This window comes from Lissotriton vulgaris, chromosome 4_1 (assembly GCF_964263255.1).
Source record: "Lissotriton vulgaris chromosome 4_1, aLisVul1.2, whole genome shotgun sequence".
Taxonomy (NCBI): Eukaryota; Metazoa; Chordata; class Amphibia; order Caudata; family Salamandridae; genus Lissotriton; species Lissotriton vulgaris.
The window spans coordinates 884312707-885466139 of record NC_141691.1 but is presented as its reverse complement, the minus strand read 5'-3'; the positions used below and the strand labels follow the sequence as shown (position 1 = coordinate 885466139).

Here is a 1153433-nt window from a genome sequence, read left to right as displayed (position 1 = left end):
ACGAGACCACTACATATCTCCTTTCCCTAAAGAGAAGAGGAAAATAAAGAAAGGAAGAAAAGGAAGGAGGGAGGAGGGAGAAACAGAAACGAATACAGAAAGAGGAAGAAAGCTAACGCTGGTATCTAACCGGAATCCTGATCGCTCTAGTGCTCCTCCTCAACTTGGAGGGTGAAGAAGAGAAATCGTGTACACAGAGATCTCTAGGAGGATTTACATGTGAACCATGTCTTGGATCATTGGGATCCTGCATATCATCATTTACATTTTTCACCTTAACAACCTTGTTAACGTTCCACCAGTGTTGTCCGTTACCCGAACAGCACTCCCAAACACTTTGTCAACAACTACTGTATCACTGAACTTAGATTCACCCTTTTTCACAAACCCTTGTTTCTTTATTCTGACACAGTCACCAACTGCAAACTCTCTGCTTTTAACCTGTTTTCTCTCATCAAAGTATTCTTTCTGCTTACTCTGTACCTTTACGATCTTGCTTCTTACTCTCTCATCAATTTCTTGGAAGGTGGAGTTGAATTTGAACCATTTAGACATCCATGCAGGCCTAAATTCTGTACAAGGTTTTATGTCTTTCAATAGTTCAAAAGGAGAAACCCCTGTAGAAGAATGGGGGTGTGGTCCTGTATAACCATAACATAGTCCTTACACTCTGGGGAACAGCCTTGTTCTGTTCTATGGCCCATTTGACACAGTCACCTATTACTCTATTGATTCTCTCCGCCAAGCCATTCGTTTGTGGATGATAGAGAGAGCTTCTGTAATGGGTGATGGCTGATTCTTTGAGGAATTCTTCCACCTCTGCAGACACAAACTGTACCCCATTGTCAGAAATGATGGCTAGGGGAAACCCTTCTCTCATGAAAATTTCTTTCATGAAGTCAAGAATCTCTTTTGAGGTTACCTTGGACACAAACTTAACTTCAGGCCACTTGGTATAGTAATCCATCATCACAATGGCAAATTTGCATTGATGGGGTAGACAATGGAAGGGCCCTATTACATCAATGCCAAGTTTTTCCCATGGAGCCCCGGGATGAGGTACGGGCGTGAGGGGGGAGCAGGCAGTGCGAAGAAATTTGTCACTAGAAGAACAAACTGTGCACTCCTGCACCATAGCATCAATGTCTTTGTCCATCTGTGGCCTCCAAAAGTATTCCCTTACTCTACGTTTAGTGAGTGTGGCACCAAGGTGTCCTTCATGGGCTTTAGCTAGAAGAGTGGATCTTATGCTCACAGGAGGTACAAGTTTATCAAGCCTGAATGCTAGACCATCCTCAATGGAAAGCTCATCACATACTTTGACATAGGGTTGTAACACCACACTCACATTTCTTTCTCTAGGCCACCCTTGGATAATGTACTTCATCACCTCTTTAAAAACTTTGTCTCCTTCAAGAGCCATCCTCCAACTTTCTTGTCCCACTGAACATACATTCATCAATTCAACACTGGCTATAATACAGTCTTCTTTTTCGTCATAAATACAGTCTTTATTTCTTTGCATGGCCTGACTTGTGGTGGCGGGCAACCGTGACAGTGCATCTGCCCTCACGTTTTTTCCTCCAGCAATGTGAACCACTTCAAAGTTGAATTGTAACAGCTTCGAAACTAGGCGAGCTATACGAGGTGTACGTCCCCAAAGATAATTTTAGAATTTTTTGATGCCCCACCAACATGCAATGAGTTCTATTTCAATCACTGAGTAATGCATTTCAGCCTCTCTCAGTACCCTTGACGCAAACCCCACAGTGTGTTCATGAGGGCCAACCACCTGTGTCAAAACGGCCCCCAACCCGTAGCTGCTGACATCTACAGTTAGTGTGCATGGAACATCCTGCACAAATGGTTTCAAGGCTTTGACCGTACTTAGCTGTTCTTTAACCCAATCAAATGCTAACTTGCATTCATCATCCCACACAAATTCGCTTTTGTCCTGCAACAACCTTGAAATGGGGCGTATTTTAGTAGCATAGTCTTGGATAAAGCGGGCATAAAATTCAGTGAGACCCAATAGAGATTTGACTCCAGCTTTACCTTTTGGTGCAGAGGCATCTACAATGGCTTGAACCAGACTCGGTTTGGGCGTGACTCCTTCGCTTGAGATGGTGTGACCAAGATATTCTACACTTTCTTTGGAAAACACACACTTGTCTCTTCTTAGTACCACTCAATGTTCTTGAAAGATAGACAAGATCTTACTCAGCACCAGGTCATGTTCATGTTGATCTTTAGCAAATAGGAGGACGTCATCTTGGAATATTGCTACGTTTTTAATACCTTTGAGCAAATTGACCATCACTCTTTGAAAGACAGAGACCGCCGAAGCTAGGCCAAAAGGCATACGACAGAATTGGAACAACCCTGAAGGAGAGTTAATTGCGGTGAAGTGGCGTGAATCCTTGTCTAGCTCAATTCGGTGATACCCAGAGGCCAAATTCAGTTTTGTGAAAACTTTTGCCCCTGTGACTACTCCCAACATCTCCGATATATTTGGTAAGGGGTGCGAATCAATCCAAATCACTTTGTTTAAACTGTGCAGGTCAATGCAGATTCTAAGATCATTGTTCTTTTTCCAAGCTACAACCAGAGCCGAAAACGAGTACGAAGACTCTATGGGTTCAATGACTCCTCTTTTCTGCATGGACAAGAGTTCTTTTTCCAAATCCTCTCTTATGCTGAAGGGTATGCTTCTAATTTTATGTTTGACCGGCACTGCATCTTCCTTTATCTTTATTTTATGCTTGAATCCTTTGATCTTTCCTAATTCTCCTGAAAATACTTTGGGGTATTTATTGAGCAACTCCTCAGCATGTGACTGGTCACGAATAGCCAATATTTGTTCTTTTGCTCCTGGGCATAGCATCATGCTAAACAAGCCTTGATGGAACCACCCTAAAATGTCAAGACCATGTACGGCCACATATATTTTCCCATATATATGTCTATTCTTGAACACCAAAATGTCCTCAAAATACCCCAAGATGTCATTTTTCCTTCCTTCATAGGAAACAGGCTCACGATCTGGAGGATTCAGTGGTCTGTTCCCCCATTTTTCCCTGAATAGTGACTCTGTGATTATTGTGATCCAGGCTCCAGAGTCCACTAACATTATTAGTTTTTTTCTCGCCAACGTCAATGACCACATAGGGATCTACACAGTCATTCGGATCGCCACTTTTTATGCTTCCATCATTGACAACCAGAATCATGTCTTTTAATTCATTGAGAGTTTCTTCACTGTCGCTTTCACTTGAGTCCATTACACCACCGACTTGGCTTATATTTGTTAATATGTTTGACATACTTTGTCAAAGTGCCGCATTTGCGACATGTAGCATTCCTTGCAGGACATGGTCTTCCGCTTCTTGCGTGGGAAGGATACCCACATCTGTAGCAAATGTCTGTTCTTTTGAAGAAATTGTTTTGCTGATAATCTTTTTTCTTTATGTTATTTTTTATGCGCACAGGAGTAACCACTTCTGCATTTTTACACTCCAATTCTTTGATAGAGGATTGAGAAGTTTCAATGCTCTTAGCTATACGGATGGATTCATCTAGAGATGGATTTTCCAAGGACAGCAGCTTTTGTCTTATAGTTTTGTCAAAACACTTGCCTATGAGTTGGTCACGCACCAACTGCTCACTGAAATTTTCAAATTCACATTCTGCCACCATCTACCTCAAAGCAGTAATGTAAGTATCAACATCTTCCTCTAACTTTTGTCCCCTGTTGAAGAATGTGTGTTTTAATACAACAACACTGGGTTGCTTATCATATCTTCTTTTCAACTTCCTCACAGTGTCTTGGTACTCATCAGTTTCTTCACCAGCCTCTTAAACCACATCAGGTAAGTGTTTGAGTGTTTCTCTTCCCTCAAACCCCAATGAGTGAAGCAATATAAAACTTTTCCTTTCTGCTCTGAACCTGTGCGCACCAATTGCCCCCAAATAATTTTCGAATGCATCGAACCATTTTCTCCAAGACACTGGTGGTTCCCCAGGCGTATCTTGAAACGGAGGCGGAGGATGTATTGACTGCATATTGTGTTAACTGGAATAATAAATGTAAAAGACGATGTCCAAACTTTATCCTCTCACACAGAACATTATACTATACATTCAATCTGTAGATAGTGTTAAACAAACATCGCCAGTGGTTTCCTCACTAAGACACAGGGATTATTTCCTTCAATCTTCCCTAGTTCATGTATATCCAAAAGATGTGGCTCACAATGTTTTTTTTTCCCAGTCACCTCAGTTGTACTCACTGAAGTGTTTTTATTCGTCTATTTGTGACGTGCTTGATCTCTTCCAGCCTATGTTTAATTAGTTTGTGCCCCAGCGGTATCGTTCCACAACTAGTCTTTAACCTTTAATAATGACTGGGGACTGTCTGTCAAACTTGTTCCTGCTCCTTTAAGAAACCGGAGCTTACTCTGTGCTTGCCTGATCGGAGAAGGTTAATAACGTAGGCAGATTCTAGTCATGCTCACATTACGTTTCCCAGACGCGTCAACAAGTCTCCTCACCTCGCCTTTTTCCTCCGTTCAGTTATGCGCAGATGAAATCCTGTTGTTTCTAATCAGCTGTTCCGCTCTTCAGCACTCGATCTTTCTCACCACCGGAAGATTCGGACACCTCTTCGTTCTGGAGTCAATCGACGCTTCACTTTTTTGCGCTCACATGTGCAAAGCCAGCACCGTCCGCTCGTCGCTTCAGTGGTAATTCTTCCCTTTTTTCCTTTTTCTTTTTCGTGGGTTCTTTGTGGAGACTGAGGTGCCTCGTCGCCAAAATTGAGTGTAATACCTCGAAGGCACAAGAAAGGTAAACAGTAAATGCTTTATTTCAGTCTCCACAAGCACGTCGTGACCATGGCCGGATACACATGAAATGGCCGACACCGGCCACCAACTGTCAACACCTAGAGCGTGCCAACGGACTGCACGAGACCTGTGCCTCGGGCGTCACACGCGGGTTGCGCTAGACGGACGAGACCACTACACACCACTTCAGAAATTCTAGTTTTCCCTTTAAGGGAGGCTGGTTTTCTGATATATTTTCCACTAACTGAGCGTGTGCGAGCCCTGCCTCTCCCATTCCCCACAACAGAGAAAGCTGGCTGCTGGACAGAGGTAAGGGAGGGGGCTCCTTTTGAAACTTTATTCATAGCACTAGTAACTTTAACAGGCACAATTTCAGGGAATCTTTCAGACAAAGTACAAGACTACAGCAGCAGACACACCATCAGAGGAAGCTTTTTTCTTAAGAGAAATGCCAGTCCAAGCTTGACCCAAAACACCAGGGGCTAATAGATCCTCCCTCCCAGCCTGACACAAGACCTTGAGAGCCTCCCTCACTTTATCAGAGGCTTCAGACATACTTTTATGAAAAACAACCTCCCAAAAGCAACAAAAACTTCCAAAAACAGCCCCTCTGCCTCCTACCTTTCCTCAGGACTCCCAACTGGCATTAATTTGAACGCAGCATTTGAAAGCGCCGCTTTCTTAAAGCAGGCACCTCGCCTGCGCGCGCTCGTGCTTGGCAATTCCATTCCCAAAGCACCCCCAAGCCCCCCATTTTGTGCAAAATATTCACTTGCTTAATGGCTTGTGCTTTACGTTCTACCATAGTCTGGTGTTTTAAGGTTGTTTGAGGGCAGATGTATGTGGATTTACATTTTCTTTGCTCCCTCACAATAGGCTTCCTAAGTGCAGTGAAAAGAACGAATTCATTAGCATGGTACCACACGTTATGCTTGTTGAAGAGTTAGCTGCTAAATGTTCTTAATTTTTGCAGTGCGTTATCCTCCCAATACTCCTTTCTGAGCTGCAGAGACCCCTATCATGATTGCACCACATTTTGTGAGTGTAATTTGTGCGCCTGCTACATTACAGTTGTGCAGTGTGACAATTATCAGTGCCTAGTTTGTGCCAGTTGTGAGGATGTCTTCACGATCAGAAATATTTGTTAGTGTGCATTTTGAAAAATGTACCATTCTTGTTTTTTTTAGCTTTATTTCACAAACAAAACAAAATAAACAACAATTGTGCATTTTTAAAAAGCACAAGCCAACAAAAATCTCTCTTCCAATAAAAACAGATGAAAACGTAAGCTCAGCTGCAATCTTTCTCTTTATAATTTAATTAAGAGTGCGGTGCCTCATGTGGCTGATAGAGGTCCCTTAACACCACCACAGGGACACCTAGTAACAGCCTGTGCTACTGCACCCTTTCCTTGCTCCAGTAAATTAAATGTAATACTTATGCTACTGCTGGGATTATTTTTTTGGTCGGACAAAGGCTAGACCTATTGCATTGCAAATGCTTGTTGGTCCAGGAAGCAGGATGGAAACGTCTGCAAAGTCTCTTTTTACTCTCGTACTACAACGCACACTGCTCGGCAAAGAAACAATTGCTTCCGTTTTTTTCCTGGCTTTGAGCACCTGTTTAACTGCTTGATGAAGACAATTACCCTGCAATTACAATATTATCAGGCCAATTTGTGAGAATTGACTTTTTGTCCCTGATGGTACTTAAACAAGTTAAGTGGCCCACTCAGTCTGGCACGAGCCCTCAGCTGCGCCGTTACTGCTGTCTTGTACTGGTCAATCAAAGTGAAATAGTGCGGCTCCATCTCGGCGCTATTACCCCGGGGACCGGTGGTTAATTTATAGAATGGCCAGGATTCAGCAGCATGCCTGCTTCAGGACAAGAGGAAGTAAGAACACGTTCGAAGTGTGAGTTAACAACAGAGCCCTGCAATATTTCTAAATTATCCATGACGTGCAAGGCTGTTGTTAAAGAGTGCGTGGCCCGGATATCTATTAAATAAACCCAAACCGCAAATGAGTTGCTGATTAATAAGAACCTTGCAGCAAGCTCTAAGTTGCTGGAGGTAGGAATGGTTTTCTTTCACCTCAAATTCGGATACCTAGGAGGTTCGCCAGTATTTCTGTTCTGGTTTCATATAGCGCGAACTCGATTCGAAGGCATACGAACGCTTCACAAGAGCACCAGTTACATTGCACAACTACACATTCATTTTTTAGTAGGCGCAGGGACGCAGAATGTTGAGCCAACGTCGAGAATCGAACCTTGTTCCCCTGTTCCAATAGCTCTGGCCGTTATATCACATCCTCCACATTACTGGTTTCGAGCAGTTTCCCATTGGGTGGGCGGAAATGAGGGCGGTAAGGTCCTGCCAGCTACACCAGAGAAACGCAGCTTACTCGCTGTCCTGTCTGTCATTCCTTCTTTTAGATGAAACTCTACTGGCCAGGGAGCGGAGAAACTATTGTATATTGTGTCAGACTTAAACAAAAGGGTATATTTGTAAACATATGTCTGTGCTGGCTTTCATGATTTCACTCAGAGCAGATTATCATTTTAGTACAAGGGTAACGAGTTTAGTTGAAGGGGAAACACAGAAGAAAGGCTGGCCTTGAGCCAGTGGACGATGCAGCAAACACAGCGACACCTAACTGCCAATCCTGTCATCTACCAACTATTAGCAATACTAAATGGGCCTTCGAACTGGGCCCCGCCAGTGAAAATAGAAGGCATATACTGGTAAAGGAAGGAGAAAGAGAGAAAGTACAGAGTCTGTGGCTTCTTGGCAGGCCCGCTACAGTTTGTCTGCTTTTGTGTACTGGAAAGGTGGCTATTTGCTGCAGGTAACCAAAACTACTTGACTTGATTGATCACAGTAGTGATATGTACAATTGCCCTTCGGCAGGGGTACTTCCTAACAAGCCTCGAATGTGTTGTACAGGTGGGAGTACGAAATGTGTAGCCAGAGAAAAAATAAATAACAGAAAGGCAACTAAAAGAAGACATAGGGCAAGATTTATGAACAAGCATTTGCAATGCAATAGGTCTCGCCTTAGGAAAGTTGGAGCTATTGGTATGGTAAATGATAATTTTTGTATTTGTGTTTTTTTTTAAATAACGTAATTAATAGCTTTGTCATTTACAATGCCAATAGTTATAACTTTCACAAATGTGACACCTATAGCATTGGTAATGCAACATGTTTTGTATTTACGTGACTTACATGTGTTGATATTAAAAAAAAATGGCTTTTATTTCTTTTGAATAATTAATACTTAAAAGTGATTCTAATTTATAATGGCAATAGCTTAAACTTTTGTAAATACCTTTTGTGAACATTATGTTTAGTGTATTTTATTGTGACTAAAATCCAAGAACAGAAGTGAAATATTAACATCTTTTTGTGACATTTGTAATAAAGCTTGAAACATTGAGAGAACATATTTGAACCAGTGATGCTGTGGTGGTGCTGAGTGATGCAGTGGTTGCGCTGAGTGATGCAGTTGTTGCGAGTGCACTGACAGCTGGTGGTGTGCCTGGCTAATGATGTGGTGGTGTCCCCGAGTGCTGTGGTGGTGTCCCCGAGTGCAGTGGTGGTGCCCCCAAGTGTAGTGGTGGTGCACCTGAGTGGTGTCCCAGAGTGATGTGGTGGTGTCCCAGAGTAATGTGTTGGTGGTGTCCCAGAGTGATGTGTTGGAGGTGTCCCAGAGTGATGTGTTGGAGGTGTCCCAGAGTGATGTGTTGGAGGTGTCCCAGAGTGATGTGTTGGAGGTGTCCCAGAGTGATGTGTTGGAGGTGTCCCAGAGTGATGTGTTGGAGGTGTCCCAGAGTGATGTGTTGGAGGTGTCCCAGAGTGATGTGTTGGAGGTGTCCCAGAGTGATGTGTTGGTGGTGCCCCAGGGTGATGTGTTGGTGGTGCCCCAGAGTGATGTGTTGGTGGTGCCCCAGAGTGATGTGTTGGTGGTGTCCCAGAGTGATGTGTTGGTGGTGCCCCTGAGTGATGTGGTGGTATCCCGGAGTGATGTGGTGGTATCCCGGAGTGATGTGGTGGTATCCCGGAGTGATGTGGTGGTGCCCCTGAGTGATGTGGTGGTATCCCGGAGTGATGTGGTGGTATCCCTGAGTGATGTGGCGGTGTCCCTGAGTGATGTGGCGGTGTCCCAGAGTGATGTGGTGGTGTCCCTGAGTGATGTGGTGGTGTCCCTGAGTGATGTGGTGGTGTCCCCGAGTGATGTGGTGGCGCCCCCGAGTGATGTGGTGGCGCCCCCGAGTGATGTGGTGGTGCCCCCGAGTGAAGTGAATATATATTAGTGTTTAATAGTCTGTGTATGTGGATGTCAATGCATGCCACGGCCTGCTAGTGCGTGTATACCCGCACGTCAGAAGGGGACTATACATGGATGGCTAATTGTACAGCCCTGGGTGTGTGTGGATGGACAATCATCACAGTGAAGATTTTTGTATGCAATCTAGGTGAGTAAGTCACTGCCCCCTTTCCTGGCAGTGCTTCCTGCTGACGGACCACTGGTCCTACTCTCACCTTGCCCGGGCTCCGGCTTGGTGCCACGGTACCGGCCCTCGTACCTGGAGTCCACCACCTGGAAGCTTTTAGTACGCAGGTTCTCCAGCATCTCCTCGAAGCTCTTCACCAGCCGACCGTCCAGCGTGGCCTTGAACTGGGCGGGCTCGGGCCTGCTGGCCTCCGCAGTCACAGGGCTGGCCTCCGCAGTCACGGGGTGGCCCTCCCGCACCCAGTTCCGGAAGCCGCCGTTGAGCACCGACACCCGAAGGCCTGGAACATCCACCAGGCCCGCGGGGCGTAGAAGGAGCCCAAATGGTCACCGTCGTAGACCACCACGTGCGTGCTGTTGCTCCCGCCCAGGCTGCCCACGTAGTCGCCGAACAGCTGTTTACCGGGCAGCATCACCTCGTAGATGTATTAAAGGCATGACAAAGTGGTTTGCTGACAGAAGCTGAGTCACTATAGTTGACAAAGGCCAAATTTAGAAACCTGCTCACTACTTTACCAAACTTGGAACACCTATACCAGACATGCCAACCCTCCCAATTCAGGCGTGAGACTACCGATTGGAAGGCTAGTCTCTCGCCTCCCGATTCCTGCAAGCAAAAACCCGATTCCTCGGGGCTTCAGCTGACAGGGCTTGGTATTGTGTAAAGTGCCAATTCTTCCAGCAAAGAGTGGCGATGCAGGGGCTCTCGAAGGGGTGGGAAACCAACAAAGCGTCATTAACGAGGGAATGGTCTTTTAAAGACCTGTGAAGTAGGGGGGGGGCGGCTGTGTGTGTGCACAGAAAGCTGTTTCAGCCCGGGCTGTCACACAGGGGGGTGGGGCGGGGGGTGGGTTGGGGGGGAGCATGCACTGCCAGAAACCTGCCAGGCCAGTGCACAACACACCACTTTCATCACCTTCTCTCTGCCTAACATTGCGCTCCATGTGCTTCCGAAAGGTAAAAAATAAAACGTGCATTTGTGTTTTAAATGTCCGATCCTGCAGCAGCACACTTCCAAAGCCCATAAATGCCAGTAACCCGATTCAAGGCCCCATTCTCCCGATTATTTTTTTAAAAAATCTCCCTCTTTGCTCTTCTGAAATGTTGGCATGTATGCTATACACACGTAATATGCAGCACTCCAGGCTGACCCTCGTGTGCCTTTAATTCACCACCGCAGCCCAGGAGTTTCTTCAAGTTCCCGCCGGGCCGCCGCGCTGCCTGCGACGACCCGGAAGCGGTTGGGCAGCCGGCCAATTGCAGCGCGGCCCCAACCGGAAGTCCCGCCCCCATCGCGGCGCGAGGGAGAAGCCACTGTCCGAGGAGCCCCGAGGGCTCCTGATCGAGCCCCGGTCCCGAGATGGGGGACCGGGTGAAGAGCGGCCGGGCGCATGGGGAAGGCGGGGCTCTCATGTGGTGAGAGAGCCCCGCAAAGCGCAACCGCCGCCCGAGAGGCAAAACCGCCGCCGAGCACCGCCAGAACAGGTGAGTGTGTTGAGGAGGAGGAGGGTTGAGTGGGGGTGGGGTGTGCGCGTGTGTCTGTTGTAGTGTGTCTGTCTGTGCGTGCGTGTGTCTGTCTGCGCGTGTGTCTGTTTAAGGGGGGGTGCGCGTGTGTGTGTGTGTGTGCGTATGCAGTGTGTGTATGTGCGCATGCATGCGTGAGCCTTTCTTTAAGGGGGGGTGCGTGTATGTGTGTATGCAGTGTGTGTATGTGCGCATGCGTGCTGGAGCCTTTCTGTGCATGGGAATATCAGGGACGGCGACGTGCGCGCTCACGAGCTACAATCTCCGGCAGGAGAAGCTCGTGACAGTCTGCTGTCTACATTCTCCTGAAAGTGATTGCATAAGTTGTCTCGCCCTAGACGCAAAAGCTTCGCTTTTGCTTCGTCTAGGCGAGACCTAAAAAATAGGCTGAAAATAATGGTTGCAACGTGGTCCCCAGTGGTAATAGGTTTTTTCTTAAAAGTTCTGAATTATGGTGGGTGGCAATCTGACCTACCTCATGAACAATAATGAGGTATGTCTCCTGAGGTAGGTCACACATTGCGACTCACTACGAAAGGAGGTCCTCACAGGGACGGTGACGTGCTGGGGTTAGCAGACCAACATGTTTGTGATTGCTTTAAAATAAAGCCAACTTTTTTTTCGAAATGCAAACCATTTTCCTAAAATAAACAGGGCTGCAGTTAAAAACTGCTTTTTTAGAAAAATGTTTATAAGAGTTGGCAGTGTTCCCTTGAACTGCTGCCTATTCTTCTATACACGTGTTTTCTTATATTCACAAAAGGAAAGGTGTCCTAAGTAAATGCCTCTTTTTGCATGCTCATCCCTTTATTTTTGGACTGACGCTGCTGGTTTTTCAACGCTGAGAGTGCACTGAGGCCTGCTATCCAGACCTCAATGTCAGTGTTCTTAACCCTTAAATAAGGTATGCTGTCAACCCTATACCCAATTGGCAAGCACTGACTTACTTATAAGTCCCTAGTATATGGTACCCAGGGCAGGCATGTAAGGCAGAGTGTCAACACAGGGCTACAGCACTGGTGTGCCACCATGAGTGTGAGAATAGACAAAATGCCTCCCAGCCTGCCACAGCAGACTAGAAGAGCCGTATGTGCCCTGCTGTTCGACTTTGTCACTAAAACCAGTGGCAAAGTCAACACTCGCTTAACATTATATGTAAGACTCCCCTAAGGAAGGCTTATGAAGCCATATGCCAGGGAGCTGTATATTGTAAAGTAAGAGATATATTTATGATAAGTCTTAGCAGCAACATTTCTAACTTGTCATTTTTCTGGAGATAGGTTAGTAGCCCTATTGGATAACACAGGGTTACTGGTGGGCACCCCAGCCTAGCTAACTTCTGAATGGGACAACCTAACTGGGTGCTGTAAGGTATCAAATTAATTGTGGCATTACATCTAACTTGATGAGGAAGTTGAGATGTATGTCAATTTTAAAGTTAAACAACTTTTAGAAAGTTGACACTCTGCGTCCATCTAGCCCAGTGGCCTCACAAAGGCCTTAGCACACTGACAACTTTCTTCCCACCTAGGGAGCCGCGTGAATAACTCCCAGGTCAAGGAAAAATGCAGTTGCCGCAGAGAAAGGTGTAAATCCTTGCCCAGGAAGACCAGTCATGGTGTTAGCCCAAAAAGCGCTCTTCAAGGGTAAGCTGCCTTTGAGGGACCTTCTGCAACAACACTCCTGGATGCCTTTTGTTCCTGCAAACAATTTGGAAACAAGGACAAGAAGGGAAAACCCAGGGCCAGACTTGTTTTTCTGTTGGCGTGCATCTAGAATACTGCACTCTAGGATAGCTAGATGCCACACTCTGCAGGAAACACGTCACTCTGCAGGATGAGACCAAATATCCTATTGGCTAGTGACCGCATGGTGTTCTCGGTGCACTTTCCTGGGATAAATACAGCACCCCTGGCACCGTGCTTGCCAGATCACTATTGACTTTGAGAAAGGACCAAAGAATGACTTCCCTGCAGCCCTTGAAGCTGCACGGAGAGAGGCTGCACCATTGGAAGGACTGCACATGCTGCACTTTATGTTATGTTCCTTTGTTAGGCCTTGCTGCTTAAAGCCAGGGTTGAGTGTAAGGTTTATAAATGAGCCTGGCTGGACCAAGACAGTTTTCTGGGATGTATCACATAATAAGGCAGCACAGCCATATCATGTAATATACCCAAATCCCCACAGGTCCCCTTTGCTTTTTGCTAATACATTAGCACCTCTTTTTAGGTGTCAATAAATGTTTGATGTTTTGAAACTGAATTTTGGTCACAAATCATTGATACATAAAATACCAATTTTGTATTTGGAAAGAACACCAACAATGCCTCTTTTCCAGATATTAAATCAGCATTAATTCGGAATCCCATTTTAGGAATAGGAAACACATAAAGATGCTGGTGCAACTAGGAATGTTGTCAGACACAGTATGGCAACTCCAAAATATTGTTGTGCTGAGACTGCCACATGTGAACAAAAAAATAGAAGCACAACCATAACAATGAGCCTGGCACAAGGGGCAATCTTGGACCGTGGTGGTGTAACTTGTTCTCAAAAAAGATGAGCCCACCCAAAAACAAGCCCAAATATGACCTCAAGTGACACAGCAAAACTCTGAAGGAAACAAATCAAGTCTGTGTCCAACTTGTGAACAACACATGCTGACTGTCGGGATATTGCATGAACAGTCCCGCCTGCTATTAGGTAAGTATTACTAACAGTATGATTAGGTTATTAGGAGGCTTGTTAGTACAAATCAATAGAAATATACTTTTGCTGGAGTGGGAATCAGTTTCTAATTAAATCTCAGTTTACCATCATCCAGGATAGTTCCTGCTGTCACTGAGGCAATGGATCTTTGCTGTTGTTTTAGAGAAGATCAGGAGATGCACATCACATAAATTATAATAACAATTTCTAATCTAATTTTAGACACAAATGAGAGTTTGGTATGAGTTAAACAGTTGTATTATTCAGATTTCTTAAGTCATCTTCAAATTATGTACAGAAATTGATAATCAATAAAAGGCATTACGCTTATTCCATGAAGAAAAGAATCCCTATTCTAGGAATGAGGAGAGAAATGGTGTCAGTCAGAACCTATAAAGAGTTCTAATTAGAGAGAGAGAGTGAGAAATAAAAGCATGAAACTTTGGCAGTTCAATAAATCAAAAATCGATCAACAGAACCTCCCATAACAAGAGGTTCCAGAGACTCAGTAGAGTCTCAGGGCAAAATGGAATATGGCAAATTGCTCTATGCCCAGAAGGGTAGTAGTCTGGAAAGTAGCAAAAAAGTAGTGGTAGAAACATGAACTATTATAAACACATGAAAATTATGTTGCAATCTTCATGTTGCTTCTTCTCTTGTCGTCCAAACAGCTTTCAATGCTCTCACAGGAAGGCATTCACTCCCCATCTTCTCACAGGAATACAATAGTCCGAAGACAGCAGTTTCTAAAACTGCTTCTAAGTGGTATCATTTTCAAGTTTCTTATGAGAATTCTGTCATTCAAAGTCTACATTCCTACGTATAAACTACATGTCTAACCTTCTAATATATCAAGTTTATTCATTTCTAACAATGATCCATGTAGAAACGAAAACATCAACCAGTTTAAATGCGGCATTTTTATATATGAATTTCTTCACTACCTCACTAAATTACAAATCTCTAATCACGTGTTAACAGTGATATTTGTGCAAGTAGTAAAACTTTGCAGAGTTATATGAAAACATTAATGCAAATAATATTTATTAAGGAAAGCATGTTCATGGAAAGATCAAGAAATAACCAGCCAGCCGGAACCGGCACGTAATCTCTTAAAGGCGGCGTTTCCACCTTCGGGATTACTATGTTGGTTTTCCACAGACTTTTCATGTTGAGCTTTCCAATATGAAAAGCCTGTTGAAAAGCGACTTGCAACAGTGGCCTCCGGTTGGGGTCTGAGGGGGCACATAATGTGCCCCCTGTCAATCCCTGCACCGAGCCGCAGGCAAACGCTGTGCAGAGATTAACAAAAACTCACATTTCTCTGTGGGAGCTTGTGTTGCGGGTGGTTTCCAACCGCAGAACAAACTCCAATAGTGAAATGAGAGTGCCACCGCACATGCGTCGTATCCTAATATTGTGGTCGTGACCGCCGACCAGAGGTCGGTGGGTCCTGATACTGTAGCGATGTCGGGCGGACTCACATCGTAATGAGGCCCAATGTGTTTTTGAATTTGTTAGCCATTAAAGCTTGCAGGCTCTATTGAAATGTCTGCGTCCTTAAATAAATTATTGTTGGCTTTTGTTTGCATTCCCATTTATAAAGGTCTGTTTGCCGTTGTCCCTTTAAATGAAGTTGAGCTGTAATGGAAAGTGCAGTTATCTTTCAATGTTCTCTTCCCTTTTTTCTTTTCTAGGACATTCTTCACCGGAAAGGGACCTATGCAGATGTCTGTTTTGTTCTGTGGCTTATCTTGATGCCACTACATAATTTTGGTCTCTGAGAGTGGGCTTGGTATGGAAGCTTATCAGGGGACTATCATCTGTGCCTACCAAGAGGAAATACTTCTTCTGCACCAAGATGGTATATAAAGCCTCTTTACGAGCTTTAGGTCAAGCAACAAAATTGTTCCTACATCCGTGTTTTTGTCTAGCTAATCATATACTACTTTTTAGCAAATCCTGCGATTCATACCATTGAATGATTTGTATGTCTGTTATGCTTTTTTACAGGTCTACCTGTAAATAGCCATCATAATTCCCAATGTGATGCACCTTGATAAAAAATGTTCATGGGAGCTTGTCAATATGGTCCAGTTAGACTTTCCGTAGACCTCAGGCAAGTGTAAGCTTGAATCAACTTACCAGCTTAACAGACATGCTGTGAACCATGCATCAAAACTGAGCCGGAGCTAATACACGTTGGTCCTGCCAGAAACTGCAGGAATAAATTTTTTATAGCGTGTTCCTTGAACACCTTTTCCCAAATGATGTGAAACACAAGAAATTCACATTGTAATTCAAAGTTTTTTTTGTTTTTTTTATTATATAGGGTCCCAATGTAGAGCAAAGCATATCAATTAATGTAGTTCCACATTTGAAAATTCTGGTTAATAGTATAAATGCAATTACACCACTCCACTCTATGCCGCTCCACTCTATGCTATTCAACTCTACGCCACTCTACTGTACACCACTCTACGCTATGACATCCCAGTTCACTCTATGCCTCTCCATTCTATGGCCCTCCACTTCAAGTCACTGCACCACATGCCACTCTATGACATGTCACTCCAGTCTACGCCATTCCACTGTAGTACAAGCAACTCCACTCTATAACAGTCCACTCACTCCCCAGTATCACACTCCACACTACTCCACTCTATGACATGCCACTCTACTCTACCAGACGCTACCCCACTCTAACTCATATTAGATGGTAGTGTTTCGACGACCTCAATCTGTGATAGAGCCCCTTCTTCCATAGCACCCAGCTATTCTCTACAATTGCACCAAAAAGCCTTGAATAGGAGTTTTCTTAGTGATCTGGCACAAACATACCTATTCTGAAATCTCTGTTCTCTTGACGTGCAGCCTGCTTGATAAATAAGGCAGTTTTTTGTTATGTTATGTCACTGTCCTTTTCACAAAAGCATTATCACCTTCACTCTAAATAAACTGGGGAAAAGAAAAGGTTGGCAGATGTGGCTTTCAGCATTTTTTGGCTATTGTCTCTTCTCACCAAACCCTATAGTTCATTAATATGTTTTTTCAAAAGAGTTGATTTTTTTCAAATAGTTGGTTGCTTTAACACCTTGGGTGCTTGAGATATTTTCCTCCTGTGCTGCATTCCCTGATTTACCATTGTTCATGACGAGCTCAGCTCGTCATGAGCACAGTTCAACCGTGCCTGCTCGTCATGAGCATCGAAGGGGTTAATCCCTTACTTTTCTCCTTTTTCTCTTGAAATGTGTGCAACAGCCTTACACTCCTTTTTAAAGTTACCTTAATATATTCACGGGTAAACTCTGCATACACAGTCTCCCACCTGAGCACAGAGCTCTTTTCAATATTTGTTTCCTCTCTGTTGTTGATGACCTGATATTTGATTTCCCTTCCGACCATCTCCTGTTGCTTTTCTTTTTGAGTGTATCAAAGAATATTAATAGGCAGAGATTCCCTTCCCATGCCCCTTTTCTTTATTCACTCTGATCTTGCTCATTCCCTGCTTGCCCTATCTCCACACAACACTCTATCCAGTAACCTCCTCCTCCCACTATTGTCCTGACCTAATACGTAAAGCTCAAGACCTTTCAGGTTGTATTTTCAATCCTATATTTTTTTAGAATGGAGCACAAAACATACACTCCTCTATCAGCCAGACTGCCCAAAGGGTTTTCTTCCTTTTGGAAAGTATGGGATAAACGTATGTTACCATTATGGTACTACTCTACTACCAACAATCTCTTACTTTCATGGTTTTTCTCCTGTAATTAAACAATTTACACCAATAAAAATGTACACAATTGCATTTTTAGAAAGCCATGTTTGCACTAGAGCAATTCAATTCCTGCTTTTTTGAATGCCCTATCACATAATTATTTATTTATCATTATGTTCAGTTTGTAAAATTTTCGTCAATAATTTTTAGTGCAATTTTTATCTGTCTCAGTAAGTCAAATACACTTTATTCGATTTGTTAAAAATCATAAAAGGCATAAAAATTACATACAAGGTTAAAATAGGCAAATCATGAGAGTGTTTGGAAAGTGGTAAGTGTGTTCTCCACATGCAGTTATATCAATTTTCGAGATTAATATCCATTTTTTCAGATCATAATATGGAGGACAGACACATTTTTGTTTGCAGTGCGATTTCTTTTATTTTAGTTCATAGAGCAAAGGACAGCCGACACGTGTTTCGCCCCCTCTTGGCGATTTGCGCCGGGGCTTTCTCAAGGCTAGGATGATTAAGTCACGTGGACAATCCTCGTTTCCAAATATTTACAATGTCCCAGATACAAAAATATATAGTTCTTCAAAGGTAAAACATTTTTTGTTGGACTGATGCCCCCGATCCTAAAGTCCTTCCGACATGGTGGTTTCTTGGGTTGAATCCCAAATCATGAGAGTACAAAGTCAGTGCTAGGCCCAAGTAAACATTTACACTACAAATTACACGAAAATAAAATCAATATAGGCAATACCATGATTAATATAGTGCATTTGGTGGCGCGTGTTTATGCTTAATTCTGAATGCCGCCGCAAAAAACTTGCCACACAATAGATAATGCGAGTATTGCTCAACATCTGGAGGTAAATTAATGCAGGCCTGACTTGAATAAAGCTGGCCTCCCTCAAGATAGGTAACAAATATGTTTTCCTTATACCCGCATAAAACCCACAAAACATCATAAAAGGCATGGTTTCTTGATGGGAAAATTTATCACAGTTACAGGGAGGAGCCTCTTCTGGTTTGGCCCATGATTGATAGCTACCCAGAGAAAAGTGGATCAAATTAAATCTAAATTTTGTCAATAAAAATCTATGTAGGGGTTTGGTGACAATTTTAAGGTAAGGCTCGAGAGAAGGGGAGGTGGTTAACATGAGATGTGATCTTACTGAGGGTTTAACTAGTTCCCTCTCCTCTCTAGCCAAACATGCCCTCTCCAAGAAGTGACTCTTGATCCATTTGACATCATCTCTCCTGATATTAGAAGGTGACAAGAGGAGTTCAGGTCTCCCTAGGTGTGTAAAAGTGTTTCTTAGATAGTTCAACCAGGGTATTTTCATGGCGTGGTCCAGAGACAAAACATCCGTCAGAATTGCATGGTTCAAGGTTAATTCTGAGTTGAGACATGTTTTTGCCCAGAATACTAGGGGGGGCAATTTCAATCTATCCCTTATTTAAACCATGCCCACCTCAGAGTGGATTGAGAAGGTGGGGGAGGACTTAGGGAGAGACAGAAATTGTCTTAAGAGCGAATTTTCTACCCTTTGGATTTTATCTTGGGCAACGTAGCCCCACATGGCTGACCCATAGGTGGCAATAGGGATGCATTTGCTGTTGTAGACTTTCAAAAAGGGCCTCCATCGGCCTGGCCCCTAGCCTTTTTGAGAAACCCATCAGGGCAGACGTGGAACGGGCCAGGGATAAGCTCTGGGCCTTTATCGGGGGAGCCCACGACCCCCTCTCGTCGAACAGGACCCCAAATAAGGGAAGACGGTGACCCTTGAAACCACCTCGCCCTTGCAAACAAGGGTTTTAGTTTTAGGCTTACTTCTCTGTTGGCCAACCATCATCGAGTGGGATTTTTTCGCATTGACTCTTAGGTCAAGTTTCTCCATAAAGGACCCAAATAGGTCCAACAGTATCTGGAGTCCATTACCAGTGCGCGCTATTAGGACTGTGTCGTCCGCGTATAGGAGAGCCGGTACAGTGGCTCCTCCTACACGCGGAACATCCGCCCCCACTGCCTCTAGATGTTTCCCCAGCCCGTTAATATAAATAGTGAAGAGAAGGGGGGCCATGATGCAACCCTGGCACACCCCTTTCTCTGATTTAAATCTAGACGTGCACCTGCCTTCTTTGGTGACCCTAACTGTGGCAAATAACTCCTGATGAAGGGAAGCCATAAATTTAACCAGTGTGGGATCAATTCCAATCTCCAGTAAAATAGACCACAACTTGGACCTATTTACTAGATCGAAAGCCGAGGAGAGGTCCATAAAGAGATTAGAAGGCGCAGGTTAGAACATTGGTCCAGGGTGCCCCTTTTCTCTCTAAACCCATATTGTATGTTCGAGAGCCCCCCGCAGACCTCTAAGTTGGCCCTTAGCTTGAACAAGAGGACTCTGCCTAGGATCTTAATAGCAGAGTCTAGGAGGGAAATGGGTCTGTAGCACGCTGGATCGTCACGCTGCCCCTTTTAAAAAATTGGCACAATGATTGAAGTTGCCCAGGTGGTAGGGAATGTATTATCATTGGCAGCACGAAAGACATTCGTTAGCACCTGTGCCCATAGTTTCGGGGGATGTCTATATAGGTCTGCCGGTACGCCATTTGGCCCCGGCGCCTTGTTTTTCGAGGTCTCTAGGATGGCTTTCTCCACTTCGTCCTTACCAAAAACAAAGGGGGCAGGATCAAGGGCACCCAATGGGCCGCAAATGCGACAGTCAGGGTCACCATATACTTCTTTAAAGTGAAGAAGCCACCTCTCATCAGGAATAACGCAGTCTGTCGCTCCCTCAATTCATTGGAAACTGATTTATTGTGGCCCAGAAATGTCTGCTATCTCGCAATACGTCTATTGAGAGTAAATTATCCCAAGCATCCCTTTTAATGGCATTTTTCCTGCCATTCATGGTTCTTTTATATTCCCTCCTCAATTTGGTGATGAGGACCTTGTCTCTCGGGGTGGATGTCAAAGCTTGCTTAAGTAGCCCGTGGGTTCTTGAGCAATTGGCATCAAACCATTTATGAGGCTTATCCCTTCTCTGACCCTGGTTTGACGTCAGGTCCTTCGAAAGTTGTGCGCATACCAGCTTAAAGGCCCCTATGATTTCTAGGTTGGGAGCTTTTTGGTCCAGACAAGTCGCTATATAACCCTCGACTTCGGGGAGTAAATTAGCGGTGAAACTTAACGGAACCATATTTCCCCACTTGAGCTTTCTGCCCTGGTCTGTAGGTACCATAGTAGACCCTGGCTGGGAGGGACCGGGCTGTTTACACATGGGTTCGCCCCAAAGCAACTCCAGCAACAATGGGTTGTGGTCCCTATGAGTCGAGACAATTACTTTGTACATCCTGACCTTAGCTAAAATCCCAGGGGACAAAAAGATATAGTCTATAATGGAACTGTGGTCCGTGCCCTTGTATGTGCATAATCTCTCATACCCCCTGTATAGGTTGGTTCGAATATGTTAAAATTGGCCAGTAACTCTTCAAGAGATTTTCCTGACCTTGTGTGCTCAAAGTGAGGGGCCGTCGCACCTGGGAGACCCTCATACTCTCCCGTGTAACGGAGATTACTACAGAAGTGAATGTTAAAATCGCCCATTAAGATGAGCTCGAAATTAGTGTGAATATTTAGGCTGAAGTTATCTAAATAAAATCCAGGGAGGCAATGTGGTCATAATCTGCTTCCCTTTCCCAGGAATTGTAAAAATTGATTAGAATAAGTGTACGGGCAGGTGAAACTGCCCATTTCACAATTAAAAGGTTCGACCAACCTCACTCCAGCTGCTTAAATGACCCAGTGAGCTTTAATGAAAAGAGGAAAAGGAGGCCCCCCTTAGCTCTGCCTGCAGTACTAGGGGTTGCAGGGATGGCGAAGCTGGTAAAGCCATCCAGCCAAAAGCTAGCAGAGGTGTCCGATGATTCCTGTATGGCTATCACATCATGACTAGTAACAAAGGCAATCCAAGCTGTATCTGCCCTTTTTGCCCTAATGCCCGCTACATTCCAGCTGATGAGTTTGCACACTGCTATGCCCTTTACAATTGGAGTGCCATTCAAGGGGGACGACATTGGGGCTAGTTGTCAGCCAATTTCCTCTAAATTAACGAGTGGGGAGAAACTGTTGAACAGAACTGGGCCGGGACCCACGCTAGATATGTGGGATGTCTGAGGAGTGGCAGCCCTCGGGACGCTGGGACCCCTATATGTGCGATATGCGGGTGTATACCTACCCCGTCTAGTCCCTTCTGTTACTGCTCTCCAACCGTACCCTACCGTGGCCGGGTGACATGACCTGGGATATAAATCTGGGGGTGAGTGTTGTGTGACAGGCGGCGGATAAAAGAAACCCAAGGGAACCGGTCTCATATTCCCTGTGTCTAGGATCTCTGAACCATCCCAAAACAGACTATCCGCCAGGTTGGGGCTATCAAAGTTGACTATGACACAGTCACCCTTCACGCGTTTGGAGCGATATCCAATCCAACCCACCATTCTAGCCATTATGATCCAGTTTGAAATGTTTGTCCTATCACTACTAGTGTCAGCACACCATTGTCTGGCCTTTTGTATTAGTGCCGCTGAGGGTTCGGACTCTCCATTTGCTAGCGGGGGAACCCCTATGAATGCGGCAACTAAAGGGGCGGCATTCGGGGGCAGGTATAAATTTAATTGGCACCCCTTAGCCCTTGTGCTGGTGGCTTGGCGATGAATCTCATGATGACTGTCAATATGGCCCGGAGTGGGCTGAGTGATAGCTGGACTACTTGATGTTTTACAAGGAACCCGGGACCTGGAGTTCTCTACAGTCCCCCCTTCACATGACAACATTGGGTCCATTGAACTTACTGCGTTGTGTGTACTAATATCTGGGCAATTCCTATCCACCCTTAGGGGTTCCTGGGCAGAGCCCAGATTCTTAGCCAAAGTGTCAATGAGGGCACATTTCTTTAGGAGGCCAGTGAGGCAAGTATTCAAAGTGTCGACAATGTCTTTCGCTATGCCCACTAACATGGTTCAAAACGAGCAACGGATAACGCTTCTAGGTGATCACCAATGTTCTCCTTAGCCAAGTGTTCAATGGTGTTAACGCTCTCAGCCTTTTTCCTCCTTTTTGTGATATTTTTTTCCTCTTGCCGGGGCCCCTCGGACTGATTTGGCAGACTCGAAGCAGGGGAGCGGGCTGGGGCTGGGCAGACAGTAATGGCAGCGCTGGGGTTAGAATTCAGCACAACCACTTCTGGCTCTAGTGGAATACCGGAGCTGGGACTATGTCTGAGGTGGTAAACTGGTTGATTTGTGGAGGTGTTAACAGGCGCAACTCCTGTTGTGCTGTTGCTATTTCCTTTGACAAAGCCCCCACGGCAGATGTAAGGTAGTAAAAAATTGTCTCTGTACTTTGGCCTTCTTGCCCCTCTCCTCAGTATTTGTGGTGTTCTTACGCTTACCCATGATCCGATGTTAGAAGGGGGGCCCGGCCCGGCCTCCTCTGCCCTCTGACTGCCACAGACTGTCCCGCCCTTGTCCCGGGCTTCTCCCGGCACCGCCCACGATGCGGAGGGAGCCTCTCCTTTTTCTGCGCCTCTGGGCGTGCTACCGGCCAGAAGTCGCTAAACACCCTGGGAGCTGTAGTCTCCTCCAGCTGCGGCCAGTGGTGTGCAAACAGCGGCAGGGAGACACACAGCGTTGCAACCCCAGGAGTGGCGAAATTGGCCCAGCAGGTACGTCCAGACCCAAAGGAAAGTCCCACAGCGTTAGTTTGCCCCCGCTCCACCGAGGGAGCCTCTCCTTTTTCTGCGCCTCTGGGAGCGCTACCTGCCGGAAGTTGTCACGGTGCCGCTAAGCACCCTGGGAGCTGTAGTCTCCTCCTGTTGCGGCCAGTGGTCTTCAAACGGCGGCAGGGAGACACACAGCGTTGCGGCCCCAGGAGCAGCGTAAATGGCCCTGCAGGTACGTCCAGACACAAAGGAAAGTCCCACAGCGTTAGTTTATCTGTCTCAACATTTTCACTGTAAACACAAATTGACATAATTCTTGTTACTCTCCCGTATCATTGTTTGAAATCGACCATGTTAGTTCATCATGCTGTCTACGTCGTTTAGTCTTTGCAGGGAGGTGCTAGAGATGTAAAAGCTGGCTGCAGTGTTTCCATACACTTATTTGTTCCATAGTAACTCTCTCATAGGGTAGCATTGGAAGAGGTGCAGTGCAAATCTGCCCACTCTTTAAACGTCACCAAAATCTAAATATGACTGATACATGACATGCAGAATTAATGTAAACTTTGCACATGAATCCCATGTGTCTTTATGATTCTTATACACGTTGAAACTGTCACTGCTGATTCTTTTGATAAACCCCAGCCATGGGATCATAGCTGCCCATGTAAGCTTTAGAATTTCAACTAAAACCATCCAATAGGGCTCGAAGTCTGCAGAGGATCAGATCCTCCTCCAATACAACAGAGGTCATAGTCCAAATCTGTGAACAAAAGATTTATAGCCTAGGTCTAACCAGCGAGGAGTACTGGTGTACTAGTGGGTGGGTTAGGGATTTTCCATTTCACTGTTTAAACTTTTTCACTTGATTCATAAGTGTGTGCAGTTTTGTCTGTGCAACTGCTAGAGGTATAGTTCTTAGCTTTAAATGTTATTTGTGTAAAATATTAGTATAGGTGAAACGAAAACAGTTCATCAAAGTATGCATTATTGTTACATGTATGCACTATCAAATGTAAGTATAGTCATTGTTATGCAATTTCATTGCTTGCTACATGATTTATGCCTATGGACTAAAATTACTAAAGAAATATTATACATGTATATGTTTAAATGTGATCATGCATGTTAAATGTGCAACATAGATTTAGGGCCTCATTACGATGTCAGTCGGAAGCATTCTGACCGACTCCTTGTCAGAATCGTTTCTGACCAACTCTAATTCAGGGAGTCTGGCCGACCGATTACAATGTTTCCAAACGCTGTTTGTTTGGACTCCTATTGACTTCAATGGGAGCCTGTGTTCCGAACGTGAACATAGGCTCCCAATGAAGAAAGGGGTAGTTGCGGAAAACCTTGCACCTTGTGGCGGGCACCCCATTGTGCCCGCCACACAATGCAGGGTTGGAAAGAGGCGACCTATGAGTACCCCATGGTTCCATGGGCCCCCAAAGTTGGTTCCCAACAGCCGAACTGTGTCAGACAAACTGAGTCAGAAAGTATGTCCGAATCCGACAGCATAATACATGGGTCGGAAACAGGGTTGATAAACCTGTAAGATTCAGCTCCGACAGACTCTATTTCTCCAAATGCTGATCGGAACCGAGTCGGAAAGACCGAACCGTTAAATTGCATTGTAATCGAGTCGGTCAGAAGCATGGGTTCCGACATGGATTCAGACATACAGAATGCCGTTTGGAGCCTTTGCAACGGACATCGTAATGAGTCCCTTAATGTCTTAAATTAGCTGTTTTACACTAGAGGTCTGAATCTTTGTCCCAAAACACCTCACTGCTTTTCTGCTGACTTGATTTCTTTGCAGGTGTTTTCACCAAATGTTAGTTTTGAATCAAATATATGCTAGTAACAAGCAATAAATACATGTCTGGGATCAGAATCAGACAGCGAGCACATGAGAACTCTGCATGAGTGTAGGACTGAGTCGATGTGCCCATGTTCAGTGTGGGACTTTTCTTCGATGTTGCCATATGCACCTAAACAGACATTTTGAAACAAATACAATAGATTCTTATTGATGACCGACTCAAAGGGGAGTTGATGAAAAACCTTATGAATTATAAAGATTATAAATTAACATTGCCCTAGCTGAGGGTTGCAATACTATACGTATATAGTATGATTTTACGAGTAATATATCTGAATTTGATCAGTAATTTGCAATAAACCCCCTTGAACTTTAGCTACCAATTCCTGGTCCTCATTGTGTAGCTAAATTGGCTGCACTGTTAATTGAATTTGATCGGGCGATTAATACTAAATCTCTTTCCCCTCAGTGTGACTAAAATGTGCATAAGAGGACCAAGGTAGTAAGTAAGTCGTAGTAAATGATCAAGTTGAGAAAGTAAATCCTGAGAGTCACAGTTGGGGCCCAGTATCACAAGACTTAATCCGCTGAATGAGAAGCCCAGTCCGCAGCCTGATCTATCTATTAATGAGGCCAGTGACGAGTCTCAAATTCAATCCTCAAAAACAACCTAATCTTGTTTTATGATCCAAGATAGACAGGACTGTCCCTTAAATTATGAATATCTACCTTGTAAGGTTATGAGCTGAACCCCATTATTGTACATCCAGATTGATTTGTTGCTGTATGTTTTTAACGAAAAACGTCATCTACATAATAAGCAGAAGTCCTAGCTGGCCCGGTCTTAGCTCTCTCTTCTCAGACATACTGAACTTTTAATTTCAGCAGAGATTCTGCATAGAACTGTAGAGCACCACATGGTGGCTTCCTTGTGCCTTTGAAGACCTTCTTCCATGCAATGTGTAAGAATGTGAAGAATGATGATGCCATCCAGTTACAGCAATAACCAGCTATAACCTGCAAATTGGCAGATGATTCTGCCAGTGTGTGAGTTCATTAGTTAAAATACCTGCCAATTCCTTGTTACACTGTTTTGCATAGATATATTTGAATTAGACGGTTTTGTGTTTCAGCCCAGGAGAGCGAGGTTCGGTTTCTTTCCATCTTCAAGCCCAGTAGGGCTGTTCTTTACGTATACTCAGTATCCGTATAGATTATGTGCAATATAAGTGCTGCCTTCTTTTAGAACACACTGCATGCCACACAACATGCTGGCTCTTGGCATCAGGTTCAAGTTCATTCCAGCTTCCCTCTCTCTGAAGCAGGTCCAGGTACCTCAGGTCAGACTGAATAGGTCTTTCACCTTTGTTTGATGTCTTATTTGAAAGCAACGTCAGCCAAGGGACCATCCTTTAATAATGCACTGGTTGAATCTAGGTTGGCTATCCGCACGGCTGTGGAACTAGATCTTCTCATAAATACCTCAACGCCGGCTAGGATATCATAAGACACATCTTTTTTATCATTTGTTGACCTCTCTCTTCAATGTACAAAGCCTAGAAAAATGCCTGAAAATTTGTGCTCAACTCTTTTTGACTGGAATTATGGATTTGAAAGGTTGACCACATTCTAATTCGCTGCTAGCTTTTTGTCGGTATTCAGACAAAATATTGAAATCAAAATAGCGAGAGGCAAAAATAGTTTGAAATACAGTGATGCAAAAATATTGTGTGCAAGAATACTGTTGACAAGAATATTGTTTTTAAGATGAGTAATATTGAAAAAATATCGATGTTAAAAATATCTATGTTGTTAATATCATTTATAATAATATTTTTGTCATTAATATCATTTTTAAATGTATTTTTATGTATTTTAGTATACATTTTAATTGTGTATGTTATAAGTTGATTGTATAATAATTGTTAATATGTTTTTATTATAGTTTGTACATTTGTTGCCGTTTTGAAATGTAATTTATTAGTTTATTGGGAAGTAAATTAATTATGTTAAATGTGTAATTATTTTTTTAAATTATGTTCAGTTTTAGGTGCTGGTTCTGGGGTTTGTAGAGGTACAGGGTGGTAAGTAAATGAATTATAATTAATTAACATTTAATTCATCTTCATTTAAATTGGTAAACAGTTATGTTAATTGTGTAATTTTTTTATTACGTTAAGTTTTAGGTGCTGGCTTTGTGGTTTGTAGAGGTATAGGGTTGGAAGTAATTTCATTATAATTTCATTATAATTAATTTTAAATTATTCATTATATAATTGATAATTCATTTGGTAAATTGGGTTGTTAATGTCATTTTCTTTTTTTTGGGGGGGGTTGAGATGTTTTTGTAGGGGTGATGGGTGTGAAGGAAATTATTCATAAAAATGAATAATGCATTTTAATTATCAATACTTATGTAATTGATAGTTAAATATGTAAATACGATATTTTTAAAGTTATATATGAGGTACAGGTTGTTGAGTTTGTGGGCGTAAAGTGTGGGAAGTTAATTAAATATAATGTGTTCATTATTAGTTGATTGCTATTAATTGTTTAATTGATCATTAAATAAGTTATCACCCCAGACAATATAGGTTCCACCATTAGACCAGAGCAATGGGAATCCCACTTCACAAAGGTTTATGCTCTTGGTTCGGATGCCCCTTTAGCAATGGATAATGATCTTTATCAAGTGGGGACCAGGTTTGACCTTGAAGAGGTGTACATGGCAATTTAGGCTAGTCCGTCCAACAAAACCCCCGGTCAGGACAGGATACCTGTGGACCTTTATAAAGGCTGAGTCCCATTTCTGAGCCTCTATTTGCACATTCGCTTTTAACAGTGCTGTGCAGATAGAACTTCCTTTGACTTGAAAATCGGCAGCAATAGTGCCTGTTTTTAAAAGAGGGAATAGACACGATCCCACATGCTATGACCCATTTCTGTGCTCAATTTGGGAGTGAAGGTGATGCGCTGTATCATATTAAAAAGAACAATTGATGGACAGAATGCAGAACAATGTCATAGATTCACCCCAGTACAGAGACCTGGGCCTAAATCCATCGTTTTTTCGCTCACCATGCCATTCCAGTTTGGACCCAGCCATATGCAAATCAGTCTTAACCGTCCACCCAATGGGAACAGTACAGCCCGAACTGCAAGGTCAGGTCCTCCCAGGCCTGGAAACAAGCATCCTAGGACCGGTTTCAGGCTTTCAGCCCTCACCAGCCAGGATAGCTTGACTCCAGAATGGAGAGCATGGGACCCACGTCTGGGCATACCTATCCCACTCTGGGTGACAAACGCAAAAAGAACAATTGATGGACAGAATGCAAAACAATGTCATACATACACCCCAGTACAGAGATCTTGGCCTAAATCCATCATTTTTAAGTGCGCCAGGTATGCCCAGAAAGATGGATTTAACCCAGATCTCTTGACTGGGGTGAATGTTTTGATTTGTTCTGCATTCCGTCCTTCAAATGTGTGTCTTATGCTTTCTCGCCCCAAGTGTGCCAGGTATGCCCAGACCTGGGTCCTGGGCTCACTGTGCCACTGGAAGCAAGATATCCTGGCTGAAGAGGGGTGAAACCCCGAAACCAGTCCTAAGATGCTTGTTTCTGCTCCAGGGAGGACCTGGCTTGGCAGTTCAGGCTGGACAATACCCATGAGGCACATGGTCAAGACTGATTTGCATATGCCCAGGTCTAAACTGGGGTGGCATGGTGAGCAAAAGAATGAAGGATTTAACACAAATCTCTTGCCTGAGGGTGAATGTTTTGATTTGTTCTGCATTCTGTCCATCAATTGTGTGTCTTTTGCTTTCTCGCCCTAAGTGCACCAGGTATGCTCAAATGTGGTTCCTGGGCTCACTGTACCACTGGATCCAAGCTCTCCTGGCTGATAAGGGGTGAAACGCTGAAATCGGTCCTAGGATGCTTGTTTCCGGTCGAGGAAGGACCTGGCTTGGCAGTTCTGGCTGGACTGTTCCCCTGAGGCACATGGTCAAGACTGATTTGCATATGGCCAGGTCTAAACGGGGGTGGGTGGCATGGTGGGCAAAAGAATGATGTATTTAACCCATATCTCTTGACTGGGGGTGAATGTTTTGATTTGTTCTCCATTCCGTCTATCAATTGTGGGTCCTTTGTTGTATCATTTTGGAGCACTTAGAATTGTGGGCCCAATCTCATAATGTTCTCTGTCCCATCCATTAAGGGTTCCGGGAAGGTAAAGGCACCATGGAACAGTGCCTTAATCTCAATCTTTTAATTGGAAAATATGTATTCGCAAAGGACTATTCACCTTGCTTTCATGAACTTCAGAAGCACCTTGGATCGGATAAAGAAGTCAAAACTATACACTAATTGTACGTAGTAATATGTAGGAATCACGATTAATATTGCGAATCCTACATACATTACCTTTTGCTAGTCCTTAATAGCAAATTACTAAAATTCACTATTAAGGACTCGCAAAACCCTTTCTTGATATGTATGCCCCATAGCTCTCAGCAGCTGCCACTCAACAGTGCTGACCCCACCCTATCCTGATACTTAGTTCAGGATGGGTTGCTGAAAAAAACAAAACAGTAATAATTACTGTTTTGTTTTTCAACTCTGGGGCTTTTGGGTTGACACTCCTCCGCTCAAATGGAGAAGCCGCCCCTGCACTGCCGAAGACGAAGTGCTCATTAGACACAAAATCTTTCCCAGATTCCCTTCCACATACCTAAAACACTTGTCTCCTGGCTCATCCTCAATAAGGTAGATTACTGTGGAAGATTACTTGTTGACATCACTCAATAGTCATTTCTACAACTATACAACGTCCTAAACTTAGCCACAAGAACGTTTTTTAACTTTTCCAGACACACTCATACATCTGACAATTGTCCTCTGCAGGAATTGCTGGTGCCGACTCAGGGGCTTAGTGCAGCTGCATAGAGACGCTGTGGGCCTGACGAAGCTGTCTCGCACCGCTCGGCTCCCCTGTGGTGGAGCTAGGGAGTAAGTGACATTGCAGCTCCGCGACCGGTCTCGGTGCTCGTGGGCTGCTTGTGATGCTCCTGAGGGCCCCAGTGGCTTCCCACTGACCGGCCTGGGAAGTACAGAGTAACAGGATATCTCCTACAGAGCGGTGAGATGGTGCCAGTGTGCCTCTGTGGGCCCTGGGGATATTGGCAGCCCGATGCTGGCCCTGGATTTTGCCTGACTTTTCTGCAGCCACGTCCTAGCGACTTGCCTCCCTGCTGGGGGGGCCACTGCTTTGCTCCTGTGGGGGGTCCCCCCTGAGCTGCTGTGCATGTGCAAATGATATCTTACTGCTGTGCATGTGGTGGACGGACTGGCTGTCGGCCGGGTCCGATATGGAGTGCTGCAGCCTGTGACCCCGCTGGCGGCCTGTGGTGCTGCGTTGTGGCCTTTGGAGGTGACGGAGGCGCTGCTTGGTCCTCCTGGGGGCCCGAACTGAGCTGCACTGCTGTCTGTGAGCCGCAGAGGAACTTTCCTCCCCCCTGCAACGACTGCGAGGTGAGGAGGCGTTTACGCTGCTGAGGGGGTGCGGGCCTCTGGGAGGAGGATCGGCTGTTGATCGGGCAGCAGAGGGTCAGTGTGCGCAGCCTTGGGCCTGCCCCATGCCCACCTGGGGTTCCTCCCCTCCCCTCACTCTTGGAGCTCCGGAGGGTCGGTGGTTCTTCGACTGCCAACTCGGGCAGTGGCGCTTGGGCTTCTAGGCGGGGGCCTGTGGGTGGCCCAGCGGCTCCGCCTTCTTCCTCTGCCTGGGAGGGGCCGGACCCACTCGCTTGACCCGGTGCACCCGTCTGGTGCAGCGATCCTGGGCTGCGGCTGCTGCCTGAGGTTCTAGTCGGCCGCATGGCTTGGGCGGCGTGGGGTCCTGGTTGCGGACCTTCTCCATTGGCTCCTGTCATCTGAGGCCATGGCGTCCTGCTCCTGCCTTTGTGGTTGACCTTGGCCCCCTGTGCTGCAGGCCCCGGGGCTGACGCCACCCCTGGCATCCATCTTAGGTGATCTGGTGAACCTGATGCTCTTCAGTGGTCCACTGAGGCCTCCACGGAGTACGATCGGCTCAACGCGGGGCGGCGAGAGCTGGCTGTGCCTTGGGCCCATCTCCTCCATCCTCTTTCCTTGCCACCCGGCTGGCTTGATTACCCTTAGGGAGCCGTTTCCCCATCTCCATCCTGCCTGGAGGGCACCATGGTCCGGGACAAGATACCCAAGACCCCGGCTACCCTACCCAAGCCAGGATAGATCGGTTCACCACCACTGACGCTGGGACTGCCGGTGGTCTTGCTGGCACGGGTGCCCCTGCCGTGCCTGATCACTCCGTGAATCTTCAGGCGATCCAGACGTCGCAGTCCTCGGCCCAGGGCAAGATAGCGGAGGTCCGTGTAAACATAACGCTAATCCGACAGGACCTTCGCATCGCTAACACCAGGATTAAGGAAGTCCCAAGTGTTTGCCGTGGAGGACGACGTTCAGCCACTCAAGGCCAAGATGAACCGGCTCCAGTTCCATACACAGGAGCTCCACCGGCGGGCTGAGGATGCGGAAAATTGCGCCCGTTGTGACAATCTTCGCCTGGTTGGATTTTCGGAGGGCGTGGAGCAGGGTTCGGCAGCGGACTTTGTAGAACGTTGGGTACGCTCCTGGATGCCCGAGGGCATGCTCTTCCCCTGGTTCACGATTGAGAGGGTGCACAGATCGCTTGCCCCCCCGGCCGCAGCCGGGTGCCCCTCCGTGACCAATTATCCTGCGAATCCTCAACTACCGGGACAGAGATGCTATCTGGGCCAAATCCCTGAAGAGACAGCCGCTTAAACACGGGAACCTGATGATAATGGTCTTTCCTGATTACACTCAGGAGGTCTAATCTCAACGTCGCTCCTTTGGTGAGGTCAAGCAGAAGCTGCACTCGCTTAACATTCAGTACAGGCTCCTCTTCCGGACACGGCTGTGTGTGGTCTTTCAGGACAAATCCATTTCTTTGAGTCTCCAGAAGAGGCTTGGACATGCGCAACAGAAGAACGCCTGCTGCGAATGCCTGCCCAGGCCCACGTCCAACCTGCTGCCACCGACAGCACCCGGAAGGACGTGCCAGTATTTCGCCCATGCCGCAGAAGCTCAGGGAGGCGCATGGGCCGGCAGCGTGCGCGCTCTGCCTCTCCAACAGGCCCCTCACAGGGCCACTCGCCTGGGCCTTCCGGGGAGACCTTTTCGGACAGGGGGCGCTCAGGCTCCTAAAGCCACCCCGTCCCCAGTTTGGCTTTGCCTTGACTGTCCTTGATAGATCTTCTGGACGACGATCTCTCCCGCAGTCCGACTCTTCTCACCGGGCGGGCCTGATCACATCGCAGCGATGTTAGCCTTTCATAAGAGGTTTGGGTTCCTGGTTAGGGTCGTCAGAGACCAGTGGCCGAGTCCGAGACCAGTAGTCCATTTGGTCACTGATTGTTCACCGATGGTATAGGACATGAACATCCTAATATGAGGAGGTGTCCTCCACGACTTTCCCCATTTCCAAGCATTTTTAGCTTGTTGTTTTAGTTTTCTGTTACTGTTCGGGTGACAGATGTTTCCTTTCCTGAAGTGTGGAGTGGGGGGTTAGGAGGAGTTGGAGCCTCTGCTCCTATTTGTTTTGTTTTTCAGGGCTACTGTCCTTTGCACCTCCTTTGTTCCTCTACACTTGGGACACACTGCTCCGCTACCTTATCCACTCTGGGAGTTACCATGCCTCTCATATCCCAGCTAAGCTGCCGTGCGGCCCGGCTCCCCCCATGGCCTCCTCCTCCTTGGTGATTCTAGCACGCTCTCAATGCTCCGCCTAATGTCTGGAATGTTAACGGCCTGCTGGACAAAATCAAATGCGCAGCTGTCCTGCGATACGCCCAGCGTCAGACATACTCATGCTTCAGGAAACCCATCTAGTAGGCCAACGTTGTCCTTTCCTTGCCCGCTATGGCTATGATGCTGTCTGGCATTCTGGGTTTTGTAGGAGGTCCAAAGGGATGGCAATTCTGGTGTGTCGTACTCTAGTGGCGCGTAAAGTGACACACGACCCTCAGGGCTGCTCTATTCTTTTAGAAGGGACCCTTGGGTATCGCCTGCTTAACTTGCTGTCTGTGTATTCCCCTCCTGCTCTGCTGGCCCCTACGCTCCAAGGATTCAGCCCGCTGACTGCAGCTTTGCCCCTTGGACTGACAGTGGTGGGGGTGACTTCAACGCCATTATGGACCCTGGCATCGATACTGCATCCCCTCCCTCTACTTCCAGGACTGTCCAGTCCGGTCTTCTCTCCTCATGGGTGGCCAGCTTGGGGCTCGGAATCGCCTGGAGACTGTGGCACCCGACTGTCAGGCAATACACCTACACTTCTGCCTCTCACCACACCCATACACACCTTGACTATGCTTTCCTGCCGGTTCAGGATAGCCGATTGCTCCAGGCCCTCTCTATCCTCCAGAGGGGCCTATCAGACCACTCCCCAGTGCTACTTCATATAGGGGCCCTTCTCCCATCCTCTCGACTACTTTGGCGACTCAACGCCTGGTTCCTCCAGGACGAGGAGTTCAGGGATTGCGTTGGTGCTGAACTCGCTGCCTATTTTACACTAATCAAGGCTCGGTGTCCTCCTTTCACACCCTTTGGGAGGCTGGTAAGGCCACTATTAGGGGGTTCGCCAAGGGCCAGTTGAAGCTCACTCGTGCAGCACATGACTCCCAGCTCATTCGTCTGGAGGCACAGGCCTCTCTGATTGAGGCGCTGAACCCCGATGATAGATCTGATGACCAGGAAAGGAGGAAAGGAGACTGGCGATCCTACGAGACGAGATGAGACAGACCTCTCCGGAAGCTGCCATGCTTCTTTGGCGTTCGTCCTTAGCCCGAGTGTATGTCTGGAGAGACAAAAATGGGTAGCTCCTTCACCGTCTCACCACCTACCCTATGGCCAACCGTATCATACCCGAGATGACAGCTGCAGATGGAACGCTCCACTGTGCCCCGGTAGTGGCTGCTCAATGCTTTGCCTCCTACTACGCTACTCTTTACTCGGTGTGTTCGCCTGGTCTTTCTCTCTCTGACCTCCTCCACCGGGAGGAGTTCTCTCTTCCACGCCTGAGCAACTCTGACACGGCTGCGTTGGACCCTCTGCTCACCCTTGCAGAGGTGTTGGATGCCATTTCCCGTCTGGTGGCTGATAGGACACCTGGGCCGGAAGGACTCCCCCAGGAGTTTCATTCGTCCTTTCGCGATACCCTGCTTCCACCTCTCGTGGCGATGTACAAGGAAGCGGCGGAGTGTAGCTCATCCCGGCCAGAGGCGGATCTCACTACTATTGTAGTGATCCCTAAGTCCCTCCCCCCCTCGCAGCGCTGCTCAGACTATCGTCCCATTTCGCTCATCAATACGGAACTCAAGATCTTTGATTCCGTACTGGCCGATCGTATACGGCCGCATTTAGGCCAGCTTGTCCACCCTGACCAATGCGGCTTCATGCCTCTCTGAGGTACTAGACACTGTCTCCGACGCCTTCACCTTGCCCTTGAGAACCAACACCTACTTACTCCATACTTGTCCTTTTCCTTATTGGGTTTGAGAAGGCCTTCGACTCCGTTGACTGAAGTTACTTGGATGCGATGTTGGAACAAATAGACTTTGGCCCTCCTTTCCGTCATTTGATGAGACTACTCTACCACCGTCCTCGGGCACAGGTCCTCGTCAATGGTTCTCTATCCCGCCCCTTCCCCATTGGATGGGGTACGCGGCAGGGATGCCCCCTCTCCCCGATCCTTTTTGCTCTGGCAATGGAGCTGTTCACTTGCCTTGTCTGCAGTGACCATTCCTTAACTGGCTGGAGGTAGCCCGGCCTAGCGGAGGATAAAATCGCGGTATACGCGGATGATGTGCTGGTGATCCTGGCAGACCCAGCCCGATCGGGACCTCGCTGCCTTCGGGCATTGGATATTTTTGAACGAACTTCCGGCTTGCGGCTTAACCCGGCCAAGTCCGTCCTTGTTCCCTTACACGTGTCGCGCGGGTGCTTTGACTGGCAGTCGTCGATTTCGGTTCGGCGGCTGTCTTTCAAGTACTTGGGGATCTGGGTCTCCCTTCTACCTGACCTTGTATGGGAACTCAATGTCACCCCACTGGTTAGGCGGGTCCGCGCCTACCTCCTTAAATGACGAAAGTTGCCTCTAAACCCTCTGGGCAGGATTGCCCTATAAAAAATGATGATCTTGCCCTGTTTTTGGTACATGCTCCAGAACACTCACCTCTCCTTTGCCAGATCTTGGTTCCGGGACATGGACGGCATGGCCACTAAATTCCTTTGGGGGGGGTTCGGAGGTCCAGGCTGGCCCTGGCCCTATGCTGAACCCCACCTTTTGACGAAGGTCTCAGAATTACAAACCTCTACCTCTACTACTTAGCGACTCGTCTCCTCACTGTTAGTCGAATAACCAATTTCCACGGGAGCGAAGAAGAATCCCCACACCTCCAGGACACAGAAGCAAGAATATGAATTATGCACACTCCTGTCTACTGTCCCCTAAAAGTATGAGGGAATTTACCCAAAATAAGTTAGACACGTAATAATCCCCTTTTTACACTGACCTTAAGACAGGAGACATTGACATGCGTGATATTCCTGGTGTGCTTACCCCAACTGTAGGTCGGGCGGACTTTATCGAAGAGTTCAAGTAAAGGTAAACAGGATACTCAGTATCGGGGTAGGAGGAGTAGAACTCTCGAAGGACATACACACCAGACACAACCAAAAATAATAAGGGGAGTGAGGAGCACCGACCGGCTGCCTAGGGCTGAAACAGCGGAGCAGCACACACACACGAGGAGAGACACCCGGCCCTAAAAGAAGGCAAGGGCGGAGCGCTCACTCTCAAAGGAGACTCTAAACAACTAAAAAATGCGGGGTAAGTACAAGCCACACAGAAAGAGCAATGGAAAGAAAAACAAGCAGAAAACGCCCGCAAAATGTGTGAGAAAAGTAAGGGTAGTCGCTATAGAATACTCGCGTAAAAACAAAGAAATGCCGAAGACCGGCAGAAACACTCTCACAGTGTAACAGGCCAGCTAGCTGCTGCAGGACAAGGGGACGGCTGAATGCAGGAAGGGAAGGGTCCAGGAACACACGGAGAGATCCGTAGGATGCCACGGTAGACGCGAGCAAGCAACCAGGAAGTGAAGAGGGGGCGTGGTACCGGAACAATAAGTCAAGCAATGGCTACGTTCTGCGGCGCCTCTTTACTCAGTTAAGGGTGTGTCCACAAAGATGATAGCGATCCTTTAGTTTAGGGATATGGGCTAAAAGATCACATAACCTGCAATCTCGCATGTCAAGGTGTCTAACTCCTGACAGTACCCCTCCTCAAAGGCCTGTTCATAGGACCAGGCTTGGAGGGATGAAGTCTGTGGAATTGTTTAATCAGTCTGGCTGCATGAATGTTTTTCGCAGGTTCCCAGGACCTATCTTCTGGGGGGTATCCTACCCAATCTATGAAGTACTGGAGTTTGCCTCTAGATTTCCTGGAATCCAGAATCTTTCTCACTTCATATTCAGCTTCTCCATCGATCTGCACAGGTGGGGGAGGGATTTCAGGGACAATGGAAGGGATATATTTCTTTATCAAGGAGCTGTGAAAAACAGGATGGATTTTCATGCAAGGGGGTAGGTGCAACTTCAGGGTGACAGGGGATATGACTTTCTCTATGAGGAAAGGACCTATAAATCTGGGTTGGAATTTTTTCGAATTTTCCATCTTGAGATTTCTAGTGGACAACCACACTTTCTCTCCTGTGGTATACATAGGCTCTGGTCTTCGGTGTTTATCAGCTTGTTTTTTCATGGCTTCTTTGGCTTTACCTAGATCTGTCTTTGCTGATTCCCATACTAGCTTGATTTGGGCATGGTGTTCATCTAGGGAAAAAACAACACTGGGTGTGGGCTTCCCACAGTAAGGCCAAGCCTCATCAATACAATTAAACAACCAGAAAGCCAATACTGCAATTACAACTTTTTGAACAAATCACCTACGCGCAAAGAATTAAACTAAGTGCGGGGCAGTGACACAGTCCTTGAATTAAATCTTTTTTATTTTGTACTTGATTTTAGAAATGAATAAGTTGGTTCAAAGTTTACCAAAAATTCAACAATTTCGAACACAAACAATACAAGAACCACTATTTATAAAAATGACATTTTCTTAAAACAAACATTGATGTCACAAAAATTACAAACAATTAAAGTGAAAACACAACCTAACATACCAAGTTGATCAACATTTCCAATCATCACTCATTCTCTCACACACACCACACACTAACGACTATATGTACAATCACAATGTCACAAATTGATTTTAAAAGTACAAATGGATGTGAAACACAAATAATGAAAGCACCATAGACAGAAATTCCGAAAAATACAGCTTAGCCTATTATTATATTTTTCAGCAACAAATGATAAGATTTGATAGTCTTATGGTGGCGTAGAATGCTCTACGCGTTTCGAACCCTTATAAACTTATAGGGTTCTCATCAGGACCTCATGGCTGAAAGAGAAAAAATGAGGGCTGAGTCAGATGGGGAGACCTTGTCTGCAGAGTGAGAAACTAGCAGCCTACGCACGCCAGCGCTTCCTACCTTGTGTGAGGGCTCATATTAGGCTGGAAGCCCGGGCGTTGGCCAACTACAAAAACAATTTGATTGAAACAAAAATTCAGCCTCAACACAACCAATGATATACTACTCTGACACTCCTACTAATGAAACCAAGATTGTACTTACATGCACAACGGCAGGGGGCACACAAATGATCTGTTAAGAAAAGGGGTAGATGTAATGAGCGTCTATGGCACAAGTTCACGTTGGTCTGTAAAATGCCATAACTCTTTATGCTTACTTGTGAAGCGTGCTCGTGAAGTATCGTAGGGAGAAGTGTTCGTGGTACACGGAGTTTGGAATGAGTAGTTGATGGGCCTGTGAATACATGAAATAAAAGTGCGCATCAGCAGCGTCTCTCTGTCAGTATGTGGCAAAGGAATTGCGCTTCTGTTCTTCGTGTAGCGGTTTAAAGGTTTTCAAGTACCTTTGAATCGAGCCGCAGTCAGTCCTCTGTGTTGGAATACACCGGAATCAGTCTATGTGTTCCTGCGCAGTGGCAGTCCGGTGTTTGAAATCCTATTCCCTCGCGGCCCTGCTTCTGGGAAATGTAGTTCGATAACTGGGTGAATGCTATACCGTATAGTTCCGTTTTCTACGGCGCAACAGCGGCGTGTGCTGGCCACCATCTTTGTGTAATGGCTTGTACTGGGGGTCGCATGGCTAAGCCAAAAATGGGGACCTGGCATAGAAGGTATTAGTTCGGGGTCCGTATTTTATAAGTTTTAATACAGTTTGGCCTCAGTAAATGCAAGTGGAGGAAGGAGTTTATTCCTCCTGTTCCATGAGCACTTATGCCCCTCTGTATGTAAATGTACAGGGATGACTGTAACCACTAATGATAAGTGGTGCCTGACTGGTCAGTAGGGTCATAAGACTGGCTGGTATCAATGTGTTTAAAGGATGGATGGAGCTGATCTCTGCAAAATGTCTGGTTGGGTGCCAAGGGTAGAATGTACAAGGTTAGGTCAATGTGGCCCGAAGGGAATTAATTACGTTTGTGCAATTCGGACATTTCGTTAAGCCCTTTAGAGACTGTATTAAACTTCAGGATTAGCATTGCTTCTTTGCGCAACAATTTACTGTCCAAGTCACCTCCTCTTTGATCTTTATCCACCTTTGCAATGACTGTCCATTTCAAATCAATTTCTTTATGGTCCATTTCCAACCAATGACTAACCAATGGAGCGGTCATTGTCTTCATTCTTATACGAGATTTGTGTTGCGATATTCGTGACCTTACTTCCTGATTGGTTTTTCCAATATATAGTAAGTCACACGGACACTTGATTCCATATATCACATTTTGTGACTTACAATTTGTGAATGAGGTGTGTTTCCAAAAGATATTGTTATATTGGAAAACTGATCCTTCTTCTGTCGATGAAAGCAAACACATGTTCCACATTTTTTGTGTCCTGTTACTGTGGGGAGGCCTACATAACCTCTCATAGAAATGACTTCTTTTTGTGGGAGGGCTGCTCTGACAAGATGGTTGGCAATCTATCTATTTTTCTTAAAGGCGGATAATGGTCTGGCATTGAATGTGGAATGTAGGTTTTTTATTAGATGCCAATTTTTTGTGACCGCCTTTTTGAGTAGATTTGAGTTCGGGCAGTAAGTGGAAACAAAGACTAATCTGTCTGTTTCTTTCTTGCATTTCCTCTCTAATAGGCTTTCACGCGGCGTCCACCAGGCACGCTTGACTGATCTCTTAAGGAGTTTTTTGGGGAATCCCCTTTCCCTGAGATTATCTGTCAGTTTGGCTGCATTTTCCATAAACTCCTCTTTCGAGTGGCAGTTGCGGCGGATGCGTAAGTATTGTCCGTAGGGTAAATTATCCTTTAGACTCTTCGGGTGATTGCTTTTGAAATGGAGTGCTTTGTTCCGGTCGGTCTTTTTTTTTGTATAAGGTGGTAACTAGTCCTCCATTCTCCGGGTATACTTCGACATCCAAGAAGGGTATCTTTTCCTTTGAGTAAGTCAAGCTGAATTGGATTTCCTGGGATCGGTTATTCAGCCATGAATGGAACTCTTTCAGTTCTTGCTCCTGTCCTGTCCAAACAAGGAAGACATCGTCTATATATCTATTCCAATAACTGATATATTGGAAGAATGGATTATTTTTATAAACGAAAGTTTCCTCATAGACTGCCATAAACAATACGGCCAGCTCCGGAGCGAAAGGGCATCCCATCGCCACTCCGCTTATTTGGAAATAGAAATCGTCATCAAATTTGAAGTAGTTTTTCCTTAGCGCAAAGCTTGCTAATTTAAAAATAAAGTCAGTGGGGACTTTATGGGGTTGTGTCCTTAAGTCTAAGAAATGTTTTAAGACATGTAGACCTTCCTCTTGGGGTATTTGGGTGTATAAAGACACCACGTCCATCGTCACTAAAAGATTTGTGTTTGCTTCAAATTCCATCTGGCTGATTTTATTGATGAAGTCAGTGGTGTTCTTAAGAAAGGATTTCACCTCAGGCATGAAAGGTTTGAGAAAATGGTCCACGAATTTCGAAGCTGGATCCATCAGTGACTCACATCCCAACACAATCGGTCTGCCAGGTGGTTGCTTCTCATTTTTATGCACTTTTGGCAGTACATAAAAAAGGTGGATTCTTGGATTTTTTATTTTAAGATACTCTGTCTCTTTTTTATCTAGAAAACCTTGGGCGTAACCTTCATCCACAATTGCATGCAAAACATTTTTTAATTCACTGGTAGGGTCATGGTTGATTTTTTTATAACAACGGTTGTTGTCCAGTTGGCGTTTGACTTCAGTAACATACAATGTCCTATCCCACATGACTATTGCCCCACCTTTGTCTGCTTGTTTATAAATGACTGACGTATCCTTCTTTAAGTCCATCAGTGCTAAGGATTCGTTTTTAGATATATTGAATCTGGTCCATTTCTTTTTTTGTTCCATTTCTAAGATTGATGAGAGTAATGTCCTTTCAAACGTAATAATTTCCTTTGGAACTTTGTTATTAGGGGGAACGAATGTCGATTTGTTTTTTAATCCTGTGTTCTCATTGGATGTATCGAAAGTATTTTCAAAAAAGAAGGCTTTTAGCCAGACTTTTCTACAGAATTTCGGGGTTTCCATTTTCAATTTGACGAAGTCCGTAAATTGAGAAGGAACAAAAGAAAGGCCTTTTTCCAGGATCCTCGTTTCGTCTTGTGTTAGGATTTTGTTTGACAGATTAATAATTGAAGATAATTTTAATTCTTGTAGTTCTGTCTCCTGGTGGACATCTCCGATGGCTGTTGGTTGAAGCGCACTCTGCCTCTGGGTTTTCCCTGGCCTCTTCCTAAAAAAGGTGTCTGCTGGTTCTGATGAGATCCTCTTCTGTTATTGAACGTCCTGGGTTCCGGGGTTTCACTCTCACTACTGCTTCCTGAGGAAGATGTTTCTGAAAATGTAGTGAAGTTTTTGGAAGATCTACCTTGGTATTCTTGTAGGTGTCTTCGAGCCTCAGGTCTCGAGTAAAAGTCTGTTTGTAAGTACGGATAAACTTTATCTAGATTGAAATTACGTTTATCCTTCTCAAATTGGGAACTCTTTTGGTTAATGGTGTAGTCTTTGAATTCTCCTATTTCTTTTTCAACTTATTCTAACAAGGTTTTCGCGTCTGGAATGAGTTGGTTTGTAGAAATAGCCTTCTCTAATTTTAATATTTCCTCTAATTGGAGTTTAGAAAGTCTTTGTGCCGTCTCAACTGTCAGGACCATTACATCTCGGCTACACTTTGTTTCGATGTAGCTATATCCTTTTTTATAGATGGGATCCTCCGTGAATATTACTGGGACATTTTTAATTTGCAGTCCTGCTGGAATCGTACCTGCTCGAAGATGTTGTAATAAAAAATGTCCGTGTAGATCGGTTCGTATCTGTTTTTTCTTAAGTCTCAATAGATTGTCCGTTTCGTTCTGATTTTGAGCAGACACACTAAGTGGGGCGGAAGCGAAAAGTGGCGGGGCTGCTAGAAGATTTTTTATGTGTTCTTCGCTATATGCAAAGGTTTCTGTATCAGACATACCAAAAATATTCAACACAAGAATTCTAACAAACTAATCCAACAATCAAACAAACTACAAATTTTACGGGTCCCAACACCAACCCGTCACAGGACCAAATATCCTGAGAACAAAACAACAAGAACATCAATTTGGGAAAAACAAATTCACCACCTAGGGTAACCATACAAGCAACCGCCTGCGAAATCAGTGAAAAAACAACACTGGGTGTGGGCTTCCCACAGTAAGGCCAAGCCTCATCAATACAATTAAACAACCAGAAAGCCAATACTGCAATTACAACTTTTTGAACAAATCACCTACGCGCAAAGAATTAAACTAAGTGCGGGGCAGTGACACAGTCCTTGCATTAAAACTTTTTTATTTTGTACTTGATTTTAGAAATGAATAAGTTGGTTCAAAGTTTACCAAAAATTCTGCAATTTCGAACACAAGCAATACAAGAATCACTATTTATAAAAATGACATTTTCTTAAAACAAACATTGATGTCACAAAAATTACAAACAATTAAAGTGAAAACACAACCTAACATACCAAGTTTATCAACATTTCCAATCATCACTCATTCTCTCACACACACCACACACTAACGACTATAGGTACACCTATAATGTCACAAATTGATTTTTAAAGTACAAATGAATGTGAAACACAAATAATGAAAGCACCATAGACAGAAATTCTGAAAAATACAGCTTAGCCTATTATTATATTTTAAAGCAACAAATGATAAGATTTGATAGTCTTATGGTGACGTAGAATGGTCTACGCGTTTCGTACCCTTACAAACTTATAGGGTTCTCATCAGGACCTCATGGCTGAAAGAGAAAAAATGAGGGCTGAGTCAGATGGGGAGACCTTGTCTGCAGAGTGATAAACTAGCAGCCTACGCACGCCTGCGCTTCCTACCTTGTGTGAGGGCTCATATTAGGCTGGAAACCCAGGCGTTGGCCAACTACAAAAACAAATTGATTGAAACAAAAATTCAGCCTCAACACCACCAATGATATACTACTCTGACACTCCTGCTAATGAAACCAAGAACGTACTTACATGCACAACGGCAGGGGGAACACAAATGATCTGTTAAGAAAAGGGGTAGGTGTAATGAGCGTCTATGGCACAAGTTCACGTTGGTCTGTAAAATGCCATAACTCTTTATGCTTACTTGTGAAGCGAGCTCGTGAAGTATCGTAGGGAGAAGTGTTCGTGGTACACGGAGTTTGGAATGATTAGTTGACAGGCCTGTGAATACATGAAATAAAAGTGCGCATCAGCCGCATCTCTCTGTCAGTATGTGGCAAAGGAATTGCGCTTCTGTTCTAGGTGTAGCGGTTTAAAGGTTTTCACGTACCTTTGAATCGAGCCGCAGTCAGTCCTCTGTGTTGGAATACACCGGAATCCGTCTACGTGTTCCTGCGCAGTGGCAGTCCGGTGTTTGAAATCCTATTCCCTCGCGGCCCTGCTTCTGGGAAATGTAGTTCGATAATTGGGTGAACGCTATACCGTATAGTTCCATTTTCTACGGCGCAACAAAGGCGCATGCTGGCCACCATCTTTGTGTAATGGCTTGTTCTGGGGGTCCCATGGCTAAGCCAAAAAACGGGGACCAGGCATAGAAGGTATTAGTTCGGGGTCCGCATTTTAAAAGTTTTAATACGGTTTGGCCTCAGTAAATGCGAGTGGAGGAAGGAGTTTATTCCTCCTGTTCCATGAGCACGTATGCCCCTCTGTATGTAAATGTACAGGGATGACTGTAACCACTAATGATAAGTGGCCCCTGACTGGTCAGTAGGGTCATAAGACTGGCTGGTATCAATGTGTTTAAAGGATGGTCGGAGCTGATCACTGCAAAATGTCTGGTTGGGCGCCAAGGGTAGAATGTACAAGGTTAGGTCAAAGACGCTCATTACATCTACCCCTTTTCTTAACAGATCATTTGTTTGCCCCCTGCCGTTGTGCATGTAAGTACGATCTTGGTATCATTAGTAGGAGTGTCAGAGTAGTATATCATTGGTTGTGCTGAGGCTGAATTTTTGTTTCAATCAATTTGTTTTTGTAGTTGGCCAACGCCCGGGATTCCAGCCTAATATGAGCCCTCACACAAGGTAGGAAGCGCAGGCGTGCGTAGGCTGCTAGTTTCTCACTCTGCAGACAAGGTCTCCCCATCTGACTCAGCCCTCATTTTTTCTCTTTCAGCCATGAGGTTCTGATGAGAACCCTATAAGTTTGTAAGGGTTCGAAATGCGTAGACCATTGAAAAATATAATTACAGGCTAAGCTGTATTTTTCGGAATTTCTGTCTAATGTGCTTTCATTATTTGTGTTTCACATCCATTTATACTTTAAAAATCAATTTGTGACATTGTAGTTGTACATATAGTCGTTAGTGTGTGGTGTGTGTGAGAGAATGAGTGATGATTGGAAATGTTGCTCAACTTGGTATGTTAGGTTGTGTTTTCACTTTAATTGTTTGTAATTTTTGTGACATCAATGTTTGTTTTAAGAAAATGTCATTTTTATAAATAGTGGTTCTTGTATTGTTTGTGTTCGAAATTGTTGAATTTTTGGTAAACTTTGAACCAACTTATTCATTTCTAAAATCAAGTACAAAATAAAAAAGATTTAATTCAAGGACTGTGTCACTGCCCCGCACTTAGTTTAATTCTTTGCGCGTAGGTGATTTGTTCAAAAAGTTGTAATTGCAGTATTGGCTTTCTGGTTGTTTAATTGTTCATCTAGGGAAGGCACAGAGGAATCCTCGGGGTGTAATGTAATAGGGATCATTCTAGGGTGTTGTGCCTGCACAAAGAAAAATAGAGAGATATGTGTAGCAGAATGACTAGAATTATTGTAGGCGAATTCTGCCAAGGGTAGGACTTGAACCCAGGTGGATGGAAGGGAGGTCAATAAACAACGCAAAAACTGTTCTACAGTTTGATTGGTCCTTTCAGTTTGCCCATCAGTTTGGGGGTGATAAGCAGTGGATAGTCTGTGATCTATACCCAGCTCAGAACACAACCCCCTCCAGAACTTTGAGACAAACTGGGGACCTCTGTCTGAGATTATGACAGTGGGTAAACCATGTAACTTGACAATGTTGTTCAAAAAGACAGATGCTAATTCTTTAGAGGAAGGTACTTTCTTCAGAGGAATGAAGTGTCCCATTTTGGACAGTAAATCAACGTCCACATAGACTGTGGTAAAACCTTGACAAGGGGGTAAATCCGTCATAAAATCCATACTGATCGTGTGCCAGGAATTCGGAGGAATGGCTATGGTTTTTAAGAGTCCTGTAGGAGCACAATGCGACGCCTTTTGGCGAGCACAAGTTGCACAAGCTTGTACATAGGCTGATACATCTTTGGACATAGAGCCCACCAAAACCACCTGTGACATAGTTCATTAGTTTTCCGAATGCCGGGATGACCGGCCAAGGAGCTACTATGACACCATTCTATGATCTTCTGTCTCAACTCGGAAACAGGAACAAACAGTTTGTTTTCATGATAGAACAACCCTTCTCTAATGGTGTGTAGAGAATCCTTCAACCAGTCTTCCGGTGACAAGTCTAGGAGAAGAAGTTTGATTTCCTAAGAAGGTTATGGTCTTTTTCCCCCACTCCCAGTATCTTGTTTTCAGGAATTATAGGACGTGGTTGTTCCTGGTCCAAGCATTTTTCATGAACTAGACGTGACAAGGCAACAGCCTTTTCCTTGCTGTAGCCCTGGGCGATAGGTGATTAAAAAGTCATATTCACTAAAGAATAACAACCACCTCATTTGCCTTGGCGTGAGGGCTCTTGCTGATTTAAAGAACTGAAGATTCTTGTGGTCCGAATAAATGGTAACCACTTGTGGGGATCCTAATAAATGATGACTCCACTCTTGAAAGGACAACTTGATGGCCAACAATTCTCTTTCACCTATAGTGAAGTTTCTCTCCGCTGGTAATAAGGTTTTAGAGAAATACGCAATGGGATGCATTTGTCCTGTCTCAGTGTCTCTTTGAGAAAGGATGCCTCCAACAGCGTATTGAGAAGCATCCGCCTCTACAAAGAATTGTTGTGTGTTATCTGCGTGATGAAGGATAGGAGCGCAAGTGAACTGGGTTTTTAAGTCACAAAAGGCTCTTTCAGCTTCGGCTGACCAATTAAAAGGTACCCCTTTTTTCAGAAGTTGAGTTATCGGGGAAATTGTATCGGAAAAGTGATCAATGAACCGCCGATAAAAATTGGCAAACCCTAGGAAAGATTGTATTTCCTTAACAGAGGTAGGACTTTTCCATTTAACCAAGGCCTCAACTTTCTTGGGATCCATCCGCAGGCCATTAGGTTTGATGGTAAAGCCCAAGAAGTCCACTTCAGTAGTGTGAAACATACTTTTGTCCAATTTAGCGAACAACTCGTTTTCCTTTAGTTTGGTAAGGATCTTTTGTATGTGTTCCACATGGTCCGTCTCATTCTGGGAGAATATAAGGATGTCATCAATATAGACGATGACAAAAATGTCGATATATTCCCGTAGTATGTCATTGATAAAATATTGGAACGCAGCCAGTGCGTTACATAGACCGAATGGCATAACGCAATGCTCATAGAGTCCAAATTTAGTGCGAAATGCGGTTTTCCATTCTTCGCCCTGTTTAACGCGTATTAAATGGTAAGCACCTCTGAGATCCATTTTGGTGAAGATTTTTGCTCCTTTGATCTGGTCCAGAAGGACCGGAATCAGGGGCAGAGGGTATTTGTTTTTTATTGTGATTTTATTCAAGGCTCTATAGTCTAGACATGCCCTGAGCCCACCTTCCCTCTTATCAATAAAAAACAAAGGAGAAGACACGGGGGAAGTAGAATGTCTGATAAAACCTTTCGCAAGCATCTCATCCAAATAGTTTTTTAGATAATCATTTTCTGCTGGAGTTAAAGCATAAATTCGACTACAGGGCAGATCAGCGCCTGGTATCAAGTTAATTCTGCAATCGTAACTCCTGTGAGGAGGTAATTTAGTTGCTTCTTGTTCGCTAAATACATCTTCAAACTCTGAATAATGTTCAGGTAACCTCAGGTCTGCCCCTGTTTGGACTGCACAATATAAGGGGAGTTCAGGTTCTCTGGCTTCTAGGTAGCAGTGGGATTTACAATACGGAGATATCAAGGTGACAATTCTTTTGACCCAGTCTATCGCTGGGTTGTGCACTTGTAACCATGGTACTCCCAAAATGACACCAAAATTAGGTGTGTCTATTAGATCAAAGACAAGACTTTCCGAATGCCCATTATTAAAAACAATAACCACAGGTGGGGTTTGATAGCTTATCAACCCAGAAGATAACTCGGACCCATCCACTGCCCATATAGATTCAGGCTGGGGTTTAGCAACAAAAGGCAGGCCCAGTTGTTTAGCGATTTTGATATCAAAGAAGTTTCCTGTCGCTCCAGAATCTAGGAGGACAGACATGGTGTATTGTTTTTGACAACTGTAAGTGAGTGTAATGGGTAAGGTAAAATGCTTTACTACATGTATCTTGTTGGTAGAGATCTGCTGAGGTATGTAGCTTGAGGAATTGAACTCTCTGTTCCCCAAGCCTTCTAGTTTTCCGAACTAGTAAAACTGCTAGATGATTGTTTTGGAGTCTTGGGACGCACAGGACAGGCTTTGGCAAAATGACCCCCCTTTCCACAGTACAAACATAGGTTCAGTTTCCTTCTATTGTCTTTGACTTCAGTGGATAGAGGTCCTCGTATTCCCCCTATTTGCATGGGTTCAGGGGCATCTTTTGGTAAGGGTTTCTCAGCTCTGGGTAAAAGAAACCTAGGTACAATGCTACGAGTCTTTTCCCCTTTTCTCTCATGCAATCTATATTCCAATTTAACTACAAGATCAATAAAGGAGGCACCATCTTCCAGGGGGTTCACTATTTGGGAGAGTAAGTCTTTTAACTCATCACCTAACCCACGATAAAACAAGGAAGTTCGCTTGTCTTCTGGCCAATGAGTTTCCGCCACTAAACGATTGAAATTAGTAATGTAAGACAAGAGATCTTTGGAGCCTTGTTTTAGATTGAGTAACTCTGTATCACTTGCTTGCATATATGAATGTTTGGCAAAGAGACTTCTCATCTTTTCCTTAAAGAGATCAAGATCATATAACACTGGGTCATTATTCTGAACCAAGGGAACCGCCCATTCCACTGCATTCCCTGCAAGATAGGAAATTATGAAGGCCACTTTGGCAGAGTCATCAGGAAAAGAGGCAGTCTTACATAAAAACTGGAGTTGGCATTGGTTAATAAATACATTATATTTGGTGCTATCCCCAGTGAATTGTTCAGGCATTGCTAGGGGAACAGGGCTAGGGGTATTCACTGTGACTTGAACAGGGGAGATGCTAGCCTCGCCGCTAGCCCCTTTGTCTGTTTCTGGAGAAGCTAAAGTGAATCTAGCGGGTTGTATATCGTTTTTTCGAGATTTAGGTATGGTACCTGTTTCTCTCTCTCCTGTTCTTAACTGGTGTACCTCAGCTAATAGTCTTTGATTTTCTACCCCCAATCTACCTACTTCTGCCTGAAGGGCCACTAATGCCGCAGTGAGGTCTTCCATGGTATGAGCCTGGAGGTCTAGAGTGCCTAAGGAAGGGTCAGGATCCATCTTCGCTCAGGGGGAAGTGAGATTCGTGAGCTTGGCTTTCTGTTAGTCGAATAACCAATTTCCACAGGAGTGAAGAAGAATCCCCACACCTCCAGGACACAGAAGCAAGAATGTGAATTATACACACTCCTGTCTACTGTCCCCTAAAAGTATGAGGGAATTTACCCAAGGAGCGTCCACCACTCTCCTCATACGAGGGGGTCGGCAGGGTACATGAGGAATCTCAGATGGATGTCCAGGCTAGAAAAAAAAATAAGTTATACATGTAATAATCCCCTTGTTACACTGACTTTAATACAGGAGACATTGACATGCGTGATATTCCAGGTGTGCTTACCCCAACTGTAGGTCGGGCGGACTTTATCGAAGAGTTCAAGTAAAGGTAAACAGGATACTCAGTATCGGGGTAGGAGGAGTAGAACTCTCGAAGGACATACACACCAGACACAATCAAAAATAATAAGGGGAGTGAGGAGCACCGACCGGCTGTCTAGGGCTGAAACAGCGGAGCAGCACACAAACACGAGGAGAGACACCCAGCCCTAAAAGAAGGCAAGGGCGGAGCGCTCACTCTCAAAGGAGTCTCTAAACAACAAAAAAATGCGGGGTAAGTACAAGCCACACAGAAGGAGCAATGAAAAGAAAAACAAGCAGAAAATGCGTGAGAAAAGTAAGGGTAGTCGCGATAGAATACTCGCGTAAAAACAAAGAAATGCCGAAGACCGGCAGAAACACTCTCACATTGTAACAGACCAGCTAGCTGCTGCAGGACAAGAGGACAGAACAGAGGACCCTAGTAATTAAGGATCGTGTGCGAAATAGACATACACTAGATAGTTTGTATGACCTCTGTCCAGCCGGACAGGATTTAGTTTATTAGCTTTTTTATATTAATTCATATATACAACATTTATACAAGAGTGGGCACAACCTGTGACCCACAGGAGACAAGACAAAACAAGTGACAAAAACTTTTGAAAGAGGCGCAAAAAACGGTCTGTACTATTATTCAGTGTTGCAGACTAGAATACTTTTGTAGCAATCCATTGTTCTAGACATTTCTTAAATTCAAATAAACATATGGAGCATTAAGGTCGACGACGTTTCGATGCAGCTTAAGGATATATGCATCATCATCAGGACAAAAACAATATATCATGTTTGTCTTGGAAAGTATTTGAACATTGTAAAGCAACTGCATAATATAAAATCAACATTTCATGGGAAAAAAGAGAGGAGAAAAATAGAGAGAAATTTCCATTAGACATTACTAGGCATGAGTGCATTGTCTACTGATTGGTTCCTACATACAGCGAGCAAGGATTTAAAAAGTGCTGTTGTGGAAATATATTGTGAGAAGGTAACCTGTGTATAAACAGATACTCCGTGGAATCTGGCACATGCTTGTTACCAGAGTGAAGTAGTGATGTTTCTTAAGAAAGAGTAAAACCATAATTAAAAAGTCGGCGCAGTGAAGTTTAGACCGTGAAGATGTCGATTTATAGGCTGGAACGGCGCAGTGTTTTGTGAAAACATTTAACAAGCATTCTATATGTACACAGGGGCAAGAGAAAAAAATCGGCGCAGTGAAGTGGCAGTGTAGCGTTCTGAACTGTGTTCAAGGCAAGTGTCGGAAAAATGAAAGAAACGGCGCAGTGTGCACTGGATAAGGTGGTAAAGAAGAAGTGCCTGTTAGCAACCTCTATAAAATCACAACCAACATGGTAATGTAATTACCTTGGAGTCACTGCGCCGATTTTTTTCTCTTGCCCCTGTGTACATATAGAATGCTTGTTAAATGTTTTCACAAAACACTGCGCCGTTCCAGCCTATAAATCGACATCTTCACGGTCTAAACTTCACTGCGCCGACTTTTTAATTATGGTTTTACTCTTTCTTAAGAAACATCACTACTTCACTCTGGTAACAAGCATGTGCCAGATTCCACGGAGTATTTGTTTATACACAGGTTACCTTCTCACAATATATTTCCACAACAGCACTTTTTAAATCCTTGCTCGCTGTATGTAGGAACCAATCAGTAGACAATGCACTCATGCCTAGTAATGTCTAATGGAAATTTCTCTCTATTTTTCTCCTCTCTTTTTTCCCATGAAATGTTGATTTTATATTATGCAGTTGCTTTACAATGTTCAAATACTTTCCAAGACAAACATGATATATTGTTTTTGTCCTGATGATGATGCATATATCCTTAAGCTGCATCGAAACGTCGTCGACCTTAATGCTCCATATGTTTATTTGAATTTAAGAAATGTCTAGAACAATGGATTGCTACAAAAGTATTCTAGTCTGCAACACTGAATAATAGTACAGACCGTTTTTTGCGCCTCTTTCAAAAGTTTTTGTCACTTGTTTTGTCTTGTCTCCTGTGGGTCACAGGTTGTGCCCACTCTTGTATAAATGTTGTATATATGAATTAATATAAAAAAGCTAATAAACTAAATCCTGTCCGGCTGGACAGAGGTCATACAAACTATCTAGTGTATGTCTATTTCGCACACGATCCTTAATTACTAGGGTCCTCTGTTCTGTACAATAACCTACTGCCCAAGGACCCTAGTGCTAATCCTTTTGGGTTTCCCTTGTCCTTCTAAAACAGAATTTAGCGCAATCGCCGGATTGCAAGGGATTGGTATCCCTCCCCCCTTCTCAAGAAGCGGGTCTCAACCTCCACTCCCCTCACTGTTCTCTTTCCTCTAAAAAACACTGATCTGTTCACTTTTTACTAGGCATGTCAGACCCCCACCCACCCCTCTACAATCTAGATTACATCAATAAGATCCTTGGTGGCCCCTCTCTCCTTTCTGAATCAGGTAACACCCCCAATGCTCCAAGCCCTTCCTCTAAAGATGAATTAGAGAAAGCAAAGAAAAAAGAAGTTAGACTCATATTAATGATTAAACTTCTTACTGATTACCTCAAGGCTAATATAATTCCCATTGGCCTCCAAGTAAGGAACATTCCGGGTGTCTTCACTGACAACCCGAAATATCTCAACGGATTCAGTTATATTAACACAACATGTTCCCGACACTGGATGGTGTTAGGGATTGATATAGCAACAGAAGAACTAAAAAAACTCGCCATAGAAATCACGGATCTTGAGAAACAAATAAACGATGATAATACTAATACTGAGGCCAAAAAACTTTTAGATCAAATCCAAAAAACAGTTTACGATTTCCATAAATTTGAAACTGACAAGAAAACTAACAAAGTGAGAAAGGACATAAAAAGCTTCAGTCAAGAAAGGGCATACCCCTACCTCACTAAAGATTACTATATCAACCGCTCATATAGCGGGCCTCAGCAACAAAGACCTTGGGGTAGATTTAATAGACGGAAAAATTTTGTAGGTTTCTCAGATAGTTCGGCTGAATCTTCTGGAAACTCTGATCAAGGTGAAAGCCCAGGCCCCTCAAACAGGAATTTTTTACCGAGAGGCCAAGGACAACCAGAACCACCGGGGAAAGGCAGAGGCAAACAGCCACAGCGATGGCCGAATCCCCCAGGCGAGCGCTTCACCCGGCGCCAACATTATCGATGGTGAACGAAGTTGACCTACAAGATGATAATGCATCCACCATGCAGGAATATAACAACACCCTTCCTATTTTTAATTTGACCAAACATACCCTATCCAGCAGTGAAATTTCTCTGCTGAATAAGGGTCTTTCATTTGTTCCCACTGTTCGCCCTAACTTTCTTGATGCCCAGACTGAACTCTTAAGGTTCTTTCGGAAGGTAAGATTACATAGTTACTTCCTATTGAACCCATGTCCTCAGACATATACGAATACTCCATTCAAACCACCATCAAAGTTTTCACCTACGGGTGCTATGGTTCCATCTGAAATTCTTACTTTTGAGAAACTAGTTCTTAATGATCTGACTACACTAGAAAATAAGAGATCATTCATTCCCTATAATATCACCATCCAAGAGAAGAATGCAATATCTACCCTTAAGAATAATCAAGAATTAGTCATTAAACCGGCTGATAAAGGTGGAGGCATTGTAATTCAGGAAACTGTACAATATAAAAATGAGATCTTACGCCAACTTGGCAATCATGAGCATTACTGCAAACTGCCTCGCAATCCCACTGTCGAAATCCAGAAATTAATATCTGAAGTCACCAATGAAGGCTTAGAAGCTGGTTTTTTGTCCAAAAAAGAATTCGAGTTTCTCAATACAAAATCCCCCAGAATTCCGGTCATATATTGCCTTCCAAAAATCCATAAGAACTCTGAACAACCCCCGGGGCGACCTATAGTGTCAGGATGTGGCTCCATCCTGGAGCCATTAGGACACTATATTGATCACTTCATTAAGCCCTTTGTCCCCATGACCAGATGCTATATCAGGGACACCATGGCAATGATTAATTTCATTGAAGAATATCCCTTTGATCCCACATCCAGCACCATGTGCACGCTGGATGTGGAATCACTCTATACTAACATACCCCAATTCGAGTCCCTTAGAGTCATGGCTACCATCTTAGACACACGCCCAAGACCGCATAATGTTCCCTCCACATTTATCCTACAGCTGTTGGAGATATGTCTAACTAAAAATTTCTTTCTCTTCGAGGGTCAATTTTATGGTCAAGTGCGTGGAACATCCATGGGGGCTATTTTTGCCCCCAACTTGGCCATTCTGTATATGGACCACCTTGAGAACCTTACAATCCTGGATACATCAAACCCCTTCCACAGTGGCATAGCCCTGTGGAAGAGATATATTGATGATATTTTTATGATTTGGAGAGACTCAGAGACTTCTGTAGACCAGTTTTTACACTGGCTCAACAACAACAGTGGTGGGCTGAAATACTCCATGACCACCAGCAAGGAATCTCTTCCTTTTCTGGACATTGAAATAAAACACTCAGAAGGGCGACTCATAACAAGTCTCCACCGTAAACCCACTGAAAGAAACACTTTATTAAATTACAGCAGTCATCACCCCCGTGCCCTAAGAGATTCTCTGCCCTACTCCCAGTTCCTACGTATTCGTAGGAACTGTTACTACAAACAAGATTACTTTGCGGAAGCAAAAACATTGAGCCTTAAACTGAGACAACGTGGCTATCCACGAAAATTGGTACGTCGCTCACTAAAGAGAGCATGGTATTGCCCAAGAGAGACATTATTAGAACCCCGCATTAAGAACAACCAGGATAGAATTACATGTGTGACCACATTTTCCCCTGCATCTAATGCAATTAGAAAAAGTGTTCTAAAACATTGGCCAGTGTTGAATGCTGGTGCCCTAAACCTTGAAAGACCATTGTTTGCTTTTAAAAGAGCGAAAAACATTAAAGACCATTTGGTCTGTGCTTCACTCCCACAACCAGACACCAGAACTACCCTAAATGATATGTGGAATTTGCCTACTCTGAAAGGACATGCTAAATGCGGACAATGTATCTCCTGCGATTCAACTATTGAAGGCAAAACTTTCTCGTATGGCACAATTAAATATGAAAGGCACCATTTCACAAACTGTAATTCGCACAATGTAATCTACGCAATTCTATGTCCATGTATGTTGATATATATAGGACAGACAAGTCAGAAGATCAAGCTGCGGATGGGACAACACAGAAGCCGAATTCGATGCCAAACTGCCAATGCGCCCCTTGTGGAACATTTCAAGGAAAAAGGGCATACTGAAAATGAGTTCACATGGACAGTGATCACACAGGTGAAAGCTCCTCCACGAGGAGCAGACATTTCGCAAATTTTGAATAAGGAAGAATTACATTGGATCCTGAGAACAGACAGTATTCGAAAGGGGCTCAACAGGGTCGAGGATTGGACCTCTTTGCTCTGAAAAATACTTATGTTAATTTTTCTCCAAAGCTTGTCCAGCAAAAATCATTGCTCAAGGTTTTTGAAATTGTATATATGTCACTTCACTCACACTGTGCACTTTATATCACCTGGGTGTTTCGTCGACACCAGTCCAACATGGCCGCCGCCGTTTTCAGTCCTTTTTCTATTATAAGTAGCCTGCTCCACCCTCTCCCAGCAGCGATCCCCGCCAGAACCCCACCGTCCGGCCATCCAGCTAGACGCTAATGTAAGTAATGTAGGCTGTTTTGCCCTTCCTGTGTTCGGCTTCTGTCGTTGGCACGAAGCTATCACCTTAAGCATTAGGCTTATCCTTGTCCAACCCGCTCACTTGTGCGCATTTCTGTTTCCCAGATATCCCGTAGTCGGGATCCTCGGACTGCCGTAGCATCTTGCATGGCGCCATATATCCTTACAAGCCCCACGAATGCCGGAGTTATCCCTTCGTAGATATCCCGCACCCGGGATCTTCGGACTGCCATAGTAGCACACAAGGAGCAAAAGGAATTCAAGTAAGTCCCGTAAGAGCCGCAGTTACCCCTATTGCTTCTGTGACTTTCCCGGCTGACAATTCTCATTTTTCACTTTCTTAGCTCACTGTAATCTCTTCCTGCCGGCCAAGCTGTGTGTGAGTATAAAGCGCTGACTTTCACTAGGACAGGCAACACTTGTGTAATCGAGCGTAATACGCTAACGGGTGTATTTATTATACTTATTCTCAACAGTTACTATCCATGCGGTTCATATTATCTTTTTACCGCCGAACACCAGTCTGGGACTCTAAACTAAACTCCAAGGTAATTACATTACCATGTTGGTTGTGATTTTATAGAGGTTGCTAACAGGCACTTCTTCTTTACCACCTTATCCAGTGCACACTGCGCCGTTTCTTTCATTTTTCCGACACTTGCCTTGAACACAGTTCAGAACGCTACACTGCCACTTCACTGCGCCGATTTTTTTCTCTTGCCCCTGTGTACATATAGAATGCTTGTTAAATGTTTTCACAAAACACTGCGCCGTTCCAGCCTATAAATCGACATCTTCACGGTCTAAACTTCACTGCGCCGACTTTTTAATTATGGTTTTACTCTTTCTTAAGAAACATCACTACTTCACTCTGGTAACAAGCATGTGCCAGATTCCACGGAGTATCTGATTATACACAGGTTACCTTCTCACAATATATTTCCACAACAGCACTTTTTAAATCCTTGCTCGCTGTATGTAGGAACCAATCAGTAGACAATGCACTCATGCCTAGTAATGTCTAATGGAAATTTCTCTCTATTTTTCTCCTCTCTTTTTTCCCATGAAATGTTGATTTTATATTATGCAGTTGCTTTACAATGTTCAAATACTTTCCAAGACAAACATGATATATTGTTTTTGTCCTGATGATGATGCATATATCCTTAAGCTGCATCGAAACGTCGTCGACCTTAATGCTCCATATGTTTATTTGAATTTAAGAAATGTCTAGAACAATGGATTGCTACAAAAGTATTCTAGTCTGCAACACTGAATAATAGTACAGACCGTTTTTTGCGCCTCTTTCAAAAGTTTTTGTCACTTGTTTTGTCTTGTCTCCTGTGGGTCACAGGTTGTACCCACTCTTGTATAAATGTTGTATATATGAATTAATATAAAAAAGCTAATAAACTAAATCCTGTCCGGCTGGACAGAGGTCATACAAACTATCTAGTGTATGTCTATTTCGCACACGATCCTTAATTACTAGGGTCCTCTGTTCTGTACAATAACCTACTGCCCAAGGACCCTAGTGCTAATCCTTTTGGGTTTCCCTTGTCCTTCTAAAACAGCAGGACAAGAGGACGGCTGAATGCAGGAAGGGAAGGGTCCAGGAACACACAGAGAGATCCGTAGGACGCCACGGAGGACGCGAGCAAGGAACCAGGAAGTGGAGAGGCTACATTCTGCAGCGCCTCTTTACTCAGTTAAGGGAGCGTCCACAAAGATGATAGCGATCCTTCAGTTTAGCGATATGGGCTAAAAGATCACATAACCTGCAATCTCGCATGTCAAGGTGTCTAACTCCTAACACTCACGATTCACGACTGGTTTAATGGCGACAGGTCCGACCCGCCGTACCGCTTGGAACTTCACAACTTGGGTTTCTCCTCTATCTAGGGGATGCTTTATGGGACCGCGGTTCCCTGAGCTCTTCCTGATGTCACGTGCAGCGTATTCCTGGCTTGGCATGCATCGCTTAGTCATACTCAATTGGCAGGCAGGCTGACTTGCTACACTCCCTTGTGGTGTGGCACTAGACTTCGTGAAGTCGCTTCCCTGTTGGGGTTCCGTCAATGGGATCTCCTTGGGGTTGGGTGACGTTTGGAGCGGTACTCACATCCGATCCTTTCAGGACGTACCCACGGACCTTTCAGCTGCCACGCCTGCAAGTTCACCTGCATCCGGACCAGCCTCGCACCAGCACCCGCCAAGTCGAACACCAGCAGCACCCACCTCAAGTGCATCCTGCTCAACACCCGCTCCGTCCACAGACACGCCATCGAACTCTGGAACCTTCTAGACGCCACAGCCCCTGACGTTGCCTTCCTCACGGAGACCTGGATGAACGCCTCTTCAGCTCCCGACATCGCCACCGCTATCCCAGAGGGCTACAAGATCGTCCGGAGGGACCGAAACGCCAACCAGATGGGAGGAGGCATCGCCATCATCCACAGGAACACCATCCGTCTCACGACCAGCACCGACAACACCCTGACCAGCGCCGAACACCTGCATTTCCAGATCCACACCAACCCGAACACCACCCTCAGAGGCACCCTGATCTACCGACCCCCTGGACCACGCACACAATTCAGCGAGGACATCGCCGACTTCGTCAGCCCGCATGCCCTCCCCTCCGCTGACTACATCCTCCTGGGAGACCTCCACTTCCATCTGGAGAACAACAACGACCGCAACACCAGCACCCTGCTCGACAACCTCGCCAACCTTGGACTCAAGCAACTGGTGTCCACCCCCACCCACCTCGCCGGACACACACTCGACGCAGTCTTCTCTTCCAGCACAGACATCGACTTCAGCCACGCCACAGAGCTTCAATGGACGGACCACAGCTGCGTCCACTTCACCTTCAAGAGAACGACGACCCACCACCACCAGCAACAGGCCGCCCGCAGAAGCTGGAACAAGATCACAGCAGACCAGCTCGCCACCTCCCTGAGCCAGCACCCTCCTGCCAGCTCAGCGAACCCCAGCCAGGCTGCCGACAACCTCACGAAGTGGATCAGCGTCTGCGCGGACGAGCTCGCCCCGCTGAGGACCCCGCCCAGCAGACCCGGCAGCAAGAAAGCCCCATGGTTCACCGACGAACTCAAGAGCTCCAAGAAGAACTGCCGAGCCCTCGAGAAAGTCTGGAGAAGGGAACCGACACCGGACAACAGGACCTCCTTCAAACTTGCCACCCGGAAGCACCACCAGCTGATCCGCGCCGCCAAGAAAACAGCATTCAAGGACCGGTTGGACAACAACGCACACAACTGCAAGGAACTCTTCAACATCGTGAAAGAGCTTTCCAACCCCAGCGCAGGAAACAACGACATCACCCCATCGCAAGACCTCTGCAACTCCCTCGCTTCATACTTCCACAACAAGATCGCGGACATACACAACAGCTTCAACAACCAACCAACGCACACCATGACCGAACAACCACCCCCCACCACCACCCTCCACGCCTGGACCCCGATCAGCACCGAAGACACCATCCGCACGATGAACTCCATCCACTCCGGATCACCGACCGACCCCTGCCCTCACCACGTCTTCAACAAGGCCGACGCTGTCATCGCACCCCACCTGCGAGACATCATCAACACATCCTTCGACACCACCATCTTCCCTGAGAGCTGGAAACACGCCAAACTCAGCGCTCTACTCAAGAAACCAACAGCGGACCCCACCGACCTCAAGAACTACCGCCCCATCTCGCTCCTACCGTTTCCAGCCAAAGTCATCGAGAAGACCGTCAACAAGCAGATGGCCGCCTTCCTCGAGACGAACGGATCCCTCGACCCCTCACAGTCCGGCTTCCGAGCCAATCACAGCACCGAGACCGCCCTCATCGCCGCCACCGATGACATCCGAGCCCTGATGGACAATGGAGAAACAGCGGCCCTCATCCTCCTAGACCTCTCCGCGGCATTCGACACGGTCTGCCACCGCACCCTAGTACAGCGCCTCAGCAACATCTGAATCCAGGACAAGGCGCTGGAATGGATCATCTCCTTCCTCGACGGAAGAACACAGAGAGTCCGCCTACCACCGTACAAGTCAGAGGCCTCCGAAGTCATCTGCGGCGTCCCTCAAGGATCATCTCTGAGCCCCACCCTCTTCAACGTCTACATGAGCCCCCTCGCGGCCATCGTACGCAAACACAACCTCAGCATATTCTCCTACACCGACGACACCCAGCTGATCCTCTCCCTGACCAACGACCCCGCCTCCGCCAGAGCCAACCTGCACGAAGGGATGAAAGAGGTAGCCGAGTGGATGACGACCAGCCGCCTGAAACTGAACTCTGACAAGACGGAGGTCCTCATCCTGGGCTCTTCACCCTCCGCCTGGGACGACTCCTGGTGGCCTCCCGCCCTGGGCACCGCACCCAAACCGACAGACCATGCACGCAACCTGGGCTTCATCCTGCACTCCTCCCTCTCCATGACCAGGCAAGTCAACAACGTCTCCTCGGCATGCTTCAACATCCTACGCATGCTACGGAAGATCTTCTGGTGGATCCCCACCGAGACCAGGAAGACCGTCACCCAGGCCCTCGTCACCAGCCGACTGGACTACGGCAACGCCCTCTACGCCGGTACCACCGCCAAGATCCAGAAGAGACTCCAACGGATCCAGAACGCCTCAGCCAGACTCATCCTCGACATCCCACGAACCAGCCACATCACCGGACATCTGAGAGACCTTCACTGGCTCCCCGTCAACAAAAGAATCACCTTCTGCCTCCTCACCCACGCACACAAAGCCCTACACGACCAAGGCCCGAGCTACCTCAACAGCCGGATCAACTTCTACGCTCCCAAACGCCACCTCCGATCAGCCAACCACGCCCTCGCCGCCGTCCCCCGCATCCGAAGAGCGACTACAGGAGGAAGGTCCTTCTCCTACCTGGCCGCCAAGACCTGGAACTCCCTCCCGACCGACCTGCGCCTGACCCAAGACCACCTCTCCTTCAGGAAGAAGCTGAAGACCTGGCTGTTCGAGCAGTAGCGGCACCCCCCCACCCCCCAGCGCCTTGAGACCCTACGGGTATGTAGCGCACTTTATAAGTGTCACTGATTGATTGATTGAAGACTTACAGGCCAGACACTCCCTCCATCCCTCTCAATTCTTTCAGTAGTTGCAACTTCGCCATACCCTTCACTTCCACATTACAGACGGCCTGTCCCTCCCCGAATATAGCCCACCCGAGGCGCAAGTTCTGTCCGGGGATTTGGGGAAGGTTGGAGTCTCCGGATTTACCGCTCACTAACTAACAATACCTCTAATTCACTTTCCCTACTCCGTGAGCAGTGGGAGGGTTAGCTTGGGGCTCTGGAGGAGGAGGAGTGGAGGGACGCCCTGATGGCCCCCAGGACGATTGCGGTGTGGGAAAAGCTCCGCCTGGTCCAAGTTGATTTTCTGAATGCCGCCTACCTTACACCCCTGCGTCTCCACTGCACGGGGCTTTGGCCTGATGCCCACTACCCCTGCTGCTCCCACCCCCATGCTGATTTCTACTATATGGTTTGGTTGTGTACTGTGATTCAGAGATATTGGGAATCTTTAACGCAAGAGTTGACAGGGGTCCTGGGCTGGGGGGTGCCTCTTGATCCCATCCATGTTTTGCTGGGCGTCACCGATGGATTGGACGGCTCCAGGGCTGAGAAGCTCTTCGTCAACACAGCATTGGTGGCCGCCAAGAGGGACATTGCTGCGCATTGGCTGGACACTGCTCCGCCCAATCTAGGTCGCTAACGCCGGGCGGTGGATTGCTGCGCTGCGCAGGAGCGACCTTTATATGTAGCCAGGGGGTATCCTGAGAAATTTCGCCGCATGTGGGATAAATGGGTCGGGCTACTTGATGATTGAGATGGAGTGGTCCGCTCTTCAGGTACACGTGGATATGCTATTCTTGATTTCCTTATGCAGCCTTGATGTCACTGCAATGTGCTTTTCTCCCTATTCTGATAATGTACAATGTAGCTCTGTATGGTGATGTTTGTTGTTACATTCAAAACTCAACAATCACATATATATAAAAAAATATACCACATATTATCACAAACAATGAGGAAAATTCCTCTAAAATGGACCAATCTCTTTTCAAGTGTATAGACCTCCACCGTACATGTCTCTCAACAGGCATGAAGTTTAATTAATATCATATAATGACGTCCATTGATTATGCATGAAGTAAAATTGTACAGCTCATTAACCCACAAATTTGGGTTAGTTTTCTAATCATAGTGTTAACCTCTAGTAGTAGCGTTAGTCTATAGTGTAGAGAGCCGGATACTAAGGGGGTGTCTTGGCCTTAGCGCAGCTAGCAATCAGGGACACACACACTTGGAATCACTATTCGGCCGAAGGTCACGTGCGACCTCAAGCGCCTTTATTTATACCCTCGGACTGAGCCCGGTCATGAGGGGTGTAGCTACATTGTCCTGTAGGGGCCGGGTGGACCTCTACATCCCTCCTTTCCTTTACATTTAGAATAACGGAAAACGTGAAAAGAAAGAGGATAGAAACATTAGAATAAAGTATAAACTATTGCATTTCTGACAACTCTGTCTTGTCCACACTCAACACACCTCGTCGATTCAGAACGCATAGTCTCTCAGCTTCTGGCTGGGTGTGGGGTTGGGTCTCAGCAAGTACCATTCGCTGTGAGATAGCATTCCTCCCGGGACCTTTGCGACACTCCCCTGGGACCTCTCTGCGTCTTCACTCCCAGGTGAGTCCTGAGGACCTTCCCTTGGTGTGCTTGTCACATCCTGGCCAGGTGATGGTGCCGGAGTCACCTTTGGAATTGCTGTAGGTCCCATGGACACGTCCATGGGGTCCTCCTCTTCCCCGTTGATACCCTGTTGGGATAGTGAACACCTACGACATCCTTGAACCAGGATACATTACGCACCACTGTGTGTCGGCCTCTCCAAACAGTGACCAACATCCCATCCACTCTGGTGACGGTCCACACCTCAGGTTCATACGGTGGGCAATACTTCCAGCCGGGGTGCCGATCTTTGATGACCAGTCGGGATCCTACCCGCACAAATGGAGTCTTGGCCCCTCTGCTGGTTTTGGCCTTCTCGTTGGTGACTTTACGTTTCTGCAGGGCCCTTTCGACGTCCAGACTTGGCGGTGCCCAGTTAGGGTCTTCTGGGATGAAATCTCTTTGGGAGCTTTTCAACAGGAGTGTAGCTGGCGCACTCCCCGTGGTCGAATGAGGTGTCTGCCGATAGGCGAGCAGGAACTGGTGAAGGCATGTCTCGGAGTCCTGTCGTAGGTCCACTCCTATTCGCAGCACCCAGTTCAGGGTCCGCATGATGCGCTCGACCTCACTGTTGGCTTGAGGCCATTAAGATGTGATCAGGCAGTGCCGAATGGCTCGCCGCTCCAAGAAGTCATTGAAGTCCTGACCCTGGAAGGGTGGTCAGCTGTCAGATTTAATTTCTTCCGGCATTTCGAAGGTGTCAAAGATCTTTTCGAGGGCCAGTTGTGGGTGCGTGAACACCGTGGAGGATACCAACTCAATCTCCCGAAATTTGGAGAAGGAGTCCATGACGACCATGGTGTGCCGCCATCCGGGAAGCTTCCAAAGTCAACGCTGACCTTGACCTACGGCGCATTGCAGGGTTCTTCGTGATTGCTGGCGCCCAGTCCGCCCGTGATGGTGCAAGGATGGCACTTCCTTACGTAACCAAACTGTCCATGCCGGGGAATCACACTTTTGCCGGGGCCAGGCCTTTGCCTTGGGCATCCATTGGTGACCCTGGTGGGCCAGGGTGGCCATCGGCCAGTGCAAATCTTCTGGGACCACAATCCTCTGCCCTCTGAGGACCATCCTGGACCCGCAGATGCTGAGTTTGTGCCTAACCCTCTATATTTGTTGCCGGGAGTTCTGCTCTTCTGCCTTGAGTGTGGCTAGGCCATCCAGAAACCGATGCTATTGCCCCGTCTCCTGGGCTTTCTTAACCCTTGTCAGAGTGTCGTCTGCTTCAGTGGCATGGCACAAGTCATCCTTGGTGATGGCCAGAGGGCAGGCATTGTCTTCGATCATGCAAACAAAAGCTTCTGTGTTTGTGCTGTCATCGGGGACCTGGTCCCTCTCCGTGGGATGCCTCGTCAAAAAGTTTGCAGGATTATCCGCAGTCGATACAGCAGCTGAAATTAGTATGCCTGTAGTTGCAATACCCACTTTTCAATACTCGGGGAAGCCAGTCTGGTGGACCCACCGGACACTGGTATGAGGGATTTATGGTTTGATATTACTCTGAAGCGGTGGCTGCACAGGTACAGAGGAAAGTGCTTGCAGGCCCATATTATAGCGAGAGCCTTGCACTCTATTTGTGCGTACCTTGTCTCAGTCGGAATTAGTGCATGACTGGCATAGGCAATGGGGACATAGTCCCTTTTGTGTCCTCTTGTAGTAGCACTGCCCCTAACCCTACTGGGCTGGCATCGACAACCATCTCTGTCTTCATTTTGGGATGGAAATATGCCATCGCTGTTTGATCCAAGAGTGCCTTGTTGATGCCTTGGAATGCCGCTTCCTCTAGAGGACTCCACTCCCAGTGGGTCTCGGTCTTGGTCACTTGTCGTAGCGGTTCCAATGTTGTGGAAAGATTCGGGAGGAACTGGTCGCAATTTGTTGCCTTTGCCATGAAGCTTCTTATTTCTGTGGAGTTCTGTGGCACTGGGGTGTTGTGGATGGCTTCTGCCTTGCGAGGATCAACCCGAAGTCCATCTCTCGAGAACACATAGCTGAAGACGTCAATTGATCCCTGATAGAAGGCGCATTTCTCTTTATGCAGGATGAGTCTGAGGTCGGCTAACCTTTGTAGTGTGGCCCTCAGCCTGGCGTGGTGATCCACCATGCTCTGTGAGTAGATCAGAATGTCATCACTCAGATGTATCACCCCAACGAGGCCGGAGAGGGCTTCCTTGATGTCGTTCTGGAAGACCTCCTCCGCAGAGGATACCCCAAAGCTGAGTCGGATGTACCATTCGGAGTCTTACATGTGTGGAGAAGGTGGTGATGTAGCGGCTCTCTGGCGCCAACTCCAACTGATGGTAGCCTGAGTTCAGGTCGAGTTTTGGGAACCATTCGGCCCCATTCAAATCTTCCACAAAGTCATCAATCGTCGGATTCACGTGTCGTTCCCTGCGAATGGCGTGGTTAGGGAGCCTCACATCCACACATAACTGGATTGCCACGGGCTGCTTCGGTTTCAACGCTACCACCAGCAGGGATACCCACGGAGGGGGTTCCAACATCATTTCGATTACGCCCAGGTCTTCTAGGTTCTGCAGTTCTTGCTCCACCAGGGGGAAAAGATGTTATGGTATGTTAAACATATTTATATAGTGCATGGCTGCCCCAGCAACGGGGTGTCCCTGGGCTAGCAGACAGGTGGCCAGAGGGAAGGGACAAGATGTTGGAAAAAAGCCAGGTTTTTTTCATTTTCCTAAATGCCCAGTTATCTTGTGTGCTCGGGGAAGCAAGTGGAGTGGAGTTCCATAGGGCAGGGGCATGGCCTTGAAAAAGAGCCCTCCTGCTCTATGCCTGCGCACCCAAGGAGTACATGCCAGATGCAGGTCAGCGGAGCTGAGAGCTCGCAATGGTAAATATGGTGTGCAGAGCCCGTGCAGAATTTGTGGACCCTGGCCATGTAATATCTTGTGTGTGGTAGAGAGTTTTAAACTGGACTCTGTTCAATTGGCCGCCAAGGGAGACGGCAGAGGAGATTAGAGTTGTGATAGTACTTTGGTAGGGCAAAAAGGATGCGTGCCGCCGCATGCTTTGCCGGCTGAAGTCTTTTTAATTACAGTTTTATTCTCGCCAAGTAGGAGCCCATGAAAATAATCTAGGCATGACTGAACTACAGATTGAACATTCATTTGGCAGGTGGATGCATCAAAGAACCCCAGAATGGGTTTTAGGCCACGTAAGAGGCCAAAGCATGTCCCTGCTACTTTTTTAGCATGAAGCTCAAATGAGAGGGCATAGTCCATCAGGATCCCTGAGTGCTTGACTGGAATTTGCGGTTGGGGAGGGGTGCCCAGAGCCATTGGTGATCCCATTTATGGGTATCACGGACGTCCAAGAGCACCTCAGTCTTAGAGGAGTTAAGTTGTAAGTAGTTGTCTGCCATCCAATCCGAAATGGCCCAGACACCTTCGCAGAATTTCAGTTAGTCTTGATCAGGGTTGTTGGAGAAGGTAAATACCAACTGGGTATCATCAGCACAAGATACCATATTAATGTTTGGTGCTTTGGCCAGGAGGGCAGACATACACATTAAACAATGTGGGGCTCAAGGCAGAGCCCTGGGGAACCCCACAGCTGAGGGGGTAGATGCTGGACAGATAGGAAGGGGCATAGACCTAAAAGGAGCGCTTAGATAGAAAGGACGCAAACCAGGCCAGGGCCTTGCCTTTGAGCCCGATCTCCCCTAGCCGTTGAAGCAGAATTTTATGGGAGACCATGTCGAAGGTCGCACTGAGATCAAGTAAAATCAGTGGCAAAGTGTTACCCTTGTCTAGCATGGCCCACAACAGCTCTGTGACTGCCAGAAGAGCAGATTCCTTACTGTGTCTGGGCCAGACACCATTTTGTGATCCGTCTAGAGTCACATTAGTTTCCAAATATTTGGTCAGGGTAATGTTAACATGGGACTCCATAATCTTAGCCAGATATGGGAGCAGAGAGATTGGCCGAAAATTCTCAGGTAGAGATGTGTCTAATGTGGGCTTTTTCAGTAGAGAAATGGCCTTAGCATGCTTCCATGATTTAGGGATCTCCGCCGTCAGAAGTGATCTATTGATCAGTTCCCTGCTGTTTATCATGAGACAGTCATATAATTTCCTAAAGAAATCGGGTTTTATTGGGTCGTCAGGAGAGCCTGATTTGACCTTAGCTGCTAGGACGTTCACGTCTTTAAGAGACATGGGTGGCAGACCCTCTAGAAAATGAGAAAGGACTGTTGAAGTAGAGATCGCTAAAGATTTGGAGGCCCCCAGTCAAGTGCATTGTAGATGCATACCACTTATTGATAAAATACCCCGCCAAAGATTGAATGGTATACGCCGGTGTTGGAGTGCTTGTGGCTGGACACTCTGGTCAATGTGAAGTTTCACTTGGCGCCCTTGGAGCTTGCCCAAGCCTTTAAAGAGTTGTAAGAACTCCTTCATCATGTCTTAAACATGGTGTTCATGAACTTGTTCGGCAAAGAACACCAGCTCCAAGTCCTCCACCATGTGGCAGCTCAGCAATGTGTCTTTCTTTCCTTCTGTGATGTGAAAAGTGGTTTTTACCGCATACTTGTTACTGGAGACTTCAACCTTCATTCCCCTCACCGGTATGGGCTCGGTGCCACCACACATGTAGATTTTGCCCACACTTGGTGTCAGTTTCAGTTTGGGTGACAGTTTGTCATGCTGATCGGAGTCAATTACATTAACAGATGCCCCTGTGGTGATGAGGGTCTGTACTGAAATCCCGTTGACTTTGACATGGCACAGTGGGGGAGGGCATCCTTTGCAATCCCGTCTGCCAGCAAAGGAGATAACAAACTTGTCATTGTCATCTTCGTAGTATGCGGTAGTGCCTTAGTCTGGTGTGGCCTCTGTATTCTCCCGATCTTCTATCATGAGATTCCTGAGGTTCGTCTGTCGCCTTCTGGTCGCACCTTATATACCACAGCGGCAGACGCTGGCGTAGTGGTTAGCTTTAACACACTTTGAACACGTCTGTTCTCTGGCAGAACACCTGTCCTGTTCTCTATGATTCAATCCGCAGTGTCCGCACTTGCTGCTGGGCCGGCTTCCTGTGGGTGTCGGTCACCTCTGTAAGGCGTCTATGGTCTCTTCCTGCATGTGCGCTGCTCTTGGCACCACTGGGGTCAGTGTGTTCCTCACTTGAACCTCCTCCATCTCGTCCGCCCACTTGTCTGACAGTTCATGAGAGCGGGCGAGTATCAGAATCTTGGAGAGCGAAATCCCTGGTTGTCTAAGCAATTGACGCCGCAGGGTGCCAGACTTACATCCCTGTATGATTTGGGCTCTGATCTTCTCGTTCTGATCTCTTCCGGTGCACGTCATGGCGAGTTTCCGGAGCTGGGCGTAGAACATATCTATTGATTCCGTTTCGGTCTGTTGGGCCTGCTGCAATTTGAACCGCTCGTAGTTCAGGTTCATGTGCAGATCAAAGTACCTGTTTTGTGTCATACTCATGAGCGGCATCTGTGTTCTGTTATGTCTCAAAAAGCTCATATAGCTCATCTCCCCTGAAGTGCATGAGCAGGGAGCGTTTCACTGTGCCATCAGTCTTGTGTGTCCCTGTGAAATAGTGGTTTAGGCAGCCTACATAGAACTTCCACCTGGGTGCCGTGGTGGCAGGATCCGCCAGTTGGCTGAATGGCGGTATCAGTGTTACGGATGCATGCGTGAAGGGTGCTAGTGATACTTGAGCTTGCTGTTGGGGTGGTGGTGGATCTCCAATGCTGATTCCTCAGTAGTGTTTTCCTTGCCAAGACTGTTTGGCTGCTCACTTTGCGGGGTGTGGTGCCTCCGTTGACTTACTGCGACTTTCTGTGCTCGCGTCTCAGCTCTTCTTTTTTATTTTCTATTGGACTTTGGATATTTCCAATCTCCGTGTGCCACTGGTAGTGTGCTTTCACTCTCTTTCCCCTTTTTATTCCTTTCTTCCTTTTCCTGTCTTTGTGCCCCATCTTCTCACTGTGAGCCTCTTTTGGAGGGGGGGGGGGGGGGGGGGGACAGGAGGCACTTGGTGCATCACCAAATCCCTGCTGCCTCTAATTTGGCTCTTCCATAGATTATGCCCCTCCTGTTATGCTTGTTTATTTTTTCAGTTCTGCTTTGTTTTTCTTTCTCATTCAAGAGTCCATTTGGGATGCTGGGGCCACGAGGTGCAATTGCCAGCACTCGCTGCTGCTGGCTGGGCCTTCTGTGTTGCAGCGCTGCCCTGAGAATAGCTTCTGGAAGCCTCCTCGCACTCCGGGATTCTGCCTCGTGTACACCTGGGGAGACCCCGTCCTTGTGCCTTCATGCGCATTTGGCGGGCCTCACCATCAATATAGATTTTCGTACAGCGCCCTGCATCCCATTTTGCCATGCAGGGCGCGCTCCAAAATTCGTTTTAATAATTAAATGGTTTACTTACCTCCAATTATCCATATTCCGGTGTTTAGTACCCACCAACCTGCTCCCCCGCCCGCCTCTCTGCCCCACTGAACTCCCTCCACGGGCCACAGCTGTACACAAACCCCAACAGCAGGGCCATTTACAGTAATGTGACCCTGGATACCAGCAGAAGGCCCAAATGGTTAGGATAAAAAAATGCAACTTTCTAAAAGAGGTATTAAAAGCTGCCTTTACCTGTAAATAGGGTTTTAAACTACAATTCATTTGAATCTAAACATCATACCTCGATCTGCTCCCAATAAAAAGTTATCACTTAACATATGTTATGAGACATCCCATATTAATCAATGTGTGAGACAGGCATTACAGTAGTGAGGCTCTACTTTAGGACTAGCTCTACAAGGACATATAAAACGTAAATCTATATGTCCTTCTTTTAAATGCAAGACACCTTGCCCTAGGAACCTTTTAGGGCCTACCTTAGGGGTTACATATGGATTAAAAAGGAAAGTTTAGGCCTGGCAAAAGGTTTATTTTGCTGGTCAAAATGGCAGTTTAAAATTGCACTGCAGGGTGCAGTAGCAGGCCTGAGACATGCTTAAAAAGGCTACTTTTGTGGGTAGCACAATGAGTGCTAGAGTCTCACTAGTAGCATTTAATTTACAGGCCCTGGGTACATGTACTTGCTAGGGATGTACATTTAAAAGAAATGTACCAATCCAATATATACAAATTGTACCATGTTTTAGGGAGAGAGCAAAAGCACTTTAAAACATCTGTTATTCAGCGCTAAGATACCCTTCTGGGTAAACGTGTGCTTTACAAATGCACATTATGTGGTAAGCACTTTAGCACTGATTAGCAGAGAAAACGTGCATGAAGTCCTAATGCCACCAAAAACATGGTCAGCAACAGAAGGTAAAGATCTGGGGGAAATCCTGCAAAAAAGGGCCAGGCTTAACACTCACTCCTGAAAGAGGACTACGGCATTTCCGCTGTTTAAAAGTCCTTGATCGTAACATAGTAGCCAACTGTTCTGTTTTTGCAGGGACAGTCCGGGCAAGTCGAGACTGTCCCGGGTAATATTGTTGCAGAAACTGTTCCTCTTTATTACACACAGGTACGCAAACAAGAACTTTCTATCAGCAGAAGCTCTTTGCTGCAAAGTGTCCCGACGTTTTTTCTAAATGTTGCCAGCTATGACGTAATAGTGCCTGATATCAATTTTGGATCATCATCTTAAGAATCATGACCACATCCGGTTCACTCAATTCAGCTTGTCTGTGTTTATGCAGTCGCTGCTGCTGCCTGGAATCAGCAGTGGGGTGGAGGGAGGGCGGTTAAAAAAAACCACTTACCTTTCGACCGGCTGGCTGGCCGGCCGCTGCCGCCTCTCCTGCGTCCTCTTCCTGGGAGAAACCAGAAGCACCAGAGCTCCCACGCTCCCTACAGCCAATCACAACGCTGCAATGCAGCGTTTGATTGGTCTGAGCGCCGTGACACCAGACTCAGCCAGGGGCTGGAGGCGTGGGCATGTTCTCCATGTAGGCTGGATTGCAGCCTGCATGAAGAACAGGGGAAGTGCGCATGACTGTTTTGGGGTGCCCAAGAGGTCTGACCAAACAGTCATTGCACACTTAGGAGGATTGTACCCTCCTCCCCTGCTCTTCAGCCCCACCACCTCACGCAAGCTGCTGCAGCAGAAGGAACAAATAAAATGATAATAGCATTACGTTACTATCATTTTTTTTTAATTTCTTTTGCTGCTTTAAGGCAGTGGGGCGATGATCCTCCGCCTTAGCGGAGGAGCCATCAATGTGTTTAAAGGTCCGCCCAGTCCATGGAGCTGCCCACTCATGCCTCCTCAGAGTAAGGGACTCAAGGACACACCCATTTAAGTCCCACCCTCTCAGATGGAGAAAATGATTCGAAAGTTGGCAGTTCTGCAGCACCCCTGAGTAGCACCCAGCATTGATCCACCAAGAGAGGGTGTCGGTGAGCACCAGGCCTTGGGAGTGGGTTGGTCCACTGAGCCCCTCTCTGTGTGTGGGGCCTGTCTTCAGTGGTCATAAAGCACATGCCTGCTGAGACCGTGCATTAAACTAGCCACACGCACGCATGCACAGGGACGCAAGCAGGCCAAAGCATAAAAGCACAGCATGCTGTTTAACGCTCCATTCTCCTTGTGCAGCCCTTCTAAATATTTCTGCTGTATTTGCATACTGGCTACTTATTGTGCCTGCTGTATTATGACATGACTGTCGGTGCAGAGAAAATGCAGTATGAAAATACCTGGAAAGCTAATATTAGCTTTTGTCTAAGTGCTAATAAAAGCAGAGCACTATTAGCAAGGTCTTAGCTTAATGTAGCCGCACTCTCACTAAACCGTTCATTAATGTCTCATTAAGTCTTATCAAACGAGATTTCCCTGTTGTTTCTCCCTTCAATTTAAAGTAATGCAAGCAGCTGCGATCCGCCCGTTCCATCGCAATCATTTTTCTTATCCTTCCTTACGACCTTTATTTTCAGGGCTATAATAATTGTCAGCATGAAATGTCTAACACTTTTAACCGGTAGTGCTAAAGTGCAATGATTTTATGCCACGTTAGTTTTCTTAAGAGACCTTTTCTCTATGACGAGTTTTGGTCTGGGCCTCGCTATCAGATCCCAGTTTCTTTGCTGCTGAGCGAGTGTGCCGTTCAAACTGTTCCTCAGAAAATTACAATATTTAGGCCAGATTACAAGTGGGCTGGGGAATTTCTACTCCCGTGCAGTTCCGGATTACCAAAAAGACAAAGTAGGCACGGCCTACGGGCCCCACTCCTTTTAGGGACCCCTCGACAACGGATCAAAATAATATTGATTTGATCTTGAAAGAAAATTACAATCAAGCTTTTTAAAATATTGTTTCCAAAAAATAGAAAAAAAGTAATCAACTCAAAGATACCAAAACTTTACATCAAAGGCTCTATAGAGAAAATACTGTATTAATGTAATGAATTTACCCATTAACAACCAGAGTACATAAACCAGACATCAGATTAACATAACAATTTTTCTCTTTAATGATCATATTCTGGCAGCTGGCAGTTTGAAAAAAATCCGGTGCATTGGGTATTAGGAGATAATTTACGAGGGAGACCCTGAAATTTCGACTGCTTAGGGGCCTCCAAAGGGTTTAAGCCAGCACTGCACCTGTGCAAAACCCTCTTTGTGTAGGGCTTGAACTAAGTTGTACGGATTTTACTGCATCGAGTACCTACTGGGTGCAATAAGCTCCGCACCCTGCACTTTTTCCCAGGTACATTTCCGTGGTTTAAACCTATTCAAATTCGAAGTGGAAAACACCACAATCAGATAGATATGCCCCATTTTGAAGGACGAACCTCACAGTTAGAGCACATTATCGCACCTGATAAATTCCTAAACCAGTCAGAATGGATTTTGCAGGGTGCAATATTTATCACATCCCCTCTGGGGACCTCTTAATTAGGGTCTTAGTGTGTCCTCCTAGGGAGAGAGTTTATTTATCTCCAGGGTGACAGAGAATTAGCCAGCATGCACATCTGTGATGAGAGTGAAGGAAGCTTTTCGTTGGGTTTTGGATTTGCACCAGATGGGGAGTCTGTATAACTGGAGTGAGAATGGTCAACTTCCCTCATATCGTGAGGGAAGTTGAAATGTAAGCGAGATGGACAACTTTGTGGTGAGATATGATCTTACAGTGCCACCAGGTTGTGACACAAGTATGATATTTTCTCAAAGGCAAGCCTCTTCCAATACAAAAAAACAAAAAAAAACCACAAAAGTAGAAACACGAGGGAGAGGAATACAGGGCATCTCCGAGTACAGAAGGAAACCCAAAAAAAATCTGGATAAATAAGATGCCCCACAACATAGAGGAAAGCATTGAAAGCCAAACATTGCTTCATTTCCAGGTCAAGGTGGTTCTAGGCCTGCCTCCTACAAAGCCCTCCACTAACTGCTCAAACCCCGTAAACACTGCTGAAGTTCGCCTCTCTGCTCCAAAAAACAGGGGTACTGCAGAGGGACAAAAATGTGGTCAGGGTGGGGTGAGTACACAAAAAACTGTGGATGTTTAGGAGGCCAAGAGGAGATGCTCCACGTAAATCGAAAAAGAGAAAAGCCATTGCGAAACAATTTAACCTGTGAAACTCACTGGTTTACTGTACGCCTCATTATGGTTTCTACTGTGAAAAATCCCAAGTGCTTTCCAGATTCAAGTTTAGATACACCAAACACTCGTCCCTACTTCTAAGATGTGCTGTCTGCAGCTCATGCGTTAGCTCAAATAACTTCCTAGTTAAGTTAAGTGTATACGTTTTGGAATGTGAAATGTATTAAAAACATTTGCAATTCGCTGCCCTACCCAACCATACATTACAGGTCCCCAGATGCACTAATAACAAGTATTTGCAATGCAATTGTTCTCGCCTTTGGGACCTTATATGTATTTAACTATGCAGCACATTGCCCTGGGTGCTGAAACATTTACTGTTCTTCAACATGGAGGGAAAGTAAACACCAAACTTCGTGACACGCCAGGTATAGGAACACATGGACAGAAATATTGCCTTTTAGCGGGAAATGGTATAGCCTGAAGCTCTGTGTTTAATATGATATAAAATCAGGGCCTTTGGTGGTCATATCACTGAAAATACACGATTGAAAAACATTATATTGTCTACAGGTGCTCCTGGAAGATGATTTCTAATTACTGAAATCTAGAGAAAGCTAAGTGATTCTGGTATTTTACTGACCTCTGCTCGTTGTTTTCTATCAAGAAAGTTAAATAGAGGCAGTTGCAAGAAATATTGAAAAAAGAAATCCCTCAGCAGAAAGCAATTCTGATATTTTACTGACCTCTACTGGTCGTTTTCTATCAAGACAGTTAAATAGAGGCAGTTGAACAGAAAAAAAGTCCCTAAGTGGGACAGACAAGTCCTAGGCCAGATTTCCAGACCCCACAAATTACATACACATGTAAGTATATACTAAACCAAAGTATATACAAGAGGTCTCGAATGCTCGACCTAAAAACAGGCCATGCAACACCAACTTAAGAAAAACATCTCACCGTTATTAATCCAACAGAAACCCTTTTCATCAACAAAAAACTTCCATGATACACAGGAGAATCAATAATAAATCAGCTTTGTATGCCGAATACATGTTATCTTGGAACTCTGAGACAATATTTGAAATATATTTGTACAAGTTTACAAAACGGAATGTAAACCCTCACATGATCTCTTCTTGACTTACTTTAGCACTTAAATGTACTTTTTTCAAGTAATACAGAATATAATATAGGATTCACATTTTTTGCTATATAAGGTGGCACTGGAGCTTCTCTGAGGGACACAAGTGTGAGTAAAAACAAGTTATTGAGGAGTAATTGCTCTAGCATCTTAAATCCTCTGGAGAAAATAGGCAGTGCCGGGATTATGTAATCTGAGGACAACTCAGGAAATAGAAGACAGCTGTCAGATATTGGTTTGAAAAACCCCTTAACCATATATACCCTGGGTCCTTCTCTTCCTCATAACAGTCCATAGAACATGATCATGACTAGCTTCTAGTGAAAAGCATGACATGACAACCATACCATAAAGACCAAATCGTTTTTTCAACACCCCTCTACCTCCAGAAAAGATGTTTTGGTGTTGTTCAAGCCATTCAGTGTTGCTTTCAATTGCTTCAGTATGCTGGCCTTGTGTGTGGATTTGGATATGGTGGTCAACTGTTGGATTGTTCTTTAGTTGGAGGTGTGCAGCCCCTCAACTGAGAATGCAGTTGCTGCTGATATGATCTGAAAGGGGGTGTAGGCCCTGTCTAAATATTCTTATGGTAGAAATATGGACTATTAGAATGTAGGAGTCTAAACTGTAAATGTTAAGCATTATATGAAAGTTAGGCCTTGCCACATTTACAAAGGTAAGTATAAGCGGTGTTGGACCTCTCATACGGGTGGTCATGTCCAGAAGTAGTGTCAAACAGGTATGAAGTTCCTTCACACAGAGGGGGACAGAGAGAATATAAATGACTGGTCAGTCCAATCTACACAAAATCACACGGGGGTCAGTTCTTTTTGGAACCGGGGCCCTCTGATGCAGCACAACTCCAAAAATTATTCAAGACCATCACCTTACTCACAGAGCTATTCACTAATTTCTCACATATGGGCCCATAACTTTTACCATTCATTCATTCACACACTTATTCTGCTCTGAGGATTCAGTGAAGACTTAAAGGAGAGCCGCGGGGCTATAGCGGAATGTTTAAACATAAAATGTATACATTATTTATACCTGCAGTTTAATTTTATTACCATGGTTTTCGCTAAAGGAAAATTAACAAAAAAACACTATTTATTTTCGATGGATCAGCTAGTAAAAGTTAACTAAAGAATAACAAGACCTGCTTAATTCTCCATTTAATAAACTTTTATTTAGAGAATAAATCTCCTAGCATGATCTTTATGTTCTATTTGAAGGAGTATTTCAAGTATACATTAATAATCCTGAAAGAAATGTTAAATTCAAAACATTCATTTATTAGCATGACAGTTTAAATAATAAGTAAAACTATATTACCAAGATGGAGAGATGCAGACATCAGCAATAAGACATAATAGTTCCCAAAAAACGCCTCTCTATCTCTCTCGATGTTCCCCTCTCATAGGACTTTGCACCCATTTAAAAGTTAAAGTTCAGAAATTTTTCAAAGTCCCTGCGCCATTAGGAAAATTGTGCACACCGGCAGCATCTCGGGGTGCAAAGATTAAGTCAAAAAGCAAGCTAATATTCAAAGTCCCAAATGTCCTCTTATATACCCTTTTTCACTAACTTATCTATCTAATTTAGTAACTCTTATGTCCTAGAATGTCCGCGATTGGTCAGTTTGGAATTAGGTGAGCATCTCCTCATCGCCCTACTGTTCAATTTATGCAGAGTCATCCTTATGACAGAAAAATAGTGGTGCTATTGTTCAACTCAAACTTCCTCCGAAGTGTCCTTTAACTTGTTATTCGGTGTCCAATTCCCACGTTCAACTTGCTGACTTCAACAAACTTGGCATGTACTTGATGCTGCAGGCCACATTGTCCTTGACCCATACTGCTCAGACGCAGGCAGCTTCGCGCTTTCAGCTGGCGCATGCGTATTTAAACCGCCACCTCGGAGTTAGTCAGCTTCCATATTTCTCTTAGCCACAACGGCCTCAACTTAGGAACTATTACAGAAACAAACACAAAATAACGTACATTTATTAAATAAAGCCTTTCTGTTTACCTCCCCCTTTCTAATAATATCCCAATTAGTATTTACCTAGCTTTAAGCAACACATATGCATGATTTTAATTACCAATCTTCATGATTTATGCCACAAATAAACAGACAAAAGCACATTCATGAAACTTTCAGTTAGATTATAACTAATGAGTACCCTTTATGACACAATATACAACAAATTAGTAAATTAGGCTTGGCAATTTCATGCAGATTAGTATCCCACGTGTATTCATGTGTGTGTATTCTATTCTATGTTGCTTAATTTCAAAACCACACATTCAGTACATGTTATTGTTATGGAAAGTTACTTTCACAAGGGGTATACAAAAATGTTTGTTTCCACCTTGCTCCATCACCTCACACACCCAATTGGGTGTCATGCTTCATATTAGGGCTTGCTCTTTGTCAGGCTGGTGCTACAATGCTCCTTGGTGGCAGAGAAAGGGTAGGCTGATGAGTGGTAATGTCAAGCCGATGCAGGCGCTAAATCAGTGTTCCCTCTGCCATTTTTGAGGAGACCTGATAGCCACCCACCTTGGGTCGTTATTCCTAAGAAAGGTACACCACATTTAGGTTGCACTTGTGGTTGGTTTAACCTCACTACCATATAGGATTCCAATCACTGTGTAGATGACAATAATCAGTTGTTTGGTCCTGACGAAATGCCATTTGATCACTTTGCGTGACCTATTAGGCAAGAAACATGTTGACCTTTTCTTAGAACAACCAGAGAACATTGTCTCAGAGGTTCGCCATTTTTATTTTTAAAGCTAGAAAAGTAGATTAATTTAATAAAGTTTACAAAAGGCATTGTCAAAGGTTTGAAAAGTCTCCCAAATTACCATCAACATTGACCAGTTGAAAGAATTGATAAAATTCTGTGGGAATCATGTATATTCCCTGGTCAACTGCCCCAGGTTGGCTTTTTGAATCTTCCAATAGGCATCAGTATTTGCGGTGTAGCTTAGTAAGGGAGATTTTTTTTTGGGGGGGGGGGGGGGGGGGCTTGGGGAGAATCCCAAATTTCCTAGCTTAAAAAGCAATGGGCTTCAGAGTGGGGGTGAGGTGACCAAGATTTCAGACGGACTGCTTCTGTCTACGAGAAACAGGGTCAGTACTGAATTGTATTCAGTGGGCACCTGTAAAGAGTGATACAGTGGGCAAAAACAATGGGTTGAAATGCTCCCTCGAGCGACTGCCATTGGTTAGACTATTTGCAAGCATTCATCCTATCATCTTTTGGGTATTTGATTGTCAGTAGCATGCCTTTAAATCTGAGAGTGACATATCTTTCCAAGTCTACTATGCCAATGTAGGCGAATTCTGAAAAGTAGTACATTTCCATCCACTCAAGGAGTACTTCTATTAGTGCAGTTTACTACTTTTTTGGTAAACTGGTCATTACATATATTCCAGATCCAGATTCAAAAAATTAACAAGTTAAAACCTCTTAGTAATTGAGTATTTACAGATGACACTAGTTTGTTATTAACTGCTGGGGGATAGCAACCCCATTAATGTATACGTAATTATGAGCATATGTGTATGTATCCTGGTTGTCTTCTGTCCTTGTGTGGGACTCTAAAAAAGTTTGTTAACAAAACAAAAAGGTAAAACCTCTTAGTATAATGAGAATAACAAGAAAAAGTGTCACAGGCGTAGCAGACCCAACAAATGGGACCCAGACCCAACTACCAAACCAAGAATGAATAAAAGACCCAACTTGTGGTCACACCTTCAAACACCTCCACTAAAGCTACAGTTATGCCCCTCCTGCCCTGGTAGTTCTTCCTGCCAACCCATGACTATGGTCATGAGCAACACAATTGCCTGTAGTCCCTGCCATGGGATCACTTCTTTTAAAAGTATGTCCACTGCAGGCACTGTTCTTTGTCTCAGTTACAAGAAGCTGTATTGGTAGAGTTGTCAAATCGGTGCATGTGTTCAGTGCCCCATGTTTCTAGCCCTTGGCTTTTACAAATCATTTTACCAAGTGACTAGCGGCCCTACATATTAAGCCCAAGTCGTAAATAGAGAAAAGCATGCTAGCAAATAATAGGGCGAGCAAGAGCCAAGATGTGTGTCTGGCTTGTCTCTAAGAGTCCATAGACGAGCCAAGCCAGGAAAACATTTGGCATACATATCATTCAATAAACATAATGCAAAACTATAATACAATCTATTCAGAATTCAAAAAAGTTAAATTATTTAACATGAAGAAGCGCTTCACGTTAGTAAATCAGATTATACACTGAACCGATAGACATCAGTTAAAAGTGATTGTTCCTAGAAACATTTATGGCTCGTCTCCAAACAACAGTGCCATAAATGAAATAAGAGGCTAGTCAGTAGTCAAGTAAACCCTAAACGTGGCTGGATTCTTATTATTCATGTAGTAGCTATGCAGTCTACTAAAACAAATATAGGAGGTGCTTGAACAGCGCACATCCTGAAGTATTTAAAAGTACACTCCTATTTGATAATAAAGAAGAAGAAGGCTCTATGAAATAAGATATTTGCCTATGATCACACAGTTTGGAGGAGCAGAGAAGCTGGTATTGATTCCAGGTTATTTGGTTTCACATTCTGTAACCTAGCCACAATGGAGTAGCCAGAAAAATAAAATATCCCCCACTTTGAACCATAATGCAAGTGTAAATAAGTTAGCAAGTAGGATGAGTGAGCTAAGCATGGGTTCATTTGATTCCTTCCTTTAAGGGAACTTTTAATTTTCTTTCCTTTCCTTCATCTGTCTTTCAGGATTTTTTCTCCTTTCTTCCTTACTTCTCTCACCTTTCGTCCTGTCATGTTTACATCATTCATTCTTCCTCACGTCCCTTTTTTTAATTTCTTCCTTTCTTCCTCCATCTATATGAACATCCTCTGTACTACCTCTTCATCCACCCATTCATCCATCCATCGTCCCTTCTTTCTTTAATTCCATCCAACCCCTCTTTTCAACCATTGACACTTCTCCATCCATTCTCTCCATCCATCCATCTCTTCATTCTTCATTCCTCTCTCATCAACCCCTGCAACCATTACTCCACCTCTAAATCCATCCATTATTTCATCAATTAATCTTTCTCTCATCCCTACTTCCTTTCCTGCATACTCTCTTGTTGCATGTGTTCCCCCACACCACAGCTCTATCATACTATCCACTTAAAGTTGAGAATGAGCTTCTGTTTGGAGATCAGCAGTCTCCAATCAAAGGAAAATGAGGTGGAAATAAATAGTAAAAAGTTTTATGTTAATCAAAACTGCATTGTAAGACCGACCCCTGCTCAAGTTGCTAAAGTGGCTGTTCATGATGCCCTGTTCAGCGACCAGATGATGAGTATCTCTGTCTCTCTCTCTCGTTTACATCAAAAGTTTCTGGTGTTGTTTTTCATTATTGACTCACAATGAGAAAAACTGACACGGATATAAAAGACCCAACTCGGAGTCCCCACACCCGACTGACAAGCCAGAATGATTTTTTTGGGGGGTGTCACACCCCAAACACACCTCTTGAAGCTACACCAGAGTATTTGTTCTGAAAGATGGGCAACAGGGTATTGTGGAAAAGTTCATCTCGCTTTACTTCACTATTGAGGTTGTCAAACACAACTTTCATATGACACACTTAAAGCTTCCATTCTTTGCTTCGGTGCAGATAACCTAAGAATGGGAGGTTGTCATGCCACTCTCCTTAGCAACAAGGCTCTAGTAGACTAAGTCCACAAATGGGGCACTAGGTGTGCTCATCCACAGAGCAGCTGGTTGCAAGCCTTCGGTGCTAGGCCATTACAAAAACCTAGCAGGAAATTATATAATGTTATTATGCCTCTGAGGGGAGGATGACCATCTGTAGTGCGCTTGGGAGCTCTGTTCTACTCAAACGGTTCCCTTCCAGCACAAATTATTATGCTGAGGCACTGCAGCACAAATGCAATGTTCAAAAAGTTGGGAGAAATTGAAAGATTTATCCAACTTAATGCCTGCCTCAAATAATCATTCTTTTTTGGAACTACGCCCTGTCTAATATTGTTAGTAGATAAGCTTTTGTGTCAAAATCCATGGGTAGTGGTGTGGGAATGTCCAGCACCACCCTTGTAATGCGCCCTTGACACAAAATAACACCAAATATTGCAAAAGGTTACTTATGTTACGTTGCCAACTTTCCAGCGCGAAAAAAGATGTGCACTGGAACAAAAATAGTTGATCGTCTTTGGGCCAGTTTGCATCACATTTTGAGACATTGCACTAGCACCAAGTCTTAATAAATGTGCCCCTTTGTATTTTTTATGAAATGAAATGACATTTTTAATTGTTTTAGACCTCATCTGAGATCCACAATATAGTAAAATAACATATAAAATTACCAATGTCATTATATTACAATCTATATATATATAAAAACGAAAGTATGTCTGTCTATTTGTCTTTTATGCATTACTACACCATTCATACGATCGACATGAAACTTTGGGAAGTTGTTGAGTACACTCCCGCGAAGGTTTCTGGGAAAACAAAATGTGTTAAAAGTTGTTGAGTACACTCTCGCGAAGGTTTCTGGCAAAATAAAAAGTTAAATATCGGCCCCCAGGGACCTCGTAATCTTTCCAAAACTCAACGTTTACAGTTTCCGGTGCGACTCGCTTTTGCAATGACCATCAACAAAGCACAAGGACAAACGCTGCAAGTGTGTGGGCTAGGTTTGGAGAATCCGTGCTTCTCACATGGACAACTGTATGTGGCCAGCTCACGCGTCGGAAAACCTACTGATTTCTTCGGGTACGCACCAGACGGAAAAATAAAAATACCGTGTGTCCACATGCACTCAAATATATAAACAGAATTAAAACAACACTTTAAAATGTTTTCTATATTAAAATGAATGTTTCAATAAAAATGACACAATGTAAATTGAATGTTATCATAACAAGTTTTCTTAAATTTCCTTTCTTCTGAGATCGCAGCAACGTGCGACGGGTAAGCTAGTATATCATAAAAATCTTTATAAGCAAACTTGATTTTTGTTCTTAGCTTGTATATCTCTAAAATAGCGGAAATAACACTTTAAAAAAACTAAAAACTTTATAGCATACAAATTTATCAGGAGGGTTTCTTATGATCTCAATCAGATGTGTATTTCTAAGAATATTATGTTTTATACAGATAGGTTTCAAAAATCGTAAACGCGCCTCAATCAGACTACTATTTGGACAGACAAATAAAACATGTGCAAAGTCTTGGATTACTCCATTACATAAATCGCATTTGCCTGTTTTATTAAAGTTGCAGCCGCAATTTCTGTTACATCTTTTAACAGGAGTACCCTCAGCCTTAACATCATAATGCAAAGCATGATCTTGTGGTCCAGTGTGGGCACTCTTCATACTCCACACTAGCTAACGCCAACTTGTAGTGCGATAACTGATGACAGTAAAGTTTATCCATTTCGAAGCTCCACCTCTGGTAGATTTTTTCAAAAAGAACTTCAAGAATCGTGGAGAACAGCTCTGTAAAAGGCTTTCTGAGCATTGAAAGTGTTCCAGAGTGAACTCCAAAATTTTCTTAAAAATATATATTCCTGAATCCGTTTTAAAAGTTTCCTGACGTAAAATTGCTCCTATTGTACCGTTGGGTGCATGCAGTATATTATATGCCCATCTAACAAGATTTGCCATAGCTCTCGCGTATGCACTCACCACCCCTAATTACAGTGAAAGTGCCTGAACAGGAGTGGCTTGGCTTGTAGTCGTAAGCATGCGCAAGAGTTTTCCCTCCCTGAGATTTAAAAAGCGCCAACGGCTTATTGGAATATACTCCAAGCCATATGTTAGAATCGGGGTAATCTTTGTTTGATAAATTTCGAGGAGAGCTGAAAAATGTATTATTTATGCATATATTGTATGCTACTTATTACACTTGGAAGTTCGAATTGGATGTGTGTCAAACTGTCATACAGTCTTATGAAGGCAATGTTCAAAATCGGTTTTAAGACACAAGTTCAATTCCCATACTTTTTTCGTTCTTTTTTTGTAAATTCAAAGGATTCTTTAGTTTTCTCCATGTCAAAGTTCTAGCCCAGAAGACGTTCTACTTGGTAAATCACAATATACTGTTCTGTCTTTGCTCACTAGGGAGTTCAGTGTTCCAAATTGACTATAGCAGTTGGAAAATGACATTTCCTGTTCCTTTTTTTATAGCTTTACTTTGTTAGTTACTCAGAGGAATGCTTGCATGGTCACAAACATTTTGTTATTTCTATTTTCTTTGTTTGTTCTTCAAACTTCCAAGTACAAGTCAATATGAAGGACCTACTGAAGGCGATCAGACGACTCAGTGGCTACCAAGACGTAGTCCATACAGAACACACTGACACAGTAAGTTCTCTCCTCAAAACTAATAAAGATAGGATTTAATTCTGTGATTGGATGTGATGTATATAGTCCACACCCAAGACAACATCTCAAATTAATTTCATTGAGCTCTTGCAGGACATAGATACATTGCAGTGAACTGTCATAGTTGGAAGGTTTGCAGTTGGACGAGCCCGGGAATACTATGCAGGTATGCTACCAAAAACACATGATTTAGCATCACAGTACATCCCCAAATGAGTGGAGCAGACACAACAAATGTATCACAACTTTGTCTGGTCTTAAAAAACCAAGAACACTCTGGCCAAAGCAAGCAACTGAATAGGCAGGTTTGAGGAGAAGCTGTTAACGATTGCCTCCATGATCTAATACTTGGAATCAGTATGAGCATTGCAGTGTGAAGCATGATATATAGGCCACTAAGAGAGGAAGGAGGTATGTGTCAATGGTTTCTTTCTCCACAGATAGATGGCCATATTCACAACTCTGGGGCTAGACAAATCTACCCAGAAGTACTCCCTAAAAAGGAGCTATACAGCATTGTTATGGTCGTCATTTCTTTTTTATAATCTTCAATAGCCAGAATCCATTTGTCAGTCAAATGTTATACCACAAGGAGGTGAAGATCAGGATCTGTAATGGTTGAGCCATAGAACAGAAGTTGTTCCTGAGGCTTGGTCATCACAGCTGTAAAGGAAAGACTTACATCCCAAAACCCTGGTCTTTTACCAGTACTGTTAGCTCTTCTGTGACCTCTCTGTGCATGTAGTTTATCAGAGGTTTTTCCTTCTAGAAAATCCTCTACTCACTCAGTGGCTTCATCCATCTTTCAGTATGGATCTGACCTATCCATTTCGGGGACTAGTTTTGGGGGAGAATGATTTTCCAGCTTGCTATTGACCGTGGTCTCCACCAATAGCTGATCAATGAGCGCATAGGGAGGGGTAAGAGGGACTAAAGGATCCTTTTAGCTGGTAATGGGTACTGACACTGGAACAGGTGCAGATACTGAAAATGTTGAGGCAACCCTGCCACCAAGAAAAGGCGAAAGCCATCTTTGCTTATGGTTTCATAGTGTCTGCTTCTTGGTTATAGTTTCCTTGTGTCTGATTCTCCCTCTAAGGTTGGCAGGTGAAGATGATTGAGTCCATCTCTTGTGGATATTGCTAGTCCTTAAAAGTATGCTTTGGTATGTCCTTATAGCCAGCCATGAAAACCAGAGTGAGCTGGCCTATCACGCAAAAGAAAGCCCTCAGATGATAGAGATTTTTAAGACTAATGTCTCAGACAAACTATCATATTATGAAGATCTCCCTGGCTGAACAGTAAGGTTTTCTCTTAGGTTAAACATAACTTACAGGCTCAGGCATTCTCCAGGGAACACAGACCTCCCAAGCTCACAGACAGGAGCCAATTTTAGTCATTCAAATGAGGGAGCCATTGATGACATTGATCCTCTTAGGCCATATTAATCCTTTCACCACTAGTTTGAAATGTTTGGAATATCTGCGTCCCTGTCTTTGCTGCCTAAAACCAGAGACGTATCAAGTTCTAAGTGTCCTTGCTTCCCTGAAAATCCCTGGATCCATCATGGACTGAAAAGGCAGATCAGATGGAGCATGGTCAGTCTGTCACTGCAGCAATCTGTATGAAATTATTCATCAAAGCGATCATTGTGCTTTTCGTGTGCTGGATCTTATAAGCCACCGGATTGTTTTGCTGTGTTCCAAAGAAAGCTGTAGTGGCCAACAAGGGTTAGAAAAGCAAGGGAAGAGAGAAAGAAGAGGGTGCACGGAACTAGTAGTAGCATCCAGAGAAAGACGCTTCTTAGGGACTCATCCTGTGCAAACATTACCAATGCTGTTAACCGTCAATAATTTCCTAGTTAGCAGTGATATCAACTACATGGGTCTGCAAGATGAGGCCATCTGCAAACGATATCCCTACGCAGCCAAATAGATAGAATCACAAAAGTAAAATTAACAGTAATGTTATCTCTAAGGAAGTGAATTCAGCTTCTGAGAAACAGAAGTCACTGAAGGGTGGTTGGAGGGCATCCAGGCTTATAGGAGAAAGGGGTAAGTATTTTTAAGTGGGGAAATGAACTGTCTATATAGTAAAGTTGCATTGAAACTTACCATTATATCCAAAGAAATTATATTTCTTGACAGCATATCAACATATTCCGAAAGTTGAAACACAACAGAGCACTTTTATCCTTATTATCTGTTTTCCTTTTTTGCTGTTATGTTTTTTCAGTCTCTTTTCTGGGTCTGGAGCACAAAGCGCCGGGACACTCCTTTGGAGTAGCCGTTGCGCTATATAAGACCCATAAATAACATAACATAACATAACATAACAGTGATTAGCGTTTTAAAAAGTGTACAGATGACTTTTAAACAAGGATTAAATCTGATATTTATATAACATTTGCCATTTTACCACCTTGCATCTTTTACACCACCAAGAATTTATGTGAATAGGGATACTGATAATGAGCCGTATATTTTCATGCCTTTACTTTCACCTTGAATATCTCTGAAAATACATTTATATGTTATGCCTCCCCTACATGAGTTATTTAGTTTTCTACTTAATGAATACAACAGATGAGCGTGTCCAGGTGTTTTCAGGTGGTGGGCACACCCATTGATTTTCTGGGAATTGGAAGTTAAGTTTAATACTCAGACTTTGACCCAAAGCAAGCAAAAAAACTGTGTAAAAATGGAGAAAACAGAGGAAGGAAAACAATGGCAAAGCGAGAAAGCAGGGATGAAAAATAACCTGAAAAGAAGAGTCACATAGTTTAAGGTGGTGGAAGAAAGAGGTTTGAGACTGAATCAAGTCTTGGTAACTTTAGTAATTAGCAGCCCCATCTTTTGAAAGCGCTGGCAGTGGGATCTAAGAAAAAGTTTGGACAGCTATACTTATTTTTTGTAGAAATTAAGCCATTGGTGATATTATAATTGAGATTCAATAGGATAATATATGGTTACTGGTAGTATTCGATGTCTCATTCTATTATCATAGCAAGACACCAATGTCACTTGTGCCCGTTAAATGCTTCTTGAGTCAAGGGGAGGCAGAAAAATGTTTTTTGAATATTGCAGAATTTTTTCTTTATAATAAACACTTAATCTCCGCTGTTCAATTGCATTTACAAACATAAGACAGATAAATGGGGTTATTCTGTGCCATATTTTATACTAATCCCATGATGTCCTTCTGAGAAATAAGGGTTACCTTGGACATATCTGTATAATAAGACTCAAATCAACATATATTGAGGTGACTGTGTGACACTAATTACCGTATTCTATTCAGAGGTGATAGCAGATAATTCAACAGCAACCCTCTAAATAGGATTTATTTGAAATCTATTGAAACTGATTATTTGGACATTAAATTAAACAAAATTAACATTTCCTATGTGGAGGTCATCCAAACTGAAAGGCATTATCCCAGTAAAAAACATTTCAGCAGAATTCATAGAAAAGAGACTTTTGGCATGGTCTATGTAAGGAAAAGAACAGAAAAGGTCAAGTGGAGGACTCAAGATGAGAAAACCGCTGAAACAGATTTCATGAAACTCTTGAGCCAAACTTAATAATGTCTGATTTTTACATATTAAACAGCATTTATAACCTTGCCTACTGAAAGCCATACATTGTATTTTACATGGTAATGTTTCTCAATTCTCGCATGAATTTAAGGTAGTGGCTGAAATGGGTCGGATCTATTGAGAGCAACATTCCCACTCCTTGTATACAGTTCCACTACTTCTTATTGAAAAAATTACGGGCATATTTACAAGAAACTGGCAGAGTGCGGTGTTATGCCAAAATTGGTAACGCTGCGTTCCGACAGTTTCAAAACGCAGGGATGCACCGTATTTACAAGAATGCAGAGCACCCCTGGATTACCCCTAGCAATGGCGCTAAAAAGCTGTCTAGCACCAGCGGAGGCGACCTACCACCATTTGCTAGGGTGACTGTGCTGCAGGGGCATTTATTTATGTGGAGGAAGGGACACCTTCCTACACACAAACAATCTTTACAGGCAATTTACTCTATCTGTGTGTGCTGCAGAAGCAATACATGTGGAAAGAGCAAAATACAAGGAGAAATAAAACATTTCTCCTGGCATCGCCTGCTAAGACCAGGTATTACCTTGGCAGTATTTTTGGTGCTGCCCCATACCTTGTGAATACGGGGCACCGTCAAAAAGCAATGTGTGTTGCTGCGGAACGCCCACTGCAACACCCATTGCACTCCCCTCCACACTAAGTGAACAGGGGCATTATTTACAAGGCGGCGTTTAGCCACGTTAATTAGCTTAACACCACCATGTAAATATGGCAAAGGAGTTAAAGCCACCAAAACGTCGGAAAAAGTGACGCTCTGGTGGCGTTAACCCCGTTAAAGGTGATAATAACGATCTGTAACCAGTGTCTTTTCAAAATCAGTACAGATATGGTGTCTGATAATCAACAACTGTGATCAGTTTATCTCAAAGGGACATACATTTTGTGTCTAATTGAACATCATTTAGATAGATTGTAATACCTGTGACTGTTTTTGTTTACTAACTGAAGACATTTGTACCTCATAGGTATACCACATCTTACAGCAACTTGTGGTTCAAATATGTACAGAGAAGGATTTAGGATGTGTACTTTATGGAAATGATCATTGATTATATGTATGTATGTCTTTTTACAATATTTGAAATAATTTATAAGAAGTAAAAAAGAAAATAAATAAAAAAGATATATTTTTGTATCAGATCAATCAATCAATCAATCAATAGAATTTATAAAGCGCGCTACTCACCCGTTGGGGTCTCAAGGCGCTGAGGGGGGGGGGTCGCTACTGCTCGAACAGCCAGGTCTTCAGTTGTTTCCTGAAGGAGAGATGGTCCAGGGTCAGCCGTAGGTGAGTGGGGAGGGAGTTCCATGTCTTGGCTGCCAGGTAGGAGAAGGATCTTCCTCGGACGGTGGATTTGCGGATTCGTGGGATGGAGGCGAGGGCGAGGCTGGCGGAACGGAGCTGGCGGGTGGGTGTGTAGAATGCGAGTCGGCTGTTGAGGTACTTCGGGCCCGTGTTGTGGAGACCCTTGTGTGCGTGGGTGAGGAGTCTGAACGTGATCATCTTGTTGACGGGGAGCCAGTGCAGGTCTTTCAGGTGGGCCGAGATGTGGCTGTGGCGAGGGATGTCCAGGATGAGTCGTGCTGAGGCGTTCTGAATGCGCTGGAGTCTTTTCTAGAGTTTGGCTGTGGTACCAGCGTAGAGGGTGTTCCCGTAGTCCAGACGGCTGGTGACGAGGGCCTGAGTGACCATCTTCCTGGTTTCGGTGGGGATCAGAGCAGTATTGGTTGCGTAATTTGATCAAAGATCTATGGTCTAACTGTTATACAGTTTATTATTGTGCACTAGCCCGGTGCAGATTTGTTTTTACATAAGGCGTTAACCCCTTGTAAATATGCCCCAACCGTTACTAAATGGTTAATGCTGACATGGAGGTGCCTCTCTCGGAAAGGGAAACAAGGGCATCTACTCTACTGGTGAGACAAGCCAGACACAGTCAGCAAAAGAACAAGAAGCCTTCTCAGTAGGGTGCCTGCTAACTGAACGACATGTAATGGTGATGTCATTTGAGATGTCATCAGTGATGTCATCAGTGATGTCACTAACCATGTCATAAATGATGTAATATGTGACATCATCAGCAGTGGATTGCGGGTGCGCGATATATAGTTAGCGCTTATAACTATATATGGAATTTCAATGGTTTTATGCAAGTAAAATAAGGTTTTGTAAATGCAAATCCCTAACTATATATGGCCTAAAACCAATGGTTTTTTCATTGAATTTTCAAGGTTTTGTAAATGCAAATTCCTAACTATATATCCACTATAACCTATGGTTTTTTCTGTGAATTTCATTGGTTTTTTAATAGCAAATATGAAAAGCTTTAAAATGTCAAGTACGTGATAGATAAAAACATTTTCGTATTTATGCACGCTGATGTGCTTTGAACGCTGCCCCCCCCCTCCCCTCTTTTCTCTTAGTAGTACTCTCTCTTTGCAGATAGTGAACGGTAGTTAACGCAGGCCTTTGCCCCCGTTGTAATCCGTCGTGCCTGCTTGTCTCTCCATTTGATTGATTGTTATCCAAGCATTTACTGTTTTAGAATTGGCTCTCTTTGGATCATTCTCTATTTACAAACAAGCACAAAGTCACAATACTCTGTTTAGTCTTTGCAGATAGTGAAAAATCGTGTAAAAAAATAAAAGTAATCGAGCAAAATCAGTAGGCCACTAATTGGATCTCTTTTTGACCTCGCTAAAATAGAAATATTAGGAACAACCCTTCATGAGAAATACGAAAATAGTGAGATGAACTGAGCTCCACACCATGAGGGCTGCAAGACAGCTCGACTCCGTCACCCACCCCGCCCAAAATAACGACAAACCCTATGCAAATATTAAAAATATAGACAACACACCAGCAAAGAAACAGGGTAAAACATTTTATTAAATAACTATTTACATAACTATTTTATACTTTTTATTGCCCGATCCGGCTAGCTCAATCGATCGAGCATGAAACTCATGCACTCTGATAGCAAGCGTTGCTACTGATGCTATGCAGACCAAAACTGGTTTTCAGTTTGTACATTTTTCTAGATTTTTCAATCCAAGTTTGGTTGACTTTGTAGAACGATGGCTTCAGATTTTCAACATACGGTGTGGTGGCGCGGACTGGGAGGGGGCGCTTCGCTCCTGCCCCCTCCCCAAGTAAGTTTTTCATACGTGAAAGTACGTTAATGGTTTTGGTCCCTGAGTTGCTTCAATGTCACTGCCATTCTCAAATGGCATAAGTTCTGGATGTTGGGTGCCATAGTTAAGAGTTCTGAGCAGTGCTTGTAACACTGTCTGAAGCTTATTTCCACCTACTGCAGCTTCACTATTCTCAAAGTAAGTGAGTGTCGTTTGTGGACCTGACTGCATTAGAAAACAATGTGATATGTTACCTTCCTAAACAGCTTGACGGAGGCCCCTGAGGGGCGGTGTGATGGCCATGGACTCGGAGAAGACGCTTGGCTCCGACACCCTCCCCAAGTCTTATAGCACTGGTGTAGCCTGAGATCGCCCCCGACATAAGCGGCCGGCTCCCGGGGTCCGGCGGAACTTTTTGCCTTTTGATGACTCTTCAATTCTGGACCTTGTCCCACAATCCGTTTGACCTGAAGACACGCTGTAGTGGGGCGCCCATTTACCGTTTCAGTTGCCATTCCGCCCGCTTTTGCTACACTGTGCCTCTTCCGCCATTCTGCTGTTTACCGCCCGCTCTTGCGACTACAGCGTCTCGCTCATCATGTAGTTGAGTTGCTCCCGCTCTTGCGGTGCAGCGATAGGCGGCTGCCACAGGACTCTCAAAATGGCGGCCGGCTCTTCGGTTTTGGGCCTGGCCCACTAAAATGGCCCTGGGACACCTTTGAACTCGGACGCTTCCCTGATAGGGCTTGGGTCCCATTCTCGAAAGCGTCCCCTCAGCCGTGAAGATTCTACAAAAGTCTTGGGGGCCTCCGACTCCAGCAGGCTTCTGGTGGGGAGCGGCTGCCATGATTGCTCGTGGAATGGCCACGACGGAGCTACGAGATGGTAGTGCTCTCATGCTGACGCCAGCTTTAGTCTGAAACATCCAGAAACACTTTAGACTACCAATTCGATCAGTTCCGGTAGCGCCCCAACATGACCCGGAAGAGAAGAACTTGCCCTCCCCTCTTTGACTGATGGTTCTTCTTGCCTGTCCCCTCTGTTGTCATTTAACAGAACTTTTTGGACTGCTGAAAGGGGTTGTGTTCCGAACGCTGGTTGGTGGAGACATTTTGACTATATTCTTGACCTACGTTGTCGCGTAATGCGTTATATGACACGCCGCGTTAGCGCACCCGGAAGTGATCCGAGGCGCGGCGCGCAGCGCGTAACGTAAGCATAACAGGTCATGTGACTTGTTAATAAAACTTTTCATTGGTTCATTTTGCTTTTGTTATTTTAATGATGAAAAGCTTGGTCATATGACCTAAAAATTACGCTTTTTATTGTTTTCGAACATTATTTTTTTTAAAACATATATGTTATAATATTCCAGGCTAATGTACTTTCCCGGAAAATTTACAACTGTCCTGCAAGTAAAATATATTCCTTTTTCGAGAAAAAGGGCGTTTCTTCGTTCCATGACGGAGCCGTTGAGTAAAAGAGACTCGGCCTGCTGTCTTAGTCGCCGATGCGCCTGATTATCAGATTCTTATCGATCACTTTATGTTGCAGAAATGAAAAACACAACTGCCCTTGACCATTTATCTTTACTGCGTTCCTACATATTATACCTTTTATCCGTCATGTAATTGGACTGCTTTATTTCACTTGCCTTTTACTGATTCGAAAACAGTGACTAAAAGTAAAAACTTTACCAATGTAAATACTACTACCGTGTTTTGTTTTAAAAACCTTTATTGTGAAAATGTCAGTATACAAATACGGGCCTATAACCACGTGGGCCGGCCACGGAGCAAACTGAAATCGTATATGATGAGGAGACATTTACACTGTAGAGGAACGTAACGAGCGGGCCATTAGGTTGCAAGAACAAAGGTGTCTAACAGTTGCGGAATCGGTGGACGTACATTTTGTAATTAAAATACGACAGGGCCACTCACAATAACATTTTCTAGATATACATTTGCGGGCAAGGAGTTACGAGTCCCATTTATACCGGCGCCATTTTGTGCGAGGCCGGGCAGGTCCAAGATATAGTCAAAATGTCTCCACCAACCATCGGCCAGACCAGAACCCCTTTCGGCCCTTTATGCTACAAGACGGTGTCTTCCATTCAGAAAATATTGTTGGCAGCATTTTGAAAGGAAACAGAAACAGCCGTTCTCCTAGTGAGTTTCACATTGTTACATTTAGGAAGAATGTTGAAGAGTAGTATGTGGAAAATCTGAAGCCATTTTTCTACAAACTCTCAATCAGACTTGGATAGAAAAAAAAATCCTGAAGAATGTACAAACTGAAAACCAATTTTTGTCTGTATAGCATCAACAGCAACGCTTGAGTCAGCTTTGTGTCAAGCCGCCATTTTCATTCAATCAATAGCGTCCCCCTGCACACATTCAGGGACCTGGTCGTGTCTTCAGATGAAACGCATTGTAGGAAAAGAAGCAGAAAGGAAAAGGAAAAAAGTTCCGCCGGACCTCGGGAGCCGGACGCCTATGTCATGTGCGACCTTTGGCCACACCAGGGCAATAGTGAAGCTGCAGCAGGTGCAAATAAGCTTCAGACAGTCTTACAAGCACTGCTCAGAAATCTCAACTGAGGCACTCAACATCCAGGACTTGCCATTCGGATCTTGGCGCCTTGTGCTGGTTCCGACCTATTCACACATCGGTCCACTACTGACATCACCTCATAAGCCAAATGGGCACCCCACGCTGACTTTCGGCGCAGCATTGTAGGATGGCCACACCAGTGCGGCAACTTGCTGGACACCACCTCGGTGCCATCCGGATCTCGGCGCGTTCGAGTCACTGTGCCGGAAGAGTGACCGGAACTCAGCTGAACACGCCGTCTTTCGGCGCAGCATTGTAGGATGGCCACACCAGTGCGCCAATTTGCTGGACACCACCTCGGTGCCATCCGGATCTCGGCGCGTTCGACTCACTGTACCGCAAGAGTGACCGCAACTCAGCTGGACACGCCGTCTTTCGGCGCAGCATTGTAGGATGGCCACACCAGTGCGGCAATTTGCTGGACACCACCTCGGTGCCATCCGGATCTCGGCGCGTTCGAGTCACTGTACCGCAAGAGTGACCGCAACTCAGCTGGACACGCCGTCTTTCGGCGCAGCATTGTAGGATAGCCACACCAGTGCAGCAACTTGCTGGACACTAAGTCGGTGCCATCCGGATCTCGGCGCGTTGTGCTGCCTTCGGCCTATTCGCACATCGGTCCGCTACTGACGCCGCCTCACGTGCCAACGGATTTTCTACGCTTTTTGTAGCCCTATGCCGCATAACAGGTCATGTGACTTGTTTATAAAACTTTTCATTGGATCATTTTACTTTTGGTTTCCTAAAGATGGAAGGCTTGGTCATATGACCTAAAAATAACACTTTTCATTGGTTTAGAACATTTTTTTTCCCCAAACGATGAAAGCCCCACCTTGTTTCTGGATCATTCAGACTGAAGCTGGCGTCAGCATGAGAGCACCACCATCTCGTGGCTCCGTCGTGGTCATTCCGCGAGCAATCATGGCAGCCGCTCCCCACCGGAAGCCTGCGGGAGTCGGGGGCCCCCAAGACTTTTGTAGAATCTTCACGGCTGAGGGGACGCTTTTCGAGAATGGAGCACAAGCCCTAGCAGGCAAGCGTCCGAGTTCCAAGGTGTCCCAGGGCCATTTCAGTGGACCAGGCCCAAAACCGAAGAGCCGTCCGCCATTTTAAGAGTCATGTGGCAGGCGCCTATCGCTGCACTGCAAGAGTGGGAGCAACTCAACAACATGGTGAGCGAGACGCTGTAGCCGCAAGAGCGGGCGCAACTCAGCTGGATGGCCGCCACCTGGGGAGGCCCGTTCACGCCGCCTCCCCCACGCCCCCCACCCCCCCCGGGGCCGCCGCACGCAAATTTTCGGAGCAGCATTGTAGGATACCAAAACCAGTGCAGCAGTTTACTGGACATCACCTGGGTGCCATCAACATCTCAGCGCGTTCTGCTGCCTTGGGACTATTCGCACAACAGACCGCTACTGACGAGGCCTCTCCCCGCCCCACCCGGGACGCCCCACGCCAATTTTCGGAGCAGCATTGTAGGATCCCAAAACCAGTGCGGCACCCAGGCGACATCACCTGGGTGCCGTCCAGAACTCTGCACGTTGTGCTGCCTTGGGACTATTCGCACAAAAGTCAGCTTCTGACCATTGTTGCTTTTTTGGGTGAAAAATGTTTAAATGTTTTTACAGTTTTTGTTCCGTTCATTATAGTTAAATGTTAATAAAGTTTTAAAATCTAACTTTGTTGGAGTGCTATATATGTTTAAAAAATCGAGTGAATGGGGCCTTGAATCGGGTTATTGTCATGTGTGGGCTTTGCAAGTGTACTGCTACAAGATCGGACATTTCAAACTCAAATGCACGTTCTTTTTCTTACCTTTCCGAAGCATGGAGCGCAATAGCAGGCAGAGAAAGGGTGATGCACGTGTTGAGCACTGCCTGGCCTGGCAAGTTGCTGGCAGTGCCCCCCCCCCGCCCGCTCCTGAAAGAGGGCACACACACACCGCCGCCCCGAGTACTTCACAAATCTTTAAAAGACCATGCGCTTGTTCATGAGGCTTAAATGGTTTATCACCCCTTCTAGAACCCCTGCATCGACCCTCTGACGTTTCCTGGAAGAATTACCACGTAACACAATACCAAGCCTTGTCAGCTGAAACCCCCGAGGAATCATGGGGCATATTATCAAGGGGGTTTATCTCCGCTTTTTTGGCTTTAAAAGCCAAGAAAGCGGAGATAAAATTATCTCCCTATTACCAAGCTGTCGCTAACACCAGTTAGTGACAGCTAATAGGAGATAGCGACCATCTTGGGCCCCGCTTGGCATGTCAGTGATATTTATCACTAATGACATGCAAAGTGGGCGTGCCAAGATGTTAGAGACTGGAAACAGTCGCTAACATCGCTATCCCCTATTACCAACTTTTGGAGATATTCGCGCTAAGCGCGAATATCTCCAAAAGCTAACACCTGCCCTGAGCAGTTTTAGCCATGCTATCCAATGGGAAGTGGATAACATGGCTAAGAGCATTTGCTGGATAATCCATGAATATCGCTGACTTTTCAACGATATTCATGCATTGCGGCCGTTTTTTATCGCATATGCGATAAGCCTTGCTAATAGCAAGGTTTATGTGCGATAAAATTCGCCGATGTGCGGCGATAATTTTTGTCTCTAAACAAGTTAGAGACAAAAATTATCGCTAGTTGTTGGTAATATGCCCCCGGGTTTTTGCTTGCAGGAATCGGGAGGCGGGAGACTAGCACTGAAATCAGTAGTCTCACGCCTGAATCGGGAGGGTTGGCATGTCTGGATACTCTACAGCTGGGGCCATAAACTACATCCGCAGGGCTAGATGATAGCCTAGGTCCGGCCTGGACAATCGGACACAGAGGAAGAGGAGTGTCAGAGGGTGCGGTAGTGAATAGGGTGAAAGGGAGGTGTCAGGCAGGCACAGGGTGTGATTCTCAGAGAAGAGCAGCGCAGATGGGGGGAAGTATATGGCCCATGCATGAGAGAAACAGCGGGGGTGACCAGTGCGTGGGGGAGATGCTTGCGAGGGTGGGGAGCCATGCTGAGGATCGGCGGCGTGCAGAGAGTGGCCCTGGTCAAGGCATCTAAAATGGCTGCCGTGCACGACAAAATTGTGGCATTGGACAAAAACGCAAGATGGCGCAGACAATGTTTATCAATAAGGATTCATTTATAACAAAATATTTACTCGCAGTGACAAAATGGTGGTCAACACTTCCTGATTTCCATCGAATCGAACGTTAACAAACGTCACGCAGCAAAAAAAAAAAAAAAAGCTCACGCACAGAGCAGTTTTTAGCCATGTTATCCAATGGAAGGTGGATAACATGGCTAAGAGCATTTGCTGGATAATGCATGAATATCGCTGACTTTTCAGCGATATTCATGCATTGTGGCCGATGTGCAGCGATAATTTTTGTCTCTAAACAATTAAAACGAAGCACAAAATGGCGAATTCCCGTTTCGCTACCAGTTTGCGGCCCAGTTCGCGGCCCGTGAAGCGCTTCTACCGTGAAAAATCATTTTTTTTTTATTTTCCCCACGGGACCCTTTAATAACCCCAACAACATTCCTAGGGGGTCAAGAGGGGTATACCTTGCCCCCTTTCAATAAATTCCCCCTTCGTTTTTCACCTCTTCTTCTCTCTCGATCCTACCGAGAGATAAGATGGCGGCCGCTCCGGACTGTTTAGAATGTTGACAGACACCGGAGAGCCAATCAGCTTTCTGTTATCCAATGGAAGGTGGATAACATGGCTAAGAGCATTTGCTGGATAATGCATGAATATCGCTGACTTTTCAGCGATATTCATGCATTGTGGCCAATGTGCGGCGATAATTTTTGTCTCTAAACAATTAAAACGAAGCACAAAATGGCGAATTCCCGTTTCGCTACCAGTTTGCGGCCCAGTTCACGGCCCGTGAAGCGCTTCTACCGTGAAAAATCATTTTTTTTTATTTTCCCCACGGGACCCTTTAATAACCCCAACAACAATCCTAGGGGGTCAAGAGGGGTATACCTTGCCCCCTTTCATTAAATTCCCCCTTTGTTTTTCACCTCTTCTTCTCTCTCGATCCTACCGAGAGATAAGATGGCGGCCGCTCCGGACTGTTTAGAATGTTGACAGACACCGGAGAGCTAATCAGCTTTCTGCGCGCAAAGTTCAGTTTCGCGAAAAGTAAGCGGACCGGATCGCTGCCCGGAGCGCTGTTACAGATATATATCTTGTTTTGAACATTAATTTCTCAAAAACTACTGGAGCACATATATTGAGACCTAGCAAAGGCACATCGGGCTAACAGTCCCTACAATTTTGCCAAGTTTCGTGCAAATCCATTCAGCCGTTCGAGCTAAAAGTGAGTCCAACCGCCCAATGGAAATTAACATGGGAAAAACGCGTTTTGGGACCCCCCTTTTTTCTCGGCCCCCCCTTGACGACCCCCCCCCAAATTTCCAGGAGCTGCTCAGAAACAAAATGTGCCATTTTCCTGAAAATTTCAGCCGATTCCGTCCACAAACGCCAAAGTTATTAGACATAGAATTTTCAAAAATGCCATAGGGAAAAAATCCTAACTATATATACCTACTGGCGATAGCCAGTAGGTAATATATATATATATATATATATATATATATATATATATATATATATATATATATATATTCAAAACTTCACGTTAGGGAGGGTAAAGAGAAGGAACAAAAATACGACGACAAACCCACACAGATTTATATTTACCTAAAATGGTGTGAAGGCCAACCCTGGCCACTGGTCAGTTGAAGGACAGAAAACCCCAAAGGTTGCAGTTGCCAATAGGCCAGCAGGTGCAGATCAGAATTAGGACAGTAAAAAACAGATTTGGATCAGGACAGGACCACCAAAGGTTAAGACCGGCATCCGCAGTTCAGTTGCAACGCCTGCGCTACTCCCTCTCTGCATCTAACAGTCAGAACCCTGATTGGGTTATTGATTTCACCAACAAAGTGCTTCCCCAGCACCTCAGCTTCCCGGACCCCGATTGGGTCAGCGAATCTTTTGATAGAGTGCTTCGCAGCACCTCTGCTCTCGATCACCTATTGAGTGCGTTGGGTCAGTGACAGGTCAGCAATTTGTCAAGTCGGACAAATTAACTAACTAAGCCTACCCTAGTTATACTGTTTTGCAGGTCAGTGTACCACCCCCAAGGTTGCAAGTGTAAGAATCCCCAATTTCTATTGGACAAAAGAGGAGGAGAGGTCATCACACCACACCAAAATGAAACCTTTACTGTCTCATATTTAAATTTATGTTTCTGCCCATCAATTTAGGTTCTCATGACATCTTTATTCCACCCAACAATAGAGAATTTAATATCGCATACAATGTATTCAATATTAGTGTATTTGGTCTTCCTCCCGTGGGGTCATTGGTTGATCTTCCCAGGCGCATCTTGGCTGTGACTGTCCTTTGGCTGGGTTTCAATGACAAATGGCTTCAGTTCCCTCTGGAGTTTGACATGCGCAGTATATTTTCAAGATGGAGTATTAACATCTCTCAGGCCCAAAAATTACGATGCATGAAAAGTAGAAAAGAAACAATTTTAGAACACAGAAAAAATGATTGTACAGTATACCACTTATTTCTACTCTATTCCCATTACTTTATTTTTAGCTATTGCGTTATGGTTAAGCAGTACGAACAGCTTAGCAAAAGCAGCAGTGCAAGCTTCATGCATGCGGTTACACAAAGAAGCCATTTTAATTCTAATGCGCAATAGCGAAAGTGTCACGTGATTATGACAGACGCATGCGCAATAGAAAATCCCGAGTAGCAGCAGCCATTTTAATGCAAGCAAGTTATTGTTAGTAAAACACATATGCAAGCTTCATCTAGATACCCAATGTTTATGTAAAATGCGATATTAATAGAACAAACATGTTGATTAATGTATTGACATTATGTTGAGAGGACTGAATACAAGCAAGTCGCGTTAAATGCGAATCTTTGCTCCATCAGAGTGAAGGGAGGAAAGAGGTTTCAATAACTAAAAAGGGTTATATACATGTATAAAGACATACCTACACATCAAAATATATGCACATTATATTTATTACATTTTCTGTATAAGTTACAAAAACCTACTATATATACACCATTATGTACATGCATGTAGTAATAATTACTTGGTCAGACATCCACATGTAAGTTGTGCCTAAATATACATAGACTTTTTCCAATTTCCAATTTATTTTTATTTGCATAAGTTAACTAAAACCATTGCATAAAAAAGAAGATAATAAAAAACCATGATACTAAACCACAAAAATGAGTACATTGGCTAAGAACAAAAAACTCCAATTACTTTCATGACCAGTTAAAAGGGTTTTTACATAAAACGTTACAGGAGAATATTCTGTCAAAGTTCAAGAAAGGTAGGGTAGTTTTAGGTAACGTCCAATAAGACACTCGTTTCCTAGAAGCCGACCCATGCGAACAATATTCCCAGAGTTCTATCCCTATAGTTCTCCACCTCTGTAGCCCCCACCTTTCAGTAGCATGTATTTTGCCCGAGGGCCACTTCTCTAGTGAGGTGCATGAGCTCTGTGCGGTAGCCTAATGCTTATAGTTCGTGTTAGTAACGTCCATTTTCTCAGTAGGTCAGATCCCCAATAAATAGATCTTGTCAGAGTACTGTGAGCTCCGTCCATGATATGGCTTAGCTGGTATAAGGACGTGGTCTTATCATTTTGTTTTAATTCGGCAAAAGGACCAGGGACAGATTTTAATTCAAAGTTGTCCAGTATCGGTTTTTGCACTTTGTGTAGGCATTGAAGAGTACCAAACAGACTTTTGAATAATGAAAGGCTTATTCTTCTACTATATATATACAGTTCCTTATTAAAAGGAAGCATAGTCCTATGTACATAGAGATGTGTATAGACAACGTAAATTTACATGCACTTTCAAAATAAAATGTTATTTAAACACTATGACATAAGTTTTCAAATGTAAAAAGATAAATATACATTTATAGAATACATTTGTATCATTCTTTTTTTTAATAACAAAAAATAACTTATTATGTACATGTATACCGACCAACCCACACTTCTAAATGTAGACATATAGCTATAGGTATAAGTTGGATCTGTCCCTTTCTACACGGTCACCCCTAAACCTTTTGCCTTTACCCGCTAGTTTATTCTTAATTCGTTTTTAACCCTTGCTAAAGTGTTTGTGCTGTCTCCTTAACCCCTTCCATGCTGATGACGGCCCCCATCCATCATGCAGCACGGTGCTCGTGTGCTTATGACGGCTGGGGGCCATCATAAACCCATTCACTCTTTAAAAGTCCAGCACAGCAGCAGAATCGGCCCAGCATGGAAGGGGTTAAAACATGGAATTGGTTTAAATCCAATAGGCATAATAATTTACTTGCCCAGGGCCTGCAAATTCAATGCTACTAGTGGGCATGTAGTACTGATTATGCTACCCACTTAAGTAGCCCTTTAAACAGGTCTCAGGCCTGCCATTGCAGCCTGTATGTGCAGTTTTAAAATACAATTCGACCTGTACATATAAATCTTTTGCAAGGCTCAAAACTTCTTTTTTAGTACATATAAGTCAAGTTTTGCAGCAAGCGGTACAAAAGGGGGTGGTTATGGACGGAGCATCTGAACCAATCAAACAGTCACACCCAGTAAAAAGATCTGGGTTTAATCCATCACCGTTCTTTAGCCCACTCTGCCAGCCCAGTTCAGACATGGCTATATGCAAATCAGTCTGACCCTGTGCCTCATGGGAACAGTCCAGCCCGAACTGCCAAGCCATGCCTTCCCTGGACCGGAAACAAGCTTCCTAGGACCGGTTTCTGGCATTCCAGCCGTCTTCAGCCCGGCTTGCTTGAATCCAGTGGCAAAGTGAGCAGGGGACTCACCTCTGAGCATACCCTGCCACGCTTATGGCGGCCAAAAGCGGTACAAAAGGGGGTGGTAATGGACGGAGCATCTGAACCAATCAAACACTCACACCCAATCAAAAGATCCGGGTTTAATCCATCACCGTTCTTTAGCCCACTCTGCCACCTCAGTTCAGACATGGCTATATGCAAATCACTCTGACCCTGTGCCTCATGGGAACAGTCCAGCCCGAACTGCCAAGCCATGCCTTCCCTGGACCGGAAACAAGCTTCCGAGGACCTGTTTCTGGCATTCCAACCGTCTTCAGCCCGGCTTGCTTGAATCCAGTGGCAAAGTGAGCAAGGGACTAAAGAACGGTGATGGATTAAACCCAGATCTTTTGACTGGGTGTGAGTGTTTGATTGATTCAGATGCTCCGTCCTTCACCACCCCATTTTGTACCGCTTTTGGCCGCCATAAGTGTGGCAGGGTATGCTCAGACGTGAGTCCCTTGCTCACTTTGCCACTGGATTCAGGGTCAGACTGATTTGCATATAGCCATGTCTGAACTGGGGTGGCAGAGTGATCTAAAGAACGGTGATGGATTAAACCCAGATCTTTTGACTGGGTGTGAGTGTTTGATTGATTCAGATGCTCCGTCCATCACCACCCCATTTTGTACAAGTTTTGCAGCAAGACACAGCGTCGCACAGAGCAAGTAATGGTCATTATGCATGCATGACATAGGAGCAAGCCCAGACATTAATAATGTGTAACATTGCGTTATCAGATCGATAGACCATATTAGCTGCACCAAATTCACCCATATACGTTCATGCTCCAGAGGACAGCCACAAGCCTAAAAAACTGGCTTCTTCTGGCAAGCGCACTAGTCCACTCCTGCAAGCCAACTCCTAACATTCAGCAGCTTCTGTTGTTTGCATGCACAGGCTACGTCTGTTTGGCAACCAAGCAAGCCTTCCTCAGTAAGACACGCTCAGCTCTAGAGCAACCCAAACAAGGCAATGCGAGGTGTTAACCCAAGCAAATGGCCTAAAACAACAGAAAGTATATGACCCACCTCCTCCCAGAAGGGCCTCAGCACCGTAAATTCTCAATCTACATGACAGAAATCCACTGCAGGAAGTGCACACCATGTGCATTACGCTTACACATCGGGGAGCAAGCGTTGTATAGGCCGCGGAGTGAGATATGTTGCATGCACATAGTTGAACTGTATCATACCCAGCCTAGTCAAAATAGTCAGCTCTCTCAGCGCACTTCCAAGCCTCCCTCCAATTTTCTTCATCCAAGTCCCCTGCCCAGGACGCCCACCTCTGTCAGGCTTTCTCAAGGCCATCTGGGGTGTGGATCACCAGTGATCGATATATCTCTGATGTTGGCCCTTTACCTAGCTTCCCCTGGAAGATCTTCACCTTCAACGGACTGTATTCAGACAAAGAATCCTTCAGTAAATCATGAGCCAGCAAGACGTGGCGCAGTTGGAGATATTAAAAGAATTGCGAGTTAGTCAGAGAGTAGTTGACCTTTAACTCCTGAAATGACATAATGCTCCCCCCTTATAAACATCTCCAAGGTATGTGATCCCAAGACGAAAAAGATGGACATGTACCCTTACATTTCACATGTCCAGGAGGTGAAAAACTCTAAAATTCATTTTTTACTACTGCAAGGCCTCACTCTCCTATGCGATAACATTGGAGTTAGCTGTAAGTTCCAAACTGGAGAAGATAATCAGTTCATGTTTGGTGTGTTTGAAATTGTAATAAAAATTATTTCCCAGTGAAGGGAAATAATTAATTAATTTTAATAATTAATTTTCTTTGTCATTTTTTACCTCTTTGCTTTTTTTTTATCTACATTTACCTCAGACTCCAAACTGTCACCCAACCATTTTCCGATTTAAACCCTTGGCCTTTTGTAAGGTCGAATTTTGACACAGGAGGCCACGTCTCTCTCATGATACCCAACTTTAGGAGCAACGTTAAAACTCAGTGAGGAGAGTTATAAAGGAGTAATAATTGAACAAAATATATACCTCTTTGGCGTTACCACCCTACTAGCCCTCCTGTGCCTTAGTCCACTCTAAAAATGGCATCCAAAACATTTTCCTCCTGGAGACTTCATCTGACACACCCATTTTCATATATAAAAATTGCATTAAGCCACTCTGAATGTAGGAGGTGTATATCACCCACCAATTTTCAACAAATTTCTCTTCTAGCCGGCACCATTAGATGGAAAAGAAGCTTTCTCGAATCACCATTCAGGTCTGCCGGACCCCCTGCTAACCCAAAGATGATCAAAGAAAGGCTTACCTTAACATCTACCCCCAGAATGCTCGAAATGATCTTACCCACTTCTTCCCAAAACTTCTGGATTTCTGGGCATTCCATGAACATCTGGATGTTCTTCGTCTTCTCTAACCCACATTAGGCTACAACCCCTTTCCCCATCTTTGAGATTCTGTTCAGTGACATGTAGGTTCTGTGAGGGTAAAAATGATGGTTTCTTCTTGAAAAAGCAGGCCTAGCAATAGAACATTTAGTGAGCCTCGATACTTGCCACATGTCTTGTAAGCATCCTCCTTAGAATTCTTCTGCCACCTTGAAATCTCTGTCCAGTGTCTCTAGTACCAGATTGATATTTCCTTCTTTCCTAGGAGTTTTCCAGTCAATTGTTTCTCCAGATAATTCATAGATCCCAAGTCCAATTGCTTACTCTGCTCCCAACTTTTCAGCTGTGAGTACTTGAACCTGGAGAGCCTCCCCCACAACTCCTTGCTTAGCTCATTCCAGGGGAGTTAACTGCTGTCTCGAAAGAGATCACTCGAGAAATGTATTCCCGCCATCTGAATTGGTAGAACCCCTTTATAATTTAGTCACTTCGCAGTGCCCGTGGAGTCCCATATGTGAGCCAAGTTACTATAATATTCCGCTTTAGTTGCACGAGTAATACTAGACCACACCCTGGACATTGCTTGCAGCACTTTCAGTTTAATCTTATTGAAGAACTTCAGATTCCCGAATTTAAACAAAAAGTGTGCTGCCGCTCCTTCAAGTCCTATTAACATAGCTTTGAACAGGAACCCTTTTTCTGAGCTGTCTCTGAAATTAAAAAGCTTCCTTTCATTCTTCAGCCGAAAGGCCCAGCCATAGTATTGCATATTTGGCAAGGATAATCCCCCCTTTCGTCTATGCAGCTTTTTCAATGAGATCCTCAGCCCCTGTTATGTCCAAACAAAAGAAATTATAGCATGCTGTCTTTTTTCCAACCAGTCTTTCTTATGATCTAATGGGATTCTATTAAAGAAGAAAGTAAATTTGGGAAGAATCACCATCTTCACTAAGTTGGTTCTACGAAAGATCGTCTAAGGCGGCTATATCCACTTGGGAGAGCACTTGCTTCCGCCAGTGCTTTACCAAGGTTTACTTCGGGAATGTTGTTAATGTCCCCAAATAACTCATCTCACTCTTAATTAAGATGTTATCCCTCTTCTGATTCGAGACCATCATTTCAGTTTTCTCTGCATTAACAGAGTAGTACTGAGATCTTGCTGAAATTCACCAATGTCAGCAATATGACTGGAAAGGCAATAACTAGGTCAGATGTGAACACCAGAAGATCATTGGCATAAAGGGAAAACAAATCTCCCATCCATTGCGACAAAAGGGCGAAATTGTGGAGTCCGTCCTAAATTTAGTCGCAAGGGGTTCAACATAAAGATTAAACAATAAAGGAGATTGGGGACAACCTTCCCTTGTTCCTCCAGATATTTTAAAAGCTGTGGTTAAATTCCCATTTACTAGAATTTTCACCAAGAGGTCCTGATAAATTAATCAAACCGCTCTGCAAAAATGTTCACATAGGTCATGTTGTTTTAAAATGGTACAAAAAGTTGTGTTTCCCACTGACAGAGTGGAAGCATCCCTTGGCGCACAGCCGTAAATCCTACTGGGAATCACCCAGAGTTCCTCCAAAGTTCAAAAATAAGATTTTTAAATGTTTGTATGTTTCTTTATTTTTCAAACAGTATCATATTTGATTGAATTCATCAGTTTTTTCTCCGAATACATTTTTAGTACTTAAGTCCAATGCATTTCGGTCAATTAGACCTTCATCTGGGACCACATAGGCTGAAACAAGGTATAACAGAAAAACGTGTCACAAAAAATAGTTCTATTATTAAAAGTAACATGATACATATCCAATAGTTAATGGTGACTAATTGTGAAATACACCCCAGTGCATGAACCAGTTTCTGTGTTATGGTGACAATTTTTACAAAAAACGCCCGTGTGGGCACTCACATTTACAGTGTTAGTCAACATCTTGTATCTTATGTTTGTGGTCACTTGGATAAAGCTGTTAAGAGAAATATGCGGATAACTTCAATACAATGCCTATGTCCGTATTTCTACATGTTCCACAACCGAATTTGTACTCGGTATGTAGTCTAACGAGTTATTCACTTACTTCCTCGACGCCAAGAAACAGTGTCTCCTCTCTCCTAGTCTCGATTAGTCTGCACGGTCGATCTTTCGGCATCCATTAGGCGCCGGACCAATCGGTATCCCTATAACACTTGCTCCGCTGATGGTCGTTTGCACAGTTGCTGTGATTGGACGGTTCCCGGTCATGTGATCGGGATAACGTCCAATCCTACTCTGCTCATAGTTTAAAGACGTGTTAATGGGATATATCATAGCGTACATACAAACCTAACCAGTGTGTAAATTCATCAAACAGTAAAACGTTTAGATATTGTCCAGTGGTGGAAAAACGGTAGAGATAATAATAAAATGAAACATTTAGAATATTCAAACAAAAATTAGAAATAGATGGCTATTGCATCCTCCAGTATGGGTAAGGCTAAACACGAAGTGTGCTTAATTCTGCATGTTATTAAATTCATAGGTAGCACATAAATTCTACTCGATCATTGAGTCCATATGGCTTTTGGGTATTTAGCAAGTACATCCAGTTATTCTCCCTTTGAAGGAGAAATTTGTTATTGTCACGGCCTTCTCTTTTTTCAATTATTTCCAGGATAGTAAATTGAAGTTGAGAAACATTGTGTTTGGCTTCGTTGAAATGAGCTGCTATTGTGGACTTGGCATTGGCTGTTCTTATATTTGACTTGTGTTCATTTAGCCGTGTTTTTATTTTTCTGGTTGTTTTCCCCACATATGCCTTTCCGCATGGGCATTTAAGCATGTAGATAGCGTTGCTCGTGTCGCAGGTGGCATTAACATGTAACTTGATATTGTATCCCTTCATAGGATGTGTGATTGTATTTCCTCTTATGATGTTATTACAGTGACCACACTGTAAACATGGTCTTGTTCCTCTGTATATCTCGTCTTTGGGAATTTTTTGTTTCAATAGTTCTCCTAGATTTTTACTGCGGGTAAAGGCAAAGATTGGCTGTTGTTCGAAGCTGGGTTTAAAATCAATTTCCGCTCTAAGGATATTCCAATGTGTTCTTATAATTTTTTTGAATCTATGACTCATGGTTGAGTATTTTGATACCACTGTCATTCTTTCTTGTTTGTTCCTTATTTGTGTTTTCAATAGTTCTGTCCTCGGTATCTTCTTCACTTTTTCAATGGATTGTTCAATGAGAGTATTGGGATATCCTCTTTTTCGAAATCTGTCCCCCACCGTTTTCAGGGTAGATTCAACTTTGCTCTCCTCCGACGTGATTCTTTTAGCTCTCATCATCTGGGATATTGGTAAATTCGTTTTTAATGACTCTTGATGAAAGCTTTGAAAGTGCACTGTGTTGTTTCTGTCAGTTGATTTTCTGTGCATCTCTGTTTCGATTTTTCTTCCTTTTAGATTCACTCGCACATCCAGAAATGTTATTGTGGATTTGGAAGTTTCCCATGTCAATTGAATTCTGTCATTTTTTTGGTTTAGTTCTGTTAAGGCTTGTTGTAATGTGTCTTCTGTATTCTTCCAAATTAAAAATATGTCATCTATATAGCGGACAAATATTGTCAAATTGTCAGTCCATGTTGGGTTGTGTAATATATGCTCTTCCTCATAGGCCTTCATGTACAGGTTCGCATATACCGGGGCCGCAGAATTGCCCATCGATGTCCCGACTAGTTGTTGGTACCAATCATCATTAACCTTAAAGTAGCTGTGGTATAGCGTGAAGATTACCAGTTCTAGAAGAAAAATTTGCATAGATTTGCCGTGATCAGTTGCCAAAATGGCTTGTTCCATTGCTTCGATACCACTTCCGTGGGGTATCGAGGTGTATAAGGACTTCACGTCCGCTGTGCATAGAATTAGTTCCTCATCATCTCTCAGTTCCAATTGATTTAGCTTGGTCAAGAAGTCGGTGGAATCTCTGATGTATGATGTCATGTTTTGAACTGAAGGTTGCATATATTTATCAATGAATTTCCCTATGGCTTCGTGTATGCTGTTTATTGTAGATACAATAGGGCGCAGTGGAGGGTCCATTAGGTTTTTATGCACTTTGGGCATCATATAGAACGTCGGACTGTTAGGGTTTTCTTTCAGCAGAAATTTCTTCGTTTTGTCATTTATGGTCCCATTTTCCCTTGCTTTGTTGATTATTTCTGTCAGTTTTTTGGTGTATTCTTTTGTGGGATTTGAGTGCAATTTGGAATAGGTATTAGAATCAGCTAGGTGTTCTTTGACTTTTTGTTGGTACATAGAAGCTGGCATTATCACAAGGGCTCCGCCTTTATCAGCCTTGGTGCATTTGATCTCTTTATTTTCAGCGAGTTTTTTCAAAGTATCCAGATCTTTGTTGGTTAGGTTTCTACGAGGTCTTTTTTCAAAATTTATCTTATTCAAGTCTTGCTTCACCATGGTTTCAAATAGATCAAGGGTTTTATGACTTGATGGTGCCATAAAAGTGCTTCTGGTTCGTAATCCTTTTAATTGATCCTGTTCAGATGCCAAGGGTTTATCCACTACATGGTCAAAAAAATATCGTAACCTTAGTTTCCGCATCAGTTTAAAAAAACTAATTTCTAATTCCAGTGGGTTCGTCAAGGTGGTAGGAACAAAAGAAGTACCCTTTTCTAAGACTGCGAGTTCTTGATCTGTCAATTTATAGTTTGATATATTGATCACTAGGTGGGTTTTGGTGTGGTCTTCTTTTTCTCTTTTTCCTTTATTTTCGTTGTCATGCTTCTTGTATTTGGTGGTTCGTTTTCCCCTCCTGGATCTTCTTGTGGGTTTGGGCCTTCGGCTAAAAAATGATCCTCTGTGGTACCACCTGTTGCTGAGGTTGTAGGTTCTTCAGTGGGCTTATCTGTTCCAGTCGTTCCCTTCTTAGTGGTTCTTTCTTCATTAGATTGTGCATTCTGTGTTGTTTTCTTAGATGGATAGTTTCTGTTAGGAGGTGGTTTATTACTGCTATCGCTTCCTGATGATGAAGTATCAGTGTATGAGGTATATGGGCGATTTCTTCTTCTTTGGGCGTACACATCTGCCCATGTGTACACCTCCCCAAGCTTATAATCAAGCGTGTCTCGTTTAAATTTCCTTAATTTTCTCTCATTCACTTCTTGAGTGTGACGCTCTATTTGTTCTTTAGCATCTTTTAGTGCCTCATCTAACTCTTCCGTGGTCATCATTTTTGATAGGTCTTCTGTGAGTTCTTCCATTTCTTTGGTCAAGTCTATCAAGATAAGCGATAGTTCCTCAATAATTAGTAGAATGAGATCCAATGAACAGCGATTCAGAATGGCATACCATTTCTCTTGAAAAGGCTTGGAGTTTTTGCACAAAGATGGCTTGAGGGCGATTCTTAGGCCTCTGGGTATGCGCTGAGCCTTATGGTAGCGGATAAGTGTACTGGCATGTAATTTTTGGTTAATGTGACGCTTAGAAATATAGATCAGTTGCTTCAAATTTTGTGCCTTTGTCCTACTGGATGATGTTTGAGTCATCTCTTCCTGAATTAAAGAATACATTCTAGAGGCTTCCCCCTCTTGAAATCCAAACGTGTCTGCCCTTGCTTCAGTACTCTTTGTAATCTCTTCGTACTGCATTTTGACAATTTTTATCAGTTTGTGATTTTTGCGTGCTGCTCTCCTACGTGGCAAGAAAAGTTTCAGAACTGAGAAAAGATGCGAGGTTTTTTTGAGCGCACTGCTTCTTTCTTGGTGTATTATGTTTCACCTTTTCGTTTATAGCTTTTATCAATTTTTGCGTGCTGTCAAGGCAGTGCCTCTTGCCGGACACTCACTGAATAGTCCAAAAAGTTGTGCTTCCCACTGACAGAGTGGAAGCATCCCTTGGCGCACAGCCGTAAATCCTACTGGGAATCACCCAGAGTTCCTCCAAAGTTCAAAAATAAGATTTTTAAATGTTTGTATGTTTCTTTATTTTTCAAACAGTATCATATTTGATTGAATTCATCAGTTTTTTCTCCGAATACATTTTTAGTACTTAAGTCCAATGCATTTCGGTCAATTAGACCTTCATCTGGGACCACATAGGCTGAAACAAGGTATAACAGAAAAACGTGTCACAAAAAATTGTTCTATTATTAAAAGTAACATGATACATATCCAATAGTTAATGGTGACTAATTGTGAAATACACCCCAGTGCATGAACCAGTTTCTGTGTTATGGTGACAATTTTTACAAAAAACGCCCGTGTGGGCACTCACATTTACAGTGTTAGTCAACATCTTGTATCTTATGTTTGTGGTCACTTGGATAAAGCTGTTAAGAGAAATATGCGGATAACTTCAATACAATGCCTATGTCCGTATTTCTACATGTTCCACAACCGAATTTGTACTCGGTATGTAGTCTAACGAGTTATTCACTTACTTCCTCGACGCCAAGAAACAGCGTCTCCTCTCTCCTAGTCTCGATTAGTCTGCACGGTCGATCTTTCGGCATCCATTAGGCGCCGGACCAATCGGTATCCCTATAACACTTGCTCCGCTGATGGTCGTTTGCACAGTTGCTGTGATTGGACGGTTCCCGGTCATGTGATCGGGATAACGTCCAATCCTACTCTGCTCATAGTTTAAAGACGTGTTAATGGGATATATCATAGCGTACATACAAACCTAACCAGTGTGTAAATTCATCAAACAGTAAAACGTTTAGATATTGTCCAGTGGTGGAAAAACGGTAGAGATAATAATAAAATGAAACATTTAGAATATTCAAACAAAAATTAGAAATAGATGGCTATTGCATCCTCCAGTATGGGTAAGGCTAAACACGAAGTGTGCTTAATTCTGCATGTTATTAAATTCATAGGTAGCACATAAATTCTACTCGATCATTGAGTCCATATGGCTTTTGGGTATTTAGCAAGTACATCCAGTTATTCTCCCTTTGAAGGAGAAATTTGTTATTGTCACGGCCTTCTCTTTTTTCAATTATTTCCAGGATAGTAAATTGAAGTTGAGAAACATTGTGTTTGGCTTCGTTGAAATGAGCTGCTATTGTGGACTTGCCATTGGCTGTTCTTATATTTGACTTGTGTTCATTTAGCCGTGTTTTTATTTTTCTGGTTGTTTTCCCCACATATGCCTTTCCGCATGGGCATTTAAGCATGTAGATAGCGTTGCTCGTGTCGCAGGTGGCATTAACATGTAACTTGATATTGTATCCCTTCATAGGATGTGTGATTGTATTTCCTCTTATGATGTTATTACAGTGACCACACTGTAAACATGGTCTTGTTCATCTGTATATCTCGTCTTTGGGAATTTTTTGTTTCAATAGTTCTCCTAGATTTTTACTGCGGGTAAAGACAAAGATTGGCTGTTGTTCGAAGCTGGGTTTAAAATCAATTTCCGCTCTAAGGATATTCCAAAGTGTTCTTATAATTTTTTTGAATCTATGACTCATGGTTGAGTATTTTGATACCACTGTCATTCTTTCTTGTTTGTTCCTTATTTGTGTTTTCAATAGTTCTGTCCTCGGTATCTTCTTCACTTTTTCAATGGATTGTTCAATGAGAGTATTGGGATATCCTCTTTTTCGAAATCTGTCCCCCACCGTTTTCAGGGTAGAGTCAACTTTGCTCTCCTCCGACGTGATTCTTTTAGCTCTCATCATCTGGGATATTGGTAAATTCGTTTTTAATGACTCTTGATGAAAGCTTTGAAAGTGCACTGTGATGTTTCTGTCAGTTGATTTTCTGTGCATCTCTGTTTCGATTTTTCTTCCTTTTAGATTCACTCGCACATCCAGAAATGTTATTGTGGATTTGGAAGTTTCCCATGTCAATTGAATTCTGTCATTTTTTTGGTTTAGTTCCGTTAAGGCTTGTTGTAATGTGTCTTCTGTATTCTTCCAAATTAAAAATATGTCATCTATATAGCGGACAAATATTGTCAAATTGTCAGTCCATGTTGGGTTGTGTAATATATGCTCTTCCTCATAGGCCTTCATGTACAGGTTCGCATATACCGGGGCCGCAGAATTGCCCATCGATGTCCCGACTAGTTGTTGGTACCAATCATCATTAACCTTAAAGTAGCTGTGGTATAGCGTGAAGATTACCAGTTCTAGAAGAAAAATTTGCATAGATTTGTCGTGATCAGTTGCCAAAATGGCTTGTTCCATTGCTTCGATACCACTTCCGTGGGGTATCGAGGTGTATAAGGAATTCACGTCCGCTGTGCATAGAATTAGTTCCTCATCATCTCTCAGTTCCAATTGATTTAGCTTGGTCAAGAAGTCGGTGGAATCTCTGATGTATGATGTCATGTTTTGAACTGAAGGTTGCATATATTTATCAATGAATTTCCCTATGGCTTTGTGTATGCTGTTTATTGTAGATACAATAGGGCGCAGTGGAGGGTCCATTAGGTTTTTATGCACTTTGGGCATCATATAGAACGTCGGACTGTTAGGGTTTTCTTTCAGCAGAAATTTCTTCGTTTTGTCATTTATGGTCCCATTTTCCCTTGCTTTGTTGATTATTTCTGTCAGTTTTTTGGTGTATTCTTTTGTGGGATTTGAGTGCAATTTGGAATAGGTATTAGAATCAGCTAGGTGTTCTTTGACTTTTTGTTGGTACATAGAAGCTGGCATTATCACAAGGGCTCCGCCTTTATCAGCCTTGGTGCATTTGATCTCTTTATTTTCAGCGAGTTTTTTCAAAGTATCCAGATCTTTGTTGGTTAGGTTTCTACGAGGCTAAAAAATGATCCTCTGTGGTACCACCTGTTGCTGAGGTTGTAGGTTCTTCAGTGGGCTTATCTGTTCCAGTCGTTCCCTTCTTAGTGGTTCTTTCTTCATTAGATTGTGCATTCTGTGTTGTTTTCTTAGATGGATAGTTTCTGTTAGGAGGTGGTTTATTACTGCTATCTCTTCCTGATGATGAAGTATCAGTGTATGAGGTATATGGGCGATTTCTTCTTCTTTGGGCGTACACATCTGCCCATGTGTACACCTCCCCAAGCTTATAATCAAGCGTGTCTCGTTTAAATTTCCTTAATTTTCTCTCATTCACTTCTACACCAAAAAACTGACAGAAATAATCAACAAAGCAAGGGAAAATGGGACCATAAATGACAAAACGAAGAAATTTCTGCTGAAAGAAAACCCTAACAGTCCGATGTTCTATATGATGCCCAAAGTGCATAAAAACCTAATGGACCCTCCACTGCGCCCTATTGTATCTACAATAAACAGCATACACGAAGCCATAGGGAAATTGATTGATAAATATATGCAACCTTCAGTTCAAAACATGACATCATACATCAGAGATTCCACCGACTTCTTGACCAAGCTAAATCAATTGGAACTGAGAGATGATGAGGAACTAATTCTATGCACAGCGGACGTGAAGTCCTTATACACCTCGATACCCCACGGAAGTGGTATCGAAGCAATGGAACAAGCCATTTTGGCAACTGATCACGACAAATCTATGCAAATTTTTCTTCTAGAACTGGTAATCTTCACGCTATACCACAGCTACTTTAAGGTTAATGATGATTGGTACCAACAACTAGTCGGGACATCGATGGGCAATTCTGCGGCCCCGGTATATGCGAACCTGTACATGAAGGCCTATGAGGAAGAGCATATATTACACAACCCAACATTGACTGACAATTTGACAATATTTGTCCGCTATATAGATGACATATTTTTAATTTGGAAGAATACAGAAGACACATTACAACAAGCCTTAACGGAACTAAACCAAAAAAATGACAGAATTCAATTGACATGGGAAACTTCCAAATCCACAATAACATTTCTGGATGTGCGAGTGAATCTAAAAGGAAGAAAAATCGAAACAGAGATGCACAGAAAATCAACTGACAGAAACAACACAGTGCACTTTCAAAGCTTTCATCAAGAGTCATTAAAAACGAATTTACCAATATCCCAGATGATGAGAGCTAAAAGAATCACGTCGGAGGAGAGCAAAGTTGACTCTACCCTGAAAACGGTGGGGGACAGATTTCGAAAAAGAGGATATCCCAATACTCTCATTGAACAATCCATTGAAAAAGTGAAGAAGATACCGAGGACAGAACTATTGAAAACACAAATAAGGAACAAACAAGAAAGAATGACAGTGGTATCAAAATACTCAACCATGAGTCATAGATTCAAAAAAATTATAAGAACACATTGGAATATCCTTAGAGCGGAAATTGATTTTAAACCCAGCTTCGAACAACAGCCAATCTTTGCCTTTACCCGCAGTAAAAATCTAGGAGAACTATTGAAACAAAAAATTCCCAAAGACGAGATATACAGAGGAACAAGACCATGTGTACAGTGTGGTCACTGTAATAACATCATAAGAGGAAATACAATCACACATCCTATGAAGGGATACAATATCAAGTTACATGTTAATGCCACCTGCGACACGAGCAACGCTATCTACATGCTTAAATGCCCATGCGGAAAGGCATATGTGGGGAAAACAACCAGAAAAATAAAAACACGGCTAAATGAACACAAGTCAAATATAAGAACAGCCAATGCCAAGTCCACAATAGCAGCTCATTTCAACGAAGCCAAACACAATGTTTCTCAACTTCAATTTACTATCCTGGAAATAATTGAAAAAAGAGAAGGCCGTGACAATAACAAATTTCTCCTTCAAAGGGAGAATAACTGGATGTACTTGCTAAATACCCAAAAGCCATATGGACTCAATGATCGAGTAGAATTTATGTGCTACCTATGAATTTAATAACATGCAGAATTAAGCACACTTCGTGTTTAGCCTTACCCATACTGGAGGATGCAATAGCCATCTATTTCTAATTTTTGTTTGAATATTCTAAATGTTTCATTTTATTATTATCTCTACCGTTTTTCCACCACTGGACAATATCTAAACGTTTTACTGTTTGATGAATTTACACACTGGTTAGGTTTGTATGTACGCTATGATATATCCCATTAACACGTCTTTAAACTATGAGCAGAGTAGGATTGGACGTTATCCCGATCACATGACCGGGAACCGTCCAATCACAGCAACTGTGCAAACGACCATCAGCGGAGCAAGTGTTATAGGGATACCGATTGGTCCGGCGCCTAATGGATGCCGAAAGATCGACCGTGCAGACTAATCGAGACTAGGAGAGAGGAGACGCTGTTTCTTGGCGTCGAGGAAGTAAGTGAATAACTCGTTAGACTACATACCGAGTACAAATTCGGTTGTGGAACATGTAGAAATACGGACATAGGCATTGTATTGAAGTTATCCGCATATTTCTCTTAACAGCTTTATCCAAGTGACCACAAACATAAGATACAAGATGTTGACTAACACTGTAAATGTGAGTGCCCACACGGGCGTTTTTTGTAAAAATTGTCACCATAACACAGAAACTGGTTCATGCACTGGGGTGTATTTCACAATTAGTCACCATTAACTATTGGATATGTATCATGTTACTTTTAATAATAGAACAATTTTTTGTGACACGTTTTTCTGTTATACCTTGTTTCAGCCTATGTGGTCCCAGATGAAGGTCTAATTGACCGAAATGCATTGGACTTAAGTACTAAAAATGTATTCGGAGAAAAAACTGATGAATTCAATCAAATATGATACTGTTTGAAAAATAAAGAAACATACAAACATTTAAAAATCTTATTTTTGAACTTTGGAGGAACTCTGGGTGATTCCCAGTAGGATTTACGGCTGTGCGCCAAGGGATGCTTCCACTCTGTCAGTGGGAAGCACAACTTTTTGGACTATTCAGTGAGTGTCCGGCAAGAGGCACTGCCTTGACAGCACACAAAAATTGATAAAAGCTATAAACGAAAAGGTGAAACATAATACACCAAGAAAGAAGCAGTGCGCTCAAAAAAACCTCGCATCTTTTCTCAGTTTTAAAATGGTAGCCAGATAGGGCCAATTTACCTTATCAAAGGCTTGCGCTGCATCTAGAGTTAGAACCTGCTAAGGGAATATCTTAGGCTGTGGCCAGAGCAATAGAACCAATAAGACTGTATGGTAGTTCATGAAGGTATCTACCTCTCTATGAAACCCTTCTGGTTGCAATGTAATAGACCCCCTACTACTCTACTTAGCCTTTCCGCTAACAGCTTAGCAAATACTTTATAATCGCTATTAAGAAGCAAAATTGTCCTACAAGACTCGAAGCATGTAGGTCTTTATCCTGGTTTCAAAATCAACATGACTGTTGCTTCATTCCATGACTTTGGAAGCTGCAGACCCTTCTCCTGAACCTCCCCAAACCAGTTTTTCATAAATGGTACAATAGAATCTCTAAGAGCCTTCTACAGCTCCACTGGTAGGCATTCTAGGCCTGCTGCTTTGCCTCCTTTACTAGAGCTTATTGCTGCCTTGACCTCTTGTTGACTAATATGTTGGTTCAAGCTAGCCTGTTCATTGGGTGCAAGGGTTGGTAAACCATCTTCCCCCAACCAGAGATTTAATTCTTTCTCCGTAATTACCTCCCCCTTCAAGTGCAGCCCTTGAGAAATCCTCTGGAACGCATTCTCTATGTCACAGCTGTTCGTCAACTTCACTCCTGTCTACCCACACTCAGTTACCTTGATAACTTTCCTAGCCAGGTCGGCTTTGATCTTACAAGCTAGTAACTTCCCTGTACTCTCTTCATACTCAAAATGAGCAACCTTATTAGCTTCTCATCTCTTCTTAATCCTTGCCGACAACAATGCTTCAACTATTCCTTCAATGATCTCGATTTCTTTACTAAAGGAGGTTTTTCTTCAGTATCTAAATTTGCAATCAACTGTTTCTCTAGTTTTGCCATTTCCAAATCCAAACATCTCACCTCGTTCCTATGTTTTTTGTTTCTAAAATAATAAGACCAGTTATGTTTTCTCTTATAAAGGCCTAAAGGCATTCCACACCACAGTTACGGGGAGATGACCCCATATTCACCCTAAAGAATACTTTCGTCTCTGTGCGTAGGCGACTGACCACATCGCTGTCCATCAATATAGTGCATTCAAGGGTCCATCTCCTTGTCTCTAATTTGGGATTAGGTTTAATAATCAATACTACTGCATAGTGGTTCATATAGATGGGCAGTCCAATATGTGATCTCGTGATATCATCTTTTAAGACCTGATGGACAAGAAAATAATCAATCCTTGACACGTATTTCTTATTATAATAAGAGACACCATGTTGTGCTCCTACTCTTTCCCTCCAGAGGTCGCAAACTTCTAGTTGCCTCATCATACTTTTTAAATATAACTGTGATTTAGGTGTGCCTATTGAGCTACTTTTGGACGACCTGTCCAGTTTTTTTTCATCTAAAGTCACATTAAAATCACCCGTCATGATAACTGTATGTGGAAAATCCAGGAGATTAGAAAAAACACCTTAAACGGTTCTATATCATCACAGTTCTACCATAGTACCCATCTAATGCCATAATCCTATTGCATGTTTTAAGTTTTGTGATGATCCAACTTCCAGATTTATCAGTAGCCATTCCCACTATGGATGCTTTAACCTCCTGCTTCACCAAAATAGCAACCCCATTTGTATTTGCGTTCTGATCTGTACAGACCAGATGCTGGACCTATCTTTGAGACTTGCTTGAACAATTCAATGCATTCCCCTTTGGTCAAATGGGTCTCTTGCAAGATTATCATATGAAATAGTGAATCCCTTACATATTGTAGGATCTGATCTCTCCTCCCTTTTGTACTTAGCCCATTGACATTTCATGGTAATATCTGTGTTAGTACTCCAGTGCCCCTGTCCTCCTGGACTATGTCTGGACAGTAGGATCTAATACCCCAATCAAAAACTCTATTGAAGCTTTTGAGGACATTTTGTTTTTTTTGTTCCCCTTGTGTTCCCACCTTGTGCTACCCACCCCCCTCCTCCATACCCCTCCACCCCTTGAAGAAGCCTCCCCTGTTAAATATGGACCAGTTTTTAGTCCCTTTTAGAGTGCCACTGGGATGCCCTGCCAAAAGTTGGAAGGCATTAGCCTATTCAATTTAAGCCCATAACAAAAACTAACTACAGTAAGTGTGTGCTGCTACTAATTTACGAGATTCCAATTTTCCTAATCCAAATCACCCATATGCTGACAATCCTATTTGGATCCTGAGCTATCTCTCTTAATGTTCTCTAATAACTTATCAACTTCTCTGTGACCTTTACGGTTGGGCATTTTGTTGTTTTACATGATGTGTAGGGAAGCTGGAATTCTGAGCTGGGCAGTGGCCCCTAGCTCTTAAACTTCTCTAAAGGTTTCCCCAGTTCCCATTGCCTGTGTATGGTCACTTCGGATAGGTCTGACCTTATCTCAAAGGAGAAGTCATTCCCTCCCATGGATTTCATCATCAATGCTTTTAAAATAATATTTTCTCTAAAGGCATATGTTTGAAAGCTCAGAAGGAATTTCTGCGGCTTACTCTTATTAGAATTTCTCCTAAATGGATCTCTGTATCTTCTCTCTGGGTGTCTCTTGCTTTATCCTCTTCCCGATCCTCAATCTGTGTTCCTGCCTTTATTAGGGAAACCACATATGATTCAAAATCATCTCCTTCTACACCCTCTGGCACATGCAGGATTCTCAGATTATTTCTTCTAGAGTTATTATCGAATTGTTCTAATTTTCCGTGGATTTTCTGCTCATTGCTTAATTCCTGTATTTCCACCTTGTTCTTCCTCGCTTCACTTTTCATCTCGCCCACTGCACACTCCAGAATCTGGGTCCTAACAGTCAAGAGAACCAGTTTTTCCTCAAGGGCCTCACAAGAGCCTCACATTTTTTCCGGACTTTCTTCTGAGACTGCAAAACCCTTAATGATATCCACCAAAAGTGATGAGTTCATTGATTTTAGGTAGGCGACTGCTACCATAGTTGACTGCTCAGCAGGGGTTGGTGAATGACGTCTTGCATTAAGTCAGCCACTAAGAGACTAGGGATTACTTCATTCTGATTACCAGCACCCTGCCCCCTTTCGATGTCTGAGTTTTCCTCCAGATTTTTCAAGACCTGAAATCTACTTCCCCTGACCTGAACAAGTCACCACTAGCTGCCATGGCCCCTGAATTTTGGATTGCTACTTTCCTTGCTTGCAAACCCTGCCTCAGATCACCTACTGCCTCCCTTGTCACCTCCTTAGTATCCACTTCAGTAGGTACTACCTTAAAGAAAGACCTTAAGGAGGGGTGGCCTTTCCATTTTTTTGGGTCAATCAAATCAGTTTTTTTTTACCAACTCTTCCCCTTCTTTGTGGATTACGACTCATAACTATTTGCAGGACACATACTAGGGGCCGGGCCAGTTGCAATCAACATACCCAATAATGAACCTTTCGTTATCACAAATATCGAGAGCATACACATAGAGACTCATGATATAAGTATAGATAAAGAAAATAAGTGTGAATCACCTAGTGTTCACCCAGAAAAGATACTACAAAATGGATATACAATTGCAACCTGGAACATTGTTGGTTTAATGAGTAAACAGGTCTCACTAGGATGGCAAGATGTATTAGTGATCTCAACATATTCTGCATGCAAGAAACCTGTGTACTGATCCTGTTTATATAGAAGGGTTTACCTCATACAGGTTACAGGCAGTGCCTTCTCCTGCTAGAAGAGCAAACGAGTGGCTCCTAACCATTATCTCAAACAAGTTACAGGCTGTTGTTAAAAGAGTTATCACAATTGGAGCACACTTCCAGATCATGTGGTTGCATTGTAAAGATGGTAGGGATTTGTTTGTGGTTAACTACTAAAATAATGTGTTTGATTCACCCCACAGTAATATTGTATTTGATTGAGATAAAAGTCTTGATAATTTGTTAAGCACGATCAACCCTAATATTGCAATCATATGGGTCTGGGATGTTAATACACAAACATGTCCGTTGTCCATGACCAAAGTTTGTGGGAATATGAACAACGAGGATGAGGATTGTATGCATTCCCCACACAGTGACTATGGAGGAGCCTTAAACTCTATGATGGCCAAATATGACATTGAAATATTACAGTGTGCTTGTGACACTAGAACAAAGAAACAACAAACTAATTAGAAATCTACATTTTAATTACAAATCTGTCCTTCAGGCAAGGAAAAGGGAGTTACAGGAGTTAGCGTGTGACAAACTATCCATGGCAGCAGACACAGACAATAATAAATTATTTTGGGAAACTGTGAACTCGCCGTTTTTAAATAGTGGTTCATTCCCTGAATTACTATCCCATGTTACCTGTGAAGCAAGGGTGACACATTTCTCAAGTATTTTCAATCTATCAGCCGGGCGGAGGTCCAGGGTTCCTGGTGCTGGTCGCGGACGGTCGCAGACGTGCTTGCCTTTGACGTGCCTTCGGTGCACCAGCGGTGCGCCCGCAGCCTGCGGCCGCGCAGAGGCCGCGGAGTGGCCGCCATTAAGTAGGGGTCGGGGAGGGCTGGACAGCTGGGAGGCGGGAGTGGGGAGAGGAGCTGGATTAGGCCGGTCGCGCTGGGGGGGGAGGGGGGAGGGGCCTCGGGGGCAGCAGCGGCGAGGAAAGGTAAAGGGAGGAAAGAAGGGATAAAGAAAAAAGGGGAAAATAAGCAGAAATAAGGCAAAAAAGAGCAGAGATGCAGAAAAGGGCAGAACGGTGAAAGATGGAAAGGGTAGAAAAACGAGTGAAAACGAGTGAAGGATCAGAGGGAGAGAAAGGGAAAATGGGCAGAAATAAGGCAAAAAAGAGCAGAGGTGCAGAAAGGTGAAAGATAGAAAGGGTAGAAAAACGGGTGAAAACGAGTGAAGGAGCAAAGGGAGAGAAAGGGAAAATGGGCAGAAATAAGGCACAAAAGAGCAGAGATGCAGAAAGGTGCAGAAGGGTGAAAGATAGAAAGGGTAGAAAAACGAGTGAAGGGGCAGAGTGAGAGAAAGCAGACAGAGGTCCACTGGACCACCAGGGATGAGGTGCAGGGAAACCTGCGGGTGGAGGAGGGCCTCGATCACTAACACTCAAGAGTGCAGGGGCAGGGGAACCTCACTTAATGGTGGAGCTGCGAGGGTGGGAGAGCAATTTCACTGGCCCTCCACGGCACCGGACCAGCATACCTGAACAGCCGGCTCAAATTCCATGCACCCTAAAGGACCCTACGATCAGCCCAGCTCTCCTACGCCGAGGTCCCCCGTACCAGAAAGACCAGATCGGGAGGCCGCTCCTTCTCCTTCCTCGCGGCCAAAGCATGGAACGCCCTTCCGCTCCACCTCAGACAGACAACATCGCTCCCCATCTTCGCAAGAAACCTCAAAACCTGGCTCTTCGACAGACCCCCTCCTTGATGGAATGGAACCTGCACCCCCTTCCCCCCACCCCTAGCGCCTTGAGACCCTTAAGGGTGAGTAGTTACGCTTTACCAAACTCCTGATTGATTGATTGATGTTCAACTACCCCATCTCCAGTGAAAGGGAGCTCAATGCTGGGGAGATGAACTCCCTTTTGGCAATCGTTATCTTGTAGAGTACTTAAGGCTTGGTGTCTATTAAATACTGATAATGCATATTGGGGATGGGTTGTCAGATCTGGTGCCATGCAAAAATGGCTTTGATCATCTTCCCTATGTTGTGTTGGCCTTAAGTGCCTATGTAAAAAACCAAGGGGTTGTAATGAAATGTGCTGGTCAAATTGTGGTGGTGGAATTGCTCTATCCAGGCTATTTCTAGCCCAGCTAGGGTTTCTAAAATTAAAGATTATGCAATCTCCTTTATGACTCCTGCCACCGAGTAACCACAATTCTTATCCGGCCAATGTACCACTCTATTCCTTGGGGGGTCATGTGTCTCCATTTGGCCTGGCTGCAGGGGGGGCACATTAACCAGGACTGCTACATAAGGGCAGCATTCAGGAGGGAGATTTATGGATACATCTGCTCCTCCCCCATGAGCCCTGTTGTCTCTTATCTTAGGGTATTTTATAGATGATTGTTCCAGGTCAGATCTATCCCTTCGGACTTGATGGAGTTAGTTAATCGGGGCTGGTTGTCTTAGTGGACTAGAGTTTACTAACTCATTACTTTCATTTTTATGCCCTGCAATTACTGTATCATTCGATCCCCCAGCTGGTTCCCTGCCTAACTCCTTATTTGTTATCTTATCTATTGGTACTGTTGCCTGGAGCTAGCACTCAGTTGACCCCCCCATACTACATCCCTTGTTGTCCCAGAGCTAGTGCTTGTATTCCTTAGCAGGCCACTAATCTTGCTTACTTCACTGGACTGGACTGTTTATCAATTTTATCACGAATCGGCTTAGGCAACTCCTCAACCTTCTTTACTATAGTGGCTACAATTTGTGTCGCTTGTATATTTAAGGGATTGCCTTGATCAATTAAGCTATTACATGTTACATCTGTGGGGTTCTGCGTGGGTCCTTTCTTACCTTTGATACTCTGCACCACTGCTTGGCTCTTCTTGCACCCTCTCTTTCTCTTCGCAGTTGGTGATCTATCAGGTGTATGCATGCATAGGGGGTTTATTTGTATATGAGGTTTTGGTTCGAGTTCTATTATGTTTTCGGAGGTCCTAGGAGTTCCTTGGTACTCAGTGTGGGTTACTTCTCTTAAATGCACACTCCCTTCCTGTGCTAATTCTCTGCCATCACCTGCCTGGCCCCCTGCCACTGTGCTAGGTCCAAGAGATAGACTGCGTACTGTCCTTTCTATTTCATTGGTGATTGCACTAAATACTCGTACTAGGAAACTCAATGGTAGTCCGTGGGTTGGCGGTTACAGATTTTTGTATCTTGTGTTTAACCATTTCTGTCCCTTAACAGATCAATGGTATCTTACCAGAAACTATCTTAGGATAGGAGACAGCCAGGTAAGTTTTATAGTATGGGATTGTTTAAAATATTGTTTAAAAATGGGAGCACAAAGTCCTAGGTGTGAATTGGAAAGTGCTGGGTTCAAAGTGCAAAGTGCTAAAAAAAGAAGATCTAGTCAATTTACACAATTGTTAAAAAACGAGCCAGTTAAGTTGAACTTTAAGAAGTTTTTACAAAAAGAAGGATACTATTGTTAGAACAAATCTAGATAAAATCAGTTAAAAAATGTGTGGATGATGCCTCCCAGGTGCAAGTCCCTGGAGTTGTGATACAACATTATAAAAACCGGCAGGCAAATGTTCAGTCCTACTTGATTTGCTTCCTTCTTCTTACTCTTGATACACCATTAACTTGCACCCAAATTTTGTGGTGAGCAAAACACTGACTAATCTTATGAATTAAAGGCTCTCGCCGCTTTCACTTTAGTCTCTTGTTGTCCTCACCTTGCTGTCAGCAATGTCTTCCGTGCGTGTTACCAGGACCTAAGGCAAAAATATAACAGGAGCGTAAGCTGTAAGGTGGTACGGGAACTGAGGACCAAGGGGGTGGCCCAGCCTGGTTCTATGGCGGACGGGCGCAGATGGGACCGTTCTTGGCCCGAGCACGCCCACGCATCCTGCAGGAGCATCAGGCCCTTTTTAAGTGGCTCCAAGCACAGCAGGAAATCATCAGTGGCCCTCGCGCTGCAAAGGATGCCAGGATCTGTGGTGCCCGTTGACTGTGTTTTCTCTTCCCGTGCTGTGGGAGCATCAGGCCCTTTTTGAGCACCTCCTGGCGTGGCAGGAAATCTGCAGCGGCCATCGAGCATTCCACTCAATTATGTCATATTGACAACAACAAAAAGTGGACTTTATAGTCCCAAACAAAGATCAGCGCCATCTTATCATGTACTAATTCATGAATGTTGCAACAGTGCAAATGAGAATTCCCTTCAGACAGGGGGAGGTTTATCCAAGGGATCACTCATTCAAGGTATAATTGGACTTAGTGGAAAGAAATCCTGAATATCTATCAAGTGTTGGAATAGAATACACAGTCCGAAAATGAACGAACAAGTTATAAATGAAAATAAGTGGGAGAAATGAATATACAACACTAAGGAGTGAGAGTGGTAAAATTATGAAATTTGAATGGATGAAATAAATTTGGAAATGTAATTATTCCCTAACACTGTTGCAACATACATGAATTTGTACATGATGAGCTGGCGCTGATGTTTGTTTGGGACTATAAAGTCCTCTTTTTATCATTGTCAATATGACATAATTGAGTGGAATACATTAAAAAAGGAAAAAAACGTGGGCCAACATCAAAAAAGGCATTTCGCCAAAACGGTCTGTGTTGTGTGAAAAGTGCACAAGTAATCCAATAAAAGGTTTCCCTTTCCTGTGAGTGGCGCCCGTAATGTACATGGGAGCGAATATATATATATTGGACGGTCTACGCGTTTCGGCTCCTGCCTTCCACTGGACCATAGAGTCCCTAGGTCTAGACCTTGTTTAAATAACGTGAACAGTGTAAGTACCCTCTACCATTTCCATGGTCATCTAGACCAACCCACCCAGCATAGTAAACACATGGCCAGTACATGTTTAAAGGTATATACACTAATATGTACAATTAACGTAAAGTACCATAGTGGTAATCCAGAACTATGCATTCAAAATAAAGTATTTACACCAATATTTTGTTCCATTTTACATATCGATGTTGAAAATTAATGTAAAGTACCATTGGTAATACAGAGCCGATAATTCTAAATAAAGTTTAAACAAGGTCAAGGTGCACCACTTTAGGATTTGTAAACACTGATAACTTTTGATGAGGTTAACAGTAATAATCACATTAGTTTGTTACTTGTGTTCTTTTAGAGTTTTTTATTGAGTTCAGTTGAGAGTAAAAAAACACACAGGAGCTACAGCCGACGCGTTTCGTCCTCTTGGGACTTCTTCAGGGCACAATAAAGGGTGAGTTAATTTCCTTGTATCCTCTCCCGCAGTTATTTGGATTCGTAGAGTTGTCTGTGACGAAAATGTGTGCTCAAATAGGCATCCTGTTCAACAAAATAGTTTTCTGTGGAGGAATCTGATCTGACCACGCTGTTCTTGATCTTAGGAGAAATATATCTATTTGTAGTCTCGTTCTGCAACAGCTCTTTTATAGCGGGATTTCAATGTTGTACATATGATTCTCATCAAGAAATGGGTGATGGTCCAAAATAGAGCTGGAACCAGGGTAAAAAAGCATGGAATGTAGATTTTGTCTGACTATCTATAATTGTTAACTTGTTGTAGAGGGATTGGTTATTGGTCCTCCTGCTTGGACACTCTTGATAAAGTGAGCCAAAACATCACCTGGTTCCTAGAGCAGCATGCACTATAACGTCCTCCTCCGTCAGGTAGCAGCAGCCAGCATAGTAAACACATGGCCAGTACATATTTAAAGGTATATACACTAATATGTACAATTAACGTAAAGTACCATAGTGGTAATCCAGAACTATGCATTCAAAATAAAGTATTTACACCAATATTTTGTTCCATTTTACATATCGATGTTGAAAATTAATGTAAAGTACCATTGGTAATACAGAGCCGATAATTCTAAATAAAGTATTTACAAGAATTATTTACAATCAGATCCATCTAGACATTTATGGTATTGTATTATACCTTTCCATGTGAAGTACTCAAACTGAGGACTAAAGTAATTCAAGGTGGATGGTGACCTAAAATTATATAACAATCAATTCAGAAAATTTACGAGAAAACCAAGGTTTTTAGAGTTCCGAGATTGCTGCAGTAATTTAAATAAAGTATCGTATAAACATGGGAGTGAGTCTCAGTAATGCATAATGTTATTATCCAGGTATAGCACAACCTATCGTCTATAATTATATGCACTATTTCAACAATTTCTCCCCATGCAGCAAAACATGATTTATGTAAAGTACTACATTCTTAACTTAATCCCTCATAATGCCCTACTGTTATCGCAAGTTTTATAAGTCATCTTTCCCCACATTTTCTATCCTCTAGTGAAAATTTTAGGATCTGAATAATTGATCGGTTCTGATTCGATAATATTCAAAACATGTACATATTCCAGCTTCAAAAAGACGGCATTCCCAGGATTCCATAGAATTCCACACATTGAAATGACAATATCATTAAATTGTCTCTATGTCAGATCACAAATGTACATACAGTTCGGCATCCAAATTATGACCAAACGGTGCCTCAGTTCCCATGTTCAGTATCATTCTCGATTCTAAACGTCTCAATTGTTGTAATTGATCACCACCCCGTTCCGGGAGTTTGCACAGTTTAATTCCCGAATATTTCAGAAGAGTGGAGTCACTTTGATGATATTGGGCAAAATGTGTGGCCATTGGGTAGCACGGGTCCTTGTTCTTTATCGCCCTGAGGTGTTGTAATATTCTTAACTTTAGTTTGTTTATAGTGCTCCCAATGTAATACTTGCCACAAGGGCATTGAAGCCTATAAACCACACATTTGGAGTCGCATGTAATGTGGTCATGTATGGTTTCTTTTCTGCCATTCTGTAGTAAGTAATGTTTGATGTTCACCCCATGTTCACAGGCCTTACACTTGTGGCATTTCCAGAAGCCAGGTGTTGTCAGCCATCTCTGTTTTTTCTCCTCACGCAGTACTAAATGACTTTGTGTTAATATGTCTCTTAAAGAGGAGGTTTTTCTGTATGTTATACTGGGATTTTTTGTCAAGCTCTCACTCAAAGTGTTATCCAGACGGAGAATTTGCCAATGTTTTTTATAAGCTTTTCTCATTTGTGTGCTTTGGTTGTCATAGTCAACTATTAGTCTGGTTGTTTCACTGCCCTGATCTGATTCTTGTTCTTGATCTCTCTTGAGTTTCTTATTTTTTGGGGATAATAGTTCTTCTCTTCTTTTCAGATGCATCCGACTTTTTGCAGTGGCAATCACTTCCATTGGGTATCCTCTTTCAAGGAATCTGAGGCTCATATTCTCTATTTCCTCATTCAAGTCATCTTGCTCAGAACAGTTTCTTTTTGCTCTTAACATTTGGCCATAAGGGATACTCCATTTTAATCTTGTTGGATGTCCACTATTAGCATGTAGAATGCTATTGCATGCTGTTGGCTTTCTGTGGATTTTTGAACAAAGTCTGTTGTTTTTGACAAAGATTTCCACATCGAGAAATATCAGAGAATGGGAGCTAGTTGTGGATGTGAATTTTAGACTGTATCGATTGTGGTTCAGGGATTCAGTGAAGGCTTTCAGTGAGTTCTCATTTCCGTCCCAAATGACGAACAAGTCGTCAATGAAACGACACCACAGTTTAATTTTTGGCCCATCCGGATTTTCTTGGTCTTTCTTAATCACCTCACTCTCCCATGCACCCATCAGGATGTTCGCATATGTGGGTGCAAATGATGTCCCCATTGCTGTCCCCTGTTTCTGGAAATATGTCTCCCCCAGGAACAGGAACGCATTATGAGTCAGGCAGTATTGGAGCATATCCAGTAACATATTTGAATGTTCTAGGAAATTTACAGATCGTGCCTTGAGGGCTTCTTTCACAGCCTCAATGCCATCCTCATGGTGTATTGAGGTGTATAGTGATGTGACATCGATTGTTGCCATTTGATAGGTTGATTTCCATTCACATGTGGATATTCTCTGCAAAAAATCCATTGTATCCCTTAGAAAGGATGGTAAATTGGTCACATAGTTCATCAAAAAAATGTCTATGAATCTTGAGGTAGATTCTAGGAGAGACCCTATTGAACTTACAATGGGTCTCCCTGGTGGACGATCTAGTGACTTATGGATTTTTGGTAGGAAATATATGGTTGCCATGATCGGGTTGTTCGTTTTCAAGTAATTGTACTCATCAAAATCCAATAGACCCCTATCTTTCCAGGTTAACAACTTCGAATGATATTCATTTGTCCATGCTTCCATTGGAATTATGGTCAGTTTTTCGTAGTGTTCCTGGATAAGAAGTTGTCGATTTGCTTCCTCAATGTAATCTGTGACATTTTGGATAACCAGGTTACCCCCTTTGTCTGAGGATTTTATGATTATGGACGCATCATTTTTTAAGTCCATCATTGCTTTTTGTTCTTCCAAAGAAAGATTTTGTCTTCTAGTTCGTCCATTTTCTGTGGATTTATCCGAGATTTTCATTATTTCCTCAACCATAAGTTCTTGAAATAGGTCGACTTTATTGCAATGTGGAAGTTGTGGGCAAAATTTAGAGTTTCTTTTCAATCCACTGTTTCCACCTATGTTGGTAGGTAGACCAATGCTTCCACAGAAGTTAATTTCCATTTCCGAGGTGATTGTATTATCCTCTTGGCTATTAGAGGGGGTCTCTTTGATTGATGTTAAAGTTATCATAGCAGTTAAGTCCTTCTGTGTAACTGTTGATATCCTATTCATTTTAGAGGCACATGTTTTTTTGTTGTTATACCGATTTCTTTCAGCAAAGTGTTTTTTGAGTTTCACCTTCCTGCAGAATTTATAGAGGTCAATGCGTGCGTTAGGTACATTCATAGTCTTTGTCGGGCAAAAGGAGAGACCTTTGTTTAAAAGTTTTAAATGAGTGTCCGAAAGTTGTTTGTTCGATAGATTTACCACTATATTAGGCACGGACATTTGTTTCTTCACTTTTATTTTGGCTTTCCTTTGCCTCGCTTTGCTTTTACTTCTTTTGCCACCCCTTCTGGTTTTTGGTTTGTCGGGGGTTTCTTTGGTGGACGTTGTTCCCTTCCCCAAGCATTGGATCTGCCTCTTCCTCTTTGTCGCGTTATCATGTGCGCTAACTTGATCTCCCCCTGAAAATCCAATGGAATTATATTCAGATCTCCTTCAGCTGAGCTTACCTCGGAACTGTCTACTTCTTCCGTGGGATCAGTGGTTCTGTCCGTGTTTTTATCCATGGCAACATGGCTCCTTAAGGTGTCATATTTTCTTGCCAAGGTGTAGATTCGGCCATTCATATAATCCAACCTATCTCTCATGACCTTATTGGCCTTCCTTTTCTCTACCTCCATCTCATGCTTAGCTACCTTCTTTTCCATGTTTTCCAATGCTTCTTTGCTCTCTTCAGATGTAGGAATGTCTGCGAGTTCTGCTTTCAGAGCCACTATCGTGCTCAGAATTTTTTCAAGTTTTCTCTCCGCATGGATGATTAGGGTCCTCATTAATTTGTATGAGCATTCATTTGTGTCAGTCTGCCATAGTTTTATCAGATCAGTGTCCAGGTCATTCAAGGTTGGCATTATTAGGATCCTCAATCCTCGAGGGACTCTTTTGAATTCAATATATTTTTCTAATGATGTTTTCTCCCACCACTTGTTCACTTCCTGGATTCCCTGATTCTGTAGTTCTCGTACAATATTGGCAATTGTTCTCTCCTTAGTTTTCTCTCCCCCATCTCTCTTAGCGTCTGAGAGTGCTGTTGGTGAGTTGTCATCGTTCAAAAGCTCACTCGCCCTTAGCTGGCGATTTCTTGTTTTGTCTGCCATGTTTTAACTTATGCTGGGTTGGGTTATTAATTATCTTCTTCTTGACACACTGTTGCAGTTTACTCGGTGTGTTGAGTGTTCGTATTCAGATTGGGATAACCAGCTCCTTTGATCCCAAAGTATGCTGGACCCAATTGCACGCGTCTGTTGCTCCCTGTGAAGCACCTTGTGCTCACAAGGTGATTCCAAAAATGCTGCGCTGTCCCTTTAAGGATAATCTGAACTCGTCGATCTCGCCGATGACGTAGTGCCTCAGTTTCCTTGCAGGGTAAATCGCTAATGTTTTCCCATTCACTCGGGATTTAGTGCCAGGCTGTACGTTTTCAATGCTGGTGAGTGATGTTGCGTGTATTCCCAGATTCGTTCCGTCAATTTTGTATCACACGCCAAACTCCCACACTACACCAGGGCTTCCTTCGCCGGGGCTCGTTGAGCCGAAGGGCGATTGCCTCTCACCCCACCCGAACACGGCCTCCGCTGTGCTACAAAGTTAGGCAAATTTGACAAGCTCCACAACGATTCACTCACCCCAGCTCCGGTCGCCTCCGTACTGTCCCGTTAGCGTTTAGCGTTTCTTCCGCTGCGAATCTCCCCGCAGCGGTTCTTCACGAGCCGCCTGGCTCTGCAGCAGAGGCGTCGGTCGTTTTCTTCCAAATTGCAATCAGCTGGATTCCAATCTCCAGATCAGTCACGGCCGCTTCACCTCGTCTTGGAGTGCCTGTGTTGCGCGTTCCAGCTCACGCGCTCAATATTGCCACAGCTTCTTCTTTCTACGTTAAGTAGACCAAAGGACACGGCACAGCAACAGATGGTTTTCAGCGTTCTTTATTTACACACCAGTGCAAACAGTAACATGCATCAAATGGACGGTCTACGCGTTTCGGCTCCTGCCTTCCACTGGACCATAGAGTCCCTAGGTCTAGACCTTGTTTAAATAACGTAAACAGTGTAAGTACCCTCTACCATTTCCATGGTCATCTAGACCAACCCACCCAGCATAGTAAACACATGGCCAGTACATGTTTAAAGGTATATACACTAATATGTACAATTAACGTAAAGTACCATAGTGGTAATCCAGAACTATGCATTCAAAATAAAGTATTTACACCAATATTTTGTTCCATTTTACATATCGATGTTGAAAATTAATGTAAAGTACCATTGGTAATACAGAGCCGATAATTCTAAATAAAGTATTTACAAGAATTATTTACAATCAGATCCATCTAGACATTTATGGTATTGTAATATATATATATATATTACCTACTGGCAGTCGCCAGTAGGTAGTTATAGTTAGGACCTATTTTCCATAGGAAATCCGCAACATTTTGAATAACTTTGGCGACGGTTGACAAATCTTTGCGAACATTTTACACTTGGTGGGGCGCTCCGGTCTGCTCCTATCCTGAAAGTCTTAGTGTGAATCGTCAAGCCAGGGCTGAGAAAATAGGGGGTTTAAAACGTGTTTTTCCCATGCAATTTTCCATCGGAACCGTTCATTGCGGCTACAGCCCGAACGGCTAAACGGTGTTACGCCAAATTTGGCAAAGTTGTAGTCTTCGGTTCAGACTCGTGCATTTTGCTTATATGGTGTATATGTGTTCAGTAATTCCTGAGAAAATTACAATTAAAAGTACATATATATCTATGGCATTGGTGGATGCGCTCATCTTGCGCGGACTATAAGCGCACTGTCCCGATCACGCGCTGAATGCTAATTGGCTGTCAAACTCCCACACTACACCAGGGCTTCCTTCGCCGGGGCTCGTTGAGCCGAAGGGCGATTGCCTCTCACCCCACCCGAACACGGCCTCCGCTGTGCTACAAAGTTAGGCAAATTTGACAAGCTCCACAACGATTCACTCACCCCAGCTCCGGTCGCCTCCGTACTGTCCCGTTAGCGTTTAGCGTTTCTTCCGCTGCGAATCTCCCCGCAGCGGTTCTTCACGAGCCGCCTGGCTCTGCAGCAGAGGCGTCGGTCGTTTTCTTCCAAATTGCAATCAGCTGGATTCCGATCTCCAGATCAGTCACGGCCGCTTCACCTCGTCTTGGAGTGCCTGTGTTGCGCGTTCCAGCTCACGCGCTCAATATTGCCACAGCTTCTTCTTTCTACGTTAAGTAGACCAAAGGACACGGCACAGCAACAGATGGTTTTCAGCGTTCTTTATTTACACACCAGTGCAAACAGTAACATGCATCAAATGGACGGTCTACGCGTTTCGGCTCCTGCCTTCCACTGGACCATAGAGTCCCTAGGTCTAGACCTTGTTTAAATAACGTGAACAGTGTAAGTACCCTCTACCATTTCCATGGTCATCTAGACCAACCCACCCAGCATAGTAAACACATGGCCAGTACATGTTTAAAGGTATATACACTAATATGTACAATTAACGTAAAGTACCATAGTGGTAATCCAGAACTATGCATTCAAAATAAAGTATTTACACCAATATTTTGTTCCATTTTACATATCGATGTTGAAAATTAATGTAAAGTACCATTGGTAATACAGAGCCGATAATTCTAAATAAAGTATTTACAAGAATTATTTACAATCAGATCCATCTAGACATTTATGGTATTGTAATATATATATATATATTACCTACTGGCAGTCGCCAGTAGGTAGTTATAGTTAGGACCTATTTTCCATAGGAAATCCGCAACATTTTGAATAACTTTGGCGACGGTTGACAAATCTTTGCGAACATTTTACACTTGGTGGGGCGCTCCGGTCTGCTCCTATCCTGAAAGTCTTAGTGTGAATCGTCAAGCCAGGGCTGAGAAAATAGGGGGTTTAAAACGTGTTTTTCCCATGCAATTTTCCATCGGAACCGTTCATTGCGGCTACAGCCCGAACGGCTAAACGGTGTTACGCCAAATTTGGCAAAGTTGTAGTCTTCGGTTCAGACTCGTGCATTTTGCTTATATGGTGTATATGTGTTCAGTAATTCCTGAGAAAATTACAATTAAAAGTACATATATATCTATGGCATTGGTGGATGCGCTCATCTTGCGCGGACTATAAGCGCACTGTCCCGATAACGCGCTGAATGCTAATTGGCTGTCAAGTGGTTGTCAACATTCAAAACCAGGAAGTGTTGGCAGCCTTTATGTGCGTCGGTAGAAGCAAGGTTGAATAAGTCAGTGGAAAATATAATGAAAATAATAGCGGGGGCTCGCTGGGGCCTCCGCAGTCCCGGGGCTTCAGTTATGTTGAGAGGGGGGTACAGTAGGCTGTGGAAATAGGTCACAGGGTATTTGTTAAAAAAATAATAGCGGGGGTTCGCTTGGGCCCCCACAGTCCCGGGGCTTCACTCATGTTGGGAGGGGGTGCAGTAGGCTGTGGAAATTATATCGGGAAAACAACAATGTGGCGTATTGCAGCTTTTCTTTAATATAATGTGGAATAATGTTTATTTATTAGGCATTGTTCAGTTTTGTTACGGATAGAGTCACTTTGTTACAGGAAATTTATTAATATGTGGGAGTGCGTGTTCTGTATGTGTGTGTGGAACAAAATTAACATTTAATTGGATGAGGTGTTCCAACAACAAGCTTAATGTTCATTGGTTGCGAACCATCTAAAGGAGTAGTGTTTTCTGCAATTCACTTCTGCTCCGGAGAGTAGCAAAGACATCTAATTGGCTTACATGTTGTAAGGAGGACCTTCCTGATGTTTATGTTGGTTGGTTGAGAACTATTGAAAGTAGAAGTGTTGCCAGCTATTCACTTCCGCTCTGCGGAGTAGGAGGGACATCTGATTTGCTGATGTGTTCCAAGGAGGACTTTCCCAAGCTTAATGTTGATTGGCAGTAAATCGTTGAAGTAGAAGTGTTGTCAGTGATTCCTTCCCTCTACGCAGGGTATTAGGGACATTTTATGGGTAACGCGTTCCAAGCGGGACTTTATGAAGCTTAATGTTCATTGGTTGTGAAGTATTAAAAGTAGAAGTTTTGGCAGTCATTCCTTCCTCCTCTGTGGAACAACATGGACATTTTATTGGCTAAAGTGTTTCAAGCACAAGATTGCTCCTTATTGGGTGGGAACAGTTCACTGTTGTCAGTGATTTTGTGATGCACTTCCAAAGGAGTATGGGAAAAAAGTAGTAGAGGGGAGGGTAGGAACACTATTAACTCTGTACAGTGGTCACAAGGTGGTGGACAGGGATTTTGAAGGTAAAAATTGTTTTTTATTTGTTTTAAGGGCCATTTATGTAATAGCTGTGGGGTGTACAAATCATGGCGGAAAAATTATAGTGTCTTGCAGTGTTTTTTTTTTTATCAAGTTTGTGGGTGGGATACTTCCCAGGAACACTATTTACTTATAATGTGGTGTTTACTTTTCTGATGGGGAGGTGTGGTTGCGCAGCAAAAATTTCAGTCTAGGTATGAAACAGTTTTTATTTAGCAAATACAAATAAACTTTTTTCAGAAACTGACACTGTATATATAAAAGAGGTGACAAATAAAAATGGAATTTCATAAAATATCAGTTAAGCGTGGCCATACGTTCTTTTTTTCTGCTATAGTTTGTAAAAGTGTTACCCCATATTCTTGATAATGTGCAGCAGTTTACACAACAACTGACAAAGTAATACAGATATTCACACAGTTTAGTCACATCCAATATATTTAGTGAGACACTATAAATTAGCCTAAATCCTCCATCAAGATAGGTATATATCCACTGATTCTTAAATGCAGATTGCTATATATAAAATACATATTTAAATAACAAACCATATTCACTGGATGATGTCATCAGTGATGTCAACAGTGATTACGCCTCTGGACAGAATTCCTAATGCAAACATATGGTATACACAGTGCTTTATTTGAGCTTTGTGGTATTTTGGGGCCCACACTTATTTTTCGGTATCAGATATTTACCAACTGCAAGAGATAGATAAACACACAGATTGGAAAGATGGAGGAAGAAAAAACTGCAGAACCATCACAAAGGGAGAAAGCAGGAACCTGTAAGAGTGAGATAAATGGACAGGGAATATCTGGCAGTGAATTAAAGAGGCACTAGATTGATTTAGGCCTACCTTGGTCCACCGACATTTAATTGCATTAACCGCGGTCGTCAGATCCGAACTTCGAGCGCCGGCACTATTTCTTTTCCAAATTAAGCACTGGGCATACAGGTTGTGTACATAGATTGATACAACAGGTGCATTAACTTGAATGTAATTGTTCTTACGGAGTGCAAGAGTGAAAGCGAGCATCATGTAAAGAAAGAGAGAGTGCAAAAATGACAGCGAGAATCACTGGGAAAGAAGCAGGTAGTGCAAGAGTGACAGTGAGAATCACTGGGAAAGAACCTGAGTGCAAGAGTGACAGCAAGAATCACTGGGAAATGGATATTGGACAAAGCACAACAAAAATGAAAGTGACTGAAAGGGGGAGCAACAGGAAAAAAGAGAGGAAAGAAGAAAGAGACAGAGACAACATGGGCGACAAGTGAGCATCAGAGAAGAGCACAAAGTTGAGTTCAGAGAGCTGTTCGCTATAAAGATGGATTGAATTAACATAGCAAGAGGAAACTGCAATGATAAAATGAGACAGAACGCGGTAGAGCAAAAGAGAGAGGGGATGTTAGAAATGGGGTCTCTATTTGGCGGAGGTATGCACCCTGTCCATGTATTGGAACGCAACTCTAGTCAGGATAAGTAGGATACACACTAAAATATAACCTGTGCTCACCCTCTGATAGCTTGGTACAAAGCAGTCAGGCTTATCTAAGCAGGCAATGTGTAAAGTATTCAATGTGTAAAGTATTTGTGCAACACACACAACCACACACACACAAACACTATGAAAAGACCGCAAAAAGACTCCACACAGGTTTAGAAAAATACATTATGATGTTATAAATAATTCAAGAACAAAACAACAAAAATCTAATAAGTATAAGTTGAGTTATGAATTTTTAAAGAATAAAAAGAGTTCTAGCCCATATAAGTAAATAGCTCTTTAGGGGTTACTTTTGGTCGTGCAGTACCAGAGCAAAGTCGATTCCGCAGGCGAAATACTGGGCTGACATGCTTTGATTCAGTAGAAATGCACTGGGTTTCTCATTGCTGTCGAGTGATCTATACATCTCTTTGAGCTGCTTCCGCTGCAATGCACCGTTCCAATGCGTGTGGCTCTCGATGTGCTGGATTGGTTCCGAGAGGGAAGCGCCGATTTTACTTCCGCAACATGGTTGATGTGCTGTTTCTGCTACACACGGACAGGAGATAGGTCGATGTCCATGTTACAAGTGTCTGGGTCCACTTCCAGTGGACCAGGCACAGGAGCAGGAGTAAAGAGTTTGATATGCCCGAGTCTCAAGCAACAGGAGGCAAGCCAACAAGCCCCTGGAGCACACTTGAAGGAAAAGGCAGATTCCAGCTCTCCTTCAGCAGAGTCGGAGAGCAGCAGGGTAACTCAGGAGAAAAGCAGGCCTTCCAGGTCAGCAGTCTAGCAATGAGTCATTTAAGCAGAACAGTGGTTCTTCTGACAAAGTGCAGTTGTAGATCCAGACGTGTCTGACTTTTAGGGATTTAGAGACCCAGTACTTGTATCCAAATGTCCCTTTGAAGTGGGTATGAATTCAGAGCAGGGCAGGAAGTTCACTAGTCCCCCTTTCAACCCAGCCCTGGCTCCACACTAACTAGGTATAGGACACTACCTATTCAGCTGTAAATGGGGGCTCCCCTCTCCCTTCCTGCCCAGGAAGAGCTATCTGAATACAGATTAATTCTTTGTCACACCCATCCTTCCTGTGTTTGGGGCTGTCTAGAGGGAACGCACAATGTGTAGCTGTCACCTACCCCAGAAGTGCATTGGAGACAGGCTGCAGGGCACACACAGCAGTAAAAGCAAAGAAACCCACTTTTTAAAAGTGGTGTTTCTAAAACAGTAATGTTAAATCCAACTTTATCAGTGAAGAGTATTTATCATTACCATTTCAAAGATATGAAACATGATGCAGCTACTCCTTTCTAATGAAGAATTACAGCTTAAAAGTGTGTCAAGGAATTCCCAATGTTAGCCTATCAGAGGAGTAGGCGTCGTAGTAGTGAAAAAAGAATTTTGGTGTTTATCACTACCAGGACATGAAATACGTAAAAGTACATGTCCTACCTTTTACTTATGCAGCACCCTGCCCTATGGGCTACCTAGGGGTGACGTGTTATAAAAGTGGAATTTAAGGCTTGGCAAATCGTTTTAAATGCTGAGTTGAAGTGGCAGTAAACTTCACACATAGGCCTTGCAATTGTAGGCCTGATATAGGTTTGAAAGGCTACTGGTGTGGATAGTAAATTCAGTGCTGCAGGCCCACTAGTAGCATTTAACTTACTGGCACTGGGAAATATAGTATACAACTTTACAAGAGACTTATAAATAAATGAAACATGCCAGTTGAATTGTGTATACACCAATTTCACCATGTTTTGGTGAGCACATGCTCTTTAACACTGGTCAGCAGTGATAAAGTGCTCAGAGTCCTAAGCCCAAAAACTTACACACCAAAAAGAGCAGGTAAGCAGGCAAAAAGTTTGGGGGAAGACCATTTCTAAGGATGACAGGTCTAACAGGGGATCAGCAAGTATCACTGGGAAAGTAGGGGGAAAGGGTACAGAAAAGCTGGAGATACATAGAAAAACACATAAGAAGGGAAAAGAAGTAAGATGTAAGAGAAACAAGGAGAAAGTGAAGACGAGTAAAAGAAACAGTGTGACTGAGTGGTTAATCAGAGGGAGACATTAAGGATTACTGGGGGAAACAAGGCTTTACAAGTCAAGGGATTGTGAGAAAAACTGAGAGGAGAGACAATAATGTAGGCTGAGAAAGGTACAGAGTGTAAAAGTGCCAGTAGGTCTCGAGTTAGTGAAAAAATGTGTGTGGAAGGAACATTAACATACATTTATTTCAAAGGGAAAGATGGGACTGTTTCAGTCTTATACGGAACACAAAAGGTGAAAGTTTGGAGAACAAACAAAGAGTGCTATGTCAGAGATGGACCTGAAGACATGTAGGACCACGGTCACTAATGCTTTGCGTGGGTGTTTATGTGAGACAACATGATGCATTCACTTACTTACTATTTTAAAGGCCTACATGCACAGTGCAAGATAGCTTTGGGTCCTTTGCGTGCATACTTTAGAAAAGTTGATAGCAGTTGCATGCTATACAATTTCATTTCTTGAAGTCTCCCTTCAGCATTTTACAGATCTCTTTTATTTATTAGCAGGAGCAACCTTTGTGCGCTAGCTGGTGTCTGTGTTGGCCTTGACTAAAAGTACTAAAATTGATATAGACCCCACACTCCAATTTTTCTCTGGCTTAATTTATACACCAAGCCAGCACTGCATATGAAATATAAGATCCAATTCTGATGATTTCGTGCTTCTAGGACATTTTACTGAATTAAGACATCCTGCAAACACAATTAGGTGTCAGATATTTGCCTGGAACTCCAGGGACTCACACAGAGGATGAATTACAAGTCTACGGGTATTGGCTTTTTTGGATCTATTGCATGTGAGCCATTTAGCTTTGAAGGAGAGGTTGAGCAAGCTGATAAGCAATTGCAGCTCTCTTAATTGCAGCATGCGTCTTACGGATGGGTATTATGTTAGTCCTGGTGTTAGCAAGACCTTTTGATTGTACTAAACGTATATGTATAATATATTCAAAGGGGGTTTCAGCCACCTGTGTTCATAAATTGGTCTGATATTGTGTTATTCATAATTTTCTTCATCCCCCTACAGCATACATCATGAGCAATGCCTTAGCCCACTTCCACCATTGGCTAACTTCACGGTGAATGATGCCATTCTGTCAAAATCCACACAAAGAAGTTCCCTTAACTGATTGGGACTACTATAGCAATGCATATTTTTTGTGACCAAAAACATATTTTTGACCTTGGCCAATGTTTTTTTAGATTAATGATGTCCCGACGACATCCCCAACAATAAGGTTTTGCAATCATCAAACAAAGCAAAACAACCAAGCTAAAGTTGGCTTTGTCAATGCTGGTTTAATTATCTTTGACAGTTATGGTACTGGTGTGTGCAGTCACATTGATCTTATCAACTCTTTTGTCTTTCTAAATGGATTATAACTTTGTTATCATCTTAAACACTCTTATTCCATATTTGAACCCATCTAATAGGGGGTGAATGAACCCTTTTATTGATGTATGAGCACATTAAATCCAAGCGGAACTTCTATCATGTATTAATAGTAGCTCTTTATATAGTAACTCATATTGCGGCTTTGCAATTTTCGATTGCTCTGAATAACAGTACTAGTATTACTTAATTACAAATTATGTAATTTATCGATCTCAAAATGATAAAAGACTGTGCTGTACTTGCCATGATTTTGATTAATGGACTGCAGATCACGCAAGAAACTGTCAGCGAGGATTTAAGTTACTGAGCCATCTTGACAGCTTTAAGGCTCTATACACCTAATTAATTCACTGGGGAGTACAGCGTCTGGTGGGAGACCCAATAACAGGCTATAGAAGAGGATACAAAGGGTGCTGGGTCATTACTGAAAGAAGCACCCTCTGGTCTCTTCACATCTCCCCAATGATTCAGAGTGATTTTCAGTCCCTTGTGAGCCAAACTGGTGGCACAGCTCCCGAAGTGAAAATACAGAGCCCATTTGGGTAACAAGACTTAAATTTACTAAACTTTTGAATTGTGCTGGCTCCATTTTTTTTCGTAGCCAGAATGCAAAATGATAGTGGAGATTTACAAAGCCATGCAAAGCCAATTTCCGCCCCTTTCTTTGCTTTGTAAAGAAACCGTAGCTTAACACTAAACCTAGACTTACTCCTGGCAGTAAACCTGGGTTTGCTCCAAAATGGTGTGCCTACCCAGGAGACCCATAACAAGGAGAAATATCTTCATTTCTCCTCGTTAATTCCTCACCCAGAAAGAGGAATACGCCTGTAAAGATTATTTTTGTGCACAAAGGTATCTCTTCCTGCACAAAAACAATCCTTTCCAAGGTGCAGGCTTCCTTGCATTGTGATACAGGGGTGCCTGCATTGGCACTAGTATGCCTGAACTGACTCAGCACAATGAGAGACCTGATGTGTGTCATATCTTAGTAAATATGGTGCATTTCTGCTCTCTCCCTTTCATTTAACACAGCGTAGCAAGTTGCCTTGCTGCTTTGCATTGCATGAAAGGTTAGCAAATCTAGGCCCAAATATTTAAGGGGATGAGAACAAATATCATGGGAATTGTGGCTGGTTGTATTTAAAAAAAAAAAGTTTAATCGGAAGGCAGGCCAACCATAGCTACAGCATGCTATGATTTATAAATCCTAGAGGGGCGAGGTGAGGCCCCTGCTGAAAAGACAGCATTCACTTTTCCGAGAGGCTCTGTAAATTGGACAGTGTTTTTTTAAGGCAGTGAGGGAGAAACAGGTCCTTGCAGGTAAACGGGCATTACATGGCACTAAAGTTTAGACATCCATTTAAAAGGACCCGTCAATGGCTACATCAAGTATGGTGCGCCATTATTTGGTTCCAGCACCACGGGAAATGGGTGGTTACGCACAGCCGCGGTCGGTAGTGGGTGTACCTGAAGGGCGGTGACATGGGGAGGGGGAGGGGCAGGGTGGGGGGTAGTAATGTATGGATTACGGACCTTTACAGGTATGTAAACATTTTAAATAAATAAAACGAATTTCGATGCGCGTACTGCATCGCAGTTGGGGATGCAGTGCATGCAACAAAATTCGTTTTATTTATTTAAATGTTTACATACCAGTAAAGGTCCATAATCCATACATTACTACCCCCCACCCTGCCCCTCCCCACTTCACCGCCCTACAGGTACACTCACTACCGACCGCGGCTGGTTACGCACCGACACAATGTTTGTATGGAACTCTCAACTCACAATTGCTTTACTTCATTTTGTTAAATTTAGCAATTCTAAATCAAATACTAGCCAGAGCCCCGGATTTTCATGATGGAAGCAATTAAATATGAAATAATAAAACAGAAAAATAATACATCCCTCTCTAACTTCAGCACAATGTCACTCACTGAACTATGATGGCCTGAGGTGTATACAATACCCCTAAACTTTAGAATCACCCCCTTCATTTAACAGACTCTCTTTTACTATCTAACCTCTACTTAGACCCTACATGAAACCCAGCCCCCACCAAAGTAATGCTGGGCTTATATAATCATATATTATTGTAGGCCAGTTTAACTGATATGTTTGTGCGGCCTGTATCAGCTGCTCAGTGAAGTTTTTTGTCAAGTTAAATGCCTTGAATTGCAGGGTGAACATTATCAGTGGCTGATATTAATTCAACTATTCCATCCATCACCTTTTTGTATATCTCAGCAAAATATCCTAAGTGTGATGGGAATGGCTAGGTGAGGGTTCCTGAGTTTACAATGGCAAAAGATGCAAGCTGTCCCTCAAACATGAGGCTCAAGAAGGCTGAAGCATGTTAGGCGGTGTTTGTGTTCCTGTGCGAGGGTGTATCATTTGGTCAATTTGCACTAGACTGTACTTTTTGGGACAAGGCCAAAACTGATTTATATATGATTGGTCCAGGTTTGTAGTGGCATAATAAAACAAAACGAGCTACCATGCAGGATAGTGTAATCACACTGTAGTTGAGATTATTGGACTCATTCCATCCATCACCTTTTCAGAGTGAGGCACCCTAAGTTGGATGGTGAGTCCAGATACTGGTACTTTATCTCATTGCACCATAGGATTTTGGCTGCACCTCCTGAGGATGACCTACAAAGCTGAAACATGTGTGGTCCTGTTCGTGCTCCTGTGCAAATTAATTGTGGACTAGCTGTTCGGGTTGGACTATACTTTTGGGAAGCGGAAGCTGGTTAGCATACTGCTGGTTCCTGTTTGCAGTTGGATAGTTTGAAACAACAATGTTCTGAAATGCAGGTCATGGTTATTACCAGTCATTTGGAAGGATACAAGCATTCACTCTATCAGTTGTGTTTTTTCTAGTTTGCAGAGAGTGATTATTGCACATGATCAAGGGCTACAGACTGATCATCATGCTATAACAGTTGTGAGCCACCCTTACTCGTAAACAATGTGTGATCCCTGCTTCTTGAAATTATTTTTTCTACTAAACTGGTGCTCAATCCCAATGAAGCCTTGTCTGACTTCATATTTGTGGAAGAGAAACATTTGTGGATAGTAAAGGACTTGAAACGATAAAGACTCTGGACCTAATTAACAAGAAATGTGATTTGACATGTACCACTGTTTGATTGCTACTGAATTCTGTGGTGGGGTCTGAAGCCAGCAAGGAGTATTCTGGGTCCAGGCTTTAGTCTTGAATTTAGGAGTAAGTAAAGAGTACTACAAAAATAAGTCTTACTCGTAGCAACATCTTTGTTAGTTGGGTCGTATATTTTAGAAACGACCAGTATAGAGACTTTATTGAAGGCTGCCTGCTAGCTAACTGAATCAAGTAACCTTTTGAGCGACTGTTATTACTCCCTTGTTCTTTGGTAACAGTATTTAAATAGTTTTGTCTTCAATAGCATTCAATAGTAGCCAATATAGTAATGAAACATTGTTAGAACTACTGGGGGTCTCTAGTTGGCAATGGTATACACCTTTGACCAAATAGGGTCCCTTGCTTCTAGGTCAGGGTAAGGGGATTACACTATTGGATAACCCCCACTCACCCCCTTTGTAGCTTGGACCGAGCAGACAGGCTTATCTCAGAGGCAATGTGTTAAGCATTTGTGAACACATACAGTAATACAGTGAAAACACTACAGATGGACACAACACAGATTTTATAAAAATAGGTATTCTTTATATAGACTTAACACAAGACCACATGCGACAAAAATCCACAATACTGTAATCGATAATAATTCTTCAAGATGGTAGAAATAGTTATAAAATAAGTTATTCATTTAAAAACAGTCCTTAGCAACAGATTACCCCAACTGGAGCTATCACGACCTCATGGTCAAAGAAATCCCAAAGTACGGCGCCGACTGCGAGGTCCTTGGAAAAGCGAAAACAAAGACAGCTCACAGCGTCGGAGAGGTGCGGCGTCGTTGGCGTGTTTTGGCGTCGGTTCCTTACTTTGAGGGAGATAATGTGTTGGTGTCCTGGATGCTTGCGCAGGCAGGGGAGGTGTCGGTTCCTGACCGGAGATGAGGTGACTTCACGATGGCGCCGAAACCACGGTCCGTACGATGTCACGATGTCGATGGATTCTTGACCACCCACGTCAACGATCGGCTCCGCGATGATGTCGGCTTCGGAGTTGATGTGGCACAGCAGCAGGGGTCAGGCTGGCGTCGGAAGTCGGGCAGGCACTCACGGATATGGCAGGCTTATGATGTCGTTTGCTGACGTCGATGTGGCACGGTGGCTGGCTTTGGGTCTACTTTGCAAGTCGGAGCAGCGCTCACGGCTTCGATACAGATGACGGCGTCGCTCGCCGGCGTCGGTGTTGCAGAATTCCTACTGTAGCAGCTAGAACAGCAAGTTCCAGATGCAGGCAAACAGAAGGGGTGAAGTCTGGTATCCCCGAGACTTCGGTCAGGAAGCAAGCTCAAATCAAGCTCTTGGAGTAATATTCTGCAAGATGATGAAAATCCTTTAGAAGTTCCTTCTCCTCTCCTTGGCACTGAAGACACCACTGTAGGCCAACCCAGCAACATAGCACACTAGCAGGGGGGCAGTACATCTCCTACAGCTTCCTTGGTTCTTATTCTTGGGAGAGGTTTGTCTTGTTGTTCCAGAAGTGATTTAAAGTCCTGGGGTCTGGGCCCCAATATTTATACTAGCAAATCATTTGTCCTCAAAAGGTAGAGGGGCCAAGCCAGTTATTTGCAGTCCTGGAACACTTTGTTTACAGGTCACCTTCTTTCCTTTGACAGTGTGGGCAAGGGTAATCAGAAGCACCACAGAAGGTGGAGCCAGCATTGTGGAAGGCAGGCACAGCCCTATTCAGACCCAGGTGCTACTCCTCCCACCCATTTACATGCAGATAGGTCTATTTGGCCTCGTGTTGATTCACCCTTTCTCCTGGAGCCACCCCATCCCCTGTCACTCACAAACCAGACATACAATATACAAGCTAGCAGAGGTAGGCTGGATGTTTCGGCAAGAAAATACCTACTTTATAAAAGTGGTATTTTCAAACACAGAATGTTAAGACCAACTTCACTAAAAGATGTATTTTATCATTCTGAGTTCAGGCATACTAAATTCGGATTTCTACCATGTTCCCTGGGTCAGTTAGGATTATAAGATGTTATAATCAAACTGCCCATTCTGGCATATGGGGAACAGGTAGCCTTGCAATAGTGAAACACCAAAATGACTGTAATTCACTATTAGGACATGCCACACATACCAGGGCATGTCCTACCTTATACTCACAATGCTCCCTGCCCTTGGGCCTACCTTAGGGGTGTCTGATATGAAGAAAAGGGAAGGTTTAGGGACTGGCAAGTGGGTGCACTTACCAAGTCGACATGGCAGTACTAGATTGCAAACAGGCTCTGCAGTGGCAGGCCGGAGACACACGTTTACACGCTGCTTCTGTGGGTAGCACAACTAGTGCTGCTAACCCACCAGCAGCATTTGATTTACAAGCCTTTGGCACACAAATGGTGCACTGTACTAGGGTCTGGCAAGTACATAAAATAACCCAATCATGGAGTCACTAATCAATACATTAATTTGACATAGCGAGAGCATATGAACTTTAGCACTGATCAGCAGTGGTAAAGTGCCCAGAGTCATAAAACCAACAAAAACAGGTCAGAGAAAATACAGGAGAAAGGCAAACAGTTCAGGGATGACCCTGCAAAAAGGGCCAAGTCCAACAAACGTGTGTTTCCTGCAGCAAGCATTTCACAGGCAAATCTGGACTTCAGCTCTTTCAGCATGATTTGCTAACTGATCAATCAACTTTGAAATTCCCAGACCTTGGCACATTATGCACGTGGATTGCACCACCCAATTGAAATATCAGAGAAAAATATATCAATGGATTGAAAATTTTCCATCCAGTGGTTGTCTGATTTCAAATGTTCTTTATTCTTCTTTAATCATGCAAATTCATAGGGCAGCCAACGCGTTTCATTCTTAAAAAGACCTTCGTCAGATCTGTAAAAATATTTAAAAGTACATATATAATAACATACAAAAAAATTGACAACAAATTTTAAACCCGCTTTTGTTCATTCGTAACATATGCCAGTGTGAGTCACAGGATTTATGGTTACAATTATACCCCAAGTTGCAGGTTATATTAGGATATTTGTCAATACAGCCTATTTGTTGTTGTTTAAATATGGGGTAGATTGAAAGGACTAATAATTGAGTATACCGAGTACATTATATATATGTTGTTTTTTTACAGGCACATTAGCCATTTACTATGAAGAAATCATGAGACCATCTGAATATTTGAAATAACTGAAGTTATAGGTAACATATTAATAAGCCGGGCGGAAGACGGCTGTAATGCCAGAAACCGGTCCCTGGAAGCTTGTTTCCTTCCCAGTATAAGAATTGGCTTGGTAGCTTGGTCTGCCCTGTTCCCATGATGCACTGGGCCAGGGACAGACTCATTTGCATGTAGCCAGGTTCTGAGCTGGGATGGAGAAGTGAGCTAAAAAACGGTGATAGATCAAGCCCCGATCTGTTGACTGGGTATGAGTGTTCTGTTTAATTCAGATACTCTGTACATTACCACCCCCTTTTCTGAATTGTTTTGTCCACCATAAGCGTGGAAGGGTATACTCAGATGTGAGTCCCTTGCTCATTGCACCATCAGGATTCAAGCAAGCCGGGCCGAAGACGGCTGTAATGCCAGAAACCGGTCCCCGGAAGCTTTTTTCCTTCCCAGTATAAGAATTGGCTTGGTAGTTTGGTCTGCCCTGTTCACATGAAGCACTGGGCCAGGGACAGACTAATTTGCATGTAGCCAGGTTCTGAGCTGGGAAGGTGCAGTGAGCTAAAAAACGGTGATGGATCAAGCCCTGATCTGTTGACTGGGTATGAGTGTTCTGTTTAATTCAGATACTCTGTCCATCACCACCCCCTTTTCTGAATCGAAATTCTATCAAAGCACGCAAACAACTGTCAGTTTCTTCCCCTCACTGGGTTAAGTGTTTCCTCATATTCCAGATACAACATTGTACCTTTAGTCTTGCGCAATTCTCCGCATTCATTTTTCCTTACTGTTTCCTTCTCTCGCTGGTTCCTGGCTGGGTTCCCTGTGAGTACCCCTCTCTTTTTTCATCATCACTTACTTGGGTTACACTTGTCTCACTTTGTCAGTTTATTCCAAATTTCTGGTACTACCACCAGTCCATGATCAGCTTATAACCAATTTATTGTTATCCCAAGCCCACACTGGTACGATTTATTGTTTTTTCAGATGTCCCTGCATTGCTAGGTCCTGAAGAGACCCCTCATTTTTGGAAGGGTCGAAACGTTGTTGACAATTTCATAGTGAACTATTCATCAGCCTTTATCACTGTGTTAGAAGGCTGTGTCCATTTGCTAATTATGTTTTGGTCAAATTTGTAAATATAGAAACCGTTCTTCTATGTCACAACTTGTCACAAATTATTATTTAGGTTTCATGTTCACTGGGGACACTATGCACCTGATCTTGAATTTTATATTATATATATAAACTTTTAAACTTATAAATACATTGCAGTATATAGTGTTATATCTCTCTTTGCCATCCTCCTGAACCCCTTCTTAATGCCATTAAGCCTTTTATTGTTGTTATCTATTAACTACATTTGTCCACAGGAACCATTGTTTCTGTGTATATAGTATATACTCTGGTTTCGTATGAGTAGGGTGTCCCTTGTCTCCTATACATGACACCACGTGTATCAAGCTGAAAGAGGAGTCAAAACTGTATCAAATTAAACTTTGTCAATGAGTTCTTGGGGGCCTAAGAAGATCCCATTTTAATTTAGGGCACCTGCAGCTGGTCAGTTCGAGCTGATAAGAGGAATGAAGGAAAAGTTTAAGACAATCCAGAAGTGCCGGCACCATAGATCCACATATCCTCAGGTTGTGCAGGATATTTCAGATCAAGGCAGACCACTACAAGAGAATCATTGCTGTCACTGTCCTGAATCTGTAAAGGAGCCAGACCTGATCCTGGAATCGTTTCTGGGTACCTCCGTCACTACCTTGCTCCACTAGGCCCAATGGTCTCTAGGTATCTGTCCAGGAACCCACGCTTGTTCTCATGCGGCCTACAGTTCTTCCAACTCCCATTCTCCCTTCTCATGATCATCATACCTTACGATAACCCACATTTGCTGTCATTCAAAGTATCCTCTACTGTCATCTATCACATGGGCATACATGCCAGCTAGGATGAGTGTCCATCTCTGTTCCATCGTAGCCGGCCACACCTAACAATGAGTAAGGACAAATCTGGTCGATATGGAATGGGAAGCCATCATTTAATGCACTGTGTCTAGAAATAAAGTGGCACATGATGCAGCACTCAATATGTATGAAAGCCGAACACCATGGAGGCCTGCCTTGAAGAACGGGCCTGGGAGTCAGTGGCAGCAGGTAGCAATCAAGGAGTCAAGCACAATGCCTATGGAGAAGCCTTTTGAGGACATCTCAGTAGTCGTCTTAGAAACAAGCACACACTAACTAAAAGGAGAAAGGACAGCCATTGCTGTAAAAGCAATAAAAGAGTTAAGAGTTATGGAGGATGAACAGGTGATCAATGGAATGGAGAAGCAAATCTAATAAATACAAAATCTATATATTATGATCTGTAATGTATGATCATGGTAAGGTTAACAAATGGAAAAACAGAAACATTTCCCCAATAGAGGGAAAACACAAGCAAAAAAAGATAAACTCAGTAAAAGCAGGACTGGCTGAATATCAACAGAGCAACTAGCCTTACCCCTTATCCCTTCTCCCACATAGCAACCTCTCGATCTCCAACTTCAGTGCCTATGTATATTCCCTACATCACCTCTCCATTGGTTCTCTCCATGGGGTATTTAGCATCTCAGGACATGATGAAGTAACCAGCAAGATCACCCTTGGAAAAGCTTACTTCCCCAATGGTACATTGACCAAGAACAGCTCCTAGTGAACCTTTCCTTATTTGAGGTGATTTTGGCGCAGGAGAAATGCCTGCTCCCCCTAAACATTAGATGAACTGTGAAGACCAGCACACGTCTAAAATCTTTCTGACTCACTTCAGCTCCATAGGGCCACCCTAGATTGGGATGAAGAAATCTCTATATGAACCCCACAATAGACCATCTTGGACTCATTGAAACACTGAAAGTCCATCCTTCCTCCCCAAGTCTCATTGCCGCAAGATTCCTGACCAATGAACAGAAATAAATGCTGATGTCGCTAATTCTAAATAAGACAATTATTTGGTCAAAACATACGGATAAGACAGTATGTTTATTGATTTTAATTATAATTCTTTTTATTATGTTTTAGTTTCAGTTGATCACTTCTAGTTTGATAAGTACTTTTTTAAATTATTGTACACATTTTAAAATCTGGTGTACACAACAAAATTTGATATGTATCAAAAATTCACAACTTGTATTTACAAAAAATTACATTTTATTCACCATTCAATCCACATTCATTCATCACTCGAACCAATACAAACAACCACAACAAAACATAAATGATTCAAAGAATGTTGGAATTGCAATATTCACAACAAAAAGCCAGTATTTGTTTTACAGCACAAATGTATATATGCAGTTTGTATTTGTCTTAATTACTAAATCATTAAGTTTGGCTTTATAACAAAACAGGTCTACGCGTTTCGAACTCTCGTAATTTCGGAGTTCTCATCAGGACCAATATCTCGCATTCATCAGAGAATGGTTGGAGTTGTTCTTGTAACACAAGTTTGTAAGATTCTCTAGTCTGTTATTGACTGCCTGGCTCGCCGTTTCTGAGTGGGCGAGTCAGACGCGTTGTATCGCCTATTGACGTTTTTTTTGGTTTTGAGTTTTTTTAGAAGCGGTGTCCTCATCTCCCGGCATCCGAATGCTCGTCTGTTTGCATTCACTTCCTGGTCTGCAAGAATCCTGACCGGCATCACCCTTATAAACTCTATAATTGTAAGCCATGCTCCCCCACTGCAGCCTACTTCTCCTCATTCATTGAGCTGACTCAGAAACCCAGTGAAACATTCATAGATATTCCTTCTCAGAATGTGACAATCACTCTCTTTTAATATACCACTCAATCATCAACTTGTCACACTAAAATTCACAAGGCTACCTCCATGTAGTATACTTAAGGCCTAAGGTTTTAGGTCAAACTGTCCAGTTCATAATCAACTAGCACTGGTAGAACACACAAAATCTTCTTCACTACAGATAAGGTTTCATTCTTGGACCTCCTCAAAATATTCAGTTACATGCCGTACCCCATAGCCACAAAATCTTTGCCACTAACAACTGAGTGATCATTGCTCACCATCATTTATGAAAATGGGGCTGTACTGATATAAGGCAACAAGGAGAAACTACAAAGGATTCATAACAAATATAAACACCATTCGACTGACAATACCTCAAGTGCTCAAGTCTCACTTCTGAATATGTAGTTGCCTAGCACTACAAAATGAATAACCTGTTCCCTTCTTGTATACGTCATGACTCTATAGTGGACCAAGCGTGGTGATGTATTCTCATTCATGCATCACCACGCATGTGTGCAGATGCGTCATGATGCTTTGGACAATTTTTTTTAATTTGACTATTCCAGTAAAATGTGCAATACGGTTGTTTTTACGGAAAGAAACAGCTCTGCAGCAAATTGCAGCTTCTGGCCCATCCTAAAAAGTTATTTTTTTCAAACAAATAAGAAAGGAGACAATCGGGGCCAGGGTTGAAGGAGAGAGGTTGGTGGCCGAAAGTAAACTACCAATGAGCAGTGAGGAGGGTCAGGTGAGGGAAGTAACAGAAAAGATGGGGGTAGAAGAACAACATTAAGAGTGCAGGGTGAAGGATATAGCTGCAAACAGGGGACAGAGGATAAAGCAATAAAATCCATACACTCACTGGATGCTAAGTGCAAAAGAAATAAGTGTGTATGAGAAGCATAAGGATTCAATTCATTCAATGAAATAGATTATAAAGAAACTGTGCTACAAAGGAGGGACAAACACAAGGAGAGAAAAGAAGGTAATCAAATAAGAAGCAGGCAAATGAGATTAAGAAGAAAGCGACACGAGACGCGCGAGCGCGTCAATCAAGATGGCCGCCGCCACCGGAGCTCCGTAATTTCCAGGAGCTTTAAGCTCAATTAAACGACGATTTCCTGCACAAATCACGGCGAAATTGCCAGCGCTAGCCTGCTGAAGCCTTCCCTCACCTGTGAGTCTTTTTTCCAGCGATTTGGCTCGATTGAACTTTTCTCCTCATGCCCCATGCTCCTGCTCCACTCTGCTCATTAACTTCCTGCGGAGATAGTGAACCTGGGGGCGGAGAGTTCATTAAGACAGAGGCTGGCTTGGGGCCTAGCTCCGCCTACAGCTGTGTTTAGCTGCTGCACCTGGGCTTTTTGATGCTTTTTACTGCATTGGTCCATATTCACAACAATTCTTCATCATTTTTTGAGGAATTTTTGCATGAATCTGTTTTATTCATAATAAAGAGCATTTATTCTCCTCAGAATGGATTTGAAAAATGCTCCTACAAATAAAAGGAAGCAGCAGGTTTCCCCTCCTCCCACAAAATCTAAAGTGGTGGAATCGTCGGAACCTTCTTTGGCTCTGATTTTGGAGGAAATTAAAGCCTTGCGTTTAAATACTGACTCCATTGCCTCAGAAGTTAAAAATGTGCGTAAAGATATGGCTTCTATGTCCATGAAGGTGTCAGATAATACCATCAAAATCCAAGATAATAAGAATAAATTGGATGCTTTTACACCTTTAATGGCCAGAATTATTCCAATGCATTCCCAGCTGCTGGACTTGGAGAATCGCAATCTGCAATACAATCTGCGCATCTTTAATTTGCCTGAAGAAATTGAAGGGACCAATTGTCGGCTTTATCTTGAATCTCTTTTGCCTGGTCTCCTAAATATTAAGTTTGCAGAAAAATTTGAAATTGATAAGGCTCATAGAGTTCCGTCACATCGTAATCCTCGTCATTCAAAACCAAGGCAGATGATATTTAAGGTCCTACGTCACCATCATCTGGTTCTTATTCAGAAAGCTGTTCGTGAAATACCGTCATTACTGGTGAATGGAACCAAAATCTTCATCCATCAGGATTTTGCTAAAGAAACTGTGGCTATCCGTAAAGAGTTCTCTTCTCTTCGTCCACAACTGAGAAGCCTTGGCTTCAAATATGGCCTATTTGATCCCTCTACAATGCGAGTCTGGAAAGACAATGTCTCTAAATCTTTTCAGCGCCCAGAAGACCTTCGTCTCTTCCTCGAACAGCAGGTTCCTCCAGCAATGGATACACAGGACCCTAATTCTTGACTGCTTCTCGCTGACCTTTTGTTGCAGGTTCCTAACTAATTCTCTTTATGGGCTCCAACGGTAACTGGCCATGCTTGAGGAACGGGTGTGCGTTTCCATGTCTTTATTTATGTTGTATGTTTGTGCTTTACTCTCTCCTTTTTATTTCTCCCTTTCCTATTTTTCAGTCAGAGTTACTCTCTTAACCTGTCTTCACTCACCTTCTTCTTGTTCTCATCTCTCTCTTTTCTTTCTATTCTATCCTAATGGCTAATGTTCATAATATTAAAATTGTTTCTCTTAATGTCAAAGGTTTAAGACATCCAGTAAAACGTTTAAAAATTTTAGATTATTTAGGTAATTCTAAGGCAGACATCTGTTTTGTCCAAGAGACACATGTTGATGATAAAGTTTTGAGTTACATGAACAAAAAATGGGTGGACTCTATTGTCTCTTCACCTGCTGCAGGTAAAAAGAATGGGGTCGCTATTTTCTTTGCCAAAAAGTTGCATTGTCAGGTATTGCATAAGATCTCAGACTCTGATGGAAGATATATTATAGCTAAAGTTAAAATTCATGACTCGGTCTTCTTTTTGATTAATGTTTATAGCCCTACGTAAGAGGATCCTGTTTTTTGGTCCACTGTTACGTCGGAAGTTTTAAAGTTGGGAAATGCTCCGTTGATTTTTGGGTGTGTCTTCAATATGTTTGTGGACCCCTTATTGGATAGACTGTCCACATCTAGATTTCGACCATCCAAAACTTTTTATGCCTTTAAGACTTTTCTTCAAACCACCAAGTTAGCTGACATTTGGCGCTTGCACCACCCAACTGGTAAAGAATTTTCCTTTTTCTCCAATCCTCATAATTCCCATTCCAGAATAGACTATTTTTTCCTTTCCCCTTCCCTTATTCAATTTGCTACTGACCCCTCCATTGGTACTATCGACATTTCAGACCACGCTATGATTTCTTTTGTTTTAAATGTATCCTCTTCGTTTACTAAACAGTCCAGATGGCGTATGAATTCTGACATTGTCCTTAATGACACTCATAAGCCCAAAATACTCCAGGCAATTCAGGATTATTTCACTTTCAATCCAGAAGGGTCTACATCTATCATCACTCGATGGAATGCATTTAAAGCCTATATTAGAGGTACCACCATTTCTATCATGGCTCATGAAAATAAGAAATGTAATTCACAGGTTAAATCCTTAGAGAAACAAATAGCTCATTTTGAACGTTTATTTATTACTTCTCATGATCCCCAATATAAAGAAAAATTGCAAAAGCTGAGGTATGAATTCAATGCTATTCTCAGCACTAGAGCAGGGATACAACTCTCTAAATCTAATGCTAAATTTCGTTTTAACTCTAATAAGTCTGGTAGACTTTTAGCCAATTATTTATGTATTAAACGAGATAAAACTCAAATCACTTCCATTAAATGCCCTCAAGGTAACATTGCTTTTTCCCATAATGAGATTGCTAATGAATTTTTGAATTTCTATTCCACTTTATATAATAAACCAGATTATTGTGATGATTCTTTAATTGAGTCCTTCTTACAATATTCTGATTTGCCTCACATTTCATCCTCTGATAAAACTAAGTTAGATTTACCCATTAATACTGAAGAAATTCTTTTGGCCATTAAATCACTTCCCAAGAAAAAATCCCCTGGTCCTGATGGTATCCCTGCCGAATTTTATAAAGAGTTTCAACATCATCTTTTACCTTTTTTGGCTCAGATTTTTTCTCATTTTTCCTCATCAGGTACCATTTCTGGTTCCTTCTCTGAGGCCTTAATTGTTGTACTTCCCAAACCTGACAAAGACCCTACCCTAGTTGCTAATTATCGGCCCATTTCATTGATTAATCAAGATTGTAAATTATATGCTAAAATTATTGCTTCTAGGTTAGCACCTATCCTTCACTCAATTATCCACCCAGACCAGTCTGGTTTTATGAAAAATCGATACTCTGCTAACAACACGAGAACGTTATTACATGTTATTGAGCAAAGCCCCTCTATCCTTAGCCCTGCTGGTGTTATGGCATTAGATGCTGAAAAAGCTTTTGATAAGATCCATTGGCAATTTCTATTTAAAACTTTGTTGTCTTTTAATTTTGGCCCCTCCTTTATTCGTATGATTCCTGCCTTATACTATGCTCCCACAGCTAGATTATTTATTAATGGCCAGATTACTAACCAATTTTCCCTTTTCAGAGGAACTCGTCAGGGTTGTCCCCTCTCCCCTCTTTTATTTTTACTTGGTATAGAGCCATTTCTTAATTACATTCGGAAATGTGATAATATTCAAGGAATTACTATCAATGACATTACTGTTAAGACCTTAGCATATGCTGATGATGTGTTATTATTTATTAGTAATCCGGTTTCTTCTGTTCCTTTTTTACTTGATATTATTTCTAAGTATTCTACTGTATCTGGTTATAAGTTAAATGTTACTAAAACTGAATTTTTTCCACTAAATATGCTGTGTACTCCTGATATGCTACCCTCACCGGATATAGTTTGGCAAAAGAGCAAATTGAAATACCTTGGAATATTATTTTCATCGTCCCTTCCTGCTACTTTAAAATTGAATTCTGATTTCCTTCTAGAATATGTTAAACAAAAAACATCCAAATGGTCCTCCCTTCACCTCTCTTGGTGGGGGCGAATGGAATCTATTAAAATGACTATCGCCCCTAAAATATTTTATTCTCTTGCAATGATTCCGACTCAATTTCCACTCAAATTTTATAAAGATATTGACAAGCTCTTATCGAAATTTTTATGGAATAATAAACCTCCACGTATTGCTTATAAAAAATTAAAAATCCCCAAATGTCATATTGGTTTTGCACTACCTGATTTTCTTCTGTATCATAAAGCGTTTATTCTTAAACAAAGTTCGTTATGGTTTAATATATCTCCTATGCTTACTACCCCTATCTGGTTTCATATTGAGACTTCCCTTGTCAAACCTTTTCCTTTATTATCCCTATTAACCATGTCCCCCGTATCTAAAATTGTACATTCTTCTGCCATAATTAAATCATCAAGATTAATTTTTAATGATATAGATTCCAATTTTGAATCCCCCTTACTTTCTACAGTACACTTGTCCTTGTGGCATAGTGCCTTGCTCAAATTAAATAGAAATATTTCCTTTTGGTCTTCCTGGATTGCTAAAGGTATTTTTTACCTTGGAGATGTTTTCAAGGATGATGAATTTATTCCATTTATACAACTCCAAAAGAAATATAATCTGCCTTTGTCCGAGCTGTCAAAATATCAATACCTCTGTAATTCTATTTTAGATTCCTTTCCCAATGGCATCCCTTCAAAAATAACAACTGATTTACTGCTTTATGTTAATACTGTTTCTTTATCCTCTAAAGCGGTGTCTGTATTTTATAAAAAACTTACCGTATCCTTAGGTTCCAATGTTGATACCATTTCTAATTTCTGGAACAATGAGTTATCCCTATCATTGCCAAATGATTCCTGGTCTTCAATATGGTCCCTTTCTATTTCTGGATGTTTACCAGTCTCTATTTATCAAACTAATGCTTATATTTTATTTAACTCCTTATGGACACCATTGCGTTTATTTAAAGCTCACTTATTACCATCCAATATATGCTGGCATTGTAATTTACATCCTGGTTCCTTACGTCATATGTTATTTGATTGTCCGACTATTTTGAAATTTTGGTCTGAAGTATGGAACGTGATACAGAAAATTTTGCCTGTTTCTGATTTACCCTCTTATAATTTAGTTATATGTAAATCTGTTGCTCTGAGTGTACCCCTTGATGATATTGAAGCAAAATTATTTAATTTTCTTGTATCCGCTGCGTTAAAATCCATCACCTTTTGTTGGAAGGATGCTTCCTCTCTTTCAGTCCATGCTTGGTGGTCCTGGATTGTCTTTACAAGAAGAGGTGCACAATTGTCATTACAAGGTGTTCATCATAATTCTTCGACTTTTCAATCTTTTTGGTCTCCTATAGATTCATATGTACAGGTTTAATTATTGTTGTTGTATTGCTCATGTAGTATTTGTAACTCTACTTATTTAAGTATTTATGCTATGAATTGTATATTTCCATTCCCTTCTCCCTTCCCCTCCCTTCCTCTCCTTTTCCCTTCTTCTGTTTTCCTTTGAATGACAAATTTTGTTATGTTGCGATACATTTTATTGATGACTGTATTTTTATGATTATTCTTTTTCGCTTCTTTGTATTTTAATGAATTTTCTTCGCTTTTTTGTATGTCTTTATGTACTACTTCCTTCTTAAAAATTCAATAAAAACTTACTGAACTAAAAAAAGAAGAAAGCGACACAATGATAATGTTACGTCCCATACTGATTGTTCCACATGCTCTCCATGAGAGCCACATTTAATTGGTTATGAGGGCATTTTAGCCATTTGTTTATCGGCAGTGCTTGTTTGGTATGCTCTGTGTGAATGTGTACCTGGTGGTGTCTTTGGCTCCAGGACTCACCATAAGTATTTCATGTGCTCGATAACCCTCATCTCCTGATCTTTTTGTTTTTTTTCTGCTGAACAGCCATTTTATGTGAATCCAACTGACTAGTCCCATTGTGGATTGAACGCCGCAGCCACACTGGAGTGGCAGTGTGGTCAACACATCATTGGAGATGCGCCATCTGGTTAGGGAGGCAATTGCAAAAACAACAAGTGATGGACCGAATGTGGATCAATGTCACACATTCCCCAGTCAAAAGATCTGGGCCTAAATCCATCGTTTTTTTGCACTCCACACCACCCTGGGTTAGACAATGGCGATATGCAAATCAGCTCTGACCCTGTTGCCCCATGGGAACAGTCCAGTCCGAACTTCAAAAGCCATGTCCTTCCCAGAACGGAATCAAGCATCCGAGGACCGGACCGGTTTCGAGGTAACACCTCTCATCAGCCCGGCTAGCTTGACTCCAAGTGGTGTGGAGTGCCTGGGACCCACGTCTGGGCATCCCCAGCGCACTTAGGGCGGCAATTGCAAAAACAACAAGTGATGGACCGAATGTGGATCAATGTCACACATTCCCCAGTCAAAAGATCTGGGCCTAAATCCATCGTTTTTTTGCACTCCACACCACCCTGGGTTAGACAATGGCGATATGCAAATCAGCTCTGACCCTGTTGCCCCATGGGAACAGTCCAGTCCGAACTACAAAAGCCATGTCCTTCCCAGAACGGAATCAAGCATCCGAGGACCGGACCGGTTTCGAGGTAACACCTCTCATCAGCCCGGCTAGCTTGACTCCAAGTGGTGTGGAGTGCCTGGGACCCACGTCTGGGCATCCCCAGCGCACTTAGGGCGGCAATTGCAAAAACAACAAGTGATGGACCGAATGTGGATCAATGTCACACATTCCCCAGTCAAAAGATCTGGGCCTAAATCCATCGTTTTTTTGCACTCCACACCACCCTGGGTTAGACAATGGCGATATGCAAATCAGCTCTGACCCTGTTGCCCCATGGGAACAGTCCAGTCCGAACTACAAAAGCCATGTCCTTCCGAGAACGGAATCAAGCATCTGAGGACCGGACCGGTTTCGAGGTAACACCTCTCATCAGCCCGGCTTGCTTGACTCCAAGTGGTGTGGAGTGCCTGGGACCCACGTCTGGGCATCGCCAGCGCACTTAGGGCGGCAATTGCAAAAACAACAAGTGATGGACCGAATGTGGATCAATGTCACACATTCCCCAGTCAAAAGATCTGGGCCTAAATCCATCGTTTTTTTGCACTCCACACCACCCTGGGTTAGACAATGGCGATATGCAAATCAGCTCTGACCCTGTTGCCCCATGGGAACAGTCCAGTCCGAACTACAAAAGCCATGTCCTTCCCAGAACGGAATCAAGCACCCGAGGACTGGACCGGTTTCGAGGTAACACCTCTCATCAGCCCGGCTAGCTTGACTCCAAATGGTGTGGAGTGCCTGGGACCCACGTCTGGGCATCCCCAGCGCACTTAGGGCGGAAATTGCAAAAACAACAAGTGATGGACCGAATGTGGATCAATGTCACACATTCCCCAGTCAAAAGATCTGGGCCTAAATACATTGTTTTTTTGCACTCCACACCACCCTGGGTTAGACAATGGCGATATGCAAATCAGCTCTGACCCTGTTGCCCCATGGGAACAGTCCAGTCCGAACTACAAAAGCCATGTCCTTCCCAGAACGGAATCAAGCATCCGAGGACCGGACCGGTTTCGAGGTAACACCTCTCATCAGCCCGGCTAGCTTGACTCCAAGTGGTGTGGAGTGCCTGGGACCCACGTCTGGGCATCCCCAGCGCACTTAGGGCGGCAATTGCAAAAACAACAAGTGATGGACCGAATGTGGATCAATGTCACATATTCCCCAGTCAAAAGATCTGGGCCTAAATCCATCGTTTTTTTGCACTCCACACCACCCTGGGTTAGACAATGGCGATATGCAAATCAGCTCTGACCCTGTTGCCCCATGGGAACAGTCCAGTCCGAACTACAAAAGCCATGTCCTTCCCAGAACGGAATCAAGCATCCGAGGACCGGACCGGTTTCGAGGTAACACCTCTCATCAGCCCGGCTAGCTTGACTCCAAGTGGTGTGGAGTGCCTGGGACCCACGTCTGGGCATCCCCAGCGCACTTAGGGCGGCAATTGCAAAAACAACAAATGATGGACCGAATGTGGATCAATGTCACACATTCCCCAGTCAAAAGATCTGGGCCTAAATCCATCGTTTTTTTGCACTCCACACCACCCTGGGTTAGACAATGGCGATATGCAAATCAGCTCTGACCCTGTTGCCCCATGGGAACAGTCCAGTCCGAACTACAAAAGCCATGTCCTTCCCAGAACGCAATCAAGCATCCGAGGACCGGACCGGTTTCGAGGTAACACCTCTCATCAGCCCGGCTAGCTTGACTCCAAGTGGTGTGGAGTGCCTGGGACCCACGTCTGGGCATCGCCAGCGCACTTAGGGCGGCAATTGCAAAAACAACAAGTGATGGACCGAATGTGGATCAATGTCACACATTCCCCAGTCAAAAGATCTGGGCCTAAATCCATCGTTTTTTTGCACTCCACACCACCCTGGGTTAGACAATGGCGATATGCAAATCAGCTCTGACCATGTTGCCCCATGGGAACAGTCCAGTCCGAACTACAAAAGCCATGTCCTTCCCAGAACGGAATCAAGCATCCGAGGACCGGACCGGTTTCTAGGTAACACCTCTCATCAGCCCGGCTAGCTTGACTCCAAATGGTGTGGAGTGCCTGGGACCCACGTCTGGGCAACCCCAGCGCACTTAGGGCGGCAATTGCAAAAACAACAAGTGATGGACCGAATGTGGATCAATGTCACACATTCCCCAGTCAAAAGATCTGGGCCTAAATCCATCGTTTTTTTGCACTCCACACCACCCTGGGTTAGACAATGGTGATATGCAAATCAGCTCTGACCCTGTTGCCCCATGGGAACAGTCCAGTCCGAACTACAAAAGCCATGTCCTTCCCAGAACGGAATCAAGCATCCGAGGACCGGACCGGTTTCGAGGTAACACCTCTCATCAGCCCGGCTAGCTTGACTCCAAGTGGTGTGGAGTGCCTGGGACCCACGTCTGGGCATCCCCAGCGCACTTAGGGCGGCAATTGCAAAAACAACAAGTGATGGACCGAATGTGGATCAATGTCACACATTCCCCAGTCAAAAGATCTGGGCCTAAATCCATCGTTTTTTTGCACTCCACACCACCCTGGGTTAGACAATGGCGATATGCAAATCAGCTCTGACCCTGTTGCCCCATGGGACATTGATCCACATTCTGTCCATCACCTGTTTTGTTTGCAATTACCGCCATAAGTGCGCTGGGGATGCTCAGACGTGGGTCCCAGGCACTCCACACCACTGGAGTCAAGCTAGCCGGGCTGATGAGAGGTGTTACCTCGAAACCGGTCCGGTCCTCGGATGCTTGATTCCGTTCTGGGAAAGACATGGCTTTTGTAGTTCGGACTGGACTGTTCCCATGGGGCACAGGGTCAGAGCTGATTTGCATATCGCCATTGTCTAACCCAGGGTGGTGTGGAGTGCAAAAAAACGATGGATTTGAGCCCAGATCTTTGGACTGGGGTGAATGTGTGACATTGATCCACATTCTGTCCATCACCTGTTTTGTTTGCAATTACCGCCATAAGTGCGCTGGGGATGCTCAGACGTGGGTCCCAGGCACTCCACACCACTGGAGTCAAGCTAGCCGGGCTGATGAGAGGTGTTACCTCGAAACCGGTCCGGTCCTCGGATGCTTGATTCCGTTCTGGGAAGGACATGGCTTTTGTAGTTCGGACTGGACTGTTCCCATGGGGCACAGGGTCAGAGCTGATTTGCATATCGCCATTGTCTAACCCAGGGTGGTGTGGAGTGCAAAAAAACGATGGATTTGGGCCCAGATCTTTGGACTGGGGTGAATGTGTGACATTGATCCACATTCTGTCCATCTCCTGTTTTGTTTGCAATCTGGTTAGGGAGGCATGGGCTTTTTATGATCCTCTTTTGCCAAGATGCTTGGTTTCTTTTCCCATTTCAGGGTTTGGAAGGATTCAGATGCCAGCTACCTTTCCTCACTTCCCTGCCATTGGTCCCTGTTCTTTCGGAGTGGTTCGATGGAGTGCTCCTCCAGCTTTCACCCCTGGAACCCATTCTTTGTGAACAGCTGATGTGGTGCTTTTCTCAGCTGCCATTTCTCCTCCTCTATACACGAGGAAGCGTAAGACTGTTCTCATTTGCTCTGTACTCATTTTTTGCCTGTTTCCCTCCAAGTTCATTTTTGGTGGTTCGCTGCTGAGGACATATTCGATGGGGAGCCCTTTTTTTGTTTCCACCCTAGTACTCAGCTGCACCCTCAATTTTTGTTGGTCTGATTTTATTTTTGATACAAGATTGGGTTTACCTATTTCCCCATTGACTGCCTTGTTACGATTCACATGAAGGGCATTCATCCTGCTTATGAAAGCTTCCTACGCCGTTATTAGGAACCGTGATTGGACCTGCTCCTATGGATTAATGGGAGCCTTTGGTGCTTTTGGTTTCCTATGGATTTTGAGTGTTTCTGCAGAGCTTAATGGTTAACACAGATGGGTGAGCATTGTCCATGCATATGCATATATATTGAGAATGAATCAGGCTGAATCAAGTCCATTTTCATGTTTTTTGTTCTTTTCATATAGAACATATAGCTAGAGCACTTTCCCTGAGGCAAGTGATACCTCCTGGGGGAAAAACCCACCTACGTTGAATGAGCCATTTTATGTCATAAAGAATCTGTCCCTTGTTTCCCTATTTTCCCCTTCCCCCGTTGGCTTACCACCAACGTCTGTTCTCCAGTCAGAGTGGATGTTTAACCACGGTCAGCGAAAAGACTATCTCTGTTCCCACTGTACCTGGGCTTAAGGTGAGTGGGGCCTCTACAGATAAGCTGTGGGCTAACCCGGAGCCCACTGTATGTACCTATTTTGTCCACAATAGCTTGTTTGGCGACAAGCAGCAAAAACTGTCTGTATTCGAATCCCCAATAAGTTGTGGTTTTAATGAATTGATCATGCATTCTTTTTTTTCATTAGGCGTTGGAGAAGCCTACTCAGGCGGAGAAGCAATTAGTAACTAGCACTATTAGGAAAGTATGGCAGAAGTAATTTTGTTAACAGATTTTCCATGCAAGAGAATTCTCAGACAGAGGCTTTAGCATTTTTCCACAAACTGGAAGATATTCTATTAATCCACAGCTGTAAAATAGGCCCACACTTGTGCCCAAAGGATTGCACCATTTAGAATAGAATCTCACATTCCCAAACCTATATAACAAAATGTGTTCACTTATGTCTAAAAATGAGTTTGCTTTTGTTTTAGACATATTTCATACTTTCTATGTGAGGGGAACAAGGCAGCTAAATTGCTAGCATCATATCTCCAACATAAACAGGGGCAATTTACCATATCCTCGATTAAAGATTCCAGGCATGACATCCAAACCAAACAAAATGAGCTACTAAGTACGTTCGAAGCCTTCTACGAGGATCTATATAAAAACAAACAAACAATGGATCCGGAGGGTTGCACTAAATACCTAGAGTCACTGAACCTACCCAAACTAACAGAAACTGATAGATCTGCGCTAGGTATCCCCATTTCTGAAAAAGAACTCTCGATCTCTATTAAATCCCTCAAAAACAATAAAGCCCGAGGCCCAGACAGCTTATCGACCTCCTTTTAAAAGGAATTTGATAAGGCACTAAAACCTACCCTGCTAAAATTATTCAACTCTATAGCTAAAGAGGGCTGTGTCTCCAAATCGATGGGAGAAGCAAATATTATTGTCATCCCGAAAAAAGGGAAAGACCCCCTCTTAACAAAAAGCTATAGACCAATCTTGCTCATCAACTTGGACTGCAAGATCCATGCAAAAATCCTAGCCAATAGACTGAACGCAATCCTTCCAAAATTGATTAGTAGCTCACAGGTGGGGTTCCTCAAATATTGCATGTCTAATGACAACACTAGACTACTGTGTCATATTCTAGAGAAGGCTAAAATAATGGCAGCCCCCTCTATCGCTATTACCCTGGACGCAGAGAAAGCGTTTGACAGGGTATCAAGGTCATTCTTAAAACAATGCATGTTATCTTTTAATCTTGGTGAGACATACATCAACATGGTGTTGGCACTTTACTCAAACCCTACTGACCGAATTGCTATTAATGGAACCCTGTCGGAGTCATTCCATATAGAACAAGGCACCAGGCAGGGCCCTCTCTCTCCTGCACTGTTTCTCTTGGCCTTAGAACCACTAATTACAGATATCAAACGCAACAATGAAATTATGGGAGTAGAATACGGAGAAACTCGTGTGAAACTAGCTGCATATGCGGATGATATCCTCGTGGTTACAGGCAACCCGGGCGACTCCATTAAGGCACTAACCATAGGAAGATACTCTAGACACTCTGGATTTAAATTAAAACTGGAAAGTCCGAAGTCAAACCACTGAATATTCTCGGCACTCTGGAAATGCTAGGTGACTCTGGCCTAGCATGGCAGCCAGGATACATAAAGTACCTAGGGATTTAATTCGGCAGCACAATACTATAGATGCTCCAGCGTAACGAGGCCAACACCCTAGAGAAAATTAAAACTCTTCTAGACGCACGGTCACCAAGATTTATAACATGGTGGGGTAGGATCGAGGCCATCAAGATGATGTTCTCTCCACTAGTGAACTACCTAATTACTAAGCTACCCCTTATACTGTCTAAGACTTCCACCATACGCTGGACATTTTACTCCAAAATTTATATAGAAGGGAAAAAAGCAAGAATTGGTATAGAAAAAACTTAGACTAGATAAATCCCTGGGAGGGGTCAACTTTGGTTGACTTTAAGCTCTATAAGACGGCATTTTTAGCAAAACAAGGCTCATACTGGCTAGTGCCACCCGACGATTACACCTCTGTATGGCTAGACATTGAGAAGTCACTTCTTATGAATCTTACCCCAGCGGCCCTTCTAACCGCAAATCTTACTGTGGTCACCTGCTCAAAACCCCTATTCAAAAATATAAAATCGGCTCTGCTGACGATTGACAAACATAAAATACTGTATAAAGGGAAAACCTTACACAACAACTCATGGGTTAATAATGGTAACTATTTCCCCCAACAACTTTTCAACTGTGCCTACCCCTTTCCTTTAAAGAAATACAGTCTAAATACAACCTGGACTCACTTGAATTCTATAACTTTTTAAAAATAAAGTCAGCAGTAACTAAAGCGAAGCTATCATCCATACCCCCTTCCCTCCCGAGTTATCTTTCAAAACGACATAAGTTAGGTCACCAGGTTTCCTAGATTTTTAAACTAATACGCCCATAATACTCTGCCCTAAACAAGAAGCTCACATCTTTCTGGGAGTCACACTCCTCTTCTCCGATCTCGGAGTTGGACTGTACCAAAACTTGGAAATCAACCATGAGATATAAGATCAGCCCAGCACTCTCCCAGAATAAGTTCTGGTTGCTACATAAGGCCTTTTGGACACCAGCCCGTCTCCACTCACACAAAATCGGGGAGGATCCCATTTGCTGGAACTGCAATGACAAAGTGGATGACCTAGAACACTTATTAGTCCAGTGTGAATGCGTGATACCCTTCTGGGATAAGATCTTCAAATTCATATCTAAACTCTTCTCATATTCCCCTAGTAGGGATCTATTGACACTTGCATTTGGTGTCCTTAGAGCTGAATCACTCAATAAAAATTATAGGGCGCTCCTAGACCTACTTCTAACAGCTGCTGTCAAGATTATACTCCGAAATTGGAAGGACACACGCAAAGCTTCCTTTAATTGCTGGCTAAACTGGGTAACCAACCTAAGAGGGGCTGATAATATAACTCTCGAGAACTGACTGTGGAAAGCTTCTACAAGACATATGTGGGACACTCTTAACCTTTACTTTAGCTCACAAAAACCACCATGAACAACACCAATTGTAATAATCTAACCCCACACGGTCTACTTACACTTGTGTTCACTCCTCCAGACTTGTGCCGGTGCTTGGTGACACTGGCTGGGACGGATTCCTGGGATCCCTGGGTGGTCTGTGCTATGAGCTGGGACTTTCCCTGCTGATCATTTGGACACTTCTCATGACACTGATATTACATTTAGTATCCTGGATGTAAAATACTGATACTGCATGTGATTTACTGCCATATCAATCTGTTACTAGTGACAACTGCTTGCCATTTAATTATTGTCTTATTCTTATTGTTTATTTTCGTATATCTATTCCGTATGTCCCTCATTTGAAGTATTGTAAACAACCAATAAAAATCTTTTGAAATAAATAAAAAAATAAAAAAAGACTGCCTAAGTGAAGGAGAGGGCCTGGAATGCTATTTTGTCCATTAGGAGGTTTCTTCTGACTTGGAGTCATTTGTTCATCCTTAACACTTTTTAGCTTTTGCCTACACAGTGCATGTGCTGTGTGTGTGAAATCTCTTGTATCTAAAAAGGGGCTCTTATCAGTTCCCCTGGCCAAAGTACTGTGTTATAGCACTTTTGTGCAGAATTTTCTTTTTTGCTTTACTCTCCCCGGCTGCATTAAACTGTATCACACATTTGGTTTGCTTACCCTGGCAGCACTGCTGTCTCCTTTTCTTTGACTCTCCGATCCGTTTCATTTTTTTAGGCTTTTAAATTCTTTCAACTTCTAACTTTTACAGCTTGATTATTTTCAAATTAAACTGTGTCGCACATCAGTGCGTCTCCATTTGTTTTATTTTCCGATAAGTTTCATACATATTTTGGCTTTTACCTTTCACAACTTGCTTATTTGCATTGAAACCATGTTGCAGATTACTTCCCTCTCCATTTCTTTCATTTTACGATACGTTTATTACTTACTTGGACTTTTAACTTTCACGGCATGCATGCATTTGCTGAAGTACTTTGGCTCATCGGCTTGCTCATTTTCGAGTGAACTGTCTCGCACATTATTGCTGTCTCCAGCTGCTAACTTGCAAACTAGGGAAACTGGTTCATTATTTCAGTGCCAGCATTACATCCTGTAAATTGGGGCAATTGACTTAATCTTCCTGTACCTAATCCCCCCCCCCACACACACACAAAAAGGGGTCTTTGTTTAACGGAACTAGGGCTCAAATGAATATTTGTTATTACCAGCACTTTTAAATTGCAGGAGCGCGGCATAAACAGCGATACAGAAATACTTTAATTTTAAAATTCCCACACAGAAATACCAATAAAATAAAATAAGCTCAAAGTTTCAAAGTTTTTATTTATGATTTGGAATTCCAAGGAATTCCACATAAAATACAGAATATAAATCAGCTTATACACATCATATTAGTTAAAAATCTTTCTCAGAATTACACTTATTAATACAAAGAAGTTAATATCAAAGACACCATTACAAAAAGAACGAAAACTTTTTTTTTTTTTTTTTTTTTTCCCCACAGTTTTCCTTACTTATATAGCAATTATTACTAATCTATAGTGTCACAATAAGGGGCATGATATAGCATTAACCTTGATTTTAACGGAACAAGTACACTTATCACCAGAAAAAACAATTTCAAGAGTCCCAAAATGTCAATATATGATTTGCTTTGTAAGAGACCATTAAAAAGAGAAAACCATGAATAAGTGCAAGCGCATCAAAAGGAAAAGAAGAAGAGTTAAAAATACATCATAAAAAAAAAAACATCTAACAAAATATAACATCATTATTACAGATACTGTAACAGTAGTGTGGGCATGATTAAAATATTACTCTTACGGGTCTTTTAAAGTGTCTATAGTGCTTCGAAATAAGTCAACTTAAAAATTGATTAGATAAACATGAGCATTCCTTAAAGATCCCGAACTTCTCACAACCCATACCAATTTCAATAGACATTTAAAAATTCTTTAAAAAAACAGAATATTTTATAGCACATCAATTCAGATGGAGGGGACATGAGGAAATTACGAGCCTGTACTGCCGTAGAGATATTATACTGAAGAAAACCAAGCCTTAAGTATTTGCGACGGACAAAATGGAGTGCCGGACATATAATTAAAACATGATTAAGGTCTTGTACACCACCATTACATAGACTACAAAATCTTTCAGTTTTAGGAATACCTTCCCAGGCACCTGTCACAATCCTTAGTGGGAGAATGTTCAGTCTCAGTAAAAGGAGCACTCGACGTGCTCCATGATACACATTCCAAAAAACGTATGGCTGAGGTTTTTTCACAATACAACTCTCTGAAATGCAATCAAGTCTTCCATTCATAGTACATGACTGCTGATCTCTTTTGCACGAGATCATGTATATAGATTTTTTAATAACAATCTTTAAGGATGACTTATCTAGACGGAGTACATTTTCCAAATCAAGTTCAAAAATATTTAACGATTTTAAAAAGTTCCTAAAAATTACACTTTTCATTAACAAATTTTCAAAAATTTCCTTGTGCAATGCAGCCCTTAGTAAATTCTCCTGCCCATTCACCAAAGCATTACACCACCGCAAGCAAGCTGCCATCGAGAGCACATATGTTGATAGAAGACCGAATTCAAGTCTAAGTGCTGCAATGGGCGCAGAAGAATTTAAGTTACATATTTGGCGCCAAATTTTACCTTCGACCTTCTCAAATATACCCCACTCCCTTTCTTCAATAGTTTCTATTGCATAATTTAATGTGGGCGGAATCTTTATTTTATATACCGCAATGGTATGAGAGAAATGTCTTTTTCCACATTGCAGATAGAGTCGATTAATACCAGCTGCTTGCGAAATGGCTTTACTTTTACAGTGGGCCATATGTCTTTTAGCAGAGCACCTATTTGTGAAGATTTTTCCCAAGTACTGATAAAATTTTACAATTTCCATTCTCTCGTCTCCTAAAAACCATTTCAAATTTGGTCTCACCTTACAACCACTATATCTAAAAATCATCACTTTGCTCTTTGAAATGTTTATTTTTAAAAAGTTTTCTTTAGTGTACATAATCAGTTCCGTCAATCGCCTCTGAAGTCCAATTGGAGTTAGATCCATTATTAAAGCATCGTCTGCATATAGTAGACTGCTTAACTTTAGGTCACCCAGTTGAGGAGGGTCCCCCTTACATTCCCCCAACCGGCTCGGCAAATCATTTATATAAAGTGAAAAGAGCAACGGGGCTAATAGACAACCTTGCTTTAAGCCATTATTAGTGGGAATTTTCTTTGATAGTCCCTGGGACCCTCCTAACAAAACTTGAGTCCAAGTGGCTGAGTGCAATGCTATTATTATACGCAACAGGTTCCCCGGTATACCCAGAGCGAGCAATTTCCTCCACAGCGTCCCGCGGTCCACCCTATCGAACGCTGTGGAGAAATCGATAAAAGCAGTATACAAAGGGGACCTACGACTCACCGGATATTTATCAATGAGAGTTTGTAAAACAGATATATTATCCAGCGTTCCACTATTCTTTCTAAACCCCGATTGCTCAAGAGGGATTAAGTTATTTTCAAAGGCCCACTCTTGCAGATGGATTAAAATACTTTTTGCAAATAATTTACCTGTTGCGTCTAGCAAAGAGATTTGCCTAAAGCTAGATGGAGTATTTTTTGGGCCCTTTTTATAGAGCGGGACTATTACACTTCCCTTCCATGAGTAGGGGATAGTCCCGAGGTTATAACAATGAGCGAACAATGGAAACAGAAATTTTGCCCTATCGGCGCTATCATTCTTTATGATGGCCACGGGAACATCGTCTGGGCCCATTGCCCCTGAATACCTAGCCCCCTTAATAAATCCCTCAATTTCCTTTATTGATGGAGCTACAACATCAGCTACCGTTTGAGGGATATTACACAGTCCTACATCTTCTACAGACCCTGTATTTGCAGCATACAATAAGGAGATGTAGGTAGACCATTCTTCCTCCGGAATTAACATGGGTTGAGATTTTTCTATACTATCACAATATTTGGCAATTAACGCCCAATATTTCCTAGTATCCCCTGAGAGCGCCACTTCCCGGAGTTTTATCCATTTTTCATCTTCTGCTGCCCTCCGGACTGCTATTAATTTCCTTTTCCGTATCTGTTTTAACCTGTATATCTCCCGTTGTCTCACTACCGCTGGAGTTTTAAATTGAGCTCTTATTAACTCATTTATTTTCTTATTTAATTGTTTACTATCACTTGACAGGTTTTTTGGGGGGCCACCTCCATCACTATGCTGCTTTTTACCTAATGCTTTTATGGCACTCATAAATTTCTCATACCCCACGATCAAGTTCTCCTCAACGAGGCCAGGTAGAATATGTTCAAAGACCCACTGAAAATTCGGGAGATTCTTAAATGACCAAAAAGTGCGACCATTCTTTCGAGAGTAAGATATATTATCCTTCCTCTGATTCCAGAGTTCTGGTTTCCCTAAACTTATTGCTAGGTTTACCATCAGAATATCATGATCACTCAGCTTTGTTGGCATCACGTTAAATTGTGAACATGCCCCAAACATTTGGAGTGACACGGCCATATAATCAATCAAAGAATGGCCAAATGCCCCATGGAAAGTTAATGCTGCTGGTTGATCTTCTGCGAATCTACCATTTAACAGAACAAGGTCTAACTCCCTAAGACTTTGTAGCAATAGTAACCCCCTTTTATCCTCTTTTAAATTTGGCGGGAGAACGAGATCTGGAATACACCAGACTTCCTCCAGATCTTCATTGGAGAACGTCTTGATAGAACTATCACTTATTTTGGCGTTGAAATCACCAACCATTAATATCCGCACTCTGTCTTCGCTCCTACATAAATCATACACATAAGCGCCAATAGAATCAATCAAAGGGGTAGAGGCCTTTCCCGGAGGAATATACACGTTTACCAAAAACAGGGACCCGCCATGATCCTTAGAATTACTATCCAACCTCAACTTAGCACACATACAACATTTCGAAGAGTGTATATCTATCACTGCATCCCATACAAAATCACAACTCAACAAAATTGCTAGTCCACCACTTGCGCGACCTCTCTGTGATTTCTTTGCAGCAACACAATGCACATAATAGTTCTCCAGCTGGAATTCTTCTCTTGCCCATGTTTCCTGGAGGCAGATTATCTTTGGATCTTGGGGGATCAATGATTTAAGCTTCAGATTATCTTTACCTAGCCCAGCAATGTTCCATGAGGCAATGGTGCACGGCAGGCTACCCCTGCGTCTTTAATTTTGTTGTAGCTGGATTTGCCCCATTAAGGGCACTTGCAATCCAACTCCATTTGGACACATCATTTGCTCTGTCTGCACCAATAACCTCTTGGACCACCAAATCCGGGAGCTTAATTGATCTTACTCCTACTGCCCTACCCACTGTTATTTTAATATCATCGTATTGAAAGCGCGGGCTTTCTCCCTTATTTTCCCGGTTTTCAATCCCTAGCCGATTGCTAAAAACCATGTTATTTTTAATTGAATCATCATATAAAGGTGAACTAGTAAAGACGTCAATTCCTCTCTTCCTAAATCCGTCCGCATTCGCTAGAATGAATGAGGACACTACCCCTGATGAGAAGGTAACTTTTGTTACATATGTCTGATACCTCCGGTCTATGTAGACTAATTCAATATCTTTACTAGAGATTAACTTTAGATCTTCTATTTCGGAGATAATTTTTAAGAGAACACTTCTGTTTAGAATTAATGACTCGGCATCGAAAAGGGGAATGAAAATAATAACCCTATTCGAGTGCCCAACACAAGTCACTAGAGGCTTTGCCTGATTAGCATCATACACACTTCTATGTGCATCATCATCTAAATGACCCCCTTTATCCTTGTTACTAATTAAGCACATTCTCCGATTACCACCCCCATCTTTACTTATGTTCAAAGTCATTGTCAGTGGTGTTTGAGCAACCGGATCATGTACGGCACCATGTATTTCTATTCTTGGGCTGTTTTCAGAGCTGTTTAATTTAATACTATCGTGCAAATTAGAACCACCTCCAATATTTTCTTTCACCCCCCCAACAATAACCGGAACTGTAGTCAGCCCATCCGATAAGCAATCCAACTGGTGCCCAAGAGGTTGTGAGTTACCAAGGTTCTTATTTAAATTCTGATTATCCACAGTTGTTCTACACCTTTTGTCGTCTTGGCTAGGGATTGATGTGTCATTAATACTTATCGGTTCGAAGCGCAACTTTCTTTGTTTACGCTTTGGGAACCGACGATATTTCATCGATTTTCTCCTCCGCCTATGACCGTTTCTACTGGATCCTTTCCTTGCTAGAGACTCCCCTGCATCAACAGAACTCTCTACAATATCAGATACATCGACAAGTTTTTGAGGTAGAGTATCCTTCTGCTTGCTCAACTTAAAAATTGCATCACCCAGATCTACCTTTTCAACTAGGCTCACTAAGTTAGTCTTTGATTCATCCATTTTTTGTACTATAGGCTTTTTTGACTTACTCTTTACAAAGATCGGGAAAACACGCACAGCATTTTCCTTAGGACAGGCATCTACAGATGTCTCATCCCCCAACAGGAGGACATTTGCAGACTCAATATGATTTACTTTAGTTACACCTGAACTTGTTTTTCCTTCGCATGATATTTTTGTTAAATCTGCCTGCAGAGCATCTGGTTTATCTGGCCCTAAATCTTTGTCAGAATTGAAAGGTACATTTAGCGTTTGGGCTGATTTACAAGCAGTAGAGATGACACGGTTCTCATGTACCGGTCTATGGTTTTTAAGATCCAAAATCCCTCCTAGAATTGGCGTAAGGACTTTCAAGATGTGATCTGAATTTAAAGTACTTTTCTCCAAAAGAGACAAAATTGCAAATAATATTTTTTCTAAATTGGAGAATGTACTTAATAACCCATCTACCCCTACGTTCTCATTTAGTGTCGAAGAATGTACGGGAACCTTTACTTCATTATTAGAAGTCAATAAAGGGTCTACACCTGATAGATCCTGTAAGTCCGAAATCATAGACAAGTCTGTAGGAGTACTACTATACAGGATGGGCATGTTAGTTTGCGTTCCTATATTGGTGGACAATAGATGTTTATTTGGGAGCCCTTCTAAACCCCCACCCTGCATACACAATTTCTCTAAATATCTTACTCGATCAGCGTTCCTTTCTAGTGGGATTGCTAAATCCGGGACGGTGTAGTCCTCGAGTTTGGCCTGGCCATTTTCCGAACTATATTCTTTCAAATCTTCAAATTTTTTCAGAGGCACCAACTAGCCTTAATAGTGAACAAACACTCGGGCTCCTATGTGTAATATTTACATTATCTTTACTATTATCCATGTAGGTAATTAAGTTTGCTAAAGGAGAGTATGATACAACATCCCTGATTTCAATTTCTTTCCCCTCAGCATATTCTATTACCTCTGATTTTTGATGGTCCATTTCCATTTCCGTCACAGATTTATTTTCCTCGTTTACTACATGCTGTATATCTTTCAAACTAGCTACCAAAGGGGGCGACATTTTACTACGACACCCATTCCCCTTTAAAATGGTAACAACAGGGTAGAGAGTCTCGCGCCCTGTTGTACTACCATCCAGGCTTAACTCTTTTATATCATCTAAGTCCATTGACCCCACCATTAAATTCCCGTCCAGCTCTCCATCGCCATTATTTTGCCCCATACCAAACTTATAACTCCTTCCTTTTTTTGAAAAAATTGATTTTACTGATGGATAGGATTTTAATAAAGACAGATGTGCGCCTCGTCTATGACGTTTAATGGTTTTTTGAGGTTTGATAGAACTCAAACTATTCAGACCAGAATTACTGTGGGGTACTAAAGAGTCCAAACTACTCAGACCAGAATTACTGTGGGGTACTACAGAGTCTGCTGCTTTAGCTTTAGTCTGTGAGCGTAATCGCCTCACAGACATTACCATTATGGGAAAAGTGTAGCAATAACTAATATATTTGACCAACCCGCTATGGATAACACAAAATAGCGGGGAGCAGAAAATGAGCACACAAATGATTTACAACACAATCCCCATAAAGTTCCGTGAAAAGGGGTCACGTACCACTATGTCCAAGGGCTGGCCCGATCCGCAGTGACCTAACACGGCCACGCGTCGACCCCTGTCTAGCAACGGGGACTAATGCAAATATAGTCACCACTGGGGGATAAAATGAAATTAGTACACAATTCGAGTCGGAAAGGAAGCATCAATGGGGTGGGCCGACCGGCCTCAGATGATCTCTGAGGGCCTCAGAGGGCCCGATCTTCGCCCCGGGCCACGGCCGGGAAGAGGAACCAGCTGTTGGTATTTGCAGGAATGCTGGTCCTCACAGTCCCGTACGCCGCGCCTCTCGCCTCCTCTGCTGCCACGGGGTTAGAATCTCCTGCAAGCTCCACAAGGGTGACAAAAAGTCAAGTGTGCTACTCCTGTAGCGGAAAGCAAAGTCAGACGGTAACAAACACCTCTAGCGAGCGGCTCCCGCAAGAGGTAAAGTACAGCAAGGGGGGCGTGACACTGGGAGGGGGCGCGGCTCGGCCGGGAAGAGGAACCAGCTGTTGGTGTTTGCAGGAATGCTGGTCCTCGCAGTCCCGTACGCCGCGCCTCTCACCTCCTCTGCTGCCACGGGGTTGGAATCTCCTGCAAGCTCCACAAATTAATTCGGCTAAGTGAACAAACGACAAAGTACTGCTGCAAACGGCACCACAAGAGCGGGGGCCACGAGCTGTGAAGAAAGCGGAGGGAGGAAGTGGGTCACGCCCGGGAAGAGGCACCAGCTGTAGATGATCAAGGGAATGCTGGTCCTCGCAGTCCCGGGCTACCGCTGTGGGTCCTAGTTATCAGGGAACACCACGATTTGTCACCTCCTCAGCGGGCACGGTAAACTGAGACAGCAGAGTGAACTATCAGCTCCAATTAATTCAACAAAGTCAGCAAATGGCTAAGTACTACTGCTAACGGCACCCCTCTGCAGGATCCTTCAATACTGTGTGAGGGACGCAGCTCTCTGGAGATGCTAAGTTAGTTGCCTTGCCTTGCCCTCGCCTTGCCTCCTTTCTGCCTTTCTGCCGAGCAATGGTTGAAATTCTTAGCAGCTATGAGGCAGGTTGAAAGGGGGGCCGACCTCACAGACCCACAGCAGCCCCACTGCTGCTTCAGCAGCTTCAGCACCCAACTCGCTCAGCGTCACTCTCCCGCGGCTCCGGTGCGGGTTTAATCCGGGCTTGATCCGGGACGGGGTGTTGGAGTGAGGGCAGGACCAAATGCAGGTCTAAATACAGGCGAGTGCAGGCGGGTTACAGGCAGGCAGATCCGAGAGTAGGTCCGCTCTCTGGTCTGGACCACAGGGGTGGACACAGATGCCAGATGCAGGTAGCGGCAAGTACAAGCGCGGGTGCAGGCGGGTTACCTCTACGGCACCTTCATGGCTAGTGCGGGTGCGGGCGCGTATCCCTGCCGCCTCCCGGTCGGGTGAAAGTGCGGAAACGGGTGAGCGGGTGAGATACACAATAGACGATCACCTCCGCAACCTCTGCAGCGCCAGGAGAATCGCTGAGACAGTCTCAGCCTGCAGCCCTCAACCCGCTGCCTGGTCCGCACGGCTCGCAGCTCCCTCGTGGCAGCCCACTCCGGCGTCTGCACCGAATGGCGATTTGGCGTTTCTGACCAGCGTCTCAGTTTGCTCTCTATAAGCAGTTTTACGCAACAGAGCCCATTTGTGTCACACATCAATAGTTACATTTCACTAGCCATCCGTGCTATTTATCTTACACTTATATTACTTAGTCCAGAATGTAGTTAACTTTCCCAGATGGCACGCATTTTGAGCATGCTTTTTTACTTCTACAGCAATTATTTACATATTTGCTTGTCCGATGAGCACACATTTATTTAGGCCCTTCGTTCAATTACTCTGCCAACATACATTTATTCGCAAGTTGCCATTGTGGTCTTTAAAGTGGATCATTGCGTGTCTTTGGCATTGTAGTCTTTAAAATTCAACTTTGCGTTCTTTTTGCACGTGTCATTGACACATTTATGCTTAATTTATTTGTTTTCTGTGCACATACATACCGTTTTTAAAGATGAACCTAAGGGCATCAGTTGACATTTTAAACAAGAGGAAATGCAAAAGTTTTTAGAAATGGAGCAGGTTCACACATGTGCTAAAAGCTACCACATAGATTGCATAAGGGCTGCCTGGTTGCAAGTCCAAAGCTGATGACTTTAAAACTCGGAAACCAGGATAAGGTCTCAGCACAGACTCAACATCCTGTCTTTTTGGTCAAATTACTTAATCTCCCTGTGCCAACAATTGAAAATGGGGCTCATGTAAAAGAGCTCCTATACCTTCGGGTGGAGTTCACAATATAAAAAAAATTATAAAACAAAAACAAAAACACGTAGCATGTGGCCTTTACCGGTGCACCTTTTTGGGAACTCTGCTTCTAATGCCTATGCTTTCATATGCTTTTGGGGCTCTGACTACAGACTACTTTCAAATAAAATACAGCTGTTTAAAGCATGCTGGCAAGCTGCATAAATTTGTTAGGTAACCACACAATTGTATTTATTTGCTTTCTGTAGGCATACATTTGAAGCATGCATTATAATGGTATTTTTTACAAGGGGCAAGATCACACATACATTAAAGGATGGTGCTTACATTTGCTAAAGGTCGCACGGCTGCGGATGTGCCTATGGGAAATGTTGCACTCTAGTGTTTTTTAGACGGTGTGATGGACTTGAAGGTTTTGGAGCTCTTTATTTGAGCACTAGTTTCATTCCATGATGACACATTATTTTTTTGGGTAGGCATGGGGAGATTAAGTAAATTGCCCAGAATCACAATATGTTGAGCAGACCCCTAGATTCAAACCAGGTTCCCCAGCTCCAAAGGTGGCAGCTCTGGCTATTATGCCACGTCCTAGCCATTACACTCTGAGCCTTGCCTTCTTCAGCTGTCTAACAGAGGGCGCTTTAAGTACATCATGCAGAGGTGTCGCAGTGATGCATGTGCCTGCTGGGAGAGATGTCATCTCTAAACTTGCGCTGACCTCCAGCACTTGTTACACCTGTTAGCACTGTCTGGGCATAGGTCGCAGCTCATTAATAATGGTTCACCACCCACATATAGCAACAATAAGCAACAGAAAGGTGACCAGTCAACATTTGCAAAGGGCATTCCACTGCGCGTCACTTCCTCTTCAGTAACGTTTGAAACATATGGGCTAGAAACCTTTTTTTAAAAAAAAGAATCTGCATATTATGCCTCTGATGATTAATGCGGCAAATCCATAAAAGTGTGAAAAATGTTGTTACTGCACATGTTACCTTTCTCAATAAACAAGTCATAACACTTTCACCAAGTTTCAGTAACTTATATTGAACAACTGCTCACCAAGCTAAAATTTACAACAAAAAAAGTATTAATCAAATAGGCGAAACCTAATGCATTTACCAATGGCTGTTAAAATGAGGCAGAAGCATTTTGCACCTGCCCAATTCTGTGAGAATGATCCGTACGTTCCACACGTCTGAGCTTCAAAGGCCTAACCCTGCGAGCACAAATTGTCGTTATGATGTTGCTGAACGGGTCATGAATACAAATGTTTTGATTAATGAGATTTTTAAAAGTGGGATGTGCAGATTAATCATCGGATGGGAGGATTAATCACGTATGCTAATTCAGAAGCGATGTGCTGGCATATTATTTTCTACACAAAACGAGCATTTCGTCCCCAGGCTTCCTGTAAAATAAAACACTGTTCGAAGCTTCACGAAAAAAAGGACTGAGAAACAAGGAGATAGAATTTTCGAGTTGTATTAACCATAGAAACAACATAATGGTATTTTCAGTTTGAGATCACCGTAGAATAGTATTATGTAAGGCCTAATTTTGCTTTTTTTTGCATAGGGAATTATGGAAGCACTAACGCTTCATGGTTAAGATACCTACCTCAAACATACATCTCTAGTCTGATATAATGCTCTCTTATACCATTAAATGTGTCCTAGGGCCATATGTATCAAGGCCAATTGGGTTCGCAAATGCCGAAATTCGCAGAATTTCGGCGTTTTGCGAACCCATTTTCGCAAAATGGTATGTATCAAACAATTTGGGTGCAAAATAAGGAATCGCAAAATTTGCCATTCCCTATTTTGTGATTGCATTTAAGGAATCGCAAACTTTGCGATTCCTTAAATGTAATGTATCAAGGAAAAAAAAAATGCCCTTAAGGAATCGCAAATCACCACCAACTTCTTTTTGAAAATCCAATGGTGCCATGTGACGCTCATACATGCCCTTAGAGCATGTATGTGCGCCATATGCACACACACATCATTTTCAGGGGTGCAGCAGGGTGTTTTTGAGACACCCCTGCACCCTTGAAATTCTTCTCAATTTGCGATTAGCAAATTGTGAATCGCAAATTTCCCATTCCTTCCTATGGGCCTCCTGGCCCATAAAAATGAATAGGAAAGTATTCCTTAATTGCGATTTCGCAATTTGCAAATTCGCAATTAAGGAATATTAGGAAATCGTTAAAAAAATGTGATTTTCTTGATACATACCAATTTGCTAATCTGAAATAGCGATTTCTTAAAAACCGCTATTACAGAATCGCAAATTGGTACCTTGATACGTATGGCCCCTAGTGTTACTACTTTGCACCCGCAAAATGGAAAGTGATGGGCAACTCTTGTGCCCAGTCAGCATGCAATGATACCCGCGCACTTCAGTGAACTCTATTGTGGTGCTAATTATGTTGTAACCCCAGAAAATGTATGTCCTAGGACATGAACTATAGCTTAATTTAATGTGGGTAGTACTCGCTACCAGATAATTCACTGATCGGTGCTGTCAACTCCATAATTTGTGCCCTAATTATCATTCTCTACCTTGCCAGAAGTCTCAAGGATCCAAAGTTGCTCATGTTATGTCACATCTCTAATGACAACACCCTATAGTTATTAAAACCCCTGCTTTCACCCAATCCATATTTCACTGTAACTCTGTCCTCAGTCTTCCACATATAATTTTTTGCAAACCCTTGCCTACAGACTTGGAAATGAGAAGGTGTGTTCCCGGCTCCATGCACAGAGAGCGGCACATTCTTGATTCCACTTTTTTTTAACAATTCTGTTTATTGTTATATGCATACAGACAACAAAGCAGATGAAAATAAAAAGTAACAACACACTGCTGTATAATGACACAAGTTAGTGGGAACAGTGATCCATTCCCCCACCCTCATCTAAGGACCCTCTCTCGCTCCCTCCACTGCCCTCCCGGCACCTACTGTTGAAATGGGTTGTTCATCAGGCAGAAAATCAGCGTGCGTCCCCATTACAGGCGTACATATGTTTCCCCTGTATTCGTTCAACTTTTCCCATATTTCCGCCCATTATTTTAGGGCATCCCCTTCCTTCATATGCCACTTTATTGCTATAATGAACCTATCCATATCTGTTTTCCCATCTCTGAAATTTGGTGGCTGCTCCACTTCCCATGAAAGTGGAGTGTTGCATGTGGCTACCATCAGTCCAGGTGTAAGCCAGATTCGTTCCATACGGGTTAAGGTTGACCAGTCTCAAATATTAACAAGGGACCACTTGGCAGTAGGCTTCAAGGCACAACCACAATCACTGTTCATATTGTCAATCCCAGCTATCCAATAGGGTTGCAGCGGCGATCAGTTCCATATGATATGAAAAAATGTGCCTACATGTCAACATTGTCTAAAACAGTGTGGCTCCCAGGCCCTGCCCATTTTGACTATGATAGCGCAAGAATAGTAGGACCTGTGTAAAATTTTAGGTTGTATTAACCTCATCGGTGATAAGGCAATTCCCCTCCTGTGCTGCAGGCCACTGTTTCCCATTGTTCATGACGAGCTCAGCTCGTCATAAGCACAGCTCAACCGTGCCTCATGACGAGCTGAGCTCGTCATGAGCAGCGAAGGGGTTAAACAAAATCTGGATCTGATGGCCACCTCTCTGGGAGAGGCTGAGGCCTCTTGCTGTTCGTCATCTTCAAAAGTCTCTAGATCCTTTTCCCACCGTTCCCATAGATGCAGTAGAGGATCAGGTGAATTATTTATTATTTTCTGGTGAGTGCGATTGCCCTATGGGGTATATAGGTATCAAGTAGCCTGTCTTCTAGCGGGGAGGCCTCAAGGAGTATCGTGCCTGGTGGGCGAGCCCTCTGCAGAGTGTGTTGTATCTGTATATAGCGATAAGTTTCAGTAGGTGGCAGTTTATATTTTTTTTGCAGATCTGTAAAAGATACAACAACCCCATTCCACCAAAAGTCACCCACCATTGATAAACCAATGAGATCTCATTTATCAAAGCCAACCTATGTTCCCAAAATACCCAAAGGGGCAGTATACCACAGTGCGGTGGCCTATGTTATTTTGTCTCTCCATCCAAGAGTTCAGAGAGTATGGTGCCATATATTCAGCGTCACTGCTGTCAGACCCCTAAAAGTCGAACTACACCGTCCCCCATATATGGCTCTAAGATAGCCCCCGGATGCATTACTGATCTGTCCATACGGAATGCTGGTTCGGTGATTGGAAGATGTATCCTGGAATTGATTACTGTCACCAGATATACTACTAAAAATATATCGTGTACGGTGTGTGAGTACTGCAATTTATGGGGCAGGTATCTGGGGTTTCCAAGATTGCAGTATTATTCAACGTATATAAACACCTTTTTGAGATCTTTTTTAAGTCTCCCAAATAGTACCCCTGTTTTTAACTGCCATTCAGAAATGGGGGTCACATACATCTCTGATTTGATTAAGGCACAACCATTATTGTTAAGGCACAGAATTTGGACCACCGAGAACGCAAGACTAAATAGAGAAATTATTAGGGATTCAATGGGATTGGATACGTCATGTAAAATACCATGGTTAAAATATGTGGGAAGTTTCATAAACGATATTGGCCGCCAAGAATACTATACCAAGCCTGACTGCATGAATCTTATAAAACGTAAAGATTTTAAACAAATGGTTATGGTGCATTTAGAAGAAATCTAGCCACCAATTGACACCGATAACTGTTTTTATACAACCTTATTTGCTGTGTGTACAGGGCGAATATGTAAGATACCTTTTGACAAGATTTAGGTTCGGGATTTTCCACCATTTAATCTCATATCCAACCATAAACGACGGTCAAGAGCATTATGTAAATGCCCATGTGACAATGTATCCGGACAAAGCACAATGCATGTAGGTTTATTCTGTAAATTATATAACAAAGAGAGGAGAAGATGGTTAACACCCTTATTAAAGCGGGGCGGATGGAGACAATGTCGCCCTGCCTTTATTTATTTACAGATGCTTGAAAATTGACCTTTTTAGTGAAGCAAAGCTGAGACGCCAAACTGCAAAAGGGGTGAACGAACTCACCGCCTGGGTGGAACACAGCCGGCGGGACATCCTACCCGCCTCCCGCCGCCCACTTGCTGTTTCCAACTCGCGAGTGGTGCCGCCGAGTGGAGCGCGAGGTGGGGGAACTACACTTCCCAGCAGCCCATGCGGGCACTGACACCGGGAAAGGTGCCAGGAGGCGCATATAAGCAGCGACAGTACCGCCTCGCGGGACGCCGGGCGAAGCCCGGGCAAAGGGTGGGCCCTCTGTGGCCCTCAGAGGCCTGAAGAGACTGGACTGGGCCATAGCCCCTGGTCGAAAAGCGACTCTTATTCATCAGAACTGTAAGCCCCCATTGGTTACATCTATGCCCCTATGGTGGCTTCTGCATGGGCTCTTATTGGTGTTTATTACTAACGCTGTAGGGTTTTGGAAGTGGGCCTTCTTTTTTTTTTTTTTTGCCGGTCTTTAGATTTACCGCTTTCAGTATTTGGTATAGCCTATGGAATGCCGGGAAACTAGAAGTATGGCTGCGGCGGGCGCTAGGAAAAAACTGACTGGAACTCTTGACGATTTTATCATCCGCACTAACTCTATAATAGACCAAGGAATCGTATTGATGGAAAGAAGGGTTTCCCAAGAACTAATATCAGCAAAAAGGTCATCCTTGGGCCATATTGGTTCTGTGCGTACCCCCAACACCTCCTTAAGCACTACCAACTCTGCACTGATCCATGCTGAGCTCCATAATGTTACCTGTAGCCAGTCAGCAGCAGCACTGGACCTTACACCTCCTGACGCCCAGTCCCTGTCCCAAACCCAATCTGACTCTAGCCCAACAGCCACTTTGGCTGACCCCAAAAACGATAACTCCACTATTCGAAAGAGGGGGAAGCGGGAGGGGGCTATCCCTAAATGTAGGCAGCCCAAGACCATTATACCCAACACCAAGAATTCCAGTGGAGTAAAACTCGGAAGCACTGGCATTCCCACTAGTGAGAGAGACTGCGTAGAAGAGGTAAGGGAACTTAATAGAGTACCTAATGGGAACAACACTGGGATTGAAGAGACCCGACACGAGGCCTTACGATTACCATTGAGTATACTCGATGACACCATCCTGGATAACACCATGGCTGTTATCCTTGAAGATAGCCCTATAGTTGATAGGTCGGGAACTGATAGATTAGCAGGCTCAGCTGGAGGGGATGAGCCCTTAGCCCACGCCCTGACTAATGTTATTAAAACCCTACTTGCTCCCCTGGAAGCTAGGCTTCATGGAATAGAAAAATTGCTCCAGGAATTACATAAAGACCTAAGACTCCAGGCAACACACCGTGCTAATAGGGCAACTCATGCAATTGCTCCAGCTAGTAACCCCCAACAAGTTAACAAACGACCAGCAGTAGCAAAGAATAACACACCTAAGACTCCACTGCCGACCTGCCCCAAACCTGAGTCCTAAAAAGGGGGTGTCCAGCCCCACGCATTAGCTGAGCCCACTAACCAAACTAAGATGAATAGTCAAGCAGCCCCCACTCCAAAATCGGACTCATCCCATCCTACTAAGAGCCAGAAGCGTCGAAATATCAATTTACCACCAGAAACCTGTTGTTTTGTAATCGTTTTGACAGGGGTACAGGAATTGGTCCCGACATCTTTAGAACCTTTCCGGGCGCTTAAAAATAAGGTATGCCATTGGCTAGCAAATATCCACCCATTACCACCCAACACCCGCAGTAATATCTTGATGGTTGAGAGAGCCCCCTGGGTGGGCCCTAATAGGAAAGTATTGCAGGGGGATTGTGTTGTGGTGACTTTTGAGGATCCTCGCACTGTGGAGCACATTTGCATGGGGAAACCTGAAACCAACGGTACTGCGATTGTGGCCAGACCATTGTCCTATTTCTACATGCCCGGGGAGCAGCTGGATAACGGCCGGAGTTGGTTGAGGGATACCAACCATACCTGGTGAGGGAGGAGGCATGAGGTGCGTAGGGACTTGAACTGCTTCATCCCAGGTGGCGGGGGAGTAGAGGGATGGAATTTGATACAGCGCAGAGGAGGGTGGCTTAACCATGGCAGTAGTCAGTGTAGCGATGAATGGTATGGCCCCCAGTTTACCCAACCCCCCATCCCTTGTTACAATCAGTACAGCGCAATGGAGGCTGTCGATTGACTCATGGAATCTCCAGGATTTTCTCGGCATTCAATAGTTTTAACTAAGACTGCAGAAAACCAAACCAGCAGTCCACAGAGGTTAAATGTAGACTGTGGCAACCCACTCCCAGTGCCCTCTTTTGTGGTAATCGGGGATGATAACTACAAGGCCCAGGGTACCGACCGTACCTCATGTGAGAGAAGAATCGAGGTGGACCATTTTACCCCGCTGGATATTGGTAATGCTGGGCTTGAGGAGCTTATAGTTTCCGCTAACCCCAACATCCCGATTTCCACCGATGGTCATGGGATTGAACCTATTACACTATACACCAATGGCAAGAGCAGAGATTTGAGCGTTGTTTCCCGGAATGTTGCAGGTCTTGGGAATAAAACAGCTCTTCCCGAGTGGAATGAACTAATAGGAAGGTATGACCTGTGTATCTTCCAAGAAACATGGTGGTTGGAACCAGTGTACAAGCCTGGCTATTCCACTTTCCATGTCCCAGCTACTTCCTCTAGACGGGGTCGCCCGTCTGGTGGCTTGCTTGTCTGGGTTAAAATTTTGTTAAACTGTAAGATCTCCTACTCCCCTAACATCTCCCACGACATGATGAGGTTAACTATTCGGGTTCCCCAAGCCCCAGTGATCCTGGAAGTTTTAACCATCTATGCTAGAGGTATACCAGGGGGTGGTAAATCTCCAACTATTGCCTTACTTGCAGACTCACTTTGTAACTGCTCCCCAGATACTTTGCCGTTAATTGCTGGCGACTTCAACTGCACATTTGAGCCGTTGGCTGCCGACGGCGCAATAGGTTTACTGGAGGAAGATGCGAGATGGGTAATCCCGCAATTGACGACTGCGCCGATTAAAAAGTGGACACCTGTTATTATCCAAATGAATGCCTTGGTGTTGGAGCATGCTCTGGTAGCAGTGAATGGGCGCACGCCGTCTGCGGACTCGATAATTCTCTCGCCTTGGTGCCCACTCTGATCAGCGATCACACTCGGCAACTCTGGGCATTAGCTTGCCTCATCTTCACTAACGGCCCCACCAGACCGCCGGGGATGCCTGGTCTCACCCTGGAAATACACATTAAGGGACCATCTCTCAGGGAAGCCAAGAAGGGTTTCGCAGCGGTCGAAGCGCCTTGGGACCCTCCGGGTAAGTAGTGCACTATATAAATGCCTATACATTTACATTTACATTTACATTTACTTCTCCGGTGCGTGTACCTATAATAGGTTTAGTTGCCCCAGCAGAATTGACTACATTCTGGTAGATAAGAGACTGTGGAGATTTGTGTCAGATATTGCAGTTATTCCATCTATCCATAGCGACCACAACCCTCTATCCCTTAGCCTGTGCAACCTGATAACCATGGGGAACCCCCTGCCCAGCAACAGATTAACAATGGCGACTAGAGAAATAGTACCCTCGAATTGCAAAAGGTTCATCAAATGGCATAAATTTGCCATCAATGAGCAAAAGACAAATGCCCTGGGGGAAATTGTAAGAGATCAGACCGAGAAGCTTTCTGCACTCTGTACTGATGATCCCAGTTCTGTCTAGGTCAACATGGTCTATGAGGAGACAATAGACAGGATGGCCGCTCTCTTCCTTGATGGATGTTGGGCAAGCCAGTTGAAGCGTAGGAAGCCCACAGCCAGGTGTTATAACCATGAATGTAGAGGGGCTAAGTCTAAATTGATTTGTGCCATCAAAACCCGAGGTCCAACTGAGATTCGCTTAGCCCGAGCCGTGTACAGGCGTGCACTATTAGTGGCAAAGAGGGCTTGGGATGATTCCCACAGGGAAGAGCTAAAACTGGCCAGTCAGAACAGGAACGGGGAACGATTCTGGGCTCTAGTAAGAAAAAACAATGATGATGGTACAGATCTATTACCTAACCATATCACGGACAGGGAATGGTTCGATCACTTTAGGAAACTGTACGCAGGGGTAGGGGTTCCTGAGAACATCGAAGTGACAGCAGAATGTTTATTACAATACACCCCCATCTATTGATCCTATAGGGCAGAGTGAGGTAGAGTCTGCGATTAGTAAAATTGTCCAAGGTAAGGCACCGGGCCAGGATGGCATCCCTGGCGATCTGTTCCGTGCCAGCCCTAAGCAATGGGCCAAATTCTTCTCCTTCTTGACTAATGCCCTCCTCCTTGGGTCTCCAGTCCCAAACTCATGGAGGGGGACAGAAGTGATCCCTATTTACAAGAAGGGGCCAAGGGGTGACCCTACCAACTATCGTCCGATCAGCTTGATCGATGCTGGTCAGAAGGTGGTTGGCAGAGTCCTTCTGGAAAGAATCCTCTCTTGGGCAGAGGAGAATAATATTATCTCCCCCTTCCAGGCGGGTTTCAGGGCCTGTACAAGAACTGTAGATCAGGCTTTCAGGTTGTTACTACTCCATTGGAAGACAGTCTTGATTAGCAAGGGTGGTTTGTACTTGGCCTTCATCGATCTGAAGACCACGTTCGACCTGGTCCCCCGAGGGCGCCTGTGGGCGGTTCTTCATGAGATGGGGTTCCCTCTGCCCATTTTGCACCTGTTGGACCACATGCATGATGGAACATACGCACGCATTCGGTGGGGCACGAAGGAGCAGAAAACTGAAAAAATCCCGGTGAACAGAGGTGTCCGCCCAGGATGTGTTTTGGCGCCGACCCTCTTTTCCTTATTTGTTAATGGGGTGTTTTTTTTTCTATCTGAAATTGATGCTGACGCCCCTAGTTTGGCGGTGTGAAAGTCCCCGCCATGCTCTTTGCCGATGATACGCTACGAGTCTCCAAAACACCCATGGGGCTCCAAAAATTGCTGGATCGGTTTTGTGTCTTCTGTAATTTAAGGGGCTTGGTTATTAACACTTCTAAAACCAAGCTCCTCTATTTTAATCCCAGTAGAAAAGCCAGTCGTACGCTCACTCTTAATGAAGAGCCACTAGAGCGGGTCAAAATGTTCAACTATCTTGGGATTAGGATATGTGACCAACTCAAGTGGAACCCTCACATCGAAAAAATGGCTTTAAACCATAAACGGGTTGTGGGTGCCATGAGCAGGGAGCATAGATCCTCAGTATCAAGACCCATAGCTCCTGCCTTAGAGATCTATTCTGCTAAAGCAGTAGGCAGTGAACTGTACGGGGCAGAGCTCTGGGGTTTTAATAATGTTGACTCCCTCGTAATGGCCGAAAACAAATTCTACAAGGAGCTTTTGTCCATCCCCAGGAGTACCCTTAGCAAGCCCATTCAATACGATCTTGGACGCAGATCTATCAAAGATCTTATAATTCTGCGTCCGCTTCTTTATTGGGCTCGCCTGTCGCGCACACCAGAGCTAGAGAGCTATGCAGACGGCCTTAAAGAAGTCATGAACTTGCAGGGGTCTCACAAAATTGTCTGGCTCTCTAAAATGAAGGAACTTCTTACGGCCATTGGCCTATGGGTCGCGTGGGAGTCCGGTGCTTCAGTATCCAAACTGGAAGTCAAGCGGGCTTACTGGCTGTGGGTCGACGCCCAAGAATCTAGAGCGGATAACTTGGGTAGACTCACTGACGGGTTTAAACTGCATAAGACCGTACCCTTGCTTCAACCCTACATGGACTTCATTAGAAAACTCAAAAAGATAGGGCCTTATATGTTCAGTTTAGAATGGGAACCCTACCAGTCCGTGAACGCACCTCCAAATGGAAACCCCCCTACCAGACGCTTGCCACCTGCCCGCACTGCAGCACTGAACTGGAAACCATCCCATATGTCTTTTTTGTTTGCAGTGCCTACAATAAGCCCAGCTCCAAATGGCTAAAACCTGTCTGTCGCCTACTTGAGACCAGAGGCTATTCCCCAACGTTAAGAATTTTACAATCTAACCCTAATACAGTACTGGCGTGTGGGGTAGCCAAATTTCTTAGCTGGGCATGGGTGAACAGATTTAAAGCTATGTGATGAATTCTTTCTTAGGCAATCCCTTGTTTTTCTTTTCTCAATTAACTCAAAGCTGTAAATGGTTTAATACTGTTTTATCTCGTCTTTTTAATTATTTATTAAGTGTTTTTATTAATAACATGAATTGTATTTTTATTGTTATGTGCTTTCAAGATATCTCTATATCGAAATAAAGCTTTGTACTACTGCATTGGGTCTATGATGGGATTCCTAAAGAATGTTATGAGGACTAGAAAAGCTGTCAACTACTGAATCATGGGACATCTGCTCAGATTTACAAGACAAATGGAAGAATGAAATTATTTAGATTTTAAGTCTGACTTCTTAACATGACTGCTGCTTATATATGTGTATATTTTTACGTATAGAATGAAAATGTACTATTGGATTATGTGTATACTTTTATGATTTTAAATTTCAAAATCGAATAAAGCTCATTTTGATTGATTGATTTGATTACTGTCAATTGAGCAACCCAATAATATTTTTCGGCACCCGGAAGAGCCATGCGCCCGTCATACCAACTTCTAGTCACTTTTTGGAGGACAATCCTTGGAGGGGCGCTATTCCAAAGCAATGTGCGAACTTCGCCTTCAATTTCTTTAAAGTATGAGCCTGGAACTAGATAGGGAGTGCTATGCAATATACAAAGGGAGTGGGGTAGTGCCATTATTTTGAAAAGAGCTGCCCTGCCAGTAACAGGGGCAGTGCCCTCCAATGTTGGACATCGTGCTTAAGGCATGTAAATGGAGGTCCATGCTGGGCGTCAGGGTGCTGCTGAGGTATTCCAGGTTCGACCTTTTGCTATGTAGTGGCAGTATCTCACTGCCTCTGTCCTGGTCGATGTCTCAATACAGAGCCTCCCACCTTTCTCCAACAGTACAGCCAGTCCTGTGCATCAGCAGGGTTAGTAAAGTAAAGGAATCACTGACATAATATCGTCAGTCAGAATATCGCGGTACCAGAATATCGTGTTCAAACTATCGATGGACAAAATATCGACTTCCTATCTCCATAAAGGTAAGTACCAAAATATTGTTGTTAAAAGTATAGTTGTATAAAATATTGATTTTTTTTAATGTCTTAAAAATAAAATAAATTAAATTATACATATAATTAAATAAAACATGCTTAGAATTATTTAAAAAAATATTTAAATTAATAAATAATAAATGTACAGTAAAAGAAAAATGAAACACGCATACTTAAATGTTTATATATGTATTAACTTAATACTATTAATAAATAATTATTCAATTTAATTATAAAATGTTAGAAACATAATTAAAATTATGATTACATATATATCTAAATAAACCTGTAATATAAATATGAACATTAATGCATATATATATATATTTTTAAATATTAGTTCACACTACATTAAATATAACCGTAGGGAAAATGTTGCATGGCGTAGGGGTTAAAATTACTAATCCTACTCCAACAAATGTAACAGTAGCATAGCGGGAGGGTAAAAATTACTATTCCTACTCCAATGAGTTCAGCAGTAGTGAAAGTGTTGGATAGCGGGTGGGTAAAAATTACTATTCCCACTCCAGCGAGTGCAACAGTAGGGAAAGTGTTGGAAAGCGTGTGGGAATAATTGACTATTACCACTCCGTCAAGTGTAACAATAGGGAAAGTGTTGGATAGCGGGAGGGTTGAAATTACTATTCCCACTCCATCAAGTGTAACAGCCGGGAAAGAGTTGGATAGTGGGTGAGTAAAAATGACTATTCCCACCCCAGCAAGTGCAACCGTAGGGAAAGTGTTCGATAGCGGGTGGGAATTTACTATTCCCACTCAACCAAGTGTAACAGTAGGGGAAGTGTTGGATAGCGGGAGGGTAAAAATGACCATTCTCACGCCACCGAGTGCAACAGTAGGGAAAGTTTTGGATAGTGGGTGGGTAAAAATTACTATTCCCACTCCAACGAGTGCAGCAGTAGTGAAAGTGTTGGATAGCGGACGGAAATAATTTACTATTCCCACTCCACCAAGTATAACAGTAGGGGAAATTGTTGGATAGCGTAGGGGATTAATTTACTATTCCCACTCCTGCAATATAATTAACATTAATTAACAATTAATTAATTAAAAAACATTTTTTACCTCACACCATATTCCTCTATAAACGTCACCACCAATATTGTAAAATATTAATCAATTAACATAATTAATTATCAATTAATTATTTAACTAATAGCAATTAATAATACTATTAGTAACCATTAAATATAAATTAGCTCACACAATTAACACTATGAAGTAACTTTAATTAAATATTATATAAAAAAAGTTAATAAAAATTAAATGACTTCGCACCCTACTCCCCTATCAACCCCCAACCCACTCCTAAAAAAGTACACAATTAACATATTAATTAAAAAATATTAGTACTAATATCAAATTAATAACAAATATTAACTTTTTTAACACAATTAACATAATTCCCAATAAAGTATTAATTGTATTAATAATTTTATATTTAATTATTAATTAATTAGCACAATTAACAATATAAATTATTAAATACAAAAAATATTAATCAATTAAACAAGGAATCAATTAATTAATTTGAATTAAATTACTACCCACCCTATTCCCCTATAAGGCCACAACCTGCTCCGGAAATAAAATACGCAAAAATAATTTAACATACAATTCATTACTTTAAAAAAATTCAAACATAAATTACAAAAATAATATATACTTTTAACACATATACTAACACTTAAAACACTAAAAGAAATCAATATTTTTAACAACTATGACTGACAATATTAGTAACTTCGATATAAAAAGCAATATTTCTTACAATATTCTGTTCTCTCGCTATATAAAACTCGATATTTTGCCATGTTGATATTTTAATTTTGATATTTGACTCTTTATCAAGTACCAGGTGTTCCTATCTTGCGCTATTCTACGTTTAGCCGCGAAGATCATTGAGTATTTCACCTCCCGTTGTCTCAAGCCCTTCTTTTTTTTTTGTTGTAAATTGTGCTTATTAATTTATTGATACCAATTATACAGATCCCTAAGCAATGGGAGTCAATTATACATTTTCGATTTGCGGCCATTTGCTAGGTAATGTTCAATATCAAAGTATATTTACAGTGGTCTAAGAACAATGCCACTTCGGAATTCTATGATTCCACAACACATCTTATACATAACATTTAATGTTTCAGCATCTGTCTTGCACTGTGTTGATATATCTTATGGAGCTTCATGATTAACCCAGTATTCCTATCCACATTCAAGTGAAGGAGGTTCTGCGTCGTCTGTTTTTGTGTGTCGAAGGGTAGGGGGGAGGGTGACCCATCAAGGTGGACTCACGGGTTGGCCAGGAGTAATGCACTACTAGTTTGCAGGAGACGAGTAGTGCATGTCTATGGGCAGGTTCGTGAGACAGCGCATACCGTGAGCGCTAGGTTGAAATGACCAGTTATTCTTGGGTAAGGGTCTATTAGAGGATGTGGGGTTCAGTTTTAGTTCAATAGTTGTTAAGTATTTGTGCCAGTCCATAGGGTTGGCGGCAGTATGAGGATTTGAGGCGAATTCTTATGATGACTTGTGTTTGGCCAGTAGTGCCCTGCGAAGGTCGGCTATCCATAATCGTATTTGAGGTGATGCCCTCTACTTCCAGGACTTCTACGTTTAGCCAGGCTTAGCGTTAAATCTATAAATTTGTTGATGTTCTTGCGGCGTTTGTTGCGCTTAGTTATGCCCAGTAGGAATTGAGGGCCCTGTGCTATAATCGTCAAGTCTGTGGCTTCAGACATTGTGGTGGCCACTTCGTTCCAATATGTTGTTAGTTGGGGGCATGTCCATGCCATATGTATAAACATGGTGCTGGTGCTGTGGCATCTAAGGCATCTATCAGTTGAGGTTTTCTACATGTGCGCTAATCTGTGGGGGGTGAGGTATGTGTGGTGTAGGAAGTTAAATTGTGTGTACTTTAACCATGCATTAGTAGATACTATCTCTGAGAATCCTATGCATTGTACCCATTGTTTGTCTGTTAATGTAATTGCCAAGGTTATATCCCAATATTCTCTGAGCAGCGCTAATAGGGATGTGGCGTCCGGCCTCATCAAATTATATAATGTAGTGATCGCTTTCCTACATGTGCTGTGTGTCAAGAATGTTTGTAACAAGTTTATATCTTTGGCTCAGCATGGGTGTTGCCCCATATCTTAAGTAATTGATGACGCATATATGAGGAAGGAGCCAGGGGATATGAGATAGTCATCTGTCAGCGTAATGAAGTCACAAAGTGTATGGGCCGGGGAGTTCCCCAGGGGGTAAGTCTGGAGCATATGACGGGGGGAGTGCTTTTGTAGCTAATAACGAATCCAACAATTATGGGCAGTGGTCAATAAAATGTTTCCCAGGTACTTCTGGATTTATTCTTTGGAGCTGGATAACCATTCTAGCAGCGCAGGCTGCTGTAAGTCAGTAACCCAGGGCCCCAGTTTGACGGTATTATGGCCTGCTAGCCACCGCATCAGCCAGTTGTGTGGCTCCGTAATATTGTTCAGAATTAGTGCCACCCAGTCCTCCCTCTGTGATTGGGGCAAAACATTTTTTGTCAGGGCGACTCTGATTCTGGCTTTACCCCAGATTAAGGATGTGAGGAGAGAGTTCAGGTCTCGGAACATGTTTTGTGGCAGTTGGAAGGAGTAGGCAGCAAAGCCGTACAAAAGTCTAGGAAGCAATAACATTTTGGAAATAGCTATTCGTCCCATGGGAGAGAGGGGTAAGTCAGTCCAGAATGTTAAGGAGGAGCAGGTTTTGGGGATCGCCCTGCCTTAGTTACCATCTATGAAGTCAGCTTGAGTCTGATATATTTGCACCTCCAAGTACTTAAAGGTGTAGTAAGACCAGGTAAGTGGGGTGACTGGTAGGTCTGCCCTATGCTCTGGAGTTAGGGGTTTCATTGGGAACAAAAGTAACTTACCCCAGTTCACTCTTAGGATATACACCTGTATTTATCCAGCAACTCCGTCAAGTTTAGTAATACTGTTTGATGGCCCTAGTGGTAAATCAATGCGTCATCAGCGTACAACGAGATTATGTGCCATTGATCATATGCCTTAATGCAAAAGAAACCTGGCTGTTCGAGCAGTAGCGGACCCCTTCCCCCAAGCGCCTTGAGACCCTTCCTGGTGAGTAGCGTGCTATACAAATGATGTGATTGATTGATTGGTTGAAAGAAACAATTGATGGATGGAGTGCTGAACAATGCAAACATTCACCCCCACTCACAAGGATCTTGGTTTAATCCATCATTTTTCTGCTAACCACACCCCCCCAGTTTGGACCCAGCTATATACTAATCAGTCTTGACCCTGTTACTTATTGGCCCGGTTTGCATTCAGAAGCGAGAACAGACGCCGTTTATCTTTTTCCACGGATCCCATTAAGAAAATAAAAGGGACCATTTTTAATTAATCAGCCAATATGGAAAATAGTACCCACGACGGGCATATCATCTCTAACTAGTGTGAAAACACCCTATCTAAGCAGAAGGGTTTACTCTTTTAAACTCCATGAGAGGTGCAATATCAGAAACAGGCTGCACCAGAATAAGAACAATACAAACAAAGGATTTCTGTGACCTACACCTACCACGACAATAAGCTCTTGGGAGGTCACCCCAAAGGATATTTTTAACTTTAATATTTATTTATTTATTTATTTATTTCGGCCACCTTGGCCATAAAAGACATATACATAAAAACATAGGATCATAACAATATACACATACAGATCTTTTTTTTTTTTTTTCAACAAAGGTGGTTTTACCCTCCTCTTCTTTTTATTCACACAAAGGTCTCTGCATGAAAAAAATGTTACAAAATACAGAGTGTGTATTCTCAGAGTCTTGAAAAAGATGGATCCATAAAGTTTTCTCTATCGAAACACGTCAACGACATATTTTTACACACAATCCGTTTTGGGGACAGTGGTGTTCAAAAAGCAGATTACGTAGTGCTTAAGCCCACGTCTTTGTGATGATGTTATAACGGATGTGTAATCAGCTAAAATCAAGTTGGTTGGTCTAACTCTTGTTTTCCTACTCTTTGTACTTTTTCGTGCTTAATGTTTTTTAATGAATTATTAGCCATTGTGATTTTATCATTTTGAACTAACGGACAGGATATCTTTGTGCTTTTATCTTGATATTTTTTGTATTAGTCAGAATAAATATATGCCATATGTTTTTTATACAGTAGTTGAGTTTTTTTCCTTTATATATGTGGCTGAATCTTGTAAGGAGTCATTATGTTGAATGAGTGTGTAAGCACATGTGAGTGATTAGCTTCTCTAATTGAGTTTCTTTGATTAATACGTTACCCAAGGGATATTTTCCTTATTTCACCGTGTAAGTGCCCTAATCCCTTTGCTTTCAAAGGGGCCCCTCTCTTTCATTTATTACTTGTTCGAACAGTCCATCCCGAACTGCCAAGCCAAGTCCTCCCTGTACAGGAAACAAGCATCCTATGACCGGTTTATTTTCAGGCTAGCTTGAATCCAGTGATGTAGTGAGCACGGGCCTTATTGCCCCAGTCAATTACATGGCTGCGTAGTACGCAGGCCAGGGGCTCCATCGCTAGAGCGAAGATAAGCAGTGATAGTGGGAACCCCTGTCTGGTGCCCTGTTTGATGACAGAGGGGTCTTAATTCTCTGGCCTGTGGCGCGGTATACAGCAACCTAATTCACTGCAAGACCGAGGGCTGATACCATAGCGTGTCAGTACCACAGCAAGGTATTCACAAACCAAGGTATTGAGCGCCTTTTCAATGTCCAGGGAAGCTATCCATGTTAGTTCCTGAGTTGTGTGTCCCAAATCCAGTAGCATAAAAAGGCGACATAAGTTTAAACTGGTGTTCAGGCTGGGTATGAAACCGTTTTGGTTGGTGTGGACCAGCACTTGCATCACCTCTATTAATCTGTTGGCCAGAACGTTGCCCAGTATTTTATAGTCTGTATTCGGAAGAGAAAGAAGCCCATCTGTAATGAATCCTTGCCTGGTTTAAGTAGCACTTCTAGCATGGCTTCTCGAAGCTAGAGTGGTTATATTTAGGGTGACCAACCGTCCGTAAATTTCACGGACAGTCCGTAATTTCGGCCGTCTGTCCGTTGTCCGTGAAGGATTGTTTAACGGACGCCATTTGTCCGTAATTTTACCTGGTCGCACAACCGGCACAGCTGGCCCCCACCTCCCTTCTTTACTGAGATGCTGCTGAGGTCGGGTGTAACAGACTCCGAGGCAGTACAAAAGCTCAGATACCTATCAGCGAGGCACAGCGGGATGGCAACCCTCACACCTTCAGCCCTTGATGAGCTGTTAAGAGGTGCTTGAAGGTGAAAGAGGGAGGGGCGGCAGCTTCGGAGCGGGGGGGGGGGATCTATTCAGATGCAAACAGCACTGAATGCGTCTTGTATCTGCAATTGGTGTGAGACATTTCCTTACTGCCCAGGGTTCCAAATATCCTAGAACCGGCCCTGATTACACCGCGGCAGCACTTGGTTCACTTCACAGAGCTTAATTACCGTCACTAAATTGTAAACAAACCTCGATTCTTCAAACATGCAGTCTATATTGTAATAAAATAGAGAAATTGCACAATCACACTCACACTGATTAACAAAGTATGGAGGACAATCAGTTAAATCAGTTCTCTTGGAGTATCTCTTTTCAGTACTGTACATCAGTGTGGGGGGAGAGGGGCAAAACTAACATCTTGGAAACAGAGCCTGTCTTCTCGTTGTCTTGTCCAGGAGGGGGTAATTAGCCCTCCCCCACCCTGGAAGAGACCAATATGATACTAGAATACTGAATACCCACCCCTGTGTCCACCCTGGTGGATCCTGTTCCCCCTCCAGTGATGGCTCTTGTCCCCCCATGTGGTGGCTCCTGCCCCCCCCCCCCCGCCTGTGATGGCTCCTGTCCCCTCCTGTAGTGGATCCTGTCTCTGCCCTGGGTGGCTTCTGTCCCAGTCCTGGAATGTCTCCTGCAGCGAGGGTGAAGTTCTTGATGGGCCTCTTCTCAAAAAGGCTCAGCTCAAAATGAATATGAAACGGTGGGCGAGTGAGTAAGTGAAGGGATGGGTCGATGGCTGGATGAATTAGTGAAAGGGTGAATGGATGAATGAAAGATTGAATAGATGGATAATGGGAGGGGATGGATGGATTGATGAGTGAGTGGAAGGATGGAAGAGAGAAAATGGAAATAGCTGGATGTATGGGTGGAAGGGTAGCTGGATGGGTAAAAGGGTGGATGGATGAGTGAAAGGATGAATGAGTGAAAAGGTGGATGATGAGTGAGTGGGTGGATAGATGAGTGAAATGATGGATGGATTGATGAATTGATAAGTGCAAGGGCGAATGGATGCATGGATGAGTGAAAGGGTGGATGTAAGGATGGATGAGTGAGTGAAAGGGAAGGTAGATGGACAAAATGATGAATAGACCAGTGAAGGAGTGAAAGGATAAATGGATGAGAGAAAGGATGAATGAGTGATAGGGTCAATGGATGGATTCATGAGCGGATGAGTAGATGGATGGATGGGTGGGTGGATGGATGGATGGAAGGAAGGGTGGGTGGATGGATGGAAGGATTGCTAAGTGAAAGAATCGATTGAGAGAGAAAGGGAGGATGATGGATGACTGAAAGGGTGGATGGGTGGAAGGATCAGTGACTGGGTGGATGGATGAGTAGGTGAAAGGATGGCTGGAAAGGTGAAAGGGTAAATCGCTGGATGAATGAGTGAATGGATGGATGGGTAGAAAAGTGAATGGCTGAGTGTACAGATGGATATTGTGAAAGGGCGGATGGATGGATAATGGATGGATGAGTGAAAAGATGGATGAAGGGATGGATGAGTGAAATGAAAGATGGAAGGATACATGATGGATAGGTTTGCAAATGGCTGAATATGTCTAGATATGGCTGGGCTTACTTATATACAATTGCGCGACCTCTGATGTGTCTGTAAAACTTATCCAATTGTCCTTAAGTTTTGTCCTGAATTTTGACCTCCTGTCCTGAATTTGTGTCCTGAATTTTGACCCTTTGTCCTGAATTTTTACACTCACCGTCCTGAATTTGCACCAATGCCAGTTGGTCACCCTAGTTATATTATGTTCTCATAGGCCTCCATGTACACCCAATGTAGTCTGGGTGCAAATCGAGTAATATACGTCGTATAGAATATCACACTGTTTGTGGTTACAGTGGCAGGGTAGGCTTATGAGTAGTTCAGCTGCGCCCAATCCCGCGATCGGCAGCCGTCCCGAGTTCTGCGCGATGCCGTGGCTTTTCTTCATGGTGCAGGCCTCATCCCAAACTCTGGGTCAGGAGGCCGCAATCGCCGTCGCCAGCATCTATTGTAGCACCACAATCCATCTTTAAAGTTGCCTTTTCTTATGGTTGGGTGGAATGTCAGATGTCAGGGTTTAAGGCCAGTGGATTGCGGGAGCCATTTTTCTTCATTCCACTTTTGTTAAAAGTTTTGATGTCAACTTAAATTACTGCATTGGTTTACCTTTACCCTCGCTGACTTACAGAAAATTCTCATTGCCCTCGTGAGGAAGAGTCCAACATGCCAAGTTGATAGGACTGATTTAACACACGTGGTCTGGTCGTGTAGGATCATACAGTTTTGTTTGGGATGCAAGCTGCTCTTTTGCAGGGGATAGTAGGTAATATGCTTGACCTAGACCTCAAACAATGCAGCCTAGGACAACACCCTTGCTTGATAAAAGAGTATGTAATACTGAAGGACAACTGTCAGTCTGGTGTCGGTGCAAAGACATATTGCAATCCACTGGACACAGAAAAATGGCCCTGTTACGACCTATGATTGTGAGGTATAACACAATGGATCTTGACTAAAGAAACGTGCATGACTAGTGTTTGGACAGTCCCCAAGCTTGGCAAAGACATCGAGAGTTGGAAAAAAATGCGAAAGAGTGAGTGTCCTGGACTGATCTTCCCATTACAAAACAACATGGGTGCACAGCATGCAAGAGGCACACAGTTAGTATAACTTCTTTCAGGATCAAAACAACAGCAGTTTTACTCTTTGCCCTGAGGCTTAAAGTCAAGTCTTGTGGACCAGAATATTAAATGGATGTCCATTCAGTTATTGGCAGAAAAAGAGTGATCATTATTCTAAATATGCTGTATGCATTCCTAATCATCTTTCATTTACCTATGCGGGTGCCACAAATAATGTTAACCTCTGTGTTGCCCGGGCATATTTCATATTAGGGGCAAATGCCAATCTTTGGACTCTAGTTTGAGACTATCTGAGAAAGGAGGTCTGAACTATCGAATTATGCTGCTGGGGAGGACTACATTATGTGGCAAAGTTCAATAAATTTAGCAGCAGGAAACAGCAAATTATGTACATAATTCGGAACATTGTGTGCTAGAATTACTTTTTTTTGTTGCCATTTTTACGATCTAACACTGTCAAGGCAAAGTTTTCACCTCATTAGTACTAATCTAACACCAGAATGCAACAATAAACAACTGAAAGGTAACCAGTCAACTTTTGTGAAGGGCCTTCCATTGCCCAGCAACACGCCACTGCATATACAGTAACTTTTGATCTGTTTGTGCAAGAAACAATGATTTTTTTGTTAAAATCTGCTTATCATGCAGCAGGTGGTGGACTACATGACAAATACGGCTAGTTCATCCTTATATTGAAAAGGCTAGTGCTGCAGAATCACATGATTCCAGTGACCCTGGTTATAATCCATCTCCCTTAATTAGGGTGAAAGGGATTTCTGAGGGCTTACTATGGGAATCGAAACTCAAAGGAAGACACAATATTGCTCTTTTCTGAATTATTGCTTGTATCATAAGAGGCCACCTGCAAAATCTGGTTATTGTTGATGCAATGTTGGTAAAGCTAGATCTGTAAAATCACTGCGCCAGATAATATCTTTTAGATTACATATCAAGTGTAAAAATGCCAGGTAGGGCCCAGATAAATTATTGATCATTCTTGGTAAGAATGGTCATGGAGATAAAAAATAAAACCACTGATGATCTAACTAATCCTGATATCATCCTAGCTACAAACAGGAATTGGACATTCTTAGCCTTGTCAATCATAGTTGACCTATATGAGCTGATAAGCATGCTAGTGATGTAAACATAAAGACACCCATTACCAAAGCCATCATCATAAAATCTTTATTCAGTTATTAAAAACAATCATAAAAGAGCTAAAGTACAGCACATACAGTCATACAAATATAACACATCTGCAGAAAATACAAAGAAATTAAAAATGATTACCAAGCATCATAAAAACATATTAAAAAGGCAATACATTAGCAGCAATACATTGATCAGTCAGGTCTAGAAGCCAAGACCTCAGTGCAGCTCGTAAAAAACAAGAAATAGCATTTAAAACATGTTCATTGGGGAGCATCTGTAAGTACATGAGTGCGGGCGTACTTGGGCGAAATTCAGTGGTTTTAGCCACGGGACAATGCTTCATAGGCAAACTAAAATATCTACAGAACATTAAAAAATGTAAAGTGTCCTGCGGAGACCTATTCTTGCAACCGTGGTGCAACATAGAACCTGGTTGACCCTAGTCCTTGGGTGAGGCAAAAGGTTAAATCGAAACCTCACCAACACAAATATGTTCTCAAATTGGGTATCTCTGCTAAGTAGTCAGTCAGTCAGTCAAAAATACTTTATTCGATTAGTTAAAATCATAAAAGTATACTACAACACACATAAACACATATCAACACATATAAGGCATATAAGGCATATCAAAACATATAAAGAAATATAAAGATGGGGATGGCATTTCATTCATATTTAAACAATACGGTTCAGGGATGTGGTATACATATAAAAAGTATTTTAAAAGACATTAAAAAGAACAATTATGAAGGGAAAATCGGGGTCAGGTGTTACTTTTTCATTTTCCTTTTTACTTTTTACTTTTTTCATTTTACTTTTTAAAGTAAATTCAAACCCCTTAATTCAACATCACATTTATATTCTATAAGTAATTCATTCATTAAAAAACTATATGGTGCAAGTTATTTATACAAATCTACAGACATGGGTTGTGTAATATACTACACCTATATTTACGTGATTCAATCAATATTTATGGAATTCATTGATCTGAGACGTTTAGCTCTCATGGCTGCCACCAAAAAACTTGCCACCCCATACATCACAATAGGGGTCTCCATAATTTGTAAAAACAGCAATGCGGGTTTCACTTGCATAAATCCCTTATTTCTCATCAGTGGTAGTATGTATTTTTTTCTCCCCTCCGCAAAAAAGGGACAGAAAAATACAAAATGGGTCAGGTCTTGGTCGGAAAAGGAATCACATTTACATGGGGTATTATCCCTTGGTTTATTCCATTTCTGGTATTCTCCCAGAAGAAGGTGCATCTGGTTGAAACGGAATTTGGTGACAAGCCACCGATGATACGGCCTGTTCACTACCCTTAAATACGGCTGGATGGACATGGTGGATACAACAATATAGTGAGCCCTCACAGTAGTTTTCTCTATTTCTTGTGCTTCTCGCCGCATGTTCCTAGACTCTAAAAATTGTGTTTTGATCCATGTAACATCTTCATTGCACAGCCTCTCGGGGTTGCTATACAGGTCAACACGACCCAGGAGGGTAGCAGCAGCCTTAATATAACTCAGCCATTTAATATCATTAGCTCTGTCTCTCCCCATGCAGTCAGTAATAATTTGACGGTTTAACGTCAGGTTTGGGTTCAACCACATTTTCACCCAAAGAAGTAGTGGGGCCAGGTTAAGGGTGTCTTCGATGTAACCTTGCCCTAATTCAATTAAGACAGAAAAGATGAGTGTGGACTGTGGTAAGCCCAATAATGAACGCATGGACCTATTCTCCTCCTTCTGTATCAGGGCCAAATCCCTGAAACCCCAAATCCCTGGCCCGTATCTAGCCAGAGCCAAGGTCTTGGCTCTATACAGCTTGAGAATGGCTTCAGTTGGTTTACCCCCCAGTCTTTTAGCGAAGCTCTGTATCGCTCCAAATGACCGCCGGATCGCCATTGCTTTATTAACCACCTGTGGAGTCCAGGTGCCCCTGTCATCAAAAATGACTCCTAGGTATGTAAATGTTTTAACTTTAGTTAAAATCACTCCATTACATCGCAGGGTTTTGGTGGTGTTCTTTCCTTTCCCTATGGACATAACGTGTGATTTATCCATATTTACAACCAGGTCTAGTTTTTCCATAAATGCTCCAAACGAGTCAAGGAGCAGCTGTAGACCATTAGGGGTTCTGGCAATGAGGACCGTGTCGTCGGCGTACATCAGTACGGGCAACAGTGATCCTCCCATCATAGGTATATCTGGGGTAGCAGTTTTTAAGACAGAATACAGGGAATTAATGTACAAGGAGAATAACATGGGGGCCAAAATGCACCCCTGTCTCACCCCTCTAGCTGATCTAAACCCCTTAGTGCACTTGCCACCTGTAGTCATCCGGACCGATGCCGTCAGGTCGCTGTGCAAAAAAGCTAAGAAATTTATCAGAGCAGGGTCTAGACCCAACTCAGAGAGAATTGTCCACAGCTTCGACCTATTTACTAAGTCGAACGCTGTGGACAGGTCCATAAAAGCAAGGTGGATTGACCCGCTAGAAGCAGCAGTATATTTAGAAACAGTCATGTATAAGTTAAGACACTGCTCCTCAGTACCCCTCCCTGTTCTAAATCCATATTGAGTATCACATAAAATTGCATTTTCCTTTTCCCATAAGTTGATTTTATTTAAAATGACTTTGCCAAGAATCTTAAATGAAGAATCGAGTAACGATATAGGTCTATAACACCTAGGGTCACCCCTTTGCCCCTTCTTAAAAATTGAAATAATAACTGAGTGTGACCAAGTAGTGGGGGTGTCATTCAAATTCATACATGCTAAATTAAAAACATTCGCGAGTACTACTGCCCATATGTGGGGATGAGCTTTATACATATCGGCGGGTACCCCATCCGGGCCTGGAGCTTTCCCGCCGGCAGTATTTTCGATTGCATTTAGTACTTCTTTTACCGAAACCCTTAATGGCATGTCAGTAGGTACAGAATCTATAGGAGTAAAAGGGGTAGTAAGGGCCTTGCTTCCATAGATGTTTTCAAAGTGATCTAGCCATTGTTTCTCCGTGATATTAGCCTCTAATATCTCATTCTCATTACCACTAAACAAAGGGGAGTTCACTATTTTCCAAAATTTTGCACTGTCTCTTAAAGTAAGGTTGTCATAAAGTGCTTCCCAGGCCTTATGTTTTAGTTCTTTTTTACGAGCCTCAATCGTACTCCTATAAACTTTCCTCAATTGGGACACTACAGTTATATTTCGAGGCTTACATTTAAGGGCTTCTAGAAGATTTTTATGCGCCTTTGAGCAATCGGCATTGAACCATCCCTGTGCCAATCGCGGTTTGTCAGATGATTTGATTGTGAGTGCCTCAGCGACACTTTTGCATATGGTACAAAAAGCATTAGTAACATTTCCTCCAGTTGTTAGCGGATCCCTACATATGTTAAGTTCCACACTTAAATCGTCACACAATTTGATAAAGAATTCCTCAACATTAATCTTAGACCATTTAACCCGTCTACCTTGGTCGTGAGCCCGGACTACTGTAGGATATGTTGACTGATGGTCATAATTTACTACAGTAGGTTTTATGTTAGATAGTTCCATAACGACCGGCTTGTGGTCACTAAATGCTGTTATAATGGCGTTATATGAAATAACATTCATGAGGATACTAGGTGACACAAAGATATAGTCAATGATAGTGTTACTACCTCTCGCACTATATGTTGGCACTCTGTCTTTCGGGTTCGCAAAAGCTGGTTCAGACATATCCATATCAATCAACAATTCTTCTAAAGCGCCCCCCTTAGCAGAGTGTTCAAAGTGCGGGTGAGTCAAATAGTCATCATCATAGAAATTTCCGTTATAACAGTTAAGCTGACAGAGATGTATGTTAAAATCACCAAAAACAATGTAATAAACCAAAGTAGTTTGACTCTTCTTGTAATTGTTTAAAAAATCAGTCAACATTAGGATGTTTTCACCTCCTTGAGACCCTTCTGTTGAATTATAAAAATTGACATATAGGAGTTTTTCCCCCGTATTCATCAAAACCTCTAAAATGAGACAGTTAGGGGAGTTGATGTCTATAATTTTCATCACCCCCATATGATGTACTGAGGTTAATAGTGCAAGACCTCCCTTGCTTCTGCCTCTATTAGACTTTTGTGCTGCTTTAAAGTGGGATACGTATCCTTCCACCCAAAAGTTGCATTCGGTGTCCCATGTTTCTTGGAGTGCAATCACTTCATGTTGCTTAATGATTTCAAGCCATTCTTTGTCTTCTCTTTTAGTTTGTAGGCCTGAGATATTCCAAGTCATTAGCTTCATGGTTCTTACAACCTCTTTAGACCCAGAAGGTTCCTGCTGCCCCATCTCGGTGCCCAGTCAGATGTTTGTATCCAGGTTTGTGAGAGCATCAAAGCGGTTACTTAGCTCTAGACCTGGAGTCAGAGCTGCTTGGTGATGACTGTCTAGGGTAAGATATGAGCTAAGGGGTAAAGTGGCCCAACTGGCTAGATGCACTTTTTGTCTTGGGATATTTTTCCTATGAGCTAAGTCCCGGGTGGTTTGTTGTGTTGGGCGAGGATAGAAAAAGCCCAGTGGGACTGCAGGTATTTGCCCTTGGATAATGTCAGTTGCATCCCAAAAGAGTCTTGAGCAAACGCATGGATTCCTAAAGTTAACGATGACACAATCATCAGGGAAACGTTTGGCCGTCGGGCCCAACCAAGTAACTCTTCTCGCCAAGCTAACATGTGCAGAAACATCACTGGGGCCTGTGCAGTTTTTGTCGCACCAACTCTTTACGTTTTCCATAAGAGTTAGTTGGGTTTCTGATTCTCCCAGATTAAGTTTTGGGACATTCACCAGGACTGCCACGAAAGGAGTTGCCTCAGGGGGTAGATTCACCATAGGCTTGGGATACAAACCATGCCCCGTTCTCTTGTGAGATGTGTTGTCTGTAGCCCCTTCATTTACCTCACAAGTATTGGAGTCCGAGTTGTTCTGCCTGCTGGGGTGCAGAGTGTTTCCAGCAGCTTTGGGATTATTTGTAGGAATCACTGATGGAATGAGCGGCAGGTGTGCTGTTTTGGGCATTGTATTTCCAGTGGATTTGCAGTGGATCCTTTACTAAATGCTCTGCCACTTTTTGGAGCAACAGGGAGTTCATCCTCTCACATCGGGTTATAATACCTGCTACACACTCTTTCAGGGTTTCTACTATATCACTTGAGATCTTAATGAGTGTGGATTCAATAGTGTCAGTTAATACCCTTTCTATCAGATCCTTAATAGAGCCTTCAAATTTAGTTGAGGCTTGTCGTGATTTGGTAGTGGCTCTATATTGTGAGGGTAGAGTTTTATATGATCTCGCTCTTTTCCTAGTTTTACATGTCTTGGCATCCCCCACTAGTGCTTGGGCGCGCACAGGGGGGTCAGATACCCCTGTGGAGTGCTCCTGATGCACTTACTGTTGAGCCTTAGGTAGGTTGTCACAGGCACTGTTAATAACAATATTGGGCTCTAAGGGTATCCTTAACTCATTATGTTCAATCGAAGCTCCCTCCAAACCAAGTTCCCGTTCTGTCTCAGCAATTTCCTTATTAAGCTTCCCAACAGCAGATGTTAGATATGTCAAGATACTTTCGGGAGCACTAGTTTTACGTGCCATTTTAACTTTGCTGGTTCCCCCTGTGAGCGATGTCTGGAGTTTTCTCTTACCCATGACTGGAGTTAGATGTTAGAGGACCGGCCTGTCCTGTCCTCTGTCGTCCCCTGACGGCCACAGACGGCCCGCCCTCTGCCCGGGCTCCGCCCGGCGCCGCCCGCGCGCGTCCGCGAGGCGGAGGGGGCTGTTGCCTTTTGTTGCGCCTCCTGGCGCTTGAACAGGAAGTGGGCGGTGGAAACTGCTAGGCACGCTGGGAGTTGTGGTCCGCTCCGCTCCGCGGCCGTGCGATGGCGCTGCACAGCGGCGGGGGCGGCCACAACGTCAGGGACCCAGTGGCGCTGTGCTGGTGCGGTGAAACGACCCCTCCTGGAGCCGGTATGTTTGGAAATGATCCCCACACCTCACCGGGTGCTGCTGCCTTTTGTTGCGCCTCCTGGCGCTTGAACAGGAAGTGGGCGGTGGAAACTGCTAGGCACGCTGGGAGTTGTGGTCCGCTCCGCTCCGCGGCCGTGCGATGGCGCTGCACAGCGGCGGGGGCGGCCACAACTTCAGGGACCCAGTGGCGCTGTGCTGGTGCGGTGAAACGACCCCTCCAGGAGCCGGTATGTTTGGAAATGATCCCCACACCTCACCGGGTGCTGCTGCCTTTTGTTGCGCCTCCTGGCGCTTGAACAGGAAGTGGGCGGTGGAAACTGCTAGGCACGCTGGGAGTTGTGGTTCGCTCCGCTCCGCGGCCGTGCGATGGCGCTGCACAGCGGCGGGGGCGGCCACAACGTCAGGGACCCAGTGGCGCTGTGCTGGTGCGGTGAAACGACCCCTCCTGGAGCCGGTATGTTTGGAAATGATCCCCACACCTCACCGGGTGCTGCTGCCTTTTGTTGCGCCTCCTGGCGCTTGAACAGGAAGTGGGCGGTGGAAACTGCTAGGCACGCTGGGAGTTGTGGTCCGCTCCGCTCCGCGGCCGTGCGATGGCGCTGCACAGCGGCGGGGGCGGCCACAACGTCAGGGACCCAGTGGCGCTGTGCTGGTGCGGTGAAACGACCCCTCCTGGAGCCGGTATGTTTGGAAATGATCCCCACACCTCACCGGGTGCTGCTGCCTTTTGTTGCGCGTCCTCGCGATTGAACAGGAAGTGGGCGGTGGAAACTGCTAGGCCCGCTGGGAGTTGTGGTCCGCTCCGCTCCGCGGCCGTGCGATGGCGCTGCACAGCGGCGGGGGCGGCCACAACGTCAGGGACCCAGTGGCGCTGTGCTGGTGCGGTGAAACGACCCCTCCTGGAGCCGGTATGATTGGAAATGATCCCCAATTGGGTATCTCTGCTAAGTAAGGCTCCATACTCTCGACTGTTTTCAGGAGCATGTGTCCCCTCACTTTGGGTTTCAACAACCCTGTAGTATTTATGTTACACTTATCAATGGTTGTTTAGAAATGTTTATAGAACTTTATGTTTAGGAGCTTCTAATGAGAATCTTCACTGTGTAAGGAGATTCTGAGTTTGACAGTTACTGCTACTTGATATGCATGGAAGATGTGTCTCTGCCCGGGAGTCCAGTTATTCTAATAAATCAAACTAAATTAACTTGATGTCCATGTTCATTACGACATAATTTTTTGTGGCGACGATTACTGGACTCCACACGGACCCACAAGTTCTTTTGATATGTCATTTCGGCCTTTTTCAAATGAAAACAACGAGCAAAGCTGTACCTGAAGACGCTGGTGCTCCTGAAGTTATTTGAGCTTTCAACGACGTGCTCAACAATCGAATTAATTTCAACTTCAGCGGAAGCTGTACAGCACAACCAGAAAAGAGAATAAGTATTCTTCACGTTTGGCGTTACAACAACACACGGAAAGCCGGTAAGCCAAGAATGTGTGTTGGATCGAACGGATACAAATAGAGACTTTTTTTAATTTATTTTGGGGGCAGAGCGATTCTCCATTTCATCGAGTAGCGCTGGAACGCATAGTTGCTGGGGTGCGTTTCAGCAACTGTAATTACGCCAAGCAACGTAGAACTTCACTGAATGGAGCGTGTGAACACGCATGCGTTCCATTGCTGAAACACAATCGCTGAACATCATTCTACGTCACAGCTAAGCTTGTGGAACAGCTGTCATTGTTCTTTAACGTTCTTTTTGGCATTCACAACGTTCTCTTCATGTAAGCAACGTCATAAAGGACTTATGAAGGTACAATAGTGACTGGGGCATTCTCTGATGTTAAAAGAAAACCTCACAATAGACCTAAATTAAAATATTCAGAGAACACTGTAGGATTTACCTCAATAAAACAATTTGTTTTGGATCTCCATTAATATATCTGGGATTCTTCTTTTATTAATAGTCACAGTTTCACACAGAGCCTAAGACGGTGATATTGTGTTTTCTTCATAAACAACAGTCTAACTAGTTCATTTATCTTCTCAAGATGACAATGCAAGCTGTTTCTCCTCCTTCACCATTTTTGGAATCAGCTGGTGATCCACCAACAAAATGGAGGAAATGGTTTGACGGATTTGAAACGTACCTGGGTGCAATTGGAGCAATGAAATTGCGTGCAGAACGGAAAAAGTACATTTTATTACACTCATTAGGGTACGAAGGCAGAGAAATATTAAAGCATCTGCCCAACTCTTTTCAAGTTAAAGGTGATCCTCTTGATGAGTATCAAGAAACAATTAAAAAATTGCAAACTAGGTTCGACATACAACCGAGCTTAGCAGTGCTCCGTCATAAGTTTTTTTTACGTGGTCAAAATTCCGGTGAAGATGTTGACAACTACATTACGGACTTGAGGAGTCTTGCATCTGACTGTCAGTTCGAAAAGGTTACTGAACAACTTGTACGGGATCAGTTCATAGCTAAATTCACAGACAAAGCAATTAAACAAAAACTTTTGACTTTGGGGAATCCAACTTTAGAAGAGACGATACGAATGGTGAAAAGCATTGAGACATCTCAGATTTCTGTAAAAGAGTTGGAGGAAAAAAAGGACGAACAAATTTAAGCAGTGAAAGTGAAGGACAGTAAGACTACTTATAATAAATATTCGGATGGCCAACAATCTGCGGATAAACACAATTCATTCTTTTCAAAGACTAATATCTGTTTTAGGTGTGGGTATAAGCCACACGGTATAAATGGGAAATGGCCAGCAAGATTCGTAACGTGTAAGGTCTGTAACAAAGTAGGACACTTTGCAAAAGTGTGCCAAACAAGTCCTTTCTAAAATCTCTCCAGGTCAAATGTGTAGTGGATGAAGAAACCTTCCAAAATGATGAAGAATCTCCCACCAAGGAACTTAGAAATATGGTTGTTGTGGTTCAAGATGATGGTATTCTAGTGGGAGATCCTGACTTATGTGTTGATCCTTACGTGAACATCAATGTTGAGGCTCGCATTCTTAACCTTTTATTTGATTCAGGAGCAAGGATTTCTATGATCACTTTAGATCTCTACCATTCTACATGGCCAAATAGAATTATTTTACCACCAGATAGGAAAGAAGTTTCTTATGAAGGGAGAGAAATAAGTGTGTCAGGGTACATTGAAGAGGTTATGGAATTTAAGGGAGGGAAATTTTTTGGTAAAATTTATGTGGCACACAAGGGGTTAAACATTCTAGGTTGGTTCCACCAAGGGTTGTTTGGGATGGTTCTCAGGCCGGGTACAAAGAACCAAGTGTTGGCTGTGAGAGATAGTCCTGGGATTGAAAATGTAATTAATGACTATCCACATGTATTTTCAGGAGAATTGGGGAAGATTTCCAATTTTCAACATAAAATTATTGTAAAAGATGGAGCTTGTCCTGTAAAGCATAAACTAAGAAGTGTGCCTTTCAGTGTTAGACAAGACCTCGAAAAAGAACTTGAGGCATTATGCCAGAAAGGAATTATTGAGCCAGTTGAGTCATCTTTGTGGCTTTCTCCTTTGGTGGTAGTGAGAAAACAAAATAGGGAACTTAGGGTTTGTGTAGACCTTTGTTGCCTCAACAACGAAATTTGGGTTGATTCATTTCCCCTCCCAAATATAAATGAGTTCTTGACAAGTTTAAAAGATGCAAAAGCATTCTCCAAGCTAGATTTGGCATCAGCTTACCATCAGGTGGAGTTAACACCAGAGTCTAGACCATTAACTGCTTTTATTTCTCCTTTAGAGACATACCAATATGTACGTATGCCGTTTGGGCTTGCCTCGGCGGCATCCGTTTTCCAACGACTTATGTCTAACATGTTAAAAGGTATCGATGATATTTCTGTTTTTCAAGATAATGTTCTCATTTTTGCACCTGACATAATTAAACATGACACAATATTGAAAGAAGTGTTGTCTAGGTTTCAATCGAATGGAGTGGAATTGAGGAGAGACAAATGTGTTTTTGGAACGAATGAAGTTGAGTACTTAGGACACTTTGTAAATGAAAAAGGTATTCTTCCAAAACATAGTTTAGTGTAATCTATTGTGAGTGCAAAAGCACCTGCTGATAAGAGTGCGTTGAAATCCTTTCTTGGATTATGCTAATTTTATTCACGATTTATATACAATTTTGCAAGCAAGTTAAGACCACTTTCACACATGTTGTTGAGAGGTGTAGAGTTCAAATGGGATACTGAATGTCAGAGTGTGTTTGATTGGATGCAACAAGAACTTAGTTCTCCTGCAATTTTGAAACATTTTGATCCAAATCTCATGTGCACTCTTACTGTTAATGCATCTAATGTTGGTCTTGGTGCAATACTTTCTCAAGATAAGAATGGTGAGTTTAATACTATTGGTTATGCTTCCAGAGTTTTGTCTCAAACTGAAGAAAAGTATTCAGTCATTGAGAAGGAATTATTAGCCTGTTGGTGGGCTGTCTTGAAGTTTAAGAATTTTCTTTGGGGGAGAACATTTTGTCTGAGAACGGATCACAAACCCTTAATATTCATTCTCAGTGGGAAAAATGACAGAAGTTTTACTCCAAGAATTGCACGCTTATGATCCAAACGTTTGCAGTTTGATTTCTCTGTTGATTATATTCCAGGGAGCAAAAATGGGTGTACTGATTTTCTATCTCGTTCTTCTTGTATTCATGAGGAAATTGAAAATAGTGATGAAGCAGATAAGGAACAATTTTTGGTTGCTGCCGTAGATCTTCCTCCGTTATGTGCAGTGTCTGAAGACGAGTGGCGTGAAGCTCTCTTTGATGATGTGTCTTTGAAACAAGTTGTGAAGTTCATTGAGGAAGGATGGCCTAAAGAAAGGAATGTCAATTTTGAATTTAAGACGTATTTACAGGTAGCTGATGAGCTGACCCTTGAAAGTGGGTTAATTTTGAGAGCTGATAGGTTAATTCCTGCTGTGGTTTTAGGAAAAAAAAAAAAAATTGCGCATGAAGGTCATTTGGGTGCCACGTTAACTAAAAAAAGGGTTCGGGTTTCATTTTGGTGGCCGAACATGGACAAGGAGATTGATGACTTTGTTAAATCTTGTGTAGTTTGTTCAAGTTGCGATAAAGCTTTGAAAGTAAGGACTCCACCCTTATCATCGATTGAATTGCCTTTTGGTCCATGGAATAAGTTAGGTTTAGATATCGTGGGACCATTTCATGCGTTGAATGCTTCATCTAGGTATGCATTGGTCCTTATAGATTACTATTCTAAATGGCCGGAGGTGAGGTTTGTGAAAGATGTTTCTGCGAAGGTTGTGGTGGATTTCCTTAGTGATGTGTTTCTGAAGGAGGGTTTTCCAGAATATTTAGTGACTGACAATGGAACACAATTTGTTGCTTCAGAAGTTGAGGATTATTTGATCAAGTGTGGTATCAAACATCTTAAAAGTTCTTTGTATCATCCACAAACAAATGGTTTGGTAGAACGTATGAATAGAGTTTTAGGTGAGTGTATACAATGGGCTTTGTCTAATAAATGTGTTGTGAGCAGCTCTGTGAGGAGTATGCTATGGTTTTATAGAACAACGTCTCACTCAACTACGGGAGTGTCGCCTTTTGAACTTTTACGTGGTCGTAAGGCTTCTACGTTGTCCTGTCCGGGTTGAATGAGTAGGTGGATCAAAGGGGAAAAGTGGAATGATGATGAGGTCAGGAAGCGAGTGGAAAGTGTACAATGTAAACAGAAAATGTATTTTGATAAGAGAAGGAACGTGAAGGATGTGAACATTTCTTCTGGTGATTTTGTACTTATACATGTTAAGAAAGGTTTCTCTAAATTCAGTCCTCCTATTAGAGTCAGTGATGTCAGGAAAAACTCTGTAAAGTTAGTTAATGGGCATTGGTGGAATAAGAATCGCTTAGTGAAGAGCCATGCATCTGTTAATAAGAGTCATTTGTTGAAAGGTCAACAGGCTGAAAATGTTCTTGACAGAAATGTTCTTACCAATGATGAAGATTGTGCAAGCCCTATTGTCTTAAGGCGTAGTACGCGTGAGGTTAAGATTCCTCACAGGTAAAGATGTTAATGGTTTTCAGTATCTGTTAAGATAAGATTTTTGGAATCCTTCTTTACTTGTTTTTTGTATTACTCTTCTCTTTTCTTGCTCTTATTCTGTTTTCCTTTCTTTTCTTGTTCTTCTTCTTTTCTTTTGTTTTGCTAACTCTTGTTTTGTTTAAAGGGAAGACTTATGAAGTATTTATGTTACACTTATCAATAGTTGTTTAGAAATGTTTATAGAACCTTATGTTTAGGAGCTTCTAATGAGAAACTTCACCGTGTAGGGAGATTCTGAGTTTGACAGTTACTTCTACTTGATATGCCTGGAAGATGAGTCTCTGCCCGGGAGTCGAGTTATTCTAATAAATCAAACTAAATTAACTTGATGTCTATGTTCATTACGACACTCTGCCTGTTCTCTAGCTACCAAGCACGCTCTAGAAACAGATCCATTTCTCTTTTCAGTTCTAAAAGTGACACTGAGTGGGGATTATGAAAAATATCCACTATTCCTGGAGTGTCAAAAAAGCTACCGTCACATAAGCAATCCAAGGGTTTCTATGCATTTGATCAAGGGACAGGCAGTCAGAGAGGCTTTGTCTGTTTAGTTTTAGTCCCTCCCTGGTCCGAATCTTAACCTAACACACCTTGTGTCTAAGGGCAACAATATCTGCTAGATGACTTATTCCAAACTCCGCATGGACGGAAAATGCTGGGGTACTTTGTTTGACTTGCACAGCCGTCTAAAAAAACATGGTCTGGATTTTAACAATCTTGATGTACCCCCAGAACTTGCTGCTATACAGGATCTGTGACACACATTTGACCTGGTAGACCTTAAGTAGCACATGTGGTGACCAAGAACCCAACCTATGCGAAAACTGGCCACTGCCCCAGTGGCCTTGACAAGCTCGGGGCTCCTTCCCATAAATCATGGGCTTCCAGTTTTTGCTCACATCAATTAACACCCCTAAATAAGGAAAGGCCAGGACTTTTGTTGGGGTATAATAGGCCACCTTAAAGGTCTTAGAACTAGTGGACTGAGGGTCAACAACCATGACATAGGATTTGGTAAAGTTAAATGCCAAACAACCCATGAAGGCAACAAATGTGTCCAAGAGTAGCTGCAGTCCCACGGCAGTTCGAGCCATGAGATATGCATCATTGGCCTGAACAGACAGAAGCACTTGTCCAAGACCATTAATGTAGAGGGTGAACAGAAAAGGTGCAAGAATACACTACTGGAGAACACCCCTCCTGGAGGGAATCGGCCGAGTGCTGTCAGCTCCTTGGAAGAACTGGACTGATGCCGAGGCGGCAGAGTGTAGGTCATATCAAAAAGACCATTGGGGACCAGGCGGTAGCCAGCATACATATTTGGAAGGTACCCTGGCTTCTGCACAAAAACGCCCCTGGGTATTTGCATCTCCCCCATGGTCAGGGCCACATTTGGGACGTGGGACAGAGTGTGTGTCTCTAAGGATCTCTCCACTCCCATCTACCCCTTACACCAATCATAGGAACTACTGACTTCCCACTGGCAATGTGGGATCAGCATACTCCCGATGGAATGAGGCCAACTGCAAACCCATTGGGGATCTTTTTGATGAAAGGGGACTGTTGGCTTTTCCTAGACTCCAACAGGATTTTCGACTTGCAGACTCCGTGTAGTGGTGATATGAAGCAGTCCGCCACTGGGTGACACAGCCAACGGTGCGACCTCATGCGGGAAGGGCTCTCACATATTTTGAGCGCTGGCTGTGGAGAAGTGTGGCTCAGGGGTTAGAGGCGGCAGACCCGGAATCTGAGATCGGCCCTGGACCAGGGTTCAATTCCCCGCCTCGGCAGGTCTTGGGCTCAAAAAAATTCCACGGACTCGATAATTCTCGCTCCGGTGCCTTCTCGACTCACGGGTTCACACTCTGCGACTCTGGGCAATAGCTTGCTTAATCTCCACAACGGCCCCTCGCGGCGGGATGCCTGGCTTTCACCTTGTGGATACCCTGCCAGGGTTATCTCACAGGGGAATACCAGGACGGGTTCCCTAAGCAAGCGCCGGGAAACCCACTGCGGGTAGCTGTGCGCTATATAAGCTCAACTACATTTACATTTACATTTTGTCTAGGAAAGATGACCAACACCTTGTAGTGTGGACTGGGCCTTGTTGCACATATTGTTAAGTTAGCATAGGCTTATTAGAAGTTTAAACGCCATTTTACCTTGTTGCCGCTTTTGCACACAACACTGCATATAACTGTTGTTGTAAGTTAGGCTGCGTGAAATGCTTCACATGAGAATGGCTTGTTTTCAGCATCTCTAGACTTACATTGTGACTGTAGTCTGCACACTGAGCTCTACAGCACCAAGGCCATCATAACAAGGTAGCTGTTGTTCGAAGCTGATTGGCTCACGTTTCCAGACATAACACAAATGCAGCTGCAGTCAACGTGATTCTGGCGCCTTTAATATCACACATTAGGCATGATTTCAGGCACTTGGAAGAAGCCCGTTTTTCCAGAAAGACAGAGAGCGTTTGCAGATCTTGATGTGATACACTACTGCTGATCTTAGTGGTTTGGGGTCCCCAAACTAGCCTAAGAGACATTCTATATGTTCATAAACATAGTTCCTAGCTGCAGCCAACGTGATTCTGGCGCCTTTAATATCACACATTAGGCATGATTTCAGGCACTTAGAAGAAGCCAGTTTTTCCAGAAAGACAGAGAGCGTTTGCAGATCTTGATGTGATACACTACTGCTGATCTTAGTGGTATGGGGTCCCCAAACTAGCCTAAGAGACATTCTATATGTTATTAAACATAGTTCCTAGCTAGGGAGGGGGATTTACTAGGCGCTATATGACCTATTTTCACCATCATTGTAATATGATTTCTCCCTTTGTGTTTTATGGAATTGTAACAATGCTGAACATATTATTTCTAATCAGATGTCTGCTTATGTTAGCAAAGATACTGCATCTTAGAGCACATTATTAAAATAAATATTTTAACCTTTCTGTGTCTCTTTTTTACTCCTGTTGTGGACTGGTGTAAGAGTATAACTAAAGAGTGTTCTTGTTTCCCACCATTCCTGAGTATAACCGAAGTCGCATGTTCCAGGTTGTCCTATCATTGGTTGCTTTGCTATAGGACGAAGAGCTAATGTGACATTGATGCTAGCTAGTTAGGGTTTCTAGGCACTGAGGTGAGTTTTTTGGTACACCACAATTCGCTGAGGTCGTGGGTCTCTGTGCACAGTTCTGTGTAGGAGCAGAATCCCTGCGACAACCTGTTGTCAGACATTTATTCTTACTTAAACACTTCTGCAAGCCCCCTGCATTCACCAGTCGGGACAGCGTGGGAGGTGGAATGTGAACGCAAATTCACAGATAAGGAGGGGATGGGCATTCTGCATAGGGCTCGCACGTCGGCATGCAGCACGGCCGGAAGGGAGACACTCCTTAAGCTAGTGCATTATTGGTGCTCCACACCTACTCGCTTGGCTAAGTGGAAGAAGGGGTGGACGGTAAGTGCTGGAGCCACTCCAGTACACTATCACACCTGTGGCACTGCCGCCAAACTACACCATTATTGGTCAGAAGTGCTTGCAGACATTGACCAAATGTTTGATACTGCACTACACCACTTTCCCAGCTACATCTTGCTGGGGCTTCCTAACGTACTCACATACCCACTACGCTCTCCTAATGGGGAGGGCTATTACACTTGCCCTATGCGCAGCAAAGCAGGTCCTGTTATCAATATGGGGAAGCAACATCACTCCTACACACCTAGAATGGACACACAATATCTGAGACCTAATGAGTACGGAGAAGCTAACAGCAAATGCAAGCCAATCACTACATAAGTTGAAGAAGACTTGGGGCCGGTGTCTAAAGGTTTTATCCAGCACCTTTCGGGAACTTACCTGCCCCATATATTTGCGCATTCTGTGCCTCACGGCAAGTGCACAACGAGACACCTCGACAGATACAGAGTGGGATCTGGGACAGAATATTCAATTTCCATTGCACGTGCCTATGGCATGCATTGTTTAACAGAATTTTTGTCACCTTTCGTTAAATGTGAAGTTTTCCGTTTGATCTGTATACTCTCTGAATTTTTTTTTTTGATTCAACCATAAAAAGACCACTGTGTTCAGGCTGACCCCAATTGCAAGCAGCAGATACACAATGTTTTAGATTAACCCTATCAAAGGTGGTTGTATGGTCCATGAATGTCAGGAGGAGACATTATGAGGAGGCAACAGTATCTTTTTTGATAGTTAAGTATAAGTTGAAACATTGATTGGATTTTGATCTGCCTGGTCTAAAGGCATAATGGACCTCAGAAAAAATATAATTGGAATCGGTCCACTCCATTAGTCTGTTAAGGATTAGTCTGTTAAGGATTACCCTACTTAGGACCTTAATTACCACGTCAATCAAAGAGATAGGTCGGTAACACTAGGAGTTATTCTTATTCCCCTTCTTAACCCTTCGCTGCGGGGGTTAATCCCCCGCTGTGCTGGGGGGGAGGAGGGTGCGCACAGCGCCCGCATGCTCATGACGAGCTGAGCTCGTCATGAGGCACGGCGCTCCTGTGCTCAAGACGAGCTCAGCTCGTCACGGCCACACCCGTTCCCGTGGAACGCTCAGCACAGCGGGGGAATTATCCCCGCATGCGAGCGTTCCATGGCTCATGACGAGCTGAGCTCGCCATGAGCTTCGAAGAGGTTAAAACCTAGCTCAATCACCACTGCACTATTCAAAACCAAAGTCAAAATAGGACCCCAGATCTCAATATTGTCCAGAAACAAGTCAGGAGGTATCCCATCAGGACTCGGCGCCTTGTTTCAAGATAACACACATATGCCCTGGGTAACTTTGTCTAATGTGAAAACCACAGGTCCTACTCTTCACACCTTCCACCCTGTTCACTCCACCTCCCTCTGCCCCAAAGTTAAAAACCCTTTCAAAGTGGTCAACTCATTGGTGCTCTGAAATATAATGGCATAATGCTGGGCCATATCTTCTGTGAAACAGGGCCTGTTTAACACCCTCAAAAAAAGAGAGTTGTCTCTATTCTCACTAACTAACTTAGCTCTTCCCAAGGCAGTTTACCGCAGTGTGGATTTACAGTTGGCCAGGGCCTTTTTGTATACCAACAGGCAAGAGGCAATAAGGTTCTTGTCCCTGGGTGCCTGATTTAGAGCCGCCTTTAAGCAACGAAAGCTCGTTGATCAAACTGTATCAAACATTTAGAGTCTTGCAAACCCAGATTCATCACCAGGACCAACAATAGGGCTGAGACTTTCTGAGCGATCCCCACAAATGCCTGCAAGACGTCCCTCCTCATTGCACTCGAGTCCAAACAGGTAGAATTCAATCAATCAATCACGGCATTTGTAAAGCACGCTACTCACCCGGGAGGGTCTCAAGGCGCTGGGGGAGAGGGGTAAGTTACTGCTCGAACAGCCAGGTCTTGAGCTGCTTCCTGAAGGAGAGATGGTCTTGGGTTCGCTGTAGATGTGTGGGGAGGGAGTTCCAAGTCTTGGCTGCCAGATAGGAGAAGGATCTTCCTCCGGCGGTGGTTCTGCAGATGCATGGTACGGTGGCGAGGGCGTGGCTGGTCGATCGTAGCTGGCGGTTGGGCGTGTAGAAGGTCAGACGGTCGTTGAGGTACTTGGGGCCCAGGTCGTGGAGAGCCTTGTGTGCGTGGGTGAGGAGTCTGAATGTGAATCTCTTGCTGACGGGGAGCCAGAGCAGGTCTCACAGGTGTATGGTGATGTGGCTGTGTCGGGGGATGTCCAGGATGAGTCGCGCGGAGGCGTTCTGGATGCGTTGGAGTCTTTTTTGAAGTTTGGCTGTGGTTCCGGCATAGAGGGTGTTCCCGTAGTCCAGTCGGCTGGTGACGAGTACCTGGGTGATGGTCTTCCTGGTTTCAGTGGGGATCCATCTGAAGATCTTGCGGAGTATGCGCAGGGTGTTGAAGCATGAGGATGAGACGGCGTTGACTTGTCTGGTCATCGACAGGGAGGAGTCCAGGATGAAGCCTAGGTTGCGTGCGTGGTCCGTTGGTTTGGGAGCGGTGCCCAGGGCCGGGGGCCACCATGAGTCATCCCAGGCGGAGGGTGATGATCCCAGGATCAGGACTTCCTTCTTGTCTGAGTTTAGTTTAAGGCGGCTGTTCTTCATCCAGTCGGCGACGTCTTTCATCCCGTCATGTAGGTTGGCTCTGGCGGTGGTGGGGTCGTTGGTGAGGGAGAGGATAAGCTGGGTGTCGTCAGCGTAGGAGATGATGTTGAGGTTGTGTTGGCGTGCGATGGCTGCGAGGGGGCTCATGTAGACGTTGAAGAGGGTTGGACTGAGTGAAGATCCTTGTGGTACGCCGCAGATGACTTCGGTCGCCTCGGATCTGAACGGAGGGAGGCGGATTCTCTGGGTCCTTCCGGTGAGGAACGATATGATCCACTCCAGTGCTTTCTCTCGGATTCCGATGTTGCTGAGGCGCTTCACTAGGGTACGGTGGCAGACAGTGTCGAATGCCGCAGAGAGGTCCAGGAGAATGAGGGCCGCTGTTTCCCCGTTGTCGATCAGGGTTCTGATGTCGTCGATGGCTGCGATGAGGGCGGTCTCGGTGCTGTGGTTGGCCCGGAACCCGGACTGCGAGGGGTCGAGGGATCCGTTCGTCTCGAGGAAGGTGGCAAGCTGTCTGTTGACGGTCTTCTTGATGACTTTGGCCGGAAAAGGAAGGAGCGAGATGGGACGGTAGTTCTTGAGGTCGGTGGGGTCCGCCGTTGGTTTCTTCAGGAGGGCGGTCAGCTTGGCGTGCTTACAGCTCTCCGGGAAGGTGGCGGTGTGGAAGGAGGAGTTGATGATGTCTCGGAGATGGGGTGCGATGATGGCGTCGGCTTTGTTGAAGACGTGGTGTGGGCATGGGTCGGTTGGTGATCCGGAGTGGATGGAGTTCATCGTGCGGGTGGTGTCTTCGGTGCTGATCCGGGTCCAGTTGCAGAGGGTGGTGGTGGCGGGCGTCGGTTCGGTGGTAGGGTGCGTGGTCTGTGCGTCGAATCGGTTGTGTATGTCGGCAATCTTGCGGTGGAAGAACGAGGCGAGTGAGTTGCAGAGGTCTTGCGAGGGAGTGATGTCGTTATTTCCGGCGCTGGGGTTGGAGAACTCTTTGACGATGCTGAAGAGTTCCTTGCTGTCATGGGCATTGTTATCCAGTTGTTCTTTGAGTGCCGTCTTCTTTGTTGCACGGATCAGCTGGTGGTGTTTGCGGGTGGCGTGCTTGAGGGCGGTCCTGTTGTCTGTGGTCTGGTCGAGCCGCCAGGCTTTCTTGAGGGTGCGGCAGTTCTTCTTGGATTCCTTGAGTGCGTCGGTGAACCAGGGGGTTTTCTTGCTGCCGGGTCTGCTGGGAGGTTTCTTTAGTGGTGCGAGGTCATCGGCGCAGGCGGTCAGCCACTTGGTGAGGTTACGTGCTGCTTCGTTGGGGTCCATTGTGCTGGTGGGAGTGTTCTGGTTGAGGGAGGTGGTGAGCTGTTCGGCGGTATTCTTGCTCCAGCTTCGGCGGGGAACCTGTTGCAGGTGGTGGTGGGTCGTAGTTCTTCTGAATCTGAAGTGGACACAGTTGTGGTCAGTCCTGTGGAGTCCGGTGGCGTGGCTGAAGGAGATGTGCTTGCTGGATGAGAAGACGGGGTCAAGCGTGTGTCCGGCGTAGTGGGTGGGGGTGTTCACCAGTTGCTTGAGTCCGAGGTTGGCGAGGTTGTCCATCAGGGCGGTGGTGTTTCGGTCATTGTTGTTCTCCAGGTGGAAGTTGAGGTCCCCTAGGAGGATGTAGTCGGCGGAGGGAAGGGCGTGCGGGCTGATGAAGTCTGCGACGTCTTCGCTGAATTGCGTGCGTGGTCCCGGTGGTCGGTAGATGAGGGTGCCTCGGAGGGTGGTCTTGGGGTCAGTGTGTATCTGGAAGTGCAGGTGTTCGGCGGCGGTGAAGGTTTCGTCGGAGTTAGTCGAGATGCGGATGGTGTTCTTGTGTACGATGGTGATGCCTCCTCCCGTCTGGTTGACGCGGTCCTTCCGGGTGATCTTGTATCCATCCGGGATGGCTATGGCGATGTCCAGGTGGAGGTTGAGGTCCCCTAGGAGGATGTAGTCGGCGGAGGGAAGGGCGTGCGGGCTGATTAAGTCTGCGACGTCTTCGCTGAATTGCGTGCGTGGTCCCTGTGGTCGGTAGATGAGGGTGTCTCGGAGGGTGGTCTTGGGGTCAGTGTGTATCTGGAAGTGCAGGTGTTCGGCGGCGGTGAAGGTTTCGTTGGAGTTAGTCGAGATGCGGATGGTGTTCTTGTGTATGATGGCGATGCCTCCTCCCGTCTGGTTAACGCGGTCCTTCCGCGAGATCTTGTATCCGTCCGGGATGGCTATGGCGATGTCGGGCGCTGAGGAGGCGTTCATCCAGGTTTCGGTGAGGAAGGCGACGTCCGGTGCTGTCGCGTCGAGCAGGTCCCAGAGTTCCACGGCGTGCCTGTGGACGGAGAGGGTGTTTAGCAGGATGCACTTCAGGTGGTTGTTGCTGGTGCTCGTCTTGGCGGGGGTGGTGCAGGTCTGGTAGCAGGTGAATCGGCAGGCTTGGCAGGCGAAGGGTCCGTGGGTGCGTCCCGGGGTTGCTCGGTAGCAGGCAGGGTTTCGGCCGGCATTGAGTGTGTTGAGAGTGGCGGCATCGTAGGTCCTTCGGGTGGTCATGCATCGGCGGGAGCCAGGGGTCCTGGCGCTGGGCACGGTCCAGGTACGGACGGGCGCAGACAGGCTTGCCTTTGGGGCACCTTCGGCGCACAATCGGCGCTCCCGCTGCGCGTGAATGCTGCACGTGCGCGGGTGTGACATAAGAGGGCAGCCGGGAGGAGGGTCGGCGGTGGGTCGGCCAATGGGCTGTCGGGGGCGGGGCCGCAGCGAGGCAGCGGCGGGAAACTCTGGTGCTCCGGTGCGGGCGGGTGGCTCAGCGGCGGCTGGGTCGCCCAGGCGAAGGCAGGCAGGCAGGCAAAGTTGAGGCAGCAGGAGGAGCGTGGGGGCGACCAGGCCACAGGAGTGGCACAGTGGCACAGAATTCTCCTACTTACAGCTAGAAAAAGGGACACTTTAAATTGCAATGGTTCCACCTGAGTCCATTTAAGTCTCCTATCTTGATCAACAAGAGAGAGCCCCTTTTGAATAAAGACATCCATTAACAAAAAATTTGTCAGACTTTAAGGGAACTTACTTATACTTATTTCTCTGTTAGGACTGGCACACTTAAGTGTACTATGCTCTAAGTGCGATATGCATGTGCATAATATTTTAGGCTTTTATAAGTATATATGCTTGCATGAAATTTGATTTACAGTTATGGGTATACAGTGGTGTATATCAGAAGAGGAGCCATGGATATGAAATGCAGATTTGTTTAACATGAAAAGAATGTTTGTTATTTGGATATTTGCAAGCATGTTGTCATCCATCTCACACTGTTATCTTACTGGTTAACTTCAAATGGATATTTATATAATCAGGCTCAGTCATCCAAGTGAACAATCTAATCAGGCAAACAACATATTTTCAAATCCTCCATTAACATCTGACTGACATTCATCGATATCAACCTCACAAACTCAAAAAGAACAGCTTAACTTACTTGCAACTTCTCATCCATGTAAAATTTGTACCATGGAATTCCCAGTTGTGAATATATTTTGAACTCCGCTACACGGATATAGGAGACGTGGACAGCCTTCCTAGAAAGTTCCTGCTCATAGATATGCAACTTCACTTAGGATAGAAACTTAAGAAAGGAATTTAGAGCATGAGGAGAATGCTGGAGCAGGAATCAGTTTAAATAAACTCAGTTTACCTTATCACACAGGACTGATCCCTGCTTTCTGTTCAATGTCGAGGTCGCATGGACCTGGCACGTTGTTTTTGAAAAGATTAGGAGCAAATCATCACGTAAATTGTAATCACAATCTCTACTTTAAGTTCTGTCAATAATGAGAGTTATGTGGAAGTGATTAAGGGTTTCATTATTCAAAGTTTAGTAAATCATCTTTATTCAAAATCATATTTTTATTCGTAGTAGTTTCAATATTCAATCATTAACAGAAATTGATTTTAAATAATGGTCAATTTGAGATTATAATGAAATGCATTAAGCATGTTCCATAAAGGAAGTTTCCCTATTCTATAAATTTGGTGAAATGTGTCAGTCGGATCCCATAAACAGTTTAAGTTCAAAAGAGAGAGAGAGTGAGATCAAGCATAAAGCTCAAATTCAATTAAAGTTCCATAATTGATCAAAGCAGGACTTCCCATAAAGAGGAAATTGCAAAACTCAGTAGAGTCTTAAAGCAATGGGGAATAAGTCAGGGTAAATGTTTAGTAGCAACTGCCAACAGCAATAAGGCCTGGGCAAAGGCAAAAGGAATACGTGTCTTGCAAGTAGTCGGCCAGTAGGTCAGTTAACAAGCATTTTAAATGCAACATGTCTCATACTTGATTGATTTTGAGCTATTGGCATTGTAATTGGCAATACTTTTTATAACATTAAAAGGCATTGTCATTTACAATACTAATAGTTTAAACTTTTGCAAAAGCGATACCTATTGCAGAGTGCGGTGTCCATTAAGTGGGCTCTGCGCTCACTATTAATGTAAAAAAATAAAAGAGAGACAGACCTAAAGCAGACGCCAAACTCTGTGCTAAACTTTAAATAAAAATAGAAACTGAGTACGGTTCCGTGAAGTGGGTGCCACACACAGTTTAAAAGTAAGAAAAAAATTAAAAAATGAAAGAGTGGTGTCCCTGCGCTCAACATGAAATGTTTATTAAAAATAACATTTGAAACGAAGCACAGTGTCCCTATAGCGAGTACTGCGCTCAGCAATGCTGCAAATACAAACAAGCATTTGCAATGCAATAGGTCTCGCATTAGGAAAGTTTGAGCTATTGGTATTGTAAATGACACATTTTTTATTTATATTTTGTTTTTGAAAACAGCAAACTTAATAGCTTTGTCATTTACAATGCCAAAAGTTATAACTTTCGCAAATGTGACACCTATAGCATTTGTAATGCAATATGTGTTGTATTTACGTGACTTACATATATTGATCTTACAAATAACAATGGCTTTTATTTTTTTTAATAATGAATACCTAAATAAAAGTTATTGTAATTTATAATGGCAATAGCTTAAACTTTTGTAAATAACATGTGAAGATTATGTTCAGTGTATTTTATTGTGACGAAAAATCCAAGAACAGAAGTGAAATATTAACATCTTTTTGTTACATTTGTAATAAAGCTTGAAACAATGAGAGAACATATTTGAACCAGTTGTTGTTGAATGGTTGCACAGTTGTGGTGGCGCCGAGTGATGTTGTGATGGCGAACGAGTGATGCTGTGGCGTTCAGTGAGGCCGACAATACACAGAGTACTGGGGATGGAGTGCCTCGTGGGGGTTGTGTGGCGCTGGAGGGATCGAGCCGGATGTCGCACGGAGGCAGGAGCCTGTCTTCGGGATTCTCTTGTTGCTGAGAGTGCTGCAGGAGTGAGGCGGTGCGGGGCAGTGTGCGGGCCCCCCTCGGCAGGAGATGTGCGGGGGAGGGCGCATCCTGCATCAAGTGGTTTGGGCAGCATTAGTGAACGAGTAGGAAAAGGCGGCAGGGGGGCTAAGTACAAAGTGGAGGGGGTGATCAGCCAACAAGGGGAGGGGGGGCTCTCTAGCACAACCTGGCATACACTGCATAAAATGTGCCCAACTTGTGGTCACTTCCTGGGCTCTGAAGAGACTTCCGTCAGCCCCTGGCTCTCTACAAACAGACCTGCAAAGTCAAACGTAAGACGGTGCAAAAAAAGAAATTAAAAAAAACACTACCAAATAAATCGAAAAGCTGGGATACGATTTAGAAAGGGGGAAATAGACGATAGCACCCCAATTTGTTTATCAGGCCCTCCAGGGCAGTGCCATCGGTTCAGCATCCCCCGCACAGCTTCCATGCGCCGGCAAAGCCACGGCACCGAGCTGAACAATAGGTACCACTTCTCCGGCACAGACTTTCATTAAGACTTATTACAGCAACCGCTACAACACATGGAGACAGTTTTGTCTGCTTACGAGCCGGCTGTACAATTGTCAATTGTCATTAGCTGATGTAATTTAGAAGAAGAAAGATAATTAAATGCAAGCCAGACTCTTCTGCAGTGTGCTAGGTACTACCGGAACTGATTATTATTTTGCTAAAATGCAGAGCTAGCAATGTGAGTGCCAGGCAGGACAGCGAGGAGGGAGAGACTTCTCAACCCGAAGGCACTTTAGAGGAAAGGCTACTGTTCATCTTTCCGGGTACCTAATGCACATCGGTGTGCTGAGCAGAGGGTTAAGAGACAATTCAAACATTGTTTTTCTCTCCCTAGAGCGGCGAATTCTTCCATTACTTCTCTATCACTCTGTTTATGCTTCCACCAGCAAAAGTCTAAAAAATGGGGGTCCTCGTGTGTTCTGTACTGTGTTAATCTGTGATTTTAAAGGTAAACCCCGTGGATCAGACAGTTCCCTATTTCTCTAATCTATGACTTCCCTGCCCACTTTCACATTTCGTAGGATAACGACTTCTTTCTCCACGTAGGATCTAAATCTGCATTCACTCTTGGAGGACAGCGAGAACACTGCCAACAGCAGGATCTACTCTGAGAAATCCTGGGTTAAGGTCCCACCCATACCTTAAATATCCCTGGGGAAGATGGTGTGTGGTTCTTTGGATGATAAAGCCTGTATGTTGCTACTCCTCTGGCTGAGGAAACAGTGAACAAAATGTTATCTTTTTAAGCATGATCAATTTCAGAATAAACTAGCGAGGCTGGCTGCGGAGTGCTTGCCCCACTACCATTGTCCTGCCTGCTTTGTCCTGCCGCGAGAGTGCCGCCGCGCTGCCCGCGGCGACCCGGAAGCTCTTCGCCGGCCGGCCAATCCGCTCGCGGCCGGCCGGAAGTCCCGCCTCCCGAGGTCCGCGAGCTGCCGGCGCATGGAGCGCCCTGCCGTCCGGGGTAGCCCGGGTCCCCAGGAGGGGGCCGGGGAGAAGGAGGAGTGTGGCGCCTGTTGCGGGGCTCCTCTGACCTGAGGGAGCCCCGATTTAGATGAGAAGACGCGCCGTGAGGAGCCCCGCCGGAAGAGAGCAGTCGGTGAGTGGGGCCCAGGGCTGATGTGAAGTGCGTGCGTGCCTGTGTGAATGCCTGGGGGGGTGGGGGGGGGAGGGGGGGAGTGTGTGCGCGCTTGTGTGCGTGTGTGCACGAGGGAATGTGTGTGCGCATGCGTGACTGTGTGTGATTGAGAGAGAATGCGAGGTAGGGGATAGTGTGCCTGTATGTGTGCCTGTATGTGTTCCGTATGCCTGCGTGTGCATGCGCGCGCCTATGTGTGTGTGTGTGTGTGTGTGTGTGTGTGTGTGTGCGTGCGTGCGTGCGTGCATGCAGAGGGGTGGGGGCTGCCTGTGTCTGTGTGTGAGCAAGGGCTTTGCACCGCGCATGCGCAGCTACCAGACGCTCGCTCCCGAGGTGAAATCTGACCTCGTCAAAGCGCGCGTCTGGTAGCTGTCCACATTCCTAAATACGGGCCACAATAGGTCTGAAGCAGACACCTTCAATGCTCACGCATTGAGGGTAGGTCTGCTCGACCTAAAAAGCAGCCGCCATTATCCCCATTACTGTGAATAAACAAAATAGTGCTCACCCACTAGATAAAGTAGACCGTGTAACAAGCAAAGTAAAAGATCCAGTCATAATGGGAGGTAACATATGCAGACAAAACGGTACCAAGGAGGGACGAACAAGCGTAATAATGAATCAGAAGCCAGCGTTCACGAAGGACAATGAAACAAGCAATAAAATATATGGGTGGAGACTGGACGGTGCTTCCAGTGCATACTCTACTACAGCATGCCTCACAAAGCAATCAGCGCATGCACGCATATGTTGCAGTTCATGTTGCATCTTCTCCTCTCGTCCAATCCACTTTTGGTGTTCTCCTGGAAACAGAATTACTCCTCTTCTTTCCTCACCCCTCACAAATACAGTAGCCTACGGACTGTAGTGTTAGGTTTGTAACTTTCTGTATGACAGATAGATTCCTCTGAAAATTTTCTGATAGGAGATTTTCCTTCCCAAACGTGTCTACATGTCTAACCATATAAAATACCTACTTGCGCATTTTGCTAATAATGGTCTATGTAGAAATCGAAACTTGTACAGTAATGAAAGGAAAATTTTAGCAAGACAACATTCTAATAAACCACACATTTAAACAAGCATTTAAAGCCTTTTGTATGTAAGTAAAAATATTTTTGTTATGTGAAAGCTTTTTTTATAAGAAAAAATAAATGGTCATTGAAAGGTCAAGAATTAAACATTTGTATGCGTGCTGATGGTCAAACAACTTGTTAAATAATGCTGTTTTAAACATTTTTGGAATCCTAGCACAAGTAAAGTATGACTACCTCCAATGATTTACACATATTAAACGCATTTTTGGATCATTTAAAACTGCACATTAACACTGTACATGTTTTTTTTTTCTAAACAAATGTTATTTGTGGAGACTGCCACATATGGCCCGTAGGCCTAGTTCACGCATATACAGGTCAATGTAAATATGTACTGCAGTAGTGTTTACGCCAGTGTGTATCAAAAACTAAATAACATTCAATAAGATTCTTATTGGCTATTAATTTTATGAGGACAAAGAAAGGGCTCAAATTTCAAAAATGTACTTTTATAGAGGTTATACAAATTTTTAGAGTCCCTGTTGTATATAGCCTTTGAAAGCTCTAAAGCACTTTTTATTCCTGAATCATGTATTGTTAAAGAAGCCTTGATTAACTTGCACATCGCACTTTATGGAACTTATCATATTATTACTAACTGTCAATATTATGAGGTTTAATGTACTTTACTCTAAATAATAAGAGGATTAATGTACTGAATATGCTTTTTTAATAATGTTTTTTAGTATTTTAATGATGCTTTGCTGATTCTGTAAATCGAATAAAGATGCTTTGATGATGATAAAACAACTAAATGTGCCATGTCCCTGCTGTGCTCCCCGGCTTTCACCCTACCACACACTAATTTCCCTAATGCACTTAAATCATACAATACAAGCCAGCATTCCTATCTATTTCTATCTATTTATTCTCTACGAATAATTCCACAGGGGTCAGCAACTCCAAATGAAGGCCACTGTAATCTGAACATCACTGCCAGATATTGGGGTGTTTCTGTTGGCACCCTCTTGCTTTGAATATGTGCAGTTCCAGACCCATGCAAAAGTCTATACCTTTTTTCCATACGCCCAACATAGGGGGGATGTAGCCTTCCACAGTAGGTGCCATTTATACCTGTTGCCTCCAATTTCGGGGACATGGGGAGATCCCGAGCCAACACCTAGGGAAGGTATGTCATGACCCTTGCCAAAACCTTGTGAGAGCATTACATAACTAAATTGTGTGCATAAAGGTACCTTCGCTGGCGCCACACCCTTAGCATGTAGGGGATGCTACTAGGCCGGGCCCGCCAGAGCATATGTCTTGTAAAGTATACGCAGTGTAAATATTTTAACTGAAAAAGGGGTAGAAGAAAAGCAATAGCCGTGCCGCATTGGGACTTTAGTGCCTCAGTCCAGTCATCATCCTCTAACAGACCCAGATCTCCCTGCCAGATCTCTCAGAGGGCATCAAGTGTAGTGGAGCTATTAGTAACAAGAGACTGGTATATCTTAGTGATTTTATGGTCTCTGAGGTCTCCCATGAGCAATTTACCTTCCAATGGATTAAACTCTGGAAGAGTCGCATGGTTTGTAATGTATGGGGATACTGCGTCTCAAAATTGTAAATATTTATAGAACTGATTGTGTAGCATAGCAAATTCCCCGTGGAGCTCCTGGATGGATTTGAGAGGGCCGTGCATGACTACTCCAAATGTGGATAAGACAATATCATCCCATTCTCGAAACCCGGCTAATGGGGCCATAAGAGGCAGAAGACCGTTAGGCTACAATGTAGTCAGTCTCCTGTGTCGGGCGACCCCACCATCCCATTCGACGCACTGATGGTCTCAAGGCCCTGAACACCACTCCTGTCACGGGTGGCAGCGCTCAAAGCCCCGGCCCACTGTGTAGATAGGTGTGGAGAGACTTGTCCCCCATCGCCCAGCACTCTACTGTGTATGTGGGGTCATTTCTATCACCGTACCACCATTCACTCAGCACCAGAAAGTGAGATGCTGCATGATATGATTGAATGTCCGCGGCCGCAATGCCCCCACAATAAGTGAACTGAAAGCAGGCCACTTAGGCTGTGCACACGCCCCATAAGAATTGACTCAATGTTGCATTTATTTTCTAAAACCAGATGGCCGGGGTCGGGTGTGGGTGATTCTGCAGTTGGTGTAGAAGACCTAGAAGAGATACCATCTTAAAGATGGCGAACCGTCCATATAGCGGCAGGGGAAAGTGTGACCAGATTTCACCTCTACTTTTACCTGTTCGGTTTTCGGAGCGAGGTTATGTTCCCATGAGATGGGCTAAGAGGAGGACAAGAAGACACCCAGATATCAATACCCATTTGTAGTAATGGTCAGATCCATCGACCATGTGTTAAGGTCTTGTACCCCACGCAGCGGCCATAGGATAGACTTGCTGGTGTTGATATATAAACCGAAGGTCTCTCTAAATACCTGAATGATTCAAAGCAACCTAGGGCCTATTCTGTCTGGGTTAGTGAGGAAAATTAGGGCGTTATTGGCATAGAGCAAAATGCGGTCTGAGACCTTCCGAGATCATTCGAAGGCCCGGAAAAGTGCGACCACTCTGACCCAGGCTGCTAATGGCTCCACAGCCAAGGCAAATAAATATGGGGATTGGGGACATTCCTGGTGAGTACCATGTCTGATATGAAATCTGGGGGAGACTGAGTCCGCTACTCGAACCAAAGCTGTGAGATCTGTGTGGAGCAGACTTATGTACAATAGGAATCTGAGGCCTACATTAAGTCATTACAGGAGTACGAATAGATAAGTCAAGCTGACAGAATCAACGGCTTTATCAATGTCAGCCAGTAATACGGCATCAGGACATCCCAGGAGATATACTGCTGCAATTGCGAAGTGGGCTCGGCGAATGTTGTGGCGGGTGGCGCAATGGGACATAGAGCCAGCCTGGTCTCGGTGTACTATATTGACTATGTTGGGTATGAGGTTGTTGGCCAAGGCTTTGGCGAGTAAGTTTTCTTCTATATTCAATAGGAAGATTGGGCGGTATTTGTATTTGTATTTGTAGTTGGATTTATAGGGTGCGCAGCTACCCACAAGGGGTCTCCCGGCGCCAGTAGAGAAATGATTACGCATCGTAGTTGGTATTGAGAGAAGAGCCAGGTTTTAAGGTCTTTGCGGAATTTTAACAGAGATGGTTCAAGTTTCAGTGTGGCCCACAACCTAGAAGCAGCGCAGGAGAAAGAGCGTCCGCCCATTCTTGTCAGTTTAAAGTGTGGTATCAGAAAGTTGCCATGAGCTGATGATCTTAGGATTCGGGATGGAGAGTATTGTTGGACAAGGGCCTGGAGGTAGCCTGGGGCCGACACTTGCTTGATTTTGTGCATAAAGCAAAGGGCCTTGAATTTGACACGGTTAGCGATGCGGAGCCAGTGAAGGTGTCTGAGAAAGGGGGAAATTGGAGATCTCCACGGGACCTTGCAAAGGAGTCCGGCAGCTGAATTCTGAACAAGCTGAAGTCTCCTCTGAAGCTCCAGGGTAACTCCTAAGTAAAGCACATTGCCATAGTCCAGTCGAGGCCTGGACCACTGAGCGTCTTGTCCATATTGGGAGAATTCATAAGATTTTACGAAGCCACCCCTGGATGGAGAAGCAAGTGGCTGCCACCTTAACCACTTGAGGTCGCATGGAGATCGAATCGTCCAGGACAAAGCCAAGGTTGCGAACCTGGGTCACTGGAAGGGGTGTTGGGCCCATTTCTGACGGCCAGTGGGCAGGGCTCCTGAGGTGTTTTTGCTTGCCCAGAATGAGCACCTCCGTCTTATCTCCGTTCAGTTTCAGGAGGTTCGCCTGCATCCACTCTGCCACTCGGCTAAGTCCTAATTTAAGAGCAGATGGAGTGTTTGCTGCAGCAGAGGAGAGGAAAAAAAGGATCTGAGTGCCGTCTGCGTATGAGTAGATGGAGAGACCAGAGTCTTCCACGATGGTTGCTAGGGGTCTCACGTAAATATTAAAGAGCATAGGGCTCAGTGAGGACCCCTGCGGGACACCATACGCAGATGAACGAACAGAAGAGGAGGAACCGGAAGAGACAACCTTGAAGGTGCGGTGATTTAAGAAAGAGGCCAGCCAAGTAAGGGCACGGCCAGTCACTCCCGCCCTTCCCAGAGCTCTCAAAAGAATGGAGTGAGAGACCGTGTTGAATGCGGCGCTTAAGTCTAAAAGAATAAGCGGCGCGGTCTCACCCTGATCAAGACGAGTGCGTAGGTTCTCAGTTACCCCCAGGAGAGTTGTTTCGGTGGAGAAGTGGGATCGGAATCCTGACTGGGACGGATGTAAAAAACCTGTAGTCTCCATATGAGAAGTGAGATGTGTGTTAATATGCCTCTCCAGGATTTTTGAGAACATAAGCAGCAAAGAGATGGGCCGGAAGTTGGAGAGCGTCTTGGGGTCTGCACCAGGTTTTTTTAAAAGTGGCACTACCAAGGCTCTTTTCCATTCATCCGGGACTATAGATTCCTGCAATGAGGAATTCAGGAGCTCTTGAATGACTAGTAGAGCGTCAGGAGAGAGCTGCCAAAGGATGTTCATAGGAATTGGGTCCGGGGGGGAGCCTGAGTTTACCTTTGTAATGCAGGCGAGCAGCGAGTTGGAGTCTAACAGGGGCCATTCAGAGATCTGTATTGTCTGGAATTGCGGGCTCAATGAGTCCAGAGTAAGGGGTCGGGAAGGGGTGTGGGGGGGGCTAGGGACAGGGCGTGGTGGATGGTTTCGACTTTGGATATGAAAAAGTCAGCAATTTGATTGCATTCCGCTTCCCCTAGCACAGATGGGGTGGGTGCGGTGTTTGAGCCAGCTAGCTTCTTGACCATAGCGAAGAGGGCTTTTGGCTGGTTGATGGCCTGTTCAATAGACTCTGAGACAAACAGGGCTTTTGCCTTTTGACAGGCTTGGTGGTATTGCCTGAGTGCTGAACGATAGGTTAATTTGTCATTCAGGGCATAGGTTTTTCGCCAAGATCTCTCCAGATGTTTGCATTCGGATTTAATAACCTTCAGATCGTCCATAAACCATGGGGCTGTGGCGAGATGCGGGATCGGTAGTCTAGGACGTGGTGGCAGATGGTGATTAATGTTAGAAGTTAACCAAAGGGAAACTTCTTTAGCCAAAGAGGTGCACCCAAGTTTGGTATCGGGGCAGGTGGCCAGAAGAGAGGCGTTGAATGCCGAGATGTTCAGCTTAGACCAGGCTCTATGGTTGTTCCTTGTGCCCGGAAGGGGCATGCACTTTGTGGTATCAGCAGGCAGAGTGAAGTAAATGGCATGATGATCGGAACAAACGAGGGGGAGGGCAGGGGAGGTACAGTCAAACAGAATATTGGAGATGATGGGATCAAGTAAGTGGCCTGCCTGGTGGGTAGAGCCTCGGTTGCGCAGTGTTAGGTTGATAGCCTCGCAGTCGGCAAAAAACGTTCTGCTTAGTCTGTTCTGCAAATCCTCAAGATGGAGATTTAGGTCTCCCAGGATGGTGAAACTTTCTGCCTTCATAGCGTGGGGAGCTACGCGCTCAGCGAATGAAGTTAGCCACTGTGTAGGCTTGTCAGGGGGTGATAGATTAGGATGCCAGATAGCATCAGTCGAGGGGAGACTGCTATCTTGAAAAGTGCGGCTTCACAGTTCGGGAAGAGAACTGTGTCCAGCGAGCAGGAGTGGATGTCCTTAAAAATAATCGCTATCCCCCCGCCTTTCCCCGTGGCTCTGTCTTGCCTGAATATGACATAACCAGGTGGCAGGGCACTTGCCACGTCTGGGCCGGAGCTCGCATGGAGCCAAGTTTCCGTAAGGAACAGGGCATCTGGCTGGGTGGAGTTTAGTAGATCGAATATATGGTCTCTGTTTTTTGGCGGAGATCGACAATTAATACTCCAAAACTTGTAGGGAGGGGTTACTGGCACTGAAGGTGCGGTGTAACGGGAATAAGCAAAATAGCAGTGAGGGCATTTTGACGACGTTTTAAGCGAGCAGTTGAGAGGTATGCAAGAGGGGAGGGTATTGTTCAGGCGGCGAAGCTCCTCAGGGGTGTAAGTGATTAAGCTGCAGGATGTTGGCACAGAATGGTCAGAGTGTCCGGCCGCCGGGCACCTCAGGGCGCGGACGGGAGCAGACGGGCTTGCCTTTGGCACGCCGTTGGCGCGCCCGCTGCGCCATCGGGGAATGGTGTTCATTTAAGGAGGAGAGGAGGGCGGGAGGCAGCCGCAACTAGAGCGCTACCCTTGCCTCACCCAAAATGGGGTCCACCCCACGCTCGCACCAGCCCCTAATCGGCTGTGCCAGGAGTGAGAACAAGGTAGGAGCAGTTTAGAAAGTGCAGATTTAGCAAGTTTACACAAGGCACGAAATATCAACACTGAAAAACAATTTAAAATCGAGCGTGTGCAAGTTGCTCAAAAGAATGCTAAAATCGTTATTTTAAAAGAGCGCAAATCAATGAAAGTGCCCTCCAAATTGGCAGCCCCCGGCTTCCGCCTCAGGGGAGATGACCCAAGTAATCATATCGGTATGATGGGTGACACTCTGGGGGCCGGCCTGGTTTGAGGAAAACCATTACTTCTGCGTGTTTCCAGGCCAAGGGAAGTGGTATGAATCACCTCTAGGTAAGTCAGTGCCAAGTTGTGCATGGTATGCTTTAAAAAATTCACAGGGAAAGCCATTGGGGCTCAGCGCTGTGCTTTGGCGTAGGTCGGCCAGGGCAACACCTAACTCTTCCACCGTAAGGGGGATGTCTAGCAGCGACCTGGCCCTGTCAGATAGGGTCTTCGGGATTAAACCATCAATGAATTTCTGTACTAGGGCCTCTGGCAGCGCCTCGTGTGCAGCATCGAGTGCCATGTAATAGTCTGCAAAGGTTGTCGCAATCGCCGAAGGGTTGGTGAGAGTATTGCCGTTGGAGTCGCGAACACCAGGAACATGGACTGGCTGTAGTGCATGGTGACACAACCAATGCATTAGTTTACTAGATTTGTCCCCCCATTGGTATAGTCGACTACGCGAGGCTAGCCAAGCCATCCGAGCTTCTTCTAATAATTCTCCATGGTAGAGCTGTTGTGCAAGGAGCAGTTGCCAATGCCCCAAGCCCCCGTCCTACCCATCGTTCCATATTCAAGATGAGGCCTCCATCTGTATTAATTTTTCGCAACTTTGTTTATGCCTCGTAGCAGAGAATGGGATATCAATGCCACATAGTGTCGGTTTTTATGGCCTCCCACATGGTCTCAGCCGAGGCGGCAGTCCCTGTATTTAGGGCAAAGTACTCGACCACAGCCTGGTGCATGTGTGTCCAATAATGCAGATGCAAGGGGGAAGGACGACAGTGGAAAGGAGGGCAGACAGGGCCCAGCCGAAAACCGAGCGACACTGCAGAGTGGACCAATAGAACCCTAAGTAGTATCTCGGCATCGGAGATCCAGTCAGGATATCAAAAGGGTACAAACATTTAATCTAAGCAAGAGAACGATTCATGAACATGTGAGTAGTAGGTATAGCACTGTTTGGTTTGGCAAAACCTCCTCCAAACATCCACCCACCCCAGCCTATCCATAAGAACCATAGTCACGGTTCGCATGTCTCTACTAGCCCTCGAGCAGCTCTCCATCTGTCCGGGTCCCGATGTATTATGTCATTCCAATCGCCACCTATTATCACCAACCCCTCAGGTATGTCAATCTAGATCACTATAATTCGTTCCAATATGGCCTGAGTGAGGGTTGGAGGGCATGAATGAACTACCCAGGACGACCTGTTCCCCGTGGATCAATCTCGTCACAACAACATATCTACCTTGTTGTTCATCCAAAATCATGAATGCTTGAAGGGGGCTCGGAAGGTGATCAGAATTGCATGCCTCGGGAGCTTCTAGTGAAGCCGGAATTAAAAACTTGTTCATAGCCAAGTTGGAACAGGCAGGGTGTTTTAGAGTCTAGAAGGTGTGTTTCTTGTAACAGCAAGATATCTGCCCTGAGACATTTAGCTTGCTGAAGTACAGCACCCCTCTTAATCTTAGCTAGGATGTCTCATACATTCCAACTAACAATCTGGAACGTACTTTGCAGGATGTTAGCATTGTTATCTGTCATCTGGTCGAGTATCTACAGGACATGATCTGAGAGTGACCACCCATGAGGAGCACTGTATGCACACACAATAGACATAGCACAAACAACAGTTAACCAGTTCCACCCACCCCAATAACTCAGAACAGTTGAAGTATCTATCTGTTAGGCGAGCAACTGCAAGATTCCAGAGTTCCGCCTTGAAGATGACTAATCCCAATACCTTCTAAGACTAACTAGAGTAACAAGGAAGTACACACTTGCCACTACCAGGTAGCCCCCAAAGGGAAGGGGAAGTGGAAGAGAAACAAGAGAAACAAACAAATACAGGAGCTCTTCAATAATGTTGTCTCTGTTTCTTGAGAAGTATTCTGGGCTTTCTTCCTATGCTGTGACTTGGTAATTATGTTGCTAAAACAGAACACAACCTAATTCAGGGATCTTTCTAACATTCACATTAGATTAATACTTATACTCTTTTGTAGTCTAAATACATACCAAGTAATGAAATGCCCATTCACATACTTCAATGTAGCAAGGTTAACTGAATTTTCTCTGTTTGATTTTGTTTTCACCTTAAATGAGAACACAGTCTTGTGAGCTTTCTGCTTAATTGGTTACACAGGAAAACCAACAGTAATCGTATAACTTGTTAGTACAACTCAACTTGTCATGCAAACTTTGTCTTTCCTACCTTGCATGAATGTGTTCTTATCTGGAACTGGATTCTGTAATTAAATGAGTAAACAAGAAAGGGAGATATACAAGAACAACCCTGAGCAGTAACACACCCCGGTATTATTAGGAATGGTTTCTAAATTAACAATTCAAGTCAACAGTTTCTATTCACTGCAACTTTAATTCAAGGGTACAGATTCTTAATCATCAGAAATAAATTATCTTTGTTATTGCCCTCGATTTGCTAAAAGTCTTAACTAAACCGATAAGACTCTTGTTCTAGTCTTAGTTTTGCCAAGGCTTCTTTTTTGCCCAAGTTCGTTTCATCAAAGAAAAGTCTTACTCTTGTATGAAGCACCGGAAAAAAGTTGAAGGGCGGAAGCCTTTTGTCGAAGGACGGGTTCTGTCCTGAAAACGCTCCGACGCTGGAATCCGGAAGTCCTGGTGTCCTACTCCGGCCAAGACGAAGGGGGGCTTGGGGGAGGGCAGCCGACCCCCGGGAGGTCTCCTCCCCCGGGCGGTTTGGGAGATCTGGGTGGGGGTATTTCTTCTAGCAGGTTCTTTTTGGGCGTTTTTGGGCTGGTTTTAGTTGTATTGTGCGCTCCCCTATAAATGGGCGGGGCTCCTCGCTCCGGGCACCATTTTAGGCTTGGTGACCTGGTGGCCGGTTGAGCTTAGAATTTTTTGTCTTGTTTCCTTGTGCTTTTTGATTCGTGGTCATGTCTGGTGAGGATTACCGAGTGTTGGAGGCTATTCGCCTACTTAGCGAGGCGGGGCGTTTGGACCTGGTCATTGGCGACCGGGGTCAGACGGAGACCCCGCGCCCTCAGCGGGAGGCCTCTGCGAGGGTGTCGGCTGTGGTGGCAGCATGTTACTCCCCGAAACGTCGGAGGCAGGATGGGGTAAGTGAGCGGGGTCGTCCCAGGACTCGGCGGGCGGGTTCTAGGGCCCGGCGGGGGAGTGATGCTAGTTCTTCTGATCCGGCCGTTTCTTTGGATTCCTCTTTGTTGGACGTGGCTGGGGAAGGTGGGTTTTCTCCTGTGGAGGGGGTGGTTTCCGAGGTGGGTTTGCGGGAAAGAGCAGCCTCTGCTCCCGTTTTGCGGGGCCGTCGTGCTTCCAGGCAACGTGGTTGCACGCGGCGTTCGGCTTCTGCCTCCGCGGGGGTGGGGACTGACGTCACTCAGGTGGGGCGGGCGGAGGCCATTTTGGATGTGGCTTCTGTGGCGCAGCTACCGTTACGGGGTGCTTCCGGTTCGAGCATGCAGGAGGTGGTCGCTCCTTTGAGCGTTATACGCCGCCATGTGGTTCAGGTGCCGTTAACGGTTGACGATGGTGCAGTAGGTGTGCCCATCGCGCGTCCTTTGGTTTCGAATCCTGGAGTTGGAGGGCCTGAGGGCCGTGGTGTGCTTGTTCGTTCGGTGGGGAGGGCTATGCAGAGTCCGTTATTGTTTTCTCCCTCGGGATCCGTTGGGGGGGAAGCTGTGTCCGGGGGTGGCAGTTCGCTGGGGGAGGGGGAATGGGCCCAGATGGGTTTGGGGGAGGGTGTTGGGCGGGCTGACATACTTATGCCGGGTGGGGATTTGGGTGCCGCGGGCGGCTCGGTGGGGGGTTTTCGTCAGTTGGAGGTGGCGGGAGACCTTCCTGTAGGGGGGGTTGTGAGTGGGGAGGATGTTGCTCGGCAATGTGAGGAGAGAGAAGGGTCTTTTTATAGGCTGGCGGGGGAGTTTCAGTGTCCTGGTAAGAAGGTGGTTTCGGGGCCTGCATCTCGGGGCGCGGTTTCTGTTGGGGGATTTCAGGATTGGGATCCTCAGGGAAATGCTTCACGGATTATTCAGGCTGTGTTGGAGGGTAGCTCGGATGAGGAGGTTTGTCCGCCGTCGCCTCGGCTTTGCGATGCTTTAAAAAGGAAGAGTGCTGTTAGTTCTGGAAGTTTTATGGTGTCTGGCAGGGGTGGCGGTTTTACTGTTGGCGGTTTGTCTTCTGCACATAGAGTTGGTTTTTGTGAGGGACCCGGCACACCAGTCCGGCCTTTTTCTTTACAGGAAGAAGATCGACCTTCGGCAGCAGACTTGGCAGGGCGGCAGGCAGCCCGAGTACGCCGAGGAGAAGTGCGGGTGGAGCCTAGCGCGGCACGTCCCATACCCTCGAGGGATCCCGCCGCGGCCATCACACGCAGGTTTACTACGACCTCGATGGTCCCGACGAGGGATTTCAACATGGGCGGTGCCTCCGGGTCCAGCACGACCTTCCCGTCCTCAGCGGTGGAATCCAACGTTGTACATGGGAGCGGGTTACGTACGACCTCTCTCGTGCCACGTGGTGGTTATAATACTGGTTTATCTTTTTCTGGAAGTCAACAGGTTGTCGGTGGTGCTGGCGGGGGGATGTATAGACGAGTTCAGTCGTCCTCCCCGCCTAGGTCCAGAGTGAGGGCTGGTAAGGCCCATGGTCGTTCGAATACGGTGGAGTCAAGGCAGACTTCAGTGGTTGTCCCTGCCCCCCCTCAGTTGGAAGAATCACTCATTTTAGATTATGATGAGGATAGCCCTGAAGAGGGCGAGGTTCGTGAATTGGTGTCGGGGGGGGGGCATGTTAATGTTTCTCGTGATATGTTACAGGACCAAGTGGTTCGGAGTCGTGTGGAATCGTCAAGGCCACGAGTGCTCGGCCCCGCGGTGAGGGCTCCTCGGAGGGCGGACGAAGGTGCACAAACGGTGTGGAGGACGGAAACCAGTCAACCGCCTCTTTTACGTCCAGGTCAGAATGTGGTTCAGGCCGTGCGGCCCAATATGGTATCTATTGGTGTTGGTGTAGATTTAATGTCTACCGAAAAGGATGGTAAATTACATAAAGGTCGTGTTGTACGAGACCAAGGTGTAGGTACACACGGGGATGATGTCAATACAAGTGAAAAGGTGGATAGTGGCACGTCCACTGTTGGTTTGGGCACTACGAAAAATGTACTCCACAGTAAAGAGCTTAAAATCAAAAAGTTGCCGTACATGGGTGTTACGAAGCCTTTGGGGGCTCATTTGATGCTCAGTACGAAGGAAAAGATATGGAATGGTGAGTATGTGGAACTGTTGAAATTGCTCCACAGGGAGGTTCGTGCTAAAGAGGGTTCCAAGGAGGAGGAGTTTGAATTGGCGAAACGCCCTAAGGTCCCTTTGACTATAGAGAATTGGACGGCGGCCTTTTTAATCTTTGCCAGCGTCTACTGTGAGAAGTTCCCTGAGCGCTGTGTATCCTTATTTAAGTACATGGATGTTATTCGTAAGGCTCAGCTCACTAGGAATGATTATGCTTGGGCTCAATATGATGAGGAGTTTAGGGCACGTATGGCTTGGGATCCGGAGGCGAAATGGGGGGAGTTGGATTCTGACCTTTGGCAGCAAACGATGGGGTCGTCTGCCTCTGGTAAAACCATTTTTACAGCCAGCGGTCTTCCTATATTATATCGTCCCTTTCAGTCCCGTCCCACCCGGGGAGGGGTGGGGGCCATCTCTACTTCCCAGTCGCCTACCGGCACATGTTGGGATTTTAATACCGGGACCTGTACTAGACAGTTCTGTAAATTCCGTCACGAATGCTCACAATGTGGGAGGAAGAGTCATCCGTTATCCCGTTGCTGGGGCCCTAGGACTCCGGGACCCCAGGGTTCTCAACAGAGTTCAGGAAATTTCGTGCCACCACAGCAACCCTCAGCTCCCAGGGGAGGGAAGCCTTCATCCGGTGCTGGGCCCAAAGGCTCGTACGCCGGTTAATGTTCCTCGACTAGCCGCTGCTTTGCGGGACTACGAGCCTGCCGAGCTGCGGTCGGTCTTGTTGCTGGGTTTTCAGGTGGGGTTTCGTTTGGGATATGAAGGACCGCGTTTAAGACGTTGGTCCAAGAATTTGAGGTCGGCGAGTGAACACCCTGACATTGTACAGTCGAAATTGGACAAGGAAGTAAGTGAGGGTCGAATGGCGGGCCCTTTCGATGATTGGCCTCTGGTGAACCTAATTGTGTCCCCTATTGGTGTAGTCCCCAAGAAGGAGCCTGGTCAGTTCCGGCTCATTCAACACCTATCGTGGCCTGAAGGTGGGTCGGTGAATGATTTCATTGACACGGAAGCTGCATCGGTATCTTATTCATCGGTGGATGTAGCCATGCAGCTAGTTGTCTCTGCGGGCCCTGATGCTCTGATGGCAAAATGCGACATCAAATCCGCATTTCGGCTCCTTCCAGTCCATCCTGAAGACTGGTGTCTTCTGGGCATCCATTTCCTTGGAAAATGGTACGTGGACAAGGCGTTGCCAATGGGCTGTTCCATGTCTTGTGCGTTGTTCGAATCTTTCAGCACATTTCTTCAATGGTGGTTTACTACACAGAGTGGCCATGACCTTGTCACTCACTATTTGGACGACTTCTTTTTTGTGGGTGCTGCCAATTCGTTGGTTTGCCAAGCGGCTCTCACATCGTTTCAATCATTGATGAGTTACTTGGGTGTGCCATTGGCCCCGGAGAAGACCATGGGTCCTTGCGCGACCATGTCTTTTTTGGGGATGGAGCTTGACTCTCATTTGATGCAGGCTCGTCTTCCGTTGGACAAGAAACAGAAAATGCTTGAGTTGGTTGGAACTATGTTGGGGAAAGAGAAGGTGTTTGTGAGAGAGATACAGGTTTTGCTGGGACACCTGAATTTTGCCTGCAGAGTGGTTCGGGCGGGTAGGACTTTCTGTAGGCGGTTGGGCAGAGCTTTGTCTGGTCCTTCCCTTCCACATCATAGGGTGAGACTGTCTGCGGGGGTGAAAGAGGACTTACGTATGTGGGTCTTCTTCTTACGTTCCTTCAATGGTGTGCCTTTGTGTTGGGAGGTGGATTGGTGTTGGGAGGTACAGATCTTCTCTGATGCCGCTGGTAGTGAGGGTTTTGGTCTCTACTGGCAAGGAAAGTGGTGTGCTCAACAGTGGCCCATACAATGGAAGAATGGTGGTAGGAGTATTGCTTTTCTGGAATTTTTTCCTGTGGTTGTTGCGGTCACACTGTGGGGGGCGGAGTTGGCCCACAAAAAGGTCCTATTTCGGGTCGATAATATGGCTGTGGTTCAGGTGATTAACAAACAGTCGGCCAGGGATCCCCAGATTTTGAAGCTTCTGCGAGTGTTTGTGTTAGGTTGTCTGAAACATGATATTTGTTTTCGGGCCCTGCACGTTCCTGGCGTGGACAATGACATTGCGGATGCTTTGTCTCGTTCACAGTGGGAGAGATTCCGTGGGCTTGCTTTGGAGGCAGACGAGGAGCCGACTCTCATGCCAGACCACCTGTGGACGGTAGGCAACACAGGGTCCTACACCTGGTTTTAGGTTCCTTAGCTCCTTCCACGAGGACAGCGTATGAGTTAGCCTGGAAGGAATTTTTGGAGTCGGGTGCTTGTTGGCGGGAACTGGATTGGCAACGGTCGGAGGATGTGGTACAGTTCATTTTGGTTTTGATGGATAAGAAGTTGTCTAGAATTACTATTTCCGGTAAACTGGCTGGTGTTTCCTTCATGGGTAAGCTTTTGTGGGGATACTCTCCGTCAGCTGGGGAGTTGGGTAGGAGAATGTTGGAGGGGTGGTCTAGAGAGAGTGGTGCTATTCGCACTTTGCGATCCCCTTTGTCGTGGCAAAGGCTGTTTCAAGTTATTTCTGTTCTCCCGGTTGTGTGTATTGACCGAGTGGAAGCGTGTTTGTTTGCCACGTTGATGGTGTGGATGTTTTTTGGAGCCTTTCGTGTGTCTGAATTGCTTGGCAACAGGTCCTCCCCTGGCCTTCTGTGGGGGGATGTTCAGATATCGGAGCGGGGGGTCCACATCTGGCTCTCACACTCCAAAACGGATCAGAGGAGTATGGGTAAGGGTGTCTGGTTGGAGTCGGTTTCACCTCCGGAAACGTGCCCTTTAAAATGGGCCATTAGTTGGAGGAAACTGTCGGGTGGGCCTTTGGGTCTTCAAGTTTTTCGCCATGCGAATGGTTCTTGTGTGACAAATTATCAACTGCGCATGGTGCTGCGTAAAGCGCTGCGACATATTGGTTTGGATGGGTCTTTATACGGTACTCACTCCTTTCGGATTGGGGCGGCCACGGAGGCTTTCAACAGGGGCTGGTCGAGGGAGGACATCATGGGTCTGGGGCGCTGGACTTCTAATTGTTTTCGGCGCTATGTGCGTAATGAGGCTGCTGGAGCGCTGGCGTCTTCATCTGTTTTGCCTGTCTGATTCTGTTTTCTTTTACAGGTTCTGTGTCTGGTCCTCGGGCTGCTTACATTACAGTTTGGATCGTGGGCCATTCCTTCATTAAGAGAGCTGAAGTTCAAGCTCGTCAGAGTTATTTTGGTTCATCATTGGGTTTCAATGCTCGTTTGTTTAATGTGGTGTGGAAGGGTAGGGGGGGTATGTTATGGAAGGAACTTATCCCTGCCTTGAATTCTTGGTTGGTAGGTGGGGTTTGCCCGGATGTTTTGGTGCTTCATTTGGGTGAAAATGACATGGGTTCCGTTAAAGGGGTTGTCCTGCTTCGGGCAATCAAGAAGGATTTGGCCTTATTGCACAGCCAGTGGTCGGGTTGTCATGTCATTTGGACGGAAATGGTGCCGCGGAGGGTGTGGAGGTATGCGGTGAAACCGAACGCGGTGGATAAGTCTCGGAGGAAGGTGAATCTGGAGGTTTCCCGTTTTTGTAGGGACTTGGGTTTCGGTCGCATCGTTCATAGTGACATTAAATATGATGCGGTGGAGTTTTTTAGGGGAGACGGTGTCCATTTGTCTCGTATGGGTATGGACCTATATCTGCTGGAGTTGCGGGAGGTTCTATCTCGCTGTTTGGCTGTGCAACAGTTTGTTGGTGAATAAGTGGTAGTCGGTGCTGTTGTTTTTAGTTCCCCCCCTTTTTTCTTATGTACTATCCCTCAACCCCCTTCCCCCCTCCCCCCCCAGCCCCCCCCCCTGTTTTAGGTCGGTGTGGGGGGGCAGAAAGGTGGGGCTCTCTCCGGACCAGTCCTTCACCCCACGGCTTTCTGGATGGCGGTTTTGCTATGTGATCGTCAGTTTTGGGCCAAGTTGGACCCGTTAGTTGTATCGGTTCTTGTTTGGGGATTGTTCAGACTGATTGAGGTAGGGGTTCGGAGAATATGGCTCGGGGGATATGTTCAGTTGGTTTATATTCAGAGATGTAAGATTTTATATTTATTAGGTGATGTTATAATGTTATAATGTTATTGGGGTTTGTATGGTTTTGTGTTGGGTATGTACGGGTGGGGGTGGGTGTGATGGAGGGTGTGGGGTGGGGGCGGGGTTTGGGGTTTGAAATAAAACGAACAAAAACTTGGGTTGTGGTTTAGATTGTGAGGCGGTTGCCGAGTTTGTGTATTTTTTAAATGTGCACCTGTTCCAATAAAGCGGCCTTTTTCACACTCTAAGGGTTTTTGAGTCTGCTCACTCTCCCCCCACCCCTCTCTCCCAAGAGTTCTTTCTGACCTCAGGACTCAGAGCCGCAGCCGCAGCTCCGTGAACAAGACGGGACGAAGAGGGAATCAGGTAGGGATTTAAAGAAAGGAGGGAGCGAGGGGATGGATCGGAAATACCTGGGCAGGGCAGGAACCTCGCAGAGACGCTGTCAGCAGACGCTGTTAACCTGAATCGAAGCGTCAAACTAATTACCGAAGAGGCTTTTATAGTCTCTCAAGCGGCAGTCCCACGTGTGGCTTGAAAACAGTTTGCGCACCTGTTCCATGTGCATAACTTGTGAATATTCATTAAAGCAACAGTCCTGACAGAACGCCCACAGTTTCCAAGCATTGCTAGCTGAAACAGTTCTACAAGTAAGAAAGACAACAAGCAATGCTACCTACAAGTTTGTGTTATACATTATTCTTGTACATTAACAACATTACAAGGTTTTGAGAACATCTGCAACATTACAAGGTTTTGAGAACATCTGACTAGGTACTCCTAACACTATCATGGAGGGAGCTCACATGTATTTTAACTATATTATTTAGCCTTTTCCTAAAAACAGCCGTGGCATTCTTTCTGTATCGTATCCTTCTGTGTAGTGTCAACATTTTTGTATGTGTGCTCAAAATGCGAGAAACATCTCAGGCATGTTTGTAGCTCAAGCTTGGCTTACCGAAAGATACTAGAATGTATTTACTAATTTGCTAAAAAAGATTTCAGTCTACAAATTGGAGCCCTGAAGAAGTCTGTGTTGGATGAAACACGCTGGCTACTATAATCACTACACAATGGCGTTTTTTTTAAATGAAGAAAATAAATAAAGAATATTTTTGAACTAAGATACTGTAGTCAGATGCATTGATTTACTTCACGTATCACATTCTTGGATAAGCTCTCAGTACAAATCATTGATGAACATATGCCAGACTCTTAATAACTGGACATATTGCTAATACAATTGTGGATGCTGAGCTGCCAGTGAAAAATTTTGTTTTGAAAATATTTGGTTGTTAGGTGCTGTAGTATTCTGCCTCGATCCTCTGTGTATAGATGTTCTCATTTAACAAATATCTTGCTTGATTAGCTCATTTCAATAAACTATTCTCTATTTCAGCTTTACAGAGATGCGGTATTTTAAGGGTGTCATCCCCAACTAATCCCTCAAAAAACTTCAATGTGGCTAATACCCCCAAATAGCTTCAGGCCGTAAGCTGCCACTCTACCTGTATGGCTTGAACCACAGCTGAAGTTGGTAATGTGAGGAGCCTTTTCACACATTTACCTTCTTCAAAGTTCTAATTGAGTTTGCTAGTTAGGGTCAGCACTTCCATTCCATACTGGAATCGAGGGCGAGCCAGTGCAATAAAGGCAGACAATATAGGGCATTGGGGGTGCCCACCATACTTCCGGCTACCGATGTTGTTTTTAGTGCTTCAAGATGATCTCTCCAATTTACTTGGTATCAAATCACATGCCCAGGTATTTATATTTGTCAGCCACCTCCACGTTGTTCCCACCCAGATACCAATTACACCCTCCCTTTCCTTTCCTTAACACCATTATGTTGGTCCTGTCCACATTAACTGTGAGTCTTTCACTTAAACAATAATCATGGAAGGCATCCAGTTTCTTTTGTAACCCGACTTTCATCATGTTTACTATCACCAAATCCTTAGTATACAGTAGCATGGTGCGTGGTTACCATTCATCTTGGGGCAAAGACTACTTACTTTATTTAATATATTTGGTAAGTCAGCGAGAAACAAAGAGAATAGTAGATGGGCCTGGACATAACCCTGGTGTAAGGTGTTCTTAATCTGTATTTTCTTCGATAGAGTCCCTCCAGTATCTAAAATCATCCAAGCCAAATTCTGGCTATCTAGCTCCTGAATAAGCGAGAGGAGCTCCGTGTTGATACCCAGCCTCCTCCGCATATCCCACGATAACTTATGGTCGACTAGGTCAAAGGAGACAAAGAAGTCAACGAAACAACAAAATAATCGACCCCTTAACTCAATTGACTTCCTTGCCATTGCCTATAAACTAAAGCAATGGTTGATTGTTGAGTGGCCTTCCTTGAAACAACCTTGCTCAACCAGAATTACGCTATTTAGTTCCACCCAGGTTTTATTTAAGCCTTACAATTTAGAGTATACTTTCTTTCCCACACCCAGTAGGCTGAATAGGTGTAATGGCATCACCCTTATAAATTGGCTTAACTAGCGCACCTTTCCAATACTCTGGGAAGGGCCACGAGGCCAAAGCCTTTTGGAAGATAACATAATAAAAACTTGCCCACCAGTCCACATTGTATTTTTATTATTATTGCTGGGAGGTTATCTGGACCCGTCGCCTTGGTTAACATGAGGACCTGGATGGTTTCTTTTATATTCTTAAGAGAAAAATATGACTCAATCTCATCATCAACCACAATATTATTCTTTGGGCCTACCTCCTCATCATTGCTGCAATATATATTGCTCAAGTGGTTAACCGAGTCATCTTCGACTTCTAGACACTTCATTTTCCCTGACCCGCTCCCTTCACCTACCTGTTGCCAGAACTTCCTGTTATTACTTGTACCTATCACCTCAAACATAGTTTGCCAATTGTTATTTATAAAATCTATTTTCGGTTTCCTCAACATGTTTTTGTGTTTGATTTTTTCCGACCGGAGCTTGCCATCTAATACCGGGTCATGCTTTTTCCTAAACACTCTCTTCCATTTTTGTACCCTTGATTTTAACCTACTGCAATCCTTACCCCATTCTAGACTAACACTTTTCCTATACCCACTGACTCCTGACCTATATACTATCCCTCCTCTCAACTACACCCCCATTCCTGAATGACTTCGGACCTTTTCCTACACTATACTTGTGTTTCTTTACTTGAAAAGCGCTTAGAGACCAGTGGTGATTTGCGCTATACAAAACTATAGTAACATAACATAACATAACATAACATAACATAACATAACATAACATACTGTGTATCCAAGTGTACTTTACTCACCACCCTAATACCTTCCCCTTTCTGCCCTGTTTTGATCTACACTCCACCCGGTATATGTCGCTTGATGCTCCACTTATGCAGCCTACTCTTCATTCCACTTCCCTCCTAAATCTGCTTCTCCCTCATCACTGCCTTGAACTCCCCTCCTCCCTTCTCACCTTAATGGTTTATATTTCTGGATCGCTTCCATCATTTGTTACGCACAACATGAGCTGATTCACATCCTTACCACTACTCTCTCACCTTACATCCCTCTTATCTGATGTGTCTGTCCTCTGTATTTTCATTTGTTGGTGCGCTATCTTCATCATGTATTCCATACTCTACTGTTCCATGTGATATGATATGCACTATCCTTGCCATATATGCTATATCTGCCATATATGCCATATTTTACTGTTGATTCTGTGCATTGTAAGGTGCTCCATCTGCATTATGTCTTCTATATTCTACTGTTTGTTTATCTTGTTATGTTCGCGCTAGGTGATCTGATGTGCTCCATCTTCCCCACATATGCAAATGCTTTATCACCATTTGTGCCTTCGCTTACTGTTTATTTTGTACCAGCATACTACCACCGACTTGATATCTATGTTATGTTGTGCACTATCCTAGCCATGTATGCTATATCTGCCATATTTAAAAGTTGATTCTGTGCATTGTGAGGTGCTCCATCTTCCTTATGTCTTCTATATTCTACTGTCTGTTCATTTTGTTATGTTCCCGCTAGGTGTTTGGATGTGCTCCATCTTCCCCATATATCCTTGTAAAGCCATTTATGCCTTCGCTTACTGTTTATTTTGCATTAACATACTACCACCTAAATGATATCCCTCGGCCTCTCCCCAACCTCATCCATCTATCACCATTTGAACCTACATAATTTGTCCACTGGTTATGCCACACCCCCTACCAGCTCCGCTTTTTGCAGTCTGGGTGTCCTCTTCTACTTGATGCCCCTGCTTGGTTGCAACTGCACCCCTCGCAGCTGGTCCCTGCTTTAGCTAAACATATCTAAACCCAGTATTTAGCCTCCCACTCAGAGTGGTCCAAGCGGTCTTTGCTTCTCCCCTCTCTCCACACCCTCTCTCCCTACCATGCCTCCCCTCACATATCCCCCTTCTACCTCATCCTCACCCATCTCGATACTAGGCCCTAACTCCTGGTCTATCCTATACCCTCCCCATCTCTCCAAACATGGGGAAAAAAAACCTTAAACATAAACTCCTATGTCTCCACCCTGAAATCTTGTTTGCTGACCACCACAATACCCTCAACTCCTCTATTGTCACCAACTACATCTTCTTCTCCAAACGCCCATCGAAATGGAAAAGCCTATTCCTTCGACACCTCCCTATCACTGTCTCCCGCAAGATTCCTTACGGTCTCAAACTATCCACCACTCCCTCTTCCTCATTCTTGGGTGAAGTAGACATCCCCATCTTCAAATCTGGAAACATCCTCATCCAAGCATTTGAAAATCACCTCCTCATCTTTGAACTTCACTTTAATGCGCTATCCCAACTCCTCTCACAGCCCTCAAACCCTCCCCTCTCACCCCCTCAACCCCTGGACTCTGCACCTCTCTTCTCTTCCCCCGCCCCCTCGTCTCTTCTCTCTGACACACCCGAACTCCTGGTTCCTTCACGAACCATGGTGTCTCTCATCCCCCCTCCGCTTCTCCCGAACTTACCCTCTACCCCCCATTTTCGATGTCTATTCCCAACATCTACTGACTGCCCCAGCCCTCAACTCCACCGCTATCCCCAACACCGGATCCCCCCCTGTACCCCCATCCACCTGCACAGAATCACCCACTCCCACACCCAACACCACTGCCCCCTCCCAGCCTCAATTGGCCTCCCTGGCCTCCGTCTCTACCTCCATCTTTTGTGCTGACTCTCCGCTCCCCCTCCCCCCTCTAACTCCCCACACGACTCCACCTTCCTCTCCCCCCAATCCTGAGGACCATTGCCCACTCCCACACCCAACACCACTGCCCCTCCCAGCCTCAATTGGCCTCCCTGGCCTCCGTCTCTACCTCTATCTTGTGTGCTGACTCTCCGCTCCCACTCCCCCTCCAACTCCCCACACGACTCCACCCTCCTCTCCCCCAATCCTGAGGACCATTACCTATCTCTACTCACATCCCTCGCCGCCTAACCGTTTTATCTGTTACGAAACCCGTGTTTCCCAAGCTCCAAATGTTCCTGCACCCCCCACATACCCTGCGCCCATCGACTTGCCCACCCCCCTCTCGACTATTCTAAACTACCTAATTTCCCTGTCCCGATCACTCCTTAATCCATTAGCCCACTCTCCTCTATTCCCCTTCCGCCCTCTAACTCCCATTTTACCTCACTCTCTGATGCACTCTCTCCCCTCCCACCTCCCCAAATGTCCAACCTCTCCCCCTCATTATCTCCCACACCTTCCCCTCTGATTACTCCTTCTCACACTCCCTCGGACTCGCATATATCCCATACATCCCATAATACTCCGGGTACACCAACCCCTATTGTCTCCCCGCCCCATCTTCCGATGCTTCTGCCCAATCCGAATTCCCCTCCCACGTCGACCCCCTGTGCCCCCATCTCCCCAAAGATGATCACGATACACACCATACTTTAAATCCCCTCCCCCCTCCAGGCTATCCTCCCGTTCCGCTCATCAATTTCCGTCCCCCTGATTACGCTAACTCCTCTAACCTCCCAAACACTATCGATCCTCTTCACTCCTCACTTCTCACACAATCACTCCTTAATATTGAACTACTGGTGATGTCCCTTGTCGTTAAACTTGCCTCTCTCAGAACTGATGTCTCACTCCTCACTAAAGCCCACCCCTCTGACCAGGCTCACACATTGATCCCTTCGCAAATCTCTATCCCCTTATTGTCACACTTCAACTCCTCTACTCTTAATCCCCCCCAATAATTGCCCTCCTTGCACTGAAGCTGTTACCAACACCAACACGCCTCCTTCCGATACCACCTACACCAGCACTCTACCTTGCGCTACCCTCCCTCCTAACCTCAATACCTCATCCATACCCACTGAACTCACCAAAATCGCCCATGCCTTCAGTGCCAACACTTCCCCTCCTCTACCACATGACACATGCACTCCATCCGTGGAATAACTCCCTTACTAGCTCTTTTGCATCTCCCCCAGAATCCTACCCTTCTACTCCGCCTAGCCTTCAGTCCACTATCCCTGTTCTCCTGGGTACAAGCAGACTACCCCTTCTTCCGACATCACCTAGACCCCCACAACAACTAAGACCCATACCCTCTATTCCCCTGTCCCCCATCTCAATTACCCAACCCCACCCCCCTGTCATGCATGCTGATTAACTGCCGATTCGCCTCCTGCCACGCAACAGAAATTGCGGAAACTATTCTCAGTGAAAACATAGACATAGCATTCCTCACTGAAACCCTGGCTTAACCCCATTCCACTCCTATTCTAGACTTGCTAATCCCCCCTGGTAATCTCATCAATTAAAAAAGATAGAAGTGAAAAAATAGGAGGGGGCCTTGCCATTATCTTCAGGGATAATCTTAATCTCTTGCTTGTCCAACTGCAAGACCCATTCACATTTGAGTACCTCTGCGCAGATATCAATAAGCCATTAGGCTTCACACTATCTACCACCCCCCTGGAAACTCTATCTCCTTTACTGAAGAGATGTCCGATCTTATTACTCTAGCGTCACTCTCCCACTCTAAAAACTTCTTTCCAGGGGACTACAACATCCACTGGAATAAAAATGACGACCCTCCTGTCTCCCGGTTTAACGATATCATGGACATCACCGACCTGACCCAACTCTGCCAATCCCCAACTCACACCAAAGGTGCCACCCTTGATGCTATCCTGACTAGCAAGGATCTCGCCTCCCTCTCGAAGATCCTTCCAGTAGACTGGTCCGACCATCACCTTATCCTCTTCAACTTTAATGGCTCCATTATACACCCGACCCCCATAGGCAGTTTCCCTTTGAAACCTACTCGTAAACTTCACCTTATTCCGCCGGGCGAATTGGAATCCACTATTAAATCTCGCTTATTTCTCCCCCTCTCTCCCGTAGCACAAATGACCTAACCGAACACTACAACAATTCTATTCTTGAAGCTCTTGATCAAATTGCCCCTATCAAATAAAAACAAGAAAAAAACATCCCAGCAAAATCCTGGTTCAATTCGGGCCTTAACAAGGAAAGACGGGCACTCAGGCAATCAGAACGTACCTGGAGGAATCATCCCACCACTGACAATTTGGTGCTTCTGAGAAATGCTAGGGCCCAATACAAAAAACACATCTTCAATGAAAAAGCCTCCTATCTTCGAGCGCAGCTAGACCAGGCCAGAAACCACCCTAGAGAACTCTTTAACATTGTTAAAAAACAAACCTCCTCTGGCCCTTCCAAAATACTAGCCACTATTGAAAGATGTGAAGAAATTGCCAGCTTCTTCTCCAACAAAGTCAACACGATCAAACTTTCCTTCGCCTCCACCCCCCTCTCACCTCAACCTCCCCTCAAACATCACCCCCTCCCTAACATCCGTAGCACTAGCTCGCCCTCGTCTCCCCCGTTTCAAAACAACTCTCAACCACTCTCAGTTCCCCCCCTCCCAGTCTCCACTCTCATACACCACCAAACTAAAAACAATGCCTCCTGGAGTGAATTCTCCCCTGTCTCTGAAACAGTCATCAACATCATCTCAAAACTCAAACCATCCTCTCACACTAAAAAACCTCTTCCCTCTCACCTGGTCCAAGAACTCAAGCACATCATTGCCCCGCTCTGGACCAATATCATCAACTCCTCTCTTTCCACGGGCTGTGTTCCCGCCTCCCTTCAGATAGGTCAAATCTCCCCCATCCTCAAAAACTCCTCCGCCTTCCCCAATGACCTCAACAACCTACGCCCCATCTCTAACCTTCCCTTCCTCTCAAAAGCCCTGGAAAAATGTGTCCGGTCCCAACTAGATAACCAATCTCAATCTCCTTGACATGCTCCAATCGGGCTTCAGAAAAGGATGCAGTACCGAAACGGCCATGCTCAATACTACAGACAACATTTACCACTCTCTAGACAGAGGTGAATCCTCTTTACTTATCCTCCTTGACCTTTCGGTGGCATTCTATACTGTCCACCATCCCACCCTTCTTAACACCCTTAAAGTTTGCTTTGGTCATGAGGGCACAGTACTCAAATGGTTCTCCTCATTCCTTCAAAACAGATCCCAACAAATTAAGCTCAGGCAATGCCTCTTCAAACCCCAACCAGTCTCACTTGGCGTTCCACAAGGCTCTATCCTCTCCCCCACCCTATTCAATCTATTCATGGAACCACTCACCCTCATTCTCAAACAAGCCAAAATATGCTACCACCTCTATGCCGACGACACCCAACTTTACTACAAGATCAAATCACACAATGACATCCTTCACCTCAACGACACATTGAATAAAGTTCAAGCCTGGTTCCACCTCAATCATCTCAAACTGCACCCTAAAAAACCTGAAATCATCCTATTTAATCCCAAGAGCAAGTCTCTCCCCATTCAACTCTGAATCAACGTTATCACAGCTCTCAACTGCCCCCTCTTCACCTCAAACTCTGTCAAATCCTTAGGCGTCAGCATTGATCTAAACCTGAATCTCACCCCACACATTAAAAATGCTGCAAAAAATGCCATTTTCACCCTTCATCACCTCAAAAAACTGAAAACTTTTATTCCAGCCGATGACTTTAGAATTGTTGTCCAATCACTTGTCCTGTCTAAAATTGATTATGGTAACGCAACACTCGCTGGCACCCCTAAAATCCACCTGGCAGTGATTAAATGTGTTCTCAACCTCGCCGCCAGACTTATCTCTGATTGTAAAAAATTCGACCACAACTCTCCTGTCTTTAAAAACCTCAACTGGCTCCCAATCGAAGGAAGATCCACATACAAGATTGCATGTATCACGCACAAAGCCCTCCACCTAAACACCCCCTCTTATCTTGCTGACAAATTACAAAAAGTTGGGTGCTCAAGGTCCCTTAGGAGCACTAACTCCCTTGTCCTAATCCCGCCCAAACTCAAATGCAAAAAAGCCCAATCCTGTGCATTCTCTGGTAATGCCCCTACGATTTGGAACTCTCTCCCCAAGGATCTCCGCTGAGATCCCCTCCTACCCTTTCTTCAAAAAAAGGCTCAAATCACTTCTTCTCAACAAATATTGGGGCACTGATTTGAGCACTGTCCACTCCTGCTCCCCTGCTATCCCCTCACCTCACCCCACCCCCTTTCCCACCTCTCTTACCTCCTCTCCTCCTGTTTTACACCCCCTATTTCTCCGATTCTCTATACTCTCCATCCTCTTTTTGATCTCCTTGCCTCTCCTCCCCACTCACTCATTTAAAAGCTATGTTTTTTATCCTCCATGATTACTTGCATGTGGCTTTTGTCGGCTTATATGGCTACCTCCTATCCATTTGAATGTAATTTTTTATAACTTTCATGATTAATGCACACGGTGAACTATTTCTTGTATGTACACCGACCTTGTAAAGGGCTCTGATACCCTCGGGTCCAGTAGCGCTATATAAAACTCTCTAAATAAATAAATAAACTATGCTCTTGACCTGAACATCATACTATTGTTCTTTATTCTAGGCTCCTGGGCTAAGTCTAACCCTCAAACAAGATTCAACCTGCTCTACCACTTGGTCATACCATGTTAGAACGTCACCCTGGTCCTCTGGTACACAGGCATTGTATAATCTATCTTCAAGTCACTATATTGGGAAGAGAATGTGGCCAAGTGGCTAGGGTGGTCGACCTAGGAGCTGGGGAACTGGGCTCGAGTCTCGGCAGGGCCGCTCAACATTCTATGATTCCGGGCAAATCCCTTAATCTCCCTTTGCCTCTCAAAAATGAATGTGTCCGTCTGTAACGTAACTGGTACTAAAGTAAAGGGCTCTAATACCTTCGGGTCTAGTTCGCGCTATATAAAACTCCACACAAAAAAGTACTTTTAAAATTTTGTCTGTTATGCAATTTGTTCTGTGTCTTGGATCGTTTACATGCAGAGAGGCAACTACATCTCTCTGCTTACACTGCCCATTAACTGTAAGGGCCTGTGATCACTCCCCTCGGTATACAACACTCCAAACCCCTCCACTGAGGAATAGTGCAAGGCATTAATAAAAGCATAGTCAATTTGGCAGGTCTGATCACCTACACGAATGGTCAAAACAAGAGGGTGGTCAGTATCCAGTTCCATTTACACAAACCCACCATATAGACCATAAAATCTTCACTGGGCTTCATCGCGCACTGGGCCACAGGATCTTAGGAAGATGGCCAGGAGCACCTTGGTAACGGATACTAGGTCTTTTTTAAATCTGGTCACAGGTGGTTGTGTTTAGCTTATGATTAAAATCCCCTAGAACGATTATCAACTGATCTGACATTTCTGTACATATTGCCTCTAAGTCTTCTTCTAGCAGACCAAGCTCAATGTATATATTAATCACAATTATACATCTTTTTGCCTGAGGGCCACTATAGGTCTCTAACTTGCCTGCCAATAACCATCAAGTTTTAACCTTCAGCATGGTTAATTCATTGGCTATTTTCATTGATGCTATGGTACGTAGCCCACCTGAAGGACAACCGGGGCCTAGACTCCTAGCGTCTTTAGAAAGCATTGAAAATCCATCTAAAGGTTCAGGTGCATCGCACAGCCAAGACTCCTGTAGGCACACAATCTCATACTTTTCCAATATTTTCTTCCAAATATTTTTTGGGATAAGTGCTTCCTGTTGCCCATATATTCCAAGGCAGGGCTGCTAGGCTGTGCGAAGTCCCTGATCCCTAATCTAGATTGCTCATACCCCCCCTCCACTGTCCTCGAGACTTAAGTCAGATAGGCACTCAAATCTATTTCTTAGTTTGCGACCTTTGACTCAACTTGCTATGGTCACTTATGAGGGGTGTTACCGCTAAACTGGTCCAAGGATGCTTGTTTCCGGTCCAGGGAAGACCTGGCTTGGTAGTTCGGGCTGGACTATTCCCCTGAGGAATAGGGTCAAGACTGATTTGCATATGGCTGGGTCTGAACTGGGGTGCAAAGTGAGCTAAAAGAACGATGATGGATTCAACCCAGATCTGTGACTGGAGGTGAGTGTCTGAAAAGTGTCAGTGCTCCGTCCCTAAATTCTTTGTATTTGCTTTGTTCGCACTCATAGACCACCTTCACTTAAGTTAGTAAATATTCCACTAGGTTGGAACCCTTGCGAGTAGATCCTTACTTGTGTTATTCTTAAGCCAGCGTATTATGCCAGGGCACTATGGCTCCTCCCCGCCTCCATCCATAACTCATCCATATGTAGCAGTCTTATGCCTTCTTTCATTAGCTATTCCTCAGGCCGTACCCAAGATCTGTTTTCAACAATCTGAATAGAAGAGGACCTTTGTAACCTCTTTTCCCTCACGGTTTCTTGCGGACATTATTTGTTTTATATCCCCAGACACAATTTTATGCAAGCTTAGACATTTGGCCTGTGCTTGCAGAAGGTGAGAGCTATTAAAGGGCTTGAGATTCCTCCATTGTTTCCTAACTGCCACTCTTCAGAGGGTTCTAGGTATACCCATAAACTAGCTCCTGTGTTGTACCCTTCATTGCTCCTTTCATCTTCCAATATGTCTTCCTTTAACTTCCCCTTACTTCCAACAACCCAGATCAATGATAAGGACCCACTCTTCCTTGGGGGTTGTATTGTATTGGGTCTTTGCTGGGTAGCCTCTCCCTAGAACATGTGTTCCCCTCTAGATACTATTTATCCTCTTCCTTCCTCCAGTTTCACTCCTTTGTCAGGGCACAGATCTTGGAGCACTGATCAGCTCTTTCCTCCCCATACCATTTTTGGCACCTTTATTTTTAATCATCTCTGTACCTTCTGAATTCTACCTGCACGGTGTATGTAGACATTAACACTTCTGTATGCCCCTCATTTTATTACCAACATAGGCTGATTGGATACATAAACCCATTGGAAAACTTGCTGTATTTGTGGAGACTACCGCTCCAACTTCAGCAGATACACATAACTCCTGGTCCTTTTTCTCTATCATAGGTCTCACTAAGGTGGGCATACAATTGTTGATTTGATTTAACTCCTCGGACATCCTCTGTATCTTGTATTTATTGGTTTCACTCAGACTGTTTTTTTACCATCAGCGCATCTGATATTTCTTGGATGGTTTTCTGCATTAGAAACACCACCTCTAACATCAATGAGTAGAGGGTTCCTATGATATCAAAACCCAAAAAGGTTTGTGATGGAGCAGTGGGGAAGAAGTCCTGCCGCAAGTTGACCTTTCCTATGCCATCCAACAGCTTATTTAGACCTCTCTCCCTGCCACCCTCCCCTGAACTATCCTCCATTTAGAATAGACCCTCACTATCCACTGTAAAACTTTTCACCACAGAGGAAGAGAGGCAGGGTGATGAGGACAACTTTGTTTTAAATAAAAACTCCCCCAGACTCTTTGACCAACTCTTCCCCCAGAACAAGGTTCAATCCCCGCACTGGTTCCAGAAAAAGGTTGAGTCACTTGTTATAGTCCCTTCTCACACACACATTTCTTTGGTTGGTAGTTGTGTCGTCGATACAGACTGACCATATGTTTCACATTTCCTTTTAAAGTACTTCCCTATGAATTCCTTCATGGACTGTCCCAAGGACATCCCACCTGCTTCTTCCACAAATTGCACCAGGTTTCCAGTGGGGTCTTCCTCCCCTGGTATACTAGAAATCATGTACCTTCTAATTAACCAATGACAATACTTCCCACAGAGTCACTATGTTGGGGCTCATGGTGCAAGTGCCTTTTTACTATACCATCTCCCTGACCCATCTTTTGTCCATGGCCACCTCGTCCTTTCACTTTACTCAGCATATTTTCCCTCCACTGTGTCCTTAATAGCTTAAGTATGATCCAGTCAAAAGCTAATCTAACAGCAAACCAGGTCAAGCAAGAGAAAATATGTAAATCTCATGGGCTTACATCCACTTCAGAGCTGCTGCAGCCTCCTCCATTCACCTCAATCCAAGGCCTTCATAAGTATCCCCAGAAAGTTGCGTACTTTGTTTTTGGCACTTCAATTTTAGTGCTCACATTATTGGAGAAGGATAAATTGCTAGATAACTCACATGTGCCTCGGGCTAGACCCTAACACTGGCCAACCCACTCCGCCAAACACCCTGACTCCCCTGGGGAACCGGATAAAATAGCGGTGGTCCAGGCAGGGCAGTATCGAATTCTCACATGTAAGATGCACCAACACTAGAACTCAATCAGCAGTAGGAGAACCAAAGATGCAGTCCAGAATGCTGCTTCAAAATTAATTACCTTGGTTAGGTCGATCTTACAGTATCTGAGGTTTGATAAAAGCCAGAATGTCCAGAGAGTCCAGAAAGTTCATTGGCTGCAGTCACGTCTCATTGTCCTCGGCCGACCGCATATAGTGCATACAACAGGAATGTGCACAGTGGCAGGCATGAGAATGGCAGTGGCAGAGGCAACAGCTGGATGGTCTAAGTAATACCAAGCTGTGTCCATTTCTTTTGCCTCTGGGAGTAAATGTGTGCTTTGCTATAATTGTACTCTAGAACGCACTATGTCATAGTTGGAGTAAAAATATTCAAAATGTTCTCGTCTATAAAATAATCTAAGCAATATGTTACATGTGATTGCGTATGACTAAGGTATGTAGTGATAAGTAACTTCTTCAGTAGCTGATAAAGGTAAGTGGGTGCAGGCATAACAGTCTTTTGTGTTCATAGCTTGTGTGTATTCTTGCACTAATCTAGAATAAATCTTAGTTGGATACTCCTTCCTTTTGTAATCCACAAATTATACTTTCAATTGGTCTTCATCTGTTGTGTGTGTGTAAATGTCATAGGAGCATGTGCTGATCTAATCTCGTTAGAAGGTGTAAAGAAAAAACCCTACTAATATGATTATTATTACTAATACTTCTACTAGAAAGATAATCTCCATAATAATCTTCCACCTAGTTCAAAAGCAACACATGTTTGTCTGTAGTGAGATCGTTAAAGAAAAATTTACAGCAATAAGTTGCTGCAGTAGAGTTCATGTTCTTCTGAAGCAGTTTCTTTTTTTTTGCAGGTTATTTAAGCAGTCTCTTTTCAACAATCTCTTCTATTTTTCAGCAAACTTTGTATAGCCAACCTGAACCCTACTCTGAGTTCTTCTAAATGTTACCCCTACTCTTCTAGAACAACCTTGGGCTTGAGTAAATCTTCTTAAAACAAAAATAAATAAGAATATATTCTTTCAGTCTTTTGCACTTTCTTAATAAATATTGTCTCAAGTGTCTTTCAAACCTTTGTTTCCTTTCAGAAATCTTTTTGTCAAACAACTATATCAACTTTTGTTCTTTAAGTGATAAAATGAGTATTCAAACAGTTAAGATTTCACATCACACAGTTCATCAACTGCCATATTCAGTACTTGATTTACATAGTAAGTACATTTAGGTGCAGAATACCTTCAACAAGGTACTCCCGCTCTTTTTGATTTTCCCAGTCTCTGTTGCACCACTTGTCTCTGTCTCTTCAGTGATAGTAGGTAGTATTTAATAAACTGACACACTTGTTCTCAGTCTCCTTTGACCATAATTTCTTGGCCACAAAGCATTGTGTAAGTACTTCTCCTTTAACTGGATCATCTGTTTGTTCTGATTCTGTCTCAAATACGATCTCAAGTTTTAGTTTGGTCTCTTCTTTATTGTCAGAGGCTTCACTATCACTTTGTGAAATTGTAGGAACTTGGATTGGTGCGACTGACTGCAAATCTTCACTCCTTTCTTCTTGTGGTGATTCTTCTGCTACTGCTCCTTGCAGTCGTTCAGCTTGCGGTGATGCAGCCACTAGTGCTCTCTGTTCAGATTCAAACTACACTATATCCTTGTATGCATTCCTCACTCTTCAGGTGTGCGAAGCATCCACCCAGTTCAGCACTCCAGCACACTTACCAGCAGTGTTCATGATTAAGATCACCTGGAAGGGTGCCTTTCCATCTCAGTTCCAGACAAGTCTTCTAAACATGCTTTCTGATCATGACTTAGTCTCTGGGACTGAGGTTATGACACTGTTCTCAATGTGGATCTAATGTAGCAGCTTCAACCTGGTGAGAAACTGAATGCACCACATCAACCAATCCTTTGCAGTAATTTAGTATCATTTCATCTGTGATGCTTACAAGTGCATTTGAAGGTACAACAGGCAGCCTCATTGCACACCCCATCAAGACCTCATGAGAGGTCTTGATGGGGATACTTCAAATACTCATTAACACCAGAGGCAAAGCATGAGGCGATTTCAGTGATATAGAAGCACAAAACATTGCTAATTAACGCTTTATGGTTTCATTGAGCTGTTCGACACTACCAGAAGCTTAAGGTCAGTAACTAAAGTGCAATCTGTGCTTTATCTGTAATGCTGCACAAAGCATCCTCAATAATTCATTATTGAAATGAGTCCCATGATCTGATTCCAGAAAAATCAGCATTCCATATCTGAGCATTAATTCTCTCAATTACAATTTTGCCACAATAAGACTCTTTGTTTCTCCTTGTTGGGTAGGCTTTTACCTACTGAGAGAAAATGCACACTATAACCATGACATAGCTCCACCCGTTACAAATATCTCGATGACCTCCATTTGCATCCTGTTAAAGGGACCACCTGATCTCCCTATGTCACTCTATGTAAAGGGTGTTCTTTTTCCTACGTTCATTTGTTGACATGTCACACAATGATAGCACAATTCTTCTGCAAGCATCCGGAGTCTGGGATTAAACCAACTGTGAATAGCCTCACCATTGCATCTCTCCCTAGATGTGGGTGTCCATGGAAATGTTGTGTCAGGAAACTACAAACGTGTGGGCAAAACAGGTATTCCATCAGCTGACATCCAAATATCATTTGCTTTTTTCTCTCAACCTGCTCTGACCCAATCCAGCTGTTCTGCTTCTGAAACATTTTCCTGCACTATTTTGAGCTCTTTCCATGATTCAGTTACTGCCAACAAACATCAAAAAGACAGTGTCCTCCTCAGATTCACTTGTGTAAGCTCCATTAAATGTGCAGACCGCTAGTACACAATATCGTGAAACTTCATCAGAATAACTGTTTCCAACTGCAGTGTAACCATTGCCACTTTGATGAGATGCAAATTTAACTACTTCTTCCTCTGCTGGCAACTAAATTGACTCGATCACATTTCTTACATTTTTCCCATTTCAGATGGGGGTTCCAGATGAGGTCATGAAACCTCTTTGTGACCATAACTGTCCAAAATCATGGACCACACCAAAGCCATACTGACTATCTGTGAATATACTTCAAGAAAAGGGGAGAGGTAGAGGAAAAGTTAGAAAACAAGAGGGTTTGTCTCCAAAACAAACACATAATAATCAAAGAGAGCCCCTCTGTCACACAAAGGGTCATTTTCTTTCCACTTATATGTTTTTCTATGGAGAATGATGTGTTTTCCTTAAATAACCCTCCCCCACCAGGGTTGCCACTCTTATTTCTAGTAAATATAATAATAAAAAATGTATACAGCACCCATTGGTGTCAATATCCTGATAGAATGGTATCAACTATAGAGGAAAGAAGGATTATTACGTATCTGTAAATACAGTCCTTCTCAATTAGGCTGTTATACTCCAAGCTCTGGTAAGGGAAAGAAAATAATTCTGTAACTTGTGCTGAGGTAACACCTCAAAGCCATGAAGCTTCCACAACATCATTAATTGCACAGAATGTGTAAGCTGCTGTCGGGTTGCCCTCGCTGATTCTCAGACATGAGCCATCAACAAAAAGTACATATTCAGACACATTCAGGGATTCATATTTAATGTATGGCCTTGGCCTGGTGCATAAATCCTTGACATCAAGACAATCATTTTCTTTTATATCTTTGTTTTTATTGGCATTTTTTAAAATAACATAACAATGTTATCACACAGATTTAGCCTAGCGAATGCCAACAAAAGGTTCAAATATCAATCCCTCCCTCCCCTTTCTCCATACAGATCTATTAAAACACATCTCCATCATAAATACTGTGCAACAAATATGGCACAATGTTAAATACTTTCTGGTGGCATAAATATATAGTTCAAGATAGAACAGCAGCTCCTTCCATTTTTCATTCTACAGTCAGAAATCTCATTCTCTCTCCACTTCACTAGAACCCGTAACTCAAGGGGCCAGGGCATCCGAGGGATCTAATAGCTTGACAGGGCATTTCCGCCCATGTCTGCAGGTTTTCAGCAAGCTTATGGTCACTACGCATTTTAAGCAGACATCTACACAATCATGTTCAACTTCATCAGAAACTTTTTCATTTATGGGCAGAAGTGTTGAGGGATTCAGAATCTGGAACCTCTTTGAAGTCACCTTTTCAAATCCTAAGATTTGCTGCTCATACTTAGTCATCCTGTTTTGGGTCATATCATGGGTTTTCTTTCTGGTAAGCAGTATTTCTTCAGAGTGAGGGCTATTACATTAAAAGGTTGTCCCATCACTATGTTCTCACTCCTCTCGATGCTGACACCAACGTCCACAACTACTTTAAGACATCCGGACAGTCCTGCAACTACAGAGCTAAAGGTAGTCAAGGAAGAAGCCACAGGTCTTCGAGCCTCTCTATATACTTGAGTAAGCACTAAGAGAGCGCCGCCCTCCATCTCACTGAAAAACAATGTAAGCATCTTATTGTAAACAGGCATTCCTAGTGTCGTGGCACGACAGACAACTTTCTCTCAGCTCTAAGATGGCTTTCAAGCAATTGTTGTCCCAGGGAAGCAGATCAGGCACATCTTTGTGTGTCAGCCTCAGTAAAGGCTTAGCCACTAGGGAAACATTTGGTATTGGTTACCTGCCTTTCACTCTTTCTGGTGACACTTTACTCACTCCTTTCTCAATGATATGTCTCAGATAGTTGACTTCTTTCTAACAAATTTGCAGTTTACCTGGAGACACTTAGGGTAGATTTTCAAACAGTTTGATCTGTGTTAGCTTCACAAAAGTGATGCTAACCAGCACAACATTTTTGGGGGAATTTACTTTCGTTTTGCGCTGAAAAGTACCCAAAAAGTAGTATAAGCAGCAAAAAGCACTACTTTGCGTTACTCAGCACCAAGGGGGTGTTGCATGGGTAGTACATGGGTGTTTCTATGCAACCACCCATGCCTTTTGACACAAAAACCTATCTACAAAGAACTGTAGACAGGGTTGATCGCCAAAAGTTAACACCACTTCAAAGGAGGGGCTAACAGGAGAAATGCTTTTATTTCTCCTTTCTTTTCCGACTTTGCATGTGGCCTACAAAGAAGGAAAAGCTTTTATACTTGTTTAGGCATGGTATTTTGTGCAGGAACTACATCCTTCCTTTACAAAACCTATACTAGACTCACACACACACCCTAGCGCTATGGTGCAAAGGTGTGTGTGGTGATGCAATTGCATCTTGTTTACAAGTTTCTTGTGTATTTGATGCCACAAATAGGTCATCAATGTACTGCACAAGAACTGAATAGTAAGGCATCTGTAATGACTCCTGATAATTTTTCAAGGACTGGTTGAAAATGGAAGGACTCTCTGTGTACCCTTGTGGAACTCAGCACAATTCTAAAACTCTTTTCTGAAAATCAAATGAAAACAGGAACTGCCTAACTTTGTGCAATGGCACTGATAATAAAGTGTGGCAGAGATCCACAACAGTGAACCATTCTGCAGTGCACAGAATTTGAAAAGTATGATGGCTGGATTTGGTACCACAGGACAGCATGTAACAACAATCCTGTTAATCTCTTAGATATCCTGCACAATCTGATATTTACCATTGGGTTTTTTGCAAACCCATGAGCGGAGAGTTGCACGGACTCCCAACAAATTATTTTAAAATTCCTTTATTCAAATTATCTTCAATTACAAGAGTTATTTCTGCAATAGTTTCTGGTGTCAAATTACATGGTGGTGTTATTAGATACACTGCATTTTGTTGCACAATGACTCGGACAGGTTCTACACCTTTAATCAGTCCGGTATCTTTTCCTGTGAAATCCCATACTTCTGGGTACACTGTCTCTTTCTGATAGTGGGTAACTCTTCAATTGTTCTCACTGGGAACAGTCCTACATCTACTTCTTGTCGAATCATTTTAAATTCCATGTCGTCATTGTTTGTCTGAAATTCTAAACCATTCGGTGTGCAGTAAATTGTGCAATTTAACTTGCACAACAAATCTCTCCCTAACAGATTTACAGGACTTGAATCACAGACAACAAATTTATGTTTTTCCTCAAACGAGCCTATTTTTACAGGAACTTTATCTAAAACTAAATTTGTAATCTATATTTATTTGAAACTCCTACAACTTGGATCTTCTTTCCTGAGAGGGGTAGATCTGGGACTTCTGCTGTTCTTACCTTGGAACGGGTAGCACCGGAGTCAATTAGAAATGAGACTTGGTGGCCATTAACTTCTCCTTCTACAAATGGTCCACTCTGGTCTACCTTTAAGACTGCACCAGCATGCAACCTTCCTCCTGCCTCAGGCACCGTCAGTGGGAATTGTCGTAGCCAAAACCATCATTATCAAACATCGGAAACTGTTTAAATGTGTTCTGATTCCGGTTTTGAAATGGGTTTAAATATGCATTGGGCATCTACTTTGAATTAAATCTTGGATTTCTTACATTCTGTGAGACGATCTGGGCTTGTGGGGCTTGCATCCTTGGAACCTGTTTGTGCATTGTCATTTGAGCTTGTTGAGCTGGCACATTTTGCATCTGCATTTGATTTCCTTTCTGCATTTGTACATTTCCATTTACTCTGCCTGGATTAAGTGTACACTCCCTCTTTAGATGCCCGATCTTATCTATCTTCAGTGCCACAACATCCATGCCAGACTTCAGTTTAACCGAAACTCCTCTAACCGATCCTTCTTTAGTACCATGTACAACAGCTTGGAAACCAACACCTTGTATGACACCCTGATTTCCTGCAATTTACGACTGAATCTGAGAACCTTTACATCTGGGCTAACATGAATTTCTCTTTAAGCTTTCTCTGTTTCATCTCTTGTTCATCACTACAGTATTTTGCATACCTCAGGATCTCATCCAATGGCATTGTCTGTCAGCAGACCACATTCTGTTTTATATGCTTCCTGAACTCTAACATTAACCCAATAACTAAGTGAGATACGAAAAATCCCATATTCCTTGGTTCGGGATACTCTATCCCACTGTGCTGTAACAACCACTCATAGTAATCGGGCACTGATTCCTTTGGCTCCTGTGAAGTTCTTTTAAATTTTACCCAATCAATGTCCTTTGGAGTAACCTTGCCTTTAGGGAAAGTAATCACTGCTTCATATTTCTCGATCAGTACAGGAGATGGCGACTTAGTGCGGGCATCTCTTGTTGGATCTTCACGCAACCATTGTACTGTAGCAGGGATTCCGCTCTTACACAGAACTGATGTTTTTGTTTTGCACAAAATGTTTACAATGTTGCACAAAATGTTTATAATTTCTGTCAGGTTGTGTTAAAACCTCGCATTTTTGAAAATTAAAGAATGTTTAAAGGAATATTGAAAAAAAGTGAAATTACACAGGAGCTCTCTTATTAATTTGAAGCTCTATGATTGCTGACAATTAAACAACAGCATTTAACTCGAGACCAGGCACCTTCGTTTTATCAAATAAAGTTTACTGTGTCCTGCCTGGTCACGTAGGACACAACCCCTGTATTTATATAACCTACACAGAACTGGGCATAGAGAGTTGGAACCTCAGTGAATTAGGGTGTGCCAAAACTCACCTTAGTATCAAAAATCCCCTTACCAGACTAGCATCAGTATCTCATTGGTTCTTCCAAACCACCAATGATTAGCCAACCCAGAACATGGAACTTAGATTACCTCAGGCAATGTGGAACACATGAACACTCTTTCGTTATACTCTCATACCAGTCCAAAACAGGGAGTAAAAGAAGACAAGAGCAAGTTTTAAATATTTATTTCTAATGCCGTGTTGTCATGCACAGTAACTTTGCTAATACAAGCAGACATATAAGCAACAAGATTATCAGCATAGTTAATATTCCATAAAAAAGAAAGGGAGAAAGCATGTTACAATGCTAAATGGAAACAGGTTTAAATATATCTATATTTCACCCTCCCTTGCTAATTGGTTATTATTTTATATCTACTGGAGGTCTCTTGGGATTACAAGGGCGGCCCCATACCTCTGGTACTTAGCAGAAATGGATCACATTAGATTCTGCACCAGCTCTCAGCATGCGAATGTTCTCCAAGTGTGTGACCATGCCGACGCAGTGCATTATTAAACGCGCCAAAATCAGAGGTGGCCACAGCTGCATATATGTTATGTCTAGAACGTGCGATGATCAGTCGGAACAACAATAACTGAGTTGAAATAACCTTGAAGGCCTCGGCACTCACTGTTCAGACAAAGCTTACCAAGCAAGACTGCTAATATAGAAAAAGATATTATTCTCGTGTGAAGCAAATCACTCTGCTAGACTCTAAACATTTATTATAATGTGCCGTGTGCAAAAGGCAGCAGGAAGGAAAAATGGCGTTTAAACTTCTAATAAGCTCATGTCAACTTAACACAGTGTAAATGCAAGCCACAGCCCCATGACACACTCCCTTGATCTGAGCCCGTATAAGAAAGAGGTAAATTTGGAAAGCAGAGTTTAAGAACAATCAGTCAGAACCAAGTTCAAATTGCCGCAGTGAAAAAAAAACGGGAGCAAACTCCACAAATTGAAAGTACTTCAAATCAAGCAATTTTAGCCATGGGCATAGAGAAGTCAATAGGCCTGGGGGGAAAAAATGAAGACGAGAAAAAAATTAAAAATATCCGATGTCCAACATGTGACCTCGGCCATGGATGAGAGAAAAGCGATGACACATCTCATTCCAATAAAGTATATGCTAAGTATGCTGCAACGGCCTCCAACAGGAAGTCACTGTTCTCATCTGAAAACATTTCAGCCATCCAATTCAGCAATGGGAAGGAGCATACATGTTCCTCAATTACCGGAGCCTCTAGCACCATCAGAGGACAAATCAGTGTTTCTTCAATGAAACTGCGTGCCAAGAAATCTTGCGCCGCTGCAAAAAACATTCCAACGTCCCAGGACACCATGCATCGCTGCAAAGGTCATAATCCCTCCGCCAGAACAAAGCAATTCATGAGCAACTAAGGGGCTCATCGGTTGATCATAATCCGCATTGGGAGACACTGTATTCCAGAGACACAAATCCAGGGCCCAGTCGAAATCGCATCTCAGGCAATGAAAGACAAGCTGCATGCATGTGAAAAAGGAAAATCGAAACGATAATCCATAAACTGCACTCAATGTAGCAAGAAGCAGTGCTCCATAATAATCAAGCATTCTTGTTGCGGAGCAGCAACAGCCGTGACAGATCTTCTCGCAACACAGGACGTCCATCCATTTTGAAATAAACAAAACAACGAAAGTACGCCTGCAACCAGACCTAGCATTAAAGGAAATCCACCAAACAGGCTGGAAAAAATCAAATGAAAAAATGCAGGGAACACACCAAATATAGTTTGAAAAGAAGTCACAAGGCCACTGCTAACAACTTTAAAAAAGTGAGCCAGCCCTGTGGTGGAGGACACATTAAAGATAGTGTGAATTAATTCACCGAAATGCAAGGGCAAATCCGTATTTACTAAAGCGTGCACTTCTGTGCGGGTTTTTGCCAAGTGAAGGACAAATGTTTCACAAGCAGATGTGAGGACGACTTCTTTCTGAGACAATAGAGCTCTTATGCGACTCATCTTGTTGAACTCTGCTTTCAAGGTCGGAATTGACGGCCAGATGAAAACATCAAGCTTCCCATGCGAGGGAGGAAACATTACATTTTTACAGCAAACTACGCGTTCACTGACTGTAACCACGCAAGGAATGCCTGCTACCATCCCACAACAATCCTCGTTGTTTAAAAGTAAATAACTACCGTTTGCCAGTAATGTAAATGTGGGTATGATAGCAGGTGCCGGTGTACCTTTTAAAATACATTCTAAATTTGGCCTGTTTTGATTACAAGAGCCATGCAGTTGGATATTCCTACACAATTCAAATAAACCTCTTTTCCCTCCCTAAGGCACCTCTAGGTAAATGGCAGTGACCAAGCTCCATGAAGATAAGCGGTGCCCAAAGGTTCATATCTGCCAATTGCATAGTACTTCATGCAGGCCTCGAATTTGAAAAGGGGGAAAGGTAACGTTATTAATCCGTGGATAAGCCACACAGCTGAATTTGTCTCGGCCAAAGAAAATGGTAATGGTTCTAATTTTTCAATATGTAACATAGAACAAGTTGAATCTTTCATAGACATAAAACGTTGCTTTTCAGTCAAATTAAAAGGGGCAAACAATGATGAAGTATTCATGTAGTGCCAGGGCACTTTTTCTGATTTCAATGTCTGAAAAGTCCAGGCAAACTGCATAATAGAACACAATTGATTTTGACCCTAGTACAAAACAGACACACCTTCTTGCACAATATCAATAACAGATGAAACAATATTATCTAATGTGTAAATGCGGGAAGAAAGTGGGTTAATGCTGTTATCTACAACGGCTAGCACTTTTTCTAAATTTGCTTGATCTATTGCTCTAATACGTGAAGCAGCCTCAATCTGGGACAGTTTCCAGACTTCGTTGTAAATAGCATATATCCATCTTTTTGGTCTGCCAGAAGCCGGGCCCTTGACAAAATCATTCAGATCAACATTGTCAGTCAATTTAGATAAATTCAGCCTGACTGACGTTAAAGTGAAATGTTTGAGGCAACTCTGACATAATTTGCCTACCGAATAGGTAGGCGCAGAATGGCCACTTTCAAAACGGGGATCCACTCTAACCTGTGTATAGCCCTGATTTCAACCCAGAAAATTATTCTTGCAAGAATGTGCACTTTTGTGCCACAGCAACTAACCCTTAGGATCCAAACTGGATATGTTAAAGGTAGAATTCAGTAACAGCGTTTGTAATTCTCTAATTGAAAAATTGGTATTATTATCCCAACCAGAGTATTCCTCTAATTCAGGAACAGAAGGAGCATTTAATTTTTTAGTATTAGCAAATCGAAAGCAAGTCATATGTGAAATTGTAAAATTCAAAAACAAAATATGATTCGGGATGAGACATGCATGATGCAAAGCCTCAGTGCCTTGAACTTGCCAACTTTTAGAACCCCAAAAAGATTTAAGATCACCTGTATCCTTCCACAGTTCATAGCCCCCAACAGCCAATTGGTCTAGAAAGCACTTTCAATATAAACATTTTGTGTGGGTAAGTCTAACCTTGGAAGTGGACTTTTCGGTCATTTTAAAATAAAATGCATTGGGATTTGACTGATCAAAATCAGTAAAGTAAGAGAACCTCTTTAAAAGAGAAGGGGAACTGCCTTTGACAGGAGCGGGACAATGTTCCCATTGTGTATAATTAACCATATTGCTCCTGGTGTTAGCCTTATGCAGGTAGTGATTGCCAAAGTGTTGATAACAATACAAATCACCATAATTTACGGAATCTAAATACAAATCTTCAGCATCAAAGGCAGCCTATTATTTCAAATCAGAAAACAAAGCTTCTCCGGCCTGAACATCCCAATCATCAGAATGTATATTGTGTTTAATCACATCACCCATAGAAACCCTTAGAACATTTGGGACATTAATAACCTCTGTGTTTCCGTGGATTTGAAATCTAATCGCATCCCACACAATCAAATCTAAGACGGGCCAAGCAGAAATGTTAACAAAAGCCATGTCCCTCTTCAATCTGTGTGATGAGGAATGCGGTGCCAATGTTCCATTAATATGTTGAATACATGTTCACTCTTCAACATAGTGTCCGTTGACAAGGCGGAAAAAATACACCACAAATCCAATTGACATGAAAAAGTAAATTGAAAAAAGCAGCAACCAAATGTAGGTCTACGGGGGAATCAAAAAAATGTTTTTTAAACCAAGTTGCAAAAACAGAAATTTTTGAAGGGGTCTTCGATGTGTGAGAGTCAGTGTCAAATGAAAATCTGGACTCTGTAGCCAAACAAGTTTGCAAATCAGGCATTGACAAGTCTGTGGGTTAAGTATATCAAGTCTCATCAAGGTGAGCATCAGGTGGAGAACTCAATAAGGGACTGGAAACTGCAGGCATCTCAAGGGCAAAGTCAGGCCTGTTAGCAGGAGCCGGGGCCAATATTGAATGTCTTAAAAAAGATGGACAGGAGACCGCTGGTGTCATACTAAGAAGAATCGGCCACTCTGTGTAGTTTGACATTGTTAATGGAGATGTACCTTTTGTCTTTATGACCTGGAAGTGGTGGTAAAATGACTGTTCTTTTGCCCTGCTCGCCAAGTATAGGAACTGGAGCTCGATATGAGGGACCAAATTCTTTCTTGTTTTCGATCTTCTCTCGAACCAGCCAACTACCGGAATCTGCATTGCAGCATCAGATGTGGAGGGCAAGTGTTCCTTTGCAAGACTGTCTCTCATCTCTTGCAGATTCTGTAAAACATGACAATGTTCATCTACATCAAAGGGGGCAGCAACCGCCACCTGGTCTAGACCTTCAAGGTCCAGGACGAACATTTTGTTACCAAAGAGCATTTCGTATGGGGTCCGCCAATCCAGAGACCTTCTAGGGAGATTATTAAGTGCACCTTGCATGCTATTGAGATGAGCCAGCCAGTTCCTGCCAGTGCCTATAATCCTAGCTGTCAAAGACTGCTTTAAATCTCGGTTCGTTTGTTCCACAACACTATTACCCTCAGGTCTGTATGGAGATGAAAACTTGACTTGGACCCCCAGCGAACTCATGGCATCCTTGTACGCCTTAGAGGAGCAGGCAGGACCCTGATCCGAATGGAAGGTGCCACAGGCAAAAATCCCTCCAAAGATGCGCAAGTCTCTTATGACAGTTCGCAAATCAGCCCTGCGGTGTGGCCACACCCAAACAAAGCGTGTGCAAGAATCAACTGCAACTAAGATGTACTTATACGCAGTATCAGAGGTAAAACGACTGCAGTGATCTAAATAAACACAACCAAGTGGTCTATTAGAAATGTACAACTGTGTCTGGGGCGGACGCGTAGCAGTCGAAGGTTTAATCTGCTGGCAAATGTCACATTGAAGCACATAATCACCCATCTGTTTGTACAGTCCCCGCCACCAGAAACGTTGTTGTAACTGAGATACAGAAGCCGAAACACCCGCATGAGCAGACGCAACACCCTCGTGGGCAGCTGTAATTAGTGTGGACCTGCGGTCCGCGTTGGGAATCAATCTTTCACTAACGTCCGGTAGTTTCACATAAGGAACTTTATCAGGACTTAAGTGATAAGAATACTTCGAAGGGAAACGCTTAGGATATTTACTTCCCTTCTCATAGCGGCAACAGCCGCCAAGATGTCATCATCAATCTTACTTTTGGAACGTGTAACTGCTGCAATAAAATATGTCGATACTGCTGTTTTTGCAGCCTCATCTGCCAAACTATTGCCAACAGCGTGAACCCCCACACGTTGATGACCAAGAGTATGATTTACATAAGCGAGTAGCAGCTGCTCATTAAGTTCAGCCATTTGAACCAGATCATTTTATGTTTTATCGTGCTACCCTTGGAATCACAAAAATCTTTCTTAATCCAAAAGCAAATGTTTTCATTGTAAGACTGGACACAGTAGTAAGAGTCACTCACAATAAGCGTAGTCACACTAGGATCAGCGTACTCCAATGCAAGGTTTAGAGCACGGAGCTCTGCCAATTGTGCGGTACAGTCTCCTAATGTCTGTGTATGTACTACATCAGACTTGAACTCATCATTCACCATGTTACCTACCACAATGGCGCAAGCAGAAACCTATGCGTGCTTAGACCCATGCCCAACTTGCACTAAACCATCAGTGTAAATGATACAATGGAAATCCTCCAAAGGCTGCATAGTCAATGGTGCCGGATGAACAAACTCATACTGCAAGAACTCCTGTGACTGCAAGGAGGCATCAAAAATAAACGTGACATCCGAAGACGTCAATGATGCAGCCCATTGTATCCACCGTGGGTGCAAAGCTTTAGAAATTGGTACACTGTCTTTTGTCACTGCCTCTAGAGCAGGATACGTGGTAACAGCCAACATGCGTTTTCCCTGCGACAGTGCACATTCCTTAAGAATCGCCATTTGCACTACAGTCAAAACCTTTTCCACAGTGGAAAACCGCATTTCAGCCGAAGTGTACAAGTGTGGCTTGTAAGCAATAGGCACTGCGTCTCCTTCGTTAAAAGTAAGGTAAGTGAAACCCACCGCCCCAGGGATGATTCTTATCACCAGGTTGGTGTGGTTATCACGAGTCAGTAAGAATTTAGATTCTAGAAGATCAGCCTGCAAAGATTACAAAATGGCTGAATGTTCAGGCAGCCAGCACGATTTGGTAAAAGTAGGTTGTATCAAAGCATACAAAGGCTTGATATGCTGGGTATATTCGAGAATATATGTACGCCCAAAATTCAAAAATCCCAGCAAGGACTGTAATTTTTGGTTGTTGTAGGAGTGGGCAGCTGTGCGTATTTCTCCAAGAAGTGAGGAGCTAAACCTCGACCTTTATTGTTGAGCTCATAGCCCAGGAACAACACTGTGAACTCCGCAATGTGAGGTTTTTGTAAATTTGAATTTGTAACCGAAGTCCGAAGTCCACAAAGTTACAAATAATGCGATCAACGCGACACAGATGCGCCCAAATTTCGTCGTCTGTGAGATAGATGTCATCCACATACGAACACGCATCAGGGTCAATTCTCTCCAAAAGTGAGACAATGCGGGCAGCAAACACACCTGGACTATTCTTATAGCCCATAGCCAGGCGTTTAAATTGGCGTTGTTTGCCGCCACTGGTAAAACTGGTGCACTGGAAACTCAGTCCTGACAAATTGTGGGCAAAAAAACAGTTGGATATGTCAAGTGTGGTTTTAAACCTTTTACGCACAAGACAATCTACTAAAGTAGAGCCGTGGGTATTCTGTACTGCACAGGTACGGCAATGCGAGTTTAAATGCCGGTAATCCAATTCCAAACGGTACGAACCATCAGGCTTGGTCACAGTAAAAAGTGGGTTATTCATCGGTGACACACAAGTTTCAATTACTCCTTGACATTCTAAGTGTTCAAGGATTTCCGCCACAGAAGCCTTTGTTTCACGCCGTATAGGATATTGAGGTTGAGGCTGTGGCATAGACCGTAAGGGAATCTCGTGGTGTTGGGAAAATGTATCCCAACCACAGTGAGTATGGTACAGAGCCAGCGCAAGGGCTTTAGCCCACTCTTCTGCAAAATTCAGCGCATGCTCCTTTGAGATCGTGTGCGCGAAACTAGGGAGGATTACCTCCTTTCCTCTTCGAGCTGCGAGACCAAAAGGTGGGGGCCAGTCAGCCGCCGCTAACAAAATGTCATAGGTAGTTGTAAGATTTTCCCAAAATACCCCTTTTATGGTACGTTGTATGTCACCTTCAATTAAAAGGACAATTTCAAAAAGCTTATCAGGGGGAGCTACTCTAGTATCAGCTGTCTCTACAACAACATATTGGTCAGCTATCACCTTCAGTAGTGGAGGCAGGGCTTCTCGTACTATGGTAATCTCCGCCGCACTGTCCAACAACATCAGTGCCCATGTCTGATTCTGAAGCTGCGTTCTCACTATCTGTGGCATATCTTGCTGTTAAAGCGGCAACTTTCTTTTTCTGAAACTGGGGTCTTTTCTGTGTAGAATCGTCCTGCTTGCCTTTTCCGTCTTTTGGGCGGGGCTGGTCGCGACTCTGCGGGCCACCCCAACCTCTGCCGCCGCTTCCACCACCGGACGAAGAGGCCGATGTATCCTGTAAAGAACGAGGAGAACGTTGATCAGGAACCTGAAATCTATCAGGCGACTTAATCGTAGTGCAGTTGCGTAAATCATATTCAATTCTGGTTGAAACCCGTCTGTAGGGAATTAGGGTTGAGGTGCCATAGCCAGGCACTACGCGTCCTCTCTACAGATTCTTCATCTGCCATTATGATTTGTGGGGTGGCTAAATTTTTGGGAAGTGCGTGGTTGACACGCTCCCGCTTACTGAAACTGCACCCGGGGGGTCCTACAGGCTGATGATGAATTTACTGTTAGTAAACTAATGAATGAGGAGCCCATGCTTTTTATTGTATTTTATAATCTTTTTACTGGTAATTTGGAAATGTATATGTATATGTATTCTTTTATGGTGATCAATTTGCCGAATAAAGATATTCAAACGTAAATCATAAACCCGCTCAGTAGACGCAGGTACCAGTGATGGGGGACTCCTGTTTCTGCTGCTGTTTCCCCTGTTTTTTATTTCTGTTCCAATTTTTCTTTGGAGCTGTGGGCTGAATGTCCGTTTCAGACTTCGCACCCTGAGTTTGTTTTTTATCTTTAGCAGAAAAGGGCTTGACACCTAAACTATTGCGGCCAATGGTTTTATAAGCCACCGTAATATTTTGCGGTAACTGTTGGGGTTTGTCGGCATCAGGGACCTCGCGTAAGCATTAACCACTTGAAAGTTTACCGCATCTCCCTTTATATTAGAAAGGACTAGATCGGAAACTACATGAAAAGAGCCTACGCGTCTCATTCCCAATTCAACCGCAGCCTCCGGTCCGTGATCGTCCTGAACACGCTTAATGACCATCGAAAGGACAGCCATTGACGGAGTGCCGAAGCACCTCGTGTACACTTCCGCAAAAATTCTACCCCATGACTCACTGTCACCGGCTTCTGGTACCAAGTCCTTGGGTAAACTAATTGTAAGAATCCTGTGTTTTTCTACGGGAGTCAAATTAGGAAATATCGCTTCCAGCTGGTCAAATTTCTCGGCAAGCCAAAAAGGCATATCATTCTTATCCTGGGGACGCTAGCCCATTACTGCATTGACCATCACGGGACTAAGTTTCATTCCGCTCAGTCCAGCTGGAAGAGCCGCAACACCTCGGGCCAAATAACACTGATAGAAGAGTTATACAGGGTCCGTAATTCAGCAACGGGAACCTGCCCCGCATGAGAATGCAGGGTGAATCCAGCCAAAACCGGCCAAGAAGCACCTGGAATGGACAAAGGACCCAATCTAATCGCCTTTACACTGTGGGGAAGGGCGCCATCAAACCAAACACGGTGCTGCCATGCAGAAATCGGAATCTCCTGTGTCCTAAACGGAATGCATTCCACGGGCACGGCAGTGTGAGTGTAATTGTGAAACACCTGAGTAGCTGCATCTGCTGCCAGAAACGTCACCCATGAGTAGAAAATCTCAAACTGGTAAGTAACCTCAGCACTCACCACCAAAATAACTGCCATGCCCTCCAAACCAACGTTATAAGCCTGCAAATGATTGCGGATCGCAATGCGACTATGCTGCGGTATGTCAACGTTAGCCATAGTGACACAGAGAAAAAAAGGTACAATGCAAAACAAAGTAGCACAACTGGGTAGTAATTAAAAAAAAAAACGTTTTGAAAGATTCAAGCTTGAAAAGACCTATGTAACTATAGGTAGGTTTGTCCGACACTACTGTTAACCGGAAACAATTATGAAGGGGCTAAAGACTGATAGAAGTACTACTCATGCGTCATGTGATACGACCACCATCGTAAGGGCGCCATGTAGCAGGGATTCTGCTCCTACACAGAACTGTGCATAGAGACTTGAAACCTCATTGAATTAAGGTGTGCCAACACTCACCTTAGTATCCAAAATCCCCTTACCAGACTAGCATCAGTATCTCATTGGTTCTTACATACCACCAATGATTAGACAACCCAGAACATGGAACTTAGATTACCTCAGGCAATGTGGAACACATGAACACTCTTTCGTTATACTCTCATACCAGTTCAAAACAGGGAGTAAAAGAAGACACGAGCAAGTTTGAAATATTTATTTCTAATACTGTGTTCTCATGCGCAGTATCTTAGCTAATACACGCAGACATATTATAAGCAACAAGATTTTCAGCATAGTTACTATTCCATAAAATACAAAGGGAGAAAGCATGTTACAATGCGAAATGGAAACAGGTTTAAATATTCCTATATTTCACCCTCCCTTGCTAGTAGGTTATTTTATATCTACAGAAGGTCTCTTGGGATTACAAGGGCGGCCCCATACCTCCTGGTACTTAGCAGAAATGGATCACATCAGATTCTACACCAGCTCTCAGCATGCAAATGTTCTCCAATTGCGTGATCATGCCTACGCAATGCAATATTAACTGCGCCAAAATCAGACGTGGCCACAGCTGCATATATGTTATGTCTAGAACGTGCGCTGATCAGTCCGATCAACAACCACTGTGTTGAAATAATCTTGAAGGCCTCGGCACTCACTGTTTAGACAAAGCTTACCAAGCAAGGCTGCTAATACAGAAAAAACATATTATTCTCGTGTGAAGCAAAACACTCTGCTAGACTCTAAACATTTATTATAATGTGCCGTCTGCAAAAGGCAGCAGGAAGGAAAAATGGTGTTTAAACTTCTAATAAGCTCATGTCAACTTAACACAGTGTAAATGCAAGGCACAGCCCCACGACAGAACAACAACTTTGCATTCAGCCCACCAATAATTTGGTACTACAATATCAAAGAACTTATTCAAATCAATCTTCAGCACTTTCGAAATGTTTTACAAATGTATCACTCTGTGTATGCCACTGTACGTGCTAGTCTCTCAACTTTGGAAATTGTTTGTAAATGCTGCAAAATCGCCTCCACTCCAGGGTACATAAGCATATGCTTCATCCGCTACCTCTCTCAATGATAAGCCAAATATTCTTTTTCCTCTTGGGAACCTGTTGATAACTTTTTATTTGCCCCATCTACCTCTGATTGTTTCTTTTTCTTTTCATGTTTCTTTGACCACTTACTCACTCATTTTTCAAAATATGTCCATTTACGAATGCATCTCAATAATTCTGTTATGTTTAATCGCATTCCTTACAAATGCATTGTCTCAATAGCTTGATCATCCAATTGAACTCTGTAACGTCTCAGTAAAGGAAGACTTTTTAAAAGATCTTTTTGGGCCAAATCAGATTTGTTATCATCTGTAATTACTGCATGCTTTGTAATTTCTTTACTCAGGTAAATCCAGTATTGTTCCTGCTACTGATTCAAATGTTCAGGTTCTAAACATCCCCATATAATCTCCCCAACTTCAACTTTAAAATTTTGAAACATTAAGTGGTCTCTTCTTTTCAGGTTCCCGGGTAATTTGTTGTTCTACATTCTCTGTCCTTTTATGCCCGTAAGCTTCTTTAAACTATGGTGGAAAAATCCCATTCTTCAAATAAATTGTCTCTCCCTGGTCTATTGGTGTCGTAAACACAATCCTTCCATCTTCTCTCAAAGACTGAATAGTTTGCAGTGGTTTCCAGGCATCAATCTGTGAATTATCCGATGTCAGGATGAACCCTGTCACATGCACTCCTCCTACAGCTCCCTGAACTTCTAAAGTCGGACCGTATTTATTAGGGCAGTCACAACTGGTCTGGGCACAGTCTGTGCTGTCGCAATTTGTGATATTTGTACTAGACAATCAAAGCTGTAACATATGATGTTATAACAGTTCGTGATATACCAACAGGTGCAGGAGCAATCTGGAATGTCTATAATGGTCTCTCAATCTGAATTACACTCTGTTTAACAAGGGCAGTAGTCACTGTAGTGCTAGCTGTTGTATTATTACCAGCATTAGTTAGTAGGGCCCACGTAAGGTGGTGGATGTGTGGCTAACAAGGCTTCTGATGTTTCATCCCCTGAATCACTATCTACATCTGACTTCTTTTCATCTTTTTCATCTTCCTTTCCCTGTGTTTTATTCTTTTTGAGTTCATCATGTGTCTCAGTAGTAATAGATGGGTATAGTCTAGATCCCTTGACTATGGCTTCCCATCTCTGTTGTTCCTAGTCCCATCGAGCATCTGATTGTTATGCAATGCTGTTCTAGTCTAACTCTGGTATTTCTCTCTCTCCCTTTCTTGTGATTGTTTTTCCTAAATGCTTCTTACTATATGGGTCTAGGACAGGGTTCTTCAATTTGTGGGTCGCAAACCCCATTTGGGCCGTGGAGTAATGCAAAGGGGGTTTTGCATTCCCAGTCACACTTCTACCTGGAACTGTAATTCAAAACGTTTGCTGTTCATTTTGGATTCCAAATAGTGCATCTCATGGTGCTCTTTGTTTGGAGGACATTGTAGGATGCACACCAGGAAATACCGGGAACTGGGGCCATAAATATGCACCTGTGGAATGAACAAGAGTGCATTGATATTATGTTGCTGCCTTGCACTCCTATTGCCTTTCCTGGACTTCCTAGTTGCTTCTGCTCCTGTACATCTCCAGCTGGTGCCCTTTCTGTGCTTGTTCCTCCTGCATGCCTCTGCAATCTGATCTCTTTGCTGTTTCCTGGTTTCCAAGGCAACCCAAGCTTAGAAGAAAGTGTGTGTAAGCTGACTCTTTCCACGCCTTCCTCTGCAACCACCATGCCCTGGCTTTTCATCCCCCAGACACACACACATACCCCTCACCTTTTTTCTTTCAAACTATGCTATTTCCGAAGCCTGGCCAAAATAAGGTTATTTAGGTTCACTTCCGCTTTAACACTGACTAGAAGCCCTATCTCTCTTATTCTGGGTGGTCCCTTTATTTCTTTTAAAGCGGTTTTATCATCATCATTCTGCCGCTACTAGATGAAACCAAATTACAGCAAAGGATTGGAATTGTGTATCTGCTATGAATACATAAGAGGCTCTGTTTTCCAATATCATGCATTAGGATTTGGTGCTATGTCAGTGCCAATGGATTATGAGATCGCAGAAATCTGGGTCTGATGGCTCAATGTAATTTTGCAGTGCTCCAGGAGTTTCTCTTTGACCACATGGTCACAGATTTGAATCCCTGTGAGTCCACTCTGCCTTCCATCCTTTCCAGGTCAAACACAAAATTACTGTTGAATTGGGTAAAAATAAACATCCATTATCTGTTAGTGGTACCAAGGGCCCTACTCTGCAAATATGTCTATTATATGGATACAAAGTGAATTAGCATTCAGACCTCAGAGTCAAAACTGAAGAAAACTGCAGTGTCCCATTGTTCCTACTTTGCACTGAAATGTCTTGGCCTGAATAGTATTTATTGGCTTGAATGTATATCGTGTGGAAGGCATTTTAAGTTTTTAAATGAAGTTCTGCTTAATGTTTTGTTTGAAGTACTGTTAACCAAAGGATGGATGGAAGACACAATGATGAGAAAGTTAACATGATGATGGAGCCTCCTGTGCCTCAGAACATACCTCCACTGCACTCATATTTTGATCTTCATTGTTATCACTATAGATTCTGGCTGCATTATGAACACTCTTTTACCAGTTATATTCTTTATTAGAGCATACTGCATCCTGAAACAGTGGTTCCCAGAGACCAAAATGTATCTGATAATGTGATGTGAAAGGCTCTTAAAATGTGTGATCATTCTTCCTATGCTTGGAAGCCACACTTTTCCTGTCAACGCAGGATAGACAAGAGCAGCCATATAATGTGCTTTTATGCAAATAGTAATCAACACTCAAATTGGCTCATTATTGGATATATAAAAATGTTTGTTGCCCTCTAGTAGTCAAATTTTTTAAACATGTGCAACAACAGTCCTCACATCTTACCTGGCCATTGTTAGTCCGTAAATGCCCAGAAAACTGTTTGAAGATTATGCATGCTTTATTCATAGACTTATTCGTTTATCAAGTGAGTAATGCACCAAAGCTGATGAACACCAGTTCTGAATATTAATTAAACAGTACAATAAAACATGTCAACAGTGAACGTTAGAGTTGCAGTGCAAGAAACGCAATAAGGTACAGACGGCGACAAGCATATTTGTGAAACAAGAGACAATAGCTGTACTTTTGGAGTATTTGTTTTTTATAACAGAACCCCAGTTCAGGAGGGAGGGAGTTCTTGATCAGGCTCCAGAGCCTAACCGACTTTACTTTCACAGCTTCAAGTGCGCTTATTCAAACTGTAACCATTTAAGCATCGCAGTTTGATGTGTAGCACTTGGCACAATACCTAGGAATGTTGTCTAAATGTTAAATAGACCAAGGAGATCTCAATAAAAGCATTCATATTCGTGTGCATGACTCGTAGATCATGAAAGATACCACAGCTAGAATATGAAGCATTGTCCAATTGCTCTGTACTTTAAATTGCCCGAAGGTTAAAACCTGTATCTTAGTACTGTAAGAAAGGCAACATAGTAGTGGGAATGAAAATAGTAAAAAAAAAACTATGGACGACCTTCATTCATGCCAGGAATTGGGAACAAACTGCAGCTAATTTGTATTTTCTGTTAGTTTGCAGCTTATGGGCTCACTTACAGTAACTAACAGACGAAGGACATTGGCCCACATGCATCAAGCATTTTTGGAGTCGCAAACGGTGCGATTCCTTAAAATCGGCCGTTTGCGATTCCAAAAGTGCTGTTTGGGATGCATCATGCTATTTTAGAAATCGCAACTTTTTTGCGATTTCTAAAATTGCGATAGCATATAAGAAATCGCAATTTTGCGATTTCTTAAATGCTATGCATCATTTCCAAAAAATGTGCGATTTTTCGAATTGGAAGTGCAAATTACCACGAAGTTCAACCTCGTGGTAATTTGCGAAATTGTTTAAAAATGCACAAAAATGCATTTTTTAAACTGTTAAGTTACAGACACACATGTCCTTAGGACATGTGTGTATGTAACTTCTACTGAAAAGTACATTTCATGGGTGCAGGGGGGGGGTCATTTAGACCCCCCCTCTCCACCCTTGAAATGGATTGATGAATTGCGATTTCAAAATTGCGAATTCGCAATTCCCATTCATTCCTAGGGGCATTTTGGCCCATAGGAATGAATGGGAATTGCGAATTCGCAATTTGAAATTCGCATTTTTTATGCGATTCGGTAAAAATAGCGATTTTTACCGAATTGCATAAAAAATTAAAAAATAATCATGCATAGGCTTTTGCGATTTCTAAATTGCGAATCGCTATTTTTCGCAATTTAGAAATCGCAAAAGCCGATATTGATGCATGTGGGCCATTATGAGTTTGATAATTCTGTCATTTAGGGTACATCGAAGCAGTTCATTTTGGGACACACATCTTTACACGTTCATGCCTGTAATCTTCTGGTCTCTATCTTTACTTGTCTGTTGAACATAAATGGCAGGGGTAGAACATGCCAACCCCTCAGGGTTGTATAAAATCTCATTCGTTTGTGTAGGTTGTTCACAGAACATGTGAATAAGCTGCCTCTTTCCCCACCTTCCTCTGCATTCACCATGACCTGGCGTTTCACCCCTCAGACACACACACAAACGTACACAAATGCACACACATGCACACACACACACACATATACTTGTTTTCAAGAATTTTCCTGTAGATGTTTCCCAGATTACGTTATTCCCCCTTGAAGGTATGCTCATTTAAAGCCTTCTGCTGCTGATGACACTGGTTACATTTGTGGTGCTGGCTACAGGTGCTCTGACCCCTTTAGAAATGGTTCTATGCCTTCATGCAGCTGACAAAAAGGCAGTGTGCTTGGTGGGGGCCGTGGAGGTCTGGAGTGAACATACCACTGAAGGGATGAAGGAGAAGAGCCTGGACAAACAAGGCTGGTCTGTGTGTGATTATTTAATATTGAGATACAGGGCCAGACATACTTTAACTGACAAAGTTGAGGGGGTTGGAGTGGAGAGGGTGGGAAGAAAGAGGCGTGTGTGAGCTGCTTAACTCCGCACAAGACCTCCAGGACTTTAAGGAACCCCTACTGCTCCAGGACAGGTGAGCTTCAAATGTGGTGACACATAATTCTGCAGAGTGGAAGGACCTTCACAAAGGAAGACTAGACATCTTGCTGTTGTTCATTACTGTATTTTGGTTACAAACTGGTACTGATAAGGTAAAATCTTTGCCCAGTGTTACCATGTGTAAAAAATGTCAAAATAATGAAGCAATACTAACCCAAAATATGCCGCATCACATGGCATTATTTATATTTTCTTACCACACAATTTAGTCAACCCTGCCATATAATTTGGCCCTCCCCTGACTCGTAATTCTAGTAGCCCTGCCTATAAGGCGGCCTGGCTGTGCGCAAAGGAGTAGCCAGTCAGGTCACTATGTAGGCTTTTTTTGGGCTGCTTGCTGGCCTGTTTTATGGTCTTGTGGACAGTTTTTACACTTGATTTCTGTGGTATTAACACAAATATTGTCTGCAGGAAGCACAAATGCATGCAGTCTACCATACATTGCAAAACACCTATACAGCTCAGTCCATTAAAAGTTTAAAACTGCCCTGCTTTACAAACCAGGGCCACTTTTTAGATCTCATACACTCACACACAGGAAAATTAATTGCCCACTTTGCGCTATATCCCTTATAGCTCAGTGAGTGCCAGTGATGAGTGAGAGAGGAGGCGACACTTGATGGCACTAGCAGAAGCCAGACAGTTTTAAGCTGGGCACCAGGTTTAAAAATCATAACTATAGGTGACAAACGTGGAGAGAATTTGCTGCAGGCTTTCATCTCAGGCTGTCACAAAGGAGAGGATGTTCAGGCACCAAACTGTCAGGGAAATCTGAATTTTCAGGGAGAGAGTACAAACTCTTTGAGTAGGGTATTTGTGATCGCTATTTAGGTCTCAGCAGAATACAGCAGGGACGTCTTCATGACCACTGAATGCGTACTGTGCCCCATACAAGTCAGAACCCCTGAGGAGAGGTAAGCTATCTTCAGGTAGATCTAGCCAGGTACTCAACAATAACAACAACAACAAAACTTTATTAGGCTTTTGTAAAAAAAAAACATAAAAGTCAGAAGTACATCACAAGGAGTCACACAAAAAAATGCAGTTAGAACAAATAAGAAGTTAAAAAAGGATTTTATTTCCGAAATTGTCCACCCCTGCAATGCTTAATTACAGGTTGATCTAAGCTTTACTGTTGCTTTTAAAAAGCTAAGAACATGCCCTACTGTGCTCCCTGATAACATTAATAAAAATATAAAAGTTGGACGCACTTGCTTAAAATTTGCTTTCCTTAAAAATGGGATTAAAAAGGTCTTCCTTGGCATCTCATAATAACAAAAAAACATTAAAAAATGAAGCATGTCCGGGGAAGACATGGGATCATAGTCACAGGGCAACAGAATCTCACCATCGTTGTTCCCTCATGGGTGAGCAAGGAGGGGATCAAATAAATCCAGATAAAGTCTGGTCAATAAAAAACGGTTGTATGTACTAGTGAGCCCTAAAAGATTTGGTTCCATGGATGGTACAGTTTTCAGGGGGATAAATCTACGTGCACTAGATTTCCTTAGCTCACAATCTTCCCTGTCCGCCAACCGTTGTCTAAAAAAGAGATCCTTTGCCCTTAGCAGGTCTTGCCTACTGATCATATCTGGGTTGCAAAAGAGATCTGGTCTTCCTAGACTGCTGAATCCATCCCAAATGTATTTAAACTACGGTATACGATGGGCACAGTCTAGGGCAAGGCAATTTCTGAAGATCTCTTTGTTTAGAGCTATCACATTACTTAGCCATACTTTAAAGCTATGGGCTTGAGGGCGAAAAGACAGCTGGTCTGACAAATAGGGCAACCCAAGTTCTTCATGGACAATAAAAGTGGTGGTGTACTGAGGAACACATAACAGCTGTTTCAAGAACCTGTTTTCAATGGTTTGAAGTTCATCATGAGAGGTGTAGCCCCAGATCTCACTGCCATACATCACCTGTGATAAACTCATAGATCTGTATATCTGGAGGAGAGCACCTATTGTTTTTTGTCTAAGCGGGGAGCGAAATTAAAAATGGCTGCTTTAGCACATAGAAATCCCCCGTTTTCTTTTTTTCAGTGGGCCCCAATTTAACTTTGCGTCCAGCATAACCCCTAAATAGGAAAAGACGCTCGTTTTAGGAACAGGAGTAGACCTGACCTTAAAATGAAAAGATTTCTTTAAACTAGGACCTATCTGCATCGCGTATGACTTGGAGATATTCACTATAAGGTCCTGATCTTCCATGAATGTCACAAAGGAATTAAGCAACGTTTACAACTCCCTCGCTGTTCAGGCCATAAGGACAGAATCATCAGCATACAATAAAACCAGCAAACCACGGCGTTCCACCTGCGAAAAATCTACTTGTGTAGATGTCAGTTACCTCTCCAGATTTTTTATATATAAATTAAGTAAAAACGAGGCCAATATACAGCCCTGTTGCACCCCTCTCTGGATTGGGAACTGTCAGGTCACCTTACAATCATTAGTATAGCGAACCACCGCTTTGGTGTCACTATGGAGCTCTTGTAAAAAGAGGGCAACATTTTTCTCAACTCCCATGCTCAATAGGGTCTCAGATAACTTACTTCTGTTCACCCGATCTAAAGCTGAGGACAAGTCCATATTTGCGCAATTGTGTATTTATTTATAATCAGGTACAAGTTCAAACATTGGTCTACTGTTGACCTCCACGGCCAAAGCCATATTGGATATTTGCTATAATGTTATTATTACCCATGAGGTTAGCCTATCCAATAAGATACGTCCCACCACCTTTACGGTAGAGTCCAACAGTGAGATGGGCCTATAAAAATGTGTACTGTCCCTAATACCTTTTTTAAAAATTGGAACGATGAAAGATATGGCCCAGGTGCTAGGTGGGGTGCCTCTTATCACTGCGTTAATAGTTGCAGTGAGAACTGGCACCCACAGCTGGGGGTTAAATATATAAGGTTCCAGGGGTATGCCATATTGCTCTGGGGCCTTATTTCTACACAGTCCCTACATGCCTTTGCTGACCTTGTCAGCTGAAAGCACACAAACTAACTTTCCTGACCCCCTGCAATCCGCTAAGCTAGCTTTCTGCAAGGTACTAAACATTTCTACAAAGTGACCAACTTATTCCTCCTTGGTGATGTGTGCATTTGAGAGCCTGGCCAGCATCACCTTCCAAGACTGGGCTGTTAACTATGCTCCAAAACATTACACAGTTTTTTAAGGTGCTGACCTCCATGAGCCTGCTCCATGTCTCGTCCCTCAGCTCGGGCTTGCGCCTCGCTAGTTAAGCTTTACATTGTGCTGCACAAACCTTTACTATGCCCGGATCCCAGGAGTTGGTACCTAGAGCTCCCTTCAATTTCCCAGCTGATCTGGAGGAGTTTCGATCAAACCATCTCGGTGCTCGAACAGTGGGGCACCGAGATGGGGCCATCAATAATTCCCCAATTGAGCATGAGATAGCTGAAAAAGCATCAAAGATGATCCCTGTCCTTTTGCACAAATATCCAATTCCCTACAGCACCTTGCTTGGAGGGAATTCTAAAACGAATCTGGTATGATCTCTACCCACTTTAACTTTCTACCCTGGTGTGTGGCCTTAAGTGTCTCCCTAGCTGCTCTGTGTTGGATTTCCGACACTGGAACCAACTAAAAGTTGCACTTAGTGGATTATGGTCACTATAAATACTCTCCATGATGGAGAAATTTGTTAAAAAAGGGTAGAATGGGTTTGAAACATTAGTGAAGTCAATAATTGATGTTCACCCTTCCCTGAAAAAGTTGGAAAAATGGTTTCCCCACTTTGGGCCTGTCTGCACATAGCCATAGTCAGATCGAACTTGTCTGCTAGAATATTAAGGATGGTTTAACAACAGTTTTACCTCTGACACCATCGATCATACACAATTTTTAAGCACACAGACGTCCCTTTTATTGACTCTGCGATTCTTATTACTTCTTTCTCTTTAACAAGACTTTCATATAGATTAAGTATCCTTACATCTAATACACAGTGATCTCAACAATACTTTGTATCACAATTATGCACAACATATATACAACATAACAATTGCTGAGCAACTAAAGACAAATATTTACAAATGTATACATACATTGTAGTCTAATTGAATTCTGACAGTTATTATGCTCCTATTCTTGGAATCGCCCTATTCTCTATAGGTTCCCCAAATTACCATCCTACGTGTTTGCCTGAGCCAACATTTTTCTTCCTAGGCAATTCCTATTTAATGGGTCCTATTAGGAGTCAGAGTTTATTATAGACATTGTTGGGGTGAGCTAGATCACTCTAGCTCTACTCGCTGATTTAAACAGTGTCCCTTATAGTTTTATACTCTGATCCGCTAAGGGTAATGCCAACGCGTTTTGACCTTGCGAATTCTAGACCGTTACTTTATATAAGGTCTTCTTCAGGGCACAGTGTGTTTGAGGTAGGACAATTTTCAATTTCTGTGAAAAATAACAAAATAGCTATTTTTAGTAGTTGGAAATTGAAAACTCTAGGTTGTGCAAGCTAATTGATTCATATTTCACGTACCGACTTTTATGGGATAAATACCCTTGATGCGGATTTTCTGTCTATAAAAAAATATAAAAAGACCTGTAAGTTGTGTGTTTTCCATTGTAAATGTCTAGAACGTTAATGGACTTATTTTTTCGTGGACATTGATTTCCGTTGTTAGTCGTCTATTTTATTCTAATGTTCGCCTGTCCTCATCTGTGTATTGATTCATGTGGGTGGAGAAAAATTAAATAACTTGAAGTTACCTCTTTTATAGAGCAAAAGATACTCAAATGCGGCATATTTTGTTTGTTGATTTCTAGAAGGGGCACCTAGTGGGTTCAACCTCGCTGGGTGTGCAGTGAGCCGACTTTACTATTCTGTGTCAGAAAGTGATGTTAACGTGCAGCATGGTGACATACTTTTAACCAATTGTGGTGCACTGGTGAACAGATGCATGCAGGTGAAATAGAATTCATTCTTCCGCATTCAGCATATTATAGTAATCCTCCATAATGCTGTAGATGTACCCAATACCTTAAAACAGCTCTTTGCGGTATGTCAAAACGAGTGCCTCTCTTCTGGAAAGCTCGTATCCCTCTCAGCCTTTTCTGCAATGCTCGCTGTCTCTGTCGGCGTCTGACATCTTCATGGTGTGCGGCATCGCCTTTGACAATACTTCCCTTTTCTAATGTTGTACTCCTTCTTCTTGAGCATGCGTGTTGTGCTGGACTACTTTGTAGTTTCGTAGTTTAACATTCGATGCTGCATAGCAACGCTTCCGTCATCGTGATGTTTAGAGAAATGTTCGCGGATGGATGTTTCATGTTTTTTCAACATTTTAGACTTGGGAATACTTTCGTTTTCTGACGTGGAGAATTTTCACGGATGGATGTTTCGTACATTTTCTATATTTTGAAGTTAAGTTTATTTTCATTTGCTAACGTGCAAATTTTTATAGATGGATATTTTGTGCATTTTGAGCATTTTGAACTTAGATATACTTCCATTTTCTGATGTTGTAGTCCTTCATCTTACACATGCATATTGCGCTGCAGTTTGTGGTTTGTTCGTAATCCCGTGTGTCCATAACGCCACTTCCGGCATCTTGATGTTTATAGTGCATGTTCTTCCCGTTTATACCGGTATCCTGCATTGTATCATTACTTTCAACGTTTAAACATCTTACTCCATCATAGTTTCTTTGTTCTTCCAATAAATAAAACTGTGAAATTGCAAATCTTCATTTGATTATTAAAGTATAGAAGTTTAAACTTGAAGAGTTCTCCTTGATATCACCATCACATCTTTGTGGTGTAATTTTACCGTTAACTCGACCATTTGATGAAGAGATTAACCACAGTTGGTAATTTCCTAAATTTCATTCAGGCCACTGTTGGCTGTGTTTAGAAACAATATAAACTTGGCTTCTATATTGGATAGAATATTCTCAGTATCAATTCCTGTTATCCTTCTTAGTATCGTCCACTTCATTTCATTTGGGCTATGACTTTTTTCAATATAGTGTGAGACTAGGGGGGCATTTGGTGTTCTACATTTGATTTGTGAGCGGTGTTGCGTGATCCGTTTCCTTATTGGTTGACTAGTTTTTCCGATATATGCTTTTGCACAGGGGCATATAATGCTGTAGACCGCATTATGGGTATTACAATTAGTGAATTCATCATGTTCTATGTATTTTTTTCCATATGTGAATCTATTTCCTTCAATTGTACTGTTGCATGAAGTACGATTTCTGCATTTCCTGTGTCCTTTAATCGGTGGAAGGGATAGCATTGTTCGCAGCGTGGTTTCCTGTGTTCTCATTTTTGTATTTGCCCGTACTAGTCTGTCTCTGATACTCTTGTTTTTCTTTAAAGCAAAAATTGGAATTTGACTGAACGGCTCAACACTTTTGATTGTATTGCAGTTTTTTTTGCAATCTTCTGGACCTCATTGGTAATTACTGAGAAAATTGTTACACATACGAGGGGAGTATTCTCCTTCTTTGGTCTTGGTGTCAATATAGAGTCTCGCGGAGTATACCAGGCTCTTTTCATCGCCTTTTTCAGCAACTTTTTCGGATAGTTCCTTTCTAGTAGTTTCCTCAAAAGAACCGCTGCGTTCTCGAAGTAATCTTCTTTCTTAAAGCAATTGCATCTAATTTGAAAAACTGGCTTAGCTGGAGACTTTCCCATAGATTGCGCTGGTGGAAGCTTCCAAAGTGCAGGAATGTGTTCCTGTCTGTTTTTTAAGTGTACAGTTTGGTGTATAGACGTCCTTCCTCATGTCTGATCATTAAATCTAGGAAATTCATCTCCATTTTGCACTTATTCACGGTGAACTGAATATCCGGGTTCCTAGTATTGAGCCATTCTGCAAATTTTTCAAGTTGGTCGTTGTTTCCTCTGCATAGCCTGAAAATATCGTATAACGATACCACATCTTGATGTGTCCATCGAAGGGGTTTTTGTTGTAGACCCACTTCTCTTCTTACAGTGCCATAAACATAATGGCCATCTCTAGAGCAAATCGACACCCCATCACCCGTGCCCTTTGTCTGCACGAATTGTTGATCATTGAAATAGAAGAAATTATATTTCAGACATATCTCAGCAAGTTTTAGGAAGAAATCGGTCAGGACGTTGTGAGGACGGACTCTTTTCTCAAAAAAAAATACCCAATGCTTCCAACCCGGCTTCATGAGGGATATTGGAGTATAAACAATATCAAGGGTCACTAAAGTTTCGTGCTCTTCTTCAAACAGTTGATCTTCCAGGAGAACAATAGCCTGCATAGTATCTCTTATGTAGCTAGTTGTATCTTTGACAAGTGGCTTTAGGAACGTGTCGATGTATTTACCCTGAAGTTCTAGCAGTGCATTTACTCCGGAGATTATAGGTCTTCCGGGAGTTTTTTTTTTGTCTTTGTGAATCTTTGGCAAGACGTACATCAATGAATCCCAAGGATTTTTGTTTCATGAGATATTCTGCCTCTTTCTTAGAAAGCCAACCTTCCTCTATTCCGATATCAATCATAGATTCTAGTTTAGATTTTATTTTATTACTCCAATTTTCTTCAGTTCTCCTCTAGTAGCTTTCATCTGCTAGTTGACAGGTTACTTCCGCTTCGTATTTTTCTCTTTGTAATATCAAGATCCCTCCGCCTTTGTCCGCAAGCTTGATGATGAGTTGATTGTTTTTCTTCAATTGATCCAAAGCCAGCTTTTCTCTTTTGGAGAGATTCCATTAAGTGTAAATGTTCTTATTTTCCAATTGCTCAGATCTCTTAGTACATTTCTTTCAAATGTCAGTAATTCTATAGGCATGTTGATTGTATTAGGAAGAAATGTTGAAGGATTTTTCAAGCCTGAATAGCTCCTCAGTGCTTGATCTTGATTTTCTTTAAAGAAGATTTTTAGTCTCATTTTGCAAAATAATTGTATTATTTCCAATTTTGTTTGCTCCAGATCTGGATTGACTGTTGGTATGAATGAGAGCCCTTTCTGGAGCACGTTCACTTAATCTCTCAAAAGATTGCGAATTGAAAGGTTGTATATTGAACATTTGTCTTCCTCTACCACCGATAGACGTTCCTTCTCGTCATTATTTCCCCTTGATATTGATTTGACTGAGGATTGTACCATCTGTTTGCTCGTGCTTGACCTCTCGGCCGTCTGATTCCTCTGTCTAAAAAAGGAGCAGGTGGAAAGAATTGTCTTGGAGGGTTATTTCTTGCACTGGTAGATGGCTCTGTATCACTGGAACTGTCAGATAGAGATGATGCGTCAGAAAACACTAAGAACTGCCTTCTACTCCGCCCGCCGTAGGTCCGTAGTGCTCCGGTATTTTGTGGCAGTTTATCATATTCTTTGTCCAAATACGGATAAGTTCTTATCTCGGAGAAGCTTGTGATATCTTTATGTAGTTTGGATCTTTTGGCATCTTCCGTATTTTTCTTAAATGTTTTGTTTTCTTTTTCTATTTTAGCCAATGGTGCTTGGGCGTTTTCTATAGCTGCGTTGTTCAGCAGGGCCTCTTCCAGTTCTTTAATAAGTTTCAATTCTTTGAGACTGAGTCGTTCAGCAGTTTTAATTGAATGGAACATCCAGTCCCTTGAACATTTCTTTCCAATGTGACTGAAACCGATTACATATTCTGGTTGGTTGCCAAGTATTACTGGGACATTTTTTACTTGCAGGCCCAGCGGTATAGTGCCTGCTCGAAGGTGCTCTAATAGCACTTCACTGTGGAGTGCAGTTCTTATTTGTTTCTTTTTAAGTTGAGTTATTTTTTCCACATCTGATTGTTGGACCTGAGTGATAGTAGTAATTCCCGGATTAAGTGTGGATGGACGTCGGAGAAGTTCCTCAATGTCTTCTTCTCTGATACTGAGAGTCTTAGGTTCAGACATTTACAGCTTCGGCCGCAAGTTATTTGTCAATAAACTTTTAGAATCTAAAAAGTTGTCGGTACGTAATAAAACACAAGTATGTGAGTTATTGGAGTCAAATATGTTTTGATGCAAGGAAGCCTATGTAACGACCGGATTTTCGGACCAGATAGAATCAGCTCACCAAGGCACCACCAACCCGGCCGAAACGTAACCACCTCCCTCCTCAGGACTTACTTACCATGGTACCTGGGTACCTACCTGGGGATGGGGAATTAGCAATATACAAGCTTAGATCATCTAAAACACCACCAAATTCATAGGGATTACTAGAAACAATCACTATTTGCTACGGAATTCCATATTCTACACCACACTCATACCTTATAGTCTTGCGGCAACTTAGGCCCAGACTATGCTACCCTCCTACTTATAGTGAAGTGGGCAGTTCTGATTACTTACCATTACACACTGACCACAATCAGTGCTCACACAAGCCACAATCCTGTGGGTATATACACCGTGTCCTCCCGGTGCTCTCACTCTCTCACACAAGCCACAATCCTGTGGGTATACACACTGTGTCCTTCCGGTGCTCTCACTCTCTCACGCAAGCCACAATCTTGTGGGTATACACACGTGTCCTTCCGGTGCTCTCACCAACGCCGCTACACAATGGCGATCACTGTCCTATTGATACCTTTAACTCTCTGTTGGGAAGTTTCACTATATACTACTGGGAATATCTTACATATTATATAATAGATAGACAGTTTGATCCTCTCACACAAAAATGGCCAAATTACGGTATGAAAAGGTTATTCTCTGATTTAAGTGCTCCCTGCTCCCTTGCTCAGTTACCACTTACCCGGACGGGAGACGCATCCGTCCACATAACAGCATCTGACTAGAAGAAAGGTTAACTCTATCGTACAAATAACAGTTACACAATGGTTCACTAAGAACTAGGGTCCCTTTATTACACAATAACAAATTATAACAACAACATAATACTGCAATATAACATATAGCCTGAAAAGCAAAGGAAAGAATTAAAATGTGTGTGCACGCTAACAGGAAAGGGTCGACGTCACCTTATGAGTACGAAGTCTGGACTCAGTTGTCCTCTGGATTCCCTTCTCGTCTGTGCCTTGGCTCATCTTAGGATCACCCCTGCAGTCACGGATACACGTCTGCACCGCTATGCTCTGTCTCCTCTGCTCCCCTCCAAGTCACTGGAACCTCCCTCTTGTTCTCTGTTTCATCTGTCTCACTCTCGTAGTTCTGCACTACTCCTCTTTCCTCTCGATCACGGACTATCTTCACCTTCCGACTTCGATCTTATAAATCAGTTTCTGCCGCTCTAGTATTCGTTCGCTCTGCTAACTTCTTCACTCTGCATGCTCTGATCTCAGTATCAAAGCTCACCAGCTGCTCCAACTAAAATAACTTCAATCTTTGTGAGAGATTATCAGCCTTCGGTCTTTTCGGACTTCAAAATGGCGACTGTCTGCTTCAAGTTGATTAACTGCAAGAATGCTAACGACTAGCTGCCGTCTACTAACTGACTGAATGAACTGAACTGAACTGAACTGAACTCCTCTCTATACTTTCGCTAATATAGAACCTTGTTCATGCATGGAAATTTCCAGCCAGTAACCTGCCGCCCACCAAATTCTTTTACCACCCCGTGCCAAGGACACGTTCTCAGCCGGCCGGCCTGATGTTATGTCTTCGACACGAAGAAAAATACAGTCTTTCGATAAGGGCCAGCCCGAGCCGGTTCTCTCCAAGCGAACAACACCTTATAACTAAAACATTTCATTTGACCTAAAAGCAGCTCAAGCAGCCGAGGCAGAAAGAAAGATGGAGTCTCTCTCGTTCGAGGCCTACAAGGCCCGAAATAAGCATAAAGATGAATAACTCTATCAGGAATATACTAATAACCTTACAAAAAGAAGGAATAATACTAATACTAAAGAATCTATCCCCTAACATAAGCTTATAGGCCCTAGAATAGAGAAAAGAATAGGGAATTATGTCAAGCACCTTGTAAATAGGCCAGATCTAAGGCTCTAATCCCTCTATTAGAATGATAGTAGGCTAAAGTCACCTTCACTCAAAAAGGGGAACCAAAAACCCGGTCAGAACAGCCTAACATGGATGTAAAGACTCGGATGAAATTGTCCGAATCTTAAGAGATAATTGATCTCTGTTTGGAAAAATCCAATATGTTCCCTCGTGAGCATGGTGCCCACGCTCAAACTGGATATCAAATTTTGGGGAATGATTCAATTAAGGTGGACAGAGGCCGGAATCAAAGAATCAAGAAGGTTTAACAACAGTTTTACCTCTGACACCATCGATCATACACAATTTTTATGCACACAGACGTCCCTTTAATTGACCCTGCAATTCTTATTACTTCTTTCTCTTTAACAAGACTTTCATATAGATTAAGTATCCTTACATCTAATACACTGTGATCTCAACAATACTTCCTATCACAATTATGCACAACATATATACACAACTTAATCAATATTGAATATTGGAATTTTGTTTCATAGGTCAAACACACATTTGACATTGATCGTTTCTTGCTGCCAAAAGATGGTAGGGCACTCAAATGAATTTGCCTAAATAGATGTTGAGAAAAGAGCTGCAAAATGTAGGCAGAATTATACCTCCTACCTAGACTTTGGATTCACCTGCGTTACCATAGCTGGTGAAATGAGGCCACAGTGTGTGGTTTGTGCCATGACCATGGCTAACGAAATTGTTAAACCAAACAAATTAAAGCACCACTTGGAAACTAAACACAGGTCACTGGTAGGAAAGAGTACAGTTTTTTTTGCCAGAAAGCTGGAAGACCTCATCCACCAAAAAGAAGCTGTGACAAATGTGGTCTCCACGCCAACAAATGCCTTGAAAGCATCTTTCCATGTGGTGTACCACATTGCCAAAAATAAAAAGCCTTTTACAGATGGGGGAAAAAGTGATTCTTCCAGCAATGCTAGACATGGCCAGGACAATGCTTGAAGAAAAAGCAGCAAAGAAGTTGAAAATGGTACCCCTCTCGGACACAACAATTTGCTGTCGCATCTCTGACATGTCAGAGAAAATCCACAGACAACTCCTAGCATGCTTAAACTCAAGATTGTTTGCTTTGCAGTTGGATGAAGTGACTGACTTATCTAAGGAAGCTCATTAAATTGCGAATGCCAGATACTGCCACAAAACTGTAATATCGGAAGATTTTTTATTCTTTAAACCAATTGAGGGACAGGCAACAGCATCAACCCTATTTGATATTCTCAATGACTTCCTGTGCTCCAGTGGCAAAAAATGGGACAGCTGTGTTGGGATCTGTGCCGATGGTGCTCCTTCCATGTGTGGAGCTAGGGCAGGCCTAAAAGCCAAGGTGTTGAATGTGGCTCCTCATATTCTATGGACACACTTGATGATACACTGGGAAGTCCTTGCTGTCCAATACATGGATAGAGGACTTGAGGATGTGTTGAATTGAGCTGTGAAAATTGTTAATTTCATAAAGGTTCATCCCACTAGAGCTCGTCTGTTTGCAATTTTGTGTACAGAAATGGGAGCCAAAAATAATGGCTTGCTTTTCCATATAGAAGTACAATGGTTAGCCAGAGGAAAGCTTCTGTACCGCATTTTTTAATTGAGAAATGAAGTATTGCAATTCCTTCTACATTTTGACCCATACACAGCAAAACAGTTGTGTAATCCCTGTTGGCTTGTGCTTTTAGCATACCTTGCAGACATCTTTGATTAATTAAATTACTTGAATTTGTCTTTGCAAGGAATGGAAAGTACATCGTTCACAATGTACACAAAAAATATCTGCTTTTCTTTCAAGAAGAAGCTGGAATTGTGGAAAAGACTAATTCAAGATGGCCCTGCCTGAGGCATTCCCATCTTTAGAAGAAGCTGTTGAGGACACAGGATCTGAACTTGAAAGTGCTGCTAAGGTCATAAACTTGACTTCTCTCAGGGACGGTTTCGAAAAGTACTTTCCTGAGGACATTGATCATGACAATGACTGGGTCTTTCAACCTTTTCTAGTGGATGCAGGTAATCATTTCCCAGTGCACCTTCAGGAAGACCTAATTGACGTCCAGATGGACAGCGTTCTCCAGATGCATTTCATCAAAATCTCATTGGGGGAAATTTGGCTGAAAATGTCTGAAAAACATTCATGTTTGTCACAAAATGTACTCATGGCTCTTCTGCATTTTAGCTCATCATATTTATGTGAGATTAGGTTCTCAGCATTGGCAGTATTAAAGACAAAGTACTGTTCAAGACTTGAGGTGGAGCACAATCTGAGGGTGGCAGTAGCAGCAATAAATCCACAAACTGACAGACTCTCAAGAGAAAAACAGGCACACGAATCACTTTAGTTCAGAAATGTGTTATCATCAAAATAGGTTTTGTCAAGTTATATTTTGTTTGGGGAAAATAAAATACTGTTGTGCATTTTTGGGTAATTTGTTTTGGACACTTTTTGCTTGAATTCTTTATTAAGCTTGTGACTCTGAACCACAGTCACCCACAAACCTTTGATTTTCTAAACACTATTTAATAATATTTCCCTACATAAAAATTATTTGCCATTGGAACTGGGGGCGTTTATGGTTGTCGATGATGAGGAATACCAAGTTCTAGGAATTTTTGTCAGGAGGGGGTCCTTACATCTGAAAATGTTGACAGGGTGGGTCTCAGCATCCATAAGTTTGAACACCTCTGTTCTAGGAGATGGCTTCCTTTCGTACAGCTTGTCCTTCAACCTGTCAATAATTCTCAACCGAAATTAGCAATATATTGGAAAAATTAAAGGATAAATATACACAAATAACCAAGGAGTATCTTATATTCAGAAACAACTTTTCAAAAAGGTCCAATGTAGACACAGTTCTTTCTCAAAGGAAAAACACTCTTCAAAGCAGGCTTCTTCTTCTTTGTTTTTATTTTTCTTAAATCCAAAAAACAGTCACTTCAGAGGTTTGTTCAAGAATGTTATTCTACAGCATACAGCCTACGCGTTTCGTCCATACAGGGACATCATCAGGGCTTGAAATCAAGTAAGAATATATATTTTTATAGTAGTCTTCCTTATCATTAGAGTCGACTCTTTACCAGGCGGGTCGTCATAGATTTCGGATGCGAGTGAAACTAAAAAACGGAGATTGACTTATCAATATTTGGGATGCTGCTTAAGCTTTGAATGGACTTGGAGGATTACGCTTGTAATGATTTTTTGATATGAGACAGTGACAAGCTATAGGCTCTGAAAATTTGCAAGACGCATCCATTTCTCATCTGCGCTAATGATAAGGAAGACTACTATAAAAATATATATTCTTACTTGATTTCAAGCCCTGATGATGTCCCTGTATGGACGAAACGCGTAGGCTGTATGCTGTAGAATAACATTCTTGAACAAACCTCTGAAGTGACTGTTTTTTGGATTTAAGAAAAATAAAAACATAGAAGAAGAAGCCTGCTTTGAAGAGTGTTTTTCCTTTGAGAAATAACTGTGTCTACATTGGACCTTTTTGAAAAGTTGTTTCTGAATATAAGATACTCCTTGGTTATTTGTGTATATTTATGTGTTTAGTGGTCTTTGCGGTGGACCATTCCAAGTTGAGTGTCTAATAGATTTATTTACTCTTGCAAAAGTTTAAAAATAGTCTCGTGAAGTGCAGATAAATAGGTGACTCTCGCCGCAGTATCTAGTGTGGGAAAAATTAAAGGACCCTCATTTTCAGTAATCTTTCAGTTGACGAAACCACAAACATGTCTGCAGTCCCAATTTTGTTGACAAATAATGTGCAGGTCTACCCCAGGGAGTCGCCTTTTCACCTTCCCATATCGGAATTGTAACATCAGATCTCAAAAAAGTCTTAAATTCTCTAAGACATTTCATAAGTTTCGTAAAGTTCAACAACAGATGGCTCAGAAATTCAATTCAGAATTCAATGTTTTGATTATGTTCCGTAAACGCCAAATCACCTTCTCCAATTCTGTCACAGTTTAAATTCTTGAAAGACTCATTAAGCAATCTCAATGCAACACACCCAACAACTGACCTATCACAGCGTGTTAATCTATGTCATAAACAAATTGCAGCACAGCAGTACACCAACAAACCAATCTCATTGCAGCACAATGTTACGTATCATCTCACTCCTCGCAGCAGTACTTCATCTTTTACAATTTGTCTCGTACAAACTATTCTACAACTTTACACAGAAGTAACTTAACAAATATTTGTGTGCTCCACTCAAGAAACCGAAAAGGCAATTCAGCAATTGGAATATTACGATTTTTACTCCTTCTGACTTCACTTAAAATATTTTTCACACAACAAATGAAGGACCAGATGTGCGAAGCTATTTAGCATTTCTTAACAGGCTGAGTCGCTATTTGGGCCCACTAAGAAAGACTAATTAGACTTATGGCATGTATAAAGGCTGTTTGGGACTCGCAAAATGTGATTCCTACCCAGTAGAAATAGCATTTTGTGACACCCAAATAGGATATAGCAAATAGGGATATCCTATTTGCGATTTCCTATGCACATGTACAAAGCATTTCCTAAATGTGAATTGGGCATTTGAAAAATGCAGTTACCATCAACTCAAAGTTGAGGGTAACCATGTGCAATTTTGAAAAATTACTTAACATGTTTTTTAAGTGCAATAAAGCACACACATGCCTCTAGGACATTTGGGTACTTTTCAGCTGCACCACTTTTTTCGGGGTGCATCGGGGGGCTTAGGCTGAATGTCACCCTTGCTTTAGCATTTCCTAATTTGCCATTTCCTAGTAGGAAATGGCAAATTAGGAAATGCAAATCCATGCGTACCTATTGGCCTTTACGAATCGCTATTGGAATCTCTATTTTTGTACATGCCATTTTCCATTTTCCTAAATAGCGATTTCTAAGGAGTAGCTATTTAGGAAATGCAAACTATGAATTTGGCACATGTGAGAAGTTGGCCTGGTGTATGCTGTCCACTTATTAAAGTGGGCACCTTGCACCAGTCCAAACAACCCTTATGGTGATTAGGTCAAAGATAACCTTTAGAAAGCTATCTTAGTGGTAGCTGTGGAGGGCAGCATTCAGGCTTAGTCTTGAACGAATGTAAAGCAGCTTGTTTTACCAGATTTTCACCTTTAGTATAAACTAAATGAAAGGAGAACCACACAGTACTTATAAAAATATGTATTTATTTATATAACACTCTCTAGTAACCTCTACACGAGGATACAACACAAAGCACACAATACTTTAGCAAAGAAACTGTTGTAAGTAGGTCAATACACCGTGTGCTCCAGGGGGAGACCAAACCATATAGTAAAATAGTGGTATTAGAACCACGACTTGAGTCAAGACAGTGTCCAGAAGTTGTAGAATCGCTGGGACCCAAAGGAACACCCAAGGTGAGTAAGTAGGGACCCCACAGAGTATGGGTGCAGTGTGGAAACACAACTGCGTGCTCAGTATAACTCTATGGGAAAGTTGTGGTTTGAATTTTAAAGTCTAAGGACCCTTCTCTGTTGACTTCGAGGAAACCCTTTGGAACTAAGGAGTTGGAGAGCCACCCTACTCGTGGATACCAGAGTACCCAAGTTACCTATCCCGGGGGAGCCAGGGCATAAACCGCTGTCGTTTTCAATAAAGGACTTCAAAGTAGAGCTGCTGCCGGGAAGGAAGAAAGTGTCAGTTGGAATACAAGGGTGGATTCTCAATGGGAGGAACCTGAAAGCAGAGGGTACAGAGTCTGGGTCACTTCAGCGTGACCTTGGTTTCAGTAGACGAATGCCCACTGACGTTGGGTGCTTCAGGTGCGAAGAGAGGATGCTTGACTCTACAGACACGAGGAGCAGGAGATGTCGAGCATGACCAGGTGCCGGATGCAAGCTGTCCCATGAAGGATGTCGAGTGCTGAAGGGTTGGTGTCCGGCTGGAGGACCAACAAGCCTTGGCAACAGCAACCCACGAAGGAAGGTCAAACAGGTTACGGTGTGGACCAACAAGATCCAGGGGACTCACCAAGCAATGGGGTGTCAGGGCATGTTTGGATCAACTTGAGAAGTCCAACAAAATTCAAGATGACCCTCCGGAGAACCCAAAGGCCGGATGACCAGGAGTCACAAGGGGACCTTGAGCAAGATCACAAAGTACCAGCCCACGGAGCACTAGATGCAAGGAGGCCAGAGTTCTTTGGTGGAAATACTGCTCAGGGCCAGGACTACACAGAGTCTAATGCACAAGCTCAGGAATTGCCAACAAGCATATGCACTTGCAAAAGTACTCGGTGCACAGGGGTTCAGGTTATGTGGTCCCCACGAGGCATACTGGCCTCAATCTTGGTGAGCGGGCAGCCCAGCCCCAGGGAGTGTAGGAACCCACCTCCTGTGTTGCTGGAGCCTTCAGAGCCTGCAGGAGCTCAGGGTCAGCAGACTGGTCAGTTGCGTTATGGTGCCTACAAATGCATGGGAGTGACTCCTTCACTCTAAGGGAGATGCTTCAGTTGTTCTTAATGCTCCACAGGCCCTGCACGGAGCCTGGAAGGTGCAGGGGCACAGACAATGCTTTGGACAGAGAGGGAGACGAAGTCAGGCCCAGTCGAAGTCCAGAGAAGTCCAGAGTGTCCAGACGGTCGAAGGTCAGGTTTTTTTTTATCAGAATCTTGTCCACATCGAATCTAGGGTCCTACAGCCAGGTAAGCCCTTAAGTACCCACTGGAAAGTGTTGGACAGATTCAGGGGACCCTCCCATGGGAGGGTCTGGACAGAGGGGAGAATACTCCCATGTCCTTTGTTCAGATTTTCGCCAAACACAACATGTTTTGTTTCAGCCGTTTTCGAGATTTTACCGCGAGGTTATAATGCACCTTTACCTATATGTCTGGCTCAGTCACAGAAAAGGCGGGAGAATGGTCTCCAAATGCTGCAGAGGGGCTCTGCTCATTCAGGGGCACCCTCTCACGTAAAACCGAGCACCCTGCCCTCAGGATTGTTAAGGCCTGCTATAGGGGTGAATAATAGGTTTTAAGTGTAGTGACCTAAGAATATAGTAAACCTATATCTTTCGTAAGTGGTACAAGCACCAGCTTACACAGGCTGCAATGGTAGGCCTGTATTTCCATTTTGCTTGGCCTCTCATGGGTCGCATAAATACATGCTTCAGCTCATGGGAGGCCTCTGGGGTACCTATGCCCTGGGTACATGTGTATCATATACTGTGGACTGACAAGGGTACCCCAGTATCCAATTTGGAGTGTACCTAGTACATGTGATAACAATTTAAAGGAGAAAGCAGATAGGCTGGGCTCCTGATTAGCAGGATCCCAGCCAGACTAGTCAAAAACAGCGCTGCAATCAGCAAAAAGCGGGGGTAACCATAAGCAGCAGACCCTACTTTCCTACAGTATTTCTGGCCTGAAATTTCGACCAACTAGAAATCACTCAATCAATGTAGCTTTGCCCTTTGTGTAGTTTGGTTCTGCCAGCATCAATAGATAATAGTACAATCACAACAGTTCGTAATAATCCTTATCTCAATTTTGTACCTCCTGATCTACACCACAAAATCTTAGCAGACAAGAAGAGCCATGAAGTGTATTGGACACTTTTCTCAGTGTTTATCCCAATATCCCGTAATGTTAGGCCAAGACATGGCAGATAACCTCTTGAGCTTCTTCACAATAAACACATAAGTGTCACCAAGTCATCCAACACATGTACTCCAAAATCTCAACAATAAAACAACAATAATCACAATTCCCAACGCCTAACCCTATTGATACTCACACCTTCAGTACAGCAACCACCTTAATAAATTGCGCACAGTCAGTTTTCAAGTTGGGGGCATTGTGTTTTGGAACTTGGGCATTACTCTAACTTGGGCAAGTATTTATAGCTCCTCTTCTCAGAACGTAAACTTTCCCTCCACTACAGGATTTGCTGGAGCAGGAATCAATTTTTTTAAAATCAGTTTTACCAGCTCACACAGGGTTGATTCCCCACTTTCTGTTCAATGTTCAGATCCAATGGACCTTGGCCATTGTTTTTGAGAAGATCAGGAGCAAATCTTCACACAAATTGTAATCACAATCTCTACTTTAATTTCAGTCAATAATGGGAGTGAATTGAAAGTTTTTAAAGGTTTTATTTATTCAAAGTTTAGTCAATCATCTTCATTCAAAATCATATTAATATTCATATTAGTTTCAATATTCAATCATTAGCAGAAATTGATTTTAAAAAATGGTTAATTGAGATTATAATAACATGCATCAAGTGTGTTCCATAAAGGAAGAATTCCTATTCTATGGATTTGTTGAAACGTGTCAGGTGGAACCCAGAAAGAGGTCATGTTTGAAAGAGAGAGAGTGAGATCAAGAATAAAGCTAAAAATTCAGTAATAAATACCATAATTGATCAAAGCAGAACATCCCACAACGAGAAGTGTGTGTAACTCAGTTTCAAAGCAATGTGGAATATGGCAGGGTAAATGTGCAGTTGCAGTAGCAACTGTAAACAGCAAGAAGGTCTGGGCAAATGCAAAAGGAATAAGTGTCTCGCAAATAGTCGGGCTGCAGGTCAGGCAAAAATGGGGTAGGGCGGTAAACTACTCTAGGAACGGAGAACATGGTGGCCGTGAGCTAAACTGAACGGTCGCTTGCCGATGCCGGTAGCTCTCCTGCTCTGCTGTTACGCAGTATGCTACAATCGTCTATGGAACCGTGGTTTACTTTTCTAAGAGTTTAGTCAGATCTTTACCTATGCAATTCGCTCCGGGATATGTGTAGGAATATCGGTGGACCTCCCACGCTCTCTTCTGGCTGTCCTGAACTAAGGAGGAGCTGGAGGTCTGGTGCTCGAGGGCTGCTCCAAGGGTGTTTCTCCCGAGGCATATCCGGGAGTGTTACAGGCAGAGCCAGCACAGGGAAGGCGGCACCCGCCACTGCATTCATGCTGGAGAGTGAGACTGAAGCAGAGGAGTCGGGGAGAGTTGAGAGTGAGGATTCCACCGTGGAGAGCAGCGGTTTGTGCCCGACTGAGAGCGGCAAAGCACGGGAGGTCGTCAAGGTATTGGGGCCCCAAGAAAACAGAGTCGAGGGCGGCAAGGGCAACGAGGGAAGCCGTGGTGAGGAAATATAAATTTTATGGTCAAGAAATGTTCCCTAACGTGTACCCCACCGTCTCCATGTACCAGCTTAAAGTGCATGTAACTTCCCTCCTGTGCCAGCTATGAAGACGCAAATACATTTGCGTCCAACGTTAACATGTCCTCTTTCAGATCCACTCTGAATGGGTTGAATATTCTGTTCCTAAGTATGCTATGCCAACGTCTTTTTGTGGTGTACTTTACACGTTTTTCAGCTCTGGCGAAGTAGGCCCTGAATTCTGCCATCAAGCCTTTTTCCTGCCTTCTGATTCTGAACGCCTCAGCCTGGGCTGCCTCTGTACCCGTGACCTCTGCCTTACTCCCTGTGCGGCTAACGGCGCTTGGCTCAGCCTGCTGCCTGCCAACACTGTATTCAACCTTCGAATTATCTGTTCCGCTCCTCAAACATACATTCCTGCCTACTAGTTCAAGTAAACATCTTCCAGCTGCAGAGCAAAGGGCCCGGCCTCACTGTCTCTGTGCAAGTAATTCATAGCCTCTGTTACCATGGTAGGCCCATGCCCCCTCGCATCTCATGCAGACACTTAGACGCTTATACACGCACTCACAGTCAGTATAGAATAGCCTCTGCCCAAGAGACCTTTTCCTCTAGATAATATGGTTCCCAAACATTAGATATCAGATATGATATAGGTACGAGTTGATCTGACATGCCAGACTTCTGTCTCTTTCCGCTAGTGTAAATGTCAAGTCCCCTGCACCCGTCTGTTCCACGTCATTCACGCGTCATACAGCTGCGCGCGCATCCAGGCCTCAGATTTCTGCTGACATTGCCGAATTCTGCTAAAGTACCCACCTACTTGTGACACTTACATATGACGTTTCTAGCACACGCCTCTATGTTCACGCCTAGTTCACGCCTTCTAATTACGTATCACTACCACGTGTGTGCTCTTATCTTGTCTCTCTCAGCTGTTACGCCTACTGTATTGGTTTCTATTGTATGATTTAAGTATATAAGCTATGTATTGTCAATAAAATATTGCTCTATCCCTTCCTGCACTCCAGTGGTGGCAGGAACACGATATCCGATCTGGTACCATGACCATTCCTTTTTAAGGAATAAAACCCCTAAGAACTCTAACACCACGGACTCTGCCTCTTTCTTTCCGATTGAGTTATTCTTGTTAAGTACTTACCTGCATAGAAATTAGGACGGTAAATCAAATATTTACCACATTATTTTGGCGCCCGAATAGGGACCCCTCCCCCACCCCACGCGCCGGTTGGTGCGTTGCAAGCTTTGCCCCCTGCCATCAGTCAAGACGGAACTACGCGTACCCGCAGGATTTCCTGTTTCTCCCTCTGGCCCACGGACGTGACGGAGACTGCGATCAGCACCCAGACGAGGCGGTGAGGAGTGCGGAGGATCCCGACCAGAGCCTAGCCGAAAGAAGCAAGGTCCGAGGTGTCAAGAGGCCCACCAGTTTCCGAAGTATCCACGTGTCGAGTCGAGTCGAGTCCAGTCCGGTCCAGTCCAGTCGAGTTTACCGAGGCCTTCCGATTCCGTGCTTCCCGGTGAGTACCATTGCTGGGACGTATCTAGACGGGTGCATTATTATGTATCCGGTAAAGACGGGTTTGGGTACACAAACGCGGTCTGCACTGTTTTAGACAGTGTATCTGTACTGTTTAGCAGTATATCAGTTATTCAAGTTCTTGCACTGTCTTCGACAGTGTATCTGTGCTGTTTAGCAGTACATCCAGTATCTAGGGTAGAGATATATGTTCACAATGTTTTTCATGTGATTAATGTCGTGGTATGAGTGGGAAAGGGATACTAGAGGAAGAAATTCCTATCCCCCCTAGGGACACTCCTGGAAATTTCATGTACCATAAGCATGGCTTAGATGCCATATTGTATCTAGATTTATGGGCCGATTATACTAAGCACCTAGAAGAAAGACACAGATGGCCCGTTACAGGAACGTGGGATGCTGAGTGCATCCTGAAAGTAGAAGAAGCACTATGGAGAAAGAAAGCCAGACAATCACAGAAAGATGCCATAGAATTGTGGCGTAAAGAATTACATAAACGAGCCGAGAAAGAGCTACGAAAAGAAGACAGACTTAGAGAGGCATCGGATAAAGTCCGAGAAAACGAATTAGTTAATGAAGGGATCTGAGTAAAAGCAGAACAAGTAGACCGTGCACGAAACAATCTTGTAAATGGCATGTATCTTGTGGCCGAGGGTTCGCCTGAAACCACTTCAGAAATACCGAAAAATCTGCCGCCACCATTGGTTCCAACTAAAGTAAAGCACAGGACTACTAAAGACATATTTCTGAATTCCTATCTAGATGATGTAGCACCCGCTTACACCAATTCACACGCCCCACCTACTGACGGTGGCGGGGACGGAGGTGGCAACACGTCTCCAGACCATATCCTGACATTACCGCAACAAGGTTCCCCCGTCCGACAGCCTGTCGTCCCTCCACCCCCACCACTTCCCACACCTAAGGTTAAGATACCAAATCCGTTTTTGCCTGATCCTATTAAGAGACAAGTTCAAGTACACATACAGACTCCACAGAGGGATAATGCCCAAGCCTCCGCCTCAGGAGGTGCAACCGGGGGTTACCAGACCCCGCCAGCAACACACAGATTACACCTTAGGGACATGCAGAAGCACCCTACACTCCAGTCACCCCGTCTCGACATACTCAAAGAACAACTTCCAGTTTGCAGATACGATCCAGTACCCGGCAAAGACGATAGAATGTTGATAGCATCATTACGCTTGCGACAAGCTACAGATTACCTAGTGTTATTCTCAGGGATGACTGATCACCTAGATAGAATATATCATTTTGTCCAGACTGGGGAAAATCCTGAAAGTATTAAGGAGGCCCTGGCACATCAGAAAGTTGACACTCAAGCATATATATTACGTTTTTTCATAAATTGCTTAATAAGAGAACGAGACAGGCCTGAGACAGAACAGGATGAAATGGAAGCACTAAACAGGTGGGGTCAAAATATAGCCGAAGGAAAACATGATAAAGTGAATTGTATAGCTAGTATGTACAAGAAAATAAGAAAAGCAGTAATAGAAATACACGAAAAAGAAAAAGAGAATGCCTCCGAGGAGGAGGAGGAAGGACCTGAAGAACCAGAAATAACTACCGATACGATAGCGTATGTAGGTAAGGGAACTTACCTTAGGAAAGGCGTTCGTCCAGAAAGCAAGAGAGTTTTTCTCTCTGGCATATCAAAACCGAATTCTCCCGAATATCTGTTTCAAGACACTGATAAAATGCTTCGAGAACGAATGGGGTACCATGTACTCAATTCTATGGATGAACAAGAACTTGTGGAAAACGAACCCGTGATCCTATCGATGCCCAGGCCGCTGGCGCAAACCGCCTCTTAGTTCCCATGTTGAATAATTACCAAATAAAGAGACGGGCGCTGGGAGCAGGAATCAAGAACAGAGTTTATTTCTCATGAGGAGAGCCAGTCATTTCGGACACGAAACACAGTGTCTTTCGGGAGGTGCTCTAACAAGTGAGCTGAGACTCTTGCTTTTATACCTTACAGAACACTCGATAACACAATCAGGACTGTATGACGCAAAAGAAAGACATCCCTATAATCCTCATGGTGATCCTACTCCACCTACGTTCACAATGGGGACCCTTGACCTGCTGATAAGAGCGGAGGGTAATCACGCAGCTGAGTGTTTCGTAGGATGTGTACGCTTGATTATAGCCCGGGGGTGGGGTGGCTAGGATCAATAGAGGATCCTTTGAAGAGGAGTGACTTCATACAATAAGGGCAGTAAATGGTATCTCCTGGCTCAGGCGATGGCCTCGGACATGTGTGGTCAGCCGGACTCGGGGGAAAGGGTCATCAAAGGAGTAGTATTCATGCCGCGTGGACAATCGAGCGCAGAGGGAAGGCTTGTCAACAGAGGGGCATTCATGGAAGGGAAGGAGGTGTTGGTCAGGCGCGCCCGTGACTCTCAAGGACAGGGCCTTGTAGAAGAAGAAGGTTTATGACTTGCCCATGTGAGGAGAAGGGAGGGGTAGCCAGGGTGGACACAGGGACAGAGTCACACAGAGAGAGAGAGATCTTATGACCCGTACATGAGAGAGCGGGGGCAGTCAGGTGCAGCTGGGGAGGGCTACGTTCGCGCAGAGGGAGAGGGTTTCATGGTCTATGCATGAGAGAGGGGGGGTTAAGATACGCGCAGGAGAGAAACCGGGGATCCCAATGGGTAAAAGGCCATGGTGCCTAAACTGGCTGTACATATGTATAGGGGTAGGGGCTCTTACTGGCAGAGTGATACGGTCAATAGTTTACGGTATTCATGGTGCTCACAGGGAGAGGAGTGGGAGAAGAAGGGGAATGAATGCTGTTTATGTACATCAATTTCTTCAACTTTCACAGTCGCCCCTTTTTACATGACAGCAGTCATTTTTGCAATCGATGGGTTTACAGGTAGACAGGTATCGTCGATGAATTAGCATTTTGTCGATACTAACATTTGGCGTACAATCATAGACAGTTAAGGTGATGGGCAGAATGCAGTACATAGGAAATTACATTTTCATTGAGTTCCTAACAATTAAACGCACTACATAGCAAAAATCTTTCTGACTTAAAAAAAAATGTGACCAATGAACATTTTTGACCAGGTAGTTGAGAGCGGAATTCAGTTCAATACACAATATTTCTTCGTCACAGTGTCTTTTTGTCAGTGAGCCATCACTGGTAGGCTCTAGTCCGAGTACTTTCGTTGGCGCTGTTGAGCACCGGCGGTGGAGCTATAGGTCCAGCTCGGTTCTATCCTTACGCGTTGCAGGGTGCGGTCAGTCCTCTGCTGTTAGACCACAGTCCTGTTCCCTAAACAATCCGGTTGGTGGCGCCTTATGCTCGGCACCCATAGTTCTATGGCAGCACCCTATTCCCAGTGGAATGCGGTTCTTTCCCTTGGCAAAAAGTCACGTGGAAAAGAGGGTGAGTGTGGTTCAAATAGTCGATAGGGGAGAGGGCGGAGTTGGGTCAGAGTTCCTGGGACACACAAAAGGGACCAAGGGAGCAAAGGATAACAAGCAGGCAGGCCCATCCATCGGGCCCAAGGAAGGGGGACGGAGACTCCAGGCACTCGTGGGTTAGCAGACGGAGGGCTTCAAGGCGGCCCGTCGTTTTTCTTTTTCCACGTTGAAATTGCGGTCTCGTCCCGTATCCTGTTGCTCTGCGGCTCCACCTTTGGTCGAGGTCACACGTGTCCCAAGATCTGCGGTCAGGCTGTATGTCGCATCTGACCCATCTCCTTCGGTGATCGTGGATCTTTGAATAGGTACAAGACAAGGTTTCAGAGAAATGGCAAAAGAAGATATCTACGCATGTGAATTCCTCCCTCAATTCTACGCATTTGGGAGATACGCTCATTGGTCACAGTCAGAGGTCCATTACCAAGCAGTGCATGTGTCAGTATTCCTACTGGGTTCATGGCAGGTCTATTCATCGTCTTATTTATAAATCAAGTGAGGTAAATGAGATTCCCATCAACTGTGCATTACATCATATTCAGCATTACAGAGCATTTCCCATCAGGACTGGCTAACCTTTTCAAACAGGGCGGGGGTGCCATCATCGGAAGTCAGGCAAAACAAGTTTTTCTCGGGGGTCAACAGCTACTCATGGTCATCATGTTTATATTCGGGACAGCAATTGGGGTTTATCAAAAAATGGGGCGGGGATGCTTCGGGCGCTTGCGCTTGGGTGCAAAAAGGGGGTGGGGCAATCTGGGCGTTGGGGGTTCAATCTAGACGTTGGCGTTCATCTCTGAAGAACAGACATAAGGTGCCATTGACATACAGTTCCCCTATAAATGGCCAGATTTGGGGGACTTTTGTCGTCTTACCTGTCCTTTCCTTCTCAGCCAATTCAAGTTCATTCATTTTGCAGAAGGGAGAGGCAGTAATATGGCGAGATACAATCATTTTAGTTTCGGTCAATTTCGCTGAACACCTTCGCGTTCAATATGTATCAAATCAGACTGGTGCCGGTGGGGCACAATTTTACCAATAAGATGGAGAGAAAATAGAGAGACTCTCATAGAGAGTGAGAGTCGTCCGCAATCTAAACGAGCCATTCGGTACACGTATGACATGTAGGGAGAGAGAGAGAGAGAGAGAGAGAGAGAGAGAGAGAGAGAGAGAGAGAGAGAGAGGAGAGGGAGAGACGTGTACAAAAATAGGTCATTTAGTGCGCTCACAACACGGAACAGCAAAGGTCAGGTAACACGCAGATACAGACAGAGGGAAGACATAAATTCGTACATTACACACACACAAACTCAGACAGGGAAGACGGCACATGTATTACACATATACAAGACATTCACGACAAGACAGGAAACAGTTGTTAGCCTACAAGATCTGTTTATATATATATATCCTACGTATCTTTACTATCCTATTTTATCTACGTGCTTAGCTCTTTCTACCCTTCCCCCCTTTCCCTTCTCGCTTGTCACACCTGCGAGCGTTCCCAATTACCAATACTCACACCTCGGTTGGTCGATCAGTAATTAACCTGGTCGTGCTAGTTACCCATGGCTGGATCTTAAGCCATTTTTCTGTTCCCTCCTTTGGTGGGAAGTTCTCCAGGCTGAGGCAATGGCAAGTATTGATCGGGAGAACAGTCGGACAGCTTGGCTATATCTATAAGAGTGTGAGAAAGGGGGTAGTGCATTTTGAACATCAGCAACATTTCTAACTTCCTAGACGGGTGGTGCCGTGGCAACCCTTACCCGTATAATTTTTCTTTGTCCTTTCCCAACCTAGTCAAACGTCCAGTTACATTATTTAACACGTCATTTCTAGTCAATTTTTCGTCATTCAGTACCTGTCCAGTTTCTATGTCAGTCCATCCTCTCAGTCGCTATGTCCTAAGGAGGAACAGTCATGTTAAGTCTACGTCATTTAAAAACTTATCGTTATAACGACTACACACATATTCCCTCTTTCCCTTTTTCGTCGGTGGTCCGACCGTCGCTCTTCCACACTTCAGCCGACGTTCTGACGTGACCTGCAGAAGGGAGGAAAAGAAGGGGTGGGGGGGGCAGCATTCAAAGCACATCATCATGCAGTAGTTCGAAAATGTTTTTACCTACCACATACTCGCCCTATCTCCTCGTACTGCATTCCCTTGCCATCTCGGCGTTTAAGCCCAGAGGGACCAGTGATGTCAGATAGATAATCATTGACGATCTGAGTATCTACATGAGCTACTTGGTCGTAACCCTCTTTATCGGGTGCAAGGGTGACAGTCAGGTGGCATTTCTGTGGTGTCATTTTAAGGGTGTCTGAAACACTTTTCCGGCTGCTTGTGGCACATAATGTAGCTGCTAAATATCTGATCCCTTTTGATCTACATCCTTCATCATACTTACTCTTCGCTCACAGTAGTAAGGCATCCAAAACTCATTAATGCAACTGCTACGACCATGCTTTCTTCTTCAAAATACTTTTAATAAACGAAATTGGTGGCAGTTCATTGCATAAAGTGCAGCAGTGCAATAAAATCGTATTAAAATTTTCTTACAGAGCAAGTATGATGTATGTCAAGAATTCATTTTTAATTAATTCATAAATTCATTATCCAATACTCATTCGTTATCTAAGTTACACCAATTCATTTTCCAAATCATAATCAGTACCCACCCTAAGTCAATTCATTATCCAAGCACATACTCAACGTCCTTCATATCTACTTTCATTATCCAAAAACTGCACATAGATCTCGGGGCAACAAGCTGCGCAATCAGGGTGCAACAAAGTTTATTCAAATACGTTTCATTTTGTGGCGGCGCCATTTTGGGTGGGGTCAGGCAAGTTCCAGCACAATCAGAAAGTCTCTAGTCTCGCGTGGTTGGCCCAGAACTTTCCGTTGGTAGTTCAAAAAGTTTTGTGCTATGTGGTTAATAGTTTAGCAAATATGGACCAAGAGTCAAAGAGTGGGAAGGGCGGCAACAATTTTCCTACCGGGTCATCCTGGTGTTCCTCCGGAACTGAACAAGTCTGTGCCGCGGCTGCATTTTAGCCATTTCCAATCCGAGGCTGGTGCCGGCAGGAGTTGCACCGGTGTCGTGGTTCCCAGCGAAGGGGGCGGGGGCACCCATGCGGAGGGATCGGGGTGCTCTTATAGAATCTTCAAGGTTGAGGAGAGAAGGCATGGAGCGTGTGCCCGTCCTGGGCAGAAGACCGCTTTATGATGTTGACCCTCTTTAAGTAAGAGCATTGGGGTGTCGCTGGAAGCCTCCACCTGGGGGGAGGTGGGGGAGGCTCGTTCGCGTCACCTCCCCCTTCCAGCGACCCCGCGCCGTCCCTCGGCTCCATCGCTTCGATATTGGCCGTGCTGGCTATTGAAGATGGGGGGGGTGGTCGGCGGCTGAGGCAAGACAGCCCCCCCTTTTCTCTTGACATGTGGCGGGACTACCTGGAATTGTCCAGGCGTCGACATGTGGCGGCACTACCTGTAACTATCCAGGAATTTGACATGTGGCGGGACTACTTGACTTGCCGCCATTCCCGCTTTCGGCTTCGGCCTTCTTCGTGGGTCGGACCAGGCGAGAGACAGAAGGGGGGGGTGGTCGGTGGCTGAGGCAAGACAGCCCCCCCCCCCGTGGCCTGCAGGGCAGCAGAAGAGGAGAGAAGGAGAGGACTCTGCCATTCTTTGGACCGCCTGACCAACATCATCTCCTCCTGACCGTGGCCAGGCGAGCCCCTCGTGCCTCGAGGCCTCGCCTTCCGGATGGGCGTAACCGCGGACCTGTTGCACTTCGGGAGCTTCCGGAATGGGGGTAGGTACCTATTGGATTGTTTCTATTTCATGTGACCGTTATTTGGGCGTGGCGGGCAATGAGGCAGGCATGTCGGGAGCAGGAACAGGCAGTGAAGCCTAGCTACCTCGTGGCTATTCCTTCAAACTTTTCACCATTTTATATTTCTTGTTACGAACTATTTCTAATGTTTCTTATTTTTAGTGAAGTCAAAAGCTCATCAGGGGGTTACTGACTTAGCCTGATTTCTTTTTATTTTTCTTTCTCTTCCTTAGCGTGTTTCGAGCTAAAGTTTTCTGTTAGTAGGGAACGGTGATCACTTCATATTTTTTATGTGTCCTTTTCACTAGGGGGTACTTCTGGACGGACCAGACGAGTTCCCTCCAATAAATGGTCCGGGGTGGAACGAGATTATCGATCAAAAGGGGAACATATATTCCTTCATTAGGGTATCATCCTGGACAGACCGAGCGATGTACTTCCATTTACTAGGGTAGCCTCCTGGACGGACCAGATGATCTACTTCCACTAAATGGCCCATGAGCGGGGAGCATATGTCCTCCATAAGGGTAGTCTCCTGGGCGGACCATGCGAGCTACCCCCCAAACAGTGGGGAGTGGGTAGGACTGACGAATTCACAAAGGGGCATAACCTACCCTTTACTACTTGCAAAGACTAGATAGAATATTTCTATTCCACGTTGTTTGCAAGTAGAAAATACCTCAAACGAAACAATTCCTGGAACAACAATGTCCAGGCAACCAACCAATCAGTGGGGAGAAAAACAGGCATGACGGATTTCAACGGGGACAAATGTCTGCATTACCTGCCCTTCGCTATCCAAAAAGGAAGACAGAATATTTCTACTCGTCTCAGTTTGTAGACAGGGAAGATCTCAAAGAACAACAATCGATTATTAATCGACTTCAAACAATTCAGTGGGGAGAAAAGTAGGCACGACGGATTAATACCGGGGACAAAAGTCTGCATTACCTACCCTTCTCTATCTGCAAAGAGGGACGACGTTCCTATTCGCCGCTGTTTGCAAACAGAGAATGTCTCGTTCTCAGAAGAGAACCAATATGTCAAGTAGCCTTCAAAGCTAAATGAACCAATACCAACAATTTCGGTATACAAATACCGATTTTCAATACAAACAATCAATCAATCAGGTGGATAGAGCCACCCTACCAATCAGGCGTAAAAACACCCTACTTAATCTTACCCGGACCGGACCATACAGACAGTTCTTCGACTTCCTCCTCCAGCGCCCGATCGTTCTCTTACTCCATGTAGCATTCCTGTGGGATTCCAGTCAGGACAATAGGTCACTCAAGAGAGGTCAGTTCAGAATTGGTGAAGTTCTGTCGATCGGCAGCCGGGCGAGGGCCCTCTCAAGGCAGGCATGCCCTGATCATTTAGATGTTCACTTCTTCGTCTGGATCTCTCTTACCGAACCCTATGTCACTGATGGACCCCGCGTTGGGACGCCAATTGTGGAAAACGAACCCGTGATCCTATCGATGCCCAGGCCGCTGGCGCAAACCGCCTCTTAGTTCCCATGTTGAATAATTACCAAATAAAGAGACGGGCGCTGGGAGCAGGAATCAAGAACAGAGTTTATTTCTCATGAGGAGAGCCAGTCATTTCGGACACGAAACACAGTGTCTTTCGGGAGGTGCTCTAACAAGTGAGCTGAGACTCTTGCTTTTATACCTTACAGAACACTCGATAACACAATCAGGACTGTATGACGCAAAAGAAAGACATCCCTATAATCCTCATGGTGATCCTACTCCACCTACGTTCACAATGGGGACCCTTGACCTGCTGATAAGAGGGGAGGGTAATCACGCAGCTGAGTGTTTCGTAGGATGTGTACGCTTGATTATAGCCCGGGGGGTGGGGTGGCTAGGATCAATAGAGGATCCTTTGAAGAGGAGTGACTTCATACAATAAGGGCAGTAAATGGTATCTCCTGGCTCAGGCGATGGCCTCGGACATGTGTGGTCAGCCGGACTCGGGGGAAAGGGTCATCAAAGGAGTAGTATTCATGCCGCGTGGACAATCGAGCGCAGAGGGAAGGCTTGTCAACAGAGGGGCATTCATGGAAGGGAAGGAGGTGTTGGTCAGGCGCGCCCGTGACTCTCAAGGACAGGGCCTTGTAGAAGAAGAAGGTTTATGACTTGCCCATGTGAGGAGAAGGGAGGGGTAGCCAGGGTGGACACAGGGACAGAGTCACACAGAGAGAGAGAGATCTTATGACCCGTACATGAGAGAGCGGGGGCAGTCAGGTGCAGCTGGGGAGGGCTACGTTCGCGCAGAGGGAGAGGGTTTCATGGTCTATGCATGAGAGAGGGGGGGGGTTAAGATACGCGCAGGAGAGAAACCGGGGATCCCAATGGGTAAAAGGCCATGGTGCCTAAACTGGCTGTACATATGTATAGGGGTAGGGGCTCTTACTGGCAGAGTGATACGGTCAATAGTTTACGGTATTCATGGTGCTCACAGGGAGAGGAGTGGGAGAAGAAGGGGAATGAATGCTGTTTATGTACATCAATTTCTTCAACTTTCACAAACTAGCCCGGTCAGCAGTACTATGGGCTGACAATCCTAATATATACAATGATGACACAGTAGCGCAGACATTTCTGAACCTATCCCCAGACGAGCAGAAATTAGCAGGTATATATATGATTCAGCACCTCCTCACGTTATACAGAAATAAACATTCTGATCCAGGTCCCTTACACGATACATTAGAAGCACTACTCATGGATAGATGGAGAGGCCTAAGTACCAAGTTAATCCAAATAATTCTAGAACAACGGCACAGATAACACTTTCTTAGGCCCACAATATGTTCCCGCTCCGCCCCCAGAAAGAAAAATGTATCATATGGAACGTTTAGAAAGGCAGAACCCTTTACGAGAAGTACATCCAGTTATGGGTACCGATAATACCTTGAAACGTGTGTATGTACACACACCTCTGACCAAGTTAGAACTATTGGAGATGAAGAAACTAGTACCCTGTCACGATAAAGACCCTGCAGGTTTTCACAGAGAACTTAAAGACATGTTACTGATGGGAGATTACACATATGCAGATATCATGAAAATGTTAAAGGTATTGCTGCCCACCGGCATCTACGAGAAACTCAAGGAAAGAGAATGGGAGGTGGGAGACAAAAAGATTATATGGACAGAAATAGAAGACGAGGAGAAACTTCGCACCCCAGGGCTAGGCCTTGGGGAGAAAGCTAAAGCATTACCAGGTTTGATAGTACAGGTTCTGCCAAGATTACTGACCACCAAAAAGGAAGACTGGGACGCAATCTCAGCCTGTAAACAGAAACACGATGAAGATACTAGTGACTTCTATTCAAGATTCGAGAAATGTTTCATTATTAATAGTGGCCTAAAACCAGGTAGCGAGTCGTACCCACATCTTTTTGTATCAAAGTTAGTCGAGAATTCCCTGACAGCAGTCAAAAACCGTGTATATAAAGTTGAAAGTACATGGCAAGCAAATACGCCATCCCAGATGTTACAAATGTTACAATACCATCAGAACAGAATTAGAGAAGAACAGGATCACGAACAGAGACGTATGAAAGACACGAAAATGAAAATGTTAGTGGCCCAGTCGGTTCCAGCCGACGGCCAGAGAAAGGGTACGACCCAGACAGGTAATGCCGCAGCTCCCGTTAAAGGGACATGCAATTATTGCAAGCAGCCAGGTCACTACGTACATGAATGCCCAGTCCTGAAACACAATATAGCAACAGGTAAAACTAAAGAAAGACCGCATCTGCCTAGACAAGATCAGGGTCAGCAACAGACTTCACAGAATTCACAACCTATGCATGCTCCACCACATACAGGACAAAACGCAGCGGTATCACAGTCACAGTCACAGCCACAGTCACAGCCCATAGCCGCAACGCAGCAAGTTTCACGGCAGATGTGCCAGTATGCCCAATCTGATTATCCCGATTATCAACGATACACATGAAACAGCCTAGAGAGGGAGGTTGGCTTGCCTCTTACTGAGATTCCTGTAGATCAAGAGGGTCCTTATGTACACAGTCAAGTATTGGGAAAAGACAGAAAGTTTTTAATTGACACAGGGGCAAGCCGCACAACAATCAGCCATAATGAAGTCCCAGGGGCACCCCTCTCAGGCTCACAGAATGTTTCCCTTGGTTTTTCAGGACAGCCTATTGTAAATGAGGTATCGAAACCAGTCCCCCTGGCTGTGGGTCCATTATCACGTGTTACAGACTTGTTACTTACGAAATCATGTCCAGAAAATCTGCTAGGTATCAAAACATTGAAGGCTCTAGGAGCTGTGATATGTTGTTCTCCGGAAGGAGTTAGACTCTTTTTGCGTGACTTTAAGGGTCACTATGTATTACGAGAGTTTGACGTCAGATTGAAAAATGTACCGAAACACCTGTGGGCACAAGGCCCGACCGATGTAGGTTGCATGCACATTACACCATACCGTGTTACACTCAAACAAGGAGTTGTTTTACCAAGAATCAGACAATACAAGTTACCACCCGATGCTGTAGTGGCTTTACTGGAAATCATTGAAGAGCTCATTGCCCAAGGAGTGGTCGTAGAGACCGACTCCAATATCTGTAATTCCCCTATCATTCCGATTCTTAAACGTACTGATCCCAACGCACCGCCAGTATATCGGCTGGTGATTGATTTACGAGAACTGAATAAATGCATTGTTCCACAGTACCCTGTGGTTCCCGACATCTCTTCCCTATTGACTGCTATTGATTCAGAAGCAACGTTCTTTACTGTAATTGACCTCAAGAACGCCTTCTTCAGTGTGCCCATTGATCCAGAGAGCCAATATCTCTTCGGATTCAGTTTAAATGGACGGAGTTTCAAATTTTCACGCGCACCTCAAGGATTCACAGAAAGCCCCAGCATCTATAGTCAAGCACTGAAAAGACAACTCGATTGTATTCAAATGCCAGTTAACACCGCCTTACTGCAATACGTCGATGATTTGCTGATCACCGCACGAAGTGAGCCTGAATGTGAACAAGCATCACTGACAGTTTTACATTTTCTGGCCGACAAGGGACACAAGGTGTCTCCTTCGAAGCTACAATTCTGTGTTCAGCAAGTTGTGTACTTGGGTCACTTGCTGTCCAAAGTGGGGAGACAGCTCACTCCTGACCGTATCCAGTTAATTGTAAACATGCCACAACCCCAGACACAAAAGGAAGTGCTGGCCTTTATAGGCCTCACCTCGTACTGCAGACAATGGATTCCCCAGTATGCATTTCTAGCTAAACCACTCATTCAGTTGACAACACAGGAGGCAGCGACTTCGACTGCCCTTCCTTGGACTCAGGAACATACACAGGCCTTTGAGGAATTAAAGAAAGCTTTATGTCAAGCACCAGTTTTAGCGACACCATGTTACAGCAAACCCTTTACACTTTTTGTTACAGAATGTGATGGTACAGCGTTGTCTGTCCTCACTCAAGATCAAGCAGGTTCACATAAGCCTTGCGCTTATTTTTCAAGTACATTGGATTCAGTAGCCCAGGCGCTCCCTGCGTGCTTAAAGTCAGTAGCAGCAACAGCATTAGCAATCAGACAGAGCGATTCAATTGTTTTAGGCCATCAGTTAACAGTACAAGTTCCACATTCTGTAGAGGTTCTTTTAAACAGAACCCAGACTCAGCACTTGACTATAGCACGACTGACAGGTTACGAATTAACGCTATTCCAGCCACACATAGAAATCAGACGCTGCAGCATTCTGAACCCCGCAACACTGTTACCTACAAGTATGACAGATCCAGCCCCGCATGATTGTATAGAGATAATTAATGCAGTAACAAAGCCTCGACGAGACTTAACCGATGTTCCATTGGCAAATCCAGACCTGACACTTTATGTGGATGGTTCATGTATGAGAACAAACACAGGAGAATTAGTGGCCGCCTATGCAGTGACCACTGAAACTGAAGTTAAAGAAACATATCGTATTGATACACTGTCTGCTCAAGCAACAGAGCTCATCGCTCTGACCCGAGCCTGTATACTAGCCAAGAACAGAAATGTTAACATATACACAGATTCACGTTATGCTTTCGGAGTTGTACACGACTTCGGAGTGTTATGGCAAGAACGAGGTTTCCTGACCTCTCACGGTGCCAAGATCCAACACGGTCCCCTCATTCAAGCACTATTAGAGGCAATACATCTGCCTTCAGGCATATCCATCATGAAGTGCAAAGCACATACTAAAGTTACAGATTCCATTTCCCAGGGTAACGACCTGGCAGACCAAACAGCAAAACATACAGCATTGACTCACACCCAGACAACTGATATGACAAAGACAATAGTACCGACACATTGTATGACAGTTAGGGATCCCACACTAGATGTAATCGATATTCAGACACATGCTACTCCAGATGAAATCAAGAAATGGACTGAACTAGGAGGGATCCAGACAGATCAAGGTTGGATGACGAAGGGAAAATCTACATGGTTCTCCCCGACTCTATGGTTCAAGTCATAATAAATACAGCACATAGTCCAGCACACCTAGGAGAAAAAGCTATGTTAGACAGTTTACAGAATCTCCGGTACAACAAACATTTACGAGCTGCAGCGAAACAGAAAGTGCGTACTTGCATGATCTGTTGTCAGTTCAATCCAGGTAAAAGCGTCCCTGTAGAGCAAGGTGGATTCCATCCTCCCGATCACCCTTTTGAAGTCCTCCAGATGGATTATATCCAGATGGACCGTTGTCGAGGATTTAAGTACGTCCTCGTAGTTGTTTGTGCACTTTCCCGTTGGACCGAAGCATATCCAGTCCCAGATTACACTGCTCCGACCACTGCCAGGCAGCTGGTTCGAGAATTCTTCCCACGGTACGGCTTGCCTCGTGTCGTGTACTCAGATAACGGACAGCCATTCTCATCCGAGCTCATGAAACAGGTTTCCCTTCTGCTGGGATATCAGTGGAAATTCCACTGCGTCCGACATCCCGAAGCCGCTGGCCTTGTAGAGAGGCATAAACAGAAACTGAAAACACGCCTTGCTAAAATCTGTAAAGAGAAAGGGGTCGACTGGATAGTCGCCCTGCCAGTTGCACTGTTCTATATGAGAATGGCCCCCCATTCGAGATCAGGACTATCACCGTATGAGGTGGTCTTTGGCAGACCACCGAATATGTGGGGGACGCCCATGCCTAAGAAAATAACTGATGTCGATTGTAACATGCTGACAGATTACCTTGCCTCCTTGATGTCTGCACTCCAATCATGTCGTTCACAGGTTGCTGCAGCCTTTCCCGACAACACTGATGTAAAGCCACACGATGTCCGTCCCGGGGATACAGTTTTAATTCGCAACTTCGACAGGAAAAGCCCGTTGGAGCCCCGCTGGAAGGAGCCGAAGATCGTCCTTCTTACCACGAGGACCGCAATCAAAGTGGAAGGCCGAAAGGGGTGGATCCACACGAGTCATATTAAAAAATGTAATGAACTGTTGCCAGAAACTGACTCGTCCACCCCCTCCAAGGACTGCCTCGATACTAAAGACTTCAAAGTTCAAAAGAGAGAGAAAACTCCCCAAGAGGAGTATCGAACAAAACTTCGATCTAGCAAGTCAGACAGTTTAATTGTTTAAGTCCTCCCCTAGGTGAATCGGTTAAATAGTTTCTGACATGTATCCCCTAGATCGAGATAGAGAGAGAGAGAGACAACTCAAGAAACATGCATATTGTAAATCACTCCGTAGTCACTGTATAGTGACATTATTGATTATGTTTTTTCTAAGTATTCTGATTATTGTTGCCAGTATATTACTTCCCATATATTACCCTATCTTCAAGCGTGAACAATCTGCTTACAATGTCACTGCCGAACATTCTTTTAGCGAGTTACCCCCCCATGAATTATCTTATAGACTTGCGCTGCGCAACAATACATTCATTAGTATGTTACATCACTCCCATCAGACTAACAATGCTACAAACTGTTGGATATGTGGCCGACTCACTCCCTATCAGAAATACAAGGGAGTTCTGCCCCTCTTTCCGTACCCGTTCACACACAATGGCTCTTGTGGAGCATGGTTTAGAATAATTAATTCCTTAGATCCTGATATTGCTGTTTTCGAGGGAAACTGGGTTTGGGGAAACTTGAACTTAGTTCTGCTTAACGCCTGTTATCCTGACAAAAAGGGACTTCCCACTAGAATAGGAACTGATCTAGAAAATGAAGTATATGGATTAGGTAATTATACAATTAACCTTATGATTCTTACTGTCGAATCCGAAGCTGCACCAGCTCTCCCTGCTATGTCAGTATTACCAGTCAAAGGTGATTTATGTGTCAGAAAGAAGGGTTCAGTACACTTAGGTCATAGCAAATGTACTACCGTGGTCGAATTCAGTGATCAAGGCAAATCTTCCTTTAGAGCTACTCGTCATTCCTATTTTGTTTGTGGCCATACCGCATACATACGCTTACCTCTAGATTGGGATGGTACCTGTTACATTGCATTCCTTCTGCCACCTGTTTTTCTAGCCCCTCCTGATTATCACAGAAATACAAATCTAGTAAAGAATAGACTCCGAAGAGATCTCCCGATTGTCGACTATACTGAAACGGCATGGGAGCAATACACAGATTTCAATAAAGGATTCTTTTTCTTCACAGGTCCCGTCCAAAATAGTAAACTGATACGAAGATTAACTAGAACACTCGAAGCAGTAGTGAATGAAACTACCTCCGCTCTAGGCAACTTAACAGAGGAGCAATCTGCCATGCGGGTTGTTGTTCTCCAGAACCGTCTTGTTATTGACGTCATCCTAGCAGATAGGGGCGGAGCTTGTAAGGTCATCGGGTCAAGTTGCTGTGTTTTCATTCCAGAAAACGCGCCTACAGTATATAAAGCTATTACACGTCTTCATAAGATTGCAAGTTTGATACATCAGAATCCAGGCACCTGGACTTGGTCCGGTTGGTTCTGGACAACGTTGACCGCTTGGGGATGGAAGATCCTATCCTTCCTAGGCATTGCCCTTGTCATAGTATTCAGTTACTGCCTGTGCCTACAGTGTGGGCCAGCGATTTGTGGTCTGTGCGCCACTTCATGTATTGCACATTCCAGTTTTCACTTAAAACGCGAAAAGAAGAAAGAAGAGCAAATAATGTTACAAGAACAGACTGATCGGTTCATGAGAATCGATATATCATGAAGGGTCCGTAGGGAACAAGGAGGGAATGAGGAAATATAAATTTTATGGTCAAGAAATGTTCCCTAACGTGTACCCCACCGTCTCCATGTACCAGCTTAAAGTGCATGTAACTTCCCTCCTGTGCCAGCTATGAAGACGCAAATACATTTGCGTCCAACGTTAACATGTCCTCTTTCAGATCCACTCTGAATGGGTTGAATATTCTGTTCCTAAGTATGCTATGCCAACGTCTTTTTGTGGTGTACTTTACACGTTTTTCAGCTCTGGCGAAGTAGGCCCTGAATTCTGCCATCGAGCCTTTTTCCTGCCTTCTGATTCTGAACGCCTCAGCCTGGGCTGCCTCTGTACCCGTGACCTCTGCCTTACTCCCTGTGCGGCTAACGGCGCTTGGCTCAGCCTGCTGCCTGCCAACACTGTATTCAACCTTCGAATTATCTGTTCCGCTCCTCAAACATACATTCCTGCCTACTAGTTCAAGTAAACATCTTCCAGCTGCAGAGCAAAGGGCCCGGCCTCACTGTCTCTGTGCAAGTAATTCATAGCCTCTGTTACCATGGTAGGCCCATGCCCCCTCGCATCTCATGCAGACACTTAGACGCTTATACATGCACTCACAGTCAGTATAGAATAGCCTCTGCCCAAGAGACCTTTTCCTCTAGATAATATGGTTCCCAAACATTAGATATCAGATATGATATAGGTACGAGTTGATCTGACATACCAGACTTCTGTCTCTTTCCGCTAGTGTAAGTGTCAAGTCCCCTGCACCCGTCTGTTCCACGTCATTCACGCATCATACAGCTGCGCGCGCATCCATGCCTCAGATTTCTGCTGACATTGCCGAATTCTGCTAAAGTACCCACCTACTTGTGACACTTACATATGACGTTTCTAGCACACGCCTCTATGTTCACGCCTAGTTCACGCCTTCTAATTACGTATCACTACCACGTGTGTGCTCTTATCTTGTCTCTCTCAGCTGTTACGCCTACTGTATTGGTTTCTATTGTATGATTTAAGTATATAAGCTATGTATTGTCAATAAAATATTGCTCTATCCCTTCCTGCACCCCAGTGGTGGCAGGAACACGATATCCGATCTGGTACCATGACCATTCCTTTTTAAGGAATAAAACCCCTAAGAACTCTAACACCACGGACTCTGCCTCTTTCTTTCCGATTGAGTTATTTTTGTTAAGTACTTACCTGCATAGAAATTAGGACGGTAAATCAAATATTTACCACAGTGGGACTCCTATATCGGGTAAGTCCTCTGCGCCTTACTGTCTGAGACAGAAGGGGGACTCTGTTTCCATTAAATCAGCTCAGACTAACTATAACCCACAGAAGAATAGGCTAAGGGAAAAGGGTAAGGCATCTTAAACCCTTAAAACCCCTAAAACTAAGCCAACTAAAAAAGGAAGGACATGTGGGGCAGCATGAGAGCCTGAGACACAGGAACCCAGGGCCGGGAGATCATGTAAAGATACCAACAAGGTGCCCCTGGAAAATAAAGAAATACCAGGTGGAAAGCTGGAGGGCAGCATTGAAGAAAGTTCCTTTCCCTATCGGGAGTACAAACGAAAGGGTGCCAAAAGCGTTAGAAAGAGGAGTTTCCCTGCAGATGCCAAAGTAAGAGTTACCCCCTCACTGAAATCATATTTTAAAGTTTTACCACAGGTTTTAGACGTGATAAAACAGGGAGAAGTTCTCAGGGAAGGCCCCGGACAGTCCAGGTTGGAAAAGCAGTCCCCTTTCCTTAGGCATGACACTGAAAGCCCCTCGCCCCAGCTTAATTCTAGCTTGGTCCCTGTGCCCATATTAGTTGTGACCTCAAACCCCCCTAATTCACCAGAGCCACCAGCCAACCAGTCCATTCAGTCAAAAGAGAAGCTTCAGTAGACAACGCGGCTGATAGACCTGGCATCTTTGGTGTGTTTTTCCTTGACTTTTTGCCTCTATCTCCTGTATTTTTGACGCTGTGCTGGATTTCGTTTTTGCTGGTTTAGATGCTTTGGGCACTTTGCCCCTGATGATCAGTGTCAAAGTGCACGTGCTTCCTGAGTAAATTGTTATTGTGATTGGTTATCCATGATTGGCATATTTGTATTACCAAGAAGTACCTAGTGAAGTGCACTGAGTGTGCCAGGGCTGGTGATTCAAATCATACTAGTGGGCCTGCAGCACTGATTGTGCCACCCACATGAGTAGCCCTAAAATGGTGTCTCAGGCCTGCCACTGCGGTGCCTGGGTGCAGTTGCTAACTGCCATGCTGCCATGGCTAGTGTCCACACTGGCCAAACCTAACCCTTGCCTTTCTGTATACATTGGACACCCCTATAGAAGGCACCCCCCTGGCAGGGTGCAGTGTATATGAAAGGTAGAGCATGTACTGGTGTGTGTGACATGCTCTGGTAGTGAATTACAGCAATTTTCGTTTTTCACCATTGAGAGGGCTGTCTTGCCCATAGGCTATAATGGGGAATGCTGTGTATAATGTTTACCTGCATATCTTCCCGTATGAGCAAGATGGAAGATTAAAGTCTGTTATCCCTGAACTCAGAATTTAATAACACATCTTTTAGGAAGGATGGTTTTTAAATCCTGTGTTTGAGAACAGCACTTTTAGAAAGTGGCTGTTCTCTTGTCTGACCTTTCTGTGTGCCTTGCTTGTTTGTGAATTGACTGTCTGGTCTGTGAGTGACAGGGGCTGGGGAGCCCCCAAGAGGCTGGATGAGTCAGCCCTGGGCTGAATAGCAGCATCTGCACCTTGAGTGGTGGGAGGGGATAGCACCTGGACCTGAATAGGGCTGTGCCTGCTTTCCACAATGCTGGCTCCACCTCCTGCTGGGCGGATGACGACCCTGCCCCTCTCTCTGAAAGGAAAGAAGAATTCAGGAAAACAAAGTGCTCCAGGACTCACCAGAACTGGATCTGACTAAGCCAAGGCCTCTCTGCCTCCAGAGAACAAAGAAAAGACTGGTATAAAAAATGCTTCCCAGACTACAGAAAATTAGATCATCCTGGAATCAAGAAGGAACCTCTGCCAAGGAGAAAGCTGGAAGACTGAAGAGGAAGGACTGTCCTGCTGTGTATTTGTGGGCTGGCCTGCAGTTGCTTTGCTGCCAAGGAGAGGGGAAGGACTTTGCTGTTTCTGTGTCCCCTTGCTTGAAGAGATCTCGAAGGGTCTGAGGAGAGCTGGCGTCCTGTTAAGAAGTCCAAGAAACAAAACAACTTCACCCCCAGATTCCCCCTGAACTCTGCTGTATGAGTTCTGCTCTTCCTAGAGTGCTTGATCCAATTGTGGGACCTCTGGAAGTTGTGCCTGCTATTTGGGGAGCTGGACAAAAAAGAAAAGAAGAAGATCTGCAATTTTCACGCATCGCTCACTTGCGCAGTGCATCCCCGACAGTGCGAGGAAATTCCCACCGCCGCAAAGATCGAGATCGCCACAGCGCCTGTTGCCGCTGCAAGAACCAACGCATTGTTCGCTCGTGAAACGCATCGCCCCAGTATGGGAAATCCTGTTGCTGTGAGTATCGTCGCAGAGCCTGTCGTCTCGGGGTGAGATCGCCACTCCGCCTGCTTGTGGAACACATCACGTCCCTTCGAACATCGTCGCCGAGACATCGCATCGAGGGGCCGCGAGAGAAGAAGATGCTTCCTACCGAACCTGCTCACCGGAATCCAAACAAGGTATTGCATCCCGCCCCATAAAGACCTGATTCATCGCAACACGCCTGCTGCGTCCAGCGGGGCTGTCGCATCACCTCCCCAAGGTCTCAGGAGTGATGCATCGCTTGTTTTTCAACGCTGCAGCTTCCATTTGGAACTTTTGTTGCATCTACAGGTACTTTGGGCTAAACGTGACGCAACTGTGGATTATTTTGACGTAAACCCTAGAACTCTTTGAAAATCATGTTCTTGAACTGTGTATGTTGGATTTTTGACATTTTGGTCTTGTGTAGTTTAGATAAAGATACTTTATTTTTCTAAACTGGTGTGGAGTCCATTAGTGGTGTTTTCACTGTGTTACTGTGAGTATTGGTACAAATACTTTACACATTGCCTTTGATAAGCCTGTCTGCTCATGCCAAGCTACCAAGGGGGTGAGGTGAGCAGAGGTTATCTAAAGAGTATATCCCCCTTTCTCTGACTAGAAGCAAGGGTCCCTATTTGGACATTGGTACCTACCTCTGCCAACTAGAGACCCCCAGATATAGCAGAGGCCATGAGCTTAAATGAGCAAATAAAGTGCTCTGATAGAGTTAATTCTGTGGGAGAGGATGTGAGAGATGCTGTGAGTAACAATAAGGAAAGGGGGCAGCCTCGGAGGACAGTCCCCCCTCGGAGAGCTCGTTAGAGTTGCTATTTCATTCAATGGCATCTGATAGTAAAAAAGGGTTCGCAATTTTTGAGTCCAATCAGCGGGAGATTAGACTCTTTTGCGAATCACTTGAGAAAAAGCTTGACATCTTAAGTTCAAAGACGTCAGTTTTAGAGAATTCTTTGGAAGAACTTAAAGAAGATTTGGGAGCAGTTAAAGCGGATATTTCTATACTTAAGAAGGACGAAGCTGCACTCTGCGACAGAGTAGAATCGTTGGAGAACAATTCTACATGCAATAACCTGCGTCTCATAAATGTACCGGAAGGTACAGAGGGTGAGGATCTTAAATCTTTCATTGTTGCCCTCATTAAAGACGCAGTTCAGATCGATGAATCAGAAGAAGAACTTAAGAGGGACATACAAAGAATACATAGACACCCGTTTAGGAGACATCCCAACCGAACAAAACCGAGAAAAATTCTAATCAATTTTCTAACCTTTGCCTTAAAAGAAAAAATATTAACATAGCACGCATCACGAAACACTTAGCTACACTAGGAACAGAAATGCTGACTAAGGTCTTTAATGGTACAAATTTATCTACTTAGTATTCGCACTATCAAAAGGCAACAGTTGGGTAGAGCAGGGTTTACCGGCAGGCAGAATCTGGACTTTTCCAGGTAAATGGGGGTAGGGTTCTCCAGGGTGGACGGGGAAGGGTTTAAGGGTGGGGATGGGGTAGCACGGGTGGGGGAGCAGAGGGGTAAAATAGAAAAAATAGTAAATCTCATTCGTCTTTTAACTCAGTTATGTTCTATTTTCCACTGTTTTTGGTTTGGTGTCGATATTCTGCAGGATGGGGCGAAGTCAAAGCACGTTTTTTTAATCGCCCATGAGAACGTTACAATGTTTATTGTGGAATGTTAATGGCCTCCAAATTAGGAGCAGGAGGGAAAAAATGTCCCAGCACTTGAAGTATTCACCCACACATAATTATCTTGCAGTGATCAAACCGTTTGAAAGAAGAAATTACTGAAATATGTGGGAAGCTTTGGTGGTTTGAACACTGTCTTTGTTCCTATCAATCAGCTAATGTTAGGGGTGTTGCTATTTTAATTTAAAGACAAGCAAATGCTAGCCTCTTGAATGTCATGTCTGATGCAAGTGGTAGATGCGTCATAGCTAAGATATCTGTGGAAAGTACACTCATCACAGGAGTTGGATACTATGGCCCTAATCAGGACGACCCCTCAACTTTGAAAACAATTTTTTTTAATCCTTTGGGGTTCCCGGATACAACAATCTTAGCAGGGGACTTCAATATAGTATTGAACCCCATACTGGACAAATCCCCAAGCAGTAGGGCTAATGTCCTGTCTAAATTTAGAGCTTACTTAAAAACTATGATGAGGCAAAATGCGTTATCGGATATCTGGAGGGAAAGGTTGGGCACTCAATTGGGGGTGTCTTTCTATAATAAAAAAATATAGACACAAATCTAGGATTGACTATATCTTAATTAGCAATGATTTAAGAGGCAACATCACAGATATAGGCTATCTGACCCCCCATCTATCGGATCATGCAGCCGTATGGATGGATTTGGATTTTGCAGGTAATGAACAGCAGAGAGTTTGGTCATTTGATTGCACACTCCTCCTAGATGAGGCAAAAACTGGTTATTTATCCCAGGAGATAAAATCCTTCTTAAATATTAATATAGGTTCAGCAGATTATTTAATAGTATGGGACACTTCAAAATCATTCTTGAGAGGTCTAGTTACAAACAGTAAAAACAGGCAGTACAGGGAGGAAATTACGTCAACAGAGCGTCAAAAGAAGGAGGTGGAAAAGAAGATTAATAATTAAACTGATCAAGACTTTACTCAAACACTAGCAGCCAAACTGGAATCCTTGAAAGACCTATTGGATATTATAGTTCAGACTAGAATTTCCAATAGGTGTGAGGGGAGCAAGCTTGCTCACTGCATTTCGTGTGCGGTTATTCTTCATTTTTCTACTAAACGATAAACTTTAAACAAGCATTTGAAGCCTTCTATCTGTAAACAGAAACATTTTTCTGAGTTATGTGAACATTTTACTTAATTAGAAAAAACAAATGACCATTAAAAGGTAAAAAATGTAATGATTTTATGTGCGCTTCAGAATATCCAGTCAAACAACTTTCTAAAGCAATTCACTTTTAAGCATTTTGTAAACCTAGTACTAGTAAATATGACTACCTACTATGTTTTACACATTTTAAACGCATTGAGGAGCATACAGGTGCCCACCGCTAGTATGTGCTTTTGAATGGAGAGTCTTGCAAAAGCAAACTTGCCCTTTATGTCAATCCATGTCTGCAAGAATCTTGCTTATAAATATTGGTGGAAGAGTTTAGCTACTCTCTTCAAGTATCGAGTGCCCGATTCACAGAACTAACTTAAGACAAAATCCTAACCTTACTTCCATTTGTGTATTCACAGAAGGCACTTACTCATTTTGGTATTCACAGAAGACACTTACTCATTTTGGTATTCACAGAAGTTAGGAGTCCTAACTTTCAGACTTCTAAATGCCTTCTGTGAATACTGAAAATCTTAAAGTTAGGATTTTTCTCAGTTTAGGAGTAGTAAAGTTAGGACTTCTAACTTTAGGACTCCTAAATGCCTTCTGTGAATACCGAATGTCTTAAAGTTAGGATTTTTCTCAGTTTAGGAGTAGTAAAGTTAGGACTCCTAAAGTTACTACTCCTAAACTGAGAAAAATCCTAACTTTAAGACTTTCGATATTCACAGAAATCATTTAGGAGTCCTAAAGTTAGGAGTCGTAACGTTACTACTCCTAAACTGAGAAAAATCCTAACTTCAAGACTTTTGGTATTCACAGAAGGCATTTAGGAGTCCGAAAGTTAAGACTCCTAACTTTACTACTCCTAAACTTAGAACAATCCTAACTTTAAGACTTTCAGTATTCACAGAAGACATTTAGGAGTCCTAAAGTTAGAACTCCTAACTTCTGTGAATACCGAAATGAGTAAGTGCCTTCTGTGAATACCGAAAATGTAGTAAGTTTAGGATTTTGTCTTAAGTTAGTTCTGTGAATCGGGCCCACTGTGTTGCTGTTTCCCTTGGGCTGAGCTCTTCGACTGTCATTGGGAGAGAATATTACTTACCCTACCCAGTCTCTTTTTAGTTTCTCTGATTTTGCAGCAGGAAGATAAGTCTCTTGCAAGAGAAGTATATGAGGTTTTTGGGAGGCAAGATATGTCAATACTTTTTTGAGTTTAGTGAATGTTAAGTGACCAGATCGACCATGCTGTATTGCTTACAATCATACCTATATGCAATATGTCGTTTAATGCTGACAGTAAGGGCAAAGAAACTGCTCCACTACCTCCATGCGTGTTTGCTGAGTTGGCCAATCAAAGTACCGAAATAGAAGAGAAGATTGAAGGGGATCCAAATTTGTTCTAGTTCCAGAGTCTCTAGAAAGGTGTTTGAGTGTCACTTAACTATGAGGATTACTTGTTGGTAAACTTTAACCTGGTGATCTAGTCTTCAAAGCAAAGACCCTGATGCATGTAAAAGAGCATGTCGAAGGCTAAAAGATTCTCCCTTTGTGCTATCACAGTTGCTGGGACGGTTAGGAGTCTAATATATGAGATGTATTTAGTCAGTTACCCGCCACCATGATCTGGTTTCAGAGCTGATATTTTCCTTCGGAAATATGGGAGGGATTAGCTGTTGTTTGATCGCTCGGTGTGTCTCTGCGTTTGGAAGGGAGTTCCGTGACAGGGATTGGTGTGGGTGATATCATTGGCCACAGGATGATGGGGCATGTCTAGCGGTACAGCAGCAGTTTTCATTGTGTTTTCCCAAAGGTACACACATTGAGTTGTTCAAGTTTTACGAGATCTATAACTCTCTCATCTTATCATCCAGTGTAACAATCATAGGCACCAGAGTAAAAGCCATACCTTATGTTGTGTGATGGTTTCTGAGGGCAGACTGTTAGAATTTGTTTTCTGAATCATATTAGTTTCATATGAGTAATTAGCAACTATTGCAACGTTGTGGCCATTGTGAATAAATTGACTTTTCTTTTTGGTTGCATACATTAATTGCTTAGCTTGCTGGTGTCTCACTAGACTGCCTATAATGGACCTCAGAGATGTTTCAGGCACATTGGACCGGGGGTTAAGCCTATGTGCCATGTGAAATTCATGTAATGGAAGGAAGTTCAAGCCTTTCAACTTTGGGAGAATATCTGCCAGATCTACAATCATGTCTCCTCTTTTTTCCACTTCCGGGAGGTCGCAGATATAGACATTGTTCCTCCTACTACGATCTTTTAAGTAAACAATCTCCTTAAGGTTGCAGAGTTTGTCTCCCTAGTCAGGCATACTGTAAACTTTGCGCTCCGAATCCATGATGTGCTATTCTGAGGTTAGCATTTGCGATTTAAATTTTGCAAGTTCCTCATGAAGAGACTTGAGTTCAGTAGTGGTGGACGCAGTAGATGTCTACATTGCATCTATTGATGTTTTTATGCCTTTCACTTCTACCATTAGCGTTTCTAATGTAATTACTGACTTGTCTTCTGAGCTATTAGGTTCAGGTACGTCTTGGAGCCTCTCAAGGCCACTTCAGAGATTATCAGCTGGTAGAATGATTGGGCCATAGACATTCGAGGGATATCAATTGCAGCAATGGAACAGAGTGACAATGAATGGTGAGGGAGGCAAGCCTAATAGAAGCAGCCTAATCACCAAGTTCTAAGGAACAGGCATAGCGGCTCCTAATTGGCAGTAGTCACATTAAAAGAATAGAAGATCAGTCATTTGAGAAGTAGTGTGTTGTCTCTCCTGGATTAATGGAGCTCTGGCAGAGGCATCCCGCACCATAGCGCAGGTATCACAATCACCCTGTGTTCAATCTCTGTGATTGTAGCTCAGCACTGCCACTGAGATTACCACCACCAGTGCTTTCTGCATTCAGCATGTTGTCCATTCGGCTGTCAAGGAGGCAGCATACCAGTCGGGGAAATGAGACCACATCTGGCAGCACCAGCCCCTTTATAGGGTACATGTGGTCTCCTGTCATCTCCACAGGCTAACTGCTTGCATGCAGCAGGATCCTTTATGGGTCCACGAGCCTTGCAGGATCATCAACGTGAGGGCGGAGAGTCCTATCACTGCAGGGTAGTTCACCCATTTTCAGCCACCAGTAGTAGATTTATTCAGCTGTGGGTACCATACTAGGCATCGGTGCAACTGAACAAGCTCATAAGAGTCGATAATTACGTCATTTATTTGTAAGTACAGGTGGCTCAGGAGCTCTCTAGAAGTGACCATTTTCGTCCTGACTGAGCCCTGCCTCCTTAAAACCATTTCAAAGATTCATAACTTTTTTGAAACTAGATCTTTCCATTGCACGTTTCTTTAATTTCTAAGTGCTGCTAAACAAGTGTTACAGTTACCAAATGTAATGGTATTTCGAATCTTACTTGATTGAGTTTAAATCTACTCGTGATAATTTTGAGAGTCTTGGATGTGAACTAAGGATCAATGAGAAAAATTGTTCCAGTTTGTAAGGAGAATAAACATGTGCTATTCAGTCTTGAGTGACACGCCTGAGTCGTCAAATGGATGGTCTCGTGTGTCTATTGGTAGAGTAAAAATTTTAACATTGATCCGTGGACTATAATCAAAATGAAATCAATATTTATATAGTGGGGCTCCCTCAATACTGTTGGAGCAGACTGTATGGTCAAGAGAAAGCTCAACATCCAACTGTTTGTTGTCATAGGGAATGGCGTAGTGGAGCACAAAGAAATGGGGATTGCAGCCCTAATAGAGAGGTAAGGGATAACATACATATAGGGGGGCTTATTGTTCAATTTAGTGGGGGTGTTACTTAACCGTTAGCACTGCTGCTTTTTCTGTGATTTATTTAGCTAATATGTATATGATTTATTTTCTCTCTCTCTCTATCAAGGGGAAAGTAGCCACAATCAAAACATTAGAAAAATATCATAGACTGCTTCCCAGTAGCTTTCAAGGTGTAGGAAAAGGTTCCCCATTAGTTCTTTGGATGTATGTCCAAAGAGAACATTTGGAAAATAAAAAGCGCATTCTCACAGCCCTAGGAAAGCTAATTTGGTATCTTAAGCTTACTCTTATATTCACGGCACATTTCTAGTGCAGAAAAAAATACTTTTACATTTCCTGGACTTCTTGAATATGTAAAAATTACTCGCACAGTGTGTAATTGTGATGCAAATGTTCTCTAGACATGTAAAATTTTCTCCACAGGGAAAATACGCGTTCTCTGCAGAAACCGCTTCCCCCACGTTTGCTTAAAAAAATGATATTCTTTCCTCATTCACTCCCTGTAAACCCTCTGACTCTTGTCTTTAACAGAGACACCTTTCTGTCTGTTTCCATATAAGAGAATTCCTGCAAAAAGTTTGTGAATATCCACAAAGTTACATTTTGTGGGTGTGCACTCACTAATGACGAGTGGTTTGCCCTGAAACTCCAAATGTGGCCCTTAACTTTACATTTGGGTATGTGGCATACTCTCGTGTTTTCCGCATTTGTAATTATGCCTTTTTAAGTGAACTCCCACCTATGTAAATTCGAAAAGTATGTTTCCACTACATTTAGGCAAATGCTGGTTAAATTAACTCCAAATAATTTGAAATGGGTTTTGCTAGCTGATTTTTTTTTAAGTGAATGGGTATCTACCACAAAAAGCTCCTTTAAACTAATTCAATCTACTACCATGTTACCTCTGGTCTGTAGTGTCAAGCAGTGACATCTGTTGATTAAATAGCACAGAAACAATATGCACTTTCATTTTTTCTCAACCTGCCTTTTCTCTCTCCAGATGAGGTATTATCCCCTTCACCTTTTGAAAGTGGCTGATATGAAGCGATATTTTTTGGAGTACATAAGTGAGAACACCAAAGTTCAGAATGGAGGCGAATTCTGCGGTGAAACAGCAAATTTGTCTCTTTGCAGAGAACACTCGTGCTTAAGGGCGAACTACTTCAAAGTAATCGCGCAAGAAATCATTGTCCACCTCTTTCTTTTAGGAGCAAAAAAGGCCACTTTATTTTAGGACAGGTGCATCATCATTTCACGAAACACATTTCATTATTTATTTATTTACAAATTCCAACTGTACAATGATCTTGCAAAACTGAATCCCAAAACCCAGAACGAAAACTCCTACCTACTACCCCTAACCTACCCACGCTACCCTTCAGGATGGCCAACCCGCTCCAGGCTGCCCACCCCCCCTACAAAAACCCCGCCTCTAGTTAGCACACCTGCACCCATCCTAACTGTGGCAAGCTAAGGAAAGGAGCAGCACCTAAAGTACCGCACAAGAAGAAAAGAGACCCCCACCCAAATGTAAAAGAAAAAGAGGGAGGGTGGGTGGGGCAAAACAAACCTCCCTAATAGCCACCCGCTACGCAGTTCCCAACCGTCAGCCTGACCCCTTTATATCTGTTCCCTAATCAGTCCCACCTGATTTCCTGATTCTCGCGCGAACCTACCCAGGAAGAGACCGGCTCGTGCCTGGCTCTCCCTGGGTCCCCCCGTGGGCGAACACACATAGCATGGGCTGGTCACCCTTTCTAATTCAATATGCCAGCTATTTAGAGGTATAATTTAGAGGAGTGTTTCCTATTAAGCTGACATGTAATCGCGCTGCTTAATAATACCATCGCATCGAGGAAAAAATAGAACAGCAATTTCAAACTATTTTGTTGTTTACATATCGCTTCCAGTTGGGATCATTTCAGACTGGAAAACAGGCTTGGCAGCTCAGTTGTGTCTTAATGAGTTGTCGAGAATATATCAAAATGATCCGCAAAAAAAAATAAGAACATCTAAGGGCTATCCATAAGAAACCAGCGCCCAGCTGCTTTTGCAGCTGTTCATATTTCAAGTGAAACCTACTATATGAGCCCCCAACACATTAGAAAATACTTGCATGGACTAAACTATCCCAGTTGATCAATGTAAAGTAGGCAAACATGCATTACCAAAGCCAGTAGCTGTGGCATTGGCTGACAGACTATTGGCTTTGCTAATGCTTATTTTATAGTTTCAAGGTGCTAGTAAATCGTTGTTCATGTGGAAATGCTGGGCCCTCATGTATGCAAAAGAAGGCCCAAAAGCAAAAATCTTTTCTTTGGTCTCAAACAAAAAAATATATTGCCATAGTAGCACCTGGCACTGAATGGAACATACTTTGTGCGCAGATGTGCTCCTTGTGCAAGAGCAGAATGCCATCTTTCACATTGAAATGAGTCAATGGCTGAAGTAGGCTCACCGAATGTCTCATGCTGTATTGGGTGGAAGAAAAATGTGAATGACATAGTACAAGGCTAATGGATGAAGGGGGTTGGTTGAAAGCACCTGCAAGTATACTTGGGCCCAGATTCTGAAAGATATCGGACAATACAGCACCCAAAGATGCTGCGCTTAATTGTGAAACAGGGAGAGTGCAGCGGAGCGCAATTTTCACAAAGCTATGACACTCTCCTCCCTTCTCCCTAGTGGCCGCACTAATTGCAGTTGCTGAGAGCCAGGAACATACCATAGCGCCATTTTGTGCTGCTTTGCTTTACTTTTACATAAAAAACAACACTAATACCAATTAGCGTTGGTTTGTAAATCCTCAAACAGGTTTAGCGTTGAGTTTCTGCTGAAAAAGTAACACTAACCCAACGCTAAACCTCTGAGAATCTAGGCTGTATAGTTAGGACAACGTTTACATAGGGCAAGCATTTATTGGTCTGCTCATAACTTTGGCATACTTTGATGAATCTTCCTGAAACAATATTCTTTCACCCCAGTTCCTTCCTGGACTGTTTCTGTGTGATTTATCAAGGGGAGAGCAGAAAAAATTTGGGATCTCACAACAAGATTTCCCCATTTACTTTTGCATAGGAAAATTAAAAACTGCCACAGCCCAAACGACGGAATGGAATTATACCAAATTTGACTCAAAGCAAGATCCTGATCCAGAAACATTCTTTTATGTGGTTTGATCTAAATCTGTTCAATAACTTTTATGGAATGAAGGTTTCAAAAATATAGATATTTCAGGCCGCAAACCATTCTCGGATCCATAGCGTAGTATCAGCTTATCCAGCTGTGCTCTGGTTAGTGAACTGTGACTATTTGAGATGGATTCGCTGATCCACAAGCCTGAGAGTTGGATCTCCATGCTGAGCCGCATCCAGAGAAAAATATTGCAGCTGCTATCTCAAGACTTGTGGGTGCCGCTCACTGTGTGTGGATCTTCTTGGCCTTAATTCCTGCTCTTCCGTGGATAGAGGACGACGTGGGATATTCCAACACCGGCTGTCGTTGCTGCTGTGTGTGCACCTTGATTGGCGGGAGAGACTTTTAAGAACTTCTAACACCGAGGGACTGCGAGGTCCAGCAGGCTCTTTGACACTCAGCTGCTGCCTCTTCCCTCGGTGCCCCCGCCCAGACCCTTGAAATACTTTTTGCGGCCCCCGCTCCGCGGGAGCCGCTCAATGTGTGTGGATCTTCCTGGCCTTAATTCCTGCTCTTCCGTGGATAGAGGACGACGTGGGATATTCCAACACCGGCTGTCGTTGCTGCTGTGTGTGCACCTTGATTGGGGGAGAGACTTTTAAGAACTGGTAACACCGAGGGACTGCGAGGTCCAGCAGGCTCTTCCCTAGGTGCCCCCGCCCCCAGCCCGTAGCGATAGAATCTCGCTTCTAATCCCGCGCCACGGGACGCGCGCGGGACTCAGGCCAGGGCTAGGCCCGGGCAAAGGGCGGGCCCTCTGAGGCCCTCCGAGGCCAGAGGAGGCCGGGCCGGGCCCTTTCCCTTGCTGTGAGTCCCTGTAGGCCAGCCCAGTAAGGAATGTCTCACCTTGGCGCCAATTTTTAACCTTGTGCATCTAATCATTATACTGTTTTCACCCATACATAGTTGTTTATAGGGATAACACCACTCTTTACTGTCAGCACGTCTTTGCTGAATACTTATTCTTATTGCAGGATGACCTCACCCATCCCTAAATCATCTGCAGAGGGCGGTGCTAAACGGGGGACGCTGGATAGTTTTGTTATTAGCGGGGTCTCTACGGTTGATAGGGATTTAGCCCTAGCTGAGCGACGCGCGAATAGGCGCCGCTCTATTGAGCATAATAAGAGCAAAAGGTCTTCGTTAGGCCCCATTCTTCCAGGTATGCCTCTGTTTAACGATAGTTCAGAAGGTCCAGAGCCCAGAACCTCCGCTTGATTCTAGTATCCCACTATTACTCCAGGACAGAGCTACCCCCCCAGAATTTTTAGTTGCTTCTAATTCTGTCATTAATCTTTCCGCCTCGCTGGGCAGTATCATTGACGAGGTGGAATTAATGACAGACACCCTGTCAGTAACTGCTGAGCCAGCTTCCGAACCCAACATACAGGCTGCAGCTGTGGAAGTACACCGATGTCACGGTCCTCCCCCCAAGAAAAGGAGAAGAAAGGGGCATGGTACATCCAGAAACAAGGTTATGCCCTCCCCCTGTATTAAGAAGATTGACCACTTACCTATAGGATTAACCCCTCCGCCTGTTACTTCCACCCAATCCTCCCATTCTTCAGGTCAGCAGGGTCCAGATTTACTGGGGAGTATTGAAAAAATGATTAGATCATTTACCTTGCCACTGGTTGAGAGACTCAAGAGGATAACTGCTCAGCTGGGAGATCTAGAGAAGGCCTTTAAGGCCTCTCATCTGAGCAATAAGGGCTTAGCCGGGGTACCCCCGTCCCTACTTCTACTACTGTACCTCTGGTCCCTGCACCTCGGATCCTGGACAAATCCAATAAACAATCTAAAAGTACCACGTCACATGCTACTATAGTTCCAAGTGTTATAGTTAACAGGAATATAACCCATATACCTGATTAGGACTGGGTAAGGAAGGTACAATCAAAAAACAATGTCCCAATAGGTAAAATTAAACAGTCAATTAAATAAGCATGCACTTCGCATTGCTACAAGGAAAGAAGTAGAACACTCTAGAATTTTAAGACAAGATAGTCAAATCATCTTATTTATAATATACGTTCATGGTCGAGATTATACAGTTATATAAGCAGCACTGTGTAAACTCAATTACGTGACAACCATAAAAGCTTGGTGCTCTACAAAAGTGACTGTCGTGAAAGTGAAAGTGGCGACGCAAGTGAAGAAATAAACAGCGTGAACGGCGCACTGTTAATAAGGTGCAAGTTATCTACAGTGGGTGGCTCGTATCATGTGACAAGGTGATATCACAGATTACAGTTTTTCGCATTATTTGAACCACATTGGTAAAGTACGCCAATTAATAAGCTGTGGAGTCGACGGCGTTTCGATCCACGTTAATGAGGATCATCATCAGGACTTGGTTGTCTAACTCGGGAAGTGCTGGGAGGAAGCTTGGTTTAGAAGCGATCAGGAGCGATCGTCAATAGTAGGTTGGGGGCCTGCCCGGGGGCATGGCTCGTAGGATATAAGCGGTCGTCTGTGACCCGAGGATTTACTCCGGCTCCAGCACGTAGACCAAAAGGACACGCGCAGCTACTTGGTGAGCTCCGAACCATTGGATTGTTTCCGGCTCCCGTTTCAAACACTTTGAAAAATAACTAGAAAATGACTTAAGGACACGTCCAGATACTTGGTGGATCACAGACGACCGCTTATATCCTACGAGCCATGCCCCCGGGCAGGCCCCCAACCTACTATTGACGATCGCTCCTGATCGCTTCTAAACCAAGCTTCCTCCCAGCACTTCCTGAGTTAGACAACCAAGTCCTGATGATGATCCTCATTAACGTGGATCGAAACGCCGTCGACTCCACAGCTTATTAATTGGCGTACTTTACCAATGTGGTTCAAATAATGCGAAAAACTGTAATCTGTGATATCACCTTGTCACATGATACGAGCCACCCACTGTAGATAACTCGCACCTTATTCACAGTGCGCCGTTCACGCTGTTTATTTCTTCACTTGCGTCGCCACTTTCACTTTTACGACAGTCACTTTTGCAGAGCACCAAGCTTTTATGGTTGTCACGTAATTGAGTTTACACAGTGCTGCTTATATAACTGTATAATCTCGACCATGAACGTATATTATAAATAAGATGATTTGACTATCTTGTCTTAAAATTCTAGAGTGTTCTCCTTCTTTCCTTGTAGCAATGCGAAGTGCATGCTTATTTAATTGACTGTTTAATTTTACCTACTGGGACATTGTTTTTTGATTGTACTATAGTTCCAAGGCATGATATCAATAGGCAGGACAAGGACGCTACGGGGTGTGTGACATCCATCTGCCCACTGCCTAAACCTATTGTTGCAGATGCTATGGTAAGACCTCATACCTCATATCCCTAAAAGCCAAATAGTCAATTTTCCCCCTGAAGCGGCCCCTTTTGTGGTAATCCTTACCGGAGTTCCAGTTTTGGAGGCGGGTAAGAGGGAAGACCAAGTTCAGCTTAAAAACAAGGCTATCTATTGGCTAAGACAGAACCGGCCTTTACCTCTCTACCTAAATGGGGAAATACTAATGGTCCGGCGACTTGCGTGGCTGGGGCCTACCCCAAAAAGTTTTATGGGGGATATTGTTATAATTAGCTTCAAAGATAAAAGGGCGGTTAGCCATATCTTAAATTGGTCCTCCCCAAAAAGCAGTAGCTCGATTACACCTCGAGAACTGCCTTACTTCTATCCTAGAAGTATGTTAAGCCCAGTGGCAAATCCTGGGCCGTGGGCACCCAACGTGGAAAGCTAAATTAGGCCACTGCTGCATCCGCAGGTCAATTGCCTGAGGAGACAGTGTAATCATCCTGAGGGTCATTACCGTGTCTTCAGACCTCCATTTGCTTCACAGTTGGTAAATTCTGCACATCCTGTCTATCCGGCTTATCCTGGCCCGTGGACCCAGCATCTAAATGATCCTCGTGCTCCAGCTGACCTCTGGTCATCTAACAGGTTCCAAATCCCCCTTCATAACCGTTATGAAAGCTTAAGAGACCTAGAGGGAGTGGACTGACTGAGTTGTAAATCACCTGCACCAGTCCTTTCGATAGATTCTACTCCTACTGTATGCAATGTCAGTGGCCCTGTAATCGATCCTAGGTCGCGCCATGTTACTGGCCCAGTTACTATCTGTAGCTTAGGCCCTGACTATCTCGAAGTCCCTGAAGCCAGTAGTGCAAGGCAGATTTGTGATCTTCCTGACGGATCCAGTAACAATGTACCAGCTGCTAAACATAGGACACAAGGGAAGATTGAGTTTTTATTTTGGAACATTTCAGGGATTAAGGATAGGGTTTTAGATCCTTCTTGGCTGGAGTTTGTTAGTCCCTTTGGATTCCTGTGTCTCCAAGAAACCTGGTCTATTGAGCCTGTTCACCTAAACGGGTACAGAACCTTTCATGCTGCAGCTTTACACTCCAAACATGGAAGGAATATGGGTGGACTTTGCATTTATATTTCGAAACTGATGGGTGTCGAGGATATCAAGGTAGTTAAGTTGGGAATTTGTCATCAGATCCTATTAATTCGGATGGTCTCCAAGGTTGACATCATTTTGATTAACATCTCCAATAATTTGCACAAACGCTTTGTCTCAGATCTGGTCTCTTCCTTGATTAATGAAATTCACGGGATTATAACCCCGAAAGGGAGGGATTGCATTATTGTTTGTGGGGGGGATTTTAATCACAATTTGTGTGGTCAAGATCGGGGGGGTTGTGGATCTTTAGGGGCGGGTGCGGAAGCCACATCCCCACACTTTTCCCATCTGGATGGGGGTGAATCCTTGAATGATATGCTGGCATATTTTAATCTAGATTTTGTTAACAGGTTGTGTTCCCCTTGAGTAGACTTTAGTGCAACTTTTGTGGGGAGAGGGCTTGGCACCATTATAGATTTTATTGTTGCTTCTGAAAGTCACGCCACTTGGTTTGCGGATTATTCCACACATTCTGTAGGATTTAGTGATCATCTCCCCCTCTCCTTTGCCATTAATTTACCACAGGTCAAGCATAGTTCATTGATCGAAAGACTGTCTTGGTTAAAAATTTGTGATATGCCCAGACAAAATGGCTACGCTATTAAATGGAGTCAGAATGACCCTGAGGTAACGCATGCCAAGATAGTTAGGGGATCCCTTGCCTCAATTGAAAGGTGTCTAGACGTAGAGACCTCTCACGAGGATACTTTGGCAGCCTTCGCGGTTATTACCCGGACCATTTGAGATAGTTTGTTCCGACCGGGGAGAGGTCATACTTCTAGGTCGACTACCAATTCCTGGTTCGATGCTGCCTGCTCTAGGGCGCATTCTCACCTCATAGCTGCGTTACACAAAAAGGTAAGGGACCCAGTAGAGGTGGCTACTTGTAGGAAGGTTTATCGCTTAGCCGGGAATAATTGCAAGAATAACATCAAAACCGAGGCTTGGAATAATCTGGCTAATGCCGCACAATCCAAGGACAGTGCCCTATTTTGGTGTGCAGTCAATGCACCTTTTTTTAACGTAGCCAATAATGCAAGGGTAGAGGTTGCTATCAGTGAAAACTCCTGGATCGACTTCTTTTCAGAAGTCTATAACCCGGAGGGGATTCTAAAGCTAGTTGACATGGAGGATATGGACAAGGTGGCATCCCGGACCTTTCGTCAAGTTAATCTGGGTATCTCAATTGGCGAAATGTCCGCTGCCATTGAGCAGAGTAGGGGAGGCAAAGCCCCAGGCTTAGATGGGGTTCCTATTGATATTTTAAAATACTCAGTTGACTTATGGTCCCCCATATTGAAGAGAGTCCTGGACGCAAGTTGCGAGCTGGGGTTTCCCAGGACCTGGTCTGATTCTATTATTATTCCCATTTTCAAGAAGGGAGATAGGGAGAGTCCTTCTTGTTATCGCCCTATCTCCTTTCTTGACTCTTTTATGAAGATCACGGGGAGGGCTGTCCTGAATCGGTTAATATCTTGGGTTGAAGAAGCAGGAGTGTTATCCCCGGTTCAGTACGGCTTTCGAGAGGGGATGGGCACTGTTGAACAGGTCCTGAAATTTACACTTATTCAAGGGAAATATGTTCAGGCCAAGGCGGGCAAACTTTACGCAGCATTTGTTGACCTGAGTGCCGCATTCGACTGCGTTAAGCATGATCGTCTGTGGAAGGTGTTGGAAGAACTTAAAGTGGAGGAGGCCATTATTTCTTTTTTAAGGCAACTTTATGCTGGGGCAAGGGCAAGGGTGAGATTTGGAACCGGAGGAGAATGCACCAAGCCCTTCCACGTGAAGCGTGGAGTGAGGCAAGGGTGCGTCCTCGCGCCTCTTCTTTTTAACTTATATACTAACGACTTAGAGGATGTTTTGGTGTCCAAAGTTATCGACTCACCCAGAATTAATTTTAAACAAGTGGTGTCCCTATTATATGCGGATGACGCCGTCATTATGGCCAGGACAGAGAGAGGCCTGCAGACAGCCCTAGATGCCTATATTAATTTCATGGACTCTAGGGGTCTGAAACTGAATGTGAATAAAACCTTCGTGATGACGTGCGCCAGGGGTAAATCCAAAACCTGTAAACTGTTTGCACGCAGGGAGAAAGTGCAGGCAACTAAATCTTTTTCATACTTAGGAGTAGTCCTCGAGGGTGGGGGGCATTGGGGTCCAGCCATTAGGAGTCCTTTAAAAAAGCGACTGCACCACTTATGGCTTTTTCACAAAAGATGGGTAAAAGACCCCCTGAAATTTTACTCAGAATTTATACGGCCAAATGTGTCAGCACGGCCATTTACGGTGCTGGTGTTTGGGGCATCCAAGACACCAGGGGCCTTATTTATGAAGGCCTTTCGTCAGTTTAGTGCCGCCGGTGCGTCACTTTTTGTGACGCACCAGCGGTGTAAAAAATGTGCCTCGTTGCGCCATATTTAAAAAGTGAAGCATCTAGGTAGATGCGTCACTTTTTAAACCCCTGCGCCACATTATACCTGCGTCAGGTATAATGTATGCAGAGGGGGCGTTCCCCTGCAAAAAGCCTCCTAATAGTGACGTAGTGAAATCTATGAGATTTCACTGCGTCACTTTTAGGACGCTGTTGCGTCAAAATCTTGCGCCTGCCTCACAGCAGGCGTAAGACTGACGCAAGCCCTTTCACATAGGGCTTTCCCCATGTGAAAGGACGCATTGCTGGAGTTGCGTCACTTTTGTGACACACTCCAGCAATGCGTCACTTTTGCGCTTACAGATACGTCAGAAATAATGACGTATCTGTAACTCCTTGCGACATGATGCGTCATACATTAAATATGACGCATCAGGAATGTCATAAGGAGTGCGCAGTGAAAAGTGACGCATCGCTGTTTTCACGCAGCGATGCATCACTTTTCATAAATGAGGCCCCAGGGAAATACAAACAGTAGAAAATGCTTTTTTAAGGTTTATTTTAGCTGTACCCTTTAGTTTATCTGTGTATAATTGTCACGCTGAGTTGGGTGTTCGTCATATTAGTGATTTGATAGCGATACAACCACTGTTACTCTGGCACAGGGTTTGGACCGCAGTTGACCTGGAGCTTAACTGAGAGATTATCCGCGATGTTATGGCCCTGGATAAATCAAATAAAATAGCATGGCTAACCTATATTCAAAGGTTTTGCCAAGATATGGGGAAACCCGAGTTCTTTACTGCACCAGAGGGGTTATGTAAGATCACGAGGAAAGACCTAAAGATCAACTGCTGGTACCATCTGGAATCCCTGCGGCTAGGGGTTGAGCTGAATAAGGGATCGGTTGTGCGGCACCAAATGTCGCTTGTACCGGGCAACATGCAACCCTATCTGAATTGGTGTACCAAGGGATTTGATAGGTTTTTACTCACAAGGTTTAGATTCGACATTTTCTTTCGCCTAGTTTCATTTCCAAAAACTAATGATTGGTCCAAAATGCTCAGTAAGTACCCATGTGATAGGATGGCCGAACAATGAACCCTCCATGTGATTTGCTTTTGCGGATTTTACTGTAAAGAGAAAGCCCGATGGATTAAACCTTTTCTGAAAAACAGTGGAACATGGCACCAGTGCCTCCCAGCTTTACTGTATCTCCAGTTGTTACATGATGAACTGTGTGTGGCCACTATAGTCGGTTTTCTAAAGAGTGTATTCAGAAAAAGGAAAAGTTTAATGTGTTCTTAAAATCACTGCACCTACAGCTAATTTTTAAAATGTAATGTTATATTTGTGACTAGTTCTGTCTGTCTATGCACAATATGTATTGATTTTTTGTGTTGCTGCTTTTATGATTTTAAATTGTGCTAAAATCGAATAAAGCTTTTCTACTACTACTACTACTACGACTTGTGGATTTAGTTCCCGAGTCCAAAAAAAGTTTTCGAAAAATAATATAAGGGGCAGGGTTTGGATACCCTGACCCCCTCTGCCATGTGACCTCCCCCTGGGTTAAAAAAGAAACAAACATTTTTGTCACATTCCCATAAATCTCTGGATCTGCTGCGACTATCAGCAAGCCTGCTACCCCCCCCCCCAAACCCCCCTGGGGTGTCACCGTGGATTTTTTGACCCAGAGGAGTGGCAAAATTAAGGGTGGGTTACCACCTCCAGGTGCTCTTAGGCGCACACAGGTGGTGCGCCTGTGGTTGTTGGGCCAAAGGCTGTGCAAGGCAGGAGGGGGTTGTATTCAGGGCCAGGCAGCAGGCCCTGCACTCAACAAACACATGCCGTGCACAGCCAAAGGCCATAAATAGCAGCCGATTTCACCCAACCCCATGCTGTGCATGGACAAAGGCTGTGTGAGGGGGCGCCAAACCCCATGCCCCTTTTGTACAAAGGCTGTGCGATGTGGGGTGCATGTTTAAGTCTTTCAGAAGGCTCAGGGAAGGGGTCTGCAAGCCCTCCTCTCCATTAAACTGACGTCAGCCCCAGGAATGGGTTCCCTGGGGCCTTCCAAAGGCACAGGGGCCGACAACCCCCTCCCCATCTAAAAAATGGATCAGACCGTGGGGGTTGGAGACCCTGGGGCCATTAAATGGTTCAGGGAGTGAGGCTGCATACCTCCCTCCCCAAACCAAAAAATATATTATAAATGAGGAATGTGGAATGAGCAGAGTACCAGCACCTTTATCATTTGTTGCTGCAGCACCCCATTATTTCATAAAAGGTCTTTTGTTGAAAGATTTTTTGATGGTTGTTTTGTCCCTAAAAAGGGCAGGGGCACCACCAAGTTTTTCTTAGGTCTGGCGTTTTTTATTTCAGCCACTTCTCTTCATCCATTGATCTTTTGTTGTGTTATTCACATTTTGCTTCTCCCACTTTCATCATATAGCATGGTGCAGTGGGTAAGCCTACTTAAGCCACTGGTTAGCTGCTCTTTGAGTGAATGCATTTTGCTCTCTCACAAGTAGCACATCCGCACAAAAGCTGTTTCCCTTCAGTGCCAGTGTTTTAACTTTATAATTACTTTAGTATTGCCTTTGTGATTAGAGCCCTTCTGATGCACATTTCATCTTTGTCAGATCCCATCTCCTGCAATGCTGTTGTAAATTCCTTTTCTTTCAAAAATTTTGATGATGTGCTCCTGCACATCCTCCAACAAACATGAAAAACAATGATTGGTTCTGCCCCTGACCCTACATGGGGCACCACCATGATCAAATAACTCTTACTAAAAAGCCCTCCCAGGGTATTATGGGGAGCTCCTTGCCCTTAGTAGTGAAAAATAAACAAATAGCTCCTGCAGATTATTTATTATTCATTTATTTCTATTTCTTGGGTGTCCAGGTCCCACCCAGAAGACACACACTTTACATTAACTTTGTGGCAAAGCACCCATTTTACTGTTATTGTGGGTGCTGGTAAAGTGAAACATCTTACTGTTACACAAAAGGCATAATGCCTTGAAATCCCAGAGAGCAGGGTGCAGTCCTTATAAATGAAAAACTCTTCAATTTGTTTTTCATTGCTGCATGGCCTATTGAGTTACCTTATTTCATTATATAAGTGTAATTTCCAAATGGATAATAGGTAACCAGTTCATATTTGGTGTCTTTGGAATGGCAATGAGAAATCCTAACTCATGGTGAAGTCGGATTTTGAATTATAATTTTGAAAATGCCACTTTTTTAAAATTGGCATTTTCCGGCCTTAGCCATTTAATGCCTTTAGCCTATATGCGGGTCAAATGACTTGGTGTACTTGACTGTTGGACTGTGTGTATTCCTCCTAGACAGCCACACGCAATAGAGAACTGAGATGTGACTGGATGGGCCATCACTGGCATTATGGGAGGGAGGAGCTGGGCCAGCCCTGCTTATACTTGAATAGACTGTATCCTGTCTCCACACAAAAGTCTGCATACCATCTGTAGTTAGTCTGGAGCCCCGGATGTGAAGGCAGGGCACCTGTGCCCTTCAAAGGAAAGCTCTAGAAGCTTCTCCCCTCTACACAGGCAGAACTCAGTATAAATATTGGACCTCAGATACCACCTCTTCAGTACATTTCTGGATCTGTGGCTACTCGGCTGGGAAGAAAGACTCCTGTGCTGCTGAAAAGTCTGTCAATCTGCTGTACTGCTGCTCTGAAAAAACAATGTCCTACTGTGCTAACCTGTTGCCTGTTACCCCCTTGCCTTGGTGAAAAGGACTGGATCTGCATGACTTCAATCCACAACCCAGAGAGATTCCAAGGGCTGGTTGGCTGGCCTAATAATCTGAAGACTCAGGGACACAACAGTCTTCCAACAATCTTGCACTTGCACCTGGTCTCTGCGATCTCTGAGTCTACCCTGCTAAATGGTGCAACCACAGTCCTGGAACTTTGGAAATGGGATTAAGGTGCTCTGCCAGCCTCTATGGACCCATCCGAACCAATGCATTTCCTCTGTTACACAGCGCATACCGGTGCAGAACCAACATATTGCTGCTGCTGCGTGAATTGGTCCCATCACAAAGACCCACATCCCATTACAACTCTTCAGAGCCGACACATCACCTGACTGCGCAATGATTCCTCAGCACAGGCCATCTCATCTTTCATCTCTCATTGACGGCAGCCTCAATAATGACATCAGACTCTGCATTGGAGCCGCGTAGCTCTCCAGAACCGACACATCGCCCCTACCGCACATTGCATCCTCCACGCCAGATTTCGCATCACAAGCCCCGTCAACAGGATCCTCGGCGCTGACTCAGGTCCTCGCATCACAACCTCGCTGCATCTCGAAACCCAATGCATTGCTACAACTGTGCAAGACATCTTCAATGCGGATCCTCACAACGCTCCTCAAACCAGGATTTAAGGTACTCTGTTCAGCTGGCCGAACTGGATCCCTGTAGCTGGCCCATGCTCTGTCACAGTCACCTTGAATTCTGACTTTGTCCCAGTCCAGTGCAACCAGAAATCCACAGTGGGCGCTTTGTGCTTTTTTGTGTTATTTTTACTCAATTCTTTAAAATAGAATATCTCTGGTTCCACTGATTGGATTTTTGTTGTTTTGATCTTGTTTTATATATTAAATTGTACTCTATTTTACTAACCTGGTGTGGGATCCTTTTTGTGTGTTGGTTTCACTTTCTTACTGTTTGAAGTGTTGCACAAATACTTTACACGTTGCCTCTAAGTTAAGTCTGACTGCTCTGTGCCAAGCTACCATAGGGTTAAGCAAAGGTTAATTGAGGGTTTGCTTGTGCCTCACCATAACAAGGACAGTTGTTGCTGTTTTTTGCAAAGGCTCACAGCCCAGTCTATCAACAACCCAATTTCTTACAAATTGCCTTGTTGCTTACTTTGTCAGTAGGGTTCTCTGAAGACAATACTCCACTGAGCAGACCACTGGAGAATGTACATGATCGGTATATCATTGGCACTAACAGGCACAGTACATTTTGGAAAAGGGTAGTGGTTGCTCACCCTATAATCCCATCTGAGATGACAAATGTTGTCCCTACCTAGTTGGTTGTACTTTGAAAATGCTACGATGTATTAGCACTGTTTGGTGGTTGGCTGATGGCCAGTTGAAGCTCATCTCCACCTCTTGTAAGATCTCCATCAACAATGGCCTGTGAGTATGCTTCCGCATTGCTTTCTGTGGAAATACATGCAGCCCCTTTTCTCAAGTTTAGGCTAGAAATACACCTGTTTTTCTTACTGAAGGCCTAACTGCGAAAGACATGACTGCTTTCTCTCCTGTTGCTGCTGACTTTACCTGTAAATAAGCCCCTAGCCAGCTCAATGCCTCGTGTGACTTGAACACAGAGCACCAAACACCCTCTCACCAGCGATAGTAGGAAGGCTTTCCAAGAACCTTGTACCTATAAAGATGTGCTGAGTGGTAAATGTGATTGGTGGAAATTCTGCCACTCAGAGAAATGTTTTTGTGTGCGTTCGTTTTAACTTTATGGGTTACCCCCACTTCACATTTTCCCAGCAATCGCTAATCTCTACACTACCTCTGCCATAACTCCCTCAGATTTCTGAATATTCCCATTTACCTGATGTTTGTTTGAAAGGAACATTGAGCCATCGTATTTAAAGCTTTCTCCTTTTTCTGCTATGCCTTCAGAGATTGTCAACATAGGCTATGGCATTGTATTCACTCTTGGGTCTTCATGGTGGTAAGAGTAGAACGGACTGGGTGCTAGTCTTGTTGGACTGAAGACGTAGAGAATACCATTTGTCAGTCTTTTCCTGTGTGGACTTTTGTTAGAAATTGGGTCTTTAGTTGGCAGTGGTTTGCAACCAGTCCACGTAGGGATCCACACTCTAGTCAGGGTAAGTGTAGTACACACAAAGTTTGCCCTTACTCACCCTCGGGTAGCTTGGCACAGAGCACTCAGGCTAAACTAAAGAGGCAATGTGTAAAGTATTTGTGCACAAAGTAACACAGTGAAAATACCACAAAAGTACTCCACATCAATATTTATCTGAGTAAAACAAGATCAAAACGACACAAATTCAAAATACACAAGTCAAGATATGAATCCTTCAATGTTAAATGCAGTTGTTGCACTTAGAAAACAATAGCTTCAAATGGGTTTATCTGGTCGCACTTGACCGGGACAAATCCACAAATTTAGTACAACCACAATAGCCCGCAGGCCGGCTACAGGAGTAAAACAGCCCCTAGTACAATACCTTGGATGGTTCAAAAAGACAGTCAGTGTGATGCGCTGAGGAGGTGAGGCATGGTGAAGGCAGGTGATGCGTCAGTTCCTTACTACTATGAAGGTCATTGGCACGTTGGCGCTAGGGGACAATGCGTTGTACAAAGGAGGTCAGGCGTCACTGTTGCATAGTAATGTGTCGGTTTCTAGAGGTGGGTCAGGGTCATTGAGACGCTTACGCCTGGGGACGGTACGGAAGGTGATACGTCTGTTGCAGGTGCGAGACCCCGAGTCTTTAAGGCAATGCGGTGTCAATGATGCATCGATGTCACCGTGTGGTGCGCAGATTCCACTGTGTCGATGTCAAAGCACTAGGCCGGAGGCGCTGCGCAGGAGTCGGAGAAGTGCATCATGGACTCCAGCGAAGCGGCGCTTGGAACTCAAGAAGCTGTGGTACTTCTGAGTTGCTACAACACCATTGGAGCTTGCATTGTTAGCCGCAGTCATCGCTTTGCACGCTTAGTGAGCAGGGACCGCGACTTTAGTGCAGGCAGCAGTGATGTGTCAATTTCGCAAGGATACGCTGGTTCGATGTAATTCTGAGAGGCGATTCGTCTATTCTTGAATTACGGCACCAGAAACACCTTCAAGGGACCATTACTGGGTTTGGCTTCACTTAGGAGGTCAGGACTCACAGCAGAGGAGCCCAGGCGGTGGTAGCAAGATGCAGGTGATGTCTTTGTTAGCCCTGAGACTTCCAACAAGAGGCAAGCTCAACTCAAGCCCTTGGAAATCCTTTAGAAAGCAGGATGCTAAGAGAAAAGTTCAGCGCTCTCACTCCCAGGAGATAAGCAGCACCAGCAGGTCAACACAGCAAAACAAGCAGGAAATGGGCAGGCCCTCCTGGCTGTCCAACAGGTCTTCTTCCTGGCAGAATATCCTCAGTCCAGAATAGTTCCGAGTATATGGTGTCAGAGGTTCAGTAGGGGTGGGCGGAATTTGCGTAATCGCATTCGGCAAATCTCCGCGAAACGGTAAAAAATCTCCAGGAACACGCAGAAATTCCGCGAACAAGCAGAATTGCTTGTTCGCAATGCTTTTTTTCTGCTCGCAATCGCTGTTTGCGTGCTCGGGCAAATATCTCACAAACACGCATTTTGAGAACGCAAACAAGCAAAAAATTTTGCGAAGTCACAGAACGCAGAATTTTGGGCAATTTCACGTTCTCCGCTGAACGCGAAATTACCCAAATTCAGTGAACTAAACAGAATTTACCGCCCAGGTCTAGTACTTATATCCATTTTAGCCTTTGAGGTAGGGAAACTTCAAAGAAAGGTCTTTGTAGTGCGCAAGACCTTGTCCTTCCTGGCCCTGGCTTCAGACACACTACAGGGGAGTATGCAGCTCTTTGTTAGGGGAAAGGCACAGTCCTATTCAGGTACAAGTGTCAACTCCTCCCACTGCTCTAGCTCAGGAAGACCCATCAGTGTGGTAATGGGCCATCGGGATATGCAAGGCACACCTCAGCTACTTTTGTGTGTTACTGTCTAAAGCGAATTCACAAAGCCCAACTGTCATTGAACCGAGACATGTATTCTAGGGACAGGCAAAGGCACAGAATGGTTAAAATAAGAAAATGTCATCTTTTGATGTTCAGACCTGAAATTTAAAAACAAACTTCAGTAATAGATGTGTTTTTAAATTGTGCGTCCAGAAACACCAACATCCAATTTTCAATCAGTTCCCAATTGGAAGATTCACTTGTAAAGTGTTACGAAGCAAATCCAATGCTAACCTATGTGCCTTGTTGTAGTGAAAGACGAATTTAGCGATTTTCACTACCAGAACATGTAAAACTTAAAAGCACATGTCCTACCCTTTAAATACTCCGCACCCAGCCCATGGGGATACCTAGGGCCTACCTTAGGGGGGCCTTACATATAAAAAAAGGAATGGTTTGGGCTTGGCAACTAGGTGAACTTGCCAGGTCAACATGGTGGTTTAAAATTGCACACACAGGCTCTGCAGTGTACGGCCGAGACATGTTATGAGGGCTACTCAAGTACAATCAGTGCTGCAGGCCCACTAGTAGCATTTGATGTATAGGCCCTGGGCACCTGCAGTGCACTGTACTAGGGATTTACTGGTAAAACATATATGCCATACATGTAGAAACCAAATGCCATTACATTTTAGACACAGAGCACATGCACTGTAGCAGTGGTCAGCAGTGGTAAAGTACCCAAAGTCCAAACACCAGCAAAAAGTAAATCCAGCACACAATCAAAAACAGAATGCCAGATCTTTTGAAAAAACGGGAAACCACGTCAAAAATGCCAGGTCTAACAACTCCTTACACAATATAACTTGTGAAGAAGCATTCTGAGGATTCCCTTCTCTATATGAGGAATATTGAGTGTACCCTGCCTTCGTAGGTCACGTATAGCTATTTCTGATGCGCAGGTACATTGAATTTAGGGTCCCATCTGCTTAGACAACTTGCAGTTTTATCTCCTCACGGAGTCTGCCTATTTTTTCTTTTTGGGTCTTGTATTATGATCTGTAAATCTACATTGGAGGATTCTTCTGAGTGGGCATTTTTGTTATCTGGGCACCATCCATCAACTGCATCATTCGAACTACGTATAGCACTAGGCATACTCCATGGAGGAGTGTGATGACTTTACATTTATGGTCAAATGATTAACAGTGGGAACAGTGAATGTACACTTATTTCTTGTAATTGTAGCCCCACTCTTCTCTCTATCTCTGTATCTAGCTTTTAAGTTCGTCATTGGCTTCTCGACAAAGTTAAACCACTTTCACCAGTCAGTCGAGTCACCAGGGTTGGTGCAACTGGGAACTATGCCCCAGCTTCATATTCCCTTTCCCCCTTCTTCTTGAGCACTATCACATTATCCATTAAGCAAAGCATAGAACATTTAAAGAAAAACAAAAAGCAGTGGGGCAGCTGTTTATCCAAGCCTGTAGAAGGACTGCAGAGAGTTGGAAAAGAAACAAAGAACATTTCGTATGATGCGAGCAATTAAAAAGGAAATGAAAAGAGGAAAATAATTGAAGGAGAAATTATAAAAAAAAGAAATAAAAAAGTGAAAGAAATAACAGAGAGTGAAAAGGAAGTTGAACACATGTATACGAACATACGCAGACGTCTGCGGACACTCTTTGCGATTGCGCATTATAGGTGGTGGCCCCACAAGTTTTATGTGCTGCCCTTTCTGTGCCTTGTCCACTTAAACATCATTTCTATAGGCGCCTCTTTTAGCAGATCGTCCTCTCTACAGCCCGCATCCATCACGCAACGCACACATCTTCAACTGTCAAAATCCAATCAACTAGCTGCAGCAGCAGCTGAAATCTCAGATGTGTGCCGGGAGACGCCTGGAATCCATGCTCCGGGCGATGTCATTGTTTACGCGTTTGAAATTCATAGCACATACTTGTAGCACGTTGTTTAACCTTCCCCTTCTCTTCCAATTTCTGCACACCCAGTGTGTGAAGAGGTGAAAATACACCGACACTTGTCCCTCAGTTTGCTTACACTAGTTAATTAGACTAGAGTAATGCGTTTTATGTAGCACTGCCGTTTCTAAGCGCTGTGAAGAGTCGTTACCCTCAGCTTGGATGAAATGGAAAGGCGATTTGGCTGTGCCAGCATCCTACTGGTGGCTATCTGTCCTCACTGCGGCATCTTGTTGGCACATTGCTGCCTAAACAACATCCTTTTCCATTTTTGTTACAAAGCTATTTTTTATCCAGTGTTATTTTAATCCGCCAAGCATTCCTTTATTACAAATCAATACTAAAACTAAGCAAAAGTTCGTTAGAAATTATAGGATTAATCTTAAATTTCCAGTAGCATAGCAACTGCGCTTTGGGCCCTAATGCGAGGAATATGTATCGACGACACACTATAAAAAGATAACCATAATTGGTCGCGGTGGGCCCTTCACACTCAGGAGGCCCACTGCCATTGAACCCCCAGTACTGATGATGGATATATCGCCATTTCCAGACAATGCAAAGACTTCTGTAGAATGAATGGTCTATTAGCAGCACAGTTTATGCGAGAAAAAAAAACATAAAACCTGGTGGCACAACATGGCCCTTATGCTTGGAATCTTATAATAATTATAGTTAATATTTACACAGCATACGCCACAAACATATTTCTGCCTTGCTGTCGTGTTATTAAATTCTGCTTTACTTTGTTTAACACCTGAGCCCCACACATGCCTTGTAGGCGTCCTGCAGACCAAAGATCGGGCGAGTTCAACAAAATGCATTTAAGTATTAAACTAGAAAAAAGATAGCCTTTGGGTTAGTTTCTGAATTACACGAGGTCTTTCGTCTTCTGGCCTGGGAAGTGCATTCATAACTTGACTGCTCGGAAGGAGAACGCTTTACTGTCCACCCTTCTCTTCTTATGGCCTGTTTAATGCAAGCATAGGATCATGCTTGGAGTACAGAAGAGGAGGAGATAAGTGATGATGTCACCATCTGTCAACTAAAGAGTAATACATTTATAATGGACCTCTTGGGGCATGTTTAAGGTGTTTATTGAATATGACGCCCAATGGCAATGTTGGCAGTTCTTGATTGAATATGATGGATGATACAGACGTTAAAAATTACCCTTGAGACAGGTTTGAGAAATATCCCAGCACAAAGTATAGGAAGCAACATAATCCAGTTAGGAATACTGCTGCAGAAATAGGGGGCAAATATTTGAGACAAAATGGTAGCTAAGCGGGTGATAAATGTGAGCAAACAATAAGGATAGGAGAGCACTGCGATGCAACCATCTCTGCCCAGAGCTTCCTTAATATGATCTAGGTAGGAAATAGTATCATAGAAAAAAGGATGACAACATCTTGAACTGAGAAACTCTGACAACAAACTCATGGAATGCAACCATTTTAGGTAGAAATAGATTTAATGCCAGCCACCCCAACTTTAGAAGGATGGCATTTACCCTTGTTCCTTTACTTCATGCTACTGCTGTCTGCCAGCCAGTTCCTCAGACTGGCATGCACTGTGTGCGGAGGAGCCCATTAGAAGCTGAGAACTCCACAGGCTGGGCAGAGCGGAATCCTCACCACAAGCCAATCACAAGGGCCTGGGACGCGATGCCTTCCCTGTTTGCAGCAGCAAGGCCAAGACACCACACTTCTGAATCTGGTGGGTCTTGCTCTCAAGTGCAACACGGCCCAGTGAAGGGGTAGATTGTATATGGAATTGCCCCGGCCCATGCACCAGGCCAATGCTTCTGTTGTGTGACTGGAAGAGAATGGTATAATTCTGCTACCATTGAAGAGGCCATAAATCAATCTTAGAAATGCATCTAACTTCCCTCTGCATTTCACCATCTTAGTTTACACTGCTTTCTTCACTTTTCCTTGAAACACTGCAAGATCAGTGGAGCCACACTGAATACTGGCCTACTTGATTATTTGTTTCCAGGAACCTGATATATGTGAAGGGAGCAGTACTAGGCTATGGCTAAATAAGTTATCCATACGCTCATAAGACCATCCACCCATTGTAGGGCATTATTACTATGTCACAATATGCTGAAAGACCATAAAGCTCAAAATTCACAGGAACAGAAGGGTATACCAGCAGGCTTATAGTCGTCCAACCCCAGGAATGACAGTGTTGAGATCGAAAAATTCAATAGCAATGTATACCCAGATGTATGCACCCATAGCAGCTGCAGTACCAATAAATCCAATATTGATGTACGCTGTAATCTAGGCACGCACAAGATGTCAATGCCAGCAAACGCAATACTGATGTACGCTGCAACCTACGCATGCACTGTGATGTAAGTGCCAGTAAATCCCATGTCAATGTACACTGTAACTTCTGCACTCATAATGACATCAGTCTCAGTGAATGCAGTGTTGATGTACAATTGAACAACTGTACATACAATAATGAGAATATCGGTAAAAAGCAATCCCCGCCATGTTACACGTGCCTGCACTCACAAACTTGTATAATTTCTGTTGGATTAATCCGAGATGACCTCCCCATCAACTCCGAGTCAGAGATACGTGGTCAGACAGGCCCTGAGACCAAAGCCTACCGATTGACAAGTCACAGGTGGGTGTTACACTTTGCCCAAAGACAAACGCGAACCCAGGGAAAATCCTGATCGATCCAACAGATAGGTAGTCATACCATAAACAGGATCAAGGAGATTGGCCCCAATAAAACATGCTTGGCTAAAGCAACATATTCCAAACATACCACAAAGCTAGATGCCACATGTAGTTAGGAACACTCAGCCAATCAGGACATCACATGTACACCACATGGGGTAATCCGCACTAACACACCGGACATCTGAACACACACACACTGGCCCCACTAGCTCTCCCCGAGTGCGAGTGCCATCTGTGTGCCCCTTACCAGTTGGTTTTACCTGTTATTTATGGCTATTATGCTCTTCAAAGAATGTCAAAATGTTTTATTGTATCCATAAAATGTATATATGTGCGACAAACATTCTGTACTCCGAGAGTGTCTTCAGACGTGCCTCTGTCGATACTCTGCTGCCTTTAATTAAACCAACTGGTTCCTGTTTTGCTGAACACCTCTTGTCTTGCATTTATTTATGGTAAATTCATATTCGAGCAACAATGACACCATGGCTACAGGCCAGGATATGAGAACCCTCAATTGAGGACAATCCTCCCATGCAACTTCAGGTCAATAAGAAAGAGGACTCCTGGGAGAAGGATTAGGTATTTATGTTCTCAAGGAAAATGGCTGGGGCTCGGCGTTTTTGATAAAAGTCTAGCCGACTCCTTCTAGCATTGCTCGAGTTAAATTAGCATTTGCAGCGCCATTTTGTCTTTAGCTGCCATTTTGTACTGTGATCGAAAGTAAGCTTCTGTCTCATTAACTGTCAGTCTTGTCGAAAAGCTGCTTTGAGTTACTTCTTCTTATCGCATTCAAGGTTGAATCCTAATGCACTAATGAATAGCTTATTCAGTCTTTGCATGCCTTTCCTCTATCGTAGCACTGCTCCCACACTTGAGAGCATTGAGCTTTTACAAGACAACCTTGAAAATGTGATAACATGTACCTGTTCTGCAGGTGGTAGCTCATCCTTCTGTGCCTCCTTTGTTCATCAGTGCCCGAGCTGGAAAATTCATGTCTGGGTGGGTCTTTAGGGTTGTTGGAAATACATATTATGTCTTACCAATTGTTCTGAAGTCAGTTCCCTCTGTAGCATCTAAGGAGGCTGGTCTGACTGGAGTCCGCTCGACCGCAATTACTAATAAATAACTTGGTGTGTATTCGCTACTGTTTCACCGACTCTTCATTTCTTGGAAGGCTGAGAGGTGGTCGCGAGTAACCCGGGTGGCCCAATTCAGGTGACTTCCTTCAGTTGGCGCCCGAACAGGAACTCCGTCGGGCTGACCCATCTCACACACGGACGGGTGAGGAGGCCGGGGCCACGTCGGGTTGGATGGGCGGATTGGGGATCCCTGCATGATAGAGCCTGGTACTCGCAGCTTCCCACCTGTCTGATCGGGCGTTGCCTCGCCCAGAGTCATTCCGTCTGGGGTCCTGAAATGCGAAACCCTTGGATCTGACCGTTTGGTCTGAAGAGTCGGCAGTGGAGATAACTTTGTTCGACCTGTGTGCACCAGGTGAGTTTGTCTTGATTCTTGGTGAATATGGCACCATTTTAAAAATTCTTGGGTATGGTCTGAAGACCATTTCTTGGCTTGCTTGAACTTGGTAGGTCTGTGGACCATTTAGACACTCTGCCAGGCAACATAATACATTGATTTACTCTTGAAAATGCCTGGGGCTTGATCCTGTCTCTTTGGTGCAGTCTGAGGACTGACTCTTGGTTTCCTTTTTTTGATGTGGTCTGAGGACCAACTCTTAAAAAAAAATAAAAAAGTATATTTGTGAGTTATTCATCTGGTACGAATAGTCAACGTGTCTTCTATTAGGATGGGCCTTGTTTGAGCAAATTGTGGTGTTTGGGGAGCCGTTGTACTGCTGAGGCTCGACTAGAGGAAAGACATCCTGCACCTCCGGAAAGCACCCAGAACTTTGATATGTGTGTCAAGCACGGCATTGGACCTATTAGGTTTAGTACATTGTGGCACAAATATACGAGGGACAATGCAGAGCTGCAGTGGCCACTAACAGGTACCTTTGATGAACAAAAACTGAATTTCCTGCAGGATCAATTGTTTGCAAAGCGGAAGTAGGCAGTCGATGTTTAATTCTCTTCAGGTATGGCAAAAGGAAGCTAGGCAAAGGCGCATCAAAGCAGAAAAAGAGGCCCGGAGAGGGAAGATGCAGACAGTGACTCAGAAATCAGTAGCGTATGATAGGGAAAAAATAGAAAAAGGTATAGAGTGTGCTGATAGAAAGTTTTGATTGTAATGTGACAAATCAAGGCGAGACATTCGTGGAGGAGCCGTTAGACGCTCAACCTCCACCTCCCTATGCCCCTCAGAGGATATCCCCTGTTGGCTAAGCATGGGCTGAAAATTCGTTCCACTCGCGGAATTTGTGGATTTTCCGCGATTTCGCGATCCGTGAATCTCGCGAAATTGGGGTAAAATCCGTGAATCAGCGGGACACATTTTCAGCCAAGCACTTACAGGGTTACAGCAGCAGGTGCAAAAGTTGAAGCTAATTTTTTGTAACCTTTTACAAAAGGGTTACAAAGAAATTAACTTCAACTTGGGCACCTGCTGCTGTAAGCCTGTAAGTGTTTCCTGGCACCTCGTTGCCTACTTGCAACTATTCTCTGACCCTGCTCTGACCCTTGAAGCAGGGTCAGAGAATATTTCCAAGTAGGCAATTAGGCGCCTGTCACAAAAATTAAACCTCAACAGGAAGCACTGACAGATATAAAAACAAGCATTTGCAATGCAATAGGTCTCGCATTAGGAAAGTTTGAGCTAATGGTCTTGTAAATGACAATTTTTTTTATTTATGTGTTGGTTTTTAAAATAGCTAAATTAATAGCTTTGTCATTTACAATGCCAATAGTTATAACTTTCACAAATGTGACACCTATCGCATTTGTAATGCAACATGTTTTGTATTTACGTGACTTAGATGTATTGATATTACAAATTACAATGGCTTTTAATTTTTTTAAATAATTAATACTTAAATAAAAGTGATTTTAATTTATAATGGCAATAGCTTAAACTTTTGTAAATAACTTTTGTGAAGATTATGTTCAGTGTATTTTATTGTGACAAAAATCCAAGAACAGAAGTGAAATATTAACATATTTTTGTGACATTTGTAATAAAGCTTGAAACATTGAGAGAACATATTTGAACCAGTTGTTGTTGAATGGTTGTGCAGATTGATGCTGGGGTGGCGCTGAGTGGTGCTGTGGTGGTGCTGAGTGGTGCTGTGGTGATGCTGAGTGGTGCTGTGGTGGTGCTGAGTGGTGCTGTGGTGATGCTGAGTGGTGCTGTGGTGGTGCTGAGTGATACTGGGATGGTGCTGAGTGATGCTGGGGGGCTGCTGAGTAGTGCTGTGGTGGTGCTGAGTGATGCTGTGGTGGTGCTGAGTGATGCAGTGGTGGTGCTGAGTGGTGTTGTGGTGGTGCTGAGTGATGCTGTGGTGGTGCTGAGTGATGCTGTGGTGGTGTTGAGTGGTGCTGTGGTGGTTCTGAGTGGCAGAAAAACTAGTCTAACAGAGGGCAGAAGGGCACAAAAAAACAGTCTAACAGAGGACAGAAGGGCAGAAAAACAAGGGAAAATCGAGTCTAACAGAGGGCAGAAGGGCACAAAAAACGAGTCTAACAGGGGGCAGAAAGGCACAAAAACGAGTCTAACAGAGTGCAGAAGGACACAAAAAACAAGTCTAACATAGGGCAGAAGGGCAGAAAAACAAGGGAATAACAGAGGGCAGAAGGGCACAAAAAACGAGTCTAACAGGGGGCAGAAGGGCAGAAAAACAAGGGAAAAACGAGTCTAACAGAGGGCAGAAGGGCAGAAAAACAAGGGAAAAAGGAGTCTAACAGAGGGCTGAAGGGCACAAAAAACGAGTCTAACAGGGGGCAGAAGGGCAGAAAAACAAGGGAAAAACGAGTCTAACAGAGGGCAGAAGGGCAGAAAAACAAGGGAAAAAGGAGTCTAACAGAGGGCAGAAGGGCACAAAAAACTAGTCTAACAGGGGGCAGAATGAATCCCGCCCTGCGTGTTTCTCCACGAAGATGCCACCGTTTTGTGCAATACCTCTACTCAACTGGAGTACTTTCTACTGTCTAATCAGTAAGTGCTCCCTCGTTGGCTAAATGTATAGTTGCAGATTTACAATAACTGGCGCATCCCCAGGGATGCGCCAGTTATTGTGCGCCACAGCTCCGCCACCCATGGTCCGCCGCATTTACAATGAGGCGCACCATGTGGCAAAAACGGCATAGATCCGTCACATATCTGTGCCGTAAAAGCAGCGCATTGCTGGAGCTGCGCCGCAAGCGCGACGCAGCTACAGCAATGCTCTGGGGGGCCCTATCTCCTCAATGCTGCGTCAAGCCTTGCGCCTGCTTCAAGCAGGTGCAGGGTTTTGACCCAGCATTGGCCTAAAAGTGACTGAGTGAAATCTTGTAGATTTCACCCAGCCACTTTTAGGAGGCGTTCCTGCGCAGGAACGCCCTCCCCTGCGCTGGAACGCCTCCTGTTGGCGCAGGGAAAAATCACAAATTCGCTGATTTTTTTTCTTCGATTTTGCAGGGAAATCCACGAATTTGCGGGACGCAAATTCGTAAATTTCGCCCATGCTTACTGTTGGCCTGACGCCTCCATCTTCCATCCTTCCTGCTTCCACCTCTGGTTCTTCTACTCTTGACCTGGGTGCTTCAGCACCTCCTGCTCTTTCTTTAGCTTCACATGCTGTGGATGCAATGATTCCAAGTCTCCCTGCTACGCCTATTGTTTACGCTTATGCTCACTCTCCATCCCTCACACCCTCAACACAGCCATTAATAACGTTAGTGCCTGCCACTTCATCTATTGTGTCTTTCACTTAGCTGCACTCCTCTCTCACCTAACAGGGTCCAATCTGACTCTGTCCTCCACTGTGACTAGAACAGAGGAAGCATAGAGGCTGTCCTTTGTTCTGCAAATGGTTCTTGTCCATTCTGAGATAACTAATCCCTTTTAAGTGGTCAGTAGTTACCAGTACCCCGTCCTTCCTTGGTTCAAAGGCAGGTCATTGTTTTTTTTATTGAAGGTTGTTACTGGAACAGACAAAGAGGTGTATTTTAGCTTTGGAGGTGCAGTGAGCATCAGATGGGGGTTTTAACCTAATGTGTCCCAGGCAGCCTAAACAATAGCTTAATAAAGTTGCTTTTCCACTCAATTTCCTACGTCAGGAAGGCAATTTTCCTTGCATGTTTTACTGCACTGTCTTTAAACTGCATCCCAGTGATAGTATAGGCGTGTTCCTGGCAGACGTGTTTTTATCATATATGTGATGGTTCTAAATACACACTGGGGCCCACATGGCATTTAACCTTTCATGGCATAGGCGCATTTGTGGCACTTTTACAATACACTTAGAAGGAAGTTAAATTGGGCAAACAGTGAGCTCCATTTGCTCGTAGTGTTATTGAGGGACAGCCCATGCACGTTACTATTGTTAAACAATGGTAAGGTGCACAGATGTCTAAATCTAGCAGAATCCGACAGGAAAAAATGGGGAAACCATGTCAAAAAATATGCGATTTCTTACACAGATGTCCAGACCAGTGAATGCAGACTGTGTTGGACTTGTCCCTCTCTGCAGGGTCATCCCTGAACGTTTTGCCTTCCTCCAATATTCTCTCTGACCTGTTTTTGTTGGTTTAATGACTCTGGGCACTTTCCCACTGCTGACCAGTGCTAAAGTGCATATGCTCTCCCTAATGTAAAGTGTACCTGTAATTGATTTTCATGATTGGCTCATTTGATTTACTGTCAGTCCCCAGTAAAGTGCACCAGGAGTGCCAGGGCTTGTAAGTACAAATACTGCTAGTGGGCCTGCAGCACTGGTTGCGCCACCCACAGAAGCAGCCTTTTAAAATGTGTCTAAGGTCTGCCATTGCAGAACCTGCGTGCAGTCTGGTACTGTCATGCTGGCTGGGGAAGTGCACACACTTGCCAGCCTCTAAACCTTCCCCTTACTTCATGTGAGTCACCCCTATGGTAGGCCCTAGCGCAGGGTGCATTGTAAGCAAAAGGTAGGACAAGCCCTGATGTGTGTGGCATGTCCTAATAGTGAATTACAGCCATTGTCGTTTTTCACTATTGTAAGGCTACCTGCTCTCCATAGGCCAGAAGGGGCTGCTGGAATTATTACACTATATAATCCCAACAGACTCAGGAAGCATGGTAGAAAGTCAAGCTTAGTATGCCTGAACTCAGAATAATAAAATACTTCTTTTAGTAGAGTTTATTTTAATATCCGGTGTTTGCAAATGCTACCATTTCAGCCCGCCTCTGCTCTTATGTGTATCTGCTGTCTGGTTTCTGTGAATGACAGGGCTGGGGAAGACAGGTGGTGAATAGAAAGATTACACCAGGATGGGTGGGGGGAGTGCTCTTTGACTCTGAATAGGCCAGTGCTCTGTCACCTCAATGCCGGCTCCACCCCCTGGGGAGCGGCTGACGACTCTGCCCTACACCTTGTAAAGAGAGAGGGGAAGACCTTCAACAGAGTACTCCTGGACTGTACTTGTCATCACAATGCTGGCTCCACCTCCTGCGGAGCGTCTGCAGGGCCTGCCCTACTCACTGAAAGGAAAGACCAGACTTCGCAAAACAAAGTGCTCAAGAGCTAAAATGGACTATGCAAAGGCCCCCCCTGGCCTGGAAACACAAAAGAAACGGTGTATAAAAAGAGGAGCTCCGCTCCTACCAAATCAGATCCTGTTTTACCACAACGAACCTCTGCCCAACTAGAAGGACCAAGAAGAAACCGAAGGACTGGCCTGCAGTGGTGCCTTGCTGAGGAAGGAGAGGAAAAGACCAGAGAGGACTTTGTTTTATTGTGCTTAAACTATCTCAATGGGCTTGATCTGAGCTTGCCCCCTGAACTGAACCTCAGGACCAGTGGGTTCAATTCCACCTGTGCTCGTCTGCTGCTGGGCCCTTATGTTCTATTCCCTCACCGGAGTCGTGACTCTGGTGCCCTCGCCCCCTCCTAAGGTCGTGACTACCCGGAGCCTGGCCACCCCTGCCCACTGAGAGCCCCGCTCGAGTTCGAGTCGCTCTCTCCCCGCTGGGCTGGGCCGCCCGCTCTCCTGTCACCTCGCCTTCTGTGGAGTGCATGGTGTGCCTCTCACCCTATCCCGCCGGAATCTGTACGGAGCGCAGCTGATAGCCCCGGACGGTCTGTACACTGATACGTACCCGACTGTCACGCTTTGCCCTCCTGCATACCAAGGTCCGTGCCGCACCTCAAGTAGAGCCTCTAGTACGTCCGGTACCGGAGTCCCGGTGCTGCACCTGCCTGACTAAGAACGCAACAGCCCACCCAGATCACAGGTACGACCCCGCGACGCGGACTGAGAAGAGTTCGCCGCGCTCCCTCTGCGTACTAAGAAGAAGTACGTCCCACAGGTCTGAACGGCGCCTCACCCCGTGAGCTGCCCCAGACCCCGGATCGCCCGCAACCCTCCACATCATCCCGCTCACCCGCCTCGCACCTCGAGGGGGCTTCGAGCCGGATAATTCCTCAAAGAACCGCCGGCCCCGTCCCGGGTCCGCCCTCACCTGTGGCCGCGCCTGAAACGCCTCGGACACCCGCAACAAGGTACACTTAAACTCAATCCCGAGCTCACATCGGATCCAGGGTCCGCAACGTTTGTTTTCCCTGTCGTCCGTCATTCACCAACGGGTCGCTTCACCAGCGCGAGGTGCGCATCGACCCCCAGCGTACCTGCTTGACAAGAACCCTAAATAACTTTTGCCTATTTAAAATCTGGTGGCCTCATTGGCTAAACATTATATGGTCTTGTGATGTTTCTGCAACTAAGTATTTTTATATAAAGCTACGTATTTTTTAAACTTATGACTGGTGTCCGTTTGTGGTGGGTCTGTGATTTTACTGTATGTGGTAATAGATGCTTAACTCAACTATCGCCCTGAAGATTAGCCTTGTCTGCTCGCGCCACACTACCTAGAGGGTGAGCAAGGGTTATTTCTAAGGAGTAGTTCTCTTACCCTGACTAGAGGAGAGGGTCCCTGTTCGTCACCAGTGCATACCTGTGCCAACCAGAGACCCCCGATTCTAACACTAACCTTAGGCCCCAATGTGTCCTTCTGAATGTATGTGTTTTGGGGCATATTTACAAGCCCCTTGCACCGGCGGTGCATCACCTTTTGTGACGCACCTGCTGCACATTTTGCTGTCCTATATTTAAAAGGACACGTGCAAAGCCACCCTGCTTGGCTTTTCATGTCCATGTAAATCGGCCCCTTTTCACACAGCATTTTGTGTGAAAAGGAGCGTTGCCTGGGTGTTGTTGTGGGTGTTCCCATGCAACATTCATGGAACTGACACATTTCCAAATTTACGAGAAACCGTAAACCTGGGAATGCGTCAGAATGTTCCACCTCCCCTGCGGAGGCTTAGGGAGGTGCAACGAGGAGAAATGTTTTAATTTCTCCTTATTTTTTCCTTTTTCTATGTGTGCTGTATTATGCAGCACACATAGAAAGAGGAAAACAACTCTCTTGTTTGTTTTTGTGCAGGAAGGTGCCCCTTTCTGCACAAAAACAATCTCACCGCAATGCAGGCACACTTGCCCCATGTTGCAAAGGTGCCTGCATCAGCGCATGGCAGCCAATTGTGCTCCAGCGCAGGGGGGAAAACAGGAATCTATCCCATCGTTGTAGATATGATGCATCCCTGTGCTTTGAAATTGACTCAGTACACGCAGCAAAATGGCTTGTGGCACCGCTCTGAATCACTTTCTCATAAATAAGGCCCTATTTGTTTATACATTTTGTTGACTGCCCGAGTCTGCCAAAACAGTAAAGCTGCCTTTTGCCAGACATACAAATGAACTCATGCAAGATGCTTTGTGGAAACCCTCATAGTCACTAAATCCAGTGATAGCACAAAGGTTTTACTGCAGCTCCAAGAACAAATAAGATCACCTCAAAATCCTCCCATTTTCAGCATTTCTCCTATTACTACCATGCGGTGACCTGTATTGTGCAATACTTCTTGGAACTCCATGATGTCACCTGTGGGTTCTTCTTGTACTGTACATTCTTCCCCAGTGTTCCCTGTTTGGCAGTTGCAGCTGCCCTGTCTCTCCTTCATGCTGGACGGCTCTCTTCTCTTCAATAAATCTCCTTACAGCAGTTCCTGCCTCCGCCTCATCTTTACATTGGCGACTGAGGATGGTCAGCTGTTTCTCAGCTGTTGGATCTACTCACTAATCAACTCCTACCAAAACGGTTTGGACCCCTGAACATTTTCCTGAAGTACGATCTACTTCCCTGTGAGTACCTTCTTTTTCAATTCAAACATTTCTACCACGTTTCACATTAGAGAGCCGTCGCAGCCAACAGACTCTTTTTCTACCATTTATCTCGTTTTGCGCATCAATAAAACGAGTTCTCACAGCACTCTCCAGCGCTTTGTCAACTATTACTCTGCTTCGCGCTATATATTTTTTTTTTTCTCTACCAGCGCTACGTCTCACCTGCATTCCCTGTCTCTTCACCACCAAAAATCAGTCCACTCCTTGCTCCGCCACCTCCGAGCTCCGCTACAGAGTGATGACGTAGTGGAATCCCTCCACTCAGCGTCATCGCGTTTCTCGTCTCCTTAACATCCAGCAAGACGCCCAGCGCCAGCACGCGTCTCCCCAGCAACCAACCAGACGCCCAGCGCCAGCACATGGTTTCCCAGCAACCAGCAAGACGCGTGCCTGTCACCACGTCATAAAGCCTTCGCGTCCTTCTATCAGCTGTCGACTTTAACCTACGCAGCTTATCCATACAGCTGACATTTGCCGATGCGCACTCTGAACTCACAACTCCGAATCCCTCTGATGCGCACAGTTTCAAACATTTCATCGGATTTACTCGCTTTCAGTCCACGCACGTTATCGCGCTCAGCTTTAGATAATTTTCTACGCTGATGCGCACAGCTTTAATCACTTTACACGCTGACCTACATGGTTCTATCACACTGGTCATCAATTCTACAAGGAGGCAAATCTCTATCACACTGGTCATCAATTCTACAAGGAGGCAAATCTCGCGCTGACGCGCACAGCTTTAGCTCAGCCTAATTTTCTTCACCAACTCGCCGGAGTATCCAGTATCTTCACGCTGACGTGCACAGCTGCTGCACGCATTTCTCTCCACACGTTGATGTGCACAGCGGCTGCACGCATTCTTTTCTACACGCTGATGTGCACAGCCACTGCACGCAGTTTCTCTACACGTTGACGTGCACAACTGTTGTACATATTTTTTTTTTAACACGCTTATCTGCACGTATTTTACTTCCAACAAAAAGACCAACACTTCTAATCTGCCATATTTACAACATTTTTTTTTTGTACTTAAAGGAAAATTGAAGATCTCACAATGCAAAATGTATCTCCTCCTGCTCCTTTTCTTCAGACTCCTGGAGACCCTCCTCTTGAATGGAAACTTTGGTTGAGATCCTTTATGGCCTACCTAGGAGCGATTGATGGTCTTAGATACCGTGCAGAAAGAAAAAAAAGTCTAATGTATTATCATCTTGGTGTAGAAGGACAAAACGTTTTTGATCATTTACCGGTTTATGTTCCACCTACTGGCGAAACTCCTGACGATTTTGAAATAGCCATAGCCAAATTAGACAAGTATTTTGTTAAAACCAAGAATATGGTTGTACACCGTTATAAATTTTTTACTAGAGCTCAAAAACCCGAAGAAAGCATTGATACTTTTGTTACTGCCTTAAAAATACTTGCATCTAAATGTGAATTTGACAATTTCACCTCTCAACTTATCAGAGACCAGCTTGTTGCTCGGTGCTCTTGCAAACAAATCCAAGGGAAACTTCTATCTTGCAAAGATCCTTCTCTTGACAAGGCTATTGATATAGCCAAAAGTATTGAAACATCCTTAGAAGATTCCAAACAATTAGAGGTTTCTCTTTCTAACACTTCCATCTCTGGTGCTGTGTCCACTAAAGTACCCTTTCCCACCAAATCTCCCATTTCCATTCCTCGTGACCCTCGTGGCTATTTCAAAAGAATGGGAAACACCAGTTTTAGAAGACCTTTCATACCTAATAGACAATTCAGCCAAAGTACTTTCTGTTATAGATGTGGCTCTTCTTACCATGCTTCCAATTTTAAAAATTGTCCTGCTGCTAATCAACAATGCACTCAATGTGGAAAAAATGGTCACTTTTCAAGGGTATGCATGAGAGGTAGAAGGGGCAATGTACGCAGTGTCATGTGTGAAAATGATTCTTTTCAAACTTCAAATCCCCTTGAGCTTTCTACTGAACTTTCTGAATGTGATGTGACCAATCAGGAATATGTCGTTGTAGTGAAAGACAATGACACTACTAGCCGTACTTTTCTTGTCCCTGACCCTGAAGTTGATGCCACTATTGACAATCACCATATCCTACTACTGGTAGACACCGGGGCTCGCATCACTATTGTTTCCTATGAGAAATATTCTCACCTTTGGCAAAATAAATGCCTACTTCCTCCTGATGTCCTTTCTGTGGCCTTTGAAGGAAGCAGAATCAACCTTCTGGGTTATTTCTTGGCCGAAATCTCCATCTTTAACAAATCCATAAAGGGGAAGGTCTATGTTGCCAAACGTGGTATCAATGTTCTAGGACTCATACATCAGGCAGAATTTGGTGTCACCATTAAACCTGGTTTACCCAACCCTGTATTCATTGAAGGATGCAATCTCTCTTCCCTTGCATCTTCTACCCCAGTTTGCAACATCTTTAACAGTGAATTTTGGGAGCACAAGTACAAAAAAATTTTTGAAGATCGTTTAGGCAAAATTACCAATTTTCAACACTTCATCAAGGTCAAAGACGGTGTCTCCCCAATTAAACACAAGCTGAGGAACGTTCCCCTCAGTATCAGAGAAGATTTGTCCAAACACCTTAAGTCATTATGCGAGCAAGAAATCATTGAAAAGGTAGAATCCACATTATGGCTTTCTCCCATTGTTCTTGCCAGAAAAAGGTCTGGCGATCTCAGGATGTGTGTGGATTTACGCAGTCTCAATGAAGCTATCTGGGTCGATGGTTTTCCCCTCCCTCGCATTGAGGATTTGATAGCTAAAGTAGGCTCTTCCACTTGGTTTTCTAAACTTAATCTAAAGGCAGCTTACCACCAGATTGAGTTACATCCACTCTCTCGACATCTCACCGCTTTTGTAACTCCTGATGGAGTTTTTCAATTTCGTCGCCTTCCCTTTGGTTTGGCGTCTGCCGCCGCTGTTTTTCAGCGTATCATGTCTGAAATGTTCGAAGAACTCTCTAATGTTGTCGTCTTCCAAGATGACATCCTTATCTTCACCCAAACTGAACACGAACATAATTCAGTCATCGACCAAGTTTTCAACATCTTGGAAAAAAGAGGTGTAACCTTACAAAAGAGTAAATGTGTGTTCAAAACTAGAGAAGTAGAATACCTCGGTCATACCATTTCTGAATGCGGTATTAAGCCCAGGCCAGGTCTAGTTAAGAGCATCATTGAGGCCCCTGCTCCTTCTAACAAAGAGCAGCTTCTGTCCTTCCTCGGTCTCTGTGAGTTCTACTCCAAATTCATGAGAGACTACGCCAAGACCACTGAGTGTTTCAGACTTTTACTCAAAAAAGGTGCCACCTTCAGCTGGTCTGATGAGTGTGAGAAAGGTTTCCAGCTCATCAAAGAACACATCACCAAAGCTCCTGCTCTTCAGCCCTTCAATGGCAACAGAGAAACTTTTGTCACTGTTGATGCCTGTGAATATGGCCTAGGAGCTGTCCTCTCACAACTAGCCTTTGGTAAAGAATTTACTGTGGGGTTTGCCTCCAGGACTCTTCGCCCTGTCGAGCGCAAATATTCTGTTATTGAAAAGGAACTGCTGGCCTGCGCTTGGAGTGTTGAAAAGTTTAAATCTTACTTATGGGGCAGACCATTTGTTCTTCAAACCGACCACCGACCTCTTGTCGACATTCTTTCCGGCAGAAATGTCAAGCGCACAACCGCACGGTTGGCTAGACTCTCCACTAAACTCCTAGAATACAACTTCAAAGTTGTTTACATTCCTGGGGGCAGAAACAAACGTGCTGACTGTCTTTCCAGGTTACCCATACAAAAACCTAACGAAAATGAGTGGGAAACAGAAATTGAAGAGTGTTTTGTGGCCAACATTTCACAAATCTCCATCTCCTTCGCTGAAAATGATTGGGTTAATGCTGTTGAGAATGATACTGTACTTAGGGATGTTGTCTCTTTCATACAGAAAGGTTGGCCCAAGGAAAAATCTCTTTCCCCTGAGCTCCAAATTTATTGGAAAATCAATTCCGAACTTTCCTTGGAAAGTGGCAAAATTGTTAGGGGCAATAAATTTATTCCTCCCTCTGTTTACCGGAAAAAAATTATTGCCGATGCTCATTCTGGTCATCTGGGTGCCACCATCACCAAAAGAAATGTCAGGTCAAATTTCTGGTGGCCAAGAATGGATAATCAAATTGTGGATGCTGTCAAACTTTGCACACACTGTAACACTAGCGATAAAGTCCTTGTTTTGGAAGGTGTTTGTGATTCTGTTGTTCCCCCACCCAACAGAGCTTGGCAAAAAATTGGCCTGGACTTTCTGGGTCCATTCCATGTTCTTCCCAACACCTCCAAGTATTTCTTGGTCCTCGTCGATCATCTCTCTAGGTGGGTTGAGGTTGAACCTATCAATGTTCCCAATTCAAAGAGTGTTATTGATTGCTTGTCCAAAATTTTTCTGAGGGAGGGTTGTCCAGAAGAAATCCTCACCGATAATGGGGTTCAGTTTATCTCCAAGGAAATGAGTGTTTTTTTGAACAATTGTTGCATCAAACACACTAGAACTCCCTTGTATCACCCTCAGAGCAGTGGCAAAACCGAGAGGTTCAATAGAGTTATTGTTGAATGTGTGCAGGCCGCCTTCAATTCCCTGTTTGGCAGTTGCAGCTGCCCTGTCTCTCCTTCATGCTGGACGGCTCTCTTCTCTTCAATAAATCTCCTTACAGCAGTTCCTGCCTCTGCCTCATCTTTACATACCACTTATATGCATTTCGCGTTTTCAATAAGGTTGCAGCTATTCGGAAAGGCATCTGATAGCCATAGCCATTTTATGCTTGGCTGTTCATTATGGTGATTCACAGTTCATGGCCTGCACTGTCTGTGCCATGCTGTTTTCCTAGTGATTGTGGTGCAATTGTAGAGTCAGAAGGCAAACGTTCTAATCATAGCTTCATCTTTTACCGATTTATGTGACCCTGGTCATGACTAACGTAGAATCCCACTTATCGTATACAAAGTGGTCTAGTAATAACAAGGGAACAAGAACACCTTAGCATGGTGCTATGTGTGATGTGGTCGCTGGTCTTAAAAAACATTATATCTCGGAGCTGTAGATGACTGACGCCCAAAGGGATCGCGGTGCTTCACCTGTTGCATATATAGGGTGGTGTGTTAATTGGTTTGTTGGGGTGGGGTTTTCTTTATCCAATAAAAGGGTCCTGGTGTGGCCAGGATGTTGAACAGTCATACCTGTGTGTTGCAGTGATTACTTTAGACACAACATTTCTGGCGACGAAGGAGGGATCCTGTAGCTGTTCTCCCGTCCCTAGTTCCGGCGTAGCTGTGGAGTTGCGGCGCTCCTTTGTGGGCGTTTGTGTGGCGACGTAACATCTTGCCGTGCTGCCGTGTTTTGGATTTCGGTGGATTTCCTGGACGGATTGCTGTGTCTGGTTCGGGGAAGCTTCTTTGGGATCCCGTTAGTTTCCTGCCCACTCCGGCTGTGTTTGGGGGCGCGGCTGGCTCACGGCAGTGACAGCACATCTACGCTTTTCTCCTCTGCGCTGTCAGTCCGGAGCTGTGGGATTGCTCTAAAGATGGAGGAGAGTGTTTCTTGTGCTGCTGATCGTCTCGTGGCAGGAGCGCTCTGTGGGACTCTGTGAACACGTTGGTGTTTGGCCTTGAATCTGCTACCATCGTTGCTGCCCTTCAACATGCTGTGAAGGCGGAGCCGGTGAATGCTGTTTCAGTCAGGGTTTCTGATAAACAGAAGATGCTGCGCCGAGGTAAAGTGGAGCGACCCCGGACATGTTACGGTTGTGGGGGTTTGTTTCCTCATAAGTGGACTTGTCCTGCGGTTGAGAAGCGGAGTTCTAACTGCAATAAAGTGAACTACTTTGCGAAAGTGTGCCGTTCTGCTCCTGCCCGAGGTTCTGTTCCTTTGTCGTCTGCCCAGGTGTATTCTGCTGTTCCGATGTTGGTGGTGGGGGACATGGATGACGATTAAGAGACTGTACATGTTCTTCATGCCTTGCAACCAGGGTGTGCTGTACGGGGTGATTTACCCAAATGCTATGTACAGGTGAATAGTCATTCGGTGCCTGCCTTGATCAGTACAGGGACTTCCATTAATGTGATGGCTGAGTCCCTGATGATGGGACTACCAACTATACCAGTGTTGAGTGGGACTTCTACTAAAGTGTTTGCTTTTGGAGCTCGTGAACCCCTTCCATTGGGTGGTGTTTTTACTGCTGAAGTTTCCCATGGTTCTCATGCCATGAACACGCTGGTTTATGTTACAAAGAATGGTCAAGGAATGTTTCTGAGTTGCCAGACAGTCGAAAGCTTGCACTTGGTGGTTTTTGCATTGGCCATCCATCAATGGACTGTTGATGATTTGCTGGTACAGTTTTCACAATTATTCAATGGCATAGGTTGCCTGAAAAACCAGATGATCAAACTGCATATTGATGAGTCCATCCAACCGGTGGCGTTACGTCACAGGAGGGTGGCTTTTCATCTTCGGCTGAAGGTGGAGGCAGAATTGGCAACACTGGAGGAGGCGGACATTATTGAAAAGGTGGAGGGCCAGACTCTCTGGGTGTCACCTATCGTGGTTGCCCGTAAGCCTAAACAACCCGGGGAAGTCCGAATTTGTGTGGACAAGCATTTGCCTAATCTGGCGATTAAACGTGAACGCCACCTCACCCCTACTGTTGATGATATCGTGGTGGAAGTAAGCGGGTCTAGGTGGTTTTCCAAGATGGATCTCTGTGCTGGTTACCACCAGTTGATGCTTGACCCTGCTTCCCGGGTGATCACCACGTTTTCTACGCATGTGGGGTTACGACAATATAAACGTTTGAGCTTTGGCATTTCCAGTGCTGCGGAGGTTTTTCAGGATACGATTCATGGGGTGTTGTCTGGATTGGATGGCGTAATAAATGTCAGCGAGGACATTTTGGTGCATGCCCCTACTTTGGATGGACATCTTAGTCGCCTTAAAGGTGTATTTCAATGGTTGCTGGATCATGGCCTAACTCTGCATGAGGAGAAATGTGAATTTTTGAAAACAGACATTTCGTTGTTTGGTTATCGATTTTCACAGAATGGTGTGTCCCCTGATCCTCTGAAGGTGTGTGACATTCAGACTGCGTCTGCTCCTGTTAATGTGTCTGGTGTGAGGAGTTTCATGGGAATGGTTAACTATTGCGGCCGATTCATTCCTGGTTTGTCTGGTTTAACGGCTCCTTTACGAGAACTCACTAAGTTCAATGTTCCCTGGGATTGGGGTCCGGAGCAGGAATCTGCCTTTAAAGCTACGAAACAGGCCCTTTCCGCTGACACTACTCTGGTGTACTTTGACCCATTGCTGGACTCTGAGCTTTCTGTGGATGCAAATCCCGGCGGCCTGGAGGCTGTGCTTTCCCAGCGACAGAGGAAGGATGAATTGGCTCCAGTGGCGTATGCTAGTCGTGCTTTGACTGCCACTGAGCAGCGATATTCTCACATCGAGAAGGAGGCCATTGCAGTGCACTGGGGGTGTCGCCACTTTCATTTGTATTTGTATGGCCAGTCTTTTGTCGTACATACCGACCATAAACCGCTCATTCCTTTGTTTACGGGTTCATCTTCAAAGCCTCCTCCCCATATCGAAAAGTGGATCTTACAGCTGCAGGATTACTGTTTTACGGTAGTCTTTCGACCTGGGGCGTTGAATCCCGCTGAGTACCTATCTCAGCCTTTCGGTCCTGCTTCTGTTGCTGAGGAACGTGCTGCCGAGAAAATTGAGGAATAAGTGTGGTTGGTGGTGGAGCGTTCTAGTCCTCTCCCTATTTCCATGGAGGAGATTGTAGATGCCACAGCTTATGATGGGTGTCTCCTACTATGCCTATCTGCTGTTGGTACCGGGAAGTGGAGTGGGGTCAGGAGTTCCACCAAATGTCGTACTGAGGATGCTAGATCGACCTTGGCATCTCTTTTTCATTTGCGGGATGAACTGGTTTCTTCTCCGGAGAGATGTCTGATGCGAGGTTCCCGTTTGTTGATTCCTGCCTGTTTTCAGCAGTGTGTGGTGGACTTGGTTCATTTGGTTCATCGAGGGGTTGTGAAAATCAAATCCCATTTGATATCTAAGGTATGGTTCCCTGGTTTGGACGCTCTGGTGGAGAACACAGTGTTGGGTTGTGCGCTGTGTCAGGTTGCTGGGGGTGGGGATGCTCCTGCTCCCATCATCACGGAAGGCATTCCCTCTTTCCCTTGGCAGAGGGCGAGTGCTGAATTTGGATGCTTACCTGATGGGCGACACATGCTGGTGGTGATCAATGACTTTTCTAAGTATCCTGAGGTGGAAATAATGGACACTACCACAGCCTGTCGCACTGTACCATTGTTTGATAAAATCATGGCAACACATGGTTTGATTTCTAAACTGCGCACTGATAACGGACCCCCATTTTTCTAGTCATGAGTTCTCGACTTATTTGCAGCCCAGGGGTATTGTCCATCGTAAAGTAACCCCTTTATGGCCACTGGCCAACGGGAAGGAAGAACGTTTTATGCGTACCCTTAACAAGACCATTAGGATTGCCATCACTGCTCGTCAGGATTTGGACTGTGCTATATTTATGTTTTTGAAGGAATATTAGATGACTCCACACTCAACCGCAAAAGTCAGTCCAAAGTCATTATGCATGAATTGTCCTATGGGTGACTTTGTGCCTTTGATGGAGTCAGTTCCTGCAAGTTATGCTGTTGTGGCTGGGGAGCTGAAGAATCGGCAATCAAGGAATGATAAAGTGGCGTCCAGGCGTGGGGCTATGCCCCGGACTCTCTCTGTTGGTGATATTGTAATGATGAGAAATCGGCACCGAAGGGGGTAGTTTAGTTTGCCTTTTGAGCCTGAGCCCTGGGTTGTACAGTCTGTTCATGGGAGCAAGGTCACTGTTGTGAGGGGTGGGGTGACCGTCTCTCGGAATATGTATTTCTTTGAATTGTACCATGCTCCTGTTAGTGTTCAAACTAGTGGTCATGTGGTACCATCTGATGCTGCTTCTGTAGATTCAGATCATGGATATGATGATATGTCGTCAATACCTCCTCCTGTCCCTCTGGTGGAGAATGAGTCACCTGGACAGTACAGTGGATTTCCATCTGTATCACCGTCAGGTGTGGGGTCTGAGCCTGTTCTTATGTTCTTATGTCTTCTGATGTCTCCTCCTAGTGAGGGTTTGATACCTGAATCTGACTCTCAACGAATGGGTGCAGGAAGATATCAGTTACGGCCATGTCCTGCTCGATCTATGCATTTGAGAGATTATGTAACTTGTTTAAAATGAATTTGTGTTTATTTTTGTTTTTTGTTGAAATTGTGGAGGAATGTGATGTGGTCGCTGCTCTTACCTGTAGATGACTGACGCCCAAAGGGATCGCGGTGCTTCACCTGTTGCATATATAAGGTGGGGTGTTAATTGGTTTGTTGGGGGTGGGGTTTTCTTTATCCAATAAAAGGGTGGCCAGGATGTTGAACAGTCGAACCTGTGTGTTGCAGTGATTACTTTAGACTCAACACTATGGAGCAACATACAGTGACATTTGCATATTAATTGCGGGTTTGTAATGCGCTAGAATCGACTCCCGAAGGAGTATCTCTGCGCAGTAGACCGCTGGGGAACCCGTCCTGGCTTTCCCTGTTTGCCTTTTGAGCCTGAGCCCTGGGTTGTACAGTCTGTTCATGGGAGCAAGGTCACTGTTGTGAGGGGTGGGGTGACCGTCTCTCGGAATATGTATTTCTTTGAATTGTACCATGCTCCTGTTAGTGTTCAAACTAGTGGTCATGTGGTACCATCTGATGCTGCTTCTGTAGATTCAGATCATGGATATGATGATATGTCGTCAATACCTCCTCCTGTCCCTCTGGTGGAGAATGAGTCACCTGGACAGTACAGTGGATTTCCATCTGTATCACCGTCAGGTGTGGGGTCTGAGCCTGTTCTTATGTTCTTATGTCTTCTGATGTCTCCTCCTAGTGAGGGTTTGATACCTGAATCTGACTCTCAACGAATGGGTGCAGGAAGATATCAGTTACGGCCATGTCCTGCTCGATCTATGCATTTGAGAGATTATGTAACTTGTTTAAAATGAATTTGTGTTTATTTTTGTTTTTTGTTGAAATTGTGGAGGAATGTGATGTGGTCGCTGCTCTTACCTGTAGATGACTGACGCCCAAAGGGATCGCGGTGCTTCACCTGTTGCATATATAAGGTGGGGTGTTAATTGGTTTGTTGGGGGTGGGGTTTTCTTTATCCAATAAAAGGGTGGCCAGGATGTTGAACAGTCGAACCTGTGTGTTGCAGTGATTACTTTAGACTCAACACTATGGAGCAACATACAGTGACATTTGCATATTAATTGCGGGTTTGTAATGCGCTAGAATCGACTCCCGAAGGAGTATCTCTGCGCAGTAGACCGCTGGGGAACCCGTCCTGGCTTTCCCTGTGAGATGGTCCCTACTGGGTATCTCCAAGGTGAAACCAGGCCTCTCCGGCCAATGTGGGGGGCCTTTGTGGAGATGAGGCAAGCTAATGCCTAGAGTTGCTGAGTGTGATCCCTGGTTAGAGTAGGCACCGAGATGAGAATTATCGAGTCCGCTGACCCTGGTCCACGACCCTGCTGCGTCGGGAATTGAACCCTGGTCCCGGGCTGTCCTCTGCTCTCGGGTCTGCCGCCTCTAACCAGTGAGCCACACCACTCCGCATACGCGCCATAATCAACACATCCTATTTAGGTCTAACTACCACCCACTTCTATCATCTACGCACTCCAAAAGAACACCCGGCAAACTGATTTGAAACTTGTATTTAAAAAAGCGCTGTAACGCCATACAAAAATTATATTGCGCGTTATACAAATCCAAAATCACGATAGTAATCGTCAATGTGTTAATGCCATTTCCAACACAGTTTCAGTGCATCGCATGATTGAAAATTCTTCAGCCTCATTGGTTGTGTTTGACACACATTTATTTATTTAGAGTTTTATATAGCCCTGACTTGACCCGGTGGCTGTGCTCTCCCTGCAGGCCATCGATGCACTGCTGTGATTTTCACAGATTTCATCCGTGAGTATTTCAAATGTATTAGTGGCATTGGAACACAAACATGGCGGAGGAATTCTCCTAGCAGTCTGATGCCAGGAAATGTCGCCTCGCTTTCATGAGCAAACAAGAGAGGCTTCGGCCTGGGTAATGACTCCTGACTTGCAAACATATCATCCCGTGAGCCCTATTGAGTGGCACTTGCCAGCTATGGATCTGCTGGACAGGCTCGTGTTTACCCAGGCCTTGAAATAGCTCACACCTAATTTTCTCATTTATTTTTTTCTTTTGATAAGCAGGTCGACTGCTTGGAATTGACAGCACAGAAAACGTCCTGCCTTTTCTATTTATTAGGAGGCGAGCTCTGTAGCCCTCAGCAGCGTAATGTGTTAATAGTAGAGCACCAGCCATCAGTCAAATAGAAGAATGCCAGAGAGCATAATGGCGCAGTGCTTAATTCGTAAATAAATGAATAAATAACAATTACAAGGGCATAAAGGTTTCCTAGAAGGGTGTCTCCGGGGCTGTCCACTGCCCCCCCATGACACCTCATTTTGACGCCTGTTACTCAATGGAACTATTTTTTTCCAGCCTGTGAGTGCAAATGTCAGTGATACATTCAAGTTAAGCAGGGTAAACATAGGAATTTGTGTATATACATCTGAACCCGTCCCTTGCAGTATTTTTGCAGTTTTTTTGGGAAAATGTTGTCGTTTTGCAACAGTTTTAATTAACTATGCAATACATTTATACCCCTTATACCCATCCCTTGCAGTATCTGCCTCTTTGAGCAATGGAGACCGCTGGGAGTCCATAGTCTTGAATACCTACTTATTTTCATTGACATATTGTACAGTAATTTCATACTTTTCTCTGCTTAAACGTTATTAAGTAATACATAGCACAATTAGTGCAGCGACAAGAGTTCCAAGTTCTTAGGAAGGGGGGGGGGGGACATGCAGGATAGTAATATTATTCCCTACAAAGTGGAGTATTCACCCACCCAGATTTGTCAAAGGGTTTTTGTCGCCCTTGCACCATGCAAGTGTACGCAGGGCTGCGTAAATTTAGATTGAGATTTACCAAGCCATGCAAGGCCACCGTGCACAACCCTGAGGTGCTTGGTATATGTGTAACGCAAAGGAGGCGTTCCATGGGAGGAGCGTGGGTGTTCCCACACATCCACCCATGGATTTCTGTGCATTCCCAGATTTACCATGAGTGGTAGACCTGAGAATGTATCAAAATGCTACACAGTTCCAGGGGAGGTGGAACGAGGAGCAATATTTTTTATTTCTCCTTGTTTTTTCCTCTTTCTACACATGCTGCAAAATCCTGTCTGCAACGCAGGCACCCTTTTGGCGCTAGACAGCACATAGTGCACCAGCATAAGGAGAGTACAGGAATGCAGCATATTATGTTGCAAATGGCGCATTCCTGCATGCTCCCTGGCACAGGTGTCTTGCTGCACTGCCTTGCGTGACATATTGATAAATCTGCCCCATTATCCATGAGGTATCAGGATTTACCAGTGGTGGTATTCCGCCTCAGATTGATGGTCAACTTGAAATGTGGCTATTAGTTTTAGTAATCTTGCATGTTACAATTGTTTGTTTAGAATATGGGTGGCAATAAAACAGATGACCACCGAAAACAGTGATAAGGGGTCAGGGGTGGCAGGGCGGAGGGAGAGGGACAAGGAGTGGAAAGGGGGTAAAGTAAAGAAAAATATATAACTAATCTTACCTCCTCGTCGCTCCTTGTTGTCGTCCCTCCGCACTGCAGGAACCAGGAAGCACACCCAGGCTCCCCTGACCAATCCCAATGCTGCATACAGCGTTGTGATGGTCTGACCGTTGCGGTTCGGCGCTCAGCCAGGGAATGGGGGCCTGGGCATGTTCTCCACACAGGCTGTAATGCAGCCTGCATGGAGAACATGCAAAATGTTTGGCCGGCCCAAGTCATTGGACATTTAGGAGGATGCCACTACTCCTCCTCTGCTCCGAGAGCAGATGCACCCCCGCCTGCCAAGCCTCAGCAGGAACAAATAAAATGATAATAACAGCCAGTTATTATAATTTTATTTTTCCTTTATTGCGACTGCTGAAAGCAGTGGGGCGACGCTCCTTCGCCTTAGCGGATGAGCCACCACTGCCTCTAATTAACCTACACTTTGAGTGCAATTGCAAACTCAGACCTTCATTTTTCCAAAACCCATTCAAGATATCTTTCAGAGACATTCATACTGATGAAAAATAATTCAGTCTTTTAGCATTAAGGACAACCAAGGCGCCATTTATCAGAGGACACCATGTCTCCAGACCTGGGTTTAAAGTTGATTAAATAGTGCACTCTGGGAACCATAGTTTTGGTTCACTTCAATTGAAAAAACTTCAATTAATTCTCAGATTACATGATTTGTAAAGAAAGTGCAAGTTTGGAGACATAGATTAACCCAGAATCTCCAAACCATGAATCGTTGTGTTACATTTTCCGACCCGTGCAGAATTTCTTTCAGCGTTCAGAGCCAGTTGTATCATATTTTTAGAAGCGGTAAAACAGGATAAAATTAGAATATTTATTAATGTTGCCCAGGACGTGAGGAGAAATTATGATGGTAAACATTTTGCTAAACATCTGCAGGTTATTTCTAGCTTCTAAATAAATGCACGATATTAATAAAGTAATTCATGCACGCTGCTGTCTACAAATATTACAGTTCCAATAATTAGATACTTGATTAGTAGAATAATTACTAAGTGGTGGCAGCTGATAAGAAGACTGTAATTTCTACTTTTTGTTGAAAACGATTTATCTCAATGTTATCTTTTTTCCCTTGAAGTGACTGTCATAGCATAGCGTTGCATCTAAGGCTTTGTATGACAGCATAAGGGCTTCCCGGTCACCTGCTGCATTCAACTATTTTCAAGAGTCTTTTATGTACAGCCTGCTGTCTACTTTTGTTGCAATTTTGGTACTCGTCCATTCCAGCACTTTCATGGCTCTTTGAAAACATCAGTCAGCTTATTTCCTTGCATGAAAAAAAGAGGATGAAAGAGTGTTTTTGACATCTCTGAAACAATCTGGGAATGAACTGAAGTCAGATTATTGGAAACACTACTCACACGAATGGACGACTTTGTAGTGAAGAAATGACCTAGGAAACCAGACTCTGATTACATCAATACATTGGGCCTCATTTACAAAAAAAAGATTCAGTGTGGCGTTACAAGCCATTCTGCTGCGCCGAGCTGCGTCATTTAACCCCTTGCGTGCTCCTGACGGAACCGTTCCATCACGAGCCTCGGGTGGGCTGTGCTGGTGACGGAACCGTTCCGTCACGGCCCGATCGCCGCACCTGCGCAGCGCGAATTCCACGCCTGCGCTGAAGGTTCTATTAGGCGGGCGGGCCGTGACGGAACCGTTCCGTCACAAGCACGGCCCACCCGAGGCTCGTGACGGAGCGGTTCCGTCACGAGCATGGATGCGAACTCGGCGGAGATGGGTAGGTGCATCCACGCGGTCACGGGACGAGTAAGCCACACCTGAAGGCTTACCCTCGTAGAACTGACCCGCCGAGCATTCATGTGGCTCTTAGACCTTGACCTTTAGGCATAGGACTTTCCACCCAGGTAAAATACACCTACACTACATACATGACACTCGCATGTTAAGAGTTCTTTTCCTTTTTTCGTTTCACTTTTAAAGGTCCTGATGAATCGCAGGTGATTAACCTAAATGCGAGAAACATGTTGACCCATTGTTTTTTAAGGCCTCTCTAGGATTACTTTACCTAACTTGGTTACCCCTAGCGAGCTGCCCTTCTTCACTGGTTTTAATTGTAGTAGGGGGACCCCCAGAATAAAGTTGTTTCCGGCATCCCCTGCTGCATTTTAATCACTACACCGAGTCTACCTGATACTCTGCCCACATACCCTCACTTCACCATAGGGCTGTTGGATACAAAAGATCTCCGCTAAAGAGCCCCTCCTCGAGGTGAGCCCGTTGGGGATTGCACCGCCCCCCCCGACGAGGAGCAACCGCCAATGATGAAGCATGACACCCTTTTGGGTGTGTGAGGCAAATACATCCAACAAAATGGATGCCCAAAGGTGTACTACCCACACCTTCGGTCACGTCAGCTTTTCCTAATCTTTCTCCCCTTTGAGGAACAGTGCAGCACCCCCCTTTTTTCAACTTATATACCAACACACCTACAAAACACTTCCATAGACCTGTAGGAGAAAAACAACAGTAAGTGAATTTTATGCTAATAAGTGCCATGGAGATGGAAATTGACAAGAAACGAGAGACCCGTGAGACCCCATAAGCTAATAGTGAAAATGGGTAATCTTTATGTACAATGTCGCAAGGGTACCAGAATAGCACAACCAAAATAATGTCTGACAGAAAATTGTGGGAGGAACTCCAGAGGCTTCTCCTACTTCAAAGGGTTAACCAGATCAGATGTAAAAATAGAACTGTCAGACCCAATCTTCAGTACAATCCTGGACCTGTGAATACCACAAAAGAAGGCCTGCCCTACTGCCAGATGACTACCCTGATGCTTCAAGCCTGTCCAGCTATCTGAGAAGGAAGACGGGATCTGCTCCTTTTATCCCAGGCAGCATGAAACCAATGGTCAGCTGACAGACCTCCTGTTCTGAGCTACAGGCATACAACATTCTCCAGGGGCCTCCCTGCTTCTCTCCAGGTCACTTTCTGCCCTGGACCTGCCTGGACCTGGCTGAGCCCTGCTGGCCTATGCCACAGTATGTTCCTGCTCCCCAAGTTGTGGCTCCCCATGGCCAAAGTCCTTGGCAGGCACAAAAGAGTCCTCCTCCTGGCCTGACTGAATGTTCCACCAAATCTGTGGTGAAGCAATGCAAAGGCCTGCAAAGCAGCAAGCGTCATCAGAACTGGCGCAGAGTGACATGAAGCCCCACAAAGCCTCGTTGCCCAGTTGCCAGACACATCGGGATCGCCGCAGAGTGAGGCAAAGCCCAGTAAGCCTTAATGCATAGCTGGCAGCTTCTTTGGAACCTAAGCCAAACAACGAAAATCCAAGCCCCACAGCTCATCTGAACTGATGCAGAGGACACAAACCCCAGCAAGCCTCACTGCATTGCTTCTATGACAAACAACTTTATATGGCGCAAAGCCTCACAAAGCAACGATGCGCAGACCTCGCACCAAGGACATAAGGTAAAGCCCTGAGCGGACCAATCTTCATCTTGTGTCCGGCCTGTGCTCCTTCATGGTCAGACTGAACTTCTGACTTTGGCCTTTAAAATTGCATCTATTCAGTTCCCCTGTTTGAATATTTGACATTTTTGTCTCATATGATTTATTAAAATTTACCATATTTTTCTAAATTAGTGTTTGTAAGAAATTGTGTTGTTTGTTGAAGGGGGATGGCCCTTGTTCAAGCAACAGCTACAATCCATGCCAAGGCGAACCACAAAACCAATTAAATTATCCTGTTGCTTAACCCGCTGGTAGCTTGGCACAAAAGCAGTCAGGCTTAACTTAGAGGCAATGTGTAAACTATTTATGCAGCACACAAAAAGTAATCAAATGAAAACACAAATCAAGAAAAATACCACACCTATTTGGAAACATAGAGTAAAAGGGAATGCATTATTTGACACCCAAAATGATAAAAAAACATTCAGTAGAACCAGAGTTTTGAATTTTTGAAAGTTTTAATAAAAACTAGGGTCTAAGGGCCACATGTATCAAAGGGTTTTACCCATTCTGTGTATGTGGGAAAATATGTTCATACATATGGCCCTAAAAGATCAACGCGCTAGCTGTGGACATCTAGTCGCGCGAGACCGGCTCAAAGTTGAAAAATATGGCGGAGGTGGACAGCGGATCCGACAAGAAGTAGATAGTGTTTGGCCGGCGATGGTGCAGAGTATAAATATCGCCGCAGAAATATCGTGGGACAGAAATATTGCCGCAAAAATATTGTGGGGAAGAAATATTGACAACAAAAATATAGTTGACAAGAATATCGACTGACAGGTAAGTAATATCGATTACATAAATATCTTTGTAATAAATACTGTTTAAAAAAACTATAGTTTACAAAAATATTGATTTATTAAAAATTGTATGTATTTTTGTGTTTTTATTGAGAATTTTTGTCATGTTATTATATGTTTTAGAGTTTTACTAGTTATTAATTTATTTTAAGTTTAATTCTGCGTTTTTAGTTTCGTAGCGGGTTGTGAGTTTATAGGGGAATAGGGTGGAAAGTAATTTTATTTTATAAAATTTATTGAATAATGTGTTAATTGATTAATTGATAGTTCATTAATTAGTTGTTAATTAGGTTAATTGTTTAATTAATTTTAGGTGTGTGTTGTGGTGTTTATATGTGTAAATTGTGTGAAGGGTGGTAAGTAAAAATGTTCTATTGATTAATTATTAAATATTTTAAAATTAATTATAATTAATTAATTAATAATTATTAATTGTAATTGTGTAATTAAATTTAGGTGTGTGTTTTGGTGTTTATATGTGTAAATGGTGTTAAAGTTGCTAAGTAATTAATTTTGTATTGATTAATTAAAAATAATAATAAATAATTTTTCATTAATTAATTAGTCATTATTAAATTTAATTGTGTAATTAATTGTAGGTGTGTGTTGTGGCGTTTATAGTGTTAAATAACGTGTAATTAATTTTTAATAATATTAATATATTTAAATGTATATATTAATTATGTAAATATTGGAAATTACATTTAATAAAAATGTTGATAGTTTTGTTTTTTATTGTTTTGGGATCCAGCGCTTTCCCTACTGTTGCACTCACTGGAGTGGGAATAGTAATGTTTACCCCTACGCTATCCAACGCTTTCCCTACTGTTGCACTCACTGGAGTGGGTACAGTAATTTTTACCCCTACGCTATCCAGCGCTTTCCCTACCGTTACACTCATTGGAGTGGGAATAGTAATTTTTAACCCTTCACTATCCACCAATTTCCCTACCGTTGCACTCACTGGAGTGGGAATAATAATTTTTACCCCTTCGCTATCCAAAGTTTTAACTTTTAATGTTTTATTTTGTTATTAAATGTTTGTATTATTTTTTTAAATAGTTTACTGTGTTAATTAAATATAGAATATTTTATTTAGAATTATTTATACATGTGTTTATTTTATTTTTATGTAATTAAAAAAGATTATAAACTAAATAAAGATAATAGTTAATTAAATGTATTTAAGTAAATATAAGTATATGTACATATTTCTTTGGGTTTATATTTATTAAATTAAGTTTATTTGTTATAATTAGTTAAAATATATATTCAATTTAATGTATTTTGTTAATAATACTAATATTATTTAATTAATTTAATTTAAGTTATGTTATTTTTTTAAAGTCGATATTTTTTACATCTATCTTTTTTACATCTATATTATTGAGTCGCTAATATTGTACTTACCTGTTTAAATATAGGGAGTCAATATTTTTGTAATCAATATTTTTACATCGATATTTTTTTAATCTATATTCTTGTAATAGATATTTAAACATGGAACCGTCGGCGACCACCTTAGAATTAATTTTAAAGAAAAAGTACTGAGAGAGTAAATTTCAGAGGGACAAGATTTCAGGATGTGTCAGAGGAGGGAACATAGTTGTCAGAGAGCCGCTAAACAAAGTTGAGGTGAAGATTTGTACTTTTAGACTTAGTAAATTCTTTGGAAGTCAAAAAACTTCAGCGGGATAAAGCTGGAGGCTGTAGCCATTGAGAGTTCGAGGAGGCTGGATACCTCTTTGCTGAGGGGGCCGCTGAACAGGATTTGCTGCTGCAGAGATGGACGTAGTGGGAGCTACCGTTCACACCTTAGGTGGACAGACAAGCATGTTGGTACCGCTCTTCCTTCGGTTCTCACCACAGTTTTTTTGCCAAAAAATCATCTCAGTCCCACATTTTGGCTCTCCTGCCACCTTTAACACCACAACCAATGGCCAGGACTGTAGTGGCATTATTTTGGGGTTCAGGACTCACTTGGGCTAGGTCCAGGTGTGGGTTTAAGATAGTGGGACACTGTTTTGTCCTGGTGGCTCTGAACAAAAGGCCAGCAAACTAGACCATGGGGTCACTCTGGTAGTCCTGAGTTCAGGTGATGAAGCAGGGCTCAAGCATCAGGACAGGACTCTGAGAGTTCAAGGCAGGCTCCAGGCAGAAAAACAGTCCTTCTAGATGCAGCAAAACAATCTTGTGGAATACACAGCAGGCTATAGCAGCAGGCAGTCCTCTGTGAGTCCTTCCATAGGCTCAGAAAGTGAACTGAATAGTATGTCTGAGGGTCCCCTTTTTAGGTCTCGAGCCTAGCTTTGCATTGTGCAGCACGGCTCGCGCAGCGAGAGACCTCTTGTAGGAGATTTCAAAACTAACCTAGGAATCGCACATGCTCGTGCGTGTGCTTTTCCTTTTGGCCACACTATTGGTCTTTGCATGCGTCTTTTTAACAAAGACAGCACGCAATTGGCCAAAGGCGGGCGCATTGCTCCGTCCATGGCCTATTGATGTCGGTTACCCGCACCGCCGCCATGTGGTTTCAATTATCGTGCCCAGACAGGGGCGCCATCTTTGAAACTAAATGTCTCGCTGTGGAGCGCGTGCACCACTTGCGGGCATGTTCTTTTTTTGATCCATTTCACAGGGAAGCAACTAAATGAAAGAAGGAAAGAGAGGTTGTGAACCGTTTCTTCAAGTCACGGTTTTTAGTAATTCCTGCATGTTGCGTTTTACCACATATTTTTAACCTTGCGTGGGGTTAAGCTTCCTCCTGACACCATTTAGTCACATCATGATCCTCTCCTGTGAAGTCATCGGGCAGGCAAACGCTGTTCTTCAGTATTTATAAGGCACTTAGCATGCATCCATTTAGAAAACTTATGTTCTAGATACAATTAGGCTATTCTTTAGCAGCTGTGAGGAGTGTGCCTAGAACAGCAGAGAACTGTGCTTGTGCATATAAACGCTGCTCGCTTCGCGCCCTCTCCCATTGTCCATATTCCCTTTTGTCCTGCCCTCGCCCCCCTCCCTGACAGCCCCTTACCTCCAGGTCAGGCACAGCCAGAGTGAATGTAATCTGAGACACCAGGTGGGATAGACCCTGCTGCACATCTCAGAAGAGCTCTCCTCGCTGTCAGTGGGTTCTACGACAGATGTAGGGTTAGAAATGTGCTGGGTTGTGCGCAGGAGGTAGGTTTACTCTTACAAGGACGCAACTGCTGCAACCACACAGTTTATCACTCTCTTCAACGACCTAGTTCAGAGGGTGTGCTCACCACATTCTGCTAGTAATAATGCATGATTGGGACCCGCATGGGGAGGGAGTGGGGGCAGGCAGGCATGTTGGAAGGGTTATTGTTCAGGACCAAGCTATATTGTCTGAGACTGAGAGGCTGGACGCACGTCTTCATTTTCCCACCATGGATCAAATTGTGCTTGATGTCACTTCCGGTACAACTGGCATTAAAATGAATTGACCCCAGTGCACACACACAGAGGAAAGGGGACATAATCTCCTCAGCTCCCTTTACTCTTCAATGCTCACAAGTGGTTGACGAGCAATGTACGGCGAATAAATGTAATAAATGCACGGTGAATGTGACATTGTGTAACTAACGTAACACGATGCACGCCCTCTCCATTACATGGGCCTAAGTGAACGGTAAACAAAATCATACCCAACAATATTCTAGGGGACGAAGCTGCCATGTATGGGGCTCTCTCAGCGTATGCTAGGAACTGGTGTGGAAAGGACTGGCACAGGGGCAGTGTGTGGAGTATGGGTCATATACAATAGGACTGGTGTACGTATTTCTTGCAGACAAAGTAGTATTTCAGCAGTGGTAAATGGCACAGAGTACTACGGCCAACAGAATGGAATTTTAGCAAAAGGAGGATTGAAGGCAAAAAGTCTGGGGGTGATCCTGCAGAGGGGGCCCTCCTTAAATCCCCACCCTGGCCTTACTTTCACCCTTCCCCACTCCTCCCTATTGTGAATATCTTTCTGTTAAACATTTTTAGTACTACGAAACATTGTTTGTGAATAGTCCCCAATATCTTTAAATACAACTAATATTCAAAGAAATACTCTCCTTCTATTCAGGTCGAGCCTGGGCAGCACATGCGCTGCTCTGCAAGGCATGCTGTATTCAGGTGGGGACTCGAAGCTTAGCCCACTTTCCACCCATATCTTTCATTGGCTTGTTTCATTGTCCACTGTAAACAGTGGCTGTTCATTGGTCAATAAGCTTAGTAGTCCCTCTTTAGTACCGCCTTCTTTCATTTTGTAACCTCCCATGGCGACACCCCTTGTTACGTGTGTTGTAACTCGGTAGGCTTTAATTACAGACTCTGAGCACTATTTTCTCAAATAGCTTTGTTATTGCTATTTTCTCAATTAGCTATTGCAGGCAGGACACGCTCTCTCTTAACGCTTTTTTTTCATTTTTATAGCACAGGCGCCGAAGCATTTGCAATGCAATAGGTCTCACATTTGCGAAAGTTAAAGCTATTGGCATTGTAAATGACAATGCCTTTTATTTATCTGTTTTAAAAACAACACATAAATAAAAGGCATTGTCATTTACAATGCCAACAGCTCAAACTCTCATAAATGCAAGACCTTTCGCTCTTAAAATGCTTGTGTACATTTGATTCCAACAATAGAATTTGAGACACAAACAGAGCAAATAAACAGGCGCAACCCTCCCAGTGAAGACTGATTGCCCCAAACGACGAGTTATCTATCTACCAGAGCTGAGTCTGCAAGCTGCCCATTTTTAAATGCAAGTGTTTTACTGATTGCTCAACTGGTCAAAGACCCACCAGAAATACAAATTGGAAGTGGGCCCAATGCAGTCACCAAAAAATACCGATCATGTATTAAATGTAATTCTTTAGGACACAACGGGCTTACCATCTAAAGTAGATGATGAAGGCTAGCAAACGTTTTGTGAATTAGCAGACTCTGGTTTCTTCCACTGACTTGGGCTGTTTTCCTTTTTTAAAAGAGCTGTTCAAATTTTAGTAAGGTGGACCAAATAGGCACGAAATTACAACATTATGGGGGCTTTACTATTTGGATAGTCACCTATGTGTTTGCGGATCTAATCATTGTAACATGAAGCCGCTTATACTGTTATTGTACTGTTGTTATACTGGGGAAGCTCTCGACATTTGTTTTACATATTTAGGGGCAGATTTAGAAGCCCCTTGCGCCACGTTTACGCCGCCTTGCGTGACGCAACAGCGGCGTAAACGTGGCGCATCCCTGCGAGGCATTTACAAAGTGACGCATCTAGGGAGATGCATCCCGTTGTAAAGCCCTGCGCCACATGTGGGCGTTCCGGCGCAGGGTGGGCGTTCTGGGGCAGTTGCGCCTTGCAAAAGTGGCTGAGTGAAATCTACAAGATTTCACTCAGTCACTTTTAGGCCAATGCTGCGTCAAAACCCTGAGCCTGCTTGAAGCAGGCGTAAGGCTTGACGCAGCATTGGACAGATAGGGCACCCCCGAGCCTTGCTGGAGCTGCGTCGCGCTTGCGACGCAACTCCAGCAATGCGCCGCCTTTACGGCACAGATGCGTCACGCATCTGTGCCGTTTTTGCCCCATGGTGCGCCGCATTGTAAATGCGGCGCACAATGGGTGGCGGAGCTGCGGCGCACAATAACTGGCGCATCACTGGGGATGCGCCAGTTATTGTAAATCTGCCCCCAAATTTAGAGGAGGAGGGGCACCTGGGCTCTAAAACTATTGAAAATTTAGAGAACAGTTTAATATTTATAGGCAAACAATGAGACTTAAGGCTGCCTTGATATGATAATTCTTGCAAGGAACTTCAGTATCAGCAGTCATATTTACTAGCATTTCACACAGCACAGCGCAGCAAGAGTAGTTGCATCGCTGCATTGTGTGAACAGGAGATTGCAAAACTGTGGCATATTTACAATGATTTGGCACAGCTTTGCTCTCTCCTAGCACTGGCTCACTTGTGGCTGCCCAGTGGCAAGGCAGGAACCACTGAATCATGTCACAAGGGTTCCTGCATTGTGGTCGGATTGGTTTTTTTCCTGCACAGAAACTATCCTTTGAGGCTTTTTCCTCTTTGCAAAGTGAAGAAAACAATGCAAAATAAAGATATTTCTCAAAACGCCAGCCAATGGTAGGTGCACCATTTTGGCACACACCCACGTTTAAAAGTCTTTGTAATTATGAGTTTGCATCAAAATACATGGGTGGATGCATAGGAATACCCCAACTCCACCTATTTAATGTCAAGCACAGTTTCGTCCTCTAAGACTGTTTGGTTCAGTTCAAGTTATTTTTAGGCAGATTCGAGGAATAAATAGGCCATAATAACAACATTAAAACTTTGCAGACAGGCAGGCTTTTCACTACTGATCAGGCTTTCTGATTAGATATACTTGCAGATAACCATGTCAACATTTGCAAGGAATCTCAATATATTGTGGATTTTTTTTATTGGTTTGAGAAATGGTAATCCAATCTCTTTCTATGACATTTGTTGGTTTAAAATACTATTTTGTTAGTGTGCAGAGATCCAAACTCTAGGCTGCCTTACAAGGCTATAGCGTTTCAAGTCAGCTCTTCGAGGTTATTAATCCCTTTAGTAGGATCATTATGCAAAGATTAGATGGGACCCTAGTTGAGAGACAAATACGGACATCCCAGTTCCTTGTGGTGTTAGATAGGGTGTCTACTCAGACCTGCCTCGATCTGTCTTTACATAAAACATCGGTTCACTTCCTTTAGTGTAGAAGTGACTGATGCTCCAAAACGCTCTGAACCTCAAGGAACCACACCGCAATTCACAGACGATAGGCTGAACGATTTGTCCAAACTATAAACAAATGTCCTTTTATTTTCCAATGTATGAGCTTTAGAAATAATACTACCATATAGTTAGCAACCTTGGAGGGAAACAGCAAATACCACGAGTGCCGAACAACACATAGGCCTTTGCAGCATGGGAGGAACAACGAACACGTCTGAACTGCGCATTCCATTTACAACGCAAGTCGTTACAACCACATGCGGTAGGTAAAGCGGTGTTGGAGTTTAAAGTCCAACGCTTTCCCTACTGTTGCGGGGACAGGAGTTAGAATAGAAAATTATACTATTCCGAAGTCCAGCGCTCCTCTAAGGCAAGTCGTTGTAACGACTTGTGTGGTTCAGACGCATTTGTTGTTCCGCTCGTGTTGTTAAGGAACACGTGGGAAAGGAAAGCGTGGTTGTGTCATACAACCCCTTGGAGATGGTACCTAATCTTTTGATTATATAGGTATCAAAAAGAGTGAAGACAAAAAAAGCTTCATTAACAGTGACACTCTTGAAAATCTGATGCCACGAGGACTACGATAATATATAGGAGCATAGAAGGTCCTGCAATTTCGAAATCAACCCCTTTAATACTGCATGATTCTGGCACTTTTATTAACCCCTTCCACGCGGGGCTAATTCCCCCGCGGTGCGGGGGAGGGGGCGTGCGCTGCAGAGCTCGTGACGAGCCCAGCTCATCATGCTGCACAGTGGAGCTGTGCTCATGACGAGCTGGGCTTGTCACGACTCAGCCCACTCCAATAGAACGCCTGCACAGGCGGGGAATTAGCCGCGCGGTTGCGGGCACGACAGTTATGACGAGCTCAGCTCATCATGAGCACAGCTCCACTGTGCCTCATGATGAGCTGAGCGTGTCATAAGCATAGAAGGGGTTAAAAAAACATGGAGATTCTGCAGGGGTTTGCTGGCCCCTGGTACTGACTCTGATTATAGCACTTTTTATACAGGTGCTATTAGTGTGAGGACCATTCACACATGTACCAAATTATGTACACTTAAATTATAGGCCTATTTAGATTTACTACAGTATCACCACGCATATATTGATTAAATAGGCTAAGGCAACTTTCGCATCAATGCACTTTAGATATTATGTTTGACACAAGTGTATAAAGTGTCTCTATTTAAACTATGCAAGTTATGTAGTTTTATTTGAAATTAACTTTATATTTGATATTAAATATTTATTTTGAAATGCCTCACACAGCATTTCGGTAGCTGTCCAAAAACCCACAAAAAAGCAACTGTATCCAAAAGAAACCAATTGTAGCTTGTTGACTGGAAGTTTCTTCAGAGCCCAGCAGCAGGAGTCTTAAAACCGAGATAAAAGCAAATTGATCCATTAGAAAGCATAGCCCAGATTTATTATCCCTTTGTGTTGTCCTTGCCTTGAGCAAGGCTCAAGTAAAATTTACAAAGCTATGCAAGGGGTGATTTCCACTACCTTGAGTGACTTTGTAAAAGCAAGGAACACAATCCAGTGGCTTGCGCTTACATTTTGTAGTGGTAGGCTCTCCATGGGTGAAGCATGAAATCATTAAACCTGGGATGGCGCCATGAATGGTACTCTACACAAACCAATGGGTAACAGGGAAAAATGTTTATTTCTCCTTGTTACTTCCTCCTTCTATGAACGATGCTAATCTGCATTACTCATATAAAAAGGACATTGCCCCCTTGGAAACAAACCTGCCCATAACACAGGCATCCTTGCACCTTAGTGCATGGGTGCCTGAGTTGGCGCTGGGCAGCGTTGAGTGCGCTAGCACACATAGCGAGCTGAAACGCCTCATATCTTAGGAGATACAGTGCTATTCAGCTCTCTCCCATTTATGCAACACAGCACAGCAACTTTGCTTTTGTGAACTTTTAGTATATGTGCACTTCCAGTGTATACACAAATAGGATAAGACACGCACCGTTTCAGTATACCAGAGATTGAATGGATGAAAAGTTGTTGCGTGCAGACCAGGGCTTCGCTGTCTGAGCAAAACAGCGTTAAGGTAAACACAAAGTAGCAATCTCCCAGTGGGAGTTGTCCCCCAGTGCACCCCGTTGTATAATACCCGTAGGTATGATAAAGTTCAAACAAACACCAAGTTCATTCCAATTTGTTTTGTAATTGTAGTATTCAAGTTTTCATTACAAATCCATTTGTTTTTTCATGTGGTACAAGTATTCCTTAAACATCAGTAAATACATCCACAGTTTTTCTTCCTACATCCCTATGCATTTCGGGCTTATACAGCCCTTCGTCAGGGGAATAGCCTGTAAGTAAAAATAAAAACGAACTGTTTTCAGGGATGATATTTCCTGTAAATAATAAAAGTCTAAACAGCAAATATCCAATGGAGTTCAAAAGATCTCCGTGATTATTAAACATGCAAGATGTGTCAAGAATGATAGTCAAGAACTGTGCCAGGGATTCGATAAACGTCAGATTTAAAATATCGCTGTGAACTGTATATCGTGCAACCAAATTGAAAGGAAATCGAAACCACAGTGAAACGCAACAACGAAATACCGTTATATACAGGGTGTGATTTAAAGTAGTAAACATCGTGGTGACTGGCAATACCAAAATGGGAGTGCCAATGAAGTTAGAAATAGCACCCTCAGCAGATACTAGCTGGACGCGTAATGTTAACATGCTAAGTATCATTAATAATTGCTTGTGTGCGCTGGTAGAGTTTAGACACCGCCCGAAGCAGATACTTACTAGAGACGTGATTTAGACGCGCAGTTAGTCACAGGTTCCTGCTCGCGTTTGCGTTTAGAACCAACTGATACTCGTGTTACATACAGCACGACCGGTGCATTCTAAAAACATAAACAATGGACTCAAAAACAGTCCGAAGTGCGGGGGCCATTACAAAACGGTGAAGGAGTGCATAACAGTGAAGTATACGGGAGCCATATTGGAGAAGTAAAAACATGGTTACGGGGATTAAAAACCATGAAGTGTGTGGGAGCCAGATGGTAAACTCACATGATTAACAAAAGCAAAAGAACCCAGTGCAAGAAATGTCAATGCGTTTCAAAAACTAAAGTAAAATAAAGTGTAAAAAAATATAAATATGTATGCATTCTCATACTATCAGAAACATGTTAATAATAGATTAATTACACACTCATGGGTTAATGAACTGTCTCAGGTAGGAAACAATATGAGTCAAAGATAACAAAGAAATTCCATGCGATCATTCAGCCCTGTGGGCTGCATCGTGCTCAAGTAGCGTATCCAAAAGTTCTCCCTTTGTAACAGTTTGTTCTTGGGATTCGTGCCCTCCTGGTTGACAACATTTTCCAGAGTCATAAATTGTAGCTGGGCTACATTGTGTCTGCGTTCAAGAAAGTGCATGGCCACAGATGAAATTGTATTGGCTGATCTTATATTGCTCTTGTGTTCCAAGATTCTGGTTCTTATCTTCCTTTCCGTGTGCCCAACATAGCACAAGCCACATGAGCATTTCAGTAAGTAGATCACGTTTGATGTATTGCACGTCGCGTTCACCTTAAGTTTGATTTTGTGACCTTTCATCGGATGATGTAAGATGTTACCCTTAATAACATTGTTGTAGTTACTGCAGTTGTAACATGGTTGAAGTCCTTTATATCTAGAAGTTAGGCTTTCAGTCTTGGGGTTGGTTAACAGTTCTTTGATGTTAGGACCACGGGTGTAGGCAAAAATGGGTTTTTGTTCGAATAGTCCTCTAAAGTCAGGTTCCTTGCTCAATAGTGGCCAATGCCTGTGAATGATGTTTTGGTATTTATTGCTCATGGTGGAATATTTGGAAACCACTGTCATGCGTTTTTGTTCCATTTTAGATTTAGATTTGAGCAAATCTTCTCTCTTCATCAGCTCACACCTGGACCTGGCATTGTTCACAATTTCATCAGGGTATCCTCGATCCCTAAATCTTTGACACATGATATCCATTTGTTGTTCACCATCGATGTCGTTAGAAACAATGCGTTTAATTCTCATGAGTTGGGACAAAGGGAGATTGTTCCTGAGGTTCTGCCTATGAAAACTTGTGTAGTGGAGAGTGCTGTTGCGGTCCGTTTCTTTCCTGTAGACTGCGGTTCGAAATTTCAGGTACATCAAGGTAATTTACACTCTTCCGATCATAAGACCATGTAAATTGTATTCGGTCATTGATGGCATTCAAACTTTCCAAAAAATGTACCAGTTTCCTTTCTGATCCAGACCATAGTAAGAAAATGTCGTCGATATAATGAATGTACAGTCTACAAGATTGAGCCCAATCTGGTAGATTAAGGATGTTGTTCTGTTCAAAATAGTGCATGAATAAATTCGCGTATACTGGGGCGGCACAATTGCCCATCGAAGTTCCGTTAAGTTGAAGGTAGCATGTGTCTCTCCAGGTGAAATAACTTTGGTACAAGGTGAATCCGAATAGTTCCATCAAGAAAGGTTGAAGTGTCGGGCTGATGTCGGAGTTCAAAATGGCGTTTTCTATGGCTTCAATCCCCAAGTTGTGCGGGATAGACGTGTATAACGCCTTTACATCAACAGTGCATAGCCAGTATTCTTCACAAGCTGATAGCTGCAGATTTTCAAGTTTGTTAAAAAATTGGGTGGTATCCCGTATATATGTGGGCGTTCTCGCCACCAAAGGTTGAAGATGTTTATCCAACAGTTTCCCAACTGGTTCGTGGATACTGCCCCTTGTGGAGACAATAGGTCTGAATGGAGGTCTCTTTAGGTCTTTGTGGACCTTCGGAAGCATATAGAGTGAAGGGGTTCTTGGATGTTCCTGGGTCAAGAATCGTTTGGTTTTCTCTGTAATGATATTGTCTTCCAAAGCCTTTGACAGAATGGTTTCAAGTGTTTGCTTAAATTCTTCAGTTGGGTTTCTGTCTAATGGTGCATAGGTAGTGAGATCCGTTACATGAAGGTGTACTTGTTGGTAGCAAAATTCAATGTCCATTATGACTAGAGCGCCACCTTTGTCTGCATTCTGGCAAATCATGTCTGTATTTTCAGCCATCTTCTTCAACAAAGTTCTTTCTTTAACGGTCAGATTACTGTGTTTCAGTTTGGTTTGAAACTGTAAGGTTGTTATGTCCTGTTTCACCAAGTTCTCGAAAGTGTCAATCAGTTTGTGGCAGATGGGAGCCATAAAGGTACTGCGTGGACGTAAGTCCAACAGGGTGCTATCAGGTTGAGGTTCAACTGTGATGATATTTTCAAAATAATGACGAAGTCTGATATTTCTTATAAATTTAAAGAAACTTACTTCTAGCTCAAGAGTATTGGAGTTGGTGGTAGGTACAAACGATTGTCCCTTTTGTAGTGTCTTCATCTCCAGTTTAGTTAGTGTCTGTGAGGAAATATTAATGACTAAATTGTTAAATTCTGTCATTTCCTCTTGCCTTTCTTTTTCTCTGGTTCTTTTGTTTTTTCGACTGTTTTTTCCCCTCCGGGTTCTTCCTGTGCCTCTCGGCCCCCTTCTAAAAAAGGAACCGCAGGTTCAGAGGTGACGGTATTCTCCGATGTGATAGTGGGTCTAGACGGTTGTTTACTTGGTTGTGCGTCACTGTCAGATGAAGAAGTCTCTGTGGCAGAATAAGGATTATACGCTTTGGGTTGGCGTCGGCGGGCATACACCTCTGCCCAGGTGTACACCTCGCCGAGCTTATAATCTATTGTATCCCTTTTATATTTTCGTATTTTCCTTTCCTGAATGTCTTGGGTGTATTTATCCAGTTGAACGTTCAAATCCTCCAACATTTTAGAATAGTCAGTTGTTTCCATCATCTCAGAAAAATTATTTTTAGTGTTGTTAATCTCTTCGCTCAGTTCCTCTAGTGTTTTAGATAGCTCCTCCACAATCAACAAAATAAGATCGAGCGAACATTTGTTGAGGATTGCAAACCACCTTTCAACAAATCGGGTATTGTTTTTACATAATAAAGGTTTTAGTGGGACTCGTAATCCCCTGGGAATACGTTGAGCACGGTGGTACCTCACCAGGCTGTTTGCATGGAGTCTCTGGTTGGTTTCTTTTTTGAGAAGGTACAGTAATTGTTTGATGTTATTTTCTTTGCTCTTTTTGTTGGAAAAAGGAGTAATATCTTCTCTGATCAGTCCGTAGATTTTTGTAGCATCATCAGTAGTGAAAGCAAAGGTATCAGCTTTTGAATCCGTTAGGTTGGTTATGTTGTTGAAGTTCATTTTGATCGACTTGCAGCGTCTTGGGGTCAGAAACAGTAATACACAAATAGGATAAGACACGCACTGTTTCAGTATACCAGAGCCCGAAATGCATAGGGATGTAGGAAGAAAAACTGTGGATGTATTTACTGATGTTTAAGGAATACTTGTACTACATGAAAAAACAAATGGATTTGTAATGAAAACTTGAATACTACAATTACAAAACAAATTGGAATGAACTTGGTGTTTGTTTGAACTTTATCATACCTACGGGTATTATACAACGCGGTGCACTGAGGGACAACTCCCACTGGGAGATTGCTACTTTGCACTTCCAGTGTATCCCATCAACAGGGATTTAAAACAGACACAGTTATTAGTTGAGAAAAGCCTGATAGCCTTACATCTGGAGGTCATATTTACAAAAAATTCACTCAACACAGGACAGCAAGCAAAGTTGCAGCGCACTGCTGCACTGCATTGCATAAACAGGAGAGATCTGAACAGCGCCATATCTACTAAGCAGTGACACTCTTCAACTCTCTACCTGTGCTAGTGCAATTTGAGGCTGCACCAAAGCTTGCACCATGGTGGATCCCTTTCTTATGTATGGGCAGAATTGTTTTTGTGCTGGAAGGGATAACGTCTTGCAGCACAAAAAAATCTTAAGAGGCAATTTCTTCTTCTTGTGTGTGATGCAGAGTGCATTGTGCATCGAAAGAGGAAGTAGCAAGAAGAAATTAACATATTTCTACTCTCTATACCATGGTCAGGGTGGTGTACCATTTTGGTGCAATTCCAGATTTACTTATTTCAGCAAATCTGGGTTTGCATAAAATTCCATGGGTCTCATTTATGAGGCTGTGCGTCACTTTTACGTCGCCGGTGCGTCACTTTTTGTGGCGCACCAGTGGTGTAAAAAATGCGCCTTGTTGCGCCATATTTACAAAGTGGCGCATCTAGGTAGATGCGTCACTTTGTAAACCCCTGCGCCACATTATACCTGCGCCAGGTATAATGTATGCAAGGGGGGCGTTTTGACGCAAGAAAGGGTCATGGAAGTGATGCAATGAAATCTATAAGATTTCACTGCGCCATTTCTTGGCCACTAATGCGTCAAAATCTTACGCCTCATGGCAGGCGTAAGATTGACGCAGGCATTAACAACATGGGACTTGCCCATGTGAAAGTACACATTGCTGGAGTTGCGTCACTTTTGTGACACACTCCAGCAATGCGTCACTTTTGCGCCTACAGACACGTCAGAAATACTGACGTATCTGTAACTCCTTGCAACATGATGCGCATCAATCATGACGCAAGGAGTGCGCACTGAAAAGTGACGCATCCCTGATTTCACGCATTTCTCATAAATGAGGCCCCATGGCGGGGGCACGGGAACGCCCATGCTCCACGCCGACCACTTTGAAATGAAATACAGCACTATAATGCACCCTATTACTTTCAAAGCTTCCACATGTTAAATAAATGCACTTTTTTTACTTTGAAGAGACTTTACCATATTTTACGTGTTTTGTGGTATAATTTACATAAGACATATTTTCAGGGCTCGATTCGTGAACGAGCTCCAAGATCCGAGCCAGACCCTTAGCTGGGCTCTGGCTCGGCTCGCCCTCTTAATTTATTGACTTGGTCACCTCTATTCATCAATGAAGAAAAACGCATTTTTTTTGTTTTAAATTTGTTTTAAATCAACATCCGTGATGGAGAGAGACAGAAAAGTTTTTAACGTGTTTTCTTTTTTTCTTTTGCAATTTATAATACACAGGACTCTGAACTCAAATGCCCCTGGGCGCATTAGAACAAGATTTTAGTATTCGAGTCGTGAGATGCTCGTGCATGAATTTTCCAGAGCAAATAGAAATGACACGGGGTGTTGTACGAAAAGGAAAGACATCTCATCAAATGCACCCAGGTTCTTCATGTTATTAACATCGCAGGCAAGTTCCATTGTGGCGCTGCCTGCAGAATAAATTGGCTGTACAAGAGAACCAAGGGGAATAATCATTATGCAAATAAAATGTTTTCATTACATGAAGAAACTTCTTTGTCTTCGTGTTGCGCTAAAGCAAGCATGGTGATGAATCCCCTCCCTAGGTAAGGAGGATGCCCGTGACTATTAGCGGGATGAAACAAGACATCAAGCGGCAAAGGGCTCCGCTGAATGAAATAAGACAGAGCATCTGAAGAAAGCGAAGGTGTAGACTTTCCGGGAGTCGCTGAGTTGCCAAAGTTCCACATCTGGTGCAAGAGCGCCACCTGCCGCAAATATTGAGAATTGTTCAGTAGAAAACAAAAACGATTCACTATAAAAAGTGAAGGCAAACAATATTGCCAACGTGTTTCTTCTGTTTTACAAGCCTTCTTTTCACAGAGCAGGATCGCGATCCCCTTGGTAATTAGAGAAATCTGACAGTATACTGTGCAGGCAGTCACTTCTGTGTAGGATCACCATGCGCCGCTCCGCTCATTGTGAGTCATTATCTCAATGTGTTTATAGCCCAGTGTTTTAAATGGGAAAAAATAAATGCAGGTACTCATTAACATGAGCTAGAGGTGTAGTGAGTGGGCGGGGCCAAGGGCGGGGCTAAGGGCAAGACATGATGATACTTAACGACTTCTATATTAGTTGCAGCACACAACAAAACACATCATAAATGTGTGTATATAAACAAAGCAGGTTAACTCATTACACAAAATGAAAGAGAAATGCAATAATATGTTAACATTTACTTTTTTTGCAATAGTTATACCTTCTTAATGCCATACTGTTAAATGCTGTTGTTTGGAACAATACTATATATTTTTGAGCATGTGAGTAGGAAGAAACTGTAAATATCCCCACTTCGAACCAAAGCTCTTATGGCACCAAGCAAATGAACCAAATCATCATGACCATCCCCAGAAGATATCTCTTGTCTCTTCCATCGATCTATCCATTCATCCTTTCATCCTACCATTTACCTCCTGATGTCCACCATTTACCCTTTACATTCTGTTGTCTATTCAGTTTTTCATCCATCATTCAGTTTTTCACCATTCCGTCTGTCCACCCTTCATATTCAAACCTAGCCATCCATCTTTAAACCTATCCATTCATCCATTCACTCATCCATCTCTTTATCCACCCTTTCACTCATCCAGCAATCCTTTCTCTCATCTATCCATCAACCCTTTCACTCCATTATACCATACACCCTTTCATTCCATCCACCCTTTCATTCCACCCACCCTTTCATTCCATTTACCTTTTCATTCCATCTACCCTTTCACTCAGTCCCTCCTTTCACTCATCCATCATCCACCTTTTCATCCACCCCCTCCTTTCACCCTTTTATCCAATCATCTAACCTCTTTCACCCATCCATCCATTTACTCATCCATCCACTCATCCATCCATCCATTCATTCATACACCCACCCTTGCTTACTCATCTATCCACTCACCCACTCACTCACTCACCCACTCACTCACTCACCAACCCTCCCTACTACGTTATTTTTGACCCTTTGTCGCCGAGCAGACATGTACACACAACGCGCAACCCATTTTTCTTACAAACAACAGGCATACAAATGCAGGCAAATACATAAACATAAGCAGACACACAAAAGTCTTTGGTATGTTAAAAGCCATGTTATACTGTTCACCATGGCTTTTTTAATTACTAGTGCCAGGGGACTGCCATGATTCCTGTGTTTGCGCAAATGCAGAGGATAGTGTGAATGTGGTTAACAGCACAGGGCCTGAATGGACCCTGTAGCTGCAAAGGTTTCAGACTGCTTACGTGCGACATTTTCATATTTTCATTGTAATTATGAGTGACATTTCAAAGACGAGGGAATCATATAAATATCAGAAAAGACATCCATTTGAGTATAGCTGCTAATGTTTCAGATTGCTTATGTGTGACATTTTCATAGATTCAGTGGATTTACGAGAGTCGTACAACAACTAGATGTGTAACACTTAGAGTGGCACTTTCCTACGAGCATAATCATGGCATGAAGTCAATTCAAATAGACAAATATCAGAAATCACACTCAACAGCAACAAGGAAGTCAAACTGCAGCAGGTGCTTTTGAAGCTATTATTACATTTCTAAAAAAAAAATCAGCACCCTCCACGCCAACCTCAGCTTCAGGTGCGGCCAAATCACATGCAACAAAGGGATCTCTGTAACAAAAAAGCAACTCACTGAGCTATCCACATACAATACAGTACAATACAATATCCTTTTTTGAATGAGGCATATTAACCCTCAACGCTATTCAATGGTGAGTGTGAAAACTGCCAGTAGAGAAAACTCTGACTTCTCTCCAGTGGGAACAATAATTACATGAGTTACCTCTGACTTATCAAGTCTAACTATGCTGAGAAAATAAAGGGTGCTGCTTCGTAGTGTTGCTGTCGAGCAGGGGTGTTAAACACTTGGCACTACTAATAAATCAGCAAAACTGCTAGTTTAGACAAAAGGTAGCACTAGGCCGGCGTGGTGCATGTGGGGCAGAAGTTGGGCTCTGGGCTAGGCACAGCAATAGCCCATCATGTGGAGGGCAGGAGGAGGTGAACAGGTGAACGATTCTCGAAGACCGGCCTCCTCCTTCCACTTCGTGTAGCAAGGGAATTGCTGGGTGCCATGGAGCCTGGCATGCAGGCAGGAAATGCAAGCAACATCCTGCCAAGTAAAGTCAAGTCAAGTCAAGAGATTTATATAGCACGCTACATACCCATAGGGTCTCAAGGCGCAAGAGGGAGGGTGGGGAATTACTTGTCGAATATCCAAGTTTTAAGTTGCTTTCTGAATGCTAGGTGGTTTTGGGTAAGGCGAAGGTGAGTGGGAAGTGAGTTCCAGGTTTTAGCTGCCAGGTCTGAGAAGGATCTACCTCCCATGGTGGTTTTGTTGATGCGAGGTACCGTGGCAAGGGCTTGGTTGGAGGATCGCAGCTGACGGGAGGGGGGAAGGACAATCGTGTGTTGAGGCATTCGGGCCCAAGATCGTAAAGTGCTTTGTGTGCGTGGGTTAGGAGGCGGAAAGTAATCCTCTTATTTACGGGGAGCAAGTGGAGGTTTTTCAGGTGACCAGAGATGTGTTCTTTACGCGGGATGTCTAGTATGAGCCTGGCTAAAGCGTTCTGGATGCGTTGGAGCTTTTTCTGGAGTTTTGCGGTGGTACCGGCGTATAGTGTGTTTCCGTAGGCGCATCTAAAGGAGACTTTTAGGAATGTGTGGAAACAGGGCTGGCAGCGCTATTTTTTAGCTTCTTTGGCTTATAAGAAAGCCTTCTATGCACAGACCGGGTAATGGAGGCATGTGGCGTTAGAAAGGTAGGTGCCTCACTGCAGAAAGCAGTTCGATTAGCGCTCCAGGGGCCTCTTCGATCGCATTGTCTGGGCATTACCCTCTGGTTCAGAGAAAGTACGGGAAGTGTGTGAATCCGCCCTTGCCCCGGATGAAATGTCTATGTTTAAAGTATTATCCTGCATGGACGTTTCCCTACCTGAAGTGCTGTGCTTTGAAAATCACACGCGTACACTAACAAGTAAAATTGATCTCAACCCTGCTTTGTCAAGCACAGCATGACGGCGAGCCCCGGACATTATTCAGATGAGCCCTGCTGAATAGCTCAGCAGGGGCTCGGATCAGGAGACAGAAATGGCGCATTTGCTCCCAGAGACATGTCTCACTCCTGCTCGCCACTGCGCCAGCACTTACAGCCACTAAGCCTACCTTGTCATGAGTACCGGTACTCTCCAAGGCAGTAGAGAAGTGCCGGTACTCAAGTGATACATTTTAAAAGTTCCGGTACTCAGTATTGGTGAGTACCGGCCCATTTAAAGCACTGGTATAGCCTCATGCATCGGGCAGGCGATGTTGTGTTGGCCAATATATTTTCTAAAGTGACACTGGCAGTGGATACTCCCATTCCGCAAGTCTGGTCCGACCACCTCTGGATTACATTTAAATGGGGACCCTAGGAAAAAGTCACTGGCAGGCCGCAAATGTTTCTAGAACCGCTAAAGTCTTTCACAAAATCCAGCCGGTGTGTGGAATTTACAGGAGCACTGTAGGAGAGCGCCCCTTCTCCTTTGGGGGATGTGGAAAATGATGCTTGCTTCCTGAACCATTGGATTGGTGCTGTTGCACCAATCCAATGGTCCTCGAGCAAAGCCATCGTGTCCCAGGGCTTTAAGTGGGCTCCATCAGTTCTACAAAGAATGCCGAGACGGGTCCCTATCGGGCTCTCCATTTTTTCCCTCACCCTCAAGGTGAAAAAAAAGATTAGGGGGCATATTATCAAGGGCTTTAGCTTCACTTTTCTGGCTTTCAAAGCCAAAGAAGCGGAGATAAAAATATCGCCCTATCAACAACAGGGCGCTAACATGCAAAATCGCATATTAGCACCCTTTTCCACTATGCTTCCCTTTGCATCTGTAATGAGATGCAAAGTGGGTGTTTCAGAGCAAAATAATAGGAGAAATGTCGCTAAGCAACATTTCTCCTATTATCAAGCTTCACGCTAACCCTGTTAGAGACAAAAAAGCAGCGCTTACCACGGTTAACGCTGCTTTTTTACGTCTGCTCATTTTTAGATTCAACCATGTAATCCAATGGGAGGTGGATTACATGGCTAAGATCATCCTGCCCTATCTGCAAGGTTACGCTGGTTGCAGTGTGATTATCGCTGGATTTCCAGCGATAATCACACTGTTTACCAGCTAACGCATGGATTCCTATCGCTTGGAAGATACGCGTTGCTGATAGCATGCTATCTCCGCAATGGAATCCAGCGTTAGCCTGCGATAGTTATCCTTGCGCTAAAAGCTCTGGGTGATAATTATCACAGGACCTTGCTAATGTGCCCCTTGCTCTACAGCAGTGTCACCCTTCACTGTCTGATGTATATTCTACAAGAAGGTCAAAACAGTAAAAACAAAAGCCTACCTGGAAGAGACTGTAAATAAATCCGGAGAATTTTTCAAATTTGTGCACAACTTTTTGTCTCATGAAGCTAGCACGAGGAATCATAAACCCTCAAACTGAATGATGTGAACCGCTAGCACAACATTTCCCAAAAAAGATTACGAAGATTCAGGCCAGCCTTTCCTCTAGTTTGCAACCTGATGTGTCTCTGTTGGAAATAATGCCTTCTGGCTTAGCGCATAATTCCACAGTGACTCTTTCCACGTTTAAACCCATCTCTCGGAACGATCACTGATGGCTATTTTCGTCCTTAAGTTCACCTCCCTGATGGATGCGTGCCTCTCTAGGCTATTGACACTTGGGGCAAGTGTTATCAACCCCTTGACCAACAAACCTTTGAATGTGTCTCTATCATCAGCTATAGTGCCTCGCACCTGGAAGCAGGCCAAAATCTTGCATTTGTTGAAGAAACCCCAGGCAGACCCAGGTGAGTTAGCACGTTACAGATTTATAACTTTGCTGTGTCTAAAATCTTAGAGAAGTATGTTAACCAACAGCTCTTCCAGTGCCTGCAAATGCAATAATTGTCTCCATTGTAGTTAATTGGGCCTTCGCTCCAGTTACAGTACTGAGACGGCGCTAGTTGAGGTGGCACATTACTTCAGGGGTTGTAGTGTAGTTCCTAGTTTCCCACTAGGCCCTGCGCATTGGAATAACATAAACAGTAGTATCGACGTGGAACTGCGTATATTCCAGGCCTCCACTGACTATGCTAAACTTAATTGGGTGTGTTACCAACTAGCTCAGAGGTCACTGGAAACTTTCTTCTCTGCATGGGAAGTGATCAGCTTCCCTGGCACAGACAAGAAGGGATTCAGCTTTCCAACAACCGTGCAAAATGACAACTTTGCTCCTCAGATCAAGAGTCAATCTCTAGGGTCGTGTGAAACAATAGACAGGTATTTCACTCAGTCAGTTTAGTGCAGTTTACTTTCACGAGATGTAGAGAATAGAGAGACGGGCGTTTGTCAATAAAGGGTTAACATTTATTGAACAGTCTTTCTTCTCATACAAGAGAAATGTATTGCCACAATTGCAAGACTTGTTATTATAAAGAGTACGTACAGTAAGATAAGGATTGCGGAATAATACTGTAAAAGCATTGATATGGTTTCTTAGCCATACAATGGTTTAAAAGTAATAAAACATATATACATTCATATATACATTAGGCTAAAATACTCAACTGGTGCTTCTAACTAAGCCTACCCCAGTGTGCCTGACCTAAGCCTAACACGTGGAAGGGGAGTAAGTAAGGAACTTTAAGTTAAGTTGGTTTTGCCAAGGTTTGCTTCAAGAATTCTCATCTAAGGGTTTAGTCAACACCATACCTCTGAATAGAATGATAAAAGTCTGGTATTTCCTTCAGGGGGCACTCAATATCCCAGTCACCCGCGAGGGCAGACCAGAAACGCTGGAGCTGGATTTCTCTGCAGGAGAAAGGCAGCGGCTCTTCTTCAGCGCGTCGGGAGGAGGAGGCGGGGGACAGCGTCCGCGGTAGCTGGAATCTGCTGGGCTTCTTCGCAGAAGGACGGCTGTTCAGCTCCTAAGCGTACTGCACCATCGTTCGCACTTTAGCAGCGATAATGGTATCAGTAGCTTCACCACCAAGGGGACAGCAGCAGCGTACTGCCTGCAGCAGCAATGGGATGCACAACAGGGTGCACGGCAGCTTACAACAGCACGACAGCTCTCATTGCTTAAGGCAACATTGGTAATATTTATACCTGACAGGTGCCGGGTTTGACGCAAGTTTGCTGGACATAAGACGTCAATTAAAGATGTCACTAGGAAGTGATAGTTATCAGTTGCTCATTAGAGTTCCATTACTAATCAAAACACAGCAAGCGGGGATTTCCAGGTTTGCTGAGTTTTTATCTTGTTGAAGAACTCGGAGTGTTAATCTAGGAATATCAGATAGTGACTTCTGCTCTGTCATTGCACTAATTGGTTGCAAAGGAAGTGGCAGATAACTATGCTGGAATGTGGCTCTGTTCGTGTGAGGCCAGAGATGACTTTTCTGAAAATCGCACTTGAACGGTTATGCCAATATAGGGAATAAATGGATTTATAGCCGAATAGGGGCATAAGGTTGCAGTATCGATCAGGAACCTAGATAAACACGCAACACCCACTCCACGTTTTCATGTCCATCAAATTACTAAAACTAGAGCAATTAGATGCATGTGTAACATTGCCCACCCCAAAATACATAAATGCATTCGAAATAGGCGTATATTGTAATACGTGAAATTTAGGTACTGTACGTTTTTTGAAGCATAGAAATCATTCAAAAAGTATTGCATATGAAATCAATGAACGATTATGCAAAAAGAATTACACATGAAGTATCTCTGACAGAAGAAGGACGAGATAAATCATCACATAAAAATGCATTGTAATAACATGTGCTAGAGGCTGATGTAATGTTGTTATGTCTCTAGATGTGATTAGAAATAGAAGTGTGAAGCTTCTGTTCTCTAAGAATAGTTTTTACGTTAAGCAAAGAATTGTTTGTGCCAAAAAAAAGGTGAATATTAAAAATGTCCAATTCAAAAGAATTATTGCTTGACCGGGGAAATAGAGTTCCAACGCTTTTAGCAGTTTTTGTTGATCAAAACTGAAGGCCGAATTCAGAGTTCATGGGAACGCTGTGTGTCGGAAACCTTCTCCAAAGTTATTGTTTCTGTATGGGTGAGAACATCGTATCAGACAGGCTCTCAAAGAATTGGTCTACAAATTCAGGTGACAGTTCAACCAAATTCGATAGTGCTGTAACTTGGCAGGTGTGAGAATGATTGCTGTCATCATAGTCGGGAGCAGCAATGCTCACAGATGGTCGTACCTCTGTGATGTTGCTTTTGTCACTCGCTCCACTGTTACCACCTAGTCGTAGTACAGGTGTATCAACGAATGCCGTCATCAGGATTGGTAGCCGCTGGGGACAACACAATGCGTGAGCCGTAATTGGACTAAGCAAAGTATCGACGTCCATTGGTACTGCTGATGGAAGTGAAAGACAGATGTCCAACACGCATTCATCGCCGCAAAGCATACATCTTAGTACCGGTAAGATACAGTTCTGCCATATAGGTCTGAATGAAAGGAACCAGGTCATGTTTAGATCTCTCAGCCTGGCCAATCCAAGGACGTTAGTTATCCTGTCCCGGTAGCGCATTGCTAGGATTGTCTCTTCCATTCCCATGGGAGCTATGTCTGAGCCGAGGCTTGCCATAACGAAGCAGGAGGGTCAAAAATAAAATCCCTGCTACAAGTCCCAAAAATAATGGTATTCCGCCAAAAACAGAGTGTACAAAATTAGGAACGATTCCCAAAATTGCCTGAAAAGGTGTTAGCAGTCCCGTAAAGACTGTCTTAAATATGCCTGGGATGCTTGTGGCACTAGACATGTTAAGGAGTTGGCTGAACATTTCTACGAAATGCACGGGGCAATTTGTTGATAAAAGGTCATGAACTTCAGTAGCTGTCCTTGCAACTAGAAGATCATACGTCTCTTTTGATGACGTTATAGGCACTGTTGTCTGTAAAAGTACAGATTTCATTTTGCTTAATGTATCAATTCGTATAGAATAGAGAGTCAGTGGAGGCCTGGAATATACGCAGTTCCACGTCGATACTACTGTTTATGTTATTCCAATGCGCAGGGCCTAGTGGGAAACTAGGAACTACGCTCTGTGCGTGAATCACGTGAGTCTTTTGTAGTTCTTTGTGTAAAAGAACTACCTGTTCCCGGAGCAATTTATGCTTTATTGTGGCACCTGTGTCATCTTTGTAATCGTTTTCAATCCAACTCTGCAGTTTATTGTTATAAGAGTTGACGTAAAAATGAGAATCGCACAGTATAAGTGTCGGGAATTCATGTTCTGCATTTTCGAGCGCTATCTTTAAAGATCTGATTTCAGTTCTCTGAACCGAACAGTTTCTTACAGATTCAGTTTTTGTTACTTTCGGTCTGAATTTACCGCACAGCCAACGACCTTTAATAATCGCACATGCTGCATCGTAGGATTTTCTCTCTACGTTGAAATGCTGTACAAAGCTATCTGTATAGATTATACAGGCGTATTGTGGGAGAGGCAGAATTTCGATTGGCAGAGGATATTCTTCTTCATATTCTAAATCATTCAGTTCTTCGAACTGCGGGGCGAAATAGTATTTCACGTCTTCCGCTCCTAGAGAATCTATACACTGTATCCACTGCGTATCCAGTGACACTGTAGGCAGGTTTACTGGGCTGAATAGCGCTTCGAAGGCGGATTCCGCTGTGAGGATGTTAATCCTTTCACCATGTGCTAGATCTCGTTCATTTGCTAATGCCATTTGCACTGCTTTCACAGTTCTTTCTGTGTGACTGAATGTTTTTTCTGCTTGTGTGTACAAGTGAGATTTAATTGAAATTGGTAACTTTTCTCCCTCATTTGAGGTTAGGTATGTGAATCCGCATCTTTCTGGGATGACTCGGATTACAAGATCACGTGTGTTGTCACGTGTATCTAATTTTGTTTTTGCTAACATGTCTGTTTGCAGTGATCTCAAAATTTCTGTGTGTTTTTGAGTCCAATTGATTTGTTTAAAATCAGGTTTAATTAGTTCGTAGAGTGGTTTAACCCTCTCTGCGTAATTTAGAATGTATGTTCTTCCGAAATTCAGAAAACCTAGTATGGATTGTAAATTCTTCAGCGTTTTTGGAGCTTGGAGTACAGCACACTTCTCTAAGAAGTTGTCCGCTAGGCTTTTCCCTTCACTTGATAATTCGTACCCTAAAAATAGTACTGTCAGATGGGCAATTCGGGACTTTTTAAAGTTGAATTTGTAACCCTCTGCTGCGAACCCAAGTATAATGGTGTTCACTCTTTTCAAGTGAGTATCCAAGTCGTCGTCTGTGAGATAGATATCATCTACGTAAGATAATGCCTCATCATCATATATTTGTAGTAACTCTGTTACCCTAGCTGAGAATAGTCCTGGGCTGTTCTTGAACCCCTGTGGGAGTCGACAGAATTTTTTCTGCGACCCAAATGCAGAGAAAGCGGTCAAATATCTGCTTTCCGGTGCAATGTTTTGACAAAAGAAACCATTAGATATGTCTAATGTCGTTTTATATTTTTTCCTAACTATGTTATTCATTAGGGCTGCACTATGCGAGTTTTGTACTGCAAAAGTTTTGCAACATGTATTAAGATGTCTGTAGTCCAAAACTAGACGATATGAATTGTCTGGCTTGGAGACAGGAAACAAAGGATTGTTCATTTGAGAGGTGCATGTTTCAATCACCCCCTGGTACTCAAGTTGATCTAAGATCTCCCTGACTTGTTTTTTAGCTTCTTGCTTTATGGGATACTGCCGTTGAGCAGTTGGTTCATTTTTTAATTGTATTTTGTGGGGAGGAGAGTCCTCATCCCATCCTACATGATTTTTATATAATGCAGGTGCCTGGGCCACTGCCCATTTCCTTGCATATGTATATTTTTTGTGAATCGGAATGTGATTTGAGAAGGCAGGCATAATCACTTCTTCGCCACGAGGGCACTCCCTGACAAACTCCGGGGGCCAATCTTTTTCAGCTAACAGAATATCATAGCCTTTTGAGAGCTTATCCCAGAATAGACCTCTTATTTTCCTAGTCTTATCACCCTCTATACGCAATGTTATTTTGTATATTTTATGGGGCTCGCTAAGTCTGGTGTCGGCAGTTTCAACCTGAATGTATTCATTTGTGTCCACTGTCTCCAGATGACTCATCAAGATCTTGCGCGCTATACTGATTTCAATCAATCAATCAATCAGTGACACTTATAAAGCGCGCTACATACCCGTGGGGTCTCAAGGCGCTGGGGGGGGGGAGCCGCTACTGCTCGAACAGCCAGGTCTTCAGCTTCTTCCTGAAGGAGAGGTGGTCTTGGGTCAGGCGCAGGTCGGTCGGGAGGGAGTTCCAGGTCTTGGCGGCCAGGTGGGAGAAGGACCTTCCTCCTGTAGTCGCTCTTCGGATGCGGGGGACGGCGGCGAGGGCGTGGTTGGCTGATCGGAGGTGGCGTTTGGGAGCGTAGAAGTTGACTCGGCTGTTGAGGTAGCTCGGGCCTTGGTCGTGTAGGGCTTTGTGTGCGTGGGTGAGGAGGCGGAAGGTGATTCTTTTGTTGACGGGGAGCCAGTGAAGGTCTCGCAGATGTCCGGAGATGTGGCTGGTTCGTGGGATGTCGAGGATGAGTCTGGCTGAGGCGTTCTGGATCCGCTGGAGTCTCTTCTGGAGCTTGGCGGTGGTCCCGGCGTAGAGGGCGTTGCCGTAGTCCAGTCGGCTGGTGACGAGGGCCTGGGTGACGGTCTTCCTGGTCTCGGTGGGGATCCACCAGAAGATCTTCCGTAGCATGCGTAGGATGTTGAAGCATGCCGAGGAGACGTTGTTGACTTGCCTGGTCATGGAGAGGGAGGAGTCCAGGATGAAGCCCAGGTTGCGTGCATGGTCTGTCGGTTTGGGTGCGGTGCCCAGGGCGGGAGGCCACCAGGAGTCGTCCCAGGCGGAGGGAGAGGAGCCCAGGATGAGGACCTCCGTCTTGTCCGAGTTCAGTTTCAGGCGGCTGGTCGTCATCCACTCGGCTACCTCTTTCATCCCTTCGTGCAGGTTGGCTCTGGCGGCGGCGGGGTCGTTGGTCAGGGAGAGGATCAGCTGGGTGTCGTCGGCATAGGAGATTATGCTGAGGTTGTGTTTGCGTACGATGGCCGCGAGGGGGCTCATGTAGACGTTGAAGAGGGTGGGGCTCAGAGATGATCCTTGGGGGACGCCGCAGATGACTTCGGTGGCCTCTGACTTGTACGGTGGTAGGCGGACTCTCTGTGTTCTCCCGTCGAGGAAGGAGGTGATCCACTCCAGCGCCTTGTCCTGGATTCCGACGTTGCTGAGACGCCGTACTAGGGTGCGGTGGCAGACCGTGTCGAATGCCGCGGAGAGGTCTAGGAGGATGAGGGCCGCTGTTTCTCCATTGTCCATCAGGGCTCGGATGTCGTCGGTGGCGGCGATGAGGGCGGTCTCGGTGCTGTGGTTGGCTCGGAAGCCGGACTGTGAGGGGTCGAGGGATCCGTTCGTCTCGAGGAAAGCGGCCATCTGCTTGTTGACGGTCTTCTCGATGACTTTGGCTGGAAACGGGAGGAGCGAGATGGGGCGGTAATTCTTGAGGTCGGTGGGGTCCGCTGTTGGTTTCTTGAGTAGGGCGCTGAGTTCGGCATGTTTCTGCTGCACTGTCCAACATTGTCAATGCCCACTCCCCGTTTTTCAACTGTGTCCTCAGTATTCTCGGCATGGTTGATTACTCTAATACTGGCTACCTTCTTTTTCTGAAATTGAGATTTTTTACTCTGAGCAGGTTCCTTGTCTTTGGACTTGGTGTGCTCTCCTGGGTCTGACCGTCCTCTTCTTTCCGAATTCTGTGGAAAAGATCGAGAGGGACGTGTATCAATACTTTGATATCTATCAGGTTTTTTTCAGATTATCCCTATTTCTAAGGTTATATCTTTTCTCAGAGGGCTCCCTCTGGGGAGACTGGCGTTCTCGAGTCGGAGTTCTTTCCCTCCGTCGAGGAGACCTTCCTCTGGACTGGAAAACTTTTTCCTTGGGAGTGGATTGTTTATTTCCATCCCAGCTCTTTTTAGGAGTGTTTGAATTATTTTTAATAAATAATTTTTCAGGATTTTCGAGCAGTTGGGGCTTTACCGGTTTCCCACCCAAGCTGTCTCTACCTAATTCTTCATAGCATTTCTCTATGATTTTTGCAAGCTCAACAGGATCTTCTATAACTGTTTCCTTCAACTTCTGGCGAATCGCCACAGATGCTGCTTCTCCTTTTATGTTGGCTAATAATATAGCCGAGACCTGCTTGAAGTCTTTCAGTAATTTCATACCAAGATTTAAAGCGGGCTCTGGACCGAATTCATTTTGAATCTGTTTTAGCACTTCTGGTATTACCGCCATAGACGGAACACTGTGTGTTTTTGTGTAAATGGAAGCAAAGACTGTACCCCAAGTGTTGCAGTCCTCCACGTGTGGTGCGATTCCCATAGGAAGGCAGATGGTCAAGATTCTGTGTTTCTCTATAGGGGTAGTATCAGGAAATACTGCCTCTATTTGAGTGATTTTCTGTGCTAACCAGAAAGGAATTTGTTCCCGTTTTACGGGTGTTTTACCAAGACATGACTGTATGTTCTGTGGTGTAATTTTATTAGTGTTCCCCTGATGAGGGGTCAGCTGTGGTACATTAACAGCTGGCTGGACTGTTGCAGTCCGCATTACATATTGGACTAATTGCCTGTGTATTTTTATTAATGTTTTAGCTGTACTAACAGCTCTTCTTTAGACATTTTTGCAATGTCAGGATGTGGTGTGTAGCTGGCTAGAACCGTCCACGTTGCTCCTGGTCTACCTAGTGGACCGAGCCTGGTAATGTGATCATTATGTTTTAGGGCGCCATTAAACCAGAGCAGGTGCTCTTGAAATTTAAGTGGAATTTCAATCTCCTCGAAAGGAGCGTACTCTTCCGGGGGTTTCTCTATTTTGTAATAGTGAAACTCTTTTGTTATAGCGTTTCCCGCTGGAAAGTTTATCCATGAATAGAATACCTCTGTCTGCCAATACTCGTGAGCCTCTATCACGAAAATTACTGTACCACCTTGAGGTGTCAGTCCATTCTCTATAAGTTTTAGCGTTATAGATCTTCTTAAGTGGACCGGGATGTCGATGGCATCCGGGTCAGTCTGTAGGAGACTCGAGTCTTCCTCTATTAGTAGGGATGCCAGTCTAACTGCTTCCCTTTCTTCTTCACTGTCTGTCATTTTTTATAAATGCAGGCTTTGCAGAGTAGGTCTCCAAGGAGACAAAGATTAGGTGCACAATATTTTGGAACACTGTATCCTTCAACGTTGAATAAACCAGAGCTTTACATAGGAATCTCTTCCTACTAAGGTCGGGCGGATTTTAACCTTTCACCCACTCCAGACGTTTATTGGAGTATTTACGGGAGAAAGGGGTCTGTGTGAAATATGCACGACTGAGTTACTCTAACGTCTTGCGTTAGTTTATCGCCTTACCAAACGTTTCGGCGCCATGTAGTGTAGTTCCTAGTTTCCCACTAGGCCCTGCGCATTGGAATAACATAAACAGTAGTATCGACGTGGAACTGCGTATATTCCAGGCCTCCACTGACTATGCTAAACTTAATTGGGTGTGTTACCAACTAGCTCAGAGGTCACTGGAAACTTTCTTCTCTGCATGGGAAGTGATCAGCTTCCCTGGCACAGACAAGAAGGGATTCAGCTTTCCAACAACCGTGCAACATGACAACTTTGCTCCTCAGATCAAGAGTCAATCTCTAGGGTCGTGTGAAACAATAGACAGGTATTTCACTCAGTCAGTTTAGTGCAGTTTACTTTCACGAGATGTAGAGAATAGAGAGACGGGCGTTTGTCAATAAAGGGTTAACATTTATTGAACAGTCTTTCTTCTCATACAAGAGAAATGTATTGCCACAATTGCAAGACTTGTTATTATAAAGAGTACGTACAGTAAGATAAGGATTGCGGAATAATACTGTAAAAGCATTGATATGGTTTCTTAGCCATACAATGGTTTAAAAGTAATAAAACATATATACATTCATATATACATTAGGCTAAAATACTCAACTGGTGCTTCTAACTAAGCCTACCCCAGTGTGCCTGACCTAAGCCTAACACGTGGAAGGGGAGTAAGTAAGTAGCTTTAAGTTAAGTTGGTTTTGCCAAGGTTTGCTTCAAGAATTCTCATCTAAGGGTTTAGTCAACACCATACCTCTGAATAGAATGATGGAAGTCTGGTATTTCCTTCAGGGGGCACTCAATATCCCAGTCACCCGCGAGGGCAGACCAGAAACGCTGGAGCTGGATTTCTCTGCAGGAGAAAGGCAGCGGCTCTTCTTCAGCGCGTCGGGAGGAAGAGGCGGGGGACAGCGTCCGCGGCAGCTGGAATCTGCTGGGCTTCTTCGCAGAAGGACGGCTGTTCAGCTCCTAAGCGTACTGCACCATCGTTCGCACTTTAGCAGCGATAATGGTATCAGTAGCTTCACCACCAAGGGGACAGCAGCAGCGTACTGCCTGCAGCAGCAATGGGATGCACAACAGGGTGCACGGCAGCTTACAACAGCACGACAGCTCTCATTGCTTAAGGCAACGTTGGTAATATTTATACCTGACAGGTGCCGGGTTTGACGCAAGTTTGCTGGACATAAGACGTCAATTAAAGATGTCACTAGGAAGTGATAGTTATCAGTTGCTCATTAAAGTTCCATTACTAATCAAAACACAGCAAGCGGGGGTTTCCAGGTTTGCTGAGTTTTTATCTTGTTGAAGAACTCGGAGTGTTAATCTAGGAATATCAGATAGTGACTTCTGCTCTGTCATTGCACTAATTGGTTGCAAAGGAAGTGGCAGAGAACTATGCTGGAATGTGGCTCTGTTCGTGTGAGGCCAGAGATGACTTTTCTGAAAATCGCACTTGAACGGTTATGCCAATATAGGGAATAAATGGATTTATAGCCGAATAGGGGCATAAGGTCGCAGTATCGATCAGGAACCTAGATAAACACGCAACAGGGTACGTTAGATGGTGAGGAGGAAGACAGTGCTGATCATGTTCGTTCCTTTAGCGACCTTCAATACAGTACCACATGCCACACTCCTAGCCCAGCTCCAGTTCATTGGAATTGTAGGCCATGCTGTGGACCGGCTTTTTTAGGTCCTTGAAGGACGTGGTGAAGAGGTCTGTTTCCCCCCATTCTCATCAGGGTCTCATGAATTGCGAGTGGTAGTGCCAGAGGGCTCTGCATTGAGCTGTACTTTATTTAACCCCTTCCCTGCGGGGAGTTTTCACCTCCTGTGCAGGGGAGGAGGGGGGCCGCGCGGGGCGCCGCCGTGCTGGTGACGAGCTCAGCTCGTCATGAGGCACAGCGGAGCTGCACTCATGACAAGCTCAGCTCGACACCGCCACACCCGTTTTTCGAACGTTCAGCACAGCGGGGAAATTATCCCTGCGTGAGAACGTTCCAACGGCCATGACGAGCTCAGCTCGTCATGAGTTCAGCTCCACCGTGCCTCAAGAACAACTGAGCTCGTCATTAGCATGCAACGGGTTAATATCTACCTTACACGAATTCCTTACAACGAGTGTGAAAAGTAATTGAATATATACTGTGTCCTGCAGCCTAGATCAAACAGGTTGACATTCCTTTTATCCACAACGAACCCAGTGGCTGCCCCTCGATTTTGCCTGAATACCTCCAAAATGCACATCACCCTCCATCCGACCAGCTTCCCCAGACGCACATGAAATGCCCAGGCAATCTTCCTTTTGTAAAGGAAACAAATGTTGTGCTGCCTTGATGCATTACGAGTTCTTCACAGATGCGGGTGACAACAGGCCATCTCCAACCTTAATATAGCTGCACGTAGTTGACGCAGAGCCGGATGGCTCACGGTGCGTCAACGCAGGAGAGCATCCCTTAGCAGCAACGAGAAGTGACAAAGAAAAGCGTCATGAAGGATTCCAGTGCCTCTCCACACAACATCAATTATCACCGCAAAGGCACGCAACAGCACAGGAAAGGTAAAGTGTGCGCCAGTGCAAACGAAATGTTGCACAGTTCAACAGCCAAAAATCTCCTCAAGATAATATGTAGCCACATTTCCCAAATTGTACACTTCAAAAGCAATCGATGCGCCCAAGGTTTACACTTTTCACAACGATGAACTGGCTTCATCTCATTGACCAATTCCGTCAGTAGCACCAATTCCGGGGACTCCTCACCCATGTTGTACACCGAGCCGGACACAAGAAAGTCAAGTGATGACACCCCTTTCCAAGCACTTGATTATTGCTCCTCTTTATTTCAGACTGACACTGATAGAGTGCGCAGGTCACCCGACTATTTTATTACCAAATATGCACACTTGGGCCCATAATTTGTTTACCACACTTATTTAATCGGGTAACCTACACTCTACTACCAGTAACCCTGTTCCTTTCTATTTATTTCCAATGTACCTGACTTACCAATCCTCGTCACAGGTACCTAAGATCACAATGGATCAAGGAGCTAGCTGAAAAGATAAGCAGTCATCACAATACAATATAAAATTTAAAAAAGTTTACACTCTTTAAAGTTACCACAGACTCTTTTGATTTTCTTCCGCTTGAACTTCTGTTTTAATTTCTATCTGTCCCTTTTCAGGCTCAGGAGTTTTTGGAGGTGTGTCGATAACCTGCTCTGTCCCTACCTGGCCTTCCTCATCATCAGATTTGATTTGGATTTCAATGATCTGATTATCTTCCTCTATTCTTGTCTCGTCCTCACAATCCCACCCTCTATCTAGGTAGGTTTGTCTTCTTGTTCTTATTGGATCGAGAGTCAGGTCGATTACTGGGACCAAATAATCTTGACCGGAGCTCGGTTGTTCTTCTTCAGCTACTTCAGGAGACCCCTCAGCTGCACAACCTTCAGCCTCAGTTTCATCGGGTTCAGTCACTTTCTTCGTGTGACTGGCATGGATCCACCGTGGCACACCTGCACACTTCACCGCTGTTGTGGTAACACGGATCACCTGTCTTCGTTTTCCCCACTTCGGTGCAAAGCAACTCTTCTGAGTATGTTTCTTAATTACAACCCAATCACCAGGGTTTAAGTCATGGGCTGGAGTTGCTGATCTGGCAACGGTGTCTTCCCCAATCTGGCGAGAGATAGAACGCACTTGGTCACCCAGTTGCTTGCAGTATTCCAGTACCAAATCATCAGATATGTTTATCAGTTTGTGTCCTGGCACCCATGCTTGCCGCATTGCTCTTCCCATCAGCATCTCATGGGGACTCAAGCCTGTCTTCCGATCTGGAATACTTCTAAGTCCCATCAAGACAAGGGGCAAAGCATCTGGCCATTCCATTTGAGTCGATTCACACATTTTTCACAATCTTGACTTGATAGTGCCATTCAGTTGTTCTACCACTCCAGAAGCCTCTGGGCGATATGCACAGTGTAGTTTTTGCGTAATTTTGAATGCTTCACAGATTTGTCTTATTATTTCACTATGGAAATGTTTATCTCTGTCTGATTCAATTGTGACTGGAAAACAGTACTTAGGTATCAATTCCCTCAGTAACAATTTGGCTACAGTGATCCTATCGTTTCTGTGTGCAGGATAAGCTTCAACCCATTTTGAAAACAGGCAGACAATGACGAGGACATACTTCATTCCTCGACAGGGGGGTAACTGAATAAAGTCAATTTGTAATCCTATGAAAGGGCCTTCTGCTTTTACAATTGGACCTGGTAAAACTACTGTTTTCTTTTCAGGGATTTAATTGCTGACATACTAAGCACCTCTGGCAGAGTGCCCCTGCTATGTTTCTGAATTTTGAATTGAACCATGTCTGTCTAAAGACACGAATCATTGCATCTCTTCCTAAATGGGTATCTCCATGTATCAATCTAGCCATAGGAGTGAACAAGCAGTCTGGCAACACAGGCATATCATCAAGGTAAACAATGACACCATCCTCATTCCTTCTCCGACAACCACATTTTTCCACCTTCCCTTTTCCTTTGGTCCTGCTGCAATCTGCATATCTCTCAGTTCTTCCCATGTTTTTATTTCTTCAAACACCATAAGTTGGCAGCTGTTTCCGCCTACCCCCATCTTTGTATTGATTGCTATTTTGTATTTAGCACAATGTTGGGCCAGTTGGTCAGCATATTGATTACCTGCTGTCACTTTGTCATCGCCAGATTTGTGAGCAGCACACTTTTCATGTTCTTCCCAAATTTACAGGCTTTTGCAAATGCAACCAATTCGGCTACTTGGGCAGACTTGACTCCATACAAATAGGATGCTACCAGTGGACTCCTAAAGTGCATACTGCATAGGCAGCACTTAAGCCTCCATCCTCATGTCTCATGCATGAGCCATCTACAAACAGCTCAAAATCTTCATCATTTAGGGGCACTTCTTTTATGCCAGGGTGTGGTTTTGTGCTGAACTCAATCAGGCCAAGGCATTCATGCTCAACTTCTCCCTTCACTCCTGCTGCGAGTGAGTTTGGTAGGAGAGTAGCCAGATTCAAGACATTACATCGAGCAATGGTTACATTTCCTGCACCTACAAGAATTCTCTCATACTTAGTCAGTCAACTAGGTGTGAGGTACTGAGTTTTGGTTCTGGTCAACAAGATTACAACTGCATGTGGAACATACACAGTTACAGGATGTCCCATAATAATGGATTCACTTTGTTCAAGACTCATGCAAGTTGCAGCTACTGCTTTCAGACATCCAGGTAATCCAGCAGCCACTGGATCCAAAGTAGAGGAAAAATACGCTACAGGTCGTCTAGTTAAACCATGACTTTGGGTCAGGACTGAAAGTGCACAATTGTCTTGTGTGTCACAAAACAGTGCAAACTACTTTGAGTAATCAGGCATTCCTAATGCGGGAGCTGTACACAGACATTCTCGTAATTTCATAAAAGCTGTCATGCTTTCATCATCCTACTCCACTCGGTATTTTCCTCCTTTCTTTGTCATTTTTATCAATAGTCTTGCTAGGACTGCAAATCCCACAATCCACTGCCTACAGTATCCTACAACTCCAAGAAACATTCTGATTTCTTTCTGGGTATTGAGCAGATGCATATTTTGAATTATCCTAATTCTTTCTGTGGTAACTTTCCTGATACCTCTCTCTATCTGGTGCCCCAGATATTTCACTGAAGAGGTACAGAACTGTAGTTTGTCTGGTGACACTTTATGTCCCCCTTCACCTAAATGGTTCAGTAAGGCAATGGTGTCAACAACACAGTCTTTCCTGCTTTTAGACGCCACCAAGAGGTCGTCTATGTATTGCACCAGGGCTGATTCTCTATGCAATACCAAGGATTCAAAGCATTTTTTCAGAATTTGATTGAAAATCGAAGGATTCTCCGGGTACCCCTGAGGGACACGATTCCAGACGTAAACATGACTGTCGAATTCAATTGAGAAAATAAATTTGCTGTCTGGATACAATGGAATTGAAAAGAATGCATGGCACAGATCGATGACAGTAAACCATCCAGCATTCCATGGTATTTGGTACAAGATCACTGCAGGGTTTGGCACAATAGGACAGCAAGGAACAACAATTTTATTTACCGTGCGTAGGTCCTGCACTACCCTGTACTTACCACTCGGTTTCTTTATTTGAATTATGGGTGAATTACAAGGACTGCTCAATACCTCCTGTATGATGTCTGTTTCCAACAACCTTTTTATTTCAATAGCAACCCCTGCTTTCATTTCTGCACTCATTTTATACTGTTTAGTATTCGGGTAAACAACATCTTTTATGGAAATTTTAATTGGGTCAACATTTGCCATTAATCCTACATCTTTCCCAGTGAAATCCCAAACTTCTGGTTTCACTGTCTGTTGGAGCTCTTCAGGTAAGTCTAGTATTGTCGGTCTTTTCATTTCTGAACCAGGTCTTATCAGCATTAATTTGTAAATTCCGTCTTCATCTGGGGTCTGAATTTCAGCACCATTTGGTGTGTAAAAGATGGTGCAGTTCATTTTGCACAGCAAATCTCGTCCTAGTAGGTTCACAGGACTTGAATCGCAAACAACGAATCTATGCATCTCCTTGAAATTCCCAATTTTAATTTCAATGGGTTCTGTAACTGGGGTACTAATTAATTTATTAGAAACGCTCACTACTTGGATCTCTTCTCCCGAGAGGGGTAGGTTTGGAACGTCTGCTGTTCTCACAGTAGAACGGGTGGCACCAGTGGGTGACGTCATTTCCTTCAACCTTTCCTTCAATGTATGGCCCTGACTGGTCCACCGGCAAGGAGGCGCCAAGCATGCACTCCTCGTCCTCCCCCCTCAGGCACAGTCAGAAAGGTTCATCACAGAGGAATGTATCATTTAGCAGAAATTGTGAAGTTGCTGTATTTATATCCTCCTTTCCTTCCCAAACCTCTGCTTCATCACCCTGTTGTGCTTTGCTCCTATAGTTTGGCCTAGGTGCACAAGGCTACTGATTCTGTTTTACCTGTTGCTGTGTCTTCCGTGGTCCCTCATTCTGCGCCTGTGGATTTAAATCATTAATTTGCACATTATCATTCTGCACAGCCTTACACCCGTCCCTCCAGTGCCCCATCTTTCCGCACCCATGGCATTGGAACTTCTTCCTGGCCTCCTCTCTGCTCATTTTTATTCTTGGTTTTCCTCCACCCCCAGGGTTCTGATTCTGAGTATTTTGCATATTTAAGGACTTCATCTATAGGTTTGGCTTGCCAACAGATTTTATTATCTTTAATCGATTGGGAAATTTCAGGTCATAATCTTAACACAAATCGATAAATGAAGTGGGTCATGTCCTTCATCTCAATATTATCCAAGCCACTGTATGTCTTGAACATCTTGAACACCTGTAACAGTTGTTCATAGTATGAATGCACAGTTTCATTCTGGGTAGTTCTATCTATTCGTGTCCAATCAGTTTCTTTTGCAGGCACCTTTCCTTTCCTGTACAGCATTACCTGGTTGTACTTCCTCATCACCTCCCCTGAGGGAGCTCCTGTCTTTGGGTCTCTGGCGTATTCTTCACTTGGCCAATTAACAGCAATTTTACATTCTGTCCATAAATCTACGGGAACTACAATGTCAAAGAACCCATCTAGATCTTTCAGGAGGCATTTTTGAACTTTAACAAATCTCTCAACTTGTCTGTACCACTCTACAGGTTTCTCTCGTAACTTTGGGAAATCATTTGTAAATGACACAATATCTTGTCTAGACCATGGACCATGTACATATCCTTGACCTGGCACTTCTCTCATAGGATATAATGTTTCTGCCTTGTCAGCCTCTTTTAAGACATATTCAGAAGTAATTTGTTTGGACCTACTATCCTCTTTTTCCTTTGCCCACCTGGCTTTCCATTTTTCTAAGTCTCTCCATTTCTGTAACAGGTTCAGCAATTCTCTTATCTGCACCTTTTTTCCTGATACGTTCATGTTTTCTAAATCTTTGACAGAAAATTCTGCTCTGTAGGGTTTTCGCAACACTTTAGATCTGCTAACATCTATTCCCATGCTAGCTGCTGTGTCCATTAATTTTTCATGGAACACTCTGGTGTTTCGGGTAATACTTTTGCAAATGAATAGTAATTCTTCCTCACTAAGGGTGTTCAGCCTGTCCATTCCTACGTTCCCAGCCATCAGTTCTTCCAATTCTATTCTTAATTTGTAAATATCTAATGGTTTTGGCTGAGGATTTATTTTCTCTAGTTCTCAGGTCCATCGATCTATTTCTTCAGGAGTCACTACTGTGGCACTTCTAGTACCAGACGAGGACTCAATCTGGACTTCTCTTGAACTAAAATGAGTGTTCTTTCTCTGTGAACAACCTTCTGGTTCCCTTATGGGTAAATCCATCAGAGAAATTACAGATTCGCATTCACTTGCCTGGTCATCAACTATTAAGGGCTCTTTTTTTGGCTGCACTACAGATGGAGTTACAACTGGAGTTTTTGGACTGGCCTGTTTATCCCCGTACAGAGGAACAACTGGGCCAATAGTTACTGGAATTGTCAAAGCCTCAGGACTTGTATTTAACTGGGAAATCTTCTGGATAAGTTCAGTTCTCTGTTTAATTAAAGCCTCTCTCTCTCGGTCCTGTAATACCTTTTCCATGGTTGTTTCATGTACTACCTGTGGAATCAAGGGAGGGTAAAGATTCAGTGCACTCTGATTTGCCATACTTGGTCCCTCATCATAATTTGGTTTCAGGAATGGATTTCTACTATTCAGGTACCTGGGCTCCTCATTATACAGTGGTGGATTTTTCATTAATAAATCCTCCAGGTAATCATCATCAGAGTCAACACTGGTCATTAAATGCTTTGTTTTCTCTGTCCTTTTTCTCCCATAGGTTCCTCTGTGGTTAGTACTGGGTACAGTCCTTCTACCATCATGTTCTATCTCCATTCTTTCATTCTTTTCTCTCGGGTCCCTTTCTGTACTTTCGGATAAAATTTTGCTAACCCTTTGTCAATTCTGGGTCTGTCTAACTCAAAAGCCTCTATTTCCCATTCTTCTAAGGCCTCATATTGCGTTAGTCTGGGTATGGGATGTAATTCATTCATTCGAGTCCTCAAATTAAAAAAAATCCTACCATTGAAGGTACCTTCAGTTAGGGAAATGCTAAAATTCCGTCATCTTTAGTGCATTCCACCCAATTTTCCAACCATACGCAAGCATGGTAGCCTCTATCAAACATCATAAATGATGCGGGGGTATTAGGTGGTGGAATAATGACTCCTTCTCTAGTTTTGATTGGCTTGTCTTTCTTAAAATAATTCTTTACTCTGTCTATCAGTGTCATTTTTCTCTTGCTTTCGTACATAGCGTTTAGTCTACGGCCTTTCCACTGATCTCTCACAAAACCTTGATATCTTGGATCAGGTCGAGTCTCAGGATGAGTCGGATACCACATATACCTCGCGAAGACTTAGATCGTGTGAAAATACGTACTTCCAATGCTAGCGCGTCTTTTTAATTTAGGACAACCAATCAACACAGTGGTTGCAAATAATTTCGACCAATGGGTGCGCAGCCTTTCCGTGAGACAAATTCTCACACTCCTGCCCTCACCCCTCCTTTACAATACCAGCTCCGCTACACACCCGCTGTTTCGACCAATACCAGCGCGGCACAGAGTGACGTCAGCGCAGCTCCGCAACTGACTCCCTCCTTCACAAGGTAACGGAAACTCAACTTCTTTTCTTAAAGTGCAAGTGCTTTATTTAATTTACAATGTAAAACATTCGCCACTGTACTCGAGTATCTAGAAAGGAAAGATTTGTTTCACTGCAAGTAAACCTCTTCTGTCTACTTTTCATATACTGCGGATAGATCCCTTCTGCCTATCCTTCACACAAGCATTAGAGAACCTGCTACTTCCTCAACTCATCCACTTCTTTTCGGGATATATACTAAGTCTAAAGTTTCACTAGTGAACCCTTTTGCTACCACTCAAGCTCCGACAAACCTACTACTCCTTCTGTGTGACCCTTACTAGGTTATATCACAATTGAAGTTTTGTTAGCGAACTCGCTGCTATCATTCATTCAATTATTCATACAGAAAACCCTAATTAGCGCTTCCAGTTCTGCCTAACCATGCATTAATTTTCCCCGAGCCACTGACCTCACTGCAAGGTGGATTCTCCTCACCACCCGCTATTCTGCCCCCGGGGATTCCAGACAACATATAACAATTACTAACGAGTTGTGTTAAAACATTTCATAACATTTCAAAGTAATTTTACATTCGATCGATCAATACTTTTAGTAGCAATAAAATTTCACAGTTAGCAGCAATTAACCTATTTACAGATCTTTAACTATCATTCTGCTAGCGCGCAGGTCACCCAACTATTTTATTACCAAATATGCACACTTGGGCCCATAATTTATTTACCACACTTATTTAATTGGGTGACCTACACTCTACTACCAGTAACCCTGTTCCTTTCTATTTATTTCCAATGTACCTGACTTACCAATCCTCGTCACAGGTACCTAAGATCACAATTGATCAAGGAGCTAGCTGAAAAGATAAGCAGTCATCACAATACAATATAAAATTAAAAAATGTTTACACTCTTTAAAGTAACCACAGACTCTGGAAGTTTTGAAAACCTTTATCTAATCATCATCATCATCATATGTCATGAGCATAAAGATTAACACAGATCAGACTATCTATAACTAGAATTAGAAATATCGTATAGCTATGAATAAGGCAGAGAATACTAATCATTTAGGAATCGAAAATAAAGGGAAGGAGAAAATAAGGAACATGCTAATAGACAAATAATGAAATCTAATTTATAAAGGAACGGGGTAGAAAAAGCAACATATGCAATCATGCTTTGTAATACTCGCGAATTAGAAAGGCAAATATAGATAAGCAATCACCCACACAGTCTTTATATTTACCTAGGATAGAGTGAAGACCAAGCCTGGCCATGGGTCAGTTTGGAAAAGACGGGAAAGGACGCTCAAGGACTTAGATGCCAGTAGGAGAGCAGGTACAGCTCATGGACAGTCAGGACAGGATAACCCCAGAATTTGGATCAGGACCAGGTTCACCAAAGGGTACAACCAACATCCGCAGCTTCGGTTGCAACGCCTGCGCCACTCCCTCTCTGCAAGGAATCTGCCAATAACCCCGATTGGGTTTTCGAACCTCCGAGCAAAGTGATTCGCCAGCACTTTTAGTCTGCATAAACCCCAAATGGGTTTCTCGAACCTCCCAAAAGAGTGCTTTGCAGCTCTCTGAGTTCAGTCACCTATACAGTGCGTTGGGTCAGTGACAGGTCAGCTATTCGGACAAGTCGGACAATTTCTCTAGCTGAACCTACGCTAGTTATACTGTTTTTCGGGTCAGTGTACCACCCCCCAATGTTGCAAGGGTAAGGATCCCCAATTTTGATTGGACTAAGGAGGAGGTTAGGTCATCACACCACCTAAAATTTAGACTTTCACAGCTTAATATTCAATCTTTGTACCCACCCCCTAGTTTCTAACTTCCCATAACATATGACTTTCACATAACAATGGTGAATACATTAATCAGGTACATTTGTAGCAAATAATGTACAGTTCAGCTTCGTTCAGCTAGGTCGCAGGTGGGTTCCCAGGAGCATCTCGGCTGTGGCTGCCAGCTGGCGGGGTTCCACTGCTGCATGGTTTTCTTTTCCCCCATCACGTGACTGGTACCATACAGGCTTTCAAGATGGAGTAGTAAGTATCTCCCAGGCCCAAAGAATACGATACATGAAAAGCAAGCGAAAACAATTTAGAAATACAGAACAAAGTGATTACACTGTATACCATAAATGGCTATACTACATCCCTTACTTTATAATACCTATAGCGTAATGAGTTAAGCAGAACAGACATCTTTGCAAAAGCGGCAATGCAAGCTTAAAGCATGTGAGAACATAAAGCAGCCATGTCAGCTGTATTGCGCATGAGCAACAAATTCCCACCAGAACTGCGAGTACGTCACGTCACATGGGTATGACCGACGCATGCGCAGTCTAAATTCCCTCGTAGCAGCGGCCTTTTTAATGGCAAGCGTATTAGGTTTAGTAAACACATAGGCAAGCGTCACTGGGACACCCCGTGTAATGTAAAAATGTGCAATATTAGTAACATGAACATGTTGATTTCCTTTTATTAACATTATTTGAGGTTCTTGATACAAGCAAGTCGCTTAACGTGTGAATCCTTGCTCCATCACTGACATACAGGAAAAACGGTCTTCTCTCTCACAACGGTCCTTAAGTAAAGAAGTACTTGCCAGTGGCACTTCAACCTTTAAACTCTGGGCTGGTCACTTGTACTGGAGACACTCTCCCAAGGCAACAGGTCAGTGACTCCCCTTTCCCAAGGCAACAGGACAGGGACAACTCTCCCAAGGCAGCAGGCTGATAGCAGGCTCTGCAGTAACCTGCTAGTAGACCGGTAGTTGAAAGTTAAACACCCTAGGCTGCAGGCTGTCCAGGTAATGAGGGACACTGGTGGGGCTGACCAGGGAGTTGCTTCTCAGTTGCGTTTCCTTTTCCTTAAAGTTTCAGTTCTCATGTTCCAATCTCTTTAGTAGGCTCCTTAGCTTCAATATCTTTAATAGGGCATTCACAGTCTTCCTTGCTCAATGTGTAAGTTCTTTTAAAATCTTCGCCAAAAGTGTAGTAAATAGAAAGTCCATTAACCAGGTGTATAAAACAGGATAGGTTTATTCAGGCTTATTTCCAAGAGCAAGTTTAGCAGAAGAAGATAGGTAGATGGAAGTAAAACCCCACCCGGAGCAGCCACCCTGCTGCTCAGCCTGTATCTACCAACTGACACTCCACACATATCCAGGCAACCAAGCATTCCGTGACATCATCACACATTCCAGCTCTCATCCTGGCTGAGCAGTTGGGAAGACACAGCTAGGGAAGAGGAATGGCAATAAGTAATTTATAACAACCAGCCCATCAGGCACTGCCTGAATTCACTATAGGCCAGTCCAACTCTTTGAAAATATAGTTTGTGCATTTCAAAATTATACTATTTTTGTTGAAAAGAGGTAAAATGGTGATAGTGGTATATAGGGTGGTGGGCATTTTTGCTTCCAACATTGCAGCCACTTTAGATTCATTGATGATTAGTTTCTTTGTACAGGGTGGCAGTGTAGTTTTTGCAAAGTCAACAAAATTCTGCATTGTTGTAGCCTTCTAGTGAGGCTGCTATCATGTACAACCTGGAAGCCATGATACGCCCCCAAAGAGTTGCCCCAGAGTGACCAAACCCCTTTTATCTGTGGTGGTGATCTTTCCTGCACCAAATTAGAGGGACTCTCGGCAGGCCTCAGAAGCAACTAGAAACTATGGAGACTGCTTAGACAGTCATGCTCCTAACAAAGATGCACAAGAAAAGAGATCCAGAGAAGAGAGTAGTGCAAAGCGGTGATGGGCAAATGACCCTAGGCATTTGCCCTGTATGGCTTGAAAACTTCGGAGATGTAGCTTGGTGCTTATCCCTGCAATTATTTGTATATCAGGTCCAAGGTTTAGAAACCAATCCTTATTTGAAAGACAAAAAGCGGAGTTGTCTCGGAGCTGAAGTGGTATGGCCAAAACCTTTCACGCCAAAATTATGGAGGGCAGTAAATGTTTGTGCTCATTGCCACTTGTTTAAGGTTTTTGCTGGTAATCAATACAAGATAGGATGCTTGCTGTGACTGAGGTGATGAGATCTTGAGTAGAAAGCAAACTAATTTGGCTAGGGAAGGATAGTTCTATGTCGAAGAGTCACTTCTATATTTCCAAGAGAGTTAGTTGAAGGGGAAAAAGTGCCAAAGAGAGAAGCCTGATTCTGATGAGAATCACAGGATTCCTCAGGCCAAAGAGTAGGATTTTATTTGTTGGGGCTTCATTAAAGGGACATATCTCAGGGGGAGTGAGGTATCTCTCACAAAAAGAGTATAGCTGAACTGCATCTGAAGGAACACTGGCAAAACTGTTCAAACCAGACCCACATTGTATAATGTAAGCGAGTGGTCAAGCGAGGTTCAACATGGTAGGCCTGGGCAGAATACTTTATTCTGCTGGCATAATCTGAGGATTTTTGTAATTCCGTGTGACTCTTGTAACGCAGAACTACTTATAAATTCTGTTGCTCCGCCGACAGTATTAATCTGTAGTAAATATTTCCTTTTTAGAGAGTTGCAAAAGGGAGCAGTCCCTCTATTTTTTAAAATCATTGCAGATTAAAGTTTAATCTGCAGTGGTTTTTAGACATAGATGGAATGCTCCCTCTTTTGGCCCTGTTTAGAAACAAAAAAACACTGGAAACACAGCACTTGGCACCCTTCCATACTCTGCAGTAATTACGGTGCACACCCCTAAGCACCCTTAAATACTCTGCAGTAATCACTGCGTAGTATGTGAGGGTGCTGAGGGGTATGCGTTTAAAAATCTCTGCAGTACATACCCCTCGTCGCCCTTACATACTCGGCAGTAAATACTGTGGAGTGTGTAATAGTGCTGAGGGCTATTCACTGCAGAGCGATATGCAGTGTTTTTTTAAAGTTTAGAAACCACTGTATACCATTTGGTGGCAGCACTCTTATATACTCTGCAGTAATCACTGCAGAGTATGTAAAGGCGCTGAGTAGTGTTTGCCTGCCCTCTTATCTTAGTGCAAAATGCATCCTCACATCCATTTTTTGATGCAAGTGTGCATTTTGCACTAAGAAACTAGCACAAAAGCCCACTCCGCACCGCTGTGGAATTTTGCCGAACTTTTATTGCAAAGATTTCCACAAAAGCAAATTGCGACAAAATGGTTCCAAGAGATACATTTTACAACACACCATTTAAGATATGGTCCAAAAAGCCATAGACATTTGGACAATTCTGAAGGTGGAACTAATTAAATATGACAATATAGAGATACGGGCCAATATGTAATTGCCCATATCTACTTGTCTGCTGTCCTTTTTCATACTCTGTGTGCCTTTTTCTTGTCTGCTGTCTTTTTCATATCTTCTGTGCCTTTTTCTGCCATTTCTTTTCATTCTTCTACCTTCTACCACTTCTCGCTGCTGTGTTCCCAGCGGCCACCCCTTGCTCGCCCATTCGCCCCACACCCGCCTCCCAGCTGCTCCTTCCTCCCACCTCCCCTTCTTAATGGCAGCCACGCAGCAGCTGTGCAGCTGATGTGCCGCACCGAAGGCATGCCTAATGCTAGCCTGTCAGCGCCTGGACGGCACCCAGCGCCATACCCCCTGGTCCCCACGAGCACACGACGCCGCTACGACAACAAAACCCTCCACAAACTCAATGCTGGCCGAGTTTCCACCTGCTACCAGACCACCCCGAAGCTCACCCACGGACCCTTCTCCTGCCGAAGCTGCAGCTTCACCAGCCACCGAACACCTGCGTGTCCTGCCCCTCCCACCAGGGCAGGTCACAACCATCTCAGATGCATACTACTCAACACCCGCACCATCCACAAGCACGCCATCGAACTCTGGGACCTACTCGATTTATCCTCCCCGGATGTTGCCTTCCTGACGGAGACCTGGATGAACCCCTCCTCGGCGCCTGACATTGCCATAGCCATATCGGATGGCTACAAGATCTCCCACAGGTTCCGCACCAACCGAACAAGAGGTGCAATCGCCATCATCCACAGGAATACCCTCAGAATTTTGACCAGCACTGAAGACCCCCTCAGCGCTACTGAACACCTGCACTTGGAGATCCACATCGATCCCAACACCACCCTCAGAGGAAACCTTATCTACAGACCCCCGGACCCTGGCCACAGTTCAGCGGCTCCATCACCGACATCCTCAGCATGCACACCCTCGCATCCACAGACTACATTCTCCTCGGAGACCAGAACTTCCACCTCAAGAATGCCAACGACAGCAACTCCACCACCCTGCTCGACAACCTCGCCAACCTCGGACTCAAACAGCTCATCACAACACCCACCCACTCTACCGGACACACGCTTGACCCCATTGTTTACACCAGCAACCACGTCACCTTCAGCCACACCACCGAACTTCACTGGACCGGCCACCGCTGCATCCACTTCTCCTTCGAGAAACACACCACACACAACAACCCGCAATAAATCCCCCACTGCAGCTGGAACAAGTCCACCCAAGACCAGCTAATCACCACCCTCGCCTGAGACCCACCAATTGACAACACCGACACAGCCACCTGCAACCTCAGGCAATGGATCGGTGACTGTGCAACACTCTCGCCCGATCAAGAAATCCTCAAATAGATGCACCGAAAGAAGGGCCATCTGGTTTACCACCGACCTACAGGCATCCAAGCAGACTTGTCGAAGACTCTAGAAGAAGTGGCACCACAAACAGACACCAGACAACCACGCAGCCCTCAAGAATGCCAACCACAGGCACCACCAACTCATTTGAACTGCGAAAAGGACCTCATTCAAGGAACACATCAACAACAATGCACACAACAGCAAAGAGCTCTTCAACATCGTGAAGGAACTCGCCTACCCCAGCTCCAACGACATCCCGCCGTCACAAGACCTCTGCGTCTCTCTGGCCACCTTCTTCCACCGTAAGATCATAGACATCCATGACAGCTTCAACAGCCAGATCCCCCCCCGGACAGCCGCCGACACCTCAGACTCACCGCTCCCCAGTCACACCGGTCGCCTGCTCTCCTGGAACCACATCAACGACACCATCAAAATCAAGAACACCATTCACTCCGGATCACCGTCCGACCCCTGCCCTCATCATATCTTCAGCAAAGCGAGCTCCATCATTGCACTCCAATTTCGGTAGATCTTCAACAGCTCCTTCGAAACCGCCACCTTCCCGGAGAGCTAGAAACATGCCGAGATCAATGCCCTACTCAAGATACCCAAGGCAGACCCAAAGGACATCAAGAACTTCTGGCCCGTCTTACTGCTTCCGTTTCCTGTGAAAATCAACGAGCAGATCGTCTACAGGCAACTGACCCACTTCCTCGAAGAGAACAACACCCTGGACTTGTCCCAATCGGGATTCCGCAGGAACAACAGCACCGAAACTGCCATCATCGCCTCCACTGACGACATCAGGACCCTGCTGGACAACTGCGGAACCGCAGCCCTCATCCTCCTAGACCTCTCTGCCGCCTTCGAAACCGTCTGCCACCACACCCTACGCACACGCCTCCACAACGCAGGGATCCATGACAAAGCCCTGGACTGGATCACCTCCTTCCTCACCGGCAGAACCCAAAGAGTCCGCCTTCCTCCATTCCGATCTGAAGCCACCAAGATCACCTGCTGCATGCCCCAAGGATCATCCCTCAGCCCAACCCTTTTTAACGTCTACATGACACCGCTCACCAACATCGTCAGATTGCACGACCTCAACATCGTCTCATTCACCGACGACACCCAGCTGATCCTCTCCCTCACCAAGGACCTCGCCAGCTCCAAAACCAAATTCCACAAAGAAATGATGGCCGCTGCCGAATGGATGAAGAACAGTCACACAAAACTTAACTCAGACAAGACAGAGGTCCTCATCCTCGGCTCTACCCCCTCCACCTGGAATGACTCCTGGTGGCCAGCCACGCTGGGAGCTGCGTCAACACCCACCAACGACTCACGCAACCTGAGGTTCATCCTGGACTCATCACTGTCAATGACCCAGCAAGTCAACACCATCTCCTCCTCCTGCTTCAACACCCTCTGCATGCTTTGCAAGATCTACAGATGGATCCCCACCAAAACCAGTAGGACGGTCACCCAGGCCCTCGTCAGCAGCAGGCTGAACTACGGCAACGCCCTCTATGCGGGAACCACGGCCAAACTTCAGAAGAGACTTCAACACATACAGAACGCCTCAACACGCCTCATCCTTGACATCCCCCGCCACAGCCACATCACTGCCCACCTGAGAGACCAGCACTGGCTCCCCATCAACAAGAGAATCACCTTCAAGCTCCTCACCCTCGCTCACAAAGCACTCCAAAACACCGGACCAGCATACCTCAACAAACGACTCACCTTCTACACCCGAACCGCCAGCTTTGCTCCGCTGACCTCGCCTTCACCACCGTTCCATACATTCACCGAACGACCACCGGTGGCAGATCATTCTCCCACCCTACCGCCAAGACATGGAACACCCTCCCCATCCACCTGCGACAGACCCAGGAAGTGCTGACCTTCAGGAGACTTCTCAAGACCCGTCTGTTTGAGCAGTAGCAGCACCGCTTGAGTAGTGTGCTCTACAAATATTTGATTGATTTATTGATTGACTTCAGAGTCAGCCATTGTATGCAGGAGCAATGTCTTCCAATTTATGAATATAAATATAAATTAATTTCATTCCAGATACACAAAAAGGGATGTTCATGAAATGAAAGGACATTTGTAGAGCTCGTGGCTACCAGGAGGCCTCCCAGCGCTAGGCATGACCAGTAATCAGGCGGAGAGATTTAGGGGAACAGAAGGGTTTTCAGTTGTTTACCGAAAGCAAGATGGCTGGGCTCTTTACGGAGGTGGAGTGGCAGCTTTCCGGCATTAAGAAAAGTCTGCCACCCCTTCTGGACCTCCTAATTCTAGGGGTTTCAATTAAGTGAAGATCATCAGAGCAAAGCTTCCTCCTCACTTTGTAGGGGCGGATCATGGCTATGATTAAGGGTGAACCCATCCCCTGCAAGGACCTGTGGACGATGCAGAGGGTTTTGAAACTAATTTGTTCTTTCACTGGAGAGCCGGTTTTGTGAGAGGAACTTTGGTGTTTCCGACAGTGGTCTTGCTGCGCAGTTTTCGACCGTTTGCAGTTTCTCAATTAATGAGATTGGGACCCTAGATAGAGCGCATTTCCGTAGTCTAGCCTTGAGAGTACAAGGGATTGGACCATGATTTTCTTGGCTTGGGGAGGGAGAAGTGGAAGCACCTTTCTGGCCATTCTGAGCAGGCCAAAGCAATTTGCGACCGTCTTCCTAGCATGCGTCGTAAATGTCAGATTCAGGTCTAGCCAGATGGAAAGACTCTTTATTTCCATCTTTGGTGCCGGAACTGGCCCCATGCATGATGGCCACATGGTTCTGAGTGTCGTACTAAGGGGGTTGCCCAGGATCATAATCTCTGTCTTTTCCCCATTGAGTTTCAAGTGGGATGCCCCATCCACTTTACGACTTCAGTTAGGCATACATTCAGAGCAACAGAGTATTGTGTATTTTGATTCAGTGCTACAATAAGTTGGGTGTCATCAGCGTAGGTCACCATATTGATCCAAAAAGGGGCCAAGATTGTAGCCAAAGGGGCCATATAAACATTAAAAAGCGTGGGGCTCAATGATGAACGCTGCGGCACACCACACAGGAGAGTCCGGGGTTTTGGAGCTCATGCCTTCTTCAAATACCTGGAAGGAGCATCCTTCCAGGAAGGAACGCAGCCAACTCAGTGCAGTAGCAGCTATTCCTATGTTGGTAAGACGGTGGATCAGGACATAATGGTTCACCGTATCAAATGCCGCACTCAGGCCCAGAAGTATAATGGCTGCTGACCCTCCTGTATCAAGAACCTTCATGCTTTCTTCCAATACCGCTAGCAGGGCAGTTTCCGTACTTTGCCCTGGGCGGAAGCCTGTCTGGGAGGGGTGGAGCAGGGGAGGGGAAGTGATTCCAGCAAATTGGAGAGGGTATGGTTAACATATTTTTCAGTGATTTTGGCTATCCCCCGGAGAAGAGAGATGGGACAATAATTGCCAAGATCCGCAGGTTCCAGGTGGGGCTTCTTCAGGAGTGTTTTAACCATTGCCCTTTTCCAGTGAGGAGGGACTGCTCCTGCGTTAAGAGAATATCCCAAAGGGTGTAATTCAAAAAACAATAACCAATATCTAATAAGGATATCTATACAGTATTATCCTAAAGGAAAAATTAAGGAGTCAATAATTTTGTTCATAATTGTGCTAAACAAGCATCAGTTTATGATTTTTCAAAAATTATGAAAGGCAAATTGAATAAATACAAACAGTTACAGCACTGTGTAGATAAATTAGCCCAAGTAGTATGTACAAGGTGCACGAGTGCAGTGAGTGGTGACACTACGGCAGCGCAAGTGACAAAGAATATATACAGCGTGATCGGCGCAAGGTGCGAAGTTCAGATATATACAGTGAAATTCAATGGTTTCCAATTGAGTCCGTTGCTGCCATTGGATCTATCGGGTAGAGAGAAGATGATTTGCTCCTTCTTCTGGACACGCCATTTTCAACTCGAAGATAATTGAATTTCGTGACGCCGCAGTGGACGTTTTCACGCCACCTCACGGCCCTTGCCCCCCCCCGGACCATCTAGGACCCTGTTGTGCTCCACGACCCCGATGAAGATCTCCCCTTACCTGATTCATCTCAAGGCTACTCACTTTGGTCAGGAATTCACTGGACCTAGCACTGCACCCAGCCCTTCCTGTCCTGAAGATGATCCATAGTGATACGGATCGAAACGCCGTCGACTACACAGCCAGACTTTAGGCGCTTCCTCAATGGTTTACCTAAATGAACTTTGAACCAAAATACTAAATTAATTGGAAACCATTGAATTTCACTGTATATATCTGCACTTCGCACCTTGCGCCGATCACGCTGTATATATTCTTTGTCACTTGCGCTGCCGTAGTGTCACCACTCACTGCACTCGTGCACCTTGTACATACTACTTGGGCTAATTTATCTACACAGTGCTGTAACTGTTTGTATTTATTCAATTTGCCTTTCATAATTTTTGAAAAATCATAAACTGATGCTTGTTTAGCACAATTATGAACAAAATTATTGACTCCTTAATTTTTCCTTTAGGATAATACTGTATTCGAGCTTGCTGCTAGGTGAAAAGTCTTTCCTCCAGCGTCTATCTTATACTTTACAGCACTGTATTAAGGTGCGTAGTTCCGAGAAGTTCCAGGAGGATCTAAAGGGACTGTTCTTTTTTTTATCAGGGTCTTGGGGAGAACCTGTTCATGAGGCAAATAACTGTACCACAACAAACACACTGCTTTGCCAACACAACGTGTCCCAATGAATGTATACCCCTACTAACCCTACCAAAAACTATAGCGAGAGAAATGACACCAGTTTTAAATTCTATATCAGGACATAATGCCCTCCTCTTTGGCTGTGTTAAATAAGAATACGTCAAAATATTTTTACGGCTAGCGGAGTGCCAACATGTCATTCCTTTCAAGTTTGTCCTGCTACAAATGCCAGCCTGTCAGAACTGACTATAAGACCTATTTAGATCACATATTTGAGAATTCAACCGCACAATGCACCATGAGGCCACATCTTTCAAAACATTTCTCTTTAGAAGAATATCCATATGTATGAAGACGGGTGTACTTGGTTTCTGTACTTCGTAACTCAATGCAATTCGGCGACGGTATTAAAAATAATTCCAGGGCTGTTTATGATTGCTAGCCATGCCCTCAGAGTTAGTGACCAGAAGGTTTTTAATGAACTGATTAAAAAGCAACAGTTAATCTGCAGAAGTAATCAATTAGACTCTCTTATATTGGGAACCTCTTTGCACCGTCCATCAGTGATTTGGGCAAGGGTGATTGAAAGGACTTGGCAGCAAAGGAGAATTTACCAGAATCTACCTGGTCACCAACCTCCCAAGAATGGGAAAGATGAAAGGAGCTTTTTAAACTTGCCATTTATGCTGTGGTTGCATGAGCCGCCAGCTGCGCACCCACTAATATATGGTATATGGAGTATTGTAGCCAGTAGCGGTCGGTGTCAGAGGAGAGTGGTGCGGCGGGGGAGGAGGAGGAGACGACAACAAAAAAAGGGGAAAAATAAAAGAACTTACCTGCCACTTGCAACATGCCGTATTGACGGTCTTCTACTACTCTTGTGAATCCACTGCAGACACACCCTCCGAGGCTCTCCTGCGGCCAATCCTGAAGCTTCTCCCATGCATGAGAGCAGCTTCACTATTGGTCTGAGCGCCCTCAATTTGTGCTCCCAGGGAGCCTGGGAGCCTGTGCTTTACTGTCACCAACCCAGCAATGCTGCTGAGTTGGAGACAGCTTTAGTGCGCATGACCATTTGGTTGGCCTCAGACATTTGTCCAAACCGTCATGCACACCTCTTCCCGTTGGTGCCTGTCATCGCCCTAGTGTGGTTCCGTGATTCTGAAGCCGTTCAATAAAGGTCATCAGATATAGACGATTTTGGTATCAGCAGATCGCAAATGACGAGTGCGGCATATACGAGTGTTCTCGTCATAATTGATCAATGGAAACACTGCGTATTCATGGATTTCGTTCGGACCTTTGAGTTCCATTTTTTGTACGGCAGCCATTTTGTGTGGTTGCCCTCACATAGGCTGATGACTAAGGTCGAACGAGTCTTTGGGACACGTACACCTTTAGCTGACTTTTGAGTGACCTGAACGAACTGACTCCCTTGCCCGAGGCTGACCTCGTTGAGCCAGTCCCTTGTTAGGCAGCTGGTCAGATAGAGATCAAAGAGCAGGACATTGCTGAGTTTATGGTACATGCACACACCCTTCTATCTTGCTTGTCATCTGCTTCTGTTCTTTCCTTTATGGCTTAATCATTGATATAGGTTGAGGTCTTTTATGATGGTTGTCCGGCCTGTCCGAGCAGGAATGTTGGATTTTGCCTAGTCATTTCTGGTGGGCTGGACAACGGAAAGTGGGATTGTCATCATGCGATATGTTTGAAATGTCACCGTTCGATTGGTCAGTTTGTATGTAATTGATGCTAGCCAGGAATATGATTTTTAGCATAAAAGACGATGCTCCGCTCTATGAATGTGTGCAGTCTCTAGCGAACCACCCGTGTTGTGCTTTGTAGACCTCTGTTCCTAGTTGCAGCCAATAAATTTGGTCTTTGACGTCACCAAGAAGTATCCCGTGTCTCTGTTTGCCAAGACAGGAGAACTCGAAGACTTCAAGCATTTCCCCTGGCGCCGCTGGGTTCAAAAACCCGGTTCTTCAGTTGGCGCCCACCGTGGGGCGACTTCAGCGGTACCGGTCCAAGCCTGACGATCGTGAGGAGCTTCGTGTGAAAATTCTGGAGGAAGGCCTGCCACTTCATCGACCCCTGTATGTCGTCGTGGTCCGAAAGTCTTTGCTGCGAGGTTCCCCGCATTTCCGACGGCTACGAAGCACTGCTGCCCTGACTGTCACCCTGTCTTGGAGCCTTTTTGATGATTTGTAGAGCGAGACGATAGACGGGTCTTCTGGTGACGCCATCGACATTTCAGTTAAGTATGATTGGAGCGTCTCCCAGTCCTAGGTTTGTTTTGGTATCCTTCGGGATTCTTTGATTTGGTACCTGCAGGCCCCAAAGCCGAGGGACTCGTGTATTCACGAGACTATCGTTTTTGATATTCCCTTGAAGTTTGAAGCTAGACTAGAGAGCGAAGATGCCTGGTCTTAGCAGACTTGGAAAGATATTTGGTTGTGGTTGTATTAGGGATTCCCGATTGAAGGATTTGTGTCCGGTTCCTCCGATTGGAACTCCGACCTATGAGCTCTACGTAAAACATGGAGTGGGCCACATCGCGTATAATGAAGCATGGATTAAATATACCAGGAAAGACGGTGTCCTACAGTGGCCCCGTTATGGTAGCTTTGAAACTGAGATTTTAGATTATCTCGAAGTTAAACTGTTCAAGAAGAAAGCCCGGCCGGCGATGTTTGACTCTTTCCGCTTATGGCGAAAGGAAGCCAAACAGAAAGAAATTAAGTTAGCGAAGCGCAATAAACGAGAACGAGGTATGTCAATGGTGCAAGCTGCTATACAGTTTTGGGATAACGAGGAAGAACAAGAAAGCGAACAGATGCTTAGGCAACGTAAATTGGTGGTAGACAAGTGCTATCCAGCTTTGCCGCCTCAACAGCAAGAGGAAAAGAAAGATCTTGAAAAAGATCCTTTAATGTCGCATTTATTGAGTTCGCCACCTCCTTATGTGCAGAGTGCTACAGCACCTCCACAAGCTATAGTTGCTCAACCTCCGGTTGTTTTGCCACCTGTGATTCCTCAACAGCCAGCTCCTTTTCCGTTGGCTCCAACTCCTTTGGCGCAGCCTTCTCAAGGACCGCCAACTTTGCTACCTCCTTTGTCTGCTACTCCTACGCCTGTATTGTTTACTCCTCCTGTTACTGTTCCTTCTTTGATTTCTTCTCATTCTGCTTTGTCTCCTGTTCTTTTGTCAACTTCTCCTTCTGTTCGACAGAGAATGACCGATACTGTTGCTGGTCTCTTTTCTCCTCTTCTTGGTTCATTGGGGATGTCTCCTGTTGCAGAGCGTAAGCAATTGCGTAGCCAATTGCCTGGTCCTGATGAACGGACAGTGTTGGATCACTTAGCTCGTAAATGGGTTACGTATCCTTTGCACTACGATCTCGAGTGTGTTATGGATGTTTTCCGACAATGGGAAGCACTGAAACAGAGATATGTTTTCGATATGATGTTTTCTTTCCTTCGTGAACAATGGGAACATGGGGCTAGATGTAGGTAGAAAAGATTTACCAAATTTAAATTACCGAATTTTACCGATTCGGTAATTTAAATTCGGTAAATCTATGGGCCCGATATGTAGGTATTCCAGCTGTGCTGGAATACCGAATCGGATGAATTCGGTATTTACCGATTCGGTAAATACCGAATCGGTAATGCCCATTCATTCCTATGGGCTTCAAAGCCCATAGGAATGAATGGGCATTACCGATTCGGTATTTACCGAATCGGTAAATACCGAATTCACAAGGGTGCAGGGGGTGTCACTTTGACACCCCCTGGCACCCCCAAAACAGGCTTGGGTGCCATGTGGCAGGCATACCTGCCCTAAGGGCAGGTCTGCCTTTCACATGACATAGGTGTGCATGCACACATGTGCATGCACACCGGAATCGGTATTTTACCATGGATTTGTATTCCATGGTAAAATACCGATTCTGTAAACCATGTGCAGAAGGTACATTGCCTACCTACATTGCATTTTCGGTAATTTTACCGAATCGGTAAATATTACCGAATCGGTAATTATTTTACCGATTCGGTACATATTACCGATTCGGTAAATTTACCGATTCGGTAATGATACCGATTCGGTAAAATTACCGAAAATGTGCCCCTACATCTCAATAGCCCTTTACCGATCGGAAACGGCCGAAAATCGGTATTTTCGGCCGATTCCGATCGGTAAAGGGCTACCTACATCTGGCCCATGGTGATTTAGGACAAGCTCCGCCTGAGTTGTTCGGTATATGGTTTGAGTTTGCGAAATGGACTGTTGTGGGTCTTGAGGTTGAGAAAGCAGTTGCGACGTTGTTGTCATTTAGGAGTGAATCTCCTTCTCAGCGACTGTTTGAGCCTGATTCTTCAGTTAGGAGAAAGGCGCGACAATATCCAATGAGAGAGGTTCCCCCGGTTTGGAGACCGGGTGATGCAAATGCTGTTCCACCTGTTCAGCCACATTTCCAGCGTGTTTGGGTACATGTTCCATGGAAGCGTGCTGAAGTTTTAGCCCTTAAGCAGACTTTGCCTGATCCACGTAAAAATCCTGCAGGGTATTATATGGAATTATCTCAGACTGCAGATTCATGTATTATGAATCTAGCCGATATAGACATGTTGCTTGGGAATGTTGTTCCACAGCCTATATGGGGATTGATTCGTCATACGGATCATGCACAAGAATTAGGTGATACATGGAATAATCTTAGAGCCGCAGATAATAGACAAGTAGGTGGTGCTAAACCTGAGGATGTGATTGCTGATCTCCCTGGTAGGATTATTGATTATATGAAGACTTTGATGCCTGCTGTGCGCGTTAATTGGGATAAATTGTCTGCGTGCAAGCAGAAGAAAGACGTAAATGTGTCTGACTTTTTCACTAGGTTCGAAGAGAAGTTTATTGACCATAGTGGTCAGGACATGAGTACGGAAGGTGGTCAACGGTTGTTCGTTGTCAAGTTTGTCCATAATTTGCTTCCCGAATTGTGCAGTAAGTTGAAGGATTCTGAAAGTGCTTGGGCTGTTTCTACGTCAGCGCAGATCTTGGCTACTGCCCAGTACTATGAGAATAGAAATAAGGATGAGATAGAGAAAGCGGATAGGAAGACTAAGGAATTGAAGACTAAAGTTCTTCTACAGCAAGCTTATGCGCCTCGTAGTAATCAGCGCGATTATCAGCAACCTCAGCAATATCAGAGAAACTCACAAAGGTTCGAGTCTTCTCAACAGCGTTTTCCCGTAGGCCCTAATCAGTGTGCGTATTGCAAAGAAGAGGGTCATTTCAAGAGTAGTTGTCCGGTTCTGTTACAGCGCACAAATGGTGTTTCTGGTGTGAGAGGTCGAGGCGTTCAGCAAGCTCCTAGAGGTAGAGGACGTGGTGTGTTTCCTCAGAATGCGCGTTCTTTGCCTCCACCGAATTCTATGAATACTTTTGATCAGCAAATGGTGTGTCTGGTAGGACGGCACAGTACTATGCGGACGAATATTATGTTGAAGGTGAGAACGCCGACGGTAATGATTGCTAGGACAGCCATAGACAAAGAGAGGGAGTTGTTTCGGTTCTAGAAGAACAGAGTGGACCTTATGTTAAAGTGATTGCATCAGGTGTGTCAGAGCCTTTTCTGTTAGATACTGATGCTGCAAAGAGTTCTATTATGAACTCTAAACTCCCTGGCGCACCTTTGTCTGGCTTAACGAATGTTTCAGTAGGTTTTTATGGCGCCCTGGTCAGTAATCCGATTTCTAGTCCTTTGTCTCTTTCTGTTGGACCTTGTGATTTCGAAGCACCCCTTATTCTGACGACGGGTTGTGGTGAGAACTTGTTGGGATTGGATTTGTTGAAGAGATTGTATGCAACGCTATATTGTTCTCCTTCAGGAGTACAGCTTACCTTGGGTAAGAGAGTGATCTCTCCGATGTATCTATCTAAAGATCGACTTCCACCTGAATTGTCTTCTCTCCCTGATTCTCTTTGGGCTACTGGCCCTAATGATGTGGGTCTCTTAGAGATTCCGCCATATGTTGTGACGTTGAAAGCGAATGCTAGATTCCCTCGTATTCCGCAATATCGAATTTCCAGTGATGGTGAAAGAGCACGTTTGGCGATCATCTATGATCTGATTGAGAAAGGTGTGTGTGATTGAAGAAACGAGAGGTAATGTGTGCAATAGTCCGGTTTTGCCTGTTCTGAAACGAACTTATTCTTCACAGCCTCCTGTATATAGGTTTGTGATCGATCTTCCGGAGGTGAATAAGATTGTAGTTCCACAATTTCCTGTTGTACCTGATATCACCGCTTTACTGACTTTGATTCCGGCTACAGCCACGTGGATTTCGGTAATTGACTTGAATAATGCTTTCTTCAGCATCCCGATTGCCGTGGAGAGTAGAGATATCTTTGGCTTCTCTTTAGGAGGCCGAAGTTTCCGGTTTAAGTGCGCTCCTCAAGGCTATTGTGAGAGCCCATCCATATATAGTCAGACTTTGAAAACACAGCTTGATACGATTGTCCTACCTGGTGGTGCTGCTCTTATTCAGTATATTGACGATCTGTTAGTTGCTGCTGACAATGAAGAGATTTGTAGAGAAGCTACTTTGTCGTTGTTACGTCACTTGTCTGATTTCCATCATAAGGTGTCTCTTTCGAAGTTGCACTATTGTCGACAAGAAGTTACCTATTTAGGTCACCTCTTATCGAAGGAGGGAAGGAAACTGACCCCAGAAAGAATTCAAGCGATTGCGAAAATGAGTGTACCTACGACACAGAGAGAAGTACGTGCTTTCTTGGGTATTACGTCGTACTGTAGACAGTGGATCCCTAATTTTTCTCTGCTTGCGAAGCCTTTGATAGCTCTTACGGTTAAGGGGACTCCTAATCCTATTCCTTGGACTGAGGAATGTCAGAAGAGTTTTTCAGAATTGCGTGATGCGTTGTGTTCGGCTCCTGTGTTGGGTACTCCCGACTACAGTAAGCCTTTTACATTGTATGTCCACGAGAGAGAGGGATGTGCATTGTCAGTTTTGACTCAACAGTTTGGCGATAAGCAGCGTCCATGTGCGTATTTTTTGTCGACTTTGGATCCGGTAGCTAGAGCATTGCCGAGTTGTCTGAGAGCTACAGCAGCAGCAGCTGTTTCGATTCGACAGTCTGCTGGTTTGGTAATGGACAATACACTGATTGTGATGGTTCCACATTAAGCATGGGCATAAAATCCGTTCCGCTCGCGGATTTCCCGGATTTCCGGTAAATTCGCAATCTGCGAACTCTCGCGAATTTGCCGAAAATCCGCAAATTCGCACGCGGCGGATTTGTTTGCTTGGTGATACAATATTGCTGCACGCGGCGTTCACTTACTGTCATTCAGCGTTTGCCGAGTTGTTTTTCTCGATATTTTGCAAGTGCTGCGCCATTTTGGATCTTGCTGCGGGATCCCGCAGGAGTTTGGCGACCGAGATTACGTAATCGCGGGCCACCTTGCCCAGCACGCATCGCGAGAGTTCGCAATTGCGAACACGTGGATGCGGCGGGCAGCAACAATCTCGCACTCGCGAAATTACAGAATTTGCAATTCTGCACAAGAAATCCACCAGCAAGCAGCATAAACCTTCTGAAAATGATGATTTTTATCAGAATAACTCCTCAGGTTGACATTTGCCTGCACTTTTTTTTTGCAAGGAGTCCATTTGGGAGGGGGGGGGGGGGGGGGGAAGGAAGTGCCCCACAGTCTCCAACTTCCTGTTCCTGTCCAGCAGGCTCCTCCCAGTGCTTTCTTCATGTGCTGGTCACTTTCATTCGGATCTTGACCTGGAAGGATTACTTTTTGTGGATATTGCTGGATATTTGGATTTGAGGCCTTTTTGACTTTCTTTGGATCACATTTGGATTAGAAATTTCACAAGTAAGTTTGTTTGGGGCAGTACAGTTGATGCAACTACAATTTTGGAACTTTCGATTTTTGGGCTGTTGTTGGGGCCTTTTGCCCAGGGGCAGTGAGTGGTGCATGGACTGAGTCTTTCTGTGGGGTCTCTTTAATCTAAACATCATGGAGGGCATGGATGGCATGGGATTGTGCTGATTTTTGTGTGTTTTTCGATTCTTTTGGCTGCTGTTGGGGCCTTTTGCCCAGGGCTAGTGAGTGGTGCATGGGTCTAGTCTTTCTGTGGGGTGTCTTGAATTTAAACATCATTGAGGGCATGGATGGCATGGGATTGTGGTGGTTTTTATGTGTTTTTCAACTTTTGGGGGGTGTTGTTGGGACTGGCCATGTGGGTGGGGGCCATTTTGAGTGCTGGTACAGGCAGGCCCTGGCCATGTGCTGGGAGGCAAGGGGCCATTTTGAATGCAGGCAGTGTTCTCAGGCCTGCACCCATTTTGCCTAGCTTTCATCCATTATGCCCAGGGGTAGTGAGTGGTGCAGGGGCCTAGTCTTTCTGTGGGGTGTCTTGAATTTAAACATCATGGAGGGCATGGATGGCATGGGATTGTGCTGATTTTTCTGTGTTTTTTGATTTTTTGGGGTGTTCATGGGGACTGGCCATGTGGGTGGGGGCCATTTTGAGTGCTGGTACAGGCAGGCCCTGGTCATGTGCTGGGAGGCAAGGGGCCATTTTGAATGCAGGCAGTGTTCTCAGGCCTGCACCCATTTTGCCTAGCTTTTATCCATTATGCCCAGGGTAGTGAGTGGTGCATGGGCCTAGTCTTTCTGTGGGGTGTCTTGAATTTAAACACTGTCCGTGGCGCCTAGGATAAGCGCCAGCTCTCTGAGCACAACCTCAAAAAAAACGGAATCCGTTTTTATGTCCAATGCGTTTAGTGCCAATAAAGTTTAAACCAAAATTGCGTCAAACTTCTTCATATTTCATTTCATGTTTTATTCACATGAGTTTCTTATTCTTAATCATGAAGTTAAATTTGTACAATCCATGTCTGAATTCCTGTATCCGATATATGCAGTATAACCTCATTTCCCAATGCATTTCGGACTTTAAGTCCTTCATCAGGGGGATTCTGAAAAACATTATTACGCAGTCTAAGTGTGATCCACCGAGAGAAAACTAAACATTTAAATGCATGTAGCAATATCCGTTTGTTAAGCGCAGCCATGTTATTTATAAATCAATCAAATAAGCAAAGAGACACAGAATCAAAGTGATGTTTCATGTAATTGTATAGTTCCAGAGTGTGTATTTCTCCCAAGGTTGAGTGAAAGAAGAAAACATGATGGTGCACAGAGGGTTTAAAAAGATCCATGTTCCAAAACAAAGTGCCCGAAATTGCGATAGTGACTGTCCGTAAAGGAACCCACATGCAAAATAAATCCACAAGGTGTATTTGAGGTTGAACCAAAAACATGAGCCAAATAAAAACGTGAACCAAATAAAAACGGGCTGAAAGCATTGGTTTATAAACTTACAGGTGAAAAGGGACGAAACCACACGTCTCTCTCGTACGCCCTTCGCTAGTGAATGTGAGCGGCCTGTGCCGTATATGCGGAAGTAAAGTGAATGGAGTTGAAACATAAAAAGTGGACTTCACGAGTGGCGGCCATCTTAAGGTGGTGTTAAGGTGCTTGAAAAACAAAAACATTTGAACCCACGAGTGCGAATGCGGATGAATGATGGATAACAAAAACTATATAAATAGTCTTAAAAAAACGGTTCTATACAATGCATGATAATATATGATGGTGAAACATCTTAGTAGTGAACTCAAGATAGCTCAAAAAATAAAACGAAAAATACAGTTCTCAATACGGTTCTCTACAGATAACATGTAAATTCCATCCGGTCATTGAGACCGGAGGGTTTCAAAGATTGGAGATATTTTATCCAATGGTTTTCACGCTGTAACAAAAAGTTATTGTTGTCCCGGTCATCTCGCTTGGCAACCACTTCCACAGCAGCAAACCTGAGTTGGCTAATATTATGCCTGTTGTCTTTAAAGTGTAATGCCAAATTGGATTTAACATTTTCAGTTCTTATGTTACTTTTGTGTTCATTTATTCTCAGTTTCAATTTGCGAGAGGTCTTTCCAGTGTATACCAATCCACACGGACATTTGATGATATAAATTACGTTCTCAGTGTCACATGTTGCATTGAATCTCAACTTAATGTTAGTACCCTTGATCGGGTGTTTGATGATCGGACCCTTGATGAGGTTATTACAGTTTTTGCAATTGAGACAAGGTTGGTTACCCTTGTAAACGGTGGAAGAAATGTGTTTGGGATTTTTTATGATTTCCTTCAAATTATTACCCCTTTTGTATGCAAATAGCGGTTGATCACGGAAAACATCCTTGAAATCTTGTTCATTGCTGATGATCGGCCAGTGTCTTAATATTGAAGCTTTGTATGCCTTTGATGCTTCTGAGTATTTTGATACGACCACTGGTCTCCTGACATTGTCTTTTTTCCTTGCTATTAATGCATCCTGACGCTTCAATTTGTCACAACGTTCTTTAGCATTGGTTAAGATGGTTGGGGATAACCTCTTTGCTCAAAGAGTTTTAACATGCTGGATGCCTGTTCTTCGTATTTGGTTGTGTCGGATACAATCCGTTTTACTCGAAGGAGCTGAGAAAATGGAAGGTGCTTTTTCAATGACCTCTGATGGAAAGAACTGTAATGAAGGGTATTGTTCTTATCTGTTACTTTTCTGTACAAGTTGGTTTCTAGATGACCACTAACTCTTGTTACACTGACATCCAAGAACGTGATTGTCTGTTGATTAATTTCAGAAGTGAATTGAATTCGATCATTGATGTTGTTGAGTTCTGTTAATGCCCTTGTTAGAGACTCCTGGTCCCCTTGCCACAATACAAAAATGTTGTCAATGTATCTTAGAAAAATCTTAGCATGCACATTCCAAGGGGCACAGTTCAAGATGTTGTTCTCTTCAAAGTACTTCATAAACGCATTGGCGTAGACTGGTGCCGCACAGTTGCCCATGCCCTCTTGAATTTAAACATCATGGAGGGCATGGATGGCATGGGATTGTGCTGATTTTTGTGTGTTTTCTCGATTTTTTGGGGTGTTCATGGGCCTGTCCATGTGGGTGGGGGCCATTTTGAGGACTGGTGCAGGCCGGGCCTGTCCATGTGGTGGGGGTCTAGGGGGCATTTTGAAGCCAGGCAGTGTGCTTTGTTGTGCCATAGGCCTGCACCCAGTCTGCCATGCTTTCATCCGTTATGCCCAGGGGTACTCAGGGGTGCATGGGCCTAGTCTTTCTGTGGGGTGTCTTGAATTTGAACTGGATTGAGGGCATGGATGGCATGGGATTGTGGTGATTTTTGTGTGTTTTTCGATTTTTGGGCTGTTGTTGTTGGGGCCTTTTGCCCAGGGGTAGTGACTGGTGCATGGGCCTAGTCTTTCTGTGGGGTGTCTTGAATTTAAACATCATGGAGGGCATGGATGGCATGGGATTTTTCTGATTTTTCTGTGTTTTTCGATTTTTTGGGGTGTTCATGGGGACTGGCCATGTGGGTGGGGGCCGTTTTGAGTGCTGGTACAGGCAGGCCCTGGCCATGTGCTGGGAGGCAAGGGGCCATTTTGAATGCAGGCAGTGTTCTCAGGCCTGCACCCATTTTGCCTAGCTTTCACCCATTATGCCCAGGGGTAGTGAGTGGTGCATGGGCCTAGTCTTTCTGTGGGGTGTCTTGACTTTAAACATCATTGAGGGCTTGGATGGCATGGGATTGTGCTGATTTTTCTGTGGTTTTCGAGTTTTTGGGGTGTATAACTGAACTGATGTTCCTCTGTCTTCCATTGCTTTTAGGTGCACAAGACTCAAGAGAACCACCAGTGCCAGGAGGAAGTCCTGCAGCGGTGTGTGTGTGCAGCATAACGTCACGCGACGTCACGTCTGGCCACAGACAACTCTGCAACTTGTGCAACTTGCGGCCTGCTGTTCTGACCTCTGAAGAAGATGGCCCCAAAAAAGTTCCCCGTAGCTCCTCTAGCAAGAAAGTTGCCAGTAAGGAGCAGAAGAAGCAAGTTACCAAGGAGACTGGTGTGCCGCCCGCCACATTTTTTGGGAATAAAAAAAAAGTACACCTGCAGCAGCAGCGGGATCTGCTGGGGACCAAGCTGGGAGCAGCACCCCCGCTCCATTGGGCTCAGTGCCACCACCACCACGCCAACTTAAGTCCAAGCCCTTGAGTGCTGCAGAGGCAGCCAGTCTACTTGTTTAATCACTATCGACCAGTGATGTTGGCTCATCGCAAGAAAGTAGCAGCAATGTCCCTCAATCAACACAGGTTGTTGTAACTCATCTGACGAGTGTTGAACAACCACAGCCGCAACAACAACCACATGTGCAAGTACAAGCCCAAGTACATGTGGAAGGAGAGGCAGCGCAAGGAGATGCTCAAGCAGAGGTGCATGGAGGGGCACAAGAGCCCACAATAGTTGTTCCTCCCGAAGTAGGGGCACATCAGGAAATCGACATTCAAGCCGAGGTATCATTTGAGGAAACCACTCCTCCTGATGATCATTCATTGTCTTCCACATCCCTAGCAAGGAAAAGATCAAGGATGGTGTCTACATCTTCTTCAAGCCCACCTCCTTCTGATGATATGGATCACACTTGGGAACCACCACTGCCGTCTGAGAGTGAGTCACACCATGATCTGACAAAGGTAGCTAAGCGTAAAAGGAAGGTCCCCGAAACTCTCATAGTTATGGAGTGTGATGACGCTGAACAAGAAGTGGTGTATACTCCTGCTGATGAAGACTCTCACGACGAAGACGCAGTCATCATAGACGTCACTCCAGCCTCAGCGGGCATGCAGCAAACAGACATTTCGACCCTAGCCCGAAAAGCTGCTGAGCGTGATGATGTTGTCGACGAGGAGGCAATGGGAACACCATCATTGGAGTTAACGGGTACACCACCACCTACCGCTTCCATATTTCTTCCTCGCCAGAAGGGACCTCCATCCACCTCGACCTCAATTAGAGGTGGTGCAAGTGCACAACGTAGTAAAGTTCTGCAACACACATTCTCCACTTCATCTGGCATTAGCAGCATGACCACCACCAGTATCGCCTCCTCCCGCCCCCACAGACATTTCAAGTCCGCAGTTTGGGACTTCTTTAGTGTTTGCCCAAAAAAGGAAAACATAGCCATTTGTAGCATATGTAAGTTTGCAGTTAGTCGTGGTAAGTTTGGTACTAACTATGGTACCGGAGGCCAGAGAGGTCATCTTGAGAGACAGCACGCTGTCCAATGGTTTGCGCATCTAAAGGAGATCAAGGAAGCCCGAATTGCAAGTCAACAAAACGTTGATGTTTCATCTGATGATGACAAGGAGGAAGAAGCGTCAAACACTTCACTTACACCCAGTACCCCTGTCAGCACACCCCCTGTGAGCCACACTAAGAGTGTGGGAGAGAGTGAGACACCAATGCGAAAAAGTTCATCAGCGAGCGTAACTGGGTCGAATAAGTCATCATCATCATCCCGTAAAATGGTCCAGGCCAACATTAGAACCATGTTGTTTTTCAGAAGCGCCATATGAACGCAACCACCCACTGACGCGTCTGTATAACACTAAGCTGGCTAAAATGCTAGCTCTGGACCTTCTCCCTTTTTCTTTTATAGAAGGGGTTGGTTTTCTAGAATTAGTGGCAGCGCTCAGCTCTAATTGGAAGGTTCCTAGCCGGTTCTATTTTGCCAGAGTTGCGGTTCCAGCACTACATGAAGATGTGCTGGAGGTGATTGGGGCAGCTTTTCAGAAGAGTGCTGTTCACACTATGCATCTGACAACAGACATGTGGACCAGTGGCGCAGGCAATGGTTACATGTGCAGCACTGCACACTGGGTCTCTTTTTCAGGACTTAAAGCATAGCTAAACGCAGGTGTTGACCCGGACCAAGTTTTTAAAGCTGCTCGGAAACATGCACACTAGCCATGTTTGGCTTGGAGAAACGTCATACAGCAGAAAACATTTTGAATGAGTTTAACACAAAGGTCTTTCACTGGCTGTCCCCAAAAAAACGCAAGATTGGTTATGTTTCCACGGATAATGGCGCCTATGTAGTTAAGGCCATGGATCTAGGTAACTTTTTCAGAGTGCCGTGTTTGGCGCACTGTATAAACCTCGTTGTTAAAAAATTCTTGAGTGAAGACAGTCCAGTGTGCGAGGTAGTGGCCACCTGCCGAAGAATGTGCAACCATTTCAGCCATTCTTTTAAGGCCCGGAAGCATCTGAGGGGCCTGCTACATGAACGTCGAATGCCAGTGAAAGCACTCATCCAGGAGTTGCCAACATGTTGGAACTCAACCTTCTACATGCTTGAGCGTCTGTATGAGCAGTTTACGGTACTCGATCAGTGTTTCTTAACACTGGGTACAGCTCAGAAGGACCTAAGGCTAGATGCGGCGCAATGGAAGCTAGTTAAAAGCCTGACAGACATGCTTTGTCCTTTTGAGGTCTTCACGCGTGCAGTCAGCAGGGAGGACTGTCATTTGGGAAAAGCTATCCCATTGTTGCGCATGCTGGAGCACCAACTGAAGGTGGTGTCTTCTATGTTTCAAAAAGATGAAGAAAAGCAACAAGCTTTTGTTTTGGCGGAGAAATTATTAGAGCGCCTACTTGGAGATGAACGTCTTCAAATGATCCACTCAGAACAGCATTACATTTGTGCTACTATTCTGGATCCACGCTACAAAAAGGCGCTGGCAAGCAGAGCATTCTTTCCTTTTGGTGACGAAGATGTTACAAAGTACAAACATTGGCTAGCCTTGTCAGCCATGAGGTTTCAAAGAGAACGGCAGAAAATTGAAGGCAAAGGCAGTACATCAGCATCAGCAGGCCATCCCCAGTCAAAAGAATCCACTTCTGCACTTTGGCTGTGGCAGAAGTGACCTCTCAGCCGTTAAAGACACCGGCAACCGGATCATCTGCACCAGACACAACAGTAACATTGGATGAGGAAGAGGATTGGCTAAATCTGCTTGGGTTTGGTTCTCAAAAGGTCCCAGCAAAAAGTAAGCAAAGTGGAGGAACCGTGGAGAACCTTCAGTCGATGGTGCAGGACTATCTGAATGACTCAACAGAGGTCTATGTTAATGCTGACCCATTGGCTTATTGGCAATCAGAAAAAAGAATTGTGGGCACAGATCTCCAACCTGGCTATAAACTACTTGTCTTGCCCACTCGCAAGCGTGTCTTCTGAACGTGTTTTCAGTGCTCCTGGTGGCATTGTAACTTGCAAACAGACCCGCCTCTCGCCCAAAAATGTGGAGAGGTTAACAATGATCAAGATGAATCAGCACCTCATACCACCAGATTACAAAGTACGAGAATACACGTCGGAAGAATACGAGGAGGACAGCAACTTAGATGAGAGAATTTCTTTTCTGTTAGGTGACACTGACCTACTCCTGCCTGAATTCGCAGAGTATGAGGACGAACTCTTATTCCCTGACACCGAGCCCTGAAAATGAGCCAACGAATCAATAACTTTCTTTTTCGTCCTTATTCACTTTTATTCCTGTGTGTCTGTCTTTCTTTGTTTTGCACAGTTAATATAATTAAAACTTTAATCACCTAATCACAAAAACAAGCCCATCAGCAGAACTGTCTTCACTTATTTGCTTATTGATTTGAAGGTGCCGCAGTCTGCATTCCTCAGGTTCACAAGTTCACAAGAACATGCTCCTCTATCCTCCTCCTCCAGTCTCCTATTTCCCTCAAAGCAGAGGGCTGGATTACGCCCAATGAAGAAAGACTCTGCACTTGTGGGGGTATTCTACTTCTTTGCGGGTGAGTTGGCGGGTCTTGGGGCATTGCTGGGAAGGTCTAATACCGGATAAAACTGTTTTTGACCAAATTAGACTTGAAAAAGTTTTTGACTTTTTGCTCACTATCATGTTTTCAGGGGCCTGTTTGGGGGCTTCCTGGTGTTTGTGGGTGGGGTTCGGGGTCTGGGAGCACTGCTGGGTATGGATACTTTTGATTGCAAGAGGTTTGAAGCAAATCCATGGTGGCAGAGGGGAGTTAGGGACTAGCTGCAGAGCGCGCGCGGAGTGATTTTGGAAATTGCCATGAATACGACTAAGTCCCCATTTTTGTACTTTTGCTTTTTGGCTGTTTAGGGATATTCTACTTGTTTTTGCCTGGGTTGACGGCTCTGGAGCCATTGATGGGAAGCTCTAATACCGGATAAAAGTGGTTTGGACCAAATCGGAGGCGACATTTTTTTTGCGTTTTTGCTGACTTGCTTGTCTTTGAGGTGCTCTTTGGGGGGGTTCCGGGTGTTTGTGGGTGGGTTTTGGGGCCTGGGAGCACTGCTGGCACAGTCTAATTTTGATAGCATTTGCTTTTCAGGAAATACATGGTGGAAAACGGGAGTTATGACCTAGCTGCACAGCGCGTTTGGATAGAAGGCCGAAAAATATTGTAAGTATGAGATTTTCCATTTTGGCTTTTTGGCTGTTTGGGGGTGTTGTGCTTTTTGGTGGGTGGGTTGGCGGGTCTTGGGGCATTGCTGGGAAGATCTAATACCGGATAGAAGTGGTTTGGACAAAATCCATGAGGACATTTTCTTGCTATTTCTAACATTTTGCTCAATGTAGCGTTTTCGGGGGCCTGTTTGGGGGGCTTCCTGGTGTTTGTGGGTGGGTTTCGGGGTCTGGGAGCACTGCTGGGTATGGATACTTTTGATTGCAAGAGGTTTGAAGCAAATCCATACTGGCAGAGGGGAGTTAGGGCCTAGCTGCAGAGCGCTCGTGGAGTGATTTTGGAAATTGCCATAAAAACGACTAAGTCCTCATTTTTGTACTTTTGCTTTTTGGCTGTTTGGGGGTCTTCTACTTGTTTTCGCCTGGGTTGACGGCTCTGGGGCCATTGCTGGGAAGCTCTAATACCGGATAAAAGTGGTTTGGACCAAATCGGAGGCAAATTTATTTTTGCGTTTTTGCTGACTTGGTTGTCTTTGAGGTGCTCTTTGGGGGGGATTCTGGTTTTTGTGGGTGGGTTTTGGGGTCTGGGAGCACTGCTGGCACAGTCTAATTTTGATTGCATTTGCTTTTAAGGAAATACATGGTGGAAAACGGGAGTTATGACCTAGCTGCACAGAGCGTTTGGACAGAAGGCCGAAAAATATTGTAAGTATGAGAATTTCCATTTTGGCTTTTTGGCTGTTTGGGGGTGTTGTACTTTTTTGCGGGTGGGTTGGCGGGTCTTGGGGCATTGCTGGGAAGCTCTAATACCGAACAGAAGTGGTTTGGACAAAATCCATGAGGACATTTTTTTTGCTATTTCTAACATTTCGTTCAATGTGGCTTTTTCAGGGGCCTGTTTGGGGGGTTCCTGGTGTTTGTGGGTGGGTTTCGGGGTCTGGGAGGACTGCTGGGTATGGATAGTTTTGATTGCAAGAGGTTTGAAGCAAATCCATGGTGGCAGAGGGGAGTTAGGGCCTAGCTGCAGAGCGCGCGCGGAGTGATTTTGGAAATTGCCATGAAAACGACTAGGTCCCCATTTTTGTACTTTTGCTTTTTGACTGTTTGGGGGTCTTCTACTTGTTTTCGCCTGGGTTGACAGCTCTGGGGCCATTGCTGGGAAGCTCTAATACCGGATAAAAGTAGTTTGGACCAAATCGGAGGCAAATTTATTTTTGCGTTTTTCTGACTTGCTTGTCTTTGAGGTGCTCTTTAGGGGGGTTCCGGGTGTTTGTGGGTGGGTTTTGGGGTCTGGGAGCACTGCTGGCACAGTCTAATTTTGATTGCATTTGCTTTTCAGGAAATACATTGTGGAAAACGGGAGTTATGACCTAGCTGCACAGCGCGTTTGGACAGAAGGCCAAAAAATATTGTAAGTATGAGATTTTCCATTTTGGCTTTTTGGCTGTTTTGGGGTGTTGTACTTTTTTGCGGGTGGGTTGGCGGGTCTTGGGGCATTGCTGGGAAGGTCTAATACCGGATAGAAGTGGTTTGGACAAATTCCATGAGGAAATTTGTATGCTATTTCTGACATTTCGTTCAATGTAGCGTTTTCGGGGGCCTGTTTGGGGGGCTTCCTAGTGTTTGTAGGTGGGTTTCGGGGTCTGGGAGCAATGCTGGGTATGGATACTTTTGATTGCAAGAGGTTTGAAGCAAATCCATGGTGGCAGAGGGGAGTTAGGGCCTAGCTGCAGAGTGCACGCGGAGTGATTTTGGAAATTGCCATGAAAACGACTAAGTCCCCATTTTTGTACTTTTGCTTTTTGGCTGTTTGGGGGTCTTCTACTTGTTTTCGCCTGGGTTGACGGCTCTGGGGCCATTGCTGGGAAGCTCTAATACCGGATAAAAGTAGTTTGGACCAAATCGGAGGTGAATTTCTTTACGTTTTTGCTGACTTGCTTGTCTTTGAGGTGCTCTTTGGGGGGGTTCCGGGTGTTTGTGGGTGGGTTTTGGGATCTGGGAGCACTGCTGGCACAGTCTAATTTTGATTGCATTTGCTTTTCAGAAAATACATGGTCGAAAACGGGAGTTATGACCTAGCTACACAGCGCGTTTGGACAGAAGGCCGAAAAATATTGTAAGTATGAGATTTTCCATTTTGGCTTTTTGGCTGTTTAGGGGTGTTGTGCTTTTTTGCGGGTGGGTTGGCGGGTCTTGGGGCATTGCTGGGAAGGTCTAATACCGGATAAAACTGGTTTGGACAAAATCCATGCGGAAAAGCCTTTTGGCACTTTTTGTAACTTAGGGTTCGTTAGGGTTAGCCCTAGCAGCAGGATTGCATGTGTTTCGGGGTGTTCTAGATTTTTGCAACTGAGTTCTGGGGTCTTAGAGCACTCGTGGGAATATGTACTTTCGGTTGCAAGTGATTTGAAGAAAATCCATGGTGGGAAAGGGGGGATTTGGCATAGTTAAAGAAAGCGTTTGCCACTATTCTTAACTTAGGGCTCGTTAGGGTTAGCAGTATTTGTATTGCATGTGTTTGGGCGGGGGGCTGTTTGTGGGGGGGTTTGCGAGTCTTGGAGCGATGCTGGGCATGGATACTTTTGCTTGCTTGTAAGTGGTTTGAATACAATCCACGGTGGGTAAGGGGGATTTGGGCCTACTTTTACTTTCAAAGTACATTTTGTTACCAGTTTTCTACTAGGCCTCGTTTTTGGAGATCTGATTGGGGGTCTTCTACATTTTTGCGACTGGCTTTAGTAAGTGTCTGGGTGGGAGCACTGCTGGGAAGGTCTAATTTTGTTCTAAAACACAGTTTACAGTACACCTAGCTTGAGGGGAAAGATCAGCTAAATTAATTTGGCCATACTTATTTATCCTTCAAAAGGAGAGTCAGACAGAGTACGCACTTTCAAAAATATTGTACTGTCTATTAGGAAACTCAAAGTGTGACTTTTTGCACTACACAGCGTACATACCTTATATTTATTTGTCAGTGGTGTTCTAATATCACTTCCTGTTTTTCCATCAATAATTACAGGCCGGGTTTCAGTCTGTGCAATGGGAAAAAAAGGATAAAGTCATGCTTCACATTAGCGAGCCGCAATTCAGCATCCGCCAGGCAGGCAGTGGACAGGGTGTCTTCTGGTCACCAACATTGATGGACGGAGCGTCAGCTGGAATGGAGGAGTCCCGCTAATAAGAGGAATGGTTTGAGGCGTGCAACTTACCAAATTCAACAGGACAACTACAACAACATACAGATACAGTATCCGTTATTTTCTAATTATCTTTTAAGTAATGTTATTGCTGTGAACTTCTATGAGTGTGACTCTGCATTTCTTGGATCTCTCTCTGCTTCTAAATTGATCCCTACAGCCATTCTATAGGTTTTACTTCGGCTATTTTTTAAACTTAATTTAATGTAAGAAGTGTTTCTCTGAGTGCAGAGATAGGCAAGTGAAAACGCTGCAGCCCTGTACTGTCACATTCTGTCACTCACGGTTGTCGAAAGCACTACTTACTTACTTTTCAGTAACCATGCATGCAGTAGTGCATGCACTTCCTTTATGTCACTTAAAAGATTTATGGTTAGCTTTGTACCCAAAGATTTCTTTATCTTCTATTATTGTTTTTCCATGCTGTGCTTTTTTTTTCTTCTCTCAAAAAAACTTTCCCAAAATCCCCCATTCCCATCCATTTTCAAAACCCTAACCCTCTTCCCCCGGGCTGTGTGGTTTTGATGATGTGTGACTAAATGACAGCAATAATTCCACACACTTGCTGGGGAGGATAAGGTCATAGCAACAGGCTGGTGAAGGAATTTGAGGATATATTCTATTCTTACTCAGCTTCACACTGAGTCACTATTGGCAAATGAAAGCAGATTTTCATGTGTGCCATCAACTTGATAGGTCATCAAGAACATCCTCCTCCTAGAAGTGGCAAATTATTACGCTGCTGTGTCCTTCACCTTCAGTACTATTTCTTGTAGTAGTAGCCAATGTCAAAGAAATTCAAAGCAAGTACTAGTTATACTTTCAATACTTTACCATTTGTTAGGCTACATTGTGGCACTGTTCGAGTGTACTGTCACCTGCTATATTCTCTATCGTACCGTTCTAATGCTACGGTAAGGACAAACAAGGTTCATTTTCTTTTTTTTCAGATGCTGCAAACTGCCACTGTGTAACACTACTAGTACCAACGCAATGATGACATTTCATCCGCCCAGGATTGCCAACCTTAATCGCCATTTGCCGTGCAGCCAGCCCTGTGCCTAGCCCTATTTTCAAACACAAATTACAGGTAAGATAAGTGTTTGGGGGGAGGAAGTATAATGGAGTATTAGGAGAGACGAGAGACTGACGCTAGTACTAGTAAAGTCCTAGGACTATTAAATTCACTTACTCGGTGAGAGGCACTTAGTTTTGAAAACATTTGGGCAATTAATTACACAACTTGAATCAAGATGCCACTTAAGTTTCACCAAAACAAAGTTACTGTTAAACCCCCACCCACCAGCCTCAAAAGCAGTAAAAAAACATGTATGCTAAGATAAAGTTTAAAGTATATTTATATCCCTGACAAAAATAATCTCCCACAAGACCCAACCCACCCCCACTCCCTAACCCCAACAAATGTCTGTGAAAAGTCCAAAAAAGTGAAAAAACCCAACTCCTAATTCCCACCCCCCAGAAGTCTTTAAAAAAGGGGCAAGGGACAGTCTCCGCCTACTGCTGGCTGCTGCTGTTGAATTTCCAGGCCAGGTCGGAATGCTCCTTGCGGAGGGTCTCGAGCAGGGTTTTCGTGTTCAGCAGCTCCTGCTTGAGGTAGGAAACCCTCAGGGAAAGGCGGTGCATACGTTTCTTGCAACTGCTGTGGGGGCCAGCTGATTTCTTAGCTTGGCGGTGGCGGGTGGCTGCGGTACCCCGGCACCTTACCGCTGGAGACCTGCGCTGACTGGGTGACCCAGGGAGCGTGGAGGAGGATGCAGCTGTCCCGGTAGATGATGTGGTAGTGGCAGACTGCGTGTCCCCCTCCTCCTGGGCCACCAGCCGGCGATATTCAGCTACAGTGGCCTCCAGCCTCCATTGCCAGGCCCGTCTAGCCAGCTCCTTCCGGGTTGGTTTGGAAGGAGCATCTATATGAAGAAAGAAAGACATAGTCTGTAACAAATGCTCTTTAAGATTAACACAAAATGATTCAGCAGAAAGTTGTGTCACAGTAGAACTAGCAACTTGCAAGTGCAGTACATAACTATTGTGGCCAGTATCTATCTAACCTCCCACTTCTTCACCCTTGCTCTAACATTAGTGGGAGTTTAAGGAATCAATTCTACGAGCACTATGGACTCACTCCATTAGAGTCGACCATGACAGTACACCAGTCTTATTCTTCTTCTTCTCTCTTGTTTAGAAAAATTGGTACGTTAACTTCTGCAAGCCGGCATAATGCCAGCGCAGTCAACTTGTTCCTGAGAAAAACAGACGCCCGCCATGATGAGTGAGACAGACTTGCGTTACTGTACCAGTCCAGTACATGCAGGTGGTGATGCTCTTACTTTTCTATTACGGGTGGCACTGAGAATACTCTGTTACAAGGGCTACTGCTTAATTAATTTAACTTTCACCCTACAGTGCCAATGAATAATAGAAAAGGAAAATGAAGAAGATAAATGATCTGATTATCTATCACTGCACATGGTATGTATTTACTTACATATGGGATGACTTTAGGTGCTTTGCTTTTTATTGAGTGAACAGTGATACAGCCACACATGAATGACCGAGTTCTACTAAACTTATTAACAGAGGTAGTGAGTGGCCATCGTAATAGCCGGATATATGCTGTGCTTGCAATACAAACTACTGCTACTATTCATGGTAGTATTCGGACAAAATTACAACTTCTTTTCCTTGCCTTTCCTACACTGGGACGGACGTGCGGGTGCGGTGTTACATGCTCTTCAAAGTAACACTTAGTTCATCCAGTCACCGTCTACTCTCTCTAGATACACATATGCTATCTAAGAGTCAGATAGTACCATGATCCAGGCATCCATCCATTCAAACTATGGGGCAGATTAGGATTGCGGATTTCCCGCATCCTCCGGGCCGGCGGAATACACCCCCGGCCCGGAGGATGCGGGAAATCCGCAGCGGACTGAAAAAGACCCCCCGCCAGATTAGGATGGCTGGGGGATCGTTTTTCAGTCCGCAGATTTTCCGCCGCGGTCGCCTTCCATCCATGGCGGAAAAGCAAAAGTAAAATAGATTTTAAAAAACTTCAAACAAGCAAAGGATGGCAGAGATTCAGAGAGGATACAGAAAGCATGCCCAGAACCATAGCAATGAATGAGAAACAAGATGGCCGCGCCCGTTCACGACCGCGTGGGTAGGTTTGCGCGAGATTTTCCTCGCGATCACACGCGAAATTGTACTAGCGAGCCGCACACTTTGCGAGATTACACATCGAAACCCGGAAACGGAAATACGTCATGCAAACAAGATGGCCACATCCGTGAACGACCGTGAGGGTAACTTCGCGTCGTTGCGCTACAAGCGGCTTGCTAAAACGCACAAAACCTTGCAAACTAACACGCCACAAAAAACAAATCGCATATTCGCACGAATTCGCGGCTTCCGAATTCTATCTCGTGCAAATTCGTGCCCCGCGAATCCCGCGAAATTGCAGAAAAACGAGTTTTGCAAAACTGAAAGCACTCAGCAGGTGCAAAAGTTCAAACTGATCATTAGTAACCATTCCCTGTAGTGCTTCCTGAGGGGCCCCTCCAGAGTTCAGTTGCCTACTTGCAACTATTCTATGAGCCTGCTCTGACCCTCACAGCAGGCTCATAGAATAGCTACAAGTAGGCCACAAAGGTCCTGGGAAAAAAAATTGCACTGCAACAAAAAGCAAATTACAGATAAGGAAGCAGGTGCCAGACTGGAAGTTTAAATTCAGTGACACATTAATCAACCCCAAATTAATTCATGTCAGTTGAAGCAGGGCAGGTGTGCTTGCTATTCCCCCCCATATTCTACAGTGATGAACCAGAGGGTGGCAGTGATGTACCAGAGGGTGGCATGGGTGAACCAGAGGGTGGCAGTGGTGAAACAGAGGGTGCTGTGAACCTGTGATGATGAACCAGACGTGGAAACAACAAAGTCGCGACCGTTGCGAGCCGACAAGTAAGTTCGCAATTGCGAACTGGTACAAAACCCTCGCGAACTGGCAGAAACCCTTGCGAACACAAAAAAAAAAATTCGCGTCAGTTCGCGGATTTTGCGGTTTGCGAATTCGCGAATACGCAAATTCGCGAATGCCAGATTCTCAAAATTCACCCATGCTTATTCCACATGCAGTGGATACCTTGTTGAATCGCACCAAGACACAGCACTTAACTAGTGCTCGGTTGTTGGGTTATGAATTGACACTCTTAGCGAGTCATGTGCATATAAAGAGATGCAACACGTTGAATCCAGCCACGTTGTTGCCGATTTCAGTTGAGACGGATGTTATTGAACAGCATGATTGCTTCCTCAGGACAGAGGAAGAAAACAAAGGGAGGATAGACCTTAGGGATACTCCTCTTCCAGAGTGTGATGGTACCTTATGGGTTGATGGTTCGTGCTTCAAGCTTCCGAATGGTGATACGACTGCGGCATATGCTGTTACGACTTTGCATACGATTGTTGAAGCTGCACGTATCCCACATAATTCAGCACAAGCGGCAGAGTTGATTGCATTAACGAGAGCATGCGTGTTGGCGAAAGGAAAACGAGTGACTGTGTATACCGATAGCCAGTATGCGTTTGGTGTGGCTCATAGTTTTGGATGATTGTGGAAAGAGCGTGGGTTCCTGACTTCGCATGGGACTAAGATTCAGCATGGTCAGTTGGTGAATGAACTTCTTGAATCTCTTACTTTGCCGTTGCAAGTTGCGATTGTGAAATGCAGTGCGCGTAAGAAAGTTACTGATGATGTTACTCGTGGTAATGCATTTGCAGATGAAGTCGCGAAAGAAACTGCGAGAGATCTGATGAGTCGAATGTATGTTGCGGGTCCGGCAAGATGGGTTCCGGATAGAAGTATGTGTGAAGATACGATTGAGAGTGTGAAATACATCCAAGCTGAGGCTACAGAGAAAGAGTTGAATGAATGGAGAGAAAGCAAGGGTAAATTGGATCCGAATGGTTGTTGGATTGAGTTGTCAGAGCATCAGAGATGGTGGTTACCCGATGCGTATGTACTTCCGGTTGTTACCATGGCTCATGGATTGGCACATATCAGCGTGAAAGGGATTTGCAAGTTGTTAGCTCCAGTATGGCAAAATGCTGGAATTCCTAAGTGTGCAGAGAATCTGGTTAAGAATTGTATGGTGTGTTTGATGTACAATTCTGGAAAGGGAACTCAGACTCCAGCTGGTCATTTTGCTCCTCCAACGTATCCGTTCGAGGCTTTGCAGCTAGATTTCATCCACATGGAGAGGTGCAACAACCTGAAATATGTCTTAGTGGTTGTTTGCTCTTTTTCTAGATGGGTGGAAGCCTACCCTTTGAAAGATAACACTGCCTTGTCCACAGCGAAAGCCCTTATTAAGGAACTTTTCCCTAGGTATGGTTTGCCGAGAATGGTCTGGAGTGACAATGGGAGCGAATTTGTGGGTCAAGTGATGAAGAGAGTATGTGATGGATTAGTAATCCGGCAGAAGTTCTACGCTGCAAATCATCCCCAATAAGCTGGTCTGGTAGAATGCTATAACGGCACCCTTAAGCTAAAATTGGCCAAAATTCAGGCGAGCTCTGGTTTACAATGGCCAGATGCCTTGCCACTAGCCCTTTTATCCACTAGAATGACTGTGAACTTGCGAATGGGTCTGAGTCCGTATGAGGTAGTTTTTAGTCGCCCGGCAAATGTTTGGGGAGTGCCGCGGCCGACAAAATTCAGCGAGATAGAACACCCCGTATTGCTTGACTACCTGTACGAATTGACAGCTAAATTGCGTGTTTTACATCAACAGGTTCATGATACACTGCCACAAGTTTCTGAAGATCCAGGTCACGCCATCGAACCTGGCACCTGGATCCTAGTCAAGAATTTCCAGCGGACCAAGAACGATCAGCCCCGCTGGACCGGCCCCTACCTAGTTTTATTGGCCACCTGTTCCACAGTACGAGTGCACGGTAAAAAGAATTGGATCCACAGCGTACATTGTAAGAGGGCCCCTTTGCCTCTGCCGTATGACCGGTGGGTCCAGAACGGACTTCCTGATTCTGAGACTGAGACCGTGCCTCGTTTTCTGCCCTTTAGTGATGACCGTTTGATTGGAACGAACACTGAGCAAGAAAGTGACGATCTTCTTCAAGATGCTGTGCCTCCGTTGAATCGTTTGAACACTGTTGAACCTGAGTTATTATTCCGTGAACATACATTGCCTGGCAAAGAGCGTTATAATTTGCGGCCGAGAGTCGCTGGACACATAAAGTGAAATTCTTTCTTTTCTGATTTTTAAGGTTAGCTCTCCTCCGAGGAACTATTTTGATTTTTGTTTTTCGAACCACCATCCGGGTTCAGCTGTAGGGTCGTGGTGTCAAGTCTTTGGAGTGCAAGCCGAAGACGTTAGGTCGACGGTTCTGATTGGTCTAAGGGAGTTGCCCTGGACTGACAGACCGGTTTCTTAGCATAGAACACCCTACCGCCGCGAGCAGCAATTAGAGAGGATGGAGTTTTTCGAGATGGAGAGACCTGTTGAAAGAATGAGCGTCAAGAGCAAAATATGTATTGTAATAAGCAGAAAAAGTCTTTTAATATTGTGTTTGTTTATGTTGTTTAGCTTAATGATGTTTTTAATTGGATATGTGACATTCTCTTTTCAAGTGACGTTCATGCCCACTACACAACCCATGCCTCCTCCTACTGTTTCTTCGCATTCTTATCACCCTCTGTCTGAACATGAGTCCATTAGGAGATTGGAATTCGTTAACAACTCCTTTGTTCAGCTTTTGCACCAACACCAGCTAGTAATGAACACGACTAATTGTTGGGTGTGTGGTCTTATGCCCCATACTATTGATAAAGGTATTCCTTACTTGGTCCTGCCATTTAGCTACAGTGGTTCTGTACACATAAAGTGAACGATGTACATCTATGCTCGTGAAGTCTACCCCCTACGTTCTGTGAAAGATAATCCAAAGAATAGAGCTCTAGTTAAGGGAATAGTAGATATGATTAGAGGAATAGATTCCTATGAGACTATCCCGAGAGATGAGACGCTAGCGTATATTGGATGGAACGTTACTGGGTATGGAGTTAGTCTGAGTGGGAACCAGCGAGCGAAAAGATCCTCTCCGATTTGGATTGTACCCCATCAGGGTCATTATTGTCTGCAAGGTAATGGCAAGAATCCGAGAGCTCAGTTAGGGAAGAGCGTCTGCACTGAGATTTATGTATTTGCGTCTCAGACTTCCCCAGCGTTCCTAGCAGGTAAGGGTACCTATTTCATCTGTTACGATAGAGCGTACATATGGTTGCCCCCTGATTTCTCGGGCACATGTTTGTCTCGTTCCTGTTGCCTCCCACTTTTACAGCTGCGGCAGATTACCACAAGACAAGAGTTGTTAGAGGTGTCTTCAGTGAAGAAGATACCGCAGGACAAGAATTGGGAGATTTCTTGAAGGGTTTTCTGCCGTTTTGGGGACCTATGGTTAACAGCAGGAGCATACGGCAATTGACGAGAGTGGTTGAGTCCACCATAGTCAAAACTGCCGGTGCCCTTAGTAACTTGACTGCTGAGCTCCAGTCGGATCGCCTTATGACTCTTCAGAACAGAGTTGCGTTAGATGTCATACTTGCAGATAAAGGAGGGGTATGTAAATTGATTCAATCAAGCTGCTGCGTTTTCATTTCAGACAATGCTCCAACAGTGTACCAAGCCATTTCCAAGCTACATAAGATCTCCGAGTCTGTACATATAGACGAGGGAGATTGGTCGTTGATGGGATGGTTTTGGGGATTGTTATCCACGTGGGGATGGAAGATTCTGATGGTCATTGGGATGATTTTAGCTATTCTTTTCCTGTTCTGTCTTTGCGTACAGTGTGCTCCTGCTATATGTGGCCTTTGTGCTACTTCGTGTTCGAGGAGACCTATCCAGAGAGAGTTACTAAGTACTAGGATGATGCTACAGCAACATCTTGATGATCTGATGAATATAGACCTGGATTCAGACTGACGTGAGTTTAGGTTATTGCCTATGTAAGGGCAAAAGGAGGGTCTGTGGTTCCATGATTCTGAACCCGTTCAATAAAGGTCATCAGATATAGACGATTTTGGTATCAGCAGACCGCAAATGACGAGTGCGGCATATACGAGTGTTCTCGTCATAATCGATCAATGGAAACACTGCGTATTCATGGATTTCGTTCGGACCTTTGGGTTCCATTTTTTGTACGGCAGCCATTTTGTGTGGTTGCCCTCACATAGGCTGATGACTAAGGTCGAACGAGTCTTTGGGACACGTACACATTTAGCTGACTTTTGAGTGACCTGAACGAACTGACTCCCTTGCCCGAGGCTGACCTCGTTGAGACAGTTCCTTGTTAGGCAGCTGGTCAGATAGAGTTCAAAGAGCAGGACATTGCTGAGTTTATGGTACATTCACACACCCTTCTATCTTGCTTGTCATCTGCTTCTGTTCTTTCTTTCATGGCTTAATCATTGATATGGGTTGAGGTCTTTTATGATGGGTCCGTCCGGCCTGTCCGAGCAGGAATGTTGGACTTTGCCTAGTCATTTCTGGTGGGCTGGACAACGGAAAGTGGGATTGTCGTCATGCGATATGTTTGAAATGTCACCGTTCGATTGGTCAGTTTGTATGTAATTGATGCTAGCCAGGAATCTGATTTTTAGCATAAAAGACGATGCTCCGCTCTATGAATGTGTGCAGTCTCTAGCGAACCACCCGTGTTGTGCTTCGTAGACCTCTGTTCCTGGTTGTAGCCAATAAATTTGGTCTTTGACGTCACCAAGAAGTATCCCGTGTCTCTGTTTGCCAAGACAGGAGAACTCGAAGACTTCGGGCGTTTCCCCTGGCGCTGCTGAGTTAAAAAACCCGGTTCTTCACTAGCCACGCCCCAAGACTCAGCTGGAAACAAAATAAAAGGATTAGAAACCTAGGTTTATTATAGTTTTTATGCTGCTGGCAGGAGGGGGCCAGGCTCCTCCACCATAGCGGACAAGCCATCGCTGATTGTAGTGGCATCAGAAGGAGGTGCCGGACAGAAAGCAAGATCTCTCTCAGATTTATTTGTGCAGGTGGGAAGGTCTATGAAGCAGAGGGCTGGAACCGGTAGGATTACTTTAGGGGTGGCCTTAGGTGGGATTATGGTCAAGGTTGATGTGCAGCACCGCCTCTTTTGGCAAGGCATCCCATCAGACCTGGAGCAGGGAGGGAAGTTTTAGATGATAGGCAGCAGAGAAGGGGCTAGTGGGGTAAGGTAGGAGAACATACAGTGGGAAATATGATTAGAGTGGCTAGAGGGAGGGAGACCCTGAGGATTCTTCAGTAGGGGTGTAGAGAAGGCCTGGTTAATCCAGAGTTTGTGGTGTAAGCCTTGTTTGGCCTCGGTTACAGAGGACGTTTTGACCTGTCCTTCACGGAGAGAAAAGATAAAATCGCTATATAAGTCTCTAGATCTATGGGTTAGTGGCAAGGAGCGGGGTACACAAAACAGTGAGCAGGGCCAAGGAGACTGAGGGGCATATATTTACTAATCTTTCACGCAATGCTGGGCAGCAACAAAAGTTGTTGTGTTGCATTTCGTGAAAGGGAGAGAGCAATAATTCTCCATATTTACTAAGATATTGAGCATTTCTGCTCTCTCCTAGCACTGGCGCACTGAGGGTCTCATTTATGAGGATTCAGCATAGGGCAGCGCAGCAGGTCATCTTGCTGCGTTGCCCTACCCCAAAGTGAAAGGGCAGGAATGCACCGTATTTATGCAATTCAGTGCATTTTTGTCCTTTTCCGCTGGGCTGGCGCCATTTCGGCATCCTAGCACCAATGCAGGCAGCCTTGCACCATGGTGCAAGGGGGCTTGAGTTGTTGGCAGGATTGATTTTGTACAGTAAGTGGCATCTTTCTGCACAGAAACAATCCTCAGAGGTGTTTTCCTCTTTCTATGTGTGCTGCAGAATGCAGGACACATAGAAAGAGGGGGGAAAAAAGAAAGAAAGGTATTTCTCCTTGCTACGCCTCACCTCAGGAGGTGTAAGTATTGGCACTACCCCAGGTTTACATAATCTGGTAAATCTGGGGCAGGTTCAAAATACATGGAATGCTTCCCAAGCGCAGAGTAAGGCAAAACAGCGATACACTGCCTTGCTTTACTTCATATCTATGATGCCATCCAAAGCCACGCATAGTGGCATTGTGTGGCCTCTTTTAGATGAATTTGAAATTTGCGCTGCAGGAGCGTCACAAAAAGTGATGCTCCGGATGGGCAAAGGACTCGTAAATATGCCCCTGAGTATGACTTGGTGCCAACGCAGACACCTTTGCACCATAGTGACACCTACCTGCATGAAACAATCCTTAGAGGCATTTTCCTCTTTGTGTGGTGCGGAATGTATCACACATAGAAAGAGGAATTAACACTGCACAAACCACTGTGTTGCGTGACATTCTTTACAAAGCCATGCAATATAGTTCAAATTGTCCTTGGCATGGATTTGTAAATATTACTGATGCATTCCGTTGTCTTGCGCGATGCAAGGAAAACGCAAGGCTTCGTAAATATGTGCCTAAGTGTGAGGCTATGGCTAGAAGAGTGGCCATGGTCAGCACATGCATGGCTTGCACTGAAGGTGGGTGGCGGGTTGCACAAAATGAATGCACTTACCTTCGTAGCGTGACCTTTTCCTCCCTTGAGTGTCTTCCAGGAAGCTCTCAATGCAGGAAACTGCACTGCCCAATCCCGGTGCTGCTTCTCACAGCATGAAAGCAGCACCAGGATTGGAAAGATCTGCCTCTTCCAGTGCTCCGAGGAGCACTAGCGGCCTGCTCTTTCTCTAACCCAGCAGTCTAAGCTGTTCAACACTTAGTGCAGGAAAGGTTGCTGACAAATAAAACGTTAATAAATAAACTTTATTACCTTTTTATTTTTCAGCTCTGGGGATTGTGGGGGGACGCTCCTCCACTCAAATGGAGAAGCTGCCCGTGGCAGGCTGGATGAGGCATGTACTTAGCCGTCAGCAGTAGCTGTAGCCTGTCAGCTTCTTGCCAATAACCAGTTCCTCTGACGTGGAGTGTCAGATGCAGTTTGGGGATGGTTCAGGGGCTAGTTGGGAGACTCAGTGGAGAAACGAAACACTCACAAGAAGGGAGGCAGGATAAAACATTTCCAGGCACTGTAAGGAAGGCGGGCGACTTATTGCCTCATCAAAAGCAGCGCTAGGAAAGAAGGCGGTTGTGGTAGTAGCTCGACCTGGGCAGCGCCGCATGAGTTTGTTGTGACAGTTGCAGGGTGCTGGGGCCTGGTAGCACTTAGTACAACACACCCTAAATGCTAAAAGATTTTGTTGTCAGATACACATGCTGAATACACATGCTCCTTCAACCTTATTAGATACAGATTTTAATTTTATAGTACATTTCTCATGTGTTTTGGCTTCAAAATAGTTGCTTTGTGATCTTCTTTTGCATTTACAAGCTTATTAACACGGTGTTCAGCCCAGTGTGACAGATGGTCAGAAATAACCGCTCAAATGCAATAAGGCCCACAACAGTGACGACTGAAGAACATATCTGAAAAATACCCAACCAAAAAGAGCCCCCTCCCACTCACAGAACACCCCTTCCCTCCCCTCCCCCCCAGCGGGGCACATAGAGCAGATGAAGCTAATAACAGCAGCAATTGGGCACAGCGCATCCTTCCACTGGACAATAGTCATACATTACACTGGATGGCAGTATAGGCCTACAGTAAAACAATGAGTGACTACAGGATACACCCGTACCCCCATGCGTGTGTTAACCAAGCAGTCATCAGTTCTGAACAGTCAGATCGCTAGTGGTGGAGTCCACATCCGAGTCCGTCTCTGACGTCGTCCTCAACAATAGTGTTAGTGCTTTCCAAGCCCTAGCAAATCTAAGGCTTTTTTACTATGCACGTGATTAGCCGCTTGTAGCCTAGCATTACCCTCGCACTCCTCCCATCTGAGAAAGACAGTCCTCCACCTACGGAAACTCGGACCCCGCTTAGATTTCCAGTGTGCTGTAATCTCTTGTTTGGCAAAAAAAAGGCCCAAATCCAAAAACTTGCTTGTGATCTTGGTTTTGGAGGTGTGAGGAAACCAGTGGAGTAAGCAGGGGCCTGGTGCTAGTTCAACATTCCTTTCAGTGATATCACATACCAGCTCTACCACTTGTCCCCAGTAAGTCGTCAGCTTGGGACAATCCCAGAGCATGTGGCTAAGATCCACCCCTTCCTTGCTGCATCTTGGGCAGAGAAATGTGGTCACATTAAAATATTTGTACATTTTTTCTGGAGTCAGGTACGCACTGGAGAACCGCAGCCTTAAGGCCCGGTGGTGCAGGGTATGCCTGAAATCCCCAGGATTCACCTGCCTTGTCAAAAACAGAGACACGGACTCTTCGTCTGGCATAGAAGATTGTATTTATTAGCTGCAGCTACTACAGTGGTCTTAGAAGTTGTTGATATAACGAGGTTCAAAAGAGACTGCCACTTAACTCTGTGGCGCACAGGCTTATATACGGTACAATACAATGCAAAATACAAACACACAAGAGCATGAGGCATAGGCAAATGCTATAGACAATGCTTTAAGTCTAAAGTAACTCAAGTTCCCGGTTATGTTTGTCACTCGACCCCTTAAGTAAATTACAAATGAATTCACACAATTCAGTTTACAAGTAGAGAAAACACAGTTCTATGCTCTAGAAGACAGTCGTGAAACAGGAGAATGTATGAGACGTGTAGTGAAGGACAGCAGATAAGATAACCCACAGTAAAGAATGGTGCGAACCAACAAATTGTCCGGACGAGGATTAATGAGCTTAGACAGGAATTAGTATACTCGGCCAGACCCTGACACTCGTTAGTAAACAAAGGCAAAGAAGCCACCTGACACGTAAATGCAGAAACGACAAAAACATCGCGCTTGCCGCACTGTCTGAGTGAGGGCAACACAAAATGGCGGCGGCTACAAAATGGAGGCTGAGCACGAACGAATTCTCAATTTACAGAACCTCAGCCCTATGCAAAATAAAAAATGTAACCAGCTGGAATCAAGCATTTCTAGTGCATTTCCAATATCGTTCAATCAACTCAGACCACACCTTCTCAGGGATCTCTATGCCCAAATCATCCTCCCATTTCTGTTTCAGCTCCACCAGTGGAGTGAGCCTCTCTTGCGTCATCCGCCGATATAAAAACGTGACTGCCTTGATGGTGCCCGGCCCTAATACTACATATTGGCAAACCATGGAAGTCTGTGGCTCAGAAAGACCCTCCCCCCAGTGCTTTTGAATGGCTGCTATTAGGGCTGAATGGAGCACATAGTCCCTGCGAGGTAGATCATGTTGATCCCTCAGTGTCTCAAACAGTAAAAAGGCATTATCATCATACAGGTCACTCCACTGGCTAAGCACTGACCAATTACCCCTATGCGGAAGTATCATGCACATGGTGATGGGGATCTCGGGGGCATGGGGCACTCAATCTGTGCCCTCTACTGGCTTCTATTCCAACACAACTGAAATGTTTTGAATTCAGTGGGGAGTGTTTTGAGACGCAGCGGTTGCTGTAGGATAATGCAGGACAAAATTTGTCTGGGCACCCGTCCATCTTCCCTCTCACCCACTCCCCGGAATTCCAGAGCCACAGCTTGGGTAAGCCATTGCAGTTGGGCCACCAAATAATAAGACTTGAACTCCGGTACCGCCAGTCCACCCTCCCCTCTCGTACACGATAGGGTCTTCAGGGCCACTCATCCCCTAACAGCGAGCCAAAGAAAACCTGTGATCATAGTTTGAAGTCGCTTAAAAATCATCGCCGGGAGCCAGATGGGAAGGGTCCTAAAATAATACAGGAGCCTAGGTAGTGCCACCATCTTAAGCAGGGCCACTCGGCCCGCCACAGACAGCGGGAGCGTTCCCCAGAACTCAATGCTGCTCTGAAGCCCCCGGATAGCTCTACCCACATTGCCCTTTAACAGACCTGCTTGCGTATGATAAATACGAATCCCCAGGTAAGTAAAAAAATTGTATTCCCAGTGCACATCATTAGTAATCATAGGACCCTCCCTCACTGGGCCTATGGGAAACAGGCACGACTCTCTCAATCCACCTTAATGTCCGCCATCAGTTTGAGGTCTTGGAGCAAGCGTCTCGCCCCGAGGAGGGCAGCTCCCATGTCCGCTAAAAACATGAGAAGATCATCTGCATAGAGCGCGATGTACTGAATACCACCATGTACATCAGGGCCACTGTACCGATGTCTCGTCCTGGCTTGGCTAGGGCTCAATAGCCAAAGCAAATACCAAAGGGGATAGTGGACATCCCTGACGCATCCCTCTGCTCACCGCACACGTGTCCGAGATCAAACCCCCCGTCTTAACGCGTGCTGCAGAGAATCTATATAACAAAGCCATCCTGCTCACAAAGTCCTCCCCATCCCAAATGTGTGCATAACCTGAAATCAATAAGGACATTCTAAGCTATCAAAAGCCTTTTCTATGTCCACCGAAAAAATTGCAGCGGGTGTCTAAGTATGTGTCATCTTCCAAAATGTGGGGGAGCCGTCTCACTGTAACAGCCGTGTTCCGCTTTGGGATGAATCCCGCCTGGTCTTTTTGGACCAAATGGGGGAGCAACCGCGCCACCAGTATCTGACTCAGGATCTTGTAATCAGTAGGAAGCATAGATAGTGGCTGGTATGCAGTTCTATCTGAGGGCGACTTCCCCGGTTTCAATAATAATAATAATTATTATTAATTAGCATTTATAAAGCACAGGGCTACCCCGAGACTTCCCAGAGCTAGCGGCAGTTAGAGCTGAAAAGAAAAAGCTGGCAGTGACTATTCTGGATTAGCCATGTCTTAAGACCCCTCCTGAAAGAGAGGTGGGCAGTACCATGTTGGAGAATGAGAGGGAGGGAGTTCCAAAGTCCAGCTATGTTACATGAAAAGGAGCGGCCTCCGCTCCGCTGCCTATTGATTTTGAGAATGCAGGGTAAATGTAAGTTCTCAGAGCGAAGAGATTTCCTAGGAACATAGGCGGTGATCAGAGACTGATTTGGGGGCCTGTGCCCCCAAGGGTCTTATGAGCAGTGCATAAGGTCTTAAAGGAATTCGTCTCCTTTATTGGTAGCCAGTGAAGGGCTTTCATATTGGGGCTGGCTGACTGCGTGCTGCCGCAACCTGTCAGAAGTCATGCGGCGCAGTTCTGGGCCACCTGGAGCTTCCTTAGGGTGGACTTTGGGGCTCCCAGATACAGTGAGTTACAGTGGTCCAGCCACGAAAGAATCAGGGCCTGAACTACTATTTTCTTAGCTTCAGTGGGTAATATTGGGCCTTCCGTAGCATTCTAAGAATGCGTTGGCAGACCCCAGTCACTGCCATTGCCTGCTGGTCGATTTTAAGAGAGTCATCCAGCCACACACCTAGGCTCTTGATCTTGGACTTCGGAACTGGGGGAGGCGCCCAATCACAGAGACCCGGACAGTGTGGGGGTTAGCTTGGTGGTGCTGCCCACATACATGATTTCTTTTTTTTCCGTTCAGTTTCAGACAGGAGTGTTACATCCAGGTGGCTACTTTTTCCAGGCAGATCTCCAGGTCTGCAGGGTCAGTCCGCAGATGATTTAGAGATATTAACAGCTGGGGGTCATCCACGTAGGTGACCACTTTGATCCCATACGGCTGGATGACCATACCCAGTGGCCTCATATATACTTTAAATAACGTAGGACTCAGGGAGGATCCCTAGGGGCACTCCATAGTTCAGAGGAATTGGGTTGGAGGTTGATTCCTCCACGAAGACCTGAAAAGTTCTGCCACTAAGAAATGATTGGATCCGGGAAATAGCATTCTGTGCTTCTTCGGCTCTCTTTAGCCGTTCAATGAGAACATAATATAATAAGGGGATTATTATCACTTCACGGGTAGTGCCAGGAAGATAGCTCATCTTCTTTGCCTCACTGTAGAGGGTCATTAATTTAGGTGCTATCAGATCAATATAGGTTAGATTGAACTCAACCGGCAACCCATCTGCTCCGGGGGTCTTCTTACGTGCCATATGTTTAATCGCATCTCTCCCTTCTCCCAGTGTAATGTCTTGGCCTAGTTGTTCAGCCTGAGTTATCAAGCTCTGGGAGATCAGCCGCCGCTAGAAACTCCCTGAGGACTGCCTCTCTTGCTTCCAGCAATTCCCTGTTTCTTTGAGGTTGACCAGGCCGAGCATGTTCCTGGTCGCGTAAGAATTGATCTGCAATATCTATGTTCTAGAGTAGAGTCTTCCGGACCCTACCACATTGGAAATGCACAGACCTCTCACCACCACTTTAAAGGCATCCCATTCCACAGCGATCAAATATGCTGTGTCCGTATTCTCTAGGAAATATTGAGTCACCCCAATTCCCATTGTCCCCCGAAAAAAGAAATCTTGCAAGAGCTCTGGGTTTAAACGCCAATTTGTGATTGCTGGGCACACCTGAGACCACTTAACCCTAACCAGCAATGGGGTATGCTCTGAAAGTGTCCTGGTGAGATATTCTCTATGCGTGATTGTAGTGTGTAGTTCTGGGGAGCAAAGTATAGCATCTATCCGAACATGAAGTTTGCGAAGTTCAGAGAAAAAGGTATTGTCTAGTTCAGTCGGGTGATGTGCCCACCATGTGCCCACCAGTCCCCAGTGTGCCTGCCAGTTCCTCTTAGCCCTAGCTATCTTATGTGTAGGGCGGTAGAGAGGGGTGGATTAGATCTATCTAGTAGGACATCAGTGACCGAAATAAAATTCAAGTAAGGCGCTAGTTTCCCAGAGAGTTCAGCGAAAAAGGTTGTTTGATCAATATTAGGCGCATATACGCTGCCCATCGCAACATCTCTGCCATTAAGCCTACCCATCATCATCACATATCTATCCTCTGGGTCTGTGATCTGCTGTACAAGCTGGAAAGGGACCCCCACTCTAACCTATATTAATACTCTGCGAGCAAAAGCAGAATAAGCAGTATGAAAAACTTGGTCTCTCAATGCAAAGCAATACCCTCTTGGCCCGTGAAATGTTTTTCTTGGGGGAAGGCTACTTGAATCCCCCTGTGCACCAAATAAGCATGTGATTTATAGCGGCGGTCCATTGTATGCAGGCTCCTGACATTCCATGATATATATTTTAAATCCAACAACGATCCCATGGTGAAATCTGCGCCCAACAGTGGTACAGAATTCTAGCAGTGCCACACTCGGGCCCCCATAGAATATCCCCAAAACCCCAACTCCCCCTCTCAAGGACAGTAACCAATAAATGAGCTCCCATTTAACCTTAATAAACTAAAACGAAGTGAAACCGACTAATTCAGAGGCAGTAGTGGACGCAGCTGACAAGGTACGTGTACCCAGCTCATAGGGCACCAGCTGCAAAGAATCAAAGCTAGCTCAGAGACCTAATACATAATGTGGTAAATATGAGGTGAAATAGAAAACAGCTATCAGGAGCTAATGGCTTTTTCATACAATAGCATCTACGCTTTGGGGTGTTTTACCACAGGTAGTTTCATACTGCTACCATTCGACGTGTCCCGAGTCATTGTCTTCTGATTCCTTATCAGAACCTGCTTCATCGCCCGTTGGAGGTAGACTCCGACTCTGGGATAGGAACACCACAGCTTGTAATGCCGTGGCCCCTTTTCAGACACTCATCTGGGTTGAATCCATCATCGTTCTTTAGCTCACTTCGCCACCTCAGGTACCCCGAAACCGGTCCCAGGATGCTTGTTTCCGGTTCAGGGAAGACCTGGCTTGAGTTCGGGCTGGACTGTTCCCACGAGGCACAGGGTAAAGACTGATTTGCATATAGCTGGGTCTGAACTGAGGTGGCAAAGTGAGGTAAAGAACGATGATGGATTTAACCCAGATCTGTGACTGGGGGTGAGTGCTGAAAAGTTTTAGCGTTCCGTCCATCATCTCTTTGAGTTTGCTTTAACCTATCAGATACCCTGGCTCAGTGATTCCTAAACGTTTGACTTTTGTGGATCCCCACTGAATCATTACTGTAATCAGGAGACTACCACTGAGCATTATTGGAAGCCCGGCACCCCCGCACTAGGCAATTTCTAGGAATTGAGTCTCAAAATAATACACAAAGATACAAAAACTAGTATACACTAAACACGTGCTCCAATATTGAAATATTTTGCTGAAATTACAATCAAATGTACAAAAAGTTTTCACATTTTTGATTTTGTGTCTATATTTGTATATACATTATTTATAAAAAATGTAGGCTTAAAGTTATTTAATTTATTAACCCCTTCGATGATGATGACGAGCTCAGCTTGTCATCAGCCACGGGTGACGTGTGCGGATGACGAGCTGAGCTCGTCATGTATCGCGGTTAATTGAAAACAGCCGCACAGCGCAAAAATCACCGCAGCAGCGATGCGGTTAAAGACCTCGCGGACCCCAGGGGTTCTTGGACCACAAGTTAAGAACCCCTAACTGTCCAAAGTCTTGAGCTGGAAGATGTTTGTGAAGTGATGATAGCCTTTATATTTGAGACTGTAGCCTTTAAAATATTTTTTACAAAAAGGGGGAGGAATGTTGTCAGTAGCCTTAGCCTCGAAGTTCTGAGACAGGAGGCACAGTCCTACTGATCAAAGCCTGGGACTCTAAAATCTGAATAATCAAAGGAATAACTATCCTGCAAGATATACCAACTTGTAACATATCTTTCGTTTCAGTCCTGAGCCTGTAGGATTAGTGGAATCCAATGGACAGTTTAGTTGTTAGATAGTGGACTAGGCCACAGGTAAAGCAGGAGAGTTCCCAGGGGGTCGCTGGAGTGGCAGGGCGGGAGGATAAAAAAAACAAAAATAAAACACTTACCTGATAACGACTGCAGCTTCTCCTTCATCTGTTTCTCTTCCTGGCTCTCGGCAGCACACAGGGTCCCCCAAGCAAATCATGACGCTGCTGTTACCAGCATGACAGCAGCGGTGTGATTGGCCTGAGCGGCCTGTTTGGCAGCTTAAACATTGCCTGGAAGCCTTGGGACTGACATCCACCAGGCTGTTAAACACAAACAGGTGGAGAAATACTCAGTGCACATGACTGTTTGGCCGGCCCAAGATGTCCACCTAAACTTTCTTGTGCAATTATGGAGCACAAACCACTCCTCCTCCCTGTGACCCAAGCCCCGCCCACCCTAACTCAGCCCGTAACCGGAATGAAAAAAAAAATGATAAGAATGTTGCTATTGTCATTTTATTTTTTATTTTTCCCCTGCTTTGAGAGCCGTGCTCCTGAGCTAGGTTCAGCTTTTCATCTTCACAGAAATAGTGCTCCAGGATACAAGGGAAGACCCTGATCCAAGCTCACTTCTGAATTCTATGAAAGGATTTTACTCACTCTGTTTACTTTGGGGTAGGTATTACTACTTTTTTCGGGCTACCTTTGATTGACCCTCTAATCCTCCTGGCAAATGCCCGATCATATAAGATGTGCAAATCCATATATTAGATTTCCTGTTCAGAGCTTCGGCCTGCATGTTTTTTGTAAGCTGATGGAGAATGCCTCTGTAGCAGATCTTGAATTGGAAGATCTTTGCAACGTAGAGTAGTAGGTTGTTGTCCAAATTCTGTACCTGTAAGGCACTGTCTCATTATGAATAGCTTTGCTGTTACATGCCTTTGCCCGTAAGATCTATGTAAACTTCTGAGGGTTAGATCTGTTGTGATAAACTTGGACTTGTAGAATCTGAGTGAACCAACAGGTAGCATTGCTCTCTGAAGCCGCAAGCTCTACGAGCATGATAACCTGAAGAACAGCATTGATGTCAGATGCCAGTGCCTATAAAAAAAGTGTAACACAATGGATAGTTTTACCGTTGACATGGAATAAGGAACGAAATGTAGTACTTGAAACCATGGAACCCATGCATTTTTAATACTTGAACTAATTCAACATGTTTTCATGTTATTTTGATCATGAACTGGATAAATAATTTTTTTAAGACATCCGACATATGGTTACCCTAGTTAGGCCACTTAAAAGTCCAGAGGAAGATACATATGTTAGATTATTTGAATAAATGAAATATAAGTAAAAATAACATACTCATAATAATACCAATGACAATTGCAATATTATTATTACAATGAAATGTTTTGATTGATCTCTTGGGGAATTTTGTTGCTACATGTTCAATATCCCAAATTACCACAGGGCTAGAGTGCTATCCCAGTTACATAGAATATGCCAGGGTAAGTGACCCCCACAATCTTTTGCTAGCCCTGGTATTCTCTGAAGTTCAAACGGAGCTGCAAAAGATGTAACTGGACAAAGTAAACATGGTTCTTAGATAATCCAGCTTATATGCCTGGTTCTGTCCCTACAGTCACATATGTGGACAGAAGTACCAGGAGTACCAGAGGGTGAGAAGGACACATTTAACCAGTGAGTAAAGATATGGTGGTCATTTCAAAGGCAGTTGATGATGGAATTGTGAGGTCCTTTTCTATTCAAAGATATGGGAATAAGTGGAGAATAAAGACTATTGTCAACACGTTCAAATATAGGCAGTAATAGATCTCTTATGGTCAATCTCTGTCTTGTTTGCAAGACAGCTTGAGTTGAATGAAGCTAGGCCAGATTATAAAGCCTCACAGTGATAAGCAAGAGTAAATGAGTGAATGAGAGATTCAATGAGTGAAAAAGTGTACTAATATTTTTGCTAACTGAGAACTATGGGGCATATGTATGAAAATCCCTGTGTGCGATTCTCAAATAGCGATTTTTTGAGAATTGCTATTTGAGAATTGCAAAAAGGGATGTATGTAGAAAATTGCAATTTTTTTGGCGATTTCTTAGTTTTCCCTAATTGCGATTTGCAAATTGCGAAATCGCAATTAAGAATACTTTCCCATTCACTGCTGTGGCACTTGAGATAGACCAAAGTAAGGCTTGTACACAAGTTCATAAACTCTCTATAAAGTCTGCTAAATTGCAGTGTTACTTTTGTTGTAATGGTGTGTTGGACTTGGCCCTTCTGGCAGGTTCGCCCCTAATCTTTTTGCTTTTAATCTGTGATCTATGTTATTGATTTTTGGTCTGTGCGCACTTTTACCCTGTGTCCCAGAGTAAAGTGCGTGCATGTGGTTAGGCTGGCCTGCTCTCCCCTAGGGATGCATGGGGAATGTCTGTGTCCCTGGTAGTTCCTGATGCGTGGGGAATGCAGATTCGAATTTGGTATGTGCGAGCTCGTGAGAATGAATGCTTCGCAATGATGTATGTGGCATGAGTGTGTCATGTGTAGAAATGCCACTTCTAGGACTTTACAACAGTCTTAGAACAGAGCCACCCAATAATCCCACCGGGACTGGGTAATATCAATAGTATAAGCTAAATGTCCAGGTAGGAATCATTAACAAAATCTACTTCACACTAATATATGTCACATATGTGATCACACAAATCAGTATAGCAACCAGAGGGTTTATATCAAAAATATAGAATATTTATTTTTGATTTTCAGTGCATGAAAAATTGATGATCAAGAACTGGCAACAAAAAGACTACCAAAGCATATAAAATAAATAATGTGGTAGTCCACACACACCTTCAGCATATAATGTGGATACAATACAGGAACCACATACAAATAGATATTTACACATTCAAATTCACAAATCCAATTATAAAGTGAATTATACAGTGTATTGCATAAAAGGTGTTAGGCGTCGACGTTTCGGTCCTTGTTGGTCAAGTAGATCCGTAGGACCATCTTCAGGACAGAAAAGTTGCACAGAAGTATGATAAGTACAACGCCAAAAAGGTCGTTAGTCTGGAAGTCGCCAAATAATTTAAACTGCAGCACAACGCCGGCTCAACTGAGTCCGTGTTCATACTTCTGTGCAACTTTTCTGTCCTGAAGATGGTCCTACGGATAATTCACTTTATAATTGCCCCTCCCCTGCAGTGCACAGGCCTGAGAGCGGCCCAAGTGTGTTCGAGCCAGAGGAGACTCTAGGGGCATTGATTTGTTTCTGAGTCCCCCGTAGGGAACTCCAATGACCGGCCCACTTGAGAGGGAGCCCAGAGAGGCTTATGGGGCACATCTGCGTTTTCGAGCCCACGAGGCTCCGAGCTCCCCATTGTTCTTCGAGCCCTGAGAGGCTCTTGCGGCCACATTTGTTTTCACGAGCCTGCGAGGCTCGAGGCGCCATCTTGTGTGGCTGAGGCCCCCGTGAGGGACTCCACCGACGCCCACAATTGTAATTAGAGCCCACGAGGCTCACAGCCCCTCATTGTTTTAGAGCGCTGAGCTCTTAAGTGCTATTCTATTTGTTTTGTGAGCCCAGAGAGGCTCTTAGGGGACACGAGTGTGGTCAGAGCCCTGAAGCTCCCACATAGTACTTCCAGCCCTGTGCTCTTGAGCATACGAGGCTCCAACGTTGCCCATCAGTGATTTACAACTGTCCAGCACTTAGTGGACAGTTGCTACGTTTAGGTTTGTGTTCTGTGCTGCCTGCGCAGCCTTCCCTGACAATTTGGACTCAGGGCATCTCAGCCCTTGCGAGGCCAGTTGGCCTGAGGGACAGTTCTAGTGTGGTGCTATGTGCACCCTGCACATTGTAATTTACTTGTGTATGTGATTCCTGCGCAAATGTTCTACCTGCACCTCTGAAATTGTTTTAAATGCCTCATGTGCAATGTGTTTATGTGTATTACCTTTGCTAAATGTGACCTGCTTAGGTGATTGTTTAGGTTTCCTTCTCTTTGCTAAAAGTGACCTGCTTAGGTGATGGTTTTCCTTCTATAGGTCCTGATGATAAGGTCCTAGTTCCCTGCGTGATTTTCCTACAGTGTTTAGGGTTGCGTAGGAGGTATTTACTCTTTACCAGTGACTACTGGTTGTGTGCTGCATTTACTATTTTAGTGCTACAGTCATTATATGTTTATGTGCTAAGTGTTATACCTACAAGTATTATCTCTAACGAGTGCCTACCCCTGACAGTGTTCCATGTGGCCCTGTCCTGTATATAATCCCTTGTAAATTCTGCCCGTGCCTGTTGGCACATTGTAAAGTTTGTGTGTTATCTAATGTGTTTTTACTATGATACAAGGGCTATTTTTTATATAACCTGGTGTGGAGTTTCCTTTGTGGTGGGCCTTGGGTGTTGTTGCTGGGTGCGCGCGCAAACGCTTTACACATCGCCTCCGAGATTAGCCTTGCTGCTCATTACCTAGAGGGTGAGCAGGGGTTATCTTGGTGTGTAACTTCCTTGCCCTGACCTTAGACTTGGTGATCCCTGACTGACTTTGGCGTGAGCTTTGTCCAGCCCGGGGTCCCGGGTCTAACATGGTGTTTTTCTGTAAAATTATAAGGGAAAGGCGATATACAATGGTAAAATATAGACAAGCATCAGGGTACAAAGAAGCCTGTAGCTCAATGGAGTTTGTGGTGACAAGACACTAACTTGAAAGAGAATCAGGGAGGAAGGAGAGCAACTTCTATCACTTGTTTCTTTTTTTTTGTGTTTTTTTTTTAATTAGAGGTCTAGATTTAAAACAACACAAAAATACCCCAAAAAGACAAGTTTATTTCATGCAATCTAATACAATCTCATACCAGTCCAATCAATTTCACACAAAGTCATACATTTTCATAAGGGGTATTCTAACAAAACAGGCTGTTTTACACTGTCCAGTATCTTTAGCACCAGCAATTACTTAACTCCATGAAGACCTGTAATCCCTTTCCCACCCCCCACCCTCCATTAAAGCCTCTTTCACTAGCATTTGCGACATTTTCCCAATTTACTCTCCAATTTAATGAATTGATTGTGATTTCCACCTTGGCAACAATAGTGCTCTGGCTGCAAGCATTAAATCATATAGCAGCTTTTGATATCTAGAAAATAGTTTTAAGGTAGAATCATATCATATTCCGATAGACCACACAAAGCATTAGGTACAAGCTGTATGAGCAAAACCTGCTTCAAATACTGAAAAATTGTGTTCCAGAAATCTTGAAGAGCTACACAGCACCAGATTACATTAGACCAATTTGCTACTTCAGTCAAATCACATCTAAAACATTGGCCCGTCGATCCTGAGTAAATCTTGTAGAGAAATTGTAGGGTTTGATAAATCAGCCACTTCGCGTCAAACTCCATTCTTCTACAGTTGACCCCTCTGAGTACTATGAAATCCAATGTATTCACTTTACTCCAGACTACCCTTTGCAATGTAAGACCTTCATATTTTCCCCACTTATTTACTGCTTTTTGATAGATATCAGTCTCTCTACTTAATGCAAGAAATGATTTCCAGCCACCCTGTCATTTTGGGGTCAAGGTCTATATTAAATTAATAACCAAATATTTGCTGTTCAATAATGAACTTATATTATATAGATTGTCTATAGTTTTGGAAATCCGATATTATAAGTGCACTACACCCAATAGTTTTCCGTTTGTGCCTTTATTTCAAGCCAGGTTTTCCACCGTTTAGATACAATAATCAATTAACCCCCTTGCACCCCAGATTGGCTAGACATGTAGCAGCATTAATATAGAGAATCAAATAGTAACTATAAAAGTCCCTTTGTTTTTTAAGAAACCGATGTAAAGTCTTATAGCACATTTCTTGTGGGAGTTAACCAATCTTAACATATCAGTTATATTATATCCTTTTAAAACTTTTATCACTTGTTTGAAGGCAGAAGGTAACTGTTGATGGAACAAGTATTTGTAAAGCCAATAGGTTTGGCTGGCCACCTGCCTCTTGGCTTTGTCAATGTTTGGTTTGTTTTGTAATGGTTTTTGTATATGTTTATAGTGTTAGGTCAATATATTTAAAAAAATGGCATAAAGCAAAACAATTTATGGTCTCAGAAAAAAACATTACCATAGTACTCCCTGGCACTAAAAGGAATACTTTGTGAATGGATGTGCTCTTTGTGAAGTAGCAGAATGCTGTCACTCACAGTGAGTTTAATGACTGGGTAAAGTGGGCTGACCCACAGCTCCATACAATAGTGGACAGGTGTAAAAAGTGAATGAGGCAAGAACAGGATCAAGAGGGCTAGCTGGCAGAACAGACTGTTTCTCTGTACCACACCAGAAAGCACATCCATTTGAATTCATGGCCTCTTGCATTGTTCACACATTCTGTATTACAGAAGGAAACATCAAAGTGTGGCACCAGCAGGCCAATGAACAGTCTTTTTCCTAGACCCTACAGGTTTAAAAATATGGCCCCAGGAAAGGAGCAAATCATACCTAAAGAGAACTCGTGGGCTATGAATTCTATTTTCCTTGATGTTGTTCTCCATTTTGTAGGCTGCTGAGATGGTTCACCAAGCAAGGCGCTAATTACTGGCATCTGCTGTGAGCCAGCAATCAGGGACTAATACATTTCATTACCTGGACCCAATTCAATACCCAAAAGTCCCTTTCACGCTGGGTGAGTGTAAACCAAACTTACCAAATTCTCATTATCATATCATTCTCGTATTATCCTCTGTGGTGATACAATCTTTATTATGTAATCAGTGTTTGGCAAAATAATATGTGGATCTTGAAATAAACTATTGTACAGTCTTGTATAACTCAGTCAATAACACTGATAATGACAAACTATTTTAGGAGTTAATAATGTTTATCTATAATAATGTGATTACTTATCAAGTACAATACAGCTTGAATCATAAATCATCACACAAGAGAAAAACATCAATGGAAATGACATAAGAACATCTCAGATGTGAGTGGAAAGGTGTAGAGACAAAAGAGTAGAGACTTAAGTCATTTGCAAACCAGTTATGCAAATTCAGAGTAATATACTAGCCCAAGCTCAAGATATTTGGAAAGCTACCCTCTGGCCATGAGAGTAAGCAAGGCCCCTCAAGAAGAGTTAAGGAGAAAAGTTTAAGAGTCAGATTTCAGCAGAACATCAGCCAGCCCATAGAATTTAGGAAACAGCAACATAGCCCTCTCCTCTCGCAAAGTAGGACAATCGCACCTTCCAAATCCACCCCCGGGTACCTGTAGTTATAGTCTAAATTCTCTAAAGTCCAACCCACATTTTTTGTGTCATAACACGCAAATTTCAATTTATTCTATTGGCTAAAACAGGGCTTGTTCTGTCACACCACTCTTGACATGACAATTTTGCAAAAAGATCTGTTGTTTATTTATTCATTTTATCAACTTCCAGCCAACGAAACACAAATTTCAAGCTTCCATAGTTTGTACACTTCCTCCATCTCAGTCATGTATCAACTTATGTGCCTCAATTGTTTCAATGCACCGCTCACTGAGGAAGTGTTCCGTTCTTTATACAATTTGTTTCCTCCATGCATTCTTGGAAGACACACAGGGCTCGCGAAGGACTTCAAAATTTTCCTCCCCGTCTAAATTTCTAACGCGACCGTTTAATTTCAAAAGTGACTTTCAGGCCTTTTCTGCAGAGTAGAAAAATCACACTTCTAGGTAAGACAAATACTTGTGTTATTTATAGTTTATAAAGTCACATTATTAAAACACCCTATGTGATGCTTACTTTCTCGCTTTATCTATGCGCATTTTAAAAGATTATTCTTTTGATTCAGTTTAGTGTAAACTAAAACTAGCAGCTTTTACGGCCAGATTCATGAACCTCAATTGCGCTCGCAAAGGGCCAGATTCTCAGAATCTGGCCCTTTGCGAGCGCAATTTTTGCATTTGGGATTCATCATCCCAAATGCAAAAATCGGTAATAGCGAAGTCGCTAATTAGCAAGGAATTACATTTAAGGAATCTCTATTTGAGATTCCTTAAATGCAATTCATCATCCATTTTCAAATTGCGAAATCGCAATTTCGGGCCGCTATTTACCGCAAGGTCAAACCTTGTGGTAAATAGCGAAAACTTAGAAAAATGCTTTTAAAAGCATTTTTCTAAGTTGCATGTTGCACACACACATGTCCTTTGGACATGTGTGTGCGCAACACCAATGTAGTTTACCTTTCAGGGGTGCTACAGGGTGTCCTTTGGACACCCCTAGCACCCTTGAAATCGCATCCTTATTTGCGATTAGCAAATTGCTAATGGCAAATAAGGAATTACTCCCCATTCATTCCTATGGGCATTTTGGCCCATAGGATTGAATGGGGAGTTATTCCTTATTTGCGATTAGCAATTTGCTAATCGCAAATAAGGAATGTGTAGGAATCGCAATTTATTTAGCGATTCCTACATGAATCCCGTTTTGCGAGTCTGTAATAGCAATTCCTTATGAATCGCTATTACAGACTCGCAAAACGGGTCTTTGATGAATCTGGCAGTTACAGCCTGATTCATGAAGCAAAATTGCGAGCGCAATAGCTGCGAAAATGCTATTGCGAGCGCAATTTTCTAAATCGGTATTCTCCAAGAAAAGTGCCAAATCGCAAACACAGAATAGCGAAATCGCTAAAAGAGTTGCAGAATCCTGGCAGTAGACCATTAGCGAATCGGAATTTGCGATGAACCACGGATTCTGCTAATAAAATAGCAAATTCGCAATACAATCGCAATCGGTAATCATGAAAAATCACAAATAGCGAAAACCCCCTAAATCGCTGTTTGCGAGGCACAATTTAAGGACAACCCAAAGCAGGTGGTAACCATCAAAGTCATAGTAAAAAAAAAAATTGAAAATCCGTTGCCCAATCAGTAACAGCTGCAGGCCTGACCAAACACACTTAAGGAGATGCAGCATCAGCATAAGGAGTCTCAGAATGCCAGGACTCTACATGGTGGTCAGGCGGCGAAGGCTACAGCGAGCAGCATGGAAGAGACGCAGAATCCAGGACAGGATATTCCGCCAGCGGGTCACCCTGCTGGGCCAAACCAGAGAGCAAATATATGCAAAGTACCGCCTGAATGGGCCAATGATCATCAAGCTAATTCAGGACCTTGACCCCTTGATGCAGCACCCAACAAGGCGGACCAATGCCGTGCCCACACATGTCCAGGTATTGTGTATCCTGCACCTCCTGGCCTCCGGGAGCTTCCAGGGGATAGTTGCGGCTGCTGGGGGGATATCCCAGCCCACCATGTCCTGCTGCCTAGGGAGTTTCCTTGACGCAATGCTGACCCAGCTACACCACCACATCAAATTTCCCACCAGCCAACAGGATTTGGATGAGACCAAGCATCAATTCTACAATGTTGCGCATTTCCCACATGTGATAGGATGCATAGACTGTACCCACATCCACATCTGCCCACCAGCTGCAACGGAGTACATGTACCGCAATCGCAAGTCCTACCACTCCCTCAACATCCAGATGGTGTGCAATGCTAAGACATACATCACGGACATAGTGGCACAGTACTCCTTCATATTCCGGCACTGTGGCCACCACACACGACTGGCCAGGGGAGACTTTGGTGAAGGACACCTACTTGGTAAGTACACTTGGCCCACAATGTTTCACTGCGATGAAGTAGCTGCGCTGGACAGGCACTCACCCTCTGCTCCTCTCATTCAGGTGACAGTGGCTACGCCCTCCGTGAATACCTCCTCACCCCATACCTCAACCCTGCTACACCACAGCAACGGCGTTACAATGTAGCACACATACGCACAAGGAATTGCATTGAGAGGACATTTGGGCTACTGAAGAGCAGATTCTGCATACTGCACAAGACTGGTGGGGCCATGTACTACAGTCCAGATGTGTGCTGCCACATTGTGGCTGTGTGTGCAATACTACACAACATAGCTACCTAGCGCCGGATACCTGTAGAGATCTCTGGCAGTGAGTCGGAAGGGGACGACCGGCCACCTGCACATGTGCGTCATGCACGCGGGGAGAACCCAGCTGAAGGACACAGACGCCGCAACCACATCACAATGAACAGTTTCTAGTGCACCCACTTCCCTCACCCAACAAATCACAATTGCATGCCAATGGAAATAATGACAGGAGGCCGATGTATGATGCTGGAATAAATATTATTGTTGAAGGCACAATAATAATGTAATGTTTCTATTCTTTACAAGCAAGCAGTATTGCGCCATTCTGCTCCAAACAATACACAGGACATGCTTGTATCATCAGCATGTCCCAGCCAATGTACATTAAAGTCAAGAGCGCCTCCGGCGCGCAGCACCCAATCGCCTCTCTGGCTCTTCCTCTGGGACGGCACGTGACCCTGCAGTGGGCCTGGTGCTGCGGCGTAACACGCCAACCTGTGAGGCAGACAGGCTGCTGATACTGGAGGTGCCCTCACTGGTGTCGTCACCACCGACATTGCCTGGCCCAGAAGGATGGAGTGCCAGTACGGCACTGGTGACCTGCTCCAAGACTCGTGCCACATCCTCGCAGCATTGCACCATCTGCTGCTGCATAGTCAGGGACCGTCGTGAGAGCTGGGAGGTGGCATTCCCAATTACATAGTTTGAGCGGGTGTAGGCTGATAGCCGCGTAAGTAGTTGGCGGTGGCGGCGGCGGGCGGTGTTGCGCTGTGATATGAGGGCAGCAGTGTTAGCCTCCATGGCTGTTGTCATGCGCTTTATCCTGTCGGAGACATTTGCGACATTGCGGCCAATGTTGTGGAGCTGGAGTTGTATTGCCCCTTGCCGTCGTGCCTGCAACTGATGGATGCGCAGCATCCGCCGCTCTATGCTGAGGCCTGGCACGCGCACAGCCATCCCCCTCCTGCCGCTGCGTGCTGTGTTCTGCTGGCGAGCCCTGCCATGCCTGCTGTGCTGGCTGGCCACAGTGGGTGTGCGCACTGTCACCGCACTAGCAGCACCAGATGTAGAGGGTCCTGCTGGTGGTGGAGTTGTGGTTGTCAATGGTGCTGCGCCTGATGGTGCTGGCGCAGATGGTGGTGCCCTGGCTGCGGGGATAGGTGCAGCGCCTGATGGTGCTGGCGCAGATCGTGGTGCCCTGGCTGCGGGGATAGGTGCAGTGCCTGATGGTGCTGGTGCAGATGGTGGTGCCCTGGCTGCGGGGATAGGTACAGCGCCTGATGGTGCATGATGTCTGGCTGTTGGCACCTCCTCTGCATCCTCTGGTGCCTCGTCAATGAGCAGCCTGTCGCTGTTGCTGCTGTTGTCAGCGCCACCTGTGGGGGAAGTGGACGTAGATTAATTGCATGTATCTGTATCACGTGCAGTTGCTACATGCATGCTGGCTGACATTCCCTGACTGGCTGTGGCATTGCGTACTTTGGGACATGTCTGGCTGCATTGGGGTTCTTGTACATTGTGGGCAGACTACATGTCCCACAATGCTTTTGGGCATGACCTAATGTGCATGGATTGCATGACTTGGGATGATTATGGGAGGCTATAGGGTCATGGCCATTGTTAGGGAGACAGGGTCGCAGTCGCATTCCACTTACCTTGGCTGTCTTGGGTGGGTCGGGATGAGTCCAGATTGATTACCCCTATGCACGCCTCTCGCTCAAGTGTGTCCTCCACGCGGTCCTCCAAGGGGGTGTTGGGAGGGACTGTAGGATCTCCACCTCCAGTAGCCGGGGTCTGGCCCAGCCTCTCTGCCACCCTCTCCTTGGCACGACCTCGGAGGTCGTACCACCTCTTTTTCAGCTCTTCCAGCGACCTGTGTGCCACGCCCACAGCGTTGACTTTTGCGGCTATCCCAAGCCAGAGTCGGAGTTTCTCCGCCTCAGGCACTCTCCTGGAGTCCTTTCCAAAAAGTTTTGGGTGGTTATCAACCACTCCGTCAATCAGGTGCTCCAACTCCTGCTCAGAGAATTTGAGCTTCCGCTTGCGCCCGGTGTCCCTGGGCTTTGGTGCTGCATCCTCTGCCATTGCTGCAGTCACAAAAGTAAAGGATTTGGAAGTTTGGAGGTGTCCTGGAGGGAGCTCTGTGAGATGCAGCCTCGAGATCAGCCTCACTGTTCTGAATGGGGGTGGGAACTGCCTGCTTCCTGGTTGTGATGTCATCACTGTGCTCGAAATGCGACTTCCCGTTTTTGCAATCTCGCTAAATGCGAGATCGCATTTCGCGATCTCGCAATTTGCGATATCGCAATTCCTACACGGATGTTGATGGAAATTGCGATTTATCTGCGATTTTTGAAAATCACTAACGCTTTTTGCAGCAGCGTGCGAATCGCTTTATTTTCTCGCTAATTTTGATGAATGCCGGTCTGCGATTTCTAAATTGCGATTCGCAGTAAATTGCAATTTAAAAATCGCAGAATTCGTTTTTCATGAATCAGGCTGTTAGTCTGTTATTTTCACATGAATTTGCGGCCTACTACAGCACTTTAACTTGTGCAGTTTTTTTTTTCTTCATTTTTGCATTTAGTTGCACATCACTCGATTAGTATTTTCACACAATGGGGGTTCAATCCGAGCAGGTTTTATTTTGCGAAAACCCTGCTCCATCAGCTGTGATATGAATATCCTAAGCTCAAATCCCAGCAATGTCAACTCAGAATTCCATTCTTACAAAGACAGTAAAGGAACACCATTAAACTCGATAGTAGTGACAATCTGTTACAGCAGTGTAGCGCCACAGAAAAACAAGTAATTATCATTACATATAGTTAAGAAACCCCTTTGTAGTATCACAGAAAATGTGGCTGGACAGACAGCCAGCTTTCTAGTATGGGTTTTCTGTTTTTTACAACAAGTCTTGCGTTCCCTTTTCAATAATAACAGTTCGGTTCACAATCTTTACAAACCCCACACCCTTAGATTATTCCTTCCCATTTTTTTCTCTTTCATCTCGTTGTAAGTAATTGTTTTATGTTTCGGGTACAAAAACATTTTCTGTGGGAGTGAAGGCATACTTGCTGATCATATCAGTGTCAACCTCTCTTGCAACACTCACATTTGACCTAGTCTTTGTTGCTTTTTGGGTAATTTCAAAGGTTTATATATTCTGCGGTAAAGCGACTTAAACAGAAAATACTGCAGGCCTGCCATTGCAACTAAGATGGTATTCAAATGAATGCAAGGTTAGAATCACAAAGTTCGATTTTGTTTGTGTGGTAAAATGTGATCAGTAATGTTAAGGAATATGCCGGGGGCGGGAGGTGACAGTGTGTGTGTGTGTGTGTGTTTGTCAGCCCCGTGGATTGTGAATTTGAGAACTCGGCACAAGGGCTGGAACAGGTTGCTTGTATTTCTTGTTACATGCTATGCATACATGTTGCGCGACTCGTATCATTCTGTGTTGTGCAGCTAGTGGAAGGATGTGATGTTAGGTTTGTATGAGCCAGCTAGTTGAATATGGTGTGTGGTGTGTTTCAGTCAGAAGAGTTGTGCGCACTGTGATACTTAGGAACGACCAGCTGCTATGGCGTCAGCGTGGTGGCGTGTTCTGTGACATGCTATACAAGAAGCTTGTGAGTAGTGATGCTTGCTGTGGTGAGCTTATTTATACCCATTTAAGTTGCCTTTCTCTTGCTATCTGCTTATCTCCCATCTCACTCCATCACCCAATCACAAACAACCTAGGCCAAAACAAATATCGTCTCTCCAAACATTACCCCTACAAGAAGGCAGTGAATGAAAGGGTCAAATACTAATTTTTGGAAAAATCGTATCGGGTTTTGGGCAAACATTGACATCATAGGTGAGAACTAATCCTACTCCCAGCCTGATTCACCAACAACCCGTTTTGCGAGTCTATAATAGCGATTTATAAGGAATCGCTATTACAGGCTCGCAAAACGGGATTCATGTAGGAATCGCAAAAAATATGCGATTCCTACATATTCCTTATTTGCGATTAGCAAATTGCTAATCACAAATAAGGAATAACTCCCCATTCATTCCTATGGGCCAAAAGGCCCATAGGAATGAACGGGGAGTATTCCTTATTTGCGATTAGCAATTTGCTAATCGCAAATAAGATAGCGATTTAAAGGGTGCCAGGGGTGTCCAAAGGACACCCTGTAGCACCCCTTAAATGCAAATTTAAACAGGTGTTGCGCACACACATGTCCAAAGGACATGTGTGTGTGCAACATGCAACTTAGAAAAATGCTTTTAAAAGCATTTTTCTAAGTTTTCGCCATTTACCACGAGGTTTGACCTCGCGGTAAATAGCGGGCCGAAATTGCGAATTCGCTAATTAAAAATGGATGATGAATTGCATTTAAGGAATCTCAAATAGAGATTCCTTAAATGTAATTCCTCGCAAAATTGCGAAATCGCTATTACCGATTTTTGCATTTGGGATGATGAATCCCAAATGCAAAAATCGCTCTCGCAAAGGGCCAGATTCTCAGAATCTGGCCCTTTGCGAGCACAAATCAGCTTGATGAATCAGACAGTAAGTGAATCCCACATACACTGACATCTGATAAGCAGTGGCACACATATTGTCCACTCATGGAAGTAAGTAACATTGTGTCACATATCTTAATTCAAACACTAGAGCCACCCATCATTTATGCATGGGCTGATGGAATAGTACCAGGCCTGACTCATGTGAAGACATCCGCTGGGATAACCCATAGCTTGCAGGCATCAGCCCTATGCAAGTCGATATTATGGATATGCAGGTAGAGAGTACAAACCATTTAACAATTATATAGATGAAGGGTACAGGAATAAATCAACACTCAGATGGCAAACTTCTCACATGTATACAGGGCTTTGACCCTGCTGGGTGGACATACTCCAGTTGGATAAATGCAAGATCACAGGAATGCCTCCCACCAAAGGAGCACCTTTCATGGGATAATCTACAATCCACCCCTCCGCCGCACACAAAAGCTCCAAAAGAACTTAAACACAGCCTAAGTCATGATAGTGTACATAAATAAGATAAATGAGGAAATCGTATGAAGTTTGCATTATTATGTTACTATGTTCTTGGAGAAATATTGTGAACAGAATTGTTCTAAGGTTGTTAATAAATTCCTCCAGCTGTGGACAACGGTAGCATAGTATTGATGGTTGTTGTGGTGGGGCACACAGTCCTACTCTTAAGATGACAGAAAATTGAGGCTCTGCCCTGATTAGTGAGTGAGTTATTGAAACAAAACATATCCCTTAATAGAACTATATTATTAGATCATTAGAATGGGCTCTCCATTGAAGAGGAGGAAGTGGCTAAGAACTAATAAAGCCTAGTGATGATCTTCTGCTCGAAGATTCTGATGCATGTCTTGGATTTTCCTTTCATATTTTAAAATATTCTGCCCGTAGTAGGTTGCATGTTCTCATGGCATCATAGCCCTTCTGCCTCTGGCTATAACGGTTGTCAGAGGTCCTATCCTGTGTTAATGGAATAGGACATTTGACAAATGTTATAACCCTCACAAAAGGACTATAATTCTCGGAATATGTGATCTTTTTCTTCTTTATCTTATTCAGCCCCTTTGCATTGGAATAAACTTCTGCTCTACTTACGTCATTGTACAAATCATTGTAAATTTATAAAACCTTTTAAGACAGGGCAGTTTGTGGCTTAGTAGTTTTGATTCTGTTAATGCTGGGGGCTGCGCCGAGATACCCCTCCCGGGGTGATTTGTGCGCTAAACTCTGCACACTCCTTGTTCTCGCACATACTCTAAATCGCATGCTCACTCACTCCTGCACTCGCTCTCACCCCCCTACTCATTCACATATTTAATCTCTTCATCAACTAAAAATGTTTCTGTTTGATTTTAGGATATCACTTCCCATTTCTACTGCTTACATTCATAGAGGATACAACTGACAATGTATCATTCTACTGTCTTTACAAAAGCTCTTGGGGCATATTTATCAAAGAGTTGCATCGCCCTTGCTCCACGCAAGGCGGGCAAGGGCGACGCAGCCACTAAATCTGATTTATCAAGCCACGCAAGCCCACCGTGTGTGGCCCTGCGTGGCCTGATAAAAATAGAGTAACGCAGTGCAAATCGCTGTGTTGCATCACTCTGCAAAGCATTCCATGGGGGGAGTGTGGGTGTTCACGCACATCCACCTATTGATTTTGGTGCAATCCCAGATTTACCATTATTAGTAGCCCGAGGAATGCATCAAAATGCTACCCCTCCCGAGGTGAGGCATGGCAGGGGAAATATCGTTATTTCTCCTCGGGTTTTCCTCTTTCTATGTGTGCTGCAAATGCAGCACACATAGAGGAAAATGCCTTACAGGGTTGTTTTTGTGCAGGAAGGTGTCCCTTTCTTCGCAAAAACAATCCTGCTAACAATGCAGGCATCCTTGCATCATGGTGCAAGGGTGTCTGCATTTGCACTAGGCAGTCAAACGAGCACTAGCACAAGGATAGGACAGGAATGCACTGTAAAATTTTCAATATGGGAAATTCCTGCCATTTCCTTTCACATGGTGCAGCAAGGTGGCTTGCTGCGCTGCTCTGCCTGATATTTTGATATATGTTGCCCTGTGTCTTTTCTAGGGACTACTACTTTTCTATCATTTCCATACCCAGAATACTCTGGCCAGGATTTACAAAGGTTTTGCGTTGGATTTGCATTACTTTTTTAGCCTAACTAAAATGGCCGTTTACATTGTTCTGCAAAAAAGAAAAGTAACAGCGCATTGCCCTGCCTTGTGTTACTTTGCGTCAGGGAGGAATTTCATGTGTGGTTCAAAGATTTTTAGACATGGATTTGTGCCAAAGGTTGGATTAGCGAGGAGAAACGTCATTATTTCCCCTTATTATTTCTTTGCATGTCTGCTGCAATCTGCATCGCACGTAAAAAAATAGTCTTTGTGCAGGAAGATAGCCCTTCCTGCGCAAGCACTGTTTTGCCCACAACACAGACACCCTTGCACTATGCTGCAAAGGTGCATGCGTTTTTTTTGTTGCAGATTTATATAGCGTATACTCGACCTGAAGGTATTGGAGCGCTTTACATGAGCACCAGTTACTTTACACAAGGGTACATTCATTTTTTTGGTAGGCACGTGGAGATTAAGTGATTTGCCCAGAAACACAGAATTTGGAGTCAACCCCGAGGCTCGACTCTTGGTTTCCCAGATCCAAGGTCGGCAGTCTAGCCATGAGCCACATCCTCTCCTCTCCTCTGGAACTAGGCAGCACAGTGGGGCATATTATCAAGGGGGTTGATCTCCGCTTTTTTGTCTTTAAAAGCCAAGAAAGCGGACATAAAATTATCTCCCTATTACCTAGCTGTCGCTAACACCAGTTAGCGACAGCTAGTAGGAGATAGCGACCATCTTGGGCCCCACTTTGCATGTCAGAGAAATGTATCACTAATGACATGCAAAGTGGGCGTGCCAAGATGTTAGCGACTGGAAACAGTCGCTAACATCGCTATCTCCTATTACCATCTTTTGGAGATATTCGCGCTAAGCGCGAATACCTCCAAAAGCTAACACCTGCCCTGAGCAGTTCTTAGCCATGATATCCAATGGGAGGTGGATAACATAGCATTAGCTCGGTAATGCATGAATATCGCTGACTTTTCAGCGATATTCATGCATTGCGGCCGATTTGTATCGCATTTGCGATAAACCTTACTGCGATAAAAATTGCCACAGGTCGGCGATACATTTTTGTCTCTAACCAAGCAATAGCGATAATTATCGCTATTGCTTGGTAATATGCCCCAAAGTGTGCAAGTGGATGGAAAGATCAGAACCATTTCTTTGAAGATATGGCGCACTTCTGTTCTCTCCAGATGATACAACGCAGCACAGAAACTCTGCTTGCTGCCATGAGCCACTGGTTAGTAAATCTGGCCCTCTATGTCTAGGCATTTTGGAAAACTCAGAGCTTAGGTATTTTCCCAGTTTGTATTTAACTTAATTTCCTCTGCGGACAAACGTTTCCAAAATACAGAAGTAACTGAGTGGGGCGACTCTGAAACAGATGTGACCTCTGGGAAATTAAGTCAGATCACAAGTTGCAAGGGCAATGAAAAATTGTGATCGATTTGACAAGATTTAATACGGTTTCCAGGAATTGCTCGTTGTGAATACATCATTGAATAATTTGAAGGTAAGGTTGATGAGCAGCCGAAAGACTCTGCAAGGCGCGGAGATCAAATGTTTAATAAATCAGCCGGGCCAACAGTTATGAGACAGAATCTGTTGGGACAGTTTTGTGGGTTCCTCCATTTCGTACTACTCTTTGATTAAAAATAAAAAAAATAAAACCTCAGGGCCTCTGTATCCTTGCCCAACCTCTCCAATGGAAACTTTAAATTACGAAATCTAGACAATTTTTACTTCACTGGAGGAATTATTAGGACATCCTGTTACAGGGCGTCTATAAACTCACCAACATGGTGTCATAATTCACACAGCCCTCCTGGTAAAATGATCTGATATCCTTTCCAAGCACGGCTCTTCCTGTTTCTATCTGCTGAGGGAGTGATTCATGGTTTGTTTTATGGGTTTAGTTTCTCTGCTCTCCCCTCCCGCCCCCTCTGCAGTCCTTCTCGCCCAAGGAATGGTTGCCTGAGTAAACTTTCTATGGTTTTGCTTTCATGAACACAATTCAGTTCGACTGTATTCTCTCTTTGCTATGTCAGGGCTCGTTGAATTGTCAGGTGCCTTCAAGTTGTACTTTGGTCAATAGTATTGCTACCTTTTATCAGAGAACAATACTTGTCAGGAGTTCACATTTTCACATTTTGTAATTCGGGAATCGCCAGGAGCTGGAATACTTGTATTCCGATTTTGTATAAAATCCCATGTATTTATTTTAAAATCATAATGCGGCCTCTGTGTACTTAGGAATCTTTTATAAATAATTTAAACAGCTCTAAGTACGTGCCTTAAGTATTTTTTTATTGTTTCCACTTGTTTTTATGATTACACGTTTAATGAGAAGAATAAAGGCTTTTGTTTACATTTTTAATATTTCCACCAGCCCTGGCATGAAAATACCAGCTTTCATGTCCTTGTTTGCTAGAAGGAATGAAGTCAGGTAATTGCACTTCTGTGATTCTGTAATAGTTGTTCACTCTCTTCCACTTGTTCCTCTACTTCTGGGGAGCTTATATCCACCCACGCTGTCCCTACACTACCCCTTTCTAGAGTGCCCTTCCCCTTCCCAAACTTCCTGTCCAGGTGATGGAGCAGCAGAGACCATTTTCCTGGCTATGGATCTGGGTGGACTCTGTTTTGTAGGGCCCAACTGTCCCTATGCCATGAAATCTCCCATCCCCCTTAAAGATAAACAATACATATGTTATGTTATGTTAGCGTGGCTTGTATAGTGCGCAGCTGCCCCAGCAAAGGGGCGTCCCGGCGCTTTCAGCTACAAGGTGCAAAACGCACAATAATCAGAAACATAATGGCAGCCAGAAGTACCATAAGTTAGGCTAATGGAAGGAGGAAAGTCTTGACAGATTTTCTAAAGGCAAGTAAACAGTCCATACCACGAATCTGCTCCAGCAAGGAGTTCCACAGCCTAGCTGCCAGATAGCAAAATGAACGCCCTCCCACCGACTGCGCTTAACCCGAAGAACAGCGACCAACTGCCGGTCCGCCGACCGCAACCGACCTGTGGGGACATACAAAGTGAGCAGATTGCTCAGTAGACAGGGATGGGCTGATTTCACGATTTTAAACGATAGGCACTGTGCCTTAAATTGAATCCTACTCTCCATAGGAAACCAGTGCAGTTTACTGATAGTATCAGCAGCAGAGCAGAATCGTGGAAGACCTACAAGCGCTCTTGGTGAGGCATTTTGATGTGACAAATTCCCCTTTTTTAAAAAGGATGGCATAAAATCTCCCCCACTTGAGGAAAAAGACCTTCAGTGTCTTTCATGCACCTGGTCTTGCCAACGTGGTGTATGTTGAGTCCGTCAAGCTGCTCTTTTTGATTGGGATCATGTGATCTCAATATTTCTGTGATGCTCAACCTGAGGTGGATCTTTGCACTCTGTAGGTGGTGGTTGAATTAGGTAATCAGAATCTGGTGTGCTGTTCTGTAACTGTTTTACAACCCTGTCCTGATAAAATGGCCTTTATGAAATATGGTGGTATGGCGTGTGATTATTTTACGATAAAGGGACCCCAGGCAAATTCGCGAAGAGCAGGTCAGGACAGGGGATAGGTAGGGTTTAGGGGAAGGGGCGAGTGTTAGGCATAGTAGAAAAATAGTCAGGGGAGTCGGTCTAGCCTCTTCCTGACTCCTGAGCACCTCTGAGGGATAGGAGAATAAAGCAGGACCACATACCCAATCAACATAAGTTGGAGAATTGGTGGGAGGACACCGCTAAATACTAATCGCTGCAATCCCTGGACCTGCTGACACTAACCTCTGGCCATTTCCTTTGCCCCTGGAGCCTGGTGCCTGCCTCTGTCCCCCTCCCGCCTAGGGGTGGGCGGAAAATCCGTTCCGCTCGCGGATTTTGCGGATTTTCGGGAAATCCGCAATCCGCGAGATTTGCGAATCTCCCGCAAAATCCGCAAATCCGCGAGCAGCGGATTTTGCTCGCACTGCTCGCACTGTTCGCGTGAGTTCGCGTGAGTTTGCGCCCCGCGAATAAGTGCAAAATTGCAGCGCCGCAACCGACATTGCCAGCGGCCGCAGAGCGGAGGTGGGCTCTGGACTATGTTTCCCGCCCTGCATAGCGGTGGGAGATGCTACGGAGATTGCTCCAGGCGGCGCATAAAGGACATGTCACCCCGGCGGAGTGGGTGACGCCGCTAAATACTAATCGCTGCAATCCCTGGACCTGCTGACACTAACCTCTGGCCATTTCCTTTGCCCCTGGAGCCTGGTGCCTGCCTCTGTCCCCCTCCCGCCGCCACAACCGACATCGCCAGCGGCCGCAGAGTGGAGGGGGGCTCTGGACTACGTTTCCCGCCCTGCATAGCGGCGGGAGATGCTATGGAGATCGCGCCAGGCGGTGCATAAAGGACGCGTCACCCCCACGTCGCGGGAGCGCCCGGGGCTAAGCCCGGGCAAAGGGCGGGCCTTCTGTGGCCCTCAGAGGACCAAGGAGGACGGGACGGGCCACCTCCCCTTCAACCAGCCACGTGGAATAGGGCTTAAGGTGACTGTTTTAAATACTTCTCATTTTCTGGCTGTGTGGATAGTATTACAATTGTAACCAATACTTACGAACATAAGCAGAGGCTACAGCTTTAAAGTATACAGAAAGCAACTTTGACAATAACAACATGACGAAAGTCAAAAAGACACCCATCGCCACAAGATCCTCCACTAGGAATAAAGTGGCCCCTACTACACCTCTTCCAAGCCTCACTGCTATTGACATAATGCTACAGAAAAGTATAGGCGTTGTGGCAGACGCAATACAAAATACAGAGAGGCGTCTTTCGCTAACTCCAAATCTGTGTTTCCCTAATCTCTCACTACATAACACCACTACTATCAATACTTCTGACACTACTATAAATTCACAGGAATCACTTTTAATGCAATCCTTTCCAGGGTTGCCTAATATCCAAGTCAGAGAAAATACATTATCAGACATAAGCACACCATTAAACCGTAACAGCAGGGAAAGCAGCCCTCTGCTGATTAGTAGTCCACAGGACAACCCGGGCCTTCTTCTCTTTAGAGCCACGCTTATAGCTTCACCACGTGTAGGTGACGAATACTCTGGGAGACCACTATCTATAAATAACTCTGTCCCTGATAAAGGCAGCCTGATAATTAAGCCCAAAAGGCGGAATGGGAAAAAAATAAAATCAATAGTGAGGAAAATTTCCTGGTCCCTCTGTAAACATAAGCCCTCAGCGAAGGACGTTTGGTCCAATTCTAGATTGGCCAAACTGATAAATAAAATACCCAACCACCTGACACCATTACCATCTAGTCTGGTGGCATCTCAACACCCAAAGGACCACAGGCAGAAAATGTAATAGCCAGTACAGACCAGGCAAGTCAGACTGAATTATCAAACTTAAGTGATAACACACTCCTGACCCAACTGGAACATCTAATAAGGTCCCTCCTGTTGCCCATACGCGAAAGAATTATTAAGCTGGAGGAAACCGTCGAGAAATTTGAAGTGTCACAAAATAAAAACACTGCAACAATGTTAAAAATACTCAGATCACCGTTACCAAAGGAGAACCTCACGTCGGCCAAATGTTCATCAAAGCCCATTAACAATAAGAACGTACGAGCAAAGAAACCACCACATAGCGGCAACACTAAACAGACACTGACCCCTTTATCTGCAGCAATAGCCCCAAATGACACAAATAAAAACTCCAGCGCTCGTGAAAATACTGCACTTGTAGCGGCCTCAGACCCTAACATAGTTCCTGAGTCTCCTACAACTGAAAACGATGAGAGGGAATGGGCTGCAGAGGGCTTATGTACTGATAAACACAATGACCAGCCCGGGCCCCTAAGGCCCATAGTACCTCAAAATATGCCCATAAATGATCGCCCCGAGAAACCCTCAAATTGGATACCAGCTAAAAAGCCCATCTATATCAACCTTCCCCCTGAATCTCACCCCTACACCATAGTAATGATAGGCGTCCCGAAATTGGGTGAGGGGAAAACAGAAACGTATGGGGAACTAAAAAATAAAGTGAGCTATTTGCTAACTACACATAGACCGCTTCCCTCACACTTCAATGGGCAAATATCCCATGTTAGGAGGGTAGATTGGGTGGGCGATAGATTTAAGTCCACCGAGGGCGAGTATATTATCGTAAGTTTCAGAGACAACCGCGTGGCAAGCCATATCAGCAGCTGGAGGGATGGCCCCACAAACAGCTTGATTCGTATTATGGATCTTAGTTACTTTTATCCCTCAAACGACCCTGGGTTAAATAACATGCACCTACATTTTTCATCGGAACAGGGGAGATCTTATACCTTCGCTAACCAACATCAAAACTGGGACACTAAAGGGAATTATGGTCATTATACCTCAGTTGACTCATTACATTCAAATCGGGCCATACCCAGGGACTACAGAACTACAAATCACTTTGCAACGCATCCAGAGAGGTGGGAAGGTCCACACCAAGTATACCAACACGAACATCCCTACTCAACCTATCTGAATAACCAGTACAGCGTTCCTATTTCAAACAGGTTCAATGCATTCTATGAACAGAGCGGCTTGGAGGGGGTCGACTGACTACCCGTAACATTAATCCCCCCTGTATACACTGATTACGCACACCATGACATACCATCAGGTAAAGATGCTGACACAAAGAGATTGAATGAATCCACCCTTGCTGAGAAACTAAAATTAAATGGCCAGTCAGGCCCAGAAACAAGATCCTCACTAGAGAGTTTGCCTTTACAAGATCGGCCGAGTTCATCCACTGACCTCTTAGAGGTCTCTAGCCCCGTCCCAACCTATATAGAACAAAATTATAACACCATGGAAGAGCAGGTAGTCACACGCACAGAGTTTATTGACCTAAATTTAGCTGACAATGTAAACACAGACACAGTCATCGAAGCAGATATAATACCATCATGTAGCACAAGCTTGGTCTCCTGGAACACGGCGGGCCTGGTTGATAAAGCTTGTGATCCCACCTGGCTGTCTTTTGTCAAGCAATACGCAGTGATATGCCTCCAAGAAACATGGCTGTTAGAAGAAAAAAACGTCCACATCGAGGGATATCAAAGCTTCTTCACGCCAGCCGAACCATCGAATAGTGGAAGAGCAAAGGGGGGCCTGGCAATTTACATTAATCTGGCTCTTATTTGTCAAATAAACAACCTCCATTCAGGCAATAGGAATATCCAAGTCCTAGAGTTAAAAAGGGGCAAACACACCTTGACCCTGATCAATTTTTATAATGCAGTAAACCAATATGGAGAATGTAATTTACTGCAGCTGTGCGATTTTTTGAGAGACAATGTGGGGAATCTGCCGCGCCAAACATTGATTGCAGGTGATTTTAACACCCATCCCTGTGGGAATCCAGGAGTGACGTCCATGGGACATTTGGGGTGCAACAGCCTGAAAGGCTTCCACTTCGATCATTCTCGGCGTGGAACCCAACTTAACAACTTGATGAATGAAAATATCCTAGTTGCAGCCATGTCTGTGATGGCGGAGCACACACTTTTTTATGTCCCTACATATAAAGGCAACATAAATGGATCATACATAGATCATATCCTATTATCTGCTGACCTTGCCAACTTTGCCTCAGATTTCTGCATCCAAATGAATGTTCATAGCGATCATAACTCCATCTCCATCAAACTGGGTGGAGGACATCTTTGAACTGTGAAAGCGATGTGAAGGCCGTGGGTCTTTAAAGTGCACAAACGGAAAGCGCCGCTTGAAATGGACAATGGTGAACTGTGATAACTTGTATATAAGCATGGGCGGAAAATCCTTTCCGCTCGCGGATTTTGCGGATTTTCGGTAAATTCGCTATCCGCGAACTCTCGCGAATTTACCGAAAATCCGCAAATTCGCACGCAGCGGATTCTTTTGCTTGGTGATACAATATTACGGCGTGCAGCGTTCTCTTACCGTGATTCAGCGTTTGCCGAGTTTTTTTCCTCTATATTTTGCGAGTGCTGCGCCATTTTGGATCTTGCTGCGGGATCCCGCGGGAGTTTGGCGACGCATCGCGAGAGTTCGCAATTGCGAACATGTAGATGCAGCGGGCAGCAACAATCTCGCACTCGTGAAATTACAAAATTTGCAATTCTGCACAAGAAATCCACCAGCAAGCAGCATAAACCTTCTGAAAATGATGATTTTTATCAGAATAACTCCTCAGGTTGACATTTGCCTGCACTTTTTTAGATTTGAGGCCTTTTTGACTTTCTTTGGATCACTTTTGGATTAGAAATCAACTTTCACAAGTAAGTTTGTTTGGGGCATTACAGTTGCTGTTCTGCAGAAAAACAAGTTTTGCAAAACTGAAGGCACTCAGCAGGTGCAAAAGTTAAAACGCATCATTAGTAACCATTCCCTGTAGTGCTTCCTGAGGGGCCCCTCCAGAGTTCAGTTGCCTACGTTTGTTTGGGGCATTACAGTTGCTGTTCTGCAGAAAAACGAGTTTTGCAAAACTGAAAGCACTCAGCAGGTGCAAAAGTTCAAACTCATCATTAGTAACCATTCCCTGTAGTGCTTCCTGAGGGGCCCCTCCAGAGTTCAGTTGCCTACTTGCAACTATTCTATGACCCTGCTCTGACCCTCACAGCAGGCTCATAGAATAGCTACAAGTAGGCAACAAAGGTCCTGGGAAACAAATTGCACTGCAACAGAAAGCAAATTACAGATAAGGAAGCAGGTGCCAGACAGGAAGTTTAAATTCAGTGACACATTAATCAACCCCAAATTAATTCATGTCAGTTGAAGCAGGGCAGGTGTGCTTGCTTTTCCCCCCCATAATCTACAGTGATGAATCAGAGGGTGGCAGTGATGTACCAGAGGGTGGCATGGGTGAATCAGAGGGTGGCAGTGGTGAAACAGAGGTTGCTGTGAACATGTGATGATGAACCAGACGTAGAAACAACAAAGTCGCGACCGTTCCGAGCCGACTAGTAAGTTCGCAATTGCAAACTGGTACAAAACCCTCGCGCACTGGCAGAAACCCTTGTGAACACAAAAAAACCCCGCAAATTCGCGGATTTTGCGGATTGCGAGTTCGCAAATACGCAAATTCGCGAACGCCAGATTCGCAAAATTCGCCCATGCTTACTTGTATATCTCAATTAATAATCTATGTAATTCTGAACTCTCGCTCTGTGTGTCACCTACATCATCCCCTCCACAAACCCTGTCTGCATTTGAGGGGGTTGTATCAACAGTAGGGTCCTTGTTAATGGTGCCAGCAAATGGGCATGCCGGCAGTAACCAAAATGGTTTGACCACTCCTGCTCCAAAGCCAGTCGAGACCTTAAGACGGCCCTAAAAGCCAGACCCAGAGACCCGGCTCGTATCAAGGTCATGCGCGCCAACTACAATAAATCCCTTGCGACATGAAAAAAAGAGGTAAAGGCAAGTACCTGGGAGTCCCTTTTAGATCCCAAAATTTTGGGTAACAGTGCCAATTTCTGGGAAATTATTAATAAACCTTTGTTTGACCATCCAAGTAATACTGTTCTTGGCACAAATATCCCAGAGGAGGAGTGGGTCACCCATTTCAGTACTATTTTTAAAAGCAACGAGCCACAAGCTGAGTATAGTCTTATCACTCCTAAGGAGAACTTTCTGCATTTTTCAATTAATGAGGTTGAAAAAGGAATCCAAGGCCTAACCTGCAACAAGGCCTCAGGGCCTGATGGCCTTCCTCCAGATCTTTTCAAATCTTGCCCATCACTATGGGCCCCTGTTCTTACCGCTGTAGTTAATGCAGCAGCGGCTTCTGGTTGCCCAAAGTCGTGGGGGATCTCCACCATAGTACCCGTGTTTAAAAAAAGAGACCGTAACAGCCCACTTTGCTACAGACCAATATCTTTAATTAATTCCGTAGTGAAAGTAGTGGGGGGTGTAATTCTAAACAGGTTAGTAGCATGGGCAGATGAAAATAATGTAATTTCCCCAATTCAATACGGCTTTAGGCCTGGTCACTCAACATTCACCCAGTGTTTGAACCTGTACATGATTATAGGAAAATACACCATGGCCCGGCAAGGTACAATTCACATGGCATTCATGGACCTATCGTCGGCTTTCGACTGTGTAGACCGTGGTAGGCTATGGGATGCCATGGCTAAAATGGGTGTAGAGCAGAATCTGATTAATTTGCTAGCCGACATGCACTCCGACACAAGAGCAAACATCCGTTACACACAAGACTTAAAAGTAACGAGTGACTTTGGAATATATCGGGGCGTCCGACAAGGGTTTATTCTAGCCCCATTCCTCTTCAACTTATACATTAATGCCCTGGAAGAGCATCTTTTAAGTACGGGAGCAGATTATCCCTATGTCGGCCGGAAAGGCCTGCCGGTTCTGCTCTATGCGGATGATGCACTCCTGATATCCAGGACTGCAATTGGCCTTCAAACTCTGCTAAATTCTTTCCACGCTTTTATGAAGTCCCGGGACCTGAGTATTATTAACTCAAAATCTTATGTTATGAAGGTAGGCCTAGGGAAAAAAAAGCCAAACTCCTTTAACGTTAACGGGGAAAAAATTCCAGTAGCTAAAACATTTTCCTACCTTGGTGTCCTCTTCGACCATCAATTAAATTGGGGACCTGCAGTACAGAAGAAAATGGGAGAGGTAACTCGAGCAAATGCAGCAATACTTGACTTTGCAAGAAAAATGGGTAATAGTCCGGTGGCCGCATTGCTCCAACTCTATCAAGCTAAGAGCATTGCCATTGCATGCTATGGAAGTGAGCTATGGGGGTATGCCTCCTCTGGTGGCCTGGAGGTTGCAGAAAACAGCTTTTTAAAACAGGTTTTGAGGGTCCCAAGGGGAACAGCAAACTTTTCTGTGCATGAAGAGCTGGGCATGCCTCATTTATGCGATAGGATAGCCGTAAATCCTTTACTTTGTTTGCTAAACTGTTGGCTAAATATTGATATACCCCTCACCCAACAAATCCTGAGAGAATCACTAACATGGGATAACAGGTTTAAAGTCCCTTGGATTAAGTACATCAGTAACTGTTTCTCTGAATTAGGGCGCCCTGATCTTTTTGCAACCCCTGAGTCTATCACTAAATCTGATGTTATTTTTGTGAAGAAGACCTTCATTGCATCTAGGTATTTAGCTCGGGAGGAGGGCGAATTAATGAAAGACAGTGTTCGGAAACACGTGCTACTAAAAACCTCTTTGCGCATGGAACCGTACCTGTCATGGCCCTTGTCAGGTTATGACCGTTTCCTGCTGACGAGGTTTCGCCTAGACATATTCCATCTATTATTGGCCGTACCAAGGGGGGCCCATCGATGCCAAGTGCTGCCAGCTTGCGGCTGCGACGAAAAGTCTCCGCAAGATCTGGCACACTTTCTTTTCATCTGCCCTTTTTATACTGTACCACGGAGGCTATATTTAAAAGCATGCCTCAAACAATTGAACTTTAGACAAATCAGACCAGCACTTTATTGCCTTCATTTTCTAAGCTGTGATTGCACTTTATTTGTTTGCAGCTTTTTAAAATTAGCACTTAAATTCAGAAAAAGTATGGAGGGGTAATTGTGCTGCTGACAGATATATTTTTAATTAATATAATCATTTATATATATATTTTTTATTGTATATTCTGCTTGTGACTCTTTATTCTATGTTGTTTTTAACAATGTTTGGATTTTATGTGTCAATGTATGTTTATTGAAATGCGCTTTTATGGTTGTTACTATGAATATCCGAATAAAGTTATTTGACTTGACTTGACTTGGTGGGAGGATTGCTTTGCACAGCGACTGCCTTCCTAGGACAGGTTGCAGGGATATAGGTGGTATGTGGGAGAGTGGAGAGACACATGCAGGCGTATCCACCCCTTAGGGGGGAGGAAAGAGTACAACTGAAGGAATACGATGTCCAGAATTCTTGGAACAGGAAAAAGAGGTTTAATTGGCGGATGTTTGGTAGGGGAAGTAAAAGAGAGATTGGGGTATGGAAGGAGGTCAGTGAGTGAAGGGGGAAGAACAAAGCAAGGTATGGGGAATTGGGGTGAAAGTTTGATGAGAAGGGAAAATTGTTCATTGAAGAAGGGGTGTGTAGAGATGTTTTGATGTTATTTTAATGTTGTGTTTAAGTTTAATTAACTGTTTGGAAAACCTGTTCTAATAAAATGGCCTTTTATGCTATATGGTTGTATAATGTGTGATTATTTCACAATACCTTATGGCAGATGACGGACATACCTTATGGCAGATGACGGACAAAAAAAGCATTTCTCACAGAGAAATAATATTGACCAATCTCAGGAGTCAACAGAAACATTGCCAAAGTATACTGAAAATGTTTAGATGATATGAAAACAGTTTTTCAAATGGTATAAAAGCAGCAGGCAAGATTAAAGTGCCCCAATTGCAAACAGTACAGTAAATTGTGGGGAAAAGCCCTACTTGATAAATACTTATAGCGCTGGGTAAAATATTGTACAATTGTGCTTTTTTTACACCCGTTATTCACAGGTAAGGAAAGCAATCATATCCGGTGAATACTGCATGTGGAAGTTTTACTGGATGCTATATCCACCACGTGTTGTGCGCAGTATAAAACGTGACTGTGCAGTCCACCAGGAAATCGGCATTCATAGTGTGTCAGAGTCCTGCATGCCCCTGTTCTCGTTCCATTAAATTTAGAACCACCCCACACTCTGCTCACAGGATCCGTTCCTGTCCTCCCACAACATCCTTGCTGTTGCTTGCCTGCACACTGCAAAGTATGTGAATGTGTGAGTTTGGAGCGGATGTGGCGTTACGGCCTGCGCTGCGTATTTGGAACATCCTGTGATTCTAGGCAAATCACTTCGGGCCCGATTCACAGAACTAACTTAAGACAAAATCCTAAACTTACTACTTTTGGTATTCACAGAAGTTAGGATTTTGTCTTAAGTTTGTCTTAAAACAGGCTTAACACAGACTTAAGACAGACTTAAGTTAGTATTTTGTCTTAAGTCTGTCTTAAGACAAACTTAAGACAAAATCCTAACTTCTGTGAATACCAAAAGTAGTAAGTTTAGGATTTTGTCTTAAGTTAGTTATGTGAATCAGGCCCTATGTCTCCCCGTGCTTAAAGACATGTATGATTGTAACTGGTGCTCATGTAAAGGGCTCAAATATCTTCAGGTATCTGTCAATAAGTTGCTCAAACTGTCCGTCATTTTTGCCCGATTTCCGTTATTGTTATGATAACGGACCGCATTTGTCTGCAATTTTAGCACTGGTTCTTTTTTCAGCTTTCTGGAATATTACGGGCTGGCAGCAAAGTGATGTAATTTGTGCTTCAGAACCAATATCAGAATGTGTAGCCAGAATTGTGGCAAAGGTTTTGAGCACTGTATGGACTAGCGATCTTTTTAACATACCACAAAAACATTTTACAACATTTGGAAACATCTAGGCTTTTGTTTATACCGCTTTTTACCGGCATTTTTTTTTTATCGGTTTCCAATGTATTTTTTGCTCTCTTTTCCTCCCATGTAATTTGGCACCATTTTTTTTACTTACAGAGATTTTCTTATAATTAGAGCAGGTTGATGTTTTAATTAGAATTGTTTGTGGTAGACAGGTGTACGGATTGATGAATGGATAGAGGAATAGAGGGATAGATGGATGTATAGGTGGATGGAGTGATGCATTGTGGGCATGAACGGAGAGAGTGCAAAGGGATGATGGCAGAAAAGATAGTTGCATTGGTTGGGAGGATGGCTTGATGGCTGGATCGACTGATATTGGTGAATGAATGGGCCAATTAATGAATGGATGGACCTGGGTACTTGCGTGGATGAATAGTGACTTAATGGATGGATAGACAGCTGGATGGATAGATGAATGGATAGATGGATGGGTACTTGGATAAATGGATATGGGTAAATAGATGGATATTGGTGGATGGATGTGATGAATTGATAGGTGTATGGACGTATCTTTATGGGTGCAAGGACGGGTGGACGGCTGTTTGTATAATGATGGATACGTGCTTTAATGTGTAAATGGATAGATCTTGTGGCTGGGTTGGATGGATGGATGGACAGATGGGTGGAAGGATGGGTCTTGGTGGGTGCATGTACATGAATATACAGAAGGATGGATTGATGGGTGATTAGATTAATAGATCTGGGTGGATGACTGGATCTTGCTTGGATGAATAGATGGATGTATAAATGGATCTGGGTAAATGAATAGATCTTGGATGGAGTGATGGACAGATAGCTGGACCAATGGATCTTGGTGGCTGCCCGGTTGGATGTGCAGAAGGATGAATGGATTGGTGCTTGGATGTGCTGCAGCTTGTTGTTTTACACAGAAGTTGAGGGCTTCTGGTTTGGACATTGTTATAAAGAAGTTGATGAAACACATATAAATAGCAGTAATGTCTGTGAGTAGCACAAAAAATAGTCTCAACGCCGTAAAGGCTGTCATTCAGACACACAAACATGATCTCTTGGTTCCTCGTGTGTTGTAAATCTTTTAACTTGCGGCTAATTTCTTCAGACTTTCTTGCGTACACCGGTTTTAGACTTTTCCTCTTGTTTCTTGTCGCAGTTAGGTGGGTTCTTTTAGGTGAGGTACTACTCGTGCTGCGCTGGTCTTCCTGGTGTTCTCCTTTGGTCTGCTTCTGGTCTGGTCAGCTTCAAACGTCGCCAAAATGTTGTAAATAGAATTAAGTAGGCAACAAGACACGTCTTCAGGTAATTAAGATATATTTATTAAGTTAGACAGCAGAGCAGTAAAACCCCACAGCTGACAAGACCAACTGACAGGGCTGGAATCCTCCACACCACAGATAGAACACACAAAGGTACTATGGGAGATAGAGAAGGTAGGAACACTAAGAAAGGACTACAGAAACCAGGTAGTCATATTGATGTAAGTATAAATATACAAAATTGTGATACAATCCAAGTGAGCAGTTGTCAATAATAAGGTAAAACTACAAGGCTATCACAATGCTAATGGGGTTTTTCGACTAATTTGACACAGTCAATATAAGCCACTTCCCTTCCCTGTAAAATGCTCTTGTACCCAGCTCTGCAGATAGGAAGGTAAACTTTATCTAAGGCCCTGTTGGCATTTTATGGCCAGAAAAGATTTTCTAAAAATCTCAAATTAGCAAAGAAGTGAAAGACTTCGATAGACTGCATCATGAAAAAATATCAGGTCCGGCTTTAGAATTTCATCTGACAGCCAGTGTTGCTCTCTTGAATATACAGCCAGTGTAGATCTTTTGAATGTCTTCCTAGGGTAGGGTGCCCACATTTCAGCTAATTAGAGAAAATGTCTGCAAATAGAAGCTAATGCCCATTTTCTGTTATCTAACAAAGGATACAACGTGACCATTTTCCCCCCAGTGTTCCACTGTCTACAGTGAGCCAGTGAGAGTCACATGATTTTAAGCAGCAGTCTTATCGACTGTCTATAATTGATCCTACACCGGACCACATTTGTCTATACTTTTTAATGCTGCTATTTTATGGCAAATCATGTGGCATACTGCATCCAACAGTTGCCACCATCGAGTAAGGTCAAAGTATGTATGCTGACCTTGGATTGGCTGATACACCAGCCATCCAATCATAGAGCTCTCCACACATCATGGTCTTTGTTCAACTGCCCTATAAGTACACACTAGTCATCACTCACTGGCCTCCAAGCCTGCTTTTGGCCTATTAATGGCCTCTTTTCCTTGGTTGCACTTGACTTCTTTTTTATCTTTTATCTTCTAAGGAGCCAACTGACCTATGAGGCGACAACTGCACCTGGGCATCAACCTAGTCCTACCCTGGCCAGATCAGTTGGCAAGTGACATGAACGACTCTGCCATCCCTCCATAAGCACCAACACCAATGGCAAGAGTTTATCAGGGTATGCCACTCATTCAGACGCTTTGTCTTTTCACTTCTTGCCTTGTCTGCTGAAACCTCGCTCCAGGTGCTGGAAATTTCAGGTGATTCAGAATTTCAAAAAGTGGGTAATATATGCGGGACAGTGAGGAGAGAATGTCTAGCATCCAATTTTTAATGACATGGAGAGGCCTCGGGTTGAGGGTCCATTTTAAGTCACTGACACTGATGCAAATATTGTCTATGGTGCAGCACCTGCTTGCTCATGAATAGACTAAAGATTTATAATACTACCTCAGGCAGTTAGAGTGACAGTTAACAGCGATGATAATGATCTGCAACTGGTGATAATAATTGTGTATCCACACCGATGAGATAAGGCCAAGGGAGGTAGCTTGCTGGTAGAGGAGATAACAATGCAGCAATCAGAGGAGCAATCATCCATCCTTATAATAACGGATGATTATAATTTCCATATGCTAGGAACAACAGATGACGATAACCTTGTAGCAAATCAGTCACTTACATGACACATCCCACCGCATGTAGTAAATAAATGGGGAAAACAATCTATGCCAGCCAAGAAGCTACTGGGGGATTGGAAACACCTCCGCTTTCAAGAAATAAAAGGGTGGTTACTGGAATGCCTCCCAGCAGCCATCTTTCAAACAACAATTACAAGTACAACAATAGAATGCACTTTTGCAACACTCCCTCTGCTTTGTAAAATAACTGCTTATTATCTAGGAGTAAAGGACAATAGTGATCATCTCCCACAGGAAATCACATTGACTGTGCACCTTATATTGCCAATTCAGGCAGTAGACGCGCCGAATTCTATATAAACAACAGAAGAATTACATAAAAAAATAGGCAACCAGAAAAACTTTTAGCTTTGGCGAAAAGCCTTCTGAAAGAACAGCATACGTCATGAATAAATAAGCTAGAAAAGCTTTACAAAAGAATTAGGAGAACTACATTCAATCAATGGAGAGCCGAGGCCGAGACCAAGACCAACAGAAGGTTTTATGTCATGAGAGGTGTTCCATCCCACAGAACGCGCAAAACAGGTTGCTCAATAAAGCAATAAATACAGCTCTGTGAAAGCTTCGCTTTCATGGCCCAGACAACAACCTGCAAAGGGAACTGAGGCAACTAAAGCTGAACGAAAAAAGTTACACTGGCAAATAAAACAAGCAGTAGTATGAGTAATGCAGCAGTGTGCGGCGTGCAGCATTGTGAGGCATGCAGCAGTGTGAGGCGTGAGGTGAGGGTGAGTGAGGGTGTGTGAGGGTGAGGGTGTGAGGGTGAGGGAGTGTGAGGGTATATGAGGGTGTGTGAGGGTGAGAGGGTGAGTGAGGGTGTGTGAGGGTGAGGGTGTGTGAGGGGGTGTGAGGGTGATGGTGGGGGGTGGGGTGTGAGGGTGAGGGGGGGTGAGAGTGAGGGGGTGTGAGGGGGTGTGAGGGTGTGTGTGAGGTGAGGGTGTGAGGGGTGTGTGTTCCGAGGGTGTGTGGGGGTGAGGGGGGTGTGAGGGTGAGTTGGGGGGTGTGAGGCTGAGGGGGTGGGGGTGTGAGGGTGAGGGGGTGTGAGGGTGAGAAGGTGTGTGGGAATGTGAGGGTGAGAGGGTGTGAGAGGGTGAGTGAGAGTGAGGGTGTGTGAGGTTGAGGGTGTGTGAGGGTGAGAGGGTAAGGGTGTGTGAGTGTGGGTGAGGGTGTGTCAGGGTGTGTGAGGGTGAGAGGGTGAGGGGGTGTGAAGGTGAGGGTGAGGGGTTGTGAGGTTGAGGGGGTGTGAGAGTGAGGGATGTGAGGGGGGTGTGAGGGTGAGGGTGTGTGGGCTCTGAGAGTGTGTGGGCTCTGAGGGCGTGTGGGGGTGTGAGGGTGAGGGGGTATGAGGGTGAGGGTATGTGGGTGTGTGAGGGTGAGGGTGGGTGTGGGTGGGTGAGCGTGTGTGTGAGGGTGAGAGGATGTGTGAGGGTAAAAGGGTGTGTGAGGGTGAGACGGTGGGTGAGAGGGTGAGTGAGGGTGAGGGGGTGAGGGTGAGTGAGGGGGAGTGAGGGTGGGTGATGGTGTGAGGGTTTGGGGGTGTGAGGGTGAGGGGGTGAGGGTTTGAGGGTGTGAGGGTGAGTGAGGGTGGGTGAGGGTGAGTGAGGGTGTGTGAGGGTGTGTTTACATGTATCGAGCCCAGGCCAAGGAGGTGTTTATCTCCCCGCATAACCACTCATGCTTTGACCAAACATTTGGTAAAAAAATGCACCATTATTATTTGTCTGTGCCTTCTTGAGAAAACATGGCCGAGATAGCTCCAAAATGTGAAGAACTGTAATGTCAATCATGACAGAACTCTGGATGGTCTGTCGATGGCACACGCGCTTTGTAGGCCGACTCAGTCCTTTGAAAGTTAGAGTCTCCTTCAAAGTATTTGGAAGGATTCACGGAAACCTGTGTTGATCTGGCTAACCTCTCCTAACAAACAAGTGCCACTCCAATGTCCTAAACCACTCCAGAAACTCCAATTTACTGGCAAATACACCAGGAGACGGTGGCGGCCCAGCTCAGGAATGCCCAACCAGCACCGGTCCACAAGTTCAAGAAGTACTGTGCTGTCCTCAAATACTTCTGGACCCACCTCTTCCCAGAACTACTTTCACCCTCAGGCAGCTAGACACTAAGCATGGGCGAATTTTGCGAATCTAGCGTTCGCGAATTTGCGTATTTGCGAACTCGCAATCCGCAAAATCCGCGAATTCTCGCGAATTTGCGGATTCTTTTTTGTGTTCGCAAGGGTTTCTGCCAGTTTGCGAGGGTTTTGTACCAGTTCACAATTGCAAACTTACTTGTCGGCACGCAACGGTCGATACTATGTAGTAGTTTCTATGTCTGGTTCATCATCACAGGTTCACAGCACCCTCTGTTTCAACACTGCCACCCTCTGTTTCTCACATGCCACCCTCTGGTACATCAATGCCACCCTCTGGTTCATCATCATCACTGTAGATTATGGGGGGGGGAAAAGCAAGCACACCTGCCCTGCTTCAACTGACATGAATTAATTTGGGGTTGATTTAATAATGTGTCACTGTTTTAAAATTCCAGTCTGACACCTGCTTCCTTATCTGTAATTTGCTTTCTGTTGCAGTGCAATTTTTTTTCTAGGACCTTTGTGGCATACTTGTAGCTATTCTATGAGCCTGCTGTGAGGGTCAGAGCAGGGTCATACAATTGTTGCAACTAGCAACTGAACTCTGGAGGAAACACTACAGGGAATGATTACTAATGATGAGTTTGAACTTTTGCACCTGCTGAGTGCTTTCAGTTTTGCAAAACTCGTTTTTCTGCAATTTAGCGGGATTCGCGGGGCGCGAACGTGCGCGAGATCGAATTCGGAAGCCGCAAATTCGTGCGAATATGCGATTTGTTTTTTTGCGGCGTGTTAGTTCGCAAGGTTTTGTGCGTTTTAGCGAGCCGCTTGTAGCACAACGGCGCGAAGTTACCCTCACGGTCGTTCACGGGCGCGGCCATCTTGTTTGCATGACGTATTTCCGTTTCCGGGCGCGATGTGTAATCTCGCAAAGTGTGCGGCTCGCTAGTACAATTTTGCGTGTGTTCGCGAGGAAAATCTCGCGCGAACTTACCCATGCGGTCGTGAACGGGCGCGGCCATCTTGTTTCTCATTCATTGCTATGGTTCTGGGCATGCTTTTTGTATCCTCTCTGAATCTCTGCCATCCTTTGCTTGTTTGAAGTTTTTTTTAATCTATTTTACTTATTATCTATCCCTCTATTTTTCTAGCTCTATATTTTTGTGTTTTCTGCTACTTTTGGTTAATTTTAAACTACTTTTTTAAATTCTTTTCTTTTCTTCTTCCCTATTATATTTTCTTTATTATTTAGCTTCCTTTCTGCCCAGACCATGGTAAAGGGAGCCGGGAAGCATCCCGAGAAGGGGAAGGGTCCCGCACCCCGTGCCCGGCTCCCGTGCGGGTGTTTGAGGGGGAGCAGGTCGTACCCCGGGAGATCTTCAGCCCGGAAGAGGTGGCCGCACTAATTTTTTATGTTCAGCGCCGCCTCACCAGGACCATCATGGCAGGCGGCAAGATCGCTCGCGGGTACGGGATCCAGGAGCTCCGGAAGCGGTGGGAGAAGGTGTGCCAGGCCATGTACCAACACTCTCGGGTCCGGCGCACCTACAACCAGGCCACCCACCGTTGGACGGATCTCCTGGACCGGGAACGTGATCTGCTCGACCTGCTTGGCCTTGAGATCCCCGGGCTTGGTGAGTAGTAGTAGCTATTTCTTTACTACTCTGTTTTCTCCTGCTCTGTGTGTTATTATATTGCAATTTTTTGTTTTTTACCAAGAGCATTAATGCTGCTGATTACATTGTAGGTAAAATATATTTCAAAATGTTCTGTGCATTTCAGGTGCACTGCTCTCCTTCTCAGTAGCGTTGCAACTATGCTTATTTGTTTTCAATTTTGTGTTCATTTCATTGGCCTGTGAAATTATGTATGAGTGAAGTTTAAAGAACTGCGTAATGCTAGACACTAAGGGTCAGACTTTTAATTACCGGCGCATCCCTGCAAAGTAGCAGGGATGCGCCAGTAATTGTGCGCCACGCCACCACCACCCATGGTGCGCCGTATTTACAATGCGGCGCACCATGGGCCCAAAACGTCACCAAAGCGTTACGCATCTGTGCCGTAAAGGCGACGCATTGCTGGAGTTGTGCCGTAACAATGGCGCAGCTCCAGCAATGCTCTGGGGTGCCCTATCTCCCCAATGCTGCGTCAAGCTGTACGTCTGCTTCAAGCAGGCGCAGGGTTTGAGTCTGAGTCACGCATCATTGTCCTCAAAGTGACTGATTGAAATCTTGTAGATTTCCCTCAGCCACTTTTAGGATGCGTTCCTGCGCAGGAACGCCCTCCCTTGCGCCGGAACGCCCCCTGATGGCGCAGGGTTTTACAACGTGATGCATCTCCCATATGCGTCACATTGTTAATATACGCCGCACCATGGTGCCTCTTTTGTTCTGCCGCTGCGTCACAAAAGTCACGCAACAATGGAGCTAAAGAGCCGCAAGGGGCTTCTAAATCAGCCCCTACAGACTCAAGTCCAGTCCTTCCTTTGTACACATGGCGATAAGAAGAAATAGTGGTGGTGGATTGATAGTTTGAGTATTTTAATGACTGGTTAATGTAGTAGGAAACTTTTTAGTGTTGTTGATGATCTGCAATCATGATGGACTTTGTCTGTCACTTCGCGTGCAAATCAAGCAATACTAATAACGTAGTAGACCACATGAGATCGGTCAATATATCCCGTGGAATAGTTGTCTATTTACTATTTCGCCAAAATATTTTGTTATTGTTCTTTCGAAATGTTTGATTTGGTTGACAAATATCATCCATGTTTTCTGTTTTTTCTTTCTTTCATGTTGTACATCAGCTCCCCCCAGGGGCAAGAGGACACAGGAGGAGGAGGCTGCTGTTCAACAGGATGCCGGCCAGGATCGGGCAGGCGAGGGCTCCTTTGCTGGCCCCGGTAAGTTTTAATTTTAATACAGAGTACCTATTTTTTCCTAGCGTTCCTCATTCGATTTTTTCTAAATCGTCTTTGATCTTCTTGTAGACTGTATCTAAATTCTTATCCTGTCTCGACTATAACTCCCTGTGGTATTACTAGATTATTCTTATTAGTCTGTCTGTGTAGCTAACTAAGATTGCATATTTGGCAATTCAATTGGACTCCCATTCTAGTCAGCAATAGCTCTATGCACTGAGTGCAGTCCTCTGGGATTGTCCATAATGTCTTTTCAAGTCTTCTAAATGTTTATGCTTTGACAATTGCCAACAATAAAAAGATGAATGACCACCAAGAAACAATAGGATACTACTTTACTTTTGGTTTGGATAGGAGGACAATCCATTCTACTACTGTTGCAGGGACAAATCTGCACAAACAGAACTATGGACACTAAATAATGCATTGCTTAGCTTATCAATTATAATAGGCGCTGTTAGACTTTCCACATACCTCAGTGATAACAGACTTTGTAGTTGAACCCCCAATCTCCTTATTGACTAGATAGTGTGGCAGAGTCATTTAGCTCCCAAAGTCACCGATGATTGATCCCCAATGATGATTATCCAACGCAGGACAAGAGTACGGAGTCAGAGTCAAGAAGTGTCTGAGGCACGGACTCATGCTTGCAAAAATTGCAAAACCTTTAGCTCAGCCACTCTAGTCTGGAGGACCAAAAACCACAGAGTCTATTTAAGTTTAAAAGCTTTATTAAAAGTAAACACATTTATTAAAATCAAGTTTGTCATAAAACTAAACGTTTAACTGAAAATGGAAAAGTGATTAGTGCTGACGATTAATTGAACACATTTCTTGTGGTCGAGCCGAGCTTTCACCTGGTTTGAACTTGCTCTTGCTCGTGTTCTTAGAAGTCAAGCTTCTGTCTGTTAGGAGAAAAAGTGGTGCGTGTTAAAAATAAAAAGCAAGCATTCATCAGTTGTGCCAAAAAGTGCAGCAAGACAACAGCCTTCCCTGGAAAAAGGGACATGTTTTCTGTTTTTTTCACATTTCTTTATTCCTAGACCAAATATTATATAGTAGTGAGTGGTGTATTCTAACATTCTTAAATGTACTTTGTAGGTGGATCATCTGGTGGCGGGGCCAGCGCGGAGGTGGTGGTGCTGGATGAGGAGAACACTTCTGGGGAGGATGCGGTGCAAGTGCCGGACGACACCAATGTGCCTGTGAGGGTTCACACGGTGGTGGCGGGCAGAGGTAAGCTATATATTCCTTACTTATTGAGATTGAAGACTGCAGAGTGTGCTATCTGCACGGGTGTATTATAAATCAACCAGGTAGAAGCCTCCTCTAAATGTACTTCGACTTAGCTGTGAAGTTTTTGGCGAGAAGAATCCCAATCAGATCTGAGATGAACTTGATGGATGGGATGAACGAAAAGCGAAAGAAGGGTGTTAGTAAGTGTGGAAGGACGAGAAATTTAAAGATGACTGGCAAAGAAGAATGATATTTGTTTGCTTGCTTGGGGTGGCTGGGAAGGAAAGAATAATTGTATGGTGCATGGCTGGGTGAATGATGAAGCAAGGATGGGTGGAAGGAGAACAGCCTGGGTGGGTGAAACAGAAACTGTATGTGTGCATATACTTTGAATGGATGTATGCCTGGATCATGGTACTATCTGACTCTTAGATAGCATATGTGTATCTAGAGAGAGTAGACGGTCACTGGATGAACTAAGTGTTAATTTGAAGAGCATGTAACACCGCACCCGCACGTCCGTTCCAGTGTAGGAAATGCAAGGAAAAGAAGTTGTAATTTTGTCCAAATACTACCATGAATAGTAGCAGTAGTTAATAGATCTTTTGTCCAACACCCATGCCTTCCTTCCCAAAGCTAAAACGATTAACATATTTAGATTCTCTTGTGTTTCCCATCCAAATTTTGAAGTACGTTCTGTAACATAAATCTAATATGAGGAGTGGATCCAATGTTTGTCATTTCTTAAATGTCACTTCAGTTGTCTGTTTCTTTTAGCAAAAAAACAGATATTCAAAAGGCAGCAGAGCCCGAGCCACCTTTGACAGGAAAAATTATTAATATGGTTAGTCAAAATAGCATCCGAGTTAATTCATGAAAAAAATCAGTTAATTCATGAAAAAAATCAGACTAATATCCCATCATCGAATCAGTATGTTTTATTACATAATAAAGAACCAGAGCCATTCATTGTCCCTGTCCTACAGTAGAGTAAACTAGTTCCCTAGTGGGAGTTTCTACCATCTATATGTCCCTAACTTTTTTGAAGAGTAAATATTAGTGTACATAGACATATTGTGCATGGATCTTTCTAAGTAAGGACAATTGTTCCTCACTTTTATCTTTAGGATGTCTACTGTTTCTTATCATTTTCATGATGTGGTTAAGATATATTGCTTTTGCACCAATCTTGCCTATCCACTCCAATTAATCTTGTACAGATATTTGTGTAGCCATAAATCTTCTTTACATGGATGGTATTTTCATAGTGACACAATTGTAATTTCTAGCAAGCATATGCCTTTACCCTACATCTAGGCATTCTTGGTATTTATTTGCAAATGTATTAACTCAGTTTTAAGAAATGTCACAAGAGTGACAACTGACTCTAGGACATTTAAATAGCCTCATTTTGAGTTTGGGATTTCATTGCTGTTTCTTTTTCTAGATTTACACACTTACCTCTTTTTAGAGATTTATAGAAAATGTGTGGTAATGACATACTTTAAATAAATATTAACGTGTGGTGTTCATAATATTAGCCAATGGTTTCTTAAAATTGGAATGCCATGTGAAAACTGTTTCCGTGTGACTTTCCTAGAAATGTAGAGACAAATTGTTAACATAAAATGTTTGTTTGTGTTACCTGGTTTTACATTCGTATTTTGCAGTATTATGTAACTACAATCTAAATACACAACAAGCATATTAGCACTGTAGCAATGCCATATCACATCACTTACATATTCAAACCTTTGTCAACACAACATTATGTGCTAAGCACACATTTAACTTTTGGTTTGTTTGCAATTGAATTTTCCACTGTAAGGGTACACATATTTCTTTTTTCTAATCAGATGCCAATATATGAGGATTATTATATAAAAAATCAATAGCTGCTGCCACATTTTGTGTTCACATATAAAATTATATTTTTGATTTTCACAGTTTTTTTGTGAATAGAAACTACCAGTCAATAATGTGGCTCTTTTTGACACTCTTCAAATCAATGTAAGTAATCTACGTGTGTATTTATTCTTGACTGCATTGAACTTCAGTATATGTTAGTTACCTTGGTCTGAATTTGATGGAAGTAAATAAAATAATTATTTTTAATTATTTATTTATTTATTTATTCATTTTAATTTATTTGGCATCTCATAATTGCAGAAACAGACATTAAAGACAACATTTTGTTCTCTAATCATATTTAACAGAAAAAATAGAAAAAATAATACAGCAATCAAAATAATATGCAGATATCAGAAATAAAAATAAAAAATAAAAAAAAATGAAGAGGCCACGACATTATTTACATTAGTAGGGAAGGCCTAGTTACCCACTCTGATATTATTACTCCAGTTTTCAATTGGTTTCCAAATCTTAATGCCCCGGGCTTTCGCCTCACACCTTTACAAGCAAAACTCGCCTTCTCTTGATTAAACATTCCTAAGAGTCGTCATAGCCAATTCTGAAAGTTAGGTGGATCTGTGTCTTTCCAGCGTGCGGTTAATATTATACGGTACACTATTGTCCCCAAAAAGAGAGATGTTTCTTCTTCGATAGTATGTGATAATGCATTATCATAACCCAAGATGTACAGGGTAGGAGATTCGGCTACTGGGTGGCCAAACACTTCTTGCCAAAATCCTGTTATCATATTTTTCAAAACTGTTAGTTTTTCACATTCATACAGCATATGAAGCTGGTGTGCCACAGTTTTTCCGCACCTAGGGCATTCCGATGTAGCTCTTTTTTCCCATGAGAAGAGTTTAGCGGGAGTAAAATATAAATCATAAAGAGTCTTATACAACTGTGCTTTCAAATTGGAAGACATAAACAATTTTGTTGACAAAATAAGTGACATATCAATATCTACATTGGGGTTGTTTAGTTTCCTTGACCAGCCTTGCTCGATAGAAACTACGTCATCCTGCTGACTGTCCATTAAAATATCATAGATCGTGACAATCTTGGTAAGAGGTCTAACTAAACAATCAACTAAAGGGATATTCTCTAATATGATATCCGCCTTTTTTAAATCTAGAATTGTACTAATCTGAATAAATTTAAATGCACTGTTACTGGGAATAGAGAATTTAAGTTGCAGCTGTTGAAATGTTTGACCAACTGAGGGCAATAAGAAATTGCCAGGGGTTAAGACTTCTAAAGTTTCCCATTTCCTAGCAATCACATCATATATAAGTGGTGGTAGTAGAGTAGAGTGGCATAACGAGGTGTACTTATTATACTTAGGAATGCTCAATTGTCTACGAATTTTCTTCCATATACCCCAGTCACTCAGTATTATCTTAAATTTTACTTTTTTGAAATATGATGGTTCAAGTTGTTTTACTAGAAGGCCATTGGCCTTATCTCCGATGACCAGTTCGAATATTGAAGGTATATGATTCTCCCCTATTTCTCTTTCCAGGGATTTTACACAAAAATATTGTCGTCATCTGCTGTCAAAGTGGCCAACATATAGAATCCCAAATTAGGAATTGCAAGCCCCCCTCTTATAACTGGAAGAGATAGAAAGCGGATAGATCTCCTTATCTTCCCATATCCCCTTATAAACTTACTCATCTGGGATTCGAGAGCCTTAATGGTTTTGTCATCTACCAATAACGGGATTGCTCGAAACAAATATAGGACCCGGGGTAGTATATTCATTTTGAGGAAGTTACCTCTTCCAATAATCGAGAGATGTATACTATCTATCCGTTTTAAATCTGTTTTATTTTTTGTATAAGAGGATCATAGTTTATTTTGATGATCTCGCCAGTTTGGGGGGATATACGAACTCCCAGATAGACAGCACTTTCTCCTTTCCTGGAATCTATAAAATGAGTATTTTGGGTACATATAACCATCGTTTTATCCCTATTTAAGGAATAACCCAAAATTTGGCCAAATGGTTGAGTGATCTGTTCAATTTCAGTTATTGCCTCCGTGGGGTGTGATGTACTACCGCCACGTCATCGGCGTAGGGTAATATTTGAGTATCAAAGTGGCCCCAAGTGATTGGGCTAATTGCTTCAGCATTTAATAATTTTAAAATAAGGGGATTAATGTATAGGGCAAAAAGGATCGGAGAACATGGGCAGCCCTGTCTTGTCCCATGTGATATATCAAATAACATCGACTCTTGACCCATCGCCTGAACTCTGGCCTTTTGGTGAGACATACATTGCTTTTAAAGACTTCATAAAACAGGGTCCCATGTTATTTTATTCTAACACTGCCCACAGAAATGCCCATGAGACCCGATCAAAGGCCTTCTCGGCGTCTAGGAGGACCACTGACATCTGGCTCCCCACGACAGCCATAGCATCAAACAGGGCAATGACGTGCCTAGTGTGGTCCGTAGTGCCCTTGCCCGGGACGAAGCTGTGCTGCCACGGAGAAACCAGACGCTCAATAGTCCCCCTGAGCTGATTAGCCAGGATCTTCGAGTACAGCTTCGAGTCTGAATTGATAAGAGAGATAGGACGGTAGGATGAGGGCAATTTAGGAGGTTTATCTTTTTTGGGGAAAATCACAATATTCGTTTCCATCCAAGACCTAGGGGGAGTGCCACTAACTTGAATTCTAATAAATAGATCGAGGAGTAGAGGGGTTATAATATTGCCCAGAATCTTATAAAGCTCGAGAGAGATTTTGTCTGGGCCTGCCGCTTTGCCCAAGGCTAATTCTGCTAAAGCGATTTCTACTTCACTCATAGTTATATCCCTTTCTAAATCTCGCCTAGTATCCATATCTACTCCTAGGGGATTTTCAGTCTCGGCTGCCCATCTAGCCACAACTTCTTTAGCAAAGTAAGAGGAGTCCTCATTTTTATACAATTTCTCATAAAACTTTTTAAACACTTCTAAAATAGTCTCAGGTGATGTGTATTCTTGACCTTCTAACGCTATGCACGTAATTGAGTTGAGAGATTGCTTTTTACGAGTACTAAGGGCGAGTTGCTTCCCAACCCTCTCTGCTGTTTCATAAATCTTATTGTGATCGGATTGATAGGTCTCAGCTGTACTTTGAGTAAGCTTATTATTTATCTCTGCTTTTAAAATCGCTATTTCTCTCAAGGTTGAGCCCCCCTCTCCGCCCTGGGCTATTATAGCAGTATGCTTCTCTTCTATTCTAGCTAACTCTTGAAGTTGAAGTTTGTTTAAGCTTGCACTCTCTTTCCTCTTCCTGGCTGCATAACTAAGTGTCTCGCCCCGTACTGCCGCCTTAAAGGAGTCTCACACTGTATTTCTAGATGCGCTATACCGATTACAGTCCTGAAATCCTTGCACCCATACCTTGATATACTCAATACATGCCCTATTAATAAGCAGTCTTCTATCAAAGGTCCAGCTGGAGCGGGGTCTAGCCATATTATCTATATTAATAGAAAGTACTAAGGGATTGTGATCCGCTATAATCTTTGGTAATTTAGAAATTCCTGCCTGACTAGCCCGGTTATTAGACATCCAAATATAATCAATGCGGACGTACTTGTTATGTGGATACGAGAAGTAAGTATATCCTGGATCTTGTGGCTGCTTCAAATCCCATCAACTAAGCCTAAACTTTCCTTAAGTTGAGAAACAGCATTATAAACTTTAGGCGTACGACCAACATATTTATTTCTAACTTGATTGTGTGCTAGATCCATTTTTGGTAAGGAGATATTAAAGTCTCCACAAACTATAAGTGCCTGAGACCAATTAGAAAGTTCAGTCTCGAGTTCAGTAAATATAGAGGGGTCATCTTCATTAGGGGCATAGATAGAACATATTGTGATTCCACACTTGAGTTCCACAATAACCCACCTACCCGCAGAATCAGCAGCTACACGTATGGCCTCACCCAAAAAAGGTTTAGCAAAAATAGCAACCCCTCTGGTCCTTGAGGTGTAAGATGTACATACCAACAGATTAAGTCCAGGAATCCTCAATATTCCCCTTTCTGCCCAAGGGATATGTGTCTCTTGAAGACATATTATATCAAATGCATTTTGTCTGATTATCCCACACATTCGTTCTCTTTTCACCCTATCATTAAGGCCAGCCACATTCCAAGAACAAAGTTTTACTCTAGCCATACTGTGCTGTATTTATTTTCCAATCCGTATCTGCTATGAAACCAAACTTAACTCTATGTTCTCTATTAACACTACAATTTATTTTTCTAACTGCGCTTCTACAATCATGATTGCCATTTTTAAACATTTTCTCCCATCTGTGCCCCCTCCACCCCTTAACCCCCCAACCCCCTGCACCCCCGCCCACCCTCCCCAAAACGAGGCGATTAGACTCCATTAGAGTCTGTGGTGATGGATGTGCATTATCACTCCAGTGCTCTCAGACTGAACTATTACTGATTACCCCAAATCCCGGAACCCTAAGTTGTGATTCATGAACCATGAGCCTGCGGGAGAAAAAAAAAAAGGGCCATTTCTATCCCGGACTTGAAAGGATTGAGAAGTTTTTACAGGTAGTCTCATGAAAGGCTATCTAAATATTCTTCTGCCTTAACCTCAGAGGCGAAAAACTTTATCTGGTCACCATTAATTACTTTCAAACGAGCTGGATTATTTAGGTACGCCTGCAGCTTCTTATCTTGAAAAGGTTTAATGAGTTGGCGCAAGCGCCACCTCCTCTCAACCGTTGTGTGACAGAAGTCAGGACGCACAAAATAGGTTATGTGACCACTAGATTTTTTGCCTCTGGCCCCGCTTTCTCCCAAACTGCCTGCCTCAGTATGAAGTTGCCAAAATATACCAGTAGAGCTCTTGGGTATGCACCAGGTTTAGGGGTATTTCGCATGGTAAAAGGTACTCGGTGTGCACGCTGCATCTCTAGGTCCCAATTCCACGTTGAAAGTTCTGGTAAGGAGTCTTGAAATAGTTTGACCATAAAGGTGCGTGTGTCGCCTCCCTCTGCTCCTTCAGGAATACCCAAAACCCGCAGATTGTTTCTACTTAAGCGATTTTTTATGTCCTCTAGTTTCCACATTACATCTGAGAGCTCTTTCTCATGAGTATCGATCTGCTCACGATTTGCGGCAATCTCAGACTCATTGCCCACAACTCTCGTTTCCATTTCAGTCATTCGATCATTAAAGGAGCTGATTTTTCTTGAAAGTTTACGGACCACTCCCTACACCTTCCGTAGCTCTGCTTGGGCCTTCCACCCATCATGAGAAGTCTCTTCTCTGTGTGCAGCGATGGCTAGTAACACAGTCTCGATCGTAGGGGCAGAGTTATCTACTGAAGACCCTGAATTCAACTGCTGGGTTGGACCATGTAGGCTTGCTGGAGTTGCTATAGGAAGTATATTACTAGTGGATGCGTAGTCCCATGCCAGCTCAGCGGGATCACGATAGCTCTTTCTGTGTCTCAATACGGTTTTTTGAGCAGTTTTCACCGCCTTAATACTAGTTTCATCATCGCTAGAGTCACTTAGGTGTGAGCGGATATAAACCAGAGGCAAGTTGGCGGCCGCTTGAGACCGCAGTGCAGGTCACCCAGTGCTCTCACTCTGAGGATTATTTTTCCCTAAGATGTGGTAACATCTACTATCCGGACTGCAATTGAAAGGTCAATATCGTGGTAAAGCCAAGATTAACCACATAATGGTCTCTGAGAACTTTATAAAGGAGCAGATTGCACGAGTGAAGAAGAGTCAAATACCCACGATAGCTACTGCAATCGGACTTGCTCTTATACAATACTACTGCCGCCTAACTAAGAGACACAAAGTCTGTTGCCTGTCTCACCTTTGCAGTTCCGCAGGCTGTGGGTTGGAGCCAAAGCCGGAGCCGAGTGTGAGCTCATTGGATATGCCGCCGAAGAATGTTGCCGCGGCAGCGGCTGCTGCAAAGACGAGAGCGGTGAGGCTCGCTATGCGGGAGAACACGGAGGTGTCCACAAAAGGCGTAACAAAGAGCCAAGCCGCTGCAGGGACCCCAGAGAAGACGCCAAATAAACTGAATGCTGGCGCCGCACGGAAAGATGCTCAGAGTGCCCCCTCGGTCGTAGAGCTTCTCCGCAGAATCCCAGGGAAGCTTCTTCCGGGTCAGGGCATACAGAGTCAGCCAGGAGCCGAAGTCGCGTCTCAAACGCCGCCCACTGAATCGGAATCAGAATTGGCTGTCATCACTGTAGCAGCTATGACCAGAGGCGGGCTGGTGGAAGGAGAGGGGGCCAGCGATAAGACGGTGAGCAGGCACAATGTAGAGGGCATGGATGGAGTAAGGAGAGATGCACCAGCTAGTGAAAATGGGCAGATTAACACAAGTGGGCAGGCTGGCTCAATCTCACCAATTGTGAATGCTAATTTACCCAATATTCCCCCTATGACTGTAATTACAGGAGCTATTGAAGACAGCCCTGAGGGTATAAACAATATAGTAGCACAAACAACACTACTGGAAAGGTCTGGGAAGGCTGGCGCAGAGCTAATACAACCTAACACATCCCCCATGCTTAGTTCAAAAGCAGATGCAGATACCAATGCTGGTGGTCCTGGGGGGCTCAGTACTCCACAAAATACAAATATACATACTGTAATCTCTGATGAATTTGAAAATCTCAGCATGGAACGTACACAGCTAGCTCCAGCTCTAACTAAGGGTCCAGATAGCCAGGCTGAGGCTCAGTTGGATGTTCAGGGTCCCTCGCTGAAGCAAAAGACGAAACATCTTGAAGGCCCATGCAATCTGAGTGATGACGACCCAGATAAGGACAAAGACAAGGATAAGGATAAGGATAAGGATCCAAGTGATTTTTATTCTTTTTCAGATGAACTGGGATGGTCAACAAATAATTATTTTTAAATGTGAATATTTCTATTGAAGCTTCTTTTCACTTAGTTTTCCCTAGAAGTTCAGTAAAATTACTGAATACTTGCAGAATATGAAATCTATACCCCATTAATCTGCCATCTCTTACCCAATACATCACCATTTCATCCCCAACATGTATTACCAAGGTATTCTCCATTCTTTTGATATTTAAAGACTGTGTGACTATTTGTGTTTCCTAATAAAATATTATATCTAGGTGCACAAAAAGGATTATCGCCCATCAGCTCAGCCAACACATTAGATTTCCACTTATTGTTCCTTATTTAGAAAATAGATCTTTTGTCCAACACCCATGACTTCTTTCCCAAAGCTAAAGCGATAACCATATTTAGCTACTGTTGTATTTCCCATCAAAATTCTGAAGTACATTCTTTAACTTAAATCTAATATGAGGAGTGGATTCTATGTTTGTTATGTTTTAAATGTCACTACAGTTGTTTGTTTCTTTTAGCAAAAAAAAGATATTCCAAAGGCAGCAGAGCCCAAGCCACCTTCCACTGGAGAAATTATTAATATGGTTAGTAAAAACAGCATTGATGTTCATTTATGAAAAAATTAAGACTAACATACCAACACAGAATCAGTATGTTCTATCACAGAATAATGATGCAGAGACATTCATTGTCCCTGTCCTACAGAAGAGTAAACTAGTCCCTAGTTGGAGTTTGTACCATCCAGATGGCCTTGACTTTTCTGAACAATAAATATTAATGTACATAAACTATTACATATTGTGAATGGACTTTGATAATTAGGGACAATTGTTCCTCATTTTTATCTTTTGGCTGACTACTGTTTCTTTTAATTTTCATAATGTGGTTAAGATATATTATATTTGCACCAACCCTGTTTGTCCACTCCAATCCATCTGTGACACTTGTACAGATCTTTGCATATGGTCAGAAATCATCTTTACATGGATATTATTTTCATATTGACACAATTGTAATTTCTGGCACGCATATGCCTTTACCCAACATCTAGGCTTTCTTGGTATGTATTTGCAAATACATTTAATTGGTTTTAAGAAATGTTACCAGAGTGACAACTGACTCTAGGATATTCAAATAGCCTAATTTTGAGTTTGGGATTTCAATATTTTTTATTTTTCTAGATTTACACACTTACCACTTTTTAGCGATACACAGAAAATGTGTGATAATGACACACTTTGAATAAATAATAACTCAGGTGGTGTCAATAATATTCGGCAATGTTTTCCTAAAATTGGAATACCTTGTGAAAAGTGTTTCTGCACGACTTTTTTTTAAATGTAGAGACTTATTGTTAACATAAAATGTTTGCTTGTGCTACGTGGTTTGACATTTCAATTTTCCAGTAGTATGTAGCTACAATCCAAAAACATAACAACCAGATTTGCACTGTAGCAATGCCATATCACATTACTTACATATTCAAAAATATGGCAAACACAACATTATGTGCTAAGCACACATTTTACATTTGGTTTGTTTGCAGCTGACTTTCCCACAGTAAGGGTACACATAGTTATCTTTTAGTATCAGATGCTATGATAGTAAGATTGTTTCATAAAAAATCAATCATTGCTTCCAACATTTTCTATTCCCATGTAAAATATTTTTGGATTTTCACAGTTTTTGTCAATATGTGTAAATGTATTGGCATTTATATAGCGCACTACTTACCCGTAGGGGCCCAAGGCGCTTCGACCGCTGCGAAACCCTTCCTGGCTTCCCTGAGAGATGGTCCCTTAATGGGTATCTCCAGGGTGAGACCAGGCATCCCCGGCGGTCTGGTGGGGCCGTTAGTGAAGATGAGGCAAGCTAATGCCCAGAGTTGCCGAGTGTGATCGCTGATCAGAGTGGGCACCGAGGCGAGAGAATTATCGAGTCCGCTGACCCTGGTCCAGAAACCTGCCGCGCCGGGAATCGAACCTTGGTCCCGGGCCGTCCTCTGCTCTCGGGTCTGCCGCCTCTAACCAGTGAGCCACACTACTTCACTTCAATAGAACCCACCAGCCAAAAATGTGGCTCTTACTGACACTGTTCAAGTCAATGTAAGTAATCTATGTGTGTATTTATTATTGACTGCTTTTTTAAATGAGAAACATAGTTCAGTATATGTTAGTTACTTTGGTCTGAATTTAATATAAGTTTTTTAATGTAGATTTTTCTATTGAAGTTTTTTTTCGCTGTTAGTGTTTTGCTGCACCTTCCGAAAATTATTGAATACTTGCAGAGTTTGAGATCTATACCCTCATTAATCTTCCATCTCTTAACCATCACAATTTCACTATTTCATTCCAACAAGTATTACCAAAGTGTTCTCCATTTTTATGATATTTAAGGACTCTGTGTGATTATTTGTTTTCATTAATAAATTATTATATCATGGTGCACACCAAGGCTTATTGCCCATCAGCTCAGTCATCAGATTATATTGCCACTTATTCTTCTTTATTCAGAAAATAGATCTTTTGTCTAATGCCCATGAATTCTTTCCCAGATCTGTAGAGATTAACATATTTAGATACTCGGTTATTTCCCATCCAACTTTTGAAGACAGTTGTGTAACTAAAATCTAACATGAGGAGTAGATGATAAGTTTCTCATTTCTTAAATGGCATTTAAATTGTGTGTTTCTTTTAGCAAACAGGACACATTCCAAAAGCAGCAGAGCAAGAGCATGGAACATAAACTGCTACATATTGTGAATGGACTTTGCTAATTAGGGACAATTTTTCCTCACTTTTATCTTTAGGCTGTCTACTTTTGCTTCTAATTTTCATGATATTGTTAAGATATATCACTTTTGCATCAACCCTTCTTGTTCTCTCTAATCCATCTGTGACACTTGTACAGATATTTGTCTGAGGTTATAAATCTTGTTTACATGGATGTTATTTTCATATTGACACAATTGTAATTTATAGCACGCATATGCCTTTACCCTACATCTAGGCTCTCTGGGTGTGAGTGTTTGATTGATTCAGATGCTCCGTCCATCACCACCCCCTTTTGTGCCGCTTTTACCCTACATCTAGGCTTTCTTGCTAGGTATTTGCAAATGTATTTACTTAGTTTTACAAAATGTCACCAGAGTGACAACTGACTCTAGGATATTCTTAATAGTCTAATTTTGAGCTCCGGATTTGACTATTGTTTCTTTTTCAAGATTTACACACTGGCTGAAGACGGCTGGAATGCCAGAAACCGGTCCAGGGAAGACATGGCTTGGCAGTTCGGGCTGGGCTATTCCCATGAGGCACAGGGTCAGACTGATTTGCATATAGCCATGTCTGAACTGGGGTGGCAGAGTGGGCTAAAGAACGGTGATGGATTACACCCAGATCTTTTGACTGGGTGTGAGTGTTTGATTGATTCAGATGCTCCGTCCATCACCACCCCCTTTTGTACCGCTTTTGGCCGCCACCAGTGTGGCAAGATATGCTCAGACGTGAGTCCCTTGCTCACTTTGCCACTGGATTCAAGCAAGCCGGGCTGAAGACGGCTGGAATGCCAGAAACCGGTCCTTGGAAGCTTGTTTCCAGTCCAAGGAAGACATGGCTTGGCAGTTCGGGCTGGACTGTTCCCATGAGGCACAAGGTCAAACTGATTTGCATATAGCCATGTCTGAACTGGGGTGGCAGAGTGGGCTACAGAACGGTGATGGATTAAACCCAGATCTTTTGACTGGGTGTGAGTGTTTGATTGATTCAGATGCTCCATCCATCACCACCCCCTTTTGTACCGATTTTGGCTGCCACAAGTGTGGCAGGGTATGCTCAGACGTGAGTCCCTTGCTCACTTCGCCACTGGATTCAAGCAAGCCGGGCTGAAGACGGCTGGAATGCTAGAAACCGGTCCTCGGAAGCTTGTTTCCAGTCCAGGGAAGACATGGCTTGGCAGTTCGGGCTGGACTGTTCCCATGAGGCACAGGGTCAGACTGATTTGCATATAGCCATGTCTGAACTGGGGTGGCAAAGTGGGCTAAAGAACGGTGATGGATTAAACCCAGATCTTTTGACTGGGTGTGAGTGTTTGATTGATTCAGATGCTCCATCCATCACCACCCCCTTTTGTACCGACTTTGGCTGCCACAAGTGTGGCAGGGTATGCTCAGACGTGGGTCCCTTGCTCACTTTGCCACTGGATTCAAGCAAGCCGGGCTAAAGATGGCTGGAATGCCAGAAAATGGTCCTCTGAAGCTTGTTTCCGGTCCAGGGAAGACATGGCTTGGCAGTTTGGGCTGGACTGTTCCCATGAGGCACAGGGTCAGACTGATTTGCATATAGCCATGTCTGAACTGGGGTGGCAGAGTGGGCTAAAGAACGGTGATGGATTAAACCCAGATCTTTTGACTGGGTGTGAGTGTTTGATTGATTCAGATGCTCCGTCCATCACCACCCCCTTTTGTACCGATTTTGGCTGCCACAAGTGTGGCAGGGTATGCTCAGGCATGAGTCCCTAGCTCACTTTGCCACTGGATTCAAGCTAGCCGGGCTGAAGACGGCTGCAATGCCAGAAACCGGTCCTCAGAAGCTTGTTTCCGGTCCAGGAAAGACATGGCTTGGCAGTTCGGGCTGGACTGTTCCCATGAGGCACAGGGTCAGACTGAATTGCATATAGCCATGTCTGAACTGGGGTGGCAGGGTGGGCTAAAGAACGGTGATGGATTAAACCCAGATCTTTTGACTGGGTGTGAGTGTTTGATTGATTCAGGTGCTCCGTCCATCACCACTCCCTTTTGTACTGCTTTTGGCCGACACAAGTGTGGCAGGGTATGCTCAGATGTGAGTCCCTTGCTCACTCTGCCACTGGATTCAAGCAAGCCGGGCTGAAGACGGCTGGAATGCCAGAAACCGGTCCTCGGAAGCTTGTTTCCGGTCCAGGGAAGACATAGCTTGGCAGTTCGGGATGGACTGTTCCCATGAGGCACAGGGTCAGACTGATTTGCATATAGCCATGTCTGAACTGGGGTGGCAGAGTGGGCTAAAGAACGGTGATGGATTAAACCCAGAACTTTTGACTGGGTGTGAGTGTTTGATTGATTCAGATGCTCCGTCCATCACCACCCCCTTTTGTGCCGCTTTTACCCTACATCTAGGCTTTCTTGCTAGGTATTTGCAAATGTATTTACCTTAGTTTTACAAAATGCCACCAGAGTGACAACTGACTTTAGGATATTCTTAATAGCCTAATTTTGAGCTCGGGATTTGACTATTGTTTCTTTTTCCAGATTTACTCTTTTCTTTTTAGAGATTTACAGAAAATGTGTGATAATGGCATATTTGATATAAATATTAACTCATGTGGTGTCCATAATATTAGGCACATTTTTTTTTAAAACTGGAAAACCTTGTGAAAATGGGTTCTGCACGACTTTTTTTGAAATGTAGAGACAAATTCTCAACATAAAATGTTTGCTAGTGATACCTGGTTTGACATTCCTATTTTGCAGTATTATGTAACTACAAACCAAGTACACAACAAGCAGATTTGCACTGTAGCAATGTGTTGTATCCTAGTATCCAGTCCATGTTAATGTTTTACCATTTGACCATCTACTCAGCCAGTGGAATGTTGCAGTGATGATGCACTTAGGAATGTTGGGAGCCTGTGAGGAGAAGTCACAGTTGAGAGTAGGCTGAGTAGCATGTTGGCAGTGCCTAGTGGGGCTGATCTGCATTTCCTGTAACTATCTACAATAAAACATCTAAAACTACTTCTGGCTACGTGGACTTCATTACTACAATTTATTGGCGACAAGGGTGGTGACTACCTACGCTCTACATGTGGATCTCTGGTACCTGTAAATCAACAGAGGACCAAAAGATGAAACTAACTCCAAAAGGGACAGTCGCAAGCAAGAGGTGTACTCAGAAAACCATGAGCGAGAAATCAAGATGTTCTTCACAGTATAACAAAGATGACAAGAAGATAGCAAAATGTTTCTGTCAGAACATAGAAGATGTTAACAAGAAACAAGTTAAAATGAAGCACAACGCACAGCAGCCCCACCACAACGCACAGCAGCCCCACCAATGTCATCGTCATCTGACAGCCCCAGCCCAAGCTTGCTGTACTTTTCTTCTTCTGGACACATCTACAATAACTGTGCCTTCATGGAAATTAAACCATTTAACAACCCATATGGACGTTTCAGGCAAGCAGTACATTCAGAATGACTTAGAGCATGTGTTTATGCGTATTGTACCACTGGAGCTGGTCCACGGTGCTTGTGGCATGAGCAAGCGTAGAGGACATTACACTGAAGTGCACTTTTAGTGTCTTGGTTGTTCTCTGGGTCACAATGTTTTTGTACACTACAAAAACAACAATGTTTTAACAGTGTATAGGTTCGTCTGGGGCAAGTTGGATTTGGTCTCTGGTGTCTCTACTGAGTTTACTTTTACTTGTTTGCAAATTTTTGAACCAATCTACACTCACATCGCCTGGTCAGTGTGGCCCCAGGGCATCATTCTAGCAGCAACTTGGATCAAGTCCTCTCACCCTGGGGATAGAGCTTGTATCATTTTTGTCACGTTTGCCTATTTCTTTAACGTCTAAAGAAATGGGCTGTATGACCCTTTATCCTAAAGATATTGAGACGTTTTCCTGGATTCAAGTGAGTATACGTTGCATTTTCTTTAATATTTAGGTTTTTGTTCCGGCGATTTGTCATGTGGAGCAACTTTGACAGTTCAATCGCTGTGCTCCAATTTTAAAACTGAGTCTCGAGTCAACTGATTGCACGTGCAATCTAGCCTGTGACTTTGGAGGCTGCGCTGTGTCTCTGAATCTTCATCTGTCACAAGTCTCTCTCTGCACTAGTGCTACTGCGCAGCAACGTTTTGATGTTTGAGAGTGCCTGGGGCCATCCTGCATGGCGTCACCAACGTGCCGCTATATCGTGTTTTGCCGCAACCTACAAAGGCACGAGCCATGGAATATTAAACTTTTAAAGCATTTGCCAACCACCTTGCTATTTCAATAAAGTTTTGGAGAAATTGAAAGGTGTCCGGGAACATCGCCGTCAAAAGCAGATGGAGTCCAGGGATGTCGCATTGTTATATAGCTTGCTGTTCATCTCTCCAATTTGTCTTTGTGGGAAGCTTTTCAAGCATTCAGGATCCTGTACACTCTTCTGTTTTTCAAGTCTTTACAAAGTGTTTTGAGGTACTGTGCAAGTTGGAGCCAGAATCTTCACATGGTCACAAGTTGTTTGGGGTATAAGTTACATTTTTAATGCTTGCAGCTTATCCTGTTACTGTTATGTCTACTAGTAATGCTTATTTATGGGGGTTTCGCAAAGTCATGAAACTCATTAGTTACAGTATGCTCTGCTCTATTTCTTCCAAGTGTGTTTGGTCAAACATTGCTGTGTGTCACATGGATACAGTATAGGAGGAACAAAACAACTCGAAAAGAACCCAAGTGTAGTTCACATATTCCTCTAAATACCAGGTCTTGCTTCAAGTTTGTACCATGTAAACATAAACAAATATTAAGAAAAATATAAACCATAGAAAATGTGTCTTATAAAAATATACAGTTTATTACAATTCAAAGATAAAAACAAATAGTTTGTACAATAAATGTGCCCAAATACACAATAGGATATTTGTAAAAACAGTTAAAAATCACAATTTAAAAAAAAAAAACATTTCGTCATGCATGTCACAGTTGTTCTTGGAGTCGACGCAGCGTTTCGGTGAATCGGTGATAACACCTTCTTCAGGACAAACAATTCTATAAAAGAACATTACAATTAGACACATGCCATGATATGAAAAACCGGCATATTCTACCTTTTTATTTTTAACATTCTCATAAATGTTTGGGCGTACATTGAGACACATAATGGAGGGTTTTTTTTATTACTTTAAAAACTGTCACAGATACATTCTATTCAGTGCATTACTGAAGGCATTCGGTCTATATGACTCTACACTTGGGTCTTGTGGAATGAGAACAGATAGTCCTCATAAGGGTAGCTATGAGGGTTCAAGAAACCTGTAGCATACCTGTGTGTTCTTATGACACTATCCTCACTCATTCAATTTGGAGGAGTTTTTGGTCAGCTTCAGTCAGACATCTGGAATATTTAATTTCCAATTTGCAGTCCCTTAGTGAAAAGAGGATTATAATTACTTTTCATATAATCTTAAGTCCTAATTTATGGACCTTTCCCTAAAAACATATGTTGATTTTACCTTCTTATATCAGGAGCTCTGTATTGGTGAGGGTACCGGAGGGGGGCCCCCGAGTTGTAGATAAGAGCACTGTTGGAATAAGGAAGTAATCTTATATTTCCGGAGCACGCTCAAATATAGTTTCCGTTATTTAGCTGATTAGCTGGAGTGATCTAAGCATATTTTCTTAAGGGAAAGACTCACATTTATGTACTAGGGTTTATAGAAGTGGAGTATACATATAGATACATGAGGCATTCTGCTGCTAAATACTATGTCTATGTATCGCAATACATTGTGCATGGTAGAGTACATCTGATCTTTCTTATCTCCCCAGTTCCACTCACCTAGGGGTAAGCAAGTTTCTTATTCATATGTTAGCCACTGGATGCTTTCAATTCTTGTCCGCTGCGACACTCTATTAGCGATTGTGGTTGTTTATAAATGCAACCTGTAAGGGATCATATGATAGCCTCAGTTTGTATTCTTTTCGACTTCATTAATACAAGCGAATTTTGCGAATCTCGCGTTCGCGAATTTTGCGGATTTGCGAACTCGCAATCCGCAAAATCCGCGAATTCTCGCGAATTTGCGGATTTTTTTTTTGTGTTTGCGCGGGTTTCTGCCAGTTCGCGAGGGTTTTGTACAATGTCGCAAATTGCGAACTTACCTGTCGGGTCGCAAGTTTCGCGAACTTGTTGTTCCTACGTGTCCAGCCTGTTTGGGACACTCTTCTTCATCACTGCCACTCTCTGTCACCACTGCCACTCTCTGACTACTCATGCCACCCTCTGGCCCACCCATGCCACCCTCTGTTTCATCACAGCACCCTCTGGTTGTCCAGTCAGTGTACATTATTGTGGCAACGCAAGCACACCTTCCCTGCCTCAAGTGACCTGAATTAATTTGGGGCTGATTAATGTGTCACAGAATATTTTTTTAGCTGGCACCTGCTTCCTTAGTGCTTCCTGATTAGTGATCTTTTGCACTTGCTAAGTGCTTTCATTGTTGCAAAATTAGTTACAACACCTGCCCTGCCCCAACTGACAATAATGAATTAGGGGCTGATTAATGGATTTGAACCTCCAGCCTGGCTCCTGCTTGTCTCCCTTAGCTGTAATTCAGGACCTTTGTGGCATATTTGTAACTATTCTGAGGTTCAGAGCAGGGTCACATAATAGTTGCAACTGGCAACTGAACTCTGGAGGGGCCCCTCAGGAAGCACTACAGGAAATGGCTACTAATGATGAGCCTGAACTTTTGAACCTGGTAAGTAGTTTCAGTTTTGCTAAGATCGTATTTCTGCAATTTTGCACTTATTCGCGGGGCGCGAAGTTGTACTGGGAAGCCGCGAACTCATGCGAACAGTGCGAGCAGTGCGAGCAAAATCCGCTGCTCGCGGATTTGCGGATTTTGCGGGAGATTCGCGAATCTCGCGGATTGCGAATTTACCGAAAATCCGCAAAATCCGCGAGCGAAACGGATTTTCCGCCCATGCTTATATGCATAAAGGCATAATTTAAGATCAATATTAGGTTTTGTTCTCTCATTCTACTACTTTTTACTCTAGTTATACAGTTGTAGGGGTTTTTGGTGAATAGATAATTTTTAAATTGCACATTCCCAGTATTTGCTATCTTGCTAGTACTTAATTTTCGATAGCGGAGTGCTTTACCAGAGAGCAATTAGGTAGCATGGATACTGACGAAAATCTGTTAGCTGACAGGTATTATCAGCGTGCTGCTCTGGTTAGGTTACTGCGGGGCGGTAAAAATTAGAACACTAGGCCGTCACACTAGAACGGGTGCCGTTGACATAGTCCCGGTATTGGTCTTACCTTCGTAATGTGGATCGGCCTCCCTGCTCCCCTCGCGGTCCTTTCGGCGTCTGCTTGTCAGGACGGTCTGCCAGGTATGTGTCTTGGCGTTCGTCCGCTTGTCTTTTAAATGTCAATTTCAGCGGGAAAAGCCGTCAATTACGTGACGTTTTTTTCTCCGCGTCATTTTTGCTTTGGGATTGATTGGAGGGAAGAAATACAATTGTAATTCTATGTATTCATCGCGCACACTGTTGGCAATAGTGTGTTTGTAAACAAACCGGCGTGATTTGTTATTGTTCACAGTTACAGGCAATGTGCGATTATTTACGGAGATTTTTTAGTATGTATGGTTCCGCCGTCTTGATACAAAAGCAGCTATTTAAGACCTTATGAGGACTATCTGTTCTCATTCCACAAGACCCAAGTGTAGAGTCATATAGACCGAATGCCTTCAGTAATGCACTGAATACAAATGTATCTGTGACAGTTTTTAAAGTAATAAAAAAAACCCTCCATTATGTGTCTCAATGTACGCCCAAACATTTATGAGAATGTTAAAAATAAAAAGGTAGAATATGCCGGTTTTTCATATCATGGCATGTGTCTAATTGTAATGTTCTTTTATAGAATTGTTTGTCCTGAAGAAGGTGTTATCACCGATTCACCGAAACGCTGCGTCGACTACAAGAACAACTGTGACATGCATGACGAAATGTTTTTTTTTTAAAAATTTTGATTTTTAACTGTTTTTACAAATATCCTATTGTGTATTTGGGCACATTTATTGTACAAACTATTTGTTTTTATCTTTGAATTGTAATAAACTGTATATTTTTATAAGACACATTTTCTATGGTTTATATTTTTCTTAATATTTGTTTATGTTTACATGGTACGAACTTGAAGCAAGACCTGGTATTTAGAGGAATATGTGAACTACACTTGGGTTCTTTTCGAGTTGATTTGTTGTGGGACCTTCTTTTGTTCCTCCTAAATTAGACTCCTTGTCCCCTATTTAAGTATAGAGGAGGCCTCCCTTCCTTTTTTTCACATGGATACAGTGACACATATACACATAGTTGAAACTGTCTGGAAATGTTTTCCCTTGTGCACTCATGTGTCATGTTTACTATTTGCAGTGTTGTTGTGTTCTTACTGTTAGGCATGTTTACGATTTGTTCCCTCATGCAAGGGTGTTTCTTGCCATGTTGAACTCCGGTGAGTGGTCGCTCACCGGCGTGGGTTATAGATGCACTATTTTTAGAGTTGTTGCATCATTGTTCTTTTCACATAGTACACAGCATTTCTTTTTCTTCCCTATGTAGGGATGGTAATGAGATTTAGTCCTACTTGCTCAGTGTACATTTGCTTACATGTGCTACTTATGTTTTCTACCCGCACACAGGGTATTGTTGTACTGGTCTTAGTTCCATTTCACAGTAGCTTACTGTACCTATTTCTAGGGATAGATAATCGGTTCAGACCCATATACACTAGCTAACATTAGCTAACCTTCGTTTTCGTCTTGGGGTAGGTCATTGGTTCAGACCCATGTACAGTAGTGTAGTGTAGTACCTATATTCCCAATAGGCTCTGCGCATTGGAATAATATATACTGTAGTTTAGACGTAGGACTGAGGTCGACTAGGTCTCTACGAAATATATTAAACTTAATTGAGAGTGCAAGCTAGCTCAGAGGTCACTAGAAATTTTCTCGAATAAACAAGAAGGGATTAGTTTCTGACAACCGCATAAACATGACAACTTTGTTTCCCAAGAATAAGAAATCAATCTCTAGAGTCGCGGAAACAATAGAAAACTATTTTACTCAGTCAATCGGGCATGCTTCGTTTCACTAGAGGTGCTGAGAAAATATAGAGACGGGCGTTTTCAATAAAAAGTATTTTTTGAACAGTCTTCTTACTCAAGCACAAGAAATGTACTGCTACAATCGTAATACTGGTTATGAAGTACAAGGCATATAATACGAACAGTATTATAAAGTAGTACTGTAAAAGCATGATATGGTTTCTAAGCCATAAGTTGCCTAAAATGTATAAAATGCATACAGTGATAAGATAATGACTAAAAGTACTCAACTGGTGCTTCTAAAATACGCCTACCCCAGTGTACCTAACCTACGTCTAGTACAAGGGAAAAAGTAAGTTAGGAATAGCTTAAGTTTAGTAGTTCTCTGCCAAGAATCTTTTCCAAGAATTCTCTAAGGGTCTAATCAGCTCCGTACCTTGCTTTTAGAATAAAGGAGGTCTTGTATCTCTCTCTCAGGACTCGATTTCCCAGATACCCACAAGGGTAAGCCGGAAACACTGGAGCTGGATTTCTCGGCAGGAGAAAAGACAGAGTTTTTCAGTGCGTCAGCTGGAGGGTCGGCTTCCTTCGGCACTTGCTGCTGCAGGGCATTGGGCAAGTAGTTAGTCGATCTGCTCCAAAACCACTGCGTGTTTGTCTGGGCAAATGTAGGCATATTTATACCTTGAAGTTGCTGAGTTTGACGTATGATTGGACTTAATAACGTCACTCAAAGACTCGATTCTTTGAAAACTCCAGGAGTTCTTGGATAAGTCAATATTCAAGCTGGGGAAGTCCCTAGCTGCTGAAGGTGGGTTTTTCCAAGAAATCGTTTTTGATTCTCGGAACTTAGTGGAAGTAGCCATGCCGTATTTGGGCTGCAAGGTTCAGGCTAAATATTGGACTGATTTCTATGCCTACATAAGGATTGGATAATGTATACCTATATAAGGGTATTGAGGTTCCGTGACAATTGTAAGTGGTGTTTTCGACTCGCACGAATATGGTCGAGTCTGGTATCTACGAACCGCAAATGACGAGTTTAGTAAGTGTGCGCAGTTTCGCTGTGCTAACTTAAACCGTTCGTTTGTTACGTGGGTTATTCATCTGTACCCACGGGTTCCATCTTAGATACGGCATCCATTTTGTCTCTTGCCCTCAAGTAGCCAGCGAACGGACGTTGTCCGTTTCGTGACCCTGGGATTCCCAAGACATCCGCGGAAGACACATGTTCTTTGAAAGTGTCTTTATGACGAGGGGGATGATACTGTAAGGCAGATGGCCCCGCTCGAGGCTCATCTTGCCGTGCCGGTCTATTGTCTCAGCCGTGCATCTCATTAGGCACGTCCCTTTGATGCCTGTAGCTCGTGTTTCCTGATACCTCCCCTTTTACACCCTTTTCGATCTCCCCACTGTTTCCATCTTCCTCTGCACCTGTTCTTGTTCCTTCTTCGATCTGTTTTACTGCCGATTGGAATGTACTAATGGTGGGAAGATGGGTTTTTACAGTTGGGAGATCGAAAAATGTTTCCGCACTTATGCCCCGGACCTTGGATGTATCAAAGCGACCAAAGTGACCCCTCTCGGGGATAATTATGGGAACCGAGTTGTAAACCTTTGTGTACCATGCAACCTTATGGGACAAATTTGTATAAAAGGAGCGATCCACAGTACCAATTTGAAGCAGTCTCCTCGAACCTACATTCGTTGTACTTCTTGTGACTTCTGTGTTCCCTGCAGTAAATAAACCTTGAATCTTTGACGCCGAAGGAAGTGTCCCGTGCCTCTGTCATTCGTACGCCGGAGCAGGTTACCCACGAAGGTTTCAGGTGTTGTCCCCTGGCACCGCTGGGTCTTAAATAACCCAGTCCTTCAGTTGGCGCCCAACGTGGGGCTGCATCAGTGGTACCGGTCCAAGCCCGACGATCGTGAGGAACTTCGTGTGAAATCTCCGAGGGTAGGTGCACTCCGCTTCATCGATCCTGTTGTCGAAACAAGTGGCCCGAAGACTTTTCCCGCGAAGATTCCCGCCTCCTGACGGCTGCGACGGACTGCTGCCCTGACTGTAGACCTGTTTTGGCGCCTGGCGTAGACCTTGGTATAGCGAGACGACTGACGGGCCTTCCTGGTGACGCCATCGATCTTTGAGTTAAGTATTTGTGGGTCGCTCCCAGAGTTCTTGGTTGTGGTTGCTTAGTTGTTGCATGGTTCCATTGCATTTGTGGTTCTTGGTGCTTTGTTGTGATATTTGACGACTGCAGCCGCCAAAGACCGAGGGTTGTTGCTCTTTGCAGGGACTTGGTAAATCCCGTAACCCTTGACGTTTGTGAAACTCGGCTAGTGTGCAAGATGCCTGGTCGCAGTACTTTGTTTAGTTGTTTCAGACGTTGTGGTACGGATTCCCGACTGGAGGACTCGTGTCCGATACCTCCGGTTGGAACTCCCACTTATGAGCTCTACAGCAAACACGGGCTAGACCCGATTACTTTTAATGATTACTGGATCCGTTATACCAAAAAAGATGGTGCCCTTAGTTGGCCACCTCATGGTAGTTTTGAGACAACGATTTTAGATAATCTTGAGGCTAAATTGTTTGAGAAAAAGTCAAGGCCGGCCATGTTTGATGCATTTCGGTTGTGGCGTAACGAAGCCCGACAGAAAGAGATCAGACAGACTAAACGTAATCAGAGAGATGGTGTTGCTACCATTGTAAAGAAGGCAGAGCAGTTTCAGCGTGATAAGGAGGATAAGGAAAAGGAAGTGTTCGATAGGCTACAGCGTATGTCCATAGATAAATGCTATCCTGTTTTGCCTACGGAGTCGGATAAGAAGGAAGAGTCAGTTGAGGATCCTTTAATGTCTTATCTTATGAAGTCGCCACCTCCGTATGTACAGGGTACCGCGCTTCCTGTGGCTCCCCCTGTACCTGTTCCTCAACCTGTTCCTCAACCTGCACCCGTTCTTCCGACTGTTCCCGCTCCTTTGCCAATTGCTATTCGTACTGCTCCTCCGCTTCCACATACTCCTGCTCCCGCTACTGCTCCTGTTTTACTTACTCCTGTTGCTTCTTCTGTTTCTACCCCTTCTCTTGTTAGTCCTTTGTGCTATACTTCTCCGTCTACTCGAAGTCGTACTCCTCCGGTTGCGGCTAGTTTTTTCCATTCTCTTGGTCCTGTTCTTGGGTCCGCTGGTTCGGACGGTCCTCAAAGACGTAGTCAGCTTCCCGGTAACAGGGAACGTGCTGGGCTATATAATATGGCGATGGGTTGGATGACGCACCCTCTTAGAAATCCTCCACGTGCTGTACTTAATACGTTCTGCCAGTTCAATGTACCGACACAAAGATACGTGTTCGAAGAAATGTGCAAGACTCTGCGTGATCAGATATCGGCCGATGCACCTGATGATGTGTTAACCGCTTTGTCTGACCTACAGCTTCAGTTCTCGAACGGACTGATAGTAGATACTAACGTTCGACGTGCTGTTGAGCGGTTGCTATCTTTCCGTCCCACTCCTATACCTCAAGCCCTGTTCGTTGAGGATGTTGAGAGTCAGTTAGATGCGTCCGGTCAGTTTCCCATGCGGGAAGTTCCACCGGTGTGGATGCCGGCTAATCCACAGGCTCAACCTCCGGTATTGGCACACTTCCAGAGAGTATGGATACATCTCCCATGGAAACGCTCTGAGGTGTTACAGGTGAAGCAATCTTTGCCTGACCCTCGCAAAAATCCTGCAGGGTACTATAAGGAATTATCGCAGCTTGTAGACGCTACGATAATGAATCTTGCCGATATCGACATGCTGTTCGGCAATGTCGTACCTCAACCGGTATGGGCTAAGATTCGTCAGGAGAATCATCCAAACGAATTAGGTGGTGATTGGGCTGCCATTGTAGCGGCGGATGGGTTGCAAACTGGTGGTGCTAAACCCGAACAGTTGATTGCTGCTCTCCCTCAGAGAATAATTACGCTAATGAAAACTCTTATGCCAGCTATGAGGGTGAACTGGGACAAATTGTCAGTTTGTAGACAGAAAAAGGACGAGAGTGTCTCTGATTTCTTTACGAGATTTGAGGAGGCATTCATCGATCATAGTGGTCAGGATATGGGCACTGAGGGTGGTCAATGGTTGTTCGTGGACAAATTTGTCTCTAACTTATTGCCCGACTTGAGCAATAAATTAAAAAACTCTGAGAGTGCGTGGGCCGTTTCTACCTCGGCTCAAATATTGGCTACGGCACAGTATTATGAGAACAGAGAAAAAGAGGAGAACGACCGCGCTGATAAAAAGACGAAAGAACTTAAAACAAAAGTGTTGTTGCAGCAGGCCTATCCTCCGCGTTCAAATCAGAATGCTTCGCAGCAAAATAGACCGCAGTCGCAATCAAATAGGTCACAACCTCGAAATGACTCCTCTTCCCAAAGATCTTCGTTAGGGTACAATCAGTGTGCCTATTGTAGACAGGAGGGTCATTTAAAATTCAACTGTCCCGTTCTAAACGATCGTAACAGTGGTAACTCATCTAGAGGAGGTCGTGGTGGTTCTCAGCAGACATCGCGCGGTAGGGGTCGTAGTGTTCAAAATGATCGTTCAGATAACTCATCCAATTCCAATAACTGTTTTGATCAACGTGGATCAACGCAAGGACGATCTGCGCAGTACAATGTAGATGATTATTACGTCGATCAGGATGCTGACGACAGTAATTACTAGGACAGCCATAGACAAGGAGAGGGAGTGGTATCAGTTCCGGTTGATCAGAGAGGGCCTTACGTCGCAGTTGCTACATCGGGCGTCGTTGAGCCTTTTCTGTTGGACACTGGTGCAGCGAAAAGTTCCATAATGCATTCGAAACTCCCTGGCGCACCTTTGTCTGGCTTAACTAATGTTTCCGTTGGATTCTCTGGCGCCCCTGTTAGCAATCCAGTTTCACGCCCTTTGCCCCTTACAATTGGGCCTCGTGAGCTGAAAGCTCCGTTGATTTTAACTACTGGTTGTGGTGAAAATCTTTTGGGCCTGGATTTGCTAAAACATTTGTATGCAACTTTGTATTGTTCTCCTGCGGGTGTAAAGCTTACGTTAGGAGAGAGGGTTGTCTCTCCTATGTACTTGTCTCTCGATAAGCTTCCACCGGAATTGAGTTCTCTTCCTGCATCTTTGTGGGCAACAGGTCCCAACGACGTGGGCCTGCTTGACATCTCCCCTTATGTTGTTCAGCTGAAATCTAATGTACGGTTGCCACGTATTCCCCAGTATCGAATCTCTCTTGATGGTGAACGAGCACTGTTAGCGATCATTTATGATCTAATCGAGAAAGACGTTATTGAAGAGACGCGGGGAAACGTGTGCAACAGCCCTGTACTGCCTATTTTAAAACGTACTGATCCTTCAAAACCACCTGTTTATCGTTTTGTTATCGATTTACGGGAGGTAAATAAAATTGTGATTCCTCAGTTCCCTGTTGTGCCTGACATCACGGCGTTACTGACTCTGATTCCAGCTTCTGCATCATGGTTCTCGGTGATCGATCTGAAGAATGCTTTCTTTAGCATTCCGATTGCCGAAGAAAGCAGAGACCTTTTCGGTTTCTCTCTTGGTGGTCGCAGCTTCCGGTTTAAACGCGCTCCTCAGGGCTACTGTGAAAGTCCATCGATTTACAGTCAAGCCTTGAAGGGTCAGCTGGATGCGTTTGTGTTGCTGGCTGGTGCGGCCTTAATCCAATATGTCGATGACTTATTGGTGGCTGCAGATACTCAGGACATTTGCAAAATTGCTACGGTGTCGTTGCTGCAACATCTCTGTGATTTACATCACAAGGTGTCACCTTCTAAACTCCAATATTGTTGTCAAGAAGTAACCTATCTGGGTCACTTATTGTCAAAGGAGGGAAGACGGTTGACCCCAGAGAGAATTGCAGCAATTGCACGAATGACTGTGCCAACAACCCAACGAGATGTGCGTGCCTTTCTAGGTATCACGTCGTATTGCAGGCAATGGATTCCAAATTTTTCATTGCTAGCGAAACCATTGGTGGCTCTTACGTGCAAGGATGTTTCAACTCCTTTACCATGGACGGAAGAATGCCAGAAAAGTTTTTCTGAATTACGTGACTCATTGTGTTCGGCTCCTGTGTTAGGTACCCCTGACTACAGCAAGCCGTTTACACTATATGTTCACGAGAGGGAAGGTTGTGCTTTGAGTGTCTTAACGCAACCTTTTGGTGGTAAGCAACGTCCATGTGCATATTTTTCCTCGACCTTGGACCCGGTAGCTAGAGCATTGCCGAGTTGCTTGAGAGCAACAGCGGCAGCTGCGGTGTCCATCCGACAATCAGCAGGATTGGTCATGGATAATATGCTTACGGTGATGGTTCCGCATGCGGTCGATACTCTTTTGAATCGCACGAAAACTCAGCACTTGACGAGTGCGAGGTTGTCTGGGTACGAGTTGACGCTGTTGGCAAGTCATATTCAGATAAAACGTTGTAATGTTCTGAACCCGGCGACTTTGTTACCCATTAGCACAGAGTCAGATGAAATAGCAGCCCATGACTGCTATCTGAGGACTGAAGAGGAAACAAAAGGTCGAGTGGACCTTAAAAACACTCCTTTGGAAAATCCAGACGGAACTTTGTATGTGGATGGTTCATGTTTTAAATTGCCGAATGGTGATGTGACTACTGCGTATGCTGTTGTGACTTTGAATACTGTTGTGGAAACTGCGAGATTGAATCAGAACTCTGCCCAGGCTGCAGAGCTGATCGCTCTAACTAGAGCGTGTGTGTTGGCGAAAGGGAAACGTGTGAATGTGTTTACCGACAGCCAATATGCGTTTGGCGTCGCTCATAACTTTGGACGGTTGTGGAGAGAGAGAGGTTTTATGACGTCGCATGGTACGAAGATTCAGCATGGACAACTTGTGAATGATCTTTTGGATGCACTTACGTTGCCTAAGCAGGTAGCGATTGTTAAATGTAGTGCACATCGTAAGGTGACGGATGATGTTGGTCGTGGTAATGCATTTGCGGATGAGATTGCTAAGGAGACTGCCCGGAACCTTAGCACTAGAATGTATGTGACGAGTTCGGTTAGGTGGCCTACAGAAACTAGTATGTGTGAGGACACTATCGAGAGTGTGAAAGCGATTCAAGATGAGGCCACCGAGACTGAAAAGACGAAGTGGAAAGAAAGTACGGGAAAGTTGGATGCGAATGGTTGTTGGGTTGATTTGTCGGAACATAAGAGATGGATGTTACCGGATGCGTATGTGCTAGCTGTTGTGACAATGGCACATGGGTTAGCACATATTAGTGTGAAAGGTATCTGTAAGCTGCTGTCCCATGTGTGGAAGAATGATGGTATCACGAAATGTGCTGAACGGTTGGTTAAGAATTGTATGGTATGTATGTTGTACAATCCTGGTAAGGGAACCCCAACTCCTCCTGGACATTTTGCTCCCCCTTCATGTCCTTTTGAGGTGATCCAATTAGACTTCATCCATATGGAGAGATGCAACAACCTTAAATACGTTTTAGTTGTGGTTTGCGCGTTCTCCCGATGGATTGAAGCCTACCCTCTTAAAGACAATACTGCCCTGTCGACTGCGAAAATCCTACTGAAGGAATATTTTCCTCGGTATGGAATGCCTCGGATTGTATGGTCGGATAACGGAAGTGAGTTTGTGGGGAGTGTGATGAAAAGTGTGTGTAAGGGCCTTGGAATTAATCAAAAATTCCATAGCGCCAATCATCCCCAGTCAGCTGGTTTGGTTGAAGGGTATAATGGCACCCTTAAACTGAAGCTAGCGAAGATTCAGGCTACGACTGGTCTTTCGTGGCCTGATGCCTTACCCTTAGCTTTATTGTCAACTAGGGCAACTGTACACTCCCGAGTAGGGCTTAGTCCCTATGAAATAGTGTTCGGTCGTCCTGCGAATGTGTGGGGGGTCCCTAGACCGGGTGTGTTCTCCAGTCTTGAATACCCAATGTTGATTGACTATCTTCATGATCTGACTGCTAAACTGAGGTTAATTCACCAACAGGTTTACGAAGCATTGCCGACGCAGACGGAGGGTCCAGGCCACCAGCTCCAGCCTGGAGACTTGGTGGTAACCAGAAATTTTGCCCGCAAGAAGAACTTGGAACCCCGGTTTACTGGACCCTACCAGGTCCTCCTTGCCACGAGAACTGCCGTCCGTTTAGAGGGCCGAAAAAATTGGGTGCATGCCACCCATACGAAGAAAGTTCCTATTCCTTTACCGGCAGACTCGTGGGTGAGGAGGGGCATTGCTTCAGCTGAATCCGAAGGATTGCCGGCGTTTGTACCTTTTAGCGACGCACAACCTGTCGGAGAATCCTCAGTGCAGCAGAAAGACACTCTTGAACATTTGCCAGAACATTCGACTGATCAACAGGACTCTGTTCCCTCATCGGATCCTTTGTTTGATGAACATACACGTCCTGGGAAAACTCGATACTTTTTGCGTTCCAGCACTAAGGACTAATAAAAGATTCTGTTCTGTCCATTGACAATTGCATTATCCCGTTTTCCACGATCAGTCTGAACACCCGTATCATTGTAATTATTTTGTATATATATTGAGTTTCGTTCCACATGTATTTTTGCTTCCACAGCTGAGAGACGTTTTACGTATACATTGTGAATAAAGGCCGTAGGGCCGCGCGTGTACTTCCTTCTGGTTAGCAGGTCTTGACGCTAGGTTAAAGACCGTCGGTTCCTGGGAACTCCTAGGGATTGACTACTGCTACACAGAACGAAGTGCGTCAAGAAACGTTGCGGACGGTCATAGGGGATGGCGTTTTCAAAGCTGATGGACTTGGAAGAAGCTCAGGCGCAAAGGTTCAAGCTACAACAACTTACTCGTACCAAATGTTTTATGTTTCAAATGTTTGTATTGCTCTTGATTGTTTCTGCATTATTGGCGGGTGGGGTGTATTACATGATGTCGTACTTCTTACCTTCTGCTATACCTACTCCTACTTCTGACCCTAAACTTACCTCCACTGCATCCCCTCATTCTTTCCATATCCTACCTGAACACGAGCAGGCTAGACGTGCAGAATTTCGAAATAATTCCTTTATTCAGCTCCTTCATCAGCACCAGTTAGTGGTTAATACTACTAATTGTTGGGTGTGTGGACTAATGCCACATACCACGGATAAGGGAATTCCATATCTGGTCTTACCGTATAGTTCCCAGGGTTCAGCTCGAGCATTCCAAACAATGTTTCGAAGCGCACTAGATTCTCACCCCAGTCGAGAGCCACGTTCTCCCTACTTTGGCCTTGGCTCGTATTATAAGCCTTTGTCCATAGCGATAGAAGATTTAGATAGAGATATCTATGAGCCGTCGCTCATCCCAGAGGAAGAGGTACAAGCCTATAGAGTCCTGAGTAAGGTTGAGTATAGTGCGCTCGCAAGTGAAAAACAGCTTAAAAGCTCGCCTCCGATATGGGTCGTACCCCACATTGGTAATTTTTGTCTAATGGGTCGTGGCCGAAGATCGAAAGCCCGACTTGGAGAGAGTGCTTGCACCGAGAATTACATTCTGCCGATGGTCTCGTCCCCTGTGTTTCTGGCTGCCAAGGGTACATACTTTGTTTGCCATGATCGTGCGTATGCATGGTCGCCCTCTGACTTTATGGGCTCATGTTTTATCGCAAATCTGTTGCCTCCGACGTTCACTGTAGACGCAGACTATCACAAAACTAGAGTTGTGAGAGGCGTAATTAGTGAAGAGGATACTGCCGGTCAAGAGGCAGGAGACTTTTTCAAGGGTTTCCTCCCGTTTTGGGGGCCTATGGTTAATAGTTGGAACCTGAGACAGTTGACTCGAGTGGTAGAATCGACAGCTAATATTACTGCCAGTGCCCTTGGTAATATCACCACAGAACTTCAGGCGGATAGACTTATGACGTTACAAAACCGTATGGTTTTAGACGTGATCTTAGCAGATCGAGGTGGGGTATGTAAGGTGATCCATTCGAGCTGCTGTATTTTCATTCCAGATAACGCTCCGACCGTCTATCAAGCCATCTCAAAGTTGCATAAGATCTCTGAATCCATACACGTGGATGTAGGGGATTGGACGCTACTTGGGTGGTTTTGGGGCCTGATGTCGACTTGGGGTTGGAATATTCTGATGATCATAGGAGTCGTTGTGGCATTCCTGTTCACGTGTTGCCTTTGTGTGCAGTGTGGTCCTGCCTTATGTGGCCTTTGTGCTTCTTTGGGATTCCCAAGACATCCGCGGAAGACACATGTTCTTTGAAAGTGTCTTTATGACGAGGGGGATGATACTGTAAGGCAGATGGCCCCGCTCGAGGCTCATCTTGCCATGCCGGTCTATTGTCTCAGCCGTGCATCTCATTAGGCACGTCCCTTTGATGCCTGTAGCTCGTGTTTCCTGATACCTCCCCTTTTACACCCTTTTCGATCTCCCCACTGTTTCCATCTTCCTCTGCACCTGTTCTTGTTCCTTCTTCGATCTGTTTTACTGCCGATTGGAATGTACTAATGGTGGGAAGATGGGTTTTTACAGTTGGGAGATCGAAAAATGTTTCCGCACTTATGCCCCGGACCTTGGATGTATCAAAGCGACCAAAGTGACCCCTCTCGGGGATAATTATGGGAACCGAGTTGTAAACCTTTGTGTACCATGCAACCTTATGGGACAAATTTGTATAAAAGGAGCGATCCACAGTACCAATTTGAAGCAGTCTCCTCGAACCTACATTCGTTGTACTTCCTGTGACTTCTGAATCTTTGACGCCGAAGGAAGTGTCCCGTGTCTCTGTCATTCGTACGCCGGAGCAGGTTACCCACGAAGGTTTCAGGTGTTGTCCCCTGGCACCGCTGGGTCTTAAATAACCCAGTCCTTCAGTATGAATCAAGAAAATATACACTAGGGTCCTAGATTTGTTTACAACAGCAGTTAACCATAGCTATCCTTCCTTTCATGTTGGGGAGGTCATGGGTTCAGACCCAAGTACAGTAGTTAACATTAGCTAACCTTCTTTTTCGTCTTGGGTTTCAGTACCATTTTCCATTACAGGTGTGTTGTATGGGCTTTAGTCCCATTACTTCACTGCACGGCATGTAACCTCTACATGGTGTTGTTTTTACAAGGGCTATCTTTTCATGGGGGTTTAGTCCCGTTCATATTAGCTTCTGACCCCTTTTCCTCGTAGTAGGGGCTGGTCATGGGTTTTAGTCCTCCCATTCTCACATATGTTGGGTACATCTTTACCCTTTCTTATGGTGTGTTTCTTGGGTTTCAGTCCCATTTGTGCTATTTATATATTACTTTGTCAATTTTGCAACGTAATGTTATGTTCATATTAAATTACTTTGTCAATATAGTAATGTGGTTTGTATGAGGAATCTTATTGTATTTTCCTCTCATCTTCCCTTTTTCTTTTGTGTGTTCAGTTTTCCTCATTAAGTTTTTTCTTCTTGTCATCTGTGGATTCTAGACTTTATCCTTGTTGTCAGTCTTTCTTTGTCTTCTGTCTTTCTCTTATCGTAGTGCGTTTTCTTTTTGTTCTTCCTTCCACTTGAGGTTTCTTGTCCTTCTCCACTGTGTGTGTCTGGTTGTAGTCCAGTGTTTTGTTCTGTTGTGCTATGCCTTGCTTTCTCGCTTGCCTGCCTGGCTAGTAGGTGTGTTTGAGGGATAGTCATTGGTGCTTTTATGTTTTGTCTTTTCCACATTGTTTTCTTTTGCTGGGCCTTCCTACTCTTTGCTGTTGTTATTTATAGAAGGGAGGATGGGTTTTATTTATCTGCTTTTTCATCTGTTGCTTCATCTTTTTCTACTTCCACCTATCTTTCTGTTCCCTCCCTGTTGTTCACTTATTTGCATCGTTTATGCTGCTTCTGTATTACTATTTCTTTTCCTCACTTGTGGTACTCCTTTTCAGTTTCCTATATTAATTGCTTTTGTTAGATAAGAAAGGGGGATATGTAGTATCCTAGTATACTGTTCATGTTAATGCTTTACCATTTTACCATCTACTCAGCCAGTGGAATGTAGCAGTGATGATACACTTAGGAAGTTTGGGAGCGTGTGAGGAAAAGTCACAGTTGAGAGTGGGATGAGCAGCATGTTGGCTGCTCCTGGTGGGGCTGAACTACATATCCTGTAACTATCTACAGTAAAACTTCTTGAACTACATATACCTGCGTGGACCTCGTTACTACACAATGCCATATCACATCATTTACGTATTAAAAACTTTGGTAAACACAACATTATGTGCTAAGCACATATTTAACTTTGGTTTGTTTGCAAATGAATTTCCCACTGTAAGGGTACACATACTTCTCTTTTCTTCTCATATGCTAATACATTAAGATTATTAAATCAAAAATCAATAGCTGCTTCCAACATTTTGTATTCACATGTACAATTATATTTTTGATTTTCACAGTTTTTTTGTGAATACAAACTACCAGTCAATAATGTGGCTCTTTCTGACACTGTTCAAATCAATGTAAGTAATATATGTGTGTATTTATTCTTGACTGCATTGAATTTCAGTGTATGTAGGTTACCTTGGTCTGAATTTGATAGAAGTCAAATAAAATAATTATTTTTTAATGCCTATATTTCTATCAAAGCTTCTTTTTACTTAGTTTTCCCTGCAACTTCATACAATTACTGAATACTTGTGGAACATGAGCTCTATACCATCATTAATCTGCCATCTCTTACCCATCACAACGTCACCATTTCATCCCCAACATGTATTACCAAGGTGTTCTCCATTCTTCTGATATTTAAGGACTCTGTGTGACTATTTGTTTTTATTAATAAATTATTATATCAAGGTGCACAACAAGGATTATCGCCCATCGGCTCAGCCAACACATTAGATTGCCAATTATTCTTCCTTATTCAGAAAATAGATCTTTTGTCCAACACCCATGCCTTCCTTCCCAAATCTAAAGCGATTACCATTTTAAGCTACTCTTGTATTTCCCATCAAAATTCTGGAGTACGTTCTGTAACTTAAATCAAATATGAGGAGTGGATCCTATGTTTGTTATTTCTTAAATGTCACTCCGGTTGGTTGTTTCATTTAGCAAAAAACAGATATTCCAAAGGCAGCAGAGCCCAAGCCACCTTCCACAGGAAAAATTATTATTATGGTTAGTAAAAACAGCATTGATGTTCATTTATGAAAAAATTAAGACTAACATACCAACACAGAATCAGTATGTTCTATCACAGAATAACGATCCAGAGACATTCATTGTCCTGAATCAGTAAATTTACAGATTCTGTAAATTTACCGATTCGGTACAATTACTAAATCTGTATTTTGAAATGTGGGTAGCACTGTAAACAGTGCTACAGGGCTTTACGGATTTGTTATTTACCACCAACTATTAGTTAGTGGTAAATAATGAATTCCTATGTATATGCAATTATGTGCATTTACGTCTGTGCCATGTGGCACACAAGCACTAATCAGGGGTTCAAAGTGACACCCTGCCACCCTTGACTGTTTCACAATTTTACCGAATCGGTATTTACGGATTCGGTAATTGACATTCATTCCTATGGGCCTCCAGGCCCATAGGAATGAATGGCAATTACTGAATCGGTAAATACCGATTCGGTAATTACCGAATCTTAACGATTCGGTAAAAAATGCCGAATAATTACCTACATAAGTTTTTCCGATATTAAAATACCGAATCGGTAAAATTTGGTATTTTAGAATCGGTGAAACCTTTTTACCTACAACTATCCCCAAGATCCCAATGTTAAAATACCATCACTTGAGGATCAGCTGATTCCCAAAATGGACCGCAGATCTGCTTTGATCATTGCCTCACACAAAGGCATGGCTTCTGCACATGCTGGAGTGTCTGCAACGGTCTCTATTTTACAGCAACATCACTGGTGGCGTGGTTTATATAACCAAACCTGTCATTTTTTTTTAAACCTTTATTTTTAGATTTTATAAGAGATACAAAAAGCAATACGCCCCCCACCCCCCACGTAGGCATCATTAAAAAACACAGTATTACATCAATCGATGGACTCATTATGGAATTCTGCGGAAAAAGACAACATCTGTAATCAAGGAAGTCCATGGGACACCAAAGCGTCACCAACAGTATAGTACAGAAAAAACGTGAGGCCTTATGGCCAGGTGCCATGACTCGCCCTCCACATGTCAAAGTTCATAGACTCACTTCCCCCTCCCCCTCCAGTTCCGAGTCAGGAGCAGAGAACAACTCGCCACTGGTCCCCTCCGAGCCGGACTGGGACTCTTGACCAAAGCCTGCCATACACAGGGTTCGCCAAACCAACAAATCCTCCTGCAACTTATCATCTCTCCTGGAGCATTGCATATCCGCTTCCTCAGCTAGTACCCATTCCCTAAATATTTGAGCCAGATGTCTACCTCCGGAGCCCTCTGTCCCATCCATGTAATAGCGATTCTACGCCTAGCTAAAACTAACATCAATTGCAACAGCCTATAATGTAGTTTCCGTTTTCTGGGTTGAGTTACCAGGCCCAACAGGCAATGCAAGGGGGACAAGTCAATTCAATTCAGAGTCCGGTAACGGCCGCTATACGACCCACCGCTCCCACCCAGAAGCTTCCAACCAGTGGGCATTCCCAGGCCATATGCAAAATTCCCACCCCTCCTACTCCACACCTGGGGCAACTGTCGCGTTTGTCTAGTGAATAGTGGCTCATCGTCTTGGGGTAAGATAGGTGCGATGGAGAAAATTGAAGTGAATAAGCTTGAAACGAGCATTACAAGACACTCGCTTCGTCAAAGTCCCTATGCGTTTCCGCTGACCGTCGTCCACGGATATGCCCAAGTCCGCTTTCCTGGCCGTCCTTGACGGCGGCACCGGGGGGGTTGAATCTCGCCGCATTGCTGCGTACAACAAGGTGATCAATCTACGTCCCCTGCCACAGGACAAAATGATATGAAGAGTGTGGGTCTTCTGGGGGATCTCCGGACAATGCGGCCAGATCGTACGGACAATGGAGCGTAGGCCCCAGTAGTGAAGAAATTGCCCTCCGCCGAGGCCAAAGGTTTCCTCCGTCTGCTCATAAGTCAGGAAGCTATCCAAAGGGTACAAGTCCGCCAACAACTCACAACCCCCCTCCCTCCACACTCCGAAGGACATCTGGGTCTCCACCTCCACCATGGGGGCCACAATCCAAATTGTCAACTCCCTATGAAAAGGCGCCGAGTGCAGAACCCTTTCCACGAAGCGCTGCCACATGTTAGCCGTGTGCCGCACGGCATATGGCAGCTCTGATGGAGCCCCCGAACCCCGCATCAGTGCCTGCTGAAGCTCCTGTGTCGTGGCCCGCCCAAGCAGCAGTCGCGACTCCCACGTGTCAGCGTCTGCAAACCATCTAGCCGCCAGGAGGAGTTGTGTTGCATAATAATAAAGGTCAAACCGCGGGCCTCCAATCCCCCCTCCTCAAAGGAGCGCACAACGGTGCTCAGGGCCATCCTACTACGCCGCCCCCCCCACAGTAGGGATGTGAGGAGCGAATTGAGGGATCGAAACACCCTCAGAGGGAGGGGGCACATCGAATTCTGTAGGACATACAGCATTCTCTGTAGCATCACCATCTTGGCAATGGCGAGCCGGCCCATGAGGGATAATGGCAGGGCATTCCAAAACTTGACCGATTGACGCAGCGAGGCCACCACCCTGTCTGCATTGCGGGCGAGGGACTGATCCTCCGTTAAAGTGACGTGTATGCCCAGATATCTAAAGCTGGTCAGTTCCCACGTAACCCTAGCTCCGGCAGGTCCTCCACTCGCATAGAGTCAAATCCTGAAAGCGGGAAAATCAGAGATTTATCATGATTGAGCCGCAATCCCGAAGCCTCCCCGAAGGAGTCCAGCAGGCATAGCAACCGCGGGAGGGCCTCCCTAGGGGCAGACAGATAGAACAATGCGTCATCCGCGTATAGCGACAACACATTGCAGGTGTCGCCCACCGTGATGCCCCATTGATGAAGTTCAGTGCGAATACGAACCACAAAAGGTTCTATAGCCAAGGCAAAAAGCAGCGGCGACAAGGGGCAACCCTGTCTCGTTCCCCACCCCAGCTGCCACTCCTCTGATCTCGCTCCTCCGAGGCAGACCCGGGCACGGTGAGAGCTATACAAAATCTCGACCCAGCAAGCAAAGTTGGGTCCGAAACCCATCTTCTGGAGTACCTCCTGGAGATAACCCCAGTCGACTGTATCGAAGGCCTTGGCCAGATCAATAGAGACCAATACCGACTGCTCATCCCTACCACTCACCTCATGCTGTATATGATTTAACCGCCTCGGGTTCATCGCCGTATTACAGCCGGGTATAAACCCACACTGGTCTTGGTGCACCAAATGTTCCATGTGAGGTGACAGCCGGGTAGCCAGCAACTTGGTCAGTATTTTAACATCCGTGTTAATCATAGTGATGGGGCGGTACGAGGAAGGGTCATGCTTGTCCCCCCTGGCTTAAGAATCATACAGATATCCCCTTGGGCCATGCTGCCCGGAAGAACTCCCCCCTCAAAGGCCTCCGAGTAGACCTGCAACAGGAGGGGTGCCAATCTGTCCCTAAAATCGTAATAAAACTCTGGGGGGAAGCCATCACTCCCAGGAAATTTGGTGCATGGCAAACTAGCCAACGCCCCCTGTATCTTCACAAGAGTCAGGCTCGCGTCCAGGCCATCACGGTCCGAATCGGAAAGAGTCGGCATGGATAGCTCCTGCAAATAAGGAGGATAGGTGGCTGCCGAAATGGCTGGGCATGCCTTATATACTAGCTGTAGATGGGCCTGAAGGACCTCAAGGAGGGCCTGTTCGAAATACACGATCGTACCCGCTGAGTCCTGGAGAGCCACTATACGTTTGGGGGTATGCTCCCGTTTCAGGATCCAGGCCAAAAGCCTCCCCGACTTATCTCCTTCTCGGTAGAGGCGCTGCATGTATTGGCCCAGTGTATATTTGTCTAGTCGATCCAGGACATCGTGTACCCGGGCACGAGCTGCCTGTTCCTCCCGCCGCTGGGGGGCACTAGGGTCAACCACCAATTCGGCGCGCAGGACTGCGTCTTCCTCATTCTGAAGGTCATGAAGGGGCTTCCTTTGGACTCCGTAGGTGAGCCCCATACAAGCCCCACGCACAACCGCCTTAAGGGCCTCCCATCTCGGGCCAGAGAAACCAACCCATCGTGCCAGTTGATATCCGTATAGTCTTCTATCGCCTTTTACACATGCGCCCTACCCACTTGGTCACGAAGGTTGTCCACTGGAAGCCGCCAGGTACGAGGCCGGGGCACCAGGGACCCCCACCGGACCTCCCAGGTCACCTGTAAATGGTCGGACAGAAACCGAGCCTGGTGTGTAACCTCTATCGCCAAGCTAGTTCCAGCTTCTGCCACCAAAATCCTGTCAAGACGGCTATGTGTATTTTGTGTGGGTGAATAACAGGGATAGAGCCTCTGGGACGGGGTTTTCAGTCGCCAGGTGTCTACTGCACCCACATTATGCATTACCTCCCTAAGCTGTGACGTCATGCGGGGTTTAATACCCTCCCGAGGCAGGGACCTATCCAGGACCTTATCAAGGATGCAGTTAAAATCCCCGAACCAAAGCAATGGGGTCCCCAAATCATGAATGACCGTGTCTTGCACTTCCCCAAAGAATGTCGCATCATCAGTGTTGGGTGCGTAGGAATTCAAGATGATCAAATCCTTTCCGTCTAGCGTAGCTCTAAGGAGCAGGTACCGCCCTTGAACGTCCGCCTCCATGTATTGCATTGCGAACGGTACCCCTGGCGCCAACCAGACCAGAACCCCCTAGCATAAAAGGAGAAGTAAGCATGAAACAACTGCCCTCGCCACTTTTTCCCTAGCTTCTGTGCCCCGTCGTCAACTAGGTGGGTGTCCTGCAGGCAAGCTATAGATATTTTGTGTCTCCGAAGGTGGGAGAGTACCCTGTATCGCTTGGCGCATGTACCCAGCCCCATCACGTTCCAACTCATAAACTTATACCCCATGGGTTCCGAAAACTGTCAGCTCATCGTACCCTCCCACACACAAAGTAAGTCTTCCACAGTGCCGGACCTGCAATACCAATGATGCTATAAACATTTCCCCACAACTCCCCAATTAAACAACCCCCTCTCCCCCCAACCATGAGCAAAATGTCAGCAACAACCACACGCGCCACTCTGCCCTTACCCTGCCGGTGCCAGGATGTGCGCAGCCACCCGATACGCCTAAGAAGGCCAACCCCCTACAATCAACAAAGAAAATTAAAACTACCCACCCCGACTCCCCATCAAACCCATTGTTCATATCAAAAGTCCAGGCTCAACATCACGACACAAAGTATCCAAATACCTCGTGAGAACTCGTGGAGGCTCCCACCCTCCCACATGGGAAACCCTTTAACGAACGGAGACTCTCCCCCCACCCCTCCCCCCCAAGTAAATCTCCTCATTCCAGAGCGCCCACACCAAGCTAGCTAGCTTCCCCAAGGCCACCCGGCTGAGTCACCTAGCAGTCATACAGCTCACTTCCATATCCAAGTCTCTAGGAAGGGGCTCCAATCCCCTGGAATCCACTCGCCGCTGTCTCCGGTATCATCGTGGCCGTAAGCGGCGCAGTCTCCGCCGCCCCCAGTTGAGTGTCCGGGACCAGGATGTCCTCCTGATCAGTAGGGAGCGGAGCCCTCAGATCATCAGCCACGTCCGCCGACCCCAAGCACAGGGCTCCATCCTCGCCGACCAGGACTCTGCCGCGCTCCTGACTTCCTGCCGCCCCGGATCGGCGCCGTCGCCTACTGTTTTGTCTCCTGGACGTTCTGGAGCCCCTTCGACCCCGGGGGAAGATCTTCGCCCGGATCTCCAGCCACTCCCAGACCTTGACTGGGGCCTCATAGAAGTACGCCGTTCCCTGCGACAGGACCTTGAGCTTGGCTGGGTATAGGAGCATGTATTGCAAGTTCATCTCCCTGAGCTTCTGCTTAACCCCCAAGAAGGACTTCCGCTGCTCCTGAACCTGCTGGGTATAGTCTGGATAGATGGAGATCCTGCTATTCTCAAACATAAGGTTCACCGACTCCCGTGCAGCCCGCAGGATACAATCCCTGTCCCGATAGTTCAGGATTTTAGCAATAATAGCTCTGGAGGGGGGGCACTTGGCTTCGGCGGGGGAACCAAGGCATGGTGGGACCTTTCAATTATGAAGACCTCCGAGAGCCCCCTCGGGCACAGGTGCGTTCGGATCCAAACCTCTGAAAAGCGTTCGGCATTCCCAGCTTCCGCCCGCTCCGGCACTCCAAGGACTCGGATATTACTGCGACGTGCCCTTTCTTCCGCGTCCTCGGCTCTCCGCTCCAGGGCCCCTGTCGCGGCAGTCAGCTGTGAGATCGTCTTCTTGAGGGTGACCACCTCGCTCTGCAGCTGTTCGATTTTACCCTCCGCCTCAGTGACTTTGTTCACCACCTTCCGCAGATCCACCGCAGCAGATTCACATCTATAGACACAGTTTCTATTTGGGTTCCCAAGCAGAATGGGAGCCCTGAATTGCCTTCAGGAGTTCCGCCCTGGAGGGCTCCCCAGGAGCGCCCGTGCCCTCTTCTTGGCCCGATTGCCTCGTGAGCCGCTGGGACGGGAGCCGCGGGGTGGTATATTGCGTGATGGTATTGGGCTGCGAGGCCCGAGTCGGCTTGTCCTTACGCATCTTATAGGTCCTGTTGCTGCCCTCCCGGTTCCGAAAAAGGAGAGGGACCACCCCAACGCAAGGCCAGAAAATCCGACCCCAGGCGGGCAGCTGGTGTCGAGAAGCTCCAACTAGACCATACGTCTACATGGGCCCAGGATACAAATGTAGGCACCACCCCAGCCGTATATTAAGGCGCTCCACACAGGGAACCCCCTATTCCATAACACGCACAAGGTGCGGGGGGAGTTATGTTGAGTGTCCTGTCTCCACGATCTCCAGGGTCCGCAAGGGCACTCCCCAGGGAGCACCAAACCCCCCTAACCAAGGCCGAGAACAATGGACCCCCACAAGTTCCAACAGGGGAAGAAGAAGCCCCCCGCAGGCCGTCAATCCAGAGGGCAACCACCACGTGGCCCAAAGGCAGCGAAGGTCTGGCTCAACTAGGCCGGTCCCTTCCCACAGCACAGTCCGAGATGCCGCTGCAATCAGGCGCCCCCCGGCCCGGGGGGCAAGCTAGGGAGGGACGGGGCCAGGTGCCCCGCCGGATCTTTTGCGGTCAGATATGCCCCAAGCGGCTTCCCAATGCGGCCGCCTGTATCGGGGGTGGGGCCCACTGCAACGCGGTGTTGTAGCCACAGAATGACGCCAGTGATTACTCAGGGGTCCCACTTATCAGCTTCCGCATCCATGCGCCGCCACCAATGCCTGCAAGCAGCTTCCCACGTCAGGGCTCGCCCGGGCTCTCCGCAAACGTCCAACTGCCGCCAGGGCACGAGGGGGAGCCCATACCAGGATCAAGCCGGAGGCCGGGTTGGGAATTCCCGCCTCCGGCGGAACTCCAGCTCCGTTCTCCGCCCTCAGGCGGCGCCTGCAGACTGTACCCGGCTTCCACTCGACCGGAGCCCCAGATGGCAGAGGGCCCCGGTTCACGATCCACTCCCACCGGGCGGACCACCAGTCCGGGCCTGCGTCCGCCCGCAGTCGCAGGGCTCTGCCCCCACTCTGCTGCAGGCCGCTATCCCCGGGGTGCCCCGAGGTGAGGATCGTCGGCATCTCCAGGCGGGAGGTTCCACTGTCACCCAGGGCCTTCCAACTTCAGGGCCCGCCCGGTCTCGCCGCGGCCGTCCAGATGCCCCCGGTGCACAAGGGGGAACCTCCTCAAAGGATGGAGCCAGAGGCCGGGTTCAGCACACCCGCCTCCGGCAGAGCTCCGACTCTGCTGTCCGCCTCCAGGCAGCGCCCGCAACCGTTCCCAGCTGCCTCACGACCGGAGCCCCAGATGGCAGCGGGCTCCGGTCCACGATCCGCGCCCACCGGGGGGACCACCAGTCTGGGCCGTCGTCAGCCCACGGACGCAGGTCTCCGCCCCCACTCTGCCGCAGGCTGCAATCCCCGGCCTTGAGTCACGATAGGCCCGGGGTGCCGCGAGGCCAGGATCCTCGGTGTCCCCACTCGGGGGGCCCACCCTAGGACTCCACCGCCGGCTCCCCCAAACAGTAGGGGTCCAGCTCCGATGCCCAAATCTAGCCGTCGGGAGCCCGAATAGGATAAAAGACAGGATTTCCAGGGTCCGATGGATGGAGCCGGAGGAGCTCACGTCCTGTCGGCCATGCTGCCTGGCCACGCCCCCCAACCAAACCTGTAATTATGTGCTTTCTTGTGACCTTTGTCAGCGAATCAAACCATCTACGGTTTCACGACCACTCAAACTCAGCTTTGCATTTCCAATCATCAGTTTTGCTGTGTATATCTTGATCACTGCTCTCCATTTTCTTCTGATACTGCATATAAATATATTTTTGTTGCAGTTGATTTGTGCACTAGATTCCTATGGGTTTTGCTCACAACGCAGTGCTGAAGCTCGAAATGTCATTAGAGATTTGCGTGTCTCTGTCAGGACGTTTGCCTGTGGCATCTTCCATTACGACCAAGGTCCAGCGTTTGCCTCTAAGACGTACAAGGACGCAATGAAGTAGATGGGGGTGCTGCTCCCTACAGGCCTGAGGGCAATTCTATAGTGGAGCGAATGAACCGTGACTTAAAGCAATCTTTGACAGCTAGGGTCTTAGGTACTGGCAGGAACTGGCTGGCCCATTTGTATGGAGTTCAATGTGCACTCAATAATCTCCCTAGAAGATCTCTGGGTGGGCAGACCCCATACCAGATGCTCTTTGGCATTAAAATGTGTCGCAACCTTTGATGTAGATAATCATTCTTCTATGTTACAGGACCTACAAAAGACCTGTGCCAGCTATGCAACTGAACATTTGCCTTCCTCCAATGACACACCAATGCTTATTCCATTCGCTAGCTGGCTTTCTAAGATTGGAGATCTGGTACGAGAAAAGCTGGAGAACAAAAAAGAATTTGCACCCGCTTATCGTGAACCGGTCACAGTACTTGAATTGAAGGGTACTCGTACAGTAATACTACTGCCTTTGCCTGGTCATAAAGAAAACAGATACATTTCACTGGATAATGTCAAACTACAAGGTCTGGCCGATTCGGAATAGTGTTACTTCTACAGTTTCATGCAACGCAATCTCTGTGAATCAGGAGCATTCAGCTTCTTCAAGTTGTCCTCATGTTGCTGAGGGTGAGATGGAAACTACTATTGACCTTCTGTCTGTTCTGCCGCCATCCTCTTCCAATGCAGAAGTTGAGTATGGTTACTCTGCGGATGAGTCCCACAGTAAGGTGCCAAACAGTCCTCTACAACATCTAGCGGATGCTGCCCTACGACTTTTAATGAACATGGGAGAAAGTGGGAGTTTTGTGGACTTTCTAGGCTTCTCTTATGACTCTTCCTCTTTGTCTTACACTTTGGCACTTCAACCGACAAAAACAAGTATTTTCATCTTTTGGTACAAAAAGACTTACCTGGTCCCGCCCTGGACCTACATCTGGTTGATACTTATCCTGTAACAGTATTTTTCTTGCTCATTAATGGTCACTATTTGCCAGAATGCTCTGCGGTAAAATTGGTCGATGGAATTCTGGCTTCCCATACCTCGTCCCATATAATGAAACGTGATCAGACCCTTGTGAACATTTCGGCTTATCTGGTTGCAGATGGCATAGTTTGGGATAAAGTTGCATTTGAAATTCACGACCCGACAGAAGTGCCCAAGATACCATAAGTGTTCCGCTTTTCCTTAGGAGATGTGCTAACAAAGGACAAACATTCCGATAATTGGGATCAATCAATCAATCAATCATCGCATTTATATAGCGCACTACTCACCCAGAGGGTCTCAAGGCGCTGGGGGAGGGGGGTCTGCTACTGCTCGAACAGCCAGGTCTTGAGTTGCTTCCTGAAGGCGAGGTGGTCCTGGGTCAGGCGGAGGTGGGTGGGGAGGGAGTTCCATGTCTTGGCGGCGAGGTAGGAGAAGGACCGTCCCCCTGTGGTGGCTCTTCGGATGCGGGGGACGGCGGCGAGGGCGTGGCTGGTCGATCGAAGCTGGCGTTTGGGAGCGTAGAAGTTGAGGCGGCTGTTGAGGTATCCTGGGCCTTGGTTGTGTAGGGCTTTTTGTGCGTGGGTGAGGAGACAGAAGGTGATTCTCTTGTTGACCGGGAGCCAGTGCAGGTCTCTCAGGTGTCCAGAGATGTGGCTGCGACGGGGGATGTCCAGGATGAGTCGTGCTGAGGCGTTCTGGATCCGCTGGAGTCTCTTCTGGAGTTTGGCGGTGGTTCCGGCGTAGAGGGAGTTGCCGTAGTCCAGACGGCTGGTGACGAGGGCCTGGGTGAGGATCCACCGGAAGATCTTACGTAGCATGCGCAGGATGTTGAAGCACGACGAGGAGACGGCGTTGACTTGTCTGGTCATGGAGAGTGAGGAGTCCAGGATGAAGCCCAGGTTGAGTGTGTGGTCTGTCGGTTTGGGTGCGCAGCCTAGGGCGGGGGGCCACCAGGAGTCGTCCCAAGCGGCGGGTGAGGATCCCAGGATGAGGACTTCCGTCTTGTCCGAGTTCAGTTTCAGGTGGCTGTTCTTCATCCATTCGGCTACCTCTTTCATCCCTTCGTGAAGGTTGGCTCTGGCGGTGGCGGGGTCGTTGGTAAGGGAGAGGATCAGCTGGGTGTCGTCGGCGTAGGAGATGATGTTGAGGTTGTGCTGGCGTGCGATGTCTGCGAGGGGGCTCATGTAGACGTTGAAGAGGGTAGGGCTGAGCGAGGAGCCTTGAGGAACGCCGCAGATGACTTAGGTGGCTTCAGATCTGAACGGAGGGAGGCGGACTCTCGGTGTCCTTCTGGCGAGGAAGGAGATGATTCACTCCAGTGCCTGCTCCTGGACTCCGACGGTGCTGAGGCGTTGTACTAGGGTACGGTGGCAGACAGTGTCGAAGGCCGCGGAGAGGTCGAGGAGGATGAGGGCCGCTGTTTCTCCGTTGTCGAGCAGCGCTCGGATGTCAACGGTGGCTGCGATCAGGGCGGTCTCTGTGCTGTGGTTGGCCCGGAAGCCAGACTGCGAGGGGTCGAGGCATCCGTTCGTCTCGAGGAAGGCGGCCAGCTGCTTGTTGACGGTCTTCTCGATGACTTTTGCAGGAAACGGGAGCAGCGAGATGGGGCGGTAGTTCTTGAGGTCGGTGGGGTCGGCCGATGGCTTCTTTAGTAGAGCGCTGAGTTTGGCGTGCTTCCAGCTCTCCGGGAAGGTAGCGGTGTCGAAGGAGGTGTTGATGATGTCCCGCAGGTGGGGTGCGATGACAGCGTCGGCCTTGTTGAAGACGTGGTGAGGGCAGGGGTCGGTCGGAGATCCGGAGTGGATGGAGTTCATCGTGCGGACGGTGTCTTCGGTGCTGATCGGAGTCCAGGCGAGAAGGGTGGTGGTGGGGGGCAGTGGTTCGGTCGTGGCGTTCGTTGGTTGAGTGCTGAAGCTGTTGTGTAAGTCCGCAATCTTGTTGTGGAAGTAGGAGGCGAGGGAGTTGCAGAGGTCTTGCGAAGGGGTGATGTCGTTGTTTTCGGCGTTGGGGTTGGAGAGCTCTTTCACGATGTTGAAGAGTTCCTTGCTGTTGTGTGCGTTGTTGTCCAGTCGTTCCTTGAATGCAGTTTTCTTGGTGGCGTGGATGAGTTGGTGGTGTTTTTGGGTGGCGAGCTTGAGGGCAGTCATGTTGTCCGGTGTTGGGTCTCTGCGCCAGGTTCTCTCGAGGGCTCGGCAGTTCTTCTTGGAGCTCTTGAGTTCGTCGGTGAACCATGGGGCTTTCTTGCTACCGGGTCTGCTAGGCGGGGTCTTCAGGAGGGCGATCTCGTCTGCGCAGTCGCTGATCCACTTCGTGAGGTTGGTGGCCGCTTGGCTGGGATTTGTTGAGCTGGTGGGTGGGTTCTTGCTCAGGGAAGTCGCGAGCTGGTCGGCTGTGATCTTGTTCCAGCTTCTGCGTGCAACCTGTTGCTGGTGGTGGTGGATCGTGGTCCTTCTGAAGCTGAAGTGGACGCAGCTGTGGTCCGTCCAGTGGAGTCCAGTGGCGTGGCTGAAGGCGATGTCCTTGCTGGATGAGAAGACGGGGTCGAGTGTGTGTCCGGCGTAGTGGGTGGGGGTGGTGACCAGCTGCTTGAGTCCCAGGTTTGCGAGGTTGTCCAGCAGGGTGGTGGTGTTGCGGTCGTTGTTGTTCTCCAGGTGGAAGTTGAGGTCCCCTAGGAGGATGTAGTCAGCGGAGCAGAGGGCGTGCGGGCTGATGAAGTCGGCGATGTCTTCGCTGAATTGTGTGCGTTGTCCCGGGGGTCTGTAGATGAGGGTGCCTCTGAGGGTGGTCTTGGGGTGGATGTGGACCTGGAAGTGCAGGTGCTCGGCGGTTGCGAGGGTGTCGTCGGTGTTGGTCGTGATGCGGATGGTGTTCCTGTGGACGATGGCGATGCCTCCTCCGGTGTGTTTGATGCGGTCCCTTCGAATGATCTTGTAGCCGTCTGGGATGGCGATGGCGATGTCGGGCGCTGAAGAGGCGTTCATCCAGGTTTCCGTGAGGAAGGCGACGTCTGGTGAAGTAGTGTCGAGCAGGTTCCAAAGCTCAACGGCGTGTCTGTGGATGGAGCGGGTGTTGAGCAAGATGCACTTTAGGTGGCTGCTGCTGTTGAACAAGCCAAACATTTATTGTTTTTAGATTTGAAGTATTATGCTGCTTTGGATGCTGAGGATTTGTATTTGAATTCTTCCAATTCTGCTGATTTATTCTGTTATCAACACGATGGGCATCATTTATTACAGAAAACAAACACATCAATTACACACAGTGGGAACATTGTCCAGCTCCCTTACAGGAGAGTTCTAAACCCCTTAGGGATAAGTTTGCCTATTTAACTGATTATAGCACGTCCAATTCAGAATCCTATTTCTTTAAATTACCGGTGTTGTCTCAATCCAAATTTATTCTGACCCACACAAAATGTATCTACTCCAGTTCCTTTACAACTGATGTTGCCTTACACGGATATGATCATTGGAGAAATACCATTGATTTGAAATCAATTTGGGCCACTAAGGCTTGGCAGGTTCAGAGAACTGAAGCCTTGCATCGTGCCTTCCTAATTCCGGCTCAAAAGTTATTTTTAAATGATACAGTGTACCAAACTACTTGTTTTGGCCTGGCAACTGCCAACAATTTAAATATCCCATCTATTCTGTCATTGGCAGAGTATGATAATTGGCGCACACACTCGAATTATACAATCAATGTCTTACAAGCTTTGTTTCGAAATGACACTCTCAATGTCTCTGATGTTGACCCGTCTGGGTGTTTGTTGTGGCAAACCAATTCAAATGCATGTCAACTGCGTTTTTATAATGCAACGCCTGGTTTCACACAGACTAGATCAGATCCTTGTTTTTCACATTCGGACACCAAATATTCGGTGGGAAAATTGTGCCTACAGTGGCTGGTACGCTCCACTTTGTCGTCAGTAAAACAACACCTGTCACTCTTGTCAAGTGAAATCAATTTGGATGATTTTATCTAAGATCCTAGAATTACTATAAGAAAGAGGATCATTTATGCAGCTTACAGTGAAGTATGGAAACTGTAGCCGATTGAAGCAACGCTTTTTCTGCGCTAAATTGACAAAGCAAATTTAGAAAAAGTACTTGCAGTGGTTGACAATAGTATCAATACACTGTCTTCACACATTTATACCTTAGATAATATTCTTTCATATGTTATTGCTATTGTTCATAATGAAGTATCTGTGTTATATCATAGTCAAAATCAATTACGATCAGTAATGCAATTCACATGGGCGTTCCAGACTCTCAAAATGGGAAAAGTCCCTTGGGATTATTTGAATGCTTCTGCTTTGTTTTTACCATTTAATTTAACTGATAACAGAGATTTATGTCCATGAAAGACGCTATATATATGCTATTACACATTGAACAATTGGAACACTTGCAATTTTCTGTGAAGGAGACAGATTTACCAAATGGTTAATTCACGGTGAAATGAAATGAAATTTGATTTGTAGAGCGCATGGCTGCCCGAAAGCGTCCCAGCGCTTGCTTAGGGAACCCATCCTGGTATTCCCCTGCGAGATAGCCCATTACTGGGCATCCCCAAGGTGAAAGCCAGGCATCCCGCTGCGAGGGGCCGTTGTGGAGATTAAGCAAGCTATTGCCCAGAGTTACAGAGTGGGACTCCATGATTGGAATAGGCACCGGTTATCTCTTTCCCTTTTTCGCTGGTTCAGTTTAGATCTTGCATGAAACAATTCCCAATTGGCTGCTTTAAAGCCTTGGGTAGTACGTTTCTCCATGAATTATGGTCCCTACCTTTCACTTACAGATGTCAATGGGAGGATAAGGAAGTTTTCCTAAGAGGGGAGAACTGCGATTCCACAGTAGGACATTCCCTAGTTTGTAAACATGTTAAAGTACACAGCGCTTGTAATGTGTCTGCACCTAACCTTGCATGTTTTTTTAAAGGAACTCCTGTCCCAGCAATAATTCCTGCTTTTACGTTGCTGTCTAACAGCAGTTATCCTATTTTGAATAACCAGGATTGCTGTTGTTTGCGGGCAGTAATCCTGTATATAGTAACTGTATAACAATGCGTTACTTGTTGTAGCAATGTGCTTTTTCTGCCCCCGCATAGCAAAGTAGATAGTTCAATTTGGCCTTCTATTCTGACTTTGAAAAGTTTTCAAAAAATAAAGCAGACTCAAAGTGCTATTGTTTCAACAAGAAGTGGCTCTCACTTTGGCTCAAGAGACCTTTGAATTGCAGGTGGGTAGATATCTAGTGAGGTTCAGTCACATCTGAACACAAATCTCCCACTGCATTTTGGAACTAATACATCAAATATTAAATGCGTCTGACATGAAAGGCCTTGCTCATTTTTTTAAATTTGTGGGATCTGGCCCTGTGACCTCTTTTCAGACGATATTTGGAGTAATACCAGCTTTTATTCATTCTATTTTTCCAGCGTCATAGGAAGGTTAAGATTATTACAGGCGTTAGCTGGTGGAATCCTGTTACTTCTGCTCCTACAACACGATGGCTGCTCATCCTGTGGCAATGCACAGACCAGGCCAATTGCAACTGTATCATGACCGAATGCTACAGCTTTTTGGATGCTTACCATTAGCAACGCTTAGCGTGAGTTATGGAATCACTTTTCACTTTGCCTACTTCACTTGCGTGCAACCTGTGTTCTACTATCAGCGGTGCCCTTTCTTTTGGGTTTGTGTTTATGCCTCTTCAATATGTTATGTTCAGACCCAGAATATGACCAGTTGATAGGTCCCTTAGCGGCCCATGAGCTGGCCTGTTTTTAGGGTGGCCATATAGCACATGCTGGCGCACTTGAAGTCTTGGCTGAGTGGAATATCTATGCGGCTGCACAGAACATCTTGCGACGGTGTTTCATTGAATATCACACAAGTTGGCCGAATATGCTCTTGGAAGCATCACATTATGAGGAACACTTCTGTCCTTCGGTCTACTAGATTGGATGACATCGCTTTTTTCTACTAACAATAGGGATGACCTTTTGAAACTAATTGCATTCTTCAGTTCACACACTTTGATGGCAACAACCTACAAAAACACATATTGACTTATCTTACCTTTGAAAATGGTTCTATTCTTTGTCTATCTACTACAACCTTACCAGGGGGAGGGTGTTATATGGTCATTGTCAACATTGCTAGGTTAGCATGTGCTCTGCTGCCATGATGCAGATTTTGCGCATGTTACAAAATGGCTTTACTTTGCAAAGACTCTGTTTGTGCCTTTCACATGAGAACTGTCTGTTTTCTGTGTTCTCTGCCTGTTCTTGGAGTTTAGTCTGAACACGATGTGCAAGGTCAATATACAATACCCCCTTGTTCTGTTCTGGTCAGTGCCTAGTGTAGTGTAGTTCCTATATTCCCAATAAGCTCTGCGCATTGGAATAATATATCCTATAGATTTGACGTCGGACTTATGTCAATAGGTCTCTATCGAATATACTAAACTTAAATGTGTGTGTGCCAGCTAACTCAGAGGTCACTAGAAACATTATCGAATACACAAAAAGGGATTAGTTTCTGACAACCGCATAAACATGACAACTTTGTTTCCCAAGAATAAGAATATATCTCTCTGAGTCGCGGAAACAATAGATAAGTATTTCACTCAGTCAATCGTGCATGCTTCGTTTTTACAGAGTTGCAGAGAAAATATAGAGACGGGCGTTTTCAATAAAAGGGTTTATTGAACAGTCTTCTTTCTCATGCAAGAGAGGTGAACTGCTACAATCGGTATGCAGAATGCAAAGTATAATGCGTACAGCGTAAACAGTAATATGAAATAATACTGTAAGAGCATTGTATGGTTTCTAAGCCATATAAAAATACATACACAAATAACATAGACTAAAATACTCAACTGGTGCTTCTAAAATACATCTACCCCAATGTACCTAACCTAAGTCTAGTATGAGGGAAGAAGTAAGTGTTTGTCGTTTAGCATAGTTTAAGTTTTGCCAAGAATCTACTAAAGTTTTCTCTAGGTTCTAATCAGCTCTATACCTTGTTAGAACGAAAGAGGTCTGGTATATCTGTCTCGGTACTCGATTTCCCAACAACCCGCAAGGGGAGCCGGAAACACAGGAGCTGGATTCTCGTCAGGAGAAAGGCAGCTTCCTGATCAGTGCGTCAGCTGGAGAGTTGGCTTCCTTCTGCACCTGCTCCCTACAGCAGGTGCAGAAGGGCAAGTAGGTCTTCAAACTGCTCCGAACCATCGTATCTTGCTATAGCAAGTGACTGTATATTTATACCTTGAAGGTGTTTAGGAATGCAATAGTTTGACGTAAAGTCGGGCATATGAACGTCATAAATGAACCCCTGGGGAACAGTTGTTCATTGTAAAGTAACTGAGTTATTGGAGAAATCAATATTCAACCAAGGGGAAGTTCCCTAACGGCTTAAGCTGGTTTTCCAAGAAATCGTTGTGACGTTTGGTAAAGAGATGGAAGTATCCATGCCTGTATTTAGGTAGCATGGGCTATGCCTAAATAAGGGCTTGATTTCTATGCCTATATAAGGGCAATGTGAATTGTACCTATATAAGGGCATGAATTGGGAAAACTCAGTTGGAACCTAAAACGCCACACAACACTAGCACCTAGACAAAACATGCTAACACAGCTGCGCTGCTGGAAACTTGTGCTTTGATATTACGGGGATGCATGTTGTTCTAAAGACTCACTTGGAATGGACCTTTCCAGGGAGAAGAGCTATGCTGTTCCTATGATGTAAAACTTCCATCTAGGAACGAAGGTATGGGGTCTGCTGGCAAAGCCCAGAGATCTTCCTTTATATAATAAACTTAACCATACCAAGGGGAGGGTGGTTAAGCCTTAAAGTCCTTTCACCACTGTCTATATATGAAGCCATCCCCCCTTCTATTCAATGGAATTGTAACAATGGTAACTGCTTTAGGTTTATATGTTATGCTGCTGGTAGTGGCTTGTTTACTGCATTATAGAGCAAAATAGTTAAAATAAACATTTTGAACTATAACAGTGACTGACAATTCTTATTGTGGACAAGTTCGAGTGAGTGAGAAAAGGAATGTCTTGCTACCCCGATTCCTGAGAGAGTCTGGAGTGTTGTGTTCTGGGTCGTCTAATCATTTATAGCTTCATGATTATGTAGGAGAACTAATGAGACACTAAAGCTAGTCGGTTTGGGGATTTTGGGTACTAAGTGGTAGGAAGGTTCAGCCCCTATACATCAAGGTCCTGTTTTCCTGCACATAGTTCTGTGTATGTGCAGAATCCCCGCAACACTAGGACATTCAAATAGCCTCATTTTGAGTTTGGGATTTCGTTATTGTTTCTTTTTTTCTAGATTTACACACTTACTTCTTTTTAGAGACTCATAGAAAATGTGTGATAAATACATAATTTAAGTAAATATTAACTCATGGGGTGTTCATATTATCAGGCAATGTTTTCTTAAAATTGGAATACCTTGTGAAAACTATTTCTGTGCAACTTTTTTTTAATGTCGAGACGCAGTGTTAACATACAATGTTTACTTGTGCTACCTGGTTTGACATTTTTATTTTGCAGTATTATGTAACTACAATCCAAATACACAACAACTAGATGTGCACTGTTGTAATGCCATAACACATCACTTACCTATTCACAAATATGGCAAATGCAGTATTAAGTGCTATTTAGAAAAGGGGGTGGTGATGAACAGAGTGTCTGAGTTAAACAGCCGAAGATGGCTGAAATGCCAGAAACTGGTCCCCGGAAGCTTGTTTCCTTCCCAGTGAAAGAATTGGCTTGGTAGTTTGGTTTGCCCTGTTCCCATGATGCACTGGGCCAGGGACAGACTAATTTGCATATAGCCAGGTTCTGAGCTGGGATGGTGCAGTGAGCTAAAAAACGGTGTTGGATTAAGCCCTGATCTCTTGACTGGGTGAGAATATTCTGCTTAATTCAGAAACTCTGTCCATCACCACCCCCTGTTGTTTAATTATTTTGTCCACCATAAGCGTGGAAGGCTATACTCAGACGTGAGTCCCTTGCTCATTGCACCATCAGGATTCAAGCAAGCCGGGCCGAAGACGGCTGAAATGCCAGAAACCGGTCCCCGGGAGCTTGTTTCCTTCCCAGTGTAAGAATTGGCTTTTGTAGTTTGACTTGCCCTGTTCCCATCATGCACTGGGACAGGAACAGACTAATTTGCATACAGCCAGGTTCTGAAACTGGGATGGTGCAGTGAGCTAAAAAACGGTGTTGGATCTAGCCCTGATCTCTTGACTGGGTGAGAGCTTTCTGCTTAATTCAGAGACTCTGTCCCTCACCACCCCTTGTTGTAAATATTTTTGTCCACCCTAAGCGTGGAAGGGTATTCTCAGATGTGAGACCCTTGCTCATTGCACCATCAGGATTCAAGCAAACCGGGCCGAAGACGGCTGTAATGCCAGAAACCGGTCCCCGGGAGCTTGTTTCCTTCCCAGTGTAAGAATTGGCTTTTGTAGTTTGACTTGCCCTGTTCCCATCATGCACTGGGACAGGAACAGACTAATTTGCATACAGCCAGGTTCTGAAACTGGGATGGTGCAGTGAGCTAAAAAACGGTGTTGGATCTAGCCCTGATCTCTTGACTGGGTGAGAGCTTTCTGCTTAATTCAGAGACTCTGTCCCTCACCACCCCTTGTTGTAAGTATTAAGTGCTAAGCACACATTTAACTTTTGGTTTCTTTCAAACTGACTTTCCCACAGTAATAGTACACATATTTCTTTTTTTGTCTCAGATGCTAAGATAGTAAGACTGCGTCATGAAAAATCAGTCATTGCTTCCAACATTTTCTATTCCCATGTAAAATATCTTTTGATTTTCACAGTTGTTGTCAATAGAACCCACCAGCCAATAATGTGGCTCTTACTGACACTGTTCAAATCAATGTAAGTAATCTATGTTTGTATTTGTTCTTGACTGCTTTTTAATATAAGAAAAACAGTTCAGTATATGTTAGTTACTTTGGTCTGAACTAGATGGAAGCAAAATTAAATACTTTTTTTAATGTTGATTTTTCTATTGAAGCTTTTTTTTACTGTTGGTGTTTTCCTGCACCTTCCTGAAATTACCGAATATCTGTAGAATTTGAGATCTATATCCTCATTAGTCTTCCATCTCTTAACCATCACAATTTCACTATTTCATTCCAACATGTATTACAAAAGTGTTCTCCATTCTTGTGATATGTAAGGACTCTGTGTGATTATTTGTTGGTATTAATAAAGTATTATATCAAGGTAGACACTAAGGCTTATTGCCAATCAGCTTATTCATAAGATTATATTGCCACTCATTCTTCTTTATTCAGAAAACATATCTTGTGTCCAACACCCATGCATTCCTTCCCAATGTTAAAGATATTAACATATTTACATGCATGAACTGGACTGTGCACAGGGACGCCAAATGTGTCTCTTGTGCAGACTTTCAGGCACTTTGGAAGTGCACCCACTCAGCTCCAACACACTAACTCCTGTCTGGGAGGTGGTCACACCTCCCTGTGACAGAATGCCTATTGTGCTGCCTTCCTCTGCTCAAGCATGGCTGAGCAGCAGGAAGGAAGAAATGTGTTTCTGGTTGGCAGCATCCATTTTGTGCTGTCTGGGTCGAGAAGGCTGGTACTGTGAAGACCAGCGACTCACGAAGCTTGCTTCAGAAAGGTGGAATCATACCTCCCACACCCTCTCACGTAAAACCCAGCACCCTGCCTTCAGGATTGTCAAGGCCTGCTATAGGGGTGACTTATAAGTTTTAAGTGTAGTGACTATAGATATAATAAGCCTATATCTATTGTAAGTGGTGCATGCACCATCTTACACAGGCTGCAATGGCAGGCCTTTAGGTAAATTTTGCCTGACCTCTCATGGGTGCAATAATACAGGCTTCAGCCCAGACAGACTTATATCTGAGCAGCAGAGGCGGACTCAGTTCCATGCGTCCACAGCGATAAGTCTGAGTCATTCGCATTATCTGAATCGATCCAATCCATTACATTGCTAGCATCCGACATGCCTAGAGCAACTTTCAAAATAGCTGCATCTGCCCTATTACAAATACAAATGTAATTTTATTTGATTCAGACCTCAACTGAGGTCAACAAATACAACTACATAAAATAGAAGATGTTATATTATATATGTTTAAGTTATTTAAAAAGAAACTCTTTATAAGAAAAGATAGGTAGTACTAGTTTGTGGTCCGCACTCTGGGGTACCTATGCCCTGGGTACATGTGTACCATATTCTAGGGACTTATAAGGATACCCCAGTATCCAGTCTGGAGTGTACCTAAGTACACATCATAACATTTTAAGGAGAAAGCAGATAGACATGGGGTCCTGATTAGCAGGATCCCAGTCAGACAAGTCAAAAACAGTGTAACATCAAGCAGAAAGTGGGGGTAACCATAAGAAGCAGATACTACTTTCCTACACTTACATACAAATGTGATAGGCCAGTGTCAGGTGGCCTGAGTTGTCATACCTGTCCTTGGCCCATGGGATATATGTGAATACACTGAGCACTACGGCTGGGACAAAACATTTGGCACAATGATCAAGATGAATTCTCTGTGTCATCCACAGTGGTCTCACCTGCTGCACGTATGTATAGCATTGTCTTCGCACACCTGTGTGCTCCAATTGCCACTTACTCCACATATATGGTTGTTCCACACTGAGTCCAAGTCATACATAAGTCAATGTGCTGACACATGTCAGCCAATTACATTACTCATGATGGGCAACTTCATGCACCTGTTGTCTATTGTGGTAATAACATGAACCTTGGACTACAGCCACCACACAGAACCTAAGTAACACACATTTCACAGATGGAACGGGGCCCACCTGGGCATCTGCTGATCTGGGGGTATAGTTACCTTTTGAGACAGAAGTGTTAGTTTGGCAGACTGATAACCTGTGCAAGGGGCAGCAAGCTGAGGGAGTACAACATAGTTGTGTGACAAGGCCCATATTCACCCCCTCCTTTCTGCTGTCTGACCTTCATCTACCAAACTAGGTCAGGGAAGACCACTGCCAGGATCCTTAGCGTGTGGGAGGTCAGGGTCCAGCTTCTGTCCCTTTTGCGAGGAGGTGACAGCTTAAGCTGGACTCTTGCAATCCTCCGAGTCCAGCCACTGGGGTCCTGCCACCTCTTCTGGTAGTGGCAGAGCAGCGTTTGAAGACCCCACAGAGCAGGCCGCCCGGAAGATGGTCTGCCAGATCTCAGCCTTCTGAATGGAGTTGACCTGTAAGGATGACATTGTGATACACCATTAATCCACATGCACCATGTTTCTGAGTCACATACTTGTACACATAGGTCATGGTCAGAATGGCAAGGATGTCTAAGGGGTAAGCAAGTGGCATAATGTGCCGTTGTCCTGTGTGCAATTATCCCTCCAACTCATTAGAGCAGTGCTGAGAAGTCAACCCCAGTACACACACTTCTACAGCACTGTACTGGCCCAGTACCCCAACCTACACACTGTAAAACGTACAGGAACTCTGTTTTCATGCTTGCCCTTGGAAATACCAATGTTAGTAGTGCATGCTTTTACACATGGCCAATGAAAAGGCACGGTAATCACCACTCATCTGCTCCTCTGGTTTGCCCTACAGCTGACTGTACTTTGGAAGGAGGCTGTCCAGTAGGGCCTGGTTCTCCTCATCGGTGAAGGCAGGGGCGCTCTCCACAGTACGTGCCATGGTAGCTCCCAGAGGATGTAGAGACAGCAGCAGAAAGATGGGGAGGTGCTGGAAAGATGCAGGTAGTACAGGCAAGTGAGGACTGTAGGGAACATACAGACTTATATCTGAGCAGCAGAGCGGACTCAGTTCCATGCGTCCAAAGCGATAAGTCTGAGTCATTTGCATTATCTGAATCGGTCTAATCCATTACATTGCTAGCATCCGACACGCCTACAGCAACTTTCAAAATAGCTGCATCTGCCCCTATTACAAATACAAATTTAATTTTATTTGATTCAGACCTCAACTGAGGTCAACAAATATAACTACATAAAATAGAAGATGTTAGATTATATATTTTTAAATTATTTAAAAAGAAACAGGTAGTACTAGACTAGTTTGTGGTCCGCACGAACAGCATACTATAGTTAAAAGTATTAGATTTGCACACTTTTTCTTTAAAATAACGTTTAAAAAGTCTTAAAGAACTTAAACAAGTTGTAGCAAACAAATTCATTTGGGGGAGACTTACACATCATGATGAGATCTTGAGCAAAAATAGCATTATGTCTTATACGGATTGGCTTTATGAAGTGACGCCAAGCCTCTACCAATATGTTATAAAGACAAATTAATAATACCTGGTAGAGATCTTGTGGTCTGCCATTGCACAAGTCACCTTTGCCTAGAGGATTATTTGGGGCGGCCCATCTGTCAGAATATGTTTTTAAAGGGAGAATACCCAATCGCAAAAGAAGGATACAGCGCTTTACGCTGTGCTCTAACTGGAGCTGTAGATAATGTTAGGGGTTTTTAAATACTTAGGTGCCTATTATCAAGGCGTGCGGATCGTCACCACCCAACCGGCGGTGGCGATCTGCCTGCCAAAACTCCCCGCCGGACGGCCATTTACCCCCGCCACATTAGCATGTCGGGGGTACTGCGGCAGATGGAAAGACTGTGTGCCGCTTTTTCGTCGGCAGGCAATCGTCACGAGTGCCTGCTTGGTGGAAAAGGCCCATAATATGGTGGCAGTGGCTTGCAGGCACCGCCATCCATATTATGATGTGTGCGGTGGAATGCCTTTTCATGGCGGAGACTCCACCATGAAAAGGCATGCAGAGTTTACTTTGGGGGCCCATTGCGGGCCCCCGGGTGGGTGGGGGGCTGCACTTGGCATTCACAAGGTGGCAGGCACCACGCTGTGCCTGTCACATTGTGCATGCCAATGCACAACATGCATTTTTAACATTGTGGCGGGTGCTGCTTACAACACCGCCTGCCACAATGTTAAATATGCGGGATGCAAACGCCCGTCATCGTAATGAGCCCCTTAGTTTTCTGAAAACATTTTGTAGTGCTTTAATTGGATACAATATTCTTTGTCCAATTTCATAGCTTATTCGCTGTGTCATATGTTTTAAAAATATCTTCAGATGCACTGGGGACCAGGCCTGCAGAAGTGCAACGGTACATTGTGAAACATCAAGGGCTTTTATAAGGTTCCTATTGAAGGTGTACCGAGACGCTTCAGCTCTAAAAATCTCCATTGTATCTTAAAGTGCCTGTCATGCTGTAAACCTCCAGCAAGGATTTAAAATGTCTATTGCCCGTTGAGCGTTAAAATCTCTGTAGTGCTCCGGCATGTGAGTCTGCCTTTTGCCCTAGATGTTGGAGATGGGGAGCGTCTTGTAAATTATGCGAGAAAGATATGGCCCAAGTAAACATATTCTTTCACTCAAAATTGTGTTACCCCAAAGCCATGTGAAAGGTAAAGCTTTTCTTCTTCCACTAAAAGGTAATATTTTGGTTTTAAATAGGTTTGGAACCAAGAAATGTTCTTTTGCATATTGGTTTAGTTCATTTAGATTTCTTTGCAAACCAATTGGGGTACGATCAAATATTACAATATCATCGGCCTACATTAGGAAATGAATATCGAGCTGTGCTAATTTTTGAGGGGTGTTCTTATTTTGGGAAAAGCACCCTGGTAGATCACTTATATACATGGAAAATAATAAGGAAGCTAGTATGAACCCATTTTTCAAGCCATTCATCTAAGAATTTGGGTTGGTTAAGCCCTTTTCTGCCCCCATTTGAACTCTACAAAATGTTGCCCTGTGCAGGGAGATAATTACTGTGAGAAAATCAGCGAGGATCCCTAAACACGCTAGTATTTTTCATAATGTCGGTCTGTCCACTCTATCAAAAGCGGTCAAAAAATCGAAAAAAGCACAGTATAATATTTGTGAATTTAACATAACATATTTATCTAGGACAGTCTGAAGAACGCAAACTGGGAAGATCTTTCCGGTAGCATCGAGGAGATCTATTTGTCTATAGTTGGATGGGTTCGATCTTGAGCCTTTTTTTAGGAGAGGTACCACTATGCTCCACTCCCAAGATTTTGGTATTTTTCCAGACTCAAAACAGTATTGGTAAAGTGGGGCTAGAAATTTACTCCAGTCATCGGTATTTGTTTGTAGAACTTTAATTGGAATATTGTCAGGGGCCCATCGCTGCAGATGATCTAGCTGATTTTATGAAAGCGGAGATCTGTGTGGCCGAGATGTTTAAATGGGCCTGGTCAAATTGAGCCTTCTGGATGGAGTGCCGGCCAAGAGAACCTTGATTGTGGGAATTAGATTTGTAAAGTCTGAGGATGTGCTTTTCCCACTCAGATGATGATACTGGTGTTGCTTGGGCTGATTTTGTTATCCCCGTTTGTGCGGCAATTATGTTCCAGAATGTCTTATTGTTTCTGTGTTTTACTGAGATTTGGATGTCATCACAGATTCTGTCTTTTTGTTCTTGCTTGTCTTTTTCTTTTTTTCGTTGGTGGAGATTTTTTTAGCTTTCATATTTCTCCTTGTCTTGCTGCACAGAAAGATCAAAATTGCATCTGGTCAGGTTACTTAAATGTCAAGAGGGATGTTCTGTTTGTTTTCTTTTTTGATGGATTTTGACAATTTCTCGTCTTGTTGCATTTGCCTGAAGGGAAGCTAGTACAAAATGTATTGTGTCTACGTATCTGGATATGAGGTCACCATCTCCTTTTGTAGAGGACGGCCGAGGAAGAGAAATTGTGGAGTTTATTTTATTAATTGCTTTGCTTCCAGTGAATCCTTCCAGTTTTTTGGTTTATAACTGCCCGGCCCTCTAAAGTGCGTAAGGACCATGGGGATGTGGACTGTGTAAAAATATCAATTACCATGGTTAAATATGCATGATCACTTTCATGTGTGTACTGAATGGATAATAATTGGACTTTCGCGAACAAGTCTAAACTGCAGATTAAATAATCTAAAATAGAAGAATTAAAGGAGCCCAATCAAGTGAATGCAGCCTGGATATCTCTGTCTGTCCTGCTGTTAAAAAGATAACGCCATTAATTGCCCCGATGAGTGACAGAAGTAGTTTCCCTCATTTATCTGCTCTTAGCTTATAGGGGAAAATGGGGGTTGGAATTGAACATACTATTTCTTGAGGAGATATTCCCCTGTTGTTAAATAAGGCATTGGAGATTTTTCCGTTGAAGTCGCCGGCTATTATCATCGGGGAGTACCCCCTTGCTTCTAGAGTTTGTTAAATATTTGTGAAGGCTTTTGCCACGAGTGGGTCATTTGAAGATCCAGGAGACAAGTATACTTTAAAAAGTAATAAAGTAGGCTCCCTTCTTTCTTTCCGTCACTTAATGCTGATGCATTGGACATTTGTGAGACAAAGTTCTCTTTCTTCCGGGTCCCAGTCAGTTGCCTCTTTTAGTAGGATCGATAGACCCCCCTTTTGAGTGTCCTCTTCTTGAGGCCTCTACAAGCAGTGACAAACACAAAATAATCTTTTTGTGAAAAAGGCACCAAGGACCAAGTTTTTTGCAGCAACAGATAGACAGTGAATTGTCCAATATAAAAGCTAACTGTTCCTGAGTTTTTCCGGCTATGTTCCATGACACTATTTTTAAGTTACGGCTTAAAAGGGAGTTTTAAATCTTTGCCTGACTTATTACTGTTTAATGAGCCAGCAATCCACGCCCAAGAATTTTTATCCGGGTGGAACTAATTTTATTTCTTCTGTGGTAAATGATTGGAGAGGTCAAATTTTATGTAATAGGTCAACTATTCTCCCACGGTTTACTGGAATGTTGCAGCTGGGGAATAAATCTGTTAATTCTAGGGCACTCGATGCTGGATATTCCTGACTTCCAGAGAGATCCTGATTGACAAGTCAATTTACTGAGTCAAGGTCATTATTTATTGAAAGTTTTATTATGTAGTTTGGTGCGATAGGGTTTAGGTCTTTAGAATCTACTTGAGGTACCGATGAGGCAGACTGTTGGCTTATGTTTTGAGTTGCGTTACAAACTTTCATGGCATTGCTAACTTATTCATCTGCTTGCTCTGTGAAGCAAACTTGAGAAAACTTTGCTTTTCTTGAGGATCTTCTCGTTATCCTTTGCTTGGTTCTTTTCTTTTTGTTAAATTGCTCTTGGTTGAGTTTCCCTTTTTTAATTGGCGATGTCTTAGACTCTATTTCAGTTGTTTGTTTAGAGATGGAAACTTTTCAGACTCTTTTTCAACATCTATTGGAGGGAGGAGAGGACTTCCTTGTCGATCTTTTTGAGCAAAAACTGGAAAGAAAGGAATGGCGATTTGGATGGTTCTCTGAGAAAGAGAGCTCTCTGAGAAAGTATCTTTAAATAGTTTTTGAAGAGAATAGATTTTATTGCGAGTAGAGCTGTCGTTTTTCTGTTTCTGTTTAACTTGAAAGCCCCCCGTCTGAGTTGCCATCTGCTTTTTTTGCAATAAATAATTGCTGGAAACTGTGGGGTTAGGCGACACTTATTTTCTCTGCCTTAGTCAGTCTGTAAATTTGAAGGTAGCATTTGGACGATTTGAGAAGATTGAGTAGATTGTTGTTTCTTTTTTGTCTACAAGGTATTGCTGGATTCCTGTTTGAGTCTCCAGTATCTGGTCTGTATTCTATTCTAAGAGTTATAATATGGATTCCATGATTCTCTGCAGAGAAAACATGGTACTTGTAATAGTGTCTTGCCTGTTTAAAGATTGTGACATGATGTACGACAGGAATTCGGAGGATTGTCAGATACTTTGTACAATTTCTATTAGATTACTTGGAGTACTTGATAGCAAATGTACCAGCTGTTTGCAAGTTTCTTTAGAGACAGGTTGGAGAGGTGATAACTAGTTTATATCTGGAATTGTGAAATCTTTAGCTGGGACTTGTGTAGGACCCTCCAGATGATCTGTTAAGGGATTATGTCCAGAGAGCTCTCTCCCTGACAGCAATTCCACAGGCTCTAACGGTGGCGTTGACTCTGAGACTTTTGTAAAGTCTGACATCCGGTTACTTTCGAGAGCTACTTCGTAGATTAAGTAAGTGCTAGGCTCCAAAATCTCAATTCTTCCACCTACTTTATCTGTATCTTTATCTGTAGTGGTAGTTAGCTCCTGATGAACTTCCTGGGAATTTAGAGCTAATAGGTCCCCTGTTTTCGCCGTACTTGTAAAGAAATTTGTTATTATAGATTTCTCTGTTGTTGCTTCGAATTGAGACATTTTGCGGATGCTTTTGTAGTCAATAGGTGCTTGTGCCATGCACACTTTTTCATATGTACTGTGCGGGACCGCAGCCTTTTATAGCCCATGTTATTTTGTGTGTTGATAGATATCTAGATTCATCTCCTTTAGGAGCATGTGTATGACAGCGGAAAATGGATCAGAATCCCAGCCACAAGACAGACTTCCGTAGGCTTATGCTATTGTATAGAGTGGCTCTGGTCCTTCTGCAGTGGTTCCGTGGTTATTGAGAAGGAGATAGCAATGATGAGGAGTTATTGTTTTCTACTTCTTGAAGTGGTCCTCGGTTTTTCACTTCTGATCCTGTTTTTGATACAGTGGTCTTGTTCGAACTGCTCTTCTGTTCTTTGATTCTTCAGTTACGTGGCCAAGCGTAGCCAGGCATTTGGGAGACCCCGGGAAGAACGCAAGCCGCACCTGGACCTAGCCAGGCCACTTCTGCGATCACCCGAGGTCTCACTCTCTGTAGAAGCTGGGTACAGGTCCTACACTCGCAATTTTGCTTTTTTTTTGTACCCGAATGACCAGGGATCCTTATATGTGGGTGATATGTGAGTGTCCCTAGAGTGGTCCTAAAAGCGATATATAGGGGGCGGGGCTGGGGAGACTGTAAATACCGGCAAGCCAGACTGGTAAACACACTAACATGGTTAGTGTAGAGTGTCTCCAGAGATACACCAATGGATCAATGGACCACTGCCCAGAGTGATCTACTCCATCAGCCCTCCAACCCTCTCCTTCACGTCCTGTGGAGTCCTCATCTGCTCAGCACTGCCCAAGACTGCGCCTTCCATTTTCTGTTGTCAGTGGCATCCTGCGGGCCTCCATGGCTCGTATGCCTGGTATGCCTTTGATCTTCCTGTGTACCCTGGCCCCTGGCCCCCAGTGGAGAAATAAAACATGGTCAGCGTAGCTGACATAGCAGCGTTCACGTCCAAGTCTGGGGTCGCAGCACAGCACAGCCGGGGAGCTACGGGTGCTAAGGGTGAACCGAGAGGCTGCCAAGGGATCAAGGGGCCAGAGGCAAGAACCACGGAGATAGCGGACTAGCGAGATTGCGGTGCTCTGCTGGTGTTGCCTGGAGACTCTAGCCACCTGGCCTGGATGGCAAGACGGCTGGCGACAAGATGACAGTGTAACCAAAACCTGTATTGGGACATTAACAAAGGAATACAACGGCCCCCTACGTGGTGTGAATATGAAATTATGTCGACGCCAGTAGCAAGTGTTTGTGTTGAGCTATTGATCTAGTGGCTGTGAGCCGAAGAGTAACTCATGGACAGCGGTGGAGAAAAGTGTTTAGTGTGCTTAGAGTTATTTGGCCTGATTATGAAAAATAGGGAGGTATGTGACTGTGGCTGAGCGATAGAGAAAATTAAATACGTGAATAGTGAGTGAGCTTAAAAATATTTTTTGCAGAATTTTACTGCATGAAGTGGTGGCTGTGCTAAGAGTGAATAATTATTTGCAACGTTATTGGCCGAGTGCGAGTACATTGTTTAAGTGGGTGAAAAAAGTAGGTTTTAGTTGAAAGTAATTTTGTAAGTGACTGCATGAGCTGGTGACTAGTGCTGTGAATGTGGATTCAATTATGCATGGGGTCAGTGTGGGAGGCAGATAGTAGCACACATAGCATTGTGTCTCTAGAAAGGGTGTTGAATGTGCTGTGAATTATTTCAGTAAAGTTTTGATCAATAGTTCAACTGGCTTTGAAGAACATTGTTGGTCGGAGTGAATATTTGGGACTGGCATTACTGAATTACTTAGATAGCATTAAGTACTGGGGATGAGCAGTCTGAGTTGGTGCAAAGCATTAAGTCATAAGTGGTATGACCTGCAGTTGGGAGCAAAGCTGTGGCTGAGTGATGAAAGTGACTGAAGTGAGTAATGTGACTATAGGTTTGGCATATCGGGAGTCGAAGTGTGAGTGACTGGGTACTGTTGTAGGCAGTCAAATGGGATTTTGAATGTATACGGATGAGACTTGTGACCGAATGTCAGTGACTGGTTACATAGATAGGCAGTGTTAACGATAGTTGAAGGTGACGAATTATGTGAGCAAGTGTGGATTGCTGGTATGATGAGGATGGTTTGGTTGACTGATGTTGATGAACAGTACTGGGTAAATGTTATAAGTAGTTAAAGGCAAGTGGATTCATTCAAATATTTAAAGGCTGCAACCAAGTTAGTAAGCAAGGGATCAGAGTTGTTGTTGCGAGTGGTATAGTGACTGAGTAATAAACTGACATAAAGAATTGGCTACCTATGAGGTGTGTAGTAAAAGAGTTTGTGAATGGGCAAGTAACACAAGTGAATGAGTAATAGGTGAGTGATGAAATTAGCAATGGCAATAAAATTAGTTGTCATGCTTGTGAAATAGTTTTAAATATCTGTGCTGAAAGCAAGTGCTGTTTTAACAGTCTGAAGGTAAGTAAATGGGCAAGTATTGGTGCTGCAAGTGTGTTCTGAGTGGATGGGTGGTGTTGCATTGAGCTGAAAATTAGGATTCAGAGTGGTTGTGTGTAAATGATATAGAGAGGTGAATGATGCTACATGTCTTATGTATGTTTGGTGTAATGAGTGGTGGAACATGATGATGGGGAGTCAATTGTACAAACTAGTTTTCTGTGTGCTATCTGTGTGTGGTGATGTTACTGTGTAGTATTACCATTTGCTGATAGGTATTGTCTGAGGACAAGTGGTGTATTCAATGGCAGGGTGAGAGGGTGTTTTGGCAAAGGTGAGTTATACTGTGAATGAGTGATTGCTGCTGCAAATGAGTGATGCAAGTAGTGTTGTCAATTGGTGGGTTACAGTGTGAGCATGAGAGGCTGAGGTGTGTTCCATGTAGCTGAGTTGAGTGGTGTGGCGAATGGCATAAGGTGAACAGTAAATTAAGAGAATTAACGATGGAGCTCCATGGCGGTCGCAGAAGGTACCTAGGAGGGCCTCAGCATTTGATCAAAGTGTGACTACAGGTCAGGCCTCCACATGGAACTCATGGGGCATCTCTCTATAATTACCTGAGAATGCGCCTCTACAGGAAAAACTCCTCTACCCATAGCACACCATAGGGTGTGTGTCACATACTGATCTTCCAATAACATATTTTTTAGACCACTCACCCTGCACTACACACCAGGTCCTAAAGAAAGCCATACCAATAAGGGAGCATTGCTGAAACATGTCGACCGATTAGGACAGTTCTTTTTAACAGTCACTCACCCACTGTCACTGCACTTTCAAGTTACAATAACCCGCTCCGCTGTATCCATGCGTTGTAGCACACTCGAGGTGCACTCGGCACCTTGGGTGGGGCCCAATGATGAAGCATGTTACCAACTAGGTTGGTGAGTGAGGGCTTTTTTCAAAACACAAAATGTTTTCTCCTCATGACATACAAACGCTAGGAGCACCTACTCCAGAGCTAGTTCTTTTTCATATCTCTACAGAATGCTAAATTAACCATGTGCAAATGACAATCCAATAGTGAGTTTCACAAAGTTCCCGTGTGATGGGACTCTTTCACATAAAAGTGATCGCCTTGAAAATGTGTCTGGTACATAGAATTCACTGATCATTTCTTTAACAGAGTGCATACAAAAGACCCCATGTTCAGGCACACGTGGCCTAACATGAAAGAGGCAACAGGCATTCAATTCATGTTCAAATCTTACTGCAAATGCAGCACAATTGCTTGGTATTTAGAAAAAAAGGTAATATGGCCAATTTAGCAACAGTTGATTAGTGATACTCTCACGTGGGTATAACATGGGTTATGTTGATTCTTATTGCGCCGTGTGCACACCCTCCCAAGCATTCGAACTTCTGCCATTTTCATAACAAGAAGCAGGCATGTCCTGAATGTCATGTATAGCTGCAAGTGTTGGGAGTGGGCCTGGAATGGGAGATTATTGATGCTTTCATGTGACCCCTGTGATAGGTGTCTTCAGGAGTATCGCACATTTGTAGAACAAAGCACAATTCATGCATTATTAATTATAGAAGGTACGCTTGGCTAGTTGTCTTTTCTACACAGTAGTTGTGGTAAAAAAAATTAAAAATCCATAAATAATTGATACTTTCTCTTTTCTTTTATCTCTCTCCCTGGTTTGCACAAAACTAATGACTTGGAAAACGTTGCTCCCTTTTCAAATATTCGATTGCTCTGCCCTTTCCTGAAAATAACACCAAGAATGCCACAGATTTTCTGTTCTTATTGCTGTTATAAGTAAAAATTGCACTGTAAACGTACCACGAGTGAATAACAAAAATGTTGAACAAAGGGTGGGCAAGGACTACACAAGGAACGCATTTTGACTATTGAATATCATTTGACTTTTATCATAAATATGATGTAAGTGGCAAGTACGAAACATATAGCTTCAATCATAATGATCAGGATTAAAAAGCTAAGAAAACAGTCTAATTTGGCCTTGTACCCTATCTCACCCTTTAAGAATGGTAGATGCCAAATTCCTATCAATTCCTATCAAATGACAGCCTGCACGAGGCCTTCAGGTTCAGCTAAGTGCAGTAAGAACATTAAAGCAGATTTGGTTAATGAGTATCAAAGAATGATGGTGGCCAAATTTAATCGCTCTCTAGAAAATGTGCCACAAGGAGAGACTGCTCTTTTACAGCACAAACAAGAGCTATTTCCCACGCGGGTTATGTTTGGTCTCAGTGGTGGAATATGTATCCTGATATACCTGATCCAACTCAGTAGGGATGGCAGAGGGAAGATTCTGGTATGAACCTCTGCTGTCACTTTTTGCCTGATGCTTCAAAATACTGCAAGGAATTAGTTACGTTTGGATGTAAAACATTGAGTACCAATGCTAGTAATCAAAACAATTGTCTCTTTAGTGTACTATTCTTTGTGTTTGTGATAGGCAATGCAATCAGGAGCACATGTTTTACATGACTGTCCAAATGTAACTTTAAAAAAAACTGTTGACTAAAATAACAATAAACATTCATAACAATATAATTTTATTTTAATGTTTAAATGTTACAAAATCTGCTTTTATATTAAAACAACAAATGTAGCAAAAACAGGCAGGATGTCATTTAAAAATGTGTAATAGACTTTTAGTACACCCTGTATATGTTTCCCAAGTACCCTTAAAATAGCTACAACATAAACTAGACATTTTTTGATGAACATTGATTTTTGTTTGGAATTTCCATCTTTAGCCGTTCAAAAGTTAAGGGGGGCGAGCACGCTTTGTGGAACACCCTGTATATATATGATATATCTACATACTCATCACGGTGTACTATGAGTCAATTCAATTGAAACATTTTTAAATCCCTGACTAACAAATATTACAATTATGTGCTGAAAAACGAATATTACATTTATAATAATTTACTGGCCCTTGCAATGATTATTGTGTATTATGACATCACACGCCTAAAATAAGGGGTCAGATTTTTGGGCTCCATATCAAAAATTAATTTTTATATGACTACCTAACACAGTGCCAAGTGCCATATTAGTATCACATTTTGCATGATTCTGGTAGTTTTTGACTCTAAGCTACCTCACTATAATAACCACTCAAAATACACAATTATAAGACCTACAGAAGGATGGAAGGCACAAAAGGAATGGCTAGATTTGAACTTGTGCTCTGCTATTCATTGCATTGTTGCAGCGGCAAACTTGCAATTTGTTGAGCTATTCCTCCAGCTTATTACAGCTTTTTAAATCTCACAATGACAGTTTTTTAGATACACTATTTTTACCATACCAAAAAAAAACATTTAATAGCACTCATCAATCAATGACCCCCTCCCAATATCCCTATTTTGACAAACCTGTATCTAGCCTAAATATCAGTCAAATTAATCAATATTGTACCACTATTCTTGGTCTTCCTGATAACTTGTCTTTAGAACTGATTTATTATAAGCATAGGCAATTATTTTACAAGTCTTAGTCACAAAGGGTGTATAGCTAGGAAAGTGTCCACCCATCAATAGTGTGGCCGCCTAGATACATTCTAAATGTAAACACAGAAAACCACATCACTCTAGTTCCGAAGCCTGCTCTCGTGTTCCCAATAGCAAAAAGATACTCTTTCAAACTACACTGCACTACACACAGAGCATTTAATGACAATGGAACAAAATTAATTCAGGGAGAAATCACAAAATACTACCAACAGAACAACATACATTTCAGATTGGCACTACACCTACTAATACCTGCTTACTGGACAAAAAACATTGGTTGCATTACTTTCTTCATTCAAGCAGAAAAACTATGGAGTTCCCTAACAGCAAAGTTCAGAGCTACTAAAAACCACTTAGGGCCTAATTACAAGTCCATCATGACTTGGGCCATCGGACCATATTTGGAGTGCCGGCTCCACCAGGGAACATGTGCCCCCTGTGTGCATGCACCTACATTCCTGCACACCATGGACATTCGAGTCCATGCCCTGCAGGAACCCTGTGTGGTGTTCCCATAGCGGTGCCTCTTTCAAAGGCACTGCTGCTTGACCACAAAATTGGTCATAATCTGGTGGGCAGGCGGCAGTGACCTTTGGCGGAGCAGTGGCCACCAAAAGTCCTAATTAGGCCCTTCGCGTTCAGGAGAATTTTTAAGACCTGGTTATTCCCAATGTGATCTAACACAGAATCCTCACAGTTTTTTCCAAACAAAACATACCCTTAAGCACTCTCTAAGATTAAGAAAGTGCTAAATCTGTAGAATCTTTCTTACAAACAACCTCTAATATCAGTTAGTACTATATCACCCTAGAAAAGTACCACCATGCATCTGTCTCTAACAAACATAATCCAAACATCAGTGCACACTTTAGGATTTGCATATTCCTCAAAATCTCACCAGATACACCTAAACTACCAGCTATCTGAATATTCCACACAACCCAGTACACCATATTATGAGAACAAGTACAAAGTCAATTTAAATGGTGTTCACTATCTACGTTTGAAACAAATGGGCAAACTATATCAACACCATAAACAGTCAAACACTGTTAATACTGTGCACTATATATGTTTAAACAAAATGAACAAACTGTATCAACACAATAAACAGTCAAAGAGAGCAAACTAGGACTAAGCACCAATATCACCTGCCCACAGGTAATCAACATTCAAATATTATTTTCTACTCTTTATGAGTTCCCAATTTGCATCCTATTTCAATACTACAAAATACCCTGCATGAAATTTAAACTGATTAAAAGCTAGGGATTATTCTGTCTCCTACCTTTCTATTTGAATGATGTCTTCCACCCCCTGCCTACCTTAGTTCTTCTGAGAGTAATCTACTCCAGCACTTCTGCCAACTTACCCTCTACCATACTTCAGTAAACTAATCATACATTTCCTTCCTAATCATGCATTCTTCTTCTGAGTAACCGTTCCTCCAATACCTTCCCTCTTCTAACCTATCTACTCAACCCACTCCTATAAATCACCATTGTTCCCTTTAGCGTAACCTCTCTTTTCAGTCTCACAATATCTAACCTGCTCCACCATATTTACTTATGCCATTTTTTCAACTTGCATAAGCACACTCAAATAAGTATGCGTAACTCCTATTAATTTAATCCACCACTAGAAACCGATGTATCCACTAACCTTGGGTTATTGATTAGTACACTACCTGCCATAGAGTGCTTCAGTGCCTTTTCAAGGGAAGTAAGCTCTGTATAAATGTAATTACAATACAATAAAGAAAAAGAAATACAAAAGACCTCATTAACAGACTATGGTTTAAAATGTGTCTTGTTACTTAACTGTTTTGCTGAAAAAGGCCAGTTGAATGGCATGTTTCCCTCTACGACCCTCCAAATATTACCTTGAATTGACAACTCTTACAAAACCAAAGCTAAGCTTATGTAATCAAAAAAGCACTCAAAGTGTTAAAACTCTTCTAGATTTGCCCAAGATAAATATTGAACTGCAAATAATAAAATAAAAAAATGAAAACACTCTCAAATAATGTTGTTATAATATTTATTTATCTTGACTTGGGCTGAAATTCTTTTTCTTCCGATGTCTCATCTGGGCAGGACAAGCATATCTTCTGAGTGTACAGGGAAATGTAACCTGCAAAATATGTCAATAAAAAGGGTATTATTTGCAGAGTTCCATATTTCAAAATTCCCCATGTTTTAATACTAAAACAAAGTTTTGACTATGACCTATCTGAGGGTAAAGTGTTCCCTTGTGGTTTGGGGATGAACTGATGGTGTCCTAAAGTGGTACAGGCTTTGTCAATATTTTAACAGCATAGACCTTAAAATGCACCTGCCAAAATAAGTTTGACTCTACAGTTATTCAATAATTGCAAGTTCCAGGGGCCTCAATGGTTTTGGCATTAGGCTGCCAAACATGTAATGCTGCTTCATATCAATTCAACCTCTTCCTTGGGAATGAAACCTGGATGACAGTGGTCTATAAAAGGGAACACAGGATGTTGTCACTTTGTAAATGATGGTCCTATTGTCACATGGCAAGCATAAATTCAAGGCAACTGCGTGGTGCATGATGGCCCATAGGGTATCCTCAGAAAGATAATGACAATGTTGTACAGACTGGAACACAAATAAAAATGGCAAGTGTTTGCCCAATAACTTTGTGATTAGTGGTTATTTTAATACTACATCTTGTTATGTGTAATACTGGCAAAATATGAAAAACACATTGGGTACAAATAAGCATGAAACTTCTGAATTCTACATGGCAACTTGAACTCAGCACTATTTACTATGAAGATGCCAACAGACATAAATGATGTGTGTGCATGTGTGTGCTTGTGTATAGAGTCAATTTGATAGATAGCAATCATTTTTCAATTTATTATTCCAACTACAATTGGGTGTTTTTTATCTAATGCTACCTTTTCTTACATGACAGGTATACTACCAGGCCTACCAAAATAATCTTGTTTCATGTTTGATGTATTCTTTTCCTAACTAGTTGGCCAGAAGACTGCATTAAAATTGAATTTTCCCATTTTAAAACATACAGCACCAAGCATACTGTACCAGTGCCAGGCTCTTCCACGTGGTGAAAAGAGACTTTGACAAATGCCTGCGAGGATGTGGACACTGTTACACAACCTGTGAGATTGCCCTTTGTTTCAGTCATACTAGACAGAGGTGGCCCAATGCATCTCGGAGGTTGCGGAAGAAAACCTGGCCAGAGTAGGAATATGGGGGACGGGCAGAGGCTACCCAATTATACACGATGTTCAGTATTGTGGATCTTATGGTAGCAAGGAGAGATGCTGCCTAACTGTGGGAGAGTGGGAAACTTCCGAGCCTAACACTTCAGACAGGCAGAATGGATTGGTGAGTGCAAGGTGAGCGCACTGTGTATAAAGCCTGCGGGTGTTCCCAGAAATTTGATATGTTGTGGGGCCCGTGGTGAGAATTTCAGAATATGGACTAAGATCCCTGGGGTAGTGGTTGAGCCCATGGGTATTGCTCCTGTGGGTTCCTGATCATGGATATGGCAAGAGGGAGTAGGGCTATGCAGGATGCTGGTAAAGACTGCTGAGCAGTTTTCAGAGAATAGAACTCTGCCCTATCAACTGCCATATACATGAATAATGAGCAAACACGATGGTGAATGTATACTGTAATATTGTCAAACGTTTCATGCTAATGTTGAAGTTGTAACTATATGTGGTGTAAAATCACAATAAAAAGATGTAAAAGTTCAACATTCGCATTTTGTTGGACGTAAGTTGAGTACCATTATCAGCGATCAAAACTGAGGGATACCCTTCATCATGAATTAGATCTTTTAAAAATAGGATGGTGCAATCAGTAGTAATTTCCTTAACAAACTTGATAGTAAGCCATTTTGAAAACATGTCAACCACAACTATGGCAAAAGGTTGCATAAGAGGCAACTCATCCATTGGTCCTATAAAATCGAGACACACACTATGCCAAGGCTGATCTGGCGTGACAATGTGACTCACAGCTGAACTAGCAGCAATCTTAAGTCTCTTTCACCCTCTTTAAAAGCAGAACAATTTTCAACCCAAGACGTTACTTGTGCGTCCATAGCTGGCCACCAAAAATCTGCTTTAAGTCTGCGTTGTGTAAGAGTTTGCCCTAAATGCCCTTCGTGAGCAAGCTTTAACAATTTCGGCCTCAAACTAAATGGTGGAATATATCTATCACCTCTCATGAGAATACTGTTACCATAAACTGAAAGCTCATCTAACACTTTAAAAAAAGGGCAAACAGATGGTTGGACACCACTCTCATGTCTTGTACCCAATTTGATGAGTTCTATAACCTTACTGAGCACTACGTCTTTTCCCATGGCAACACACCATTCGTCCTTGGTAAATTTACCAACAATCAAGGCAAGACATCCTGAATAAAAGCCAGATCCCCCTCATCTTGAACATCTGAACAATCACAATTAGGATCTTCACTCTTTACTGAAAGTCTAGATAGACAATCCACCTGTACATTGCGCCAGCCTACATATAATAAATATCATCCTGATATTCTTGCAGCTTTGAAGCAAGTCTCGCTAAGCTAGGAGAACCCTTGCCAGCACCACCTGGGTATTAAACTCGAACCAAAGATTTATGATCAGTCTTTAGTTGAAACTTGGCACCCCACAAGTATGTCCTGAAATATTGTACACCCCAAGCAGCATCCAGAGCCTCTTTTTCTATTACCGAATAGTTCTGCTCAGATTGAGAAAGAGTGCGGGAAGCAAAGGCGATTGTTTTTTCACCATCAGGATTTTTCTGTAGGTGTACCGCACCCAAACCAGTGGCGCTCACATCCACCATTATTACAGAGGTATGTTTGATGTCAGAAGGAGCCAAGACTTTAGCCTCACATAACTCTTTCTTAATGGCATTGAAACAAGCAGAATGGCTATCATTCCAAGAAAGCTTAGCACCTTTTTTAAGTAAAAGTCTCAATGTAAATGTTTTGTTTGAGAATTTCTTCACAAATTCAAAGTAGAACTCTATGAGGCCCATAAAAGAACGTAGTTGGTCCTTATCGGAGGGACACAGAGTTAATTGTATGGACTCTAGAAGATTTTTCTTTGGTTTAACACCTTGGGCTGAAATCTCATAGCCTAAGTATTCTAAATGTTGAACAAGGAAGGCACATTTTTCATCACGTAGGGTCAAACCCGCTTCTACAATTCTATACAAAACAGATTTGCGAACTTGGTTATGATCAGCGATGGTGTCCCCAAAGACAAGAATATCGTCCAGAAAAAACACTACCTTTTTAATACATTTGAAGTACTCTGTTACCATACGCTGAAAAACACTAGCAGCCGAAATGAGTCCAAAAGGGAGCCCATTAAACTGAAACGTACCCTCCGTAGTTATTAATGCAGTCAGATGTTTAGACTCATCATGCAGATCAATCTGATGATACGCTCTCTTAAGATCTAATTTTGTGAAGAACTTCGCACCTTTCAAGGTGGATACCAACTCTCCAAGACAAGTGTTTGCTACAACATTTTTGTTAAGTGATCTTAAGTCCCCACAGAATCTAATCTTGCCATCCGCCTTCTGTGTAATAACAACCCGAGACACCCATGTGGAGGCCTCCACGGGCTCAATAACACCCCCTTGTAGCATTTCATGTATAACATTTATAACTTCTTCTCTAACAGCAAGGGGAACTCTTCTCACTTTCTGTTGAACAGGGATGGCACTATTTTTTAACTGGATCTAATGTACATACCCTTTTAATTCTCCCAACTCATCCCTGAAAACTCTGTTTGCATCATGTAAAATATCGTTGAGTGTAATTCATCAGTAACCATAACCTGGTTAGGAGTCCTGAGATTAACTATAATATGTAAGTCATATTGATGGATCCATCCAAGAATTGGTGGTCCATCAACTGAAACATGGACTTTTCCTTTGGTAGACCTAAAGAAGATGTCAGAATCAAAACATCCAAGTAACTATATTTTCACCCTGATAACCTGCGGGAGAAATATCGCCAGCTTTAAGTGACCTGTCACCCCACTCCCTCCTGAACATCGACACAGGGATTATGGTGTATTTCGAACCAGTACCCACCATAAGATTAACTTTATGACTGTGACGGGGCAGGTACACCAGTGGGAGTACAGACACCGGAAAGGGACTGGTGGTCCGCCACCCCGTTTTTACCTACTTCCCTTCCATCGTTTCAGCAGCCCGAATCCAGCCTGCATGAGGAGTGGACAGAACGAGATCTTGACCGATGGTGGCTTGAAAAGGAACTAGAGGAGCCGGTTCCCTTTAAGTAGGAGTATGCATCAACTGAAGCCCCCCCATGACAAACGTCACAACGTCAAAAGCGGAGAGAATACCGGAAGCGACGGACGGCGTTATCCCGGAGGAGAAAGGAGATTATCGTATAGCAGAAGAGAGGACGGACGAAGAAGACGGTACAGACCAAGACCTGAAGACCCGAGGGAAGTCGGAGAAGCCAGGAGGCCACCATTCCCATGAGTCGCCCCGCCATGCTCCCACGGGAGGATCGTGGCTACAACAGGTACGGGGCAGATTGGTGGCTGGCTGGGACGTCGGGTCCATCCTACTGTGTAGCATGTAAAATTGTATAGCCCCGTGTACAGTCCAGATAACCTCTACCCCGTACAGCACGAGCACTCCTTCACTATGGCTGTATAGACTCACTGTGTGCACTTGGTTACCCTCACTCCCGGTCCCTGTATCTTCGAGTCCCCGAACCTTCCACTAACTCCGGTCCCTTTCTCTTTCCCTACGGTGGCTGCATCGGGATTCCTTGGGACAAGCGGACGCCTGACCTGAGAGCAAGCTGGAGTCCTTAAGAAAAACGGCCATCGATCCTGCAGCCTTTGCTAGAGAGAGACTTACTAGCCGGAGGAGAAAGTCCTATATCAAAATAAAGCCTTCACTGAAAACCTTCTTTCAAGTTTCTGACTCGATCTCTCCCGCACCTTTCCCTCCTCCCTCTCCAACCCTCACCAACCCGGGACAATGACCATCAATTATAAACTCAGCTTTTGGTCTTCTCTCTCTTTTTTCATTAGATGTGATGATGTCAGGATCGTCAACCACTAAGATTTTATTTTTCTCCCTTCTTATTTCTATGTGCTCATTTTCCGCTACCTTACACCGACCATTGTTTCTGCACATTCTTGAAAAATGACCTAACTTACCACACTTAAGACATTCTTTATTATTAGCAAAAAAAAAATTGGCATAGGGAAGAATGTGTATTACTACCACATCTTGAACAAAATCTAGTAGAAGATTTGCCAAAATTATTTTTCTTGTGAATGCTTTTCTCTTTACCTTTTATTGTAGCTATGGTTTCATCATCACCAGGTTCACCCTCAAGAATGGTCTTCTCAGACACCGCTGAAATTTGGTGTTGTGAACTACACTTCTGCAACTCTTTCATACATCTTTCAGATTCTTTGACCACTTTAGCTAAATCTATAGCTAATTTTAAGGATGGAGTCTCTGCCCCCCACAACCTCTCTTGTATCTTCCTATTATTACATTGAACAATGAGTTGATCATGGATCAACCCGTCTGTCATTGTCCCAAAATTACATTTGACAGATAATTCTCGTAAATGAGCAACAAAATCATCAATAGATTCTTCCTGACGTTGCTTGTGAGTGTAAAAGTTATATCTGTTCATTACTACATTTTCATCTTTGGCAAACCTAACTTCAAGTCTAGAAACAGTTTCTTTGTACTCATCAAGACTGGACTGCTCAATGGATTGCAACACCTGAGGAAGATATTTGAAGACTCGTTGACCTTTGTTGCCCAAAGCACTTAACAATAGAGCTTTTTTACGTTTGGAAGAAAAGTCGTGTCCATTGATTGCGTCTAGATAGTTTTCAAACATAACTATCCATTCTTCCCACAAAATTGAAAGTGTACCAGGTTCAGTAAGAAACTGTGGATGAAGAGCTACTGTAACCTGTTGAGCCATAACAAATTACAAATTGCCAGCTTCCTTACGTAGAAGGTAAAATTAAATTAAATTAAAATACTTGAAAACAAAATTACTTCAAAATGGCTGTAACTTATAAGCAAATAATTGCCAACAAATATTAAAGTGATAACACCATAAAAATGTGTACACAAGGAAATGTGGTTACACAACAGAAGTTCTACTTTGTGAGGAAACAAAATGATGACACTGAGTGTATCCTCGTGTGGCAGAAGTACTCGAATATGTATTCTTCCAAACAAATGTTCCACAGCTGTTATTGCTAATAAAATAGTGTAAAATCCAAGGTGAGTTAAAGAAGTGATGAGCGTATCCCAGTTTGCAATTACCCTCCTTGCAACTTTTGCAGGCAGTGATGAGATGCCAAAATAAATGTAAGTAATGTTTTGGTGAGCCTATCACCGCCTGCAGTTACGTTCGTTAGTTTCTGTTGCTAGGAAATCGAGCACAGAAACAACACTGGTGCAGTCATTGTACACAACGATATATTCTACTTAACCAAGATGGCCGTTCGACGTTGAGGTACACCGTTATGACGCTAGACAGGAAGTACTACAACAGCGCGATAAAGAACACGCTAGAGACAATTCCCGCTCCAGCCTGGACACGTTCTACATGGCGCGTTGGAGTCTGAGGTGCAGGCACGACACTGCTGCTTGACAACGCTTGACGTTACAGCTTGTCTGCGCAGCCTAGTAACGATCGACGTGTCGAGGAATAGTGCGTGGAACGCAGCAAGCGTGGGTTGACTCACATTTTTCCTGCTAACGTCATCACCTTCTGAACTTCTCCCAAAATTGTCTCAAATGCTGCCAAAATAGGATCACCGTCCAGATGGAATGGCGATCGCTCTGTACGCAGTAGATTCTTGTTGGGGAGGAGTCGCTTGTCTGTAAAACGCCAGGAAGCATCTGCTCTGTCGGAAGCTCAAGCTCTTGTCTGGTCAGCACCAGGAATCATCGCCAAATTGAAGTAAACCTTTGTAAGGATAACGCTGGAGTGGAAACAACCATAAGAACGCAACTTTTACGACGCAGTACCTTCACAACGCAACCATTACAAGGCAAGTGCTATTAAAACGCATGCCATTACAACGCATGCAGTTACAGCGCAGGTGCTATTACATCGCATGCCATTACAATGTAAGTATAGATAAGTATTTAATTTTATTATTATTAATTTAATTTTAATTTCTTTTAATTTTATAAATTATATATATTTTTTAAATATTTTTTATTTTAATGTAACTTTTTTGTTTTATAAATTAATTTACTTAAAAAAATGATAACATTTTAAATACATTTAATATTTTTTTAATTATAATTTAATTTATTAAATTAATTTTAGAATAGTAATTTTTACCCCTACACTATCCAACACTTCCCCTACTATTACACCCCCCTGGAGTTAGAATAGTAATTTTTACCCCTAGACTATCCAACACTTACCCTACTAATACTCCCGCCTGGAGTTAGAATAGTAATTTTAACCCCTACACTATCCAACACTTACCCTACTATTACACCCCCCTGGAGTTAGAATAGTAAATATAACCCCTACACTATCCAACACTTACCCTACTATTACACCCCCTGGAGTTAGAATAGCAATTTTCACCCATACACTATCCAACACTTACCCTACTATTACACCCCCCTGGAGTTAGAATAGTAAATTTAACCCAAAAACTATCCAACACTTACCCTACTATTACACCCCCCTGGAGTTAGAATAGTAATTTTTACCCCTACACTATCCAACACTTACCCTACTATTACACCCCCCTGGAGTTAGAATAGTAATTTTTACCCCTACACTATCCACTTACCCTACTATTACAACTCCCTGGAGTTAGAATAGTAATTTTAACCTCCTACACTATCCAACATTTACCCTACTATTACACATCCAAGGAGTTAGAATTGTAAATTTAAATATATTTAAAAAAATGTAATAAAAATCATTTAATAAACAATTTTTGTAATTTAATTAAAATTTAAAAAAAATTAATAAAATTAAATACTTACCTATACTTACGTATATAGCACCTGCGTTGTAATGGCATGCGTTGTAATGGCATGCATTGTAATGGCACCTGCGTTGTAATGGTTGCGTTGTGATGGCATGCGTTGTGAATGTATGCGTTGTAACGTCATACATTCCGCTGGAGACTCTTCACAATCAGGTAAGGATTTATTAGCAGTACATAGACGAGACGTACTGCTCACCAGCTGACCCGACACCAACTGACAAGTCTGAAATCAGCTTGGCTCAGAGATAAACATAGAGACCTTTGCTAGTATTCTAGAAGGCATGAAGGAAAGGACATAAAGGAAGGGCTATACATAATGACCATTTTAAAAGAAGAACAAGTTTACAAAACACTGCCTGTCCCAAACATGTCTCAAAGTACTGCCTACGTGGGTGAACTCTTCAATCACGGCTAGGTCCTCTCCATCCACTTTAATTGGTGAAGGGTTTGCTATCTAGCAATGCGTAACTTCTGATTTCTTCATGGTGAGCAATACAACTGACAACCGGCAGAACACGTACGGTGTGCGCTATTCAGTCTGTACAGGGTCTGCCGGTTGTCATGTGTATTGCTGTACTCTGCAATTCATAAGAGATAAGGATTTAACCTATGGTGAAAAGACCAGGATGCACAAGCGAAAGGACCTACATTTTCGGATCGACCGTTACACCTAATAGAACCCCTGTGTGGGTCGGAATTAACACCACATTTAAAAAATATATACTTGGACAGAATAGCTTTGAGGAAGTCGCGGGATCATACACTGTAGCGCCGAGACACGTGTTGGTTGTGGCCGAGAACACCAGAATAAAGCGTGAACAAGACACCAGAAAAAAAAGAATTGTGTATATTTGCCATTTAACTACTGTATTTGCGTATCACTAGTAGGGAAACCGCATTTTACTTGATACGTGTGCTTGGGAGTAGAATTTTGTTGAGAGCTTCGTGCTTGATTTGTGGAGTTTAATGGATCTCCACACCCTTTAGCACCATAAACTTACTTTTGAGATAGAAGACAATAAGTGCTACTCAATACTGTGGCGCCATAATTCCCTATAAGTATAACCACTTCTCTTGTATTTCACTTGTTACAGTTGTTTAATATGCCCTTCTTTGGAATCTTGATAATGATGCCTTGGTTCCAGTCATCTGGAACCAAAGCGCCATCATCAATATTCCAAAGAAAGGTGAACAAACAACATTAAATACAGCAAAAATGTATTAGTATCTTCTATATTAACACGTTATTGTTGACATATTGGTGAACCCCAATTTATTTTTACACAATATTTTGCTGGAATGACAACAGGGTAAGCCCCAAATGGTGTGACGTTGTTCATGTGTATGTATCACATTTTGCATTTGTAACACGTTTAATGTTCCTAACAAATTAAACGTTTAAAAATATTTTCCAAATATTTTTGAAACACTGAGGAGAGACTTATGCGGCGTTGTTTTGGAGTTGAGAAACACTGTTAAACAAGCAGACAAAGCAACTCTTGAATAATTATATTTGGTATGGTACTGAATTAAATATTGTCTTAAGTCTCTCTTTGCTATTTCATTTGTTTTATCTCAATGCTTCCTTTCTTTCTGAAGTTTGCTCTTCTTTATTTTCTACATGTGGACCATCATGGAGAAAAGCTGGGTTGAAACCCTGGAAAAATAGAATTTCAAATCCAGGTAAATGTTTAGTCCCCTATCACAGAGGGACTGGAAGTGGCAACCACTGTACCACAGAGGGAGTGACCAGTGCACTGCATTACCTACCTTGCAACTGCCATGCCATACCATACTGTGATATGGCAAGAGGAGCAACCATATGACAGAGGGACAGATGGAAATTTCTGCTGTACCAGAACGTCAGACAGGAGCAACCACAGTGGGACAGGCTTGACGCAGGATAAATATGGCAGTCAGCTTTATACCTTCAGTCTTTAAATCAAACCTTTCCATTTATCCAGGAAAACATATTTCCTATTTTGACTTGTGTCGTTAGGCTCCTCCATGGAAAATGACAAACAATGGTATCTTTACAATCACCAACATATGGAAAAAAGGATACGAATTTGACCATTTGACCTTGACATCGTGTTCAGGGGGATATGTTATGAAGACCTGTGCACAAACTATTCCAATTATGAAAAAGAGAACTTACCACTGGGAAATGGAGGACCAATATTACTTATGGGATTAATAGACTTCACCTTATTTGTGAGTTTAACAAGATGGTCTACTGAACCAAAGCTTAAGTCTGAAAGTTTAGAATTCTAATGTGATTGATTAGAATGTTATGAAAACCAACATCAGGTAGGGCTTATAGATAGTTTTGTGCAGCATGTTGTTATTTTGTGAAGAGGGGAAGACCAACAGATTCTTGAGGCAAAAAAATTATACTGTACAAACACACAGCTCATCATTCTTTCTGCCACTGTTATGATTGATTCCGTGTTTGTTCATTATCATAAAATGTTAACAAATAGGGGTGTAGTAATTATTTGCATTGCAGGTGCAGTGGCAACATAGGTGCCCAATATTTAATGCATTTTTTTAAATGCTATCAAAGATGGCCACTGTGGATGTATTTACATTCAACCTGACCATACTTGAAAGCATTTTGATTTATTTATTTTAATAAAATCCATTCAAAGACTGCAGCTGGGCACATCTTTGAAATTCATTTTTTAATGCTAAAACAAAACTCATTCTTAGTTGCCCCCACACATGTGTGCGCATACGTGCCTACACTTTGTCAGGGGGAGTGTATCTTGGAATGGTCAGAGAACCATTTTAAGATGGTGGCCTGCATGTAGTTCAGTGGCTGGTAAGGAAGGTAACACAATAGATAAAAAAGAAAGAAAGAAACAATGGAGCTCAGAGGGCAAGAGGATCCTTGTTGTGAGTAAGGGAAGGGAGTAAAAGTAGGGGATCTTGGAGGAGTGGGCAGGTTAAGAGAGAGAGAAAATAGTCCCTCTCAAAGCACAAGGGTTAGACATCAGCAGTAGAAAGATACATCATTAAATCAATATACTGCAAGACTGAAATGTTGATGGGAGGGACAAAAACAAGAATATGCAAGAAAGTAATCCAATCAGAAGCAGACAGCATAGCTATTTACTCTTGAACAAGGGGCTAGCCCAAATCCTAGTCTTTTGTGTGAGATGTACTTCAAATATTAGATCTTGCCATCAGACCTAAAAACACAAGCTAGTCAAGGTGAAATGAGCTAGTTTTATGCAGATCCCTGCTGGTGGTAGGCGTCAGCAATAATTTTTGACCCAGAGTAACATAGAAAGAAAGGTAGAAAATAAAATAAAAACTAATAATACAAAGATTTGGAAATAGTGACAAGAGGAAAAATTTGAAATGAATAAGAACTTGAAAGAATTAGTTAAAAGCACAGAAAGTGTGGGGTGGTAGAAAAAACAGTCACAAAGTGGAATCAACCGTGACTGATTTGGTGTCTGTTTAGCCATCCCAGCACTAGGCAAAAACCCTTTTCAAGTATTTCTAAAGAAAAACGCTGATTATCTCCTACGTGTTTCACTCATCGGTGTAGCTAGGGGGGGGGGGCGGGGGCGGTCCGCCCCAGGTGGCACATCTTTGGGGCGGCAGCCGCATGACGGCGCTGGTGGCCCATCGCTGCGGCCTTTATAATTTATTTTGGGACACTGACACTACTGTAGTGACGTGTCAATGTCCCCAAATAAATTATAAAGGCTGCCACGATGGGCCACCAGTGCCTCACGCGCTGCCCTGTTTGCAGTGCAAGGGGGCAGCGCACCGCCACCTGCTGCCTGCAGCGTGCAGCGCACGCACGCCACCACTATCTACCGTGACGGCGTGACGCTCCTGTGAGGCTTCTTGCGAGCTGTTCGCGTCAATAAGTGGACCTGGCATAGCTGCTCAATATAGGAGCACCCGCAGCGGCAGCACTTTTGATCCGACCCACCCGACATCAACCGAGGTGAGAAGTTCCGACCAGCGTTGACGGAGTGAGCAGGCCTGCCTATCTTGGAGGCTGCCAGGTGGGTGACTGCGCTGATCACGAGGGGCCTGCTCATGCCTCCGGAGCCGGGTTGGGTCCCCCCCAATGAATGACTCAGAAAGCTAGCATGGGCATAGCCAATAGGTCTCGGGTATCAGTGTGTCTTTCCATACGCTAAGCTTTGTCATTATCTTAGTGCAATTTTCAAAGTATAGCGTAAACTCGAAGTTTATTGGAGCACTTTACATGAGCACCAGTTCCATTACATACACACCTTTGCAACTCTCAAGCAACTCACTGAAGCAACGCATTTTTAAAGTGCTTCAATGCTTTATAAGGGTTGTATCTAAATACAGTAAAAATATCACTTTCCAAGCGGCACAGGCCATTCATTATGTGGACATGCAAAGGGAAAGGAAGTTTGCTCATGGTGTGAAAGACTGGAGCCCTCTTCCTTTTTACATAGCATTGTGAAAACCGTGTACCGTAAATAATGAAAACGAGGAAGAAAGTAAGGAAGGGAAGTGAAGTGAAAGAAGGGCATAAGGAACCGGAAGGGGGAAGTGGAGTTAGGAAAGAAAGAGAAAGATTAAAACAAAAAGGGAGAAAGAGTTTGGGATGAAAGATATACGGAAGGAGCAGTAAAGATATAAATAACTCAAACACAGATGATAAAAAGGCCAACGTTTTGTTAAACCAACGTTTTGTTTTTCAAAGTTTCTAACTCTGTAATGTGCAGCCTTTCCGTATTGAACTAGAGGTCAACAAAATGCTATTTTAGCCACTCATGGCACCATCATGGGGCAGTTCAAAGGCAGGTGAAGAGACCCTGGATTTGTGCACTAAGGAAAAGTTTACTGATCTCAATAATGGCACCAGCTGCAGCAAAGCACACACATAAATGGGCAAAAACTTTCAACTCCCCACATAGATTCAGCAGTGCAAGCTTCCCTCATGATTTTAGTGCTTGTGTATGTGTTATTTATTTGGTGCTGTACAGTTGTGTTTGTTAAGGTAATTATGTGTGTCAAGGCAAATGCTTGGTAGAGTGAGATGGTAAGTGTTTGTAGTAGGTGTCAAATGTGGTGGTAATGAATCTCTGACCTTCTTGGTTAATCCTCTCTTTTAACTCAGGAGGTAAACAAGTAATGCTACGCCTCCTCTCGGATAGGTGACACGTTTTTCAGTTGTAATTACTTTTCTTTTTCCCTTAAGTTTATGTCAGCCGACACAGTACTTAAGAATTAGAGTGCAAAACAATATAAATTAGCCATAGGTTTCAGTACACTATGTCAGCATTATATTCCTCAGATTCCCAAAGCCGATGCTGGATGGGGCCCACCAACACTAATGTTTTGGGGGCCAGGCCAGCACTTATTTTTCTTCATCATGACTGTTTACTCAGAGCAAGAGAGGGAAACATGCACAAGGAGAAAGAACGAGGATGATATTTATTTGTTATCCTCGTTTTCATTGCTTGATTTTGCTTGCGCGAAGGTGTCACTCATAGTCACTCAATGTTACTCATATTTACACTGACATTTTGAAAGTGTCACACATAAGCAATCTGAAACCTTGGCAGCTATGACGCAATCTTGAAGAAGCATGGCCTGACGTGACCATTTTTTTATAGGAAGCAGCTTGTTCTCTTCCATAGTGCAACATGCTCCTTGGGTCAACAAGTATTGTAGGGAAGCTTATTTGTCACAGTGGTAACCTGACAGGCGACTGCAATTGTGCCTACATATATAGAGTATGTGATGCAACTATACATAGGCCATGAGTCTTGAAGGTAGGCGGCAATTGCCTTTGACCTTTAGGTGCGAGTCGCAAAGCAGAAGAAAGATCGTTAGATGGATGTCACATGCTGTTTTTCTGAGTCCCCAGATAGATCATGCAGTCTGTGTTCTCCTTTGTACTGCCGGTCACCGGTGTATTCAACTGTGTAGCCTTGGACCATGTCATGTATGTGCATGTAACTTGCATGATTGAGGTAACTATTAGCGGCGATACTACGTGTCTCTCAGACCTCTTTCAAGTGCTCGCCATCCTTTTTCCCCAGCACCTCTCGCCCCCTGGGGGCGGCAATCTGAGGGATAGCCCCGGGCGCCACAAGCTCTAGCTACGCCATCTGTCACTTGACCTGTTTGAAACACTTTTGTGTTCACCCTGCACCTTAGTAAACAATTTTAAAAGCATGGTGGATGTTGCCTTTCATTCTTTGTAAATTGTATATTGATACCTTTCTTTTCTTTTTTCAATACAAGTGCGCTGACATTTAAAAGGGGGTTGCATTGGGCAACTACTGTGGCGAGTGCCTAACGAAAACCTTAGGCCTTTACTTTTGAGTTTGTTTCTTTACAAATTAAGCACTTTGTGAAATGATTCCCTCAAATAAAATAATTCTCATACAAAAAGGTACGACTTTAACAGAGTGATTCAGATAAAAAAAAACAGACCAATCACGTTGTACAGAGAGTTTGTTTTTTTGTACTAAAAACGAGGATGGAAAACGACTTTAGTTGAGACCAGTTGTTGTTCTTTTGGCAAGAGATCAGTCATTTTTTAGATCATAACCATGCAAGTTGAGTCTTTACCTAGTGTCCTTCTGAGAAACCTTGGCTGTCTTGAGGGAGGGAGGTGAACACAGAAGTAGTACACTGGAGCGCCAGACAGAACTACAGCTAACCCAACCAACGAATCAACGGTGTCGCTGTAGAGGGGAACCACAACCAAGACCACGCTGCAAGCACAGTACACAATCGGGAAGAAAAGACTCAGCTGCAAAGTAAATACAGGACACAGCTTCAGTCAGCACGAACGCTGGTTAAGTCACTCAAAACAAACACCTCAAATGCTAACCAACTATTAAATATAAAATGTACTACTAATTAAACAATATTAATAGTAAACTGAATGAAAAGAAAAGTGCATATTATTAAAAATCAAACATATACGAACCATCTCCATTTGCGTGAATGATACATAATTACTGAGTGATCAAAGTTGGGCCTGTAAGAGGAATTTCTCACATGTGCATCCATTTTCAGAAATACTTACCAGTAAAGAAAGTAGGATCATGGAATGCACAGGGTAAATATACTTGGGACACTCCGATGACCTTTATTTTTCACTCTGTTGAGAGCAGTTCTTAGAATTAACCAGAATGCTTTTTTAAAAAAAATCTTCTAAACGTTTTACCATATATTTTAAGGAATTGTACATCAGAAAATGTGAGCCTTGGAACCAATCATGGATGGTCTATGCCAGACCTTTTGTATTTTATCATGCTGTCAATCCATCTGCATGCAACGCTGCAGGTTGGGTATTAGGCAGGCTCCATTTTAGAAGAACCTTTGAAAGTTATTGTTTTGTAGCCTTTTAACATTTTGTATTTTATAAGTTTGCTCTTTCCTAGATATACTCCTAACTTACAATTCCATCTTTGGGGTGGGGTACTAAAACCTCATTCTCAGAATATCATCTGATATAAATATTGTGTCCTAAAAAACAAGTACAAAAATATTTTAACTTTGGAGTTAATAATAAAATAACTTCACCTAATGGATTGATGTTTTTGTAAATGATTGAAACGCAATTCTCATGATAGATAATATTTCTATCTACACTATCCTCCCATACTACCCTTCTTTGGTGTTTGCATCACCCCTGTTGGCAAGTGATCCAGGAGAGCAATATAGAAAATCCAGGAGAGCAAAGGGATGGGTATGTGAAGGAGTGCTTGAATCTTTAGCTTACAGTTCAATCTGGAACCACAAAGTGGATCTGGGATTCTTCTTTGCTCATCTAACCCTTTCTATAGACCCCATTCAAGCATCAAATGCCCTCTCTTCACCTTCTCCAGGAACACTCCTGTGACCCTTAATCCTAGGTATCACTGTTCAGGCCAGGGCCCTTCAGATCTTGGACTGGACAGTCTGCAACCAGTAACATAAAACATTGATGTTAGTGATACAGTTGAGGGGGCCAACATTGTTGATGTTAGTTTGTGCATTTTTAACAACGTCCAGAGTATGTATTCACTTTAGAATTTACAGGTTTACAGTGACATGGTACTATTGCCTTTGAAACGAATTTTCTATGACATGTAAAAGTGCCTTTTCCTGGCCTATGTTAACTAGAACTCAATTAGGTCTTGACACCATCTTGTTTAAAATGGATGTCTCTTCCTGCATTTTCACGCTTCATTATTTCTGCAGCACGCAGCTAAAACTGCGTCATAATTTGTTTATTTCCATTGACGTTATTCCTGCTTTTCTTCAAGAAACGTTTTCTAAAATAGACATAGGGTCTGATTTAGATCTCAGAAGAGGGGTTACTCTGCCACAATGGTGACGGATACCCAGTACGCCAAAATATGAATCCAATATTGTATAATGGGATTTATATTTCGACGGATAGGATATCCATCACCGTTGTGACGAAGTAACCTGTCCACCAAGATCTAAATCAGACTCACAGTAATGTATAATTTCCAATGTCTTTCCACTAGCACAATTTACTTAATTAATTCACAATAGTTTGCTGCAGTACGTCTAACTAGTTTGTCCTGCCATCTCTGGGTGACATTATCATGGAGTTGGCAGTATCAATATTCATGTAGTGGGATAGTACTTAGATAGGACTGTATTCTGGTTTGCTTAGAGCAGAGTTCTTCAAACAGTGGGGCGCGCCCCCCTGGGGGGGCCCAACGCCATCCTAGGGGGGGCGCGCACTCCACTCTAATTTCACCTTTGTTCCCTGTAGCAAGTCGAGGGAGGGGAAATCGACGGGGCACGAAGTGCCCCTTCTTTTATTATGTTCACAGTCCCAGGAGGGGGTCAATTCATTCAGCTTCAGCGAGGAGGCACAAAGTCTCCCCTGCTAAACCAAGGTAAACTGCCTCTCGAGGACATTTCATTCAGGAAATGAGGTCTGTGCAGTTGCGGCTCATGACATTTCAAAGTTGTGGGGTGTAAAACGTGTGGGTGTGTTTTAAGGAGGGTTAACGTACATATCTGCATTTTCAGGTGGTATCAAGAAAACAATGCAGCCCTTGCAAGGTGTGTACGCTTCCACCCCAGCAGTGAAACGGTTACGATGAAAAGTTAATAGTGATAACCCACCATCCTATGACAAGGTGCATCAGAGAGTTTACTGGGCCATTATCAGGCAGAAAAGAGAATTACAAAGATGTGTGATCCTGGGCGAATCAGAGTATCTCTGCGCCTGCAGCTCCTTATCAGCCAAAACAGAGCACACACACAATGGGCTGACAATTATAGCAAGGAACTGGGCATCTATACAACAGCAAAATACTGTTTCAAAACTTTTCTTGTACATCAGATCTTGTCTCAGGAAGTACGTTGCGGGGATACCCTCGGGGCACAGAAGACATGAGACACATTTCAGCAGAGTAAACTGACACAGTTTCCACGGTATGTCAACAAAACGTATTTCTCAATCCACACCCAGGAGGTGGCCACTGATTTAAAAGCATCACTTTGATTTCAAATTTCTACAGAAAAGAAGCTGCCATCACGATCTAGCTAACACCGAGATATGTTTAACTAGCTATTGATCAGAGGGACTGGTAGAATAATGTATATGTTTTGGTAGAATCATAAGTGGGTTTAGGAAGTTTAATATGCACCTCCTCGTGGATGAGTGCTTTAGTGTTGTACCAAAGTCCAGCTCTGAATCGATATTAGCTGAACTATGGTAACATTCAGATATGTGCCTGCCTTTGACTAACCATGTGTGCCCTCTTTATCACCGCAATGATCCGCATGGCTGCCAGAGCAGCCAATGACGTCAGAGCCTTGTGTTGAATGCATTTCTATTTCAATTGCATATGTTAGCTTTGCACTGCTAATTGGCTCGTTTTCACATTCCTCTTAAAAGACAGTGCTTGCTGCAAAAACTTACTCCCCATCACCATGATAGCCCTCTTTGCACGTGGTTCCATCCTATACTATACCACCAACTGGAACTCTGAACCCTTCTGCAGTCACATTTTACAGGAGCAGCTTCAGAACTCGTCAAACAAGAATTAAATGTTAGTGCAGGAGTCTCACTTTAGAGGTGTCCAAGCAATCAACCCCCTCCCAGAAGGAAAACTCATTAACTTTGAGCCAGCAGACAGCCTCCCTGCAAGCACCCGCAGATGCAGATGAACATAGCAGTCACACACTGGCAGGGATAACACAACACCCAACTCGCACAGTCAAAATGGGAGACAGAAGTACTAACGCAGTCACTGACTGCTAACTGAGTCAGGGCCTGCAAACAGTGACTCCTGAACAGGCTCTCTGCAGAGTCATCAAAGACGATTGCAGACCAAAATCTGCACGTCCAACTAGCAGGGGGATAAGACATCCTAGTAAAACCAATTTGCACACATTTTAGCTAGGAAAATGGTGGTTTGAGCTATGTAATAAAAACCTGCACTTAACTAAACACTGTTATTATGTTGAACATTATATTCTGGATATGGCCCCGGATATGCGTGCGGCGGTCAATAATGTAGTGTACCAGATTCCAGACATTTCAGTCGGGTATTGGGGAGGCCCAACAGCTAAAAAAATGGAGCTGGGGGGGCTCAACCTTCAAAAGTTTGAAGACCTCTGGCTTAGAGTGTAATTCATTTGCTCACACCATGACGATTTTGCTGAATTAATGGTTTCCTATGCAAGAAAACTTTCCGAAAGACTCTTTGATGCTATTAAGGATGCTGACCGTTATCTTATTGATGTTGCTGCTCACTTGGGACTAAGATTTTTTTCTGATTTCTATATTCTCTAATTATTCTGTTTTACTGAGAGCCATCATAGCATTAATTCGTTGTGCATTTGCCCCTTATACTTTCTGTACAGCACCTTTTGCATTTTTGTAATCAATCTTTAAAATGTGTATTCCTGCCCTAGAACTCAATTATTGAGTCTGTCCTTACCTAATTGACTGTATTTGATATATTCCAAGATGACTTATCGTGTGGACACATTGGTTCATGAAATTGAGGTTTTAGCACAGTCTCTGATTCATCATCTTTTGGGTGTGCTGTTGAGATAATAATTTGGTGTTTACATGTTTAGGGGTTCCTCGCTCCTACAACTGTGAACAGAAGAAGAAGAGTTCTATTTGTCTATATACAGACATTTGAGACATGGATATGTTAAGATGGAGACGGTAACACAAATATTTTTTGCATAGCATATGTATCAAAGAGGAGACGCTGGATTTGAAATAGTGTTTTATGCTAGGGTGAAATCAGATTGCAAAATCAGGATTTTATGACGGAAAAGTATACGGGAAAAATGTGGACAGTACCATGTAGTGTTGTTATTTTCAACTTTATATTTTACCCAAATACATATATTTACAACGAGTAACAGGGAAAAAAGTGATTCTCCCAAAATCACATTGTGATCAAGTCACAAAATGAAAACACCCAGCATCTCTCATGCATAAAGTCATAACCAAACAATGTATTTTAAAAGTAACATTTCCCACTCATTCTTTCAAAAGAATCTTTACAATTTGCAGTATTTTTTATAAACATTTTCTGTATATTGATAGCGCCAAACTCCCCCTGCAATCCCCACACATCAGGAACTACCATGGACCCCATGCATTCCTATGGAAGGGCAGGCCACTCTCACCACACATACACAGAGAGTGCACGCACTTTAAACTGGACCACAGTGAAAAAGTGCGCAGAGGCCTAAAATCACCAACACCAGGTTACAGAAACAGGCTAGGAAAATGCAAAACGTTTCCGGGTGAACCTGCCAAAAGGGCCAAGTCCAACACCACCTATGTTTCTTTCTATCTTTCTTTATTTATAAAGCGCCTGAATCACCCTAACAGGGGTATCTCCGTGCTATGACTGCCATAACCAACCAAGGAGAGATGAATCAGGACAGTGTGGTTTTCAGCAGCTTTCTAAAAACCAGGAAGTTAGTGCATTGACGCAAGTGAATAGGGAGTTGGTTCCAATAGAGTGGAGCAAGGTGGAAGATAGCCTGTGTAAAGCGAGGGATATGGAGGAGTGCTTTGGACCATGACTGGAGGGGCCTAGATGGCATATATCGGGCCAACTTATCTGTCAGATAGCTAGGACCCAGGTTGTTTTAGAGATTTGTAAACCATACAACAGATCTTCAATTTTATCTTCTTCCGCACTGGAAGCCAGTGTAGTTTTTGGAGTAGAGGAAGAGAGGCTGTTCTAGGAGGGGCAATGGTCACCAAGCGGGCCGCCGTGTTCTGGACCACCTACAATTTGTTTAAGGAGGTTTCCTTGGCTGAAATCAGCAAAGCATTGCAGTAGTCCAGGCAGCTTAAGACCAATGTCTGGATCAAGGCTTTCCCTGTGGAAAGTAGCAGGAGAGGAAAGACTCTTCGAAGGAGATTGAATATGATAAAGCAGGCCCCAGTTGTAGTGGTGGAATGCTCCGCCAATGTTAGTTTATGATCTATCCGGACTCCTAGGTTCTTTACTGCCTGTTTTGAGGTTGGGAGAGAACCTAGTTTCTCTGGCCACCAACTAGGAGACCACCTCACTGCTGCTTCTCCAAACAACATCATTTCTGCTTTTTCTGCATTAAGCTGAAGAAGGTTGTCTCTCATCTAATCCGTAATGACTTTCATACCCTCCAAGAAGGTGGTCTGATTGTTGGTGTTGGTTTTGTCAAAGTAGAAAAGAAGTTGAGTGTCATCGGCATAAGAGATAGTAATGAATCCTAAATTCCTCAGAAATCCAGCCAAGGGAGTAACATAGATGTTAAATAAAGTAGGGCTCAAACAGTAGCCCTGAGGAACTCCTTTGGCTACTCTTGTGGTCTGCGAGCGAAAAGGGCCCAAGTTAATAGTCTGGGTTCTATTGGACAGGAAATTAGACATCCATTTCAAAGCATCCCCTTAGAGGCCTATATCCCTAAGTCTCCTGAGTAGGGTCTGGTGAGAGATGGGTTTGAATGCTGCAGACAGGTCAAGCAGCACCAAAAGTACTGCCTGACCATTATCCGCTTGCATTCGGATGTTATCAGTAACTGCCACCAACGCAGACTTTGTACTATGTCTGGGTCGAAATCCAGATAGCAAAAGATCGAGACAATTTGAGGGTTAGACAAATTCAGACAAGTGCTTGTTAATATGCTTCTCCAGAAGTTTGCTCTGTAGAGGGAGTAAGGAGATAGGGCAGTAGTTAGATACATCTTCCGAGGGAATTTTTGGATTTTTCCTGATGGGGATAATCTGTGCTGCTTTCCATTCAAGAGGGAGACTTCCTGGAACTGTTGAGAATAGAGCAGATGGGAGCGGCGAGTTGCTTGGATAGATGGGAGGTGGTCTTGGGAGGGATCAGGTCTAGTGGAGACCCTGATTTAACTACTTTTAGTAGAGATTTTACCTCAGCTGGTATAAGAGCCTGGAAGTTCTCCAGTATTGAAACATTGGGAATAGTCGGTGGAGGGTCTATTTTAGGGCATATCGGGGAACCTTTAGCCAAAGTAATCTTGTTGTAGATAGTTTCGATTTTCAGGGTTAGATGATTTGCTATGTTGTCGCATAAGAATTGGGTTGGGGCCTCTTCAGTGTTGCAAGAAAGACTTCAAAACCTGGTATAGTGTTCTGGGGAGTTCTCTGCTTTTTCAAGTTTCAATGCAATATGAGCTTTCTGGGCAGTTTTCAGGTTATTATGGTATTGTGTCAGTGCATGCTTGAATCTTTTTTTATCCTGCAAGTCATGGGAAAGGCACCATTTTTTTGCTGTGACTTTTTTCAGTCTGGAAATTGAGAGAGTACCACGGTGTCTGAAGGTGTCTAGTGAACAGTCAGTACCGTTTCAGGGGGGCTAGGAGGTCGACAGTGGATTTCATACTAGCATTAAAGGAGACTAATTTCCTCCCCACAATCAGAATCAGAATTCTGTGGTGGTATGAAAGTATCTGGAAACTGAGTAGGCGTGAGTCTGTGCCACTGTTTATACCTCTTTATAAGGTGTGTTTTAGAAGCTATATATTCTTTAGGGCCGTTAGTTCGGAATTCGATCAATGAATGATCTGACCATGTCAAAGGACAGGTTGCTCTACAAAGAATCTTGGGGCAGTTGGTTAGAATTAGATCCAACGTATGCCCTGCCAGATGAGTGGATTCATTGTTTATCTTAGTTAGTTCAAGTGTGGACAGGTCTGTCAATAGTGAGGAAGCTTATGGTTAGATTTTCACTGTGCACATTGAAATCTCCAAGAAGTAAGAAGTTTTTGTTCGAAATAACATAAGGGGAGATGAGATCCATGAGTTGGGGGGCAAAGTTGGTAAGTGGTCCCGGGTATCGGTATACGAGAGCTCCTTTCCAACTAAGTTGTGAGTGGTGTAGATCAATTCTGAAGGCTAACATTTCCAATATGTTTAATTTGCAATCTTACACTGACCATTTTCCCCTATTATTTTCTTCCCTACTCGACTTTAAAAGCATAAGATATTTTGTAGAAATGCAAGGCAATTTTCCCTTTTCTCTCTCTCTGCCTCTCATTCAAACTGATCAGGGATGCATAGACACTCTCTCTGACACTGAGCAGTGCTGGGGCTTGACGCGATGCTCTCTTTCTCTCTCCTCCCTGTCTCTCTCTTTACACCCCACCGTCCATTTTCCACTGCCCACCAGTCTTCTTCAATGGCTTTATGAATGCCAGATGTTTTTAAATTTGCACTGGCACTTTATAGGCACTGCCAGAGGCAATAGCAACAGCAGCCATTTTGGAAATGTTTTCATACCTGCAAGTAGGCTACTGAGTAGTATGAAGCAATGTGACACAACTGGGTGGCCATCTTGGAATTGTTTTATCATACATTCTAGATGGCACAAATATTGGCAGATGCAGTTTAGCATGACAACCAAATGTGATTTTGATATACTTAGGAGTATAGAAAATGAAAATCCAACAGACTGCTGCTATTGGCTTCACCAATGGCAACCGAATCTGACAAACAATGGCAAAGCAAAAAGTGGCTTTATGAATGCCGCTCGCAGCAGCAGCTTTGGTGATTTTTGTTGCCGCCACCACAGAGGGAGAGAGGGAGAGAAGCGGGACTCCAAAGACCAGGAGCCCCGCAACCACCAACACCTGTGCTCCTCCCACTGATGCCTACATTACTGTGCACGCCCCCCGCTTCACGGGACGCGCGCGGGCGTGCGCCGGGCGAAGCCTGGGCCAAGGGCGGGCCCGTTTGTGCCCATTGGAGACCGGGGGAGGCTGGGCTAGGACCCCCCTCTGACACCTTTTATACATCAAGACCTGACCTGACTCCAGATGAAGTAAGTGGATTATAGACTCAAAAACTGCTTTAATTGCTTGTAAAGATGCCTGCCCAGGAAGGAAAGGGGAAGAAGGTTGCAGGCGCTGGTTATGTGGCCGGGACCTTGGGCCAATTTATAATAAGAGCCTCGTCTGTGCTAGAGCACAAAAAAGCTATCGCTTCACGGGACGCGCGCGGGCGTGCGCCGGGCGAAGCCTGGGCCAAGGGCGGGCCCGTTTGTGCCCATTGGAGACCGGGGGAGGCTGGGCTAGGACCCCCCTCTGACACCTTTTATACATCAAGACCCGACCTGACTCCAGATGAAGCAAGTGGATTATAGACTAAAAAACTGCTTTAATTGCTTGTTAAGATGCCTGCCCAGGAAGGAAAGGGGAAGAAGGTTGCAGGCGCTGGTTATGTGGCCGGGACCTTGGGCCAATTTATAATAAGAGCCTCGTCTGTGCTAGAGCACAAAATAGCTATCACAGAACAGCGCCTCTCCATGGATCCAACCTTTTTACAAACGTTCATCTCTGGGGGGTCTAGTGAGTGCGCGCACCCCAGATAAAATTTTACAATTGTCCCCCACTACCATAGCAACAACCACAGGTACTTGTGATCTGCATATTACGGATACTGGAGCCTCCAACCCAGGCGGGGTACCGGCACAGATAGCTCATTTGCCGAGTGTCCCATTATTTGAGCGGTCTAGTGGCCCCGCTACACGTGTAAAGGATGGCCATAAAAATGCAACGCATCCTCCCGAGCAGACGCAGGGTGCAATTGCTAAGAGGAAGCGAGGGTGTGCCGAACAGAAGGGAAGCAATCCAAAAGCTTTTAAACCAAATAAATGCAGCGCTGTGGTTACGGTGGATCACCCTGTTACCCAAGCTGCCCAGGACAGTCGTTCCATCGCTGGTACATTGATTGAGAAAGATTTTACCAACGGACTGCCTCAGACAGAGGATGCCTATTGGCAAGGAATTAGTGGACTCATTGCCTTGTCTCTGAAACCTTTAATGGAAAGACTTTCAACAATTGAAAACAAATTGGTAAATATTGAAGAAACTATGGCTTCTAGCGTGGATGTCATTGAGAATACTATAGCGAACCTTGGCAGACCATCTGATCCAGTGAATGAGGGTCCAACGGGTACTGGGGAGTCTGTTAGAGCTAACTTTAATAAGATTGCACAACCAATGGCCCCCGATGTAGGGAGGGATGAAACACGGGGTACGAATAATCCACAAGATCCAGAGGTACTAAGGGATAGGCCCCGTACCCACGGGGAAACACTCCCGGGAGCTCCAAGACCACAGAGAATGACTACTGCCACCCAGGGAACCAACACAGGGATAATTGTAAAGAACATCTACTCACATCTAGATTAACCCCCGGATTGTGCACCATATGTTGCAATATTGACCGGGGTACCAGAATTAGACCAAGGGAAGGTTGAATCACATGACCAACTAAAAAACAAAACAATTCACTGGCTAAATAATAACAGACCCCTCCCGAGAGAAGACCAAGGCCAGATTTTATGTGTGAGAAGAGTGAGTTGGGTGGGAAGCAGACCAAAAAACTCTGCAGGAGACTGTATTGTTATTAATTTTAAGGATCCAAGAGTAGTGGGTCATGTGTGTTTGGGCTCTATGAGATATTCAGGTTCCACCATTAAGGCCCATAACTTAAGCTATTTCTACTTCCCTCCATACCATATGCTCCACTACGGTCAGCCCGAATGGAACAGGGTTAGCTGTAGGGGTCAACAGTTTTCTGTCCTGCTCAGCAATAGATTTAGCGTACTAGATCTGGTAGATTAGCTGTCACCCATGTCTACTAGTTTGAGCATACCATCGAAACAAAGTCTAACCTCTAGCGAGGTAGTGGGCGGGGGCCTATCCTCTCAAATCCTTTTAAACATCGAGGCGGGGTTGAGGACTGATCGAATACCATTGTTGCCCAATATAGTGGGGGTGAGGGAGAGCATCATTAGCATAAATGCTCCCAACTGTGATTGTGTTGCTATGGATCAATGTTTAAAGGGATCTTTCACGGAAAATGTTGGAATTGTTGCCCAGGGTTTCACGAAGATGCATGAGGTAAATCCTCGTTGGGACAAACGTTTGGTCCCTGGAGGTTTAAGAATTTTATCGTGGAATATTGCTGGCCTCATGACTAAAATGGATCAACCAGATTGGGGGGCTTATATCGATGGTCATGAGATCTGCCTATTCCAGGAAACCTGGGCTGTGACCCTCAGTATAAAGTAGGGTTTGTGGCATATTCTGAAGCAGCTACTAAGGAACCTATGGGTAGACCATCGGGGGACTATGCATATGGGTGGGTTGCCATCTTGGATGCAAGATAAGGCGAGTAGATACGCAGATATTATGTGTATCCTCCTGTCATACAGTAACCTCCCGAGACTAGCTATATTAATGTCTACTCTAGGCCAGTACAGTATGGGGCCACTTCCTCTACCCTAGACTCCTTGGCAAGCTTTCTAAGTACACTCGAGGGGGCTACCCACCTTGTAATTGGCGGGGACTTTAATTGTCATTATGAGCCCCTTAATGGCCTCGCTCAAGCTATAAGCAGTGATTAGGATGCAGCATGGTCAATCCCCCCACCTAATATCTACCCAAATAGGGGGTGGACACCCTTAGTTCTGCAGTTAACAACATTAACCCTGACCTACTCCCTAAGGGCTTGCAATGGGCGATTCCTTGGAGATAGCCTGGGGCATCCCACCTTTCAGACAGGTGGCCGAGCTTCAACAACTGACTATTTAATGCTTAGCTTGGAGATCTGGCACAATGTAGTTGATTTCAGCGTTAATGTACGCTGCGAAAGTGACCACAACCCTTTAACCATTGTGCTGGACTTCCAGATGGGGTGAGCAGGTCTCGCTGGAGATGTCTTGCAGCATAACAATTTGGTAGTTGTCCAAGGAGGGAGACGGATTAGGTGGGCCAAAATTAACAAATCCCCAGAAATCATGTCTGAGCTTTATTCAAGCATTATCCCACTACTGGAGAAGGCCAGCCGTATAACAGAGGACGGATTGAGCCTAGGCCCCAATAGCGACCTCGGGGACATTCACCTGGAAATGGTCCAGACCCTAGGAGATTTTTTTTTCAATAGTGGCCCGAATAAACACAAACCCGGCAATGATAAAAAATCCTGGTACAATAGGGACTGCAGCGTAGCGAAAAAGGCTTTGTTTCTCTCACTTAAGGGGAGCAACAATGACTGCATTAGGAAAGCAAGGGCTGAATTTAGGAAAACAATAAAAAAAGCCAAATTAGATTGGGAAGCAGATAGATGGCAGGTTATTAAGATTGATTTAGACTCAAAGGACAGTAGATCTTTTTGGAATTTGGTCCACTCGGGGAAACCTGAGGGCAGGACCGCTATTGATCCTAATATTAATGAAGAATCCTGGCATCTCTATTTTAGAGAATTATATTCTAGCTTGTGCATTGATACGAGTGACAGTAAGGCACCAAAACGTGTTTTTAATTTAGAACCCTTACAGGAAATACCTCCATGCACAATGAGTGAGGTAGTATCAGCTTTAGTAAAGCTCCAACCAAGCAAGGCACCTGGGTTGGACAGGATTCCAGGGGACCTGTTCAAAAATTAGCAGACAGTGTGGGCACCATACTTAATATTACTTTTCAATGGAATTCTTCATGGCCTTCCAGCACCGTCGACTTAGGCAGGCGTGGAGATGTCCCTATTTTCAAAAAAGGGTCCCCGATTGGGCCTGAGAACTATAGGCCAATTAGTCTTATTGATGTTACCCAGAAAATTTACGGAAGGATATTATTGGGTAGACTACAGGAGTAGATGGAAGATCGAGATGTATTAACCCCGCTGCAAGTTGGATTCAGATCTAAAATTTCAACTATAGACCAATTGTTTAGGCTCCAGTTAATTTACTGGAAGCATGTAGTCCTGGAAGGGGGGAGCTTGTATCTTACATTTGTGGATTTGAAGTCGGCGTTTGATATGGTGGATCGCAACCAGCTGCGGAGTATTCTGCTGGATATGGGAGTTCTGCCATATCTCTGTCATCAACTTAAACGCCTCCATGATGACAATGACTACAAATAAACATTTGTTCTTAAAATGAAACAATGGTATTGGGGCAAAAGTAATGTGCCTTTTTTAATTGAAAAGTTGCTCACTTGTAGACGACTTATATGCATTAAAAAGGAAGGTTTGGGCCTGGGAAAATGTTTATTGTGCACACACGGGGTCTGCAATGGCAGGCCTGAGACATATTTAAAGGGCTACTTAAGTGGGTGGCACAATCAGTGCTGCAGGCCCACTAATATCATTCAATGAACATGGCCTAGGGACATGTAGTGCACTTTACTAGGAACTTATAAGGAAACTAAATATGCCAATTGGATATAAGCCAATGTTAGCATGGTTTAAGCATATAGCACAAGCACTTTAGTACCAGTTAGTAGTGGTAAAGTGTGCAGAGTTTTAAAAGTCAGCAAAAACTGGATGTCTGAAGGCAAAAAGTTAGGGTGGAACCATGCCAAGGATGCTACATCTAATAACTGCTATATGCCATATACTATGCTACATCTAATAACTGCTATATGCCATATACTATTTTCTTTTTAAACATCACTCATCATTTTTCCCTGCTCATACTGGAACACTTGGTGGCATGGAGCAGCTATCAAGTCCCAACCTCCAGACTTTATTTTGGATGGGGGAGAACCATTATTGCCCTGAGAAAGACAGAAGAAGATTTTTCTTTCTTATCTGTTGGTATTTGGTGGTGAAATGTTTTCAGCTGCCAGAAAGCAAGTTGGCCTATTACACAATCTAGGTGTTGAAGGCAGCAAAATATATGACAGTTTGGAACCCTTACCCTTAGGTTACAGGGAAGCGGAACCTAGTGATGACTTTAAAATATATGTGCCAATGCTAGAAAACCATTTCAACACTAAAATAAATGTGGTATTGGAACAACTCAGATTATTTGCAAGAACTCAATGAAAGACCGAAAGCATTAGGAACTATGTGGCATGTTTGATAACATTAGCATGCACCTGTGATTTAGGTCCCTTAACAGACTCATTGCTTAGGGACCAATTGGTAAGGCGCACAAATAATATAAAAGTTTTGGATAAGATACTAGTGGAAAAACTGGATCTGAAGAAAACAGCTGCTAATATTGAGAATATGGAGAGCATAGACATTTGGGTATGGTAGATGCGTGATAATGGACCAGCAGTATCTGACAACTCTGTTGCTGAGATTGTTTGTGAGAACCCTGAGAGTGTGAACGAGAGAGCTTGGCTACATAAAGTAAAAACGATTGTTAAGTAGTAACAGAGACTTGAGAGACTAAAGTAAAATGCTATCGGTATGGTAATTGTTTTGATGTTACTTCTCCTTTTTGGACTCGGCTGCGTCTGGTCCCTGTTTACGTAATTTAGAATGTTCATGTTGCGGTGTTCCGACTGCGTAAGTTGGTGTTAGGTTGGCGTGAGGTAACACGTCTTTCTTGCTGCTTAGAGGATCGTCTTTGTTTATGGTAATAAACAGCTCCAGTTTTGATCTTGTGTCCGGTGTCATCACTACATTTTCGTGGTGGCAAGGATGGGATGGTGTGGGCGCATCGAACTACTGTTCACAGGGTAAGTGAGTCTTCTCCATTTTAGAAAATGCGTGGGAGGAAGCCAGAAACTAAACTCATACCTGCATGGCTTGATGCACCCACTACTAAAAATGTGAAGGAGGTTGTATCCAGCTCAAATTGTTCTATGATCTGTGCCGGTGACTTAGTTACAATCAGGCACGGAAGGTCTGTCAGAGGTCTGTCCAAGTTTTGGGGTCCATGCAGAGTAAAGCAAGTGTTTACAAATTACGTTGTCCTCAATAATGGTAACAAATGGAAGAAACGCAAGGTTGCATTGTTTCAAAAAGGTGGAGGAAGACGGAATAAAGCCGATAGTAAAGACACTTTGGATTCTGAGAACATTTCCAATAACTTCCGGCTTTTGAGTGATGTAGAAAACAGTGTTAATGACAGTGTTGTGGTGGTGACGGTCGTGCTGGGCCCTCCTCAGGTGGAGCACTAGACAACCTTCCCAGTACCTCTTCCCTCCCTTTGGGGGATGAGTCTGTACGTCCCGACCGTAACCGGAGACCACCTCGTTATTTGGCGAACTATGTACTTACATGATTTTCTGTGCTATTTCGTTTTATGCATTCTCTTCCTCCTCTTTCTTTCCCTCACCCTAATTTCCGTCTTTCTCTGCTGTCCTTTCAGGTGAAGGGAGGGGGGTGTGTTGTAACGTTATGTCTCCTTTTTAGACTCGGCTGCGTCTGGTCCCTGTTTACGTAATTTAGAATGTTCATGTCGCGGTGTTCTGACGGCGACAGTTTGTGTTAGGCTGGCGTGAGGTAACACGTCTTTCTTGCTGCTTAGTGGATCCTCTTTGTTTATGGTAATAAACCGCTCCAGTTTTGATCTTGTGTCCAGTGTCATCACTACAGTAATCCTGGTCACTCTTCGAACAGTGTGAATTGTTATGCTAGAAATTCCTTTTACAGGAAGTGTGGGAAGAAAGGACACTATACTTGTATCTGTCAAAGTGACAAGTCTCACAATGTCAAGAATATTACAAAGATTGTGAACAAGTTCGTTTTCAATGTGAAGCCTAGTCTGAGTGAGGGGATACTGATTCAATAATTAACCCTTAATGTTTAATCAAGTTGGATGGAAAGATGTGATGGACCAAGCACAACGGTTGGAGATAAAAATTGGGACACTAACAGGATGCCAGATGTATGATTTTAATGTACAGGTAATCGAAGGTAGCTGAAGAAGTTAAGGTTATATTGTCCCTCGCTCCCCAGGACTCCTTTACACCAGATGATCAGTTGAGATCGTGAAGAGGATTAGGGAGAGTCATGCACAAAATAATATGTAGATGGGAATTGTCAATGAGGTTTTTTCCCAAATTTGGGTTACAAATGGCGTTATAAACAACTTGAGCATCACTCGTTTTCTGTTTGATGTCACTTAGAATACCTCAGTGGAAAACAAACCTGTTTTAAAAAGCGGCTCACCTATAATTCAATGTGTTTTTTGGTTTCTGAATTAGCAAATTATACTTTGGAATATATTCCCGCAATGGCGCTCTTGCAAAATTACAATTTTTCATATTCGGATCATATGATTTTACAGTTTCAACTCTATAATCTCACGCTTTTTTGCCACAAGCTCATTGTACAAATATTAAAAAGTTAATAACATGCAGGGGAGGTTACTCACTGGCGGAATAAATTGCTCATCCGCAAATTAAAATATATATGCAGTTTTTTGCAATTATTTTGCCGTTGTCACTTAGGCGCATTTTGTGCATGCAAATATATTTTATGGGTGCGGATCCTTTTGTGTCCGGAAAAATCTTTGCAGAACTACAATCCTTTCCCATGCAATATCTGGTTTTCCATTACAAAACAAACCTCTTCTTTGGGAAATCTTTCCATTTTGAATCATGTTGCAGTAATTCGTTGACCAACCTCATCACAACTGTGATCACCTTACAGAACATTTGTAGATCATAAGAAAGACCAAAGAAAAATGGCAATAAAAGGAAACTTCAATCAACAAAGTGAGACATACATACCTTTATGGGCCTGTGGATATGAGGACGCTTCCAGCGTAGGTAAATCTGACCAGCAACGGACAACCCAATAAAGAGCCAGTAAGTAAAGCTGAAGTAATCAATGAGTGTGTATATATCTTTCACACACAGGAAAACCATTGTTATGAACCCCTGTTAACAAAATAAATAGTGAGTCACAATATACAACAAACATTTGTATGAAGGAAGCAGTATAAATCTGCATTTTACCATTCACCAGTTGTCTGTACAAGTGTGTTGGAATAAGTACTTAACATGAAAAAAGACAATCAGGAACACATGAAAATACACAGAAACAAGCATTTTGCTAATTGAAAAAATGGATAACTTTGAGCACATATACATAAACATACACACACGCACCTGCACATGTGCACACAGGCACATTAGAGGAAGCGTACAAGTCATGCATGTATTACTACCGTGCAAACGCAAAATTCCATGTTACTACCACAGTACAGTGTAACTGAATTGAAAACTGCTTACTGTCTCTATGAATGTAATGCCTTTGTGAACAACTATTGCATTATTACACACAATGCACAAACATGGTAGCATATAGTAATTTGTAGGGATTAATTGCCATGATGAGGGAGAGGAAGGGCAACAAAACCGATACGAGACTTTGAATCTTGTGAGTCATCAGAGTCAGATTAGGAAGGTGGGCAAAGGGGTATTGGGCAGTGGTCTGCTGCCTAGGGTTTATGCGTGGTCCAGTTTTTTAGGGCCTCCGCTTCATTCCTTCCCTGCCCGGCCATCGCACTGGGTCTATGGTAGGTGAGGATGGAGTGTGTCTGAGAATCAGCCTCAGTAGGTTTTGCTCTGGCAGTTCAGCCATCTTCAGTTCACCTGGGAAAGACTGGGGTCATTCTCATCTTGCACCCCCCCCCCCATTGCCGCCTGGCCTAGAAGCAGGGGCTTTTTCGGACCCTACCCCCACTGAGCCATTACATTTAGGTCATAGTGGGGAGGGGAAAGTATGCAGGGGCATGTGATGTTTTGCCCATTTGGCCACCTTCACCCAGCCCCACACCCCTGGAGTCGTGGCATCTCTGTGCTTTTCTTAACCAGTCCTCTGCCAGGCCATTGCTCTGAGGCTATGGGGGTGAGGAGAGACTGAGAAAGCGAATCATCCTCTGCTTTGCTGGGGGTCACGTACTGTCACATTGGCCCCCATGTCTTCAGGCCTTGATGGAGGGGGTGTGTGGATTTGTAAAGACCTCTCTTTGAGGCCACCTTGCCCAGAGAAATAACCATAGAGGATGTAGGGTTAGGGTACCAAAGCAGCCGACTTTGGAACTAGGGAACATGGTTTGAGTTCCAGCCTTGACTGACAATCCTTTTATTCTGGGTAAAAAATTTAGTCTCCCAAGGCCTCTGGTAAAAATAAAGTTAGTCTTCTGTAGGTAACTGGTGTACATGCAAATTGCTCCAGTGCCATTTGGCCGAGTTCACCCAATATGTTATGTCATGTTATATGTCCTTATATAGCGCTCAGCTGCCCCAGCAAAGGGGCGTCCCGGCGCTTTCGCTCGAACGGTCCTAACCCGAGAACCAGAACAGGGGATTCAGATACAGCCGATGACAGAACTATTGTGATGGAAAAAGATAGGTTTTAATCACTCTCCTGAAGTCCAGCAGGCCGTCCATGCCTCGGATCTCAAGTGGCAGAGAATTCCACAATTTTGCCGCTAAATAGCGGAAAGAGCGCCCATCAGCTCTACAACGCTTTACGCGGGGGACAATAACTAAATGTTGCCCAAAGGAGCGCAACGCATGAGATGGGACATAGGGAGTCAAAATGTTGCAAAGCAGGCTGGGTGAAGCAAATTTTAGTATCTTAAATGAAAGACACAGAGTTTTAAACTTAATGCGCTCTGCCATAGGCAACCAATGAAGTTTCCGAATAGTCTTGGAGATAGAACAACACCGGAGAAGCCCTAGCAAAATTGAGGCCGCCATATTTTGAGTGCGTTGTAATCGAGCAATCTCGGCTTGATTGGCCCCTAAAAACAAGGAGCTAGCATAGTCCAGTCGAGATAAAATCATCGAATGGACAATCAACTGACGTGTTGCGGGCTCAAAGAACTTTAAGAGAGGTCTGAGCCCCCGTAATAAACCAAAACATGTATTGGAAACTTTTTTAGTGTGAGACCGGAAACTAAGAGAAGAGTCCATTAACACCCCTAAGTTCTTCACCTCCACCTTAGGCTCAGGAGTCTTCCCTAACGCCCTTGGCCACCAATGTTCACCCCACAAACTAGCATTCTTACCAACTATCAAAAACTCAGTTTTGCTAGTATTTAATTGTAAGTAATTCGAAGGCATCCATTCAGACACTGCCGTCAGACCATCTCTAAATTTAGATGCATGCATAGTTGACCCTTCTTTCAGCGCCGTCACCAGCTGCGTGTCATCCGCATATGAGACAACGGAAAGATCCCACTGCTTGGCGACCGCAGCTAGTGGCTGAACATATAAGTTGAACAGAGTGGGACTCAGGGCAGAGCCCTGAGGTACCCCCTGTTCAATAGAGTGAGCCTGAGATAGAAAGGGAGGGGCGGTGACCCGAAAGGATCTCCCAGACAAAAAATAATGAAACCATTCCAGAGCCATACCCTTAACACCTGCCTCCTCCAGACGTTGTATCAAAATGCCATGTGAGACAGTGTCAAAGGCGGCACTAAGGTCCAACAGGATCAGTGCCGCCATCTGACCTGCATCCAGAATGGTACGCAGATGCTCAGTCATGGCCAGGAGGGCAGTTTCGGTACTATGTCCGGAATGGAAACCGTTTTGTGACATATCCAGAATGTTATTGGAATGCAAAAAGTTGGTTAATATGGTATTAACATGGGATTACGCAACTTTTGCCACCCAAGGAAGGAGAGATATAGACCTGAAGTTTTCAGGCTTAGCCTGATCCAATGCAGGCTTCTTGAGGATGGGGGACACCCAAGCCTGTTTCTACCGAATAGGCACCAAAGCAGAGGAGAAGGACAAGTTGATAATCTGGCAGAGTGGGGCTGAAAACAATGAGAGAGACTCTTTAAAGAAAGCGGGCTTTACAGGGTCAGCTGGGGAACCAGATTTAATTTTCGTGCTTAGCCTACTAAGTTCTTCATGAGAAATCTCAGGAATTGCCATGAGACTAGAGATAGAGCTCAGGCCTGACCTTAAGGGAATCAGATCAGAGGAAGAGGTTCCATCTCGAAAGAACCTGTATATAGCCAACACCTTTTCAACAAAAAAGGAGGCCACTACTTCACACTGTGATTCTGAGGTGATTACAGGCTCCTAATTCCTTCTAACTCTGAGGTCTTTTAAAATCTTGAAAATACATTTGGCAGGGTTAGGGCTGAGATTAATCTCGTTAGTATAATAAGCTGCCCGAGCTTTACAGACAGCTCTGTGATATAGTTTAAGCTCGGCCAGATATTGTTTTTTAAATCCAGGGTCATACTCTTTCCTCCAAGCATGTTCTGTTTTTTTACATGCCTTCCTTAGCATGGGCAACGAATCGTTATACCATGGACTGGACTCATGGGTACGACCCTTACAACAACGCGCCGCAATCAGAGAGTCCAATGTCCGAGTAATCCAATCACAAAACATATCATAACCTAATTCAACATTGTTAAAATGCCTAAGAGGGTTGGCAATAAGGAAGGCATGGAAATCCTCAAGTCTCAGTTTTCGCCATGGGCGAATAAAAACGGATCAAGGAACAGCTTTTTCACAGTGCTCCGATGTGAAAAAAGACAGTTCTACCAAAAAATTGTCAGACCAGCCCACAGGAGTGGGACTCGCCACTGTAACAGAATCGATATTAGAAAAAATCGGATCTGGTAAATGCCCAACAACATGTGTGGGACTAGGGATCAGCTGGATTAGTTGAAAAGCAACACGATCTGCCAATAAATTATCAATGATGCTATCTTGTGTAAGCTCAAAGTGCTGATTCAAATCCCCCAAAATACAAAAATTAGCGGTACCCACCGCAAGCGAGCCTACCCATTCCAATAAGGAATTGATAGAGCCAGAGGCCGGACCAGGTGGCCTATACACCAAGATACCGGAAAGCGTCTGGTGAGGGCTCACACTAATACTAAAGTGAGCACATTCACAGCCCTCCACTTCTTCCTTAATAAAGTTGCAAGTATAGCAAGATTTGAAAATCATTGCAATGCCACCACCCCTAGTTTCCCTGTTTAGCATACAGATGGAATATTCCGCTGGCAATGCTAAGTTTGGTTCAGTCATAGTTTCCCCATTAATCCAGGTCTCTGTAAGGAAAAATATGTCCGGTGTCTCATCAATGATCAGGTCATAAATTTCAGCATAATGTTTAGCTAATGACCTTACAGTAAGGTGCAAGATTTTCAGCCGCCGCTGAAAGGCAGGAGGGACAGATAGGGGAGTGGGCAATACAAAATTACAACAAGGGCAGCTAATAGGTCCTGCCAGGGGATGTAAAGGAAAGGATATATTATACACCGTTTGGTTGTAGGATTTAGAGCGATTAGATCCTCCCGAGTAAAAGTACACACCTTAGAAGCGCCATAACCAGCATTTCTGGCGAGAGGCGACGTACTGGCGCGGACGGGCACAGACGGGCTTGCCTTTGGCGTGCCAAACTGCCAAACAAAACGCAGCCATTTGTTCATGTTTTAATAATCTGCAAAGGCCCGCTCAATAATTAAAGAGGACCTTTGATATAGAAACATCCATGTTCTTTTTTAACCCTTTCGGGCCGTCCATCGTGGGCGTGTGCGTCGGACGGCCAGGGGCTGTCAAAACCGCGCATGCGTGGAATTCGCCTGCACCGTGGGGGAATTCCAGACATGTTCAAGAGGTTAATATGGCTTTTCTGCCTTTGTGTAGTTTAACTATCAGCCACGGATCAACAAGACACCTTCAGAACATATTTTAAAATGCTTTCGCCTTATGTAGGCATTTAAGTGCCCTGTGTCCCAGACCCGATAGTAATTGTTATTGAGATGGGTCTCCATTAGGCCTTGTGTTTTTGTGTTTAACTGCTAAAAAAAGTAATCAAATTCTGAAAAATGAATGTAAAATATAATCCATATATGCAATTTAATTTCTGTTTATATTTCACAAAGATTAAGACCAGGATGATGTATTTCTGTAAATCTTGCAGTGTAGAAGATTACTCCTGTGTGGTGCATACTTTGAACTGAGTCACCACCAAGTGTTATAATGGGCTATGATCGAAAGCTCAGGAGTTGAGGCAGAAGGCAGTGAAAGTTTCTCCCTGTGTCTGTCATTGGGTACAAAAGGTGTTCAGAATGCATGGTCGTCTAGTCTTTGGCTTCTCTGCAGAGTGCAAGGGTCAATGTTCACGAATTCTCGTTGCAATTGTGATTGTGTGTAAGTATGTGTGACGGAGGTACCCAGCTAACACCCATTGACAAAGCAAATAGTGCTGGCTGGCTTTAGATGAATGTCACCTGTTATGATATATATATGGATGCACTAGCTAAAAGCTCAGAGAGGAGCCAAAATAGTAGTTGTGTGGGACACTATGGAAATCACAGAACTTTAGTTTAGGTGTTTAAGCCGATCCCTTAATTACATAGGCCACTCCCCCATTAGAGATCCTTCCTCTTTTTTTATCCCACTTAAAGCCCTGCCCTTACCTTTACTGTTTAAAATACATATTGATCAGACTGAAAAATACCAGCTTTTGGTGATATAATAACAGGCCAGGTGACACCCTAGCTTGATCAGGTGTTGTGGCCCTTGAGCCCTTTTATTTTTCCACACGCACCTAGCCAAAATGCAATGCTTCTAGTTTTGATCAACATTACTGATTTTATAGGTTTCAAAATGCTTAAGTTACACAACATTTCTCTAAAAATGAGTCCATTGAGACAAACTAAATGATGTTGCACGATACAGGAGTGTGGAACACTTTTTGAGGAGTGCCTAGGCCTAATTGTGATCCCAACCTGACTCAGTAAGTCCAGGCCACTGTAAACAATAGTAAAACTTGACATATCACACCATGTGCATCTGCATATGTAACTCATACATGTATATAAAGTTTACATCTCACTTCAAAAGAAACATAACTTTTTGCCGTCATTAATGTTTCTCAGTTGTTAACCAATCAGCACCAAAGTTGGAGGGAAAAATATATTGGAGGTCATCTAAGAGCATGCTACATTTGGTGCAAATTGGAGAAATTATTCAAATTTATATATACCCTCTTCCCGTAATTTGCCCAAGGACAAGGTTGGCTTACATGAATGAATGAATGAATGAATTTCGGATTTATAGAGCGCCTAGTTCCACAAAGGAGGAATGAAGGCCATTGCCGAATGGATGAAGAACAGTTGCCTGAAACTGAACTCGGACAAGACGGAGGTCCTCATCCTCGGCTCCAACCCCTCCGCCTGGGAAGACTCCTGGTGGCCGGCCAAGCTGGGAGCTGCACCGACGCCCACCGACCACGCATGCAACCTGGGTTTCATCCTGGACTCATCACTATCAATGACCCAGTAAGTCAACGCCGTCTCCTCCTCCTGCTTCAACACCCTCTGCATGCTCCGTAATATCTACAGATGGATCCCCACTACAAGGACAGTCACCCAGGCCCTCGCCAGCAGCAGACTGGACTATGGCAACACCCTCTACGAGGGAACCATGGCCAAACTCCAGAAAAGTCTTTCAAGGCATACCGAACGCCTCCGCACGCCGCATCCTCAACATTCCCCGCCACAGCCACATCACTGCCCACCTGAGAGACCTGCACAGGCTCCCCGTCAACAAGAGAATCACCTTCAAACTCCTCACCCACGCTCGCAAAGCATTCCACGATGCCGGACCAACATACCGCAACAAACATCTCGCCTTCTACACTCCCAACCGCCAGCTTCACTCCGCTGACCTCGCCACCATTCCACGCATCCACCGAACGACCACCGGCGGCAGATCATTCTCCCACCTCGCAGCCAAGACATGGGACACCCTCCCCATCCACCTGTGACAGACCCAGGACCTGCTGACATTCAGAGACTTCTCAAGACCTGGCTGTTCGAGCAGTAGCAGCACCCCCCTTTAGCACCTTGAGACCCTCACGGATGAGTAGTGTGCTCTACAAATGTTTGATTGATTGATGGATGATTGAAAAGAGTGTCCTCGCGCTAAGGAATAGTCACAGGTCAGGTCAGAAATAGTGAGAAGCAAGTAGGCACAAAGCTCCTTCTAAATCTTTCTAAAGAGCCAGGTCTTCAGATTTTTCAGAAACTTGTCTCAGACTGTTCAAGTCTTAGATTGAGTAGCATTGAGTTCCATAGCTTGGCTGCACAGAGACCAAAAGAGCAACCCCCCAGCCATGCACAGCGCACTCTGGGAATCACTGCAGAAGCTGCTTCCCTAGATCTAAGTACTCTAAAGGGGGTGTGAGCACTGATCAAGGGGAAGAGATAGCTGGGCCCCCTCTGATTCATTATCCTGTGCGTGAAACACAGAGCTTTAAGAGATTCTGCGTTTTACAGGGAGCCAGTGAAGTTTAGCCAAACCAGCACTAACGTTGGTCCATTTTGGAATTCCTAATAGCATCCTGGCTGCTGAATTTGTATTCTTTGTAGCATTGCCAGTCTGCCGTTAGAAATCCCCAAGTAGAGCACATTGCAGTAATCAAGCCGGGACACCAGCAAGGCCTGTGTTACTGTTTTTTGTGCTAAGTCTGGTATTCGCTTTAAAAACATCCTCAGTACCCGCAAACAGGTACCCACAGTGGCCCTAATCAGACTTTCAAAAGATATCTGAGAATCAAAGAGGATGCCTAGATTTTTCACTTTGAGTTTTGGAATAGGGGTGGGGCCCAGATCAGCAGGCCACACCAAGGACCGGCTTGGGGGCTGTTTCCCAACTACCAGCACCTCTGTTTAATCCAATCAAAAGCTCTACCTTTTATGCCCTGAGTCCACAGTCTTTCCATTAGCACAGGGTGCGATACTGTATCTAACGCTGCGTTAAGAGCCAGCATAATGAGAGCCCCTGTTTTGCCTTCGTTGGCCACCCTGTGAACAGTCTCTGAGGCCAAAAGCAAGGCAGATTCTGTGCTATACTATGGCCTGAAACCCGAGTGAGTCTCATGAAGAAGATTGTTCTCTGTGATAATCTCCATCAATTGAGAATTAGCATGCCTTTTAGCCAATTTTGCCATGAAAGGAAACAGGGAGATGGGGCAAAAATTCCCAGGTTTCAAGAGATGGTATTTTGAGGAGAGGAATCACCATTGCGTGTTTCCACTCAGTCGGAAGTAAGCAGCCTTCGGGTGATAGATTTAGCAGAGAGCATAATCTGGGAACAGGTGCAGTTAGCCCCAGTTTCAAAAGAGCCAGGGGCACAGGGTCTAGCAGTGAGCCAGATTTGATTTTAGCCACTAGGAAACATAGATTTTCCACTGAGAGGTTCCCAATCCTAAAGGAGTCATCTGGGAAAGGATCAAACTTCCTATTTAAGGAAGGGAGATCATAATTATTCGCAGTTTCAGGAAAAGATGCATATATCAATGACATTTTATCACAGAAGATGTGGGCAATCTCATTACAACTGCTCATACCGTGTCCAGGGAAGGAAGAGATTCAACAATTTAAAAAATCTCTAGAGTAGCATTCTTAGCCTTGTGAATCTTTTGTGAGTAAAATACCTTCCAAGCCACCTTAATCTTGTTATGCTTTTCTTTTAACGCAATTAAACAACAGGGGGTGGTGATGGACATAGTTTCTGAATTAAGCAGAATACTCTCACCCAGTCAAGAGATCAGGGCTTAATCCAACACAGTTTTTTAGCTCACTACACCATCCCAGCTCAGAACCTGGCTATATGCAAATTAGTCTGTCCCTGGCCCAGTGCATCATGGGAACAGGGCAAACCAAATTACCAAGCCAATTCTTTCACTGGGAAGGAAACAAGCTTCCGGGGAACGGTTTCTGGCATTTCAGCCATCTTCGGCCAGGCTTGCTTGAATCCTGATTGTGCAATGAGCAAGGGACTCACGTCTGAGTATACCCTTCCATGCTTATGGTGGACAAAATAATTAAACAACAGGGGGTGGTGATGGACAGAGTTTCTGAATTAAGCAGAATACTCTCACCCAGTCAAAAGATCAGGGCTTAATCCAACACCGTTTTTTAGCTCACTGCACCATCCCAGCTCAGAACCTGGCTATATGCAAATTAGTCTAACCCTGGCCCAGTGCATCATGGGAACAGGACAAACCAAACTACCAAGCCAATTCATTCACTGGGAAGGAAACAAGCTTCCGGGGACCGGTTTCTGGCATTTCAGCCGTCTTCGGCCCGGCTTGCTTGAATCCTGATGGTGCAATGAGCAAGGGACTCACGTCTGAGTATACCCTTCCACGCTTATGGTGGACAAAATAATTAAACAACAGGGGGTGGTGATGGACAGAGTTTCTGAATTAAGCAGAATACTCTCACCCAGTCAAGAGATCAGGGCTTAATCCAACACCGTTTTTTAGCTCACTGCACCATCCCAGCTCAGAACCTGGCTATATGCAAATTAGTCTGTCCCTGGCCCAGTGCATCATGGGAACAGGGCAAACCAAACTACCAAGCCAATTCTTTCACTGGGAAGGAAACAAGCTTCCGGGGACCGGTTTCTGGCATTTCAGCCATCTTCGGCCCGGCTTGCTTGAATCCTGATGGTGCAATGAGCAAGGAACTCACGTCTGAGTATACCCTTCCACGCTTATGGTGGACAAAATAATTAAACAACATTGGGTGGTGATGGACAGAGTTTCTGAATTAAGCAGAATACTCTCACCCAGTCAAGAGATCAGGGCTTAATCCAACACCGTTTTTTAGCTCACTGCACCATCCCAGCTCAGAACCTGGCTATATGCAAATTAGTCTGTCCCTGGCCCAGTGCATCATGGGAACAGGGCAAACCAAACTACCAAGCCAATTCTTTCACTGGGAAGGAAACAAGCTTCCGGGGACCGGTTTCTGGCATTTCAGCCGTCTTCGGCCCGGCTTGCTTGAATCCTGATGGTGCAATGAGCAAGGGACTCACGTCTGAGTATACCCTTCCACGCTTATGGTGGACAAAATAATTAAACAACAGGGGGTGGTGATGGACAGAGTTTCTGAATTAAGAAGAATACTCTCACCCAGTCAAGAGATCAGGGCTTAATTCAACATCGTTTTTTAGCTCACTGCACCATCCCAGCTCAGAACCTGGCTATATGCAAATTAGTCTGTCCCTGGCCCAGTGCATCATGGGAACAGGGCAAACCAAACTACCAAGCCAATTCTTTCACTGGGAAGGAAACAAGCTTCCGGGGACCGGTTTCTGGCATTTCAGCCGTCTTCGGCTCGGCTTGCTTGAATCCTGATGGTGCAATGAGCAAGGGACTCACGTCTGAGTATACCCTTCCACGCTTATGGTGGACAAAATAATTAAACAACAGGGGGTGGTGATGGACAGAGTTTCTGAATTAAGCAGAATACTCTCACCCAGTCAAGAGATCAGGGCTTAATCCAACACCGTTTTTTAGCTCACTGCACCATCCCAGCTCAGAACCTGGCTATATGCAAATTAGTCTGTCCCTGGCCCAGTGCATCATGGGAACAGGGCAAACCAAACTACCAAGCCAATTCTTTCACTGGGAAGGAAACAAGCTTCCGGGGACCGGTTTCTGGCATTTCAGCCGTCTTCGGCCCGGCTTGCTTGAATCCTGATGGTGCAATGAGCAAGGGACTCACGTCTGAGTATACCCTTCCACGCTTATGGTGGACAAAATAATTAAACAACAGGGGGTGGTGATGGACAGAGTTTCTGAATTAAGCAGAATACTCTCGCCCAGTCAAGAGATCAGGGCTTAATCCAACACCGTTTTTTAGCTCACTGCACCATCCCAGCTCAGAACCTGGCTATATGCAAATTAGTCTAGACTGGGTGAGAATATTCTGCTTAATTTAGAAACTCTGTCCATCACCACCCCCTGTTGTTTAATTATTTTGTCCACCATAAGCGTGGAAGGGTATACTCAGACGTGAGTCCCTTGCTCATTGCACCATCAGGATTCAAGCAAGCCGGGCCGAAGACGGCTGAAATGCCAGAAACCGGTCCCCGGTAGCTTGTTGCCTTCCCAGTGAAAGAATTGGCTTGGTAGTTTGGTTTGCCCTGTTCCCATGATACACTGGGCCAGGGACAGACTAATTTGCATATAGCCATGTTCTGAGCTGGGATGATGCAGTGAGCTAAAAAACGGTGTTGAATTAAGCCCTGATCTCTTGACTGGGTGAGAGTATTCTGCTCAATTCAGAAACTCTGTCCATCACCACCCCCTGTTGTTTAATTATTTTGTCCACCATAAGCGTGGAAGGGTATACTCAGACGTGAGTCCCTTGCTCATTGCACCATCAGGATTCAAGCAAGCCCGGCCGAAGACGGCTGAAATGCCAGAAACCGGTCCCCGGTAGCTTGTTTCCTTCCCAGTGAAAGAATTGGCTTGGTAGTTTGGTTTGCCCTGTTCCCATGATACACTGGGCCAGGGACAGACTAATTTGCATATAGCCAGGTTCTGAGCTGGGATGATGCAGTGAGCTATAAAAACGGTGTTGGATTAAGCCCTGATCTCTTGACTGGTCGAGAGTATTCTGCTTAATTCAGAAACTCTGTCCATCACCACCCCCTGTTGTTTAATTTTCTTTTAACGCAAGCAGGTAAATCTCTTTGTCTAGGGAACAGTAGGTCTTCCGCCAATTTTGTTCTAGACGCTTGCAGGTCTTCCGTGAACCATCCTGCCGAAAGTCTGGAACGAGAGAAATTTTGCGTTTTTCAGCTATCAGATCTAATTCTTCCTCTAATCATGCCCAGACTTGCAGGTTAGCGGACTGTGGGCAATTTTCTAGGCATTGATGACATCTGATCAGAGCAGATAGAAAAGCCTCCTGACTTACCTTAGTCCAATTCCGAGTATTAATGGATTGAACCTGTAAAGGTTTTGGTGGGGGATTGGTCTCCAGAGTCTGAAAAGGGATAGTATAGTGATCGGACCAAGTAATGGGAATCGGGGAAGCAACTATCACTAAACCAGGATTAGCAAAAATGGGGTCAAGAATATGCCCCTGAATATGTTTGGGTTCCTGTACCAAGTGTTGGAGCTGGAATGACTTTAAGTCCTCCATTAAGTCTACATTTGTGAGAGATGCTGGATCATCAACATGTAGATTGAGGTCCCCTAATATTAGGAGATTAGAATTTTGTAAAGCAAAAACCGGAATAGCATCAAGGAAGACCCAAATGAAGGAAGCAGCCACCCCAGGAGCCCTATAAATCAGCAGGCCATTGAGATAACAGCAGCCTGTGATAGTTAGGGAGAAAATTGCAGCTTTCGTGCCACTAATCTGGATTCCGATAGATTGCAGTGCAGCTGTTGTTTATGTATTACCGCCAGCCTGCCTCCCCTCCCCTGAGGTCTATCCAACCTAGTAATTGCATAGCCTGTAGGAATGACATCTAAAATGTCCAAGGAGGACAGAGCATGAAGCCAATTTTCCACCAAGAAGAAAGCAGTCATTTGTCTAGCCACTATGAGATCAGCAATTTCGAATCTCTGCTTGGAAAGAGAGCGACAATTTAGTAGAAAATATTGGGCAACCTTTGGACCAAATGAAGAGCTAGAAAGACTCAGGTGTAACACAAAGGAACACCCCAAGCAGGCGCTTTGCCCCAAATCAACCTTTACCGAGTGCTGACAGGTGCTGTTATACTCGTAGTTCAGGGAATGTAACTCATCTGATGAGAATTGCACCAAATCTGGGCTAAAAAGGAAGGGTGTCTGGTCCCTGGCAACGTCCAGGCATGGACAGGCGCAGACAGGCTTGCTTTAGGTGCGCCTTTGGCGTGCCAACGGCGCTGTCACACCAGGGTTCTATTTTTATAGCCTGTGCGACTAGAACGCACAAGCCCGAGATGGAGGCCCTGCTCCCCCCTACGGGAGCCTTGAAGGACTTCACCACAGCCTCCCAGGTAAACCAGAAGATTTTGCTAGACAGGCAATTCAAATTCAAAGGTACCAACATTACACAAATAGTTTTAAAATATGCAAGTTAGAACAGTTTAAAAGTTTCCCAATTCAGTTTAGTAAAAAGCGATCCGTCAGCCACTGACTTCCTCACCAATAATGCTGCACGATCGCGCCAGGCTTCTATTTGTAGCCTGGACTAGAACACACAAGCCCAAGATTTCGGCCCGCTCTACCCTACGGGAGCCTTGAAGGACCCCACCACAGCCTCCCAGGTGAACCGAAAGGTTTAGCTAGATGGGCTTTTTGTGTAATGTTGGTACCTTTGAATTTTAATTACATATAACTGTCTTCACCTTACTGATGGCTGAAGTAAGAATAACACCTTCACCCCACCTAGGCTAAGGGCACATAAGAATGTCTCTTTGCCCCCTGAATTGCCCAAGTGTGGAGCGCTCTAAAATCAACCCCCTCATCTTGGCTACCTTAAGAGTCCAGTGCCCTTCGATCTCGCCTGACCAAGATTACAGGCGCACCCGTCACTCCACGCACACTCCTCGTGGATCGCTATAGTTTTTTCTTCCTGGCTTTCTACTACCACCAATTACCGGCATTCCTACCCCGCCTCCCGCTCAGACACTGGACCCACACCTACTCAGCCTTGGGTGCCACACGTCTGCCCGCCGTCACGGCATACCCACCTTGGCCTATCTTACCGATGCCTCAGCCCACGAGGCCCCCATGGTCCATCCGCATCTTCTACTTGACGTGGGACATTCCAGTAGTATTCCCGACTCAGCACCACCCCCACCGTCCATCTGTTCTTGCGCACCTCACACCCCAGTCCGGGTTGGAAGTGTCACCGGTTACATGGGGCCTGCTCTCCCTTTGCTTACAAACAGGGAACAGCCGTGAAGAGTCACAGGATCACTCCTTGAGACGAAACACGTGTCGGCTGGTTGTTTGGTTTAATACAGTGTTTGCCTTGTGATAAAAAAACTTTTCAAACCTACACTGGTGTCGACCGTCACTTTGTCAAACCGTAAAAACATTTATACTAACTCTGTAATATCCTCACCACGCGTGCCCAAGACTGTGCTTATTTTCCAGTGTGGATCCTTCGACTCACACAAATCCGGGGGTTATCGGGTAAATCCCCCCGACCTGGTAGCACCGTACTTACTCAGATTCATATAAAACACCACACGCATTAGTCTGAGCACCATTCTTCCTGTCTTTACTAAAAAACCCACCCCTAGCATTAAAAATAACAACTTGTCTGCTCCTTTTTGAGCTACATGAAGCTTCATGTTTCTGCTGGTAAGGCCTCCGCTGGCTCTGTTAGTGGAAACCAGAAACCTACTCAGGGTCGATGTCCTTACATTCCTTTCTTACTATTGGACACCGCCAGGAAAAAGTGTGATGGTCCAAACAGAAAATATTAAAAATGACCCTTACTCCCTGTATCAGGGTCAATATTTTTAGTTTTTCAAACACAAACTCCTGTTTAGCGAGTTTGTTTTTGGAAAATAAAAAACTTTGCTCAGCAGCCTCATGAAACATAGCGGCCACTAAGCAAATTTAGAATGCATTCTGAGACACCACCGTAGCAGCAGCTCCTCTGAAGGCACAGGAATCTCTGCTGGGCATTTCTAAATATGGCGAGTAGAAATCAGCCAGACTGGCAGAGGTTTTGACCTCCGCCGCCCTGGAAGAAAGTGACCAGGAGGCTAACCTCTAAATAATCCCCTAAATTATTAATTCTAATACTAAACACTAGCACTTACTCTAAATAAACATTGTACACCCTAAGCTTTTGGGAATGTACCATCTGTGAACTCATTCTTGTACTGCTTCTTGCAGTTAGTTCCCTAGCTTCACAGTGTCTCTTGGAGCCAATACCTTTAAGAAACACAAAGTATGATGACACCAAATCTTCATACTTTCATCTTTACGGGTCAGTACCAGCGGGTTTCAAAGCTGATTAATCCTTGGTTGTTGCTCTTTTCATGCTTCATGTCTGGCATCACTGTGGTCTGTGCGACTTGGTATTACTGCTTGCTGTGGCCATATAGCTATCATCACTGGCTTTATGGGCTGCCTTCTCTTTCATGTCCTATTTTCAGATGTTTCCTTTAGCATGATGTTGGTATAAAACAAATAATGTTTGCTGGTATGATTAGACCTTCCCCATTTTTTAAATGGTCCACATGTCCTAGACCTACTGCCAATCCTTGGTGATTTCCTTAGTATCTATGGCAGTTTAATATCCAGGATCTCATGAAGGAGCAATATTTCTAACGACATGTGGGGATATAATCTGAGGATCTGTGGCCCTATCTTGTGAAACTGTCCTGGGCACAGTTGTTCACCTCTTTTTTATGTGATTGTACTGTTTAAAGGGCATACTTTTAATTTGGAATTTCACTGAGAGAGTGTAGGAGAGACTCAAGACTAATAAGTGTTTCCGAATTGTTCTGTGGGTAACTGAAGTACATTTCGAGTTAAATATATGTACTTTAGAAAGTTCAATTGAATAGATAGAAACAGGAGCCCAGCTGTGCCCTTTGCAAGCTCACAAATGTATGACTCGGCTCCTCGGCTAATCCTCTTGATACCAGAAGAAAACAATGTTCTCTTTCTCTTATTCCTTCTTTTTACTATGTTGGGAGTGAAATCCTTCCTCTTCAGGTCAATAGACCACAGTTGAATACAACTAAATTGAAGTGCTTTATTATGTCTACTATTGAGGTGTTATTGTTCATCACCTTTTGGGAATGTATGAACCTATAACCTTCTTCTACTGTTTCTTGTGGTCCCTTAACTTCATGATACTTCTTTGGTCTAAGTGTGTGCAGGGTTTGATAGAATTTCATCTCCACATTTCCCTCTTAAAGAGATAGCATTCCTGGCTCTTATTCCTCCTCATTACCATGCAACAGGAGGGCATACTTACTCTTCCAGACAGGAGCCCGGCTCAGTTTTGTTGCTTTTTGGTATATTCGGTACGTTCTGTGTCACCCTTTGTAAATACGTCTGTGTTTTTATGTTTTCCATCCATTTACAGTAATAAAAGGGGGATGAGATAGGAACAAGCAATGTCCATGGATTCTGCCTCCCTAGTCTTATCGATAAACCATAACAATACCCTCAGACCAATGATTTACAACCTAATTATATGATTCTCCTAGCATCCTCTTTGTCAACATGTTTCAGTCATCTACTGCAGTGACTGAGGGTCTACAGCTTTCATCAGGACTTGTAAAAAACTCTATCGCTGTGTTGTTATCATCCCATCTCTACTAGTTCAGTGTACTTATAGAATATAGGAAATGTGTAATATGCATGCCACTGTAGTCACACACTGAAAATAACACAGTTTGTTGGAGAACCACCCCTCCCAGTCCTTAGGTATTATTTCGTTAAGGTGAAATGAGCCCAGGTAGTATGGCCATTTCCCCTCCTGCTCTAGCCTGGATGTTGATAAAATTGACTTTAATAATAAATCAAGGGGGAATGAACCACGTGTCATGGAATGCCAGGGTCTATTATGAGTGTTGTACAAAGGCCCTCATACACTCTAACTAGTTGTTAGCAGTACATCTTCATTGGGTCCTTTTCTGTCTGAGTTTCCCGTTCTCCAGGCAGTCACCTTTCCTCCTCCTGGAGGGAGATCATCTGGTTCTGTGATGGTCGCGATTATTACGTAAAAATTAGCGGAAAAAAGTGACACGTGGTTCATTCCCCCTTGATTTATTACTATTATGCATGGAAGCTAAATAAATCACTACTTTATTCTCCCCACCCTGATTTTTGGGGGAAAATTGACTGACATCTTTAAATGTACTTGCCGTATGAAATAATCAGGTGTGTAGGACAGTATGCATCCCATGCGTCATGCAAGTGGTGACGTGTCGAGTGTGCCCCCTGTGTTGCTGTGAGGAGTAGTTTCAATCCACAAAAACAGTGAATTCATCAAAATCGCACACTATGTTACTACATGTCCCAAAATATCTTCCATTGCAAGCAAATATATGCTGAAAAAGATGTATTCTTACTGTTAATATCCAAGACAATGTGCCATTAAATCCCACTTACATTGAAAAGTAGTGCAGGTATAGGAGTGAATCTGTAAATATGGACCAGGCACAAACAGTCTGGAAGATGACCTTCACGCGAGCCGACAAAAATCAATCTGAAATAAAATGATCATTTAATAGTCCTAAATTAATTAATCTGTAGAATGAAAGTTATGAAACGATACTGCTTTTTTTTCTTTGCAGTACAGGTAATTTTACTGGAAGCAACAACAGGATTAAATTGTGAAAAAGTGCAGTGTACACATTAATGTAATCTTATTTAAAGATGATAAAAGAAAAATATACAATTTACATATGAATAAAAAGTGATAATCTAGGCGCTCAGTCAAATACCCACTGAGTGCAGTGCATAATGTCCAAAATCTAGCTGACTTCAGAGTGGCTGGTTTGCCAAATGTCTTTAAAATTCAGCATTTCAATTATTCTTGCAATTAGACAGAAGCAGAAAGTGTGAATTTGACAGCCGATGTCCTTGCAAAATTTATTATTGCCACTGCCATTGACAAAAACATAAAAGCAGTGAACTTCAGCCTAATATCATCCTCATACAATGGTAGATATGCATCAGGACTTGGTAGGGTGGCCCCTCTGTTTTTCAAACAAAAGAGGAGTACCATCAGAGACTGCTTAGATAAAGCGGTCTGAGTGGGATGACTGAAAAAAGAAGAGAGTCCTTCCTTTATTAATAAACCCCTCACTCACCGACCTGGTCGGTGACATGCTTCATCATCGGGGTCCACCCTGATAGCCGAATGACATCAGGGTTTGCTGCGACACCTGGATTACAGTGGAGCTGGTATTTGTGTGTGTGAAGTGAACAAAAAATGTTAAAAATTGTCCTGGTATACTTGTGTGAAAAATGTATTTGCAAGTTACTGGACAATATTAAAATTAAGTGTGTGGATACAATAAGGTATATTATGACCGTGTGTATCACTTATGTGTGAGGTCTACATGTTTCAACCCGTTGGATGGAAAATACCGGGTTTTTATCAGGACCGGAGGAAAATGGGTAGTCAGGGCACACTAACGTCCTGCCAATCCCTAGATTCCTGTACACTACTGACAAAATCTGTCAAAGTGAAAAAATGAGAAGCTCAAAAACAAAATAGTCGAGCTAAAAGCAAAAAAGACTCCTATTTTGGGTCTTTTAGGCTTCATGGGGTAGAGGGAAGGTATTAGTCTCACAATGCCATATTAGTTATGTTGAGGTTAGGTTACGATGTACCTACTCACCTCTCCGTGCCTCCCCAGGTCGGTGAGTGAGGGGTTTATTAATAAAGGAAGGACTCTCTTCTTTTTCAGTCATCCCACTCAGACTGCTTTATCTAAGCAGTCTCTGATGGTACTCGTCTTTTGTTTGTTAATTACTGATACCCAGGGGACTAGGAGTACTCTCCGTTCACCTTTGTGAATTTAATCCCTCACTCTCTCTTTTGTTCAATTGTCCCTCTGTTTTTCAGCCACTGCTCATGCAGACATTCAATGCATGTGGTCGGAGGGTGGCTGAGCCTTGGCCTTCCTACTTGATCAAAAAACCTGCAGCTTTACCTGCTTAAAGGGGTGTTTGTGCACCAGTCCTAGACGGAAAAGTGCAAGCTGTCAATCATGAAATCTTCTACTCATTCTGCTGCTGGGATGTCTCAGGGTCTGAGTGGAGATGTTAAACTCTGACAACCAGAGGCTGAACACTGCCTGAATTACAGTGCCAATGAGTAGTAGGGTGGTTGTGAAAAACCTGAGTGTGTCCGTGTCCAGTCCATATATGCATATTGTTAGACCTGGCATATCTTGGCGTGATTACCCGTGACTTTTTGCCTCTTCCTCCTTTGTTTTTAGATGCTTTGGGTACTTTCCCACTTCTGATCAGAGTCAAAGTACAAGTGTTCCCTTTGTAAAGTGTAATGGCAATTGGCTGGCTTTGATTGGTATGTTTGCCTTACTAGTAAAGTCCCTAGTGATGTGCATTGTGTGGGCCAGGGCGAGTAATGCAAAGGCGTGCGGGGAAGGGAACTCCGGCCTGCAGTGTAGGGCCTGCGCGCAGTTTGCTAAGTTAGCATGTTGTCTTGACAAGTGCAACCACTTATCAGGCCTTACTTTCCCTTTTGCATACACATTGGGCACCCCTGTGGTAGGTCCAGGGAACCCCTGGGCAGGGTGCAGTGTAAGTAAAAGGCAGGACATATACTGAGGTGTGGGCTATGTCCTGACAGTGAAAAAAACTTCCATTTCGTTTTCACTGGTGAAAGGCCATCCAACCCATAGTACAGAATGGGGGAGTCTGGGTATTGTGTTTTGGTAGCCTAGTTTCCTATAAGTTTAAAATGGAGAGGTGAAGTTTTGTATGTATTAACTCACAGTGGTTTTGTCACTGTATGTTCGGAAACCACTCTTTAAGTAAGTGGCTTAGTTTTGTGCTTTAAGCATTTCTGTGTGTCGCTGCTGAATGTGGATTGACTGTCTGGATCTGAGAGGTGTGAGAAGTTGGGGGAGGCCTTGACCCAAGGGAGAAGTTGAGATGGCACCAGGCTGACCTGCATCAGGAGAGTAGGCGAGGAGAAGCTCCGGGAGGTGAAGAGGCCCGGGTTGCTGCTATAAAACAATTGACCCGTCTTCTGCTGAGTGATTAAGGATACAGACCTCCAGTATCAATGGAAGAAAGGAGACACTGGGAGGGAGACACCCAGAACTGATTTAGGCAGGGGTCAGGGACCCCTGAGCACAACAAACTTCAAAGACATTTAGGGGTATAACTATGAGAGCTGAGACCCCTGAACGTTGGAATGGAACAGAAATGGATTAAGACTGAAAAGGCTTGGGCCCATTTCGTGGTCAAGAGGAACCTCTGCGTAGGAACGAACAACTGAAGAGACTGCTGGGGAAGGACCAACCCTTGCTTTGTGATCTGGGGCTGGTCTGCAGTTTGCTTTTTTAACCAAGGAAGAGGCAGTTGGGACTGTGCTTTGTGCACTGGATTCCCCTGCTTGAGAAAGACTGTGCTTTGTGCTGTGTCTTGTTACCCCCAAGGGCCGGAGGTGAGCTGGCTAACCTGTTTGGAAACACAGGAACATAAAAGTTTCTGGAGAAGTTTCAAGCGATGAGGTGGACCCATATTGTGGCAGCTTGAGACCCTCAGAAGGTGTGCCCTGTGATCTTGGACACACAGGGGAAAAGTGAGACTCAGATGCGCTGGGTGTGTGTCGTGGTGCACTGGAGGCATGGGTGAAGAGTGCCTGGTCAACATGGGCATCACAGATGAAGTGAGTCTCGGACCCGCTGGGTGCGTGTCATGGGGCACCGCAGGCGTTAGTGAAGAGCGCCTGGTCAGCGTGTGCATCGAAGCTGAAGTGAGACTCAGACGCGCAGGGTGCGAATCGTGGTGCACAGGAGGCGTTGGTGAGGAGTGCCTGACCAACGTGTGTGTCGGAAGTGGAGTGAGTCTCGGATGCGCAGGATGCCTGTCGGGGGCATCGAGGCGTTAGTGAAGAGCGTCTGGTCATCGAGTGCACCGGAGGAGAAGTGAGGCTCGGACACAGTGAGCGTGTCATGGTGCGGCCGAAGGCGTTGGTGAAGAGCATCTCGATATCGGGGCATGGAGTTGGAGTAAGTCTCAGTGAAGCAGTGTGTATGCTTTGTTGCAACCTGGGACTGTGGAGGTGATCGGCTGATCATAGTGTGCACTGGAAGAAAGCGAGTCTCTGCAGCGCGGTGTGCATGTCTTGGTGCCAACTGAGACCGCAGGAAGAAGTTCCGGGTGAGTGTGCACTAGGAGTTGACGTGGAGTCCCATCAGCTTTGTGTGTGTGGCTTCGTGCCAGAGGAGACCCGGAGAGTGCTGTGGTGAACGTGTACCCCAAGTAAAGTAATCTCAGGGGCGTGGGGTACATGTGCAGTCGCAGCTGTGACCGGCAGCCCCGGAGGAGCTGAGCTGCCAGGCCGAGCCGCTGAGGCCCATTGAGAAAGTTCTGTACAGAAGGCCCAATTCGTAGTAGGAGGAGAGGAGAGTGGGGTCGCGCCCCTAGGTTCTTGGATCAATACCTGGGCGGGGTGCGGGCTCGAAGGGACACTCTCTTGGACTCTCAGTCCTTCTGATGATGTGAGCCTTTACTTCGGCTCAGATTAGGGCCCGTACTGACGAAAGGAGTGGCAGTACTGGGGCCGAGTAAGAAGCTATACTTTATGTCATTGTTGATACGTGTGGGAGGCAACTGTTATCATAGAGGCTGATTGTTGTAATACACGTTGCCAATATTGCTGCTAACGAACTGCCGGACTGTCTTATGACGCCTGACATTATTTCTGCATAATGAAGTACATGATTGTAGCGCTACTCATTGCATAATTTCTCCATTGCAAAGTACAGGATTGTAGTGGCCCCCCCATTGCAATATTTCTTCATTGCAAAGTACATCATTGTAGTTACGCAGAGCATTATTCTTTAATTGCAAAGTACATGATTGTAGCATCCTGCATTGCATTATTTCTTCCTTGCAAAGTACGTGATTGGGGTGTGCGGCATTGCATTTGTCCTTCATTGCGCAGTACATGATTGTAGGGGTATGCATTGCATTATTTCTCAAATTGCAAGGTATAGGGGTGTATTGTTGCCATTGTATTATTTCTCCTTTGCCCAGCACAGGATTGTATCGTTACGCAGTGCACTATTGTATGTCCATTGAAACATGTGTGATTCTAGCATTACGACTAGTAAGCATTTTGAAAGCGGTTATTATATGTTGACTTTTGTATCTTGTGGTCTGATCGTATATCTTTTTGTATAAAGTTTATACTTGTTTTTATCAAACTTGTATGTAGTCCATTTGTGGTGTCACTAGGGGGTTGCTGTGGGTATGGTTACACATACTGAACACTCGTGCCTTGAGATAGGCCTGGCTGCTCGTATCAAGCTACTAAGGGGGTGAGCAGGGCTATCTCAAACGGTGTCCTTACTTGGCCTACTGTTGAGTGGGGAGCCCCGGGTCTCGCACTTGGTGACAGTGGTGCGGGACTTGGACTCCAGCTTCCAACACATATTCATATCTGTGCAATTGCGTGTTTGTTAGCATATACAAGTGTATGTTTAAGTGTCTGGGTGAAGGGATGCATATTAGTGTGTATCTGTTTGTGCGTTTATTGCAAGTGTCACTCATTTCTTGACGCTGATATAATGGTGGCTCTGTCATAAGCTGCATCTCCAAATCCTAGTCACAAATGACTAAATGATGAGCCTTGTGAAATGGAGCATGCACTTGACATATAGCGGTTATTCTTACAATAATGGAGCTGATCCTGACATTATGACAGTCATCCATGACATATTGTAGACAACCGTGATGTAAATGTTGCCATATGTTGGACCCTTGCATAATGGTGGTCATCTGAGACATATTGTAGACATGCTATATCATTCCTTGACATTCTGTGCATTATTGAAATATTTGTGGCTAGTTGTGGCATTGTGTTACATATGGCATAATGGTGAACAATCTTGACATTTTTAGAGCATTTTGGCATCATTTTTGCTACTCCTAGCATGATGGTGGCGAATGTCTCTGCCAAATGTGCCTGAAAAGCAGATTCATGATATTGATGAAAATTGTAAGTGTATTTGGGGACCAAACGTGTCTACGAAAAATGAAACAGTAGTGTTTCGGGAGAGAAATGCCCTTTTATAAAGAAAAGGAAAGGCTTTTATTTGGGGCAATCAAGATAATTCATTCAAAATGAAAAAGTATGTATTTGATAGAAAAATGTATGTATTTTCAAAAACTGGCATTGTGAAGCTCAGGGTTAGAAAGTTTGACATTTAACACTGAGTTTGAGAAACGTATTGCTTATATTGGCTTCTTCACAACAGAGGGCACTTACTGTTTCAGCTATTACTTATTGACTTGTATGATTTCATCATGGCATCTACATCAGGTGAATCCAACCTCTTTAAGTGGTGGGCTAGGTTACATTCTTCATCAGCCATGGGCCAGCAACAGCATCACAGGAAATTATGTCTGGTGTCCTTTGACGCGAAGGGCATCACAAAATGTGGCATATCAATGAAGCATACACCGAAGTATTACTCCATTAAAAGTAAAAGATCTTATGATTGACCAATTGCTGTGTTCACCAACATGTGGGTAGTAACTCACTGTTGGGTCGCCAGCTAATTTCTAGTGGGTCGTGAAAGACCAATCAATAAAGATGCATTTAAATTCTGAATTTATATTGCCACTTCTGCTGCTCTTCAAAGACAGAGTAGCACACTACAATGTGTTTGGTTGGACGAGTGCTGGACTACAGTTGGATTTATATGGAAGAGTTTTGGAGTCAAGTGTAACTAGTTAGTTGCTCCTATCCTGTCCTAGGTCACTGCACCTAAGTGCGTAATGGTTGAAAGGGGAGTGAGAGGTAGAATACATGCACAACATTGTATGTATCACACCGAATGGCATATGAGGGAGAAGCAGTAAGTCCCTCAAACAAGGTCCATGTATAAAAAGGACCAAACCCTTACCTGCTAGTCTTTGACTACAGGCTTTTTAACACCAATGTAAAATCTGTATGGAGCAGAAACGTGAAGGACACCAGTGACCACAAATAACAATGTCCACACCTTCATCAACACCGTCCTGAGGAAAATCCTCAAAATCTGCTAGCCAAGCACCATCAGCAACAACGACCTATGGCAGCAGACTTTCCAACTCCCCGCTCATGATGAAATCATGAAAAGACGCTGAGGCTGAATAGGTCATACTCTTTGCAAGCTATCATCAAACACCACAAGGCAAGTCGGGATATGGAACCTTCAATGGATAAAGAAAAAAGGAAGGCAAAGAAACACCTGGCACCGAGGCCTGGAGGCTGACTGCAAGGAGATGGGTTACACCTGGGATCAGAATGAAAGAACGCCCAGAACATAAATGACTGGTGAATCCTGGTTAATGGCCGATACCCCAGGAGGGGTAGTAGGCATCAGTAAGTAAGTAAGTTTTGACTGCTAATGGCAGAAGCAATGCAAACTATGCAGGACTGTAGACCCAGAACCAGAAGGTTGGTCCTTACCAAGTGCCTATACTTCAGAAACCAGATATCAGGCTACTCAGCGCAAAGTGACAAGATGGAAGGAATCACATCAGCACAAATCATGATAATAAAGAAAGGTGGATGCGAAATTTGACAGGAGACCTGCAATTCAAATCATTTGACCTCTAGGAATGGCTGAATACACAACACAACCATATTGCAGAAGCTTCGTGCCTTTCACACAAAGAAGGACAAGTAGTCATCCACTTTCAGGCTTTGTTCCGCATTTCCAGCCTTATAGTAGGCGCTGTTTCTTAACTGCGGAAGGTCATTTCTGAACAGCTCTCTATTCTACTATATGTGCTTCTCCCCCTCCCTTATGAGTAATATGATTCAAAGTGTCCCCCCCTTGGGAGGCAGCAGAGAGGTGAATTTCACAAGTGAATGGATCACTGCCACACAAAAGTTTATAGAACTTTAGTTTATAGAAATATAAACTATCCACATTCAGAAATCAGGGAGGGAGTGACTTTTTGCTAAGGTGCATTTCAGTGGGTGTTGTCTATCATGATAAAGCCCACATTATGATTAGCAATGAAGAACAACTTGAAACACAAGCACCGGTCTATGCTCCAACATAGAAGATCCGCATTACTCAGGTAGACGATTGAATGCACTATTTGCCAATTTCTGATTCTTTTATTAACATAGCCTGTTAACTCACAGGTATTCAACATGGGTTCAGGAGAAAGACTGCCATCCGACCCACCCTGGAGGCCACGCTACCTCGGGGTTACAATATATTTCCCAGTTCCCATTGCACTTTTGATTGTTGAAGCAGTATGTGTCACAAACAAATGCAGTGAGTAATAGTTATGTAGCGCTTTCCTGTATCTTATTGAAACCACAGCTTGGAATCTTTCCTTTGAAGGTTTATAGCAGTGGCGTAGGAAGCGGAGTGCTGTGGGTGCGGGCCGCCAAGGGTGTCATCGCTGAGGGGAGTGACAAAATGGCCAAAATATGTGTTTTAAACACATATTTTTGCCATTTTGTCAAGCAGGGGGGTGACAAGAAATTTTCCGCACCAGGTACTACCTGACGTTGCTACTCCATTTGGTTTATAGACTGAAGACCTCTCTGATACCTAGCAAAGGAAATTTATTAATAAAATGATCGGAGATGGGTGGTAAGATGAATGTTGTGGGTTCTGTCACAGGGTGAGGCTGGCATTTGTAGTTTCACTACAGTTTCACTTCAGCATTCTAGTTTGGCGGCTTACAGTGTGCTGCAGCTGGGAGACCCCGCCATCTACCTTTAGGATGGTCACCTTGTGGTGGTGAGCCTCAGCAAGGCCTACCAGTGCAAGGGGTTCACCCATCTCTGCACAAGTCCTCAGACCAATAGGAAGAAGTTGGTACAGAAACTGGAATAGAAAATTCAAAATGTATTAAACCTCATGAGGTGGAAGTACATTCACACAACACCCTTCAGCAATGTATGAAGTAGCACCCTGAATGGAAGGAGCTTGGTACTTTTATACCCACACAGGGGCTCAAAAGAAGGCGGTACAAGTACAAGAGAAGGTTTCGGGTACATATAAGGTCATACAGGAAATGCACAGTGAACAAGTGGGAGGAGCTAACAGTTGCTAATTCTGGTGAACACATCCTGACATTTACAGACTAGGGACAACTGCAAGGACAGCTGCAAGCTCAACTGAGCATGTGTGAAGCAGAAGAGGCTAAATATAACCTATCTCTAGGCAGATTTCAGGAGGAGACAACAGCAAGGTAGGACAGAGCACATGACATGCACGTGGTAGCACATGGCAAACAAGATGGCTGCCTGAAATACAAAATGGATTCCACAAAACGGACAAGATTACTTCTAAAGACAGGATGGCTTCAGCTAATAATAACCCAATCGCTGCAAAATTACAACAACCTTACCTCAGAACTTTATGGGCAGTCATGTTAGATCGTTTTTTATAAATGCAGATTGATGTAATTAACATGTAGAAATAACGTGTAGGCCCTTAACGAGAAGGCACATTTTAAAAAAGGCAAATGAGAGCACTAGGCTTTTTTTAGCAAGTAACGCTAAGTTAGAAATACATATGAATGCAGTTTTCTTTTACATTTTTACTGCCCTTTGGTCAACATTCTTAGTAATGCGTACATGTGAAGAGTTCAATTAAAAAATTTGCTGAACAAACATGATTTAATAGAAAAAGATAGTTTTCCACCTTCCATAGACAAGTTTTTCATAGATAACAGTAGGGTATTAAATAATGTAGTGAATTTTACTTAAATATTTTTTCATGAATTAGATTTGTGAGTTAGAATATGTGAGAAAGAGATTATTTCCTGACAGACCTAACCATGAACTGTCTTATTATGAACAAGTGGGAACCAAACCACTACTTGTACAATGTTGTCAGTAATGTTATCTATAACATTTAATATCTGTAAGTCTTTGTTTCGAGACAGAAAAAGATTATTTCCGTTCCCATGAAGACATCGTGCTCCATTTGGTGGACAAGATGGACCGCTGAAACATTTTCTTTGTTGCAGGTATCAAAATGTTATATTAGTGTGTGTTCCTAGACTAGAAGATACTTTTCGGACTGAGCTTTTTCCTTTAAAGCCCCAGACTCTCTACACTGTGGTCTGTGCAGAGTCATTCATTTCTTCTTGTCAGAATCTTTACCCTATTTCTGAGACTCCACTAAATTTCCTGAACATCTCTTCATGTGAAGTGCTATTTGAATTACTTAAAGCTTTATGCTATCACCTCTCCTTTTCGAACTCTTCAAGGCTTTAAGAATGTTTCTTCTCTCAAGATTTAGAATAGGAATTGTATTCATATAGAATGCTCTTTATGTTTTATGTCCTGTATTGTTATTTGAGAAAAATCAATTAATGACTAATAAAGAAATACTAAAAGATTGGGGGCCAGATGTAGCTAGCCCTTTACAGATCAGAACGGGCCGAAAATACCGATTTTCGGCCGTTTCCGATCGGTAAAGGGCTATGGAGATGTAGGTGCACATATTCGGTAATTTTACCGATTCGGTATTATTACCGAATCGGTAATTTTACCGAATCGGTAATATTTACTGATTCGGTAAAATTACCGAAAATGCTAGATTGATATGTGGGTAGCCAATTTTCCATTGGCACATGGCTTTCAGAATCGGTATTTTACCATGGAATACAAATCCATGGTAAAATACTGATTCCTGTGTACATGCACATCTGTGCATGTACACATGTGCCATGTGACAGACAGACGTGCCCTTAGGGCATGTCTGTGTGCCACATTGCACACATGCCCGTTTTGGGGGTGCTAGAGGGTGTCAAAGTGACACCCCCTGCACCCTTGACAAATTCGGTATTTACCAATTCGGTAAATACCGAATCGGTATTTGAATTGAATCCTATGGGCTTCAAGGCCCATAGGATTCAATAGCAAATACCGATTCGGTATTTACCGAATCAGTAAATACCGAATTTTTAAGGAATCGGTAACAAATCCAGATGTTGGTACCTACATCCCATTTACCGATTTTGAAATACCGAATCGGTAAAATTCGGTATTTCAAAATCGGTAAATGTGATTTACCTACATCTGGGCCTGGAACTATAACCTTTTAAACACACATACAGATCTCACCATTGTCTCCCAATAATTGATATTTAATTGTGATGCCTGATTGCAAGACCTGCCAGAGGTTTGCAACGTTTACTGGATGCCTTTCTGAACTTTATGGGGACCCGTGATCTTAAAATCTTAAGATCAATAATGCTAAGTCATATATTATGCAGGTGGGAACACAACAAAAGAAAAAGTTCTGTTTCTCAGTAGGCCCAGATAAGATTCCCACAATGCCTGTTTTCTCTTATCTGGGGGTAGTATTGGATGAGCATCGGAAATGGGCGGCTCTCATTTAAATGAAAAAGGGGCTGTTTACAAGAACGGTTGCTGCAATTTTCAGTTTTGCTGCCAAGATGGGCAAGAGCCCAATTGCAGCGAAGCTGAAAATCTAACAAGCGAAGGGCGTGTCATCTGTAGGTTAGGGCAGTGAAGTGTGGGGTACACCGCGGCAGACTTGCTGCAAGTGTTAGAAAACAACTTTTTAAAACGCCTGCTGCGAATGCCTAGTGGCTTATCAACTTTGATAGCTCACGAAGAATTAGGGATCCCCTTTCTAAGCGATATTTTTTGGCTCATGTGTTGGGCCAACACCGAATTAAAATTAACCCAGCAAATCATGATGGACTGTATGTCCCTGGATCATATGTCTAGAATTCCTTGGCTATGGTATATCAAAGGTCGCTTTTTAGAGATGGGTCATCCTGACCTCTTTTTAAAACCTTCAATTATCACAAAAAAATATGTTGTTTCTGTTAAAGAGGCTTTCCTCTCTAGAAGGAAGGTGAACAGGGATGATCAGGAACTGTGTAAACCTAGCGTTCACAAATATCTCACCATAAAAACTGAGCTATTAACTGAGCCTCATCTTACGGGGACGTTGTCCACCTACGAGTGTTTTCTGCTGACTAGGTTCCGCCTTGACTATTTTCATCTTTTAATTGCGGTGCCGAAGGGGTCCAGAAGAGGTCAGGTGTTAGCACCCTGTGGCTGCGACAATCTGTCTCCACAGGTTCTGCTTCACTTCATGTTCTTCTGTAAACATTATAATGTGCCCAGGAGACATTTAATACTCCCCCTTCTGAAGAGGCTTAACTTTAGCCAAGTGCTCCCAACCCTTTTGTACCTACAGTTGTTGAACTCGGAGGGCATTATTTTTATCGTAGGGTACCTGAAATCATTGATGAGAACTAGGGCCTGTCTAGATTAATAGACAACTGTGGGGTAAGTAGTACCTACGGCTTTAAGCATGTTATTATGTCCCTATTGTGTGAAATTATGACATACAAACTTTTAGTGAATGCACTGGTAGTACCTTTTTTTTGTCTTAAAGATATGAATTTTATACTTTTAATGTTTGTATTTAAGGACGGTGTACCTTTTTTATTGTGACTTTTATGGTTTACTTGATGTAAAACCGAAATAAAGTTTATGATGATGATGATGATGATGATGAATTGTGAGGCAAAATTTTAATTTTGATTTGCAGCTCCTTATTAATTCTTTACCTATGTCCAATGTCTAGGGACCAAGGGCCCAGTAAGAGCAGGCACTTTATATTCAGGTATGCTGAGACACAAATTCTGAATCGTGAACCAAATATTTATTAATGTCCCATGCTCCCTAAAAGTCTTCAGTACTAAGCCTTTCTGCTACAACTCATTGATATCAAGTGTATTTGTAGAATTTGTTAAATAGAAGCAAAACCAGTCTACAACATCCAGAATGCATTAGGCTACCAAACAAACATCCAAGACTGGAAATAGTGTCTTTAATAAGCTGGAGGGAAGTCGTCACCCTTTCTACCCTCTGTGTTGTTCTATTTATAGGAATGCATCATTTCATTCTCCCTTTCTTAGACATTTATGTCTCTTATTCCAACCTTCTTGATTTGTAGCTTTTTTTCCTTGCCCACTACTTGTTATGATTATGGCCACCATATCTAGAAAGGGTTATTTTGGAGATCACAGTAATAGAATGAGATTCGGGATGAGTCAGAGAGTAGAGGTAGAGGCTATATTGAGAGAGGTATAGAATTCTAAATTACATTGCAGACTGGACCGGTTTGTTTGTTCTACGTCCCTCCATCATACAGTGACCTCCATTCACAATAATCCCTAAGTGTTATCTGATCAAACTCTTTAGGTATGATAGGTATGATAGTAGTCTGGGGTGCTCCACCCCCACTGATTCCCACTTAGAAACTGTCAGTTATGATGTTAGACAACCCAGTGTTCCGTCAACAGTGTTTGAACAAGTTGAAACCTTTTTTCAAGAGAATGCAAGAACCTCCTCCCCCCCTTTGGTGGAGTGAGAAACATTTAAGATGTTCACAAGGAGCTTTGCATTAAAATCACAGTGGGTGCCGGCAGTGTGCTTATGCGAGATATCCAACAAGTCGAGTCAACCCTGGCGGTGCTTGAATGAGCAGTAGTGCTCTCCTCTGACACAGTGGGTGAGCTGCGCAAAGTACGAGCTAAGTACTTTGACACTGTTTAACTACTTCATGATTGTGCTGCCTACCTGGCTAGAACCCGCGATGAGGGAGACAAGTCTAGACACTTACGGATCTTACACCGCCACTTTTTACAGTTACTACAGGGTCTTATAAGCTGCTCCACTGCTACAGCCTGAGTGTCGGTTAGACCATTTTGTTGCCCAACTTTCACTTCATTGTTGAACCCCAGAGACCTGAATGTCCCTTGACATGCCCATTAAGGCACCTGAGATTCTCTTGATTCTGAAAGCCCTGCCATGAGGGAAGGTCCCAGGTACAGATGGTCTACCAGCTTAATTTTGTACACAGTTTGCCTAGCAATTGGCACCACAATTTCTGATATTATATTGGGCCATGTTTTCTAAAGGTTCCCTTCCCTCAATCCTTAGTACTGCATTCATCTCTACATTATGAAAACCCCACTAGGATCCAACAGACTTGAGGTTGTATGGTCCGTACTCTATTTTAAATACAGACTGTAACATTTTAACCATATTTCTTACAAGTCTATTGTTGCCGGAACTGCTGGACTTAATTCACAATGATCTGGCGGGCTTTATATTAGGTCGAAACACCTCTTTAAGCTTTCAGAGGCTGTGGCATATTAACATTAAATCGGAAGCTTCCTCTCCCAATACTGTTTGCATTTCATTTGATTTGGAGAAAACACTTGATTCCCCGCACAGGGACTATATGCACAAAGTGCTGGGTTTATTCGGAGTAGGCCAGTACTGGCGGAAATGTATACAAATCCTATACTCGGCCCCTTTCCGCTCAGGTTAAAACTAGGAAGTGTACCTCAACACCATGGCCTGCAGGTAGAGGCATCCGACACTGTTGTCCCCTATTGCAGTTATTATTTGCTATGGCAATGAAACCTTCTTCCGTTGGACCCTAGGTTACAGTTAGCCACAACTACATTTTGATACTTGGGCATCAACACATACCACACACCTAGGGACCTACGCATATAGCAACTTGGGTACTGCAATGCGAACATTTAAAACGCAAATAACTTTTCGGTCATCTCTACCCCTGTCGGTTGGTGCTGGTAAAATTGGTCTTGCTTTCCTGTTTCCTGTATTATTTTGCTAACCTTCCTCTCCTCTTACCACAATCTTTTTTTCACAACTGGAGTCTTCCTAGGTTATTTTGATTCAGGAGTCTAGATGACATGGGTTATCACCTGCCACAATAAAACTCCCATTGGATGTGGGGGGCTGGCCCGCCCTAGTTTTGAGTGATACTATTTGGCTGCTCAATTGCTGTGGATAGCCCGCTGGTTCACAGGCCGTTTTTTTTAAGAAACAGGGCTTTCATTGGCAGACTATTGGGACGTGTTACATCCTGGTAAGGAATTCCAGAAGACTTAGATAAGTTACAGATGATAAGTTTATTCTTCTTAGATGGTTAGATAGGTTTTCCAGTATATAAGTAATCAAAGCCCCACCAGGAGCATCCTCTCTGCTGCTCAGCCCAGGATCCAACTGACAGTCCACTCACAGAATACCAAACACTCCAATGACATCACACTCACACTAACATTCCACTCACACTGGCTGAACAGCTGAGGCAGAGAAACAGGGAAGATGTAAGGTAAAAACCTTAGATATAACACCCCTTCCCTCTTAATAAAATGAACAAAGAGAAAGCAAATGTAAATAGCAACATTGCAATAACATCAAAGTATAATCAATAAAAATTGCAGTAGAAAGATTGTAAATGCACATAAGTATGAAAAAACATACTAAAAAAAAGCAAGGTGAAATGTGACGTAATAATAAGCAATGAAGGAAAAACGTAATAAAGTGTAAAATGAGAACAGTATGACAAATAAGACACACACACATCTCCTTCCTTAGCAGAGAAAATTGAAGTAAGTTTCAAAAGAAAGGAAAAAGTAAAAACAGAAAAGCAAATTGAGAAAATACATAAGCAAGAAGTAATAATACCACGAAGATGAACAAGAAGTAATGCAGAAGTGTGACCACCAGGGGGCGTGGCTTGAACGCCGCACAAGATGGCGGCTTGACACCGGAGCTCCGCCAGTCGTTCACCGGAGCCGGCGAATTTCTCCGCACACACCGGACAATTGTGAGCGCTGATGACATATTTCGCTGCCGGAACATGAGGTGAGCAGGGAGACCTAAGCTGCTCTCCTCTACTCCAGCGTTATTCGCTTTTCTCTTCAGTGACGCGCTTCGCTTTCCAGCGGCCGCCATTTTCTTACACTTTGCCGCGATACTTCCTCAACCAGCGAACGCCGCTTTTCTACTTCAGCGTGCGTGATGCGGATATTTCCTACACCGGCCTCATGCCTTAACGGACCCCTCTCCTACATCATGTCACTCCACTTGTGACACTCATTATCTGCTCTTTGACGAAACGGCGCCATTTTCACTCAACCTACCTTAGCGCTAATTCCTCATGTATGACGCCTTTCTCCACACAACATGGTGACACGCTACTCTGCATAGAGTTTATATGTTTTTATATGTTTTTGTGACTATCATTTGGCTGCATCTCATCATTCCTCGCTGCAACATTTATACGCTTTTTACAGTTTTTCACCATAAAGCGTACCTCCTGCTTCCTATATACAAAATTTTTCTCATCTGAATTTTGTGGTGACATTGCACTTCCTTCCCCTGCCATTTATGGGGAAGCTCAGAACCCTCAAACTTACAGCTTCTAAGACCAAACCACAACTTTCCTCAGACTCTGATTCCACGGCGCATAATATGGATGATCCTGTTCCCCTCAAACCAAACGCCGCTCACGGCGCACTCCCTAAAGCTACTCCATCCAGTAAGCTTTTACAACCTGGTTCAACGAAACGTCTGAAAAAAGACCCTCCCTCTCCAGGTTCTTCATCGCACTCTGCGTCAATGGATCTTATTCTCGAGGAACTTCGTGCACTCAAACCCTTCATGGCTGAAACCACTAAAACCTTACAATTTCTTCATGACAAATGGTCTACTCTGGAATCGCGGGTTCTTTTGGTGGAACAATCTACAGAGACTCTTCAATCTTCCTGCGCAAAAATTTCGCTCTTAGAAAAAGATGTCTCTCTCCTGAAGCGACAGTCGGAGGAGTTGGAAAATCGCAACCGGAGGAACAACCTACGCCTTTATAATCTTCTGGAACTTACAGAGGGATCCAATCCAACAGCTTTCTTCCAAACCTTTTTACCAAAAATGTTGGATCTTCCTCCTTCCTCCTCTCTTAATATCCAACGTGCGCACAGACTTGGCCCGAAAGTTTCCACTAAGCCCCGCGGAGTCATCATGCTGTTCCTCAAATATACTGACCTCCTTCAAGTGCTATCGGCAGCAAAAGCTAAAAAGCAAGTTATGTGGGAGGGTCACAGGCTACACCTTTCTCAAGATGTTGCTAAAGTCACAGCTGATCGTCGAAAGCAGTTCCTTGATTTGAGACCACGTTTGAGAGCCCTCGGTGCCAGATATGGACTGCTACATCCATGTCTCTTCAAGGTGACCTACAAAGAAAGAACAACTACATTTGAAGATCCACTCGTCCTTGAAGAGTTCCTTCGTCGTCACGAAACCAAAAACATGGACACTGCAAGACCCGTTTAACCATCTCTGTTTTACCATGTTTTATCATTTGTCTGCCTCTATGTTTACACCGTTTCTTGTTTCTGTTCCCTGTATATGATTGAGTGCCTTCTACCCTTGTATATCCTGCCTCTTTTGTGCAGTGTTCTCGTGCTATTTCTTTATTTCATTTACCATATGTATTTCTAATGTTTTCTTCGAATTTTTTATCTTCTTACAGATCCTCTCCCCGTGTTTCTTCATCCCGGTGTATCCGTACTTCCCTTCATTTTGTTCCTTCGCTGGTTCCTCAGGTGTTCGACGATGTGAGTCTCCGTTGTTGATGTCGTCCTCTTCTGACGTCGTCATCCTTCAGTTCTTTTTGACTTGTTTTTTATCTGTTGAGATGTTACTACTTTCTTCATGCTTTGCTCTATATTTTCTACTGTTCTCTTTTTCTATTCTCTCATTCAACTCTTTCTCTTTTCTTTCTTTACTATATTCTCTTTATTCTCTTCTGATCTCTTTCTCTTACAATTATTGTTTTTTACATTCTCATTACTATTCTCTTCCTTTCCCTACTCACCTTTTAATGTATCTTATTTTATATCATTTTACTGAAGTTGCAAATTCCGAGTAGTTACTTGGAATGTTAAGGGGTTAAATAACCCCATTAAACGTCAACGTGTCCTAACTCACTTGACACGGCTTAAAGCTGACGTAGCTCTCCTCCAAGAATCCCATCTTTCGGACAAGGAGGCTAGCAAACTTAAACGTTGCTGGGTGGGACATGTTTTTCATTCTCCTGCTTTAGGTAAGAAAAATGGTACTGTTATTTTATGTCATAAAAAGTTAAATGTTTCAGTTGTATCCCATGAAAATGATGATAATGGCCGTTGGGTTATTACTAATCTTCTTATTGATAAAATTCCTATCGTTATCTTCAATGTTTATGCTCCTACAGGTGTTGATAAATTATTTTGGCCTGCTATTTCTGACAAATTAGTTACACTTAATGAGCAATATGTTATTTTTGGTGGTGATTGCAATCAAGTTATGGACCCCTTTCTTGACAGGAATTCCAAGGTTAAGTTTATTCCCTCTAAGATGCATTCCAGTTTATTACTTCTATTCGAAACTATGCTCTAGTTGACATTTGGAGACTATGTAACCCTGACCTTAAAGAGTACACGTTCTATTCCCCCACCCATCACTCTCAATCTCGTATTGATTACCTTTTCCTCAGCAAGCCCCTAGCACAGCTAGCCACTCATTCAGACATTGGTTCCATTTTAATCTCAGATCATGCTCCCGTTTTTGTCGATATTGACCTTATCCCCTTCTCTCCTCATTCAGGACGCTGGAGATTTAATAACTCTTTACTCCTAGACCCCATATTCTCCACTAAATTTACAGCTTTTACCTCTGAATTCTTTGCACTAAATCATCTCCCTGAGTCTTCCTTTGTCACGGTGTGGGATTCCTTCAAAGCAGCTGCTAGAGGTTTTATCATCAATTTCGTTTCTCAAAAGAAAAAACAATCAATCACCAAATCAACTCAACTTTTGGATAAAATTAAGAAACTAGAATATACCTATAATAATTCTACCTCTGAATCTTCACTTTGCGAACTTATTTCTGCCAAAATTGAGTTTAATAAGTTTACCACAAATGCGGCATCAAATTCTCTCCTTAAATGTAATTCCCGCTATTACGGAGGCCAAAACAAAATGGGCAAACTTCTAGCTAATTACCTTAAAATACGCAAAGAGAAAACAAAGATTGAATCTTTACAAGGTCCAACTGGTGTTTCTTTGTTCAAAGACAAAGACATATTAGCTCAATTTGTCTCTTTCTACCAAACTTTATACACTCCTGAATCTAGCCCTGATCCTGATGATCTTCTTGCTTATTTTCAAGATATTCCTTCCCCTCACTCTTCTCATGTTGATTTTCAATCATTAAATTTAGATATTTCCCCCTCTGAAATTTCACATGCTGTTTCAATCCTACGTAGAGGCAAAGCTCCAGGACCAGACGGTTTCACCATTGAGTTCTACAATCACTTTTCTTCCCTTCTCCTCCCTAAACTTTTATCATTATTTCAGTCCTTTGTTGATTCTGGTTCCTCTCAGGGAACTTTTCAAGAAGCATTAATTTGTCTAATACCCAAACCAGATAAAGATCATACTCTATGTAAAAACTATCGCCCTATCTCCCTGGTAAATACAGATTATAAAAATTTTGCCAAAATTATAGCCCTTAGATTAGATCCTCTGTTACCAGAACTTATCGGTCCGGAACAATCTGGATTCGTTAAAGGTCGTTTGTCATCAGATAATTCTCGTGTTTTCTTTAACATTTTGAGTAGAGCCGCCTCTCTTACTTCTCCACTAGCTGCCATTTCTCTCGATGCCGAGAAGGCTTTTGATAGAATAGGTTGGGATTTTATGTTTCAAGCTCTTCGTTGGTTCGGTTTCCCACCTAAATTCATTTCTCTTATTTCTTTACTTTACTCTAGCCCCCATGCCTCCATTTTTGCTAACGGTATCACTTCTGATTATTTTCCCCTTCAACGAGGAGTTCGTCAAGGATGCCCTCTATCTCCTCTTTTGTTTATTCTAGCTTTAGAACCCTTTTTAACCAAAATTAGACGCGACGAGAATATTTCCGGTTTTCAATATGGTCCCCAACAGCAAGTTAAATTATCGGTGTACGCTGATGATATTTTATTTTATTGCTCAAACCCTCAAACAACTTTACCTTCCTTCCTTAATCAAGTTTCCTCTTTTTCTAATGTATCTGGCTATAGACTTAACAAGGACAAATGTGAAATCCTTCCCCTGAATCCTTTATGTCTAAAACATCTATTTGATACCTCTGGCTTTTCCTGGCAACCCTCTAAGATTAAATATCTAGGTGTCTGGTTCGCCCCTCGTCTCTCTGATACCCTCAAATTTAATTTCGAATCTCTTTCTACTAAGCTCACTACTTCTATCAATCTTTGGAACCCTCTCTTTCTTTCTTGGTGGGGTCGCTTGGATTCCATAAAAATGGTGTTAGCTCCTTTGGTCCTCTACACTATTTCTATGATTCCCATTCGCATCCCTAATCAACACTTCAAGTCAATAGATTCTATTCTGTTAAAGTTTCTATGGAAAGGTAAAAAATCCCGAATAGCCCTCTCTGTTCTAAAGAAGGATAAATCTTTGGGTGGAGTCAAATTTCCCAATTTTAAATCATATCATAATGCCTTTTCTTTAAAACAAGCCTTGTGTTGGCTCTCTTCAGATCTTCCGTATTATCCTCCACTTTGGCTGACGCTAGAATCATCCTTCCTTCATCCTTATGAATTCAGTGAAGTTCTTTCCTTTACCTCTAATGTAACCTCTCTCCGATCTCCCATCATTTCTCACACACGTTCTCTTCTTCAACCTTACTTGTTATCCTCCTACCCTTCTACTTCTTCTACTCACACCCAACCTATTTGGCATAATAAACACCTTATAATCCGTAATCGCTCACTCTATTGGAAATCTTGGCATTCACGTGGTTTAAAATGGATCTTTCAACTTATTTCTGATACTCAACCTCTTCCTTTCCACCTCCTCCAAACCCAATTTTCGTTGCCTTCCTCTTCTCGTAAACAATATTTATCGCTGATCCCCTCCCTTACCCAGTATCTTTCCTCCCTCCCTGCTACCAACTCTATTCCTGCAACACACCTTTCTATCTCTAATGCCCTTGACCAATCCCCCTCTGCTTCTTTTCTCTATAAATCTCTACAATCATCTACTGAACGCACTAAATCTAAGGTTGAGTTGGCTTGGGAGGAAGATTTGTCTCAAAACTGGCCCCCTACTCTTTGGGATAAAATTTGGTATAAAATTCATAGTACATCTAGAGCTGCCAACACTACCCAAACCTTATTTTTTATCTATAATCGTACATTATATACTCCCTTAATTCTGTCCTCTTTCTCCTCAGACACTCCTTCCACTTGTTGGTCCTGTCCCTGTCCTTTAGCTGATTTGAAACACATGCTCTTCGAATGCCCTCCCATTTTACATTTCTGGCAATTAGTTTGGCCCCAAATTCATAGAATTTTCAAGCTCACTCTCCCCTTTTCAATCCTTCACATTTTTCTAGGTTCCCTTTCCCCTGATCTTTCTGGACCCCACCATAAACACAAGCTACTCGATCTCCTGATAGCCATTGCTTTTCATCATATCACATCGCATTGGAAACAGGCTAAGGATGTTTCCTTCTCTGCATGGTGGAACGCAGTTTGTTTTAATCATCGTCTAGATACCAATTTTGTCTCCCCTATTTCCCTAGCAATTAAACGTGACCTTCTATGGCTTCCCCTCACCGAATATTTATCTAGAATTGCCAGACCATCTCCCACTTCTCCACTACGTAATGTTGAAGTTCAAAAACCACCGTGATTGTTTTATCTTAGTATATGTAAGATTATTGATGCATCCTATGTTTTCTTTTATGTCACTTCTACGATATATGATTCTAATGTTTTCCCTTTACCCTCAATTTCATGAAATTTTTACTACATATTGTTTTTGTTCACGACATTTCTTTGATCAATTCCATTACTTTGTAAGAGAGATTTCTTGTTTTTATAACTTATGATTGTTTCTTCATGTACTGTCTTTACTTCTTTATGCCTTAATAAACTTCAAACTTAAAAAAAAAGAAGTGTGACCACCACAACTACACCAACTGGCCAGGCCAGCGAGAAGTATGGAACCACTGAACACAGCAACAGGAAGAAGGAAACAAGGAAGAAATGAAAGTAAAGAACAAAAACAGGTGGCATACACCTAACACATCAACCAAAAGGAAGACACGTAGAAAAGGTCTGCGTAAACTGTCCCACACCGAAGATAAGATTACAGTCACACCAAAAATTAGACCACAAGTGAAGAATTGCAGGGAAAGTGCGATCTGGGAAACTGAACTAGATAGCAAAGAAAATTCAGTAACACCTTAAACTAGACCACATAAGTAAACCTGCGTGCAATTAGACAATAAACAGTAAATATCAAGTACTCATGTAAAGAATCAGAGGAACAAACATGCTCCATGAAAATGCGATCTGGGTAAAGTGACCTACACAGCAAAGAAGTACAGTCACGCCTCAAGTTAGACCACATAAGAAACTGCAGGAAAATAGGATCTGGGTAAACTGAACTACACTGCAAAGAAATTCAGTCAGGCCTCAAGTTAGACCACGTAAGAAAACCTACGCACTAAATGGAAAATGCACTGTAAGTATCATTATGAAAACATCAGAGGAACAAGAAAAATTGTTCCAGGAAAAATGCGATCTGCGTGAACTGAACTACACAGCAAAGAGAAAATCCAGTCACATCTCAAGTTAGACCACAGACAAAACCTGCGCACAATATAATAAGGAAACTGTAAAAATCATATAAAGAACCGAGTAAAAGGAGCAATACTCCACATCAAAATACAAACAACAAAACATGAAACCTGCATGGCAAGCCAAAAATACATAACTAATGCAGTTGCACGTAAAGAAATATGATTAAAGGTACATCCAAACTAAACTAAAACAGATAAATAAGTAAACAATAAGCATGGTGACATAGCAAAAATCAGTAGGTATACAGGCAATATGGAAATAAAATAAGTATAAACAGTATTCTTTACAGCAATAAATGAGGAGGTTGATGTAAGTTCCAAAAACAATAAATTAAAACAAACAAAGTAGTCACCGTGGTCATTAGGAAGCTAGATGAACCAAAGAATCAGTCCGTAGACATGAAGCAGGACCACAAGATATATTCAAAGAAACGTGGTCGGAAGTGGTAGCTTGTACATGGAATAGCACGAAGAACTCTGGATTACTTAATGCAGGATGAAAACTACGATGCAGAAAGAAAATAAAACAGCAAAGCGTCTCCAGATCGAAGGCAAGAGGAATGTAGATAAAGTAAAAATGCCCCGTGAAATACCTCCAAAGACCAAACTGAAAGTCGTAGGTTTATCGAAGAAGGTGTGCGAATCACCGCACAGGAGATACTCACAAACTTAGAGAAAATGCTGCTGGTCCGATCATGGCATTGCTGGATATTGCGCGCTGAGTCGTGACGTTGCTGGTACTTGAAGAAGAGTGCGCTGATCACATTCAAAGTACATAGTTGGCAAACTGGAGACTGCGCATAACTACTGCGCACATGCCAAACACAAGATGGAGTCACTTAGGGGATGCAATGCCGGGTGGCTGCAGGCACGTCTTGGCAGTACATCATGGAAGCAGCAGGGCGCTGCGCGATGAGAGGACAGAGCTCGCGCTGCCACCAACGGACTTTGTGAGTAGAAACGGTTTGATCAAATTTAATGGCGCAGCAAAGAAATGTAAAGGCCAAGTTCACAATAACACAGCCCATCAAAATTGCTTACTCAGCGATGTTGCACAAAATAAAACATGAAAGTCTCTGAAATGCTGTAAAAACACACCAGTATTTACTGCATAAACTGTTAAAGATTTGAATTATGACCATTAGAGGTTGTAAATAGAAGCAGTAAAAATACGCCTTGTAAAAGGTAGCTGTGACTATGTGTGAGCTGAAAGCATACGAGCTGACAAAGGCAGTAAAACACAAGTCCAGTAAATAGCAGTAATGTTAAAAGTAGTAGAAGTCAGAAATGAGGAAACAGCAGTAGGTTGTAAAAATCAGGAAACCAATACTCTGTCAATGGCATCAGGAATCTGAGAAAGAAGCAGGTAGCAGGAAACGTATATCCTGTTTGAAGCATGCAGTAGGACTTAGGCAGGATGAAGCAGGTAGCAGGAAATCTACGCCTTGTCCATGGGCTGTCCGGTGAAATATGGACACTGGTGGGGCGGGAGGGCATAAAATACTTAAGTAGGTTCGTTTTGAGTAAAATCATGAATAAAAGTACCTTTAAGAAGCTTGAAGAAGGTCCTCACGCGTGGTTTTGAGTCCACCTTGTCGCCAAATTTATGTTACATCCTGGTAAGGAATTCCAGAAAACTTGGATAGGTTACAGATGATAAGTTTATTCTTCTTAGATGGTTAGATAGGTTTTCCAGTATATAAGTAATCAAAGCCCCACCAGGAGCATCCTCTCTGCTGCTCAGGCCAGGATCCAACTGACAGTCCACTCACAGAATACCAAACACTCCAATGACATCACACTCACACTAACATTCCACTCACACTGGCTGAACAGCAGAGGCAGAGAAACAGGGAAGATGTAAGGTAAAAACCTTAGATATAACAGGACGGTGTTCTGAATTTTCTTTTATTTCCTTCTACTCATCTCCCCCCTCGAGCCACAAGCCTCTTCAATTTGTCAGGGGCCTGTTTGACCCGAACCAATAATGAAATGCACAAAAAAACCTTTTGCTCCTGCCATTTCCTTGCTAGGTTTGCCTTTACCCATGGGGAGCTTGCGTATGGGACATCTACGACTCTGGCCACTGGTGACCGCTTCCATAATGATGACATCATTGATTTTCCTATGTTAGTGGCAGATTGAGATCTCCTACCTGGTTAATTTGTTTTACTTATGAACATATTCCACACTCATTTTATACTTTCTTTTAATACCCGACTCCAAATTGGCACAAAAGTTTTACCAGACACTATACATAGCGGGAACATGGAGGAAGCTAATATGGTGCATTATAGAGCTTTTTAACAACAGGTCGACTGATGACGGTTACTACTTAGGATCGTCTGGGAAGCTGATCTTGCCAGATGCACTCATGATACTGAATGGAACAAGTTTTTAGAGTACTCAAATACTGTATCCAGAGGGGCTAGATTCAACTATTTTCAGTTTAATGTTTTGAATACCTCCTACCTCACCCCGGCCCAGATTAATAGGATCTTTCCTGGATCCAGGGCATCATGTCCCGGGTTCTCTCTCCCAGATGTGAATCATCTTGATATGCTAATATGTTATGGTCCTGCCTCCAATTGCAGACTCATTAGTCTCAATTGCTACAACTGAGCACTGCCAACAGCATCCTTGTTCCTCCACTCTTCTCACGTCCCTAACTGGACGTGCACTTAAATGTATGGACTTTGCCCTGCTCTTAGCAAAAAATTCCTTCACTATATGTTGGGAATGACCTACGGCTCCCTGGGCTAGGTCTGTGGCCTCTTGGGGTCGAGCCGAAAGTCCCTTGCTTCACAGGCAAGAGCAAGAAGGTCTCAGGAAATATTTTTTTGTCAAGACCTGGGATTTGATCCTGGAGAAATTCAAGGCTGTTGCCAAAGATGATACTCAACCATCTTGATGTCCCCCTGACACGTTAGCTACACATTGTTTTCTAAAAGACAGAAGCAACATCGAATGTTTGGGAAGTAATGCAGGGATGGAGAGATTCAGTTGTTTTGTGAGGTTGGGCCCAGAGTGGGCCGTTAAGTCGCAATTTACATTTACATTTACATGTATGACTCAGACAGTTCGGAGGTGCAGTTCGGATCCGGACTGGAAAGTGTGGTGGCCTGAGAACATGTTTCCACCAGCAAGTTCGTCCCAGGTGGCAAAAAACCTTGGGATTAAGATCGACAATGGCCTCACACTGCGCTCACAGGTAATGGGTCTCACTGGCACCTGCTTCGGCCTGCTCCGTATGCTGCGTAAGTTTCTTCCTCTGTTATCAGAGGAACACAGGAAGATCACGGTGCAGGCGATCATAGGCTCGAGAATTGACTACTCTAACATTCTATATCTCGGCCTGCCAGAATACCTGCTTCAACGGTTACAGGTGGTCCAAAATTCGGCAGCACGGGCCATCTTTGGGTTATCTCGCCGTGCCAGAGCCTCGGGCCTCCTGGAAGCACTGCACTGGCTTCCTGTCCGGAAGCGGATAATTTTTAAGACCCTTACTCTGGCACACAAAGCCTTGCACGCCTCTGGAGCGAAATACCTCCAAAAAAGGCTGACCTTCTACCATCCAGCCAGGTCACTGAGGTCAGAATCCCTTTTTCTTGCGGCGGTGCCTCGTGTGAAGAGAGCACGTATTGGAGGCCGCTCTTTTAAATTATTGGCGCCCCAGTTGTGGAATAAGCTGCCTGTGTCCCTGCGCAGCACTCCAAACCTGTTGGCCTTTAGGAAGGGGCTCAAAACCTGGCTGTTTACCTCTTAGTTCTCTGGCCTGTCTGGTTCCCTTTTTCTCTGCCTTTTATCTGTTTTTTCCTGTTATGTTATGAGTTTGGTGCGCAATGCAAAGCGTCGGGACACTCTTCCGAGTAGCCGTACGCTATATAAAACCCCCGGTATAACATAACATAACATAACAATGGCGGGCGGGGGAATGTGGGTGAGTTATTATATTGTTGTTTTTTAGAAAGTTAGGTTTTAAATATCAAAATGTAAGTGTACATAGCAAAAATGATTATTCAAGGTTTGAATAATATGTAGGAGTTGTGCACGATATGTTTTGCCATGCTCTAAACCTGTCTCTGTATCTATGCCATTGCTTTAGACACCGATATAAACAGTCTAAAAAAACACAGGGAATATAAGGAAATGTTACACATAATGAAAATGAAAATGTGGCAGCAATGGGGCATACCTGCTCTGCATTTAACAGATGTTACTGCCCCTACTGAATTCAATACTATCAAATATATTATAGTAGGACCCAGATATAAAGAGAAAGTGCTCATAAACAAAGCTTTGACTTTAATAAACTATTTGGTAAGTGCCTCATCCTTCCTGTCACTAGAAATGCTTTTGCTCTTTGCAACAGTATTGAATCCTTTCAGAGAAAAAATATCTTTAGATGAATTGTTAATTTAACTCAACAAAACTTTCCACTCTTGAAGTTATCCTACTGTGGATGTCAGGTAGCTGTAAAGGTAAAGGCAATCTGTGAACCCTGCAGAGACAGACGGTGAAAACAGTGGGTGATATTTACAACAAAATGTCGGAACGCGTTGTTACGCCAACATTGCATTTTTAAAAGCAGGAATGCACCGTATTTACAAAAATATCCTAGTGTTTCCCACAATGCTGGTGCTAATAAAGCTGCAGGGGCAATTGCTTTAGTGCAGGAAGGGACAATTTTGAAAGGCAATTTGCTCTTTCTATGTGTTATTCTGTGGCACACATTGAATGAGAAAAAAACAAGGAGACATTAATAATTTCTCCTCGTATCACCAGTCTAAGACCATGTATTACCTGGGCTTAGGTTTTGGTGCTGCCTCAGCCTGGTAAATATGGGGTAGCCTCAAAAAGCAATTGGTGTTGCAGCAGAATGCCCACCGCAATACCCATTGCACGTCCCTTTCATGCTAAGTGAAGCATGAAAGGGGCCTTACTTACAAGGTGAAGTTAAGGGGAGAAGAGTTGCCCTAACGGCTATGGCGGTCCACCTTGAGTCTGGGGAACTGGGTTCCAGTCTCGGCAATGACACTGAACATCCAGTGATTCTAGACAAATCACCTAATCTCCCCGTGCCTAACAAAAATGAATGTGTCCTCATTTAATGCAACTGGTGCTATGTAAAGCGCTCTGATCCAGATTTAGGTCAAGTTTGCGCTATATAAAACTCTGTAAAATAAAAATAAGCCATTTAAGTGGCTTAAAGCTGCTTTGTAAATAAGGCGACGGAGATATCGCCACCAGAATGTTGCTAAAAGTGACGTTCTGGTGGTGATATGCCCCTGTGTTTCTTCTGCTTCCCAACCTCACTGAAAACTCATGCTTCAAATTAAAGTCAATTGTGTGTCTTTTGCTTTCTCGTTCAAATTAAAGATAAAGCATTAACATTTGATGAATAATGGGAGAAATATATAACAATCTAGTGGCTGAATTGCACAGTGTGAAGCCTGAAAAACTGGTTATCAATCATGGCTTTCCTGCTTGACCAATTTGTGTTACCCTAGACCAATAGTCTTCAAACTTTATAACGCTAACCTCCTCTGTGCAAACCGTTTTTGCATTGGGCCTCCCCGCAACCTACAGTGTGTGGGGAGTTACATTTTTGGTAGCACAGGCGTATAAATGGGGGAGGGGGAGGTTCAGTCTACTGTATTGCACAGTGGGGATTGTACTGAGACATGAGGTGTATAGGAGCGAGTCTGTGCTGTTTTCACCTCTTTTCTGATTTCTGCAGTCCTTTGTCACTTCTGACTCTTGCAATATCCTGTCTACAATCCTACACTTCATCTCCTGCAGCTTTCCCTCCCTCCCTCGAGCCATTTTTCTAACCCTGCAGAATCCTGCAACACACCCTCCCCCATGACATACTGCTCAACTCACCCTCATCAAAGCGTGTCTTTTGCAATCAGTACATTTGAACTTTGTTTCTTTGTTTACAGGCAGAGAGAACTGGGATGTTTCCATAACATGAACAGTGCAGTTGCTATTGCAAAGTCAATGAACACACAAAATCTTATCATTTTGCAGGCATTCACAAACGACTTCTATGGTTTTTACACTCAATGTGTGCACCTAAACTATGCACAAAATGGCCGCCATGTGTTTGCAAACTAGCTGCAAAATAACCCAAACATCCCTTGTTTATTGGGGTTCTGGGAGTTGTTATTTTTCAAACAAGAAGCATATTGTTTCTGGTGGATACAAAAATAAAAAACATTTCTATTGTGATAATGTACATATCATCACACATGCACTCACGATTTGTTTGTCTTGCAAGCAATTCACAGAAGTTAGCGCAAAAGCGTAGTTGCGAAATTCTTTGGCCCCTACAGACCTATTCAAATCATAGGAGTAATCCTACAATGACATTTCTGAATGTAAAATAAAGTTTGTGAATCAGCCCCATAAAGATAAGCTCTGACAATCACTTCTCTGTATTAATGCCAGTACTGTCCTACAAAACAACATTTTAGGTAACATTTTATGTCAATGTAGAACATAACCTTGAAACTTTTTTCGTTTTACCTTGAGGCAGAAATAATGTAGGAATTTAGCCCACCGAGACAAGAAACTGCCACCGACAAGGGAATAATCCATTTAATAAATCCAAAAACCGTGTCCGCGAAGGTCTAAAAAAAAATAGAATTAAGGTACATAAAATTGAGGGCGACAATCAGACCGCATTTCTTTTCATGGTGATTGCTTAAACAGTAGAATTAATATTCTGTAACCTTACTTTTTCTTCCAAAGATTATGCATATTCCCGAATAAGATATTAGTAATATTTGGAAGTCATAAGAGTTATTTGCATTCCTAAAATCCGCACCTGCATTATGTAAAACAAACATTTGTTCTTATTCTATAATTTAGACCTTCATTACGAGTGGTCAGAAGTAATTCACCAGTTATCTCCCTTTACCACCCGAATCATTAATAACAACCAATGGGGTAAATCTGAATTCCTAAAGTTTCTATCTCTGGACATTTGGCACTAAAAAGTTGTTGAAAGAGCTACGTCTCAAATCACAAAAAAACATAATTAGATACCACATAACTGACTGGCATGTTCACCAATTCCCACTCTAATTCCTCCATTTCTTAGGGGACAACCGGGACCTATGACATTCTGAATGCTGAAAATAGCAATTCTTGTGCAACTTGCAAATTCAACACCAAAACTATAGATATAAAGATTACCGCATTAAAATGATCCCAAAATGTTAGTCGCTACATGATTACAAATAGGATCATGTTCTAACTGGTGTTGTTCACTATTTGAGATTTTGCAAATGTATTGAGGTCTCGAAATTATGATGGGTCACTGGAATTATGCATTGTTGCAAAAGCGGTGTTGTCCACATAATTATCGACTTGCCACATATGCCACAAGATCCATCATCTGCTGCATAATCTATAGATTTAACAAATAAAAATGTTCCCAGCGCGTATAGGTGAGGAAATTGACAAATTTAGACATAAATTAACCTCATGTCAATGTAGAAATGTGCCTCAACAATAATGTAGAAAATGCGTAAGGAAATAGAGGTTGGACCAAAATGTGCTTTTATTAAACGTGCAAAAGTGAAAATGCTGCTTATTTTAGCAGAAAGCTCCAATTTCTGTTGTTTATTCACTGCTAGGCCTCAATATATAACTTTGATATTTCCTTTCCCTTTAAATAAAATAAATGCCTTTTAGAAAAGGCAGATTAAAAGTTAGAATTGAATTGCAGAACTTGTCCTCTTTGTGAAATGTGCTGCTTGCAGCAAACTGCATTTCTTTCCTTCCTCACACTGTATGATTTCATTAGTTTTTAGCTAGTTTCATCTGCCACATGCTTAAAATGAAAAAGTATAATAGAGAAAGAAAATGTTTTCTATAGATTTGAGTCACATGATCTAACTAGGAGATGCTAGATATCAATGTTTCATTTAATAGATCAGCCCACCGTAACACAATAGAACACTGAACAGCTAATAGCATAGGCTTGCAAAGAATCTCATGAGAACCTTCCTAGATGTAACTTTTGTAAAACATTTTAGCAACATTTAGATAACAACATATGGATATGAGCATTTACCGTGGGAATTGAGAGAGTAGATGATGGACCATCAGAAGATCCCTTTCCATTGGCTTTAGATGATCTAACATTCGGAGTTTGCAACATGTTTTGTGCCTTTCCTATATAGTATGTGTTCCTAGTTAGAGAGTTGGGGCCCGATGTAGGTAAATCTCATTTACCGACTCTAGAATACCAAATTTTACTGATTAGGTATTCTAGATTCGGTAAATGAGATGTAGGAAAAAAATCGGTAAATTTTACCGAATCGGTATGATTCGGTAATTACCGAATCGGTATTTACAGATTCAGTAATTGCCATTGATTCCTATGAGCATTGAGGCCCATTGGAATCAATGTCAATTACCGAATCGGTAAATACCGATTCGGTAAAATTACCGAATTGTCAAGGGGGACAGGGTGTCACTTTGACACCCTGTTGCATCCCTGATTCTGGCTTGTGTGCCATGTGGCACACATAGATGCCCTAAGGGCATATATGCGTGTCACAGGGCACAGGTGTACATGCACAGATGTGCATGTACACTGGAATTCGATATTTACCACAAAATATTTTTTCGTGGTAAAAAACGAATTCTTAAGGGCATGTGGCACTGTTTTCAGTGCCACCTACATCTAGATTTACAGAATCGGTAAATTTAACGAATCGGTAAATTTACCGATTCGGTAAAATTTAAGCCCCCTACATCTAAAACTCCAAATACCGATCGGTAACGGCCGAAATCGGCCATTACCGACCGGTATTTGGCCACCTACATCTGGCCCTTAATGCATTCTATGCAAATTTCTCCTGCAATGCCCTTTAGCATTTGCCTGTGCTACGCTTACCCAAATTGCTGTAAGCTATTGATAACAGTGATTTTCTGATTCCTGATGCTCCTTAGGAGACTTACTCTCAATGCTGATCACAGCCCCTGCTGTGATTGCTTCCTTTAACCTACTGCAACTGTTAGGACACTTGGCTAAAACCGGAGAACCAGGACCTGATCCAGGAAGACTAGGGAAAATTGGAGCATGAGAATTATGGCTAGTAGTACCATGGAACCAGAATAAAAAAGGAAGATGAGGGGATTATTAACAAGAATACCAAGAGGCCTAGCGCCAGAAGGGCCGGAATCAGAGCAACTAGGATTAGAGGGATAAAGACCAAGAGGACCAAGATTGGTCCAAGGAGTGCCAGGGGACTATGACCTTAGGGCTTGCATGTCAATTCACCAAAATGCCACTGGTAGTGGTAGTGTGCTTTTTTCATTTAATAAATTGTCCGTTAGCATCACTATACCTATTTTAGGACACTTTCAATCACCACACCACACAACCACGATTCACCTCACGGTATTGAAAAAAAGATCCCCCGCAAAGACCCCCTAGTCGGTGCCCATCGGGCATTGCCGTGCCGGCCCGACGAGGAGCATTCCCAAATGATGAAGCATGACACCTCTCGGGGTGTGTGAGGGCACTTGCTACTATATGGAGCTCTTTTCTCTTTGACCTGGTACTCTCTTTTCTTTGCTGTCTGATAGGAACTGCACTCCCTCATATAAAATTCACTTGTAGGAGCAATTGTTCTGGACCTTCAGAAGCTCCTTGTTCCTCTTTTTTGAAGGATCAAGTCACAGAGGCCACGGAGATCAAAACCTGGCATGCTATGACAAGGAAGACCTGGATGAGGAGAAAAAAGATGACCAGGACAAGGAGGCAGGATGACAGAAGTCAGGATGGCCAAGCCACGTGGTAGAATGGCCTAAACAAGGAGGATGAGGATTAAGTGGGCAAGTTAGTACTGAACCAGGATAACAAGGAGTGGCTGGACCAGATCCAAGAGTATTATGACAAGATAGAGGAGACCCAGGGGAACTAGTCAGATTAAGAGCATGAGTACAAGGGTCATGAGGACTAGGAACCAGATGGATGAGGATTGGGTGGAATAGATGGATTCGAATAAGTGTGATCCTGAACAAGGCTAGTAGGACCAGGATGATCAGAACCAAGGGGACCAGTGCCTGAAGTAGTAACTGGAGCAGGAAGACTTTCAACTGAGATAGCAAGGCCATGGACCAGGGCAAAACAAGCCTCAATGGCCAGTCGATCAAGACCAGGATTACAATGACCAGTCCCAGCCCAAGAGGACCTAATAAGAAGGACCAGTGTTGATGGATGCAGTATCAGGTGGGTCAAGAGGACAGGAAAAAGACGAGGATGATCCAAACAAGGAGAACTAGGAGCACCAGACCAAGGAGAACCAGGACAACAGAACCAGGTGGAGAAGGACCCAGTAGACCAAGTAGACCAACAGATTACAGTGAGTAGTCTCAGGCGGCCCAGGAACAGCCAAAACATGGAAAGGCCAGGAGCTGGGCTAGGAAAACTAGGGTCAGGAAGGATAAGAACCATGAGTAACAAATTCAAGAACTCAGTACCAGGTTGACCATAGCTAGTTGAACCAGTGCTGGTTGAGGACCAAGAAGACCAAACCAACTCAGAAAAAGAGGACTGGAACATGACCAAGAGGAGGACCATCACCAGAAGGCATAGAAGGACCATAATGAGAAGGAAGATGACCGAGGATGTCTATGCATTTCTAGGCCATATGTATTGGGATACCACTATTGTAAATGGTTCTTACTCGTGCTTCTTATGCTATTAAAACGTAGAAACCCCCACCCTTTCCAACCCACTTATAGAACTGGTAAGTATTTGCTGAAAAAAACTCAGCATGTAAAGTGAATATAAATCAGGACTGTTATGTTTTGATCTCTGGGTAATAACATATACTGTCTGGTGCTGGCACAGTTGTCAGATGGTGGATCAGAAAGTAGAGAGACTGAAACCTGGCAGAAGGGTCTAATGATGGATAAGTAAAAAGGAGTGTGGTCCATGAAGGATGGTAGAAAGCGTTTGACAAACTCAGAGGGTTGACGTCAGCAAAAATGGTTAATGGCTAAAAAATGGGTCAAAAGCGAACTGAGGACATAGGATTGGGGGGTGAAGTAGGCTCCAGAAAGACCATCTAAGATGTCTCACACTGAGATTTTAAATAAAAAGGGCTCCGATTGGCAACCGTGACAGCACTAGAAACCCAGCCAGCAATGATAGCTTTAGCACCAGACAAGTGATCTGTGAAACTCTAATGACTAGGACAAGGGTTATGGAGATATGCATTCATCAGAAGTGTTTGGAAGGCCAGTAAAGTATCAAGACCAGTAGAGTGGTTTGTGTGACTCATACAACTTTGTGCTGATATTCAATGAGCACGTATGTGTGGTGCATTTGTAGCAAGTGTGTAGTAGTAAGGCTCCAAGTATGGTGAGGGCTGGGACCAGTGGAATGTCTTGGATGGCCCCTGGTTTAGCCTGTCATGTGAAGGAGGAGTAGCTTTCTCAGACAGTGTAAGGGTATTGACTGTATCCCTGTGGCCGGAGGGTGGAGACCTGGACACTGAAGTGAGGGAGGATGTAGAACAGCTACCACCAGAAATTCAGTGAGGTTCTTGTTAGGAAAAAAGTGCTTATTATTTCTTCATGAGTAACAACATAGATTAGATGGTAGGAGTGTAGGAGAGGTCAGAGATTCCTCTTGTTGAAGGTGACAAAGTTTCTGTTTATCTACAGTATTACATTTTCTATGATATTTGTAAGAAAGTACATGAATAAAATATCTCTGTCAGTTTCCTTTGATCTGTATATTTGATTCTAATGTGTTCTCCCTCATTCACTGGGGTTATTCCTTCATATTCTAATGAGATTAATTTAATAAATCATAATCCTATTCCTTGCCCGGTAAAGCAGACATTATCCTTTAGTTGACCACATAGTGGGGATTAGTTGACTCATCCAGATCCTTCCCTACATAATATTCCTCAGGTAAGTCTTCCATGTACTGAGTAAAACATACTGCAGAAGGGTAAACAGCTTTATCTAATTTTGCAAAGGTTTTAGCCTGCTGTAAACTTAAAAAAGTAGGAGCTTTTGTGGAGCATGAGACAGCTCCATAAAGGGCCTACCAAGTCAGTGTCTTGGCTCATGGTGTAGTGGAGTTGCATTCTGTGTCATGTCTGTCAAAATATTTTGGAAACACTCAAACATTTGGAAAGGGGAGACCTCTCGGTCACCCCGAACGTATGGCTGGGTGCCCCGACCGCCCGGGAAACCTTTGCAGGTGGGGGGCATGTCCCCGGCCGGTATGCCCAAAGTAGCGTGGTTGGAGCATGCCCCCGCCGCCGAAGAGGGTTGTCCTAACACCCGCCCGGAAGTCCGTGCACTTTTGGGCGGGAGGGGGATGCCGCCCCGCCTCCCCGCTGCAAGTTAAAAGGTGCGGGGGTCCAGGCAGGTGTCCTCTTGTTCCGGCGCTCTGAAGGCTGCACCACTCGTCGCTCGTAAGCCCTCAAGGGAGCAAGCAGCAGTTTTTTGATCCACCCACCAGCCCCTGTTGCAGAAGTTTGGGAGTAATCGAAGTTGTGATATGCAATTGATTGTGATGCATGAACATCTTGTCTAGGCCTTTTCTCCCATTGTAGATTGATTCCAAGATTGTCTATGCAACTGAATACTTGTCTGTAGGCTTTTTTTTCCTTTCGAGAAGTGTAATTAACTGTATGTAATAAAATGGTTTCTCTGTGATAGGACCTTTCTCTCCTTTGTAGCACTGTTTATAGTAAGTTAGGTACTATTCTGGGACTTCCGCTCTACAAGGACGGGGGTAGCAGTGAGGGATATATCTAGCTGTGATATACATTTTGCATACATTTTTCCCAATGGTAGGTCATTAACTGTCGTATTTATTAGTCTTCGGTCGGGCGGTAAGGTCATGATCGGTGAGCAGTGATTTCAAGGTCCCTAGCAGGGGGAGGTGGCCATTGGCCCCTCCCACGGGGGGGCGGCACCCATTACAGATGGGATCGCCCAGGGGGAGACAGCCATAGGCCCCTCCCAGGGGGCAGACAGCTATATGCCCCTCCCACAAATTTCCCGGGGGCCGGATATCCGCTGCGGCGGAAGAGAGTGCGGGGAAAGGGGGGAGTCACCGCTGTCCTTCTTATGGTTACCCCGTACAGGAACTTGGACGACCTTAAGATGGCGCCGAGTGGAAGGGGGCCCCCATGACAAGGGAAGTTACGGTTGGTTGCGAGGGTAAAGCCCTCTGCGCATGCGCCACTCACACGTGAGGGCGGAAATTTGGTGATAGGGATCTGACACCGGTTAAGACCTTGCCGTTGGCCCCTAACGATAGGATGTACAAAATTTGCATGCAATGTATGATGTCATGATGTTAGACTCGGTTAGGAAAATCTTTGTATTCAAGATTTGTTAAGGTTAGCCTGAATACCTGTCTTCATCAAGTGTAATGAAAGTTGAATTTTGTACATTATAAATGAAACGTTTTTTAATTTAAAGTTTTTAATTTTGTTTCATATTTTAATAAATACGGCCGGGGCGTCGTGAGGCCCCCCTGCCTTCCAAAAGTTCAAACTCTGTCTGTCTCCTACCATTGGGATTGGTGGTGGAAGGGGAGGCGGGCATCCCGGACCATATGGGACCTTTATACTAATGTCCTAATTTTTAGGGTGCAGATTGCATTTAAGCCCGTTTTAAGGGTGTCATGTAATAAATCACAGAACTTGTGACCACACAAGTGCTTATCATTATATACAAATGCCTTTTTTTAAGTTGGAAAATTCTTTTGACTCATAAAAGGACCTTTGCGATCCTTATTGCAAATAGGAGGGGTTTTGAAAGGGGCGTACCTTCCCCCATTTCTTATTTGGAAACTAATGTAAACTATAGATTGCTTCCTCAATTGCAGTTATAAACCATTGATGAACTACTGAATAATGTTGGCAGCATCAGATTCAATTGATCACTGCCTTCACCCCTGAAGTTTTCCAGAACAGAAATCTTTTTCTATTTTAAAAGCAACACTGGTTCTTTCAAGGAACACAGGCTCCTTAAAAAAATATGTTCTCAGTTTTGGAATGTAATCATAGGGAAGGTGGTGTGCTGGCCTAGAGGTCCACCAACCCTGTGATTGCACCCAATCACAGAGGGCTGCAAATTTCCATCTGCCTAATGAACATTAATTATGCAGGTGGTTCACTGATACCCTGCTTTTTGGTATTTTGAAAACTGACCTAATAATACATAAGTTGGTTTGAAAAATACTATTCCATTCACGAAATGTCTAAGCACAATTTACAGCCCCCTTTTGTGGATGGAATAATGATACATCAAGACTCTAATTTGCAGATGGAGATGGATTCCACCTGAGTTCACTTCTTGTTTGCAGTCCTACCTGATGGTAAGTGTCTGTTGAAATCTGCATAATGCATAATAATCCATCATTGAAGTTGTTTAGAAAGCAAACGGGGAAGTAGTTACATTTCTCTGCTATTTGCATGGCCACTGGCCATGTTTTGCATACTATCCTATTTTGTTAGCCACCATGTGAAAAATGAAGTATCTTTTCTATTTGCAGAGCTGCTGACCAAATAGTATGTAATTTCTCCCATTTAGTTAGTGATCAGGTACATCCTTGCCGTGTTCATAGCCACATGGTTCATAATGTCTGCTGTTTAGCCATTAACTGAGTAAATAGTGAAAAGTCATTGCTATGTGCAAGGCCAGCAGTTGGCTATTTTGTCAGCATCTGGGTAAATAGTGACATTTCTTTGCTATTTGTAAGGTCACTGCCAAATGGTACTATTATTTACCCAGCAGCCAGGTAGATAAAGGCGTTTATTTGCTGTTTGCATGACTGCTGGCCAAGATCTACATAATGTCTGCTCTTTTTTCAGCAACTGGGTAAAGACTGATGTTTCTTTGCTATTTGCTTTACGTATGGACAAAATATACATAATGTCTATCAGTTAGCCACAGGCCAAGAAAAAAGTAAGGTGTATTTGCTGTTTGCATGGCTGCTGACGACATAGTGCTTAAACTCTGCTATTTAGACATTGGCCGGGTAAATAGTTACATTTTCGTGTTATTTGCACAGCTGCTGACAAAACCGGCCAAAATGTCAACTATTTAGCCAGTGGCCGGGTAAATAATGATGTTTCTCTGCTCTTTGTAAGACCGCCGGCCAAACAGTAAATGATCTCTACTACTTAGCCAGTGGTCGGGTACATTGCAGAGATAATTCACTATTTACACAGCAGCAAGCTAAATAGTCACCACCTTTATAGACAATCACCTAATTCATCTTGTATCATAGGCAGAATCCTTACTGACTCATCACATGACATCTCAATATCCCCAAAGCATCCATAAGTGAAGGCGAATGTTGGACACTTACCACAGCTACAGCACTGCTCTCCAGGATAGTTTCCATATCCAGCATTGTGTAATATGCCACATTTGTCATGATGTAGATTACAGTAACAACTGGCATGGAAATAATGACAGCTAATGGCAGATTCCTATGCAAAAGACAAATATAACACAACAAGCAATTCAAAGATTAATAGTATGTTTTTTAGTATTCTAGAAAACTCCAAGAAAAAAGACTTTCACATGAAGCAATTTTGCTATTTTTTTACTGATCATGCACAAATCTGCACAGGAAAGTACGTGTGTAGTGAAGGTGTTGTAGTCTATCGTAAATCACCGTGGGGCATATTATCAAGGGGGTTTATCTCCGCTTTTTGGGCTTTAAAAGCCAAGAAAGCGGAGATAAAATGATCTTCCTATTACCTAGCTGTCGCTAACACCAGTAAGCGACAGCTAGTAGAAGATAGCGACCATCTTGGGCCCCGCTTTGCATGTCAGTGATATTTATCACTAATGACATACAAAGTGGGCGTGCCAAGATGTTAGCGACTGGAAACAGTCGTTTATATCGTTATCTCCTATTACCAACTTTTGGAGATATTCGCGCTAAGCACGAATATCTCCAAAAGCTAACACCTGCCCCTGAGCAGTTCTTAGCCATGTTATCCAATGGTAGGTGGATAACATGGCTAAGAGCATTAGCTATGTAATGCATGAATATTGCTGTCTTATCAGCGATATTCATGCATTTCGGCCGATTTTTATCACTTAGGAGATAAACCTTCATAATAGCAAGGATCCTAAGCGATAAAAATCGCCGCAGCTCGGCGATAAAAATATCGCCGCTAAACCAACATAGCGATAATTATCGCTAGTTGTTGGTAATATGCCCTCAGATCCTCTTCAGGAACTTTGGGTTGCTGAGCACAGCCAACTTCTGAATCCGCGGCCCTCGGAGGTAACAGCGATGCGGCCGGATGGAGAGGATTTCGACAGACTACGAAGGAAAATTTATGAATTACTTAATTTTCCCTTGTGGTCATCTGTCTATTCCCCCCCAACCCCGCCCCAACGCTCTTACCTGCACAGACGCAGCTGTCTGTTCCACGTGCACACATTCATGTGTCACTGGCTTCGTGAGATGGTCTGCTCAGCCTGGCAACTTTTATGTATCTGGCTAAGTATCTTGAACTTCGGCATGCTTGCCCAATTTCCATTTCTACTAAGTGCTCAAATTGTTTTAAAGAAACCCAGAAAAAATTAAAACAGGGCAAATCATTCAGCCCCAATCAAAAGGGAAGGGCGTCAGTCTAAGTTGTGTTGATGCCTTAGACACCAATGGAGGTTTTCACATTTTTATGAAATCTTAAACCTAGAGGCAAATCAATGTGCATATGTATATTTATTTGTCTGCTTATGATGTTTTATATCATATGATTTCTATCTTCCACACAGGATGTGAGGAAATCTGTATTTCTTCTTGTTCCATGGCAAATAGTGGAGGTGGGAGGGTGCACAACGAAATTGATTAAGTTCAAAAAGGAGGCTTCAAGGTTCTGGGTGCACTCAGAGGGTGGTGTTATCCGTCTGAACACCTATGAATATCAATGCAGTAGTGTATGCGGAACGCCGCAGATACATCCCCAAAAGAGGTACACCAATATGGATCACAAAAAGTGGTTCAATTTTCGTTTGAAGATATCATTTATTTCATTTCAGTAGTTTTTTCTCATATTGTTCATTATTGAATAGTTTGACCTGATATTAACAACATATCAGAAGACAACGTGTGCTGGTAAACGTCAACATATGAACTTAAGACTCCAATGCATTTCGGGCATGGGTGCTCTTGGTCACGGAGAGCTGAGGAGGAAGAAAATCAAAAGCGGGTGTAAGGGGACGGATAGTTAATAAACGTGTCGGGGAATATACCGGTGCTAATGGTGTGTGGGCTGGGTTGTCAAACGTGATCAAGTGCTCGAAGCTAAAGTGAGGTAAGGGGTATGTGAGAGGAGTATTACCGCCTGTGAGAAGGTCTATACAAAAAGGATACACACTGAGTTTAAACTAAAGTCTTACTTCATAGTTACGCGTAGCGTGCAAAGACGCTGTCTGCCGGTCATCCGCTCGTTGTCTCGAGTGTTCGTGTAACAAGCTGCTAATTATTTAGATAAAAAGCGATGATGGACTCGTGCAGTGAGTGACTCACGCCCAGGGGGATATGGGGGCCATCTTGGAGTGGCAACAAAGTAAAAAGTAAAAGCAGAAAAGTGCACAAGGTGCTGGATGGAGAGTGCATGCAGGATAAAAAGGAATATAGGGGAACAGTAAAGCAGCTAAACTGTACATCATAATTACATCACAGGTAACAGCTAAATTCAGTGTGATCATTAAGCCCGTGGGGCTTCAATGTTTGTAGTAAATAGATCCATTCAAGTTCTCTCTTTAGTAACAATTTGGTGTTGTCAATGCCTTCTCTCTTGGATACAATCTCCAAGACTATGAATTTCAATTGGGCGATGGTATGGCGTGCATCAGCAAAGTGCATGGCGATGTTGGATTTTTCCATTCTCAGTCTTATGTTGGACTTATGCTCATTGAGCCGAGTTTTAATTTTTCGTTCAGTTTTGCCAACGTATAGTTTGCCACACGGGCATTTCAGGGCATAAATCAAGTTAGTAGAATCGCAAGTGGCATCAACTTGGAGTTTAATGTTATGTCCTTTCATGGGATGTTGTATATTGTTGCCTTTAATGACATTGTTGCAGTGATTGCAGTTCAAGCACGGCTGAGTGCCACGATGATGTTTGGGTATGTCAGTAGGTCTGGCGAGAATTTCTTTAATGTTTCTGCTCCTAGTGTGAGCGAATATAGGTGGTTTATTAAAGATGCCCTGGAAATCAGGTTCATTCTGCAATATTGGCCAATGCTTCCATATGATCTTTTTGTACGCTGCACTCGCTGTAGAGAATTTGGAAACAAGTACCATGCGTTGCTCTGTGCTTTTTTGGGTCTTAACCAGGCTGTCTGACCTGGATATGTTGGCGACACGAGATTGTGCTTGTTGGAGAACGTTGTCAGGGTAACCACGTTCCCGGAACCTGTCTTGCATTTCCCTGATGCGTTTGTCAACAACCGTGTCATCAGATACGATGCGCTTGACGCGCAACATTTGAGAGCAAGGAAGGTGTTTTTTCAAGGAGCCTTGGTGGAAGCTGGCAAAGTGGAGGGCATTATTGCGATCGGTGCTCTTCCTATGAAGATCAGTAACTAATCCTTCAGGGGTGTTCTTGATGAGGACATCCAGAAAAGCAATGTCAGTTTCACTGATTTGCCAAGTAAGACTGATGCGGGGATCTTTGCTGTTGACTTCCATAAGTAGATCGTGAAGAGATTCTTTGGTGTCAGACCATAAGAAAAATAGGTCATCAATGTACCGTACGTACAGTTTGGTGTGATTTTGGAAACTTGAATTGGTATATAAATGTTGTGTTTCAAAGTTCTCCATGTATACATTAGCGTATGACGGGGCAGCACAGTTTCCCATCGCCATTCCGGAGAGTTGCAAAAACCACTGGTCATCAACTTTGAAATAGCTGTGGTACAGGATGAATATAATCAATTCCATAAGGAACGTTTGCATGTGTGGATCAATGTCACTTTTAAGTAAGATCTTTTCTATTGCTTCAATTTCCCCAGCGTGGGGTATTGAAGTATATAGTGAACTCACATCAGCTGTACAGAACACAAGGGGCTCATGGCTGAAGGTTTGAATGCTGGATAATTTCATAAGGAAGTCTGTGGTATCTTTGATGTGACTCACTGATTGAATGACTAAGGGTTGCAAGTACTTATCTAGGAATTTTCCAGTCGTTTCATGAATTGATCGTTTAGTGGACACTATCGGTCTAAATGGAGGGTCCATGAGATTTTTATGGATTTTAGGACACATGTAGATAGTCGGGCTTTTGGGATGTTCCAGTATCAGATACTTCTTTGTGCGTTCTTCAATCACACCAGATTGGTGTGCTTTATTGACGAGTTCTTTCAGTTGGTTTTGGTACTCATTAGTGGGATTATAATCCCGAGTCACAGTGAGATGTATACACGCAAACTTCATGAACATATCCAAGATACCACCACCTATATGGCTCTGGATTATAATCCCACTAATGAGTTCCAAAACCAACTGAAAGAACTCGTCAATAAAGCACACCAATCTGGTGTGATTGAAGAAAGCACAAAGAAGTATCTGATACTGGAACATCCCAAAAGCCCGACTATCTACATGTGTCCTAAAATCCATAAAAATCTCATGGACCCTCCATTTAGACCGATAGTGTCCACTAAACGATCAATTCATGAAACGACTGGAAAATTCCTAGATAAGTACTTGCAACCCTTAGTCATTCAATCAGTGAGTCACATCAAAGATACCACAGACTTCCTTATGAAATTATCCAGCATTCAAACCTTCAGCCATGAGCCCCTTGTGTTCTGTACAGCTGATGTGAGTTCACTATATACTTCAATACCCCACGCTGGGGGAATTGAAGCAATAGAACAGATCTTACTTAAAAGTGACATTGATCCACACATGCAAACGTTCCTTATGGAATTGATGATATTCATCCTGTACCACAGCTTTTTCAAAGTTGATGACCAGTGGTTTTTGCAACTCTCCGGAATGGCGATGGGAAACTGTGCTGCCCCGTCATACGCTAATGTATACATGGAGAACTTTGAAACACAACATTTATATACCAATTCAAGTTTCCAAAATCACACCAAACTGTACGTACGGTACATTGATGACCTATTTTTCTTATGGTCTGACACCAAAGAATCTCTTCACGATCTACTTATGGAAGTCAACAGCAAAGATCCCCGCATCAGTCTTACTTGGCAAATCAGTGAAACCGACATTGCTTTTCTGGATGTCCTCATCAAGAACACCCCTGAAGGATTAGTTACTGATCTTCATAGGAAGAGCACCGATCGCAATAATGTCCTCCACTTTGCCAGCTTCCACCAAGGCTCCTTGAAAAAACACCTTCCTTTCTCTCAAATGTTGCGCGTCAAGCGCATCGTATCTGATGACACGGTTGTTGACAAACGCATCAGGGAAATGCAAGACAGGTTCCGGGAACGTGGTTACCCTGACAACGTTCTCCAACAAGCACAATCTCGTGTCGCCAACATATCCAGGTCAGACAGCCTGGTTAAGACCCAAAAAAGGACAGAGCAACGCATGGTACTTGATCCAAATTCTCTACAGCGAGTGCAGCGTACAAAAAGATCATATGGAAGCATTGGCCAATATTACAGAATGAACCTGATTTCCAGGGCATCTTTAATAAACCACCTATATTCGCTCACACTAGGAGCAGAAACATTAAAGAAATTCTCGCCAGACCTACTGACATACCCAAACATCATCGTGGCACTCGGCCGTGCTTGAACTGCAATCACTGCAACAATGTCATTAAAGGCAACAATATACAACATCCCATGAAAGGACATAACATTAAACTCCAAGTTGATGCCACTTGCGATTCTACTAACTTGATTTATGCCCTGAAATGCCCGTGTGGCAAACTATACGTTGGCAAAACTGAACGAAAAATTAAAACTCGGCTCAATGAGCATAAGTCCAACATAAGACTGAGAATGGAAAAATCCAACATCGCCATGCACTTTGCTGATGCACGCCATACCATCGCCCAATTGAAATTCATAGTCTTGGGGATTGTATCCAAGAAAGAAGGCATCGACAACACCAAATTGTTACTAAAGAGAGATCTTGAATGGATCTATTTACTACAAACATTGAAGCCCCACGGGCTTAATGATCGCACTGAATTTAGCTGTTACCTGTGATGTAATTATGATGTACAGTTTAGCTGCTTTACTGTTCCCCTATATTCCTTTTTATCCTGCATGCACTCTCCATCCAGCATCTTGTGCACATTTCTACTTTTACTTTTTACTTTGTTGCCACTCCAAGATGGCCCCCATATCCCCCTGGGCGTGAGTCACTCACTGCACGAGTCCATCATCGCTTTTTATCTAAATAATTAGCAGCTTGTTACACGAACACTCGAGACAACGAGCGGATGACCGGCAGACAGCGTCTTTGCACGATACGCGTAACTATGAAGTAAGACTTTAGTTTAACACTGATTGTGTATCCTTTTTGTATAGACCTTCTCACAGGCGGTAATACTCCTCTCACATACCCCTTACCTCACTTTAGCTTCGAGCACTTGATCACTTTTGAAAACCCAGCCCACACACCATTAGCACCGGTATATTCCCCGACACGTTTATTAACTATCCGTCCCCTTACACCCGCTTTTGATTTTCTTCCTCCTCAGCTCTCCGTGACCAAGGGCACCCATGCCCGAAATGCATTGGAGTCTTAAGTTCATATGTTGACGTTTACCAGCACATGTTGTCTTCTGATATGTTGTTAATATCAGGTCAAACTATTCAAAAATGAACAATATGAGAAAAAACTACTGAAATGAAATAAATGATATCTTCAAACGAAAATTGAACCACTTTTTGTGATCCATATTGGTGTGCCTCTTTTGGGGATGTATCTGCGGCCTTCTTGTTCCATGGACCATGACACAGGGAGAAATCTAAATAAACAATTGTTAGATGACACCATTTAATTTGCACTTTTTTTTCATCCCTGGTTAGGAGAGACGTATTAAAGATGATGACATCTCTTGCAGCCTGATTCATCATTCTCCCGTTTTGCGAGCCCCTAATAGCGATTCATAGGGAATCGCTATTAAGGACTCGCAAAACGGGATTCCTGTAGAAATTGCATAAAGAAATGCGATTCCTACATATTCCTTATTTGCGATTAGCAAATTGCTAATCGCAAATAAGGAATAACTCGCCATTCATTCCTATGGGCCAAAAGGCCCATAGGAATGAATGGGGAGTATTCCTTATTTGCGACTAGCAATTTGCTAATCGCAAATAAGATAGCGATTTGAAGGGTGCCAGGGGTGTCCAAAGGACACCCTGTAGCACCCCTCAAATGAAATTTTACACAGGTGTTGCACACACACATGTCCAAAGGACATGTGTGTGTGTGTAACATGCAACTCAGAAAAATGCATTTAAATGCATTTTTCTGAGTTTTCGCAATTTACCACGAGGTCTGACCTCGCGGTAAATTGCGGGCAGAAATTGCAAATTCGCAAAATAAAATTGGATGATGAATTGCATTTAAGGAATCTCAAATAGAGATTCCTTAAATTTAATTCCTCGCAAAATTGCGAGATCGCAATTAACGATTTTTACATTTGGGATGTTGAATCCCAAATGCAAGAATCGCACTCGCAAAGGGCCAGATTCTCAGAATCTGGCCCTTTGCGAGCGCAATTTTCTTTGATGAATCGGGCGGTTGGAAAAGTCCCAGCTGGGGGGGGTAGACAGGGATACATAATCACTACAGCACTAGTTCCTACACTGTGGTCCAGGGATCCATGGTGGTCTAAAAAGCCTACACAGGGGGTCCACCACAGCTTTGAAAACTAAATAATATTAACAGATTAATAGAGTGTGTATAAAGAAAGAAGCAACATGTTCAATTACATTTTTTAAAGCATTCTGTAAATGTGAAGAAATCTGTAACTGAAAGCTAAAAAGTAAGGTAGTATCCTCGGATTGATTCCTGGAAGCAGTGCAAGTCAATTGGATTTTGAAAAGCAAGCTTCAACCTTCCTATTTAAATTGATATTTATTTAAATTATTTTTTAATTTAAATAAAATATTTCATAATTTGTATATTTGTTTGATGAATGCTCTTTCCTGTATTTTTTTTAAAACCTTTATTTAAGTTTATTGTTATTGTCCATAGAAGTCTAAAGTTTAAGAACCACTGCACTACACCATTCTTTTACAGTTTGCTGGTCTTACTAAGACTGGTAAAAGAATACACCAAAGTTGTTGAATGTAAATGTCTTTGTTCTCATGTATGTTGAAAATACTATTTTGATGGATTATACCAAAGTAGGTTTCCATAGAGTATCGCCATTTATCTACGGGGCATACACGCCGCCGCAACAAGGAAGGCTCATGAGACTAATTTGGCTGAAGCCTACTATTACTTCATCCACATTGTGGGATCGTCTATCACTATCTCCATACGTTTGGATCCCTTCGTATATCACTCTCTGATTACTTTGGCCAGAATCTACTGTTACTGTTTACCATTATTTTCATACATTTGTATCCCTTCGTATTCCATTTACTGATTATTCTGGCTGGATTCTACCGTTACTTTATCCTTACTGTGGGACCGTCCACTATTCTTATACAGTTGGATCCCTTCGCTGATAATATTTAGATTACTTGGGCCGGAATCTACTGTTACTCTATGCGCATTGCGAGACTGCCTACTCCTTCTTTTTGCACAGTTGTATCTTTTCGCGTACAATATTTTGCCCTGATGAAGTTCCTTTAAAAGGAACAACATGCGTTGGCTATTGTCCTGTCATCCACTATATCGAAGAAAAATAAAAGATATTGAAAAGACTATATTGAACAGAGTGTGACCACATCCTTGGTACTCCCTCCTTTTCTCTCCAGTCTAGGTTTCCATAGAGTACTTGACACTGCCTCTGTATATTGGGAGAGAAATTGTATTTCTATTAGACTGACAAAGTCGAAGATCATTGTCACAATTCACAAAGGCACGGTAAAGAATATGTGAAATTATATGCTTACGTTTCCTCACCCACCTCTTAATCATGGGCATGAGGGGGTGAGAGGGCATAATTTAAGAGTTAGAGTCGGACCTGGACAGAAAATAGGCCCGGACACCAAAATAAAAGTGTCCCTGTTAGAGAATCCGATAGTGAAAAAAAGAGTACCCATTTGCACATCTGGGCAGTTTTTAATTTGTAGAGATACACCTTATAAATGTTTTTCAGGTATTGGAGACTGCATTCATTTACGAAGCAAGATGGCGGCAGCTACTGCAGCCGTGTGAGGAGCTGTGGTGTTTTCCGCCTGATGTCCGACTCTACCTGGTCTTAACCGGCGTTTGTTCCACTGCTCCACTGTTGCTGCGAGCTAAAAACTTACCTAAGCATTCGGGATAAGCTGCGTGGGGTACTGGTTTTCGAACTTTGGCGTTTACGGAAAGTGAGACCGGCGTGTTTGGTGCTTTCACGCTGCTACCGCGCTGCTGCCGCTTGGTTGGTGCGGCGGTCGGACGCTGCTACTTGCTGCGGGTGAAGACGTGATCCGTGGCGCTTCGTTTGTGTACTACTGCTGCTTATGCCGAGGCCGAGGCCGGTGTGATGCGGTGGCTAGAGCTTACCTGTCGCGGGTGGAGACGCGACTCACGGCGTTTCTGCAGGAGATGCGGGGGCACCGGCAAGGACCGGGGGAGTTGACCTGAGAGCTCTCTGTGTCTACTGCTGCAACATTGTATCAGCGCTTAAGGGATTGTTGAAAATTGCTGAACATCGCGCCTGGGGTCACACTCAACTCAATCTGTGAGCTGTTTCAATTATGGCAAGAACAACTAGTGCTGAGTTTGATACAGTGTGGCGTGGCAGGTCATATTCACCAAGCTGCAGGTGAGAGTTGCAACATTTGATAGAGGCGTGTGGAGAGCAGATAAAAAGGAGCCAAAAGTAAAAGAAGATTGAAGACTCTGTGCTTGAACTAAATAATAAGTGAAACCACAAGTTTATGTTTAGGAGGCTTACTGAAACTGCTAAACTGCTATAAATTGCTACAGAGTTTTTTTCTAACTAGCTACATAAAGGGCTACATAAAGGGCTGTCACTTGTTAATATTAACATAACGATTGAGGGATCAGTTATGGCCCCCAAAGGCAGAGGAACAAAAAAAACGCCACCAATTCAGTTAACCCCGTAAATACCACTCCAGTAGTTACAGAAAAAACGGCAACAGCATCGATGACAGTAACAGAGTCAGAAAATCGGATCTTTCAAGCAAATGGGACTACTAAAGAGCCTATAATACTGAACTATTTTGAAAAAAAAAACACAGCTAATCCCTCTAAAAACAGCACTAATGAGCAGACCTCTTCCAAGGCCTTACCTGGTGCCATTCCTAAAAATCCTGACGCAATTCATTCAGCTAAATCTCCTGTAAACTTAGCAATGATAACAGTTGAGGAAGGAGCTGGAGCAAGAGCAGGAGTGAGTGACGATGCACTAGCCGAAATTTGTCATGCTGTAGAGGAAGCCAGAGTCTCGCCTAGGACGAATGAACAGCATGATGCAGACTCCATTGAATCAGGGGGCCAATTTTTCTCCATGTCTGATGTGTTGATAACATCTGAAGGGGACCTTGACGAGGAGTTACCTAGCGAGGGTCATCTGCTTGTAAAAGACTGGGCCGATGACTGTAATCAAGTTTCAGAAGAAGACCTGCTTGGATCGGACTTTCTATTGAACGAAGGAGCCCCAAACACTGTTCGCAGGGTCATAGAGGCCAAAACAGGTGAAAATTTAGGCTCTATAAGTCAACCGCAATGGGAATGGGCTGGTACGAATGTTGGAACTGATCCCGAATCTCCAGAGTTATTGGAGGGAGACAAAGAGGTTACATTGAAGTCAATATATAAATTACAGACGTCAATGTACAGAATGATTATGACTCACAGAGAGAAAACTAAAGCAGTGGGACTTCACACTCAAGGAGCTGTGCGTAAGCTCCAGAATGATGTTCGCCGGTTGGCTAAGTCTAGTACGGATACTAATCTGAGAGTACAGGAGACTGAAACCCGCATATCTGCGGTAGAGGATGAATTAACTTTACAAAAAAAAAAGGAAAATTGTTGTGTTCATCATCCCTACAGGCTCAACACTATAAGATTCTATATCATTTGTACTTGCTCAATGGGGGGTCTATCTGGAACTACCTGTTTTAGGTGTGGTAGTGCAGAGGCGGATTTGATACATATCTTCTCGCTCTGTCCACAATTAGATAGGGTAAAACAGGATATCAGGAATTTTTTCCAGAACGCACTATCAACTACAATAGAATTAAATCCAGCTGTTATGTTATTGGGGGTTAGCCCCGACGGACAGATAAATTGTGAAAACTTTTTATTTGTAGCGATGGCTATTCTTAGATAGCTAGTAGCTTCGGCATGGCTTGATCCTAATCCTCCCACATACCATCAATGGCTGGGCAAGGTATTATCAATACAAAAATTGGAAACTGCTATCTATGCTAGGAAGGGAAAAAAGGTAAGAAACTGGGTATGCAAATTTGGGACTCTTTCATTCGGTGGAAGTTAGGAACCGATCACTGAAAAAATGGAGAATTTAATATATTGAATATTGTTTATATTGGAATAAATATGTATGATTTTGTATTATATGGTTTTATATCTCTGTTGTATATATGAATTTGTGCTCTACGATAATGAACCCTATTGTGCCCTGCTCATGTTATAAGGGGAAAAAATGGGGAAACATTCTTCAGTAAAATACTTAAAAAAAAAAAAAAAAAAAAAAAAACCTCAATCAAAGATCTCGATAGTACTAGACAAGATATCGATTGGAAACTAACTGACTTGGAAAATCGCGCATGGCGTAACTACCTACGTATACTGGGAGTGGCAGAAAAATTAGAAGGAAAGGATGCTCGACGGTTTGTTGTTGAGATCCTCTCAGATGCCTTTCAGGATCTCAAAGGATGGGACTGGGATAAAGAAGTCATAAGAGCTCATCGTTTTCCTTTTAACCAAAAACATGATCAGGAGGGGGGAAACAAAAATCCAAGAGCTATTCTTATAAGTTTGCAGAATTATCTACTCCGTGAGATTCTATATGACTTGGCAAGGCCATCTAAAACTAGAAAGGGTCTGGGGCACTAATTTTTTGTTCGACCAGATTTTTGTTCTGCAACAGTGCAACAACGCTGGAGACTTAAACAGTTAATGGCACCAATACAATCTAAGGGGGGACAAGCCTTCCTTTTAAATCCATCTAAGCTTAAGGTTGTGCATAAGGGGAGAACTATCTACTTTGCATCGGAGATCAAAGCACAACAATTTCTAGAAACTATGCAATAATGATTCATAGGACAAAGGTGAAGGATAATAACTATATTTAGCTTGCTTTTGCCTTTCTTTGTGCCAGAGGTATATTACTTTTCAGGTCGGGTTGGCCCGGGCAGAACTAACAGCCCATACTCACTTACCATCAATGAGGGCATTAGCCCTTACGCTTCCGGTGGGGGGGTGTTGGGAGGGATTAGTTGGGGGGGTTGTGGGTGGGAAATATTTTTTTTTGGGGTGCAAGGACATACAGCTGAAAGATGTTTTCATTCTAAGTTTATGATCCATTTGTGGCAGGTGTCGAATCTTGGAATTTTCTGTTATCATATGTTTAACTGTGCTAAAATACTAAAAGATTATAATGGATAAACTGACGATATGCTCTATTAATGTTTGTGGTTTAAATGATAAAAGAAAAAGGGGTATAATGGCTCAGATGTTAAAAACTATGCGGCTCGACGTAGTCTGTGTACAGGAGACTCATATCGCTTGGTCCAATAGAGGGTGGCTAAAAGATCTTGGATTGGAAGTTGTAGGGTGCTCTCGTCAGAGCTCTACAATAAGAGGGGTTGCAATTTTAAAGCGATTTGGATTGGGGGAAACTAAAAAAGTTAAAGAATATTCATTAGGACGATGGGTTATCGCTGAACTTAAATTTGGAGGATTGATTGTTACTATTTGCTCATTATACGCATTAATAATTGACGATCCCACTGCACTTAATCATCTAAGTGTGGAGTTAGCTCAATGGTCATCCAATATTATATTATGTGGAGATTTTAATCTAGACTTGGATGAAACATTTGACATCTATGGCAGTACCCCATATAAAGGCAGGAAGAAGAAGGTGTTTGGGGCACTTAAAGAGATAATTCAAGAATACAGAATGCTAGATGTAGGGTATGAGAAAAGGGGAGGAATGTTTGGATATACTTTTTTTTCTGCCCCGCATCAAAGACTCTTTAGATTGGACTACTTCTTTGTATCTAAGTGTTTATACAATGAGTTTACTCAAGTGGAATATGGGGTGCTACCAAAAAAAATTTCAGATCATAATCCCATAACTTTTAAGTTTGAATTAATCATTTCACCCACCCCTCGATCAGGGTCATTTGACCGCAAACTATTGTATGATTCATCCTATGTTGACCATATGAATATTTGGATCCCCAAATTTTTTTCTAATAACAAAGGCACTGCATCTTCAGAAATAGTCTGGGATGCTTTTAAATGTGGGGTTCGGGGAGAAACACTGAGCTGCTCAATAAGAAAACAAAAGGAGGCTAGAATGCAAGAAGAATTAGAAATGAAAAATCTAAGATCGCTGGAGATTCAGCTTATGCAGGCGTGCAATAAAGGATTAGCTACTGAAAGCATTACAAAGGAGCTAATGACCCTTAAAGTCAAGATTCATCAGGGATTTGCTGCAAAGTTTGCTCAGCAAGTTTCTGCCTTTAGGACAGAGGTTTATGAAGTTGGAGAAAACTCTGGTAAACATTTGGCTAAGAGGGCCAGACAGAAAGCAACATTTGCCAGTATCGATAAAATAAATAACCTGAGAGGGATGACTGTTAATAAAATAGAAGACATTCTAAAAGTATTTAGTGACTTCTACTTTAAATTGTATACTGAGGATGTTAGGTTAGATTGTTCAGATCGGATTTCTCAGTTTATAGAATAAGCTTTGAATATCACCTTATCTAGCGAAGAGAAGGAGAAATTACATTTACCATTTACTTGGGAGGATATTGAACTCTCTCTAATGTCTCTAGCCTCAGGAAAAGCAGCGGGCCCTGATGCTATCCCTTTAGAGTTTTTTAAACAGTTTTGCAGTGTCTTAAAAATAGAACTAGTGGATTTATGTCTGAGAGCTCAACAGGGTATTTCCCCTCAATCATGGCATGATTCTATAATTACTGTGTTTCTTAAAAAAGGCAAACCTCCGTTATTACCCTCATCTTTCCGTCCCATATCACTCGTAAATGCCGACAGCAACAAAAATTCAAAAATTCTAGCTTTAAGATTATCCAATATCATTTCTCCCCTAGTTTCTATTTATCAACACAGCTTTATTCCCGCTAGAGACACTGCTGACCACATTCGACGATTGATTTTGTTCCTGGATTGGTCCCAAGCAACTCGGTCTAATGTTGGACTTGTATTTCTAGATGCTGAAAAAGCTTTTGACCGGGTTGCTTGGGGCTACCTGTGGGAACTTCTATCCAGGAAGGGACTAGGCCCTGGTATTATAAAAGCTTTAAAAACTCTGTACATCGCTCCTAAAGCATGTATTCGAAATAATGGACAAATCTCCCCTCCTTTTTCAATTACTAGGGGCACCCGACAAGGATGTCCCTGTTCTCCCTTACTTTTTGATTTTTATATTGACCCTTTAATTAACCGCTTTTTTTTTGGAACAAAAAATTAAACCTATTCATCTAGCCAATATTAATTATCGAGTCTTAGCTTATGCTGATGATATAGTGATAACTACCACAGATGTTCAGACAGCCCTACCAGCGATTGATGACCTTGCTAAGCAATTCGGCTTTTCTCCGGCTACAAACTCAACCTGGAGAAAACACAAATTCTCTGTTCAGGAGATAATTCACCTTCAAATATCTCCACTATTTCAGAGGTCACATATTTAGGAATTAAGATCTCCCTCCCCATAGAGAAGATACCAGAACGCAATATAAACCCCATAATAACTCAAATTAATGCTTCACTGCAGCGTCTAGACCACCTACATTTATCACCATACGGCAGACTTAACATTTTAAAAATGATGATTTTACCAAAAGTACTGTATATGTATCGCACAATACCATTCGAATTTCAGTCGCTCTGCTTTAAAAATCTAGAAAGAAGTACTTTACGGTTTTTATGGGGTTATAAACACCATATGAAAGTATCAAAGAAAATGATACTTAGTAATGAATGTGGCGGATGGAATGTTCCTTATTTTCTTTTTTATTATTTATCTGCCGCATTGCAATATATAAGCCCTTTAATTATGGGAGACAGAGTAGAAGTGCTGAACCGTCAAACTCCGTCAATTTACGAAATGATTATGGGTGAGAAAGCTAAGGGTAGCTTTCTGAGGATTGTAGAGCCTAGTTACCACAAAAAAACACAATATAAGATAATGAAGGCAGCTTTTGGAGTGAGGCAAAAAGTTCGAAAACATATAAAAATATGTAAACAAAATTTTTATACTCCCCTCATATCAAAGGGCCTCTTACCAGAATTTTTTTGTGATTTAACTATGTATAGATGGCAGCAGAAAGGAATACGGTATTTGGGAGATCTATTTAGTAATGACCAATTTGTTTCATTCCAGGAATTAATGAACACTTTTTCTGTTGGAAGAAATGACTTTTTTAAATTTCTTCAACTTCGAAGCTTCCTACAGAGCCAATCCTTAATTTCCCCAGCTAAAATGATGAAAATTCCATTGCTAGAACTTTTGCAAAAAAACCCCTGTACAGGAACTATTTACTCAAGCTTAATTCAGGAATATGGGGATGATTTAGGTCAATGTCAGCTGAAATGGGCTAACAGCCTAGGTATACCTGATGTCGATATTTTGCTATCGATTAAAATGGCTTCAGATTGTTTAATAACAGGGATGATGAAATTCCAACATTTTATGTGTATTCATAATCTTTATTAAACCCCAAGTAAAGTTGCTAAGTGGAGTACGACGACAGGTACGAACTGCAGTCGCTGCGGGCTATTCGCAGCTGATGAATTGCATATGTTTTTTTTGTTGCCCTAAACTTTCTACGTTGTTTCAACATATTGAAAATGTTCTATCTATTATTCTTAAATGTGAGATTAAGATAACTGCGGAATTGTTGTTGTTGGGCATTGATCATACTGTTATTAGGCCAAAACCAATGTCTTACTTTTTATTTCTATATATGGCTGCAGTTAGATCTTGCATTACTAAGGAATGGATTAGTTCGGACCCGCCTTCATTCTTTATGTGGCGTGAAAAATTATTGTTTATGTATATTATTGAATCTGCTATATACAAGTTAAAGGGGGTTAAAAAAAGAGTTTTGGGGGAGAAAATCTGGGCACTAATTGCCGAATGGATTTAATTTACTATGCTGCTTGAAATATATTTATGTTATAAATTGTTATGTACTTTATGAGGACATTGTGTTATTCTGGTAACTATGTACTGCTGTATTTCCTTGCAATAAAACAATAAAACTTTAAAAAAAAAGGAAACTGCATTCATTTGTGTGTGCTGCAGGTAGAGTTTGTGATAATATCACAGAAACCAACAGTAAAAGCTGGACCAGCAGACCATAAAACTGGCCAACAAACAGCAAAAAGCAGTATCTACACTAATCTGTGAGACCAGTCTTTCAGGCATTGCCTGATTGCCCTATAGGCCAGTCTGACCCTGTTTATTTTATTTATTTATTTATTTTTGACATTTCTAAAGCGCGACAAATACCCTCAGGCGTCTTGGCGCTGATAAAAGCAGTTACTTGTAGAAAGGAAAGTGGGGAAGGGAGGGGAGTCACTGATCAAACAACCATGTTTTCAGGAGTTTGCGGAAGTGAAGGAGGGAGGGGCTCTGCCTAATGTTTTGGGGAAGAGTATTCCAAAGCTTCGGGGCTGCTACCAAAAAGCGTCGATCGCCCCACGACACCGTCTTGGTGCGAGGAATAACCAGTTGGTTGAGGGTAGCTGAACGTAACAGTCTGCTTGGTTTGTACAGTTGCAACTGCTCTTTCAGGAAGTGTGGTCCTTGGTTTTTGAGTGCTTTATATACAATGCATAAGGACTTGAAGTGTATTCTGTTGCGAATAGTAAGCCAGTGGTATTCCTTTATACTTTTTGATATTGGCTCATATTTTGTTTTACCAGAGAGCAGACATGCTGCTGCGTTCTGAATAGATTGTAGTTTACTTATGACTCTGGATTGTGCATTGAGGAAAAGACAGTTGCAGTAATCCAGAGTTGATAGCACTAAGGAGCTGACCAAAGTTTTGATTGCTGACTCCGGGAGGAAGGGGCAAATTTTTCTAATCATCTTCAACTTTAGATGAGCAGTAGATACTGTTTTATTTGCAAGGTCCATGAAGTTTAGACCTTCGTCGAAGATGATTCCCAAATTCCTGACTTTGGCTGTCGGGCTTGGGGGGATGCCAAAAGCTTCGGGCCACCAGCTTGATGGCCAGGCTGGGAGAAAAGGTCCAAAGATGACCACCTCAGTTTTTTCTGAGTTCAATTTCAGACAATTGGTGGCCATCCATTCTCCTATATCTAACAGTCCTTTTTTGAATTTTTCTGCCACTTGATCTCCGTCGCCTTTGATAGCTAATACCAACTGGGTATCGTCGGCATAGGAGGTTAGGCTCATCCCGTGTGCTTTGATGGTATTAGCAAGGTCCGACACATAGATGTTAAATAGTGTCGGACTAAGGGATGAGCCTTGAGGAACTCCACATGGTGATGAGAGTGGTGCCGATTGAAAGGGTCCTAGGGTGACAGCCTGCGTTCTTCTGGCCAGAAAAGAGGCAAGTAGGTCTCTGGCTAAGTGACAGATACCAAACCCCTCGACACGGTCGACCAAGATGGTGTGGTCGACCGTGTCGAAAGCCGCTGATAAATCCAACATTACCAGGATAGCTGACCCCCCCTGATCCCTAATTGCCCTGATATCATCAGCAGCCTTAATTAAGGCTGTCTCTGTCCCGTGGTATTTCCGAAACCCGAATTGCGTGTCATCCAAGAGGTGATGTTTTTCGATGTATTCAGATATCTGGGTGTTCATAGCTTTTTCAATTACTTTGGCTACGAACGGGAGACTCGCAATGGGCCGGTAGTTTTTTAGCTCGTTTTTGTCAAGGGAAGGTTTTTTTAGCAGGGGTTTTAATAGGGTTTTTTTTAGGGGGTCTGGATATGTGCCTGAGACCAGAATGGAGTTACAGACTTGAGTAAGCAATGGAATAATAGACTCCATTACCGGCGGGAGGACTGAAAAAGGACAAGGGTCAAGGGCCGATCCTGATTTAATTGTTGACACTATGGTTCTTATATGGTCCGTTGTGACTGGTTGAAAACTAGTGAACGTGTTATCTGGAAGTAGTGTGGAGGAATTATCTTTACTTGGGGGTGATTTGGCCGAGAAGGCCTGATAGATATCATCAACTTTAGTGAAGAAAAAGGAGGCTAGAGAGTCACATAGAGCCTGCGACGGAGGGGGAGTAATATCCGGGGTATTGCCTGACAATGATTTAGTGATTTGATACAATTGTCTGCTTGAATTTTTAGCTTTTTGGATTTGGTCAGAGTAAAAAGCTTTTTTCGCCTTTGTAATCATGGCTTTATGGAGTGCCAGTGATTCCTTGTAGCTTGCTTTACTGGCTGTGTCATAGGTTTTCCTCCAGTGCCTTTCCTTGTTCCGGTTAATTTGTTTTTGTGACCTTAATTCCTCGTTGTACCATGGGGCAGTGGGTTTAGCTCTATTTTTAGATAATACTTTAGTAGGAGCTAGTTGATTTGTAGCCTGGCCCAACCAGGTTTGAAATTGAAGTAGTACAGAATTGGGTTCGGTGGACAGCATTGGACGAGTACAGTCCAGGTTTGATCTGAGGTTGTCCTGATTTATATTTTTCCAATCTTTAAAATGTTTTTGAGGTGTTGAGGTAGATTTCTTATTGGAAGGGGTATTGATGGTAAGTTTAGCAAATATTGCGTAATGGTCTGTCCACGGCATGGGTAGGATATTGGTTATTAGTAGACCTTCTACATTGGAAAATATTGCATCCAAGGTGTGGCCAGCTGAGTGGGTAGGGGAAGTAACCCGTTGTTTTAACCCTAGTGTTTCCATGTCGGAAATTAGGGTGGCAGTATCTGTTAGGTGACCTTGGTCCAATTGAAAGTTCAAGTCACCTAGGACCGTAAACGCACTTTCAGTGGCGACTGATTCCATCGTTGTATTAATATTAGTTTAGAATTTGACGGATGGGTTACTCCATAACAAATGTGACAAATATTCCATCAGCTTTATTTCAAGTGCATTAAATCCTATTATGCTTTTAATAAGGTAGACAGGGTATTTGCCAGCTTTCTTTCAAGTTCATAAAATTCTATTATGTTTATAATAAGGAAATGGATAGCTCTCACATTTGTGATGTGTAACCCAGTGGTTCCCAAACTGTGTGCTGCGCACCCCGGTGCGCCTTTTCAATTAGCCAGGGGTGCCGTGCACATGTTCAGAACGTGGGAAAGGTATTTCTGCTGAAGAAGAATTTTATAATGTGTGGAGTTTAGAAATTAAGAATCGTTTGTGGCCCGAGTAACCCCTAAAATATTCCCAGAAATGCACACTCACAGAGAAGCACCTGTGCCTCAGAAACAAACGCAGTGGAGGGTGGGAAGTTTTTGACAGGCCCGTACTGTCTTTTTTCTTCTATTCTCAGGCAGTTGGTCGGCGTTTTTGAACGAGGTTGTGTCTCATTATTAGCAAAGCCAAAGCTCTCAGTCTAACCTTCTTCCCAAGGTAGTAACAAATTCTGTGTTGAACTGAGCGTGCCTCGAAGAAAGAGAAGGCTGCTTGCAGACACATTGAAGCTGGAAGTCCTTAGCTCAAGCCATTGCCCGAACCATGCACAGCATGGCAGAGGAAAGAGAACCGTACGCTCCTGTAAATAGCCCAGGGCCTGCTCTAGGCATGTGCAAGCTGTGCACCTGCCCAGGGCCACCAAACCCCAGGGGCCATCACGCCAATATATATCCTTAATATATTTATCCTCTGAGGATGGATACATATTTGCGTGGTGGCCCCTGGCAGGGATTTGGCGGCCTCCGGCTCTGTTCTACTTCTAAACTCCCTGACCCCCTCTCCTCTTTACTGGCCTGCGCGCCCTGCCCCGCCCGGACCCCCTCTTCTGGGCCCCCTACCCACGCTCCCTGCCCAGGGCCACCATGAGCCTAGAGCCGGCCCTGAATAGCCTCTGTTTTCTTCAACGCATGGCTACCACCTACAGGGCCCTCACTGACACTTCGAGGGTTGGAGGGAGGAAGTTGGTAGGTCTTGGGTCACAAGTTGCCATGCTTCAAAAGAGCCTTTCTTAACCATGTCTCAACTCCTTTTCCGTTAAGAATATTAAGGACAATAATCATAAATATTACTGGAGTCATAACTTGTTTTTGTGTAGCTGCGCTTCTGTAATATATAAGCATTGACAATAACAGGAGGGTACAGCTTCCAAATAATTTTACTTACCTTGGTGATGGAATGCTGACCAGCAGTGAGCATGTTTTTGTGAGCTGTATGTGTGGCAAATGCAATAGCTCTGGGTAATTAGGGTTTTAAAGTTGAGGATTTCGTAAGGGCTCCACATAAATAGTGTAGGCACTTATTTAATGTCTTATAGTGCTGTCCAAGCTTCTGACGCTGTACAGTATATCTCAAATCTAATTTGAAAGGCTGCAGTAGCTTCCCTGTTCACCCACTCATGGACCGCTTGGCTGGCACTGTTAACATTGAGAGTCTTTCCTGTAATTCTCTATAGGTAACTCAGGACCTCCAGGCGCAGGTTTCAGGCAGGAGAGCTACACCTCAGGTCAACTTTCAGGCGCAGGTCGCAAACAGCAAACCTATACGGACTAATTAAAGTTTTTATTAAACAACTGATATATTTTTATTTTGTTACACAATTGGTTATAATTATATAATACCTTTATCTGCTTCATCCCAGTTAATTTCAGGGAGAAAAATGTGAGTACTCCTGAGGTCGGGTTTACATACCCCCACCAGAAAAAAAAAAGTGACAGGAGCCACAGCCAAAGGCAAATTAGGTCAAGGGGGCTGCAGGTCGAAACCATGGGTGTAACCCATCCACCGAATTCTTAACCAAGGCCTTATCTCTTAAAAAATGACTGGTACAGTTTTATTTGAAGTGTAACTTTGTATAAGACATGTAAGCAAATTTGGAACCACAGCTGCCAATAAAGAAGGAAGCTGTCAACAACTTAGCACAATCAAACACATAAGATAAAAATTACAATTTAGAGATCATAAATACAGCTCATCCCTTGGGCCCTGCCCGTTTCCCATTGTGTTGGGTGATGTAGTGAAGCCACAGACTGGTAAAATAGAAGGAGGAACTTTACTGAGTATGTGACAGGCACTGTAGTAAACTTTGTAGTTGAAAGCCAAACGTAACTACATAGTTAACCTCCTCAAACTCTCAGTTGAGCAGAGATGTACAAGCCGCAGAAGACATAAGGAAATAGTGCAAGGATGAGAGTAGCTGTGCGAAGGATGTTTGCCAAAATAGAGGTATCAGAGGCTCTACATGCTGGTTGACCCAAATCAAAACTGTCTCTCCCACTCCTTCTCAAGGTTTTTCTCTCTGCCATGCACCCTGAACTGATGTATGACCTGCCTATTCCAGGGAACTGCAAAATGAAGTCAGGTAAGATTAACAAACATCTACATGTCACCTATAACCAGAACCCCCAACAGATGTCTCTCTGTTCACAAACATACTTCTCTGCTTAAACACACAGGCATACATTTCACATATGCCAGTGTCATACAGCCTGCCCACCTTTATGGATAAGGCAGCAAATGCTGATTTTGACCTGCTCCACCCTAGCTTCCTACGTTTCCCAGTTATGTCAAATTACACACAATAGAAACAAACAAGGAGAAGGATGGAATGCTAGAATTAATATCAGCCACTGGTGATTGTTCACAGCCGTATTCCAGTCCATCATTTTCACCCACTACTCCATTCTAGATAGGGGTCCAAATTTAACCTGCTTCACTTTGTAACAGTCCATCCTGACCTGTCTGACATGGCGCCTCCAGAAGGAGAACACAGCAACCTGAAATTGAGTTTGGCCTATTTGGGCATCCTCAGTTGGGTGTTGCTTGAGTCCTACAGCACAGTGAGCATGGGATGCATGTCTGGACATACCTGTCGAATCAACTGTAACAAACAACAAGGTGAAGAATGGAATTCTTTAATTAATCTCAGCCACTGGTATATGTTCGGCCCGCAGTCCATTCCATCACAAAAAACAGCTGAATCTCCTCACTTATGAAAGGGCCTGGGCCCATATATTCAGTTATGTTCCAATCTTTGTCTTATGATGATTTTTTTAACAGCATGAGAACGTAAAGGGGAGTAAAATTTTGTAAGTCAATTGTAAATACTGTGTAACACAAGAGAGGCTACACAAGAACCCCAGTCGACAACCAATTGAAGGTTAGTCAGTTTATCACAAATTCAGAAACTGTTGAAAATACATGAATCTCAGCAGAAGAGTATAAAAATACACGTGAAACAGAAGGTTTCCGATTCTTTTTAAGATATTAACTTGGTGCAACATGGAAAGGATGATAAGTTCTATAACGATTATGCAGGAAAAGAGGAAGCAAATGTTGAGGTCTCACTGCATCAACACTTCTCCAGAATGCAGCATTTAGTTCTATCTATCCATATTCTAACTCTAAAGGTGGCATCCTCCAATTGGCAAATAAGAGAAGAGGTTTTCAGGAGAAAAGGTGTCAGTGGGTCGAGCCTTCCTAAGAAGTCACTCCACCATAAGATGGGTTTAGGGCATAAAGCCACAAGCACGAAGGAAGCAAGTTAGCATTCAGGTGCTCTGCATCAGAAAGGCAAGCAGGAATGGGGGTTCTATCCCTCTCTTCAATGCATCATATATTCATATATTCAAATTATATTCAGCAAATGTCTCATTATGCTTTTCTCACACATACTTTACAATGGGCTCAGCATAAAAGTTTTCCATGCGGTTGATTCTTTTCACTGCCTTCACCATGTAGGCTCCTCTGCAATAGTTCATCCTTGGTCTCCTCTCCTTCTCCCATGTGAAAGCTCCTCCCTCCACCGTATATTTTCGCCAGGCCAAGCTAACTGTAACTCCTTCATTCCACAACTTATCTAAAGGAACAAAACCCTTACTCTTCACTAGCAAACGTTGTCCACCTGAAATGCAAAACATGGAACAAATAACATTCTACGAAACTCACATGAGAATTTAGACATTAGTTTCAGAAATGAGGACATATCAAATGTACTGCAGATTCAGGCCTACGACTTAGGCTAAAATAATTAATTCACCATGCTATGTATGTTTGTGATTACAGAAAACATTAGCCTTCAATAGGAATATTTCACCTACCTACATTAATATGCATATCACAACTACATAATTAGCATAGGGAGCATTTAAACACAATCAATACATAACTAGATCACATCACTAATGAGGCCTATAGAAACTAATTACATTGGTTACATTTCATGCCCTAATTCTATGTGCTAATTATTAAGCTTTACATTGTAACACATTGACTTCATATGAACATGTTATTGGATATACATTTCCTCTAACAATAATTTCCCTCATAACATTGAATAATATGTTAGTGCATTCTATAAGTGATTACATTGCACTCCTACCAAGTACCCCATGAAGGTTAAAATAAATCTGCTCTATCAGTTCCCCCTCCAATGAAGTTAAGTTATCCCAAATCTTCCGAACTCATCTGATAAGCCTATCAAATGATCATTTAGGAAAATTAGCTAAGCAGAAGGACCAATCTAAACAGATGTTGTTACCATTCTCCCTTGTCTAAACTTTTCCATACACCTCAAAATATTGTAAAAGTTGTCTTGTAGCCTCTTTATCTTCCTGACTTTTTCCCTCTGATCTTTTTCCCTTTGCCTCATCCTATACCATTTATAATCTCTCGCCATGTTGATCAAGACAATGACACGGATGGCAAAAATCAATATCGGGTGCACAATATACATATATAATCCTCTTCCTAAATTAGCAAACCACCTTCCAACTGCACCAATCCCTTGTTCAACATTATCACAAATCCCTTTGGTAGCTAAGTTCCTCAATTCTTGATGTAACTCTGTAATATTGATAATGTACTTCCACAATCCTTACTGTCAGGGATGTAAGTACAACACCGTTGGACCTTCAGCATTCAACAGACTCCACCTTCTTTTGTGTGTAAAACTTCTAAAGCAAGTCAATTTAGCATCACCATTGCCCTGATCAAAATCATCTCGCCGTCTATAATCAACAGGGGTCTAGCAGTGTTAGTAGGCAGGTTATCCACTATGGCGGACAGTTTTCTAATCTTAATATCTTTTAGCACTACCCCTAAACTAGGTATCATAGCTCCATAAATATATCTTGCAACTTCCTCAGCACTCAATTCACATTTCTGTCTAGTGTGCACTTCCCCATCTAAGTCTTCAAAAATCCTCCTCATGGTACATCTTGGGAATCACCACAGCTAGATAGCAAGCACCATGCCATTTGATAGGCAATCTAAAAAATAACTATCCACACACAAAATAGACTCCTGGTATAACATGTGCGGTGTAATCCAAAAACATTTTCCATGGACCATGAACTAAAAACGTATGATAACACTTGCTCTTTCTCACAAACACAGAACTATATCCACTCTCATCCTGGTGAATGCACAGTCTCCTTCTGTGCTGCCTATCCAAGGCTAAGGGTCCGGAACTCCCTGCAGCACAATGGCCTAATTCTTCTTTTGTCCAGTGAGATGATTTGTAAGGTTTATTGCCCTCTCTCACCACAACTCTCTATCCATATTCTACTTGACAGTCGGGCAGAACTCCCTCTTCACACAACCTGCTCTGACCCAGCCTGGCTGTTCCTCTTCTGATACCTCCTCCTGAAGATGTTTCACCTAATCTCAAGTATCAATGACAGCCAAAATTACACTGAAATCGGTCGCCTCTATTCCTTGTTTCTGTATTCTTCATTGAAAATACAAGCATTCAAAGCACAATAACGTACAATTTTACCTGCGTATCTGTTTCCAACAGTGACATAATCTGTTACCTTACAGTGCGCAGAGCACTTCTTGACTGAAATTTCCTTCTGCAACTCTAATGCTTCCAGCAATTGACTCACAATCTTACCATTTCGTATTGAGGACCGAGATTATGTGTCATGAATCCCCTCTGAGACAATAACTGTCCAAAGTCATGAACAACGCCGAACCCATACTGGCTGTAGGTGTAGATTGTCACTCGGAGTTTCTGTGAAACACAGCATGCACGGGTCAAGGTAACGAGTTCAGCCACCTGCGCAGGGTGTACTCCTTACAACCAAGTGGCTTCCACCACTCCAGAAACAGTACAGACAGCAAAAGCTGCTCTCAAATGTCCTTCATTATCTCTTAAGCACGGACCATCAACATATTCAAAATTGGGCAGTGGCTCATTGACAATGTCGGGACATGGTTTGGTACACAGTTTAGTGACATCGAGACAGTCATGGTCTTCACTTTCCTCCTCCTCTGAATTTGGAACCAGTAACTAGGTAGCAGAGTTTAACACAGCACATCGATTCAATGTAACATTTTCGGCAGCCAAGATCGCTTGCTCATATCTTGTCAACCGATTGTTAAATGCTGCATCTTTCTTCTACTTAACAGAATTTCCACTAAGTGGGAACATACATTGTCAATGGGTGACCCATCATGATGCCCTCGCATCATTTAATACTGACACCAGATGCAGCAACAGAGTTGAGACATCCGGGCAATGCTGACGCTACATGATCTAAAGTAGCAGAGAAAAAAGCTAATCCATTTAACTGGGTGAGTACAGAGAGAGCACAACCTTCTCGTTAATTATTTTGTTTAAACCTGTTTTTATTGACTTTGATTTTACATATTCATGAAAGGCAACTTACTGTGCTGAGAGCCATCTATACATTGAAGCAACTACCAATATTACTGTTGAGTGGGTATTAAACATAACATGCATACCTATGGCATCGTTGGTTCAGGCGTGAGTTTAACCCCAACAATCAAACCATTTCACCAAGGGTAGAGGTTACAATACAATATTTGCATGGTTCCATTAGTGTATTGTAGAGAGTCCTTTCAGATCATTCAGCGTGGGCAGTTGAACAGGTGTTATGGTCAAGAACAAACAAAACCAAACCCAACAACAGCAGCATTGACCGGTATTTGCGTGATTATCCCTCACGATGCCCCCCTCTCCCCCATCGTCCCACTTCGTGCAACAGCTTGACAGTTGCCCCCACATATTGGCTGCGGCTGTGTTCTCCCTGGGTGTCAAGTAGTATATGTGTGTGCACATGATATTACAGTTGACTACTGCCGGGGCACCCATCACTCACTGCAGGTACGCATCCCCCATCCTCAGGCTGTCCCTCAGGGCTGTCCTCCTCTGCCTGTTGTAAGGCCCAGAGCAGTCCCTCCCACTGGGCCGCTATGGGCTCCTTCCGCAGCCCCAACATTTCTTACCGCCGGATGGCGATTCCCTCTGCTTTGGCCCATGCTAAAAGTGAGTACCTCCATGCACGTATATGTGGCGGATCCTGTGCCTTCCACCACCTAGTTAGAAGCCGCTGGGCGACCATCAATCCCAAGTCACGGAACCAAGATTTGACTTTTGTGGCCGGGGTTCTACGAAATGGTGTAGTAAGTAAACAGTCCATTGAAAGGGTATGTTGTGGCCTGTGCATGTGTGTAATAGCCCTAAGTATGTAGTCTGTAACAGCTCCACTGCATGTCTATCAGTCCAGCCCCTGGTTCTGGACAACGAGGACATACTGCATCGGTGCAGTGGAAGTACCTGTTGATCGTCTCGGTGTAATATATGCTCTGTGGACTACGAAGAGTTGTATTTGTCTGAACCTCATGTTTCTGGGTATACGTACTCAGCTCTTTATTATCTTTTCCCATTCCCTGTCCTCCAGCTGTCGCCCTAGATCTGTATCCCATTTGCAGCGGAGTGGATCCAGACTTGTCGCTGCATATGTTCGGAGTGACGCAGCGAACCAGCAAACCAAATGACTGCCACGCACCATAACGTGGAGATACTTTATAGTGAAGTGTTGGCTCGGCTCCGTGGTCATGTCCCCCCATCTAGCAGTTAGTGTTGCAACCAGCGAGTGGTGCCTCAGGAATTGCCTCTGTGGCAGTCCCACGTCCTCTACTAGGGATTCATATGGTATAAGTGTGCCATCCCGATACAGATCTCCCAGGGTCTGTATGTCGGCAACGCGCCATTCCGTGAGTGCAAGAGATGTGAGTACCCCGGGCCCACAAGGGGAACCCACCAATGGTATTGCCAGTGCACAGGGGACTAGCACTCTGGTGAGATAAAAACTACGGCTGTAGCATTTGTACGCCACCGCCCGGAGGAGCGGCGCCGGTGTTGCGGCTTTAGTGGCCGGATGAAAGAGTTTGGTTATTTTTTTCAGGGAGCGAGGAGGTAGTGTGGTTGCAGTGTCTTCACGACCCCTATCTGCAAGCCAGCAGGATATCCACTGCAGTTGTGTAGCTAAATAATAGTGCTCAAAACAAGGATCGGCAAGACCCCCCTGGTCAGTAGGCAGGTACAATTTTGTTAGGGCTATTCTCTGTCGAACGTTCCCTGAAAGTAAGTCCCTGAATAGTTTAGTGAGTGTAGCAAAGAAGGTCGCCGGAACATATATAGATGGATTAGCAAAATAATACAGGAGACTGGGGAGGATCACCATCTTGGATAGTGCTACCCTGCCAGTGACCGTTAGCAGGAGCATGTTCCAAATGTGTAACTGTCACTTGATTGCTGTTAAGGCCGTTCCCAGGTTGCCATCAAATAGGTCTGTCAGTTGACGGTATATCTGGATTCCCAGGTATCGGAAGGTATCTTCCCTCCATTGCACCCTTGTGCCATTTAGAGTATAACCAGAGTCATGACTTCTCTCCTCAAATGCATAAATACAGGACTTGCTAGCGTTTACCCTGAGTCCTGAGATGGCGGCGAAGTCACGCAGTGTATCTGCCAGCTGGACTGGAATATTTTCTATATCTCTCACGTAGACCCAGAGTTCATCTGCGTACAAGGACACTTGGTGCGCAGCATCACCCAGGGGTATTCCATCTCCCAGCGTTGCATGCAATGCCGCAGCTAGGGGCTCTATCGCCAACGCGAAAAGGAGGGGTGATAGCGAGCACCCCTGCCTGGTACCTCTGCATATAGGTATGGCGTCAGAAATGTATGGCCCCAACCGCACCTGAACTGTGGGATTTTTGTATAATAGGTCGACCATCTGAATAAATCCTAGGCCTAGCTCATATTGTGACAGCACTGCCACTAGATAGCTCCATTCTAAGCAATCAAAGGCCTTTTCCAGGTCTAAAAGGAGGCATCCCGCTCTGGGCCATGTCCTCACACCGTCCGACGCCACCCTGAAAAACCTTCGCAAGTTCAGTGATGTGCTACGCTTGGGCACAAATCCATTTTGGTCGTCACGAACCAATACGGGGACCACCAGCGCCAATCGCTCTGCTAGCACTTTAGCGAATATCTTATAATCTGTGTTAAGTAGCGTCAGGGGTCTGTAAGGTCCCAGGGCTCTGGGGTCCCTGTCTGGTTTCAGAAAGGACACTAGGTAGGCCTCACACATTGAGAGGGGCAGTGTACGTTCCTCTAGAGCTGTGGTGTAAAGGGTGTGTAGACATTGCACCAAAGACTCCCAGAAAGCCTCTTAATATTCAGTGGGTAGGCCGTCCGGCCCCAGCATTTTCCCAGATGCCATAGACCCAATCACCTCCCCGAGTTCCTCTAATGTGAGGGGACTATTAAGTGCCTCCTGGTGTGCTTCTGAGGCAGTGGGCAGCTGGACAGATTCTAGAAATCTCTCCAGATCAGAACCCGAGCAGCACCCCCTGGATTGGTATAGTTGTGTGTAATGATCAATCAATCAATCAATCATAACACTTGTATAGCGCGCTACTCACCCGGAAGGGTCTCAAGGCGCTTGGGGGAAGGGGTCCGCTACTGCTCGAACAGCCAGGTCTTGAGTTGTCTCCTGAAGCCGAGGTGGCCCTGGGTCAGCCGAAGGTGGATGGGGAGGGAGTTCCATGTCTTGGCCGCCAGGTAGGAGAAGGATCTGCCTCCGGCTGTGGCTCTTCGGATGCGTGGTACGGCGGCGAGAGCGAGGATAGTAGACCGTAGCTGGCGGGTGGGCGTGTAGAAGGTCAGGCGGTCGTTGAGGTACTTGGGGCCCAGGTCGTGGAGAGACTTGTGTGCTTGGGTGAGGAGCCTGAACGTGATCCTCTTGTTGACGGGGAGCCAGTGCAGGTCCCTCAGGTGGCCGGAGATGTGCCTGCATTGGGTGATGTCCAGGATGAGACGGGCGGAGGCGTTCTGGATGCGTTGGAGTCTTTTCTGTAGCTTGGCGGTGGTTCCAGCGTAGAGGGTGTTTCCGTAGTCCAGTCGGCTGGTGACGAGGGCCTGGGTGACCGTCTTCCTGGTTTCGGTCGGGATCCATCGGAAGATCTTGCGAAGCATGCGAAGGGTGTGAAATCATGATGAGGAGACGGCGTTGACTTGTCTGGTCATCGAGAGGGAGGAGTCCAGGATGAAGCCCAGGTTGCGTGCGTGGTCTGTCAGCTTGGGGGCGGTGCCCAGGGCTGGGGGCCACCAGGAGTCGTCCCAGGCAGAGAGTGATGGTCCCAGGATGAGGACTTCCGTCTTGTCTGAGTTCAGTTTCAGGCGGCTGTTCTTCATCCACTCGGCGACGTCTTGCATCCCTTCGTGAAGGCTGGTTCTGGCGGTGTCGGGGTCTCTGGTGAGGGAGAGGATCAGCTGGGTGTCGTCGGCGTAGGAGATGATGTTGAGGTTGTGTGGGCGTGCGATGGCAGCAAGAGGTCTCATGTAGACGTTGAAGAGGGTGGGGCTGAGTGATGAACCTTGCGGGACGCCGCAGATGACTTCGGTGGCCTCGGATTGAAACGGGGGAAGGCGGCCTCTCTGTGTTCTTCCGGCGAGGAACGAGATGATCCACTTCAGTGCCTTCTCTTGGATGCCGGTGTTGCTGAAGCGTTGGACTAGGGTGCGGTGGCAGACAGTGTTGAACGCTGCGGAGAGGTCCAGGAGGATGAGTGCCGCAGTTTCCCCGTTGTCGAGCAGGGCTCGGATGTCGTCGGTGGCTGCGATGAGGGCGGTCTTGGTGCTGTGGTTGGCTCTGAAACCGGACTGCGAGGGGTCGATGGATCCGTTCGTCTCGAGGAAGGCGGCAAGCTGTCTGTTGGCGATCTTCTCAATGACTTTGACAGGAAAAGGGAGGAGTGAGATGGGGCGGAAGTTTTTGAGGTCCGTGGGGTCCGCTGTTGGTTTCTTCAGTAGAGTGCTGAGCTCGGCATGCATCCAGCTCTCCGGGAAGGTGGCAGTGTTGAAGGAGGTGTTGATGATGTCCCGGAGTTGGGGTGCGATGGTGGAGTCGGCCTTGTTGAAGACGTGGTGGGGGCAGGGGTCGGTTGGAGATCTGGAGTGGATGTTGTTCATCGTGCGGGCTGTGTCTTCGGTGGTCACCGTGGTCCAGGTGCGGAGGGTGGCGGTGAGGTGCGTTGGTTCGACGGTTGGGTGCGTTGGTGGTGCGCCGAAACTGTTGTGGATGTTGGCAATCTTGGGTGGAAGAACGAGGCGAGGGAGTCGCAGAGGTCTTGTGAAGGGGTGATGTTGTTGTTGCTGGTGCTGAGGTTGGAGAACTCCTTGACAATGCTGAAGAGTTCCTTGCTGTCGTGGGCGTTGTTGTCCAGTCGCTCCTTCAGTGATTTCTTCTTGGTGGTGCGGATAGGCTGGTGGAGCTTGCGGGTGGCGTGTTTGAGGGCGTTCATGTTGTCAGTGGTCTGGTCAAGGAGCCAGGCTTTCTCGAGGGTACGGCAGGTCTTCTTGGAGTCCTTGAGTTCGTCGGTGAACCAGGGGGCCTTCTTGCTCCTGGGTCTGCTGAGAGGGTTCTTCAGTGGTGCGAGGTCGTCGGCGCAGGCGGTCAGCCACTGTGTGAAGTTGCGGGCTGCTTCGTTGGGGTCCGATGTGCTGGCAGGTGGGTTCTGGCTGAGGGAGGTGGTGAGCTGGTCGGCGGTGATCTTGCTCCAGCTCCTGCGAGGAACCGGTTGCGGGTGGTGGTGGGTTGTGGTTTTTCTGAAGCTGAAGTGGACGCAGCTGTGGTCGGTGCAGTGGAGTCCGGTGGAGTGGCTGAAGGTGATGTGCTTGCTGGATGAGAAGAGGGGATCAAGCGTGTGGCCGGCGTAGTGGGTGGGGGTGTTGACCAGTTGCTTGAGTCCGAGGTTGGCGATGTTGTCCAGCAGGGCGACGGTGTTGCGGTCCTTGTTGTTTACCAGGTGGAAGTTGAGGTCCCCTAGGAGGATGTAGTCGGCGGAGGGGAGGGCGTGTGGGCTGATGAAGTCCGTGATGTCTTCGCTGAACTGTGTGCGTGGTCCCGGGGGTCTGTAGATGAGGGTGCCTCTGAGGGTCGTCTTTGGGTCAGTGTGCATCTGGAAGTGGAGGTGCTCAGCGGCGGCGAAGGTGTCGTCGGAGTCGGTCGTGATGCGGATGGTGTTCTTGTGGACGATGGCGATGCCTCCTCCGGTTTGGTTGACGCAGTCCCTCCTGATGATCTTGTACCCATCCGGGATGGCGATGGCGATGTCAGGGGCTGAGGAGGCGTTCATCCATGTTTCCGTGAGGAAGGCGATGTCTGGTGATGTTGTGTCGAGGAGGTTCCAGAGTTCCAGGGCATGTCTGTGGACGGAGCGGGTGTTGATCTGTTATCACCTTGTGAATCTCTCACTGTGTATACACCAGGGTCCCCTCCGGTGTGCGTATGGCTCCGATTGGGTTGCAATTACTCTCTTGCTTCAGCAGTCAGGCAAGCAGGTGGCCCGCCCTATCCGCTGTGCCATGTGTGTGAGCTGTGTTAGCCATGTAGTTGTGGCACTGGATTCGCTCCATAAGTTCCGCATGTTGTGCCCGGAGACTTTCCAGGTGGCCCGAATGTCTGCCTCCTCCCTCTCCCTCGCGTTCATATTGGAGTTACTGGCATTCTAGGCGGGTGAGCGATAATGCTAGCTGCTTACGTATGTTCCATGTGGCCCCTAGACAATGACCTCCGACCGCTATTTTGTGGGCGTCCCATTCCACCAGTGCATTACTTGCTGTCCCTTCATTGAGTTAGAAATATGTAAGGATAGCCGTCCCCAGTGATGAGCGGAATTCGGGGTCTTCTAGTGTGGGCGGTTGGAGGCGCCATGTGGGTATGGGAGTATGATCAGCTTCCCAACTGAACCAGCTTCACATAGGGTTATGATTGAAGTATGTCTGCCCTAGGTATTCCGATTTCTCAACTAGTGGGATTAGGGATTGGGAGCCCATCACCCTATCCAGGCATACATATAGGTCATGTATTGCAGAGTAGTAGGAACACGTTCATTGGGATGAAGGATACACCACATTTCTAGCAATGCCCAGTGTGAGAGTCAGTCTGTGAGCACTTGCGCGTTTGACACAGCTGATGTCTTCCGGAGAGGGGCAAAGGACCTGTCTATGTGTACATCGAGCACTGAGTTAGAATCCCCATCCAGTAACCAGAGGAGCCCAGCATAATGAGTCAGCATTGATGACAACTGTGTTAGGACGATGGCTGGTCTACATTCAGATCATATATTGAGGCCAGCGATATTGATTGACCGGTAAGTGTCCCACGCACTAAGGTGTATCTGCATTTGGGATCTATCACCACATCTGCACAAACGAACGGGATGCCCGCGCATGTGCTGAGTATACCGAGCCATGCACCTGTCCCCTCCAGCGCCAACGTAATCTGTCCAGTTCTGGCTGTGTCATATGTGTTTCCTGCAATAGGGCAATTCCAACCGAGTATCTCTGGAGGTCAGCAAATATGAAATAGCGTCGCATGGGCATGTGCATGCCGTGCATGTTCAAGGTAATTATGTTAGCTCGTGCCATTTCTGTTGTGTTTAGTCATCTGGGCATCAAGGTTAGGGCGTGCCTTGGTGTGTGAGGGTCACGGGCATATGTGAGGGTCATGACATGGTTAAACTGAACCCTGACTTTCATGAGTCAGTAGATAACGATTATTTGTGCTGTGCTCTGCCATTTAATATATATGAGTGTATCGGCCTGCTACAACCAAAACAACAGATGAACTAAGAACAACATAACAGCTGGGGCGAACTTTGTGGGATGTCTGTCTGAACCTCTGTAACAACTGAGAAGTACAGACTGCTTCAGTGTGTTGCCTGGTGGGGTACTCACACAGGTAATGTTCAGCTGTGGCCATCCCCCACATTCCTGTGTATGTGGTGTGCCATCTAGATAAGCACCCAGATTAGTGTGCGAGTCCAGCAGGATTCAGGGCTAAGTGCCTTCTCATGTGCACCCACGCCCTGTGATAATATGCGTAATGTGGCCAGTTATGGGCATAATGGCCTCCGAATCGCCACTTGATGGGGTGTGTTTGGTTATTAACCCAGGAGACCCACTCTCACCCCTAGCACAGTGCAAGAACACATATGTTAACAATCAGTGTTCTACTTGCGTGAGCTGCCTGTGACAGAGTTCAACATGCCAGTGCTTTATCCTATGACACCATCAGCAGTTTGTGGGGTTACCACTGGCAGGCAGAGGTTGTCAGATATTTTAGTTGATGGTGATGAAGAGCCACTGGCCACCAACGTGTCCTGTGCGTAGGAGTCCAAGCATTCTTTAGAGTGTGGAGTTCCAAGGGTTGTAACCGCTACCAGGGCATCTTGTCTCTCCCCTCTCATTTTCTCCGGACTCGGGGCTGCAGTCCCTGATTTCGCATTTTGCACTGTCCCTCGTTGTCCCTGCCATCTGTTTCTCCTGCCTGTTTGGTTGTCGCCATCCAGGTCCGAGGGTCTTGTGCCTGTCCACAGCCCCAACTTCCAACCAGTCCCATGCCTCCGCAGGAGAATCAAAGAAGCGGGTACCTTCTTTCACAACCACTCTCACCCGGGCAGGGAATAACAGTGAGTACGGTAGCTCCAGAGCTCGGTGTTAGCGATTCACTGTTGCATAGAGCATAACTTGACTACCAATCACTTTGAGGCATTCCATCTTACGTGTTTCGCGCAGCACCGCATCCCTGTCCCTGTAGTTAAGTAGTTTGAAAATGAACAGGCGTGGCCTGGCTCCTGGTTAAGGTTTCTGTGCTGGCACATGGTGGGCTCTTTCTACTGGAAACTGCATTGACAATGTTCCCTGTGGCAGGAGGTCGCGCAGCCAGCGCTCTATGTATTGCTCTGGGTTCCTTCCTTCCTCCCCCTATGGCAGGCTCGCCACGCAAATATTGTTGCGGCGGGAGCGTCCTTCCGCATCTTCTGCGTCATTTTAAAGGGCATGTATACGGTCTATCATGTCTTGTAGCGCAGCTGAGTGGCTTTGAGTGACAGGCTGGAGATCCGTGAGTGTTTGGCCTTGTGTGGTCCGAGTTAACCTTATCTATCCAAGTTTCCAGAGAGGTTCTGGTATGTTCTTGCGTGGCACCAATTTTCTCCACAGCTGCCAGTGCTGAGTCCATTTTGGCAGCCAGGGCTGTGGGTGTAGGCTCCATCTCTCTTTCAGCTCCCATGCGTGTGGGATCCAGGCTACCCAGGTGTAGGGGCCCCTGCTGAATCTTGCCGGGCATTTGGCACATCACAAGTTGTTGCGCCGTTGGCATTTGCAGCTAGTTACTAGAGGGGTTGTTACGCTTATAGTAATGCCACTACAGAGACTCTGGTCAGGCGTCTGACTTCTTCGCCGGCGTGAGCCACTTAAGGTATGTGGCCAGTCGGGGCCGCTAGTGGTGGCTGCACCACGTGTGGCTGTTTATTCACGAGGATGCGTGCTATGGCCTACAGGTCCTGTGTGCAGCCTCTGCGCTAGTAGCCTTCCTGTAGGGCAGGGCACCTGGGCTTCCAGCAGGATGGCAGCTGGCAGCGACCCTCAATGGCAGGGCATCGGGTTGCGTTGATGTATGTTTAGCAGGGCGCTAAGCTGCGGCTCTTCTCAGCTGCAGGACATTGTGGCTATTATGCATGTCCCCGGTGGCAGCTAGTTGTGTAGGCCCTTCCTCAGGAGGCCGCGTCGTCGTTTTGGGTGGAAAAAGTGGGGCCCGCAGTGCCTACTCACTCCTAGCATCTCCTCCGCTCCCCTCCTTGGCGCTCAGCAGTTGGTATGTCAGTGTGGCTGTTTGTTTATGATCAGTGCTGCCTAGGCCGCAATGGACTCCCTCATGTAGGCCTCAGACCGCACGTCTTCCCTCTGCTGTTGTCGGGGCAGGCCACCCCTAGTGTCTCACCCTTGGCGTCCGTCGTCTGTCCTGTTAGTGCAATGCCCGCATGCTTCCCAGATCCCAGTTTTGGGGGGTTTTGTGCATTTACAGCTTGCCTCCACTAGGCCACGCACTCAGTGGCTGGTCGACGTACCCACAGTCTGCCTCAGTTTACTAGCGTTGGCGCAGTTCTGCCGGGGGCCCAGCGGCAAACACCGTGTGGCTGCCCCCACTCCTCGCGCTGCGCCCTTACTAGCGTGCGGTTTGTATCCCCTGCATTGAGTCGCCGCCCACGCTCCCCTCCATTGCGGCCTTCGCTATATTTCTTCCCTCACCGGGAGACTCCAGGGCAGGGGGGCACCTATGTTGGCAGCACAGCTGCGAGGCTACTCAGTGTTTTCACAGCAGCCCAGGCTCACATCGCAGGGACTCGGTTTACTTCACATCGGTCACCAACGCTCCACATCTGCGACGCCTAGTATGTGCTGTTGCGCCGATCGCGGCCTCGCTGCTCATGGTCCCGGGGGTCTTGTGGGGAGGCCGCTGTCTCTCCGCTCTGTCTGTTCTCTGCCACCACAGGGGCCACTGCTTAACTGCGGACGGACGCCCCCTGCCATTGATTGCCCACGCACGGCCTCAAAGCTTGTAGGCCGTGGCTTTCCTCACCGCAGCAGCTGCAGTTAAGGGGCGAAGCGGCACAATTCGTGGCTCCCTGGCCACAGCGGTTCCTTGGCTGTCTGGTCCTACTTGTTTCCAACGTGGGTGGCTCACTTTCAGGATAAATTTGTTGGATATCAGTCCGAGCGTTAGGGACTCACGTCCGCCATGATGGCTGGCTAGCCCCCACAACCTTCTTGTTCATGATAGAATAGCGAAAATGCTTTGTTGTAATCAGGCATTCCTAAAGCTGCAGCATGACATAGGCTCTCTCTCAGCTCCAGGAAGGCAAGGAAACAATTATTGTCCCATTTCATCGGATCTGACACATCCTTGTGTGTCAATGCAGGCAAGGGCTTAGCCATCAAAAAGAAATTAGAGATCCACTGTCGACAGTAGACCACCATTCACATAAACATGCTGACCACCTTCTGAGTACGCGGTGAGTTTATTTGCGGGATCGCTAATACTTGTTCTTGTGAAACCTTCCTCTTGCTGTTCTCAATTCGATATCCCAAGTATTGTACTTTATGCAGACAAGATTGAAGTTTACTCGGGACAATTTATGTCCATTTTCAGCCAGATGGTTCAACAATGCAATGGTGTCACCTCTGCAAGCTTCTCTTGTGTTCAATGCAATCAGAAGATCCTCAATGTATTGGATCAGACCTGAGTTGTGAGGTAAGACCGGATTCAAAATCCTGTTAAAGATAGTCAGGCTTTCAGTATACCCTTGTGGGATACAACATCATATTTAGACATGGTTTCCCAGCCAGAAAGCAAATAAAAATTGGCTCTACTCATGTAGTGGAATCGAAAAAAAAGCCTTGCAGAGATCAATAAGCATGACCCACTTGGCTTCACATGGAATTTGGAACAATATCACAGATGAATTCTGTACCACAGGAAAACAGGGAACCACAATGGGCCCGATTCACAGAATGAACTTAAGACTCAATCCTAAACTTACTACTATTTTGGTATTCACAGAATACACTTACTACTTTTGGCATTCACAGAATGCACTTACTACTTTTGGTATTCACAGAATGAACTTACTACTTTTGGTATTCACAGAAGTTAGGATTTTGTCTTAAGTCTGTCTTAAGTCTGTCTTAAGTTTGTCTTAAGTCTGTCTTAAGTCTGTCTTAAGACAAACTTAAGACAAAATCCTAACTTCTGTGAATACCAAAAGTAGTAAGTTCATTCTGTGAATGCCAAAAGTAGTAAGTGCATTCTGTGAATGCCAAAAGTAGTAAGTGCATTCTGTGAATACCAAAATAGTAGTAAATTTAGGATTGAGTCTTAAGTTCATTCTGTGAATCGGGCCCACAGTTATTAACCTTTCGGAGATACCAGACAATGTGATAGTTGCCGCTAGACTTCTACAAGCCCATAATAGGGGAATTACATGTACTTCCCAGGATCTCCTTCAGAATGCCCTGTTCAATCATGGAATTAATCACAGGTGTGATACCCACCAAAGATTCATGTGTCGAATTCTACTGTGGAATTCTTGGAAATTTGGCATTTGACTTAACCTGTATGTGGACTGGTTCAGCTTTTGTGACTTTACCTGTGAAGTTCCACACCACTGTTGAGACAGTATCCCTAAGGTCTAAAGGCATATCCTCTGTCATCAGCAGAGGAAACCTGGTTACATACAGATTCATGTTCACCAATTTGAATGCAATATCCCTATCGTTTGTTTGCAGTTCGATTCCCTTTGAGGTCTTTCTCTTCGGGTGCAATATATGGTGCAATTCAGCTTACACAGCAGGTTACGGCCCAAAAAAAACACACAGGACTTAAGTCATACAACACAAACTGGTTTCAGTCCTTAAAAAGGACCCAATCTTCACGGTTATCTCCTCAGTTAGAGAATTTGACATCTTCTTGTTCGCAACTCCTACAACTTGGATTGATTTTCCCGAGAGGGGTAGGTTTGGGGCTTCGGCTGTTCTCACAGCAGAACGGGTAGCACCAGTGTTGATTAAGAATGTGATTGAATGCCCATCAACTTCTGCATCAATGTTGGGCCCTCTCTGGTCTATCTTTAGGCTTGTACCAAGTGTACAGTCTTCCACCCCTCTCAGGCACCGTCATAAGGACGGATCTAGGCAAAAAATTAGTCCAGAGATTCCATCAGAAGTATTTCATGAAATGTTTGATTTTCCTGTGATATCATTAAAGGTTGTGGTACTGGCATTACATGACCTTGGAATTCTCCCTTATTCTGAGATCTCGGCCTAGTCACTATCTGTATCTGTGCCACATCATTCTGTCCCTGACTAAATCCTCCAGTTTGCTCTTGGTTTCAAGGGTTGAGATGACATTTGCGCTTCCAGTACCCCATCTTATTACAAAAATGACACATTGCGGACTTCTTCAATTTCACCACATCTATTCCTGTCTTTGGATCTATGGGGACCTGAGGAAAGTTTTCTGTAGGTGGTTGTGCCTGTCCTCCCTTTTGAGCATTAGTCATCTGTGCTACCATCAGCTTCTCTTTCAATCTCTTGTGCTTTGGCTCAACCAGATCACTACAATACCTGGCATAATGCAGCATATCATGCACAGTCTTATTGTGGCAACAAATTAAATGTTGTTGTATCATGAGACTAATCTTGGGTCTCAAACGGGTGACATACTTGGACACTAATTGTCCAATGCCTTTGGGGTCGAAGGGTGTCTAATCCATTGCACTGCCTGAAAGCCTGTAATAGTATTTCGTAGCATTCATTAATAATTTCTTTGAGCTCTTGGGTTGTCCGATCAATTTTGACCCAATCAATATCCTGTGGGGCTTTTTTAGATTGTAACCACGTGATTACCTGACCGTATTTCTTCATTACCATTGGCGATGGACCATGGGTCATTGGGTCCATGTCTAGTTTCCTTTTTTAGGCCATTATGCGGCTATCTCACATGTTACTAGGTCAGGTCACTAGGGACCACAACTTTGAACAACGTGTTCAAATCAATTCACTATATCTGCTAAATTCTCACACACCTGCTATCCTTGACATACTGGTACCCCAAACCATGATATCACCAGATTAGACAGAACTGATGGGCCAAGAGGCTGGTTTGCTTGCATACATCGGAATACTCTCTCAGTGAACTGCACACACACCGGCATTATCTTCATGTGAATACCTCTGTTTAGACATCACAAGTAACAACAAACCAGTGTGATCACTGCACAAATTCTACTACCCGCCAGGTGATAATCTCACCTTCATCAAACATTTCATGGATATCGTAACCACAAATTCTGGACAACAAAGTACTCAAATATTCCTCGGAGACCTCGATCTCAATTGGAATGACCTTAATGATTCTGCGGTCAATAGCCTCAAAGCTTTTCTCTCTGACCTTGACCTCACCCAAATCTGTAACATCTCCACACACGACAAAGGCTCAGTCCTAGATTTGGTAATTTCCACTGCTGAATCCATTCAGCTTGAATTGATCCTCCCCTGTGAATGATCTGTCCACCACATCATCACATTCTTCATCAATGAATCAGTAAAATTATACTCTTCACGACCCATGAGAACTAAAATATGGAAGAGGAATCTAAAAAATGCAGGTGCCAACCTAATCATAACCCCTAGTCCTGACTAACCACAACTTTAACTCCATGACCATAGCATTAGACACAGCCGCTCCCTTACAATTAAAGAGAGTGTTCACAAAAGAATCAAAACCATGGTACGATGGTAGACTCAATGAGGACAGACTATCCCTATTACTAATTGAATGCCGATGGAGATAAGCACCATCCCCTAACTACCTCAAGCTGCTGAGAACCACAAGAAACTCCTACTACAGAGAGATCGGGTGATCAAAAGCAGACTTTTTCCGTAATCAATTAGACCAAGCCAAGAACCGACCCAAAAAACTATTTGAACTAATCAAAACACAATCTAATGGCTTACCTCACCCCGCTAATTCAGGCAGACTACCCAACTGCAAAGAATTTTCCTCCTTCTTCACTATTAAGACAGAAAACATAAAGATGGACCTGCCTAACGACTTAATAACTCATACTGACACTCACATGGGCATTTCATCTCCCCCTCCAGGAACCCCAAGCGCATGCTCACCAAAGTTCGACCTAAAAATAACGCCTCATGGTCCACCTTCAAAACTTACAGTGAAGATACAATATTAAAGGTGCTCATGGCTTTGAACCCCTCCAACCACTTCACAGACTCGCTTCCCGCAAATTACCTAAAAGACTTCATACCACTGTTACTGCGACTACGGACCAAGATTATAAATACCTCTTAACTTCAAAGAATCATCCTAGAAATCCATAAATCTGGGCAGGTAGCCCCCATCCTGAAGAAGCCAACGGCTGACCACATGGACTTAAAAAATTACCGCTTAATATCGAACATCCCAACTCTGGTCAAACTCTTAGAAAAATGTGTTCACATACAGCTTGGCAACCATATAGACCATTTCAACCTGCTCAACCAATACCAATCCAGCTTACATGCTGGGCACAGTACTGAACCAGCCATGAACCACAAAGTAGATGACACACTAAAAATACCAGACCAAAACAAAGCCTGTTTGCTAATCTTGCTCAAACTTACTTCGGCCTTTGACACTGTCGAACATGACAATTTGCTAGATGTCCTAAAGTATAGAATGTGTTTATCTGGGTCGGATCACTGAAATAATATCTACTACCAAAATATCGAGTTCCCAAAATATCGATGACAAAATATCGAGGGACATAATATCGACTTTCTATCTTCACTAAGGTAAGTACAAAAATATCGACTTTAAAATATCGAGTGTTAAAAATATAGACTGTCAAAATATCGATTTTTTTATGTCTTTAAAATAAGTTACAACTATTATAATATTACATATATTTAATATAAACATTGTTAAAATTATTAAATAAATGTAACATTATTACATAATTAATGTACATTTAAAAATTAATACTAATAATATATATATATATATATATATATATATAAATACATGTTATTAATAAAACATATAGAATATATTTACCGTGGCATAGCAAAAGGTTTAAATTTAATGTAACCACTCCAGTGGGTGCTACATTACAGAGATCATTGGATAGCGTAGGGGTAAAAATTACTATTCCCACTCCAGTGGGTGCTACAGTAGAGAAAGCGTACGCCTGTACCCCAAAAACCCTAAACTGACCCTGAACCCTAAAAATATCCCTGTACCCCAAAAACCCAAAACTGACCCTGAACCCTAAAAATACCCCTTTACCAAAAAACCCAAAACTGACCCTGAACCCTAAAAATACCCCTTTACCCAAAAACTGAAAACTGACCCTGAACCCTAAAAATACCCCTTTACCCAAAAACTGAAAACTGACCCTGAACCCTAAAAATACCCCTTTATCCAAAAACTGAAAACTGACCCTGAACCCTAAAAATACCCCTTTACCCACAAACTGAAAACTGACCCTGAACCCTAAAAATACCCCTTTACCCACAAACTGAAAACTGACCCTGAACGCTAAAAATACCCCTTTACCCAAAAACTGAAAACTGACCCTGAACCCTATAAACACACAACCGGCTACAGAAAATAAATTAAAAAAATTAATTATTTATCAATTATTTATTTTAAATTAATTACCAATTATATTTTAATTATTTACCAATTATTATTTAATTAACAATTACATTAAATTTACATAATTAATTAATTATAATTAAATTACTTCCCACCCTATTCCCCTATAAACACACAACCCGCTACAGAAAATAAATTACTAAAAATTAATTATTTATCAATTAATCATTTTTAATTAATTAACTATTATATTTTAATTAATTACCAATTATTATTTAAGTAACAATTACATTAAATTTACATAATTAATTATTTATAATTAAATTACTTCCCACCCTATTCCCCTATAAACCCACAACCCGCTACAGATTTATATTACTCAAATATTATTAAATATTAATAACTTACCTTATTTTCGATATTTTTGTTGTCTATATTTTTTCTAGTCTATATTATGTCTAGTCTATATTTTTGATTCAATATTTTGGCTATTCTAGTCGATATTAGTCGATATTTTTGTTGTCTATATTTTGTCTAGTCTATGTTTTGTCGAGTCTATATTTTTTACTCGATATTTTGTCCAATCGATATTTTGGACTCGATATTATGTCTGTTTACCATCTGGGTCAGTTTTAAATTGGTTCACCTCTTTCCTCCAAAACAGATCACAAAGAATAAAGGTTAACCAATCCTTGTCCAGGTCTGTCCCAGTCACTTTAGGAGTCACGCAAGGATCATCCCTCTCTCCTACACTTTTCAACCTATTGATGGAACCACTTACTGAAATTCTCATCTCCTCAAACGTCCATTATCACATGTACGCAGATGATACACAACTATATATAAAGATCCACTCTCTTGAGGACATCAAATCTCTCAACTTAACACTACAAAAACTCAGACCTGGCTGGCCAAAAACCATCTGAAACTAAACACCCTCACAACCGATTTCTTCCTAATCGCTCCTCCCAACCAATCTACCATCATTCAAGAATGGCTGAAACATCTAACAGTACTCAAATGCCAACACCTTATAGACTCAGCGAAATCCCTGGGAGTAACTCTTGACAGAAATCTAAACATGCAGAAACACATTAGCGCCGTAACAAAGGGAGCAAACTTTCAGATGAACACCTTGAGAAAATTAAAACCCTTCCTTCCCCCAAATGACTTTAAACTGGTAGTTCAAGCACTAGTAATCCCAAGAGTGTAATATGGGAGTGTCTCTCTCTGCAACCTTCCCAGATCTACAGCGGCCCCTCTAAGAGCATCAATCAACGCAGCAGCCAGACTTATCTTAGGCTCAAAAGAAATGTGACATCTCCCCTAACCTTAGAACTCTTAACTGGCTACCTTTCGAAGCCAGAAATCAACACAAAATCACATGTATGACGCACAAGGCCATACTTCACAACACTCCAAGTTATCTGGCCAAGAAATCGGTGCTTTCTGAAAGTAACAGATCCTCCAGGAGCTCCAGTAACCTTCTGTTGAAACCACAACGGTTTGCCAAGAAGAAAACATACAACAGTGCCTTCTCGGGGATTGCTCTTAGGATTTGGAAAGCACTGCCCCCAGAAACCAGACTGAACCCCTCTAGTGCATCTTTCAAAAAAGAAGGGAAATCTATTCTCATTTCTAAATTCACATGAACAATGTATATAATTTGTAAATCGACTGTTGGCTTGTAAAGGACATAATTATCTCTCAATGCTTCTCTTGTTAAAATATCTGCCCTTTTAAAACGCTCTGATACCCGCCAGGGTCATGTTTGCCGTATATAAAACCTTCAAAATACATAAATTAAATAAAGAAATCAACCTGTTTATACAACTCAGCAGGTTTTTCCCTCAACTTCAAAAATGTATTTGTGAATGCACCAATATCACCTCTACTCCAAGGCACATGCACATAGCCCCCCCATGATGCACTTCCCGTAGCGGGAATGCATCTACTCCTGACCCCCCACCCCCCTCCCGTGGAGGCGGCTCCTCTGTAACATTCTTTGCACTTTTCTTCCTTGACCACCTCTGTCTAACATACTCAATGCTCTCATTCCTATGACCAATTCCCGAATGTGTGTTTTTAAAGCAGGTACTCTCTTTTCCTCTATTTCTTGGTCACTATAAGTAAGCCTCTGATTCCCTTGTAACAATTTTGTTTGGGTCAATTCTAAGTCATATTTCTAGGCCAATTTGTTCAATTTCTTGTTAACCTGTCTTTCTCTCCTAGTCACATTCTTCATCATAAACAGTAACTAGTCAGGTTCATATGTCAATCGCATGCCAAATTCCCATTAATTATCTTGTCCAATTCAGCCCTCATCTTTACCACATCCACCAATTTCACCTTTACCGCAGACTTTATAGTACCCTGACTCAGTTGCTTTTTCTGATTCTCCTTGGTGTTACTATGATTTCTAAGTCATGATTCTAAATCTGAAACATCAAAAATCTGCTGACTGTCAGAAGTTCCCTGTGGCTGTCCTTGCTCCTGAGGTTTGCTACTTTGTACTCTGCACAATGTTCTCCACACTGTTAGGTCCGAACCAGTACTCTTCACGAGTAAGAGCCTCATAACTTGAGAGCTATTCTGACCTACTGAAGAGTCTACAGTCGCTCTGTACGGAATACTCGACTTTATAGGAGCCAATGAAATAAAGCCCCCCTCAACATTCGCTGATCTGCCTCGTGGTGTTCCTTCAATGCCTATATGTCGTCGTTGACTTTCATTCCCTGCTGAGTTTGGGTTGTATATGGGAACGATAGGCCCAATTGGGACCAGTACTGTAAGTGCGTCCGGTAATCTTGAGATAGCGTTATTGGAGTTACTGTGATACGAGCCCCTTGTCACACCACTGCCCACCTCTTCTCTCCATTCCGTTAACCTTGCTCCTGTCAATATTACCCCCACAACACAGAGTCTGTTACTATTGGTGCAGATGCGCTCCCATTGTTAACAGTCTCATCAATTGTTCTCCCGCTTCCATCCTGCAGTGGACTATAAGGGGTTGGAGGATCAGCCAGCAGCCCAGCTAACAGATTATCATCAGTGTCACTGTCATTGTTTCTATCTGTCTCCTTTTGTCTGTCCCTATCTTTCACATACTCATACCTCATCAGCGCTTGATATAATCTCTCTTCCTCAATCATGTCTACTCTCCATCTCTTTAGCGTAGCATCCCACTGTGCCTCTTGATAAGCTCGCCCTGCTTTCTTCATCTTTCCCCGATAGCGATTTCTCTGTTTAGCATGAGCTGCATGCATCCAGGCATCATGCGCCTCAAACAATGTAGGTCTAGGTAAAGGTTTCATTGCAAACATTCGTCCCCTAATCTGGTTAAGTATCTCCAACTTGAAAGTGCCATAGCGTGGAAATGACAATGAGTCCTCTTTCTCAGTGATCTTGTGCAAATTTTGGATCCAAATAATAGTATGGAGTCCTACACTTGTTGCAATATAATGAGCTGGTGTGACGCATATTCTGTGTTAATTGCTGAGCTTTACATTGAACGCATTAACTTCGTAGGAACATGTTGCTTGATTCACATTTCTTCTAACATCCTATTTCCCTCAAAACATTGGATATGTGAGTATGTTCAACAAGTGATTACATTGCACTCCTAACAAGTAACCCATGTTGGATACAAATTGTCCGCTCTATCACTCACAAATCTCTATCACCCAGCAAGGTATGTTTTACTGCTATGATTGTCATAACCAAATACTGAGATATTTGCAACTTACAATCTCCTAGATCATCATTGGCCACATTGAAATTATTTTGCATGCGTTTTGACAATCCCACGTAAAACAGATGAAAATAAAAGGGCCTCGTAAACTCACATGACTACCATTTGCATGCCCTGTGTTCTCAGCAATGTGTCACCACCTCCAAGATGCAGCTATTCTTGCTCCGCCCCCTGGACAGGCTACCCACACCAGACAGCTAACAGAACCTGGTGTGTCAGCATTCATGTCAACCAGTACATGTAAATGTATGTCTCCTTCTGCATACATTTGCAACAGAAAAAAGTAAATCAATCACTGAAAAAGGTGCATAGGTTAGATGTGTGTCAGGTTTAAGTGTCATTGTTGAACAACCATATCTGATGTTTAGGTTCTCAGTACACAGCAACGCTGTTGACTTTGGCAACATGGTCAAGTTGTGGAGTTATCCCTTTCATCATGTTACTGTGTGAAGTGGCATAGTTGCCAAGAAATCGATGGAGATGAATGTGGCCCTAGCGATTGTCATTGGCTGAGATTAATTTAAATATTTCTTCCATCACCCCTGTCATTTGTTTCTTTTCTCACCCTAATGGCTGCGGGTATGTCCACACGAGTCCTGTCCCAACATGGGCTTGAAATCCAAAGCATTTGACATAGTTTTTTGTATTTGCTGTAGTGTGAAAACAGCCAGTTGAATTTTGCTGAAATCTGGCAGAATTAAATATTAGGGTGCCCAGATGATTTTCTTTAGAAGTGCAGGTAAATAGAGTCAGCATTTTTAAAGGTATAGGGGTTTTCAACTTAGAGTTATCTTGTAGCACTATACAACTAACAGTAGCAAGAAAGTCCAAAATATAAAGATTAAGATTTACTACATGAACAACTGAAAGATGCATTTATGGTTACATGCAAGTTTTTCTTATGCATCTTCTTTCACTGATATTCTGACTGTTGCAACTGCAGTTGTGGGGATCATGACTGAGTTTCCAGAACGTCTCTTTATGGGTAGTTCTAACTATATTCCGAAATCTTTCTCTTTTCTGAAAAGGAACACTTTATGGGTTTCTCTGTGTAGGGTAGATTAAGCTCTTAGCTAGTTTAGTGACAATTTCCTTTATGGAACCCTCTGTGTTTGATTTATGCTGTCACTAATCAACCTTTTTATTAAACTTTCTATATACCAAACTAATTTCGAAAAAGATGGCAACACCATATTAATGTTTTTTATAAACAAGGGGACCCCATAAAGTAGAACCTGGGGTAGAAATGTGCTTTTTAAGAAACAATGGTTCAGGGTAGGCCTAATAAGGTCCTAAGGAGACAGGTCAAAACAGCGAGTATTTAATAAACGCTAGGGAGCGAAAGTTGTAGGTACAGGTAGGAACTTTTATGTATTCTTTCTTTTTTATATATATATATATACACAAATCTTTATACTGTATTTCAGGTGCTCAAGTGAGTAATACGGTGCAGGACGTGACATAAGTGATCAAAGTGAACGGACTGTCACACAACAACAACAAGGTTAAAAACACAACAATTATATACAATGGAACAAGTGAAATTCCTTGGGTGGGTCGACGGCGTGTCGATCTATATAACTTTAGATCATCATTAGGACTGATGAGCCTCCTGAAACTGCAAGATTATGGATTTTAGTTAAAAATTGTTTTCCTACATGTATATTTAAACTTCCATAGATTGTGTGCTCCCAGGGAATAATGGAATAGCATGCACATATTTATGTACTTCTCATGCGCGTTTAATCAAGGTATAAAGGGGGCGCTTAGTTACCTCCCCTATAGTGTGCAGTGCATAATTAACCAAAGGGGGTGAAGCCATTTGTAAGATCATGCACTAGTTTAATAATCAATTGAATGACTGAATTTTTTACATTACCTTGCCAGTGTGTTATCAGGCAAGGAAGATTTATTTTGACAAGCTAACTGAATTTTTTGTCGCTTTCCAGAGAGAATCTGAGGGCAATATAAAATAGTTTAAAAACAATGCAGAAATTTTGGTGGTAGTCATATGCTAACAAGTTACAGTTTTTGCCACCTGATTGGCCCAGGGATTGCTAAGATGCATGGTTATATGGTACTTAAAGCCTGGTTTGAGAGCCATGCAATTTAAAATTATTCTTTTAATGTCAGTGGTTGTTTAAAGTTAGAGACAACCATTTTAGTTAGTGAATGTTCACAGGGGAAGACTTACATTGGTCTAGTCAAGCAAGATCTCTCAATGGGATGATCCAAGTAGCGATCTGACACTGTTAATTTGGACGAGGGTCCTACTTGAACTTGTGAAATGAAAAGTAGCGATTAGAACATTAAGGGTACTACTACACAAAACTTCAATAAGGAGGCGGGAAAAAGGCAAGTCAACTTACTTGGTTAGTTAAAAGTAATGGCGGTCTAGGGGGTTCCGTTAGCGCGTTCGTCGCTATGATAATACATAAATATTGAAGCCTGGAACTGCAAGGATAAGTTGTCAGTACGTAGGTAAAATTAAATTAATTAATTGAAAATGCTATCGAGACCGCCGTGCCAGGGGTACACTTACTTAATCCTGGCGTGTCGGCGTAGCAGGAAAGGGGGTCCGAGTGCCTCGCTGTCAGCTGCTCACAGCTCAGGTAGCGCCAAAGACGCCATTAATAGCGTGTTTAGGGGTTGCGCGCGCAGACACAGTAGTGTGTCAAAACGGCGCATGCGTGGCAACGTCTCGCAGGCGCGCGCGCAGGCACGCCAGTGTATTACATTTGCACATGCGCGGGACTGTTTAAAGGGCTGACTGTCAATTTTACAAGTCTTGTGCGGGGTGATATTAACGATCGGTTTTTTAAAAGGTCAGTGCAATTGTTGGACATTCATGCAGAGGAAATAGAACGCTCCAGTTGGATTCTCAGTTCCCATCCATTTAGCAAAATATTAAGCACAGCATTATGCAAACAGTGAAATGCACATTATGTTGAGATGAACATTAGTGTGCCGCATTTATGAAAGTTCAGGTGCACATGTTACATATGATAAATGGAAAGAGTACTTTTCTCAAGGGTTTTACAGTAGAACATCACTTGGTGTAGTTCAGGTGCACATATTCCATTTGTCAAGTGAATTGAGTCCTTTCTCAATGGTTTTGCAATAAAAAATCCATTTGCATTCCAGCCGATTCAGAATTGTCTGTTGATTACCACCTCTTGCATTTGGCACAAGTTTGTCAATAACCTGCCACTTCAGGTCATTTTCGGAGTGTCCCAGCTCGAGGAAGTGTTCAACCAAAGGAGCCGTTGTCACTTTGCAGCGGATCCTGCTCCTGTGTTGTGATATTCTTGTTTTTATCTGTTGAGTCGTTTGTTTGATGTAGAGCAATTTGCAGGGACACTCAATATTGTAAATAACATTTTTTGAATTGCAATTTGTGAAAAAGTTAAGGATATGCTTACAACATCCATACTCGAATACTTTGGTGTTCGTAGTGAATTCGCATGCTATGCATTTATTACATTTAAAATGCCCTAAGACTCGTGGCATATTCAGTCTTGTTTCAATTGTGTTGTGTTTGATTGGGTGGCTGGCTGCTCTCACAAGATGGTCTTTTAGATTACGACCTCTTTTAAATGAGAAGAAGGGAAGCCCAGTGTTTAACTCTAAAGGGTCTAGTACATTCCAGTGTTTTTTAATCATTTTTGTGAGTTTATTGCTGGCCGTATTGAAGGTAGTAACACAGGTAATTTTTGATAAGGTTTTTTTAGGGTGAGGTTCAAGTAGAACATCACTTGGTGTAGTTCAGGTGCACATATTCCATTCGTCAAGTGAATTGAGTCCTTTCTCAATGGTTTTGCAATAAAAAATCCATTTTTATTCCAGCCGATTCAGAATTGTCTGTTGATTACCACCTCTTGCATTTGGCACAAGTTTGTCAATAACCTGCCACTTCAGGTCATTTTCGGAGTGTCCCAGCTCGAGGAAGTGTTCAACCAAAGGAGCCGTTGTCCCTTTACGACCTCTTTTAAATGAGAAGAGGGGAAGCCCAGTGTTTAACTCTAAAGGGTCTAGTACATTCCAGTGTTTTTAAATCATTTTTGTGAGTTTATTGCTGGCCGTATTGAAGGTAGTAACACAGGTAATTTTTGATAAGGTTTTTTTAGGGTGAGGTTCAAGCAAGTATTCCCTGTGTGTATACCAGGCCCTTTTCATAGCCCTTCTTACAACTTTTCTGGGGTAGCCTCTAGCAGTTAATTTTTTACAGAGAACTTCTGCTTCGGTGAAAAAATCGTTTTTGTATTTACAATTTCTTCTGATTCTCAGAAATTGACCATACGGCAGGCCATCCCTCAGAGCCCTGGGGTGTGCACTATGGTATTGCAGGAGGGTGTTGCGTTCCGTGGGTTTTCGGAACAATGTAGTATACAATTGTTCTTCTTCACATTTAATGGTTACATCTAAATAGTCGATTTGATGTCTGCTGTGTGAGTAGGTGAATCTCAGGTCTGTTTGGTTGGTGTTTAACCCTATACAGAAGTTGTGTAATGCTCCTTCGTCACCACTCCAGATCATGAGGACATCATCGATGTACCTGTGCCATGATTTTATCTGGTCGCGGAACGGGTTTGTTACATTGAGGATGACATTTGTTTCCAGGTCATCCACGAAAAGAATCGCAAAGTAGGGGGCAAAAATTGCCCCCATGGAAGTACCCTTGCACTGCCTATAATAGGTGTCTTTGAATAGGAAGTAGTTCTTGGTTAGGGCTATTTCAAGAAGACTGATAAGAAAATCTGTAGGTACTTGGGGTGGTGCTGGACGATTATTTAAATATTTTTTGATTACATTGATTCCCTTGTCCTGGGGGATGTTTGTGTAAAGTGACTCTATGTATAGAGTCACCAAAATGTCACTGTTAGGATGGAATGGCTGTGACTCAATGAGATTAATGAGGTGTGTGGTATCCTTAACATATGTGGCAGTGTCTTGGACCAAGTCTCGGATGAAAAAATCAAAATATTTACCCAGGGGTTCTACAACTGACCCGCAGCCTGAGAGTATTGGTCTTCCAGGGGGTCATTCTGTATCTTTATGAACTTTCGGAAGTGTGTAGAGTACTGGAGTACGTGGGTTTTTATTGTTCAGGAATAAGAATTCATTCTTACTTAGGAATCCTTGATCAAGTGCTTCTTGGGTGATACGAAGGATGGTTTCACTTATATTTTTTATGGGATTACCTCTTAGTTGTTCGTAGTGATCTTTGTTATTGATCTGGCGCATGATTTCATTCTCATAAGTGATGCGGTCTTGGATGGCTATCCCGCCACCCTTGTCGCATTTTTTTTATGACAATGTCCTTGTTTTGTTTTAGTCTAATCAAGCGGTTTTTCTCCTCTTTGCTGATATTATAGGGTGTAAATTTATAGTTATCTTTCATCTTGCCTAGATCACGTAGCACTAGGTGTTCGAAGGTAAGCACTTCTGGCGGCATGGTTCCACTGGATGGATTGAATGTGGAGGGCGGGTGTAAGCCTGTGGTGTCATTCTTATTAGGGCCCTCACGGTCTTTAAAGAAAGTCTGAATCTTACTTTTCTAAAAAATTGCATAATTTCAGACTGGATGTTGAACCAGTTTGGTTTCTCAGCAATCACAAATGATAGCCCTCTGCTAAGAAGAGCTATGTCTGTTGAATTTAGCTGGTGTTGTGATAAATTGAATATTGGTATTGTCTCTGGGTTGGTATTGGGTACTGACTCATGGTCTAATATTGGTAGCCCCATTGGTAATATCTGTTCCTGGTCTGGCGCTCCCCCGGGGGGAAGTTGTATCTGGGTCTGGATCGTGTCTTCCCTCTCCCTCTCCCCCGTTGGGGGTCTGTATTCCTGGGCTGGCCTCTCCCTAAAAAATGGGGGGTTGTACCAGAGGAGGTGCTGGGGCCTTCTGATCCCTCAGAACCCTCTGATTCTACTGAGGATTCTGAGAATGTTACCGGTGCTCGGTTTCTGAACCGGCCCCACGATCCAGCAGGAACTCTTTGCTGGTCTGGAGGACTGCACTACTCTACATCGGACAAACGACTCAACAGATAAAAACAAGAATATCACAACACAGGAGCAGGATCCGCTGCAAAGTGACAACGGCTCCTTTGGTTGAACACTTCCTCGAGCTGGGACACTCCGAAAATGACCTGAAGTGGCAGGTTATTGACAAACTTGTGCCAAATGCAAGAGGTGGTAATCAACAGACAATTCTGAATCGGCTGGAATGCAAATGGATTTTTTATTGCAAAACCATTGAGAAAGGACTCAATTCACTTGACGAATGGAATATGTGCACCTGAACTACACCAAGTGATGTTCTACTGTAAAACCCTTGAGAAAAGTACTCTTTCCATTTATCATATGTAACATGTGCACCTGAACTTTCATAAATGCGGCACACTAATGTTCATCTCAACATAATGTGCATTTCACTGTTTGCATAATGCTGTGCTTAATATTTTGCTAAATGGATGGGAACTGAGAATCCAACTGGAGCGTTCTATTTCCTCTGCATGAATGTCCAACAATTGCACTGACCTTTTAAAAAACCGATCGTTAATATCACCCCGCACAAGACTTGTAAAATTGACAGTCAGCCCTTTAAACAGTCCCGCGCATGTGCAAATGTAATACACTGGCGTGCCTGCGCGCGCGCCTGCGAGACGTTGCCACGCATGCGCCGTTTTGACACACTACTGTGTCTGCGTGCGCAACCCCTAACCACGCTATTAATGGCGTCTTTGGCGATACCTGAGCTGTGAGCAGCTGACAGCGAGGCACTCGGACCCCCTTTCCTGCTACGCCGACACGCCAGGATTAAGTAAGTGTACCCCTGGCACGGCGGTCTCGATAGCATTTTCAATTAATTAATTTAATTTTACCTACGTACTGACAACTTGTCCTTGCAGTTCCAGGCTTCAATATTTATGTATTATCATAGCGACGAACGCGCTAACGGAACCCCCTAGACCGCCATTACTTTTAACTAACCAAGTAAGTTGACTTGCCTTTTTTCCGCCTCCTTATTGAAGTTTTGTGTAGTAGTACCCTTAATGTTCTAATCGCTACTTTTCATTTCACAAGTTCAAGTAGGACCCTCGTCCAAATTAACAGTGTCAGATCGCTACTTGGATCATCCCATTGAGAGATCTTGCTTGACTAGACCAATGTAAGTCTTCCCCTGTGAACATTCACTAACTAAAATGGTTGTCTCTAACTTTAAACAACCACTGACATTTAAAGAATAATTTTAAATTGCATGGCTCTCAAACCAGGCTTTAAGTACCATATAACCATGCATCTTAGCAATCCCTGGGCCAATCAGGGGGCAAAAACTGTAACTTGTTAGCATATGACTACCACCAAAATTTCTGCATTGTTTTTAAACTATTTTATATTGCCCTCAGATTCTCTCTGGAAAGCGACAAAAAATTCAGTTACCTTGTCAAAATAAATCTTCCTTGCCTGATAACGCACTGGCAAGGTAATGTAAAAAATTCAGTCATTCAATTGATTATTAAACTAGTGCATGATCTTACAAATGGCTTCACCCCCTTTGGTTAATTATGCACTGCACACTATAGGGGAGGTAACTAAGCGCCCCCTTTATACCTTGATTAAACGCGCATGAGAAGTACATAAATATGTGCATGCTATTCCATTATTCCCTGGGAGCACACAATCTATGGAAGTTTAAATATACATGTAGGAAAACAATTTTTAACTAAAATCCATAATCTTGCAGTTTCAGGAGGCTCATCAGTCCTGATGATGATCTAAAGTTATATAGATCGAAACGCCGTCAACCCACCCAAGGAATTTCACTCGTTCCATTGTATATAATTGTTGTGTTTTTAACCTTGTTGTTGTTGTGTGACAGTCCGTTCACTTTGATCACTTATGTCACGTCCTGCACCGTATTACTCACTTGAGCACCTGAAATACTGTATAAAGATTTGTGTATATATATATATAAAAAAGAAAGAATAAATAAAAGTTCCTACCTGTACCTACAACTTTCGCTCCCTAGCGTTTATTAAATACTCGCTGTTTTGACCTTTCTCCTTAGGACCTTATTAGGCCTACCCTGAACCATTGTTTCTTAAAAAGCAACACCATATTAAGGCATGGTGATTTTGGCAGTTGCGGTTATTGAAGGTATGAGTATTAATAGGGTGAAAATGTCGTGGTAGCGAGTATTGTAGTTGTGAATGTCTTTGTATTTTAGCTGTATGAGTAGGCTATAGAGACATTGAGTTGATGAAAGGGAGGAGTTGAGTTTTAGGCTTGTAAATTTCGAAAGATCCCAGGATAATAACAAAAGCTTTAAACTTGTTTGCAGGATATTTAGATGTGGAGTGTGAGGTAACATTACTTCCATCAATAAGAATAGGGACAAGCTGTTGTGCTTGATTAATCTGGGATAATGTTAGTGGAACCTTTTGCGCATACGGTGAAGCTACATTTGGTTGTGTGATTTTCTTGCTGGTCGAGAGGTCATTTGGGAGTGTAGAATACTCTTGAGTGGTTGTGATACTTAATTTCCATTAGAAAGAGCAAACAAAAATGTTTTTAAAGAAGATATTTGAAAGTTGTGTGTCAATGCAAAGAAAATTGTAAAGGAGGATGACTGCTACGAGGAGTGAGTGGTATGTCATAGTGTTTCACTCTGGGATTGGAAGGTTGGTGTGCTTTAGGGCTGCTATTGTCTAGTGGGTTTTCAGTGTTGCACTACGATTGGACACTGTCAATCTGAGTTCTGTCTTTGGATTTAGAAAGAAATTGTGTGAAATTAAATGCTGCTTTTTTATTTGAAAATCACATTTGACGTCACCATTAAATGTTTTAAGCATTTCAAGAAATTGCTAGGAGGAGATGTCACTATAAATGTACATAAAGTTGAGGAGGCAGCCCCTGAGGGTACTCCGGCATACATTATGTCTACCGAGCATGTTCTAAATTCATGTTATGGCTTTTACAAAGGAGAAGGATTAAGGAAAATCAGGGTCCTTTGAGATTTCCAAGGTTTGAAACATTCAATATCAGAATACTAGATCATTTGAAGGAGAAATTGTATGAAATGAAGCCACCGCCTTGACCCATGCAGTATGAGGCTTTTCATGCTGGGGAAAAAGTTGTGAGCGAAAAGGAGAAGGAGAAATATCAGAGAAGGACTGGAAGAGCAAGGAAGAACCATGCAAATGCTCAATAGGATGAAGAAAAGCATAGATGGAGAAAGGGCATTATTGGAGGAACCACATTACATCCAGTGCTTACATAAGGCGAGAAAAAGAGTAAGGATACTGCTTGGCAAGAAGGAGATGAGTCGGATACTAATTCAGGAGACAAGATATTAGAATAGATGTTGTCTTTCCGACCACCACCTACTAATATTTTTTTTTACTCAGAAGTAAGTGCTAGTACCAGTCAGACCATAGCTACAGCTCAAATGTATCCTGATCCACTTCTAATTGAACGTAATTTACAGATTTTACAAATTGTTCCACCAGTTGCGAGATAGCTAGCACCTGTGGTCCCCGTTGAGAATATTGCAGTTGCACCCTGTGTGGCTGCATGTGCATCCCCCCAGATTGCTACAAGGCCAGAAGTTTTGATGACACCAGTTGTTGGAAATGTACCAACAACCAAGAAAACATAGTTAGTTCTGTGAAGACCCCCACAAAATGTGCAGGCTCTAGAAGACAGAGGAGGGACTTTAGTCTTCACAACTCCCTTATCCCCTAATGACTTAAGTGTCAATGAAGATGGAGGTTTACCAGCATGGCTTGAAGAGATTACTAGAGAGAGAAGGGCAGAAGTCACAGAGACCCGAAAAGAAATAGAGATCGGAAAGGAAAGATCAATAAATATTCCAAGATTGAAGATAGCATTAGAGAGCTAATCAAAAGGTTGTTTGGAGTTTGACCAATTGGATCAATATCAGAGAAATTACTTCATTTACCTGTGTAGGGAGATTACACCAAGGACTGCTTTCGAACATAACAATTTGGCAGGGATAGCAAAGAAGTATCTTTTTAACAACATGAATCTGCATCATAGCTATAGGGTTGAGTTGGATGATCAGGCAATAAAAACATGATGCTTACAGGAATGCATTTGCACATTAACGAACTGACGAAATGTATTGACAGATGGAAGGATGTGAAAAAGTTGGAACTTAGACGGGCAAAGAAACATGAAAAGAAAAAGAGAGAAAAGAGCAAACCCAACTGAACTGGGGTTGTGAAGTGAGCTAAAGAACGATGATGGATTCAACCCAGATCTGTGACTAGGGGGTGAGTGTCTGAAACGTTTTAGTGCTTTGTCCATCTTCTCCTTGTGTTTGCTAAGAAACAGAGAGAAGCAGAGAGAAAACAGGATGAGCTGAATGTGGATGAGGCAGCAGCATATCCATTGAGGGAAATAGCTGAAGGAACTTTGTAGAATTTCCATAAAAATTAGGAAACATAGTAGACTTCATCAGAAGTTTATTCAGGTACAAAGGATCCCATCCAACAGCTGCCAGAGTAAGCTTCAACTGAGCAGCATCCTTCAAACCCCTAATGACATCAGAATATTCCATACTTTGCTAGGATGGAACTTAAGCACACATACAATTCTGATAATAGAGAATAGCAATAGGAATGCCACACATCTCCCTCCTGTAATAACTATATACAGATTCCAACATTTTCAAAACATTATACATAATCCTTTAGATATGATGGACGTTTTGAAGTCCTAAAGGAATGACAAAGATAATTGTGCTCACCTCTGTTATTATAAGAATGTTCACCTTAGCTACCACTGGTAGAAGCACGTTGACTCTTCCCAGAGTGAGCATCCTTTTTTTTTCAGAACCATCACCACAACCATCATTTCCATTTGATTTAAATCTTACAATGACCACTCTAATAAGATTCCATATCCTGTGATCCTGTGTTTTCACAGCGTTATTGAAAACCTTTATGACTAACATTGGTTTGAGATATTTGCCACCACCAAATAAACAAGGTCGCCTAATAGCTACCCAATCACCCACCTTAACAACCGTTCTTTTCACAGATTTTTTTGCATCAAAATTCCTTTTCCTTTGCTGAGCCTTATGTTCCTCTCTATCATTAAAATCTTGTTCATCCACACTTTCAACTCTTCCTTTAATTCTTCAATAATCATTAACCCAAAATGGTTCCAAACAAGTATTTGCAAACCTTCCCCGAAAAAGAAAGAAAGGGGATTTTCCCGTTGTAGAATGAGGGGTAAATCTATACTCTTTGACTTTTTTACGTACTTCACACTTCCAGTCTAGATGCATAAATTTTGCAAGAGTAATAGTTTCCTTTAACACTCTATTATACCTCTCAATCATTCCATTACCCTCAGGATGATATAACAAACAAGTTTTATGCACAATATTATTTTTCATCAGAAAATCCTCCATTTCTTTGGATATCAGCTGCATGCCATTGTCTGACAGAATAGATCTTGGATTACCCCCTCTCGAAAATAATTCTCTCAAACACCTTATGACACATTGTGTCTCCACACTGGATAAAAATAAAACCTCCGGCCACCTAGAAAACATGTTCATGATGCGCAAAAGAAATGTTTGGGAACCACCACTATGAATGGGTCCTAAAATGTCCAATGTAATGTCTTCCCATGGATGCGTAGGACGTCTTCTTACTACCATGGGTTGAGTTCTAGGAAATTTAGATTTATCACATAATCCACAAGGAACATATTCCCGAATCTCTCTCTCTATGAACTTGTCCATACCGAGCCACCAATACATACTCCGTAACCTCTCTTTAGTTTTAGTAATACCGGAATGTGAAATATGAGCCATGTCCAGCAACTCCTTCCTAAGACTGGCCGGGGGAACTAATCTCGTGCCTCGAAACAGTATACCTCTATTGACCAAAACGGACTTGTAGACAAAGTCCCTGCCTTAGCACTGACCCAGTTACCACTTAATAAAGACAAAACTTCACTCAACGTTTCATCTGAACCAACTTCATTAACCCATTTCTCTTCAGTTATACTTGCCAATGACACCTTTTCTTAATAAACATCTCATATTGACAGTCACCTCAGCAAAGTTTTTTTACAAACTTAGCATAGTATTCCACCATGCCTAAGAACTTCATGAGTTCTTCCTTATTCTTGGGAGGACTCATTTTCTGAATAACGTCAACCATGACTTCTTTTGCTCTAACACCATTTGCATCTATCCTATGACCCAAATAATTTATGGAGTCCGCACAAAATCTACTCTTTCCCTTTTTCACCGTGAGGTTACATTCATTCAGATAGTGTAACACTGCCCTTAAACTACTATCATGCTCAACCATATTGTTGGCAAATACCAAAATGTCATCCTGATAAACACACACACCAGGTAAACCCTTCAACACTCTCTCCATTACCCTCTGAAATACTGATGAGGCCGATACTAGACCAAATGGTATCCTTTTAAATCTAAAAGTGCCAAAAGGCGTAATGAAGGCTGTTAAGTCTCTGCTGTTTTGCCCCAACTCTATCTGGTGATACACAGATGTTAAATCAATGGTGCTAAATACTTTAGCACCACCCAATAACACTAACAGTTCATTAATATTAGGTAAAGGATATTTATCGATCACCACATTTTTGTTTAGTTGGCGCAAATCGATGCATAGACGAAGATCGCCATTGGGTTTTCTTGCGGCCACCACTGGAGCCAACCATTCAGTTCCCTCAACCTCCCTCCCTCAATTCCACCATCCATCAATTTCTTTAATTCTTTTTGCTTATCATCTTTTGCAGATAAAGGAAAATTCCTCACTTTGCAACATACGGGAATTGATCCATTCTTTAGCTTGATTTTATGTTGATACCCTTTCAAGCATCCCAACTCATGTTTGAATACATTAGAAAAATTTACCCTTGATACAGACAGGTGTGGAAGTATGTTCATGCTTCAAATCTAGAACCTTCCTGCTATCACTTTTAAGTGTTGAACAAGAACTAGATTTCTGGATTACCTAAACATTTTCTCTGATTTGTATAGGAGGATCAGCATTGGGATCCAGAAACACACCTAGATCTCCTTAATGTAACCAACTTATTAAACTATCTCCTTTCTTAGATATATAAATCTTCCCTGCAATCATTCTGTCCTTGTACTCAATCACACCCATGAAGCTTAATTGGTTCATCTCCATAAGCTAATGGAATAATAACAGGTTTTACAAGTTTGATTTTAGTCTTAAGCTTTAAGTTATATAATTCATTAGAAACTATAGTTATCTTTGCCCCAGAGTCAAAAGGGACTCTCGTTGATTCACCTTCAATGAGTATGTCGTCAAAAGGACAATTTCTCTTCTTGGACATATCTTGAATCTGGACAACTATCTGTCCAGACTCAAATCATCCTGAGAAGACTCTGGGTTACTTTTGTACACCTCTACTTTCTTCACCCTGGGAGATATTTTCGTCCTACATGTTTTAGAGAAGTGACCTTTTTTCTTGCATTTGGAGCATATATGATTTAGCGCAGGACATCTTCTATCATTAGCTAAACGCCCTACCTTATCGCATCTAAAACATTTCAATGTGGTGACTTCTCCTTATTTTTAAATCTTTCATTTTTAACCTCTCTATTAGTTTCATCTTCCACAACTGGATTAGATTTGTGAAATTTACTTTTAACTGAATGAACCTTTTCCTCTTTTACATCACCATTCTTAAGAACATCAACACACTTCAACGAGTGTTCTATTCTCTTCGCAACTCCAAGAACCTCCTCTAGAGTAGGCTCATCTCGAAGCCACAACTCCTCTCTCATCTTTTCCATGTTGCAGCCTAACATAAATTGATCACGTATGTGATCATTGGTTAAATTGTCATATTTACAGGATGAAGCTAACTTTCTAAAGTCTGTTATGTATGTTTCAACAGTTTCCCCATCTTTTTGCGTGCGTTTCCCAAAATGATACCTTTCAAGTATCGTGCTTATCTTAGGCAAATATTTTTTATCCAATTTACAAATGCAAATTTCATATTCATTCAGCCAATTAGCCTCAGAAGACGGTAATTCTGGTAAATGATTGAACACTTCCTGTCCTTCTGATCCCAAGCAATGTAAAAGAAGTGAAGTATTTCTTTCAGCACTAATGATGTCCAGCAAACTTTGGCATATCTCTCGAAAACACGCTTCCATTTCTTCCATCTAATTGGAGGATCACCCGGTGACTTCAAGAAGAAAGGTGCCACTGATACATTCTGCATCTTTAATGATATAGGCCATAATTCAATAAAGCTGAATGCTCAAGTAATATAAGCGTGCAAATCGCTGATGAAAATGATGTGCTTTTCATAAAATATGCAATTCACAGTCTATCAATAATAAGCGTGCAAATCGCTGTTGAGATGTTTTAGTAGAAAAATGATTTGCCACAGAGTGTACTTACTAAGAGACACCAAATCGCTATGACTACGAAATGTAATATTAGCCCCACAGTACCTTTATCTTCTGATAAGCATGCAAATCACAGTCACAGTGGATGAAATAAAATATTTATGTGAGCGTGCAAATCGCAGTCAATATCTTTTTAAAAATGATTTGCCACACAGTGTATCCTGCTGAAATCACAAAATAAATATTAGCACACTGTACCTTTATCTTGTGAAAAATATGCGAAACGCTGCCATAGTCAGAAATTAAAATGGTGAAATGGTCCCTGATAAGTAGGTAGGAGTTTATATTTGACTTTACCAGTGCTTAGTGAATACAAAGTCTTCAAATGTATAAATTTCCAACAAATCAGCAAATCTATGCATCCAGCAAATGGTATTTGATGCAAAGAGTACCATGAGAGATTACTGCAGGTGTTTAAACACCATTGTGGATCTGAGTGTCCTGAAGAAAAGGGGATTTTCATTTCATATTCATATTAGGATTGAAACCTGAGATCAGTGCCCCCATTACGCAAAGTGTTATCTGCTAGCAGACCAAGGTGTTAAATGAAATATTGCGTTATGCAAAATACTGCAGTAAATTGGACATGAAGCAGAGGAAATAAAGGAGAAATTAATGTTGGCTCAGACTAAGGTGGCTCAGAAAGGTTTTTAGAACCCGTCTTTTGCAGGAAGTCAAGGTATGATGCAGGGCATTGTTGCACCACAGGCTGGATTTTCAGGAATAAAAGGTGGAAAGAATATGTCCGATGCCAGAGGAAGAGGTGTTCCCATGAGTATAGAACCTAAAATGGACATTGCTGCAATGAACAAGGTTATGAGGCTCTCTGTAGGAAAGTAGGATCTGCTTCTTATGCTTATCCCCACATTTTGCTTTTTGCACCAACTGTTTTGACTAATCTGGATGGATCCTGCTATTCAGGACCCCAGCCTATCTTCTTTCTCCCTTAAATTGATATGTATGTACTTTGGTACTACTCCAGATTAGATACTGGGGTACCCTTATCAGTCCCTGGCATATGGTATACATGTACACAGGGCATCGGTACCTCAGAGACCTCCAATGGGCTGAAGAACGTATTATGGCACCCAGGCCATGCAAAATGGAACCTCAGGTTTGCTACTAAAGCCTGTGTAAGCTGGTGCTTGCACCATTTACGAGAGATATAGGTTCACTATATCTATATCACTAGACTTAAAACACTCACCCCTATAGAAGGCATTAACAATCCTGAAGAGCGTGTGCTGGGTTTTATGTGAGAGGGTGCTCCTGCATGCGCAGGGCCCCTCTGCAGTATTCGGAGACCATTCTCCCGGGTTGTACGTGATACTACCAGACATATAGATAGAGGTGCATTTAACCTCGCGGTAAAAGCGGTCGCGAAAACGACAGTAATGAAGTATGTCGTGTTTGGTGTCAAACACCTTGGAATCATACCTCCACACCAGTAACTGGTGTGGGAGGTATGATTCCTCCCCCCCAGCACCGAGGTCCTGTGGGTACCTAAGTCTACCGGTACCAACTTTCTCGAGCCTTACAGCACAAAATGGATGCTGCCAGACACGAGCCTGCCCTCCGGCTACTGAGCCAAGCTAGAGCAGGGGAAGGCAGCATAATAGGCATCCTGTCACAGGGAGGTGTGACCACCTCCCAGACAGGATTTATTGTATTTGGCCTGAGCGGGGTAACTTTCTCAGTGCCAGAAAGTCTAGCTCCGGGGCACATTTGGTGTCCCTGTGCATTGTCCATTTCAAATCAGTCCCGGGAGCCATTTGCTCTTGCTCGAATGCGAAACTGGACAAAGGTCATGGAAGTAGCCTCCCCCTTGCCCTGTCCCTCCCCTAGGAGGGTCCCTAGAATCTGTCCAACCCTCTCCTGTAGATATACAATGGGTTACCTGGATACAGGGCATTGGATTTTATGTGGACAAGATTCTGTAAGAAAATATAACTACACTTTGACCATCTGGACATGCTGGACTTTTCTGGATCTCCCTCGGGCTTGACTTCGTCTTCTTTTGCCGTCCCCAGTCTTGCCAATGTCCGTGATCCTTACAGGCTCTGTGCAGGACCTTGTGGACCTCCAAGACAACAGAAGAATTTCCCTTGGGGTGAAGGAGTCACTCCCCTGCAAACACAGGCACTGTAATGCATCTGACAGGTTTGCTGATCCTAAGCTCCTGCGCACTCCAAAGGCTCCAGCAACACAGCAGGTGGGTTTCTGAAGGTCTCCGAGGTTGAACTGCCCTCTTACCGAGTTTGAGGCAGATATCCCTTGCGGGGACCGCATAACCCGTAGCCCTGTGTACCGCGTCCAATTCGCAGTTGTACATGTTTGTTTTCATGCAAAAATTCCGTGCTTGGGCCTTTTGTAGCCCTGACCCCAGTGCATCTTTTCTGAGAAGGACTACAGCAGCCTCGCACTCTGTGCTCTGCTAGCTGGTATGCTGTGAAACTGCCTGAGTTTCAACTGCCTGAGGTGCCCTTGTGACTCCTGTGCCTTCGACCTGTGGGTCTACTTGAGGGTCAACTTTGCTTTATTTCCCCCCCGGTTGCTCCAGGCCTGCACTGACTTCCCTTGCTGTGGTGAGTCTCCTGGTCCTTGATAGGCCAGATCAACACTGAACTTGAAAATCTACGTTGTGTGCCGCTGCCAAGGCTTGTTGGTGCTCCCACCGGACACCGACCCCACAGCACTCAACATGCTTTATGGGACAGTTCGTATCTGGCTACTGGTTGTCCAAGATGACTCCTGATCCGCATGCTGAAGAGTCAAATTCATTGTCAACACACTGGAAGCACCCGACATTGGTGGACATTCATCTACCGAGCCCCTGGTCAATCCAAAGTGGCCCACACTCTGTCCCTTCTGCTCTCAGGTTCGTCTCATCTAGAATCAATCAATCAATCAATCAATCACAGCATTTGTATAGCGCGCTACTCACCCGGAAGGGTCTCAAGGCGCTTGGGGGAAGGGGTCCGCTACTGCTCGAACAGCCAGGTCTTGAGTTGTCTCCTGAAGGCGAGGCGGTCCTGGGTCAGCCGGAGGTGGATGGGGAGGGAGTTCCATGTCTTGGCCGCCAGGTAGGAGAAGGATCTGCCTCCGTGTTTGGATTCCACTGGACACTTTTCGTACTTCCAGCAGCAACATTTCTTTGTCGACACCCATAGAGAACAACAAGTGTTTCCTACGCCACTTTGTGCCTATGCATTCAGCTCCCCTGGGGTAGGTAACTGTGGTACAAAGGTATCCACGGGTGGGGTGACTCTCCAACCTCTTAAGTTCCAAGGTTTGGCTTCGTAATGTACTGGGAAGCGTCCTTAATCTCTAATTTTTCAACAGTGACGTTCCCATTGAATTGTACGAGCACGCAGTCATGTTCTCACTCTGCAGCGGTCCTCGTGGGGTCCCTATTCACTCACCTTGGGTGGTTCCTTGGGGTCCCAGCGATTCTACACCTTCTAGACTAGGTCTAGTCCAAAGTTGTGGTTCTTATACCACTTATTTAGTATATGGTTCGGACTCCCCGGGATCCCCCTGTGTATTGTGCTACTTACGTTTTATTCTTTGTAACTGTATTATTTGATTTGTGTTCTATCCTCGTGTAGAGGATACTAGAGAGTGTTATATATAATAAATACATATTTTTATAACCACTGTGTGGCTTCCCTTTCTTTAACCATTACTATAAGGTTGCATTCTGGTAAAACAAGGTGCTTAACATTCCTTCAAGACTTAGCCTGAAGGCTGCTCTCCATAGCTACCACTAGGATAGCTTTCTATAAAGGTTATCTTTGACCTAATCACCTTTAGGGTTGTTTGGACTGGTACAAGGTGCCCACTTTAAGTAGTGGACAGCTTATACCAGGCCAACTTCTCACACTCTCCCACAGTAGAAAAGGTCAAAATTAGGTCATCAAAAAGTGATGAATCCAGGCGGATGAGATGGTCAGAACCTCCTCCTCAAAATCTGCATGTTGTGCCTCTTTCTGTGTGTTGAACTTCTAATGTCTGATAATTATTGCAAAGATTTTATCATATCTGATAATTATCACAGAGGCTTCTGGGGCACTCTTAATGAGGCCCCAACTTTTTCTGTGAATTTTATGTGTCCTACTTCAACTAATAATAGCCCTGCAACAGCACTTATGAGAGACTGCCACAAGATGGCGCTGTCTGACTAATTTAGAGATAACTAACACACCAGTTTCTTAGAATTAAATGTACATTAAAATGACTATTTCCTGCCACCCAAGTTATTCTTTGGGGACCTGGAACAGTCTGAATTGTCACACTTGTGTGTGCTGGTTAGTAGATGCGTTTTTTCTATCATTGCCAGCATAGCAGGGGCAATGCAAGCTGCTGTGGCCTGCCGAACCCTCGCCCATATTTCTTTTTATTTTTTGTACAAATTACGCTCTTGTGTGGTATATACATTTAATCAAACATCTTGTGCAGTTTTTGTTGCAGGACAATTTTTAACATTTTAAAGTACATGGAACAGGTTACCTCTCAGGATTTTTCATTTCCTCAGAAACGTAGTTCAAAACATCCCAGCCAGCGAACGAATACAAAGCCGAGTACAGAGCCATAGACACTGCTCCAGTATTCAGCTGCGAGCCCTCAAAAGGTTTCTCAAAGTTCTGGATATTACCTGCAAAAGCCATAAAAACATATTTTGAATTGGCTTCATTCGATACTACATGGCTAGGGAAAAGCTCCATTACTCAAAATTGTGTACATCTATCAGAAACACCGCACTAAACATTATTTTATTCAAACATATTTTAAACCATTCAGTATTATCTGCAAGATAAGGGCTGATTTATGTGACATCGAAAGGGAACAATTTGGGGAGTATCCAAGCAGAATACAAATATGGTGAATCTAGTCATGGGTACTTGCTCCTGTAGATGTCAAATGGATACACATATGTCACTAATGTGCATCAATACACCAGCAAGATATTTAAGGGTGCCCAATGAAAAAAAAAGGTATGTTAACTCAGATTCAGATTCAGAGAAGCTTTATTCGATTTTTAAAAGAAAATCATAAAAGCATACATTACAATAAAAATGCCCTAAAAACTTTTTAGGCAGATTTATGTTAACTGGCGCATCCCGAGGGATGCGCCAGTTAACATGCACCACAGTGCGCCACAGCTGCGCCACCCATGGTGCGCCGCATTTATGATGCGGCGCACCATGGGGCAAAAACGGCACAGATGCGTGACGCATCTGTGCCGGAAATGTGGCGCATTGCTGGAGTTGCGTCGCAAGCGCGACGCAGCTCTAGCAATGCTCTGGGGGGGCCTATTCTTTCAATGCTGCCTCAAGCCTTACGCCTGCTTCAAGCAGGCGCAGGGTTTTGACGCAGCATTGCCCTGAAAGTGACTGAGTGAAATCTCATAGATTTCACTCAGCCACTTTCAAGAGGCGTTCCTGCGCAGGAACGCCCCCCCCTGCGCAGGAACGCCTCCTCATGGTGCAGTGCTGTACAACGTGACGCATCTCCTAGATGCGTCACGTTGTAAATAGGGCGCAGGGATGCGCCACGTTTCCGCGCCGTTGCGTCACGCAACGGCGGCGTAAACGTGGCGCAAGCCCTTCATAAATCTGCCCCATTGAGTGTTAATATATAGTATTTTAAAATACAATAAAGTTCATCAGGGAAGTTAATGCATTGAAGTCCGGAATTTTATAACAAGTTTTAAAAACCTAGAAACTGCATGAATAGCTAGCTATGTTAACTCTCTGAACTCCATTTCTGCCTTCCAGGGGCCTCATTTATGAAAAGTGAGGCATCGCTGCGTGAAAACAGCGATGCGTCACTTTTCACTGCGCACTCCTTGCGACACCAATGATGCGTCATATTTAATGTATGACGCATCATGTCGCAAGGACTTACAGATATGTCAGTATTTCTGACGTATCTGTAAGCGCAAAAGTGACGCATTGCTGGAGTGTGTCACAAAAGTGACGCAACTCCAGCAATGCGTCCTTTCACATGGGGAAAGCCCCATGTGAAAGGGCTTGCATCAGTCTTATGCCTGCTGTGAGGCAGGCGCAAGATTTTGACGCAACAGCATCCTAAAAGTGACGCAGTGAAATCTCATAGATTTCACTGCGTCACTATTAAGAGGCTTTTTGCGGGGGACGCCCCCTCTGCATACATTATACCTGACGCAGGTATAATGTTGCGCAGGGGTTTAAAAAGTGACGCATTTACCTAGATGCGTCACTTTTTAAATATTGCGCAACAAGGCGCATATTTTGCGCCGCTGGTGCGTCACAAAAAGTGACGCGCGAGCGGTGCAAAACTGACGCAAGGCCTCATAAATAAGGCCCAGAAACTTGAGGAAGTGCCTTAAGAAATGTAGGAGTATAACCTTGTTCTGATTACATGTCTCTTGTACCAAATCCTGACAAAAGAATTGTGGAAGCAGCGTCAACCATTGAAATACCATTGTTATAGGTGCAGGCTAACTCCAGCATTGTGGCACTGTATAGTAGTTGGGCCTAGAAAACAGTTATTTATTATCTATAAGATCTGCGGAATCATTCAGCATTTTTCAATGGAATTTGTCATCCAGTTCCACAGCAGCTCCTTCCTTGAAATGTTTGGGTGATCTGTGATGAGCGGGACAAGAAAAAAGGGGGGTCCCGAAGCCAAATCTACCCATGCAATTTCCATAAGGTTTTCTGAAACGCGCACCAGGCAAACCTGCTGAAATAAATGATACCAAATTAGGCAGTGAGCTAGCTCAGAAAGCATGCTTTGTGATTTGGTGTAAATTCATTCAGCAGTTCAATATATTTGTATATCTGGACGTTTGGAATCCCGAGAGTTTTGCAAGAGTCCTGCAGTAATGCAAATACTAAAATAGAGCCATGGGATTGGTTGAGAGGACATTTTTTCCATCTGCCAACTTTCTCTTGTGGGAGTAAATTGTTTCCAAATGTCCCATGGGAGCTCGCACTCTGATTGGCTGACTCATCGAGAAACAGAAATGAAATGGCTGCCATTACTGAATATGCAGGAAAAATCCTGGGGCCTCATTTATGAGGCTGTGCGTCACTTTTACGCCGCCGGTGCGTCACTTTTTGTGACGCACCAGTGGCGTAAAAAATGTGCCTTGTTGTGCCATATTTACAAAGTGACGCATCTAGGTAGAAGCGTCACTTCGTAAACCCCTGCGTCACATTATACCTGCGCCAGGTATAATGTATGCAAGGGGGGGCGTATTGACGCAAGGAAGGGTCGTAGAAGTGACGCAGTGAAATCTATGAGATTTCACTGCGTCACTTTTAGGACGCCGTTGCGTCAAAATCTTGCGCCTGCCTCACAGCAGGCGTAAGACTGACGCAGGCCCTTTCACATGGGGCTTGCCCCATTGAAAGGACGCATTGCTGGAGTTGCGTCACTTTTGGGACACACTCCAGCAATGCGTCACTTTTGCACTTACAGATACGTCACAAAAACTGACGTATCTGTAACTCCTTGCGACATGATGCGTCATACATTAAATATGACACATCAGGAATGTCGCAAGGAGTGCGCACTGAGAAGTGACGCATCGCTGCTTTCACACAGCGATGCGTCATTTCTCATAAATGAGGCCCCTGGTGTTATGAAAATAATCAGAAAAGGCTATATAAGGGGGCATGTTAAAGGCATCATGAGCCCCAAGTACTTGAGAACAGGTCTATGAGGCATTAGTAGTGTGATGAAATAAACTGTAAATTATTTAAAAAAATAAAACCACTGACTTTCCCCAGTTATAGTTATCTCAAGTAACTATAGCTCGTTCTATGTTGTGCAGCTCGGAAAGCTCCTTCTCTAATTCCAATTAATTTTTGGCCCATTCCTATGGCCACCCCATTGGTACCCACAGAGACGGTGCGTAACCTGGGAGTTAGGTTTGACCACAAACTGAGCCTAGAAACTCAAGTGAAGCTAACAGTTGGAAGTTTTTTCTCTCTAATTAAAGTACTCTGGAAGATTTTTCTGATGCTACCAAAACAGGCTAGAGCATTGATAGTAAGAAGTATTATCTTGAGCCGGCTGGATTATTTTAATACTTTGCTGCTGGAGTCTCCAAGGTATTTGTTTGAGAGACTCCAGAGAATACAGCTCTGCGCCATTCCATGGGTGAATTTTTTTTGTCCTTCTTCTATTTTCCCAAATGTCCTGTTTTTTTGTTCTTAATATCTGGTCACCCTATCAGCAGGGCCCGACTGGTCACCCGTGCACATCCACTCCACCCTACCTCCACCGCCACCTCCTTCCGGCTCACTGCTTGCTGTGTTGCATCACTTCGCGTCTTGTTCTCTCACAACTGCCTGGCCAGGTAAGGCTCCTGAGGTAATATTAATGTATATTTTACATTTATGTTTTAAAGTTATTGCACACCTGTACTATTTAATGGTTACATTTAATGTATGTTCTGTAATCTATTTTGTTTTCTTTTCCATGTTCCACATTCCTGTCCTTTCTGCCGGCGCACAAACTGCAGTCCAGTGCTGACACAGGCACCCTGACTTTGTGTTGTTGGCATGATTGTTTTTGCACAGGAAGGGATGCCTTCCTGCACAAAAACAATCAAAGGAGGTATTTGCCTCGTTCTATGTGTGCTGCAGAAAGTAACACACATAGAAAGAGGAAAAATGTATTCATTTCTCCTCATTACACCTGCATAGGGAAGGCATTAGTTTTGGCACTTCCCCAGATTTACGCTATGTGGTAAAACTGGTGCAGTGTCAAAATCACTGGCTGTTGCATGGGAACACTCACAAAAACACCCAGGGAACACCCCTTCCATGCAGAGTAAGGTATTTCCTTACGCCATCTTTACAAGGCCCTGAAAAGCCATGCACTGCAAATATGTTCTATCATCTTTGTCTCCGGAGAGATGAGTGTCTCGGCACGTAGAAAACTTGTGATGAAATAGTGCCAGCCACACCAGTAGTTTATTTTAGTGATCAGATGTCCCATTTTTGGCTAAATTCGGCCCCCCAGAAACATTAAAAAAAGAAAACTTGCTTTTTAGAGAGTCGCTTATACTGGTTTAAAATTACAAAAATGCCATTTTGTTTGTCATGCAGCTGTGTTAGAGAGTATGTCTGTGTGTGTGTGTATGTGCCTGTGTGTGTGAGAGTATCTGTGTGAGTGTGTGTATGTGCATCTGTGTGTGTGTATTTCAAAGTTTGAGTTTGTGACTGTGTGAATGGATGATTATATGAGTGTGTGTGTGCATGTATGTGTGTGATTGTTTATGTATATGTACGAGTGTGAAAGTGTGAGTGTGCATATAGGAGAGTCTGTGTGAAGATGTGCGTGTGTATTCGGTGTACGCCAAAGCATCCTTGCACTGGCATTAGAGATAATTATTGGCAAAAGAGAGGGCACCAATGGCAAAATGAAGACCATGGCACACTTGAGGTGCACTTGGGGCATTGCATCCGTGGCAAAAGGCAGGCCCCTGGCATAATTAACGAAGGTGATTCTAGACACGGGGGGGGGGGGGGGGGGCATGGAATACTGGGGGCTTCAATTACAAAATGCTGGCGCTGAATACTGAGGGAAGTTATATTGCCATAATAACCCTTTGCATATTTGTGCAGGCTTAATTGGCACAGCATGGAAGTGCTTAAATATTCTGTGTATAGAGCTTTTTAGCATAGACCTAAGCTTTAAAATGCAGTACTTGACCCCAGTATTTAAAAAATGTTCCTAGCGGTGAAGGTGAGATGGGGGTGGGGGTGAGGAGTGAACCTCCCCGAGCCTCCTTAGAAGATAACTACACTACCTTCACAAGCTGCTGGAAATCCGAGGTAAAATATTATGCCACACCACATTCAGTGTTCAGAAACGTGTACAAATGATAAAAGGACACTCACACAAGTTACTTGTCTGATCTATTTCGCGAACTCTTTATCTCAAACATCTTGTATATCTTTTTTTGCTGTGTAAAGGTGTTGCCTCATATTTTCTATGGAGCAAGTCTGCTATCTAGTGGTTTCTAAAATAATAGCACGCTGTAGGAGAAACGTAATGAGCAGGGCAGCCTGAATGAAATTCGTCTGACATCTTGGATTGGCGCTTGGCCTCCTTTTTTCAAAGAAACAATTTACGCATATAATAAACGAGCATTATTTGATCATCCCGATTAGCAATATATTAAATCCTTTCCACCGGGTTTGCAATCTGATTTTAGAAGCAAGCACAATTTTACAAGATAAGTCTATCAGAACCACCAGGAATGGTTGCCATAAACTTGAAAAATAACTTTTTCCAAAAGTTGATCAGACTAATAATCTGAGCCCCAAAAAAGAGAATTAAGTAACCACAGTTCCAAACAGGCCGATTTTTCGAGGTCAAAATCCTTAGCTGCCAATATTTCGGAAAAGCATATGTGTGATATTTCCATGGTTTCTGCGTATTTATGAATGGTATTCATGGACCAAATGTGTGGCACTTAGGCCCAGATTCTAAAAAAAAACATGGAACGCAGCGAAGCAGACAAAAATACTGCGCTGCATTGCATGACAAGGAGGGAACAGGAGCTATGGCTCTCTCGTCCCCTCTCCCTAACGCCGGCACAGATTTAAGCTGCTGTGCGCGAGGCACACACCTTAGCACCATAGTGCTAGGGTGCGTGCCTGAGTCTACAATAGGCATTGCACTGGAAGGTACCCTTCCAGTACCAAATACTATGCTTAAATACACTTTCAATCTTTTTCTACTTTTTATGTGTGCTGCACAGTGCAGCACACATGCAAAGTTGGAAAAGAAGGGAGAAATAAAAACATTTCTCCTTTTAATGTCTCCTTTCGAATGGCGTTAACTTTTGGCGCTAAACCCTGTCTACTAATATTTGTAGATAGGGATTTGTGTCAAAAGGTATGGGTGGTTGCATGTGAATGTCCATGTAACTCCCACATCGGGATCAGTAACACAAGTAGTACTTCACGCTGATTTGCATTACTTTTAGGGAACTTTCCAGAGCAAAACAAGTTTTGCACTGGAAAGTGAATTAGGAAAAAAACAGTTTGTGCTGGTTAGCGTTACTTTTGTGCAGCTAACCCAACGTATAATGTTTGAAAACCTACCCTTAGACTGAGACTTTCGTGTGAGTAAAATCAAGCAATGAAGTGGATGGAAACATACATTTCAGAAATTACACTCGATTGAGCAAGTATTACTCTAAAAAGATTGTAAAACTGCTGAAAGAAACTTTGAAACTTTCTATCCTCCCAGCCAGGCATGGCTCAAATGTGACAGAATTTGTCAGAGAGGCTCTGCAATAGCCCAGCACTGCACGGTGCACTGTACTAGAAGTGAAAAGCGCAATGGCATCTTTTATGAAATGCAGCCAGGTAGCCTTGAGCAGCTCATGGTAGCAGTGGTGCTACAATGCATCATGGGTGATACAGACATCAGCGTTAAAATGAGTAAGTCTAACCCCTGGTGGAGTGGTAGTTGGTAGGCTGCAGGGAAAAGGAATAAGTCTCATTACATTGCAATGCATTACATTGCATGCTTTTACAACGCAGTCATTACAACGACTGCATTGTTAGTACGCAATGTATTTACATTGCAAGTCATTACAACGACTTACATTAGGGGGTGCACTGGACTTAGGAATAATATTAATTACTATTCCTGCTCCAGTTTGCGGAAAAGTAGGGAAGGTGTTGGAATTAATTTCCCAAACCTCCTCACCCCCCCAGTGCAAGTCGTTGTGATGACTTGCGATGTAAATGCATTGTGTACTAACAACGCAGTCACTGTAACAACCGCATTGTAATGGTAGGGCATTTATACTAAACGCGTTTGAAAAGCAATGATTCAATTTCAATCATGTAGCATGTTGTTAGTATTGCTAACTGTATGAATCATAAAAATTACATATATGAAATGGCTCTAAATACAGAAAAAAGGTCGAGACCATCCCATAGCAGAATATATAAACTGTTTCGGTTTCTGGATAAGGTCAATATTATTTCTAAGAAGTGTTCAAAGAATTCTTGTACTCTAAGAATAGTTCTACTTTAAGCAGCTTGTTTTGTACCCAAGTTCATCATTTTTGGAAAAAGGTCAAATCAAATCATAGAAAAATAGAGTTCCAAAGTTAGAAGTTTTTGTTTTGAAAAAGTGAAGGTCGAATTTCAGAGTTGAAAGAATGCTGTGTGCTAACTTCAAAAGTTATTCTCGGTGTAAGGAGAAAACATTAAATCATCTAGGCTGGCAAAGAAATCATCTGCCACAGTAGATGAAAGTTGAACCACTTCATAAAGTAGATCAATCTTACACAGATGAGAAGCTTCGCCATCAGCGTCAGTCGCATTAGCAATGTTCGTAGTAGATGGTACCTGTGTGCCTGATGGTCCGCGTATCTCACCCTCAGCTGGAATTGCCGGTGAATTGCCGATGAATTGCCGGTGAGATCTCAATGAAAGCTGTCATTAGGATTGGTAGCCGTTGGGCGCAACACAATGCATGAGCCGTTACCAAACCAAGCAAAGCGTCAACATCCGTTTGCAATGTTGATGGAAATGTTAGACAGATATCCAACACGCTTTTCTCTCCACAAAGCAGGCATCGTAGAACAGGTAAGATGCAATCTTGCCAGATTGGTCTAAATGACAGGAACCATGTGGTATTCAGATATCTCAAACGAGCCAAGCCAAGAATCTATGTTATGCGTTCACGATACTGAATTGCCAGAAGAGCGTTTACCATGGTAATCTGGGTATCACTGGTGAGCGGACTTGCCATAACAGAACCGGAGGAATAAAAATAGTATCCCTGCTACGAGTCCTAAGATGAGAGTCAGGCCGCTGAACACAGAGTGCACAAATTTAGGAAAAATGCATAGGACTGCTTCAAAGGGTGCTAACAGACCTGAATAAATCGTCTAAATTACATGTACAGTACCATGTTTCAGATACAACCTAACATTTCTGAATAATGTATGGGGCAGTTTGTTGATAATAAGGCATGTATCTCCGCAGAGAACTTTGCAACTTGCACATCATGCGTCTCTCTGGACAAGGTCAGTGGCACAGTTTTTTGTAAAAGAATGGCTTTCATTCTGACCAAAGTATCAATTTGTGTAGAAGAGATGTTCAGTGAAGGCTATAGTGGCGACTCCCCGTATGTTTTAGTTTTCGGAAACAATACTTGCATGCAGCAAGTGACCCTGGCTGACACACTAACGAGATAGGCTATTCCTGGCATCATTCCACAACAGCTGTGATCATTCAGTATTAAGTAGCTCCCATTGGAAAGCTGCCTAGAAATTGGATCTATCAGTGCTGCCGGGGAACCCTGCAGGTGGCATGATAAGTTGTTTGAAGAACCATCGCAGGCTGCATGTAAATTAATGCCTTGACATAGAAGTGTACCGCTTACCTCCATTTCCCCACTCCAACATTTGTGTGTGTATGGTAAATCCCAGGTCGACTTTATGTATTCTTTACCCAACCTTTTATACAGGCCTGCTGGTAAGTGTTTTGAGCAATATTGAAACTGGAAAATCGTCACTGGTATCGTGATGGTGCCACCATGTGTTATCCATTCAACGGCTGGTTTCTCAGAAACGGTTAATGGTAATCTTTCCAGTTTTTCTATGCTCAGCACCGTATAGTCTGCTTCCCTCTGTGCCAAAGAGATTTGTTTATCTGTAAGGTTAAATCCAGTAAACAATGACATGGTGATGATTAGACGCCAAAGGCACATAGCCTGAACGAAGGTTTTGTAACATCAAGCCTAGCAGCATTATAGAACGTAACTGAGGCTGGCCATGTTGTAACATTAGCAAGTCCTGTTCCAGTATGTCTATGGCAGAGGATACGATGTTGTTCAGAGAATAAATTCACAGAGTTGTTAACACATTGTCAACTACAGAGAGAGCTTTCTCCAAATTAATACAATCAATTTCTCATATTCGTTCTGTAGTTTCCATTTGCATGACTTTCCATGCTTCATTATAAGCAGCGTAAATACCAGCGTATATGAAATGTTTATGACGTTGTTTTCAAGGTCCAAGTAAGAATTCTCTCAAATCAATGCCATCTTTAACCCCTTCGCTGCGGGCCGATTCCCCTGCTGTGCTGGGGGAAGGGGGGGCCCGCACAGCACCCCGGTGCTCATGACGAGGTCAGCTCATCACGAGCCACGTTTCTCGTGTGCTCATGACGAGCTGAGCTCGTCATGACCACGCCCGTTCCTTAGAACGCCCAGCACAGCAGGGGAATTAGCCCCTCGTGTGAGCGTTCTAACGGTCATCTCAGCTCGTCATGAGCACACGAGAACCGTGGCTCATCTGGGAGTGCAGATTTTTGTAGCCACTCAAGGCACAGTTTTCCTACACTGTAAGTTGTTATTATCCCTCGATGTTGTCTCTGGACATATCTTGGATCTGGCTAGTTACTTTAAATCTGTGTGTCTTGTTCAGGAATCTATCTTGACAGTTATTCGTGTCTGTGGGCCATATTAACCATTTTTTCCAATCAGGATTAGTTCTGTTTTGTTGTAAATGTAATTTATGTCTACCTCCTCATCTGTAGTTCTATTACTAACAGGTGTGGGCTTAGATATGGACGGTTTCTTTAAATCTTTTATCTTAGCCAGGCCAAGACAAGATGTCTGTTGAACAGTTTCATTTAAGAACATTATTTGTTCTGGGATGATCCATGCTCTGAATACTGCTTCTGAACCTTGTACCTGCCAGTCTCTTGTGCCCCAGACAGTTTTTGTCTCAATGTTGTCTTTCTAAAAGTCAAAACCTAATGTGGACAATTGAGCATAAAAGGCCGCAGAATACATTTGCTTAGTATTAGTTAACATACTGTTCATGCCTGTCTTACTAACATTTTTAAAGTAAAATGTTTCTGGATTTGTGAGATTAAAACCTGAGAAGTATGGACATTTTTCATAAAATGTTTTTGAGCTATCCTTTGGTGGCGTTGGATAATGTTCCCATTGATTATAAGTTAAAACATTTCTAGGGTTTGCAGATTTGTGCAAATATTGATGACCAACATGATTAAAATAATACCTTAGCACCGTAGCGGTTTGTTTGCTGTGGGTCGCGGACTCTGCTTGGACCCTTCTCTCCCTTCCGCCAGATTTACAACTTGCGGAACCCGCTTCGTGGGTCCCGCTGCGCACCAGCGCCACAGGGGAGCCTTGCTGTACCAGTGCGTGAAGGTCCAGGGCTGCGAGCGTGCGGGGCAGGACTTCAAATCCCAGAAGCCCCTGCACACCGCGCCTCTCGTCACCTGGCCGCTCTCCCTGGACACACGCCCCGCCTGTAACCTTACGGACTACCTACATAAGGGAAGGCCAGTTCCCGCCAAGCGGGAGCGTGCGGGAGCGTCCCGGGAGAAGCCCCGGACAAGGGCGGGGCCGTCTGTGGCCGTCAGTGGACTGCAGTGGACGGGCGGGCCACCCCTCTAACAACTTTACTAAAGGTGAGCACTTACTACGGATATTAAAATGGGCGACAGCGAGAACATTGATGTAGAAAACAAGATTGCTGACACTTCTGTTTCCCTTATTACTTCCTTTGAGTCAATGATAGACTCTGCCTTCAACGAAATAGTGGAGACCGAGAGAAGGTTCTCTATGGTTTCTTTTCCCACTAATAACAAAACGACTCCCACAAGTACCTCCAGCGGCACCAATGGTAATGCACATATAAATCCAGAAATAATTGTGGTAAAATCATCACATCCCTTTGCTGACGTGCCCACTATTCTGGATGATGAAAACACTGTCATCTACACAGCACAAGTTCCTGCCTCCACAACATCAGTGGCAGCAATGCCAAAGCCAACACTGACAACGACATCCCCGGCCTCCCCTCAGACAGAGAGTGTTACTACAATTGTAACTGCTTCGCAGGATGATGTCATTAATGTGGACATCATTGACTCTAGTAGTAACAAGCCGGGCAGGGAGAAACGTAAAAGAGGCACATCTAAGCAAAGCGCGAATAAAAGAAAACAGCCTGTATTCCACAAAAACCAACCAACACCTCAAAGTCTGTGGAATAAAAACAAATCATCGGGGGTACAAATCGTCTTGACAGAGGATAAAGAGGATAAAGACTCCGCAGACCTGGATAGTATTTCTGATGTATCCATTACTAATCCATGTGGGAACTCTAAAACTACATGGACCCAAACTACAATAATGGGTGATAATTTTAATCTATCCAGACAGAACGGAAATATGATAGAAACCATAGTTGATACTATTTTTAATCGGATTGAAAAACAAATGATCAGCCAGTTTATTAATGTTTTTAAAAGACTTGATAGATTGGATAACCTGGTTAAAACTGGTGAAACAAAAAGGAAAGGGTCAATCATCTTGGACCAAGTTAGAACAGATCGCCTTTTGAAGGAATTGGAAAATGCAAACAATATATTGTCATCAAAAAAACAGGTTAACATCAGTACCTCGGGTGGGGCACTAAGCAATTCTGTTTCTGCTTCTCCTTTGACGGAACAATCATCAGTTAAACCCACAACCACTAAAAAGGGGCCAGCTATGAGTAAGGCTAATACATCCACGAAACCAACTCCTATACCTGCCCCTAGGAAAGTTGTTATTCCATCGACTTCTAATACCTCTGTTCCAAGCAACAATAGTGGCCCAACCAATTTAAGCGCAGCTCCAAAACCGACAGCGGTTAACAACAACGTGGGCACTGGCTCCCAAGGGTCTACTAAATCTTTCAAACATCAAGGACCAGCATTACATCTGCCACCGGATGCCTGTCCTTTTGTTCTGGTTCTAGCAGGTGTCCCGCCATTGAGGGAGGATCAGGGGGAATCGTGGGTACAATTGCGGAATAAGAGCATAGACTGGCTAACCAAACACAAAGGTGTTGGTTTCGACATCTCTAGAGAGATTATATCTGCGCGTAGGGTATCGTGGGTTGGCCCTCTACTCAAGGACAAGGAAGGTGACTGCGTAGTCCTCAACTTTTATAATCCTGGGACAGTAAGAAACCTCCTAAACAGAAATTGTAACTATTCAACCATCCCAACTGTTGCAACTATGTTACCCTTGAGTTATTTCTACAGACAACCGGCCACACAACCTCGCCCACCCCCTATGCAATTCACAGTGCCATTTATGCATTCACAACCAGCACCATTTATGCATTTTCAACCACCATCTGTGCATTTTCGCCCACCTCCTATGCAATTCCACCAACCTTATTTCCCATTACAAATGTACAATAGATATGCACCATTTTCGGACCTGGATATGCAAGACTGACCACCTTCGACTACCTTTGTCGATTCTTCTCCGGTATCCGAACTCCTGATTGCCCCAGAAAACTCGCCTCAAAGAACCCTGAGCAAACCACTTCAGACCCTTGCTCATTTGCCTCTGGACTCAGTACTGTCTATTGTTAGCTGGAATATAGCAGGTCTAAATTCTAAATTGAAAATTTCAGAGTGGTTTAAGTGGGTTGATAATAATTGTGATATATTGTTGCTACAAGAAACATGGAGTACAACGTCACCAACAATTGAGGGCTTCTGCTGTCACAATCTTAAGGCTTTGCCGTCTCCCATGGGTCGACCTAGTGGGGGACTATCTATTTGGTCCAAGATAAAACACGGGGTGCATACTAAATTGATCCCTACACCAGGTATCTGTTGTTTTATGGCTATCAAGTACATTAACAGATTGAAATTATGTATTATTAATTTTTATAATAATGATTTTGTTAGCCGCCCAAATGGCAATTTTATATTATTGTTTAAGTTTATAGATGAAATTATGGGGGGGCAAAAGCATGGATCTTTCGATGGTATCTGCATCGGAGGGGACTTTAATGCACACTTGTATCGCCATAGCCCAATATGTAAGAATGGGGCAGAATTGAAAGATTTTATAGCTTCCCATGACTTAGTTAACGCTATGGAATTTGCAGGTACAAATATAAATAACGCAACAACCCCCACTTTCATAGGTCAGGGCTGTGCTTCTACGATTGATTATATTTTCACATGCCCTGAGTTAAGTGAAATAATCTTAAAAGCTGAAGTCGTCTGCTCTGCATATAGTGATCACTATCCGCTTAAAATTAACATACACAATCCCCAGACCTCAAGGGCTGCAGTGAAACCAGATGTAGGTCCTTTAAACCTAGCATTATCGACCGATAGATTGAGACTAGCATGGAAGGGAGCTGACAATAAAGGGATACTTTCCAGAGTAATTAAAAAACACCCTGAGACAGTCGAGACTTGCCTGTCGTATACAAGTCCTGGCAACGAGGTGGTTGGCGCTTTTGGTGATCTATGCAGGGCAATTAAAACTGAATCCTCCAAACCTGTTAGGCAGAACATCTCCCAGGGACCCCGTTGGTTTGATACTTCTTGCTCTAGGGCCAACAGGGATTTGAGGGCTGCACTTAATACCAGCCCGAGGGACCCTCAACTTGTGAGAGCATTATGATCACAATATAAAAGGGTCTTACACATTAGATTTGAAGCCCTAGTAATCAATCATTGGGATTCACTTACGTGCACCGCCAAATTGAAGGACTCAATGGGCTTCTGGAAAGAAGTCAAGTCGTTAAGATCCTTTGGTTCTAACATCAACCAAATTAATAGTAATATAACTGGCGAGGCATGGGTAGAGCATTTCTCCCAAATCTATGCCATATCAGCTACCCCTTCAGACACTGTCTCTCTATCCCTCAGTGATGAACCCTTGACCTTTTCATTACTTGAGGTCGAGGATGCGATCACTGATAGTGCTAGCAATAAAGCCCCAGGTCCTGATGGACTTTCCATTGACCAAATAAAATCAGAAATCAACTTCTGGGCCCCTCTTTTATGCAACCTATTTAATAACCTAAATGACAGCTCAATTCCCGAATCCTGGTCGAACAGTGTCATTGTGCCCATATTCAAGAAAGGCGATAGGTCGGATCCCGCCTGCTATCGCCCGATTTCACTGATCGACAACACGTTAAAAGTTCTGGGAAGAGTAATCTTCAGAAGGATAAGGGATTGGGCTGAAGATAACAATATTCTTCACTGTAGTCAATTGGGTTTTAGAAGTAAGGTGGGTACCACAGAACAATGCTTAAATCTAAACCTGATTATGGCTAAATATATTATTGTTAAAAAATCCCCTCTTTATTTAGGCTTTATGGACTTGAGTTCTGCGTTTGATTTTGTTAACCGTTCTAGGTTGTGGTCACTTTTGCTCGATTATGGTTTAGACGATTCATTGGTGTATTTCCTTTCTTATTTACATAGGGATTTAAAAGCACGAGTACGAATTAACAATGATGGTGATCTGTCTGATGATATCCCTATCAGCAGAGGTGTTAGACAGGGCTGCGTACTCGCCCCACTGCTTTTTATCTTATATATTAACAGGTTAAGCAACACTTTGAGTGAGATTATTAAGGATGTTCCCATAATAAACGGCTCCCCCATCACTACTCTTCTTTATGCGGATGACGCTGTATTGATGGGGCGTACGCCGAATGCACTACGTACTTTAATATCTGGCTTTGTTCCCTTCATGTCCGACCTTGGTTTAAATACCAATTTTAAAAAATCTTTTATAATGAACTGCGGACCAAAGAAGTATAACATTGCATCCATTAAATCGGGTAATAACATTTTAAAATGCACCAGCACTTTTCCTTATTTAGGGTTGTTATTTTCCAATTCAGGCTCATGGCAGCAACATGCCGCTTTTGCAAGCAACAAAATTGGCAAGTCAATTAACTCGATCTTATCCCTTCGCCAACCGAAACTAGCTGATGTTGTTACCCCTCTTCTTACCATCTACCGTACCCAATGTCGACCAACTGGGACTTACGGTGCAGAAGTATGGGGATATTGTAACAGCTCGGCCCTTCAGGTGGCGGAAAATAGATTCTGTAGGAGGGTGCTAGGGGGAGTCCCTTGTGCTCCCACTTTGATTTGTCATAATGAATTGAGGCTGCCATACATTGTTGATTTTATAAAGTCAAGGCCTGCCCTATTTTGGATTAAAATCTGGTTAAACCCAGCAGCAACATTGACTCGTAGTATTATATCCGACTGTTTGTCTAGTGACAGATCTCAACACATACCTTGGTTAAAAGCAGTCAAAACCAGTCTGCAACAGGTGGGACTAGGATCCTTATTTAGTTCCCCCGACTTAATTGTACCCGCTCACAAAAACAGTATTAAACGGGCACTTTTGGAGGTATATACTGAGGAAAGGATGAGATCAGAATCTAGTAAACCTGTGGTCATGAAATATTCACGCATTTGTGATCCAGATGCTGATAACCCTAACAATTTTATTAGATACTTGACATTGCCGATAGGTAGATGGAATCGGAGTCTTTTATTTAGGTTCCGGGAGGGAAGCTTAGTTTATCTGCTTAGCTTCCCTATTGGCTACAATAAAAATTTAGAAGAATTGGATTGTCCCTGTTCTTTAGGTGGACGACAAAATCTATTGCATTATTTCTTCTTTTGTGGCCACTACAAACTGTATACCTGTCAATATTTAAGACCAATCTTACGCAAATATAATCTACGTGAATCTATTCCTGCTCTGCAATTTCTGCAAATGCTGCATATGGATGATGTTATTTATTCTGTTAGCTGTTTCATAAAAGCCTGTGTGAAATCGAGGGCAACCATCGAACTTGGATAATGGATAATAGCACTATGCTGGTTTATGTACTCAAGTATCAGTTACTAAATAGTAATAATATTGAATGTTTGTATGAGATACTTCTATATTGGGTAACTGTGGACATTGATGGATTAATATTCCTTAGTATTACGCACCATGCACTTTGTACATTATATTATGCACTTTAAGTCATCTTGCTGCTTAACATAATTGGATCATTGTTTTTGTGTAAGAATTGTTTTTAATGTTTCTAATGTACTTTCAGTCTGTATGTACTTTTATGGATGTATTAAATCCGAATAAAGATCATTTGAACTTGAACTTGATTAAAATAATACATTTCTTCCGAATTTGATGAACCATCTAAGTATTCATGTTTTGCAAATTTTTATGACATTTCTAAGTCTGCCATCATGTTATTAACAGTTTCAAAGTCCCAATCATCAGAAAATGTACTCAGTGACACAAAATCACTCAAGGAAACCTTAAATTTGTGTGGAATCTTCAGCAGCTCGACAGGGCCATAAATGTCATAACCAGTTCTGTTCCATGCTATACCACCAGGTAGAGGAACGGCTGTGATGTTTACTGATTACAGGTCTCTTTGTTCACAATGAGATGATTTGTGTGGCTTCAGGTGCTAGTTGATGCTCTTACTTGCTGTGTCTATTTTACTTTATTTTCCATCTATCAGCTTTCCCAAACTTAAAACAAGAATGAGCCATAGTAGGAGAAAAAGTACACCTAACACAATCCAAAATTCAACCCATGGTGAAGCCAGACATATATTTGCAAGCTGGTGAAAAAGTTCTGTTACTTGTTCCTTGAAAGCTTTGTTTGTTGGCATTGTTTCTGGCTCACTTGGATAGTCAGAAAATGTATCAAAGTTGATGAAATAGCCAGAGACAGTTCTGTCAATTGTTGGTATTGCATCCGGATTATTTGAAATCGCTGGAGCTGCTTGTTCCCTTGACATATTAGTATAGTCAGATGCTACATCATTGTAGTCGGGAGTTTTTTGATGAACTGATATTTGGGTTTCAAGATGCACAAGTTCCATGGCTTTATTGCATAGTCCTACTTTTCTCACTGCAGATTCTTCAAAGGTGATGAGTCTTTCAGTTTGAATCTCTTGGATGGTAGCAAGATTTGGTCGCCTGCTACATCTTTGGAGTCCACTCGGACTACTACTTATTATCGGCCACATGGTGTGGTTTTACCAGGTCAATTGATATGGACCGGTTCTCCTTTCTTGTAGCAAGGGGCGGCAGTAACACTGTTCTTGATCCATGGACTGCTAGTACAGGTACTGGTTTTCTGTAACTAGGCCCAAATTCCTTCTTATCCACTATTTTCTCTCTGACCAGATCCCCAATCTTTGGAATCCAGACAGGTCTTGCTGGGACAGGTGGTTTTTCTTCAGTGGTCGTTGGCTTTTGTACTGTGTTGCTTAGACTTCTTCTTGTTTAATTTAAGTCCTGCAAAACAGCAAAACGGTCTTTGATATCAAATGGTTTTTGTTCTACCACTGAAGTATGACGATCAAGGTGTTCGACCATCATTCTTGTACCAAAAAGGATTTCATAGGGAGTGATTCCACCCAGAGATTTTTTGGCAGGTTATTAAGACTGCGTTGGACACTTATTAGATGTTTGACTCACCCGTAACCCAAACCTAATACCCTGGCTGTTATAGATTGATTTATGTCACGGTTTTTTCTTTCCACAACTGAATTTCCCTCAGGATGGAATGGACTTGAGTACCGCAATGCAATGCCCAAGCTGGCCATGGCCTCTTTGTAAGCTCTAGAGCTAAACTCAGGACCCTGGTCAGAATGTAGCGTGCCGATTACGTATGTGCCGATAAAGACTCGCAAATCTTTTATAACAGTTCGGGCGTCAGCCGAGCGCTGAGGATACATCCAATTGAATCTTGTCCTAATAGTTGTGGGACCGCTTTTGTCCATAGGGACGTCTGAGCGTGGATAGTCTAATGCTATCTAACAATGGTGTCTGTACTGGGCTAGCTACACTGTCGTCAGGAATCTGGCGGCGCTCTAAGCTGTGATATCTGTAACAGACATCGCAATTAATTCCAAATTTGTAAATGTGGGTGCTCATCCCTGGCCACCAGTACATCTCTTGTAATTCTAGTAGAGATTTACAGATCCCTTGATGTGTCAGAACTCTCCCATATGTGCTTCTTGAATCAAAGCACCTCTCTGATTCCTGTTTGGGATTACCCTATCCCCCAATCCAGGGATTCGAGCAAAAGGAATAGAGTTTGCATCAATTATGTATGTATTTTCGAGTGAATAGTTTAGAGGTAACGCTGCTCTGCTGCCTTTGCTTGTGGCATTGACAGCTAGCATTGTTTCGCCTTCTATTATTGTTTTTGAACGAGTAATTGCAGCTACAAAAGCCGTTTGCACAGCCGCCTTTGGGGCTACATCAGCGAATGAATTCCCTGCAACGTAAACGCCATCACGTTGATGACTCATGTATGGATCATGTGAGTTTTCTGTAGTTCTTTCTGTAAAATAACTACTTGTTTCCAAAGCATGTTATGCTTGATTGTGCCAAGTTTTGCATCTTTGAAACCGTTTTGAACCCAATTCTGCAAGTATTCATTGTAAGATTGGACGCAGTAATACGAATTGCATACTTTGAGTGTCGGGAATTCGCGATCGGTATTTTCAAGCGCCATCTTGAAAGCCTGTAGTTCAGCTTGCTGAGCTGTACAGTCTCCTAGTGATTGAGTCTTTGTGACCATCGGTCTGAATTTACCCTCGTGCCAGCGACCATTAACAATCGCGCATGCAGCACTATAAGCTTGTTTACCCCCAATTGTGGACTGTGCTGATCCGTCTGTACAAATTATACATCCATAATGTTTTAGAGGCAGAATCTTAGTGGGCAGATGACATTCTTGTTCGTATTGGAGAAATTCTTGAAACTTATTTAACGTCTGTTGCAGCAAGAGAATTAACCCATTGTATCCATCTTGGATGTAAGGCTTTCGCATTTGGAATGCTTGCCTTCGTCACTGCCTCTAAGGCAGGTACAGGCGTAACGACTTCTATGCGTTTTCCCTGTGCGGGGGCTTTCTGTTTTGCTACTGCAGTTTGAACCGCTGTCAGAATTCTTTCTGTTGAAGTGAATTTAATTTCAGCTTGTGTGTACAAGTGTGATTTGTAAGCTATTGGTACCTTTTCACCTTCATTAAAGGTTAGGTAAGTGAATCCGCATCTCCCTGGGATGATTCAGATTACAAAGTTGCGTTCATTTACACATATCTGTAAATGGGCTGTTGCTAACAGGTCTGTTTGCACTGAACGCAACATTTCTGTGTGTTTTTGAGTCCAATTAGTAGGTTTGAAATCAGGTTTGATTAATTTGTAGAGAGGTTTAACCCTTTCTGCGTAATTTAGAATGTAAGTTCTTCTGAAATTCAGGAAGCCTAGAATTGACTGTAAGTTTTTCAGCGTTTTTGGAGGTTGGAGCAGCACACATTTCTCTAAAAAGTTTGCTGCCATGCTTTTGCCTTCACTTGAAAGTTCTTATCCCAAGAATAGAACGTTGAGGTGGGCAATGCTTGATTTTTTTAAAGTTGAATTCATACCCTTCAGAGGCGAATCCAAGTATTATGGTGTTCACCCTGGTTAAGCGCCTGTCCAAGTCATCATCCGTACGATAGATGTCATCTACATAAGATAATGCCTCATCATCATAGGTTTGCAGTACCTCTGTTACTCTAGTTGGAAATAACCCAGGACTGTTCTTGAATCCCTGTGGGAGACGACAGAGTGACGCTGTGTCCTCATAAATGAGAAAGCGGTCAAGTACCTGCTTTCAGGTGTGATATTTTGACAGAAGAAACCGTTTGAAATATCTAATGTTGATTTATATTTGTTGCGCACAATGTTATTCATCAGTGCTGCACTGTGTGCATTTTGTACTGCAAAGGTTTTGCAACAAGAACTTAAATGTCTGTAGTCCAAAACTAGACGAGAAGTATTGTCTGGTTTGGAGACAGGAAACAAAGGATTTTTCATGGACGAGGTGAATGTTTCAATCACCCCTTGGTATTCAAGTTGATCTAGGATCTCCCTGACCTGCTTTTTAGATTCTTGTTTAACCGGATACTGCTTCTGAGCAGTTGGTTGATTTTTTAACCGGATCTTAAGGTGAGGAGAATCCTCATCCCATCCCGTCCCACATGATTTTTATATAATGCTGGAGCCTGAGCCACAGCTCATTTTCTGGCATAGGTGTATTTTTATGAATAGGAATATGATTTGAGAAGGCTGGCATAATGATTTCATCACCATGTGGGCACTCCCTGACAAATTCAGGTGGCCAGTCTTTTTCAGCCAGAAGAATGTCATAACCCTTAGATAGTTTTTCCCAAAATAGTGCTTTTATTTTCATAGTTATGTCCCCCTCTATTCGGAGTGTTACTTCATATAACATATGTGGTACACTAACCCTGGTATCTGCAGTTTCAACCTGAATGTATTTATTCAGGTCCACTGTCTCCAGATGATCCTTCAGGATCTTGCGAGCTATGATAACCTCTGCTGCGCTGTCCAGCATTGTCTAGGCCCACTCCCCGTTCTTGAGTTGTGTCCTCAAGATCCTCTGCATGTCTGATTTTAAGACTTGCTACCTTCTTTCTGCTAAATTGAGTTTTCTTATTTTTCGGAACGTGTTGATCGTCTTTGGACTTTTTGAGTTCTTCCTTGTGTTCTGATCGTCCTCTTCTTTCAGGTTTCTGTGAGGAAGTCTGAAAGGTACGAGAGGAACGTGTATCAATATCTTGATATCTATCAGGTTTTCTCAAATTATCCCTATTTCTGAGGTTATACCTCTTTTCAGAGGGCTCCTTTTGAGGAGACCTTCCTCTTGATTGAGAACGCTTCTCTTTAGGAAGTGTCTGTCTAGTATTTTCCCACTTCTTTTTAGAAGTAGCGAGTGTGTTTTTAATAAAAACTTTTTTAGGATTTTCTGTCAGTTCGGGCTTTACTGGTTTCCCTCCCAAACTATCTCTTCCTAGTTTTTCATAGGATTTTTCTATTATTATGGCCAGTTCATATGGTTGCTCAGTTACATCAAGTTCTTTTAGTTTTTGGCGGACTGCCACAGATGCTGCTTCACCTTTAATATTAGCTATTATAGCTAAGACCCGTTTGAAATCCTTCAGTAACTTCATACCAAGATTTAAAGCAGGCTCTGCCCCATATTCATTTTGAACCTGTTTCAGGACATCTGGTATTACCGCGTGTTAGACCTGGCATCTTTGGCGTGGTTTCCCCTGTCTTTTTGGCCTCTACCTCCTGTATTTTTGATGCTGTGCTGGATTTAGTTTTTGCTGTTTTAGATGCTTTGGACACTCTACCACTGCTGATCAGTGTCAGAGTGTAAGTGCTCCCTGTGTAAGTTGTTATGATGATTGGAAATACATGATTGGCATATTTGTATCACCAAGAAGTCCCTAGTAAAGTGCACTCAGTGTGCCAGGGCTGGTGAGGACAAAGTCTACTAGTGGGCCTGCAGCACTGATTGTGCCACCCACATGAGTAGCCCCAAAATAGTGTCTCAGGCCTGCCACCGCAGTGCCTGTGTGCAGTCTGTGAACTGCCATGTCCTCCTGGTCAGTGTCCCCACTGACCAGGCCTAACCCTTCCCTTTTTGTGCACATTGGTCACCCCTATGGAAGGCCACGGTACCCCCCTGGGCAGGGTGCAGTGTATGTGAAAGGTAGAGCATGTACTGGTGCAGGTGACATGCTCTGGTAGTGAATTACAACCATTTTCGTTTTTCATTATTGTAAGGCTATCTTGCTCCATAGGCTAACATAGGGGATGCTGGCTACAGTGGCTACCAGCATATCATGCCATAGGAACACGATAGGACATAAAAGTCTAGTATCCCTGAACTGAGAATTAAATAACACATCTTTTAGGAAAGGTTGTTTTTGAATCCTGTGGTTGAGAACAGCACTCTTAGAAAGTTGCTGTTCTCTTGTCTGACCTTCCTGTGCGCCTTGGCCTGTTTGTGTATTGACTGTCTGGTTTGAGAGTGACAGGGGCTGGGGATTCCCCAGGAGGCTGGCTGATTCAGCCCTAGGCTGAATGACTGCATTTGCAACTTGAGTGGTGGGAGGAGATAGCACGTGGGTCTGAATAGGGCTGTGCCTGCCTTCCACAATGCTGGCTCCACCTCCTGCTGGGCGGCTGACAACCCTGCCCCTCACTCTGAAAGGAAATGAGAAGCCAGGAAAACAAAGTGCTCAAGAAACTCCCAGAACTGACTGGTTCAGACCAGGCTCAGGGCCCACTTGCACAAAGAGAACAAAGACTTTTAGCGGTATAAGTACAGACCCATGACAAGAGAAAATTAGATCATCCTGGAATCAAGAAGGAAACTCTGCCAAGGAGAAAGCTGAAACTGAAGAAGGAAGGTTGTCCAGCTGTTGCTCTGCTGGATTGCCCTGCTGTTGCTTTGCTGCCAAGGAGAGGGGAAGGACTTTGCTTTGTGCTGCGTCCCCTTGCTTGAAGGAATCTCCAAGGGCCTGAGAAGAGCTGGCTCCCAGTTTTGTATTCCCAGGAACAAAAGGACTTCACCCCCAGCTTCCCCTGAGCTCTACTGAGAGAGTTCTGTCCATGTGGCCCATGTTTGGTGCCTCTGGAAGTTGTACCTGTGCTGGGAAGCTGGATACTTAGCTTTAAAGACTATGCTACAGAAAAGTTGTCCCATCGCTCGCTGCGGAGCGCATCCCCGACAGAGTGAGGAAATTTCCGCCTCTACGAAGGCCGAGATTGTCTTAGAGCCTGTTGCCTCTGTCAGAGCAGTCGCATCCTTGGTTTGTGGGATGCACCCGATCGGTGCAGGAAGTCTAACCTTGCTGCAAGTGTCGTCGCAGAGCCTGTCGTCGCTGGGTGAGATCGCCGCCCCGCCTGCTTGCGGACCGCATCACGTTGCTGCGAGTGTCATCGCCGAAGCCATTGCATCGAGGAGCTACAAGAAAGAAGATCACCGCTGGTCCGCTGGTCCGCGCATCATTGCCCCGGAGATCGTCGCAACTCCAAAGATCGTCGCATCGTGCCTTTGCAAAAAAAAACTTCCTACAGAACCTACGCACCGGAATCCATACAGACCGGATTCGTCGCAACACGCCCGCTGCTGCAGCGGGGCTGTCGCAAGCGCCTCCCCAGGGTCTCAGGAGCAACGCATTGCTTGTTTTCCACCGCACCAGCTTCTGCTTTTGGAACTTTGTCGCATTTAAAGGTACTGTTGGCTCAACGTGACGCAACTGTGAACATTTGTGGATTATTTTATTGCAACCTTAAGAAACTCTTTTGAAACCATATTCTTGAACTGTGTATGTTGGATGTTTGTCGTTTTGGTCTTGCATATTTTAGATTAAGTACCTTTATTTTTCTAAACTGTTGTGGAGTCAGTTTGTTGTGTTTTCATTGTGTTACTGTGAGTGTTGGTACACATACTTTACACATTGCCTTCTGATTAGCCTTGACTGGTCGTGCCAAGCTACCTAGAGGGTGAGCAGGTGTTATCTCAGAGGGTTTCCTCCTTACCCTGACTAGAAGCAAGGGTCCCTATTTGGACAGTGGTACCTACCTCTGCCAACTAGAGACGCCCAGTTCTAACACTGCCATAGACGGTACACCATGAGTTTTTGTGAAGATTGCAGCATAGACTGTACCCCAAGTGTCACAGTCATCCGGGTGTGGTGCGATCCCCATTGGTAAACAGATTGTTAGAATCCTGTGTTTCTCATGAGGTGTACTATCGGGTAATACTGCCTTGATCTGAGTAATTTTTTGAGCTAACGAGAATGGAATTTGTACCCTTTTTGTCAGTAATTTACAAATGACTGATTGTAGTGTAGTTATTTTGTGTTACCTTGACGAAGGGTTTGTTTTGGAATTCTGATAGTTGGTTGGACCGTTAGAGTCCGCATGACATCTTGAACTAATTGTCTATGTATTTTAATTGATTGTTTTAGCTGAGCTAACAGTTCTACATCTGTCATTCTTTCAATGTATGGATGTGGTGTATAGCTGGCTAGTACCGGACATGTTGCTCCTGGTCTATCTAGTGGACCGAGCCTGGTAATGTCAATTTGATGTTGTAGGGCGCCTTCAAACCAGAGCTGATGCTCTTGGTAAGTTAGTGGAATTTCAATGTCCTCGAAAGAAGTGTATTCCGCTAGATGTTCCTCTATCTTGTAGAAGTGGAACACATGTGTTTTTGGATTTGCTTGTGGAAAGATAATCCATGAATAGAATACCTCTGTCTGCAGATATTCGTGTGCCTCTATGACAAATATAACCCTACCACCTCTCGGTGATAGGCCATTTTCTTTGAGCTTTATAGCTATTGTTTTCCTTACGTTTTCCGGGATGATTATAGCATCTGGGTCATCTTGGTAGAGACCTGTAATGTCTGAACCTGGTCGGGCAATATTGCCTGCGGATCTACCGTTCTCTTCATCGGTATCCAACATTTTGTTGAAAGTCTTGCAGAGCAATTTTCAAGGAAACAAAGATAAGGTGCACAATATTTTGGAACACTGTATCCTTCAACGTTGAACAAAACCAAAGCTAATACATAGGATTTTCGTCCTATTTAGTTATGGCGGATATTTTATCCTTTAACTCACTCCAGACGTCTATTGGAGTATTTTACGGGAAAAAAGGGGTCTCTGTGAAAAGCACGACTGAGTTACTCTAGTATCTAGCGTTAAATTAGAGCCTTACCAAACCTTGGGCACCATGTCGTGTAGTTACTATATTCCCAATAGGCTTTGCGCATTGGAATACTATATCCTATAGATGTGACGTATGACTTATGTCTACTAGGTCTCTATCGAATATATTAAACTTAATTGTGAGTGCCAGCTAGCTCAGAGGTCACTAGAAAAGTTCTCGAATTCACAAGAAGGGATTTAGTTTCTGACAACTACATAAACGTGACAATTTTGTTTCCCCAAGATAAAACTGATCTTCAGAGTCGTGTAAACAATAGATATTTTACTCAGTCATTCGTGCATGCTTCGTTTCACCAGAGGTGCAGAGAAATAGAGAGACGGGCAATGTCAACAAAAGTATTTATTGAATAGTCTTCTTTCTCATGCAGAAGAAATTAACTGCTAAAATCGTGATACTGGTTGCAAAGTATAAAGCGTACAGTAAGAAGGGTAGTATAAAATAATACTGTAAAAGCATTGTATGGTTCCTAGACCATAAATAAATACATACATAAATAACAAAGGCTAAAAAAAACTCAACTGGTGCTTCTAAAATACGCCTACCCCGATGTACCTATCCAAAGTCAAGTAGGAGGGAAGAAGTAAGTGTGGTGTAGCATAAGTTTAGTATTCTTTTGCCAAGAATCTATCCAAGATTTCTCTTAGGGTCTAATCAGCTCTGTACCTTGGTTTAGAATGAAAGAGGTCTGGTATCTCTCTGTCTCAAGACTCGATTTCCCAACACCCTACAAGGGGAGCTTGGAAACACTTGAGCTGGATTTCTTGGCAAGAGAAAATACAGCGTCTTTCTCAGTGCGTGTGCTGGAGGGTCAGCTTCCTTCGGCACTTGCTGTGGCAGGATGCGTTAGGCAAGTAGATAGTCGAACTGCTCTAAACCACCATGTGTTTGCTATGGCAAGTGTGGGCATATTTATACCTTAAAGGTGCCGAGTTTGACGTAAAGGTGGACATAATAACGTCTTCAAAGAGTCTCAGTTCTTTGAAAACTCCATGAGTTCTTGGACAAATCAATATTGAAGCAAGGGGAAGTCCCTAGCTGCTGAAGACGAGTTTTCCAAGAAATCGTTGTAGACTTTCGGAACTAGTAGAAGTAGCCATGCCGTATTTGGACTGCATGAGCTATGTCTAAATATGGTTATGATTTCTATGCCTATATAAGGATCTGGTGATTTATACCTGTTAGATTTCGGGGTCTCTAGTTGGGACAGGTAAGTACTTGTGACAAGTAGGGACCCTCTCCTCTAGTCAGGACAAGGGGATTACACACCTAAAATAACCCCTGCTCACCCTCTAGGGTGCGTGGCGCGAGCAGTCATGGCTTATTCCAGAGGCGTTGTAAGTTAAGCAGTTGTGACCACATACAGTAACCCAGTGACAACACTACAAATGGACACAACACAGGATTTATATAAAAAATAAGTAGACTTTATATAGAGTTACCACAAGACCATAAACGACAAAAATACACACTATGATTACTTTAAGATGGTAGATTTAAGCTTAGTTCAGTTCAGTTCTTAGATGCAACACTCTGTGTCAATGTACCTTAAGTTGTGTTGTGCTTCCACGACAAGCAATTTCGCAGTGATGGGAAATGCGGCAAAGTTAGGTGCAAAGAAATTAAGACGTGAAGATCTTCCAGATGCGGCACGCTTCTCGGGGATGCGAGAAGTCCTCGGTTCGATGCGTGGACTGCAGCGGTGACAACCTTACAATGCGACGGCAACAGCTCCAGCGGGGACACTCTTCTCCCACGATGCGTGCCGATTCAGCTCAATGCGATAACTACAGCAGCGACATCCAAGATGCGACGGCAGCAGCTCCGACGGCGGCGCGCTTTTCGGGGATGCGAGGTGCTCTTGGTCGATGCGGTGCAATGCGACAGTTCCAGCGGCGACACCCTGATTCAGAGTTGCGACGGCAGGCACAGCGACGGCGACACGCTCTGACCCCGTTGTGAGATTCTTCTCCTGATCCGGTGCAGTGCGACATCTCCAGCGGCGACACCCTTCTTCTTCAGGGTTATGACGGCAGGAGCAGCGACGGCGACACGCTTCCTCTTCGTTGTGGCACGCTTCTCACTGATGCGGTGCAGTACGACAGTTCCAGCGGGGACAACCTCCTTCGGAGATGCAACGGCAGGCACAGCGACACGCTTCTTCTCGTTGAGTCGCGCTTCCAGCTCCTTGCGACACACAGTTCCTCAGAAGGCCCAAAACACCAGCAGGCACTCCCAAAAGAACTCTGGGGAGCTGGGGGGTGAAGTCTGTTGTCCCTGAGACTTCAGCAGGAGGCAAGCTCTTTCCCGAGCCCTTGGAGATCCTTCACAAGTTGAAAGCAAAGTACACAAAGTTCCTTTCTCCTTCCTTTGGCAGTAAGGCAACAACTGTAGGCCAATCACCCAAGCCGTACTTCAGCTTGGGAATTGTCTCTCCTCAGTTTCTTCAGGTTCCTCTCCTCAGTCATGGTTTCTTCTTGTAGTCCAAAGTGATCTAATTTCATGGGATCAGGGTCCCAATATGTATACCCAGAAATCCTTTGTTCTCTGAGGGAAGAGGGGCATTTGCCCAGTCCAAACCAGTTTGGAAGCACTCTGTTTACCAGACTTCTCCTTTCCTTTCACAGTGCAGGGCATGCACATCAGACGCCCCACAGGAGGTAGAGCCAGCATTTGGAAGGCAAGTACAGTCCTGGATCACTTTGTTTACAGGACTCCTTCTCTTCTTTCAGTGTGCAGGGCAGATACATCAGCCGCTCCCCAGGGGGTGGAGCCAGCATTGTGGAAGGCAGGCACAGACCTATTCAAGGTTCAGGTGTAACTCCTCCCTCCCATCCCATCTAGATGCAGATCTCTCTATTCACCACTGGGTGACTCAGCCTGTCTCCTGGAATTCCCCAGCCCTGTCACTCACAAAACCAGACATAGGAATACACAAACTAGCAAAGGCAGGTTTGAATGGTTTGACAAGCAAATACCTACTTTCTAAAAGTGCAAGCAAACACAGAATATTAAAATAAACTTTACTAAAAAATTGATTTTATTATTCTGAGTTCAGGCATACTGAACTTGAATTTCTACAATGTTCTCTGAGACAGTTAGGATTATAAAATATAATAACTCTAACAGCCCATTCTGGCATATGGAGAACAGGTAGCCTTGCAATAGTGAAAAACGAAAATGGCTGTAATTCACTATTAGGACATGCCACACACATCAGGGCCTGTCCTACCTTATACTTACAATGCACCCTGCCCTTGGGCCTAACATAGGGGGTGACTCATATGAAGAAAAGGGAAGGTTTAGGGGCTGGGAAGTGGGTGCACTTGCCCAGTCAGCATGGCACTATCAGACTGCACGCAGGCTCTGCAATGGCACACCTTAGACACATTTTACAAGGCTGCTTCTGTGGGTGGCACAACCAGCGCTGCAGGCCCACCAGCAGCATTTGGATTACACGCCCTGGCACACTCAGTGAACTAGACTGGGGTCTGAAGAGTAAACCAAATCCCCAAACATGGAACCACTGGTTAGTACATCAATTTACAGTAGGGAGCACTTGCACTGTGGCACTGAATAGCAGTGGCACAGTGCCCAAAGCAAATAACACCAGCAAGAATACATTAGGCAACAGCACAAATGGAAGGAAGACCCACGCCAATGGTGCCAGGTCTAACAATACCTATACAAGGACATGAATCTGGAAAATTACACCTGGGTCCTAAAATGCTATACAACACCCTGATGGGAGGTACTAAAAATCTGCAGTAGGAAAAATCTTATTTGAAATGGCTGATTTCAGGTTAACAGTGGATAATATACATACTAGAACTTCAGAAAACTCGAACATAATTTAAAAGACTGATAGAAGAGCTTTTCAATTCATGGAGGGTAAATATCCATAACAGCAGAAAGAAAGTCTAACATGGAAGATCAAACATTGGGACTAGAACATGTGCAAACAAGACTGTGTGACCATGTAGCTGCCAATGGTGAATAAGGTCATTGATGAAAGTTGGAGCCTGATTACCACAGTGCATTATGATGTATTGTTTGACTCATATCAGTTAGATCCAACAAAAATAGAGGACGAAGAACCTTTTGGAAGAAGTACTTTGTAAGGATATTGCAAGACACTGGGAATATGGCTGAAAATAAGAGTTTCTATATTAGGTTAAAACATCAGGGTGCCTTGCAATATCCTTATCATGTACAGCAGGAGGTACTGTATTCCTCATAATACATGGTCACATCACCTCTTTAAGCACAAACCACTTAAATCCTTGGTGCATAGCTCTTTCATATAAAAGGGAGAGAGCATGTTTGCAAACACGAAGAATAAAAAATAAATAAAAATAGAATCTGTACTACAAAATTAAACACACAAAAACATCTGTTAGATGTTTATTGCCAGAAGATATTACAATCAGTCTAAAAGAAATAGCGACAAATATGTTAACACATGAAGAAAGGTTCTAACTTTTCCATCATTACCTAAGGAGTTAAAAAACATGTTGCTGTAAAAATCTCCTTTCTGCATGTCAATGTAGATGCAAGTAATACAGAGCAGAATAAAGAAATGCATGTTTTATTTTTATTCTTTAAACAGCTGCTTTAAATATGCTGTGACCAGACCTGCCTTTCCCCTTGGCTGATGGCTCTGGCAGCAGCCATTGTGAAATCAAAACTCAACAGTAATAAATTATTACAGTTGAGCGGTTGCATAATTTCTTTATAATAGGTGACTGTCACAAGCCGTCTATTATAAAGAAAAGAGACAGGTTTTTGTAACAGGATTGCAGAATCTCATGTATTGTATGGCTATAGTATATAGTTTCACTAGTACCTCTGTACTGAGAATTAGGAGAGCTGAATGAACTCCTTTTGAAGAAGTGAAAACTGTGGAAAATTGGCCTCCGATGCTATGGAAGAAACAAAATGGCCACCATCACATAACCATGTCATTTCATTTCATATTTATTTGAGTAAGACCTCAACTGAGATCAACAAATACTTACATAAGATTATTATTAGTGAATTAAGATAACGTTTTTAAAACTCTTTCTAAGATAAGAAATAACAATGCATTGCGGTCCGCTTATACAGCATTTGATTGTATAAGTATAATAAAATTATGCACTTTACCTTTAAAACAGCTTTCAAAACCTTTTCAAAAACTTAAACAGATTATAGCATACAAATTCAATTCAATTCAATTCAAATATTCTTTATTTCGATCATGAGAGATCATAAAAGAAGTACAAATAAATGCCAGCATTAAAATCATTAAGAAATAAGCTCAATGTTTTAAAATACACGGTTCATGATTACAATCTAATGAATAAAATTTTGGTTTAAGAACTAGGAGTTCGTACGGCATTAAAGTCCCTTATGATTCTTCCACGCAATCTCCACATTGCCGTCAAAAATTTCGCCATTACAAACACAGTAGGAGCTGTTAAGTCTGTTTTAAGTACTCTGTAGGCTGGGGCATAAGTTCGGAAGCCCAGGTTCCTTAAATAGGGGACTAGCCAATAGCTCCTGATTCTGCTGTAAGCTCTGCAAAACAGGACCACGTGAAGATCACTTTCTAATTTATAGTTACATGCTGGACAGTTCCCCGAGTTCAAATTACCGTCCCAAGATTTAGTAAGGGACCTCAGGGGAAGAGAACGGTACCTCCATTGCATAAAGATCTTCCTTACACATACTGGCGTCATACCGTCTAAGACGTATTCAGGACTATAACAATCTTTTGTCTTGATAAATGTATCGGTTAAGGATCCTTCCCGGATAGAACTCAGAGATTTCTGGAGCATAAAGCTGTAAAACACTTTGGAAAGTTCTTTCCTCAGGAGCCTTGCGGACATTGCTTCCGGATTGGACCATAGCTCTGGGACTCCGAGCATTGTACACATGTCCCTGATGTACTTTAGCCATGGGATTTTAGTCACGTGGATTGATCTGAGAAGCTCCTGCAGTTCACTTCTATAGTGTACCAAACCCTGGCTGCTCCACAAGCGCCTCCAGTAAGTCAAGGGTTTAAGGCCCAATTCCTCCGTGATTGGTCGTAATGCCAAGTCCATTCTTAAAGGGAGAAGAGGAGTGCTCGGTGGAAGAGCCGCCAATTGTCTAATAAAGTTGTTTTCTGCAACCTGTATGGTCTGTAATGGTGTATGCCCCCATAACTCAGCCCCATAGGTAATGCCTCCCCGAGCTTGTGCTTTATAAATGTGTATGGCAGGAGCCAGTGGGCGAAGAGGAGATTTTTTGGCGATTCTTGTTATAGCACCAGCCCTCTGGATTAGTTTTGTGGTTGCTTTTGTTTTGTGGGGCAACCAGGTCAGGTTCTGGTTGAGGGTTATGCCAAGGTACTCAATTATATGGACTCTTTCTAGGAATGTGGATCCCAGGCGGGGATTTTGGCAACTTTTGGGTTTGTGATTAAGAATCATGAATTTGGTCTTGGAGGGGTTTATTTCTAATCCCCTTTCATTGCAGAACCCCAAGAACCCATTCAAGACTCTCTGTAGCCCCATTGGTGTTTTTGACAGCAGCAGGGTGTCGTCCGCGAACATAATCGCTGGCACCCTGCTGCTGTTCAATTGTTCAGATTAGGGGGTGGTGATGAACAGAGTGTCTGAATTAAGCAGACCACTCTTACCCAGTCCAAAGATCAGGGCTTTATCCATCACCGTTATTTATCTCACTGCACCATCCCAGCTCAGAACCTGGCTATATGCAAATCAGTCTGTCCCTGGCCCAGTGCATCATGGGAACAGGGCAGACTAAACTACCAAGCCAATTCTTCACCAGAAAGGAGACAAGCTACCGGGGACCGGTTTCTGGCATTTCAGCCGTCTTCGGCCCGGCTTGCTTGAATCCTGATGGTGCAGTGAGAAAGGGACTCATGTCTGAGTATACCCTGCCACACCTATAGTGGCCAAAAACGATTCAGAAAAGGGGGTGGTGATGAACAGAGTGTCTGAATTAAGCAGACCACTCTTACCCAGTCCAAAGATCAGGGCTTGATCCATCACCGTTATTTATCTCACTGCACCATCCCAGCTCAGAACCTGGCTATTTGCAAATCAGTCTGTCCCTGGCCCAGTGCATCATGGGAACAGGGCAGACTAAACTACCAAGCCAATTCTTCACCAGAAAGGAGACAAGCTACCGGGGACTGGTTTCTGGCATTTCAGCCGTCTTCGGCCCGGCTTGCTTGAATCCTGATGGTGCAGTGAGAAAGGGACTCATGTCTGAGTATACCCTGCCACACCTATAGTGGCCAAAAACGATTCAGAAAAGGGGGTGGTGATGAACAGAGTGTCTGAATTAAGCAGACCACTCTCACCCAGTCCAAAGATCAGGGCTTGATCCATCACTGTTATTTATCTCACTGCACCATCCCAGCTCAGAACCTGGCTACATGCAAATCAGTCTGTCCCTGGCCCAGTGCATCATGGGAACAGGGCAGACTAAACTACCAAGCCAATTCTTCACCAGAAAGGAGACAAGCTACCGGGGACCGGTTTCTGGCATTTCAGCCGTCTTCGGCCCGGCTCGCTTGAATCCTGATGGTGCAGTGAGAAAGGGACTCATGTCTGAGTATACCCTGCCACACCTATAGTGGCCAAAAACGATTCAGAAAAGGGGGTGGTGATGAACAGAGTGTCTGAATTAAGCAGACCACTCTTACCCAGTCCAAAGATCAGGGCTTGATCCATCACTGTTATTTATCTCACTGCACCATCCCAGCTCAGAACCTGGCTATATGCAAATCAGTCTGTCCCTGGCACAGTGCATCATGGGAACAGGGCAGACTAAACTACCAAGCCAATTCTTCACCAGAAAGGAGACAAGCTACCGGGGACCGGTTTCTGGTATTTCAGCCGTCTTCGGCCCGGCTTGCTTGAATCCTGATGGTGCAGTGAGAAAGGGACTCATGTCTGAGTATACCCTGCCACACCTATAGTGGCCAAAAACGATTCAGAAAAGGGGGTGGTGATGAACAGAGGGTCTGAATTAAGCAGACCACTCTTACCCAGTCCAAAGATCAGGGCTTGATCTATCACCGTTATTTATCTCACTGCACCATCCCAGCTCAGAACCTGGCTATATGCAAATCTGTCTGTCCCTGACCCAGTGCATCATGGGAACAGGGCAGACTAAACTACCAAGCCAATTCTTCACCAGAAAGGAGACAAGCTACCGGGGACCGGTTTCTGGCATTTCAGCCTTCTTCGGCCCGGCTTGCTTGAATCCTGATGGTGCAGTGAGAAAGGGACTCATGTCTGAGCCCTGATCTTTGGACTGGGTAAGAGTGGTCTGCTTAATTCAGACTCTCTGTTCATCACCACCCCCTTTTCTGAATCATTTTGTCCACCATAAGCGTGGAAGGGTATACTCAGATGTGAGTCCCTTGCTCATTGCACCATCAGGATTCAAGCAAGCCGGGCCGACGACGGCTGAAATGCCAGAAACCGGTCCCCGGTAGCTTGTTTCCTTCCCAGTATAAGAATTGGCTTGGTAGTTTGGTTTGCCCTGTTCCCATCATGCACTGGGACAGGAACAGACTAATTTGCATGTTGCCAGGTTCCGAGCTGGGATGGTGCAGTGAGCTAAAAAACGGTGATGGATCAAGCCCTGATCTTTGGACTGGGTAAGAGTGGTCTGCTTAATTCAGACTCTCTGTTCATCACCACCCCCTTTTCTGAATCATTTTGTCCACCATAAGCGTGGAAGGGTATACTCAGATGTGAGTCCCTTGCTCATTGCACCATCAGGATTCAAGCAAGCCGGGCCGACGACGGCTGAAATGCCAGAAACCAGTCCCCGGTAGCTTGTTTCCTTCCCAGTATAAGAATTGGCTTGGTAGTTTGGTTTGCCCTGTTCCCATCATGCACTGGGACAGGAACAGACTAATTTGCATGTAGCCAGGTTCTGAGCTGGGATGGTGCAGTGAGCTAAAAAACGGTGATGGATCAAGCCCTGATCTTTGGACTGGGTAAGAGTGGTCTGCTTAATTCAGACTCTCTGTACATCACCACCCCCTTTTCTGAATCATGCTGTTCAATTGTGGCGCATCAATGTTAGGGATCCTGCTCAAGTGCTCTATCACCCCATTCGTGAATAAGCAGAACAGGGTCGGCGCCAACACACAACCCTGCCATACCCCTCTTCGGACAGGGAACCTATTTGTCAGCCTACCGCCCTTTCCAAATCTTACTCGGGCGTAATTGTCTGTGTGTAGCCTGAGTAGAATCTGGAAAATATCTCCAGGGACACCCAGATCAGCCAACACCGCCCACAACTTGGCCCTAGGGACCGAATCGAAGACGGCGAGGAGGTCCACAAAGACCGCATACAGTGACCCGCCTTCTAGATGTACCGTCTTCCAGTACAAAATATTCAATCTAAGTATTTGGCCAACTGTTGAGACTCCTTTTCTAAATCCCGCTTGGAGAGGGCTTAAAATGTCGGTCTCCTCCATCCAGCTTTGTAGCCTATCAAGAATTAGTCTGCCAAACAGCTTCTGGGATACATCAATGAGGCTGATTGGGCGATAGTTGGCGGGGAGCAGGGGCGACCCCTTTTTAAATATCGGGACCACCTCCGCTCCCAGCAAAGTATCCGGAATTTTCATTCCCCCCAGCACTGCATTGAATAAGACCATGAAGTAGGGTGCCCAAATCCCAGGTTCCTGCCTGAAGAGGTCGCCCGGCACCCCATCCAAGCCCGGTGCCTTTCCAGAGGAGAGCCCCGCTATCGCCACTCTGATGTCTTTTATGGTAAAGGGATCAGAGGTGTGTGTGTCAAAACTAGTGGGTAATATTGATTCAAGTTCCTTATTTTCTGGGGAATATAACTGCTGGAAGATTTCTTGCCAGACATTTGCGGCAATGTTAGGTTCAATTGCCGTGGGAAGGTCCCCGCTTCCATGGTTAATTATTCTCCAGAATCTGCTGGAGTCTCTTTTGGCTAGGGACTCCGATAGATTCTCCAAGTGCTGTACATCCCACTCTGTTTTAGCATTAGCTATAAGTGTTTTGTACGCCCTCCTTTTAGAGCGGATCTCTTCCCTAGGACCTCCTTTCTTTATAATGGATAGGAGGTCTCTTTTTGCCAGTCGGCAAGTACTATTGAACCAAGAATTTTTGGGTGGTCCCTGGGTCCTAGGTCGTCTTATGCACTTTACCTTTAAAACAGCTTTCAAAAACTTAAACAGATTATAGCATACAAATTCATTAACTGGAGAATTACACAGCAAGATTAAATAATTTGATAAAATAGCATTGTACTTTAATTGAATTGGGATTAATTATCGTCGTCGAGCCTCTACCATACTTGAATTAGGTCAAATTAATAGAACGTGAAGCAAATCTTGTCATCCACTGTGACACAATTCAAATATGCCTTTAGGGTTATTTGTACCATCCCAACTGGCTAAAACGTTTGCTAATGGGAGTATGCCCATACGTAAGAGTAGGATACAGCGCCTTATCCCATGTTCTAATTGGAATCATAGCTAGGGCGCATGGGTTTTAAATTCTTTCTTTTCTGCGAACGCTTTGTAATGCTTTATATGGCTGCAATATTCGTTATCCTTTGCATTACTGATTCTAGGGGCCATATGTTTTAATAAGAGCTTCAGGTGTGCTAGTGACCACTCCTGTAACAGTGCTACAGTGCACTGTAAACCTCAGAAGCTTTTATCAAAATCCTATTAAAAGTATACCCAGATGATTCCTCTCTAACAGTTTCCAATTTTAATACGTTTCTTAATGTATTTGGTTATGCATGTAGGAGGTTATATGCCCACTTTATGATGTTAGAGATTACACGGGCAAAAATTCCCATTAGAGATAACTCAAGGCGAAGATCTTGAACTGGTACCGAATGAGACACGTTTACCAGTTTTCGGAGTACGGTGCACTCCTTTACTTTTATGGCTTGCCATGTCTTAATTTGTGTGTATTCCATGGCATATGAGAGAATATGTTGAATTTTCATACCATAGACTTCCAGCATTGTTATAAAATGTCACATAACCATGTGCTTGCAGACAGGCTGTTGTCGGGACAGAGGGTGATGAGTGAGCTTAGCAGGGTAAGAGAGTTGTGTCACAATTGCCTGTAGCAGAGGCATTCAAAAGATATCAGGGGACCCCTGAAGTACATGCCCAGAGTTCTGGAAGTGCATAATGTGTTTCAATGATGTGAGCACTCCAGTGACAAACACTCTGGGGTCTACGAGATGCATTACACTGACATTGGCCAAGGCCTAAACCTATATGACTCCGGGTAGAGAAACTGTTGGAAATGGCCCTTTTGCAGGGTTATCCCCAAACTTTTTGCTTTTTCCTCCCTTGTTTTTCTGACCTGTGGTTGTTGGCTATAGGACTCTGGGCACTTTACCACTGTTGATCAGTGCTAAAGTGCATTTGCTCTCCCTGTAAATTGTTATTGTGATTGGTTATCCATGATTGGCATATTTGTTTTACCAGTAGGTCCCTAGAAAAAGTGCACTGAGTGTGCCGTGGCTCGTGATTCAAATGCTACTAGTTTGCAGTTGCTAACTGCTATGTTGTCCTGGCCAGTGTACAAACTGGCCAGGCCTGACCCTTCCCTTTTCTTACACATTGGACAACCCTATGGTATGCCCTAGGAACCACCCTGGGCACGGTGCAGTGTATGTGAAAGGTAAGACATGTACTAGTGTGGGTAACATGTCCTGATAGTGAAATACTGCCAATTTCGTTTTTCACTATTGAAAGGCTATCTTGCCCATAAGTTAACATAGGGAATGCTGTGTAACATGTTTAGCTGCATATCTTCCCATAACGGCAATTTAGACATATGGAATCTGGTATCCCTGAACTCAGAATTTATAACTCATCTTTTGGTGAAGATGGTTTTCAAATTCTAAGTTTGGAAATAGCACTTTTAAAAGTAGCTATTTTCTTGTTCAACCTTTCTGTGTGCCTTTGCCTGTTTGTGGATTGATTGTCTGGTTTGTGAGTGACAGGGGCTGGGGGTGGCTACAGAAGGCTGGGGAAGTCAGCACTAGGCTGAATAGCCCTGTCTGCATGTAGAGTGGTTGGGAGGAGTAGCACCTGGGTCTGAATAGGGCTGTGCATGCCTGCCACAATGCTGGCTGCACCTCCTGCGGTGCGTCTGATGGCCATGGCCCACACTCACAAAGGAAGAAGAGGTGCACTAGCAAAGTACACCCAGAACTGGATTGGACAGGGTCTAGGACCCCTCATACAAGAAGAACAAAGACTTTTGGGGTATAAAAGTAGAACTGAGACACCTGTAAAATTAGATTAGGAAACTTCATGATCAAGAAGGAATTCCTGCCAAGGAAGAACAGCCAGGAAGACTGAGGAAAAGTGCTGCCATTGCTGAGTGTCTGGAAGCTGACCTACAGTCACTGTTACTACTGAGGAGAAGGACTAAGGGACCCTCTGCTGTGAGCTATGCCCCCCTTGCTTGAAGAGGAGCTGTGCTGTGTGCTGTGCCCCCATCTGAAGTGCATCTATTTCCAAGGGCCTGAGGAGAGCTGGCCTCCTGTTGCAACTCAGGGACATTAAAGTTGCCAAGAACCCCTACAAAATTCGCCCTACATCATGCTCTGCTGTCCCTGTTGTCTCTGGGGCTGACTGTGTGTCCCCAGGACGTTGTTTGTGCCGCCCGGCTTGCTGGCACACTTGGCTGCTCTCTACCCATGCTGAGAGCGCAACGTCCCTCACTGCCACTGGCCCGAGATCAAGATAGATGACGAGGGCCGGTATACCTTCACCACCTGCCCCCGATTGCCAGAGCTGTTGTTGGGCGCTTAGATTCACCGCCGCACCTTGAGCTGTGTACCCGAGACCCGGTCCCCCGAATAGCAAGAACCACGAAAGTTTCCTATTGAGATTCACCGCCACTGGCCCGGAGTCCGTGCCGCGTCACTGCCGAGCTGTGCTGGGATTGGTCCCAGAATCGAGGGTTGCCTTGGTAACCAGGAGACTCATCCCGGCCAAGCTGCATCCAGGGAAATACAGCACGATGCATCCCCTAGCAACTGGGGCTTCCTCACCCTCTATGTCGAGGGCGGAGCTGGACCGAAAGCCAGGGAGCGCCGCCGAGGAGAGGCTGCCCCCGCCGGAAATCTACATAGACTGCGGAGTCCCTCTTCACGTTCCACAGGTAACCAGTTCCGATCTGAGACGGAAGCCGGATCAGGGAATCGGGTGTGCTGACGCGACGTTGCCGGCCACGCAAGTAAGTAAGGGGCATTTAAAAGGTGGACGTTCCTTTTGAGGTTAGTGCAGCGAGGGCCATTTTAAAGGACAGTGCTGTTTTGGTGATTTGAACAGCGATCTTTGGGGTGATTTGAAAAGCGCTCTCTTGGTGATGTGAACAGCGATCTTTGGGGTGATCTGCAAAGCGCTCTTTTGGGGATATGAACAGGGATCTTTGGTGATTTGAATACAGCGCTCTTTTGGGTGATTCGCTGACTTCACGTAACATCCATATTCTAGAAAGAGAGGCACACAGCCATACTGAGCCCACAGGTGTTTTGGTGTGTACCTGTACGTTCCTTTTTGCCATAAGAGAACAGTACTAAAGTGAACATTCTATTTTTGCTCCTGAGAACCTTTATTTTTACAAAAAACACTTTTATTGTGTATGTGAATTGTATGTTGTTTTTGATCTGCCTAATCTATTTAAAGATACCTTTCTTTTTATAAATAACTTGTGTAGTGTCCTTTTGTGGTGTTGCATGATATCACTTTGAGTGTTGGTACAAATAATTTACACATTGCCTTGGGGATAAGCCTGTCTGGTCGTGCCAAGCTACCAAGGGGGTGAGCAGGGGTTATCAACAGTGTGATTCCCCCTTGCCCTGACTAGAGCAGTGGTTTCCGCCTGGCTTTGGTGCAAGCCTTAACCAACCAGAAATCCCATTTCCAACAGAAACTCACTGGGTTAGGACAAGATGCATGTCAGGCACTGGGAGACACCAGGGTCGACATTTCATACTGACCCACTGTTGCTCCTACACTTTCCTTGAAGACTTTCAGCTGATGGTGCTGCGTCAGGATCTTCTATTGTGTCTTGGTCATAGGGTCCACATAGAGAAAGCAGATAAGTGGTGCAACATTCAAAGAAGGATAATGCTGTGGGCTCTCAAAAGCCACTCATCACCAAAATTGCAGTAAGGACTCACCCGAAAGGTAAGTAAAAACTCTATTAGAGAGAAAACACACTGTATAGGTAGTAGAAAGAACAGGAACATATCTAAGAAGAATCAGAACACAATTTAAAAGTAAACAGAATATGAAACAGAGAATCAACTTGGAACAGAAGAACACTCATGTACTCAGTGCTAAACAGTAAACACAAACATAGTACACACAGCACTACAGTTTGCTTCGAGTCCATCACATTGGGAAGAATTTACATGGAGCAAACAAAGAAAGTCAATATTATTTGGAAGGAAATTCAAACGTAGTCAATGTTTTATTGCACTCTGCCTTTGGGACTATAGCGGCGTTTCAACCCTTGCAGTTGGCGGTCTACACGCTGATTGCGATTTCCACTGCAGCGGATTGCAGCAGAGCCAATTTGTGCTCTCTGGACTATTATATTTCCTACTTGGTGGAATTTTCCCTAAACGTGGTCCTGAGTAACCCTAGGAGTTTGGGCGTTGGGCATGTGACCTTTCTTATTACATACTGATTCCCATGTGAATTTTTGCGTTTTCCATGTGGCCAGCAACATTAGTGTTTTTTGTGCTCCAATTTTGTTTGTCCTGAAGATGACCCATCAAAATGCTAGGGTCGAAACGCCATTGATGCCCCATTGGCAGATTAGGATAAAACAGGTTCTGCTATTTGTGGATCAACTAATTGATTTTGACACCCTCTGCCTCTGTTTCTTTGTTTAAACTGTACATTGTCTTTGTATGTTTGCCTAATGTAAAGTGGGGAGTCTTTATTGTATATTTGTAGTATATCATTGAATCATAATTTTGATTACCTTGCACATTTTGTGTATGGGCACCGTTTCTAACATTTGGTTTCTGTTCATTTTTTTTATATTTGAACATTTTCTACGGAAACCATTGTTGTCACTACATGATTAATTACCCAGGCTCTGGGATAGCAGGGTTACTTCTGTTGTTGTCAAACGTCAAACCCCTACAAAATGATTAGTGTGGCCGTGTCAAAGACTTTTTTATTATTCTTTAGACATGCTGAAAAACATCAGGGATGCTGTACAGCACTGCTAAAAACCAATGGCTAAGCTAATAGGCTGTAAAGGCGACACCTATTGGCTTAGCTAATATTCTCATTTATTGCTGTTTTGCTTTTGCTAAACTGTTTTTCGCAATTTTTCGCCAAAGGGTGGCTACTTATGCTTATACCGGGGTTGAATCAGTGGGTGAAGACATTCTTTAATTCAAGTAATGTGCAAAACTAGTATTGAAAAGTCTTTGCACCCTTAAGAAGAAATTAATGCCTTGAGTTGAGTGCTTAGATCCATATTATGAAGATTTGGTTTTGGTCGTTTCTGAATAGAATTCCATTTTCCACCCTGTTTACTGATGTACACTACTACCACGCTGATTGATATCTATTCATAACGTGTGCCCTGTTTCTATCCATATCTATGTATCGTTATTTTTTTAAATAAAAATATAGCACTGCTTATTCAGATGTAATCACTTAAACACCTTGAACAGAAGAGTTTGCTAACAAAAAGTGTATCGAGGAGAAATAAAAAAAAATGATAAGAAACAAAGCACATACCTTGAAAAAGCTTGACGACTCCAGCTATTATGATAAGTACAAGGGCTATAACTTTGGCAAAAGTTGCTCCCTCTTGTACTAAAACTCCCCATCTTACTTTTGCACAGTTCACAGCTGTTAATAAACCTAGGACAAGAGAACACAACGTTTAAGATGGATTAGCATAAATGTACTGATAGTCAGTCCTTATTTAGCACCATACCAAAAGTCTTATCCATTTTCATGTATTTCTTTCTGTACCAGCATATTAAGTTAAGATATTCTTAAAGAAAATACGTTTTGATTAATTGATTGACATGTTTGTGTGTATGAGTGGATGGGTGAGTGAGTTGATGTGAAAATGAGAAAGACTTGTGATGAATATGTGAGTGAGTTAAATTTTTTCACGGGTAAGTACATAGATTGCAGAGTGATGAGCGCTTGGGTGTGTGGGTGAATGAATAAAAGCAGATATGGATGGATCAATAAGTGGTTGCATGGAGATGTGACTAGAGTAATAAGAGGGTTCATCAACGGATGAACGGGTGAGTAATTTCACGGATTGATACAGATGTTTCCCCAGACTTATTGGCTGAGGTCTCAAAGAGTAGTAGTGATAATATCGTACAGCCATTACGCCAGTGCACGGCTCACACCAATTGTGGGTACCACCACATGAATAATGCCCACAACACATCAAGCATCATTTGCAATGGGCAACTGGAAGCATTCCACCATAGTTAGGCACCATTGGCTAAGAGTTTACACATCATGTCAATAGCTACCACCAGTACCCATGTTTTGATTTGCAACGCATGTCCAAATTGTAACTCATAAATCTCAAGTGATGGCTTAGAATTGCACCAGCACTTAGAGGTCTTGGCTGCCAGCATCCCGCCTATACAACCAAGCCCACACAGGAAGGCCGGCCGTCCGGGAGGTAGGGAGTGGCAAATGAATGGGACGAAGACAACGGGACCCGGAGTAATGAAGATTAGCAGTAAGTAATAGATCATTACCCCCAGGTTCCTTATGCCCTCGTCCCATTCAGTAACAAAGTAGAGAATACCAAAGTAGAACACTGGCCTTACGAACCCACAATCACACCCAGGAAAACACACCAAACGCAGCAACCCAAGGGAGCACAGAAAAGGTGCGTCACTTTTGTGACACACTCCAGCAATGCGTCACTTTTGCGCCTACAGATACGTCAGAAAAACTGACGCATCTGTAATTCCTTGCGACATGAGGCGTCATATTATAAATATGACGCATCAATCATGACGCAAGGAGTACGCACTGAGAAGTGATGCATCGCTGCTTTCACGCAACGATGCGTCATTTCTAATAAATGAGGCCCCATGGATGTTGCTGGGAAGGCCCCCAGCAACACCCATTGCACGCACGTTTAACACAGAAAAATGTGTTAAAGAGAACAATATTTACGAGGTTAGAACAAACCAAAACAAGCATTGGCATAGCCAATAGGTCTCGCCTTTGGCGCCTTATAAGTATTTAGTTATGCAACACAATATCCTTTGTGCAACAACAACAACTGTTGCATGGCAAAACACTTATAAGGTCCCAAAGGCAAGACCTATTGGCTATGCCAATGCTTCTTTCCCTTTCTAGTCATAGTGATTTGTTAGTCTGAGCAGTTTCACCAATCCCGTGCCGCACTCCCTGCTGCAGCTGGCCAATCCGAGCTCAGCTTTTGTTGCCAATGCAAAACCCCGAAGAGGGAGGGGGGTGGGGAGCAATAACAAAAGCCTTTCAGTGCTGACAAATGTTAAGTGTCTGTGCAAGAAACTGTTTCTTTTTTTTAAAAGTATTTCATTGGTATTTTCACATTACAATATGAGACTGATTGTATTGCTTAGGGAATTGAGTCCTTGTTGTTTCTTTTGTGTTAGCATTCAACCATTTTTTTAAATCACACTACACGTTGTGCTACTTTAGAGGCCTTGCAATAGGACCATTCGATCGGTTACATCACAAGCACAATTGCAGCAACCTCAAGGCAGTGGGATATTCAAGTTTAGTAAATGTTGTACTCTGTAAGCAGCTGGGAGAACCCTTGGCTGTGTGATTATGACAGAATACAGAATCTGAAAAACGAGCATTTCTTTCTGCTGCTTTTAATTTATGTGTTTTTTCTGTGGTTGGTAATGGAATATTAGGCAACTAAAAAGAGGAACTGCTAAGGACTTTCGCACACCTGTGAAGCGTTCAGCTGTACTAGCTTGGTAAACATATCTTTATAATTCGTTGTCCTTGACGTTCAACTTCACTGCTTCTCCTTTTTAAGATCGTCAGCAAAGCACTACAGGTTTTTTGTTATGTATGTGTTAACTGACCGGTGACATTTTGGCCAGGGTGATCAAATGGAGCGCAATAGAGTCCAGGCGGAGCGCTTTCGGTCTGTTGTTGGTGTAGTCAAGTTGAGAGCTAATGATTGCATCCCTTCAGGTGACCTCTGCTGCTGTGCACCCCAGTACCTTTATTCCAGCTTAATTAACCTGTATGAGGCGAGGTTTATTACACCTCCTCTGAAGGGGCACCTATTAAATCAGCTGTTAAAGCATGAATGTTATATCCAGCTACTTATGTGTAGTTCTCATCAGGAGGGGGCTGAGAACAAAGGGGCAGATTTACATACCCCATGCGCCGCCTGTGCATCACGCTGTGTGACACACTGATGGCTCAGTCTGCTAAGGGATATTTCCAAGCACAGGTAAAGTCACCCTGCGTGACTTAACCTGTGCTTGTAAATATCCCCCCTGTTCTCGCAACACTTTGCGTGTTAGGGGCAGGACATGGGTGTTGCTGTGGGTTTACCCACGCAACATCCATGTCCACGGAGGCCTTTCCAGATTTACGAGAAATTGTAAACCTGGAAATGCGTCAGTTTTCTGCTCCACCATAGCCTTCTACAGCACGCATTGAAAGAGGAAAATGCCTGCAGTGATTGCTTTTGTGCAGGAAGGGGCCCCTTCCTTCACAAAAGCAATCTCCCAATGGTGCAGGCATCCTTGCACAATGGTGCAAGGGTGCCGGCGCATAGCAGCTGTTTCTGCGCCAGCGCAGGGGAGAGCACAGGAATGGGACATATCATTGTAGATATGTTGCATTCCTGGGCTCTGAAAGTGCTGCAGTGTGGCGCTGCCAAAGGGCTTTCTTGCAGATCTGCCCCTTAGCGTTTTGTTTTTAAAACGGCTGTTGATTTAATGCATCAATGTATATGACTAAGTGACTCTCTTGAATGTGGGTGTGCCTTAATACATAAATTACTTGTATACTGATTGACACATATATATATATATATATTCACTGAAAAAACCATAGGTTTCACACCAGTTATAGTTAGCTGGAAATTTTACTGATATAAAACCATTGAAATTCCCACGTTATAGTTAGATGGACTCACTATAACTTGCGCGTGCAATGCACTGCTGATGATGTCTTATTAAGCCAGTTAACCAATCAATTTTTAAAAACCATCCATTTAGACACTTATTTAAACATTTATTCTTCCATCAACTTTTACATATACATATATAAAATATATTTATTTTTCAGAAAGACACACATTCACTGGATGGTGTCATCAGTGATGTCATGAGTGATGTCACTGACCATGTCATGAGTGATGTAATATGTGATGTCATCAGCAGTGCATTGCACGCGCAAGTTATAGTGAGTCCATCTAACTATAACGTGGGAATTTCAATGGTTTTATATCAGTAAAATTTCCAGCTAACTATAACTGGTGTGAAACCTATGGTTTTTTCAGTGAATTTCATAGGTTTTTTAAATGCTAATTCCTAACTATAACTGGTGTGAAACCTATGGTTTTTTCAGTGAATTTCATAGGTTTTTTAAATGCTAATTCCTTTGTATATCGAGTTTCTAACCTTTTTTTTTTTACAATTTGCTGTTTTTTTTTAAGTATTCATTTTTTCTTATAATTTTTTTCTTTTGCGCTCTGGGTGCGCGCTCCGGGAAGCTTTCAGCTAAGCTCTCCTGTAAGCTTCTCCGAGAGCTCATCTGAAAGCGCACCTAGAGCGCAACTGTCGTTCGTGAAAAAAAAATATGAATGAAAAGTTAATAATAATGCAAAACATTTCGTACCATACAAATAAAATTTGTTTTTTTTAATATGGAAAATGATTATGCATTTCTATAAAAGATTGATGACGTCACTTCGGCGCGCAACGTAAGTGCCCTCGGAAGCGCATACGTGCGCGGCGCATAAACGCACGGAAAAGCGCCTACGATCGCGCCACGTTTGCGCCCCGGAAGCGCCTACGATCGCGCTGCGTAAACGCACCCGGAAGTGCTCCGGAGCGCGCAGCGTAAACGCGTCGGGTCATGTGACCCTCAAATAACACTTTTCATTGGTTGCTAACAGTTTTTTTTTACAATGAATGAAATCCCCACCCATTTCCTTCACTTCTTCTTTCACTTTTGTGACTGAAAGACCTGCCTTTTTTGCTGCTCCATATTCCTGGATTCATCATGGCTGCCAGACCATCCAGCAGTGAAGATGACTTCATTGATGAAGAGCCTCCTACCCCAAAGGTGAAGGAACATTTCATCTGGAAATTTTTTAAGTTTCCAGAAGGCCAGAAGAAGGTGAATGCACCAAAAGTAGAGTGCAGGATCTGCAAACAGGTCCTGTCACGGGGTAACCCCCCAAAAAAATACTCTTTTGGCAACTTCACCATGATTCGCCATGTGGAGAGGAGGCACCCCCAGAATTTTGCCCGGGAAAGTGTCAGGGCTCTGGCACAGGAGGTTCCCAGAGATGGGGCCTCTACATCAACAGGAGGAGCAACTTCTTCTGGAAGAGAACAATCTCAGGGGCAGGTAGCAAACATTCAACCTGCATTCAACCATGGGGTCGTCAGATGCAGATACTGCAATCAACTCCTCACCTATGGGGAGCAAAGTGTCCTGCTCATGGTTCGGGCATTGGAGAACCATCACTGCCCTTCCCACCCCTAATTTTTTTCTTTTCTTTTTGCTCCTGTTGAGCAGTTTCTATTCCCTGTTTTTGTTCCTCTTCAGTTAAAAGAAGAAAACCAAAAGTTCTTTTCAGAACTACCTCCAATTCTCATCAAAGAGCTATAGGGCCAGATGTAGGTCGGTCGGTAACGGCCGAAAATCGGTATTTTCGGCCGTTACCGACCGGTATACATGATTTGACATGTAGGTGCTATTTTACAGAATCGGTAACTTTACCGATTCGGTAAAGTTACCGATTCTGTAAAATACCGATTCTGTAAAATACCGAATCGGTAATGTTTACCGATTCGGTATTGCTACAGAATCGGTAAAATTACCGAAAAAGCTAAATTGTAATGTAGGTAGCCAATTTTCCCTTGGCACATGGCTTTCAGAATCGGTATTTTACCATGGAATACAAATCCATGGTAAAATACCGATTCCTGTGTACATGCACATCTGTGCATGTACACATGTGCCATGTGACAGACAGACGTGCCCTTAGGGCATGTCTGTGTGCCACATTGCACACATCCCCGTTTTGGGGGTGCTAGAGGGTGTCAAAGTGACACCCCCTGCACCCTTGCAAAAATCGTTATTTACCGATTCTGTAAATACAGAATCGGTATTTCCCATTGATTCCTATGGGCTTTGAAGCCCATAGGAATCAATGGTAAATACCGATTCTGTATTTACAGAATCGGTAAATACCGAATGTGACAGATTCGGTATTTGCACATCTGGAAATACCTACATGTCCAGCACATTGATTTACCGATTTTTAATTACCGAATCGGTAAAATTCGGTAAATAAAAATCGGTAAATCAATATTACCTACATCGGCCCCATAATCTTAAAAAATGAAGAGTAAGTGAAATATAGTGCATTGATAATTGAAAGGAGAATGAGTAAGAAAGAACAGAAAGGTATGAGAGGTGAAAGGAAGTGAAGTAGGAGGAATGAAAGAAGGTGAGTGTTAGAAAAGAAAGTTATGACACAGTGAATAAACTGGAGTATTTCTGACATATCTGTAAACACAAAAGTAACGCATTGCAGGAGTGCGTCACAAAAGTGACGCAACTCCAGTAATGTGTCCTTTCACATGGAAAAAGCACCATGTGAAAGGTTTGCTGTGAAGCAGGCGCAAGATTTTGGCGCAACTGCATCCTAAAAGTGACGCACTGCGTCATTATTACCAAGCTTTTTGCAAGGAACACCCCCTCTGCATGCATTATACCTGACACTATTTTTTAAAAAGTGACGCATCTAGGTACATGGGTCACTTTTTAAAACTCTGCGCCATATTGTATCTGCATCAGGTATAATGTATGCAGAGGGGGCAATCCCGCGCAAAAAGCTTGGTAATAACAACGTACTGAAATCTATGAGATTTCCCTGCGTCACTTTTAGGATGCTATTGCGTCAAAATTTTGCGCCGGCCTCGCATCACTTTTATGTTTACACATATGTCAGAAATACTGACGTATCTGTAACTCCTTGCAACATGATTCGTCATACATAAAATATGACACATCTGGAATGTCATAAGGACTGTGGACAGAAAAGTGACGCATCACACCAGCAGTGTAATAAAATGTGCCTCGTTGCACTATATTTAAAGGATGCAACAGCATCCTAAAAGTGACGCAGTGAAATCTCAAACATTTCACTGCGTCGCTATTACAAAGCTTTTAGTGGGAGAACACCCCCTCTGCATGCATTATACCTCACGCAGATATAATGTGGCGCTTGATTTTAAAAAGTGACCCATCTACCTAGATACCTCACTTTTTAAATATAACGCAACGCGGCACATTTTTTTACACTACTGGTGCAATGCGTCACTTTTCTGTGCGCACTCCTTATGACATTCCAAGTAACGCATTGCTGGAGTGCGTCACAAAAGTGACGCAACTCCAGTAATGTGTCCTTTCAAATGGGGAAAGCAGCATATGAAAGGTCTTGCCTCAGTCTAACACCTGCTGTAAAGCAGGCACAAGATTTTGACGCAACAGCATCCTAAAACTGACGCAGTGAAATCTCAAAGATTTCACTGCGTCGCTATTACAAAGCTTTTTGCGGGAGAACACCCCCTCTGCATGCATTATACCTGACGCTATTTTTAAAAAGTGACGCATCTAGGTACATGGGTCACTTTTTAAAACTCTGCGCCATATTGTATCTGCAACATGATTCGTCATACATTAAATATGACACATCTGGAATGTCATAAGGAGTGCGCACAGAAAAGTGACGCATAACACCAGCAGTGTAATAAAATGTACCTCGTTGCACTATATTTAAAAAGTGACGCATCTAGATAGATGCGTCACTTTTTAAATATTGCATAACAATGCGCATTTTTTTACACCGCTGGTGCGTCACAAAAATTGACGCACAGGAAGCGCAAAACTAACAGCGCAAGGCCTTCATAAATATGGTCCTGGATTTTCCCCGTGCTTCGCCGGTGCGCGTACCATGCGCTTCCCCCGCGCAAAACGAAAAAATTTTTTTAATGCCCTGCAGGACCCTATTTTAGTCCCTACATCAAACCTAGGGGGTCAGAGGGGGTCTACTCTTCCCCCTTATGGTCATTTGCCCCTTTTTTTTTCAAACCCCTTGTGTCTCGATTTTACCGAGACACAAGATGGCGGCCGCTCCGCACTGTTTAGAATGTTTACAGACAACTGAGATCCAATCAGCTTCCTGCGCGCAAGTCGCGTGTCGCGCCTGGAGCGCACTCGGGTGCGCGCACGGGAGAGCGCCTATAGATATATATATTTTTTTGAACCTAAATTACTCAAAATCCACTGGAGCACATATCTTGAGACATAGCAAAGGCACATCGGGCTACCAGTCCCTACAATTTTGCCAAGTTTGGTGGAAATCCATTCAGCCGTTCGGGCTAAAAGTGAAATCGACCGCCCTATGGAAATTAACATGGGGAAAACGCGTTTTGGGACCCCCCTTTTATCTCGGCCCCCGCTTGACGAATCCCCCCCAAACTTTCAGGGAAGGACCGGACCGCCATGAGACCATTTTCCTGAAAATTTCAGGCAGATTCGTCAACCGGCGCCAAAGTTATTCAAAATAGAATGTTGAGATTTAACATTGAAAATTATCCTAACTATAACTACCTACTGGCGACCGCCAGTAGGTAATATATATATATATATATATATATATATATATATATATATATTTATTTCTATTTCTATTTAGGGGGTTTTATAAAGCGCTTGGTGATGCACAGCGGCGTGTCCCCGCGCTGAGGAGCAGAATTTACTGGAACTTACACATGCGGAACACCTTACTGTGCGAATAATGTCGTTTTGAGTTTAGCTCTAAAGAGTGGTTCTGATGATTCCAATCGCAACGCCGTAGGTAGCTTATTCCATCTAACAGCTGCAAGGTGCCTAAAGGATCTTCCGCCCATCCGAGCTCTGGACACCTTAGGAACGACTAGGAGTCCTGAGCCGGAAGATCTCAGTGAGCGGGACGGCTCGTAGGATGTCAGCAGCCCTTTTAGCGGGAGAGGAGACCTCCCATGGATATTCCAGTGACACGTACATAGTGTCTTGAATTCTACCCTGCTTGTAATTCTAATGTATATATATATATATATTTATATATATACATATATATATATAATATGCATGTATACTGAAATACATATATATAGATGGACATTGTTAGATTTGGGGGTCTCTAGTTGGCACAGGTAGGTACTTGTGACAAATAGGGACCCTCTCCTCTAGTCAGGACAAGGGGATTACACTCCCAAAAAAAACCCTGCTCACCCTCTAGGCTGCGTGGCGAGAGATCTCTATCTGGAGGAAGCATCAACACAGTTGAATGATGTCTCCTGCTACAGACATTGTGATTTGGCAGTCATCAAGAAATCACACAGCACATTCTATTCATTGTTCATGGGTTGGAGATCATCGGGCCTCATCAGCATGGATGAGCTGAAATATCTCAAAAATGATTTCCCCATAATGCCGGTCCTTTACTTGATCCCCAAGGTCCACAAGAATCCCAACAGGCCCCCAGGCAGGCCCATTATCTCTGCATGCGGGGGTCTACTTGAAAAAACTACCATATATGTAGATTCATTCTTACAAGACTTTGTCTGTGGGCTACCCTCATACATCCAAGATTCTAGTGACTTTCTGAGGAAACTCAGCGAACTACATTGGGATCCGGGTTGCTTGTTAATTACACTCGATGTAACTGCACTATATACGAGCATTATCCATGCAGATGGTTTGAGGGCTGTAGCACAATATTTGGGTCAACGTCCAATCGAATTGGTTGAACATAACAAAATGCTTTTGTCTATGATAAATTTCTGCCTGAATAACAACTATTTTATGTTCAACAAACAACATTACCAGCAGGTCAGGGGAGTAACCATGGGGGCCTGTTTCTCTCCCAGTTACGCCTGTCTCCATATGGGGTACTGGGAGAGACAGGTCCTCAGTGGTGAACACTCTGCTGTTTGCAGAGATCACATCGTTCGGTGGTATAGATACATCGACGATGTTTTTATGATCTGGAAGGGAACAAGAGAACAGGCAGAACAATTTATTGCTGAGTTGAATGTCAACAACTACAAATTGTCTTTTACATCTGACATCAGCGAAACACATGCCACTTTCATTGATGTTGCAATTGATGTCAACAATGGGCAATTGGAAACATCTCTGTTCAGGAAGCCCACAGCGGGCAATACAGTACTACATGCTCACAGTCACCATCCACCACATTTAATCCGAAGCATCCCCTATGGAGAGATGCTGAGGATTAGAAGAGCATGTAGTACTGAAGCCCAATGCAAAATAGCACAACAAGCCAGCAGGTTGAGGTTTTTGGCCCGTGGCTACAATGAAAATGTAGTCGCAGCAGCAATACGCAAAGCCAATGCGATACCTCGTGCTGAGCCTTACTTCACAAGAGATCACGCAATCCCGCTGTTATACCTGCACAACAACCAGTCAGGTTAATAAGGTCTTTCAACAGCCAACATGGGGCTTTGAGGAAGATCGTTAACAAATACTGGGATTTGGTGAAATGTGATCCTGTCATTGGTAACATCATGCCCAAAAAAACGGCCATCACCTACCGGAAAGCTTATTCTTTACAGGATGCACTTGTAAAATCTAGCCCTGAACTAGAAGTAAGAAAAGATTGGCTGGCAGGCAGTAAAGGTTTCAGGAAGTGTGCTTCTTGTAAAGCCTGCACACATGGGGTGAACAAGACGGAATATTGTACCCCTTTTTCCGATGTTCCGTGTAAGATCAGTAAAAAGCTTACATGTAAAAGTGATTTCTCAGTTTATGTGCTAGTATGCCCATGTGGGTTAAGATACGTGGGCAGCTCCAAATTACAGGTACACAAAAGAGTCCTTCAACATCTGAGGGCCATTAAGACCAATGACCCAGTGTATCCTGTGGCCAGGCACTTCAGGGAAAAACATAACAGCAACAGTGCATTACTGAAGTACTATGCCATTGATTCCATCGCACCTATGAGAAGAGGCGGTAACAGGGAAGCCGCACTAAGAAGATTGGAAACTAGGTACATCCTCGTGTTAGATAGCAAGGTACCTAATGGGCTTAATGCATCGGAAGACTTTTACACCTGTCTTTAGATCATTCTGAAATACTGAATGGGCCTTGTTGTTCTTCAGTGACACCGTATAAAAGTCGACTTACCAGTCGCACTATATGGCTACCCTAATGTAATTCCAGCTTGCCATGTGCTTTCGACTTTTTTATTGATGTCATAGTGTTCAATAAGATGTTCAGTCATCCTGCCACTGCGATAAATAGATTTGGTTCAGTATGGTAAACATCTGTTACTGATTTTATTAACAGATGACATTTTTGTTTTTTAAGTTCACACAACACCCAGCACTTGATTCCACATTTATTTTCATGCAACGTAGAGATATGACTTCCCTGATATAAGCCAAGAAAACCGTATAATTTTGTGTATCATGCCGATGAGTTGACTGTTTGTAGATTAATGGTTATCCCCCAAATTTTTTTTAAAAAAAAAGCAATTCTCAAAATGTGACAGAATCGGTTGATATAGGGTTTTCGTGTGTGAATGAAAAATGGATTTATCCGTCAATTATGTTTTCTAACACATTCACAACATTACATTTCAAACAGGAATTTTGCTAGTTTATTCGTATTTGTTTAATGTAATTACTGGCTAAATGTGATCTTCAGGGATTTATCCCAATACGTTTTATCAGAATGTTATGGTGCATTGTTATTTTTAACATTATAGTAACGCGTAGTATGTTTACTATGTTTATTGCACTGTTGTACATACCTCTACGTTGATTGGCTAACGCCGTATGCACTTGCACTTTAAATTTTTGCCATTCCCCTTTGGAATGCCATGTGACCAAGGCCTCTGGGAGGCCGAAACGTTATGCTGTCCGTTTGTTGCAGAATAAATTAATTTACTCACGGAAACTTTGGGTCTGCTGTTTTCTGACGGCGCTGCGGTGAGATCGATACTACGGCGCTGCTCTGCTAGAACCCGTGTGGATATATATTTAAGACTTGAACAATCTGGACCCATTGGAGGGTGTAAATATGCATGATTAGAACCACAGGGACCAGCGTGCATTGCAAAAGAACTTTACAATAAAAAGGCACACCTGAGAGCAATTTTTTTTGTTTCATAGACACGCCTGGTATCCTGTGGGGACGCAAGCAAGCTACGGACTGTTCAAGAGCCTCTGAGGAAGGAGGGAGACACCCTCTGAAACGCGTCAGGCAAAGAAATAACCAACACGGGATCGTAAGCTGCCTGTTGACAGAAATAAAGGAGCCTCCTTACTTGTGTTTTGTCCGGCCTCATTCTGCTGGGAAGTTGTGGTGAATATTTGACTCGGTCCCCAGACCGCGGAGGGAGCGCACCATCCAGAAACTTAACGGATGCTTGCAGGGGGAACCCTTCCCCTTGCGCGGAGGCACATGAGGACGTCATTGAACAGGCAAAGTACGATCCGGGGGCCCAATGGAGGGTTAAAAAAATATTTCAAAAAAGACTTGAACAATCTGGACCCATTGGAGGGTGTAAATATGCATGATTAGAACCACAGGGACCAGCGTGCATTGTAAAAGAACTTTACAATAAAAAGGCACACCTGAGAGCAATTTATTTTGTTTCATAGACACGCCTGGTATCCTGTGGGGACGCAAGCAAGCTACGGACTGTTCAAGAGCCTCTGAGGAAGGAGGGAGACACCCTCTGAAACGCGTCAGGCAAAGAAATAACCAACACAGGATCGTAAGCTGCCTGTTGACAGACATAAAGGAGCCTCCTTACTTGTGTGTTGTGCGGCCTCATTCTGCTGGGAAGTTGTGGTGAATATATATATATATATATATAATATGCATGTATACTGAAATACATATATATAGATGGACATTGTTAGATTTGGGGGTCTCTAGTTGGCACAGGTAGGTACTGTTGACACATAGGGACCCTCTCCTCCAGTCAGGACAAGGGGATTACACTCCAAAAATAACCCCTGCTCACCCTCTAGGCTGCGTGGCACGAACAATCAAGGCTTATTTCAGAGGCGTTGTAAGTTAAGCAGTTGTGACCACATACAGTAACCCAGTGACAACACTACAAATGGAAACCACACAGGTTTTATATAAAAAATAAGTAGACTTTATATAGAGTTACCACAAGACCATAAACGACAAAAAATACACACTATGATTACTTTAAGATGGTAGATTTAAGCTTAGTTCAGTACAGTTCTTAAATGCGACACTCTGCGTCAATGTACCTTAAGTTGCGTTGTGCTTTCACGACAAGCAATGTTGCAGCAAGGGGAAATGCGGCAAAGTTCAGATACAAAGAAATAAAGACGTGAAGATCTTCCAGATGCGCACTCTTCGCGGGGATGCGAGAAGTCCTCAGTTCGATGCGTGGACTGCAGCGGAGACACCCTTACAATGCGACGGCAACAGCTCCAGCGGTGATGCTCTTCTCCACAATGCGTGAAACTTCAGCTCAATGCGACAACGACAGCGGCGACATCCAAGATGCGGCGGCAGCAGCTTCGACGGCGCCACGCTTCTCGGGGATGCAAGGTGCTCTTGGTCGATGCGATGCGATGCGACAGTTCCAGTGGCGACACCCTCCTGCTTCGGAGTTGGGACGGCAGGCACAGTGACACGCTGGGACCTCGTTGCGAGATTCATCTCCTGATGCGGTGCAGTCGACACCCTCCTTCTTCAGAGTTGCGACGGCAGCAGCAGTGACGGCGACACTCTTCCTCTTCATTGCGGCACGCTTCTCTCCGATGCGGTGCAGTGCGATAGTTCTAGCGGCGACACCCTCCTTCGGAGTAGCAAAGGCAGGCGCAGCGATGTGCTTCTTCTTGTTGAGTCGCGCTTCCAGCTCCTTTCGACACGCAGTTCCTCAGAAGGCCCAAAACAGCAGCAGGCACTTTCACAAAAACTCTGGGGAGCTGGGGGTGAAGTCTGTCGTCCCTGAGACTTTAGCAGGAGGCATGCTCTTTTCCAAGCCCTTGGCGATCCTTCACAAATTGAAAGCAAAGTACGCAAAGTTCCTTTCTCCTTCCTATGGTAGTAAGACAACCACTGCAGGCCAATCCCCCAAGCAGCACTTCAGCTTGGGAATAGTCTCTCCTCAGTTTCTTCAAGTTCCTCTCCGCAGTAAAGGTTTCTTCTTGTAGTTCAAAGTGATCTAACTTCATAGGATCAGGGTCCCAATATTTATACCCCAAAATCCTTGGTCCTCTGAGGGGAAAGGGGCCTTTGCCCAGTCCAAACCAGTTCTGAAGCACTCTGTTTACCAGACTTCTCCTTTCCTTTCACAGAGCACGGCAGAAACATCAGACGCCCCACTGGAGGTGGAGCCAGTATTGTGGAAGGCAAGTATAGTGCTGGAGCACTTTGTTGACATGATTCCTTCTTTTCTTTCACAGTGCAGGGCAGAGACATCAGACACACCACAGGGGGGGTGGAGCCAGCACTGTGGGGGGTGGGCACAGTCCTATTCAGGTTCCAGGTGCAACTCCTGCCTCCCATCTAGATGCAGATCTTTCTATTCACCACTGGGCTGACTCATTATGTCTCCTGGAATCCCCCAGTCCTGTCACTCAAACTCCAGACAAGGAATACACAACTTAGCAGAGGCAGGCTTTGGATAGGTAAACAAGAAAATACCAACTTTCTAAAAGTGGTATTTTCATACACAGAATATTAAAAACAACTTCACTAAAAGATGTATTTTATCATTCTGAGTCCAGGCATAGTAAACTCGAATTCCTACCATGTCAGTTAGGATTATAAAATGTAATAATTCTAACAGCCCATTCTGGCCTATGGGGAACAGGTAGCCTTGCTATAGTGAAAAACGAAAATTGTAATTCACTATTAGGACATGCCACACACACCGGGGCATGTCCTACCTTATACTTACAATGCTCCCTGCCCTTGGGCCTACCATAAGGGGTGTCTGATATGACGGAAAGGGAAGGTTTAGGGCCTGGCAAGTGGGTGCACTTGCCCAGTCAACATGGCAGTACCAGACTGCACACATATACGTATTTAATGTATTAAGGCACACGCACGTTTGAGAGAGGCTCTTAGTCATATGCATATACATTGACGCATTAAATCAACAGCCGTTTTAAAAAACAAAACTCTTTGTTCTCAGCCCCCTCCTGATGCAGCCTCCCCAAGGCAGTGTTCGGTTTGTGCAGCCAAACAAAAGCAATTACGTGTAATAAGAGCAAAATTAAGAGCAGAGTGGTACCGTTTTACAGCGGGGCCTGGGCAGCAGCCATTTCCTTCTGCCGACGCTATCTTGCTTTCGCACTTTCATAAACAAAAACACACTCGCACTGAGACCATTTCCTGTGGGCTTTAACCCTTTCCGTGCGACCGCGATTCCCCTGGTGTGCTGTAAACAACATGAACAGGGGCGGGCCGTGACGTACCCCAGCCGTCATCAGCACACGAGCACTGTAGTGCATGATGGCTGGGGTTCGTCATCAGCATGGAAGGGGTTAACTTGTGGTCACTAAAACCAGAAAAGAGGAAGAAAAAGGCCCGGAGGCGCATGAAAGCGCGTAGAATGTATTTATTCTTTTGTGTGTTAAGTGGGTTTTAAAACTGAGTCTCTGTTTGTCCTTCATCTGCAGGTGTCCTTGTGATGAATGTAACATGGTGGAGCAAGACGTATGTGGGGAACCTGCTGGACTGCACAGAGCCCGACTGGGCGCCTCCCAGGTACGGCCGGGAATTTCTGTCTACTATGAGAGGGAAAGAGTGGGTTATAAGCTTGTCTTGGTTGTGCAAATGCTATATTTATTTATTTATTTGTTTGCTTGTTTGTATAGAGCTAGAATGGAGCAGAGTGTGAGGATATGCAGTAATCCAAACTATACAAACGTTTAATGTAGCAAGGCCTTGCAGAAACCTCGGTGCCAGCTTTACCTCACTCGTGCTTTTTTGTGTGACCAAAGAAGATAACCGACCACAACATGTATATTACTTTTACGTGTGATATACATATTAAAATATATTTTTTTAAATAAATATATGCAAATTACTCATAATACCAGAAGGGTTTTTTTCGGTGGTGAACTCCAAGGCAGAAGGACGAGTGCTTTTTAAGAACGACTTTCAAGCTGAGCGGATGTGAAATGCTTTCCAGTTTAAAATGTTCTCGTTTACATTGAATTTTAGGGACTTTTTGGCCTATTTATAAAAGAGCATGCTGACTTTACCCATTCCTGCCAGTTTGGCTAATACGGCCCTACTTTCAGACTAGAAGGTTGCATTTTTTCCTCATTTGGCGTGTCTTGAACTAGTGCTCTGCCTGACAACCCTAGCCATACACGTCTTGTTGCAATTCCAGCTATCAGAGCAGGGGTGAGTCTATCACATCGGGCTGGTGGAGGTAAAGCTGGCGATCTGCTCCCTGATGAGCAGAGAGCAACCCCCCGCACCCACGTGTGAAGTGTACACCAAATTTGTCACATTAGCACAAGTACAAATAAAGAGTAACAAAGAAAAGAGGATGGGGTGGGATGGGAAAAGCAAATGGTAAAATGAGATGCAGCATGAACAGGACAGATAAGGAGAGTAATGAATGACAAGAGAAAGAAATGCCAGAAAAGGTGCAACAGTGAAGGGAGAGGGATTTAAAAAAAAAATCAGCAAATTAAGCTGTAGAACGGTGAAAAAGAAGGCACTAGGAAGAGAATGACAGTTGCAAAGCACATTAAACCCTGGAAAGAACGAGATGAAAGGAGAAATAAAAGCAAAACAAGTGAATATTTCCTGCCAGGAATAGAATGTAAAAATAAAAAAGAAAAGGAACACACGATAAAAAGAGGAGTCTGCTTGGAGAGAAATGGGGAAACACAAGAAGAGTCAACAAGACGCTCTCTGTGGTGGGGGAGGAGAAGGAGCGTTGAAGCGTGAACAAGACAGAGAGGTGGAGCGAGGCGCGCTCTTGTGCGCATAACCGCACGCTCTATGCCTCCCAAAAAGCTGTGGTCGGCTTTTTGAAGCCCAGTAACTAAAAGTCTCGCCAGAGCAGCGCAGGCTCAGGCCTAAAAAGTAGCTTAATGCTGCCTCGTACATATGGAGCAGGCTCCTGCCCAATGTAACGTCACAAAAAGTGACGTTCCGGCGGCACAAGGGGCCTTATAAATGAGGCCCATATGGTGCTGTTTTCATCTCTCCCTGCGCTAGCGCACGTTAGACTACCATGCGCCAATGCACACACCCTTGCACAGTAGTGCAAAGGGATGTGCATGCTGTAAGGAATCTTTTTGGGACTGGAAGGGGGTCTTTCCACTGCACAAACCACATTTTAACACTTTTACTGCTTTGTATGTGTGCTGTGCAATGTAACACAAATGCAAAGTCGGAAAAGAAAGTTGAAATGAAAATATTTCTTCTTTTACGCCTACCTCGAGGAGGAGTAAGATTTGTTGAAAATCCCAATCTGTCAATGATTATAGATAGGGTCTGCATCAAAGTCCATTGGTAGCTAAACAGAAAAGACCGTGCACCACCCAAGGAATGGCCCCTTGATTCAAAGTAAGACAACACAATTTGTGGCGCAACCTTGCATTAGTTAGAGAATCTGTTCAGCGCAAATCCTTATTTGCATTGCATTGCAGCAGAACACTTTGCGTCAGGTTATATTGCAAAAGAAATACGAACCTGGTGCAAAGCGTTGAGTTAGTCTAAGCATATTGTAGGCAAGTCTGAATTATAGCTTCTTGACTCAAAAAACACAGGTCAAGGGAGTAACACATGCCCCCACAGACTCCGCGGTGAGGGGGGCCCTGAGCTGCATGGTGCCCCTCAGCACATTACTGAGGCATGATAGCTCTGGATGAAATCTGGATCAAGGGCCCCTCTGTGTACATTGCAGGGGGGCCCCTTCAACTTTGGTTACACCCTGATCAGGGTAGGGACAAAACCCACAAGATGGACATAGTTTTCTCCTTAATGTTTTCCCCAAAATGACCAAAATGTGGAATATTAAATATTGGGACAATCAGCCCTCATACACGAAGACACATGCATTTGCAAGTCGTACACAGATTTTCTAGCCCGGGTGGTAGAAGAAATAACTGAGTGTCCAAATAACATTCAATCATGACAAGTATGGGCTATAATCAATTCTCGTAATATATTTTGTACATCCTTTATGATTATAGGCTGCTCGTACATGACCTGTAAGATACTCCATAGTTAGGTTTCAATGAAATAGTGCCAGAGTTTATAAATGCAGTCTGAAAATGTTAATATAAAATAGTAAATAAGGTCCTCATTAAAAGTTACGGTCTAGGTTTAGATACGGAATCACGAATTGTGTGATATTTACTACACCCTCTTAGTTCTCCCCTGATACATTCAGGCAAGTCACGTTTGATGAAGTTTATTAAGGGCATTTTCCTGAAAAAAGGCAAAACATGCGGAATTCAGCGTCTTAAAATTGTTTTAATATGTTATGCCTAACTTTCTCGTTTAAAAGTCAGAATGAGGAGAGCGAGCGACACGGCGAATCAAAATGGCCACTCCCACTTGAGCTCCGCGATTTCAGGCGGCGCTTTATTAAGAAGGACTCGTTTCCTGCCAGCGTTCTCTCGGCAAACTGGCGGAATATTAAATCGGAAATGCCCCTCTTCAGCTGGGTATGCTTTTTTAAACTTAAACTGCATTTTTGTTCGAGTAGATAATTGCGAAAAGGCTCCTTACTCGATAGCGGCCGCCATTTTTTTTTCACTCGTTTTTTTTTCTCCAAAACAATTTTTTTTCTCCTCTTTATTTGACTATGATCCTCCAGTTACCTTCATTTCTCACCTACTGCTGCAACGTCTGGATATTTCTCCTACATGACTGACTTAGTGACATCTTTTGGATCTATTTTTACCTCAGCATTATTCCTTTGAATGTGCGCCATTGGCATATGAGGTACATCCCTTGGTCCATGTAACTGCGCTACCTTTCTTTCGCAGTTTTCTGTATTTATGGGCGCTTAATCTCTTTTGTGTGCTTTTCAATTGACTGTTGTGGCTTTTTGGGTCAGCCTATCACTTACGTACTCAGGTGGTCCACTTTCCCTCTACATTTACACTGGTCCTCTCAGTGTTCGTCACAATGGAGCACGCACATAACTCAAAAGCTTCTAATACTGCCACCTCTGCACGCAAGGACTCTGTTTCCTCTGGTAAGCACCTCAAAAAGGATCCTCCCTCTCCCTCTAAGTCTCCACTTCCTGTCACTCTAGAAGATATCATGGAGGAGCTACGCCTCAAACGCCCTTTTATGTCTGATACCACTACTACCTTACAGAGACTGGACGAAAAATGGTCCAACCTGGATAAGAAGGTACCAGATGTTGAACAACAAATCAGTGATGCTCAATATGTTGTTGCTAAGGTTGCTAGCCTCACTAAGGAAGTTGAAATGCTCAAGAAAACCTCAGAGGATTTGGAGAATCGTAATAGGAGCAACAATTTGCGCATTTATGGTATTCCAGAGAATTCGGAGGGGTCAGACATCATCCAATTTTTAAAGACTCAAGTCTTACCTATTACTGGCTTGCCTAAGCATCTGGATGTTAATATTCAAAGGTCGCATCGTCTTGGACCAAAAAACTCTTCTATTTCTTCTAAACCCAGAGGCATCAACGCTTATTTTCTTCTCTACTCTGACCTTATGACTATTCTTCACTCTGCCAAACAGCACAAGCAGTTAGTATGGTCTGGTCACAAACCCTTTCTCACTCAGGATGTTTCAAAGCTGACTGCTGCGCATCGCAAGGAGTTTCTGGACTTACGACCTACGCTACGATCCATCAATGCTAGTTATGGCCTCATTCACCCTTGCTTTTTCAAAGTTACTTATAAAGAAAGAACTTTCAGCTTCGACGACCCAGCGAACCTTCGGAAGTTTATCAACACTCATAAAGAAGACTCCATGGAACACAGCAGTTCTTAATGTTTCCGTGTTTTTGCTTGTTGTTTTATAACTTCTCGTTATTTTGTTCCTCATGGTAACGTGTTCTTGTTCTTCTCACCTTGTTTTTTAGGTCTCTTCTCCAATGTTTTGGTTCTATCTTCCCTTCATTGTGCTGTTCCATTGTCTGTTATATGCATCCTAGTACGCTGCCTTCCTTTCCCAATTGTTCGGTAAGTCTCCTTCATTTGTATTACATTGTCGTGTTTGGTCTCCAGACCCAACTGTATTTTTTTTCTTCCCTTCTTGTATCTAATGTTTTTGAGACCATACATTTGACATTCTCTTTTGCTGTGCGGTTGTTTGTCCTTTGCTGCTCCCGCTCTCACTTTCCTTCGTGCTTTTGTCCTGCATGGCTGAAGCCTTTTGGTTTTTCGCCATTTTTTTTCTTTACTTTATCTCAGGGGAGTTTTGATCTCCCACTCCTCTCATTTTCCCTCTATCTTTTCTCTCACTCTATTTCTTTCCTTATGGCATGCTTTATATATTTCTGCTCTCCTCTTTCTATTTACCTTTGTTTTTAATACCCAGATTCTCCTTCATCCTTTCAATTTTCTTCACAATTCACGTATTCTCTTTTTCTTTATTGTGGTAGTGGTGTATTATATTTTCAGGCCTATTTCCTTCCTTTTAATAGTCTTTCCTTCCTCCCGTGAGTTGTTTATCTTCTGTTTATTTCTATCTCAGCTCTCTTCATTTTTTTCTATCTTCCTGCATATCTTTCTATTTTCCTCTTAAATGAATGGTCTTCGTGTAATATCTTGGAATGTTAAAGGTCTTCGTAACCCGGTTAAAAAAACAGCAGGTTTTATCTCATTTAGCAAGATTGAAATGCCAAGTTGCTTTGTTACAAGAAACTCACCTTTCCCAAAAAGACCTTTCCTCTCTACGCAAGCAATAGGTGGGTGATGTACTCTGTTCGCCTTCAGTTAATAATAAGAATGGTGTTATCATTTTGTTTCATATATCACTGTCAATTCAGCTAAAAAATTAGATTTCAGACTCGAATGGCAGATGGTTGTATTTAGATGTTACAGTCAATAACTCAGATGTATCCTTTTGCAACGTTTATGGTCCCAATGGTATCGATCTCACTTTTTGGAATGATTTCTGCAGATTTCTTTCCTCTCACACCAGTGTTGATTTGACTGTTGGAGGTGATTGTAATCAGTTAATGGACCCTTTCCTAGATCGTAAATCTCAGACCAGATATATTCCTAATAAAATGCAAAAGTACTTTTACAAAGCAATCTCTTCTAGAGGTCTAATTGACTCCTGGAGATTGTCTCATTCGGATACCCTGGAATTTTCCTTTTTTTCCCCTGTCCATGCATCCCATTCCCGGATTGATTATATTTTTCTTACTCAACATACTTTTTAATTCATGACAAATATTGAAATTGGTTCTATTCCTATTTCTGACCATGCCCCTGTTATTCTAGATATTGATTTACCTTCACCTACTCCCAGCTCCTGTCGTTGGCGTTTCAATAACTCTCTCCTTCTGGACCCCCAATTTGTTGATCAATTTACTCTTTTTATGAATGAATTCTTTCACAATAATCTTAACTCTACTTCCCAGTTCCATTTTGTCTGGGATGCTTTTAAAGCTTCAGCTAGAGGCTTTATCATTGACTTTGTTTCTCGTAAAAAGAAGCAGGCCCTTTCCAAATCCTCCCTTATCCTTAAACAGATCAAAGAACTGAAGCATATTTTTTATACATCCAACTCTCCTGAAGCTCTTTCTTCCCTTATTAAAGCAAAATCTCAATTTAATAAATTCTCTTGTGATGCGGCCTGCAATCACATTTTAAAATGTAATTCTAAAATGTATGGAGGGCGCAATAAAGCTGGTAGATCTCTTGCAAATTATCTTAAAATTAAGAAACAAAAATCCAACATAGCTGTCATTACTGATGCGCATGGAAATCGTCACATGACGGATGATAAGATTCTTGATTGTTTCGTTCAGTACTACTCCTCCTTATATACACCTGAATCAACTCCATCCCCTTCTCAAATAGACTCTTTCTTTCTCAACATAGCTAAATCTCCTCCGCAGATCTTAATTTCTCCTCTCTTGATGCCCCCATCTCTGAAAAGGAAATTTTTCAAGCAATCACTGTTTTACCCAAAGATAAGTCTCCTAGCCCGATGGATTTACCGTACGCTTTTATTTTCATTTTAAAAATTATCTAATACCACACTTATCCTCCTTGATAGCTTCCTTTCTCTCCATGGGTGAATCTAAAGATTCTTTTACTCAAGCCATGTTATGCTTACTCCCTAAAAAAGATAAAGATCCCTCCCTTAGCAAAAATTATCGGCCTATTTCTTCAATCAATACGGTCTGTAAAGCATATGCAAAAATGTTAGCTTCCCGATTGAATACTGTTGTTCCGGACCTCATTAATATTTATCAATCCGGCTTCGTTAAAGGCAGGTCTATTATGGATAATTCTAGAACCCTCCTCAACATTATTCATCTTGCCTCCAAGATGAATGCCCCTCTAGCTGCTATCACCCTTGATGCTGAGAATGCATTTCATAGGGTTAATTGGGACTTCATGTTTGGGGCTCTTCATTGGCATGGTTTCAGTTCCCATATCATTAAACGAATCCAATTATTATATTCAGCCCCCTCTACTTCTATTTGGGTTAATGGTGCTCAGTCAGCTTACTTCCCTTTACATAGGGGTACTAGACAAGGTTGTCCTTTGTCTCCCCTCCTTTTTATTTTAGCCTTAGAACCTTTCCTTGAAAAAATTCGGCACTCCACCTCTTATTCCGGCTTTGTTTATAAAACTCTAGATATCAAATTCACAGCATATGCTGATGATATTTTACTTTATATCTATAACCCTACTACCTCTTTACCTGCCCTTTTTTGCTTACTTAATGAATATTCCTCAGTCTCTGGATATAAGAGGAATATTGATAAGTCTGAAGTTTTACCTCTTAACAAACATTGTCTTTCACATATGTTTCAGGACTCCAGTTTTGAATGGAATCCAACGAGTATCAAATGCCTGGGTGTTTTATATGCCAATTCTATCAAAGATACCATCAAAATCAATCATAAAGATATTCTTTCCAAGCTTTCTGCTCTTATAGAACGTTGGTCCCCCCTATTTTTATCCTGGTGGGGAAGATTGGCAACTATCAAAATATGCTTCTTCCATTATTAATTTTTACCTCTCCATGCTGCCCATTTTCCACCCGCTTACTTTTTCACTCTTATCAATCGCATCCTTGTTCGTTTTCTCTGGAACAACCGTAAATCCAGGATATCCCTGTTTCGTCTTCAGCATCCAAAACACTTGGGAGGGGTAAATTTTCCCAACCTTGTTCGTTTTCATTCTTCTTTCACTTTAAAACAAATCTGGCCATTCCTAAGTGACTCATCCTCTCCCCCTATCACTGCATGGAGTGCCTTAGAGCTAGCTCATCTTTCGCCTTTCCCTTTCCTTGCTGCTACTCATTTATCTCAACCCCCTAAACGTTTTCTTTAACCCACTTTCAAACTCTCCAGGGCGCTTTCACTTACATTGTTTCGCTCCTCTTTTTCTCAAGCACATTTACACTCTCTCACCCGTTATGGTATAATCATTCCCTGAAGATTAATAACAAAGCCCTCTTTTGGAAGGAATGGATTGACAAAGGTATTATGTATGTTGATAATAAGCATGGGAGAATTGTGCGAATTGGCAATTCTTGAATTTGCGGATTTACGAATTGGCAATCCGCAAAATTTGCGTATTCGCCCGAATTTGTGGATTTTTTTATTTTTGCGTGTTCGCGGGTGTTCGCGAGGCGCTTTGCGTGTTCGCGGGTGTTTGCGAGGCACTTTGCAATTTCGCGGGGGGGGGTTTGCCTGCCTAATCAATGCCACCCTCTTGTTTTTTATGCCCATCTGCCCTCTGTACCACTTATTTCTGTGCCCTTCTGCCCTCTGCCCCACTCATTTTTTGTCCCCTTCTGCCCTCTGTCCCACTTTTGTGCCCTTCTGCCCTCAGCCCCACTTAGAATGGCGCCGGCAAGCTGCCAGCGCCATTCTAAAATAGCTAGAAATAGCTTCAACAGGAAGCACTAATAGATAAAGTAAAGCAGGTGCTCCAGTTGAAGGTCAAATTAAGTTACACAATCATTAATCACCCCAAGTTTGGGTTGATTAATGATTGTGTAACTGAATTTGAGCAGCACCTGTTTTACTTTATCTATTAGAGCTTCCTGTTGAAGCTGACTTTTGTAACTATTTTAGAATGGCTCTGCCAGCTTGCTGGTGCCATTCTAAAAGAGTTACAAAAGTCAGCTTGAACTTTTGACCCAATCCGTCCGTTCGTGGATTTTCATTCGCGGATTTTGCGGGAAATTCGCGAATCTCGCGGATTGCAAACTTACCGAAAATCCACGAAATCTGCGAGCGCAACGGATTTTCCGCCCATGCTTAGTTGATAAGCTCTTTGTTAATGGTTCCTTATTGGATTTTTCATACATTCGCTCATCCTTTCAATTATCTAATACATATTCTCCCCAGTTCCCTGATTTTCAACTAGCTTTATCTACCCTCATCTCGTACCACAATTCATTATCTGATAATGCTCCATCAGACTCCACTCCATTAGATTTCACCACCCCACACAAAGCTGCCGCTATTTACAAGATCCTCTCCCGCTCTACCCTCGACTGCCCTAAAACCAAACCCGAACTTGCATGGGAAAATGATCTTGCACAGGAATTTTCCTTTCCTATTTGGGAATCCATCTGGTCTAAAATTCACACCGTATCTCATTCAGCTAGCACTACTCAGACTCTTTATTATTTTTATAACCGACTTTTCCTTACCCCTTCCGACCTTTTCAAGTTTAAAACCTTAGATTCCAGTCAATGCTGGTCATGTCCTCATCCTGATAGTAATCTCTTTCATATGTTTTTCCAATACCCCTTGGTTAAATCCCTTTGGCATCATATTTGGTGCAAGCTGAATGATATTTTAAGCTCCAATCACACTTTTGACACTGTTCATATTTATCTAGGTGATTCTTCTCCTATTTGGAATGTTTCAAATACTGTTCGTAAATTTATAGACTTGTTTATAGCTATTTCTTTGCAGATTATTACTACAAATTGGAAAGATACTTCAAAGATCTCTTATACCGCATGGTGGAATTTGTTATGTCACCATCACAGACTTGATCGTGCCCATGCTACGACTACCTCTCTTTTGATTAAAAGAGATTTGTTATGGTTACCTTTAACTGATTTTCTTTCCAGACTTGTATCATTGCCTCAATTGTTTCTTTTAATTTTTATTAATTTTCTATTCTCTTTTCCCTCCTTTTTTTTCTTTCTTCCTTTTCTTTTCCTCTCTTTCCCTCTTTCTTTCTTCTATAATTTACAAAACAAAAACGCATTTTCTCTTAGTACATATATTATGTTTTCCCTTTTTGGGACTTTCCATTTCTCCAATTTTTTTTCTTATTGAATTGTGATTTTGTACTAATGTTTTACTTGCCATATTTGATTTAATAAAGCTTTCTAAACTTTTACCAAAAGTCAGAATGAGAGGTTTTTACCACACATAGTAAATAACTTAACTTGGGGTAATGTTACTTACCATGGCCATGATTATGAGTATAGGTGTCATTTATCGCACCTGATAAGTAACAATACGATGGGGTACGTTAGTTATTGGGTACTACAAATAGCACCAATTACGAGTTTGTGCGAAATAAAGTGGATTTTGTTGTTTAAAGCACCAAAATCCACATAATAGGGTAAATTCTGCGGGGCTTATTTACTACAAGCCCCTTGCGCCTCTGGTATGTCCCATGTTAAAAGTGAAAAATCTGTGGCACGAGGCTTGTAAATAAGCCCCTATATGCTTAAAGTTCTGTAGGTTTGACCAAACTTTAACGAAGGTTGAGGTATTTAACACACCCGATAGTTGAGTACCTTTCAACTTGTAAATCTGACCGGTGCTAAAATAGGGGTTTATCAATCAATCAATCATTTGTAAAGCGCACTACATACCTGCGAGGGTCTCAAGGCGTTGGGGGGTGGGCACTACTGATTAAACAGCCAGGTCTTGAGTATCCTCCTGAAGGTCAGCAGGTCTTGGGTCAGTCGTAGGTTCAGTGGGAGGATGTTCCATGTCTTGGCGGCGAGGTAGGAGAAGGATCTCCCACCGGTGGTTGTCTTTGGATGCGCGGGACGGTGGCGAGTGAGAGGTCGGGGAGCGTAGCTCGCGGTTGGGGATGTAGATGGAGAGCCGTCTGTTGAGGTAGGCTGGGCCGGTCTTTTGGAGTGCCTTGTGTGCATGGGTGAGGAATATACCGACCAACTCGTTATCATGCCCTTTGTGGGGTAAATACCCCCATCCTAGTTCTACCAATTTGTAATGACGGTTTATGTGTAGTAATTTTCAAAGACGTATGTTGAACTGGTAGTGCTCATTTTTTTTTCTAGTACTCTTTGTTTGCATATTTATTTGCATATTTCCAACTTAACGGACTGGAACATTCCTACATCTAGACGGATCAGACCATTATCAACTAAGTTTGAGGTTTACCATTTACAGCAAAGTAATTCTTGCAATTCCTCATATCTGGTATGGAGTTTATGTATCTATCAGCTAGATTCATCAAAGTCCTGATTTGCGAGTCCCTAATAGCGATTATTAAGGAATCGCTATTAAGGACTTGCAAATCGGGATTCATGTAGAAATCGCAAAATAAATTGCGATTCCTACAGCCTGCTTATCTGCGATTAGCAAATTGCTAATCGCAAATAAGGATACGATTTCAAGGGTGCCAGGGGTGTCCAAAGGACACCGTGTAGCACCCCTGAAATGTGAATTTACATTGATGCAATGATGAATCCCAAATGCATAAATTGCACTTGCAAAGGGCCAGATTCTCAGAATCTGGCCCTTTTGCGAACGCATTTCGCTTGATGAATCTGGCTGTATGACATCAGTTGCATTGATATTATGATAATTTCGCCAACTAGCCTATATCCCTTCATGCTTTAGCGGGAAGTCCCGAACCTCATAAACTTGTTGCCACACGGTTCTACACCTCTTGAGGCCCACCTTCCTTTTAGCAAGAACAAAAGGATCGGTAGATCTCTGTGTTTTTTTCCATTCCTGTTAGCTTTCACCAAACCAAATCCCACAAAGAGTTTAATATTTCTAGTCACTTGTAGTTCTTCCATTATGAGTAGTGAAGCCCATCTCACTGGGAGAACATTTTTCACCTGTGTAATCTCAGTCAGAACATCCACAACTTCTCGTCGGTACCTTTGGAGGGTTCTGTATCCTTAAGTCGAGCACGGGAAAACATCATGGTCCTCTATAGAATACAAGTTAAAAGGCAGAGCCGTGTGGCCCTTTCCCCATAGTCTTTGGCTGGTGTTAGATAAAAGTTGAAGGATTTTAAACTGTAAAAGTTTGGGCCATGATACCATAGCGATTTTCCTATGGGTTCGAAGAGCCAGATGTATGAAGCATTTTATCATTCGCAAACGGCCCATCGGGCTGTTTGCAGCCAGTAAAATGCTTTTTGGCATTTATCAATCCTACTTTGCAAGTTTGTATCCTATTACCGACTCTCAAAATAAAGTTTGTGAGTCTCTATTAGGAAGGGGCGTGTTAATGGGCATCTGGTATGCAGGAATGTTTTGTGAGTGAGAATGCTGTCACAAAAAATTTGCAGTTACCACCAACTTCAAGATGCTCATTCACAAAGGCTGTGATCCCACAAACCACTGCCTACTCTTAAAAATGAAAATGTAGCTTTTCATTTTTACACCAAGTTTTCCTTTAATGAAAACGGGCTACATTACAAAACAAATTGCTTTATTTAAAAAGCAATCACAGACATGGTGGTCTGCTGACCCCAGCAGACCACCATCCCTGTGAATGTAGCCATTCAGAATGGGTCACAAATTGTGACCTGCCTCATGAATATTGATGAGGCAGGTTCATTTGCGACCCAGTGTCAATCGTTAACAGTATCAAACACACTGTTGTACATCGCAGTTTTCAATGCTTTAAGGAAATTGCAAATACTCAATTTTGTACATTTTACCCCATGTGACTCCTGCTATTCACTATCGTCCACCTTTACCAAATAATGTTGTGTTATTGTTCCATAGGAACAATCTGGTTGAAGCAGGAAAGTGTTTGAAGAATTTTGTTAGGGAATTGAGTGGCCCATTCAAAGCCTTTCATTTCCTTAAGTGTCCTGATGGTATGCTCCAGAGGCTTCATAGTCACTGCAAAAAGATGTCATAATTGTGGGCATCGCTGATGCTTTCCAGGTACTATAGGGAATATCTTTGACAACCTCATTCACTAACACTCTGGTCCTCAGTTCCGTGCACAGGAGTTGGGTTAAGGAAACAAAGGTCGAGCCCAGTCCCAAGACATGTAACAGCATTAAGAGGTAGTTCCAGTTCAGGGAGTGGAATGCCTTTTCCATATAAATCTGGTGAATAGCGGTCTGCCCTTCTGAATTGGGTGCCAAGGCAATGTCATTAAATCATATTTATATATTATGTCTGGTTGATCTATTTGGCAAAAGCCCAGTTTGGTAACAATGTGCCAGTAAATCGACCACTGTTACCAGGCAATCAACAACATTCTTTGACAGTATCTTGTCCTCTTCATTCAACAAATAGATAGGAAGATAAAAATCACATCTGTATGGGGGCCAGCCACTCCAAGGGAAGTTTGCAATCCCAGCCTCCCTAACATCCTTAGTCGGACATCCTGTAGCCTCTTAGTACATTTCTAATAAATGTGGAGCAAAGGCAGATGAGCTTCCCTGATAATACTCAGTGGGTAAACTGTTTGATCCTGGAGATTTCACATAATTCAGGAATCCAATGGCCTCTGTAAATTCTTCAATTGTAACTTCTTCATTCAAGGACTCACCCTCAAACTCAAGTTAAATACTGAGAGGGAACTTAGCAATCTAATGTTGAGGTCAATTGGTAGAGATAATGGGTCTCCCGGTACAGTAATTCCTGCAATAGCTCCATCAGGTCGAATACATTATGTCCCTCACTATTTGCAATGTTGAAGATCACACATGGTTCTTCTTTTCCTAGACAATAAACTAGCTTGTCTGCCTTGTCAGCCAGACCACAAACTTTGCTTTGGGAAGCTAAACAAGCTTTCTTGGCATCATCAAGTAATGCAGTTTAGCTGTTTCGTTTTCAGATCTGAGTGACTTGGTGGCTGATTCTCTCTATTTATATTCGAGCTGTAATATTGCTTACTCGGCCTTCCTGAGTTTCTTGTTCTAAATTCTATTTGGATGTGCGATGAATGCTTTCAGGGTACCCTTGATCTTAAGGTTCTCGAAAATAAATATTGGGAGTTGTAGAGAACCTTTGTTAAACTGGAGATAGTTTGAAGTTTCAGTTCTTAAAATGTCACTCAGTTCACGGTACATTAGTCATGTGGCATTCAACAGCCATATACCTGATATACTTATCTTATGCACAATCAGTTTGAGAGATGAGAAAATAATTGATACATGGCATGTATTTGTGAGTACCTAAGTAGAATGTGCAGCCTTTTTGGCACTTGTAGTTTTTGAGTAGTAGAAGAAAACTTAACCAAGCCAGTTGAATCCTTGTATCTGGTATCAAGCTGCAGATATCTATCAGCAGCATGGCTCATAACTACATTAAAATTAGGAGTGGGCTATAAATTCCCCTCCACCGGTGGAAATTGCAGAGTTTTGGTCACTGCATGCTTTACTTGTAATACAGAGTTCCTGCCAAACTTGAAGGTGGCTTGGCAAGTACAAGCGAGAACTGGCTTCCCCTCGTGCACTTTTTGGGGTGCTAGGAGAACACCTGGCAAGATTTTCTCAACGCAGGCAGTACAAGGATCTTGCGACTCTTCACGGTGAGAAAACCACCACTCGGGTAGAAAATCTACTTGAGCGGCAGCAAAGAAGCAGAGCCCTCTGGCACGCCGGGCGGTGCCTTTCATGCTGATTTTACAGTGCGGAACAAGCTCCTGCCATTAAACAGCCAACGTGACGATTTACATCCGTTCCTGGAACTCTGCGGAATCTCGCTGAGTTCAGCCACCCCTTATTAAAATCCCCACCCATAGTCAATGTACCCAAGGGAACTCCACCAGCAATTTACAGATTATGTTGAGGAAATTTGTTGACAGTAGTGCATAAATCTTCAGCCATCTAATTGTATTCCTTTCACCGTCACAGACACCAATAAGCATCTACCAGCTTTGTGGATATTTATGGCAAACAGTTTTGTGAATAAGACTGAAAGACCCCTCAAACCTCAAGCACGCCCTGAATGCTGCACTTGAGTAAAGCCATATCTAGAGAGAAATTTACAGTTATTTCCCATCAAATGTGTTTCCTTTCAAATTAATATATGAGGTGTTGGCAAATTGAATGATCATTGTGCACTTAATCTTATCCAGCTTCCCGCTCACATTCCACGATATGCAGTGTATTGCTTCCCATTTTTCTGTAATCTAGCCTGAGTCATATTAGTGCATTTATATCCTTAGTCTCTGTATTGCAATGATACTCCCTTGAGACTAAATCCTGTAGAACTAGACACAACTGCACTATCCTCCTCCCTACATTTTGGAGAATAAAAAATCAGTTGTAAATAAAACCTGAGTAATACCATTGCCCCTTGATCATACAGTAAAAAAACTCCTACTCTAAATCCAATTCGCAAATTTAAATAGGATCAGAACAGGCTAATAACTAATACAAAAGCATATCTCCCCCTAGATTTGCACCCATTCCTGGTTAATAGTTGCCTTCCAGTATTACCATTGATTGGAGACCTGCAAATGTATTATGTGACCATTACTAAAGGATATGAACATTTTGGCAATCATCTATTTTGTATAAATATCCTTCCCCCATCCCTACCAATGAAGACTGACCATCCACAACCATTACTGTTCAAATTGTTTATATTGGAAGCAGGGCTGTCTTGGTACAATGCATGTATGTCCCTTTTCCAATGGTGGACCTTGAGCTACTCTCTCATATCTATCTGCGCTGATTCTGTTTCTATCAAAGGTGCCGCTGAGTCATCCAAGCTCCCCTTTCAAGTCCAAACCTTCTTGGAAAGGTCTTCTCCTCCCTTTCTCCGTGTTCTGGTCCATCACTTCCTTCCTTGCATTGATGTCTACTTCAGTATTAGGTTCTTCTACCTAAGCCTACATCTGTTATGGGGTTTAACGAAGTGGGTCTCATTTTGTAAACAGGCGCATCTTGGCCAGCTACATCAACCTGCATTCCTGCCCCCCCGCTTTGGCATAGTCCAGGAACACCAGGATCCTGTGCATTTTGAAACACACTCCCCCTTTACTCTTGTAATTTTGAAGACCAGCTGACAGTCTTTGCACCTTAGGAGGAACCTTGCGAGCAAAGGTCTAGGGGGGGCTCCAGTTTGTTGCCTAGGCTTACAAGAGTGGTGTGTCTGTTCTATCAAGAAGCTGGAGGAAATCATACACTTAGATAGAAAGCATTGAAGCCATGAATGCAAAAAAGCCTCTGGGTGTAGGGCTTCTGCTCCCTCCACAAAGTCCACGAGCCTGAGATTATTACCACAAGCATTCCACAGCACATTTTACTCATGTAGCCAGTTTGATCACCTCACGTTATGAGACTCTGGATTTGAGTTTTTTCACGGTGTCCTCTCACTCAGAAATATCGCCTCTACCTCTGTTACTCGATCAACTGCATGAGATCCCCTGTACTTCTCTGGAGGCTTAAATGGCTTGAAGGATGATTTCCATGGCGACAGAGGTATCTACTTTGCCATGGGGACAGGTACTTTAGTATAGTTGTCCATCTTTCCCTGCCTGGGGACTGCCCCATCCTTATATTTTTCCCTCCATGGTTGATTTCAGGTTAACACAGTTGCTATTGTCAATTTCTTTTCCAAATAAATGTTGAGAAGAGTGTACCTAAAATTATTACACTGTCAATGTCAGGGTTTAATGGCCATTTCTCCTGTGGTAATTCGGCTAGCCTTAAATAACTTTGTTGGTATACCTTAACTATGAACCGTACTGGCCCTCTAGTGCGTTTCTCATGGGTAGCAAGTGCAATCAGGCTGTCTAACTAGGTTACTCTAGGTAATGGCAGTTTAAAAAATGTTCAAAGCAAATGCAGGCTAATAAGGAGACAAAAGCAACATAGTGCCAATTCTGCCATTGCTGGTGTGTGCACTCTTCTTATATTGGACTATAGGTATGACTCAAAGAGGTTATTGGGGAGCTCACGATAAGTCTTTCAAAACGTATGTGTCCCCATTTTAATACTGTCTTTACTTGGCATAGGTGTTAATGTTCCTTCTGTGTCCTTTAAAGTATGGTGTGGTGCACTTTAATTGAAAACGGTCTTAACTTAGTTTTATTGGATATAATGCCGCTGGAGAGTATCCTACAACTTGCCCAAGCAAACTGTTACACTAGTAGAAGCGCAGACTCAATCCGATGCCTAAGGAAGTCAAGGGCCCAGACCTTTTCCCTGGTTCTCATCCCTAAGGCCCGGATGTGTCACACTTTCCTTCCCAGCTGCTCCATTCACCTCTACATGCTGATGTCCATGTCACCACTCTCGCTCAAGCCTGCACACCTAATTGGTGCCCACATCCAGGCTGCTTACTGCTTTCTGGGGAGCTGGAGGAGGGGGAAAATGAAAAAACAAAATGGGGTGGAAGTGGGGCACCACACAGATGTCACTAGGGCAGACTGCAGCCCCAGGCCACTCCAGAACCCGAAGACATCTAGGGGCATATTTACAAGTCCCTATCTCCACAGGAATGTCACTTTTTAAGAAGTTCCTGTGGTGAGAGGACCTTCCCTGTATTTTCAAGGCGGTGTTAAGCCCACCGCCTGGTAAATAAGGCCCCCTTTCACGCTATTCTTAGCGTGAAATGGGTGGTCAATAGGTGTTGCGGTGGGCATTCCGCTGCAACGTCCATTGATTGTGACACCACCCCATATTTACAAGGGTGACGTAAATATAAGTAGCTCTAGAATTAGGACCAGGAAAAACATGGTCTCAACATAGCGAAACGAGGAGAAAGTTTTCATTTCTGCTAGTTTTTGCTGTGTTTATGTGTGCTGCATTCTGCAGCACACATAGAAAAAGCTAAACGGCATGAATGATTCTTTTTATGCAGGAAGGTGCCCCTTCCTGCACATAAACAATCATTTAAAACATTACGATTTGCTACTTCTACGTGTGCTGCACAGTGCAGAACTCATTGGAGTCTCAAATCGAAATTCTGGATTGTTTATGTGCAGGAAGGGACACCTTCCTCCACATAAACAATCAATCCTTCAGCACAGGCCCTCTTGCACCATGGTGCAAGGGTACCTGCGTTGGTGCTAGGCAGCTGAATTTAGCACCAGCGCAGGAAGAAATACAGGGGTGCACTGTATTATTGTCAATACTGTGCATCCCTGCCTTTCTAATAGCGTTAGCTATTTTGAAGCTAACCGGGGTCAACCACTTTTGGTGTAAATATGCCCCCAAGTCTGATTTCAAACTTAGGGTGGGCAGCAGACAGGCTCGCATTGTGCCCTCTGCACACCAATGCCACCAGCATCCAATAAGTCCTTTTCACGCTGCTGCCCTTCCGCTGGCTAACGCCTCATTCTTTTTCAGCTGCACATGGGTCTTCATGGCGGGTGGCAGTACCTTCTTCAGGTCACTCTATCTACAGCCATCGAAGTGTGGTGGAGGGTAGGATGGTAAACGATTTGTTTGAGAGTGCTAACAAAAGGCAGCCGCCATACTTCACTCCAAACCACAAACCCACAGGTAGTGCTTTTTTATTACCTGAAAGTAGCACCTCACCACCCATTCAGCCACCGCCCGTGGAGGGAGTTTCGGTGGGGCGGAGAGGTGGGGCGGGGAGGGGCAGGGTAGGGGGTGCTAAAAACTGGAGTATGGATAATTGAAGGTAAGTAAACAATTCAATTAATAAAACAAATTTCATAGCGCACCCTGCATCGCAAAATGCGATGCAGGGTGTGCTACGAAATTCGAGTCTCAATGAATTGGAGATTTGTTTAAAAAAGTTAGATAAACATTTTTTACCCAAATTCAGTACAGTTCTGGAACGTTATCACTTTGGCAAAATAATGCAATAACCTAAAGAGACTGTAGAGATGTACGTCTCCCACTTACGTAAACTCGCTTCAACTTGAAAATTTGAAGGCGCACTAGAAGAATGTGGGCGTGATCATATCATGCTTGGGTGCTCCATTGGTAAAATAAATGAAGAAATATGGCAAAAGGAAGATCTAACACTTGATGAAGTCGTTGCTATTGCAAAAAGGATTGAGCCCTCTTTGGCCAGTGTTGAGGTAATAAAAAAGAAAGAAAGTGAAGCCACAACATCTCAAAGTGAAAAAGTGCATATGGTATCCCACTCTAAATCTTCTAAGACGTCTGAGTCTAGCACAAAGAGATCAAGTCCAAAACATAAAGATTCTCAATTGTCTTGGCAAAAGAAACCAGTACTTGGTAAATGTTTTCGGTACGACAGTCCCGGACATTTAGCCAACGACAAGTCCTGCCCTGCCCTAAATTCAAAATGTCAAAACTGCAGGAATGTGGGACACTTCACTAAAGCGTGCAGATTTCAAAAGAGTAAGAAAAATAAACGTGTTAAGAAAGTGTGGACACCGGATAAATCCAATTCTAGCTCTGATCATCTTCATCGTGGACAAATTCAGACAGAAGTCTCTCAAGTTAAATCTTCTCATGTCAAGTCCTGTTTATTGTGTCCTGATAAATGCTGATGCTTTCCAGGTACTATAGGGAATATCTTTGACAACCTCATTCACTAACACTCTGGTCCTCAGTTCCGTGCGGAGGAGTTGGGTTAAGGAAACAAAGGTCGAGCCCAGTCCCAAGACCTGTAACAGCATTAAGAGGTAGTTTCAGTTCAGGGAGTGGAATGCCTTTTCCATATAAATCTGGTGAATAGCGGTCTGCCCTTCTGAATTGGGTGCCAAGGCAATGTCATTAAATCATATTTATATATTATGTCTGGTTGATCTATTTGGCAAAAGCCCAGTTTGGTAACAATGTGCCAGTAAATCGATCACTGTTACCAGGCAATCAACAACATTCTTTGACAGTATCTTGTCCTCTTCATTCAACAAATAGATAGGAAGATAAAAATCACATCTGTATGGGGGCCAGCCACTCCAAGGGAAGTTTGCAATCCCAGCCTCCCTAACATCCTTAGTCGGACATCCTGTAGCCTCTTAGTACATTTCTAATAAATGTGGAGCAAAGGCAGATGAGCTTCCCTGATAATACTCAGTGGGTAAACTGTTTGATCCTGGAGATTTCACATAATTCAGGAATCCAATGGACTCTGTAAATTCTTCAATTGTAACTTCTTCATTCAAGGACTCACCCTCAAACTCAAGTTAAATACTGAGAGGGAACTTAGCAATCTAATGTTGAGGTCAATTGGTAGAGATAATGGGTCTCCCGGTACAGTAATTCCTGCAATAGCTCCATCAGGTCGAATACATTATGTCCCTCACTATTTGCAATGTTGAAGATCACACATGGTCGTTCTTTTCCTAGACAATAAACTAGCTTGTCTGCCTTGTCAGCCAGACCACAAACTTTGCTTTGGGAAGCTAAACAAGCTTTCTTGGCATCATCAAGTAATGCAGTTTAGCTGTTTCGTTTTCAGATCTGAGTGACTTGGTGGCTGATTCTCTCTATTTATATTCGAGCTGTAATATTGCTTACTCGGCCTTCCTGAGTTTCTTGTTCTAAATTCTATTTGGATGTGCGATGAATGCTTTCAGGGTACCCTTGATCTTAAGGTTCTCGAAAATAAATATTGGGAGTTGTAGAGAACCTTTGTTAAACTGGAGATAGTTTGAAGTTTCAGTTCTTAAAATGTCACTCAGTTCACGGTACATTAGTCATGTGGCATTCAACAGCCATATACCTGATATACTTATCTTATGCACAATCAGTTTGAGAGATGAGAAAATAATTGATACATGGCATGTATTTGTGAGTACCTAAGTAGAATGTGCACCCTTTTTGGCACTTGTAGTTTTTGAGTAGTAGAAGAAAACTTAACCAAGCCAGTTGAATCCTTGTATCTGGTATCAAGCTGCAGATATCTATCAGCAGCATGGCTCATAACTACATTAAAATTAGGAGTGGGCTATAAATTCCCCTCCACCGGTGGAAATTGCAGAGTTTTGGTCACTGCATGTTTTACTTGTAATACAGAGTTCCTGCCAAACTTGAAGGTGGCTTGGCAAGTACAAGCGAGAACTGGCTTCCCCTCGTGCACTTTTTGGGGTGCTAGGAGGACACCCGGCAAGATTTTCTCAACGCAGGCAGTATAAGGATCTTGCGACTCTTCACGGTGAGAAAACCACCACTCGGGTAGAAAATCTACTTGAGCGGCAGCAAAGAAGCAGAGCCCTCTGGCACGCCGGGCGGTGCCTTTCATGCTGATTTTACAGTGCGGAACAATCTCCTGCCATTAAACAGCCAACGTGACGATTTACATCCGTTCCTGGAACTCTGCGGAATCTCGCTGAGTTCAGCCACCCCTTATTAAAATCCCCACCCATAGTCAATGTACCCAAGGGAACTCCACCAGCAATTTACAGATTATGTTGAGGAAATTTGTTGACAGTAGTGCATAAATCTTCAGCCATCTAATTGTATTCCTTTCACCGTCACAGATACCAATAAGCATCTACCAGCTTTGCCCTGAATGCTGCACTTGAGTAAAGCCATATCTAGAGAGAAATTTACAGTTATTTCCCATCAAATGTGTTTCCTTTCAAATTAATATATGAGGTGTTGGCAAATTGAATGATCATTGTGCACTTAATCTTATCCAGCTTCCCGCTCACATTCCACGATATGCAGTGTATTGCTTCCCATTTTCCTGTAATCTAGCCTGAGTCATATTAGTGCATTTATGTCCTTAGTCTCTGTATTGCAATGATACTCCCTTGAGACTAAATCCTGTAGAACTAGACACAACTGCACTATCCTCCTCCCTACATTTTGGAGAATAAAAAATCAGTTGTAAATAAAACCTGAGTAATACCATTGCCCCTTGATCATACAGTAAAAAAACTCCTACTCTAAATCCAATTCCCAAATTTAAATAGGATCAGAACAGGCTAATAACTAATACAAAAGCATATCTCCCCCTAGATTTGCACCCTTTCCTGGTTAATAGTTGCCTTCCAGTATTACCATTGATTGGAGACCTGCAAATGTATTATGTTACCATTACTAAAGGATATGAACATTTTGGCAATCATCTATTTTGTATAAATATCCTTCCCCCATCCCTACCAATGAAGACTGACCATCCACAACCATTACTGTTCAAATTGTTTATATTGGAAGCAGGGCTGTCTTGGTACAATGCATGTATGTCCCTTTTCCAATGGTGGACCTTGAGCTACTCTCTCATATCTATCTGCGCTGATTCTGTTTCTATCAAAGGTGCCGCTGAGTCATCCAAGCTCCCCTTTCAAGTCCAAACCTTCTTGGAAAGGTCTTCTCCTCCCTTTCTCCGTGTTCTGGTCCATCACTTCCTTCCTTGCATTGATGTCTACTTCAGTATTAGGTTCTTCTACCTAAGCCTACATCTGTTATGGGGTTTAACGAAGTGGGTCTCATTTTGTAAACAGGCGCATCTTGGCCAGCTACATCAACCTGCATTCCTGCCCCCCCCCGCTTTGGCATAGTCCAGGAACACCAGGATCCTGTGCATTTTGAAACACACTCCCCCTTTACTCTTGTAATTTTGAAGACCAGCTGACAGTCTTTGCACCTTAGGAGGAACCTTGCGAGCAAAGGTCTAGGGGGGGCTCCAGTTCGTTGCCTAGGCTTACAAGAGTGGTGTGTCTGTTCTATCAAGAAGCTGGAGGAAATCATACACTTAGATAGAAAGCATTGAAGCCATGAATGCAAAAAAGCCTCTGGGTGTAGGGCTTCTGCTCCCTCCACAAAGTCCACGAGCCTGAGATTATTGCCACAAGCATTCCACAGCACATTTTACTCATGTAGCCAGTTTGATCACCTCACGTTATGAGACTCTGGATTTGAGTTTTTTCACGGTGTCCTCTCACTCAGAAATATCGCCTCTACCTCTGTTACTCGATCAACTGCATGAGATCCCCTGTACTTCTCTGGAGGCTTAAATGGCTTGAAGGATGATTTCCATGGCGACAGAGGTATCTACTTTGCCATGGGGACAGGTACTTTAGTATAGTTGTCCATCTTTCCCTGCCTGGGGACTGCCCCATCCTTATATTTTTCCCTCCATGGTTGATTTCAGGTTAACACAGTTGCTATTGTCAATTTCTTTTCCAAATGAATGTTGAGAAGAGTGTACCTAAAATTATTACACTGTCAATGTCAGGGTTTATTGGCCATTTCTCCTGTGGTAATTCGGCTAGCCTTAAATAACTTTGTTGGTATACCTTAACTATGAACCGCACTGACCCTCTAGTGCGTTTCTCATGGGTAGCAATTGCAATCAGGCTGTCTAACTAGGTTACTCTAGGTAATGGCAGTTTAAAAAATGTTCAAAGCAAATGCAGGCTAATAAGGAGACAAAAGCAACATAGTGCCAATTCTGCCATTGCTGGTGTGTGCACTCTTCTTATATTGGACTATAGGTATGACTCAAAGAGGTTATTGGGGAGCTCACGATAAGTCTTTCAAAACGTATGTGTCCCCATTTTAATACTGTCTTTACTTGGCATAGGTGTTAATGTTCCTTCTGTGTCCTTTAAAGTATGGTGTGGTGCACTTTAATTGAAAACGGTCTTAACTTAGTTTTATTGGATATAATGCCGCTGGAGAGTATCCTACAACTTGCCCAAGCAAACTGTTACACTAGTAGAAGCGCAGACTCAATCCGATGCCTAAGGAAGTCAAGGGCCCAGACCTTTTCCCTGGTTCTCATCCCTAAGGCCCGGATGTGTCACACTTTCCTTCCTAGCTGCTCCATTCACCTCTACATGCTGATGTCCATGTCACCACTCTCGCTCAAGCCTGCACACCTAATTGGTGCCCACATCCAGGCTGCTTACTGCTTTCTGCGGAGCTGGAGGAGGGGGAAAATGAAAAAACAAAATGGGGTGGAAGTGGGGCACCACATAGATGTCACTAGGGCAGACTGCAGCCCCAGGCCACTCCAGAACCCGAAGACATCTAGGGGCATATTTACAAGTCCCTATCTCCACAGGAATGTCACTTTTTAAGAAGTTCCTGTGGTGAGAGGACCTTCCCTGTATTTTCAAGGCGGTGTTAAGCCCACCGCCTGGTAAATAAGGCCCCCTTTCACGCTATTCTTAGCGTGAAATGGGTGGTCAATAGGTGTTGCGGTGGGCATTCCGCTGCAACGTCCATTGATTGTGACACCACCCCATATTTACAAGGGTGACGTAAATATAAGTAGCTCTAGAATTAGGACCAGGAAAAACATGGTCTCAACATAGCGAAACGAGGAGAAAGTTTTCATTTCTGCTAGTTTTTGCTGTGTTTATGTGTGCTGCATTCTGCAGCACACATAGAAAAAGCTAAACTGCATGAATGATTCTTTTTATGCAGGAAGGTGCCCCTTCCTGCACATAAACAATCATTTAAAACATTACGATTTGCTACTTCTACGTGTGCTGCACAGTGCAGAACTCATTGGAGTCTCAAATCGAAATTCTGGATTGTTTATGTGCAGGAAGGGACACCTTCCTCCACATAAACAATCAATCCTTCAGCACAGGCCCTCTTGCACCATGGTGCAAGGGTACCTGCGTTGGTGCTAGGCAGCTGAATTTAGCACCAGCGCAGGAAGAAATACAGGGGTGCACTGTATTATTGTCAATACTGTGCATCCCTGCCTTTCTAATAGCGTTAGCTATTTTGAAGCTAACCGGGGTCAACCACTTTTGGTGTAAATATGCCCCCAAGTCTGATTTCAAACTTAGGGTGGGCAGCAGACAGGCTCGCATTGTGCCCTCTGCACACCAATGCCACCAGCATCCAATAAGTCCTTTTCACGCTGCTGCCCTTCCGCTGGCTAACGCCTCATTCTTTTTCAGCTGCACATGGGTCTTCATGGCGGGTGGCAGTACCTTCTTCAGGTCACTCTATCTACAGCCATCGAAGTGTGGTGGAGGGTAGGATGGTAAACGATTTGTTTGAGAGTGCTAACAAAAGGCAGCCGCCATAATACTTCACTCCAAACCACAAACCCACAGGTAGTGCTTTTTTATTACCTGAAAGTAGCACCTCACCACCCATTCAGCCACCGCCCGTGGAGGGAGTTTCGGTGGGGCGGAGAGGTGGGGCGGGGAGGGGCAGGGTAGGGGGTGCTAAAAACTGGAGTATGGATAATTGAAGGTAAGTAAACAATTCAATTAATAAAACAAATTTCATAGCGCACCCTGCATCGCAAAATGCGATGCAGGGTGTGCTACGAAATTCGAGTCTCAATGAATTTGAGATTTGTTTAAAAAAGTTAGATAAACATTTTTTACCCAAATTCAGTACAGTTCTGGAACGTTATCACTTTGGCAAAATAATGCAATAACCTAAAGAGACTGTAGAGATGTACGTCTCCCACTTACGTAAACTCGCTTCAACTTGAAAATTTGAAGGCGCACTAGAAGAATGTGGGCGTGATCATATCATGCTTGGGTGCTCCATTGGTAAAATAAATGAAGAAATATGGCAAAAGGAAGATCTAACACTTGATGAAGTCATTGCTATTGCAAAAAGGATTGAGCCCTCTTTGGCCAGTGTTGAGGTAATAAAAAAGAAAGAAAGTGAAGCCACAACATCTCAAAGTGAAAAAGTGCATATGGTATCCCACTCTAAATCTTCTAAGACGTCTGAGTCTAGCACAAAGAGATCAAGTCCAAAACATAAAGATTCTCAATTGTCTTGGCAAAAGAAACCAGTACTTGGTAAATGTTTTCGCTACGACAGTCCCGGACATTTAGCCAACGACAAGTCCTGCCCTGCCCTAAATTCAAAATGTCAAAACTGCAGGAATGTGGGACACTTCACTAAAGAGTGCAGATTTCAAAAGTGTAAGAAAAATAAACGTGTTAAGAAAGTGTGGACACCGGATAAATCCAATTCTAGCTCTGATCATCTTCATCGTGGGCAAATTCAGACAGAAGTCTCTCAAGTTAAATCTTCTCATGTCAAGTCCTGTTTATTGTGTCCTGATAAATGGTAAACCAGTTGATATGCTATTCGACTCAGGGGCAAAAATCACCTTAATCCCAAAAACCTTCTATGATACCTTCCTTGCAGGGAAAGTAAAAGTCTTCAAACCTGACATTAGGCCACTTGCTTGTAGTGGACAGCCTATTAAGTTGTTTGGCTACTTCAAAGGAGATATTGAATTTAGGAAAAGACTCACAGCTGGGAAGATCTATATCTCTTCTAAGGGCGATAGTATAATTATTTGGATCCACCAAGCCGACCTTGGTGTTATGTTGGTTCCTGGTCACAATCTTTGTATTTTTGTTGAGAGAAGATTACCTTAACTTCTCAAAAGAAGCTCCTACATTATCACACACTTCTGCTCACAATCTCGATCCAACCAAAATTGCCCAAGTAGATGATTTACACTCTGAATTCTAAGATGTCTTTAGTGAACATTAAGGCTGCCTATCTGATTATATCCACAAGATTATTTTGAAACCTGACTCCGTTCCTGTAACTTGCAAAGTACTCAACGTCCCTTTAGCTTTGAGAGATTCAATGGAAGGAGAACTGAAGAAATTACTAAATGAAGGAATTATTGTGAAAACTGAGGCGAGTAATTGGCTAGCCCCTGTGGTTCTTGCCCGTAAGGCCTCTGGTGAGGTCAGACTTTGTGTTGACTTGCGCTCTCTCAATCGTGCAGTCATATCTGACAAATATCCCCTTCCCAATATAGCTGAGATGCTCATGCAATTAAACGGTGCTGAAGTTTTTTCTTCTCTGGATCTCAGGGCCGCGTATCACCAAATTAAACTTGACCCTGAATCACAAAATCTCACAGCCCTTATAACGCCATTCGCACCTTTAAATTCACCAGACATCCATTTGTTCATAACTCAGCTGCTTCAGTTTTTCAAAGAGCCATGGAAGATGTTTTACTGGATCTACCTGGCGTAAAAATCTATCAAGATGATGTTTGTGTACATGGCCCGTCTCAAGCTATTCATGATGAGAGACTTAGAGCTGTTTTAGAACGCGTCAAGTCACATGGTTTGACCTTACGTGAGAATAAATTCAAATTCAACCTTCATGAAATTGACTACCTAGGTCACAAACTGTCTAAGGAAGGTGTCAAACCTAAAGATAAATTGATAAATACAATTAATCCTCTCCCTGTACCTGAATCCAGAGATGAATTGATCACTTTTCGGGGAAGGACTGAACATTATAAGAAGTCTGTTCCCCAGTTTGCCTCCCGCACTTACTCTCTTAGATCTCCTCTCAAGAAAGGTGTATGGTTTGTTTGGTTGGAAGGTTGTCAAGAAGAATTTGATGATATCAAAAAAGCTCTGTGTCAGGCTCCAGCTTTACATAGTTTTGATACCTCGGTTTCTTCTGTTCTTGTCACTGATGCTAGCTCGAAAAGGCTTGGTGCTGTGCTTAAACAAATTAGAGATGGACATGAAACAACCCTAATGTTCCTATCAAGAGCTCTTGTAGGTGCTGAGTTGCAGTATTCAGCAATAGAAAAAGAAACACTTTGCATCTTATGGGCAATTAAAAAACGAAATGAATTTCTCTGAGGAAGCTCTTTCACTGTACAGTCTGACCATAAACCTTTAAAAGATTTGTTCACCAAGAAGAGTTTAGATGCAGTCTCCTCCAGAATTACAAAGTAGATTGTTGCCTTACTAGATTATGATTTTGTTGTTCATCACATACCCGACACACAGAACAAAGTGTCTGATTGTCTGTCTGGTCTTGTTGCAAATTACCATTGTGAACTGTATAAGGAGGCAGCAGATCTTCACTATGATAAGGATGATCATAGGGTTTGTGAAGTCACGGGTGGTGTTTTGAATGAAGACGAATTGAAATCCTCTATGGGAAAAGATTTGACTATTGTCAATGTTTGCAAATTAGTAAGTGAGGTTGGAAAGGAGTTAGAAGTCTTGACCAGGAAACTAGAAAGTTCTGGTGTGTACGACATGAATTATCTGTTTCCTCGGGGCTACTTCGTAGGGGGACTAGATTAATACCACCATAGTCTCTCAGAGAAACTATTACTGAACAAGCTCACCAAGGCCACCAAGGAATGGTTATCCATGAAGCCCCTTCTCGTTGCTGGCAAGAGCTCGCTCTTGATATCCTAGGCCCTGTTTACAGTAATTCTGGTCAGTCCTTTGTTTTAGTTTTAATTGATTCATTTTCAAGGTGGCCGGAAATTAAAATTTGCCATAGTATCGAATCCAAGGTCATCATCAAGTTTCTTAACAAGGTTTTTTCTTGTGAGGGTCTTCCTGATTGTCTCCTTAAGGACAATTGAGTCCAATTAAGTTCCAAAGAGATGGAGGTGTACCTCACTGAGAAAGAAATTAAACACAAGCGTTGTGTCCCCTACCATCCCGAAACCAACGGTATGGTGGAGAGGTTCAATCGTGTCTTGAAGGAGTCCATTCAACTTGTCAAGTCTTTAAACAAAGACTGGAAAGCTGAAATTCAAGAAAGAGTTATGATATATAGACTCACTCCTCGTTCCACTACATCTTTGGTTTCTTTTGAACTTTGTCGAGGTAGAAAACCTAATACTCGCATGTTCCAATCATGGATGAGGTGCGAGGACAAGAGTCCACATGTTGTGAATAATACTGTTGGGTCAGATTCTTGGCAAGCTAGTCAAAAAAGGACAATTGCTAAGAGAAAGGCATACTTTGACTCTAGGCATGCTGTCGCACACACATGTGTGCGTGTAGGTGATTGTGTTCAAGTTCGTCTTCCACAACGATCCTCTGGTGTTTCAAAATATTCCTCTCCCTATGTTGTAAAGAAACCTTTCTTAAATGTTGTCAAGTTAAGTGATGGGTGCATTTGGAACCTTAATAGAATTGTGCTAGTAAAGAAACATAATGGTTCTGTGACTGTACCTGAATTAACCTTCCTGTTGTTTCACATGAGTCACAGACAAGTAGTTCACTTGATGTTGCGCTCAATCCAAGAAAGAGTTTGCGAGTTGGTAAGCTGCCTGTGAGACTCAATGTTTTTGGCTTACGTTGAATCTTACTTATTTCTATTTGTGTTGTATGATACTGTTTTACAGTGAATTTTTCATTATTTTTTTATGTTTTGCATTATTTATTCTCTATCAGGGGAAAGATGTGTAATGATCTTGCTAGAATCTTCAGAGCATGACAGAATGACCTGCGTGTCATTCAGCTCTGAAGGTTCTGTATTCTGGGAAAAGTCAGTTGCTGTTTCCTGCTCGGAGTGGGTAGGAGGTAATTTATAACTTGCTTTATTTTAACTTTAAATAAACATTCATCCAGCTATACTTCATGACCCAGTACTTCCTTTCACCCTGTCATATTTCTTCCCAAGAAATAATCTTTACACAAGAAATGTGTTTTGCCACCCACCATGCTTCATACAATAATCAGTGTCTGTTATGTCATTGTTAGCTGCCACACATTACCCCTGATGAAGCGAGTTTCAGAAATATATTTGTTTTTGGCTCGTGAAGTCACACTTCCATAATGATTAATTATACTAATAATTTTTGCATGATTTTGTGTTAACCAACCTAGATAAAATTGCACACACAACACACGGGTCTAATGTGCTTTCATGCTGCACTTGCAAGTTTGTGAAAATTAATTAATTAACCTTGTCTATTGTCTGTTAAATTAATTGCGGCTGTTTATTTAAATGGCATGTGCTTATTTTTGCCTTTGTCTATGTTGTGTCATATATGTGGCATAGGTTCGTGGAGAATCCTGGATGAAGAGGGTTTTTATATTCCGGCATTTATGTGCTTAAAGCTAGGTAACATAAACTAATGGGTTAACATTAGCAAGGAGGGTGGGAAACAGAACATTCTTCATTACTCAAATTAATTTATGTCTTGTGTTTCCTTGCTTATTAGTGCTTGGAAATAGAGGCCTGAGGCCTAGTTCTGAAAGGATGTTTGCAAACCTGTCCTGTCGTTCTGAGCCAAGCACAGCAAAGAGTGAATATAAAAGAATAAGAGTTTGCCGTTCATAACCTTCAGTGAACAAAACATGAGGAACTGTGCAGGATGCGCTCCACGTTGTATAACTTTTTCAAGGACGGATTATGGCAGAAAGGCCAAAACTGAGGAAGCAACAAACTGTTGTTTAATAAAAATGTTGCGATGGACCTCGGAAGTAATGTCACTCGTTGACAAAGGACAATGGCATCGTTGAGGAACGTGATTTTTGAGTGAAGAAGCGATGAGCTAATGTGGCCTGACTGCTGTCAGCCAATGGCTGTGTAGAATGCCATTAGAATGTATTCTTTTAGTTAGTTTTAAGATAGAGAAAAGGTATAAAACTTGGTCCCTTGGGAGGAGCCTGCTGGCTCGTTCCTGATTTCCCCAGAGCGTGAGATGCTGATGGACCTTTGACTCACGTAAGACTTATTAAAACTTATGTTTTTCTCTTTAGGTTCCTTTAGCTATGTTAGGGAAATAGGGTTTAGGGAATGAGATTTCTTTCCGTTAAAATACATTTCATGCTGATTTTGTTTTGATGCTGACAGTCTAATGTGCCTTTGCTTAATAAAATTATGCTTATTAAATGCAAATAAAGATTTATTAATTTTTAAAAATGCTCTTCATTTGAAAATAAAGTCAATAAAATAGATTTTGAAATGACAAGCTGGCCTTGTTTATTTTGAATTTAGTTACCATTAGTTAATCTATTGCCTATGTGGCTTAATTAAATGTCAATATATATAAACATGATGAAGACAAACTGCAGTTGTATATAGTTATAAATAGTTTGTGAATAGTTCTGAATAATTAGGTCACATGATTCAGTTGGCCAATTCTTGTCTCAGCCATTTATGGGCCTAGTGATGAATTTATAAAATATGGTGAGTTTTGTGGTGCAGGGTAAACGCTTATGAGACAGAATTTCCGGAGGCCCGCTGGATCCATTTTCTGGTAACAGAATTTGATGGTTACTATGGTAACTGTTATGCTACGATACATAGGATACATGTTTAACACATGTTAAGTGTGTTCAGTTGTTTCTATGTAGTCAAAAGGTTTTTTCCAGCAGTGTGAAAATTCCTGGTTAAGTTGCCGGCAGAGTAGTGTGACAGGTGAAGTTACACAGTTCATTCGTTCTGTTTCAAATTGGTGATATTGATATATCACTAGTGTTGTGGACGTACAGCACAAGTTTAGGGATTTTAGGTATGACAGGTTGTATGTATAGTGAGGATTTCCTATGAAATTCTAGCTTTGAGCATAGGGACTAGGCGCCCGTTTTAAAACTCGCTGTGAAAAGAGTAATAGGATTTTTCCAAGCTTGAGTGAAGGGTAAGGAAGCGTTGTCTATTCTTACTGGCGATTCTGGATTGCTATTGGTTGGTTAAAGTCCTGCCAAAGATTTCATGTATACATGGACAGGGTTTTCCGTTTGAGTGCGTATAAAATGATTTTGTGAAAATAGCGTCATCTATTTCACGTGAGTGAGAACTTGAATGTTTGATAAAAACGATTGCTTTATTTAGCGGAACAGGCAAATGGTTTGTTTTTCTGTAGTTACTAATTGAATTCATCGAAAGAAATGTTTTTAAAATGGCGCTGTGAAAATATTTTATAAAGGAGGGGTGAGTTTACGGAGCGGAGACAGTGGAGCTGCAGCGGCAGCATATGTCACAGGGTTCGCGCTGTGATTGGCTAGCATACGTCACAGCAAGCGCACTGGTTGGTTCACGTGATTGTGACAAGCTGTTAGCTGATTGGTCTTTTCTGAAAGCAGTATTTTCATAGGTTGAGCAAGGTAGTGACGTGGCTTAACCTGATTGGCTTGTTAGTGAGTTTCGCGCGCGGATTGGTCAGAGTAGCGGAACAACAAAAATACTTACGATCTTTTCTGAATTAAGCGGAACAGTTTTAAATCATGAGTTATTGGTACGGAAAGCAGGAAAAGAAGCCTTCATGGTTTCAAAAATTGAAAAATATGTTCAGTTCTGACAAGAAAATTGTAACACAAGGTGGAAAACTACTTCATAAATACAAGACACCCGCAGCATATATGGAAGGTGAATATGGTTACCATACTGTTCTTTGGTTTGACAATTGGATGCAATATACCAAGGATGATGGTGTATTAGCGTGGCCAGAAGATGGGTCATTTAATCAGAAAGTTTTGAGAAACGTAAGAGAAAAAATGATGACTCTCGTGCCTAAGCCTAGACCTACACAATTTGAAGCTCTAGTTGAATGGGAAGTTGAAATGATGGAACTTGAACGAGAAAATAGAGGTATAACAAGAGGCCCAAAATTAGATATTAATAGGGAAACTCATGAAGATAAGGTTCGACGCTGGAGAAAATATGATATGAGTGATGGTTTATATCCAGTTAGAGTAATGGTTACTGAGACTCCAGGTCAAAAGAATACCAGAAAAAGAGGTCATCTTGATGAGGAATTAGATGATGCAGTCCTAGAAGAAATTTTTATTAATCCACCACCTTATCAGCCAGGTTGTTCACAGTCTACCCCGAGAATTTCCTCAGGAACCTCTCCTAGTGCACCTCGTAGAGAAGCTGAGGAAAATTCACCCAGATTTTTAAGATTGCCTGAAAGAGCAAGGTCAAGAAGTAAATCTAATACTCCAAGAGAAAACAGAAATTATCCAGAGATCTCGAGAAATGAAAAGAGAGCAGAAAGACCCGAAAATGTACCAAATATTTCAGAATATTACAGAGCAAAAGAAGAATTAATACAGCAATTAACAAAAGGGATGGAAGCAGTCACAGTTCCGGTAACAATTGGTCCTGTTGTACCAGTTTTTGAGCAGAAAGAAAATAGACATTCAGCTCTGATTCCATTAAATGCGGTAATTCAGAAAGTGGCTGAAAAATTTTATTCAGAATTATCGGAATTACATAAAGAAAAAACAATGCCAGATTTAACTTTTAACCAAAGTTTGACAAATGGTCAGACACCATCAGCTGCAGGATCTAATTCTGGTTCTCCTGAAAAGAGCATAAATAAAACAGATTTAACACAGACTTCACAAATTTCACAAATTCCTGTATCGAAACAACTAGGCGTGGCAAAATTAAAAACAGATTCAGAAGAATTAATTATTGGCACAATTGGAACTGACTGTTTGAAACAATATCAGGATGATGAACTGTTGTTTATCTGTAAGAGTATACAATGGAAAACGAAAAACAAATATGATCAATTTGAAGAAGTGGCTGCTGAATTAGACATAGATTTGACTAGACATAAGCAATTGCAAAAACATTACAGAGTAGATTTTTCAGAAAAAGACATAGAGAACCTGTATACTACAGGTAGGATTACCCATATAAAAGAATTAATTGTGTTCCTGAAAAGATTAGGTGAATTAAGTAAGTGGAGAGTGAGATGGACAAAAAAGAAAGAAGAAGAAAGAAGAGAAAGAGGGGAATTTGCAACTGAGTTTCCTATGAGGGAAATAGCTTGTGGAGGTTATGTTCATGTTCCATGGACAAGGAGGATATTTTGTTATTTACAAATGATTTTCCTCGGCTGAGAGAAAAACCAGTAGAATGGTATCGTCAGGTAGACAGATTCATCAAGGTGTCAAAAGTTCTGTGGATTGATCTTGATGGATTCTTTGACATTGTTGTCCCATCAGATCTTTGGAACAAATGTAAAATTTCTGTAAGTTGGCCCAGAGAAGAACCAGCCCGAGACAAAATAACAGGTGCCCCTTCAGCCGATGTCATGGATTTCTATGACAAGGTAATTGTGTGGTTGAAAAACAAGATTCCTCCAAAAGAAGTAGATTTGGTTGAAATTGACAGAACAAACCAAGAACCAAAAGAGTCAGTACATTCATTTTATGAAAGACTACTGCTGGTATTAAAAAAAAACAGTGGCTATGAAAAATTAAGTGAAAAGGACATGAGCCACTTCATATATAGATTTGTTTATGGCCTAAGACCTGAAATTAGTGAAATGATTAGAAACGGAATTGTCGGTTGTCAATCACTTTCGGTTGACGACATCCTGAGAAAAGCAAAATACTGCAGTGATGAGATAGATGCTAAGCAGAAAAAGCTTAAGGAAAAGGCAATGTGGGCACAAGTGAAGGTAGCTGAACAGCAGATAGCAACCTTAGAAAATAAAAATGTTTACTAGAATCAAGGCAAGTTTAAGGGAAATCTGAATAAACCAAAATTAATTATTAATATTGCTCAAGCAGAAGCTACCATGTTTTAATTGCGGCGAAATTGGACACTGGAAGCGAGAGTGTAAGAATCCACCCAGAAATTTTAAAAATTCATCATTAAATCCACAGATGCAGAGTGAGATAAATCAGCAGCAACAGCTACAGCGACAGTTAAATGAAATAAGTCAGCAGCAACAGCTACAGCGACAGTTAGTGAATCAGCAGAGTCAATTGAATCAGCAGAGCCAAATTCCACAGCCGCCTCTACCAAATTGTGTGAATTCACCGAGGTTCAGTCCTGAGACGGGATTCTGCGGAAGTGACCAGGTAAACAGATCACAAAGAGTGAATGTGCCAAATGTTTCTCAGCAATATTGGATGAACGGAGGGAGTGATTCAGAGGATAACTCATGACAGTGCCTGGGAGAGGAGGAAGAGTGTGTGCTTGGAGCCACTCTTGAGGTAGATCAGTCAGGTCCATTTGTAAATGGTAAAGTGAATGATGTAGAAATCACTTTTCTTGTGGACACTGGTGCTACCCGTTCTACTGTTAGATCAGTGGAAATTGAAAACCTTCCTCTCTCAGGTGAGTCTATCCAGGTAGTTGGTGTAGCAAATCAACACATTAAAACAGATTTAACAGAACCAGTTAAAGTGGAAATTAGAAATTTCAAAGATAAACACAGATTTGTTGTCTGTAACAGTAGTCCAGTTAACCTGTTAGGGAGGGACATATTTTGTAAGATGAACTGTAAAATATATTGCTCACCGGATGGTATTGAGCTCTAGACCTTAGAAGAAGATGGTCTGTATAAATTAACAATGTTAATGGTTGAGGAAGAAAACAAGCTGTTTCCTGCTTTTGGTAAAAACTATTTACCTGAAGAACTGAAAGAAGCAGTTAATCCGAAAATTTGGGATTTAACTGGTGATGAAATGGGTTTAATGAAACATGATGACCCAGTAAATATTACTGTAAAGCAAGGGATAGATTTTCCAAACATTCCTCAGTATAAAATTAAAGCTGAAACTATTGAGGGTGTCATTCCTGTGATTGAGAAATTCATAAAACAAGGTGTTTTAAAAGAAATTGAGAGCAGCCCATGTAATTCACCGATCATGGGAATCAAAAAGCCAAACCGGACTTACATAATAGTTCAGGACATGAGAAAGGTTAATCAAATTGTTGTTCCTTGTTGTCCAGTTGTACCGAACCCAGCGGTAATTCTATATCAGATTCCGCATGATGCAGAATGGTATACGGTCATAGACCTATGTAATGCCTTCTTTACAGTTCCACTGCATCCAGAAAGCCAACAAATGTTTGCGTTCAGATTCCAAAATCGTATCTTAGCATGGTGTTGCATCCCTCAAGGGTATACTGAGAGTCCATCCATCTTTAATCAATTGTTAAAGAAATCTTTGGAAGATCTAGATTTGCCAGGAAAATCAACATTGGTCCAATACATTGACGATCTCCTAGTGGCTGCAAAAACACGAGAAAATTGTAAATGTAAATGTAAATGTAAATGTAAATGTATATAACAGACACCGTTACACTTTTGAATCGTTTGGCAGATGAAGGACATAAAGTGTCACCTGCAAAATTAAAATTTTGCAAACAAGAAGTAAAATACCTTGGTCACAGAATTGCAAAGGGAATCAGACAAGTGACAATTGAGAGAATCAAAATGATTCGAGCAATACAACCTCAAACAACACAGAGACAGGTCAGAATGTTTCTAGGAATGGTAGGTTATTGCCGTCAATGGATCAGTGGGTTTTCAGTAATTGCGAAACCACTACAAAGACTGACAAAAGCAGACATAAAAGACCCAATTACTATGACAAAAACTGAGTTAGAAGCTTTTGAAAAGCTAAAGAAAAGTCTGTGTGAAGCTCCAGCATTGGGGATGCCAGACTATGACAAGGAGTTTGAGCTGTACTGCAGTGAAAGGGAAGGTTGTGCTTTATCAAGTCTGATTCAGAGACATGGAAAAATGAGAAAACCAATTGCTTACTTCTCAGCTGTTCTTGATCCTGTTGCAAAAGCTTTGCCAGGTTGCTTAAAAGCAGTGGCTGCAACAAGTATAAGCCTTGAGCAAAGTGAAGGAATCATAATGGGGTTTCCTGTAAAAGTGTATGTACCTCATTCGGTTGAAACTCTCCTTACTAGAAGCAAAACTCAACACCTGTCGTGTAATAGGCTGACCAAATATGAAAAAGTTATTCTAGGATCAGATAATGTCTCGATTACTAGATGCGTGAATCTCAATCCTTCAACATTATTGCCAGATGGTGTTATTACTGAAATCAAAAATGAAAATGATGTTGATCATGAGTGTTTGGATGTTTTGGAATACTGTACTAAACCCAGAAAAGACATAAAAGATGTGCCTTTACCAGTCAGACATTGTTTACTTTGTTGAAGGCTCCTGTTTAAGAACAGATGAGGGCATTCTGAGAGCAGCATATTCAGTTTGCATGGTTGCAGAAGTAGTTGAAGGTTCAACTCTTGAACGAATTCCTTCAGCTCAAGTGGCAGAATTAATTGCTTTAATTCGTGCATGTGAAAGAGCGAAAGGAAAAAAGGTTACCATAGTGACTGATAGTCAGTATGGATATGGCGTAGTTCATGACTATGGCCAGCTTTGGTCTCAAAGAGGTTATTTAACTTCTGCTGGAACACCAATCAGGAATGCAAAATTGATCAAAAGATTGATCGATGGCATTCAGTTACCAAAAGAGGTTACTGTTGTAAAATGTTCAGCTCATAAGAAATGCGAGGACAATATAACTAAAGGAAATTCTTTTGCAGATGAAACTGCACGTTATTGTGCGAAAAACAATTTTTAAATCCATCGAGAAAAAGATAATGAGCATATTTTGAACTCTCTCATGCTAATATCTGTAGTTGAAACATGGCAGGGAGTAAAAGATCTACAAGATGAAGCAGATGTTGAGAAGAAAAACACATGGCTCAAAGAAGTTTGCAGACAGAGGGAGGAAGATGAAGTTTGGGTTTACAAAAATGACAGACCTGTAATGCCAAACTGCATGATTGCTGACATGGCACGGATGTACCATGGTCCAGGACATTTGGGAAGAGATTCTATGATAAGGTAATTTAGGCAAATTTGGTATAATCCAAAATTTAGGATTATTGCAGAGTCACTTTGCCACAGATGTTTGATCTGTCAACAGATCAATCCAAACAGAAAAACAGTTGTGAGCATGGGAACCATAGGACGGGAGGGTGGTCCTTTTACCCAGTTGCAAATGGATTTCATTGACATGCCACCCCACAATAGACTTAGATATGTCCTCGTGATAGTCTGTCTGTTTTCAAGATGGGTGGAAGCGTTCCCAACTCACCGCAATGATTCAATTACTGTGGCAAAATTGCTTTTAAGGGAGATCATACCAAGGTATGGATTTCCAGTTACTGTTGAAAGTGATCGTGGCACACACTTTGAAAACAGATTGCTAAAACAGATTTGTGAAGCATTTAATATTAAACAAAAATTACACTGTGCATACAGACCAGAAGCATCAGGAGTTGTCGCGCAAATTAATGGAACAATTAAAAACAGAATAGGAAAGATGTGTTTAGCTACTGGAATAAAGTGGATAGATGCACTTCCACTTGTTTTAATGTCTTTGAGAAGCACACCAGATAAAAAAACAGGTTTAACCCCCCATGATATACCTATGGAAAGAGTAATGAGACAAGCATTTATTCCAGTTGGAAAAATTTTAGCCATCAATGAAAGTGCAATTATGGACTATTGTAAGAGCCTTTCTGACGTGGTAACTTCTGTATTCCATCAGGTACTAACAGATGTGATTTCAAAAGAAAAGGAGCAAGCACATGATCTGTTACCAGTTGACTGGGTCAGAACAAAAGTTCACCGGAGAAGAAACTGTCTAGTACCCAGGTGGCAGAAAGCCAGACAGGTGATATTGGTCACAACAAATGCAGTTAAATGCAAGGGTTTGAAAAGGTGGGTGCATGCAAGTCACACCATTCGTGTACCACCTCCTGATATTCCTGACGAAGATAGTGACGACACAACAACTGATTCAGACTCTGAAGGAGAACCTGAAAATCCAGATTCTGAAGATCGACCTTGTAGTCGACATTTGGAAGATTCTGAAGTGGATCAGGCGTTGAATGAAAAATATCTAGAGATTGTGATTCTCGATTCAGAAAATGATGAAAATATTCTAGAAAAAGATACAGAAAAAGAATCAAAGTCAAGCGAGATTCAAAATCAGGAGAGTATTGAAAAGCAGATTGGAAGCTCTGAAAGCAGGAACAAGAATCCTGAAACTGGGAAGTTAGAAGTAATTCCAGAAGAAGAAGACGAATTACCGAGTACCAGCTACAAGGATACTGTTCCTAACAGAGTGAAGCTGCCGAGTAAAGAAGTACCTGAAACAAGATTTCAAGTCTCAGAAACAGAAGATGAGACTGATGAGAGTGATGAAGAGTCCCAAGTGAGAAAGTTCAGAAAAAGAACTTGGAAAACTGAATCTAACGAAACTGAACCGAAGAAGAAACTTTTAAGAAAGGGAGACAATTGGCCAAGGGAAAATTTAAAATTCAAATTAGCAAAAGAGCAGGTCAATGAAATATCAAGTCAAAAAGGTGACGCTGACAAGAAAAATCAAAAAGGAAAGAAAATAGAAGTAGTTAGCAGTAAGGGAAAAAGACCATTAAAACCAAACCAAAAGTACAAGTCCCCTGAGTAGACTTATATTATAATTCCACCAATTGTGGAAATTAGTAGTAATAGTCAGGAAGATTTAGAAGAAAATAGTGACAAAGATTGAAGATGTTTTCTCTTTTAGATTGAGGTTTTATTTTTGGCATAAGGTCGAAGAAATTGTGTTAGCTGGAAAACACTTTGATGTAAGACGCAAGGTCGAAGAAAAGCTGTTAGAGGGTTACTAAAAAAAAAAAGGGGAGGTGTATATAGTACTACTATTTTTAAATTTTTGTTTTGAGAAAAACTTTGTAAAAAATTTTTTAAAAAAAGAGAAAATGCCTAATACTGCCAATTCAAGGTGTGCTATCCTTAGAAGATGTTGTAAAATGTCTTCTATTTGTGTGATTCTAATTATCTTGGTTTGGCTAATTTTGGCAGTTATCTTTCCCTTTGGCATTGATAAAGAGGACTATAAGATTAACATGACAAGCAAAGCTGAATCTAAACAAGCTATGCATGATGTTACAGACAAAACTAATAGAGTCATTGAGCACAAACCAGAGATCCACCTAGATAGATCTGTTGGTGATTTTTCTACTAATTCTTTTTCAAGACTTCTGTCAGAGTACGTAGAAGTCTTGGATGTAAAGGATTGTTATGTCTGTGTGAAGCTTCCTGCTTCAGTTTCAGAAGGGGTCAAATATAACATGTTACCCCTTACATATGGCATGACATGCAGTGTGATAGCTAGTTTGTTTTATCAAACAGGTCATTTGGAGTACTATTACTCAGACCACGATGAAATATTTGCTAACCTGAAGGTCGTAAATAGTTTAAACAAAGTTTGACCTGCTAAGCAGACGAGGGAATTCTTTCTGGTGACTAATGAACTCACATATGAATATGCTTACAAAAATAATTTAACCTGCAAAATGAGAGCTGAAGAGAAATCTTTCCCTAATTTAGTTGAGGAGAGAAGGGCAATTTATAAGAGAAATGAGATGCTGAAACAAACAAAATCTAGGTCTTGGCAGCAGGAGGGTGAGAAGCTTAATGATAGATATAGTAATGCTGCTATTCTCATAGATGATCCAGTTAGTGGAAAATTCTGTATTAGAAGAGACAACACATTATACGACAATTATTTTGTCGGTGCTAGTCAATGTGAGGATACTTATCGTATTGTAGGGGGATGGGGATTTAAAGGTGGAAAAGACCCAATTTTCCTTGGAATTTATTTTGTTTGTGGGAACAAGGCCTACTTTAGCCTCCCAGACCATTGGTATGGGATGTGCTACCTTGGATTGGTTTTTCCAAAGATTTTTCATGTGGACAGAAATGCAGAAGGTTCATTTGAAATTGGCAGACACCTGATTAGGTACGAGAGAGAGAGTTTTTCAGAACTTATGGGTGACATATTTGGTGCAATAATCCCTATGGTGGGAATAACCCTGAATTCAATCAAAATCAGAAAAGTTTCCACAATTGTAGATAGGTTGTCCACAGACACAGCAAGTGGTTTCCAATTAGTCAATACTGAACTTGTCGCAACCAGAAGTATGGTTATGCAGAATCGTCTTGCTTTAGACATTCTGCTAGCAAAAAAAGGAGAAGTTTGTGGGATTTTGCATGTTCAGAATTGCTGTACATATATCCCAGATAAAAGCCAGAATATTGAAATGCTTATCAAAAATATCACTTAATTTCACTCAGAAATAGAACCCATGGAAAGTGACAGTTTTTCTGAACGTTTGGGCAAAAGATTTGAGGCAATTGGGAATTGGTTTAGATAAATTGGCAGTTCAATCATTGGCAAAGTGCTTTATCCTGTAATAATCATAGTTATTGTGACACTTTTGTTAAAAATTAGTTGCATGGTTCACAAGAGGAAGAAACATGTGAGGGAAAAGAGAAGGAACTCAGAAAAGCTCAAGAGAAGGAGATAGAAATGGAAGAGTTTTGTAGAGCTCAATATGAGAGTTCCAGACAAACTGATGAGACAGGGGTTTAGAAATACTAACAGAGAGAGTGTTCAAAATTTGTTGTCTTCTAAATTTTAAAATTTTGGTAACATTTTTGGTATTGTTTGGTGATTTAAAAATCACCAGATGAGGGAGTTGATGAAGCGAGTTTCAGAAATATATTTGGTTTTGACTCGTGAAGTCACACTTCCATAATGATTAATTGTACTAATAATTTTTGCATGATTTTGTGTTAACCAACCTAGATAAAATTGCACACACAACACGCGGGTCTAATGTGCTTTCATGTTGCACTTGCAAGTTTGTGAAAAATAATTAATTAACCTTGTCTATTGTCTCTCAAATTAATTGTGGCTTTTTATTTAAATGGCATGTGCTTATTTTTGCCTTTGTCTATGTTGTGTCATATATGTGTCATAGGTTCGTGGAGAATCCTGGATGAAGAGAGTTTTTATATTGCGGCATTTATGTGCTTAAAGCTAGGTAACATAAACTAATGGGTTAACATTAGCAAGGAGGGTGGGAAACAGAACATTCTTCATTACTCGAATTAATTTATGTCTTGTGTTTCCTTGCTTATTAGTGCTTCGAAATAGAGGCCTGAGGCCTAGTTCTGAAAGGATGTTTGCAAACCTGCCCTGTCGTGGTGAGCCGAGCACAGCAAAGAGTGAATATATAAAAAAAAAGTTTGTCATTCATAACCTTCAGTGAACAAAACATGAGGAACTGTGCAGGATGCGCTCCACGTTGTTTACTTTTTCAAGGACGGATTATGGCAGAAAGGCCAAAACTAAAGAAGCAACAAACTGTTATTTAATAAAATGTTGCGATGGACCTCGGAAGTAATGTCACTCGTTGACAAAGGACAATGGCATCGTTGAGGAACGTGATTTTTGAGTGAAGAAGCGATGAGCTAATGTGGCCTGACGGCTGTCAGCCAATGGCTGTGTAGAATGCCATTAGAATGTATTCTTTTAGTTAGTTTTAAGATAGAGAAAAGGTATAAAACTTGGTCCCATGGGAGGAGCCTGCTGGCTCGTTCCTGATTTCCCCAGAGCGTGAGATGCTGATGGACTTTTGACTCATGTAAGACTTATTAAAACGTATGTTTTTCTCTTTCGGTTCCTTTAGCTATGTTAGGGAAATAGGGTTTAGGGAATGAGATTTCTTTCAGTTAAAATACATTTCATGCTGATTTTGTTTTGATGCTGACAGTCTAATGTGCCTTTACTTAATAAAATGATGCTTATTAAATGGTAATAAAGATTTATTATTTTTAAAAATGCTCTTTATTTGAAAATAAAGTTAATAAAATAGATTTTGAAATGACAAGCTGGCCTTGTTTATTTTAAATTTAGTTACCATTAGTTAATCCATTGCCTATGTGGCTTAATTAAATGTCAATATCTATAAACATGATGAAGACAAACTGCAGTTGTATATAGTTATGAATAGTTTGTGAATAGTTCTGATTAATTAGGTCACATGATTCAGTTGGCCAATTCTTGTCTCAGCCATTTATGGGCCTAGTGATGAATTTATAAAATATGGTGAGTTTTGTGGTGCAGGGTAAACGCTTATGAGACAGAATTTCCTGAGGCCCGCTGGATCACCCCCAATCACCACCTGTAGCCATGCCCTTTCTATGTGCTAGAAGCAGTTGTTGGTGCAAATTTTATTTGGATTTTTTTTTGTAAATTGTACATTTATGAGGTTTATGTCTAGATTTGCTTTAAATCTTTTTGATAGTAATTGTCTTGTGTTTGTAATCATGAACTGCGCAAAACAAAGTTATTGTTGTGTTTAGGGGTTTTAGAATGATCCAAAATAAGCTTCACATGAAGACAAAATGTGGACATTTTCAGTAAGAAATGCGCCTGCTCACAACCAAATACTTAAGTATCAACTTTTTTTGCTTTTTTTTACTACAATCATTATATCCAAAAATAACTAGAGAATTTCCAATCTGGATCAAAATGATCAGCTATTTGATTCTGAGCAAACTATTTTGCATCACTAAATTTGTCACCCAGTAAAACTGACGTAGCAAATATTTGAATAACTCGCTGTTAAGTACAATTGAAATGTGATGAAAATATGTGCACTAGGTTTTCATTCCTTGGTGTCAAAGCTACCACAAGTTAGAATATTATTATTATTATCTCCTTACCTCCGTTTTTTTTGTAACAAAGCAGACAAGAGTTATCTCATAATAGGTGTCTTTCCTTTGTACTGGAAAAATATTGATTAATATATGCAGTGGTGGCCGACACTGATTTAGAGTGGTAGAGTGGGTGGAGGGGGCAATGGAGAGGGTGAGGGGAAGACATGGGGGAAGGGCGTATGGGGTTAATAAACTTTATTTTTTAATTTGCCTAGTGCTGCCGGCCGCCTTGCGTTCCTGTGCTTCTACTTCCTGGTCCCAACAGTCCCTGGGCCCGCATCACGGACTCCCCATCTAATCCCAGCGCAGCTCTCAAGCTTGAGCAGGTACCGGAAGTCTGTGCTGCTTCTGCAAAGTGAGCATGTCAGTTTGGCCGGGCTAAGATTGCTGGCCAAACTGACATGCGCACTTAAAAGTGCACATCTAACACTCTTCCTCCCCCTCCCATGTTCCTGCACGATCCTCCTTTCACATGCTGGCTCAGCCAGCAGCTGAAAATTAAAACAATATTAAAATGCATGTTTATTTTTCAGCTGCTGGCTCTGAGTCAGTCGGGCGACACTCCTCCGCCATTGTGGCGGAGGCGTCACTGTATATATGAAAAAATCCCTTGAGAAGACCATTGCACGTCTTTCTGCTCTGACACATTGTGACTCTTTAACATAGTCTCAATTTAGCAATCCTACAGCCATCACATTCCTGCGATATTTAAAATGTAAAGGTCTTTGACAAATTTGTTAGCCCACCTAAAGCTTGTTGTAATGGTTTAGATCTATTTGAAGAATAATTTGGGGATTTAGATAAGAGGCACACAAATAAAATAGATACTGTGGAAATGTCATCACTTTAATATAGTTTTTGCACCCTCTTAAAATACTGTGAAAATGTCTCTTCTGCGGCATTTTAATTGTCTGATGTATTAGTAACTGTAAATTAATCTTCAGTTGCATCAAACTGTTCACACAGTATGACGATATTGAGATCAAAGTGCATGGATCTTTACCGAAATAATCTGAGTTTTTGCAACATTACATTTTTGTGTGGAGAATTAACTGAGAGTTATTTCTTCTGATAACAAAGCCGTTAATTTGTTTGGGGTATAGCTGTCAAGACAGGGATGTCAGCAGTCAATCCCAGCATGTTAATTTGCGACTCACTGTGCTGAGAAAACAACAGATGTGCAATTTTCCTTTTATTCATGTGAGAAACCTCTGTGGTAACAACAGAGGCCTCTACCCTCCCCTCCTTCCTAATGTCAAGCGCAACAGATATGGTCTTCCAAAAACAGCTGTTGGATCTGTATGAGGCCAATGAATCATCTGGATAAACAGCTTAGGAAGCCCATACCATTCCTGAAGGGACAATAAACAAGAGCACTTAATAGGACCAACAGTGATTTCTGCATCTAGAGGTATTAAGAGAAAGGGGAGTCACTTGAATAGGTATTTTAAAAATATTGGTAAGAGATTCATTTGGACTCCTTCCTCTATATAGTTTTGGAACTCCTCTGTGACTTTCAGGATCTTCATAGTTTACAGCAAAAGGTACTTTACCCCATATATAAAGTGCAAGTCTCTCGCTACTTACTGACTGATTTTTTCTGATTTTGATGTAAACATACTTTGAGCATTTATACTTTATATAATGAATTAGACTCAGTATAGAATTGGTGCAGTAAGTTCGCTCTGATTTGTTAACAGGAACACAGAGTCACCACTGAGATTTCTCTCAATTTGACCTACTATATGTGTTCAGTTGCTGTACGTTTTCTACGCCTATGATTGCTTTTCTTTAAATAACTCGACACTCAGAATGACCAAAACTGTATACTATATTTACCTCAGTTCTCAATGTATACACCAAATACCATTAGGACCACGTGATTAAGCAGGATGTCACTGCAGTTTTTAATGGATTTTCTGAAAGGGATATGGACGTGGACACACTTTTATTCAAGGGTTCCAAGCCCAGGTTACATTATTGGCAATCTTTAAATTATTTGGATTATTTTTGCTCCGTTTAGGAATTCTAAGTTCTAACAGTTCCTATAAATACAATATGTCAGTATTCTGTTTCAAGAAATGTTTGCTGTCTCTTTACATACAGAATTCATTCCAGTGAATTTCCGGATTTCACTTTGCATGTGTGCTACATCTCCTCAATAAATTCAGAATAATACGATTCTAGAGGTATCCCCCTGTCAATCTATGATAGCATCTAATTAAAGAAATAGAAGCAAATTTTTAAAACCTTTTTTTATGTATTTCATTAGGCATATTTGTTTTCTCCACACCTGGACCTGAATGACAGTGAATCGTTTAGAATAGCAATAGAATTATTTCACCCACTAGTAAGATTATCAGGTATCGTGAAACGATGTCGCGATGAGCAAGGTCAAGGATGGTCGAGGTAATTGCATGAGATGTCCTCACCTATCTGTGAAAGGACAAGTGTCTGGGCTGTGACTCTCAACTAGGCCTGGGCATTACATTCTGCTCTGCTCGTGGAGTATGCAGATTTTTTCCCACTCTGCACTCCGTGTAGTGTGCTGAGTTCCAAAAAACACGGAGAGGAATTTTTTCCTCACTCGTGCTCGCCAATATTAAATTGCCGACCCCAAGCGTGGAAAATCTTACTCCAGACCACTTTCTGGCGAGATTTCTCAACGGGGGCAGTCGCTGATGGCCACTACCACTCGCACTGAGAAACCTTCTGTTCGCGTTGAGGAAGCTACTGCTCCAGTGGATCATCTACTCGAGCAGCAGAAAGAAACCGTGCCCTTTTGCACTGCACATATGTTATATGTTATGTTATGTTATAACAGATTTCTTGAGCGCTCTGTCACCAGAGGTTTCCTGGCGCTGATTGGATTGGGAAAGAAGGGGAGGAAGCAGGGGAACAAAGGAATTTAGTGGGGGAAGAGTGTTGTTTTTAGGGATTTCCTGAAAGAGAGGAGGGAACAAGATGACTTAAGTGCAAGAGGGAGGGAGTTCCACAGCCTAGGAGCTAAACAAGAAAAGCTGCGGCCACCTGATCTTGAGAGTTTGAAACGGGGGACAGCAAGGAGAGAGAGGTGAGTAGACCTCAGGGTGCGAGGGGGGCGATAAGGAGTGATAAGGGCCTTGAGGAAAGCAGGGGCGGGACCAGTGAGAGCTTTAAAGATCAGACAGTGAATCTTGAAAGTGATTCTTTCGTTCACTGGTAACCAATGAAGATGGCGTAGTAAAGGTTGGGCCGACTGCCATTTGGGGGTTTTAAAGACCAGCCGGGCGGCCTGGTTTTGGACGATCTGCAGCCTCGATAACAAAGATTTAGGGAGACCGTAGTAGATTGAGTTCGAGAAGTCCAGCCGGGACATCACCAGGGCTATTAGGACTTGCAACAAGGCTTCAGGTGAAAGGAGGTGAGCGACTTTCCGAATCCTGTAAAGTTGGAACATGCAGGAAGATGTTACTGCGCTCACCTGTGCCTTGAGAGTGAGCTCGGAGTCAATCAAGACTCCGAGGCTCTTGACACATCCAGCAGGAGAAGGTGGTGTTCCGAGCTCAATCGGCCAGTACTGAGGGCCCCAAAAATGGGCACTTCTCCCCGAAAGGAGGAGCTCAGTCTTGCCCGGATTGAGCTTGAGTTGGTTTTGGTTCATCCAAAGCTGGATATGTGTCATGGCAGTCTGGAAATTAGTGACAGCATCGGGGGAAGTGAGGGGAAAAATAATTTGTAAATCATCCGCGTAATTAAACACGGTGATATCCCATTTACCCAGGGAGTGAAGAAGGGGTTGAAGGTACAAATTAAAAAGAAGGGGAGACAAAGATGATCCTTGAGGGACTCCGCAGGACGAGGGAACACTGGTGGCGCAGAAGGGACCCATGCTTACTGCCTGCGACCTCTCCTCGAGGAAGGATTTAATCCAAGACAGAGCGGTCCCACCGATTCCGGCGGATTCGACACAGTGGATTAAGATGTTATGGTCCACCGTGTCGAAAGCCGCGATTGATCGAGTAAAACTAATGCCTGGGGTTGTCCTCTATCCTCGCTGCGTCTGAGATTATCCAGCACAGCGAGGATCACGGCCTCAGTGGAGTGAGCTGGTCTGAACACGGCCTGGTTAGGTGCCAGGTAGTTGGATTCCTCGATAAAGTGCGAGAGGCAGGTCGTGACATGAGCCTCAAGGATTTTGGAGAGGAAAGGTAGAAGGGAGATGGGGCGATAATTGGCCAGGGCTGCTGGATCGGCGCCGGGCTTTTTTAAAAGGGGCACCAGTGTGGCCTCTTTGAATGAGCTGGGAACTGTGCCTGAATTGAGAGAAGAGTTGAGCAAGGGGAGGATACAGTGGGGAAAGGTATGGCAAATGTCACGGAGCACGAAAGGAGGGCAGCAGTCCTTGGGGGATCCAGATTTCACACGAGTGGACAGTCTAGCAAGTGATTCCGGGTCGAGCGCAGGAAACTGAGAGAAGGTGGGTGTGTTGGCAGGGAAGGGGACTGATGTAGCAGGAGGGAGTGAATGGGGAATGGAATTCTTAATGGCAGTGATTTTATCGGTAAAAAAAGAGTTTAAAGCAGTGCAGGATTCCAAGGAAGGAGGTGGATTCGGGAGTGTCCTGGCGTCCGATGTCAGTTCGCTAAGGACTTTGAATATCTCCTTAGATCTATTGGGAGCTGTTAAGATCCTGTTGGAGATGAAGGAGGTTTTGGTGGTGATAATTGCAACTTTGTAGGCTTTGCGCGCAGACACATAGGCTTTCCTGTCGGGCCGAGGTAATGGCGCCGCCATCTGCGCTCCAATCGGCGCAGCTCCAGGTGTTGTTGCTTTAAGATGGAATTATACCATTTATGGGATTTATTAGGATGAGTGCGGGAAAAACAGGTGAGGGGAGCAAAAGTGTCGCTGGCCGTCGTTAACCAGTGTGAAATGTTGGCATCCATAGTATTGATGTCCAGGGACTCAGGGAGTAGAGGCTGGGTTTTAGCAAGTAGGGAAAGAAAGGCAGGCGAGAGTTTTCCAGTTCCGAGCGGACCCTCCAAGCCGGGAGGGAGGCCTGACCAGGCCCTTTATGAGAATGGATGACTCGATCAGTGAATGGTCTGACCAGACACAGGGGGAGATAATCGGGCCGAGAACTGATATACCTTGAGTCCAAATGTGATCTAAGATGTTGCCCCCAGTGTGGGTGGGGGAGGTGACATGCTGCGTCAGGTTAAGACATAGTGCAGTTCACGCTAATTTTCCAGTGCAGGACACCTGGGGATAAAAATAAGCACGAAGGGTGCAACCTAACGCACTCTGCCACCTGCGGAATTCCACGTGGCTGAGTATTTTGGTCACTTCGCCAACTCTCAATGTGTTAGGAGAGGAGAAGAAAGGATCAGTTCACCACACGAGGCTGACTTGGTACCAACCTGTTTGACATTTTTCGTCCACGGTATCCATGAAGGAATTTACAAAAGATAATTGCCTTCACAAATCATACCTTATAAAGATAATTTTTGTTGATGTAGTTACGAAACCTCAATTGACAAGTTATTTGTATGAAAATAGGACTTTGAGAATAAGAGGTTCCATAATTTGTTATCAGGTGCTGTAGGTATTAAACCTTTGACTAAAATATAAAAATATTTCCATGGCTTGTCGAATATCATGTGTTTTGCTTTTTTTCGCACAGTTTAAAAGCCCATATTGCATCATTTTGCAAATTTCATTTTGCAAGGTTTGCAGATATTAAGTCATTCTCCTCCATAATAGATTTCATCCAGTAAGAAGTCCAATTTTAGTTTAATTTCCTTCCCTGCAGCTATTTAGTTGGTAAGCGTGACAGTGCACTTACATACTGAAAGCAAAAATCAAACGGCTTAGTTTCACTGCTTGCCTTTGTTTCACCCAAATCTCTTCATGAAGTCTAAACAAAATGTCAGCATTCTTATTGTCGTTTGGGATTTTGTTATTTCTAATTAGCAGTCAGCAGCTGTAAAGCCTTTTCCACTTCTTTGGTGTTAGGCCCATATCAGAACCGAGGGCGAGGGGTATTTCCAGATTCAGCCTAAAAAGATGGTTAAAGCAAATTTAGGAATTACAAGGTATCCAGAAGGATGAATCACCTACTGGATGTTTCCCCTACTAAAATCTGGTGAAATCTCTGGGTTGGAATGAGCAAACAATTGGAGACTTACGGTGGGAATCATGTGCTGTAACTGTAATTCCAACAGTAACTTCCATTCGTCAGGGATGCCTGGCAGGGGGAGCTCAGAATAAATGCCACTGTGCCCTCAACGCCACCAAAGCTACTGATACCTACAGCAACTGACATTTTTGGTCCGGAAATGCTGATGCTGTTTAACCACCATAGTTGTAATAGTACCTAGAACATGGGGGCGTATTAGCAAGAAGCTCAATAAAATTATCGCCATTTTAGCGGCAGGAAACTGCTGCTAAAACAGCGATAATGGGCTTCTGATATGCATTATAGAATTCCAATAGAAGCCCAGGTTAGATGTCCTGCACATTTTACCTGGGCTTCTATTGGAATTCTATAACGCATATTACCAAGCCCATTATCGCTGTTTTAGCGGCAGTTACCTGCCGCTAAAACAGCGATGATTTTAACAAGCTTCTTGCTAATATGCCCCATGACTCTTAGCAATATAACACCATTTCTTCACTTAAACTACACCTTCTGAACATCATAATCATCTAGGGGCATATTAGCAAGAACCTCGTTAAAATTATCGCCGTTTTAGCGGCAGGAAACGGCCGCCAAAACAGCGATAATGGGCTTGCTAATATGCGTTATAGAATTCCAATAGAAGCCCAGGTTAGATGTGCAGGACATCTAACCTGGGCTTCTATTGGAATTCTATAATGTTCGTGCAAATATGCCCCAATGTTTTAAAAAAAAAATGACAGCTAAATAAACGCCTAGGAGGGCGCCAGAGAGCCGACCTCTAAGACAGCTGCATTGTGGGGAGACTCCAGAGGAAGGTGGATATCATGGCTAAGTTTGAGAGCCCCTATCATCCAGCTAACGCCAAACTTCGAGAGATTATCGTTGGTTTTCCAGCGATAATCTCTCATTTGGCAGTTAGCGTGAGGATTTTTATCACTTCTAAGATAAACGTTGCTAATAGCAAGTTGTCTCAGCGATAAATTCCGGCCATGCTTAGCGATAAAAAAATCGTTGCAAAGCCTAGTTAGCCATAAATATCGCTACTCGTTGGTAATATGCCCCAGAATTTCCTGGGGCAGACACCTGTCCAATGTAAGAATAAACAAGCGCTGACAAAGCAAATCGCTGTCTGACGATATTCCAAAGAGAGCTCGAGGCCAGGGTCGGGCCACGCCGCTTGTGAGAGACCAACAAAACCAGACATGTCTGCTGATAATGTCACCGGACCCTTGGCCCTGGGTCGGAGAGCAGACCTAGTTCATGTGACAGAGCGCAAGGCCAGAATCAAACAGGGCTGACGCCACGGGCAAGCATTTGAGGGCCGGGCCAACCCATCTTACTCTTTGGCTCACCAAATGTAGGAGACGGGTGCCACAGTATTTCTGAAAACCTCAGTTTAAAATCCATTTACCTTAACGAAATGCATTCACATTGGAATGCGTACAGTCTAGGTAAAAAAATAACGCTGGATTTCAGAAGGTGAATTAGCAATAAAATGCATTATTTTATCTTTATACATTGACTGCATCTTTCAAAGACAGAGGTTAAATGTCAGGCTATGTCCTTGACAAATTGATGCTTAATCTTAATGTCAAAATATTGTCTTCCTTTCTTTCTCTGACTGCAAAGTGAGAGGATTTTTAATATGAACTATGTGACAATCTTGCGAGTGGACAGGCAGGGCAACTGGAAATATGTGGCAGGAGAGGCTCAAATTATAATTATATGGCAAGGCTAAGTAAATTAAGCGGCAAAAAAGCACAAATTATGCGGCTTAATGCAGCCTACTTTGTGATAGTAGTAATTCATTAATTTGCCATTGTTACATGTTAGCACTGTCTAGGCAAAAGTTTCACTTCATTAGGACCAGTTCCACATCAAATACAGCTACTGTCAACTGAAAGTTGACCAGTCAACCTTTGTGAAGGACGTTCCACTGTGCAGTAGCACATGCTGTAGTGTTTTCAGTAACTTTGGATCTGTGTGAGCTAGAAAAAATTTGTTTTTAAATTTGCAAATTATGCCTCAGATGGTGTATTATGTGGCAAATGCAGCAAACTCATAATCATGTGGAAAACTACATGGCTGCAGAATGCCAGAATTCCAGTGGCCCTGCATGCACAAAGTGTGAAAAGAAAGGCTGCAGGATGTCAATTTGTTTCTAATACACAAAAAATACTGTGCCAATATTTCAACACATATCAGCAATCATGAAAGCAGAAATGAAGGCCATTTTGTTTCTAATTCTGAAGTGTGATGGAAAAAAACAAAGGTTTCAACAGGATCAAAACGAATCTTGGTGCTGCATACGTGATAAATATTGGAGTATATTGTATTGCAGCATTTATATAGTGCTTACAACCCATATGTGTGGCACTGAAGTGCATACTTACATGGGCAGGAACCTACGCCATATAGAGTGATGTGTGGCTGGAAGGGTGTTGTCTTTGTTTAATGATTCCATGTGGGAAGTGCTTCCATGTCATGCATGATGACAACAAAGTGTACTTATCGTGTTATGCGAGGTAGCATGTAGCAGTGTGTTGGATGATGATGTGTGACAGACAGATGCACAGTTTATGGTTTTTACGTATGTTGGCAGCGTTGAGCAGCTTTGCAGGTCCCTTCATGGTATTTCCTATGAATATAGTCTGCTCAGATAGTTACAGTATTGGATTGCCCAATTAGACATTTTGTGTGTAGATGCGTTTGTAAAGAAAGGGAGCGACCCCACTACCCAAGAGACAGGGCACCACATGTAAATAAAGGTAAAGCCTCTCTTGGGACTACCAGAATGTTATCTCAGATTACCTACAGTCATGTGAACATCACAACCACCCATCAACAAACCAAACACACCAAATAATGATGGACCTTAGCAAACAATTATGGTATACACAACCTAAATGTATAACATAAGATACATTTATTTAAAAAGATTAACCTTTTTTTTCTTCTTTCTTTCTATGGATTAAAAAATCTTACAAATTAAGCAAAATTACAATCACATTAATTAAAAAAAACCACAAATATTACACAAGAGACAAAAAAGTAAAAAGGTGAACACAATCCCAACATCATGATCAGGTTATTCCAAATAGAATCCATTTCATAAATCCATTCAATGTCCATCAACAAAATCCTGTATTGGACACGAAAAAGTTCCTTGGACATAACCGTTTGCTTAAACAAGGGCGTCGACGCGTTTCGATGGTGTTTGTTTGATAAAAGCCACCTTCCTCAGGACACAAGTAATATTTTTCTCTCATTTAATATGAAAACATTGTTTAAAACCTACTCCATATGGAGTGTATTCTATGGCCGTACTAGGTCACTCCATAATCTCATAAAACCAATAGGAGTCCAAAACACTTCCGCTGGTATCTTACTAAAAATCCGTCAATCCAGAAATGTAAGGAGTACCTCAGTATAGATCATCTGCAAGTGAAATGATAAACTTGCTCTTACTCATTAAAATGGATGCCACATGTAGCTTTTATAGGGTATCTCACTCCTGTAAAAACATTAAACCTTTTGATGTACTCGTAATAGTACTTGATCCTCCAATATAAGGAAAGGAAACCTCAGACCTGGGTCTGGAATGGTGGCAAATAAGCCTTAGAGTTCGCAAAGAGTATCCTCCATACCTTCGCTCCTACAATCAGCAATCAGGATGCGTGCCCGGCTGGCATGGCTGAAGGGAGAGATCTGCTGGGATCTGCTGGGATGTGCATTGTTACCATCATCCCATATCTGAGTGTCATTGTGAGATGTGAAGAAGCAGCAATAGTGTATTTATATTTGGGACCTGCAGTGCTGGCTAGAATAATTCCCTCTGAATAAACCACAGCTTGTGAAAGATATTTTCAGTTACGGCATGCCTGTTGTATTGTATTGTATTGTATTGTAAGGGGTGCTTATAGAGCGCACTGACACCGTGGGTTTCCTGGCGCTGGTTGGCTGGCTGGCGCTGGCCCTGGCTGTTCATTTAGTTATCTCTGGTTTATTGGTTGCATAGTACTGGTGACGGTCAATCCTCATAGCAGATATTTCTTATGTGAATATTAGATGTGTAAAATGGCAGTTGGCGTTTGACTAACCGCTGAGTGTGATGGTATTAGTATTAGTGTGGGCTAGAAATGGTATATATGAAATTACATAACTATATATTACCCCAAGCGAACAATAGGTCAGCCCTCCTTAATTAACCTGACTATTGAAAGTAGATTGCTGGTTGGCTTGCTTTCAACCTGTGGAAAATAAGCTGAAGATTGAATTTGAGAGTGTGACTGTCTTTCCCAGTTCAATTGCTGGAATGTGTGGATGTAGTTGTTTTAAAAATAGCCATATTTTTAACTGTCTTCTGAAGTATATAGGCTCCTGGATGCTTTGATTGATGGCTGGTAGTGAGTCCCAGAGCTTGGCAGCTTTTACTGAAAAATCAGTGCCTCCTTCAAATTTCTTATGGTAAAGTGGTATGGTGATAAGTGGTGCAAGCCAGGAGTCCTTGAAATTAGATTAAGGTGTAGCTGTCCTTTTCCTTGAAGACTCTGTGGACAATATAAAAGTACCTCAAACATTGCCTTTCTTGCTATAGGTAGGCATTAGACTGATTGCATGACTGGAGTCTTGCTCTCTTTTGAAGGCAGAGAAGGTATCTTGCAGCAGCATTTTAGATGAGTTGCATTTTGCATATGATGAATGCAGGTGCGCCAAGGTATAGACTGGTGGCATAGTCAAGCTTGGAGAGTATGAGTGTGAGTATAGCTTGCAGTTTCTGTTAGTATCCATGGTATGGGAGGATGCAACATAATAGAAGGCACTCTGTTTGATATTAGTAACATGTTGCATCAAATATTGGTCTAAATTCATGGTTACCCCTGGGTAACCATGACTACTCTGACTACTCTTGATATTGTTAGAGGTGCCTCATTCTCCTTAGGCCATATGATGGTAGGCTGTAATTTTTGAAACAACAAAAGAACAAAAAACCTCAAACGGATCGTGTGAGGGACAGACTAAAAAGGAAAAAGAAGGAATGGTGAAGCAAAACCACACAGAATGATAGTTATGAAGAACCTTCATCCGGGCCGCGGTGGAGAGTAACATTAGGTAAACGTACGGGGAGTCGCCTACGTATCAAGAACGTGGCGTGAAGATAACCCCCTGCCGTGTCGGCCCATGCAGCGCGATAACAAACCCCTCCTGTATCTGGCCCCAACAAAAAGCTGAGTGTGCCTCAAACGGCAATTGCCATGAGTATTGATAAGAATACTAATAATTTTATCTTTTTTCACACTAATATCCTCACGGTCGGATGCACCTTAGCGCGTGCAGACCGCCGGAGGATCACACTACTGGTCCTGAAGAATGCTGAGCGACTCGGGCTCTCCAAGCAGAAACATGTTGACCAAATTCGATTAAATTTATTGAGGACTAGGGGTCTCCATTAAATGAGACTTAAACTATGAGTCCACTCATCACCTGTTTTTAACTAGTGCTGGTTGGACTATTAATAAAATAGTTGACAGTCACAACTTAGCATTTTTTATCTCCCTTTTTGCACTCACTTAGCACAATTGGGGTATTTTCACCACTCCAACACACACAAGAACCAGCTCCGCTGTAACCAGGCATTGTAGCACACTGGGGGGACGCTAGGTCCTTCCAGTGGGAACCCAATGATGAAGCATGTCACCACTAGGTTGGTGAGTGAGGGTTCTTCATAACTATCATTCTGTGTCGTTTTTCTTCACCATTCCTTCTTTTTCCTTTTTAGTCTGTCCCTCACACGATCCGTTTGAGGTTTTTTGTTCTTTTGTTGTTTCACTCTTCTGTTGTTAATTAATACTAAGACTAGGGGTAAGAGAGTGAACATTTTTACCCTTACTCTCCTGTTGTTTGATTGAGGCTGTAATTTTTACCATGGTCTGAAGCTCATATTCTCTGTCTGGTGTATTTAGCTTTAGTTGTTTAATCATCATTCAAGTGTTTAAGGCCCAGAGCCAGTCATCAAGGTATAAATTGTAGAAGTCTTCCAGACAATCCCTTTCTTAAATGATTTGGAACTCAGCAGCCCCTGACCCTGTTTCAGGCCAGGCCGCTCCTCCACCGCATCAGCACACCCTACTGGTGCCGTGTCCCTGCCCCTCGCTACTGCTGCTACTGTTGGAAGTTCGAGGCCCTCCTCCACCCGCAGGCTCCCGCCTGCGCCTCATCCCTGGTGGCCCAGTGGTGTGCTATAAGTATTGTAAGTATTTTTCTGCCTGTTTCTGTCTGCTTTCTCTCTTTTTGCTCATTTGTGCTTGCTCTGTCCATCTGATTGTATTCTCTCTGCTCATCTGTGCTTGTTTTTCTGTCCATCTGATTGTGTTGTGTCCCTGTCTACCTTGCTTTTCTTTCCGTTATTCGTGATCCCCCGTTGTGCTGCCTCTGCTCCCCTCTGCCTCCCCCCGATTGAATAAAGTTGCCTCCTTGTATTTTTTGCTTTTTTCACCATCCTTTCCCTGCCGCCCGCTTCTCTCTCTTTCCTGCCGCTGCGTCCCCTGCGGCCTCGCCCCCCTCCCTCCCATTGGCTCCTGCTACCCGCCTCCCAGCTGCTCCTCCCGCCCTCCACTCCTACTTAATGCAGGCCGCTGTGCGGCCGCGCAGCGGACACGCGCAGCGGGGTGTGCCAGAGGCAAGCCTGTCTGCGCTTGTCTGCGCTTGGAACGTGCCCGCCAGAACCCCTGGCCCCCGACAGGCCCACCACACACAACGGACCTTCGACGCCACCACCCTCCTGACGCTCAACACCGGCCTCTCGACTGCCTGCTACCAAGCCACCCCGAAGCGGACTCAAGGACCATTCTCCTGCCTAAACTGCTGCTACACCAGGACCTGAACCACCGCCTCCCACACCAGCTGAGGAGACAACAACGACCTCAAGTGCATCCTACTCAACACCCGCTCCGTACACAAGCACGTCATCGAACTCTGGGACCTCCTCGACCCAGCAGTCCCGGACGTCGCGTTCCTGGCGGAAACCTGGATGAACGCCTCCTCGGCCCCTGACATCACCATTGCCATCCTGGACGGCTACAAAATCATCCGGAGGGGCTGTACCTACAAGCCCGGAGGAGTAATCGCCATCATCCACAGGAACACCCTCAGAGTCACATCCAGCACAGAAGAAACTCTCAGCACCGCCGAGCACCTACACCTCCAGATCCACACAGACCCCAAGACCACCCTCAGAGGAACACTCCTCTACAAACCACTGGGTCTACGCCCACAATTCAGCAAATCCATCGCCGACTTCGTCAGCACGCACGCCCTCGCCACCACATACTACATCCTCCTGGGGGACCTGAACTTCCACCTGGAGAACAACAACGACAACAACACCACCACCCTGCTGGACAACCTCTCCAACTTCGTACTGAAGCAACTAGTGAACACCCCGACCCACCATGCAGGCCACACGCTGGACCCCCATCTTCTCCAGCATCAACGTCACAGTCAGCCACACCACCCCTCTCCACTGAACCGACCACCGATGCATCCACTTCTCCTACAAGAAACTCACCGCACACATCCAACCGCCGCAGATCCCCCGAAGATGCTGGAGCAAAGTCACCACTGACCAGCTGACTGCCTCCCTCGCCCAGGGCACCACGGCCAACGCCACGGACATCAACAACGCCACCCGAAATCTCACACAGTGGATCAGCAACTGCGCCGACACCCTCGCCCCTATCAAGAACCCTCCGAACAAGCACAACAGCAGGAGTACCACCTGGTTCACCACAGACTTCAAGGACTCCAAAAAATCCCGCCGAACTCTAGAGAAAGCCTGGCGCCAAGAACGGACTGCGGAAAACCTCGAGGCCCTTAAGACCGCCACAAGCAGACACCACCAGCTCATCCGCATCGCCAAGAGAACAGCCTACAGAGAGCGTATAGACAACAACGCACACAACAGCAAGTAGCTCTTCAGCATCGTGAAGGAACTCTCCAACCCAAGCTCCAACTCCAACGACATACCCCCCTCTCAGGACCTCTGCGACTCCCTCGCAGCCTTCTTCCACCGTAAGATCACCGACATACACGACAGCTTCGCAAACCAGACGCCTCCACCAGCCGCAGAACCATGCCCCCACCGCCCTCCTCAGTCGCTGGACCCCCGTCAACACCGAAGATGTCACCCAGATCAAGAACACCTGCCACTCCGGCTCTCCATCCGACCCCTGCCCTCACCACATCTTCAACAAAGCAGACACCATCATCGCACCCCACCTCTGAGACATCATCAACAGCTCCTTCGAATCTGCCACCTTCCCTGAGAGTTGGAAACATGCTGAAATCAACGCCCTCCTTAAGAAGCCGACAGCAGACCCCAAGGACCTCAAGATTTTTTGGCCCATCTCCCTGCTTCCCTTCCCGGCGAAGGTCACCGAGAAAGCAGTCAACAAGCAACTGACCAACTTCTTCTAAACCAACGGCTCCATCAACCCGTCCCAGTCTGGGTTCCGCAGCAACCACAGCACGGAGACCGCCCTCATCGCCGCCACCGACGACATCAGAACCCTGCTCGACAACGGAGAAACCGCAGCCCTCATCCTCTTAGACCTCTCAGCTGCCTTTGACACGGTCTGCCACCGCACCCTAAAAACACGTCTCCACAACACAGGGATCCAGGGAAAGGCCCTGGACTGGATCTCCTCCTTCCTCACCGACAGAACCCAGAGAGTCCGCCTACCCCGTTCCACTCTGAGGCCACCAAGGACATCTGTGGCGTACCTCAAGGCTCATTACTCAGCCGGACGCTCTTCAACATCTACATGAGCCCCCTCACCGACATCGTCCGCGCACACGACCTCAACATCATCTCCTACGCCGACGACACCCAGCTGATCCTCTCCCTGACCAAAGACCCAGTCACTGCCAAATCCAACTTCCAAGAAGGAATGAGGGCTGTCGCCGAATGGATGAAGAGCAGCCACCTGAAACTGAACACAGACAAGATGGAGGTCCTCATCCTTGGACCATCCCCCTCCGCCTGGAACAACTCCTGGTGACCCGCTGCCCTGGACACAGCACCGACTCCCTCTGACCATGCACGCAACCTTGGGTTCGTCCTGGACTCATCGCTCACTATGACCAAGCAAGTCAATGCCATCTCCTCCACCTACCTCAACACCCTCCGCATGCTACGAAAGATCTTCAAATGGATCCCCACGGAAACAAGAAGGACTGTCACCCAAACCCTCGTCACAAGCCGGCTCGACTATGGCAACGCACTCTATGCAGGGACAACGGCCAAGCTACAGAAAAGACTACAAAGCATACAGAATGCCTCCACACGCCTCATCCTGGACATCCCCCGCCACAGCCACATCACCACCCACCTGAGAGACCTGCACTGGCTCCCCGTCAACAAGAGGATCACATTCAAGCTCCTCACCCATGCACAAAAAGCGCTCCACAACGCCGGACCCGAATACCTCAACCAACGTCTCTCGTTCTACACCCCAACTCGCCAACTCTGCTCAGCCAGCCTCGCCCTCGCCACCGTACCACGCACCAGAAGAACAACAACAGGCGGCAGATCTTTCTCCTACCTTGCCGCCAAGACCTGGAACTCTCACCCCACCCACCTCTGACTGACCCAAGACCTCTCACCTTCAGGAGACACTTCAAGACCTGGCTGTTCGAGCAGTAGCAGCACCCCTCCTACCCTCAGTGCCTTGAAACCCTCATGGGTGAGTAGTGCGCTCTATAAATGCACTGCTTGATTGATTGATTGATTGATCTTAATATTTGTTATGGGTGAGGTTGAAAGATTTAATCAGGTTTCGTATGGGGGTCAGGAAGATGTTGAATAATAGTGAGGAGATGTCACAGCGGTCTGTGTGAGGAGCTGATGTGAAAGTTGGTATCAACACTAGTTCACAGTCACAGCTGAGAGACCAATAATCCATGGGTGTTAGCTAAACTCCCTTCCTTTTACATATGGTATGTCATACAATAATTTACTGAGTTAAACGATTTCACAACTGTATGGGGCATTGATGTTATTATGTTGTTCTTAAGCAGCAAATTCATGTTGTTTCCTGTTCCTGATACTTAAGGCTAATTGGTTCTCGGACAGACATGCTGTTGAGACAAGGATGTCGGAAACAGGAGAGGCTCTGCAGGGCCCGGCTGGATCCCCTTGAGAGGGATCAACATACACTTTGTCTAAGGGTTTACAAACTAGCCATTGTGGAGGAGAAGAGGGCCTATTTTTCCAAGATCACGGTTTCTCTTAATTCCACTAGAGATCTTTTTAAAATCATGGACTCTTTATCCTCTCCCCCTGTAGGTGATTCAATTGCGGATTCTCAGGAGTTGTGTGATAACATCTCGGCCTTCTTCAGCTCTTTTGATATCTACAGCTCTCTTGAATCCTTGAATCTGGGTATTCCCTCCCCTATTGACTTTGCTCCCTCCAGAGATGGGAGCTTGTCTGATGGACACCCCCGAGCTTCCTTTCCTTTCCCCTTCTTATGCCTGAAATGATGATACAGCTTTTGGATAACACTAAATCAGGCTCTCCTTTAGATCCTTGCCCGCTTAAAGTTTTGAAGGCCTGCCGGGACGTGCTTATCCCTCCCCTCATGAATGTCATGAATCGGGCGATCTCGGAGGGAGTGTTCCCCTCTATATGGAAAATGGCGGTTGTTATAAACCCCTTCTTCAAAAGTCTACTTTAAATCCAGGGGTATTGAAAAACCTTCGCCCCATTTCACTTCTCCCTGCCCCTGCAAAGATGCTGGAATTACATCTAAATCGGCACCTTAGCTCCTTCCTTGGGGACTAGGCTCTTCTGGACCTCTCCCAGCATGGATTCAGGAGATCTCATAGTAATGAGACCGCCCTTGCGGCCGTTGTTAATAACATCCGTTGTCAGGTCGATAAGGGCTACACCACCCTCCTGGTCCTGAGGTTCCGTGACAATTGTAAGTGGTGTTTTCGACTCGCACGAATATGATCGAGTCTGGTATCTACGAACCGCAAATGACGAGTTTAGTAAGTGTGCGCAGTTTCGCTGTGCTAACTTAAACCATTCGTTTGTTATGTGGGTTTTTCATCTGTACCCACGGGTTCCATCTTAGATACGGCATCCATTTTGTCTCTTGCCCTCAAGTAGCCAGCGAACGGACGCTGTCCGCTTCGCGACCCTGGGACTCCCAAGATATTTGCGGAAGACACATGTTCTTTGTAAGTGTCTTTATGATGAGGGGGGTGATATTGTAAGGCAGATGGCCCCGCTCGAGGCTCATCTTGCCGTGCCGGTTTATTGTCTCAGTCGTGCATCTCATTAGGCACGTCCCTTTGATGCCTGTATCTCGTGTTTCCCGATATCTCCCCTTTTTACACCCTTTCCGATCTCCCCACTGTCTCCATCTTCCTCTGCACCTGTCTTCGTTCCTATTTGCGATCTGTTTTACTGCCGATTGGAATGCACTAATGTTGGGAAGATGGGTTTTTACAGTTGGGAACCGCCAAATGTTTCCGCACTTATGTTCCGGACCTTGTGTGTATCAAAGTGACCAAAGCGACCCCTCTGGGGGATAATTATGGGAACCGGGTTGTAAACCTTTGTGTATCATGTTGTCCTATGGGTAAATTTTGTATAAAAGGAGGTATCCACAGAACCAATTTGAAGCAGTCTCCCCAAGTTGCACGTGTTGTACTTGTCGTGACTTCTGTGTTCCCTGCAGTAAATAAACCTTGAATCTTTGACGCCGAAGGAAGTGTCCCGTGTCTCTGTCATTCGTACGCCGGAGCAGGTTACCCACGAAGGTTTCAGGTGTTGTGCCCTGGCACCGCTGGGTCTTAAAGAACCCAGTCCTTCAGTTGGCGCCCAACGTGGGGCTGCATCAGTGGTACCGGTCCAAGCCCGACGATCGTGAGGAACTTCGTGTGAAATCTCCGAGGGAAGGTGCACTCCGCTTCATCGATCCTGTTGTCGAAACAAGTGGCCCGAAGACTTTTCCCGCGAAGATTCCCGCCTCCTGACGGCTGCGACGGACTGCTGCCCTGACTGTAGACCTGTTTTGGCGCCTGGCGTAGACCTTGGTATAGCGAGACGATTGACGGGCCTTCCTGGTGACGCCATCGATCTTTGAGTTAAGTATTTGTGGGTCGCTCCCAGAGTTCTTAGTTGTTGACACTTTAGCGAGTGTTTTTGTTGTTTACGCTGTGTGAGTGTTTTTGTCGGTGACACTTTGCTAGCGTACTTTGTTGTGTTGTTTGACGACTGCAGCCGCCAAAAACCGAGGGTTTTTGCTCTTTGCTGGGACTTGGTAAATCCCGTAACCCTTGAAGTTTGTGAAACTCGGCTAGTGTGCAAGATGCCTGGTCGTAGTACTTTGTTCAGTTGTTTCAGACCTTGTGGTGCGGATTCCCGACTGGAGGACTCGTGTCCGATACCTCCGGTTGGAACTCCGACTTATGAACTGTACAGTAAACACGGGCTCGGCCCGATTACCTTTAATGATTATTGGATTCGCTATACAAAGAAGGACGGTGTCCTTAGTTGGCCACCTCATGGTAGCTTTGAGACCCCGATCCTAGATAACCTAGAGGCTAAATTGTTCGAGAAAAAGTCAAGGCCGGCCATGTTTGATGCCTTTCGGTTGTGGCGTAAAGAAGCCCGACAGAAAGAAATCAGACAGACTAAACGAAATCAGAGAGATAATGTTGCTACTATTGTAAAGAAAGCAGAGCAATTTCAGCATGATAAGGAGGTTAAGGAAAAGGAAGTGTTTGATAGATTACAGCGTATGACTATAGATAAATGCTATCCTACTTTGCCAACGGAGTCGGAAAAGAAGGAAGAAGCAGTTGAGGATCCTTTAATGTCTTATCTCATGAAGTCGCCACCTCCGTATGTACAGGGTACCACAGCCCCTGTGATTCCCCCTGTACCTGTTCCTGCACCTATTCTTCCTTTGCCTGTTCCTCAACCTGCACCCGTTCTTCCGACTGTTCCTGCTCCTTTGATTGTTGCTATCCCTACTGCTCCTCCGCTTCCACATACTCCTGCTCATATTCCTGCTCCTGCTCTGTTAACTCCTGCTGTTGCTTCTGTTTCTACTCCTTCACTTGTTAGTCCTGTGTCCTATACTTCTCCCTCTACTCGTAGTCGTAATTCTCCTCTTGCGGCTAGCTTCTTTCATTCGCTCGGACCTGTTCTTGGGTCCGCTGGTTCAGATGGTCCTCAGAGACGTAGTCAGCTTCCTGGTAACAGGGAACGCGCTTCGCTGTATAATTTGGCGATGGGTTGGATGACACATCCCCTTAGAAATCCACCTCGTGTTGTACTCGACACGTTTTGTCAATTCAATATACCAACCCAAAGATTTGTGTTCGAGGAAATGTGTAAAGTTCTTCGTGATCAGATATCGGCTGATGCACCTGACGAGGTGCTGACCGCTTTGTCTGATCTACAACTTCAGTTCTCAACTGGACTGATAGTGGATACCAATGTTCGACGTGCTGTTGAACGGTTGCTATCCTTTCGTCCCACTCCTATACCTCAAGCCTTGTTTGTTGAGGATATCGAAAGACAGACAGATGAGTCTGGTCAGTTTCCTATGCGAGAAGTTCCACCGGTATGGATGCCAGCTGATCCTAATGCTCAACCCCCGACATTGGCACATTTCCAGAGAGTGTGAATACATCTCCCATGGAAACGCTCAGAAGTGTTACAGGTGAAGCAATCTTTGCCTGACCCTCGCAAGAATCCTGCGGGGTATTATAAGGAATTATCGCAGCTTGTAGACGCAACAGTAATGAATCTTGCTGATATCGACATGTTGTTCGGCAATGTTGTACCGCAACCGGTATGGGCTAAGATTCGTCAGGAAAATCACGCAAACGAATTAGGTGGTGATTGGGCGGCCATTATAGCGGCGGATGGGTTGCAAACTGGTGGTGCTAAGCCTGAACAACTCATTACTGCTCTCCCTCAAAGAATAATTACGTTAATGAAAACTCTTATGCCAGCTATGAGGGTCAATTGGGACAAACTGTCAGCTTCTAAACAGAAAAAGGACGAGAGTGTCTCCGACTTCTTTACGAGGTTCGAGAAGGCATTCATTGATCATAGTGGTCAGGATATGAGCACTGAGGGTGGTCAAAGGTTGTTCGTGGATAAATTTGTGTCGAACTTATTGCCCGATTTGAGCAATAAATTAAAGAATTCAGAAAGTGCGTGGGCCGTTTCTACTTCAGCTCAGATATTGGCCACAGCACAATATTATGAGAACAGAAAGAAAGAAGAGAACGACCGTGCTGACAAAAAGACGAAAGAGCTTAAAACTAAAGTGTTGCTTCAGCAAGCGTATCCTCCACGTTCGAATCAGAATACTTCGCAACAAAATAGATCACAGCCGCAATCAAACAGATCACAATCTCGTAATGACTCCTCTTCCCAAAGATCCTCGTTAGGGTACAATCAATGTGCTTATTGTAGACAGGAGGGACATATCAAATTCAATTGTCCTGTTCTAAACGAACGTAATAGTGGTAATTCATCTAGAGGAGGTCGTGGTGGTCCACAGCAGGCACCACGTGGTAGAGGTCGTGGTGCTCAGAATGATCGTTCAGATAACTCATCAAATTCCGATAATTGTTTTGATCAACGTGGATCGTCGCAAGGACGATCTGCGCAGTACAATGTGGACGATTATTACGTCGATCAGGGAACTGACAACAGTAATTACTAGGACAGCCATAGACAAGGAGAGGGAGTGGTATCAGTTCCGGTTGATCAGAGAGGGCCTTACGTCGCAGTTGCTACATCGGGCGTCGTTGAGCCTTTTCTGTTGGACACTGGTGCAGCGAAAAGTTCCATTAAGCATTCGAAACTCCCTGGCGCACCTTTGTCTGGCTTAACAAATGTTTCCGTTGGATTTTCTGGCGCCCCCGTTAGCAATCCAGTTTCGCGCCCTTTGCCCCTTACAATTGGGCCTCGTGAGCTAGAAGCTCCGTTGATTTTGACTACTGGCTGTGGTGAAAATCTTTTGGGCCTGGATTTGCTTAAACGTTTGTATGCAACTCTGTATTGTTCTCCTGCGGGTGTAAAGCTTACGTTGGGAGAGAGGGTTGTCTCTCCTATGTACTTGTCTCTCGATAAGCTTCCACCGGAATTGAGTTCTCTTCCTGCGTCTTTGTGGGCAACAGGTCCCAATGATGTGGGCCTGCTTGACATCTCCCCTTATGTTGTTCAGTTGAAATGTAATGTGCGGTTGCCACGTATTCCCCAGTATCGTATCTCTCTTGATGGTGAACGAGCATTGTTAGCGATCATCTATGATTTGATCGAGAAAGACGTTATTGAGGAAACACGGGGAAACGTGTGCAACAGCCCTGTACTGCCCATTCTAAAACGTACTGATCCTTCAAAACCCCCTGTTTATCGTTTTGTTATCGATTTACGGAAGGTGAATAAAATTGTGATTCCTCAGTTCCCCGTTGTGCCTGACATCACGGCGCTACGGACTCTGATTCCAGCTTCTGCATCGTGGTTTTCGGTGATTGACTTGAAGAATGCGTTCTTCAGCATTCCCATTGCAGAAGAGAGCAGAGACCTTTTCGGTTTCTCTCTTGGTGGACGCAGCTTCCGGTTTAAACGCGCTCCTCAGGGCTACTGTGAAAGTCCGTCGATTTACAGTCAAGCCTTGAAGGGTCAACTGGATGCGTTTACGTTGCCGGCTGGTGCGGCCTTAATCCAATACGTCGATGACCTATTGGTGGCTGCAGATACTCAGGACATTTGCAAAATTGCTACGGTGTCGCTGCTGCAACATCTCTGCGAGTTAAATCACAAGGTGTCACCTTCTAAACTCCAATATTGTTGTCAAGAAGTAACCTATCTAGGTCACTTATTGTCAAAGGAGGGAAGGCGGTTGACCCCAGAGAGAATTGCAGCAATTGCGCGAATGGCTGTGCCAACAACCCAAAGAGATGTGCGTGCCTTTTTAGGTATTACGTCGTACTGCAGGCAGTGGATTCCAAATTTTTCATTGCTAGCGAAACCATTAGTGGCTCTTACGTGCAAGGATGTTTCGACTCCTTTACCATGGACGGAAGAATGTCAGAAAAGTTTTTCTGAATTACGTGATTCATTGTGTTCGGCTCCTGTGTTAGGTACTCCTGACTATAGCAAGCCGTTTACATTATATGTTCACGAGAGAGAAGGTTGTGCTTTGAGTGTCTTAACGCAACCTTTTGGTGGTAAGCAACGTCCATGTGCATATTTTTCCTCGACTTTGGACCCGGTAGCTAGAGCATTGCCGAGTTGTTTACGAGCAACGGCGGCAGCTGCGGTCTCCATCCGACAATCAGCAGAATTGGTCATGGATAATATGCTTACGGTGATGGTTCCGCACGCAGTCGACACCCTTTTGAATCGTACGAAAACTCAGCACTTGACGAGTGCGAGGTTGTCTGGGTACGAGTTGACGCTGTTGGCAAGCCACATTCAAATAAAACGTTGTAATGTTCTGAACCCGGCAACTTTGTTACCAATTAGCTCAGAGTCAGATGAAATAACAGAACACGATTGTTATTTGAGGACAGAGGAGGAAACAAAAGGTCGAGTGGACCTTAAAAACACCCCATTGGAAGACCCAGATGGAATACTGTATGTGGATGGTTCATGTTTCAAGTTGCCGAATGGCGATGTGACTACTGCATATGCTGTTGTAACGTTGAATACTGTTGTTGAGACTGCACGATTAAATCAGAATTCTGCCCAAGCCGCAGAGCTGATCGCTCTCACTAGAGCGTGTGTGTTAGCGAAAGGGAAACGTGTGAATGTGTTTACCGACAGCCAATATGCCTTTGGCGTCGCACATAGTTTTGGACGGTTGTGGAGAGAGAGAGGTTTTCTAACATCGCATGGTACGAAGATTCAGCATGGCCAGCTTGTGAATGATCTTTTGGATGCACTTACGCTGCCTAAGCAAGTGGCGATTGTCAAATGTAGTGCGCATCGTAAAGTGACGGATGATGTTGGTCGTGGTAATGCGTTTGCGGATGAGACTGCTAAGGAGACTGCCCGGAACCTTAACACTCGAATGTATGTGACGAGTTCGGTTAGGTGGCCTACAGAATCGAGTATGTGTGAGGACACTATCGAGAGTGTGAAAGCAATTCAGAATGAGGCCACCGAGACTGAAAAGGCGAAGTGGAAAGAAACTACGGGAAAGTTGGATGCGAATGGTTGTTGGATTGATTTATGGGAACAGAAAAGATGGATGTTGCCTGATGCGTATGTGCTGGCTGTTGTGACTATGGCGCATGGGTTAGCACATATTAGTGCGAAAGGTATTTGCAAGTTGCTGTCCCCTGTGTGGAAGAATGATGGTATTACGAAATGTGCTGAACGATTGGTCAAGAATTGTATGGTATGTATGTTGTACAATCCTGGTAAGGGAACCCCTACACCTCCTGGTAGCTTTGCTCCCCCTTCATGTCCCTTTGAGGTCATCCAGCTGGACTTCATCCATATGGAGCGATGCAATAACCTGAAATACGTTTTAGTTGTGGTTTGCGCGTTCTCCCGATGGATCGAAGCCTACCCTCTTAAGGATAACACTGCATTGTCAACTGCGAAAATCCTACTGAAGGAATATTTTCCTCGGTACGGAATGCCTAGAATCGTGTGGTCAGATAACAGAAGTGAGTTTGTGGGGAGTGTGATGAAGAGTGTGTGTAAGGGCCTTGGAATTAATCAGAAATTCCATAGCGCCAATCATCCCCAGTCAGCTGGTTTGGTTGAAGGGTATAATGGCACCCTTAAACTAAAATTAGCAAAGATTCAGGCTACGACTGGTCTCTCGTGGCCTGACGCTTTACCCTTAGCATTACTGTCAACAAGGGCAACTGTACACTCCCGAGTAGGGCTCAGTCCCTATGAAATAGTGTTCGGTCGTCCTGCCAATGTTTGGGGGTCCCTAGACCGGGTGCCTTTTGTGATCTTGAGTATCCAATGTTGATCGATTATCTTCATGACTTAACTGCTAAACTGAGGTTAATTCACCAACAGGTTCACGAAGCATTGCCGACGCAGACGGAGGGTCCAGGCCACCAGCTCCAGCCCGGAGATTGGGTGTTGACGCGCAACTTTTCGCGCAAGAACAATTTGGATCCCAGGTTCACTGGACCCTACCAGGTCCTCCTTGCCACGAGAACTGCAGTTCGTCTTGAGGGACGGAAAAATTGGGTGCATGCCACCCATACCAAGAAAATCCCTATCCCGTTGCCAGCAGACTCGTGGGTGAGGAAAGGCATTGCATCAACTGAAACCGAAGGATTGCCGGCGTTTGTACCTTTCAGCGACGCACAACCTGTCGGAGAATCCTCAGTGCAGCAGAAAGACACTGTTGAACATTTGTCAGCAAAAGACTCAAGACCAGAACATTCAGCTGATCGACAGGACGTTGTCCCTTCAACCGATCCTTTGTTTGACGAACAGACACGTCCTGGGAAAACCCGATACTTTCTGCGATCTAGCACCAGAGACTAATAAAAGATCCTGTTCTGTCCCTTGGCAATTGCATTATCCCGTTTTCCACGATCAGTTTGAACACTCGTATTACTGTAATTATTTTGTATATATTCATTGAGTTTTGTTCCTCATATTTTTGCTTCCACAGCTGAGAAACATTGTTTTTGCATATACATAATTGTGAATAAAGACCGTAGGGCCGCGCGCGTACTTCCTTCTGGTTAGTAGGTCTTGACACTAGGTTAAAGACCGTCAGTTCCTGGGAACTCCTAGGGATTGACTACTGCTACACAGAACGAAGTGCGTCAAGAAACGTTGCGGACGGTCATAGGGAATGGCATTTTCGAAGCTGACGGATTTGGAAGGAGCTCAAGCACAAAGTTTCAAGCTGCAGCAACTCAGTCGTACCAAATGTTTTAAATTCCAAATATTCGTATTGTTTTTGACTGTTTCTGCATTATTGGTGGGTGGGGTGTATTACACGATGTTTTACTTCTTACCTTTTGCTATACCTACTCCTACCCCTGACCCTAAACTCACCTCCACTGCATCTCCTCATTCTTTTCATATCTTACCTGAACACGAGCAGGCTAGACGTGCAGAATTCCGCAACAATTCCTTTATTCAGCTCCTTCACCAGCATCAGTTAGTGGTTAACACTACTAATTGTTGGGTGTGTGGGTTGATGCCACATACTACGGATAAGGGAATTCCATATCTGGTGTTACCGTATAGTTCCCAAGGGTCTGCTCGAGCATTCCAAACAATGTTTCGAAGCGCACTGGGTTTCCACCCCATTCAAGAACCACGTTCCCCCTACTCTGGTCCTACCTCGTACCAAAAACCTTTGTCTATAGCAATAGAGGATTTAGATAGCGATATCTATGATCCCTCGCTTATTCCTGAAGAAGAGGTACAAGCCTATAGGGTCCTAAGTAGAGGCGAATATAGTGTGTTCACTAGTGAAAAACAGCTTAAAAGCTCGCCTCCGATATGGGTCGTACCCCACATTGGTAATTTTTGTCTAATAGGTCGTGGCCGAAGATCGAAAGCCCGACTTGGAGAGAGTGCTTGCACTGAAAATTACATTCTGCCGATGGTCTCGTCCCCAGTGTTCCTGGCTGCCAAGGGTACCTACTTTATCTGTCATGATCGTGCGTATGCATGGTTGCCCTCTGACTTCATGGGCTCATGTTTTATCGCAAACTTGTTGCCTCCGACGTTTACTGTAGATGCAGATTATCACAAGACTAGAGTTGTGAGAGGCGTAATTAGCGAAGAGGATACTGCCGGTCAAGAGGCAGGAGACTTTTTCAAGGGTTTCCTGCCGTTTTGGGGACCTATGGTTAATAGTAGGAACCTGAGACAATTGACTCGAGTGGTAGAATCAACAGCTAATATTACTGCCAGTGCCCTTGGTAATATCACCACTGAACTTCAGGCGGATAGACTTATGACGTTACAAAACCGTATGGTTTTAGACGTGATCTTAGCAGATCGAGGTGGGGTATGTAAGGTGATCCATTCGAGCTGCTGTATTTTCATTCCTGATAACGCTCCGACTGTCTATCAAGCCATCTCGAAGTTGCATAAGATCTCCGAATCCATACACGTGGATGTAGGGGATTGGACGCTACTTGGATGGTTTTGGGGCCTAATGTCGACTTGGGGTTGGAAGATTCTGATGATCATCGGAGTCGTTGTGGCGTTCCTGTTCACGTGTTGCCTTTGTGTGCAGTGTGGTCCTGCCTTATGTGGCCTCTGTGCTACAACGTGTATGAGACAGCCACCTGTTACCAAGGGGACTCGGTTGGATAGAGCTATGCTACAGCAACATCTCGATGGTCTGATGAATATTGAATATGATTCCGACTAGTGCTTGCCTACATGAGGGCAAAAGGAGCGTCTGAGGTTCCGTGACAATTGTAAGTGGTGTTTTCGACTCGCACGAATATGATCGAGTCTGGTATCTACGAACCGCAAATGACGAGTTTAGTAAGTGTGCGCAGTTTCGCTGTGCTAACTTAAACCGTTCGTTTGTTATGTGGGTTTTTCATCTGTACCCACGGGTTCCATCTTAGATACGGCATCCATTTTGTCTCTTGCCCTCAAGTAGCCAGCGAACGGACGCTGTCCGCTTCGCGACCCTGGGACTCCCAAGATATTTGCGGAAGACACATGTTCTTTGTAAGTGTCTTTATGATGAGGGGGATGATATTGTAAGGCAGATGGCCCCGCTCGAGGCTCATCTTGCCGTGCCGGTTTATTGTCTCAGTCGTGCATCTCATTAGGCACGTCCCTTTGATGCCTGTATCTCGTGTTTCCCGATACCTCCCCTTTTTACACCCTTTCCGATCTCCCCACTGTCTCCATCTTCCTCTGCACCTGTCTTCGTTCCTATTTTCGATCTGTTTTACTGCCGATTGGAATGCACTAATGTTGGGAAGATGGGTTTTTACAGTTGGGAACCGCCAAATGTTTCCGCACTTATGTTCCGGACCTTGTGTGTATCAAAGTGACCAAAGCGACCCCTCTGGGGGATAATTATGGGAACCGGGTTGTAAACCTTTGTGTATCATGTTGTCCTATGGGTAAATTTTGTATAAAAGGAGCGATCCATAGAACCAATTTGAAGCAGTCTCCCCAAGTTGCACGTGTTGTACTTGTCGTGACTTCTGTGTTCCCTGCAGTAAATAAACCTTGAATCTTTGACGCCGAAGGAAGTGTCCCGTGTCTCTGTCATTCGTACGCCGGAGCAGGTTACCCACGAAGGTTTCAGGTGTTGTGCCCTGGCACCGCTGGGTCTTAAAGAACCCAGTCCTTCAGTCCTGCTGGACCTGACGGCGGTGTTTGATACTTTGTCTCCATCTATTTAGGTCACCCGCCTCAGGGACATAGGGGTCGGAGATCTGACATTGAACCTCCTGGCCTCCTTTCTTAATGAAAGGGAGCAGAGAGTGAAGCTGGGCCAGTTTCTTTCTGCCCCTAAACCTGTGCATTGTGGGGTTCCCCAGGGCTCTTCATTGAGCCCTACATTATTCAACATCTATGTGGCCCCACTTGGCAGGGTAGTTAGATCCTTTGGGTTGGAAGTTCTGTCATACGCTGATGACACACAAATAATGGTATCCCGCTCGCAGCCCTTGAAGGATTCTGCTCTGAACTTCAGGAACTGTATGGAGGCCGTGTCTCAGTGGATGGTCCAGAACTTCCTGAAGCTAAACGGGGAGAAAACGGAGGTGCTGATCTTCGGAGGCAATCAGGATATCTGGTCTAAAGATTGGTGGCCTGCCTCTCTAGGGGATTGCCCTCTTCCCCGTCAGTTTGCTAAAAACCTGGGAGTGCTGGTGGACACGGATCTCTCCTTTGACCGTCAGGTCAGTAGGACTGTTTCCACCTGTTGTGGTATCATCAGGGTTCTTAGAAAGCTTGCCCACTATCTTTCCCCTGATGCCCACAGCTGGCCACTGTGGCTTTAGTCTCCTTAAGATTGGACTACTGTAATTCCCTCTATGTGGGCATAAACAAGAGCCTCATCCATCGTCTCCAGATGGTCCAGAACGCGGTGGCTAAGATGTTTTAAATCTCCCCAGACTTGCCTAGGCCACGGCAGCCCAGAGAAGTCTACATTGGCTTCCCATTCAGTCCAGGATCTCTTTTAAAATTCTTTGTGTGGCCTACGGGGCCCTTCATGGCTCCGGTGCTGTGGGTCTTCAGTCACTAATTCATTTTTACTCTCCTAGTCGACCCCTTCACTCATCTAAGAAAAATCTTCTTGAGGTTCCCAAGTTTGTGAGAGCCAAATGGGGGTGCAGAGCATTTTCCTCGGTTGTACCCAGGCTATGGAATTATCTTCCTCTCGAAATCCTGGGGCAACCATCAATCGCTCTGTTTCGCAAAGCACTGAGTACTTGGCTCTTTTCTGAAGCGTATCTGTAGAATACCTCTTTGGCTACCACATATTACTGGACCTGCTTAGGCTCCTTGATGCCCTTGGGCTAAGTTGCGCGATTACTACTTAAACCTACTAGCCATTTAGATGCAATGTCCAATCAGGAAACTCCAAATTTCAATATGCTATATTGCTTTGATTAGCCTATTGTGCTGGGAAAAAGTCATAAAAATTCAGGGGTGTCTTACATTTGATTGTCATTGCTCCACCTTACACTGTCCTGTTGCTAACTATAACCTGGTGATATAATGTATCTGCACTACAGGCTGATATTTTGTCTGCAGGAGTCAGATAGTTTGTAATGTTAATGTGCCTGCTGCAGAGGGGTGCAAATAACCTAACTAGCAGAAGTGTGAATCTGCATTGACCCAGAATAGCCTGTCATGTCACAAAGGGCTGTTATAACAGACTATCTTTAAAAAGTCGTTGAATATCTAGATATTCAATATCTAGATAACTGGAACCAAGTAATGTGGAAATCATAATCATGACAAAGACAAAAAGCATTTGTATTGCAGTTGACCTGTCCAGACATCTCTGAAGTACATCAACTTATATTTTCAGATTTCTATATATTGTAATTTAAGATCTGTGTATTATGAATCTCCTTTTTTAAATATATTGACACCTTTGAAGTGCTACTTTATCGTTATGTTATTTATGGTCATAGCAAATACATTGCTCTTATGAGGTCCTATGTAATAATATATTGAATGCATAATACTTGGTAAAATTGTGGGAAGGTGTTTTTACTGGGAGAAGGGTGTGAACACTGGGTAGTAGGAGTATTATGGAACCTCACAGATTCCGGCATTTTCTTTCACAGGAATTTGAGGAAAATCTGTGATTAAGCTAAAGTCTGTTGTTTGCAGGGCATGCTGGGTCAGAAAAGATATTGGGATCCATGGAAGACACACCACCCCAGACTACCCAAGGTGCCTTGTTTTCAGAAATGTATGGGCCAGTAGCGTAACGAAACTTGAGGGGGGGCCCCTGCAGGATACTTGGTAGGGGCCCCTCCAGACTCAATCAGGAGTTCTCCAGCCAGGCCCTTTGAGTCCTCTCCCACACCATGAGTGCACGCTGTCCCTGTTCAAGCAACCCCAGACCAGATTCAGCGCTATCCCTGGACACTGAACCCAGCTGAAGGAGATTTACTTATCAAAAAAATGGTGGGTTGAAATGTTTAAATCCATACAAACCACTGATGACATGTCTTGGCATCGTTTTTTAGATTGTTCATTACAGACAAGGACCAACCACCTGCAAATAAGTCCATGTGCAGTGACGCTGGCAAGTTCCTGGTCTAACATTTGCGAGTTTTATCCCCTCATACACTGACAGAGGAGGCATTGGAAGGCTTTTAAAGGTCCAGATGGCCAGGCAGGATGTTGAAGGATGCCTGCTGTAGGGATATGCTCCCCTTGTTATCATAAACACATGAGCCTAGTGAGTGTTGCAGACATGTGCTAATCCCTGGGGTTTGCAGAAGCGGGATAACTGACTGCCTCAGGGTGGAGCCCCCAGGTTCGCAAAGGATAGTGTTTCTATTTGACTCTGGAATTCGTGGGCGCTATTATCGATTGGTCCTCATGCACCGTAGTAGCCTTTCTCAATTGTACATTAGTTTTTATTTACACTACAGCCTCGTGCCCACCGGACTCCTCAAAGAACCCTCGAAGCTACTGAAAGAAACACTGTGGGGATTTCCTGAAGGCATAGAGATTGAAACAATTAGATGTTCGTTTTATAGTGAAAATTAAATAATATGGGATGTTTATCTCGATGAGATCAGTTAGATAAAGCAGAGTAATGTCCGTCATGATGTAGTGTTTTTCTTCCAACACCCCCCTTCTCCCCCCTCCTCCCTTTGCTGGGGCTGCACTGGGCATGGGAGGGTTTCAGAGCACAGAGACATTATTCTATACAGAGGCCAGTCACCTCATTATTATAAATACTGCACCCTGGTACCAGCTACTTGTTTCCGACTGGCTCACCTGAGGCCTGCAGCTTCGGTGGCTGGCAGGGGCAGGCTGCAGAAGACCACGGGCAGCAATTCTTAAATTATGGTCTTGTCTCATTGCCTGGGACCCACCGGCCGCCTGAAGGGCAGGTTAAGCTGCACATGACAATACTGTCCTGGCCTTGCCCCAACCTATGCCTCACCCTGAGGCTGAAAAACTTGCAGCTGCGCTCTGCACAACATGTCATCACGTACATGCACGTTTTATTATGAAGCATGGCGGCGGTAGTTTTTTTTAAAGTACATTCCAGACAGACCCTGCTATCGGCAAATGTACTGTGTGCCGAAGGGCCCCCTGGAGCTCAGGGGCCACCCCGCAACGCGTGGGCTGCGGGGGCCTGTGTTACGCCCCTGGTATGGGCCTGGCAGGATTTCCTTGGTGCCGACAGAGCCCTGGCCTAAATACCAAAGCTACCTATATACCCAGAATTGGTCAATTCACAAGGTAGAAACTTAATTTTTCCTTGTGTCTTAGGGGGCTTTGGGAGCCTTTCTTTTCTCGGTTGATAGCCCAGTCATACAAGTGGAGTAGTATTGTTATCGGGAGAAGGGTAGAAATGTATGTGCTGGACATTTGTGGATCCCCGCAGACGCCATTAGCACGGTCTGCTTTCAGTTTTGTATCACTGTGTTACGTCGGCGTTCACAGTGTAATGCACAATATAACGAAATGAAAAATCATGCAAGACTCGTGGGAAGCATTACCATTGCGTACTGACTTTGATTCTGGAAAAGAAAATGTTTCTGTTTTATTTTACCAGAAATATTTTCTATTCCAATACTGTGTACCTTCTGATGAAGTCCACCACACCATGAAGGTACTGTAGTAGGCATCAACAAGTTGTCATATGCCCTAAAACTGTTAAAGCCTAACAAATCTGAGTAGCCAAATGTCTTGCCCAACAGAAATTGACAACAAGCTGCAGTTATATGATGGCCACGTTGCTCTGACTTCTTTTTTCCATGACTGCAAGATGTTCTCCAGTGCTGGAAGCCCACCAGGTTGGTAGGCTTCTGGGACTGGTTAACAGCAAAAAGCACAGTGACAGGTCTTGCTAATGGCTATGCACAGCCAGGAGAAAGCTTCAGTTGCCTTACATGATCTATGGAGTAGAGGGTTAGAGAGAAAATAAAAAAAATATTGAAAAGTAGAAAGAAAATAGGAGAAGATTAAGAGAAGTTGTTCTAGAAAAAAAGAGAGAGTTTTGAGGGAAAGAAAGGAGAGTAAATAGAAAAAGCAAAAGAGAGAGCAGAAGCCATAGGACAGGATCATGGGGAAAAGGTTGACAGCGTGAGTGACGACAGAAATTAGGAGATGGGGAGAGTATAACAAAAGATGAAGAAAGCCCAAAAGCATCAAAATGAGAGGTAGATTCATGTGGAGAAAGGGTGATTGGAGATTTTAAATAGAATTTAGACCTTATCATGTGTTGGCCAATACATCTGGGCAAGTGTGATTTCAATGCTTAATTTTACACTTTATTCCTAAAAAGGATCCTAGTGTAAGATCCAAGAATCACCTTTCATAGTGGTCTTTAAAGTCCTAATACGGTCTAATCATTGTTACTTGATCCACATTGCATTCTGCAAATTGCTTAACAATGGCATCCCCTTGTTATTTGCTACTGTATGCCATTGGTGAGAAGTGCTGATGCCTTGTCTGTTACCGCATATGAGCCATGTCAACATTTGCTGGTATAGTCACTGAAAAGTACAACTTACTTTCTGAGAAGCCTTAGTTCTATATATATGATCAAGAGGGGTGAGGGAGAAAGAAGAAGCTGTGAACCATTCGGCTTCCTTGTCGTAATGCAAAAAAATCAAGAGAAGAAAGGATCACTTGTCCTGCGTGACCAGGGTTCTTAATTTTGTTCAGTGTACCAATAAAAAACCTGCATTCATATATGGAGGATGGAATAGTCGGTATATCTTGATTCTCCCCCGGACTCTTATATATGTGACAGCATAATCATTGGGTCAGTTCTTATGCTTCCTTCACCCGGAGGTGAACCCCTGGTTGGTGCAGTAGTAATCAGTGATTCAGGGGTCTGTGAAAAATTCGGAAAATGTGGGTTACAAAGCTCGTACAGCCAGATTAGTGATTTAGTAGATCTGGATTCGAGACTATTGTAAAAAGTGTAGTGCGTGCTGAGATGAATGAGGAATCTCCCGCACTTAGTGTGTCCATAAAAAGGTCGACATGTTTCAGACCTTGCTTTGCCCCTGAGGGTCAGATGGGCTTTCTTCAGGACCTAAGGTGTAATGATGTGAGGTGAGACTGGTATGGTCTCAGTGCAAACCAACCTTAAATTTAAGGAAAGGTGAGAAACCAGATGAATTTTCCGTTTATTTTGCATCTGTCTTTTAATTTGACAACGCATAGGGGTCGATTCCGATCCGGTAAAAAGCGCTCCGAATCGTCGTACGGAGCGTTTTTCCTCCGTACGAATCGTACCCGTAAACGTCCCATACGTACGACGAAGTACGATTCGTACCAGGAGCCGTACTCCGTACGAGTCGTACAAGACACCGTACGACTCGTATCCCCGTACGACTCGCCCTCGGAACCCGCTGTACGCGACTTCTGTACGGTTTGCGGCTGCTCTTTCCGACCCGGCAAGTACGATTCGTGTTGGGTAAGCTCCGTACAACCCTTTTTCTACGGGAGCTGAAAACTGCCGTAAAAGCAGAGTTCGCCCCGAAACAGGTACAGAACGCCCCCCCCCCCCGGGTACGGCGCGCTCCCCCCATGATCACAGGGGTACGGCGCGTACCCCTGCGATCATGGGGGGTACGCGCCGTACACCCAGCGTACATGGGGTACGCACCGTACCCCATGTACGGTGGGTATACGTGGCGTGTGATGCAGTTGTACACCAAGAGAGACTTTCTAGAATAATAACGGTACGGTGGCAAGTGTAAGCATCCTTGGGAGGCCTCTAAAATAGTATTAAGAAAAACACACGTAGTAAAACAAATTGATATCTGAAAAACACTGCTAGAAATGGGGTCTTTAGTTGGCAGTGGCTTGCACCCTGTCCAAGAACAGACCCTCACTCTAGGCTGGGTAAGGGGGTTACACAGCTATGATAACCCATGCTCACCTCCTTGGTAACTTGGCATGAACAGTAAGTCTTATCTCAGGGGCAACATATAAAGCATTTGTACACACACACACACACACGCAAGCACACACACACACACACAAACACACACACACAGTAACACTGTGAAAACACTAAAGAAGGAACCCACACCCGTTTAGAAAAATAGCCAACATTGATCTGAAAAAACAAAATGACAAAAATCCAACCTCCAAAAGTCAAAACATCACTTTTAAAATATTAGGCAAGTTTTGTCCATGGAAATAAATGGTTGCAGTTGTTTTAGAACAAAGTACCATAGATGCAACAAAAATCAAAGTCGATGCCAGTCGACGTGGTGGTGAGGCACTCGAAAAGCAACGATGCGTTGGTTCCTTACTGTTACAGGGGTGGTGAGGCGTCCGTTTCTTACTGCTAGGCAGGGGAGGTGATGAGTTGGTTCCTTACTGGCACTGGAGGTGATGCATCAGTTTCCGGACACGCCGCCTCAGTTCCCTACTGCTGTGCAGTGTCAAGGAAGAAAGCAGTGCCCTAGAATGACATGCCGAAAATTCAGACGTGCTTCGTTGTTTCAAGATCGACAAAGCAGGTGCTGATTCAGTTCCACAGTGGCAAGCAGGTGCTGTGTTAGTGTCAGAGCTGTGCATCATGGACTTCAGGGATGCAGTGCTCACGACTCTCGCAGCGACAGTTCTTTGTAAGCACAGCGACAAAAGCTGGGCCCAACGGTGCGAGTCATGGTCATTGCGTTCAGCGGAAACCATGCTCCGGTGCAGGCAGGGGCAACGCATAACGTTTTGGCGGTGCTGTGCCGATTCTGACAAAGCTAGGAGTCAATGCGTGTATTTAGTCCTAAAAGTCACCAGAATGCACTTCCAAGGACCCAGGAACTGGATTTGGCACAACTTGGCAAGTCAGGATTCTCAGCAGAGGAGCCCAGGTACTGGCAGGTGAACTATTTGATGGTTTTGAGACTTCCTAAAACGAGACAAGCTTAACACAAGTCCTTGGAGAACCTTGGAATCAGGATACAGAAAGCAAAGTTCAGTCCTTTCATTCCCAGGACAGAATCAGCAAGCAGCAGGCCAGCACAGCAAAGCAATCAGCAAAGTATCAGTCCCTCCTGAAGCAACACAGCTCTACTCCCAGGCAGAATTTCTGCAGTCCAGAAGTGTTCTAATTATATGGTGTCAGAGGTCCAATACTTATATCAATTTCGGCCTTTGAAGTAGCCAAAATTCGAAGGAAATTCTTAGTAGTGCACAAGACCCTACCTTCCCCTGCCCTGGCCGCAGACACACTGCTTTGTGCGAGTACAGGCACAGCCCCATACAGGTTTTAGTGACAACTCCTCACACTACTCTAGCTCAAGAAGACACATCAGGCTGGTGATCGACCATCAGGATATGCAGGGCACCTCAGCTCCCTTTGTGTGAATGCAAATCCCAACTGTCATTCTAAACCAGGGGTGTATTCAGCAGACAGGCAGAGGCCCAGAATGGCTATAGTAAGAACATGCTAACTCTCTGAAAGTGGCATTTTCAGACTTGCAATTTAAAAGCCATCTTTACTAAAAGATCTCATTTTAAACTATGAGTCCAGAGACACCAAACTCCAATTCTCGATCAGCTCCGATTTGGAAGATACCTTTGTAAGATGTTACAAGGCAGCTCATCTGCTAACCTATAGGATAGATAGGCATTGCTGTAGTAAACAAAAGAAATATCAGCATTTTACTACCAGGACATGTAAAACACAACAGTACATGTCCAATCTTTTAAATACACTGCATCCTGCCCATGGGGTTACCTTGGACCGACCTGAGGGGCGCCCTACATGTAATAAAAGGGAAGATTTGGGCCCAGCAAGTGGGTGCACTTGGTTGATATTACAAGTATACAATGTCACTTGAATACCTGACTGCACAGCTGAAAATCAATTCAAATACCTTAAAGAAAATTATTTCTGTATAAATTCAATTAAAATATGTGAAAAATCCTTTATACTTGTTTATTCAAGTGGGTAGATTTCCACATTTTCAGAAGTATTCATTCATAGGGCCAAAAATTGAAAAGGTTCATACATTGATGTTCATGGCAACATAATGAGCGTTTAAAAAAAAATATTATAACATTGCAAAATGTCTTCATCATCAATAAAGCAATCAATGCTTTTCTCGAGGTGCTGTTATGCGTACCCAATGCATTTCAGGAAGAAGATCCCTTTCTCTGGGGGGACCATCAAAGTGAAGAAGCTGTGTATATGTTGTCATGAATGTGAGATTCAAAACGCATACCCTTACAGAGAATATTATTTCCTGCTGGGGAAAGCAGTGATGTCCCAGTATGTTGGACAAATGACAGTTTAACCAAATAATGTCCGTCCCATGGAGCGCCGTACGTGTCTTTGTTCCTTTACTCGCAAGTAACTTCCATTACTTTCAAGGTCAAAACAGCAGTTTAAAACTGCAAACATGTACACTGCAGTGGCAGGCATGAGACATGTTTGCTGGGCAAATCATGTGGGTGGCACAATCAATGTTGCAGGCTCACTACCTGCATTTGAGTTGCAGGCCCTGGGCACACACAGTACTAGGGACTTACTAGTAAATCAAATATGCCAATCATGGAGAAAACAATCATTCCATGCTTCAGAGGGGAGAACATACACCCTTTAGCACTGATTAGCAGTGGTACACTGCCTAAAGTCCTAAAGCCAACAAAAAGAAGGTCAGAAAAACAGGAGGAAGGAGGCGAAACATTAGGGGATAACCCTGCAAAAAGGGGTCAGGCCCAAAAAACACTCTGGAAGCATGGGCACACATTAGAGCAAGAAATTCAGAAACTGGAGATACAACATGAAACAAACGTGAGCTCCCATACACTAGCCATAATCTAATGCAAGGAATTGAATATAACAAAATAGTGAATAGAGAAATAAAAGATATTGTCAGACCGAGAACTATTTGTACCTTTGGTGAGGGGGAAGAGATCCAGTAAGCTCTTTACTCACTTGATAAGAATCCATATGTATCTAGTGTTGTCATCCGTATAGCCTTGAATGATAACTCCCATCGTTACAACACAGACTCAGATATCCAAAATCTCTTGAACAAGTATGCCAAATTATACATCTCAAATCTGCATGTTCAGCTTGATTAAAATATTAGGGGGCATATGTATGAAAAAGCAGTTTTGCAAGTCCTTAATAGCAATTTTTAGCGAATCGATATAAGGACTCGCAAAATGGTGTGTTTGTAGGAATCGCAATCATATTCCTTAATATTAATAATAATAATAATCTTTATTCGGCATATAAAATAATACCATTAAAGAGACATATTTTTTAAATACAACATCAAGCAAAAAAGTCTCTGGAGAGGTTACCACATGCCGGACAAGAACCAGGTATATACACTTTCATTATCCCTCCTGTGTTACATATTATCATATTGCATCGAACCCATTCTGATACTAATTTAAAATTATTATTTAGAATATTCCGCTAAAGCTTATACAGCAGCAAGTCATAGTGCATAGCCGCAAAAATACCTCTGGGTTTCAAACACCCCTCGTGTTTCTTGACTTTAAAGCTGCTCTTAGGAAATTGGAAATACAGAAAAGTGTAAAAACATCTGATGACAATTTTAAAAACAACAAGGCTACACATGCTTGTGTAAATCTAGTTCGTCTTAAAAGGCCCTTCTGAAACATTTTTCTAGGATATGCGTAAAACAGGCAAAGTAGGACGAAGTGTAGGGTATCCTGTGGAGACCTATTGTCGCAGCCACAAAGTCCTCATCTTCTATATTCACTATAAAACCCTCAGGAACGGCCAATAAATAATGAAATAGGTTTAATCTAAAACGCATGAGTAAAAATCTGTTGTGTGAGCTGGTTGTGAACAATAAATATGGTTCTATCCCCTGCGTTGATTTAACTAATACATGTTCTCTCATCGTGAGTTGGAGGGTTCTATAGCCTCGCGATGCCCCGTAACATACTTAAAATACAGATCTGTAATGAGTGCCTTATCCTGAGTTCTTGCATTATCAGGATTCAGGAAGAATTCTGCATGCCTTAGTCTAGATAGAGAGTCCTTCACATATTTTATCCAGGGAATGTTAAGCGAGTGATCAAGCGAGAGACAATCCTGGATTACTCTCCTACTGAAGCCTGCCTCTTCATTTGTCCAAACTTTTGCCCAACATACTAACGGCTTAACTGCCACCATATTAAAGATGTATTTTAGCCCAAGTTATTTGTGAGCAATGTATGCCGGGGTGTTTTGAGGTACTTTCAACGTATGCCTAAGAAATTATTCTCTTCTGTTTGAAGTTTATTAGCCTCAATAAAACCCCAAACCTCACTTTCATATAAAACCTTAGAGCAACAGATGGAATTATACAACTTTAAAATCGTTCCTGGGGTCCAACGTCCCCTTCTCCTCTAATAAATATTTAAAATTCAAGTGTCCATCAAATAATATGCCCACATATGTAACTTTCCCTAATATGTGTGTCCCTATTGTATAATTTTGGCGTTTGCTTGGCTTCTTCCCAATTTCCATAATATATGATTTTGTGAGTTTGGGTGACATATCCAAATTGTTCATAAAAGTCACAAAGCTCTCTATTAAAAGCTGCAAACCCTTTGGCGAACGAGCGAGTAATACCGTGTTGTCTGCGTAAAGCCGAACAGGAACTGCTCTTGTTCCTATCCTCGGGGTATCTGCATGTAACAAAATCAGGGTGGCATCAAGACCGTCGATATATAAAGTGAATACAAACGGCACTAATATACAGCCCTGTCTAACACCACTGGAGCACTTAAAGTAATCTGTTACCTTCCCCTCCTGCGTATATCTAACTGTCGCCGTGGTGTTAGAATATAATGACTTTAAAATGTTTATTATTCCTTGTTTCACCCCAAGCTCACGCAAAATTATCCAGAGTTTGCAATAGTTCACTTTGTCAAAGACCGCAGTGAGATCCATAAATGCAAGATACATCCCCCCTGGCTTGGCTACTGTGTATTTTGCGGTGATGAGATACAGATTAATGTTACAACAAACAAATGATTGACGGAATGTTGACAATGCAAACATTGTCCCCCAGTCAAAAGATCTGGGTTAAATCCATCGTTCTTTAGCCGACTATGCCACGCCAGTTTGGACCCAGCCATATGCAAATCAGTCTTGACCCTGTGCCCCATGGGAACAGTCCAGACTGAACTGCCAGGCCAGGTCCTTCCTGGACCAGAAACAAGCATCCTGGGACCAGTTTCAGGGTATGTCACCCTTCTTCAGCCAGGCTAGCTTGAATCCAGTGGCACAGTGAGCAAGGGACCCACGTCTGGGCATACCCTTCCCACGTAGGGCGAAAAGTGTTACAACAAACAAATGATAGACGGAATACTGACAATGCAAACATTCTTCCCCAGTCAAAGATCTGGGTTAAATCCATCGTTCTTTTGCCCATTATGCCACCCCAGTTTTGGACCAAGCCATATGCAAATCAGTCTTGACCCTGTGTCCCATGGGAACAGTCCAGACCTAACTGCCAGGCCAGGTCCTCCCTGGACCGGAAACAAGCATCCTGGGACCGATTTCAGGGTTTGTCACCCTTCTTCAGCCAGGCTAGCTTGAATCCAGTGGCACAGTGAGCAAGGGACCCACATCTGGGCATACCCTTCCCACTTAGGGCGAAAAGTGTTACAATAAACAAATGATGGACGGAATGCTGACAATGCAAACATTCTCCCCCTGTCAAAAGATCTGGGTTAAAGCCATCATTCTTTTGCCCACTATGCCACCCTAGTTTAGACCCAGCCATAGGCAAATCAGTCTTGATCCTGTGCGCCATGGGAACAGTCCAGACCGAACTGCCAGGCCAGGTCCTCCCTGGACTGGAAACAAGCCTCCTGGGACCGGTTTCAGGGTATGTCACCCTTCTTCAGCCAGGCTAGCTTGAATACAGTGGCACAGTGAGCAAGGGACCCAAGTCTGGGCATACCCTTCCCACTTAGGGCGAAAAGTGTTACAACAAACAAATGATGGACAGAATGCTGACAATGCAAACATTCTTCCACAGTCAAAAGATCTGGGTTAAATCCATCGTTCATTTGCCCACTATGCCACCCCAGTTTGGACCCAGCCATATGCAAATCAGTCTTGACCCTGTGCCCCATGGGAACAGTCCAGACCAAACTGGCATCCTGTGACCAGTTTCAGGGTATGTCACCCTTCCTCAGCCAGGCTAGCTTGAATCCAGTGGCACAGTGAGAACTGGACCCACGTCTGAGCATGCCCTTCCCAATTAGGGCAAAAAGTGTTACAACAAACAAATGATGGACGGAATGCTGACAATGCAAACATTCTCCCCCAGTCAAAAGATCTGGGTTAAATCCATCGTTCTTTTGCCCACTATGCCACCCTAGTTTAGACCCAGCCATATGCAAAGCAGTCTTGATCCTGTGTCCCATGGGAACAGTCCAGACCGAACTGCCAGGCCAGGTCCTCCCTGGATCGGAAACAAGCATCCTGGGACAGGTTTCAGGGTATGTCACCCTTCTTCAGCCAGGCTAGCCTGAATCCAGTGGCACAGTGAACAAGGGACCCACGTCTGGGCATACCCTTCCAACTTAGGGCGAAAAGTGTTACAACAAACAAATGATGGACGGAATGCTGATAATGCAAACATTCTCCCCCAGTCAAAAGATCTGGGTTAAAGCCATCATTCTTTTGCCCACTATGCCACCCTAGTTTAGACCCAGCCATAGACAAATCAGTCTTGATCCTGTGCCCCATGGGAACAGTCCAGACCGAACTGCCAGGCCAGGTCCTCCCTGGACTTTAAACAAGCCTCCTGGGACCGGTTTCAGGGTATGTCACCCTTCTTCAGCCAGGCTAGCTTGAATACGGTGGCACAGTGAGAAAGGGACCCACGTCTGAGCATACCCTTCACACTTAGGGCGAAAAGTGTTACAACAAACAAATGATGGACGGAATGCTGACAATGCAAACATTCTCCCCCAGTCAAAAGATCTGGGTTAAATCCATCGTTCTTTTGCCCACTATGCCACCCTAGTTTAGACCCATCCATATGCAAAGCAGTCTTGATCCTGTGCCCCATGGGAACAGTCCAGACCAAACTGCCAGGCCAGGTCCTCCCTGGTCTGGAAACAAGCCTCCTGGGACCGGTTTCAGGGTATATCACCCTTCTTCAGCCAGGCTAGCTTGAATACAGTGGCACAGTGAGCAAGGGACCCACGTCTGGGCATACCCTTCCCACATGAGGCGAAAAGTGTTACAACAAACAAATAATGGATGGAATGCCGACAATGCAAACATTCTCCCCCGGTCAAAAGAACTGGATTAAATCCATCTTTCTTTTGCCCACTATGCCACCTCAGTTTGGACCTAGACATATGCAAATCAATCTTCACCCTGGGCCCCATGGAAACAGTACAAATCGAACTGCCAGGCCAGGTCCTCCCTGGACCGGAAACAAGCATCCTGGGACCGGTTTCAGGGTATGTCACCCTTCTTCAGCCAGGCTAGCTTGAATCCAGTGGCACAGTGAGCAAGGGACCCACGTCTGGGCACACCTTTCCCATTTATGGCGAAACGTTTTACAACAAACAAATGATGGACGGAATGGTGACAATGCAATCATTGACCCCCAGTCAAAAGATCAGGGTTAAATCCATTGTTCTTTTGCCCATTATGCCACCCCAGTTTGGACCGAGCCATATGCAAATCAGTCTTGACAATGTGCCCCATGGGACCAGTCCAGACCGAACTGCCAGGCCAGGTCCTCTCTGGTCCGGAAACAAGCATCCAGGACCCGGTTTCAGGGTATGTCACCCTTCTTCAGCTAGGCTAGCTTGAATCCAGTGGCACAGTGAGCAAGGGACCCACGTCTGGGCATACCCTTCCCACTTAGGGTGAAAAGTGTTACAACAAACAAATGATGGACGGAATGCTGACAATGCAAACATTCTCCCCCAGTCAAAAGATCTGGGTTAAATCTATTGTTCTTTTGCCCACTACGCCACCCCAGTTTGGACCAAGCCATATTCAAATCAGTCTTGAACCTGTGTCCCATGGGAACAGTCCAGACCGAACTGCCAGGCCAGGTCCTCCCTGGACCGGAAACAAGCATCCTGGGACCGATTTCAGGGTTTGTCCCCCTTCTTCAGCCAGGCTAGCTTGAATCCAGTGGCACAGTGAGCAAGGGACCCACATCTGGGCATACCCTTCCCACTTAGGGCAAAAAGTGTTACAATAAACAAATGATGGACGGAATGCTGACAATGCAAACATTCTCCCCCTGTCAAAAGATCTGGGTTAAAGCCATCATTCTTTTGCCCACTATGCCACCCTAGTTTAGACCCAGCCATAGGCAAATCAGTCTTGATCCTGTGCCCCATGGGAACAGTCCAGACAGAACTGCCAGGCCAGGTCCTCCCTGGACTGGAAACAAGCCTCCTGGGACCGGTTTCAGGGTATGTCACCCTTCTTCAGCCAGGCTAGCTTGAATACAGTGGCACAGTGAGCAAGGGACCCACGTCTGGACATACCCTTCCCACTTAGGGCGAAAAGTGTTACAACAAACAAATGATGGACAGAATGCTGACAATGCAAACATTCTTCCCCAGTCAAAAGATCTGGGTTAAATCCATCGTTCATTTGCCCACTATGCCACCCCAGTTTGGACCCAGCCATTTGCAAATCAGTCTTGACCCTGTGCCCCATGGGAACAGTCCAGACCGAACTGCCAGGCCAGGTCCTCCCTGAACCACAAACAAGCATCCTGTGACCGGTTTCAGGGTATGTCACCCTTCTTCAGCCAGGCTAGCTTGAATCCAGTGGCACAGTGAGCACTGGACCCAAGTCTGAGCATGCCCTTCCCAATTAGGTCGAAAAGTGTTACAACAAACAAATGATGGACGGAATGCTGACAATGCAAACATTCTCCCCCAGTCAAAAAATCTGGGCTAAATCCATCGTTCTATTGCCCACTACGCCACCCCAGTTTGGACACAGCCATATGCAAATCCGTCTTGACCCTGTGTCCCATGGGAACAGTCCAGACCGAACTGCCAGGCCAGGTCTTCCCTGGATCGGAAACAAGCATCCTGGGACCGGTTTCAGGGTATGTCACCCTTCTTCAGCCAGGCTAGCCTGAATCCAGTGGCACAGTGAACAAGGGACCCACGTCTGGGCATACCCTTCCCACTTAGGGCGAAAAGTGTTACAACAAACAAATGATGGACGGAATGCTGACAATGCAAACATTCTCCCCCAGTCAAAAGAACTGGGTTAAATCCATTGTTCTTTTGCCCACTATGCCACCCTAGTTTAGACCCAGCCATATGCAAATCAGTCTTGATCCTGTGCCCCATGGGAACAGTCCAGACCAAACTGCCAGGCCAGGTCCTCCCTGGTCTGGAAACAAGCCTTCTGGGACCGGTTTCAGGGTATATCCCCCTTCTTCAGCCAGGCTAGCTTGAATACAGCGGCACAGTGAGCAAGGGACCCACGTCTGGGCATACCCTTCCCACTTAGGGCGAAAAGTGTTACAACAAACAAATGATGGACGGAATGCTGACAATGCAAACATTCTCCCCCAGTCAAAAGAACTGGGTTAAATCCATCTTTCTTTTGCCCACTATGCCACCTCAGTTTGGACCTAGACATATGCAAATCAGTCTTCACCCTGGGCCTCATGGAAACAATCCAAATCGAACTGCCAGGCCAGGTCCTCCCTGGACCGGAAACAAGCATCCTGGGACCGGTTTCAGGGTATGTCACCCTTCTTCAGCCAGGCTAGCTTGAATCCAGTGGCACAGTGAGCAAGGGACCCACGTCTGGGCACACCTTTCCCATTTATGACGAAACGTTTTACAAGAAACAAATGATGGACGGAATGGTGACAATGCAAACATTGACCCCCAGTCAAAAGATCAGGGTTAAATCCATTGTTCTTTTGCCCACTATGCCACCCCAGTTTGGACCCATCCATATGCAAATCAGTCTTGACAATGTGCCCCATGGGACCAGTCCAGACCGAACTGCCAGGCCAGGTCCTCTCTGGTCCGTAAACAAGCATCCAGGACCCGGTTTCAGCGTATGCCACCCTTCTTCAGCTAGGCTAGCTTGAATCCAGTGGCACAGTGAGCAAGGGACCCACGTCTGGGCATACCCTTCCCACTTAGGGCGAAAAGTGTTACAACAAACAAATGATCGACGGAATTCTGACAATGCAAACGTTCACCCGCAGTGGGAAGGGTATGCCCAGACGTGGGTCCCATGCTTACTACACCACTGGAGTCAAGCTATCTTGGCTGAAGACGGCTGATAGCCAGAAACCGGTCCTAGGATGCTTGATTCCGGACCAGGGAAGACATGGCTTGGCAGTTCAGGGTGGACTGTTCCCATGAGGCACAGGGTCAAGAATGATTTGCATATGGCCATGTCTGAATTGGGGTGGCTTGGTGAGCAAAATAACGATGGATTAAACCCAGATCTGTGACTGGGGCTGAATGTTTTGCCATTGTGCAACATTCCCTCCATCATCCTGTGTGTTTTGCTGAGATACACATTAAAACATTGATCTGTAGTGGACTTCCTCGGTCGAAACCCATATTCGACCTTCCTTATAATTTGAATTGCCTCTGCCCATTCCATCAGCCTGTTTAAAATTACCCGCCCCAAAACCTTCACTGAAACATCGATAAGGGATATGGGGCGTGTTGGACTTGGCCCTTTTTGCAGGGTCATCCCTAAACCTTTTGCCTTCCTCCTGTATTTTATCTGACCTGTTGTTGGCTGTTTTATGATTCTGGGCATTTTACCACTGCTGATCAGTGCTAAAGTGCATATGCTCTCCCTATTGTAAACTGATGTACGGTTTAGGGACTCCATGATTGGGTTATTTGATGTACTTGTGAGACCCTAGTACAGTGCACCAAGTGTGCCCAGGGCTTGTAAATCAAATGCCGCTAGTGGGCTTGCAGCACTCGTTGTGCCACCCACAGAAGCAGCCTGTAAAGTGTGTCTCAGGCCTGCCATTGTAGAGCCTGTGTGCAGTCTAGTACTGCCATGTTGACTTGGCAAATGCACCCACTTCCCTAAGGTAGGCCCAAGGGTAGGGTGCATTGTAAGTATAAGGTAGGAATGCCCTGATGTGTGTGGCATGTCCTGATAGTGAATTACAGCCATTTTCGAGTTTCGCTATTGCAAGGCCACCTGTTCCCCATAGGCCAGAATGGGCAGTTTGATTATAACATCTATAATCCTAGCTGACCCAGGGAACATGGTAGAATTTCAAATTTAGTATGCCTGAACTCAGAATGATAAAATACATTGTTTAGTGAAGTTGGTTTTAACATTCTGTGTTTGAAAATACCACTTTTAGAAAGTAGGTATTTTCTTCCCTAACCATCCAGCCTGCCTCTGCTAGCTCATGTATTGTGTGTCTGGTTTTGTGAGTGACAGACCTATCTGCATGCAGATGGGTAGGAGGAGTAGCACCTGGATCTGAATAGGGCTGTGCCTGCATTCCACAGTGCTTGCTCCACCTCCTGTGGTGTGTCTGATTACCACAGCCCACCCTGCCAAATGAAAGCAGAAGTCATGTAAACAAAGTGCTCCAGGACTGGACAGAACTGGTTTGGACTGGGTACAGGCCCCTCTGCCTTCAGAGGACAAAGGATTTGCTAGTATAAATATGGGGACCCAGACCCCAAGTATTTAGATCACTTCTGGAACAACAAGACAAACCTCTGCCAAGGAGAAGAACCAAGGAAGTTGTAGGAGTTGTACTGTCCCCCTGCTAGTCTGCTGTGTTGCTGGGTTGGCCTACCGTGGTGTCTTCAGTGCCAAGGAGCGGAGAAGGAACTTGTAAAGGACCTTCATCATCTTGCAGAATATTATTTCAAGGGCTTGAACTTGTGCTTGCCTCCTGCTGAAGTCTCATGGACAAAATACTTCTCCACCAGCTCCCCTCTAAATTTCCTTGCTGGGAATTCTGTCTGCAGAAGCCTGCCTGTTGCTGGGAGCTGGAAGCGCAACTCAACGAGAAGAAGCTTGTCGCAGTTGCAGCTGTTGCCATCGCATCAATGGAGAAGCATGTCTCTGCCACAGAGGTCGCAGCTGCATCACCAGAGAAACGTACCTCCGTCAAAGCTGTTAACTGACGCATCACAGGAATAGAGTGTCGCCGCTTCAGAGGTCGCCGTCGCATCACCGGAGAAGCGTGTCGCAGGGCCTGTCACAGCTCCAAAGTTACAGAGTTCACCGCACAGCCACCGGGTGTGCACACATCATCTTCACATCGGCCCATCAAAGGCGCCATCTTATCGTACCGGATTGTCGCATCGCAGCGAGGCGCCATCTTGCCAAATAGTAACCGGGCCGCAGTACGAGAATCTACGCATCACCTCCTCTCCGGTGAGGACCAAGACGCATCCTCTACTCTGCGCAAGCATTGAGGCGTGCCGCATCATCTCCCCAGAAGCAAGGAACAAACACATCTCAACTCTGAGAGCCTTCTGTTTGTTTTGCGTTACGCATCCAGGTACTTTTTTGAGAACTGTGTCGCATTTACCATCAACTGGAACTAAGTGACTTATAGCATCTTTAAGTCTATTTTAAGTACAGTATTGTGGATTTTTTTAGTTTATGGTCTTATGATAAGTCTATATAAAGAATACTTATTTTTATAAAAACCTTTGTGGTGTCCATCTGCAGGGTTTTCACTGTTTTACTGTATGTGTTCACAAAAGCTTAACACACTGCCTTTGAGATAAGCCGGTCTGCTCGTGCCAAGCTACCAAGGAAGTGAGCAGGGGTTATCCAGTAGTGTAATCCCCTTTCCCTGACTTAAAAGCAAGGGTCCCTATTTGGTCAAAGGTGCAAACCATTGCCAACAAGACAACCCCATTTCTAACAGGGCTATAACAATGTGTGCTATCCCTATCGCCTTTCTAGAAAATAGGCACAATTGTGGAAGTGGCCCAAGATGCTGGCATTACTGAGCTTACTGTCACATTTAGTACCCTAGTTAAAAGCAGGGACATCCTAAGAGTTTCGGGGGCCCAGGCCAAGCATATTGGGGGGCCCCTGTGAGGAACGTTTTTGCATTTATGATCCTATTTCAGGCAGCTCTTTCATGCCCTCATTAGCGGAGTTCACAGGCACACTCGTCCAAATTCTAAATGTGTTTACATGTAATATTCAGGGACAGTGAGTGTGTTTTCAATATTGTAACAGAGCAGCTACTCGTTAATGGGTCTATGGGGCTAATTATACAGACCCTGGAAATTCTGCTGCCATTGCTCGGGTAGGATATTATTACTTAATCCAGGTCTAAAGCATGGGCTGTTAATAAGTTTTCAGAAGCGGGTATAGTCCTCTCCACTGCCTCTCTGAGCTCCTCCCAGGAGTTCTGTTGTAGTTGAGCCTTTCTCTCCTTGACGGCTTGCTTATAGTTTATAGGAGAAGCCGCCACCCAATCCCTATTCCTCTGGGACTGCTTAAGGGCCGCTTTCAGTTCTCTTAAGGCCAGTGAGCACTGGCTATCGAACCATCTGGGTGCTCCCATGGTGGACGACTGAGCAGGGGCTCTCAAACGACTATCCGCTACCTGAGCAATATTCCTGAAGGCATCTATCAATTCCACTCAATACACATCTAAATCTAGACATGTCCAAATATCCTGCTTAGCTCTATTAAACAAAGAAAAATTAAAAGCAACGTGATCGACCTGGACCCAACTCAGCCTCCTGCCTTGATCTGTTGCAGCAATCTTTGTCTCCCCTGTTAATCTATGTGGTACTATATCGTGTTGTGCAGCAGTCAGACATACAATCAGCAGGTTATAGTCACTAAACCCACTATATTGAATATTAAAAGAAACTATGCACCTTATCAGTGTGACAGAAATGGAAATATAATCGATGAACGAGGAACATCCTCTCCCTTTAAAGGTAGGGTTGACCGGTCTGCCCTGGTTAGTGATAATCTGATCCATCGTGTGAAATACCCCATAAGTATTTATTATGTCACTCAATTCATGCCCCTCCTGCATATGCTCCATATGTGGTCCCTCTCTTAAAGTGCAAGATCACCAATCGCCCTGGACCACCCTCAAACTTTGGCACAGATGACAATTGAAATTACCCAGAAGAATCAGTTGTGACTGTGCCAGCCCTCTCTCTCTCGTTTGCTCCTTCAGTGAATTTAATTCTTTGAGACTATTCAAGCCATGCAATTGTGACCTTGCATTATAAAAAATTATTAAAACAAACCTGTACATGTTATTAGAGCATTTGAGACCCAGGGCAACATCCGAATCCCATGCCAAATTCTTCCAACTATCCTGAATTCCAAGATCTATAAACTTAGACAAGCCCCCCTTGCTCATCCTGAGCCCAACCTTGCTGCTGGGCAGAAGAAGGTTTTATATCCTTCAATCATAAAAATATTTCCTGTGACCCATGTCTCCTGCAGGCCTATTATTTGAAACTTCCTCACGTACAGGAGCCATTGCTCATCCTTAAATGTACTTGATAGGCCTGCTATATTCCATGACATTATTTTTATGTCGCCCACAGAGCTCCCTGCCTTAGGGTCCACACGTGGTACACTGCTAGGCATGGTAACAGCCCTCTCTAAGTTATTTAACCCCTGGTTGCTATCGTCCCTACATTCATGTATAATTTACAGTGTTATCCCATGGGTGAGCTCCTCTCTCCTCCCTACTGTGTCACTGTTAACCACTGGGTTGTCAAAGACTCTTCCCTCAGCCTTCCCATGTCGTAGTCAGTCAATATCATTCAAGTCCCTCAATGTGGAAAACGCGTTGCTTAGGACAACCGGCCTGCCCCCAAGGTTATTCCCTCGCCCTATCCTGCGTAACATTGTAGAAAATTGGGAGAAGATGATGGCCTATAAAAAAAGCCCAACGGTAAAGGTTTAATACCAGTCTCTACTGCAAATGAACTGGGGGGATAAGAAAGAATCTTGTGTGCTAATTCGTGATATCCAAGTGTGACAATCACACTATCTCCTGGGAAGGCTTTTCTCTGCCCACCAATCCATGAAACCCTCCTTGCCATCAAAATTTGCCAATACTCAGTGATGCTAAACCCAGTGCACTTGCACATCCAGTTTGCCACTTTGTTCATTAATTGTGCAGTGGATTCGTCATGTGTGTTATTGTGCCCTGGTACACCTGTCAGAAGCACTGTATATGGGCAGCATGTAGGTGGAAGGTCTATTACTGGGAGGTCTCGACTACTGGAGGCAGCTACAATGGACTCCCCCCTCAGTTGCTGGTACTCACAATGTTCACTGGAGGCCCTTTGTCTATCCTTCCTCCGCGCAATATCTAACCCCACCGCCCCTATCCCAGAGGGCTTTAAGCCACTCCCAGCCTCTGGCCCTGCTACCTCCATGTTAATTTGGGGGTATAAGTTGCCGTTTCAACACAGGTAACTTCACGTGGATTAGGCCCCAGAAGATGGTATCCCTGGTGCCAACCCTCCCAGCACAGGGGGTTTAGGGGCCTTGGTGGCTGGTACTTGATCTAAATAGTTACTTTGGCACACCCCCAGATTCTGTGATATTCTATTTGACCTTTCGATTTGGGACAGTTTTTTCTCTCAAATTGATAATTTACATAATAAAGGACTCAAAAGAACAGACACCAAAGGCTCAAGCCTTTTCCACTGGTCAGTGTTACAATCAGAGTCAATCGGTGTTTGAGTACTACTAGTAGGCATAGGGATCATTGTTGGACCTTGTGTGAATTCTGCTGCCTTGGTTTCAGGGTTAGATGCTTTGGCTAATTGCTGCTTTGGTTTGGTCCTTTGGTTTTGTCTTATCAATGCACCTCCCCTACTTTGTTTGGCAGGAGGTTTATTATTACTTGCTATTATCGATCTTCCCAGGCTACCCCTTCATGATTTTATAGATCTAGTAGAGACTTTGCTGGTGCCTGGATCTGATACTATTAATATCATAGGGGGAGCCAAAGCTACCAGAGTGGCGAGAGACAAAACAACAGTCACTTCCAGTACTGGCTATGACACAACCTCACCCCCCACCCCCCCACCCCCCTTGTGACTACATCGGAACCAGTAGGTTCTTCCATGATATCAAGGACCAGGTTTGCCCGAGTTGGGGTGAGGCCTGCTGCCATCCTGGCGCGTGCCCAATCTTGGACATTCGGCATGGGGATGTGCAGTGGGAGTTCGTAAGGGCTCTGGGGATTTGGCCATACATATATGGCCTATCGAGGATCACTTCTGGGTGGCAAGAGTGTCCAAAGAAAGTCTCTTTTCCATGAGCTGGATTTCATGTGTCAGAACTGACTCTGCTCTTGTTAGGAATGCGTCATTGGTCCCCACAATACCACCTCATGTAGCTGTGCTAGTGTCCTTGCTCTTCCCCATCCCTCTAATCACCTATTATAAACAGAAATCTATAGCCAGTACCTTAGTTTGGAGAGTCCTCCCGTTGACCCGACAACAGGGAATGAGTCCAGCCCAGCCTCCTCCGGCCTTTGACGGGTGCAGACTGGCCCGCCCCGCGGAGCCCCGGCCTTCTTTTCTTGCACCTCCTGTCATGTTTGATGACAGTTGTGGCGTGCGCCGCTAGGGCTGCTGGGTGTTGAAATCCTCACCGCTGGCACCTCGCGGCTCCGGTCTGATGACCCTGCAGCAGGCTATGGCGTCTGGCGTCCTGGGTCTGAGGTAGGCACTGGTGGAAGGCACTGGTGGGCGACTTGCAGGTAAAAGAGAGCTCTTAATTGCAAATTGCGATTCGCAATTAAGTAATGCCTAGGGCCCATGGAAATGAATGGGAAGACATTCACAATTTGCGAGTACCCATTAGGTTCATCCAAATTGAGAATGCAATTTCAATGGTGTCAAAAGGACACTCTGTAGCACCCCTGAAATATGTATGTGTGTACATGTGGCGCACATACATGTCCTAAGGGCATGTATGTGCGACACATGGCACTTTGAAAAATGCGAAAAAGCACATTTTTCAGAGAAATCGCAAATTACCACCAACCTGAAGTTGGTGGTAATTTGTGATTTCTTAAGCCAAAATCGCACAACTTGGGTGCTACCTACATTGCATTTAGGGAATCACAATTTGCAATTCCTTAAATGCATTCGCAAAATAGGGAATCGCACATTTTTCGAGGGCCTTCTGGGATGATACATCCCGAAAGGCTTTTTTTCCGTTCACAAATGGGCCGATTCTGAGAATCTGCTTGTACCCTCAGCAGGTGCATCAGCCTACACTGGAACGCCTAACAGAGGCAAACTGGACTACTAGCCTTCACAAGAACAAACCAAAACCCACAGGTATCCTGGCATGTAACATTGAGAAGTTCAAGAAGTGGATCACCAACTGTTCTGACACACTGGCCCCCTTTAAACGAAGCAACACAGCAAAAACCAGAACACAAGTCAGCTGGTACCAGAAGACCACAAAATGACGAAGTGCCACTGCAAACAACTGGACCCGAAATGTAGAACCAGCAAAGTGGAAGTGGAAAAAGACACCTTCAAAACCACTCAGAGGAGGTACTAACCACTCATCCGAGAAACCAAGAGAAAGGCCTGATAAAATGAATAAATACCAGCTCCAACATCAGCATAGACATCTTCGTAATCATTAAAGATTTCACCACACCCACAGTTGTCACCGGAAATATCAGTTAATCAAAAAATCTGTGCAAAGATCTCTCGAACTTCTATTGTGCAAAATAACAACCACGTATAGCAGCTACCCACGTAACCGGACCATTTGGCCCTCTAAAGAAGTATCCCAGTGATGAAGGAAGTCAACACAATCACCACATGGGACACCATTAGCCCAGATAAAACCATAGCAATCATGAAGGCAAATTTACCCCAGGGGCACAACAGACCACTTTGACAAAGGAGTAAACCCTATCAGCAAGGCCATCACCCCTATCCTCAGCACCGCCATCAGTACAGCCACCTTCCTGGAACCATGGAAACATGCAGCAGTGAACTCCCTCCTAAAAAATCCCGCAGCTACCCACGACCAAACTCACCAGTTACCAACTGATTTCGCTCCCTCACTACCCAGAAAATGCAGAAAACAAGCACCCACCTTGTCAAACACCAGCTTCTTGACACCACGCCATCAGGATTTAGTCCCAAACCACAGCACAGAAACTGCCCTCATAGCAGCAATGGATGCCATCCAGATGATCCTTGACAGGGGGAAAAAACAGCCCTAATCTGCCTAGATCTAGCAGCATTTTTCAGCACCATCTCCCGCCCTAGCCTAATCCAACAACCCCAGGAATTAGGCATCCAGAAGCTACCCATTGAGTGGATCAGCTTCTTCCACACCAGAATGACCCAAACTGTCAACATGCCCCCCTACACATCTGAAGAATGAGATCTTATTCGAGGCTTATTTGCTACATGACAACATAAGCATTCTCCCTTAAGCCGAAGACACACAACTGATATTGTGCCTCTCAGACTAAAACCCCAAACACCAGGAACAAGTTCACAACAAGCATGACAGAAGTGGTCACGTGCATGAAATCCAAATGCCTCAAATTGCACTCAGACAAGGCAGAGGTGATAGTAGTCTTCTGGAAGAACGCCTTGCGTGGGACTCCCCTTCATGGCCTACAGGCATTGGACCCAGGCCCGCTCTTAAGCAAGAAACCTCAGAATCATAGACAACAAACTGGTCATGACTGCCAAAGTCAATGCAGTGGTCTCCTTATGCTTCAGCACCCTAGGGCTGCTGAAGAAGTGATCAAGGGCTACCAGACAAAACCAGGAAATCAAACCACACCTTAGGGAACTCCACTGGCTCCCTATACTCAAGGGCGTACACTTAAGACTCATCACACACAAATAGAAAGCAATGGCCCTGCCTACCTGAACAGCCACATTTGCTTCCACCAACCTTCCAGACATCTCCCACTCTGCTGGTCTCCCACTAGCACACATCCCATATATACACAAATGCTGAACAGGGGCCAGTGCCTTCTTGTACCTGGCCCCTAAAGCCTGGCATGACCTTCCACAACACATCATAGCCTCCTCCTACCTTTTTGACTTTTGCAAGAAGCTGAAAACCTGGCTTTTCAAGTATTTCGACAGGGATGGCCTCAAAACCTGCTACACATTGCCTTGATACCCTCATGTGTGAAAAACAAGATAAAATAACACCATTCTACCACCCGCTTTGATGGAAACATTACTCATTGCTATCCTCAAGCTCAATATAGCATCACATTTATGCAAATCATATATACCACTATCATTGATAAATATGCATATGAAAATTCTAGCTAAACTTCTGACAAATAGAATGTATCCATTATTACTGGACTTGGTACTCCTATACAAGGCTCCTTCAGATCTACTTCGCACCTCAGAACAATATTTTCCATTTTTCCCAAACTGAAAATAGAGGTAGAGCCTACAGCTGTCTTGGATGTGGACAAGACTTTCAACTCGCTAGAGGGGAGCTTTATGTTCCTCATCAACACGTGGAAAAGGAGGATGTCCTCTCTTTCTGATCCTCTTTGCTTTAATATTAGACCCACTACCATGAAAGTTGCAGAAACACTACTCTGTGCTCTTCGCTTCACCAACCATATGACTGTATGCTGATACAGTAGTATATATCAAGAACCCCACAGAAAATGTATTGACCATTATAAGAAAATGTACAAATGTTTAGCATTCTCTCAGGTTTGACTATAAACTGGGAAAAGTCGCTTATATGCCTCTCACAGCTATCACAAATCAATGTTGTATAGAATATCCATCAACTTGGTGCGCAGACTCAGTGAAGTTACCGGGCATATAGATAGATCGAGATATAAACAACATACTTAAACAGAATTAGGGCAATGAGATTATCAACACAGTGGAATGGATTGAGCGCTGGGCATCCCTACCCTTAGCATTGAGAGGAGGGGGGGGGCAGAATGGCAATAATGAAAATGATAATACTTCCCAAGTTCCTAGAATTATTTGACAAACCCGACCACTGAGCACTTTTCCTGCATGTCTGGATCACCACTAATTAAGCTTCCATGGGAAGGTAAACAGCCCTGACTCTGGTGGGAAATACTTAAACTCCCATATGAGCAAGGGGAGTTTGAAGTCAAGATCTGGAACTCTACTTTGTGCTCAAGCGCAACAGGTTCAGCATTGGTACTTACCAACAGCATATCTGCAGTACTACACAGATGAGGGAGATCTAGCACAACCAATCTCACTAGCAGCCATGCTCCACCAGCGTGTAGAGCCCCAGAGAGGCGAGATTAACACGATATACAGTGCTGTAAAGTTATGGGAAGCCTATGGAGCATTGCTAAATAGGACATACTTTATTTACGAAGGCTACCTGTGTTACATCAGCCCAAACTTTTCCTCACTAAAGAAGAGAAAGCCCTAACGATAATTATGTAGCCTTACGGCTAGAGTGGTCGACCTCACACCTGGGGAACCAGGTTCGTGTCTTGGCGACGACGCTCAACATCCTGTGATTCTGGGCAAATCACTCAATCCGCCGAGCCTAACAAAAATGAATGTGTCCTTCTGTAATGAAACTGGTGCTCATGTAAAGCGCTCTGATACCCGATTTCTCGGGTCTAGTTCACGCTATATAAAACAAAAAAACTCACACTGACCCACTTCAGTAACAATTTTGCTGGGGATGAATTAACCCCACTTGAGAAGAATGGCTTAACCTACCTTTCTATTAGAACAGGGATACTCAAAGTAGGGCCCGGGCCGCATGTGGCCCTCCTGACCTTTAATTGCGACCCCCTGGTGAACAGCAACACTGGTCTGTTGTTCACTTGACAGAGCAGGAACATTCAGGAAGATGGGAAACGGACATACTTTATTAGCAGGTTAGCTAAACTAAAGGTAAAGAAGCAAAGAATGTTTTCTAGACAGCTTATCTTTATCATGCATCAGTTTTGCTTCCCCCTATGCCCAGCTTTCACCACGAACCCACCCCTTCTGCCATCTGTGCGGCCCTCAGGAAGCTACAGACAGTACTTTGTGGACCCCGGAGAAATGTTTGTCAGTATCCATGTATTAGAACAACCTCAATTTACAACATAAATTTTACTACTAACTTCTCCGTCTACCAAGCGTCTCATAGCACGCCCATACGATTCAATGCAATCAGATGGACCCATAATCATCACAACTATGAGAGATGAATGGAACTCTGAGGTGAGCAGCCCAATGTCAGACTAAGACTGGGACTATTGCTGTGCACAAACAGGGGCTCTCTCACCCCAAAAGTAGATTACGGATAATCCAATTTAAAATTCTGTGAAGAATTTACCTTATATCATACAGTTTAATGAAATATGGCCCCAGTGAAGATGTGCTCTCTTATAGTTGTTATGCTGCAGACAGTGAGGGGGATTTGTACAACAGAAGTGGTGGAGTGAGGTGTTAGCTATCATGCATTAATGCCTCACTCTACCACTTCAGAAACTCAAGGCTTGTGTTTCCCCCTGCGCTGGTGCTACCCTTAGCAGTGTAATGCTAACAGAGGCATCCTTTAACCATAATGCATGGGTGTCGGCGTGCAGGGAAAAATTGTTTATGTACAGGGCAATCTCGAAATGCCTTTTTGTCACTAGTATGTGTGCTGCTTATTTATTTATTTATTTGTAGAGCACAACATTTATCCCAGGGGATGTCACAGCGCTTGGAACTATGGTAATAGGTGGGGTCTGTGGGGTTGATCAGATGTCAGATGTCATTCTTTGGGAAAAAGGTGTGTTTTGAGTTTTTTTCAAAAGATGTTGTAATTTTTGGTTAGCCTGAGTTCCACTGGGAGTTCGTTCCAGTGTCGTGCAGCCAAATAGGAGAAAGTACGTCTTCCTGTTCTGGATTTGTTTATTTTTTTTATTTTAGCAAGAGCGAGGTGTTGCGATCTTAGCGGTCTGGCGGGAGTATAGAAGTGTATTCTGTTCTTAAGGATCATGGGTCCCGTATCGTAGAGTGTCCTATGGGCGTGACTGATGGACTTAAAGCAGGCTCTTTGATGCATTGGCAGCCAGTGAAGTTGTTTTAGGCACTCTTTGGCTGAGCTGTATTTGCCTTTATTGCATACTAGCTTAGCTGCGGCATTCTGCACTACCTGCAGTCGTTTAAATAGGTAGTCTGGCATGCCCACAAAAAGGGCATTTCCATAGTCCAGCCTACAGACTAGCAGGGTCTGTGTGACTGATTTCCTGCTTTATAAGGGTATCCATGGGAAGAGCCTTCTTAGAAGTTTTAGAGTGGCAAAGCTTTTCCCACATAGAGTTCGAATGTGGGCCTGCATGGATAGTGTGTCGTCAATTCTGACGCTCAGGTTTTTGGCCGAGTGTTTGGGTTCAGGGGCATCTCCCAGAGTGGAGGGCCACCTGGAATTGACCCATATGTGTTTGGCTTCACCGAGAAGCAGGATCTCGGTTTTGTCTGCATTTAGTTTGAGGCAGTTATCTGCCAGCCATTTAGCCATTTTGGTAAGGCAGTTGTTAAGTCTCATTTTGCTGTCTTCATGCCCCTTCCCTAGCGTGATTGTGAGTTGCGTGTCATCCGCTTAGGAGCATACATAAAAACCCCATTTTGTTCCAATTTGTGCCAAAGGTGATACGTAGGCATTGAACAGGGGGCTGAGGGATGCTCCCTGCGGGACGCCACATTTCAGTTGTTTAGGCTTGGATGAGAAGGCTCCTAGCTGTACTGTCTGTGTTCTGTTATGCAAAAAAGAACTGAGCCATTCAAGGGCTTTTCTGTTTATTCCTTTTTCTTGTAGGTTTTCTAGTAGTAGGTGGTGGGAGACCGTGTTCAACGCCGCAGACAGGTCCAACAGGATCAGGGCCACAGCTTTGCCCTGGTCCAGGTAATTTCCGATATTCTCCGTGACAGCCAGCAGTGTAGCCTCTGTGCTATTGGTGGCCCTGAACCCTGTTTGGGACGGGCCGAACAGGTTGTTATCCTCTAGGTATTTCGACAGCTATCTATTAATCAATTTCTCCAACACTTTAGAGAGATAAGAGAGTTGGGAAATGGGTCTAGTCAGGGTAAGGAGGAAACCCTCTAGTTAACCCCTGCTCACCCTTTAGGTAGCTTGACATGAGCAGTCAAGGCTAATCAGAAGGCAATGTGTAAAGTATTTGTACCAACACTCACAGTAACACAGTGAAAACACCACAAATTGACTCCACAACAGTTCAGAAAAATAAAGGTATTTAATCTAAACTACACAACACCAAAATAACAAAAATCCAACAGACACAGTTCAAGAATATGGTTTCAAAAGAGTTCTTAATGTTCTTAAGGTTAGCAATAAAATCCTCCACAGCTGTGTCACGTATTAGCCACAGTACCTTTGTTAGCGATAAAAAGTTCCAAGCACAGAAGCTGTAGCGGTGAAAAACAAGCGATGCGTTGCTCCTGAGACCCTAGGGAGGCGTTAGCGACAGCCCCGCTGCAGAAGTGGGCATGTACCGATGAATCTGGTCTGTATTGGGAGGAAGGCCACTTGTATGGATTCCGGTGCAAAGGTTCTGTAGGAAGTTTTCTCCCGCAAAGGCATGATACGATGATTCTCGGGTGTTGCGATAATCTCCAGGGCGACGGTGCGCGGTCCAGCTGCGATCTTTCTCTCGCAGCTCCTAGATGCGATGGCTCTGCGATGATTCTCGCAGCTACGTGATGCGATGATCTCACCCAGCGATGACAGGCTCTGCAACGATACTAGCAGCGGCGGAAATCTTCCCGCTAACGAAGGGTGTGACGTCTTCAGGCAGCGGCGACAGGCGCTGCGACGATCTCGGTCTTCGTAGCGGCAGGAATTTTCTCGCTTGCCCGATATTGAGATAAATGTTCTGTAGCAAAATCTTTAAAAGCTTGATTTCCAGCTCCCCAACACAGGTACAACTTCCAGAAGCACCACACATGGGCCAAGCACTCCAGGAAGGACAGAGCTCTCTCAGCAGAGCTCAGGGAAGCTGGGGTTAAAGTCCTTTTGTTCCTGGGACTTCAAAACAGGGAGCCAGCGCTTCTCAGGCCCTTGGAGATTCCTTCAAGCAAGGGGACACAGCACAAAGCAGAGTCCTTACCCTCTCCTTGGCAGCAAAGCAACAGCAGGTCAGTCCAGCAGAGCAACAGCAGGACAGTCTTCCTTCTTCAGATTCAGCTTTCTCCTTGGCAGAGGTTCCTTCTTGGTTCCAGGATGATCTAATTTTCTGTTGTCAGGGGTCCTGTACTTATACCCCTAAAATGTCTATGTTCTCTTTGTGCAAGTGGGCCCTGAGCCCAGTCTGAACCAGTTCTGGGTGTTCCTTGAGCACTTTGTTTTCCTGGCTTCTCCTTTCCTTTCAGAGTGAGGGGCAGGGTTGTCAGCCGCCCAGCAGGAGGAGGAGCCAGCATTGTGGAAGGCAAGCACAGCCCTATTCAGGCCCAGGTGCTATCTCCTCCCACCACTCAAGTTGCAAATGCAGTCATTTAGCCTAGGGCTGACTCAGCCAGCCTCCTGAGGAATCCCCAGCCCCTGTCACTCTCAAACCAGACAGTCAATCCACAAACAGGCCAAGGCACACAGAAAGGTCACACAAGAGAACAGCAACTTTCTAAAAGTGCTATTCTAAAACACAGGAGTTAAACACCACCTTTCCTAAAAGATGTGTTATTAAATTCTGAGTTTAGGGATACCAGACTTTTATGTCCCATCTTGCGCCTATGGGAAGATATGCTTCTAGACACTGTAGCCAGCATCCCCCATGATAGGCTATGGAGCAAGATAGCCTTGCAGCAGTGAAAAACGAAAATGGCTGTAATTCACTACCACACCATGTCATCTGCACAAGGACATGCTCAACCTTTCATATATACTGCACCCTGGCCAAGGGGGTACCTTGGGCCTTCCATAGGGGTGACCAATGTGCATCGAAAGGGAAGGGTTAGGCCTGGTCAGTGGGAACACTGACCAGGAGGACATTGCAGTTCACAGACTGCACACAGGCACTGCGGTGCCTGGGCTGAGACACCATTTTAGGGCTACTCATGTGGGTGGCACAATCAGTGCTGCAGGCCCACTAGTAGCATTTGTCATCACCAGCCCTGGCACACCCAGTGCACTTTACTAGGGACTTCATGGTGATATAAATAAGTCAATCTTTGCCTGTAGGGGCGCCACCTGGCCGCTCCCCACCTGGTGTCCCAAATACACCACAAATCCCTGGCATATCTGGCACTTGCTGGCCTTGATAGTGGCACCTGCCCTTTGCAGAGCCGTCAACACTTCACAGAGGTGTTGCACGTGTTCCTCCCACGTGGAGCTGAACACAGCAATGTCATCCAGGTATGCGGCGCTGAATTCCTCCAGCCCGGTCAGTACCTGGTTAACCAGTCTCTGGAAGGTGGAAGGGGCATTCTTCAACCCAAAGGGCAAGACTCGGAACCGGAAGTGCCCCTCTGGTGTTGAGAATGCAGACCTCACTTTGGCCCCATCAGTTAAGGCAATCTGCCAGTACCCAGAAGTCAAATTAAATGAACTGAGGTACTGGGCAGCTGAATAAATAAAACAAATGTTGTAGCGCGCCCTGCATTGCATTTTGCGATACAGGTTGCGCTACGAAATTCGTTTGTATTTATTAAATTGTTTACTTACCTCCAATTATTCATATTCCGGTTTTTAGCACCCCCCACCCTGCCCTTCCCCCACCCTGACTCTCTGCCCCACGGAACTCTCTCCACGGGCTGCGGCTGTCAGTTGTGTTACTTTGCCTGCAAATGCTGGGGAGTGATTCCTTGACCCCAAGGGAGATACTTCAATTGTCCTTGAATCTCCACAGATTCTTCATGGAGCCTGTATGGAGACCTTAACTCTACAGCTACAGGGACCAGGGGACGTCGAGGACAACCAGGAGCAGGATATGAGCTGTCCCACGAAGGATGTTCAGTGCTGAGGGGTCGGTGTCTGGCGGGAGCACCAAACAGTCTTGGAGCTGCAACCCATGAAGAAGGTCAAGAAAGGTTACGGTCTAGCCCAGCAGGGACCAGGGGAAGCACCATAGCAGGGCTAGTCAGGGCAGGCCTGTACCAACCAGAGGAGCCCAAGAAAAGTAGTGATGTCCCTCAAATGGACACACAGGCCGAAGGCACAGGAGTCGCGAGCAGTTTCACAGAACAACAGCTTGCAGGGCACAGAGTGTGAGAAGGCCAAAGTCCTTTGCAAAAAATGTGTGCAGAGGTTGGAGCTATCGAAAGCCCATTGCACTAAGTTGGGGAACACCAACAAGCATATGCAATTGCAAAAGTATGCAGTAGACAGGGGTTCAGGTTGTGCAGTCCCCACGAGGGATAATGGCCTCAAACTTGGTGACCTCAAGGAACATAGGAGCCCACCTCCTATGTTGCTGGAGACTTCGGGCTCTGAGGGAGCTCAGGATCAGTGGACAGATCAGTTGTGTTACTGTGCCTGCAGGGGAGTGACTCCTTCACCACAATGGAGATACTTCAGTTGTCCTTGATGCTCCTCAGGTTCTTCACGGAGCCTGTATGGTGCACCGGCACAGACGATGCTTTGGACGGAGAGGGAGACGAAGTAGGGCGCAGTCGAAGTCCAACGAAGTCCAGAGTGTGCAGACGGTTGAAGGTCAGTGGTTTCTTTTTCAGTATCCTGTCAACGTCAAATCTAGGGTTCTACAGCCAGGTGAGCCCTTTTGTACCCATGGGAGAGGGTTGGACAGATTCAGGGGACCCTCCCAGTGGAGGCTCAGGACAGTGGGGAGGTAACTCCCATGTCCTTTGTCCAGTTTCGCACCAGTGCAGGAGCCAACGGCTCCCAGAACTGGTTTGAGCTGGACTATGCACTGGAACACCAAATGTGTCCCTCGTGCAGACTTTAAGCACTTGGGAAGTGCACTCACCCAGTTCCAGTATACTAAATCCTGTCTGGGAGGTGGTCCCACCTCCCTGTGACAGGACGCCTATTGTGCTTCCTTCCTCTGCTCGAGCTTGGCTCGGCAGCAGTAGGGCAGAAATGTCTCTTTCGCCAGCAGCAGCCATTTTGTGCTGTCCGGGTCAAGATGGCTGGTACCGGGAAGACCAGGGACCCCACGAAGCTTGCTTCTGAAGGGTTGTATCATACATCTCACACTGGTTACCAGTGTGGAGGTATGTCTCAAGGTGTTTGATACCAAGCACGACATGGTTTATTGAGGCCGTTTTTGAGATAGCATTTTACGCATGCATATAATGCACCTCTTATATGTCTGGCTGCATCACCGACAACCCGGGACAATGGTCTCCAAAGGCTGCAGGGATGCTCTGCTCATGCATGGGCACCCTCTCATGGAAAACCCAGCACCCTGCCTTCAGGATTGTCAAGGCCTGCTATAGGGGTGACTCATAGGTTTTAAGTGTAGTGACCTTTAAATATAGTATACCTATATCTAAAGTAAGTGATGCATGCACCATCTTACACAGGCTGCAATGGCAGACCTGTAGTTCCATTTTGCATGGCCTCTCATTGATGGCATAATACATGCTTCAGCCCATGGGACTGGGAGACCTCTGGGGTACCTATGCACTGGGTACATGTGTACCATATACCAGGGACTCATAAGGGTACCCCAGTATCCAATCTGGAGTGTACCTATGTACATGTCATTACATTTTAGAGAGAAAGCAGATAGACTGGGGCCCTGATTAGCAGGATCCCTGTCAGACTAGTCAAAAACAGTGTAACATCAATCAAAAGGTGGGGATAGCCATAAGAAGCAGATCCCACTTTCCTACAGTGAATGGGAGAGAGTTGAACACGTTCTTCCTCCCACATTAGGAGTAAAGTTATAAATATATAGATACATAACTACATAGAAAGGTATGCATGAATATGGTAAATAATAAAAAATATATAACATTGAATTTATAAAGTTCCATATGTACAAGTATGTATAATTAGTTAGAGACTCAGGTCCAGATTCACAAAGGTAAAGGTAGACGAAAGCCTAACTCTACGACTTTCGGTATTCATAAAGGGCATTTACTACTCGTATATAGATTTTATATATATATATACGAGTAGTAAATGCCCTTTGTGAATACCGAAAGTAGTAAAGTTAGGCTTTACGACCATATATATATATATACTGTAAGTAAAATATACATTTTTTAAGCAGACCTTTAGTAATATTTATATGTTTTTAAACTTTAAGTATTATGTATACTTGTACAAAGAAATGCACGTATCTAAATACATACATTTAATCGAATTATACATGTTCACATGCACAGGCATGTGCTGCACAACAATGTTTCCGTATGGTGGCCATGTAGGAAAGAGCCAAGGGGCATATTACCAACAACTAGCGATATTTATCGCTAAATAGGCTTAGCGAGTAATTTTTTAACGCCAAGCATCGCCAGATATTATCGCAGAGATAACGTGATATTAGCAACGTTTATCTCTAAAGCGATAAAATATCCAGCGTTAGCGGTGAAATGCGTGAATATCGCTGCTAATCCAGCGATATTCACGCATTATCGCTAATTCGGACTTAGCCATAATATCCAACTTCCATTGGATATAATGGCTAAGAACTGATCTGAGCAGGCGTTAGTTTTTGGAGATATTCACGTTTAGTGCGAATATTTCCATCGCTACGCCTACCTTGCTAATAGGCAGGAGCGACCTTAGCGACTGCTTTCAATCGCTAACAGGTTGGGTATGCCCACTTTGCATTTCATTAGCGATAAATATCGCTGACATGCAAAGCTGGCCCCAAACCGCTCTCTTTCGCCTACAAGCTGTCGTTAACTGCTGTTAGCGACAGCTTGCTAACAGGGCGATAGAATTATTGCCGCTTAGCGGCCAAAAACGGCTGCTAAAGCCGCGATAATCACATATTGCCCACCTTGGTAATATGCCCCCAAGTCTTGAATAGTCTTCTGAAGATAAGGTAGTTATCCGTCGGTCTAATGTTTGGGGGTAATAAATGCGTTGGATAGCGTAGGGGTAAAAATTACTATTCCCACTCCAGAGAGTGCAACAGTAGGGAAAGCGTTGGATAGCGTATGGGTAAAAATTACTATTCCAACTCCAGAGAGTGCAGCAGTAGGGAAAACGTTTGATAGCGGCAGGGTAAAATTTACTATTCCCACTCCAGAAAGTGCAACAGTAGGAAAAGCGTTGGATACCGTAGAGGTGAAAATTACTATTCCCACTCCAGAGAGTTTAACAGTGGGAAAAGCGTTGGATAGCGTAGGGGTAAAAATTACTATTTTCACTCCAGAGAGTGCAACAGTAGGGAAAGAGTTGGATAGCGTAGGGGTAAAAATTACTATTCCAACTCCAGAGAGTGCAACAGTAGGGAAAATGTTGGATAGCGGCAGGGTAAAATTTGTGGGGTAAAATGTACTATTTCCACTCCAGAGAGTGCAACAGTAGGGAAAGTGTTGGATAGCGTAGGGGTAAAAATTACTATTTCGACTCGAGAGAGTGCAACAGTAGGGAAAGCGTTGGATAGCGTAGGGGTGAAAATTACTATTCCCACTCCAGAGAGGGCAAAATTAGGGAACGCCTTGGATAGCGTAGGGGTAAAAATTACTATTCCCACTCCAGAGAGTGCAATAGTAGGGAAAGGGTTGGATAGTGAAGGGGTAAAAATTACTATTCCAACTCCAGAGAGTGCAACAGTAGGGAAAGCGTTGGAAGGCGTAGGGGTAAAAATTACTATTCCAACTCCAGAGATGGCAACAGTAGGGAAAGTAAATACTTCATATATAAATAAAAATAAACTAAATATTAATACCAATTACAAATTAATTAAAAGTAATTAACAATTGTATATAATATAATAATGAATCAATTAAAAATACAAATAAAAATTAAATATTAAAAAGTATTACCTATCAATACAAATTATTTACCAATTAATATTTAAAAAATAATAAAAATTTGAACAACGAAAAACCAATAAATAAATTAAAATATTTAATTAATTACAATTAAATTACTTCCCACCCTATTCCCCTACAAACCCACAACCCTCAACATAAAATAAATTAATAAAATTAACATAATGATCAATTAATCAATTAATTAAAATAAATTACCAATTATATTTTATTTAATGACCAAGTAAATATTTTAATATCAATTAATTCAAAATAAATACAAATAAATAAATTTAAAAATGTAATTCATTATAATTAAATTACTTCCCACCCTATCCACCTACAAACCCACAACCTGCAACAGAAAATAAATTAATAAAAGTAACATAATTATCAATTAATCAATTAATTAAAATAAAGTACCAATTACATTTTATTTAATTACCAATTAGAAACTTGAATACCAATTATTTCAAAATAATTAAAAACATTTATTAATTATAATTAAATTACTTCCCACCCTATTCCCCTATAAACTCACAATCCGCTACAGAAAATAGATTAATAAAAATAACATAATTATCAATTAATAAAAATTAATTACCAATTATATTTTAATTAATTACCAATTAATGATTAATTAACATTTAATTCAAAATAAATACCAATAAATAAATTAACATGTTTAATTAATTATAATTAAATTACTACCCACCCTCTTCCCTTATAAACCCACAACCCGCTACAGAATTATATTACGCAAAAATAAAATATAATAAAATTAATTAATTAAAATAAATTAGAAAATAAATATACACTTTTCACACATATACTTACATAAAAAATACTTTAAAAAAATAAATATAAAAAAATTAATATTAACTTACTTACCTCAAATTCGATATTTTTGTTGTCTATATTCTGTCCATTCTATATTTTTGTTTTCTATATTCTGTCCATTCTATATTTTTGTAGTCTATATTCTGTCCATTCGATATTTTATCCATTGCATATTTGGATTCGATATTAATGCTATTCTATTCGATATTTTTGTAGTCTATATTCTGTCCATTCGATATTGTGTCCATTCTATATTTTTAATTCGATATTAATGTTAATCGGTATTAAAAACTCGATATTTTGACTGTATACCGGCTAAAACAGAATTTTGGAACAATTCTCAAGGAGTTTTCAATATCTTGCTCCAAACCCATCTATCCTGCACTCAAAATCTACGAGGCCAAGGGCTTAGGGACAGCCCTTTATGGGGCCGAGTTGTGGGGGTTCTCAAAACATAATGACATCATAAAATTTGGGAACAAATTCCTTAGGAACTTGACTTCTCTTCTAACTAGTACTCCATTGCAGCCACTGTTTTGTTATCTAGGAGTCATTAGGGCTACGGAAAAATTTGCCTCCGGCCTTTGTTGTTTTGGAGGCACCTGTGGACCACTCCTAAACATGCCCAATACGCTGACAGATTAAAGGATGTTATGAAGGCTGATCAATTTAACAAAATCTCATGGCTCTTAAACATGAAGTCAGTCTCGTATTCATTAGGACTCCATGACTTGTGACGTCAACGAAATACATCTGTTTTTCCATCTAAGGCCGAGATGAAAATGAAATACTAGTCACTTGTGGAGGCTAAGGATGTTCAGAAGTCACCCACTGCTAAGATTTTTAATTTTTTTGTAATTTAAATTGTATTCAAATTTAATGACATAACACACACAAAAGTACAATCACATTGCTGTTACTGTACTCAAGGCATCTGAACATCACATTATTTATCATACAGCATGATATATTCATGCAGGTGAGCAGGGAAGAGCTGAGATAATCAACCATCCGAGAGGTTGTCAGGTGAGTATTCACATTGGTTAGTCAGCTGGTATGCCATAAAGGGGGCCCAAATGTCTTTAGGTCTAGATGGTACTGGAAGTTCCTCGCATATTGGGTCAGCTGATCTCCAAAATAGGTAAAATCCACTAACCATTGTTGCAATTTTGAGGTACTTCTACCGTCCCAGTTTTGGGCCACTTTCCTTTTTGCTAACAGGAGTGCAATCGCTACAAGTCTCCGACTTTGTGGCTTTAAGTGTCCAATAAGTCACAACAAGCACAAGTGTGGAGTGCAAACCACTCGTTCAAGCACCATATCAGATAGCGCCCGGGTGACCTGTACCCAAATTCCTGAACTCTTTCACAGTACCCCAACAGGTGTATAAAGTTAGCATCTGGCATTTTACATCGCTTACAGTCAGCAGACACTCTCAGACTATATATATGCAACTGCTTCAGGGTATTGTACAGCAGTTGTATGTATTTAAAATGAATGATGCACAAATTGCAGTTAGCTGTTAGGAATCGTGTTAAAGCACAGCAGTATTTTGATTCCTTCTCTGTGATTGGAATGTCTAGTACATCATTCCACCTCTCATTCATCAGCTATATTGTGGGGCAGTGTCTGCCTGCATTACACTACATAATTGGTTGACCAATTTTACGCTGGATGAGCTGGCAAGCATGGCCTGTAGTAGTTTCAATGTCATCATCATCATCATCATCATCATCAATCCACTTTATTCGATTATTTAAAATCATAAAAGTACAATATACACTATACAGAAAACTCATTCCAATAAAAGCATTTGAGCGATATAAATAAAACAATAGCTTATATCTGTTTCAGAAGAACGAAATATCTCATGGTTTAAAAAATTCCATAAATATTAACTATAAAATGTATACACTCATTAACCTAGAGCATCTTATTTTTTTAATTCGTACAGCAGCGACAAGAAACCAAGCAATGTTACAAATATCCCAGGGGTTACTCAGCATTTTCAATGTCAGCGGTGCACGTGGGTGTTATGAGTTTTAGGTTTTGAAGGCCTCCTTCTATCTGTGAAACGTGAATATCATCAGAGGGGTACAAGGTTTTCGTGCCTGAATATTCTCCAAGGTGATGAATGTACCTTCCAGGCATGCGTCCCCCATTGTAATAATTCTCATAGAATAGAAAGCGCTTTAGGTTCTTGTGAAACGGAAATGTCAGGGTGGTGTGCTAGGGGAAGTGCTAGGGTTCATAGTGGTAATTTCCATGCCATGGACGCAGACGTCTGCAGGCTTTAACAGTACAATCGATTTTGCTAATTTCCTGTCTGGGGCGTAATTAATTAGTTTGTGGTAACAGAGATATAGGTGGTGCTGGATGACCTCTGCCTGCTTCTACCGCTAAATGGGGGATGAAAAGTGGGGAATAATACCAATAGTGAGCAAAATGCGCTTGTGCACATAGGTAATACATGTAAAAGTCAGGAGCCCCAAAACTCCCCTGTGCGGATGGTCGGGTAAGTACATCCAAATGGCACCGCAGTTGTTTCCCCACCCACACTAATCAAATTAGAGTGGAATGTAGAGTCGCAAAAAACACTTGGGTTAGGCTGAGGGGAACGTTAGTGATTAAATAAAGAAATCTTGGGAACGTTAGTGATTAAATAAAGAAATCTTGGGAGGACTGCCATTTTTCAAACTGCCACCCTGTCCGCCAGAGACAGAGGTAGTATAATCCATCTCTCTACCTGTTCCTCTAACTTCACTAACGTGCTGCCATCTGAGAGCAATATCAGGATCTTTAGGAATCCATATATCCAAGTACTTGATTGTCTCACACTCTATTCAAACGGCTAATCCAGAGCATAAGGGGGGCTATTCTAGTTGTCAGGGAAAATATAGTTGATGTATCCCAGTTCATACTAAGACCAGAAAGCCGTTCATATGAAACATATCCCCTTATCAAGAGGTTTAGCTGCTCTACCGAGTTCTGAACATAAAGCACCATGTCGTCCGTGTACAACGATATGGCGAGAGGCCGCTGCCTAAATCTGAGTGCTGCATCCGCATGCTACTGGCGCACTCTACATGCTAAGTGCTCCATCACAAGTGTGAACAGCAATGGGGATACTATACTGTCACGTGGCCGCTGGGGACATTGTCGCCATCACTAAATTAGCATGAGCCCTGCCACCATGATGCAGCTTTTGCACACATTACTTTATGGCTTTATTTATACAAGACTCTGTTTATGCCTTTACCTGAGAACTGTCTGCTGTGTTTGTTCTCTGCCTGTTCCTGGAGTTTAGCCTGAACATTGTGAGCAAGGTCAATAAACAATGCCCCTTGCTATTCTGTTTTGGTCAGGTCCTAGCACCTAGACAAAACATACCAGTGCAGCTGCTGCTGGAAACTCGTACTTTGATATTATGGTGATGCATGTTTAGGTGAGACACACTTGGAGAGGGTCCTCTCCAGGGAAAAGAGCAAAACGCACCTATGATGTAGAAATACCATCTATAGTCTAAGGCAGTATGCCATTTATGGCATTTTACTTCCCTGTGTTTAAAGAGAGACAGCCCGTCTGGAAGTGTGTGTATTGAAAGAAATGTGTACTGGAAGTACCTATGATTCAAGTACAAATGTCAATATTTGATAATACTTAGTGTGTTTAACCCCTTCCATGCTGGTGACAAACCCCAGCCGTCACGCTCTGCGGGGCTCGTGTGCTGATGACGGCTGGGGTTCGTCACGGCCCGCCCCTGTTCTTTTGTTTACCGCACAGCGGCGGAAACGGCCCAGCATGGAAGGGGTTAATAGACAGGCAACTGTACTTTCCTGATAACTTGCATTGGTGTAAAAATGCATTTGGAAAAAAATGAAACTATTAACAAGTCTAACAAAATAAATCAGGCATCTTCTGCCTACTTTGGGAGTGTTTGAATGTGGGGATCCAGTGAAATATGGAGGTCATCTCCCTTGAGATGCCAATAATTAAGCACTACATTTACAGCTTTGGGCATGTCACTTACAAATAATCAACATCATATGTTTAAGTCTTATTAATTTAACTGAAGCCAACAACACCTTCAAAGTTAAATGCATTAAAGTGTTTGGTGTGCGAGATCCCCACTGATGTTCTCGAATTCTGACCTTCAGTCATGAGGATTCCTCGAACGTCACTCTGGACGTTGGCTTCCTAACGACTGGACGGCTCTGGTTGTGGATGCTTTACATGAAAATTGTTACTTGAAATGAACCAAAGATTGGACCTACGCAAGTCTCAGCTTCCATACTTAACATATTTTGGCGACGATCGGGATTTTGCTGCACCCACCGCCAGTCAAGCTTCCGAGACTTACCTGAACACCACCGTTATTGTCTCCTGTCTCCTGTCTCCACGCGTGCTCACCTTCAACTTCCTGCTCGCGTCCCTCACGCGCGTTGCGCTCCAACTCTCAGTCAAGCCCACCGCCTTTCGAAAGCTGCGTCAGACTGTAACCTTGAGGACGACGCCGGCGGCCATTTTCAGCGACCTGCTAAGCCTTCGTTCAGCACTACTATTCAGCGTTAAACACGCTTCGCTGTCTTCTATTTCATTATCAACTTCAGCGACTTCCTCGCTTTGCTGATTTCATCCAAGCGACCACAGCGATAGGCACGCTTTACTGCCTACCATGTTTATTTGACGTCTCAATTTCACATTACAAGTCATTAAGTTATCACCAGCTATGCTGGTGCTCCTGGATCTATCCGCTGCTTTTGACACGGTAGATCATAGCAGACTGCTGATTCGACTCAAGGACATTGGCCTTGGAGATAAAGCACTTGACTGGTTACACTCCTACCTCACAGAGCGGTCCCAGAAAGTGGCTCTGGGCCCCTTTTCCTCTGAACCTAAAAGCCTCTGGTGTGGTGTCCCACAGGGGTCTGCACTCAGCCCTCTGTTGTTCAATGTGTATTTGGCCCCGCTTTTCACCTTGATTGCTAAATGGGGGGTCAAGGCAATATCATACGCGGATGACACTCAATTGGTCTTCCCCTATACAGACACGTCAGAGGCAGCTTTTAGTAAAATCAGGGGCTGTCTTCGAGACGTGGCCAAATGGATGAACACTAATAAACTCAAAATGAATGCGAGCAAAACAGAGGTCTTATTTTTTGGAAATCTCAAACACCCCCCTCCAGACCTCTGGTGGCCTACGGAAATGGGCCCTGCCCCATCCCCTGGTACCCATGCAAAAAACCTAGGAGTAAGGTGGGATGAGAACCTGTCCTTCTTGCCGCATATACAACAGCTTACCGCTGGCTGCCTGCACAAACTCAGAAATTTGCGAAAATTCCTGCCCCTGCTACCAGTCGAGTGTCGAAAAACAGTTGTTCACGCAACAATCACATCACGTCTCGACTATTCTAATGGCCTTTTTCTTGGTCTGCCCAAATATGCGGTGCAACGCCTACAGATCGTGCAGAATGCGGCTGCGAGATTGATAAAACGGGTCCCTTTCAGGCAGCATATCTCTCCACATCTGCACGAGCTGCACTGGTTGCCAGTGGCCAGCAGAATTAAGTTCAAGGTGCTTACCTTGGCTTTTAGAGCACTAAAAGGCTCTTGTCCCAACTACTTAAAACTTCGACTCCCCCGTTACCTCCAAGAACGAGAGCTCCGCTCAAACTCCCTGCTCAAACTAATTACTCCCCGTGTGAGGAAAGCTAGACTTGGAGGCAGGTCCTTTTCTGTTGGCACGGCTAAACTATGGAATACCTTGCCCCCTGTCATCCAATCTGCCACAACAGAAGCTAGCTTTAGGAAGCTCCTAAAAACTTGGCTCTTTATGCAATAATTTTGATCTTCCCCTTGACTACTCGCTCTTGGCTGTAGGACTCGCTAGCGCCGGGACACCTCACCTGAGGTAGCTGTTCGCGCTTTATAAGCATCTGTATTATTATTAAGTGACTATCAATCAATCAATCAGTGACACTTATAAAGCGCGCTACATACCCGTAGGGTCTCAAGGCGCTGGGGGGGGGGGGGGTGCCGCTACTGCTCGAACAGCCAGGTCTTCAGCTTCTTCCTGAAGGAGAGGTGGTCTTGGGTCAGGCACAGGTCGGTCGGGAGGGAGTTCCAGGTCTTGGCGGCCAGGTAGGAGAAGGACCTTCCTCCTGTAGTAGCTCTTCGGATGCGGGGGGCGGCGGCGAGGGCGTGGTTGGCTGATCGGAGGTGGCGTTTGGGAGCGTAGAAGTTGACTCGGCTGTTGAGGTAGCTCGGGCCTTGGTCGTGTAGGGCTTTGTGTGCGTGGGTGAGGAGGCGGAAGGTGATTCTTTTGTTGACGGGGAGCCAGTGAAGGTCTCTCAGATGTCCGGAGATGTGGCTGGTTCGTGGGATGTCGAGGATGAGTCTGGCTGAGGCGTTCTGGATCCGCTGGAGTCTCTTCTGGAGCTTGGCGGTGGTACCGGCATAGAGGGCGTTGCCGTAGTCCAGTCGGCTGGTGACGAGGGCCTGGGTAACGGTCTTCCTGGTCTCGGTGGGGATCCACCAGAAGATCTTCCGTAGCATGCGTAGGATGTTGAAGCACGCCGAGGAGACGTTGTTGACTTGCCTGGTCATGGAGAGGGAGGAGTCCAGGATGAAGCCCAGGTTTCGTGCATGGTCTGTCGGTTTGGGTGCGGTGCCCAGGGCGGGAGGCCACCAGGAGTCGTCCCAGGCGGAGGGTGAGGAGCCCAGGATGAGGACCTCCGTCTTGTCCGAGTTCAGTTTCAGGCGGCTGGTCGTCATCCACTCGGCTACCTCTTTCATCCCTTCGTGCAGGTTGGCTCTGGCGGCGGCGGGGTCGTTGGTCAAGGAGAGGATCAGCTGGGTGTCGTCGGCGTAGGAGATTATGCTGAGGTTGTGTTTGCGTACGATGGCCGCGAGGGGGCTCATGTAGACGTTGAAGAGGGTGGGGCTCAGAGATGATCCTTGGGGGACGCCGCAGATGACTTCGGAGGCCTCTGACTTGTACGGTGGTAGGCGGACTCTCTGTGTTCTTCCGTCGAGGAAGGAGATGATCCATTCCAGCGCCTTGTCCTGGATGCCGATGTTGCTGAGGCGCCGTACTAGGGTGCGGTGGCAGACCGTGTCGAATGCCGCGGAGAGGTCTAGGAGGATGAGGGCCGCTGTTTCTCCATTGTCCATCAGGGCTCGGATGTCATCGGTGGCGGCGATGAGGGCGGTCTCGGTGCTGTGGTTGGCTCGGAAGCCGGACTGTGAGGGGTCGAGGGATCCGTTCGTCTCGAGGAAGGCGGCCATCTGCTTGTTGGCGGTCTTCTCGATGACTTTGGCTGGAAACGGGAGGAGCGAGATGGGGCGGTAGTTCTTGAGTTCGGTGGGGTCCGCTGTGGGTTTCTTGAGTAGAGCGCTGAGTTCGGCGTGCTTCCAGCTCTCAGGGAAGGTGGTGGTGTCGAAGGATGTGTTGATGATGTCTCGCAGGTGGGGTGCGATGACAGCGTCGGCCTTGTTGAAGACGTGGTGAGGGCAGGGGTCGGTCGGTGATCCGGAGTGGATGGAGTTCATCGTGCGGATGGTGTCTTCGGTGCTGACTGGGGTCCAGGCGTGGAGGGTGGTGGTGGGGGGTGGTTGTTCGGTCATGGTGTGCGTTGGTTGGTTGTTGAAGCTGTTGTGTATGTCCGCGATCTTGTTGTGGAAGTATGAAGCGAGGGAGTTGCAGAGGTCTTGCGATGGGGTGATGTCGTTGTTTCCTGCGCTGGGGTTGGAAAGCTCTTTCACGATGTTGAAGAGTTCCTTGCAGTTGTGTGCGTTGTTGTCCAACCGGTCCTTGAATGCTGTTTTCTTGGCGGCGCGGATCAGCTGGTGGTGTTTCCGGGTGGCAAGTTTGAAGGAGGTCCTGTTGTCCGGTGTAGGTTCCCTTCTCCAGACTTTCTCGAGGGCTCGGCAGTTCTTTTTGGAGCTCTTGAGTTCGTCGGTGAACCATGGGGCCTTCTTGCTGCCGGGTCTGCTAGGCGGGGTCCTCAGTGGGGCGAGTTTGTCCGCGCAGTTGCTGATCCACTTCGTGAGGTTGTCGGCGGCCTGGCTGGGGTTCGCTGAGCTGGCAGGAGGGTGCTGGCTCAGGGAGGTGGCGAGCTGGTCTACTGTGATCTTGTTCCAGCTTCTGCGGGCGGCCTGTTGCTGGTGGTGGTGGGTCGTCGTTCTCTTGAAGGTGAAGTGGACGCAGCAGTGTTCCGTCCATTGAAGCTCAGTGGCGTGGCTGAAGTCGATGGCTGTGCTGGAAGAGAAGACTGCGTCGAGTGTGTGTCCGGCGAGGTGGGTGGGGGTGGACACCAGTTGCTTGAGTCCCAGGTTGGCGAGGTTGTCGAGCAGGGTGCTGGTGTTGCGGTCGTTGATAGGCACGCTTTACTGCCTACCATGTATATTTAACATTGTATTTTCAATTCTTAATTCATCTTCAGCGATAGACACGCTTCATCGTCTATCACAAACTTTTTCAACAGCGCTCCAAGTTATTTAACCACATTTTTACTGGGTTATAAAACATTTTTATCCAGAAAACTTCCTCTTTTCATTTTATTTCACCATGGCTTCTTCTCAACAGTTCCAAACACCTGCTCCTTTTCTGCAAACTCCTGGAAAACCTCCTCTTGCTTGGCACAACTGGCTCAAAGGTTTTGAGAACTATTTAGTAGCCATCGATGCTACCAAATATGATCCTCCTCGCAAGGTTGCCATTCTTTATGGTTGTTTGGGAGTTGCTGTTCAACAAGTTTTTGAAAACCTACCTCATGTTCCTTCTCCCTCTGGTGATTCCGGTGACAATTGGAATGTTTTCCAAGAAGCCATTGCTCGTCTCAATAAACAATATGACGATGAACCCAGTATCGTGTTAGAACGTCATCATTTTTTCAAACGCAAACAAAGTGTTGATGAGAGCGTAGAAGACTATATTGCTCAACTCAGAATCCTGGCTTCTACCTGTGACGTTGGTGCTAGTACAGATACCTCCTTTAGAGATCAATTTATTTTTGCTTGTTTTTCTAAGAAAATCCAGGAACGTTTATTAAGTTGCAAAAATCCTTCTTTAACTGAAACAATTGATATTGCTAAGGGGATTGAACGTGCAACTTATTCCTCTAAAATTCTACAAGAAAGTATCTCTCAACCTTCTGTTCATTTGGTCGACCATGCTTCTGGTTTCACTTCTATTGACCTTGTTAACAATTCTTCAAGACAACAAAACAGAAAACCCCTCAATTGCTATAGATGTGGGTCAAGAAATCATCTTGGCAATTCTCCCACTTGTCCTGCTTCCGGGAAAAAATGTTCCTCCTGCAAGAAAATTGGACATTTTCCATCTGTTTGCAGGGGTCGCAAAAGATTCACTAGAGTCAATAATATTGAATTTTAAGAGAATGTAGAGTCTTGCTCCACCAGACTCAATGATGTTATGTTATCCATTGAATGTGATTCTCTTGAATTTACTAAGATTAAGAGCCCTTTGTGTGAATTGTTGATTGATACAATTACAATCCAGGTCAAAGCCGATTCTGGTTCTCCCATCACCATTTTATCCGACCTCACGTTTTATGCTAATTGGAGTCAAGTTGTTCTTTCCAAATCAGATGTCAATCCCAAGGCCTTCAGCGAAAAGGACATCAATATGTTGGGTTTCTTTTATTCTAACATTGCTTGTCTAGGTAGATACACCTTCACTAAAGTCTATGTTGCCCTTAAGGGCAGGGATATTGTAGGCTGGTTTGACTTAGCCAGAATGGGTTTGATTCTCAAACCTGGCTCTGATCAACCCATTGCTTTAGGCGACATCCCTCATGACTATTACACTAGTCATGATTCTGGGAACTTCAATTTTTCAGATCTTTCCTTTCCCATAATCAAAATGGACAGTTTACTGAGTTCTTTTCCAAACTTATTTAAAGATAAGGTTGGTACAGTTCTTGGTTTTAAGCATGAGATCAGACTTAAACCCAATGCTCAGCCGGTTGTTCACAAAGTTCGTCCTCTCCCTTTGAGTGCTAGAGATGAACTTTAAAGTGTCCTGAAAAATCTCTGTGATGAAGGAATCATTGCTCCCTGTGACTCATCTGAATGGGTTTCCCCCATTGTTTTAGTTCGCAAGAAAACTAGGGAGGTGAGATTGTGCGCTGATTTACGCTCACTGAATAACAATATCATCGTGGATTGCCATCCCCTTCCCAAAATTCATGACCTATTGGCTAATTTGGGTGGGGCTAAATTTTTCTCCCTTCTGGACCTTAGGTCTGCTTATCACCAAATTCCCTTGTCCCTTAAATCCCAAGAGTTAACAACATTTATCACCCCCTTTGGTGCTTTTAAGTACCTTAGGCTCCCCTTTGGCTTGGCCTCAGCAGCCAGCATTTTCCAAAAACTGATGGACAACCTATTTCGAGACATTCCTGGCGTGCAAGCGTATCAAGATGACATTTTGGTCTACGCCAACGACTCTTCTCAGCATAATCACACTCTTAACACTGTATTACAAGTGTTGGAGAAAGCTGGCATGACTGTTAGACACGACAAGTGCAAGTTTGGTGTCCAAGAATTAGATTACTTGGGCCACTCCCTTTCTCCCAATGGCATTAAACCCAAGTTCTCTTTAATTAAAGCCATTAGAGATGCCAAACCCCCCAAGGATCGAGATGCACTTCGCTCCTTTCTGGGCTTATCCAAATACTACGCCAGGTTTGTGCATGGTTATGCTCAGATTGTCGAACCTTTGAGAACACTCTTAAGGAAGGGGTGAAATTTGTTTGGTCTGAAGACTTGCAAAAAGTTTTTGACCAGGTCAAGAAGATCATTGAAGACTCACCCGCTTTAAATCCTTTTTGTGACGGCTCTAAGTGTTTTATCACTGTTGATGCCAGCCTTACCGGTTTGGGTGCCGTTTTAGGACAATGGGTCGAGGGCAAAGAACATACGGTTGCCTTTGCTTCCAGAACTCTCCTTTCTGCTGAAACTAGGTACAGCACGATCGAAAGAGAAGCCCTGGCTTGCGTTTGGGCTATTCAAAAGTTCAAATCTTACATTTGGGGTCGGGAGTTTGAGATTTACACAGACCACAAGCCCCTAATGCATATGCTTTCCGACAGTACTTCCAATAGGGCCTCTGCCAGACTTGTTCGTCTCCTTTCCAAACTCCGTGAATTTCATTTTGTCATCAAACATATCCCTGGGAGTAAGAATTTCAGGGCCGATTGCCTCTCTAGCATATCTTTAACTGATGATTCCATTGTTGATGATGATATTGAGTGTGTTGTTGCCACCATTGATGCTATTGCTGAATGTCAACCCATTTCTGAAGCACAATGGAATATAGCTTATAAAAATTATGTTATTCTCTCCAAAGTTAAGGAATTCATTGTCAACAAATGGCCTGAACGCAGAACTCTATCCTCTGAGTTAAAAGGTTTTGCTAATGTTTCTGAAGAACTTTCTTTAGTCAATGATATGGTCATGCGCAACGATTTATTTGTCCCCCCTCAGTCTGTTCGTGATCATATCATTCGTTCTGCCCATCAAGGTCACCTTGGTATTGTTAAAACTTGTCAACGCATCAAACAATTCTACTGGTGGCCTTCCATGGACTCTCACATTAGAAAGAGGATTGATAATTGCACTCAATGCATTCTCTCTGATAAACATTGGAAAACTCTTTCCACACCTTTATGCCCCGTTCCTCTACCGGCTGGTCCATGGGACAAAGTGGCTTTGGACTTTTCTGGTCCATATGACGTTTTACCTTCTGAGCACAAGTTTCTTATTCTTCTTGTCGATTACCACTCAACATGGCTCTAATATTCCTTTTGCAACTCTGCTTCTACTGACAATGCTGTTAAATTTTTATAGTCTGTTTTTGATGTTGAGGGCTTTCCCAAGACCATTGTTACCGACAATGGAACCCATTTGTCTCACAAAAAATGTGCTCTTTTCTCAAGAGTCATGATATTTCTCACTACAAAGTTGCCTTGTACTCACCCTCCTCAAACGGTTTAGTAGAAAGGTGTAATCGCATTATTAAGGCGGATGTTCAAACTGCTATTTCGTCTAGGCTAGATCCTTTGCCTTTCGTTCATGACAAAGTGTGGGCCTACAATACCTCCCCACACTCTACAACTGGTGTCTCACCTTTTAGCTTACTTCGTAAAAGAAGAGTTCATTCTGTTCTCAATCCTGGTTGGTTGTATAAGGATTGTGATTCGTCTGATTTTTCTTTTTCCGTTCAAGATCATGTAAGTGCTAAACAATTGTCCATGAAATCACGTTTTGATGAAGGTAAACATTCTGTTGATCAGCCTTTGCAAAAAGGAGATATCGTTCTTATTAAGAATCCCAAAAGAGTTTCAAAAGGGAGGTCTAAATTTTCTTCTCCAAATTTGGTCACACAAGTTATTAAAGCCTCAGCTCTTCTTGATGACAGAGGGTGGTGGAACAAGCGGGCTCTTGTTGAGATATCTCCACTCCAAGCCCACGTCATCAAGGAACATGCCACTTCAGATTCTGAGCACTGTGATTGGTTTGATTTGTCTTATGTCCAACCACCTTCTTCCAATCCAGTTGCTGAAACCTCCACGTCATCTCAGGCAACTTCTCCCGCTCATTCCCTTTTTCCCTCAGATTCCCTCCCTTCCACTTCTGCCTTGCCACAGTCTACTGTCCCAGCAGATTTACCCTTACCAGATGATTCGATTTCCCAAGAGACTTCTGAAGTGGCAACTAAAAGAGCTTTTCGCTTGAAGCAGTTCTCCTGCAGATTGAGAGACTACGTTTTGGAATAATTTTGCATTTGCTTTTGTATGTTTTCTTTGTTACCCTTCTTAGAGGGGAAGATGTTATATACATATATATATCATCCTGTTTCCTTTCCTGTTCTCTCGTGCTTCCAAGCACGAGAGATCCCCACTGATGTTCTCGAATTCTGACCTTCAGTCGTGAGGATTCCTCGAACGTCACTCTGGACGTTGGCTTCCTCACGACTGTACGGCTCTGGTTGTGGGTGCTTTACATGAAAATTGTTACTTGAAATAAACCAAAGATTGGACCTACGCAAGTCTCAGCTTCCATACTTAGCAGGGACTCCCCAGTCTAGACTTGACGGCTCCCCAGGGAGCAACGGTGCTCAGTTTGGGAACCACTGGTCTAAGGCATGGGGTCTGCTGACAAAGCCCAGAGATCTTCTATTATATAATAATACTCCATTTTAGCAAGGGTAGGGGCGTTAGGCATTATAGTCCTTTCTCCATTGGCTTTTTATGACAACATCTCCCTTTATGATGTATGGACTAGCTGCAATGCTGACTATATTCGTGATATGCATTTTCCTGCTTGTTGTGGCACATATACTGCATGTTAGAGCACGTTAGCTAAAATAAATATTCGAAACTATATTCATGTCTCTGTCAGATCTTATTGTGGACAGGTACAAGAGTGTGAGCGAAAAGGTGTGTCTTGTTACCGCAATTCCTAAGAGATCCGGGAGTGTTGTGTTCTGAGATGTCTAATCATTTGCTTCTTTTGTGAGTGAGTATGAGAGTGAGGGAGACACTATAGCTAGTCAGTCCTGGGCTCATGGGCACTAAGGTGGTAGGAAGGCACAGTCCCTATACACAGATGTCCCATAATCCTGTGCATAGTTATGTGTATGTGCAGAATCCATGCAACAGGACAGCCCTGTTGCGTTCCCCTGTATATCGGGATCAGTGAGGAGTGACTGTTATTGACACATACTCTAGCTACTGAAGTTGTATGCAGGAATCTTATCCATTGTGTAAATGCTTGCACTATCCCCATGCGATGCAACACATGAATCATAAACCTCCACTATATAGAATCGAATGCCTTGGCTGCATCTAGTAACACAGCCGCAGCCCTAACATTCGGATCGAGTTGATGCAGCATGGCAAAGAATGTTCGCAGATTGTGTGTGGTAGAATGGTCTGGGACAATTCCCAATTTATCCGGCAGTACCAGTGCAAGCAACAGTGGTCACACCCTACAAGCTATGATTTTTGTAATGATTTTCGTATCTAAATTCAGAAGTGACAGCGGTTGACACGACTCACATCTCACTGAATTTTGGCCTGGTTTCACTAGGGTTATCACAAGTGTCTCCCATTGCATTGGGAGGAGCAGTGTTTCTCATACGTTTCTGCATACATTTTACGCAGGTACAGTGACAACAGATCTAATTAGGTTGTGTAAAATTCACCAGGCAGCCCATCACTACCTGATGCCTTACCACAATGAAGCATTTGAATGGCCTCCTTCACCTCCTCAACCGTGATTGGATGCACAAAAAAATTATGTTGGCCTGGAGACAATCAAGAAAGTGTTATCTCCTTCAGATAGGCGTTAGTGTCGTCCCCAGTGGCTGCCTTGGATAGTCCATATAATGCTGAATAGTAGTCCACAAATTGGCATAATGTTGCAGGCCTCCTATAGCATTTTGTCCTGTCTCCCAGACTACGGCCAGGTCTCTCACACTCTTCATAGACTCTTGCCATCCAGCGCCTGGAAATGTGTCTTATTTGTTGACCTGCCGTCTCATTATATTCGATAACCAGATGTCTAATTTCTGCAAGGGTTTCCAAGCTTTGGTTCATCTCATATTGTCTTTCCAACACCCCTAATGTCTTCTCAATTGTATGCATCCTGGAACGTAAATCTTTCAGTACACCCACCTGCAATCCTATGCATGCCCCCATTATAGGTGCTTTAAAAGCTTCCCAGTGTGTGCTCACCCCTCCACGGTTCCCTCATTTTCCATAAAATATTAAATCATAGCCTCCCACACCCTCTCTGAAAATTGGCTACAAATCAATGCAAGTAAAATAAATTCCTTCGATCTTTTTTTTAAACGTTTCTCTTTCTTGCTTCAAATGTTGGCATTATGCCATTTATGGCGTTTTACTTCCATGTGTAAAGGAGGGAGTTGGCCTGTCTGGAAGTGTGTGTACTGAAAGAAATGTGTACTGGAAGTACCTATGATTCAAGTACAAATGTCAATATTTAATAATACTTAGTGTGTTTAATAGACAGGCAACTGTACTTTGCTGATAACTTGCATTGGTGTAAAATGCATTTGGAAAAAAATGAAACTATTAACAAGTCTAACAAAAGAAATCAGGCATCTTCTGTCTAAATTGGCAGTGTTGGAATGTGGGGATCCAGTGAAATATGGAGGTCATCTCCCTCGAGATGCCATTAATTAAGCACTACATTTACAGCTAGGCATGTCACTAACAAATCATCAACATCATATGTTTAAGTCTAATTAGTTTAACTGAAGCCAACAACCCCTTCAATGTTAAATGCATTAAAGTGCTTGGTGCTCGGCTCCCCTGGCTATACTTGACAGCTCCCCAGGGAGCCACTGTGCACAGTTTGGGAACCACTGGGTTATACCCTCATAGGGGCAGCCAGAGGCCTTAAGTCCCACCCTTTGCGAGGGGTGACCGGAAGATGTATAGTGGGTAATAATCAATACATTGTATAGCGGGTGCTGTTCTTTTACTAGTGAGTATTTGTGTATCGCCATCGCTCCTTATGTATAACCCCCTGCTTGGTGAACCCTATTGTTCGGAAAATATAAACATATGACTATAATTCCATAAGTTACCTTGCAGCAGTACCCCCGTATATCCTACGTGCATAACAGCTGCTAAGGCTTACATGCAGTATAATCTCATTCTCCAGTGCAACCTTAATCAAATTGGCTTCGACATACTCCTTAATTTGGAGTCCACCTCATTTACTACATCTCCAGTCATTTACAGCCAGGGGGTATGCAGATAGTCAACCAGTTCCATCTGGGGGAGCAGGGCATCAGCACCCGAAGCAGGAGCCAATTCCAATCAGGTCACAACAGTCTTTGCAAGGTTCTTGTCCGGTCCCTGTTTTGCTGTTTTGCCATGTTATCCATTCACAATATTAATGTGTCTATCTTGCCATCTATGGCCTGAAGGCTTTGCTGCATCGCCAGCAATGTGGTCTCTGGTAGTGGCATGTACGACTGTCTGGCCTCCATCTCTGTGTCTGAATGCACAGTTGTGGAGCGCAATGTACGGCGAGATTCAAAAGTTAGTTTTGACTGTTGCTTATTAGTCTTGCCCATGTTTGCATCCCACTCAGTTCTAGTTGCATGGGGAGGGGTGTTCTGCATAAGAACTGCCCGGATATATTGTCCTGTGTTTAGCCCGCATGTACAAGCAAACAGGCCGGTGATGACCACACCCCTCAAGCGCCAAACAGCAATCTCCTACTCTATCAGGCGCCCACACACCCCTTTTGTCAGTCTGGCAATGGTCAGGATTCCCAGAACCGCATTGATCCTTCATTTATATAATCTGTCCCTTGCTGCCAGTGATGCTGCACACTCACCCCTGGTTCCACTAAGTGCTACTTACCTTCGCCTGAGACCCATGCCGCAATTCTCTGACCATTTGATACTAGAGCCTCCACTCAGAGCCGGCACTCAGAGACAGTGCAGAGTAAGTGTCCAAAGTGTTAAAGACAGGCTATCAACCCTGCGGGATGTGACATCTCAGACTCTGGCAATGCCGCCCCGGGCCACCATCTTGCTTCACTCTGAGTTGAGTGCTTCATTGTCCCTTGCTGTTAGCACCACATTTTGAACTGCCCTTCTTCTTCTCAGCCGCTGTTCTATTTCCCTTGATCTAATGCTGCAGATTAGTGCCCATATCGCAGACAACTGATAGATTACAGCTTCTAGCCGGCAGAGCTGCACTAAAGTGTGGCCATCTTGCCGTGGGCACTCTAGCGCCCCCAGTTACTGCTAATTTCACAAGTGATTACATGGACATTAAAGGGGCGATTATGATAGCGGTTTTCCCGCATCCTCCGGGTCAGCGGAAGCCCCGCCGGCCCGGAGGATGCGGGAAAACCGCTGCGGAGCCTCGAAAGACCCACCGCCATATTAGGATGGCAGTGGGTCTTGAAATTCGTCCGCAGTCTTTCTGCCGCGGTCGCCTTCTGACCGCGGCGCAAAAGCTTTAACATGGCTTGCGGTGTCTATCAGACACCGCCAGCCATATTAGGATGGTGTAAAATGTATGCTTTTCCGCCGTGGAAAAGCATACGGACCTTCACTTCGGGGCCCGCTGCGGGCCCCCTGGGTGAAGGGGGGGTGCACATGGGGGGTACCTATGGTACCCTCCTGCATTTGCGTGAACAAAGCAGCAGGCACCGCGCAGTGCCTGCCGCTTTGTGCACGTAAATGCGGTGCATGCATTTTTAACATTGAGGCAGGTGCAGCTTGAAGCTGCACCCGCCGCAATGTTAAAAATAGAGGATGTGACCGCCACCCTTGTGGTCACATCCTAATCTGCATGGAGGGAACGCCACAGCCCATGTGGACGTTCCCTCCTACTCTGGGATCGCGGACGGACTCAAGTCCGTCCGCGATCCTAATGACCCCCTTAGTCCTGTCGGGGGGAATTATTTTGGGACGTAGTGACGGTTTCACTGCACAGAAAACTCTCTTTTCCTTTACGCACAGGCTCATTACCCCTTAGAATGTTTATATCAAGTTGGAAGGGCAAAGGAAGTACCACTTGCCCTATATGTGACCAGCAGAAAGAAAGTGTTTCCCATGTTTTGTTTGTCTGCCCAAGTTATTTATCTCCCCAACATAATTAGTTGGTACAGATTTGTGGGTTTAAAGGTATATGGAACCATCAGGAAGCCCTCCGTATTCTTAGATCAGACTCTTGCATAGATAATAGTTATTTCTATTGCAAAATATTTGGGTTCAATGAGGATGCTCTGCAGAAAAGCTCTTGGTAGTTCTCCCACTTGATGACCTTCATCCAAGTTTGTTCTATCGGTGTTCCATTTGGGATATTTTATTAACGTTTCACTTTAAATGATATTGTCCCATTTTTTTTATAAATGTGTCCATATGCATATATTTTTATATGCTTTTAGGTAATAATTGATGTATTTTTGTTATCTATTCTGTGATGTATGTCGTATAGTGTGATGAATTGTACTTTTATGGTCCTGGTGGCTCAAATAATGAGTTTTGACTGACTGACAAAGGTTCAGTCTGACCGCCATGGAACGTGGGCCGGATACAGGAGTCATGGAGACCTACTAAAAGTACTTTTTATGCATCGCAACTCAGGGACGATGCGTTGAAAAACAGAGGGGATGTGTCACAGTCGAAGAAGATGCGTCGTTTACGAAGTCGGGATCGTCATGGATGCGTTGATGTCAAGAGCGCTGTGCATCGGTGCCGAGGTGTCGGTGTCAAACTGTGGGGCTGTAACGATGAATTGGCGTGAAGCTGCTCAGTGCCGGGACTGCTTTGTGGATGGTGCATCACAGACATCAACAAAGTCTTGACTGCGTTGTAAGTCATTGTCGTTGCGTTGCACAGTCGGCGAGGGGGGTCCACGGCTGCGGTGTAGGCAGTGGCAATGCATTGATATCTCAGAGAAAAGCTCTGGTTCCAAACAACACTTCAGCTTTGATGCACTAGTTTCTTGGGTTTCAGCACCAACCCTTCACTTCCAAGGGCCCAGAACTAAATATAGCACCACTTGGTAGAGAAGGACTCAAAGCCAAGGAGGCCAGTTGCTGTTAGCAAGATGCAGGTTAAGTCTTTGATATCCCAGAGACTTCAGAAACAAGCAGCAAGCCCAACAAGCCCTTAGAGAACCTATAGAGATGCATGATGTTGAGAGTCAAGTCCAGCCCTCTCACGCCCAGGCAAGAAGCAGAAAGCCAACACAGCAAAGCAAGCAGCAAAGTGGCAGTCGCTCCTGGCAGCACAACAACTCTTCTTCCTGGTAGAATGTCCTCAGTTCTAGAAGTGTTCTGAGTATATGGTATCCATACTTATTCATATTACAGCTTTTGAAGTAGGGAGACTTAAAAGAAAGGCTTTTATATGGCACAAGACCGTGCCCTTTCCCGCCTTGGCTCCAGACACACTACAGGGGCGGCATAAAACTCTGTGTGGGGCAGGCACAGCCTCATTCAGGTACAAGTGTCAGCTCCTCCCTCTCACTATAGCCTAGGAAGACCCATCAGCCTGATGACGGGCCAACACGATATGCAGGGCACATCTCAGCTCTCTTTGTGTGTGAATGTCTAAAGGGAATTCACAGAGCCCAGCTATCACCCAACCCAGACATGTATTCAAGAGACAGTCAGAGGCACAGAATGGTTAAAGTAAGACAATGACAACTTTCTAAAAATGTAATTTTGAGATATGCAATGTAAAAGCCGACTTCCCTTCAGAGACACCAAATTTACATTTCCCATCTTTTCCTAACTGAAAGTTACACTTGTGAAGTGTCACAAGGCAACTCCAATGCTAAACTATGGGCGAGATAGCCTTGCTCTAGTGAAAAACTAGTTTAGCAGTTTTTCACTACCAGGACATGCAAATCTCAAAAGTACATGTGCTACTCTTTAAATACACTGCGCCCTACCCATGGGGCTACCTAGGGCCTACTTTGGAGGTGACATATGCAATAAAAGGGAAGGTGTGGACCTGCAAGTAGGTGGACTTGCCAGGTAGGAATGGCAGTTTAAATTGCACACACAGGCTTTGCAGTGGAAGGCCTTAGACATGTTTAAAGGGCTACTCATGTGGGTGACACAATCAGTGCTGCAGATCCACTAGTAGCATTTGATTTATAGACCCGCGGCACATGTAGTGCACTGTATTAGGGACTTATCAGTAAATCAAATATGCCAATCATGGAGAAACCAAATGCCATTGCAATTTAAAAACAGAGCATATGCACTTTAGCACTGGTCAGCAGTGAGAAAGAGCACAGAATCCTAAAGCCAGCAAAAATGAAGTTTACACACAATCAAAAACAGGAGGTCATAAGGCAAAAAGTCAGGGGAAACCTGCCAAAAGATGCCAGGTCTAACAATGTGCTTTTATGTATGTAGGTATTAATAAAAGTGAAACAATGGGTGTTTGATTTCTTTGCATCTTTTCAGATACACAAAGCGTTAAACATAATGAATTTATTTGCACGTCAAAATCAGGTACTGAAGATGCAATTCCAGTTTTAGTGGTTAAAATCATACAAACCTCTGTATACATACAACACCCTAAAACAAATGTGTTCGCCATAAACCAAATTAAGACTCAAGTGGCTAAACTCTGCACAATTCAGAAGTCCTTAATTATAATGCAGTCACAGACTGACAACATTAAGCAATCCAGCAATGGCTGGCTGGGTTGCCGGCTAAAAATATTTGCAGAGCTTGTTTGAACTTGCAGAGTGTTAGACTTGGGATCTTGGGCGTGGTTCCCTCGACGTTTTGCCTCTACGGCCTGTATTGTTGATGCTGTGCTAGATTTGGTTTTTGCTGGCTTAGATTGGGGCACTTTGCCACTGCTGATCAGTGTCAAAGTTCAAGTGCTTCCTGTGTAAATTGTTATTACAATTGGTTCTCCCTGATTGGCATATTTGATTTACTGGTAAGTCCTTAGTAAAGTGCACTGACTGTGCCCTGGGCTGTAAATCAAATGCTACTAGTGGGTCTGCAGCACTGATTGTGCCACCCACATGAGTAGCCCTGAAAAAGTCTCTCAGACCTGCCACCGCAGTGTCTGTGCGCAGTTTTAAACTGCCATATCGGCTTGGCAAGTGCACTCATTTGCCAGGCCCTCACTTTCCCTTTTCTTACATGTAAGACACCCCCCAGGTAGGCCCAAGGTACCCCCATGGGCAGTGTGCAGTGTATGTGAAAGGTATGACATGTACTGGTGTGTGTGACATGTCCTGATAGTGAAATACTGCCACTTTCATTTTTCACTATTGTAATGTTATCTGTCCCATAGGATAACACAGGATGTACTTTGTAACATCCTACAAGTATAACTTCCCATTAGAGAAATAAAGTTTAGGCTCTATGAACTCAGAATTTATTAACACTTCTTTGAGTAAAGATGGTTTTTAAATTGTGTGTTTGAAAATCCCACATTTAGAAAGTATGCATTTTCTTGTTTAACCATTCTGTGTGCCTCTTCCTGTTTGTGGATTCAGTGTGTGGTTTTGAAGTGACAGGGAATGGGGCCGGGGGTCTGCAGCCACTGGTGGGGTTGAGGTTTGCCTGGTCCTTCCTGGATGACTCAGATCTTAGCTGAATTGACCTTGGCTGCATTTAGAGTAGTGGGAGGAGTGTTCCTTGCACCTGAATAGGGCCTGTCTCCCTTACACAATGCTGTCTCCACCCCCTGTGGGCATACTGCACCAGTGAGGACAAAACTGGTTTGGACTGGGCTCAGAGACTGTGCACAGCAAAGAAAAAAGACAAAATGGGGTATAAGTAGTGGACCTTAAAACCCAGAACTTTAGATCATTTTTGGACTCAAGAGGTACCTTGTGTCATGATCATGGGCTGCCGCTCTCGGGGCGCTGTCACATGTGGCAGACGCGCCTGTTACAAAGACTCTTCAATCTGCAAAGTCTGCGGCTAAATGTATCATGCCATCCCTTCTTCATGTTATTGGTGGGTTTTCCATAAAAGCTGAACATTAAGAAAAGAAGCTTGTCTTGCATATTGAACTTATGTTCCTGAGTTCCAGAGACAAGCCTTACGGACTTTAGTTCTGGCCTTATTATGCCCTGTCCTTGTTTTCATTTCAGCGGCCATTATATTCAAAGCTGCACTCAAACCACACCCCTCCCCCACAGACGTCCTTCAGCGTGCCTCTTAGCCTGGGCGGGTCCCTCCTATAAAAGGGAACCACACCCAGATGCACAAGCTTGTTATTTTCCTGCCTTCCTGAGCGACGGAGCCTGCCGTCAAGAATTCATCTTTGCTCCAAAGCAGAGACAGAGCACCTGACTGTCACGGAACGAGCCCAGAGAATAATGTGAGCAGCAGCGCCTCTTTCACTGAAGACTCGGGTAAGAGCGCTTCAGTTTCTTTTATCTCTTAAGATGAAAGCTTTTGGTTAATTTTTGAACACTTTACGTTCTAGCCTGATTTTGGAACTTTGAACTTGAAGCTCATTGAACATTATCTAGAAAGGGCATGATTCAGACACTTTGAATTTAATATTCATTGACATTTACCCTTATGGAAAGTGAACTTTGACAAGGACAATTTTTAGGGGGTTCATCTAATCGTTTTGTCAAAGTTAATTATGAGAAGGTTGCGAGGGTGGTCCCGCTTTCATCCCAATAATGAACAGCTTGAAATATGAAGCTTTAGTGGCAGAAACATAAGTAGGTTACAGTCCTTTTCTTTTTAAAAATAGATATTATTGTTGTAGCCTATGTACAGAGTCTTACATAGTGCCAGGTCCTCTTTAACCCTGTGTATACTCTGTGTGATTTTATTTTGTAGTTCCACCACTAACAACAAATCATCTGATTAAGTCATAGGGAAATAAAGGTGATTATCTTACTGAAAGACAGAATATGTTGTAGGAAATTCCAATTAGACGAATTAGAATAACGTCTTGAATGTTTTATTACAGATCTCCTTCCCGGCTGTACCCTTCCCAACACCCTTTCCCCCACCTGGCCACTCTAACAATCTGTGCCATTACGACAATCAGATTTGGAGCTGCCTGGAAGAGGACCATTCTAGCATCGAGCAAGTCCCAAGGAATTGCATCCCTGACACCTTAGCCAAGGAGAAGAGCTGTGAGGAGGAGTACTGCCCATTTGCTGTGTGCTGTGTGGGGCTGGCCTGCGGTTGCTACTTCTGCCAAGAAAGGGACAAAGAATGGAACTTTGCTGTGAACCTGCTTGAAGACGAATATCCAAGGGCCTGCATTTGCTGGTCTTCTATTTTAAAATCTCAGAGACACACAGACTTCACCTCAGCTCCCTGAACTCCATTGCTGAGAGTTCTGATCTGCCTGGAGGTGCCTATTCCAGTTTTGGGCCTCTGGAGGTTGTTCCTGCTGTTGGGAGCTTGAAGCAACTTGAAAGAAGCAAGAAAACCTGTCTCCGATGCCGTCAGCGAGGCCGCTGTGACCACACGACTTGAACCGAGGCCAGGGGCACCACTAATGAAATGCACAACACACCGCCCGGCTTGCACTGCACCTCTGACACTCTTCGATGCCTGCAATTATCTACATCCCCGACACCAGCGTTCACACCAACTCTGTCATTGCCAGCGCCTGCATACTTTCATTGCAGCACCAATAATTTCAGAGGGTGACTCCACGAACCCACCGCCTTCGCATCACTACACCGGAACGGATGCCTCACCTCCGTCGCAACAAACTTCCCCTGTCCTGGATTCAACATGTCTCCTCCACGTGGACACGAGGCCTCGCCTCCCCCAGGGCAGCCAGGGAGCAGGCCTTGAACTCAGCACCGACGCTTCACCTCCATGACGCTGTGCATCATGATAGACGTTTGTTATCCAAAGGTACTGTTTGTTTGGGGGTCCGTGTGACTCCGTGCCTGATGCCGTGTACCTCACAGTCGGCACTGTACTTGGGATTTATTGCTGTCATGATGTCAAAATAACTCCAGGTGAAGTTATTTGTTTTCTACAAGTTCTATTTTTGAGATAACTGTTTTGAAGTGCTATTTTACTACATCCATGTTGGATTTTTGTTTGTTTGGTATTGTTGAGTTTAGAAAAAGATACTCTATTTTTCTAAACTTTTGTGGTGTCCATTTGTGGTGTTATCACTGTATCACTGTGTGTTTTGAGCACACTTACTTCACACATTGCCTGCTCGTTCCAAGCTACCAAGGGGGTGAGCAGGGGTTATCTAAAGTGTGTATCCCCTTTACCCTGACTAGAAGCAAGGGTCCCTATTTCGACAAAGGTACCTACCTCTGTCAACTAGAGACCCCCATTTCTAACATTGGTGGTCAGCTGTGAGGATTGAACTTGTATTTGTACTTGACCCACAGTGATTGGTGTACACCACTAGTTAAGTGCAGACCACTACTCAACCCCATACTGTGTTTTATTTATGGTTTTAATTTTGATCTGACCCTTGAAGTATTGACGTACCATGTCTCTAAATGGTAAACCAGCAAGTGAGGCTTCAGAATTGAAGTTTGAAAGTGAAATGTTAAGTAGTTACAAATTCGATCAACTCATGCAGTTCTGCAAGAGTTTTGGATGTCCCATGAGGAACAACTCTAGTCTAGTGAAGAAGAGCTACAGAAGGTCTTGAGTGCCTAGTGGGAGGCCAGGGAAGCCAGGGAGTCAGATTAGGCATATATGGATGGGGTGTGCCTGAGGTCAGCTTCAGATCCCAGTATTTCCCTGTTGGGTGAGCAGCCTTTGCGGCTGGGAGCAATTGTTCATCCAGGAATCCTTCTCCAGAGGAATAGGAGGACAGACAAAGGGTCAGAGATCATGAATTGGAGGTTTTGAGGCTCCAGATGAAGCAATTGGAAATGGAGAACCAAAAAGCTGCCATTCAGATAGAGAAGATGGCAGTGGAGAGGTAGAAAGTGTGTGCATTGGAGGAAAAGAAATTGATCTTGGCACATGAATTGAGCATGAGAGAGCTGGGCATCAGGGCAAAACAGGCTGACTCCAATACAAATGGCGACAGAGTACAGCCATTGCAAGGGGGTAAAGTGTACATTCCCAACGACCTTGTACAGTATTTCCAGAAGGGGTAGGATATTTATACATAGTTTGCATCTTATGAGGCAGTACTGCATATGAATGAGGTCCCTAAGAAGAACTGGGGGGGGGGGGCGGGCCTATGGAGACACTTTGAGGCCAATGGGAGGAACACCCTGACACCTTTGGAGGAGGCGAGTGCTCTGACTTACCCTAATATGAAGGAGGTTTCATGCCTCAGGTATGAGCTCACACCTGAGCAGTACAGGGAAAAGTTTAGGTCTTTCAAGAAGCTTGATTCAAATACATGGGTTGAACATGTGAATCTTTATTGCAGAGCACTGAATGGTTAGATAAAGGACAGCAAGGTAACTCATTACCAGGGGGTTTTCAATCTGATTGGTTTGGAGAACTTTAGTAGTCTTTTTGTTCCGGAGCTGGGCCAGCATGGGATGGATAGTAAGCTGACTGACTCTAAGAAGTTTACTCAGGAGGCGGACCACTGAGCAAGTACCAGGGTCCACAAGGGGTATGTGGGGAACCCAGCCAAAGGTGGGCAGGTTCCCAGCAGAAGAGTGGGGGGATAAGGGCAACTAAAAGGAGTTCTCTGAAGGGCCCTAAAACTATTCCCAAGGTAAAGAGTCCCAGCCCCCAGTTCTAAGAAACAATGCCCCCCCAGGAGTAGGTCAAACAACTGGGGTCTACGCAAGTGTTATAGATTTGGTCAAGTGGGTTATATGCAGAATGATTCCAAGTACCCCAAGGCATCACCAACACCCACTGGTGCACCGTCACTGGGGTTAGTTAGAGTTTGTGCTGGGGGAAGAGTTGGTTCCTAGTGAGGGTGGGGAGCCAGCTGTGATGATGCCTAACTCATTAGGAGATAGAGGTAAGGTCAAGGAAACCTGTCTGCTGGATAACACTAAAAAGTACTTGCAGTGGGTGACCATCAATGGGAGGAGGGTGAAGCTCTGGTAGACACGGAAGTCAGTGTGACGTCTGTCAGGCGCCAATGGGTGTCTGAGGAGCAGGCTATTCCCAATGTACTTCACCCTGTAGTTGCTGCAGACAGCCTGGAGCACCTGTGAAAGGTGGTACATGTTCTCATTGAGTGGGGGGGGGGGTCTCAGGTTCCTTGAAGGTCATTGTAAGTCCATCCATGCCTGTTGACTGTTTTCTTGGCAGTGACCTAGACAGTTCCCCTTGGAAGGAGGTGGAACGTCACGCTCATTTAAAGATGTTGGGTCTGCCTGAGTGGGCCTGTGTGACCACTCGGTACTCAAGAGGATCTGGAGCCTTAAGCAGTGACCCAGGTGCCTGTCAGAAAGAGGAGGGGCAGAGGCATGGGAAACCTTCCCAAGAAGTTCCCACTGTCCAGGAGGAGGCAGACCATCAGGGGGATGCCCTGGAACGTACCGGGGAAGAATTGGCAAAACTGGGAGACCTGCCTGAGCAGACCCGTTGGCAGCAGGAAGGAATCCCTTCAAGGAGGCGTTCTGCAAGGCGCTGATAGAGTGCCCTATTATTGTTGGTTTGCAGCAACAGCCTGCAGACCATGCAGCAGGTAGTCTGTCTGGATCATATTTGATTATTGGCAAAATGGTGTCCTATATAGTGAGCCTAAGGTTGCTGAGCCCAGGAATGCCTGTGCGCTTGTGGTATCCGAGTGCTACAAGACCTTCCTACTGGGTCTGGCTCATGATATGCCTTTGGCAGGACATTTAGGGTGCGACAAAACCTATTACCGGCTTGTCACTCACTTTGGCTGGCCCCAAATGCAAAGGCATGCTGGCACACATTGTCTGTCTTGTCAGACTTGCCAGGCAATTGGCAAGAGTGGGGGAAAGTGTAAGGCTCCCCTCCAACCCTTTCCTATGGTGAGCACCCCTTTCGAGCGGGTTGGAATTGGCATTGTGGGGCCCTTGTTACCCTAGACAGCCTTAGGCAACACGTTTATCTTGGTCTTGGTGGACCATGCCACCGGGTACCCAGAAGCTGTCCCTCTCAGGACAACCATGGCCCCTGTGGTCAGCCATGCATCGACTGGGATTTTTTCCCGAGAGGTGGTCTCTGGCTGTGGTACAAACTTCATATCTAGGTATATGAAGACATTATGGGAGAAGTGTGGTGTAATGTGTAAATTCACCACTTCTTACCATCCCCAAGAAAATGGGTTGGTTGAGCGATTCAACTAAACCCTGAAAGGCATGATAAAGGGTCTTACACAACCCATGAGATGTAAGTGGAAAGTCTTCCTACCATGCCTGTTGTTTGCCTACAGGGAGATAACGCAGAAATCCTTAGGGTTCAGAATTACTGTATAGGCACCCTGCGAGAGGACCTCTGACTGTAGGAGCGCTGGGAGAAAACTCCTGGTAAGACCCCCGAAGATGTGTTTAGCTACATGCTAACCTTCAGGAACCAGACTCAATGCTTCAGGAAAATCACTCTGGTGAACCTGGAAGCCATTCAGGAGGAGATGAAATGATAGTACGACCAGAATACCCCTTGGGTTAAGTTTCAGCCTGGCCAAAAAGTATGGCTGATGGCACCAGTGGAGCCTTGTGCGCTTCAAGGCAAGTGGACTGGTCCATTTGAGTTTTTGGAGTGCAAGAGTGAAGTGACCTGCTTGGTTAACTTACAGACTGCCAGGAACCCTTTGAGAGTCCTGCACGCGAACTGCCTCAAACCTCACTTTGAGAGGTCTAAAATAACAATGCTCCTGGCTACAGATGATAGAATGGAAGACGAGAGTGAGCCTCTTCCTGACCTCCTGTCAGCTGAGAAACAAGATGGGTCAGTGGATTGACTGAACCTCTCTCCTACCTTGGCCCCAGAGCAGCAGAAGGTCTGTCACCAGGTGCTGGTACAGTTTGCCTCGCTGTTCTCCCTGACTCCAGAAATCATCAATGGGTGTGCTCATGACGTGGAGACCGGTGTCAGTTTACCTGTGAAACATAAAATTTAGAAAGTAACTAACAAAGTCAGGGCCAGCATTAAGGAAGACGTTTCCAAGATGTAGGCGTTAGAGGTGATAGAGCCCTCCAGCAGCCCCTGGGCTAGCCCAGTGGTCTTGGTTCCAAAAGCTGCTGAACCTGGTGTCACTTATTAACGCCGATTCTGTGCAAACTACCGTGGGCTTAATGCACTCACCAGGAATGACGCACACCCCATTCCCAGAGATGATGAGCTCATTGATCGGCTAGGAGTTGCCTGGTACCTTAGTACGTTTGATCTAACGTCTGGGTACTGGCAGATTGCCTTGACTGGGGCACTACCAGTTCCGGGTCATGCCCTTTGGGTTGAAGAATGCCCCTGTCACATTCCAGAAACTGGTCAACCAAGTATTGTCCGGGCTGGAGGAATTCAGCCCTGTATACCTGGATGACATTGCTGTGTTCAGCTCCAGCTGGGAGGAACACTTGCAACACCTCTGCAAAGTGCTGAAGGATCTGCAAAAGGTAGGCCTCACTTTCAATCCCAGTAGGTACCAGATAGGGCAGGTATCTTTCGTGTACTTAGGGCACCAGGTAGGAAGCGGCTAGGTGGCGCCCCTACAGCCTAAGATTAATACCAATCTGGCTTGGGAGGCCCCCAAGACCCAGACGGAGGTGAGAGCCTTTTTAGGTCTCTCCGGGCACTACAGACGGTTATCAAGAGATATGGATCCATTCTTGCCCTTTGACAGAGATGACTTCAAGGAAGCAGCCAAGAAAAGTGATCTGGACCGATGCCTGTCAGACCGCTTTTGATGCCCTGAAATCTGTCATGTGCACGGCGCCTATGCTCAAGGTACCCAACTTCTCCCAAGAATTTGTTGTGCAGACAGAGGCTTCATGGCATGGTTAGGGAGCAGAACTCTCACAGTTGAACAAAGAGGGCTTCGACCAACCCATAGCTTTCATTAATAGGAGGCTACTTCCCAGGGAACAGAGGTGGAATGCAATTGAAAGAGAAGCTTTTGCTGTGGTCTGGGCGCAGAAGAAGATAATACCCTACGTGTTTAGGACTCACTTTGGGTTCAGCCAGACCACAGGCCTCTCAGATGGTTGATGCAAATGAGGGATGAGATTTCAAAATTGTTAAGGTGGGCCATCTCCCTATTGGGAAGGGACTTTACAGCAGAACACCACCCTGGTACAAACCACGCCAATGCTGATGGTCTGTCCTGAATCTTCCGCCATAGTGATGAAAACTCCCAAGAGGTTGGGTAGTTCTTCCCACTTTTCAGCTAGACACAGGCTAGACTTGGTATCTTTGGTGAGGTTTCCTCTGACTTGTTGCCAGTACCTCCTGTATTTTTGATGTTGTGCTGGATATAATTGTTGCTGGCTTAGATGCTGTGGGCACTTTGCCACTGCTGATCAGTGTCAAAGTGCAAGTGCTCCCTGTGCAAATTGATTTACAATTGGTTCTCCCTGCTTGGCATATTTGCTTTGCTGGTAAGTTCCTAGTAAAGTGCAATGAGTTCCCAGGGCCTGTAAATCAAATGCTACTAGTGGGCCTGAAGCACTGATTGTGCCACCCATATGAGTAGCCCTGAAAAGGTATATCAGACCTGGCACTGCAGTCTCTGTGCGCAGTTTTAAACTGCCATGTCGACATGGAAAGTGCACCTACTTGCCAGGCCCTCACGATCCCTTTTCTTACATGTAGGACACCCCTCATGTAGGCCTAAGGTACCCCCATGGGCAGGTTGCAATGTATGTGAAAGGTAGGACATACACTGGTATGTGTGAAACGTCCTGGTCGTGAAATGTTGCCACTTTCGTTTTTCACTATTGAATTTGTAAGTCTCTCTCTCCCATTGGATGAAATGGGAGATTCTTTATCCCATCTTACAAGTATAACTTCCCATTGGGACAAGATAGAGAATGAACTTTTAGCAATCTAAACTCTGAATTTAATAACACATCTTTGAGTAAAGGTGTTTTTAAATTGTGTGCTTGAAAATGCCACTTTTAGAGAGTAAAAGACGCACAATTGGTGTGGTGAGCAAAAAAAACGATGGCGTTAGGCCCAGATCTCTGTACTGGGATGAATGTATGACATTTTTCTGCATTCTGTCCATCAATAGTACTTTTTGCAATTGTCACCTGAGTGGGACGGGTATGCTCAGACATGAGTCCAGTGCTCTTCATGCCACTGGAATCAAGCTATCTTGGCTGAAGAGGGGTGAAACTCCGAAACCGGTCCTAGGATGCTTGTTTCCTGTCCAGGGAGGACCTGGCCTGGCAGTTCGGGCTTGACAGTTCCCATTGGGCGCAGGGTCAAGACTGATTTGCATATGGCTGGGTCCAAATTTAAATGGGATGATAAGCAATAAAATGATGGATTTAGGCCCTGATCTCTGTACTGGGGTGAATGTATGACATTGTTCTGCATTCTGTCAATCAGTAGCTCTTTTTGCAATTGTTACCCCGAGTGGGACGGGTATGCTCAGACGTGAGTCCCGTGCTCTCCATGTCACTAGATTCAAGCTATTCTGGCAGAAGAGAGGTGAAACCCTTAAATCAGTCCTAGGATGCCTGTTTCCAGTCCAGTGAGGATATGGCTTGGCAGTTCGGGCTGGACTGTTCCCATTGGGCGCAGTGTCAAGACTGATTTGCATATGGCTGGGTCCAAATTGGAATGGCATGGTGAGCAAAAAAACAATAGATTTAAGCCCAGATCTCTGTACTGGGGTGAATGTATGACATTGTTCTGCATTCTGTCCATTAATATAGTTTTTTTTGCAATTGTAACCCAAGTGGGATGGGAATGTTCAGACGTGAGTCTCGTGCTCTCCATGCCACTGGAATCAAGCTACCCTGGCTGGTGTAAGGCTGTTCTGGCAGGTCTCCGTGAAAAGTTGGAGTCTCGTAATGTGTGCAAAGATATGTCTAGCTCAATAGATCAGAAAGTTGCAAAACAATATTTACACATTTGTGTTAAGGAATTATCTTAGAAGCATCTCGAGCCTTGGGAAATGAGGATTCCCACCTCTTTCTTCCACCTCCAGGATAGCGCATTGCTAGGGATCCGGTTTCAGTTGCAACTCGCAGTTTAGAGAGATAACCGTCATTAACAGGCTGCTAGGTACAATGTGTACTGCTTGCTACCTTCTGACCAAACGGCTGTACTTGGTAAATGAATTTCAAAGCAAATGCAAGGAATGCTGCTTTACTAGTTCATAATTGGTACTGGGCTGGCTTCTGAAGGTGCACTATTTGGTATACACCCGTTACAACGCATCTTTTACTCCGCACTACCATTACAACGCGACTTTTACAACGCATACCATTACAACGCATTGCGCTGGGGGGCGCTCTAGGATAGGGAATAAGTTTAATTTACTATCCAACACCTTCCCTAGGGTCCACGGGGACTGGAGTTAGAATAGTAAATTATACTTACCACTATCCAGCACCTCAAAGCGCTATGCGTTGTAATGGTATGCGTTGTAATGGTCGCGTTGTAACGGTAGGTAGTTGTAATAGTATGCGTTGTAACATGGTACATCCGCGCTATTTACATGCCCAGCATCAGGTTACCACCATGTGTTTGATTTAACTCCCTTCACTGCTAGGCACCCCCCCTCACACCCACACACACACACATCCCAGTGCTAAGCTTTTTTTAGGGCTATTTGGGTTTTAGTTTGCGCTCACGCTTCCATAACTTTTTGTCCACATAAACTGCCCACACCCAATTTGTGTCCTTTTTTTCCAACATCCTGGGATGTCTAAAGGCACCCAGGGTTTGTGGATTACTTTTAGGGGACTGAGGAATTAGCCACAGCACCACTCAGTGCACAGCATCCCTCAACGCCTTAGCATCACTCAATGCCACAGCATTACTCAACGTCACAGCATCACTCAATGCCACAGCGCCACTCAACGCCACAGCATCACTCAGCACCACTCAAAGTCACAGCACCACTCAACACCACAGCACCACTCAACACCACAGTACCACTCAACACCACAGCACCATTCAACACCACAGCACCACTCAACGCCACAGCATCACTCAACGCCACAGCACCACTCAATGCCACAGCATCACTCAGCGCCACTCAACGCCACAGCACCACTAAATGCCACAGCATCACTCAGCACCACTAAACGCCACAGCATCACTCAGCACCTCTGAAGGCCACAGCATCACTCAGCACCACTGAAGGCGACAGCATCACTCAGCACCACTGAAGGCCACAGCATCACTCTGTGCAACCATTCAACAACAACTGGTTCTTATATGTTCTCTCAATGTTTCAAGCTTTATTTCAAATGTCACAAAAAGTTGTTAATATTTCACTGCTGTTCTTGTTGGTTTTGCAATTGAGAATTCATTGAGGTTCCAGTTTATTTTTCAGTGGACGTTCGTCCTTCAATTGTCTGGTGCAGACAATACTTTCTCCACATTTGTGGTGGCCCTGTATGGGCTTCATATTCCAGGCTTGAACGGCACTACGCTTCTTTGGTTGGATCAAGCTTGCTCTCACTGTTTGTGATCCCACACTTGGACCCCAGCATCACTCAGCACCACCACAGCACTACTCAGCACCACCACAGCATCACTCAGCACCACCACAGCACCACTCAGAGCCACCACAGCATCACTCAGCGCCACCCCAACATCACTCAGCGCAACCCTAGCATCACTCAGCGCAACCCCTGCATCACTCAGCCCAACCCCTGCATCACTCAGCGCAACCCCTGCATCACTCAGCGCAACCCCTGCATCACTCAGCGCAACCCCTTCCTCACTCAGCGCAACCCCTGCATCACTCAGCTCAACACTTGCATCACTCAACGCAATCCATGCATCACTCAGCGCAACCCCTGCATCACTCAGCGCAACCCCTGCATCACTCAGTGCAACCCCTGCATAACTCCGCGCAACCACTGCATCACTCAGCGCAACCGCTGCATCACTCAGCGCAACCCCTGCATCACTCAGCGCAACCCCGCATAACTCAGCGCAACCCCGGCATCACTCAGCGCAACCCCTGCATTACTCCGCGCAACCCCTGCATCACTCCGCGCAACCCCTGCATCACTCCATGCAACCCCTGCCTGCATCACTCTGCGCAACCCCTGCATCACTCAGCGCAACCCCTGCTTCACTAAGCGCGACCCCTGCATCACTCTGCGCCATCACAGCATAGATCTCTGCAACCATTCAACAACAACTGGTTCAAATATTTTCTTTCAATGTTTCAAGCTTTATTACAAATGTCACAAAAAGATGTTAATATTTCACTTCTGTTCTTGGATTTTCGTCACAATAAAATACACTGAACATAATCTTCTCAAAAGTTATTTACAAAAGTTTAAGCTATTGCATTATAAATTACAATCACTTTTATTTAGGTATTACTTATTTAAAAAAACTTAAAAGCCATTGTAATTTGTAATATCAATATATATAAGTCACGCAAATACAAAACATGTTGCATTACAAATGCTATAGGTGTCACATTTGCGAAAGTTATAACTATTGGCATTGTAAATGACAAAGCTATTAATTTAGCTATTTTTAAAACCAACACATAAATTAAAAATTTGTCATTTACAAGACCAATAGCTCAAACTTTCCTAATGCGAGACCTATTGCATTGCAAATGCTTGTTGCAATTGTCACCCTGGGTGGGGCGGGTATGCTCAGACGTGAGTCCTGTGCTCACCATGTCACTGGAATCAAGCTATCCTGGCTGAAGAGGGGTGAAACCCCAAAACCGGTCCTTGGATGCTTGTTTCCAGTCCAGGGAGGACCTGGCGTGGCAGTTCGGGCTGGACTCTTCCCATTGGGCGCAGGGTCAGGACTAATTTGCTTATGGCTGGGTCCAAACTGGAATGGCATGGTAAACAACAAAATGATGGATTTAGGCCCAGATCTCTGCACTGGGGTGAATATTCGACATTGCTCTGCATTCTGTAATTGTGACCCAAGTGGGTCCGGTATGCTCAGACGTGAGTTATGTGCTCTCCATGCCACTGGAATCAAGCTATCCTGGCTGAAGAGGGGTTAAACCCCGAAACCGGTCCTAGGATACTTGTTTCCAGTCCAGGGAGGACCTGGCCTGGCAGTTCGGGCTGGACTGTTCCCATTGGGCGCAGGGACAAGACTGATTTGCATATGGCTGGGTCCAAACTGGAATGTCATTGTGAGCCTAAAAATCATGGATTTAGGCCCAGATCTCTGTACTGGGGTAAATGTATGACATTGTTCTGCATTCTGTCCCTCAATAGTTCTTTATGCAACTTTTAGAAAGAAGGCATTTTCATGTTTAACCATTCTGTGTGCCTCTGCCTGTTTGCGGATTGACTGTCTGGTTTTGGAGTGACAGGGGCTGGTGATGTGCATTCACTGTAGTTAGCCACTGGTGTGGGGGGTGAAGGTTTGCCTGGCCTTCCTGGATGACTCAGACCTGAATGGAATAGACCTTGGCGGCATTTAGAGTAGTGGTGGGAGTTTTCTTTGCACATGAATAGGGTCTGTCTTCCTTGTGCAATGCTGCCTTCTTCCCTGTGAGTATATTGCACAAGTGAGGACAGAACTGGTTTGGACTGGGCTAAAAAAACCTTGCACATAGAAGAACAAAGACAAAATGGGGTATAAGTAGTGGACCTTAAACCCCAGAATTTTAGATCACTTCTGGACTCAAGAGGAGCATTTGCCAAGGAGAGAAGCTTTGAGGAGGAGTACTGCCCCTTTGCTGTTTGCTATGTGTGGTTGGCCTGCAGTTGCAGCTTCTGCCAAGAAAGGGACAAAGACTGGAACTTTGTTGTGAACCTGCTTGAAGAAGAATCTACAAGGACCGGTGTGTGCTGGCCTCTTTTTCTGAAGTCTCAGGGACACTAAGACTTCACTCCCAGCTTCCCCGAACTCTATTGCTGAGAGTTCTGACCTGCCAGGAGGTGCCTATTCCAATTTTGGACCTCTGGAGGTTTTTACTGCTGTTGGGAGCTGGAAACAACTTGAAAGAAGCAAGAAAACCTGAATCTGACACCGTCAGCAAAGCCACTGTGATGCTGCAACTTGCACCGAGGCCAAGGTCATCGCTTGTGAATTGCATGATGCACCCCCAGGCCTGCACTGCAGCTCCGATGCTCTTTGAATATTGCCGACGCCTACAGTCATAGGCATTCCCGATGCCAGCACTCACACCGACTCCGTCATCACCCACCCTTGCATCCTTTTATCGCTGCGCCGATATCCGCTGAGGGTGAGTTCATGAACTGGCTGACTTTGCATCGCTTCAGCGGAACCGACGCCTCACCACGATGCAACTGACTATCCCTGTCCTGGATTTGACACGTCACCTCCTAGTGGTCATGACGCCTCACCTCCCCATGGCAGCTAGGGAGCTGGCCTTGACCTCAGCACATAAACCTCACCTCCACAATGCCATGCATCATCATAGACTTTGTTATCTAAAGGGACTGTTTGTTTGGGGGTCTGTGTGACTCCGTGCCTGATGCCGAGCACCTCACAGTCAGCGCTGTACTTTGGATTTATTGCTGCCATGACATTGAAATAACTCCAGGTGGAGTTATATGTTTTCTACAGGTTCTATTTTTGAGCTAACCATTTTTAAGTGTTATTTCACCACATGTATGTTGGATTAATGTTGTTTTGGTTTTGTGGGGTTTAGATAAATATACTTTATTTTCTAAACTGGTGTGGTGTCCATGTGTGGTGTTATCACAGTATTACTGTGTGTTTTGAGCACAAATAGTTTATACATTGCCTTTGGGATAAGACTGTATGCTTGTGCCTAGCTACCAAGGGGTTGAGCTGGGGTTATCTAAAGTGCGTACCCACCTGACCCTGACTAGTAGGAATGGTCCCTTTTTGGAAAAAAAGTACCTACCTCTGCCAACCAGAGACCCCCAATTCTAAGACAGAGCTTATTGCATCTGAATTCCATTTTCACTCTATGTTGGCCCCTATATTGGAAGGCTCATCATTCACCTACCATTCATTGGCAAGATCATTGAAAAAGCAGTCTATGTTCAACCTGAAAATCACCTCATTGTTACCCATTTCCTGCAAGCCTACCAGATCATGCTGCAGCATTGAGAGCATTACCTTACACATTGTAGAGAATGCTCTTCAGACCATATATGAAGATGACCACTGACTACTGATAATGCTGGCTTTTCACAGAGTCAACCATCCCACACTCAGATGCACCCTGGATTATCAAATCGGATGCACCGTCAAAGTCCTTCACTGGTTCTCCTCCTCCATTTCCAAGGGCTCCAGAGGTCACAAAAGATCTCTGTCATCTGTGGAGTCACCTAGGCTTTCATTCTGTCTCCTGTCGTCTTTAAACTCTACGCAGAGTAGCTCGGTGTTCTACTCACAGATAACAGTATCAAGATTCACCAATTTGCTGATGATACACAACTCTACTTTAAATTCTCCGCTGCTTTAGACATCCAACTCCTCACATTCTACCTGCATGTCACCCAGACCTGGATGTCCAGCACCTATCTGAATATCAGCCCAACCAAGACAGAGTTCCTGTTATTTGCAAAAGAATAACAAACAGGTAACAGTACAAACCTGCCTTATTGATAGGAACTTCAAACCCCAACGTTCAGCAAATGTCAGCTCACTTGAATTCACCCTCGGAACGAACTTCACCCTCAAGGAACACATTGCCCAAAAACCAAAGACATTCTGGTACTAGCATTCTCCTCTAAAGAAAGCCAACCATTTCTTTCAGAAAGAGACTTCAGAACCGCAATTTAAGCTCTTATAGTTATGCATATGGATGGTGGTTACATCCTGACCATGGTCTTCCAGGCTCCACATTGGCACCCCTTGAGCGCATCCTACATCCTCCCCTTGTTAGCTCGCCCTACCTTCAAAAGTAGCTGCATCGCATGTACAAAGCCATCACAATCACCCTACTTATCTTACAAAAAAGTTCTCTATCTCTGGTAATTATCCACACACCCACTGTGGGGACGTTATCAGGTTTTCAAACGATGTTCCATGTAAAATGGCGATATACGGTCGTATCACATGAATCCACCTCCCATGTTAGGTATGCCTTAGTCAGGAATTTACCAGACGTTAAATTCCTGTGTTAAGGCATACTTAGCGCGATTAAAATAATCGCTTTCCCGCGTTGTAAATATCGCGAAGCTGCCTTCGCGATATTTACCCATGTTATTTCCACAGACACGCCTACTTTGCATCCCATTAGCGATGCGAAGTTAGGCGTGCTGGAAACAGGAGCAAAATCAGCAAAATACGCGCTAGCCTGGCCTTGCTGATGTCACAATAAACGTATTGCCGCTTTTCGCCCGTAAAAGGAAGCTAAAGCGCTAATAAGTTTATCGCCTACTCTTGATAATCGCCTCTTTGAAGAGCACTATATCACAGTGCATTAACCATCCATATCTGAGCTACCTCTTTTATCACACATTGACTTTATGATTTGCTTTAACCCTGTACAGCGCTCCGTTTCCCTTTGGCTAAGATTGCACCATAGAAATACCATATACATACTTATCTCCCACTCCATCTGCCCAAAGTTAATTGAAGCAGGCACAGGGTTACATTAGGAGAGAGAAAGATCGAGCTGAGAGACAGAATTGGAGAAAGATAAGAGAGGCGAGGAAGGCTGCTAGACTGGTTTGAACTTTTTTTGCCAGGGCCGTTTTAATTTCCCAATCTGGTCCTGGTGCTGTTCGCCTTCCAAGGCCTCCTGCATTGCCTCTGCTCCAGGACCAACACATGATAACATCTGTTTGAGGTTGCAACTAACATAGATGCTTCAATTAAATATTTCCATAAGTACCGTAACCTGGAAAAACTTACCGACACACATGGCAGCTACCATGGACACAGCAAGTGATGGTGGGGGACAAGATGGGAAGAAAGGTTCAATTAAGTAACTGGAGAATGTGAGAGCCAAAATTGCCTCACTGGCTGGACAAATAATTAACAGAGTAGACCAAAGGTTTAAAAAGGCTATGAATCCTCCAAAGGCTTCCAGGATATAGACGTAACTCGCTCCAGATTTAGTGAATGTTGTCCCAAGTTCTGCATAGCAAAGGGATCCAATCACAGATAGAAATCCTCCAAGAGTCCATATGATGAGCGATAATCCATAGGAACCTGCGTGCATAAGAACGCCCTTGGGGGACACAAAAATACCAGCCCCAATGGTAGCTCCCGCTATTAGACAAATGCTATGCAACAGTGAGATCTCTCTCTTGAGGTGCACTGATTGAGTGGATTCATTTTCCCCATCTCTTTTCATTTTTGCCTTTTGGAAACTTCTGCTTCGACCTGAGGCAACCAGTTGTTAAAAATTATATGAATCAGAAGGATGATGCAAGAACAAAAGAATAAATACTCGGGGCCTGAAAAAAAACAACATGTTAAAGATTTACAAGAATCTGTAAAGCTCAATATTTCAAAACATAGGTTTATAGATACTATGCTATTTTGATCAAAACATAGGTTGATATATGTTATATTAATCATAAACCAACATGGTAATTTATTACATGATATCGACTTATATATAATTTTATATATTGACCCATATGGCCTCAATGACATTTTTTCTTTACTACTTTGAATACCCATACCTTTGTATGCTTTGTATGTTCCTTAATATATGTCTAAGCAACCACTGCACACATACAGGACTTACTCAATCACCTTGTAAAATGGGTTGCCTTTTCTCCTAGTCTTCTCTAATCCATTACATTGTCAGCGTGGCCATTTATGAACCTTTTTTACTTGATACAGACTTCCTGAAAGTTTTATCTCTCTTTTACTAAAGTACCAAGAAGGTGTCTCTGTTTCCAAGGATTTCAATTCGGCACTCTGGGGGAGGGGGGGGGGGGGGGGGGGGACAATTAATGTTTGGCGTGTGGCCTGTCAGCCTGCCAGGTCAGCCGTGGCTCTGGGAACCATTACCCTGTAGGAGGGCCGCCCTTCATAATTAGAGGCTGCCACCTGCTGGATCAGTTTGAGAAGGTGGTGCCATGTTTTTGGCTCTGCTCAATCAACTTTTGTTGCTGTCCTGAAGCGTAATGGCACTTTGGGACACAAAACAATCATAGCTCGGATGCAAAGGGAATATTTCTGAGCATCAGGTCCATTGCTTGTTGACACAAGCCAGGACTTCCTTTCCTGGTATGGCAGATTAAGTGACAGTGATACTGTACTAATGAAGGAGGGGTTACCCTCCCTGTGACATTGCAGATCAGTCTTGGATGGGCTCCTGGGTCAAGAATTCCAACAGACACCCTCCTATTCACCCAACTCTAAATTGGGTGGGACAACAACGGGTTTGGCAGCCAAAGGCACCAATTTATGATTGTACTCCAATGTAGTCAATCTCTAAATCAATATCTTCGGTTATATTAACAAGGCAGTGATATAAAATAATCGCTGCTTTTGCGGCCGTTTTCAGCCAAAAAGCGGCGATAATTTTATCGCCTTATCAGCAAAGACACAATATCGTGTGTTTTGCTGATTTTGCTCCCGTTCCCAACACACCTAACATTGCATCATTAATGAGATGCAAAGTAGGCGTGTCTGTGGAAATAACATGGGTAAATATCGCGAAGGTAGCTTTGCGATATTTACAACGCGGGGAAGCGATTATTTTAATCGCGCTAAGTATGCCTTAACGCAGGAATTTAACGTCTGTTAAATTCCTGACTTAGGCATACTTAACATGGGAGGTGGATTCATGTAATACGACCACTGGGTCGTATTATCAAGCACATCACCGTTTTACATGGATCATCGCTGAAAAAGCATCGATATTCCATGGAAAAGGGCACTATCGCTGGAATATTCATCGCCATGGCGCTAAACGTTGTTAATACAACGCTAGTTTGGCAAAATATTCCAGCATTAGAAAATAATGAGGTATGCAAGGTCAGCGATAATTATCGCTGCCTGTTGCAAATATGCACCTTTGTTTTTCATGCATGTCACACTCTATTACTATGTTCATGGTCTATATTTTTATAGTCCTAGGCGTAGGGAAAAAGATCGTTAGAGGTTGTCGTGGAGCAATAGATTCAGTGTTGACTGTTAACTCCATCATGTATCCTTACTCTGATAAATGAGGCCTGGAACACATTTGCCCTTTCACCATCCTTAAGCATAACTCTCAAACCTTTGTAGCAAGTAGATCGATCCTGTTGTACTTAATGAGAAAGAATAGACCACTAAAAAATCTAGTTACCTCCATTATACCAGAGATGACAAAACAAATGCACAGGAAGCAGAGTGTTGGTGCTTACAAACTATCGCCCATTCTCACTGCTCCCCTTGTTGGCTAAGGTGTTGGAAGCCCAAGTTGCCAACTGTCTCTGCTCCATTACTGAACAATCCCAATTCCCTGACTCTCATCAAGCGGGCTTTCGCCCCTCTCACTAAACTGAGGCAATAATCCTGACCGTACTAGACGAAATGAGGGCACTGCTCAGGCTTTGGTGCTACTTGATCTATCTGTGGCTTTCAACATGGTCGACCATGAACTATTGGTGAACCGTATAAGGGAAGCAAAATACAGGGATCTGTCCTCCAATGGCGTACGCCCTTTCTAGATGGTTGCTCCCAATTGGTTTGTCTTTCCCAAAGTTAAATTGCCCCGTGGTGTGCCACAGGGATCTTTCCTGTCCCCACACCTGTTAAATTTGTACCTTCTTACACTAATTCAGTCTCTGGGTAAAAGAAATGTGTGCACTTTTAATTATGCTTATGATTAACAATTGATCTGTACCATTGACAATACTCCTGACTCCATCTTGAATTTCCAGACAACTATGTTACATATACGTAACTGTATGAATATCAACCACTTAAAATTGAACCTGACAAAACAGAACTTGTCTTAGTCTGTAACTCTTGAAATCCTTGGAACTCTAATTTCTGGCCTGCTGAGCTGGGAACGCCAACCCTACCCTCAACTTCATAATTGATAGCGACCTCTCTTTGAAGTCCCAGATCGGGTCGGCAGTCTCCCCCTGTTTTTTCCAGCTAGAGAAGATCAGGAAAATTAGTAGATACCTTAGTTTTAAAGCTCTTATTCAGGCCGTTCTGTTTATGGTCATCTCTCACAATGATTATGGAAAATCACTGTACTTCGGCCTTCGGGTGTATTTAACAAGAAGATTGCAGTCAGTGCAAAACCAGGCAGCTAGACTGATTTATCATCAGCCAAGATGGCGCCACGTCACTCCCCTAATGAGGAAGCTACACTGGCTTCCATTAAAACAATGCTGTGTATTTAAGATTGGTTGCCTTATCTTTAAATCCCTTCATGGCACATGCCCAGAATTTGTCTCTACCCTCACCCAGAGGTATGTGCCCACCCGGAACTTGAGGTCATCCTACCTTAACCTCCTTGTTATCCCCACCTTTAAACAGAAGAGATTAGGTGGATAAGATTTGCTGTTCTGGCCTCTCACTAGGTCGAGTATTAGAGACCTCTTGTATACACTTTAGTATATACTTATATGTGTATGTACTTTGTGGGCTCTGGAGATCAGCCCTAGGACTTGTCTGCTTCCGCTTAGGGACTTTTTATTCTGTTCAACTGCCTCTATTTAACTGTCTTGATAGAAAATGACAAGCAGAGGTCAGTGAAATACCATCATTGCTTTCTGCTGATGGACTTTTTTTGTTTTTTTGTTTTTTGGCTACTACCTCTATTTAACTTTCTTGATAGAAAACGACCAGCAGAGGTTAGTAAAATACCAGAATCACTTCAGCATTCTCTAGATTCCAGTCCATAGAAATTGTCTTCCATGAGCACCCGTAGATAATATTTTTTTTCAATCTTGTATTTTCAGTGATATGACCATCGAAGGCCCAGCTTTTAATTTAAAAAAAGGGCTTTGGACTACACCATTTCCAGCTGAAAGTCAATGTTTCTCTCCATGTGTTCCCATACCTGGCATGTTACGCAGTTTGGTGCTTACTTTCCCTCCATGTTTAAAACAGTAGATGTTTCAGCACCCATGCTAATGTGCTGCATAGCTAAATATATATAAGGTTCCAAATGCTTGTTTTTGAAATTCTCTCCCTTCCAACATCAGATCCTCAACAAGTTACCCTCAATTAAGGACACTCCTAAAAACGTAGTTGTTCTCAGAGGCATTTGAATGAATCAACGAGCAGCAGGCTAACCCCTATATCCAGCACCAAGAAACCGTATGGGTGTAAATGTGCTCTATAAATATTTTTTACATAACATAACATAATGCTTTTTCCAATGGTGTTTAAAGAGACTGAGCTCAGAGGCCTGCAGAAGTTAACTGTGTCGACAATATGCAACCTTTGATGGGTATACAGTACTTACTGAAGAGATGACTTTGAGTTTGTTATACAGTTCCTACAAATGTAGCAGGACTGTGTATTAGACCAACACGAACTTCACAATATAGAGATTCAGTCCACATATACCATTAGTATGTGTAGGTGGGTTTCTGCTAGCTCACAGTACCACATCCTTCCCCTAAACCAACAGTCATGTCATTGGCAAGCTCGAACATGACAGACTGATTTCCAAGGAATCTGCAGAAACAGATTTAACCCTTTCATTTGGTCCCTCCTGCATGCCCCCAGGTAAACAGATGAAAGATACAACAATGCATTTTCAAGCATTTATTGAAATTATTGTATTGCCGCTCGCAGCAGTTTGCTTGCCTGTTTGTTGGAGGAGTTCGTATCGACAGGGACTGCGAGGACCAGCAACCCATTTTCACCACAGCTGTGTCCTCTTCCGTCATTGCTCCCGCCCTCTACCTGGACTTTAAATACTGCTCCCGGCCTGCCGCTCCGCGGGAGCCGCTCGCAGCAGTTTGCTTGCCTGTTTGTTGGAGGAGTTCGTATCGACAGGGACTGTAAGGACCAGCAGCCCATTTTCACCACAGCTGTGTCCTCTTCCCTCATTGCTCCCGCCTTCGGCCTGGACTTTAAATAATGCTCGCAGCCCCTGCTCCGCGGGAGCCGCTCGCAGCAGTTTGCTTGCCTGTTTGTCGGGGGAGTTCGTATCGACAGGGACTGCGAGGACCAGCAGCCCGTTTTCACCACAGCTGTGTCATCTTCCCTCATTGCTCCTGCCCTCTGCCTGCCCGTATTTACTTGACCACTCCTTCCAGGCGCGCGCCGGGCGAAGCCCGGGCCAAGGGGGGGCCTATTTTAGCCCGTTCTAGACCAAGAGAGACCGGACCGGGCCACCTCCCTTGGATTACTTGTCTGTACTGTGGCGTGATCTGAGCTCTGTGCCAATTGTGGAAATATTTGTAAACCGTAACAGAGGGGAATGGCGGGACAGGAGACCAGGAGCAGAGCAACAACGATGGGTGGCTATGTGGCAGGTACTTTGGACAATTTTATTATCAGAGCCAGTTCGCTTTTATCTCATGAAATAACTATAATGGAGCGGTGACTCTCCCAGGAAATTGCCACTGCCAAGAGATCCTCGTTGGGCCACATAGCGGATGCTAGAACACCTGAGAGAGGCTCAGACTTGCTTGCTAATGAACCTTCCGAGCGTGTTGATAATCTTATATCTATTGAGTCTCCACGCTCCAGGGGTAGTGTCTCATTACGCAGAGACTCCACTCTACCAGCCATACTTGAGAATCATTTGCTACCCAATGTGACTGATAGTCCGGTGGTTGATAGTCATGAAAAGTTAAACACCTGGCAGTTACGGGGGAACCGGGAGGGTGCTGTTCCAAAAAGGAAACGTGGGGCTCAACCACTTGGTTGGAGGAAGGCCAAACTCGCTAAACACTCTAGTCACTCTCATCCCAAGGGCATGGGAAAGGTTAATGAGGTCCCTATAGTTATCACTGACCCCGCCTCCCCCTAGTAATAGGTTTGCCTATATCAATGGCCGGTGACCTAAATAAAAGTATCACAACTCCGGCAGGGGAGTATTTATTGATTGCAAATATGGGTGCCCTCTTGACGTCCTTGCTCAACCCTCATCAATCAATCAATCAATCAAAGACATTTATAGAGCGCACTACTTACCCGTAGGGTCTCCAGGCGCTGGGGGGGGGGGGGGGGTGCCGTTACTGCTCGTGCAGCCAGGTCTTCAACTTCTTCCTGAAGGAGAGGTGGTCTTGGGTCAGGCGCAGGGAGGGAGGGAGGGAGTTCCAGGTCTTGGCGGCCAGGTAGGAGAAGGACCTTCCTCCTGCTGTCGCTCTTCGGATGCGGGGGACGGCGGCGAGGGCGTGGTTGGCTGATCGGAGGTGGCGTTTGGGAGCGTAGAAGTTGACTCGGTTGTTGAGGTAGCTCGGGCCTTGGTCGTGTAGGGCTTTGTGTGCGTGGGTGAGGAGGCGGAAGGTGATTCTTTTGTTGACGGGGAGCCAATGCAGGTCTCTCAGATGTCCAGAGATGTGGCTGGTTCGTGGGATGTCGAGGATGAGTCTGGCAGAGGCGTTCTGGATCCGCTGGAGTCTCTTCTGGAGCTTGGCGGTGGTACCGGCGTAGAGGGCGTTGCCGTAGTCCAGTCGGCTGGTGACGAGGGCCTGGGTGACCGTCTTCCTGGTCTCGGTGGGGATCCACCAGAAGATCTTCCGTAGCATGCGCAGGATGTTGAAGCACGCCGAGGAGACGGTGTTGACTTGCCTGGTCATGGAGAGGGAGGAGTCCAGGATGAAGCCCAGGTTGCGTGCGTGGTCTGTCGGTTTGGGTGCGGTGCCCAGGGCGGGGGGCCACCAGGAGTCGTCCCAGGCGGAGGGCAAGGAGCCCAGGATGGGGACCTCCGTCTTGTCTGAGTTCAGTTTCAGTCGGCTGGTCGTCATCCACTCGGCTACCTCTTTCATCCCTTCGTGCAGATTGGCTCTGGCGGCGGCGGGGTCGTTGGTCAGGGAGAGGATCAGCTGGGTGTCGTCGGCGTAGGAGATTATGTTGAGGTTGTGTTGGTGTGCGATGGCCGCGAGGGGGCTCATGTAGACGTTGAAGAGGGTGGGGCTCAGCGAGGATCCTTGTGGGACTCCGCAGATGACTTCGGTGGCCTCTGACTTGTACGGTGGTAGGCGGACTCTCTGTGTTCTTCCGTCGAGGAAGGAGATGATCCATTCCAGAGCCTTCTCCTGGATTCTGACGTTGCTGAGGCGCTGCACTAGGGTGCGGTGGCAGACAGTGTCGAATGCCGCGGAGAGGTCTAGAAGGATGAGGGCCGCTGTTTCACCGTTGTCATGAAGCTAGACTGTCCCAGATCGAATTAAGGCTGTCAAACATAGAAAAAGCTACAGCGGTAGCTGTAGATTGTCTGAAAAAAGACAATATTATGCAGGTGGGTGGGGAACCGGATAATAATAAGGGGGGCGTGCCAACAGTTAATACTCATCCTCTAGCAACTTAATATCCTACAGTGCAATGTACCCCTAATAGGAACCCCCTCCCGCTCCTCCCTGCTAAGGCCCTAACACTGGCTAAAATGTCTAACTTACATGTTAGGCAAAACGCAGACGAGGGCTGCACTCAAAGAAAGACATCGATAATAGACCTACCTCCTGATGCAAGTCCTCTTGTAGGTATTTTAGCAGGAGTCCCTGAGCTAGACGCTTCAGCCAGAGAATCATTTGCGTCACTCAAAAACAAAGTTGCCAGCTGGCTGAATAAAAATAGACCTCTCCCTGCCGAAATTTGCAGCGAGATTTTGATGGTTAGAAGGATGTCCTGGGTGGGCAACACTATTAAAAACATTAGTGGCGGCTGTGTATTGGTTAACTTCAGGGACTCAAGGACCGTTGCCCACATATGTGACTGGCCGTATCGCGATTCTGAGACAACCATCCAGCCCTTCCCATTGTCTTTTTTTGATCCACATGGCCTTTCGTGCTCTAACTTTGGGACAGACGAGAGATGGGTTACAGTGGAACCTAGAGGGGGGAGTAGGGGGACTAGGGATAGGTCTGATAATACCCATTTGTCTAGCCAATTTTTGAACCACAATCGGTACAGCTGCTTGGACTTGGTCGATTGACTACAGTTCAAGCATGCGGTGGCCTGTGGACTAAGGGTAACAGATGGATGTTACAACATTTCGACCAAGCCTAGTGGTGTGGCTCACTGGTTAGAGGCAGCAGAACCATAAGCAGAGGACGGCCTGGGACCAGGGTTCGATTCCCGACGCGGCAGGGTCGTGGACCAGGGTCAGCGGGCTCGATAATTCTCGCCTCGGTGCCTACTCTAGTCAGGGACCACACTCGGCAACTCTGGGCATTAGCTTGCCTCATCTTCACAACGGCCCCCCCAGACCGCCGGGGATGCTTGGTCGCACCTTAGAGATACCCATCAGGGACCATCTCTCAGGGTGAGCCAGGACGGGTTCCCCAGCGGTCGAAGCGCGGAGATACTCCTCCGGGAGTCGATCCTAGAGCTATATAAACCCGCAATTAAATTAAATTAAATTAGTAGGAGTACCATATGGAGTCAACAGGCTTAGACTGAAGGTGGTAACCAGGTAGTGAGTAACCATTTAAGGCCACTGGTATGCCCACCTTTTGGCACCACTGACCAGTCTAATCCTGTTGTTGTGCCAAATATGTCACCCATTTTGCTGGGCACTTCGAACACTCTGAGATCTACTTAAATAGGTCCGAGGCTTTCTACAGGGGGAATCACTACTAGTGCCAACCCAGGCTCTCTGCTCATATTGTCATGGAACTTGGCAGGTCTGTGCAATAAAATGTCTTGTCCGGAGTGGGGATCGTTTATAGACAAGAACGATGTATGTCTCATCCAGGAAACCTGGGCCAGAGAGGAGTAAACACGTATTGGTTTTGCCTCATTTAATGTACTGGCGCGGTGGGGGGGGGGAGGAGGGACGGTCGTCTGGGGGCCTCACCATTTGGGTGGGCTCCCACTTGGGATGCAAGGCCAAGTCTCTGAATACTCTGTCTGCGGATGTCCAATGTGTGGTCTTAGAGTGGCCAAATGCCGCTAAGCTAGCACTGGTCAATGTGTATTCTAGACCTGTGAATAAAACAAGTGAATCGAGAACCATTGAGGAACTGTCTTTATTCCTAAATACCATCCCCTGTGGCACCTCACTCGTAGTAGGGGCTGATCTGAACTGTCACTACGAGCCACTGACAGGCTTGATGGATGGTGCAGTTCTGGAAGAAGACGATTATTGGGCAATACCACCAACAGCTGCCCCCTCACCCAGGGCATGGACGCCCTTAGCCGTCCAAATCATGGCACTAACACTCAACCATTCAATCAGGGCTTGTAATGGACGTGTGCAATCCGATATCCCCCCAAAATGCACATTCAATAAGCCGGGACAGGAGTCGCGGCTGGATTACATAATGGTTGAAACTTGCTTATGGTCCAAGGTCATTGACTTTAGGGTTATCCCAAGAGATGAGAGCGATCATAATGCGCTAAATCTGGAAATGACCTTTCCTGGCATTCTTAAAGACAACTATGATGGCAGTGATGACCGCGACTTGAGGATGACTCTATCTAATGACAGACGCAAAGTCAGGTGGGACAAATTAGTAGCACACCCTGAGGACGTTGCCAAGCTGTATGCTCGGATCGTCCCTGTATTTGAAGAGGTTAGGGCTTTAACTATGCAACCCCATTCCCCCGACATGCATCAAAAGCTTTGGGCCCTTCATGGGGACTTAACCAGCAATCTGGCAGAGGTGTTCAACCCCCGCGTAACAAAGAGGACGATTAGGGGGAATAGATCCTCATGGTTCAATGCCGCCTGCAGAAAGGCGAAGGCTGACTTAGTTTTGTCCGAGAAGCAAAACACTAATAAACCATTAATACAAGTCAGGAGAACTGAACACAAGCGCTTAACGCGCAGTGCTAAGGTGGAATGAGACCATGATAACTGGGTGAATCTAACCGCTGCCCTTGCAACCAGAGACTCATGTAAATTTTGGTCAACTGTGAACACGGGGTCTGGCGAGCCATCATCGGCCGTTAAAGCAAATATAGCCACCAATGTGTGGGAGGATCACTTCCGTGCCCTGTATGTAGCGTATAATGCTGAATTAGGTGGGACCCAGGAGGGACGATGTCAAATCCTACCCCACAATTTGATGGGGATGATTTTACTAAGTAGGAGGTCTGTGTTGCAAAATCCACACTTGCAGCTGGAAAAGCCCCGGGGTTGGATAAACTCCCGGGCGACCTTTTTAAGCATGAACCTAAGATATGGGCCCCATATTTATTAGTTATCTTCAATGCAGTCTTGAGGGGCATGGCGGTACCCTGTACTTGGCTGGGCGCAGAGATTGTCCCTATTTTCAAGAAGGGCTCTCCTCTGCTCCCAGCCAACTACAGGCCCATCAGCCTCATCGATGTGCCGCAAAAGATCTTTGCGAGGCTGATTTTAGATCGCCTCCAGGACTGGATTGATGACCATTCAGTTTTGAGTCCCTACCAGGCAGGGTTTAGAAAACACATACCCACAATGGACCAAATTTTCTGCCTGACCCTGTTGTTTTGGAAAACTGTTAGGATTGAGGGTGGTAGCCTATATATGGTCTTTGTGGATTTACGCGTGGCCTTTGATTTGGTCCCACGAGGGAATCTCTGGTCTGTGCTCCTAGAGCTAGGCCTCCCACCCCAACTTTTGAATATACTAATGAGGCTCCACCAGGAGAATTTCGCACGAGTTATGTGTGGGAAGAACGGTTTGTTGTCATCTAGATTACCCGTTGACAGGGGGGGTGAGACAGGGGTGCGTTCTAGCACCCACTCTGTTTTGCCTCTACGTCAACTGGGTAATCACCCATCTGAATGTGATACCGAATAGTGATGCCCCCAAGCTTGCTGGCCGTAGGGTGCCTGCGATTATGTTCGCAGACGACAAGCTGCTGCTGTCTAAATCTCCAATGGGGATCCAACGTGTGTTGGACGGTTTTGAGGCACTCTGTGTTGATCGGGGCTTAGAGATAATGCCCTTAAAACAAAATTTATGATTTATAATCCCCCTGCAACCACACGCCCAAACCCCAGTATAGGCACTACGAAGTTGGAAAGGGTTCAGACTTTTGAATATTTGGGGGTGACTATAAATGAAAGTATGACTTGGGCCCCCCATCAAATCAAATCCCAACTCAAACTTGCCCAATTAGCAGGGGGTATTCTTAAGCTTTTTAACACATCTACCATCAAACCTATTGGCCCACCCATGGAGATATACAAAATGCAGGCAAGGGGGGCAGTCACCTATTGCAGCGAACTTTGGGGCTACTTGTGTAGACCCGAGATTATTGTCACTGAAAATAAATTTCTTAGACAGCTGTTATTCCTGCCCCCCAGTACTCCTCTGCTACCGCTGAGGCTTGATATGGGCCTCAGATCAATAGATGAGGATCTGGGACTTAAACCGCTAACATTCTGGCGGAGGCTCTGGATTACACCGGAGCTTTTTAACTATAGGCAGGAACCTCTAGAAATTTTAAGCTTACTGAATGCGGGGAAAATACCATGGTTTAAGTATATAAAAAATGAATGTGGAAAGTTGGGATTACCACTACTATGGTCTGATCCGGAGACAGCTTGCAACATGGTTTCAGGCAAGCACCTGGCAAGATTATATTATGATAACAAATTAACTGCCTCTGAACACAACCCACAAACCGGAACCCTTTCTGAATCTTTTTTAAAAGTCAAAGATTTTTACTATTTTGAGCATGTCTTGGATGATATTTTTCCTATTTTAACTAATATATATAACTAATTATACCTACAATGGAGTTACGGCACCCTACCAATTAGAGCCCTTACCAGCAAATGGTGCCCATATTCGCCAGAAAACTGCCCTGGCTGTAATTGTGATCTGAAAAATGACCTGCGTATTTAGTTTTTTTGTCCAGCGTACCAAAAGTCAAGAAGGTATTGGCTCATACCTCTTTGTAAAAAATTGGGATTTACTCATTGTATGCAGGCGTATTGAATTTTTAAAACAGATCTAACTAGTCCGATTGTTTTTGCCGTAGCAACATTTTTGACAGCAATGTTGCACAAGCGCAGGTTTTTGACAAATATTGTTTAAATTTATTCGCACAAGCACTTTATAATAGACCGATACTGAAGACATAGTGGATGTACAGTAATTGTTAGGTTTATTAAGCAACAATTTGATCTTCTTACTGTTGTCAATTTGCTTGTGTTAATTGAAATCACTGATCATCCTTGTATATTGTATTTTTTTAACAAATGTTTTGAACATCTTTTATGGCAAAAAATTTGACGAAATAAAGATATATGAATGAATGATTGTATTCTTGTAAAGAAAGCATGATCAGTGATTATGAGAAAGATGAGACATGTTACTGTAATTAGCATTACTAGAATGGTAAACAATATGAACAATTCAAGCATGTTAATTGTTGCTAATGTTTGCTTACTCCTATCTGTATCTAGTACAATACTAAAGAGAGCATAGTGGAAGCACCAGTCTGCCACATCAATTTGGGTAGTTTAACCCCCATACCTTGGCCTTAGATGTCAGGAAGCCAGTGGCAGGCCACAGGTTATCTTCCTTGGCAGGATGGAGATCGGAGTCAGCACAGCTGGATCTCAATCACAGTTTGCAGCGGTTCTGTGATTATCCCAGCATGAAAATGCTCCACTCAATTAGCTTTTTCATGGAAGCTCTTTATATAATAAAGTACTGTTATAATCAACTGTGGCAGAGGTGCCGAGCATCTCATTTGGGTTCGTCTAGCTAAAATGAACTGTCTTCTAATGAGCACAGAAAGAAAGGGAAACAATGGTATTGCGTTCTTCATGTACGACTGGAAATAGCTGTACAGACTAGAGGACGTTAGTGCCTAGTAAAGATGCACATACAGCACATTAACGCATTAGCAGAAAGTGTGGTAAAGGGCACCACGAGAAAGAGATGTCAACCTAAGTAGTTGAATATATAATTGTAGAATACACATGAGCCAAGCTACAAGGGGAGGTTCTGGAGGAAAGCTCAGGAATGACATGATTGAATCAGATACGCTGCTTAAATTGTACCTGTATTTGCCAGTGCTTACCACCAGGTTGTAGTTTGAAACACTGGTACTTATTTATTATGGACTACAACATAGTGGTGCAGCCTGCTATGTTTGGGCTGAGTTTTCTAAAATTATTCAGGACTTCTAATAGTCAAAAGGTCACACTTGTTTTGTGTGGTTTACTAGTATTTAGCAGGGATGGAAGGGACAGTGGTTAGGGCCAACCACGGTTGCCTCCTTAGAAATACTTCGGCTGATAGATGTACTTTTACAGATTAAGCGCAGGGTGGACAGAGTTTTGCCTCTGAAGAGTTTGTCAGATGCAAACCCGTCTATTCCCTCTGCTACCTCCCTGCGGCCTGCCCCCCCTCTCCCCTTAGTCGCCTCGCTCCCGCCTTCCAACTGCTCCTCCCTCCCACCTCCCCTTATATGGCTGGCTGAACTACCCTCAGCACCCGACATTGTCATAGCCATCCCGGAAGGCTACAAGATCACCCGCAGGAGGAGGAGGAGGAATCACCATCATCCACCGGAAAACTCTCAGAGTCACGACCAACACCGACGATACCCTCAGCACCGCCGAACACCTGCACTTCCAGATCCACACCGACCCCAACACCACCCTCAGAGGAACACTCGTCTATATACCCCCCGGACCCCCACCACATTTCAGCGACTCCATCGCTGTCTTTATCAGCACACACGCCCTTGCCTCCATGGACTACATCCTCCTTGGGACCTGAACTTGCACCTCAAGGACAACAACAAAACCAACTCCACCACCCTGATCGACCACCTAGCCAACCTCAGACTCAGACAACTCGTCACAACACCCACCCACTTCGGCGGCCACAAGCTTGACCCCATCTTCTCCGCAAGCCCCCACGTCTCCTTCAACCACGACATTGACCTCCACTGACCTCCCCTGGACCGACCATTGCTGCGTCCACTTCACCTTCAAGAAGGCCACCATGCACCACCGCACCCAACAGACGCCCCGCTGATGCTGGAGCAAAGTCACAATAGACCAGCTAACCACCACCCTCTCCCAGAGCCCACCCGCCGATCCCACCGACACCGCCACCCTCAACTTCAGACAGTGGCTCAACAACTGTGCCAACACCATCACCCCGCTCAAGAAACCCTCCAACAGTCACACCAGCAAGAAAGCCAGCGGGTTCACCAAAGATCTCCAGGCCTATAAGCAAACCTGCCGACAACTGGAGAAGAACTGGCTCCAGGAACGAATGTCAGACAGCTACGTAGCCCACAAAAACGCCACTTGCAGACACCTTTACCTCATCAGATCCGCCAAAAGGGCCTCATTCAAAGACTGCTTAGACAACAACTCCTGGTGGTCCTACAAAAAGGTTGCAATCCTTTGTGAGAGACAGAATAAAATATATTTGTGCATTTAGGTACGGGATTACTGGAAGCGGAAAATGTGTTTCTCTTTTTAAACAATGAATTAAGGTGAAAATAAAGAATGCATTTCCAAAATGCTTTGATATTAATTTTTGACAGAGTGGAACGCAATTTGTTTCTAAGCGCACCAAATATCTGAAACCCCATCTCTGAGGCTTTGTGGCATTGTATTTCCATCAGATATCTACTGCACATTAACATTTGCATAATACCCTCTGAAAGATAATGAACTCCAGGCCTCATCCTGAGCATGCAGCATACTGCTGACGTTTCTCGAGCCCTTGCTAGGTGTCAGCGGTGCACACTGTCACCAAGGATACTGGAACACTGTCACAGCACTGTCACCAAGGATAACGGCAACCATCATGAGATCCACCCATTCCAGAACCACTGCCTTGACCACACTTTCTACCTTGGTAATCAATTCATCAGCAAAGAACTCACCAAGGTCCTCAACTCCTCAATCACCACAGCCACTTCCCCCAGAACTGGAAATACACCAATGTTAAACCTATGCTGAAGAAGCCATCCGCGGCCCCAGGAGAACTGAAGAACTAGAGTCCCATCTCTTTGCTCCCCTTCCCAACAAAGGTTGTCTAAAAGGCAATCAAATCCAGCTCACCAGACATCTAGTGAGCCATGTCCTCCTCGACCTCTCCCAATCTCGCTTTAGAACAAACCACAGCACCGAGACAGCTCTAGTTGCAGCCACAGATGACATCTAAATGCTGCTAGACAAGGGAGACCAGTGGCCCTCATCCCCCTCAACCTCTCAGCAGCTTTCAATGCCGTATTCCACCACACACCAACAGGCTCTACCAGATCAGAATCCAAGGTGCAGCCCTAAAGTAGATCGCATCTTACCACACAGGAAGAACGCAGAAAATCATCCTCCCTCTCTACTCCTCACTCCCTAAGAACATCACAATCGGTGTACCTCAAGGCTCATCCCTCAGCCTAACCCTCTTCAACACATAAATGACTGAAACCGGTGGTGAAACAATGTCAAAAGCCATGGACTCAACATCATTCCCTAGGCCAACAACACCCAACTCATCCTCTCTCTGACTAAAAATTCAAGATTCATCAAAACAAGTTCCTAATTTGAATGAAAGATGTTGCAGACTGGAAGAAAAACAACTGTCACAAACTAAACATTGATACAGGAGAAGTACCCATCTTCAGGAAAGGCAAGGACACACACTGGAAAAATGAATGCTGGCCCCTGGAGCTGGGCCCAACCAGGATATCTGCTGAACATGCTTACAACCTCGGCATCATCCTCAACAGCAACTTATCCATGAATAATCAAGGCAACGCCATCTCCACTACCTGCTTCCTTATGTTCAGTATGCTCAGGAAGGTTCTCAGACGGCTTCCGACCAACACCAGGCGAACTGTCACTCAGACTCTAGGATGCTTGATTCTGGTCCAGGAAAGACATGGCTTGGCAGTTTGGGCTGGACTGTTCCCATGAGGCACAGGGTCAAGGCTGATTTGCATATGGTCGTGTCTGAGCTTGGGTGGTGTGGAGTGCAAAAAAACGATGGATTTAAGCCCAAATCTCTGTACTGGGGGAATGTATGACATTGTTCTGCAATCTGTCCATCAACTGTTGCTTTTGCATTTGTCACTCAGACTCTCATCACCAGCAGACTCGATTACAGCAACTTCATCTACAGCCCAACTCATGAAAAAGCTCCGGACAACCCAGAACACTGTGGCCAAATGGTCACACATAACCCCTCACCTCAGAGAACTACCCAGGCTACCAGTCATGAAGAGATGCCAATACAAGCTACTCACCTATGCAAACATGGCATTACACAAAGAAGGATTTTTGTACCTCAACCAATGCAGGACCTTTCACCAGCCCACCAGGAAACTCAGATCTAAATCCCTTGCCCTATCTGCCACCTGTCATATTCACATGACAAACAGCGGAGGCCGCTCCTTCTCCCATCTGGCGGCAAGACCCGGAAGGACCTCCCACTTCACCTCAGAGACTCACCATTGCTCCATCAAGTCAGGAAGGACTTCAACACATGAATGTTCACCCTATAGGAGAACAGGCAGAACTATCCAAGAGTTCCTCGAGACCATCACGGCACTCTTGCATCACAGTTCTACAAATCCTGATTGACTGAATGAATGATATTGTTCTTTGAGGTGTAACTGATGCCTGCGTAGACAGAACAGACTTTACCCCCTGGCAATCGTCGCCTTCTGCAGTGATCAACCCCATGCCTCGGCAGCAATCTCGTACTCTTGTGCGTCCGAAATCTACTGTTGCTTGTCACTGTGACAATGATGGACTCATTCAAGAGACATTGGCATGGATAGCACTGGCTTAAGAGGTTCAAGCATAAACTACCCCTATGCCTCTAGATCAGAGGCATAGCAAGGATACCATGGTACCTAATGCAATCAAGGAAACTGTCCACCCTAGTTCCTTTTTCTGTTTGATCAGATCCGGGCCCAGCGCAACAGCACCTGCTGCGCAATCAATTGCTTTTATCCTTCTCTGAGCACATAAAAAAAGTTCAACAGAAGTCATTCGCTATGAGTGTTTCATGCCGACTAGCTGGAAAGGCCTAGCTTTAAATCTTTTAGTAACTTAAACCTGCAATCAGTTCAATGGAACGCCCTTAACCAGTGTGCTATATTAAGATACATTGGGGCTGTCTTTAATATGTCTCATAGATCATGGCAGACGCAGTATTTAAGAATAAACATCACAGCACCTCGCACAAACAATAATGCACTGCATCCTGCACAGCAGTTTTAAAGAGCTTGGGGGTGTTCCATGTGCAGCATGGCACTACATTAAACCAATACACAGTTTATGAAAATTTCCTCTTGTGTGTACACTCCACTCAGATGTTTGCAGAGAATAGGGTTTAAAAGTTAAAAGGATCTACATCACGGCCTTGTGACTTCTTGATTTATAAACTACCTTTTCAACATAAATATTTACAGAAGATCAATGGAAGAGATTTTCACTGCAGATATTAACAGCAGGAAGAATGTGTGCCAACAGAGTTGGCAGGTGAGCATGAGTGATGTTGCAGCAGAGCTGGGAGATCGGCTCAAGAACAATCAAATTGCAAATTCCTCTCACTTGTGGAACTCTGTGGAATCTCGCTGAGTTGTTATGAACTCCGTAGAGCTCCATGGAATGAAATGCTATGAGTTCCACACACCCGTAATTTCTGGTTTGCCCGAGGTATGCACCCATGCCAGGCAATGATCACCACTTTAGTTGGTTTAAGCTAGATACACACCTGTGCTCTCCCCCTTGTAGCTTGGCACAGAGCAGTCAGGCTTATCTAAAGAGGCAATGTGTAAAGTATTTTTGCAATGCACAGTAACACCGTAAATACACCATAAAACGACTCCACAACGTGTTAGAAAAATAGAGAATATTTATGTGAGCGACATAAGGCCAGAACAACAAAAATCCAAGCAGTAAAAGTGGAGATATGAATGTTTAAGGATTCAATGCAAAAGTAGTGCTTAGAAGTAACTAGCGGTCAAAAGGTTCCTTTTTGAATAACTGCAACACCGTACTTGGCTGTACCTCGCAGAGCTCGAGGCTCACACCTGTTGGACTCTTGCCCTCCTGACGCTTCCCCTCACTGCCGGCGCCGTTGGTCATCGGGCGCGGCCGCAGAGTGGGGGCTTCAGAAAACAGTAGGCAAGCCAGCAAGCCCTTGGAGATCACGAAGAGAGAAGGCAGAGTCTAACTCTCCTTCAGAAGAGTCAGGGAGCAGCAGGCAGCAGGGCAGCAAGCAGAAATGCAATCCTTTCAGAAAAGCAGACTAGTTGACTCCATTAAGAGACATAGCAGTCCTTCTGGGAGAGGTTCAGTTCAAGATCCAGAAGTACCTGATTTTAGAGGGACAGAGACCCAGTACTTATACCCAAAAAGTGCCTTTAAAGCAGGGGGTGACTTCAAAGCAGCTCTCTGACGTGCACAATGATCTCTTCAACCCACTCCTGTCTGCCAGGCTGTCTAGGAGGGGAAATCAGTGCTTTGTGTGTGGACAGGACACTACCGATTGAAGTGTAAGTGTCACGTTCTCCCATTCTTCACTGCCCAGGAAGACCCACCAGAATGCAGATGAATACAGATCTGTGCTCAGGGTGCAGATGATCCTCACCTCCCTGTGTTTGTAGCTGTCTAGAGGGAATTTACAAACTGTAGCTTTCACCCATCCCCGACGTGTATTAGAGGCAGGCTGTCAGGCACAAAGAGCAATAAATACAGACAAATGTCCACTTTCTAAAAGTGCCATTTCTAAAACAGTAATGTTTAATTCAAATTCACCAGTAAAGATGGTCTATCATTATAATTCCAAAGATATGAAACATGAAAAAACTACTCCTCGCTGATCAGGCATTACAGCTTAACCCGTTGACCGCGTCATGAATTCTGCCACGGTGCTGGCGAAATAATGAGTGGGCAGGGTTTGGACGGACCCCCTGCGTTCTCCTCACACGCCCATTGTAAAGTCGGACAGCCGGGGGCCATTCGACGCATGCAAAGGGTTAAAGTATGTATTAAGAAATTCCCAATGCTGGCCTATGAGAGGGGTAGGCCTCACAGCAGTAAACAATGAAATAGGCTGTTTGTTACTATTACGACATGCCAAACATACAAGTACATGTCCTGCCTTTTACTTACATGGCACCCTGCTGTTAGAGTTACTTAAGGCCTACGTTAGGGGTGACTTCGATGTAATAAAAGAAAACACTACAGGTTTGGCAAGTAGTTTTAATTGCCAGCCTGAAAGTGGCAGTAAACTGAGCAAAGAGGTACTGCAGTGGCAGGCCTAAGACAGGTTTAAAAGGCTACTTCTGTGGGTGGCACAATAAGGGCTGCAGCCCACTAGTAGCATTTGAAGTATAGGCCCTGGGTATATGGTATACCTATTTACAAGGAACTTACCTGTACAACAAGTTTGCCAATCAGGTAAACACCAATGTCATCATGTTTAGGGGTTAAGCACATGCACGTTAGCACTGGTTGACAGTGGTAAAGTGCTCAGAATCCTGAAGCCAACAAAAATAATCAGCAAAACATGGAGACAAAAGTAAAACAGTCCAGGGGAAGACCACTCTAAAGATGCCATGTCTAACACCTCCTATATTGTAGTGAAAAGTCAGTGTATCCCAGCTCACACAAGTTTGTTCCCCCTTCCCCCCAATCCAGACAGACAAATCAAGCCTGTATGTTATCAAACACAGTATTGGTAAAGGAATTGGGATGTTTGCAAATGAAAATAGAAAGAGGGCAACACCACCATCTTCATGATGGATATATGCCCACTGAGTGACAGTGGCAGCAGTATCCAATGATCAAATGCATCCGATAGCTTCTGCACCGCTTTGGCATAATTATCCAGTATTACCACCAATGGATCAGTGTGGACCTGTATCCTCAATTATTGGACTGAGTCCATTGTCCATTGTAATAGATACTCTAGCAGCAACCGCGTCATGGCTGCAGTAATTTGTAATATAAGGGACTTCACCCAGTTAATGCACAAGCCAGAATGCCAACTGAAGAGCACTACCCCATGGAAAATCAAGGCTAAGTTATGCTCAGGATCTCACATTTCTAGCAGAGTTTCATCGGTGAACGCAGAGATAATCAGATTGTAGTGCAGAAAGTGGAGCCCTCTTGGGAATGATATTCTCGAAGTGCACAAGCCAGCACCTAGCCCACCAGGGCATACAATGACAGTGACAGGGGCAACCCTGTCTAGTACCCCATCTCATATCTACAGCACCCGGTACCATTCCATTAAGCCAGAAATGAGCCATTGGTGACATGTAAAGCACTCAGACAAGATGCCCTAGCCTGATACGCTTCAGTACTATCAGTACAAACCCCCACTCTACCCAATCAAATACTTTTTCAGTGTCCAAAAATACAGCCATGGCATGCACATCAGGGTCCATATAGGAGATTGCAGCAAAGAGCATTTGATGCTTGTACATCAAGGACTGGCCAGGATTAAATCCAGCCTGCTCAGAGCCAACCACGCCCTGGAGTAATGGTGCCAACCGATTGGCTAAGATATTCACAAATATATTTGTGTCTATATTTAATAGTAACAGTGGTCTGTAGGACAAATAGCAATCCACCGGCTTAGCTGGTTTTAACAATGTGACCAGTACAGCCTCACACATTGTGAGCAGCATACAACCCTCCTTCACCATCTTGTCGTAGCTGGTGACCAGATGCGGGACAACCCGGTTTTGATAAGCCTTATAAAAAGGTCAGCATGTCAGTGCCAAGCACTTTCCCACTCGGCATGCCTTTCAGTGCTGCCACTATCTCCGTGGGATGCAACAGGGCCATGAGGTATTCCCTATGCTTCACCGTTAGCCACTTCATGGTGATATGTTCAAGGTAGTCTGTTGTGCCTTGGTCATCATGCGACAGTCACAACCTATATAGGTCTGCGTAATAATGGCAGAACTGTTCAGATACCAGCCCAGCCATGCATACAGGCAACCCCTGCTTATCATGTATCGCCAGGATCATATCATCATCATACCGTGGGTGTAGGAGCATCGCCAGAGTTACACCTGGCCCTCCCAGATCCAAGAACTTTCCATCACAGAAATGTGAGGAACCATTTTTTTTAAACTAAGTTTGAGGTTTGCAAGGGATTCTGGGTAACAGAACCTAGTGAGAGGCACACACATCACCCCATGCTGGAGTCCCCTTGGTATCTAGTTTTAGAAAATGTACAGATTTGCTAGATTTTCCCTATGTGCCAGCCGCGCTAGGGCCCAAAATCCACAGGTAGGCACATTGCTAAAAACAAGTCAGTTCCTACGTGGCTTTCTGCATTTGTTTGGGGGGTGGGGGCATTGGTATGCTCATTCTGGGCAGCCCCCATTCCTGCATTAAAAAGCCAGAGTAACAGCGGGCTAAAAAAGCCAGCATAATAGCTGGCGCCTTGTGGGCTCTCTGACGCCCCCATCTGTCTCCTGGGGGGCCGATAAGACTGCAGCATTTTTTGGGGCATGGTGGATGCACTGGCATGCCCATTCTGGGCAGCCCACACTGCTGAATTACAAAAATAAATATTCCCTGATGCCTATTGGGCTCTCTGCCCTCCCGGGAGGCAGATATGAGGCTTTTGCTCCTATCTGCCTCCTGGGAAGGCAGAAAGACTTTATAGTGTGGGGCATTGGAATGCCCATTCTGGGCAGCCCCCACAACCTACGTATATAGAAGAAATCCCTGGTGCCTTGTGTGCTTTCTGCACATGTGGGGCAGATTAGAGGCTACATCCCCATCTGCTTCCTGCTTCCTGGGGCGGCAGAGCGGTAGTGGCATTTTTGGGGAGTGGGGGCATTGGCATGCTCATTCTGGGCAGACTTTACCCCGACCTTTGGAAAAAGAAAAATCCCTGGTGCCCAGTGGCCTTTTTGCCCCCCCGGGGGCAAATAAGGGGCTATATCGCCATATGCCTCCCGGGAGGGGCAGAAAGACTGTACCTTTTTTTTGGGTGGGAGTATTGGCATGCCCATTCTGGTCAGCCCCCACCCCTACGTACAAAAAAAATAAATAATCCCTGGTGCCTTGTCAGCTTTATGCCACGGGCTATTGCCCACATCTGCCTCCTGGGGGGGTGCAGAAAGTCTTTAGCCTTTTTGGGGAGTAGGGTGTGGGCATTGGGATGCCCATTCTGGGCAGCCCCCACTCCTGCCCTATAAAAAATTAATCCTTGGCGCCTAGGGTGCTTTCTGCCCCACAGGGAGGCAGAGCACAGGAGAACTAGTGCTCATGACGGAACCATTCCCTCATGAGCACCCAAACGGTTAAACAACAAGCTGGAGCCTGGTGACTGACTGGAAGGGAGGAGGGAGGGGGGGAGGAGTAGGGAAAGAGTCACAGCAATGAAATCTAAACCAGTGCAATGCACGTAAAATAGGCACCGCTCTGATAAAGTATGTATGTTCAGAATTGTTAAAAATACATAAACAAACAAATGCGAAAGGCAACCAAAAACGGGCGGCAGTTACACTAAAGTGAAAACACAGCTTGACACACATTTGTATGAGAGTAAATAAATAAGTAATTCCCAACAAACGCATAACATTTAGGAGTGTAAGAAAACTGTAATTAACCAGTGCTCCTCCTGTAAACCCAGAAATGATGTATCTGAGCATTACCTCTACGTCCCTCGTCCTCGACCCAGTCATAACACATGAGGTATTCCACCCGACAGGAAACAAAACAGGAAACGCTTTTTAGACTCCACCCACCCTCCTGTCAGGTGCTATAATACACCTCACCACCAGAAGCAAATCCTGTGTTGTTTCCTGTCGGTTGGACTACTGATGGGTGACGCTGGGGTGAGTGCTGGGCACTTACCTGCTACAAGAGTCCTGTGGTTTCTTCCTTGGCGGGGCCTTGGGGGTGCTCATGGACCTACGTGGGACCTCTTACAAAGTCAGGCTGCTGGGCTTCCTGTGCGTTCCTCCGGATGGGGACCCTGGGTTGCGGGGCTTCTCGGGTCCCCGTGGATTTCCTTTAATTCGCCTTCACTTCCTGGATCCAGGGCTCCGGTGGGCTGGCCGCTGCTGGGAGGGGCAGGCTGCTGCCCGCGCGTCCTGCCCTTGCCGGTGTTTGTGGGCGGGACGCGCTTACTTCGGAAGAGTCGTGGACGCCCTCACTCCTGGTACGGCTGCCCCTGATTGGCGGGAGCCGGTTCGAAGGTGTTTCCCGAGGCCTGATGCGGTCGGGACTCGGCCGGTCGGACGGAGGGAGACCGTAGGTGTGGAAGCGGGACGCTTCCGGATGATGCCTCATTTCCGCATGGACGGGTGCCCGGGTGGGCTCCGGGTTCCCTGCCTCCTCACCTGATTGGCTGGATGGCGTTTCCCGATGACGTCATCGGCTCATTTCGGCGGGTGTGACCTGGCAGGCTTTCCTCAGTGGCCACTCCTGGGAGGCTGGTTTCTGCCCCTCCTTCTTCTTTCGAAGTGGCTGCAGCTGCGGGGGTGAGTTTTTTCATTCCTATATCTTGGACTAGAGTTCAGTTTCTCCTGTGACGCTTTGGTGTTGCTGTGTTTTGCGTGTGGCTGTTTCCTGTGTTTGGTGAAGTCGTTGCATATAATGGGGAAACACCACAGGAAGAGAAAACATGTCTCTCCTGTTGGGTCATCTTCCTCCTCCTCTTCATCCTCCGACAGTCGTGATTCTATGCCTACTGGTCGGAGTGCTGGTCTAGGGAGCTCTAGGCGCCTGAAGCGCCTGCTTTTGGAGACACTGTCCAGTCTCAAGGCTTCCAAAAAAGGTGCGGGGGTCGCTCTGGGGCGGCTGCCCCCCTGTATTCTGATATTTCTTCCTCCGCTTCCTCTGATGAGTCTAGTTTGGGTGCGGTGGATCTACAGGGCAAGTACATTTCGAGGGAGTTGATGCCTGATCTGCTTTGCCATGTTCGGGAGAATATGGGGTTCCCTGTGGAGGCTGTGCCCAGTACCTCCCAGGATACTGTTTTGCCGCAGTTTCAGAAGCCTGCATCCTCTTCTATGCCCGTACACCTGTTTGTCATGGATGTCCTCCTTAAGGAATGGAAGGACCCGGACCATATTTCTGTGCCCAGATTTATGTCTAAGCTGTATCCTTTGCAGGATTTGGAGGTTGCCCTGCCTGATTTGGTGCAGGTGGACTCTGTGGTTGCTTCCCTGGTTGGTCGGCCTTCCATGGCTGATGATAATATCCTGCAGGATGGCGTTGATAAAAAGATTGACTCTGCTCTGAAAAAGTCCTATGCTGGCTCTCACTTGGCGCTGCAGTCAGGGGTCTATGGTGCATATGTGGCGCAGTCTTTGCTGGCTGACTTCAAGACTTTATTCTCTGCTATGCAGGAGGGGATCAGTTGTCCGGAGTTGCTGGAGTCTATGGAACGTCAATCTGAGTTCCTTTCGGACATCGCTTTTGACTCTGTCAGGGCTTCTGCTCTGTCTTGTGGTTCCTCGGTGGCTGCCCGTCGGAACTTACTTCTGCGTGGTTGGAAGACGGATGCTGCGCAGCGTTCTATGGCTTTGAGGTTGCCATTCTCTGGTACTCATCTTTTTGGGGACGCCCTGGAGACCAAACTCCATAAGGTCTTCAAGGAGAGGAAGCATTCGTTGTCTTTCCGACATACTCCTTCTCAGAAGGGGTCCTCCTTCTCGAATGCCAGGTCCTTTAGCCAGCCTTCCAGGTTCCAGCAGTCCTCGTTTAAGGGCCAACGTGGTGCTCACAGATCCTTTCCTCGGAGGTTCCAGAAGAAGCCCCAGCCGGATGGTGGGTCTGGTGCTCCTCGCTCCTGACTACTCCGTTCCAGTGCCCGTTCTCGCTGGTGGTCAGCCCGCGGTTGGTGGGAGACTGCGGCTGTTCCTACATGCTTGGCTGGTGACGACCTCAGACCAGTGGGTGCTGGATGTTCTTTCACGGGGCTACCGGATGGAGTTCCTGTCCCCTCCTCCTCTCTCGGGGGTGGTGGTGACCTCTTTACCTGCAGACCCTGCTCGCCGTCGGGCGTTGCTGGAGGGAGTTGGGTCGCTGTTCGACAAACGGGCGATTGTCCCGGTTCCCTCCCTGGAACGTGGACTGTGGACTTATTCAGTTGTTTTTGTGGTTCCGAAGGTCACGGGGGGGTTCCGTGTTGTCATCAATCTTCGGGCCTTGAACTTGTTTGTTCAGAAAATACCATTCAAGATGGAGACACTGCAGAAAGTGCTTCCCCTGATCCAGGAAGGTTGGGTGTTCACGTCACTGGATCTCCAGGATGCCTACCTGCATGTCCCGATGGCGTTGGAGGATCAGAAGTTCCTACGCTTTTGCCTGGATGGTCGTCATTGGCAGTTCCGCGTCCTTCCTTTCGGTCTCCGATCCGCCCCCAGGGTGTTCACCAAAGTGGCTGCTCCTTTGGTGGCTCATCTCCATCTCCTGGGGGTGTCCGTGTTTCCTTACTTGGACGATTGGCTGCTACAGGCTACGTCTTCGGAGGTCATGTCCATCCACCTTTCCTTGACCATGCGTACGCTCGAGGATCATGGCTTCCTTGTCAATCTGCCGAAGAGTCACCTGGACCCGGCTACTCGGAGGACCTTCATTGGGGCTGTGTTCGACTCTGTGCTGGGCAAGGTCTTTCTCCCGGAGTCCAGGCTTCTGCGTCTGCAGTCTTTGCTGAGGAAACTGCTTTCCAGGAAGTCGGCTCCTCTCCTGCTGTGGCTGGTGGTTCAGGGCCACATGTCTGCCACTGTGTTCACGGTGCCCTGGGCCAGGGTTCATCTTCGGCCTCTGCTGTGGCATATTCAACGTTGAGTGCCCCTTCCTGTCCTGGACTTCTCGATTCCTGTTCCAGTGTCTCCAGGGTTGGTGTCTGCTCTCAAGTGGTGGCTGGATTCTTCAAATCTGACGAGGGGCATGTGGTTTCATCCTCCGCCCCCCTTGGCGTTGACAACGGATGCCAGCGCTTCCGGTTGGGGTGCGACTCTGGGTCCTTGGGCAGTGTAGGCGCGTTGGCTTCCTTCGGAGTCGCACCAGTCATCGAATTGGAGGGAACTGTCTGCGGTGGAGAGGGCTCTTCGCCTTTTCAAAGATCGTCTTCTGGGGTGCATCGTGTTGGTGAGATCGGACAACACTGTGACCGTGGCCTACATCAACCACCAGGGCAGTACCCGCTGCCTTTCCCTGAACTTGGTGGCGTGTGCCATTGCGAGTTGGGCCGAGTGTCATCTGGTGGCCCTTTCTGCTCAACACATCAGGGGTGTGGACAACGTGGTTGCAGATTCCTTGAGTCGGAGGTTCCCGTCCTCTCTCACCCTGTGTCTGTCCCCTCGGATTTTCCGGTTGCTGTGCCTGAGGTTTGGGACTCCGGTGCTGGATCTATTTGCCTCGCGGAGGGACGCCCTGCTTCCCCTGTTCTGCTCCAGGACTCCGGAGTCGGGGGCTTGGAGAGTGGATGCATTGACTGTCCTTTGGCCTCCTTGGTTACTCTATGCATTCCCCCCCCCTTACCTCTGATCCCTGCCTTCTTGCTGAAGGTTCAGCGGGTGGGGGCTCAGGTAGTGGCTGTTCTGCCTTATTGGCCTCGCCGCTCTTGGTTCCCTCTTCTGCTGCGGCTGGCGGTGGGCCCTCCTTGGATCCTACCCCGCTACCCGTCTCCTCTGTGTTTCCAGTCATCCTCCCTGTTGGTACCTCTCACCTTGGCGGTCTGGAGGTTGAACGGCTGTCTCTTGGTGTCCGGGGTTTGCCCGATCACCTCATCACTGTGATGCAGGCTTCCCGTCGGAAGTCCACGCTTTCCTCCTATTCGAAGCACTGGGTTTCTTTTTCTTCTTGGTGTGCTTCCTTGGGCCTGTCCCCTGCCTCTTGTGATGTTTCTTCTATTCTTCAGTTTTTTTCTAGATGGGTTTCAAAAACGATATGCTTTGTCCACTTTGAAAGGTCAGTGGGCTGCTATCCGGGCATTTCGGGATCCAGCTTCTCTTCTGCCTTCGGATGGGTTGTTGGTTTCCCGTTTGTTTCGGAGTTTCTCTCTTTCTGCTCCTTCGGTCCGCTCCCCGGTTCCTCCCTTGGATCTTTCTTTGGTTTTGGGTGCCTTACAGTCACCTCCCTTTGAGCCTCTGGAGTCCGTGGACTTGAATTTCCTCTCTTTCAAGGTGGCCTTTCTGGTCGCTGTTACATCTGCTCAGAGGTTGGGCGAGCTTACGGCGTTGCGCTGTTCTCCCCCCTTCTTGAAGTTTCTGGACGACGCGGTGGTCCTTTCTTTGGACCCCGGGTTTCTACCTAAAATTCGTTCTCGTTTCCATTCCTCCCAGGAATTGATTCTTCCTTCTCTCTGTCCTTCTCCTTCCGCGCCCTCTGACGTCTTGCTCCATTCTTTGGATGTGAGACGTGCTTTGTCTATTTATGTTGATCGTTCTGCTGGGTTTCGATCCTCTGACTCCCTCTTTGTTACCTTTGGTCTGGCTGGTAGGGGTAAGCCTGCCTCTCGCCTTACTTTGGGTCGTTGGATCAAGGCTGTGATCTCCTTGGCTTACCGGGGCTCTCGTTTGCCTTGCCCTTCTGGTGTTCAGGCGAGATCTACCAGGGGTGTGTCTGCCTCATGGGCTGCTTTCCATGGGGTTCCCCTTGATGAGATTTGTAGGGCGGGGACCTGGGCGTCCGAATCCACTTTTGTGCGACATTATCGCCTGAATTGTGCCCTTTCGGGCTGCCCTAATTTTGGCTCTGGTGTGTTGCAAGCTGTGGGGTTTCCCCCCCTGTTTGAATGTGTTTATTAATAAACTATGTCTTGCTGCACTCCTTTGTGTCTATTGTTTTCTGGATGTGGTGTGCCAAAGGCCTTTTGGGGTTGCTTTGGTATGCCTCATGTGTTATGACTGGGTCGAGGACGAGGGACGTAGAGGTAATGCCTTGATTACTACAGGTAATCCCCATTACTCTTAGTCCTACTCGTCCTCGACCCAGTCATACAACCCGCCCGCCCTCCCTTTCCGGGCCTTTGGTGCTTGGTACATCAGGATTTGCTTCTGGTGGTGAGGTGTATTATAGCACCTGACAGGAGGGTGGGTGGAGTCTAAAAAGTGTTTCCTGTTTTGTTTCCTGTCGGGTGGAATACCTCATGTGTTATGACTGGGTCGAGGACGAGTAGGACTAAGAGTAATGGGGATTACTTGTAGTAATCAAGGCATTAACCAATAATGAGCCAGGAAATGGAAGCCTGCACTTACTCTCAACCCAGCTGTCTTAAGATAGCTTGGTTGAGAGGTTTAAAGGGCACATGTCTGGCTAGCCATCGCAAGACGGCCGGCCAATGACTCATGAGCACTTGGATCAAGTGAAAAGGCGGCCCACACTCCTCCCTACTGCTGCTGCCATTCAGAAGGCACTGCCCCGCCCTGACAATCCGTTCGGGACCGGGTGATGGATAAGAAAATGGTAATAAAAATAGTTCTCTGGGGGCATTTCAGTGGTGCGACCCTTGCCCTCTATTACGGAGCGGCCACCCCTGTGTCTGTCGCTCTCCTGAACTCTCTGTTTATAACTAACTTGCTCTCAATGTGAGGAAATTGGTTTAATTTACAGTATGGTTGTGCGACCTCACCGTGTAATAAACTCACAAACTACTCTGTGGTCCAGTGAAGCTTTTTTGCAAAACCTTAGCTCCAGCCTGAATAGCTGTTGCTTCGAGTGGCCAGGCTTTTTGCAGAGCATTTCGAAGTACCAAAACAGTTGAATAAGAAAGGAACACAACACAAAGCAAATCTTACAAGAATTTATGAAAATAGCCCTTTTTTAATTACATGTTAGATACAAAGATACACAAAATGCACAGAGGGTTCTAGAGTTATAAATTATCAAGCAAATAATAAGTCACTGCTTTTCATTTAAAATGCAAACAAACATTGACAACTGGTTTGGGCAATCAATACTGGCAAGTAGCAAGTCACGGAGACCAATAAAGCTTGGCTGGACAGTTAACCTGCAGTCAAAGCAGACTCCAGTCCAGTCTCCCGGTCTATGGGCAAACTGCTATACACATCAATAGAGTGATCCTGATGCAAGGGATACAGGACACTGAAGATGCTGAAGGATTCTGTGGGTGCTGATCGAGTTGAAGGGGGCTTCCTGGGGCCACCCCTTTGTCCACGAACATGGTGGGGGAACTTTGGCCACAGAGTTCAATGTCCCTCAAAGCTCTGTTGAAGGACCAGTAAAAAAATCAGTTGCTACTGGTCTACTGGGCTCCGGTTACAGCAAAACCAGCGGCTCTCTGTAACTGAGGCTAGTGTCCACCTCAGGTGACCAAACTGCTCTTAGACAATTCTCCTGGGTCCAGTAAACTTGAGTGCAACTTTTGAGTATTGAGGCTTAGTCTCCCATGCTGTGCTGCAACAGTCAGTGCTGATAAAGTGAATGTGGCTATCAACTCGCCAAGCGGGGCTTCTTTAGATTCTGTGTCCTGGACCTGTAACAGAAAGTCAGCCAACTGACTCTTGGAGTCACTTTTTCTATCTGGGACTTGAAGATGGCTTTTGCTCGGGCAGGGGACCACAGGCACAGATCTCTCTTTGTTAGCCAAATGTTCAGCAAATGCAGTCCTGTATTTGGTTAGGGCAGTCTTTCTTTGGTCCTTTCTCTGGTGCAGACCTGAATCGAGGTCTGGGTGCCTGAGGTACTACTTTTATCTCCACAATTTGCCCTTGTTATAGCAGTGACTACAAGCCAATGGGCTACCAGGGTCCTCCCTTCCTGAACAACGACTTTCTGCAAAGTGCGGTTTCTAGCTTCCCCAGAATCCAATATTCTGCCCACTCCCAACATGGCAGAACCGCTCTGTCGATATGTGGAGCTTGGTAGCCCACTATAGCGGTGTAGTACATACCTGAGGACCACACACTCAAGGGAACTCTGGTTTGGCAACTGTTCCCACCATTTGCCCTTCAAAGCTCGACTTTTGGGCTCACACCCTGTTTGACCTTCAAGCCAGGCAGAGGTAATATCTCTTTCAATGGCAGGCCCTTGTGTTCCCTCCTGGGAGTTGGTCACACATCTTTCTAGGAGGGCAGACGTCTGTCCCATGGCCAAGAGCCAAAAACAGTCACATGAAAACTTTGGCAACCGAGTAAATGGTAAGCTGCCATTTACTGAAGAGTTACATTAAGTTCAACTTGGGCATCGATTCTAGTTTAATTTAAGGACCCTTTTGATACCTTGAAGTACCAACTTGAAAGGTCCAATTCAGACGTCAGCCCAGCTGAGTTGTCAGTGTGTAACCCTGTATTCGCCAACAGGCCTACTAGCCTTTCTACAACGAAAACAACAATTTGAGGTTATTACTATTAGGACCCATACAAAACACATGTCCTACATTTTAATATAATTCACCCAACCTTAGTGCTTGATAGGCCTGCCTTGGGGTGGCTTGTATTTTATAAAAGGGAAGGTCTGGAGGTTGTCATCGGTTTAAATGTCAAAGTCTTGTAGCAGTTCGAAAACTGCTTTGCCAGGTGGCAAGGGTAGTCTAGGATAGGCTAGGAGTGTTGCTTTGCTTTGTCACACTTGTGGTGGCACAATAAATGCTGCAGTCCATGAGGAACACTTTAGTTTACAGGCCCTGGACACCATTGATTACATATACTGGGCCTTATAAGTAAATTAACATATGCCAAATATGGGGGACTCAATCAGACATACACATTTTAAGGGTCAAGAATTTCAGCCTACGCAATTTGGGGTTAGCCAATTTCACATTCATTTTGTAAATGGTTAGAACACTGGCGGGGCGTGACTTTTAGTTTGGCGCTTGCTTTCAAAATGGCGGCCTCCCCCTCATGCTATCCGCTACCTACAGCCTGAGTTTGAGCTGCCTGGGGCCTTGCTGAGATGTCAGTGCCGGCCTGAGAGGCCCCTGGGGAGCGGGCAACCTTGTTGGTGTTGTAGCGGTTTAGACGCCGCTTTCCTCCTCCATTTCCTTGCTCACGGCAGAGACAACCGTAGCTGCGCCTGGCTCCCCTGCGGCACTGCCGCTGTATTGGCGGTTCCATCGGACGGCGGGAGCTTGGAGTCGGGGGTTGGAGATCGGTGGCGTTTGAGGCCTGGATGAAAGGCAGTAGCCTGTGGGGACGCTTGAAACTGTTTGCCCCCTCCTCCTTCCTTGACTGGTGGGACTGGCTTCCTACGGCCGAATTAACCCACCTGAAGCAAGGCGTTATCCCTGAATCCCCTTGTGCAGTAGACCCTGCAGCTGCCCCCCGGCGCCCCTACAGCTCTGCCGTGGTACCAGCCGCCACATCGGACGGCGGGGTGCTGGGGACTGGCGCCGGTGGGAGACCCTGGATGCTGTGTTGCGGCCTACAGGAGGTGGAAACCCGGAGGCTGGCTGAATTTGAGAGCGGTGAGTCTGGGCGATGGGGGGAGGTCCTGTGACTGTTGAGAGAGGGACCCCCTGTGGGCCTGGCCTGCTTGTGTGACCTGGGCCCTGGGCAGTGCTACGAGCGGTTTGGCCTGCTGCTCTGGCCTGCTGCTCCCCCCCTGCCTCATCTGCTGCGTATCAGACCTCCTGGGCCCTGGAACTCTTCCCGCTGTCAGGCTGGGGCTGTTTCCCTACTTCTTGGAACTGTCTGCCATCTCTTCCTTACTTTCCTGGTGGGACTGGCTGCCTAGTGCCGAGACCGACCCGTCTGAAGTGAGGGTCTGGCCCTGCCTCCCCTTATGTAGGAGACACCTGCAGCTGCAAACCGGCTCCCCTACGGTGCTGTGTGGTACAAGCCCCCACATTGGGTGGCAGGGGGCTGGGGACTGGCAGCAGTGGGAGACCCTGGACACTGCGTTGCAGCCTATGCGAAGTGGATGCCTGGCGGTTGGCGGAATCTGAGAGCATCGAGTCCGGGAGATGGGGGGAGGTCCTGGGACTGCTGAGAGGGATCCCCCGTGTGACTGGCCTGCTTGTGCGACCTGGGCCTTGGACAGTGCTGCTTTCTGTTTGGCCTACTGCGCCCCCATGCCTCATCTGCTGTGAGTCTGACCTCCCTAGCCCTGGATCTCTTCCCGTCGCCATGCTGGGGCTGCTTCCCTACCCCTGCCTGGAGGAAACCTGGTGAGGTGGTGCCGCCGGCGTCTGCCGAAGGATTCCCAGAGGGGGCCCTGCACTGCACCTTGCCCCCGGCCTGGCCTGCCTTCCTGGTGCTGTCCTTTGGCCTATCAAACTGGGGATTCCTCTTGCTGGCCTACATCTTAGCCATCACTACTCCGCCTCTGAGGAACTGCGACGTGGAGGAGGTGGGTGTTCGACCGCACTCATCGATAGAACGTCTCTCCCGGTAGCTCCTACTCAGGAGCTTTGCAATTCCCAAAATTCATTTTTTTCGGATAAAATTAGCATTATCAAACAAAGCATCCCCATCACTCAGTCTCCGCTCTTATTGACTGACACTCTTCACAATACTGCGACCCTAAGTTTGCTCCCCCCTGTTGACAGCACTATGCTACTCAAACTCCTCGCCAAAGTTAAATCAGGTTCCCCTGATGACATCTGCCCCCCTTTCATCTTGAAAGAAGTGGGAACCAGTATTCCTGTGGGTATACTTTCTTTATTGAATGGTACGCTCACTCAGGGTAAAGTTCCCGAAAACTTAAAAAAAAAACCTTCTCATTCCCTTGATAAAAAAAGTAGGAGCTAACCCGCAGGACCTGCAAAATTATAGGCCCATATCCCTGCTGCCTTACTGTGCCAAACTTTTGGAGGCTCATGTCTGTAACAGCATCTCCAAATTTTTGGAAAAATCAGAGTATTTTGCACCGAATCAGGCTGGTTTCCGCCCATGTCACTCTACTGAGGCGTTTATTCTCTCGGTGCAGAACACTCTGAGACGGAATGCGGATGAAGGAATACATCAGGCTCTGGTGCTACTGGACCTCTCGGCTGCATTCGACACGGTCGACTATAACATCTTGGTCGACCGTGTCGAGCAGGCAGGTCTCAGGGGCCTGGCACTGAGCTGGATTCGCTCATTTATCACTGGGCGTACTCAGGCTGTCAGACTGGGACCTTTCACTGCCCCCACTATACCTTCTACCTGTGGAGTCCCGCAGGGCTCTTCGTTATCACCCCTGCTTTTTAATTTATATCTACGTCCCCTTCTGCACTCCCTTAGGAGGGCCAAAGTTACAATTTTCAACTATGCAGACGATCTGCAGCTCATTTTTCCTTTAAACACCAAGGACCAAGGTCCCGGCAAGACCGAATTGGTCTTGCCGGGACAGAGTGCACTTAGTTGGAACCCCAGCTTTTGGCCTTCCAGTATGGGAGCCCCTCCACTCAAGTCTTCCTCGGTCAAGAGTCTGGGAATACACATCAGCGAGGACCTTTCTCTCAAAAAACAAGTAGGAGCAGTTGTTTCAGCTAGTTTTTTCCAGCTGAAGAAAATCAAGAAAATCGCCAGCTTCTTTCCCCAGCTGCCCTCACTCAGATTGTCATCTCCCTGGTTCTGTCCAGACTAGATTTTTCCAACAGTCTTTATTTTGGCATTCAAGCTGGAGAGCTAAAACGCCTTCAGCTGGTTCAGAATCAGGCTGCTAGACTCCTCCTGAATCTCTCTAAGAGGCAGTCTGTCAGATCCGGCCTGAAACAGCTACACTGGCTGCCCGTGGAGCAGCGTGTGGCTTTTAAAACAGGGTGCATTTTATTCAAATCTCTGCACGACTCTGGCCCCCTTTTCATTAGAGACATGTTTAAGAGATACATTCCCTCCCGCAACCTCCGGTCTATCCACAAATCCCTTCTGACTGTCCCACCTTATAAGAGGAAACGTCTTGGAGGCAGCTGTTTTGACCACCTTGCAGCTGGTTTTTGGAACTCCCTTCCCCTTCATCTGAAACTGAATGATAACATCCTCAGTTTTAGACACTCCCTGAAAACCTGGCTTTTCACTCAGGCGCATTGCTGAGCTGCTCCCCCTCTTCTGTGACCTTTGCGTTCGTTCCTTTCTACAGCGCCATGAAGCCCCCGGGCGTACGAGCGCTTACAAATACTTACTAACATTAACATTAACATTAACATCGAGCGGTATGGGGCCCTATAAGCTGGCCCCCACGCATCTCCCCTGATCTGTCTTGGGATACCTGATACAGACTGTAGATCCTTCTGCGCGGAGGCCCTAGCTACCCGATCTGCGCCGGCCTTTAGTGTGCTGCCTCTCGCTGAGACCGTGACCCAGGGGAGATCCATTTGGCGGCATCTACGCGAGTTGTGAGGACTAGCAGAGCATTCCCTCTGCCATCCCCCAGTTCTGATATGCTCTGAGTGTGCTTGGTGCGCTCCGAGGGCCCCAGGCCTGGAGACCTTGTACCTGACCTGGGGCTTTGTCGGGGGTGGCTGCACCGACTCTCATTTCATTTTGCCGGATGTCGGGGACCTGGGTCCAGCTTGCTCCTGCGCCCTTTGACCTTGATCGGTGGCCCCCTGCTGCGGAGACTGTCTAAAGAAATGGCAGGACCCTGGCCTGTTGAGTGACAATTATGGATCACGACAGGGTGGCCAAGACCCCGGCCACCCAGACCAAAAGAGACCGCTTCACCACCACGGACACCGGGTGGGTTTGGAGAACCATGGATAGAGAAGCCCCACTGGCCGGGGACCTGATTACCATCCTCCAGGCCATATATGCCTCACAGTCCTCTGTGAAGGGTAAGATTGCTGAGGTCCGGGTTTACATTACCCTCATCCAGCAAGATTTGCAGAATTCCGTGGCCTGGTTCACGGAGACCGAGTCACGCATCTCCCCGGTGGAGGACGATGTCCAAAAGCTTAAGGAGCAAGTCATCTGTCTGCAGTCGCGCACCTGAGAGCAGCATCGGAGGGCAGAAGATGCTGAAAATAGGTCCCGCCGCAACAACCTTCGCTGGTGGGATTCCCGGAGGGGGTGGAGGGGGTGGAGCAAGCCCGTCCAGCAGACTTCATGGAAAAGTGGTTTCGCTCGTGGGTCACCGAGGGCTCCCTCTCCCCGTGGTTCGCGATTGAGCAAGCACACCACTCCCTTGCCCCTAAACCGCCGCCGGGAGCAGCCCCCAGGCCCATCATCATGCAAATTCTCATCTTTAAGGACCCTAACTTCATCTTGACTGAGGCCCGCAAAAAGCAATGTCTTCGGTATGATAAATACACGATCATGGTTTTCCCTGACTATACTCGGGAGGTTCAGGGTCGGCACCGCTCGTTTGGTGAAGTCAAGCAAAAGCTGTGTGCCCTTAACATACAGTACAGTGTTCTTTTTCTGGCACGTTTGCAAGTGGTTTTCCCCAACAAGACCCTTTTCTTTGATGCCCCTGAGGAGGCATGGACTTGGGCCATGGTGGAACGTCCACTGAGAGCCAATGACCGTGAACCATCTTCAGGCGGCGTGATTCGTGGGTATGACAACCAAGAGGCTCCTAGCCCGGGCCCCAACGCAACCGCTCACGAAGAGGCCGTGGCCAGAGGCGGGCCCGCTCAGACTCTCCACTGGGACCCTCTCAGCACATGACTCAGCTTCCTAGAGAGCATACGGGTGTGCGATGGTCTGGCTCCTCGGGACGCTTGGATCCTGGAAGTACCTCGCCCTGGCCTTCACTGTTGGACCTCCGAGACACTGAACTGTCGTGTAGTCCAGTGCTCCTCAGGGATCCTTCATTAGCTCGTCTCTGCCTACCGGGCCTGGCTCCGGAGACGGCAGCTCGGCTCATCACTGCTCCAACTCCAGACTGACTTAACTATGCATTTCCTGCAATGAGGGGTCCTCCACATTTCCCTGTCCCAAGCGTTTTAGTATGGTCTTTACTAGTTTCCACTGTTAGGGCGACAGATGCTTCTGTTCCTGAAGTATAGGGTGGGGGAACCGTTGTTTCGGGATTTATTGTTTGTTTGTTTTTGTTGTTTTCATGCCAGCACTTCTGCCTCATTCTGCAATGTCCATACAGTGACAGACATTGTCCTTCTATGTCTTACACCCCACACGCTTACACTACCACGCTCCCTGCGCGTATCGGGTACTCGACCACTTATCCAGCCTCTCCATGTCTGACGACCGCACCGTTTAGCATCACTTCATAGTATGTCATGGAACGTCAAGGGCCTCCTAGATAAGGTCAAGCACACTGCAGCCCTGTGCTATGCCCAGCTACACAATCTAGACATATTGCTGCTTCTGGAGACCCATCTAGTATGCAACCATTGCCCCTTCCTTGCGCGCTATGGCTATGGTGGGGTTTGGCACTCGGGGATCTCGAGGGGTGGCAGTCCTGGTGCACTGCGCCCTTCCTTTTCTTGAGCGTAAAGTAATACATGATCCAGGAGGCTGCTTTGTCATTCTGGAAGTGAACATTGGGACACAAGCCTTGAACCTGATAACCGTGTACTCTCTCCCTTCTCTTCTGTCCTCCACGCTCCGGCGCCTTTCTCCACTAGTAGCCGCCCTGCCCCGGGGACCATTGTAGTTGGGATTTTAATGCGGTTATGGCCCCAGACCTTGATTCTGCTGCAGCCCCTTCCTTCTCTCGTGTTTCCCAATCCACACTTTCGAACTGGGCTGCGACTTTGTGGCTTGGTGACGCCTGGAGACTCTGGCACCCGACTACTCGTATGTGCACTCACACATCAGCCAGTCGCCACACGCAAGCTAGATTGGACTATCTGTTTCTTATGGCCCTGGACTGTCCATTGTTCCAAGCCATCACTATCCTTCCCAGAGGCCTTTTGAACCATTTCCCAGTTTCTATGCACCTGAGTAGCCGCCCGGCCTCTTCAAGCCAAATCTGGCGGCTTAACGCCTCGTTTCTCCATGACAAAGACTTCCGGAAACATGTAGGGCTTGAGCTGCGTCACTCCTTCGCCACTAACCAAGACTCGGTTTTGTCCCCTGGTACCTTGTGGGAGGCCGCTAAGGCAACTATTCACGGTTTTGCCAAAGGCCAACTTAAAATCCAACGCATGAAGCAGGAGGCCCAGCTCACGCTCCTGGAGGCCCAAGCTGCCCGGCTGGAGGCCCATCTGCCTGTGGAACGAACGGAGGCCCAGGATCAGAGACTCACATTTCTCAAAGACGAGCTCCGACAGGCCTCCATGGAGTCCGCTAAGCTGCTGTGGAGGTCCTCCGTGGATAGAGTGTATGGATGGGGGTATAAAAATGGGAAGCTCCTCCACCGTTTGGCCTCTTATCCTATGGCTAACAGTATTATTTCTGAAGTGATGGACACCCAGGGGAAAACCCATCAGACCCCCACGGCGGTGGCCCAGTGTTTTGCCTCATATTACGTTTCTCTGTACTCTGTCCAGCCTCAAGACCTCGCTCTATCGGAACTCCTCCGGAGTGAAAAATTCCCCCTCCCGCGGCTCACTGACGCTGAGGTGGACGACCTTGATCTCCCGATTACTCCGGAGGAAATTACCAATGCTATCTCCCGCAAGGCGGCGGGTAAGACGCCCGGACCAGATGGCCTCCCACAGGAATTCTATGTGTCCTACCGGGACACACTGATCCCCCATGTCCTGGTAATGTACCGTGAGGCAGCGGATCGTGGCTCCTTCCATCCTGAAACGGATCTGTCCACCATTGTGGTGATCCCTAAGTCTCAACCCCCCTCCACCCACTGCTCTGACACTAAACCGTGTCAAGACTGATTTGCATATGGCTGGGTCCAAAATGGGGTGGGGTGGTGAGCAAAAGAATGATTGATTAAACCCAGATCCTTGTGACTGGGGTGAATGTTTGCATTGCCCAGCATTCCGTCCATCAATTGTTTCTTTTGCATACGTCACCCTAAGTGGTAAGGGTATGACCAGACGTGGGTCCCATGCTCACTACACCACTGGATTCAAGCTAGCCTGGCTGATGAAGGGTGATGCCCTGAAACCGGTCCCAGGATGCTTGTTTCCGGTTCAAGGAGGACCTGGCTTGGTAGTTCGGGCTGGACTGTTCCCACAAGGAACAGCGTCAAGACTGATTTGCATATGGCGGGGTCCAAAATAGGGTGGTGTTGTGAGCAAAAGAATGATGGATTAAACCCAGATCCTTGTGACTGGGGGTGAATGTTTGCCTTGTCCGGCATTCCACCCATCAATTGTTTCTTTCACACCAATGGCACAACTAACCAACACATTTTCAATAATAAATAAAACATGCAGCACAAAGCCCAACAGCAGCTGTAACTCCTCAGGCCTTGCCAAAATTGTAATTACGTCTAAGTAATCAGAGTAGTTACGGTAATTTTACTCTTTTGACACGAAAGTACCAGAAATTACACGATTATGTCATTATGATAATTATAAGTCATTTGACATAAAAATCCTACCGCAGCTGCACAGGAAGAACTCATTTAGTGTGCGAGAGCAGCAGCCAGCTGACGCTGTTCGTGTTTTGTTATATTTAGAGCAATTATCTTAACACAAAATGCAACCTCTGGCCAGGCGGGCAACTAGTACTGAATTTCGGGGGGGGAGGGGCTAAAAAATATTTCGGGGGGGGCTAATCCTTCTAACCATAGACAGAGTGGCTGTAAGAGGGGTGAACACACAACAAAAACCACATTTTCAAGTAAATGGTCTTTTAAAGACCTGTTAAGTTCTCGGGTGCGGCTGTAATTAGATGCTCGCCAGCCCGCAATGCTGTGTCTGCCCGGGCTGACACATACGACGGGGATGGGGGGCTGAAGCCCCGTGAGCCCAATGGGTGTTGCGTGCCTGCCTCTGGCCCATATTGAAGGCAAGGGTGCATTGTACGCTAAGAAAATGTTACAAAATGCTGGGTTAGAGTCCTCATGAAATTCAGAGTAATCTCATGTAATTTTGCTGAAATTTCACATAATTACACGACAACAAATTATTCCTTTATGCGAGGTACACCCACCCCTAGAAATAACAGGGGCCAGAAAATTAGCTCTTCTTTCTCAAGATATAATGAAGACGTAATAGTGGAACCTCATAGTGCTTCTGCTAACCTTAGGCACTGATGTCTCCCGTTGCCTTATACATTCCAGCTATGGTTTGCAATGTGATTCCCAGTTAGGGATTTCTATGTGGTTAGTGGGTTGAACACATATTCTTGTAGATAATTCTGGTCTGTGCTCTTGGCTCAAGTGCATGTTAGCAGACTTTTCCTCATTGTACATATTGGCTTTACAGACAGGAGGGTTCTGCCTATCGATTGTATGGACAGTGACATTAGATTATACAGACTTTCTTTATCTTTCCCTTTCAACATCCATTGACGTTCCCATCCACATTTTGGATCAGTTTAGATTGTCTGCCTTCTATACACTAGACGTCTTCCCTGAATGCGTGATATGCTTGCCACATCCTTTCCTTGTGTGATTCGCATATGGATGTGGATAGAGGCATGCCAGTCTTTTTGACGCCTGCCCTTACTGGTTTTCTGTGTTTAAAGGAAAAAAGGGCCATCACCAGGGATGTAGCTGAATGACATGTACTTGGTCAAGGGACTACACACAACATGTCAGTAAGGACACTATCACTTGTTTACATGTTTTCCAATTTCTCTTTATACATCTCTCTTGCGATTTTCTTGAATGGGGAATCATCCCCCCCCCCCCTGACCAATTGCATGGACTTATCTTCATCACCACCCAAAAATATATTAGTGGGATTATCTTTGATTTGAACTTGCCCCTGATTTTTCGGGCTAGGTGATTACCACATGTCCGTCCTGATGAAGACCCAGATGATTTGTCTAATAGGGGTCAAACATCGACTTTACCTGCGCCTACCCATATCATTCACTGCTAGATACTCAAATTCAAATGTTCTGAACATTGTGTTTGTATTGTTTCAATCTTGAAGTCTGTGTGGGCTATTTGTACATATTGCACCTCGACACCTAGCTTGCCACTAGCCTGTGGCCTCCAGGTCCTGCTTGTTTCAGACTGATCCACTGACACTGCAGCTGCCTGGGATTTCTGCTGGATTTTTCCTGCTGGGGTTCTCCCGACTGGGTTTTCCCACTTACCGTTCTTCCCGCCAACAGAAGCCCGCCCACCCCAGGACCTACTTAATGCAGGCCGCACCGCAACTGCGCAGAGGACATGTGCTGCGGGTGTGCCACTTTTGCTCCGAAGGCGCACCAAAGGCAATCTGGTCTGTGCCCATTCGTGCCTGGGCCATACCAGGATCGTGCCCTGCGCCATGACCCCTGTCCTTCCGGCCTACTGAAGATATACCATTGCCAAGCTCTTCACACTAGACCCTGGATACCACAACAAACACTACAACTGTGCTGACCTATGCTCCATGATAGGACCTTTCAGCTGCACCCACAGCCACAACACATCAACTGCACACACACCAGCCCACCAATCAGCCCCACCCCGAACACACCACAGACACCACCTGAACAAAAACACCAACTCGCATGTACCCTTTTCAACACATGTGCACTGTGCAAGCATTCCAATGAACTATGGGACCTCTTCACCACCATTGCACCTGACACCATCTTTCTCACTGACACCTGGCTCAACCCCACATCTGCCCCAGACATTGCCAAAGTGATCCCTGATTGATACAAAATCACTCACAAGGACTGCACCACCAAGCGGAGGAACAGCCATCATCCACAAAGAGATTATACAATGTACCACCACCTGATAGAACATCTCAAGTTAAAGTTCTAAACGGACAAGACAACCATCAGAGACACCCTCGCACACCAACCCCCAGTCCCGGGCCCCAGCTTCTGCAACACCATCGCAGACTTCATTACTCCCCTAGCATTAGACTCCAAGGACTACATCTTCCTCTGCAAGCTAAATTCCTAAATCAATGACCCCAATGGCAAAAACACTGCACACCTCTTCAACAGTATGAGCAGCCTCGGATTGACCTAGATCGTCATTGACTCTACACACACCGCAGGACACACACTGGACCAAATTTTCACCTCCAACAACACAGCCAAATCAAATCAAATCTAACTTTATTCGATTGTTAAAATGCAATCATAAAAGTGTACATAAAAAAATTACAATAAAATAAATATTAATTCATTTTACAGTGTCTCAGTGTCATACAAAAAGGATAATTAAAAGCGAGATTTCTAATTCATAACATCCTTGATCTTCTTAAAGTGCATTATATAGTCATACTTTTTCTGCTACACATCACTTTTTTCAGAAACAATGTGATTGTTGCAACACATAGATGATTATCCAGGTATTGAATGCTTAACATAGCCAAACGGCATTGCCGATGGCCCATCTCTCTTAATAACGGCAGTAAAACACGATGCCTAATCAGACTATAAAATTTACAAAACAAGACAACATGCATGGTACTTTGGGGGGAGACTCTATGTGAATAACAAGGACCCCCTGTTCAAATTGGTCCAGATATATTGATGACATCTTTTTTATCTGGACCAATGGGAAAGACGCTCTTCTTGAGTTTCTTGAATGGATCAATCTCACCAACAGCAATCTCAAATTTACCGCACATTATGATGAAACTCAAGTCGAATTTCTGGACCTTCTGATTAAAGTTAGGGACAAAAAGTTAGAGGTGGACTTATTTGTGAAAGAGACAGCTCGTAACACCCTACTGCATTTCAGTAGTTTTCACCCCAAATGCCAACGAGAAAGCATTCCTTTCTCCCAATTTCTGAGGGTCCGGAGGAACTGCTCCAACCTGTCAGATTACGATAAACAGGCAGCAATTATGCGAAACAAATTTCGTGATCGAGGATATCCGCACAGGCTGATAAGAGACTCCTATAAACGCGCTCGGTTTTTTGACCGTGACGCGTTACTTGCCCCTAAAGAGAAACCAACCAACGATCGCATCGTGTGTGTAACTACCCATTCAACAATGAATGAGCGTATTAGGCAGATTGTCAATGCAAATTGGCACATTCTGAATTGCAATCCGTCCTCCACCACTACCCTAGCAAAACCTTTGTTCGCGCATAGGAGAAATCGGAATTTGAAGGACAAAATTGTCCATTCTAAATTTAGCCCTGGGTTAGCGAATGGCAACCCCACTCAGAGATCAATCCTGACGAACCTACCAGTACGCGGCACGGTCCCGTGCTCTTCCTGCAAATCTTGTAAAAACATCATAGGAGGAGAGACATTCACCCACAATGGTTCCACTTTTAAAGCAACAGACCTTTGGAACTGCAAAACCACCAATGTGGTTTATTTCATCAGCTGCCCATGTGGTTTGGGGTATGTCGGTGAAACATGCAGATCGGTCCAAACACGACTAACGGAGCACCGATCTGCTATTAAGACCCATAAATTGAATGCGCCTTTAGTGAAACATTTTCTGGAACTACACCATACATCTGACGAAATACATTGGCGTGTTCTAGAAAAAATCAAAACTGCAGACAACAAAGGAGGATGCACCATTCGCAAAAAACGTGAAGTTTTTTGGATTTTTGTTCTAGACACGCACAAAAGGGGATTAAATAACGAAATCCCCTGGGAGAATGCCATCTGCCTTGTTTAGAACAAATATTATAGCCGTGCACTTTCCTCTGGTTCCTGTATTCCGGCACTTAAGAACCTTGAATGGGCAAGAGACACATTATGTTCTCCACGTCCGTCCCAGATTTTATTCATCAATTTTTTCCCCCCAAACCTCCCTTCTGTTGCATGTAAATCCAAATGAAGTGTAGCTAAATCAGTGAGATGTACTACACTGAGAATCTCCACCCTTCGATGGACAGCTTTCATACCTAAGTTGCTCATCATTAGAACATTGTCCGACATTAGAATAGTTTCTCTTTCCATACTTTATTTAAATGTATGGATATCATTCGGAAATAATATGGCACAGTTGATATCATTCGGAAATAATATGGCACAATTGATTATTTTAATGCAATTCATCCGAGCACATATCGAACCCGGCGTTACTTTCTTTTTAAGATACCACTCTGAAAGTGTAACTTTCCCTTTAAGCTACCATTGTGATGGCCATTGCGTCAGCAATAATCAAGTGACTTCCGGCCTTTTAAATGTGCCTCTTTGAACCGGCTGGGTTACTCACCACTTCCAACGGCTGCGGGACGCCGGTTTAGATCGTGAACGCGGCTCCCGCGGGTTGATGACACGGCTCAACCTACACCGTCTCTAGGTAAGCGCGCGGCATTTCCGAGCCTGCTTTTCACCGTGCCATGCACGTCTTTAGGCAATTTTGAATAATGGACATTTTTTTATCGGATTCCTCTACAGCGCGGCTGTACTTTCCAACGGCTGTGGGAGCCAACATATATCTTAATTGAAGCTCCGACGGGTCGATGTAACTGTCCTCCCTGGTTGATGACACGGCTCAACCTTTACCGTTTTTAGGTAAGCGCGCCGCACTTCGTAGCTTGATTCTCACCGTAGAAAGTACGTCTTAATGCAATCTTGAATAATGGGCAATATTGTATCGGTTTTTCCAACAGCGCGGCTGTATTTCCCAACGGCTGTGAAGAGCCTACAGATATCGTAATTGAAGCTCCCACAGGTTGATACAACTGCTCACCTTTATTTTTTTAGGGTAAGCAAACATGCATTCATGCTAGTATATCAAAATAGGAAATAACGAACCTTTATTAATAGGCATTGTTTATTTTATTTTATTTTTTCCAGCACCAAAAAATTATATATTTCTCCACGGATGCTTTCCCAACAGTGTGGCTATATTTTCCAACGGCTGTGAGGAGCCTATATATACCTTAATTGAAGCTCCCACGGGTTGATGTAACTGTTCGCCCTTTATCTACTTGGGGTAAGCGAACATACATTTATGCTGGTTTAATGGTGAGCTTTGCAATTAAGGGGAAATGTATAAACCGACGTCCTCCGAGTTAAATGATTAGTTATTTTCACGTGTAGTGAGGAAACACACGCTCGCTTTTCAATAAGCATTAATGCACTTGGCAACTGACCGCTATCATGTGAGGTGAAAGACTGGGTTTGGTGAATATATTACAACAAACCCGCAATGTTAAACAAAAATATCCACATTAGGAATTTGATTTTTTCGTGAGGGATGTCAGATACCTGATATGAAGCCACAACTTTATCATATATTGATAATCAAAGGCCTTTAACGCTTTACTTTCAGCATCTTGATACAAATTGCAGGAAACTAGCAGCCAGCTTGAATACGGCTTTCGCATACTGATAATCTTGTTCATCTGACAAGACTCTTTATGGTAAGTCACTCTAATAGGCGGGAACTTGACTTTTTGACCATTAGTTAACAAGACCCTCTTAACTGTATGGGACTATGATGTTCTATCATAGGTCAAAGGAGAGCTAAAAATAACTGTGTTGAATCATGATGCCTTACCATAGGTTAAATCAGAGCAAAAAATCTAGAGGTTTATTTAGGGTATTAGACCATTATAATGTATGTTTCATATTTCTTTCAGCCTAGACAGTAAGCCAGTTGAAGTGTAGTTCCACCGAGATGATAGGTGTTGATATATCTACAAGGAATAATTAGAGAACACTCATCTCGTGTTTCTCCTAGGTAAGACATTGTTTTCAGCCCATATACTCGTGCACTTTCTTATTTTACAGCCATCACGCCATACTATCAGCAAAATTATGAATATTCTGATGGGCACAGTTACTATATTGTATCTTCTTTAAGATTCCAAATTCCCTGAATCTTCATTCCTTGATTCCCATTGTCCAAATACATAGCCACTGCTCAAATGTAAAATCTTTAATGTATGTATTATGTAGCTATATGGTTCAGCTGCATTCTATAGGGAGTTTTTGTTATGTAAGCACAGTTTAAAATGTATAATGAATTGAATGTTGGGAGTTATTTTTTGTCCCTTTCATGTTTTTAATTTATTCTGCATATGTTTTACAGATTGATTGTGGCTCCTGATGAAGGCGTTCTGTTGATAACGCCGAAACGCGCGTCGATGTTTTGTATTTTTCGCCACTGTTTTACTACATATAAATTTGTGTATATTTGTTGATTATAAGTTATTTATGTATGACTGTTGACTTTTTAGAATTAATTAGTGCATATGATTTTGCACTGAGTCTTTTTAATATGAATATGTACATTTAGAAATAAACTCAATTTTGTACTTTTTAATTGTTTGTTGTGCTTTACATACTGTTTTTTCCCTAGTTGTAATATCAATTGTATAATTTTTCTCACACTTTGGGGGGAGACATCATCACAGGGACAGGGCAGTAATTCATGTGTCCAGTCATTTACTGTTGGAAAGCTAACCAATCTATGAAAAATTCCAAATCTAAAACGGGACAATAGGAATCTATCGTAATTACCAGGGACATAAATCAAATAGGGTTGAATATTAAAAGTTGTTAATAACAATTGATGTTGCAGGACAGTAGGTTTTAAAACCTCAGATGTGATTCTTAAGGAATCCAAAAAAGCCAGACCCTCCTTCTTCAAGTCCTTAAGTGAAATGGCTGAGATAGTAAGAGGATTTAGAAAAAAGTCCAACTTTCCAATATCAGTTAGAAACTTACATACATAGCTCAGGCATGGGATCCTCGTGGCTCCTTCTAGTTTCAGAATATCTGACCGTATGTCTCTATTAAGTTTAGTTGCTTCTTCAGTCCACAGCCTGTGCCATAATAGCACAGGCTCAAGCTTAATAAGATCAGATATAAAGGCAAGTCCCAATTCTGCGTGACAGTTGTAATTAGGGGTGCTCTTAGGAACAGCAAGGATAAACTTCAAGAAGGAGTTCTCAACTACCTGGATGGGCATAGTGTCTACAAAGCCCCCACTCCACTACCGTAAGTTGCACCAGGTACACATTTGGCTTTGTAGATCTTAATTAACTCCACCGGATGTCTGGTGCCTAACTTCTTAGAGAAACTCTTGAGGCAGCAGTCAAGTGAACCATCGCAAGTTTTTTCACTGCCACTGCCTGTCCCCATGAATCCCACTGGGAAAACAGAATGCCTAAGTAAGAAAATTGTTGAGTGGATTCAAGTTTCTGTCCTGCAATAAAAATGGCCATCTTAATTTTAGAGTACCTGCCGCAGCGCATGATGAAAGTTTTTGAAGTATTTACTCTTAGGCCCAACTCTTTCATGAAGAGGGCAAAACTATCCACCACGCACTAAAGTCCCACTTGAGTACGAGACATTAGCACAGCATAGTCAGCGTACAAAAGCGCTGGCATTGGATGGCCAGCTACATATGGGGGATCTAAACTATTGTTGCACAGGACTTCCTCCAAACCATTTATGTACAAATTAAAAAAGAATGGGGCCAGGACACAGCCCTGTCTGACACCACTCCTGATTGGGATTTTGTCCGTGCGTTCCCCGTTAAGACCATAACGGACGCAGGCTGAAGCGTCACTATAAAAACGTTTAAGAAAATAAATAATATTTTCTTCAACCCCAAGTTGTCCCAGTAATATCCATAGTTTGGAATGAACCACACAATCAAATGCGGCCGAGAGGTCAACAAAGGCCAGGAACAAGTTCCCTTTCTTGGCCCTTGTGTACTTTCCGACCAGCATTAGAAGATTCAAGCCCTGTTCCAATGTTCCTAGGCCAGAGCGGAAACCATATTTTAGATCAGATAAAATTGAATTGTCTTCGGCCCAAAGCAAAAGGCGGTCCAAAATTATTCAGCCCGCTATTTTAGTAAAAGAATCTAAAAGGGAAATGGGTCTATAACAACCCGGGTCATGTCTATCCCCTTTTTTGTAGATGGGTACTATTATGGACTCCACCCATGTGGGCAAACATTCTGAAATACAAATAGCATTAAGAACCTGGACCAGAAGGGGGCCCCACAGAGGAATAATTGCCTTAAAAATGTCTATGGGGACACCGTCCAGGCCAGGGGCCTTCCCACCCTGACTTACGTGTAGGGATTTTTCAACCTCTTCTAGGGTGAACATTAAGTTTCTTAAAGTGGGATGGACAGTAGGGATAGAAGAAGAACTCATCATTCCCTCTCCCTCATATACTTTAGAAAAATGTCTAATCCAGTCTGATTCAGGAATTGCAATCTCTAGACTGGGACCAACCTCTTCCCTAAGAAAGGGTGACCCAATGATCTCCCAAAATCCCGCACTATCGTTCCTACCGGAAGCGTAATGCAAGGCTTCCCAGGCTTCTACTTTCAGCTCGTTCTTTCTGTCTTTTATGGCGAGTTTGTACTCTCTCCTGAGTCTACTAACCTCCTTGACACACCTAGGTTTCTTATGCAATTCTTTCTTTAAAAGTGCATAAGGGGGGCGTGGCCAAGATGGCGGGGTGAGCGGACGCTTCCTCCCGCAGCTCCTCCAGCCCGACTAGGCTCGAGCCCTTTTCTTCAGCTTTTCTCCCCCCGCTGATGCTCAGCGTGTGAGAGGAGTGTGGCGGAGTACCTGGTGCACACGTTGATGTCGCTTTGACCATAATCGCTCCGGTGAAAGCACCTCAAAAGACCGATTGAAGATCGAGGGGCGACGGAGCGCCCGGGAGGCGGAGCGAATCGGAGTGCTGTCCAGGCGCCTCGGCTGGGCCTGGTGCTGAAAGTTAGCGATCCGGGTGGAGACCGTCCCGGCACTCGACGGAGGTCGAAGGAGAGCTACAGGCGGAGGGCCGGCTACGCGGAGGACTTTGGGCATGTGCTTTAGCGCCCGGACTTGAGGCGGTGACACCCTGCATGGCGAGGGCCCCGGTCCCGTGATCGGAGGGCGATTGGCTTGAAGCCGGGGACAGATCAGTCGACTCTTCTACGTAACAGTGTGGTAACGGCTGTGGGACTTTTCAGATTTCCTGGTTTCTGGGGTGCCCCGGTGGTGTCGCCGGGCTCGGACGCTCTGCTTGGCCCCACCCAGCCGCCATTTTGTCCCCGAGGGGTCGGTGTCGTTGGCCTCCTCCGGAGTCCTTTGCTGGCGGGTTTCGGTGCCCTCCGCCTCTGCAAGGCTAACTCTCTGTGGAGCGTACTGACCGGGGCCCCCCCAGTGTAGTTCTCCGCTGTCGTCTCGACTGGGCGCCCACGGCTGGCAGTGCCCGGACTGACCCGCCATTTTGTCGTCTGCGACGCAGCACCCCGGTTCTGCTGGGAACTCCCCACATTGAGTGCTTGCTGGCGGTTGGACATTCCCCGGGGCGGTTGGGCCTGTGCCCACTCATCAACTAAAGCACCTGCGATGACTGGAAGAGGCGGTTCGAGGAAGGGGGATCGCACCCTGCCGGATATGCTTGGCAGGGCCCAGCAACTGCGGGACAGAACACAGCCGTCGCCGGGGTCTTCCCGGGCCTCGGTGGACGCGTCTGGGGGAGAACCCCCGGTCACCAGGTCCTTCATGGAAGAGCTGTTCAACTCCCTCAAAGAGGACTTCCAGACACTGAAGCGGGAAGTGGCCAGCGAGGTCCGTGAAGTCCGCAGGGAGGTGGAGGGCCTCGGTGAGCGGGTTGAGACGGCGGAGACGGCGGCCCAGCGCCGGGACGATGAGATTGTCCACTTACAACAAGACGTTCTCCGCCTCCGGGAGCAGTGTGTTGAGCTCCAGGCCCACTCCGAGGACCTTGAGAACAGGTCACGGAGAAATAACATCCGAGTGCGTGGTGTGCCGTCCGCGGACGAAGGGGCTGACTTAGTGGGCTATCTGCAAGACCTGTTCCGGGAGATCCTGGGGGAAGCCGCAGACTTCCCTATACGCATTGATAGAGCACACAGAGTTGGTCGACAGCGCCAGTCATCGGCGCCCCCACCGGACATCTTAGCTTTCCTGCCCGACTTCCCGCTAAAGGAGCGCATCATGTCTGAGGCCCGTAGGAAACAGCCCCTGACTTTCCGGGAGCGGCCTATCGCGCTTTATCAGGACCTGTCCGCCATCACGCTGCAGAAGCGCAGGTCCTTCAGGATTGCCACCGACTTCTTGCGCGAACAGGAGACGCCGTACTCCTGGGGGCATCCCTTCCGCCTGATCTTTCGATGGAACGGAGTGCTGCATCAACTACGCTCCTTGCAAGACATTTGCGGGGTCCTGGGGCTCACAGCTACGGAGGAGGAAGGAGCCACACCGTCATGGAGGCGATCAGAGAGAAGGGGCAGGCGTAGGTCGGCGAGGAGACGATCGACGGCGAGCGCTGGGCGTCCTGATTCCCCTACTATCAGGGCGGACATCGCCGGCGCTTTGAGGGCGGCAGCCAGGGACTTGGCCGACTCCAACGGCGTGGCCTTGACGGCCTAGACTCACTCCGGGGGGAGATGCACTTAGCTTCTTCGATGCCAGGTTTGGGACTGGGGGGGTGTCGGGGGGAGCGGGTGGAGGTGAGTGGCTGGACGTCCACTTTTCTATTTTCTACGGACTTGCCCGTTTTGGGGCTTGACTGAGACAATGGGGTGTTTGAGTTGGCATTTGGCTAGTTGCCATGGGTGTGTTTTGGGTGGGTTTGGGTGTTGTTCTAGAGTTGGGGAAGTCCCGTCCGATGTTATCCGTGTCCACGCTCGGCCTACTCTGGCCTGTCCCGCGCTGCAGCCCCGTGCGCCCCACCCGCTGTTTCCTTGCCCGCAACATAGCGTTCCTGATCCCTGGGAGGCATGTCATCCCTGAAGGTGGTGACCCTTAACGTTAAGGGACTGAATAATCCTGTTAAGCGCAGGGCGATTTTGTCTCTGCTCGAGGGGATGCAGGCTGACATTTGCCTTTTGCAGGAGACCCACTTATTGTCCCGAGACTGCCATAGATTGCGCTCTGCTAAGTTCCCCACCCAGTTTTTCTCCTCTGCAGCGACCAAGACCGCGGGGGTGGCCATTCTCATAGCGAGCTCCTTTAGGGGGGAGGTACTGTATAAGTATGCTGAGCAGAAGGGGAGGCTTCTTGCATATCGCCTACGCCTGGGGGGCATAGCGTTCACAGTTGGCTCCGTCTATAGCCCTAATGACCACCAGGAACGCTTCCTGGACTCGGTGCTGGTGGACGTCACTGCCTCTCCCGACCGACATGTCATCTTAGGGGGGGACCTTAATATTGTCTTTGATTCTGTATTGGATAGATCGGCGCAGCGGTCTCCGCAGACGGGAGAACTTTCCCAGGCTGTGAAGGCCCGGATTGCGGACATGGACTTACACGACCTTTGGCGCTCCATGCACCCCACAGATTGGGACTACTCCTACTTTTCGCACGCACACCGAACCTACGCTCGGTTGGACTATCTCCTGGTTAGTGGGCCGATGCGCGCTGCCGCCACGGCGGCGGACATTGGGGTCCTGACCCTGTCTGACCATGCGCCGGTTACTGGCGCGTTCACATGGCCGGCTGCCTCCCCCTCTCGGGGGTGTGGCGCCTTAGGGACACTCTTTTACACAAAAAGACGGTAGTGAAACGTATTGAGGAGGTCATACAGGATTATCAGACACACAATAGTAACACCGACACTTCCCTAGCGACACAGTGGGCAGCATTGAAGGCGGTTCTCCGGGGGGAGTTCATCTCCATCTCCTCAGCCGAAAATAAGGAGCGGCAGCGGAAGAGGGATGAACTGACTGTTCAGGTTTGGGAGCTTGAGCAGGTCCACCGCCATACGGGGGCTCCGAGGGTGTGGAGGCAGCTGAAGGCCGCAAGGAAGCTCCTGTCGGCGCTGGATCTGGATAGAGCGGAATATGCCGCCTTGCGCTTGAAACATGCCTACTTCACAGGGGGGGACAGATGCGGCAAGCTCCTGGCACATCGGCTCCGGGTCGCGCAACAGCGTAGCGTAGTGAAGGAACTTGTGAGTACGGACGGGGTGGTCGTTTCCGGGGACGCAGAGGTGGCGGAAACTTTCTGCAGCTTCTATGAGGCGCTGTACGCTGAGGAGCCCTCCTCGCCGCGAGACGCCGAAGACTATTTGGAGTCGGTGGCCCTTCCGGCGCTGGATCCCGCTCAAGCGGAATATCTGGAGCGGGACATTCACGTTGAGGAGGTGATTTCCGCTATAGCTCGGTTGAAGCATGGGAAGGCCCCGGGCCCGTCGGATACACGTCCCTGTTTTATAAGACTTTTTGCCCAGTTGTGGCCCCTGTCTTAACTCGGCTATTCAATTCCTTCTCCGACCCGGGAGCCATCCCACCGGATCTCCTGAGTGTGACGGTCTCGGTGATCCCGAAACCCGGGAAGGACCGGGCCTTATGCGGCTCGTATAGACCCATTTCGCTCCTAAATGTCGACCTCAAGCTGTATACGGGGATTCTGGCGTCCAGGCTTGCCCTGCACCTCCCCGGTCTGGTGGAGGCGGACCAGGCTGGCTTTGTACCCGGCAGGCAGACGGTTGACAATACCAAGCGGGTGGCGCATGTTCTAGAGAAGGCCTCGCGGATCCCGGGGGAGCGGATGCTGCTGTCAGTTGATGCGGAGAAGGCCTTTGATAGGGTTCATTGGCCGTATCTCGAGCTGGTTCTCAGGAAACTGGGAATCGGTGATAAATTCCGCGCTATGGTATTCTACTGCTATAAACATCCTTCAGCGTCGGTGCGAGTCAACGGGTGTAGCTCCCGTGGCTTCGCCATCGAACGCGGCACGAGGCAGGGCTGCCCCCTCTCTCCGCTTCTGTTTGCCCTCTACATGGAGCCGTTTGCCCAAAGGATCCGCCACAATCCGGATGCTATTGGGGTCAAGATGGGCCAGTATGTCCACACGGTTAGCCTCTATGCGGACGATGTCCTGCTGGCCCTGGACGACCCTAGGAGGTCCTTACCCGCTTGCATCCAAGAGTTGGATGCCTTTGCACGTGTGGCCGGCTTCAAAATGAATATGAGCAAGTTGGTGGCTTTAGATGTGTCTTTGGCTGCGGATACTAGGAGGGACCTTCAGCGACTCTTCCCCATGCAGTGGTCTTCGTCCACTGTGCCATACCTAGGGATTCTACTGGCGCCCACATTGCCGGAGATGGTGGCGGCCAATTACACTTCTCTCAGTAAGAAGATCAGGGAGGAGCTTGGCCGCTGGAGTAAGGGCCTGCTGTCCTGGCTGGGACGAATCGCGGCGGTTAAGATGACGGTGTTGCCCCAGATATTGTATCTTTTTCGTGCCCTGCCTCTCCAGCCTCCAGTGGGCTGGATTCGACAAACGCAGGCCGACATCTCCCGCTTTGTCTGGCAAGGCCGCAAGCCGCAGATGAAGAGGGTCCTCTCCACGCTTGCCCCGGAAGCAGGGGGCCTTGGTATCGCGGACCTCCGTAAGTACTTTCAGGCGGTGCAGCTACGATACCTTGTAGAGTGGAGCAGGTGGGAGTCCCACAAACACTGGCTTTTTCAAGACCAGGCGGTGGCGGGCCGCACCTTACAGGAGGTTCCATTCTTACGCCGCGCTCATTGCCCCCCCAACCTTTACGCTTCTTTTGTTACGCGGGTCCCCTTGAGGGTGTGGGATGCAGTCTGCGAGGTTCGGGGCCTTACCACCTTCCCTTCACCATTCACACCCATAGCGGGTAATCCGGACTTCTCCCCGGGAATGGAGCCGGGAGCTTTTTCCCATTGGACGACCGCGGGCTGCAGGGCGCTCTTCCAGGTCTACGGGCCGGAAGGCGTGGTTCCCTTTCAGCAATTTCGGCAGGAATTCGGCCTGACGGAGCTGGATAGATTACGCTACATGCAGGTTCGGCATTGGGCCCTCCAACCCCAGGTGCGAGACACCGCTGCTCGTCAAATTACACCATATGAGCGGTGGCTGGTGACCCGAACCTCCGATGCTAAATTGATTACTGATCTTTACAAGCATCTACAACCCCCGCTGTTCCACTATTATAACCCGGGGAGGGAGCGTTGGCACAGGGAATTAGGTAGGACACTCAGCCACAAGGAATGGGACAAGATTGCATACCGGGCACGCCACTCTGCGTATCATACTGGCCTTACGGAGACCTTCACTAAGGTGTCCACGTACTGGTACTACACCCCGGAGAGACTGTATGAGATGCATAGGCACACTGACAGGGGGTGCTGGCGAGGTTGCGGGCAGGTGGGTACCCTCTCACACATTCTTTGGGATTGCCCCGTGCTGACCGCCTATTGGAAGGAGGTTTTGGATGAGGTGGATAAGCACTTTGAAATCGAGCTGCCGCGCTTTCCGGCGTATGTCTTGCTGGGCCTCCCTAATGACCTAATGTACCCATTGAAGTCCCGCAGGGGTAGGCAGATCGCAATTGCGCTGGGGTCTGCGGTCCAGAATATCCTTATCCACTGGCGCACCGCCACTGTCCCCTCCATTACGGGTTGGCTGCATAGACTCTGGCATGTGTTGGGAATGGAGAAGCTGTCGCTCACGGTGGCGGGGGAGATAGACCAATTTGAGGAGCTGTGGCAACCCTTCCTTGCGCTGCTATCCACCGAATTCAGGGAGCTCACCTGCCCGAGGTACCTCAGACTTCTAAGGCTGACGCCACCGGTGACCCCGGCGGAATAGGATGAGTGGGGGGCGGGTTTCTGGGGGGGGGGGTGCGTTTTTGGGGCGGGTAGTACTAGTAATGGGCCATTGGACGGGGAAGTTGGGGGGAGTTGGGGAGCTGTTTCTTTCTTCTTTGGGGGGGTACTGGGAGGGGTTGGGCTGTGCTTTGTTGGGTTGCTATTTGCTTTCTCTGCTTAGACTTGGGGTGTTGGATATGCGCACAGGGGAGACACAGGTTGCATTTTATTTTTCCATTTATCAATGCTTCTCCTTTGGACCAACGAACTGTTCCTCGACAACGCTCCTGACGTTGCGCCTTTTTTCTTTTATTGTACTGTATGTAACCCTAACCTCCTACTCCCTCCCCCGTGTTCTTTTGTCTTAATAAAAATGCTTTAAACCTAAAAGTGCATAAGCTCTAGTGCAACTAGAGTTAAACCAGCCTCCTTTTTGTTTATCATTTTTACACTGTCTAGTGAGGGAGGTACTAATTTCGTTAGAAATCATTAGGAAAGATGCAAGGATCATTTCAGCTGTAGAGTCTTCCCCCAGACAAATGACCCTAAATGATAGAATTACACAGTCCCCGCTCAATGATTTAGTTGACGTGCCCAACCAGCTAACTCTTCTGGCCATCTTAAATTCGGAAAACAAGGAGTTATTGAGTTCATTCTTAGTAGATAGGAAGTAGAGGGATTTGTTCCTTAGGGTCGACCAGTGTTCAAAAACATTGGAGAGGAGAGGAGGGACGTTGGCTAACACCACAGTGTATGGTGTGGCTTCAGGAGGTAAGTTGCGAATTGGTAAAGTTAAAATAGGGTTAACCTCTCTAGTGTCCTCGACTCTTCTTATATTACTTATAGATTCGTTAGTAATAGGTTAAACAGGGCCAGACAGGTCTATTGTGTTAGTCTCAGTATTACCCCTTAGTTTTTTAGATTCCAGGCATCCATTAACCTCATTATTTTTGGACTGGGCTTGAGTATCTGGGACCCGTGGAGTATTTTTAGGGTTTCCATTTGGGACAGTACAGATTAATTGAGGTAATATAGGGAGTGATTTATCCTGAGTAGTCTTCTGATTGCTAGCAAGTTTTTCCTACATTTTAATTACTCTAGTTTCTATATTCGATACTTTTAAACAAATAGGTTCTAAAAGAGTTGATAGCAGGGTCTCCATTCTTCCCCAGAAGCACTCCTCAACTGCTATATTACCTATACTAGTTAGAGGAGGAACAATCTCTGTGTGACTGTTACCCTTATTTCCTTTTGTTCCAGTTGGTTTTACAGCAGTTTTACGCTGCTTAGCATTTTTTACAAATAACCCTTCCTTATTAATGTGCTTTTGTTTATGCCTTGCCTTCTGCCCTCTAGTTCTTACACGCGGGCTATCGCTATTTATGCTTAACATTGAAGCCGAAATTGGGCTTGAAGGCGAATCACACCCCACTTTCTCTGTAAGATCCTTAATCAAGGGTGGAGTCTCAGAGGATACATTCCCTGGGAAAGTGGTGGGTGTCAGAGATAGCCTGATTAAAGTGGACAAGGGTTCTGGTGACAAGTTAGAGAAAATAGGTACAGTGTCCTGAATTAATGAGGTGTGTCGAGTCCCCGGCAAGCCGACAAAGGATGGCGCTAATATCGAGTCCTGAGAATTTACTGTGAACATTGATACATTTGTAGCAGGCAAAGGGGGGGAAAACCAGCTGGGAGAGAAAGGAGCCTTTCTGTGCTTTCAATGGCAAATGCAACCATCCCTATTGTTTTCTGAAGCATTCGATCAATTGCTGTCAGACATGGGAGAGGGGTATTTAAAACTACTCTTTGCTTTGTGGCAGGGGGAGGCTGTGCAGGAATGTTCTTCCCCATAATCTATCACAAAAATGGACACGGAGTTCTGTGTTGTTAGCAATTGATACCGACATACACAAAAAGATACAAACACTGAGATACAATAAACAAACTCTTTTCTCTAAAAAATAAGATTAAATCTACCGTACAGAATTGCTATTATCGTTAAAAAGGTGGGAATTTAACCCTTAAAAAGTCATTAGTACATTTACAACCTGGGACCAAGAGACATAGCCCAGCCCGGCCTCTCCCGGCCCCGGACGGCCACAGCCCGAGCGCGGTCCCGCGACATGGGGGCTTTCCTCAGTTTTAAGTGCCTCCGGGCGCGGAATTGGCAGTGGCGGCTTCCGCCGCAAAGGATCCCGGGGAGTGTAGTCCCCCACCTCACTGCGGCCGCAAAGATGGAGAGCTGTGGCGGCGGGAGGGAGACCAAGGCAACCAGCAGGAAAGTCAGGGAAGCAGGAGGTAAGGTCGTTAGCCCCAAAAGAAGGTCCAGAGCGCACCCGCTCCACCGGGGCTTTCCTCAGTTTTAAGCGCCTCCGGGCGCGGAATTGGCGGTGGTGGCTTCCGTCGCAAAGGATCCCGGGGAGTGTAGTCCCTCTCCTCACTGCAGCCTCGAAGATGGAGAACTGCGGCGGCGGGAGGGAGACCAAGGCAACCAGCGGGAAAGTCAGGGAGGCAGGAGGTAAGGTCGTTAGCCCCAAAAGAAGGTCCAGCGAGCACCCCAACAACACAGTCAAATATAGGGTAGTTGATGGGGCAATAGTTCATGTAACAGATGGTAGAAGTGAGTTGGGGTCAGATACACAGCCTCAGAATAGCCTGCTCTGTCTTTTTACTTAACTAATGTGTCTGTTTGATCTGGATTGCCCCCTATTACAAGGCCTACCAGCCTTTCAGCTTCCTGTGCCACAAAGTGTAACAGCTCAAGACAACATTATGCACCCTGTCATCTGGTCATTCACTCACCCACTCATTTATCCATGCAAATACTTATCTCTCCATGCACTCCTTAATTAATATATAAGCATCAATTGACTCATCTACTTGCTCGATCATTTGTCCAATCCACACACTCTCATTATCTTAATCATCCATTGATCTACTCATGCACTTAGGGACAGAAGTTGGCCTAACGGCTAGGGCGGTCGAACTTGAAACAACGCTGAACACCTTGTGATTCTGGGCAAATAACTTAATCACCCTGTGCCTAAGAAAAAAAAAACGGAATGTGTTCTCATGTAACTGTTCCTATGTAAGGAGCTCTGATACCCGATACCTGTGGGTCAAGTTTGCGCTTTATAAAAACTCATTAAAATAAAAAAATGCATTAAAAAAGTCACTCCATGAATTCCCCCTTTCCATGATTCATGCATTCTTTTATTTATCCACTAACCTACCCAAGCAGCACTCGTTTAAATATACTTACTTATCCATGCACTCGACCATTATTTCTATTCATTCATGTACTCACACACACACTCATACCTCATCTACTCTTGCAAACACTCAACTATCCATTCAACCATCAATCCATGAATGATGTGCTCAAATATCCATCTTTGCACACCCATTAATAGATTCTCACAACCATGCACACATTCCCCCAAAGACATTCGCATCCACAAACTCCGCCGATAATGGAAAAACCTTTGATTAAAAAGGCAGACTTGTGGTCTTTGCTAATGAGTGCATTATTTTAATTGCCATTTCATAAATCAGCAATATCACCCTTCTTTGGTCTTGTTTTGAAGCGCTCATTGTTTAGTCAAAGATATGTAGCTCCATCTAGCACGGGGCGACCAAACAAAATATGCTCACCTTGGTCACGGTCATTAACTGCCAAATCGTTTACAGGCTTTGAGGGAAAGGGATGGAGAGCAGGGCACATTCCACATGGCCATCCTTCCCTCGGAGAGCTGCCAGACTGACCACTAAAGCCCCAGCTTTTCGGAGAGTTACAAGTACTCCTGCTTCCGGTATTGAGCTGGGGATCGATGTGGACCAGCTTCTTTGCTATCAGTCTGGTGCCCAGCTAATCAGCTCAAACATCTAAATGAGACGCAATGCACCTTTCAGTGAGCTCACGTTGCAGACTTACCTCTTCATAAAGCAGCGCACCGATATCTTCCGGCCGAGTTTGTCTAACAGGCTGCACAAGACGAGGGCCTACACTGGGAGCAGGATGTCAACCAGAGGCCCCGCCCCTGAGTCAAGCTTTCTCCCGGATCTTGAAACGTTAGCAGATCACAAGAAACAAATTGGTAGAGCCATGTTCAGATTGTTACAGGTGATAATGTTATTCAGTCTATATAGCCCGCCGGCGCGTACAAAGTTTATTCAACCTTGAATGATGTGTGAAGACTTACTAAAGAACTAAACAGGAGCGAGACCTATTTGTGCTCTGAGCTTATTCTCGTCTTGGCGAGCACAGCGCACTCCATGCAAGTGTGCTTTTCCTAGCTGCCAAGGTTTTAGATTGCTTATGTGTGACATTTTCATAATTTCAGTGTAATTATGAGTGACATTCAACGACTATGAGCGACCCTTTCTTGATAAAAAAAATCAAGCAACAAAGACCAGGGAGACATATAAATATCAGAAATCACACCCAATTGCGCAATGAGAAACCATAGGAAGATCCTAAAATTGCTGCAATCGCCAGAAATGGAAGGGCACTTAGGAGGGGCGCTTGTAACCTGATCGTACTGTTAAACAAATGCATAGCTGCCAAGTTTTCAGACTGCTTAGGTGTGATATTTCTATGGTTTCCGTTGGAGTATGAGTGACAACCCTGTATCAAATGTGTCACACTTGCATTGACACTTTTTTATTAGTAAATGAAAACAATGACGAATATTTGAGCCCTTCTTTGAAAATTCTGTTACTGCATCCAGACATTTCACACAATGAGCATATGGTGAAAACAAGCCAGGCCTACTGGCGTTGCCAATGCTTGTTATCAGCATCACACAGATGATTAAAACTATGGGGCATATTATCAAGGACCGGTGTTAAAATTATCGCTGTTATAACGGCAGGAAACTGCCAATAAAGAGGCGATAATGGGCTTGATAATACGCCCTAGTTAATTCCCGTAGAAGCCCATGTTAAGACAAGAACATGGGCTTCTACGGGAATTAACAAGGGCGTATTATCAAGCCCAGTTTCCTGCCGATAAAACGGCGATAATTTTAACACCGGTCCTTGATAATATGCCCCTATGATTTTGTTGTGACTAAATAGAAATGAACATGTTTCAATTCTGACAATATTAAATATTGGTAAATCTGCAGAAGCAGTAGTTGCATTCAGAGTTCCTTAAATACTTGTGTTCTCTTGACACCACTTTCACCTGTAGTCTCTCACTCTGACATCAGTATCCCAACATCTTTGGTTAGCAAAATTCAGCTTATCATCAAAAGTTATCCCTAAGTTTCTAACCTTTTGCACAGGTACTGGGGGAGCTCCAAGTGGGGTAGGCCACCAGACTGAAGACCATCGCGGAGATAACTTTCCAAAAATCATTACCTCAGTTTTCTCTGAGTTAAGTCTTAGACAGTTCTCCGCCATCCATTCCTTGATTGCCAACATGCCTTCCTGAAACCGAGCGGATACTTCTTGGCCATCATTCTTGATGGCAATCACCAACTGGGTGTCATCTGCGTATGTGGTCAGCTCATCCGGTAGTTTTTAATAACCCTAGCTAAGTCCGACACATAGATGTTAAAAAGTGTCGGACTTAGGGATGAGCCTTGCGGAATGCCACATGGTAGGGCAAGATCAACAGATTGAAACGATCCCAATGTCACTGCCTGCGTTCTACCTGACAAAAAAGAAGCCAGTAGAGCCTTAGCCATTGAGTGAATGCCCATTTCTTCGACACAGTCAATCAAGATGGAGTGATTGACCGTGTCGAAGGCCGCAGATAGATCCAACAGGACCAGAACCGCTGTGCCTCCGTGGTCCCTGATGGTCCTGATATCGTCAGCAGCCTATATGAGTGCGGTCTCAGTTCCATGCATTTTGCGGAACCCAAATTGAGAGTCATCAAGAAGACTGTTTTGTTCGATATATTCTGACAGTTGTTTATTCATGGCTTTCTCCGCTACTTTGGCTAGGAACGGCAGGCTGGCGATAGGTCTATAATTTTTCTGGAAGAAGTGAATAGAGCTCCTGCTCTCAGTCTCCCTGGACCTGACAGAGTACCAGTAGACTTGTTCAAATCCAACGTTTCTTTATGGGGCCCTATATTAACTCAAGTTATTCAAGCAAGTTGCAAGACAAATATTCCTAGACCTAGGTGGAATCGATTATTATACCGTTATATTAGAAGGGGGACCGCCATGACCCCGGTTTCTATAGACCGATTTCCTTTCTTGACTCAAAGTGGCAGGCCACATTATTTAAGAATACTTGCAAGACTGGGCAGAGGACACACATATATTATCTGACTTACAGCATGGATTTAGGGAAGGGCTCGACAGCTCGAAGCCTGAACCTAGCAATTATAATGGGAAAATATACTTGATCTAAAAAGGGTAGAATATACCTGGCCTTGGTGGACCTCACCGCGGCCTTCGATTTGGGCTGGCACTGTAGATTATGGGAGATTCTTAAGGTTGTGGGGTTGGATCAACATGTAATTGCTTTTCTACAGCGTCTATAAAGCGGAGCTGCTGCTAGTGTGCGCTATGGCCTGGGTGGTGAGCGCTCTAAAGCCTTCCCTATCAGGAGAGGGGTCAGGCAAGGCTGTGTGCTGACCCCCTTCCTTTTTAATCTATATATCAATGGATAGGGAGAAGCCCTACTAAAGAAGGGCCAAGACTATTCCAAAGTTAGTGGGTGGCCAATTCTGGCTCTGCTTTACGCGGATGACGCCGTACTGATGGCGCACACACAAATAGGCTTGCAGTGGGTCCTAGACAGTTTTAATAACTATATGAAGGATCTTGGACTAAGTATAACAATCTCTAAGATGTACAACATTAGATGCGGCCATGGGACCCAGAGGCTGAGAGATTTGTCTGTGGATGACAGGAAATTATCCTCAACTAAGAGTGTTTCCTATCTTGGCATCTTATTCAGCCAAAATGATTCATGGGCCCAAACAATAACTAACAAAAAATTGCGTTTTCTAGGACAACTAGTGCACTTGCATCTTTTGCAAAGAAGTTGGGAAGGAAGCCTCTTGGGGAACTCCTTCAAATGTATACGGCCAAGTGCATTTCCACAGCGATGTATGGGGCTGGGTTGTGGGGTTTTGTCAATTCATCTGCACTCCAAACAGTGGAAAACTCCTTTCTGAGGTACATTCTTGTAGTGTAGTTCCTATATTCCCAATAGGTTCTGTGCATTGGAATAATATACACTATAGATTTGAGATAGGACTGAGGTCAGTATGTCTCTAGCGAGTATATTAAACTTAATTGTGTGTGCCTGCTAACTCAGAGGTCACTAGAAACTTTCTCAAGTAAACAATAAGGAATTAGTCTCTGACAACTGCATAAACAGGCTAACTTTGTTTCCCCTAGAACCGGAATAATATCTTCAGAGTCGTGGAAACAATAGATAATTAGTTCACTCAGTCAATCATGCATGCTTCATTCTACAGAGTTGCATAGAAATAGAGAGACAGGCGTTTCAATAAAATGATTTATCGAACAGTCTTCTTTCTCATGCAAGAGATATGAACTGCTACAATCGTTAGACAGAATGCAGATTATAAATTGTACAGCGCAAACAGTAATATAATAACATTGTCTGTTGCTATGATATAAAAATATAAACATAAATAACACAGGCTAAAATACTCAACTGGTGCTTCTAAAATACGCCTACCCCAGTGTACCTAACCTAGGTCTAGTACGAGGGAAGAAGTAGGTGTTTGTCTTTAGCAAAGGCTTAGTTTTGCCAAGAATTGCCAAAGGTTACTCAAGGTTCTAATCAGCTCCATACTTTAGAATGAGAGAGGTTGGTATCTCTTTCTCTGGACTCGATTTCCCTACACCCCGCAAGGGGAGTCAGAAACACTGGAGCTGGATTCTCGGAGGAGGATGAAAGATTCTGGTCAATGCGTCAGCTGGAGAGTTGGCTTCCTTCAGGACTTGCTGTAACGAACTGCATCGTGCAAGTAGGTAGTCGAACTGCACCAAACCACACTGTGCTTTGCCATAGCAAGTGTAGGTATATTTGTACCTTGAAGATGTTTAGGAATGCAAGTATTGGAGTAAGGAACAGACTAAACTAAATAGGGAGATTTTGCAAGATGCTCTCAAACTGGAGGGGGCCCTTAAGATTCCTTGGGTTAGGTTTGTACAGGACTTCATGAATGATCTGGGTCACCCAGAATACTTCTCTAACCCGAGCGCCATGCTGGCGACTACCAGAAAGGCCTTAAAGAAAGACGGTCTTGTATTATTGGGCTCTATAAAAATGTCAGAGGAAATCTTAAAGCCTAGGGTCATGCAACATCAATTAACGCTCACTACCTTGGGAATGGAGCCGTATTTATCATTTGTATCCCGGGGTTCGATAGGTTGCTTTTAACAAGATTTAGACTGGGTAATGTCCATAGATTAGTGACATTCACAAAAATGAACGATTGGTCACTTATGTTGATTCTCTGACCTTTTGATAAACGATCTGAGCAATCCACCATCCACTTAGTCCTTTTCTGTAAATTTTATGTAGAGTTGAGAAAAGTGTGGATAATACCACTTTTAAAACAACAGGGATTGAGGCAATGTCGCCCAGCTTTAATTCGATTGCAGTTACTGGAGCACGAACATGCAGCATGGAGGTTATCAATGTTCCTGAAGAAGGTGCTTCAATTGAGGAAGAGTATGTTAACTGATGAATTGTAACTGCTGTGTATTCCCCCTGTTTTTGTATGTGATTTTTAGCTGAGTAGATTAAATCTTTATTTATTCTGTAAATATTTTGATTTGAATATTTTATTAATTAGTGTAGTTCTAAATGCAAATGTATCTGTATGTTTTATGTGCTTTTATGATTGTTAAATACAACAGTCGAATAAAGCTTTCCTTGACTTGAGTCCGAAGTGAGTTAGGGTCAGATCCACAGACTCTTATTAGCCAGCTCTGTTTTTTTACTTAACTTATGTGTCTGTTTGGTCTGGATTGCCATATCCTAAACGTCCTACCAATGTTTCAGCTTCCTGTGTCACAAAGGGTAAGAGCTCAGTACACCAATATGCTCCCAGACATCTGTTCATCCACTCACCCACTCATGCATCCATACACTTTATCTCTCCATGCACTCACTATCTCATATATAAGTATCAATTGTCTTATTTTCTTGCTCAATAATTTGTCCAATCATGCATTCTCACTATCTTATTCATCCATTAATCTGCTGATGCACTTAGAAGTCACTCCATGCATTCACCCTTTCCATGAGCCATCCATTTTTTGATTCATCCACTAACCTGCCCAAGTAACACTCATTTAAATGTACTCACTTGTCCATGCACCCACCTACCATTTCATTCATTAATGTACTTACTCAAACTCATACTTCCTGTACTCTTGCAAACACTCAACTGTCCATTCAACCATCCGTCCAGCAATGATGTGCTCAAATATCCATCTAATCACCACCATTAATAGATTCTCACAACCAGTGGTTCCCAAAGTTTTGACTCCTGAGGACACCCCTTGAGTTAGTACTGGAAGTCGGGGACCCTCAAGCAATTCATACTATACATTTCAAACATTATAAAAAGTAATTTACAGATAATACACAAACATGTGCACACCAAACAAATGCTCAAATTAGTAAAGCTTTTATTATTTTATACTGAAATCATTTGCAAGATGTTTGATGGAAAGGTTGGTGCTGCATCTTGGCAATTCACTTTTCAATGTTTGTTTTTATTTCAAGGTAGGACTCTCCTGCTCCTGCCAGGGCAGGACTGGAAACCCTAAGCAATCCTGGCAAATGTCAGACCAGTCCCCTTACGGTGCACACCAAGTGCCACGAGTGAGCCTGACCACTACACTCCCCCTAAGAAAATAAGGGACAAAATTGTGCACTCTACAGCACATTTGTCAATATATATTGAATTGTATTAGCTTATAAAGCACAGTAAATGATGATCTTACTGTGCACCAGGATATGACAATCTGTGCTGGGACTCCTTCACTATCACCCTTTAACTGTGCCTCTTAACTCTCTCCATATCCCCTCTGTCAAATATATTTCATTTGTTTTATAGCACCTCTCATATCAGTGTAGGGTATCAGAGCACTTTATATCACACACATACAGAGACAATGAATCATTTGTGGATAAATCAGTGTATAGAAAATGTTACATAAAGCAAAGGGGGCTACAAGATATAGGATTCATGTCATCCATACCAGTAGGCATTTTTAAAGAATGCCTAGTCTGAAAAATCACACTTATCTGTCTGCCGCTGCAATGCAGCGTTGTGGTTGGTCTGAGTGCCGTGGATCGGCCTTCAGCATCAGCACTCAGCCAGAGAATGGGATGCTGGGCATGTTCTCCATGCAGCCTGCATGGAGAACAGAGGAGGTGTACATGAATGATTGTCCGGCCCCATAGGGCTATCCAAACATTCATGTGCACTTTAGGGAGTGCAAACCACTACTCCCCTCCACTGGTCCGTCAGCAGAGCAGCACCGCCAAGTCCCAGCTGGAAAGCTGCATAGTGAAACTGCTTAAAAGCAGTGGGGCGGCGCTCTTCTGCCTTAGCAGAGGAGTCGTCAGTGCTCTTTGCTGGTTGAGTTGTAGCAGGACACATTTCTCGATCATTTTAGCTCGAAAGGGAAGGTTGGTTATAGGTCTGAAGTTGTTGAAGTCATTAGGGTCAGTACCTGGCTTTTTAAGAATGAATGTGACTTGTCCTAGTTGGAGGGAATCAGGAACGGTGCCAGAAGAGATAGAGGCCCAAAAAGGAGAGATGATATGGTTGAGGTTCTGTACTAAGGCGGAGGGGAGAGGGTCAGTAGTTTGGAATGTGGGCTTCAAGTTTGCGATTATTTTGAAGACTTCTTCTTCCGTCATCAGTTTGAAATCTATCCACTTAGCATTGTTTTTTTGTTAGAGGTGGCCAATGTTGGTATTGGTAATTCTTGGGTTCCCCCGGTGATTTGTTGAATTATGGGGGGCAGTTTCCATGGAAATTTGCATCCATTCTCTTTTTGATTAAAACTTTCAACCTATAGCAAAATGGTTTAAGCTTTTATTTGTGCATCTTTCATTCGTACCCCCCATTATTTCATTGAAATTAAAATTGTGTCTTGGCAGTCTCCAATTGAGTACTCTGTCTGCCTAACCATTGGTCCACGTGCCTCATTTGGAGGTGGGTGGACCATAAGTATTTCGTCAACGCAACCCGTGGGAGTTCTTTGACTGATCCCCCGTGGGGTAGGGGCTGTCAGAGGAAGGACATTAAACCTTCCACTCTATTTAGGGTGGACAGTGTAATGCCTTTATTTTCTGTCTGTCGTTGCCAGGAAAAACCTGATAGTGCAAGACAGGAAATATTCAATAATGACCTCCATTGGGCGAATACTCCCAGGCTCGGGCAGGGTTCATTAGATTTTTTTGTTTTTCAATACAAACCAAAAGCTTTTGAACCGTTTGGAGTACATCCATCAAAACAGATGATAGGAGTACACCAAACACTTTTTACATTAAAAGGAACAGCTGTGGTGGTGGTTCCTTTCAATACCAAGACTTTGCCACAGGCTGTCGGACAACTCTAAATTTAGCAAGCTGAGTACCCTTGCAATGGCAGGGATAATATCCTCGGCCATCTTGACAGACACTACTCTATCTGACAAATTGTAAATCGCCCCTTAGTTTCCCTGGAGCCATGATGATCTGTTCTTTTCTCTTAAGGTAGTCTTCCAGGAGTGATAATGTTTTCCACATTTATTTTCCAACTTATCTGAGGCTATATGTTATTTTCTCCATGGCTATGAATTGCCATAACCTGTAAAGCTATTGAGTAATGTTGGGTGTATCAGTCTTTTTCTAAAATGTTGCAATTAGTGTCTTAGTTGCCCTAGTCGTTTGAAAAATTGTTGGTCTGAGCTGATATTGTATGGGGTTTGTATCATCCCTCCGGATTTCCAAGAGGACAATATGAAATGAAATGAAATGCAATACTAGCATTTGTTAAGCGCACAGCTACCTCCGGAGAGGTGTCCCGCGCTGGGGCAGTCGGGAATTTTAAGCGAGCTATTGCCCAAAGTTATATGGTGCTGGGCTACCCTCCTGCCGGGGATTAAACTGTGATCCCTGTGGTCCGGAGTCAACCACCCTGGCCGCTGCGCCACACCTCTTCCACAATACTGTGGCCGTAGGGATTAAGCACCCCAAAACTTCCTTTATCCTACCCAGGATTTCTTTTCAATATGTTTTTATTCTTGGAAAATCCCACCATCTACTCAAAATTGACCCAGTCCCATGTATACATCCCCAGCATTTGTCAGAGTTTAATGGGTAAAGAGAGTGTGGCCTTCCCGGCATCAAGTACCATTGGAATAGTACTTTGAAACCTGTTTCTGCAGGTCCTGTTCTTGTGTAGTGTTTCGAGTTATGTCTCCTTGTCCCCTCCCAGGTCCTGTTAAGGTTGTTTCTGTTCAGGGCAGTTTCCAAGTGTGTTGGATACTTTCAGTTTCCTTTCACTAAGCTTTCACCTAGGATTTTATATGTACCCGAAAAAGACCCTTCATTCCAAAAAGGGTTCTCACAAACTCTTCTAGCAATGTTACTTCTCTTGTGGCTGCCCTTTATTTGATGAGAACAGTCTCCAGTGTCTTATCTGCTTGTCTATCCACTTCTTCCACGTTTGAATTGTGACTTACATTATGTAAATGTTTGGATTTGGGACTTGCTGAACAGGTCTGAGAATGTGATGCATCCGCCCCTGCTTCGGTGTCTGAATTGTTCCAGGTGTAGATCTCACATGACGTGTGAGTTGAAACGTATCGGGGTGTTTTGTAATGAGGTGGATTACCCTCTTTTGGTGAGCCAATACCAAACCAATCCCAAATATCTATGAGCGTTTTCGTTAGTGTAGATAGGTAGGTGTTCAAGGGAAAGGGGCACTGGAATTAAGATTAAGGCAGCATGGCTACAGAGATTTGGCAAAGGATTGTACAAGATTGCAGTGATATTAGGAAATCAAGAGTGGTCAAGGTGTGCATAAGTGAAGCTATAGTACATATAAGAGAGTCTGAGTGGCCATACTTGACATGTCAATAAAGGGTTAGTGTGAGTGTGTTTGTGTGTTGTGTGTTTGCGTGTGTGTGCACTAGGGCAGGTGTGTGTGTGTGAGACAGAGAGAGTGTGAGAGGTCTGTTTGTAAATGTTTTTCTGTGTGTTTTTGTATTAGTTTTATATCTTTGGTTGTGGTTTTACTTTTTGTTGATTGTTTTACCTGGTAGGCCGAGGTATATGGGAATGCATTGGAATTTGGTTGATTGCCAGGATGCGGAAATCGTAGTTAATACACCCTGTTCTCGGAGATGATGTAATAAGTTGAATGTTGACGGGAAGCTATGATTACTCAGTTCTGGGAGAACATGGGAGTTTGGTTCTGTTAGTAGATGGATTGAACCATCTTTCCTTAAATGATTATTATGTTCTATACTACCAGTGTCAACATGCCAAATAATATAGGACAAGACCAATTTATCTCCACAGAGGCATGAGTGGATCATTGCTACCAGCAAAACCTTTTACAAATTGTATGACTCTTGTGACAGGGACCATTTCAGAGGAGGATCGAGTGTAACAGACATGTTCAGCAGAGTTTAAGTGTTATGAGTGAATGTGGATAAAGCCAGACAAAGGCTTGAGTCATCTGTTAATAGTAGTTTCTGCATGTTCTTGGAGCTCTGAAGCTAATGACTGTAAAAGCTAGATTGCTGTTGATCTAGGGCACACCTTACACCAACTTTTACTTAAGTCAGATCAAGGCAAGATTGTTTACTAGCATACAGGGGTAATACTATTCACAATAATGCTAACATAAAATGGCTTCTTTGCAATAATACTGTTTCATCAGCAAATCAAATAAAATATCCAAAGTGCAAAGGTAACACATAAAAACAGGCTACGAAAATTAATCTAAAACTTCAAAACAAAATGTGTGCTGATCATGTAATCCCCCAGTCGGAATAACCAAAATTCTGTGCCTATATTTACAAAATTTAGATTCTAAATTAATCACCAGCATACTTAGATACCACTCTCTTACAACGTGTGTTTTGTCAAGCATTTTTGCGACAAATGTTACCACTCTATAAACACCTTGAAGTATAACTTCAAAGCGACAAAATGGGTTCTTCTATATTCCTTTAACATCAAGGAGAAAAACGCCTTATCAGTTGCAAGTATCCCAGTCATATTGCACTTATATGAGTTAAAGGCCCTTTATGAAGTGAACTGAGCCTACACTTATAATTATATGTCCTGTTATACTATAGGCATAAATGAGACATTAAATTAATCTGCTGGAATCTTATCTTCTCATGGAAGGATTTACACTAGTAAGCAAAAAACGCTGCAAAGTAAGAGAGCGATAACTCTCTTCTTTTAGAACACAAACAATTTTAGGTTTATAAAGAATTTTTTTGTCTTCTTTATAACACTGTATTAAAATGTATCGATTAACTATCTCCTTGAGCTGTAAGTGTATACTAGCATCTGAAGGCCGGATATCTAAGCACCTGCAGCACTTAAAGTAAGTACCAAAAGCTTCTTTTAATTCAACATTATTGTACCGAAGTTCTTTCTTTATTAAAGCTGCAGGAGGGTTAGACAAACTCATCCTAAATTTAATCGTATACACATTTAGGGGCTTATCTGCAGGAGGCCTGCGCTGCCAGGGTCTCAATCATATATTTGAGACAACGCAAAGCCACTTTGTGTGGCTTTGCATGGCCTCATAGATATGGAGTAAAACAAGGCAGTGCAAAGCACTACGCTGCCTTACTGTACATCAAGGAGGCATTCTACGGGCGTTGCGGTGGGTTTTCCAATGCAACACCCATGAGTTTAGACATATTCTCAGATTTACAAGGATCTATAAACCTGGAAAAGTGTTAAAACTGTGTCCCTCCCCTAGGCATGTGCAAACTGTGCACCTGCACAGGGCCGCCAAACTCCAGGGGCTGCCACGACGACCGACGGACAAGCCGAGGATCGGATCGGAACTTGGATCACTTGCGGCCCCCTGGCACGATTTGGCGGCCTCCGGACAATGGCAGCGACGCGTGTGAGCGTTGTTTTTGTTTAAATTGGTTTCACTTGCCCGGGCAGCCAGCCAGCAGACAGTTGGGTCCCAGGGCTGCCAATCTTAGCCCTACGACGACGTGACGGCCCTGGGACAGCCCCCGCGCGCTGTGCGTGGTGCGCAATTAAGCCGCTCAGCAGTGACGCGTCACGGTGCTGTGGACACGCGGCTCCAACCCGCCTCACTGGGAGACTGAGTGCGTCAGTGAGCGGTTCGTCGACTCGTCACTCATCGTCGTGTTTGAGACTGAGAATCAAAGAACAAATAATTAGTGTCGCCGCCCAACGGATATACGACGATAGACAGAGAACACCTGATGGAGCAAGGATTCGCACGTAACGCGACTTGCTCTCTTTCATGAACCTCGCCTAAATCATAACTGTACTAACCCAGATTGTTTGTCTTTTTATTTGTATTTCCCCAACACACGGGTGTCCCTAGGAGGCTTGCCTATGTGTTTTTTCATCATAATCACGCTTGCACATTAATAAAATGGCCGCTTTGCAGAAATCCAGTCTGCGCATGCGTCGGTCATACCCATGTGATGTGACGCACTCGCAATCTGGAGGGAAAAGTTCGCTCATGCGCATTGTTGCTAAAATGGCCGCTTGTCTTTAATCATGCTTCATGCTATCTTAAGCCGCTTTTGTATATAAATCTTTTCTGCACTAACTCTTAATGCTATAAGTATTATAAAATAAGGGATTAAGAGTAGTTGGTCATGGTGTACAGTGTATTCGTTTTATTTTGTGTTATTAATTTGTTTTCGCTTACTTTTCATGTACCGCGTAAATGAGGGCCTGGAAGTAGGGACGGGAACCATATTGAAGTTGACGTATCCCTCATCACGTGACCTAAGATCTGGGACGTGCAGCAATGGAACCTGGCCAGTTGGCTATTGAAAATGGGACTGTCCTTTCCAAGCGCACCATCGCCCTTGAAGACTTGCTATTTTTACTCTGAATATGCGACAATGTTTCAAACCTTTACTTTACTATTGTACTTTCCCACACGTATGCCTGGGAACCCAGATGCTAGGGGGAGGGTAATGTCACGTGAAATACGTAATAGAAATATAGGTGGTGACAAATGTCTTAAACCACCTCCCTTGACCAATCAGAAGATGGGACTTTGTCATTTTGCAACATTTATGGGTGGTCTCGGGGACTTAAAACTGTATATATAGCCTAGCTTAGCTTAGAGAAATTGTCCGACTTGTCCGAGTAGCAGACCTGTCACTGACCCTACGAACTCTATAGGTGCCTGATACAGAGTGCTGCGGAGCATTATGCCTGAAACTTTCCACAAACTCCAAGGGGTGGAAATTAGTCCTAAGTGCTAAGCGAAGCACTTTGCTGGGAGATTCGAAAACTCAATCGGGGTTATTGGCGGATTCCGTGCAGAAGAGGGGGTAACGCTGGCGTTGCATCCGAAGCTGTGAGGGGTTGGTCGTGCCTTGGTGAACCCAGTCCTGACCCAGACCTGAGGGGTATCCTGTCCTGACTGTCCATGAGCTGTACCTGCTCACCTTCTGGTATTTCCCTGAATCCTTGAGGGTCCTTGTCCCGTTCTCTCCCAACTGACCCGTGGCCAGGGTTAGTCCTCATTCTCACTTAGGTAAATATTGGCATAGGTGTCTGTCTATACTATACCCTTAATTTTCCTCTTCTAAATTAAAGCAATCTTGCCTGTGATATTCTCCATATCTCCTTTGAATGTAATTTCATGCAATTGATTATTAGTAAATGTTCCACTTTTACCCTTCCTATAGGACATTGTTAAACCCAACTGTTTATCTAGATTGTTCCACTTATTCCCTTTCCCTTAGTATGGTTGCCGTGAAGTTAGTAAAGATAGCATAAGGTTTAGGAATTAGTATAAAATTATTAGGTCACACATTAGGTCCTCCTCACGTCCTTGCCCTAGTTTAAACCATATTAGTTAATATGTTTATTATGATTCATGCCCTATAGTGTTCCCTTTTACTCTATGATACTCACCCTTATCCATAGTTACATTCTGGTTCTGATTCTAATCATTGATGTATTGCTTTGCATTTGCCTCCTTGTAATGGCATTTTCATTTTAAACTTATACTATATAAAACCCTTAAAACCATCAAGGTGTCTGTGGTCATTATACATTAAAGTAATATTAAAGGTATTAAATGTGTACAGTAGAATTTCTCCCTTTCAGGAAACCCTTATCACCTGTCCACTGCTAGCTCCTGATCCGTCAGGAGTAATGTGCCTGTGGTAAGTCAGGTACATGAATAGTAAGTGGTGTAAGAGTCACCCAAATCGATTACTCATAAGAGCGCGTATTATTGGAAATCACCTGGTTCACCCCAGTAAAACGTGATCATTGAAATTGAATAAAACATTTTACACGCCAGGGCCCAGTGCGTGGAAAAAGAAATTCGGTGAGCCGGGTGACCTGCGCGCTCTATCAGTAATTTCTGGTAAGCAGAGGAATGGTTAGGACTAGTAAGATAGGTAGATAAGATAGTTAGAAAATAAACCGTGAAAAATAAATGTGCTGCTAAAATTTTAATATTGATTATGTTACTTAATATTTTATTGCGCAACTGTTTTTAAATTATTTAATTGTTTTGAGATAATTTTATATATATGTATTGCTGCTAAATATTATATGTTTTAACCAATTGTGTGTGACTGTTGAGTGTCGTCTGAAATCCCCGGGGAATTGTATAACGGATGGTGAGTAGAATCCATCGCGTTCTGAGGTCATTTGTAGGGAGGAAAAGTTAGTGCATGGTTCAAGTGGAACTGGAAGCGCTAATTAGGTCTTTTCGGAAAACTGTAAGAATGAAAGTAACGGGACTGCTGATAGAAACCTTGGTCTGATATCACCTAGTAAGGGTCACACTAAGGGAGTAATAGAGTCATCGGAGCTTGTGTGTTAGCAGAGGGAAACGCTGTCGAAACCTTAGGCTTAGTATATATCCCGGAAAGAAGTGGATGAGTCTGGGAAGCAGCAGGTTTTCTAATGCTTGCGTGATAGGGTAGGCAAGAGAAGTCTATCCGAAGTGTATGAAAAGTAGACAGAAGTGGTTTACTTGCAGTAAAAGAAGAACTTTCTATCTCTTTAGAACACTCCTACACAATGGCGAATGTTACACGTTGTTGACTAAAATTAACATTAGCACCTTAGAGAAAATACAAAGTTTCCGTTACCTTGTAAAGAAGGGAGTCAGTCGAAGGGCTGCTCTGACGTCACTCCGTGCCGCGCTGGGATTGGTTAAACCAGCGGGTGTGTAGTGAAGCTGAAATTGTAAGGGAGGGGTGAGTGCCTGAGCGTGTGAACGCGTCTCGCGAAAAGGCCGCGCACCCGTTGGTCAAGAACGTCTGCAACCTCTGCACTGATTGGTTGTTAAGAAATTGGAGTCGCGCTAGCATTGGAAGCACAAACGAAGTAAAAATTTTCCGCACCGAGCTTATAGATTGTTACGAGCGGTGTATGTGGTACCCTGACTTTCTGCCTGATCCCAGAAATCTAGGGTGTCATAAAGAGTTGATGAGCAAAGGCAGACCTCACAACATGTACGGAGGAAAGAGAAAAATGTCATTTGCCAGCAAAATAAAGAATTTCTTCAAAACAGACAAACCCATACGAACTAGGGAGGGTGTGATCATTCCTCCGCCAGATACTCCCGCCTCTTTCATGATGTTAGAAAAAGGGTATCATACCTGTGTATGGTTAGAGAACTGGGTAAAGTACACTGCGGAGGATGGAGTTTTAGCCTTTCCCATTGATGGTACCTTTAACGGGAGAGTCCTATTTAACCTGAGGACCCGAATGAATGAATTACATCCCAGACCTAGATTAACTCAGTATGAAGCTTTAGAGGAATGGGAAATTGAGGCTCTAGAGCGAGACAGACCCCGGATGGACAAGGGAGTGACCCGATGGTATCCAAAATTGGTAAAGGAAACCAAGGAGCAGAAATTGAAACAGTGGAAACAAAATATGATGGTAGAAGGGTTATTCCCCATGTTCGGAGCTAATGAAATGATGGGAGGGAAGAAATGTACTGAGAAAACCCGACACATGATGCCCCTGGGTGAATCAGAAGATGAATTTTTAGAGGACTTATTTTTGAAAGGTCCCCCGCCTTATAATGAAGAAACCAGATCTCAAAGTTTAACTACTCCATTGAGACCTTCAGGAAGAAGAAGTACTAGTGAAGCCGATTCCAGAGGGATAGAACAGAGAAGAGCGGGAGGAGAGGGATTTGGTAGACCCGACCCCGTGGTCCCGAATTACAACCCCTTTGGTGAGGAAAGACCAGTTTTGTCAACTCCATCAGCTCCGAATATTTATCCTTCTCTAGTACCCCAAATGATACAGGATCCCCCCATAAATAGGGTGTTACACGAGCAGGAAAGGGAGGCCCTGAGAGGACAGCGAAACAATCTCATACATGCCATAGCTCAGATTAATCCAAATCCTGAAGCCCTGACGATTCCAGTAACCATTGGTCCAGTTTTTCCTCTATATGGGGACAGAATGAATACTCCCAAAACTCCAGTCATAACCCCGATGATGCCCCCGCCCAGAAGGGAACCACTCATTATTGATGACCAAGCAAGTGAATGCGAGTCCATGGTTTCCTTGATGGATCTGCCTAATAAGGAACAGGGAAGTAGTATGTCTCGAACTGGAACTCAGACTAGGAACAAAGACGTACTAATAGAGTCTTCATCAGGGACTCGAAGTGCTAGGGTAGTAACTCCTGAGGAAATAGAGAGATGGACCCGAGAATTAGAAGGAGGAGACTCTCATCCGAAACCTTTAGATATCTGTAAATTAAGAATAGAATTAGAGGAATTGACAGCAGGAAATGTGGGATTAGACCGATTGAATGTCCGGGATGAAGAGGAGTTGTTGTTCATGTGCAAGAATCTCACCCGGAATGCAAAAATATTTTTCGAAAAATTAATGGACACGGCAGCATGCATGGGAATTGATGTTAGCAGATCCAAAGTACTACAAAAATCCTACAGAGTAGATTTTTCAGATAAAGATTTAGAAAACCTAAATACAGTAGGGAAGAAGATGCAGATTAAGGAACTGATAAACCTAGTACAGAAATGGGGAGATCTAGATAAGTGGAAAGCCAGGTGGGCAAAGAAAAAGGAGGATAGCAAGGAGAGACCACGGACTGCTGAGTACGTCCTACAAGAAGTTGACAAACCGGAAAAATTATGTCCCATGAGAGAAGTCCCAGGGGGAAAATATGTCCATGTCCCTTGGTCCAGACAAGATATAGTGTAATTTACCAATGACTTCCCTAAATTGAGGAAGAAACCGGTTGAGTGGTACCGACAGGTTGAACGCTTCATAAAGGTTCAGAAATGTCTCCTGAAAGACCTGGATGGGTTTTTCGACATTGTAGTACCTGTGGACCTATGGACCGAATGTAAAATTGAAATCGATTGGCCCAATGAGGAGTACGAGAGAGACTCTGTAACTGGAGCTCCCTCACCTGACGTAATGAGAAAATATAACCAAGTCATACAATACCTAAAGAAAAAGGTACTTGCAAAGGAAACTGATTGGACCCGTATAGATAGAACTACCCAAGAGCGTGATGAATCAGTCCACTCCTTTTATGAAAGGTTACTACAGGTGTTCAAAACTTACAGTGGAATCGATAATGTGGACATGAAGGATATGACCCATTTCAGTTATCGATTCGTGTTAGGATTAAGACCTGAAATATCCCAGTGGATTAGAGATAACAAAATCAGTTGGCAAGGGAAACCCATTGATGATGTTCTCAAGTATGCCAAATACTGCGAAGATGAGATCGAGAACAAAAAGAAAGCCCTAAAGGAGAAGGTGATGTGGGCTCAGGTGAAATTAGCTGAACAACAAGAAAAACAGTTAAGTAAAATGACTAATAGTAATAATGCTCCAAATCCGAATGCTGGGGGTGGAGGCAGGCCCCGGGTAAAAATGAGTAGAGAAGAGGCTATGGGAAAATTCCCCTGTCACGGATGTGGTCAGATGGGGCATTGGAGAGATAAATGTCCGCACTTGCAGGCTGATAATGCCCCCGTAAATGGTTTAAATCCACAGGTGCAGAAAGAGGGGATCCGAAAGACCCAACAGCAGGTAAATCAAACCCCGTTGCCACGCGCTCCTAGACAAAGTTATAGGAATCAGGGTCAACAGAATGAAAGGGTCGAAGTGTGGGAAGGAGAGAATGAAAGAAATGCACCCATTCCACAGTACCTGTTAAATGATACTTTTCTCTGCGATGATCAATACTGACGGGGCCTGAGAGGGGAGGACAAGGAGTGCGTGCTTGGCGCCTCCTTACCGGTAGACCAGACTGGACCATACATTGAAGGAAAGGTTGAAGGGACAGATGTCACCTTTCTGTTGGACACTGGTGCTACCCGTTCCACTGTGAGAACAGCGGACGTTCCTAACCTACCCCTCTCGGGAGAAGCTATCCAAGTAGTGGGAGTTTCAAATCAGATAATCAGTACTCCGGTAACAGAACCTATGGAAATTTCCATAGGAAATTTCAAGGAAATGCACAGATTTGTGGTCTGTGATTCCAGTCCCGTAAACCTATTAGGACGAGATTTGCTGTGCAAAATGCGTTGCACCATCTTTTGCTCTCCAAATGGTGTTGAAATTCAGACCCCAGATGAAGATGGCCTATATAAATTGATGTTACTAAGGCCCGACACAGAAATTAAGCCCATGTCCATTGAAAGTCTACCTGAAGAACTCCAATCGAGCGTAATACCTGAAGTTTGGGATTTTACTGGAAAAGATGTAGGCTTAATGGCAAATGTAGACCCAGTTAAAATAGCTATAAAAGCAAATGCTGTATACCCAAATACCAAACAGTATAAAATGAGTGCAGAAGTGAAAGAAGGAGTCGCAAAGGAATTAAACAGATTGCTCAAAGCAAATATCATTCAGGAAGTGATGAGCAGTCCCTGTAATTCACCCATACTTGGAATTAAGAAGCCTAGCGGAAAGTATAGGGTAGTGCAGGACCTGCGCAAGGTAAACCAAATTGTAGTACCTTGCTGTCCCATAGTACCAAACCCTGCCGTAATACTGTATCAAATTCCTTGGAATGCGGAATGGTTCACTGTCATTGACCTGTGCCATGCATTCTTTTCCATCCCATTGCATCCAGAAAGCAAATTCCTTTTCAGTTTTGAATTCAACAGCCAGATCTATGTCTGGAATCGTGTCCCCCAGGGGTACACCGAAAGTCCATCGATTTTCAACCAGATTCTAAAGAAATGCCTTGAATCTTTAATACTGCCTAAAGAGTCTGTCCTGGTGCAGTACATAGATGATCTGCTGGTAGCGTCTAGAAGTCAAGACGACTGTGTCACTGATACCATTGCCTTGCTGAATCACCTAGGAAAGGGAGGACATAAGGTTTCACCAGACAAGCTACAGTTCTGCAAAACCTCAGTAAAATATCTAGGGCACCAGATAGAGAAAGGGATCCGGAAAGTCACTACAGAAAGAATTAAAATAATTCGAGAAATGTCACTACCAGTAACCCAGAAAGAAGTAAGAATGTTCCTAGGAGTTGTTGGGTACTGCAGACAGTGGATCGTGGGATTCGCGGCTATAGCTAAACCCTTGATTAACATGACAAAGAAAGGAGCGGAAGACCCAGTTTGTTGGAATGATGAATGCATGACTGCTTGGGTAAAATTGCGAAATTGTCTATGCACAGCTCCAGCCTTAGGAATGCCTGACTATTCCAAGAACTTTGAACTGTTCTGTGACACGAGAGACAATTGTGCGCTCTCGGTCTTAACCCAGGAACATGGTCTGATTAGACGTCCCGTGGCCTACTTTTCGGCCGCCCTGGATCCAGTGGCTGCTGGATTACCTGGATGCCTGAAAGCAGTAGCCGCTACCTGTACGAGTCTAGAGCATAGTGAGAACATTGTGATGGGACATCCTGTAACTGTATTTGTTCCACATTCAGTTGTGGTCTTACTTACCCGAACCAAGACACAGTATCTCACCCCTAGTCGGCTGACTAAGTATGAGAGGATTCTCATTGGTGCAGAAAATGTAATAATTTCCCGATGTAACATTCTAAACCCTGCAACTCTATTGCCCCTTCCCATTGATGTAGAGGCAGGAGATGAAATTGAACATAGCTGCATAGACTTAACTGAATTTAGCACAAAACCCCGTCCTGATATCAGAGAAGTGGCCTTGGTTGATGAAGACCTCAAAATGTTTGTGGATGGTTCATGTTTGAGACATGAGGATGGAGGTTTGAGTGCTGCCTATGCTGTAGTCACTTTGGAAAAGACCCTGGAAGCTTCCTATCTTTGCGAAGTTAAATCTGCTCAAGTAGCGGAGCTCATCGCTCTAACAAGAGCTTGTAAAATTGGGAAAAACAAAAGAGTAACTGTTTATACTGACAGTCAGTACTGTTATGGGGTTGTTCATGACTTCGGCCAGCTATGGTTGCAAAGAGAATTCATGACTTCCTCAGGTTCTCCCATCCGAAATGGGAAACCAGTACAAAACCTACTGGAAGCCATCCAATTGCCCAAAGAATTGGCTGTGGTCAAGTGTGCGGCTCACCGATCTGGAAATGACGAGGTGACAGCCGGAAACAGATATGCTGACCAAATTGCCCAGTACTGCGCCCGACACAAAATGTCCCTCCTAATTAAACTGTGGGGAGGTGGAAGCAGCTGCCAACTGATGTTGTTTGAAAGGTTGGGAACATGGGATGAATTGAGAGAACTACAACAGACGACAGACAGGGAAGAAAGGAACAGGTGGAGGCAGGATGGATGTCGACCAAGGGAAAAAGATGGTGTTGTGGTCCATGTAACTGGTATGCCTGTACTCCCCGAACGACTGGTTACCGCAATGGCCCGGATAATACATGAACCCACACATATTGGGAGGGATGCCATGTGCCGAATGTTTGAAAAGGTGTTCTACAGTCCAAAATTCAGGAGCACAGCAGACAAACTTTGCCAGAGGTGTTTAGTGTGTCAACAATTCAATGCAGGAAAGAAGACAGTAGTGGAGCAAAGTACCATTGGGAGAGCAGATGGTCCCTTCATTAGGATGCAGGCAGACTTCATAACAATGCCCCTGTGCAAAGGATATAGATATGTCCTGGTCATAGTTTGCTTGTTTTCCCGGTGGGTGGAGGCTTACCCAGCAAAGAAGAATGATGCCCTGACTGTAGCTAAATTATTACTTAGGGAACTGATACCCCGCTTTGGAATTCCAGAGACAATTGAAACAGACCAAGGTGGACATTTTTCAAACGAGGTCCTAAAGGAACTCTGCAGAGCATTTAAAATGGAACAAAGGCTGCACTGCGCCTATCATCCAGAGGCTTCTGGGATAGTCGAGCAAATAAATGGCACTCTCAAGTCCAGGCTGGCGAAATTGTGTGACTCCACAAAAATGAACTGGATAGAAGCTTTGCCCATGGTGCTGATGAGCTTAAGGAGTATTCCAAACAAAAAGACAGGCCTGAGCCCCCATGAAGTTCTGATGGGAAGAGTGATGCGACAGGCATGGGTACCTGGACACAAACTGCTAAGTATTACTGATGATATGGTGCTAGAATACTGCAGGCAGTTGGGTGACCAAGTGCGTTCTATCTCTCACCAGATTGGAGAGACTGCTGTCGAATGGCCTACAACTCCAGCACACAAACTGAGACCAGGTGATTGGGTGGTGTTAAAGAAACATACCCGGAAGAGTTGCCTTGGACCGAAGTGGGGCAAGCCTCGACAAGTGATCCTTGTCACCACAACTGCTGTGAAGTGTGCTGGTGTACCAAAGTGGATCCATGCAAGCCACACGAAGCGGGTAACCGGAGAAAACGCGACTGAAGCTGAAGGTAGCCCAGCTGAGGAGACTCCAGAAGAGGGTCCGGATCTCGCTGATGGCGAACTACCGAGCACAAGTCAAGACGTTGAATGGTTTCCTGCCGACGACCAAGTTCTTGATCCAATAAGAACCAGAAAATACTCTTACCTAGGTAGTGAGTGGGACAGTGCAGGTGAGTCAGAACAAGAAGGAGAAGGTCAGATCATCAAAGCCATCATAAAATCTGATCAGGGAATAGGCCAAGTAGGGACAGAACAAGTCATCGACACTCCTTCTGAGACAGAGGAGACTGGAAAGGGACAGATAATAGTCAAAGCAGAAGTTCATGCGGAAGAAAATCAAGAGATCGAAGAGCATGAACAGGGCCAGTTAGTAATAGACGAACATGTTCAGGAAGAAGAGTACAGTGAATCACTCACAAACCAAGATCACATACAGTCTAAACCTGAACTAGGTCAGCTTAAGGACCAGGCAGAAGAAATAGATGAAAGACCTGGAACTAGTCAGACAGGAAGGGAAAAAGACACTGCTGAAGCAATAGTGCGGCCAAGAAGAGAAAACAAAAGAGCTCATGAGGAAGGACAAGTCTCCTCGACCACTAAAAAGATCGAAAAGAAGGGTGAACCCCGGTACGTGAAGAAACTAAGGATAAGAATAAAAACAGTCGAAGAAAAACTAAAGGACCGAAAAAGGGCTGAAAGTGAAGGAAAAGAAGCCCGAGGAAAGTCCATCCGAAAGGGCAGCAGAGTAAAGAAACAGAACAAACTGTATCGGAGCCCTGAATGGACTTATTTGGTGTTGGAAGAAATTGATGAGCCTGAAGCCAGTGGCAAAAGCGACGAAGAGTCCATTGCTGATCGGAGTTCTGACGAAGACCCTCCTTGAGGTGAAGCAAAGTAAAACCTCGGCTGAAAAGAAACAAAGAGGGGTTGAGAAAGCCACCTGTAAGATAAAATGTCTGATTCAAATGTCACTGGAAGGTCCAGATTTAGCTGTTGCAGAACTTGCTGTAAAATATGCATCTGTAATATAGTACTAATGATAGTGATATGGATAGGATTAACAGTGTTTATACCTTTTATGATAAGCAAAGACCCTAACATATATCCTACGGACTCGATGACGCCAGATGCAGAAGTTGTAAATACTGAAGAAACACCACGAAGAGTAGAAAGACGTGACAATTCAGTGAGTCTGAGACATACACGACCTGACTTAGAAGCATCAGATGAGGGTGAACTACATTATCACCAAATGAAGAACAGGACACACTTAAATGTTTTCGCTAATCTTTTAGTGCACTATGTAGAAGCTATGGAAATAGAAGATTGCTATGTCTGCATGATGCTACCTACTTCAGTAGCTGAAGGCGTGACATACCACCATTTACCCCTGACCTATGGAATCTCCTGTAGTATTCTAGCTAGCTTGTTCTATAGAAGCACTTTACAGTACTATTACTCAAACACTGACGTTATCTTTTCCGAACTTCCTATTAGAGGGAATCTGAACCTTGTACATACCCTTGGTGGAGTGACTCGCTACATGGGGGAATATTTCCTGACTATAGGTGACATAGACTTAAATGAAGCTAGAAAAGCTAACTTGACTTGTTCTTTACATGCACAAGAGAAAATGTTCTTGAAGATGGCAGAGAAGAGAAGGGAAAAGTTTCAGAAAAAGGCAAATGACGAGAAGGACAGAACACCTAGATGGGCAGAAAACATGGATAACACCTCACAAAGCGAAGTTACTCCTGCTCTGTTGCTGGATTTTGAGCGGAAAGGGAAACTCTGTCTTCATAGAGAAAAGACTAGTTATTATAACAATGTATACATTGGTTCCAGCGAGTGTGAACATAATTACAAGGTAATTGGAGGTTGGGGTTTCAAAAATGGGTCAGAACCTGTGTTTCCAGGAATTTATTATATATGTGGAAACAAGGCTTATTTCAAATTGCCGGATCACTGGTATGGAAGCTGCTACTTTGGCATTGTCTTTCCGAAAATATACCATGTGAACAATGCAGCTGGAAGCAATGAGATTACTAATGGCTTAGTGCGTAGCAAACGTGAAAGTGTAGGAGAAATTGTAGGTGATATTTTAAGTGCACTGATACCTGGAATGGGGGTAGTTCTGAATACTCATAGAATCTGCAAGTTATCTACAGTAGTGGATCGGTTATCTACTGACACTGCTGCTGGATTCCTGATGATCAATACTGAAATGGTTGCGATCAGATCAATGGTTTTACAGAATCGCCTTGCTCTTGATACCTTATTGGCAAAAGAGGGCGGAGTCTGCAGGATGCTGAGGGCACAACATTGTTGCACTTACATTCCTGATAAAAGTGTCGAAATTAAGAAGTATGTAAGAAACATAACTAATTTGGAAAAAGAACTCAAACCATTAGAGGTTGACAGTGCCTGGAAGAGACTGACTGATGGTCTCTCCTCTGTAGGTAGTTGGTTTTCTAACTTAGGTAGAAGTCTTCTATGGAAAATACTGATGCCAATAGTTGGAATAGGTGTGATTGTTCTGATCATATTCATCTGTTGCAAATGCCAGAAATGCAGAAAATATATAGTGAATAAAAGAGGAAAGCGAAAGGCTGAAGACTTAGAATTAGAAGAATTAAGAAACCAGATATATAAGAAAGCAAAGAACAATCATTCTCACAGAGAGGCGGAGAGAAAGCTCAACAATAAATTCATTGAGATTGACATGGATGAAATGGAAGAATGAAGTTGGCATCTGTTTTCATGTGTAGTGATGATAGTAAATATCATCAAAGAGGGGATTGATGGAGCAAGGATTCGCACGTAACGCGACTTGCTCTCTTTCATGAACCTCGCCTAAATCATAACTGTACTAACCCCGATTGTTTGTCATTTTATTTGTATTTCCCCAACACACGGGTGTCCCTAGGAGGCTTGCCTATGTGTTTTTTCATCATAATCACGCTTGCACATTAATAAAATGGCCGCTTTGCAGAAATCCAGTCTGCGCATGCGTCGGTCATACCCATGTGATGTGACGCACTCGCAATCTGGAGGGAAAAGTTCGCTCATGCGCATTGTTGCTAAAATGGCCGCTTGTCTTTAATCATGCTTTATGCTATCTTAAGCCGCTTTTGTATATGCATCTTTTCTGCACTAACTCTTAATGCTATAAGTATTATAAAATAAGGGATTAAGAGTAGTTGGTCATGGTGTACAGTGTATTCATTTTATTTTGTGTTATTAATTTGTTTTCGCTTACTTTTCATGTACCGCGTAAATGAGGGCCTGGAAGTAGGGACGGGAACCATATTGAAGCTGACGTATCCCTCATCACGTGACCTAAGATCTGGGACATGCAGCAATGGAACCTGGCCAGTTGGCTATTGAAAATGGGACTGTCCTTTCCAAGCGCACCTTCGCCCTTGAAGACTTGCTATTTTTACTCTGAATATGCAACAATGTTTCAAACCTTTACTTTACTATTGTACTTTCCCACACGTATGCCTGGGAACCCAGATGCTAGGGGGAGGGTAATGACACGTGAAATACGTAATAGAAATATAGGTGGTGACAAATGTCTTAAACCACCTCCCTTGACCAATCAGAAGATGGGACTTTGTCATTTTGCAACATTTATGGGTGGTCTCGGGGACTTAAAACTGTATATGTAGCCTAGCTTAGCTTAGAGAAATTGTCCGACTTGTCCGAGTAGCAGACCTGTCACTGACCCTACGAACTCTATAGGTGCCTGATACAGAGTGCTGCGGAGCATTCTGCCTGAAACTTTCCACAAACTCCAAGGGGTGGAAATTAGTCCTAAGTGCTAAGCGAAGCACTTTGCTGCGAGATTCGAAAACCCAATCGGGGTTATTGGCGGATTCCGTGCAGAAGAGGGGGTAACGCTGGCGTTGCATCCGAAGCTGTGAGGGGTTGGTCGTGCCTTGGTGAACCCAGTCCTGACCCAGACCTGAGGGGTATCCTGTCCTGACTGTCCATGAGCTGTACCTGCTCACCTTCTGGTATTTCCCTGAATCCTTGAGGGTCCTTGTCCCGTTCTTTCCCAACTGACCCGTGGCCAGGGTTAGTCCTCATTCTCACTTAGGTAAATATTGGCATAGGTGTCTGTCTATACTATACCCTTAATTTTCCTCTTCTAAATTAAAGCAATCTTGCCTGTGATATTCTCCATATCTCCTTTGAATGTAATTTCATGCAATTGATTATTAGTAAATGTTCCACTTTTACCCTTCCTATAGGACATTGTTAAACCCAACTGTTTATCTAGATTGTTCCACTTATTCCCTTTCCCTTAGTATGGTTGCCGTGAAGTTAGTAAAGATAGCATACGGTTTAGGAATTAGTATAAAATTATTAGGTCACACATTAGGTCCTCCTCACGTCCTTGCCCTAGTTTAAACCATATTAGTTAATATGTTTATTATGATTCATGCCCTATAGTGTTCCCTTTTACTCTATAATACTCACCCTTATCCATAGTTACATTCTGGTTCTGATTCTAATCATTGATGTATTGCTTTGCATTTGCCTCCTTGTAATGGCATTTTCATTTTAAACTTATACTATATAAAACCCTTAAAACCATCAAGGTGTCTGTGGTCATTATACATTAAAGTGATATTAAAGGTATTAAATGTGTACAGTAGAATTTCTCCCTTTCAGGAAACCCTTATCACCTGTCCACTGCTAGCTCCTGATCCGTCAGGAGTAATGTGCCTGTGGTAAGTCAGGTACATGAATAGTAAGTGGTGTAAGAGTCACCCAAATCGATTACTCATAAGAGCGCGTATTATTGGAAATCACCTGGTTCACCCCAGTAAAACGTGATCATTGAAATTGAATAAAACATTTTACACGCCAGGGCCCAGTGCGTGGAAAAAGAAATTCGGTGAGCCGGGTGGCCTGCGCGCTCTATCACACCTGTCCTCTAGTCCGGCACTCGTACTATCTAGACTCTTCCCCGGCCCGAGTTCGACTCCGACCCCAAATAACGCCGGTGAGAGTCTGACTCTGTCTCTGACACGAGACTGCTCTGTGCTCACAATATATTTATTTATAATGTAATAATTATATTCCCCTGCCTGTCTTTCCAGTTGAGCTGCAGTAATGAATATGACGAGTGAGTGTTAACAACACACACATGTGTCTCAGATGCGCAGCGTCTAGTCTGTCAATACTCATGGTTTGTCTCTGCATTGACACATTATGCTGCGCCAGCCTGCAAAGCTGCTGTGTCAGCCCGGGCTGACACACGACCAGGTGTGGCAGGGTCTTTCTACAGGTAACTTTTTCGGAAAGGCTTGGGGAGTAAGCATAGTCTGTCACAAGTCAGACCGGTACATCTGAAAGGCAAGGGGGCGGAGGGGGTGATGGAATAACCGTATGAGTATGTATGCTGCTGTCAATAGGCCACCAGAAAAGATTTTTCGAGTGTACCAAATTGCACAGTTTGTTCTCATAATGGTGACAAAGAGCCATTTAGAGAGGTTTAAAAGACACAAGAAACTTTGTACAAAGTGAATGTTTGCTTCACGGTGAGAAAAGCGCGGGAAAAAATTAGTTTTGTGGAATACAAACTACGAAAAGTTTATGAGCTTTTCAGATGAACCTTAAACTTATCACTCCCTTGCTTTATTAATAATGTCTGGGTAAAGGTTTCACATCCTTCACACCAGTTTAACACAGTAATACAATGAACGTTATCCCAAAGGTGGCCAGTTCTCCTCTGCAATGAGCCTGGCACTGTGCGGTACCACAGGGTGCACTGTGTTGTGAGTTTTGAGGCCTTTGAGCTAGAAAAATATTTATTTTTGTTTGACGTCTGCAATGCATGCAGCAGAAGGCGGATTATGTGTCACATGTGATAAATCTATATTTATGCAGAAAATGCAGCAGCCGTAAAATCGCATGATTCTAGTGGCCTTGGGCCTGTGTAAGCAGATGACAGAAGTGAGGTAACTTTCAATTAAAGGGACCCATAGGTCTGTTTTAATCCCCGCACTAGAGCTTTATCTGAAGCCCAGTTCCAGGTCTAGTAGACACTGGTCAAATGCCGCCCACACCGCTCGATTGTTTATGCCTGGGCCTGGCACGTTCGTTCTTTCTTTTTTTTCTATCTTTCTTTCTTTCTTTCTTTCTGTGTTTTCTTTTTTTGTTTGTTTATTTGTTTGTTTCTTTCTTTTTTCTCCCCACTCTCTTTCTCCCTTATTGATGTCTCTGTGGGGTAGTTGAGGTAGGACACTCGGGATCATCTCCTGTGAGCTGGGGATTTGCAATCTTGCTTTGCTTGTATTTCTTTGAACCGAAAGGACCAAGATCCTGGGTAGAAAAGGAGCTGACAATTCTGAGCCCCGCTCAAACCACTTTATATCCTGGAGTTGAAATGATAGATTGGGCGGATTTTACCTCAAATGTCTACGGGTCCACATCGGTCAGTCTAACCCACCGATGTCTGCTGAGGGAAGATGCCCGGTAATACTAGGCAATGTGGATTTTGCATGTTATGTTCCAGTTTAAAGGGGTAACGTTGTAAGGCCCTGACTACAAGTTCCCCAGAGCCCATGGCGATAATCATCGCCCCCAATAAAATCGGATACGCTCATGACCAGAATTTATTGTGTGCCATAGTTATTGCCTATTGCAGATTTAATCTGTCTAAATGATGCATAAAATGCTTTCTGCACCAAAACCCACATGTCTCAACATATACTGGGCATACACTCCCGGCAAATATTGGCAAGATTGTTCTGTTAATGTGTATCCGGGGTAAATTGAGGGGGTGCAGACTAGTAATTACCAGGTGCTGCAAATTCTCCTAATTCATAACTCCAACCCCTGCACTTACAGAGATTTGCAGAGGTGTTGGTAATATCAGGCCCTCTTTTAAATAGGGTGACTTCTCTTACTGACCCCCGATGTTCCAGATTTGATCAGATTTTTTAATTATCACCAGTGCCTCTGGGTCACACAGTCCGAACCTAAGTGCAGCACATTCCTAGGCAGCTCTTCCCTTGCCTCACACCCAGTCGTTGTAGTAAGGGAAGTTCACATAGCCTGTGTAGAGGACATTGTAAGGTCGGAATGATGTTTGGTAGGGTGCAGAACCAGCTGTGCTTGGTTTAAGGCGTAACTGCAGGGGGCGGGGGGACGCTGAAACCCCATGAGCCCAATGGGTGTTGCGCGCCTGGGCGCCACACCGTTATATCAATAGCCTTTTGATCCGTTGCGACCCAGCACTGGAAGCCCCAGCTGTGAAGGCACTTCATTCAGAAAGGTGCCCCGACCCATCCCCCTCCCTCTGAGAAGGCCCGATAAAGTTTAAACACAAGAGGGTGTGTGCATTGACAGCCTGCTGATGAAAAGGACCCTGCTCAGACTGAGCACTATTTGTTGATTTAACTGACATAACTGTGAAAACAAGCATTTGCAATGGAATAGGTCTGCGTATTTACGTGCGTTTGAGCTATTGGCATTGTAAATTACAGTGCCATTTATTTATGTTTTGAAAAGCAAAACATAAATAGAAGTCATTGTCATTTACAATGCCAATAGCTCAAACTCGCATAAATGCGAGACCTATTGCATTGCAAATGCTTGTTCACTATCTTTTTGCAAATCTGTGCATTATGGACAAGATGCTGGATTATGTAGCAAGTGCAGAAAATATGTAATTTACCAGAAAACGCCACAGCAGCAGAAATGCATAATTCTAGAGGCCATGACAATAAGTAAATACATTAATTTAACAATTTTCTTTAAAGGAACATTTTTTCCTAAGTGCTGTTTTCTTCGCTGCTTCCATTTTGAAGTTTTAATCTTATGTGTGGTGGAAGCAATCACTGTAACAAAAATGTTACCAATTCACGAGTGCATTTGTCCAATTTATCAGAAGTTCAGAGTGAGACATATCCTTTGTGGCTAAGGAGTTATGACTTCCATTTTCCCCAGACAAAGTTAGGTCATACTAGAATGAATTTCAAACCCACACACATTCCCCTGTGAAACATACTCACTTTGAACTCTGCAGATTACACTTCCAGCACGGTACCCGTGGGTTTGGAAGAACTGTGAGCTCAAAACCTAAATGCATGCACTAAGTTAGTGTCTCATATGAAAAGCAGGGCACATTCGGAGTTTCTCTTTTGGAGGAAAATAAAAATGTGTTTTTATTAAAATGTTTTAGACAAAAAAAAAGACATAATTCTTGTCCAGCTATCACCAGCTTGAGGAAACAGAAGTACCACTAAGGTCACTGCAGTCTAGCAATCACATCAAACTATATTTAATAGCAGCCCGTCCCAACGTTGTCCGGGTATGAGTTGCTGCCGGCCAGTAGTATATTGTTTTGTAAGAATTCGTTTTGATAGCATTTCTTATCTGTGACAGGCCTGTGAAACGCTCCGATTCACAGTGCACTGCTATTGCACTTAAGAGTGCGCGTTCAGTAGTGTGTGAACTCGAGTTTCCCTACTTTATTTTTCCTTGCAAATATGAGAGTCGCTTGTTGTGTCACGAGGTGGCTATGCAGTGTCTGCAACAGACATGGCCATCCGCCAAGCGTAAGACACCATATTCGATATGGCATCGATATTACTGTTTTCAGGCAAAGAGCCACCGATTATTTCTCTGGGGTGTTGTGGGGGTCCGGTGCCCCTGTCATGGCCCTGGCACTGCAGCTGTCTGTGCGCCCAGTCCCTCAGGTTGTGTGTCATAATGCCCTCCTCCTCCTAAATTGTATCGTTCTGAGACGAATTCGGAATGGTAGGAGCAGCCGCACAGGTACTGGTCAATCATCTAACGACTTTTCTGGACGTATTATTTGTAAAACACCTTCCTGAGCTCCGCCCCGTCCGGATCCCCTCTTCCGGGGCCCCCACCTACGCTCCCTGCACAGGGCCACCATGAGCCTAGAGCCGGCCCTGCTCCCCAGGGGAGGCTTTTCGTTGTTCTATGTGTGCTGCTTTTTGCAGCACACATAGAAGGAGCAAAACACCTCCACTGATTGTTTTTGTGCAGGCAACTATGCCTTACTGCAAAAAGATAATTGTGCCATTGTTGCTCGAATATGAATTTACCTTGAAAAAAAAAGACAAGAGGCAATTGGCAAAACAGGAACAGCTGGTTTAATTAAATGCTTCAATCCGGAAATAACCACAGAAATGGCTGTGATGACTGTTGTCGTGTAGTTCCTATAAGACCTATATAGGATCTGCGCGTTTAGACAACATACACTGTAGGATTGGTGCCAGACTTATTCGGAGCACCCCACCAGGTATGTTAGCCTGTATATCAGCTAGCTCATGGTGCCACTAGAAACTCCTCTTACCTAGGAGAAAGTAATTCTTGGAAACCATCGAACATGACAACCCTGATCCCTTAGGACCGTGGAAACAGTGTACTACATTTCGCCCCAGTCACTCGTGTGCACTTAGTCTCAGAGAGGTACACACAATAAACAGTAGGCATGTTTTCAATAAGTATTTATTGAACAGTCGTTATTCTAGTTATGTTATGTTAATAGGAATTTGTCAAGCGCACGGTCACCAAAGGTTTCATGGCGCTAATCGTATAAATGCTAATGCGGGGAGCCAGGTTAACAGGGTTGCCCGAAGAGCCATGTTTTCAAGGCCCTTCTAAAGCCCAGTAAGTTGTCACAGTTCCTGATTGAGAGTGGAAATGGGTTCAAGAGCCTAGGTGCCAGGTAAGAGAACCTGCGTCTACCCTGTCTTTTCAGTTTAATGGTAGGAGTAGTAAGAAGATGAAGGTGAGCGGATCGAAGGTTGCGCCTAGGGACATGCTTGGTGATCAGAATATTAAGAAATTTAGGGCTATTACAGTGCAGCGCTTTAAAGACTATACAGCCTGTCTTAAAGGCGGTGCATTGCGCTATGGGCAGCCAATGAAGTTTTGACAGTAGGGGCCTGGCCGATTACCATCTCGGCTGTTTGTGAATCAGTCTCGCCGCCTGATTCTGGATCATTTGGAGGCGGTTAAGCAGGCCCTGGGTAAGGCCAGAGTAAAAGGAGTTAGAGAAATCTAGGCATGACAGCACCAGCGCTATTACCACCTGGACCAAAGCTGAGTGGGACAGCATATGCACAATTTTCCTGATTTTACACAACTGGAAAAGACTGGTGGAGACCACAGCTCCCATGTGACCTTTAAATGAGAGATCGGAGTCAATAGTCACCCTGAGACTTTTCACTGATAGAGAAGGGGCGGGCTGGGCCTAATTCACCTGGCCAGAAATGAGATCCCCAGCAAGTGGAGTTCTTCCCAGGCAGCACCAGTTCCGTCTTGCCTGGGTTGACTTTCAGTTAATTAAGATTCATCCAGCGCTGAATATGAAGCATTGTGGATTGGAATTCAGCGGCGGTATTGGGTGAGTTCAGAGAAAAAACAAGCTGGAGGTCGTCAGCATAGTTGAAAACAGTAGTTCTCATGGCTTTGAGTGCGTGAATCAGAGGCCTAATGTAGAGATTGAACAACAGTGGGGAAAGGGACGAACCCTGTGGGACCCCACAGGAAGTGGACAGATTAGGGGCAGTGTGAGTCCCAAGGCGAACTGCTTGGGTTCTGCCAGTGAGGAAAGACTTTATCCACTTGAAGGCGGTGCCCCGGATACCTGCTTCTTCGACACAGTACAACAAGATGTTATGGTCGACCGTGTCGAACGCGGCATATAGGTCCAGAAGCGCAAGTGCCTGCAGTGTCCCCATGTCAGCATTAGCCCTCAACGTGTCCATTACCGCCAGAATCACAGACTCCGTAGAGTGAGCTGGACAGAATCCGGCTTGATTAGGCTCGAGGTAATCTGACTTTTTGAAGATATTGGAAAGACACCTAGCCACGTGGGCCTCCAAGATTTTCGCCAGGAAGGGAAGGAGGGAAATAGGATGGTAATTGGAGGAGTTCGAGGGATCTGCCCCTGGTTTCTTTAGAAGAGGAACTAAAGTAGCATTTTTGAAGGCTCCAGGTACTTCTCCCTTGCTAAGGGATTCGTTAAGAAAAGGGAGAAAACTGTGAGCTAAGGCCAAAAAAATATCCATCAGGACAGAGGGAGGGCAACAGTCCTTGGGAGAACCCGACTTGACTTGGGACATTAACTCAGATAAAATGTAAGGGCATATAGCTGTGAATTGATTCATAGTGGATGAGTCATTAGGAGTGTCATCTAAAGACTTCACATTGACAGTGGAAGGAATGCTGGCCCTGTTGATTTTGATTTTTTCCACAAAGAAATTATAAAATGAGTTGCACAGCATTTGGGTGGGGGCTTGACAAGGGGAAACTCTATCATCGCTGCTAAGGTCATTTAAAATCCTAAAGATTTCTCTAGGTTTGTTAAGGGCGGTGAGGATCCTTGCAGAGAAATATGAAGCCTTGGCGGTCAGTAAGGCTTTCTTATAGTCCCTGAGGGCTGACAGATAGAGCTGTCTATCTTCGCTGGCATAACAGTGCCTCCATTTCCTCTCTGACTGACAGAGTGTAAGTTTTTGGGTTTTAAGTTCACTTGTAAACCATTTGTGGGCATTAGAATGTCTGGCACGTGAGAATTTAATAAGCGGGGCATGAATATCGTTGGCCGCCAATAACCAATTAGCGATATCTTTCTTCATGGAGTCAACATTAAAATTGGAGTTGACGGTGGGGAGGGAACTGGCTAGTGAGTTAATGAATACCTGGGTGTCAAGTGTTCTCCACTTTCTCTTAAGGCCTCCCGCCACCTTAGGAGTCTTAGCCCTGCCAATGAAAGTGGCTATAAAGTCAATCAGATGGTGGTCAGACAATATGCGGGGGAGATAAGAGGTAGTCAGAGTTCTATGTTTTGAGACCAAATTTGGTCCAAGGTGTGGCCCTTGATGTGAGTGGGGGCTGTGAGGTGTTGGACCAAATTGATATTAGATAGCGATTCGGAGAGTTCAGCCAACTGAGGCCCCCCACATACATCATTGAACCAATAATTTAGGTCCCCAATAAGTAGGACTCTGGCGTGGTTCATGGTGAGATTCGCTATCTTTTCACTGAGGGAGAGGGGAAAGGAAGGCATGAGCTGGGGCGGGCGGTAAATAAGCACCAGAGCCAGTGATCCCGAGTTAGTATCGAGATTAATGACGATGTTCCTAACTTCTGGTAAAACCAGGGAGGTCAGCATAGTAAACTTAGGGCTTTTGTGTATGAAGGCAGCCACTCCTCCTCCCATCTTCTAAGAAGTCCGGTAAGCCGATAGGATGTAATAGTCAGAGGGGAGTGCCGCAAAGATGTCTGGTGTAGAGTCCAGCGTAAGCCAGGTCTCAGTGAGCAGTAGAATATCCGGTTTGTCTGATAGTAGCAACATGAATATGTCCAATTGGTGTTTCACCAGGGAGCGGGTATTAAGATACAAAACCCGGAGAGAAGTCGGGTTGCTTGCGGTAGAGTAGGCAGTAGGGGAAACAGAGGGCGTCAAGGCCAAGGGTTAATATGGCCCACTTGTTCACGGAGGATACCATGGGCTTTGATGCGGTCAAAGACTTCATGCGCTAACAGAGCTTGCGATTGCTCTAGCAATCTAAGTCCCATCGAGAATAGGTAATAATTTGACCAGGGTTCATGGCCCCTGGGCCCGGTCGGGTGCGGACAGGCGCAGACAGGCTTGCCCTTGGTGTGCCTTCGGCGCGCAGCCGGCGCGCCCGCTGCACGCGTCCGCTGCGCTTCCGCGTACTGGTGTACATATATAGCCCGGCCCGCCTCCAAGCTCCACCCCGTACCGGCCGATAGGCTGAGGCCTCTGGGAGGGGAGCTGTGAGTGCGTCAGCTCAAGGACAGAGATCAATTCCCAATTAAACCAACAACGCGATTCGGGTAAGGTAAAAACAGTTTCTAAAGCAAATTATCAGGTTTAACAGGCAGCGCTATCTGACGTGGTCCGCGCAGCAGCAAACATACAATTGCTCACTTCCCGTGCTACAGTCAGGTTTAAATTCGCGGCCCCACCTCCACGCTCCACCCGTACCGGCCAATTGGCTGCAGCCTCAGACGACATTACTCCCTCCTAAGACCTCTGCGATTCGTTATCCTATTTCTTCTACAACAAAATTGCCGACATACATAACAGCTTTGAGAACATTTCCAAAGAACTGTCCACTCCACCCACCTCCGAACCTAAACCGCCCTCTAACAACCTTAGCGCCTGGAACCCAGTCACCACTGAAGACACCATCCACCTAATGAACTCCATCCATTCAGGTTCGCCAACCGACCCCTGTCCCCACCACATCTTCAACAAAGCAGACTCCATCATCGCACCCCATCTCCGTGATGTCATCAACTGCTCCTTCACCTCCGCTACCTTCCCAGAAAGCTGGAAACACGCCGAACTCAGCGCCCTCCTGAAGAAACCCACAGCAGACCCTCTGAACTTAAGAACTACCGCCCCATCTCCCTCCTCCCATTCCCTGCCAAAGTCATTGAGAAAGCCGTCAATAGCCAGCTCGCCGCTTTCCTTGAATCCAACAACTCCCTCGACACCTCACAGTCCGGATTTCGAGCCAAACACAGCACCGAAACCGCACTCATTGCAGCGACAGACGACATCCGAACGCTACTGGACAACGGAAAAACAGTTGCCCTCATCCTACTCGACCTCTCCGCCACCTTCGACACAGTCTGTCATAGCACCCTCATACAACGCCTCAGCAACATCGGCATACAAGGAAAAGCCTTGGACTGGATCATCTCGTTCCTCGCCGGGAGAACCCAGAGAGTCTGACTCCCCCCATTCAAATCAGAGGCCACCGAAGTCATCTGCGGAGTACCACAAGGATCATCACTTAGTCCCACCCTCTTCAACGTTTACATGAGCCCCCTCGCATCCATCGCGCGACAACACAACCTCAACATCATCTCCTACGCTGACGACACCCAATTGATCCTTTCCCTCATCAAAGACCCTAACACCGCGAAAACCAATCTTCACAAAAGGCATGAAAGAAGTTGCCGAATGGATGAAAAACAGCCGCCTAAAACTTAACTCAGACAAAACAGAAGTCCTCATTCTAGGATCATCCCCCTCTGCCTGGGACGACTCATGGTGGCCATCGGCCCTGAAAACAACACCCATACCCACAGACCACGCACGTAACCTAGGCTGCATCCTAGACTCCTCCCTCTCGATGACCAGACAAGTCAACACCGTCTCATCCTCTTGCTTCAACGTACTTCGTATGCTCAAAAAAATCTTCCGTTGGATCCCCACCGAAACAAGAAAGACTGTCACCCACGCACTGGTCACCAGCCGACTGGACTATGGAAACACCCTCTACGCCGGAACCACAGCCAAATTACAGAAAAAACTGCAACGCATCCAAAACGCATCAGCCAGACTCATATTGGACATCCCTCGCCAAGCTCACATTACCGGTCACCTGAAAGACCTCCTCTGGCTTCCCGTTAACAAGAGAATAACATTCCGTCTCCTCACCCACGCTCACAAGGCCCTCTACAAACTAGGACCAGAATGCCTCAACACACGACTGTCCTTCTACACACCCACCCGCCAACTAAGATCCTCCAATCAAGCCTTTGCCGCAGTTCCGCGCATCCATAGATCCACCATGGGAGGAAGATCCTTCTCCTACCTGGCGGCCAAGACCTGGAATTCTCTCCCCTCTCGCCTCCGCCTTACACAGAACCACATTTCTTTCAGAAAGGAACTTAAAACCTGGCTATTCGATAAATAATGCACCCCTCCTCCAAGCGCCTTGAGACCCTCTGGGTGAGTAGTGCGCTATACAAATTCCTGAACTTGAACTTGAACTTGAACTTGAGCTGTGAGTGCGTCAGCTCAAGGACAGAGATCAATTCCCAAATAAAACAACAACGCGATTCGGGTAGGTTAAAAACCGTTTCTAAAGCAAATTATCATGTTTTTCAGGCAGCGCTATCGGACGTGGTCCGCGCAGCAGCAAACATACAATTACTCGCTCCCCGCGCTACAGTCAGGTTTAAGTGCCCGGCCCCGCCTCCACGCTCCACCCCGTACCGGCCGATTGGCTGAGGCCTCAGGGAGGGCATTTTACACTTTCTAGTGTAAAATAGATGTGCTGTAACAATCATTAGAAAGTAACAGATATAAATGACCAAGGGCCCGATGTAGGTAAATCCCATTTACCGATTTTGAAATACCGAATTTTACCGATTCGGTATTTCAAAATTGGTAAATGGGATGTAGGTCCCAACATCTGGATTTGTTACCGAATCCTTAACAATTCTTTAATTACCGATTCGGTAAATACCGAATCGGTAATGCCCATTCATTCCTATGGGCTTTGAAGTCCATAGAAATGATTAGGCATTACCGATTCGGTATTTACCGAATCGGTAATTAAAGAATTCACAAGGGTGCAGGGGGTGTCACTTTGACACCCTCTAGCACCCCCAAAACGGGCATGTGTGCAATGTGGCACACAGACATGCCCTAAGGGCACGTCTGTCTGTCACATGGCACATGTGTACATGCACAGATGTGCATGTACACAGGAATCGGTATTTTACCATGGATTTGTATTCCATGGTAAAATACCGATTCTGTAAGCCATGTGCTGATGGAACATTGGCTACCTACATTGCATTTTCGGTAAAATTACCGAATCGTTATCATTACCGAATCAGTAAATATTACCGATTCGGTAAATTTACCGATTCGGTAATGATAACGATTCGGTAAAATTACCGAAAATGTGCCCCTACATCTCGATAGCCCTTTACCGATCGGAAACGGCCGAAAATCGGTATTTTCGGCCGATTCTGATCGGTAAAGGGCTACCTACATCGGGCCCTAGAAGCACTAAGAAATTAAAAGGATGGTAGATTTCTACCATTTTGGCATAATCATGAATACAGGCAAGTATATAAAATACATGACAATAAAATTCATACTCCTACGATGCTACCCTAACTAAATGTGTCTAAGTGTACCTAGCATGTATGTAGGTGTTAAGCCAAGAATCCCTCTAGGATAAAGTCAACCCCCAGTCCCTAAGGTGAAAGACTGCATCTCGTGTCAGTGTGTCGGCATGGTTGTCCTGATCTCCTCTCCTTCTCTCAGCAAGATGTGATGTTTCTATACCCAAAGGTCTCTCCAGGGGTTCTACCTTTCTGTGCCAGTATCGGGCTCAGGATAACGTCGGGAATGAACTTTATACATAGTTATTATGCACAAGATGAGAGTCTTGCCCAGTTTCCAAGAATCATCATGCATAATGAGGAGTTGGCCTAACGGCTAGGGCGCTCAACCTCGGACCTGGGTTCGAGCCTCGGTAATGACGCCAAACATCCTGTGATTCTGGGCAAATCACTTAATCTTCCAGTGACTAACAAAAATAAATATGTGTCCTCATGTAACGTAACTGGTGCTATGTAAAGCGCTCTGATACCCAATTCGGGTCAAGTTTGCGCTATATAAAACTCTGCAAAAAAAAAAAATGTATAAAGCTGTGTCTTGACAGGCTTTTTGGCTCTATTTCGGAGTGATAAAGACTTTAAGCTTGCTCACATCTAGGATATGTATTCTTAGATGTGTTGGCCCTTTTAAGCTCTTTCTTCCAGACCTAGAAGAGGATAGCTGCTTTATATAATGATAGATCCCTTACTCTAATCCATCTATTGCCTATTTGCTTTGCCTTTCATTATTTTGCCTATAGTAGAGGTTGGATCCTGTGGTCCTGACTTTATATTACACATTGGTATGGTTTATGTAGGTACTCTGACAGAGCTAAGGGTTATTTCATCCTTCTCAGGCCTACAAGGCCCAGAACTAGAGAGCTTCCATTCTGAGATGCTTCAAGGGGATAGGTAATGTTTATAGTTAAGGCTGTTGACTGCTAGGGGAAAACCAGTCAGGACTGATTCTTATCCGAAGAATGTGTTTGTCTCTTGGGTCCAGACGTAACATGCAGCTGGCCACTGCGGTTGCGCAAAGAGCTCTGGAGCTAGCACAGGAATTCGGTGGGAGGCAGCCCTCTGTTGGAAATTTCCATGAGGGGAGAGGAATCCATATTAGCGAAGTGCAGAAGAGGAGGAGTGTTCAGGTCAGTTTGGTTCTTGAAGAGTGGAGAGTAGGATGTCTGCTGGAGCTGCAGAATACAGTGCAGTCCTATTAGTTTTCTGGAATGGAGAAAGAAGGCAGATGATTGCTGAAGCTGGAGAGAGACTATCAAAATGCATTAAAGCAGATGGAGGAGCTGAGGCTGTCAGCTGGAGCAATTGAGCCCGAGGCGTGGAGCTGTGGTGACGGAGGGAGAGACAGAGAGAGCCCTGATCCCACCAGAGTCAGAGAGAAATCTTCCTTCTAATAGGTGAGGTAGTCTAAACTAGTCCCCTTTACACTTACACCTTAATCTTGTCCTTATTCCCTAGGCTATTGTATGTCTAATCCTTTTCTTTCAGCGGTGTGTTAAAAGTTCCTGTTAATCAAGAGACCCCGCAGATAACCTTGTACTGTATGTCTAATCCTTTTCTTTCAGCGGTGTGTTAAAAGTTCCTGTTAGTCATAGAGACCCCGCAGATTTGTGTATGTGTATTTTATGATTATTGTAATAAAGATACCCCAGTTCTTAGTGAACTAGTGTGCATGTGTTGTTCTTAAGATAGAGCTAACCTTTCTTCTAACCAGATGCTGTGTAGCAACTGATGGATCCAAAGGGATTAGGAGCGCTTAAATCAGGGAATAACTCTTGCACACAGTGTGTATATCTTTTGTCCCCACACAGTGGAGGTAACCTTGTCTCCTAGTCAGGTATTTCTGTTTGAACAGATGCTACCCCTGATCAGGTAAGTGATAACTGAATAATTAGGGAGAGAGAGGAGCCCTGGAACTGAGGGATAAAGTATATACTAAGTAATTCGGCCATCCCATAATATTATTGTAGTAGCAAACCTTTAGTGGATAGTGAGAGAGACTTCCCAACATAGAGAGAGCTAAAGGTATTCATAGGAAAGTGGTCGTCATTGGTAAGTGGCGTTAGTGAGAGCACTGATTGTGGTCAGTGTGTATACCCACAGGATTGTGGCTTGTGTAAAGAGAACAGTCTTACGGGACTCTAAAGATAGAGAACAGTCTTACGGGACTCTAAAGATAGAGAACAGTCTTACGGGACTCTAAAGATAGAGAACAGTCTTACGGGACTCTAAAGATAGATGGGCTTGAGTGAGCACTGAGGGTAATCAGTGTGTAATGGTAGATAATCAGAACTGCCCCAGGGTAGATTAGTCTGGACCCATGTGGTCGCGAGACTATGAGGTATGAGTGTGGTGTAGGGCATGGATGTCCTTAGTAATCAGTGAGTATTCCTAGTAATCCCTATAGATTTAGTGGTGTTTCTGATGATATGAGCTTGTATATTGTGAGTTCCCCATCCTCAGGTAGGTACCCAGGTGCCTGGATAGATGGTCCTGAGGAGGGAGGTGGTTACGTTCCGGCTGGGTTGGAGGGGCTCTCAGGAGCTGATCCCATCTGGTCTAGAACCCGGTCGTTACAAGCTGCTACTAGGGAAATCTCGCTTTCTGTGTGTAGTGTTGTATCTAGGTAAAAGGTCTAACCCCAAGAACTGTTATGTATGTAATGTAGGGGAGAATATAGGTTAAAGTTGAGTTACCGGAGCCTATATTGAGGTACCTATATGGAATATAACACTCACTCCTCATTCGACAGGATGACATAATGAAATTCATAAATACTACCAAGGTTTTCTAGGTACTGGTATGCAAGCAACTACAGTAAAACCATTAGTTTTGCTAAAACAAAATAATTGTTTAACAAAAAGTGCCACTAAATTGTCCCTCAAGCAATAGCTCTAAAGTGACTGTATATATAGTTCGAACGACTACAAGGATCGGAAAGCCTTGCAGGTTAAAAGTGTTGATTTGTATTGGAGTTCCAATGTGTGAGTTTGTTTAAAAAGAAGCCAAATTATTCCCAGCACATGACAGGCCAAATGTTTATGTGCCCTGGCTGGTAGACGCAACATTGCTGCTGCCTGCCTCCACAGACGATGATCCCCGGAACACCTTGCACATTATGTCAATTGAGCACAGATGAACTTCTGCGCTGCCTGCAGTCGATGCTGGGGCAGCCTGTGCTCCATCAAAGGCCTGGGTGTCAGTGGAGGAGCCAGTATCCATTCCAACATGAGCCAAAACTTTCTTTGGTGGCTCTAAGAATGCCGCAATCAACACCGGGATATGCTGGGGACACTGCAGTACGTGGGTCGTTATCATGTCCAGTAGAGCATCAAAGTCTGTTTGCACACTTGATGGAAGTGTCAGACAGAGATTCAACACACATTCTTCTCCGCAGAACAGGCATCAGAGAACAGGTAGGACACAGTCGAACCACACTGGTCTAAATGACACGAACCAAGAGACGCTTAGTTCCCGAAGACGAGGGGTGCCCAGATGTTGTACCATGCGATCACGGTATTTATGCTCCAGTAGCGCTTTTTCCATCTCCTTGGTGACTGGGCCGTCTATTGCATAGCAGAAAAATTACAATCAGGATACCTGCTATTAAGAACAGGATCAGCTGAATTCTTCCAAAAAGGCTTCAGCATACGGAGTGTATAAAGTTTGGTATAACTCTGAGGCTCGTCTGAAAGGTGCTTAACAGTCCTGAACCTATGGTCTTAAATAGGTGGACTATAACCATCGTATCAGACATCTTAACAATACGATTGACCATTTTGGTGAAATGGAAGGGGCAGTTCATACATATGATTGCCTGTATCTCAGCTGAAGACCTTGCTATTTGAAGATCAATAGTCTCCGGGGGGAAGGTTAAGAGCAGAGTTTTCTGTAGAAGCATGGCTTTCATTCTGCTCAGAGTATCAAACTGTACACGACAAACATTTAACAAAGGCCATAGCGGTGCCTCCCTGCCTGCATATGTTGATGTAAACAATACTTGCATACAGCAAGTAACCGCTGGAGCTCACGGTTACTAGATAAGCGATGCCTGGAAGCATGCCACAACAACCTTGATTGTTCAGCATCAAGTAACTCCCATTCGAAAGTAGCTTGAATACCGGAGTAATCACAGCTACTGGTATACCCCTCAAGAGACAGGATAGGTTAGCTACTGAACGATTGCAGGCCCCATGCAACATAATATCCTGGCATATGAGAGATCCACTCAAAGAGCTCTCGCAGTTTGTACAGCTTAGAAACACTTCTCGATCCCCCCTCCTGCATCGAAATCTATACGATAATTCCCAAGATTCATTGATATATTCCCTACCTATTTCTTCATATCTGCCTGCCTGTTGTTGTTTTAGGCAGTACTAAAACTGGAAAGTTGTGACCGGTAATGTTATATGGCCATGGATCAACCACTCTGTGGACGGTAATTCTGCCACAGTAAAAGCTAACCTATCCAGTTTTTCAATAGGCAGCATTGTATATTTTGCTCCTCTTTGTGCCATTTCATCTGTTTTTCTGTTAGATTGTATGCAGAAAATCAGGACGTACTGTTGATAAAATGCTAAGGCACGCAACCAGCTTGCATGATTGCAGCGTCCAGCTTAGTAACTTAATAGAACGTACCGTATTTTCCGGCGTATAAGACGACTTTTTAACCCCTTAAAATGTTCTCCAAAGTCGGGGGTCGTCTTATACGCCGGGAACCAAATTTTTAGGAGTGGAAGCAACGCTCCACCGACTTTGACTAGGGAGAAAAAATCAAGTAGAACCAAGTCAGCACCCACGAGCCCTCCAATATGGCCTCTGGGCTCTTGCTTCACACTCCCTGTGCCGTAGCAGATTGTGGCACTCTGTTCAGGGCCCTGCTACTGATCCCCCATATATTTGTGCTTACAGTACAGTATGTGAGTCACACTACAATCCTCTATAGCTGTACTTTATTTACCGGAAGCAATGTATATAGCGCAGACTTTACCCGAAGGTGTCAGAGCGCTTCACAATAGGACCAGATACATGAGGAGAAAATGACAACAGAACAAATTACAAAAGCAAACTTTAAGTTAAGTTACGGTACATGAATAAAAAAGTGTACAGTCTCTTACAGTCTCGTAGTGCCGATGGGAGCAGGCTCTCACTGGACATTTCGGTAATTTCGAACTGCGTGCTCAGTCTAGAGACATAGCGGGCGGGCACATGCGCTGATCTGGCGTCTCTCTAATCTCTCTCTCCCTGCTACTGATCCCCCTTATACCCTATTCATGCTTACCGGTATGTGAGTCATACTACAATCCCCTCTAGCTGTACGGTACGGTACTTTATTTACTGTATGCGATTTTATATACCTAGGACTTTACCCGAAGGTGTCAGAGCGCTTCACAATAGGGCTAGTAATAATACATGAGGAGATAATTACAACAGAACAAATTACAAAAGCAAACGTTATGTTAAGTTACGGCACATGAATCAAAAATGACAATAATGCGCAGTCTCTTACAGTCCTCTAGTGCCGTAGTGCCGATGGGAACAGGATCTCACGGGGCATTTCGGTATTTTCGAACTGCGTGTTCAGTGTAGAGCTACAGCGGGCACATGCACTGATCTGGCGTCTCTCTCTCCTTCCGATGTGGCTATAAATCTCACGTTCATCGGAAGGAGAGGAGCGTCAGTACCGTACATCATCTCCTCAGTTCATGGGCATTGAAAGGGGACTGTAGAAAGTTCCCGCCGGCAATACAGTACTGCGCTGGAAGTGGGGGTAGTCTTATACGGCGAGTATAGCATGAAACCTACATTTCATCAGGAAAAGTAGGGGGTCGTCTTATACGCCGGGTCGTCTTATACGCCGGAAAATACGGTAATTGTTATTGTCCGTGCTGTAATATTTACAAATCTTGTTTCAGTATATCAATAGCATAAGATAGAATGTTACCTAGTGAGTAAATCCTGGATGTCAATGTAGTAACGCCTTTTCTAGATGTATCCTATCTATTTCTCGTAAACTCTCCTCTGCTTCCTGGGAGATTATTCAAATTTCATTATAGACAGTATAATAGAAAAGTTTTTGACGTAGCTTTATGGGACCTAAAAAAAAATCCTGTAGGTCCATATCTTCTGTTAGTAAGGATAAGTGTTGTTTCACCTGTGTTAGTGTTGAGGTTTTTAGCCAATCGAGGCATAACTTCCCAACACTGTAAGATGTTACCATCCCTGTATGTTCTCTTTGTACCTAACGTAGGTCTGGCCTATGGATACTGCACCCTTCGGTGGTACCCCTGAATCTTTCCTTGGACCTATTAGTGTCTGTGGGCCAAATCAACCATCCCTTCCAATTGGGATCTGATCGATGGTATTGTAAAATGTCATCTAAAGTAGCCCCTTTTTGCGATGTAAAGTTTGCCTCAGTATGTGATGGTGTTGGAATCCGAGGTGTGTTCAAATCCTTTTCTTGGCTATTCCAAAGCAGGAGGTCTGTTGCACAGTATAATTCAGAAATATCATCTGCTGAGGAATGAAGCATGCTCTAAATAGTGCTTCTGTTCTCTGGACTTGCCAGTCTCTAGAACCCCAAACTGATTTTAAGTCTATAGTGTCTTTCCATAAGTCAAAACCCTGTTCAGACAGTTGGGTAATAAAGGAAGCAGAGCAAATCTGTTTGGTGTTAGTCAACATATTTTTCTGTGCGGATGTTGGTGCAACCATATAGTAATATGAGGTCGGGTCTGAAATGATGAACCCTGGAAAATATGAAAATCTTTGTGCAAAGGTTTTTGAACTACTTTTCGGAGGTGTTGGGCAATGTTCCCATTGGTGATATGTGAAAACATTTCTAGGGGTACTAGACTTGTGTAGAAATTGAGGACCATAAAGTTAATAGCAATACATTGTGTTAAAAGTCTGGTGTGTCTTCTAACTTTCATAGCTAGAAAAGGCGGCAGGTTGTTCTAAATCAGACAACATATTATTTACAGTTTCAAAATCCCAATCATCAGAAAATGTACTGGAGGTAATTACATAATTTAAGGAAATTTCTAAAAAATGTGGAATTTTTAAAAGTTCTGTTGGTCCGAATATATCATAATCAACCTTCTACCATACTATACCATTGGGTATAGGAACTGCTGTAATGTGCACTGACGAGAATTTGCTTTGTTCACATGTGATGAAAAATGAGGTTTTAGAAGCAAGTTCACTTTTGATGCTGCAGAGCTTGGCAAAGGTATTTTCCATTAATAAGTAAGCAGAAAACAGTTACTAAGCCTAACCAGAAGAGAAAGAAAAGTATCCGGGTGATTATCCAAAGTTCTACCCAAGGTGATATAAGGTAAGTCTTTTTAAGAAAAATGTAGAAGTCTTTGATTTTTTGCTCACAAGATATTGGGGCTGGTGTTGTTTCAGGTTCACTTGAATCCAATGAAAAGGTATCAAAGACGATGATATAGCCAGATGCAATTCGATCCATTTTTGGTAGCTCAGCAGGTTGTGTTGAACTTGTGGATGGCTCTTGTTGAAGCATGTTTATGTAGACATCAGTGTTAGGTCGAATTGAAATTTATCTTTCATTCTGATTTTGTATTCCTTGTTCAAGGGGAACGAGTTCCATGGCATTGTTACTTAGTCCATTATTCCATATAGGAGACTCTTCAAATGTGATGAGCCTTTCCATCTAAACTTCCTGGATGGCTACTCAGGAACCCAAGAGACCTAACATTCAGTATCGGCCACATAGTGTAGTTTGATCAGATCAATGGAGACAAACCTTTTCTCATTTTTTCCAGCAAGAGACGGAAGAAGTACAGCTCTTGTTCCTTCAACGGCCAGGGCAGATACAGGCTTTCTGTACAATGGCCCAAATTCTTTTTTGTCTGCAATTTGCTCTCTGGCCAGATCCCCAACTTTAGGAATCCAGACAGGTCTTGCCGTGACTGACTTGACTTCCCCAGTGGCGGTCCTCTTTACCCGCATATTACTTTGCAGGGTTTTGGATTCGTTCAGATCCTGTAAGACAGCCAAACGTTTATTGGTGTCAAAAGGTTTTTCATCCACCACTGTGCCATCACAAACTAGATAAGGTACCCACATTCTCGTCCCAAATAGGACCTCAGATGGAGTGAACCCCCCTCGAGAACATCTTGGCATGTTGTTCAAGGCCATCTGTACCCCATATAAATGATTGACCCAACTGCCAACCCCGCCTAATACTCTTGCTGTTAAAGATTGTTTTAAGTCCTGGTTTTTCCTCTCCACAACCAAATTTCCCTCTGGATAGTTCGGAGAGGACTACCGCAATGCTATACCCAGATATCCCATGGCTTCCTTGTAAGCCCTAGAGCTTAACGCGGAGCCACAGTCAGAATGCAATGTGCCAACTGTGTATGTCCCTTTAAAGACTCGCAAATCTTTGATAACAGTTTGAGCGTCAGCCGAGCGCTGAGGCCATACCCATAGGAATCTCAAGCAGGAATCCACTGCAACTATGATGTACTTGTAAGCCCCATCAGATTTTCAGGGGCTGCAGTGGTTCAAATAGACGCACACAAGTGGTCTGTCTGATAATAGCAATGGTGTTTGCACTTGACGTGTTATGGTAGAGCTCTTAATCTGTTGACAGATGTCACACTTTAAGACATTATCTTTGGTCTGCTTTTCTAACCCTGACCACCAATAGCATAGTTTCAGTAAAGAAACTGTTGCTGTAACTCCTGCGTGTGCAGAACCTAGACACTTGTGTGCAGCTAGTATTAAGCCTAATCTGCGATCCATGTTTGTTATTACTATATCCCCCACACCAGGAATCTGAGCAAATGTAATGTTATTTGCATCTAACTTGTAGGAGTACTTGAGTGGAAAACCTTTCGGAAGTGCCTATCAGTTAGTCTATTCTCGTTTTTGAAGGAGTGATTACAGCTATGGACACAGTTCGTACTGCCCCCTTTGTGGCTTCATCAACCAATGAATTCCCTTCAAAGTGAATGCCATCATGTTGATGACTCAGCGTGTGTATCACGTGAGCTCTTGGTTGCTTGTTTTTCAACCCAGCTACCTGTACCCATAGCATTTTATGCTTAATTGTGCCACCTTTTGAGTCTTTAAACCCATTTTATCCCCAATAGTTAAGGTATTCATTGTATGACTGGACACAGTATAAGGAATCACACACAATTAGTGTGGGTAATTCTGAATCCGTATCTATCAGTGCCAGTAACAGAGGTTTTAATTCTGCCAGCTGAGCCGTGCAGTCTCCTTGAGACTGTATTTTTGCACAGCTTGGATGGAATTTACCTTCCTTCATACGACCTTTTACAATTGCACATATGGCACTGTATTGCTGTTTACTTCCAATTGCGGGCTGAGCAGATCCGTCAGTGTAAATGATGTATTCATACTGATCTAGAGGCATTATTTCATGTGGGGAAGGATATTCTTGTTCATATTTCAGGAATGCTTGTGTTTTCAGATTTGGATCATATCTGTATACCACATTCGTGACAGAATTAGCCCATTGTATCTTTCTTGGATGTAACGCTTTAGCATTTGGAACGCTCTCCTATGTAGCAGCCTCTAAGGCTGGTACCAGAGTCACGAAAATTGTTAATTTTCCCTGAGCCAGTTCTCTTTCTCTCACTACAGCAGTCTGTACTGCTGTCAGAATTTTTTCTGTGGACGCAAAATGCATCCAGAGTTTGTGTGCAAGTGGGATTTGTAAGCAATGGGTACTGTTTTGCCTTCATTATATGTGAGGTAAGTGTATCCAGATTGACCTGCAACTATACGGATCACCAGATTGCGAACATTTACACGTGTCTGTAAGTGTTTAGACGTCATGCCTGGAGGGAATGAAGTGTATCTGTGTGTTCCTGTGTCCATTGCCTAACTGAAAAATCAGGTCCTATGAGGTCGTAGAAAGGTTTAACCCTTTCTGCATAATCCAAAATGTATGTTCTACCAAAATTCAGGAATCCCAGTATAGACTGTAAATTTTTCAACGAATTTGGAGGTTGGAGACGTGCACACTTTTCTAAAAAAGTTGGCTACCAAGCTTTTCCCTTCATTTGAAAGTTTGTGTCCCAAAAATAGGACACTGAGGTGGGCTATTTATGATTTTTTAAAGTTGAATTTGTAGCCCTCAGAGGAGAATCCCAGAATGATGGTGTTCAGACTGGTCAAGTGTTTCTCCAGGTCATCATCCATTAGATAAGTATCATCTACATAAGGCCATGCATCTTCTACCAGATTTTGAAGTAACTCAGTTACCCTGGTGGAAAACAACCCCGGTCTGTTTTTATATCCCTGGGCTAGTAGACAAAATTTATTCTAGGACCCTAGTGCTGAGAACGCTGTCAAATATTTTCTCTCAGGCGCTATATTCTGGCAGAATAATCTATTTGAGATATCTAGTGTTGTTTTGTATTTTTTCAGCACAGTGTTATTCATTAATGCGGCACTGTGTGCATTTTGCACTGCAAATATTTTCGGGCATGAATTTAGATGTCTCTAATCTAAAACTAGACAATATGTATTGTCAAGTTTCATAACGGGAAACAAAGGATTATTCATTGAAGAGGTGCAAGTTTCAATCTGTCCTTGGTATTCAAGTTGATCTAAGATCTCCCTGACCTGTATTTTAGCTTCTTGCTTAATTGGATACTGTCTCTGTGGAGTTCAAATAGATTTTAATGGTATCGCGTAGTGGGTTGACTCTTCAACCCATGCAACAATGCTTCGATATAGTGCTGGAGCAAGGGCTACTGCCCGCTCCTGTGCATATATATGTTTTATATATATGAATTGGGTAACCAGGTCGGAAAAAGCTGGTATAATTACAGTTTCTCCTTTTGGGCAATCCATAACAAGAGCTGCGGACAATCTCTTTCACCTAATAGAATGTCATAGCCAAAGGTTAGGTTCACCCAAAAGAGACCTTTAATTTTTCTGGGCTTGTCGCCTTCCAACTGGAGTGTTATCTCATGTAACCTTTGTGGGACGCTTAGCATAGTATAAGGCATATCCACCATGATATGTTCACTCAGCTCTGCTGTCACCATAAATTCCATCAGGTTTTGGCGAGCTATTGTTGCCTCTGCTGCACTGTCAAGCATTGTCAGAGCCCTTTCCCTGTTCAGTAGTTGAGTCCTCAGAATTCTGGGCATGTCTGATCTTGAGACCTGCTACCTTCTTCTTTTTGAATTGAGGTTTTGTTTAAGGCTTTTCTTCTTTTTTAGGTACATAGTCCAAAGTGCGTTGTGTGTCTCTAGACTTTGTACGCTCCCCCTGTCTGTGTTCCGACCATCCTTCCCGCTCAGAATTTTTTGATTAACCTTGAAAGGAACGAGAGGAACTTGTATCAGTTTCCTGATACCTGTCAGGTTTTCTAATGTTATCCCTATTCCTAAGGTTATACCTCCTTTGAGAGGGCTCCAGTTGAGGAGATCTACCTCTGGATTGAGATCAATTTTCTTTATTCTTTTGTTGTTTGTTATTGTCCCATTTCTTCTTTGAAGAAGCAGGTCCTTGCTTAAAGGTATCCTTTTCACGACCCCCATCCGTTGAGGTTTCACTGGTCTAGCTCCCAAACTATCTCTACCTAGTTCTGCATATGCTGTTTCAATAATTTTAGGTAATTCTATCTCCTGTTGTAAAGGGGTAAAATCCTTGTGCATTGGCATATTCCCACTGCTGCTGCTGCTTCCCCTTTAATATTTGCTAATATTAAAGCTAATACATGGGCACAGTTACCTAGTAACTTCATCCCTACGTTCAGAGCAGGTTCTGTCCTGTACTCATTCTGTATTTGTCTTAATAGATCTGGTATTACAGCTAATGAAGGGATACCATGAGTCCTGGTATGTATGGCAGCGAAGACTGTACCCCAAGAGGTACGATCCTCTATTGGGGAAGCTATCCCCATGGGCAAGCAAATTGTTGGCATTCTATGCTTTTTGCAAGGACAAGTGTATGGGAATACTGCCTCTAGCTGTGTTATTTTTTGAGCTATCCAGAAAGGCATTTGCTCATGTTTAGTGGGCATTTTACCCATCACTGCGTGTAAAGTTTGTTGTGTAATTTTAGTTGTAGAAGTTTGGACTGGTCCTGTTGGTATAGCCTGTGTTGGTTGCAGTGTGAGTGTTCTCATCACAATCTGTGTCATGTTTCTGTAAAGTCTTATTAGTTCTTTATGAAGGGTAAGTAAGTCTCCTTCTGGCATTGTGTCAATGTCAGGATGTGGTGTATAGGTCGCTAGTACTGGTCATGTTGCGCCGTCTCTTCTGAGCGGACCAAGTCTTACTCTATTTATTGTATGGGGGAGGGCGCCTTTAAACCAGTGTAAATGCTCCTGGTAAGTGAGCTGAATTTCGATGTCCTCATATGGACAATATTCCCTTGGTATGTCATCTTCTAAGAAGTAATTTAATATTTTTGACCATGCATTTGCCTGTGGGAATCTACTCCGTGAATAGAATACCTCTGTTCTATATGATTCATGTGCCTCAATCATAAAGGTTACTTGCCCACCCCTAGATGTTAAACCGTATGCTGCCAGTTTTAGGGTGATGGCATTTCTAACATTTTCTGAAATGTGTATTGCAGCTGCATCTTCTTCTTCTCCTGATAGGTTTAATGCAATCACAGGATCTTCCTGTTCAGTCATTGGTTTTAGTAAGAAGTTTGATAAACCAACAGCCAATACATAGGATTTTGCCTATTCAGCTACGGCAGATTTTGTACCCTCCCACTCCAGACGTCTATGGTGAAATGTGAGTAGGGGTCTCTGATAAATAGCACAACTGAACTATTCAGATTTGACTGGTAAATAAGTACCCAACCAACGTTGGAGGCACCATGTTGTGTACTTCCTATAAGACCTATATAAGATCTCCGTGTTTAGACAACATAGACTGTAGGATTGGTGCCAGACTTATTCTGAGCACTCCCACCGGGTATGTTAGCCTGTATACCAGCTAGCTCACAGTGTCACTGGAAACTCCTCTTACTAAGGAGAGAATAGTTCTCGGCAACCATCGAACATGACAACCCAATCTAGGATAACGGCAACCCCCAGTACCTGGAGTGAGAGACTGTGGGACCCTGTCCTGGTCTCGAGTTGGACACCCTGCAAGGAATGTCAGACCACTGCGAGCTGGAGTATCTGAATGCAAGGGCTTCAGCGTCTCACATCAGTGTGTCAGCATGGGAGTCCTGATCTCCTCTCCTTCTCTCAGCAAGATGTGATGTTTATATACCCAAAGGTCTCCCCAGGGGTTCTACATTGCTGTGCCAGTGTCAGACTTAGGATGATGTCAGGAATTGACTTTATACATAGTTATTATGCAGGAGATGAGAGTCTTGCCGAGTTCCAATGATCCTCATGCGTAATGTATGAGGCTGCTACTAGAGAAATCGAGTGTTCTGTGTGAAGTGTCATATCTAAGTAAAAGGTCAATCCCCCAAGAGCTGTTATGTATGTAATGTGGGGGAGAATATAGGTGAAGGTTGAGATGTTACCTGAGCCTATATTAAGGTACCTGAATGCAATATAACACTGTCTTAACATACATTAGTTCTCAGTGCCATTATATACAGTCTTTGCAGCATCGTAAAACTATTTAGACCATACTTTAGAGAAAGGGATGGCATTATAAATCAGGCCAACTGATAGTGAATGCAGGTGAGTGCCGATCGTGCGTGGACACAATGAGGGTCAGTGGGTAAAGTGTCCAGATGTCCGGTATGATCACCACTGCATGCACAGTGTGTGCTCTGATTGGCTGAGTGTTCCTAAGTTCATGTGGCATCTAACTTTATGCAGTTTTGGAAACACAAGTACCTGCCCAGCCATATGCGCTTTATTGGGGCCAATCTCCTAGCACCATTGTGGTATTGATGCCTGTCTGTGGGACTAATCTGATTTTTCCTATTCCTGTGTTTGTGCGGCTGGTTACGTCCCACCTCCCCTGTGATCTGTCAATCAGTAGCCTCAGACCTAGGTCAGAGGGCCTGTCTGACCACTTATTTATTACTCAGGGTTTATGGAGAGGTCATCTTGGAGGATCAAGATAACAGTGACTTGATCTCATATTTTAATATACATGTATAATTGTGTAAATTGTCAAAGTCAAAGGGGAAGGAATCACTTGTACCTTCAACCAGGGTCCACTGTGTTTTATCGGTCAGTACTTAGAAAGTACTTTAAAAACCCTCACACATGACCTGCCTACATGAATGAGGGTTTTTAAGTACTTTCTGAGTACTGACGGATAGAACACAGTGGACCCTGGTTGCAAATACAAGTGATCCATTCCCTTTTGATTTTGACTGACTAATAGGAAGCTGAATCGATCAAAGCTCCTTCTACCTCCCTCCTTTCTTGATTTGAATTTGTTGTGTAAATTGACATCAATATTAACATCAACAACACAAACACCCTTGCAACATGGTGCAAGGGTGTCTGCGTTGGAGCTATACAAAAGGGGGTGGTAATGGACGGAGCATCTGAACCAATCAAACACTCACACCCAGTCAAAAGATCTGGGTTTAATCCATCTCCGTTCTTTAGCCCACTCTGCCACCCAAGTTCAGACATGGCTATATGCAAATCAGTCTGACTCTGTGCCTCATGGGAACAGTCCAGCCCGAACAGCCAAGCCATGCCTTCCCTGGACCGGAAACAAGCTTCAGAGGACCTGTTTCTGGCATTCCAGCTGTCTTCAGCCCAGCTTGCTTGAATCCAGTGGCAAAGTGAGCAAGGGACTCACATCTGAGCATACCCTGCCACACCTATGGCAGCCAAAAGCGGTACAAAAGGGGGTGGTAATGGACGGAGCATCTGAATCAATCAAAAACTCACACCCAGTCAAAAGATCTGGGTTTAATCCATCACCGTTCTTTAGCCCACTCTGCCACCCCAGTTCAGACATGGCTATATGCAAATCAGTCTGACCCTGCGCCTCATGGGAACAGTCCAGCCCGAACTGCCAAGCCATGTCTTCCCTGGACCAGAAACAAGCTTCAGAGGACCGGTTTCTGGCATTCCAGCCGTCTTCAGCCCGGCTTGCCTGAATCCAGTGGCAAAGTGAGCAAGGGACTCACGTCTGAGCATACCCTGCCACACTTATGGCAGCCAAAAGCGGTACAAAAGGGGGTGGTAATGGACGGAGCATCTGAACCAATCAAACACTCACACCCAGTCAAAAGATCTGGGTTTAATCCATCACCGTTCTTTAGCCCACTCTGCCACCCCAGTTCAGACATGGCTATATGCGTTGGAGCTAAGTACAAATTTGTGTGCCAGCGAAGGAAGAAAGGACAGGAATACACCGTATTTCATTAATATGGTGCATTCCTGTCCTTTCCTTTTGATGCAGGGCAGTGCAGCAAGAGGCCTTGTGGCACTGCCCTACACCTAAATGTTTTAAATGAGCCCTTAGTGCTGTACCAGCACTTTTAGAAGCTGGCAGAATAACTAATTCAATTCTTACCAAACAATGTGGGGTAGAGGGGCTAAAAAGCCGTAGTTTATGTAAGTTACTGCATTTGATTTATAAAGCACTAACACATTGTCAGCATAGGTAAAAGAGAAGGCCCTCCAAAGTATGATTACAAGTGATAGATTCCCTAGAAAACCCTCAGAGTATAAAAAATAGAAATTACAGTTTCAGCTTAGCTACTATCTAAGATGATGCCAAAGTATTCAAAGTCTTGCCTTTCACGCCCGCAAACCAAGATGTCGACAGTGAATTTTCCCAAAATTCAAGTCAGTTTTCTGCTCAAAAACAGTATCTCATTATAATTACATTTTAGGTACTATAGCCTGTGCAATCCAATAAAGTACCTGATCAATGAGAACTATATCATCAGAATACACTGGTAAAGAAATATATGTAGTAACAAGTGGAGGTGGAAAACTTCAAACACAATGTAAGAAATTGGGTTATTGGTTAAGGGGAGTAGAAGTCTCACTCAGGCAACAACCACACAAATTCAGCAACACACAAATAGTAATAAAGTGCAAACACGACAAAAGAAAAATCACAAACAAATTTATAAACATAGAGTACATTTTTATAAATAAAATGAAATAAAATTAAGAAAAATCCGATTAGTAGAACTGGAGATATTCAGTTTCAAAGTTTCAGGTGAAGATAACGCCTAAAAGTACAAACTCATCTGGTCATTCTAGACAGGGAAAAGGTCACAAGTTCAGGTTGACAAGCAACAGAGTGAGGCTTGGATACAGGTACCAGGTTAGTTCAGCTGAAAAGGTTATCTTCTCAAAGTACAGAGCAAAGAGTTTCATTTGCGATGGAGAAGGCCGCAATGAGCAGGGAGAGTGCTGTGGTTGGTCGTCGCTGTAGCGCAAAGAGCAGGCTTGGTTGCACGGACTGTGAAAAGCCGGTTGGCCATCAAGGACAGTTGTTGCAGGGCTTTGTGTTGGGGGTCACCGACTGGTAACTTTGCTGTAGCGTGAAGTGCAGATCACACATTGCTCTTTGTCGCTTGCAGTTGACATAGAGCAAAGAGTCAGGTTCACTGAAGCTTTGCATTAGTGGTTGTTGGAAATTAGGTCTCTAGTTGGCGGAGGTTTGAATCCCGTCCAAATAGGGCTCACAATCCTAGTCAGATTGAGTCAAATACACAACCTAAATTAACCTGTACTCACCCTCTTGTACCTTGGCACAAAGCAGTCAGGCTTAACTTAAGAGGCAATGCGTAAAGTATTTGTGCAACACTTAAACTACAATAAATCTACTTGAGTGGCAGAAAACGACCGCTTGCACTGTGCAAGATGCGGTTTGCACTGATTGTACAGTTCGGACAAGCATCCGGCACTGTGCAATCAGTGCGAACAGCATTTTGCACAGTGCACTACGCAGTTCGCTGAGCTATGCGTAGCTCGCATAGTGCGAAGTGCACATCGAGTAGCTACGCGTAGTGCCACTATGCAAACTACGTCTAGGGTTAGTAATAAGGCTGAATGACAGGGCAGAAGATTCTAAAGGAAGGTTGAGGAGAGGGAACCTGAGATTCGTTGGATTCCCTGAAAAAGTGGATGGCCCCTCCACAGAACTGTTCCTCAAAGAAAGGATAACACCAGAAATGGCCTCCACAAGGCAGTCCAACTTCTTCAGCATTGAAAGAGCGCATAGAGCACTGTTGGCACCACCTAGACCCAGAGCTATCATTGCAAAGCTCTTCAACCTTATGAACAGAGATCAACTCCTTCAGCTGTCCAGCAGTGGAAGGCGTTTTTTCTATGAGGGACATTCCATCTGATTACACCCAAAGAGTGCAGGAGCAAAGGAATTCCTTAATTATGGTCAAACGGAGACTATGAGATCTTAACTTAAAATACAACCTTATGATCCCTGCTAAGCTCAGGGTGGAAAATGAAGGCTGTGCATTGTTTTTCTTCCCGGCGGGTGAGGCGATCGACTGGCTAGATGCCAGAGCTCGAGGGGGGGAGATGTCTGGTGCACTCCACGGCCTCCACTGGATCGGCAACAATGAAGGCAGTACTGCAGGGATGTAGGCAACCTACTCGCCAGCCACAAACCAAGAGGATGACGAGCTCAGGTCGAATTACAGTACTACAAGATGGCAAAATATAGGCCAAACACACAGAGACAGTTGAGACGACTCCAGACTTAGAGACTGGTGCTGGCGATCCAGGCAGCGGACACAAATGAACACTGAATGTTGAAGGCCTGAGAGACAAATGCACAGATACATGTCTAGTTAGTAACTGTATCCTGGTGGGGTCCTTGAGAGACTTGCAATTGGTGATCATATGAGCAGATTCTTTTTCCTTTTTCCTGTTTTTTCTCATATTTTTGAATGTCAATTACCATGTTGACCACTAATCAAGTAGGGGCATGGGCAACTGCAGGAGTAACAACGCCCCCACCAGAGTTCAGGCCCGCCTGGGATGCTTGAGAGCAATCTCGCACCCTGACAAAGCCAGCTTTCTAGCACAGCACTCAATAGGTATAACTATCAGTTCATTAGACAAAGCCGGACTAGGTCCTGCCCCTTGGACACTTATGCTAAGGACTTTAAAATGTTCTCTGGGTAGGGAGGGGGCAAGTAGGGGGTAGTATGTGCTGCTTTTTGTATGAGTTGCAATAGACACATCGGAATTCACACATCTGCCCATGAGATGGGAGGGGGGTTGGGATTGTTCAGTTTTAATTTTCTGCAGGAAAATTTCAGGGTTGCACATGATTGCATTATGTCACACAAAATACAAAGACAAAAGGTCAGAACTGTATGGGGGAGGGAGTCAGAGTCGAGCCACGCACAGTAAAGCAACCATGCCAGTAGAAATGCTGAAAATACTTAACTGGAATATTCATGGGATAGCGGACAAAGTGCATGCATTTCTAAATCGGTACAGAATAGCAATAGCGGGGCTTAAAGAAATGCATGTATGGAGGAACACCATTTTGAGCATACGGAAATGATGGAGGAGCCAATTGTACCCCACCTCGTACTGGGGCTTGGCATGGAGGCACTGGTGTGGGTGGCATAGGGCATCCCCTTCAATCAATCAATCAATCAATCAATCAATCATAGCATTTGTAAAGCGCGCTACTCACCCGGAAGGGTCTCAAGGCACGTAGGGGGAGGGGTCCGCTGCTGCTCGAACAGCCAGGTCTTGAGTTGTCTCCTGAAGTCGAGATGGTCCTGTGTCAGCCGGAGGTGGATGGGGAGGGAATTCCATGTCTTGGCTGCCAGGTAGGAGAAGGATCTTCCTCCGGTGGTGGCTCTTCGGATGCGTGGTACGGCAGCGAGGGTGTGGCTTGTAGAACGTAGCTGGCGGGTGGGCGTGTAGAAGGTCAGGCGGTCGTCGAGGTACTTGGGGCCCAGGTCGTGGAGAGACTTGTGTGTGTGGGTAAGGAGCCTGAACGTGATCCTCTTGCTGACGGGGAGCCAGTGCAGGTCCCTCAGGTGGCCGGAGATGTGGCTGCGTCGGGGGATGTCCAGGATGAGTCGGCCAGAGGCGTTCTGGATGCGTTGGAGTCTTTTCTGTAGCTTGTCTGTGCTTCCGGCTTAGAGGGTGTTTCCGTAGTCCAGTCGGCTGGTGACGAGTGCCTGGGTGACCGTCTTCCTGGTTTCGGTCGGGATCCATCGGAAGATCTTGCGGAGCATGCGTAGGGTGTTGAAGCACGATGAGGAGACGCCGTTGACTTGTCTGGTCATCGAGAGGGATGAGTACAGGATGAAGCCCAGGTTGCGTGCATGGTCTGTTGGCTTGGGAGCGGTGCCCAGGGTGGGAGGCCACCAGGAGTCATCCCAGGCGGAGGACGATGGTCCCAGGATGAGGACTTCCGTCTTGTCTGAGTTCAGTTTAAGGCGGCTGTTCTTCATCCACTCGGCGACGTCTTTCATCCCTTCGTGCAGGCTGGTTCTGGAGGTGGCGGGGTCTCTGGTGAGGGAGAGGATCAGTTGGGTGTCGTCGGCGTAGGAGATGATGCTGAGGTTGTGTTGCCGTGCGATGGCTGCAAGTGGTCTCATATACACGTTGAAGAGGGTGGGGCTGAGTGATGATCCTTGTGGTACGCCGCAGATGACTTCGGTGGCCTCGGATCTGAACGGGGGGAGGCGGACTCTCTGGGTAATTCCGGCGAGGAACGACATGATCCACTCCAGGGCCTTCTCTCGGATTCCGACGTTGCTGAGGCGTTGTACTAGGGTGCGGTGGCAGACTGTGTCAACCGCTGCGGAGAGGTCCAGGAGTATGAGGGCCGCTGTTTCCCCCGTTGTCGAGCAGGGCTCGGATGTCATCAGTGGCTGCGATGAGGACGGTCTCGGTGCTGTGGTTGGCTCGGAAACCGGACTGCAATGGGTCGAGGGATCCGTTCGTTTCGAGGAAGGCGGCAAGCTGACTGTTGACGGTCTTCTCGATGACTTTGGCAGGAAAAGGGAGGAGCGAGATGGGGCGGAAGTTCTTGAGGTCGGTGGGATCCACTGTTGGTTTCTTCAGTAGGGCGCTGAGTTCAGCATGCTTCCAGCTCTCCGGGAAGGTGGCGGTGTTGAAGGAGGTGTTGATGATGTCCCAGAGTTGGGGTGCTATGGTGGAGTCGGCCTTGTTGAAGACGTGGTGAGGGCAGGGGTTGGTTGGAGATCCCGAGTGGATGGTGTTCATTGTGCGGGCTGTGTCTTCTGTGGATACCGTGGTCCAGGTGCAGAGGGTGGCAGTGGGGGGCGTTGGTTCGACGGTTGGGTGCGTGGATGGTGCGCCGAAGCTGTTGTGGATGTTGGCGATCTTGCGGTGGAAGAATGAGGCGAGAGAGTCGCAGAGATCTTGTGAGGGAGTGATGTCATTGTTGCCGGTGCTGGGGTTGGAGAACTCCTTGACGATGCTGAAGAGTTCCTTGCTGCCGTGGGTGTTGTTGTCCAGTCGTTCCTTCAGTGCTGTCTTCTTGGTGGTGCGGATAAGCTGGTGGTGCTTGCGGGTGGTGTGTTTGAGGGCGATCATGTTGTCTGTGGTCTGGTTGAGGAGCCAGGCGTTCTCGAGGGTGCGGCAGTACTTCTTGGAGTCCTTGAGTTTGTCGGTGAACCAGGACGCTTTCTTGCTTCTGGGTCTGCTGGGGGGGTTCTTCAGTGGTGCGAGGTCGTCGGCGCAGGCGGTCAGCCACTGCGTGAAGTTGCGGGCTGCTTCGTTGGGGTCCTTGGTGCTGGCGGGAGGATTCTGGCTGAGGGAGGTGGTGAGCTGCTCTGCGGTGATCTTGCTCCAGCTTCTGCGAGGAACCTGTTGCGGGTGGTGGTGGGTCGTGGTTCTTCTGAAGCTGAAGTGGACGCAGCTGTGGTCGGTCCAGTGAAGTGGCTGAAGGTGATGTGCCTGCTGGATGAGAAGACAGGGTCAAGCGTGTGGCCGGGGTAGTGGGTGGGGGTGTTGACCAGTTGCTTGAGTCCGAGGTTGGCGAGGTTGTCCAGCAGGGCGACGGTGTTGTGGTCCTTGTTGTTCTCCAGGTGGAAGTTGAGGTCCCCTAGGAGGATGTAGTCGGCGGAGGGGAAGGCGTGCGGGCTGATGAAGTCTGCGATGTCTTCGCTGAATTGTGCGCGTGGTCACGGGGGTCTGTAGATGAGGGTGCCTCTGAGCGTCGTCTTTGGGTCGGTGTGTATCGGGAAGTGGAGGTGCTCAGCGGCGGAGAAGGTGTTGTTGGAGTCGGTCGTGATGTGGATGGTGTTCTTGTGAACGATGGTGATGCCTCCTCCAGTCTGGTTGATGCGGTCCCTCCGGGTGATCTTGTATCCATCCGGGATGGCGATGGTGATGTCGGGCGCAGAGGAGGCGTTCATCCATGTTTCTGTGAGGAAGGCGACGTCTGGTGAAGTTTAAGCATGGGCGAATTTTGCGAATCTCGCGTTCGCGAATTTTGCGGATTGGCGAACTCGCAATCCGCAAAATCTGCGAATTCCCTCGCGAATATGCGGATTTTTTTTTTGTGTTCGCGCGGGTTTCTGCCAGTTCGCGAGGGTTTTGTACAATTTCGCGAAACGCGAACTTACCTGTCGGGTCGCAAGTTTCGCGAACTTGTTGTTTCTACGTGTCCAGCCTGTTTGGGACACTCTTCTTCATCACTGCCACTCTCTGTCACCACTGCCACTCTCTGACTACTCATGCCACCCTCTGGCCCACCCATGCCACCCTCTGTTTCATCACAGCACCCTCTGGTTGTCCAGTCAGTGTACATTATTGTGGCACCGCAAGCACACCTTCCCTGCCTCAAGTGACCTGAATTAATTTGGGGCTGATTAATGCGTCACAGAATATTTTTTTAGCTGGCACCTGCTTCCTTAGTGCTTCCTGATTAGTGATCTTTTGCACTTGCTAAGTGCTTTCATTGTTGCAAAATTAGTTACAACACCTGCCCTGCCCCAACTGACAATAGTGAATTAGGGGCTGATTAATGGATTTGAACCTCCAGCCTGGCTCCTGCTTGTCTCCCTTAGCTGTAATTCAGGACCTTTGTGGCATATGTGTAACTATTCTGAGGTTCAGAGCAGGGTCACATAATAGTTGCAACTGGCAACTGAACTCTGGAGGGGCCCCTCAGGAAGCACTACAGGAAATGGCTACTAATGATGAGCCTGAACTTTTGAACTTGGTAAGTAGTTTCAGTTTTTCTAAGATCGTATTTCTGCAATTTTGCGCTTATTCGCGGGGCGCGAAGTTGTACTGGGAAGCCGCGAACTCACGCGAACAGTGCGAGCAAGCCATGAAATCCGCTGCTCGCGGATTTGCGGATTTTGCGGGAGATTCGCGAATCTCGCGGATTGCGAATTTACCGAAAATCCACAAAATCCGCGAGCGAAACGGATTTTCCGCCCATGCTTAGTGAAGTTGTGTCGATCAGGTTCCAAAGTTCGATAGCGTGTCTGTGGACGGATCGGGTGTTGAGCAGGATGCACTTGAGGTGATTGTTGCTGGTGCTTGGTTTGGCGGGTGCGGTGCAGGCCTGGAGGCAGGTGTACTTGCAGGCTTGGCAGGTGAAGGGTCCATGGGTGCGTCTCGGGGTGGCTTGGTAGCAGGCTCGGGTCCGGTCGAGTTTGAGTGCGATGAGGGAGGCGGCATCGTAGGTCCGTCGTTTCGTCTGGCAGCGTCGGGGTCCAGGGGTCCTGGCACTGGGTGCGGTCCAGGCGCGAACGGGCGCAGACGGGCTTGCCTTTGGCGCGCCTTTGGCGCACAATCCGCGTGCCCGCTGCACGTGAACGCTGCACGAAACGCGTGGGCGTCATAAGAAGGTAGCCGGGAGAGCTGGTCAGCTGGGTGGCGGGAGCGGGGCGGCGAATGGGCTGGCAGGGGGCAGGGCTGCAGGGAGGCAGCGGCGGGAATAGTCTGTGGCGTGCGGGCTGCTCAGCGGCGGCTGGGTCGCTCGACGCAGGCAGGCAAAAGCAGGTGGCAGGCTGAGGCAATCAGCGGAGGAGCGTGGGGGCGACCTCGCCTGGAACAGGCTCAGCGGTCACTCCCTCGTGGAGAGCGCAGTCCCCTTAAGAAGGTAGCTGGGAGGGCAGGTCATCTGGGTGGCGGGAGCGGGACGGCGAATGGGCTGGTGGGGGGCAGGGCCACAGGGAGGCAGCGGCGGGAATAGTCTGTGGCGAGCGGGCAGCTCAGCTGCGGCTGGGTCACTCGAGGCAGGCAGGCAAAAGCAGGTGGCAGGCTGCGGCAAACAGCGGAGGAGCGTGGGGGCGACCTCGCCTGGAACAGGCTCAGCGGTCACTCCCTCGTGGAGAGCGCAGTCCCCTTAAGAAGGTAGCCAGGAGGGCGGGTCAGCTGGGTGGCGGGAGCGGGGCGGCGAATGGGCTGGCGGGGGCGGGGCCGCAGGGAGGCAGCGGCGGGAATAGTCTGTGGCGAGCGGGCGGCTCAGCGGCGGCTGGGTCGCTCGAGGCAGGCAGGCAAAAGCAGGTGGCAGGCTGCGGCAATCAGCGGAGGAGCTTGGGGGCGACCTCACTTGGAACAGGCTCAGCGGTCACTCCCTCGTGGAGAGCGCAGTCCCCTTAAGAAGGTAGCTTGGAGGGCGGGTCATCTGGGTGGCGGGAGCGGGGCGGCGAATGGGCTGGTGGGGGGCAGGGCCACAGGGAGGCAGCAGCGGGAATAGTCTGTGGCGAGCGGGCGGCTCAGCGGCGGCTGGGTCGCTCGAGGCAGGCAGGCAAAAGCAGGTGGCAGGCTGCGGCAATCAGCGGAGGAGCGTGGGGGCGACCTTGCCTCGAGCAGGCTCAGCGGTCACTCCCTCGTGGAGAGCCCAGTCCCCTTAAGAAGGTAGCTGGGAGGGCGGGTCAGCTGGGTGGTGGGAGCGGGGCGGCGAATGGGCTGGCGGGGGGCGGGGCCGCAGGGAGGCAGCGGCGGGAATAGTCTGTGGCAAGCGGGCGGCTCAGCGGTGGCTGGATCGCTCGAGGCAGGCAGGCAAAAGCAGGTGGCAGGCTGCGGCAATCAGCGGAGGATCGTGGGGGCGACCTCCCCTGGAACAGGCTCAGCGGTCACGGTCCAACACATGCACCATGTCTTGGACCCAGACAGGAGGTATGTCATTCTGTTTGGGAAATGGGAGGGCAGGGAGATTTGTATTGTTAGCGTCTATGACCCCAGCTCAGACTGGCCCGACTTTTTCCCATCAATCCTAAAAGCGGCGACACCATACATGGGAGCAGAACTCATCCTTTTTTGGGGACTTAAATTGCTTCTTAGATGCAGAATTAGACAGATAACCTCCCAGAGATAATACCAAACCTTGCTTGTCGATATCACTTAACACCATAATGCAAGGCATGAAACTTTGAGATGAGTGGAGGGCCCTGAACCCTACCAAAAGAGAGTTTTCCTGCTACACCCTAGCTGCTAACACATTCACCCAAATTGATCACTGTTGTCTCACGTCCGGTCTCGCCGCCACTACAGGGAGAATATCTTACCTACCTTGATATCTCTCTGATCATGCACCACTAATACTCACTCTGAAAAGTGGACCTGGTCTACCGGCCATTTTGCTCTGGCGACTTAGGGCTGAAGCACCCACTGACCCCCATATGCCCATACAGTAGAGGAGGCCTTACAACACTACTTTGAGGAAAACTGGGTGTTGACAGCTAATAGATCCACGGAGTGGGAGGTCATGAAGGTGACCTTTGTCCCTGCCTGCAGGGCCGGTCGCTCGATACACCACGCAGCTCCCCCCGTGAGTGTCAGGACCCCTGACCCCTCCGCTGCTGCCTCGCTCCGGATGAGCGCCGGTTTGTTGCGTATTCCTGTGACTTGTGCCAGTAATGTGTTGTCTCTGCTTGTGCCCCCGTTTTTTTGCCAATCTCTTTTTCTTCTGTATTGCTGTTTTTGCCAGTCTTGTATTTAGCTGTGCCCCTGTTATTTAGCCATCCCTGTGCACCCGTGATAGTTCCCGCCGCTTCTTCCCCTCCCCGCTCCTCGCCGCTGTTCCCCTGCTGCCCCGCCCCCTTTCTCTTCAGTTCCCACCATTGGCCACCCGCTCCCGCCTCCCAGCTGCTCCTCCCTCCCACTTCGCCACTTATGGAGGTCGCCGCACGGAAGCGCTGCGGACATGCGCAGTGGGCGCGCCGATTGTGCGCCGAAGGCATGCCAAAAGCAAGCCCGTCTGCGCCCGTCCGCGCCTGGACCGCACCCAGCGCTAGAACCCCTGGCCCCCAAGGGCGCCAGCCCACACGATGGACCTACGATGCCGCCACCCTCAATGCACTCAATCCTGAATGGAACCCCGCCTGCTACCGAGCCATCCCTAAATGCACCCACGGACCCTTCACCTGCCAAGCCTGCAAGTTCACCTGCCTCCGGACCTGCACCGCACCCGCCAAGCCGAGCAGCAGCAGCAACCACCTCAAGTGCATCCTGCTCAATACACGCTCCGTCCACAGGCACGCCGTGGAACTCTGGAACCTGCTCGACACAACATCACCAGACGCCGCCTTCCTCACAGAAACCTGGATGAACGCCTCCTCAGCGCCCGACATCACCATAGCCATCCCGGACGGATACAAGATCACCCGGAAGGACCGCGTCAACCAGACTGGAGGAGGCATCGCCATCGTACACAAGAACACCATCCGCATCACGACCAACTCCGACGACACCTTCACCGCCGCCAAACACCTCCACTTCCAGATACACACCGACCCCCAGAAAACCCTCAGAGGCACCCTCATCTACAGACCCCCGGGACCACGCACACAATTCAGCGAAGCCATCGCAGACTTCATCAGCACGCACGCCCTCACCTCCCCAGACTACATCCTCCTAGGGGACCTCAACTTCCACCTGGAGAACAACAAGGACTGCAACACTGCCGCCCTGCTGGACAACCTCGCCAACCTCGGGCTCAAGCAACTGGTCAACACCCCCACCCACTACACCGGCCAGACGCTTGACCCCGTCTTCTCCTCCAGCAAGCACATCTCCTTCAGCCACTCCACCGAACTCCGTTGGACTGATCACAGCTGCGTCCACTTCAGCTTCAGGAGAACCACGAACCACCACCACCCGCAGCAGATCCCCCGCAGAAACTGGAGCAAGACCACCGTCAACCAGCTCATACCTCCCTCAGCCAGAAACCTCCCGCCAGCACAACGGACCCCAACAAAGCAGCCAGCAACCTCACTCAGTGGCTCACCAACTGCGCAGATGACCTCGCACCACTGAAGAACCCTCCCAGCAGACCCGGCAGCAAGAAAGCCTCTTGGTTCACCGACGAACTCAAGAACTCCAAGAAGAACTGCCGCACCCTCGAGAAAGCCTGGTGCCACAACCAGACCACAGAAAACATGACTGCCCTCAAGCACGCCACCCGCAAACACCACCAGCTGATCCGCACCACCAAAAGGACAACATTCAAAGAACGACTGGACAACAACGCCCACAACAGCAAGGAACTCTTCGGCATCGTCAAAGAGTTCTCCAACCCTAGCGCCGGAAACAACGACATCACTCCCTCGCAAGACTTCTGCGACTAACTCGCCTCGTTCTTCCACCGCAAGATCGCCGACATACACAACAGCTTCGGTACACAAACCACGCACCCTACCACCGAACCAACTCCCCCCACCACCACCCTCGGCGCCTGGATACCGGTCAGCACCGAAGACACCGCCCGCACGATGAACACTATCCACTCCAGATCACCAACCGACCCCTGCCCCCACCATGTCTTCAACAAGGCCAACTCCATCATCGCACCCCAACTCCGGGACATCATCAACGTCTCCTTTAACACCGCCACCTTCCCGGAGAGCTGGAAGCAGGCCGAGCTCAGCGCCCTCTTGAAGAAACCAACCGCAGACCCCACCGACCACAAGAACTTCCGCCCCATCTCGCTCCTCCCATTTCCTGCCAAAGTCATCAAGAAGACTGCTTGCCGCCTTCCTCGAGACGAACGGATCCCTCGACTCCTCACAGTCCGGTTTCCGTGCCAACCACAGCACCGAAACCGCCCTCATCGCAGCCACTGACGACATCAGATCCCTGCTCGACAACGGGGAAACAGCGGCCCTCATCCTTTTGGCACCTCTACGCAGCGTTCGACACTGTCTGCCACCTCACCCTATTGCAGCGCCTCAGCAACATCGGAATCCAAGTGAAGGCACTGGAGTGGATCATCTTGTTCCTCGCCGTAAAAACCCAGAGAGTCCGCCTCCCCCCATTCAGATCCGAGGCCACCAAAGTCATCTACGGCGTACCACAAGGATCATCACTCAGCCCAACCCTCTTCAACGTCTACATGAGCCCTCTCACAGCCATCGCACGCAAACACAACCTCAACATCATCTCCTACGCTGACGACACCCAGCTGATTCTCTCCCTCACAAATGACCCCGCCACCGCCAGAACCACCCTACACGAAGGGATGAAAGACGTCACCGAGTGGATGAAGAACAGCCGCCTGAAACTGAACTCAGACAAGACGAAAGTCCTCATCCTGAGATCATCGTCCTCCGCCTGGGACGACTCCTGGTGGCCCCCTGCCCCGGGCACCACTCCCAAGCCAACGGACCACGCACGCAACCTAGGCTTCATCCTAGACTCCACCCTCTCGATGACCAGACAAGTCAACGCCGTCTCGTCATCATGCTTCAACAACCTGCACATGCTCCGTAAGATCTTCCGATGGATCCCCCCCGGAACCAGAAAGACGGTCACCCAGGCACTCGTCACCATCCGACTGGACTACGGAAACATCCTCTACGCTGGAACCACAGCCAAACTACAGAAAAGACTCCAGCGCATCCAGAACGCCTCCGCACGACTTGTCCTGGACATCCCCCGACACTGCCACATCTCCGGCCACCTGAGAGACCTGCACTGGCTCCCCGTCAGCAAGAGGATCACGTTCAGACTCCTCACCCACGCACACAAGGCTCTCCACGACCTGGGCCCCAAGTACCTCAACAATCGCCTGACTTTCTACACGCCCATCCGCCAGCTACGATCGACCAGCCTCGCCCTCGCCGCCATACCATGCATCCGCAGAGCCACCACCAGAGGAAGATCCTTCTCCTACCTGGCAGCCAAGACATGGAACTCCCTCCCCATCCACCTCCGACTGACCCAGGACCACCTCTCCTTCAGGAAGCAACTCAAGACCTGGCTTTTCGAGCAGTAACGGACCCCCCCCCCCCCCAGCGCCTTGAGACCCACCGGGTGAGTAGCGCGCTGTACAAATTCTGTGATTGATTGATTGATTGATGAAGGTGGTCCTGAGGGGGGTGTGCATGCGGACCACATACGAGGTAAAGCACCAATATTACAGCTCAAGAGAAACAGCTTAAGACACTGGACGATGCTATACACAAGATGCCTGCTAATATGATCCAATGGACGCTGGTCCGAGGAGAGTGACTTGATGCCTGGGCCAATCTAGAAAAATACATGTATGCCACCTGTAGACAAAGGCTGCACATGGAGGGGGACAGGTCGGGAGCACTCCTTGCGCGACTGATTAGGACAGAGAAAGAACACACACCCATCCTACAACTCCGAATTGTGAAGGGAACATGATACATACACAGGGTGAGATTCTAAAAGAATGTGTGACCCACTTACAGAACACATATAAAACTGTCATCCGTGTCCGACCGCACACACAGCCGGAATTTTTGGGGGGGTTGACACTTCCCTCTCTAGGAGAGGAGGATGCAGAGGAACTGGGGCCACCAATTTCCAGAAAAGAAGTGCATGCATCGATTAAAAGGCTAAACTCAGAGAAATGCCCTGGAAGCGATGGGCCTACAGCGGAGTTCTATCAAACATTTGCTCCACAGCTGGCTACCCACCCTCTTGAGGTATTCAATGAAGCCTTGGTTTGCAGAGAGATCCCGAAAACCATGCTGAAAGCAATGGTGTCTATAATCCCGAAGCCGGACAAAGAGACCCTCTACCCGAGCTCCTATAGGCCCATCTCTCTCATGAATATTGACGCATAAATGTTAAGCTGCATATTGGCGGCTCGTCTCCTGCCATATGAGTCCCGATTAGTTCACTCGTACCAGGCTGGATTTATCCCTGTATGGAACGCCACACACAATCTGCGCAGACTTGCACATATCTGGCATGCACCACATCTCAGGGAAGAGAGCTGGGCACTGAGGCTCCTGGATATTCAACAGGCATTTGACGCAGTGGAATGGAGTTATGAAGGAACATTGCTCAAAGAAATGTGACTGGGGGAAAAGTATATTGCATGGATGAAAATACAGTGTACTAGGCCTACGGCTAGGGTGTGCCTCCGGGATCGGGTATTGGATAGCTTCGAACTACAAAGGGGTACCCGGTAGGGATGTCCCTTGTCCCCACTTTTATTCGTTGTCGCAATAGAGCCCTTGGCGATTACCCTCAGAAATGGGATGGAGAGTTGGGGTGTCCCGGTGGGTGGCACTAACCATGTGGTGTCTATGTATGCCAATGACACGCTTGTCTACTTTTGGCACCCTGAAGAGGCAGCGCCTGTGCTCCTAAGGGAGCTAGCTGGATTCGAGAAGACATCGGGCCTGCGCCCCAATGCAGGGAAATCTAAGTTTTTCCCCATGGGATTCCTGGTTGGTAAGGGAGAGAACAAGCTACCCCCGGTGGGAATGCATTGGTCAGAGATGAAACGTAATATCTGTGGATTAAACTGGTGCAAACACAGGCGGCTTATTTGGAGAGTAATGAGGGGAGAAGCGTGGAGGACATCCACAAATTGATTGACTTCTGGAAGGAACTGCTGGTGTCACTGAAGGGTAAAGTGGCACAGACAAACATGGTGATCCTACCACGCTGCCTTTATGGCAAACAAAATTCACTCTACCAAACACCACACACGCACTTTCAGCATTTGGAGCATCTATTAGTAGACCTACTGTGGGGATCCAAAATGAAACAGGTAAAATTGGACATCTTGCAGAGGACATGGGAACAGGGAGTACTGGAGGTCCACCGGCTGGAATTATATTACATGGCGGCGCAGAAACTGATATTATCGGGCACACACCAAGGGGTCTCGCTCCCGGAGCTCCTCATGCTATGGTCTGGGGTGCCTGAACAGATCCCATATATTGTTCGACATGTGGCAGCAACCTGGAAAGTTGCAATTAAAAAAGTAGTGAAGAGGGCACCTTACGCCCTGGATGCCTTGCTGTGAGCCCCACAGCCCTTCACAAGGATAGGACACACTATGTCAATTACTAAATGGACAGAGGGGGTTGTTGCACAATGGGAGATCTACATGCCGTCCAACGATTCCTAATGAGAGAATGCGGAAATTATGCTCGAGCTGGGCAAGGGGCAATACCTTCAATATGCAAAAATCTCTGCGGTAGCCCGCAAGTTATGGTTGGCATTTCCGCAACAGCCGCACACCATAGAAACCCTATAGGCAATATCCACCCTAGCGGGAGCACGTAGGCTGGTCTCCCATATTTACAAAGTGCTTAGAGAGGATCTTCCTGCCGGTCCCCTCCCACTCCACACTAAATAGACGCTATACTAGATGAACCCTTAACAGAAACAGAATGGAAGTGGGTGCACAAAGGGGTCAAACAAAATAGCTCCAACACTAGATTTAACCTTAAACAATACAACATTGTACATCAAACCTACCTGACCCCATGGGTACTACATAAAATATACCCCGAACGCCCCGCCCACTATCCAAAATGTACACACACTTTCTGCACATGATATCAGACTACCCGGAGTTGGCACCTGTTATGTTATGTTACATTTAATTTCTAGAGCGCACAGCTACTCAAATGTGTCCCGGCGCTAACTACAGAAAGAGCACAATGTATGCAAAAACTGAGGCTAAAACAACAATGTTTTCAGCTTTTTCTTAAACAGTAATGGGTCCTGAATGGCTCGAAGAGCCAAAGGCAGCATATTCCAAGCTATGCTGGCTTTGCATACAAAGGAGCACCGGCCAAGTCTATGGAGGAAAAATCGAGGGGTCTGCATCAGCACCTGGCCAGACGAGCGCAGCTGTTTTCCTGGTGTATAAAAAGCAAACCTCTTCTGCAAGTAGATGGGACCCAGCCCAAAGAGGGCTCTATGTGCTATAGTTAGCATTTTACATTTCAGTCGGGATTCTACTGGAAGCCAGTGTAAAGAGTGCAAAGAGGTGCGCACACTGTGCCTGGACGTTAGGCCCAGAAGCAATCTGACCGCTGAATTTTGGACAACTTGTAGTTTCTTGGTAAGGGAAACCGGGCTGCTGACCAAAAGGGCATTTGCGTAGTCCAATCGGGACAGGATAAGGGCACAAACCACAGTTTCTATGGCACTACCAGGCAGAAGGGGGAGAAACTTTCTCAAGGTTTCCAGGATGTCGAAACAGGTACCGGCCAGTCTCTTTGCTTGTGTGGAGAAATTCAGGATTTCGTCAAACCAGACGCCAAGATATTTGGCGCCGCCTTTGTCCACAATAGGTCGTGGAAACCCAGGGGGCCAAAGCCTATCCTTAAAGTCCATTGAAAACGAACCATAAAGAAGCACCTCGGATTTACCCTCATTACATTTCAGCTGATCATGCGCCAGCCACTAAAAGACCGAGGACCGACAGTATTGGGCCTCCACTAATGAGTCATTATCCTTACTCCAAGAAAACAGAAGCTGGGTGTCGTCCACGCAAGCCATCACCTTAGCCCCCAATGACTCCGCAAGATAAACCAGCAGAGCCACATAGTTGTTAAAGAGCAAGGGGCTAAGTGATGACCCCTGCGGCACACCCGTAGACACAGGCATAGGTACAGAGGCACACAGGGGAGCCACACCTGCTGAGACCGCCCCTCCAAGAAGGACCTGATCCACAGCATGGCAGAGCCCGAGATGCCTATCTCTGCCAGACTGTCAAGAAGCAGAGAATGGGGCACAGTGTTGAATGCTGCCGAGAGATTCAGCATAACCAGAGCAGCTCTCCAGCCGGCATCCAAACAACCCCGAATTGCCTCTGATACCTCTAACAAAGCAGCCTCCATGCTATACGAAGCACGAAAGTCAGATTGTGCCGGGTTGAGCAGACCTGATACCTCAACATAGTTGGTAAGCTGAGAGGTTACCACCTTTTCCCAGACCTTAGCCAAACTTGGTAAGAAAGGTGATAGACTGCTTACAAAATTTTACGGGATGGACGACAACACAAACTGTGAAGGAGGTAATACTGTGACTCCTCCCCAAACCCAAAGTTAAAAAACACACAAGGAAATTCTCCAGCTAGGGCTAATGCTAGCCAAACTGTGAATAGCAATCAGATGGATGAGTTCGGACCCCCCCTCACCCTCTTCCCATGGTAGTGAGCTGGGCCAAAGATATGAGGAATGGGCAATGGCGGAGCTAATCTGAATGAAAAGTGTCAGAAGTGTTGAAAAACTGGAAGAAGATGGGAGGGCTTGGTACACCATGAAAACAAATATAACATAGAGAGATGACCTCCCTCCGGGGGAAACACAGGAGACACAGGCAGATCAAGATGGGTCTGAGACAGTAGTGAAATACGGGAGTACCCCAGCACCTATGAATGGTGCCGATGCATAGAACCCATAGAAAGTGGTCAGACTGTTAGAACCCTGAACTGACATGGCACGACTAACACAACCCTGGGGGAGCAAGGGGGGTTACATCAATTGTTAAGGTTTAAAACGTCAGTAAAACATTCTTTGCGTCCAGAATCTGTAATGTGCTTTAGTAATGTAGGTTTGATATTTTGAAAAAGTCCTTTTTTGGAAAAGGAATATACTAAATACATTGATGTAACAATTTGAATTGTATTACCCCTGCTATGACCTTTTTGCGATTTTGGAAAATGCGAATACTATTTTTTTATTTAATTGGTCCATGGAGATATGTAATTGCTCATCTACTACTTCTTGTGTTAATTTGACCGTTGCAGGCCGACTGGTGATGTAATGGAAGTTACTCAACATATTGCCATCTAGATTGCTTTTATGACAAAGAAATAACTAAGCATACTTTCCTAGAAATAGGTACAAATCCATCTGGAATTGTGAGGCTGATGATGTTCACATTTAGAGAACAAAGGAAGGAGGCACATTTGTTAAAGAGCCAGGCTGGACTAGCTGTCTGGAAATTGATCATGAGGTCAATTTTGGTAGGTCTGTTAGTGGCCCTATGGAAATTAGAGCAATCTGTTGGGGAAGATGGTGAGCACAAAACAGTGACAAGCGGATTAGGTAAATATTGCATGCATGTTGAGTCTGTCAGTAGAGATGTTTTGAATGACAAAATAAGGGATTTCAGAGAGTGTAATAGTAATTTAACAAGCTGGCGTAATTACTGTAAAGTGATTTATTAGTGAGTGACATTTTGATACCTACATTGCCGGAACTAATAAGGTTGCCTGTAGAAAGACTCATGAGATTTCAATTTAAACAGTTTATTTTCATCTCATTTTTTAAGTCACATGCATTTGTGGAGGAAAGAAAGTCTTCTTGGAGGATCTCCCAAATAACAGTCACCCAGGTTTGAGCATCAAAGGGCGCAAAGAAGCCCAGCACCTGCAGCTTTCTGCCATTAAAGTCTAACAGTGGAGTGGTGTGGCTCACTGGTTAGAGGCGGTAGACCCGGAAGCAGAGAACGGCCCGGGACCAGGGTTCAATTCCCGAGGCGGCAGGGTCGTGGACCAGGGTCAACGGACTTGATAATTCTCGCCTCGGTGCCTACTCTAACCTGGGATCACCCTCGGCAACTCTGGGCATTAAGCTTGCCTCATCTCTACAACGGCCCCACACAGACGCCGGGGATGCCTTGTTTCACCTTGGAGATACCCAGAAGGGACCATCTCACAGGGAAAGCCAGGACGGGTTCCCCAGCGGTCTTCAGCGCCAGGACACCCCGAGATGGGGTAACAGTGCGCTTTACAAGTATCATCATTACATTACATTAACATGAACCAAATGGTGTTACATTATGAGCCCGAACAACAACAGCAGCTCAACCTCTGTTTACTCAGCACACCGACCCGTCTCCTACACGGCAGGGAGCACTAGCAGCCAGAAAGCCAATGGTGCTATCCCTAAAAACAGATCTCGGCCAATAAGCATGTTGAACTCTTTCAGAAGAATAGACTCTCTCCTTAATATCGACTATTAGCAACAGGCGTATTACCAACATATGCTATGGGTAAGCAATTGGTAAAGTACTCCATCCAACAGCAGGTCATCCTCCTTTACCCCAAAGAACAAGAAATCTTTTTTACATGATCCTCATGTCCGACATTTCAAATGTCGCAATGCATCGCTAACTCCAACTAGAACCCACCCGTGTTAGTGGTCTGTGACCGCTCAGCCTCGATGGAATTATATATCTGACTTTACCTAAAAAAGGCATGAGGAGCTTCAGAATTCTCAGAAGAGTGTGTGTCACTTTCTGGATAAACAAACAATCCTCGTTCTCTGACTATTCTCATTCACCCCTTGATCCTCTTAATGAGTTGACCTAGTACGGCTTGGAAGTCTAGTTTTTCCGTTTCCTTCAATCTATCACTATATTTTTAACAATGTACTTCCTCTCATGCTCTTCCTAAGACATGCCCTCTCCCCTGTCATGCCCATGCCCTCCATGTTGTCCTCATGCACTCTTGCAGTGTTCGATGGACTCTTCCATCCTTTCTGGATTTTCCATTCAGTCTTCCCCAGCCCAGTCGTACACCCCCTGCTGTCTCCCCCTTGAGATTTTTCTGACGCCTTTTCACTGACTTTTCATGAATCCACCAAGGTTCCATCCTTACATCTTCACAGCCTTGACAGCAATGGCCAGATAGAGCTTCTCCAGATGCAACCCTGACATTATTTTGAAGCGGGTGTAAAAGAGGAGACTCGCCAGTCACGAGTCCCAAATTATTGTTTGATCTTCCGGTTCCTCATCTGAAAGGGCTGGTAAAATATCAGCTAGTTTAAGCAATCCTTTCTCCTAAGTATAGACAGCAACCTCAGGATGCCTAATGAAATGTTTGCATTGTCAGCAATGCTTGCACAGAACTGACTAAAATCCAACTGAACACAATTGGCAGAAAAACACTCATTCCCAACACAGTACATGGTGGCCATATTGTCGACAATGGGTTCGACTCAAAGAGCACTACTTACTAAATATCCCGAACAAATCCACAGCAGATCACTCTAGAAAACACTACATGGCACATACAGCATATCCTGTGAAGTTTGTATGCACATCAGTTAGGGGTCAGAGGTTGTAGCTGCAACTACTGACTTGACCTTTCAACACTGGCACTTTGCGAACACTGACACTGCCTTTGCGACCCCCAATCGCCTGCAGTGGTGGCAAAGGCAATGCCAAGAAATGAAGGCAAACATTGCACTGATGAGCACAGTTTACCCTCTGCAGCTTCCACTGTGAGCCAGGAAATTACACTTTTAGATCTGTACAACAAATAAATTCAGCAGTGCAATGTTCTCTCTCCTGAATAAATTATAAATAATAAAATTATTTGAATGCAAATTTGTAAACATGTTGTCGATTTACATTCTTTTAAACACTTGCAACATAACGTTTTTGAGTAAAATAGGCCTGGTGAAATTTGAATTATGACAGCATAATTTGCATCATTTCCGGATTTTCACATTACACTTGTTACGTGAAATTGTAGAAATTACTCTATAGCACCACTTTGCATAACTACGCACCATTCGCTTTGAAAATTTACCACGAATCCACAATTGGCAGTGAAAATTTGCCACCAATGCACAGAAATAACAGAATGCGAATGGCTGTTGATCATAGCGCTTTTGTTTAAATGGGATGTATGACGTTACAATGCATACTTTTACAATGCATACTTTTACAACGCATTTTTTACAACGCAACATCCATTACAATGCATTCCATTACAACGCATGCCATTACAACGAATTTTTAAAAACTACCTTTACAACGCATTCCATTACATCGCATACTACCTTTACAACGAATACCATTACAACGCATAACAGTACATTGCATGTAAAGAAAGTATTGGATAGTGTAGGGGTAAAAATTACTATTCTAACTCCACGGGGTGCAACAGTAAGGTAAGTGTTGGATAGTGTAGGGGTAAAAATTACTATTCTAACTCCAGGGGGTGCAATAGTAGGGTAAGTGTTGGATAGTGTAAGGGTAAAAATTACTATTCTAACTCCAGGGGGTGGAACAGTAGGGTAAGTATTGGATAGTGTAAGGGTACTATGTGTTGTAATGCTATGCGTTGTAATGGTATGCGTTGTAATGGTATGCGTTGTAATGACTGCGTTGTAATGATATGCGTTGTAGTGGTATGCGTTGTAGTGTCATGGGTTTCAATGGTTGCGTTGTAATGGCATGAGTTGTAATGGATGTTGCGTTGTAAAAGTTTCGTAGTAATTGTAGTGCGTTGTAAAAGTTGTGTTGTAAAGGTTGTTTCCTGTTTAAATGCATTCCCATTCCAAAGCATTTCAATACATAGCCTATATGTATTATTACAGAAGGATAAAATCAGTATTGTTATTTTTTATTTCTTTTTAGTGTGGTGTAGTGTGTTTTATGAAATTTCCCAGAACATTTTATGCTTGGGGTGTACACTAGGGGAACTATTAAGCCATGGCTGTTTGTAGTATAATTAAGCTGGCTTCCCAGTTTTCTTCTCTTGGAATAAACATATGCTTTATGTAATGAAAAAGAGAAATGTGTAATGTTTCTATCATGTCAGCACCCTATTTAAAATGTAGGTGGTATGTGTAATAGACATGTATCTGTAAAAATAATTATGCACTTAAGAGACTCTTTAACTTCAGCAGTCTCAGTTATTGTGATGTCATCAGTATCAAGGTTGTGTGAGATCACTTCCTAGGAGGATTCACTGTCAAGGATCATTAGATGCCATTTCCTACTATGTCATTGGGTCAAAGAGTTGGTATGTAATGTCACTTCCGCTAACCTTGGAATTTTGGTGAATTGACACCTATGACAGTTTTGACACAGCCAATGACATTACTTGCAAATGCACTATTCACTGAGGAATCCCACTCCCACACACAGACATAAGAACTACTTATGCACAACATGGCTCTGAAGCTGTATAGCTAGTAAAGTGATTCTCTAGTTCTGTCATTCTCCTCCTCAAATACAACCGTGGCATCCACAGATAAGATAGATATTACTACAAAAGCCTGGTCTTTATGAATACAACACTCTTCCAAAACTTTATGGTTGGCACAACAATGCCCCAGGAAGAAACCTTCCAGCTGTTACAACAACGGTGTCTCAGCCGCCTGAGTTTTCGAGAAGCACAACAGTACCTTGCATGGTCCCATAGTTCCAGGGTACCAGTAAATGTTGCATGAAGTCCGCAGTTCAGATCGTGAGTTTCATTCACCTGGGGCTGCCTTCCCTCCTGCGATCCTGGCTGCTGCTTCCTGCTCCTCCAGCTCCAAAATGGCTGTCACCTCTCTGAGGGTTTGCAGCTGCCTTTAAAAGGTGCTCAGAAGCTAGTCCATTTCAGGTGTTCAATCCTTTTTCACTCCCTTTTCCATCATGACTATTTCTTCCTCATTCCTTTCTTGATTCCCCACTCTGTGTTTTCTGCCATGTGATGTTTGATTTCATTTTCTTTTCCTGTTCTTTTACCGCCTCAGACTGGTTGAAGCGTGCATCACAACAAAGCTGTGTTGCTGCCCTTGTTTTTTAGTTCCATTCACTAGCTGATCCTGTCACCTTCCTGAAGAATTCCACCATTGAATTCCAGACTTCTGGGATCTTGTTTTTAATCCTTTGAAGTCTTTGTACACCTTTGGCTTTTTCCTTTAGCTAAAGGTGGCAGCTTCTTAAGGGCATTTTCCAACCTCCTATTCCAATGTTTGGGACATTGTGGCTTCCGGAAACGGTCACCATAGCATCAGACAGCAAAAGACCCAGACTGAATTACTGGTAAGCATCCAAACCTGAGCACCTGCACCCTCACAATCCTAATACTGCCAGTTTACATTATTCCCTGCAGTGGTGTGGCTAGGGGGCCATGGGGCTTGGCACTCTTTTTGGGGGCGGTGGAGTTGAGCAAGTCTTGTCTGTCGACTACCACCATCCCCTCGCCCGAGTACAAGTAATCCATCGATTGACAGCCCTCCCTGCTCTTACCTGCACCCGGCGGCAAATTTAGGGAGCCGTGGCCGGTAGTGGGAGTACCTGCCGGGTGGTGACGAGGGGAGGGGGAGGGGCAGGGTGGGGGGTAGTAATGTATGGATTACGGAGCTTTACAGGAAACATAAATAAATAATATGACTTTCGTTGTGCGCACTGCATCGCATTTGGTGATGCAGTGCACACAACGAAATTCATTTTATTTCTATGTTTACTCACATGTAAAGCTCCGTAATCCATACTTTACTACCCCCAACCCTGCCCCTCCCCCGTCCCACGTCACCGCCCAACAGGTACTCCCACTACCGGCTGCGGCTGATTTAGGGTCTGCCTCAGATGGCAGTAGGTCTGGCTACACCAGTGTTCCCCTGATAAGGCAGGAAGCAACCAAGGACTCTCTCACCTGTCTCAGAGCTTCACATAGAACTGTTACAGCTTTTGGATCATCACAAGATGAATTCAACTAACAAGTCCAAATACTGTTCCATTACTGCAGTGCTCATAGAGTCTGATTGGGCGCTGGTAGTTAATACCACATTCATCTTTCCTCTCCTCAAGCGATAGGACTCGCCTTTAACAGGTTAAATGTTTCTAGGGAATATCTGAAGGTGCAGGTTTTTTCCCGCACCTCTTGTAATGCCAGTTTGGGGGAAATCTCTTGTTTCTACCCCATATGGAATGTATGTGACCTATAATGGGGGCCTTTCTTAGCTTGAGAACCAGTGGCCACAAGGACCCTGACTGGCAGTACCCAAGCTAATCCTATGCTTTACAATTTAAAGACCAAAACTATTGGCTTCATGAGCACTAGTATTGTTTTTGTTCTCCCTGATGAATGTTGCATCCTTATTATGCCCTGAGTTATTAATTGATATTTCCCAAAGTATTTCCTTTGAGGGACAGTTATTTGTATATTTCAATATTGTGAAGAAACATTTAGGAATACCCTAACATTGTTGTATGTGGATTATCGGATATGTCTTTTCATCTAGCGCTTCAAGTCTCAATTCTGCGGTGTAAAACCACGCTGCTGAATAACTGACGTGAAGAGAATTAAAGTTCTTACTTTTGCGACCGCGGAAGCTGGAAACACTGAACATGCTTTGGAGGATTCGAGCTCATTATTTTCATACTTCTCGCGAGAACACGAGGCATCATTAATTAGCCGAGTTATTCTGTCACTTTATGAGGCAGCGTAATCACCTTTTGTTTGTGGCTGGTCCTTTGACGCAGAAAGTGACAGATTGCCTAGAAAGTTGGTTAAAGTAGCAACTCTGTTCAAATAAACATAAGACGAAGCAAAATAGTAAATATGGTGCACATTCATCATCATTTCTTTGTAATTAGTTATTTTTGTCATTCAGAAATTGACAGGTTGCCTAGAAAGTTGGCTGAAAGTTGCGATTCGGTGCAAATAAACATAACACGATACAGATAAGATTCTCACAAAGAGCGCATTCTCTCGCACAAGCATGCTGCGCATATCCGAAGCTATTTTGTCAGTCAGCAGATCAGGATTCCATGAGGTAAAATGCAGTCACAGTCCCTTTGTATTTATTTTGCCCTCCCAAGGCTGTGGAAGTAAAAGCAAACACACCAGCTCTTGTTTTGAATCTCAGGCCCAGCTCTGTCAAATGCTTGTTTAAAGCTTCACGTGTCTCCAGACTTGTCATTGTCCACTGTGCATTTAAAGCACCCCGAAGACATGATGGCCTCAAAGCTTTACTCAGGCACATGACAGAGCAGGACCTGCGATATTTAACAAGAGATATGTTTGGTATGTGAATGGTTGTTCTGACGGAAAGCTCCTTCGGTTGGGCATGCTTGCTGATGGACGTTCAGCCCTGCCTTGAGTGACCCAGCAGTAATGATGCCTGGATTCCTAACGCTGATTTTTGTTGTCATGGACGAACACAGATCATGCACGTGCGCCATGACATAGGCCTTTCTCACGGATTGCAGTGTTTGTGAACTGTAAAGGGAGACCAAAGCGCGGCCCTCATAGTAGTGAAATTTACTGCCTTTACCAAGAGTTAAGCAGCATGAGCAGGGGGTGGCAGGATACCAAGTAGTGATCAATAGTAGTGAAGAGTTGCTTTTTACCTGTGTCACTGGAGTGAGTCTTGGAGACTCACTCATTTAAGGTTCTGCTGCTGTGTGCTTAACTCACCCTTGGCCTACATCGGTTTGGTGCGTAGAGCTGCACAGTGTGTGTGTGGACCAAATGTCCTGGGTGTATGTGTTTGTGAGTAGTACAATACAGGGATAATGCAGTGTGTGTGTATATTATATGCATGCACTGGGTGTATGCGTGCCTCTGAATGGTACAATAAATAAAGGATGTAGTGCTGTGCAGCGCATGTATCCTATGAGCATGTACTGGGTGTATGCATGCCTGTGAATCATGCAATGCTTGTGAGACTCTGGGTTCCATTTTGGGAGACCCAGGGCTGACCAGACGAATATGAGGAGAGGAGTTAGACGAATACCGCCAGAGATATTTGTGGATTGCTGCATTCCTGTGATCTGGATGGGACACACTGGAGGCAGGGAGCGTCTGACTCTTCAGTCATAGCTGCCAATGTTTCAGATTGCTCATGTGTGGCATATTCAGCATTTCCTTTTTTAATTTAATTTTATTTTTTTTAGTTAAGCCCTTTCTGCTGATCTTAAGTGCCTTTAAATTGAGCAGTAGTAAAATCTGTTATTTACAGCACCTAGCAGTAACAGTCAAAGTGCCATAAGCATGAGAGAAACCCACATTATTGTTATTATGAGTAATAAACATTTCTTTCAAATGTCACTCAACAGGAGTAGGGTTCCCTCTATAATTCTTCCACCCTTGGATCAGGTCTCTCTGTACCTCCTTGGTAGCTAGTGTTGAACTTCAATTTGCGCATGTTGCGATTAACAGAGCCTCCACATTTGTATCACTAGCTTTAAACATGATTTTCGTTTTATTTAGCAGCTGCCCAAAGGGGCAGGCCTGAATTGGCATTCTTATATGTTTTTGTAAATGTTTCCTTCTTACAACTCTTGAGAGTCTTATGAGAAGATTTTGCTCTTTAGTAACCAAAATGTCACACTCATGAACTCAAGTAATGCTGGAAGGTATTGTTCTTGTTTGCCGCAGAGTAAAAGGTAGCAGGTGGAATTGCCCACAACAGTTCATTTTCCTTTTCACTCATGCTCCCTCCCCTTTATTTTAGGGCCCATACATTTTGAGCAGGCAGTCAACTGCAGTTGACACCATATGCTGACGTTGTTGATGTACGTTCGCACTGAGGAGTGGGCAATAAGGGGTAACCATGTGTTGGAATTGCTATTTTTATGTTTTGTGATGCCCTACTCTCTTTTCTTGCTCCTAAATACAGGTTTCTCAGGGGGCTGGTACCTTTATAGGCTCTTTCTTACTACAGGGGCTGCTACTGCCCAGGCTCAGACTGGGAACCAAAAGGTAGCCCTGGCAAATTTTATCAGACCAGCCCTCATACTACACGTAATAAGCGAGCACACCACGTGAGCATGAACAATCGAAAAGGGCCCTTGGGGAGGGTTGTTGTCACAGAAAAAGTGTTCCAAAATAATCCAAATATGCTGTGTTTTGCAACATATATTTCATTATAGAACCATGTCCAATCATTGAATGGATGGATGGAGAACGATGGTGTATGAATTAATTCAAGAATTGATGACAAGGACTTTTATTTCCGTGGAGTAAATTGTCTTAATGTACTGACCAAGGTTGGTTTCCATGGTTTTCATTTTAGCTTCGGTATTCGAACATCACCCTTCCTTAACACTACCACCTCTAATTCTTTGTGAAACATTCAAACCTGATTGTATTTAACACATTGCACTGATGTGGTACCTCAAATAATTAAATACAAAGAATTAGGATTTGTCCTAACATGGAATAAAGAGAGATAACCAAGCAGTGGACAGATTTCATAATGTGAATCCAGGAAACCTTGCATCAAGCCAAGCTCCCACAGGATCACATTATGTGATCCTAGGCAATTACATTTTTATTGTGCCTCCTTTCCTTCATCATCACATTAGAGCACCCTGAATTACATCAGTTTCCTTCATCATCACATGAGAGCACCTTAAAATATGTTAGTTTCCTTCATAATCACATGCAATACATCAGTTCACGGTGCATGCTGCACAAAAAACAAAATGCCATAATGTCAAGGTGTGTATCATATGCTCCCTGAAGTACAGAATGGGTCCCAACCCTCCAGATGGTTCCAAACCCTTCCTGGGGAGTCCCATTGAGTCCTAGGCCAAGGAGTATCTGTAATATATGGGAGACTCAGTCCCTTGTCACATTCTGCAGTGGGGCCCCATCATTTTACATTACACCACTGTATAATGTTATTCAATCAATAGTAATACCCTAGGCCTCCTATTGGGGCAAAAGACTACAGACTTTCTTCTTGTTTGGTTCAGTAACAGCATCGTCATCAGAGCAGATATGGACAGGCATGAATGTTTTCAAGTTCATGATTAGAATCGCTTCTAACAATTGTCACTCAATTCAATGGTATCATTTAACATAATAAACTGAAATGTGTTGCAGTGGTCACATAGTAAAGAAATACACTGTGCTATAAGTTTACTACGTTTCAAGGACACAAATAAAAGAGAAAATACATGAAAAGAAAGATAATTAACACTAAAAAAAAAAAGATTGGGTTTATAATCACCAAGTAAGAAAAGATACCATAAAAAAGGAAAAAAAATGGCGAGGAAAGGGGGAGATAGAAGCCAGAAGAAAGCAAAAGGGAAAAAAGGGAAGAGAGCGCAATCTGGCCTTTGGTTGACCATGAAATGCCCCTTTTCAAGCAGAGTTTCCCTTAAAAGAGAGAAGGGGGATTAGTCGTTTGAGCCCGGGTGTTCCAACTATGTAGTGAGAGGTCCTCAGATGTCTAGGCCTTTCTTGCGCCCTTTGCGACCTTTTTTAGCATAAACAGCCTTTTCCAGGTGGTAGGTCGCAACTAGCCTAGCCAACCATTGGGGGAACGGGGGGGGGATCGGTCTCCAACCATGATGAGGCAACACAGATCCTCCACACTGTCATAGCAACGAATATTAGTGCACCACCTTTGTTCCTGTTGGTTTCCGTCTGTGTCCCCAGTAGAATGATTATGGGAGTCAGCACTGTAGCCTGAGAGGTGATCTTCCACAGAAAGTCCTGTACTTTAAGGTGGACTGGAGTAAGTTTTGGGCAGGTGGCAAACATGTGTACTGAGTCAGCGCTAAACTCCGAGCACCGAGGGCAAAGTGTCCCTTTGCCTGCTCCCCATTTAGCAATTTTACTGGGGGTAATGTATAGAAAGAAAATCGTTTTGAAGTGTTGTGCCTGTAATTCAGCTGACAGCAAGATGCTCAGGAAAAGTTCTAGTGAATTATAAAACGTGTTGTGTGGGGCCTCCAGTTTAGTAAGCTGCTTGGCCGCTATTCTAGGTAGATCATCTGGAGCTTGGCTGTTTAATGCAGAGTATATAAGACCTATCCGAGGAGTCGCAGGGTCCCGTAATGTTTTGATGAGTTCTATTTCTGAGAACCCTGCGACTTCCCCCATACTTTTGGGAAAGAAAGTCACGTATAGTAAAGTATTTAAAGGCATCTTGGTTTTTCAGGCCATATTTGTTTTGCAAATCTTCAAAGGATTTAACTCCTTCGCTGGAAATGAGGTCTCCTAGCTTTGTGCTACCAGCTTTATACCAGTCTAATAAATAGGACCTAGAAAAGATGGCAGGGAGATTACAATTTGCGCTGATAGGAGAGAAGTTATTAAATCTTCCCAGCCCAAATGTTCTGCAAATATTACGAAAGACCTTAAAGGAGTTCATCAGTGTCTTAAATCTCACGTGTTTGTAGTATCCTAAGGATATTTGCCTGAAAAGATAGCCACGAGTTTCCTCGCCCAGTAAGAGCTGGAATGGTGAAGTAAGCCCGGTTGGAGGAGAGAAGCAGTGTTCCTTCACCAGTTCGGTACTGTATTGCAGAACTGAAGCCCAGTAGTACAGCACAATGTTGAGGAGAGCCCAGCCACCCCGCTCCCTGGGGAGAGACAATTGCTTTAGAGCCCGCCAAGGTTGTGAGTAACCCCAAATAAACTGCGTAAGTATTTTCTGAAATTTCTGTAGCTTAGTTTACTGAATTCCAGTGGTATGGTAGGGAAAAAGTAGAGCAATTTCTGGAAATAGGTCATTTTAATTACATTGCACCTACCAACAAGAGTCAGTTGTAAGTTGTCGAATTGTTTGAGGGCTTTCTTTGTTTCCGCTGCCAGAGGGGATAGGTTCTTGGTTACAATTTCGTCAATATTAGCAGTTATAGTTACCCCCAAGTATTTAGCCTTCAGGACTATCCGGCTATCAATCCAGGTAATTTCTTTGTTCATTCTTATTTGTGTTTTCTTTTTATTCAATGCATACCCAAAGATTTTTCCAAATTTCGGTGCCTCCAACTCCAGTGCCAGAAAGGCACTCTCGGGTTCAGGGGTAGTTATGGCCAGGTCGTCAGCGTAGGCCATAATGTTGGTGTCACTACCCTGCCTGCTTACTGCCATGATAGCTGGGTTCTTTTCGATTTTCTTGATGAGTGGGTCTATGTAGAGGGCAAAAAGAAGAGGGGAGCAAGGACAGCCTTGCTTCGTTCCCCGGGAGATGTTAAATTTCTCCGTAAGCCTCCCTTTAATTGACACACAGGCCGTCAGACTTTGATACGGAGCATGTACACCCTGTGTAAGTTTTGGTCCGAAGCCCATCCTACTCATGACACCCCACAAGAACCGCCAGGAGACCCGATTGAATGCTTTTGTGACATCTAATTGTATTAGTGACATCGGGTCTCCTGCTACCTGTGCTGCGTCAAATAGAGTGATGGCCCGCCTAATATGTTCAGTGGTACATTTCTTCAGAATAAAGCTGTGTTACCATTCTGAAACTAGGGACTCAACTACTGAGGATATTCTGATTGCTAGGATTTTAGAAAAGACTTTAGAGTCACAGTTCATACGTGTAATTGGCCTGTATGAGCCCATCTCTAAGGGTGATTTGTCTTTTTTGGGGAATGTGGAGATTTTGGCATTGGACCATGAGGCAGGAGGGGGAGCCCCATTAAATATGGCAGTTACTACGTCAGTAAAGATGGATTTTATTTGAGGAGCAAAGGTTTTATAGAATTCCACAGGAATGCCATTCATTCCTGCCGCTTTCCCGTCTGGCAGGCTAGCTAGGGCTTCCGTTATGTCATTTTCAGGATTTCTGTGCAATTATGAGTGACATTCAACGACTTTAACTGTTACTGCATCCAGACATTTCACACGATGACCATATGGTGAAAACAAGCCAGACCTACTCACGTTGCCAACACTTGTAAGAAGCATCAGCCCCATGATTTTGTTGTGACTAAATAGAATTGAAAATGCTTCAATTCTGACAATATTAAATATTGGTAAATATGGTGAAAGGATAGTTCCTTTGGAGTGCCTCAAATACTTGTGTTCTCCTCTCATTCTGACACTTGTATCCCAACATCTTTTTGAAATCCTATGTTTGCAAATCTCATTTGTCCTTCCTCTTCAGCACTCTCTTTTCACTCTCTCTCTCTCTGAATGCACTTTCTTGAATCACTCCCTTTCCTGTTCTCTCGCCTTCTCCCTCCCACCATGTAAATATGCATTTTAATTCCTTGAATTTGGTGCTGTTAGTATTTCGGCAGCCAGTGTATGGTAATTACAATTGCAAATGTGTGAAAATTGTTCTGTGCACTCTGCCCAGAGGCTACTGTTCGAATGATTATGTAGTCAAATAATTTTATGACCCAGTGATAGGCAATATGAGAAACATTAACCAACTTTCGTGAAAGGAAATTAAACTACTTAGTTGGGCCCAGGCCAATTTCCTTAGCAAGGAGACTCTTCTCCTCAAACTACTACTGCTTGAGGCAACACATCAAGCTCTGGCTGCTGGTTTTTCGTAACCCCACTGAACTACCATTCCTGGTTGCACACAGAGAGGCTATAATTATATAATCACATTATATTTTAGCATGTTAGTGTGGTTATGGAGACAGCAGCATTGACATGCATTAGTCTGACCTCTGATGAGTGGTAGTTGAAATGGCAATAGTAATGGAGGTTTGAAGATGAGTCCACAGTGGGTTGGGATCAGATCCACAGCCTCTGAATAGCCTGCACGCTTCTTTTATTTAAATTATATTTCTGTTTGGTCTGGAATGCCCCATCTTACACATCCTATGAACCTTTCAGCTTCCTGTGCCAGAAAGTGTAATGGCTCAGGACAACAACATGATGCACCCACTCATCCAATCATTCACTTACCAATGTTTTCATCTATGTACTTATTTATCGCACCATGCATTCCGTAACTCATATATAAGCATCAACAGTCTCATCTACTTGCTCACTCATTTGTCCAATACATGTACTCTCATTATCTTATTAATCCATTGATCTGCTCATGCACATAAAAGTCACTCTGTGCAATCACCCTTTCCATGATCAGTGCATTCTTCCATTCATCCACTAACCTACACAAGTAGCACTCGTTTAAATGTACTCACTTATCCATGCACTCAGCCACCCTTACATTCATTCATGTACTCACACACACACTCATACCTCATCTACTCTTGCAAACACTCAACTGCCCATTCAACCATCCATCCATGAATGATGTGCTCAAATATCCATCTATTCACACCCATTAATAGATTCTCACAACCATTCACACATTCCCCTAAAGACAGTCACATCCAAAAATTCGCCAAGCAATGAAAAGACCTTTGATGAAAAAGGCAAACCTACAGTCTTTACTGATGCATGCATTATTTTAATTGTCATTTTGTAAATCAGCGCTATCACCCTTCTTTGGGCTTCTTTTGAAGTGCGTATTTTTTAGTCAAAGATCTGTTGCTCCATCTAGCATGGGGCAAGCAATCAAAATATGCACACCTCGGGCACGGTCATTATCTGTCAAACCGTTTACAGGCTTTGAGAGCACCAATTGGAGACCAGGGCACATTCCGCATGACCACCCTTCCTTTGGAGAGTATCACGTTTCACTCCCTGCGCTCTTGTGCCCACCACCAGGGGGCGGCATAGTGTGGCTTCCAGTTTTCAATGAGATTACAGACACTCCCCTGCATGCATATCCTGACTTCCAGCCATTTGGATAATATTTGGGAATTGACATAGATTCCGAATCCATGCCGGGTTTTGGGGATGCCAGTCTGCTCATGCTGAAAATTCCATTACCTATATTCCTTTGATTACTGCTTCATCTCTACCCGTGCAGGCCGAGGATGGGTGGAGGGATTCAGCACACCTGTGACTGGCTGCTGCTAACATTAAATTGTACAACAAGATGTTATTCATCTTGGCTTCCTGATGAAGGCTGCAGAGCCGAAACGTGCATAGGTCAAACTCTTCGAGCCATGCCGTATTTGCACATGTTGCTATTTGACTATTTGACTAGCTGAGCTGAATGGATTTTCCTCTATCTTGTTGTGGACAAGCCATGAAGACCCAACACATGTATTTTTGGCAATTAAACAATTGTAATCTATGTCGAACTAGAACATCATGATGCATTATTAAAAAAAAGGTTTTGGCACATATTACCCATAAGCAATAGAATGCAAATATATGTACATATCACATAGGTCTGGGTCCCACAAAAATCTATGAATGTCTTGCATCTTTTCTAGAAGTATGATTGTGTGATTGTGCGAGCGTGAATGAATATACAGGCTTGTTTTATCATTCTAAAGATGGATATATACATATCGCTCTTTTAAGATTTGAATAATCCTGAACATTGCACTTTATTATTTATTTATTCAATGTATGTTGATCACTCCTTTTGCATTATTTGTATTTTTGATACTTCTGACATTATTAAATGATTTTGATATAGACTATGATCTGGGTTTTCTTCTTCCTATTTGCTTGCCTATATGTTTAATAGTTGCCTAAGTATTATTGTTTACATTTGTTGTTTAATCCCTGACTTAGGAACTCGTCCAGTTACAGGTACCCTCTTTTTTGTAGAATTGCTGCTAGCCTGCTCACACCTGATGCCCATGATAGCTGCGATTTCTTTTAAGCCCCAGCTCCTTTCAGTCCAGCATTGGTCATTGTAGCTGTGTTCAGGTGAGACTGACCCTGGTTTCCTCAGCTTTTGCTTGTTTTCAGAGTTCCTGAGCTATAGTTTTGCCCTGTTCCTGTGCTGCAGCTATCCCTTGTTCCTTATTAGCACTGCTTGCAGTGCTTTTTTGATTCCTGAGCTGTAGATATTTCCTGATGCCTGAATTAGCAGTGCCTGCCAGGGCTACCTTGATTCATGAGCTTAGGCGATTCCTTAATTCCTGAGCTGTAGCTATTTCCTGTTTCCAGAACTAGCACTACCTGCAGTGCTACATAGATTCCTTGATTCCAGAGCTATTGCTATTCCTTGTTCCTGAACCTCACTGTCTACCATGCTACCTTGTTTCATTGATTCAGTACAATTCTAGCGGTCCCTTGAGCCTTTTTCCTTATGTATTTACCTTTTCCCAGACCCTGCTTTTTTCCCCATTACCTTTGTAATAGTTCATAGCTTCCCATTCCTGCTGTCTTGCTCTTAGTTTCCTTGTATGTTTGTTACTTGTTTTCTGCCATGTCTGCACTTTGATTTCCCTCCTTTCCTGTTAAGTACTCATCCTTGCTAGCTCATTGTCTTTCGTGGGTGCATATTTAGTTCTACACCCTTGTTGTTACAGCCTTGCATGTTACTGTTTAATCGCCAGGATCCGTGGGCTCAGTTGACAACCTAGGTGGTGTTTCTTGTCCACTGTGAGTATTGTAGTTGAGTTACTTTTATAAGATCCCCTTAGGTATCAGCTACACAGACCCCGCTTTTGCATGTATATCCAATATTTGGATTTTCACAGTCTAGATCTGGAAAAGCAATTGTGAGTGAGGAACTTACTGAGCCTTAGTCCTACCATGTGGAGCTCCTAAGTGCTTTAACCCGCGTTCCCTTTATTGTTAATGATGTTATATATATACATATATACCTTGCACTGCCATTCTGGGGGTAGTTAGGCTGAATGCCACATGACCTCTTGAGTGTCTGTCCTTTCTGAGCCATAACTCTATTATTAACTTGTACAGAGCTTCCCCTTTGGATTCCTTTTCTCCTTTGACTCTCTGTGTGATCTTGGACAGTTCTGAACCCAATATTCTGCCTACTTTGTCTTCCCTACCATCAGTCTTTGCCAGAGTCCCTGACACATGCTGGTGTCCCGGACTGAGTCCTGACAGAGATTAGCGGTAATCTGATCACTCAAGCCCCATGTTGAAGAAAGCTTTTTGGAGAGCTAAAAGTACTCCTGCTTCCGTTATTATCCTGGTGATGAGGATTTGCTTCTTTGTTAACAGACCAGTGCCCAGCTAAGCAGCTCAAAGATTAAAATGAGACACAATGCACCTTTCAGTGAGCGCACATTACAAGCTTACCTCTTCACAAAGCAGTGCTCCAATACCTTTGGGTCAAGTTTGTGCTATCTATAAAGCTGCAAAAGACGTAAGCCTACACTGGGAGCAGGATTTAAAAATGAGAGTAGAAATATTCATGCCTCCAAGTTAGTTGTCTAAGTTGAACCCCCTAGATGGCTTAGAGGAAGACCACTTTGTACCCATTGGAAGCGCACAAAGAGAGACTGCGACACTGGAGTGACTGCACCTGCTGCATTTTGGGCTTGTGATGTTTGGACCCTGTTTTGCATGCCTGGCTTGGGATAACGTTCATTCCCTGACCCTAATTTGAAGCAGGGCCAGTTGGCTGATCTCCCAGACTGGCACTAGAGACATTAAAACTGAAATATTCCAAATTGCAATTCTGGTAGCCACCGCAGAAGGTTTTCCGCTATCGGACATCAGACACCCCAAAAGACAACTCAGAAATAGCCTCAAGGTGCACCTGTGTCTGCTGGACCTGTGAGTGTTTGTTGTGACCGGATTCATCACCCACGGTGGCCAATAGCCTCCACCAAAGATTTGCACTGTGGCCACTCTATTGCAAAAGCGCAAGGTTTGCATAGGCAACCCTTGGAACCGTGCACAGAAGACTGAGTGGGACCTCGAGATCCATGGATAAAGTCTCCCCATCTCCTTTGTGGACGAGGACTCAACTTGACTTCACCCCATGTACTGCACACCATGAGCACCATTAAGCCTGCATCCCTAAGCTTCAGGACCACGTTGTTGACTTCTATGGTAGTTATCCTTTAAAGTCTGTAACTTCCTTCAAAAATGCTATTTTCATTTCCCAAAGTATCAAATCTGGCCGGCTAGATCATGTCCCTGCAAGATTTGGTAACCCAAGGCGGGCCGGAACACTTGCACTAACTTTTCCAAACTTTTCAAAAGTTTTCAAATTTTATGTTTGCCGATGCTTGTTTGCGGTTTCATTCAAAAGTGACAAAAAGTTCCAAAATCTGTATCTCTAGAACTCTCTAGTAGATTGTAATGATTAAGATATCCAAAAATTCATAAAAAATACTCTGTTCTTATAAATTGACGTTGTGTCTCTTTCTAGGTTGGTGAATTTCTCATTCTGTTCTTTGGTGCTATTAAATGCTCTACACATTATTCCTTTGCTAAACCTTGCTGCTCTGTGTCATAGCTACCAAAGGGTTGAGCTGAATATTAAGTAAATAACTCTTACTGGACCAAAGATGATATCTGTGAGTGTAGACCATGATAAGGCCCCACAGCCATATCATATAGTACACCCAGATCCTCGCATAGACCTGGCAGGATCCACAAGGCTGCGTTGGAGCGGTATCTGGGATTTAGGATGGGAAGCATACTGCTATATTCTTAGTGTATTTGCCCTCTTGGCTACTAAACCCAAATTTAGACAAACCTGCCTCAAAATTTTTACTTATGTCTAAAGGTAAGATAGCTATTGGTTTTGATGATGTGAATCTGGTGATGTCAATGGAACTAAACAGACTGTAGTTAGCGCAAAGGTTGCAAACTCACATGAATCCTTAAATTCACCAAGGCCTTGGTGCTGATTGATATGTGCAGAGACAAAATCAATGGAGAACAACAATATTCTTACCATTCTGCAGCACCCCGTACACTTTACAGAATAGACTATTTTCTCACATTCTCAAGAGATGGCATATTCCTCTTGAGGGGTGAACTTCTTTGCTAGGGAGTGTCAGATCACTCCCCTATATTGAAGGCCGGGGTAAGCATCACTTACAGGGTTGTAATTTAGAAGCCTAGGAGTGAAGAGATGAAAAGATGCTTGGCAAACAGAAGGACTGCATGGACGCCTCCTTCAATGACAATACAGGATCAGCGCAGTCAGACGTGATCCTGTCGGAGGCATTTAGGAAATTGTTAAGGGTGGGCCAATGATCTATGCAGCAGGGTGAAAACATGATAGAGCTAACCTTGAGACCTTGAGATTAGCGGAGGATGAACTGCTGGCTCTAGAGGGATGCTTTCTAATAAGTGACGATTCCAGGATTAGGGAGTAGATACAAAGAAAGAAACATACATTATATTTGAAATGCACTCAAGAAGCTAGAACAGACAGTAATATATGAAATGGAAAAGAAGGCAGGGAAACTATCACTGTGACCTGGCAAGAAAGAGGAGAGTCGTAGAAGGGTGGGAGCGATACTTGGTGTGGAGGGAGTCCCGCAGACTGGAATTACTAAAATAGTATAACCATATAAAAAACCCTTATAGCTTTAGATTAGAAAGTGGAGGATTGTGAAAGGATGGGTATAGTTCTGGATTTCCCAGCTCTGGAACAATCTTTAATGTATATATGCAAGAGCTGGTGACAAAGTTGGCAGTGGAAGAGATTTCAGATGCCATTGCACAATTGGAAGTGGAAATTTTCCTGGACCTTATAGATTTCTTTTGGAATTTTCCATGTGCATCTTAAGCAACCTAGTGCACCTCCACCTTACAATGTATAGAAATATGAAATATGTAGGTACCAAGCATACAATTTAAGACTGATGTCTATAATACTCATACATAGGGAAGGGAACCCAGGTTGAAATATAAATCTTACATAGTAATATCACCAATAAATATGCAATTTAAGATACTGGAAAATGTGCTGGTCAAACAACATCATAACAATGATAGTGCCCCTGATCAAAATAGGTTAATGCCATGTAGGAGCACTAGACTTAATCTCAGACGTCTTTATGGGTGCATGTAATATGCATCCAACTTACCGGATCTGGGTGTGGTGTTGTCTTGAGGCACAGCCTAGTCCTTTGACTATATTGAATGGCCCTACTTGGTGGCAATGCTCGGAAAATGGGCTTCAGCCCCCAGTCTCCGGGATGGGATAAACATATGTATATTGCATTCCAAGAGTAAGAGTGCGCAGGGCATGATCCAATGCATTCTTTCTAAGGAAAGATACAGGGCATGTACCTTGCCTCTTGCAAATTCTGTTCACCCTGGCGCTTCAACCATTGCCATGTTCGATCCACGACAACACCATGTCTAAGCCCTATCTATGTACACAGACACCATACTTTTATTTGTCAGAAGTCCTGAGGCCACAATGGAAAGGACCTAAATAATATCAGCACTTTTTGGAGAAAATTGGGAATTACCATTCAACGGGAAAAATTGATCGTGTGTCAATCATTGGCTCAGGAACAGATGGCACATAACTCCTCACGCTTTAGGGTAAGTCCTGAAGGGTTAAAATAATCAGGAATGCATGGGTCACAGGATGAGGATATTGTACACACATCCAGTATGCACATGATAGTGGAGGAGTTACAGAGTGATGTAACACATTGGAGAAAACTGAGACCCTCTCAATACTTGGCAGGGCTGCATTTTATAAGGTGGCCTTTCCCTCAAGTTTCTTCACATGCTTCAGAAAACATGATAGAGGGTGCCAGAGATCTTCTCCTAAAAGGTTGATGACACAGTGCATACACTTCTGAGTTAGCATTCCCCCTTGGGTAGTGAGAGACATTGGCCAGTGCGAATGGGGGAAACTCACACCCTGACTTACTACAATGTTACTGGGTGTCACATATCACAATAATAAATGAATTGGCCTTTTGGCCACAACTTTAAGGAAAGTTCAAAGGGAAAAACTAGCTACCTGGCTGTACTACATGGTAGAATGCAAATATGATGCCTGCCTTCTCTCACAAATGCAGTGCATAGTACTTTTACGATCCTCACAATGAAAATACGCTTTGGTCTATAAAATCTTAGTCTTAGAAGATGTGTGGAGGCACAGTGACTGAAAACATTTGCTCATTGGCAAATGGAATACAGATGGAATACAGCTCAGCAAATTCAGAATCTTACTGATACTTACAGCTTCAGCATGTGCTACAGATGCATTTGCCCAATGATGTGTAGGTCCTGGTAGGAGAAGAATATCTCTGTAGATGGCATCCTACATTTACCTGTCAATGGTTAATGATACAACTGGATCTCTTAATACATTGAGAATTATATTGGAAAGAGATATAGGGGAACTAGACAACATGGAGTGGGAAGAGGCTTTGCAATATCCACTTGATGGACCGTTAGAATAGGATTCAAGCGGTACAGATTAAATTGTTACATAGAGTACACTATACGATGACACAAATAGAAGAAGAAATTGTTGCCTGCGTGAGCTACCTGGGTTATTTTTTTTACAATGTGTAGATATTACCCGAACTTAAGTTCTGTGAAGAGATAGGTAAAGTCAGTGGGCCCGATTCACAGAATGAACTTAAGACTCAATCCTAAATTTACTACTATTTTGGTATTCACAGAATGCACTTACTACTTTTGGCATTCACAGAATACACTTACTACTTTTGGCATTCACAGAATGAACTTACTACTTTTGGTATTCACAGAAGTTAGGATTTTGTCTTAAGTTTGTCTTAAGACAGACTTAAGACAGACTTAAGACAAACTTAAGACAGACTTAAGACAGACTTAAGACAAAATCCTAACTTCTGTGAATACCAAAAGTAGTAAGTTCATTCTGTGAATACCAAAAGTAGTAAGTGCATTCTGTGAATGCCAAAAGTAGTAAGTGCATTCTGTGAATACCAAAATAGTAGTAAGTTTAGGATTGAGTCTTAAGTTCATTCTGTGAATCGGGCCCTGAGATCTGTTGTGGGGAAGAACACCCAAGTAAAGCCAAACTTAAGTGGCTGAGGATATGAGAGATGACCCAACGACTCGATGCAGCAAGATGTTTTAAGACCTAGGGCCTGGTGGCCTGTTAAGATGTAGGAAAACTAAGAAGCCATGTGGTGCTTATCATCAGGATAGAGTACACTGGCATGGACAAGTGCATGCATGTAGACTGATCTATATATGACGGTAGGTTTTGCATTAAAAAATGTGAAAATCTGTATCCCGAGTGGACTCTATAGAGATATTACGCAGTAATAGGGAAAAGACTTAGGAAGCGGTTAATGTTTACTGTACATGATATGATGAGTAAGGTGATCATTTATAACTGTCACTAATTAAAACAAGATTGTGCTTGCTGATTGTATGAAGGGGTAGTAACCAGTGTGCTGTGGGGTCCTGTACTCTGAGATCCTGTTGGATTGTGGCTTGTGTCTTTTGTTTATTGTAATGTGTATTTTATTTTGTTTTTATAAAAAAGAATAATAATAGTTTTGAGGAGCACATATATATATATTTATATATTTTATAAAGTATGCAAAAAAGGGAGCAGGGAACTCAGTGGTCCCTAAGTTTAGGTGGAAAGCAGCTCCTGTATTGGGCCCGCTACAACAACACCAATGCTTTGAATCTGCCTGCTTCAAATGTCTGTATCTCTAGCAGAGTTTTTAAGCATATGACTAGGAGTAGCCAAACACCACCCATGCGGAGCTAGAGAGTAAAATAGCATTTTGCCATTTTTACATCAAAGTCTTTAAGCATAGGATTAGTAATTGCCATCCATGCCGGACAAATCTTGGCAAAACATTCCAGAAAAAAAGCTTCATCCACCTCAACTCCAGCCTGGAAATTTTGAGGGTGATCCATCAAGTGGGGACTAGTAAAAACAGGGGCCCAAAACACAATTTCCCAAAGGTAATTTCGGACAGTGCTACACCCAAAACAAAATGACACAAAATTCGGTAGACAGCTAGATCTTTACCCAGAAATTGTGCTTGTTGTAGTTTGGTATAAAGCTGCTAAGTATTTCTTGAGAAATTAAGGTTTAAATTAAAATTATTTCTCAGGCTGTGGTAGTACAGCAGGACCAGCAGATCAAAAGATAAGATATGATTGGCTTCCGCCAACATCTACAAAGATGTTTGGTAGCCATTTTAGGACTTGTTTTGTAGAAAGGAAAATAAATATATATAGGGGCTGAATAGGGATACCCTGCCCCAGTAGGACTTGTGGGGGAAGGAGTAGGGCCAAAAACAGAAACATTGAATTTACTGTAGTGAACATTTAAAACAGAGTGGGCCTACTCTTTTCCATTATAATCCCCACCGGATGGGTCTGGTCCCGGCGGACAGGGCGGTTACTTATTTTTTAATATTGGGAGAGAGGGCATCCCCCGGGACCGTCCCACTTCTTTTTTTTGACAAACACAGAATGCATTGGGGAAAGGAGCCTGAGTTTAGCTTGCCTTGCTGATTCAGATATTGACCACAAGGCCCCATCCCCGGGCCTGACAAATAGGAGCAAAAAGGCTCCCTCTGGGTGGGAGCAGAACATAACCTCCCTGCCAATGCTGACGGAGAACAGTGAATGTTGTCCTGCAGCAGGAGCAGAAATTAAGCACCCGCCAGGCAGGAGCACATTCACTGTTGTAGCCTCCCATCAGCACCCAAGATGGTTGCTGGCTGGGGGGAGGGGGGGTCATCAGGGTCATGGGGGTATTGTGGCTCATCCAACAGCCACCAATAAAACAATGTGTTTTGGCTGCTAAAAATAAAATAAAAACGAAAATGTGGCTCGCTCCCGCTGGCAACCTGTATGGGTGCTGGCTGTGAGCCGACAGAGCTCTCCCACGGTCCCCAACAAAACAATCGGTTATGGGTGCACTGGATGGGACTAGGGCACCCATTAAAATAAAATAAAATAAAAAAGAACGTGTCAAAAGACCGATTAAACAGCTCAGCCACTCATCAAACCACCAACTGAGTGATGTAATCCACAAATGCCAAAGTGCACCAACATACAAAGCACAGTGCACAGCTACCTCAAAACAGTGGACATTAGATTTAATTTATAAATAGTCCAAGTAATTAGTGGATAGGAAGTCACTCTACCTCAGGAAAACATTAGACTGGCATGATATTCTGGCAACCAGTGCAGTAAGTAATATTTTTAGAACAATGCAGTCTGCTGTAGTTTCTCACTTCCTTTTTGATGAATTGAGCTTTTTCAAAATATGTTTCCTGGCCTTAAAATGCGAACTGGATCACACCAACACAATTTATGTGTGATTGAAAGCTGAAGCACGTCTAGACCCAGTATATGGGCACACAATTAGACAAGCAATTGTTGAATATTTCGATATCACTAAGGACTCGGGCAGCGGGGATAATACTCTATGGGAAGCATTTAAAGCTAATATCGGGGCATCTGTATTAGTAAGAGTGTAGGGTACGCAAAGATATCCAAACAGAATTAACAAAGCTAGAATGCACTATACAAAAGTTACAAAGCGAATATGAATTGCAACTTTCCACAGCCACACTGGCTGATATACGTGACCGGACCACAGAATATAATGACGTAGCACAAAGGGAAGTACATCACATCTCTCGTAGATATATAGCAAGAGCATATGAAGAGGGAGGAAGACCAGACCATGCTCTGACCACTAGACTGAACGGACTATTCATAGTGGGGCGATAGATGCCTACTGGGTGACATTGCGCTACCTTTGTTGTGGGGGGACAGCAGTTGTATCTCATGCAACAGATAGAGGGGGAAGAGATAAGCAAAGTCATACGATCTTTACTAAATGGCAAACCAGGCAAAGATGGACTGACAAGTGAATTTTACAAATAACCTATTAATGCACAATCTTTAAGAGATGTACACAGAATCATACTAACTAGGAACCCTGCAACCAACTCTCCGTGAAGCCCTTATTGTCACCCTGTTAAAACCCAACAAACATACACCTTTGTGCAATTCATCCCTTCCAGCCCTTTCTCTTACAAACATAGATGCCAAGATAGTAGCCTAAATCCTAGCCTCTAGACTACAACCATTATTATAAAATGTGGTTTTACTGGTTTAGTCTGGATTCATACCATCATGTTCCACTACACATAACCTGCGCACAATTTCCGTGCTAATACCAGCTGAGTCGAGACCTTATCACTGCAGCGGTATTGTTAGATGCCGCCAAGGAATATTCTGAAGAGAGTAGGGATCCCTGACTCCTTCAAGAAATAGTTAGGCATACTGTATACAGCACCAGTGGCAAGAGTGTGAATAACGCCCCCTTTTCCAGATTTTGTTCACATTGGCCTTAGAACTGTTGGCATGTGTCCTCGGACAAAGGGATGCGGAATCTGCTTTGAGATTCCGGCAGAGACCAATGAGCATTTCGATGTACGTGGACAACATGGTACTATATGTTCTCGATCCCAAGCTGAACTTGGTACCATTCCTCAAGTAATATGTTTGTTTGAAACAACATTTGGGCCTTAGTATTAACTGAACGAAGTCAGTGATAGTCCCACTGACATTATGTACTACACCGCACAAACTGGAATATTCCCTAGAGTGGAATACAGGGCCCGCGAAATATCTGGGAATGTGGATACATATGGATCCAGTACTCATAACACAGGAAAATTATGGTAGGGCAATTGGGAAACTGAAGGAACGAGTGCTGAAGTGGATCAGGATGCTGCTTTCACTGGCTGACAGGATCGCCATCATGAAAATGATAATACTACCACCAGGCCAGTGCCGGACTGGGAACCAAAACTGAACCCTGGCAAAGTACTCGGCCGGCCCCTCTGGAGGCTTGGGGGGGATGGCAGTGCTATTTGCCAGGGCCGGTTTTAGACGATTTTGTTACAGGGCCAATATTGCAGCTACGCTGCAAAAACATCCCTGTAACAAAAACGGCCCCCAGGGGCCCAAAACAGACCTGTACCCTGGTGGCCCACCAGGGAAACACCCGGTGCCCGCTACGGCCAGTCCGGCCCTGACTACCGCGTTTTCCCTATTTATTCAACAATATACCTATAGTACTGCCGAAGACACTAATCTTCACAATACGCCTGCATCTGATCAGGCCGGCATGGGCAGGTAAACAACCACATAAACAATGGGAAGTCATTACTATGCCCTATAAAAAGGGGGGATTTGGTGCACTGGACATGTATCTATATTGTCTCTGTGTGCAAGCGCAAATCACACATTATTTGTATCACCCACACACTTACACACCTCATTTACCAATAGAGGAGGAAGATGCACACCCTACTCTGCCTAAATATATTTTACCGCACAAGCTCACGGGTATAACACGCACAGAAATTAATACAATACACTGCACAATCTCTGCAAGGCAGGTTTTGGGAGCAAGAGCTCATAGGCTGCCTTTATATGCTTCGTCACTTCCGCTGGGACACCATGCAGCCCTCTCAGTGTCACAGGAGCCAGGTGGAATCAGGGTGTTGGAACAGGCGGGCATAGAGAAGATGAAGGATGTTTACCTAGATGGGAAATTCCTGACTCCAGCAGATTTGGGTTTCATCCAAAATATAATACCTCTGTTCACATTCATATATAATATCTATCATTCCCGGAGGACACCCCTCCACACTTTCTACCCTACAGGCGCTGTTAACTAGCCATACACAACATCATATGGTCACTACACTATATAATGCAGCACGAGAAGACAGACCTCAAACACCAATACTAGTGCTCGACCGATGGAACACCTCCTTAGTTCCTCAATTAATGCTGGAGAAATGGTGATTCTGTTGCAATTTAACATGGACGTTGACATCAAAATGCAACCTGCGCATTATTCATTTCAAATATATGCAACAAATGTATTCCACGCCTACTGGATTGAACAAGTAAGGGCTGAGAGATAGAGAGAAATGTAAGAATGTGTGAAAAAGGAGTGAGCAGATTTTTTACATTTAGCATGGACATGTGAACAAGTTCAGAAATATTGGATCGATGTAGTGCGTGACTTAAGGACTATGACGTCGGAGGAGGTGATATGTACCACACATATGTGTTTGTTGTGAATGATCCAAACGCTGAAACCTGGAGTGCACAAATTTATAGCAATAGCACTGCTGCTAGTCAAATATAGAGTGGAGCTGTATTGGGGGAAAATATCTGCACTCAAACATGAACACTAGATAAAATGTATGGGGGATTATTTACAAGCCCCGTGCGCCACCCGTACGTCACTTGTTCTCCCATGTTAAAAATGACGCAAACGTGGCGCAAGGGGCTTGTAAATAAGCCCCATTGTGTAATGTGAAATTAATCTGGAAACATATGCTGCAGAATCACCACACTCCTCATGCCCAAAAGCTATCTGGGGCCTTCTTGTGGAATATTTGAGAGAGACGACTGCAACTGATCGTGTTGAAACCTAAATATACATTAACATCTGAATAAAATGGAGGACTGTATTGGTAGATGAAGATGCACTGTAATAATGGCAAGTGCTGTTGACAAATGTTTGGTTGTTATTGTTACGACTGTATAATCATGAACGCTACCTTTGTAAGGTTCTTAAAAATAGTCAATACAAAACTGGGTGAATAAATTACTAAAAATGACTTTAATGAAATTTTATCGAACTTTTAAGGATATAATTGATTTTATTGTATTGTCATTAGGTATATGTTTTTGTATTGTAAATATTGTAAGATTTTAAATAATCAAACAATAAAGAATTGTACTTACTAAAAAAAAAGACTGTAACTCCTTAATAAATATCTATACTACTATTATAAAGAGAGAACTGTGTCCTTTGAGCCAGGTAAACTCAAAAAGTACACCACCAATCGCAACACCCAATACAGCGTTGGAAAGCGGAGGTCCAGGAGATGGACATAGGCTATATAAAAATAAAAAAAACGTAATTGAAAAAATTTACCATAAAAAAGTAGTCCCTTGAAAGTAGTGCCGGCCGCGAGGTGCATCATGACATCAGGAGCGAGGGGAGAAGTGGCGTACGCTGACGTCCGAGCATTGATTGCAAAGAGCGTAGACTTGAGGACTGATGAGACGTGATTGGAGCAACGACGCTGACGTCCGAGCATTGATTGCAAAGAGCGGAGACTGGAGGACTGGTGAGACGTGAATGGAGCAACCGAGAGGCGAAGAAAGGGGGACCCGATAAACAAGAGACATGTGGCGAGTAGCAGAGAGGGCCAGGAAATGGGTCACTCACTTGTGTGATATTCACATGGCAACAGCGCTAGGAAGGGGGCGGAGTGACATGATGCTGAGGCGGCCAGGGAGCAGGTATTGAGGTACAAAGACCGAGCGCACGGGAAGGGGTGCTGTGACAAGGTGTAGTAGATGCCGCGTGGGAAGGGAACACGTGACAAGGTGTAGTAGATGCCGCGTGGGAAGGGGTGCTGTGACAAGGTGTAGTAGATGCCATGTGGGAAGGGAACAGGTATGATATATACAGCCAGCTGGAGCGCAAGAGATATGGCAGATGGCTTGAGAGGGCTGGTATGCGTAGAGAGAACCAAATTGCGGCTTTTGCAGTACGATCATCCTTCAGCACAGTCAGAAAGTCAGTGAGCAAACTAACAAGAGTGGATATGTTGCAGATGTGTCTACAGAAGTCAAAAGAATGCTGCCCTAGCATCTAAAAAGGTGACTAGGAGATGGAAAAGTGGGCTCCTATGCAAACCCAAAACATGGTCTGAAAGAAAAGGTTTAAATACACCCAGAGCCTAACCGATCCCTTTTTCTACGTGCAGGTGGGGGCTTTGAAGCCTAATTGCTCCCGGACCACATCGGGACGGGCTGCTAGTTTAATAATAAAAACAAAATGCTGAGATGATCTAAACTAAAGTCTGCCTTCTTATGCGATGCAGCTGAGAACGCTGCTGAGCCCAGAACAAGAGTCCTTTACAGGAAAGGGAAGTGGTCTTTAGGGCTTTGATAGAAGTAAGCGGACAACCCGAATAAAAATGGGGTAACATACTATAACAATACCTCTGACAGGATCAGTGCTTATTTTGAGCAGGAGCTTTCCGGTGCTGAGCACAAGCACTTAATTGTCAACACCACACTTAGGGCAGTCTGCTCATGTAATTTAAAGATGAGCATTATAACAGTTGCTTAGGAAAACAATATACATTAACACATTACTAATAACTGCCTCCCCAGCCATTCCTTTAGCTTTGGGGACCTGGAATAATCTTAACAGTCGCATTTACATGTGAGAAAGATGGTTAGTAGTTGTTTTGCCAGCGATGTCAAGGGTGGTTCCTGGTGGAAGCTGCAGTGGCCTCCTGATTAAGTATGGGTGAATTTTGCGAATCTCGCGTTCGCGAATTTTGCGGATTTGCGAACTCGCAATCCGCAAAATCCGCGAATTCCCGCGAATTTGCGGATTTTTTTTTTTTTATGTTCGCACGGGTTTCTGCAAGTTCGCGAGGGTTTTGTACAATTTCGCAAATTGCGAAATTGTACAAAACGCGTGCGAACTTGCAGAAACCCGTGCGAACACAATGTGCCCAATAGGGTATGTGCCTCGTCTTGTGTGAATAAAAGGTCAGAGAGAGATCAGTTCAGCAGATGAAGAGAAAGAAGCTCCTGGTCACAGGAACAGCACGGGTATTGCGCTCGTGAAAGTCAAGGATGCAAAGCCTATCTAGCATCACAGCTGATTTTCCACGGTAGATTTGGGAAGAAGGCACACCTGTCCTGCCTCGACGACGCTCACGATTGTTTTTGGGCTAATGAATGAGTCACTGAATTTGAGGATTAACTAGTTCGAGCGTCCATGTGTGTGTTACTATGCAATCGTCCCGAAGGGCGCAGGGGTCCCTTGAGTGAGCTGTAACTATTTTACAATGGCGCCAGCAAGCTGCCAGCGCCGTTGTAAAATAGTTACAAAGTTAGCTTGCATAGGAAGCACTTAGATAAAATAAAGCAGCACCTGCTTCGTTTTATCTAGTGGTTCCTGTGCAAGCTAACTTTGTAACTATTTTACAACGGCGCTGGCAGCTTGCTGGCGCCATTGTAAAATAGTTGCATGAGTGGGGGTTCAACTTTTGAACCCGTTACGTTTGCGGATGTTTTTTGCGGATTTTGCGGGAAATCCGCAAAATTTGCAGATTGCGGATTTCCCAAAAATCCACAAAATCCGCGAGCGTAACGGATTTCCCGCTCACACTTACTCCTGATCAGAGCCCTGGCACTTAATATTTTACAAATTAAGCGCTGGACAGGATCCAAGAGTTGCCAGATACTCACGGTGATTTTACCAATAGAAGTCTAGAGAGCACAGAGAGTGCCCGAAGGCCTGCAAAGAATTTCAAACTAACTTTGTTTCTCACAGATCTTCCTGGTATCTACATGGGTATCAGGTAGCATACGTCCATGCCAGAATCCTTTTACATCTGGCAAATAAAGCAAGTTGCAGCTCATGTAAGAGATGCTAATACAGTACACATTAACAGATCTATCCATCCTAACACCATCCATTCATCCATCCAGTAATGCAACCAAACACCCACCAATACCCATTAATTCATCCAAGCACCCATTCATCAATCCAGCCATGCGTGTACCAAGCTTCATTTATTGACCCATCGTTCCAATCACCCAGATCCATCCACTTGCTTATCCACCCATTGCCACCTAACCCCACTTTCATCCATTAACCTATCCTCACACTCTCCACCCATTCATCTGCACCCTGTTAATTCACCCCAAAGACTATCCTCCATCCACCATCTACACCCTCTTCACTCATTCCCACTCTCTCCATCATCCAAACATCCTTCTTCCCAAATATTACAGCCATCCATACAGCAATTCACTCATCAAAATAGTTTTGGCCCACACTAAAATGTTTAAGGAAATGTTCACAGGCCATTTGAAGATTTGAGGGCACCCAGCACTGTGAAATATGTTAGAGCTGCACAATAAACAGTGAAGCATCTCAATGGAGTAATGAGTGATTATGTTTAAGCTAATTATAACACAAAATATAGATGAGCTCTGCTTTTTTAAAAGTAGGGATCCTGTAATACAAAGCAAAGCCGGGCACCAGAAGCCTAACCTAAATCATCATAAAAATGGCCACCTTACATAAAATGAACAAGTCATTTTGCAGTGTTGGTATACTGAAATAAAACAGGCTGAAGAGGAAATGGTTTGCTTCTCTGGAAATGTACAGCACATTGACATGTGGAGGAATTTTGGAAAAGTGGAAACTTGCCCAGGAATTTTAATGATCTCCTGTCCTCACTCAGTACTACATTTGCTGATGCAGGGGTTGCACAAATCAAAGGAGTTTGCTCTATTTTCAGCTGTTAATATGATGTCTATTTGAATCTCTTCAGAGTGTGTGCACTACTCTGAAGACCACACCTGGCATGCTTTGCTCCAGGTCCTTATGTAGGGTCAGCTTGGAGAGAGGTACAAGCAGGCTCGCTCCCTTATTCCCATTCTCTATACTCAGTTGTCTGTACACAAAGACTCCAGGCAGTAGTTACTGCTCTTTAAAGAGCATTTAGAATGTTTCAAATCATTGGCCACTTTCACTATTTTGAGCCTGTGCAGCACCGATGCTGGGACTTTACAGCGCCTTGTTAGGGCATGCATTCAAAACCTTTTCAAAAAGGTTGGCACATGTGTTCCTTCCTGTATGGAGACTAATTAGGGTGTATCTGGGCTGCTTCAAATAGAAATGACCTTCCAGGCAATGCCTACTTCTCAATACCTGGAAAAGCACAGAATGAACACAAGCAGGAGGTCTCTGGAGTAACAGCAGCCAGGCTTCCAGGATGCAAAGTAGAATATCACCAAGTGAGAATGATATCAGGACTCACAATTCACTCACTCCTCCGCCTATACATTCCTCTGAGTGAGAGATCTGTCTGTAACCTACATGTCAACCATGCCTTAAATGTTCATGTTCTGTGTGTGATGAAAGCTTGAACAAGTGCCCAGCTGGATCTGTTCTGCAGGGAATTGAAGATTGCACTTGCTGCCTTCTTCTGTGAGAGAGGGAAGCATGCTTTCCTCCGGCCAATCTGTATCTGTGCTGCAAGGAAGCTAAGCTTGCACTGTTGCTCCCTAATGTGTCAGTTTCATGTGATTGACAAGCTTTTGTGTTCCTGCTGCCCTTCCTCAGAAGGAGGGAAGTTTGCACTGTTTCTGCCCAAGGTGTAGCTGTTCTATGAAGAAGTGGTGAATCCATTGCTGTTGACCCATCTTATGAAAAAACAGAAGCAATCTTGAAGGTGCTTCATCGTCTCGTTTTAAATATTCTGGTGGGGAGACGACTGAAAATACATTTGTAGCTCATCCACGTAATTTTAATATTTATTTATTTTATTTATTTAAACTTTTACCGCGCACAGCTACCCACAGTGGGTTTCCCGGCACTAGGGACAGACTGGAGAAGAAGATATCAGATAGCCAGCATGCAGGTACCAACTACTTATGTGAACAACAGCGTTTTCGGTGCTCTGCGAAAACGAAGAAGACTGGTCTCTAATTTAAGGGCAGTGGGCAGGGCATTCCAATATTTGGGACCAAGATAGGAGAAGGAACGTCCCCCCATCCTTGTCAGCTTAAATCTTGGTATAGAGAAATTGCCAATTTCCGAGGATCGTAAGGTACGTTTGAGCCTGTAAAGTTGCACCAGCTTTTGTAAGTAAGTAGGTGCAATGCCTTGCTTGATCCTAAACATGTAGCATAATGCCTTAAACTTTATGCGGCTGGAGATCTTCAACCAATCAAGATAATACAGCTGTAATAGTATACAAAAAGTAAAAATATAATGTTGACATAAGGGTCATAACCTCATCCAAACTAGGGAACCGACAAGTAGAAGACTGCACAGCCAGTGAACATTAGTAAGCTCGATGTTTCCCTTAGCATGCTAGATAGGGAAGGTTCGTATCACTATATGAGGACATGAATCATTAGTAAGCCTGACCATCCCGCAGGGACAAATGGCCCGCACCCTCAGTAGGGGTGGTGAACTGACAGGAGCGGATGTGACACCAGGCCCACATATGAAAGGGCATAAACCAAGGCACCCAATCTGAATGGGAGCCCACCCAATCTGAATGGGAGCCCCTGAAGTCACCAGGTTCCAATCCCTGAGGCCTACAAAGGGGCCCGCACATACACAGTACTACATCCGTACACCAAGGGGCCAGAAGGGAGATACCACTGGCACACACCCTCAGAGCATGGAACAGAGGGGCCCTTAAGGCACAAGGAAAATCTGGGTCCCAATTGGTCTCAATTCACCAGGAATCTCTATTTGGCCAGCACTCGAAAGGTAATCTCACTAGTTCGGCAACTAGTAGCTCCCCGGCAGAGCCTATGGCTACCTGCAGAGGCCCCCCTATTGCTCAGTTGAACGAAGAGCAAGAGATAAAACTTCATAAGTGTGACGAGGTGGAGAGTTATCACCTAGTCCTGCTCTTTATTCCTCGATTTATCCCGATCTGCTCCATGGATAACCTCCAAAGAGGGTGTTTGTTGTGGTTATTTGCTCATAACCTAGCACTTAAGAACATAACTACAGAGGACCTGGATTGGGTCAAATTCAAACCATCTTTGTTAAATTCATCTGGGGATGTAAACAAGACCATTTGAAAAAGAATGGGCCAGAGGAATACTGTAGGGGCTAAAAGGGCTCCTTTAGAAGAATGGGACATTGATCTTCATATTCCTGCACCATTGAAATAGCCATATGTTCTCTTAAAACCACACCCAGCACAAATACCAGTTTGTGTGTTGAAGGGCGCATTCGGGGGAAATCATAGCAGGTTCCCAATTACCATCCATCGAAGGCACAACCGCAGTGAGGTTTGCTTTGGCACTCAAAGGAACGACTTTAGCACACAAGGGAGGTAGCGGACACCTGAGTCCAACACATAAGACCACCCTGGAAATGCTTTATACACACATGAATATCTGACAATCTATTCTTGGAACTTTTTGGGGATGGGCAGCAAAAGCTTGTACAAGACGACTGGCGGGAATTCATAAAAACAGCTGACATAATCATTATTCAAGAAACTTAGGGGATCTCCCCTTTACATAGGCAGGGCTTTAAAACCTTTCAGGTTCCAGCATGTAAGTCTAAATCAGATGGACCCTCTGGTGGGTTGCTTATTTGGGTTAAGATCTCGTCGGGGACCTGTGCTAACTAATTATCTATCGTATGTCCATATCTGCTCAGCTTTGAGATCTCCACCTCCAATAAAACAAAACTTCTTCTCTTTAATGTATATAGCAGGAGTGTTCCTAAAACTGCAGATTTCCCTATCCTCCATCTTTTGATTGATTATATCTCCACAATATCACGGAAAGAAGCAGTTGAGATTGTGGCTGGGGATTTCAACATATGCTTTGAACTCTTGGCACTCTATAACAAAGTAGCAGGACAGTAGGATTAGTACTGGGGTATTCCACACAGTTTGAATCCATTGTTATCCTCGCTCCCGCAGGCTGCATTGCAAATGCTGGATCTCTGTATGAGTTGTCGCTTGAGGGCATGTAACGGTAGAACTAAATCTGATTTGGAGATGTGTCCCACCGTAAAAAGGAATATCTACTAGAGTTGTATTGAATACTTTTTACTGGATATCCAGTTCTGGGGAAATCTTATTGATATCTTTGTTGAGGTGGTAAAGGGGTAAGTAGGACCCCTCAACTGCCCTTAGGTATCCTTTCACTCAGTAATACCCAGAGGAAAATTAACTAGGAGAGAATCATGGACAATGATATCAATGATCGCAAATCCTAGTTTTAATTTTGTCCAACATGGCTAACTTAGAGACAGCACCCGACAAGATTATGGATGTCCACTTCTAATGGTTTGAAAATATGAAAATGATTTTTTGTAACTAAACCTCCCCCATGTAAAAAACTCATCCTGAAGGCAGACCCCACATGGTACGATAGGGCTTGTAGGTCAGCTAAGAGCAGTCTTCTTGGTGCTCTCAAAAGAAGGTTCCCACAGGCAATAAAGTCAGCTAGAACAGGCTGCAAACTAGCCTTAAAATGAGCAAAATCCACATTGGATACAGCAATTTTGAATGACATTTTGTCAGCGATGGGCTCAGGGGACCAATAACACATTGCCCAATCATACATTCTTACCCAAGACTGGGTGAACCATTTTGAATATCTATATAGCAGTTCCCCTTCGAAACCAGTAAATACTGTTTTTTTGGTTTCATGCTTACCCCTGCATCCTGTACGATCTCCTTTAACCCAGATACTAATAAAGATGGATGTGTATTCACAGTAGCTGAAGTGTCTGGGTTCATTAGGTCTCAGAAGGCAGAAAAGGCGCTGGGGTCATATCAAATACTTGTGAATCTGTTTAAGTTTGAACCGGTAATCTGGGCACCCTACCTTACTCTCTTTTTCAATGTCATCTTAACAGGAGGTGAGATCCAAACCTCATGGAATGGGGCAGAGCTTATTACAATACACTAGAAAGCCAACTACCGCCCAATTAGACGTATTCATTCAAGCCTCAAAAAACTGTGTAAGCTTTTATTAGATCGACTCCTTACTTGGGTCGATAAAAATAAAATGTGAACACAGTTTCCGGCTGGATCCATCCCAAAACTAGCACAGTCGATCAGCTTTTCTGTTCCAATTAATGTGGGTGATAGAAGTAGACATGAAAGGTGTAGCCTATATGTTGCTTTTGTCGACCTCAAGGCAGTGTTCGACATTGTCCTTAGGGATACGTTATGGCACACACATGGTGAGCTAGGGCTTCCCGTCCCACTTCTCAATTTATTCGCCAGGCTCCACCAAGATAGTTTTGCACAAGTTACTTGGGGTACAAATAGGGAAAATACAGATCCATTTTAGGTTGCAAAAGGAGTATGGCAAAGATGCATCCTTGCCCCTACATTGTTCCTGCCGTTTATTACCTGCTACATCGACTACCTCTTGGGCTTTGATAACGACTCCCCATTTTTAGGGGGAAATATCCCAGAAGTACCCTTATACTAAAGGACAGGGTGGAAACCAGCCTACAATTTGCAAACAAGACCCTGTTCGACTCCATTTTCCTCCTTCTTGAGGTTTGGGGGGCCATAGCTGTAGCCGGTGCAAAATACAGGGCAGAGCTCTGAGAATACATTCATCTAAAAGCCCCAGAGGTGGCAGAGAATACATTTTTATGAGTAGCCCCTAAATTATCCCAAAACACACCATTGATTTTTAAACATGACATGTTTTCGGTCTGTTGCACCCCTAGTTAATTTGAAACCCATCCTGTATTGGCAACGGAGTTGGTCTATGTCCAAGCTGGATGAATATAAGATGGGTTGGAAAGATGTTTTAGATAAATCTCTGTCAGGAATTTTGCTACCCTATTTGGACTATGTAAAATAGCCCGTTGGGCTGAGAACCATCAGCTAAGGGGCACAGTTGGGATGACTCTTTCTTTGATGCAACATAAAGCACAAAATGATAACATTTTGCGTTTTAGTTCCTGTGCATAGGAAAACAGTGCACCAGAACAGACTAAAAAGTCAATAGCATCCGTCATTAACTCTGAAGATTGTAAAGATGCGTTCAGCATACCATCTAACAAGTGGCAAGGATCTCCTACACGGACTCACTTCAGCTCGAGTATCAATTTTGACAGGTCATCACACAACTTTTTTATGTACGTAGCTGAATCACTGCAAATACAAACAATATCACTCCAATCTTTGTTGAACTTGTGAAGAACCTTTTTTGCAGAGCATTACAAGTGACACTGCGTTCCATGTTTTCCAAAAGTCTGGTGTCATGTTTTCACCACTATCTAAGATGCTTGGTGATATATATAGTTGTCACTATACCTTGCATTGAATGTTTAAACCATGCATCTTTAGACCAAAGGCCACAAAACTGAAAAAAGTAAAAGGAAGAAGAAACAATATTTTATTGGCATCCCTAAAGAACAAAACTCAAGCAGTATAATGTTAGCCAGTCTTTCTTACTGCTAGCTTGTATAACACATTTACATTGTATTGACCCATTCAGGAAGAAAAAAAATGACTCTTTCACTCTCTTTTTCCTTTCTTTGAATCGCATTTAGTTTTTGGTTGTCCAGGTGTTTTTTCAGTGTTTATATATTTTTACCGACGAGGGCTATTTTTCTTTCAGTGGGGTTTTAACAGTTATTATAGGTTTAAACCTAAAACCCCACAGCCTAATCATACTCCATGGATCATACATGACTATTGGTTATCCCGTGAAACCATTCCCTCTTTCACAAATAGGATACTGAAGGCCAAGTACTGGGAGCCTGAGAAGGCTAAATTTACCTAAACACGTAGGTGAGGGCCAAATGACTGAGTGTTTCATGGGATTCAAGCTTACCTTGCACTTTGAAAATAATGTGAATGATATTGATCCCTCATTCACAAAAGCTCTTAATATAAGGTTCCGGTTAGGTACATTACCACTAGCTACCTTCACTGTTAAATGGGGTGGTCAACAAGGAGGTAGCAAAATATGTCCTGTTTGTAGAAGTGCTGAAGAAACCGATGACCACCTCCTATTTGTTTGCCCAAGGTGCCATAAGCAGAGCAGGCTCCTTTATGCTGCCTTTTAGGTGTTGCCTAATACAGGGTAGCGATACGATTATGTAAAGCTGACACGTCTCCGGTCATTGTTTTCTCAATTGCTAAATATTTAGAGAGAATATGGGCAATTGTGAAAAAAGTGTCTCTCCTAACCTTATTTCACCCTCAGCCTAATGCAAATCCCTTCTGTATTGTGCATACGGTTCAATTGTTTTTAGAACATGTGTTTTCAAATCTACTGCAAACTGGACCACTTGCACTTTACTCAGTTAGGCCGTCTTACGAGACAGGGTAGGGCTGTAAATCCAGCAGTATCCCTGTTTCTACTCCTTCTCTCTTCAGAATGGATCAATTAATATGTTCGGGGTGTTAAATGTAGTGGGCCTTATTTATGAGGCCTGGCGCCACTTTTACGCCGTTGGTGTGTCACTTTTTGTGACGCTCCAGCAGTGTAAAAAATGCGCCATGTTTTGTCATATTTACAAAGTGACGCATCTAGGTAGATGCGTCAATTTGCAAACCCCTGCGCCGCATTATACCTGCGGCAGGTATAATGTATGCAGGGAGGGTGTATTGACACAAGAAAGGGTTGTAGAAGTGATGCAGTGAAATTTAGGAGATTTCACGGAGCCACTTCTAGGACGCAAATGCATCAATATCTTACGCCTCCCTCATGGCAGGTGTAAGACTGTCGCAGGCACATTTCACATGGGACTTGCCCATGTGTAATGACCCATTGCTGGAGTTGCGTCACTTTTGTGACACACTCCAGCAATGCGTAATTTTTGTGCCTACAGATACGTCAGAAATACTGATGTATCTGTAACTCCTTGCACGATGATGCGTCAAACTGTAAATATGACGCATCATTGATGTTGCAGGGAGGTCGCAATGAAAAGTGACGCATCGCTGTTTTCTCGCAGCGATGAGTGACTTTTCATGCATGAGGCCCAGCGTGTATACGCCTAGTAATATCTCTTATTAGAAACTGTAATTTCAAGCATGACGGACCACATTATGTTTTTTTCTATGGTCAAGCTTTTGGTCATGCTCATTTGATTTGCCTTTTTTGGCCTAGAGTGGATACCTCTATGAAAATGTTATGAATGGTAGCTGTATACTTTTATCTGACATTGTATTGTGTTTCCTTTTAAAATACTATAATTGTACTTCTTTTATGGCATTTGGCCGAAATAAAGTAATAGTAAGTTGGGAGGAGTCCTCCTGGTAGACATGCTCCCAGCATAGATGTACTGAATGAATGAATGAATATTGAATTTATAAAGCGCTAAACTTAGCCCAAGGGTGTCAAGGTGATATTACAGAACTAGTGGACAGACAAGCTGGCATGCTTATACTGAGATCTGCGAAAAAAGCCGGGTTTTCAAAGCTTTACGGAAGAGCGAAAGTGACACCTGACCCGAAAGCTCTTCCGGGAGCAAGTTCTACAGCTTGGCAGCAACAGTCAAAAAGGTTCTGCTTCCCATCTAACCATGTTAAATCTAGGTACTATTAACAGATTCTTATCTCCAGACCGAAGCTGTCTAGTTGGAACATAGCAATGAAGTATTGCCTTGATACCCTCAGGGCCTGTGCCGTTGAAGGCATTATGAGTTAGGCAGCATGTTTTGAAGAGGATCCTACAGTCCAAAGGAAGCCAGTGTAGCACCCTGAAAGAAGCCGAAACTGAGTGAAATTTTGGAAGACTCATCACCAATCAGGCCGCAGCGTTCTGCACCAGCTGCAAATGTTGCACCAGACCTTTATTAATGCCCAAATACAGGCCATTACAATAGACCCGTCTGGATGTTATCAGGGTGATATCAGCCTGTTTGTGTGAGTCAAATGCAAGAAAATGGGAGATTTTTCTGAGGATTCTAATAATCCCAAAACAGGTGGACACTGTACTATTGCCCTGCCTTCTCAAGGAAAGTGAACTGTCCACTAAAATCCTTAAGTTTTTCCCATGGGATGCTGAGCAGGGACAGGCGCCAAGTGTGTCCGGCCACCAGTCGCTGGACCAAATGCCCAGTTTGCTGCCGAAGATCAAGACCTCAGTATTCTCCCCATTCAGTTTCAAGAAATTGGTCATCATCCAGGAGGATACTGCCTGCATACAATTCCTGAAGTTATGGGAAGAGTCTTTGATATTATGAGTGATGGACACCATGATTTGGGTGTTGTCCCCATAGGACAACACCTCCAACTCAAAGGACCTCACCACTTTAGCAAGCGGGGCAACATAAATATTAAAAAGTGTAGGGGTCAGGGAGGAGCCCTGAGGAACCCCACAAGACATAGAATTAGAGGCCGAGTAGAATTCGCCAAATTTCACAGTCTGTACCCGGTCACTAAGGAAGGAGGCAAGAAGGCACAGAGTCCCTGATCCCTATCTCTCTGAGACTTTCAACCAGTCTCAGAGGAGACAGGGTATCAAAAGCTGCGGTGAGGTCAAGTAGAAACAGCAGCGTGGTATGCCCTAAGTCCACTTGGGTATGGATGTTGTTAAATACAACAGTTAAGGTAGTTTCCATACTGTGGTGGCAACTAAAGCCATTTTGTGAGATATCAAGAAGCTGGTGCTCCATCAGATAGGCGCTAAGGTGGGAGTTTAGATAAGTTTCCAAGAACTTAGCTGGAACAGGAAGTAATGAGATTGGGCAATAGTTTCTCAATTCTGAGGGGTCCAAAGAAGGCTTCTTTAAAAGTGGCTTTACCACTGCCGTCTTCCACAAGGTGGGTATACTGTCCCTCTGCGCTAGCTATGTTTATTGCCACAGTAAGGTGAGGAACAATGGCTTCTCTACCAATTTTAAACACCTTAAGGGGGCAGGGATCCAGTGGAGAACCAGATTTAACTCCTTCTAGAAGCCGATCTGTAACATCAGGCGATAAACAAGGAAAGGTGAGTAGCCTAGGTGGAACCCTCCAAAACCACCTCTTCGTTAAGAAGGGAGATAGACTGAGCAGGTAACCTCGCGCTGGAGGCTTCAAGCAAGGAGTAAATATCCATGATTTTGGTATGAAAGAAGTCGGATATTTTATCACAGAGCTCCTGAGAAAACTCTGAAGGGTCAGTGACTGGGGGGAAGTAAGGGAGTTAATTATATTAAAAAGATCCCTAGAGGATTTAATTGACTCAGTGATCTTTGAGTAATATAACCCCATTTCTTCAGCTTTATATTTCTTCAGACACTGTTAGTGCAATTCCCTACCTGAAGGCGCTACATTAATATGCCACAATCTTTCCTGTCTACGGCATGCCTGTCTCATCTTACTAAGTCTCTCGGAAAACCAGGGAGCAGAGGGCTCTTTTCTAGCAGAATAATGCTTACTCACTGGCGCCAGTGTGTTTATTGCTACTGACAGTTATTGCGATAGTTCGGCTGCTGCCAGATTCGCATCCTGGTGCCCGGAGGGCTGCAAGTTATGCAAGAGGTTGGTGAGTGCCTCCTTGCTAATGAGACTAAGGTTTCTCCTTTACTCCTGTTGGACTTCGCCCTTTTGGCAGGTTCACCCCAAAACCTTTTGCGTTCTCCTAGCCTTTTTCTGTAACCTGGTGTTGGGGATTTTAGGCCTCTGCACACTTTAACCCTGTGGCCCAGTGTAAAGTGCGTGAGCTCTCTGTGTATGTGTGGTGAGACTGGCCTGCCTTCCCATAGGAATACATGGGGGAGATGTGTGTCCCTGGTAGTTCCTGGTATGAGAGGTGCGCAGGGGCAAGTTTAGTATGTACGAACTTGTGAGAATAAATGCTGCGCAATGGTGTACGCAGATTTATTGTGACTAGTGGAGAAGTGACACTTTTAGAAGTTGGCATTTCTGCGTGCAGTGTGTCTGCCTGCCTGATGTGAATTGCATGTCTGGCTTGTGATTGACAGGGGCTGGCTAGTGTGGTTGGCTCCAGGAGTCAGAATGAGTCTGCCCAGGGGTGAATAGGGAGATCTGCATGTAGATGGGAGGGAGGAGTTGCACCTGGGACCTGAATAAGGCTGTGCCTTCCCTCCACAATGCTGGCTCCACCTCCTGCGGTGCGTCTGATGTCCCTGGCCTGTCCTTTGAATAGGAGAGAGGAGCTGAGCGAAACAAAGTGCTCACGAGCTGCCCTGAATCAGTTGTATCTAGTTCTCCCATTGCCTGCACCTTGTAGACAAAGGAAAATGTGTTATAAAAGAAGTGGCTGTGACCCCATGAAAAGGTTCTGCTTGTGAGTGCTGATTCTGCAGGGCGTGCTGCTGCTGGGGCCCAGGAGGACTTGCCAGGAGGCTGCCTCCCTGGGCCCAGCTATGCCCTGGAACCATTTTGCTGGACTGCTTGTAGCCCTGGGACTTTGGGTCTGCCCCAACACCTTGTGAGTGCTGGCTTTGTTTTTTAAATGCACCTGTGTCTCTCTCTGCGCACTGGAGCGCTCTGCTCGAATTCCCTGCGGCGCTGGAGCTTCGCTGCCCCAGGACTGCATGACATTTAGGAGGGAGCCTACCCCTCATTGCTATTTTTGCAGTGGTCACGAATGCTGGTGCCCACCCCACTTATTTTTATGTGAGTTGCGCGTGCCCACCCCGAATGGCCGCTGTGTTTATTTGATTTAAATTGCGGTTGCCCACCCCGTGTTTTTCCGCTGTTAAAAGCACCACTGCAGCCCGAGTCGCGGACAGGGTGTAAGTCAGGCAACGCTGTGCCTGTCGGTGGGCGGGACTTCCGGTTTTTCAAGGGAAGTCCCACGCATGGCGCCGCCGCCTGAGAAGCCGTCCAGAAGGAAGGTGATAGCGCCTGCCTGTGCGGGGCTCCCATTGGTGTGGGAGAGCCCTGCGGGTGCCAACCAGTGGAGACAGAAGGCAGAGGGGGCTCGAGGCACATTGCCGGTGCCTGCCCCCACCGTGTGCACGAGAAGCGCTGCTGCCGCAAGGAGAGGAGTCCAGGTGAGAGGAGCTGGGGCGGAGGGGGCGCAAGGCACATTGTGGGTGCCTGCCCCTCCGCGCTGAGAACATGAAGTCCTGCTTGAGGTCAGGTGAGTGGGATCGAGGGGGAGGCAGCCTTGATGGAAGTCGGGAGTCCCCATGGTGGGGAGGCGGAAGCTCCCTGTGTACCTTGTGGTGCCTTTTAAGGCACAAAGCCGGATTCCATGATCGGGAGCAGGCGCGCTGTTGCGGGCCGCTCCAACGTTGGGGCACATTTGATTAAAGGGCCCCAGTGAGGGCCCCCAGGGCAAGTGGTCCCCGTATTTTACCCATGTTGTGCCCCACAGAAACAGTGAGTAATGGCTCCTTGTAATAGAGGGCCCAGAAGGGCCTGTTCTTTTATTGTTTAAGGAGCCCCTTAATGTCTAAAGGGCCAAAGGGGCCTGTGAGCATTTTGTTAGTGCCCCCAAGGTGGGGCAGACCTTCACAGTGACCCCGCAGTTGTGGGCCACTGCAGTGCCTGGGGCATGTTTATTTTCATAGCCAGAGGGCTCCAAGGATGGAAATAAATATTTCCTGGAAGGCCCGAGGGGCCATGTTGTCCCCTGTGGTGGGGCACAGTGGTACCTACGTTTTTGCAGCTATTAAGAGAGTCCCTGAGGGGGACAGAAGTGGTACAGTGGTGCCAGGCCTCATGTGGAGATTCTCAGCTGCCAAGCAAGTAGTGGGCAGCTGCAACGTTTAGGTCTCTCTTGACTTTGGGGGCATATTTGAGTTAGGAGTGAGATGCACTCCTTTGCCCCTGACACAGCTACACAGCACTTAGTGCCAGCTGCACCATTTAGGTTTGCGCCGTGGCACAATTGGATCCCGTTGTTAGGCAGCGTGCCCTGACTTTTGGGACACAGGGCATTGGAGACCCTTTTTGAATGGCCAGTTGGCCAGGGGGATTGTTAGATTTGTAGGGCGACGGGCCCTAATGTGATGTGGTGCTAGGAAATATAATGCTCCCCAGTAGGGTGGGATCCAGTGGTGGCAGTGAAAGTGTGTCCAGTGCTTGAAGTCCCATTCCCAGTTCCTAGAGTATGGTACCTGGTGCTCAGTAAGAGGGGTACAGGTTGAGATTCAGGGGCAGTGAGGAACTGTCTCATCAGTCTGGGGGGGGGGGGTGGATGAATGGTGTGTTGCATTGGACGAGTTGGTGTGAGTTCTTTTGGTGATAAGGGGCTTGCATGGGAGGTGGACCTCTGGAGGTGTGCTGGAGGTCCTGCAGAGGCATTGGGGAGTTATTCCAAAAGTAGTGGCTTCTGTATCTTCTGGTCCTGTGTGGGGGAAGAGGTTCAGTGTAGCCCTGCTAGGTCCCAGTAGAATAGGAAGGGTGTAGGGGCTCACATCCTGTCTCAGTGGAGACGGAGTGAGTGTGGGACGGTGTGTCCCATGGTGGCCCGAAATCCCGTCTCAGAGCCTGGAGGGTTCTCTAAGGGACTGCCAGGTTGGGGGCCTAGACTGTAATTGTAAGTCATTTGAGGAGGATCTTCCTGTGTCTAGAGGACGTGGAGTGTCTGTAACCAGAGCTCCAGCGGTCCTGGTGTTGGGCAGTACCGCTCCTAAGTGGAGGGTGTAGAAGTCCTGGTTGAGGGGTGGGAGGGGGAAAGGGTCCCCAGTCAAAGAACCATTGGTTCAGGGGCCAGCCAGAAGGGCTGAGCCACCAGTGAGTGACCATGGTGACACCACTTCTGTCCTGGGGGATCTCTGAGCCCTGTCAGGTGGACAGGAGGTCACGAGATTAGAGCCAGGCAGACTGTCACACGACACATTAGTTATGTGTCACCCTCAGAGGGGGGCATGCATGCTCCCAGTGAAGTCCTGGTTCGCCGGGCATCTGACCGCCCAGAGTGCATGACCATTTGTGGGGCCTCTGGAGGTCCTTCCCCGAGGAGGGGAAAGCCAGGTTCGGGTTGTTGCCTGACCTGGAGGGTAGGGCATCTGTAATCCATGTCCTGGCCGGGTTGCCTTCTTGGGGTACCCCTGTGAACACAGATGGGGCTCATCTTTAGTGAAGAGACCCTGTGTTTCCCAGAAGGGGCGGTGCAGGCCTCACCGGGATCTTTAGTGTCCCTTGCTGAGTATGGTAGTACTACCCTGAGGCAGGTAGGGTCCATCTAAAGGAGAGGGACCCTGCTCTACAGTGGGAGGGTGCAGAACTCTGGAAGGGGGTGCAGAGGGAGGTAGTCCTCGCCTCTGACCACGGTGCATCACCAGTTGATAGAGAGAGGTCCTGAACTTGTGGGAGAGTTGTGTTCTGGAGGGTGCCCGCCTGGGAGGGTGCGGATCCCAAGAAGTAGAGGTAGGGTGAGGCACTCTTGCCCGTGACCTCTGGTAAGCCTGAGGGTGCGGACCCTAGGTTGAAGGATCAGTGGTAGGTTGAAACTACACTGAGAGGGAGAGTGGAGAATGGCTATTGTGTGCCAGGGGTTACTGCCCTCCACTCTGTGGATTGGCAAGGAGCTGTGACATCTTGATGGTATAGGGCCTGGTCCTGGCCATGGACAACTGGGGAGTACAAGTGGGGTATCCTAGTTGGGCTGGAGAGTTCTTGTTCAGAGGAAACCACGTGGGTTCAGAGTAGTGTAGAACCGAAGGGTGTCCCTGCCGTTGCGGGCCCGCGTCCGTGTTCTATCAGCCAAAGCAGGGAAGCCCATCAAGGGAGTGATTGGTTTGCCCTGCATTTTGGCTGGAAGGGGGTTGTGTTGAACTTGGCCCTTTTGGCAGGTTCACCCTAGAACTTTTTGCGTTCTCCTAGCCTTTTTCTGTAACCTGGTGTTGGTGATTTTAGGCCTCTGCGCACTTTAGCACTGTGGCCCAGTAAAAATTGCATGATCTCTCTGTGTATGTGTGGTGAGACTGGCCTGCACTTCCATAGAAATGCATTGGCGAAATGTGTGTCCCTGGTAGTTCCTGGTATGAGAGGTGTGCAGGGGCGAGTTTAGTATGTGCGAACTCATGAGAATAAATGCTGCGCAATGGTGTGCGCAGATTTATTGTGACTGGTGCAGAAGGGCCACTTTTAGAAGTTGGCATTTCTGTGTGCAGTGTGTCTGCCTACCTGATGTGAATTGCATGTCTGGCTTGTGATTGACAGGGGCTGGCTGGTGTGGTTGGCTCCAGGAGCCAGGATGGGTCTCCCCGGTGGTGAATAGGGAGATCTGCATGTAGATGGGAGGGAGGAGTTGCATGTGAGACCTGAATAGGGCTGTGCCTTTCTTCCACAATGCTGGCTCCACCTCCTGTGGTACGTCTGATGTCCCTGGCATGTCCTGTGAATGGGAGAGAGGAGCTGAGCAAAAAAAAGTGCTCAGGAGCGCCCCTGAACCAGTTGTATCTGGTCCTCCCATTGCCTGCACCTTGTAGACAAAGAAAAATGTGGTATAAAAGAAGGGGCCATGACCCCATGAAAAGGTTCTGCTTCTGGGTGCTGATCCTGCAGGGCGTGCTGCTGCTGGGGCCCAGAAGGCTGCCTCCCTGGGCCCAGCTATGCCCTGGAACCTTTTTGCTGGACTGCTTGTAGCCCTGGGACTTTGGGGCTGCTCCAGCACCTTAAGATCTCTGGCTTGTTTTTGAAATGCACCTGGGTCTCTCCCTGCGCACTGGAGCGCTCTGCTCGAATTCCCTGCAGCGCTGGAGCTTTGCTGCCCCGGGGTGCATGACAATTAGGAGAGAGCCTACCCCTCATTGCCGTTTTTGCGGTGGTCACGAATGCGGGTGCCCACCCTGCTTATTTTTCTTTGAGTTGCGAGTGTCCACCCCGCATGGCCGCTGTGTTTAATTGATTTAAATTGCGGGTGCCCACCCCGCATATTTCCGCTGTTAAAAGCAGCGCTGCGGCCTGATGCGCGGACAGGGCAGAAGTCAGGCAACGCCCAGAAGGAAGGTGATGGTGCCTGCCTGTGCGGGGCTCCCATTGCTGAGGGAGAGCCCCCTGTGCACCAACCAGTGGAGACAAAAGGCGGAGGGGGCTCGAGGCACATTTCCGGTGCCTGCCCCCACCCCGTGCGTGAGAGAAGTGCTGCTGCGGCATGGAGAGGAGTCCAGGTGAGAGGAGCTGGGGCGCAGGGGGCGTGAGGCACATTGTTGGTGCCTGCCCCTCCCCGCTTAAAACATGAAGTCCTGCCCGAGGCCCGGTGAGTGGGGCCGAAGGGGAGGCAGCCTTGATGGAAGTCGGGAGTCCCCATGGTGGGGAAGGGGAAGCTCCCTGTGTACCACGTGGGGCCTTGTAAGGCACAAAGCCGGATGCCTTGTTCTTAAGCGGGCCCGCCATTGCGGGCCGCTCCAACGTTGGGGCACATTTGATTAAAGGGCTCCAGTGGGGGTCCTGAGGGCCAGTGGTGCCCGTACGTTACCAGTGTTGTGTTCCACAGAAACAGTGAGTAATGGCTCCCTGTAATAGAGGGCCCAGAAGGGCCTGGCTTTTATTGTTTAAGGAGCCCCTAGTTTCCTAAAGGGCCAATGGGGCCTGTGAGCATTTTGTTACTGCCCCCAAGGTGGGGCAAACCTTCACAGCGGCCCCACAGCTGCGGGCCGCTGCAGCGCATCTGGGGCATGTTTATTTTCAGAGCCAGAGGGCGCCAATGATGGACATAATTATCTCCTAGAGGGCCAAGAGGGGCCATGTTTTCCCCCGTGGTGTGGCACAGTGGTGCCTTTTTTTGTGGCTAATAAGAGAGTCCCTGAGGGGGACGGTAGCAGCACAGTTGTGCCAGACCTCATGTGGAGATCCCCAGCTGCCCAGCAAGTAGTGGTCAGCTGCAACGTTTAGGTCTCTCTTGACTTTGGGGGCATGTCTGAGTTAGGAGTGAGATGCACTCCTTTGCCCCTGACACAGCTGCGGAGCACTTAGTGCCAGCTGCACGGTTTAGGTTTGTGCAGTGGCGCAATTGGATTCCGCTGCTAGGCAGCGCGCCCTGACTTTTGGGACACAGGACATTGGAGCCCCGTTTTTTGATGGCCAGTGGGCCAGGGGGATTGTTAGATTTGTAGGGGGCCAGGCCCTAAAGTGAAGTGGTGCTAGGAAATGTAATGTATTTAATATGTTTTACGCACCCTGTTTGATACCTCTAAATATGGTTTATGATTATGAGGTTGTTCTGCATATCATGGGTTATGCTAGTGAGATTATGTTTCACTGTGTGATTTACACATCTAAGGTGTGTAATACTTAGGAGATTAGGGTCTAATGTGTTTAGACTTGTGAGGTGATTGCATAATGTATTTATGCTGGTGAGGTTGGCGCAGAATGTAATTCGCGCCTGATGTGACTGTGCATAATGTAGTTTATGTTACAGGCTGATGCTAAGTACAGTGATTACCAGTGTTTACTGGTTGTACGTTTATGATCTGTTTTACTTTTACCAAGTTCACTTTGTGATGTTTCTGACAGTAATCCATGTGGCCCTGTCATGTGTATATAATTCCTTGTGAATATTGCCCGTGCCAGTAGGCACAGTGTATGTTATGTGTTTACTATTCTAATGTGTTATGAGAATACAAAGGCTATTTTCTATATAACCTTGTGTGGAGTTCCTTTTGTATTGTTCCTGGGATGTTGTTACTGTGTGTGTGCGCAAATGCTTTACATATGGCCTCCGGGATAAGCCTGACTGCTTGTGCCAAGCTACCAAGGGGGTGAGCAGGGGTTATCTTTGGCATGTATCTCTCCAGCCCTGACTAGAGTGGTGGTTTCTGCCTGGCTTTGGCGCAAGCCTTAGCCAACCAGAAATCCCATTTCCTACAACTCCCAATTACTGTTTTCAGAAATACCACTTCGTAATGTCAAACTGTGTATGTCAAAAGGGATGGCAAAATGATCAGACCAGGCGAGGGTCATTGGTACTCCCACCAGGATTTGAGGGTCATTGGTAAAAATGCCATCTAGGTTATGCCTCGCCAGATGGGTGGGACTCCTAACCAGCTGTGTGAAGCCACAGCCGCTCAAGGTGTCCAAAAGAATTTGAGTGTCTTTACGTAGTGTGTTATCTAAATGGAAATTAAAATCACCCAAGAGAGTGAGATTAGATTAGATACTGCTGTGCAAGGTTTATATGTAATACTCCTCTATTTTGTCAAATTATTTTCTGATGCTCTTTGAGGAATAACAAACAAAGGATTAAGCAGGTGCATAAGCGCACTCCCCCATGGACTTACCTGTGACCAGTCCTTTGACCATTCAAGACCCTTGTGTTCTGGCTCCAGCACCTCAATCACCCGTATTCATTCATTCTCTTTCTCTCTCTCTCTCTCTCTTTCTCTCTCTCTCTCTCTCTGACTTTTGTGCCACTTCTCTCACTCTCTCTCCATTTTTTCTCATTCTTACTGCAACTTTTGTGCTTGCTCTTTGTGCCATCACGCTCATTCTTTACGCTTTTTTGTTTTGTACCTTTTCTGTCTTGGTGCTTTTTCGTCTCACCCTTACTGTCACATTTAACAACCTCTTAGCAAATGCACACTGCTCATTTAAGACAAACAAATCCAGAGATAGTTACCTTTCGAAGGATTACTCCAGTCACATGGCCAGACCACCATCTGGGAGCTTTTCAACACAAATCATGGATGTGGATGGGTTAAGGTGGTGCTTGGTAAATGGCGAAAGGAGCAACATTGCCAGCCCTGGCCCAACTCGGTCCAAACAGGCAATCGCCCTTATGCTCTCCACCCTCATCCTCGATGTCTGGGCTTAGACACCCTGATCACTAGGAATAAATGTCCCTAGTGATCAGGTGATACCTGTAGCCAAAGGGATGCCTTGCCAATCAGAACCCTAGCCCTAAACCCTAGCACCAATGGAAGTGCTGACCTTATTAACCAATTACAACCCTAGCCCTAGCAACCAATCAAAATCCAAACCCTGAACGCTAGGTCCAAAAGAACACTAGCCCTAATAACCAAACAGAACTTAAGCCCTATCAGCCATTCTAATCCTAAACCCTAAGCGACCCTTAGAGACCCCTGGGTTATAGTGCGCTATACAAGTCACAATAAATAAATAAATAAATAAGCCCTAGATCCAATAGAAATTCTATCCCTAGGAAACAACCTGACCCTTAGCCCTATCAGCCAATCCAAACACAAGCCATAAGCCCTAGGTCCAATAGAAAATCAAGCTCTAGGAAAAAATTAGAACCCTAGCCCTATCAACCAATCAAAACTCAAAACCTAAATCCTAAATCCAATAGAAACACTAGCCCTATGAACCAATCATAACACAGGTGTAACAGCCAATGAAAAATCCAATTAAGAGGGCATGTGGCTTTAAAATGAAGGAGCAGTGTAGGAAGGGCAGAGGCCCTGTCATGTGCCCTATGGGCCAATCACTAAAGCATAAGATGATGTGCAGGGGGTGCTAGGAGCTGCTCCCGAGCACATAATCCCATTGGATACAGACAGGGTCAATACACACTTGCAGGTCCTGTTCAACCCTACAGGTAAGACCCAAATTTAAAATGACTAAATGCTGCTTTTCGCTTTTATGTGTGTTAAAAATTGGGTTTCTGGTTGGCAAAGGTATGCACCGTGTCCAAGCAGGAACCACAATCCTAGTCAGGGTAAGCGTAGTACGCATGACAAGTTTACCTATGCTCACCCTCTAGTAGCTTGGCATAGAGCAGTCAGGCTAACTAAAGAGGCAATGTTTAAAGTATTTGTACACACACAAAGACACACGTACAGAGTAACCCAGTGAAAAGGCCACATAAGTACTCTACACCACTTCAGTAAATTGGCCAATATTTATCTGAGTAAACAAGACCCAAATGAGAAATATCCAACATACACAAGTTGAGTTATGAATTTAACAATGTTAAATGAAATCGCAGTGCTTAGAACGCAATAACTCCAACTGGGGCTATCTTTCACGCTTATCTTTCACGCTTGACCTGGGCAAATCCAAAAGTTCTGTACGACTGTGATGAAGCAAGGGTCGGATACAGGAGTCATGCAGACCTGCTGATAGTACCTTGGATGCGCCAAAGCTTGGGAATGAGGAGATGAAAAACAGAGGGTATCCATTGCTGTTGAAGGTGATGTATTGGTTCCGGATTTAGGAACGTCATTGAGGTATCAATGTCAAGAGCGACATGCATTGGTTCCGAGGTGTCAATGTCAACCTGCTGGGCTCTAGGCGAAAAGTTGGCGCACAGCTTCCCAGGGCCGGTAAGATGTCAGGAATGGTGCATTGCAGACATCGGGTATGCAGTGTCCAAGACTCACACAGCAGCAGTGATTCGGAGGCGCAGGGTCAACAAAGTCGGGCTGCACTGTAAGTTGAGTTTGTTGCGTTGCACATCCGACCTTAACCAAAGCGGTGTCCCCGGCTTTGGTTAAGGTAGCAGCAATGCATAGTTATCGCAGAGAAATGCGCCGGTTCGAATGACACTTCAGTGTCGATATGTTGGTTTCTTGGGTTGCAGCACCAACCACTTACTTCTAAGGGCCCTTGACAGCATTTGGCAACACTTGGCAGAGCAGGACTCACAGCAGAGGAGCCCAACAGATCTTCTTCCTGGTAGAATGTTCTCAGTTATGTTATGTTATGGAAAATTTTGAAAGCACACTATAGCTCCAATGAGCATCTTGGTGCTATACGAAAAGGAAAACAGAGGAGGCTCCAGGCTAATATGAACCTATATAGGGATGAGATTGGAGAAAAGCATAGGGAGCCCGGTGCTGCAAAGACCCGGGTTTTCCGCATTTTCCTAAAGGCGGGTTCAGAGTATGTGTGTCTAAGATGTTCAGGAAGAAGGTTTCAGGCTTTAGCTCCAAGAACAGCAACTGATCTACCACCTTTGGTTTTGCATGGGAAAGGGGGCGGGATGAGAAGATTTGCCGAAGAAGGTCTAAGCAGTCGAAACGTGACATATGAAGTAAACCTGGCCACTAGAGTTTTAGGACCTGATGCTATTTTCACTCTGAAGGTGATAGGAAGAATTTTGTCAGAGAGGATCAACGAGGTAAATTCACCACCAGGCGAGCTGCAGCATGTTGTACCGTCTGTAGTTTTTGTAGTTTTGTTAGAGTTGTCCTATGGGTCCCTGCATACAGGCTATTATAGTAGTCCAATCACAAAGTGATATGGGCAATGGCTACTGAATTTCTCGCCGTAAGAGGAAGTTAGTTGAATTTTTCTTTGAGTTTCAATCTGCTGGAAACATCTCCCAGCTACTGCTAGCACTTGTGGATGAAAGGAAAGTAAGGTAGCAAATTGTACTCCTAAATTCTTTACCACCTCCACTGTATCCAGTGGAGGGGGGATATCTTTTGACCACCATAGACTGGGGTGAAATAGTTGATCTTGCCTTATAACACAATCTCAGTTTTCTCAGTATTACGTTTAAGATGGTTAAATTGCAACCAATGGATGACTTCTGTGAGACATAGTTGAAATTGCACTTCTGCCAGTACTAAGATCAACTGAGTATCATCAGCATATGAAGGTTTTTCAGTTATAAAGGAGGATATTAATTGAATAAGGGGAGCTATGTATACATTTAATAAAACCGGGCTGAGGGAGGATCCCCGTGGAACACCAGATTTGAGCAGCTTTTCAGTTGACTGGTAATGACCAAGTGTAACCACTTGCATGCGATCAGTATCAAAGGACTTTAGTCAGGCAAAGGCTAGATGGGAAATGCCACACATCTTCAGGCGGTGCTATAGAATATGATAGGAGATTGTGTCAAATGCAGCTGATAGATTTAATAGGGTCAAAACGTCATTTTTCCCCACATCCAAGGCAAATTTGAAAGTCTCTGATTTCTTGAAGAGTGGTTTCAGTGGAATGGTTAGGTTGTTTACCAGACTGGTGGGGGTACAAAATATTGGTCACTTCCAAGAAAATGGTCAATTGACTATTGACCAATTTGTCTATGATCTTACTAAGGCAAGACAACAAAGAGATGGGCCGTAGATTGGCGAGAGTAGTAGGATACTTTAACTGCTTTTTCTGAAGGGGCTTTACAGTAGCAACATTCCAATCAGTGGGAAAATCTGCAGTTAATTGGGAAGAATTGATAATATCATTGATAACTGGGTTGACAACATCAATGACAGCGTGAATCACTTCCGGCGGGCAAGTGTGAAAGGGCGACACCGACTTCCGGGAGAGTATGGTTAGGCAAAGGGTATGGAGGTTTGAAGATTAGAGATGGCCTTATGAAATACAGAACATATGGCTATGGGAGGAACATATCCTACATTAAAGCCCATTTATAACTTTTTGTTTTCTTTGTTCAACAAAGTTAGCGATATTATCACATAATGTTTAAGAAGGGGGATATCTTGATTCAACACTTTACGATGGGTGAATGATTTCACAATTTATAATTACATTTTTGATCTGATTCAGCTGATGTAATTAGATTTGTGTATTATACTTTTCCTTCACTATAATTTGTTCATGATAATCTTTCAAAACTGTTTTGAACTGTTAAGCCTTCTGAATTGTATCCTTTCCGCCATCTACGCTCAGATTGTCTACACTGAAGATGTAAATCAGTCGGTTCTAGAAGTGTTCTAAGTTAATGGTGTCCGAAGTCCAGTACTTATGCCCATTTCAGCCTTTGAAGTAGGGAGACTTCAAAGAAAGGTCTTTGGAGTGCACAAGATCCTGCCCTTTCCTGTCCTGGCTCCAGACATACTACATGGGTGTATGCCGCTTTTTGTGTAGGGACAGGCCAGCTCTATTCAGGTGCAAGTGTCAGCTCCTCCCTCTCACTGTAGCTCAGAAAGACCCATCGGCCTGGTGATGGGTCGTCAGGTTATGAAGGGCACACCTCATCTCCCTTTGTGTGTGAAAGACCAGTTGTCACCAAACCCACACATGCATTTCAGAGACATGCAGAGGCAGAGAACGGTTAAAGTTAGAAAATGCCTACTTCCTAAATGTCATCTACATGGAACACCTTCAAGCTCCACCCAGTGGCACAGCCTTGTTCAAGTGCATGTGCAGCCATGTATTCACTTCTTCACTATTTTAATTTTTTCACTCTCATTTCTGTTCATTGTCTTTTCCACATTCATCACTCTTTACATCCACAAACCAGGAAAAGCAATTTTCCAAGTTTCTTATGTTAATGCAGGGCCATCAGAACCTCTTAGCAAAAACACGTGCTGAAGCCTAAATCCATAAGAAGCAGTTTTATTGTAACAAAATGCATTTCTGGCCTCTGGGGCCTTTCTTCAGGGGTGACTGCAAGTACAAGATACATACATTAGCCCACCATCCGTCACTAATAAACCACAATAGCATGTGCATCAATATTATTCTCAATGTTAGCATCATTAATATAATTTTCAGAAGGATGTTCAGGTGAGCTGAATTATATAACCACTAAGATTAACTTGACCATAAGTTTATTTACTGTAGCTCACCAGTGCATTACTTAAACGTTCATATTGCGTTTATGTTACAGGCTATCATTGAACCGCCCTGCTAAGATTTCACAGGTAGTTACCATATTCTTCTCTCCACCAAGTAGGCACTAATTGAAATTAGTGGACTCAATAACCAGAACCTCTGACTTTCGTTTTTATTTCTGTAGAGACCGACAGATTTGAGTCTTATTCCATGTAGCCATACGGTTGCATAATAACAATCAAGGCAGAGGTCAGCGACATATATTTTTTTAAAGCTTAGACCTACGTCACCCTCATTCCGAGATCTACATTTCTCACTGGTTCATGGTATTCTTTGGGACTTTTCACTAGACATCTACTAGTGTACGCTCCACACTACTATCTACTAAGATCACTCACCTGTACTTTTTTAATCTTAACCCGCTCCAACAGTTTGCATTCTGCTTTTTTTATACACCAACACGCCTGTTTGAATGAATGAGAGTACACAAGTGTGCACGTATTTCACCACACAATTAACCAATGCATGAGATTCGAAATTAAGTGGCTTAAGAATTTAAATTTAAAAACTCGTTTCATTTCATTTATTTGAACTGTTTAGTAGATCGTAAATCTAATCTGTGTGGCATTTTTAAAAATCTTTGAACGCTGTGTTGCTGCACTTTGATTTTAAATAGCGCTCTGCCCCTACCTCCTCCTTTGCTCACCCAGAGTGTCCACGCCTCTCACAGTGGCTGATTAAGGGCCTTTGGAACGCGGGACTAGGCACGACTAATTCCCCCTCAGGCGCCATATTGGGCGTACAGCAGGTTCAGCGGGCTAGTGTCCAGGGCGTTTAGGCCCAGCACTACAAAATGCCCCTCCCACCTCGGCCGCGCAGCGGGCGCGACAATGGCGCGCCGGAGGTGCGCCAGAGGAAAGCCCGTCTGCGCTCGTCCGCGCTAGGCAGAGCTCAGAGCTCAGCACTATGGTAGTGGGTCACCAGGCCCCACTCGAATACTCTAGAGACGCTCTGCTGCAAATGAGACAGAGGGCAGCAATCCCCTGCATACACTCTATGGCAGTGGATGGTCCCCCCAACCATTGCCTCTACTGCCCCTACAAGCTAGAGATGAATGAGCCTTGCCCAGCTCCCTCTATTTTAGTATGTATGGCCCTAGTTAATTGTAGATCGCTACCAAAACATGCTGTAGAAATCTATCGAATTTTAGAAGATCTCCAGCTGGAAATCCTCTTCCTGATGGAAACATGGTTAGGACCTGACTCAGACCCAGACATTATCAAGTCTCTTCCACCGGGCTTTCTTATCCAACATGTTGACTGATCAAAAGGGAAGGGAGGGGGAATTGCTATAATCTACAGGGACCACCTCTCCTGCCGTCTTCAAGGCAGCCCCCTCTCTGATTGCGAAAATGTGCTATTTTCAATTCAAGTTTCCTCTTGTAAATCCCTCTCAGGACTTCTTATCTATCGCCCGCCGGGCCCTATAGGACAATTCTGCAGCTCACTCTTGGAACACTCATGTATGCTGGCTGCCACCCATTCTAACTTCATGATCTTAGGAGATCTTAATATCCACTTCGACAAGGGCGAAGATAAGCTGGCTTCTGATCTGTCATTAGATCTTGAAACCCACCAGCTTCGGCTGGAAAGTCTTTATCCCACCCACATGCTGGGCCACCTCTTGGACCCTATTTTTTCCAACATCCCTGATCTTACAATTCCAGTTCCCACCCCGATACCGTGGTAAGACCACTTCTTAATAATGTTGAGCTGGCGGCTCTCTACCATCTCTCGCCTTAGACCTTTACCCAGCAGACCTACAAGCCCTTGGGCTAAATTGGACCCGGAAAAATGGAAGTACAACTTGGAGCTCTCCCCTCCACTATTAGTCTCAGATCCTGCAATAGCTGATTCTGAGTTCTCAAAGTGGATTGGAGAGACATTGGACATAACTTTGCCGAAAAAATCCACTTGCAAACCTCGTGGCAAAATCACCTCGCCATGGTTCACCAAGGAAGTATGCCTCTTAAAAAAGCTTTGTAAAAAACTGAAAGGGAGTGGAGGAAGAACTTCGACCCCGTCAAGAAGCTAGAATGCAAGCATATGATCCTTAACTACAAAAAGGCCCTTAAAACTGCACAGTCTACTTTCTTTGAAGAAAAAATTAGGTCATCCGCCAACTCATTGAGGGAGACTTTTCAATTTGCAAAAAAACTTCTAAAAACTCCTGATCCTCCTTCCCCTGTGGAACCATCGGTCAGTCGGTGTAACGAATTAGCCGAATTTTTTGACTCTAAGATAAAAAAAATTCTCAAATCACTCCCCCTCTATATACCTGACAACATCTCTCCTCATAACTCGCCCGGATTGGTATCCCATGCCCCGGAGCCCCAGCTAACTCGGTTTGCTCCCACGACATTAGATACCCTATCCCCAGTATTACAATCAATCAAAAGTGGATCTCCATTAGACCCTGTACCTCTTAACATTCTAAAATCAGTCACCCCAACCATCTTGCCCCACATGGCGAATCTGATTAATACCTCACTCTCTCATGGTATCGTTCCGCCAAGTTGGAAAAAAGCAATCATTAAAGCCCTGATTAGGAAACCAGACTTAGATCCCTTGGAGTTAAATAATTTTCGGCCTATCTCCCTACTGCCAGGCATCAGTAAAGTCGCAGAAAAATATATCAACCAGCAACTATCCGACTACCTTGAAGTCAATTGCCTTCTTAAACCCTCACAGATGGGCTTTAGGCCACGCCAGAGTATGGAGACCGTGATGGTGGCGGTGGTCGAAGAGGCCAGAAATATCATGGACTAAGGAGGATCAGTGGCAGTGATCCTCCTGGACCTTAGTGCAGCCTTCGAAACCGTAAACCACTCCATACTGGTCCACAGGCTTAAGGACCTGGACATCTCAGGGTGTGCTCTGTCCTTGCTGGAATCCTTCCTGAGCGACCGTTCTTTCCAGGTGGTGGACAGTAATTTCACCTCTAAAATGACATCTATACACTGTGCGGTTCCTCAGGGCTCATCCCTGAGCCCAACCCTTTTTAATGTGTACATGTCCCCCCTTGAGTAGATTGTCACTCCATTTGGGATTAAGCTATTAATCTATGCGGATGACACCCAGCTGGTGGTATCCCTTAGTCAGCATGACCCCCTTCCACCAATCTCTATACCTGTCTTGGAGACATAACCAAATGGATGGATAGGTTCCATCTTAAGCTCAACAGCGAAAAGACGGAGATCATGGTCCTGGGCAACCAGTCATACTTTCGCCCTGAGTCCCTGTGGCCTCCCTGTATGGGCACACCCCCAATCCCCAAACGTGAAATTAAGACGCTTGGGGATTTGGCTGGATGATGGTCTTAACTTCTCCACCCAAGCCAGGAAAACTGCCAGCACCTGCTATGGCCTCCTACGACGACCAGAAAAATTCTCCCTTTACTTCCTGCTCAATGTCAAAAACTTCTGATTCAAGGCCTTGTGCTGTCCTGTTTGGATTATGGCAATACCTTGTATCTAGGGGCTCCTAATAAGGTACTGGCAAAACTCCAGGTTGTGCAAAATACTGCCGCCCGTCTTCTCACGGGTACACACAGTCGTTGCTCAGCCAAACCAGCCCTTAAGTCACTACATTGGCTGCCTATCCAAGAAAGGGTGTATTTTAAAACCCTTTGCACCACCCATAAAATCCTGCATAGAAAGGCACCACAGATCCTAAAGGACTTCATCGTTCCACACAAAACTAACAGAACTCTCCGTTCCTCACAACTACACTTGACGTCTATACCTAGGATCAGGAAGGCCCACTCTGGAGGCTGACTTTTTTCATACAATGCTTCCAAGCTGTGGAACACACTGCCTCTAGATATCCGGGCCCAGCCCAATCTCCTCTCATTCCGTAAACTCCTTAAGACATGGCTATTTCCCTAATTCACTTTTCCCTCTACTCTCTTCTGCTCTATCACTAGCGCTGGGACGCTCATGGGCTGCCATGCGCTTTACAAATCTGCAAACATAAACAAACATAAACATAAGAAAGTGTTTTTAAAGCTTTACTTTCGAGAAACTAAACAATAGCATTGAAATTGTCTTGATAATGTTTTGCATTTACAGAGGCCCCCGAAGAAGGGACTGTTGTCCCGAAATGCATTGGCCTAGCTACATACCATCGCGTTCTTCGATGGATCTTCAGTGATAAATTGCATTCTACATAGACTGCATTTGTTGGAAATGTTAATATTGTAAAAAGAATATTGTTAAAAGTATAATGTTATTATGAATAGACTGTATGCTTGAAATACAGGATTCATGTACAAGAAAATTTCAACATAAGGGAGGAAAACTTTTTGGGGGAGAGAAAATACAAACAGTAAATGATAAAAGAAAATTGATTCGATTGTTTATTTTGATGATTACACACTCCAACAAAGAATAGTAGAAGAAATTGATTTAGCAGTGCGTCAGACCAGGTCGTGAGAATCTGTCTTTCACCTTTCATTTTAATACTTAGAAAACTCAGGGACAGGCAGCCCTTAGATGTCCGAGAGCACGCCTAAGTAGGACTCAGTTCATTGAATAATCAGTATTATCTTCAAAGTTTAGAAGATAAAACAAGGGTATGCTAGTGAAAATGCATTCAAAGATACAGGCGTGTGTGCCATTCCCACATACACTACATGAGGTTTAGGCAAGTCACCACTACTGCAGGCCGGACAGCCCTAAGACAGGGTGCACTACATCCTATGTGTGGTCATATCTGCATGAGCAGATATGACCCTGCAATATCTAAGCCATTCTTGGATATTTTAAGTGCACAGGGAAGCCATAGAGAGTAAATAGGCTGGATATTTGTTATCACAAGATTCCTAGCTCCATAATGGGTTCACTGTACCCTGATATGTTTGGTACCAAACATCCTTCTTAATAAATCCTCACTGATGCCAGCGTTAGATTAATTAATAAATGCCCCCAGGAGGCCCTTTTAGAGGGCCCCCTGAAAACCTACCAAGCACTGGTGTGGTCTCTGATTAGTCTTCGTCGACCTGCCACCACCAGACATGTTTCTGGCCTCATGGGGTGGGAGCCAGTGCTCTCAGAGGCCAGGAACAAAGTCTACTCTGGGCGGAGGTGCTTCACACTTCCTCCAGGCCCATATGGCCTGACAGGGCTGGAAGGTTGAAAGGTGATGCTGCCTTTGAAATGCAACCCAAGCATCTCCAGATAGTGGAGGTTGCCAACACCCCTGTCCTACTCCACTTTTGGTGGGAGGACAGGCAGGAAAATAAGTTAGATTAGGAGCTGTGCCTACATTCAGCAAGCACAACCCCGAAGGTGGGGCAGGCGCAGAGGACACTACTTTTCCAATCCCTCCATCTTGAGATGGTTGGAGTTTAACCTCTCAGGGCTAGGGTAGTGTCCCTTCCCGCAGGAAGGGGTCACCTAGAGGCGGCAGACGCCCAAAAGGAAGGTAGTCCATTGGCTAGTCCCTGTCACCCCTTTCACTGCCCTAAATCTAGTATTTAGGTGGCATCCCAGGACCCTGAACTTAGATTTGATGGACCCAAGAAAAGCAACGGAAAAAGAAGAGTTGCTGACCCGGTCCCAGGATGCTTATTTCCGGTCCAGGGAAGACCTGGCTTGGCTATTTGGTCTGGACTGTTTCCATGAGGAACAAGGTCAAGACTAATTTGCAATGGCTGGGTCTGAACTGGGGTGGGAAAGTGAGATAAAGAACGATGATGTGTTCAACCCAGATCTGTGACTGGGGGTGAGTGTCTGAAAAGTTTCAGTGCTCCGTCATCTCCTTGTGTTTGCTTGGTTCACCCTAAGTTGGCAGGGTATGCCCAGATGTGGGTCCCTTGCACACTTTGCCACTGGATTCAAGCTAGCCTGGTTGATGAGGGGTGTTATCCTGAAACCCGTCTCAGGATGCTTGCTTCTGGTCTAGGAAAAACCTGGCATGGCAGTTTGGTCTGGACTGTTCCCATGAGGCACACGGCCAAGACTGATTTGCATATGGATGGGTCTGAATTGGGGTGATGAAGTGAGCTAAATAATGATGATGAATTCAACCCAGATCTGTGACTGGGGGTGAGTGTCTGAAATCTTTCAGTGCTCCATTCCTTGTGTTTGCCCCAAAAACCGAAGACCTGTTGCAGAAAATTGTTGCTAAACCCTGCTGGCTGCTTCCAGGATTTAACAAATGTGGTGTGCTGTTTTGTCCTACAACTGTGAGGCCACCAAGAACACAGGGTCACCTCCAGTCTTCGACAATTGCTTAGAACCACCCTCAGAGTAGAGGAGCTACACCCCTGCAGCCCGGGTGACTGAACTGCGAAGTCCAGTTTATCGACTTGCTGCTCCCCAGGCCACTCTGACACACCACCCAAGCCAGAGGAGGTACATCAGCTCCTGAGGGTCAGATATGTCCCCCACCAAGGGAGAGGGCACCAGGACCTACCAGACCTGTGCCGTACCAATACCCGGGGTACCGGACCCCCAGCACTGAAAAGATCAAGTCCAATCCGGATCCCAACTACCCAGGACATAGACACCCATTGAGGGACTGGGAGACCCCTTAGACACACTTCCTGAGTGACCCAGTTGTTCCGGAACCATTCCCACAACCTGCCTGCCCCAGGCTGCGAGTATCATCTTGAAGCATGACGCTTGGCTGCCCTATCTGCTTTGCACCCAGCCCTTGGTAACAATGAACCAGCTCTGCTCCTGTGGTCCTGAGGCCCTTACAACCTGCTTTCTCAAGTCAGAACCCCTGGACTTACCTTTAAGTCCGTCTGTGCAGCATCTTTTCAGGTGGCCTCCTTCTTTGTAGCACACCTGCTACCAACAACCACAGCACCCTGCTCCCAGATGAATCCGGGATGCTCCTGATCTTCAGCTGCTAAAACATTGGACCTGGCCTTGCTACTTACCCAAATCCAGAAGCTGAACCTCGATAACCCACAGTGGGATTTTATATGCTTTTTCCTATTTTCTCCCATTGACTTCTACTGTGCGCAAATGCGCACAGAAGTGATTTATTTTGTGAACTTTGTAAATTCATAACATATAAAGTACTCACCTTAGAGCAAAGTTTTGGGTCAAAAATTATAAAAATCTGTTATTTTTACAAATTGGTCTCAGATTTATTTTTGAGTGTGTGTCTCATTTAATACCTCTGTAAGTACAACAAATGCTTCGCACTTCCCTCTGATAAGCCGAGCTGCCTGCTCCTACTACTGCAAAAAGTGTATTAGTATATTAATATTTTGCCTCTGTATACCAATAAGAGATCCAATGGACTTTCTGCACAGTCACTTCGTTTTAGGACCCTATAAAGAGAGTCAGCTTCCCAAACAGAGTATCTGCTCCTTGCAAAGAACAGCAAACAAAGAACAGTACAAACCTGGCTCCATGATATGAACTTTAAACCCAAACTTTCATCAAATGCCAATTCACATTGAGAACCAACCTAACCCTCAAAGAACACATTGTCAAAAAACATTAAGACATTCTGGTTTCTGCATTGTCTTCTGAAGAAAGCCAAACCCTTTCTTCCAGAAAGAGACTTCAGAACTGCTATTTAAGCCCTCAGAGCACATGGATGGTGGTAACAGTCTGAGCCATGGTCTTTCAACCTCCAGATTGGTACCCCTTGGGGTATCCTACATCTTCCCCTTGCTAGCTCGAATTACCTCCAAACTAGCTGGATCTCATTTACAAAGCCATAACACCCAACCTGCTTATTTTACAGAAAAGCTCTATGTTGTGCCTGAGTTTTCCTCCTTTCCAGTTGCTCAGCCAGAGTGAGTGTTATGTCTGTGTGGAATGTTGGAGTGTGTGATGTCAGAGAGTTCAGAATGTGAGTGTGCCTGTGTGTCTGTGGAATGACAGTTGATGAGTGTGGGCTGAGCAACAACATCAGCTCCTGGTGGGGCCTTTACTAGTATCTTGTTTACCTACCTTCTTACCTGAATAAAGATACTACAAGAAAGTACAAGGACTCTGTATCTTTTCATTACCACATTTTGGCGACGTTTGGAGAACCTGAAAAGAACCTACAGCGTGCAGACAGAAACAGAAAGAAATAACCTTGCTCAAGGAGTCTACATGTAACGGAACTGGGAACCTACAACCATTAAAGACAATACAAGGTAAAGACTTTCCTACATTTTAAAGCGTGTCTGGCAATACAACATTTTTGGCGACGCTTTAAAGGAAACCTTGCGTGTTTTGACCTCAAGAAAACCGAAGGTGAGAGAACCTACATAATTCTGTGAACCTTATTGAACTTTATTGACAAAAGTAACTAGAAACTAAGCTATTTTGAAGTTAAAAGAAAACAAGGAAATGAACGCCCTTAAGAGTCCCACCAGTGTCCTCCACCACCTGGACAGCCTACACAGGGCGCTTCATATTTCTTGTAACTGTGGTACTTTGTTTTAAAAAAAAAAAAGAAATGAAACCACAGCGCTGACATTTTTTTTTTTGAGTTTCTGCCTATGTACCTTACTAAGCGCTACGATGTTCTCCAGCTTCAACCTAGACTACAAAGACTTTAAAAATGATTACCAGCAATATTATTGACTAGTGTTTGTTCAAGTACTTGCCAACTACTGAAGCCCTTTGTGAGATAACTTCAGTTACGCTCGTCAATTTGTTTTATGAGGCATAAAAACTCAATCAGCTAAAGATTGCCACGCTACTAGCTGCACATTTTTAATAAGACCTTGAGTGGGTGTTATTTTGTTTTCGCTTATTTCACCCGAGGCAATTTGGACTACTTTGAGTCATTTGCGCACAGTTTTCAACAAGTGGCATTTTAGCCTGAACAGTTTTCATGTTAGTACTTTGGAAATTTGAATTGCACTCGTGCAGCGTGAAAGTTGAGAGCTGCTGTGTGGAAAGGAAATTCACACGGACATGATTTCTTTTGGAACTGGGTCACATGTCACGGAGAGCATATTTTAACTTTGTTTTCTTTTATTTATGTTGGATCTCAGAGACTGCCTTTCCATTCAACAGTTTATTTTAAAATTCAAAAGACTTTGCTCGCGCTCACCTTGTGATGCTGCCCAGCTCTTCATGACGTTCCGAGTCGGTGGAGCTCTTCATGACTTCATGACGTTCCTTTGGCGCTGCTGATGGACGTTTTGATGCACAGGTGTGCAAGAAGCCATCCTGTGTGGCGTAAAGTACGTGCCTCCATCTTGGTTTTGTGATCTTTTCTTTCCGATGTTTCCGATGTTTATGAGAGCAGTTGGGAATGCGCTAATGCCTGCAGTGAGGATGGTGTAGTAAAGCTGCAGAAGGAAGATTTCGTTGTCATTTTGGTGGTATTCTACATTACGAGGAGCGTAAGTTCTGTGACAATATTTGCAGTCTTCTTTGCTGAGACGCGATGTTCACCAATTTAAGGCTTCCTCCAGCATGGCCTTTTCTTGCATCGGTGTTTTTAGATCTAGGATCAGAGCAAGTGACTTCAGGTACTGTTAAAAATTCTTCTTCGTGTTGGGAGCAGTAAAGTAGCACATTGTAATGAACATTCATGTTGCACTGAAGAAAAAGGAAAGCCCTTGGGACTAATTTGTGAAAATTGCGAAGAAGTATCGATGAAAATGGATCTACGGTGACAACTTTATTTGTTTTAGTTTGTTGTGTTTCAATGGTTGTCATGTTGAACAGTGTTTGCTTTAATCTTTTCTCATCCTGTAAGTGGGTGTTTAGGCTTATATGATATGTGCTACATTTTCTGAGTTAGACACTTGTGTAGCACTAGCATTATTCTTTTCTGTGGTGTAGTTTGCGTAGGAGTTGGTCTCTTTACATTTCTTCAACTCTTCAGTGTAGGTGGTGCGCACACCATGTATGAGTTATTCATGGATTTATTTAGCCCGAGATTTTCTGTAATAACAGCAGTGTTTTAAGTTGACCCACTGTTTTTACATACATGAGATGTCTGCCCGGGTGTTTTAGGTCACTCATATATGTTACATCGTTTTTTGGTCGTGCATGAGATGTTTACTAAATGCTCTAATTACTTTCTTCTGTTCATGAGTTGACTCTCAAGTGTTTTGCGTCACTCATTACATACATGGTGCATGGGAGGGGTTTAGTGCGTCCCTCATTACTTTACTATTTTGCTTTTCTTTGAATGACTGTTTGGAAGGACAGTATGTCAACAGGTCATTTTCCTTTGTGCGTGGTTGCATCATTTTATGGTTGTGCATGGGATGCCTACTTAGTGCTCCCATTACTTTCTTTTGTTCATGAGATGGATGGATGACTGTTTGGTGTGCCAGTGTGTTTTATTGATGACTATGGATAGGTCACTTCACTTTGGTGTGGTTGCTTCCTCTTTATGGTCGTGCGTGAGGTGCTTACTTAGTACTCTCATTACTTTCTATGGTTCTTGAGTAGACTAAGTAATTGCTTAAGTCACTCATTACACAGTCTGTCAACAGTTCACTTCACCTTGTGAGTGGTTGCATCGTTTTATGGTTGTGCATTGCATGCTTACTAAGTACTTTTATTACTTCCTTTTGTTCATGAGATGACTTTCATGTGATTTGAAGTCACTCATTACATACATGGTGCATTCTTTATTGATTGTTAGGTCTAGGTATAGGTCGTCCCAGTGACGTGCTTTTTGTTGATGTTTCCCTGTCACGCCGTGAGGGTGCACCCTTTCTGCCTCAGTCTGACCTGGCCAGTCAATCTTTGGTTTCTTGGGCTTTCTTTGTTGTATGTTGGCGTGGTGGGGTGTTGGTATTTTCCTATTGCCTCTGGGCGGTTTCTCCTTGTGTTTGACGAAGGGAGAAGGTGGTGGTTATTGTCCTGGTTTGCGTGTGTGCTGGTTGTGTGTTTTGTGTTTGCTTGGCGGGTTTGCGTGATTTGCAATTATTTGCTGGTTTGCGTGTTTTGCGTGAGTGAATGTTATTTCCTGACTCCATATTATTTTTTTAAATGTTGCCATGGAAAATGAAGGTGCAGCTTGTCCTATATTGTGGAAACGGTGACATCAGCTGTCTTCATGTTCGTCATGGGACTATCGGAGCATTCTCTTCAATAGTGCAGTACGTTCTTCGATTTCGTGGTACCATTTTTGTGCGTTGCTGCCATCATCTGGCTAATTTGTGTACAAGTTTACAGCCAGCTTTAAGAAATGTCTTTGCTTTAATTTACAGATTTGTTTAGTGATCTTCCTACGTGAATGTTGTTTTATGAAGTTTATAGATTACTCGTAATATGCTTGAGGTTATTTATTCAAGTTATGATGAATCTGTATTATATTGGCATTTAGCAGTTTTAGAGTTACGTCACAACCATATTTACAAGTCTTACTTTTTGCAGTTATGTATACTGTGTTTTGCGCATTTATTTATATTTTCTCCATCTCGTAAGTGGGTGTTTAGTACGTAGTATGTTTTGATTTGGCCAATCTAAACATATTCAGGGGTACTTCTACCTTTTATGTTTATTTTAACCCTGCTTCACCCTTTACGCATGTTCATTTGATGTTTTTAATTAAGCGCAGGCACTAAGAGTGTGTGGTATTAGATTAGTTATTACTTAACAAGTATTATAGTGCAACTTTAATATTTAGTTAATACGGGTGTTTAAACGCATTATGCTTCAACTTCTTTAAGTGTTATACGGCACTGGTTTATGGTGCAATGCAGGTGTTAAAACGCGTCATGCTTCAAATTCTTTAAGTGGTATACGGCACTAGTTTACGGTGCAATACAGCTGTTAAAACGCGTTATGCTTCAATTTCTCTAAGTGTTATACGGCGCAAGTATTTGGTGCATTACAGGTATTAAAGTACGTTATTCTTTAATTTCTTAGATGTTTAATGCAATGAGGTATTTACCCTATGTTTTACATTTTAAGCCTGTTCATGTTTGCATTGCTTACTTTCTTCAAGGGAAGGGGATGTGTTCCCTTTACATTGTTTCTTTGCCTTCTACTTATTTCCTCTCTTCTTATTCTGTTCTTCTTTGACGATTTGAACTGTCCGTTTATTTGCAAGTGTTATCTCTCTAATTTTATAATTCTGTTTTTCCTCTGAAGGAAAGGGGATATGTTGTGCCTGAGTTTTCCTCCTTTCCAGTTGCTCAGCCAGAGTGAGTGTTATGTCTGTGTGGAATGTTGGAGTGTGTGATGTCAGAGAGTTCAGAATGTGAGTGTGCCTGTGTGTCTGTGGAATGACAGTTGATGAGTGTGGGCTGAGCAACAACATCAGCTCCTGGTGGGGCCTTTACTAGTATCTTGTTTACCTACCTTCTTACCTGAATAAAGATACTACAAGAAAGTACAAGGACTCTGTATCTTTTCATTACCACACTCTCCATCTCTGTTGATTCTCCACACACCCACAGTGAGGATGTAATCAGACTGCAAACTAAGAAGTGTAAAAAGAGAAAAAACAGACAGCAAGCCTATTTAGCCAGGACCTGAAACAACATCCCCATATCCATCAGGACCACCCAATTCTGCTCTAAGTTAGGTAAGAGATAAGGACTCACCTCTTTAGGGAACATTATATCACAGTGCATAATGTAACGTAATCCATATCCCAGCTACCTCTTCTATCACACACTGACTTTCTGAATGACTTTGACCCTGTGTATCACTCCTTTGCTCTTTGGCTAGGATTGTGCTATAGAAATGGTTATGATGGAACCACGCATGCAATTACAACACATGCCTTTACTACGCTGTCAGCATACCGCATGCGTCATTATAACGAAGGCATTTACAACAAACATTTTTACAACACACATCCCTTTACCGCGCATGCCTTTATCACAAACTTTTCATTGCCAAGGCATGGTTATTAAAGGCATATACATGCTCCAAATTTGGCATACATGGTAATGGACGGGTTAGGCTGCAGAGTAAAGTAGAGAAAGCATAGGAGGTAGCAGAGTGAAGGCGGTGGTTGAATGGGGTGATTCTGGGGATGCAGACCCCAGGGAGACAGAAAGGTAATGACGTGGTCGGTTTTCCTTCGCGGGGTTTAGCCTCCTGTGGAGCCTGCACTATTTGGCCAGGGAATCATGGCTCTGCACGGGATGCTGAGAGTACCCCGCAACCCCAGAGCTCTGCCTGAGGCGCTGCTGCTGCACTGGTTCAGTAGTGACACTTTTGTCCCAGGGGCTCCTCTGCACCGTCCCCAATACCAAACAATTACTATTACTCTGGAAGTAACGGAGTGAAATAGGAGGTGAGTGTGTGCAGTGAAAGTAAGTTGTGCAGTCTTTTGTTTTCATGAGCCCAGTCTCAACTTCTGCATTTTCCAAATTCTCCAGGCCCTGCGAGTGACTGGCATGATTCTCTCTCCTCTCTCGCCTCGTAAATCTGGCTCTCAGTGGCATACAAAAAGCTGTCTAGGGTTCTAAAGGAAGCAAGGAAAATTAACCACTCTACCCTTTTCTTTGTGCGCGCTTCGCAGGACATCATAAGGAGCTCTAACTGCGTTTCAACGGATGCAGACTGAGCACATACTTCTGGTGGACATCTTAGCTAGGAGCTCTACTGAACCATTCTACCCTTTTGTTTGTTTCAGTGTACTTTTTAAGACATCTTAGGAAGGAGCTCTTACTGCACTTCACCAGATGCGGACTGAACTCAGACTTCCGGTGGACATCTTAGCAAGGAGTTCCTATTATTGCGTTACTGCTGGTATTATTACCTGTACTTGCCTTTACCAAGCTATGCCTTTAACATTCATGCTTTTAGAATGGAATTTGTTGTAAATGCCTGCGTGGTAAAGGCATATTCAAGGACAAAGCATGTGTGCAAAAGGCATGTGTGCTAAAGACATATGTGTGGTATTGGCTTCGTGGTAACGGTCATGCGTGGTTATAACTGCGTTGTAATGGATGTTCCCCAAAGAAATACCATATACATTCTTCTCTGCCACTCCAGCTGCCCCAGGTTAATTGCATCAGGCACTTAACCACATCGCTGCTGTGGTTATTTTTCCCCTGTGCTGGATCTTCTCATTTTCCATTGTTCATGACGAGCTCAGCTCGTCATCAGCACAGCTTAACTGTGCCTCATGACGAGCTGAGCTCGTCATGAGCATGGAAGGGGTTTTAAAGAGAGATATAGAAAGAGAGGAGAGTGAGAAGTGAACAAGGAGATGAGAGTGGAGGAAGGCAGCTGGAATGGTTTGAACTTGTTTTGCTAGCCCTACTTTAATTTCCCAACCAGGCCCAGGCGCTGTTCACTCTCTATGGCGATCTGCATTGCAAGGCTGGACTGGCAGTAGCGGGCATTGGGCGTTTTCCTGAGAGGCTCGAAGGGTAGGGGCCAGTTTTCACAGCTGTGGGGGCCAGAATTGTCACTGGGGCCGGTTTTGCAGCGGTGCTGCATTATCGGTCCCTGGTAACAAAAGCAGCAGCGCTTTGAACATGACCCCAACCCCCCACCCCGCCCCTCCCTCGCCGAGTCTGGTCCAACCCAATCGCCTAGGGATGCTTTGGGTTCCCAGTCTGGCCTCCTGCATTGTCTCTGCTCCTGAGCCACCAAATTGTAACATCTGTTTGAGACTGATACTAACATACAGGCTTTAATTATATATTTCCATATGTACTGTAAACTTGAAAGACTTACCTACACACAGGGCAGCTACCATGGACACAGCAAGTGATGGTGGGGGACAAGATGGGAAGAAAGGTTGAATTAGGTAACTGGAGAAGGTGAGAGCCAAAATTGCCTCACTGGCTGGAGAAATAATTAGCAGATTAGACCAAAGGTTTAAAAAGGCTATGAATCCTCCAAACGCCTCCATGATATAGACGTAACTCGCTCCAGATTTAGTGAATGTTGTCCCAAGTTCTGCATAGCAAAGAGATCCAATCACAGATAGCAATCCTCCAAGAGTCCATACGATGAGCGATAGTCCATAGGAACCTGCGTGCATAAGAACGCCCTTGGGAGACACAAAAATACCAGCCCCAATGGTAGTTCCCACTATTAGAACCACGCCATGCAACAGTGAGATGTCTCTCTTGAGGTGCACTGATTGAGTGGATTCATTGTCCTCATCTCGTTTCATCTTTGGCTTTCAGAAACGTCTGCTTCGACCTGAGGCAACCAGTTGTTATAAATTGTTTATATCAGAAGGATGATGCAAGAACAAAAGAATAAATACTCGGGGTCTGAAAAAAACCAAAATGTTAAAGAATTATTGGAATGTGTAAATCTAAATATTACAAAACGTAGGTTTAAAGTTGCTATGCTATTTTGATCAAAACATAGGTTGATATCTGTTATATTAATCATGAACCAACACAGAATTATTTCCTGACATCGATTTATATATAATTTTCCAGAATTCCCAGATTATTGACCTATATGGCCTCAGTGAAATACTTCCTTGAATACCCATACCTTTTTTATGCTTTGGGCAGCCATGCGCTTTAAAAACCAAATTTCATTTCATTTCATTTCATGCTTTGTATGTTACTTAATAATTGTCTTAACAACCACTGCACATTGTAACAATGCCCATTTATGACGCTTCTTGCTTGATATGGGCTTCCTGAAAGTTGTATCTCTCTTTTACTAAAGTACAAGAAATTGTATCTGTTTTTAAGCTTTTCAATTTTGCACTTTGGGGCAGGGGACAAGGGAGATCTTTTAATGTTTGGCATGTGGCCTGCCAGCCTGCCAGGTCAGTAGTGACTTAGAGAACCATTACCTTGGTGGAGAGCCACCCTTCATAATTAGAGGCCGCCAACTGCTAGTTAGGGATGTCCATGCATTCAGAGCACCCACTGAAGGTGGAGTAGTTTTAGAAAGAGGTGCCATCTTTTTGGGCCCTGCTTGATAAACTTTTTTTACTTGATACTAGATCACACTTTGGGACAAACAAAATCACTGGATCCAATGCAAAGAGAATATTTCTGTGCATCAAGCCTTTTGCTTGTTGACACAAGCCTAGACTTCCATGCCTGGTTTAGCAGATTAGGTGACAGTTATACTGTACTAATTAGGGAGGGGTTACCCTCCCTGTGACCTTGCAGCTCAGTGGTGGATAGGCTGCCGGGTCAGGAGTTTCCAAAACAGATACCCTTCTATTCACCCACCTTTAAATTGGGATCAGACAACAACGGGTTTGGCAGTGAAAAGCACCAATTCATGTTTGTACTCCAATGTAGTCAATCTCTAAATTAATCTCTTTGTTTTTCATGCATGCCGCAATCTATTACTATGTTCATGATCTATATTTTCACCTGAGGCACTTTCTTTCAAATATAGCCTTTGTCTCTTTGTTTCTAGTTGTGGTCTAGAGGAAAAAGAGGGTTGTCTGCTAACTCAATTATGTATCCTTCCTCTGATAAATGAGGTCTGGAACACATTTGCCCTTTCACCTTCACCATGCATAATTCTCAAACCCTTCAAACAAGTAGATCTGATCTTGTTGTAGGCAATGGGAAAGAATAGACCACTCAGAAATCTAAACGCTGCTATTGTGCCAGATATTAGAAAGCACATGCATAGAAAGCAGAGTGTTGGTGCTTTTCATAATGCATTTTCCAATAGTGTTTAATGAGACTGAGCTCAGGGGCCTGCAGACGTGTCTACATTATGCAGCCTCTGGTGGGAGTACAGTACTTAGTGAAGCGATGACTTTGAGGTTGTTATCCAGTTCCTACAAATAGAGCAGGACTGTGTATTAGACCAACGCAAACTTCACAATATAGAGTCTCAGTCCACATATACCATCACTCCATGTTGATGGGTGTTGGCTGGCTCTCAGTTCCACATTCAGCCCCTAAACCAACCAGTGTAACAGATGTTATTGGCAACCTTGAACATGACAGTCTGATTCCCAAGGAATCTGTGGAAACAGATCTAGCCCTTTTGTTTGGTCACTCTTGCATGCCCCAGGTAAACAGAAGAAAGATACAACAATGCATTTTAAAACATTTATATAAATGTTCGTATTCTTGTAAAGAAAGCATGAGGTGGGATTATGAGAAAGATGAGACATGTCACTGTAATCAGCATTACTAGAATGGTAAACAATATGAACAATTCAAGCATGATAATTGTTACTAATATTTGCTCATTCCTATGTGTATCTACTACTATATCAAAGACAGCATAGTGGGAGCACCATATTGCCAGATAAATTGGGGTAGCCTAACCCCTATACCTTGGTCTTAGGTGTCAGGAGGCCAGTTAAAGTGCACAGGTTATCTCCCTTTGAAGGATGGAGGTCGGACTCAGCACAGCTGCATCTCAGTCACAGTTTGCAACAGTTCTGTGATAATCCCAGCATGGAAATGCTCCTCTGAAAGAGTTTTCGCACATAAGCTGTTTATATAATAAAGTACTGTTATAATCAACTGTGGCAGAGGTACAGAGCAGCTTATTTGGTTTCATATAGCTAAAATGAAGAGTCTCCTAATGATCACAGATAGAAAGGAAAACAATGGCATTGCGTTGTTCATTTCTGACCCAGGAACTTACTGTACAGACTACAGGGCGTCAGTGTCTAGCAGAGATGCACATACAGCACATTCATGCATTAGCAGAAAGTGTGGAAATGGGCACCACGAGAAAGAGATGTCAAACTAAGGAGTTGAATATAAATTGGAGAATTCTTGTGAGCCAATTTTAATAAATAATTCACTATATACCACCTATCTCTACTCTAATCCCATTTACTTTATATTACTCTTCCCACCTTAGCATTAGTAGAATAGCTGGAATTCATTTTCAGCAAGCAGGTGGCAAACATGTGAGTTTCAAGCAGCAATTTTGTTAGTTACTGCACAAGTGCAGAAAGAGAAAGCGATGTCAACCTAAGGAGTTGAATATAAATTTGAGAATTCTTGTGAGCCAAGCTACAAGGGGAGTTTCTGGAGGAAGGCTCAGCAATGACAGTATTGCTTAAATAGTGCCTGTATTTGCCAGTGCTTGGCACCAGGTTTTATTTTGAAACACTGGTACTTATTTATGATGGACTATCACTTAGTGGTGCAGCCTGATATGTTTGGGCAGAGTTTTCTAAAAGCATTCAGGATACTCTTAAAAAAGAAACTCAAGCTTTCCAAGTCATCCTTCTAGCTTGTAAAGACTTCTAATAGTCCAAAACGTCACACTTGTGTTGTGTGGTTTACTAGAATTTGGCTGGGCTGGCAGGGGCAGTTGTTAGTGCCAGCCAGGGTGGACTCCTGAGAAATACATCAGCTGACACTTGTAGTTTTACACATTAAGCACTGGGTGGACGGGGAGTTTGGCAGATTTAAACACCTGAAGATGGGCAGATTGCATCAGAATTTGAAAACTACGCTTAAAAATAAGTGTCGGACTGTGGAAGGGAAGAAGAAAATAGCTTGAGCACCTGCAGCTCCTGGAAGCTGATTAACTGAGTGCCCTGAATCGTATTTCGTGGGAAAGAATGAACTTTGTCTTCAATAAGTAAAGATTTCCTCATACTAATCATGGCACTATAACTGCAGAGGAACAGGAATTCAATGAAAGACTGAGCCTTTGGCTAAATCCTTGGGACCAGTCAAGGAATTGTTGCACAAGCTAGCACGCTCTACCAATGTCTACATGTCAACAAATAAAATGTGACCATTTGTACACATTATGTAGGTCTGCCCTACTTTTCTGCCCTACCAGGACTACTTCTTATAGTTAAGAGCACTTTTACATAAGAAACAGAAATGGTTTACAAGCATATCTATACAACTTCAAACCGTTGTAGAAGAGTCTGAAGTACTGTTCAAACCACAACTGTTGGGGTCGACCGGTTCGGTTTCCTCATGTAGCTATCCTACAGTTACTATGAATTGTAAATCGTTTATGGTATTACATTGGAATATATCGTTATTTGCATGCAAATATTATCAGCCCATATAAAGCCCAAAGTGCTTTCTGAGTGGTTGCGCAAGCAGCTACTCCATTCGTATCACTTATGTAGCCCTTTGAACCCCAAACAAGGCCAGGAAGTGCTCCAATTTGCATTGAGTTTTTGAGGGCACTTCTGAGTGGATTGTTGCCAGTATTTTGATTGTAGGTAGGCTTATATGGAATTAATGACGTTACAATGCATACTTTTACAACGCATACCTTTACAACACATTTTTTTACAATGCAACATCCATTACAGCGCATTCCGTTACAACGCATGCCATTACAAAAAATATTTTAAAACTACCTTTACAACGCATTCCATTACAACGCATTCCATTACAACAAAGCCGTTCGCCTGGCAAAAGCTGAGCATTATCACATTCGTATCACGGAAGCAGGCAATTCTTCTAGGGAACTGTTTCAAATATATAAGGAGATATCCATAGTGGAGATGTCCTCCTCCACCCAAAATGACTCAGTGGATTCGTGCAATAACATTGCTCAGTATTTTGCTGGTAAAATTAGTAAAATCTATACCAGTTTCTCTAAACAGGGAGCCCCGGCCGCAGATTTTGCTGAAAATGAGAAAATTGTAAACACGCCGGTTTGTCTCAAATCTTTTGAAGTTCCCTCCCATGAGATGCTGTCCAAGATGTGCAACAAGATCCAATCAGGATCGCCCCGAGACCCGGCTCCACCAAAAATTTTAGCTGAAGCTTTTTCAGCACTGGAACCCCACCTGAGGCACCTGCTACTAACTTCTTTTTCAACCTCTTGTCTCCCGGAGGAATGGAAACAGGCAATAGTGCTACCCATTAAGAAAAAGCCTAACATCAGTTTGGACGTAATGGATAATTTACGACCAATATCCCTGCTACCGTATGTGGCCAAGTTGGCGGAGAAAATCGCTAACACCCAACTGATGGAACATCTTGAGACCCATAATGTTCTCCATAAATCCCAGTCGGGTTTTAGATCAGGTTTCTCAACGGAGACAGCTCTCCTGAGGGCCACAGAAACCCTACGTGAGGGAGCAGATGAGGGAAAGACAATGGCCCTCATCATGCTTGATCTCAGTGCCGCTTTTGACACTGTAGCACATTCTATCTTGCTACAGTGTCTAAACAAAGCGGGAGTCACCAATAAGGCACTGGGATGGCTGAAAGCTTTTTTGCTTAACAGAAGCTTTCAAGTCCAAAGGGGGAGTTTTCTCTCCGACAGGGTGAGGCTTGAGCAGGGGGTTCCTCAGGGCTCTGCCCTGAGTCCCACCCTGTTTAATCTATACATGGCCCCACTGGCAGAGGTAGTGCAGTCGTTCGGCGTGGAGCTTGTCTCCTACGCCGACGACACGCAACTTCTCATATCTCTGACCCAAGCCCCTTCTAAGGAAGCGGACAACTTCAAGGCCTGCATGACTAAACTTGCCACATGGATGAACGACCACTGTCTGAAACTTAATGGGACTAAGACAGAGGTCCTCATCATGGGAGGCAATGAGGCTAAATGGACGGCGGAGTGGTGGCCCAGTTGCCTTGGTCCTTTGCCCTCCCCCTCTCGAGAGGCGAAGAATTTGGGTGTGTGGGTGGACAATAAATTGTCCTTTGATAGCCACATAAGAAAAACTGTGGGCAAATGCTTTGGGGTGATGAAAACGCTGAACCGCACCCTTGACCTGTTACCCATCAATTCCAGGCGTACCATGACGCAAGCACTGATAACGTCCCGTATTGATTACGGAAACGTGCTGCTCATGGGTACATCTGAGAAAAATATGAAAAAGCTACAGGTGTTACAGAACTCGGCAGCTCGCCTGGTCCTAAGGCTCCCTCGCCGAGCACCATCACGCCCCTCTCTCGTAGCCCTCCACTGGCTGCCTATCAGGAAGAGGATTGATTTTAAAGCTATGCTTTGGTGCCATAAAATAATTCATCACAGAGCACCGGCCTACATGTCGGACTTGGCTTCTGTCTATGAACCTAGCAGGTCGCTTAGATCTAAAGGTATGAGTCTGCTCAGAACTACATGCCCCAAAAAAGCTAGAATGGGTGGCAGATCTTTCCGGACTTTAGCTGCCAGGAAATGGAACCTTCTTCCTGTGGATATCAGGATGGAGAATAATGAAATCCTGTTTAGGAAGAAATTGAAAACCTGCCTCTTTACTCGGTGATGGGTTTTTCCTCTACTCCTTTTCACACTCTCTCCACAGCGCGGGGACACGCCGGGAGGTGTCACCAGGCGCTCTACAAACTCCTTTAAATTAAATTAAATACAACGCATACTACCTTTACAATGCATACCATTACCACGCATACCATTACATTGCATGTGTGGTAAGTATTGGATAGTGAAGGGGTAAAAATTACTATTCTAACTCTAGGGGGGTGCAACAGTAGGGCAAGTGTTGGATAGTGTAGGGGTAAAAATTACTATTCTAACTCCATGGGGTGCAACAGTAGGGTAAGTGTTGGATAGTGTAAGGGTACTGTTGTAAATGAATCTAGGACCCTAGTGTAAATGTTCCCAATTCATGCCCTTATATAGGTATACATTATTCAATCCTTATATAGGCCTAGAAATCACTACCATATTTGGCCTAAGCCTTACAGCCCAAATACGACATGGCTACTTCCACTAAGTTCCGAGAATAAACAAGGATTTCTTGGAAAAACTCGCCTTCAGCAGCTAGGGACTTCCCCCTGCTTGAATATTGAGTTCTCGAAGAAATCCTGGAGTTTTCAAAAAATCTAGCCTTTGAGTGACGTTATTAAGTCCAATCATGCGTCAAACTCAGCACCTTCAAAGTATAAATATGCCTTGGTTTCCCCAGACAAACACACAGTGGTTTGGAGCAGATCGACTATCTACTTGCCCGACGCCCTGCAGCAGCAAGTGCTGAAGAAAGCCGACCATCCAGCTGATGCACTGAGAGACTCAGGGCCCGATTCACAGAATGAACTTAAGACTCAATCCTAAACTTACTACTATTTTGGTATTCACAGAATGCACTTACTACTTTTTGCATTCACAGAATGCACGTACTACTTTTGGTATTCACAGAATGAACTTACTACTTTTGGTATTCACAGAAGTTAGGATTTTGTCTTAAGTCTGTCTTAAGTCTGTCTTAAGTTTGTCTTAAGTCTGTCTTAAGTCTGTCTTAAGTCTGTCTTAAGACAAACTTAAGACAAAATCCTAACTTCTGTGAATACCAAAAGTAGTAAGTTCATTCTGTGAATGCCAAAAGTAGTAAGTGCATTCTGTGAATGCCAAAAGTAGCAAGTGCATTCTGTGAATACCAAAATAGTAGTAAATTTAGGATTGAGTCTTAAGTTCATTCTGTGAATCGGGCCCTCTGTCTTTTCTCCTGCAGAGAAACCCAACTCCAGTGTTTCCGGGCTACCCTTACGGGTATCTGGGAAATCGAGTCCTGAGAGAGAGATACAAGACCTCCTTCATTCTAAAACCAAGGTACAGAGCTGATTAAACCTCTTAGAGAATTCTTGGATAGATCCTTGTCAGAGAAATACTAAACTTAAACTACTCCTCACTTACTTCTTCACTTGTACTAGACTGAGGTTAGGTACACCGGAGTAGGCGTATTTTAGAAGCACCAGTTGTGTACTTTTGGTCATTATTTTATTACTGTATGTATTTTATATGTTTTAAGGTAATTCATGGCTTAGAAACCATATCATGCTTTTACAGTACTACTTTATAATACTGTTCGTATTATATGCCCTGTACGTTATAACAAGTATTACGATTATAGCAGTACATTTCTTATGCTTGAGAAAGAAGACTGTTCAATAAATACTTTTATTGAAAACGTGCGTCTTTCTATTTTCTCAGCACCACTGGTGAAACGAAGCATGCACGATTGACTGAGTAAAATAGTTATCTATTGTTTACGCGACTCTAGAGATTTGATTTCTTATTCTTGGGAAACCAAGTTGTCATGTTTATGCGGTATTCAGAAACTAATCCCTTCTTGTGAATTCGAGAAAGTTTCAAGTGACCTCTGAGCTAGCTGGCACTCACTATTAAGTTTAATATATTCGGTAGAGACCTAGTCGACCTCAGTCCTACGTCTAAACTACAGTATATATTATTCCAATGCGCAATGCCTGTTGGGAATATAGGAACCACACTACAGTACTATGCTTTGTAATGGTATGCGTTGTAATGGTATGCGTTGTAATGACTGTGTTGTAATGACATGAGTTGTAATTGTATGCGTTGCAGTGTCATGCATGGTAATGGTTGCGTTGTAATGGCATGTGTTGTAAGGGATGTTGCGTTGTAATGACTGCGTTGTAATGGTAGTGCATTGTAAAAGTTGCGTTGTAAAGGTTGTTTCCCCTTATATGGAATGTCTGGGTGATGTGTTTATGGTTTAGAATTGTGATTGTGAGTATGCATCGAGAATCACAACGTATAAGCAAAGGAAGGTAGGCTGCAGCACATTATTATGAGTGTGTAGTCAAATGAGTGTGAGAAATAGGATTGTAGTGATCCAGCTGGTTACCAGCAACAGGTAATATAACACCACATACCCACCTGGGCCCATACATTCATTCACAACACACTGGTAGCATTCACTGGGGTCATGTTTTTTTAATAAAATTCTCAAGACTAGTTATCTCTAGTCCCAGACCAACCTTTCACTGATCAAAAGTTCTTTCCTCTGGTCAATGGACCATTTTAGTTAGAACTAGTTGATGGTGAAATGACATGAGCTTTTAATATACTTACATATTAGAAATGATCACAGAGTCGGGATGTCTTTTACAATTTTATCTTAAAATAAAATTAAAGGGAACCATTTACAGAGCACAGAACAAACTCTGTCTCTCACAGGAAGGAAGATTCAAATAATCAATCATATATTTTCATTTATACTTTGCAATGACGCTGCGTGAAAAGGATAGGACAGAGAGAAAAGCACATAAGCGTATACACAATTGTAGAAATATTTACCAAGAATGGTGTGAAAACCAACTCCCAGGACTAGGAATTGGGAAGGGTCCCCCAGGAAAGATCTGGTAACAAAGGATTCAGGACAGGAATCAGGACAGGACAGACGACTCTCTAGCAATGACGTTTGCGTAGCATCCCTTCCTGACACTCTCTTCCTCCTCAAGATTCTTCTGCGATTTTCTTCTAAATTAATTTGCTTAAGATAATTGGTTCAGTAAATTGTTTCTTTGTCTGCATCAAAGTCTGGGACTTTTCTAGGCTCTCTGACATCATCCTGGACTCTGGCATCTCAGGTCTCCTGTCTCTCTTACTAACTAAAAACTACCTCAATTATAATTTCCTGTATGCTAGTACCAACCCTTAATGTTTCAAGTTTATGAAACTCCTAATTCTGATTGGACAGGCAAGGGTAGGTGATCATCACACCATGCCTATTTCACATTATTTTCTTCCAGTTCGTTGTTTAAAATCCCACCCCTTAAGTTTTATACATCAGTCTTTATTCCAACCCATATTCACAATGTAATTTTTAAATGTTTAGAAGAAAAAAACAGTATTTTTCATAGACTGTCATTCTGGTTCCCGTGAATGTAGCAGTCTTCAGCCTTAAACGATGTTCAAGTAGACATGGCGTATTCCAGCTAGGTTGCATTGCGCATGTGTAGCAAACAAGAGGGAATAGACTGTGGCTCATGATGGCAAGCCAATAATAAGCACTATTAAAAGAGTCAAAAAGACAAATGCTAAAATCAAAAATTAATTATTTCACTGTATACCACCTATCTCTACTCTAATCCCATTTACTTTATATTACTCTTCCCGCCTTAGCATTAGTAGAATAGCTGGAATTTGTTTTCAGCAAGCAGGTGGCAAACATGTGAGTATCAAGCGGCCATTTTGTTAGTTACTGCACAAGTGCAGAAAGTTTCCCTCCAAGCATGTATACGTCACACTACGTTGGTGTAGTAGATGCATGTGCACTAAAGAATTTCAGTTAACGGCCATCTTAGTTTCACTCTCGAGTTACTGGTTAGTAAAACACATAGGCAAGCTTCCTTCTAATACTATAATGTCATGTGAATGCATATTATTTCCACAAACTATTTTTCAAACGAAGTTAGTAGTTACATGAGAAGATTGAATCCAAGCAAGTCTCCTTTTTCAGGTGACCTTGCTCTATCAGTAGCAAGCAGAAATAGAACCGAGGTTCTTGTGGTTTTGTCTGAACGGTATTCTGTGTCATTAAACAGGGACTAAAGCAGTAAATATAGCAATAGGCCGGGGTTCCAAAATAATAATGACCCCAAGCTGCAGTAGTGAATCAAATACCTAAAAGTGGGCTCATTTACAAATAGGGACAGTTTTGAACTTGCAAAGTGAAGGCTGTTTAGGGGGTTTGAAAGGTATTGAAGAGCGCATGAATTGCGTTTGCTGCAGGAAATGTTTATTGTGATATCAGGGAAATCAGCAGTAAAATAGCGGCACACTGGATCATATAACTGCCCCACCAACAGCCAAAATACCAGCCCACACACAGACCTATCAGACAAGCCCTATTAGCAAAGCGAGATTGCTCTCTAGGTCAGTCCATCGCTAGCAAGAAAACAACGGGATCGCCATAACCCTTCTGATCTCCAAGTGGTTAATATTTGTCCTTCATTTATTTAAGAACATGTTCTATATCTTTCAAGTTTGTTCAGGGAAAGGTCACCCACACAACTGGGTCTATTCATAAGGGGAGGTGGGGGATTAAGAGCTGAAAGTTTTCCTTTTGCTGGCTGTAGATCCTCAGTTTTGATTAAAGAGAGATGGGTCTGGTTATGTGGATCACACAGTTGGAGATGTAGAGAGCCACAGGAAGCTAGTGCAAAGAGTTGAGGGGGAAAAGTGATGTAGGCATACCTACTCACTTGTAGTACTCATCTTTCGATAGCATTCTGAATCTGTTGTAGTTTTTTGATGAGCCCAATGAAGTTTGTTTTTTTTACTTTATTTTAATTTTGCGCCACTGCTTGGAGTGTGACAATACCTCAGCCAACCGCTGTGTGGCGGAGTTTGCCAGTGCTCACCCCTAACACTGTCAATGGGTGCATGCAGGGCCGGCGCTAGGCATCGGCAGCTTGGGCTGCTGCCCAGGGCCCCGAGTCTGCTCGCAGCAGTGAGGCCTCGCACCTTTAAAGACATCAGAGGTTCTAGGCCCAGTGAGCCCCCTGAGAGTTTATATGTGTTATTCCTTTTATCAATCTCCCCTGCGTGCCCCACTCTGTGGGCCTAATGGCTGCATCTGCATGTTGATGGCAGCGCATTAGACAGTTACTTAAAGTGACCTTACGTGTGTAGTGCGTCCTGCCCCTGTATGAATGAAAAGCAGGATATCCTGCAGGGCACACAACCAACAATAGAATGGCAGAGCATCACAATGAAAACTGCTCACCTAGGAGTAGGAGAAATGGAGCAGAGGTGTAAACAAAAGGTGTAAGAAAAACGGAATAAAGTAAGGAGGAGCAGATAGGTGTGAGTATGGCAGTGAGAAGAGGTGCAAGCACAGGAGCAGAATCAGCATGTAAAAGTGGATAGAGCAGGGTTTAAAGTGTGCTGGGTCACTCACGTCTTAGACCCGGTAGTAAATTAAAAAGGACATTGAGAAGGGGCCCTAGCAGGCCCTATATTCATGTTCTTAAGTTGCCTGCAAAAACATTGATCCAGTGTCTGTACAATGATTGTATAACAGGTCACCAGTGTCAGACTGGTCTATAGGGCAATCAGGCTGCGCCCGACGGTCTAATCTGTCAGGCAGGGCTTTAAGTGGGCCGGGTCCTGACAGTGCACAGCACCGGCAGTTCTAAAAATCAGGTGCTGAGACAGGGCCTGCTCTCCATTTTTGCGCTCACCCTCGGAGTGAAATAACAATCTTAACGTTGCAGCAGTGCCACCCTTCTCTGCCTTTAATGTTAGTTCTTTCACAGTCTCATCATGTCAGAACGGAAGCCTTTTCAATATTATTTACAACAAAGCTGGAGATGTTGCTTATTCATCTTATGCAACTAATAACCACTGGCAAAGCCAATAGTCCTGGCTTGTTGTAGGTGTAATTTTACTTTTTGTATTATTTATCTGGAGGAAATGACAGAAGCAACAAAATACCAGTCGGGCGGAACGCTATGCTATGCACAGATGTATAGCTTACGTGTTTTTAAGCCACACCCTTAATTTCATCAGCCATGCCCTTTTGAAAGACCCTCCAGTTTTTTCATCCCACTTAAAGCCCTGCTGTCAAGTCATTGTGCGTAGCCTGTTTTTTGGGCTATTTGTTGACCTGCTTTATGGTAATTTGAACCGGTTTTTACTGTTGATTTTCATGATATTAAAGCAAACATTCACACATCAAAAAAGAAGCCCCGAGTCCGGGTTTTAAGAAGGTCTAGCATGTGACTCAGGATCTCTAAGTGTGTAAGCTGGTGATTTCCTTTTTAAGGACAGTTCCCCTCACACACCAGTGGTGTCATGCCTCATCATGGGGGTACCTCCTCACATGAGAACCTAGTCCTCACGTGGGCTACAACCCCCTCGCTTCGAGGGAGGAGCTCAGGGATGATTTTCATATATTCCCGCCATTTGTGTCATAACAAGCCCTATTGTGCATTTCCTCTGCCGTTTGTGACTCTCACACTTTAAAATTTGTCTTGCCCTTACCTTGCCCCCCTGGGCCTTTCTGTTTTTAAAAATGCTGCGATCCTCCCTCTACAGGTTGCAGCACCCGTACCATTTGGCCAAGTGGCAGTGACAGATGTGGTGAACTCCGAATACCTCAAAGGGTGAGTCAAACATCCGCGTGTGCTACACATTGTTCTAATATATATATATTTTCTGTCTCAGTCTGACACAGCATGTTACTCAGGGCCACTGGAATTGTGCGGCAGGGTGATTTTTGCAGAATGATACATGTGCTGCATTTGCCACATAATCTATCATCTGCTTCACAATCTACAGGTGTTAACAAAAAAAGTTGTTACTAGCTCAAACACTTCAAAAGTTACTAATAATTAAGCAACATGTTTTGCTGCATGTTGAAAGGACCTTTGCAAAGCTAGAATAGTCAACTTTATGTTTCTCACTGCTAAATTTTGGTCTAGGTGTTAAATTGGTACTAATGGGGTGCGACCAATGCCCAAAGATTGTTACCAAGTTAAAAAATGGCAAAGAAATGAAGTAATGAAGAAATTAAGAAATGTGCCACATTAACATTATGTAGCATAAGGTGCCTTTTTCTTGCCACATAATTTGCTTGCCTTGCCACATAATTTAGCCCTCTCCTGCCGCATAATTCCAGTGGCCCTGATGTTAGGGCGATCCATGGCAGTGATTTTGTTCCTGTTTATATTTCCCATGCTTTACTAAACCTTGCATTCCCCAAGTGTGCTAGCTATTTCCAGCATCTGTGTTTCTGTATTTTATTTCACAGCATATTACTCTTGGATGATGCACACTTTGTACTGAGTCCCCTTCCGGTGTTTATAACAGACTACAGTTGAGCATTTTGGAGTTGAGGCTGTCACACTGTGCCTGTCTGTGAGTCACAAGGTGTTCAGATTACATGATCATACAATAAAGGCCTCACTGCAGAGCCAAACAAGCAATGGTCCTGTGTTCTAGTTGTGATTCTATGCAAATGTGTGTGAAGGGGCTACTTATTAGTCAAACCAGTGACATGGTGAAAGTAAAATAATGTACTGTTGTTACTTTTTTAGCTTAAACAGTTAACAACAATAGACAAAACCAATACCTCTGGCTGTTTTTAGGTGTATGTCAGTTGGTGTGTTACATTTCTGGATTCAATCACAGAAAGCACAGAGAGGAACCAAAGTGCCAGTCAGATGGAACACTATGGGAATCAAAGAAATTTAAATTATGTGCTCAAACTATGCCCTTAATTACATAGTCCACACCTCTTTTAGAGACCCAACCATTTTTTTCATCCCACTTACAGCCCTGGGCTGGTGGAAATGGAGACAGGGGAAGAGGAGAGATACATGTAATGTGCAGAATTAATGTAAACAATGTGGTAGAGAGATGATGTTTAGGGAATTGTATGTAAAAGACAATGATGTAAGAGAAACAGAATCTACACAAAAAAGGTAAGGAGCAGGGAGACTGGTGAACTTTGAAATGCAGAGGTCTCTAATAAAATATACACTAATTTGTAGTGTGCGGGGTAACTTTTACCTTCCCCAGTGGTTTTGGGTATTAACCTTCCCCAAGATTACTTTGAAAAGTGGCAGAAGATATTAATTGTGGCTCAGATTTCACAAATATGTGAAGCTACAAGTGTGATCTATTTTAACCAGTCTGCACCACTTTCTTCATGTAAGAACTGCACTCCTGTAGTTTCCCTTCCTCCTTCTGTAATCCCCACTTTCCCATGTGTTCCATTTTACCCTTTCAATCAATACACCTTCCTGTGTGCAACAATCTCCCCAAGTAATCACCTGTCCTTCTTATTGTGTACTGTTCTCTATAGGGGCGGCTCCACCACTAGGGCAGAGGAGCATTGCCCCACTGCTTTCTTGCAGTGCGAGAAGCAGAAACATAAAATGGTACTAACCACCATTTTATGTTTCTGTTTCTCATACTGTGAGAAATTAGAGAGGTTTGGTTGGTGGCGGGCGGGGCTTCCCTGGGGCAGGGGAGGAGTTGCTTTCCCAATCCTGAGGACGCTGACAGTTTGGTCATCCCTCTGGGGCCGCCCAAATCAGTCATGCGCACTCTGCCCTTTCTCTATGTAGGCTGCACTGGAACAATCCACTCGCCACCTATTTCTGTTATGTACTAAACCTCTGGCTTGTCAATTGTATTGGCTCTCCGCTATTTAATCTTTATCATCCCCAGTTAACCTTACTCATACAGTCCTTTGGTTTCTTGCTGATATCTTGTGCATATTGATACCAAAATATGATTTCCCTCATTGGTAATCAGGTCTCTGCCAAATAATATGTTTGTACGTGCATGCTAGCAGTTGATTTCTGAAGGAAGACACAGAATGGGTTCTCATTTTTAAAGTATCTCATACCATATGGTGTTCTGTTTGGTGGCTGATGGAAGTAGGTCAATCGCCCACATTGGCAGAGTCAGCAAAAAAATCTTGGCTTCATTTTCTAGCATCCATGTTTCATCCACTTCCTTTTACTAAATCCATAAGCAACAGACAATCATTCCTTTTCTGCCCTCTCACTACGGTGAGGCTGTTGTACAGTCAATTATCTTTTCACTAGATTATGCAAATACCCTTATTCGTCGGCTTCCTGCCTTTTTGCATTCAGTACCATTCAGATCATTCAGAACCGTGTTAGGCTCCTCAGCTGAGATGGCTGCATCGCTATGCCATTTCTTCTCACCATTATGCTGTCTGCTTGGTTTTTATTCCAAAACCCTGGATCTGCAAGGCACTATACATTTGTTGTTGTGCACTGCATTAAGAAGGTTCTCTCTTTCTGTAGCACTCCTTACGTGCAGTCCAGAACCCCATACTCTGTGCCAACCAAACACCTATGCCATTCTAAAATTTAGATGGCCCTGATTGGAGGCAGATCCTTCTCCTTTCTAGTTGTGCAGGACTGGTACTATCTCACTCTTGAGCTATGGTGTAACTCCAGTCTTTTGAAAAAACTCTTAACACTGTCCTTTCTCCACATTAGTAAAGTCTGCAACTCTCCTTTGGCCATCTCGTAATGTCAGAATCAGAATGCCCGGTTAGCATATCATTTCCATTCATCCCTTTTAATAGAACAATAGCCAAGTTTAATTCATTTAAACTATATTTAAAATTCATTCTATCTACTTAATAGTGATTAATATCTATGTACATTTTATTAGGATTATTAATGCTATTTTAACCATTGTACTGATATCCAAACTAGGTAAGTAGCTTCTTGCAAAGCAGCTTCATCAATGCCATATAAATAATGGCCAATTTATATTACTTCCTATAATGTCACTTCCTGTGAGGTTAAATCATATGCAAATTATAGGGGCCTCACATGTTCCTATTCTGCCCGGGGCCCTACCTATCCTAGGACCGGCCCTGGGAGCATGTACTCACACTTGGAATGCACTCTGAATAATGGTACAACAATTAAGCTTGGACATGGGATGCGATCCAGGCCTCGTGATCAACATATAAGAAGACTAATCCAGACAGATATAGGTGCAGGCAAATACTGTCTGCAAGTGCTGATTTGGCCTGGCCAATGTCAGGGAAGAGTTCACTTTCAGATTGCTGCTATACCAATTCCCTGTCCATGCAGACGGAAGCCAGTGAGTTACAACAGCCTGTCCTGGATGTGATTTATGTTATTTATCTAGATTGAGACCAGGACCGTATTTTCCATGCCCAGCTACCAAATGTGTCTCAAGAGGCTTCAAGCTCGAGAGGAAGAGCTCGGACAGAATGAGTCCTTTCGATTTCTGTCTGCCCACCTGTGAAAGTTGCCCTTCCCTGTCTCTCCTATTCTTTGTTCTCAGAGGTTTTCCCAGGTCTCTGGCTTTAGATAAATCAAAGGCAATTTAAGGTAATTTATCCTCAAAACTGAGCTGGTAAGTTCCACCGAAGTAAGTCTCACTACACAACTGAGGGCTAGATGTAGGTAAATAGGATATACCGATTCTTAAATACCGAATTTTACTGATTCGGTATTTTAGAATCGGTAATTCCTATGTAGCTAATATTTCGGTAAAAATTACCGAATCGTTAAGATTCGGTATTTACCGAATCGGTATTTACCGATTCGGTAATTGCCATTCATTCCTATGGGCCTGGAAGCCCATAGAAATGAATGTCAATTACTGAATCGGTAATTACTGATTTGGTAAAATAGGGAAAGAGTCAAGGGTGGCAGGGTGTCACTTTGACACTCTGTTGCACCCCTGAATAGTGCTTGTGTGCACATGTGGCACACATACATGCCCTAAGGCATGTATGTCTGTCACATGGCACAGGTGTAAATGCACAGATTTGCATTTTCAGAGGCATTCGTTATTTACCACCAACTAATAGTTGGTGGTAAGTAACGAATCCTTAAAGCACAGAAACACACTTTAAAGTGCTTCCTACATGTCATTTACCGATTCGGTAAATTCCGAATCGGTAAATGATGATTCGGTAAATACCGAATCGGTAATTTACTGAATCCTCCCCTACATCCCAAATGCCCAATACCGGTCGGTAACGGCCGAAATTGCCGACCGGTATTGGGCCACCTACATCTGGCCCTGAATGCCTTATATTGTAGCCGGCTTGTTTAGAGATTACTGCCTCCAAAACACCCTCCTGTTTGGTCTTACACAAAGGTTGCAATCCTTTGTGAGAGACAGAAAAATATATCTTTGTGCATCAAGGCACGGGAATACTGGAGTTAGAAAGTTTGTAGCTCTTTTTAAACAATGAATTAAGGTGAAAACAAAGAATGCATTACCAAAATGGTTTGATAATATTATTTTTTTAGAGTGAAATCCAATTTATTTCTATGAGTACTAAATATTTGCTATCACCCATCTTTGGGGCTTTGTGGCATTGTATTTCCATGAGATATCTATTGCACATTAACATTTGCATAATACCCTCTGAAAGATAATGAACTCCAGACCTCATCATTAAAGCACAGTAGACTGCTGCTCTTTCTCGAGTGCCTGCTAGGTGTCAGCGGCACACAACTTCACTGAGGATCCCAGCACACTGTCTCCGCACTGTCACAAAAGGATAACGGCGACCGTCATGAGATACACCCACTCTGGAGCCACTGCAGACCACTGTCTCCACCATGCTTTCAACCTCGGCTACCAACTCATCAGCAAAGAACTCGCCATGGTCCTCAGCTCCTTTATCACCACAGCCCACTTCCCCAGACCTGCAAACCGGCCGAGGTGAAGCCTTTGCTGAAGAAGCACATGTATCTCTCCTCTTCCCCTGTCTCCATTTTCACCAGCCCAGGGCTTTAAGTGTGCTGAAAAAAATGGGTGGGTCTCTAAAAGAGGTGTGGACTATGTAATTAAGGGCGTAGCTTAAGCACATAATTACATTTCTGTGATTCCCATAGTGTTCCATCTGACTGGCACTTTGGTTCCTCTCTCTGCTTTCTGTGATTGAATCCAGAAATATAACACAACAACTGACATACACCTAAAAACAACCAAAAGTATTGGTTTTGTCTATTGTTGTTAACTGTTTAAGCTAAAAAAAGTAACAACAATAGATTATTTTACTTTCACCATGTCACTGTTTTGACCAATAAGTAGCTCCTTCACATACATTTGCATACAGTCCTATCTCTGTGCCCCCCTTCCAAACCAAGATTGTTGAGAAGGCAATCAACATCCAGCTCACCAGACATCTAGTGGTCATGTGTTCCTGGACGCCTCCCAATCTAGCTCCAGAACAAAGCACGGAACTGAGACAGATCTAGTCGCAGCCACAAATGACATCAGAATGCTGCCAGACAAGGAGGAAACAGTCGCTCTCATCCTTCTCGACCTCTCAGGAGCTCTTAACACCATATCCCACCACGCGCTGATCAACAGGCTCCACCAGATCGGATCTAAGGAGCATCCCTCATGTGGATCACATCTTACTACACAGGAAGAATGCAGAAAATCATCCTCCCTCGTGGAGAAGTGTGGCTCAATAATTAGAGCGGCAGACCCTGATGCAGAGGTCTAGCCCGGGACCAGGGTTCAATTCCCCGCCTCGGCGGGTCTTGGGCTCAAAAATTCCACGGACCTGATAATTCTCGCCTCGGTGCCTATTTCAATCATGGAGTCCCACTCTGCAACTCTGGGCAATAGCTTGCTTGATCTCCACAACGGCCCCCACAACGCTAAGGATGCCTGGCCTCCACCTTGGGGGTGCCCAGGAGTGGATGCCTCACAGGGAAAGCCAGGATGGGTTCCACAGCGGTATTCGTACAAGCACCTTGAGACCCTTGCGGGTGAGTAGTGCGCTATACAAGTATCAATCTACATTTACATTTACTCCTCGTTCCCTAAGCCCATCACATGCAGGGTACCTCAAGTCTCATCCCTCAACCCAACCCTCTTCAACACATACATGACCCCACTGGCAAACATTGTTAAAAGCCACTGATTCAACGTCCTCTGCTAAGCCAACGACACCCAAGTCATCCACTCGGTGACTAACAATCCAAGAATCTTCAAAGACAAGTTCCAAAGTTGCATGAAAGATGTTGCAGACTGGATGAACAACTGTCTCAAACTCAACACCGACATGACAGAAGTACCCATATTCAGAGAAGGCAAGGACACACACTGGAACAATGAATAGTGGCTCCCGGAGCTGGGCCCAACCCTGATATCCATCGAACATGCCTGTAACCTTGGCATCATCCTCGACAGCCAGTTATCCATTAAAAAGCAAGTCAGCGCCGTCTCCACTACCTGCTTCTTCATGCTACATGTGCTCAGGAAGGTTTTCAGATGGCTCACGACCAACACCAAGTGAACTGTCACTCAGGCTCTCATCACCAGCAGACTTGATTAGGGCAACTCCCTCTACATAGGAATAGCAGCCCAACTCATGAAGAAACCCCAGACAATCTAAAACACTGTGGCCAGGCTTATCCTTGATGCACATAACCCTTTACCTCAGGGAACTCCACTGGCTACCAGTTATGAAGAGATGCCAATACTAGCTACTCACTCATGCATACAAAGCATTACACAACAAAGGACTTGTGTACCTCAACCAACATTTGACCTTTTACCAGCCTACCAGAAAACTCAGATCTGGATCCCTTGCCCTAGATGCACCCATCACATCCGCTGGCCAAACAGCAGAGGCCGCTCCTTCTCCCATCGGGCTGCCAAGACCTGGAACAACCTTCCCTTGCTCCTCAGAGACTCACCATCGCTCCAGCAATTCAGGAAAGACTCAAAGACATGGATGTTCAACCAATTGGAGAACATATAGAACTATCCAAGATCACCTGGAGACCCTCACGAGTGTAGCGGCCGCGTTCTCCAAATCCTTGTTGACTGATTGATTGATATTGCTCTCTGCGGTATAACTGATGCCTGCATCGACTGAACAGACGTTATCCTCTGGAAAACAACGCCTGCCACAGTGATCAACCCCAATCCATCTCATCCTCTGATGCCTCAGAAATCTGCTGCTGCTTGTCATCGTGACAATGATGGACTAATTTGAGAGACATTGGAATGAGATATCAAGCATTAACTGCCCCATGGCTTCTGAACCAGAGACATAGCAAAGATGCCATGGTACCTAATGCACTCAAGGAAACTGCTCACCCCTAGTTTCCTGTCCTGTTTTAACAGATCCAGACCGGTTACAGCAGCACCTGCTGCACAATTGATAGCTTAGCTCTTTCTCCGAGCACATGAAAAAAGTTCAACTGAAGCCATTCTCTATAAGTGTTTCATGCTGACTAGTTGGAAAGGCCAAGCTCTACCCCTTTTAATAACTTGAACATGCCATTTAGATACATGGGGGCTGTCACTAATATGTCTTATAGATCATGGCAGATGCAAGACTCAAGAATGCACATTACAGCGCCTCACACCAATAACAATGAACTGCATCCTGCACACCAGTTTCCAATAGTCTGAACGTTTTTAATGGGCAGCATGGCTCTACATTGAACTGATACACAGTTTACGAAAAACTCCCCTTGCGTGTGCGCTCCACTCAGTTCTTTGCAGAGAAGAGGGGGTTAAAAACAAAAAGGATCTACATCGCTGCCTTGTGTTTGATTAATACACTACCTTTTCAACATAAATATTTACAGAAGAAAGCTGCAAGAAATTTTATCTGGGTATATTAATCGCAGTAAGAAAGTGTGCCTAGGGAGTTGGCAGGTGAGCGTTAGTGATGTTGCTGCAGAGCTGAGAGATTGGCTCAAGAGCATTCAAATTGAGAATCCTGCTCACTCGTGGAACTCAGTGGAATATCGCTGAGTTTTAAGGAACTCCGCAGAGCTGCATCGAGTGAGACTGTGAGTTCCACCCACCACTACTTTTTTCCAGTTGCCTGAGTTATGCACCCATGCCAGGCAAGGACCACCACTCTAATCAGGGTAAGCTAGATACGCACTAAAGGATAACCTGTGCTCACCCTCTAGTAGCTTGGCATAGAGCAGTCATGCTTATCTAAAGAGGCAATGTGTAAAGTATTTTTGCAACAGTCATGGACCGTAACACAATAAATGCACCATAAAACAGCTCCAAACAGGTTTAGAAAAATAGAGAATATTTATCTGAGCAAAATAAGGCCAACATTACAAAAATCCAAGCAGAAGCAGTTGAGATATGAATTTGTAAAGATTTAATACAAAAGTAGTGCTTAGAAGTCACTAGCGGTCAAATGGTTACTTGAGGTCGCAAGGGACTGGTGCAAATTCAAAGTTCAGGACGACCGCGTTGGAGGGCAGGCTGGCTTCAGGACCCACCCAGAGCCCGCTGAGAAAGTTCCTTGAATGGAGCAAAGCATTGATGCTGAGGGCATGGTGCATCAATATTTTCCATGCTGCTGGATTTCTGCGTCATTGTCAAGCTTCTCTGAACTGAAGATAATGCATCGTCATCAAGTCGCGCAGAGTATTGTCGCCAGGCCGCGCAGGCTGTAGAACCGATGTTGTCGAACAGCCTCTGCAACAGCATCAAAGGGCGATGCATCAGTTCCAACAAGAGCAGTGGTGGGAAAACATTGCGGCCGGCTAGGTAGCGGGTCGCGGACGTCTGTGGAGCGGTGGTGATGTCAGCTCACGAGTGATGGTCGGTTCATGATTGTGTGACTTTGCGCATTGAGGAGAGCGGAGAGCAGAGAGCGGAGGCACTGCTTAGCTGACTTTCTCCAGACACAAACATACTCATCCGAAGGGGAGCGGAGAACGGAGACCGGAGACGCTGCGGCGTCTCGGCTCGCGTGCAGCAGTCAGCTGTTTTTTCACATACACTTACCCGAAGGTCGGACACGCAGCGGAGACACAGCGGGCATCACGGCGGGATATCGGCTAATCTTGGAAGCCGTCTGCCGGCTGGATCCAAGCAACCTACAGCGGATGGCGGAGAGCTCAGCTCTGCAATCCGCCGAGAGTGAGGGGGCGGAGTCACGCCATTTGCCGGCCGGGAGCTGGGGGAGAGCAGCGTTGGGAGTGAGCAGAGGCAGAAGAGTGTTGGCGAAGATCGGAACACCGGCTAGTGGTGGCAGGGGTCGAGGAGTGGAGTCCCTTACGTCCAGCCCTCTGCAGTATTGCACCCAGACTGAAGGCACAGATTTCGATGAGGAGCAAGTAAGCAAGGGGGCAAAAGAGGTGAAAGAGGGCAGAAAAACAACTAGATATCAGCTGAGGAGTAATAGACCAGGGGGACAGGCTTGTTTGTTGAAAGGGAATAATCCTGATATTTTACAAGGGGATCCATCCTCTATTTCAGTAGAGTGTAATAAGGGTGACAGAAACGAGGGGATAAAAAGAGAAATCTTTTCTAAATCGACTTTTTCACCCTCAAAGAAAGAAAGAAAAAAGAGACAAAAAAAAGAAAAGGCTGGATTTAAAACCTCAATAAATCCTTCACTCAGTTCATACTTTAAACCTGTCCCTAAAGTTTTGGTCTTGAAACCTGGTTCCACTTCCCAGCTCCAGCCCCATCTTAGGGCTGAGGAGGGAGTAGAGACTACTGATCAAGACTGGTCAAACCTCTTAACCCCTAACCCCTTCCAGGTGCTGAACACGGAAATGGAGGTAGAAAATGTTGTTAGCCTGGATACAGACCCATCTACTAATCAGATATTCCAATCTAACACATTAGAATCATTAGAATCATTAGCGGGAAGTCCAGTTGGGGCCTCTACTGAACTGCGAGAGAATGCAGATGTGGATATATTTACAAGGAGAGAGGAAACTTCAGTTAATGGGAAAAAGATTTCCTCGGAAGAAACTAGTCCTGCACAGCATGAGATTCATACTTCAGTAGATCTATCCGTTATGGAACTCTTAAGGAAACTCGAGAAAGATATTCATTTAGGTTTTGAAGCCTCTAAAAAGAACCAGGAGCGTATAAGTGCTACATGCACATTGTTAGAGGACAAGATTGATAAGTTAACTATACGTGCAGGATAGATGGAATCTGAGATGAAAATGGTGCAGGGAAGAGTTCTGGATAACCGCAAAGAGATCGAGACATTATACTCTCAGGATAGGGAATTAGACGAAAGGGTCGAAAGATTGGAAAACATGCAAAGGCGCAACAACCTCAAAATCCTTAAACTTCCAGAAGGAAAAAGAGGGAGCGGATATAAAGACTTTTGTTGTGCAAATGCTAAAAAAAGAGCTGACACTAGATGAAACTGAGGAGATGTTGGCCCGAGACATTCAACGAGTGCATCGCGACCCCTTTAGGTTAAATTCAGATCGAGTAAAGCCAAGAAAAATTCTAATTAACTTTGCAACATACACACTGAAGGAGAAAATTTTGCAACTTGCTCTAAAGAAGAAGTCGATATTGATAGATGGTGTATCAGTCGACATTAGGTCCGACTTGTCTCCGGCTACTGCGAATAGGCAATGGGAGATGGGAAAACGGCTGGCACCCTTAAGGGAACTAGGAGCTACGGCCCAGTTAAAGTTTCCCGCCTTCCTAAAAGTCATGTGGCGTAACAAAATGTATACATTTCGCACAGTCGAGGAAGTAGATGCCTTTTTGGATATTACTCAAGTAGCATAGAAAGTAGCATAGAAATAGAAAACTGACCAAGATATATGTTAAAAAAAAAAAAATTAATAAGTGACGTCACCACTGAGACGTCCACTGGCCTGGGCCATGGGAGTAATGGTTGGGTTTTCCGGGGAGGGAATTGAGAGTGAGGGGAGGGGAGGGAGTGGGTTCAGGGAGAAAAAAAAAATATTCCTCATGAGCTATCTTGCCGTGTCCTAATCAGAAGGGAAATCTGGGTACTATATGATAAATATGATGAGCAGGGATAATAAAAGGGAGCTAAGGTTCCTCACTTGGAACGTCAATGGGCTCCGAGTTAAATCAAGAAGACAACTAATTTTGAAATATTTAGAGGATTCGCCAGTACAGGTTATTATTTTACAAGAAACACACTTAACACAAAAGGAATGTAAGGACATATTTACTACTCAAAAATGGATTGGTAATGCTATCTACACATCTCAAGATTTGGTTACAAAGGGAGTGGCTATTCTGATCAGAAGAGGATCTGATATAGTAGTTGAAAATAGTCTAGTAGATAGCGGAGGGAGATGGGTGATTTGTAAGTTACGATTGCCGGGAGAAATGATAGTAGTAGTTGGTTATTATGGTCCAAATACCGATGATCCTACAATTTTAGAGAAAATTGAAGTGGAACTCTTGGATTTCTCAGGTAAAATTGTTATGGCAGGAGACTTCAACACAGTATTAGATGGTAAGCTGGATAGAACTGGCAATCCTAGGGCAATAGTGAATAGTAAAATGACTGCTAAGGTGAAGTCAATGATGGCTCAGTTAGGGTTGTGTGATATTTGGCGCCTTAAAGCTTTGAAGCAGCCAGGATACACGTTTTATAATAAAAAATACAAACATAATTCAAGGATAGATTTTTTTCTTATAGATAGTAGGCTGAAAGAGCGAGTTATTAAGGCAGACCATATAGGGGCACATTTATCAGATCATTCTGCTGTCTGTTTAAACTTAAGTTTGGAACTAGAAGAGACGACTCCGGTTTGGAGATTAGATCGCACAATTTTAGCCGATGTAGAAGCCTTAGAAAGTCTTGAAGAAGAGGTACACATTTGTTTGGATATAAACCTCGGATCAGCTAGAGAAGACATAGTGTGGGAAACATGCAAAGCATTTATGAGAGGTAGAATGGGAGCTTTAGGTGCAAAAAAACGCAGACTATACTACAGTCAAGTCTCTAATCTAGAAAAAGAGATCCGAGAGTTTGAACTCATCCGAATCTCTCAGGGATCTACCACCCCAGATGGCCCATGCGAGAAAAAACTTTTAGATTTAAAGGTTCAACTCACTGCAACACTTACCCAAAGAGTTAAAGAGAGATGGGAAGCCAGTCAGTTGGCACACTTTTCATATGGAGAGGGATGTGGTAAGCTACTAGCATGGAAAGCCAAGAAAGATGTTACACGGAATCAAATTAAGGAGATTAAGAAACTAGGGACAGATCAAGTTATTACAGAAAATAAACAGATTGTAGAAGCTTTTCAGCAATACTTTGCAGATGTGTATACAGAGCACCTCTCTCCAGACAAGGCTGAGATTGAGTCCTGGCTTCCTCTAATACAACCGCTTGCAGATGAGGATATGTTGGAATTAAACAAGGAAATAACTCAGGAAGAGCTGATGAATGTTATCAACGAAGGCAAAAGAGGGAAAGCACCTGGACCAGACGGTCTACCTGTAGAAGTATACAAAGCTTTAGGAAATACGGTGGTCCCCACTCTGTGTCAGTTGTATAATAAATTTTTTAGAGGAGAAGTGGCAATCCCAAACTCTTGGAATGAAGCTACTATCGTGTTAATACTTAAACCAGGGAAATCTCCAAAAAGCATGGATGCATATAGGCCGATTTCACTTTTAAATTGTGACTATAAATTCTTCTCTAAAATCCTAGCGGATAGGCTTGGTAAAATCATTCATAAGCTGATTCATGAAGATCAAAGAGGCTTTATCAAGAAGAGATACTTAAAAGATCTTACTTTTTCACTGATAGGTATGATAGACTTAGCCACTAAATATGAATACCCCTTGGCAGTTATTGCGTTAGATGCTGCCAAGGCTTTTGATCGAGTCAATTTTGTATATTTAAAAACTCTGTTGCACCATCTTAATTTAGGAGATAAGTTTACACAATCTATTTTTTCTTTGTACTGTGCACCTACATCAAGAGTACTGGTAAATGGAACCCTTACGCTTCCTATCAGAGTAATGCGGGGCACCCAACAAGGATGCCCCTTATCACCGCTGCTCTTTAATATATATATAGAGCCTCTGGCATGCAAAATTAGAGTTTCAGTAGAGATACCCCCCTTTGTTGTGATGGATTGGTCCAAGAAACTTGGGCTATATGCGGACGATATTATTGTTTATTCTACTAAGTTAGTTGGAACTCTGGAAAATTTAGTGAACACGACAAAGGAGTTTGGTAAGATTTCTGGATATCAGTTAAATCAAGATAAAACGGAAATAATGACTTGGAATCTCAATACTGAAGGTGTAAAAATAACAAAAGAAATGAGGTATTTGGGAGTCAGGATTACTCAGAAGATTGAGGATCTGGCAAAAATTAACTTTGATAGGGTGAAGAAAGAGGTTGGCGACACGTTAAAAGGCTGGATGAATCTACCACTGTCAATATATGGAAGATCCAATCTTGTAAAGATGGTGATTGTACCTAAGATTACCTTTTTGTTCGAGACTATTCCGCTGGGTTTTAAAAAGGAATGGCTGGCGAAGCTAGAAAGCATGATAATATCGTTTATCTGGGCGTCAAAAACCTCTCGAATTTCATGGAAGAAAATAAGGAGGAAAGCTGAAAAAGGAGGATTGGCGGCCTCAGACTTACGAATATATGCATGGGCTTTTTGTTTAAAAAACTGCAGGATGTTGTTGGGCACCCCTGCTAGCTCTCAGATCGGAGGCCTTTTTGCGATAATGCTGAGGCGGTCAGGGTATCATGAGTTTGGTTTTATGTATAAGTTTGGAGACCCTAAGTTTTTCAAAAAGGTGAAACTCAAGACGTTGAGAGACTTGGCTGAGATATGGTACAGGATTAGGAAATTATCTAAACTTTCGTATTTCAGCCATAGTGCTCCGATATGGGATTCTCCTGGAGCCCCCGCTTGGACAAGAGATGCGTTGGCTTTAAATCTGAAAAAGGAACCTGATTTGCAAAGGTGGAAGGACTTGTTTCAAGATGGCAATTTAATTCCTTGGGGTATTTGCCAGCAAAAATGGGGCTCAGTTTTTTCAAAATATAAATACATTCAGATTCAAAGTTGGGCAAGTCACCCGGAAGTAGAGATTGGGCTGGAAAATGACTTGGAGTCAAAGTTGGAGAAGGGGACATTCGAGAAGGAAGTAGCATTCTGGTATTGGCAAATACTAGATATGGAGGATGGAATATTTGATCTACCAGAGACCTTGTGGAAGGAGAGCTTGCCAAGGATCGCTACAGAAGACCAATGGCAAGTAACTATGTGCATGCTATATAGAATTATTAAACCGGCAAACCTAAGGCGAAATCTTTTGTTTACTATCCACAGGGCATATTGGTCTCCGTACAGGCTTTCTAAATTTAAAGATGGAGGGATTGTTGGATGTCCAAAATGCAAAGCTCCAAATGTTGATGATTTACACATGTTTGTGTCCTGCCCAATTATCAAGAAATTCTGGTTTGACGTGAGTAATTCTCTCTCCAAATCTTTGAACCAACCTATTGAGGTAAGCCCTGAATTAATTATTACTGGGAGACTGGATTTACAAAATAGAACTTTGAATGATAATGTTAGACTTATTTTTTATGCTATGTTGTTGGCACGTCGAGAGATTTGTAAACTGTGGGTCTCACCACTTAGCCCCACTTTATTAGATTGGGTTTTAGCTATGAGGTACATGGCTAAGCTTGATTTATTAGACCGATCTAAAAGAAATAGACGATTTTGGACACCCTTCCTGCTAAATTTTGGTTAAAGTTAAGTTTATGTTAAGTCCAATGATTAAGCCCGTGCCTGTCTCGCTGGTATTTGAGCTATCCCAGGACGATAAAGAAAGTTGGTGGAGGACACACATCTTGGGTCAGGAGGGGAAGAAGGATAAGTTAGAGGAAGGCCAGGCCCAGAATATGTGTTGTCTATGCCCCATCATTCTAAATCCAGCACAAGAGATAATAACAGCCCAGTGGTGGATTAGAGAGAAGAATGGGCGGCAAGACGGCAAATGAGGATTAAAAAAAAAAAACAAAAAAAAAAAACAAGAGCAGTGGTGACAATGCATTGGTTTTGAAGAAAACAGTTGCAGAACCCACTTCTGAGGCCCAGAACTTGGAAAGGGCACCTCAAGCATGGGTAGGACTCACAGAAGGCAGAGTCCAGTAGCACCAGCATATTTACAGGTAGTCTTTTGTATCTTTGAGACTTCATAAAACAGAAGACAATCCAGCAACTCTATGGAGATCACTGGGAGAGAAGGCAGAGCCTAACTCCCCTTCAGCAGAGTCAGGGAGCAGCAGGCAGCAGGTCATCAGCAAGCAGAAAAGCAATCCTTCCTGAAAAGCAGTCTAGTTGACTCCTTACAGCCACAAAGCAGTCTTTCTGAGTGAGGATTAGTTCAAGATCCAGAAATGTCTGCTTTTAGGGAGACAGCGACCCAGTACTTATACCCCTAAATGCCTTTGATGTTGGGGTGACTTCAAAGCAGCCCTCTGGAGTGCACACGGATCCCTTTCAATACAGTCCTGTCTGTCAGGCTATTAGTGTGGGGGGATATCAGTGCTTTGTGTGTGGACAGGACACTACCTATTGAAGTATAAATGTCAGGCCATCCCATTACTCCCTGTCCAGGAAGACCCACCAGGGTGCAGAGGAGCCTCACCTTCCTGTGTTTGTGAACAAATTGTAGCAGTCACCCAACCTAAACATGTATTGGAGACAGACACAAAGACCAAAAGAACAGACACATGTTCACTTTCTAAAAGGGGCATTTCTAAAACAGAAATGTTACATCTAACTTCACCAGTAAAGAGAGTTCATAATTACAATTCCAAAGATATGAAACATGAAAAAACTACTCCTCTCTGATCAGGCATTACAGCAGTATTAAGGAATTCCCAATGCTGGCCTATCAGAGGGGTAGGCCTCACCCTAGTGAACAATGAAATAGGCTATTTGTCACTATGAGACATGTCAAACATACAAGTACATGTCCTACCTTTGCTTACATGGCACCCTGCCCTTAAGGGACTTAGGGCCTACCTTAAAGATCACTTATATGTAATAAAATGGGAATTTAAGGTTCGGCAAATAGTTTTAACTGTCAAGTAAAAGTGGCAGTAAACTGCGCACATAGACACTGCAGTGGCAGGCCTGAGACAGGTTTAAAATGCTACTTCAGTGAGTGGCACATTCAGTGTTGCTGCCCACTAGTAGCAATTGAAGTACAGGCCCTGGCTATATGATATACCAATTTACAAGGGAGTTACCAGTGCCAATCAGGTAAACACCAATGGCATCATGTTTAGGGGAGAGGCATGTGCACTTTAGCACTGGTTAGCAGTGGTAAAGTGCTCAGAAACCTAAGGACAACAAAAAGAATCAGCAAAACATGGTGACAAAATTCAAAAAGTCCAGGGAAAGATCACACTAAAGATGCCATGTCTGACACCTCCCATAACGTAGTGAAAAGTCAGGGTGTCCCAGCTCAGCCGTGGTTGTTTCCCGGCCCAATCCAGACAGACCTGAAGCTGCTGTTAGATCAGGGTTCAAAGCGCCAGGATGCCCTTGGTGGTGACAGGCTGCGCTCTATAAGTATACCACAATACAATACCTATCGGGCCCATATGTTATCAAATACCACACGGGCACTAGATTTGGGATGTTTGCAATTGAATATAGAAAAAGGACAACACTACCATCTTCATGATGGCTATATGCACACTGAGGGCAGCAGGTTTCAATGATCAACTGCATCTGATAGCTTCTGCACCGCTGTGCTGTAATTATCCAATAATGCCACCGATGGATCAATGTGGACCTGTATTCACAAATATCGGACTGAGTCCGTTGTCCATTGTAATGAGTACTCTAGCCGCAGTAAGCTGTAATATCAGGGACTCTACTCAGTTAATGCACAAGACATAAAAATCACCTAAGAGCACTACCTCTTGGAGAATCAAGGATAGGCTATGCTCCGGATCGCGCATGTATAGCAGAGTTTTGTCTGTGTAAGCAGAGATAATCAGATTGTAGTGCGGAAAATGAGGCCCCTGTGTGAATGATATTCTCGGAGTATGCAAGCCAGCGCCTAGGTCACCAGGGCATACAATGAGAGCGACAGAGGGCAACCCTGTCTAGTACCCCTCCTCATAACTATGGCACCCGGTACCATTCCATTGACCCAGACTCAAGCCATTGGTGACATTTCAAGCCCCGGACCTAATAAAGGAAGACATCCCCTACTCCGATATGCTTCAGTACCACCAGCATAAACCTGACTCTACAGAATCAAAACCTTTTTCAGTGTCCAAAAATACTGCCATGGCATGCACATAAGGGTTTATATAGGAGATCGCAGCGAAGAGCATTAGAATATTGTATATCAAGGACTGGCCTGGAATAAATCCAGCCTGTTGCTAGCCAACCAGGCCCTGGCGCAACAAGGCCAACCGATTGGCTAGGATTTTCGCAAATATTTTTGTGTCTACTTTTAATAGTGACAGTGGTCTGTAAGGCAATCAGCAATCCACCAGCGTACCTGGTTTTAATGGTATGACTAGTAGAGCCTCACACATCGTGGGTGGCATACAACTTTCCTTCACTATCTCCTTGTAGATGGTGACCAGGTGCAGGACAACCCTGGTTTGATAGGCCTTATAAAAGGCCATTGTTTGCCCGTCAGTGCCAAGCGCTTTTCCCCTCGGCATGCATTTCAGTGCTGCTACTATTTCCATGTGACGCAACAGGGCCATGAGGTGTTCCCTATGTGTCACCATTAGCCACTTCAGGGTGATATGTTCAAGGTAGTCTGTCATGGCTCGGTCATCATGCGAGAGACGCGACGTATATAGGTCCGTGTAATAATAGCGGAACTGTTCATATACCTTCCCTGCCTGCTCATTCCGTATTGCCAGGATGATATCATTATCATGCCGAGGGTGCAGGAGTATTGCCAGAGTTGCACCAAGCCTCTCCCTTGCCATATGCCATCAAAATTGCGTATATCCCTAAGAGATTAACTTCACTTTGCGTAACTTTGGTAGAATCCTCCACTGGGGAACTTAAGGCACAAGACATCCAGCAAGCCACACTGGTCTGCAATCTCACTGAGGGCACGGGCGCGGCTGTGGGCTGCCGAAGCAGTCCGTTGGAGAAATACCTGTCTGGGAACAGCAAACACAATTGAGGTCTCCACCCTATATCTGTAGCAGATCTCTCCACTGAATAAGCTGGGTGCGCAGCATGTGATAAAACTGTGGGTCATCATACCCACCACCAGCAGCACCACCAAATTCTCCTTACAGCAGCACACCACTACCACATATCTGCCACCCAGGTCTTCACACACCTCTAGTATTTTAATGCCGGATCCCTGCTGAACCCAAACCAGCACACCCCTGCCAAGCATGATAAAGCTGTCCTCACAACAGACTCCCTTTGTGCGATGCTATGTTAAGAGGCTTCTACCAGGTGTGTTTTCTACTGTATGCCTACATCTATGGTTTGGCGCTGTAGGTATGCTACCACTCTGCATACCTTCCAATAATCATTCAGACACCTGACATTCCAGTTGAGGAATTTTAGAAGTGAGAGGCTCCTAGCGCCTCTTGCGTCACCAGGCGTACCATCGTTCATCCTCATGCAGCACAAAACACATTAATAAAGCACTCAGGGCCTGGAACCAATGCCAATGCCTATTGAGCAGTTGTACTATATAACCCCTGTCTCATACCAACACTCTGAACCTTTGCAACATACACATCAATACATTTCCCTTCCCAGTCCAAGCCAAAACCCAGCCTACAGAATCCCAAACAAAACCAGGTGGTGCACACATGGGGACAGATGTTACCCAGCCAGTCTCCCCCCACTTCATTCAGTTACAGGGGCCGTTCATCAAACATAGTGTGTGCTACAAAAAGTAAATAACAGCTGTATCTGACTGAGGGCTCAAGCCGCATACAATGCCTCTCTCACACATCCTTAGTTATATGCTAGCACCCCACATGTTGCAAATTAGGAGCACATCCATCACACATCAGCTGTAATAAGAGTCAGCCCACAGGTGACCCCCTCTCTTTCCCCCCGGGAGCAGTCCAGTGCCAGTGCACAGTGGCTGCACCCTATTGTGCTGAGCAACTGCTTTATCCAACCTTGGTGGGCAAGTGCGTACCCCTGCAGGAGAATCAAATTGGGATGTCACTTATCCATAGGAGACAGCAACTATAAGCCAGGGTAGAAAGCCACCACTTATAGTTCAGGGAGTGTTATACTTGCTCCTCCAAGTCCTGGGATGCTTTAACTTCCCCATCTTCCGATCTGGGTGAGCGACGTCATGTCCCAACTGTCCCATGCCGCTTGAGTAAATGCTTGAGCTGTTTGGGATTACTTGTTTGCTATGGGATGGTGGGAGCAACACTGCCGCCATTCCATGGCAAACAAGTGTTCAACTTTGAACAAGGGAGGGTATTTTGTTCTCACTTGTTCAAAGTGGAGCGTTTTGCTTTTTACCCCCAGGGAGCTGCATCTTAGTAGCTCCCTGGAGGTAAAAAGCAATGCTGGCTCCCACAGGAGGTGTGAGCCGGCCGGGACTGCTGGGACCTTCAGTCTCCCCCGCGGTCCCAAAGGAGATGGCCATGTCCTAGGAGATGGGGTCCCCAGGGCCAAAAATGGTCCGGAAGGGGGCTCGATTGTGCCCCCTACCACTTTTTTTCTACAAATAAAATGAATAGCCAGGCCCCAAGGGATGGAATCCCCAGGGCCAAAATCAGCCTAGGGACAGGGCCACACAGCACCCTGTGCTTTAAAAATATAGACAATGACCCTGCCCTGGGGGATGGGGACCCTGGAGCAAATATCAGCCTGTGGTCCCCCTCCCGTTTTATTTAATTAAAAAATAAAAAATTGATGAGGACCTGGGGGATGGGGCTCCTGAGGCCCAAAAATGTCAAGGGAAGGGGGGCCGCACAACCCCCCTTCCTAAAATTAAAAAAAAAGAAAAAAAGAAGCCAGCAACTGCCCGAAGGCCCCAACCCCTTTCTCCACTACTCTCTAAACGTGCTCTTGGTTTGGGAATAATGTCCTCTTCGCTCCTGAGGGTACTTAAAGGCCAACTAGCCCACCTGCTTACTCCAGTAAGCCTCACAAAGATTGCTAGGAGGTGGTCAGAGGCCATACTCCTTTTTCCACCACTCTGCAAATGCGCCTCTATGCACACTGCTGGCTGGGCGATGAGGTCCCCTTGTGTCCTAAGGGCCTCAGGCCTAAAGTGGATTTAATTTCCCAAGCAGCAGTACACGAGGAGGTGCATTTGCTGAGAGGCGGAGAAAGGGGGCAATGGGCTCTGACCACCTTTCAGGAATCCAGCTGTGTTGGGCTTAGAGGAGATTACAGAAGGGTTAGTTGGCACCCAGGGACCCTCAAGAGGCAAGGGGACTTCACCCTCCAAATAGTAGTGGACCAGGAGGCACATTTGCAGAGTGGTGAAGAAAGGTGGCATGGCCTCAGATGACCTCTCAGCAATCCCACTGTGTGGGGCTTACTGGAGTTAGCAGGTGGTCTAGTTGGGCCCTAAGGACGCTCACCATCAAACAGGAATTTATCCCGTAACCAAGAGGACGCCAGGAGGCACGTTTGCAGAGTGGTGGTGAAAGTGGGAGTGGCTTGCTATCAGAATTCAGTAATCCTGCTGTATGGAACTTACTGGAGGTAGTAGGTGGGGTATTTGTCCCCTAGTGACGTCCTTGTGGGCCAACTACCCCTCCTGTTACCTCCAGTAGGTCTCACACAGCAGGATCACTGAGAAGTTGTCAGAGGCAACGCCCCCTTTCTCCTCCACTCTGCAAATGTGCCTCCTGGCGCACTATTAGTTGGGTGATAAAGTCCCCTTGGCTCCAGGGGGACCTTGGGGGTCAAGCAGCCTCCTGGTGCATCCTGTAAGCCCTACGCAGCGGAATTCCTGAGAGCTGGTCGGAGACCCAGCCCCCTTTCTCCCCCACTCTGCAAATGTGACCGCTAGTTACAATAAAAAAGTATAAGTTCACTAAAAATACAAAGATTACAGGGGCATTATAGTTAGGAATTTTCATTTTAAAAAACCTTAGGATTTCAATGAAAAAACCAAAGGTTTCAGGAACGTCATAGTTAGGCTGAGATTTTCCTCGTACAAAACCAGAAAAATTCAGCTGTTATAAATATCTGAGTTAACTATAACTCACACCCCCACAATGCACTGCTTATAACCTCACATATTACATCACTTATGACATGGTCAATGACATCACTCATGACATCACTGATGACATCTCTAATGACATCACTGATGACATCATCCACATAATCTCTGATGCATCCACTCCCACCCTCATAAAACCTTTTGTACACCCACTCCAACTTTCACACTACCATTGTGGTAACCATAGACACACTCATACCAGTACTTACACACCCACTCACTGAATTATAGGTCACACACATCCACTCAGTCACCCATACAGTGACTCATACACACACTCACTCACTAATACAGCCACTTATATATCCACTCATACAGCCATACAGCTACTCACACACAGTCACTCATAGAGCTACTCACACGCCTACTAAGTCACCTATAGTCAATCACACAGCCATTTATTCACCTATACATTTATACACAAACACACTCATTTATTCCAATCCAATCCAACGAGCTTTATTCAACGTCAAGTCGTAAAAGCACAGTACATGCATACACGGTAAAACTCCATGAAATACAATATATATGCATATTTAAAACCAAGGATTGATACTTCGAGATGCCGACAGTTACATAAAAAGAAATAAAACATTTTAAAACTACTTTAAGGTACTAGGGCTTAGGATCAATAAGAGTTCATTTCAAACAATTGTGCCGAAATATATAGTGTAATTACAGTAATTATAATACATTTCATAATATTGGTTATTATTCTAGACCTTATAAAATTGACTTAAAAAAACTCTTCAAAGTGTTAAAGTGCCTTCCATCTAATGGCCCAAGACCATCCAAGAAAGTTTGCCACTGCAATAATGTGTTCGTGCGCAGTATTCTTTGTGCCTCTCCACTCAATCTAGTGCCCATTGTCCTACAGATTGGTGCCAGTCATGCGCGACACGGACCTTCATACGCGGGGAAGGTGAACAGCACATGGGCCATTGTCTCTGCCATTGCCATAGATGTAGGACAAACTCTGTCGCCCTCTGTGACCCATCTTGCTGTGTAGGACCTAATGGGAAGTGAGCCTACTCTGAACTGAAAATATAATTGCCATTCATGAGGTTTTGTTATTATGTCCCTGTACCACTCCAGCTGTGGGGATGGTTTAAAATCCATAAAACACCCCGTAAGAGAGGACATGTTCGCATTTCTGTATGTGTTGTAAATCATTTTGGCCCAATTTTTTTCTTTTTGGGTCTACTTTGGGGTAAAAAGCACATCTGAGGGATTCACACACTCACATACAGTCAGTCACTCATAGAACTACTCCCACACCTACTAAGTCACCTACAGTCCATCACACAGCTATTTATCCATCTATTATTTATTTTATTTATTTATTTATTAAACAGTTTTCTATAGCGCGAACAAGACCCTTAGGTATCAGAGCGCTTAACATTTCAAGAGGGATAATAGAGTCCATCTTGTATAACAAGATTATATTAGACAATTTTAGTATGGGAATGATATCACACTAGGTTAACAAGGATTACAATTTACAACAAATAGACAAGGACCTGAAGGAGGTTAGATATTTATTATATGTGATGTACTAGGTCTTCCTGTATATGATGGTTTCGATGAGTCTTTTCCTGTGTCACCTAAGTTCTCCAGACAAGTGTATATCCTGGTCGATTCTGATTCAAGGAGTTAGTGCCGAGCTATCATTCCAATGGAAGGAATATACTCATAAGAAAGATCTTCGTTTCCCTCTTAAAAATTGCCGAGTTTTTTATTTTTCTGATATTTGGGGGAAGTGAGTTCCAAATTCTAGGGGCCACTCCTGAGAACGCTCTATCATAAGTTCTTTTCTTCCTGAAGATGGGTGGTCTCAGCACCAGCTCCTTGGCACTCCTGCCTGGTCTATCTCCTCCAGATATTTCAATTTTTTGGGCAAGGTATCTCGGAGTATTGTAATGAAGCGCTTTGTGGGTGACACATGCCATCTTTAGCTGAATTCTGGCTTCGTAAGGTAGCAAGTTCAATGCTTTCAGGTGAGGGGAGATATGATCAAATTTCCTTGTTCCTGTGGTAAGTCTTGCCGCTGCATTGAGGCATGCTTTTAATGGTGCCGTGGAAATTTTTGGTAGCCCCGCCAGTGTTGTACTTCCATATTCTATCCTCGAGATGAACAATGATTGCACTGCTAGTTTTAGATCCGCTTCAGATAAAAATGGTTTCATTTTTCTTAAGTAATTCAGGTGAAATCGGGCGCTTTTTGCCATTGCTTTGATGTGTGCTTTCATGTCAAGGTTCTCATCCAGTGTGATTCCTAGTGATTTCGCTGAGTCAACTAGGCTGGGGTGCAGTTTAACGCCGTGATCAGTTTGGACCATTCCTTCACTACCGACTGATTCTTCTGAGGTGAGATTAGTAAAAATTCAGTTTTATGTGCATTTAGCTTCAGATGATTGATAGCTAACCATTTTAGAGACATTTTTAGGGCCTCGTTCATTACGTTGATGTCTTCCAAGGATGTGATCTTGATGTATATCTGCGTGTCATCCGCGTACATGTGGTAGGATATTTTGGAATTTCGGAGGATTTCTGTAAGGTGTTCGATATACAGATTAAACAGTGATGGAGATAATTTAGATCCTTGCGGGACTCCAATTGTGTTAGGGCATGAAGGTGATAGAGCTTGGTTTACCAGAAATCTTTGGGTTCTATTTTGTAGGAAGGATTCGAACCATTTAAGCACGATGCCAGATATTCCCATCCTTTCATGTAGTCTGCTCAAAAGTTTTTCGTGATTAACTGTGTCAAATATTTATATACACATACACTCATTTATTCATACAGATACTAACACATACTCACTTACCTATGCAGTCATTGACACAAGCACACACTCACCCATATGGCCACTCTCGCAATCACTCAGTCACACATATAGTCACTAATACTCCAACACTTACCTATACTGCCTTTCACATATGCAGTTACTCACCCATATACCACTGACACATCCATTCATTCACCGATACAGCCACACACACACAGAGTCACCCATACAGCCCCTCTATACACAGCAGCCCATACAGCCACTGACTCCCTCATCACCCACCCACACAGACACTCAGACACCGATCAATCACCCATACAGAAACCCACACACCAATTCACACACACCTGATGCTGCTTAGACACCAACTGACAGATACAGACATTCACACAAGTCACTCACCCATACATTTACTGAGATGACTAAATATTCACTTATACAATTACTCATGCACCCTCTGAATTATCCAATCAGGCACGCATACACTCATACATCAACTGATTCACCAATACACCTCGGTATGTACATTTAACACTAGTAAACTTTATAGAAACACTCATAGTCATCGGATGATGTCATCAGTAATGTCATCTGAGATGTCATCAGTGATGTCACTGACCATGTCATGAGTGATGTAATATCTGAGGTCATAAGCAGTGCATTGCTGGGGCGCAAACTATGGTAGTTAACCCAGGTAACTATAACAGCTGAATTGTCAGCCTATCTATAACGTCCCTGAAACCTATGTATTTTTTCAGTGAATTTCTAATGTCTTTTAACTGTAAATTCCTAACTGTAATGTCCCTGAAACCTATGGTTTTATGTCTTATCTTCTAGTTTTTCTTTAAAAAAATGTTTGGTCAAATTATGTTTTTTTCTTTTCTATCATTTTTGAAATATTTCTTCAAAGTTTTCAAATATTTATAAGCAGTTAAAAAAACAACATACAAAATAGCTGATCTGACATTTCTATTCTTATTTCTTTGAATTAACATTGTTTTCTTGTTTGCAATTTTGTACATTGTGATATTATATTACAGAATTTTGAAATGAAAAAGAAAATTTAGTAAAACATTTTTAACCTATTTTGTAACTTTTTTTTCATAAAATAAACTTTGTATAATTACTTTTAATATTATAAAAGTTGAGGAGGGGCATTATTGGGGGGAATGCTGGAGAACATTTTCACCCCCCACCCTCTACCTATGCCACTAAAATAAAAGGTTTGCATACTGAACGCAAACACACACGGTGGATGTGCAAATCTGTTATATAAAAATATAACTATAAAACACATATTTAGAATAAATTCATATTTTTTTTAAGTAGAGCTTTTTACTGAGAATCCCAAAAATGTAATTAAAAAGTTATTCTTTTGTTTTAAAATGTTTTAAACAGATTTTTGTGGACACAAAGGTATTGCCTACCGGTCGCAAATCTACATGTTTAGTGCATAAAATCATTACACAAATTTAATTCTAAAATACATTCTTATGTTTTTTACAAAGAGGTATATGTCAACTATCTGGGGGATTGCATAAATGCATGCATACTGCTGGAGTGAAAGAATGAGTGCAACAGTACTACCTAAAGTAGTAAATAAAGATATTTTTATAAGAAATATTCCTGTGAGTGTGCATATTCTCATTAGTTCACCAGTGTGCAGTAATCTTGTATGCATTCCTTGTGTATTTGGTTTTCAATATTCTTAGACAGACTGCTTTTGTAAATTGTTACATTTGTAAATTTGTTAATCTCCATGCAACCCTGAATACACTATATGGTTCATCCTTAACCTATCGGTAGAAAATCCCTCAGAGGTTGTTATACCTCTTTAAAAGCTTAAGAAAAGGGAACTGTTTGTTTTTTAGAGTACCTAATAACCCTATCCCTTTTCTTTGAAAGGGTTTCTCCTTTAAATGTTCTTTACTTGCAACAGTACTACCTGACAGTTTCTGTGAGTGCTGGTGTATTGCCTGGATGATTGTATAAATGCTTTCGTAGTACCTCAGTGAATGGATAATGGCATAGATTGTGCTTCAGGAGATTCATGAGTGAATAAATAGTGCCTGAGTGAATGGTTGAGTACAAGAGTAGTGCCTGGCTGACTGTATGACTGCATAGGTAATGTGTGATTGATTGAATGTGTGTAATAATAGTGCCTCCATGATTCTATGAGTCATGGGTAGTGCCTAAGTGAATCTGTGAGTGCAAAACTAATATCTAGCTGCTTGGAACAGTGCATAGGTACTGCCTCAGTAAAAGGATGACTTCAAGAGTGATTCCTGGGTCATTGTATGAGTGCATGGGTTGTACCTGCAGGAATTGATGAATGCATGGGTACTGCCTGGGTGATTGCATGATTGCGT

The 1153433-nt window shown here is 44.3% G+C and overlaps 1 protein-coding gene across 2 annotated transcripts; it reads right to left on the bottom strand.

Annotated features, from left to right (window-relative positions):
* Positions 1-567943: 567943 nt before the first annotated feature.
* On the bottom strand, positions 567944-1114357 carry LOC147722685 (Y+L amino acid transporter 2-like). Of its 2 annotated transcripts, none has more exons than XM_086965177.1 (9): positions 1113825-1114357; positions 758567-758692; positions 717789-717933; positions 653602-653725; positions 644757-644860; positions 616097-616193; positions 598951-599100; positions 582574-582757; positions 567944-568053 (listed from the first exon to the last, which is right to left on the bottom strand). In XM_086965177.1, the coding sequence occupies exons 1-9, from the start codon at positions 1114267-1114269 to the stop codon at positions 567965-567967; spliced, it is 1464 nt and encodes a 487-aa protein (XP_086821303.1). In that variant the 5' UTR covers positions 1114270-1114357; the 3' UTR covers positions 567944-567964. The 2 variants fall into 2 exon arrangements, with proteins under 2 accessions (XP_086821303.1, XP_086821302.1); XM_086965176.1 differs by lacking the exon at positions 1113825-1114357 and adding an exon at positions 918433-918976.
* Between the last annotated feature and the right edge of the window lie 39076 nt (positions 1114358-1153433).

Coding starts and splice junctions, on each gene's coding strand:
- LOC147722685 (XM_086965177.1), bottom strand. CDS start 1,114,269: ATGAAACGAGATGAGGACAATGAATCCACTCAATCAGTGCACCTCAAG. Junction 616,194..644,756: donor TACATTATTTCTGCCTCAAG/GTAAAACGAAAA, acceptor ATTTTATTTCAG/ATTGATTTTTGTCGGCTCGC. Junction 599,101..616,096: donor TACCTGCACTACTTTTCAAT/GTAAGTGGGATT, acceptor TTTTGTTAACAG/GGGTTCATAACAATGGTTTT.